The sequence below is a fragment of the Phyllobates terribilis genome, unplaced genomic scaffold (assembly GCF_046119375.1).
Source record: "Phyllobates terribilis strain yellow unplaced genomic scaffold, ASM4611937v1 Scaffold_4__5_contigs__length_816908805, whole genome shotgun sequence".
NCBI classification, from domain to species: Eukaryota; Metazoa; Chordata; class Amphibia; order Anura; family Dendrobatidae; genus Phyllobates; species Phyllobates terribilis.
Genome location: NW_027362764.1, coordinates 508,692,005 through 509,845,437, shown reverse-complemented (window position 1 = coordinate 509,845,437; position 1,153,433 = coordinate 508,692,005). Strand labels below are relative to the sequence as shown.

The 1,153,433-nt window shown below is 43.1% G+C and overlaps 2 protein-coding genes across 3 annotated transcripts; both read right to left on the bottom strand.

Annotated features, from left to right (window-relative positions):
- Positions 1-218,078: 218,078 nt before the first annotated feature.
- Positions 218,079-1,089,816, bottom strand: CDKAL1 (CDKAL1 threonylcarbamoyladenosine tRNA methylthiotransferase). Of its 2 annotated transcripts, none has more exons than XM_073678844.1 (16): positions 1,089,667-1,089,816; positions 1,087,437-1,087,464; positions 1,087,181-1,087,341; positions 1,081,181-1,081,293; positions 981,297-981,381; positions 865,410-865,506; positions 839,316-839,364; positions 816,237-816,357; positions 731,358-731,461; positions 577,011-577,177; positions 542,530-542,675; positions 472,331-472,511; positions 432,409-432,471; positions 282,412-282,495; positions 278,286-278,450; positions 218,079-219,730 (listed from the first exon to the last, which is right to left on the bottom strand). In XM_073678844.1, the coding sequence occupies exons 3-16, from the start codon at positions 1,087,336-1,087,338 to the stop codon at positions 219,536-219,538; spliced, it is 1,728 nt and encodes a 575-aa protein (XP_073534945.1). In that variant the 5' UTR covers positions 1,087,339-1,087,341; positions 1,087,437-1,087,464; positions 1,089,667-1,089,816; the 3' UTR covers positions 218,079-219,535. The 2 variants fall into 2 exon arrangements, with proteins under 2 accessions (XP_073534945.1, XP_073534943.1); XM_073678842.1 differs by having other exon boundaries at positions 218,080-219,730; positions 1,087,437-1,087,469.
- A 39,079-nt stretch (positions 1,089,817-1,128,895) lies between these two features.
- Positions 1,128,896-1,153,024, bottom strand: E2F3 (E2F transcription factor 3). The gene is made up of 7 exons (XM_073678841.1): positions 1,152,427-1,153,024; positions 1,139,850-1,139,961; positions 1,137,431-1,137,650; positions 1,135,082-1,135,240; positions 1,133,935-1,134,049; positions 1,129,681-1,129,816; positions 1,128,896-1,129,220 (listed from the first exon to the last, which is right to left on the bottom strand). The coding sequence occupies exons 1-7, from the start codon at positions 1,152,697-1,152,699 to the stop codon at positions 1,128,964-1,128,966; spliced, it is 1,272 nt and encodes a 423-aa protein (XP_073534942.1). The 5' UTR covers positions 1,152,700-1,153,024; the 3' UTR covers positions 1,128,896-1,128,963.
- Between the last annotated feature and the right edge of the window lie 409 nt (positions 1,153,025-1,153,433).

Sequence of the window (1,153,433 nt, the reverse complement as noted above, 5' to 3'; positions counted from 1 at the left end):
GATGACCTCATTGATTGCATTATAACCCAGGATAGGATACTCTGCCATGTTCTGATCACTGGTCACGAGAAAAGGTACCAAAAGCTCAATGGTGTTGCTGTTCTTCGTGGCCCTCAGTTGGAAAGTCACTTCCACCCAGTATATGAAAGGGATTTCGGTCTGGTTTACAGCTGTGCCGTGGAGTTCCACTGGTCCTAAAAGTTCTTTTAGCGACCGAAGGCAGATATGTGGCAGATAGCGCCTTCATTTAAAAGGCTCGCTTGGGCTCCTGTGTCCCACAGTGCTTTTACCAGGAGTCCATCTAGCTGGCACTGTACCTTTCACCGATTAGGCTGATGAGGCTATCTTTACTGACCGAGAAATCCTCCTCCCAGGAGTACATTGTTTAACCTCCGCACTGGGCATTAAGTAACTGATGCCCCTGTCTCTCTTGCAGCTGTTGTAGATGGGAACCCACTTGGGGATAGTACTGATGCAGCCGTTTTACCTCATGCGCCGTTCTGGGGTTTGGTGAGATTTGGATTTGTTTCTGGGGCCTCCTCCATGTCGCGGTTACCAGTCGCCCCACACTGAAAACCTTCTGTCTTTTCTTCCTCACCACATCTTAGACAGTGGACACATACCGTACTCTGATTTGATGAGCGGCACGCTTCACAAGCCGGGTATCTTCTGTTTTGGAACCCACTCCTGGGTCTGAGGGCTACCGGTTCTGGCCTGGAACGAATCAACTTTTTCACCTCAATCAACTCGGCTCGCAGTTCTCCTATTACTTCCTCTCAGTCAGCGCTGGCGATTCTCTCTTTTGTTGGTGATTTAAGGTTCCCTCTCGGAGGTGGCACTGGAGGGTCTCCATGATGATCTTCGAACTGGCAACCAGGGGTCTCCAACTTCAGCTGACTCATTTTGCTGATTTTAGGAGCAGTGCCTTTCTTTAACTTCTGTTCGCTCTCTGACTCCAAACTAGCGGCCTCATTCATTTTTTTCAATTAGGACTTCTTCCAAAATGCCAGGATCTTGTAGGTATTGTTTCATCTGCAACTTGATGTCTTTGCTGATTAACCCCGTTCCCAATGATCTCAAGAACTTCTTCTGGACTAGTCCAGCATCAAATTTCTCTTCCGCTTCTACATCTCTGGATGCAAACAACAGTCTATCCTTCAGTTCAATTGCTCTGAACAAGAAACTTTGGGGTGATTCATTATTTTTCTGTGTGAGGTTAATGAGTTTGTGAAACAATTCTGAAGTACTCTCTTCTTTATAGTGCCCTTTTAAAATCATCTTCAGCTGTTGCAAGGTCAATTAACTTTTCATTTCTAGCATACTACGGAGGTTCAGTCCTGGGCTGATCGCTTTCACTACCCCCTCAACGATCTCATCTGGCTGGTAGCCTTTCTGTAAGCCAGCATCAATCAGGTGCAACAAGTTCCTATAAGACAGTCTCTCTTTCTGTTCACACGCTCCAATCTGTCCCAGGATCTTGAATTCTTTCCTTATGGTGATTTGTGGTGTTAGAGAGGACTGTCACCCTGATTTATCTAACCCGAGCAGGTAAAAAGCAAGGGTGAAATTTGTCATGTCCGCATCCAAGACACCCGACCGGTGATTCTACAGCCTAGTTCAGAAACAATGGTATCATGCCGTGCCCGACCAGGTTTTGAAAATCAAGATTATCAGGATCTCCTCTAACCAAACCAATCCTAACCAATCCTGCTAGAATGACAACCATTACTGAATTCTGCTCGCATCATTGTAACTGTCTCCAACGGAACAGTGCCAGTTTGATTGATTAATTTAAATGACACACCTGCTAACCTTCATAAATTTTATCCAGTCGTGCAGTTGTCTCAACTCTCCCCAGAAGACATCATCTCAAGTGAAGTAACCGCTAATCAACATTCGATCGAAGCTACCCAAGACAGTAAGAAGGTTACTTCAGACCCCTAGTGGACTGAGCTGAATGTGGGAGATGCAACTACTCCAGTAGAAACAATCAATGGAGTTCTGAACATTGCCAAATGTTATCATCAAGCATTCAGTAAGCACCCATTGGATTTCGGTAAGACTACTCTAATTCTGCATCGTATCCGCACAGGTAATCATCCTCCCACCAAGGAGCGACATTGTCCCATACCACCTGCGAAGTGCCAGCCTGTCAAGAAAATGCTTCAAGACATGAAAGAGGCTGATGTCATACGTGAAAGTCAAAGCACTTGGGCCACACCGCTGGTCCTTGTAAAAAAAAAAGATGGCTCCATCCGTTTCTGCGTGGATTACCGCAAATTAAACAACATCACACAAAAGGATGCCTATCCTTTGCCACGATTTGAGGAGTCCCTGACTGCTCTCGGATCTGCCTCCTACTTCTCTACTCTTCACTTAACCTGCGGATACTGACAAGTTCCCATGGCACCAGAAGACAGAGGGAAGACTGCCTTTACCACATCAATGGAGCTTTTTTAATTTAACTTTATGCCTTTCGGGCTTTGCTATGCCCCTGCTACGTTCCAACGGCTAATGGAGAGATGTCTTGGCCACAAAAATTTTCAGAGTGTCCTTCTTTACCTTGATAATGTCATTGTCTATTCCAGGACATATGAAGACCACATTCATCATCTGTCTGAAGTCTTCAAGGTACTAAGCTAACATGGCCTCAAAATCAAGCCCTCCAAATACCACTTGCTAAAACCACGTGTCAACTACTTTGGACATGTGGTAAGCACGGAAGGGGTACAACCTGACCCCGACAAAATTGCTGCAGTTCAAAACTGGAGAGCGTCCACTACCGTCAAAGTAGTCCGAAGCTTTTTGGGATTTGCAGGCTACTATCGCCGCTTTATTCCTCACTTTGCTCAAGTGTCTGAACCACTTACTGAGTTGCTATGGGGATGTCCCAAGGAAAACTACAACCGAAGGCTTCCAGTAGACTGGAAAAATCGTCAAGAACAAGCATTCCAAACACTGAAAGACTTTCTTACCCAGCCACCTTTCCTGGCCTATCCTGATTACACTCAGCCATTCCTTTTGTATACAGATGCTAGCCTCCAAGGGCTAAGGTGCTGTTTCGTCCCAGGGCCAGAGCAATAAAGAGCATATGATTGCGTACGCCAGCCGCAGCCTCAGAGGAACTGAGAAGAATGACAGCAACTACAGTTCGTTCAAGCTTGAACTGCTTGCACTTGTCTGGGCTGTTACTGAAAAATGTAAGGATTACCTGGCTATCACACCCTTTACTGTCTACACAGACAATAATCTGCTAGCACACCTGGATACCGCCTGGTTAGAAGCAATGGAACAACGATGGGCTTCTTGCCTAGCGAACTACAAATTCACAGTCAAATACCGCAGATGCAAACCAAATGTCCATGCCGATGCGTTGTCCCGGCTGCCTGTTGGAGAAGAACCACCCCGAGATTACATCTGGGAAGAGGTAGAAATGCCTCCTTTCTACTCAAGGTTTGCCCAACAGAGTGCCATCACTGCCTTTGCTGAAAAGGGAGAATCTCATTCCAAGCCACCTGTGAACCTCTTCAAGAAGAGAGCAGAGTCCTGGGAGAACTCCATGACTTCCTTACTACTGGAAGAGTTCCAACCCGGCTACGACAAGCTCATCCTGATGTGGAACTTACCCACCTCTGGAGACAGAGAAAACGCCTATTTGTCTAGAAAGGGCTCATAATGAGAAACACTTTGGACCCTGTCTCAGGCAACAGATTTCACCAAATACTCATTTCCCAGAGAGATGCACGGGTCATCCTTGAAGTCTATCATGATCACTCTGGCCATTTCGGTGTCCAGAAAACTGAAGCTACTATCCGCCAAAGGTTCTACTGGGTCGGTATGAGAGGAGACATCAAAAGTTGGTGCAGAAAATGCCCCGCATGTAACATCACAAAAGATGGATGCAGAGATCAAAAAGCGCCCCTACACCCTATCAAGTCACAAAAAACAGGAGAAATTGTTGCTCTTGATCATGTGAAATTGAGTCCAACTCGCTCTGGCTATATATATCCCCTCACAATGGTGGACCATTACACAAAGCTTGCCGCTATTGCTCCTGTCAAAGATCTTACAGCCAAAACTGCAGCTGAAGTCTTCTATACCGAGTTCATCTAACACTATGGATGTCCAGACCACATCCTCACTGATCACGGACCTGCCTTTGAATCTCAACTTTTCCACGGGCTGAGCAAGTACAGAGATTGCAAGAAACTGCGCAACACTGCTTACCATCCACAAGGTAATGGACTATGTGAAAGAGTGAACCAAGTCATCATCGGTATGCTGCCCACTGCTTCTGCCACCAAGGGAACTGAGTGGCCTGAGATTCTGAAAGATCTTGTCCACATCTACAATAACACCACCCATTGCTCAACTGGTCATACTCCATTTCCATTTTATCTGATGTTCTGCCGACAAGGCCAGTTGCCTTCAGACTTTGCTCTAGGTGTACAAGTACCTGACACTATTAATCCTTTTCCACAAACGGACTAAGTGATTGAACACCGCAGACGTTTGGCGGAAGCCAAGGAAATTGCTGATTCTCACATGGAAGAAGCACGAAGAAGACAACAAGAAGTCTATAATGAACGTTCCCATGCCAAGCCCCTACAAATTGGTGACCGAGTCTGGCTTCGAAACAACCATCGGACTGTAAAATTGGATCCACTTTGGGAAGTTGAACCATACACAATAACTGTTATACCCTTTACATCTTCTGAAGTGTATGAGTTATCCAAAATTGGTTGTAAACCCCAGACGGTACACAGAAACCGCCTAAAACTGTGTCTCAAGGAAGAACTCCTGAGAGATTCACTACTACCCAAGTCAACTTTGATTGAACATAGAATCCTCCAGATTCATCAGAAAGACTGCCGAGCCTCGCTGAACTTATCTTTGCTCCACAATTTGCATTTCCTGGCTATCGTCAGTTCATTCCTACCTCAACAGAAAATACTTTTCGTCCATCTGAAGAAACCACAGAACCTGAACTGATCTCCAGCCAATGGACAGCACCTTTGAGGCGCTCTGAGCGGAGTACCAAATGTATCCTACCTGCTCGGTACAGGGACTAGTTACTTCACCATATATCCTTCTTGAATGATATGCCCTCTTGGCATTTACATACTCAGATTTACTAGATTAATATGTGTTCTTTTTCTAGTAAATATAACAGGTCAAGGACTGTGCCTGGCTCACAAAGCTAAGAAATCTTAAACTTCATTAACCCCATTTACATGTAACAGTATTATAGATATTACTAAAAATGTTGTTTATGCTCATGTTTATCTACTATTGCTTTTTCCTAGGTATGAACATTTACATCAAATGCCTAGAGACTATTTCCAACAATGTTTCTGAATGCTTCTCATGTTCACATCATACGGTTTGGTTTTTGGTTTTACTAGTAATTTTTGGTTTTACTAGTAATTATTCCATTTTGCCATGCACTTGTGTATAGCACTTTTTCCTCTGTATCCCTAACTTTCACATTTGTACAAGGCTTCACCCTCCAACTGTTCGCTGAGGACGGATTTTCTTAAGAGGGGGAGTTTGTGGCATCCCGGTACCCGTTCTACTGCTTCTAAATGAGACAGTTGCCGTGTGGTAGTAGATTTGTTCCATTGTGGGTACTGAGTTAAGGGATATAATACATTGCATTGTAAATTGTACTTTCCTGCCATCTACTGGCCATTTTGTGTATATGAAAGCTAAGTGATTATTCTCCTCAGAACAAGCTGCCATAAAAACGTCTGGGAGGAGCTCCCAGCTCAGGGCACACACTGACTGAACACTGGTACAAATCAGTTGGGGGCGGTTTAAGCTGCATAAGAAAGATATAAGAGAGACACTATTCTCTGAGAGAAGAGTTTTCAATGCCAGTTCACGCTGGGGGGACATTTTTCCTCACATAATCTCCTTCACAAAAGAGTGAAGCGTCTTCCAGTTAGGAGAGATAACGCTGCACATGGGCTCTCCTGCTCTCTGGTTATCCTGATCACTTCTAGCCAGGACCAGATCCACGTGGCTGCCACGCCACCGACTTTGCTTAAACCTACCCCCTGCGAAAGGGAACGGTGGGCTAAAAAATGTGAGTACATCCACACTTTAGTGTGTTTCCACAGAGAGCCAATCTGTGAAGGTCCCTCCATCAGTGTAATATTTCTTGGACTGTGCATAGCATTTCCTCTACTAGCAAGTGAAGAGAATTCTGCTTCAGCTGCCCTGAGAGGCCATAACAATGCTTGTCTCATGAGGAGAGAACCATTACTTTCATATGCACAATATACTGTGAACTTTGCCTTTAAGAGAGACTGTACCCCGTTACCTTCTTCAGTAAAATTGTTATGTTTAAAAGTTCACCTGCGTGTCTGCCTGCTTGAGATTGCACAAACATCACGGGCACTCCAAAACCTGCACCCAGACACCACCGCTACAGGAGTGCCCCTGGGGGGGTCTTATACCATCCACAAGTACCACCTCCCGCTTTTGAAATTGTTGTGGACACGAAGGAAGTGTTGAGGGGTCCAGCGACCCACTTCAGCCACTGTGACATCATTATCTGCTGCCAGTGAGACTACATACCATCAGCTGGCCCTTCAGCAACACCTGGCGCCTCCCCAGTGGCCCACCACACACCTTCTCCCTCTAAGGACTCATTCAGATGTCTTTTTCATGTACTCATTCTATCTTTGATTTTCACAGATAGAATATGTAACCCATTATAATCTATGGAGCTGTTCACTTGACAGTGTTTTTTAGCATGGGTCTGCCAATAAATCAAGGAGACATGTCTGTTTTGATCCGCGTCACAGATCATAATTACCAATATAAGTCTCTGGGTCCCTTTAAATCTCGGACAGCACATGGATGACATCAGTGTGCAGTTTGTTTGCTGTCTGTCATTAACATTGCAATAGATAGTAGAAGCTTTGCAATTTTTTTTTTTATATATAGGTGAAAATCACTGATGAAACACTGATGGTAAAAACTGACACAGTGACCAAACACTGATGAAAATCAAAGAAAAAAACACTGATGACCATTTTTTGAATAGGTGAAAAATCACTGACGTCTGGATGAAGCCTTAAATAAACAAAATATTGAGCATTATTATGCTTATCCCATTTTAGTAAAACAGTGTTACTTTTCTTTTTATTACTATTTTTACTTTATCTGTCATTTCTAAGAGAAGAGCTAACACTAAAAGTCTGACAAAATTACCAACAAGACGACAAGAATATTGAAAGCCATTAGGAGTTTGGAAGGTGCTATTATGCCGCACTTGTGAGGCCTTTGTATTTGACATCTGTTACATTTACTATGACTGTACCGTCACTGACATTCATGGAAGTCAGACACAGGGTAAAATAACAGTAGGACCTTAGCTTTAACTGCCATATAATAATAGCCCTTTAGTTATAATGGCAGCCGCTAACCACCTCACTTGTAATTACCCTGGTCTGAGTGACCACTGCACTGCAATAATACAAGCGCTCTAATTTTCATAAACATTTGTGTCCCATTGAAATGAAAGCATTAGACTTACAAATGGTCGTTGGAAATAAAGGCAATAATTTGTATCCAGCTGGTGCAATTGTTTAATAAAATGCCTGCTGTGTTTCCAGAAATAATATCCTTTATCTTTGACAGCAACTGTAATTAAGCTGTCTTTGGACCACCAGGATTAGACATCCAAAACATTCTGAACTAGTTTGTAGTTTGGGGCATTCGGAGTCAGCAGTGCTGATGAAAGCTGCTGAAGACCAAATAAGCATTGGGCATCTTGGCAGAGCTGTCCTGTAAAAAAACTTCCATATCATAGTGCCAAGGAAAACCAAGAAACTCTCTCTGAATAAAATCAAATGATAATGGCCAAGTATCCAATTAAGACAATTTTCTATTTCTTCCATCAAAGACATTATATGATGAAGAAGCTGCAACTTGGCAACTGAGAATTTCTTTACTCACTTACCATTACTCCAACTTTGCAATTTCATGATAGCCTAACTGTATAAACAACGTAATGCTCATCTTACAGACTATAGACGTTACAAGAAAATAAAAGATGCAAAAGTAATAAGTTGTTCAAGCTAAGCCTTCCTCTTCATCTGCTTACTATCGACCTGTTCTTGGACTCCATACATTAAGAGATCTTATAGCTTATAGGTCTTACTTATGGTGCATACGAAGTGAACACCATTACATTTACCACACAGAGATCTTTCAACAAGCATATCTCAGAAGATTTCTCTATTTTTCTTATATGTGACATCACTCACAGACTGTACACAGTATGGCTATATATGGATAAGATGCCTGAACCATGAGGATTTCCTGTAGTATCACCTTTAGATTATCAGTTCAATAAGCAGAAAAAAAGAAAGTTAGCATGGAACAAATTGTATTTTTTATTTCATTTTACTTTTAAAAAGATGTTCCCAGAATCCACACGCATCGCCTATCCACTGGTTAGGTTATAAATGTCAGATCTCTTGGGGACCTATTGTTGTGACACCCAACGATCATGAGAATCAAAGGTCACGCCCTAGCTTTTTGTAGCAGCTTTTGTTCAGCATTCGACATTTAATCCCCCAGGCTTTAAATAGAGCAGCCATGTCCATGATCAACCACTATTTTATTTAAATGGGGGAGATAGAAATCCTGTCCTCATGATCGTTGAATATCGCAGAAATTGGGCCCCAAGCGAACAAACATTGAAAACCTTTCCTATCTAACTTTTGTATGTTGTAAAAATAATTATATGTGTGAAAAGCTCTTAATAGTTGCAAATAGATTTTGTAAAACATTTCAGCACATTATGATAATCATTATTTTAGCTCAATGTGACATGTTGTAATAATAATAATAATCATTTTTATTTATATAGCGCCAACATATTCGGCAGCACTTTACAATTAAGCAGGGACATGTACAGACAATAAATTCAATACAATTTAAGACAGTTTAAACAGTTACATTAGGAGTGAGGTCCCTGCTCGCAAGCTTACATTCTACAAGGAAATGGGGGGACACAAAAAGTGAAAAGTGCTTGTTATTTCAGGTCTGGTAGTTATAATAAAAAGGGATTTTCAGATAAAGTTACATGATCTGGTCATCAGCCAGTATGTTTAAGTGCAATACTCAAGTATCGAGTGCAGTTATCGTGTACATGGAAGGTGTGGAGACAGATGACTAGAAGGGTGCAGATTCTGAATAATATTTAGAAGGAGGGGACAGGGGAAAGTTAGTTTACTGAGTAGTTGAGGTGGTAAGCTTGTTTAAAGAGATGGGTTTATAAAGTGCGCTTGAAGACATGGGGGCTAGGCATCAGTCGGATCATCTGGGGTAGTGCAATCCAGAGAACTGGCGCAGCACGAGAGAAGTCTTGGAGACAGAAGTGCGAGGTTCGGATTATGGGGGATGTTAGTCTTAGGTCATTTGTAGAACGGTGGGCATGTGTAGAGCGATAGACAGAGATGAGAGAGGAGATATAAGGCGGTGCAGAACTGTGGAGAGCTTTGTGGGTGAGAGCGATGAGTTCATATTGAACCCTGTAGCGAATGGGCAACCAGTGTAATGACTGGCACAAGGCAGAGGCATCGGTGAAGCGGCTGGACAGAAATACGACCCTGGCTGCCGCATTCAGGACGGATTGGAGAGAAGTAAGTTTGGTAAGAGGGAGACCAATCAGAAGAGAGTTGCAGTAGTCCAGACGAGAGTGAATAAGAGCGACAGTAAGAGTTTTAGTCGCTTCAAAGGTGAGAAAAGGTCGGATTCTGGAGATGTTTTTAAGATGCAGGTGACAAGAGCGAGTGAGTGATCGGATATAGGGAGTAAAGGAAAGGTTAGTGTCGAATATGACCCCAAGGCAGCGGGCGTGCTGCTTGGGAGTTATGGTTGAACCCTCCACGGTAATTTCGATGTTAGGTAGAGTTAGGTTAGTAGAGGGGAGAAACACAAGAAGTTCAGCTTGGAGAGATTCAGTTTAAGATAGAGGGAGGACATGATGTTAGAGACGTGGATTCAGGCACTGAGGGGATTGGGCTGAGATGTCCTGATGGATGTGGTTGATTTTTTCTAGGAAATAAGTGGCCAGATCCTCACCACTGAGGCTGGTGATGGGGGCCTGTACTTTAGGGCTCAGGAGGGAGTTTAAGGTTTCAAAAAGTCGTTTTGGATTGTTGAATAGTGAAGTGATGAGGGTGGTGAAGTAGGATTGTTTGGCCAGATGAAGGGCAGAGTTATAGGTTTTGAGCATGAATTTATAGTGGATGAAATCCTCTGCTAAAAGAGATTTTCTCCACTGATGCTCAGCACACCTTGAGCAACGCTGAAGAAAACGTGTTTGCATTGTGTGCCAGGGCTGCCGTTGTCTATGTCGGGTCTTTCTGCTTGTAGAAGGTGCTGCTTCATCTAGGGCACTTTTCAGTGTATTATTGTAGTGTGACAATGCTAAGTCTGGACAGGAGAGGGAGGAGATGGGTGGAGATTGTCCATAAGCTGCTGGGTATTAATGGTACGGGTATTCCTATAAGTGTGGTAAGTGGGGGTGTCCCGGGTGAGGAGACAGTTCTTGACAGAGAAGGAAAGAAGGTTGTGGTCCGAGAGCGGGAGAGGGGAGTTAGTAAAGTCATGCAGCGAGCAGAGACGGGAGAAAACCAGGTCCAGAGTATTCCCGTCTTCATGCGTAGGAGAATTAGTAAACTGTGAGAGGCCGAATGAGGAGGTTAGAGATAGTAGATGAGAGGCAGATTGGGAGAGGGGATCATTGATGGGTATGTTAAAGTCTCCCATGATGAGGATGGTGATGTCACAAGCTAGAAAATGAGGAAGCCAGGTGGCAAAGTGATCAAGGAACTGGCGGTAAGAGCCTAGGGGGGTGATACACAACCGTCACTCGCAGGGAGAAGGGTTTGAAGTGTCTAACAGTGTGGACTTCAAAGGAAGGAAACATAAGTGAGGGAACCGGGGAGATAACTTTTCTTTTCACATCGCCCTACGGATAGGGCATCAATGTTAAAGTAGTGGACAAATCCTTTAAGTTCTCTAGTTAAGCTGCATTCACGTGTTCATTGCTATGGAGTGGGAGAAGGGTGCATCCTCATAGACATACTGTTGAAACCAGAAGTTTACATACGCTATATAAAAAGACACATATGCATGTTTTTCTCAATATCTGACATGAAATCAGAATAAACCTTTCCCATTTTAGGTCAGTTAGGATTACCATAATTTTTAATGTTTGCTAAATGCCAGAATAATGAGAGAGAGAATGTTTTCAGGCATTTTTTATTACTTACTGCAAAGTCAAAAGTTTACATACATTTAATTAGTATTTGGTACCATTGCCCTTAAGCTTAATGACCTTGGTCAAACATTTGGGATATCCTTCTACAAGCTTCTCACAATAGTTGGTCGGAATTTGGGCCTATTCCTCCTGACAAAACTGATGTAACTGAACCAGGTTTGTAGGTCACCTTGCTCACACCTGCCTTTGCAGCTTTGCCCATATATTTTCAATAGGATTGAGATCAGGGCTTTGTGATGGCCACTCCAAAACATTGACTTTGTTATCCTTAAGCCACTTTGTTACCATTTTGGAAGTATGCTTCGGGTCATTGTCCATTTGGAAGACCCATTTCCGCCCAAGCTTTAACTTCCTCGCTGATGTCTTGAGATGTTGCTTCAGTATTGCCAAATAATCTTCTTTTCTCATCATGCCATTTTCAATAGGATTGAGATCAGGACTTTACTACTTTTGGAGTAATGGCTTCTTCCGGGCAGAGTGGCCTTTCAGTCCATGTTAATACAGTACTCGTTTCACTGTTGATATAGAGACAATCTTCCCAGCTTCCTCCATCATCTTCACAAGGTCTTTTGCTTTTGTCCTTGGATTGATATGCACATATCAGACCAAAGCACATTCATCTCTGGGACACAAAATCCATCTCCTTCCTGAGTGGTGTGATGGCTGGACATTCCAATCTTGTTTGTAGTTGCATATAATTGTTTGTACAGTGAACGAGGCACCTTCAGGTATATTGAAATTGTACCCAATGATGATCCAGACTTGTGCAAGTCCACAATTCTCTTCCTGATATCTTGGCTGATTTCTTTAGACTTTCCCATGATGCTACACAAAGATGCAGTGTGTTTCAGGTGTGCATTAAAATACATCCACAGGTGTGTCTCTAATTAACTCAGATGTTGCCAAAAAAACTATCAGAAACTTCCAAACACATGACATCATCACATGGGCAGTCCAGAATTGTTTAAAAGCACAGTAATCTTAGTGTATGTAAACTTTTGATTTTGCAGTAAGTAATAAAAATGCCTTAAAACATTCTCTCTCTCTCATTATTCTGGCATTTGGCAAATATTAAAAATTAAGGTAATCCTAATTCACCTAAAACAGGAAAGGTTTATTCTGATTTCATGTCAGATATTGATAAAAACATGCATATGTGTCTTTGTATATAGTGCATGTAAACTTTTGGTTTCAACTGTATATGAGGCTTGTAAGTTTGGGACAGTATATGGATAGTGATTTCCAAATTGGCTGAGCATCTCATGACCCAAACTCAACTGTATCTTAGAAATACAGTCATATGAAAAAGTTTGGGCACCCCTATTAATCTTAAGCTTAATGTTTTATAAAAATTGGTGTTTTTGCAACAGCTATTTCAGTTTGATATATGTAATAACTGTTGGACACAGTAATGTTTCTGCCTTGAAATGAGGTTTATTGTGCTAACAGAAAATGTGCAATCTGCATTCAAACAAAATTTGACCGGTGCATAAGTATGGGCACCCTTATCATTTTCTTGTTTTAAATACTCCTGCCTACTTTTTACTGACTTACTAAAGCACTTTTTTTGGTTTTGTAACCTCATTGAGCTTTGAACTTTATAGCCAGGTGTATGCAATCATGAGAAAAGCTGCTTAAAGTGGCCACTTGCAAGTTGTTCTCCTGTTTGAATCTCCTCTGAAGAGTGGCATCATGGGCTCCTCAAAACAACTGTCAAATGATCTGAAAACAAAGATTATTCAACATAGTTGTTCAGGGGAAGGATACAAAAAGCTGTCTCAGAGATTTAACCTGTCAGTTTCCACTGTGAGGAACATAGTAAGGAAATGGAAGAACATAGGGACAGTTCTTGTTAAGGCCAGAAGTGTCAGGACAAGAAAAACATCAGAAAGGCAGAGAAGAAGAATGGTGAGATCAGTCAAGGACAATCCTCAGACCACCTCCAGAGAGCTGCAGCATCAACTTGCTGCAGATGGTGTCACTGTGCATCGGTCAACTATACAACGCACTTTGCACAAGGAGAAGCTGTATGGGAGAGTGATGCGAAAGAAGCCGTTTCTGCAAGTACGTACAAACAGAGTCGGCTGAGGTATGCAAAAGCACATTTGAAGAAGCCTATTTCTTTTTGGAAGAAGGTCCTGTGGACTGATGAAACCAAGATTGAGTTGTTTGGTCATACAAAAAGGCGTTATGCATGGTGGCAAAAAAACACAGCATTCCAAGAAAAACACTTGCTACCAACAGTAAAATTTGGTGGAGGTTCCATCATGCTTTGGGGCTGTGTGGTCAATGCCGGCACTGGGAATCTTGTTAAAGTTGAGGGACGCATGGATTCCACTCAGTATCAGCAGATTCTTGGCAATAGTGTTCAAGAATCAGTGATAAAGTTGAAGTTACGCAGGGGATGGATCTTTCAGCAAGACAATGATCCAAAACACCGCTCCAAATCTACTCAGGCATTCATGCAGAGGAACAATTACAATGTTCTGGAATGGCCATCCCAGTCCCCAGACCTGAATATCATTGAACATCTGTGGGATCATTTGAAGAGGCTGTCCATGCTCGGCGACCATCAAACTTAACTGAACTGGAATTGTTTTGTAAAGAGGAATGGTCAAAAATACCTTCATCCAGGATCCAGGAACTCATTAAAAGCTACAGGAAGCGACTAGAGGCTGTTATTTTTGCAAAAGGAGGATCTACTAAATATTAATGTCACCTTTCTGGTGAGGTGCCCATACTTATGCACCTGTCAAATTTTGTTTGAATGCAGATTGCACATTTTCTGTTAGTACAATAAACCTCATTTCAAGGCAGAAACATTACTGTATCCAACAGTTATTACATATATCAAACTGAAATAGCTGTTGCAAAAACACCAATTTTTATAAAACATTAAGCTTAAGATTAATAGGGGTGCCCAAACTTTTTCATATGACTGTATATGTATGAGCTTGAGGTTGAGTGAGGCAGTTCACGACCAGTGTAGAAATGAAGGTCTGTACACGGAATGTAGGGTTACATAAAACATTTTCATGACTCATCCTTAGAATGACCATTTACATTTTATTAGTTAAATTATGTGTGATGGGTTTAGAGTTGCATCATGACTAAGGAGGCCTGAGTATGTTTGAAATGTGTTGATGTTTTGCCTCAATTTTCACTACCCTGTATTTTATCGATGAAAAATAAAATAGGAATATTTTATCACCCACTCCGAGGACTGGATCATTTACTTAATATTTTGAGCCATGAGCCATAAATAATAACTGGTTATAAAAAATTCATGGCTAAATCAGCTACAGATTCTTCAGACATAACCATGACTGGTTGCCCGAAGTCGCCTATTGGTGGAGACTAACCATCTGAGAGGTAGAAATGGCACAATTGGCTGAGCTGAATATACTTTCTTGATGCAACATAGAATTACATACAATGTATCATTGGTAGTGGCTTGAAGCTTAAAGGCCCATGCTCATAAGGCGCAAATATCAGCTGGCCAATCCTACTGAAATCTTCATGCAAGCATTTATACTTACTACAGTAGACATTCTAACACCATTCAATACAGCATTTATACACTGACCATAAGACAGGAAGCCCAATACAAGCACTGCTTCTATAGTAAATCAACTAACAAATTATTCTGAACTGTTGAGTCCATGGTTGTTGGCACAATTGTTACAGCTGCCAGCGTGGCAACGTGCTACAACACTAGTCACTGTCAATTTGCAGCTTAATCACTATCGTAACTTCTGTCTGCCTGTAAAAATCGAGGTTATAATTAGTGTATCCTGTCTGGATTATGCTTACAGCTATCAGCAATCACATTGTAAATGTGGCTAGTTCAGAATGATTCATTCATTATAACTAATGGAAGTAAGAATGCAGGTGCAATTAAACAGTGAACCCTTTTCAACTGACCTCTGACACAAAAAGTAACAATTTTATTCGAGAAGGTACAATTTACACATAACTATGGATGACTGAAGCTCAAAAAAATGGGTAAGCAGTGAGTTCTTATTGTTGAGGAGAAAGGTACAGAAATGGAGCAGTGACTTTTCTTACTTACAAAATTCCCAAATACAGTCAAAATATCCAATAGATTGAAAAATGTGACAGTGTCTGTGCCAAAAAAAATTGCATTTATTGACACCATGAACACATGATTGCTAGAGTCATGTGTAAAGTGACCGAGGCCGGTAGCCATGGACAAGCTGCTGCTTTATAAAGCCCTGGCACTTTACAGGAAAATTGTGTCCCAGTCCCAGTGTGCTGTCAGGTGTGGGGTGTATCACACTCACTTGTAGACCGCAGGCCTTCGCTGTCTCCAGGCCTAAATCTTCAGGAGCCACCACACGTAACTCAGAGGACACCAAGTTCGTTTTAACAAGCAAAAGTTTACTGGCCAGTTCAAGTTCATCAGATTGTGACATGCAGTATTGTGCACAAACTTCTTAGTCTTAGTTCACGTTTCCTTAATACAGTGCATTTTCAGCATTACTATCCGTTCCTCCTGGACTATTCCTATGTTTACTGTTTCTATCAGCCCCAGGGATTTCCCGTCCAGTTCCGCAGTGCACCCGGGATCCGTTACCTTCCCTACACATAGTTCCACGTTCATCATTCCCTGTATGCCATAGGATGAAGCACTCTTCGTAGTATCTGTATCGAGCTACAGACAATGTGGGAATGACCACAAGGGATTCCGGTAAGGCCTCCCACTGCCCGAACGATAGATTCTTGCTGGCACTAGCAGTCCACTGTACTTCAACGTTACCTTGGTTACTGTACTTCCCTATCTGAACATCTACAGTGCTGCTCACCATTATTGGCACCCCTTCATTTCAGAATCTTCAGAAATAAATGGAAATGTACCAAAGTTATATTCTCAGGATTTTTAATTAGTGGTCCAAAGTAATGCAACAATAAAATATTGTTTTTCAACTTCCATATTGTAATTTCAAAGGCACCCCTAATTAATACTTGGTTGCATACCTTTTGGCATTGATGACAGCCTCCAAACGTTTCTTGTAGCCATCTATAAGCATCTTGCACTTCTCAACTGTAATTTTCTCCCACTCTTCCTTTGCAGTTTGTTCAATCTCTTGAATGTTTGCAGGGTTCTTTTTCCCAATGGCAAATTTCAGCTCACCCCAAAGATTTTCAACGGGATTGAGGTCAGGACTCATTGCTGGCCATTTTAAAACAGTCCATTTTTTCTTTTTCAACCATTCCTGTGTACTTTTTGATGTGTGCTTTGGGCCATTGTCTTGCTGGAGAACCCATGATCTTTGACTCAAACCAAGTTTTCTTACATTGGGTAGGACATTTTGCTCTAATATCTCTTGATAATTCTCTGATTTCATGATTCCTGTGATACAGTCAAAGCCTCCAGTACCGGAAGCAGCAAAGCAACCCCGCAGCATTATGGATCCTCCACGATGCTTAACTGATGGTAAGGTGTTCTTTTCCTTCTAGGCTTCATTGCGCCACCTGTAAATAAATTGTTGCTTTGCGTTGCCTAAAAGCTCTATTTTTGTTTCATCTGTCCACAAAACATTTTCCCAAAAGGATTGTGGTTTGTCAAGGTACTCTTTGGCAAAGATCAGTCATTCCTTTTTATGTCTTTTCTTCAGCAATGGTTTCTTCCTTGGCCTTCGCTCATAAAGCTCTGCTTGGTTTAGTATGTAGCGTATGGTACTTGTTGAAACCATGACCCCAGACTGTTCCAGGTTGGCCTTCAAGTCTTTGGATTTTTGACGTGGTGTTTTTTCTGCCATTCACACCAAGCTTCAAAGACATCTCTTGTCAATTTTACTCTCTTCCCCCAAGTCCAGGGAGGTTCTTGACGGTTCCATGCTTGGCAAACTTCTTAATAACATTGCGCACTGTTGAAACTGGAATACCAAGGTCTTTGGAGATGGCCCTATGCCCTTTACAAGTCTTGTGCTTGCTAATAATAGCAGTTCTGATGTCCTCAGACAGCTCCTTTGTTTTAACCATGGTGAGAAAGGAACAGAGTCTACCATGTGGCTTTTTAAAACACTTTGGCTACTTCATGTCACATGGGCACCGACAATTAATCACAGGTGAATCTCTTTTGTGATTTACCACAGGCGAGTCAAAATGTGCTTCCATACTAAATTAATGTAAAGGGTGCTAATACCAGTGACACAGCAAGCTTTAAGTTTTTCTATTTTTACCTCCTATTGTTTTTTGTTTTAAATTATTGTTTAACATTTGCTCTTTTGTATTTAACATGCAAGCTCTATACAAAAACACTGTTTCAATTGATTCATTTTTCAGGAGATATTCCACATTATGTACTTAAACTTCATGGGTGCCAATAACGATCAGCAGGACTGTATCAGGAAGCAGTACCCTTTTACTAGGCCTTTCCCCTTCCACTATGGGCTAGTCCCAACTTTAACTATGTCTGTCCATACTATATGTAACTGGGCAGATAACCCTCTAAACATTATGTATTATATTACTTATCTTATACTTCACATTCCCTATATTCCTGCTACACACTATTATACTAACAATACTTGTCCCATACGTTACATTAACCAGATTACATCTAAAATGCCTACCAAAGTCTATCTTATCCTATAGTCACTACCTTATGTCCTAACCTATATCTTACTCTATACTTTACATTAAACATTACTTATGCATTACACATTACCATACCAATGTATATACCCAATACCGTAATACACAGATCACACTTCACATGACATAACATATGTATAAAACACATGAATAGCATGATAACACATTAATGCAGTCCCTCGTCTTGTGCACTTGGCTTCCTCAACATAAAGAGGTTTTGTAGCAACAGATTTGTGTTATAAGGAAAACGTTGCTGACTAATATAAACTATTCTGAATATTAGAACTTATCTTGAAATTAAACATTTTATATGACCTGGGAACTCGTCAGTGATTTCTGATATTCTTAAGATTCACAGTAATGCGGATACTTTATCCACACTTGTCTATAACCGGCAACGTTAGGCTCAAGATAAAATGAGTATGTAAAATGTTCTTGAATAGGATTTACTGACAGAATGTTCAAAAACTGCCTGCATGATTACTATTTTATCCATAATAACACAATTTCTGAAACTATAAATAAACATTTATATAGACACATGCAATTAGCTGCACTTTTATAAACTCTGTGTTTACAGCTTAAAGTGGATGTGTCATCAGCTTATGCTGACCTATGTAAGAACATTGTAGTATTGGGACACATCTACTCTGTAATTAGCCACACAGTTACAACTCCGGTGTATTCATGAGGGCAGCGCTCTACCGCCTGCACCTACTCTCCTCGCATTGATTGACACGTGTCTGCAAACACAGCAGGACCACTTAGTGTCATCTCAGGAATAACCTGTACTCATAAACTGTGCATAGGCTGTATTCTTTTGTGGCGCCCCTGAGGGTTCAGTCGCCACAGGGGTACTGCACCTCAGACCGAGGTGTGGTATCTCCTCTCCGAGGTAAGGGTGGAGCACCTCTCAGGACTCAGCCATTCATTCAACATTACACCACTCCTGTCCTGAGGGGGGCTTTAAGGCACCATAGTGCTGCCCCATCCGGGATAGAGGAGATGGAGGGAACCAAAAGATAGGGGGAACCATGTAGTGGGTGAGGGTGGAGGACGCACTTTAGGTTACACTCATTCAATCATATTTAATCAACGGCCATCTTAGGTTCAAGGTCCTTTGATTGTGGTCTTCATCACTGAACGTGGCTTTCCAGTGGAACCTGCAGCTGATTGGAGATACACGGTCCTCGTTCTCCGGCCTTGAGGCGAGGAGCGGGCTAGAGTTAACGGCTGTCTCTAACCGGTCAAGGTCCCTACCTAAGAAGGCCTGGAGGGGAGCAGAGGAGACAAGCTCCACAGGCAAAAGGATCCCAGGGGGATGCAGACGGAGCGTCATACGCCACCTGTCCTCACTATTCTGGCCTAGTCAGAGGGACTCCTGCTGGAAAAGGGGTACCGGACCCGATACCTGGCTTTGCTACTCTATGTCCTAGTCAGAAAAGCCTGGAGGCTTAGAGGATCCCACCGGGTAACGGACGGAGTGGAGTCGCCACCCGTACCCTTGTTCTGTGTATAGCCAGAGGGAGACCCAGCCTTGTAACACGCACCACATATGGACAGGAGAGGACCTAGTGGGAAAGTCTAGGAACACTCTGGTGCAGGGGGTCCTGATTGATGCACCCGAACTACCAGGAGTGTGCTGAACCCCTTCCTGGCGGCCGCAGCGCGCCGTGAGGAGCAAGGAGAAGCCTTGCAGCTGTCACCTAACAACGTGAGTAAAGCTTGGAAGACTGCATCCATTGCCTCCGGTCCCTTATTTCAGCGCGACACCACACCGCACCACCCACTACGATCCCCCTGATCCGTCTTCTCTGCCCTGAGGCCCTGCTCTGCCTGTGGGGAGTAGTACCATCTTCTGCTGCCACGACATCCCGCCTCAGAGGACTGCCGCATCGCTGGTGGAGGATCACCAGAACACCACAGGTGGCGTAGTCATTACATCCACTCGATTTTCACCGTCCCTCCTGGCCCTTATTTTTACTGTGACGACCCTGGGCATGGGCCGGGCAGGGCCTAGGCCACGACTGCATCCACTCTACACACGAGGCCCGGTTCCAAGTACCCCCATCTCTCAGGGTAGGGCCAGCGAGCGGGAGCGAGGCGTCACACTTTGACCTGTGCTGTTAGTCAAACAGAAATCATATTTATGCTGTTTTGGCTGAAAGGAGAGTTGACCTTTCTCCATGCTGTACTGCCCGTACATATGGCATTATAGTCTGCTGACCAAATGCTTTATTTGTCATTTAAAAGGGGTTGTCCAGTAGTGAACAACCCCTTATGAATGTCACAAAGGTGCTGCATAATTTTTTTTTAAAAGGCATCAACTGTGAAGAAATTGTGAGAGCTGCAGCCGATCAGCAGCTGCTTACTGATTAGCAGCAGCGGTCAAGTGATCACTAGGAGAAATAGGGGTCATAGCAAAGGACTTTGGGGACAGTACTGGACAGCCCCTATAATTCACGGCACCATTATACAGCTGTTTCTTTTTGTCATATTAGTATAAACAATTTGGTGCAATGTATAGTCAAGGTACTATATGCAATGGTTAACATTCTGCATTCTTCCATCTCAACCAAAATGAAAAATGAAAACATTTTCAGTGAGTTAGCCAACCATATTCTTATTTGCAGTGAGTTTCTACCCAGAAAGTCTCCACGGTGAAGTAAGGTAAGTCCTTATACACACACGTTTTTGTGCACAGTATGGTACAATACCAAATACAGTGTTGCATTGCAGTGAATCACAGTATCAAAATATTCAGTTCACTGTAGTATCGACTGAAATTCACATGTTGGTGTATGCACAATTTTACACGCATGCCGCCTAAGTTCAGATAGGGGTGAGACCGGTTACATGAATTCGTTGGAATCCTCCTTTTTGAATGTCGTCCTCGACATTCGTCTTAATTGGTCAATCTGACCAATTCTGAGACAGTGATGAAAGTTGGATAACTTTATATGCAAATTGGCATTGTGAAATTAGTATAACGTTCATAAACATTGATAACAACCTAATCTTACAACCTTTTTCTTGTAGGATGCCTGTAAGAAATAAACAATTAACACATTTAAAACGATCAGCATCTCTTCAGCTGGAGCTTTTCGTATGTCTTCAACCAGCTCCCTCTCTCACTAGGCCTTAACAGTTCTTTGTTTCTACAAAGTCTTTTAATGAAAATCAAAGCATGAAAACAAGTCTTTCCAGTAGGCAACATCTTACATAATGCCTCTCGGTGGTGCATACCACTCTAGTGGGCTTACCTGGTCCGCAGGCAGAGATACCTGTTTCCAGTCGACAGTCCTTGGCACTTGACTCGGTTCACCAAGTGTCTCATATGTCAGCATCACGGGCCTCCTCATTTCTCGAGTCAACATCCTCCTGGCGGGTTGTTCCTCAGAGACCACGGGTTCTTCGGTCACAGAAGTTTATTCCGCTGCACTCATTTCCCGTGCTTCCTCAGATGCTCTTGGAGCTACCTCTGTAAGTTCCTGTACTTCTCCTGAGTCACTTGTTTCCACACGGTCTGGTAATGAGTGTCGATCGGTCTCTTCAGGGGCTGGTGTTCGGTCATCAGATTTGAATTGGACTTCATCTGTACTTCTTGGTATGAATTCTGGAGCCTCAAGACTTAGTTCACTATCCTGAGGATAGTACATCCCTCTCCTTTCCAGTCCGAGAAATACAACGGTGTGTTCTTCTCCATCAGAACTTTCAAGGTCAATATCCACCTCCGGAGCTTCAGGCTGTGGTGGTCCCTTAGTCGATCTCGGATGATTTCGGTCTACTTCTGGGAAGTCTTGTTGTGGTGGGAGATAATCACAGGGTAGCAGTAAATTCCGATGGACTACTCTGGTTTTCTTGTCTCCCGTTTCCAATTGTATTTCATACACTGGGCTTTCATCAGCTTTTCTCCTTACAACCACATACACCTTGTCTTCCCAGTACGAACAAAGTTTTCCTGGACCGCCTTTCTCACGTACGTTCTTGACTAGCACACGGCTTCCCGATGCCAATTCTGCTCCATAACATTTTCGATCATAGTACTCCTTACTCTTGCTCTGTCCTTGTGTAACCACTTTGGACGCTATGTTGTATGCCTCTGCCATCCATTCCTTCCATTTCCGAACATACTCCGGATACGTTCTATAAGTCTCTGACACCGGAGTTTCGAACATGATGTTGATTGGCAGTCTTGGCGATCATCCATACAATAGAAAAAAGGGTGAGAAACCCGTTGCATAGCTCTTTGTACAGATATAGGCATGTACCACTTTTGACAGAGAACTCTTCCAGTCTTTCTTCTCATCAGCTGTTAAAGTGCGCAACATCGACAATAATGTTCGGTTAAAACGTTCCACTTGTCCATTACCCTCTGGGTGATAGGGCGTTGTGTGGGATCTTTGAATTCTAAAGTACTTTCCTTGCTTAGCAAAGAGCTGGTTCTAAAATTCTCTTCCTTGGTCATGGTGTAACCTCATAGGGAACCCAAACCTGAAAGCAAAATCATTGAAGATCTTCTCTGCCATTGTTCAACCCGATTTATTGGTGGTAGCATATGCTTGAGCAAATCGAGTGAAATGGTCCATCACCACCAAGATGTATTCGTAACCACCCTTGCACGTCTCGAGATGTAGAAAGTCTATTGAGACCATCTCAAACGGATATGTAGTTTGGATGTTGTCCATAGGTGCCCGGGTTGATGTGTTGGGACGTTTATCTTCCAGACACCCAAACTCCCTGGTCACATACCTCTCAATATCTCTCTGCATGTACGGCCAGAAGAAATGTTCACGGATCAAGTTTGCTGTCCTTTCCACTCCCAGGTGTCCCATGTTTTCATGGAGTTCTTTGAAGACCAACCTACGGAATACTCTGGGTAGTACCAACTGCCGGTTTTGTCCTCCTTTACCATACAGGATACCATCTTCACTGAGGTAGAGCTTCGTCCATTCTTTAATTAAAACAGATACTGCTGGTGACTCATTGTCTCTCTCCCGTTTACTTGGAAACTGATTTTGGTCCACATAAAGTAGTATTCTACTAATTATCTGATCTTCCCATTGTGCTCTATGGATTTTCCCTTTTGGTAGTTGTTGAATAGACCGGGGGTGATCTTGTTCTCTTGTTTTTATGGTGGTTTCCACCGTCAATGGACACCACAATGGTGTGTCTTCCTCCTGATAAGCTTGTACTGCTTGGGAAGTGCTCTCAATTGCTTCCAGACTGACTTCCTCCGAGTATTCTTGCATGAACTACTCAGTCTACAGTGGCATTCTTGACAATCCGTCAGCATCCACATTGCATTTTCCTTGCCTGTACTTGATTCTGAAATTGAAGTCAACTAGTTCAGTGACCCATCTCTGACCCGTTGCATTCAGTTTGGCTGTAGAAAGGACATAGGTCAAAGGGTTGTTGTCAGTGTGTACCTAAAACTCTTTGTTGTAGTAGAGATAATCTCTAAATCGATCACAGATAGCCCATTTCAATGCTAGGAACTCGACGTCTGTCAACGTTCTAGAACCGTAACCGATGACTCAGCTTCCAGTCCAACTTGAGAAGCATCACAATGAAGAATATATGGTAAATTGAAATCAGGATATCCCAAGATGGGTGGTTTTATCAGGTAGTCTACTAGTTCTTCCAATACCTCCTGGTGGTCTGCTGTCCAGAGAATGGGCTGTTGCGACAAAACGGCGTTGTTTCTTTTAAGCCCGGTCCTCCCCGCGTTCTTCTTTTTCTCCGTGGGTGTTGTAGACTCTGTCGTCCACCCCAAGAGGAAGGTATAGTGGGGCGGCAATGCTGGAGAACTTCCGAATGTAAGTACGATAGTAGGAGAGGAATCCTAATATCTGCCTCAACTCCCCGACGAGAGAGGGCCGCTTGTCTTTTAAGGCCAGTACGGGAGCAATTTCTGCTGGGTCCATGGTATATCCTTCTCAGGACACAATTTTCCCTAGAAATCGGAATTGCCTTTTGAACAGTTCACACTTCTTTCAAATTAACTCCGTGTTGTTGATACCGTTGTAACACGGTCCGCACGTGTTCAACATGCTCCCGGAAGGTTTTGCTGTGTACCACATTGTCATCCAAGTACGGCTGGCAGATATTGTCCCTCAATCCTTCTAAACATGTCTCCATGCTCCTCTGGAATTCTGCTGGAGCTGAACTGAGCCTAAACGGTATGCGGATCCACTGATATAATCCCCACGTTGTGATGAATGCTGTCAAGGGTCTACTGGACTCTTCGACAGAGCCTTGGTGGTATGCCTTACCCTGATTAAGGACAGAGAACCAGATGCTTCCTCATAGGCTATCCAGCATATCTTGGATCTTTGGTATGGGGTGTCGATCAGGTACTGACTTTTGATTTAGTTCCCGGTAATCACAACAGAGTCTCAAAGTACCGTTCTTCTTCCCAACACAGACAATAGGAGAGGAAAAAGATGACTTCGACTTTTGGACCCAACCTCTGTTGATGAGATCTTTTAAATATTCTTTCTCTTCACGATGTAATGGTTTTGGCACAGACATGCAACTTCTCGTTACTGGGGTCATGTCTTTCAAATTGATTTTCAAATGCAACAATGGGATACAGCCTATATCAGAGTCATCTTTGGAGAACGCATGACACTCTTCTCTCGGCATCTGTTTTGCTACCGCTAGATCTTAAACACACTAGTGTTCCAAGAGTACTGGGGGATCCCAGGACCCCGAGGTGGGTTGCACAATTTCCTCCCCTGGGCAACTCCTGTTTCTTGATGGGGAGACTGAATTCACTGTAGACCCCTGTGCTGGTTTCACACTGGCTGGATATACTGTTTTAACGGTTTCGATGTGACCAAACACAGTCTTTGGATAAAGTCTAATTTAGTGTTTCGTAGTATTCATCACTGGTACTGTCACTCGAGCAAACCCACCAGTAGGAATCGTAAGCACAGTCTCACCTTGAACTAGGCCTTCTGGAAGTTCTGAGGAGTCTTTTGGCACGAACAGTCTTTTCTGGACTTTCCTTCCCGGTTCTACCCGGATTTCACACCTCACCCCCACCATTTGCTTTGCAGGGATGATAGTTGGGCGTAAGTCTACCTTGACTTATTTTAGGTCCAATGTATTCTGTGCTTTCTTTACTCTATGAATCACATTTTCCGCCATGGCGTTGGGTGTGGTGAGTGATGTGGCGATTGGATCCGCCACCAGCGCCCCTGCCTTGTGTTTTGTGATGACCTCACTGATTACATTATAATCCAGGATAGGATACTCTGCCACATTCTGATCACTGGTCACAAGAAAAGGTACCAAAAACTCAATGGTGTTGCTGTTCTTCGTGGCCCTGAGTTGGAAAGTCACTTCCACCCAGCCTATGAAAGAGATTTCGGGCCTGGTTGACAGCTGTGCCGTTGAGTTCCACTGGTCCTAAGAGTTCTTTTAGTGACCGAAGGCAAGTGTGTGGCAGGTAGCGCCTTCTCCATTCTTCATTTAAAAGGCTCGCTTGGGCTCCTGTGTCTCACAGTGCTTTTACTAGGAGTCCATCTAGCTGGCACTGTATAAAGCACCTTTCACCGATTAGGCTCATGAGGCTATCTTTACTGACCAAGGAATCCTCCTCCCAGGAGTACATAGTTTGACCTCCGCACTGGGCATTAAGTAACTGATGCCCCTGTCTCCCTTGCAGCTGTTGTAGACGGGAACACACTTGGGGATAATACTAATGCAGCCGTTTTACCTCATGCGCCGTTCTGGGGTTTGGGGAGATTTGGATTTGCTTCTGGGGCCTCCTCCATGTCGCAGTTGCCAGTCGCCCCGCACTGATAACCTTCTGTCTTTTAACCCAAACGACCGTGACCAATGGCATTCCCTGGCATAATGTCCTTCCTCACCACATCTTAGACAGTGGACACATACCGTTCTCTAATTTGATGAACGGCACGCTTCACAAGCTGGGTATCTTCAGTTTTGGAACCCACTCCTGGGTCTGAGGGCTACCGGTTCTGGCCTGGAACGAATCAACTTTTGCTACTCAATCAACTTGGCTTGCGGTTCTCCTATTACTTCCTCCCAGTCAGCGCTGGTGGTCCTCTCTTTTGTTGGTGATTTAAGGTTCCTTCTCGGAGGTGACACTGGAGGGTCTCTAAGATGATCTTCGGACTGGCCACCGGGGTCTCCAGCTTCAGCTGACTCATTTTGCTGATTTTAGGAGCAGAGCCTTTCTTTAACTTCTGTTCGCTCTCTGACTCCAAACTAGTGGTCTCATTCAAATTTTCAATTAGGACTTCTTCCAAAATGCCAGGATCTTCTAGGTACTGTTTCAGCTGCAACTTGTTATCTTTGCTGATTAATCCTGTTCCCAATGATCTCAAGAACTTCTTCTGGACTAGTCCAGCATCAAATTTCTCTTCCGCTTCTACATCTCTGGATGCAAACAACAGTCTATCCTTCAGTTCAATTGCTCTGAACAAGAAACTTTGGGGTGATTCATTATTTTTCTGTGAGAAGTTAATGAGTCAGTGAAACAATTCTGAAGTACTCTCTTCTTTATAGTGCCCTTTTAAAATCATATTCAGCTGTTGCAAGATCAATTAACTTTTCATTTCTAGCATACTACGGAGGTTCAGTCCTGGGCTGATCGCTTTCACTACCCCCTCAAAGATCTCATCTGGCTGGTAGCCTTTCTGTAAGCCTGCATCGATCTGGTGCAACAAGTTCCTACAAGACAGTCTTTTTCTTTTCATACTCTCCAATCTGTCCCAGAATCTTGAATTCTTTCCTTATGGTGATTTGTGGTGTTAGAGAGGACTGTCTCCCTGATTTATATAACCCGAGCAGGTTAAAGGTCCTCTCTGAGTCTATCACCCATTCAGAGGTTTTGTTCGATTCCTTCAGGGCTGTTGTGAGGGCTTTGAATTGTTCTTGTAATTGTTCTTGTCAATTCCTGTAGTACAGTCTGTGGACTGAGATTCCCGCTTTTGGTAATTGGTGCCCCCCCTCCATCCTCCTACTTCAACATGGTTAGAAACTGTTAGTTCCTGGAGGAATGTCTCCATGACGTCTTCAGCTTCTTTCTACCCCAGCTCATCCATTTTTGCATTAATGGCAGCTAACAGTTGCCTGCATTTGTGTGCTTTGGAATTCTGTTCTACTGACATCTTTATAAGTTCTGCTACTGTTCTCAATTCTTAACAAAAGATTAACAAAAGAAGCAGCCCACTAATTCTGTCCATTTGTATTTCCATATTCATTGCTGCTAGTGAGATTTTCTTTAGGGCTGGTCCCCTTTAACTGGTGTAGCAGAGTTGAGTTGAGATGATGTGCTGCTGTGTTTTTCCAAACACTTTTCTCCCTCTACACGCTAATTCCCACTCATGATTCCCCTTACGGGCCACCAATGTTACACGCACGCCGCCTAAGTTCAGATAGGGGCAAGACTGGTTACATGAATTCGTTGGAATCCTGGGGGAACCGTTACTTAGTGCAACCATAGGCTGCTGCTTCTCTCAGGCACACGATAGATTCAGTTGCTGACCAGACACATCTGACAAGAGTCTTCATAAACGGTAGAACAGTAACATTTAATGAGGCATGGCCAGTGCAATGTAAATGTCTCTTTGAGCAACAGGCTCCAGTAATAACAGTACAGTCTCCTTTGCAGCACAGCAGTACACAGTCTATTATCCGGTAGCACAGTACAGCACAGTTTTAATGCATACACAACCACAGGCTTTTCCTTTACAATGACTTAATAGTACACAGCATTCTTTATCCTGCATGGAGATGGGGGGGGTGTGATGAGGGAGATGATCTCTATGACAGGCTTCCTTCCAATCCTTATCTTCCTGACCAATAATACTCCACACTGTTAGCTCAGGGAGTCTAAGTGACCTTTGTTTAGCTTCCCTCCTGACCTGAATTCTGTTCCCTTGACTTCTGTGGGATACAGATCATAAGCCACCTTTCTCTTCGGCTTCGGCCAGACAGTAAACAACTTCCCCACAATCCCCCTGGGGCTCTGCTAAAAAAACTCTCCTTCTCCTGTGACTGTGTTAACCCCTCTAGTTGCTGGATGCTTCTGGAGCACAACACTTCCTGTCTCCTGTGCTTGTGTTACTTCTAGTGATGAGCAAGCATGCTCGCTACTGCTCGGTGCTTGCCCGAGCATCTCACTGCTCGAGATGCTCGGCGCTCGCTGAGTATTTCCAGGATTGCTCGGAGGGAGCACAGGTCCCCTCCCTGCATGTTTGGCGCTCTTTAGAGCACCAATGAACATGCAGGGATTGTCTGCCACACACTGTAATCCCACAGGCATGTTGGTTGCGGCATTACAGTGATTGGCTGGCCACACAGCGTCATCGGGTCTATATCAGACCTGGCGCCCCCATACTCGTCACAGTCTACTCCGGAAACAGGCAGTGTAGGGAGAGGTGCTGCTGAGCTAGGGAGAGATTTGCTTGTTTATTAGTTAGTGTAGGTATACCACCATATATTATTCACATATCCGTCTCAACTAACAGTGCTTCTGAGGACTAATCCAGCTGCATAGATATCAGTGCTAGGCAGGCACGCAGTGTATGTGGCAGACTGCAGTGCATAAAGCAAGAGGGTCCATTCCAGCTGTGTCTGCTGGTGCTTTTACAGATATTTCTAGAAATACCCCCATGTATCAAGGGCCAGGAATATTTTTTGGGGATCTTAATCCTGATTATTTGCTTAACCCCTTTACCCCAGAGTGTGGTTTGCACGTTAATGACCGGGCCAATTTTTACAATTCTGACCACTGTCATTTTATGAGGTAATTACTCTAGAAAGTTTCAATGGATCCCCCTGATTCTGAGAATGTTTTTTCGTGACATATTGTACTTCATGATTGTGGTAAAATTTGTTTGATATCACTTGCGTTATTTGTGAAAAAAAACAGAAATCTGGCAAAAATTTGGAAAATTTGGCAATTTTCAAAATTTGAAGTTTTATGCCCTTAAATCAGAGAGATATGTCACACAAAATAATTAATAAATAACATTTCACACATGTCTACTTTAAATCAGCACAATTTTGGAACCAAATTTTTTCTTATTAGGGAGCTATAAGGGTTAAAAGTTGATCAGCGATTTCTCGTTTTTCCAACAAAATTTACAAAACCATTTTTCTAGGGACCACTAGAGATGAGCGTTGTTCTACTCGAACTGTTCGCCAATCTCAAATTCGAGCTGTTTTGGGCGGTGTTCGAGCCGTTCGGCGAACACGAACAATTTGAGAAAAATTCGGCTGTTCGAGGTTATGTTCGATAACTGTTCGTGCACCAAAATCATAACTGGATTTTTTCTCAGTAATGATGAAAATTAATGTTAATACGCAGTTTGAGTGTACAGCGGGGTGGGGGGAGGGGCAGGGGATGGATCTCTGCAGGAACAATGAAGATCTCCATTTTTTTTTCTCTTTCCCGCATTTACAGTGGGGAGGTGCAATCTGTCAGCCTATCAGCAGCGCACACACGGAGCGAAGTGCTTTTTTTCACACAAGCAAGGGCATGTGTCATTGGCAGTGTATGTCACATGTCCTTGCCCTATAAGACCAAGCCATTTTCCCCGTCGCCACCATTTTCTCACTGCTGCAGCTGCATGTTAGACGGCACCGCTGTTGCTGTGTGCGCTATACCTTGTTAATTTCAAGCCAATTTTCGCACAAATATACAGATAGCTTGGGAGTAGGGAATAGTTGTGATTGCAGTCCTTTTAAGGACTAGGTTACAGCATTTCCTACGACTTTTATCAGGCAGGTCTGTGCTCTTAAATAGATAGGTTGTGGGAGTAAAGACTAATTGTAATTGGAGTCCTTTTCAGGACTAGGTTACATCAGTTCCTATCAGTTTTTGCCAGGCAGGTCTGTGCCAGTGCTGTGCAAGTTTTTTTCACAGCATTTGGCTGAATCTAGCAAAGCTAATCCTTTTTGGCCTATTGCAGAGTATGTTAGTCAGTGGAGTAGCCTATCTGTGTTGCAAGATATACCACCTGTGTATAGAATACCAATTTTTTTACTGCACCTAGTGAAGTAAAATCTTTTGGGCATAGCATCATTCAATTAGTCCATCTATACTGACCTCCATCAGGTTGCAAACTGAATATAATTTTTTTCTGCATCTAGCTCTGAAAAAATATTGGGCTTCTAGCTGTGTGTGGGTCTTGTTCTATTAATCCATCTATACTGACCTCCATCAGGTTGCAAACTGAATATAATTTTTTTCTGCATCTAGCTCTGAAAAAATATTGGGCTTCTAGCTGTGTGTGGGTCTTGTTCTATTAATCCATCTATACTGATCTCCATCAGGTTGCAAACTGAATATAATTTTTTCTGCATCTACCTCTGAAAAAATATTGGGCTTCTAGCTGTGTGTGGGTCTTGTTCTATTAATCCATCTATACTGACCTCCATCAGGTTGCAAACTGAATATAATTTTTTTCTGCATCTAGCTCTGAAAAAATATTTGGCCTTCTAGCAGTGTGTGGGACTTGTTCTATTAGTTCACCTATACTGACCTCCATCAGGTTGCAAACTGAATATATTTTTTTCTGCATCTACCTCTGAAAAAATATTGGGCTTCTAGCTGTGTGTGGGACTTGTTGTATTAGTCCATCTATACTGACCTCCATCAGGTTGCAAACTGAATATATTTTTTTCTGCATCTACCTCTGAAAAACTATTGGGCATCTAGCTGTGTGTGGGACTTGTTGTATTAGTCCATCTATACTGACCTCCATCAGGTTGCAAACTGAATATATTTTTTTCTGTATCTACCTCTGAAAAAATATTGGGCTTCTAGCTGTGTGTGGGTCTTGTTCTATTAATCCATCTATACTGACCTCCATCAGGTTGCAAACTGAATCTAATTTTTTTCTGCATCTAGCTATGAAAAAATATTTGGCCTTCTAGTAGTGTGTCGGACTTTCTCTATTAGTCCATCTATACTGACCTCCATCAGGTTGCAAATTAAAAATAATTTTTATCTGCATCTACAGTACCTCTGAAAAAATATTTGGGCTTCTAGCTGTGTGTGGGACTTGTTGTATTAGTCCATCTATACTGACCTCCATCAGGTTGCAAACTGAATATATTTTTTTCTGCATCTACCTCTGAAAAAATATTGGGCTTCTAGCTGTGTGTGGGACTTGTTGTATTAGTCCATCTATACTGACCTCCATCAGGGTGCAAACTGAATATATTTTTTTCTGCATCTACCTCTGAAAAAATATTGGGCTTCTAGCTGTGTGTGGGTCTTGTTCTATTAATCCATCTATACTGACCACCATCAGGTTGCAAACTGAATATAATTTTTTTCTGCATCTAGCTCTGAAAAAATATTGGGCTTCTAGCTGTGTGTGGGTCTTGTTCTATTAATCCATCTATACTGACCTCCATCAGGTTGCAAACTGAATATAATTTTTTTCTGCATCTAGCTCTGAAAAAATATTTGGCCTTCTAGCAGTGTGTGGGACTTGTTCTATTAGTCCACCTATACTGACCTCCATCAGGTTGCAAACTGAATATATTTTTTTCTGCATCTACCTCTGAAAAAATATAGGGCTTCTAGCTGTGTGTGGGTCTTGTTCTATTAATCCATCTATACTGACCTCCATCAGGTTGCAAACTGAATATAATTTTTTTCTGCATCTAGCTCTGAAAAAATATTGGGCTTCTAGCTGTGTGTGGGTCTTGTTCTATTAATCCATCTATACTGACCTCCATCAGGTTGCAAACTGAATATAATTTTTTTCTGCATCTAGCTCTGAAAAAATATTTGGCCTTCTAGCAGTGTGTGGGACTTGTTCTATTAGTCCACCTATACTGACCTCCATCAGGTTGCAAACTGAATATATTTTTTTCTGCATCTACCTCTGAAAAAATATTGGGCTTCTAGCTGTGTGTGGGTCTTGTTCTATTAATCCATCTATACAGACCTCCATCAGGTTGCAAACTGAATATAATTTTTTTCTGCATCTAGCTCTGAAAAAATATTTGGCCTTCTAGTAGTGTGTCGGACTTTCTCTATTAGTCCATCTATACTGACCTCCATCAGGTTGCAAATTAAAAATAATTTTTATCTGCATCTACAGTACCTCTGAAAAAATATTTGGGCTTCTAGCTGTGTGTGGGACTTGTTGTATCAGTCCATCTATACTGACCTCCATCAGGTTGCAAACTGAATATATTTTTTTCTGCATCTACCTCTGAAAAAACATTGGGCTTCTAGCTGTGTGTGGGACTTGTTGTATTAGTCCATCTATACTGACCTCCATCAGGTTGCAAATTGAATATAATTTTTTTCTGCATCTAACCCAGCCAATAGTTTTGGCCTAATACCACAGTTTGGCCACTCAGCTCTGCTCGGTTACCATCCATTGTTTTTTTGTGCAAACAACTCCAGAGTTGTGAATTAGTTAACCACCAAAATGAGTGGAAAAAGGCCTGCTGCTGGTGGAAAGGGGAATAGGCGTGTTGGGAAGGGGAAAAAAGGTTGTGTCCGTGGGGTAGGTGCAGAAGAAAGACCATCTTCCAGCCAAACTAAAATGTCTACTTCTTTTAGCGGACAATGTGATAAGATCCCTTTCTTACGGCCACGCCAATCGCTACAAATTCCAGATGAGGCACAAAAACAGCAGGTGCTTCAACGGATATCAAGTGCTCCTTTAAGTGGGCTCTCCTCCACATCAACTTCAACATCACAAATACTCCAGTCCTCAAAGGTGTCACCCAAATCGCACTTGCTTCCTCACAGCTCCCAAATCTCCAGCTGCCCGTCTGAGTATGAGGTAGAACAGATGGTTGAGTCTGCAGAGCTGTTTACTCATACTATAGCCTGGGAATCAGAGGTCGACTCCAGCGCTTCTGTGAATCCAGACGAGGAAATGATCTGCACTGATGCCCAGAATCTTTATGAGTCGGATCCAGGACCAGACGCAGAAGGTTCTGACCATAATGTAGACACTCATTCCCAAACTGTAACTCCTGTTGGTGGAGACAATGAGGAAGACGATGATAAGACTCAAATACCTGATTGGAGCGACAACTTTAGTTTTTTGTCAGGGCAGGAACAGGTTGGCTCTGAGGACGACGGGTGTGATAACACACAGGGTGATGATGATGAGGTTGGAGATCCCACTTACTGTCAACCCACAGTCAGCCAAGAGATGAGGTCAGCAGAGGAGGTGGAGGAAGATGCTAGTGACGACGAGGTCAGGTTGCGCCTTCCTGGACAGAGACGTAGTACTGGAAGCACGTCAACAACTGCATCCTCAAACACAACTGTGCCTCTCACCACAAGTCGTGGTGGCTCTTCAGGTCGCATGGGTGCTAAGCCTTGCATAGCCTGGGCATTTTTTCAGATCGATAAAGATGACCCAACTCGTGTTATCTGTAACATTTGTCAGCAAAAGCTAAGTAGAGGCCAAAAAATACATAGTTTGAGTACTTCATGCATGAACCGGCACATGGACATGAAGCATAAGTTGCAGTGGGAAGCTCAGTGTGCTACAATGCGGCCTAGCCGGCCGGGCCAACCACCGTCTGCCATATCTTGTGCATCCGCGGCCTCTTCATCCTCTGTGACTGGGGGGACAGCAGTCACACCTGTTTTGGGGCGCAGACCTGCCACCTCTTTACCCGCAACAGCCAGCGTGATTGGCAGGTCATCATTTTCTTTGGAGGTGGGAACACCAGCTGGTGTTGAGCGCTGTCCGACATCGATAGCACCACCTTTGGATCAAGGCAACCTAACATGTCCGCCTGCATCTTCCTCACAGACCGGCAGTTTGCCGGGGACACCCTTATCAACCCCGTCTAAGCACAATAGCCAGCCCTCGGTCCCTCAGATGTGGACAAGTAAAAGACCATTTCCTCCTAGCCATGAGAAAGCTAAGAGGTTGAATTTCACCATCTGCAAGCTCTTGGCTACAGAAATGCTGCCTTTCCGCCTGGTGGACACAGAGGATTTTCGAGACCTTATGTCCGTCGCAGTGCCCCAGTACCAGATGCCCAGTCGGCACTACTTCTCAAAGAAAGGTGTGCCTGCGCTCCACCAGCATGTCGCACACAACATCACCGCTTCTTTGAGAAACTCTGTGTGTGACAGGGTGCATTTCACCACAGACACTTGGACGAGTAGGCATGGACAGGGGCGTTACATGTCGCTGACTGGGCACTGGGTAACTATGGTGACAGCAGGACAAGGGGCTGCTGTCCAAGTCTTGCCGTCCCCACGAGTTGTGCGTCAATCCTCTTTATGTCAAAGTTCCTCCACTGCTTCTGCCTCCTCAACCTCCTCTCGGTCTTCCACCTGCACCCAAAGCCTGTCTGGTCATGCCACAAGCTTTCTAACTGCGCAGAAGGGATCCTGCACACCTCCTTACTATGCTGGCAGTAGGGCTCAACGTCATCAGGCGGTTTTTACATTGAAATGTCTGGGAAATGTGAGTCACACAGCTGAGGAGTTGTGGTCAGCTCTGGAGAACCAATTTCATGAATGGTTGTCTCCACTGGACCTGAAACCAGGGAAGGCCGTGTGCGACAATGCTGCAAACCTGGGTGCGGCCCTTCGCCGGGGCAATGTCACACACGTGCCTTGTATGGCTCACGTGTTGAACCTGGTTGTCCAGCAATTTTTAGCCCACTATCCCAGACTAGATGGCCTTCTGCAGAGGGCACGGTCGCTGTGTGCTCACTTCCGCCGTTCGCATCCCGCAGCTCAGCGACTTACATCTCTACAGAAGTCGTTGGGCCTGCCACTTCACCGGCTAAAATGCGATGTGCCTACCCGGTGGAATTCAACTCTGCACATGTTGCAGCGACTGTGGCAGCACCGACAAGCCCTGGTGCAATACGTTCTGACGTATAGCCTGGGCCAACGAGATTCAGAGGTGGGGCAAATCACGCTGGAGGAGTGGTCTCAGATCAGGGACCTATGCACCCTTCTGCACAGTTTTGAAATGGCGACGAAGATGTTTAGTGCTGACGATGCCATTATCAGCATGACTATTCCGGTGATTTACATGCTGGAGCACATGTTAAACAGAATTCGGAGTCAGGTGGTGGCACAAGAGGAGGTGGAGGAAGTAGAGGAGGAGGAGTTGTATGCGGAAGGGCTAACATCTGCAAGGTCCAGACGGTCGGCAGCACCAAGGCGGCAGGCATGTGAGGGTGGGGGAGATGGTTTTACCAGGGCGCATGGTAGCAGCCAAACTAGTGAGGAAGGTGCAGGAGCCCAGGAAGGAGTGGAGGACGAACTGATGGAAGACTCATCAGATGAGGGAGACCTTGATCACATTTCTGTTGTGCGAGGTTGGGGGGAGAGGACAGAGGAAGGAAGCATGATTGTTACCTCGCCACCAACACAACAGGGACTTGGTGCTCCTGGATGCGCAACACACATGAGTGCCTTCTTGCTGCACTACCTGCAACATGACCCTCGAATTGTGAGAATTAGAAATAATCCTGACTACTGGGTTGCCACACTGTTAGATCCCCGGTACAAAAGTAAATTTGCAGAAATTATTCCTGCCATAGAAAGGGATGCACGCATGCAGGAGTATCAGCAGAGACTGTTGCAGAATCTTACATGTGCTTTTCCACAAAATACCAGTGGTGCACGTAGTGAATCTCACAGTTCCAACTTGCCAACCGTGGGACCGTCAAGTGTTCAGCACTCAAACCGTAACAGAACCACAGTATCTGCTGGTAACATCAATTTTGCGGAATCATTTCACCACTTTTTTAGCCCATCCTTTGCAAGGCCACAGGAGACAAGAAGTCTGACACATAGTCAACGCCTAGAGACGATGGTACAGGAGTATCTCCAAGTAAACATTGAAGCCACGACTGTGTCACTGGACCCTTGCTCTTTTTGGGCTTCCAATCTGGATAAATGGCCGGAGCTAGCCACTTACGCCTTGGAGATCTTGTCATGCCCCGCAGCCAGCGTTCTGTCTGAACGTGTGTTCAGCGCTGCTGGTGGTGTGCTGACAGATAAGCGCACGCGGCTCTCCACTGATAATGTAGACAGACTCACGTTCATAAAGATGAACAAATCATGGATCCGAAACGACTTTTCTACCCCTGTGTCATCCTGGGGAGAGTAAAAGCTTGATGATTGGTTAAAATCACCCTACCAACCGTTTTAAGCTTTCAAATTACTAATCATGTTTATCTGTATCTTGACTGGAAAATAATTTGGGCTTTGTAGCAGTGTGCAGCACTGATCCTATTAGGCCATCTATACTAAAGCTTCACCAGATTTAAAATTAAAAATAATTTTTAGCTGCATCTAGCCCGGAAAATAATTTTGGGGCTCCGAGATGCGCAAGACACATAAGTGCCTTCTTGCTGCACTACCTGCAGCATGACCCTCATATTGTCAGAATTCGAAGTAATCATGACTACTGGGTTGCCACACTCTTAGATCCCCCAAACTTTTCGATCAACCTTTTCATTTTAATAAAGACCAAAAAAATGGTCATTTTTGAAATTATAAGCATTAGCAGGTTGTTAGAAACTGAAATCAAACAGTTTTCAACTCAAAACTTTATTCTAGGTGATGTTACATTTTCACATAGGACCCCTTGTTCGAAAGGAGCTTCTGAACTCTCTCGTCCATTGAATTTGTCAGGTTTTGGATGGTTTCTGCTTCAATTGTTTTGCATGAGGACAGAATACCCTCCCAGAGCTGTTGCTTAGATGTGAACTGCCTCCCGCCATCATAGACACTCCTTTTAATGATGCTCCAAAGGTTCTGAATGGGGTACAGGTCAGGGGAGCATGGGGGTCACACCATAAGTTTGTCCCCTTTTATGCCCATATCAGCCAGAGATGCAGATGTTTTATGTGCAGCATGAGATGGTGCATTATCATGCAGAAAAATGATCTTGCTGTGAAATACACGGTTCTTCTTCTTGAACCATGGCAGGAAGTGCTGTTTGAGAAAATCCACATACATTATGGAGTTCATCTTTAGCGCCTTCAGGGATCCTAAAGGGGCCGACAATCTCTCTCCCCATGATTCCAGCCCAAAACATTACTCCACCTCCTCCTTGTTGGCGCTGTAGCCATGTTTGCGTGGGGTGTCCATCAACCAGCCATCCTCCACTCCATCCATCTGGACCATCGAGCGCTGCACGGCACTCATCCGTGAACAAAACTGTTTTGAAATCAGTTTTCATGTAATGTTTGGCCCACTGGAGCCGTTTCTGCTTGTGTGAAGTGGATAGAGGAGGTCGACAGGATGGCGTATGCACAGCTGCAAACCTCTGAAGGACCCTGCATCTTGTTGTTCGGGGGACGTTGGAGGCACAAGCAGCTTCAAAAACTTGTCTGCTGCTATGACAAGGCTTTTTTGCCGCTGCTCTTTCAACCTGACGTAATTGCCTGTAGGAAAGAGTCCTCAATTTGCCCTTATCAGCACGCACACGTGTGTACTGTGAATCAGCTACATACTTCTTGATTGCCAAGACACTTCATCCTGATCATCGCACAATGTTGATTGTAGTCATGCCTTGACCTAAACACTCCACAATTTGTTGCTTCTCAGCAGCCGACACATCCTTTTTCTTTCCCATTTTGGCATAAAATGTAGGCTGCTTAATAATGTGAGAGAGCCTTCTTAAGTAGTCTTGCCTTTCATTGGACACACCTGCCAAACTAATTAGCACAGGTGTCTGCAATTGCTTACAGTGATATAAAGAGCCCTGACACACATCACCATCAATGAGTTTAACTGACAAACAAACAAATTCTTCCCTTATCACTCCTAAACACTTTTTGCATAATAATTTGGAACGCAGTGTACATGTGCTTTTCCACAAAACACCAGCGGTTCACGTAGTGAATCTTACAGTTCTAACTTGCCAACCGTGGTCTGTATGGAGTTGTTCAATAAAGGGCCCAAAATTAAGATAACATAGATGGGAGAGGTCTCTATGAATAGGAATTCCTAAGTATTTGATACCCTTTGAGGGACAGGCAAAGGGAAAGTTGGACTGGATGGAATCCTATATGGATTTGGGGAGGGAGACATCGAGGGCCTCAGACTTCGCTGCATTGATTTTAAAATTTGACCATGTAACAAAGTGATCTATTTCAGCCATAACAGCAGGGATGGATATATGTGATTGAGTGATATATACTAGGACATCATCAGCAAATAGAGAGCACTTGTACTCGGTGCCTCCCACCTCAATCCACCTAATATTGGGTTTATGGCGAATTGATGAGAGCAGGTGCTCCGTCACTAGGATGTATAAGAGAGGGGACAGAGGACATCCCTGCCTTGTCCCATTGGTGATTGTCAAAGGTGATGAAAATGTTCTGACGCACCCCCTGGGCCTTGGGACACCCGGAGCCGGACCCTTTTTGGTGGATGCTGGTGGTTGTAGTCTTCGTGGCGGCGACCCGGTTCCGTGGCTCAGGGCGGTCAAACCAGTGGCGGAACTATTTATGTGGTTTTGATGTTTAAATGTCCGACTACGCCACCCGTGGATTGCGGTCAGAGTGAACCGCTGCTACAGGGCAGACCGCTGAGGCTGGTGTTGTGGGTGCAGCAGAGCGTAGCATAACTCCCCACGGGAGGAGTATAGCCTCAGGGCAGTGTATGCGGAGGATGGGGGTGATGGTGCAGGGCAGCAGCAGTAACGACACGGAGTCAGTGATGCAGTCCAGGGCCTTTACTCACAGTTCTTATTATCCAGACCACGTCTGCAGGTAACGGCTGCCCACGTCGTACTGTGCTCACCAGGTGAGGGGCTCAGACAACTCCCAGATAACTTTGGAGCACTTCACAGGACCCCCTTTGTGTGTCCTTTGTCTGGCCTTTCTTACCAACACTTCTGTCCGGCTGCCTCGGGCCTCCTCTTGGTAAACTTGGCGCCAGTTTCCCTGACCCTATGTGGTGCCTTCCTAGCGGGTGTAGCGAGGGGCTGCGCCACATAAAATGTCAGAGCCTCCGGTTTCTAGCTGAGGGTCGTTTCCTGCCTCCACTAGTTCGGGGACCGGTCTCCCCCTTTGGCCTGACCCCTCCACGCAGGTGGATTCGGGCGTGCGGTGGCGACTCGCCCGTCCGCACCCCTGGGATCCCTTCATTCCTCGTTCCTGGAGCCTTCTCCGCTCCTCTTCCTTCCTTCTCCCTCTTCCAGGCCTGGGCCTCTGTTACTAGGCCCGCCTCCGGAGCAGAGCTCATGCAGAGCCCCTGCTCCCTGCCACTTCTGCTCAGACTTCTCTGCACTGAACTAAGATGGTGCCCACCTTTTATACTCCCTTCTCAATGCACCCAGGAACTGCTTCCTCCCTGCTCCTGCACTACAGGGTTCCCCTTCCTCAGTGTTCCCTCCCCCCACTCCAGCCAGGGACAGGGACTGTCGTGCCCATCTCAGGGGCATATTGGTCGCCCTGCCCCACGGCAATGTGGTGTAATGCATGCAGGTGTCGGGTCCTGATCCACACTCCATCCTTACCTGAGAGTGAGATATCACACCTCTGGGTGAGGTGCAATACGTCTGTAGCAACCGAGCCCTCAGGGTGCTACAGTTCCATTTATCTTCAGCTTAGGTGACGTATTGCGATACAGGGCCATGATTTTGGCTATAAAAGGGTCCCCTAGACCCCTACCCCAAGCTTTTTAAGAGAATCATATATGGCGTGCCAGGAGACTCTATGGAATGCTTTCTCAGCATCCAACGAGAGTATCTAATTACAAATTTTTAACTGCATCTAGCCCAGGAAATACTTTGTGCCTAGTAGCAGTGTCTGCTAGTCAGCGGATTATCCCGGCTGTTAAGCAAGCTACACCACCTGTAGTTTAGACACTTAATTTTTTCAAAGGAAATGATTCGGGACCATGGGATACTTAGTGAAGAGCATCAGGAGGCACCCCAAGGCATAGGGGCTGGGACTGGCAGTAGGATGCCTTGCGGTGGACAGCCGAGCTCGATCCTTATAAAAGCTTTTTAACTGCAGCAGCTTTAGTGGACGCTACTGGAGCTGGAATTACGCGGCTGCTGGCATGAGACTTGCCCTCCAATAGATCCTTGTAAATGGATTTAAAGTGTATTCATTCAAATTAGAGAGACAATTTAAATTAAAAAGCTTAGAGCTGCCTCCACCACAGGGGGGCTCGCTCGACCCACCAGCGGACAGGCACCAGTATTGGGAGAGGGGGGGCTGGCCGTCAGGGTTCACCGCGGCTCTGGCACAAACCCGGCGACACGGAGGTGGCACGGGCAGGAGCGGACTGGCCGTGTCGGCTTCTCACTTTTTGGATTTTAGAAGGGCATGACATGCCTATATCTGTGTCTCCCCCTCCTTTTACTCCTCCACCTCTTTTATTTTCGCATGACTATATGTACTTGTCACTTTTCCATGTGTTAGTTATGTCTTCTGAGCAGTTTGTCAGCTTTTGGACACCTTTGAAGGTGTTTTCTATGTGTTTCTATGTGTTTTTGTTTGCCTGCCATTGGTTTTAACGGTGTTCGAAGGTGTTCGACGAACAGTTCGACGAACAGTTCGGCGAACACACGGGTGTTCGACGAACCGAACCGAACTCGAACACTACGGGGGTGGCTCAACACTAGGGACCACATCATATTTGAAGTCGCTTTGAGGGGCCTTTATGACAGAAAATACCCAAATTGACACCATTCTAAAAACTGAACCCCTCAAGGTGCTCAAAACCACATTCAAGAACTTTATTAACCCTTCATGTGCTTCACAGGAATTTATGGAATGTGGAAGAAAAAAATTAACATTTAACTTTTTTTTACAAAAATGTTACTTTAGACCCAATTTTTTTTTTTTTTTTCGCAGGAGTAACAGGAAAAAATGGACCCCAAAATTTGTTGTGCAATTTCCCCTGAGCACGCAGATACCCCATACATGGGGAAAAACCAATGTTTGGGCACACGGCAGGGTTCGGAAGGGAAGGAGTGCCATTTGACTTTTTGATTGTAAAATTTGCTAGAATAATTAGCGGACGCCATGTTGCTTTTGGAGAGCCCCTGATGTGCCTAAACAGGGGAAACCCCACACAAGTGACACCATTTTGGAAACTAGACCCCTCAGGGAACTTATCTAGATGTGTGGTGAGCACCTTGAACCCCCAGGTGCTTCACAGAAGTTTAGAACATTGAGCCGTAAAAATAAAATTTCCACATTTTTCCCACAAAAATGTTTTTCAGCCCCCCATTTTGCATTTTCATAAGGGTAGCAGGAGAAATTGCACCATGCAGTTTATTGTGCAATTTCTCCTAATTAAGCAGTTAACCCATGTGTGGGGAAAAAACACTGTTTGGGCGCATGGCAGGGTTCGGAAGGGAAGGAGTGCCATTTGACTTTTTGAATGTAAAATTTGCTTGAATAACTAGCAGATGTGCTCCTGATGTGCCTAAACAGTGGAAAAATCCCACAAGTGACACCATTTTGGAAACTAAACCCCTCAGTGAACATATCTAGATGTGTGGTGAGCACGCTGAAGCCCCAAGTGCTTTACAGAAGTTTATAACATGGAGCCATGAAAATAAAAAAATCAAACTTTTTCCTCAAAAATGATGTTTTAGCCCCATTTTTTTTATTTTCACAAGGGTAAGAGGAGAAAATGGACCCCAAAAACTGTTGTGCAATTTCTCCTGAGTATGCCAATACCCCATATGTGGGGAAAATACAGTATTTGGGCGCACGGCAGAGTTCAGAAGGGAAGGAGCACTGTGCGACTTTTTGAACGCAAAATTGGCTGGAATTGAGAGCGGACGCCATGCCGCATTTGGAGAGCCCCAGATGTGCCTAAATAGTGGAAACCCCCCACAAGTGACCCCATTTTGGAAACTACACCCCTCAAGGATTTTATCAAGGGGAATAGTGAACATTTTGAACCCAGAGGTACGACACAGAATTTGATAACATTAGGTCATCATATTGAATAAGTTGTCATTAGTCTTGAGCGCAAGTGTTCGCTACTTGAGTTTGCATCGGGTACTCGGGTAAGCACCATGTATCTCACGAAGCATATGGGGCGGAGACTCAGGCATGTCACTCGAGCACCCGCGATACTCAGTGCATACCCGAGCACCCGATGCAAACTCAAGTAGCGAGCACCTGCGCTCAACACTAGTCGCCATATCGTCATCTTTTTTTTTTTACTTTTTAAAAAAATCCCAACCCTAACCCCAACCCTAATACAACCCCAATTCTAACCCTAGCCCAACCTTAACCCTAGCCCATCCCTAACCCCAACCCTAGCCCAACCCTAACCCCAACCCCAACCCTAACCCTAGCACAACCCTAACCCATGCCCAACCACAACCCCAACCCTAACCCTAGCCCAACCCTAACCCTAGCCAAACCCTAAACCCAACCCCAACCCTAACCCTAGCCCAACCGTAACCTTAGCCCCCAACCCTAACCCTAACACAACCCTAACCCTAGAGTTTATTTTTCACGCCGTTCCTCATGCGGTAAAGTAATTAGACGACTTTATTCTTTGGGTCCGTGTGATTACAACGATACCAGAATCATATCGGGTTTTTATGACTGACAGCTGTCACACACTAAAGGACGCATTTTTTTGTAAAATCTAGTTTTTGAATCGCCATATTTAGAGAGCTATAATTTTTCCATATTTTGGCCAACAGAGTCATGTGATGGCTTGTTTTTTGCAGGATGAGTTGATGTTTTTATTGGTACCATTTTCAGGCACGTGACAATTTTTGATCGCTTTCTATTCTGATTTTTGTGAGGCAGAATAAACAAAAAACAGCAATTCCGGAATTGTTTTTATGTTTTTTTTTTATGCTGTTCCACGTGTGGTAAAATTGATAAGGTAACTTTATTTTTTGGGTCAGTATGTTTACAGCGGTACCACATTTATATAGTTTTTCTATGTTTTCGCGCTTTTACACAATGAAAGCTATTTTAAAAAAATATATATTTTTTTGCATCGCTTTATTCTGAGAGCTATAACTTTTTTATTTTTCAGCTGATGGAGCTGTATGGTGGCTTGTTTTTTGCGAGACAAGATGACGTTTTCAGCGGTATCATTTTTATTTAGATTTGTCTTTTTGATCGCGTGTTATTCCATTTTTTCTTTGGCGGTATGATGATATAGCATTGTTTTTGCTTCGTTTTTTATTTATGTTTTTTACCGTGTTCACTGAAGGGGTTAACTAGTGGCACAATTTTATAGGTCAGGTCGTTCCGGACGTGGCGATACCAAATATGAGTACTTTTATTGTTTTGTTGGTTTTTTTTTTCATAATAATATTTATTAATGGGTACATTATATTTTTATTTTTGGTGGATTATTTTTTTATTTTATTTTTAATATTTTTTTTTTTTTTAAATATTCATTTTTTAACACTTTTTGGACTTTTATACTTTGTCCCACTATGGGACTTTCACTTTTTACATTCTGATCGCCTATATAGCATAGGGATGGAGCACCATCCCTGTGCTATTCAGGCTGTCAGCGCTGCAGATGCATAAGATACTTTGGTCATGCACTGCGCATGACAAAAGTATCTTCCTGCTGTCTGGTGACCCGGATGTTGTCATGACGACATCGAGTCGTCATGGCAACATCCGGGAAGCCGCAGCAGACAGCGCTGGAGGCCATGAAAGGAGGTGAGTATTGCGATCACCTCCCCTTGCCCCCGCAATGCTGCGATCGACTTCGATCGCAGCATTGAGGAGGTTAATGTGAAGGGACCAGTGTGGGACCGCTCCCTGCACATAGTACCGGGTGTCAGCTGTGACTATCAGCTGACACCCGGCGGCAATCGCCCCGCATCGCTTGTGTGCGGGCGCGATCACTATATGACCTAATAGTACGTTATTGGTCCAATCGGCCCAGGTCACCATGATGTACTATTAGGTCACATGTCAGAAAGGGGTTTAAAAGCAATACAGAGAACACAGTTTTTCTGCTCCATTTGCTTGTTGGCACTGCAGAATACAGCCAGATCCTTTCCATATTACAGCGCTAAAAAAAAACCATCTATTTAAAACTGTGGTTTGTCCGTCACACTGATCACATACTGTATAAGTGCGCTGAAAACTCTGCCATTTCTGGCCTCCATTGAAATTTTGTTGCAGTGTGTCAGCAAAGTTATTGACATGAGGTCGCTGTTAAAAATAGTTACCTACAGGCCAGCTATTTAAAACTGTGGTTTGTCCGTTACACGGATCACATATAAGTGCTCTGAAAATTCTGTCAATTCTGGCCTCCATTGAAATTTTGTTGCAGTGTGTCAGTGAAGTTATTGACACAAGGTCGCTGTTAAAAATAGTTAACTACAGGCCAGCTATTTAAAACTGTGGTTTTCCGTCACACATATCACATAACTCTGCGGTTCAAATATAGTCATTTGTAGTGAACGTGGAAAATATTGTCCTCCATTTAAAATGGGCAAGGTGCGCGGCAAGGGAAGGGAAAGTGGACGTGATGGTGATGATGGTGCATGCAGAGGACGAGGCCGAGGCCGTCGGCTAGCTGAAATTGTGCCACAACAAACACCCACATCTTCTTGCTCGACCTTCCTGTCCCAATTAATAGGGGACCGCAGAACACCACTATTGAACACAGAGCAGTGTGAAAAGGTTATTGGTTGGATAGCAGATAACGCTTCCAGGCACTTAGCCACCACCACCACCATGTCTTCCACACGGTCAAGTCTCAGTAGCCGTGAGTCTGGGCCGTATAGTCCTCCCCCTATGTTCCTCCTTCCTCCCACCATGCCGAGTGCCCAGAGATAACTGATCCCACACTTGGACACTCAGAAGAGCTGTTCACTTTTTCATTTATAGATTCGGGCCTCTCGCCCGGTCCACTTGAAGCGGGGCTAGAGGAGATTGCATGTAGCAAAGCCCAAATATTTGAGCAGCCACGGTCACACAAAGGCGACGGTGGGAAACTGTCACAAGAGGTGGACGATGATGAGACACAATTGTCAGAAAGACAGGAGGAGGACCAGGGTGCGGAAGTGGAAGATGAGGTGGTGGATGATATAGTAACTGACCCAACCTGGCAGGGGACATACAGAGTGAGGACAGCAGTACACAGAGGGAGGGAGGCGTAGCACCACAACAGGCAGGAAGAATCAGTGTGGTGGCCGCAGACAGAAGGCGGGCAACCGTTCCCCGTAACATCAACACGACGGAAGTTGCCAGTACAAGTGTTAGGTCTTCCCGAGTCTGGTTGTTTTTTAAAGACTCTGCCAACAACCCCAAAAAGGCCATTTGCACCACCTGCAAGGCCAGCATCAGCAGGGGTAGCAAAACTACCAGCCTGACCACCACCAGCATGATCCGGCAAATGGTAGCAAAGCAACCAACTAAGTGGGCTGAATCCCAGGGTCCAGGAACAGTGTCTGTGGGTGGCACCAGTGCTTCTTCCGCTGTTGTGCGTGCAAGCCAATCCTCTGTCCATGGCGCATGCGAAGATGCCTTCTGCTCTGCACCTGTCATTGCACACTCTCAAGTAGCACCACCAGCAAGCACGTCCACGTCCTTGTCCCAGCTCAGCGTTCAGTTGTCCATACCCCAGTCCTTGGAACACAAGCGCAAATATACAGCCAACGCCCCAGAGGCCACACTACTAAATTCACACATTTTGTGACTGCTTGCACTCTAAATGTTGCCTTTTAGGCTCGTGGAGACAGAAGCATTTCGCAACCTGATGGAGGCGGCCGTCCGTCGGTACTCAGTCCCCAGCTGCCAATATTTCTCCCAGTGTGCCGTCCCCGCATTACACGAGCACATGTCCCACAACATCAGCCGTGCCCTCAACAACGCAGTTACTGGGAAAGTCCACCTAACCACGGACATGTGGACAAGTGCTTGTGGGCAGGGATGGTACATTTGGCTGACAGCACATTAGGTTAACATAGTGGAAGCCGGGAACCAGTCAGACCTTGGGACGGAACATGTCATGCAGACGCCGAGGATTGCGGGCCCTGGGTCAATCAGGGTTGCCCCCACATTCTACAGCTACTGCACCTCCTCCTCCTCCTCTTCAGCATTCATCTACGAAAGAAGCACTGCAGCACTGCCTCGGCCAAGCGGCAACAGGCTGTGCTGAAGCTAATATGCTTAGGTGACAAATCACACAACGCTGAAGAGTTGTGGACAGCTCTGAAAGAGCAGGCAGATCTGTGGCTGACACTGTTGGATCTACAGCCAGGCATGGTCGTGTGTGACAATGATAGGTGGTGGTTCTGAGGCGAGGCAAGCTCACACACGTACCATGTCTGGCCCTTGTGCTTAACCTCGTGGTTCTTTGGTTTCTCAAAATCTACCCGGAGTTCCCCGATCTGCTTGTCATAGTACGCCGCCTGTGCGCCCATTTTAGAAAGTCACCTACAGCTTCCGCCACCCTTGCCGTGTTTCAGCATCGTTTGCAGCTTCTGGCTCACCGACTGGTGTGTGATGTTCCCACGCGTTGGAACTCTACATTGCAGATGTTGGGAAGGATTTGTGAGCAGAAGAGGACAGTTGTTGACTATCAGCATCAACAAGGCCGTCGGTATTCAGTTCAGACTCCACACATAAGACCTCAGGAGTAGACATGGATGTCAGACATATGTACCATCCTCCAAAACTTTGAGGACTCCACCAAGATGGTGAGCGGCGATGAAGCCATAATTAGCGTCACCATCCTGCTTCATTGTCTTCTGAAACACTCTCTGCTCACAATTAAAGAGGATACATTGCAGGCGGAGCAGAATGAGATGGAGCAAGGAACCATACAGGGTGATTACACACAGCCCAGCCTCATCTCATCTCAATGTGGACTGGGTAACAATGAGGAAGAGGAGCTAGTTTCAGTCACTATAGACGGTACTATCTGCACAACTGTCATACCATCTGTTCAGTGTGGATGGCCTGAGGACAGGGAGGAGGAGGAGGAGAGCATGGTCAGTCATCCTCTTGGTGAGGACACGGAAATCTTGCCTGTTAGAAGTCTGGCACACATGGCTGAGCTTATGTTACACTGCATTTCCCGTGACCCTCGCATTCTCCAAATTTTGGGTGACAGTCATTACTGGTTGTTGACAGTTCTAGACCCACGCTCCAAGGGGAACTTTATATCTCTTATTCCCAAGGCGGACAGGTCTACTAAAATGGGGCAGTACCAGAAGGCCCTTCTTTCAGAATTATTAAAATATTCCCATCTGAAAACGCTGCCGACAGAGGTCACAGTTTGTTGGACAACCAAGAAGTACAGGCGAGAGAGACATAACTCCAATCCAGCAGAGGCAGGGGAACACTGTCAAAGTTCTGTGACAGTTTTCTCAGACACTCCCATCTTACAGGCCCTGAGACGTGGGGTACTCTCACAAGGAGTGCAAAGTTTGGGAAGATGATGAGGGAGTATCTTGCCGACCATACCAATGTCCTCCGTGGTTCCTCTGTGCCTTATAATTACTGGGTATCCAAGCTGGACACGTGGAATGAATTGGCTCTCCACGCCTTGGAGGTCCTGGCCTGCCCTGCTGCTAGCTTTTTATCAGAGCGGGTTTTTAGTGCCGCCGGTGGAATTATAACTGATAGGCGCATCCGTCTGTCAACTGAAAATGCTGACAGGCTGACTCTTATAAAAATGAACAAGGGCTGGATTGGGCCAGACTTCTCAACACCACCGAATGATAGCAGCGTAACCTAATCTCAAAAACAGTATCTTTTTTGGGAGGTCTAATTCTATTCCCATGCACCTCTGTCTTCACATCCAGACATGGGTATAGGCTTCCTGATTTGGTCTATTTGCTCTTGTCCTCCTCCTTCTCCTCATCCTCCATCACCATATCTACCATATCACCTCCTCTATGTGTCTTGCAAGGGGCATTGGACTTCCTCCAAATTTTTGGCAGCTTTTGCATTCACTGCATAGGCAAACACTATGGGAGACCCACTTCCTAATAATGGGAACATTGTTTTTAGGAGGCTCTCCAAAGTCTATGTCTCTTCCAAGGGGCATTGGAATTCCTCCAAATTTTTGGCAGCTTTTGCATTCTCTGCATAGGCAAACACTATGGGAGACCCACTTCCTAATAATGGGAACATTGTTTTTAGGAGGCTCTCCAATGTCTATGTCTCTTCCAATGGTCATTGGAGTGCCTCCAAATTTTTGGCAGCTTTTGCATTCACTGCATAGGCAAACACTATGGGAGACCCACTTCCTAATAATGGGAACATTGTTTTTAGGAGGCTCTACGACCTCTGCATCGAGCATCCGAGCATTTTAGTGCCCGCCCATCATTAGTTACTTCTAATAGTTGCTGAATGCTTTTAAAGCAACTGCACTACTTCTGCATGTCACAACGAGGTCTAAGCCCATTGAAAATAGGATATATAAAAAGAGATTTCTATACCAGCACATGTGACTCTTCAAGAGTTTCCAGCTGCCAGTAAACATGAGATGTTATATGATCCTGACCAAGAAGCAGTAGTCATGATATAACAGACTCTACCAACCCCTTGGCTTCAATTAACTTTGTAAAAGTTGTCTTTGCATTACCACAATATTCTTACTATTTTGTGTTTGCTTCACATTGTGTTCTTCCCACAGCTGCCTCCACAACAAACAATTCTTTTTAGCAGGCAACACCATGTTCCAACTTACCATTAATTGTCAAATGTCTACTAAAACATGATGGTTTAGAAAAATTCCTATTGCAGTGAGTACAGATGTGGCATGGCACGCTCTAAATTATTTCACAAGTTTTAGGGTATGTGCACACGGTCAGGAGCCGCTGCGGGTTTGATGCTGCGTGTTATGCAGCGTCAAACCCGCAGCCTCCAGATGTTACTGCATAGTGGATGGGATTTGTATAAATCCTATGTCCACTATACGTCTCCGTGCACCTGCAGATCACCCGCAGAAACTGACATGCGGGGCGTCTTTCAGACCAGCAGCATGTCAATTTCTTTTACGGGTCAGCATGTGGACTTTCCCCATAGACTATGATGTGGACTTTCCCCATGTCTATGAGGAAAGTCTGTATTGTCCGCAAATTATTGTGGAATTGCACTTATATTTGCAATTTCAACGCACTTGGATTTTTTTCCCATTTTCTATCACAATATGTAGTAGAATGAATGGTGTCATTCAAAAGTACAACTCATCCTGCAGAATACAAGCCCTTACACGGCTATATTGAGGAAAATATAAAATCATTATGGCTCTTGGAAGAAGGGGAGGAAAAATGAAAGCTATAAAACCGAAAATTGCGATGTCATGAAGGAGTTAAAGAAATCTTGAAATATTAACATTTAAACTCTGGCCACTGAGCCTCATGATTGGCTACTGCTTCCTGTTGTGTAGAGATCACTTTTCCGCAGTCAACCCATTTTCATCACAGCAGGATTACAATGGCAGGAAATACCTATTTACTGTATGAATAACACTGAATCCACAATATACAAAAGATGAAACAGCTCAATTCTTCCTATTCTCTGCATAATGACCTCTGCACAGGCCAGAGAGCATGTGTACATGCTTTTTCCAAATAAGCCAATGTGTCATCTCCCGACTACAGGTACCTATGGTCCATGGCACACCCAGGAGATGCACGTAAAAATGTAGAGTAAAAAAACAACCAGCTTCACATGTACAGGTATATACAGTGAAGGAAATAATTATTTGACCCCTTGCTGTTTTGTAAATTTGCCCACTGACAAAGACATGAACAGTCTATAATTTTAAGGGTAGGTTAACTTTAATATTGAGAGATAGAATATCCAAAAAAAGTCAAGAAAATCACATTGTATAAATTAGATAAATTTTTTTGCATTTTGCAGTGAGAAATAAGTATTTGATTCCTCTGGCAAACAACACTTAATACTTGGTGGCAAAACCCTTGTTGGCAAGCACAGCAGTCAGACGTTTTTTGTAGTTGATGATGAGGGTTGCGCACATGTCAGGAGGAATTTTGGTCCACTCCTCTTTGCAGATCATCTCTAAATCATTCAGATTTTGAGGCTGTCACTTGGCAACTCGGAGCTTCTATTCCCTCCATAAGTTTTCTATGGGATTAAGGTTTGGAGACTGGCTAGGCAACTCCATGACCGTAATGTGCCTCCTTTTGAGCCACTCCTTTGTTGCCTTGGCTGTATGTTTTGGGTCACTGTCTTGCTGGAAGACCCAGCCACGACCCATTTTTAATGTCCTGGTGGATGGAAGGAGGTTGTCACTCAGGATTTTACAATACATGGCTCCACACATTCTCCCATTGATGCGGTGAAGTAGTCCTGTGCCCTTAGCAGAGAAACACCCCCAAAACATAATGTTTCAACCTCCATGCGTGACAGTGGGGCTGGTGTTCTTAGGGTCATAGGCATTTCTCTTCCTCCAAACACGGCGAGTTGAGTTAATGCCAAAAAGCTAAATTTTTGTTTCATCTGACCACAGCACCTTCTCCCAATAACTGACAGAATCATCCAGGTGTTCATTGGCAAACTTCAAACAGGCCCGCACATGTGCCTTCTTGAGAAGGGGGACCTTGCGGGCACTACAGGATTTTAAACCTTAAGGCGTAATGTGTTACCAATGGTTTTCTTGGTGACTGTGGTCCCAGCTGCCTGGAGATCAAGTTCCCCCCATGTAGTTTTAGGCTGATCTCTCACCTTCCTCATGCTCAAGGATCATGAGGTGAGATTTTGCTTGGTGCCCCAGATCAATGTCAATTGACAGTCATTTTGTATTTCATCCATTTTCTTACTATTGCACCAACAGTTGTTTCCTTCTCACCCAGCGTCTTACTTATGGTTTTGTAGCCCATTCCAGCTTTGTGCAGGTCTATGATCTTGTCCCTGACATCCTCAGAAAGCTCTTTGGTCTTGCCCATGTTGTAGAGGTTAGAGTCTGACTGATTAATTGAGTCTGTGGACAGGAGTCTTTTATACAGATGACTATGTAAGACAGCTGTCTTTAATGCAGGTAACGATTTGATTAGGAGCGTCTAACTGATCTGTAGGAGCCAGAACTCGTAATGGTTTGTAGGGGATCAAATACTTACTTCTCACTGCAAAATGCAAATAAATTTATCTAATTTATACCATGTGATTTTCTTGATTTTTTTGGATGTTCTATCTCTCAATGTTAAAATTAACCTACCCTTAAAATTATAGACTGTTCGTGTCTTTGTCAGTGGGCAAACTTACAAAAACAGCAAGGGATCAAATAATTATTTCCTTCACTGTAGGAGTTTTATTATGCCAATATTTGAAAGTACTATGAAAATGCACTGTTCAGGTACAAAAGTCTAATGTAAATGTGTATGTGTGTGTTATTTTAATAAAGATATAGGGCCCAATTCAATAAGATTGGCATTGTACATGCCAGTCTTAATAAAGGGTTGTTGGAAAGTATGATGCTCCTAATTTATTAAAAGGCACTTAATGAAATAGGTGAATCTTACAAGTGTATTTTTGGAAAAATTAAAGTTACTAAAGTGTCGTAAATTTTCATTAATTAAGCAAGTAGGTTTAGCCTTGCCAAGTCTCCCTCAACTCCGCACATTTTGGCAAAGGTGGCCAGGATTGGTGTGAACATGCCAAATGTCACAGTATTTTTTGGTCACCCATAACAGCACCTGAGAGAGAGAGGGACCCGAGTTATCACTGGACAGGAAGCCAAAAGCAAAAATTAAAAAGGCAACTCCCACTTCCTTCTTCAATTTGATTTCCTGTCCTTTGGACAGAGGAGCCTTTGGCATACAGCTGGAGCAGCTGTGAATCATGGAGTGTCCCCATGGTGTTCTATAGCAACCTCTAGTAAAATCACACTGAGTAAAATGGCCCAGTTGGGCACTAGAATGTTAACATTAGCTTGGGGAAATCTAGATTTCATGCCCCAGTACCTACTGCCTCATGTTTGATGTTTGATAGTCAGTTCTAGTCTTAATAAAATGCAGTCCTGCAGGCAGCTGGTAAGTCCTCCAGTTTCATAGTGTGACGCTGAGTCACTTCTCATGGACAAGCTGTGAGTCGGGATAGTCAAGGAGTCTAAGGTCAAAAAGCCAGGAGGGTACATAATAAACATAGGGAAGAGACAAAAGTGTAGTCAGCTAATGGCCCAAGGTCAAAATACCAGGAGGATAGCAGATCAGAACAAAGGGGTTAAATAGAGGAGGGTCAGAACAAGGTCCAAGGTTAGGCAATGAAAGATCATCAAGGAGAAACACTAGACACAGTGAAAACCAAACACATTTAGCTGAAGCTACGTCTGGCAGAGGTCTGAGACTAACAGCCCAGCTAAGTATTAGGGCAATCATCTGGGACAATGAACACCTGGAGACAGCCCAGCACCTCCCAGTCTCAGATTGGACAGCTGAGCTGTCAGTCAAAACACCCACAGCTCAGCACGCCCCTGAAACAGACTGGACAGTGAGCTGTCAATCAAAGTACTGACAGCTTCAGTGCGCCCCAGTATCAGATTGGACAGCTGAGCCATCAGTAACTGCATCCAGGACACACTGAGGGGTGGAATCGTGACACATATTCTATCCTTCCTACCTTGAATGTGCATATCGCACTAAATCAAATGTAACCATTGTAAGCCCAGTCATCACTCCTAAGTCTGGAGTCATAAAATGATTCAGTCAGCATTTAATTTGGTAAACCATCTATGTCCTAATTTCTCCTTCTCGTTACAGTTGGAAGATGTACATAACTGCGCTAAAAAACCTGAAAGTATTGTAAGTCCAGTTGATCTTCCTAGTTTAGTCATAACTTTAGACTAGTCAGCATTTAATTTGGTAAACATCTATGTCCCAGCTTATCCTCCTAGTTGGAGTTGTAAGATGGACATGATTGCACTAAGTCCAATGAAACCATTGTAAGTCCAGTTACTCTTCCTAGTCTGGAGTCATAAAATGGATTGGTCAACATTTAAATTTATAAACATAGGAGTATCACGCCAGTGCAGGGAGATGCCCGGTGTGTGACGCAAAAGGAGGGTTGAGGGACCTGGTAAAGGAAATTCCTGGCGATAGGGAGAGGGGGAAGATGGTGACCCCTCAACACTCACTTTATGCTGAAACCTGCGCTCCCTTTCACTCTAGACGGGGCCTTCCCCCCATGCGCCGTCACATGCCTAAGACCTGACTGACCCTGCACCTTGCCCTGGCTAGTGTGCAGGCCAGCAAGACACTAGTAAAGACAACACAAGGAATGAGACAGACAGGGGAAAACACACAAACAAATGGAAATCCACAAGCTTCAAAGAAGCACAATGGTTTCTCCAAGAACACCTTCTGCAGAGTAGTCAGGCACAGGATAGTAATTCTATAGCTGGCATGAGAAAAATCCAGGAGCAGGTTTAAATAATGAAAGGGGCGTAGTTCTAATAAGCAGCAGCTGACACAAGAGCCAATAGAAAAATTTAGCAGAGTTACAATGAGGAACTCTTAACCGCGTCCATAGTACACGAAAAAATAAACCTGTTTGACTCATGTATGGCCATGTAGATTTCAAAGAGGACCTGTGCTCGGCTAATCGCTGAGATCTTCTCATCCCAGATGCGCTACAGGTCCCAGCAGAGTGCTGTATGTTCATGACAAGGAGTTGATAAAAATAGTTGGAGTTGTAGGATAGACATGGTTGCGCTAAGCTGAATAAAACCGTAGTAGTTCCAGTTGATCCTCCTAGTCTGGAGTCATAAGACGGTCTTGTAGACATGGGGTTGTTAAACCTTCAATGTCCTAATAAATCCTACTAGCTTTGAGTGGACAGATGGACATGATTGCGCTAAGTCTGATGGCACTATTCTAAATACTAATCTGCCCTGCTAGTCTGGATTCGCAAGTTAGACTTGTTGGTATTAGGTAAGTAAACAATCAATATCCAAGTCTATCCTCCTAGTCGGAGTTATATGAGAAACATGGTTATACTAGAGTTGCAAAAATATTCCAAGACAAGTGAATCCTCCTAGCTGAAGTTGAAAGATGGGCACATTGGAATTAAGTCTGTGAATCCATTATAACCTGTCCCTATTCCCAGTTTGAAGTAAAAACTGGTAAATTGAATTAAGTCTGGTGAGACCATTAAAGGTCCAGTCAATGCCATTTTGGAATCATAAGAATGGCAAGACTGCAATAAACCTTTAAGGAGAAAAGTCAATGGATGGATCTCCTTAGCTGTCAGACTCTTTTCGTGAAGGATAACATCTTCACTAGTCAAGATGAAGACCTTGGGATTAAGGTGAAACTGTTCTGATTATTACTCAAGAATAGGATGAAACATCCATAAGGTACATTGTTGAGGATGTAGGGTTCTAATACCATTGGATTAAGACCATCTGAGCCAATGCCATATGAGGTCTCTATCACTCTCTACCCGAGTCACGACTTTATGTAAAAGAATAGACTTAAGGATTATGTTGTTAAAAAAAAAGAGAGATTAGATCTCCTGCATTGGTGCTGGCAGTGCCTGACATTTATTGCTTAACACAGAGACCATAGGACAAAGACCCGGAACGGGTCGAAATATCCTTATTTGGTCAGATGCTTTATGTTCTGAAATTTTACACTTGACTACGCTCTACTGTATTTGCTTCAAAATAAAAATTTGCAATTAGAAAGAAACCTTGAGAGTGCAGTGAATACTTCCTTTATGATATTTTGGGATAATACCCCACTTTATTAGCACCTCTTATCATATCTGAGTGCAAACCAATTAGTGGAGAGGGAGTGGGGGGATGGCGAGGTGAGCAGTTAACTGTCGTATATAAATAAACAGGTTGGAGAGAGCTGTCTGGGATGTTAAGAGTTAACCCCTCTCCAGAAATGTAACTACTACACACTCTTGGTCAGGCAATCAAGGCCTCCATGGAAACAAACTGTACACTATAAAAGATAAAATCTCTCATTGCAGGAGAATGACAGCAGCTAGAAAAAGCAAGTCAATTACAAACTTGCTTATTTTCATGCTAACTAATTAAAGCAATTTAAGACATTAAGAACACCCATTTAATGAATCAAGCCCATAGACATCTAATTATCAGCAGTAGGAAGCCTTTATTTTACTATTGCTCAGGGCCCCATTTTTTTATAAGCCTAGTCTTGCTATAAAATTGGCTATTTTTGATCCATACTTGGTGTCTATTTACTTGAACTGTATTATTGTTGTAATTTTAATGTGTAGGTCAGTTTTTATATTGTGAGGTTCCAGGTGTAGAGTTTCCCAGGCTGACTCCCAAGTGGCTCATGACAGCACTACTCCATTGTCATGGTCATCTCATACTTCAGCAGCAGCTTAGAAGAGGACTGTAGGAGAATGAGCTTATCAAAGCAAATCAAATTTTGTCACCACATTCTATCAGTAAGAAAGTGACAGTTTTCTGAGAAGCTGCTTTTAAGGTCATAACCAATATGGCTATATTTTATGTTGCAACTGTTATAGAAATGGCTGTCATAACAAAACAGAAGACTTCTGATATCTGGAAGTAAAAAGTAATTATCAAACCTAGTTAATTAAAAATCATTTAATAATGAAAAAAAGTTAGCATAATACACAACAATTTGTATTCATCAGGTGGAAATCTATTTAAAGTAGGAGGTGGTATGGAGAAAAACTGGGAATAATAATCAGCGTGGCATTTCTAAAACATCAGGACTAGTGTTGAGCGAGCACTAAAATGCTCGGGTGCTCGAAGCTCGGGCCGAGCTCGCCGTGATACTCGGGTGCTCGACCCGAGCAACGAGCCCAATGTTAGTCTATGGGAGACTCGAGCATTTTTGCGGTGGCACCCCCGGCAGTCTTTTAAAAGCCTAACAAGTGCCCAAAACGATACTGACAGTGCTCAAATGACATGGGGACAGCATGGGGATCGCCCCAGGAAGCATTTATGACCCCCAGGTCACTGCTGTCAACAACGTGGTCAGAGGTATTAAGCCACTTTTACAGGCTCACAATAAAACGAAAGTGAAACTTTTTTCCTGTGAAATATGTTAAGGAACATCTTTTCCAGGGAAAAGACTTGTGTATAAGTTAAAATAAATGACCAAAAACAAAAATACTCCTCCACACCTTCGGCTATGTTCACAAGTAGCATTTTTTATGCGTTTTTGCACTTTTGTATTGCTTTCAACTATGACAAATGCATTCACCGGGAAATGTAATTTTAACATTTTACAACCTTATCTGGCCATGTGCTGTGTGACACATGCATAAAGTGCTGAAAAGACATGGGAACAGCATGGGGAAGACCCCTGGAAGCATCTCTGACTCCCAGGTCACTGTCTAAAAGTGTGCCCATCATAAGTGATCCTTGCCGCATCAGAAGATGCAGACTTGCAACTATCCCCATGCAAGTTCTAGTCCCAGGGCAGTGTTCAATTGTACCTCCCCCATTCCTTGCAATACAAGCGCAAGTATGCAGCCTGCCACCCACCCACCCACCCCCAGGCTGCAATACCATACTGCTTGCTTGCTTGAACTTGAAATTGGGCCTTTTAGGCATGTGGAGGCGGAATCTGGCCACCACGTCATGGCTGTGTTGGCGGCCTGGAATCCATACTCAGTCCCCAGCCGCCCGGCGGCCGGGTGTCCATACTCAGTCCCCAGCCGCCCCGCGGCCGAGTGTCCACACGGTCCCCAGCCGCCTGGGGGCAGTCGGGTGTCCATAAACGGTCCCCAGCCGCCCCCATTTCTCCTTGGAACATCCCCCCACGCACTTTTCTTAGCCCGGCCTGCTTTAAGCAGCATTGGACGAGCCCACCAGAGAACCAGACTCCTCCGGTGGGCCCTGACTTCTCCATCGGTGGAGTTGAGAGTGCCAAGGTGAGGAGCATGATGATGATGACAGAAGTTAGCATCTGCTATGTTTTCTTTTAATGCTAGTGTAAGTGTGCAGCCTGCCACCCACTCACCCCCAGACTGCAATTCATACTGCTAGCTTGCACTTGAAATGGGGCCTTTTAGTTTAGAGGAGGCCGAAGCTGGCCACTACCTCATGGCTGCTTCGGCAGCGAGGTATCCATACTCAGTCCCCAGCCGCCCCTATTTGTCCTGGTGTGCCTTATACATAAGATTAAGCGCGTATACCAAAACATTACCTGTGCCCTCCCCAGTGCATTTAGTGGGAAGGAGAGCCTATTCCGCTGTAGTGTGTGCATGCCAAACCCCTGTTCATGGTACATGCGAAGATGCCTCCCACCTTGCACCTGTCGTTGCAGACTTGCAACTATCCCCATTCAAGTCCTTGTCCCAGGGCAGTGTTCAATTGTACCTCTCCCATTCCTTGCAATGCAAGCGCAAGTATGCAGCCTGCCACCCACCCACGACCAGGCTGCAATACTATACTGCTTGCTTGCTTGCACTTTAAATTGGGCCTTTTAGGCATGTGGAGGCGGAATCTGGCCACCACGCCATAGCTGTGTCGGCGGCCTGGTATCCATACTCAGTCCCCAGCCGCCTGGTGGCCGGGTGTCCCCGCTTGCTCCCCAGCCTCCAGGGGGTGGCCGGGTGTCCATACTCGGTCCCCAGCCACCCCTATTTGTACCGGTAACCTTTCCCACACTTTTCTTAGCCTGGCCTGCTTTAGGGCAGCATTGGCCGAGCCCACCGGACTATCAGACTCCACCGGTGGGCCCTGGCTTCTCCATCAGGGGAGTTGAGAGTGCCAAGGTGAGGAGCATGATGAGGATGATAGAAGTTAGCATCTGCTTTGTTTTGTTGTAATGCAAGCGCATGTATGTAGTAGCGGCTAGGCCTGAGGAGGTCAGTGTTTTGGCGCATATCCTGCCTCCTCCGAGGATTGCTGGATGTTTTCCTGCTACTATCCAAGTTCTATGACTCCCGTTAAAACAAAGCTTCAGGTGATAAATGATGGATGAGGTAGTGGCAAAGGAAAAAGAGCAGGAGGAACAGGGACCATTCACATCAATATCAGGCCAGTCAACCAGATGTGTCTTGTAGGATATGTTTCTGTAACAAAAGGAGCGGTTCGGCTACACAGTTATAGGGCATACAGTGAGTGCAATGCCTACCAAAAATTTCGAGGCACTCCAATGCCCCTTGGAAATGACATGGAGGTCAGAGGGCATTAACTAAACCTTTTTTTCCATTTATAGCAACTGGGTCTCCTGTGCACTGTTGGCCTAAGCAGTGAATGGAATGCTTTCCAAAAATTATGAGGTACTGCAATGCCCCTTACTAGAGCCATGTGTGGCACCCCAGGGGTCTGGTCACCACAGCAATAGAGATTACGTCGGAGAGCAAGTGGGAGGTTTCCTGGTCAGGATCCCTTAAACATGCAACATCCTCCTGCCCCAGTCCTGGGAGGGGAGAATTCTGCCCTTATAAACTGGATCTGGGGTGGGGTTGAGTGAGTCAGAGAACAGAGAACAGTCAGAGTCAGAGTGAGAGCAAGGGAAAGTAACAGCAAGGAGCTCTGTAGGAGCTAGGAGCTAAAGACGAGGGGCTGGAAGCTGAGCAGAGCTCGCCCTGGCAGAAGAGAATAGGAACCGGACACAGGAGTCCGAAGCTGTGAGGACTTATATATCCAGCAGCAGAAACCAGCCGGCAGGGGATTTCAGGTCCTCTGGCCATAGAAGCCCGGAGGCTCAGTCACAAGCAAGGGACCAGCACCGCCGTCGTGGAGCGGAGGCTAACAGAAGGCCCCAAGTCACCAGCCATACGGGTGAGCACTACACGGTACACTCAGGGACGTGGGCTACTTCTACCCGCTTACAGCAAGGTAGCCAGGAAGAGTGCAGACAGACGGGGAGGCCTACAACTCCACCTGGCCAGGGGAACTCCTGCTTGCTCACAGACTGACCAGGTCTCTTATGCTAGCCAGTACTCCCGGGAGGGTCTACCTTATAATCATCAGTAAAGACCCTGAACTGCACTGCAAAGACTCTGAGTCATTCCTGCTGCGCTCGTGCACCATCACCCCCATCATCCACACTCACTGCCCTGAGGCTATACTCCTCCCGAGGGGAGTTATCCCATTTTATGCTGCGCACACAACACCAGCCTCAGCGGTCTGCCTCGCAGCGGTGGTACTCCCTGACCGCAATCCACGGGTGGCGCAGTCGGACAATTAACCTCAAAACCTAAGAAAGATTGCCACTGGTTTGACCAGCCTGAGCCACGGGACCGGGTCACCGCCACGGAGACTACAGACCCCAGAGACCCGGCACCGGGTATCCCACACACGTGTACACACGGCTCCGGGGGCGTGTCACATGCAGTACAGCATATTACAAACATAAGTCCCATTATTGGGGAGTGGGTGTCCCATAGTATTTGCTTATGCCTTGCAAGCAAAAGCTGCCAAAAATTAGGATGGAGCAACTTGCAATGCCCCTTACAAGAGCCATGCAGTACAGCATATTACAAACATAAGTCCCATTATTGGGGACTGGGTCTCCCATAGTATTTGCTTATGCTTTCCCAGCAAAAGCTGCCAAAAATTAGGACGGAGCAACTTGCAATGCCCCTTACAAGAGCCATGCAGTACAGCATATTACAAACATAAGTCCCATTATTGGGGAGTGGGTCTCCCATAGTATTTGCTTATGCTTTCCCAGCAAAAGCTGCCAAAAATTAGGACGGAGCAACTTGCAATGCCCCTTACACGAGCCATGCAGTACAGCATATTACAAACATAAGTCCCATTATTGGGGAGTGGGTGTCCCATGGTATTTGCTTATGCTTTCCCAGCAAAAGCTGCCAAAAATTAGGACGGAGGAACTTGCAATGCTGGCACCCTGGTGGTATAGTGGTGGTGGAGGCTGAGGATAAGGAGAAGAAGATTAAACAGCCGAAATGAGGAAGCGTATACCCATGTGTGGGTGTGAAGCGGTGCATGTGAATACACCTCCCGAAATAACACAGTGGATTTGACTTTATGTTACTCTGCTGTCATTTGGTGGTGATGAGAAGTCTGGCCCAATCCAGCCCTTGTTCATTTTGATAAGGGTCAGCTTGTCAGCATTGTCAGTTGACAGGCGAGTGCGCTTATCAGTTATAATTCCCCCAGCGGCACTAAAAACACGCTCCGATAACACGCTAGCGGCAGGGCAGGCCAGGACCTCCAAGGCGTACAGAGCGAGTTCATTCCAAGTGTCCAGCTTGGATACCCAATAATTAAAAGGCACAGAGGAATCACGGAGGACGCTGGTACGATCGGCAAGGTACTCCCTCACCATCTTTTGAAACTTTCCACTCCTTGTGAGAGTACCCCGCGCCTCAGGGCCTGTAAGCTGGGCGGTTGTCAGAAAACTGTCCCAGAACGTTGACAGTGTTCCCCTGCCTCTGCTGGATTGGAGTTGCATCTCTCTCGCCTGTACGCCTTGGTAGGGCAACGAACTGTGACCTCTGCCGCTAGCATATTCAGATGGGAATTTTTTTAAGAGTTCTGCAGCAAGGGCCTTCTGGTATTGCCCCATTTTTGTAGACCTCTCCACCTCAGGAATAAGAGAGTGAAAGTTCTCCTTGTAGCGGGGGCCTACAAGTGTCACCAACCAGTAATGACTGTCACCCAACATTTTGACAACGCGAGGGTCACGGTTAAGGCAGCGTAACATAAAGTCAGCCATGCGTGCCAGACTGGTAACGGGCAAGATTTCCGTGTCCTCACCAAGATGACGACTGACCATGCTCTCCTCCTCCTCCTCTTCCTCCTCCCCCCTGTCCTCAGGCCACCCACGCTGAACCGACGGTATGACACTTGTACAGGTACTACCGTCTACAACGCATGATAGCAGCTCCTGTTCTTCCTTCTCCTCTTCCTCCTCCTCCTCTCCCGCATTGTCCCCCAATGCACGTTGGGATGAGATGAGGCTGGGCTGTGTGTAATCGCCCGCTACGGCTTCTTGATCCATCTCATTATACTCTGGCTGCAATGCCTCCTCTTTAATTCTCTGCAGAGAGCGTTGCAAAAGACAGACAAGTGGGATGCTGACACTAATGATGGCGTCATCGCCACTCACCATCTTGGTGGCCTCCTCAAAGTTTGTCAGGATGGTACATATGTCAGACATCCAGGTCCACTCCTGAGGTCTTATGTGTGGAGTCTGACCTGAATATCGATGGCCTTGTTGCAGCTGGTACTCCACAACTGCTCTCTTCTGCTCACAAATCCTTTGCAACATGTGGAGGGTAGAGTTCCAACGTGTGGGGACATCAGACACCAGTCGGTGTGCCGGAAGCTGCAAACGCTGCTGCAACACAGCAAGGGCGGCGAAAGCTGTAGACGACTTGCGAAAATGAACTGACAGGCGGCGTACTTTCACGAGCAGATCTGGCAACTCGGGGTACGATTTAAGAAACCGCTGAACCACGAGGTTAAGCACATGAGCCAGGCATGGTACGTGTGTGATCTCACCTCGCCTCAGAGCCGCCACCAGGTTACGGCCATTGTCACACACGACCATGCCGGGATGTAGGTTCAGCGGTCTCAGCCACAGATCTGCCTGCTCTTTCACAGCTGTCCACAACTCACAAGCAGTGTGAGGTTTATCACCTAAGCTTATGAGTTTCAGCACAGCCTGTTGCCGCTTGGCGGAGGCAGTACTGCAATGCTTCCAGCTTGTAACTGATGTGGTGATATCTGAGATGGAGGCTGAACATGAGGAGGAGGAGGAGGATGCGCAGGAGCTGTACACTGTGGGGGCAACTCTGACTGACATAGGGCCCGCAATCCTCGGTGTGGGGAGGATGTGTTCCGTCCCAAGGTCCGACTGGGTCCCGGCTTCCACTATGTTTACCCAGTGTGCCGTCAGAGAGATGTACCGTCCCTGGCCACAAGCGCTTGTCCACATGTCCGCTGTCAGGTGGACTCTCCCAGTAACTGCGTTGTTGAGGGCACGGCAGATGCTTTGGGACACATGCTTGTGTAGTGCGGGGATGGCACACCGGGCAAAATAGTGTCGGCTGGGGACCGAGTACCGAGGCACGGCCACCGCCATAAGATTGCGGAAGGATTCCGTCTCCACCAGCCTAAAAGGCAGCATTTCCAATGCAAGCAGTCGTGAAATGTGCGAATTTAGGACTGTGGCCTGTGGGGCGTTAGCTGCGAATTTCCGCTTTCATTCAAAGGTCTGGGATATGGACAATTGAACGCTGCGGTGGGACGTGGACGTGGACGTTGATGCTGTTTCTTGAGAAACTGCCATAACAAGTGAAGACTGAGAGGAGGGGGCATCTTTACATGCAGTATGGACAGGGGATTGCCTTGCACACACAACAGGGGGTTCTATTGCACGCACAACAGTGGAGGAAGCAGTGGTGACACCCGCTGACACTGGTCGTGGACCCTGGGTTTCGCCCCACAAAGTCGGGTGCTTTGCAGCCATGTGCCTGATCATGCTGGTGGTGGCCTTTTTGGGGTTATCAGCAGAGTCTTTAAAAAAATTCCAGACTCTGGAAGACCTACCGCTTGTACTGGCAACGTCCCTCGTGTTGGTGTTACGGGGAACGGTTGCCTGCCTTCTGTCTGCGGCCACCACACTGCTTCTTCCTGCCTGTTGGGGTACTCTGCCTCCCTCCCCCTGTGTGCTGCTGGCCTCACTCTGCATGTCCTCCTTCCACGTTGAGTCAGTTACTAGATCATCCACCACCTCCTCCTCTTCCACTTGCGCACCACGATCCTCCTCCTCACTTCCTGGCAATTGTGTCTCGTCATCGTCCACCTCTTGTGACAGATTGCCAACGTCGACTTCCTGTGGCCGTGGCTGTTCAAATATTTGGGCATCGCAACATGGGATCTCCTCTTCCACCATTTCAAGCGTATCAGGCGAGGGGCCCAAATATGGAAATGGACCAGTGAACAGCTCTTCAGAGTGTCCAAGTGTGGGATCACTTGCTGTCTGATGACACTCGGCATGGTGGGAGGAAGGAGCATCAGGGTGAGGAGGAGTATGCGGTCGAGACTCACGGCTACTAAGAGTTGACCGTGTGGAAGACAGACCGGAGGTGGTGGTGCCCAGGTAACTGGAAGTATTGTCTGCTATCCAATTAATATGAAAAAATAACCTCGGCACTCAGGATAATCTAATGAAAGTGAAAATTTATTAAAGTCCATTCGTTTACAAATCAAAACGTTTCGGTCAAAGTGACCTTCGTCAGTAAACTGCAGAACATAAACAAAACATAATAATGTGAGTTTCATAATGAACACAAAATGACAGAACAACCATCTCATAAATATGATAATCAAAACATAATTCACATGGTGGGTAGGGAGGAAGGAAAATGGGAGAGGGAAAGGAATATAGAGGGTACGGTCCCCCATAATCAGGAGGATGAAACGACATCAAGCACTAATGGATAATAAATAGAGTACATACCAGAAAACCTGGTCCATGTGTAAGTAAATTAGTGTTGGGACTGCTTGGGCTTGTGCTATGAATAGGCCCAGTGGAAGTCTCCTAAGAAAATGGAACAATAAGGCTAAGTGTTGGAGGATCTACTAGGTTTGAATGCCTAGATTAGAAGGATACCAGAGTCCTAGGATGTAGATGAGAAGTTACATTACCTCTGGCGTGTAGTCAGGATGGCGAGCGCTTGCACGCGGTATCCACCGCTGGTGACTGCTGCCATGGTGTGTGGGAGTGTTCCTATAAGTATAGGAGTGACTGGTGGATCAGCCATCATTATAAAACCAGCTGACAAGGGCGGTGCCATTGTGATCATGGACAGGAGTCAATATGTCAGAGAAATAGATCGTCAACTAAGCGATACGGTCACGTATCGCCAATTGCCACATGACCCTACCTCTCAGATTGGTACCCTCATTAGAACCACCATTAATCGCTTCGTGACAGCAGGCATCATTGACATAAAAACGAGCGAATTTTTGAACAAAACCCATCCGATCACTCCCGTCTTTTATGTATTACCTAAGATACATAAAAGCTTGATTGAACCGCACGGGCGACCTATAGTAGCCTCCACCGATTCAATCTTGTCCCCTCTTTCCATCTTCCTTGAGAAGATTCTGACACCCCTAATACAGAAGAGTCCATCTTTTCTCCTGGACACAGGCTCCTTCCTCAGTACACTGTCTGTTTTGAAACAAGTCCCACCTACGGCCATTTTAGTCTCATTTGATGTTAAAAACCTCTATACGTCCATACCACATGAACACGGCATTCAGACAGTACGATCTCTGTTAACTGATTCCCGAACTGACCCACGAGTAGTAGAACTTTCAATTGAACTACTGACCCTGGTTCTCACAAACAACTACTTTCTGTTCCAGGATAGGTACTACCTACAGACCAAGGGCACCGCGATGGGCTCGAATGTAGCTCCACCCTATGCAAACTGTTATATGTCCGCATTCGAGAACCAAGTGGTATATACCAATTCTCTTTATCAAACACATTCCCTACTATGGAAAAGATTCATTGATGACATCTTCTGTATCTGGGGGGGCCCCTTGGACACTTTGGAAACCTTCTTTACTGATTTGAATTCCGCCTGGCCCGACCTTAGTTTCACCATGACCCATGACAACCACAGGGTTAGCTTTCTGGACACACTAGTGATTAAGGATCCAGACGGGAGTCTCACAACAGACCTGTACTGTAAACCCACTGATCGGAATGGACTCCTACACTTCTCTAGCAATCATCCTGCACATATGAAGAAGTCCATACCGAAGGCTCAATTTAAAAGGGTTGAACGGATAGTCTCCAATTCCGCTACACGAGAACTGAGACTACAAGAGATGCGGTCCAAATTTATCGAACGTGGGTACCCCACATCCATCCTGGAAACCCAACCAGCGGACACTAGCAGGGCGCGTCACACCAACTCCGACCGTATACCATTCATCCACACCTATCACCCATATGCCTATATCCTGCATAAAGCTATTCGCAGACATTGGAACATATTACAGACGGGTTATCCAACCATAAGCAGTTTCCAACAACCATTTATGCCATGCTTTAAAAGAGCCCCACAATCTCAGGGATACACTGATCCGTGCAGATCTTGGGAGTAACAAGTTGGGTCCACAACAACGGTTCCTCCGGAACCCCAAAACGGGGACATTCCCTTGTCTCCACTGCAGACAGTGTAACAACATCCTCAAAGGCAATATCATCTACCACCCACATACGGGCAAGAAGTACCATATCAAAGGCTACCACACCTGTGACAGCTCGTTCGTTGTCTATCTTATAAAATGCCCCTGCGGACTAATATACATTGGTGAAACCACACAGGCCATCAAAGAAAGAATCTCTAAACACAAATCCACTATACGTTGTAAGGACCTACTTTTACCCATCCCCTACCACTTTATCTCCAGTGGCCACAACATTTCACAACTTAAATTTCAAGTCTTGGAGCAAATACCACCACCCCGCCGGGGAGGGGATCGGGTCCGTCTCCTTAAACAAAGAGAAGCCTACTGGATCCACGAGCTGGATTCACTTTCTCCCAAAGGGTTAAATAGGGATTATGATTCGGCAGCATTTCTATAAATCCCACAGTTTAACATGCATAGGTCCATGGATCACCTATTTAACCACCTCACCCTATTCACTGCATACACAAGGATTCTAGTTAGTGGGTTTTGCTAATAGACCTGTAGACACCTGGATTCCTAGATAGTGAATTAGCTGCAGATATTGCCAGGTAACTAATGCAACTATCCCCAGCGGATATAAAGTGTTTCACTCCAGTTCTATCACTCATATGCTTTTCAGTCTAACAGAAACTGTTACGTGTACCTTTTGCCAGTGTAGATTTGTCTCTTCACAGTTATTGTATTTATTTATTTACTGCCTTTTATGCCTTTTGTAACATGGTACAATTTCATTCATTGTCATTCATACTTGTCCTCTTGTTTTGCAGATCCTCCTCTCCGAATTCCTCTCTCCTCAACCATACCCATCCTGCACCCCTCCTATGCAGTCTCTCCTTGGATTCAGCACGTCTCACGTAGCTCCGCCCATCCAACACGCCCACTGATAACATAGTGGAACTCGGAACGCAGCCAGTGGAACGCATACATCACTTCCGGTGACGTCACTTCCGGTGACGTCACTTCCGCCCGGTGCGGTCACATGAGCCACCGCCCCCTTACCATTGGCTGATCCACCAGTCACTCCTATACTTATAGGAACACTCCCACACACCATGGCAGCAGTCACCAGCGGTGGATACCGCGTGCAAGCGCTCGCCATCCTGACTACACGCCAGAGGTAATGTAACTTCTCATCTACATCCTAGGACTCTGGTATCCTTCTAATCTAGGCATTCAAACCTAGTAGATCCTCCAACACTTAGCCTTATTGTTCCATTTTCTTAGGAGACTTCCACTGGGCCTATTCATAGCACAAGCCCAAGCAGTCCCAACACTAATTTACTTACACATGGACCAGGTTTTCTGGTATGTACTCTATTTATTATCCATTAGTGCTTGATGTCGTTTCATCCTCCTGATTATGGGGGACCGTACCCTCTATATTCCTTTCCCTCTCCCATTTTCCTTCCTCCCTACCCACCATGTGAATTATGTTTTGATTATCATATTTATGAGATGGTTGTTCTGTCATTTTGTGTTCATTATGAAACTCACATTATTATGTTTTGTTTATGTTCTGCAGTTTACTGACGAAGGTCACTTTGACCGAAACGTTTTGATTTGTAAACGAATGGACTTTAATAAATTTTCACTTTCATTAGATTATCCTGAGTGCCGAGGTTATTTTTATATGTATATGGGTTCGGACCCTACTCTGGCACCTCTATCCAGCAGTGCAGCGATTTTTGTTCATTGTTATCCAATTAATAACCTGTTCACACTGATCAGTTCTCAATACTGGTGTTGTTCTGTGCTTCCCTAGTAATTCGGTCAAGAAGTGGGAGCGAGAAGATGTGGCTGTTGGTTGTGGCACATTTTCACCTTGGCCACGGCCCCGTCCTCTGCACGAACCATCACCAGAACGTCCACTTCCACGTCCCTTGCCACGCGCCTTGCCCATTGTAAATTAAGTAAAATAGCATACACTTGCACTATCAATGGAAAATGGGTAATAAAGACTAGATTAGAACCGTGGAAGAGGAAAACCACAGTTATTGTTTACTGGGGTATACCACACTTTTTTAAATAGAGATATTTGCGGCTGAACAGTGAGCGACACACTCAAACTGCTTTTTTTTTAGATACCAAAGGCCCAAAACTGGATAGTACAGCGATTTGACCCGTGGAACTGCGAAACCACACTGGGATGTCGGGCCTACACAAGACTATTTTCAACAGATATATTTTTGTGTCACAACAGTCAGGAGACACTACTGTTTTTCTTTACGGAAAAAACTACCAAAACCTGAATAATAGAGATTTTTTACCGTGGAACAGCAAAACCACAGTTATAATTTACTGGTGTATACCAGGCTTTTTAAAATATATATATATTTGCGGCTGAACAGTGAGCAACACACTCAAACTGTTTTTTTTAGATACAAATGGCCCAAAAGTGGATAATACAGAGGTTTGTACCGTGGAACTGCAAAACCACACTTGTATTTCTCGGGCCTACACCAGACTATTTTCAACAGATATATTTGTGCCTGAAAAATCAGGGAGACACTATTTTTTTTTTTTTTACAGCAAAAAATGCAAAAAGCAGGATAATAGAGATTTTTTACCGTGGAACAGCAAAAGCACACTTCTGTCTCTCTGGCCTACACCAGACTATTTTCAACAGATATATTTGTGTCTGAAAAATCAGGGAGACACTATTATTATTTTTATACAGCAAAAAATGCCAAAAACAGGATAATAGAGATGTTTTACCGTGGAACATCAAAACCACAGTAATAATTTACTGGTGTATACCAGGTTTTTTAAAATATATATATATTTGCGGCTGAACAGTGAGCGACACACTCAAACTGTTTTTTTAGATACAAATGGCCCAAAAGTGGATAATACAGAGGTTTGTACCGTGGAACTGCAAAACCACACTTGTATTTCTCGGGCCTACACCAGACTATTTTCAACAGATATATTTGTGCCTGAAAAATCAGGGAGACACTATTTTTTTTTTTTTACAGCAAAAAATGCAAAAAGCAGGATAATAGAGATTTTTTACCGTGGAACAGCAAAAGCACACTTCTGTATCTCTGGCCTTCACCAGACTATTTTCAACAGATATATTTGTGTCTGAAAAATCAGGGAGACACTATTATTATTTTTATACAGCAAAAAATGCCAAAAACAGGATAATAGAGATTTTTACCGTGGAACATCAAAACCACAGTAATAATTTACTGGTGTATACCAGGCTTTTTAAAATATATATATATTTGCGGCTGAACAGTGAGCGACACACTCAAACTGTTTTTTTTAGATACAAATGGCCCATAGAACTGCAAAACCACACTTGTATTTCTCGGGCCTACACCAGACTATTTTCAACAGATATATTTGTGCCTGAAAAATCAGAGGCACACTTTTTTTTTTTTTTTGGGGGGGGGGGGGGGGGCACCAAAAGGTTAATAAGATGGGTATTTGTACATTGTGAAGGAGGAAAAAAAAAAAAGGGTTTAGATTAAAAAAAAGGATTTTTCCTGGCCCCCGGGACCTGGAGCTAAGTCCAGCAATTTCAGCAACAGGAGCAGCACACAGGACTGTAATGCAGCGTTTGCTGGTATAACCACTGCGTCTCCTATACAGCCTGCCTGCCTGCCTGCCTGATATACCTGGGATGGATATTAGTCCTGAGAAGGACTGTTTGTTTGATCTGGCAGCCTTTACAGACCCTACACTAACTATTTTGCAGGATATATCTCTCCCTAAATCAGCAGCGCTGTCCCTACACTGTCTGATCCGGAGCGACTGTGTCCAAGATGGCAGCGCCCGGTTTTAAATACTCGAGGTGACGCTGTGCGGCCAGCCAATCACTGTAATGCCCACAAACAACATGGCTGCGGCATTACAGTGACTGGCTGGCAATCCCTGCATGTTTATTGGCTCTGTAAAGAGCGCCAAACATGCAGGGCGGAGACCCGAGCTCCCGCCCGAGTAACCCGGAAATGCTCGGTGCTCGCCGAACATCCCGAGTAGCGTGATGCTCGGGCGAGTACTGAGCAGTGTTGAGCATGTTCGCTCAACACTAATCAGGACCATGTCCATTCAATAAAATGGATTTTAATACTATTAACGGTGTGGAGTCACCTATGCATTACGGGGCTGGAACAGTTCTTTCCTTAGGATAAAAATAACACCAGTATATCCTTAATATAAATGAACTCCATTTTATGGAATTAATGTGGTCCCAATGTTTTGGAACTGGTAAATATCCCCAGTTCTTCTCCATATTTCCCCATAACAGCATAACGGTACATCTGGTCATTGGTGGGAAAAACAACAGCAGCAAAACCTTGATGAACACTGCCGTCATCACTTGAGAAAATAGCCACATGTTACAGTAGCAACCAAAAGTTTTGCATTTTTTTTTAAAAGTGTGATTACTTCTGTCTGGTTGTTGTGATGCCATTTTCCTGGTGATTTTAGTAACCGGAAGCAAATGGTTGTCAGCTATAAGGAAGAAAATTGTGTTTGACATTGTTTATCCCTTTATGTGTTAGTTTTCAACATTTGCTGGGCCAAATGTTTTGCATAATTTGTCATGGGTAGTCGAATTTTGCCTATTTTTTTATGTGTGTTTTTAGGTTAAAACATGGCAAAGACAAAGCCAAATTTATCACCAGATGTCAGGAAGCATATTATTCTGAGAGTGAAGTCAGGCAAAAGCCAAAAAGAGGTAGCTATGGAATTCAACTGTTCTCAGAATCAAGTGTCACGTATATTAAAGAAAGAAAAAGAAGGCTCTGGAACAGCTGACAAACCTAGAAGTGGACGACCACGGAAAACTTCCTCCAGAGTTGATCACATTATTTAGAAAAAGTCAGTATCTGATGCCCATAAAAGTGCTGTGCAGATTTTGCATGAAATGAACAAAGAATATGGGGTCAAAGTGAGTCGCCAAACTGTGGTGCGACAGCTAAGAGCAGTAGGGTTGAATGCACGAGTTCAAGTCAAGAAGCCTTTCATCTCTGCAAAGCACCGGAAGGTCCGACTTAAGTTTGCCAAAGAACAGAGCCAATGGAAAGAGACAGATTGGTCTAAGCTGTTGTGGTCAGATGAATCCAAGTTCAATCTGTTTGGTAGTGATGGCAAGCACTATATATACCACCAAACTTGAAAATGTAATGATGTAAGGTACCAAACACCTAAAGTGAAACATGGTGGAGGCAATGTCATGGTTTGAGGCTGCTTTTCTGCATCTGCCATTGTCCATGTGCATAGAATTGATGGAAATATGAATACTACCATGTACAAGGATATACCGGCGAATACAATGCCACCACATAGTAAAACCAAAGTAGGCAGGGGATGGAAATTCCAGCCAAACAATGACGCTAAGCACACATCCAATTTAGTCACAAATTGGTTAGCAAAGAAAAATGTCCGCTTGTTGCAATGGCACCTGATTTAAACCCTATAGAGCACCTTTGGGATGAGTTAGGGTAATGAGTTGGGGCCTGTACACATAGCAATAAAGATGAATTGTTTGCAGATTTGCAAATGAAATGGAGCAAGATTCCTCAAGATGTCTTGAATACCCTAGTGGCTTCAATTCCCGCGTCAGTGTAGTGCAGTAATTAAAGCAAGAGGTTATCCTACAAAATACTAAGTTATGTCATTGTAAACAATGAGTTACTCTCTATGTTGTGATCAATAAATAGTATATGCAAAACTTTTGGCAGTCAGTGTTCTTTAATTAAATGACCATACCTATATTCAAAAGCATTTTGGTTAAAATTAAGGTCTTGCATGATGATAACTTCATGCACTTTCAATTCATCACCAGGGAAATGTCATCACAACAACCAGACAGAAGTAATCACACTTTTAAAAAAATGCTAAACTTTTGGTTGCCACTGTATGTTCTGAGCATAACCAAATCAGGTGAGCATTGAACCGTATATGGGGGTGATCACACACAGTAATTTCTCTATTACTCCCGAGGGAGTCCTTTTTCTCTGTCATTATACAGTTACACTAAGAAGCGCTCATTCTTTTTTAATTTTTTTTATTATGCAAGAAATCTAGTTAAAGTCCATTTATACTTACACATTGGAGTATTTTAGACCTACTCCACAATGGTATAAAAAACACATTGACCATTTTTGCTTTGAAAATGGAATGTCCACATGGATTCCTGCACTGGGGTTATAACAACATGACAGATAGTATCAGATGAAGGTGTCAGATAATATAAATACCTTCATCCAGAATAGAGGACAAGTAAACAATGACAGTGTTTAAAAAGGGAGATGGTGAGAGATAAAATAGCAATCACTGGATGGATTTAATGAAGTTCTTATGAATTTTGCTTGTTCTTAGCAGCTGCTGGCTTGAATGTCAGCTAATGTTGATTATGGGCTGATATGATTAGCTGAGTTAAAAAAATTAGGCTTCTCAGATTCCCGATGATGCAGCAAAAATTTTCCCATGTAAAACAGTTACCAAAAGATTTCTATTGCTTTTGACGTTTGGATGTTTGTTAAATCATTTATAATATCTGATATATACGGAACAACTCTAACATGTTAAAGGCGCGTTATTTAGCCAACATGTTATAAGAATTAAAGCAAAACTAGGAAACAGATCAAAATAGTAACATATGGTTACAATGGAAACATAAAGACATCATACAAATTGACAACAGACATCAGTCACATGCATAACGTCGGGCTGGTTAGAATTCAAGATGAAAAGTAGAAAGCTCAATCTTTATGTTCTTCTGTTCTTCTGCAGTTTACTTTGTATTAAAATTGTGCATCATTCTCCAGATAATTACAATTTTGTCATTATTTACTGCTCATTGTCTAGGAGACAGGCCGCTGCTGCAGTTTTGCAGTGGTGGCCGAACATGCACAGTGCTTTCAAGCTCTTTTCTATTGAGCTAGGATTGGTGGTACGCAATTATAGCTTATGATGCCAGCCAACTTCAGTGCTACTGTACCTCATCGATGTAGCATGGGATAGCACACAATTTGGGCCAGCGGTACAACAAGGCCAGTTGTCTGAAATATGGATTAAGCAAGAGAGCTCACACCCCAGAAAGAAGGAAGTCAGAAAGCAGTGAGCTCCTGCCACAGACGATGGGACGATGACTTTCAGAATTGAATCAGTTCAGAATCAGGCTTCATAAATATAGGGTTATAAACTGTCAGTAAACAATGAACACATACAGATTTACTTGGTGATCAGACGCAGCGAAAATACGCTGCGTCCAAAGCGCTGCGATAGCCTGATCATGGGCACATAGCCTTAACAGGTGTCATTTTTTCCATTTCTACTTTCAAAATATCTAGTATGTCTTTATTTATTAGGCTGGCTTATAATATACAGGACAATAAGGTATGTGCACAGTAAGGTGCTCATATGTGAAAAAAGTTAAGCTCCTACCAGTTCTCCAAGGGTGCATTGTTTGTTTCTGTTGGATCTACAGAACTGGGACTACTACTTATACTAGTGAACTGCATCACTTAACATATTGTAACACTCTGTCTTAATGCTGCATTCTTAATTCTGTAAGATATCCCTTATCGATAATATAGGGGATAACTTCCCAATCGCTGGGGGTCCGACCACTGGGACCCACGCTGATACTGGGAACTGTGAATGGAACAGAAAACATTCCAGCTCACTGCTGCTCCATTCATTCTTAATGGGACCATCGGAGATAGTCGAGCGCTGTGCTCACTTGTCTTCAGTACCCCTATAATAACGAATGAAGCAGACATACATATGATCATCCACCACTCCATTCACCCAGTGCTTTTCAGAGTGCCAGTTCTCATGATTGGTGGGAATCCCAGCTGCTGAACCCCCAATGATTAGTAATAAGAAATAGATAGAGAATAACTTTCAAACTTGAGAATATCTCTTTAAATAAAGCAGCGAACAGGTAAAAGAAGTAGCTTCGAAGTAGTCAATCAAACTTTGTGCCACCTTCCTGAAGGTGACATCAGCAAAATTCAGGACCGGTTTACAACAATCTATTCTATGACGCAGTCTTCTCAGCATCAAGAAAATATAGGAAAGTACATTATAATGGACAAATTGTTAACAATCGTTACCATGGACCTTTTCCCCTAATATGGAGCTATTGGCACCTGCATCATGGGGTTTTTGTCTTCCTCTAGATCATCATGTTAGGTTATAGTTTGACCTCAATGGACTTGTGACTTCTTTCAACCTTAAAATTATGAAACATCGACTTTGTTTCCTTGAAAGTAAAAATTATATTTGTTCCATATCTTTGTGCAATTGTCAAATCCAGTATTGGTGACAATAGCGTCCGCCGGTCACACTCACTGGTAGTGAGATGTATTTTTGTAGCCAACAGCCCTAACTGATTTTTTGTTAATTTTAATTAGCTAATTTAGGGTTTGCTATATAAAACCAAGTCATACAAGAAGGTTGTAATGATCCAATAGAAAAGAAAAATTCTTACTTTGTCTTAATAAATAATAATCATCCCCCTATAGAAGACGGCTTGAAGATGAATGTCAACTTTTTTCCAACAAATCACCTGATATCTAGTTTGAATTATATTTTAGCAAAGCCATAATAATCCGGATTCACTAATATGTAGTTACTAACCATTTTATTATCTTGGTAAAGTATATAAACCAGGGTGGAAGCATGTTAAATATAGAATTAATGAAGAAGAGGTTTTCTCCTTTATCAGCTCAGCATGTAAAGCAAGACAATTCAGCTTGTCGGCAGCGAGCTCTGCATGCAGAACAGATGCAGCGTAGAACGATTCTGGATTGATCATAATTTGATAGTTATAGAATACCCTAATAAAAAAAATATGTAAAACTCCTAAGCTGCATTTATCCTGCAGCTCTGACATACATCTCTGATTATAAATGTGGCCATCTCTTTAAAAGTGACATTTATAGCCTACAGGTACAGAGACTCGATTAATCAAAGTCGAATTTGTGGAACTTGCAGAATTCAATCCGTGGCTTGCATGCAAATTTTCTGCGTGATTCATTAAATCCTTATACAGGTGAAAATTATTTGCTTTCCATCATGCACACTGGAATCACTGAATGGCAGAGACCATGCTGGCTGATACAACATGGATTAATAAGACTAAAATGCGCATAATTATAAGCATTACCATGCAAATTTTTTCATCTAATTGTGTCTGGAGTGATGACAAGGGGCTCCTAGAGAATGCCACAAATGAGCCAGTTTTGATAGGCGGTATAGAAGATGACAGCGGGATCAAGCGTTACACCTGTACGTTTATTAATTACCACAAGTCAAGGTCAGAAATACCAAGTCATATCATCAGTCTACAGTGATTCAGTGTCAGGATGACATACTGGAGATCCAACATCCCAGTACATGTGTACTTACTTTTCATCCGTAAGGCTGCTGTATACAGAGGGAAGCAGCCTAGGGGTCTAGTGCAAGAAAAACATCTAGATCCCCTGGTATATAAATGTATGTTCAAATACTGACTTTTTATGTTTATTTTTTGATGTAAAGCTTGTTAAGTAGATTTGTTTCAGGCTGAAAAATTTGCTGAAAAAAACTACTTTTCTCGGCACGTTTTCAGTTGTGTTTTTTTTTTTATTATTTTGCATATGGGGCAATTCAATTGATTCCAAAGTCTAATTTGGAGCATTTTTTGAATGCCTCAAGATCTGACACGCTGGACAAAAACACCATGTGAACTATAGACATTTTTTTTTCTGTTGAAATGAATAGGAAACAGTTTTTTTTACATGGATTTAGGATTTTTACATGGATTTTGAAGCAGAATTTGTTCCAAAATTCACATTTAAAAACTCAGTAGGACCATACCCTTAGTCCTCTTATTTAAGTCAAAAACATGCATTGTGGTCTTATATTGAACCCCAAAAGTGGATGGCACAGTAACTCAAGCAGACTCAGTCCTAATGGGGCAACACAGGGGCCCTGGGTTCAAATCCCACCAAGGACAACATCTGCAAGGAGTTTGTATGTTCTTCCCGTGTAAGCTTGGGTTTCCTCCGGGTTCTCTGGTTTCTTCCCACACTCCAAAGACATACTGATAGGGAATGTAGATTGTGAGCCCCAATGGGGACAGTGCCAATAATGGCACTATATAAGTGAGTAAAATAAATAAACAGATCAAACTTATGATAAAATGCATTTTTTTAAATTTGTGTGCCACTAACTTTAATTGTAAAAAAAATGATTATGACAGATCCTCTAAAATTGGTGAAGTTTGGCAATTGAATGAAAATTTAAAGAAACCATCTTTTTCAACAAAAAAACTTAATAGAAAAGTGAGGAAATGCTGAATGACAAAAGCATATGCCACTCACGTTTTCAGAAGCATTTTGTGCCTGCAGTGCTCTATATGAATCGCCAATATATTACATATAACAGGCAATCGTGAAGGTGATGCATCTGAAAAGTAGCATTATATCTAATACACACTTTAAGTTGTGGATTTATTGCTCATGTCCAGATCTTTGTGTGTGAAGATATGTGGTATGCTTTAACTTTGTAGTATGCTAACATAGAGCAAGAGGTCAATCCTAGAGGCCTGGTGATCACCAAAAGGTACATCAGTCTACCAAGTGACAGAGGTTCTGAAGGTCAGGACAGCTTACAGGGCATGATATTCCATAGGGAAACACAAGGAATTGAAAATGACAACAGAAGAATCTGATGAATGGTAAAGCTGCGCAGGGATTTGAGATACTCTCCTAAATCACAAGTTTACAATTCTCTTCTAAAATGAGCAATTGGAAGTACAACAGTCCCATAATCTCCAGTCTATACTGTATGACTTTATATTATATTCTTAGACTTTTATCACGTCTCAATATATGAAGATGCCACAATTACCTTTTAGTAGTTTATATATTTTTTCCTTGTTTATAATGCTATCTACAACCTCATGGGGAACTATATGGAGAATATTCCTTCAATTAAAATATGATTATCCCACTTTTTTTTTTTTACTAAAATGACATCTTTTAGCAAGGTGGTATCATTCATAATATATTTTTACTGGTTAGAGCTCTGTTGTTTTGACGCTGAACTCGAAACCTCCTGCATAGATTTCTTCTAACTGACTGCAGAATATTATATTGGATGCTAAATCCACATTTTTGCAGGAGATTAGAAGCCTTGTATTAATTTTTTTTTACCATTTTAAAAATAGAAATGAATCAGCAGAGAATGCTGGACCTGACAACACATTGGTAGCCAATTCCTTTAAAGCTAAATTACACCTATTTATAAAATTTCAATGTAAGTGAAAAGTTGTGTAATTTAGCTTTTTTTTCTTTCTATATCAATTTCAGGGCATTTGATATTGATCTTTATTAGGAAAAAAAATTATTATATTACCTAAACTATAATTACATAACATTTTTTTAATAGTTTTTGCTTTTGAAAGTTATAACATTGCAGTAACATTACAACAAGACACTATGGCCCTGATTCATCATTGCCTTTGCTCCTGTTTTTTGTCTAATTTTGTGTGTTTTGTGCCTTTTCTTTGCACCCAATTCATTAGCCTATTTGTGCCTTTTTTTGAAGTCTATTTTAAATGTGCTCGCCTATTTTTCTTTTTTTTTTCCACATTGTGGGTGGAGTTTAGCGATTCAAGACGTTTTTTGCCTTTTGTGAATTTTTAAAAAGTTTAGCAGAACTCCACTCTAGTCCCCCCAGGTGTATTTTTTGAGTAAGTCAGTATTTTAGTGCAATGTGCAATTTTTGAAGCCAAACAGTCATAAAACATTTCTAGACAGAATAAAAAAACTTTTTTGACTTTGCGCCAAATTCATGAACCATGTGCTCCATTTTGAAGAAGTTGGTGCCAAAACCAGCAACTAATACCACAAGACAAAAAAAGTGACTTAAAAAAACGCATATGATGAATCGGAGACTATGTGAAAAAGTAACATTCAGCTCCTCCAATAGTACATAAATGCCACAAGGACAGCGGGCCATTCCACGTTGAAAGCAATGGAAGAAGTGTAGTCCAACGGATTTAATAACTGCTAAGGCGTTATCCATAAAATATTAAATACAAACAGACAAAAGAACGCATGGATGCATCTCACTAAATTAGAATATCATCAAAAAGTTAATTTATTTCAGTTCTTCAATACAAAAAGTGGAACTCCTATATTATATAGAGTCAGTACAAACAGAGTGATCTATTTCAAGTGTTTATTTCTATTAATGTTGATGATTATGGCTTACAGCCAATGAAAACACAAAAGTCATTATCTCAGTAAATTAGAATACTTTATAACAACAGCTTGAAAAATGTTTTTAAAATCCAAAATATTGGCCTACTGAAATGTATTCCTAGAAACCCAGTTTTGTTTTAATAATAAATAATAATAGTTTTTATAAAGCACCAACATATTCCACAGCACTTTACAATTCAGACGGGATAGATACAGACACAATATAAGACATTACTGAAGAACACGTAATTTATCAATTAAGCAGAGGAAGCTTTCACTCTATCAGGAAGTAGGTGTGACACAAAAGGTAAACACTGCTAGTTGAGTATGGGACAGTCATCAATATAATAAATTGGAGTATCCCAATAAAGATGCATGAAACTGAACCTCAGCAAGTATGTGAATATCTCTAGATGGTTCTATTGAATGCATGGAAGGTATGGAAACAGGTGATATAAAGGACCCGTTTTCTGAAGAAAATTTAGGAAGGAAGAACAGGGAGCAACTATATTAGTGAGGTGAGGTGATAGGCCAATCTACAAAAATGTGTTTTCAGAACATGCATGAAAATGTGGAGACTAGAAATCAATAAAATTGTCTAGGGTAGCGCATTCCAGAGCACTGACATGGCTTGAGTGACGTCTTGGAAACAGGAGTGTGAGGCTCTGATTATAGAGGATGTTAGTCTTAGATCATTTGCAGAACGGAGAGCATGGGTAGAGTGGTAGACAGAGTTGAGAAAGGATATGTAGGAAGGTGCAGAACTGTGGGGAGTTTTGTGGATGAGAGTGATAAGTTTATATTGGACTCTAGCATATGGGCAACCACTGCAATGACTGGCAAAGGTGGAGGCATCGGTGTAGTAGCTGGTCAAAAATATGACCCTGGCTGCTGCATACAGAATAGACTGCAGAGGTGAGAATTTACTAGGAGGGAGACCAATTAGTAGAGGGTTACAGTAGTCCAGCTGAGAATTAATCAAAGAAACAGTAAGAGTTTTTGTAATTTCAAAGGTAAGTAAGGGTTATATTCTGGAGATGTTTTTGAGGAGAAAGTGACATGAACGAGAGAGTGATTGCATATAGGGAGTGAAGATAAGATCTGTGTCAAGTATAACCTGATGACAGCAAGATTAGATTTAGCTGTTAGTAAATCGTTAGAGAATTGTCATGGCTTGGTTTGTAGTAGGTCTTCCCTTACCCATGAGTGAGTGTGTGTTATGTTCATAACATTATAAGCAGCCCTTAGTATGTTCTGGGCATCAGCATGGATCCATTGAACACCTTGGCCACACAATTACAAACTTTATCCTTGGAAGTTGTAGATATCAAGCATAAACAACAGCTCGCATGTTCAGCTGTTCCAAATGACACAGGCCAACAGAGCATCGCGGTTGAACCCAAAGTAAAGTCGCCGGAGTGCTTTGAAGGGGACAGAAGTAATTTCTCAATCTTTTTTGCCTCGTGTAAACTATATTTTCACCTACGTCCTGTCTCCTCTGGGTCGGAGAGTCAACCAGTGGGCATTGTTTTGTCTTTGCTCCGTGGAGAGCGCGGGCATTTTCTTTGCCTGAGGATTACCCAGTGTTGTCCTTTGTTGAGGCATTTTTTCTCAGCTTTTGGTCTCATTTATGACAACCCTGACAAAGTTGTTGTGGCTGAAGATCCATAAGTTGGTTCATGGAGACCGTAGAGCTAAGAACTACTGTTCAAAGTTTAGACGCAGGGCAGTAGAGACCTCCTGGAATGCCCCTGCTCTACAGAGTCTGTTCTGCCTAGGACTTTAGAATCAGATTAAGGATATTCTGGTCTACAGTCCTTGTCTGCAGTCTCTGGAGTAAGCTATGACACTTGTTCGTTTAGATAGACGCCTGAGAGATAGAGAAACATGTAAAGGCGTTTTAGTGGCATCTTCCTCACTATTAGTTGAAACTTGTGAAGCTATGCAAATTGGTGCTTGCAGAGATCTCAGAGGGGGTACAGAACTTGGAGCATCAGCTTGTTTTTGTTTATACTGAGGTTGTTCTGGTCATGTCGTGGTTCAATGTTTCAAATATAATAATGAAGTTCAAAAAAAAAAAAGGCGGAGACTCTAAAATGAAAATTATGCAGATTCCAAGAGTTTGAGATGGTCTCTCGTCTTTTTCTTACAGGTATCCCTAGAGACTAAGTCTGGTTTTATTTTTACGCCTTCATTTGTGGATTCAATTTCTGCCTTGAATCTAATTGATCATGATTTCGCTGTAGACTGTGTTTATTATTTCTCTTACCTCCATCCAGCAATTGATAATTCTCATCATTCACAAAGTCACATTACTATGAAGGACGAGAATGCATGTATGAAGGTAAAAGTGTTACATACTGAATCCAGATCATTCATGGTTTTTCCTTCTCTACCTGACAAGTCAGTGTTAAGGCCCCGTCACACTTAATGACGCTACAGCGATCCCGACAATGATACGACCTGTCAGGGATCGTTGCTGCGTCGCTATGTGATCGCTGGTGAGCTGTCAAACAGGCAGGCTCACCAGTGATCAGGGGAGCAGCGACATCGTGGAAAGAATCTTTCCACAATGTCCTGCTCCTGGTTACCAGCCTGCTGAAGCAGGAGCAGGCTGGTAACCATGATAAACAGTGGGTTACTAGGGGCACACGCGCGCCTAGTAACCCGCTGTTTATCATGGTTACCACTCTGCTATGGTGAGCGGGAGGTTACCGCTCACCGTAGCAGAGTGGTAACCATGATAAACAGCGGGTTACTAAGTGCGTGTGCGCCCCTAGTAACCCGCTGTTTATCATGGTTACCAGCCTGATCGCTGGTCCCACTGGTCACACACAGCGATGTGACCAGCGGGAGGGCAAAGACCAAAAAAAGGTCCAGGATATTCTGCAGCAATCACCGACCTCACAGCAGGGGCCTGATCGCTGCAAAGTGTCACACATAGCGACATCGCTGGTGAGGTCGCTGTTGCGTCACCAAAACCGTGACTCAGCAGCGATCTCGCTAGCGATCTCGCTATGTGAGACGGGGACTTTAGGCATGTCATAGTTAATTAGGCACAATTCGGTAATCAATTGAGTGAGAGACTCAAGAGATTACGTCATGGGGTGACTCTTGCTTTTCCAGATGCCTGTCGAGATCTTTGGCTTCCATGAGGACTCACGTTCCAGAATTCATTCAAGACTACTGTGATGTTTTAAAGAGACTGTTCTTCCGCTGCATAGGTCTTATAATTGTGCTATCAACTTCATACCAGGAGCTAAAATGCCTAAAACTCATTTGTTTAACCTTTCTCTTCCAGAGAGGGAAGCCTTGAAAGAATATATTCAAAATAGTCTGGCTATGGGTCATATATGGCCATCCACCTCTCTAGTAATCGTGGGGTTTTTTTGTTGTAAAAAAAAAGATGGAGAGTTGCATCCGTGCCTGAATTTTAGAGAGATTAGTAAAATCACGGTTTGCAAGACTTACTCTTTTCTCCTTATACCTAACCTTTTTAAACAATTATCTGGAGCTAAATGGTTTTCCAAACTTCCAAAAATATATTAAACATTTTATTATATACACATAGGTCTACAAAGGAGGAAGTAAGAGGGAGAGCTTCAAGAGTCCAAATTATGAAATGCAACATTCAGCAGAAAAACACCTCTTGAAACAATATATATGCAGAAAACATTCCATTATAAGAGCCAAGTGCATTCTTGATGCTCTCCCTCTTACTTCTTCCTTTGGAGACTTATGTCTATATAATGGTAATAATCTTTTAATATATTTTTTCAATAAACTATTTTTTAACTTTACTGGTGGTTCATGGTTACTCCATTGGTTCTCTTTTGTGGTTATGTTTGGAGTACTCCGTCTACTGACTATATTTAGTCCTTGAGATTAATTTAGCGGGGATTTTGTACTCTTGTCCCTAACCCAGATATAGATTATGTGATCTATGAACGTCAAAATATTAATAAATATAGACAATTGTACAAGATAAGTAATGCAAGCGATTTACATTTATTTAGCTTTAAACCATGGAATATTGAAGAGTTTCATTAAAGAGCCCATTTTGTGTCTCGCTGTAGATATAGTTTTCATTGTCAATGTCTATATGTGTCTTGTCATCATTGTTGGTTTTACAGTACATTAAAAGTGGGATACTGAATATTTGACGCTGCGTGTTAAGTCACCTGTTCTGTAGTCTGTATCCATATCTATACTGACACCCTACTGGTAGGAATTTATATTGTATATGAATAAACTTCTTTTACACCAGTCCATTATACTAGCATATGCCATGCATATTATGGTAAATGCTTATCTCAGTGCACACCAGTGACACCAGGAATGTCACACATATTGACAGGCATTGTAGGAGAGCGTCAATGGAAAGAACATAAACTACAGACAAACCAAAAGGTCATTTGTACATAGCGGGCAAAAGATTCCTGTTTAAAGCATATAGAGGCCATTCTCTACAGGTCTTGTGCAGCCACATACTGACAAAAAGAACCAGTATATTTTATGTAACGCTGGATTTACCTGGATAGCATTACATAATATTAATAGCAATTAAACTTAAGGTGCCCGTAGCTACACATTAATGCAAAGTCAGTGGATCCTGCCAATTTTGACATTATTGTCTATCTTATTTGTATTGGAGCCTAACGACTCTCCCTGATAGATGATGTTGGGAATAAAAAGAATCAGGTATGTTCAACTTCAACTCCCGATTAATTTGTAACCACTTAGAAATATATATATTAGAATAAAGTGAAGATAAATTTCTTTCAATTTAACATTTAAATTCTCCTTAAAATAGCTAAGGTGAAACGTGCGTTGGAGTCATAGGGGGCCCTTGGTCAGTCTAAATTATCAGATGGTATGTTTACATTGATAGCACTGTTTTGACTCTGGTAACCTACCAATATGAGTTCTTATCCAGTATGAGATCTTGTAAATGTATCATCACTTTATTCTTTGTGGGTCACTATATGCTTTGCTATATACAATGTTAAATTATAAATTATAATCCTGATCCATTTGTGCAAAGAGCAGATAAGCCGCCACACAAAGTACTTTGCAGGTTTTACCCCTCCCCCAAATAAATGCAAAATTTGGCCAAGGTAAGCATACAAGTGTATGGGGGACACAGGAGAGGTAGCTTTCTGACTAACATGTGTTACACTGACAGCTGTTGAAGGTGTATAGTCTCCTTTAATTGTGATATTTCTAAATACTCATTCAAGTCAAAATATATATATAAAAAATGTACATTCCCTTTTTTAATCTCTAGAGACTCATATCTTGTATTTCAAAATCAGTAATAGTAAAAAAGGCTTTCCAGTTAAAAAAGATCCAGCTTGTGCAGACAGCAGGAATATATTTCTATGTACGTGACCTTTCCATTGTGATGAGTGAAAAATGAATGTTTAGGACGTCATACAATATGACATGTATCCTTCTGTCCTATCACTCTCATGTCCCTTTTACTGAACAACCCTGATTATTGTAGCCCACAGGGAGAAAATGAATTTTAAAAATTGCTTGTTCTTGTCACAGTAAATCTTTAATGCATTTAATGAAAGTTCCCGTTCTCGTGAAGTTATTTCCATATATATAAAAAAAAGAGAGCGAGAAGACAGCAAATTAGCAAAGCGATTCAAATATCCTTAAAGTCAGATTTAATTGGGGCAAATCCCTCCAGTGAAAGAAAAGATGACATCTGTCTTCATTGCCCGGGCAGAACGTTAGACTCCAGACAGGGCTGAAATGTCAATGTAAAATAATGCTAATAATTATTCTGAATGTTACAGTCTCCTTGACCTTGGAATTTAAAAGGCCAAGATTAAGGCTTTTTGTCAGAAGTTAAGAAGTCATCTATGACACTGCTGACATTTATGATTAATGTAATCTGGTAACATTAAGGAAGCAATACAGGATACCATTACATTACAATGGTCACTTAATTATTTTCTTCTAAACTCCGTGAAACTCGTTATAAATCAAATGGAGTCATTTCATATCTTTTGTAGTTGTGCTGATACAATGCATTGTAATGTAATATATCTAAAGTCATTAAGTGCTCAGCAGATTCTGCCAAGAAAAAGGTTAAGCTTGTCTGGATACTGTGATCTGATGTAAATATGGTAAAATAGTGCTATATGTTTAAGAGAAATTGCCCTCATCACCATATTATTAAAGTAACTTAATAACCCTACAGGTGAATGGTAACTGATCTGAAATCTTGCCTTACCATGGACAGAATATAAAAGCTTAGAGTCTCATTAACTGAAATCTCTACCACCCACAAAGATTACCATTGTAAATGAGGACTGAGGCATTAATTGGCCACAGACGTGAAGAATCCTCACACTCAAGATTACACAGGAGCTCTGTTATCATGGATTATTGTGGCACTTATCAGGCACAGGCAGAGCAGTGTGTGAATCAATATGCTGGGGAGTGACTACAGCCGTGCTCTCAGTATAGTGAGAAGTGACTGTAGCAGCTTCTTGCACCGCCCCGATGACTGGAAGAGAGCGGCTGCAGGGAGAATAAAACTTTATTTTCTTTCTGTTGCTGCTGCTCCAGTAAGGCATGGTTTAAGGGCAATTTACCTGCAGATTACCACTATATTTGCAGGTATACAAGCATTTACAGAGATGACAGAATCCTCTTACATCAAGCCAAAGGCGATGCCTAAACTTCTCATCTTAATGCATTTAGTAGTTTGAAAAGCTTCAAAATCACCCCAAGCAAGTGACTTGCTAGTAGTTTTTTTTTAATTACTAAAATGAGAAAAAAAGGTTTGTGTAGTCTTAGCCTGTGGGTTTGAAAAATGTCCCTGATTGTAGCCAACCACCATAAAAACATCCACACATAAATTGCCAAGTTGATGTAAAGTTTAACCTATGTAATCGTCTATATGACTATTCATATGCACTATTCATGTTTACTTATTCACCATTGCTACATAATTACTTTGCTAAAATGTGTTTGCATTGATCAGGCTCTGTTCACACTACATTTTTACACTACTTAGAAAGTTGTACAGGAGACCTAGCCCATATAAAATTCTCACCTGCTGTGTAGAGATCACTTCTTTAGTTACACAGAGAAAAAAATGTTTTATTTCATACACAAATGAGGACTCCTTGGTACACCCTAGGCATGGCTAACATCTCAATGCACCATTTTGCCCCCTCAATCAGCATACTACTTACTGCCCCTTAGTTTGATTGCTGGCACTCACTTACCCCAAATGAGTGTTGTGTGAACTGAATCCCTGGCCCTACATATCCACACTGACACTACAGAGGTCAAATGAGCAGCAAACACAGTGTCAGTGTAGGTTCGCTCTCATCCCACTACACTTCTTTGTGTAATTTAACCCCTTACTGCAAATAGGCATAACTGTGTGTTCGAAAGAGAGGAGAGGACCCAATTACTTAGCTCTTTCTACACCCTATCGATGCCAGCTATCTTACATAACTGATATTTGTCACCATTAGCAGCACCGGAGATTAACTTTGATTGCTGCTTGTTAAGGATGACACCGGAGAGACCACGCAAATCCCACTGCTGCCACCAATTGTCAAAGATGACATCAGAGAGACCACACAGATCCTACTTCTGCCATCAAAGATCACAGTCTGGGAGGCAATGCAGATCCACCCTCTGTTATCTGTTTGTCACAAACAGCTCTCTGCTGCCCTCTATTGTCTGGACAATTACGTAATTGACAGACAATTAACTGAGGGGGCCGCAGGCTGTTTCCACTAACAGGACGGTTATTGGGAAACTAACAGTGAGAGTATAGTATATATCCTCCGAATCCAAAGCATGGGATATATATACAGTACAGACCAAAAGTTTGGACACACCTTCTCATTTAAAGATTTTTCGGTATTTTCATGACTATGAAAATTGTTCATTCACACTGAAGGCATCAAAACTATGAATTAACATATGTGGAATTATATACTTAACAAAAAAGTGTGAAACAACTGAAAATATGTCTTATATTCTAGGTTCTTCAAAGTAGCCACCTTTTGCTTTGATGACTGCTTTGCACACTCTTGGCATTTTCTTGATGAGCTTCAAGAGGTAGTCACCGGAAATGGTCTTTCAACAATCTTGAAGGAGTTCCCAGAGATGCTTAGCACTTGTTGGCCCTTTTGCCTTCACTCTGCGGTCCCGCTCACCCCAAACCATCTCGATTGGGTTCAGGTCTGGTGACTGTGGAGGCCAGGTCATCTGGGGTAGCACCCCATCACTCTCCTTCTTGGTCAAATAGCCCTTACACAGCCTGGAGGAGTGTTTGAGGTCATTGTCCTGTTGAAAAATAAATGATGGTACAACTAAACGCAAACCGGATGAAATAGCATGCCGCTGCAAGATGCTGTGGTAGCCATGCTGGTTCAGTATGCCTTCAATTTTGAATAAATCCCCAACAGTGTCACCAGCAAAGCACCCCCACACCATCACACCTCCTTCTCCATGCTTCACGGTGGGAACCAGGCATGTAGAGTCCATCCGTTCACCTTTTCTGCGTCGCACAAAGACACGGTGGTTGGAACCAAAGATCTCAAATTTGGACTCATCAGACCAAAGCACAGATTTCCACTGGTCTAATGTCCATTCCTTGTGTTCTTTAGCCCAAACAAGTCCCTTCTGCTTGTTGCCTGTCCTTAGCAGTGGTTTCCTAGCAGCTATTTTACCATGAAGGCCTGCTGCACAAAGTCTCCTCTTAACAGTTGTTGAAGAGATGTGTCTGATGCTAGAACTCTGTGTGGCATTGACCTGGTCTCTAATCTGAGCTGCTGTTAACCTGCGATTTCTGAGGCTGGTGACTTGGATAAACTTATTCTCAGAAGCAGAGGTGACTCTTGGTCTTCCTTTCCTGGGGCGGTACTCATGTGAGACCGTTTCTTTGTAGCGCTTGATGGTTTTTGCAACTGCACTTGGGGAGACTTTCAAAGTTTTCTAAATTTTTCGGACTGACTGACCTTCATTTCTTAAAGTAATGATGGCCACTCGTTTTTCTTTACTTAGCTGCTTTTTTCTTGCCATAATACAAATTCTAACAGTCTATTCAGTAGGACTATCAGCTGTGTATCCACCTGACTTCTGCACAACACAACTGATGGTCCCAACCCCATTTATAAGGCAAGAAATCCTACTTATTAAACCTGACAGGGCACACCTGTGAAGTGAAAACCATTTCCGGTGACTACCTCTTGAAGCTCATCAAGAGCTTGCCAAGAGTGTGCAAAGCAGTCATCAAAGCAAAAGGTGGCTACTTTGAAGAACCTAGAATATAAGACATATTTTCAGTTGTTTCACACTTTTTTGTTAAGTATATGATTCCACATGTGTTAATTCATAGTTTTGATGCCTTCAGTGTGAATGTACAATTTTCATAGTCATGAAAATACAGAAAAATCTTTAAATGAGAAGGTGTGTCCAAACTTTTGGTCTGTACTGTATACCCCGGTACGGTCACTGCTAACTCCATAATAACCCAAGAACTACTCGCTGCCACTACCAATTGTTTATACAGGCCGATTGGATGCCTGGGTTCTGGTAGAGTATGTCTTTGGGGTTCACTTTACACAACAAAAGGAACAGAAGTATTAAATTTTATATTTAATCCAGAACAATAGGCAGTGTTTATAAAAAATATACAAAACATTTTACAAAGGGGACAAAATAATACAGCATTATACAATTACATAAAATAAAAGGAAAACAAAAGAAATTTGCTACGCTGGTCACAGATTTGGCTCAGCTAGCGAACGAGAGCACTTTGATTGGAAACTTCCAGTGGATGGTAATCATGCATACACTGATATGTATCTTTCTGCAGGAACAAAAATCATATCACGCCTTGACCTTTCATCAGCACCTTAATTACACTCACACATTCCCCCTTGATGACCTCACGTGGGCTAGGTTGTAGGATGTTCTCAGCCCTTCAGGATTTTATGAAATTCCCAATTTATGAGATATCTTTTCCTCTAAAGATTACAGACATATCTACATTCATATTTTTTTAGCAGGATTTTACCTTTCCATAGACAGGAAGCATGACATGGCTGGTGTCAGCGACCTGATTACTATTAAGTTGGGGCTTATAGGCAGGTGTCACAGTTATGAGAAAATATGCATGTTCTTCACCGATTAGTCCTGAAGTTCAAAATCTATGTCCCATCCATATTGGATCTATACAAACCCCAATATTCATAACTTCCCATCAGCACCAAATCCACTGGCTGCAGATGTAAGGTTTCCTCTGAGGTAACAATAGTTATCTCTAAATGTGTTAGATATTTGCTTTCCTGACTTACAAATCTTAGACTCTATGGCTGCTTTTCCACAATAGATATCTTCTTTTGGTCACCTGGGCACTGTGGGGGGTCTGGGCTTCAAAGGTAATTTTAATTAGCTTTGTCACTTCTTAGCTATACATAATTTCCTCACTCCCCATATGTCAACTGTGCATTTATATTTCAAAGAGTGTAATCTCTTGTCCCTCTAGAGAGAGATTCTGTGTGAGAGAGGAGGGGGGGGTGAATGCCCCCTTACTGGAGTGTGTTATGGATCTCAATGTTTTCTATGACACTGCTGTTAACCATTAGGATGCTGCTATCAATCTCTGACAGCAGTATTTACGTGCATCATTCACAAATGTGGGGTAGATACAGGTTATCATTGCAAGTGGGAGCTTACTGAAGGCCACCACGGCTGCCATCTTGGCACTTTTGTGAAAAACATTGCTAATGCTATATACTGCAATAGAAATACAATCAGAAGATCACATGCTCAAGTCCCCTAAGGGAACTATGAAATAAAGAAAAAAAACATGTTTTTAAAAACTTCCCACCGAGTGACTCTGGACATCTTCCTGACGAGGCCAATTTTTTCAATTCTGACTAGTGTCACTTTATGTGGTAATACTGTATGTAGTAAATTTTGGTCGATATTTTATTCATTTATTTATGAAAATATCAGAAATTTTACAAAAAAAAATGTAAAAAATTAGAACAACAATTCACAATATTCAAACTTTGATTTTTTTAATGCCCTTAAACCAGGTAGTCATACCATAATAATTGTTAATAAATTACATTTAGCACATGTCTACTTCATTTTTGAACAACTTTTGTTTTTTTTAGAATGTTAGAAGGGTTAAGTTTAGGTGCATTATTCCAATTAAATTTACAAAACCTATATTTTTAGGGACCACTTCACATTTTAAGTAATTTTCAGGGGCCTACATGTTAGAAAACTTGCAAATAAGACCTTATCTTAAAATCTACATACGAATAATCGTATTCAAAACCGCAAAATTTGTTAACAAACTTTTTAACTAAATTTTCACAAGGTTAACAGGATAAAATGCATCCCACAATTTGTTGAGCAATTTCTCCTAAGTACGACGATACAGTACCCTTTATGCGGTCGGAATCTACTGTTTAGGCACACGGCAGGGCTCAGAAAGTAAGGTGCACTATTTGATTTTTGGAGCATACATTTGGCTTGAAGAAATTGAAGACGCTATGTTGGATTTGCAGAGGCACTGAGGGGCCAAAGCAGCAGAAACGCCACAAGTGACCCCATTTTGGAAACTACACCCCAAAAGGATTCATCTAGGGGTGTAATGAGCATCTTGAACCCACAGGTGCTGCACAGAATTTCATAGTATTGGACCGTGAATTTAAAAAATTAAATTTTTTCTATAAAAATGTTGCTTTAATCCCAAATTTTTCACTTTCACAAAAGTAACAGGAGAAAATTGACCAAACAATTTGTTGTACAATTTTCCCTTTGTACAGTGATACCCCATATGTGGTCAGAAACTACTGTCTGAACAGGGCTTGGAAGGGTTGGAGCACCATTTTTATTTTGGTAGGCAATATTCTAAAATAGATTATCAATGCAATGTCACATTGAAATAGCCTCTAAGAATCCAAAACAGCATTAACACCCTTATACACACACATGTGAACCCATTCTGGAAACTAAACCTATTGAGGAATTCATCTAGAATAAATAAATTATATTTTTACCAATAAAATGTTTTAGCCCCAGATTTTAAATTTTCACAAAGGAAAATAGGTAAAACTGGACCCATAATTTGTCACACAATTTCTGCTGAGTGTAGAAATACCCCATATGTGGCTGTACAGTACTGTTTGGCTACACAGTGCCCATATGTGGCTGTACAGTAGTGTTTGGCCACACGGTGAGACTCGGGAGGGACAAAGCGCTATTTAACTTTTGCTGTGCAGATTTTCCTAGAATAATTTGCAGACTCCATTTGAAGAGACCTATGTGCAAGATCAGCAGAAGCCTAGATCAAGTGACTTCATTTTAGAAATGACACCTCTCTAGGAATTTATCTACAGGTGTAGTGATGATTTTGACTCCATGGGTGTTTTCCAGAAACAAACACGCAGTGCAAGTTGCAGAGTTAAAATGCAAATATGCCATTGTAGTACCTAATACATTGACCCAGCTTGGACTTTGGAATTTGGGAGTACAGATTTCGCTGGATTTCTTTTAGAGGGTTAGCCGTTTCTCTTTTCCAGAAGCTTTATACTACTAGTAACATTGAAACCCCCTATTTTTCTGTTAACAAATTATGGACTTAAGTAGAGACTTGTGTTTTGTGGGTTAAGTTGAAGCTTTATTGGTTGCATTTTGCAGCACATAACATTTTGGATGACTTTTAAGGCTCGGTTCACACTTATCTGGTGCTCTACGCTGAGCACTTACAACAGGTTTTCCATCTAAAACTCAAAAATGTATAATTCAGATGAAACCCTCAATGATCTCTGCACTATAATGAGGCAGCAAAGTTGCTCTGGACTCCTCTGCTCATTGGTATCCATCTTTTCAATGGTGCACAAAACTGTTCAACTGCGCTTTTGTGCACGCCTAAAAAGTGGGACACCACCGGATCACAGGCCAGACGGCATCCACAGTGTTTCCATCTGACTCATTATAGTGAATCTTCCATCAGAGGTTGTTTTCTGAATCACATTTTTCAGAAATTTAGATGGAAACTGCGAATTAAGTGCTCAGCATAGAGTGCAGGATAAATGTAAACTGTAACATACCTGGCGGCGTCCTTGCATGGTGGTCCATCTCCCACTGTGCAAGAGGGCGCACTTGATCTCCTGTCCAGAATGTCTCTCTGGCTTCCCTCCATGCTGTCTGTTTGTGTCTGTTTCTGCTGCTTAAGGGCGGCGCCCGATCACTTCCTGCCTTTTGTACCTGCTGTGGGTCACACCCCTTGTGCGTCCTCAGCCTATTGCTGTCTGTCACTTGGTATATAGCTCAGCAGCTCCCTTCTATCCCGGCCTGAGCATAGTGTTTCCTTCAGTGTGTGCTTGCACTCTGAAGGTGCCAGGTCCCGTTCTTTGTTCTCTTGTCTGTCCTGTCTGAACACGCTCCTAGCCTGTTCCTCCTGCCTTCTAGGGGCCGATTACCTAGACCCGTTCCTGTATCTTGTCTGACCTGTCTGAACACGCTCCTAGCCTGTTCCTCTCGCCTTCTAGTGGCCGATTTCCTAGACCCGCTCCTGTGTCTGGTCTGTCCTGTCTGAACACGCTCCTTGCCTGTTCGCTCCGCCTTCTAGTGGCCGATTTCCTAGACCCGCTCCTGTGTCTGGTCTGTCCTGTCTGAACACGCTCCTTGCCTGTTCGTTCCGCCTCTCTGGGGGCCGTATTCCCAGACCCGCTCCTGTATCCCTCTGCAGTGTCGGTCTCCTCCGTACACTCAGTTCCAGTCTGAACTCTCTCCTGTCCTTTACCTGTTTTGCCTCTATGTCCGTTCCCTTCCTTTTTCTGCAGAGTCTGAACTCGTACCTAACTCCTGCTTGTTGTCTCTGCAAGTACTGTGTGAGTATCTGGCTCTGTCTTTCCCTTCCTGTCTGTTCCGTGTGAACAGAGCCCTGTCCTCCCTGCTCAGCCTTGTCTGCACTCTAGCTGTGCTTGCCTGTAACCCTCTGCCTGTATTGTTCCTTAGTCCCGGTGTGTACTGGGTCCTATCCTGCCTATGTTCCTACCTGCTAGTGCCTCCCTGTCTGCACTCTAGCTGTGCTTGCCTTTACCCCCCTGCCTGCATACCCGCCTGCCTGCATACCAGTCGTGCCTGCCTATACCCACCAGTCTGTGTGCCAGCCTACCAGCCTGTTCCTGTATTCCCCTGTGTGGGTCAACAGCCGTGTCCGGGGTCTGTCCTGGAGTAGCACCTGGTCCCTCTGCTCGGTTCCTCCTTGGTGCACTGGCGTCGTATGCCGTCGTGCGACCCTGGTCGGATCGGGTGAATACCTAGTCACGCCCCTCCAGGCATTCACTCTCCGGCACGGTCCAGTGGAATCACTACCAATCACACGCACACGCCGCTTAGCCCGGGCGTGTGCATAACATAAACCAACATGTATTGAAATCTTTGGGACTCTGAATGAACATATCAAATGCAGTTTATCAAGAATTGATTTCTTTTTTATATTTTATGCTATTTATCATGCGGAATAGGTGATAAGGTAGCTTTATTATTCAGGTCATTATGATTACAGCAATGCCAGATTTATATAGATTTTTAGGTTTAGCTACTTTTACATAATAACAATTTTACATTTTTTTCTAAAAAAAATGTTTTGCATCACCATATTTTGAGAGTTAGAATTTTTCATTTCTTCTGCTGACAGTCATGCGAGGGCTTCTTTTTAGCAGGATAAGTGGAAGTTCTCATTGGTACCATTTTGGGACATCAGCCCTAGCTGTTATAGTAGTAGCTCAGCTATTGGTTAAGTTGAGCTCCTGGCCATGATTGTGCAGGTACAGTTCCTGTGCCTGCTTAATCACTAAGATGTATAAGTATGTCCATTTGTGGGAACACACTGCAAAACAGTACATACTGATAATGTCAGAAAGAGGTTAAAAATACTTACATATATACTTACATATATGTATATGTGTATATATATATATATATATATATATATATATATATATATATACAGTACAGACCAAAAGTTTGGACACACCTCATTTAAAGATTTTTCTGTATTTTCAGGACTATGAAAATTGTACATTCACACTGAAGGCATCAAAACTATCAATTAACACATGTGGAATTATATACTTAACAAAAAAGTGTGAAACAACTGAAAATATGTCTTATATTCTAGGTTCTTCAAAGTAGCCACCTTTTGCTTTGATGACTGCTTTGCACACTCTTGGCATTCTCTTGATGAGTTTCAAGAGGTAGTCACTGGAAATGGTCTTCCAACAATCTTGAAGGAGTTCCCACAGATGCTTAGCACTTGTTGGCCCTTTTGCCTTCACTCTGCGGTCCAGCTCACCCCAAACCATCTCGATTGGGTTCAGGTCTGGTGACTGTGGAGGCCAGGTCATCTGGCGTAGCACCCCATCAATCTCCATCTTGGTCAAATAGCCCTTACACAGCCTGGAGGTGTGTTTGGGGTCATTGTCCTGTTGAAAAATAAATGATGGTCCAACGAAATGCAAACCGGATGGAATAGCATGCCGCTGCAAGATGCTGTGGTAGCCATGCTGGTTCAGTATGCCTTCAATTTTGAATAAGTCCCCAACAGTGTCACCAGCAAAGCACCCCCACACCATCACACCTCCTCCTCCATGCTTCACGGTGGGAACCAGGCATGTAGAGTCCATCCGTTCACCTTTTCTGCGTCGCACAAAGGCACGGTGGTTGGAGCCAAAGATCTCAAATTTGGACTCATCAGACTAAAGCACAGATTTCCACTGGTCTAATGTCCATTCCTTGTGTTCTTTAGCCCAAACAAGTCTCTTCTGCTTGTTGCCTGTCCTTAGCAGTGATTTCCTAGCAGCTATTTTACCACAAAGGCCAGCTGCACAAAGTCTCCTCTTAACTGTTGTTGAAGAGATGTGTCTGCTGCTAGAACTCTGTGTGGCATTGATCTGGTCTCTAATCTGAGCTGCTGTTAACCTGCGATTTATGAGGCTGGTGACTCGGATAAACTTATCCTCAGAAGCAGAGGTGACTCTTGGTCTTCCTTTCCTGGGGCGGTCCTCATGTGAGCCAGTTTCTTTGTAGCGCTTGATGGTTTTTGTAACTGCACTTGGGGACACTTTCAAAGTTTTCCCAATTTTTCGGACTGACTGACCTTCATTTCTTAAATAATGATGGCCACTCGTTTTTCTTTACTTAGCTGTTTTTTTCTTGCCATAATACAAATTCTAACAGTCTATTCAGTAGGACTATCAGCTGTGTATCCACCAGACTTCTGCACAACACAACTGATGGTCCCAAGCCCATTTATTAGGCAAGAAATCCCACTTATTAAACCTGACAGGGCACACCTGTGAAGTGAAAACCATTTCCGGTGACTACCTCTTGAAGCTCATAAAGAGAATGGCAAGAGTGTGCAAAGCAGTCATCAAAGCAAAAGGTGGCTACTTTGAAGAACCTAGAATATAAGACATATTTTCAGTTGTTTCACACTTTTTTGTTTAGTATATAATTCCACATGTGTTAATTCATAGTTTTGATGCCTTCAGTGTGAATGTACAATTTTCATAGTCCTGAAAATACAGAAAATCTTTAAATAAGAAGGTGTGTCCAACTCTTGGTCTGTACTGTATATGTACACAATTTTGAATCACTCCTCTTTTCCCAGGATAATAACAAAGAAAGTGAAAAAATATATATATTAAGGATCACCATGTCCGGAAAAGTCCAGTCTATCAAAATATAAAGAGGAAAAAGTATCAAAACACAAAAAAATGCAATAAAAAGTAATCAAAATGTCGCTTTTAGCGAAAAATTATATAAATCAAAATGACATATCCAACATCTTCCAAACACTGTCCTCAATCGTGCTCCTGCGCGAGTACACTTCTATCTACCCTGATAAGGTTAAGGCACAGTACTGTGATGCACATGCGCCGAGAAAGGCAAAGAGCACCAGTGATCCAGAAGTAAAGCCAGCGCATGCGAATTACCGTACTTTGCTCTGCCCTCAGCCGGGTAGAGAGAAGTACGATTGTGCAGGAGCATGATTGGGGCACTGTGTGGATGACACACCCTACGTGTGAAGCAGGGAAGGAGGACAGCAATTATGGGAAGAGAGGAGGTGCCAGATTAAGACCAGAGACGCCCATTGGACAGGACCACGCCGTCTATGAGTAAAATAAAAGGTCTTTTTGGGATCTGCAGAAAGAATTGGGGACTTTTTAACAGAGATTCCAGTGTGCTGTAAAAGAGGCTTTAAAGGGGTATTCTCATCTCAAAGATCCTATCCCAATATATAGTAGGTGTAATAATAGTAATATTAGCAAATATCTCCAATTAGAAATGTAGTATAGTTTTTCTGATTTGCTATGTCTCTTTCCTCATGTGCAGGCATCGCAGGACCTTGGATATCCATGGTTACGTCCACGGATGAAGTAACAGTTAGTTAGCCAGTTGCTAGTGGTCGTAACCATGGATACCTAAGGTCCTGTGATGCCTGCACATGAGGAAAGAGAGATAGCGAATTAAAAATACTATACTACATTTCTAATTGGAGATATTTGCTAATATTATTATTATTACACCTACCACATATTGGGATAGGATCTTGGAGATGGGAATACCCCTTTAATGGTGCTGGCCGTACTTTATATGGGGAAAACCTGGTGACAGGTTCCCTTTAAATCAGTAAGCCAGATTTAAAGGGCTTTTTGGACTAACATATTGATAATCTGTTGGATAGGCCACCAATATGAGATCGGTGGGAGTCTCACACACATCGATCAGCTTATATCTGCTGTGGCAGCAGGCGGATGTAAGTAATGTACTGGGCAGAACATCGCAGTTCTTTATTTAGTGGCCGCTGCTGAGTACTAAAGTTTCTTCCATTGAAGAGAACACTTTTTGGCAAAATCAACTGCAGGTTGTTATCCAATTGCAACAATATTAAATAGGCTAAAGCTATGTAACATATAAATGGAACTGAAGACTTTTTACTGAGGGAAATATACAGGCAGACAAACGCTACTATATAGCTTTAAATAGGAAGGGAAGAGTGGCTTTCTGCAGTCACTCCTTAGGTATAAAGACAATTTAACATAGAAATATATTATTCCCAAAAGGGCAATATTATCTTGGACAACCGTACTCCTTAAATATGTATGTGACTGTTATTTATATTGTTCTCTCTTGACCCAATAAGCTTCTCTTTGAGGATTAGTTCTATTTTAAGTTTTATGATCCCATCTTGCTTTCTCCGAAACAGATCAGAAACCTCATCCGCAGTGAAAAGAGTCCAGAGCTCTTAGATTCCTAATCCTTTCCACTGGTCACCTGAGACCAAAGTGATTTACAGTTGGCTCATGGGTGAGAAGTCACGGTATGAAAGTATTCATTACATGTGCTTTTGTGGTCATATAGTAGATCATAAAACTCAAAATAGGTGGAAAGAGGAAATTTGGGATATCGTGATATAATACTTTTTACCATATAAATGAAGTATATTGGAGCTAAAGAGTGTAGATGTAGTTCTGCTTAATGTCAACTGGTACATGATATTATATTTATATTCTCCGAAGAACGTAATTTAGAAGCGATAGGACATTAGGGAGAGGGGGATAAGACCCTGCCAGAAACATCTCGTATTGCTTATTTTCTGTGGGTAAATCTAACATAGTGTACCTGTATTCTTGTCCCCAACAGTATGACGGTCCATAGACATTACATTTACATGTGCAATGACTTGTGCAATCTTTTTTCACCCATATACAGTTTTTTCCCATATACTGTACATTATTTCGCCATATAAATGTTAAACAGTAGTAACATGGTAACATGGACCAGCTTTGATATTGGTCAAATTTATAGAGTCGGGAGAGTTGCTCCCCCCCCCCCCAAAAAAAAAAGACAAAGCGAACAAAACACTTTTTCAAGTTATGAAAAAGGTGTGCATAAATTACATGGAAAATTTCTATGAACTGTGATTGTTACTGTGTTGACCCACCTTCATGGAAGAGTGGTTTTAGATGTACCAAGCCAACTTGTCACTATAAAGATGCCCATACACCTTCAATAGATGTTGGCTGAACACGTTCCACCAATAGCTGTGACTATTTCTCATATGAGTGTACTTGGTTTGACCGAGCGGGCTTGTGTTTTGGATAGTGAGAGGGGAGTAAGCCACTGCTAGATGCTTTTGGTAGTAGATTACCTCCCCAAAGACAAAATAATTAGGCATACAAATTCAATATGCTTCTTTTCTTAACATCACTTCCACGACTCCTTGTTTTTCCTTACATTGAATATAGTTTTTAATGGCATTGGCTGTATGTTTGGGTTCATTATCCTGCTGCAAAATACATTTGGAGGCATTCAGATGCCTCCTTGATGGTATTGCAATGATGGATAAGCTTCTTCCTGTATTTCTTAGCAATGAGGACACTATTAATCCTGACCAAATCCCCAACGCCACTCGCTGAATTACAGCTCTAAACTTGGAAGGAACCATGCTTCCCTGTTGCTTGTAGATTCTGATTAAGGAACCACTTTCTAGCTCTTTAAGATACTGCATTCTATTACAGCCAGATATTTCACATTTTGAGTCATCAGTCCAGAGCACTTGCTACCATTATTTTGCACCCCAGTTCCTTTATTTTCATGCATAGTTGAGTCACTTGGCCTTGATTTCATGTCAAAGGTATCGTTTTTTGGGGTGTAATTCTACCATGAAGACCACTTTTGGGCAGACATATGTGAACTGTAGATGGGTTCCATTGGTTGCTACCAGTTCTGAGTTGATCGTACGGTTGGACATCTTCTGATTTAGAAGGTAAGTAAACATGATGATCTTTCATATGCTGCAAGTTTACTAGGCCAACTACTGCATCGACGGTCCTCAACATGTCAAAAGAGCTTGAACAGCACATAGTGAAACCCCAGTCTGCTTTGAAATCTATTGAGATCTTGATGATGCATTATAACTACCCAATGTCTTATTGCCTTACTCGGTCTTCCTATATAATTAGCAATTGTCTAAATGCTTGGTATAAAAAATGGTGCAAAAAAGGATAAAACATTTAATGACGCACTAGTCTTTTCCCTCCCATAAAAATAGTAATCTACCAGGATTTAAGAGTCAAACTGTGTGAACTGTTAGTTCCTATAAAATTCTATTCACAATGCTCTGTGCTGTTTCACAACCGATAACTAAAGTATTGCAGTTCCTTTTCCAAGTAATCATTTCTCTGTGATAAATGAAGCTTTAATTGAAAAGGTTGTGATGTTTATTGATTCATTGCTTGTTTCTTAAGGGGTTTAAGAAAGTATATAGCATGGCCTAAGATTATTATAGCACTTCATCAATCACGATACCCATGCACTAATTACAATTCACAAAACTATGCTAGTTTGCTGGATCTTCTTGGATGTGTAGTAATCTACTTTCTTGCTTTACACCACTGGAGAAAAGGAATAGTATAACAAGTGGTTTTAGCTCCATTATTTGACCACAACATTTCCAATTGATATTGACAGAGAGATCGCATTCGCTACGTGTAAGTGAATGGATATCCTAATCGTTGATGTATACTTGTGTGAGCGTACTCCCGAGCCTGGATGTCTGGATAACAGGATGAGCAAGTGCACATTTTACCTTATTTGTCTGGATAATAGAAGATACTTTTTAAACAAGAAAGTTTTTTTTCTGCTTTTGTTAAACATATCATGCAAACCTATGGAAATATAAGTCCTGATCTGTCTACTGTTTACTTTCTTTAGCTAAAAAATAACATTTTATTGCATACATTTTATGGCCTTGCTTTAGAATCCTAATGATTCAATGGTGTAGCATGAGGAAGGCACTGGGGCACGGCCTTGCTCAAGTATGTATAACTCATACATACCCTCCGGTCCTGGCTCAGAGATCGGCGAATCCCCGCAGCGTACAGTGCATGCTCTGGGGGGATTCATAAGTCTGCAGTCACGCAGAGTGACTGCAGACTTATCGATTTGGACCAGTCAACCCCTTTAATGGGGCATCAAGGGTCGTTATTATTTTAAGAGGGAACTGAGGAAGCATTATCTGAAAGGTGCACTTGGGGGCATTATTATTTGGATTGATAATAAGGGGGTGAAAGGAGAATTATTTCTATTCTATTATTTCTTTTCAGGCATAAAAGAACACTATTACTTTCTAAGAACCACAGTGATGACATTTTTAATTTCTATGGAGACATGGGGACACAAAGGAGGAGTAACTATTATTGTCTAGTGACCACATGGAGTCACCATTACTGTGTGTGAGCAAAATGGGACATTATTAATGTTTGGGGTGCAAAACATGACACTCTTACTGTTTAGGATACAAAAGGTGCATTATTACCATCTGCTTTGCACTACTGTATCTATCTTGCACAATTGTTTTCAGGGGCACTGTCTGCATTTTGGCGGGGGGATTTTAATGACAATTTTTGAATTATTTAGATCACTATACTACACAGCAAGCGTAGTGACAGGGCAAGTGAGGCAATAACAACCACTGTATGTGTGCTACAAAATCTTGTAGACAAAAATAATCAAGAGGTCATCATGGAGGTATAGGCAAGATGGAAACGGTTGAATGATCATAGACCAATAAAGTTGGTCACTGAGCATTTAGGCCTTTAAATGTCTGAGTCTATAGTGACTGTGTCAAGGTGAATGTGAGAAAATGCAGTACTCGCCAGGGGTCACTAAATAATATAAACAATGTATGGAACTATAGTGTTCTGATTTGTACATAGCTTACATCCGCCTCTTGCCCAAGCAAATATTAACTGATTGTGGGGAGTTCAGGTGTCGGACTTCCATTGGTCTCATGTTGATGACCTATCCCACATATAGGTTATCAATTATTTAGTCCCAGACAATCCATTTAACCTTAATAGGCCTTTTTGGCATCTGTTTTTAATGGAACCGTTGCAAAGATTACATGAGAAATGATTAAACCTTTTCTCATTTTTTTTAATTGTGAATGTAAAAATGTCATATGGATCTCAAAAATGGACATACGGGTGACATACGAATGTGAAAAGGAGACATACAGAGCACCATGCAGATGGAAAATGTTCCAATTTTTTTTTCGGATGAGAAACAGATGATTTTTCATATGCTCATCTTAACCTGACCTTTGATGTATAAAACACAATCTTAAGTAAATCTCCCTCCATGTCTGCACAGGGAATTAGGAACTCTCTATGTGAAAAACAGAGCTATAATTGGTATGAAAGTCGATATCTTTGTACATTGCACAACATTTGGGACCTATTTAGACTAAAAAACAAACTGTCGGTGGACATTCACTTTAGGTTATCTTGTATATCTAGGGATTTTATAGTTGGACTTGGTTTGGATGGAGAACCAGATCACCCATGAGAGTTCATGGGGCTGCTACACATGTATTCGGTTTCAAATGCATAAAGCAATAAACTAGTTTTTAGAGGTCACTGGAGAATTTCACTTTCTGTTGAGTGTAAGCATGCAAATATACAAGACGGCTGCTGTTTCACTTGAATCTATTGATGCCATACAGAAAAAAAATTTACCAGCTCGAATTTTGCAAGTGCAATACATTTTGTTTTGTCTGCCTAAATCCATTTATCTTAAAATGACAAAAAAAAGTATAATTTGTCCTTTCAAGGTGTCAGAAGTTTGCCGCATATTGCCTAGAAATTTATTCTAGATACTCATCTTCAAGTAGTAGTATTAACACATTCATCTGAAGCTCACAGTCAACAGAACTTGAAGGTAGTCACGACATATGCACACCGACGAGGAAATGAAATAAGCCCATTTACAAAACATTTCCTCTTGCTTTGTTAGAAATGATGGTTTCATCCGACAAGAACGCTCAAGCAACATTTAAACAGTAGTCCTTTCAATAAAGTGACAGCTTTTAAGGTACATATAGAGTATACCAGCACAAAAATGCAATTGCTTCTCCTACATAAATTGAACAATATAACTAAAGGTCTATTCAAGCTTGGCAGCTGATGGCTTCTAGTGGCCTCAGGTGACGATGATATGGCAGATTAGAAACAACCATTCTGCTACAGAGCAATCAATAGCACCTCGAAATTGCTTATTCAGTACTTGATAGCACCCTTTTCAAATGCAAAGCAAAAATGCATTAGCACACAGATAACATCTTATTTTTTTAAGATATATTGAGCGTTTCTTTGACTTCTGCTATAAATTTGTGGTGGGTTCTTTTCAAGCCTGACAAGTTAGAAATAGGAAATAATAGACTCAGAAGGTCTTTTAGGCAACAGTGGAAAAGTCAGGTTTTTTTGTGTCAATAGAGCTCAGTGAAGCCGCTGAACTTTGTATCTGCGTGTTCACACTAAACAGAATGTGGAAATCTCCAATGCCTTGTGTGAAAGGCTAGTCCATGGTTCTCTGCACTGACTATTTGTAACTGACTTCCTTTATCTTACACTTTCATTGATGATAAAGTTGTCCATTGAAATAAAAATATACTGCTGAGTCCCCTTTACTGTAGGTGGAGGCGGATAGTGAATATGTAAAATTATAGAATCCCGAAAGCTATGAAAAAAAATTCCAGAAAACCATAACCAAGCTAGACTTTTTTAAAGGGAAGGTATTGCAACGCTATTGCATAGACTTTAGATATTTTATGGAGATATGTCTATAAATGTCATCCACTTGCATTTGCTACTGGGCACATTTATTGGGCTTACTTATATAGTTCCAGTATATTAGGCTATGTGCACACGATGCAGATTTGGTGCGTTTTTGTGCGCTTTTTTCCATGCAGAAATGCAGCAGAAACACATTGCACATCTTATCCCATGACTTCCTATGACATTTTGCAAGTTCTGTGCACATGGTCAGGATTTTTTCTGTGCGGATTTTAGGTGAGGAAAAAAACACAGCAAGGCCATTCTTTGTGCGTTTCCGCATGCGGATTTGCCTATACATTGCGCTTGAAAAACGCATGGCAAATCCGCAAGTAAAAACGCTTCAAAAGCGCTTAAAAAACTCGTGTAAAATCCGCATGCGTTTTTTCTGCCAAGGACATGCAGAAATGCTCCGAAAAATTTCTTCTTAATTTCTGCATTGTGGGCACATAGCCTTACACAGTGCTTTATCACTGTCCCATTGGGTTTCACAATCTAAATTCCCTATCAAGTATGTATTTAAATACATATTTTTCATCTTAAAACAGTTACTTGGACATACATGATACTTATTTGCTTAAAGGGAACCTGTATTGTAAAAAACACTATTAACCTGCAGATATGGGGTTAATTGCGTTCTGAAGCTGCCCACGAAAGCTTAAAGTGAATCTATTACTGCATTTGGCCGGTGTAAACTTTTAATATGGGAATACAGGTTATAGACTGCTGAGGAGAGTGATCCCTGTATGCCTCATATCAGGTGTCTTGTGGATAAATCATCTTTTATCACTTTATATAAATGACCGCTTTCAGGCTCTCGGGAGGACGCTGCCTGGAAGATAACTTGGCCTCCAGAGATTATTGTACATGAAGGGGAGTTACCAGTGTGATGTGTAATGGCCGCTCTTTGCTCTCTGATCTCACTGCAGAGCTGTGTGTGATTATACCTGACACATCTGCAGGTTCCTCTCAGCTTCCAGCTCACAGGCAGACAGGATTACAATATTGTTACAATACAGTAAAGCTCAGAGAGAAGCAAAAAATGTGTTTGCAAGAAGACAAATTTCAATTCTCCTGCTCTGTGTTAGTTACTTGTCTCACACGGGTAACTCCCCCTTCATGTAAAATAAGCTCTGGAGACCGTTATCTTCCGGGCAGCATCCTCCCCATAGCCTGGAAGAGGTCATTTATATAAAGTGATAAACGATGAATTATCTACAACAACACATCTGATATGAGGCATACAGGTAGGAATTTTTCAGCAGTTTATAACCTGTATAACCATATTATTAGTTTAGATAGGTCAAATGTGGTGATAGATTACCTTTAAGCGTGATCATCGTACTGTGAAGTGATTTGTGGCTGATACAGACCACAGACAGGTTCATGCAGATAAAGGCATAATGAGGAAGATTCTTGCCTGAAAAATTCATTGGATTAAGAGACCAGCTGCTAAAATACCATTACAAAGCAGCAAACAGGTATTTGGAGCTGCTGGTACGTCTGGAGTCCTACGAACCTCAAGGTGTAGGATCCATAGGGCCACCCCTAAACACAAGCAAAAATGGTTGCAGGCAGCACAGTGTCATGGGTGTGTCAGAAATGACAGACAGTTGCCCTGCCGTTGGTTGCAGGAGATCTCTTTGCTTGGCATTTCAGACACCTTCTTAGAAGCTGTCTCTCTAGGACCCATCGGCTACCTTCCTCTTGCTAATTAACACCCTGGCCTGGGTGTATAAATACCTGCTGTTTGCTAGAGGAAGTTGCCAGTGATATTCACATGACCCCTTGTTAAGGCTTGAGCAAGAGCAGTATTTCTTCCTTTCTGGGGCTAAGAGGACATGTGTTCATCTCTCTGAAGTCGACTAAAGCTAAGCTATCTTCCCTTGTTTGTTCCCCCATGTTGTCTTTAGTTGTCAGTGGGGATCGACTTGTGCTCATCCCCTCCCTTCCCTAGCCAGGGCCAAACGCCAGGGAAAGACAGGGTGAGGTTCCTGTGCTGCGACTGATGCTGAACCAATATAGGGACGTTAGGGGAGACAGGGTAATATAAGGTCAGCCTAGTAGGTCTCCACTTCCCCCTTTCCCTAGAGTCTGGGCCCCCTTTTCCTCCTTCCCTTCATATTACACTTAGTCTTTCCTACACCTTGCGTGACACACAGACATACATGAAGGTTAATTTTAAAACAGTCTTCTTTACTGATTAGTGCAGTACAAACCTGGATGGTCTAGATGAATCGAGTAGTGGATGGTTGGTGGATGGCCACCATGTCCCAACAAGGCTGCGACATCAGCAAGGAGGTGGCGGAGTCATCTTTTGGGCCAGAATCATGGGGAGAGAGCTGGTAGGCCCCTTTAGGGTCCCTGAAGGTGTAAAAATGACCTTGGCAAAGTATATATAGTTTCTGACAGGCCACTTTATTCCATAGTACAAAAAGAAGAACCGTGCCATTTGTAGCAAAATCATCTTCATGCATGACAATGCACCATCTCCTGCTGCAACGAAAACCTCTGAGTCATTGGCTGCTATAGGCATAAAAGTAGAGAAACCCATGGTGTGACCACCATCCTCCCCTTACTTCAACCCTACTGAGAACCTTTGGAGTATCCTCAAGCAAAAGATCTACGAGGGTGGAAGGCTGCTCACATCAAAACAACAGCTCTGGAAGGCTATTCTGACATCATGCAAAGAAATTCAAGTAGAAACTATCCTAAAACTCAAGTTCAGTAGATGCAAGAATTGTGAAAGTGATATCATAGAAGGGGTCCTATGTTAACATGCAGAGTCGGCGTCAGCACCCTTTGCACCCGGGCAAATGCCAGGGCCCTGAGCAGGCGGGGGGCCCACTCGCGGTTGGGCACCCCGCCGGGCTATGGGCGGAGGAGAGCGCTGTCCCTTCTCCCACGCTTGCTCAGGGCCCCGGCAGACGGACACTTACCTCTCCCCGTGCCTCCGCAGATCCGTGTCTTCCTGCTGTGCGCTCTCTGTGACGTCTCAGGTCAGAGGGTGCAGTGACATCTTTCCACCGCGCCCTCCCCTGAGCCGTCACAGGCAGCGCAGAGCGGGAAGACGCTGGTGACGCTGGAGTCCAGAGCAGCGGCAGCAGGTGAGGAAGAGTGAGGTGAGTATTTGATTTTTTTTTCTTTTTAATGTGGAGGCATGGGGCATAATATGGGGGGGTGACATCCTGCATGGGGCATTATAAAGGGGGTGACATCCTGCATGGGGCATTATAAAGGGGGGGTGACATCCTGCATGGGCCTTATAAACGGGGGGTGACATCCTGCATGGGGCATTATAAAGAGGGGGTGTGACATCCTGCATGGGGCCTTATAAAGAGGGGGGGTGACATCCTGCATGGGGCATTATAAAGAGGGGGGGTGACATCCTGCATGGGGCCTTATAAAGAGGGGGGGTGAAATCCTGGATGGGGCCTTATAAAGAGAGGGGGTGACATCCTGCATGGGGCATTATAAAGTGAGGGGGGTAACATCCTGCATGGGGCATTATAAAGAGAGGGGGGTGACATCCTGCATGGGGCATTATAAAGAAGGGGGGTGACATCCTGCATGGGCCATTATAAAGAGAGGGGGGTGACATCCTGCATGGGGCATTATAAAGAGGGGGGTGACATCCTGCATGGGGCATTATAAAGAGGGGGGGTGACATTCTGCATGGTGCCTTATAAAGAGGGGGGTACATCCTGCATACGGCATTATAAAGAGGGGGGGTGACATCCTGCATGGGACATTATAAAGAGAGGGGGGTGATATCCTGCATGGGGCATTATAAAGAGGGGGGGTGACATCCTGCATGGGGCATTATAAAGAGGGGGGTGACATCCTGCATGGGGCATTATAAGGGGGGGAACAGCTTGCATGGGGCATTATAAGGGGGGGAACAGCCTGCATAGGGCATTATTTGGGGGGAACAGCCTGCATGAAGCATTATAAGGGGGGGAACAGCCTGTATGGGGCATTATGTGGGGGGAACAGCCTGCATGGAGCATTATATGGGGACCAGTATCCTGTATGGAGCGTTATAAGGGGACCAGTATCCTGGATGGAGCGTTATATGGGGGCCAGTATTCTGTATGGAGTGTTATATGGGGTCAGTATTCCATATAGAGCGTTATATGGGGGCCAGTATTCCGTATGGAGCGTTATATGGGGGCCAGTATTCCATATGGAGCGTTATATGGGGGCCAGTATTCCGTATGGAGCGTTATATGGGGGCCAGTATTCCGTGTGGAGCGTTATATGGGGGCCAGTATTCCATATGGAGCGTTATATGGGGGCCAGTATTCCATATGGAGCGTTATATGAGGGGCCAGTATACTGTGTGGAGCGATTCGCCGGTTTCTGAGCTATTGTAGAATTTACAATAGATATCACTCATGTAATGTAAGAAGTGAAATCTTTCCCATTGTACTATATATATATTTCTCTGCAGTATCTGTGCATCATGAATCCTGGTATGTATTAAAGGGGCCACTGAGACTCTTTTGCCCGGGGCCCAGAAAAACCTGGAGCCGGCCCTGTTAACATGTAACATGTAAGATGTTTTAGATTTAAAAAGCTTTTGACCTCTCAGTGCGGAAAATTTAACAAATGACAATTTTCAGTAGTTTACAGCCTATAAAATGTTTGAAAACTTTCTTGTGCATAATAATTTGGAACAGTGGATTTTGAGTTGTTTTGATTTATACTCTAATTGTTGATAATTTGAGCATTATACTGACTTATTTGCGTCAACCATTTAGGAAAACCAGGGAAAAATAGCATTTGAATAATAATTTGGAACGTGGTATAGTTACACATTTCTGAATACCGCATTTTGCGGAATTTACGACACATCGGTTTATAAGATGCACCCCAAATTTTGGAGAGGAAAATAGGAAAAAAATGTTTTTCAATAAACCGGTGCATATTATAATCAGCTTACCTGGGTGGCGGCGTTGGTAGACTGGGGTCCCAGGGTTGCCACTGGCTGAGGCAGAAGATGCTGGCTGAGGCAAGAGATGCTGCGGAGTCAGGGCAGGAGTCGGGAGTCGGGAGTTGGCTGCGGGCCCCATGCTGTCTGCCAAGTTCTGCTGGAGGTGTTCGGTGGTGCGGGGGGCTCCGGCGACATTTTGTGGAAGTTGGAGTCCCCCACCTTCCATACTGTCCTATGAGGTGGACTCCGCTAAAATGGCCCTGGAAGATGGCGCATGCTCAGATTGAGATCTCGTCTCCTGAGATCTCGGTGCCGAAATCTCAACCTGAGTATGTGCTGCCTCCAGCAGCCATTTTCCCGGAGTCCACTGCATAGGACAGTATGGAAGGTGCGGAGCTCTAGCTTCCACAAAATATCGGCGGAGCCCCTGCACCACCGAACACCTGAAGCAGAACGTGGCAGACAGCATGGGGCCCGCAGCCGACTCCCGACTCCCGACTCCTGCCTCCGAACACCCCATCCTGCTTCCGCAGCATCTCTTGCCTCCGCATCTCCTGCCTCACCAGCAGCAACCCTGGGACCCTGCTCCACCGCAGCCGGTAAGGTGATTTCGCTTTGTAAGATGCACCCCTATTTTCCCCCCAAATCTGCGGGGAAAAAAGCGCGTCTTATAAAGCGAAAAATACAGTACTCTAATTTTCTAAATATCTGTTTAAATGAGTTGGATGAAGAAAACTAAACTATCCAAGAAGGAACTGGGTGACAAATATAAACTGTCTTAGTCATAAATATTATGTTATTGTCAAATGTCTTCCAGGCTGTTCTTGAGTGATATGACAAAATGTTATTCTCGATAAATAATCAGTAGATTTTCTTCAGTAGACTAACAGACTGGAGTTTGCAGACTGCTTGTGACATGTATTCTGCTGCACTCATCACACTTTATAGCCTCTTCTGTGACTTTTGCTGAGCTTAAATTTAAAGAGCACCGTTATAAAGAGGACTGTAGGGGGGTATATGTGTTTTCTGGGTTTTGAATTTAAAGGGGTTTTTCAGGCTTGGGATATTGATAGCCTATCATCATTAATATCAGAATGGCGGGGGTCCGACACCAGGTATCCCCACGATCAACAGTTTTCAGTTCTGGTCAGAGGTCTAGCTAGGTGTTCAGCTCAGGGGAAATGAAACACCTGATTGGGCCCCTAAACAGGTAACCTTGATTACAACTATGGTGGCGTAGCCTAATTGTGGCCTCAGGGCAATCTCAGCCGATGACCATGGTATTACTGGAAATAAATCCCTATACAAAGACCAACATTGATATTACTGCAATGTGGTGATCATATAGTGGTAGATACCAGTCCTGCAGAACATATAAGAGATTACAGTACAGTTGCAGATAGTGACTTACAGATGACGTTCTTTCTGATGGCGTCATTCACTTTTCCCATCTTTTCCATCTGCCTAAGACTAACATAACTTCTCCAGCAACGACTCGTCTACAGATATTACAACAAAGACACATCTGACTTCTCACATTTCCAGCACCTTCCTCATCTTTTACCAGCCTGCACAATCTTTTCATCCTGCTGTCACCCCAATGCTGATCCAATGTTGCCGTATGTGTCACTTCATACTAGAAAATATTAATGCCTTGTGCAAGTGTCCTAGAAATCAGTGTCCAATTTTGACCCATCATAATAGTATGATAGACTCACAGCTCCTCTATACACAGTATGATGTCTTCATTGCTCCCCCCAAACACAGTATAATGAGCCCCACAGTAGTCCCCATACTGTATAATGGCCCCTACAGTAGGATCCACACTGTATGATGGAACCCTCTTTAATTAATACACTTTATGAGGGTCCCCACACTGTAAGAATGCCTCCACAGTAGCCCCCAAACTGTATTATAGCCCTCACATTAACTCCCATACTGTGTAATGGCCCTCACACTGTATAATGGACCCCCCAATATTCCCCACACTGTATAATGGCCCCCACATTAGCTCCCACATTAGATAATGGCCCCCAAACTGTATGATGGCACCTACATTTGCACAAACACTGAATAATAGCCCCCATATCTGCACCCATGTTGTATAATGGCCCCACATTTACACCCACTCTGTATAATGGCCCCCACATTTGCATTCATGCTGTATAATGGCCCCCATATTTACATCCATGCTATATAATGACCCACACATTTGCACCCACGCTGTATAATGGCCTCCCATGCGGTGTAATGGCCCCCACATTTGCACCCATGCTGTATAATGACCTTCACTTTAACACTTATGCTGTATAATGGCCCCCCGACTTACACTCATGCTGTATAATGGCAGCCACATTTGTACCCACGCTGTATAATGGCACCCACATTTGTACCCACGCTGTATAATGGCACCCACATTTGCACCGACGTGCATAATGCCCACACACTGAATAATGTCCCCCACACTTTGAGAGCCCCCCCTACAGTAGTTCCAACTCTGTATGAGGGCCCCTCACACTAGCCCTTACAAAGTGTAGGTGTCTCCCATACTATACGATGCCCCCACAATCACACCACACATTTTAATTAAAATAAAAAAACACCATATACTCATCTAATCCAGGATACTGGTGAGTCCTCCTGCAGAGTGTCAGTGCATGCACTGGACATCAGAGTCCCGACACGGTGCGATGACGCTTCTGATACTGCATCCCCGTGTTCTGTAGGCTGCAGGCATAAAGCAAAGCGCGGTCTACAGAACGGGGAGGGTTGTGCAGGGAGATTATGTCTACCTGCTCTACAGCATAGCTCAACTATATCGGCGTGCATAGCACAACAATATAGTTAAGAGTAGCGGCAGCTCCGAGAGGGCCCCACTGAGCATGGGGCCCAGGGCAACCACAGCCTCTGCCCCCCTACTAGTTCTGGTGGAGACCAGATACAAGCAGTGAGAGGAGCCAGAACAACATAGCCCCATTCAATGTGTAGTGGGAGCTCTTGGGTAAAGCATCTCTGCTCCCATTCACTTCAAAAGGAATTAAGCTGCAGCACCTGAGAATGACCACTACATAACACATCACATACCATATATCACATCTATAGGAAATCCTTGTAAACTATACTGGTTTATTCATTGATAAACTAAGATAACTTAACTTTTTACAACAAAAGCTTCCTGATAAATTGCGTGTCTACTGTACAATGAGTTCTGAAATGTTCTCCAAGTAGAATGTTCTTCATTATGTCTGAATAGAAGATTCCATTTCCAAGTCAAACCAAGCTATAAAGTAAAAAAGCAAATCTTTTACAAGCAGTATTTAAAAATGCAAAGACCGTTGTGACGTTAGAAATGATTGCCTTGTAATTGCAAAACAATGCTCCATGATGAGGATGGTTATTTGTCACCAGCTAGGAAAAAGTGGATGAAAGCCCAAAGGCAGAGATAACGATGCAGGGTATGCGATTTAGCCATTATGTCCGGTTCTAAAGATAATGGCCACGTGGGATTCTACTAGAACAAAGAATACAAAGAGCAAAAAGTGTTCAGCTTGAAACTAATGAAGCTCTCTATCTTTGGTAATGCAAAGTCTTACAAAATAAAACGGCCATATATCTTTCCAGTGCGCATCTTCTTGCCAGAGCCAACTTCATTGTTATTTAGCCCCTCATCAATTATGGTGAAATTACATCAGCAAAAAGACTACAAAGAACAACAGAGCTTCACAAAATGTAGTGGTGGAACTTAAATGAGCCACATTCAAACATTTAGAGCTCGTTACATATTGAAGAAAAAGAACTGTACAAAACATTTACAGAATGCTACTTGTATAAATTGCCTGTGTACAGTCCCACCAAATTCAATGAAAACTTTCAATACATCTGCTCTAAAAACCATATACCATGTAAGTTGCTTACAATCTAATTATCAAACCCATTTTTGACATTTTGTTACTGTACCTTTACAATGCCAGCAAAGATCCCAATGTGAATTTCCTCTATCAGGGCAAATTAGTGAGTGTTGGGTAAAGGTTAGTCATTGTATATTTTAGTTGTGAGTACTAACAAAACTCCTTTGCAAGCAAAGAGGCATTAGAGTTTCTGTACAAACTTATTCATTCTAGGCAATGATGGACAAGTCTGGGTTAGGTGAATGCCTGGAGAACACTACCTGCCTGACTGCATTGTGCCATCTGTAAAGATTGGTAGAGGAGGGATTCTTTTTCAGAGGTTGGGTTAGACCCTTCGTTCAAATGAAGATAAATCTAGATGCTTCAGCATATCAAGATATTTTGGTCAATTTTAAGCTTTCAACTTTGTGGAAACAGTTTGAGAAAGGCCCTTTTCTGATACTAAGTGTGGCGCCCCTGTGGGTTCAGTCGCCACAGAGGTACTGCACCTCACCCAGAGGTGTGGTGTCTCCCTTTTCTCAGGTAAGGAGGGAGTACTGCATGGAACCCCAAACACCTGCATCCAACACTACACTGCTCCAGGCTGGCTGGAGGGGCAAGACGCAATGTATGTTTCTGCTGAGCCCTGACCCTGGCAGGAGTGGGGGGAACCCAAAGGTAGGGGGAACCAGTAGTGGGTGTGGGTGGAGGAAGTAGTTAGAGGGAGCACTTTAGTAGGAGTATAAATAGGGAAGCCATCTTAGGGTGGCAGTTCAGTTCTGAGTAATGGGTCAGTTCTAGGGAGCTGTTCAGGAGAACAGCTCGGGACTGTTCAGAAGAACAGTCCGGGAGCCGAGTCTCATTAGGAGAACTGCTCCACGGTTAGGGCCAGGTCAGAAGGCCCCGGAGGGGAGCAGGGAGTAGGCTCCGTTCTACACAAAGGATCCCAGAGGGTACGGCGCGTGCAGGACGGCACCCGTACGCCCCGCATCTGTCAGAAGACAGAGGGATCGCTGTGGCATTCTAATCCCCAGGAGGGTCAAGTAGGTCCCGGATCCGACATACAGGAAGGACTTCAGAGCACCCGAGTGGGATTGAGAGTGGGCAGCACAGAGCAGGAGGGGGAAGGACCAGAGTAAAGACGGTCAAAGTAGGAACACGAGAAAGTGGGGTTCTGCCAGGTATTCCCAAATTGCCTGAAGTAGGATTGAACCTCCGCCCGGTGAACGCAGCGTGACGCGGGAGGCCTTTACCTGTAAAGTACACCTGTGAAGTGTCTAAAGAACTGTGAGTAAAATCTTGGATGACTGCACTGCACTGCCTCTGTCCATTCTTCATCGGCACTATCGTTCCCCCTGCACTACAACGCCCAGTGCGACCCACTCTCTTCAACTACACTGCCCTGAGGCCTGCTCCACCTGTGGGGAGCCGTCCCATCTTGAGCTGCCCTAACATCAGCCTCAGAGGACTGTTGCAGCGCTGGTCATCCTCACCAGACACCACAGGTGGCGTCACAAACTTTCCCAAATCCCCCTAAATATACATATCCCCCCTTTTGAGTGACCGCCCTGGGCCACGGACCGGGCCAGCCACCGTGATATCCCCCTGGCAACCGGAGGCCCGGCTGCCGAGTACCCCACGGCCCTGGGGGCGCGTCATAAGCATCACAGCTCCGTTCACTGTGTAGTGGCAGTTTCTGGGTACTGCATTTACAAGGTAAGCTTCAGCACTTGACTGTGCCCCAGTGCACAAATCAAGGTCCACATACATTATTGTTGACTTTCATACTTACTAATCTAAGCTGACAGCTGTAATGGAGCCGTATTTAAACACTCTGGCTCTGATTTATTAAGTGACAGGGGATGCAAGAATAAGATGCATCAAATTCATTTAGATGCACTTGCTACTTTGTTAATTCGGCACCTCTTACTCCACTCCAACTGCAGTAATGTTTCTGACTGTAATGTACGCTGCCACTTTTGATGAATTTGTAGGACAGGTGTTGCCACGCCTCAGATCCTCAGCAGCTCCGTGCACTTTGGTGAAATTGGGCAAAAATGACATGAAACTGCCAAAAAGACTACATTTCTCTAAATGCTTTACGTCATAATTCTTACTGAGACATGTTGATGACTCGAGGCCTCCATGTCTACACTGTGGCATAGATTTGTTCACTTGACCAATAGTAATCTACCCCATAATTGTCATATTGAGATAGCTCTTACGGACCTGAAAATTAAAACTGTCTTAGGTTATGTTCCCACAATGACTTTTTGGTGAGTTTTTGATGCTGTATATTTTCAAAAAAATGCACGTAACCTATTTTACTTTATGGGTGCAGAAAATCTGCAACATCAAAAACTCATCAAAAGCTCATTCTGGGAACGTAGCCTTATAGAAAAAAGATCACAATGATAATAATGATGCTGATATTGCTAGCCATATACAGTAACATACCGGTTATCATTTTGTCACTTATAGATTTCTAATTTTAGTCAGGAAATTAAAGCTTATTGGTACGTGTTTGACACTGATTTAGGTAAGCCTTCTTCTAGATAGGAGAGCATAAAGTTTGCACCAAACAGATATGGAGCACAAACATTATTAATGTCAGCAACTTAAAGGGAATCTGTCAGCAGGTTTTTGCTACCTCATCTGAAAGCAGCATGATGTAGGGAAAGAGAAGCTGAATCTAATGATGTATCACTTAGTTTACTGGGTGCAACTATTCTGACACAATCTGAGCTTTTAGATTTAAAATGAAGCAGAGCTGAGAAAGCTAACTCCTCCCACACCAGGCTCTCAGTGTACATATTCTATAGACAGTGAGCTGCTTATCACAGGAGGGGCGGGGTTGGACTAGCATGCAGGCGCTGCTATAGGTGATGTATTCCAGACAATGATAATCAAAAAGTGATAAAACCGTCAGAATAAGTAAACAATAGCACACAGCCAGACATGTGATACATCATCGAAATCTGTGTTTTAATTCCTACCTCATGCTGCTGTCCTCAGATTACAAAGCAAAAACCTGCTGACAGATTCCCTTTAAGATGCAATCATTATGTGTAATTAATTGGTAATACAATCACCAGATATTGATGACCCTGAGCTTTCCTGCAGAACTTGACAGTGGCTACTATATAGGGAATGGAGCTGTGCAGTTCAGTTTCAGTCTAAGTGTTTCATCTGGTTGCCACCAAACTTAATAAAAGCTGGTTTATGGGGGGGGATGGAATCCTATCAATCTTCTATCTAGATATAATAGGTCATCAATATGGGGAGACCTGATAGCCCCTATAAATGTGATTCCATTTGTGCCGCTTTTGCCCTCTCATCAATGTATTCTACAACACAATTGATGAATCTTCCCTATTCTCTAAATGAGCCTTATTGATAGCAAGAAACAAATGACAAACCTAATGCTGGATATTTTGAGAAAAACAGTTCAGATTCGGAGTCAGAATTGTTTTGAGGACCACATACCATGTATAGGCTTCACAATTTCTGCTACAATAATACTACTGTTGTAAATCTGTAATAAATACACAAGATACAAACATTAAACTACCTGGCCTCAAGCCAAAATACATGTATCCAAAGTACAAAAAATGCCGCAGAAATTCATCTTCCCCTGAAACGTGATTTATATGACAGGACATAACTTGGAGTTAGATTGTTCCTCGGCAGTGAGAGAATTCTGGATTCATGCACAGCTTTTCATTAATGCATTCCTCCTGAAGATAACATTGCTTATATTGATGCTCCAAAGGGTGACAAAAGAGGGCATTGTGAAGTGATTTTTCTTTTACTTGCTTTACTTTTAAAATGAGAAGTTGGAACAATTCTCCTTGGATTCACATGGATAAAACATAAAGCTAGCAGTGTGATTGTCAATGATGAATGTTGGATAAAAGACATAAAGAAGGCTCTGTGCTCAGACACCCTATCAGCCCAGAGAAAAAACTTGATCATTATTCCAGACATGTTTTTTTTAAATAATATTTTAAAACAGTGAGCATGTCAAGACGCTGCTGTCATTCACTTTCTTGCATACATATGATGCATTAGTAGCTAGAGGAAAATGAAGAAACCATGGGTGGTAATTTAGTGCATCCCCGAACCCTTGTATTAGAGACACGTTAAAGTACTAAACATTAATCTTTGCCTGACTTGTAAAACGTTGATAGATAATTGTTGGCAGCAGTCCAACCAAACGTTACCATCTGCACCTTCAAGCAAAAGAATCTAGGAAAAGTATACGTACAGTGCGATTCAGCATTAAAGGCATACAATCGTCTAAAGGACAGATGTGTGCTATGTACCCTCTAATATCCAGACCAAAATGAGACTGATCTGGATTCTATACATATTCTGCATGTAACAAAAATTAGTATTTGCATCCCCTCAAATTGTCTCCAGGAGCGTTATGATGGTGGTTGCAGAGATTGCAATCAAGAGAGCCCATGGAAAAAGTGGGAAGCATATTGAGGAGCAGAGAGTCATAGGCTCTCTGCACCACAATACCTATACATGCCACAGGTTTATCAGCGGCATACCCGTTGCAGGAGGTGCGTGACGTCACTGCAATGTGCAGCTCCAATAACCTGCGCGTTGTATCGAGTACAAAGAGGACACTGTTTATCAAGGGAGCGGAGACAGGTGAGAATAATTTTTTTTCTTTAAAGTGTTTGTGAAGGGCGCCAAGACGGCTGATATTATTACAGAATAAATGACATTAAAGTAAAGTACATTATTACAGGATGAGGGCATTATTACAGGCTAGAGGACATTATTACAGGATGGGGGCCAGGATGGAGGACATTATTACAGGGTGGGAGTCAGGACAGGGAACATTATTACAGGATGGGAGCCATGATGGAGCTACATTATAACAGGATGGCGGTCAGGAAAGGGGTAAGGACAGAAGACATTATTACATGATTGGGGCCAGCACAGAGGACATTATTATAGAATGGGGGCCAGGATAGAGAACAAGCTATGACTTGCAGTCTCCGGACTTGTCCGACATTGAGTACATCCGGGACATCATTAGTCTGCAATAGCAAAGGTAGCTGCCAGCAGTAGATCTTGATTATTTGCATGCTCATGTACATTCATCTTGGCAGAATATTCCTGAAACAACCATTATTAACCTCATTGATAGCATGGCAAGGATTGTAAGTGCATGTATTTCTGTGCGTGGAGCTTATGCTTCAGACTAAATCGAGATGTTTTGAAAATTTTGCTTCCATTTTTTCATCATTTCCATATCAGTAACATATCTATCCATCCTGTGATTTCCAGAACTCCATGACTTTTACTTCTTGGTGTTGCAATTTTAATGTTGAGGTGTGTATGTCTCTACAGCAGGAGAACATTTGTCCAGATGGTTAACATTTCCAATGGAAGAGGACACAAACTCATAATATATACTGGACAACAGAGAAAGTTATCTCGGTGTGATTATTTTTGCATTTCTAGTTGGAAATTAATTGCTGCATGTCACTGACCCATCACTAGATAAATGCCCTCATAGACACATATGCTGACGTCATTCTAATGGATCTTTATTGCAGATGGATGGGGGGACAGCAGATGCACCTGCTAGCTAATCAGGAGTCTCAGCAGGATAACAACAATGTATGGCGTCAAGTGCTTTTCTACATAGAGATTAATTAAGGAGCTTTATGCTAGCATTTGTTTTATCATGTGCCAGAGCTTCTCCTAACATTATACCATTTCTTCCAAGAGTTCAAGCTGAAATTGGGTAACATTATGTATAAATTAACTATGGACAGACAGATGTTACGAACATATACTTAAAATGAACATTGTAAAGTATTTTTGCCCTAGAAGTTATTTCACTTCTGACAGTCCATTCCTTTTTATCAATGCAATTTTGTGGCCTCTGATATGATGCCAAGGCCTGAATTCAGGAGATAAATCTTATTATTTTGCTTAAAGTTTTTGCTTGAAGTTCTCCATTTATTGAATATCTTTATGGAACACAATGGAATACAATTTAGGCCTAAATGTTCCCAGTGATGAATGGACCTAAGAAGTTCCAACACTACTTCATGTCTCCAAATCCAATTATATTAGCTATCACCAAACAATTTTACATTTATGAATCATTAATATATATATACATATAGCACATATTCAAACCAAAGGATTGAGGAGAAAAAAAAAGGCAAAACTACAATGGATTGGAAGCTAGATTGCTCCATCACTGTGATGACCTATGTCATTGCATATATTTCATATATTTCACAAATTAAAATTTCTCCTATTTTCCAATATTTTGAAGGATTAGAAAAGCATGGCTCCTTTTTTACTAAATAGCTTCACATCTGTCCATGGATCGCACTTGGTGTTGCAGTTCATCAAAATTAAAGTGAATGAGGTCAAGCTATATGATCATACACAACCTGTGGACTAGTGTGGCATGGAAAAAAGCAGCCATGTTTTTCTAATTATGGACAAACCTAGTATCAAAATGTGATATAAGAGAAAGTGAAGCTGACTAAACATACGGCATTTCTTGAATTATTACTGTCACAACGTCATCTATCACTCATATTGCATAATTACTTTTATTGCCATATGGAGAACTGAACTAAGGAACTTTACAGAATTCCTATAAGAACTCTACATCCCACAAAAAAGCAAGAATAGAAGAGATATACAACTTGTGCACTTTCTGGAAAGGCTCATATATTATTTCTAAGGGCTCTGGGTCCACAAAAAAAATCACAATTACCCCAAGAGTGATGCAACTACTCATTCAGGAAAACTTTGCAGAAAACATCTAAAAATCTACAGGCTTCCTTTTTAAACTAATAGCTTTCATGAATCCATACAAGACCAGTGTAAACTAAAACAGTCCTGTAAAGAAATGGGCAGGGCTGGGCGTAGCTTTTCACACAGCAAGAACAGACTTGACTGCAAGCAGCTGCACATAATGACTCAACGTTTCACCTCATATCCCTTGTGGAAGGGGCAACAATTGTAAAAGTGACCCTGAAACAAAGTCCTCTATCCTGAACATCTATTTGTCTGGATGTTTTCTTGGAGCAGTATATGGACCACAAGTGGGCCGCCACAAAAGATCAGGCCTACCCATCATGCCTCCTCTCCTTACAATCATCAGTGGAAACTGTATTTGAGCAAGTCAGCTCCTTCTTCCCTGCAACACTACCACCCTTATGTATCACTGGAGACAGCTGCACCTCAGGGAATATTGTAGATGGTCATGCTCACCTCATAGTAGCTCCGATGCCAAGTTCTTTCAATATGTCCTCGCAATGTCCAACCCCCATCCCTCAAAAGTGTTGGTTGGCTGGCTCCTCTGCATTGACAAAAGCTTCCAACTCTCTCTCACAATCTGCAGAATTTGGAAGTAAGGACAATTTACATTTATTGCTTCTCCTAATCTGGCTCAATCTTAGCTGAACACAATATCCAAAAAATTCACCATACATTTGTAAGAGTGATGGACTATACTATTATATTCCTACCCCTGAAGACACCAATCTCGTCATGTATATAATGTAATGCATTTTATACATATAATGTGTTATTTGAAATGTGAACTAGGTACTGCGGTTTTAGTGAATATTGACTGTGATATGGTAGTGTACAGCATACAGACATAGATTAGGATCTAGGACATAAGATAAGGGCAAAAGGCTTAGTACATGCATATATAAGAGAGTAACTGTAGTTAGCTAAGACATAGGATAAGAAATAATTAAAGTTTGGGACTAGCCCATTTTGGGAGGGAAAGCCATAGTAAAGGAGGAACACTTCCTCATGGTTAGTCAGATAAGGAAGTACAGTAACCAAGGTCAAGTTCAAGTGCAGTGGACTGCTAGTGTCAGCAAGTATCTATCGTTCATGACAGTGGAAGCCCTTACTAGAATTCCTTGTGGACATTCCTGCAACATCTGGAGCTCAAGTTTCGGTATGGGTACCATGGAGAGTGCCTTATCCTCTGGTGTACAGGTGATGATGGACGTGGAACTGCCAGAAGGAAAGGTAAAGGATCCCGGGTGGACTGTGGGACTGGAAGGAGAAATCCCAGGGGCTGAGAGAGCCAGTGACGTGGGGTTGGACCAGGAGGAACGGATAGCGATGAGAGGGTGTGCTGTGTTAAGGAAACAAGGAACGGGAAGTGTAGTGCCCAATACTGCATGCTGAAATCTGATGAACTTTAACTGTCCAGTAACCGTTTGGTTGTTGAAACAAACCGGGTGTCCCTTGATCTATATGCGGTGGCTTCTGAAGATGGAGGCATAGAGGCAGCGAAAGTTTGCAGCCTGCAAGTGAGTATGATGCTAGGGTGTTATGGAGCTGCCGCTCGGCCATGTCTGCCACTCGAGGTCACTTTACACCTACATTTACACACTCACTTGAAGAAACAGAAATTATTTTTCCAATCAATGACATAGTGGCAACCCTGCTGAAGACCCAGACTGGTCAACCAACTGGAGTCCTCATGGCGTTCGGAAATTACTACCCTTCATACTGAAGTGTCAGCTCTTAACACCAGACTTTCATTCCAAAGCCTGCAAACACTGTTCTTTTTGGTGGAAAATTTAGAATATCAACTTAGGAGGAAAAACATCAAAGTGAAAGAACTTTCAGAATCAGAAGATACTCTCTCCGAGGTCTTACAAGAGTTGTATGACTAAACCATCAAAGGGTCTGTGACCACTCCTATTCTAATTAAAGTTATTTTCTGCATACTGTAATCGGGTTGCTGACAGACCTTGTGACATAATTTGTAGGCTGTAAAGCAAGAAGGTCATAGACTAACTGCTCACCGCTGCCAAAGTAGATGGAGCAGTGATGTTTTAGGAGATACTTGTCTCTGTTTTCAGATTTGCAATAGAAGGATGTGACAACTTATTGGTGGGTTCTCTCTTCTCACTTTTCTGTAACATCTTAGAACCAACCTATTGATCTAAGGAAATCCTGCTGAGAATTCACTTTACTGTTTTGCTCTGAACATTACTTCAAAATTACCAGACAAGGAGATGACCTGGCACCTACTGGTCAGGCCTCTTCACCAAAAAGACAACCAAAGCTAAACCTCACCTCTGCTAACTTAGGTCCTGGCTCCAACTTGGTGTAGACTTTATAGTCATACATTTATAGTCATGACAATTGTGGACCTCTGAAATTAATTATCATATTTTGTCATTTTTCTTCTATACCCCCCAGGCATTAGATGAAGATATTAAAATTTAGCCTTTCAGCCTGTTCAAGCTTTCACTGCTTACTAATCTCTGCAGCCACCTTCCAATATCTCGCTAGGATATGAGCTGTTCAAATGTACCCTGGAGAAACCACTAAACAGTGTACAGAACTGTGCTGTCACCTCCGTATATTATTCACATTCAGGCACAGATAACAGGTGATCGGTGGGGGTGCCGAGTGTCTGATATTTATGACCAATCCTAAGGATAGGTCATCAGTTTGTTAATAAAACAAATTCTTTAATGGAAATCAAAATAGTTGTTAAAGTTTCGTTCCTAACATTGGACCGTCATCAGAACTAAAACGGAGTTTCAAAGTCTGTTACAAGGATTCCACCTTGGGACAGACTTTGGAACTCCATTTTAGTTCTGATGAAGGCCCAATGTTAGGACGGAAATGATAACAACTATTTGGATTGCTATTAAAGAATTTGTTTCTTTACTGCAATTTGAGTGCCAAGTCTCTTACCTGCTTGTTCACGGATTGGAACCCTACTTGAGCACCTCATCTCCAAACCAGGGAGTGGCATATACTTCTACAGTTCATCAGTATGTTAGTCCTAGACACTGGATTTAAGATCGTGTTCATATCATACGATCAGATATTGTTTACTACACTTATTGAGATGAAGCAATTTTGTTCCTAAGATAGATTGTTTTATACATAGTGGCTGTTTGACAGCTACCTTTTTTTCTATTACAAGGCACAATTCTTTTGTCATTTTTAAAAACTTAATGAAAAGAGAATTTTTAAAAATATGGCCTAAAATTCCTAAACTATTCTGCAAAAGAGTTAAATTAAATTATTTACAGGTGCATCTCAATAAATTAGAATATCGTCAAAAAATTAATTTATTTCAGTTCTTCAATACATAAAGTGAAACTCATATTATATAGAGTTATTACAAACAGAGTGATCTATTTCAAGTGTTTATTTCTGTTAATGTTGATGATTATGGGTTACAGCCAATTAAAGCACAAAAGTCATTATCTCTGTAAATTAAAACACATTTTAACAACAGCTTGAAAACTGTTTTTAAAATTCGAAATGTTGGCCTACTGAAATGTATATTCAGTAAATGCACTCAATAATTCATCGGGGCTCCTTTTGCATCAATTATTGCATCAATGCAGCGTGACATGTTATGGAAGCCCAGGTTGCTTTGATAGCAGCCTTCAGCTCGTCTGCATTGTTGGGTCTGGTGTCTCTCATCTTCGTCTTGATAATACCCCATAGATTCTCTATGGCGTTAAGGTCAGGCGAGTTTGCTGGCCAATCAAGCACAGTGATACTGTTGTTTTTAAACCAGGTATTGGTACTTTTGGCAGTGTGGACAGGTGCCAAGTCCTGCTGGAGAATGAAATTTCCATCTCCAAAAAGCTTGTTGGCAGAGGGAAGCATGAAGTGCTCTGAAATTTTCTGGGAGACGGCAGCGCTGACTTTGGTCTTGATAAAACACAGTGGTCCTACACCAGCAGATGACATGGCTCCCCAAACCATCACTGATTGTGGAAACTTCACACTAGTCCTCAAGCAGCTTGGATTGTGTGCCTCTCCACTCTTCCTCCAGACTCTGGGACCTTGACTTTCAAATGAAAATTGGAACTCTGGGACCTTGTGGAGTGTGTCCATGACTGCCTTCTGAACATCTGTCAAGTCAGTAGTCTTCACCATGATTGTGGCGCCTACTGAAACAGACTAAGGGACCTCTTTAAATGCTTAGTAAACCTTTGCAGGTGTTTTTTGTTAATTATTTTAATTTACTGAGATAATGACTTTTGTGTTTTTATTGGCTGTAAGCCATAATCATCAACACTAACAGAAATAAACACTTGAAATAGATCACTCTGTTTGTAATGACTCTATATAATATATGGGTTTCACTTTTTGTATTGAAGAACTGAAATAAATTAACTTTTTGATGATATTGTAATTTAATGAGATGCACCTGTATCTTTGTGAGTCAGAGGACAGGAGCAGTAGCATAAGTAGTAATTCTATAAGTTCTACTACTTCTCAGACTTTTCTCCAATTAACATAAAGCAAGAATATTACTGGACTGAGTGGACAGGTGAGAATTACAGTACATTTTGTACTTACTGTACTCTACAGTTCCAAGTAGGCTGGCATGTGTTATTTTCCTGTTTTTCCAAAGCCAAAGTTCAGCTTCTGTTCTGATACGCATGCAGCTCCTTTCTCTTCTTGTGGGCACCAAGTGCAGAGATAAGGTGTTGCAGCTGAAAATTCATCTCTGCAGAGTGGTTGATCCCAACATAGGGATTAAAAAAGTTCCAGAAAAAAAATTAGCCAGGGTGTCTGGTTTCTGAGACTGTTTATTATTTATTTATTATGCTTGCATATATATCGCCAACATATTCTACAGCACTTTACCTACAGTCATGGCTGAAAGTGTTAGCACTCTTGAAATTGTTCCAGAAAATTATTGCAATTACACATGTTTTGTTCTACACATGTTTATTTTCATTGTGTGCACTGCAGCAACACACAAAAAGAGAGGGGAAAAAAAGGCAAATTGGACATAATTTCCCATTAAACCTCAAAAATGGGCCTGACAAAATTGTTGGCACCTTTCCAAAAGTGTGGGTAAAACAACTTTGTTTCAAGCACGTGATGCTTGTTCAAACTCACCTGTGGCAAGTAACAGGTGTGGGCAATATGAAAATCACACCTGAAAGCAGATAAAAAGGGGAGAAGTTGACTCGGTCTTTGCATCTTGTGTCTGTCTGTGCCACACTAAGACTGAGAACAGAAAGAGGAGAAGAGAACTGTCTGAGGACTTGAGAACCAAAATTGTTGAAAAATATCAACAATCTCAAGGTTAAAATCCATCTTCAGAGATTTTAATGTTCCTTTGTCTACGATGCACAACTGTCACGGGTGTGTCAGAGGTGACAGACAGTCGCCCTGCAATGGTTTGCAGGAGATCTCTGTTGCACAGCTTCTGGATACCCATAGTTGCGGTAGAAACTTCACAGAGCAGATTACATGGAATAACAAGCTTTTACTTCTCAGAACATGAGGTAAAGGAAAAAACGCACAGTCACACAGTACTGCACCAGGAAGTAAGAACAAAACAGAAAAAAACAAGAGAGACTTTTTTCTTTTACAATACAGTAAACAAGGAAACTTTACACAACATCGCCATCTACTGTCAGATCAGCATAAAGTCCTCCTTCACACAAACAAAGAAGTCCACAACTGTTGCATATACCAACACCCTTTCTCAACAGTAAGGACTTAATCAGTCAAACCCAACTTCTTCATTAGTCTCTGATGTTTTTCAGCATTCAATGCCTTTGTGAAAATGTCTGCTGTCATATCTTCAGTTGGACAATATTCTAATTTCAGGATTCCTTGTTCCTGATGGTCCCTCGGGAAATGATACTTCACATCAATGTGCTTGGTTCTTGGGTTAACAAGGAAAAAGAAAAAAAGGCGGTTTGCAAGGAGCGCCAAATAGCTAGGATGAGGCAAATAAGTGGGATTAAAAAAAATTATTTATTAATCACAACGCGTTTCGGCTGAAACTCTTTCCATCTGAGGAAGAACAAGACATTCCTGATTGTCTTCACTTATTTTTGTTGGTTCCAACTGTGCTTGTCCTAGGTCTGTTAGCAATTGTCTTAACCATAGAACTTCTTGACTCGCATGTGCTGCTGCAACATATTCTGCTTCTGTTGACAACAGCGTTACTATTGATTGTTTTTTTACTAGTCCAACTAATTGGTCCACCTGAGAGAAAGAAAAGATAGCCACTGGTAGATTTTCTGTCAGTTGGCTCTCCAGCCCAATCTGCATCAACATATCCAGTTAAAATGCATTTATCACTTGTAGGCATTTTCAGTTTAACATTGCTGGTTCTTTTCAAATAATGTATTACTCTCTTCACAGCATTCCAATCCACTTTATTTGGCTTGGACACTTTTCTACTCAGAATTCCTACTGCTGCTGCAATGTCTGGCCTTGTAACAGTCGCTAGATACAGTAATTTTCCTATCGCCATTCTGTACTCTTCATTATTTGGTAACACATTTTTCTCACTACTCATCTCTTTAAGATAATTAGTTTCCATTGGAGACTTCGCTGGTTTTGCATCTTTCAATTCAAATGTTTCGGTTATCTCTTGAATCATGTGATTTTGATTAAGTAGGAAACTTCCATCTTCTTCTCTTTCTATCTGTATTCCTAAGTACTGCTTCACATTTCCAAGCCTTTGATCTCGAAGTGTTGATTCAGGATTTTTAGTATGTCCTCTTTATCCCTTTCTTTTTCAAAACAAACTAAAATGTCATCAACTTATATGAGTACATAGATCCATCTGTCCATTAGTCTTTTTGTGTACAGGCAAGGATCAGCTTTGCTTCTTTTAAATTTTTCATTTGTGAGCACCTCCATGATTTTATCATTACACGCTTTAGCAGCTTGTTTTAAACTGTATATACTTTTCTGTAATCTGCAAATCATGTTTGGGTTACTTTCATCTTTGAATCCTGGAGGTTGTTCCATGTAAATATCTTCTGTTAAACTTCCATTCATAAATGCTGTCTTTACATTCAGATGTTTCAGTTCCATTTGTTTCATTGCTGCAACTGCAAACAAAGTTCTTATTGTAGTATGTTTGACAACTGGAACAAATGTTTCATCATAGTCTGCAAAAACTTTACAACAAAAATCTCTTAAATGATTTACACTTGGTTTCATACCTTGCCACGGTTCATATGTTTTTTTTTTCAGTTTTCTAGAAAAAAAGTCGGTTCTGTAGATATGTAGCTGTCATTGCTGCTTCACCCCAATATTTCTCTGATAGTTTGGAATCTGTCAGCATGCACCTTATCATTTCAGTCAGAGTTCTGTTTTTCCTTTCTGCCACTCCATTTTGTTCAGGTGTGTAAGGATCAGTCTTTTGATGCTCTATACCATTCTTTCTTAAGTAGTTTTCTATTTGATGTCCTGTGAATTCACCTCCATTATCACTTCTAATGACAATGGGCTTCCTCTGAAACTTGTTATTCGACTTTGTCAAGTAGTCTACTAGTTTTTTTAAAACTTTGCTTTTGTTCTTGATCAAGTATGTGACTGTGTATCTTGAGTAGTCATCTATAAAAGTCACCATATATCTATTTCCTCCTGATGTAGTCACTTTCATGGGTCCACATACGTCAGTATGCACCAAATCAAGTGGTCTTGTGCTTTTCGTTTCACTTTCTTTAGGAATAGATATCCTTGTGGCTTTTGATTTTATACAACATTGACATCTTACGGTAATTGAGCAATCAGATATCAATAGATCCTTTATGAATTCTTCCCTTTGTAGCTCCATTATACTTTCAGGATGTCTGTGTCCTAGACGTCTATGCCACATGTGAATACAATTCTTGGGATTATGTGTACACAACTTCATCTGTTCCTTTAATGTGTCTAGATGATATAATTGTTCATCTGCCTTGACATTGGTTATTACCTTGTTATCTGCTAGGATTGTACACTCATCATTTTTTAATTTTACAGTAAGTCCTTTAGCTGTTAGACATTTTACAGATAACAATCCTCCTTCTAATCCCGGAACATATAGCACATCCTGTACAAGTATTTTTGAATCATGCCCAAACTTGTTAGAACAGTTTAGCATTCCTTGTCCAACACCTTCTGCAGTTATTTTGCTTCCATCTGCAAGACAAATGGCTTCCTTCTTATTTAAATTAAGTTCAGTAAATACATTTTTATTACTTGTCATGTGACTTGTTGCTCAAGAGTCAATAAACCAACCCAATGATAATTTCTTATCAATCACTTTAAATGTGCCATTCCAATTATTTTCACATGAATCAGAAATTGTGCTTTTCACCTTCTGTGTATTCTCTTTATGATGTAATTTCTGTTGCTCTGCTTTCCATATAGTACAGTTTTTCTTTAAGGCTATGTGTCCATGATGCAGAAATGCTCAGGATTTTTTCCTGAGCGTTTCTGCATCTCCCTGGCAGAAAAAACGCATGCAGATTGTACATGCATTTTTCCTGCCAGGGACATGCGGATGTGAAGCGTTCTTCACATGCATTTCCGCATGCGGGTTGACAAGCTCTTTCCAAGCGATTTTAGCATCACTTGGAAAGTGCTTGTCAACTTGGTCACACTATATAAATCCATGCAAACGACATGGATTTATATACTGTGACCTTAAAGAATGGTAAAAAATAAAAAAATAAATCTATACTTACCTTCCGATGGCCCCCGGAGTCTTGCTTTGCTCCGTCCTGGCTTACCGGCAGATCGCGGTACACTACACTGAAGGACCTGCCGTCACATGACTATGACGTCAGTGCAGGTCCTTCAGTCCACCGCGAGCAGCCGGCAAGTGAAGACGAGCACACCGCGGGCCATCAGAAGGTAAATATATTATATTTATTTTTTATTTTATTCTTTTTTTTACAGGTTCTATGGTACCCGGGTCCGGAGGAGAGTCTCCTCTCTTCCACACCCGGGTACCATCCGCACATTGAAACGCTTGGATTCCGCATGTACAGATGCAGTGATGCGGAATCCAAGCGTTCCAATGAAAGTCAATGGCGGCAAAAACGCAGCGCTTCTGCAAAATAATTGGTAGTGCTGCGTTTTTTTCTGCAATGATAACCCGCAACGGAAATTTCCGCAGCATGTGCACAGCACATATGGATTATCATTGGGGAACATGGCTGACCTTCTACCATGCGTTTTTTAAGCGTTTCTGAAGCGTTTTTTTCCGCTGCGGAAATGCTTAAAAAACGCATCGTGGGCACACAGCCTAAATGTCCTTTTTTCTTACATCTGAAACATTCTTTTGTCTCTTTATTATAGGGTCTTTTTGATTCTGTAGCTTTAAGAGCATTTCCATTATCTTTTTCAGTAGAAGAATCATTTGTTTGTTCTTTCCTTCTTTGATATTCATCTATCAGTCTGGTCTTCATAAACTCTAATGTAATGTCTGTTTCAGGTCTTGTCTCTAGTGCATTTATCAAAGCAGTATATGAATCCGGTAAACTGCACAATAATATTGCTGCTACATGGCTTTCCTTAATATCTTCACCAATTGATCTCAGCTGTGATATCACTTCCATAATAGAGAATATATGCTTCTGCATGTCATTGTCTCATACTGTAAAGCTTTCTTAGCAGAAATAACTTGTGATTTAAGCAGGGTCTTTCATGTAGCTTTCTTAGTGCTTCCCACATTCCCTTTGCTGTATCCTCATTCCTTATGTGGATTAATTGAGCATCATCCACTAATAGGCTGATGGTAGCTCTTGCTTGTCTATTTTTCTTATCCCATGTCTGATTATCCTCATCAGGTCTGTCTGTAGTAATTACTTCCCATAAATCATCTTTAGACAATAACATTTCTACTTTGAACTTCCATAACTGATAATTCTCATTATTCAGCTTAGCTACTGTGAGTTTTAGCTCTATGCTACTTGTCATCTTTAACTTGTCTTACTTGTTTGGAGAGAATTGTACTGAAGAATTCTTCTGCACTCATCAGGGTCTTGCTGAGAGTTACGGTATCCTGGGTGTCTGGGGTCCTCGGTGCCTGGGCCCATTACCTGTTGCACAGCTTCTGGATACCCATAGTTGTGGTAGAAACTTCACAGAGCAGATTACATGGGATAACAAGCTTTTACTTCTCAGAACATGAGGTAATGGAAAAAATGCACAGTCACACAGTACTGCACCAGGAAGTAAGAGCAAAACAGAAAAAAAACAAGAGATATTTTTTTTCTTTTACAATACAATAAACAAGGAAACTTTACACAACATCACCATCTACTGTCAGATCAGCATAAAGTCCTCCTTCACACAAATAAAGAAGTCCACAACTGTTGCATATATGAACAATCTCCACGTTTGGCAATTCAGACAGCTTCCTAGATAGGAGGCTGTGTTTATGACCCAGCGACTACTTCCTTTTAGTCTGGGTGCATATATGCCTGGTGTGTCTAGGTGGGCGTCGCCGGTTATATTCATTTCTACTTGGAACTTGGCTGAAGCAGCATCACGTCCTCTCTGGAGTCTTCAGGCCGTGTGCCCTGTTGGAGTTCTTCTAAAGCTGAGTTGTTAATCCCCTGTGTTGTCTTCCCCTTTTCCTCTGCCTTCCACCCTCAGTCGAATGGTCAGACCGAGCGGGTCAATCAGAACTTGGAGACATACCTCATGTGTTTCGTCTCCAAAAATCAGGAGGATTGGGCATCCTACTTACCGCTGGCAGAATTTGCCATCAATAATCATCATCAAGAATCCACTGGCAGGTCACCGTTTTTCAATGCATATGGTTATCAACCACAGTTTGGTACTTTCAGTGGGGGAGGAGCTTTAGGAGTTCCTGAAGAGGAACGGTTTGCTTTGTCGCTCTCCTCAGTGTGGCAGGGGGTTCTGTGTAATTTGAAGACCATGGTGACAGGTATAAACGTATGGCTGACAGAAAACGCTTGCCAGGTCTGGACCTGAATGTGAATGACTTTGTGTGGTTGTCTACCAAGAATATAAGATTGAAAGTTCCTTCTTGGAAGCTGGGACCTAGGTTTATTGGTCCCTACAAAATTACAGCCATCATTAACCCAGCAGCGTTTTGTCTTGAACTTACTGGGGCCCTTAAGGTTCACAATGTGTTTCACAGGTCCTTACTCAAAGGGTACGTAGAACCTCTTGAGTCCTCACCTCTACCCCCTCCAGGCACTCTCCGGTTCATGGCACAGTGGAACCACTAAACACGCACACGCCAGTCAGTCCGGGCGTGTGCATTACAGCATGCTCAGGCCCCTAGAAGGCGGAACAAAAAGGCTAGGAGCGTGTTCAGACAGGAACAGGCAAGATACAGGAATGGGTCACCCCCTATGGGAAGCATGGGATCCTGTCGTCCTTGACCTGCAGGCCTTCCTGGTGGCCTTTCGTATGGTCTTTAAGGACCCTAACCCTGAAGCCCCTGCTGAAGCTTCACTTCCCAATATCCCGGAGCAGCCCCGACGGGTAATGTGTGTGGGTAGCGCACTAGTCCTCCTGCCCGAAGAGACTACTGCCTACCCAGAATCCACACAGGAGGACTTCCTGCACCCGGTATCTGATGCTTCTCCCACTTTACCCGGTGAGCCTGTCCAAGGGTACTCTGAAGCAGTGATTACCTCCGAGTCTGTGCATCTCTGCTACCTGGCGGAGGACCCCCTGTTGCCTCCTGAATCCTCCAGGATACCACCTGATGACAAATGGAGAGAGACTTCCCTACACCCGGTACCCGATACTTTGTCCGCTCCGTCCTGTGAGCCTGACAATGGGTACCTCAAAGCGGTGGTTAACCCCGAGTCTCTACACCCCTCCAACCAGGCGGAGGACCTCCTGTTGTCTCCAGAACCCTTCGGGGTGCTACCTGGTAGCGAATGGACAGAGCCTTCCCTATACTCTGTACCTGATACCTCGCCCGCTTCGTCCAGTGAGTCTGACCTAGTGTACTCCGAAGCAGAGGTTATGCCCGAGTCTCTACACCCCTCCGACCAGGCGGAGGACCTCCAGTTGTCTCCTGAACCCTTTGGGGTGCTACCTGATAATGAATGGACAGGTACTCTCCTATACTCGGTACCTGATACCTCGCCCGCTTCATCCAGTGAGTCTGACCTAGTGTACTCCGAAGCAGAGGTTACCCCCGAGTCTCTGCACTATTCTGACCCGGCGGAGGACCCCCAGTTGTTTCCTGAATCCTCCGGGGTACCATCAGATAACAAAGTAACAGGGACTTTTCTACACCTTGTACCTGATACCTCGCCCATTTCATCCTGTGAGCTTGACAAGATGTACCCCGAAGCAGAGGTTACCCCCGAGTCTCTGCACCCCTCCAACCCGGTGGAGGACTTCCAGTTGTCTCCTGAACCCTCTGGGGTGCTACCTGATAATAAGTGGAGAGAGACTTCCTTGTGTGCTGTTCCTGGTACTCCACCCGTTTCATCTGTTACTGAGGATGGCTGGTTAGGAGGTAGCATCCTAGCTACCCAGATGAGACCAGTTTTTCCTGTGGACAGTGGAAGTGATCTCCTTGAAGTGAAGGATTGGCCCTCGAATTCCCTGCGGAACATTCTGGCAGGCCTGAAGAAGAGGGGGCGTAAGGGGGCGGGTACTGTAACATACCTGGCGGTGTCCTTGCATAGTGGTCCATCTCCCACTGTGCAAGAGCGCGCACTTGATCTCCAGTCCAGTCTGCTAGCCTGGCTTCCCTCCATGCTGTCTGCTTGCCTCTGTTTCTGCTGCTTAAGGGCGGCGCCCGATCACTTCCTGTTTCTTGTACCTGCTGCAGGCTCACCCCTGATGCGTCCTCAGCCTATTGCTGTCTGTCACCTGGTATTTAACCCAGCTCCTCCCAAGAAACCCTGCCTGAGCATTGTGTTCTGTCAGTTGGCTTCGGTCACTGATGTGCCAGGTCCTGTCTATGTTTCCTGCCTTGCGGTATCAGTTCCCGTGTCTGAACTGTGTCCTGTCTGAACTATCTTCTAGCCTGTTGTCTTCTGCCTATCCTGGAGGCTGTATTTCCAGGCCAGTCTAAACACGCTCCTAGCCTTTTCGTTCCGCCTTCTAGGGGCCGCATACCTAGACTCGCTCCTGTATCTTGCTGCTGTGTCTGTTCTTGTCTGTATACTCTCCTAGCCTGTTACCTGCTTTTCTCTATGTCTGTCCCTTCCCTTTTCCTGCAGAATCTGATCCCGTACCTATCTCCTACTCGTTGTCTCTGTACTCCCGTTTGTGAGTTTAGAGTCCACTCGCTACTTCATTGCAAGTATCCTGTGTGTACCAGGTTCTGCCTTTCCCTTCCAGTCTGTTCCGTGTGAACAGAGCCCTGTCCCCTCTGCTCTGCCTTGCTTACCGCTCCGGCGGTTCTTGCCCGCTCTGCCCTGTCCACCGCGTCTGCGGTTTCGCTTTGCTCAGTCCTGTCCACCGCGTCTGCGGTTTCGCTTTGCTCAGCCCTGTCCACCGCGTCTGCGGTTTCGCTTTGCTCAGCCCTGTCCACCGCGTCTGCGGTTTCGCTTTGCTCAGCCCTGTCCACCGCGTCTGCGGTTTCGCTTTGCTCAGCCCTGTCCACCGCGTCTGCGGTTTCGCTTTGCTCAGCCCTGTCCACCGCGTCTGAGGTTTCACTTTGCTCAGCCCTGTTCACCGCGTCTGTGGTTTCGCTTTGCTCAGCCCTGTTCAAAGCGTCTGCGGTTTCGCTTTGCTCAGCCCTGTCCACCGCGTCTGCGGTTTCGCTTTGCTCAGCCCTGTCCACCGCATCTGCGGTTTCGCTTTGCTCAGCCCTGTCCACCGCGTCTGTGGTTTCGCTTTGCTCAGCCCTGTCCACCGCGTCTGCGGTTTCGCTTTGCTCAGCTTTGTCTACCGCATCTGCGGTTTCGCTCTGCTCAGCCTTGTCTACCGCGTCTGCGGTTTCGCTCTGCTCAGCCTTGTCTACCGCATCTGCGGTTTCGCTCTGCTCAGCCTTGTCTACCGCGTCTGCGGTTCTGCTCTGCTCAGCCTTGTCTACCGCATCTGCGGATCTGCTCTGCTCAGCCTTGCCTACCGCACCTGCGGTTTCGCTTTACTCTGTACGTTTACCGCATCTGCGGCTCTGAATTTGTCTTCCAGTCTGTACTGGACCCTACACAGCCTGCGCTCTAGTCTGCCTGTTCCTGTATTCCCCGGTGTGGGTCAACAGCCGTGTCCGGAGTCTGACCTGGGGTAGACCCTGGTCCCTCTGCTCGGTTCCTCCCTGGTGCACTGGCGTCATATGCCGTTGTGTGACCTTGGTCGGATCGGGCAGATACTTAGTTACGCCCCTCCAGGCACTCTCCGGTTCATGGCACAGTGGAGCCACTAAACACGCACACGCCAGTCAGTCCGGGCGTGTGCATTACAAGCAGCATCACGTCCTCTCTGAAGTCTTCAGGCTGTGTGCCCTGTTGGAGTTCTTCTAAAGCCGAGTTGTTGTTCGCCTGTGTTGTCTTCCCCTTTTGTCTGTAGAATGCTAGCGGAGGTTGACTAGTGCTCATCTCCTTCCACCCCCAGCTATAGCCTTTCACCAGGGATAGTAGGGCGAGGCATGTGATCGGTGATAGCTGCGGAGGCTGTATAGGGATGTTAGGGGGAGACAGGGTGACGCTAGTCCAGATTAGGAGGTCACCTCTTCCCCCTTTCCCTAGTGTCTGGGCTCCCTTTCCCCTCTGTGTTGCACTCACATCTGGCGTGACAGCAACATAATCAAGAAGCTTACAACCCATGGCACTGTAGCAAATCTCCCTGGATGTGGACTGCAGAGAAAAATTGATAAAAGGTTGCAACGCACGATAGTCTGGATGGTGGATAAGCAGCCCCAGTCAAGCTCCAAAGAAATTCAAGCTGTCCTGCAGGCTCATGGTGCATCAGTGTCAGCACGAATTATCCATCAACATTTGAATGAAATGAAACGCTATGGCAGAAGTTCCAGTAGGGTCTCTGCTGACACAGAGACATAAAAAAGCTGGACTGCAGTTTGCCAAAATGTATGTGAGTAAGCCAAAATCCTTCTGGAAAAGCATCTTGTAGACAGATGAGGCCAAGATAGAGCTTTTTGGTAAAGCATATAATTCTACTGTTTATTGAAATTAGAATGAGGCCTACAAAGAAAAGAACACAGCACCTACAGTGAAATATGGTGGAGTTTCAAAGATGTTTTGGGGTTGCCTCGCTGGGTACATTGACTGTGTGCATCATGAAATATGAAGATTACCAAGGGATTTTATGTCGCAATGTAGCGACCAGTGTCAGAAAGCTGAGTTTGCGTCCTAGGTCATGGATCTCCCAACAGGACAATGACCCCAAACATACTTCAAGAAGCACCCACAAATGGATGGAAACAAAGCACTGGAGAGTTCTGAAGTAGCCAGCAATGAGTCTGGATCTAAATCCCATTGAACACCTGTGGAGAGATCTTAAAATTGCTGTTGGGAGAAGGCCAAAATTCCAGTTGAGAGGTGTAAGAAGAGGAAGCGATTGGAGTTATTTATTCCAAAGGGTGTGCCACCAAATATTAAGTTGAGGATGCCAACAATTTTGTCAGGCCCATTTTTGTTTTTTTTGCGTTTTTTTGTTAAATTATGTCAATTTGCCTTTTTTTCTGTTTTTTTTGTGTTGTTCCAATACACACAAAGGAAATAAACATGCGTATAACATGTGTAACTGCAATAATTTTCTGGAAGAAATACTTTATTTTCAAGGGTCCCGACACTCTCGGCCATGATTGTATATATTCATCACTTTACTTCTAAAGGTCACAAAGACTGAGATGTTCATTGTAACCCTAGACCCCAGTGAAAAGGGTTCCTCAGGGTGTGTGCTGTTTTCCTCTGCAAATATCTCCCTCTATGGCCGTATGCATCTAAATGGCACAGAAACCAAACCCAGAATTCTCAGTAAATTTTAGAAAAGGAAGGCGTCAGGCTACTTTACAAAAATATAGTTGATTTTACTATGGAACACATGTAGAGATGGTAGCAGGTAGAAAGCTTAATTATTACATCTTCTGTTTGGAATGGAGGCACATTTCAAAATTAATGTGGTGGCACACTTCTTATATTAAACTTTTCAATTGCATGACCTATCTGGCCACCCCCAGTGCAGTACCTGTGCCCAGACCAGGCAAGCCCAGTATTCTTTCACCAGATCTGGCTTACATGTTGGCTCTGTTAATATTGACTGCAGCTTCAGGTTCCCCACTAACGCTTGGTTACCTTCTAGACCTCATAATCTATACCAATGAAGTTGTTTCCCTTCTCTCATCTCTAGTCTCAGTGTTCAGGACCTCAGGACTTGCCAGCCAGCTCCATAGCCATTTATCAGTTTCTGTTATAGGCTTGCTACCTTCCTCCTTCCTTCAATTCTCCTCCTATGGCACAGTGCCAACAAACTGCAACTTACTAGCAAACTCCTCCCAGAAACAGGGCCCTTGTTAATGATAACCTCTTCTTACCTTGTGCCTGTCATGTTACTTTCTCCCAGTGCCATCAATGTCTAAGGACTTTCACAAGCTAGACCAATTGTAATAATCTTATCATCATAATAACTGCATTAGAGTCTTGTAGTAAACATTGTCTCAAGAAGCAACACCTAGAGCTTGCATTAAATCAACACAGCACAGTAGAAACTTAAAGGGGTTGTCCAGACTTTCTGTATAATTTGTGTGTGCCTGCAGAATGATGACAGTTGTAATATATTCCCTGTCAGCATTCCGCATGGTGTCCTAGATAGCATACCTAGTGATGTGAGCAGCTGTCTCCTGATTCTGGAGGAGCTGCTCACTCACTGACTAGAGTTTTCCTGTCTGGGAGAGACTAGTCGGTGATGTCACAACAGACACCACCCCCAGTCTCTGCCAGACCCTCCCACTACCTCCTGCTCCAGCCTGTGCAGCACACAGTACAAGGCAGCAACTGATTGGACGAACCAGGAAGGAAAAGGCTTAGCCTACTACATAGGTGAGAATATAGTGTTGTATGCATCCCTCCCTCATCCATCCCTACCTCCATCCATTCCTCTCATCCATCCCTCCCTCATCCCTCCATCCACCCCTCCCTCCCTCATCCATCCTTCCCTCCCTCATCCATCCATCTCTTTCATCCATCCATCCCTCCCTCATTCATCCATCCATACGTACATCACTATAGACTGAGGTTATGCAGCAGCTGAAGTGTATTATGTGGTATATATGCCTATACTTCACCATAGACTGAGGTTCTGTAGCAGCTGAGGTGTATTATGTGGTATATACTGTGTGTATACACATCACTATAGACTGAGGTACTGCAGCAGATGAGGTGTATTATGTGGTATATATGTATACACATCACTATAGACTGAGGTTCTACAGCAGCTGAGGTATATTATGTGGTATATTTGTATATACATCACCATAGACTGAGGTTCTGCAGCAGCTAAGGTGTATTATGTGGTGTATATGTATATATATATGGAGTGCAGTGATTGTGTTGCTTTTCACAGATGAGTACATTGCTATGCTATTATTAATACTGGAGTGAGTGTGCAGTGGGTGTGCAGAGGGCATAGCTGGACACTGGAGGTCAGTCAGTGTCAGCTCTGGCTTTGAGGTTAGATAATACTGCACAGGGAGCCGCAGGTAAACAAAATGGGTGCAGGGAATGAAGTGAAATTCAGGAGGAACGAAAGGCAGAAACAAAAAAAAAATTATAGGGATGGTGTTGTATATTAAAATACAACAGCACAGATTAGCTTAAAAAATTAGAATTTTGTAGTCAGACAACTTCTTTAATATAGCACAGTATTGAGTTTCTGGACTAGTAGAATACAATGTGCATTCTATAATCAGTACTAGATTTACAAAACAGGAACCTGTAAACATCAAATTTTATCTAGTAAAACAGCCATTCCTTTATGGATGCCTGAACTAATATAAGAGATGAACAAGTGAAATATAACTAAATATTTTTCTGTTTAATTGCTTTTAGTTTAGAGTTATAGTACATATATATGTATATAAATGAATGGAAACCGCTGTACCAACACTAGGTATAAATTAAAATCCAGGCAAAGCTTGAGGATCAGTCACCATTTCTTGCAGGACCACCCATAGAATTCTAGTGCCTAATGGTAAAACCAGTGCTGTATATGATATAGGAGTGAACAATGCATATTTAGTGAAAACTATGAATTGAGGATTATGTCCTTATAGCACGTCAATGCGCTGTGGATAGTTAATATAGTACATAACATAGTATACTGTTTAACCACAAGGTGCAATAAAATAAAACATCTGGATGAAGCTTTTCAAGAAATATAATCCAAGTCAGCAAATACTGCGCTACTTAGTTTTGTTAAACTTCTCCCTGCTCACTCTTTCCATTTTACTGAATGTTATATAATGCCTGGAGCAGCAGTTCTGTGAGAGCAGGATTTTGGCCATTGGCCATTCCTATCGCTGCCCATTAGCATGGGACCTGTACAGCTTCTACCTTACAAGTTCTAAAAGTACAGAACACAAAATCCAACACATGATTTTACTTATAAGGCAGATTACTTTCTTAGTGCACATTCTAAGACCTGAGGCAGGAATAGAAAAGCACCAAACCCATATTTATACATGTTTTTTTATGTAACAGAAATGTGAAATTACCGTTCAGCAACTACCACTCGGGGCGTAACTAGAAAAAGTCGGGTCCCTCAGCAAACTTTTGAAAGCCTTCAACCCCCGAACATGAACATTTACCAGCTCCATGACAAACTGAGGCAAGGGCACACTTTCCAAAAAACAGTTAAGAGATTTTGTTACTATTATTTATTGCTACATCTGATCCAGACAGCCAAGATGAAGTCAACATTTACCAGCTCCCTCCTAACAAAAGCCAGTCCTGCTGCCTCTTTTAACAATGTCCAACTACTGAAAAAATAGTAGTATACATATAGTACCCCTGAAAAAAATTTGGGCAAACATAGTGCCTCCCTCCCTTGGGGCCCACACAGTATTAGTGCAACTTTGTATGTGAAAGACATTCAAAGTGCCCTTTTTTGTGGCAAACAGTAAATTTCCCACCACAGTGATGTTGACCCCCTATTGCGCCCTTCACAATAATAATGTATCCTTAGTAGTGTTGAGCGATACCTTCCGATATCAGGAAATATCGGATTGGATCGGACCGATACCCAAAAAGTATCGGATATCGCCGATTCCGATACCGGAAACCAATGCAAGTCAATGGGACACAAATATCGGAATGAAAATAAACCCTTTCTTTCCTTGTAGGTTAATTCTACATGAAGTAAAACAACTAAGAATAATGTAGAATGTATTACACGAAAAGCCGGCAATTCATAAGCGGCATACACCGGTACCCGACAATTTAGAACAGAAAGAATAGAGCTTCACACATAGATTAGATAGATAGAAACATGTCAGTCACATATATATGAATTACAGTGACAGTGTTGCTTACTGTACTTGTCATTTAGTGTAAAGGATTTATTAAAAAAAATAATAGTGTTTTCATGCACCGTTTCTTTAAAAAAGCCGGCCGGCAATTCAGCAGCGGTACTCGACAATTTACAACAGAAAGAATAGAGTATCACACATAGATTAGATAGATAGAAACATGTCAGTCACATATATATGAAGTACAGTGACAGTGTTGATTACTGTACTTGTCATTTAGTGTAAAGGATTTCTAAAAAAAAAATATTAGTGTTTTCATGCACAGTCTCTTTAAAAAAGCCGGCCGGCAATTCAGCATCTGTACCCGACAATTTAGAATAGAAGGAATAGAGAATCACACATAGATTAGATAGATAGAAACATGTCAGTCACATATATATGAAGTACAGTGACAGTGTTGATTACTGTACTTGTCATTTAGTGTTAAAATAAAGGATTATTTTAAAAAAAATTGGCGTGGGGTTCCCCGTAATTTTAGTCTCTAGCGGAGGTTAAGCAGACAGCTGGGGCTGATGTTTGAAGCCTGGGAAGGGGGTAATACCCACGGAGCTTCCCAGGCTACTAATATCAGCCCCAGCTGAATACCTAGCCTTTACTAGCTATTAAAATGGGGGACCCCCCCAAAAAATGACGTGGAGTCCCCCCTAATTTAATAGCTAGCAAAGGCTAGGCAGACAGCTGGGGGCTGACATTAATAGCCCAGGAAGGGTGCCATGAATATTGGCCCCCTCCCAGGCTAGAAACACCAGCCGTCAGCCGCCCCAGAAATGGCGCATTCATAGCATGCGCCAATTCTGGCACTTAGCCTCGCTCTTCCCACTGCCCTGTAGCGGTGGCAGTGGGGTAATAGGGCTGGGGTTGATGTCAGCTTATAATGCCAGCTGACATCAAGCCCAGGTTAGTAATGGAGAGGTGTCTATAAGACACCCCTATTACTAACCCCATAGTCAAAGTTAAAAAAAACACAAACACCCAGAATAAAGTCCTTTAATTGAAATAAACACACAATTCTTTATTGTTCTAAATTAAACCATACTTACGGTCACGCCCATTCCAGCTGAAGCCAACGATCTCCTGCAATAAAAGAAAAATAATAAAGCAACATCATCCTTACCTTTCCATGGTTCCCACGACAGCTTCAGCTCTGCTACATCGAGATGACATCCATCCAGCCTGTCATCCCGCAGACACTGAGAAGCGCAGGCATGCTTGCGCTCCTCAGTGTCTCTCTGTGACGGCATCCAGATGAGCCGACAATGAACTCGGCTCACCTCATGCACGTCACTGACAGCGTGGGAGAATTCTCACGCTGAAGCGCTGAGTGCAGGAGAATTTTCCCACGCTGTCAGTGACGTGCATGAGGTGAGCTGAGTTCATTGGACATGACCTCACCTCATGCACGTCACTGACAGCGTGGGAAAATTCTCCTGCACTCAGCGCTTCAGCGTGAGAATTTTCCCACGCTGTCAGCGACGTGCATGAGGTAAGTTCATGTCCAATGAACTCAGCTCACCTCATGCACGTCACTGACAGCGTGGGAGAATTCTCACGCTGAAGCGCTGAGTGCAGGAGAATTTTCCCACTCTGTCAGTGACGTGCATGAGGTGAGCCGAGTTCATTGGACATGACCTCGGCTCATCTTTATGCCGTCACAGCCAGACACTGAGGAGCGCAAGCATGCCTGCGCTTCTCAGTGTCTGCGGGATGACAGGCTGGATGGCAGCGTTCTGCTGCGGTCCAGCCTGTCATCTCGATGTAGCAAAGCTGAAGCTGTCGTGGGAACCATGGAAAGGTAAGGATGATGTTGCTTTATTATTTTCTTTTATTGCAGATCGTTGGCTTCAGCTGGAATGGGCGTGATGGTAAGTATGGTTTAATTTAGAACAATAAAGAATTGTGTGTTTATTTCAATTAAAGGACTTTATTCTGGGTGTTTGTGTTTTTTTTAAATTCTTTACTAGAAATTCATGGTGGTCATGTCTAATATTGGCGTGACCCCATGAATTTCGGGCTTAGGGCCAGCTGATAATGCCAAGCTGGCCCTAACCCCTTTATTACACAGTGAGCCACCGCACCAGGGCCCTGGATGAGTTGGGTACAGCGCCAGAAGATGGCGCTTCTATGAACGCGCCATTTTCCGGGGTGGCTGCGGACTGCAATTTGCAGCGGGCATGGCCCAGAAAGCTTGGGACTCCCAGCGCTGCGGATTCCAGCCCCCAGCTGCCTAGTTGTACCTGGCTGGACACAAAAATAGGGCGAAGCCCCACTTCAATTTTTTTTTAATTATTTCATGAAATAATTTAAAAAAAAAGGGCTTCCCTATATTGTTGTGTCCGGCCAGGTACAATTAGGCAGCTGGGAGTTGGGGGCAGCCCGTTCCTGGATGCTGTACCTGGCTGGCATACAAAAATATGGCAAAGCCCACGTCAAAATTTTTGGGAAAAATTAATTAAAAAATAAATAATAATTTAGGGACTACATCTTTATTAACTCAAGTGTCATTTAGTGTTAAAATAAAGGATTTATTAAAAATAAAATTGGCGTGGGATCCCCCTTAATTTTAGTCTCTAGAGGAGGTTAAGCAGACGGCTGGGGCAGATGATTGAAGCCTGGGAAGGGGGTAATACCCACGGAGCTTCCCAGGCTACTAATATCAGCCCCCAGCTGAATACCTAGCCTTTACTAGCAATTAAAATGGGAGACCCCCCCAAAAAATGACGTGGGGTCCCCCCTATTTTAATAGCTAGCAAAGGCTAGGCAGACAGCTGGGGGCTGATATTAATAGCCCAGGAAGGGTGACATGAATATTGGCCCCCTCCCAGGCTAGAAAAACCAGCCCTCAGCCACCCTAGAAATGGCGCATCCATAGGATGCGCCAATTCTGGCACTTAGCCTCGCTCTTCCACGCTGTCCTGGTGCGGTGGCAGGGGGTAATAGTGGTAGGGTTCATGTCAGCGCCAGCTGCCATAAAGCCCAGGTTAGTAATGATGGGCGTCTATAAGACACCCCCATTACTAACCTACAAAGTGTTAAAAATAAAAAACACACACTACACCCAGAAAAAAATAATTTATTTGAAATAAAACACACCATTTTATTTAATTCTTAGTTTACTAGAAAAAAAATAGTTACCTGTCCACGTTCCTGTGCTGATCTCCCATGCACAGCTGTCACATCTGGAGATGTGACAGCTGTCATTGCTGCTGTAAGCTCACGCTGCCGGGAACACGTCCGCTTCCGGCAGCGGGAGCCCCTGACCGAGGTCACCGGAGTGCATTCAGTAAGCGCAGCTCCGGAGACCTCCTTTACGGCACTGCTGTATCGTGGGAATTTCTCACGGTACAGCGGGGCCGTAAAGCAGCTAACCGGAGCAGCGCTGCCTGAACTCCGGCGAACCCGCTTATGCAATGACGGGGCTGCTTTACGGCCCCATCATTCTAGCGGCGGCAGCAGTTCAGAGCGGTCACATTCTATGTGGCTGCTCTAAACTGGAGATCTTCGTGGGACACTCGTGGACTACTACGGAGGGGTAAGGATAAGGTTGTGGTTTATTATTTTATATTTTATTACAGGAGATCGATAGCTTCGGGGAATTAGGTGTCTAGGTGAGTATAGGTGTAGTTTTTTATTTTTTACTTTATTTTAGGTGGCGATCGGCGGGGACAGGTAATGTGCAAACTAATTTATTGTAAGTAACCACTGGCCACCAATGACATGTATTTAAAATTTATTGGGGACCATGGGACAGTTTAAATAGCAGGATCAGACTGATGGGAACTACTGCTCCCATCGAGCTGATCCTGCTGGCACGAGTGGACGAGGGACAGACATAGGCCGATGGGAGTAGTAGTGTCACATCGGCCTATGTTTGCCTGCACACACACACCCGCAGACATCGCACAGACACCGCGCACACACCCGCAGTCATCGCACAGACACCGCGCACACCCGCACAGTCACCGCACACACCCGCAGACATCGCACAGACGCCGCGCACACCCGCACACATCGCACAGACACCCACACACACCAATCATGATGGGCTGATGGTCTGGGAGGTGTGGCTGACCTGTGCGGCCGTGGGAAAGTTCATGTGAGTTCATGCAGTCAAGCATGAACTCACATGATCCCTCCGAGGGCACCGCGGCTACTTCAAATGAACAGCTGATCAGCATCACCTGATACCTCAGCTGTTCATTTGAAATAACCGGCGGGAAAGCACAGCACAGGACGGGAAAGCCGGCGGTGAAGTCTTTTCACTGCTGGCTTCCCCGCCCGGGTCCTTCGCAACCCGCTCCTTGGTGCTGCGCTCCCCGCCCGGTCCTAACTTATGATCGGGATGGGAGGTGGCAAGGGGAGCGGAGGATCGGGGTGGGAGGCTGCGGGGAAGCAGTATGGGGCTGTGTGATTGTTTAAAAGCCGGCGGCTTTTTACCGCCCGCCGGCTTTTAAACAATCAGGAGAATTCTCTCACGCTGGGATGGCATTCTGATGACAGACTGGATCGCAGCTGAGCACTGCCATCCAGCTTGTCATCCTTCAGAGACACTGCAGAGCGCAGGCATTATGGGAACTTCCGATTCCGGTATTCGATATTGTAAAAGTATCGGAATTAAGTATCGGAATTCCGATACCGCGAATATCGGCCGATACCCGATATTTCAGTATCGGAATGCTCAACACTAATCCTTAGTGTTCTCACACAGTAATGATGCCCTTTTATTCACGACAAACAGAAGTGAGCCCCCATTAATTCACCCTCCATAGTATTATGTGATCTTTAGTGACTCTCCACAGAGAAATAGAGCCCCTTAAACTACCATAATTAATAGTAAATTAGCCCCTTTTCCTATGGTGATCAGAGCAGATAATTTACCAGACCTCTTCTGGCTTCTGCAGTCAAAGGCATGGCACATGCAGGTGCAATGATGTCACCTTGGCTGACAAACCTTTCATGGCAGGGAATGAAAAATGACTATTGGAGCAGGGACAGAACACACTCTGCTCCACTGTTAAACAATGGCTTGTGAAAGTATTCACTCCCTTGGCATTTTTTTGTGTTTTGCTGCCTCACAACCTGGAATTTCACAGTTTTTTAGGGTTTCAGTTTATGTAAAGAACATGCCTACAGCTGAACATTTGGTTTTCTTTTTATTGTGAAGTAAACAAAAAATAGGACAAAATAATTGAAAACCTCAGTGTGCATAACTATTCACCCCCCTAAAGCCAGTATTTAACAGAGCCTCCTTTTGCGGCAATTACAGATGCAAGTCGCTTTGGATAAGTCTTTGAGCTTTCCACATCTTGTCACTGGGACCTGCCACCTCCTTCAAGTTAGATAGTTTCCTCTGGTGAACAGCAATCTTCAAGTCTAACAACAGATTCTCAATTGGATTAAGGTCTGGGCTTTGACTAGGCCACTCCAAAACACTTACCCCTTAAACTACTCTAGTGTTCTTTTTGCAATATGCTTTGGGTCATTGTCTTGTTGGAAGGTGAAGTTCCGTCCCAGTCTCAAATCTGACAGACTGAAACAGGTTTTGCTCAACAATATCCCTGTATTTCGCACCATCTTCTCCTTGACTTGGACCATTTTCCCTGTCCCTGCTGCCGAAAAACAACCCCACAGCATGATTTTGCCACCACGATGTTTCACTGTGGGGATGGTGTTCTTGGGGTGATGAGCTGTGTTGGTTTGGCGCCATATATAGCGTTTACCTTGATGGCCAAAAACTTCAATTTTGGACTCATGTCACCACAGCACCTTCCTCCATACATTTGAGGAGTCTCCCACATGTCTTTTGGCAAACTCAAAACGAGCCTTACAATTTTTGTATGTAAATAAAGTTTTTTTTCTGCCCACCCTTCCATAAAGGCCATCTCTATGGAGTGTATGGCTTATTATGGTGGTATGGACAGATACTACAATCTCTGCTTGGGAATTCCAGCTCCTTCAGGGTTACTTTGGTCTCTGTGCTCCCTCTCTAATTAATGTCCTCCTTGCCCGGGCTGAGAGTTTTGGTGGGCGGCCCTCTCTTGGCAGGTTTGTTGTGGTACCATGTTTTTTCCATTTGATGATAATGGATTTGATGGTGCTCCGGGGGATCATCAGAGATTGAGATATTTTATTTTTTTTAACCCAACCCTGACTTGTACTTCTCAACATCTTTGTCCCTGACTTGTTTGGAGATCTACTTGGTCTTCATGGTGTTGTTTGGTTAGTGGTGCTTCTTCCTTAATGGTGTTGCAGCCTCTGTGGCCTTTCAGAAAAGGTGTGTATATATATTTATTAAGCATGTGACTTATGAAGCTAATTGCTTGCACCAGATTTTTTTAGGGGATTCCTAGCAAAAGGGGTGAACACATATGCACACGTAAATTTTTAGTAATTTGATTCTATAAATTTAATTTATACCTATATTTTTCTCACTTCACTTCATCAACTTAGACTATTTAGTGCTGATGCATCACAAACAAATTGGATTACAGAAATATTTAAACCCAGGTTGTAATGTAACAAAATAGGTAAAAAGACAAGGGGGGAATACTTTCACAAGCCACTTTATTTAATTGTATTTGTGTTTAGATGATACAGTTGAAATTGGTACCAATGGGCTCAGGTCCCCTTAAATTGAATTCACACATGTGTATCATACAATGACCAGTCAACCGCAGGTCTACTTATCTGAAATAACAGCTTTGTAGTTAAATATGTAAATATGGCTATTAGTTTGGATCAGAAGTCCCACGTTCATTCCGGGCTTTGCAATCTGGACACAAACCATAATATACAAATGCATGAATTCAGCTTTAGGCTAAGTTAAGAAAAAAAATTGTGCATTTTTCATCCATAAAAAATGGACATTTTACAATCCATATTGTCATCTGTATGTCCATTTTTTACATCTGTATGACATGCATATGCCATCTGTTTTTATCATGAACAATTTACAATTTAATAGGCCAAATACAGTTTTCTATGTTAATAATTGCAATCAATCTGTAAAACAATGGAAGCCATGTGGACAGGCTTCGTATGACTTCCATTTTAACTCAGCTATCGAAAAATGGATCAGACTACTGCAGGCTATGACTGACCTTTTTACATGCTGATCAATAGTCAACCCCAATTACAAAAAATTTTTGGGACTCCGTGTAAAATTTATAGAAAACAAGAATGGAATTATTTGGAAATATTTTGTAGCCATGTTTTATTTACAATAGAAGATAGAGCACTTATCAGAAGCTGATTGTCAGACACTTTTCCATTTCATTTGAATAAATTAACTCCTTTAGAAATTGATGGCAGCAACACATCTAAAAAACAGGTGAGACAGGGCCATGTCTACCATTGTGTAGCATCCCCTCCACTTTTTACAACAGTGTGTAAGGCTATGTGGCCACGATCAGGAAGAGAAGCGCTTTGTACGCAGGGTATTTTTGCTGCATCCAAAATGCTGCGTTGTAATCACGCAGTTAAATCTGCATGTGTTCAGTGAACTGTGCGGATTTACCGCATCCATTGTGGAAATTTCTGTAGCTGCTACAGAAATTGGCATGCTGCAGGTCGTAAAGCTGCGCCGCCTGTGATTTTACACAGCGTTAAATAGAAGCTCAGTGGGCATGGGATTTCTATAATTCACCCACTGTGTTTCTAATGTAGAGCGCAGCATTTTGGATGCAGCACAGGTGAGCTGCATCCAAAACGCTGCTCTTCCTGATCATTTGCGCACAGCCTAAATGTCTGGAAACTGAGGAGACCAATTGTTGAGGTTTGGGGAGAGGAATCTTTTCCCATTCTTGTCTGATGTAGGATTCTGGATGTTCAACAGTCCTGAATCGATTTTTTTCCGTTCTATAAAGTTCCAAATATTTTCTCTTAGTGAAAGGTCTGGACTGCAGGCGGTCAGTTCATCAGCAAAACTCTTCTTCTGTGAAGTCATTCTGTTATGTATGGATGTAGTATGTGGTTTACCATTGTCTTGCTGAAATATGCAAGGCCTTCCCTGATATATAGACATTCTCTGGATGGGAGGATATGTTGTTGTAAAACCTCTATATAATCCTCAGCAATGATAATGCCTTTCTAGATGTGCAAGCTGCCCATGCCATATGGAGTAGTACAATCCAGTACCATTAGAGATGCAGGATTTTGAACTATGTGCTGATAACAAGTTGGATGGTCCCTCGCCTCCTGAGTCCACAGGACACAACATCTGTGCTTTCCCTAAAGACTTTCAAATTTTGATTTGTCTAACCACAGAATAGTTTTTCATTTTGCCTCAGTCCATATTAAAGCACCACTCCAGCGTTTGTTTGTTTTTAATTGCAGCACTGGAGTGATGCTACTAACATAAGGCACATAGTATTATACTCATCAATCACCATCTTCATCTCTTCCCGACGCCACTGCAGTGCCACGCCGCCATCTTGTGACGGCAACTTCTGAATAACCGGAAGTTGCTGAGAGGTAACGGTCACAAGCTCTCAGTGTAAGTCAATGAGAGCCTCGTTCTGGCCTTGTTCTGGCTCTCATAGACTTACATTGAGTTGTGAATTCTGGATTGCTTGATCCAATACTGGATCGATCCGGCAGGTCACAAACTGCTGGAGGCCGACGGGAACGGTGCAAATAGAAGATGAAGACGACGGCTGGTAAGTAAAAGACTAAGTGTAGGGACCTGACATTAGCAGCACCACTCCAGATCTGCAATGAAAAAAAAAAACGCTGGAGTGGTGCTTTAAAGAGCTTTAGCCCATTGAAGTTGGCAGCATTTCTGGATTGTGTTTATATGTGGCTTCTTCTTGTATTATAGGAGTTTAACTTGCATTTGTGGATTGCACTGTGAACTGTGTTCACAGACAATGATTTCTGGAGGTATTCCTGAGCCCATGCAGTGATTTGCACTACTGCATCATGCCTGTTTTTAATGCAGTGCCGCCTGAAGGACCGTAGATCATGAGCATCTAATATTGACTGCCAGCCTTGTCCATTGTCCACATAGATTTATTCATGTTCTGTGAATCTTTTTATGACATTATCTACTGGATATGGAGGGAGTCTTTGCAAATTCAACATTGAGAAACATTTTTTTTAAATAGTTTGACAATTTTCACATGCAGTTAATCACAGATTGGTGAACTTCTGACCATCTTTGCTTCACAGAGACTCTACCTTTCTAACTTGCTCTTTTTATACACAGTCATGTGAGTTAGGTGAAAAGTAATATAAATTAATTCACTTACTTTTATAGCCTTTTTTAAACCCTGTTTCAAGTACTTTGAGATGTGTTGCTGTGAATTTCTAAATGAGTTAATTTTTTCAAGTGAAATGGAAAAATGTCTAACTTTCAACTTCTGATATGAGCTCTATGTTATGTTGTGATTAAAATATAGCTATAGGAGATTCCCAAATCATTGCATTCTTATTTTCTTTACATTTTACAGTGTCCCAACATTTTTGGAATTTCGGTTTTACAATATTGACTTGCTTCTGTCTGTATGCTGACAGTATCCAATCCGTTTAGAATACAGACATCACACATACACACATACATATATGACACTCATCTAAATGAGCCCTTAACCTCAGGGTCACATAGGAGCCAATATGATTGCTATTGCAGTAGTTCTGCCCCTGTTGTCACTACTATATCAGGTATGATTTCATGTTCAGCAAATGTTGGTATCTACCCCTTGTCTGTTTAGGATATCCCACAGGAAAACACAACTTTTATCCAAAAGAGACCAAATGTAAATGCACAACAGTATATCTACAGATATATGCTTATAAAAACAATTAACACAGGTAAAATATATATATTATAGAAAATCAATTAGTTTCTTTTAATAGATTACCTAATCAGTGTGAATCAATATAGAGATGATGGAATAATCTATGTGTATGTATGTATGCAAATGTGTATATGCACATGGATTATGTTAATAGTTAATAAATATATAACTAACAGCTTCTATTCTTATTGTAGACACAAGCAACGAAATGATTTCCTGGGAATGATATATGCATATACATGGCTGATAACAGAGAGATTCATGTCGAGTTGGCAAAGATGGCGCTGAGAGACGAACTCACCCCCTCCCATCGGAATTCCTAAGGCGTTACTCAGACCAAGAGATACATAGATGTGCCGAGTTATCAGAAAAGAGCAATAAATTTGACTAATCCCACCTAGAAGGAGAATACTATTTAACCCCATGTCTACGTAATAAAGTATGCCATTTGCATGGTTCAGTCTCTGAGTGAAGTTTTTCAACCAGATTAGCAGATTTGGTTAATTAGCTTCTCTGCATGCAATTGGATATCTTTAATTTGGAGGAGAGCAGTTACCTAGTGTATATTAAATTGGTGAAACCTCCACAAATGGTACCGTGACTCGGATTACACTCTAGGGCAACTCTAGGTCTCGGGGTGCCCATCACCGGACTACCTACGGACGAGCTGGGACTGCTCAAAGCGAGAGCCTGATCAACTCTCATCACTGAATACGGTAAGTCTGCAGATTTAATGAATCCGTAGTGCTTACTCGTATTTTCAGCAGTCTCTGGTGAGTTTGTGGTGTCTAGATTGGCCCTTAGTGACAGCTCCGTGCGACTGGGCGGGTCCCCACTGTATGATTCCAAGAACTCTGGTGTGTAGTCGCTCCTGGCTATCTGCTGCTCTGTGGTATCTTAGGTGTCCCGTCCCATTAGAACGATCTTTGTACGCAGGGGCGTACACGTATACACTTGAGAATTTAGGAAAATTTCTTTGTTTAGGATGCAGGTACGTGGGGCCAACCAATCCTCTATTAACCACTTCGCGCCAGAGCCTGTTTTTGCCTTCGTGACCAGGCCAATTTTTTCAATTCTGACCACTGTCAGTTTATGAAGTAATTACTCTGGAACGCTTCAACGTATTCCCCTGATTCTGAGACTGTTTTTTCATGACATATTGTACTTCATGATAGTGGTAAAATTTCTTCGATATAACTTGCGTTTATTTGTGAAAAAATCGGAAATTTGGCGAAAATTTAGAAAATTTTGCAATTTTTAAACTTTGAATTTTCATGCCCTTAAATCAGAGACATATGTCACACAAAATAGTTAATAAATAACATTTCCCACATGTCTACTTTACATCAGCACAATTTTGGAACCAAAATTTATTTTTGTTAGGGAGCTATAAGGGTTAAAAGTTGACCAGCGATTTCTCATTTTTACAACAAAATTTGCAAAAACATTTTTTTAGGGACCACATCATATTTGAAGTCACTTTGAGGGGTCTTTATGACAGAAAATACCCCAAAGTGACACCATTCTAAAAACTGCACCCCTCAAGGTGCTCAAAACCACATTCAAGAACTTTATTAACCCTTCAGATGCTTCACAGGAATTTTTGGAATGTGGAAGAAAAAAATTAACATTTAACTTTTTTCACAAAAATGTTACTTTAGACCCAATTTTTTTTATTTTCACAGGGGTAACAGGAAAAAATCGACCCCAAATTTTTTTGTGCAATTTCTCTTGAGCGTGCTGATACCCCATATGTGAGGGAAAACCACTGTTTGGGCGCACTGCAGGGTTCGGAAGGGAAGGAGCGCCATTAGACTTTTTGAATGTAAAATTTGTCTGAATAATTAGCAGACGCCATGTTGCGTTTAGAGAGCTCCTGATGTGCCTAAACAGTGGAAACCCCCCACAAGTGACCCCATTTTGGAAACTAGACCCCTTAGGGAACTTATCTAGATGTGTGGTGAACACCTTGAACCCCAAGGTGCTTCACAGAAGTTTATAATATTGAGCTGTAAAAATAAAATTTTCACATTTTTCCCACAAAACCGTATTTCATCCCTTAATTTTGCATTATCATAAGGGTAATAGGATAAATTGCACCATGAAGTTTGTTGTGTAATTTCTCCTGAACATGCCGATACCCCATATGTGGAGGCAAATTACTGTTTGGGCACATGGCAGGGTTTGAAAGGGAAGGAGCGCCATTTGACTTTGAATGTAAAATTTGTTTGAATAATTAGCGGACGCCATGTCACATTTGGGGAGCCCCTAATGTGCCTAAACAGTGGAAACCCCCCACAAGTGCCACCATTTTGGAAACTAGACCCCTTAGGGAACTTATCTAGATGTGTGGTGAGCACCTTGCACCCCCAGCTGCTTCACAGAAGTTTATAATATTGAGCTGTAAAAATAAAATTTTCACATTTTTCCCACAAAAAATGTTTTTCATTCCCTAATTTTGTATTATCATAAGGGTAACAGGATAAATTGCACCATGAAATTTGTTGTACAATTTCTCCTGAGTACGCCGATACCCCATATGTGGGGGAAAACCACTGCTTTGGTGTACGGCAGGGTTCGGAAGAGAAAGGAGCGCTATGTTGGCTGGGATAGGCAGCAGACACCATGTCACATTTGAAGAGTTCGCTGACATGCCAAAACAGCAGAAACCCCCACAAGTGACCCCATTTTGTAAACTACACCTCTCAAGGAATTCATCTAGGGAAGTAGTGAGTATTTTTTAATTTTTAAATTTATACCATTGGGCAGTGAAAAAAGCATAATTATATTTTTACCACAAAAAAATGTTTTACCCTCAGGTTTTACCTTTTCACACAGGGCAATGGGTAAAAATGGTGCCGAAATGTGTCACACAATTTCTTCTAAAAGTGGCAATACCCCATATGTGGCTGTATCGTACCGCTCAGCCATACGGCGAGATCTGGGGGGGACGGAGTGCTATTTGACAATTGGAGAACAAATTATTGTAGAATAGGCATTTGGATTTGGGAGCACAAAATTTTCTGAATTTCTTTTGGGGGGCAAGGGTCATTTTGCTTTTCCAGAGCCTTTCTGCTACCAGTAACTTGGAAGTCCCTTATATTTTTAGCAGATGACGGACCTGAGTGGGGACTAGCTTTTTTTGAGGACTAAGTTGAAGCTTTTATTGGGAACATTTTACGTAACATTTATCCGGCGCTCGAGGCTGAGCACTTACATCGGGGTTTCCATCTAAATTTCCAAGTGATGTAATTCAGATGAAACCCCTGTGGGGTCCATTCACTGTAATGAGGCAGCAGAGTTACTCTGGACTCCGTCTGGCCTCTGTTTAGCGGTGTCCTTTTTTTCAGAAGTGCACAAAACTGTGGCCAACCGCACTTTTATGCACGCCTAAAACAAATGACACCGTGGGATCCCAGGCTAGACGGCGTCCACAGTGGCCTATATCTGCCTCATTACAGGGAATCTTCCGTCATGGGTTCCGGCTGAATCACGTATTTCAGAGATTTACACGGAAACTCTGGTGTAAGTGCTCAGCGCAGAGCGCAGGATAAATGTGAGCAGAGCCTTACTGGGATCTTTGGGAGACATAATAAACAAATCAGTAGCAGGTGAAGAATTGGTTTTATTTATTTTTTACGCCGTTCCTAGTGTGATATAACTGATTAGATTACTTTATTCTTCGGGTCGGTGCGATTACAGAGATACCAGATTTATATCGGGTTTTTATGATTGACAGCTGTCACACACTAAAATACGCTTTTTTTGCAAAATCTAGTTTTTGCATCACCATATTTTGAGAGCTATAATTTTTCCATATTTCGGCCGACAGAGTCATGTGACGGCTTGTTTTTTGCGGGACGAGTTGACATTTTTATTGGTACCATTTTTGGGTACGTGACTTTTTTGATCACTTTCTATTCCGTTTTTTGGGAGGTAAAATTAACAAAAACAAACAATTCAGGAATTGTTTTTTGAGGGTTTTTTTTATGCCGTTCTGCGTGTGGTAAAAGTGATCAGGCAGCGTTATTCTTGGGGTCAGTACGTTTACAGCGATACTACACTTACTGTATTTTTTTTTATGTTTTGGCGCTTTTACACAATAAAACAATTTTATAGAAAAAAATATTTTTTTGCATTGCTTTATTCTGAGCGCTATAATTTTTTTATTTTTTGGCTGATGGAGCTGTATGGCAGCTTTTTTTTTGCGGAACAAGATGACGTTTTCAGTGGTACCATTTTTATTTCTATTTTGCTTTTTGATCGCATTTTTTTCCACTTTTTGTTTGGCGATATGGTGAAAAAGCATATTTTTTTGCTCCGTTTTTTATTTATTTTTATTACGGTGTGCACAGAAGGAGTTAATTAGTGTGACAGTTTTATAGCTCGGGTTGTTTCGGACGCGGCGATACCAAATATGTGTACTTTTTTTGGTTTTGTAAAAATATACGGATTTATTGGTTTCATATTTTATTTATTTATTTTTATTTATTTTGTGATTTTTTTTTTAATAGTTTAAAAACTTTTTTTTTACTTTTTTTTACATTTTTACTTAGTCCTTGTATGGGACATTAATTTTTATTTTTCTGATCCCTGATCTCATGTACAGTTATATGAAAAAGTTTGGGCACCCCTATTAATCTTAAGCTTAATGTTTTCTTAAAATTGGTGTTTTTGCAACAGCTATTTCAGTTTGATATATGTAATACATGTTGGACACAGTAATATTTCTGCCTTGAAATGAGGTTTATTGTACTAACAGAAAATGTGCAATCTGCATTCAAACAAAATTTGACAGGTGCATAAGTATGGGCACCCTTATCATTTTCTTGTTTTAAATACTCCTACCTACTTTTTACTGACTTACTAAAGCACTTTTTTGGTTTTGTAACCTCATTGAGCTTTGAACTTCATAGCCAGGTGTGTGCAATCATGAGAAAAGCTACTTAAAGTGGCCACTTGCAAGTTGTTCTCCTGTTTGAATCTCCTCTGAAGAGTGGCATCATGGGCTCCTCAAAACAACTGTCAAATGATCTGAAAACAAAGATTATTCAACATAGTTGTTCAGGGGAAGGATACAAAAAGCTGTCTCAGAGATTTAACCTGTCAGTTTCCACTGTAAGGAACATAGTAAGGAAATGGAAGAACATAGGGACACTTCTTGTTAAGGCCAGAAGTGGCAGGCCAAGAAAAACATCACAAAGGCAGAGAAGAAGAATGGTGAGATCAGTCAAGGACAATCCTCAGACCACCTCCAGAGAGCTGCAGCATCAACTTGCTGCAGATGGTGTCACTGTGCATCGGTCAACTATACAACGCACTTTGCACAAGGAGAAGCTGTATGGGAGAGTGATGCGAAAGAAGCCATTTCTGCAAGCATGCAACAAACAGAGTCGGCTGAGGTATGCAAAAGCAAATTTGGAGAAGCCAATTTCTTTTTGGAAGAAGGTCCTGTGGACTGATGAAACCAAGATTGAGTTGTTTGGTCATACAAAAAGGCGTTATGCATGGCATCAAAAAAACACAGCATTCCAAGAAAAACACTTGCTACCCACAATAAAATTTGGTGGAGGTTCCATCATGCTTTGGGGCTGTGTGGCCAATGCCGGCACCGGGAATCTTGTTACAGTTGAGGGACGCATGGATTCCACTCAGTATCAGCAGATTCTTGACAATAATGTTCAAGAATCAGTGATAAAGTTGAAGTTACGCAGGGGATGGATCTTTCAGCAAGACAATGATCCAAAACACCGCTCCAAATCTAGTCAGGCATTCATGCAGAGGAACAATTACAATGTTCTGGAATGGCCATCCCAGTCCCCAGACCTGAATATCATTGAACATCTGTGGGATCATTTGAAGAGGGCTGTCCATGCTCGGCGACCATGAAACTTAACTGAACTGGAATTGTTTTGTAAAGAGGAATGGTCAAAAATACCTTCATCCAGGATCCAGGAACTCATTAAAAGCTACAGGAAGCGACTAGAGGCTGTTATTTTTGCAAAAGGAGGATCTACTAAATATTAATGTCACTTTTCTGGTGAGGTGCCCATACTTATGCACCTGTCAAATTTTGTTTGAATGCAGATTGCACATTTTCTGTTAGTACAATAAACCTCATTTCAAGGCAGAAACATTACTGTGTCCAACAGTTATTACATATATCAAACTGAAATAGCTGTTGCAAAAACACCAATTTTTATAAAACATTAAGCTTAAGATTAATAGGGGTGCCCAAACTTTTTCATATAACTGTAATGTAATAGACATGTATTACATTATATGAGATCTTCACTGACTGTTTCACAGTCTCCTGTCTGGCATCAGCTACAGGCTGAAGCCAGACAGGAAGGACACCATATATGGCAGAGCTGGAGGCAGTCATGTGACCTCCAGCTGCCATAGCAACCTAAGGTCCTGAAAGCAATCAAGGGGTCGTCGGAGAGGTAAGTGGACGACCCCCTCTCCTCCTGCTGTCTCCTATATGCCGCGATCACTATAGATCGCAGCATATAGAAGACAGCAAAGGGTTAACATCACTGGGACCTGATCTAATCAGGTCCCGATGATGTTCCCTGTCAGAGCTAACGCTCTGCACCTCTCTCACAGCGCTTGCAGGACCCAGGGGGTCCTGAGCACTGCGAGACTACCCACCGTTTTTAAACGTCCGCGCTGCACAGAGCCCAGGCAGCGCGGACGTTTATCTACAGTGGGCAGTCGGGAAGCGGTTAAGTCGTGGGACATGCGGGGAGTGAAGTTACTGATAAGTCGTGTATTAACACATCATTAGGACGCGGGCACGCGGGGTTAACCAATCCTCTACTAAGATGTGGAATACGCAGGGAGCCAACTGCATCGTTAAGTCGTATATTAAGACGTCACCAATTCAGTGCTTGGTAGGGAGTGTAGGGACTTGTTACAATTCTACTTGTGTATCAGCTGCTTGGTCTGATCATAAGTCCAAGGAGACGGGACGCCTGGAGCCAAAATCATGAAAAAACGAAAGACATTGTTTGTGTCGCAGGGGTCGCTCGATCAGGAGTGACAGGACCCAAAAGATATGGTTGCTAGAAGAGAAGGAAGGCAGAACGTAGAGAAAACCAAAAGAGTAACGTCATTGTGTGGGTTGTACCAGGGGAGGGGTTAGATTACAATACGAGATGTTGAATGCAGCAATTTGTGAAAACGGGAAAAATGTAAGATAATGCGTTGTTGCAAAGTGCATACATGTGGAAAAAGGCTGCGCTGAGTTTATCAAAAGAAGGGAAAAAGTATGTGCAGAAACTTAAACAGTTAACTAAAATATGCGAGCTAGCAGATAAGGGTCGGTTACAGTCGCTAGAATGGCAACAAATTATGAAGAAGAAAAAGAGCAAGCTAGAAGATGAAGGATTGTTACAAACAGCTTTGGCTTGGTATAGAACAGCATAGAATTTGTCAAAAGAAGGGTGGGTGGAGGAAGAAAATACAGACAATAAGGGAAATACACCATGTTATGTGTATTACAAAGATACTGCTCCGCAGCCACCGCTCGATAATTGCGGAGGGGGGGGTGGACCTGTACAAATTGCAGTCAGCATAATCCTGATAATAGAGATACTTGTCTTGCATGCGGGGCACCACATCCCAGACCTCACACTGTTCCTCCCCTCCCCACCATGCCTCCACCACCGCCCTATAATGGCGGTGCAATGAATTGCTGTTGAGTGTGTTCTAATTGTGGCCAGCAGAATCCATTGTCAGCAGATTATTGTGTTGCATGTCACGCGCCCCGTCCAAGAGGCCCACCCCTCGCTAATACCCAAGCCACTCCTAGTGCCCCATCCTCATCCTGCAGCGGCCATGTTACTACACCCATTGCATCACCTCCAGCCTCTGACCAGATGTCAGTGGGTGTGCTCCTTCCCAGTGGAACGCACCCCTCCTGTAGTGTGCTTCCTTCCGGTGGTGGCCATCTTGGCACACCAGGAATACAGGCCACAATACACACTACACCCGGAATGTGTATGATGAAGATCATCATGATCAGTGTGTGACACAAATTAGAGCTACAATCAACAATATTCTGAACTATGTTGGACAAATGAACCTTACTTCTATTGCTCTTCCTGCTATAAGTTCTGGAATGTATGGATTTCCTATGCAAACCTGTGCCCAAGCGATAGTCCAAGCTATACGGGAGTATAGAAGATTAACTATGTTGGAGGAGATAAGACTAATCAGCAATGACTATCATAAATCTCAAATTCTCACCCGAGCTGTGGAAAGTGCCACAGCTAGATCGACTCACTCAGCCGCCAGATGACCTCAGAAGATAACCCGAATGAACTATTTCCTGGACAAACAAGCCCACCTCCTGTTGCTATGTTTCCAGTATCTCCTTCAACATCTTCTCAGTCAGAATCTCTAGTGCCAGATTACCATAATAGATATGTGGCATTCACACCTTCGCAAGTTTATCGAGTGATTAGACAACTACCTGACCCAGACAGATACGCTATGGCGTTCTACAGAAGAATCAGACAAATTCAACAATCTTATTCAGCCACTTGGAAAGATCTTCATGAAATCACTAGCATGAAAGTGGGAGATGCCTCTGGCCAATAATTCAAGTAGCTCTGAATGACAGCCACGTGACAGACAAGGAGACTTACCAACCAGGAGGAGCTTTTTGTCAACAACTGCAGCAATGGGCCAAGGAGCGGCTCACAGACTCATCTACCAGTGTATTGGACTGTACTCAAGAATCAGGGGAGAATGTCGAAAAATTTTACACCAGAATCCATACTCTGTTCAAGGATCAAGGGTTTGATGAAGGTCATAGGATCCAACAGAATCTGCTAGTCACTTCATTTGTTAGGGGACTCACAGAGGAAATCTCAGCAAAGCTTACAGACTCCAGACCAGAATATGTAGACATGTCCCCGTGAAAGGCACTCCTCATTGCTAAAGCTATAGAGAAACAATTGAATGCTGTACCAAGGCCTGCTCCCAGGCCTACTCCAGAGCCTACTCCAGGACCGACACTGACTCCTGTTCCTGCTCCTGCTCCAGATGGTCTAGCAGCCTATCAACCAGCAGATAATCAACAAGAACAGTTGCCATATCCCCCAGGATACCCACAACAACTATACCGCTCAACCCCACAATAGATGGGTCCTCCACAAATGTACAGAGGACTGAGTTTAAGACTAAGGGAACCAATCTGTTACTGTTGTAACAAACCAGGTCATTTCAGAAAAGGATGACCAGAGAAAAGAGGGAATGCTTTCTATGGCTCGATGCCACTCTCCTACAACCTGCAATTTGAAAGAAGAGATTCTTCATGCTACCAAGGGAATCCACGGTACTCCCGCCAAGAGTATAGACAGCCATCACGGCAGCCACTGCCTGAAGCGGATCTGATACTGTATACTGATGGGTCAAGATACAAAGATGAATATGGAATGTACCATACCGGATATGCGGTGGTGTCCCCACCAACGGTTGTTTCTGCTGGACCACTGCCATCTTATATGTCAGCTCAAGAGGCTGAACTGTATGCTCTGACCGAAGCCTGCAAGTGCGCAGAGAGTCGAGTGGCCAATATCTACATGGACTTGAGGTACGGATTCGGGATTTCCCACGACTTTGGCCTGATATGGGCCCTGAGGGGCTACAAGACAGCCAGTGGAGCTCCAATCCAGAATGCAGCGGCAGTGAGAAGTCTGCTAGAAGCTCTGAAGTTACCTAGACAAGTGGCTGTGATCAAAATTAAGGCTCATGGGAAACTGAATTCGGAGGAAGCCAAGGGGAATCATGTGGCTGACATTACAGCAAAAGCAGCGGCTATGGAACCAATATTTCCAGAGGAAGCAGAGGTCAGGGGGTACGGATGTGTTTGTGCTCACCAGAAGTCAGAGACAACGAGGGGATGAGGAAGAAACGGGAATGAGAAATTTGGGGTTGGAAGAAGAAGAGGAGGAAGATGAAGAGGAGCAAAGACTGGAAGAGAATCCGGCACACAGGACTTTAGTGAACCGGCAGAATGCGGTAACAGAAGAAGAAAAACAAGGATGGATTGGACGGGGAGGAACGTTATGTAAGGACGGAATCTGGAGAGTGGGAAGAAGAATATGTCTGCCAAGAGCACTGTATCCTGCAGTGGTTCAGTGGGCTCATGGAAAGGTACATAGAGGGAAGAATCAGATGATTTCAGCTATCAATAAACTCTATATTGCAACCGAGATCTCAGTTGTTGCTACAAACTATACTAGGAGCTGTGAGATTTGTAACACTTGTAATCCCGGAAGAACAGAACATGTGCCAAAGAAGAAACTGGCAAAGTCACAGTATCCTTTCCAGAGAATCCAAATTGATCATATCAATTACCCAAGGGTGGAAGATATGAATATGTTCTGGTGGTGGTGGATATGTTTTCCGGCTGGACAGAAGCATACCCAGTAGCCAACATGACTGCTAGAACTACAGTGAAAAGGCTTCTGGCAGAACTTATCTGCAGATTTGGGATTCCAGAAGTGATTGAAAGTGATCAAGGACCCGCCTTCACTGCAGAAGTTACCAAATCAATCTGGGAGATGATTGGGGCGGATTTGGGCCTGCATACTCCTTATCACCTTCAAAGTAGCGGCAAAGTTGAAAGGATGAATGCCACATTGAAAAACAAAATTCTTAAAGCCAGTAAAGAATTGTCACTTCCCTGGCCGGAGGTGCTGCCTATTGCCCTATACTCAGTCCGAAATACCCCAAGACAACCCACAGGGCTCACACCATATGAGATCTTGCTTGGGGGGCCACCTAGAATGGGTCGATATTACCCACAGCAGCTTAGTTCAGGGAATGAGAAGCTTGTGAATTTTGTTGTCGGACTTGCTAAAGAGTGTACTCTGCTATTCCAGACTCAGATCTTGAACCAGGTACTCACAGCATCCAGCCTGGAGATTTTGTCTGGATAAAGAATCACGTGTGAGGCACACTGGATGCCAGATTTGAAGGGCCCTACCAAGTGTTGCTTACATCACCTACGGCTGTGAAGGTCAAAGGTTGAACATCATGGGTCCACGCATCCCATTGCAAGAAGGCGATCTCAGACCCACAACCCTGATGTTCCTTTTTCTGATGACAGCCTTTGTTACGGTAACACATGCATTCCAAGCAATTATTACTAAAGAGAATGATATTCCATATTCTGGTACAACACTTCCTTGAAAGTGGTGACATGAAGATTAGGATTAGACTGGAGGGCAAATGGACTGGGGATTGTGCTTTAACTAAAGCAATTATGTCTGTTTACCTTACATCTGAGTCCCAGGAATCCAAAGAGGAAATAAAGGCTGCATTTGCAGGTACATACAGGGCCAAGAGAGAAGTTAACCCCAAACGCAGTTTTGACCCATATATTGATGTTCTCGGAGTGCTTAGGGGGGTGCCAGACGAATTCAAGGCCTGAGACCAAGTGAAGGCGGGATTTGAGTCCATAATACCCATAATAACCATCAACAAGAACATAGATTGGATAAATTACATATATTATAACCAACAAAGATTTGTCAATTACACCAAAGATGCCTTACAAGGGATAGCTGACCAACTAGCACCCACATCTACCGTGGCCTTCCAAAACAGAATAGCTCTGGATATGTTACTCGCAGAAAAAGGAGGGGTATGCAAAATGATAGCTGAACATTGTTTTACTTATATCCCAGACAATACCGGCCCCACAGGGAAAGTTACTAAGGCTCTCAAAATCTATGAACAAGCAGTTCCCCTTAGAACAAAAGTGTTGTATCAGAGATTGCCGGAAGTAAATGAGTTTGTAAAGTTAATATCCAAATTTCTGTGTTAGGGGTGGCCCTCGATTACCCAGTCACTAGATCTTTTAGGGTCTCCATCCCTTTACTGTAGGTCTTCGTATGAGTTAGATTTAGGAACGTCGGTGGGTCCGTCTTAAAGTGACGGGGCGCCTGTCACATCGTAGGGTTCCAGAATAGCCTTAACATAGGGTCAATTCTTCTCCCCCTCTGATTTTTAGCATATGGATATTAAAAGCAAATAATTGATTTTAGGGGGGTCTGTCAAGGTAAAATATATATATTATAGAAAATCAATTAGTTTCTTTTAATAGATTACCTAATCAGTGTGAATCAATATAGAGATGATGGAATAATGTATGTGTATGTATGTATGCAAATGTGTATATGCACATGGATTATGTTAATAGTTAATAAATATATAACTAAGAGCTTTTATTCTTATTGTAGACACGAGCAACTAAATGATTTCCTGGGAATGATATATGCATATACATGGCTGATAACAGAGAGATTCATGTCGAGTTGGCAAAGATGGCGCTGAGAGACGAACTCACCCCCTTCCATCGGAATTCCTAAGGCGTTACTCAGACCAAGAGATACATAGATACATAGATGAACAAATTACAGTGTGCCGATTTATCAGAAAAGAGCAATACATTTTACTAATCCCACCTAGAAGGAGAATACTATTTAACCCCATGTCCACGTAATAAAGTATGCCATTTGCATGGTTCAGTCTCTGAGTGAAGTTTTTCAACCAGATTAGCAGATTTGGTTAATTAGCTTCTCTGCATGCACTCGGACATCTTTAATTTGGAGGAGAGCAGTTACCTAGTGTATCTTAAATTGGTGAAACCTCCACACATATACACTGTTAATTCTGAAATAGAGAAAATTCTCCTAATTTAATACAATGAGCAGAATGCAGAAGACCAGATATTCAGAATGCAAAACAATTTGAGAGTGGTATATTATGGTTCCAGCGTCGGACTGGGGTGTCTGGGGCCTACAGGGACTCACTTCACTGTCCTCCTCTGACTGAACTGAACTACACTGGACTGAACTCCCAAGATGGCTTCCCTTTTTCTATCCTCCTTCTCAAGAGCTCCCCTGATCTTCTTCCTCCACCCATACCCACTACATGGTTCCCCCTCACTTGGTTCTCCCCACTCCAGCCAGGGTCAGGGCTCAGCAGCGCAGCAGTGCATCTTGCCCCTCCTGCTGGTCTGGAGAAGTGTAGTGTTGGATGCAGGTGCTTGGGTCCCGGGCAGTACTCCATCCTTACCTGAGAGTGAGATACCACACATCTGGGTGAGATGCAGTACCTCTGTGGTGACTGAACCTGCAGGGGCACCACACATACTACCGCCACATCGTGACCAGACCACATATTAGCACCACATAGTGACAGAATAATACCACATACTGTACAAGGGAGAAATACCACCACACCATGACCACAACACATTTCCAGCATATAGCGACCAAATAATTCCACATACAAGGGAGAAATACAGCCACACCATGACCAGAAAATATATTACCAGCATACAGCAACCAAATAATACCACCTACAAGGGAGAAATACCGCCACACCGTGACCAGGACACATATAACCAGCATATAGTGACCAAAATATTCCACATACAAGGGTGAAATACAGCCATATTGTGACCAGAACAGATATTACCAGCATATAGCGACCAAAAAATTCCACATACAAGGGAGAAATACAGCCACACCATGACCAGACCACATATTACCAACAAATAGTGACTGAAAAATATCACATACTGTACAAGGGAGAAATACCACCACACCATGACCAGACCACATATGACCAGCATATAGCGACCAAATAATTCCACATACAAGGGAGAAATACAGCCACACTGTGACCAGACCACATAGTGACCGAATAATACCACATACAGGGATAAATACCGCACACCATAACCGCAAGAGGCCCTCACACATTCACACACCTCCACCCTACCACCTCAGACCAGCAGAGGGATCCCGTTAGGGATATATATAGGGAGGGTGGAGCCAGGCTGCTGAGTTTAGTCTGTGAGTGAGAGTTTGGAGTCAGACAGAGAGAGTCTGAGAGCGTGCTGATGCTCAGAGAGCAGCGAAGAGGCAGCACGCTGGCTGCTGTGCTTAGGCGAGCCAAGGCCTACAGCACGTGTGAGGGCCCTGAGTGTGGCCGAAGGTGAGAGGAGAAGGAAAAAGTGGCGAGGGGGCAGAGGAGCATACCAGGCTCACCCCGAGATATATACCGGACACCGGGTCCGCGCCTACGGGGACCCTTTATACCCAGTAGGGACCACCGGAACCCCTGGAGGACTACAGGTCCCAGGTCTACCAAACGCTGACTACAGTACCAGGGCTAGGAGTCACGGAGGCCCCAGCGTCCAGGGAGAATGATCTCCAAGAGAAGGCCCTATCACCAGGTCAGCAGGTGCAAGGGAGAGAGACAGTAACCAAGCTAGTGAGTAAAGCAATGGATCAGGAGGCCCTATACCCGCTCACTGGGGAGAGTCCAAAAGTGCGCCCTTCGTCCGGAGTACCCTGGACCGTGCCTGCATCATCACCAGTAAAGGTACTGAAGCTTACCCCCGTGTGAGTGTCCGTCTTTCCTCCGGGACCATCCTGCCGTCTCTCCTCAGCATCCACCATCTACCCTTATACTGCCCTGGAGCCAGCTCTACCTGTGGAGAGCCACACCATCCCTGCTGCCGTAACACCAACTCCAGAGGACTGCTCCACAGCGGCGGCTCCCTTTAGCCCCATTCCACAGGTGGCGTCATGAACTTTCCAAGTCCCCTATAAAATATCCCCCTTTTCACTGACCGCCCTGGGTCACGGACCGGGCCAGCCACCGTGATATTCCCCATACCGGCATCCGTAAGAGGCCCGGCTGCCGAGTACCCCACGGCCCGGGGGGCGCGTCACTACAAGCTTGAGAAAAAACAGACGCAAATGCAAAAATAAAACAGGCCGAAATGTTTGATATTCAATTCAACTAACCTGCAATAACCTCTAATAGCAGAAAGTAATACTTTTCGTCTTTACCCATGTTTTCTTGATTAGATTAGTGCATTCAAAGCTTTTTGCTATGATTGCAAGATGTAAAATAGTTTCACAATGAAACATAATAGAAAGGATTAATAAGACTTGCTTCCTGTTTCCTTCCATGGTCCGGCTTTAAGGTGGTATGACGTTCTTGGGTGGGATCCGATTAATTGCTGAGTCTTGTGTTATTTCAGTATCCTTTGTTATTATTTTTACTGTTCATCCACAAATACTCTGTTTCAGAACATAATACGACGAGCATATGTTATGTATTTATGGAATAAAGACTGACTCACACTTGTGATTTGTGGAACGAATGCTACCAATTGAGAGAAAATTCAGCAGGGAATAATTCTGGAAAGAATCTTCTGCAGCCAAATGGATATTTCTAGTCCAGGATCACGGAATCCAGCATAACATATCGGAGTCTATGCTCATTTTCGGCTTATTTTCTCTGCTAACATGCAAGCGCTCCACATGTCCAATTATTCAGGGTTATATGAGGAATTAAATGTAACTGACTTGTATACTGCAAAAGTCCATGTGGAAGAAATTCAGCCAGAAAATCTATACACGTGTAATGTATGTGTTTAACATTGTAGCATGGAGTTATTTAGTTATAATCAGTATTTTTTCCAAAAGTGACCATTAAATATAAGATATTTACCGCTCTACACAGACACATTTTCTTCATTATAAAATCACAGGCTCACATTTAGTGAGGTTGTTGATCCTGGATTTGCACATATAGGGGCCAATACATCAAATATTTTATTTTATTTTACAAAAGTGGCTTAAAAGCTTTGAAAAATCGCAAATTTTTTGCACGACGTGGAATTGCGCAATAAAACCGCAACTTTTGGCATTTTCACACTACTTTAGATCAGTTCTGCCAAACTAGCCAAAGTGTGGTAACGCCCACCCATATGATTCATGAAAAGTAGCGGGAATCGACAATTTTTAAGTCAGAAATGCTATGCCAGTCCGTGACTGGAGTAGCAATGTGCCCGCACATTTCTGGCATATTTCCCAATCAAAAGAGGCGCTGGATTCATTAAGTGGAGTGCACCTCTTAATGAGTTCGTCACCTCTTCTACTCCATCAAAATTGGTGTTGCGTAAGCACACGCTACACCAGTCTTGATGAATTGGCGACAAAGTTTTGGGGTTTTTTACAAAGTTTTTTGTGCTCTGCGCCAAAAAGTATTACACAGCAAAAAAAATTCTGGATGGAAGTGGGAAATTTAAAGTGAAGTAATAATTTCCATCAAATTTATTATTGCCATGTGTCAGTTTCTTTGGTAAACTGACACATGGCAAATAAATTATTATAAATATATAAATTATTATATAATAAATTATATATAATTATATAATAAATTATTATAAATATAATAATTATTGTAAATAAATTATCTAAAATAAGCCAAAAAAGATTTGCAATAAGGAAGAGAAATGAGTCTTAGGCCTTGTTCAGGTGCACATTTTTCATGTACTTGTGCAACTTGTGTTTTCTACTAATATAATATGTACCCATTATAGTTTATAGCAGTAATGGACACAGGCAGAAGAGGGCCCTGTGCAAGAACAATGTATGGGCCCTTTGCAGTCCAATAGCTCATAATAATGCACAATTCCACCTGCTTTGGATGTGGAAGTGGCCCCCTTCCCTCTTGGGCTCCTGTGTGACAGCATTGGTTGCACTAATGATGTCTGCCCCCGGTTTAAAGTTCCTTTCACGTATCCTATTTATTTGCGGAAATACTGACCAAATACTAATGATGAATTCAAATATTGATGAAAATCTGACCTTTTTTTACACGCAAGAAAAATCACTGATGTCTGAATGAGGCCTAACTTATAACGCAATGTGCCAAATCTATCACAAAGCATGGGTCATTGTGATACATTTAGCACAACAACACAGGGGCGGAACTACCGCCCGTGCAGCCGGTTCATTGAACGGGGGCCCCGAGGGAGAGGGGGCCCCTCCAGTATGGGGCCCGGCCGGTAGGGGCCCCCTCGGAGCCCCGTTGGGGGCCCCCCTCTTGTGCGTCTCTCTCCTCATGGGGCCCCCGGTCCCATGCTAAGCGCCGAGTCCGGAACATCTCAGCACTGCGCTCCTGCGGCAGTGCCTTCATGATTCCCCTGACTTCCGGTCATGTGACGGCGCCGTCACATGGCCGGAAGTCAGGAGAACCTGGTGTCAGCGATTTGGACGAGCGCCAGGATTCTGCAGGGATCGCATGGGGGTAAGTATAACAAGTTTTATTTTTTTTAAATACAATTAATTAACTAGGAGTGGGGGGAATCAGAGATGCACAGGGGGGAATCAGAGATGCACAGGGGGATGAGGGATGCACATGGGGGGGTGAGGGATGCACATGGGGGGATGAGAGATGCACATGGGGGGATGAGAGATGCATATGGGGGGGATGAGAGATGCACATGGGGGGGATGAGAGATGCACATGGGGGGGATGAGAGATGCACATGGGGGGGATGAGAGATGCACGGGGGAGGGTGAGAGATCCACGGGGAGATGAGAGATGCACGGGGGGGATGAGATGCACGGGGGGGATGAGAGATGCATGGGGGGGATGAGAGATGCACATGGGGGGGTTATGTTTATGTAGCACCCTGAGGACTCGGCTGCTACAGGGGTATTGCACCTCACTCCAGAGGTGTGGTATTCCACTCCCGGGTAAGGATGGAGTGTGGGACTGAGCTCAGTAGGCTGCATGCACTACATACATCCCATTTCCGGGGGACAGAACTACGGTACTCCCACCAAGTATATGTGCAGGTACGACAGCGTCTGTCCCTGGCTGGAGTGGGAGGGGGGTGGAACATCCCAGTAGTGTAGGGGCAGATAGGGGGAGTACTCTGGGTAAAGCTAGGAGCTCATTGGGTGCTAGTCACCTGGGCTCACACATAGAGGGAGTATATAAGGTGGGCACCATCTTAGGACAGGGTCAGTCAGTCAGTCTGAGGAGGAGCAGAGCAGAGGAGCTCAGCCAGGAGGGCTGACAGGGAGCTGTGGCTCCGGCTGGGCCCAGCTCCAGAGCCAAGCCTGCAGAGGAGAGAGGAGAAAGAAAGGCCCAGAGTGGAAGACCAGAGGGAACCCTAAGAACCCAGAATCAGACCAAAAAGGGTGAAGGGTTGGCGGACACGGGTACCGGAACCCGAACTGGTGGAGGCCACTTATCCTCAGCCAGGAACCGGAGGTCGTGGTCAAGATTTGCCACGACCCTCACCAAATCCACCAGAAAGGCACACCAAGTATAGGGTCAGGGAACCCAGAGGAGGTTTGACCACCAAGAGACCCGAGGGAGCCGGCCAAAGGTGGATCCCTGGTGGGAACGGCCAGAGACAGAGAGAGAGAAGGGAGCTCAGGACCACGCTCCAGAACTGCCTGGGGGTTAGCCGAGTCCAGGACCTGGTGGACGCAGCACGGCTCGGGTGGTCACTCAAGGCCAGAGTGACTGAGAGAACACCCGTGAGTAAAAACCCTGAAACTGCATCTCCTGACTCTGACTCTTCTTACTGCACCGTCACAACCCCCATCATCTTCACCTGCTGCCCTGAGGCCATACCCCTCCCGTTGGGGGTTATACCATCATCGCTGCACCCATACCACCGGCCTCAGCGGACTGTTCTGCAGCGGCGGCTGCAAAGCCGCACTCAACGGGTGGCGTAGTCGACATCCAAGTTAACATCTACTGCCATAGACTGCCACTTAGTTTGACACCCTGGGCACGGACCGGGTCACCGCCACAAGGACTACTACCCCTATCCAGATCCGGCTCCGGGTATCCCCTGAACATGGCCCAGGGGGTGCGTCAACTTTGGCGTAGTCGGCAGGATAACGTGCCCGCAACCACCGGATACTGCGTGCCTGAAGAAAAGTTCATATTTACCGTAAAAAGAAGTCTCCCGCCAATTCCGGAGGGTCCCCGCCATCGGACGCCATCTCGGATCGTTTCCCGCCGTTTGCCCGCCATCTGCAGTCTTTTCCCGCCATCCACAGAGTTTCCCGCCATTGGGAAGCGGTTCCCGCCATCTGAGAAGATTTCCCGCCCTGGCAGAGCGGCCGCCATTATGGGCGTGCCAGAGGGTGGCAAGAGGCCACCTCCCATCGTGGGCCAGGACCAAGAATGGCGCCAAAAACGAAGACCGCCCCCACCAGCAGAGACTGCAATGATTGAGATGTCCATCAGCGTGGGGGGTCTGCCCCTGGAACTGACAATCACCAAGTTGCCCCAGGACCGCCCTCAATGGGGGCGGATACAGAACAAAACAGAGAAGATGGATGCAGCCTGGAGGAGTCTGGAGAAGCCGTACCCGGAGATGGAGGGAGAGGCAGGCAGCACCGACCCTGTGGTCAGGAGCCTGATGCAAGCCACCACCCCACAAGACCTGGTGGAGATCCTGGCACAGCTCCCCCGAGACCGGGAGCGTGCACAGACCGCGCTGGAGGGCCTCGCACGGAGGATGGCCCAGGTGCAGCGAGAAACGCTGACGGAATGGAGCAGGGAGATGGCCCAGCAGGCTGGAACCCGCCAGCGGAGCACACCACCCGCAACGAGGAGCACGCCTGCCCCTGAAGAGGATGCAGAAGGGACGGAGGCCGGAGACGATGCCGCAGAGGGAGCTGAAGAGACGGAGGCAAGTAAAGGGGACGTCACTACCCCAAGCCCAGCCACCGTAAGCCTACCCCCGCTCCCCGTCGCAGAGCCCGAAATCCCACCGATCGTGCCCGTTGCCGCACCGCTACCGCTCCAGACTAGGCCCCAAGCAGGAGCCGCGACCACGCCCCTTGTGACGTCACGCGCCTCAACCCTGAGCGCGGCCAAGCAGGAGACGCCACCGGCCTGGTCGCAGGGCCGAGTGCCCCCGGGCGCCGCAGTACCAACAGCGCCCTCTACTGAGCCACCGGCCTGGTCGCAAAGTCAAGTACCCCAGGGCGCCGCCGTCTTCACGGTGCCCTTTACCTTCAGGGTACCCCAAGCCTGGTCGCAAGTCCTAGTGATCCCGGGTGCCGCTGCCACCACCGCGCCCTCAACCTCCACAGTGCCGCACCTGGGTGAAGACTTGGTAACCCAGCATATTTGCCCGGATGGGCAGCCTTTTGAGTGGCCACCGGAGTACTACCATCCCCGACTCCGGAAGGAAAGGCCCCTGGATGAGCCCCTGATCCCGGCTCCGGCGCCCGCCAAGATCACCCCACTCTCGCTGGAGGAAGCGCAGTTTGCGTGGGACCCCACTGGAGGAGACCTCATCGGGTTCACTCAAGAGACCCGAGCGGCTGCAGCGGAGCGTGCAGAGTGCTGCCGGCAGCAGTTAGAGGTTTTCGACCGGGAACGGCGAGAGAGGCGGGTCCGCGAGGAGCGGCTGCAAGTGAAGAGTGCAGAGCAGAAGAGCCGGACCCGACGGAACCCCCGTGCAGCTCACGGTCCCCGTGCCACCGGGACTGTAATCAAATTCCAACTGCAGCACGGGTGGGGCTTCATCCGGGATCACCACACGCCAGGCGACGTCTTCGTGACCCGCAGAGATATCGAGTCCCACCTGCCGAAGGGACACAGAGGTCGTGACCTATACCTGGGTGATGAGGTCACCTTTACCCGGCACCAATGTGCCAAAGGACCCTATGCCCTTCATGTACACCGGTTGACGGAGGAAGAGCTGAGGTGTCAGGAGGAGCAAGAGGACCCGGACGGGTCTGAAGAATACAGGGAGGAAGCATCAGGAGGACGCCGTTATTAGAGTACGGTAAAAAAGAACTGTACATAGTTATCCGTAAGGGTATAAGAACTGCTGCTAATTTAAATATGTTCCCCGTTGGGACAAGTGTGAACTTAAACCCGTGAGTCCCCTATCCCTTAACAGGCTGAGGACTGTGAACAGCCATTCCTTTTCCCCACTGGCCGAGGACTGAGAGCGGCCACCTCCCCTTGTATATAGTTGCGCTTTCTAAGGCGCCCCCTACTGGTTTTATAGGAAACTGTTGTTCTTGAACTGACTGTTGCACTTCTACCTGGTCACAAGCGCACAGTGGCCAGTAACTCAAAGAACATTATTATGAAAGAGTTTTATATGAAAGAAAAAGTTTATCTTGTTTAAATCTGATAATGTTTAATGTTTGATATGTTCTTGTATGTTTTGAAAAAAAAAAAAATTGTATGTTTTTGGATATTTTATTCTTTTACAGCCCGAGGACGTGCTGTGATTTACCAGGGGGGAATGTAGCACCCTGAGGACTCGGCTGCTACAGGGGTATTGCACCTCACTCCAGAGGTGTGGTATTCCACTCCCGGGTAAGGATGGAGTGTGGGACTGAGCTCAGTAGGCTGCATGCACTACATACATCCCATTTCCGGGGGACAGAACTACGGTACTCCCACCAAGTATATGTGCAGGTACGACAGCGTCTGTCCCTGGCTGGAGTGGGAGGGGGGTGGAACATCCCAGTAGTGTAGGGGCAGATAGGGGGAGTACTCTGGGTAAAGCTAGGAGCTCATTGGGTGCTAGTCACCTGGGCTCACACATAGAGGGAGTATATAAGGTGGGCACCATCTTAGGACAGGGTCAGTCAGTCAGTCTGAGGAGGAGCAGAGCAGAGGAGCTCAGCCAGGAGGGCTGACAGGGAGCTGTGGCTCCGGCTGGGCCCAGCTCCAGAGCCAAGCCTGCAGAGGAGAGAGGAGAAAAAAAGGCCCAGAGTGGAAGACCAGAGGGAACCCTAAGAACCCAGAATCAGACCAAAAAGTGTGAAGGGTTGGCGGACACGGGTACCGGAACCCGAACTGGTGGAGGCCACTTATCCTCAGCCAGGAACCGGAGGTCGTGGTCAAGATTTGCCACGACCCTCACCAAATCCACCAGAAAGGCACACCAAGTATAGGGTCAGGGAACCCAGAGGAGGTTTGACCACCAAGAGACCCGAGGGAGCCGGCCAAAGGTGGATCCCTGGTGGGAACGGCCAGAGACAGAGAGAGAGAAGGGAGCTCAGGACCACGCTCCAGAACTGCCTGGGGGTTAGCCGAGTCCAGGACCTGGTGGACGCAGCACGGCTCGGGTGGTCACTCAAGGCCAGAGTGACTGAGAGAACACCCGTGAGTAAAAACCCTGAAACTGCATCTCCTGACTCTGACTCTTCTTACTGCACCGTCACAACCCCCATCATCTTCACCTGCTGCCCTGAGGCCATACCCCTCCCGTTGGGGGTTATACCATCATCGCTGCACCCATACCACCGGCCTCAGCGGACTGTTCTGCAGCGGCGGCTGCAAAGCCACACTCAACGGGTGGCGTAGTCGACATCCAAGTTAACATCTACTGCCATAGACTGCCACTTAGTTTGACACCCTGGGCACGGACCGGGTCACCGCCACAAGGACTACTACCCCTATCCAGATCCGGCTCCGGGTATCCCCTGAACATGGCCCAGGGGGTGCGTCATTTACATAACTTTGTTGCCTTATGAAGGGCAGGGGGGGGCCCCAAAAAATTTCTTGCACAGAGGCCCACTACAGTCTGTGTCCGCCCCTGCATCAACAGACTGCCTGAACTACATTTACATTGTCTAGCACTATTAGTACATGAGCCACAGCTCTTTTTTTATTTTTTTGTAGCAAAGAGTCATGTACACCTCCACAACCAAACTTAAATGTACAGGTGGAAAAATAGTATGACTGTAGGACCAGACTACATAGGATTCATCTGTAGTCTGTCACCATGGAGACATGTGTTCACATAGGAGCTGCACATACAAAATGGCAAAACATTATTTTAAGAAGATTCATTTCTTAGTATTTTATTTTAGGCACATACTTACAAAAAATGGAAGAATATATCTGCCGATTTTTACATTTTCTCCACTTTTCAAAACATGTCCACAGAAGTCATCGTTGCAAATCTTCCCCATCTTCCCCAATGGTCATTTAGATTAATCAAGTTTGCTTAGAAAACTTTTACCATATTTCTGTTATGCTATGCTAAAAAGTTCCATAGGCTGCCACAGTCCCTTCATTTTGGATATACAGTCATGGCTGAAAGTGTTGGCACCTTTGAAATTTCTACAGAAAAGGAAGTATTTCTCCCAGAAAATTATTGCAATTATACATGTTGTTTTATAGATATGCTTATTTCCTTTGTGTGTATTGGAACATCACGAAAAAAATGAGAAATAAAGGCAAATTGGATATAATTTCATAAAAAAAGCTACAAAGGGCTGGAAAACATTGTTTGCACCATCAACTTATATTTGGTTGCATACCCTTTGGAATAAATAACTGCAATCAATTGCTTCCTATAACCATCAACAAGCTTCTTATACCTCTCAACTGGAATTTTGGATCACTCTTCTTTTGAAAACTGCTTCAGGGCTTTCATATGTGAAGGGTGCCTTCTCGAAACAGAAATTTTAAGATCTCTCCACATGTGTTCAATGTGATTTAAATCCGGGTTCATTGCTGACCACTTCAGAACTCTCCAGTGCTTTGTTTCCACTCATTTCTGGGTACTTCTTGAAATATGTTTGGGGTCATTGTCCTGCTGGAAGACCCATGACCTAGTACGTAAACCCAGCTTTCTGACACTGGGCACTACACTGAGACCCAAAATCCTTTGGTGATCTTCAGATTTCATGATGCCTTGCACACAGCCAAGGCACCCAGTGTCAGAGGCAGCAAAACACCCCCAAAACATCTTTGAACCTCCACCATATTTCACTGTAGATACTGTGTTCTTTTCTTTGTAGGCCTCATTCTGTTTTCGGTAAACAGTAAAATTATGTGCTTTACCAAAGAGCTCTGTAGCATCGGCGTCTCTGCCTCCTGCCGGGCAGAGACGCCGTTCCCCTCACCGCCGCGGTCTTGGTCCGGCGTCTTCCTGCTCTCCTGGCGGTGCCTGTGCAAGGTTGTTGTTCCCGTGTGCTAACACTTGCTTCAGCCTTCAGGTCCCGCTGCCTGTCTGCCTGCCAGTCTGCCAGTTACCTGCCGTGCCCGCCAGCCTGTCTACCTGGAGCACCTGCCAGTCACCTGCCGTGCCCGCCAGCCAGCCTACCCGGAGCACTTGCCAGTTATCTGTCGTGCCTGCCAGCCTGCCAACCCGGAGCACCTGCCAAGTAACCTGTCGTGCCCGCCAGCTTGCCTTCCCGGAGCACCTGCCAAGTAACCTGTCGTGCCCGCCTGCTTGCCTACCCAGAGCGCCTGTCTGGCTATCAGCCGTACCTGCCTGCTTATCTACCTGGACCATCCGCCAGCCAGCCAGCCGTACTCATCCGCTGTACCGGTCAGCTCCTGTCATCTGACCCGTGGGAGTCCCCTGCTCTCACACAAGGTCGGTCCCAGAGTGGAACCTGGTTCACATGTCCGGTCCCTCCCTGGTTCACGGAGTCGACTAAGCCGCCGTGTGACCTGCTTCAGGCCGAGTAGGCACGTAGTCACGCCCCTCTGGTCCCTCCTTGCACCGAAGCACAGAGGTTCCACAACCCGGACCCGTAACAAGCTCTATCTCGGTTTCATCTGTCCACAAGGTGCTTTTCCAGAAAGATTTTGGCTTACTCATGTACATTTTGGCAAAGTGCAGTCTAGCTTTTTTATGGCTCTGTGTCAGCAGTGGGGTCCTCCTGGGTCTACTGCTATTATGTTTTATTTCATTCAAATGTCAACGAATAGTTCGCGCTGACACTGATGCACTCTGAGTCTGCAGGACAGCTTGAATTTCTTTGGAACTTGATTGGGGCTGCTTATCCACCATCTGAACAATCCTGCGTCGCAACCTTTCAGCAATTTTTCTTTGCCGTCTACGTCCAGAGAGATTAGCTACAGTGGCATGGGTTGTAAACTTCTTGGTTATGTTGTGCACTGTGGACAAAGGAATATCAAGATCTCTTGAGATGAACTTGAAACCTTGAGATTGTTACTATTTTCAACAATTTTGGATCTCGAGTCCTCAGACAGTTCTCTTTTCTTTTTGTTATCCATGTTTAGTGTAGCACAAACAATGTAAAGATTGAGTCTACTTCTCCCCTTTTTATCTGGTTTAAGGTGTAATTTTCCTATTGCCCACACCTGTTATTTGCCACAGGTGAGTTTGAACGAGCATCACATGCTTGAAACAAAGATGTTTACCCATATTTTTGGAAAGGTGCCAACAATTTTGTCTGGCCCATTTTTGGGGTTTAGTGTGAAATTATATCCAATTTGCCTTTCTTTTCTGTTTTTTTTTTGTGATGTTCCAATACACACAAAGAAAATAAACGTGTATAACAAAACGTGTAATTGCAATAATTTTCTGGGAGAAACACTTCATTTTCTGGAGCAATTTCAAGGATGCCAACACTTTCGCCATGACTGTAGGTAGTGGTCTTAACTCATGTGCTCCTCTATTATCTTTTGAATTTCTCTGACATGTCACTTGATCATTTTAGCTAGCTTCTTGCATATGCTTATTGCAATTTATACAATAGTGAAATATTAGAACATCTCACTTCTAAATCTGACCTGATTTGCTGTTTATATACTATGGCTATCATAACTACTATGCCCCCTTGAACATGTGCCATCAATATGATAGATTGTTTCATTCAGATAGAGTAAGGTTATGAAAATGTTTGTAGAAATAATGAAGGCAGAGGATACATGCTTGACTTAGTTCAATTTCCCAACAATACGGTTCACCCAGTGCACAGTTGCCTCTAGTCTAGTCGTAGTAGCCACGTGAGAAGAGTTTAGAAGTGCTGGCTATAATATACCTAGAAAACACTAATAGCTTATTGTCTGTGTAGCAGTGGGTCAGGAGTTTTACGCCTAGGTCTTCCTATAAAAGGCAATGATTAAATCCAAAGATCGGTTTAGGTATTTAGTAATTACTGATGGTGAAACTCATTTCCTCCAGTGGGCAAATAAATAACTTTGATGACCTGAAAAATTCTGCCTGAAATACGGGCACTCACTTTATCAACACACACCTATGGCAAGAAGTACAGTTTTTTTACGTTTGGTCTACTAACGCCTCCTGAGACTCCCCTGCCAATTGAGTTCGAAAAATAGAAGTATGAACACAATGGGACAGATTTACTTTCCTGTGTAATAGTTAGACAGCGCAAACTAAGACTAGACAATTTTAAAATGCACCAAATTTAGCAAAGTGACTTGAGTGGGATGATTAATTTAGTGTATTTTAGAATCTCTGCACTAACATTATACCAATTATTGGTTAGATTACTATTAGACCACTTTTAAGCCAAAAAAGCTGAAGTACAGTGGGAACGGAAAGTATTCAGACCCCTATAAATTTTTCACTTTTTGTTTCATTGCACCCCATCTTGACTGAAAAAAAAACAGAAATGTAGACATTTTTGCAAATTTATTAAAAAAGAAAAACTGAAACATCACATGGTCATAAATATTCAGACCCTTCTCCCAGACACTCATATTTAAGTCACATTCTGTCCATTTGCTTGTGATCCTCCTTGAGATGGTACTACTCCTTCATTGGAGTCCAGCTGTGTTTAATTAAACTGATAGGACTTGATTTGGAAAGGCACACATCTGTCTATATAAGACCTCACAGCTCACAGTGCATGTCAGACCAAATGAGAATCATGAGCTCAAAGGAGCTGCCCACGGAGCTCAGAGACAGAATTGTGGCAAGTCGCAGATCTGGCCAAGGTTACAAAAGAATTTCTGCATTACTCAAGGTTCCTAAGAGCATAGTGGCCTCCTTAATCCTTAAATGGTAGAAGTTTTGGACCACCAGACGTCTTCCTAGACCTGGACGTCAAGCCAAACTGAGCAATCATGGGCGAAGAGCGTTGGTGAGAGAGGTAAATAAGAACCCCAAGATCACTGTGGCTGAGCTCCAGAGATGCAGTAGGGAGATGGGAGAAAGTTCCTCAAAGTCAACTATCACTGCAGTCCTCCACCAGTCGGGCCTTTATGGCAAACTGGCACGACGGAAGGCTCCCCTCAGTGTAAGACATATGAAAGCCTGCATAGAGTTTGCTCAAAAACACATGAATGACTCCCAGACTATGAGAAATAAGATTCTCTGGTCTGATGAGACGAAGATAGAACTTTTTGGTGATAATTCTAAGAGGTATGTGTGGAGAAAACCAGGCACTGCTCATCACCTGCCCAATACAATCTCAACAGTGAAACATGGTGGTGGCAGCATCATGCTATGGGGGTGTTTTTCAGATGCAGGGACAAGACGACTGGTTGCAATTGAAGGAAACATGAATGCGGCCAAGTACAGAGATATCCTGGATGAAAACCTCTTCCAGAGTGCTCTGGACCTCAGACTTGGCCAAAGGGTTCACATTCCAACAAGACACTGACCCTAAGCACACAGCTAAAATAACAAAGGAGTGGCTTCAGAACAACTCTGTGACCATTCTTGACTGGCCCAGCCAGAGCCCTGACCTAGACCCAATTGAGCATCTCTGGAGAGACCTGAAAATGGCTGTCCACCAACGTTCACCATCCAACCTGACGGAACTGGAGAGGATCTGCAAGTAAGAATGGCAGAGGATCCAGGTGTGAAAAACTTGTTGCATCATTCCCAAGAAGACTCATGGCTGTACTAGCTCAAAATGGTGCTTCTACTCAATACTGAGCAAAGGGTCTGAATACTTATGACCATGTGATATTTCAGTTTTTCTTTTTTAATAAATTTGCAAAAATTTCTACATTTCTGTTTTTTTCAGTCAAGATGGGGTGCAGAGTGTACTTTAATGAGAAAAAATGAACTTTTTAGAACTTACGAAATGGCTGCAATGAAACAAAGAGTGAAAACTTAAAGGGGTCTGAATTAGTGATGAGCGAGCACTAAAATGCTTGGGTACTCGTTGCTCGGGTCAAGCACATTGGAATACTCTGGTGCTCGACCCGAGCAACGAGCCCAATGTAAGTCTATGGGAAACTCGAGCATTTTTCAGGCGGCTCCCCCCGGCGGTCTGCAGAGGACCTAAAAATTGCCAAAATCAATGGGAACAGTGCTCAAATGACATGGGAACAGCATGGGGAAGACCCCTGGAAGCATCTCTAACTCTCAGATCACTGCTGTCAACAACGTTGTCAGAGTATTACGCCACTTTTACGGACTCACAATAAAACATACAAAAACTAAACCAAAATGTATTTTCCTGGGAAATATTTTAAGGAACATCCTTTCCAGGGTAATGACTTGTATATAAGGCAAAATAAATAACCAAGAACAAAAATACTCTTCCACACCTTCGGCTATGTTCACACGTAGCGTTTTTGATGCATTTTTGCACTTTTGCATTGCTTTCAACCAAGACAAATGCATTCACCAGGAAATGTCATTTTAACATTTTACAACCTTATCTGGCCATGTGATGTGTGACACATCATCATACACATACAGTACAGACCAAAAGTTTGGACGCACCTTCTCATTTAAAGATTTTTTTGAATTTTCATAACTATGAAAATTGTGCATTCACATTGAAGGCATCAAAACTATGAATTAACACATGTGGAATTATATACTTAACAAAAAAGTGTGAAACAACTGAAAATATGTCTTATATTCTAGGTTCTTCAAAGTAGCCACCTTTTGCTTTGATGACTGCTTTGCACAATCTTGGCATTCTCTTGATGAGCTTCAAGAGGTAGTCACCGGAAATGGTCTTCCAACAATCTTGAAGGAGTTCCCAGAGATGCTTAGCACTTGTTGGCCCCTTTGCCTTCACTCTGCGGTCCAGCTCACTCCAAACCATCTCGATTGGGTTCAGATCTGGTGACTGTGGAGGCCAGGTCATCTGGCGTAGCACCCCATCACTCTCCTTCTTGGTCAAATAGCCAAATAGCCCTTACACAGCCTGGAGGTGTGTTTGGGGTCATTGTCCTGTTGAAAAATAAATGATGGTCCAATTAAACACAAACCGGATGGAATAGCATGCCGCTGCAAGATGCTGTGGTAGCCATGCTGGTTCAGTATGCCTTCAATTTTTAATAAATCCCCAACAGTGTCACCAGCAAAGCACCCCCACACCATCACACCTCCTCCTCCATGCTTCACGGTGGGAACCAGGCATGTAGAGTCCATCCGTTCACCTTTTCTGCGTCGCACAAAGACACGGTGGTTGGAACCAAAGATCTCAAATTTGGACTCATCAGACTAAAGCACAGATTTCCACTGGTCTAATGTTCATTCCTTGTGTTCTTTAGCCCAAACTTGTCTCTTCTGTTTGTTGCCCGTCCTTAGCAGTGGTTTCCTAGCGGCTATTTTACCATGAAGGCCTGCTGCACAAAATCTCCTCTTAACAGTTGTGTCTGCTGCTAGAACTCTGTGTGGAATTGACCTGGTCTCTAATCTGAGCTGCTGTTAACCTGCGATTTCTGAGGCTGGTGACTCGGATAAACTTATTCTCAGAAGCAGACGTGACTCTTAGTCTTCCTTTCCGGGGGCGGTCCTTATGTGTGCCAGTTTCTTTGCAGCACTTGATGGTTTTTGCAACTGCACTTGGGGACACATTCAAAGTTTACCCAATTTTTCAGACTGACTGACCTTCATTTCTTAAAGTAATGATGGCCACTCGTTTTTCTTTACTTAGCTGCTTTTTTCTTGTCATAATACAAATTCTAACAGTCTATTCAGTAGGACTATCAGCTGTGTATCCACCTGACTTCTGCACAACACAACTGATGGGCCCAACCCCATTTATAAGGCAAGAAATCCCACTTACTAAACCTGACAGGGCACACCTGTGAAGTGAAAACCATTTCCGGCGACTACCTCTTGAAGCTCATCAAGAGAATGCCAAGAGTGTGCAAAGCAGTCATCTAAGCAAAAGGTGGCTACTTTGAAGAACCTTGAATATAAGTCATATTTTCAATTGTTTCACACTTTTTTGTTAAGTATATAATTCCACATGTGTTAATTCATAGTTTTGATGCCTTCAGTGTGAATGTACAATTTTCATAGTTATGAAAATACAGAAAAATCTTTAAATGAGAAGGTGTGTCCAAACTTTTGGTCTGTACTGTACATACAGTGCTGAAAAGACATGGGAACAGCATCGGGAAGACCTCTAGAAGCATCTCTGACTCCCAGGTCACTGCCTAAAAGTGTGCCCATCATAAGTGATCCTTGGCGCATTCGAAGATGCCTCCCGCCATGCACCTGTCGTTGCAGACTTGCAACAATCACCGTCCACGTCCGTGTCCTAGTGCAGTGTTCAGTTGTCCCTACCCCATTACTTGGAATGCAAGCGCAAGTATGCAGCCAGCCACCCACCAACCCACAGGCTGCAATACTATACTGCCAAATTTTTGACAGCTGCTTGCACTTGAAATGTGGCCTTTTAGGCTCGTGGAGGCGGTAGCTTTTCATAAACTCATGCCGGCGGCGGCCGGGTGTCCATACTCGGTCCCCAGCCGCCACTGTTTCTCCCGGTGTCGTCTCCGCCTTCCACAAGCACGGGTCTCACAACATTACCCATGCCCTCCCCAGTGCACTTATTGGGAAGGACCGCCTAACCACAAACACGTGGACAAGTGAATGTGGCCAGGGATGCTACGGAGCCAGTCCACAGCTTTTTTTGCTGAGTTGTATTTCACCACAGCTATATTCTTTAGCTTGGTGAAAGGACTTGGGAAACCATATCTACCCAGCTCTCATTTCTCCCAGGAAGTCCTCTAAAGCTGCTTTCACTTGAAATGTGGCCTTTGAGGCTCGTGGAGGTGGAAGCTTTTCATAACCTCATGCCGGGGGCGGGCAGGTGTCCATACTCAGTCCCCAGCCGCCACTGTTTCTCCCGATGTCGTCTCCGCCTTCCACAAGCACGGGTCCCACAACATTACCCTTGCCCTCCCCATTGCACTTACTGGGAAGGACCGCCTAACCACAAACACGTGGACAGGTGAATGTGGCCAGGGATGGTACGGAGCCAGTCCACAGTTTTTTTTGCTGAGTTGTATTTCACCATAGCCATATTCTTTAGCTCGGTGAAAGGACTGACATAGAGGGAAACTGTATCTTCTCTGGGTGTCATTTCTCCCAGGAAGTCCTCTAAAGCAGCTTTTGCAGAAGCAATGGCAGCCCGTCCAACATCAACTCGCACTTCTTGGTGGTGCTTTGACACACAAACATCTTTCTTTGCGCATTTAATTTCATGACTACAGAGTTGGGCAATGGCCTGATCTGCAATCCGGTTTGAGAAATCACATGCATAAGCACATCCGATCCACATTAAAAAAGCAGCCATAGAGGGTCCGGGAGCCTTCCCCCGACACTTTTCTTAGCCAGAGCTGCTTCTCGGCAAGGTTGGACGGACCCACCAGAAAACTGGAGACTCCTCTGGTGGGCCCTGGCTTCTCCTTCAGGAGAGTTCATAGTGCCGAGGTGAGGCCTTGATGATGATAGAGGCCACCATCTGCTTAGTTTTCTGTTACTTGGAATGCAAGCGCAAGTATGCAGCCAGCCACCCACGCACAGGCTGCAAAACTAAACTGCCAGATTTCTGGGCAGCTGCTTGCACTTGAAATGTGGCCTTTTAGGCTCATGGAGGTGGAAGCTTTTCACAACCTCATGCCTCGTGTCCATACTTGGTCCCAAGCAGTCACTATTTCTCCCGGTGTTGTCTCCGCCTTCTACAAGCGCGGGTCCCTGAACATTACTGCTGGTACTTTTCTGTGAGAATTTGCTTGCCTCCTACCAGCCTGGAATATTTCCAGTAAACTATGGTACGACGCCATGGTATTAGCACTGCCCCCCGTACCAGTAGCGAAGCCATCCCCAATTTCCTTCTCAGGAATTGTATTTGGTAGACTGAGTGGCTGCCCAAATACATTAGTTTCTCACAAAGAAGCTGAAGATAGAGTGGCAGTAGGTGCAAGTTTCTCCAGCCTGTTAGATATTAGAGGGTGAACTGCAGCACATTGGATCAGTGGTTAGCACTGAAGCCTTGCAGCGCTGGGATCCTGGGTTCAAATCCCAGCAAGGACAACATCTGCAAGGACTTTGTATGTTCTCCCCATGTTTACGTGGGTTTCCACCTCAGTAAAAAAGCAGCCATAGAGTGTCTGGGAACCTTCCCACACAATTTTCTTAGCCAGGACTGCTTCTCGGCAGGGTTGGACGGTCCCACCAGAGAGTCCTCTGGTGTGCCCTGGCTTCTACATTAGGAGAGTTCATGATAGCGCTAACTTTGCAGCTGCTATGGGGCTCTTGAGCGGGAGAGAAAGGTGAGCCCTCAGAATCAAATCCTCTAGTGGGCACAATGTTTTTCAATCTGAAACGGCTTCTCAGTGGGAGTTGTATTTCACCACAGCCATATTCTTTAGCTCGGTGAAAGGACTGGCATAGAGGGAAACCGTATCTACTCCGGCTGTCATTTCTCAGTCACCAGGTTCCGCCCATTGTCACACACGACCATGCCTGGCTGTATGTTCAGCGGTGAGAGCCACAGATCACGTTGCTGTGTTACAGCTTTCAACAACTCTGAAGCGCTGGGCGGTTTGTCACCTAAGCATTAAGCATGTTATCTTCAGCACAGCCTGTTGCCGCTTGGCCAAGGCAGTGCTGCAGTGCTTTCAGCTTGTCACTGATGTGGTCATTTCGGAGATGGAGGAGGAGGTGCAGGAGCTGAACAATGTGATTACATTGAGGTTACATTGGCGACTCTGTTTTTATACTAAAAAAAGATCCTACAGTTTTGGGGTTTTTTTACGTTATTTTTTAAGGCAAATGCATTCACCGGAAAATGTAATTTTAACATTTTACAACCTTATCTGGCAATGCGGTGTGTGACACATCATCAGACACATCCTGTTTCATTGATGATGGAGGGACTCTGAAAGACACATAGAGCAGGGCCACAGTAAAGAGTGCGACATGTTCCCTTTAGAAAGAAGAGCGTCTGCTATACAGTTATGGGGTGTGCTGTGAGTCCAACGGCTGACCAAATTTAGGAAAAAACCCACTAAGAAATTAAAGACACATAGAGCAGGACCACAGTAATGACAAATTCCCATTAGAAAGGAGAGAGTCTCCCATAGTGTTGGCCTATGCAGTGAATGCAAGAGCTGCCAAAAATTTGGAGGCACTTCAATGCCCCTTGGAAGAGACATGGAGGAGGGCCTCATAAAAAATGTTCCCAATAGAAAGGACCGGGCCTCCAATACGGATGCGCTTATCAGCTATAATTCCACTAGCGGCACTAAAAACCCGCTCTGATAAAACGCTAGCGGCAGGGCAGGCCAGGACCTCCAAGGCATAGAGAGCTAGTTCATTTCACGTATCCAGCTTGGATACCCAATAATTATAAGGCACTAAGGAATCAAGGGGGATGTTGGCACGGTCGGCAAGGTACTCCCTCAGCATCTTCCCAAAATTTGCACTCCTTGTGAGAGTACCCCGCGCCTCAGGGCCTGTCCGATGGGAGGGGCTGAGAAAACTCTCCCAGAACTTTGAAAGTGTTCCCCTGCCTCTGCTGGATTGAAGTTGTGTCTTTCTCTCCTGTACTCCTTGGTTGTCCAACGAATTGTGCCCTCTGCCGCCAGCGTTTTCAGATGGGAATTTTTTAATAGTTCCGCAACAAGGACCTTTTGGTACAGCCCCATTTTTGTAGATACTGCCTGCCTGATATCTCTGCAGATGGATTAGTGAGTCCTCAAAAGGACTGTTTGTTAAGATGGATATTTGTAATGTACGGTTTTTCTCCCTACACTACTTAATACACAAGCAAATCTCTCCCTGACACAGCAGCAGCTCTCCCTACACTGTCTGATCCGGAGTGACTGTGACGAGCATGGCGGCGCAAGATCTGATATAGACCTGATGACGCTGTGCGGCCAGCCAATCACTGTAATGCCCACAACCAACATGGCTGCGTCATTTCAGTGCATGGCAGGCAATCCCTGCATGTTCATTGGCTCTCTAAAGAGCGCCAAACATGCAGGGAGGGGACCCGAGCTCCCATCGAGAAACCCCGGAAATACTCGGCGAGCGCCGAGTATCTCGAGCAGTGAGATGCTTGGGTGAGCACCGAGCAGAAGCAAGCATGCTCGCTCATCACTAGTCTGAATACTTTCTGTACCCACTGTATACCTTTAAAGGGATTGTCCCATGAATAAGGTACATTTCATTCAATAGAATATGGAATAAAAAATATTCCACAATTGGATGCGTTAAAAAAATGTTCCTGTGCTGAGATAATCTTATAAATATATCCCTGGTATGTTTTGTGTAATGTCTGACCATGCAGGAACATGGTCTGCACACACCACATCTTTTGGGCAGGGGAGGAAGCAAAAGACAATATACAGACAGGACAGAATGGGACTGCAGCTGATTTTTTCTGTCAGGTGAAGCATTTGTTGCTTGTTTTTAAACTTGTTTTACCTCACAGAAAGAATAAGCTGTACTGTCTAAATACGTTCTTTTCTTCCTCCCCTACCCAGGATATGTGGTTTATCCAGACCATGTTCCTGCATGGTCAGACCCACCAATTCATAGGGACACATTTAGAAGATTATCTCAGCACATGAACATTTTTTTAACACATCTGTCAAAGATCACAGCCAGGGAGGTTGCACAGATCCCACCCCTGTTACCTTTTTGTCAGGAACAGTTCTCTTCTTCCCTCTATTGTCAGGACAATTATGCATTTGACCAATTATTAACGGAGGAGGCCGGGGTTGCTTGCACTACTAGGCCGATTATTGGAGAACTTACAGTGAGCGTATGGCATATACACCTCCGATTCCAATCCAAGGAATCTGTATACACCTCGGTATAGTCACTGTCAACTCCACAATAACCGAAGAGAGATTATTAGCTGCCACCACCAATCGTTTTACAGACCGATTGGACACCCGTTACAAGTAGTGTATAGCGTGTGTGGTTTACAGAACAAGAGGAACAGAACTATTAAATTACATATTTAATCCAGAACGATAGTCAGTGTTTTTACAAATTATACAAAAGATTTTACAAAGGTGATAAAATAATATAGCATATACAATTACATAAAATAAAAAAGATTAACAAAAGAAACTTACTAAACAATGGTCACAGAAATGGCTCAGAGCTTAGCGGAGGGAGGTGCTCCTTAGGAAAACGGACAGAACCACAGCAAGCTATACCTTCCTGAACTGACTATTGATCCAGACCCAGTTTCTGCTTTTTATTAGCTCCTAAATTACACACAACTCCCCTTGATGACCTCATGTGGGTCGGATTGTAGGATGTCCTAGTTTTGTTAGAATTTTATGAAATCCCCAACTTATGAGATATCTTTGCATTGCAAGGTTCCAGGAGTCAGATATTGATGTCATATCTTTTATCATGATTTTACTGTTACATAGATATTAAATATGACAGGTGTAGCATCTTCTATCAGGCCGTTATTCAATTGGAGGGATTCTAGTGGCCCCACTGCAATGTGAGTGAATATGGTACATCCATCCTTTCACTACGATGCTGAAAATCTATATCTCATAAATATCGGTTGGACACAAATCCCAATATTCATATCTGACCATCGGAGATGCCGTGTCTTCAATTTATCCTTGGGAAAGCATAGTTCTCCTCCCATCCAATGTAAACACATTTTAGCCTGGTTGTCATTTTCGCAGAACAGATATCCTGTTCCCCACAATAGATATCCTGTTTTAATCACTTGGGCACTGCAAGGGGCCACTGCTTCAAAGGGGATTTTAATTTGTTTTTCTCACTTTTAGCTATACTTAATTTACTCTCTTCCCACATGTTAAAAACGTGGTCCTACTTCCAAAAGGGATTTAGATTGTCAACTCTTTCTCCTGGAGATTTTATGGCAACATCCAATTATGGAACTCATTTTTATTATAAGATCTGTTGATTAATATGTACTTTATTCGTGGGAAAACACATTAATAAATTTGTTGTGTTTTATAAATGAACAGCCACAGGTTTTTGTTTTTACAGATGAAAAAAGAGCCTGAAACCCTTTACATTTACTGTATGGCACGTGCATCAGAATTCTGACACATTTTAGTTAGTAAATCTCTGCCTGTAAGGGAAGTTATAACATCAGTAAAATAACATTAGATTAAGTCACATTATGGACACTACAAAAAGGGTCATAACATCCATGTACTCCTATTACAGGATCTCAGAAACAAGGGAGTTTCACTGGGATTGCAGAGAGTGTCATTCCTGACAATCCTGGTGAGCCTGAGCTTCAAAGCTTGGGCAGATGATCCAAAGTGGTCAGAGTGGACATCACTTATTTACTATGAGGGGATGGGGGATTAAAAACAAGGTATTTAATATACTATGTGCTTTTCTCCTTAGGTATTCCATAAACCCTTTCTCCTACCCTCAAGGAAACAGAACAACTTTAGGAGTTTAGGAATTTCTGTTATTAACCTTTTTTTATTATAGAACTGTCTTGCTTATTTGTGTGTCACCTTACTTTTCTTTTGTTATACCTTTCTTGTAAGCACTGTATTTTTTATATTAAAGCTTAAAACTTTAATAAGTTTGGTTCTTTGTATTCTCTAAATAATCCAGAACCTTTCAGCCTTTTGACTGTCAGACATTAGTATACATATTTCGGGACTCATCACCCTATGTCTTTGATGAGTGGTGGCAGCGTGTTGTGTAGCTGGGGTGTATGGACTGTGTCTAGGTGTGATTTATGCTCACTTTGCAGCCTATAACAGAGGTGGAGTGCAAGACTGAGTGAGAGGAGATAAACTAACCATTGCAGTCGCAACTACGTCGCGTGCTGAGAACTGTGTATGACGCGCCCCCTGGGCCAGTGTTGTTGGGGATACCCGGAGCCGGATCAGATGGGGGTTGTAGTCTCCGAGTGGCTGTGACCCGGTCCGTGCCCAGGGTGTCAAGCTCAGTGTGTGGCAGTCCTTATGATGTTACTAGATGTTCTTTTGTGTCGACTACGCCACCCGTTGAATTGCGGTCAATACGGCCGCCGCTGCAGCAGGGTCCGCTGAGGTTGGTGATGTATGTGCAGCTCAGGTAGTATAACCCCCAACGGGAGGGGTATAGCCTCAGGGGGTCAGGTGCAGAGGATGGTGGTTGTGGAAGTGCAGGGAAGATGGTAATGAGAGTCAGAGTCGGGTTGTGCAGTTCAGGGTTCTTTACTTACTGCTGTTCTTGTACCGGTCACTCCGGCCTTGAGTGACCACCCGAGCCGCGCTGCGTCCACCAGGTCCTGGACTCGGCCAACCCCCAAGTAGTTCTGGAGCGTGGTTCTGAGCTCCCTTTCTGTCCTGTCCTCGTCTCTGGCCTTCCCCACCAGGGATCCACCTATGTCCGGCTCCCTCGGGCCTCTTGGTGGTAAACCCTTGTTTCTGGGTTCCCTGACCCTATGCGTGGTCTGCCTTCCGGGTGGATATAGTGGGTGGCCGTGGCAGATTCTGCCCACGGCCTCCGGTTCCTGGCTAAGGTGTGCTGTAGCCTCTGCCAGCTTGGGATCCGGTACCCTGTTGCCAACTCTTCACCCTTTGATTTAATTTGGGCTCTCAGAGTTCCTTCTTTCTCCCCCTCTGGGTCTTTCAAACTCCTCTCTCACTCTTGGCTCTGGGGCTGCTCTGCTCCTCTGCTCTCTTCCACTCCTCTGCAAAGACTTACTGACTGACTGACTTCTCACAGACTGACCCTGATCTTAGATGGTGCCCACCTTAAATACTCCCTCTATGTGTGAGCTCAGGTGACCAGCACCCAATGAGCTCCTAACTTTACCCAGGCTGCTCCCCCTATCTGCCCCTACACTACTGGGATGTTCCACCCCCCTCCCACTCCAGCCAAGGACAGACTCGGTCGTACCTGCACATTATTAAGTGGGAGTACCATTGGTCTGTCCTCCGGAAATGGGATGTGTGTAGTGCATGCAGCCTACTGAGCTCAGTTCCACACTCCATCCTTACCCGGGAGTGGAATATCACACCTCTGGGTTGAGGTGCAATACCCCTGTAGCAGCCGAATCCTCAGGGTGCTACATGTACATGACACTGCCAATGAATGAAAATCTGTACTGAATTCTGTGAGCTACTCTACTCACAATAGAAGTTACAGACTAAAAGTGCATTTACACTAGCAGATATCTGCACAATGAGCAGCAATCGATATCTGTTTTCACAAACAGTATGGGCAGCGTTTGTACTGCTGACAAAGATGATTTATAGGCCATATAAACAATCCAAGCTGGCAAAGAACAAGCACTTCATTCCATCACTGATTGGTGGCAAATTTACAAGGACCTATGATCAGGATCGATAGTCCTATGAAGGTTGGTTCACCTGATTGTCAATCGGTGTGAAAGGCCCCTAAAGAAGTTTTCTTCTGTGTGGGCTCAGAATCAGGAATTTAAAAAAACACCCTGTACTCATCTCCTGGACTGACGCTCCTTCCACTCCTCTGCAAAAGTTTCTGTATCCTCGGCCTCCCAGCATAAACAAAGTCACATGACGGCTGCAGCCAATCAATCAGGCACAGCCTTCACATTCTGTTTGAACAGGACTTTTCTAGATGGAATGTGAAGGCTGCAGCCAATCAGTAGCTGCTTATCAGGCACAGCCTTACATTCTGTCTGGACAGGACTTTCCTAGATGGAATATGAAAGCTGCAGCCAATCAGTAGCTGCTGATCAGGCACAGCCTTCACATTCTGTCCGGACAGGACTTTCCTAGATGGAATGTGAAGGCTGCAGCCAATCAGTAACTGCTGATCAGGCACAGCCTTGCATTCTGTCCAGACAGGACTTTCCTAGATGGAATATGAAAGCTGCAGCCAATCAGTAGCTGCTGATCAGGCACAGCATTCACATTCTGTCCGGACAGGACTTTCCTAGATGGAATGTGAAGGCTGCAGCCAATCAGTAGCTGCTGATCAGGCACAGCCTTACATTCAGTCCAGACAGGACTTTCCTAGATGGAATGTGAAGGCTGCAGGCAATCAGCAGACACTGATTGGCTGAAGTCATCAGTGACGTTTATGCAACAGACCAGCAGGGATACAGCAGCCAGTGTGGAGGAGTGCAACTGGTCCAGGAGGGGAGCACAGTTTTTTTTTAATCAGTTAAATGACAATTTCTATTCTGCTGTATCTGTACTTCTAAATGTCTCTGTTTTAGTTGTTTTCTATATGACATAATGTGCAGTGACTTAGGCTGTGTGCCCACGTAGCATTTTTCAAGCGTATATGCTGCGGAATTTCCGCAGCGCAAACGCTTGAAAAACGCATGTATATCCGCACCCCATGGTCCCCAATGGGATTCCGCAAGTTCTATGCACATGCTGCGGATTTTTCCGCAGCGTTTATGCCGCGTTCAAAAATCCGCAGCATGTCATTTAATTTTGCGTTTCCGCAAGCGGAATTGCCTTTGTCCAATGCATAAAAAATGCAAGGCAATTCCGCATGTGGAAAACGCGTGATAAACGCGTGAAAAATGCGCGATAAACGCGTGCGGAATTCCGCATGCGTTTTTCCGGGAGAGGACTTGCATTTATGCAGCAGAAATTTTCTGCTTCATAAATGCAACGTGGGCACATAGCCTTAGGCTATGTGCCCACGTTGCATAAATGAAGCAGAAAATTTCTGCTTCATTTCTGCAAGTCCTCTCCCGGAAAAACGCATGCGGAATTGCCTTGCGTTTTTTATGCATTGGACAAAGGCAATTCTGCTTGCGGAAAAGCAAAATTAATTGACATGCTGCGGATTTTTGAACGCAGCATAAACGCTGTGGAAAAATCCGCAGCATGTGCATAGAACTTGCGGAATCCCATTGGGGACCATGGGGTGCGGGTTACCAAGCGTTTTACAAGCGTTTCCGCTGCGGAAAATCCGCATCAAAAACGCTTGAAAAACGCTACGTGGGCACACAGCCTTACAAAGTAATAGTCACTAGGGCCTTACAGCCATTCTCTTTAGCTCTGAAACTCACCAGTTTAGGTCCAGTGCTCAAAAGGGCGACTTGCAGTGACAATAGGTGCCATTGGATGATTTTTTTATTTATTTTTTCTTGGGCAGGAGATAAACGTAATGCTGCTAAATGTAACCTCTGAATATGGTTTACATAATAATGTCATGAAGTTAGTTGTGCCTAAAGAGTAACCTTTTTGTCTAAAAATCTTCTCCTGTTGCTTAACAATACTTTTCTTCAGTAACAAGCTAAGGAAACCTTTCTTTACTATTTCACTCTTCCAAGACGACCCAAATCCTCAGCTCTCCTGTGGGAGCGATTACCCATCTGGATCGCTTCTTGTTGCCAAAAGTCAGGTGAGAATAATCAGCTTAGGCTAAAAGCCAGACAACCAGCACTAGATCAGATTATCTGCGGCTCCCCTATGCTTCAAGCTTTATCTCAAGGACACCGGGCAGTTTTATATAAACACATGTGAAGATAAGTACAGATGAGCAAAATGCTTTGCTTGACTCACCTGTCCATAGAACATAATGGCAGAATGGATTTTCTTTATTAATTCTGATACTGGCTTTATATGACATGATCCATGCCATTAAATGAACGTCGATCAGCTATTTACAGGTCAAAGATCGTTCTACGCACACAGAATGGTCATTGATACAATTATTTTGTGTCTGTAGAATATCACGTTGCTAGTAACACATCACCTGTTTACATGGGGCAATGTGCAGATGATTACAATTATTATTAAAAGTAAACTGTCATGTCCTCAAACACTAGTAACCTGCAGATATGGGGTCAATCTGTAGATTAATAGCGTTCCAAAGCTGTCGGGTCGCCGCACTGAAAGCACGGCTACAGGGAGGAAATGAGCTTTATTCCTCCCAGCAGCTTCCAGCTTTCAGTTATAGAGTACACAGTTAGCGGCGGCTGTCAGCACTCCCTGGCACATTGACTGACAGCAGTCCGTGCAGGGTATTAATGCAGAGACAGCTGTCAGTCAAAATTGCCGGGGCGTGTTGACAGCTACTGAACACTGTGTGCTGGACAGTCACTGAAGTCACTCCGGCACACATAAAGCCGGCGGCTCCTGGGAGGAATAAAGCTCATTTCCTCCCGGCAGCTGAGCTTTCAATATGGCGGCCGAACAGCTTTAGAATGCTATTAACCTACAGATTAACTCCATATCTGCAGGTTAATAGTGTTTGGGGACATGACAGATTACCTTAAAGCCTATTTTTGGTTACAAACTGAATATATTTTTTATTTTATATGATTTGCCCTATTTCCTAATGTGTGACAATAATTCTTATCAATACGTGGCCAATTGACTATTTATATATACAATTCACATTATTACATTTCATGCTGTTTGTTAACAATGGCATAAAACCTCATTTATGGCTTCTATTCAATGGCCATATTTGGTCGTTAAAAAGTAAAACTAATAAGAAACTGGGATTACAACTTTTTTGCATATGTAAATCTATTCATAACTTAATTGTCTCATATAAACTGGTGAAATGCAAGATGTGTTTCCAAATGCTGTGAAATGATAATGTGAAATTGTACTGGGTCAAAAAGAAAGTTATTTTGTTGGTTTGCAAATATAATTTTAAAAGTCTTATTAATGTCATGCAATTGTAAAAGCTGAACCTCACTCAAAATATTAATGCTGATCTCAGGCTCCAGATCCTGACCAGTGACGTGATGAAGGATCTGGCAGTCTGGCTCATGTCAACAGCTAAACCAGTCACCGGTCTCTGTTTCAGCTGAATCTTAGATCAGCCAGGTGTAGTATGCCCAGTTTCTTCAAGGTGAACCTTGTTGCTCTGCAAATGCCTTGGAAGACAATGGCACATTTCCGATATTTGTAGAGACCGAGACCTATATAACTTATGGTATCTGCAGAGAATCACAGGCCTGTAGCATACAGTGTGTAGTGTTTGAAAAATTGATCTTATGACTTGGCAGCGTCTCAAAACGCAGTCAGGCATATTTACAAAGATTATGAAGCCATTTTACAGCTTGGTGTCTGTTTTGAAGTTGGAAAAAAAGACCTGATGGGTTCCCATTAAGGCAGGGGTGTGGAAGCTATTTTTCTGCTAAGGGCTATTTGGATATATATACTATCCGTCGGGGGTCGTATAAAATTATCACCTTGAAAATTACCCTGCTACATTTGTTCAAACATTTAATTAACTCGACCCTAATGTGAAGGTTGAAACTGCTGCTGTTGTTGGTGCTGCTGTGATGTTAGGTGGTACGGGTGACGTTGCTGCTCGTAACTGCTTTTCCAGGTTTGTGTCAGTATGGAGCGCAGACAACTCTTTGTGATGATAAGTTTTGTAAAGGACTCACAGCAGTAAGTCGTACCGAACATAGATGTATATTACACTGCAGGTCTCCTCACAGTGGGAAATTCATCACTGCTCACGTTACGTTTATAGACCTCAAGCAATGGGAGATCTGCAGTATACATAACATGGGAGACACTGAGACTGCTGTTTATGCAACACATAGGAGACACCAAGACTGGTGCATACAACCCACAGGGGACAACGAGGCTGTTGAATATACATCACAAAGGAGACACTGGGGCTGTTGTATATGCCATCACATAGGAGACATGGGGGATGCAGTACACACGTGGTCAAAATTGTTGGTACCCCTCGTTTAATGAAAGAAAAACCCACAATGGTCACAGAAACAACTTGAATCTGACAAAAGTAATAATACATTAAAAAATCTATGAAAATAAACAAGGTCATGGGTCTTGCAACAGGATAATGACCCAAAACACACAGCTAAAAACACCCAAGAATGGCAAAGAAGAAAATATTGGACTATTCTGAAGTGGCCTTCTATGAGCCCTGACCTGAATCCTATTGAGCATTTTTGGAAAGAGCTGAAACATGCCATCTGGAAAATGCAACCTTCAAACACAAGACAACTGGAGCAGTTTGCTCATGAGCACAGGCTTATTATAATGAGGACGATCTATGCTACCGCCCTGGGCCCCGAACCTCCAGGGGGCCCGGGCTCCGGGGTGTCTATGGCCAGATTGTCCTCATTATATGTGCGGCGCAGCGGCACATACCGGCCCCCGGACCGCTCCCCCAGCAGCGGCGCACAGACGCTGCTTCTTCTTCGGCTGGGCCAGCACTGCAGCAGTTAACTTCCCTGTGCTGGCCCGGCCGTGTCACTGCTAGGAGACACGGCCCTGTGCGCGGCCGTGTCTCCTAGCTGTGACGTCACGCAGTGCGCACCCGGCCTGCAGTGCTGCACCGGAAAAGAGCAGGACTGGAGCCAAGCCAGGGGATGGTGAGTGTGTGTGTCTGTGTGTATGTGTGTGTGTCTGTGTGTGTGTGTGTGTATGTATGTATGTATGTATGTGTGTGTGTGTGTGTGTGCAGGCAGATATCATTGTGTGATGTCTGTTTATATGTATTTTTGTGTTTCAAATGTGTTTATGCGTGTATGTATATGTCTGTATATGTTTGTGTGTGTGCGTGACTGCGTGCAGCCTCCTTCTGAGTATAGATGGCGCAATGCGGCCTTCTGCTGTCTCTGGGGGGGGGCGCCGTGTGACCTCCCGCTGTGTATAGATGGCGCAGTGCGGCCTCCCGCTGTGTATAGATGGCATCGTGAGGCCCCCTGCTGTGAATAGATGACATTGTGCGGCCTCCCGCTGTGTATAGATGGCACCGTGCGGCCCCCTGCTGTGTATAGATGGCGCCGTGCGGCCTCCTGCTGTCTCTGGGGGGGTGCCATGCGGCCTCCCACTGTGTATAGATGGCGCCGTGCAGCCTCCCGCTGTGTATAGATGGCGCCGTGCGGCCTCCCGCTGTGTCTAGATGGCACCGTGCGGCCTCCCGCTGTGTATAGATGGTGCCGTGCGGCCTCCCGCTGTGTATAGATGGCGCCGTGCGGCCTCCCGCTGTGTATAGGTGGCGCCGTGCAGACTCCCGCTGTGTATAGGTGGCGCCGTGCGGCCTCCCGCTGTGTATAGGTGGCGCCGTGCGGCCTCCTGCTGTGTATAGATGGCCCCATGCGGCCTCCCGCTGTGTATAGATGGCTACGTGCGGCATCCCGCTGTGTATAGATGGCTACGTGCGGCATCCCGCCGTGTATAGATGGCTACGTGCGGCCTCCTGCTGTGTATAGATGGCTACGTGCGGCCTACTGCTGTGTATAGATGGCTACGTGCGGCCTCCTGCTGTGTATAGATGGCTATGTGCGGTCTCCTGCTGTGTATAGATGGCTACGTGTGCTCAATATTGAGTCATAGAATTAATGTAAGGCTATGTGCTCATGATGCAGAAATGCTCCGGATTTTTTTTGAGCGTTTCTGCATCTCCCTGGCAGAAAAAACGCATGTGGATTGTACATGCGTTTTTCCTGCCAGGGACATGCGGATGTGAAGCGTTCTTCACTTGCAATTCCACATGCGGGTTGACAAGCGCTTTCCAATCGATTTTAGCATCACTTGGAAAGTGCTTGACAACTTGGTCACACTATATAAATCCATGTAACCGGCATGGATTTATATAGTGTGACCATAAAAGAATGGTAAAAAATAAATATGTAATTACCTTCTGATGGCCTGCCGACGTCAGCGGTCACGTGACCCGTCACATGACTAAATGACGTCATGGCAGGTCCTTTTCAGACCATCGTGAGCTGCCGGCAAGCCAGGACGCATCGGATAAAGACACCGGGGGCCATCAGAAGGTAAGTATAATATTTATTTTTTATTTTATTCTTTTTTTACAGGTTCTATGGTACCCGGGTCCGGAGGAGAGTCTCCTGTCCTCCACACCCGGGTACCATCCGCACATTGAAATGCATGGATTCTGCATGTACAGATGCAGTGATGTGGATTCCATGTGTTCCAATGCAAGTCAATGGCGGCGAAAGCGCCGCGCTTCCGCAAAATAATTGGTAGTGCTGCGGATTTTTCCGCAATGATAATCCGCAGCAGAAATTTCCGCAGCATGTGCACAGCACATGCGGATTATCATTGGGGAACATGGCAGACCTTCTACCAAGCGTTTTTAAGCGTCTCTGCAGCGGAATTGCTGCTGCGGAAACGCTTAAAAAACGCATAGTGGGCACACATTTCACGTGAACTATCACATGATCTATCACAGGGGATCATGTGACATGTCATGTGATACATCAGGTGTGTGTGTGTGTGTGTGTGGTGGGGGGGGCCCGCGCCTTCTAAACTGCCCAGGGTCCTTGCTACTCTTAATCCACCCCTGCTCATGAGGAGTGGGCCAAAATACCTGTCGAGAGGTGCAGAAGTCTCATTGACAGTTACAGGAAGTGTTTGTGTAGCACCCCGAGGGCTCGGCTGCTACACAGGGGTATTGCACCTCGAACCAGAGGTGTGGTATTCCACTCCCGGGTAAGGATGGAGTGTGGACTGGAACTCTGTTAGCTGCATGCACCACATACATCCCATTTCCGGGGGACAGATCAACGGTACTCCCACCAGATAGATGTGCAGGTACGACAGCGTCTGTCCCTGGCTGGAGTGGGAGGGGGGGAGGAATATCCCAGTGGTGCAGGAGCAGAGAGGGGAGGGACTCTGGGCATAGGAAGGAGCACATTGGTGGCTAGTCACCTGGGCTTGGGTGTCAGAGGGAGTATAAAAGGTGGGCACCATCTTAGGAGTGAGGGAGTTCAGTTCAGTCAGACAGAAGAAGAGGAGAAGGGTAGTGACAGGGAGCAGCAGCCCTGTCTGGGTGCTGCTCCTGAAGGGAGCAAGAGAGAGAAAGACAAGAGGAAAGGAACAAGGAACAAGGAAGGAATGGAACCCGGAGAAAGGCCCAGAGACATGAAGGAAGAGGGAACCCTGAGATCCCACGAGTGAGCTAAAACGGGTGAAGGGTTGGCAGATCAGGGTACCGGATCCCGAACTGGTGGAGGCCACTTATCCTCAGCCAGGAACCGGAGGTCGTGGCCACGTCTTGGCGCGACTACTCACTACACTCACCACGAAGGCACGCCACATAGGGTCAGGGAAACCGGAGATAGGTTTCGCCACCAGAAGGCCCGAGGAAGCTGGACATGGGTGGGTCCCTAGTGGGGACGGCCAGAGAAAGGAACGGAGAAAGGAGTTCAAGGTCACACTCTGGAACTGCCTGGGGGTTGGTCGAGCCCCGTACCTGGTGGACGCAGCACGGCTCGGGTCGTCATCACCTGCAGGACTGACACTGATAACATCTGTGAGTAAAGCATTGAAAACTGCCATCAGTCTCTGTGTTCCATCGTACTACCAGCACTAAAGGTACCGGGACGCCCTTTCTATCACTCCCTTCACCCGCACCAGCTGCCCTGAGGCCATACCTCTCCCGTTGGGGGTTATACCACCATTGCTGCACACATACCACCGGCCTCAGCGGACTGTTCTGCAGCGGCGGCCTTGCGGCCGCAAATCAACGGGTGGCGTAGTCGACACTTAAACAACATCTACTGCCATAGACTGCCATTTAGTTTGACACCCTGGGCACGGACCGGGTCCCCGCCACTCGGAGACTACTACCCCCATCGGATCCGGCTCCGGGTATTTCCCCGCGCACACGTGCGCCGCACTACAGCACTGGCCCAGGGGGCGCGTCATTTGATTGCAGTGATTGCCTCAAAAGGTTGTTCAACAAAATATTAAGTTAAGAAGAGTACCATCATTTCTATCCAGGCCTATTTCATGAGTTTAATTTTTTTTTAAATTCTGTGGAAGCAGGATTGAAAAGCAATGTCTGACTTTCTTTTGTTCATTTTCATAGATTTTTAATTTATTATTACTTTTGTCAGATTCAAGTTATTTCTGTGACCATTGTGAGTTTTTCTTTCATTAAACGAGGGGTACCAACAATTTTGACCACGTGTGTATATACATCACAGAAGACATGGGGGATGCAGTATATACATTACAGGAAACATGGGGCATGCAGTATATACATTGCATTACAGGAGACATGGGGCTGCGGCATATACAGCTCAGAAGAGATGGGGCTGCGGTATATACATCATAGGAGAAATGGGGCTGCAGTATATTCATCACAGGAGAAATGGGGCTGCAGTATATACATTAAAGGAGGCATGGGGCTGCAGTATAATCATCACAGGAGACATGGGGCTGCAGTATAGTCATCACAGGAGACATGAGCTTGTGGTAGCCATCACAGGAGACATGGAGCTGCAGTATGTACATCACAGGAGTCATGGGGCTGCAGCATTTACATTAAAGGAGGAAATTAATTAATCGCACACTCTGGTGATGTGAATGCTAAGTTAATTTATTACAGGCAAAGTAGAAAATCAAACCAAATTTCAAGGTGACAGTAGTAGACGTTTCGGCCACTTATCCTTTTGTCCAACGCCTAACTGGGACTCGTTCCAGTTAGAGAAGGACTTCCAGCGGTTCTATCGGACGATCCGCTTAAAGACTCACTTTGGACTATCTAACGATACCTCCGTGAACAGAGTGCCTCCACCTGGGGGCGTCTCTGTCCTGGAGATGTCCATCACCACCCTGGGTTTACCTAACACTAGTTCTTTTAGTCCCGCACATACTTACCATGCAGCCTACAATCATATGCTACCCATCGCCAGCAGTATCTGCAGTGTAATGCCTGCGGAACGTCACTTCCGGCGACACCCCCCCCCCCCGCCGGTGACGTCCTTCCGTTCCGGTGATACCCACAGCCCCTGCTCACTGCCACCACTGATGGTCTCAGCAAGGTGCGGGTGCGCCGCTCTTCCCCTCCACACCACCACTGTCTGGCCCTACATATATGGGAACGCCACTTATAGAACGTACTGGACGCAGGAGCATCACATGCACTCTCTATAAGGTATGGACATGACTACACAGTCTCCTTCCTTTAACCCCATGACTGAGGACTTAATCATAACCATTTAAACTGTGTCTTGTAGATACCTGTGGCCCCATATCCTCTTGGGACTTACCTGAGCCCTCTACCTTGAACTCCATTACCTTTATTTTTGATCCATGTACTAAGCACTATCATAATACTGGAATACTGGAATACTGTGTACAGTTTTGGGCACCACATTTTAAAAAAGACATAGACAAACTGGAGCAAGTTCAGAGAAGAGCGACCAGAATGGTGACTGGTCTGCAGACCATGTCCTATGAGGAACGGTTGCAGGATTTGGGAATGTTTAGCTTGCAAAAAAGAAGACTGAGAGGAGACTTAATAGCTGTCTACAAATATGTCAAGGGCTGTCACATTGTAGAAGGATCATCTTTATTCTCATTTGCACAAGGAAAGACTAGAAGCAATGGGATGAAACTAAATGGGAGGAGACACAGATTAGATATTAGAAAAAACTTTTTGACAGTTAGGGTGATTAATGAGTGGAACAGGCTGCCACGAGAGGTGGTGAGTTCCCCTTCAATGGACGTCTTCAAACAGAGGCTGGACAGACATCTGTCTGAGATGATCTAGTGAATCCTGCTTTGAGCAGGGGGTCGGACCAGATGACCCAGGAGGTCCCTTCCAACTCTACCATTCTATGATTCTATGATTACCACATAACAAGTAAGGAAACTCCATGTATCCCATTGTTTATGGTATTTATGTAAATATTTTTACATGACCTGTGTATAACTTCCTGTGACTCTCTCCCTTTCTCCATCCTCCCCCCTCCATTGTTACCCTGACCCACCGCCCCTCCCTTCTCTACGTCATGCCTCCCTATTCAATTTGCTCCCTTGGAAATATTATTATGTTTTTACACTGTGTGGATATAATCTTTTATTCCACACGCCGCAGCATTCAGTAATGAACACTGCATGCGTGTGCTCTCAGAGCAAGAAGAAATTAAAGGGCCGGCAACCGTCAAAACACAGCTGCTAGCCCAAGCACTGTGGTCCTTGAGAATCTGCTCGGTGGGCAGAGGAAAGATCTTTGCGGCCTGAGGTTCCCCACCCCTGCTGTAAGGTAATTTTGGATGTTAAGACTAGAGAAAAACTTGCCCTGGACATTTATTTTCAGTCATGCACCACATTGTAGATTCAGTGAAAAAAATGATTTCATTCCAACAAAAAGTAAGTTAAGACATTATGCTTAGAACCCACACGCCTAGAGTATGCAGTATAGAATTATGTACATAGTATCATGGTCAGTACACAAAGGGTAAACATATTAAATTGTTTAAAGAGTTATTGCTATCTTGTAAGCTGAAGGCATATTACGATAATTGCCATCACTTTAAGTTCATAGGGGACAGAGCTTTGAGACCCCACTAATCTTGATGCCAGAGTGCTAATTTAGCGCTCCGTCTCTGTCTATGTTTTTCCTATACAGTGGTGCTACCACTTGTGTAGCACGTTCATTCTCAAGCTCATTTGGGTCCATGATGTTAGACCGCCACTAGTCATAAAGTGATGTTCTAGCAATGGGTTGGGGAAGATGGGAATATTGCCTTGATCTATGTATGGCAGAAGTGCGCAAGTATCGCATTAGCAACATTTAAAAGATCACTTACCTGGCAGCTATCCCTCTGGAGTCCATCGCCCCCCTGAGTGAGATATGATCACACGGAGGTGATGGGTTTCCATGGCAGTCGGGGGCCTTTTGTAGCCCTTCGTGTCTGCTATGGTATTACTCTTATGAAGCCTGTGCCTGGCTTTCATAGGAAACCAGTAATTAAACATTGGAATGAATTGTATGGGAGATCAAGAGATCGCAGGCTCTAGTCTCCTAAGAATACTAATAAAAACAGAAAATAAAAATAAAAAATATATCTATAAGTTTAAATCACTCTGTTTATTCCCAAATATAAATAGCTAAATCTAAAAAGTGTAACATATTTTGCATCACTTTGTGATGCATAAATGCCCAAACTAATAAAATATTAAAATACTTATACAGTGAATACCAAAATGGAAAAAGAAATTGAAATGGCAATGTTATTGTTTTTTTGTAAGCTTCACATTCCCCAAAATAATGGAATAAATAGAGATCAGATAGGATTCCAAAATGGTACTACTGAAAAACTACAGCACATCCCACAAAAAAGCCCTCATGCAATGCCATCAACTAAAAAATAAAAGTAAAACAGCTGAACAAAAAATGAACTACCATATATAAACTTTATGTCGCCATAACTATACTGACCTACAGAACAAAGATAACCGGTAACTTTTATAGTAAGTTAAAGGGAACCTGTCAGGAGATGCATGCTGCCCAAACTATGGGCAACATGTATTAGCCACTAGCTGTACGATCAGAGCCATGAATGTTAGTCTCAGAAATGTTATGTACGCACATAGACAAAGGCATGCCAGTCAGTGGGCGGGAGAAGCCTCCAGAGAACCACCTATACGACTAGTCACTTGCGAACCCCGGCCCCTGGCAACTATTAAACTATTATTTTTCTGCTCTGCGGAGTTCCAGAGTCAAACACACCTCGCTGTGATCGTGTAGCCAGTGGTTGATACATGCTGCCCACGGTTTGAGCTGCTTTATCACTTGACAGGTTCCCTTTAAACGTTATAAATAAAAAAAATCAATTACATGACTTCAGTTTATCTTAAATTTTACCCTACTTGGAATTTTTTTTCCTTGCTTTTCAAAGCATTATATACAGTCATGGCCAAAAGTGTTGGCACCCTTTAAATTGTTCCAGAAAATGAATTATTTCTTCCAGAAAATCATTGCAATTGCACATGTTTTGTTATACATGTTTATTTCCTTTGTGTGTATTCAAACAACACAACACAAAAAAAAAATGGTACATACAAAATTATTGCCACCTTTCCAAAATTGTGGGTAGACAACTTTGTTTCAAGCATGTGATGCTCATTCAAGCTCACCTGTAGCAAGTAACAGGTGTGGTAATATGAAAACCACATCTGAGACCAGATAAAAAGGGGGAAAGTTGACTCAATCTTAGCATTGTGTGTGCCACACTAATCATGGAGAACAGAAAGGTTGCAATGCAGGATAGTCCGGAAGGTGGATAAGCAGCTACAAAGAAAAGAGCACAATACCTACAGTCAAATATGGTAGAGGTTCAAAGATGTTTTGGGTTTGTTTTTCTGCCTCTAGCACTGGATGCCTTGCTTGTGTGCAAGGCATCATGAAATCTGAAGATTATCAAAGGATTTTGGGTCGCAAAGTAATGCCCAGTTTCAGAAAGCTGAATTTGCGTCCTAGGTCATGTGTCTTCCAGCAGGACAATAACTCCAAACACACTTCAAGAAGCACCCAGAAATGGATAGAAATTGATGGTTACAGGAAGCAATTAATTGCAGTAATTTAATCCAAAGGGTGTGCAACCAAATGTAAAGTTGAGTGTGCCAACAATTTTGCCCTGCCCATTTTGGGGGTTTTGTGTGAAATTATTTCCAATTTCCTTTTTTTCTCAGTTTTTTTGTGCCGTTCCAATACATGCAAAGGAAATGAACATGTGTATAACAAAACATGTGTAATTGCAATAATTTTCTGGGAGAAATACTTCATTTTCTGGAACAATTTCAAGGGTGCCAACACTTTTGGCCATGACTGTATTAAAATTAATGATTTTATTCAAAACAGAAACATGTCCCACAAAAAAAGAGGCCCTCATGGCTATGTTGATGGAGAAATAAAAGTTATGGAAAATTATGGAAAATATTAAAGCACAGAATTTAAAAATGACCTTGTCTTTAAGGAGTTAATGCAAATTTACCATATAGAAAGGATAAAATAAAATGATGCTCTTGGTTTCTTGAAATTTCACACGACCCTTATCAGCTGTACAATCAAAATAAACAGAGATGGATTTGATTCTCAGATGGCAGTCTCATGACTTACTTAACCAGCTCCGCTCCTCAGTACTCTGCACTTTCACATGACCATTACAGCCAATCAGAGCCCCTGATTAGCTGCAGTCTTCACAATTGCTCCAAGCCAGGGGTGCACATCATTTTTTTGGACCAAGGGCCACATTGTCATACTGAACCAATCCGAAGGGCAGCAAAACATGAAAGGGGTATTTACATGAATACATAAGCAGAACCAAGTTTTGAGTAATTGAGAAGGATTTAGAGAGTTTCTGTTCCAAAAAAATCAATGTCAACACACCCAAACTTAAACTGAGGTTTTGGAGCACAAAATCAGTTAAATCCTAATAATCTCAAAACTAAATTTTGGGGATTTTTCAGTTTTAATATGAAGCACATTATGTATTGCTACATGATCAAGTACAACCGTCAGTACATGAAAGCATCGCCAGAACCACCATTAGTACAGGAATACATCATGAAGCTCAGAGATGAAAGAAGGATCACAAATAAACATTTACATCCAGGTACCTTATATGTGACATCTTCTCTTACCGTTCCCATCACTTTTGTCTCCATGTAGTACAGACTCCATGATGAGATTTCATGCCTAGAGCTAGTCTCTGCAGATTTCTCTTCCATCAAAAGTATCGTTATACTGCCCCATAAATAAATTTATCTCACATGCTGCGCTCTTGAATAAATTCCCCTCACTGTGCTTCTTGCACAAAATAACCTTCCCACAATGCCCCTCTCCATAATATTCCCCCACACTGCCCCTCTCTCCATAATGTCCTTTCTACACAGCTCCTCTCTGTAATGTCTTTAACACTCTGCCCCTCTCCATAATATTCCCTCACACTGCCCCTGTCCATAATGTACCTCCTACACTGCCCATCTCTGTAATGTCCCTCCCACACTGCCTCTCTCCATATGTTCCCCACACAACTCCTCTCCGTAATATCCCCCCCTACACAGCTTCTCTCTGTAATATTCCCCTCTCTCAGCTTCTCTTCATACTATTCCTCTCTAAACAACTCCTCTCCTTAATATTCCCCCACACAACCTGCCCCTCTGCATACTGTGCCTATTTCACAATCCTCCCACCCCCATTGTCCCATAATGTGCCCTTATAGTAACACCAACCCCTCTCCTCCTACAATAGGATGTTTAATCTTCGGTGACAGCAGCTATGTGATAAGGTCACAGAAGGGCCGGGTATGAGGAGCTCTGCTCTTCCCTAGTCCCGGTGCCAAAGTGTTTGAAAGACCAAAATACAGTTGAATATAGTGGGATGAGAACCCAAGTCTCCGGGTTCTCCGCCTGTTCCAAGTCAATAGTAACAATTTCTCCACCAGCAGTAGGGCCCAACTAATTAGACAGGTGCTCTTATTTATTTTGCCCATCACTCACCCTAGGCTTATTCAGAATTTGTTTTAGATAACCCCTTTAATCTGGTAGTTCCATTATATTGATATTTATTTCAAATAGAAAAGCAAGACAATTGTAAAATGATTTGATTGGAGTCTAAGCAGAGATTAGCGATTAGAAGTCTCTTTGAAATAATGCTAATAAAAAATATTTTATAGTAGTTTATTATGTAAGAGCATTCCATTTTGGTCTGTCTTTCTTGAAGCTTTTACACCTTTAGAAGTAAAATTTAAATACTTCATAGAAATTATTTTTTATAACGACATCCATAAGTTTGGATAATTCAGTGTATTTATTGGATAAATCAGGCACTGCTAATGCCAGACTCCAGGAATTTTGGTCCATCAGCTCTGCACACAACATATTGAGCAATGTGTATATTAGGATCTTCTATGGATATTAACTTCACACAAACAAATAATTGAAAACAAAATAAGAGATTTATTTTTAACTTTTAGGACTTCATGGCTCAGCAGAATGTGTGTTGTAAAGAGAGTGCTGGGACTTTCCCATATAAGGAATTTCAGCGTAGTTTACAGAAATTAAAATATTCATAAAGTAATTTCTTGGCTACTATCCGGATCCTGTTGTGTCTATTTCAAGCAGATTTGTGGTTTCTTTGAATTTTACATTGAATTTATTTATTATTCAAAGAATTATTATTTATTGTAAGTTGATGCATTCAAAATATTCTTTCCAAAATGCTGTATCCCAAATCCCATCACGTGATAGTTTGCTGGAAAATCATTCCCAAAACAGACTCCTAAGCTCCTGATGTCCCAAACATCATAAAAGTCACCTATTCTCTTGCCTATAGCTTTATTTCCACAATTACAGATTAGATGTAAGGGTTTTTCTCTTTTTTGTTAAACTTCCTGCAAGTATTGGGTAATACAAAGTGGGAACTATCCACACTGACCAGCAAAAGAGTAACAATGTTTTGAACTTTTCACTTTCAGGCTCCATATCTCACCATCCACTAGAGCTTCTATAAAATGATGATAATCTCACGTTCGAATCAGTACTGGATGGTGAGATATGGCGCCTGAAATTCAACAGTTCAAAACATTGCTACCTTTTTGCTCCTCAGTGTAGGTCTTAAGAAAGCAATAAAGTTCCCAAAGCAGCGGCTGCTTAACCCCTTCACGACGGGGCCAATTGCAGTTTTTGCATTTTTGTTTTTTCATCCCTTTCTTCTTAGAGCCAGAACTTTTATTTTTCTGTCCATATAGACATATGAGGGCTTGTTTTTTGTGGGACGAGTTGTACTTATGAATGACACCATTAATTTTACCATAGTCTACTGGAAAATGTGAAAAAAAATTATTAAAGTGGGGAGAAATTGTGAAAAAAATGCAATTCTGACATTATTTGCAGATACAGTAGTCCTTTAACCCCTTAGTGACAAACCAGTTTTAACCTTAATGACCTTAATTTTTTAAATCTGACCAGTGTCACATGTGGTAATAACTCTGGAACGCTTCAACGTATCCCAGTGATTCTGAGACTCTTTTTTCATGTCAAATTGCAATTTAAGTTAGTGGTAAATTTAAATCGATATGTCTTGCGTTTATTTGTGAAAACATTGGAATTTTGGTGAAAATTTGGAAAAATTCGCAATTTTCAAACTTTCAATGTTTATATCTTTAAACCAGTCAAGCTGTACAAAAAAAAATAATAAATAACATTTCCCGTTTGTCTACTTTACATCTACATCATTTTTCAAAAGTAATTTTATTTTAGGATGTTAGGGTTAAAAGTTTAGTAGCAATTTCTCATTTTTTTAAGACATTTAAAAAACCTGTTTCTTTAGGGAGCTATTCAGATGAGGGCCTATATATTGATAATAGGAGAAATATAACACCATAATTTGTTGTGCAATTTTTACTGAACGTGGCATTTCCCCCGATGTGGTTGTACACTACTGTTTGAGCACACGGCAGGAATCGGATGGGAAAGAGCGCTAGTTAACTTTTAGAACGCAGATTCCGTTTGAATAGATTGTGGGCACCATTAGCTGAGCCTCTGTGGTTCAGAAACCTCAGAACCCCCCTTCAGGTGACCCCACATTGGAAACTTCACTGCTTAAGGATTTCAACTACGTGTATTTTGAATGCACAGGTGCCTCATAGAATGTTATGACATTGAGATGTGGAAATATAACATTTTAGTGGTAAAAATGTAATTTTTAATTTGTTGCAAATTTGTCACTTACACAAGGGTTAATAGGTGAAACTGGACCGGACAATTTATTGCGCAATCTCTCCTGAATGCAGCGATGTCCCATATGTCATCAGAAACTACTGTTTGGCCATACATCAGGGCTGAGAAGGCAGGAGCGCCATTTGGCTTTTAGAGCCCTAGAATTGTTTGTGGACAATGTTTGCAGTGCCCCTAAAGTGCAAGAACAGCAGAAAAACCCCAACAGTGACCCAATTGTAGAAATTAATTAATCTACAACTGTAGTGACTATTTTGTAACATTCACGCCAAGCTTTTTTTCTGGGGAATTGCAAATATGTCAGTTTAACGCCCATATATTGTGCCCCCATATAGTGTAGAGTTCCCATATATTGTAGCGCCCTCAAACACTGTGCCTAGCTTGTGCTTCTGGAGACATGCACCCCATAAATTGGCACTATTGTAGTGGGGAGAGCTCAATTAACAAACATGTGCACGCTTAAGGCACAGTGTGGCTCAGAAGGAGGGGTGTTTGGATTGGGAGCGCAGATCTCACTGGATTTTACTTGAGGGGACGGGAGCCATGTCACTTTTTCAGAGTCTTTGTTCTACTAGTAACATGGGAACCCCCTGTATTTCTAGTGACCGATGACGGACCTGAGTGGGGGCAGGTTTTGTGTGGAATAAGTTAGAGTTTTTATTGGTAACATTTTAGGGCACATTTTTGATCGCTTTCAGTATAAGGGTGGGATCACATTCTTGTGTTCTACTATGAGCACTTTTAAGTCCGGTTTTCCGTGTAAATCCCACTAAAATGCGATTCAGACAAAACTCCTGATGTAACCACTCACTATACTGAGGCAGATGGAGACACTTTGGATTCCGTTTGACGTCTGTTCCGGTGGTATCCATCTTTTTAGGCATGCACTAAACTGTGATCGACTACATTTGTGCTGAAAAGACACCTAAAATGATGGGACACCGCCGGAACGGAGACCAGACAGAATCCAAAGTGACTCCGTTTTTTGCGTGACGAGTTGGAGAGTTTTCGACTACCATTTTGGGGCACATAACGTTTTTTAATCGCTTTTTATTCAGATTTTTTAGATGCAAAATGTACAAAAAGCAGCAATTTAATTATTGTTTTTTTGCATGGCTAAAAGTGATGAAATCGATTTATTCTTTGGAACAATCTGATTACAGCGATACCAGATTTATAGCTTTTTATGCTTTGCTACTTTTACACCCTAAAAACAATATTTTCCAAAAATTTATGTTTTGACATTGCCATATTCTGAGAGCTGTAACTTTTTTATTTTTTTCCTTGAATGAGTCATGTTAAGGCTTGTTTTTTGCAGGACGGTTTGGCGTTTTCATTTACACTTCCAGCGATCAGGAATATGGCCCCTTAACGACCACAGTTTTAATGCATTTTGGTGGTCGTTAAGGGGTTAAGGACCATGTCACTTTATTTTTCTCTTTTGACATAGCTGTATGAGGGGTGGAGTTTTGTGAGACAAGTGGTTTGTTTTTTATATTGGTACCATTCAATTTACCAAATAAAACGTTTTGAAAAACAGAAAAAAGATGAGTGAAAAAAAAATTGAGCCAACAAAACCTCTGATTTTGTTTTTAAAGTATTCACTGTGTGGTAAAAATGAAATCCTTACTTTCTACTGGTCAGTATGGTTATGGCACAACCACATTTATATTGTTTTTAAAATAAAAAAACTTGGTTTATGTTGCCATATTCTGAGACTCATAACTTTTTTTAATTTTTTGACTGATAGAGCTAGAGCTGTGTGAGGCTTTTGTATTTTTTATTTTCAGGGTAATTTGTAGTTTTTAATGGTACCATTCTACATTACCTATGACTATTTGATTGAAAGTATGAAGCGATTTGAACTGCTATTTTTCTTAATATTTAAACTTTTGGTTTAACCTTTTGTAATCCCCATAGGGGACATGAATCCCCCATCACATACAGTACACTGCAATACTTCTGTATTGTGTTCTACTGTGATTTTAAAAATCTTCTATTAAGACCAGACAACCCATCAGCATTGGGCTTTGCAAGTATGTTATGTCTATTAGCAACAACGGCTTAAGGAGACCTTTCTACATGCTTATGGTTTGCTATGGCTTTTTTTTTATTGTAGAGGTGCACACATAAGTAGCAAGTGTTCCCTAGCTACTCTTGCTATCTGTGACTGCAGCCATTGTATATAGAAAAGGCCTCCAGTCCTGAGCAAGCTCCATAAACTGCACCTACAAAAAGGATGTTTTTTTTCACATCCATTTGTGGGAAAGGAGCTAAAGAAAGCTGGAAACCAGATCTCACCAGCTATTACACCTATTCGCGGATGCATTGTCTGGACTGTAAGTAACCATACAGTCTAGTATTACAAAACGAGGATATGACAAAAATGACCTACATCTTTCATAGAATCATAGAATGTTAGAATTGGACGGGACCTCCAGGGTCATCGTGTCCAACCCCCTGCTCAATGCAGGATTCACTAAACCATCTCAGACAGATGTCTGTCCAGCCACTGTTTGAAGATATCCATTGAGGGAGAACTCACCACCTCTCGTGGCAGCCTGTTCCTCTCATTGATCACCCTCACTGTCAAAAAGTTTTTTCTAATCTCGGATCTGTATCTTCTCCCTTTCAGTTTCATTCCATTGCTTTGCGTGTTTCTATGTGAAAATGAGAATAAAGATGATCCCTCTACATTGTAACATCCCTTCAGATATTTGTAGACAGCTCTTAAGTCTCCTCTTAGCCTTCTTTTTTGCAAACTTAACATTCCCATATCCTTCCACCGCTCCTCATAGGCCATAGTTTGCAGTCCGCTCACCATCCTGGAAGATCTTCTCTGAACTTGCTCCAGTGGAAGAACTGGACACAGTATTCCAGATGAGGTCTGACCAAGGTGGAGTAGAGTGGGATAATAATTTCACATGATCTAGACTCTATGCTTCTCTTAATACATCCTAGAACTGTGTTTTACTGCTGCATCACCCTGTTGACTCATGTGCAGTTTGTGATCTATTAGTATACCCAAGTCTTTTATCACTCATCTTTTTAGTTGTTTAGTTATAAACTTACAATGACTAAATAACTAAATAGAATTTCATTAATGTCACTAATGCCTTAAATAATGCAATTTCAATCACTTGGCACCAATATGTATATTGATTTAAGTTTACTATGTCGCATTTTACACATCTGTCCATTGTATGTCCAAGAAGCATGTCATTGAGCAGAAGGCGTTGAGTAAATTAATATATATATTCTTGCTGGAAAAGGTTGTCTGATATTTCATTCATTTAAATCTTTGAACTTTCTATGCTTAGGAGTCCAGTGGGCGGTCTTATCAATAACTGACCGCTCTCTCTGACTATGCATACAGATATAGCTATCAATAACTAGGTGGCACAGGTTCCCTTTAACAATGTTATCAATTGACTAAATGGTATGTTTAATTAATAGTTGAATGAACCTTTCCTCTTGTATTACAATCACCATGTGGCAGAGCTTTCTGGCTTTATAACCATTAACTTGGAACATTAGGATGAATCCATTTGTAACTCCTTAGTAAACTCCATATACCTTTTTATTGACCTGCAAATTAAGTGAATAGCATACCCCGACAGTGAAAATAGAGTGTGGGGGCTCCCTCTTTAACCCTATCGGTACCCTGAGATCAAGATTGTGTGGTCCTGATGGTTGCCATGGCAATTCATGGCCAAATATTGGCCATACAGTCTGTGGTTACAGTGGCGTATTCATAAGTTAGCAACATTTAGGCGATAAAAATAACATTTTTAATTTCTTTGCATTAATTCATGAAAAGCACTTAAATGGTTAATAAACTACCTGACAGCAATTTTGAATATGTAGAGGGGTGCGGTTTTTATAATGGTATCACTTTTGGGGATTTTCCAATATATAGGTCCCCAAAAGTCACTTACAAACTGAACAGGTCCCTAAAGTAATAAGTTTTGTACATTTCCTTGAAAAATTCAAACATTTCTGCTACATGTTTAAACCTTCTAACCTCCTAACAAAATAAAAGAACATTTCACAAATGGTGCTGATGTAAAACAGACATGAGGAAAAGGTTATTTCTTAACTGTTTTGTGTGGTATGACAATCTGGATTAACCCCTTTATGATACATGTGACCTATATTTATGTCATTCTGTAGTATGAAAAAGTGTTTGTCCCCTTCCTGATTTCTTATTCTTTTGCATGTTTGTCACATTTAAATGTTTCAGATCACAAAACAAATTTAAATATAAGACAAAGATAACACAAGTAAACACAAAATGCAGTTTTTAAATGAAGGTCTTTATTATTAAGGGAAAAAGAAATCCCAACCTACAGGGCCCTGTGTGAAAAAATAATTGCCCATAAACCTAAAAACTGGTTGGCCCACCCTTAGTAGCAACATCTGCAATCCAGTGTTTGCGATAACTGGCATTGAGTCTTTTACAAAGCTCTGGAGGAATTCAGGCCCATTCATCTTTGCAAAATTGTTATAATTCAGCCACATTGGAGGGTTTCCGAGCATGAACAGCCTTTTAAGGTCATGCCACAGCATCTAAATTGGATTAAGGTCAGGACTTTGACTAAGCCACTCCAAAGACTTAACTTTGTTTTTCTTAAGCCATTAAGAGATGGACTTGCTGGTGTGTTTTGCATCATTATGCTGCTGCATAACCCAAGTGCTCCTCAGCTTGAGGTCATGAACAGATGGCCGGACATTCTCCTTCAGGATTTTTTAGTAGACCGCAAAATTAATGGTTCTATTTACCACAGAATGTCTTCCAGGTCCTGAAGCAGCAAAACAGCCCCAGACCATCACACTACCACTACCATATTTTACTGTTGGTATGATGTTCCTTTTCTGAAATGCTGTGTTACTTTTACGCCAGATGTAATGGGACAAACACCTTCCAAAAAGTTAACCTTTTGTCTATTCAGTCTCATCAGTCTCATCAAGATGTTTTCTGGCAAAACTGAGATGAGCCATTATGTTCTTTTTGCTCAGCAGTGGGTTTTAGTCCTGTAACTTAAGTCTCTTTCTTTTGGTGGAATCATGAATAGAGATGAGCGGTGTTCGACTAGAACTGTTCGCCAATCTCAAATTCGAGCTGTTTTGGGCGGTGTTCGAGTCGTTCGACGAACGCGAACGATTTGCAAAAAATTCGGCTGTTCGAGGTTATGTTCGATAACAGTTCATGCACCAATGGATCCTATGGATGCGCCATTTCTGGGGCGGCTGACGGCTGGTGTTTCTAGCCTGGGAGGGGGCCAATATTCATGGCACCCTTCCTGGGCTATTAATATCAGCCCCCAGCTGTCTGCCTAGCTTTTGCTAGCTATTAAAATAGGGGGGACCCCACGTCATTTTTTTGGGGGTCCCCCATTTTAATAGCTAGTAAAGGCTAGGTATTCAGCTGGGGGCTGATATTAGTAGCCTGGGAAGCTCCGTGGGTATTACCCCCTTCCCAGGCTTCAAACATCTGCCCCAGCCGTCTGCTTAACCTCCGCTAGAGACTAAAATTACGGGGAACCCCACGCCAATTTTTTTTTAATAAATCCTTTATTTTAACACTAAATGACAAGTACAGTAATCAACACTATCACTGTACTTCTTATATATGTGGCTGACATGTTTCTATCTATCTAATCTATGTGTGATGCTCTATTCCTTCTTGTCTAAATTGTCGGGTACCGGTGTATGCCGCTGCTGAATTGCCGGCCGGCTTTTTTAAAGAGAGTGTCTTCTGATCAGTTTGTCAGCTTTTGGACACCTTTGAAGGTGTTTTCTATGTGTTTCCATGTGTTTTTGTTTGCCTGCCATTGGTTTTAACGGTGTTCAACGGTGTTCTAAGGTGTTCGACGAACAGTTCCACGAACATCCCGGTGTTCGACGAACCGAACCCAAACACTATGGGGGTGGCTCAACACTAGTCATGAACACTGACCTTAACTGAGGCAAGTGAGGACTGCAGTTTTTTGCATGTTGTTGTGGTGTCTTTTGTGACCTTTTGGATGAGTCATCGCTGTGCTCTTGGGTTAATTTTGGTCGGCAGACCACTCCTGGGAAGGTTCACCACTGTTCCATGTTTTCATCCATTTGTGAATAATGGCTCTCACTGTGGTTTGCTGGAGTCCCAAAGCTTTAGAAATGGCTTTATAACCTTTTCCAGACTGCTAGATCTCAATTACTTTGTTTCTCAATTTTTTTTGGATCGCAGCATGTTGTCTAGCTTTTGAGGTTCTTTTGGTCTACTTCACTTTGTCAGGCATGTCCTATTTAAGTGATTTCTTGATTGAGAACAGTTGTGGCAGTAATCAGGCCTGTGTGTGGCTAGGGAAATTGAACTCCGCTTCCTAAAGATGTGATAAACTACAGTTAATTTATGTTTTAAGGTGGGGGCAATCACTTTTTCATACAGGGCCAAGTAGGTTTGGATTTATTTTTCCCTTAATAATAAAGACCTTCATTGAAAAAACTGCATTTTAATATTTATTTGTGTTATCTTTGTCTAATATTTAAATTTGCTTTATGATCTGAAACATTTAAATGTGACAAACATGCAAGAGAATAACAAATCAGGAAGGGGCAAACACTTTCACACCACTGTATGTTGTGGCCCTGCTGAGCCCACATCTTTCCCTGGACATGATGACTGAATTAATCAGTCATCATGTGCCTTTAACAGCCGTGGGTGGAGCTGTGCTCCACCTGTGGCTGTTAACTTGTTAAATCTCGCTGTCAGTCACTGACAGCGGGATTTAACACTCAATGGCCATCATTCATCCCACCCATCGGCGCCGCTGTCATGTGATCACGGGGCGCCGATGGGTTATCATGACAGCCGAGGGTCTGCTGATGACCCTCCTGCCTGTCATTACAATACTCCTGTGAATGCCGGCTTGTGGCATGCGTTCATAAGAGATCATGATTTCTGCTATGCATATAGCACAGGCGATCGGACAATCGCAGCCTCAAGTCTCCTAAGGGTACTAATAAAGTTTACATTTAAAAAAAAATATATGAAAAAATTTAAAGAAAAAAAGTTTGTGTTTTTGTTCAATTGAAAATAAAATATTTAAAAATAAATAAATAAATATACATATTTGGTATCGCTGCATTCAGAAATGTCGGATCAAAATGTAAAACAAATGAATCCGATCGGTAAACAACGTAACAAAAAAAAATCGAAATGCCAGAATTATGTTTTTTTGGCCTCTGCAACATTGCAATAAAATACGATGTTTTGATCGCCTCATATTGTATCTACCCCAAAATGGTATCAAGTAAAAATGTCAGCTCAGGGCACAATAAATAAACCCTCACCCAGCCTCATATCTCAAAAAATAAAAATGTTACTGGTCTCAGAAAAAAGCAACAAAAGCTTAAAAAAGTTTTTATGCAAATTTCCGATTTTTTTTTCACCACTTGATTGAAAAGAAAATCTAGATGTAATGTTTGGTACCTGCATACTCATGCTGACCTAGAGAATCATATTGCCAGGTCAGTTTTACCATATAGTGAACATGATAAATTAAAAACCCAAAATACTATTGTGGAATTGCACTTTTTTTCCACAGCAGTTGGATTTATTTTTTTTCCCGTTTTCCAGTACACTATATGGTAAAATCAATGGTGTCATTCAAAAGTACAACTTGTCCTTCAAAGGACAAGCCCAAATATGGCTATATTGATGGAAAAAAATAAAAAAGTTATAGCTCTTGGAAGAAGGGGAGGCAAAAACGAAAAATAGCCCAGGGGTTACAGGGATAATCATTAAAAGTTTGAAAAATGCTAGTTTTTTTTAATTTTTGTAAAATTTCAGATTTGTTGTTTAAAAATACGTACAAAACATATCATCCTAAATTTACCATTAACAAAGTTTAATGCGTAACGAAAAAACAATCTCAGAACCACTGGGATATGTTGAAACATTCCAGAGTTATTGCCATATAAAGTGACACTGGTCAAATTTGAAAAATTTGGCTTGGTCACTAAGGGGTTAAATCTCACTTTCTTGTGGGAGGTCAGCATTGCATTGTTTTGTGGAGAAACAGAGAACATAAGTTTATCTAATAGAACATTCATTATCTCAAGCAAATGAAAATACCTTTGCAACTGCAAGTGAGGGCTGCCCCTAAATGACATCTTCAGTTCTGCCTCTAAGGCTGGCCATGAGCATTAGTTGTATATTGGCCGAAGCAGCCAATTTTGAAGGGATCAGCTGACATTCAGATGTGTCTGGGCCTTCCCAATAATCCCATAGTGGCAGATTTTCGAGCTTGGGGTGTGATGAGGATTGAGGGCCCTCCCAATTCTCCAGCAGTGGCAGTTTTTCGAACTTGGGGCGTGATAAGGATTGAATGTCTGGATTTCATTGGTCCAATCATTTTGTTCTTGCAGAGTCTAGTAGCAGCTCACAACCTTCTCTCTCAAATACTAAACACACATGCACACTTGGCTGAGCGTGCATGTGTATGGGTGGTTTGCATGGATTAGTCTTTTTCGGCCAACAACTATCTAAGCCTTACAGTGACTTCATCTTCTTGCCTGATGTTTCAAGACTAAATGTAAGACTGAGCACATTAATACAAGAAAAGATCTCCGAGAACAAGCAAGCTTTGGGATTTAGGGAGAGCTGATTTACACAATTAGTCCTAGCACTTAGGAAACATCTCGAATAAACATTTGATAGGTTTTACTGCAGACGAGGGCTACATCCCAGTGCATTACGGAATGGTGCTATACTTCTCAAACTATTTTGAGCATCTACAGTAAAACATGAACGTAGGTGACGCTAGCTTAAATTGCCATGTATTAAATCATTTAGCTGATCTGGAGTTTTTAGGTTGTCAGACCTCTGTATCCGTAAGAGGAACTCTATTTTCACTCCTACAACAGTGAGAGATTAGCAGCTTGAAATCACTTTGACAGTCTCTGTTACTCTATTGCATACCACAGGGAATTTTAATTCCAACCTGTGAAATTGTAATTGCTTCTCAAGAAACACAGATGGATTATGGGTAATGGCTACAGCCAAGCTCAATGTCAGAGTTGCCAGTTGCTGCCACATCACATATTACTTGCTGTTATTCAAAAAATCACTCTCGCTTTCTTCACGTGGAACTGAACTGAGGAGTAAAACTAAATTAACGTAGGCTGTCAAATGTTCAGAGATATGAAGACAGGGATGTGACAAAGGTGCGGCTTTTTAAAAGGTACACCCCCCTCCTCTTTACTGTTAATCTCAAGCATCACCACATTTTCCTTTTAATTTTCCTGAACAACTGTCATTTGTGAAGAGCTGTTTACAAAGAACAATGAGATGAAATAAATGAGCACTTTGTGTTTAACTCCACATGCATATTGTAGAGTAACTAGCATACAGGGAGATCAGCATAAGGAGCATGTAAAATGGGTCCAAAACCCAGTGGTTTCTAACACATACCAAAATATTTGCCTATTGCTACTAGGACTTAAAAAGATTCAACACAAATTCCAGTCTTCAACCAGTCACACCAACATCTACAATCTCACTCCTTTCAATGTTAAATACTTTGAAGGCTCCAAATGGCTCCAAGATCTGATTGTTTTACTCCTCAAATTCATGGAACTGGGACCAGTTAAAGAAATTGGAATACCCAATAATCTTTTGGAAAAAACTTTCAGAGGATTCTTTGGCTTTTTATCTTCACTCTTCGGTCCATTTCATTCCTGATTGACTCGAATTGGTTTAGGTCATTTGACTGTGGAGGCTAGACCATCTGCTGGAACGCGCTACTAGAACTACATGTACATATCAATAGTTTGGGGACTGAAATCCTGCTGACAGATTCCCCTTAACCCCTTTACAACCCATGACGTCTTAGTACGCACATTTGCGTACCCCCCGTTCAGTGAGGGCTGCTGCGCTGAGCCCTCACTGAACCGAGCACATGTCAGCTGATTCTTACAGCTGACATGTGCCCGCAACAGCCCCGGGTGGAATCGCGATCCACCCGCTGCTGTTAACATGTTAAATGCCGCTGTTAATCTCCGACAGTGGCATTTAACGCGCGCTTCTGGGTAGCGCGTCATAAGCCCCGCCCATCGGCGACCCCGTCACGTGATCGCGGGTCACCGATGGGTGGGCATGACAACCCAAGGTCTGCAGCAGACGCCTGTGGTTGTCATGATCTGGTCGCTATGAGCGCCACCTAGTGGTCGGCGCTCATAGCACAGGACCATTTCTGCTGCATGCAGGGGATCTGCTCGTCCCCTGTATGTAGCAGAGCCGATCAGACAACTGCTGCTTCTAGTCTCCTATGGAGACTATTGAAGCATGCAAAAAGTGAAAAAAAAAGTTTTTAAAAATATAAAAAAAATTAAAAAAATATAAAAGTTTAAATCACCCCCCTTTCGCCCCATTCAAAATAAAATATATTACAAAAAAAAACCTACATAGACATATTTGGTAGCGCCGCGTTCAGAATCGCCCGATCTATCAATATAAAAAAAAGAATTAATCCGATCGGTAAACAGCGTAACGAGAAAAAAATTCTAAACGCCAGAATTACATTTTTTGGTCGCCGCAAAATTGCAATAAAATGCAATAACGGGCGATCAAAACATCGGATCTACCCCAAAATGTTATCAATAAAAATGTCAGCCCGGCGCACAAAAAATAAGCCCTCACCCAGCCCCAGATCACGAAAAATGGAGATGCTACAGGTCTCGGAAAATGGCGTTTTTTTTTTTTTTTTTTTACCAAAATTTGGATTTTTTTTTCACCACTTAAATATAAAATAACCTATATATGTTTGGTGTCTATGAACTCGTAATGACCTGTAGAATAAGAATGGCAGGTCAGTTTTAGCATTCAGTGAACGTGGTAAAAAAATAAACTAAAAAACAACTGTGGTATTGCACTTTTTTTGCAATTTTACCTCACTTGGAATTTTTTTCCCGTTTTCCCGTACATGATATGGTAAAACTAGTAATGGCGTTGAAAAGTACAACTCGTCCCGCAAAAAATAAGCCCTCACATGGCCATATTGACCAAAAAATAAAAACGCTATGGCTCTGGGAACAAGGGGAGCCTACACTAAGCAATATATAGTTTCTGAAGAAGTTTTCACCATTCTTGCAATGATTTATCTTTCTTTCTTAACACAATGATGATGGAGTGTAGTTATTTCAGTTTTGTGTCTAAAGCCTTGACATCTCCAGGACAGACTCCACCTTGTAGTCTGATTTTCATCCTTCCCTCCATATATTCTTTACTTTTTGTGAACTTATATTCAGTAAGTTAGAATAGTGTAGGTTGACCAATGGATGCTTATAATGTTGCTTCATTTTTATGAATTTAAGTCGTACATATATTGTACATTGACTTTCAGCATACAACTCTAGTTTGAATATGTAGGATCCAGAGAAACCTACTTTTATACCATATTTCTTCACCCATCAGTCTTTGCAGATCACAGCATTGTTTCCACACTGTGATGCTGTGTTGTTCAAATTTTAGGTTTCACACAAGGTCTTTGGTTTAGTAATGGTTGCTTTTCTTTCCTGGGATCGCATCGGAACTTCATTTTGACATAGGATATTCACCATCCATGTATTATGATATATTCAGACTAATGTCCATTAATAGTGAAGGTCTAATATTCTCATTTCTGTGTAAAACCATCTTGGTATTAAACGTGAGTAATGAGTCAACACCTTGAAAAAAAACCCTTGATGTACCGTATATTCCGGCGTATAAGACGACTTTTGAAGACTGAAAAATCTTCTGTCTAGTCTGGGGTCGTCTTATACGCCGGTAATGCTTTTAAACTTTCAGAAATTGACATGCGGGGATACTCTGGGGGTGTTAATAAGCTGCCGTGGCCGTATCCCTGCCATGTCGGAGTTAATATAAGGTGGAGGGAGTTAAAATACGGCGGCGGTAGGTCCAGACAGTCAGCGCTTCTGTGCTGAAACTGACACATCGCTGCGTATTCCCAGCTCCGGACACAGCGCAGGGCTTCTGTGCCGACAGCTTTCACTTGTCACAGAAGCGCTGCGCTGTGTCCGGAGCAGGGAAGTTCGCAACGCTTCTGTGACAATATATGAAAAGCCGGCAATTCAGCAGCGGCATAAGCCGGCACCCGACAATTTAGAATAGAAAGAATAGAGCTTCACACATAGATTAGATAGATAGAAACATGTCAGTCACATATATATGAAGTACAGTGACAGTATTGCTTACTGTACTTGTCATTTAGTGTAAAGGATTTATTAAAACAAATATTAGTGTTTTCATGCACCGTCTCTTTAAAAAAGCCGGCCGGCAATTCAGCAGCGGTACCCGACAATTTATAACAGACAGAATAGAGCTTCACACATAGATTAGATAGATAGAAACATGTCAGTCACATATATATGAAGTACAGTGACAGTGTTGCTTACTGTACTTGTCATTTAGTATTAAAATAAAGGATTTATTATTAAAAAAATTGGCGTGGGGTTCCCCTTAATTTTAGGCTCTAGCGGAGGTTAAGCAGACGGCTGGGGCAGATGTTTGAAGCCTGGGAAGGGGGTAATACCCACGGAGCTTCCCAGGCTACTAATATCAGCCCCCAGCTGAATACCTAGTCTTTACTAGCTATTAAAATGGGGGACCCCCCAAAAAAAATGACGTGGGGTCCCCCCTAATTTAATAGCTAGCAAAGGCTAGGCAGACAGCTGGGGGCTGATATTAATAGCCCAGGAAGGGAGCCATGAATATTGGCCCCCTCCCAGGCTAGAAACACCAGCCGTCAGCCGCCCCAGAAATGGCGCATCCATAGGATGCGCCAATTCTGGCACTTAGCCTCGCTCTTCCACGCTGCCCTGGTGCGGTGGCAGGGGGTAATAGGGTTGGGGTTGATGTCAGCTTATAATGCCAGCTGACATCAAGCCCAGGTTAGTAATGGAGAGGCGTCTATAAGACACCCCCATTACTAACCCCATAGTCAAAGTTAAAAAAAACACAAATACCCAGAATAAAGTCCTTTAATTGAAATAAAGACACAATTCTTTATTGTTCTAAATTAAACCATACTTACCGTCACGCCCATTCCAGCTGAAGCCAACGATCTCCTGCAATAAAAGAAAAATAATAAACCAACCTCATCCTTACCTTTCCATGGTTCCCAGGACAGCTTCAGCTCTGCTACATCAAGATGACAGGCTGGACCGCAGCAGAACGCTGCCATCCAGCCTGTCATCCCGCAGACACTGAGAAGCGCAGGCATGCTTGCGCTCCTCAGTGTCTCGCTGTGACGGCATCCAGATGAGCCGACAATGAACTCAGCTCACCTCCTGGACGTCCGTCACTGACAGCGTGGGAAACTTCTACTGCGCATGCGGGGAGCAGGAGAATTTTCCCACGCTGTCAGTGACGTGCATGAGGTGAGCCGAGTTCATTGGATATGATCTCGGCTCATCTGGATGCCGTCACAGTCAGACACTGAGGAGCACAAGCATGCCTGCGCTTCTCAGTGTCTGCCGCATGGCAAGCTGAACGGCAGCGTTCTGCTGCGGTGCAGCCTGTCATGTGAATGTAGCAGAGCTGGACCGGTCCTGGGAACCATGGAGATGTAAGGATGAGGTTGCTTTATTATTTTACTTTTATTGCAGGAGATCGTTGGCTTCAGCTGGAATGGGCGTGATGGTAAGTATGGTTTAATTTAGAACATTAAAAAATTGTGTCTTTATTTCAATTAAAGGACTTTATTCTGGGTGTTGTGTTTTTTTTAATTACTTTACTAGAAATTCATGGTGGTCATGTCTAATATTGGCGTGACCCCATGAATTTCGGGCTTAGGGCCAGCTGATAATGCCAAGCTGGCCCTAACCCCTTTATTACCCAGTGAGCCACCGCACCAGGGCCCTGGATGAGTTGGGTACAGCGCCAGAAGATGGCGCTTCTATGAACGCGCCATTTTCCGGGGTGGCTGCGGACTGCAATTTGCAGCGGGGGGGGCCCAGAAAGCTTGGGTCTCCCTGCGCTGCAGATTCCAGCCCCCAGCTGCCTAGTTGTACCTGGCTGGACACAAAAATAGGGCGAAGCCCCACGTCTTTTTTTTTTCATTATTTCATGAAATAATTAAAAAAAAAAGGGCTTCCCTATATTGTTGTGTCCGGCCAGGTACAAATAGGCAGCTGGTGGTTGGGGGCAGCCCGTTCCTGCCTGCTGTACCTGGCTGGACACAAAAATATGGCGAAGCCCACGTCAACATTTTTGGGAAAAATTAATTACAAAATTAATAATAATTTAGGGACTGCATCTTTATTAACCCCTCAATTGTCATTTAGTGTTAAAATAAAGGATTTTTTAAAAAGAAAATTGGCGTGGGATCCACCATCATTATAGTCTCTAGCGGAGGTTAAGCAGACGGCTGGGGCAGATGTTTGAAGTCTGGGAAGGGGGTAATACCCACGGAGCTTCCCAGGCTACTAATATCAGCCCCCAGCTGAATACCTAGCCTTTACTAGCTATTAGAATGGGGGACCCCCCCAAAAAATGACGTGGGGTCCCCCCTATTTTAATATGTTTATGAGTGAGTTTTCCTGCTATATACCTGCATGTCATAAGAATTTAAATTAAAAAAGGACCATGTTAAATTCAAATCTGTTTTTTTTAAATTTTTACCGGTGTTTGGTATGCGTTGGAAAAGGGGTAGTCTTATACGGTGAATATATCCTAAACTCTATATTTTAACAGGAAAGTAGGGGGGTCGTCTTATACACCAGGTCGTCTTATACGCCGGAATATACGGTATATTAAAAACACCAACACCATAATAGTGGTTGCGGTCCACAGACTTTAATTATCTGGAGGAATTACGGGTGTGCATCACTGCTATCTGTCTAGCATGAAATGGTGCACAATTATCCAATCACATTGCCTTATATATGAAGCAGTTAGACAAAGTGAAGGGTAATTCATGCACAGCCCAGACATGCCACGTCTAAATGAGGAGAAATTAATCAGCATTTGTCTTTTCTGGTTTATGTGGTGTAAGATGGAGCACTTTCCTTCACCCTGCCCTTAGCACAAGATGCTTGAGAACACAGCTTTCCATGCAATATTGTAAGTGAAAACAAAACCACAAAATTAATAGTTTAAAGATTTTTATTTGTGTGCAGTAATGTTCAAGTCCAAAGAGAAATACAGCTGTATGACAATAGGGCATGATTTAAGGAACACTCCAGCCAACACTTATTAACAGGCAACCTAGTGCATGGCTTAAGAGGACAATGGGACACAGGGATTCAACGATCACCAAAGAATGTCTATATGTAAGGCCCTAAATCCTCAGGCCTTACAATAGTTGAAACTCATCTTTCATTTTTTCCAGAGTGTAACCTTAATAAATCAATTAAAACAAAACAACTAGAACGCAATTGAAACTGTACACTCTCTTCATAGTATGTCTTGGCAAAAAAACACATTTACCTCTGCTCCACCTGAATCAGCAGGGTTTGGATGCTACATTTCTTGAACCTATTTATAGTAAGAGGAGGAACGACTTCTTTTACATGACCTACCTCTTAAATGGGGTATGTCACCAAGTATTTGCTACCACATCTGAGAGCAGCATGATGTAGCGGCAGAGCTCTTGATTCCAGCAATGTATCACTCTGCACGATCTCTCAATGCTGACCTCTGTAGAACCCTACCCCCACCACTGATTGGCAGTTTTCTGTGTACACTGTGCATAGGCAGAAAGCTGCCAATCAATGGTAGGGTTATACAGAGCTCATCAACATGGACGACTACGTGACAGCAGGTTTACTAGTCATTTAGTGATAATCTCTTGCTAAAAAAAATCCTGTGATTTTATCTGAACTACAGCAAGCAGCCCAGTAAGTGACATATCGCTGGAATCAGGGTCTCTGTCTCTAAATCTCTATCTTTCACATTAGGAAGCAAAAACTTGGAGACAGATTTCTTTTAACACCCTAAAGATATCCATTATATATTCTCTAAGAATCTATACATGCAAGGGCTAAGATAATCAACATGATTGAAAAACACTTGAAGAAACAACTGTTCCAGCAACCATTTGTCTTTGCACTATAATTTAAATAAATCTGTCAAAGACTAGAAATTTGCATAAACTGAAAAGGTAGCTTTAAAAAGAAAGAAGAAAAAGCAGAAAAAAACTGAATAAAAAGGTAAAGTCAGGAGAATATACATGCTGGCACGATTGTTGTAAAAACTATATAATAACTACTAAATAGTAATACAAATATTTTATAAAATCATCCATCCTTAGATTTTCATTAAGACTATGGAAAATGGTGGTATGTAACCCTAGTGGAACTCCAGAAATGCCGTGGTCTTAGGCACTAGAGGTAATGCACTTCTAAACTGACCTTTGCAGAAAGGGATACTAGTGAGAAATATATCTTATGTCAATATTGGTGAAGGGGAGGTTCAAGTATCCACAAATCTGTACGAAAAATCCACTGCAAATTACAAACAGGAAAGTGGAATAGATTTTAACAAATTTCATCCACTAGTTGCAGAAATCTGTAGCAATTGTTATCTGTGGACTTCATCCTTTGCACTGCATTGGAAGAATGCAATCCAAAACATGGGGATTTTGCAGCAGACGTGCCACGGAAAAATCCACAATATATATATATATATAGTTAGACTGCGGTAAGTGTCATTATATGGGTAGACATTTTGTCTCCCACAGTGGGGCCAGAGGCAGTCTTAGAAGAATATTTTATGTACTGTACAGTTCACATCTATTGGGACTAGAGATCTGAAAGACAAAAGAAATCCAACTAAGCTAACCAGTCAGTAAAAGGTGACGCTGGTTGGATGGACAACCAAAGTAACAGATTTACATAACATGTCACTAACAATAAAAGCAGGTTGTACGTATGAGTAGTGCTGAGCGTATTTGTTCAGCATTTCAAATTCGGGTTTGTTTTCGGGGTTTCGGCTTGTTTGCGCCAAAAAATTGGCTCTGCACATGAACATCCCTGATTTATCACGCTGTCACGCAGATGTTATCTGCGTGACAAATCAGGGATGTTCATGGGCGGAGCCGATTTTTTGGCGCAAACAAGCCGAAACCCCGAAAACAAACCCGAATTTGAAATGCCGAACAAATTCGCTCAACACTACTTATGAGCCATAGCATAGGGGAATATTAAGTCAGTGGGAAGACTTAGATTACCTTAGAAAAGGGAAAAATGCAATAACCAGCGTTCTGAGGCTCAAGTCTTGTAGGGCTGTCCTGCTTGGCTACCAACGGTTCATACATGACTAAGCACAGTACACAGCCTCAGCAGGGTTGCAGTGAATGTTGTTTAATGGCAGGTTTTAACCTTAGTCGGGTTGGAGATTTAATCAGAATCGATATGAACGGTGTTCTTAATCAGCTACAGAGGTAAGGACCTAATGAGATTTAAAGGCCACCATACACATTACATGCCTGTTGGCGGAATGATGCTTTGGCTGGTCATTCCACTGACAGCTATCTCGGATGGTTCTCCCATACCCAGGAGCACTTGTACGGCCAAGAAGGCTCCATACACATGGGAAACCTGTTTTATGGCCTGAGCAAAGGCATATAGGGTCCCTATAGCTAACACACTGCGCTTTGATAATCAAGATAAGCGTTGTCCGCACTGGTCTTGATGAGGAAATGGGCTGGACTCAGATGCTCCTGATTCATGAAGAATCATACGCCTCTTCATGAATCGGGAGCATCGAATGAGTGGCGTACAACTCTGTATGCGCCTCGTCACAAATCTTACTGCAGTCCCTGCTGGAGTAAGATTTGTGGCAGACGAGCAGCGGTTGCCATGCCCCCATTCTGCCCCAGCTCCATCTACTTTATCAGAGCTGGGCAAAAATGGCTTAACACCACCAAAAGTCATATAATTTTAGCACAGCCTCCCATTGTGCTAAAATTATGCAACTTTTCAAAGCAATTTATGCCTTAATACTGGCATTAAAATTTGATGAATCGGGCACAATATGTTTCAGTAAGGCACCGTATTAAGAAGACAATCTGCTATAAAATATGTAACTCTGATAGAGCATCCTAACTATGTGTGCCTCTCTATAAATGTAGAGGCATAAGGAACCCCATCCAGACTGCCAAGTGCCATCTTACTGCTCTTTGCAACACTTCCCTTTGGCCTTGTATATTGCACTGAGGGCTTTCCTCCAAGGGGCAGATGGTCATACTGGAGGCTGAAACACTACCAAGTATTTACTATGATGCATTTCTTGCAGTGCATTATAGAAGCCATTATGGCTAAATATTGTGTGCTGCACACTCTGGATGACTTTCCAGCCAGTCTTCATTTAATGTATACAATGTGCTATTTTTGTTAGATGTAACTACTGTATATTAACAACTTATCAATATAATAACATAAGAACTTTGCAAAAACTTAAATATATGGTGAATGACTTATCGAATCAATCTCTCCAATAACTATCAAAAAAATTAATTTCCTAAAGTTTCACTTTGACACATCTTTGCCCCTAGAAAAGCAAGTATGACAGCAAAGAGGGCAACAATAAAGTAAACAGTCTTCATCCGTTCTTTCTCTCCCCTTGACGTTTGCGGGAAGGCCTCGCCACGCTCATCAGGGGGCTTTACTCTTGAACTGGATCCATTGTTCAGCAATGACTTGCACTCCTGCAGAGAAAGTGATCAGCATGTTATATGCTTGTAAATGGACACATTGTAAAAAACCGAGCATTGATCTGCTGCCTATTCAAAACCCACATGTCAAAAAGGAGGCTGTGAATTTCTAATTACACAACAGGTACTAAAGCGCCATTATGGATAAGTCAGCCAGAATTTGAGAAATGGTTGTTCAACATATTACATATGTTTATAGAATGAACTTAGTATTGACATTTTGGGGGAAGGGTCATTGACTTAATTCAGGCAGCTACGAGAATATAAACCATAGGAAACAGGAAAGATCTGAACTTAAAAAATAAATGGTAATAGCGCAAACAATAAAATGCTGACATTGTAATAGTATAAAACATATTAGATAAATGAGCTGACTAATGCATGTAAAGAGTAGGTAGCTCCTGCACCCATCTGCAATCTGGATGAGAACACCAAGCAATTTGCGGATGTGTCGGTCTGCAAAGTTTACTGTTCATCTGAACTTAGCATTAGTTGACTTATAAAATTTGAAAGACCATCTTTTATTAAGATGAGGTGTATGCAATGCCAAGTTAACGTTTTATGAATCTTGTTAAAATGTACATTTTTATGCTGTTAAGAAGAGAACACATGTAAAACATGCAGATTTTGCTGTGCTTTTTACTGAAAATTCATTCTAATTTCTGTCCAATTCACGTCATGGGTAGACCTAACTTTAGAGCCCATTGGTGCCAGACCTCTATCTCCGTGATGTTTTGGCCTGCAAGGTGGCTGCTGCACACATAGTGGATGGGAGATATGTATCACAGAGGTGGATGTCCTCTGGAATGTAAACCTGGAGTAATGCTTTAGTACAGGGTTCCCCAACTCCAGTCCTCAAGGCCCACCAACAGGTCATGTTTTCAGGATTTCCTTAGTATTGCACAGGTGATAATTCCATCATCAGCACAGGCAATAGTTACATCACCTGTGCAATACTAAGGAAATCCTGAAAACATGACCTGTTGGTGGGCCTTGAGGACTGGAGTTGGGGAACCCTGCTTTAGTACACAAAAGGGATTAATCGGCAATGACAGGGCCGGGTTTAATGTGAGCAGCTGAAGAGTTGGGCGAGACAGCTGCTCACCATATCTCCACCCCTGGGTGTGGTTCACATTGCAAAATGAGGCCAGTTTCTCTCACACATGGTCTGTGTGTGGAGGCGCGCAGACCTCCTAGATTGTGTGCCTTTGATAAAGGACTAAGAAGCTGGTCTTTAACCAAAGTGGGCGAAGCCGCACTATTGTATGGACTTTTTACTTTGTGCCGGACAAAGGCTGTATTTAAGTTTTCTGTGATGTGGTTTATAAGGACTGAAATAAACCAGCTGGACTTCTAAATAGAAACGATTCCTGTGATACCTCAGATTGCTCCCGAGTGAGTAGCATTGTTACAGGGCTTACAAAATATCAATGAGGGTAAAACTATGCAATAGAAAACACGAGCTTGTAATATATATTGTTTCTAGAATCCAGAGCTAATTTTTATTTTTTTTTTTTACATGTTCCTTTTCCTATTTGTTGTTATATTAAGAATTCTGTCAACCTTCACAATCTTGTAGGATTTACCACCAAGTAACTAACTCAAGAGCCCAGAGGACACACATGGCTTTTGAATTAACATTTACATGGTTAATGGAGTAGTCTCATCCATGCTAAGTCCCATAATCCTCCACCTGTATGACATTGACTCTAAATCACACTGTGCATTTCTTAGCAGCAATTAGCTCTGTCTGTTCATTTCTTGCCTTTGATATTCTTTCCTTCAACATGCTAATAACTGTTTACCTCCTAGAAATGCTGCATCTGTGTGGGGTGATGGAGACAGACAGCGCAGAGTGTTTTTGTCTGTGGATTTGGATGTAGTGTCTGTGTCGTGCTGTTCCGAGGAGAAACTCACAGCTTTGCCTTAGCGTTGTGCTACAAATTAATTTTCCTTCAGATTTCATTCAATCAGGACCCAATGTTCATTATGTTTGGAGAGGGGAAGAGTGAAATTACACTTAAATGCTATTCAGCTGCCTCCAGAAAGGCTATTATGTGAGAATTCCAAGATTAGTAGGAACATCAAGTATGTTATTTTTCTCTGTGACTTACACTGTTGATTTGCTTTAGCTTCTGCATGAGAATTATGACTGTAACTGAGTAGTATGTGGACTTATACATGTATTACTATATTTTCGCCACGCTAGCGCTGATTTATTAGCTCATTTTATTAGACACTGTTGAAATTTATACGTTTCAGTCTTGAATAACGTTCCGCAGACTAAAAGCCGGTTATAATAATGTATTATGATGCCAATTGAAGCAAATACTATAGAAAGAGCTCATAGTAGTACCAACATTGCTTGTTTCCCTTAATAATTACCGCTTCAGGATGCCATCTTTCAGTGAATAATGAAGAAAAGGAACTGCACCCCAAAAGGCATGTGGAGATGCTTAATTAGGATTTATTTAGAATATCTCATATCTAGAGATTAAACCGCCATTAGTACCGAAAAAAACATACTATATCGGGTAAATGCCCTTCATCAGATGTGTCTGTTGTGATAAATGCTCTCAATACTTGGTCCTGGTTTTCCTTTTTTTTTTGGGGGAACCCCATCCATATCTTGGACCTCTCTAATTTTCAGATCATTTACCACAAGAAACACGTCTGATGAAGGGTACTTACCCGAAAAGTTAAATTTTTGCTATACTGAGGGTGGTGTAATCTACAGATATGAGATATTTTGAATAAATCCAAGCTAAGCATCTTCACGTGCGTTTTGGTGTGTAGTTCCTTCCTTTCATTCACCATTCACTACAGATCTACAGGAGCTCAGTGGTTGGCTCCAAAAGAATTAACACCCTATACAAATTCATACTGCCCATTAAGGGTTTGCCACCTACCTTATTGATTATTCAAAGTTCTGACAGAATATTGATGAACAGCAGCCGATCAGTGATCGACCCCATTGGGATCACTGGAATGGCGCAGGGGATGACTATAATATACTTTTCTTATTTGACTCGGGCAGTTAAGAAAGTGTTGTCCAAGTAGTGGACAACCCCTATATTCTTGCAGGGAAACACCTGTTTCATCTACAAGACCACAAGGCCGATGGTTTTGCAGGTGAGACAGCTGTGTCCTTGTAAGATAAAAATGATTGTGCAGGGAAAAAGTGGAAAAACTGTGGCAGCACAGGGCTGTTGTAATTTCATTCACAGCATGACCAACCTTAGTCTTTACACCCTGAACCATTCTGATGGCTCGGAGGGTCCAAATATCCATATCTACAATACTTAGAGAGCCTGAGAATATTAGCAAGCTTCTAACATGCCTCATTAATCAACCTATTCAGCTTTTACATTACTAAGATGATTCAGCTGTAAGCTAACATACCACTGAACAGCGCAACGTTCTTACCTTAGATGACCTTACTTTATGATTCATTTCAGATTCCCCATTTGTCCAGCACTGTCTCCTCTTAGTAACTGTTCTGTGTTACTGTATTGTGGAGTATATAACAACTGGTGCTGTCCCTTTACTTAAAGCGAAAGCCATATATATATATATACATAAAATGCACCAGAACACAGTATTTCTTATCTCATCACATGACAGTATATGCAAGTTGAGTCAGCGCTAGACAGACTTCAAAGCACATTACAGGCTCTTTTTCCCATAACATGGTTGTCTGAGGGATATTAATATGAGGAAAAATACATCTGATCAGAGTTTTGGATGATCTGGTTTTGAAGTGATTTCAAAGAAGCTCTCAGCTGGAACCAAAGTCATCCGGCACTAGAAACCTGTCATGTGTCTGCTCGAAAATTATTTAACTTTTCCTGTCCTCACAAGCGGTAATGGCGTGCTTTCTGTTCAAAATGCATGTCTTATTAGTTGCCAGCACAAATGCCAGCTGAGAGATTTCATGATGGGGAGAGCGGTGTGTGACACTACAAAAGAGCCATAAAACTAAATCTGTGATACAAAATTTCTATCGATCTATAACAGAAAAAGAAAAAAAATTATTATATTACACGCTTTGGTAAAACCGCAGGCAAACTTAGTGATCCAACAAATGCCAGTAAGAAATCTGATACTTTTGAAATTAAAAAAATTACAAAATCCAAATGCAATGTCCCATTTTGTTAAAGTATGTGGACACTTTTGAAACCATATATGGTATTCCCTCCACAGCCAATTTTTGTTTTTTTATGATTTCATTTTTTCCTCTCCTCTTTCAAATATCCATAACTTTGTTTTTATTATTATTATTTTAGTATTTAGTTTTAAAAATATACAGTAAAGACAGAGCTCTTCAAGGAGATTCCAAAAATACAAAAGGTTTTTTATTGCTACATAGAAGTAATCAATAGCGATGTTCCAACCTAAAAATTCTTTATCTACTCATAAAAGAGTTGAAGTTTTGAATGACACCATTAATTTTACCATACAGAAAAAGGAAAAAAATTCCAAGTGCGGTGAAATAGTGAAAAAGCGCAATTCCGCCACTGTTTTTTGGGTGTTATTTTTAAGGAATTAATTGTGCAATAAAAATGACGTGGAAACATGATTCTCCAGATAGGTATGATTCCAGAGAAACCAAACATTTATAATTTTTTTTTTACTATTTTATTGGCTTCAACAAATTCTGAATTTTTTAATATTGTGAAAAGAAATTTCTCAAGACCTGTAACTTTTTTAAATTACTATCTGGGGCCTTGATTTTTGCCCGAGAAGCTGCTGTACAAACTATGTTTTGATTTCTTCTTATTGTACCTTTTTGAGATATTGTGAAGACTTAAAAACAAAAATTGTGATGTTTTCATTTTTTTCCTCTTTAAAGTGTTTACAGATTGGATTAATTTTATATTTTGGCTTATTTGTTTGATTGTCTGTGTTATATACAGCAATACCGCAGTATTGCTGTATAAAGTAAAAATGACAGTCTCCTACGATGCCCAGCCACAAGCAAGACGCCACAGAAGAGATCACGACAGGCACGGAGGCATTCACCTGGCCCCCGGTTGTCATGGGGGAGATGTTGGGCATCCAACCTAACATACGAGCCAGATCACGGCACTTAAATGCTATCAGTAATTGAGAGAGCCAATTAAGAGCTTAACAGCAGCGATCTGAGGGCACACTGATCACTGCCATTAGAGGCAGATGCCAACTTTGAATTATAGCTGGCATCTTCCCTTTGGGGAGTGGGAGATGCGCTCCATGATGTAATAGTAAATCATAGAGCATGAAGGGGTTAGCTGTCCAGTATCTAAAGTAAAAAGAATACAACTTTGAAAAAGTCAGGATAAAAAAAAACTACTGTTTTCTGTATACAGCTCCTATGAAGACCCATGTGTCTCTTAGGTTACACAGAATAATTACTTTTGTATTACCCCACTCCCTCTGCCCCCTCTTACACTAGTAAGAGGAAGATGCAGATGGAAGAGAGTCCTATGACTTTTGGATCAGCCTTTACCCTGGGCATGTTTGTAGTGTGTAATCGTGAAGACACATTGGTCTACATAGGAGCAGTAAACAAAAACTGGTAGTATTGTTTTAACATTTAAAGCGATCCACCAACATAGGATTGAAAAGTGAATACATATTTCCCTGTCTTTCTCCTGCTGTGGAGTGGAAAGAAGGGAAGGTTTGGTTTAGACTTTCCACTGCACTCCCCATGCCACTGCAGCAGTCATGTTGGAAGCAGAGGGAAAGGAAGGCCAATCTGAGCAGGAGTCATTGGGTGGAGTATCAAGTAGGGTGACAATATATGATTAATGTTTCATCAACAACATAAGAAGGAAAAGGTGGCACTCACCGTCCCTTAAAAACTCCTTTATTGCAAAAAAAAAAATTAAAACATGGTGGTAGGAGAAATGGAACAAATAATGGACGACGGCCATTTCCAGCCTCTCTGCGCTTCAATGGGTCTTTGAAATGGCCGTCGTCCATTACGTTTTCCATTTCTCCTGCCACCATGGTTTAATTTTTCATACAATAAAGGGGTTTTTAAGGGAAAGCGAGTGCCACCTTTTCCTTCTTACATTGATGTTGATATATTTGGCCGATACACTGGTACAGCACCCAGGATCCCTGTTGATTGTTTTTTTTTCGGTGTTTTGGATTAACGGGATACTAAGGCGGATATATGGTGCCGGACTTCCTCACCTAGCTACTTGCATGAGAAATGTATAGTCACTTTTTAATCCTAGTGTGGAGGGTTCACTTTAATCTAATTTTGCAAAGTATTTTTTTTTTTATTATCTAAAGATCAATCAGGACAATTACAAAATTGGTAGCAAAAGTGGGCATATATTTTAAAGTGAGAAACAGGTTGAAAACTAATATACACACTATTTTAATAATATGTTGTATGTATCTTACTATGACATATGGGAAAGGCTTAATTACTAATCTTTACATTAGAAATATTTCAGGTATTTTGATTTATATAACAAGTTAGCAGTTATTTCTTTTAAGCATGTACCTCTAGATCTAAGGGCACGAGGCTCAGGGAAAAAAAAAGTCTATATAACAGTACTAACATCATACAGAAGCAATAGAAAATAAGCAAAAACTATACCACAAAAAACACACTGTAAACACTAAATGCTAGACTTGTGAACTGACAAGCTAGATCCCATCTCCAGTCACACTGCAGGTACTGTGTGACGACGCACGTGGTGAGAGCTAATGGCAAGGGATTGGCGGTAATTACCCTGAATAACAAACCAGCGGTAATTTTGGATTTCAAATTAGAATAGTGGGCACACATGAAAGGCTTAGATGTCTTTATGTGCCTTCTGTGTAAGATAAAATAAACCTGAGATATTAAATGAATTAAATTGCTGAAAATAAGGAAACATAAATCAAACGCAATCATGGAACAAACTGGAAGATAAGCAGGAAAGAAATCCCATATTAATCTGCTAAATAAAAGAGAGAACACCACATTTTCTGCCTCTGTGAGAAGGGAGACGGCTCCTTTCATCTTGTTTTGGCAGCAGCAAAATAAACACCAGGCTTTGCTAATAAGGTATATTATAAATTATTAAACCGTTCCCTCTATGATCAAATGCATTTCAGATTATTTTTCTGAATAATTCTCTCCTCCTGACTGCCAGAAGAGATACATTTGGTGGGCTCTTATATAGCTATTCATTGATCACCCATCTTTGTGAGACTCTTGTCTCACACTTTAACGGCAGAGCATGAAAGAAAACACATTCACATCAAAACCTCAGCTCTGGCATCTGCTGATCACAGACGAGTTCTCTCCTTCCTAAGACTATGCTCCATGTTAGTCAACAAAGTCCCGATAATGCTCCCGTGGTGAACTAGATTTTATGATAATATTTTAAGCAGACTGAAATATTCAGCATTTTTTAAAGTTTGTTTTATTGACTTAATAGTCTACTTAAAGTTAGAAAGTTCTATAGGACATGAGATTTAATTATGTTTTTTTCGATCAACAGAATAATGACTAGTAATTTACATTTATACACAATGCTTAACGAGGTTGTTCAGTACATCAAAAAATATTTGTTACAGGGCTCAGACTGGTATAAAAAAAGATGTGATACTTGCACTCACCAATCCCAGTGGTTACTTCCTGCAGTCAGCGATTGGCTGAGCTGGCAATTCCTGCCATTTCTGGTGCGTCAAAATGGTACCAGGAAGTAGGGAGCCGCCGGGAAGAGTAAGAACGGTTAATGATTCGTTTATTTATGTTTCTTTAAAAACATTCTAAGCCCTTTAAAAAAAAAAAAGATCCACTCTACAACCCATTAAATATTCTCATGGTGTGTTTGTAAATATCTGTATGTATATGTACATATATATATATATATATATATATATATATATATATATATATATATATATATATATATATATATATATATATATATATATATATATATATATATATCACATACATACATACATATATATATACACATACATACATACATATATATATACACATACATACATACATATATATATACACATACATACATACATACATATACATATATATATATATATATATATATATATATAGTGCTCAGCAGTACACCACTTTGAAAAGTAACATTTGAATGAATATCATGGGCAGCATGGTGGCTCAGTGGTTAGCACTGCAGCCTTGCAGCACTGGGGTCCTGGGTTCAAATCCCACCAAGGACAACATCTGCAAGGAGTTTGTATGTTCTCCCCGTGTTTTCGTAGGTTTCCCCCGGGTTCTCCGGTTTCCTCCTACACTCCAAAGACATACTGATAGGGCTCACAATCTAAATCCCCTATGGGGACAGTGCCCATAATGTCTGTAAAGCGCTGTGGAATTAATGGCGCTATATAAGTGAGTAAAATAAATAAAAAATAAATAAATATCTGACTGAACACAAGCAATTTCCAAAATTTTGACAATACAGTTTTATAGAACATTTTTTTACCCAAAGTAAGGTTAACATTATAACTTTCATTACAAAATCTTTAGTTTTTTTTTTAATCTAATTAGGTGATGCAAAAATGAATACACCCTACAACAAAAACTTACTACATCTAGTATATTGTATGACTGACCTCCATGATTTGTAAGGACAGCACCAAGTCTTGTTGGCACGGAATGAACAAGTTGGCGACAAATTCCTAAATCTACCCTTTTCCATTCTTCAAGAACGACCTCTTATAGAACCTGGATGCTGGTTGCAGAATAATGCTCAACTTTTTACAAATTGTCAGATCGAACATTATGGAAGGTAGCTTACTTCCATCCTCCAGTATAACATTTAACTTTCATTATTTAATGACTAAAGTAACATGAGCTCACTTTACTAATTAAAACAATCAGTCAAATTATATATATATTAATACCACAATAGGGAACTCCAGAACATATTGCATGTATAGTCACTGAGTCAGAGTAGTGGATAAGCAGGAGCAGTAGTCAGGCTGGAAGCCAATGACTGCAATACCAGTAAAATAAGTTCTTAATAGTGACACCATTGTCCAGTGTGTGACATAAACAGACATGCAAGTTATGTCCTGCCTTTATCAGGGCTTAATAAGGAAGCGATCTTTAAGCCACCTTCTGCCATGGCAACAACTTAAACCCCCACGTGTGAGGGTGGTAATAGACTCACAGATGGAGCCCTTATATAAAACAGTTTAGGTGTGAGTATTGACTGCAGCATCTGAGGCGTTAAATGGCCAGTATCGGAGTTAGTCGATCCTGGCTGTTGCAGTAGTGTGTCAGCTGTATGGTATCGTCCAGTGATGGTGAACCTTTGCGAGACTAAGAGTCCAAACAGCAACCCAAAAAACACTTATTTATTGCAAAGTGCCAATATGGGAAATTAACCTGAAAACTGAGGTTTTAGTCTCCATTCTGGTATGTCCCCCATTTTGGTAAAATGGCCCCCATTCTGGTGTGAAGTCCCTCATTCTGGTGTAACGTCTCCCCATCCTGGTATAATATCCACATTGTGGTATAATGCTCCCTCCATTCTAGTATTATGTCCCCCATCCTGGTCCCCTTCTGGTCTTCTCCAGCACATTTTAAAAAGAAACAAACAATTCTACTCGCATTCCTCAGCTTCCATGCCACCCAGCGTCCTCTTCTGTAGCTGACACAGGAGCAGTCAGCTGACTTTAGTGTGCTTATACGGGCAGCGCATGACATCACTGCAATGCGCAGCACGTCACTGGCAAGACAATGTCTGCTGCCAGACTCTGATTGGCTGGCGGTGTGTATTGCAATACATTTCACCTGAATGTGTGTCCGAGGATGCACATCCAGGTGAAATTTGCGTCGGCAGTCCCCCCTCCCACGCAGGCTTGATCATACACTCTGCAGCAGTGATAGTTATGCCAATGGGTGCAGGAGTGATGGCGAGCGTGCCCACAGAGAGGGCTCTTGAGTTCTCCCTCTGGCACATGAGCCATAGGTTTGCCACCACTGGTCTAGCCTATCCCCAGGAGTAGCGTGAGCATCCCCGGTGGATAGTGTGGGCACAACTCGGTTGGCATTACAGTGCAGCATGTTGTACTACCTGCTCCCCTACAAAGTACTATTACAGCACAAAATGGGTTAAATCCTAGGATTCCAGATTAAAAGAAGCCTCTCCTGAAGCCTATCCAATAATTTTATTCTTTAGGTCATTGTCACAGTTTGCAAGAAAGGGTCAAAACTACACTGAAGGCAAAAAGTATTTTTCCCCTTTCCAAAAATTGTAATATTTTAGCTTAAAGATAAGAAAGAAGATTGATGACAGTAAAATGTGGTGAAATGGTTTGGACTGAAATCTGACATAAGAACAACCTCCACCCAACAAAAATCCATAACATACTCATGACTCAGGATATACTTTGCAAATCAATCATGGCCATCTACACAAGCCAATTATCCAGATCAGCTATTTGAGCGCATTTTCAAGATATTTGTTTGCGGTCAGTGATTGAGAACACTGGCAGCAAACTGGTAAATAACTGGTTCTGCTCTCAGCTAAAATGTGAATGCAAAGGAGTCCGGTGTAGATGATGATAAATATTTGGACACCTTTCATAAAATTCATACTTGGAATTGGGGAACACAATGTGAATGTGGCAGACGCAGAGCTACAATGTAACAAGGCAGATAGCTGTGGTCCTATTTCATTAACGCTTTCTAGTACTTGCATGCATCTGGGCATCAGAAATGATGATGAGGGTGTAAAAACATTAGCACTAATGACAGGGAAGATTTGCTTTCTTTCACTGTTATTGATAAGCGATAAGGGTAGAATTATGGGAGCGTGACAGTTTTATGAGGTCATCTCGCAGAATATGTGTAAAAGGAAAAAAATCTATAAAACCACACACACTTTGCTCACCATTTATTTAATTTATAATTACCGGGACACGCGGTGATTGGTGTTGTTTGCCAGGACCCCAAAAACTGTGAAGTGGAACTAATTAGAAGCTAGTGGTGGCAATTCGGCCAGTGACAAGCTCAAAAAGGTTCCAACTAAGTGACTGATCATTTTGTAACCTTAAGACGACATCAGTTGTGGACAAATCGCGGACATGATAGTGCTTTACTTTTATTCATTATGCTTACTTATACGGCGCCATTAATTCCACAGCGCTTTACAGATATATGGTCATCACTGTGCCCATCAGGGCTTACAATCTAAATTCCCTATCAGTATGTCTTTGGAGTGTGGGAGGAAACTGGAGAAACCGGAGGAAACCCACACAAACATGGGGAGAACATACAAACTCCTCGCAGATGTTGTCCTGGGTGGAATTTTACCCCAGAACACAAGTGCTGCAAAGCAACAGTGCTAACCACTGAGCCACAAGATCAGTGTTGTAAAAGAAGCATCCAATATCCTAATGCTAGGTACATTTGGCCATATTGGAAAACGGGCAGGTCATGTCTGCATTGTGGATGGGTGTCAAAGTAGCCTTTCCATGTATTATTCTGGTGCAAAAAAAGGACCAGAATAGTGAATGCTGTGATTTTTTTTCCATGCAGACCATCGGTCCACAGGGAAAATCGGCCATATGCACTGGCTATATTGGGTCTGTGGTCAACACGTACAGCACACAAAACTGATTATATACAAAATTTTCAGTGTGTAAACTTGACCTGAACTGCTGATTTTAAAATCCGCAGCATGTCAATTTCTCTAAAATGATAAATCGGCAGCAAAATCCATGTTACATGTGTAGTGCTACCCTAAGTTAGTGAACCTTTACCTGAGAAAACGGCATTATATATATAAGCAGTAGTTCTTTCTCTGACAACCATAACTATAACAGTAATTTATAGTAAGAAGATCCTGTGGCACAAAACAACTTAACAAGTTGCAACATTGCGACCTTTGGCGCTTTCACACCAGTCCCGGGCAGCAATGGCAATATGGGCCGAGCATGGATAGGACGAGGCATGGTTGCATCTGCCCGTTAAAGTCATGAATTCACTTCAGTAGCGTAAAATGTACTCTACTCTCTGACTACCGTACATTCCTTCTGAGGGCGTACGGCACTTGTAAGGTGCACCTAATTCATCAAGTGAAGTGTGCCTGTTAATGAATTAGGCGCATGTTACTCCAGTGGCCCCATGAATTGAACCTGTTGTGTTTTACTAATATGTCCATTCCCAGTGCAGCTCTAATAGACGTATTACCTTTAAAGGGAGCTTGACAGCTGATACATGCTGTCCAGTCTACGGGCAGCATGTATCAGACACTGGCTGTATGATTTCTGACAAATATGTTAAACTCTGAAACGGTACAGTTTTTCAGAGAGAGACACAGTTGAACAGCCGCACGGGAGACCAGTCAGGTTGCTCCCCATTGGCTTCTCATACACACACGCAGGGAGTGGGTGCGGAGAAGCCAGTCTTACTGCATGCATCTTAGTCAGGACTCAGATGTGATTATTCTGTTTCTTTTCCTCTGACACTCTGGAGGGGTGTAACTAAGCAGCTACCTTGGCGTTCACTGGAGCCTCTAGTGGTGAGGTCAGACTTTTGCAGCTGGTAGCTGGGGGCATTTACCATATGCGTGCACTGCCCGTTTAAGAGCAGGGGAGCGCGTGCACTAGGCGCGCCAGAGGGAGACAGTACAGCGTGCACTGAGGAAGGAGGATCATGAGGACACTGCTGCTGGCCACAGACTTTACACTATGTATATGCATGTGTAATGTACAAAAGTGTATAATGTATTAGTATGTGCATATTTTATATATGTGACTGTGATGCAGCGCCCGAGACTGAATAGGTAGAAAAAATACATGGGGGTAACAGTAAAAAAGTTGTTGGGTGCTGCTGCCAGTGTGTGTGTGGCACAGTGACAGATAGCAGCACTCTGGACCTTGGGTTGTGGGAGAGGGTAGTGATTCCTGTGAATGTAGAGTAATGTACATCTATGTGACAGGGGTGTGTGATTAATTGTAATTATTAATTTATTAAACTATTAATTATTGTATTGATTTATTATAATTATTTGTTACACAATAGGGGGTATGTAATTGTAAACAGGGGGGAGGGGTGGAGGTGGGAAGTGATTCATTATTATACTAAGGTGGGTGGATGACGGATGATTGCTGCAATGCCTTACATTCACCAGGCTTCTGGATGGCTGACAAGATTCGGCAATAATCTTAGGGTAGATGGTCATATTCAAGTATTTGTCCTGGGAACTATTGTAAAGTATAAAGAAACTAATATTGAACATAAGGAAACATTCAGCAGATTTATAAGCCCTCTAGAGAATTGATACAAATATGGAACATAGCTGTATTGCTTGGAACGTCGAGCGTTCACGCTTACGCCTTCTAATTCTATGCTTTGTATTTACAGGCAGAGCATTGTAAGCATCAAGCAGCTTCTTCAAAAGAAAAGATGACACAGGCTATTTCCTCTGGACTCATCACTGTGACTTTCTGTCCAGAAAGTAAGAGTTCATGGGAACATTCATGCATAGCTAGTTCTAATGAGTATCCATTCCAGGAGAGGCCGAGACCGAGACGTTAATAAGCCTGGGCTGCTTTTATACAGTATGGGGCAACTAAAGAGGTTATCTTTTCTCATTGTCACGGCTCCTTCTTTTAACTTGCCTGAAGACATTTTGGGAAGTTTCTTGCAGCGACATTCTCCAGACTTCTGAGTGTTTGAGTGGGTGTCTTGAAACCCAATTCTCCTCTTTCATTTCACAGTCAGCCAGGTTTAACGGTAGCTAATAAGAGGGTGAAATCCAGCGAGACATTAAATGCCAGAGAGGTCACATTCTACAGTACAACAGAGTCGCTGGGCCCCAGATAATCTCTCTGGATTTAATGTACTTGTTACGGATTTTGTACTTTTTCCCATGATATCTGTTCCCCAACAGCCCTTTTCTGTGTAAGAGTTACATTAACTTGGGCAATAGCTTACCTTCATAACTCTCTGCTTCCAGCTTGCTCATATGCTGTGACCTTGAGTTTCTGATACAAAACTCCAATTATTTATACTCTTTTTTTTGTTTTAATTCCTCACTCGTATATATTAAACACATATTTTATCTACTACCATGTAAGTTATGTTTATTGTTTGATGGCTGATTGTTAACTGGGTGTGAACTCAAAGTATCATTACAAACTTACAAAGGTTTTATAGGTGGCGCTTGAGTTCTAGTCCTCTTCCTCTCTAAAGAGACAATTTGCATATTTAATTATCCAGAGGAGCATGCATGGCTTATAAGTCTCCTCACTCTGACATGCCAGGCCTGGCTTGTCACTCGCCACAAGAAGAAAAGTTTTTAGAAAAATTCTCATTCTGCCCTGTTCACGCTTGTGTTTCATTCATTCTCATTCTGCAAGGTATTCTAACATAAATGACTGTATAGCTTATGGATTGTCTATTACTAAAACTGCACCAGGAAAACATAACCAATTACATTTTCCGCATTTTTATAATAATGGAATTTATAAAAGTAAAATCTAAACATTAAAAGGGGTCTCAATTTGCTTTTCCATTATAAAATAAATGATGATCCACAATATATGCAAGTTCTCTAAGGCCTTGATTCATCAAGACTAGAATGGACAACATCAGTCTTGAAGAGGGAGTGTGTCTGAGTCAGATGCTCCTGATTCATTACCAGGCACATTACCGAAGCGTTTGTAAAGTGGTGTGTGCCAGACTGGAGTAAGATTTCCAGAATCAGGTATGCGGCAGCTTATCATGAATTAGATGAGCTGGGTCGTCACATCTCCATTCAGCCCCAGCTCCACCCATTTTGGTGGAGTTGAGCGAAAGAGTGAAACAGGCGTGAAAACACAAAAAGTTTAATTTTTTTGCGCAAACTTTAATTGCACAAAAAAATTGTGACTTATCAAAGTGTTTTACACCAGAAATCTGGCACTTTTGATGAATCATGGTCTAAATCAAAGAACACATATTACAAATATGTCCTCATTCAATTGCAGTTTAATTCTTGTACGCAGTTGTTTCTATAGGGGCTTCTTCAGATAGCAGTGATTTTTTGTAACCAAAAAACTGACCAATTTTCATGAGTGTTTAGGATCAGATTGGTCACTGTGGCAGTTTTTACCACGAGTCTTTCATCGGTTTTTCTGGTATGCAAAAATAAACTGATGGAGGTTTCTCAAGCTACTCCTTTCAAACAGTCAGTGAAAAACGGACAGCACACAGATGGCATGTGTCCGATTTTTTTTCACTGACCCATTGCATTGGCGAGTTTGATCAAAACTGGAAATGCCTCCATGATTTGATGTGGACCACTCGGTCTGCAAAAATACACGGCCATGTGAACAGCCCCACAGACTATATAAGATACACATTCTAGCCATGAAAAACCAGGATAGAACTTATACATAAAATGCTGATGTCTGAATGAGCCGTAATATGAAGTGAGCCACACTCATGCTTGGCCACCACTACATATAGCTGGTAGTCGCCTCTGCGCTGTGACATAATTCTGTGAATTATCACTTTTGTTATCGCTGTTCTGTGACATGATTGTGTGCATTATGGAAGGACAACATTATCCCTTTTGATCACTTCAGTGTTTATTAGTCACGTTTGTGGCATCAATTGTGTTTGTTATCCCTGTTTGTGACACTATTTTGTGCATGACCCGTGTATACATACATACATGCATACATTGTCGCCATGAGTGTGTGCATCACTTCTGCACTAAAGTAGGAAAAAAGATCCAGCATGCTGTGACAATGGACCACATGGTCAGACGCCTATGCAAGTTACAAATGGATGTCTTTTCTCCTGGAATAAAGGTTAAGTGGTTGTCTGGGCATATGATATTGAAAACCTATTCTTTTGATAGGTCATCAATATCAAATCTATGGGGGTCCAACACCCTGCACCCACACCAATCAGCTGTTTTCAGCTCTGGCGATGGATGTAAAGGAGTTTAACAGCACAACGTTGAACAATGTGTAGTAACCGCTACCAAGAACTACAGATCAGCTCCTATTCCTCTCTTGAACAGTTTTCAGCAACTAAAAAAACTCATGCTGTGACATCACTGTGTGCATTTTAAAGCATAGGTATATTAGGATATAATAATGGATAATTATCTACAACGGCAAAGAAAAGTGTACAAAAGATAAAAAAAATTCAAAGTACAAGCTTTAAGTCCGGGAAACTTGTAAGAAATATTACGGATGGGCAACCTAATACAATGAGCCAACATAATCCAATGAGATGCCCGACCACATAAGAGAAAATGTGTACTTCATAATTTCCAGAAAAGAAATATGAAGGTCAAGAGGTCAACTTTTCTGTGCACAAAAATATACTGTATGAAGAATAATTAAAAAAAATATTTAATTAAGAAGCAGATTCTTAAAAAAATGATCTTTGTTTAAGATACTGCCTTACTAGAACAAAAACAATGATAATTAAAAAATATTACTATTACATAGTTCCTACAGTGGTGTGAAAAAGTGTTTGCGCCCTTCCCGATTTCTTATTCTTTTGCATGTTTGTCTCACTTAAATGTTTCAGATCACAAAACAAATTTAAATGCAAGACAAAGATAACATAAGTAAACAAAATGCAGTTTTTAAATGAAGGTCTTTATTATTAAGGGAAAAATAAATCCAAACCTACAGGGCCCTATGTGAAAATGTGATCCCGCTACCCCCATTTAAAACATAAATTAACTTTGGTTTGACACATCTCTGGGAAGCTGAGTTCAATTTCCCCAGCCATACACAGGTCTGATTACTGCCACACCTGTTGTCAATCAAGAAATCACTTAAATAGGACCTGCCTGACAAAGTGAAGTAGACCAAAAGATCCACAAAGGCTATACATCATGCTGCGATCCAAAGAAATTCAGGAACAAATGAGAAACAAAGTAATTGAGACCTATCAGTCTGGAAAAGGTTATAAAATCATTTCTTTGGGACTCCAGCGAACCACAGTAAGAGCCATTATCCACAAATGGCAAAAACATAGAACAGTGCTGAATCTTCCCAGGAGTGGCCGGCCGACCAAAATTACCCCAAGAGCACAGCGACGACTCATCCAAGAAGTCACAAAAGACCCCACAACAACATCCAAACAACTGCAGGACTCACTTGCTGCAGTTAAGGTCAGTGTTCATGACTCCACCACAAGAAAGAGACTGGGCAAATAAGGCATGCATGGTAGAAATCAAAGACTCAAAACCACTGCTGAGCAAAAAAACTATAAAGGCTCGTCTCAGTTTTGCCAGAAAACATCTTGATGTTCGCCAAGACTTTTGGGAGAATACTCTGTGGACTGACGAGACAAAAGTTGAACTTTTTGGGAGGTGTATGTCTCATCTAGCGTAGAAGTAACACAGCATTTCAGGAAAGGAACATCATACCAACATTAAATATGGTGGAGGTAGTGTGATGGTCTGGGGCTGTTTTGCTGCTTCAGGACCTGGAAGACTTTTTGTGGTAAATGGAACTATGAATTTTGCGGTCTACAAAGAAATTCTGAAGGAGAATGTCCGCCCATCTTTTCGTGACCTCAAGCTGAAGTGCACTTGGGTTATGCAGCAGGACAATCATCTAAAACACACCAGCAAGTCCACCTCTGAATGGCTTAAGAAAAAAAAAATTAAGACTTTGGAGTGGCCTAATCAAAGTCCTGACCTTAATCTGATTGAGATGCTGTGGCATGACCTTAAAAAGGCGATTCATGCTCCGAAACCCTCAATTTTGCAAAGATGAGTGGGCCAAAATTCCTCCAGAGCTTTGTAAAAGACTCATTGCCAGTTATCACAAATGCTCGATTGCAGTTGTTGCTGCTAAGGGTGACCAAACCAGTTATTAGCTTTAGGGGGCAATCACTTTTTCACACAGGGCTCTGTAGGTTTGGACTTCTTTTTCCCTTAATAATTAAGACCTTCATTTAAAAACTGCATTTTGTGGTTGCATTTGTTATGTTTGTCTAATATTTAAATTTGTTTTGTGATCTGAAACATTTAGGTGTGACAAACATGCAAAAGAATTAAGAAATCAGGGAGGGGGAAAACACTTTTTCTCATCACTGTACTTCGCATAAGTCTCTCCATATGCATCTTACCTCTACATCAGTCTCGTAGACAGTGAGTAGAGCAGTGGTCAAACATGAGCACTACCGCTCCCACTCACACAGGGAACTCTGGGATCCCTGTTCTCCTCAGACCTCATTCAGACATCAGTGATTTATCAAGTATGCCAAAAAAGGTATGAGTGTCATCAGTGTTTTAGATCCCAGTTTCATCAATGTTTGGTCGTTTTCCATCGGTGTTTAATCAGTAATTTTCACTTATGGAAAAATGATGTGCAAACCTTCTCTTATACATTACAATGTTAAGCACCAACAGCACATGACCTACACAATGATGCCATCCGTGTGCGGTCTGTGATTTTCATGGACCCATAGACTTGTATGGTAAATTTTCATCCGTGATGTGGATAAAGAGAAATAAAAATAGCGCCATAGACTATAATGGTTACGTGTTCTAACTATGAAAACCACAAATAGAGTATGTGAAAAGCGGAGGTCTGAATGAGGACTTATCTATGGAAGAGTCGGGAGGTCCCTATATAAAATTAGATTAAGATTGGCTAGACAAGACTTCAAATAAAATTGGTAGTTTCAGTTGACTTTAAAGTGCTTTGGGACGTGCTTTAGAGAAGTCTGATAACAGCAGATCATTATTCTTGTTTAGATTATTTTTTTTCTTAAATTAGTAGTACAATTGAAAGTTAGAAACATTATAATTAGAGATGAATAAATCAATTAGATGCTAATCGAATGTGTTCAATTTTTGAAAACTTGCGGAACTCATCAAGTTCAAACAATCTGCAATTCCTTTTGCAAAATTGCCCAAAACGGCATTTTATACAATGCAGAACACTGCATAATCCACAGAAGGCTCACATGACGTCGGGGGCAGCTGGGTGGTCTTCATCATAATGCCTTGCAGCTATCACATTACATGTATAAAATATCCAATGAGGAGAGACTATCATGGCCTGTACAAAGCAGATACAAGAAATGTAGCAGTTATGTTACGGTAAATCTGGATAGTTGGAGGGCTATAAAGAACACTGAAGACTGCAAAAACTGTGAGATTGGGTTTACATGTTGCGACCACATTGTTGTTTTTTTCCCCCAACAATCTTACCAAAAATGCAATGTTTTCCTATAATTTTCCAAAATTTCATCAAAAAAGTAATGCGGCCGCAGCGTGTGAACTCAGCCTAACGATTGTGTGTGTGTCAGCACAGCAGTGAAGATATACATACACGGTGCGTCCGCACACTGATTAATGAATACATAAACTCCAATATTGCTGAAAATGTTAAAAATGTAAGGTACTCCCATTCACATGAGGCCTGGTTTGGCACAAGGGGATTAGTGATAGGGATCATTCATATTTAGGTACACATTGATGTAGTTGGATGGCTTTTGCACTCTTTGATCAAAAAACGCTAAGTACCTTTAATTTTTAATGTTTGGATCAATTGTGGAATTCATGTATTTATTAATCGCAGTGTGCTGACGCATCGCGTATGTATATTTTTGTATATTGGCCATATAGTGTATTTGGGTACCAGTACATTAATTTAATACTAAAGGTGTGTGGGCCTTATTTTTTTTAGCAGTAAAGAAGATTATTATGCAAGGAAAAGAGAATATTGCTAAAATATTTTTCAGGGCAACTGAAGGCATTGGAACAGTTTTGATTTGAGACTAGAATCAAATTTCCTGGGAACATTCCGCAAATCTGGCGAAGTCAAATTTTTAAAGATTTGCTGACTAAAATACACTGCTCAAAAAAATAAAGGGAACACTTAAACAACAGAATATAACTCCAAGTAAATCAAACTTCTGTGAAATCAAACTGTCCACTTAGGAAGCAACACTGATTGACAATCAATTTCACATGCTGTTGTGCAAATGGAATAGACAATAGATGGAAATTATTGCCAATTATCAAGACACACTCAATAAAGGAGTGATTCTGCAGCTGGGGACCACAGACCAAATGTCAGTACCAATGCTTTCTGGCTGATGTTTTGGTCACTTTTGAATGTTGGTTGTGCTTTCACACTCGTGGTAGCATGAGACGGACTCTACAACCCACAGAAGTTGCTCAGGTAGTGCAGCTCATCCAGGATGGCACATCAATGCTAACTGTGGCAAGAAGGTTTGCTGTGTTTGTCAGCGTAGTGTCCAGAGGCTGGAGGCGCTACCAGGAGACAGGCCAGTACACCAGGAGACATGGAGGGGGCTGTAAGAGGACAACAACCCAGCAGCAGGACCGCTACCTCCGCCTTTGTGCAAGGAGGAACAGGAGGAGCACTGCCAGAGCCCTGCAAAATGACCTCCAGCAGGCCACAAATGTGCATGTGTCTGCACAAACGGTTAGAAACCGACTTCATGAGGGTGGTATGAGGACCCGACGTCCATAGATGGGGGTTGTGCTCACAGCCCAACACCTTGCAGGATGATTGGCATTTGCCACAGAACACCAGGATTGGCAAAGTCGCCACTGGCGCCCTGTGCTCTTCACAGAAGAAAGCAGGTTCACACTGAGCACATGTGACAGACGTGACAGAGTCTGGAGATGCCATGGAGAGCGATCTGCTGCCTGCAACATCCTTCAGCATGACCGGTTTGGCAGTGGGTCAGTAATGGTGTGGGGTGGCATTTCTTTGGAGGGCCACACAGCCCTCCATGTGCTCGCCAGAGGTAGTCTGATTGCCATTAGGTACCGAGATGAGATCCTCAGACTCCTTGTGAGACCATATGCTGGTGCAGTTGGCCCTGGGTTCCTTCTAATGCAGGCCAATGCCAGACCTCATGTGGCTGGAGTGTGTCAGCAGTTCCTACAAGATGAAGGCATTGAAGCTATGGACTGGCCCACCCGTTCCCCAGACCTGAATCCGATTGAGCACATCTGGGACAGCATGTCTCGCTCCATCCACCAACGTTGAACCACAGACTGTCCAGGAGTTGGCGGATGCTTTAGTCCAGGTCTGGGAGGAGATCCCACAGGAGAGCATCCGCAACCTCATCAGGAGGATGCCCAGGCGTTGTAGGGAGGTCATACAGGCACGTGGAGGCCACACAATACTAAGCCTGATTTTGACTTGTTTTAAGGATATTACATCAAAGTTGAATCAGCCTGTAGTGTGTTTTTCCACTTTAATTTTGGGGGTGACTCCAAATCCAGGCCTCCATTGGTTAATAAATTTGATTTCCATTGATGATTTTTATGTGATTTTGTTGTCAGCACATTCAACTTTGTACAGAACAAAGTATTCAATGAGAATATTTCATTCATTCAGATCTATCATGTGTTATTTGAGTGTTCCCTTTATTTTTTTGAGCAGTGTATATAAATATATATATACATACATACATATACATATTATATATATATATATATATATACACACACACACACACACACATACATATACATATATATATATATATATATATATATACACACACACACACACACACACACACACACACACACACACACACACACACACACATATATATATATATATATATACACAGGTAATCAGAGAAATCTCCAATATCATTGATTGATCTTTCACTCTCGATTCACTGATAAAATCTGTCTTCATCTTTTCACATTACATTTTTAACGCAGTGGCATCAAGATTTTCTTCAATACCTAGAGGTTTACTATCTAAATGCACAACAATTAGAATTATTACGGTAGATGTAAATTGATAAAATCCTGTAAGACGCAGACAGATGGGCTTATTTCTCATGCGAGGATCGCATCGCATCGCAGTGCCACCTCTACTGACCTGATCGTGACAGTGTGATGTATTTCTATGCAGCTGTCACGCTCAGGTTAGGAGAGCAGATGGTCAGTCCGAGGATTGCAATGCGATCCTCACACAAGAAATACAGCCCCCTAAACCTAAATTTCTATGGCAAGAAATATTTAGGGTGGAAAATCTGCAGAGTACTACAGTAGCACCAAAATGGATGAAATCTCATCTACACGCTGTGGAAAAATATCTACATGTAAATTGACGTGGTTGTGATTTTAAATCGCAGCATGTTAATTTATGTCATGGATTGGTTGCGAGTTTGTTGTAGATTTTGTGCAGTGATTTCACTTGAGAAGTCAAACCCCTCAACAAACCCTTGTGGATTGTGTGCAGATTACTGGCAGAAGAGCAGCAACATTTGAAAGTCCAGAAAAATAAAACAGTTTCCAAAGTGTAAAATTAAAAAAAAAAAAACAAAAAAAAACCTTCCTCGGTATTTTCATGGCTCTTGTGCCTCACAGGTTGCTAGTAGTGTTGGATGGGTGGTCATAGTGGATATGATTGTGTGCTGTGCTTAATCAGATATATTTCTAAGTGTGTCGGTAGACATGGTGTTGCTTATTTGCCTATTTTAACTACATTTTTACTAGCACAGTAATCATGTGTGACTGTGTTTGTATGTAGTATTCTGTATCCTACATACATGGTGCACTATAGAGCCGAAATTCGCTAACACCAGCGATTTTCTCACGTGGTAGAGTCAGATGCTCCTGATTCATGAAGGTAGCTCCAGAAATCTTACATCAGTCCTTGACTGGAGTAAAATTTCTGGCATGAGGAAAACCACAGCTCGTCATGAATTAGATGAGCTATGGCATCACGCTCCCACCGTGCCCTACATCACGCCCAAACTTCGCCCATTTTGGTGTAGTTGGGAAAAACTGGTGGGAAAATCTTTTTGCACAACCACCACTTGCACCAACATTTGCGACACTTCAAAGAATTCTGGCAAAATTGCTTTGATGAATCAAGGCCTAGACTTGCATGACTGTTTATTAGAGAACTGCTGTATATCCACGGCCTTTATATTCTAGTATAGTAGCACCAGGAATCTACACTAAGTGACAAAGTAAACTCCAAATAATAGATTTCTATAACAAAATAGTATGCAATATGAACTATTCAACTTATTATTTCAAATGCATTGATAGTAAGATTGTTTTTAAGCATAGACTTGCATTTATAGAAAGAAACTCCACCCTAGTAAAATACAATAACCTAAAACGCCAAGGTACTGGAGCTAACATTACTCCTTGTATACTCTATAACATGCACTCACTTGGTAATGTACACCCAGCTAATACAGCTAATGGATCTCATTTACTAGCTCATTCTTATATTGATGTGACTGATGGTTGCATTGATTGACTCTCCAAGTCTGGGAGTTCTCATGACAGAAGACCAACAAACAATGTTTGATAAAACCCGCATGAGCAGTTGTTCTAAGGTAAAATGCAGCTAACCGTTCCCATCTGTCTGTTGGTAGCTGGAAGGCAGGATTTTTGTGTGGAGAAGAAATGCAGGGGATTAGCAGTCGGAGGGCTTGCTTGGGTGCACACGCTGTTTAGACAGCCACTATTTTAGAACAGCCACTAATTAATTCAAGCAGACCATATCCTCTCCCTCTTTATCTTTACTCTGACATCTGGGCCAGCAGTTTCAACTTACTTATTATGACTACAAATACTTTCTTATTCTACACTAGATCCCCGTTTTCTAATAAACACTGAAATGTTATGTAGATAGACTATCTTAAGCTGTAAAAAAAAAGTACATAACATATGGCTGCATTCGGAAAAGAACACTCATCACAATGTGTCAAGTTACAAAAGTCTGAACTCTGTTAGTGTAAAAAAGCGCAATGAAAATAAAAAGACATAAAACTCCAAAGTGACAGCTAACCATATGACGGGGTATTGGAAAGAATAGGCAAGCTCAGCAAAATACAAATACATATCATGCTGGGCAAAAAAGGGAATACGGGAGGAAGTAGACTGTCTCTCTGATGCCCCCAAAGGGGCTGCTCTGTAAGTCAAATGGACAACCCTATAGAACTCTGATACAAGACTTGTCAGACAAAACAGCGATACCCATCTGCTGACAGTGGTGTCATGGAGCACTGCTGATCAGTACAAAGCAAGGCTCTGACCAGACACGCGAGATGACAGATGGCCTTTAACATATATAATCTAAGACATCTTTCGCAGAACTATATTATGCACAAATTCCCAAATAGGTCATATGCAAGGGCGGCACATACAAAAGGACCCCATGTGCAAAAACACTATATGGGCCCTTTACAGTCCAATAGCTATTCATAATTCGCCCCTTTACGTGTCTATGGACAGAATGTGCTTGATGTTTTGGAAACGGAAACGGGCCTCTTTACCTCTAAGGTCCCTGTGCAGGTGCAGAAGTTGAACCAAAGGAGTGTCCGACCTTGGTCATATAAATAAGGGTTTTCCTGTTGAGACAACCTCTTCAAAGAGTGTTTACAAGAATACTAAATTACAGGGGGCTATGTGAGTATTTGCTATATACAAGATGTAGCATTTATTAAACGAAACACACTAACAATACCATGTCACAGAACATTACCGTGATGTACAGACTGGACAATTAACACATTTTATAATAACCTTTAATTGGAATTACTCCCTTTCCTTTAAAGGCCTCCATACATGCAGGGTAATTCAAAAAGGATGGTGCAAAAGTAAAGGCCTGGAGTTAAAGGAACATCAGTGGTAAGTTGCCAGTGACTGAAAATCAAAGCAACCAATCACAGCACAGCTTTTATTTCCCCCTTAGTGACCACCAATAAGTCATTTTACTGACCTGAGATATAAGATCATAGCATCTCTTGACACTAGCTGACAACCTGATGCATCAGCCACGATTGGAGCGGTCACCGGCCATGGTCGTTTAATCCCTTACATGATGCTGTTAATATACACAACAGCATCTAATTGGTTAGCAGAGCATGGGGGCTCTCTCTTTAATTCCATTTAACTCCATTGGCATCCTGTGATTGTAATTGTGTGCTCCTGATGATTGCCATGGAAATCCAAGACCAAGTAATGGCCTTATTGTCTGCCAGCTATAGCGGCCTGCTGAGAAGTTATAACAACTTTAGTGGTAAAAATATACATTTTCATTCCTGTCATTCCACTTTGCGTTAATAAAATAATAAAAAATAAAATATAAATAATAAAAAACATGACAGCAGTTTTGAATATGTTGAGGGGTGCGGTTTTTAGACTAGTATCACTTTTGAGGGTTTTACAATATATTTGACCCCAAAAGTCACTTAAAAACTGAATAGATACCTAAAAAAATAAATTCTGTAAACTTCCTTGAAAAAATGAAAAATTGCTGCTAAAATTTTCAACCTTCTGACATTTTAACCAAATTAAAGGACATTTTACAAATGGTACTGGTGCAAGGCACAAATAAGGTAAATGACTATTTGGATTAAAGGTATAAACATTCAAAGTTTGAAAATTGCTATTTTTTTTTTTACATTTGTCAAAAGTCTGATATTTTTAGAAAGAAAAAAAAAGCAAAACATATTGATCTAAAATTACAACTAAAAGTATAATGTGTCACAAAAAAACAATCTCGAAATCACTGAGATATATTGAAACATTCCAGTTATTGTCATATAAAGTGACACGTTTCATTTGAAAAATTTGGCTTGGTCACTAAGGGGTTAAAATGTGCTTACATAATGTAACATAAGATGGCGACATCGAAGCAAGAGAAAGCTTTTTGCGTGTTAGCATTTGTAAGAATGGGGTTTGTTTGTTATCGAAACTTCCAGAATAAATTTGGTAAATGTGCTCTGCATAGAAACTGCATTTTGCATTGCTTTAAGCAATTTGAAACTACAGGGTGTTTATGCCACAGGAAAAGTCCGGGCTGTCCAAAGACTTTGTAAGAAAAAGTGAACAGAATTGTACGAGCATAGTCCTAGAAAGTCGGCCAGGCAGACAAGTATGGAATTAAAGGTAGTATGGCATAAGCTAAATACTCGTATATTACATATTCTTTAGGAGCTGAAGTAAGACAACAAACCGAAACGCTGTAACTTTTGCACTGACTGGCAGAGCCGATTGAAAGAGGATGAATTTGCTGACAGACTGGTGTTCAGTGATAAAGCTACCTCTCACCTCAGTGGGAAGGTCAATCACCCCTACATTAGAAATTGGATAGCTGAGAAACCATGTATCCTTATCAAGCCCATGAGAAACTTGCCCAAACTAACAGTGTTCTATGCAATGAGCAGACGCAAAATCTAAGGTACCTTCCTTTTTGCCGGGGATACTGCCTTGTTCACTCCTACCTAGAATGGATTATGCCACAGAAAGAGGAAGATCTGCCAAACAGTCTTTCAGCTGGATGGTGCCCCTCCAGATTTCTATTTGGATGGCAGATAATTGAAAAACTCTACTGGAATGTTGGATTGGCCGTGCCCGAAATGTTTCACCAATGTTGCACTGGCTTTTACAAATCGGCAGATCTATCACCCTGTGACTTCTTTCTGTGGGGTCACATCAAAAACAGTGCATCTGCCAGTGGAGTTCAATTCCAAGGACATTTGTATTATGTTCTCTCGGTTAAGAATACCAATGGTATAATTTTTCCACATCCTTTTTTGAATCACCCTGTATTAGATTAAAGTTGTCTTAACCCACAGATTTAGGTGGGATTAGACAACCATCCAATGTGTATGTGGGCTTCTCAACTATTCCCTGACAGATGAAGTTAGGGAACATAATGATTGGGTGGCTGGAATCCAACTGTTTGATTCTTTGTTCCGTGGGAAAAAAGCTGTTCACAGATGATTCTAGCAGAAGCTTTCCCATAGGAAACACAAGCTTGGATGAGAGATCCTGTGTATTCAGGAGTGGGGAAACTAGTCTGATAATTAGGCAAAATTCCCCTGGCTTTAAAGTCAGCCCATGATCGCACACAAAAATTTTCAAAAGAACACAATACAGACTGTTGTAAAGTGAAGCCTGTATACTGCTGATGGATTCCAGGGTTGATGCCAAGAGATCTGGCTACTCCACAGTCCTCCAAGGTTACAATCAACACCTTGCAAATTGTAAAAAGGCCATTTGAATACATGTTACATGTCAGTGACCTGAATTGGTAAGATATTGTACAAACAAATCCCACATACTTAGGCCATCAGATAATAGTTCTAGGTAAAGGTACGAAAATGAAAATAAAATACAGAGATTTTTGTGAAGATTATTTTTTTTAAAGATAATTTTTAACTCAATACCCAAGCCTATGAGAAATATAGTATGTTTCACAACCTGACTTCATATTACAGGACTCTTAAGTGAGAGCACATATCTTGGCAGTAAGCCATTAACTCCAATCTGTCTAACCAGTGATGTGATAAGGAACTTGTAATATAGTGACTAGAAATAATAAAAATGAGCAATGATCAGTGCTGAAGAGGATGAAAAGGCAAATACAATATAAATTCTCTTCAGAAAATGTCACTGACACTGTTAAAAGCCCTTTGGGCTCTGGAGATTAAGACTGTATATGAAATAATTAGTATATGCAAGTCATGGGGAAATTAGCAATGTAGTTAAAACAAAACTAATTATCCAACAATCAGATCGGACTAATCCCGTTTTATTATGTACTTCTGTTAGTTACCATCAAAGGGCTTGTAAAAAAAAAAACACATCCCAAGCGCATTACATTGGTGCTGATTAAGTGCTCGGCAGCTTCAGGGTCTGATCCTGGCTTTGTGGTACCAAATTATGGCACTCTAGTGTGTGTCGAAATTGAGCATTCCCATAAAATATGTCCATCGGAAACAGACAGATTCAGTGACCCTACAAATATAAGGTGATGATATCTGTTAAAAGGAATCTGTCAGTAGGATCAGCCCTCTTAAGACGTCTACACGTGCAATGCATGTCTTGAAAGTTGAATAAACCAATCCATTAATATTTGTTCAGGACTATGGGTCGAACACTGATCTGCATGAAAATTTGCCTCCAGAGCTTATTTTAAATGAAAGGGGGCATTACCACCAGTGTGAGACAAGTAATAACTGACAGTCTGTTCTCATAATCACATACAGCTCTGCAGTGAGATCAGAACTAACACACTACAGCAGATGTGTACTTTGTCTCATTACAAACATTTGCAACAGCATTTGTCCTCTCATAGTGCTGAGCTCTGCTGCAGAGCTGTGCCTGATTATAACTAACACAGTACAGCAGAATTGAACCTTACAAACACAACAAGCACATTTGCAGTTGTCTGCTCACAAAGCTGTCAGAGCTGCTGTTCTGCCCTTCTCCACATTGGCTGCTTGTGAAATGGAAGCTGAAGCACTCTGAGAGGACTGCAACTACAAATGTTTTTGTAATGAGACAGAGTTGACTTCGGCTGTACTGTGTTAGCTCTGCTGTATGGTGTTAGCTCTGATCTCACTGAAGAGCTGTGTGTGATTATTAGAGCAACGTGTCAGTCAATACTTGGTTCGCACTAGCAACACCCCCTTTCATGCAAAATAAGCTCTGGAATAAGATTCTTATGCAGATCAGTGTTCGGCCCATAGATCTTAAGAGCTCATTTACATATTAAAAAAATGTGGATTACTCTGGAATAAGGCATCGAATCACAAATATCAAGGTATCGTTTTATTCTTATTTTATTCTCTCTCTCCTCATCCCCTTACTATCGGGGTCTTGCAGGGCTCAGTCCTAGGCTCCCTCCTCTACGCTCTATACACTGCCCCTATTGGACAAATAATCAGCAGTTTTGGGTTCCAGTATCATCTCTATGCTGACGACACCCAATTATACACTTCTTCTCCTGACATAACCCCTACCCTAATACAAAATACCATGGATTGTCTGTCTGCTGTTTATAACATCATGTCCGCTCTCTATCTTAAACTGAATCTCTCCAAAACTGAACTTCTTGTGTTTCTCCCCTCTTCTAACCTAATTCTACCCAACATTGAAATTACCTTGGAGGCTACATAACTCTCAAGCAGCACGCCCACTGCCTTGGGGTCATATTCAACACTAAACTTTCCTTTACTCCCTATATCTGATCACTGACCCACTCTGGTCACCTGCATCTTAAAAACTTTTCCAGAATCCAATCTTTTCTCACCTTTGAAACTGCTAAAACTCTTACTGTCACTCTTATTCACTCTCGTCTGGACTACTGCAACTCTGTTCTGATTGGACTCCCTCTTACCAAACTTTCTCCTCTCCAATCCGTCCTGAAAGCGGCAGCCAGGGTCGTATTTCTGTCCAGCCGCTTCACCGATGCCTCCATCTTGTGCCAGTCATTACACTGGTTGCCCATTCACTATAGAGTCCAATATAAACTCATTGCTCTCACCCACAAGGCTCTCCACAGTTCTGCACCACCTTATATCTCCTTCCTCATCTCTGTCTATCGCCCTACAAGTGTCCTTTGTTCTACAAATGACCTAAAACTAACATCCCCTATAATCCGAACCTCACACCTCCGTCTCCAAGACTTCTCTCATATTGCGCCAGTTCTCTGGAATGCACTACCCCCAGACGATCCGACTGATACCTAGCCCCCACGTCTTCAAGAGCGCTTTAAAAACCTCTCTCTTTAAACAAGCCTACCACTTCAACTCCGTAAACTAACTTTCCCCTGTTCCCTCCTTCTAAATATTATTCAGAACCTGCTCCCTACTAGTCATCTGTCTCCACACCCTCCATGCCCACGATAACTGCACTCGATACTTGATTATTGCACTTATACATACTGGCTGATGACTGGATCATGCAACCTTATATGAAAATCCCTATTTATTATAATTGCTAGACCTGAAATAACAAGCACTTTTCACGTATTGTCCCTCCCCATTTCCTTGTAGAATGTAAGCTTGCGAGCAGGGACCTCACTCCTAATGTAACTGTTTAAACTGTCTTACCTTGTATTGAATTTATTGTTTGTACATGTCCCCGCTTAATTGTAAAGTGCTGCAGAATATGTTGGCGCAATTAAATGGAATGTTCAAAGAATACTGTGTGTTTGGAGGTCAGTATGATTGTAAAAATTGCAAAGTTATATTTATGGCATCTATACAAGTGTAGGGGTCTATACCACTATTTGTCTACAAATTCATATAGAGGATTTTCAATGGTATTCTCACCATTTTGTGTTCCCCACACTACGGAGGTAAAGATCCATCTACACAACCCCTAAAAGTGAGTGGCACTACACAATTTGGATGGCTACCAACACTCAGGAAAAAATTGTTTAACTCATCCTTATACAGCCAACAGTTCTTCAAGCACCAGTCATGCAGAGGGCAAGCAGGTAAGAAACTGTACCCCAAACTTAAAATCAATTAGCAGCTTCTTAATGTCCATCAGATATAATGTAAAAGGACTGAGCTAACAAATTTCATAGCTCATAACTACTAGTGTGATTAAAGAGAAACAAGGGGTGTTTATGGGTGTTTTCTGATGATGAGAGCGCAAGGAGCCCCCCATAGTGTTTCTCCAGTGCCAGCAGCAAGACTGGGCAGTCATGTGACCACAAGTATGTGATATGTATACTCCCAGTCACATACTGACTAGTCGTGTATGGCCTTGCACAATTCACTATCATTGAGAGAGGTCTTACATGTCTTATTGGAATATGGCTGGAAGTATGAATATACTTACAGTCACATGGCCCCCCGTCACATGGCTCACGCTGTGAGGATTCACAAGTCTGCAGTCACAGAGTGACTGCAGACTTTCGTGACAAACCTAGACAACCCCTTTAAATTATATGGTCTAGCATAACATAGTCTGACAAACTAATCTATATATTCAACCCCAGACTCTGAGCGGGAATTGTAGCCATGAAGTGATGATGATACCACAAGACATAATGGTGATATCAGATCCTTTGTGTTCTAAAACCTCATCTATAATCATGTGTGGATGTTCCTTCGAGAATTTAAAATCCATCGCACATGATTGTAAATTAGTAAAATGCAGAAGTGACCAGAACGTAAGCAATGAAGAGTAAAAATATTGAAGTATAGTGTGCAAGGGTCTGAAGCTTAATTCCATAGGGGCACTGCCCAAGGTAAATGTATATTCTAGTTTTGAAAATTCTCCACATTGATGTTAAAACACACTCAGAGTATATTGTACACAGCAGACAACTACTGATGGTCTTAAAGACCAAGATCGACCCCACCAGATTTTGTAAAAACAGATTACATTCAAAACAATGTAATAGATATTTTTAATTTAAAAAAAAAAGACTCATCAATTACTCGAAAAAACGAGGCACTATGCCGCTCCATTGCAGAGGTATTCACATTTATTGCTTATGGAACACAGTATGTAAAATTTATGCTTGTATTTCAACTGTGCGTTTCTTCAGAGTTTTCATTGGGGCATGAGCTTTCATCTTTCCCTCCCAGACACTGCCAATCACAACTTATGAGTGAAAGTGCACGTCCCCAGAGAAGACTCTGAATAAACGCCCAGTTAAAGTGCAAACAGAGATTTCACATATTGCGCTCCAAAAGCAACATATGTGAATATCTCTACAATGGAGTGACACATCGCAAAAGGAAAAAGAACGGTAGAATAAGGATAGCTCAGAGATTTTTACAAGGTATTTAAATTACATTTTTTGCGCAAGTGACAGGTTCTCTTACAAGTATAAAAATAATTCAAAAGTATGTAATGATAGTTACATCTAAAATGCAAAGCATAATAAGTAGAGGTGGTGAGGAATCATTCGCAGGACCAAGTCCAGTGGCCACGTCAGTGGTCAATAGAAAAGAGCCCTGAAAACCACCTTTTATCTTCCAGCATCTGGAGCTCTTCTTCTGAGTAATCGTCCCGGCACAATGTCAAATGTGTATTATGCTGAAACAATGACATCGCGCCAGGCCAGTTGATCAAAAGAAGAGCCACGGATGCCAACAGGTAGGAAGCAGTTGTCAGAGCTCTCATCCGACAGCTAAAGATTATTGACCTGACCGCTGGACTGGGTCCTGCAAATTGATTTGCACCACTTCTAATAAAAAGGCACAAGTGCAAGTTATGTACATGTAAAATATTTTGAGGGGGTTGCCAGACAATGATCTATTGTAACACTCTAGAAGAATTTGAGCACAAATATTAATCTGACCTTTCCACCAAGACAATATTACACATTGTAAATCATGTTAGTGCAGGCACATATTTTATTGGTTTTCCCTTGACAGTAGGACTTGCCTAAGGCTCATGGGTCATGTGTTCACGAACAAAAGTCTAAACTATGTGGAATAAATTGAAAAAAAAAAAATAAGAAAGCTGATTAATACTGTTCAGTACAATTATAGTATATCACATGTATACATTTTATCTTACCATGCATCGTCCCTTATAGTAATAAAGTATCCAGATTGCAGCCTGTGATGATGGTTTCTTTATCACATAGGCATGGAGCACATTTCTAAGTAGTGGTCAGATGTTTAGGAGCCTCATTACACTATGATAATTACAGCTAACGCTCCACGCTTTGTTATAATAGCATTGTCTCTACCAAGGTGTAATCCATACAATCATAGAAATGAGGCAAAAATGCTGAAAATGGCACAGATTATATTAAAAACAATTCATCTTCAGAACATTTATATTACACTCCCTCAAGATTTCAAATGTTTCATTAACAGGAAGATGAAAGCAGCAGAAATCTGGCTTTCTAATGCGTGTACACCCAGGTTAATGTAGCCTCTCACTTCAATAGTTCTGGAAATGAAGTCGCCATGCAGAGGAAAACATCTCTGCCTTGGCTATTTTAAGGGTCAGAGCTTTCGAGATGACTTCATACGGCACATAAAACAGAATTTTCTGCTGACCTCTTTTGTCTTGGAGAGGGGAGCACTTTAGCCCACTTGAAAAGGTCTCTTATTAAACAAGCGATCAATCTTTTTTTTTTTTCATGGTTATGCAGTCTATTGCAAGCAGTACAGATGGATCAAAGCATAGTGTGAATGAAAACCAAGTGGACAGAATTAAAATATGGTTCACTCAAATGCACTAAGGAAAAGATAACCAAGGCAGACAAGAACGATACCAGGCATGAAAGGGAGCAGACAGCCGCAATAACAAGTCAAGGAATAAAGGGATTTCAAGTATTTCATTTACCCTGGAATACACAACTATTTACATGGCTACTAGGGTGAAAGGTAGATATGATATTCCTGCCATTGTAATGGACTATATCCACTGTGGACGTGAATCCTTACTGATGCACAAACCATCAGAACTATAATACACCCCTTTCCATCGCTGACTTGTGTAGGAAGAATGGGCTGTGTAATGCAGTCTATTGCTTGTGGATAAGAGATAAAGGCTACTATTTAATAATCATGAGCTAAATAGAAGAACTGAGGCATGAGGGTATGCTGCCCATTTCTGCAATGTATTCTGACTCCTATCCTAACTAACTATACTGTGATTGCTGTCTTTTACACAATGCTGGACAAGATTGGGTTCATGGCAGAAACAGATTAGATGAGCCCAAGCAAACTGTTGTGCCAATGCATCCGCCGCACTCAACAGTGTAGCCTTCCTTTTCTAGCGATGTATGACATGAGCATGATCTGCTGCATCTTTTCTGGACTCTTGTGCAGGAAAAATACATTTTCTTATGAGTAGCTCCTTGAGCTTTATACTGATCCAGACCATACCGCAGAAGCAAACAAGCTCGATGTTTATAGGCTGTGTTCACATGGCACATTTTCAGGCTGTGTCGGATAAATCAATTTGTTTCCCTTATTTATCAGAGAGTCATATGTGAGAAACAAGAAAAACTTATTCTTTGGGCCACATAGTACAAATAAGCCAATGACACTACCAAATCAGGAGCCAGAGCGTTAATAAATATTTGCCAAGAGGGAATGCTCTAAATGTTACAGCTTTGCCTGAATTAGCATTTTATTAACAATATTAGGCTGCTTGTGAATTTAGTTTTATAGTATTTTACATAAAGAATGTCTAATCTAGAGGAAACCTTTGCCAGCGTTGCATCACCAATCTCCAGTCGTTGGGCAAAACAAAACTCCATATTTGTACATTACTGAATTTTCAACATGTTCATTTAAAGGGAATCTGTCACCAGCAAAAACGCTATTACCTGCAGATATGGCCTTAATCTGCAGGTTAATAGCGTTACTAACCTGCCAGGCGCCAGCACTTACCCGAACGAGGAGTTGAGAAAATGAATTTTATTCTTCCTGGCAGCATTCGGGTTCAGTCACGGGGCCAGGGCGGGTTCAGTACTGCAGAGCCAGTGTCAATCAGGGCCGGGGGCGAAGTTACAGCCACAGTGACTGAACCTGCGCCACCCCCGTGACTGAAACCGGTATGCTGCCGGGGAGAATAAAGTTAATTTTCCTCTCGCAGCGTTCCGCTAAGTGCAGGCCCCGGGCAGATTAATAATGTTATTAACCTGCAGATTCAGCTCATATCTACAGCATTTTTGCTGGTGACTGGTTCACTTTAAATCTATTAATGAGGCATATTCACATAGTAATATTGGAATAATGAGTCCAGAAATTATGAATATAAGAGATGAATGTGTCATTAAGTTGACATCTGCGATAATTCTGACCAAACCCATAGCTATTGTCAGAGCTGCCACTAGGCATTTTGGGGTCCCATACTGGTAACATTTTGGGGCCCCCTTGAGACTCCGCCCAGGCTCCACCCCAACTCCGCAGCCAGATATAGCCCCCTCACAGGGCCAGATATAGCCTCCTCACAGGGCCAGAAACCCTCACAGCAGCCTCCCCCAGTCCTCATACACTGCCCACTGCTGCTGCCATGGCCTCCTCACTGACACACACACAAACACTGACACACACAGTCTGCCTACCTGCCGCCGAAGTCTACCTGCCTGTCCCGGGTACATGTGGCACGCTGCTGCTCTGCTCCAAAATTAAAGTGAGCGTGCAGCGTGTCAAATGACCGGCATCAGGACCATGATGCACCTGGCGGCGGTTTAAAGGTATAGTGCTCATTTCTGGCTGCTGGGTACATTAAGGTCTCAACTGTTGCCCCTGACTCCCTGAGGCCCAGTGAGTAGAGGCAAAGAGGGGGAGGGGATGGGGGGGGCAGGCTGGGTGGGGGCACGGGCCCCGTGCCCCGACTTTTTACTTCTGTTCACCGGGCCCCATACAGTAGTAAGGGCAGTAATGACCTGATGGTGGCCCTGGCTATCGAGTCATTGCAGTGTGTCAAAACATTAACTACCTTATTTCCCAATTGAGCAGTTCTATTGCACTCTTTATATGATCATTGCATAGCGTTGGGTATAGATACCAAGCAGTATATGCATTATTCAGGCCTTGGGAAATAGTAGTAGTATGCCATTCTGTAACTATGAAGGAAACTTTACTGTATTATAGGAAACCCGCAAAGTCAGCCTCATCTATGCAGGCATGTAAAGGATATTTTATGGATGCGTCCTGGAATAGAATATATTTACAAGCTTTGTCACTGGTCACAAGAATCGTGACCTCTTGGTTATAACTGTCCATTCACACAGAAGTAAAAATCAAAAACCAGTAAAATGTCCACGTATAGGAAGGATGAAAGCAGACCAGGAGATTGCCTGCAGACTCTTAGTCATGGCAGCACAAAGCAGTGCATTTACTGAGCCGGATCATCTTGCATCATTTTCCTGGTAACGGCTTTACTTGCATGACAGTGTACCAGTAAATATCATCATATAGCTGAACGCATAGCAGCAGTTTACAAGCCTGGAGACACCACAAAGCTATCTGAGACTAGGTTATATGGGAAATAATAAAAAACAAGTTCTTAGCCTTGTATCAATGCTGATTAAAGCGGGTCTGGTAAATCTCATGCCTTACCTGTTATTAGTAATTATTTACATTTCCTTTAAAACAATATTTCTGGCGCATATTTCTGGCATGTCCTCGAAATTTAGGAATAAACTGACAACATGGTGTTACCATTCTCCTTATTAAAGAGTAGTGTTGAGCCACCCCCCGTAGTGTTCGGGTTCGGTTCGTCGAACACCGGGATGTTCGAGGAACTGTTCGTCGAACTGTTCGTCGAACACCTTAGAACAGAGGTCCCCAACCGCCGGTCCGCGGACCAGGACCGGGCCGTTGGGGTTTTTCAGCCGGTCTGCGGCGCCGCTGACCGCTAGCTCCGCGGCCCTGCGCCTGGTCAGAGCTCGCTCTGTGTGGATTTATAATGTTTTCTGCCATAGCCGTGACAGCTCGCAGCTCCCGGCAGAGAACATTATGCAGGACGGGGTGGGGCGTCGGGCGGGTCAGCAGACTGGCTTCAGTGACGCGGCTCCCGGTACCGGTGTTCAGTGTGTAGCGCTGCTAAGCAGCAGCGCTGTATACACTGACGCTCAATGTACAATGCTGCTACTTAGCAGCGCTGTACACCGAGGTCCCGCCAGCATCCTCCCCATACAGCTCCACCCCTCCATAACCCCACCCCCATATGACCAAAGCCCCGCCCCCACCCCCACCGGGCCATGGAAAACTGGTCTTGCTTAAAGCCAGTCCCTGGTGCAAAAAAGGTTGGGGACCTCTGCCTTAGAACACCGTCGAACACCGTTAAAACCAATGGCAGGCAAACAAAAACACATAGAAACACATAGAAAACACCTTCAAAGGTGTCCAAAAGCTGACAAACTGCTCAGAAGACACTCTCTTTAAAAAAGCCGGCCGGCAAATTCAGCAGCGGCATACACTGGTACCCGACAATTTAGACAAGAAGGAATAGAGCATCACACATAGATTAGATAGATAGAAACATGTCAGTCACATATATATGAAGTACAGTGACAGTGTTGGTTACTGCACTTGTCATTTAGTGTAAAGGGTTTATTAAAAAAAATATTAGTGTTTTCATGCACCGTCTCTTTAAAAAAGCCGGCCGGCAATTCAGCAGCGGTACCCGACAATTTAGAACAGAAAGATAGAGCATCACACATAGATTAGATAGATAGAAACATGTCAGTCACATTTATAATAAGTACAGTGACAGTGTTGGTTACTGTACTTGTCATTTAGTGTTAAAATAAAGGATTTATTAAAAAAAAAATTAGCGTGGGGTTCCCCGTAATTTTAGTCTCTAGCGGAGGTTAAGCAGATGGCTGGGGCAGATGTTTGAAGCCTGGGAAGGGGGTAATACCCATGGAGCTTCCCAGGCTACTAATATCAGCCCCCAGCTGAATACCTAGCCTTTACTAGCTATTAAAATGGGGGACCCCCCAAAAAAAGACGTGGGGTACCCCCTATTTAATAGCTAGCAAAGGCTAGGCAGACAGCTGGGGGCTGATATTAATAGCCCAGGAAGGGTGCCATGAATATTGGCCCCCTCCCAGGCTAGAAACACCAGCCGTCAGCCGCCCCAGAAATGGCGCATCCATAGGATGCGCCAATTCTGGCACTTAGCCTCGCTCTTCCCACTGCCCTGTAGCGGTGGCAGTGGGGTAATAGGGCTGGGGTTGATGTCAGCTTATAATGCCAGCTGACATCAAGCCCAGGTTAGTAATGGAGAGGCGTCTATAAGACACCCCCATTACTAACCCCATAGTGAAAGTTAAAAAAAACACAAACACCCAGAATAAAGTCCTTTAATTGAAATAAACACACAATTCTTTATTGTTCTAAATTAAACCATACTTACCATCACGCCCATTCCAGCTGAAGCCAACGATCTCCTGCAATAAAAGAAAAATAATAAAGCAACATCATCCTTACCTTTCCATGGTTCCCAGGACAGCTTCAGCTCTGCTACATCGAGATGACAGGCTGGACCGCAGCAGAACGCTGCCATCCAGCCTGTCATCCCGCAGACACTGAGAAGCGCAGGCATGCTTGCGCTCCTCAGTGTCTGGCTGTGACGGCATCCAGATGAGCCGAGGTCATGTCCAATGAACTCGGCGCACCTCATGCACGTCACTGACAGCGTGGGAAAATTCTCCTGCACTCAGCGCTTCAGCGCGGGAGAATTCTCACGCTGAAGCGCTGAGTGCAGGAGAATTTTCCCACGCTGTCAGTGACGTGCATGAGGTGAGCTGAGATCATTGGACATGAACTCACCTCATGCACGTCACTGACAGCGTGGGAAAATTCTCACGCTGAAGCGCTGAGTGCAGGAGAATTCTCCCACGCTGTCAGTGACGTGCATGAGGTGAGCTCATGTCCAATGAACTCAGCTCACCTCATGCACGTCACTGACAGCGTGGGAAAAAAATCCTGCACTCAGCGCTTCAGCGTGAGAATTTTCCCACGCTGTCAGTGACGTGCATGAGGTGAGCCGAGTTCATTGGACATGACCTCGGCTCATCTGGATGCCGTCACAGCGAGACACTGAGGAGCGCAAGCATGCCTGCTCTTCTCAGTGTCTGCGGGATGACAGGCTGGATGGCAGCGTTCTGCAGGTCCAGCCAGTCATCTCGATGTAGCAGAGCTGAAGCTGTCATGGGAACCATGGAAAGGTAAGGATGATGTTGGTTTATTATTTTTCTTTTATTGCAGGAGATCGTTGGCTTCAGCTGGAATGGGCGTGATGGTAAGTATGGTTTAATTTAGAACAATAAAGAATTGTGTGTTTATTTCAATTAAAGGACTTTATTCTGGGTGTTGTGTTTTTTTTAAATACTTTACTAGAAATTCATGGCGGTCATGTCTAATACTGGCGTGACCCCATGAATTTTGGGCTTAGGGCCAGCTGATAATACCAAGCTGGCCCTAACCCCTTTATTACCCAGTGAGCCACCGCACCAGGGCCCTGGATGAGTTGGGTACAGCGCCAGAAGATGGCGCTTCTATGAACGCGCCATTTTCCGGGGTGGCTGCGGACTGCAATTTGCAGCAGGGGGGGGGGGGGGGGGCAGAAAGCTTGGGCCTCCCTGCGCTGCAGATTCCAGCCCCCAGCTGCCTAGTTGTACCTGGCTGGACACAAAAATAGGGCGAAGCCCCACGTTTTTTTTTTTTTTATTATTTCATGAAATTCATGAAATAATTAAGAAAAAAAGGCCTTCCCTATATTGTTGTGTCCGGCCAGGTACAAATAGGCAGCTGGTGGTTGGGGGCAGCCCGTTCCTGCCTGCTGTACCTGGCTGGACACAAATATAGTGCGAAGCCCCACTTCAATTTTTTTTAATTATTTCATAAAATTCATGAAATAATTAAGAAAAAAAGGACTTCCCTATATTGTTGTGTCCGGCCAGGTACAAATAGGCAGCTGGTGGTTGGGGGCAGCCCGTTCCTGCCTGCTGTACCTGGCCGGACACAAATATAGTGCGAAGCCCCACGTCAATTTTTTTAAATTATTTCAGGAAATTCATGAAATAATTAAAAAAAAATTGACGTGGGGCTTCGCACTATATTTGTGTCCAGTCAGGTGCAGCAGGCAGGAACGGGCTGCCCCCAACCACCAGCTGCCTATTTGTACCTGGCCGGACACAACAATATAGGGAAGCCCTTTTTTTCTTAATTATTTCATGAAATAATTTAAAGAAAATTGACGTGGGGCTTCGCCCTGTTTTTGTGTCCAGCCAGGTACAACTAGGCAGCTGGGGGCTGGAATCCGCAGCGCAGGGAGGCCCAAGCTTTCTGGGCCACCCCCGCTGCAAATTGCAGTCCGCAGCCACCCCGGAAAATGGCGCGTTCATAGAAGCGCCATCTTCTGGCGCTGTACCCAACTCATCCAGGGCCCTGATGCGGTGGCTCACTGGGTAATAAAGGGGTTAGGGCCAGCTTGGCATTATCAGCTGGCCCTAAGCCCGAAATTCATGGGGTCACGCCAATATTAGACATGACTGCCATGAATTTCTAGTAAAGTATTTAAAAAAAACACAACACCCAGAAAAAGTCCTTTAATTGAAATAAACACACAATTCTTTATTGTTCTAAATTAAACCATACTTACCGTCACGCCCATTCCAGCTGAAGCCAACGATCTCCTGAAATAAAAGAAAAATAATAAAGCAACATCATCCTTACCTTTCCATGGTTCCCATGACAGCTTCAGCTCTGCTACATCGAGATGACAGGCTGGACCGCAGCAGAACGCTGCCATCCAGCCTGTCATCCCGCAGACACTGAGAAGCGCAGGCTTGCTTGCGCTCCACAGTGTCTCTCTGTGACGGCATAAAGATGAGCCGAGTTAATGTCCAATGAACTCGGCTCACCTCATGCACGTCACTGACAGCGTGGGAAAATTCTCCTGCACTCAGCGCTTCAGCGTGAGAATTTTCCCACGCTGTCAGTGACGTGCATGAGGTGAGCCGAGTTCATTGGACATGAACTCGGCTCATCTGGATGACGTCACAGAGAGACGCTGAGGAGCGCAAGCAAGCCTGCGCTTCTCAGTGTCTGCGGGATGACAGGCTGGATGGCAGCTTTCTGCTGCGGTCCAGCCTGTCATCTCGATGTAGCAGAGCTGAAGCTGTCGTGGGAACCATGGAAAGGTAAGGATTATGTTGCTTTATTATTTTTCTTTTACTGCAGGGGATCGTTGGCTTCAGCTGGAATGGGCGTGATGGTAAGTATGGTTTAATTTAGAACAATAAAGAATTGTGTCTTTATTTCAATTAAAGGACTTTATTCTGGATGTTTGTGTTTTTTTTTTAACTTTGACTATGGGGTTAGTAATGGGGGTGTCTTATAGACGCCTCTCCATTACTAACCTGGGCTTGCTGTCAGCTGGCATTATAAGCTGACATCAACCCCAACCCTATTACCCCCTGCCACCGCACCAGGGCAGCGTGGAAGAGCGAGGCTAAGTGCCAGAATTGGCGCATCCTACGCATGTGCCATTTCTGGGTCGGCTGACGGCTGGTGTTTCTAGCCTGGGAGGGGGCCAATATTCATGGCACCCTTCCTGGGCTATTAATATCAGCCCCCAGCTGTCTGCCTAGCCTTTGCTAGCTATTAAAATAGGGGGGACCCCACGTCAATTTTTTGGGGGGTCCCCCATTTTAATAGCTAGTAAAGGCTAGGCATTCAGCTGGGGGCTGATATTAGTAGCCTGGGAAGCTCCGTGGGTATTACCCCTTCCCAGGCTTCAAACATCTGCCCCAGCTGTCTGCTTAACCTCCGCTAGAGCCTAAAATTATGGGGAACCCCACGCCAATTTTTTTTTTAATAAATCCTTTATTTTAACACTAAATGACAAGTACAGTAATCAACACTGTCACTGTACTTCATATATATGTGACTGACATGTTTCTATCTATCTAATCTGTGTGTGATGCTCTATTCCTTCCATTCTAAATTGTCGGGTACCGCTGCTGAATTGCCGGCCGGCTTTTTTAAAGAGACGGTGCATGAAAACACTATTATTTTTTTTAATAAATCCTTTACACTAAATGGCAAGTACAGTAATCAACACTGTCACTGTACTTCTTATATATGTGACTGACATGTTTCTATCTATCTAATCTATGTGTGATTCTCTATTCCTTCTATTCTAAATTGTCGGGTACCGCTGCTGAATTGCCGGCCGGCTTTTTTAAAGAGACGGTGCATGAAAACACTAATATTTTTTTAAATAAATCCTTTACACTAAATGACAAGTACAGTAATCAACACTGTCACTGTACTTCATATATATGTGACTCACATGTTTCTATCTATCTAATCTATGTGTGAAGCTCTATTCTTTCGGTTCTAAATTGTCGGGTACCGGTGTATGCCGCTGATGAATTGCCGGCTTTTCATGTTTCACTGTGAGCACTGTTCCCATCGATTTGGGCAATCACTCTAATGCCACAACCACCATGGCTGTGGCATTACAGTGAGTGGCAGACAATCCCTGCATGATTGGTGCTCTAAATAGCGCCAGACATGCAGGACACGCTTTTGGTGCACGAACAGTTATCGAACATAACCTCGAACAGCCGAATTTTTTGCAAATCGTTCGGGTTCGTTGAACAACTCGAACACCGCCCAAAACAGCTCGAATTTGAGATTGGCGAACAGTTCTAGTCGAACACCGCTCATCTCTATTAAAGAGGTGTGTCCCTACAAACTGTCCAATCAGTGCTGACTGTATCACTCCCTACTGACAAGATAAATGGTGACAACTGATTGCCAATTTATTTAAACATTTACAGGAGGAATTAAAAAGACACCCAGGGATCTAAGATAAGAAGCTTCAAAACTGTTTTCCATGGAGAATACAAGTGTTTACCAAAAGAGACACTTCAAGCAAGTGCACAGATTGTGTTTAATACAGGTCCAGAGTTTGTAGAAAGAGAAAGTAAAAAATAAATGCAGAGAACATGAACGCTACATTTGAAACATACCGTACTTTATGTTATAAATTAAACAGTCCTTATCTTAGATCTTATGGCATTCACTTGCAGATGGAAGCTTTACATATGTAGTTAACTGACACCTCGCCCCGGCAATAAAAGAAGTGACTTACATGACTGACCACACTATAAGGCTATATGCACATGGTGTGTTTTTGTGACGCGCCCCCTGGGCCATATTCTTTAGGGGAATACCCGGAGCCGGATCAGATGGGGGTTGTAGTCTCCGAGTGGCTGTGACCCGGTCCGTGCCCAGGGTGTCAAACTCAGTTGTATGTGGCAGTCCTTACTGATGTTACTAAGTTCTTTTTGTCGACTACGCCACCCGTTGTATTGCGGTCACTATGGCCGCCGCTGCAGCAGGGTCCGCTGAGGCTGATGGTGTAGGTGCAGCTTTTGATGGTATAACCCCCAACGGGTGGGGTATAGCCTCAGGGGGATCAGGTGCAGAGGATGGGGGTTGTGGTGGTGCAGCATAGGTGTTAAATGAAGACAGAGTCGGGTTATGCAGTTTAGGGTATTTACTCACTGCTGATGTTCCGGTCACTCCAGCTCCAAGTGACCTCCCGAGCCGTGCTGCATCCACCAGGTCCTGGATCCAGCCAACCCCCAAGCAAGTCCGGAGCGTGACCCTGAGCTCTCCTTCTGTCCTTTCTCTGGCCGTCCCCACTATTGATCCACCCAGGTCCAGCTCCCTCGGGCCTTCTGTTGGGAGACCCTTGGCCTCGGGTTCCCTGACCCTCCACGTGGTATGCCTTCGTGGTGGATGTGGTGGGTGACCGTGGCAAACGCTGCCCACGGTCTCCGGTCTCTGGCTGGGGTGTGTTTTTGCCCCCACCAGCTTGGGTTCCGGTACCCTGATGCCGACTCTTCACCCGGGGATTGGATTTGGGGTCTCAGAGTCCTCTCTTCTGTTTCCCCCTCTGGGTCTCTCTTGCTTTCTCCTCTCTCTCTCTCTCTGGGGCTGCTCTGCTCCTCTGCTTCTTACTCTGACAGACTGACCCTGTTCTTTGTTGGTGCCCACCTTTTATACACCCTCTATGTGTGAGCTCAGGTGGCCAGCACCCAATGAGCTCCTATCTTTACCCAGGCTGCTCCCCCTATCTGCCCCTACACTACTTGGGATGTACCACCCCCCTCCCACTCCAGCCAGGAACAGACTCGGTCGTACCTGCACATTTCTAAGTGGGAGTACCGTCGGCCTGTTCCTCGGAAATGGGATGTATGTAGTGCATGCAGCCTACCGAGCTCAGTCCCACACTCCATCCTTACCCGGGAGTGGAATATCACACCTCTGGGTTGAGGTGCAATACCCCTGTAGCAGCCGAATCCTCAGGGTGCTACATTTGCGGCGTGGAAATGGGCCAAAAACGCTAGGAATCCTTGTGCCAGCTAATGCAATGACAATCCTGAAGTGCTGTGCACATGATCAGGAATTTTCCTGTCAGGATTGTCATTGCATTTAAACCTGCAGTATGTCAATTCTTTGTGATTTTTTGCAGCGTTTTTCACCTATTGAATTTAATTGAGTCAGTCAAATCCTCAGCAAAAACGCAGGTATAAAAATATTTGCCGATTTTTGCTGTGTATTTGACTGACTCTATTCAAGTCAATAAGTCAAAAATGCGGCAAAAACGCACAAAGAATTGCCCGTGGGCGACTAGTTCTCCCATCATCCTACGGCCACACCCGCTGACAATAGCGAGAGCAGATGCGGCTGAGGGGAGAAGTAGTTTCCTCAGCCAAAGTCTGTGTGCTGTGTAGAAAAAAAAAAAGTTAAAATGTATAGATATTAAAATAAAAAACACCTTATACTCATCTACTGCCGTCATTACAAGAGTCCCACGGCGATCCGATCACCCGGCAGCCCTCTATACAGTGACAGGGGTGCAATTGCTCCCGTCAGTGTATAGCGCTGAAAAGCCAGGATGGAGGTCACTGGAGATCATCAGCCGAAGATCAGCTGAGAGCTCAGGTGACCTCACTTATGGCACCAGTGCTGTGTGAGAATTTTCTCACGCAACACTGATGCAGTAAGTGAGGTCACCGGAGCTTATCAGCTGATCTTCAACTGATGAACTCAAGTGACCTCAGTCCCAGCAGCTCGGCGCTATACACTGACAGGAGTTATTATACTCCAGTCTGTGTATACAGTGCTGTCCTCTACAACAGTCACACCAGTGATTGCTGGTGTGACTGCTGTAGAAGTGACCCAGATCTTTGTGGGACACTGTGGATTATGTCATCACGGGGAACAGGTGAGGGATATGTTTTTTTTATTTTTGGTTTCTTACAGGACACGAGGGCATCGGGCATTAGGTAACTATACAGTGTTTTTTATTTTTAAATAAATGAACCGTGTCGAATTTTATTTAAAAGAATTTATTCTGGCTGTGTCTTTATTTAAAAAGAGTTACTACAGGGTTAGCAATGAGGGAGGCATTATAGACACCCTTCATTACTAACCTGGGCTTCATGTCAGCTGCTAATATAAGACTGACATGAACCCCAACCCTATTACCCCACTTGCCACAGCACCAGGGCAACTGGGAAGAGCGGAGGCTAAGTGCCAGATTTGGTGCATCTTAAGGATGCACAATTTCTGGGGCTGCTAAGAGCTGATATTATTAGGCTTGGAGAGGGCCAGGATCCATGGCCCACGATTCGGACGTAGCAGCGCTGCGTCCAAAAAGCTGCGTTCTATTGAATGCAGGTAAATCCGCATGTGTTCACTGAACCATGCGGATTTACCGCATTCTATACATTCTAGTGGTCAAATTGTTGTTGCGAAGACTAGCGACTCCGCAAGAGAAACGGACATGCAGCGGTCCTGAAAGACGAGCCGCATGTCGGTGTACACGGGTGATCCGCAGCCTCAGATGCATGCATAGTGGACATGGAATTTCTAGAAATCCCATCCACTATGCTGTAACATCTGGCCGCTGTGGGTTTGATGCTGCATAAACACGCAGCATTAAACCTGCAGCATTTCCTGATCATGGGCATGTACCCAAACATGTGGTAGATCAGCATGTACTGACAACACAAGTGCGGAATTAGAACACAGAATTTTGGACGCAGCAAAAATACGCAGAGTCCAAAGCGCTGCTAGTTGCTGATCATGGGGAAGTAGCGGCTAACCAAACATCTGTGAGCTGTTATTAATAGTCAAGGAACATGTTGGCCTAATGGCCCCTTCCTAGTCTAAAAATAGCAGCTCTCAACTGCCCCAGAAATGATATGAATTAAGGCTAATGGAATTAGGTGTCTCTGACACCAAGCCCTTTGTTTAGTGATGAAGAGGTGTCAACCAGACACACTCCTTATTAAACAAACCTGAGAGTTAAATAAACACACACACACAGAGTAAAACACTTTATTTGAAATACAACAGACACATTCTTTAATGACATAAATTATCCAATATACTCACCCCAGGACCGACAGTAATTCCAGGGTTAAAGCTATGTTCCAAGTCTCTTTTTCAAATATCTTTATTTAGGTCCAAAAAGCATTCATTGCTGTACAAAAAGGTATCAAAAACGCCTCAAAATCGCGTTGTTGACAAAGCCTTTTTGCTGCCAAGATATGCAGAAACCTTGCAGAAATTTCTGCAATCAAATCCTGAACGTGCGCAAATACCCTTAGGCCACTTTCACATGTTCAGTATTTGGTATGTATTTGTAAGCCAAAATCAGGAGTGGGTGTGGGTGAAAAATGCAGAAGTGGTTCTCATGTTTCTATTATACTTTTCTTCTGATTGTTCCACTCCTGATTTTGGCTTACAAATTCGGAGGTAAAATACTGACCAAATACTGAACGTGTGAACATGGCCTTACTCTGTAAAAGGTTAGCAGCATAGGTTGTATATGGGGAATCCTGACTGAGTACATGATTTCTGCTATTGTGGGATAAGGGGGGTGGTGGCGCCTGAATTTCTTATATACACTCCTCAACATTAAAATTACAACACGTAAAAGGAAAAGTCGTGGAATTATGGAAGTCACAGAATTTCTAGACATGTTAATAATATGCAAAAAAACACAAGTCAGCGCCACCTCTGCAAGTAACACTAGTCTCTGCTTTTCTTGCACGCTGGGTAATCTTCTTACAGTGCGCTCTCTTGATGGCTTGTCACTTCTCATAAGAGGTAGAGAATGAGTGAACCTGTCACTGTCCATACGTTGGAATTGACAATCAGCGTCTGGAGTCCAGATTTTATAGGTGTTGTGTCCCACATAACCCTACTAGGTGAGCAGTTTTTAATACTTCTATAACAATTATTAATTGGATAAGACCCTATTGCGCTCTTGCATATTTTCATAGCTCTCGATTGCTTGTCACTGCTCATAAGAGGTAGCAAGCGAGTGCACTGTCACTGTGCATATGTTGGAATTGACAATCGACGCATGCTCAGTACAGCAGGTACTAGCCCAGTCTCTGAAATGGAGGTCACTGATGATGTTTTGTTTCAAGGAGGGGGCATGGGCTATTGCAGTGACTGCAGCCCTGCCTCTGAAGACTACTCTGAGTGAAAAAGAAACTCCAAATGAATGTGGCGCTAGTCACCTTAGGATTTCTTAAATACATCCAATTTCAGTGAAAAATCTGTTCCAAAAAATAAATTTAATTTCTCAAAGAAAAAATGTTAAAATACAGTACAACGCTTTTCGGCTGCTATTTTTACAGTGCAGCCTTCATCAGGTAACAAAAAACAAACAACATACAAAAAGCACTATAAAGTGGTATATCACTTTTTGTTACCTGATGAAGGCTGCACTGTAAAAATAGCAGCCGAAACACGTTGTACTGTATTTTAACATTTTTTCTTTGAGAAATTAAATTTATTTTTTGGAACAGATTTTTCACTGAAATTGGATGTATTTAAGAAAGGTGACTAGCGACACATTCGTTTGGAGTTTCCTTTTCACTCAGAATTTTCTACCTATGTAGATCCTAATCAGGATCAGCACATAGTTTTCCAAAGTGAACTGCACCCTCATTGGACTATACAAGACATGGAGGAGAGGTGCTCAAAGAAATGATTCCTTGAGAATCTCAACGTGTATTTCTTACTGATTAAAGGTGAGCATAACCACAACGAAAATAATTTTTTACTGCTGATAAAAACGTATTACACTCAGAGGAAGCGCTGCACTTGTCCTTCTTCCCTCTCTCCCTATTAGGGTTCTTGTAAAGTCTGAAGACTACTCGTTTGACTATCCCAGCATGCACGGTGTAATGCAGCAGCTTGCTAGCATTACTGTAAATGGTCCAGGATGTGTTTTACCTGACCATGTACCTTCCCCTTTAACTGACCGGTCACATGACTGTGACATCACACAGGTCCTGTATGCACAGTAAAGGTCTGTACACATGACTGGGACAGCACACAGGACCTATACACACAGCTGACTGATCACATGACTGTGACATCAGCAAGGTCCTGTCAGTTTGTGTGTGTGTGCACAGGATATATAAACCCTGGTAATTTGAGACAGGTGTGTTCTGTGAGAGAGACGTGAGGCCTGTTCCCGTGTGTGTGGGACACCGACTGTGTGAGGCCTAGAGAGGCCGAGTGGAGCCTGGCAGCCTGAAAGGTCGAGGCTGGATCTTGTGTGGATGTCAGTGGCCTTTGAGGGAGAGCCGGCTTGGTGAGGAGTCCTGAAAGGCAAAGCCTGGATCCTGTGTGGATGTCAGTGGCCTTTGAGGGAACGACGGCTGGAGACCCCTACCTGGGAAGCCACAAAGCCACAGTGGTGGCAGATTAAATGGACTGCAGCAACTAAACCCGGCAAAGGTAATACACTTTGTTACATGGACTGTGTTATGGACATTGATAATTTATTACCTTGCCGTAGGCTGTAACCTGGAGCAAGTGGGCCTGTGTGCCACTTGGCTCGTGAATATTATAGATATGTGTGTCGGCGTGCCACTGAGTTGGACCCGGTGAACTGTGGCTTATGAAGTAATAAACTGCAGCATTGTGAGAAAAATGTAAAGACATTGCACGTGTGCAAGTATCCCCCATTATGATGACTAGTGCTGCCTTACAACGGGGATTCTCAAATGAAGTGTTATCAAAGAGGAAATAGTAAAAATAAATAAAGCAGCTAGTGTAGTGAGGGAACAGTAGAGACTTTTAAATTAAAGTATATTAGAAAAGAGATTAGATTATGACATTAAATAGATAGGCATTTAGGATTAAAATAAATTTTTGCTTCGAACCATTCCATTAAATGTTACACTTTCCAGATCTAATAGTGTATCATGTATGTTCAAATTTGACAACAATGAAATATAAAACACGTGGATACAAAGTAACCAGAAAACAGAACGTATCAGACAGTAACATGGGTCCAGGAACATCATACAAACATGGTCAGTCATTGCAATGGGAATATTTCCAAACAGTGCTCACCTACTTGACATAAAACGACCAGACATCAAAGAGTCAAACACTCAATGGGTTAAGTTGCTTGTAAGTGTAAAGACCTTGCTGAGTGTTTTATTTCTTCCTCGGTGAAGCACTACAGAAGACGGTGCCAAGACACCTCGGAGTATATGACTCTAGCTTTCCTCTTAACATTTTGTCTCAAAATTACCCAAGCCATTGAATGTATTTAATAGCGGCTGGGGAATTTCTGGCCTAGCAGCAGAAAACATTGGAAAACCATTAGGTTGTCTCTGCTCCCTGTCTAACGCTTGAGCACTTCTTACAAATCTATTTACTGATAACTAACTACTTTGCTCTCCTGCGTGAATATGTACATAAACTTATTTCCTGAAAAGTACACCTGTCTGCTTAAAGAGGTTTCCCATTTTTAACAAATTATTATTGAAATGCCTTGCCTTCCCTCAATTTATGAGTGCAGTCGGGGTCCCTCACCTGAGACCTGTACCATATGTTTTATTTAGCAAGAATCTGGCATCAACTTATAGCTAAGTGTCCTGCTGCTCACCATTTAAAACTGGCACAGAAATAGAGGCAGAGAGCTAAATTCCGAGGAGAGGGTCCCTCATTAATATATTATACTGGAAAGTTTAAAGGGTTGTCCAGGATAAGAAAAAAGGGTCTGCTTAATTTCCAGAACTCGTGCCGGTGCTCAGTGGGGATAAGCTCCAATACCAGACATAGCTCATGAAGAAGAGTGACGCTATTTTGGGAAGGAAAAATGATTCACATTAGAAAACGCCTTTAAGGGATGTTTACAGAAGGGTGGGAAAGTTCTAATAAAAAGATTAGGTGTGAACAATAGGAAGTGGCGGTGCTAGCAGTAAGCTATGCTGCTAAATGGTCATTAATAACATTGAACAGCTTGGAAGATTAAATAAAGTTAATGAGAATCTGTCACCAGGATTTTGCTAACGTGAGAACAGCATGATACGGGGGCAGAGACTCTGATTCCAGAGATGTATCACTTACTGGGCTGCTTGCTCCAGTTGTGATAAAATCACTGATTCTCTGCTGTAGATCTTCCAGTTCTCTGAATGCTGATCTCTGTATAACCCCATCCACACCACTGATGGGCAAATTTCTGTGTACACTGTGCATAGGCAGAAAGCTGCCAATCAGTAGCTGTGTTTCATCAGTGTTTGGTCAGTGTGTCAGTTTTTACCATCAGTGTTTTGTTAGTGATTTACTCGTATGAATAAATAAAATGCAAAGCTTCTCTTACCCATTACAGTGCTAAAGCGGGCAGCACACTGACTCAACACAGATGACAATGTGTGACACAACTGATTATTAAAGGACCCACAGACTTGTATGGGTAATTTTGATCTATGGCTCTTATAAAAAAATAAACATGTCTCTGTTTTTTTGGGAGCGATCATTTGATCTGCCAAAAAACACAAACATGTCAACAGCAACAGACTATAATGGGTATGTGTTATAACTGTGAAAAACACTGATAAAACATATACAGTACAGACCAAAAGTTTGGACACACCTTTTCATTTAAAGATTTTTCTGTATTTTCAGGACTATGAAAATTCTACATTCACACTGAAGGCATCAAAACTATGAATTAACACATGTGGAATTATATACTTAACAAAAAAGTGTGAAACAACTGAAAATATGTCTTATATTCTAGGTTCTTCAAAGTAGCCACCTTTTGCTTTGATGACTTCTTTGCACACTCTTGGCATTCTCTTGATGAGCTTCAAGAGGTAGTAACCTGAAATGGTCTTCCAACAATCTTGAAGGAGTTCCCAGAGATGCTTAGCACTTGTTGGCCCTTTTGCCTTCACTCTGCGGTCCAGCTCACCCCAAACCATCTCGATTGGGTTCAGGTCTGGTGACTGTGGAGGCCAGGTCATCTGGCGTAGCACCCCATCACTCTCCTTCTTGGTCAAATAGCCCTTACACAGCCTGGAGGTGTGTTTGGGGTCATTGTCCTGTTGAAAAATAAATGATGGTCCAACTAAACGCAAACCAGATGGAATAGCATGCCGCTGCAAAATGCTGTGGTAGCCATGCTGGTTCAGTATGCCTTCAATTTTGAATAAATCCCCAACAGTGTCACCAGCAAAGCACCCCCACACCATCACACCTCCTCCTCCATGCTTCACGGTGGGAACCAGGAATGTAGAGTCCATCCGTTCACCTTTTCTGCGTCGCACAAAGACACGATGGTTGGAACCAAAGATCTCAAATTTGGACTCATCAGACCAAAGCACAGATTTCCACTGGTCTAATGTCCATTCCTTGTGTTCTTTAGCCCAAACAAGTCTCTTCTGCTTGTTGCCTGTCCTTAGCAGTGGTTTCCTAGCAGCTATTTTACCATGAAGGACTGCTGCACAAAGTCTCCTCTTAACAGTTGTTGAAGAGATGTGTCTGCTGCTAGAACTCTATGTGGCATTGACCTGGTCTCTAATCTGAGCTGCTGTTAACCAGCGATTTCAGAGGCTGGTGACTCGGATAAACTTATCCTTAGAAGAAAAGGTGACTCTTGGTCTTCCTTTCCTGGGGCAGTCCTCATGTGAGCCAGTTTCTTTGTAGCGCTTGATGGTTTTTGCAACTGTACTTGGGGACACTTTCAAAGTTTGCCCAATTTTTCACACTGACTCACCTTCATTTCTTATAATGATGGCCACTCATTTTTCTTTTCTTAGAATTTGTATTATGGCAAGAAAAAAGCAGCTAACAGTCTATTCAGTAGGACTATCAGCTGTGTATCCACCAGACTTCTGCACAACACAACTGATGGTCCCAACCCCATTTATAAGGCAAGAAATCCCACTTATTAAACCTGACAGGGCACACCTGTGAAGTGAAAACCATTTCCGGTGACTACCTCTTGAAGCTCATCAAGAGAATGCCAAGAGTGTGCAAAGCAGTCATGAAAGCAAAAGGTGGCTACTTTGAAGAACCTAGAATATAAGACATATTTTCAGTTGTTTCACACTTTTTTGTTAAATATATAATTCCACATGTGTTAATTCATAGTTTTGATGCCTTCAGTGTAAATGTACAATTTTCAAAGTCATGAAAATACAGAAAAATCTTTAAATGAGGTGTGTCCAAACTTTTGGTCTGTACTGTACATGATTCACAGAAGTCTAAATAAGGCTTAATATGTATTTCCACCTTAATACTCAAGTAAATCTGCTCTATCCATACTAAAGCTATGTTCACATGCAATGTTTTGACACCTTTTTTCTGAAGCCAAAACCTGCTCTTTTGGCACTAAAAACGCTGGGTTCAAAAGGTCAATTTTTTAGTGGTTTTGTAGCTTTTTTTTGCAATGCTTTTCGTATGCAGACTACATGTACAGTTTGTCTACAGTATATGTTTAATAAAGTTAGTTTTATTCACACAAAAAAAAAACACTTTAAAAATACAGCGGTTTTTTTTTTAGTTTTTTTTTCAAATTTCTCATTGTTTTCTATGGGTGCAAAAACGTTGCCAAAAGTCTTAAATAATTGACATGCTACAAATGTAAAAAACCCTATGGTTTTCCAATTCAAATCAGAAAAAAAAGAAACAAGCGTACATGAGATTTTTGAAAACTTATAGCTTTTCCTGGTACCGTAAAAAGCAACTTTTAATTTGCAAAAAAAACAGCTGAAAACATACGTGTGAATGTAGCCTAACACACCAGTTTGGTCACTGTCACATATTTTTCTACATTTGAATGTAAAACATAACACCACTGCCAAAGCAAGAAAGGGAATTTAAAAAATTCCACAATAATTCAATTAGAAACATAGCAAAAAGGCAATTGTATTTACCAGCCAAGGTCTCAAGGAAAATGCACAAACAGGATGCAAAAGACCCCCTTAGAAGGAGGTAACACAGGCACAGAGTGCTGCTGAACAACCACTCTCAACCTCTCAATCTATGGAGGGGGTGATTGCCTAGCATTAGAACTGCACACAGATGAAGCTTGCAATAGGGCACAAGTCACACACATGTAGCACCGTGTCTAGCCAGCAACCTATTACACGCCCCTACTATTCGATTAGGCGGGTTGCCTGGCACCCCATCAGTGCATCACAGAGGTGATAAGGGGGTCTGCTGCAGCCTGTTGTGCATTTTCCTTGAGATCTTGCTTGGTAAATACCATTGCCTTTTTGCTATGTTTCTATATTTGAATGTAATTGTGCAGACTCCTACCTATCTTCCTTGTAGATTGTTACAACATAAAAGCAGGGCCCTGTTCATAAGTGTAGGGCACATGCACAAGGTAGAGCCCGGTGCACAGGCACACGGCAGAGCCCGGTGCACAGGCACACGGCAGAGCCCGATGCACAGGCACATGGTAGAGCCTGGTGCACAGGCACATGGTAGAGCCGTTGCACAGGCACATGGTAGAGCCCGGTGCACATGGTAGAGCCGGTGCACAGGCACATGGTAGAGCCCGGTGCACAGGCACATGGTAGAGCCCGGTGCACATGGTAGAGCCTGGTGCACAGGCACACGGCAGAGCCCGGTGCACAGGCACACGGTAGAGCCCGGTGCACATGGTAGAGCCTGGTGCACAAGCACATGGTAGAACCGGTGCACAGGCACATGGTAGAGCCCGGTGCACATGGTAGAGCCGGTGCACAGGCACATGGTAGAGCCCGGTGCACATGATAGAGCCCCGTGTTATACAGTCAAGGAAGCACTTCATGAGCTCTCCCATAGAAAACATCCGCACATATGGTATCTGATGGGGTGTGCTTGCATGATTTGAATGGAATCCAACAGGGATATCCTCTATGTGCCGCCATATGAAATCAGAGGATAGAATAGAGTTATCATGAAACTACAGATACCCTGTATACTGTATACAAAACAGAGCCGTTGTATAGCCACGCGCATGAAAACGTATATTGTACAGCACTGTTATTGTACACGTATATATATGTATACGTGTTATTGTACACATACTGTATATATATGTAAACATATATTGTACAGCACTGTCATAGTATCGTGTAACTTATTGTACAGTGCTGAGAAAAAAAGGATCATTTTTAAAAAAAATTGCCAAAATATTCTACGGAGGAGAGTTATAACGTTGTTGAAAGTGAAGTAATTGTGAGCAGCAAGAAAGAAGAGACGCACTGTCCCCTGAGTGACCTCAATGTGCAGCATATTCCTCCCGTAAAGATGCAGCCTATGTATTCAGCAGGCATATTGCTCATTTCATCTCAGGTCTTCCCTTTTACTGTCTGCCAAAGCCTATAAAAGTAGAGCAGCCGTGACATTTACAGCGATAAATGTAATGTTATCTGTAACTTCCCTCCCGTCATTGTTAACATTTGTTTACCATGTATTGTAAAATAAGGGGAAAAATTCTCCAAGAAACAATCAGGAAATTACATGGCTGAGCAAACAGTCTTTCTTCCATATGTCAAAGCCAGGGCTTCATTTTTTGTAGCCCCAAACATTTCAGTACAGCAAGAGCATAAAATGATGCTTAGAAATGTGATACACATTTTCATTTCACACTTCATCAGCTTTTACAGCCGGGCCTCAGTGAAATGTAAGACAGGCCCTGGAAGCTCGCCACATCTACCAAGGTAAAAGCTGACGATCACATCTTTGCTATGTATTTTAATTAATTATTGGACTAAGAACATTACATTTAACTGCAGTTAAAAGGGGTGTGGAGGGCACGATTCGTCCGTATGAGATAATGCCTGCCCTCATCCTCGCTCACTGTGGAGTCAGCCAATACAAAAGCTTATGAAATATGCTTTCCAAAAGTATCGTAGAGACAAACAAAATATTGCTTCACTGAGACCCAGAAATAAATCACCCACAGACAACACAATCCAAAATCTTAGTTTCTGTAAAAAGGAGCATTTTCCACCCTGCTGCCACTGAGAATGATCACTCAGACTCTGAAATGGCAACCCCACCTAGTTATTCAGTGTTATACATCAAACTGCATAACCAAACTATGTACAACTTCTAAAAAGGTCTTTCCTTGCACCTCACTGCACTGAAAGCTGTGGTCTTGATTCTTGAAGAATACCCTACCATTCTGTGCCTACATGGTAACAGATGGCAAACCAACGCAGTGTACCTTAATCTTATAGTCATCCTGCCTTTTATCTGCCTCTTCTTCTTGCCAACCTACAGAAGGTGTTAGGAATACACATTTATAGCGATATGACCACAGGATCAGACTACAAAATGTTTGTTTGTAGTCTGTTACCATGGAGACACACTGAGGAGAACATACAAAAAAGTAGTAAATATGTAATCAAAACTATTTGCAATATTAATTCAATTTAACATTTTAGGTGTCTTGGAACAATAAAAGATATATGAATATTGGTTGGGTAGGTTCATAGCCTTTCAGTTCAAAACTGAAGGAAAATGCTCGATCGGCATTGTGGAGCATTGCAATGCAATGGCTGTCAGAATTTCTAGAAAATGATAATAAATATTAGAGTTCAGCAAAAAGATTCGCAAGACCCTTGTTCAGTGGCTGCATGATGCAAAACGCCTACTATCTGTAGCCTGCCCCTCTTCTGATTAGTACGCCCAGCACGACATCATGCATCAGTGTAATGACATTGTGAGACCTACTAATCAGAAGAGGCGCTGGGGATTCCAGCAGGTAGTAGGAGGTTCAAGGGGCTCTGGTCTGGCAGCTATGGACCGACATAGCCACCTGACCAGGGTCCTGCGAATCTATTCGTCCAACTGTAATATACTTGCTGTATATATGTAGACTTAATTTTGACACAGACTTGCACTTGAGCTGAAACGTTGCCACTTGTTCACATAGGCCAATAAATACACCAATTTTTTTCAATGGAATTTTCTATTGAGTGCTTTTTTATATACCATAGGTTTAAGAGTCACAACCTGTGAGCTGGCATATATACCTGCGCTTTTGCTGTTCCATTTGTCGTTTTGTTCTTATATTTATTTTTACACATATTTTTCAATATCTTTATTTTCAAAAAGTTTTTCCGCCTCTTTACGTTTCGCCTCCTGAACAGTTTTAATCAATTGTCAAGGTACAACTTTACCCAAAATGCTTTGCATCTTGCTCTATGAATTATAAATTGCTATTTTTTTTCCTGTGCATTCTCTAGTTTCATTTATCCTACAGCAATCCAGAAAATAGCAAAAAGTAAATATTGCAAAAGCACATTGCTAGGCTTTAGACGCCAGTACTGAGTAGAGCGGCTTCAGGATGGGCACAAACTCATTTACACATTTATAGACATGGCAGCAAACATCTGAAGCATAACCCTTTCTGCTCACCTTTGGAAATTTTAAATAAAAAGGAAATCTCAATGCTATTCACACTCTCTGTATAAAAAGTAAACCAGTATTCATAGTGTCTCCTCCAGGGAAAACATCAACATTGTTAAAAGAAGAAAGTGCTTACAGTATATGTATATGTCACTAGAAAGAAGCTGCTGTCTAGACTGTATATTGCCAAGAGTTTTATAAGCACCCTTCAAGAGATGCAAATTTAGGATGAAGCTCTGAATGTAAGCAGCCAGACACTCCAACTGTTAGTGCTTTCCCGGTAGTACTGACGTTTAAATTGCAATAGGAACCTGAGGCTGCAGATTACATGTTGTATCCATAGGGAATGTAGGTACTGGAGCACATACACCAGTGAGTGCATAGAAGGTTCCTGTAAAATCTTGGCAAAATTGGTTATATTTGCGAAGTTCAAAATTATATAAATAATAACAATAGATCTTACTAGTATAATACTAATATCCAGCATTTTTTTTTAATTATTTTACCCTTTGCATATCCAGTTGGTTGTCCATTCTGGAGAATCCTGAGACTAGCTTCTAATCTCCCATAGACACAAGAAAGAAAAAAACAAAATCTCAGGAGATTCTGCTCTCCTATCTATCATATACACCCTGAGGCCACATTCACACGTTCAATATGTGGTCAGTATTTATTTTCCGTCAGTATTAATAAGCCAAAATCAGGAGTGGAATAATCAGAGGGAAGGTATAATAGAAACATAGAAACACGTCACCACTTCTGCATTTATCACCAACTCCTGGTTTTGGCTTACACATACTGAACGTATGAATGCGGCCTTACAAGCAGCAGCAGTACTCAGTAGTATAGCTGTGAATCCAGCACTTGGCTTAGATATAAAACGTACTAAAAGCATCATCATCTGTGTGTGTCTATCTGCCCCTGCTCTTTCCATAGACGTCTGGGCAGGAATTATAACATCAATTCTAAAAGACCTACTAGCTCCTCTGTACTGAAGATGGATTTTAGCACCAAATTGAAAATAAGTGCTCAGAGCAGGACATTAGAAAGTTTCTTATCCTGGACAATCCATAAAAATACATAACTATTTTTTTTCATAACTTAACATAACAGAATTTTTCATAACTTAACATAACAGAATCTTTTAATTAAAATCAACACCACTTTACAGCTGTAAGTTCTTTTACTATTCCAAACTAAAAAATTAAAGGGGTGTTCTAAATTTGCTTTAATTAGTTAAACACCATGAAAACAAGCAACTTTGCAATTGACTTGCTTCTTTCTATCTGCTGCTATTTTCCTGCAATGAGAGCTTTTCTTTTATAGTATACAGCTTGTTTTCATGGAGTATGCCTGGCCAAGAATGTGCAGTAGTTACATTCAAGGAAAGGGGTTAACTCTTAACATCCCAGTCAGCTATCTCTAAGACCATTGCTTTCTATACAGCAGTTAGCTGCTTACTTCCCTCTCTTTCCCCTCTTCTGAAGAGATGCAGTTATAAATCACCAGCCCTGCAGATTTCACAGTGGCTCTTCTAATCACTCTCTGCTCTCACTATCTGGAGCTGTGTGTGGTTTAAATGCCTTGTTATCTCTATGTCTAAATACAGTGCAGACTCAGAACAAACCACGGATAGCTGAATATGTTATAGCAGAACTTGTACTGGGCTTTATAGTTCTACTAATATTACAGTTCTATTCACCACAACTATCACTCAAGGAGGAGAGCCCACTCTGCTAGAAAACAGGAAATAAGAAAAGTAAGGAGATTACATTGCTCTGAACTGCTCAAAAGACGTGTGAATACATATTAAAGGGAACCTGTCACCAGAAAAAAACACTATTAGTCTGCAGATTTGGGATTAATCTGCAGGTTAATAGCATTATTAAACTGCCCGGCATCTGCAATTAGCCAAACCCTGTGGGGAGAAAATTAACTTTATTACCCCTGGCAGCGTTGTGAGTTCAGTTACTGCTCTGAGTATACAGAGCCTCCGTAACTGTGCCCCCGACCCTGGCTGACACTGACTTTGCATTAGGGCCAGCTGTCAGTCAGGGCCGAGGGCGCAGTTATAGCCACCTCTCAGAGCGGCGACTGAAACCAGAACACTGCCAGGGGGAAATAAAGTTAATTTTCTCCCCACAGGGTTCGGGTAAGTGCGGGCGCCAGGCAGGTTAATAATGCTATTAATCTGAAAATGAACCCCATATCTGCAGGTTAATAGCGTTTTTTTCTCATTACAGGTTACCTTTAAATCACTTATGCTCTATATCGGTCATTGGTTTTCCAAACTATTCATATAAAATATGTCGGCTGTTGGTGTTTTTTTGAGAAGCAAACATGAGACAAGATGGTAAAGTGATGATTGGGAAGGTCTCTAGAGCGTATAATCATATATCATACCAGCCCTGAGATAGGCTCCAATCAGTGCCATAAATACTAATGTGGCAAAAACATTCTGCTTCTTCAGTATTAAAGTCAAACTGTATTGTGTACTGTACTAGGACTATGTGAATCAAATTAATTGTGGCTTCATTTCCTTATCATCTACACTGATATAATCACATTTTAAGTCAGTAAATAACAGTATCTGATAAGCACACTCACCTCAGACAGACCAGAAACTTTTCCTTTCTCTAATGGCTTTGTGATGGATGGAGTGTAAACCTTGGACTCAGAAAATGGATTTCCTTTCATGTAATGCTTTCCTGCTTCAAAAATTTCGACTTCAACCATTTTCCCTATGAATGCTTGTTCTTTTGGGACAAGGACCTTGAGAAGATAAATATTACATATAAGAAAAATGTAACCAGCACGATTAATTTCAGATTGTGTAGGTTTTAATGTTAACTATTTTAGATGGGTTGGCTACCTTTAAGACAATTCATTTTTGTAAACTTAAATGCATCTACTTTGGGCTACAGATCATTTTTTTCCAACTGGGTTTCATTATAAAAATTAGGTTTCATTATACATTTTGCACTGTCTTTCTTTCACAGGCTTTTTGTTTCTCTACATATTCAACTTTAATGAGGCCTGCGGCCATAAATCACCTGTGAGGAGACAGATAAAAGTTACAAACATTCCCATAAGTCTATCAGAACGAGCTCACTGATGGATTCTGAGGTAAAGGGGTCGGCCATTTTCTCTCCTTAGTGCAGCTTTCCACACACTGACCAGCACTTCTGTCCATAAAATGGTTGCTTGTGGAGAAGCATATGACCAGACCAGTCCGTCAGCCTCATCCAAATGTAAAATACCTCACGTGGGAAACCTGCCTTTATATTGGAGGAGGCTGATAGAAAATTAAAGAGAAAATGGCCGACATCTTTACCTCAGAATCCATCAGTTGTAAAAGCAAAACAGTTAAAGCAAAAAAGTCAGCTCAAAAAACTGACGGCCATCCCCTTTAATATGTCAATTAAATTAAAATGTCATTTATAATAATGGCATCTTATGAGGGGCTACTCAAGCACCAAGTCTTGGGTGCAACTGCTAACTCAGCACCCCTCACAGCCAAGCCCCTGTTTAGATGCTTTTTTTTTAACTGTCCTTTTAAATCAATTTGCCTATACTTTTTTTTTTTTGGCAATCAGATATGTGTTTGTAGCGTGCACATTAAAATACTTACTAGTTGCTGTCTTCTGCCGTTCCCAGCTCTGCTCCAGCCCTCTTCTGCATCATGTGCCCATAATTATGGGTTTTTGGCTCCATTAGAAAGCCTAGTTCTGAGTCTCATACGCTTACATTAAAAAAAGTGACCTCCAGTCCACCCAGGAGACGCTGTTTCAGCCGGCCGGTCCCCGTTGTGATCATGTGATGCCAGGAGAGGACTGGAGTAGCGCTGCAAACTACAGGAGACAGCGACCCGCTAACTATTTTAATGCAGACAGTACACACATTACTGATTGGTAACAGAGGGGACCATAAAAAGAGATGGACTGCTCCTTTAAATATTATTCCATACAGCAGCTTTCAGAGGCAGTATTGCCTTTCTTAAATATATAGTCGTATCAGTAAACACTGCAAGATTTCCAGGATTGTAATGTAATATAGCTTTTAATAGATGTAATTAAAACTGTATTTCAAATTACTATTGTCTTATGAAAAGCAGACGGTAAAAATTAGTGTAATTAGGGTTTCATTTAAAACTCCTTCTGCATCCGCATGGTACAAATATACAAACACATAAAGCGTTGTTAACAAGGCTGCAACAAGAAGCAAAACGTCTAATAAACAATAATAAAGGAAACAGAACCTTCCAGCACCGCATACATTATATTTTACAGGAATAGCCAAGAGAGACATATACAAGTGTGGGGCGTACAGTTACATATATTAGATGAGTAGGGTGCACAGGTACCCTAAAAACAGTGAACAAAGCAGGAAGAAGAATTGATTAAATACAATATAAAACAACTCACATATAAAATAGGTAGCAATATTAACCTCATCTTCAAATATATATATATACACGTTTCCAAATGCAAAACTGTATTAAATCTATTTTTTTTTGAGGCAATTCAAGAACTTTGTAGTCATAAAAACAAAAGGAGACATCATAATCTGCAGCCATTCACAGAGGCTGGCAGTAACGGATATAAAAATTATTTGCAGTTAGCATGAAAACCTAATTTAGATCGCACTTTTTGAATCTTTAGTTGGGTCACACTGCTGTGCCCTTTAAGTGCGGTGATGTTTTATGCTGGTTTGCTCTTCACTGCAATTTAACATTATACGCTATAGAGGCAAGTCCAGTGATACTACAGGTGCATCTCACAAATTTAGAATATCATCAAAAAGTTAATTTATTTCAGTTCTTCAATCCAAAAAGTGAAACTCATATATTATATAGAGTCAATACAAACAGAGTGATCTATTTCAAGTGTTTATTTCTGTTAATGTTGATGATTATGGCTTACATCCAATTAAAACACAAATGTCATCATCTCAGTAAATTAAAATAATTAACAAAAAACACCTGCAAAGGCTTCCTAAGCTTTTAAAAAGGTCCTTTAGTCTGTTTCAGTAGGCTCCACAGCCATGGGGAAGACTGCTGACTTGACAGATGTCCAGAAGGCAGTCATTAACACACTACACATGATCACAGAGTTCCAATTTTCATTTGAAAATCAAGGTCCTAGAGTCTGGAGGAAGAGTGGAGAGGCCACAATCCAAGCTGCTTGAGGTCTAGTATGAAGTTTCCACGATCAGTGATGGTTTGGGGAGCCATGTCATGTGCTGGTGTAGGTCCACTGTGTTTTATCAAGACCAAAGTCAGCGCAGCCATCTACCAGGAAATTTTAGAGCACTTCATGCTTCCCTCTGCTGACAAGCTTTTTGGAGATGGAAATTTCATTTTCCAGCAGGATTTGGCACCTGTCCACACTGCCAAAAGTACCAATACCTGGTTTAAAAACAACAAACTCACTGTACTTGATTGGCCAGCAAACTCGTCTGACCTTAACCCCATAGAGAATCTATGGGGTATTGTCAAGAGGAAGATGAGAGACACCAGACCCAATAATGCAGACGAGCTGAAGGCTCCTATCAAAGCAACCTGGGCTTCCATAACACCTCAGCAGTGCCACAGGCTGATCACCTCCATGCCACGCCACATTGATGCAGTAATTGATGCAAAAGGAGCCCTGACCAAGTATTGAGTGCATTTACTGAACATACATTTCAGTAGGCCAACATTTCAGATTATTCAAGCTGTTGTTATAAAGTATTCTAATTTACTGAGATAATGACTTTTGTGTTTTCATTGACTGTAAGCCATAATCATCAACATTAACAGAAATAAACACTTGAAATAGATCACTCTGTAATGACTCTATATAATATAGGAGTTTCACTTTTTGTATTGAAGAACTGAAATAAATTAACTTTTTGATGATATTCTAATTTAGTAAGATGCACCTGTATGAGTGTCCACCAACATGGCTTGTATGTCAATTTATATTAGGATTCCTGTAAAAACACCACAAGATCACAAAATATACAGTAGGAAGAGTTTAAACTGGGACACCAAAAGCTGAATAACTCAAGAGAAAAAGGGTAAAAAGTTTGTCAAACATCCTAAATATAAACTTGAGATTCATGGGTAATTGCTGGATCTAACAAACCTCAAAGTCTTTTGACCTTCTTTCTCTGATTCACTTTAAAGAAGCATTCCCAGAAAATCTTTTATCCTCTTAACATATTGCAGTCATCATATTATATATCACGGTGTAGTTACAATTGCTCATTTTGCCCTTCCACCCAGCTAATACTTCTGTTTTCCATTAGGTCTATGATATCACCTGATTATAAAGAGACTAGCTGAATCCTCCTAAGCTGTATGTAGAAACAGGAGGTCTATTTCCCTGCAAGACTCATCACTGCAAAAGTCTCTGATAGGGGAGAGAAGGAGCAGCTTGGTCAGGCTTTAAAAAGGGGAATAATAAATGCAGGGACAAGAGACTTCCTGTTTCTACATAGAGCAGAGAAAACAGAAGAATTAGCTGGGTAGAAAGGCAAAATGAGCAATTGTAAGTACACAGTGCCATATAATATGATGATTGCAATATATTAAGAGGATAAAACTTTGATGGAAGTGCTTCCTTAATGTCAGGGGTAAGCGATTGTGGTTTGGATGAAGATAAAACTACAATTCTTGATGTGTCAGTACGTTAGATGGATGGGTTGTGATGACAGTACACGTCTATCCTATCTATATTTCATCACTTACCTGTTCATAATAACGATTATGAGCAACATAGTATTGAAGGTCAAATGATTCCTCTGTTACTAAGACTTGTTGTCTTTGACCAATCTGTAAATCAAAAACAAAAAGAAAGTATATCGTTCATTGAAGTGTTTTATAGTTCATTAAAGTATTTTTTTTTTATAATAATCTGCATATGTGTACAATGTCTGGCAATTATTTGCCATGTACATTGCCTTGTTTTTTTAAGTTTTCCCCTCTGCAGGCCCAATCTCTAATTCTCAGTTGTCGCCAAGCTCAGCTCCATATTGGGTGAACATCTGCTAATATGATGTTTTGTACACAGCATAGAGGAGAAGAGATCCCGCTCCCCTTAAAATCAAAGGTGCAGTTTATGCATGAGACCAATTTTTTTTTTTTTTTTTTTGGGGGGGGGGGGGGGGGGTGCAAATGTTGTTTTATTCAAAAGCAGCATCAGCATGATGAACATTATACAGGTGTAATAAGCAGTGTAGATGTGAAGCCAGCAGTAGTGCGATACAGAACAAGTATTGGAAGCTTCATCCTCCCATGGCTCCATAGATTTCTATGAGCAGCACCCGTAACCAGATCATTCATGGAGGGCATAATCCGTCTTCATTGAAGTCAGATTTTAGTAGTGATTCCAGAATAAATGACCAGTGCAGGAGGCAGCGGGAAGGAGAACAGTTGCCTGGAAAGTGAATAAAGAGGCATGCTTTTCTAAAAATATATTACAAAACATATCCTTTCATGCGAACAGAGTAATTGTTAAAGGGAACTTTTCTCATCGGACACCGCTATTAGCCTGCAGATAGATATAGGGTTAATCTGTAGTCTAATAATGGTAGAAAGGTGCTCAGTCCTCATTATAAGAGGGTAGTACATTTCCACTAAACTTTTGCCTGCTTACAATGACAAACATAAAAAAAAAAAAAGAAAATAGATGAATACATAAAATAGACTTTAAAAAAGAGGCGGAAATGAAAAGAATAAGGCACAAATTAAAAACTGGTGAAACACTAGAAAAAGAAAAGAAGCAAATGAAGAATGAATCGGGCCCAATGTGTTCTGCTAACTGCTTAATAATCATGGGATAAGAGGCTACCTCCCTGAGCATTTGTCACCCTGACAGTGGATGACGTGTGAGGCAAGTTGTGGCCCGTTAGGTGGCGGACTCAGGTACTGCTCCGAGGCTCCAGTGCTTTCGGCTACGCCTCTGGCTTGCTTTACTGCCAATTAGGTTCTGACCTGCTGGCCATATATTTCATGCCTGTGTTCCAGCAATGACCACCACAATGCATTCTTCACACAGCGATTTATGGCCATGCCTATAGAACACGATACAGTTACAAAGTACTGCACCATTTTTTAGCAGTCTGAATGAAAATCCATCAAGTATAATGATAGCTGAGCAATTATTTGTTAAAATGGACGTGGAGGTGGAAGTAACCCAATCATCCGTTGTGACCAGTATATATAGAGGTTAAAAAGCTCATCCTTTATTACTGAAGTGGAGGCAAAAGGACAGGATGCAAATATTCACACTAGTGTGTGACTGATTATATATAAAGTGTCAGAAATGTCTCACTGTGGACAGCACATGTGCACATTCTGTACTATATGGAGGGTTAATACTGCGCGGAAGGGCTTAACAGTGCCCGCCACGGCCAGGAATAACACCAATATTAAAATGTTTGGAAATAGCTTGACAAAATGTATTTCCTCTTGTGAAATGTACACCAACTATTGCAGTTCAAACAGCTCGGGATTACTGGCAGCTAGTCCTAGCCGAGATCAGACCATTGGAGATTAACTTTCTAGTTTTGCCCTCTGCCTGAGATCAAAAGCATTACAAATTGCATATATTATCCGAGCACGTACGAATGTATTCAATTAACGCATGCAATACCTTTTACAATGGTTGGAGGCTATAAAGTTTCATATGTAGGATTATCACACAGAGCGCGGGCCTTGACCTCAGAAATCATAGAGAAGGAAATATTTTTATATACTGCCGAGGCTCTATACATTGCTGCCATCTATAGCTTTTATATGGATAGCTGCACATCAAATCCAGCCACAAAGAAACAAAGCAAATGTTTTGTACCATGCAGTAATTGCATATAAAGCAGAAACAGTGTTTGGTGATTCCTAAACAATGTTCCATTTATAAAGTGATGGCATATATTGCTGGAATAAGCAATCCATGATCAATTGTAAAGAGCCGTGTGCATGCATGGCCTCTTCTTCTTTAGGGCCTAGTCACACAGATTTTTATGAGGATTAAGGAGCAGATTTTACTGCAAGTCCACATTAAACATGCTGCAAATACTCACTGAATAAACTTACTATTAGTTTTACTACAAAATGTTCAACATAATGTGAAAAAACAGCAGTGTGTGCAGTATAGGAGTTTTCCCATTAATCAGTCGTAAACTTATTCAGAGAGTATTTGACGCGTTTTTTATGTGGATTCAGGAACACAATCTGCTTCTAAATCCTCTAAAAAAAACCCTCAGTGCGAACAAACCATTAGACTAGCGCTGATTTTTGCAGTTAAATGTCCCGTAAGTAGAATTTACACCTATCAGACATTTATGGACTATACAATATATATGCCATAAATGTCAACTCCTGACCCAGCTGTTCTGCCCCCTTCCATCTGCCAGGGACTTTTGCAGTGACTGATGACTCATACAGGAAAAATTGATTTCATGTTTGTACATAGAGCTTAGAAGGATTCAGATAGTCCGTTTCTAATCACCTGATGCCATAGGCCTGATGGAAAAGAGAAGAATTAGCTGGGTGGAAGTGCAACATGAGCAATTGTAAGTGCACAGTGCCATATAATATGAGGATTGCAATATATTAAGAGGATAAAAAAAAAATTAAGTATGAGATATCAGATACCAAGAATGTAAATGACTCCTAGTCACAGCAGTATTAGGCCTCATTCAGACATCCATTTTTTTCTTGTATGTAAGAAAAAAAAAAAGGAATGATTTTTATCAGTGTTGGGTCAGTGTGTCTGTTCTTACCATTTTTCCTCTATGCCCAAAAATCCCACAAAGCTTATACAACCCACATATATCTTCCCATTTTCTGTGTGTCCATGTTCAGGGCCCGGCTCTGCTTGGCTCTTCACACTGAAGTCACTATGACACATGGTAAGGTTTTAATACTAGAGGTTAGGACCATCCCGATTTGGGTAGACCTTGACACTGGTGGGATGGCTTTTACGCTTTTTTTTTTATATAAAAAACAGTGTTTACTAAGTACTCTATGTTATTTAAAGGCACTTTTGCTTTTACTAGGGCAGCATGGTGGCTCAGTGGTTAGCACTGCAGCGATGGGGTCCTGGGTTCAAATCCCACCAAGGACAACATCTGCAAGGAGTTTGTATGTTCTCCCCGTGTTTGCGTGGGTTTCCTCTGGGTTCTCCGATTTCCTCCCACACTCCAAATACATACTGATAGGGAATCTAGATTGTGAGCCCCAATGGGGATAGCCATGATAAAGTATGTAAAGTGCTGCGGAATATGTTGGCGCTATATAAAAATAAAGATTATTATTATTAAATTTACTTACAGCAGGGCATATGTTTATTTGGTCTCTGTCTTAGGTGTTAACCCACTGCCATGTCAAAAAAACGCACAGCACACGGATTGATTTTAAGGGATCCATAGATTTGTATGGATGATTTTGAGCTCTGACTTGCATCAAAATCGTACATGTCTCTTTTGAACTCTCTTAAACCTGCATCTGCTATGAGGTCTGTATATGCCAGATTGCCCCTGTGAATAGTGCCAGAGGACCTTCATTAATAATGCTAGTACTATGCATGCCTCTTGCCAGCCCCCTCACACTGCACTACAGGTACTACATGCACTCATCTACACCCAGTGCTGTACGCACACAGCAGGCATCTTTACCTGTCACATTGTGATAAAAGCCTAAGATTTTTTTAAACATCAAGCATTTTTGTCACAAAGATTAATTTCTATCACTGAAACTTATACTATCTATCGCTATCATCTACTGATTATTGCAACTCTTGCCAGCCACCTGTTATTGGACAATCAATGGATTATCAAGGTGAAAGTGTACTTTTTAATAATGGCAACTCACAAGTCAGAGCACCCACTTTATGCAGAAAAAAACAACTGGCTATTCCTGTTGCAGCCGCGGAAATTTCCTCATCTGCTGATAGACCTCCTTTTGAGGACACACAATTTGGGAGTACAACAGCCTTTGGCCAAGTCCCCACTATCAGTATTTGGTCAGTAATCGGTCAGTATTTTTTCTCAGGAGTGGGAGCCAAAACCAGGAGAGGAACAATCAGAGAAAAGGTATAATAGAAACAAGTCACCAATTCTGCATTTATCACCCACTCCTGGTTTTGTCTTCCACTCCTGAGAAAAAATACTGACCGGATACTGACCAAATCTCTGACTATGTATTTGCTACTCGATTTAAGAGCAGCATAATGTAGGGGAATACACCATGAACCCAAAAATGTGTCACTTATTATGCTGCTTGCTGCATTTTAGATAAAATCACTGTTTTATCCGATGCAGATCTACCAGTTCTCGAAATATAACTCTGCCTACATCCCTGATTGGCTGCTTTCTGTGTACACTGTGCATAAGCAGAAAGCTGCTAATCAATGGTGGAGGCAGAGTTATATAAAGCTCATGGGTATAGGAGACTACATTGCTGCAGATTTACTAGTCCTCAAGTGATAATCTCCTGATGAGGAAACAGTAATTTTATAAAATCTACTGCAAGTAGCCCAGGAAGTGACACATCGCTGGATTCATGGTCTCCGTCTCTTCAATATGCTGCGCTCAGATTATGAGGCAAAAATGTGATGACAGATTTCCTTTAAGGCTCCATTTTAATACTAATCCAACAGTAGAAACACACATATAGCCGCAATCCAAAAGTCACCCTGACAAATGTCTTCTTACTATCGATGAACAGTGCCAGAAATGGGCCAGTGTTAGACATGACTTCTTAACAAGTCCTTCATTAATTCCACATGCAACATGCAAAAGGAATAAAGCCCCAGACTATGTGCATGCTAAGGTCACCATCTCAAGATGACAGCCCAGCATAATACAACATATTTCTATTGTATGTTACATAGGACTGTAATATCTATTCCTAGGCACATTCAGCACTTTCTGCTTGGCGGTGTTCCCAGAAATCAGACACCAAAACTACATTAGCACAAGATCTGAAATGTGACAATGTCAAGATGATCCAGAAATAGGTGTGATAAGACAGATTTATCGTATGTTAAATTGTTATTCTACATCATACAAAGCAATGACATTATACGATAAGACGTAGAAAGATGTCACCAGAGGCAGCTCCGTTGCAACCACTGGCGTCTCCTTCAAGACATGCTCTCTGCCTTTATGATACATGGAGATGACATCTAGACAATGAATGACGCTTATCCAACAAGAGCTTACACTACAATCCTATTTTTCAGTATACTTTGTGTATCTATTCTTCACAGCTTTTAAGATCTCACCTTATTTAGTAGGTACTGGTTCATTGCTTATTGCAAGTGGTCTCCTGACCCAAATTTGTGCAAATTGAAGTGGTCAGTGGTCATCTGATGAAGGCAGCAGACCGCTGCAGAAACGCATTGTGGGCATTAGAACTTCAATAAAGAGGTTTGTTTTATCCTTTTCCAGCGCCCCACTGACCACTTCAATTTGCACACTGTTCACTTTTCCCTTGGGAGTTGTGGCTGGAGGCTGCAGAGAACTGGATACAATTTCAGCTGTAGGACCTGCGATGATGTCATCACCCATGTGACCCCACCCGGAATCACATGATTGGAAGCTCCATCTGCTAATCCAGAGGAGACACTGAAGGCATCGTGGCAGAGCTATCAGCGCCAGTAGCTGTTTAACCTGGGTTGTGCGGTCTGCACAACCCACTCAGGTGAGCAGACCACTGTATCTGCACGTATATTCCACTTCCATACAGGTTCACACAAGCACTGCGCTTTTCCACCCCACCCCCTGTTTTGTCTTTCCTGACCCAAATTTGACAGCCTCAGAGGCAAATATGAGGGTGAGAAGTTCAGGTTAGAAGACCTGCGGACAGTAGGTGCATCACAGTCCATACTCAGACCGCAATACAGGACATCTGAATTTGGCCTTAAAGGCCATCTCCAAGATCCTATCCCAAAATGTAGTAGGTGTAATAATAATAATATTAGCAAATACCTACAATTAAAAATGTAATATAGTATTTTTAATTCGCTATGTCTCTTTCCTCATATGCAGGCTTTGCAGGACCTTGGGTATCTATGGTTACGTCCACTGATATAGTGACAGTTAGCTAGTTGCTAGTGGTCGTAACCGTGGATACCTAAGGTCCTGTGATGCCTGCACAGGTAAGTGGCATAGCGAATCAAAAATACTATACTACATTTCTAATTGGAGGTATTTGCTAATATTATTAATATTACACCTACTACATATTGGGATAGGATCTTGGAGATGGGAGTACCGCCTTTAAACAAAAAATAAGAATTTTTCCCTAAACTGGAATACCCCTGTAAGTGCTCTAAGAGTAACTAAGCTTTCATTTTTTTTTAACCATTTGTCCAGCATGGAAACGTCCTTCTCCATTCTGTCAGGCCATGAAAACTGGACCACACTTGGATGTCATCTGGGAGTGGTCCGATTTTTTTTTTTTACAGACCCATAGACTTGCATTGCCGATTTTGATCCGACACTCGGATCAAAATCAGATGGGTCTCCGATTTTTTTCGGCAGACCGCATGGTTCGAGGAAAAAGATCAAACATGTGCACAGCCCCGTAGAATATCATAATTACTACTGCTATATGTGAAAACCACAAGTGGCGCTCGTACAAGAAAATTGGTGGTGTGCACGAGCCCTAAGGCTGTGAGCCCATGATGAGTTTTTGACTGTGTATTTTTTCTGAGTCAAAAACGCAACGTCTTACAGTTCCTGCAAAGTGGATGGGATTTATAGGAATCTGCTGCCCACTGAGCTTCTTTTCTACTTAGCCTAAACTAAACTGCATGTTTCAATACTGCAACATGTCAATTTCTCTTGCGGGTATGCTGAGTTTTATATGCAGATTTTTCCGATAGAATTGCAATAGATGTGGAAAATCAGCAGGTAAAAAAACGCATGTGTGTTTTAGTGCGTTTCTGGGGCGGAAAAGCATCAAAAACACATGCAATCCACAAATGACTATCAATAAAGTTTTGTCAAAACCAAATACCAGGAAGTCTCAAAACCAAAGCAACTTTATTTATAATATGACACACCGAGAGACAAAAAAACACGATAAAAACGCATGAAAAAAGCGCACTCAAAAACGTAATGAAAAATGTCACAAGTAAACTAATATATTTGATAGGTGCAGAAAATCTGCAACATCAAAACCTCAGCTTTTGGAGGGAACATAGCCTTACACCAGAAACCATAACCCAATTGATGAACCACCAGAAATGATTTCTGGAGGTTCATCGATGGTTGTGATTTCTGGTGGATTATGGCAATAAATGTATTGATGAACATCAGGTCCTGGAACCATGAATAATATCACTTCTAGCGGGAACTAAATGTAATACTAATAGTGGTATAGATATGAGAGACACATCAATATGAGAGATAATACAAACAAGAAACTAAACACACGCCACTAACATATATAACATATACATATGGACCCAGGACCCTGGAGACTGGCAGCAGACGCTGGTGAGAAGTTGGCTGGCTGTAATAATAGATTCAGTATGGGGGAAATAAATTCTGTTTTAGAGCTTAATAAATAACCCGCTTAAGACAAGTTTTGCCGCCATCAGCGGAATAGGTGAAAATGAATTGCTTTCCGCGATTCACTTTACACATAAATAAGACATTCGCGGGCTGTTTAGGGGAAATGAAGAAAGACACTAAGCAACAGCCTCATATCTCTGCCGCAAGATGGTCTTTCCAAACTCATTGAAATGAAATCTTCATTCTCCCTAAGCCTCAGTACACATGCATGATGCAGGAATTAATGTTCGCTCTACGCAACAGATGTAGCCCATGCAGGCAGGCGCCCTTTTGCCATTTGCTGCTCTGGTTTTTGGGCTGAGTGAGCAGGACGGATTAAGTACAGTACTATAAAAGTTACAGACGGGCAGGCTCTAATGGTGCCAAATTAGCATAAGAAAAGAAAGCGCCTCAGTCTTTGAGCAGTGGGCAATGCATCTCATTAAAGGCAACTGAATAACCATTATTTGGTCCCCTTCTGAATACTTCTGGCACATATACAAGAGAGTGTGTGTGTGCGTTTGCTTTCTTGGCCCAGGCTTTCCAGCTTCAGGGTAAATAGCTCTCTTCTATGGCTGTGCACCTGCAACTCGCTGCTTCATTCTGATTCGGTCTCCTGCTGTGAAAATGTAGCTTCTTCAAGCATACACAAGCCTCGCCATGCAGCTCATAAGTAAATTATATTCAAGGATGGCAGTTGTGACCTAAAAATGACAAGTGCTCCTCAAACTATGTGCTTGCTGTTAACGAATCGTACCACTCATCGGTGTCTTGGATTCATTATTACACATTAAGATAAATTAGCTACATGGGCGAATGAAGCAAAGCCCTAATCAGATGACATATAAGTATAATACTAGTACCAAGGAAACAGGATCGGCACTATCCATAAGCAGTAATCACATCAGGGAAACACATCACTAAAGGGACAGGTAGGGATCCTTACGTGTGGATGGCTTAGGAACTCCTGGTGGTGCTCAGTAATACAAATCCATAGAATAAGCCAATTTCAGAGAATATATTCCACACCACTCACTAAATGCCCATTCAGTTTCCTTTATTCATGGATAACAGGTGCATTGGAAGTATATTCTCTTAAAGCAAGGCCTTGATGAAGCAAATTCACAGGCGAAACGGCCATAGGTCACGTTGGGATACTATACTTCCATGTACCTGCAATCCATAAATGAAAGAAACTGAATACACATTTGATGAGGGCCGTGGATTATGTTCTCTGTAATTCAATTATATAAGTATAAATGACGATAAAACTAGCTAAAATGATTTGTGTGGTCAAAAGTGCGATGACGCTTCTTGGTCCATTTAGTAAAGCACAATGGAAGGTGGAACCCGATAGTTGGTTGTTAAATCACAGACTGAAAATCACACATGAAATGGTCCTGTACTGCCTACTAAGCAATGTGGGTATCACACACATATATCTAAAAAGAAATAACAGCATGATACTGTATTTTCAGTTATTGACAATTACTGTAAATTTCTGAACACATAGAAGTCTTTTACCATTTGTAACACAATGGCCACCAATTCATCAAGACTGATGATTTTCATGCTGGTCTTGACGAGGGGACATCGTGGAGTTTGACGCTCCTGATTCATTAAGAGGCACTTGTTCTTAGTGAAACCGGAGCATCTGACAAGTAGCGTGTGCCATGCTAGAAATCCTACTCCAGTCCATGCCTGGAGTGAATTTCTGGTGTAAACAAAGACACAGCTTGTCATGAATTAGATGAGCTGTGGCATCACAGCCCCACTGCGCCCCCATCCTGCATATTTTGGCAGAGCTGGGAGAACGGGCAAGAAAATGCCAGAAGTTGCTACATTTTTGCACCACCATGAGCTGTGCAAAAATTTTGCAATTTTTCAACGCAATTTACATCAGAATTCTGGTGAAATTGCTTTGATGAATCTGGCAAATAATATAATATTTACAGGTTGTAATCTCACTATACGATCTAAAGGAAATCATATTAGAGGTCCCCCCAACTACTATGTGCAATTTATAAAACTGACATCAACAGACACCAGAGCGTGGATGTGAACGCTATTTTTACACCACCTATAGCTATCCCGCTTATATTATACAACCTTTCTGCAAACTGCCTATAGAAATCCTCACAGGAAATACAATATAATTTAGACATGAAATACAGGATTGATAGAACATTTTTTTAGTGGTTAGTTATTTTTTTACATGGAGATCCAGATTGTACGGTAATATACCAGGTGAATTTCTGTTGTACAATACTAATACAAAAATCACACTCTAGGGATCTAGCTGTTTACCTGGCACCTGCTGATAGGTAGAAGGTTCTTACTGTGGTGCCAAGTTCTGTTATGACATCCCTAGTGTCGTTGGCGCACACCACCATTTGAAGCTGCCAACAGCTGTGGAGTCATATGCCAAAGGCCTAGATTATGATAGATTATAACCACTAGTAGAACTACACATTTTCATCAAAGAATAATGTCTGACGGGTTAACACATTTGCCTTTCAGTTTTTGGTTTCTGCATGGAGTCTCCATGTTCTTCTACTTGCATGGGTTTCCTTTATGTGTAAAATGCTGTGAAGATGGGTATAACATATTCTACTCCTAAAATATTATTTTTAATTTTATTTTTGGGGATCACCAAGCAATTATCATCATGCCAACGTACTCAATACTAACCTTGCTAGAAGCCAACAGAAACGGGATTCTTTCTTGTAGCCTTTACTCTGTGAACCCGGATGATTTATGGAACTTTTCTATACATTATGGGACACACTGGCAAACCACCATTTAATTAACAACAAAGCAAAATTATACAGTACTTAGAAAAAAGTGGCTTCAGTCCCAGAGGAGACAATGTTACTGTATTGTCCAAGACATTAGCATCTCGGGACAATAATTTACCCTTTCAGCAAGCACAATGTTGAACTAGGCGATGTAGGTAGGGACGGGCATTCTGCTGCTAAGCACACAGAAAATAAAAGCTGAAAAAGAATATATACAGCAGCGAGTGGTTGCTGGACAGAATACAAAAAGCCTCTTTTTCTTCTTGGTGAAAAGGCTGATCACCACGGACAGCAGATGGAGTTTACGTGACTCAGTAATGCATTAGCTGCCACTCGTTCATCTGCATGTCCCTGAGCAACACATACAAAATGGTTGCACAAATGAGATCTGCCACATCACTCAAAGACAGCAAATGAAGATCCTGGAAGTCTCTCCACAACGCTCACTGCCTGCGCTCCCCAATTTGTCGCCCCTCTTTTAAGCTACTATTGTTTGCACTGAAAGATCGGCAGATGGGAAGCTGATGGAAATGGTCAAAAAGCAGAAAATATGGAAAAGAGGACAAAAAATGATAAAACAGACTATAAAGAAAAATATACATATACTGCATGTGAGGGCCCGAAATAAAAAAAGGTCTCTGACCATATTTTGCAATATGTACTGAAAAAGAATGTAGAACTCTGATTGACTTCTAAGGCCATTTTTTTCTCTAAAAAATGGCAATGGCAACCATGTGCGTTCTCTATAGTGGCTGTTCAGGATCCAAAAAAAACCCATTACTCCCCAGCTGAAAGCACTACTGCACCATGGGTACTTGCCTTTTCTGTTCACTTCCCTACATTACATGTAGTCTACCCATGTGACCGCTGCAGCCAGTTATTGGCCTCTGTGGGTAGGTATCACAGCTGAGGCCAGTAATTGGCTACAGTGGTCACATGGATAGATGGTGGGTATAAGTAAACAGAGAAGAGTACATATGGGTAGGTGATATACGTTTAAACTCATTTATTTATTTTTTAAAGCCATCCTAACTGTTTTTTCATTTCTCATATCAAAAATCAATGGCGCATATCAAAATAAACAGTTTTGAAATACAGTATAACTTATCAAAGCAGTCTGCCGCTTTCTCCTCCAGGACTGATCTTTCACTCTCATTTCATAAGAAAAATCTGTACTCAGGGAATACAGACTTTCCCATTACTGAGATAGGAGATGGCAGTTGGTGCTTATAACATTCTATAGAGAGAACGAGGGAGGAGCTAGAAGCAGACACAGACATTCTGCTGCAAGTTCTCCTAAAGCGGCAGTTACAGTTTTCCATAGAACTTTATGAGCACCAACTGTCACCTCCTATTTTAGAAATCGAAAAGACGGATTTTACTTGTGGATTGAAATTAAGATATATTAAAAAGTTTTTATTTTTTACTATTGATTTATGAAAACTTAAACTAAAACAGCAGCTACTCTTAAAGAAAATGTATTATAGCAACCTCTCTAAGGCCTGGTTCACACAACATGTTTATAGTACTTTAAATGTTTATTTCGAAAAAGACAAAGACGTTGTAAAAAAATACATAAATGCAGCACCAATGCACCCAGGTCTTCACAACGGTAGATTACAGTCTGACAACTTGACACACTAACAGTCATTTTAAATAGATTTGTTACAGATTTTTTTCTGACTGTCCCGTCCACCTTTCTTATGATACCTGAAATAAGTGGCCTACAGATACAAGTTATATACAGAAATACATTTTTAGAAGAGTTTAATTTAAAACTTCTTTCCCCCTTTATTCTTCAGTACCAGAGACTGATAAGTACCAATTAATATGTGGGCACTGCCTGGCATAAAGCATCTGATTTATCTAACAGGTATGTGTCACTTGTATTTTCAACACACAAAATCGAGAGTAATAGATACTGCAAAATCCGGGCGCTTTCTCTATACATATTATTCTATGTGACCCCTTCCAATTTCTTGCAGAGAAGCAGTGAAAAATATCTGATGTATTCCCAATCTTTTCCGCTTGTGGCACGATTGGTAAAACCTCACCAGTCTGTTCTATGGTAACGGAACATGAATTAAAAGAAGAGTAAATAAAAGAGCTGAAATCTCGCCATGCTCCATAAATTGATGTTATCAGGCTGAACAGACACCAATTTACATAAGTAGTGAACGAGTTCCACATGATTTGCATTAAAACAGATTTCGGTTGCTCAGATAACAGGACGCGACATGCAAATCTTTCAGTTGTGATTGGAGGGTCGTACCCACTTGCTATATAATCTGACGTTCCTCGGTGGGTATCACTAACCCAAGCCGCGCATTTGTTTCGGAGGTAACGACTTACATTGTTAAAATGTTATTTAATTCCACCACCCTGTGCCGAAAGAAAGCCCGCTGACCTGAATGCAAACTGGAGTTAAGCTTCTGTGTTTAACTGCTTGAATCCTATCTAGTGCAGATAAAGCCAAGTCTGAATCACTGCTGACACCTCCATGGAATCCCATCAAGACCCGTACACTGCCAGGCAGTGTGATTTACAGGACAGCATCGTATAGCCCAAATAATGGACCCCATGCCAAAACATTAATAATACATCAAACAAATGATAACACATACTAATAACAGTCAGCACAAGTTACCAGTTATTCACCATGTTATCCTTATGCTACTTACAGACTGAGTATTTATAGATTGGCTTTATTGAAATAATGTCCAAAACGTGTTCATAGCTGCATAACATACAAGTTAGAGGCTTCATGACTGTAAGAGATGCCTATAGACATGCACATCCCAATCCTTCCTCCTAGCTCAACATATTCAGATATGTCCTGCGTTTAAAAAAAATAGTATGTGTGTATATATATATATATATATATATATATATATATATATATATATATAAAAATTGTGATATTCTGATGAGAGATGTGTATGCTGTGTGTGCCTGGCTATATGTGTGGCCATCTAGTGGCGGTGATGTGCATTGCAGATTTTTTTTTAGGAGTTTTCTAGCATATGGGGATAAAGTATTGAATTTTTATTGTTAGAAATTACAGTCCTTAAAGAGTAATTTTTATTTCACAAATCAATAGTACACATGAAAATAAGTAATTTTGTAATATATCTTATCAAAGAAATCTGCTTCTATCTCCGCCGTAACAGATAATTCATTCTCAAAATTCTCAAGTTACAGGTAAAATCTGTATTCAGTGAAGGCAGACTTTCCCATTACTGAGATAGGAGATGGCAGCTGCTACTGATAAGATTATATGTAAGGGGAAGAGGAGGGAGAAGCTCTGCCTCTAGTTTTTCTTCCTCCTTCATAGAATCTACAGTTACTTTTTAACTACTTCCGGACACTCCATAGACGGTTAACATATAGGCGGTCCGTATTGTACTCTGCAGTGATGTTCTAAAATGTCAAGGCATAGTATAGCAGCAGTATGAGATCGTGCAGCTGCAGGAGTGGGGAGTTGGCTGTCAGACACACCATAGGGCAGGCAGAGAGGGTTTATTACAAGCTCTGCCCTTTCAATTTGCTGTATACATAGCACTGAACAAGTACTGTGTGTATAGTCTAGGAAAAACTGACAGTGTCTTCTCCTTAGGACCAAGTGTCATGTGGTGATGTCTGTAGAGCGTTGCAGAATTAATGGCACTATATAAACTAGTAAAATAAATAAGTGTGATTGATGGGTGTAGAGACGGTCAAAATGTGTGGGGTCCTACGAGACCCAGTTAGCTTTACCATCCAGCCAAGAGGCTAAATTTCCACTGTAACCAAGTCTAATATACCAGACACAGTTACAGGGAAAATCAGATTACTAAAAAAATATTTAAATGTTGAAATGCCCCCCAATGGTCTTTTATCACCTTATTAAAGTAAAGGAGGGGCATAATGTGTGAAATCAATAAATTAATAAAAAGAAAAATAAATAAAAAATCTGCTGTCAATCCAAAGAGCTGTTACCATCCCGCTCAATAGTAAAAAACAAAAATAACATGTGTCTGTTATATAAAAATAATTGTTACAGAAAGGGGAATACATTTTAAAATGGTTTTTTTTTTATGTCAGCTAAAAGCAGCTCAGAAAAAGACAGATAAGAGTTACAAATGCTCTTCTCAGCCATCAGAACAAGCTCACAGATGGATTCCCAGTTAACTCGTTCTGCAGTCAGCGATAGACAGTACACCACAGAGGCTAAACAAGGCAAACTCTGAAAATTTTTTGATGTAATTGCAAAAATAATTTTTAAGCCCTAAAAACATGCATTTAGATAAAAGAAGAAAAAGGTAAAGGTGGTCACATCTGCATGGAGTGTTCTTTATCCACATGTCCATAGACGCATAATATATATACAGGTGCTTCTCACAAAATTAGAATATCATCAAAAAGTTAATTTATTTCAGTTCTTCACAAAAAGTGAAACTTATATAGAGTCATTACAAACAGAGTGATCTATTTCAAGTGTTTATTTCTGTTAATGTTGATGATTATGGCTTACAGTCAATGAAAACACAAAAGTCATTATCTCAGTAAATTAGAATACTTTATAACAACAGCTTGAAAAATGTTCTTAAAATCAAAAATGTTGTCCTACTGAAATGTATGTTCAGTAAATGCACTCAATACTTGGTCAGGGCTCCTTTTGCATCAATGCGGCGTGGCATGGAGGCGATCAGCCTGTGGCACTGCTGAGGTGTTATGGAAGCCCAGGTTGCTTTGATAGCAGCCTTCAGCTTGTCTGCATTGTTGGGTCTGGTGTCTCATCTTCCTCTTGACAATACCCCATAGATTCTCTATGGGGTTAAGGTCAGGCGAGTTTGCTGGCCAATCAAGCACAGTGATACTGTTCTTTTTAAACCAGGTACTGGTACTTTTGGCAGTGTGGACAGGTGCCAAGTCCTGCTGGAGAATTAAAGGGAACCTGTCACGTCGTAGCTACTATCTACACTGCCCCCATAGTGTTATTAGTGATGCAATGTGCATCACTAACATGCTTTTTTCATTAAAATTGTTGGTAGTATAAGGATTTTATAATCTTTGACATACTTTATCCTAACTACTCGTTTTCAGGTTGCTGGTCCCGCGTCTGCGAAGTGAGGCAGTGTGGTTACCAGCTTCACTGCACATGCGCTATGTTCCCTGCGCGTGCGCAGTGAGGCTGTGTAGTTCGCATCTTTACTGCGCACGCACGGGGAACATAGCGCATGCGCAGTGAAGCTAGTAATCACACAGCCTCACTGTACACGCTTGGGGAATAGAGCTTCATAGCGCATGCGCAGTGAAGCTGCAAACTACACAGCTTCACTGAGCACACGCGGGGAACATAGCGCATGTGCAGTGAAGCTCGAATCACACAACCTCACTGTTAAGGCGGCGGCTGGACATGTATAAATGCGCTTGCGCCCCACAATACTAGCGCTTACCGGGAGCAATATTCAAATACATGGGCGGCACCAGCAGTGACTGAATGCTGCGCCTGCCCATGACTGAATGTGAGTATCACACCCCTATGACTGAAAACGAGCAGGTAGTACAAAGTATATCAAAGGTTATGAAATCATTTTCTACCACTAATTTTAATGAAAAAAGGTTGTTAGAGATGCACATTGCATCACTAACAACGCTATGGGGGCAGTGTAGATAGCAGCTAGGATGTGACAGGTTTCTTTTAACTTTCCATCTCCAAAAAACTTGTCGGCAGAGGGAAGCATGAAGTAACATAGTAACATAGTTTTTAAGGTTGAAGGAAGGCTAAGTCCATCTAGTTCAACCCATAGCCTAACATGTCCTAACATGTTGATCCAGAGGAAGGCACAAAACCCCATGTGGCAAACACTAAGCTCCACATTGGGGAAAAAAATTCCTTCCTGACTCCATACGACAATCAGACTAGTTCCCTGGATCAACGCCCTATCGAGGAATCTAGTATATATAACCTGTAATATTATACTTTTCAAGAAAGGCATCCATGCCCTTCTTAAATTTTAGTTGTGAATCACTCATTACAACATTATGCGGCAGAGAGTTCCATAGTCTCACTGCTCTTACAGTAAAGAATCCGCGTCTGTGATTATGATTAAACCTTCTTTCCTCCAGACGTAGAAGATGCCCCCTTGTCCTCGTCTCAGGCCTCAGAGTAAAAAGATCAGTAGAAAGGTCTTTGTACTGTCCCCTCATATACTTGTACATAGTAATAAGATCACCCCTAAGCCTTCGTTTTTCCACAGTAAATAACCCCAAATGTAATAACCTGTCTTGGTATTGCAGACCCCCCAGTCCTCTAATAACCTTGGTCGCTCTTCTCTGCACCCGCTCTAGTTCAGCTATGTCTTTCTTATACACCGGAGACCAGAACTGTACACAGTATTCTAAGTGTGGTCGCACTAGTGACTTGTATAGAGGTAAAATTATGTTCTCCTCATGAGCATCTATGCCTCTTTTAATGCATCCCATTATTTTATTTGCCTTTGCAGCAGTTGCCTGACACTGGCCACCAAACGTGAGCTTGTCGTCCACCAATACACCCAGGTCTTTTTCAGTTACAGTTTTGCCCAGTGTTTTACAATTAAGCATATAATTATACATTTTATTTCCTCTGCCCAAGTGCATTACCTTACATTTATCCCCATTAAAGCTCATTTGCCATTTATCAGCCCAAGCTTCTAGTTTACATAGATCCTCCTGTAATATAAAATTGTCCTCCTCTGTATTGATTACCCTGCAGAGTTTAGTGTCATCTGCAAATATTGAAATATTACTCTGTATGCCCCCTACAAGGTCACTAATAAATATGTTAAAAAGAAGGGGGCCCAATACTGACCCCTGTGGTACCCCACTGTTAACTGAGACCCAGTCTGAGTGTGTTCCATTAATGACCACCCTTTGTTTCCTATCACTTAGCCAATTCTTAACCCACATACATATATTTTCCCCTATCCCCATTGTTCTCATTTTATGTATCAACCTTTTGTGTGGAACCGTATCAAAAGCTTTTGAAAAGTCCATATACACAACATCCACTGCATTTCCTTGGTCCAGTCCAGAACTTGCCTCCTCATAAAAGCTGATCAGATTAGTCTGACAGGAACGGTCCCTCGTAGACCCATGTTGATATTGGGTCATGAGGTTATTCTTCTTCAGATACTTTAGTATAGCATCTCTTAGAAAACCCTCCAGGATTTTACCCATAGTAGAGGTTAAGCTTACCGGCCTATAATTTCCAAGTTCGGTTTTTGTCCCCTTTTTGAATATTGGCACTCATTTGCTATACGCCAGTCCTGTGGTACAGACCCTGTTATTATGGAATCTTTAAAGATTAAAGATAATGGTTAGTGTTGAGCATTCCGATACTGAAATATCGGGTATCGGCCGATATTCACTGTATCGGAATTCCGATACTTAATTCCGATACTTTTATAATATCGAATACCGGAATCGGAAGTTCCCATAATGCCTGCGCTCTGCAGTGTCTCTGAAGGATGACAAGCTGGATGGCAGCGCTCAGCTGCGATCCAGCTTGTCATCAGAATGCCATCCCAGCGTGGGAGAATTCTCCTGATTGTTTAAAAGCCGGCGCGCGGTAAAAAGCCGCCGGCTTTTAAACAATCACGCAGCCCCATACTGCTTCCCCGCAGCCTCCCACCCCGATCCTCCGCTCCCCTCGCCACCTCCCATCCCGATCGTAAATTAGGACCGGGCGGGGAGCGCAGCACCAAGGAGCGAAGGACCCGGGCGGGGAAGCCGGCAGTGAAAAGACTTCACCGCCGGCTTTCCCGTTCTGTGCTGCGCTTTCCCGCCGGTTATTTCAAATGAACAGCTGAGGTATCAGGTGATGCCGATCAGCTGTTCATTTGAAGTAGCCGCGGTGCCCTCAGAGGGTTCATGTGAGTTCATGCTTGACTGCATGAACTCACATGAACTTTCCCACGGCCGCACAGGTCAGCCTCACCTCCCAGACCCGTCATGATTAGTGTGTGCGGGGTGTGTGTGTGTGCGGGGTGTGTGTGCGGGTGTGTGTGCGGGGTGTGTGTGTGCGGGTGTGTGTGTGCGGGTGTGTGTGTGCGGGTGTGTGTGCGGGTGTGTGTGCGGGCAGACATAGGCCGATGTGACACTACTACTCCCATCGGCCTATGTCTGTCCCCCGTCCACTCCTGCCAGCAGGATCAGCTCGATGGGAGCAGTAGTTCCCATCAGCCTGATCCTGCTATTTAAATTGCCCTACTGTGTCCCCAATAAATGTTAAATACATGTCATTGGTGGCCAGTGGTTACCTAAAAGAAATTAGTTCATACATTACCTGTCCCCGCCGATCGCCACCTAAAATAAAGTAAAAAATAAAAAACTACACCTATACTCACCAAGACACCTAATTCCCCGAAGCCATCGATCTCCTGTAATAAAATATAAAATAATAAACCACAACCTTATCCTTACCCCTCCGTAGTAGTCCACGAGTGTCCCACGAAGATCTCCAGTTCAGAGCAGCCACATAGAATGTGACCGCTCTGAACCGCTGCCGCCGCTAGAATGACGGGGCCGTAAGGGTTCACCGGAGTTCAGGCAGCGCTGCTCCGGTTAGCTCCTTTACGGCACTGCTGTATCGTGAGAAATTCCCACGGTACAGCACTGCCGTAAAGGAGGTCTCCGGAGCTGCGCTGCCTGAATGCACTCCGGTGACCTCAGTCAGTGGCTCCCGCTGCCGGGAGCGGACGTGTTCCCGGCAGCGTGAGCTTACAGCAGCCATGCACAGCTGTCACCATCTCCAGATGTGACAGCTGTGCATGGGAGATCAGCGCAGGAACGTGGACAGGTAACTATTTTTTTTTTAGTAAACTAAGAATTAAATAAAATGGTGTTTTATTTCAAATAAATTATTTTTTTCTGGGTGTAGTGTGTTTTTTCTTTTTAACACTTTGTAGGTTAGTAATGGGGGTGTCATATAGACGGCCATCATTACTAACCTGGGCTTCATGGCAGCTGGCGCTGACATGAACCCCACCACTATTACCCCCTGCCACCGCACCAGGGCAGCGTGGAAGAGCGAGGCTAAGTGCCAGAATTGGCGCATCCTATGGATGCGCCATTTCTGGGGCGGCTGACGGCTGGTGTTTCTAGCCTGGGAGGGGGCCAATATTCATGGCACCCTTCCTGAGCTATTAATATCAGCCCCCAGCTGTCTGCCTAGCCTTTGCTAGCTATTAAAATAGAGGGGACCCCACGTCATTTTTTTTTGGGGGGTCCCCCATTTTAATAGCTAGTAAAGGCTAGGTATTCAGCTGGGGGCTGATATTAGTAGCCTGGGAAGCTCCGTGGGTTTTACCCCCTTCCCAGGCTTCAAACATCTGCCCCAGCCGTCTGCTTAACCTCCGCTAGAGACTAAAATTATGGGGGATCCCACGCCATTTTTTTTTTAAATAAATCCTTTATTTTAACACTAAATGACATTTGAGGACTTAATAAAGATGCAGTCCCTAAATTATTATTTATTTTTTAATAAATTTTTCCCAAAACTTTTGACGTGGGCTTCGCCATATTTTTGTATGCCAGCCAGGTACAGCATCCAGCTTCTATGAACGCGCCATTTTCCGGGGCGGCCGCGGACTGCAATTTTCAGCGGGGGGGGGGAGGGCAAAAAGCTTGGGCCTCCCTGCGCTGCAGATTCCATCCCCCAGCTGCCTAGTTGTACCTGGCTGGACACAAAAATAGGGAGAAGCTCCACGTTTTTTTTTTTTTAATTATTTCATGAAATTCATGGAATAATTAAGAAAAAAAGGGCTTCCCTATATTGTTGTGTCCGGCTAGGTACAAATAGGCAGCTGGTGGTTGGGGGCAGCCCGTTCCTGCCTGCTGTACCTGGCTGGACACAAATATAGTGTGAAGCCCCACGTCAATTTTTTCTTAATTATTCCATGAATTTCATGAAATAATTAAAAAAAAAAATGTGTGGCGCTTCGCCCTATTTTTGTGTCCAGCCAGGTACAACTAGGCAGCTGGGGGCTGGAATCTGCAGCGCAGGGAGACCCAAGCTTTCTGGGTCCCACCCGCTGCAAATTGCAGTCCGCAGCCGCCCCGGAAAATGGCGCGTTCATAGAAGCGCCATCTTCTGGCGCTGTACCCAACTCATCCAGGGCCCTGGTGCGGTGGCTCACTGGGTAATAAAGGGGTTAAGGCCAGCTTGGCATTATCCGCTGGCCCTAAGCCCGAAATTCATGGGGTCACACCAATATTAGACATGACCGCCATGAATTTCTAGTAAAGTATTTAAAAAAAACACAAACACCCAGAAAAAAGTCCTTTAATTGAAATAAAGACACAATTCTTTATTGTTCTAAATTAAACCATACTTACCGCCACACCCATTCCAGCTGAAGCCAACGATCTCCTGCAATAAAAGTAAAATAATAAAGCAACCTCATCCTTACCTTTCCATGGTTCCCAGGACAGCTTCAGCTCTGCTACATCGAGATGACAGGCTGGACCGCAGCAGAACGCTGCCATCCAGCCTGTCATCCCGCGGACACTGAGAAGCGCAGGCATGCTTGCGCTCCTCAGTGTCTTTCTGTGACGTCATCCAGATGAGCCGAGGTCATGTCCAATGAACTCAGCTCACCTCATGCACGTCACTGACAGCGTGGGAAAATTCTCCTGCACTCAGCGCTTCAGCGTGAGAATTCTCCCACGCTGTCAGTGACGTGCATGAGGTGCGCCGAGTTCATGGGACATGACCTCACCTCATGCACGTCACTGACAGCGTGGGAAAATTCACACGCTGAAGCGCTGAGTGCAGGAGAATTCTCCCACGCTGTCAGTGACGTACATGAGGTGAGCCGAGTTCATTGTCGGCTCATCTGGATGCCGTCACAGCCAGACACTGAGGAGTGGAAGTATGCCTGCGCTTCTCAGTGTCTGCGGGATGACAGGCTGGATGGCAGCGTTCTGCTGCGGTCCAGCCTGTCATCTCGATGTAGCAGAGCTGGAGCCGTCGTGGGAGCCATGGAAAGGTAAGGATGAGGTTGCTTTATTATTTTTCTTTTATTGCAGGAGATCGTTGGCTTCAGCTGGAATGGGCGTGATGGTAAGTATGGTTTAATTTAGAACAATAAAGAATTGTGTGTTTATTTCAATTAAAGGACTTTTTTCTGGGTGTTTGTGTTTTTTTTAAATACTTTACTAGAAATTCATGGTGGTCATGTCTAATATTGGCGTGACCCCATGAATTTCGGGCTTAGGGCCAGCTGATAATGCCAAGCTGGCCTTAACCCCTTTATTACCCAGTGAGCCACCGCATCAGGGCCCTGGATGAGTTGGGTACAGCGCCAGAAGATGGCGCTTCTATGAACGCGCCATTTTCCGGGGCGGCTGCGGACTGCAATTTGCAGCGGGTGGGGCCCAGAAAGCTTGGGCCTCCCTGCGCTGCAGATTCCAGCCCCCAGCTGCCTAGTTGTACCTGGCTGGACACAAAAATAGGGCGAAGCTCCACGTTTTTTTTTTTTTAAATTCATGAAATTCATGGAATAATTCAGAAAAAAAGGGCTTCCCTATATTGTTGTGTCCGGCTAGGTACAAATAGGCTGCTGGTGGTTGGGGGCAGCCCGTTCCTGCCTGCTGTACCTGACTGGACACAAATATAGGGCGAAGCCCCACATCAATTTTTTTAAATTATTTCATGAATTTCCTGAAATGATTTAAAAAAAATTGACGTGGGGCTTCGCACTATATTTGTGTCCAGCCAGGTACAGCAGGCAGGAACGGGCTGCCCCCAACCACCAGCTGCCTATTTGTACCTGGTTGGACACAACAATATAGGGAAGCCCTTTTTTTCTTAATTATTTCATGAATTTCATGAAATAATTAAAAAAAAAAAATACGTGAAGCTTCTCCCTATTTTTGTGTCCAGCCAGGTACAACTAGGCAGCTGGGGGATGGAATCTGCAGCGCAGGGAGGCCCAAGCTTTCTGCCCCCCCCCCTCCCCCCGCTGAAAATTGCAGTGCGCAGCCACCCCGGAAAATGGCGCGTTCATAGAAGCTGGATGCTGTACCTGGCTGGCATACAAAAATATGGCGAAGCCCACGTCAAAAGTTTTGGGAAAAATTAATTAAAAAATAAATAATAATTTAGGGACTGCATCTTTATTAACTCCTCAAATGTCATTTAGTGTTAAAATAAAGGACTTATTTTAAAAAAAATTGACGTGGGGCTTCGCCCTATATTTGTGTCCAGCCAGGTACAGCAGGCAGGAACAGGCTGCCCCCAACCACCAGCTGCCTATTTGTACCTGGCCGGACACAACAATATAGGGAAGCCCTTTTTTAAAAAAATTATTTCATGAAATAATTAAAAAAAAATTGACGTGGGGCTTCGCACTATATTTGTGTCCAGCCAGGTACAGCAGGCAGGAATGGGCTGCCCCCAACCACCAGCTGCCTATTTGTACCTGGTTGGACACAACAATATAGGGAAGCCCTTTTTTTCTTAATTATTCCATGAATTTCATGAAATAATTTTAAAAAAAAATGCGTGGGGCTTCGCCCTATTTTTGTGCCCAGCCAGATACAACTAGGCAGCTGGGGGCTGGAATCCGCAGCGCAGGGAGACCCAAGCTTTCTGGGCCACCCCCGCTGCAAATTGCAGTCCGCAGCCGCCCCAGAAAATGGCGCGTTCATAGAAGCGCCATCTTCTGGCGCTGTACCCAACTCATCCAGGGCCCTGGTGCGGTGGCTCACTGGGTAATAAAGGGGTTAAGGCCAGCTTGGCATTATCAGCTGGCCCTAAGCCCAAAATTCATGGGGTCACGCCAATATTAGACATGACCACCATGAATTTCTAGTAAAGTATTTAAAAAAACACAACACCCAGAAAAAAGTCCTTTAATTGAAATAAACACACAATTCTTTATTGTTCTAAATTAAACCATACTTACCACCACGCCCATTCCAGCTGAAGCCAACGATCTCCTGCAATAAAAGTAAAATAATAAAGCAACCTCATCCTTACCTTTCCATGGCTCCCACGACAGCTTCAGCTCTGCTACATCGAGATGACAGGCTGGACCGCAGCAGAACGCTGCCATCCATCCTGTCATCCCGCAGACACTGAGAAGCGCAGGCATACTTCCACTCCTCAGTGTCTGGCTGTGACGGCATCCAGATGAGCCGAGGTCATGTCCAATGAACTCCGCTCACTTCATGTACGTCACTGACAGCGTGGGAAAATTCTCCTGCACTCAGCACTTCAGCGTGAGAATTTTCCCACGCTGTCAGTGACGTGCATGAGGTGAGCTGAGTTCATTGGACATGACCTCACCTCATGTATGTCACTGACAGCGTGGGAGAATTCTCACGCTGAAGCGCTGAGTGCAGGAGAATTTTCCCACGCTGTCAGTGACGTGCATGAGGTGAGCTGAGTTCATTGGACATGAACTCGGCTCATCTGGATGACGTCACAGAGAGACACTGAGGAGCGCAAGCATGCCTGCGCTTCTCAGTGTCTGCGGGATGACAGGCTGGATGGCAGCTTTCTGCTGCGGTCCAGCCTGTCATCTCGATGTAGCAGAGCTGGAGCTGTCCTGGGAACCATCGAAAGGTAAGGATGAGGTTGCTTTATTATTTTTCTTTTATTGCAGGAGATCGTTGGCTTCAGCTGGAATGGGCGTGATGGTAAGTATGGTTTAATTTAGAACAATAAAGAATTGTGTCTTTATTTCAATTAAAGGACTTTACTCTGGGTGTTTGTGTTTTCTTTTAACTTTGACTATGGGGTTAGTAATGGGGGTGTCTTATAGACGCCTCTCCATTACTAACCTGGGCTTGATGTCAGCTGGCATTATAAGCTGACATCAACCCCAACCCTATTACCCCCTGCCACCGCACCAGGGCAGCGTGGAAGAGCGAGGCTAAGTGCCAGAATTGGCGCATCCTATGGATGCGCCATTTCTGGGGCGGCTGACGGCTGGTGTTTCTAGCCTGGGAGGGGGCCAATATTCATGGCACCCTTCCTGGGCTATTAATATCAGCCCCCAGCTGTCTGCCTAGCCTGTGCTAGCTATTAAATTAGGGGGGACCCCACGTCATTTTTTTGGGGGGGTCCCCCATTTTAATAGCTAGTAAAGGCTAGGTATTCAGCTGGGGGCTGATATTAGTAGCCTGGGAAGCTCCGTGGGTATTACCCCCTTCCCAGGCTTCAAACATTTGCCCCAGCTGTCTGCTTAACCTCCGCTAGAGCCTAAAATTAAGGGGAACCCCACGCCAATTTTTTTTTAAATAAATCCTTTATTTTAACACTAAATGACAAGTACAGTAATCAACACTGTCACTGTACTTCATATATATGTGACTGACATGTTTCTATCTATCTAATCTATGTGTGATTCTCTATTCCTTCTATTCTAAATTGTCGGGTACAGATGCTGAATTGCCGGCCGGCTTTCTTAAAGAGACGGTGCATGAAAACACTATTATTTTTTTAAATAAATCCTTTACACTAAATGACAAGTTCTGTAAGCAACACTGTCACTGTACTTCTTATATATGTGACTGACATGTTTCTATCTATCTAATCTATGTGTGAAGCTCTATTCTGTCTGTTATAAATTGTCGGGTACAGATGCTGAATTGCCGGCCGGCTTTTTTAAAGAGACGGTGCACGAAAACACTAATATTTTTTTTAATAAATCCTTTACACTAAATGACAAGTACAGTAAGCAACACTGTCACTGTACTTCATATATATGTGACTGACATGTTTCTATCTATCTAATCTATGTGTGAAGCTCTATTCTTTCTGTTGTAAATTGTCGGGTACCGGTGAATGCCGCTGATGAATTGCCGGCTTTTCATGTCATTCTACATTATTCTTAGTTGTTTTACTTCATGTAGAATTAACCTACAAGGAAAGAAAGGGTTTATTTTCATTCCGATATTTGTGTCCCATTGACTTGCATTGGTTTCCGGTATCGGAATCGGCGATATCCGATACTTTTTGGGTATCGGCCCGATCCAATCCGATACGATATTTCCTGATATCGGAAGGTATCGCTCAACACTAATAATGGTCTATGACGTTACTTAATTCCTGCAGTACTCGCAGGTGTATCCCATCCGAGCCCGGGGATTTGCTGGGTTAAGCAAGTGACATTTAATGGAGAATTTTTGTCATCACTAATCATGTTTTCTGTCATGCGATTTTCTTGTGTAAATACTGTTGAAAAAAAATCATTTAGCGTATTGGCTTTTTCCTCATCCCCATCCATTTCACCCAGACTATTTTTAAGGGGGCCAACAATATCATTTTTTAGTTTTTTACTATTTATCTAGTTAAAGAATATTTTGGGATTATTTGTACTTTCTCTGGCAATGAGTCTCTCTGTCTCAATCTTTACTGCGTTGATTTGGTCTTTACAGAATTTATTTAATTTTTTGTATTTATTTGATGCCTCATCACTACCTACTTGCTTAAGTTCTCTAAATGCTTTCTTTTTGTCACTTATTGCGCCCTTTACAGCTCTATTTAGCCATAGTGGTTTCCTCCTATTTCTAGCATGTTTATTCCCATAGGTTATATATTGTGCACAGGTCCTATTCAGGATGCTAATAAATGTCCCCCATTTGCTTTGTGTAGCTTTATGTCTCAGGATATCGTCCCAGTTTATTGCACTAAGATCATCTCTCAACCGTTGGAAATTTGCCTTCCTGAAGTTTAGTGTCCTTGTAACCCCTCTACTACACATCTTATTAAAAGATAGATGAAAACGTATTATTTTGTGATCACTATTACCCAAGTGACCCCCCAACTCGTATACTTGATATGCGGTCTGGCCTGTTGGTTAATATTAGGTCTAGCAGTGCCTCCCTTCTTGTTGGGTCCTGAACCAGTTGTGAAAGATAATTGTCTCTCATAGTTGTCAAAAACCTATCACCTTTGCTTGAGCTACAGGTTTCTGTTATCCAATGTATTTCAAGGTAATTAAAGTCCCCCATAATAATGACTTGTCCTTGAGTCGCTGCTTCATCTATTCGCTTTATGAGGATATTCTCCGCGGCTTCCATTATTTTGGAAACTTATAAACAAAAAACCCTATCAGTAATTTATTATTTTTTCCCCCTACCCTTATCTCCACCCACAGGGACTCTACATTTTCATTAGATTAATATATATTCTCACACAAGATGCGTTTTAAGGATGATTTTACATATAAACACACAACCCCCCCTCGCTTGTTTGTACAGTCACACACTTACTTCCGTTTGCACTTATGCTCCGGTCACACCTCAGCTCGTTCACACTCGCTAAGGAAGAAGATTTAAAGATTGCCCCCCCCCCCCTTTAGCAGCAATCCAACCTACAGCTCAATGCACTTCCAAAAAGCAAAGTGCTCTCAAATTTTCTGGTAGACGGCTGTGCTGCCTTTGGTCTTGATAAACCACAGTGGACCTACACCAGCAGATGATATGGCTCCCCAAACCATCACTGATTGTGGAAACTTCACACTAGACCTCAAGCAACTTGGATTGTGTGACTCTCCACTCTTCCTCCAGACTCTGGGACCTTGATTTCCAAATGAAATGCAAAATTTACTTTCATCTGAAAACACCTTGGACCACTGAGCAACAGTCCAGGTCTTTTTCTCCTTGGCCCAGGTAAGACGCTTCTGGCGTTGTCTATTGGTCATGAGTGGCTTGACAAAAGGAATGCGACACTTGTAGCCCATGTCCTGGATACGTCTGTGTGTGGTGGCTCTTGAAGCAATGACTCCAGCAGCAGTACACTCGTTGTGAATCTCCCCCAAATTTTTGAATGGCCTTTTCTTAACAATCCTTTCAAGGCTACGGTTATCCCAGTTGCTTGTGCATCGTTTTCTACAACACTTTTTCCTTCCACTCAACCTTCCATTAATATGCTTGGATACAGCACTCTGTGAACAGCCAGCTTCTTTAGCAATGACCTTTTGTGGCTTACCCTCCTTGCGGACTGAGTCAATGACAGCTTTCTGGACATCTGTCAAGTCAGCAGTCTTCCCCATGATTGGGGAGCCTACTGAAACAGACTAAGGGACCTTTTTAAACGCTTAGGAAGCCTTTTACAGGTGTTTTTTTGTTAATTATTCTAATTTACTGAGATAATGCCTTTTGTGTTTTCATTGGCTGTAAGCCATAATCATCAACATTAACAGAAATGAACACTTGAAATAGATCACTTTGTTTGTAATGACTCTATATAATATAGGAGTTTCACTTTTTGTATTGAAGAACTGACATAAATTAACTTTTTGATGATATTGTAATTTTGTGAGAAGCAGCTGTATATAAACTACCAGTCTTATATCCAGAGTCCCAGTTAGGGCAGGATCTACATACCACACATACTTTCTGTAATAAACTTTACTTTTAAAAACGTGAAGATTTCCTTTGTTGCACTTTTACAAGTACAGTGCTCAGTACTAGAGGACATAAGCTGGAAATATTGTCCTTGTAAGTTTAAGTAGCATGAATGTATCTATGAAAAGAGAACATGTAGTTATTTGTCAGTGGAGGATAAACTACTGTCGCAATGTTGAGCAACCTATATATAGCAGATAAATAGACACGGGGCACGGGGAGCAGAGCAGAAAATGTCGGCCCCATGCTGCACAGCACATCAATACTTCAGGGCCAGTAGGGAAATTTAGCATTTGTGCCAATCAAATCTGTAACCTCTGTGAAGCCACCAACCACTGGGCTGACAATTGTGATGTTTCTTTTTTTTTAATGATGAGGACACCTGTCTTACTGGGACCAGCAAATCATTTCTGAAGTCAACAATGAATTGCTGTGGCTGTAAACATCATAAAGGATTGATGGAATCCAATTCTATAGTTTTCTCCATCACCTCTATTATTCTTGTTAGTACAGGGCTGATGGTCCCCCACCGGTATACGCTATATAGAGCAGAACTGCTATACTACCGTTAGCTTTATGAAAAAAAACAACACACTTTCTTTAAAATATTCCTTCTCATTCAACAGTTACTGCCGTCTACAGGTAAGGTTCTCGCTACTCCAACTTTTAGATGTTATACTAGCAATGCAAGTAAATTCCTTAAAAGAAGGATCATCACCTGATCAAAGTTGGGGAAATACACTATAGAGATACAGTAACTGTTTAGCATTATAAAATTGGTGTTCAAGAGGCCCATTCATCAGATTGGGCATGTTAAACTGGCCATATGATAGAATAGCGGCTGCAGCGCTAAATAGAATGTAGTTTTTATATTTTTAATTTCTTATCTCCGCTGCAGAGATATTAGCTTGGATTAGATTAGTATCTGGGGGCATGTCCAGAGCAGTGTGTCATTATAAACAAGTCTTGCAGCTTTCCTCTAAAAGCACTGCCTGTTCTACTCTACTCTGACAGTGCTGTGAGAGAAGAGCTGCAAGAGGTGTTTGTAATAACACACAGCTGTGCTGTACACCTCTCCCTCACTTGTAATCACAGTATGTGCGGGTAGTGAGATCAGTGAAGGGAACAGAGCTGGTATGTCATTAAATGTCTCATACAGAAAAAGCTGACTTTCTCTGGTGGGGTTGTGTTTTTTCCCCCTTCATGCTTATGATTGGTCAATTTTATACAGGGGAAATAGTAACTGCCCCTTGAGCCTAATTTCTGATAATACCGTCTTGGTCTTAGTGGAAATTAGAATGTAAAATTTACAAGCTAATATCTCTGCAACAGAGATGGGAAATGAAAAAATAAAAACAATGTTTTACTCAGCTTTGCAGCTACTAATGCATGATGTGGCGAGTTTAAAGGGAACCTGTCAGCATCAGAATGCAGTCCAATCTGCTGGTATCATGTTAGAGAGCAGGGGGAGCGGAGTTGATTGATTTATAGTTTTGAATGAAAAGATTCAATATAACCTGTGTTTTGTGTATATAATTGACGCGCCCCCTGGGCCAGTGCTGTTTGGGGATTACCCGGAGCCGGATCTGATGGGGGTTGTAGTCTCCGAGTGGCGGCGACCCGGTCCGTGCCCAGGGTGTCAAACTCAGTGTGTGGCAGTCTTTACAGATGTTATTAGTTGTTCTTAGTGTCGACTACGCCACCCGTTGATTTGCGGTCAAAAGGCCGCCGCTGCAGCAGGGTCCGCTGAGGCTGGTGGTATATGTGCAGCTGTGGTAGTATAACCCCCAACGGGAGGGGTATAGCCTCAGGGGGTCAGGTGTAGAGGATGGTGGTAGTGGTGGTACAGTGTGGATGGTAAGAAGACTCAGAGTCGGGCTGTGCAGTTCAGGGTTTTTACTTACTGCTGTTCTGTTGGTCACTCTGGCCTTGAGTGACCGCCCGAGCCGTGCTGCGTCCACCAGGTCCTGGACTCGGCCAACCCCCAAGCAATTCTGGAGCGTGGTCCTGAGCTCCCTTTCTGACTGTCCTCTCTACTGGCCGTTCCCACCAGGGGTCCACTTATGTCCGGCTCCCTCGGGTCTCCTGTTGGGTGAACCTTCTTTGGCTTCCCTGACCCTATGCTCGGTGTGCCTTCTTAGTGGACTTGGTGAGGGGCTGCTCCACATGTAATGTCGCAGCCTCCGGTTCTTAGTTGAGGGTAGTTTCTCTCCTCCACTAATTTGGGATCCGGTTCCCTTGCGTGCCAACCCTTCACCCTTCTGGTTGTATACTGGGTTCTTGGGGTTCCTTCTTCTCCCCCTCTGGGTCCTTCTCTTCTCCTCTCTCTCTTCTCTCTGCAGGCGCTCCTGGACCTCTCTCAGGACTGACTGACCCTCTACAGAAGACTGACCCTGATCTAAGATGGTGCCCACCTTATATACTCCCTCTATGTGTGAGCTCAGGTGACCAGCACCCAATGAGCTCCTAGCCTTACCCAGACTGCTCCCCCTATCTGCCCATACACTACTGGGATGTTCCACCCCCCTCCCACTCCAGCCAGGGACAGACACTGTCGTACCTGCACATATACTGGTGGGAGTACCGTCGGTCTGTCCCCCGGAAATGGGATGTATGTAGTGTATGCAGCTATCTGAGCTCAGTCCCACACTCCATCCTTACCCGGGAGTGGAATACCACACCTCTGGCTTGAGGTGTAATACCCCTGTAGCAGCCGAGTCCTCAGGGTGCTACATAATCCTCTGCTCTATCTGGGATTTTTGGTCCAGTGGGCGGTCCTATCAATGACTGACAGCTGCCTTTGTGTAGGTGAGCATAGAGAGCGCGCTGTCAATCACAGATAGGACCGCCCACTGCACTGAAATTCCCAGAAAGAATAGAGATATAAATGTTAAAAACACAGGTTGTACTGAATCTTTTCTCACAAAACCATATCTCAATCTGCTCTATCCTCTTTATAAAATGATGTCTGCCTTTTCATGGTGGCAAATTAACTTTAAAATGCTCCAACTGGTGAAAGGTCCTCTTTAATGGCTATGTATTGCTTTACAGGAATTTTTATTGTACAAATCAAAAAAAAAGCCCTATTTCGTCATGTTAACAGACTACAAACAAACCTACTTTGTAGTCTCATCTGCAGCCAGAGTAGGGAAGATTACATTTTAATATGCCCAATCCCTTGTTCTGCCAGGAGATCTGTCGCAGCTTGCATTCGTCTCTTTTGCTGAATAAACCCAAACATTCAGCCAGCATCTATGGCTATGGCTACCCCCTATCTGTCCCACTACTGTATATATGATCGTAAGAAACCAGAGCAGATTAAAATGAGCAATCTATGACTGCACGACCAGACTACAACATAGCTTCTTTGAAGTCTGTAACCATAAAGACACATACAGTGGGTTTACCTATGAGCTGTATATATATATATTTATGATTGTAGATGATTTTGGAACAGTTGTAAAAATTCTCTAGTCGTACAGGCGGAATTAGATCATGTTCCACCAGCAATACTTTATATACATAACTGCTCCTTCTAAAGCCCCGCTGCTTACTCATAGTCTTATCATCTCCCAGAATTCACAATCACATCCTCCTTATGATTAAGTCTACATCTATGACCTGAACGATAACATGGTGCCTGTAGCTTTTCAGCAGCCATGTGAACCTCTGCTTCTCACAAGTCCTCTGAACTTGTTAAGGTGTGTTAATATTTAATCAGTCAAAAATCAAAAGAAACTTCACTTTGCATGAGTAATTTTCAGTTTGCCAACACAAATATGTGGGCGAGATCTGGGTACGCTGTTGTGAGAAAGTTACAATGTGATGTTATCATTTCAAACACTGAAAGGCCAGATCAGAAACCAAAGCAAGATCATGGCTTCCAGTAAAGCCTGCGAAAAAACGAGAGCACTCATTCACAGCACTGAGAGCTTGGCTGTATGTCCCAAATATCCAATGCCCAGTCTTGGAAATTTTAAACAAACATCTTCAAATTCGTCTTAAAAGAGTTGTCCACTACTAGGACAACGCCTTCTCAATCCGTATGTCCCCCCCACTCCAGTAATATAATAACAATTCTATTGAGTATTTTAGGGTTTTCTGTGCAGAAATTGGCTTTTGTGGCATTTTTTTTAATCCATAGAATGTTGATTTCCGTTAGGGAAACGCACTTTTTTGGTGCAGATTTTACCCATTAATTTTAATCCGCATGTTAAACCACTGCTCTGACATTGTTTTGTTGCATTTATTTGTGCGTTCTGCAACAAAGGCGGAATATAAAAAGTAGGAATAATTGCCTGAAATGAATGAATTTTAGATGCAAGAAATTCTGTGAATATTTGCATCAAATATGCCAAGTATGACCCCAGCCCAAGGCCCAGGGCTCCTGAGCTGCTACAGTCTTCTAAGTGATGTAAAATCGCTTCATTTTGCAGGTACACAGTTGTTTTACACACAAACTGTGCGCCAATCCTAACAATTGCATGATTTTGAGGTGAAACAGCTACAGAACTAAGAGATTCTTGAAGAAGCAGTTCAAGAACCGCAGCAGCTCAGGCACAAAACAGTTTTTCATTAGCGAGCTTGGTCAATGCTTTTTTTTCTTAGTTTTTCTTAAGGTTATTTTATCTTGGGGTATGTTCACATGGCAGAATTTTCTCCGTGGTAAAATCTGAGATATTTGCAGTGTAATTTATGACAGAAATCCCAAATTTGACCTTTGGATTTATGCCACGGATTTGCAGTTTGGACTGCCATAGTTCCATAGCCACATTCAATGGGGTTAATCCTCTTGTAAGTTACCAGGAAAATCGCTCCAATAAGAGACGTGTCACCTATTAAAGTGCTTTTCAAATAATCTGTGGCCATATGAGCCACGATGCGGACTTTCCACTGAAAACAAGGGGAGGCAGTTTTTCTAGATTTCAGACAGAACATGCCCCCAAATCTGTAAGAAAAATCTCTGGGTAAACAGAAAACTGAGCACAAACTGCAAATTACTATATAAGTGACAGCCGAGGCCCCAACAGACAGAACCACTGGAGTTTATTCCCACTCATATTCATTGAAGCAAATAACCCGGGGATATTTACAGCTATTATCATCTCCCATACACAGTCCTCCTCTCTCCAGCATGTGGAAGCAGCAGGAGCGCCACGTTTGCTTTCCGCTGTCACACGAGCGCTGGATTTCTCGCATGACGCAAACACGGGAAGACAAGGAGAGTGTTGTGAAGTTACAAATAACAGAATATCACTTGTGCCCAGAAAGGTTTGTTATGTGCTTGTATCGGGAATGTCCTTCATGACATGAATCTGCCTGCAGGACATTTGCGCTCATCACACATCAAGCCTCTCTGGGCTCCATCTCACAGGCAATAAGGAGTGACTGCTAAGGAAGATCAGCTAGGAAAGGCACGATATCTGCACTGACATTTTGTGTTTCATCAAGGTGTTATTTCATGTGATTGCAGATCCTTAGGAGAAGAAAGTGCAGCTGCAAGGTCTCTGATGCTAAAGAAGCACTCCCACCAAACTTCGTGCTGCCTAAACCGGGGTAAATGTCTATGTAGGGTAAGTGCATTAATATACATACTGATGACTGCCTCCCTTGGTTTCCAGAGTCCGATCCTGTTCTCAATCATTCTGACTTGCCGGGTCACACTGGGGTCTACTTGTGAGCCAGAAGTCGCTGGTACAATGTAAGTCTAAGGAGCGTGAAAATGAGGCTCTATAGGATTACACTGTAACAGCAACTCCCGTCTCACAAGTAGACCCCAATGTGATCTGGCAAGACTCATCCTGAAACCCAGAAGAGGACCAGAGCAGCTCTGGAAACCTAGGAAGATGGCGATCGTTGAGTATATTAACACAATACTCTAGAGTAAATATTTATTTACACAGGTTTATGCATAATAATCTTCTTTAATAACATTGTAAGGCCTCACTCCAACATCCATGATTCACTAACATGTTCTATCCATGTTTTCCACGGATAGAACATGTACCCACTACAGTCTGTAAGGCTGTTCATGCCTGTCTTTTGCCGACCAAGGGTTTTCCACTCCCACCAACTCTCTGAAGGGAAAAAAAAACATTGGAAGGATAGGTGTCAGATTTTGATCTGACTCACAAATCAAAATCACACATTCAAGTAAATATAAAGAACGGACAGCACATATGGTATGTGTATAATGTTGGCTGTGTTTTAGAAAAAAATGTTTAGCAATGGTCAATTTATACCGTTCCCATATAACATTACAAGTTAGTTGCTCAACATTTATTCTTAATTGTAAAGTGCTGTGGAATTTGTTGTCGCTATATAAATAAATTATTATTCTGTATTTGTATTATTCCTTTGAGTGTGCTGAATTATCCTTAATTTGACTAAAAATGACGTAGTCTTACCAATGAAAAGTCACTACAAAGTGCGGGCCACTGGGTAACTCCCTACTACATAACCTGCTGTCCAAGGCCTATTGTCAAGTGTAATCTGCCTCCAGAAGCAGAGATGTCGAGACAGATTATAGAAAGAGGGGAAGGTTTTTGTATCTCTACTCCTGCCCAGATCTGTATACTACAGCCATATCAAAGATGAGAGCTTTTAGTTCAGGGCTGGCAAGCCATTGGACAGTGGCAGATACAATGCAAGCTGGGAAGTGAGGGAATGAGAGTTCCAGCACCTAAAGTACTGGTAAAATGCCCACTGAAAGTGTTGTAAAGTGGCTAATGGTCGCATAGTCGATGGGAGGTATGTATCACAGAGATGACTGGTCTCTGTGATGTAACCCGGAGTATTTTCTCTAGTGCACGCACGCACTAAGAGGACTAATTGGTGCACCTGGGACCAGGTTACGGGTTGCTAGGAGAGAATGGACTGGTCCAGCAACTGACATACCTCACCTCTGGGTGTGGTTAACAGCCTATAAAATGGAGGCTGTTGATTGGCTCATGGTCTGTGTGTCTGGAGGGAGAAGGCCTCCCATGTGTGTTTTGTCTCCAGACCAAGCCAGGACACTGGACGCTACACCAGCCTGTGTGATCATCGCGTTGGCAATCCAGAGAATCTGGATAAAAGGACTGTTATCTTTGTTTTTGCCTGCACTAAAGGCTGTTTTGTTTGCATTTTCCCTTTGAACGGTTTATGAATCTAATAAACCGTTACAGACATTTAAAGGAACATGCCTACTGTTTGCCTCAAACCACCATCAATACCATCCCTACAGTGTGTACGGCAGCTACAGAACATGAAAATTGGGACAGTTCCTGGACATCTCAGCCAAGTATATGCACCAAAATGATTTTAACTTTTTTTTTTTGTTACATCAGAAAAACCATGCTTTTATACAAATTATGAGTGAAATGACAGCTACACTTTAATATACTAATCCATGTGGAAAAATAGTTGACGGGGACTTTCTATTTAGCATGCAATTATGTGTTTAGTGACAGACGTAGAAAACATGTATCTGTATCTACTGTATAAACGTCCCATGCAATACCATGCTGTGAGATGGCAATTCTCCATATAAAGTGCCCTTATGCGAGATCCTGATTGTCCCTTAATGTATAATCTTAACCACTAAGGCAAAGTGTATAATGTACCGAGAGCTAAACTAGCAGCCAGCTAGGAATGAATAGTCTGCTGGGTGGCGATCCTCATCTGTATGCCACCATCCTCATTTGACATCAGACTCTGACATTAGACCTTCTGCAGCCGTCTATTCTCTCCCCGTACACTTGAGTGTGCATATTGTTAAGCAGCAAACAAGAGCGCTGAGGAAGGACGCAGAAGGAAACGCTCCACATAAAGGAAAGGAGTCAACTGATTCATGGCTCCTCGTCCCCTGCTCTGTCACCTACAGTACATGCACCGAATTATAATCACCCCTTTTATTGTACTCGCCCAGGCTCCAGGGGTAGACATTGTAATATCAGCACAAATCTGTCTTTCTAAAGGCAGCCCAAGCTTTCGAGATAAATTCCCTTTCTATAAAAAGAAAATGCATCTGGCGGGCGAGGCGCACCTTAGTTTTTATTATTTTAGAATAGTCCCCCCCCGCCCCCGTTCCCCAATCTATAAGGAGCTCCCACCAGATGTGTTGATAGAACGCCACAGTATAAATCAAGCATACAATAAAGCGGTCTCCCCCTGCAGGACAGTAAGAAAACACTCCTGATGGTTTTCACTCACGCCTTGAAAAACCTGCACGCTGCCAATAAAATAAAGTGCTATAGCAGAACGGGCGAACAAAGCTAAAGGGGCTCATTATAGCGCAGAACAACACGGTCTCATGGGCAATGGGGAATGATTAAGCATCCACTGAAGAATTACAGAAGCGGCATCTCCAGAGATCAGTTAGAAAAGCTTACTGGGTTCAATGAATGCAGAAGTAACAAAAGTCTAAGATTTTACACACAAGCGTCACTGTTTTTTGGGTTCTCCACTTCATTTGTTAGCTAGCCCTGTAATTCATTAAACTGTATGTGACTTCAGGCCTTTCTGGCAGAGAAGTTGCGGCTTTCCCACCGAGAATTCTCTTCTCAATGACATTTTAATATGCCTCGCATGCTCCTTCTGTTACCTGCAGAAGTTACTAAATTCATCCAGTTGCTAAAAAGAAGGGAAGAGAGCTGGCGTACCGTTCATCATGGAAACGAGAGGTAAAGAGTCTACAGGAAAGCGCAAGGGGCTTGTAAGGGGGTCCTCGGGGAAGTGCATTACAAACGATTTCACACTGGAAAATGAGAAAACATTTTAAGAAAATAAACTCCAGAATTTCATACGGATCGGGTACCCAACGCAGACTGGATTAACGCTCCGGGCTTTGGAATTGTAACTTGTCAAAGGAGTTTAAAAGAAAAGCTCATTCTCATTTTATGTAGGAGTCTATTAGTATGGGGCAGGCGGGTAAAGCAAGTGCGCAACGTGTAAAGGTTATGTACAGACACAAATAGAATGCAAATCTAATACACAAGCGGCAGTGCAACTCCTAAGGCACAAAGTCAGCACAAAGAAACTTTATAGTAGTACCTATCAAAAAGGAATAGTAAAGATAAATCTGATACATAGTGCTATTCCTTGTGCATTACATGAGAGGGAGATGTAGGACTCCGAAATTCAAAGAGAGTCCCTGTGTCCTGCCCCACCCGCCAGGCCTTTCACTGGGTATAGCGCAGTATCACTACTTACCTACACAGTTCCTTTAACTCCGTAAACCTAACACAAGAGCCCACAGGGCTTCCTCCGCTCTGCACCAGAATACAGCTTTAGTATTTGGATTTTTCTTTGTTCTTTACAAATCATTTTAGAAATACATACCAACTCCCAACATTATGTGGGGGTTATCTGGTTGATAAAACTTACACTAAATTTCATTAGGATATTTATTAAAGGTTCTGATATAAAATACATAATTTAGCATCTTTCAGATGCAAATACAGATGAACATTGTGTCGCCAGGACTGGGGCAGGGAAGAGTGCTGCACCCCCGCCCCCCCCCCCGACGTGCAGCGGCGAGATGAGGTCAACTGGAGATTAAATGTCAAGTTATTTTAGATGAGGGGGTTGGAGGAGGGAAGGCTTGCGTTACTACGTGGGCACATAATGTGGCTATTTGGGACATTACGGGGCAATTCGGGACATTGTGAGGGACATTACGGGGCAATTATGGGGGGATTGTGAAAGAGGGCATAGTATAGCAAGGGGCAGTGGGGTGGGGACTTGGAAAGGAGCAGTTTAGGGGAGGTATGAAAATGGGCAGTATGTGGGGGACATTATGGAGAGGGGCTTTGTGGGGGGTATAATGTGTGCACATATTTTGGAGAAGGGAAGTGTGGGGATGTATTTTGGAGAGGTGCAGTGTGGGGGATATTGTACAGAGGGGCAATGTGGTGGGATATTTGAGAAAAGGGCAGTGTGGGGGGATATTTTGTAGAGGAATTTTGGAGAGGGGCAGTGTGGGGGTGAATTATAGAGAGGGGCAGTGTGGGGGGAATATTTTGGAAAAGTGTCGTGTGGGTGGATATTTTGGAGAAGGGCAATGGGGGGATATTTGTGTAGGAAGCACAATGAGGGTAAATTATTTTTCAGGGGCAGAACATAGGAGATATTTTTATTTTTGGGGCAGTATAATGATGTTATTATTTCTAAGGGTACCGTTTCAGGAAGTGCTGCTGAAGACAGAGAAGAGGGAAGTCTGGAGAAATTAGCTCTGGGCATGAAATCTCATCAAGGCGGCTGTGCTACACGGAGACAAAAGGGATGGGAACAACTCCAATAAGAGAAGATGTCACCTATAAGGTACCTGGATGCAAATATTTGTGATCCTGCCTACGTCTCATCAGTGCTGTAGATCCTATCTAGTCTGCAGTCTGATGATGGCTGGTAACAACAACTCCCAAATTCTCCTTACTATTTTTAAGGACATACTGGGAATTGTAGGTTCATGCAATGCAAATGTATATTGGGCTGACCGGACATTACAATTGATTGCTGTACTAAGATTGGTAATGTATACATGTACTGATGGTGTTTCTGGCACGGAATTCATGTACTGGCAGTATTTCTGGTGCTGCATTCACGTACTGATTTTGGTTGTGGCGCTGCATTCATGTACTGACTATTTTTCTGGCGCTACATTCATGTACTGATGGCGTTTCTGGAGCTGCAATCATGTACTAACAGTGTTTCTGGTACTGCACTCATGCACGGACGGTGGTTTTAGAGATGCAATCCTGTATGGACCGTGGTTATAGCGCTGTATTCATGTACAAAGGGTGGTTCTGGTGCTAAATTCATGTACTGATGGAGTTTTGTGGCAGCAATCATTTACTGATGGTGTTTTTAGCATTGCATTCATGTACTGATGTTGTTTCTTGTGCTGCATTCATGTACTAAAGATGTTTCAGGTGTTGCATTGATGTACTGACAGTGTTGCCTTGTTCTGCATTCATGAACTGACGGTGGTTCTGGTGCTGCATTCATGTACTGAAGGTGGATCTGATGCTGCATTCATGTACCAATGTCAGTTCTGGTGCTGCACTCATGCTGACAGTGGTTCTGATCTTGAACACATTTAGCAATCTATAACGTGTTTCATGACTATGTTGTCAAAACTTAGAGATTTCAGATAAGAAGGAGTTTCTGCTCAAAAAAACTCAGTTTAAGTTAGAGTATGTTCTCAGTGATTTTTTTGAGCAGAAACTCACCAAATACTTCTCAAATACCTAAAATTTGGTTCCAGTGATGTATTAATGTACTGATAGTGATTCTGGTGATGTATTCATGCAACTACCCATTTAAATAACATTTGTGGCCCTTGGGATTAGTTTAGTATGGCAATGTGGCCCTTGGACCAAAAATGTTGTGTACCCCTGTCTTACATCCTTAATAAGTAAAACTCCCTACCAAACCACCTCATCCCCATACTAGATTGCTGTCAGCTAATCATTTGGCTGGCAGCTATCTCTGTTCTGACTCTTCCATTCACAGTAGTGATCAACTGGCCAAGCGCTCCTGAATTCTCGATGGAACAGCCAGTGCCATACATCTTTAATGGTGGCTTTTCTCTCTTAGAGAACAAAGCCATCAGCACTCCAAAATCGGATAAGCTGGATCCTTCTGTCCCCCGACTTCACCTATCAAGGGAAAGTCATGAGGTTTCCTGACACACAGACATTGTCAGGTTCGGCCAACGCAAGTCTAATGTATATGGGTGCCTAAAACAGGTGTTCCAAAACCAATATTGATTTTCATACCAAATATATATTTATTGTGATAAATTATATTAGAAAATAGATTAGATTAATTAAAACATCACTACTGTTCCCTCTAAGATCTAACTGCTTTATTTATTTATTTTTTTTTTATGTAATTCCGTTTTGATCTTTACTTGAGCATTCCCAGGGCATGCTGGGATACTCAAACAAGACGTCATCAGGGGACAACGGCTGCAGTCACTGCCTCAGTCTCTGTATCCACCCTGAAACGAAGAGTCATTAGTGACGTCCATTTCAGGGGCTTGGCTAGTCTACTCTACTGAGCATGTGTGACACCCCAGGGGTCTGGTTGCCACAGTAATAGAGATATTACGTCTGAGAGCAGGTGGGAGGTCTCTTGGTCAGGAATCTTATGCATGCCACACCTCCTGCCCAGTCCTGGGAGGGGAAGAACTTCCCCTATATAAAGCTGGGGCTGAGGCAGGGTTAGAGAGAAGAGTAGAGAGAAGAAGAGGAGCAGCATAGGAAAGAAAGATCAGGAGCTCTGTGGGAGCAGTGCTAAAAGGAATCAGGGGCTGGCAGCTGAAGAGCTCGCCCTGATTGAAGAGTTACCACCGGACCCGGAGTCCGAGGCTGTGGGGATTAACCCAGACCCAGCAGCAGAAACCGCCCGGCAGGGGATTTCAGGTCCTCTGGCCAAGAAACCCGAAGGCACGGTCACACGCGTGGGACCAGCACCGCCGTCGTGGAGCGGAAGCCACTAGAAGGCCCCGAGTCACCGGCCATACGGGTGAGCACCACACGGTACACTCAGGGACGTGGGCTACTTTTACCCGCCTCTAGCAAGGCAGCCAGAAGAGTACAATTAGTTGGGGAGGCCTACAACTCGGCCTGGCCAGGGGAGATCCCATCTGCTCAAAGACTGACCAGGCCCCGATCGCTAGCCAGTACTCCGGGAGGGTCTATCTTTATCACCAGTAAAGACCCTGAACTACACCGCATCGTCTCTGAGTGGTTCCTGCTACCCCCATCATCCACGTCGGCTGCCCTGAGGCCATACCCCTCCCGTTGGGGGTTATACCATCTACGCTGCACTATCCTACCACCGGCCTCAGCGGTCTGCCCTGCAGCGGCAGCTCCATAGCTGCATTCAACGGGTGGCGTAGTCGTCCTACATCTACTGCTAATATACTCAGCCACATAGTTTGACTCCCTGGGCACGGACCGGGTCACCGCCACGAAACTACTACCCCCAACAGGCCCGGCTCCGGGTAGTCCCCGCGTGCGCAACGCTACTCAGCACAGGCCCAGGGGCGCGTCAGCTTTTGGCGTAGTCGGCAGGATTTCGTGCCCGCAACCACCGGGTACTGCGTGCCTGAAAAAGACTGTTCAAACTTACCAGTGGTGAAGATTCCCGCCATCCGGCGCCATCTTCAGCCTTCTTCCCGCCTTCCGTGGAGTTTTCCCGCCGTTGGACGCCATCTTGAAGACGCCGCGCGGGAAGAAGAGGGGCGTGGACTCCGAAAGCGCGCGAGAACTGAAGCCCCGCCTCACGTCCAGACGTCGCGTAAGGTCCTGGAAGGAGCCCAGCAGATGCTGACGTCACAGGAGCGCGACGGAAGGTCCTCAACCCTGACGATCCACTGCGGAGCCGCGGCCTACGGAAGAGGATCATCGCAAGGTAGGCCACGGTCCACTAGGGGGGAGGAAGATGTCGGATACGGAGGAGAGCTTCACTGCCTCAACCCCCGCCAGCGCCACCGCTGCTGCAGTCATGCCTTTCACCATGCCCTATATCCCGGGAGCAGCCTGGCTACCCCAGTACTCAGGGGAGTCACATACCCTGAATGACTTTAAAGAAAAGCTGGATAGCCTCTTCCAGGTGTACCCCCTCACAGAGGAGCAAAAAGTGAGCATCCTGGTGGCCCAACTAACCGGGGCAGCCCAAAGGGAGGTAAAGTCCTGGCCACCTGGGAGGAGGACTGTCGCAGGGATACTAACCCGGCTGAGGGACACCTTTGATACCCGCACCTCAGCCGAGATTAAGCTTAGATTCTATGGGTGCAAGCAGCGAGCACATGAGAGTATAAGGGACTATGCACTAAACCTACAAGAGGCCCTGAGAGCCATTAAGCAGACCGATCCTGACGGCGTGGGAAACGAGGACAGGCTGTTCACCGAACAATTTATAGAGGGACTATATTGCAATGCCCACCGAACCCAGTTGCGGGCAATGGCCTTACAGGATCCTCATCTGGACTTTGCACAGTTCAAGGACAGAGCCATCCGGGTGCTCCGAGAACCGGCACCGGGTGGCGTTGTGACCCACAGGCGCCCTACTACCGCTTACCACCAGGAGGCGGCGCCCTTGTCGGCAGGGCCTGTGGGGGCTGATGCGCAGGCTTTGAACAATGACCCGGCTCCAGACCTGCACCATCAGGTCCAAGAGCTAGCTAAAAGCGTTGCTGCGCTAACCCGAACTGTGCAGTTTTTACAGGTTTCCACTCCAGGGAAGATCCAGCTGGCATCCGGACCGGAGGACATCCCATGGCGTCGACCAAGGAGGACCCCACCGGCCAGAGGAAGACCCAGCGACCGGTACAACGAGGACGGACAACCCATCTGCCGCCGCTGCAATCAACCCGGACATATGGCAAGGTACTGTCCTTTAAACTGGCACAACCTGGGGTAGAGGGCCAACCCCCAGGAAAAAGATCACCAGGCCCATCGAACTGGCGCGACAAATATGTGGGAGGACGTCCAGTCTTGCCTGTGGTACTGGATGGCATCCCTATGAGTGCCCTACTGGACACCGGGTCACAGGTCACCACCATCCCGTACGTGCTCTTCAAGCAGTACTGGAATGACTCGGATATAACCCGCTACCCTGACGACGACTTGAGTATCATCGCCAGCAATGGTCAACCCGTGCCACAGATCGGATTCAAAGAGGTGACCATTAAAATCGGTAGAGTCGAACTGGCAGCACAGGGACTGATCATTGTGGACATTGACAAGCGTGAGAGTCACCCAAAGATAACTCTAGGAACTAATGTGATTGAAAATTGTCTTGCAGAGGTGATTTTCATTTTACAGCAGGTTGCCAAGAACGCCAGCTCCGGTCAGCAGCGAGTGCTCCAGAAAGAGATCCGGGCACTGATGCGACGGCAACAAGTGGAACTCTCCGGCGGTGAGATTGGTAGCGTAAGAATGTGTGACCCTTTCCCTATTGCCATACCCCCGAAAAGTGAAATGATGATTTGGTGCCGGGCAGCTATTGGTCTGAGAGGTAGGGATTACCAGGCCATGGTAGAGCCAGTCTACTCAGACAGTATGCCCACCATTTTGACAGCCCGGGGGGTAGTTGATGTACGCCATGGGAGGGTGCCCGTTCGTATAATAAATATCGGGAAAAGGGAAGTATACCTGCCCCGGTATGCTACGCTAGCCAAATTATATACTATCAACCAAAATTCTATACAGTCTGTGGAACCCTTGCCTCCATCTCACCCGGAGGAAGGTAACGGCTCTACGAAAATAATGGAGGATTGGTGTCAGCAACTACATTTGGGTACTGACTCCACTCCCTCCCACCAGAAACAGGGAGTCTACCGGGTGGTTCAAGAGTACGAGAGAGTGTTTAGTAAACACCCGTTAGACTTCGGGCGAGTCAAGGGGGTAGAACACCACATCCCCACGGGAGACCATCCTCCCATAAAAGAGAGGTATCGACCCGTACCCCCTGCACACTACCAACACGCCAAGGGGATGCTTAGAGACATGAAGGAGGCTGGGGTAATCAGGGATAGCTGTAGCCCCTGGGCAGCTCCACTAGTCTTGGTCAAAAAGAAAGACAACACCATGAGAATGTGTGTAGATTACCGGAAAATTAACCGTATCACACACAAAGATGCGTACCCCTTACCAAGAATAGAGAAGTCTTTGGCTGCTTTAAAATCTGCTAACTTCTTCTCCACCTTGGATCTCACTAGCGGGTACTGGCAGGTTCCTGTAGCAGAGGCGGATCGGGAGAAGACCGCATTCACCACCCCGATGGGACTTAGCGAGTTTACCTGCATGCCGTTTGGACTCTGCAACGCACCAGGAACCTTCCAGCGACTGATGGAGTGCTGTCTGGGACACCGGAACTTTGAGACGGTCCTGTTATACCCGGACGATGTCATCGTCTACTCCAAGACCTACGAGGACCACCTGAAACACCTGGCGGAAGTGTTCGAAGCTCTGGCAAGTTACGGCCTAAAGGTGAAACCCTCCAAGTGTCACCTCCTGAAGCCAAAGGTGCAGTACCTGGGACACGTGGTGAGTGCTGACGGAGTGGCTCCCGACCCTGATAAGATCACCGCAATTAAGGAATGGCCAAGCCCCTCCAGCGTAAAGGAAGTGAGGCAGTTCCTTGGGTTGGTAGGCTACTACCGAAGGTTCATACCCGGTTTCACCAAAAAGGCAGCTCCTATGCAGGACCTCCTGATAGGCCAGTCCAGGAAGGCCAAGAACCAGAAGCCACCCTTCAGATGGGAGAAGCTGGAAGAAGAGTCCTTCCGCCAGCTGAAGATGGCCCTCACGGGGGATGAAATCCTGGCGTACCCGGATTACAGCCAGCCCTTTATCCTCTACACCGACGCCAGTAACATCGGGCTAGGAGCCGTACTGTCCCAGATCCAGCAGGGGAAAGAACGGGTAATTGCTTACGCCAGCCGAAAACTGCGACCCACCGAAAGAAACCCTGAGAATTACAGCTCATTTAAGCTAGAGTTCTTGGCAGTGGTGTGGGCAGTCACCGAACGCTTTAAGCACTACCTCGCTTCTTCCCGGTTCACCGTGTACACGGATAACAACCCGTTGACACACCTGGACACTGCAAGACTCGGTGCCCTAGAGCAGAGATGGATGGCCCGCTTGTCCAACTATGAGTTTACAATCAAATACCGGGCAGGACGCTCCAATACCAACGCGGACGCCCTGTCCAGGATGCCGAACCTACCGGACGTAGGGGAAGATTCAGAGGAACTGGAAGAAGTTGAACTCCCCGCGTTCCACCGTCATGGGACTATCCAGTATTCCCACCGTGTAAGGAGTAAGCAATCCGCTACGTTCAACCCGTTACCTCATTACAACTGGGCGGAGACGCAAGACAGTGACCCTGCCGTCCGACTGGTAAAGGAGATGCTGACTCGGCCAGATGCACGCCTTGACCCAGACGCTCCGGAGGAAGCCAAGCAACTGTGGGCTGAGAAGAGTCGACTGTTCCTTTACAAGGGGAAGTTGTGCCGCAGAATGGTTAACTCCCGGACGCATGAACTAATCTGGCAAGTAGTGGTGCCCAGAAGAGACGCAGCTATGGTGATGGAGGCATACCACGACGGAGCTGGGTACTTCGGATGGAAGAAGCTGGAGTTCCTGCTGCGCGGGCGGTTCCATTGGGTAGGCATGAGAGGAACCATCGAGAGGTGGTGCAGAGACTGTGGCCCATGCAACTTAAGAAGGAGGGACCGTGCCAGCCAGAAGACTCCCCTGCGGTCCATCATCACCAGACAGCCGTTGGAACTGGTAGCCTTGGATCATGTAAAACTGACCCCAAGCAGAAGTGGCTACGTCTACGCGTTAACCATCGTGGATCACTACTCCCGGTTCTTGGTTGTCGTCCCCGTCAAGGACTTAACGGCTCACACAGCAGCTAGAGCCTTCCAGCAGCACTTCTGCCGTCCGCATGGATACCCGGAGCAGGTGCTGACGGACCAGGGGCCTGCCTTTGAAGCGGAAGTCTTCCAGGAGTTCTGCACCCTGTATGGATGCCGGAAGATAAGAACAACACCCTATCACCCGCAAACTAATGGACTTTGTGAGAAAATGAACCAGGTGGTGATAGATCTCCTGAAAACTTTGCCCCTGGAAGAACGTAGTCTGTGGCCTGAAAAGCTGCCCGACCTGGTGGACCTATACAACCACATCCCTGTAGGTTCCACCAACTGTACCCCGGCTTACCTAATGAGGGCAAGACCTGGTAAGCTTCCTGTTGATCTGGAGATGGGAGTCCTGACACCCGAGGACACTTCACCAGAAGCAGACTGGGACACAGAGAGGCAGCAGCAGTACCGGAAAGTACAGGAGAGCGTGGAGCGTAGTCTCTGTCAAGCTAGGGAAAGACAAGAGAAAACTTACAACCAGTATGCTCCCGCTGTTCCCCTGGTGCCCGGAGAGCAGGTCTTGAAGAGGAAAAGACGGCTCCACAAGTTGGACGACCAATGGGAGAAGGACCCGTACACCGTACTGCCCTCAAGCCACGACAACCCGAAGATCTGTACAATCAGTAAAGACGGAGGGGAAACCACAGCCATTGTATCCCGGGATCACCTGAAGAAGTGTCCTGAACAGCTACGGAACCCTGAAGAGGAACAAGAGGACTCTCGACCCGTAGAGGAAAGGGAAGATATGGTTAGTACTGTGCTCGGAGACTTCCCTCGGTCTTGGACTCAAGTCAATGGTGCTGTTGTGGTACCCGTCCTCACGTTCCTCCAACCAGCATCCCAAGTGCCTACGGAGACGCAGGTAGAACTGGAAGAACAGCCGGTCCAGGAGGCAGAAGGCCCCACACAAGCAGACCAGGAAAATCAACCCTCTGCTTATAGTGAGCCTGCCATACCCCTAGTGAGCCAAAGAGTCCGTAGACGGCTGCCCAGTTTACCCTTGACAGCCCCTATACCCTGTAGCTCAGGACCAGTCAGCCAGCTCCGTAGGTCCACTAGGGTCACTAGAGGCCAGTTGCCCATACGGTGGAGGATCTAAAATGTTCAAGCTATTTTATTAATGTTTACCTGTCTATTGTTGCTTGTGTATAATTTTGTGTTTCTAGTTATTTATAGGAGTCTTTGGTGGATTTACCGGGAATCCTTTGTGTATATAGTTGGAGCGTAACCCAGGACGGACTGAAAGACTGTTAAGGACTCGGGGCAGGACAGACCCCTACCTGGTTACGTCTCCCTGTTTTTGGTGAAATGGACACCCTTGTTTTCTTGAAAAACTGCACCCGGTTGCGGACACGCCGTGACCATCCTAATGTTTTTCTTTATTGCGTTGTTTCTGTTTGTAATTTGTTATGTTAAAAAAATATGTTTAGTCCCGGAGTACTAAATTTTACTAGGGGGGAATGTGACACCCCAGGGGTCTGGTTGCCACAGTAATAGAGATATTACGTCTGAGAGCAGGTGGGAGGTCTCTTGGTCAGGAATCTTATGCATGCCACACCTCCTGCCCAGTCCTGGGAGGGGAAGAACTTCCCCTATATAAAGCTGGGGCTGAGGCAGGGTTAGAGAGAAGAGTAGAGAGAAGAAGAGGAGCAGCATAGGAAAGAAAGATCAGGAGCTCTGTGGGAGCAGTGCTAAAAGGAATCAGGGGCTGGCAGCTGAAGAGCTCGCCCTGATTGAAGAGTTACCACCGGACCCGGAGTCCGAGGCTGTGGGGATTAACCCAGACCCAGCAGCAGAAACCGCCCGGCAGGGGATTTCAGGTCCTCTGGCCAAGAAACCCGAAGGCACGGTCACACGCGTGGGACCAGCACCGCCGTCGTGGAGCGGAAGCCACTAGAAGGCCCCGAGTCACCGGCCATACGGGTGAGCACCACACGGTACACTCAGGGACGTGGGCTACTTTTACCCGCCTCTAGCAAGGCAGCCAGAAGAGTACAATTAGTTGGGGAGGCCTACAACTCGGCCTGGCCAGGGGAGATCCCATCTGCTCAAAGACTGACCAGGCCCCGATCGCTAGCCAGTACTCCGGGAGGGTCTATCTTTATCACCAGTAAAGACCCTGAACTACACCGCATCGTCTCTGAGTGGTTCCTGCTACCCCCATCATCCACGTCGGCTGCCCTGAGGCCATACCCCTCCCGTTGGGGGTTATACCATCTACGCTGCACTATCCTACCACCGGCCTCAGCGGTCTGCCCTGCAGCGGCAGCTCCATAGCTGCATTCAACGGGTGGCGTAGTCGTCCTACATCTACTGCTAATATACTCAGCCACACAGTTTGACTCCCTGGGCACGGACCGGGTCACCGCCACGAAACTACTACCCCCAACAGGCCCGGCTCCGGGTAGTCCCCGCGTGCGCAACGCTACTCAGCACAGGCCCAGGGGCGCGTCACATGCATCGGTTATCAATTCCGACATATGAGTAGTACAAGCTCCCTTGTCACTGTGCAATATTCCTTTCAATGCACAGTGACAGTGTGCTCCCTCACCGGCTCTAATGAGAAGTGATGAGCCGGCAACAGAGCGCATAGTCAATGCGTATTGTAAGGAGAGAATGCGGCAGGCAAGGAGAGTAGAAACCAGCCCCACCCCCAAAACAGATGTCATTTTAGGGGGCAGGGCTTATCCCTGCTCACCGTATTCTTTCCTTACAAATCGCGCTGGTTATGTACCTTTCCCGGGTATCCTGTGCTCTGCTGCCCATTGTACATTGTGCTCCACGTCAGGTTTTGCAAGTTGCCCAGTGTGGCTCTATGACAATCTGTCTAGGCCTGTTTAAGGCTCATGGACACACTTGTGTTTCAAGATTAATACTTTGTTTTCAGTTTGTTTTGTGTGCTCGCTCCACCTTCAGCTTCATTGCATTCACCTTGCTAGACCTTTGTGACCCTGCATCACCTCTGCCAACCACCTGCTAGATTGATTCCTCGGTTGCAGTGGACTACTGTGCTGTTGTTGGACTCTCTTTGTATTGATCCTTCATTCCAGCGCTGCATCTGTGATTGCTCTTATTGCTCTGCCTCCTTTGATTGCTGCTTTGGACTTTTCTGTGGCTTCCTTGTACCTGTCCTCCTGTGGTCCCAGCAGGCTAAGTCCTCATTCCACATGTGCCTTCCTGCCTGCTGCCCAGACTCCCATGTTCCATGTGCCCAGCCAAACCTAAGGCCTAGCGGATCCACCTCACAAGGTAAGCCTAACAGCACTATCTTCAGGCAGATTCGTGGCACCGTGATGGGCACGGGGTTTTGCCAATCTATATAAAAGCGGTTTTGAGGATGACCCAGATGCTGCCTACAGGGCACGTTTTTTGTGTTCTTATGCATTTTTAACATATTTAAAACTACCTGTCTGTACATATTATTCATTGAAGTCTCATACTTGATAAAGGGGCCTGAGAGCCCAGAAACGTGTTGCAATGCGAAATTCACAATAAACATTTATCTCTCTCTATTTGATGGAAGTGCCATCATTATCCGTTCCACTGACATAGGTTATATTCACCCCTGTCATATCATCTTATACATGGCTGTATGTAATTCTATATTTCTTATGTAGCTATCTAGCACTTCAGAAAAATAAGCTATTGCCTTTGGCTAACTCCCACAAAGTTTCAGCTTGCCGAACCTACAAAGTTAAGCTTATCACTTTAGAAAACAGGTGATAAAACCTTAATAATCACAGAAAATAGAGGATTGAGGGGGATAGTTCATGGGTGGAGAATATAGACTTGTAATTTTAGGTCATCCCGCAGGTTCTCTAACACGTGTGGTCTGTCAGGACACAATTATTTATATTCAATAGTGCAGATATATGATAGTGTCTCCTACACTGGGGTAGAGATTGGCACACCACTCAGAAGGAGTATTAATAATCTTTATTTCTATATAGCGCCAACATATTGCGCAGCGCTTTACATACATTATCCTGGCTGTCTTTGGGGCTCACAATCTAGATTCCCTATAAGTATGTCTTTGGAGTATGGGAGGAAACCGGAGAACCTGGAGGAAACCCACGCAAACACGGGGAGAACATACAAATTCCTTGCAGATGTTGTCCTTGGTGGGATTTGAACCCAGGGCTGCAAGGCTGCAGTGCTAACCACTGAGCCACCGTGCTGCCCGTATTAATAAATCTTCCCCATTGTGTCACAGCATATTTAACGGATTGTCACTTTTGTACTTTAAATGACAAGAGATTTCCTAGACCATACAAATCCTAATAGGCAACAGAGAAAGATTTCTCTAAATGCAAACTATTATCAGAGAGATTTCTGTACAGCCAGGTAAAAAAGCACCAAAAAACATTGCAGTGGATCAAGCTTACAATGTATTTACAGTGTATTTAAAGGAGCCTGTATATATGCTGGAACTGCTTTAACTTTTACGTCGTGCAGCAGTCTTAAGGTGACCTCACAGCCAGTTCTTGTCACACTCGTTTACTGGTAGCAAGCATGCTAGAAGGTATATAAGCCAAAACCTATTTCTCCGGCGTTGTCACAGTGGCTTGGGGAGCCATTAGACGATGGAACATTTGAAGAGTCAGAGCTTTATCCCCTGGATGAACACATATCCAGAGACATGGAAAAATAAAGGCAAAAAAAAGCTTAAATTGTTATGGCCCCCCCAGTGAGAAGCCAGCTCTTATCTGTAAAGTCAATTTAAGGGATTGTGACAGCTCTGTCCCAGATATTAGCTGACCCAATCATATTAAATCTCCTGCTTCAGTGCTCATCCAACTTCATGTTAAACAAGCCACAAACAAGCAGATAAAAGAGATGAAAGAACATGCAGCACCAAAAGGGATAGAAGAAGACAAGACTCTAAAATATATGCTTTGCAAGCGCATTTCTTGCCTCAAACAAGTGCCAAAGACTTGGCTGGATTCAGTAAGCTGGCTACAATACTTGCAGCAATGCCACGCACTTGTGTCTTTCAGCAAATACTTCCAGAGAGAATCCTCATCTTAAGAGCAGGGTGGCAAAACGTCAAGAGAAGAAACAACAGTACCTCTCCAAGCACAACACAATAATCATTCTCCGTCTAATGCCTAAGTCAGATGCTGAGTCCTGGGTAAGAAGATTACATTGGCAATGGCAAGACAAGCATCTAAACTCATTAAATTAATCTTACAATCCTCGCATAATTGGAGGAGCTAGGGGTAGAAATTCTGCCTGCGAAAAGTATTAAAAAAACACAACAGGACTAAAATCTGCCCATAAGATGCCTGGAACAGTATTAATTCCAAGAAGTTGGAAGCTGGGTATGTGGCACCCTGCTACACACAGGTACCACAGGACCCAAAAGGGTGCATGGACGGACTTCTTCACAAGAGGCCCTCATTACATAACAGACACCTCCACCCTTCCACCTCATACCACCAGAGGGAGCCCTGTTAGGGATATATATACTGGAGGGTGGAGTTAGGTAGGCAGAGTGTGCTGGCACTAGAGATCAGTGAAGAAGCAGCACCTGCTGAGCTGCTGTGCTGAGGGAAAGCCAGGGCCCAAAGCACGTGCTAAAGCCTGAGGGCCTCGAGTGTGGCCCGGAGGCAAGGAGGGAAGAGAGGAGTTAAGGGGGCAGAGGAGCATCTTAAGCTCACCCCAGAACACAAGCCGGACACCGGGTCCGCGCCTACAGGGTCCTCTACACCCAGTAGGGATAACCGGCATACCAGGAGGATTACAGACCCCTGGTCAACCTGAGGCTATAATCATTTACAGAACTAGGAACCATGAAGGCCCCAGCGTCCAGGGTTAGTGGTTGCCAGAGAAAAGTTCTACTACCAAGCCGACAGGTGAGAGAGTGAAACAGTACAGAAGCGTAGGCCTAGTTCCAGGCTGGCCAGGAGCTTTAGAGAGAGGAAGAAACGGACCAGGAGGCCTACTACCCGCTCACTGGGGAGAGTCCAGAAGTGCACCCTTCCTATTAAGTACCCTGGACCATACCTGCCGTTTACACCAGTAAAGGTACTGAAGCGAATCCCCTGTGTGCGTGTCCGTCATTCCCCCTGACCCGACCGGGCCACCTCTCACCTGCACCCCTTCCATCAACCCTGCCCCGGGGGCCCGCTCCGCCTGTGGGGAGCAGAAGCATCCCAGCTGCCATCCCATCACCCCCGGAGGTCTGCAGCAGCGCTGGTACCCATTACCAGGAGCCAAAGGTGGCGTCACGAGACAAAACTGTTACTCATCCCTCCAAGTAACAAACCCCTTTTAAAGAGTGACCCCAGGGTACGGGCCCGGGAGCCGACCGCCGTGACATCCCTAGAAGGTAAAGACCCAGGTACCGAGTCCCTCATATCCCCTGGGCGAGTCAGGTACAAGAACGTAAAATGGTTGGGGCAGTTCAGTCAAAAACTCAGCACTTAGTTATATGTCTAATACAACAGTGGAACCTGCCACAAAGGTACACAGCTTTGCTGGTAAATATTGGATCGGAATAAAGATATAGGCCCCGATTCATAAAAGTTCTCATACCAGAATTGTTAAGTAAAAAGCTTTAAAAAGTCAAAGCACTTGTGGAGCAATGCAAGGTTGTGCTAAAATTTCAGAAGCGCTGGATTCAATGAATCCAGAGCATCGCATTTCAACGCGCCCCCTCATCAAGACCGGCAAGAAAATTGCCAGTCTTGAGTAATCGGGGCTGTAGTTGTAATTGAAAGGAAACAAATTTCTGGCTCAACGCGAGGCTGTGCTCAAATTCCGTGACTTTTAGTGCTTTCACAACATGCTGGCCCAGCTCTGACCAAGTGGGTGGGATGGGGTTGCAATCCCTAGTCATCAAAATTTATGACAAGCCGCGGTGTTCCTTATGCCACAAATCTTACTCCAGTAGAGGACTAGAGTAAGATTTTTAGTGAGGAGCATACCACTTTTCAGATGTACCAGATTCATTAAGAGCCTAAATCCAGCACGCCCGCTCATCAAGACCGGAGAGGAAACCACCAGTCTTAGTGGATTGGGGCCTTAGTCTGAAAAACAAACTCCACTGCATTCTTGTAATTTCCTGAAAGAACTCCTTGCCGCAAGCAATACAAATGAACTCTTTATTTCTAGGTAACAATGGAATTTAACAGGTAAAACTGCTAAGGCTATAAAGGCGCCAGTATGGATAAAGCTTCCATTATACAACCTCCCTGAACCTTCTCTGGCCAGGAGATACACATGAGTTAACAGAGGGATGGAAATCCTTGTTTTAATTAATGCAATTAATTGTAGTGGAAGCGCTGTCAGCTCTTGTCACTACATCGGCCAAGTAAATTCTAAATGAAAGAATGAGGATTTTGATCATTGTTTTACCGAGGAAGGCAATGTAATTAGAATGCCTGTTGTAACTAGGATCTATAATGGACAAGCAGGAAATGAAGTCACATTACTTATTTATAAAGAGCAAAGCTTCCAGGTAGTCTGAACACATTACTAAAAACGATGGCATTTACCATGAGAGAAAAAGAATAAGACGGACTTTTAGCCAAATGTGCACCTACTTTATTAAACTTTCTTACAATTCTCTCAATATTGTCACACACCATCATTTTGTGCCACCACAAAATCCACATGTAAGGGAATGTGTGAATGGAGTATTTGACATGAATTTTACAAACCAGAATAGTAAAAGGATGATAGGCAGCTCTTGTGCAAGCAGGTCGAGCATAAGGAGCCAATCACATTTGCAATTTGCGAATCTGACTCGCCCGATTTCTACAACGGCCGTCTGAACTCCGCCTTAAACTTTTAAAAGAGTTCTTTCATTATGACAATCCCTTCGAGAAATGAAGAAGGCCCAGAACTCACTGGAAAATCAGCTACAATCTTTACACTGCTGCTGTCAGGCTCAGCGAGCACAGCAGTTGGTCATTTTTTTTGCTGTGTCTATTTTTCATGTTTGTAGCCACAACACTCTACAAACCAAGTACTTTTTTTTGGAGGGGAGCCAATCTTAGACATGTGAAGTCTGGAGGACATTTGGGCAGCCAGTTAGGCTGCCTTTAAAGATCAGACAAATCACACTCAGGATTTAGAAAATAGAGCAGAGGCTCCCTTAGGGGAGGGCTTACAATAAACTGCAGCCTTGCACACTTTTGGCCCCGATTCATCATTGCTGTTGCTCCAGTTTTCTGGAATAATTTGGCCAAGATTCATCATTGCTGTTGCTCCAGTTTTCTGGAATAATTTGTCCTTTTTAGTAGCTTTAGTATTTGTGCCTTATATGTTTTGCACCACTTTTTACGTTGTTTTTCTATTTCATTTTTGCTCATTGAGATGTGTTAGACAGATTCATTGTAGCATCGGCGTCTCTGCCTCCTGCCGGGCAGAGACACCGCTCCTCTCACCACCGCGGTCCCAGTTCAGCATCTTCCTGCTCCCCTGCTGCTGCCGTGCAGCTTCCCGGGCACTGTGCTTAGGGTGCAAGCGCTCCCTCCCTCTTAAAGAGGCCGCGCACGCCGTCCTAAAGAGTCCTCGGCCAATGGCCGGAGGTCTTCTCCTATATAAGGCACCTCCTCCAAAATGGAGGTGCCTGTGCAAGGGTGTTGTTTTGTGTGCTAACACTTTCCTCAGCCCTCAGGTCCCGCTGTCTGTCAGTCCCGCCCGTCTTTCTAACAGTCCTGCCTACCAGTAACCTGCCAGTTACCTGCCGTGCCCACCAGCCTGTCTACCTGGAGCACCTGCCAGTAACCGGCCGTGCCCGCCAGCCTGCCTACCTGGAGCACCTGTCTGGCTGTCCGCCGTATCCGCCTGCTTGCCTACCCGGAGCACCTATCTGGCTATCTGCCGTACCAACCTGCTTATCCACCCGGACCACCTGTCTGCCCTCCTGCCGTGCTCATCCGCTGTACCGGTCAGCTCCTGTCACCTGACCCGTGGCAGTCACCTGCTCTCACACAAGGTCGGTCCCAGAGTGGCACCGGGTTCACCAGCCCGGTCCCTCCCTGGTTCACGGAGTCGACTAAGACGCTGTGTGACCTGGGTTGGTCCGAGTAGGCACTTAGTCACGCCCCTCTGGTCCCTCCTTGCACTGAAGCACAGAGGTTCCACCACCTGGACCCGTAACATTCATGAAATGCGACTTTTACCAAATGTCTATTTTTTCGACACATCTCGCACCAGTTCCTACCTGGAGCAAGGTTTCAGGTGGAGTTTTCAATTTGGGGCATTTTTTTTAACAGATAAAGTTCATTGAGAAATGAGAGAATGAAGTATATATCACAGCACATGAAGGAGAGAATCCTATAAAGTATATTACTAGAAAAGATCGGTTTACAAAGAAGACACTAAAAATGTATACATCTATCAAATGCAGTGTACAGACATTTTGTATGAGAAGATATATTAAGCAAATCTGAATACAAACAAATCCAACACAAGAGGAAAAAATCAACTATGTATCTGATTGCACCAAGGGCCTGGGGACCCCAAGAAATGGTCTTGAGGTGGCAGAGACAATCCAAATGAAAGGCAGACTAGGCTGTCAGTGGGATCCATCAACTTCAGATTTTAGTATCCTTAGCATTACAGTCCTGGCGTATATAAACATTATTTTTAAAAGAAAAATTCACTGTCTATTTCCATTCAGAATTGGTGGGTGTTCTATGAGACTAATGACTAGCAACACACTCCTGAGCAATAAACAAGGACTCAATTATTAACAGCCTGTCTGATGTTCTCGAGTACTGTTACGCATCAAGAACCAATGGTACCAAGGTCCAATTTGGCAAAAAAAAAAGTTAGAGACAAAACTATAGCGCACTCTTGACTACGACAAATTTATGAACTGCATGCGCCAGTTTGAAGAATTTGGTACAAAAACATCAGTGAATACAACACTGAAAAAAAAGGTAAAGTGACTTCAAGAAATCACAAATGATGAATCGGGCTCTTTGCCTGCAACTGAATTAAGCATCTTCATCCTAAAAATGTACAAAAATTACTAAACTGATTTTATTTTTGAGAACAGCAAGTGAAAACCACTTTGGTTGTCAATTTAGAACTTTGGAAGAGTTGCCAAAAAACACTGATAAACTATTTACTATTACATTAGATTTATAAAAACTGTCAGGCAAAGGCCTTTTTAGAACAGATTTTCGAGCCGCATGGAGGAGTAGATTCAAAAGGAATGGAAAATATAGAGGGACTACTTCTTCATGCTGCATCTCTTTTGGCTTTGGCTCAAAACACATATAAAATTCTCCACCCTATTATATCATTAGAATGTGTCCTGGCAGGCAGCTGTCCATGCAACATTATCAGTGCTACTCACCTCCTGATGTGGAAATGAGGTGCACCTAAAACATTCTTTAAAATGTTTTCCAGCTCTAAGATTTGGACTAAGACGCATAGTGCATAATTGCAGCATGGAAGCATGTTTCCGGCCAGACTTGTTGGAGATGTAAGGCTAATAGCATCACAGTGGAATATATTTACTGTACTGGCTATACCCTGCAATCCGATCATTATGGAAGCACGTCACTAATCTGTTCAATGCTTTGTATGAAAGATTTACTCGAATAACAATCGGGATAGGATTGCTTTCCATTACCCAAATTAAAATGTTTTTAGGTACTTTTTGGCAACCACAAAAATTTGTCCACTTTAGTCACAATATACACAATAACTACATATTTTATTCGTTTTTTTCCTTCAACCGATGAAACGTTAAACCATAGAACACTAAATAAAGTAAAAAAAATATATCTATTGCGACCAAATATTCATGTTAACTATTTCTTTAAACACTTCTAATCTGAAATGGCTTAGAGGGTTCTAAAATGACTTGATCATCACACAGCCAGACTGCGTCACTAGACCCGAAGCCACAAGAAGGATTTACAGTGGAAAGTAGGGCAACGTTTAATTAAAAGTAAATGTTGTGAAGACGCAATTTCCCAGTTGTGATCATTTCCTCTAACCAACACAAACAGCATTCCACATGAAGAGAAATCTAAAAGTATCCAGAAGATAGTCTGGGAAATGCTCCCAAGCACAGACTGGAGGTTACCATTACATACAATTACACACAAGGATCTTGTAAATATACTCAACACTGGTATAAAGGGAATGGTTTCATTGTGATATACAAAAACATTGGCAAAAATAGAAAAAAAAATCTGGAACAAAATTTGAAATCTGGGTATATTTCATAATAGGTAAAAGTGAGCTCCTAGGGTCCAGTAACATACAGTAACATAGGGTCCGTCTCTCTAATCCTTCAAGACAAGTTATCAAGGTGCGCTGTACCCTAACCCCAAAATACAACAAAATAACTATGTTACTGGGCTATAAAGAAGAAGTTTCTAAATCCATGCCTCCTTCTGTGACATGACTTTCTTGTTGAAGCTTTACTATACTCATATACATATACGTACTCTGTCCACATCCTGCATACCATTTTGCACATAATACTGATCTCAGTATGATGTGCAGAATGAATACATGCAGCTGGCAGAGCAAGAAGTCAGTGAGGTACAGCTGCAGCCAATCGCTGCAGAGCACTCAGTGATCTCTGAGAAGTAGGCATCATTTAGGTAACTAGTAACAGACAGATACTTCCTGTGGCATTTAGTGTTGAGCGAGCACTAAAATGCTCGGGTGCTCGAAGCTCGGGCCGAGCTCACCGTGTTACGAGCCCAATGTTAGTCTATGGGAGACTCGAGCATTTTTGCGGCGGCACCCCTGGCAGTCTTTTAAAAGCCTAACAAGTGCCCAAAACGATAGTGACAGTGCTCAAATGACATGGGGACAGCATGGGGATCGCCCCAGGAAGCATTTCTGACCCCCAGGTCACTGCTGTCAACAACGTGGTCAGAGGTATTAAGCCACTTTTACAGGCTCATAATAAAACGTTCAAAAACAAAACTGAAACTGCTTTCCTGTGAAATATGTTAAGGAAGTTCCTTTCCAGGGTAAAGACTTCTGTATAACGTAAAATAAATAACCCCCCAAAAAAATACTCCTCCACACCTTGGGCTATGTTCACAAGTAGCATTTTTTATGCGTTTTTTCACTTTTGTATTGCTTTCAACCGTGACAAATGCATTCACCAGGAAATGTCATTTTAACATTTTACAACCTTATCTGGCCATGTGCTGTGTGACACATGCATACAGTGCTGAAAAGACATGGGAACAGCCCCCTGGAAGCATCTCTGACACCCAGGTCACTGCCTAAAAGTGTGCCCATCAGAAGTCATCCTTGCTGCATCAGAAGATGCAGACTTGCAACTATCCCCGTGCAAGTTCTTGTCCCAGGGCAGTGTTCAATTGTACCTCCCCCAAGCGCAAATATGAAGCCAACCACCCACCAACCCCCTGGCTGCAATACCATACTGCTTGCTTGCACTTGAAATTGGGCCTTTTAGGCATGTGGAGGCGGAATCTGGCCACCACGTCATGGCTGCGTTGGTGGCCTGGTATCCATACTCAGTCCCCAGCTGCCAGGGGGCGGCCGGGTGTCCATACTCGGTCCCCAGCCACCAGGGGGCGGCCGGGTGTCCATACTCGGTCCCCAGCCGCCCGCGACCGGGTGTCCACACACGGTCCCCAGCCGCCTGGGGGCAGCGGGGTGTCCACAAACGGTCCCCAGCCGCCCTTATTTCTCCTGTCAACTTCCCCCCATACACTTTTCTTAGCCCGGCCTGCTTTAGGGCAGCATTGGACGAGCCCACCAGAGAACCAGACTCCTCCGGTGGGCCCTGGCTTCTCCATCAGGGGAGTTGAGAGTGCCAAGGTGAGGAGCATGATGATGATGATAGAAGTTAGCATCTGCTTTATTTTCTTGGAATGCAAGCGCATGTATGTAGTAGCGGCTAGGCCTGAGGTGGTCAGCGTTTTGGCGCATATCCTACCTCCTCCGAGGATTGCTGGATGTTTTCCTGCTACTGTCCCAGTTCTATGACTCCCGTTAAAACAAAGCTTCAGGTGATAAATGATGGATGAGGTAGTGGCAAAGGAGAAAGAACAGGGACCATTCACATCAATATCAGACCAGTCAACCACATATGTCTTGTAGGAAATGTTTCTGTAACAAGAGGAGCGGTTCGGCTACACAGTTATAGGGCATACAGTGAGTGCAATGCCTACCAAAAATTTTGAGGCACTTCAATGCCCCTTGAAACAGACGTGGATTACAGCGTACTAAAAACCTTCTACCCATTATTGGGGAGTGGGTCTCCCTTAGTTTTCGCCTTTGCATTGAAAAGCAAAAGCTGACTAAAATTAGGAGGAAATGCAATGCCCGTTGCAAGAGTCGTGGAGGTTAGAGGTAATTAAAAACAACATTTCAATGCCCCTTGGAAGAGCTGTGGAGTTCAGAGTGGTTTAACAAGACGCTTTTAATGCCCCTCGGAAAAGTGGTGGAGGTCACAGTAGCTTAACAAGACGCTTTTAATGCCCCTCAGAAGAGATGTGGAGGCCCCAGTAGCTTAACAAGACGGTTTGAATGCCCCTTGGAAAAGTGGTGGAGGGTCCCAGTAGCTTAACAAGACGGTTTGAATGCCCCTTGGAAGAGACGTGGAAGTCACAGTAGCTTAACAAGACGGTTTTAATGCCCCTCAGAAAAGTGGTGGAGGTCGCAGTAGCTTAACAAGACGGTTTTAACGCCCCTCAGAAGAGACGTGGAGATCCCAGTAGCTTAACAAGACGGTTTTAATGCCCCTTGGAAAAGTGGTGGAAGTCACAGTAGCTTAACAAGACGGTTTTAATGCCCCTTGGAAAAGTGGTGGAGGTCGCAGTAGCTTAACAAGATGGTTTTAATGACCCTTACAAGAACCATACAGTACAGCATCTTAAAAACATTATTGCCATTATTGGGGAGTGTGTCTCCCATAATCTTTGCTTATGCCTTCCAAGCAAGAGCTGCCAAAAATTAGGACGGAGGAACTTGCAATGCCCCTTAGAAGAGCCATGCAGTACAGCATATTACAAACATTATTCCCATTATTGGGGACTGGGTCTCCCATAGTACTGCCCCATTTTTGTAGACCTCTCCACCTCAGAAATAAGAGAGTGAAAGTTCTCCTTGTAGCGGGGGTCTACAAGTGTCACCAACCAGTAATGACTGTCACCCAAAATTTTGACAACGCGAGGGTCACGATTAAGGCAGCGTGACATAAAGTCAGCCATGCGTGCCAGACTGGTAAAGGGCAAGACTTCCGTGTCCTCACCAAGATGACGACTGACCATGCTCTCCTCCTCCTCCCCCCTGTCCTCAGGCCACCCACGCTGAACAGACGGTATGACAGTTGTACAGGTACTACCGTCTACAGCGCATGATACAAGCTCCTGTTCTTCCTCGTCCTCCTCTCCCTCATTGTCTCCCAATGCACGTTGGGATGAGATGAGGCTGGGCTGTGTGTAATCGACCGCTACGGCTTCTTGATCCATCTCATCATACTCTGGCTGCAATGCCTCCTCTTTAATTCTCTGCAGAGAGCGTTGCAAAAGACATACAAGTGGGATACTGACGCTAATGATGGCGTCATCGCCACTCACCATCTTGGTGGACTCCTCAAAGTTTGTCAAGATGGTACATATGTCAGACATCCAGGTCCACTCCTGAGGTCTTATGTGTGGAGTCTGACCTGAATATCGACGGCCTTGTTGCAGCTGGTACTCCACAACTGCTCTCTTCTGCTCACAAATCCTTTGCAACATGTGGAGGGTAGAGTTCCAACGTGTGGGGACATCACACACCAGTCGGTGTGACGGAAGCTGCAAACGCTGCTGCAACACAGCAAGGGCGGCGGAAGCTGTAGCCGACTTACGAAAATGAGCTGACAGGCGGCGCACTTTGACAAGCTGATCTGGCAACTCGGGGTAAGATTTAAGAAACCGCTGAACCACGAGGATAAGCACATGAGCCAGGCATGGTACGTGTGTGATCTCGCCTCGCCTCAGAGCCGCCACCAGGTTACAGCCATTGTCACACACGACCATGCCTGGATGTAGGTTCAGCAGTCTCAGCCACAGATCTGCCTGCTCTTCCACAGCTGTCCACAACTCACAAGCAGTGTGAGGTTTCTCACCTAAGCTTATGAGTTTCAGCACAGCCTGTTGCCGCTTGGCGGAGGCAGTACTGCAGTGCTTCCAGCTTGTAACTGATGTGGTGATATCTGAGATGGAGGCTGAACATGAGGATGATGCGCAGGAGCTGTACACTGTGGGGGCAACTCTGACTGACATAGGGCCCGCAATCCTCGGTGTGGGGAGGATGTGTTCCGTCCCAAGATCCGACTGGGTCCCGGCTTCCACTATGTTTACCCAGTGTGCCGTCAGGGAGATGTACCGTCCCTGGCCACAAGCACTTGTCCACGTGTCCGTTGTCAGGTGGACTCTCCCAGTAACTGCATTGTTGAGGGCACAGCAGATGTTTTGGGACACGTGCTTGTGTAGTGCGGGGATGGCACACCGGGCAAAATAGTGTCGGTTGGGGACCGAGTACCAAGGGACGGCCACCGCCATAAGGTTGCGGAAGGATTCCATCTCCACCAGCCTAAAAGGCAGCATTTCCAACGCAAGCAGTCGTAAAATGTGCGAATTTAGGACTGTGGCCTGTGGGGCGTTAGCTGCGAATTTCCGCTTTCGTTCAAAGGTCTGGGATATGGACAATTGAACGCTGCGGTGGGACGTGGACGTGGACGTGGACGTTGATGCTGTTTCTTGAGAAACTGCCATAACAAGTGAAGACTGAGAGGAGGGGGCATCTTTGCATGCAGTTTGGACAGGGGATAGCCTTGCACGCACAACAGCGGAAGAAGCAATGGTGACACCCGCTGACACTGGTCGTGGACCCTGGGGTTCGCCCCACAAAGTTGGGTGCTTTGCTGCCATGTGCCTGATCATGCTGGTGGTGGTCAGGCTGGTAGTTTTGTCACCCCTGCTGATGCTGGCATGGCAGGTGGAACATATGGCCTTTTTGGGGTTATCAGCAGAGTCTTTAAAAAAATTCCAGACTCTGGAAGACCTACAGGTTGTACTGGCAACGTCCCTCGTGTTGGTGTTACGGGGAACTGTTGCCCGCCTTCTGTGTACGGCCACCACACTGCTTCTTCCTGCCTGTTGGGGTACTCTGCCTCCCTCACCCTGTGTGCTGCTGGCCTCGCTCTGCATGTCCTCCTGCCACGTTGGGTCAGTTACTAGATCATCCACCACCTCCTCCTCTTCCACTTGCGCACCACGATCCTCCTCCTCACTTCCTGGCAATCGTGTCTCGTCATCGTCCACCTCTTGTGACAAATTGCCAGCGTCGACTTCCTGTGGCCGTGGCTGTTCAAATATTTGGGCATCGCTACATGGGATCTCCTCTTCCACCACTTCAAGCGGAGCAGGCGAGGGGCACAAATCTGGAAATGGACCAGTGAACAGCTCTTCAGAGTGTCCAAGTGTGGGATCACTTGCTGTCTGACGACACTCGGCATGGTGGGAGGAAGAGCATCAGGGTGAGGAGGAGTATGCGGTCGAGACTCACGGCTACTAAGAGTTGACCGGGTGGAAGACAGACCGGAGGTGTTGGTGCCCAGGTAACTGGAAGTATTATCTGCTATCCAATTAATAACCTGTTCACACTGATCAGTTCGCAATACTGGTATTGTTCTGTGCTTCCCTAGTAATTCGGTCAAGAAGTGGGAGCGAGAAGATGCGGCTGTTGGTTGTGGCACATCTGAACAATCAGGGAGAAACAATTACTGTTTTTCTTTACGGAAAAAATAACAAAAGCTGGATAATAGAGATTTTTTACCGTGGAACGGCAAAACCACAGTTATAATTTACTGGTGTGTATACCAGACTTTTTTAAATATATATATTTGCGGCTGAACAGTGAGCGACACACTCAAACTGTTTTTTTTTTTTAGATACAAACGGCCCAAAAGTGGATAATACAGAGGTTATATTATTTGCATAATAATTTGGAACACAGTGTATTTTCAACAGATATATTTGTGTCTGAAAAATCAGGGAGACACTTTTATTTATTTTTTTTTTTGGGGGGGAGGGGGAACACACCAAAAGGTTAATAAGACGGATATTTGTACAGTGTGAAGGAGGAAAAAAAAAAAAAGAGGATTTAGATGACAAAAAAAAAAAGGATTTTTCCTGGCCCCCGAGACCTGGAGCCAAGTCCAGCAATTTCAGCAACAGGAGCACACAGTACTGTAATGCAGCGATTGCTGGTATAACCACTGCGTCTCCTATACAGCCTGCCTGCCTGCCTGATATCTGGGATGGATATTAGTCCTGAGAAGGACTGTTTGTTTGATCCGGCAGCCTTTACAGACCCTACACTAACTATTTTGCAGGATATATCTCTCCCTAAATCAGCAGCGCTGTCCCTACACTGTCTGATCCGGAGCGACTGTGTCCAAGATGGCGGCGCCCGGTTTTAAATACTCGAGGTGACGCTGTGCGGCCAGCCAATCATGGTAATGCCCACAAACAACATGGCTGCGGCATTACAGTGACTGGCTGGCAATTCCTGCATGTTCATTGGCTCTGTAAAGAGCGCCAAACATGCAGGGCGGAGACCCGAGCTCCCGCCCGAGTAACCCGGAAATGCTCGGTGCTCGCTGAACATCCCGAGTAGCGGGATGCTCGGGCGAGTACCGAGCAGTGTCGATCGAGCATGTTCGCTCAACACTAGTGGCATTAAAAGAATTTTTTCACTACATTGATACTGTAAGGAGGTTGTAGGACACCTAGTGGATGGGAGATAAACCTGGAGTAATGCTTTAGTACATATAGGACTAGAAGGGGTAAATTGGCTATGACATGTTGATTATGGGCAGCTAAACGGTTGTTCACCATATCTCCACCCCTGGGTGTGGTTCGCTTTGTAAAATGAGAGCTGTTTGTCTCACACATGGCTGTGTGTATGGAGGTGTGCAGATCTCTTGGATTGAGTGCCTTTACCAAAGGACTAAGAAGTTGAACTCTAAGCCAGACGGGCTAACCAGTACTATTGTATGGACTTGTTAGTTTATGTTTCACGTTGTGCCGGGCAAAGGCTGTATTTAAGTTTTCCCTGTGATGTGGATTATAAGGACTGAAATAAACCAGCCGGACTTTAAATAGAAACGGTTTCCGTGATACCTCACTTCGCTCCCAAGTGAGTAGCATTGTTACAATACTCATTACCCATCCTTTGTTCCGACTCTTGGCAACCTCATTAATCAGCAGTTTCCAGCTCTGGCAGCGGCCAGATGTAAACAGTATACAGGGTGGAGCATCACCACTCCATCACGCTGCTTAGCGGCCACTCTCAGGTACTACAGAACAGCTCTCTATTCTAATGAAGCCATCAATCAGGTAAGGGGCCTGATACCAAAATTATAGCACATCGTTCTTATAAATACTACAAGAAATCTGTACAGTATATATGGTATTAAAATATGTAGAACTCATAATAAATACAGAAAATGGCTATAAACAAGGCATCATGACATTAAACAACCTGATTCCGCTATGTACTTTAACCATCCAGCCACAAGTGACTATCCCAATAAGTTTGACATATGAATAAGAATATTGTGATATGAAATATTTTACAATACGCACAAAAGTTCATTGCATTCATGTAGTGTAGACTTGTCCTGATTAATTCACTTTTACTATGCATATAAATTCAATTTACAACATTTTGGAACATTAGAGAGAGGAGATTCGGATTGGTTAAATGTAATAAATCAACCTATGTAGAACCAATCTTTTTTTTTCCTTCTCCGAACAGCCATTCATGAGGAACAGAACACACATATATCCACAAGTTAACGTGACAATATTCATGACTGTAATCTAAATTTAGCTCTCTATAAAGTCTTGCAATTGTAGAACAAAAATTAATCAGGATCCTATTCAGCTTCTGAAGAGCACTCGTAAAAGTCTGTGATTTGAAATTAATTTATGCAAAGAGAAAGTCTCTTGTATTATAGAAGTATACTTGTGAGACATAAATCTAGACGAAAGCTATAAACCACTAATGACCGCCTCCACATAGAGTCTTAAAGGATATAATTGGAAGAGGAATCCTCAATTTCATCTAAACGCACACGACAAAAGGCCCCATATACCAGGCACAAAAACACAGATGCCCCAAGTTAACTGCCACAGAATCTTCAATGTGTCGGCTATGAATATGAATGGATGGTATTCCTTAAATATTTATGCCTTCAGCACCCAAGCTGTGCACTTTACATTGTTCATCACATAGTGCACTGCTCATGGTGGGCGTTACACCGCAGCGTCAAAAACAAAAATCTCAGCGCCAAGGGGGAATCTCAAATTCCAAAAATAAAATCAAAGGTCAAACATCCCAAAGGTACAAATATTTACCAAAAGCAACAAGACCAACAAAGGTATTCAACTGTAATATGAACAATGTATCAAGCAATCATTACAATCTGTAATAATATCTTAACATATTAGGGCCTTATTCAGATGTCCGCGATTTTCAAGGCAAAAAATGGTACGAGTGTCCTTAGTGTGTGGTGTGTTATTAGTATGTCGGCAGTGTTTGGTCAGAGTGTGTCATCAGTGTTTGGTGAGTGTGCCATCAGTGTTTGGTGAGTGTGCCATCAGTGTTTGGTGAGTGTGCCATCAGTGTTTGGTGAGTGTGTCATCAGAGTTTGGTGAGCGTGCCATCAGAGTTTGGTGAGCGTGCCATCAGTGTTTGGTGAGCGTCTCATCAGTGTTTGGTGAGCGTCTCATCAGTGTTTGGTGAGCGTGCCATCAGTGTTTGGTGAGCGTGCCATCAGTGTTTGGTGAGCGTGCCATCAGTGTTTGGTGAGCGTGCCATCGGTGTTTGGTGAGCGTGCCATCGGTGTTTGGTGAGCGTGCCATCAGTGTTTGGTGAGCGTGCCATCAGTGTTTGGTGAGCGTGCCATCAGTGTTTGGTGAGCGTGCCATCAGTGTTTGGTGAGCGTGCCATCAGTGTTTGGTGAGCGTGCCATCAGTGTTTGGTGAGCGTGCCATCAGTGTTTGGTGAGCGTGTCATCAGTGTTTGGTGAGCGTGTCATCAGTGTTTGGTGAGCGTGTCATCAGTGTTTGGTGAGCGTGTCATCAGTGTTTGGTGAGCGTGTCATCAGTGTTTGGTGAGCGTGTCATCAGTGTTTGGTGAGTGTGTCATCAGAGTTTGGTGAGTGTGTCATCAGAGTTTGGTGAGCGTGCCATCAGTGTTTGGTGAGCGTCTCATCAGTGTTTGGTGAGCGTGTCATCAGTGTTTGGTGAGCGTGTCATCAGTGTTTGGTGAGTGTGTCATCAGTGTTTGGTGAGTGTGTCATCAGTGTTTCATTGGTGCTTTTCATGTATAGATAAACAAATTACAAAGCGTCCCCTATCCTTTGCAATGTTAATCACAGACAGCACACGGATGACGTCTGTTTGCTGTCCGTGATTTTCATGGACCCACAGGCTAGTATTGGCACTTATCACTATGTATTAGCACTTCTCACCATGGTAAAAAAAATGGACATGTCTCTGTAATTTTTGCGTGGACATTCATTCAGCGAATAAACATGGATAATTGATCAGTCCCATAGACTATAATGGGTATGTGTTCTATTTGTGAAAAACGTGGATAGAACACATATGTGCCACACATATGTCTGAATGAGGCCTAAAAAGTAATCTCACTACTAAAAACAAAATGGTCTTTGGTATTTTAGGTTGGATTGAAACAAATTATACATCTTCAAAAAAAACATTTTTTTAGGTGAGTTTTAAAGGTGTTCAACTAATTCCATGTTTTTCATTAATCTTTCAGACTGAACAAGTGTCCACTATTGAGCTGTTCACATGTGAGATTTTTTTTTGTGACCCAAAAAATCCCAAAACCGACACATGCTAATTTTTATCTGAATCAGGGCTCAAACTCAACCCATACAAATCAGTGGATTCATGAAGAAAAAACAAAACAAAAACAGACAGCAAACAGACACCATCCATTTGTCATCCAAGTGCTGTAAGTATTTTACAATTTAATGGAAACCATACCAGTGATGAGAACAGTCCCTGCTGATAGTCGCTCATTCAAACATATTGGCAGAAAGAAATCACTAAAGAGACTGATCATTCTCGCCCAACTGGGAAACACTTGATAAGAGCATCATGTCTGGTCAGTCTCATACCATACAGAAATCAGGAGTGTGTCCAAGTAGTAGAAGTATTTTACTTAGTAGCCATGGCAAGCAATAGTCAGTCATGTGCATTACAATGGATGCAGGTAAAGCAGCTTTAGTTTTATCTGACACATGAGACATTAAATACAGCAGAGACTCATCCAGTAGCAACAGAATGGATCTCGGAGATATAATAGACCCCCTCACAGCCAGCAGTGTCTGCATTCATAGAAGAGTCAGGATGAATGATCTGGCAACATGTGGGATGCCGGCTATAGTTTGCATACACTCCTGTGTCTCCATGTGGCTCAATAGCTTCTTCTGTGGATAGAGAATGGATTTTTACATTACTAAACATGATTCCAAGGTTTAAGGCAAATTGCGCCTCGGCAGCATGCTGAGGAAAGTGGTTACACAGATGGATGGGACTACTTGTGGGATGAGACTACGCAGGGTTTATTTGTAGTCTGTCGTAATAGAGACAGATCTGAAAAGGCGCACAGTAAATTGTGAATGCGCACAACTGCTATTTTATTTTTATTTTTTCTAGATAATTTGCAAAGTTGTTTTTTTTTCATACTGTAGATACACTGGGGCATTTTAAAAAAAGTTTGCTTGCACTAATGCTTTAAGATGGCACGCCACTAAAACTGTCAAGGGCTGACACAGCCACGCATCTACAGTAAGTTCCATGCTTTTCAGAAATCCTGCCACCTACCATCTACTTTATTTTAACATTTAATTATGATATATAGAAGTCATTTGTTCTCATTTTTTTATCCACATGAAGATTTCACTTGTGATAAATGAACGTTTAATAAGTATTTAGTCCAGTGCACTGTGAGAATATACAGTGTGACATTTGCATTAATTGGTTCTGTTGCGGGGGGATTGTTAACTTTCAGTATTTTGGAAAGAAAGAATAGCATCATTTTCCCCACTATCCTTACTATGAAGAACTCCAAAGGACTTGTAAGTCTTTACTGATATTTGTATGAAATTGGGCTTTCCATAGTAATGATGGCTTCATTGCAAATGGCTTCAACAGAGTATAACCTGCAAAAGCTCTTTCAGGTTCCAAGAAAACCTAGAATGCAATGCACATGCTTCACATACTCACAGCTTTTTTTGTGTGAAGGATTAAGGCAATGGCATCAACTCTTCTGAAAGACACATATCCTCATTCTGAGCTTAGTATCTGCCAAGTGAGTATTAAAACCACTTCTAACCCAGATCTCCTATGCGCCAAACAACTAAAGCTCACACAAGTGCCAGACTTTTTATATCATGTCTGCAAAAAGAACATGAATGGGGCTGCACTGCAATACCAGTCGCAGCTGGACAAGAGCGTCACTCTTTATGGGAGGGAATAAAAACATATTCGAAAACCCCTTTAAAAAGGATCTTTCACGTTGAACTGGACACACGATATAAGGCTGGTTTCACACGTCTGGATATTTCCGGTACCGGAAAAACCCGTACCAGATATAGCAGTGTCTGTGTGCAACTGTGTGGCACAAGTGTTCCGCATCAGGAGCACATGTACCGGCGTTTGGGAATCAGTAAACAGGTATCGCTGTTCCCAAGCGCTGAACGCTGCCCTCATCATAGTCCTCTGCCGGCGCTGTGATAAGCACCAGCAGGGACAATGATGAGGGTAGTAGTGTCTGCTCCCTCAGTGTCCACCTGTAAAAATAAGAATAAAATAAAAAAATCCATAAACTCACCTGTTCTAAGCATCCCCCACTGTAATCCACCTGACTGCTCAGCAGAGGAGCCGGGGAGAATGACTCCTGCCCCAGAGCTGCGTTCAGACAGTGACAGGACACGGCTCGCTGAGAGCAGCTCTGGGGCCGCTCGCTGCAGGAGTCATTCTCCCCTTCTCCTCTGCTGAGCTGTCACATGGATGGGTCCGTGTGATCCATGCTGCCAGCCAAAAATGGACATGTTTACGTGTGGATCACAGGGACACACGGTCTGTGGAAAAACACTGACATGTGCGCAGACTCATTCATTTGAATGGGTCTAAGTGTGTCAGTATCTCCGGTACATGTGGAAACTGTCACCACACGTACCGAAAATACTGATGTGTGAAAAAGACCTGAGTGGTGGCAGAGCTGAATAAATTATTATTTTTTCTAATTTCACCTCTCCATTGCAGAAATATTGACAATCAAAGTATATGGCACCTAATGAGTTAACTTTTGTGAAGTCCAAGTGGATGTTATCAGAGCGCTTTCACTGGGGGCGTGTACTCGTTCCTCTTGTATGATGTTGTCCAATCACTGCTAGTTTGGAGATGTGTCCGTATTCACACTTAAGACTATTGTGTTGAGCTTGTACTCACTCTGCACTGCGAGCAGAGCAGAGTCTCATTACATGTTCTATAGGAGTAGCCCAGAACAGACTGCTCCTGTATGAGATGTAATGACAGCCCTGATCTTACTGCACAGCGAGTACAAGTGGCACATACCGAGAAACCTGCTCTAAGCTATGGTGGGGTGTGTTCTTTAATCTGAGTGTCGCTGCCTGCTTGTGATTGGGCAGCACCAGAAAGGAGGAAGCAGTACACGCCCCCAGTGAAATCTATCTGTAACACCCACATGGACTTAATAAAAGTTAACTCATTATGTGCCAAATACTTTAAGTGCTAAAAAAACAACAACAGAGAGGCGAAATTTTAAAAAAAGTATTCTGCTCTGCAGCCACTATATATTTGTCCACTTCGACATGAAAAATTGGGTGAAAAGTCCTCTGAGTTTGCCTGGTACATTAGATACGTTAGCAGTCATAAATTATAGTAATAGGAGGAGCTGGAGAGATTGTTCTGCTATGTTATTGAACTTTCTGTAAGTATGGTACCAAGCATTTTCTTCCCTTCTAGGCTAGTCCTTATATTTTTTGGTATAGTGCTACCGAAGAAAGATCAAAAGGATCCAGCAGGCTTAGTTATATAAGGAACATGATTTTAATTGATGACTAACCTCAGTTGACTTTTGTTCCTTTACTTCTTCCCCACCTTTTTCCTATAAAACCCACATTAGCAGGCATATACCTTATGTACTGCACGCAGAGTACATGCTATCTGGTATGATGTCAGAAGCAAGGAGAACACACTGTTGTCCATGTGCACTACACAAAGACATAATTCACCCAGCAGAAGTACAAGATAAGAGGAGACACAAATCAGGGCTTCACTTACTGGACTGATATTTTACCTGTGACCTTGGTGAAGTCATTATCTACTTTGGTGTCACATTAATGAATTCTACTTTCCTTTCCCTTAACCTGCTGCAGACTGCCCTGTAGATGAGACTGTCACATATCACAGGAAAGCGGTGACATCTAGGCAGGCAAGCTGTGTGGGGTGGATAAGGGCTGTTAAGAGCTCATTGAAAGGGATAGATGGCAGCACATTTACACATCGCAGTGTGGCGGCCATGACGGCGTAAAGCAACCGCACCATTTGTATTGCACAAGTAATAAAGAACACATGGATACATGTAACAATGAGGTGTATATATAGTGCGTGGTTTTACTGCTCATCTCCTTTGTCACAAATGCTTTTGCCTAGATCTTAAATCACTCAGTGTAATTGTTCTGAATTTACTACTTGAAAAAGAACAGCTAGTAAAAGGGACCTGATTATTTATTGCTACAGGGAAGATTAGTGAGGAGAAGTGTGAAGACACATGTACTCCAGGGAAAATTAAACTACATGTATCCCTCCAATATCAATTATACGAGTGGTGTGTGAACAGACGTGTTATTGAATATGGGAACATACCCAGCCAATAACTGACATATTGTACAGATTTGATTACTATATATATATATATATATATATATATATATATATATATATATATATATATATATATATATATATATATATATATATATATATATATATATATATATATATATATAAAATCTTTTTTGGTTAACAAAGCTAGGTATAGATGCAAAATAAGAAGGTACACTGAACTGCTTGGACACACCATGGGTGGACCGAGATCCTGTGCAAACTCCCTTTAAAATAATTGGGTAAGGGATCCCGGCGTATGCTAGTCAAAACGTATACCAAAAGAAATCCTGTGTATTGAGCACTACTAGCATGCCTGTGTACACATTGTGATGGCAAGATGACTGGGTGACAACAGTTCTAAAAAAAAAGCAGGTCTTGTTGGATGTTCTTGCTATGCATTGGATAGGGTCTGGCAAGTGTGGTCAAAGGAAGTACAACTGATGAACTGGCTATTGGCTCATCGATGTCTGTGAGGAGTCCAGACTAGCAAGCGTGGTGTGATCCCACATAAAAGCTATTGTGGCAGAAGACTAATCGCTGTGAAAACCAGGTGCTAGAACACAGTGCGTTACAGCATGGGGCATAGTGGATGGCACAGCAGCAGAAAGTATCAGAGCTCATACTGACCCCTATCCACTTTTAACTGGGCCTACAAACAGCATGTGACCATTAAAAGTAGTCCAAATGGAGCAATGTTATGATGGAAAATCTTGGGTCCTAACATTTATATAAATGTTACTATCATACATTCCACTTATCTAAACATTGTGGCAAATTAAGTGCATTAGGGCCATACTACTACTTAATGGCATGTATTACTCTGCAAACATTGTTCAAGAATGGTTGGAAAAAAACACAAAAGGTAGGACCAGAGTGTGCGGCTGGCCACCTGCAGCCAAAACTCTGCCCACTGCGATGGCCCATCGCCACACAATTTTGTTTCACAATTATGAAGCCACTGGCTGTGTCGGGTGGACAGATCTTCAGCCGCTGCACGACCTGACCTTACCAAAAAACTTTACATTTTTGATTTTGCTTCTAAATTCCCCAGATCTCACTCAATAATAGCTGTGGAATGTGTTGGTATACAAGTCCAATCACACTCCATCTTACAGGACTTAAGTAAACTGCTGCTAAATTACTGGTGCCAGATACCACAGAACATCTTCAGAGATCTTCTGGAGTACATCTTAAAGTCCTCATACATTACATGCTTACATTAGACTGTAGTCAGCCGATCTCGCTGATATACCAGCAGTTTCAGGTGTATAGGTGCGTCCCATCTCTCCCTGACATCTGGAGAAGGATCCGGTCTGTTGGATTTCCCATGGCTGAATCTTTGCTCTACCCTATCTTCCCCCTTGAGATAATCCTCTTGCAGCAGCTCTCACGAAGAACAAGCTATCGGGACAGACATCTAATGTGTATGAGGGGCTTAAGTTTCAGATTCCAAAATGTATGTCTTCATCCAGACAATATGCAGTTTGCAATCTCCTCCTTGTTCCAGACTTTAAGTGCATTTGAACCCATATGACAGATGTACGTTTTGTGAATCTAGAAAGTGTTTTAACACTTACCGAATGGTAAAATATATATATTTTTTTGTTAATGGCTAACCTCCATTGTGAAGAATATTCAAGATAATCCCATGTCAATCATTGTGCCCTATTTAAATGGGGATTATAGAGGTGTTCAATGTACAGTGTAATTCAACACTCCTGCAAGGGAGGGAGCCGAGAGGTCCACCCTGTGGACACCAAGCCATATGGTCCTTTGTGTCAGATATTATAATTCAACACCGAGTTATGGGAATACGATACATCCCAGTTATACACCAAATAGATTTTTGGAAACCCAAGAGAATTGGGAATGTCACCCTGGCTTTCAGCATAGTCCAGCGTGTAGGGAAAGGGAGATACATGGCACAGCCTTGCGGGGGCCCCTATTGTATTGTCTAGTGTGCCCCTAAGGCGATTAAATATATAATTTAACCTTGGGCTGCTTTTATCTCGATCCACGAACTCTCACATCCGTTGCACCGTCCAACAAACATGCTACCGGGCTGTTTTCTAGCCCGATATAAGTCCCGTTATATCTAATAGAAACTGGTGGCAGCTCTCCCAGGCCGAGCAGGTTCTGCTTCACTGGAGCTAGTGAAGGAGCCTCTTAGCCTGTCTAGGGTGTGAGCGAGTGTGGTGCCACGTCAATGACTGAGTTGGCCACCTCTTCTCACTCCTTGGTGCCTTCCTGCACCCGTGTGGACAGGGGGTGTCTGTGTAGAACGGTACCAGTCTGATCTTATGTGTCCTCGAGGGGGTGCGGAATGTCACATTCGTGCAAAGGGCAGATCCGTATCACGTGAACCGTCTGACGTGATAGTGACGTCAGGCAGGTGGTGTGGGGTGGATTCATCACAAGTGGTGGCAGCGGTGGGATTCTGAGGGGTCTCTCTGCTGCCATTTCTTCACATCCATGTTTTACCCTAAATTGCTGCAGCTTTGGTATGTGTTTAGCTGCAAGACTTCTACAGACGAAAGAATGTGCCATAGAGTCTGGGTGAACACACCTTCACTGGCTATTACAGATAAGCACAGCTTCTTTCCTGTACTCATTTTCCTTTCTACTGCCCATGTGGAATCTTCTCATATTTGTTCTGAAAACCACTGAAGCTGAACAGTTCATGATTCCCCTCTCCACCATGGAAGCGTTTGTCCTGGGTGCTCTTCTTTTGCTTTCTTTCACATATACAGCATTTTTCAGCTTGTAAGCTGTCTTGTACATGCTCTTTCTAATATACAGCCTCTGTTATCTGCTGTCTCTGAAAATGAGGGTGCTTTCCCATCTTTCCGCACTCTCATCAGCTGTGTCTACCCTCCTCAGATTTCAGGGGTCAAATGCGCTGTTTCTTTAAATGGAGATCACAAAAAGTTAAGGAATGCATATATAGCTTCATACGCAGACGAAGAAATGTCCTCTGGTGAACTTACACTATAATCTTCCTATGCATCTATACAAACACATATTTACTGCATGGTAGCTGGTGGTAAAGCAATATACATTTTATGCTATAACAAAAGCAACCAAGCAAGAAGTATCTGAAAGGAGGAAGCATATCAATTACTAGACCTGCGGATGTCGTCTAATTATGTCATTAAAATGCTGCCTGAATTGCAATCACTTGATGGCTGTACCACGTGTATTTCTCTGTTGGTGTATCTTACTGGAAGCTGAAGTCAGCTGGAAAACAGGCTCAGTTTCCCATCTACAAAAGCGGATGACAGAACAACATGCCCTGCGAAAGTAAAAGCGGGAAGAAGAAAAAAACTTTCACAAGGGTAATTTGATGCACTGAGGTTTCTAAACTTTCCCAGATGTTGGAGAGCGCTTGACATTCAGGATTAGCATGAACAGAGGTTATTTTCCTCTCTGAATATAGCAAGATCACTCCAGTCCAAGGCCTAAAAAAATTCCACATGCAAATATCACAAATAATTTCCTGGCTTGCTTTGTACTTGTACATTAGTGACCACCTGCAACAAGACACTTACACTTTCCTGGAGTTTAAATAAGGATACGGACACCTAATCCAATGCAAGCAATGTAAAGAACACCGCTACAGGGTGCATAAATATTCACACATAGCAAAAGCCATTAGCTGAATTGCTGGGGAAATGGATTTATGCATCTGGGACAATATGGATTAGTTCAGTATGGAGAACATTGGCATGAAAATAGTAGCCTTAGAGACAACCCCCTTCATATAACACCCATATACCCCCTGCAGCAGCATCAGGGAAATGTAGCATTGTCATGTGATTGGCTGTAAGTGCATGAACTTCTCAGGTCCATAACAGAGACCTCTTTTACAAAGTGACATAGAAGGTGGGCCGGGGGGGATGGGGCACCCCTCGATTACATCCATATGCCCTAACAGGGTGTAGGGACATGTAGTGCCTTCATGAGAGAACCCCTTCGGGAGGAAAATCCCTAATATTTATTATTCTTAAAGTAGCTTTCCAGTGTTAAAAAAGTGGACCCCAAATGTTGTCCATCATGTAAAATGTCAAAATCGTATAATACCCATGCTCCCCATGTCACTTTACCGCTGCAACTAGTCACTAAACTTAATGACTAGGCCGAGATAGACGGCATGAGCCAATGAGCTCAGTGATTGGCTGCAGCAGTGATGTGAGCGGTTGACTTGATGTCACCGCTGCATCCAAAACACTGAGACCAGAGCAGAGGGAAGAGCCAGTGCTGAAATCGGTGGAGGGAGAGCACCATCTGATTTTGGCAATGTTTGGGGTCCTCTATAAAAGGAAAACCCCTTTGACATTTTCTAAACAGTATTTACAGCAGTCCTTAACAAAATGTGTGGAAAAGTAAGGTTGCACACATGTAGATATGTCATAATGCACACACATGCTGGTGACATGCTAATGGCTTAGTGTTTGGCAGTGCTGATATCAGGTTTGGGCAGGCCTATAGTCACCTCCAGCTGCAGTCCACTCCAATGAATGGCTGGTCAAATAACAGATGGTTGACCAGTTATCCACATTAGCATCTCTCCCCTCTGCCTTATAAAAGAGAGTTGCAAGCACAGGACCCTACTCAATGCCCATATGCACTAATAAAGCAAATATACAACAGGGTTGTCAGATGCGTGCAGTTTAGCAGTAAGGTCATGTACAATACTTCCCTGCAGCTTTTAGAAACAAGAATCCCGAGTCCTATGGATCCTTGGACCTTTCTGGCTTTTTCCCTCCTCATTATGTACTTTTGAGAGCAATTAAATGGGTCTGACTAGCTCAGTTTGTGTGGGACGTTACAAAAAAAGATCTTTGATAAACTTTCAGTTTACAAAACATACTGTATATATTTCTTTCTGTCACATGTTTTAATGGGCAGCAAACCAATTTTTTATTAGTTGCAGTAAATAGATGCACATAATGATTTAGTTTCTAGGGAAGCCATGAGAAAACTTCTATTTTTCTTCTATACAGCCACAGATTCTCCATGTAAGTTTTTCTTTAAGTTATGAACGGTCTTGCTGGAAAATACCGTATATCACCTTCTTTCAAGTTCTCTTTGAGTGTAGGATCACACACACAGACTTTACCATGAATATTTCTGCAGCAAACTCAAAGGAAGATGCTGCAATATCGGTAGCTGCAAATCCACACCAAAGAGTGCAGATGTAGGAGCAGGTTTGTTTGTGAATATGTCACTGAGACTCACTTAAAGGGACGCACTCAGCAGTTTTTTCTATGTAATCTGAAGACAGCATGGGTTAAAACACAGATTTCAGCCATGCCTGTCTTATGAAGATCCTTCTGTTGATACCTTGCAATGACTGTTTTAGCACCAGAAGCTTATCATTGTTGGGACACAGAAGCCTGCATGCTAGTCCAACATGCCCCCTCTTGTGATAAGCAGCTCACCGTCTATGGACATTATATATACAAAGCCTGATGTGGGCGGGGTTAGCTTCCTCAGCTCTGCTGTATTGCTAAATCTAAAAACTCTGTGTCAGAACCGCTGCACCCAGTAAACTAGTTGATACATTGTTGGATTCAACTTCTCTTTGCCTACAACAGGCTGCTCTCAGATGAGGTAGCAAAAACCAGCTGACAGGTTCCAATTAAATCTACTTCTCCCCCCACTATACTCACTTCCGTGACAACACTACCCTAAACCACTGCTGGTCTCTGTACACCAGGTCTCTAGCAAATCTTACTTCAACAGGGACTGGAGTAGGCTTTGTGGCAAGGCAAGAATCAGGAGTACCGCCACTCGTCTGACACTCCTGATTCTTGAAGAACCGTATGCCTCTTCATGGATAAGGAGCGACTGACTCCAGCCCATTTCCTCATCTCTATAAACATTTTCACCATTTTTTTCTTTAATGTTGCCTGCTTCTACAAGTTTGTCTGAGTTTTTTGCATTCTTGGTGAAAAAGTAGTAGTTAGCACAAAATTTAGACTGCACAGTGAGGAGACACAAAATGAAGGGAAGTTCTCATTCAATTATTGGACCAATTGTTAAACAAAACTAGAGGTTTCGGTGACATCTTCGCCTGTCATGAAGCAAACTTAGCATGAGAGCTGCTGAATGCCAGCTCCCACTGCGGCTCTATATAAAATGACACTAATTAGGCAGCACGGCATCAGACGCTACTATGTAACTTAATTACAAGGCTCTTCAAAGTTTCCTACGCTTCTCCTTGGCTCTCCGCGGCATTACAATGGGTGCCTGCTGCAGCCTCTATACGCTGCCAAATCATAAACAAAACATCTATTAGCGCTTTGTATCAATACCCTATTCCCCTCGTAGCAGTAATTACTGCCGTGTTCTAGTAGAGACGAGTCACTTTAAGGCCTTAACGCTGACAAGCTGTTCTGTTCCAATCCTCCTCCTGCTCAGATGTCAAGCCCCCTTGATTTTCATTTTTCCTTTTATTTCCCTCATTCTAATATGCAGAAATCAATGTATAAATCTAAGTAATGAAAACAGTCAGACCTCTTGGAAAATGTCATATTCCTCCTAGAGAGCGGTGTGCATATCATTTCGACTCCAGCCGCTCTGTCAATCAGCGGTTCACTGCTCTGGTGACACATGAAAATAGCGGACATGATTAAGCCTCTTACTCTTAGCAGGGATGGGAGTGCAATACATTATGTAGCGCTTTTCATTTTATCACTGTGGCAATGAATAGGTTAAAGGTAGAGGGGTAAGAGGGGGGAAAAAAAGGCCAACGGTCATATATGAAGCGACTGCTCCCGCATTACAATTTCCTGATTTGTCCCTTTAATCTCGTTCTGCAGAATGACACCACATGGTGCTATATGATAAATAATTCATGAGCAGGTGAAATAAAGGGGAGAAGGGTACAGAATGAAGAGAGGGGCCTGCTCTGGATATACCAGTTATGCACAGAAGTAATTAACTAAATCTCGCAGATATCATTAATGTACCCTGTACACAATTAGATTTTTGTTAGATGATTGGATGGTTTGACGGAGGAAAATAACAATCTTAAAATAAACATATACAAAGAGCAAAAGATGTGACATTTAGAGGGAAATGTCACTGCATATCTTCAGATATGAATGCAAGCTGTCAAGTGTTTGGCTCCAGACGATGTCAAGAAGACTTTGATGGATAAAAGGAGGGGGAGCATACGACAGGCCAAGGTTTCCAGCAGCTTATGCTCACCTGTTTATACATGTTCTCATTTGCGGGCCAAGATAGGTGCCATTTTAATAGTGCTGGAAACTTTGGTTCTCAAGTTAAACTGCTGAGCCATCTGGGTGATTTCTTAGCCTTTCATGGACATCTTGTAGAAGTCACTGTTAAAAATGAGTGGTAGCCTAGAACACCAGTGCTTTTCAGAGAAAACAGTGTGATAAAGAGTCCGGCATCCGAGAAGCATCTACTGCCCAGCTCGGCCTGATTGACAGGTCTTACACTCATTGACAGGTCTTACACTCATTCTTTGCATATAAGCGGAAAGAAGCAAGAGCGGGGACACTTGGCCGACAAGTCTTCATGAGCCCAGCTCCTTTACAAACAGTGTAAAATAGCCAGCGTAATGGGGGAGCCTTTCAGTATTCGATGCGATCACTAAATTTACAACATACTGCAATACAGGTAGGTTGAAGAGTTTTTCACTTTTTGGCCTCTCATGACCAGACTGATTTAAATAAAGAAAATCAGATGATACTCACCCTTCCCAAAACCAGCATTGGCCCTTTGTCACTGCTCCAGTTTCTGTTTACTGGCTGAAGTGGTGAAGTCACGACTACAGTGCTAATCACCACTGCAGCCAATCACTGAGTTCAGCGGCTCGTGCTGTGTTCATTGTCAAAACAGTGTATTATACCAGTAATTATCAGTCTGGCATTAAGGCGGAGTTCACACGTTGTGGGTATATTGTCAATCCAGGGCATTTTTTGCCAAAGTTTTCCAGGATCTTAGCAAAAACATTGAGGCAAAATTATCAATATGGTGCAAACAGACTAGGTAGTCTCAGAATGCGCCATATTACTCACAATGACTTATGCAGCCTGATAGGTTTACCTACACTACCTGTTAGTTGGCTTACTTTGTGCCAGAAATCTGTACCAAAATTTTGGGTCATATGTTCGGCAATGTCCCCTTTCTAATAAACCATGCGGCCTTCTGAAAAGTCACTTTCCTTTGTAAGACTAGGCTCAAGAAGTGAAAGGGGTATTCCTGGGTTTTTGGGGGCGGAGGAAGAAATATATAAGGAAAATGTTTTGAATAAATACCTTCAATTAGCAAATCACATTTGTTTTGTACAGGAGCCTGTGAGCATGTGCAGTAGGAAGCTCCACTGCATATGCAGATAGCTTGACAGTAAGTGGTATGGTCACAGCAGCGGGGCTTCCTACTGGACATGCTCACAGGACAGGTTTCAGTCTGTGTGAATAGGTTGCAACCATTTAAATGTTCTATAATAACTACCTCCCAAGACAAAATAACTATGATTTGATAAGGGGTTGTCTGGTCTAAAATGAAAAGTCTGCAGTCACTCTGTATGATTGCAGACTTATGAATCCCCCCAGCGTACGCACTGTGCACTGTGAGGAATCACCGGTTTCTGAGTCGGGAACAGCGGTGATATATGCAATATGCATACTCCCGAGCAGAAGCCATCTAGTGGGCGCCCAGTCAAGTGTATGCAGGCAGGGGGCGGCTGTCTAGTGGGTGCTGACTCGATCTATACATTTGTATGGAGCGAGGCAGTGCCCACTAGACGGTGTCTGCCTGGGAATATGCATAACACATACATCACCGCCATTCCCGGCTCAGAAACCGGCGAATCCTCGCAGTGCACAGTGCTTGTACTGGGGAGATTCATAAGTCTGCAGTCACACAGAGTGACTGCAGACTTATCATTTTAGACCGGACAACCCCTTTAATGAATTTATTCACACCGAAATTTCCGATCTGTATTTTATTTTTTTTATTCCTGGAGAACAGCTTTAACATGGATTTCTACAGATGATTGCTGTCCTCTGGATGGCATACGTCAAACATGTATTTTTATTTTCCCACAGAAGCATGTCAATGACTGATGCCCAACAAATGGCATCCTTTGGAGTCTTTTTTTTTTTTTTTACGTTTTATGAGAACATAAATGACACACATTTCAGATTTCGAGAAAAGTTAAGGAAGAAACATCTATACATTAAGTTTCTTGTTGGTAACAGATTCAGGGGGTTCAAATATGGGAGCGCTTCTGCCATCCACTAACTTCAATGGTACCTGCAAGTAGAGATGGACCTGTCCAAACTTGCCCACCCTTACAACTATTTTGTATTCCTTTTCTTGTCTGACCATGCTCTCTGAATAATGGTACAGTACAGACAGTTTGCTCAGATTTCTAATACACGTGTTACATGTACTATGGCTGTTAGAAATCATCTAATTTTTCTGTAATGTACTATGATGCATTTTTTTTTTTTAAATATGAGGCTTAAATTTGCATTCTCCATCTGTACTCCCTGTGACTTCTCCGGCTTACCTACCTGATTATCTCCTAATTTCCTCAGCCTGGAGAATGACTCTGGTAAATGAAACTTGCGGTCTGCGTTGCTGGCCCCAGAGTTGTTAGCTTGTCTAAAGTAATTCACTTGGACAATATACTTTTTTTTTCTTTATTTTCTCTTGTCTCTTGTTTCTCTTGTGTTCATTACCAGACCTAGGAAACTTTCTTTAAGGTCTAATGAGAGTAGCGAACACAATGACTTTAGAGAATTGTAATTGTCAGTTCCTTACATCTTTCAAACTATCTCCTGAATTCTCACAATGTGATATCTTTCCATTATTTCATAATTCTTAAAGGGAATCTGTCAGCAGGTTTTTGATATCTTATCTGAGAGCAGAATGATGTAGGAGCAGAGACACCAATTCCAGCGATGTGTCACTTACTGGGCTGTTTGCTGTAGTTTTGATACAATCACTGTTTTATCATCAGGAGATGATCACTAGAGGACTAGTAAACCTGCAGCCATGCAGTCCTCCATATTTATGAGTTCTGTATTACCCCGTCCCCAACACTGATTGGCAGTTTTCGGCCTATGCAGTGTACACCAAAAGCTGCCAATCAGTGGTGTTGGCCGGGTTATGGAGAGCTCAGCATTCAGAGAACAGGTTAATCTGCAGCAGAAAATGCAATGATTTTATCAAATTTATTTACAGCAAGCAGCCAAGTAAGTGGTCCAGAATTGGACTCAATGTTCCTATCCCTGCTCTGAGATTACGCAGCAAAAGCGTGGTAACAGATTTGACTTAAAGGGGTATTGCGGTCTACATAAATTGTCACCTATCCGCATTTACTAGCAAGACTGCAACCAGGAAGAGATATATGGAGCATCTAGTCAATCATGCACCCAGCAGTTGGCTATCTTCGTATCATCAGTGAATTGAAGGGTTTGTCCGAGACTTTTACACTGATGGCCTATTCTTAGAATAGGTAATCAACATCTGTTCAGCGGAAGAGCAAGACCCGGCACCGGCACCAATCAGCAGCTCCTGGTGCCGGCCAGGTGTAATCAGTTGCAGAGCTGTACAGCACAGCGCCATCAACTGTATAGTGGCCAGTCTGGTACTGCACATTTGCCCCCTATTAATATATGAAGCACATGTGCAGTATCCGGAGCTGTGTAGTTCTACTCCGCAACTGAACACATCCAGCTTATGCCAGAACAGGGAACGCCGGAGGGGGCTGGGTGTCACACCACCCCCAGTCAGATATTGATAACCTATCTGAGGATAGGTCATTGATATACAACCCTTGTAAGAAACAGGGTGCTCATACAGTTATGTTGCAAAGGGAGATAGCAATATACCTTTCCTGTATGTGTTAGGAAAGCTCCTACTGAACAAGTTAAAAAGATCCACAGAACCTCCCATAGACCAATCAGAGGCCAAAATATGGTCATTTTTGTCTATGTCTGTGTGGTATATGTTAGCACTTTGCTCAAGTATATAAAAGACATAGAAAAAAACAAAAATATACTCCATTTGGTCAATTTTTTTTAAACAATGAAGTGCAATTTGGCTTACAAAGTTTGGGACCAAACTTCAGTTTTGAGAACTATATAAGCTGTTCATTAGCACCGAAGGTTAATTATTTGGTTCTATTATATTGGCAGTAATGTTTTACCCCTGATATTACTTTATCAAAGACATGTAGGTTTTTTATGGTCACTGATGACACTGCAGAAACTACATAAAGAACATTATGTGTTACAAGCATTGTGGGGCCTATATATTCAGACCGCAGGTAATAAAGACCATAGATTATTGACCAGCCAAACAAAGAAATGTCATTTACAGATGGGAGAAGAAACAAACTATTAATCTTAACCTCTGTTGATTGCAGATATTAGACCATTGAAAACAGACACGTGTTTAAAGGGGTTGTCCGGGCCAAACTGATAAGTCTGCAGTCGCTCTGTATGACTGCAGACTTATGAATCCCCCCAGGGCACGCACTGTATGCTGTGGGGATTCACCAGTTTCTGACCTGGAACCGGAGGGTTATACAGACTTCCGGCCAGAGCCTATCCAGTGGGCGTGTCCTCGCCCCATACACTTGCATAAAGTGAGGCGGCGCCTTGTCTAGTGACGCGGCCAGTGGGCACGGCCTCGCACCATACAAGTGTATAGAAGCGATGCCGCGTCCACTGACCGGGAGTATGCATAACTCATACACACCCTCCGGGCCCTGCTCAAAAACCGGCGAATCCCCGCAGCGTACAGTGCGTGCTCTGGGGGGATTCATAAGTCTGCAGTCACACAGGGTGACGGCAGACTTATCGATTTGGACCAGACAACTTCTTTAATGGTGTTTTCAACTTTAAGGAAAGTGGACCTCCAAACATTCATGTACACCTAAAACAACAAACTGAGCAATACTCAAGTGCCATGGGTCCTGAGCTGGCTCTTCATTGCCACTGTGGGTGTCTGTGTTTTGTCTGCATTGGTGATGTCACCGCTGCAGCCAATGACTGAGCTCCGCTGCTCCCCAAGGTAGCTCAGTGATTGACAATGCGCAGGGGCATTGGCCACAGGGAAGGCAAGTACCATCTCTGTTTGTTATTTTAGGTACTTAAGAGCATATAAGGACTACTAAAAATACAAATACTAGTAATTTAATGGTCAGAAAGTGTTTTTCCATATGTACACATACATGAGTTTATTCAGAAAAGTCACCTGAAAGTGCAGTTACGCTTACAACAAGCAAGATGCCTTAAACATTCCCCATAGACCTCAATGCTCGTTAGCGACAATAATGTAAATTTGATTGCAATGTCTCACACATTTGTAGAATATGCAATTACTTACAGAAAGACTATTTTCCTTGTTTTTTGTGTACAGGGAAAAAAAATTAACCGAAGCTTCCAACTGTGACAGAAATTACAGTTATCTTAGAGGTACAGATGGTGTAGAAAAAAACCAAACCTCAATCTAAGAAAACGTGATTAACCAGACTGAAAACAAGGTGGCCGTACTCGCCTTTAATGTAGCCGTACAGGGGCATCGCTCTAAACTATTTACCACGGATCTTCATTGAACGCTACTTTAAAGCTAAGCTGCTCGTAAAAATAAAGTAATTGCACTCGCTATACCTTTCCGCTAAATGAAAGCTATATGTGATCACTTTCACACTTCTTTCCAGCTCTATTAAAACTATAGAATTGTAAGGGAATTACTCAGGCTATAATCTCCTACATTATATAATTGATGTTTGGCTGAAAGTGACATTTTATCTCATTCTGAGGCCAAACCATTACAGCTCGCGCTTCCTCCGAGGTCACGGATCTCATCTGGGATTGTGATATCTTTCTGGTTATGGCAGATATATATAACTACTATTATCGCCAATGTTCTTCTTTGTGGATTGGATAATGTTCTGATGATTCTGTGGTTTCTGAACAAATGTTTCTATTAACAGATATCAGATGTCACATATAGAAATATAAATCTAGTGAATACTTCTGTACTATGTCAGTTTGATGGCAATGGCTAATATTAAATACACGAAAGAGACTGGGCATCCAAAGATCTTAAGAGGAAAAATAGAAACGTTGGCAGCACACAACAAAAATGTAATCATGGAAAAATGGCTCGCAAATAAATTTGTTGAATAAAACCTTTCAGTGTCAGAGGTCACATCTATCCGCACGTGCTTTTCATAAAATGGCCTAAGCTAAATAAGCTAATTTTAGTAGCACTTTCCTAAACCTTTAAGAAAATGCTCCATGCATGATTGCCCAATTGTATCCTCGATGTATCAAAATACACGTCCTGAACTGAAACACAATTGAGGCTTAGATTGTATGCAATGGAAGTAAATTGGCAAATTGAGTAAGGCTATGTGCCCATGATGCAGAAAATTTCTGCAGCATTTCTGCATCTCCCTGGCAGAAAAAACGCATGCAGATTGTGCATGCGTTTTTCCTGCAGAATACATGCGGATCCACATGCGGGTTCACATGTGTTTCCGCATGCGGACTGACAAGCACTTTCCAGGCGATAGCATCACTTGGAAAGTGCTTGACAACTAGGTCACACTGTATAAATCCATGCAACTGGCATGGACTTATATAGTGTGACTGTAAAAATAAAAAAATAAAGCTATACTTACCCCGGATGCCCCGCCGTGTGTGCTGTCGTGCTCGTGTTGCCGGCACATCGCGAGACAGCCTGCGGTCACATGACCGCGACGTCATCTCAGGTCCTGGAAGGAGAAGCGCTGCTGGGGCCGCCGGACAGGTGAATATAAACTTTTTTATTATTTTATTCTTTTTTTTACAGGTACAATGGTACCCAGGTCTGGACGAGAGTCTTCTCTCCTCCAGAACTGGGTACCATCCGCACATTGAACCGCATATAATCCGCGTGTACAAATGTACAGACACGGATTATATGCGTCTCAATGCAAGTCAATGGGGGCCATTCCGCTGCGCTTCCGCAAAATTAATGAACATGCTGCGGATTTATGAGCGCTGCAGAAACGCTGCGGAAAAATCTGCAGCATGTGCATTGACATTGCGGAATGCCATTGGGGACCATGGGGTGCGGATTACCAAGCGTTTTTGATGCGTTTCCGCTGCGGAAATTCCGCAGCGGAAAAGCATGAAAAACGCATCGTGGGCACCCAGCCTTATACTCTTAAGCAAGGTTCGCGTGTTGCCAAATTTTACAAATTGTGCCAGAAACCATAACACAGCTTGCCTTAATTTGGGTTGTCCAATTTCAAACACCAACGGTACATCTACACTTCATGTCTGATATGCAGGTCCTACCACACGTTGCAGGGTGTGATTGACAGCCTGCAAAAAAAATCCTACCATAATAAGTAGTGTGTGTAAACTGTCAAACGACCAGGGAGGCGTGATTACAAAATCCAAGGGAGGACTAGCTTATGGGGTGAGATGCTCTGCTGGACTAGTCCTGCCTCATTAGCATATAGGATACCGTGGAATGAAACAGTATTTTTAAAAGCCTTCAACCTAAGTAAACACATAGAGCAAGTTATTAGAATAAAAGAATAGGCATGCTATAGCAGTTGTTTGGAATGGTCATAGTTGGGGGACCTGAAAGGCTTCCTTTAAAGCACCACTCCAGCAGTTTTTTTATTTTTTTTATTTCAACGCTGGAGTGGTGTCACTAGTTAAGTTCCCGACCCTACCATTATACTCACCAGCCTCCGTCTTCAGCTCTTCCCAGCGTTGCTCTGGTCCCGATCCACTATCTTGTGACCACAACTTTTAACTAACTGGAAGTCAGAGGTAATGGTCAGAAGCTCTCAATGGAAGCCTATGACGGCCTCCTTCTGGCTCTCATAGACTTGCACTGAGAAGTGACTTCCAGCTTGCCCAGAAAACACTGCAGTGATCGGGCAGGTCACAACCTGCAGAAAACAGACTGGAGTGGCGCCAATAACAGAAGGACTGGCAAGTATGATACTAGGTGTAAGGAACTTAGAATAAAGGCAACACTCCAGCGGTAAAATAAGAAAAAAAAACACTGGAGTGTTACTTTAAACTGTGAGCCCTATTGGACACACAGACTGCTGAAAATAGTGAAAATCTATATCATGCATTGAGAAATGTTGATGTTATATAAGTAATAAAAAATCAATTAAACACATTTAACAAATGAGCATTTTTCTTACACTACTAGAAATATATTCCTATTAGTGTATCTAACCTCATAGCTCCATGAAGCACAAACGTGACCTCCTAGTACATCATAAAGCACCCACCTGGCACCAAGGAGATCTAACGCTAAGAGTTCTCTGAGGTCCTACAAGCGACGAGAACTCAGGGAAGGCCAATTTTCTCAATTATCGCTATAATTATTCCTCCAAGATGAGCCAGACCATCTTATGAATGAGAAGAAAATACAAGCACAAATTAATGGGAAATTTAAACAGCTTGAGAAATAAGAAGGGATTAAAAGCAAAAGCAGAGAAACCTGACCTTGAACTACTAAGGTGATAGGACTGAAGAGTGAGTGAAGATTGTGGACGGGTCCCTGACCCTTGGGTTAATTGGGAATTCCAAACCAGAAGAGGATCTCACACAAGTGTGCAACACCTGTGTGCATATGATCCGACGAATGGTGGGGTCTGTAATTGGAAAATTATTTCTTCTGTGGTATTTCTTAACAACATTAATTAAAAAAGGACATAAATTACTTTTCCATTAAATTAGCTCTTGTTTTAAGTTATTTCTTTATTCTTAGTGTGTAATTTTATTTAAGATACTAGTAATTACATTGGTTGAACCCTTCATGAAAAACAGGTCATGCAAAAAAAAAGTTGTGTCTTATTGTTAGTCATATACAATGCAAATGTCTTGTCCAGATCTGGAAGGGCACAGCAATGCTTAACCCTGCAGATGCTAAAACCGAAACACATACAATTATGTTGGGTATACGCTTTTATATATTTAGACATATTTATTTCCTTTTCTTATTTATTTTGCTTGTTTATACAGTGCCAACATATTCCGCAGCACTTTACAGGAATTGATATTACATGCTGATCCCATTGGGGCTCATAATCTATATTCCTTATTAGAATGTGGAAAGAGACTGGAGACCCCACGCCAACTTGAGAGAAGACGTTGAAACTCAATACAGATGTAGTCCTGATTCGAACCCAGGTCAACCATGCTAACCACTGAGCCACCCTATTAGCCATACATAACCAAATCATATGCTGTAGCACTGTACACAGATTGTAGTCGCCAACATAATCAGAACACATATTTCTATCTTTTTTAGTTTAATGTGTAACAAAAGAGAAAACACGAGATCCTGTAAGCAAAAAACACAACATCGTTTTCTATCAAAGTAGTTTTTGAAACATTACCAACACTTAAAGAAAAAAAAGGGCCCCCAAAGTAAATCAAAAGAGGAGAGCATTCTGGTGTACCAGTAAAAGTGTAGTAAATGAACAGTCCATTAAAGACTAAAAATGTGTCAGCGCACCATTTGTATTCTAAGTGCACGGAACTCCGTTCTGATCCAACGTCTGCATATGTTTGAAAAAGTAAATTCAGTTCCGGCTCCCGATTTACAAAATTGTAAATTTTTATTTAAACAAGCTAAAATAGCATGGTACTAAAGCTGGTAATGATGGTGACAGGATAAGAGACGGCGACGCGTTTTGACCGCAATCGTGATATACAGTACATCTGAGCTAATTATTTTTAAATCAGGAGCTGGAACTGAATTTACTTTTTCATACAAAAGTGGAGTAAACCCAGTGGAAGATATATTTATCAGGAATGTTATCCCTGTTTGGCTGGATATAATTAGTTGCTATAGTCTATTTTATGACCGGAACATCTGAAAACACCATAGCATGACCATGAAGTCACATTACTCGGTTCAGTAAGTCTGCAGGTAGTCCCCTACACAGCTGGGCGACAGGTCACCAAGCAGAATTCATGCTACCACCAACGGAAGTCTACATCCTGCTGAACGGCAATCAGAACAGCCCAAAACTTTACTTTCCATCGAAGTAGTGATTTTGATAACTCCTGTATGTACTGCGAAACTGCTGTTTATGCAATTTCTAAATATATAAATGAAGGTTCACAAAAGGTGAACTAGCTCTGAAAGCAGCTAAATCAATGTTATTGGCAGGGAGTGTTACAGTAATTTCTATGTCACCCAGGTTCAAGCTGTTGGACTGGAATCAGACTCCAAGCTTCTCTTAAGATGAGAACAAATGCAATTAGAGGTTCTGATGGATCCTATAAATAACCAGATAATCTGGGCTGCTCTTTTCCAGACGGTAAAGCATGTTGTTCTCAGACATCAACACCAACTATAATGCAGAAAGGGAATAGAGAAAATCAGCGGCTGATGACTAAAGATTTTATTCATGTTCAGAAAACATTCTTGTCCTTGTTTGATCTTTGTGTTATGGAACAAACAATGTCTGCACTGAGAAGGAAATCTGCACACTTACGACTGAGCTGAACTTTGTGTATTCATTACAGAGCGGCCATGTGACTGCAGGGAAAGCACTGAGTCACTGCGCGGCTTAAGAATCAAGCAGCACAATGTCAACTATTAAAGCCCCACTCAGAACAACCAGCAACATTTTCTACATGAGAATGTTTTGTGAAAATACAAAGTGATTCATGATGTGTCATGTGGCTGAGTGTGCAGTGTCAGTGTGCCATCTCCTACCAGCACAATGCACAGACCTCAAGTTGTGACCAACTTATATAGCTTTTATTGAAATCACAGGCCGAAAAAGAAATATGAACCAATGAGATGCATTGGTTCCAGCCATCACATAGTGGAGGATCTTCTCTACTTATAGGCATTATATAGTAATAGGGTGAGGTTTTTTCAAGTGTTTTTTTTATTATTATTGATTGGGGTTGAGTGGGAATATCAGACACAATCTGTGGACAGCAAACGCATTTTTATAGAGGTTTTCCTAATTTAATAGTTAAATTGTCGAAAGGGTTGAGATTCTTAAAACTACAAGATCAGCCTTGCTTTGAGTCCAGTGCCGCTCCCCTGTGCATCGCCAATTTTTGCTAACAGGACTACAGCAGTGATGTCACGTCTACAGCATGTTACTGCTGCAGCCAGTCACCGGCTCAGAGGTCCAGCCAAATGAACAAGTAAATGGAGCAAGGAAATATGATTCAAAGCTTATCATTAGAATGGACCATTAATGCATAGCTCCCAACCGTCCCATATTCTGCGGGACTGTCCCGATTTCACGGATCAGCTGTTCTTCCGGCTTCTATTTATACTCACCTCTCCAATGTCGGGGTGTAGCTCACTGGTCAGTGAATAAATGAAATTATATTACTCCCCTCTTCTCTCTCCTGTGACTGTACCTGCCCGGTACTCAAACTGGGAACTCAGTATCCAGAGGCTGAAGCTCTAAACATTGAGCTACAGCTCCTAATAGTGAACATAGGAGGATTTAGTGAACTTGACTCTGCAATGCAGTCAATGCATTCAGAAGCAGCTCATACAAGTCCATAGAAATACATTTTATGGTGCCTGTATAATCAGCTGAAGAAAATTTTTTGATCCTATAAATAAAAGTAGTGAATTTATGAGCAATTACATTTTTTTTTTTCTGTGAGTCTTGAACCCACAACCTGAAAACATTACTGACACAGATACTTCACCTGCTGAGCCACCAGCTCTTTTGAGATCTGTCTACTTCATCTGTACTGCAGGCTCTGCCTAGGCTAGAAATACACTGCTGTTAACAATGAATGTATTTTTATACATACATTGTACACAGCAGAATAAGAGATTTTTTTCATCCTAGAAAATTGCTAAAAAATAATAAAAACAAACTCTTGATAATGAAATAAATATAGTCATTTTTAATCAGTTTTGTAAAAAATAATCAACATCACAAATCAGCAAATAACATAGACATATTTGGTGTCCCTGCAATCGTAATGACCTGCAGAACACAGCGATCAGATTGTTTATGGGGATCTGTAAATGGCGTAAAAAAAATGGCGTAATTTATATTTTTTCTATATTGAACCCATAAAAATGTTATAAAACTAATGCTGAGGCCGTGTTCACAGGTAGCGTTAATGCCACGTTCTTTTTTATGCTTTTTTTATTGTGTGTTTGCTGCGTTTCTTTTATGCATTTTCCCGCTTATTTGATGCAATTTTAGGGAAGATGTGAAGCAGAGTTTTTAACGCTTTTTAATAGTACAGAAAAGCTTTGATTCTGCACTTCAAAATTAAGCTGCGCTTTTTTTCTTCATTCGTTTTTTTCAGAAGAAGCTGAGGATAAAATGCTCCAAAACCGCAGAGTAGTGATGAGTGAGCATGTATTGTTAACCCTTTCGGCGAGCACGCTCGGGTGTTAGCCGAGTATTTTCAGCGTGTTTGGCATCTACGTTTGGCCACAGCGGCTGCATGTGTGTGGCGGCACTAACATAAATGGCGAGCGTGCTTGCCTGCGAAGGAAAAAGATAATGGTAAATGGGCGTGGATTGGGGATTGGCCAGGGGCGTGGCCAAAATTTCACTTTAATAAGAAATGTTGTGGTTTCTTTCCTGCTTTGCCCGACACAGCTATACAACTGTAGGTGTACCTGGTACCACAGCTTGACCAAGCTGACCCCCATTTACTAGAATGGGCTGAGTTGCCGTTATGCTGATTAGTTGGTTGGGATCCTAAAGTGGGTCCCCAGAGATCATATAGTGCTAAGAAAAGCCAACAATGTTATCTTGGAAAACCCATTTAAAGGGACTCTGTAAGCACAGAATGACTGTTCAAACCAAGTACAGGCACTCGGTGCTCAATAGCAGGGCCAGTCATTTAAATGCACCTCCCTACCTGCTTGTTTTCCATCTATCTCCGCCATTCTCTGGTCTATGAAGCAAGAGCTGTCAATCAAAGAAAAGGTGGGGAAGGGAGATTAAGGGAAAACAAGCAAGAAGTAAGGTGCACTTAAATGATTATACTATATAAATATAATATTATATTAAATATAATATTAAATAAAGGGAACACTTAAACAAGAGAATGTAACTCCAAGTCAATCACACTTCTGTGAAATCAAACTGTCCAGTTATGAAGCAACACTGAATGTGAATCAATTTCTCCTGCTGTTGTGCAAATGGAACAGACAACTGGTAGAAATGATAGACAATTAGCAAGATAACCCCTATAAAGGAGTTGTTCTGCAGGTGGTGACCACAGACCATTTCTCTGTTCTCATCCTTTTTGGCTGTTGTTTTGGTCACTTTTGCATTTTGTCATTGCTCTCACCCCTAGAGGTACAGTAGCATGAGGCGGTGTCTACAGTACAACCCACAGAAGCTGCTCAGGTAGTGCAGCTCATCCAGGATGGCACATCAATGAGAGCTGTGGCAAGAAGGGTATCTGTGTCTGTCAGCACAGTGTCCATAGCATGGAGCAGATACCAGGAGACAGGCCAGTACACCCGGAGACGTGGAGGGGGGCATAGGAGAGCAACAACCCAGCAGCAGGACCACTACCTTCTCCTTTGTGCAAGGAGGAAAAGGAGGAGCAGGGCCAGAGCCCTGCAAAGTTACCTCCTGTAGGCCACTAACATCCATGTGTCTGCTCAAGCTGTCAGAAACAGAATCCATGAGGGTGGTATGAGAGCCTAACATCCACCATGCAGGGTGATTGGCATTTGCCAGAGAACACCAAGATTGGCAGATTCGACATTGGCGCCCTGTGCTCTTCACAGATAAGAGCAGGCTCACACAGAGCACATGTGACAGAGTCTGGAGACGCCGTGGAGAACGTTCTGCTGCCTGCAATATCCTCCAGCATAACCGGTTTGCAGTGGGTCAGTAATGGTGTGGGGAGGCATTTCTTTGGAGGTCCGCAAAGCCCTCCATATGCTAGCCAGAGGTACCATGACTGACATCCTCAGACCCATTGGGAGACCATATGCAGGTGCAGTGGGCCCTGGGTTCTTTCTGATGCATGACAATGCTAGGCCTCATGTGTTTGAAGTGTGTCAGCAGTTCCTGTATGATGAAGGTATTGATGCTATGGACGGGCCCGCCCGTTCCCCAGACCTGAATCCAATCGAGAACATCTGGAACATCATGTCTCGTTCCATCCATCAATGCCACGTTGCACCACAGACTGTCCAGGCTTTGATTTTTGCTTTAATCCAGATCTGGAAAAAGATCTCTCAGGAGAACATCCTCCGCCTCCTCAGGAGCATGCCCAGGCATTGTAGGGAGGTCATACAGGCACGTGGAGGCCACACACACACTATTGAGCATCATTTCCTTGTCTTGATGTGTTTCCACTAAAGTTGGATCAGCCTGTAATTTGATTTTCCACTTTGATTTTGAGTATCATTCCGAATCCAGACCTCCACGGGATATTAATTTCGATTTACATTGATCATTTTTATGTGTTGCTGTTCTCAACACATTCTACTATGTAATGAATAAAGATTTGCAACTGGAATATTTAATTCAGTGATATCTAGGATGTGGTATTTTAGTGTTCCCTTTTTTATTTTTGAGCAGTCTGTGGTTTTGTGCCATAAGGCTAAGAACAGAGGTAAAACCACATGCAGTTTACAATGAAATACTGAGGTTCAGTATAAAGTACAAGTAAAGTACACAGATACCATGTGCATTACCTGTACTGCCACAGAACCAAGGCAATTTACAGTAATTCACATGTGGTTTTGCTGCTTGGTTCCAGGCCATGTGGCACACTATCAGCTGAAATGTGTGATCTAAACCTCAGAAACTTTTCTTCCTTCTCTAGCACCAAACAGAAGATTTGTATATTACAAAGTTGATCTATTTGACCATCAAGATTACAGACATGATCAATAGAGCGCCATCGAGTCTAAAGCGATCCTGCATCGATTTTCAAGGGTTACTGGATAACGATATCATTCAGGAAAGCTGGCATTACAGAACAGCACGGCCACTTCTGTCAGGACACCAGGAAATGTAATCTGATTGCTTTCTCCATTTGTATGGTGTAACATTGGTGTTAACCAGGCAAGTGTTTATGCCCTTACAGACACCTTGTTAAAACTTGCAGGCACTGGACCCAGTATCAGTAGATCTGGTAGATGCACATGAAAACACTCATTACATTCTAATATCTTAGTTATACAGAGATGACAGATACACATTTTACTCTCATAGACAGCCTTTATTAATGATTGTGTGTGACAAGCACATTCATCATGTACCTCTTTTATTATTCAAAATCTTGCTTCTGCAGGCCTATCACGCACATGTATGATTAAAATGCACCTCCCTATTAAAACGGGGGGAAATAATAAGAAAGCTTTGGCTCCGCAGTAAACAAAGCATACATCATGTTTGTAATTGCAGGTTAACCAACATATCCCTTTTAATATATGAGCGACATGGTTACTTTTAACTCCCCTGCTGTTTCATCTGGCCATAATTAGTACGGTTTTATTAGGTTAGAGAGAACATGAAGGTGGCTAACTTAATACTATCTGTTTAGTGCAAACCACTTCATCACAGACGGACATCCAAAAACTAAATTGAACACTAACATGTGGCATAAAACTCCACAAGGTGGGGAAAAAAAAGATTGCTTACATAGGCAATAAAATACTCTACGAGAGGAGGGATCTCTCTAGACCATATGCCAAATTACCATTTTTGTTGTGCTTTTTCTCGCTGGAGAACAATACTTTGAATTTTGATTTTTTTTTTACTGTTTTCTCTTTAGAGGCAAAATCTACTTTTTTCAGTAGGCAGAGAAGATTAAGGAAAAGAAAAACAAATGAGGGTCCACAGCAAATCCCATGCCTGTCTACAGATAATTCTGCCTGAGGCATGAAGTCAATGGAACAGACTGCTCTCTACAGAAATAACTCACAAGCGCCGTAATACACTGGTGTGTCAACTGCTATTAAAGACAAATGGCTCTCACCGCAATAACAATATCCTGCTTTCAGAATTGAATAATTACATTGCTCCAACTATGAAGTGAGGAATAATTATGAGCAGCCAGTAATGAAGTTTTCCTCCCATTATGTATTTCCATGCATTTGCTTTACAACAGCACAAAATGCTGCACAGAGGGGAAGTGCCCAGAGCTGAATCCAAAATGCATCTTCTTTTCTATATATCCGTTATAGCATGAGAGAGGCTTTTATATATTTCTTCTGCCACACAATGAAGCAAGCGTGCTGCAAATTGCATTGTCAATTAGGTGATTATTGAAGGACGCTGTATGACATGTCCGGTGATTTGCAAACACAATACAATATTTTCAACTCTAAGAATCCCTTATTTGTGCGCAGAATTTGTATCTATCAGGCATGTATAAGTGGCTGAACAGAACGAACACACAATGGGAGGCAGTCATTTCTCCAAATGGACAAATATTCATAGAGGAACTCTAGCTGTAATTAAAGTCCTCTGCTAAATACTCCCAAGCCTAGACAAAAATTACATTTAGTAACTAAACCCCATTTTTCAATTCTGACCAGAGTCACTTTATGTAGTAATAACTCTGGAATGCTTCCACATATCCCAGTGATTAAGATAATCCTTTTTCGTGACATATTGTTCTTTATGTTAGTGGTAAATGTAGGTCGATATGTTTCAAGGTTTTTTTTCTGAAAATATCTGAATTTTGACAAATTTTTTTAAAAATTAGTCATTTTCCACCTTTGAATTTTTAGATTGTTAAACCTCATAGTTGTCCCACACAACAAAAGTGAATACACTTTAACCAGATGTCTACTTTACATCAGCATCACTTTTCAAATGTTCTATTTTGTTAGGATGTTAAAATGGATCAAAGTTTAGCAGCAATTTTTGAATGAACCCATTCAGTTTTAAAGTGCCTCTGGGGGCTTATGTGTTGGAAATCTCCCAAATGTGATACCATTTTAAATACTGCATTCTTCAACACTGCTATTGGAAGTTTGCTAACCCTTCAGGTGCTTCACAAGAATACATTTTTCCACTAAAATATTGCTTTTCTTGGCCACAGGTTGCCATGTCAACTATCAGTACTCCATCACCAGTCGGCAGTTACAGATGGAGTTAAAAAGGGAGCCCTCTCCCTCCATTAACCAACTAGATGTCACTGTCACTATTGACAGTGGATTTTAGGGGGTTAAACGGCCACGATTGAAGCCAACACTGATGCATATGGTCTTCGATAACATCTATCACAGCTTACTTTGGAATTGTATATGCAGGTCATTTTCTATATGTATACTGATGAGCAAAAGGATAACAATGTTTTGAACGTTTGATTTTCAGGCTCCATATCTCACCATCCACTAGAGCTTCAAAAGTGAGATTATCATCATTTTGTAGACAATCATCTTGACAATCTCATACATAAATTTGACTTGCAACTATTTAACATATGGTTAGTTATGCAGATTCTTGTTATGTCACTGAATTATTACTGTTTTGCTCCTGGTGATGGACAAATTTTTTTTTCTCCTGTATACTACAAATTACAACCTGTTCTCACATTCCCTAATAGCTCAGTGTTATTAGGTTGACTCCCAAGCAAAAGGTCACAGGTTCAAATAGAGGAGCAGTCATAAAGAAGATTTCCCAAGAAAAGAGAAACAGCTTCATCCAGCTCATCGATAGCGGTCTCTTGGTCAAGAAAATTGCCAAACTGCATCATGTGAGTGCCATGACAGATGGAAAAATACTAAATGAAGTCTGTCCTTCCATTCAAAATCCAAGAGGTGGATGTCCAGGCAAAATATCAGAGTCAACAAATCGGCTCATCACAAGGTCTATCAGTTCTGGCGTGACCAACACGGCAGTGGAGATGACTCATATGCTTCGTAATAATGAGATCACAGATGTCCATGCAAGCACCGTGCAACACACGTTACACAAGTCTGGAATGGTGGCTCGAAAAAAGGTAAAGAAGCCTTGACTTCAATATCGTCATAAGAAGCATCGATTTGGGTTTGTAAAAAAAGTCCGGAAAGTGGTCAGTAGAATATTGGAAATGGGTAATTTGGAGCGATGAGATTAAAGTGAATAGACTAGGCTCTGATGTGTGCAAATGGGTCTAGCAAAAACGAGGGAAAAAGGGGCTAACGGATCGAGAAATTGAAAAAACTGTCAAGTTCGCTGGAGGAAGTCTGATGATATGGGGTTATTTCACAGCCAGAGGCATTGGATCCTTGACCTGGAATGATGGTGGTCTAGATGCTGAGCTATATGGGAGTATCCTACAAGATGAGTTACTTCGTACACTCGAGTACTAGGAGTATGAAAAAGACGACACACTGTTCCAACAGGAAAACGACCTGAAGCACACCTCGAGATCGGCAAAGAAATGGTTCAGTGATAATGAAGTAGAGGTGCTGAATTTGCCCCCATAGTCCCCAGACCTCAACCCAATCAAACACTTGTGGGTAGTGTTTAAGAAAAAGCTGTTTATATACTCAAGTGAGTCAACCAGTATGCACCAACTTTGGGAACATGTAGAAGAGACCTGTGATCAGATTTCGGTTGAGACATGTTTGAATCTGATCATGAGCATGTCCAGAAGGATTCAGGCAGTGTTAAAAGTCAAAGGTGAATTTACAAAATAATAAAAAATGTAATTTAGATTTTTACGAGCAAAACAGTAACAATGCAGTGACATGACAAGAATCTGCATAACTAATCATATGCTAAATAGTTACAAGTCAAATGGTAGTCTCACGTTCGAAGCAGTAATGGATGGTGAGATATAGAGCCTGAAAGTCAAAAGCTCAAATCATTGTTACCCTTTTTCTCGTCAGTGTAACTTGCCAACGGTATGACCAATCAAATGAGTAAACAGTGTTAGGATCTTGTTCCCTTTCACTCAGGCCTGGACCATTCAGTGTCCAGGGGAATTAAAGGCTTCCATCAATCCCTATCAATTTTCCATCCCACTCCATGCCTTTTATGAGATGGCACCCTATGAGGCTTAACTTGTGTCTAGGGCTAGTAATACACAAATGTGTGAATGATTCCATAATTAATAATTTTCATAAAATTGGTTTAGTTACATTTCTATATATTTTATGCATTAGTGATGAGACTTCACTAAATAACATTTCTAGACAATTTATGAATAATTTATGTTACTAACATAATATCATTAAAAACAGCTTTAATTATACTTGACAAACTAAGAGCCTAAAATAGAGAAGAACCTTCCCTTCCATAAACTTTTTATGACACTCATATCTTAAAATTACCACACGTCAACTTATGTAAAGTTTGGTCAGAGCTCGAATCCTGAGAGCTCGGCTAGACGTTTTTTACTGTGGTTAAGAGGAGAAAAAGGTGTAGCATTTCTATCCAATTTCACATGCTCAAATGTGTGATTCTCTTCTGAAACAATTAACAATCTGAACTTCACAAACCAACTGCAATGTACATGATTTATCTGCATATATAGCAAACACTGAAACAACTCCATGTAAAGGATTCATAAAACATACATACCTGGTGACAAAGGCAAATACAGGACTGGCAATCAGACAAATACAAAATATACATAATGAAAAGATTACGGGAATGGGTGAACTGCAGTAGTAAGACAAGTTATCAAACTAGGGGTTATACAGTTTGGAAAACAAAGGTTTAAGGACGATGTTATTACAATGTAAGGGTATGTGCACACGATGCAGAAATGAAGCAGAAAATTTCTGCATCATTTCTGCATCTCCCTGGCAGAAAAAACGCATGCAGATTGTGCATGCGTTTTTCCTGCAGAATACATGCGGATCCACATGCAGATTCACATGCGTTTCCGCATGCAGATTGACAAGCGCTTTCCAGGCGATTTTAGCATCACCTGGAAAGTGCTTGACAACTAGGTCACACTATATAAATCCATGCAAACAGCATGGATTTATATAGTGTGACCCGAGAGAGTGTATATACTTACCTCCGATGGCCCGCGCTGTCCTGCTCACTCCGTTGTCCCTCGCCGGCAACTTTGAATTGAAAGACCTGCCGACGTCAGCGTCACGTGACCCATCACATGACTCTGACGTCACCGCAGGTCCTACAACTCACTGCAAGTGCCGGGAACCAAGCGGGAGCGCTGCGCGGGCCGACAGATGGTAAGAATACATTTATTTTTTATTTTCTTCTTTTTTTTACAGCTTTTTTAATGGTACCTGGGTGTGGATGAGAGTCTCCTCTCCTCCACACCCGGGTACCATCCGCACATTAGAACGCGCCAATAACGCAAGTACAAATGCTGTCTTGAGGAATTGGCGCGTTCTAATGCAAGTCAATGGCGGCGAAATCGCCGCGTTTCCGCAAAATTAATTGACATGCTGCGGATTTTTGACCGCAGCGTTAACGCTGCGGAAAAATCCGCATCATGGGCACAGCACATGCGGATTTCCATTGGGGAACATGGCTTCCCTTCTACCATGCGTTTTTCATGCGTTTCCGCGGCGTTTATGCAACTGCAAAAACGCAGCGGAAACGCATGAAATACGCATCGTGTGAACTCAGCCTAAATATATGAATGGACAGTAGAGATATTTCTTATCTAATCCTGCATCGGTGACAAGGGGGAATCCTCTATGTCTAGAGGAGGTTTAATCATCATAACAGATGGGGATTCTTTACAGTAACAGCAGTGAGACTTTGGAATTTCCCTATCCTGGTAAGCATTTCCCACTCATCCTCAATCCTGCTATGCATTGCCCCCTCATCCCCAATCCTGGTATGCCTGGCCCCCTCATCCCAAATCCTGGTATGCATGGCACCCCTCATCCTCAATCCAGGTATGCATGGCACCCCTCATTCCAAATCTGGTATGCATGGTACCCCTCATCCCAATCCTGGTATGCATGGCACCCCTCATCCCAATCCTGGTATGCATGGCACCCCTCATCCCAATCCTGGTATGCATGGCACCACTATCCTTGTATTCATGGTCCCCCATCACTGCACACATGAAAAAAAAAATAAACACCCCTACTCATCTTCCTCCCCTCTGCTCCAGCGCTGCGTCCTGCTCTGCTGCCAGCATCTCATCTCAGCATCTGAGCAGCGCATGACGTCACTGCCATGCGCCCTCAGACGCCGAGGTGAGCTGCGGGGATATTCATTCCTCTCCACGCTGGGACTATGTGCGTGGAGAGGAGAGAATAGTCAGTCATTCTCCTTAATAGCGCAGTGTGAGTCTCAGCTGCCGCTTCCTGCTGCAGCTCTGCGATCACATGTGCCCGCAATAAAGAGAATGAATATTCACCCCTCTCCACGCCCAAGAGAGAGGAGAAGAATGAATATTCATTCTCTCTAATAGCGGGCCCAGAGGATCTCTGAGCCGTGCAGGAAGCAGCAGCTGCGACTCACACTGCGCTATTAAGGAGAATGAATATTCACCTCTTTCCACTCCCATGGCCGTGGAGTGGGGTGGATATTAATTTTATTTAGCAGCGGACACACGTGGTAGCTGAAGCAGCGGCTAGTGCCTGTGCCCACTTCTCTACGCCGCCGCAACCCCCCCACCACACCAGTATATACTATGTATAGAAGTATATACCTGAGTATAAGGCAAGGGGGGCTTCTTCAGCATAAAAAATCTGCTGAAAAAGTTGGCTTATACTAGAGTATATACAGTATATAGCGCTAACATATTCTGCAACACTTTATGATTAAGCGGGGACATGTACAGACAATAAAAACAATACAATGTAACACATTTCAACAGTTACAGGAGGAGTGAGGGTCCTGTTTGCAAGCTTACAATCTATAAGGAAATAGGGGGACACAATAGGTAGAACGTGCTTGTTATGTATGGTCCAGCCAACATTATTATAATAAGGATTATAATATCGGATCGTTTGGGGTAGTGCATTACAGAAAACTGGCGTGGCACGAAAGATGTCTTGGAGACAGAGGTGCAAGGTTCGGATTATGGAGGATGTTAGTCTTAGATCAGTTGCACAACGGAGAGCACGTGTAGGGCAATAGACAGAAATAAGGCAGGAGATATAAGGTGGTGAAAATGTTGAGAGCTTTGTGGTTGAGAGAGCTTTGTGGGTGAGAGAGATGAGTTTATTTTGGACTCTGTAGAGAATGGGTAACCAGTGCAGTGACTGGCACAGGGTAGAGGCATCAGTGAAGCAGCTGGACAAAAATATGACTTTGGCTGCCGCATTCAGGATGGATTGTAGAGGAGAAAGTTTAGTAAGAGGGAGACCAATCAGAAGAGAGTTGCAGTAGTCCAACACAAACTGAAGAAATTCAACACATACTGAAGAAAATGATCAAGACATGCAAAATCTAGATGGATCTTTGCCTTTTATCTTCCTTATGAAAGATGTTCACCGGATATTATTTATTGCAGTACTTTCATTTATGTAACCAGGCAAAGTTTTACGTATAGTCTAAATGCATGTCCTCTATACTGTGCTACTAACTGTCTATGACTATGGGTATGATAAATCAAGCTCATTTTCTTTATTGGTTGTTACTATACTTTCCAACTGAAAGAACAAATATGGCGACATGATCTGTAGAATCCAAAAGCCTACATTACTGCTTCTGCATTATCCGCAGCCGTCATTTGTCAGTGGTAATAATGCATGCAGATTACATTCAGACACATACAGAATGGGACATTGAACATGAAACGGTGCGCACATTAAGTCTGATAAAACTCATTTCTGAGTTTTCTTTAATCATAATTTTCATTCATTAGGTTAAATGAATATATGGTGGTTCACAAGCAAACAATGGGGAAGATTTACTATACCAGTCTAATTTTTAGAATGCGCTCACATGCAGCAAGTGAGCTCATGGAGAAAAAACAAAGTAGACCTGACCTCTGCGGTCTTTCAGCTACTTGATGTAGAAACACTATTTTTTTGCAAATCACATAGCCGATTCCCAACAAAATAAAGTGATTCTTGGACGAGAAGTTCAAGGATTGTAGCAGCTTATTCCCACTGCACTTTTTGGCTACAAATGTGTCCACTGCATGTGAATGCAGCCTTAAACAGTACATGCATAGAACACTGACAATGCACTACATTAATCATAGACAGTGGATTATATTGGTTGACAAATTTGGTGCAGTCATAGACACACTTGCCCACCTTTACATCATCTATCAGTTGGCTTACTTTCTGCCAGAAATTTGAACCAAAATTTGGTGCAATGTCGCATTATAAACATATGCCCCTTTTATGTGAAGCAACAACCTTTCCAACTAAGTTATAATCCTTATCAAATAAATACCTAGAACACATAATAAAAATGATATAATTAATGTAAGCAAGTTTTTGGCACATGCTGCACTACATTTTTTGGCATTTGGCTTAGTAAATCTCTGTCAAAAGCACATTAACCCGAGCCACCAAGGATAATTACTATGTAATAAGGATCTAAAGGGAACCTGTTATATTCAAAATGATATCTGACTTGCAGGTGGTATGTTATAGAACAGGAAGAGCTGATCAGATTCCATTTTCAGAAAGACGTGCATTTTATTTATTGACATTACTGGTTTCTGAATGCATACGAGTCCAGTGGGTGGTTCTATTCAGTGACTGACAGGGCTTGCCGGTATTACTGTGCATGCTGAGATATCTGTCGATCAGAGCAGGACTGCCCACTGGACACAAACGCATACAAACATCAAGGATTTCAATAACTAAAATACAAGTTATACTAATTCTTTTCCAACAAACTTATATATCATTCTAATTATCTTCTTCTCTTTGCCAGAGATCAAACTGCATGTGCAACGTGACCGGCTCCCTTTAAAGAAAATGTTATTATAGAGGTGGTGAGTTCTCCTTCAATGGAAGACTTCAAACAGAGGCTGGACAGACATCTGTCAGATGGTTTAGTGAATCCTGCATTGAGCAAGGGGGTTGAACCAGATGACCCTGGAGGTCCCTTCCAACTCTAACAGTCTATGATTCTAACATTCTATAAAGATAAACTATTACAATCCTATTCAGAGCAATGGCCTGAATCCTGCAACATTAAGACTGAGAGGAAAAGTAGACAAAAAAAAAAGTAACCCCTCCCCCCCCCCTAAAACTACAAGCTATCCAATAATTCGAACACTGATACGAAATCTTGGGAAAAAAAAAATCAGCTTTTGGTATCTTGGTAATGAAGAGTTGGGAGATGAATGGAATCTAGTGTGATTCACAGGCTGAGAACGCTCTGCTGATGTAAGCATGATGTACTAGACTACAGCCTAGGTGATCGTGGTTTTAGCCTTGAGCATGAATCAATACAGCTGATCTTGACCAACCATGTTCATTAGCCTGTGTGTCACGCACTGTTAAAGAATGAGATATACAAAATCCTACTTGTCAAAAGACCACACATTTTTTACTGGTAACGTCATCTTTAAGGAATATCAGTGTCTGGACTGAAGATCCCTCATACATGGTAAAATCAAAGCTGGGGCTGACTAATGGTGTCAAGTCAATAGTTGAGTCTGACAGCAGTTAAAGCTATGGTACAAGAAAGGAGAATGTGCCAGCACCCTTCAGACTACTTGTTTCAACATTTTCACAGCTGTAACACTTCAAGAACATTTGTTTTTCATCTCTTGAGCCCGCGTCGCGGCTTACGAGGTGCACATCAGGGGAGAAGGTTTAAACAGTATAAATATTTAAATCTAAGAGGAGGTACATTGAAACGCATCTCGGAAACTCACCATGTAAGCACATTTCCTACTAATTCAGGACAAGGCTTTCTATTTATTTGCTCAGCAACAAGAAAGAAGATTATGAAAGAAGATTTTGGCAAGAGTGTACATTCTTCACTCTGGTAGAGCGCAGTGTGGAGCAGATGGCTTTTTATTCTCTGCCAGGGTACCATTATACATATCGTACAAGCAGATGAAATAGGGGGACAAAATCAGAAAACCATACACATGATTAACAGCAAAAACATCTGCACTCAGTGTATTTTACAGGATCATGTTTCATAATGGGTGAACCTGCCCAAGGTGAATCTCAGGAAGTGACACCGACAGTGGCAAGGGTTTATGTCACTGCTGTCAAACCATCTCAAGAGTATTGCTCATGCTGCATTCCAGATGTACTATTCCTCTTACAAAACAGCCCTGATCGACATTTTACTCATAACTAGTCTGCATTACTGCAATAGCTTTAGTCAACAGCCTAATAAACTCAATTGTTTCCAACAAATGAAATGGAAAATTACCTTTTCAACTGGCAAAAAACCCTTGGATACAAATTCTACAATATGTCTTGTGATAGAGAAATGGAAAAATCTGCTTAGCTAAATAACTCCTGTGAAAGCATGATAAACAGTGACTTGCGAAAGTATTCACTACCTTGGCGTTTTTGGTGTCTTGCTACCTCACAACCTAGAATTTCACAGTTTTTTTAAGGGTTTGCATCAGTTCATGTAAAGAACATGCCTATAACTGTGAACATTTGCTTTTATTTTTATTGTGAAGCAAACAACAAATAGGACAAAATAACTGAAAACTTTAGTGTGCATAACTATTCACCCCCCTCCCCACTCCCCTAAAGTCAGTATTTTGTAGAGCCACCTTTTGCGGCAATTACAGCTGCAATTCGCTTTGGATAAATCTCTATGAGCTTTCCACTGGGATTTTTGCCCATTCCTCAAGGCAAAACTGCTCCACCTCCTTCAAGTTAGATGGTTTCCTCTGGTGAACAGCAATCTTCAAGTCTGACCACAGATTCTCAATTGGATTAAGGTCTGGGCTTTGACTAGGCCACTCCAATACATTTACATGTTTCTAATTAAACCACTCGAGTGTTGCTTTAGCAGTATACTTTGGGTCATAGTCTTGTTGGAAGGTGAACCTCTGTTCCAGTCTCAAAATTACTGACAGACTGAAACAGGTTTTGCTAAATAATATCCCTGTATTTTGCACCATCCATTTCCCCCTAGACTCGGACCATTTTCCCTGTCCCTGCTGCCAAAAAACATCCCCACAGCATGATGTGGCCACCAACAAGTTTCACTGTGGGAATGGTGTTCTTGGAATGGTGAGCTATATTTGTTAGGCACCGGACATAGCGTTTACCTTAGTGGCCAAAAAGTTACATTTTGGTCTTAACTGACCACAGCACCTTCCTCTATACATTTGGGGAGTCTCCCACATATCTTTTGGCAAACTCAAAAAGAGCTTTACAATTTTAGTGTGTAAGGTAAAGGCTTTTTTCTGCCCGCTCTTCCATAAAGGCCACCTCTATTAAGTGTACGTCTTATTGTGGTTGTATGGACATATACTTCAGGGTTACGTATGGTCTCTGTGCTGCCTCCCTGATTAATGCCCTCCTTGACCAGGCTGAGAGCTTTGGTGGTCAGCCATCTCTTGGCAGGTTTGTTGTGGTACCATGTTCTTTTCATTTGATGATAATGGATTTAATGGTGCTCCGGGGGATCATCAGAGAGTGGGATTTTTTTTATATTCCAACCCTGACTTGTACGTCTCAACAACTATGTCCCTGACTTGTTTGGAGATCTCCTTGGGCTTCATGGTGTTGTTTGGTTAGTAGTGCCTCCTGCGTTATGGTGTTGCAGCCTCTGTGGCCTTTCAGAAAAAATGTGTATATACTGACAGACCATGTGACACTTAGATTGCACACAGGTGGACTTCCTTTCAGTAAGTATTTGACTTATGAAGGTAATTGCTTGCACCAGAATTTTTTAGGGGCTTCATAACCAAAGGGGGCGAATACATATGCACATGACAATTTTTAGTTATTTGTGCCCATAAATTTAATTTATTCCTATATTTTTCTCACTTCACGAACTTAGACTATTTATTGCTGATCACACACAAATCGGATTACACAAATATTTAAACACAGGTTGTAATGTAACAAAATAAATAAAAAGTCAAGGGGGTGAATACATACACAAGCCACTGTACATGCACTGGCTGGGATGAGTGATCTTGTCTTTCCATTTACATCCCCTATCATTAGGGGATGATGACATTTGGGGCAACCAGATAAACAAATATGGAAACCAAAATATCCATTATGGGCTTTCACTAGCCTATAAAGAGAATGAGGGACATATAAGAGTAACAGACTCCTAGTCAGTCTAGTCTAGTCTGAATGATTACCTACAGCAAAAAGTACCAATAGTACTAGCGGCCTGTGTGCACGTCCGGGGAGGAGCAGGCTACCATATCAGGAACATGAATATATGTGTAAAAATGTCAATATGTAAATATATATATCTTCAGTATAGGCTATCTTTTACTACTTTCTAGACTGTTCTTTTTCAAGAGGAGTAGCAACATTCAGGCCCCGGTTCATCAAACAGCTTTCTCCAAAATTCTGGAGTTGAAATGTTTGCCCAAATTGTAGTTGCACAACAATTTAGTAGTGACTTTTGACAATGTTATACCTGCTCTGGTTAGTTCTGACAACTTTTTAAAAACTAGGTGACGCTTAGCCATGAGAAGGCTAAGTGCAGCCAATAAATTCATCATAATTTACACCACAAAAGGGGTGTAAATTACTGTTATGTTCCACAACTTAGAACTAAGGAATAGGTGGGAAAAGCTGTCCTTGCACTGAGACTCAGCTTAACCCTACGCTGGGGTGGGTGCCCTATTCCTTGTGAATAGCCCCACCGAAACTCCTGCACTGAACTCAAACGAAGACCTGAAGGAAGGGGAAAGGGAGTCCCTAAAAGATCTAAGGACTGGGAGCAAAAACAGGAGACCTCCTAAAAGAAAAGTAAGTTGCAGAAACGAAGATAAAAGGAAACAAAACTGGTGGAACAAGAAGTCCCAGGATATCAATTGTCCTAAGCACAAAGAATTAACAAGGCAACTTAGCCAGAGCACAAACGAAAACACTGATGTCCAGCGGGGAATGGGAGACAGGTGCTGAGTAATAAAGAGTGAAGAGATCACGTGACCAAGACACCCAGCACCAGAGGAAAAGACTAGAAGCCAGCAAACCACAACAAGATGGCCGATAGTAAACCAACATAGATTCTAACAATTACAACAGAAATGTACTCCAGTCCTTGTAGTGGCATGCAGCAACTGAAAGATGTGCCACATTCAATAACGGGCATATGCCTCTTAATGAATTTGACTCATTTTGCTCTAAAGCCCAAATCTCAAGAGACAATTATCAGTAACTTTTAACGACATCATGGTAACGGTGCAAAGAATGTAAAATATTTCAAAATAATGTGTAAGCAGCATGATGAATTTAATGAAAATTACTAAGTATATTAGACATTAGTCTTTATGATATCTAAATGGTAGATGTGCTTTAACAGCAATATTATCATCTTTAATAAATTTGGCACTTTTTATGCTCTAAATTAAGTATCCCTCGGGTAGGCAGTGTGGTAAAGTAGCACATTACAATCAAAACATACGGTAATTGCAGTCCACATTGCTTAGTAAATCTCCTTTACTTTTTTTCTGCAGTTTTAATGAATGACCTTCTAGATGTTGGCATGAATCTTTGTAATGAAGGGTGGAGACATTGGGCGTCGGTGAAAGAAAATAGTGGTGCAGATGATTTAATGCAGGACACAAAATCTACAATCTGTCCAAGGGCTCGTTCACATGACCGTATTTTGGGTCCAAGTGTTGTTAAAAAAAACCCAGATTAAACAATGTTATTCAATGGGGCAGTGCAGATGAGCGATTTTCTTCACTAACTCAATCTAGATGTGAAAAACATTGCAGCATAGTTTCTTCCGTAAATTGTATGCGACTCGTCCATTCAAGTCTATGGGTGCGCCCCAAAAATCGGATGCCCTACAAATCTACACTGTAGCATCTGTTTTTTACAGATACATTGCAATTCTTTAAGATAGTAAACTGTAAATAGACTTGTAAATTATTAGCTGCTGTAAAAAACAGATTGCATAAGGATGACAAGTGAGAAAAAAATAAATTTCTGGATGAAACTCAGATTTTCTTTTATACGCTTGTGTGAACCTACCGTAAAAGTAACAAAAACAAAACAATTTATATTTATTATTGTTGAATAGTATTTTTTCATCATGCATGCATGCATATGTATATATATATAGAACATAAATGAGAGGGTCAAAAAATGTACAAACAAAAATAAAGTAGAAACAAAAAAACCCACCAAAAATATAAACATAACACTAAAAACCAGACAGAAAATGTAACAAATTTTATGCACTCACAAAACAGCATTAAAAAAACCTAGTTATCTGGCAGTGGGGTATGAACATCGAGAGGTGGGCATTTTATAGGTAAAGGAAAAAAAAACTCCCAGTTAAAGGTCCAATTATCAAGGATAACTATTTGCTTAGAAGAAATATGCACCAAATCCCAGTCTAGCTGGCTTCATGACTAAGCTCTGTTGTGACACTAAATAAGAATACATATTAAACAGTCATGCCTAGATTTTCCTAGTCCAAGATATGATTAATGCAGCCTATCAGGAGCCAGATGGTGCAGAACCAGCAGCATCAATCAAAATGAAAAGACCACTCAGTGCTATCTATAATGATGTGCTCACAGATGGAAATTTGGTTCATACAGCCTAGCCTATAATGCGGAGACACAGGCACGCAAACATAGCTGCCACATCCCAGAGGACCTAGATCCAGTGCTCAGCACTCGCTTTGTTAAGCACAAAAACTGCAGACTTTTTTAATTTAGGGAAAAAAATACAAAGTCTACATGAGATTAACATGAAACACTGAAAGAAAAGTTACAAAGGACAAAATGCTTATATGCAAATTGATCCCAGCATTTGTCACAAGCTCCATGAAGCAGTTTACATGTAACAGGGAGCAAGCACATCTAGTAGACAGAGTAGTCATGAACTCGCTTGCAGCAGCGTTTTACAACTGCACTAATTAATTGTAATCATAGAACCTTGCCTTCAGTACACTGACCGATATGCTCTCATATTACACGTATTAAATGGACTGTACAGCTTTGCGAGTCACTTACAAAATCCTAAAGATGTATATTCACAGGTATGACCGGCCTTACCTATGTGCCACCTGTGCAGCTACAGAGGGCACCAGCCAGAAACAGTGGCCTGAAACTGGGACTAATGTCCTGCTCCTCCAATCAGCATAAGTTCATTATTGAAAAAGAGGATGGCGATAGTGAAATTGTTCTCGTCACTCAGGAGTGGACGTACCGCCTACACATCCGGTTCAGTTGTACAGGAGACCAGTCAGGCAGCGGTGTTTGGGAGCACAGCTGTTCTTTGCTCCGGTCCGGGTCATGAGTAGTTTCTTACAATAGGATTGACCGTGTTCATCTACTCTTCCAGGGGAGGTCTTTGGGTGGAGGGTTTCTGGCATATGACTGATCTTTGTGGATGTCTCTCTAGATATAAATAATTCTTATCTTCTTCTTGTAAGATGCAACTGCTGGGATCCAAACTCAGGACCTGTGATATGTTAGGCAGAAACTATATAGCCACAGGCTGTGATCAATGGCATCTTGCCTCAAACAGGGCTGTGGAGTAGGAGTCGTGGAGTCGGTGTCCATTTTGTTGGAGTCGGAGTTGGTATAAAAGGACCAACTCCAACAATATATAATAAATTGGGTACAGTAGTTCAATGCAGTTTGTGGGGAATATTTTTTCATAAGAATTTGGGAAAGTTCTGAAATGTCCTATAAATGTCTGTCCTATTCCTGATCTAAGGGTCTAGACTTTTAGCTGAGATTAATCTGTGCTTCAGTAAATTTATCACTTAAACATGAGCCATGTATGAGGGGGTCGGAGTCGAAGTTGGAGTCGGTGTCATGGAAATTGAGGAGTCAGAGGTTTGGCCTACCGACTCCACAGCCATGGCCTCAACGACTTTTTTATTTTTCACTACCACAAAAAAAAGAGTCTGGTAAAAAGTGCATGAATTTCATGATGTTTTTAACAAGCCCCCAAAAATGTGGGGAAGGAAACATGTTTTTCTAGAATGTAAAAGATACCTTTTTGTCACACGTGTCCTGTAGAAAGCGGAGTTAAGCCCCCTTTATATGTCCATGTTTGCAGTACGTGCGGTATCAGTTTTTTTGGTGATGACACGCGTACCAATTAGAACCTGTGGTGATCTTCACATGTCCATGCGAACCACACGGAGACATGTCTGTTTTTTTTCTGCAGCACAGATGACAAAGAATAATACAAGCCTATGGGTTTGTGAAAAACACTTACGTGTTTAACATTGCAAAGTATCGGAAAAGCTTTGTAATTTCATTCTTTCTTTATCCTTGTCAGAAGAACAAGGATGGCACACTGGTCCAAAACACTGATGACACCGGTGCCGGTTTTTATACGAACGTGTGAAGGGGACCTAAAATGAATGCAGTGGGAGCACCAAAAGGCAATTTTGCACAAGGAACCATTCCACCTAAGGTCAGCCCTGTTCGCAGGTTTAGGATATTAGGATGACCCTTTTATTTTTGCCGTAGATGTCCAGCAGATATGACAGTGAATCAAAGTACCAAACTGGATACTATTGGCAAGTAAAATATCCATTGAGGTTTTAGGACATAAAATCTTAAGATCTGGCATGTGATACACCTACTTGTGAGCTCTCCCTGAACGTAGAAAGGGGGAACCTCCTGGACTCAATTAAAAGTTGTCATTTTTCCCCTGGTGCCGGAATAGGAGAGTAGCTATGGTGAAAATTGTCGGTGAGCTAAGCCTCCTGGTAGGGTCTATCAGAAGTATGCAAGTAGTATAAAAACTTTTAGTTTGTGTGTGTATTTAGCTCACAAAAAACTGTATATACAGTGGCATGTAAAAGATTGGGCACCCCTGGTCAAAATTACTGTTACTGTGAACAGTTAAACAAGTTCAAGATGAAATGATCTCTAAAAGGCCTAAAGTTAAAAAGATGAAACATTTCTTAATAGTTTATGCAAAAAAAAAATATATTGTCATCACAAAAAGGAAAATGGACCGATGCAAAAGTTTGAGCACCCTTGGAGACTTGTGTGCTCAGATAACGTTGACCAAGGTTTCAGACCTTAATTAGCCTGTTGTGGTTATGGCTTGATCACTATCAAGTTAGGAAAGGCCAGGTGATGCAAATTTCCCAGCTTTATAAAAACCCAGCCTCCTCTAACCTTGTGCCAAAAAAAACAGCAACCAGGGGTTCTTCTAAGCAGCTGCCTAGCTCTCTGAAAATAAAAATGGTGGAGGCCCACAAAGCAAAATAGGGCTATAAGAAGATAGCAAAGCCTTTTCAAGTTGCCCTTTCCTCAGTTCCAAGTGTAATTAAGAAATGGCAGTTAACAGGAACAGTGGTGGTCAAGATAAGGTCTGGAAGACCAAGCAAAATTTTAGTGAGAGCTGCTCGTAGGATTGCTAAAGAGGCAGTTGTGGTACATTGTTCTACTGTTCAGAGACACCTACACAAATATAGCCTTCATGGAAGAGTCGTCAGAAGATCACCTCTCCTGTGTCCTCACCATAAAATTCAGTGTCAGAAGTATGCAAAAGAACATATAAACAAGCCTGATGCATTTTGAAAACAAGTCCTGTGGACCGATGAGGTTAAAATAGAACTCTTTGGCCACAATAATCAAAGTTAGGTGTGGAGAAAAAAGGGCACAGAATTTCAGGAAAATAACAACTGGACTACCATTAAGCATGAGGGTGGATCAATCATGCTTTGGGGTTGCGTTGCAGCCAATGGCACAGGGAAAATTTCACGGGTAGAGGGAAGAATGGATTCAATGAAATTTCAACGAATTCTTGATGAAAACATACCACCATTTGTAAAAAAGCTGAAGTTGAAAAGAGAATGGCTTCTACAAATGCATAATGATCTTAAACACATGTCAAAAGCCACAATAGACTAACTCAAAAGGCGCAAGCTGAAGGTTTTACAATGGGCCTCACAGTCCCCTGATCTGAACATCATTGAAAATCTGTGGATTGACCTCAAAATAGCAGTTCATGCAAGATGACCCAGGAATCTCACAGAACTGGAAGAATTTTCCAAGGAACAATGGATGAAAATCCCTCAAACAAGAATTGAAAGACTCTTGGCTAGCTATAAAAAGCGTTTACAAGCTGTGATACTTTCAAAAGGGGGTGCTACTAGGTACTAACCATAGCTAAAACAATTCATAGAACACGATAGTGTATATGCCCCAAATGGGGTCTATCATAATCAATATTAATCAATGATATAGATATCCAAAAGCACTATCATAAAAGGACTAATTGAATCCCATCGTTTATTTTAAATAAGAAAACAAAAGCATACAACGAAAGAGGGACTACCAAAGGTTTTCTTTAGAAATTCATATAAAGTTTATTATTAAAAGGAATAGAAGGCACAAAATAGGGGAAAAGTGAACCCGAGAACAGAGGTAGCATTAAAAAGCCTCTCACAAAGCACGGTCACTGCCCCAACGGACCCCACATATTCTAATTTGTACAATCATATTACTCAGGCTTAGAGAACACCAAACTGTTGTTGTCATAGCAACAGTGGTTAACAATCAGAATCAATAAATATATATATATATATATGGCAATCTAGTAAATCACCTCTATAGTACATAAAGAGTAGACAGGAGGAAATTGCTCATCAGCTCCCTTCAATGTACAATCCCTATATTGAATAGTGGTTGGCAAAGCATACCAGGGATTGAACCAAATCACAGAGTTCTATCCAGGAGGCCTGAGACCGAGGGACCCGTCGGGAGAGCGCACACGTGAACTTACCGCTCCACTTATTTTCATGCCCTCTGAAGAAGGGAGTTCGAAACGCGCGTCGGGGCACTTCACTTCACGTGTGCGCTCTCCCGACGGGTCCCTCGGTCTCAGGCCTCCTGGATAGAACTCCGTGATTTGGTTCAATCCCTGGTATGTATTGGCAACCACTATTCAATATAGGGATTGTACATTGAAGGGAGCTGATGAGCAATTTCCTCCTGTCTACTCTTTATGTACTATAGAGGTGATTTATGCCATATATATATATATATATATATATTTATTGATTCTGATTCTTAACCACTGTTGCTATGACAACAACAGTTTGGTGTTCTCTAAGCCTGAGTAATATGATTGTACAAATTAGAATATGTGGGGTCCGTTGGGGCAGTGACCATACTTTGTGAGAGGCTTTTTAATGCTACCACTGTTCTCGGGTTCACTTTTCCCCTATTTTGTGCCTTCTATTCCTTTTAATAATAAACTTTATATGAATTTCTAAAGAAAACCTTTGGTAGTCCCTCTTTCGTTGTATGCTTTTGTTTTCTTATTTAAAATAAACGATGGGATTCAATTAGTCCTTTTATGATAGTGCTTTTGGATATCTATATCATTGATTAATATTGATTATGATAGACCCCATTTGGGGCATATACACTATCGTGTTCGATGAATTGGTATAGCTATAGTATTTATACTGTGTTTTGCACAGTTTTGTATTCTTAGGCATCATGGACTATAAAGCCAGGGAAAAATCCTGGCTGTCACAGATCGATCAGGCATTTGGGGGCAATGTGACGGATGTCTCTGCAGTGGCGGATCGGGGCTGGGAGGAGAAAGCAACAATAATTCAAAAATTACTGGTGAAACGAACTAAGTTATGGTGGAATAGAGCCTTTTTGGGAAAATATATGTCCCGCCAAATGATACCACGAGGATTACGTGTACGGGTCACACCCACATTTCTGGTAGAGGATGAGGCATTCATCAATAAGTGGGAGGAGACATGTACCGGTTGCTCGTTAGCACTAATGCAACTCCTGGTGGACCTCAATTGCCATACTATTCAGGAACTAGATGTTCAAATTGATATGGCGCAAGTGGACTTTAAAGCGAAGTGTCCATCTGATAAACTTCTTAATTTGGAATCACAAATTGATAAGGTATTGGACTCCACGGTTAAGAGAATTCAGGATACACAACTATCTAAATTTAATCGTGATATGAAGGACTACCATCTGAAAAGGGTCTATTTTGGCGCAAACCAGCTACGGTAGCCCTTGATTCTACACGTAAGCTATCTAATACCTCAGCTACATCATTAAGCGACTATTCGGAAGCCTCTACTTCATCAATGGTGACAAGGTCAGGTGCATCTAATAAAAGGACACGTGAGGTTAACTTTCATCCATATAAAAGACAAGACTATCACCGGATCGCAAAAAGAACGATTATAAGGTAATCAACCTGAGTGATTATAGTCTGACAGAATCTGATATGTCCCTTCTTAGTAAGGGACTATCATTTGCGCCAGTGGCCCAATTTGATGCCTTTACGGCGATTAAAGACTTACATATCTTTGCGAGGGCCCTAATATTTAAGAGGCACTTTTTTGATGGTTGTCTTCATTCTTTATTTCCCACAGAGGAGGAACAGACTGCGGTGAGAGCATTAGAGGAGTTGTCTATTGAACACAACACTCCAGCTGGAGGTAAGATCCCAGATTCTATACGTCCACGTTCAAGGAAGTTTCCCCGTCTGACATCATCCGCTAATGTGGATTTTTTTGTTAAAATTGTCGAGGATGAGTTGTTGAAGGTTCCCCGTTATGTCTCGTGTGACAATTTGTCAAGGGAGGAACGAGATAGGCTGATAGGATTACAGGGACTACCAGACATTGAAATAAAACCTGCAGAAAAAGGGGGGGATGTGGTTATTTGGCCCAGGTCTATTTATGAAAAAGAGGTCTTTCGGCAATTGAATAACAAGACTTGTTATAAGAAGCTAACCTACAACCCTCTTAGCTCTTTTTTGGCTGAATTTAAAACCATCATAAATGGGGCAGTAGCCAACCATACGATTACTCAGGAATTGGCCTCCGCACTTCTGGTAGTTGAACCAACCATCCCGACATTTTACATTTTACCTAAGATCCACAAAGACGTTGGGAATCCCCCGGGACGTCCCATTGTTTCGGGGGTGGGAAACTTCCTTGAACATGTTAACAAGTGGATTGACTCACATCTGCAGCCTTTGGTTGAATGTTTGCCCTCCTTCCTCAAGGATACTGGGGAACTTTTGAGGAAGGTAGATGGTCTTTATGTTGAGGAGGATGCCATTCTGGTGACTGCAGATGTTGAGTCACTATATACAAATATAAGGCACTCTGATGGTCTCTCTGCAGTCAAATTCTTTCTTGACACTTCATCATTACCTATACCCTTGAGGGGCCTGATTCTTGAACTGTTGGAGTTCACCTTGAGTCATAATTTTTTCACATTTAAGGGGTCCTTTTTTCTGCAGCTCCAAGGGACAGCCATGGGCGCGGCCTTTGCGCCCGCTTATGCTAATCTGTTCCTGGGGCTGTGGGAAAGGGACCTCTGCCTGTCTGATCATGGGGACGGGATGTGCCATGTCCTTTTATGGACACGCTACATCGATGACGTCCTGATGATCTGGCAGGGTTCACCTGCATCTCTTCAAAATTTTGTGAATGAATTAAATTCTAATAATTATAATATCCACCTTACATATCAATTTGACTCACATCAAGTGGAATTTTTAGATGTCTCCTTGAGGAGGGATACATCGAATTGTCTACAAACCTCTGTGTTCCGTAAGCCAACGTCAACAAACATGCTTTTGCATGCTAAATCTTCTCATCCCCGGCATATGATTCAGGCAGTGCCTGTGGGGCAGTTTCTCCGAATTCGGAGGATCTGCTCCACATACACAGAATTTGAGAGGCAGGCTGCGGAACTAAAGGAAAGATTTTATGCTAGAGGGTATAGCCGGCGAATGATCAAGCGGGCATACAGAAGGGCAAAGTTCTCCTCAAGACACGATTTAGTCTATGGGAGCCAAATTAATAGAAACAATAAGGAACAAGTACGCTTTGTCACCAACTTTAACTGTCAATTTCCTCGTTTGAGGAATATTTTGGCCCGCTCCTGGCATATCCTCAAAGCTGATTCAATAATATCACGTTTTATTCCGGATAGACCGTCTATTTCTATTAGACGGTCTAGGAATCTTCGGGATTATTTGGTACACTCACATTATGAGAATGCGGCAGGTACTACTTTTCTGGATGGACAACCTAGGAGTAGTGGATGTGTGCCGTGTGGTCGATGTGTGGCATGCCCTAACGTGGAACGGAGTGATACGTTCTTTAAAGCAGATGGATCCAAGGTATATAGGATCAATAAATCAATCACTTGTACTACCAAATATGTGATCTATTTTGCGACATGCCCATGTGGTTTAATCTATGTGGGCATGACTACCCGTCAACTTAAGGTACGGGTCCGGGAACACGTGTTGGGCATACAGGCCGCAGTCGACCACATGGACACATCCACTTTGAAGACAATCCCACGCCACTTTAAGACCTACCACAAATGTGATACCTCTCTGTTTAAGGTAAGGGGTATTGACTGTATTATACCAGGTATACGGGGCGGTAGACTGGGTCTTAGATTGGCCCAGATGGAGTCCAGATGGATCTGGACTCTGAACACCTTATATCCAAACGGGCTCAATGAAAGCATCAGTTATTCCTCCTTTCTCTGACTGGCCATCAGATGGTTTCATATCTGTGCGTGAATGTGCTCACCACACATGCACTCATAGATGCCCAGGTCCATATCTATGGGATTCAGTGGATTTACATCTGGTTTTAAATATATTTTTTTGTGTATGTTTTTATCATGTTATTTACTTGGGTGGTTTTATTTATTTTCATAGATCCTTGTTTTGCTTTTGGGGTTTTTTCTTCCTCCTCGCTACTGTGGACACTCTTTTATGGATATGTGAGGATTTCTTCTAGGATGATCAAAGACCCTTTATCATTGTGAATTTTGAAGAAGAAGAACTGGATATGGACATCCGTGTTATTTACTTTTATACCCGTGTATATGGGTGACTGTTTTTATGATATGTTATGCTGGGGGAATTATGATATGGGATCCAAAATGGGTATGAGTCAAATATGTTGTGTAGTAATTAATTAATAATCTAGTGACGTCCCTTTGGATGGTTTTCTCTCCCCTTCCTTGGATTATTTTTGGAACATGATCATGTGTTCTATGCCAGGATCCCTGAGACATCGTTTCCCTTATTAACATAGTTCTTGATGTCCGCCTCGCATTTTCCTTTTTCTTCTCTTTTCCTTCTCTTCCCCCCTCCCCCCCCCTTTCCCCCTCCCCTTCCCCCTCCTCTTTTATTCTCTGTTCTTGCTTTCACTATGGGTGTTTCACGCTTACCTCTTACATTCGTTCTTGAAGTTTATATGCATAGCATACAAGGGAATACCGTAGCCAGGAACGCATGCGCATCGCGGTGCCCGGGATGCCCGCCAGCTCTCTGTATCTTTAATGATGTTCGGCAATGCGCTGCTTGCCGGAGGTCATGTGACGCGGAGGCTGGCCGGCGTCTTGGTCTCCGTGGCGACGCATGCGTCACATCCGGCCCTGCAGGAATGCCGAGTGGCGTTGCCTGGTCTCCATGGCGATGGCAACGCTACTTCCGGTATAGAGCGCCAGCTGGCGCCTATATAAACTTACCGTTCCACTTATTTTCATGCCCCCTGAAGAAGGGAGTTCGAAACGCGCGTTGGGGCACTTCACTTCACGTGTGCGCTCTCCCGACGGGTCCCTCGGTCTCAGGCCTCCTGGATAGAACTCCGTGATTTGGTTCAATCCCTGGTATGCATTGGCAACCACTATTCAATATAGGGATTGTACATTGAAGGGAGCTGATGAGCAATTTCCTCCTGTCTACTCTTTATGTACTATAGAGGTGATTTACTAGATTGCCATATATATATATATATTTATTGATTCTGATTGTTAACCACTGTTGCTATGACAACAACAGTTTGGTGTTCTCTAAGCCTGAGTAATATGATTGTACAAATTAGAATATGTGGGGTCTGTTGGGGCAGTGACCGTGCTTTGTGAGAGGCTTTTTAATGCTACCACTGTTCTCGGGTTCACTTTTCCCCTATTTTGTGCCTTCTATTCCTTTTAATAATAAACTTTATATGAATTTCTAAAGAAAACCTTTGGTAGTCCCTCTTTCGTTGTATGCTTTTGTTTTCCTAGGTACTAACCATGCAGGGTGCCCAAACTTTTGCATGGGCTCATTTTCCTTTCCTCTTTTTAATTTTTAAAATGTAAAAGATGAAAATATATTTTTTTATTTGGTCTAAAATACAAAGGAAATGTGTCATCTTTAATTTAGGCCTTTTAGAGATCATTTCATCTTCAGCATTGCTTAACTGTTCACAATAACAGTAATTTTGACCAGGGGTGCCCAAACTTTTACATGCCACTGTAGATCCTTACTTTCTCATCAGTGTTACTAGCATCATTAGGCAATGATAAAATTACACTCTCCTTTTTAGCTTCTATTTCTAAATATTAACTTTCATAACTTTGGCCAAATATAGAGCATTCAAGGAACTACAAGTCTAGCGTAGTCATCATACCCACCCATCATGCATAAGAGTGCAGGCTAGCTGGAGAGACATATTGTTTCAAAGTGATTCTGTGACATGAAATTTATGACTGCTCTTTTTTGAGTTAGAACTGAACCCGCAGCCGGTCCGGAAATTTTAGTCCATGAAAATAGGACGTGTGAAGCTGGTTTAAGGCTCACAATGCAAACAATTGTAATTGCAAAAACTAGACCTGAGCCCTGCAGAAACACTAAGTAATAGAAAAGGAACTTCATCCCAATAGAGGTCTCCAAGAAAGGAAAAAAAAACATGGAACAGTGAGAAAAAGGAAGAGAGGACAAGTACATCTCATATGTGAACAGGGAGGCAGCTAATCAGAAGCAGCTTGTGTGCTTGACTTGACATTTCAGGAAAAGCCATGGAAGACATTAGTCTGGGAAGGCTCCTTAGGATGTGGTCTGCTCTATTTAGGATCAATACGGGAAACGTGAAGTGAAATTATTGCCATGATTTTATTGCTTTATTGGCAGTCGCTCCAGCAGGAGAAGTATATATGAGAGATCAAAGCACTTACATGCCATAAAGAGCATGGCCACTGCGGGTGTAAAACTTAGTAACAATTTATGTGTCAACGCTTGAAGAGGAAATAAAGTGGCGTTTAAGTGACTCACTTAGGATCATTAAGCCCTCTTGCTAAGCAATGCACTGCAGGATATACCACCACCAGGTGAAACTTAGTTTTCCTTTTGAATTGCCCAAAATGTAAATTACTTGTCATGATAAGTAAAGCTAAAATGTATGACCCACCTGAAAAGACTATAATGCATACTATCTAGCGATATGTATATATACAGTAAATATATATATATACACATATATATATATATATATACACACACACACACACATATATATATATATATATATATAGTGTATAAATAGATATACCGTGCCTACAAGTAGTATTCAACCCCCTGCAGATTTAGCTGGTTGACACATGCGGAATTAACTTGGCATTGTGACATTTGTACTGTAGATCAGCCTGGAAGTGGGAAATGCACTGCAGCAAATTTTGTTTTTGTTTTTTTTTTGTTTTGTTTTTTTAAAACGTTAAAAGTTAATTCAGAGTGTCATTTATTATTCAACCCCTCAAACCACAAGAATTCTGTTTGGTCCCCCTAAAGTATTAAGAAGTAGTTCAGGCACCAAGAATAATGAGCTTCACATGTGTGGATTAAAGATCTCTTTTGCCAGCCTTTTCTGACTATTTAAGACCCTCCCCAAACTTGTGAACAGCACTCAGACATGGTCAACATGGGAAAGACAAAGGAGCATTCCAAGGCCATCAGAGACAAGATCGTGGAGGGTCACAAGGCTGGCAAGGGGTACAAAACCCTTTCCAAGAAGTTGGGCCTACCTGTCTCCACTGTTGGGAGCATCATCCGTAAGTGGAAGGCTTATGGAACTACTGTTAGCCTTCCACGGCCAGGACAGCCTTTGAAAGTGTCCTTCCGTGCCGAGGCCAGGCTTGTCCGAAGAGTCAAGGCTAACCCAAGGACAACAAGGAAGGAGCTCCGGGAAGATCTCATGGCAGTGGGGACATTGGTTTAAGTCAATACCATAAGTAACGTACCCCACCGCAATGGTCTCCGTTCCAGACGAGCCCGTAAGGTACCTTTACTTTCAAAGCGTCATGTCGAGGCTCGTCTACAGTTTGCTCATGATCACTTGGAGGACTCAGACAGACTGGTTCAAGGTTCTATGGTCTGATGAGACCAAGATCGAGATCTTTGGTGCCAACCACACACGTGACGTTTGGAGACTGGATGGCACTGCATACGACCCCAAGAATACCATCCCTACAGTCAAGCATGGTGGTGGCAGCATCATGCTGTGGGGCTGTTTCTCAGCCAAGGGGCCTGGCCATCTGGTCCGCATCCATGGGAAGATGGATAGCACGGCCTACCTGGAGATTTTGGCCAAGAACCTCCGCTCCTCCATCAAGGATCTTAAGATGGGTCGTAATTTCATCTTCCAACAAGACAACGACCCAAAGCACACAGCCAAGAAAACCAAGGCCTGGTTCAATAGGGAAAAAGTCAAGGTGTTGGAGTGGCCTAGTCAGTCTCCTGACCTTAACCCAATTGAAAACTTGTGGAAGGAGCTCAAGAATAAAGTCCACATGAGACACCCAAAGAACCTAGATAACTTGGAGAAGATCTGCATGGAGGAGTGGGCCAAGATAACTCCACAGACCTGTGCCGGCCTGATCAGGTCTTATAAAAGACGATTATTAGCTGTAATTGCAAACAAGGGTTATTCCACAAAATATTAAACATAGGGGTTGTATAATAATTGACCCACACTTTTATGTTTAAAATTTAATAAAATTCAACTGAGCAACATAACTTTTTGGTTTGTAAGATTTATGCTTCTGTTCATAAAACCTACTCTCGTTTGCAGTTTGAAGGCTCTAACTTATTTGCATCGTATCAAACCAGCTAAATCTGCAGGGGGTTGAATACTACTTGTAGGCACTGTATATACACATGTACACAATATATATTTACACACATATATCTATATATGTATACACACACATATATGTATATTTTTGCACATATATAAAGTTCCAGAAGTAAAATATATGTGTGTGAACATATATGTATGAGCATATACACTGTGTTCCAAATTATTATGCAAATAATATTTTCTCAGATTTTCCCAAATTACCTATATGAATTGCAGTCATTGTAATTTTCCAGTCAAATAACTATTAGAGTACAATTGAAAGGTTTTTGTACAAACTGCCTATGATAACAGGATATTTTAAAAAAAAATAAAAAACTCAAACTGCACTCAAAATGCATGGTCCAAATTATTATGCACAGCAGAGTTTTCAACCTTTTCATTTTAATAAAGAACAAAAAAATGGTCATTTTTGAAATTATAAGCATTAGCAGGTTATTTCAAACTGAAATCAAACAGTTTTCAACTCAAAACTTTATTCTAGGTGATGTTACATTTGCACATAGGACCCCATGTTCGAAAGGAGCTTCGAGAACTCTCTCGTCCATTGAATTTATCAGGTTTTGGATGGTTTCTGCTTCAATTGTTTTGCATGAGGACAGAATACCCTCCCAGAGCTGTTGCTTAGATGTGAGCTGCCTCCCGCCATCATAGACACTCCTTTTGATGATGCTCCAGAGGTTCTCAATGGGGTTGAGGTCAGGGGAGCATGGGTGCCACACCATAAGTTTGTCCCCTTTTATGCCCATAGCAGCCAGAGATGCAGATGTGTTATGTGCAGCATGAGGCGGGGCATGAAGGGTCGAAACGTCTAAAGTCTATGTCGCTCACCTCGCAGCACAGTTCATGTTATATGCATGACTGCTTTGCACTTGAAACAATAAAATAACCTACATCTTTTGGAAAAGAGTGTGCGGTGAATTTACTTTATAATGTATCCTGCTAGAGGCTCCGCCATGGAAGCGGTGGGAAGATTAAGCCTACTCCTGAACTCCATACATTCAAGAATGTAGGTAGGGAATTGTTCCCTAACTTCCTGAAAACAACAAAATGACATTAAATTTCTACTGGCATCTCTTAGACTCCTCCACAATAATTTTCAACGGTGTTTCTTTGCATATCACCTCGGCAGCTAAAGATAAACTTATACTTTATGCAGGACAGCAGTTATATAGCAGTTCAGAAAATGATTAGCTGCAAAAATATAAATCTTCCTTGACTCACGCTGTCTATATTATCTGAGTGCAGTGAGAAGAATATCCAGCGTGTTCCTATAAAATTCAACTTTAGCCTGTCTCTCCTGCCTCCTGCTTGTAAGAAAGCAGGGAAAAAAACTATCACAAGGAGGAGTCAAGAGTAGAGCGGATAAAGCTGCTTCAAACAGAAAGCGCTGAAACTTTGAACTTGGGGTACAGCAGTTTTATGTCACTGAACCATCACTGCGGTCCTTAGATAGAACAAAGAGATGAGAGAAATGTGATAAGACTCTGTCCCCTTTGCAAAGCCAGAGGTATAATGTGAATGTGCGTTAGAGGAAATATATCAGAGGTTGGTGTGGAATCAATATAGCGGACAAGCCAAAAATAGCACATGAACTAAATCGGTATATAAAAAGGCATGCCCAAGAACCTTTCAATTATTTTTTTTATAATAGTCTATGGTGCACTATGTAGGCAAATAAGTGCTGGAGTGCAGATTCAAGGTTTTCCAATATTCTAACTGGCAAGAGATGTAACATTTTTAGAGGGCACTAAGACACTAAATTCATAAGTTTTCCCCAAACAGTTTTGCCTGCTAAATGCATACAAACACGAGTCTCATTAAGGCTCAGTCCACCAACTTCACAGTCTAAAATCTAAAACATGAAGTTTGCTCTGTTTTCTTGGGATCTTTGTGCAAGAAAATGCAATTGTAGCAAGGGAAACTTTTGATATTCACTTGCATTTCAAAGAAAGGTGATGAAACAGATCACTTAAAATTATACTAAGTTCTAAAAAAAAAAAACAACTATTAAGCAAACTTAAAAAAACAAAAAAAAAATAACTTGTATAATATAGTTATTACAGGAGCCAAAGTAAATTTTGTCAATTATGACATCCATCATGGAAACACCAACTTTTCCAGAAAATCATTATAATTACGTTAGTTTCTTTTCACTCTTGCACTAATTTCCTTTTCCTCTATTCTTCCAGAGCAGCTGGGGACAGGAGTGGACACGCTGCTATTTGTCAATTATCAGCCACACATAAATTCTGGACAATACAGCTGACATCTTTAACAACCGAAGGGTCTGACAATAGTGACAGAATGAACACACCGTCCAACAGAATAAAGAAAAGGTTACAACCTATGTAAATGAAGGTCTCCCCAACAGCCCGTGAAAGAGAGCCCCAGTTGTATGTCAAGACAGCTGTTCTGCAGAACATACGGGTCTCTAGATGCCGTTTGCGGTCTACGCTACCCTCTAACATCATTATAACCTTTCTATTAGAACAGAAAGACCCTGCTTGTTGCCAGCACCTCATTCAATCTTCAGTCCATAAATGATAAGGCCACAAGAGATATCATTAAGTAATCTAATCTATAGGGGGCAAGACGTTCAAGAAGTCTTGCTACAATAACATGCTACAGCTGAAGCAGCTCGCAGGAAATGATTATATGCATATTATCTGTAACTTTAATTTCAGACTTTTGACACCACATTAAGATTAATGGGTTTTCAAACAAACCGCTGTCGGCGCCACTGAAATGTAGCATTCAATAGTCAGGCATGACGGAGCAAAGGTAATTTAAATTGAAAACGAATGAGCACAAAAAGCTTATGCGAGGAAGGCAGTACGTATGAGCTTTAACAAGGTGTCAGTGTTAGGAGAAGGATTTTAGCAATGTCCCTCCTTAAGCCATATGGAACGGAAACATTCTGCTGAGGAAAAAGAAGGACTGGAAACATATTTGTGTGTGTGTAGATATATATACATATATATATGTATATATATAAAATATAATCATACGATATTCGCGCTGGGCTAATGGGCTCAAATAAATCCCTGATGAAGGAAACCGATTGCTTTCCGAAACGCATTAATTTTTGGTTCTCTGTGATACCCGTACGGACATTCACCACGTGACATCACATGCTTTGACGTCACGCAGGTCCTGCCTGCATCCCCACAAGCGCCAACGTTTGGCAGTGCTTCCAGATTTGGAGTCTCCGGCCAGGACTACGCACCTCCTTCTCTTCCCAGCAGGTAAACACCCACAGCCTTCAGCCTTTTACCAGCTACCAGCAAGCTACTGCTCTGAAGAGCAGGTCTGAGAGTGATGGAAGCAAGGTAAAGGACACCACTTCACTCTGTCAGGTACAGACCCACACTGGATCACTGGGTTACAGCACTCTACCGCAACCTTTACCTGTAGTGCAGTATTGGGGGGACACATGCTTCTATACTATTCCGTCGGCACACCACCACTCCTTACAACGGAGAGACTCAGGTATCTTTACACCTGCATATGTGCAAGTGCTGCTACATCCCATACCCGTATACCGATATATTCCTATTTATCTACAGGGGATGATCTACCACGGGATATAGTATACTAACCATTTATGAAGCACTATCCACCAACGGATTATCCTGAGGGTCAACCACTTCAGTTCACCAAGTTGAACATTTTATGAATCGTACCATTCTTTACACAAATTAAATACTAATAAATTTACCTTTCATTCTCCTGGTTTTATTTGAGCCCATTAACCCAGCGCGAATATGTTATGATTATATTTTAGCAATAATTATTGACAACTTGTGGTTGTTTTATTCGCTGCAGGTCTAATTAGGTATACGTACAAGCGCCCCTATTCTGCAGGGTTATGATATAAAGATATAGATGCACAGTCATAAGAAAATCTAAGTACACCCTCTTTGAATTCTGTAGTTTTGTGTATCAAGACATAAAAAGAGTCTTCTTCTTAATACATCTTAAAAATAGGTAAATAAAACCTCAGATGAACGTCACCACCACATAACTATTTACACAGTGTCGTTATTTTTTAACAAAAACTAAGCCAAAATGCAGAAGTATGTGAAAATGTAAATGAATCAATTCTGTATGACTTTCTCAGTCACTTTCATCATCCTGGAGTAATTTTGTCCCAAATTGCTTAAGTTCATTGAGGTTTGTGGGCATTTGTATATGCACAAGTCTCTTGAGGTCCCACCAAATACAGTAATTTTCTTTATTTGGGTTGAGGCCTGGACTTTCAATGAACCATTGCAACATCTTGATTCCCATCTCTTTCAGCCACTCTCATGTACATTTTCTGCTATACTTGAAATCACTGTCCTGTTTATTGAGCCAGTTTCAGCCAAGCTTTAACTTTGGGATAGATGGAGTTCATGGCTGACTCAATCATTACAAGGTGCCCAGGTACTGCAGCTGTAAAACAAGTACAAACCATCACCCCTTCACCTCTGAGCTTGACAGTTGGCATGAGGTGTTTGTATTAACCCCTTCACAACATTTGACGCAAGTTTACATCACGGTTGGGAAGGTGTTCCCGCAAAATGACAAATTTCAGTCATGAGGATCATGCAGGCACAGGAGCTGTGCCCGCACAATCGCCGCTGAGAGCTTGGCTTAAAGTTACAGCCGGGCCCTGTCTGTCACTGCTAGGAGCAATGTCCACATCACCCAGGGCCACTTACCCCCCAAATGCTGCAGTCAGCATGGTCTGTTAGACCATGCTGACAGGTACAATGCATTGCAGGGGTGGTGTATTGCAACGTATTATACCAGCGATCAAAGTGATAAAAGTTAAAGTCCCTTAGATGTACTGTAACCGATAGGCCATTGGTAAAAAATGGAAAACTACTATTTAGGGGCATTGCAGGGCTCGGAAAGCAAAAAGCCCTGCCGTGACCCTAAATAGTGACCCCATTTTGAAAACTACACCCCACAAGGAACTTCTCTAAAGGTGTGGTGAGCACCTTGAACCCACAGGTGCTTCACAGAATTTTATAACGTTTAGCCATGAAAATGAAAAACTAAATTTTTCCTGCAAAGATGCTGTTTTTGCGCCAAATGTTTCATTTTCACAAAGGTAACTGGAGAAAATGGACCATATAATTTGTTATGCTATTTTTCTAGTTACCCTTGTGCAAATGGAAAATTTGGGGCTAAATCAACATTTTTGTGGGAAAAAGTAGATTTGCATTATTTCCTTCCACATTGCTTTAATTCCTGTGAAGCATCTGAAGGGTTAATCAAGTTACTAAATGTGTTTTTGAGGACTTTGAGGGGTGCAGTTTTTAAAATGGTGTTCCTTTTGGGTATTTTCTGTCATATACGCTCCTCAAAGGCACTTCAAGGGATGTGGTCCCTAAAAAAATTGGAGAATTGATGATTGAAGATTGAAGTGCTGATCAACTTTAAACCCTTCTAAATTCCTTAGGAAAAAAATGTCTAAAAAATGATGATGATGTAAAGTAGACATGTGGGAAATGTAATTTATTAATTATGTTGTGATATAACTATCTGGTTTTAAGGCATAAAAATGAAAAGTTTGAAAGTTTCAAAATTTTCACCAAAATGCCAATATTTTCACAAATAAGCGCAAACAATATTGGCCTAAATTTACTACTAACATGAAGTACAATGTGTAAACAATGGTATAGCGGTCTCAGGGAGCGTCAAAGGAATACTAGAAAAGTAAATGGATAATAACCGACCTTTATTCTTCCTCCAATGGCACTGCCACAACGCGTTTCGACGGTCTAAGCCATCCTCATCACATGAAGACGGCTTAGACCGTCGAAACGCGTTGTGGCAGTGGCATTGGAGGAAGAATAAAGGTCGGCTATTATCCATTTACTTGTCCAGTATTCCTTTGGCGCTCCCTGAGACCGCTGTACCATTGTTTACATGTGAGATATCTCCACACGGAGCCTAAGCGACAGGAGCAGCCTGGCATATTTGGAGGTTTGAAGACCTGTGGTTACCCAGCCATCGGGAAAAACGACTGAGGACCTGCGGTGACGTGGTATCCGGTCCGGCAGGATCGTGTGACCATCCGAGGAGCACGGAGTTGCGACACAAACACCGACAGGACGGCATTACAAACAGTGAGAGGCGACCCGGAGCCCTTCTAACTACACGCTTAATCTTGGTTGTGTAGACGTACACAACCATTATAGGTGAGTGCACTGGCACTTTTAATTTATACAAACAGCCCTGTGTGTCTACACATGCGCCCTTTCCCTTTTTCTTTTTACATGAAGTACAATGTGTCACATTCAATCTCAGAATCACTGGGACATATTGAAGCGTTCCAGAGTTATTTCCAGAAAGTAACACTGGTCAGAATTTTAAATTTGGCCCGGTCAGGAAGGTGAAAACAGGCTCGGGGTGAAGAGGTTAATATACTATGATGTAGGCAAACATCTCCACGCTTGTTCCGTCTGTTCTTGGGATGACGTTGCTGGGACTTTTACTCCTGGGAAGAACTGCCTTTAATGTTTTCTACTAGTGAATAATCACTCTCACTGAAGAATGATGGACTCCACAAATTGTTTGGACTTGGCCTTACAACCATTTCCTTATTGTTGGGCAGGAACAGTTCCTTCTCTAAGATCATTACTGATGTCTTCTTTCCTTGGCGTTGTATTATCACATACTTGAATGCTCCAGAGCAAAACACTGCCAAAACTTCTGTTTTTATAGAGGTGGTCAGTGTGGATGACAAACAATTAATCAAGATCATCTTATCAGCAGTACTTGGCTGTCCCTTGCCCTCTTAATTCCTACTGAAGACGTGAGGGTTACCTAATTTTTTACGCATTGTTTCTGCATTTTGGCCAAGTTTTTGTTTAAAAAATGACATGGTGTACTATGTCATGAGTTGTTGTTCATCTAAGGTTACATTTACCTTCTAAGGACCAGATGTTTTTTTCATTATGTCGTGATATGTAAAAATCATAAAATTCAGAGGGTGCACTTAGTTTTTTCTCATGACTGTACAATATGAACTTATCGCTCTCACCTACAAAACTCTCCACAGTTCTACACCACCATACATCTCCTCCCTTATCTCTGTATATCGCCCTACCCGTGCTATCCATTCTGCAACTGATCTATGACCAATATCCACCATAATCTGAACCTCCCACTTCAGTCTCCAAGACTTCTCTTGTGCTGCGCCAGTCTTCTGAAATGCACTACCGCGGACAATCCGATTATCGTAATACCTAGCCTCCACATTTTTAACCATGTTTTAAAAACACATCCCTTTAGACAGGATGATCACCTTACTTCACTAATCTGGCTCTTCGCTTTTCCCTCTTTCACCAGAATCTGGTCTCCCTTATTGATCTGACTCCACATCCTTCATGCACCCAATAGCCCTTGGCAACTGTACTTAGACAGATACTGGCTGATGAATGGCTCATTGAATTTTATATATTAGACAAAGATAACACAAGTAAACAAAAAATGCATTTTTTTAATGAAGGTTTTTATTATTCAGGTTCAACTAACAAAGTAAATTTAGCAGCCTCACCAATCCCGGCATTCCAGGCAGAATTAACCCAAGTAGTATTAAACGCATTCACCAGACAAACACATCTGTTCAGTTCCAGCACAACTCCACACGGCTAAGCTAACCCAGCTGCCTGTTATTAGGTCTGTAAACCCTGGGCTTGATTATAGGAACAACCTTTCTCATCCAGACTCTTTTGGTTGCTCCTAAGTAGCGAACCCAAAATCCAGTTAGATTAAAACTCTCTCAGTAAACTAGTGTTACTGGTACCGACGTTACATTACCGAGGCCAACCAACTCAGTAACACATATCTGCCAATCAGAACCTTACCTACTGCTTTCTTACAACACAACCACACTTACTCTATATCTATTTGTCTCATGGACACTTATGTTCACAAGGAGAAAAAGAGACCATTGTACACTGAGTAACAATAATATTTCAAAATTGTGTGAATTTTCTTTTGGTATAAATAAATAATTTTAACTTTTAACTGCAAATTTGAAAATCAACATTTTATGTAAAATATTGGCAAAAATTAGCTGGCAGTATTCACATGGAAGCATTACCAGCTGCCAGTTTTCCCATAAAGGGGCATTTTGCGGAGATCTATGGATCTTAAAATTAACTGTCTCACAATGTCTAGAAGTTTTACTGTGAAGGATGTTGTACAGGGACTGTTCTCTATGAGGGCTCAGGAACAATGTCATTGTATAGATTTTTCTGTAGGGAACGTTAAAAGTCATAGTTTAGAGGACCTTTCTGTACCTCTAATATATAGCAAGATATCTTTTCAGATAATACTGCAAGGTTATACTTAAAATAAGGTGAGATATTATCAACAATTCAACAGGATATCATAATTGGATATTGTTTAGCTGAGGTCTGGTAAAACTTTTTAAGGTGGTAAAATCAGTTCCCACTGCCTTTATGAACAGCCAGGTCAAATAGCAGTAACTGATCCAGATTGTTCCCACAGGCACAACATTGAAAACAATAGGCACAGCACCCTTGCCAGATCCACAGCATCTGTTCTAGTCATAAACTATACAAATGGGTCACTGTATTTAAGGAAACACTTTTCAGAATATTTCTTGTATGGGCCAATTATATATTTCCAGCAGCTAAACATGCTCCTGTACACATTTCTTGAGATTTAACAATTCAGTTCTGTAAATCTTTCAGTTTTCCTTATCAATTTTTATGTTGTGATTCATTACATTTTTAGCTCCAATGTACCATTTTTGTGAAATGGTGCCCAGAAATGTACTGCATATATGAGATGATTGAGGTCTCGTGTATAAAATGACTGCCTCTAAGATTGGCCATACACATTGAAAATAAAAGTTGGCCAAATGCTTGTTTCTTTAATAGCTACGCTCGTATCTCTCCCGACTCAAGTAGCCATATACACGCATGCTCCACTTGGACAAGTGTTCATGTGTAAGTGGGAAGAGAAAAGTAAGCCAATGACAGACTCCTCTGGCAGTGCCTCATCTCCCTGAGTACAGCCCAGATTTTGATCAACACGTGCCATTGGGGGTGAGTAGTGTTGAGCATTCCGATACTGAAATATCGGGTATCGGCCGATATTCGCGGTATCGGAATTCCGATACTTAATTCCGATACTTTTACAATATCGAATACCGGAATCGGAAGTTCCCATAATGCCTGCGCTCTGCAGTGTCTCTGAAGGATGACAAGCTGGGTGGCAGCGCTCAGCTGAGATCCAGCCTGTCATCAGAATGCCATCCCAGCGGGGGAGAATTCTCCTGATTGTTTAAAAGCCGGCGCGCGGTAAAAAGCCGCCGGCTTTTAAACAATCACACAGCCCCATACTGCTTCCCCGCAGCCTCCCACCCCGATCCTCCGCTCCCCTCGCCACCTCCCATCCCGATCGTAAGTTAGGACCGGGCGGGGAGCACAGCACCAAGGAGCGGGGAGCGAAGGACCCGGGCGGGGAAGCCGGCAGTGAAAAGACTTCACCGCCGGATTTCCCGTTCTGTGCTGCGCTTTCCCGCCGGTTATTTCAAATGAACAGCTGAGGTATCAGGTGATGCCGATCAGCTGTTCATTTGAAGTAGCCGCGGTGCCCTCAAAGGGTTCATGTGAGTTCATGCCTGACTGCATGAACTCACATGAACTTTCCCACGGCCGCACAGGTCAGCCTCACCTCCCAGACCATCAGCCCGTCATGATTAGTGTGTGTGCGGGTGTCTGTGCGGGGGGTGTGTGCGATGTCTGCGTGTGTGTGCGGGGTGTCTGTGCGATGTTTGTGGGTGTGTGCGATGTCTGCGAGTGTGTGCGGGTGTGCGCGGTGTCTGCGATGTGTGTGGGTGTGTGCGTGCAGGCAGACATAGGCCGATGTGACACTACTACTCCCATCGGCCTATGTCTGTCCCCCGTCCACTCGTGCCAGCAGGATCAGCTCAATGGGAGCAGTAGTACCCATCAGTCTGATCCTGCTATATAAATTGCCCTACTGTGTCCCCAATAAATGTTAAATACATGTCATTGGTGGCCAGTGGTTACCTACAATAAATTAGCTCATACATTACCTGTCCCCGCCGATCGCCACCTAAAATAAAGTAAAAAATAAAAAACTACACCTATACTCACCTAGACACCTAATTCCCCGAAGCCATCGATCTCCTGTAATAAAATATAAAATAATAAACCACAACCTTATCCTTACCCCTCCGTAGTAGTCCACGAGTGTCCCACGATGATCTCCAGTTTAGAGCAGCCACATAGAATGTGACCGCTCTGAACCACTGCCGCCGCTAGAATGCCGGGGCCGTAAAGCAGCCCCGTCATTGCATAAGCGGGTTCGCCGGAGTTCAGGCAGCGCTGCTCCGGTTAGCTGCTTTACGGCCCTGCTGTATCGTGAGAAATTCCCACGGTACAGCACTGCCATAAAGGAGGTCTCCGGAGCAGCGCTGACTGAATGCACTCCGGTGACCTCAGTCAGTGGCTCCCGCTGCCGGGAGCGGACGTGTTCCCGGCAGCGTGAGCTTACAGCAGCCATGCACAGCTGTCACCATCTCCAGATGTGACAGCTGTGCATGGGAGATCAGCGCAGGAACGTGGACAGGTAACTATTATTTTTAGTAAACTAAGAATTAAATAAAATGGTGTGGTTTATTTCAAATAAATTATTTTTTTCTGGGTGTAGTGTGTTTTTTCTTTTTAACACTTTGTAGGTTAGTAATGGGGGTCTCTTATAGACGCCCATCATTACTAACCAGGACTTCATGGCAGCTGGCGCTGACATGAACCCCACCACTATTACCCCCTGCCACCGCACCAGGGCAGCGTGGAAGAGCGAGGCTAAGTGCCAGAATTGGCGCATCATATGGATGCGCCATTTCTGGGGCGGCTGATGGCTGGTGTTTCTAGCCTTGGAGGGGGCCAATATTCATGGCACCCTTCCTGGGCTATTAATATCAGCCCCCAGCTGTCTGCCTAGCCTTTGCTAGCTATTAAAATAGGGGGGACCCCACGTCATTTTTTTTGGGGGGTCCCCCATTTTAATAGCTATTAAAGGCTAGGTATTCAGCTGGGGGCTGATATTAGTAGCCTGGGAAGCTCCATGGGTTTTACCCCCTTCCCAGGCTTCAAACATCTGCCCCAGCCGTCTGCTTAACCTCTGCTAGAGACTAAAATTATGGGGGATCCCACGCCATTTTTTTTTTTAAATAAATCCTTTATTTTAACACTAAATGACATTTGAGGAGTTAATAAAGATGCAGTCCCTAAATTATTATTTATTTTTTAATTAATTTTTCCCAAAACTTTTGACGTGGGCTTCGCCATATTTTTGTATGCCAGCCAGGTACAGCATCCAGCTTCTATGAACGCGCCATTTTCCGGGGCGGCTGCGGACTGCAATTTTCAGCGGGGGGGGGGCAGAAAGCTTGGGCCTCCCTGCGCTGCAGATTCCATCCCCCAGCTGCCTAGTTGTACCTGGCTGGACACAAAAATAGGGAGAAGCTCCACGTTTTTTTTTTTTTTTTAATTATTTCATGAAATTCATGAAATAATTAAGAAAAAAAGGGCTTCCCTATATTGTTGTGTCCAACCAGGTACAAATAGGCAGCTGGTGGTTGGGGGCAGCCCGTTCCTGCCTGCTGTACCTGGCTGGACACAAATATAGTGCGAAGCCCCACATCAATTTTTTTTAATTATTTCATGAATTTCCTGAAATAATTAAAAAAAAATTGACGTGGGGCTTCGCACTATATTTGTGTCCAGCCAGGTACAGCAGGCAGGAACGGGCTGCCCCCAACCACCAGCTGCCTATTTGTACCTGGTTGGACACAACAATATAGGGAAGCCCTTTTTTTCTTAATTATTTCATGAATTTCATGAAATAATTTTAAAAAAAAAATATGTGAAGCTTCTCCCTATTTTTGTGTCCAGCCAGGTATAACTAGGCAGCTGGGGGCTGGAATCTGCAGCGCAGGGAGGCCCAAGCTTTCTGCCCCCCCCCCGCTGAAAATTGCAGTCCGCAGCCACCCCGGAAAATGACGGGTTCATAGAAGCTGGATGCTGTACCTGGCTGGCATACAAAAATATGGCGAAGCCCACGTCAAAAGTTTTGGGAAAAATTAATTAAAAAATAAATAATAATTTAGGGACTGCATCTTTATTAACTCCTCAAATGTCATTTAGTGTTAAAATAAAGGATTTATTTAAAAAAAAATTGATGTGGGGCTTCGCCCTATATTTGTGTCCAGCCAGGTACAGCAGGCAGGAACAGGCTGCCCCCAACCACCAGCTGCCTATTTGTACCTGGTTGGACACAACAATATAGGGAAGCCCTTTTTTTCTTAATTATTCCATGAATTTCATAAAATAATTTAAAAAAAAATGCGTGGGGCTTCGCCCTATTTTTGTGTCCAGCCAGGTACAACTAGGCAGCTGGGAGCTGGAATCCGCAGCCCTGGGAGGCCCAAGCTTTCTGGGCCCCACCCGCTGCAAATTGCAGTCCGCAGCCGCCCCAGAAAATGGCGCGTTCATAGAAGCGCCATCTTCTGGCGCTGTACCCAACTCATCCAGGGCCCTGGTGCGGTGGCTCACTGGGTAATAAAGGGGTTAAGGCCAGCTTGGCATTATCAGCTGGCCCTAAGCCCGAAATTCATGGGGTCACGCCAATATTAGACATGACCACCATGAATTTCTAGTAAAGTATTTAAAAAAACACAACACCCAGAAAAAAGTCCTTTAATTGAAATAAACACACAATTCTTTATTGTTCTAAATTAAACCATACTTACCATCACGCCCATTCCAGCTGAAGCCAACGATCTCCTGCAATAAAAGTAAAATAATAAAGCAACCTCATCCTTACCTTTCCATGGTTCCCAGGACAGCTCCAGCTCTGCTACATCGAGATGACAGGCTGGACCGCAGCAGAAAGCTGCCATTCAGCCTGTCATCCCGCAGACACTGAGAAGCGCAGGCATACTTGCACTCCTCAGTGTCTGGCTGTGACGGCATAAAGATGAGCCGAGGTCATGTCCAATGAACTCAGCTCACCTTATGCACGTCACTGACAGCGTGGGAAAATTCTCCTGCACTCAGCGCTTCAGCGTGAGAATTTTCCCACGCTGTCAGTGACATACATGAGGTGAGGTCATGTCCAATGAACTCAGCTCACCTCATGCACGTCACTGACAGCGTGGGAAAATTCTCACGCTGAAGCGCTGAGTGCAGGAGAATTTTCCCACGCTGTCAGTGACGTGCATGAGGTGAGCCGAGTTCATTGGACATGACCTCGGCTCATCTTTATGCCGTCACAGCCTGACACTGAGGAGCGCAAGCATGCCTGCGCTTCTCAGTGTCTGCGGGATGACAGGCTGGATGGCAGCTTTCTGCTGCGGTCCAGCCTGTCATCTCGATGTAGCAGAGCTGAAGCTGTCGTGGGAACCATGGAAAGGTAAGGATGAGGTTGCTTTATTATTTTACTTTTATTGCAGGAGATCGTTGGCTTCAGCTGGAATGGGCGTGATGGTAAGTATGGTTTAATTTAGAACAATAAAGAATTGTGTGTTTATTTCAATTAAAGGACTTTATTCTGGGTGTTTTTCTTTAACTTTGACTATGGGGTTAGTAATGGGGGTGTCTTATAGACGCCTCTCCATTACTAACCTGGGCTTGATGTCAGCTGGCATTATAAGCTGACATCAACCCCAGCCCTATTACCCCACTGCCACCGCTACAGGGCAGTGGGAAGAGCGAGGCTAAGTGCCAGAATTGGCGCATCCTATGGATGCGCCATTTCTGGGGCGGCTGACGGCTGGTGTTTCTGGCCTGGGAGGGGGACAATATTCATGGCACCCTTCCTGGGCTATTAAAATCAGCCCCCAGCTGTCTGCCTAGCCTTTGCTAGCTATTAAATTAGGGGGGACCCCACGTTATTTTTTTTGGGGGGTTCCCCCATTTTAATAGCTAGTAAAGGCTAGGTATTCAGCTGGGGGCTGATATTAGTAGCCTGGGAAGCTCCGTGGGTATTACCCCCTTCCCAGGCTTCAAACATTTGCCCCAGCTGTCTGCTTAACCTCCGCTAGAGACTAAAATTAAGGGGAACCCCACGCCAATTTTTTTTTAAATAAATCCTTTATTTTAACACTAAATGACAAGTACAGTAATCAACACTGTCACTGTACTTCATATATATGTGACTGACATGTTTCTATCTATCTAATCTATGTGTGATTCTCTATTCCTTCTATTCTAAATTGTCGGGTACAGATGCTGAATTGCCGGCCGGCTTTTTTAAAGAGACGGTGCATGAAAACACTATTATTTTTTTAAATAAATACTTTACACTAAATGACAAGTTCTGTAAGCAACACTGTCACTGTACTTCTTATATATGTGACTGACATGTTTCTATCTATCTAATCTATGTGTGAAGCTCTATTCTTTCTGTTGTAAATTGTCGGGTACCGGTGAATGCCGCTGATGAATTGCCGGCTTTTCATGTCATTCTACATTATTCTTAGTTGTTTTACTTCATGTAGAATTAACCTACAAGGAAAGAAAGGGTTTATTTTCATTCCGATATTTGTGTCCCATTGACTTGCATTGGTTTCCGGTATCGGAATCGGCGATATCCGATACTTTTTGGGTATCGGCCCGATCCAATCCGATACGATATTTCCTGATATCGGAAGGTATCGCTCAACACTAGGGGTGAGTCGAGAGGCCCTATACATTTTATAAAACGCAACACACTACCACTAGGGAGAATTTCCAATGACGAATGAACGTTTTTGCATTTTATGCTTATATGGACTGTGAATGATGATGAGATGCTTCTCTGGTGGTAATGTTCACACAGCCCCATTGAGTATAAGGGGTGTTACATCACTGTTTATTCCCTAATACACATTAACTGCTTGGCCGGTGCCACCAGAATCAACACAGCAGGTATCCAGTACATCATCTAAGCCGCATGGGCAATTCAAGACAGGCACAATAAATGCAAAATGGCAATTTTGTAAGATTAGAATTTGTCAAACTTAATGTACAATTAAACGAGCTGTCTAGTACATTTTTATATATATATTACAAAGAGGTCCATAGGAAAGTTAAAAATTAAATAAAAAAACAAAATACTACTCTACTGAACTGGTGCCATTCTGTTGCACCAATTGCATGTGTCCCTCAGTGGTCTTCTGGCTTCTTCTTCCGACAGAACTTCACCAGCAGCCAGTGGTCAGCTGAGGTCTTCTCCTGTTCGGACAGAATGTAGAGGTTGTTCAGCCAGTTCAGACTGTAAATGAAGGCTGCAGCCAAATCAGAGCTGCTGATTGGCGGCAATGGTCACATGATTACTCTTTGTCAGAAGCAGCAGAAGAAAACAATGGTGGACAAAGTAAATGGTCCAGCGGAACAACTCTGGTCTGGTAAGTGAATACATGTCTTGTGCATTATTCCTTAGTACTTTCTTTTACTTATATATTTTTTTTATTTTGACACATTGGATAACCCACTATAATATGTATTTTCTTTTTATAATACATTCATATTTTCAGGATCTATGGAGATATATACATTTTTTTTCCTAACAAAAAACAGAATTGTACGCTAACACGAAAACATTGGCAATACAATAAAGTAGTAGCTAAAGTAAAGTGCCTTTATGTAACCAGTTTATCTTATCTAAAAATATATCTAAAATCCCTGCGCAGCAATGGTGCAGTAAAGAACCTTGCCTGAAGATATCGGTAGCTCTACTACTCTAGATCAAAACCTCAGCAGAGTTATAGCACACACTGGCACAGGGTTCAGAGGAAGAAAAGAAGGTAAAGATCGTTCCCCAGAACAAAATACACCTTGGGCTCATTGCCGACAGAAAATAATTTTTGTACAAAGCACGAGGGGTCTAAAGATGGTAAATGTTGACTTATGAAAATCCATTTCAGATCCAAGCAAGGTTCTTCTGAAGTAAATGTCCTTCACAGCTGATGATATGGTTTGTTCTGTGTTGTCCATATGTTTCCATTTAAATTTCTAATGTGCATCATTGAAATTGCTTAGGGAATGACATGCTAAGGATCAGCAGAAGAGTACATGTCGAGAGACATGATAAGCATGGTCCAAGAACACGTCTGCTAATGGGTTAATAATGGAGAGCAACAGGAGCCTCAAGTTACACCTTTTCACTGTGTTTGCTGCCAATTAAAACTTGAAGCATGGACAATTAATAGGATCCAAAAACAAATTTCTTCGCTTAGTCTTGAGAAGCATTTACATGCCTATTTCAGGCAATAGAATAATCACACTCAGTTGTGATAATTGAACATTTTTATTTCCATTATTTGCTTCAAAAATGAGTCTGGAAAAGGCATTTTCAAATCTTTGGCAAATCCAGTCAGCTGCAAGTTAAGAATTACAGAAAAAGGAAGTCCAGCATTTGGCCGAGATCAGAATATCAAATACCTCAATATAAATGGTCCTTCTCTACCAAAAATGAAACACTATACAAAATGTGTTCATAGCAAAGTTTTCAGTGTGCAAAACTAGTGGAATTTATGTAACTTATCTACTGCACTCAAGAAAGACGCAGTGGTCTACAATTTACCATGACATTAACGAATTTCCATGAATTACCGGGAACCAGTCACCAGGTTTTCCCAAGATAATCTACGGCCACCATGTTTTCCTCCTCCTTTACAGTAATCTAGCAACCTGCATATAAGCCCCCCAAACACCTCTGCATAGCCCAAAAAATACCTTTTATAATCCCCTAATATGGCGTGGTCAGCTCCAATTGGCGTCACTGGTCTTGCTCGGCGCCTCCTTTCTCCATACAATCGCCAACCTCCTGCCCTGCTTCATGTGGCTGACACATCATGCTTCATGTGGGGCAGGGTAGGAAGATGGAGATTGCATGGAGAGAGGAGGTGCTGAGCAAGACCAGTGATGCCCATCGCAACGGACCACGCCATATTACGGGATTATAAACGGTATTTCTTGGGCTATGCAGAGGGTGTCGGGGGCCTATTTGCAGGTTTCTAGACTGCTGTAAAAGAGGTGGTAAACATAGTGGGCTTACAGTAACCCTTTAAAACAAGACACTTTAAGGAAGTAAGAGACCATTTTTTTAAACTTATCGAGTGAGGTTTGCAAAAATAATACAGCCACTGTACCATGTGAGAGACCTGCTGATAAGTGTCTCCTCAGAAAGTGTCATGAAGCCCACAAGTTTGTTAGGACAGCTACTGAGCTGTACAGTTTAACACATTTTTAGTAGAAATGATACAACTAATAGCCTCATTCGCTGCTTGGTTATTGGGTGTTTTCGGGACTTCGATATTGATGGCATTTCCTTAAGATAAGCTATACATATCAAATTTTCTAGTCCTCCCACTGGACACCTAACTTAAAGGGGTTGTGTCTTTTCATTTTTTTTTTGGCCAAGGGGGGGCACAAGTGTAAAATTGCAGTGATGTACTCACCTCCACGGGTCCAACGCTACCTTTCTGTTGCTGATCCAGACTTTGCTGATCAACAACAGCGGTGACATCAGGTCAACAGAGAACATCACTGATGTTGCCAATTACTGAGCTTGGTGGCTTGTGCCATCTACACTGCTCAAAAAAATAAAGGGAACACTTAAACAACAGAATATAACTCCAAGTAAATCAAACTTCTGTGAAATCAAACTGTCCACTTAGGAAGCAACACTGATTGACAATCAATTTAACATGCTGTTGTGCAAACGGAATAGACAATAGATGGAAACTATTGGCAATTATCAAGACACACTCAATAAAGGAGTGGTTCTGCAGGTGAGGACCACAGACCACATCTCAGTACCAATGCTTTATGCCTGATGTTCTGGTCACTTTTGAATGTTGGTTGTGCTTTCACACTCGAGATGGGCTCTACAACCCACAGAAGTTGCTCAGGTAGTGCAGCTAATCCAGGATGGCACATCAATGCGAGCTGTGGCAAGAAGGTTTACCGTGTATGTTAGAGTTAAGATCAGAGGCTGGAGGTGCTACCAGGAGACAGACCAGTACACCAGGAGACGTGGAGGGGGAAGTACGAGGGCAACAACCCAGCAGCAGGACCAATACCTCCGCATTTGTGCAAGGAGGAACAGGAGGAGCACTGCCAGAGCCCTGCAAAATGACCTCCAGCAGGCCACAAATGTGCATGTGTCTACACAAACGGTTAGAAGCCGACTCCAGGAGGGTGGTATGAGGGCCCGACGTCCACAGATGTGGGTTGTGCTCACAGCCCAACACCGTGCAGGATGCATGGCATTTGCCACAGAACACCAGGATTGGCAAAGTTGCCACTGGCGCCCTGTGCTCTTCATAGATGAAAGCAGGTTCACACTGAGCACATGTGACAGTCTGGACACACCGTGGAGAGTGATCTGCTGCCTGCAACATCCTTCAGCATGACCGGTTTAGCAGTGGGTCAGTAATGGTGTGGGATGGCATTTCTTTGGAGGGCCGCATTGAAGCTATGGACTGGAATGCCCGTTCCCCAGACCTGAATCTGATTGAGCACATCTGGGACATCATGTCTCGCTCCATCCACCAACGTCAAGTTGCACCACAGACTGTCCAGGAGTTGGCGGATGCTTTAGTCCAGGTCTGGGAGGAGATCCCACAGGAGACCATCCGCAACCTCATCAGGAGCATGCCCAGGCATTGTAGGGAGGTCATACAGGCACGTGGAGGCCACACACAATACTAAGCCTCATTTTGACTTGTTTTAAGGACATTACATCAAAGTTGGATCAGCCTGTAGTGTGTTTTTCCACTTTAATTTTGGGGGTGACTTCAAACCCAGGCCTCCATTGGTTAATAAATTTGATTTCCATTGATGATTTTTGTGTGATTTTGTTGTCAGCACATTCAACTTTGTACAGAACAAAGTATTCAATGAGAATATTTTATTCATTCAGATCTATGATGTGTTATTTGAGTGTTCCCTTTATTTTTTTGAGCAGTGTATATCCGCAGAGCTGCTGAGTTCACTGATTGGCAGCAGCTGTGATGTGATGTCACCGATCAACAAACTGGAGAGGCAGTATTGGTCCCGGGGAGAGTCCTGTGCATACGTATGGGCAAAAAAATATTAAATAGGTACAACTCTTTTAAGAGCCGGTGGCACTCTAGTGAGCTCTTTATTTCCGTCATTGTTTTTAGGCACAGAGACGTACATTTTGCAGTGGTTACACTTTAGCTCAGTCCTATGCACGTTCCGTAAATCAGTCTGATCTGCAATACCAGGCACAACCACAATTAAATGTGAAGAGCTGTGCCTTGCAGGCAATAAAGGGGAAGCAGCAGTAGCCAGACCTTGGCAGTCCTTTGGACCCACTGCACAATGGGTTTTTTTGGAGGCTGGCTCATACAGATTTTAAATTGATGGCCCATCTTTAGGATAGGCTACCTAAAAATCTAAGTCCTAAATATCCATTTTGCCCTGGTCAGATTTGTAATCCTTCAAGTGAGATAAAGCTTTTATCAGTAGTTTTTTTATTACTACAACATTAATGTTCATGAAGCAACTTCAGGTTTCAAAACCACATATTTAAAGCAGGGCTTAAACCAGACAGTTATTTATTATATATGTATGTGCACTGCTTCATGTATGTCTGACAGCGAGTTGAACAAACCAGTGGTGCTGTGTAGGGGGTGAAGGTTGCGACCAGACATGCTACGGTTACAAAAATCTCGCCATGTCAGGTTTCTTGTCACTATTGCTTGGTTCCTTGTGCATTTTTTCCTTTGGGGAATGTATGTATCATGGTAATCCCATGATTTTACTGCTACTCGAGAAATGATGTATAGCCCTAGCCTTAACAGCCCAAAAAATGTACAAGGCTTAAATCCATCACCAGTGGTTTTAATCCCTCTACATTAGGCCCACAGTGCCGATTTGTTTGGTCCCCAAGTTACTCATCACAGAAATGAATATACAACCCTTGGCAAAAATTACGGAATCACAGGGCTCGGAGGATGTTCATTCAGTTGTATAATGTTGTTTAAAAAAAGCAGATCACAGGCATAGCACAAAACTAAAGTCATTTCAAATGGCAACTTTAGGGCTTTAAGAAACACTAAAAGAAATCAAGATAAAAAATGTGGTACTCAGTAAGGGTAATTTTTTCAGACCAAGCAGAGGGAAAAAATTATGGAATCACTCAATTCTGGGGAAAAAAATATGGAATCATGAAAAACAAACACACAAAAGAACACTCCAATACATCACTAGTATTTTGTTGCACCATCTCTGGCTTTAATAACAGCTTGCAGTCTCTGAGGCATGGACTTAATGAGTGACAAACAGTACTCTTCATCAATCTGGCTCTAACTTTCTCTGATTGCTGTTGCCAGATCAGCTTTGCAGGTTGGAGCCTTGTCATGGACCATTTTCTTCAACTTCCACCAAAGATTTTCAATTGGATTGAGATCCGGACTATTTGCAGGCCATGACATTGACCTTATGTGTCTTCTTTCAAGGAATGTTTTCACAGTTTTTGCTCTATGGCAGGATGCATTATCATCTTGAAAAATGATGTCATCATCCCCAAACATCCTTTCTATTGATGGGACAAGAAAACTGTCCAAAATATCAATGTAAACTTGGGCATTTATTGAAGATGTAATGACAGCCATCTCCCCGGTGCCTTTACCTGACATGCAGCCCCATATCATCAATAACTGTGGAAATGTGCATGTTCTCTTCATGCAGTCTTTATAAATCTCATTTGAACGGCACCAAACAAAAGTTCCAGCATCATCACCTTGCCCAATGCAGATTCGTGATTCATCACTGAATATGACTTTCATCCAGTCATCCACAGTCCACGATTGCTTTTCCTTAGCCCATTGTAACCTTGTTTTTTTCTGTTTAGGTGTTAATGATGGCTTTTGTTTAGCTTTTCTGTATGTATATCCCATTTCCTTTACGCGGTTTCTTACAGTTCGGTTACACACATTGACTCCAGTTTCCTCCCATTATTCCTCATTTGTTTTGTTGTGAATTTCCTGTTTTGGAGACATATTGCTTTAAGTTTCCAGTCTTGATGCTTTGATGTCTTCCTTGGTCTACCAGTATGTTTGCCTTTAACAACCTTCCCATGTTGTTTGTATTTGGTCCAGATTATAGACACAACTGACTGTGAACAACCAACATCTTTTGCAACATTGCGTGATGATTTACCTTCTTTTAAGAGTTTGATAATCCTCTCTTTTGTTTCAATTGACATATCTCGTGTTGGAGCCATGATTCATGTCAGTCCACTTGGTGCAACAGCTCTCCAAGGTGTGATCACTCCTTTTAGATGCAGACTAACAAGCAGATCTAATTTGATGCAGGTGTTCGTTTTGGAAATTAAAACTTACAGGGTGATTCCATAATTTTTTCCTCTGCTTGGACTGAAAAAAATTAGCCTTACTGAGTACCACATTTTTTAACTTAATTTCTTTTAGTGTTTCTTAAAGCCCTAAAGTTGCCATTTGAAATGACTTTAGTTTTGTGCCATGTCTGTGATCTGCTTTTTTTCAACAACATTAAACAACTGAATGAACATCCTCCGAGCTCAGTGATTGCATAAATTTTGCCAGGGGTTGTATATCCAGTGGTCCCACATGTATTTTACATTTCAGGGAGTAAAGATGTGGTGCGTAGGTGGGAACACATTGTGTGACCATTTCTAGGATCCCCAAATGTGGACAGAAAGGGGGTCTTTTGTGCCAGTATAGGATGGAATAACTGAAGTGAATAGGTGGCCATGCATATGAGCTGTGATTTTCACTCACATTTTATGGGAATGTTAAAAAAAAAAAATAGGGACAGTCACAGGCATGTTCATGCTTTCTGCGTTGTGAATGGGGGAGAGAAGGACCTCCATTGCTGTGATAAACTGAAGTCCAGAAAGTACAATCATACATTTCTGGTATATACTTTGTATATGCCATAAATGGCTCAGATGGTAGTAGCCCTTTAGGTTTTATTGTGGCCCTCAGGAGTGGTTCAGTATGGCCCTCCCATCAAAATGCTTTGTATTCTAGCCTTTCTGCGAAGTTGGAGAGTGGAATGGCATCTCTCTGCCCAACTAACACATGGGATGGAGGACAGGCCAACCAGTGTACCAGACTGACTTTGGAGTTACTCGGGCTCCACTACGATGTATTTCTCATGCAATGATTCATCAATAACCTATTAGACATTCTTGATTATATATCCTGTGTGTAAGGAGCTAGACTCCGCTTATTCCAATTTGTAATGTCTTACTCCGTAGACAAGAATAAGGTTTACAGCACCTACACTCTACATTCAAATTCCCTATTAGCTCGTAACAATGTAGCAGCATCTTTTCCCCATGCGTCTACCCATCCCGCATGTAATTATATTTCCAAGTAATTAAAACAAATTACTCATTTTTGTTTCCTAATCTAATAAGCATATGCTTATATTGTTATTTTCAATAGCTCTGTAGACAACATGCATACATCAATACTGTTATTACCATAACACAATTATTATTGATATCCATTTTATCCAAGGAAGATGAAATGTTAGATTGACAAAGCTGTGATGAATAAAGAACTATGTGCAGAAGAATCCCGGGCTTTATTCTGAGCAGATGCAGCGAGAACACTGCCTGACATGATGACATTTTCCACTAAATAAATACATAGCAGAAATATAGAGATCAATTTCCATGTATTCCAAAAGTACAAAGAGGCCAGTTACAAGCCCGATGTAATATAGCTTTATATCCTCCATCACTGAACCGGCTCATCATCCTTTCAAATTGTTAATATTAAACTTTGAAGACTTCATTATTAAATTATAAAAAAAAAATGCAGCAGTGCATCTATGCCAGTGATTTTGGCCTTGATGGGGCGCAAGCATGCCCCCCATCATACTGCATATGACAGCACAATCCCGCTACCCCAGGAAAACAAGCTTCTTTCCCAGCAGCAAGGATCATAGATCACTTTAAGTGGGAGAGACATTTTCTTGTGCAGATCCGCATCTACCTACTCCATTCACACCACATCTAAATGTCTTGTGTCCAATCCAATAATAGGCCAATATAATAGTGCAGAAAGTCACTGTGATAGCTCATGTAGATACCATTTAACACCCACAAGAAGAAGCTCAATACTGTATCTCGATAAAAAAAACTATGAAAATTAAATCAATAAAAAATAAAACACATGCATAAATTCCACAATGATCGAGCACATTGGCCAAAAGCACAAAGGGAGGTTGTGTAGGGTGGTTATGGGGGGCATCATACTGTGTAATTGGATTTGTGGGGGGCTTTGGGTGCCAACATTCTGTAAGCAGGATGTATTGTGAGGGTATCATACTGTGAGGACGGGATGTACTGTGGGAACATCATACTGTGGGGTGGGTCACTGTGCTGGTATTATACTTTGGGGGCTCAGTGTGGAGGCATCATTGTGTTTGGGGGGTTACTGTGGGGGCATGGTACTGTGGGTGCTTGCGGGGGGGGTTGTCATGCTGTGCGCTTGAGGGGTACTGTACGGGCATTCACTGCAGTGTAGCATACTGTGTGGGTGGTATTTTGAGGGACATCATACTGTACGGGGTTAAAAAATGGATATTGTAGAGGGTGACAACACTACATGCTACAACACATGTCCATCTCTCTGTGTTTAAAAGTTGGGAGTTATGCTTTTCTGTGATTACACCTATGTGACAGGATCATTCCCACTCTATACTATACTATATACACTGCTCAAAAAAATAAAGGGAACACAAACAACAGAATATAACTCCAAGTAAATCAAACTTCTGTGAAATCAAACTGTCCACTTAGGAAGCAACACTGATTGACAATCAATTTCACATGCTGTTGTGCAAATGGAATAGACAATAGATGGAAATTATTGCAATTATCAAGACACCCTCAATAAAGGAGTGGTTTTGCAGGTGGGGACCACAGACCACATCTCAGTACCAATGCTTTCTGGCTGATGTTTTGGTCACTTTTGAATGTTAGTTGTGCTTTCACACTCGTGGTAGCATGAAACGGACTCTACAACCCACAGAAGTTGATCAGGTAGTGCAGCTCATCCAGGATGGCACATCAATGCGAGCTGTGGCAAGAAGGTTTGCTGTGTCTGTCAGCGTAGTGTCCAGAGGCAGGAGACGCTACCAGGAGACAGACCAGTACACCAGGAGACGTGGAGGGGGCCGTAGGAGGGCAACAACCCAGCAGCAGGACCGCTACCTCTGCCTTTGTGCAAGGAGGAACAGGAGGAGCACTGCCAGAGCCCTGCAAAATGACCTCCTGCACAAACGTTTAGAAACCGACTCCATGAGGGTGGTATGAGGGCCCGACGTCCACAGATGTGGATTGTGCTCACAGCCCAACACCGTGCAGGACGCTTGGCATTTGCCACAGAACACCAGGATTGGCAAAGTCGCCACTGGTGCCCTGTGCTCTTCACAGATGAAAGCAGGGTCACACTGAGCACAGGTGACAGACGTGTCAGAGTCTGGAGATGCCGTGGAGAGCGATCTGCTGCCTGCAACATCCTTCAGCATGACTGGTTTTGGCAGTGGGTCAGTAATGGTGTGGGATGGCATTTCTTTGGAGGGCCGCACAGCCCTCCATGTGCTCGCCAGAGGTAGCCTGACTGCCATTAGGTACCAAGATGAGATCCTCAGAATCCTTGTGAGACCATATGCTGGTGCGGTTGGCCCTGGGTTCCTCCTAATGCAGGACAATGCCAGACCTCATGTGGCAGGAGTGTGTCAGTTCCAGACCTGAATCAGATTGAGCACATCTGGGACATCATGTCTCGCTCCATCCCCCAACGTCACGTTGCACCCCAGACTGTCCAGGAGTTGGCGGATGCTTTAGTCCAGGTCTGGGAGGAGATCCCACAGGAGACCATCCGCAACCTCATCAGGAGCATGCCCAGGCGTTGTAGGGAGGTTATACAGGCACGTGGAGGCCACACACAATACTGAGCATCATTTTGACTTGTTTTAAGGACATTACATCAAAATTGGATCAGCCTGTAGTGTGCTTTTCCACTTTAGTTTTGGGGGTGACTCCAAATCCAGGCCTCCGTTGGTTAATAAATGTGATTTCCATTGATGATTTTTGTGTGATTTTGCTGTCGGCACATTCAACTTTGTACAGAACAAAGTGTTCAATGAGAATATTTCATTCATTCAGATCTAGGATGTGTTATTTGAGTGTTCCCTTTATTTTTTTGAGCAGTGTATATAGTTGATTTTTTTCTGCAGAGTAGGGTTGATATATTTATTTATATATATATATACAGTACAGACCAAAAGTTTGGACACACCTTCTCATTTAAAGATTTTTCTGTATTTACATAACTATGAAAATTGTACATTCACACTGAAGGCATCAAAACTATGAATTAACACACGTGGAATTATATACTTAACAAAAAAGTGTGAAACAACTGAAAATATGTCTTATATTCTAGGTTCTTCAAAGTAGCCACCTTTTGCTTTGATGACTGCTTTGCACACTCTTGGCATTCTCTTGATGAGCTTCAAGAGGTAGTCACCGGAAATGGTCTTCCAACAATCTTGAAGGAGTTCCCAGAGATGCTTAGCACTTGTTGGCCCTTTTGCCTTCACTCTGCGGTCCAGCTCACCCCAAACCATCTCGATTGGGTTCAGGTCTGGTGACTGTAGAGGCCAGGTCATCTGGCGTAGCACCCCATCACTCTTCCTCTTGGTCAAATAGCCCTTACACAGCCTGGAGGTGTGTTTGGGGTCATTGTCCTGTTGAAAAATAAATGATGGTCCAACTAAACGCAAACCGGATGGAATAGTATGCTGCTGCAAGATGCTGTGATAGCCATGCTGTTTCAGTATGCCTTCAATTTTGAATAAATCCCCAACAGTGTCACCAGCAAAGCACCCCCACACCATCACACCTCCTCCATGCTTCACGGTGGGAACCAGGCATGTAGAGTCCATTCGTTCACCTTTTCTGCATCGCACAAAGACACGCTGGTTGGAACCAAAGATCTCAAATTTGGACTCATCAAACCAAAGCACATATTTCCACTGGTCTAATGTCCATTCATTGTGTTCTTTAGCCCAAACAAGTCTCTTCTGCTTGCTGCCTGTCCTTAGCAGTGGTTTCCTAGCAGCTATTTTACCATGAAGGCCTGCTTCACAAAGTCTCCTCTTAACAGTTGATGTAGAGATGTGTCTGCTGCTAGAACTCTGTGTGGCATTGACCTGGTCTCTAATCTGAGCTGCTGTTAACCTGCGATTTCGGACGCTGGTGACTCGGATAAAGTTATCCTCAGAAGCAGAGGTGACTCTTGGTCTTCCTTTCCTGGGGCGGTCCTCAAGTGAGCCAGTTTCTTTGTAGCGCTTGATGGTTTTTGCAACTGCACTTGGGGACATATTCAAAGTTTTCCCAATTTTTCGGACTGATTGACCTTCATTTCTTAAAGTAATGATGGCCACTCGTTTTTCTTTACTTAGCTGCTTTTTTCTTGCCATAATACAAATTCTAACAGTCTATTCAGTAGGACTATCAGCTGTGTATCTACCAGACTTCTGCACAACACAACTGATGATCCCAACCCCATTTATAAGGCAAGAAATCCCACTTATTAAACCTGACAGGGCACACTTGTGAAGTGAAAACCATTTCCGGCGACTACCTCTTGAAGCTCATCAAGAGAATGCCAAGAGTGTGCAAAGCAGTCATTAAAGCAAAAGGTGGCTTCTTTGAAGAACCTAGAATATCAGACATAATTTCAGTTGTTTCACACTTTTTTGTTAAGTATATAATTCCACATGTGTTAATTCATAGTTTTGATGTCTTCAGTGTGAATGTACAATTTTCATAGTCATAAAAATACAGAAAAATCTTTAAATGAGAAGGTGTGTCCAAACTTTTGGTCTGTACTGTATATATATATATATATATATATATATATATATATATATATATATATATATATATACACATATATATGTATATTTTATTTTAATTATTATTATTTTTACTTATTTTTTTAAGTTGGGGGGGGGGGGGTATTTGTGCTCCTGGCACACAAAATAAAAATATGCTCACCTGAATAAAAACTTAAGCAACCAAGCAAAGTAAGGGATATAAATGCGAGTTATTCACCCGTTGCATTGGTATTATATATAAAGTAAGGGATATACAGTAAAAATCACACAAGTAAAACCTCAAAACATAACAACTATTAACTTAATAGCTTTTTCTTATTACTTGTTGTGGCAACTTATTGTCAGCTTGAATACAACATATTACAAGTCTGTACATTATCTGAGCTTTTCATCTGAAGGCAGTCTAAAAAATGGACTGAGGTGAAAATTGTGATTAGTTGATTTGTATATCGCCTCTTCTATCTTCCTTATTTGCTTGCACAGCTACAAGTTCAGAGCTCTGAACATAGCATTATAGAGCCAAAATATTACTTCAAGTTGAAAATGCCCTAATCCTAATGGAAACCTTTTTTTCTATACATTTGAAATCTGATAAAGGTTTTTCATTTCGTGGTGCGCCTAGGATAATAGGTGGACTGGAGATCCCAGGCTTCTAGAGTAAGAAAAACATCTGTGAAAGTAGCTTAATCTAATTTCTGAATTTAATGCCCCCAAAAACACTATAACCTGTTGGCAGCTGTAAACTGCTCTTGTTTAATAATTAGAGGCTATTAATACCATACTTTTCAACTTAAGAGAATATCAAAGATGACAAAGGAAAATAAGATTAACCTTTCAGATAGACTTCGCAGGTCACCTGCAAGCTTTCAGAGGCTAGCACCATATGCACGTTACAACAGGCCAGGAGAATACTTCTTGGCAGCTGGAAAAGTCGCTCGCTAGCCAGACAACTTATAATAATTTATTAAAAGGCTCTAAAACAAACATCAAAAGGGATATATCTGCAGTCACATTCTATTCCACAATGCCTAATAACTAATTTGTAAAGGAGTGTGTAAGTCTTCACAAGTAAAGCCAAAATCATTTGAGGACACTTTGATATAATGCCACAAAGGATATGAACAGAGGAGGCAGCGGGAGAAGAGAATGGCCACGTGCCATTAAAAGTGCTAATAAAAGAATAATGGAATTTCCTTGTGCTATGAATAAAGACGATACGCTGCATAAGAGAAAAAAGGAAAGACAAGTATCAAACCCTGCGCCACTTTTCGCCTTTACGCTGATTGATCTGTTCCTGCTTTTCTTGAACTTGGGTATTACCTTACAGGAAAACATTAAAGGGCACCTGTCACCTCCATAAACATTAGCCTGCCATTTTGTGTATCTAACGTGCTCTCACGAGAATACAGTGTATTGATTCATCACTGAGAAATCAATTCACAGTGAGAAACTCTGCTTGGCCTTTACGAATATTAATTTGTCCACCAAAAGCGTTTCGCCACTATGTACCCAACCAGAGCTCATAAATGAATATCAGGATGATGTAGTGCTATGATGCACAAGTCAAGCATCAACAGTATCATCTAGTGACACCTTCAGAATTAGACATGAGATAAATAACAGCCAACACTGTCAATTTCAACCACGTTTTTCCCTCCTTTCAATGCTTCATCTGGCAATATTTGGGAAAAAAAAGTTCTATCATCAGCACAGGTTCCCTGGTCATGTTCTCTTGGTGAATTTCAAAGATGCTGTGGCTATGACACACATTCATTTTCATCTAGTACACACCTGTCATGGGGTTACCGCGACAGGTTAGAGCCAGGAGACCTCAGCGCCGGAGGGCTCCTCCTCCAACTCTGAGAAGAAGCATTTCTCCATCATTTTAAATGTATTTATATGTTCCAGCAGAACAGGGGTTAAGGGGCCATGTTGAATTTCCCTGTGCTCACAGCTGAGCTCAGTAAGCCACCCCTGTTCCCTTTATAACCTGGGCTCTGATACTAAGTCCTTGTCAGAGCTAGCATTTGCTGCATGGCTCAGGAGAGTCAGGAGTTCTATGAGAAGGAGTTTGGGAGGAATAACTTGTGACTGTTGCCTGGTTTGTATGCGTAGTTATTCCTTATCCTTCTCCATTTTGGTTTATTCCCCCTATCTACACACCCCGGTGCTTCCCTCTGTTATATGTGGGAGAATATTTTGTGTGCCTGGAGTTTTCTGTTTATCCCTGTCCGTGTTGCCTTGTTTGTCGGGTGGGTGTACTTTCATTGCACAGTAGCGCCTCTCTTCCTCGAGTGAGGGAGGAGAACAAGTGGAGGGCTAACTCAGGAGTTAGAGCGAGGGAGGAGGCCTCATCATCCTCACCTTCAGAGGTATCCTGGGGAATAGGCCGAAATAGGGTGCCCCCTAGTGTTAGGGTCAGGGTAGGAGCCCCTGATCCCTGGTCACCCGACAGCTGTGTCATAACAACACCTAAATAGGTGCAAGGATTCATTTAGCCATTGCAAGCATCAAACAAAATCAATTTGTCACTGTACAACTATATAGCGGCATACAAGCATGAAACAAGCCTAAAACGTCATTCAAACTTCATATTTTTTTGCACATGGAACACTGAACTTAAGTATTTTATTAAAAAGTAACTAATACGTGAACAGAATTTATTGACGTTAGAATATCCAGTTTGGTGATTGTATAAAGAAAAAAGTACCAAGTAGTCACACAAAACAAAACTATTAAACGGCATCTGTTAGTAGTATCAATCCTCCTAAGCCATCTATATGGGCATGCAGGTCATAGGAAGTTGAAAAAAAAATACCTTGATATCTGCAATCCGATGTCTTATTCCAAAGAAATCCAATTTTTTTTAAAATATGCAAATGAGCTGTTAAAATCTCTGGGCCAAATACAGATCTCATTGAGAATCTGCTTCTAGGGCTTATATTAAATTAAAGAAGGTGTTACCATGTTAGACAGGTAATGACTGACAGTCTGCTCTCCTGATCTATATGTCTCACACTGGTAATGTGTAACAGCTCATTTGTATATTGAGAAAAATGTGGATTTCTCTGGAATAAAACAACGGATCGCAGATACCAAGGTATCATTTTATTCAGTTTCCTATGACCTGCATGCACATACAGACAGCTTAGGAGGGGTGATCCTACTGACAGATTCACTTTAAATATGAACAAGGTTTATAATGTTGTTGAATTCTGAAAGGCCGCTCTTTAAAGAATAGATATTGACTTTAAGCTTTGCTGCCTCTTATAGGTGGCACTAGAGACCATTTTCCTCTATTTGCATATATTATTTCCCAAGAAGCATTGCCTGGCCTACAAGTCTACCTATGCAGTTTTGGTGCTTTCTTTAATGAGAAAGTCTACCCTTTAGAAACCCTGGTTGAAAGACAAAGCATACATTATAAAAACAATATGTAATACTGATATGGCCATGATAAAAGCAAACAGAAATGAAACATTGCAATATTACATTATTGACAAAAGGGAATTTACCATAATGCAGGGAAACATTGTCTTCAATACCTGAAGGTTTTTCTAACTACAAGAAAATATTTGCCTTACAAATACCCCTCCCAAGCAATGTACTGACCACATACAATACCGTGATGAGGTTTGCTTCTAATGGACGTTAAACCTTACCTTGTGGTCGTACGGATTGTACGAATGAAACAGTTGGGACAGTTCTTTTGTTCGCTGCTTCTTCTGCAAAAAAAAAAACCCACATATTAGACACCTGAGGCATCTGGTCGCACCTGACAAGAACAGTGTGCTTTCACTAGAATTTTTTGCTCTGTAGGAGTGAAATTGCTTTCCACAGAAATGGACAGGGGTGGTAATGAATTACAGCAGTTTGTGTAATACAAGTGCGGGATTAATAATTAAGTCTGTTTTGTAAATAGAATTGCTCGTTAAGGGATCTATTCAGACAAACAGTTTCCATCACATTCCCTTTGAAGCTGTGTTTACCTAAACATGGTGGAATAATCTGCTGGTAAACACTTCCACATCTGACAACCTCTACATGGGAAGCATTACCGTACTCTGATGATAGAGGATGGGGAGCGCACGCCGACAGTCAAGAGTGCAGGGCTACGTGCGCCACACTCTTCATACTCATATCATAATAGGAATTCCAATGGAGATGGGACGTTCCAGCTGTGTTACTAGTGTAGAATGATCCAAGGGACAAAGGTCTACTGTATGTAAAAAAAACCTTTAGGCTGTGTCCACGATGAGCTTTTGGTGAGATTTTAAAGTAAAGTATTTTCGATGCGTCAAAAATTAAGTCTTAGGCTATGTTCACACGTTGCGTTTTTGCATGCAAATTAAAAACTGCATTTTAGAGTACCAGCAAAAGCTGTGAGATTTCAGAAATCTCATGCACACACATTGCTTTTTTTCCCTGATTGATTAGGAAAACTGCTGCGTTTTTGAAAACTGTAACAGGTCAAAACTTTCAGATTTTTGCAGCGTTTTTGAACTCATAGAAAGCAATGAGTAAGGGTATAAACACAGAATCAGGTTTTGCTGCGGTTTTGGTGCAGAAAACTCAAGAACAACAGGTACTAAATTGCATGCACAAGAGAGGAATGTACCTGAAAAATGCACCAAAAACCGAGGCAAACACATACCAAAACTTTTTTAAGCAGCTTCTTTACTGCCAAGAGAGCAGGTTTTGCATGCAGAAAAAACGCAGCAAAAACACAACCTGTGAACACAGTCTTACAGTTACAGCAAAGTGGATTGCATTTTTAGAAATCTTCTGCCCACTGTGTTTCTTTTTTACTCAGCGTAAACTGACCTGCGGTGCGTGTTTCAAATCCTCAACATATCAATTTCTCTTGCCGGTACGTTGAGTTTTCTGTGCAGATTTTTCCCATAGACTGGCATTAGAACCCAAATCCACAAGTAAAAAATGAAGCTGCGTTTTTAGCAGGGCTGTGGAGTCGGACTCTGTGTCCATTTTGGTGGAGTCAGAGTCAGAATTTGAGTCGGTATAAAATGGACCGACTCAAACTCCTAAAATATATAATAAATTGGGTACAGTAGTTCAATGCAGTTTGTGGGGAATATTTTTTCATAAGAATTTGGGAAAGTTATGAAATGTCCTATAAATGTCTGTCCTATTCCTGATCTAAGGGTCTAGACTTTTAGCGGAGATGAATCTGTGCTACAGTAAATTTATCACTAAAACATGAGCCATGTATGTGGGAATCGGAGTCGTGGAATCGGTGTCATGGAAATTGAGGAGTCGGAGGTTTGGCTTACCGACTCCACAGCCCTGCATAAAACAACATTGTTTCAGCACTGAACCAGTGCCTCTTCAGGCATATTCATTTTGTAGCTCTTCTAGGATAAAATATTACTGCACCAATTGTGATGGTCATCAGAATTAATAGGTTAGTCTGTTCTGTATCAACGGTTTGGAATAAAAGTGGGATGTATACTGAATTTAACTCATTTCATTCTTCCTCCCTAAACAAATGATAGACAAAAACCCTTGAGCCAATGCAACAGTGAATGGATACGGCCACATTTTTATTCCTCCAATGCATTTATTAAAAGTGAGAAACAAGCCTGAATATATATCCAAGGCAAGTAGCTTAAAGCAGATTTGTCACTAGACTTCACAAAACAAATTGCATACATTATAAAATTCAACTCTTAGACTTGATGAAGCTGGTATACTTTGGTTAAAAATACTTGTCAGAATGGTTCTATAATAATGATATTAATGAGGATTTTATGAGTCCAGCTATAAAGTGAGAAAGCTTGTGAGGCCAAGTTTATTCAATCACCGCCTGTCAGACAGCTGCAGCTTGTACAGAGCAGCAGGGAGGAGGGACACTGAGGAGCTACGGAGGCTAGGTGGGCGGAGAAGCTGTTAATCTTTCATAAAGGATAATGCAGCGACTTTGTAATTTATTGTGAACGTAAGTACAACATACTCATCAGGTCTATTTAATAATGCACTTAGTTTGAGTTATAAAATCTGGTGGTGACAGATCCAATGTAAGACTTGTTGTTTTGTGTACACAGCTCCTTGCAGACATTTGCATTTCCGAAGCTGCAGATTACAAAAATACCTATGCAATATGCTCTTACAGTCATGTGTTACTCCCCTCTAATTTTGGCCTGTTTTTGCAAATTTACAGACAGTAGGAGGAACGTAGGTAATGGTGTAACATGGCTGTATCTGGCTACACAGGTGATTACTTCTGTCGCATATACAAATTTAGCCCTTTGCAATAATTTTTGGAAATCTGGAATGTAATAATACTCTCATAAAAAAGAGGTTGACTCATCAGAGACTGCTCCTTTCAAAATGTGTCTGTCAGGACAATCAGTTGATCACACCAGGCTTTACCCTTAGGACCACCAGTAAACAGCTGATCTTCAAGCAATTTTCGATATCTGAAGCCCAGATTTATCAGATATTAAATGAATGACAATTTTTATCTGAGTAGATTTTCTCATTTTACACTCCTTTAGAGTACTGACTGACAATTTAAAACACTGAAACAGTTAAAAGTAGTGTACAGTTATTAAGTAGTTCATGCAAAGAGTGAGATAGCACATACAGTGTGGAAATTTACGGCAAGCCCTACTTCCGGTCGAATCCTGACAGTGTGTAAAGTACACACATCACTAGGATTCGGCTCCATCTTGCTGGTTGCAGTGGTTGTCACAAGTACACAAGCTTGCAATTTGCATTTGCTTTCATGCTCCAACTAATTTTATCATCTTCCCAACAGAATCAATTAAGCGAAGAGGCTAAGACTAGTCGGCATGTGACCACAAATTACAAACTTGCAGTCATGTGACGACCACTTGAACCAGTAAGCGGAGTTGAATCCTTGCAGTGTCTACACACCATTAAGATTCAGTAAACAGCAGGGCTTGCCAAAAATTTCCTGAGGGGTGGACAACCCCTTTAATGGATAAATATATAGTGGGCCCTTTTGTATATACTGTAATGGATATACATATGTAGGTTTTATACTCCTGTGAAAGGCATAAACATAACACAATCCTGTGGATTAAAAAGCAGCTCCTTCCTGATATACAATCTCGAGCACATTCCGCTACATATTGTATCATCCTTCATGACATGAACCTTATAATCATTAATCAAAACATTCAAGTATCTCTTAATATTTCAATTTCCTCATACACAATAAAGCTTTAATTAAGTTTTCCTATTTTTAATTAAAATCCCACATATGCTATTCCCTTGGAAGGTAAGAACTACTGAAGAAATAACTTGATCTGCTGTCACATTTAGGTCCCTAGAAAAACACTTCAGATAAATGATGTGGCAAAGACCATTAGCATTCACAATTTACCAATGGTATGATTTTAGCAGCTTTCCTTGGGGTTAAACCTGAAAAGAGTTGAATTTCGGATTTCACACTACTACTAATAGTATTAGGAAAAAAGATTTTCTCAGCTGATCCCGCTCATTATTAAAGGATGAAAAACTCACATCCATGACTGACATCCTGCTCAATAAACACTATAATATATTATGTCAGTCAAGGAGCAGGGGGAGTGATTACAGCGCGCTCACGGCTACAGCTCCCTGCACCGCCCCGATGACCAGAAGCAAGCGGCTGCAGGGAGAATCTAACTTCACTTCTTCTTGTTGCCACACTTCCAGTAAGCCTGCCAAACATGTTTAAAGACTGGAATTGGAGAGAAAAAGGCGGATATCGTACGGCCACTGCGAGAGAGGACACCAACCAGACCAGATGAAGAGGATTATGTAATTACACTAGGTGTTTCAGGGACAGTCCGTTCCCTTCATCAGGTGAGAACAAAACAAGGCGTCACTCATTGCCTTTATACAGGTTAGCAGTGACGTTCAAATTACAAGATATCAAATACATTTCATATAAAACCAGAGTAAATCTGACATAAATACAGGATGAGGTATATTACAATTCATAGTAATCACACCACCTAGAATTCCTTTGGAGACTAAGATTATAGAAAGACATTATATACATGTATAGTAGTAACTTAAAAACCATCAGTGTATATTATCACACTGAGTACATCGGCAGACATACTAAATGCATACACTCCACAACAGAAAAAATAACTGATATTAATAATAATAAAATAACATGGATTACATAAAATGCTAAAACATTATGTATATTGAGAATATCTGCCATAAATAGTAGTGGGCTGATGGAGAATGAGGTATTATAAAGAATCATTTAACGTGTGTACTCAATACTAACATTTAGTCCTAGATTGCAGGGCCGTGGAGTCGGTAAGCCAAACCTCCGACTCCAACGCCGACTCTCACTCCACAGCTCCGACTCCCTCATACATGGCTCATGTTTAAGTGATAAATTTACTGTAGCACAGATTCATCTCAGCTAAAAGTCTAGACCCTTAGATCAGGAATAGGACAGACAATTATAGGACATTTCGTAACTTTCCCAAATTCTTATGAAAAAAATATTCCCCACAAACTGCATTGAACTACTGTACCCAATTTATTATATATTTTAGGAGTTGGAGTCGGTCCATTTTATACCGACTACGATTCCGACTCCACAGCACTGCTAGTTTGAGGGTCCAGAAGGATTCCCTATTGTTTAATCTCTGAAGTCGGTCAGAGGTTGTATCCGGAATTTGCTCCAAAATGGTAAGGCGCAAGAATTCAGGATGTTTTAGATGGTCAGTTAAAAAGTGTCTCAACAGGCTATGGTCTAGTGTCACATTTTTTATATTGTGTCTATGTATATTCATTCTGCTATGGACAGGTTGGATATTATATCCAACATACTGATAGGTATGCTAATGTATATTAGTATAAGGTGACAGAAGTCTTCTCGGCACCCCATCATCCGTCACTAGTTGCAACCACTAGTATTGGACTCCATCTATATGCTCAAAAAATCCAAATGGTGGTGCAAAAAAGCCCTATACACCAGCATATCTAGCTTACACAACGGCTTCCCCAATGCCATATTTACCATGACTGTCTTTACTGTAGTGATTTTTTAAGTACCTTGGTGAGTGCGCCATACAGAGACATGCCATGTGGGATGGAGTTACTTGATAGTGACATGTTAGGGGTTATTTTATTAGGCTAAGGTCTGAATTAGCGGGGTCTCCTCTCACAAGGCGCTGGTAATTGAAGTTAGGACTGAAGGGACTTGGGCTGCTCTAGTGTTAGAACATGACAGAGAAGAGGAGCCATTCCCTACACCTGGACCACCTCGCATCACTAGACCCCCTCTTAGTGATGTAATGACAGGAGCAGCAAGACTGGTCCAGTTGATTTTTATATGACTTTGCTGTGGTTTTGTTTTCTTACTGTTACTTTTATTCTTATCATTGCATGTATACAAGGCTAACACACAATCTGGATGTGCAAGTCATTTAGTGTTTATGGTTTTTGCACTGAGGAGTTGCGTGCATCCACCAGTATAGTAGGTAAAAGTATATAAACCCACCACATTTAGCGGTTATTGATATGCAATTGTCTGTTTACTGGTTGGCTTTTTATGTGTTTTCATGCATATCTGAGTAACGGTTAAAGGGGTTGTAAGTGACTGTTACATTGGTGGCCCATCCTTAGGATAAGTCATCAATAACTGAACGGTGGGGATGAGACATTCAGCACCCCCACTCATCAGCTGTACCTGGTGCCAGCGGCAGCTGAATATCCTGAGCTGCACGCTGTACAGCACAGCTCCGTCAACTGCAGAGTGGCCATGGACAGGTACTGCACATCTGCCCCCTACTCAAATCAATAAAGTGTGGATATGCAATACCCAGCAGGGGTCACTATGCAGCTGATGAAGATGTGCTGTGCAGCTCTGCAACTGATCACTTCCAGACACCACTGGCACCAGGTACTGCTGATCAGCAGGGGTGCTGGGTGCCACAATCCCACCGATCAGATATTGGTGATCTATCCTAAGGGCAGGTGCAGAAAACTGTATTTTCGGTCCGAGTGTAATCAGACAAAACATCGGATCGCACTCGGACCAATGTTATTCAATGGAGCCGCACACGTCAAATTTTTTTTTCACACTGGTCCAAAAACAAAAAATTGTTGCATGCCTGAGTTTGACACGATATTAGGATTGCACTCGGCCATGTAAGTCAATAAGTCTGTAGAAACCATCGGACTGCACGTGGATGACATCTGAGTGAAGTCTGATTTTCATGAACTAAAAGAATGGAGAAGATGGAGCCATTTTTTTCTCCTCATCCGAGAGTCACACACTGCTGACACTCTGATCATGATTTGGATAACTGACCTGATTCTCTTGGATGAGAGAATACATGGTCATCAGCAGCTAGCCTTAGAATAGGCAATCAAAATAATAGTCCAGGACAACCCCTCTAGGTTTTATATTGACCAGCCAATCACTCTGATCCATTGGGTACAAAAAAATACACATTTAAGTTTAATATAACTAAAAGATCCCGCAGTTTATTGTTCTCATGAGTTAAAAATGGATTGGTGTAAAAAGACATTACCCATCTAATAAAGCTGCGGAATGGTAAAGTGCGGTCTGACACCAATGTAGTACAGAATCTCCTCCTGGACGTATAACTTGCATACATTATATCTGTTCTTGTTCTCAGACCGCAGATGTAAACACATCTACATACTATTGGAAGAATGAAGTGACCTTGAGCGGCTGACAAGACACAATGCAATGCTTCACACTTCAACCATGAATAGAGGAGAGAGAATATTCTTTTTAATTTGTATTTTGTGTACGATGCTCAGGCTGAGAGGTGAAAATCTCAGCAGACGCTCCTAATTTGCAGGCAAAGCATTGTCAAGTTTTGGATAAATTCTTCCTTTATTAAATATGAAACTTACAGTACACAAGAGAAGAAAAACAAGAACACAACACTTTGTCTGACGCTATTCAACCGTAGACATTAACAAATCTCCAGTCAAATTAATCAGCCATTCACCTTCGCTTGACTTTGGAAAAAATGCACATACTGTGGCATTCTGGCAATCAACAGAAAACAAGGATAGCCCTTATCATAATGCAAAATGTCACCGAGATTGGAATCAAATGATGCTCAGGTGGCAGCAAAAAGTCTTTGAGGAATCGTTCACATCCAGTGTTAAAATGGAGCACTACAATAAAACAATGAGCGAGATTTAGAAGACATTTCATTCACAGCTTAAGGATTAACTGGTGCATTACAGAAAGGAAGGCCAGTATGTCTACCCCACATAACCAGCACACTAGAAGACTAGTCTGTGTCACGGGGAGGACAATTCTGCCAGTTTAAGATTTCGATGAAGACAAGCCATAAACTAAAGTGGATTTAAAAACTAGCAATAAGTTTTCTTGACTTTTATAATTGATGATGGTATAATTCCATAGCAACCTTGTGCAATCCAGTAAAAACTATAATTCTATAGCAGTCTCACGCAATCCAGGAAAAAACTATAATTCCATAGCAGCCTCACGCAATCCAGTAAAAACTATAATTCCACAGCAGCCTCACGCAATCCAGGAAAAACTATAATTCCACAGCAGCCTCACGCAATCCAGTAAAAACTATAATTCCACAGCAGCCTCACGCAATCCAGTAAAAACTATAATTCCACAGCAGCCTCACACAATCCAGGAAAAAAACTATAATTCCACAGCAGCCTCACACAATCCAGGAAAAAACTATAATTCCACAGCAGCCTCACACAATCCAGGAAAAAACTATAATTCCATAGCAGCCTCACACAATCCAGGAAAAAACTATAATTGCATAATAGCCTCACGCAATAGAGGAAAAAACTATAATTCCATAACAGCCTCAAGCAATCCAGGAAAAACTATAATTCCACAGCAGCCTCACGCAATCCAGGAAAAAAACTATAATTCTATAGCAGTCTCACGCAATCCAGGAAAAAACTATAATTCCACAGCAGCCTCACGCAATCCAGGAAAAAACTATAATTCCATAGCAGCCTCACGCAATCCAGGAAAAAACTATAATTCCATAGCAGCCTCACGCAATCCAGGAAAAAACTATAATTCCATAGCAGCCTCACGCAATCGAGGAAAAAACTATAATTCCACAGCAGCCTCACACAATCCAGGAAAAAACTATAATTCCATAGCAGCCTCACGCAATCCAGGAAAAAACTATAATTCCATAGCAGCCTCACGCAATCGAGGAAAAAACTATAATTCCATAGCAGCCTCACGCAATCCAGGAAAAAACTATAATTGCATAATAGCCTCACGCAATAGAGGAAAAAACTATAATTCCATAACAGCCTCAAGCAATCCAGGAAAAACTATAATTCCACAGCAGCCTCACGCAATCGAGGAAAAAACTATAATTCCATAGCAGCCTCACGCAATCGAGGAAAAAACTATAATTCCACAGCAGCCTCACGCAATCGAAGATAAAACTATAATTCCATAGCAGCCTCACGCAATCCAGGAAAAAACTATAATTCCACAGCAGCCTCACGCAATCCAGGAAAAAACTATAATTCCATAGCAGCCTCACGCAATCGAGGAAAAAACTATAATTCCACAGCAGCCTCACGCAATCCAGGAAAAAACTATAATTCCATAGCAGCCTCACGCAATCGAGGATAAAACTATAATTCGATAGCAGCCTCATGCAATCCAGGAAAAAACTATAATTCCACAGCAGCCTCACGCAATCCAGGAAAAAACTATAATTCCATAGCAGCCTCACGCAATCCAGAAAAAACTATAATTCCACAGCAGCCTCACGCAATCCAGGAAAAAACTATAATTCCACAGCAGCCTCACACAATCCAGGAAAAAACTATAATTCCATAGCAGCCTCACGCAATCGAGGAAAAAACTATAATTCCATAGCAGCCTCACGCAATCCAGGAAAAAACTATAATTCCATAGCAGCCTCACGCAATCGAGGAAAAAACTATAATTCCACAGCAGCCTCACGCAATCGAGGAAAAAACTATAATTCCATAGCAGCCTCACGCAATCGAGGATAAAACTATAATTCGATAGCAGCCTCACGCAATCCAGGAAAAAACTATAATTCCACAGCAGCCTCACGCAATCCAGGAAAAAAATATAATTCCATAGCAGCCTCACGTAATCCAGAAAAAAAATATAATTCCACAGCAGCCTCACGCAATCCAGGAAAAAACTATAATTCCATAGCAGCCTCACGCAATCGAGGAAAAAACTATAATTCCACAGCAGCCTCACGCAATCCAGAAAAAAAATATAATTCCACAGCAGCCTCACGCAATCCAGGAAAAACTATAATTCCTTAGCAGCCTCACTCCATAGCAGCCTCACGCAATCCAAGAAAAACTATAATTCCATAGCAGCCTCACGCAATCCAGAAAAAAACTATTGCTTAGGCCCCATTCAGACCTCAATTTTTCAAGTATGAGTGATCTGTTTTTTCACGGCTAGCACTCGTACCTATGACATTCTATGGGGATGATCACATATCTGTGAACAATCGCAGGTTTTCGAAGGACTGTTGAACGAGCATTTTCTTCATTCATGGGGGGATCGGCACTCTGTTAATATTGCAAGATTATTGTGAAACGAGCATTTCTAAGAACTATCAGCCAAGAATACATAGAGAAAGATTGATTGCTCAAAAAATGACTTCCAGCATGCCAGTGGTTTGGTCTCACCATAAAATGTGAGTGCACAGACTTGTGCTATCCATTCATTTAACAGGATAACCGGCATGCTTGACTGATTGCAGATCTCCAGTCACCAATGAAGCAGTCTTATACAAATATTCCATGGCCCAGTGCAAACCAAAAACTAATTATTCTGAAGAGGATGGACAAACACAAACGGCTGAGGTATTCACCTTAATATGTTGCTGTTTTTTCCTGAAAGTGCCACACATCGAACATAACAGATATTACACAGGAGAACACCCAAAACAACTGCTGTGGATAAATAGAAATCCTGTAGAAAGCCTACCTAGAGGAGTGAAAGCTGTTATAGTTGTAAAGGGATGAGCGACCCCATAATAATGCCTACAAATTTACAATGGAATGTCACAAAAGCTCTTGCACATGTAATGTGTAAGTATCCAAATACTTTTGCCTACATGGTGTATATGCTCATCTTTTATTATTAAAAACTAAAGTTTTTATAACCAAGTGCCCACAATTTGCTTAAGGCTAGGTTCACACATCTGTGTGTTGCCATCCAAGAAAAACAGAACGATTTGTCTCAGGTGGCATCCTAGCTGAATCCTAGTCGTGTCCATTTTTTTCACTAAAGAGGTGTGCTTGTTTACAAGGCAACGTAAAACCCTTGGAAGGTCACGTTTTTTTTTTTTTTTTTTAATCAAATTAATCCTTAAGCATCAGATCAGCGAGACACGGAAGAAAATCAGAAGTGCCAAAAATAAATAAGTAAATTGTAAGTTAGCTAGAAGAGTGTGTAGCATCGGCGTCTCTGCCTCCTGCCGGGCAGAGACGTTGTTCCCCTCACCGCCGTGGTCCTGGTCAGGCGTCTTCCTGCTCCCGTGCTGCTGTGGCGCGCACTGCGCACAGCCTCCCGGGCACTGTGCTTAGGGCGCGTGCGCGCCCACTCCCTCCCTCTTAAAGGGGTCGTGCACGTCGTCCTATAGAGTCCCCGGCCAATGGAAGGAGGATTTCTATATAAGGCACCTCCTCCAAAATGGAGGTGCCTGTGCAAGGTTGTTGTTCCGTGTGCTAACACTTGCTCCAGCCCCCAGGTCCCGCTGCCTGTCAGTCTGTCTGTCCAGCCCGCCAGCCTGTCTAAAAGTTCTGTCCTCCAGTCTGTCTACAGTCGTGCCCGCCAGCCTGCTTACCTGGAGCATCTGCCAGTTACCTGCCGTGCTCGCCAGTCTGCCTACCTGGAGCACCTGCTGTAACCTGTCATGCTCACCAGCCTGTCTACCCGGAGCACCTGTCTCTACCAGTTACCTGCCGTGCCTGCCTGCTTGCCTACCTGGAGCATCTGTCTGGCTATCTGCCGTACCAGCCTGCTTATCTACCCGGACCACCCATCAGCCTTCCTGCCGTGCTCATCCGCTGTACCGGTCAGCTCCTGTCATCTGACCCGTGGGAGTCACCTGCTCTCACACAAGGTCAGTCCCAGAGTGGCACCTGGTCCACCTGCCCGGTCCCTCCCTGGATCACGGAGTCGACTGAGCCGCCGTGTGACCTGGGTCGGTCCGAGTAGGCACTTAGCTACGCCCCTCTGGTCCCTCCTTGCACGGCAGCACAGAGGTTCCACCACCCAGACCCGTAACAGAGTGGTGACACCTATGACATATGTTGGAGAATACTCACAAAGTTTATTGGTAAGTCTAGCACAGCCAAGATACACTTATGTAGAAACCAGGGCTGTGGAGTCAGTGTCCATTTTTGTGGAGTCGGAGTCGGTATAAAACGGACCAACTCCGACTCCTAAAATATATCATAAATTGGGTTCATTATTAGTACAATGCAGGATGTGCTGTAAATGTTTTCATAAGAATTTGGGAAAGTTAAAGGGGTTGTTCGGTCAAAAGTGATAAGTCTGCAGTCACTCTGTGTGACTGCAGACTTATAAATCTCCCCAGCGCAGGCACTGTGCACTGCGGGGATTCACCAGTTTTAGACCCGGTAATGGAGGGTAAGTTATACATACCCCCGCCAATCGGCGCCGCCTTGCTCCATACACTTGTATAGAGCGAGGCCACGTCTAGCGATGCAGACGACCAGTGGGCGTGTCCGACTACAAGGCGTGTTCTTGCTCAATACAAGTGTATGGAGAGAGAGGCTACACCCACTGGCCGGGGGTATGTATAACTTATACATACCCTCCGGTCTCGGGTCTAAAATGGGCGAATCCCCACTGAGCACAGTGCCTGAGCTGGGGGATTCATAAGTCTGTAGTCACACAGAGTGACTGCAGACATATCACTTTTGACCGAACAACCCCTTTAAGAAATATCCTATAAATGTCTGTCCTATTCCAGATCTAAGGATCTCAGCTTTTAGTTGAGATGTACTGTATCTGTGCTGCACTGTATGTACATGCTCAGAAGTGAGGCAGTGCTGTAGAGTCGGAGTCATGGAAATTCAGGAGTCAGAGGTTTGGCTTACCGACTCCACAGCCCTGGTAGAAACTGCACACACAAAACTGTAGGGTATTTGGGCACTAAGAGATCACAACCAGTTGCGGTCATCTTTTCTTCTGTACAGCCTCAAGTGAGCCAAGGTGGGTGGGATGGGGATACAAAAACTTTTCTTCCTATTATCAGTCCCTCTACTAATCCATGGATTAGGCTTGTTTTTTTCCAGCAAATCCAGAGCATATGCAACCAGATTGAGATCTAGGGTACTTGGTCAACACCTTGAACTTTTCTTTTCATGTTCTTCAATCCATTCCTGAGCAATTTTTGCAGTGTGGCACAGCAATAAGCTACTGTAATAAGGAAATTTCCTTGCTATGAAGTAGGAGGAACATGGCAAAATAACATCAACATGAATACTGGAACGCAAGATTTTCCACTGGAACGTTATCTAAAGCATTCGACTCCCTTTTTCTGATTGAGTTTGATGGAGCCTAGATAAGTGATACCCAAACACCAGGCGATACACAACATCAAATAAAAAGTTATTAGCCAAGGACATCATATTTTACTGCTGCATGGTCCACTTATGATGCTCACATGCTGATTGTAGGGGCACGGGTCAGAACAGGGCCCTCTACTAATCAGCCAGTGAGTTGCAAAGCACTCATGTGTTCTGATGCAATTCTATCATGACCAAGATTAATTTATTCCGTAGGATTGGAGCAGAAAATTTACCCTGTGCACCCCACACCAATCAATGAGAATTCCTTTTCACTAGTTTACTGGTTGTCCTTCCTTAACCAACTTCTTGAAGGTATTCACCATTGCCTACAAGAAACATCCCCCAAGAGTTGCCATTTTAAGATGCTCTGCCCCAATTATTTAATCATTACAATTTGTCATATTCGCTCAGAATACCCACTTTTCCCCTCTTCTGACATTTCAACAACTTCAACAACAGACTGTTCCCTTGCTGCCTAATATATCCCACCCCTTGATAGTTGCCAGTATGAAAAGTCACTCGACAATATTAACTTGATCAGTCAGTGATTTTAATGTCATGGCTGAAAATTGTTCTCTGATTTGTGGAGGAGAATTGGATTTCTTTTACTTCTACTACAGAAGTGAGAAGATGAGCAGTTATGCATTAAATCCTCCTGCACCTAATCTGCATATGTAGATTGTGTGATGATATATGCATGAAGGCGTAGACATAAGTGATATCTCGTGGGAGGTTTTGTGCACCAATGGCTCTGCTGGGGACAGACCTTAGGACATAAACAGGTTAATGCATTTTACAAAACACTATGCACGGAATATTGCATACAAACGCCCATGATTGTAAAGTGCTGGGTGGAATTTTAACAATGTGCCAAATGTTTAGCTTCAGACAATATGAGGGTAGAAAAGTATTATATTTGTATTTCATAATTCAGGGTTTTTTATACATTTGTGTCAAAAGTGTGACGATTCCGGCAGAAGTAATGCAAGTCAATAGCTGGATAAACTACCATAAAATAAATGAGGTCAGGTAAGCTCAGCTTTCAAAAACGGAATCGCATTACAGATGTAATTCACAATGAAAACACATGGGGATTTTAACATGAGTTTTCCATATACTGTACACAAAAAAAAGTTAAAATTGCTCTGTAAAAACACAGCCTGAAGGAGCTTAAAAAATGAAGGAAAAAAACAACAAGACACACATGTACGGTAATTTATTGAGCCCAATACAGAAGTATATCCAAGTAAGAAGGTAGAGTCAGACTAAGGCCTCATTCAGACGTCAGTTTTTTTCACGTACGAGAATAACGGACAGTTTCATTAGTGATTTTTATCAGTTTCATCAATTTTTTTCAAAGATGACAGAAAAAAAAAAGTTTCTCCACCTTCTCCTATCTGTCAGTGAAAAATGGAGAGCGTTCAGATGGTATCCGAGTGCGGTACAATTTTTTTCACAGATCCATAGACTTTTTGACACTGGGATCAATACTGTATGTCTTCGTGATATTGCAAGGACCACTAAGTCCAAGAAAAATATTGGACATGTGAACAGTCCCATAGACCATCATAGGTATGAGTACTGTCAGTGAAAAAGACGGATAGCACTTGTACGAGAACAGCTAACATCTGAACGAGTCCTTACCTTTAGGCCTCATTCAGATGTTGAAGGTCTCCTGACCTGAATTTGACAGTCTCATATATGATGCGCCAGTCCGCACATCGCAGTCCATACACCATGTTTCACGAGTGCTTGAATGTGGCCTTATGCTATTCTTTACTTTTGGACCCACTTCAGTCTTCGGCAAATAAAAAAAAAAACTGCACAGAGAAGCAGCCCAATGTTTTTTTTTTTTCCACGTGGTGTATTTGGCATTTGCTGCAATTAAGAAATTGAGGCAAAATCTCTGCCATAACAAAACCCAATAGACAGAACGAGACTCTTGGCTTCATTCTAGTAAACCAGACATGAAGCTACACATCAACTTTCGTTAAAACTTCACAGAGATCTACGTCCACCACAGTACATTATAGTCATTAAAATTTCATGTGTTTTTACCATAAGGCATAGATAGTCCTCAGTTTTTTTCCTGTACAGGGGAATTTTAACTTCTCTGACGAAAGTGTTAACATACCCCATGAAAGTGCCTACAGGGAGGCTTGTATGTCACGTTCTTAATATGTTCCTCCTCTCAAAATGAAATAAATAAAATCAAGGCAAACATCTCCAGCCTGGGTGTCATTATGAAGCAATATGCATTCATTTGTCAGCAATTTCGGTAATGACTGACAGGTGCACATGATAAAGGCGGCAGCAGCCTCCAGATCTCCAGTGTAGGAAGAGGCCAAGACAAGCTGATGCCACAGGCTAACCAGCGCAATCTGCAAAATTGAGAAAATGACACTGTGGCTTTTTAAAATCATCCCTGACAATTGGCATTCTCTTCAGACATTAAATGCTACCTTTCAAGACACATGTCAGGATGTGATGGGCAAAAAAACACATTTCTTCAGACTTTTGTATCTCACTTGTCCTAACAACAGCAAGTCCAATTACCAAGGTAGAAATGTACCCGGCTTAAGAGGAGGCAATTGGGGAGACCGCGCTGACGCCAGAAGTAGTCCATCACCCTTCACACCTGGTCATTCTGGAGAGAGATTCTCTACAAATTCATGACTCTCATGTAATACGGATGTAATGACTTACAATGTGCAGGTCAAAATCGAAAAGAAGCAATAAACGTTATTTGAGAGAAATTCTGCTAACAGGATCGATAAAGTAGAGGAAGCCACTGAAGCTAATCAGGAGCAAAAAGTTGAAAAAGGGGTGTCAATATAAAAAAAAAAATCACAGCATACACTAATCTCTTTCATATTTCGGATGAGACTTGCCTATTCAAGTCTATGGATGAGCAACAGAAACAAGAAATCGGATCCCATACAGAACATCCATATTGTGTTACGAGTACGGATGGTGGAACCTCTGTGCTGCAGTGCAAGGAGGGACCAGAAGCGCATAACTAAGTGCCTACTCGGCCCGACCAAGGTCACACGGCGGCTCAGTCGACTCCGTGAACCAGGGAGGGACCGGGCAGGTGGACCAGGTGCCACTATGGGACTGACCTTGTGTGAGAGCAGGGGACTCCCACGGGTCAGATGACAGGAGCTGACCGGTACAGCAGATGAGCACGGCAGGAAGGCTGACGGGTGGTCCGGGTAGATAAGCAGGCTGGTTCGGCAGATAGCCAGACGAGTGCTCCGGGTAGGCAAGCAGGCGGGCATGGCAGGTAACTTTCAGAGGGAAAGGAGCGCGCCTTTTCCTAAGCACAGTGCCCGGGAAGCTGCGCGCGGTGCGCGCCACAGAGGCAGGAGAGCGGGAGGACGCCGGACCTGGACCGCGGCGGTGAGGGGAACGGCGTCTCTGCCAAGCAGGAGGCAGAGACGCCGATGCTACATATTGCATCCGACTTTATGGATACATTACAACTATTAATATAGAAAATTATATTTGTGTCACTAATGTGCCGCATCCTGTTGAGACCTTTGGGGTATCTGGCATCAGGAGGTTGCAGCGATTGGCACATTGCAGGTCCGCTTTGGATTTATTTTCCCTTGGTGTGGAAGGGGATAAGAGTTCCTTTTTGATCCTGCTGGGATTCCATATGGCTCTATTCTGAGCTGCTGCATCTTGCTGCCACTCACTTCCATTATTTAAACTCACTCCTAGCTCGCTCCGGTTATAGGTTTTCTATGCTGATCTCCCTGGAGAAATTGTTCCAGTTTAAGCTGTGGAGTTCCAGTTGTTGTTTGATTTCTCATGGTTCGTCTCCCTCCATGTGTTTCCTTACTTTAGTAGAGAGACTAGGGTCTTGCAGCCCTACTCACTAATTAGGGCCAGCCACGGCTTAGGCATGTGATCGCGCACGAGGTGAAAAAGGACCTGTCTAAAGACAATAGGGAGCGCAGGGTGCAGTCTCAGTTGAGTGTTTAGGGGTCTTGCCTCTCCCCTTTCCCTATCGTCAGAGCATCCTTTTCCTTATTTTGCACAGCACGCCTGGCATTTCCTTGCTCTGGCGTGACAATTTGGTCTTGTAAAATGTTTTAAATGCTGATGTACAGTACAGACCAAAAGTTTGGACATACCTTCTCATTTAAAAAATCGTCTAACTTACATCCTTGTTATCATCCGTATTCCATCCTCACATCCATCTTTTTACATCTTACATCCTTATGGCATCTGTTTTTATACAGTACAGACGAAAAGTTCGGACACACCTTCTTATTTAAAGATTTTTCTGTATTTTCATGACTATGAAAATTGTACATTCACACTGAAGGCATCAAAACTATGAATTAACACAGTCATGAAAATACAGAAAAATCTTTAAATGAGAAGGTGTGTCCGAACTTTTGGTCTGTACTGTATAAAAACAGATGCCATATGGATGTAAGATGTAAAAAGATGGATGTGAGGATGGAATACGGATGATAACAAGGATGTAAGTTAGACGATTTTTTTAAACATTTGTCTGAATGCGGTCTAAATCTGTCTGTTAATGGAGCACACATAACTATGATCCCAATCTCTATTATGTCACCAATAGCAGAAGTATAGAATGATAAAAATAGAAAGAGAAAATCCAACCACATTAGAAACAGAAATACAAGGAGGCATGGTAAAATCATATAAAATCAATCTACAATACAAAGTCTGATATAATTATGTTAGTCCTACAATTGTCTCAGCTTTAATTCCCGTAGCAATTGACTCAGGAAATACTACTGTGTTATTCGCCATAGGAGCCTTGAATTATGGTCAAATACACTTGCTATTATATGACTTTCATATTACAAACATTCTATACTAGAGACAGACATACAAATCATGGAGCCCCATAGCAAAATTACTATTCGGAAATAAAAAATATTTGGTGGAATAGGCAGGGTCATGGCGCATAGGCACTGTCACATAAGGGCAAACTCATTAGGATACTCCTTCAATAGCTCCCCATAGTATAATGTCCCCACAGATCCACTACACATATTATTAGGCCCCCACAGTGACCCCAACACATAATGACCCCCAAATCACCCTCAACAGTATGACTCCCCACAGCATGATGCCACTAGTGCCCCCCACACAGTATAATGCTCCAACTGTGACCCCTTCAACAGTACTATATCCTCAGTATAATGCCCCACCAGTCAACATAATATGATGGCCCCACAGCCCCCCACACAGTATGAAACCGCCAAATACAGTATAATTGCCCCACACACAGTATGATGGCACCCTCAACCCCTATAGAGTATGATGGCCTACACGTGGTATAATGGCCCATACACAGTATAATAGCCCTCACACATTATGTTGGCTCTGACAGCATGATGGTCCACACAGTCTCCACAAACTGTATGATCGCCCTCCACACACAGTATAATGGACCTCATAGAACCCCGCACAATAAGATGCCCTCACAGCCTCCCAGATACAGTATAATGCCCTTATAAAACCATACTGTATGATGGCCCCCACAATCCCCCTACACAATATGATGGCTTCACAGGCCCCCAAACATTTTAATGCTGCCCCCAAACTCCCCACCACACAGTATGATGGCCCTCACACAGTATGGTGCCCCCACAGTCCCCAAGTATTTATTAATAAAAAAATAAATAAAATCTACTTGCCTACCTAGTGTGTTCCCCCCGATGTGCTGCTCTGGTTTGTGCAGCACACGAAATATAGTAATATAATCGTGCCTGCTGTGCTGAGACTTTGATTTACAGTCTGAAAGGTGGAACAGGAAGTCAATGTAGTTACACCATGGTATTCAACTGTATCTGCATGCCGTGGATGCACAGACTATTAAGATTGAGACAGGGGGCTGCCATTAGTCCCTCGGCCCTCCCCCTGACTTATGGGCCCATATTGGCTGCATGGTCTGACATCATTAGTGGTACGCCATTGTTCTATTCCCAGAACAATGTAAATCAGCATGGTGGCTCAGTGGTTAGCACTGCAGCTTTGCAGCTCTGGGGTCCTGAATTCATATCCCACCAAGGACAACATCTGCAAGAAGTTTGTATGTTCTCCCCGTGTTTGCGTGGGCTTCCAGCAGGTTCTCCGGTTTCCTCACACACTCCAAAGACATACTGATAGGGAATGTAGATTGTGAGCCCCAGTGGGGAAAGTGCACATAATGTCTGTAATGCACTGTGGAATTAATGGCGCTATATAAGTGAGTAGAATAAGTAAAATAAATCTAGTGGTAAAATACTTGTGTGGCAAATTTCAAACTGTAATATCAGTCTACAAATTGTGATTTTGTGTTTATCCCTATTTAATATGGTTACATTTGTTTACTTGAAAATGGCTCCTAAAAACTATGTGAAGTCTCATTTATAATTGGCGATAATTACTGCTTGCTTCTCATACTTCTAACATCTATTCTACAGATGACAAATACTTAGTGCAAAGGACTTTTCATGGTAACTGCCTGCTCTTCCTAGGAGTGCAATAAAATATAGACTTTGGATAACATAAGACACCCTGCAATAGATTTTCACAGTTATGCTACACATCTCGATATGACGGGTGCACAATTACTTTGACCTAGACCCAGGAAAGCAGAAAAAAACCCTAAAAATGTAATCATAACCAATGAAATGACCTTGAGATATTTTCCATCCCTGAAATATGGGATTTAAGATTGTTTTCTGTCACAGTGCAGAAGGCCTTGATAAACTACAGTTCTCTAGCCAATGATCAAAAATAACAGTAGGTCCGGCAGTCTCAGCACGATATGAAATTCAAATATTGTGGCAGTGTCGTGTCAAACACCCATGTCAACTAAAAAAATACAAAAAGAAAAATAACAATTTAGCTTCAAAGGTGTTTTTCACTCTGGCTGCAGAGCAGAATAAAACATAGTTTTTATTTTTTAATTTCTCATCTCCGTTGTGGAGATATTCGCTTGTAAAGTTCATGTGATTATTTCCCCTGCCATCTAAGGGACAATAGTAAAAATTCCTGTCAGGGGGACAAAAAGAACACAATCCCAGAGAATGACAGACCCCGATTTCTCTGTGTGAGACATGCAAAGACAAACAGCCCTGCTCTCCTCACTGATTTACCTACTGTGATTACAAGTAGGGGAGGAAAGTAGACAAGAGCTGTCTCATTACAAACACCTCTGCAGCTCTCCTCTCACAGCACTGTCAGTTTGTAGGGAGGGGTAGAGTAGAGCAGAACTGTGTGTCATTACAAACACCTCTGCAGCTCTCCTCTCATAGTGCTGTCAGTTTGTAGGGAGGGGTAGAGTAGAGCAGAACTGTGTGTCATTACAAACACCTCTGCAGCTCTCCTCTCACAGCGCTGTCAGTGTATAGAGAGGGGTAGAGTAGAGCTGTGTGTCATTACAAACACCTCTGCACCTGAAAAGGTGATAGGACCTACACACAGCTCTGCTTTACTGCCCTTCCCCCCCTGCTTCTAGATGCCAGCAGTCAGCTCAGTGAGGAGAGTGGCGTTTTGTGTAACTACATGTCTCACACAGAGAAAGCCAATTTTTACTTACCATCTCTGGGGGCTTGTTCTTTTTTTCCACTGCATGATGTCTCCTGCTTAGGTCAGTGCAACATTTTGTTGGGAAAATTGTAAATGCCTCCAGAGATAAAATCTTTGCTAACATCTCCTTGATCTTAGCGAAAATTAGAATTTAAACTTTACCAACTAATATCTCCACAACGTAGATAGGAAATGAAAAAATGGAAATTATGTTTTACTCAGCTCTACAACCACTATTCTATGATGTGACGAGTTTACCATGCTCAAACCATAAAACAGTATAATTGAACAAAAAAAAATTCAAAGTTTATCATATTAGAGAAAAAAAATATTTTTCCCCTATTTTTGTCTAGCACTGATCATTCACTGTAAAATAAATGCTCAAATCAGTCTACAAATCTGTCTTCAGTGAGAGATAAAATTACATTGGTTATAAAAACTCTACACACACTTGTTAAAATGCCAGTTTTTTGTCATTTAAAAAACAATCATACTAATAAGAGTTATGTTATAACTTTTTCCACCTTTATTGTCAATCATAATCTGTACAATTCAATTGAAAAATAAACGAAAATCTTTTTGGGTGGAAAAAGAAAAATTAAGAACTAAAATAATGTAGTTTTATAAATATGAACATCCTTAAAATAATAGTTTGTTGAAGTACCTTTGAATTATGACAGCATTCAGCGTTTTTGGGAAGTAGTCAATTAGTATGGCACATCTAGATTTGGCAATCTCTGCCCACTCTTCATTGCAGTAGTAGTCCAAATCTGTCAGATTGCGTGGGCATCTCTTGTGTACAGCCACTTCAAGTCAACCCACAAATTTTCAATTGGATTCTTGTCTGAGCTCTGGGCAGGCCTTTCCAAAACTTGTTGTTTTTCTAGTGCTGCTTTTCTTTTGTTGATTTAGTGGTGTCCTGCTAAAAGGTGAAACTCCTCTTAATTTTCAGCCTTTTAGCAGAGGCCTGCAGGTTTTGTTGCAAAATGGACTAAGGTCTGGAACTGCTCATAACACCTTCCACGGTGAGAAAAGCCTCAGTTCCAGCTGCCAAAAAACATGCCCAAAGAATAATGCAGCCTCCACCACGTGTCAATGTGGATATGGTGTTTCTTTGATGGCGCTCAGTGGTAGCTTTGTGCCAAATATGTCTTTTGGAATTATGGCTGAAAAGTTCAACCTTGGTGTCATTAGACCATTTTTCTTATTGTTTTTCGTACACTTGATGTAGGTTTTAATAAAAAATAGACAGTCTTGGATGCTTTTCTTTGCAAGAAAAAGCTTCAGACTTGCCACACTACCCCACAGGCCAGACATGAAAAATATGATATTGTTGTCACATGTAGTACACAATGAATACTTGCCAGAAATCCCTGCAGCTCCTTTAATGTTGCTGTAAGCCTCTTGGCAGTCTCCAAATCCAATTGACTTTTTGTCTTTTCATCAATTTTTGAGGGAGTTCCAGTTCTAGGTAATGTCACTGTTGTACTAAATTGAAGCCACTTCTTGATGGCCATCTACACAGTGTTTCATGGTATAGCCAGTGCCTTAGAATGTTTTTTGTGCCCCTCCCTTGACTGGTAACTTTGAACAGTGAGATGTGTTGTAAGCTATTTACGATGGCTTTTGCTGTAACATGCAACTAAGAAAATGTCAGGGAAATCCTACTGGAACAGATAAACTATATATGGGGTTAATCAGAAACACTTGAAATGATACGGACTACTATTTTACATGAGTTTAAATATGATTGGTTAATCCTGAATACAACCACACCCTTAAATATAAGAGGGTGTTCACACTTATGTAACACATTATTATTTTAGTTTTATTATTTTTATTTTCCCTCAAAATGATTTCAGTTTGTTTCTCAATAGATTTGTATGCACAGATTATAGATGGCATTAAGGCTGCGTTCACACATTGCGTATTTTCGCGCGTTTTTTTCCGCGCGCTTTTTCAAAATACGCAATGTGCCTTGTGTCTGCCAGCAAAGTGAATGGGAAATTCACTTTGCCGTTCAGACACAGTCTAATATTACGCAGCGTGAAAGAGCAGCTGCGTAAAGAATTGACATGTCAATTCTTTACGCAGCTGCTCCTGCGCTTTCTCCTATTGTGCCCATTATAAGCGATGGAATTACGCAGCGGTGTTCACACACTGCGTAATTCCAGCGCTTTTTTATGGAGGCGCAGGAGAAACTATGGATACTCACCTATCCGATGGATGGGAGAGCCATCCGGTCCCGCCGCTTCCAGCATCTGCCGGTGAAGCGATCAGCTGACGGTCACGTGACAGTCAGCTGATCGCTTCACCGGCAGATGCTGGAAGCCGCGGACGCCGAACCGGACCGGACGCCTCTCCCATCCATCGGATAGTTTTTTTCTTTTTAAAAGCAGTGTATGTACTGCTGCCAGAAGCTGTCTGTACATACACTGCTAGGGGGACACTCACACACACGACACATAGACACAGACAGTACACACAGACACATACATTACATTACATACAGACACATACATTACATTAAATACATACACATACATTACATTACATACAGACACATACATTACATTACATACAGACACATACATTACATTACATTACATACAGACACATACATTACATTACATACAGACACATACATTACATTACATTACATACAGACACATACATTACATTACATACAGACACATACATTACATTACATTAAATACATACACATACATTACATTACATACAGACACATACATTACATTACATTAGATACAGACACATACATTACATTACATACAGACACATACATTACATTACATACAGACACATACATTACATTAAATACATACACATACATTACATTACATACAGGTGTCCATGCTCCTCACACTTCATTTCTCCTGCACCTCCGTAAAAAAATGCAGGAAAAAACGCAGTGTGTGAATGGAGGTGCTTATTTTACCTGCGTAAAAAAACGCAGGTAAAAAAAGCAGGAAATACACGCGCGTAAAAAAACACAGGGAAATACGCAATGTGTGAACGCAGCCTTAAGGTGGAAAAAGTTCCGAAATGATTCTTCTTGGTATGATTTTATTACATGACAAAAACCTGGCATTTTAACAGGGGTGTATAAACTTTTCATACCCACTGTACATCTACTGCTATTAAGCTTTATAGAGAGGGAAAAGGGTGACGCTTCGGAGAAACAAAAGCAGAAAGATGTACAAGGACCTGTGGAGTGCAGAGGGAAAAACTGCTAAAAATGCAGGATACAAGTCAAATAAGGGTCACAAATGTTATTCTTCATGGACACACATGACAGTTGATTCTGATATTTTATTAAAAAGGGCAGTTACACTATAAAGGGGTTGTCCTCTATTCATCGGTCCAGGGAGACGAAAAAATAAACAAAAAAAATTGAAACTCACCTTCTGGACAAGCGCCTCTATTCCATAGACAGCACTGTGTCTCCTGATGGTCTCTGGGATAGACATCCCACATGGGCGTCACATGAGAGCTGCAGGCTCATGAAGGGCGTCACACGAGATGCTGATCAGCTGCACCGTCACATTTTGTCCAAGTGGAATGGACAGTGCTGATGCTGGCAAATTCGCAGGTGATGCAGCAAAGACTAACTGTGGCGCCAGTCCAGAAGGTAATGTGTATATATATATATGGTCCGGGTAATGGGCCATCATGGACCTCTAACATTTGATTGTATAAAACTAGCCTAAAGTTTACAATAAACTGTGCTAAATACATGTTCTTCATATAATATTCAGTTTATGTATCTTCAGATTTTATACAAATAGAAATGAAACGGTTGGAAAGAAAATCATTGTCATTATTAGGCTACGTTCACACAATGCATATTTTTGCGCGCTTTTTCAAAATACGCAATGTGCCTTGTGTCTGCCGGCAAAGTGAATGGGAAATTCACTTTGCCGTTCAGACACTGTGTAATTTTACGCAGCGCGAAAGTGCAGCTGCGTAAAGAATTGACATGTCAAATCTTTACGCACCGCGGCCTGCGCTTTCTCCCATATTGTGCCCATTATAAGCGCTGGAATTACGCAGCGGTGTTCGCACACTGCGTAATTCCAGCGCTTTTTTACGGAGGTGCAGGAGAAATGAAGGATGTGACGTCACACGGGGGCAGCCCTAGGGAAAACTGGAACCAGAAATCCCACTATTTTGGGATTCTTTGTTCCTGGTTCCCCGCCGCTGATGTTTCCCTTTACAGAACCATTGGTAATGTACGGCCACTCCCAACGATGCCATGCTCTTCCTCTCCTGCTGCAGTGACTGCAACACCAACCGTGCCTGCGGCTATCCCCAGTGCTGTGCTGAGCACTACGCCCCCAATGCCAGAATGCAACTCAACCTCGGTGACAATGACAACAGAGTGTCAATCACCGACTAGTGACAGCACCCTCTCAAGTCCGGCCCCCGAAAACCTGCCTGAAACTCTGAGTAAAAAAACGCAGCAAAAAACGCAGTGTGTGAATGGAGGTGTTTTTTTTACCTGCGTAAAAAAACGCAGGTAAAAACTGCAGGAAAATACCCGCGTGTAAAAAAAAGCAGCAAATATGCAGTGTGTGAATGTAGCCTAAAAATAGTTCCAATCTTCTAGACACATCTGGCAAAAAAAAGAGAAAAAACACGTGAAAATATGTTGAAAGAAGCAAGAGCGTCATTATTTCTTCTAAAGCTGTGAGAAGACACAGACTGAAGGTTCCTAACACTGTGCTACCCAAAAGGTGAGAAATCTGTCTCCTGTCCATCCAATAACCATAATTAGAGCTAAGTGTACTCTATCTAACGTACCAAGAGCAGAAACAATCACTAGTATACAGTCTAGAGAGTTATATAATGGAGACACAACAGTCGGGAAAGACATAAAACATTAATGTGGCTGTTTCTGGTAGTTGTCGTGCTCTATATTCTCTGTGAAGTTATATGTAGCACAAAACCAAATATTAAAGTGTGAAGAAGCGTCTGGAAAGCCACATGGAACGGTGCTCTCGCTGTGAACTCTGACTTGTTATTAGAACCCAGACCCTGTGGAAGTAGAGAAAAACTATTGCTTTGTCCACTGCTCTGATCATCACCGAGGCAGGAGAAGTCTACACGTTGAAAAGACACCGCTCCGAGTCAGAGCCAATATCAATAGTTGCTCCTCCTCATGGGCCTGACTCCGTGAAGCCCCGCTGTGAATGTTGAATTTCGCTGCTTGCACAAAGTCAGCCCTGAGCAAGGCCATCACTGAGACCATTGTGCTGCGGCACACAAGACTGACAGCAGCTACACTGTACATCCACAGCAGATGGGATTAAAGCAAGCTTAGGGCATATCCTAATAAATCATCCCTGCAACAAGAAAACAAAGTCTTCCCTTTTCAACATCTGGTTAGCTTGGCCAAAGGAAAATGTTTCAGATGACAGACTCGGGAAAGAAATCAGGAACGAAGCTCTTAGGGACCCTCTTTTTAGCTATCGTGCAACTCGCCAATAACAAGTTTGGAATTTATACTGAGCGTTTCCACTGAAATAAAATATATCACCAGGAAATCTAATTCCTTCCTCTGTTAAGTCGTTCATATTTTATTCAGCGGTTTCTTAGAAAGTTTTTGGAAAAAGTTGACCAGCTTTCCAGTTTCCACAGCGGGAAGAAACCAGTTCTGAAAGGAGAATTGTGTAGGGTCGTATCATAGATCTTATAGATTTGTTATAGGTTGTGTTATAGATTTACCATTTAGCAGACGGACACATTTGAAGAAAAGCTACCTGCAGCCATTCTACCTTCCCACAAGTAAAAATGTTGGTATGGACCCAATAATTCATCAGATAATACACAGAAATCACACAATATATCAGGGCTGGTTGTGAAATGAGCTGCAGACATCTTGTACAAAACAACTGTGTATTATCACTTGTGTCCTCATTACCCTACAAGAAACGGCCCCCACGGAGTTAGATTCTTCTACACGATAAAAGATGATCTTCAATTTGACTGACACTGAAAGAGATTAGTCACCTGGTTTTTGCTACCCATATGAGAGCAGTATGATGTAGGGGCAGAGATCCTGATTCCTGCGACATATCACTAACAGAGCTGCTTGCTGTACTTTTGATAAAATCACTGTTTTATCTGCTACAGGTCTACCAGTTCTCTGAATGATGAGCTCTGTATAACCCCACCCACACCACTGATTGCCAACTCTCTGTATACACTGTGCATAGGCAGAAAGCGGATAATCAATGTTGAGGATGTGATGGGACTACCTGGCAGCAGGTTTAGTAGTCCTCTAAAGAGAATCTCCTCCTAATAAAATATATATATTTTTTATAAAAACCAGACTAAGCAGCCCGGTAAGTAAAACATCACTGGAACCAGGGTCTCTGTCTTATATTACGCTGTTCTCAGATTAGGTAGCAAAAACCTGGTGACAGATTCCCTTTTGGAAAGCACCAGTATCTAACCATTCAATTGAATAGGTGTTGAGGCTGGGATGAGCTGCAGAGCCAGAAACAAATGCATTCCCTAACTCAAAGATCATGGAAACCTATTTAAAAATGTGAATTAAACTGAAAATGGATAAATACATAATATATTAAAGGGGTTGTCCGGCCTTGGGCTACAAGTCTGCAGTCATGCAGACTTGGAAATCCTTACATTGTGTGCACTGCGCACTGTGAGGATTCTCCTGTACCGATGCTGGGAATAGTGGGCGAGTGGCATCAAGTTTACATTTTACATACATGTGGTAACAGGTCCACTAAATGGGTGTGGCCTCGCTCAATGCAAGTGAGGCCGGAAACAGTCTAGTTGGAATGTAGCCAGAAGTATGCAAATCGGACACTTGCAGTCATGGCCGCCGCTCCTGGCACCGGCACCAGAGAATCCTAACAGTGTGCATGATGTGAGGATTCACAAGTCTGCAGTCACATAGAATGACTGCAGACAGTAACCTAAGGCCAGACAACTAATGTAAAGGTGAACACACAACATGTATGTGCACCACAATATTTGCTTTTTCACTATAGTACTGAATATTAGAGACTTTTAAACGACTGATAAAGGCTTATTACTTACAAGTTTTCTACACTTCTACTTTGACATCTTTCTGTTTCTAACCTCCGTCATCCATTGCACTGACACCAGCTACCTACAGGTTGTACTCAGAAACAACATAGGAGCAGAACAGGTAGGAGAACGCAGAGGGACCATGGAGGGGGTGTGGGTAGATAATCTGCTGCCTCCTGTTGTCTCCTTCACTTTTGCATTCCTCGCACGTTTGCTCAAAGCATTCAAGGTTAAAGAGATTTTATTTAAGCAAATTTGATCTGATTTTGCCTTCCAATATGATTCATTAGATCCTTGTCAAGTTGGGAAGAAAAAAATGATGAAAAGCAATAGTTTAATAATGTGTGTGCAGTTTCATTATCTCTCCACATTACAACAACATCATCTTTGTCTGCGCTGGGAAAAAGCCTAATTGGACATTACCATCTTTTCTGTAACATTCATTATTTCTGGAACACACAGGACTGTATCGCTTCTTCAGTTATCAAATAAGAGGAAAAAAAGACCTCTCCAATTAAAAAGGAGAAATACAACAATGTAGGTATGCATTTAAAGGGGGTGTCCGCAGGTTTCACACATTTATCAGTGGGAAGCTGCTCAGCTGAAAGAAAATGAGAAGGCATATTCTCCATCATTAATCCCCCAGACCACAACCCAACGCGGTCAGTGTCAGACTGAAAGCGATCAAGTCCCAACCAGCAGTCATCTGACAGTCATGGCAGCACTAGTTCACTGATGGTTGTGGCAGCAATGATGTTACTGGTGTTAAATTTACAGTGGGTACGGAAAGTATTCAGACCCCTTTAAATTTTTCACTCTTTGTTTCATTGCAGCCATTTGGTAAATTCTAAAAAGTTCTTTTTTTTCTCATTAAAGTACACTCTGCACCCCATCTTGACTGAAAAAAAACAGAAATGTAGAAATTTTTGCAAATTTATTAAAGAAAAACTGAAATATCACATGGTCATAAGTATTCAGACCCTTTGCTCAGTATGGAGTAGAAGCACCCTTTTGAGCTAGTACAGCCATGAGTCTTCTTGGGAATGATTCAACAAGTTTTTCACACCTGGATTTGGGGATCCTCTGGCATTCTTCCTTGCAGATCCTCTCCAGTTCCGTCAGGTTGGATGGTGAACCTTGGTGGACAGCCATTTTCAGGTCTCTCCAGAGATGCTTAATTGGGTTTAGGTCAGGGCTCTGGCTGGGCCAGTCAAGAATGGTCACAGAGTTGTTCTGAAGCCACTCCTTTGTTATTTTAGCTGTGTGCTTAGGGTCATTGTCTTGTTGGAAGGTGAACCTTCGGCCAAGTCTGAGGTCCAGAGCACTCTGGAAGAGGTTTTCATCCAGGATATCTCTGTACTTGGCCACATTCATGTTTCAAATACAACAAATCATCCTGTCCCTGCAGCTGAAAAACACCCCCATAACATGATGCTGCCACCACCATGTTTCACTGTTGGGATTGTGTTGGGCAGTTGATGAGCAGTGGCTGGTTTTCTCCACACATACTGCTTAGAATTATCACCAAAAAGTTCTATCTTCGTCTCATCAGACCAGATAATCTTCTTTCTCATAGTCTGTGAGTCCTTCATGTGTTTTTGAGCAAACTCTATGCGGGCTTTCATATGTCTTGCACTGAGGAGAGGCTTCCGTCGGGCCTTTCTGCCATAAAGGCCCGACTGGTGGATGGCTGCAGTGATAGTTGACTCTGTGGAATTTTCTCCCATCTCCCTACTGCATCTCTGGAGCTCAGCCACAGTGATCTTGGGGTTCTTCTTTACCTCTCTCACCAAGGCTCTTCTCCCACGATTGCTCCGATTGGCTGGATGGCCAGGTCTAGGAAGACTTCTGGTGGTCCCAAACTTCTTACATTTAAGGATTATGGAGGCCACTGTCCTCTTAGGAACCTTGAGTAATGCAGAAATTCTTTTGTAACCTTGGCCAGTTCTGTCTCTGAGTTCCTTGGGCAGTTCCTTTGAGCTCATGATTCTCATTTGGTCTGACATGCACTATGAGCTGTGAGGTCTTACATAGACAGGTGTGTGCCTTTCCAAATCAAGTCCTATCAGTTTAATTAAACACAGCTAGAATCCAATGAAGGAGTAGAACCATCTCAAGGAGGATCACAAGGAAATGGACAGCATGTGACTTAAATATGAGTGTCTGAGCAAAGGGTCTGAATACTTATGACCATGTGATAATTCAGTTTTTCTTTTTTAATAAATTAGCAAAAATTTCTACATTTCATTTTTTTTTTCAGTCAAGATGGGGTGCAGAGTGTACTTTAATGAGAAAAAAAATGAACTTTTTAGAATTTACCAAATGGCTGCAATGAAACAAAGAGTGAAAAATTTAAAGGGGTCTGAATACTTTCCATACCCACTGTACCTTCTATTATCTTTCAACAGGGTAGCTACCCAATGATTAATGCAAAATACAGCTGAAAACCCCTTTGCATCCCACCTAAACAGAGACTAGAATGCTCTAAAACTGCGGCTAGGCAAAATGTATAAGACTGCTATCTAAAGTGTACTGTAACATGTGCAAGAACTGTCATGATCCTCATGCTCTGCAACTCTTTTTAAGTTATTGAATCCTCTTCAGTATTCTACCAGCACTATAGGAGCTGGGACTTCCTTTACATCACTTCTCAGCATGCATGGCTCCTGCCCTTGTTTATTGGCCTGAGTACATTGACTTGAAAGTCCGTCTCTATTATGCCTGTATTCACTTGACTCTCAGTTCCTGCTCCCCCTGTCGGTAAAAGACTTGGTTCCGCTAACTGTAATCTGTCTCAGTGTCTCTGCGGCTATTGATGAATTACACTTGACAACAGTGGACAGCAGGTTATATGGAATGCAGACATTAAGGGCCAGCATTTTGGAATGATTTTTCAGGGGTACGACAGCATAAGGTTTAATTGAACCGATTTGCAGATTAATATTTATCAAATTTATCATCAAATGATATCAAGTTGTCTGAACATACAGTTGCCATGTAACCGACTGCATATTGATGTTAAGTAAATACTATTAAAACCCTGTGTTTATTGATTCCTCTCAATGCTTTCCATGGTCACCTCCATCTACCACCACATTCAAGGCACCAGATTGGTCATGCCACAAATTTGAAAAAAGTTCTATCATCACCACGAAAAATTGCCTGTCTTGTACTAGTGGCCGCCATACAAACTCACTGTACTATTAGAATGAAAGGGATTTTCACACAAACAAATTTTAATCAACAAATCTTGGAATAATAATAACTTTCACAATTGGATGGGTTAAAAATAAAATGTTCCTATGCTAAGATAACATCATTGTGCCCCTGCTGTGTACTGGGTAATATAATGCAAATGTTCTTTGGTAGTGGGAAAACCTCTTTAAGGGCTGGTTTTCACATATCTAGACATTTGTATTTTTTCCCTACTCATGATGAAATGCTAGAAGGATACTAATGCCAGAACTGGTCCCAATGTTTTTATGGGATTGTTTTTGGTATCGAGTGCAGTTGCTGCGCCCAGCCGGTCCTGGAACAAAAAATATTTCATGCAGCATTTTTCGATCTTAATATGGACGATAGACCATGGCACAAAGTGGACAACTATGTCATCAGTTGAGTCTGTCTCAGGCGTAAAACAACTAGACTGATGTAACTTACGAATGGGAACCCTGTCCTACTAGACACATTATCAATGACAGCCAATTATATAGACATCTCATCATTTATTACATTCTCATAACCACTTTGTGACAGCAGCTGAAGGCGTAGGATAACCTAGGATCCTCATCTTTTTTACAACTTCATGTTTTCACATAGTAAGTTATGTAAGAACAACAATATTAGAAACCTATCATTTTGTTATAAGAGTCTTAGATCAGTGATTTAATCCCTGCAATAACACCTGAAACAATTAGTGGGGTGGTTCTGGTACAAGAATCACCTTTATCTATGCTTTGTACAATCTGAGTACCATATAGAAAAAAGCAGAAGAAATAATAATAGAAATAAGCAATGATCCATGAGCAGAAAATGTGTCCTTCATTTAGAGCCTTGGTTTATTGTAAATTTTCAGAAAGATGTTAAAACCGAAGGTACAGTACCTAGGGCACGTGGTGAGTGCTGAGGGAGTAGCCCTCGACCCCGACAAGGTTACAGCCATCAAGAGCTGGCCAAGCCCCTCTAACATCAAAGAAGTGAGACAATTCCTCGGGTTGGTAGGCTACTACCGAAGGTTCATCCCCGGGTTCACTAAGATGGCAGCTCCCATGCAGGACCTCCTGATAGGTCAGTCTAAATCCAGAAGTCACAAGCCACCCTTCAAGTGGGACAAGCCGGAAGAGGAGTCCTTCCGCCAGTTGAAGATGGCCCTCACGGGGGATGAGATCCAGGCCTACCCCGATTATGGCCAGCCTTTTATCCTCCACACAGACACCAGTAATGTGGGGCTAGGAGACATACTGTCACAAAACCAACAGGGCAGAGAAAGGGTGATCGCGTACGCCAGCCAGAAGCTGAGGCCCACTGAAAGGAACCCGGAGAATTACAGCTCCTTCAAGCTAGAATTCTTGGCAGTGGTGTGGGCCGTCACAGAATGGTTTAAACATTACCTGGCCTCCGCAAAGTTCACCGTGTACACGGACAACAACCCGTTGACACACCTGGACAATGCAAGACTTGGTGCCCTAGAACAGCGGTGGATGGCCCGGCTATCAAATTATGACTTCACAATCAAATACCGGGCAGGCAGAACCAAAGCCAATGCAGACGCTCTATCAAGAATGCCCCACCTACCCGAAGGAGAAGAAGACTCGGAAGAGCTGGAGGAAGCAGAGCTCCCTGCGTTCCACCGGTATGGGGCCACTCAGTATTCTCACCGGGTAAGAGACAAAGACCTAACCACCGTCATGTTCAACCCCTTACCCCACCACGGCTGGGCTGAAAGGCAAGATAGTGACCCTGCAGTTCGCCTGGTGAAAGACCTGTTAACCCAGGCAGACGTTAGCCCTGGCCCGGACGCTCCAGAGGAAGCCAAGCAGTTATGGAAGGAGAAAAGCAGGCTATTCCTCTACGAAGGGAAGCTGTGCAGAAGGCTTGTCAACCACCAGACGCACGAGCTGACCTGGCAGGTAGTGGTCCAGAAACGGGATGCAGCAATGGTCCTGGAGGCCTACCATGACAAAGCGGGACACTTCGGGTGGAAGAAACTGGAGTTCCTACTGAGAGAGCGGTTCTACTGGATCGGTATGAGAGGGGCCACAGAGAAGTGGAGCAGGGACTGCGGCCCATGTCACCTCAGAAGAAAGGACCGTACCAGCCAGAAGACACCCTTGAGGCCCATCGTCACCAGGCAGCCTCTTGAGCTGGTAGCTCTGGACCACGTGAAACTGGCTCCAAGCCGGTCGGGCTACGTCTATGCCCTAACAATAGTAGACCACTATTCCTGGTGGTGGTTCCTGCTAAAGACTTGACAGCCCAAACTGCGGCCAGAGCCTTCCAACAACACTTCTGCCGTCCACACGGGTATCCGGAACAGGTCTTGACAGATCAAGGTAGAGCGTTTGAGGCGGAAGTCTTCCAGGAGTTCTGCAACCTCTACAGCTGTAGGAAGATTCGGACAACGCCTTACCACCCGCAAACCAACGGGCTGTGTGAGAAAATGAACAATATCGTCATTAATCTCCTCAAGACGTTGCCCCTGGAAGAACACAGCCTGTGGCCGGAGAAGCTGCCAGACCTAATAGACTTGTACAACCATATCCCGGTGAATGCTACAAATTGCACCCCGGCTTACCTGATGCGAGCAAGACCAGGTAAGCTGCCTATGGACCTGGAGATGGGAGTTCATACACCCGAGGACACCTCTCCAGATGCGGACTGGGATACGGAATGGCGGCTACAGTACAAGAAGGTACAGGAGAGTGTGGAGAGGAGTCTGGCTCAAGCGAGAGAAAAGCAAGAGAGGCTCTTCAACCAACACGCCCCTGCTGGTCCCCTAGAACCTGGTGAGCAGGTCCTGAAGCGGAAGAGAAGGCTTCACAAGCAAGATGACCAGTGGAAGAGCGACTCGTACACAGTACTGCCGTCCAAACACGACAACCCGAAGGTATGTGTAATTACCAAGGATGGAGGAGAAACCACTAGCACTGTCTCCAGAGACCACCTAAAACGGTGCCCCGAGCGACTGCAGAGTCCAAGTGAAGATCAAGATGACCTTGAACCTGCAGTGGACAAGGAAGAAATGGTCAACAACGTTCTCGGAGAGTTCCCCCGGTCCTGGACTTGGATAAACGATGCCATAGTGGTACCCGTCCTACACTTCCTTCAACCTACCCAGCAGGAGCCTACAGGAGAGCAGGAAGAACAAGAGGAACAAGCAGCCCCGGAGGCAGAAGCACCCATGCCAGCAGCCCAGGAGAGTCAACCCTCTGCTGACAGTGAGCCTGCCATGCCTGCGGTAAGCCAAAGGACCCGCAGACAGCTGCTTGCCCTGCCTGTAAACCCAGCTAGTAGCTGTACCCTAAATGATAGTGGGGAAAGCCAGGTTAGACCACCACCAGACAGTGGGTTACGCAGGTCAACCCGGAGCACTAGGGGTCAAATACCAGCTCGCTGGAGGATCTAAATGCAAAGTACCTGTAAATATTTAATGTTTTATGGTTGTTACCTGGTTACGAATAATGTTTTTCCAGTTTTTCCTAGTACAATGTACTAACAGGTTATGAACTTTGAGTAACCGGGACTTCTTTGTAAAATATGTTCGGAGCCTAACCAAAGGAATGAATAAAGACTGTCAAGGACTCGGGGTAAGGACAGACCCCCACCTGGTTAAGGCTCCCGTTGTGTTGGTGAAATGGACACCCGGTCACGGATCGTACTGTGACCCTCTCCTTGTGTGGGTGATATGGACACCCGGTCACAGACCACACTGTGACCTAAAGAACTCAATTGTGTTTTGTTTGTTGCCATGTATTAATGTTGTCCTTTATACCCTGTTTGTTTTTGGTCAAAAAGGCTTAGTCCCGGAGTACTAAACTTTACTAGGGGGGAATGTGACACCCCAGGCCTGGATGCCACAAATATTAAAGGCTGTGTCTGAGAGCAGGAGGGAGGTTCCCTGGTCAGGGACCATTAGCATGCAGCACCTCCTGTCCCAGGCCAGTAGGGGGAGCAGGCTGCCCCTATAAAAGCTGGAACTGGGGCAGGGTTAGAGAGACCAGAACCCACTTCTGAAGTGACCAGAAGGGTTCCTTAGAGGAAGGGACAGGTCAGCAGCAGCTGAGGAGTCCGAGAGGCAGAGGAGAGACTGCAAGCCAGGGACAGAGGCGACGAGAGCCGGTCCTGGCTGAGAGAAGCACACAACCGGACATTGGGGTCCGAGGCTGTCAGGGTTGCAAGCCCAGCAGCAGAGAACCAACCCGCGAGGGATTTCAGGTCCCTTGGCCTAAGAAGCCTGGAGGCTCCGCCACATAGAGGGACCAGTACAGCAAGGAGAAGCAAAGGTACCCAAGGCCAGAGTCGCAAGTCATACAGGCCAAGTACACGGCCAGCTCAGGGACGTGGGCTATTACACCACGAAAAGGGGGATAGTCAGCAAGAGCATAGAGAGAGGACGGTAGGCCTACACACTCACACTGACCAGTGGAGCTCGCCCGAATGCTCTCAGATACGCAGGTCCACTCCTAACCGGTACTCCTGTTGGGTCAGTAATAACATCTGCAATAAAGACCCTGGAATGTTTGAAGCGGACTCTGAACTCTTACTATTGCGGCCTGCACTATCACCCCCAGCATTCACCTACACTGCCCTGAGGCTACACTCTTCCTTCCTGTGAGGAGTTATCCTATCCCTGTGCTGCACACCAACACCAGCCTCAGCGGTCAGCCTAGCAGCGGCGGTTATCCCTGACCGCAATCCACGGGTGGCGTAGTTGGACATTCCCAAATCTATAAATAGACTGCCACAGCATTCGGTCTGACCACCCTGAGCCACGGGATCGGGTTGCCACTACTACCCCCAGCATCGCACAGAAGCCCGGTTCCGGGTGCCCCACGGCCCAGGGGGCGAGTCACATGCATGGAGGACTATGTGGGGCCCATTATTCTGCATGCATGGAGGACTACGTGAGGTCCATTAGTCTGTATGGAGGACTATGTGGAGCTCATTATTCTGTATGGAGGACTATGTGGGGCTCATTATTCTGCATGGAGGACTATGTGGGGCCCATTATTCTGTATGGAGGACTATGTGGGGCCCATTATTCTGTATGGAGGACTATGTGGGGCCCATTATTCTGTATGGAGGACTATGTGGGGCCCATTATTCTGTATGGAGGACTATGTGGAACCCATTACACTATATACTGTTTGGCCTGTGACTGTGTCCAAGTTTTTGATTTTGGCCTGCTATGTATTTGAGTTTGACATCCTTGCTCTAGGCACCTGATGTCGAGTGCCTAGGGTGGGCAGCTACCAGAAATTTTTCTTTGTAATTTCCATGTTATTCTTTTTTACCTCCTCCTGTCTGGGCCAGCCTCTCCTTGTGGTAGTGGGATTGATCAGGGCTCAATGCAGATCTGACTGGTGGGAAAAACGAGGGGAAAGAAAAAACAAACCTCCTGCAGCCTGCATGTATGATACAGCGCTGCTCTAATTGGTGAAACAGCAGAACATTGACATCTGATAATCAGAGCTCAGTCCGCTGGCATTGCTGAGGAAGCATGAAGATGTGCCTGTCCACTTGCAGCATCAACTGCTGTATTCTACACTTTATGTACTGAATGCGTGCACTTGGTGAGTGTATATTGTATATACATGATGCATGTACAGTAAACACTCACTAAATATATGCATTCCCATAGTGCCTGCTTGGCAGTCTACAAAGGGAGAGGATAGAGGTAAGCACAAAGCTGGTTGGCGCCTTAGATTGGCAGCAAGAAGGAACTGTCTGCTCTTCCACCCATCGCTGCATAATGACTGTAGAGGACCTGCATCACTGAGAGGAAGGCTGCACCACTGAGGAAGGATGTCTGCCACTGATCTACACTGTAAGTAGTCACCCCATGTGTCTTGTGGAATATAGTGAAGCTAACTCCCTAAAAGAGCAGAAATAGTAGGCATGGATCCTAGTGAACACGATTCTGTCTTCAGTTAATTCTTCTGTTGATCAACTCCCTGCATCTTCTTCCATCACTCAACCCAGTTGCCTATCGGTTATTAGCACCATTAACCCTTTGCACAAGAGCTATAGAGTATTTAAAAGATTAAATAATAGCCTACAGTAGGACTACTACTCTCTGGGTGACTTTCAGTATGAGCTGAAGCACAGGCAGAAAGATCACACTAAGAGTTGCAATTCTGAAATGGCTTTTTACACTCTGAAACATAACGTTAACTCTCGGCTCTGCAAGTTCCTGTGGCAATAAAGTGCTCAGCATTACCCATCTGGGTGGGAGAAATTGTTCTATAGGAGCGGGTGGTCACAGAGTTGGGCTAGCTTCACATGTCCACAATTCAAGGCCTGAGTATGGACCGTGATGTTCAGACTGGCTGTGGGTCTCCTGAAAATAACTCGCCAGCCGATGACGTGGATGTGTTCAGGTCCGGGCATGATGGTCCACACATAGTCCGTGAACTGTGGACGCAGATTGTGAGATATAAGCTAATTTTCATGGCGTATTATGGTGCAGAGGTGCAGTTACTGTGTCACAACATGGACAATGTCACTTCACTTTCACTCAGGCTCCTCAGGTGGACTCTTCTTGATACAGCTCAGGAAGTCTGTGGTTGTGGGACGTATCGTGATATTCAGCTTCTGTGGTGAGCTATTCTTCTACACATAAACATCGATAATGCTCCCCGAGTCATTACCATTTATAAAGCTGGCCCACATGGCCTCAATTACAGCTGCTATAGGTGTTTATCCGAGTAATCTTACAATTCTGAACTGCAAATCTGCCAAGTCTCACGGACATAAGTAACACGCCGTTTAACATGGCACGTTTGCAATTCAGGTGACTGGTTAAGATTGATGATAAACCTTGTGGCATCACTCATGGTGGGCACATTTGTTTTCATCCAGCTTTACAACAAACACTTGAAAAAAGTAATGGATGAATTATCATCAATCTGCCGTGAGGATAAATCAAGGCTGAAGGTTTTGGTTATATCTGCAAAGATTTGGTAAAAAGACAAGAGAAAATTGCGCTGCATGCACACTATTTTTCCCATCAAAATTATGGAATCTGTCAAACCCCCCATTATAAGCCAAAAGAGTCGATTGGGTGCCAGTGGTGTTTGTACAGCTGTTCCAGGAATGCTTTCTGGGAAGCAGGGCTGTGGAGCCGGAGTCGGTATAAAATGGACCGACGCAACTCCTAAAATATATAATAAATTGGGTACAGTAGTTCAATGCCGTTTGTGGGGAATATTTTTCCACAAAAATTTGGGAAAGTTATGAAATGTCCTATAAATGTCTGTCCTATTCCTGATCTAAGGATGTAGGCTTTTAGTTGACATGAATCTGTGCTGCTCTTTATGTACACGCTCAGTAGTGAGGCAGTGAGATGAATCTGTGCAGCACTTTATGTACATGCTCAGTAGTGAGGCAGTGAGATGAATCTGTGCGGCACTTTATGTACATACTCAGTAGTGAGGCAGTGAGATGAATCTGTGCGGCACTTTATGTACATGCTCAGTACTGAGGCAGTGAGATGAATCTGTGCTGCACTTTATGTACACGCTCAGTAGTGAGGCAGTGAGATGAATCTGTGCGGCACTTTATGTACATGCTCAGTACTGAGGCAGTGAGATGAATCTGTGCGGCACTTTATGTACATGCTCAGTAGTGAGGCAGTGAGATGAATCTGTGCTGCACTTTATGTACATGCTCTGTAGTGAGGCAGTGAGATGAATCTGTGCTGCACTTTATGTACATGCTCAGTAGTGAGGCAGTGAGAGGAATCTGTGCGGCACTTTATGTACACGCTCAGTAGTGAGATGAATCTGTGCTGCACTTTATGTACATGCTCAGTAGTGAGATGAATCTGTGCTGCACTTTATGTACAAGCTCAGTAGTGAGGCAGTGAGATGAATCTGTGCTGCACTTTATGTACATGCTCAGTAGTGAGATAACTCTGTGCTGCTCTTAATGCACATGCTCAGTAGTGAGGCAGTGAGATGAATCTGTGCTGCACTTTATGTACATGCTCAGTAATGAGGCAGTGAGATGAATCTGTGCTGCACTTTATGTACATGCTCAGTAGTGAGGCAGTGCTGTGGAGTTGGGGTCAGGGAAATTGAGGACTCGAAGGTTTGGCTTACCAACTCCACAACCCTGCTGGGAACGGATGCTACATTGCATGTGTGAATATAACCTTATGTTTAGTGCGGTTTAGTTTCTGTGAACAAATCGTTCAGAAAAGGAAGATGTCCTCATAGTGGTCTGGCCAGATAGAGAGAACAAGCAACTACAGTCAGACAAGATGTCACCTGCCAGATGTTTATTCTGCCTCCATCTATGTCTGGCAAGTATTTTATTACTTTGTCTAGTCTGCAGTCTGGTGATACCACACAGACATTCTGCAGTGCGCCTGACCATTATACGATCAATCCCTGCATGGTGGTAACATGCAGAAACATTATTATACTATTCAGTCCCTGTATGGGGGTGGCATCTATGGTTGGGTATATTCACACCCACCAAGGCGCGGATATCAAGTCTCTGGCAGAGAACACCTGAGCAGCTCTCAGGAGATTGAATACGTGAGAATTATATTTGCTATCAATATTTTATACCATTTTCTACAATTAGCCCTAGTTTGCAAAATCCTAGACAACACCTTAAAGCCTGTGAAGGCCAACCCAATCAAACCATTAATGTCCTGTACCACATGGAGGTAGTACCAGGTGGTGCAATGTCAGCTGTGGTCCAGAGTTGCATATTTAGGTGGTGGATTGGGAGATGTCATGAGTGAGCACAATAACTGGGGTCAAAAATCACAATTTAATTTTCTGCACTAAAAACTTTAACAATTGAAATGCCTTTAATAATGTCACATAGACAAGACCACTGCAAATATTAAAAAAGGATAATCATGGACATGAAAACTTACCGGTAAAAAAAAAATAATTACTGGCTTTAACTGCACAACAATAATTAAATGTTAAAAAATGAGAAGCGGGAGCTTGTGCCATCCAGGTAACATAATATGGGTATGTACCTTGTGATTTTCTCCCTGCCAACCGAAAAGCCATTCCCTGTGCAAACACCGGGCAGGAAATTCCTTCGAAGCTACACACCTTCACTTGGAACAGAATAGCTTACCACATGAGCTGGAACCTGCACCATTTTAGCAGCTGGGGTCCCCGGGCGCGGGTAAAACTGATTAATGAAGAGACTGGGGAATTTGTACTCCTCAACTAGTTTTAACGTCTCCTTGAAATCTTCATCCGTCTCTCCAGGAAATCCACAGATGATGTCTGTAGCAATTGTGATTCCAGGCACTCTACAAGACAGATGGAAAAAACATGTTAAACTGTAGCCTAGGGAGCTCGCATTCTACCAAGGCTTCCACAACAAATTTCCCAGAGGTGCCCAAATATCATTATATTAACCAATTCCCCGCCAGTGAAAGCAACACATAAAGCAACCCCAGGGTGACCAGAATAATAGAGTAAATAGAACATATCAATCACTGCATAACTGCTTTAGAGAAGGGTCAATTAAGGAACTGGTCATTCAAACCTATGGACTAAAAACAATGGTACAATCGATATGCATCTAAATCGTAAAAGTTCTTTGCCGTCAGGTGAATGGAATTAAGGGGAATTGGTCTCCAGGTTTTGGCCACAGGATCTGAGAGCAGCACAATGTAAGAGCAGAGACCCTGATTCCAGTGAAGTGTCACTTACTGAGCTGCTTAATATGGTTTTATCAGCAGGAGATCTTCACTAGTGAACTAGTAAACCTACTGCAATGTTGTATCCCATATTCAATAGCTTTTATATATACAGGGGCAGACAGATCATTGGTGCAACCTATGCGGCCACACAGGCGCCCAAGAGGTAAGGGGGCCCATTCCATGTTTTTTTTTTACATATTGTAAGGACAATTCCTGGATAAAAATTTACAGGTAATTATATTTTTATTTCAGGAAACTAATAAGTATATAAAGCATCCTACAGGCAGCACCACAGCAGCAATGTGAACTGGAGATGGAGGTAAAGTCTGGAGCCAATAATTATTTGATCAGAGGACGAATTCACTCGACTCACACAGTAATTAGCAGTACTGTCATATCTCACGTTTAATGGCGCCAAATGATGAATAGCTTCATTCATTTATTTCCTGACATGCAATGGTTTATGGTAAAAGGATCTTATTACATATTCTTTCAATGCTGTTTAACTTATAATGGTTTTATACTATAAAAAAGAAAAAAGATTTGAAGTGCAAAGGGGTCCTCCTTGGAATGCATTAGGTGGATCAGGCACAATCCTCTCAATAACATGATGCACAAATACCAAAGAGGAATTTGAGAATAAAATGCAATAAGGTATAAGCCAATTGGTGCACTGGATGTAGAAAAAAATATATATAATTAAAGGGAACCTGAAAAAAAAAGAAGAAAGGTTTTTACCTGCAGCCATAGCAGTAATCTGCAGGCAAATACCATTTTAAACATATACGGCAGTCTCACTGGAAGTACGGCTGCAGAGAGAAGATGACATTATATTCTTCATGCAGCCTCTTGCTTCCAGTTATTGTGGCGGTGACAGAGCTGTGTACAGTCAGCTCTCAGGACATAGGGAGATTATTCATTTTCTCACTGCAGCTGCACTTCCAATTAGGCTGCTGCAAATTGTAGAAGGGGTTATATTAAACTACAGGTATGGACATAAAGGTGCTCTCATACTGACTTATTAAGCACCTTCAGTGTAGAAATCCGCAGCCTGGTTGTTTTTTAATGATCATTAGAAGTTTGGGTGCAATGAGCTGCTCATGCATCAGTGTGGGCCTGTGGGTAGGGTCTTTGTCTCTGCCAAGGCCCCTCAGCTGCCTTTGGTGTTCGTATCTTAATACTGTTTAAAATTTTCTGCCAGCACCAACCTAACCGCGGGCGGCGCTTGCGCACATTCATCTTGCGGTGGAAAGCAGCAAAATTGTGCCGGTGTTGGCGCATGCGCAAATTAGGATCTCTGCTCAATGAAAAGCAGAGATCTCAATCTGTGAATGCGCTGATGCCATTTTACTGAAGACCGTCATGGGGTTAAAAACTGACAGGCAGGAAGTTGCTAACAGCACTGGCTCAGGACAGTCAGGGACCGCTCCTCCATTCAGGCGCCTCCATAGCTTCGCCCATTTTGGCAGAGTTGTCTGAAACTGGCGTAAATGCCAAAAGTTGCTAATTTTTTGCACAACTCAGTGTTGCCTTTGGCTGCAGTTTAATACAATTTTATTTTTGGCTTTTCAAAGTAAACGGAAAGGAGAGAAGTTGTCTGCTCCAAGAGTTTCTTATATTGTGGACTGCTGGTCTTCACCTGGTGCTACTTGTATAAGGTAACTTTTTTATTTCTTTTTCAGATGGTTAGTAATAGGTCACCTGTATAGCCAGGGAAGATGATTTCTAGTTCGTGCTCAGCTGAGTAGAGGTTACTTTGTGTTTTGTGCCTAGATGTAAAGGCTTTGCATTTATTTTGTACACCAGTAATAAAGAACAGAAAAAAGCCCTGTTTGTACCGAACGTCTGTGTCACAGTCACTGACTACATTGACCTTATTTTGCCTACCACTACATAACTATTCTCCCACTATGTACAGTATATTACAAAGTCTCACTTGTATTCTTGATTTATATAAAGTTTATTCGACAATCGTCGGTTAAATCTTTTTATTTCTTGCATTAAAGTCAAGTATTTTACAATGCATGTGAATGGTGGTTAAAACATACGCCTGGATTTAAAAGGAATCTTTAACCAGGTTTTTTCTTCCCCTTTCTGAGAGCAGAATGATGTAGGGGTAGAGACCCTGATTCCAGTTATGTATCACTTACTGAGCTGCTTGCTGGAGTTTTGATTAAATCACTGTTTTTATCTGGTGCAGATCTATTAATTCTCAGAATTCTGAGCTTTCTATAACTCCGCCCACAGCACTGATTGGCTGCTGCCAATCATTGGTGGAGGAAGGATAATACAGAGCTCATGAATATGGAGGATTACATACAGTGGGGAAAAAAAGTATTTTGTCAGCCACTAATTGTGCAAGTTCTCCCACTTAAAAAGAATAGAGAGGCCTGTAATTGACATCATAGGTAGACCTCAACTATGAGAGACAAAATGAGAAAACAAATCCTGAAAATCACATTGTCTGATTTGGAAAGAAATGTTTTTCAAATTTTGGTGGAAAATAAGTATTTGGTCAATTACAAAAGTTCATCTCAATACTTTGTTATATATCCTTTGTTGGCAATGACAGAGGACAAACGTTTTCTGTAAGTCTTCACAAGGTTGGCACACACTGTTGCTGGTATGTTGGCCCATTCCTCCATGCAGATCTCCTCTAGAGCAGTGATGTTTTGGGGCTGACGCTGGGAACACGGACTTTCAACTCCCTCTAAAGCTTTTCTATAGGGTTTAGATCTGGAGACTGGCTAGGCCACTCCAGGACCTTGAAATGCTTCTTACGAAGCCACTCCTTCGTTGCCCTGGCGGTGTGCTTGGGATCATTGTCATGCTGAAAGACCCAGACACGTTTCATTTTCAATGCCCTTGCTGATGGAAGGAGGTTTGCACTCAAAATCTCATGATACATGGCCCCATTCATTCTTTCATGCACACGGATCAGTCGCCCTGGTCCCTTGGCAGAGAAACACCCCAAAGCATGATGTTGCCACCCCCATGCTTCACAGTAGGTATGGTGTTCTTTGGATGCAACTCCGCATTCTTTCTCCTCCAAACACACCGAGTTGTGTTTCTACCAAACAGTTCTACTTTGGTTTCATCTGACCATATGACATTCTCCCAATACTCTTCTGGATCATCCAAATGCTCTCTAGGAAACTTCAGATGGGCCCGGACATGTAATGGCTTAAGCAGGGGGACAAGTCTGACATTGCAGGATCTGAGTCCCTAGCGGTGTAGTGTGTTACTGATGGTAGCCTGTGTACCGTTGGTCCCAGCTCTCTGCAGGTCATTCACTAGGTCCCCCAGTGTGGTTCTGGGATTTCTGCTCACCGTTCTTGAGATTATTTTGATCCCACGGGATGAGATCTTGTGTGGAGCCCCAGATCGAGGGAGATTATCAGTGGTCTTGCATGTCTTCCATTTTCTAATTATTGCTCCCACAGTTGATTTCTTCACACCAAGCTGCTTGCCTATTGCAGATTCAGTTTTCCCAGCCTGGTGCAGGGCTACAATTTTGTTTCTGGTGTCCTTCGACAGCTCTTTGGTCTTCACCATAGTGGAGTTTGTAGTGTAACTGTTTGAGGTTGTGGGCAGGTGTCTTTTATACTAATAACAAGTTGAAACAGGTGCCAGTACTACAGGTAATGAGTGGAGGACTGAGGAGCCTTTTAAAGAAGAAGTTACAGGTCTGTGACAGCCAGAAATCTTGCTTGTTTGTAATTGACCAAATACTTATTTTCCACCAAAATTTGAAAAAAAATTCTTTCCAAATCAGACAATGTGATTTTCAGGATTTGTTTTCTCATTTTGTCTCTCATAGTTGAGGTCTACCTATGATGTCAATTACAGGCCTCTCTCATCTTTTTAAGTGGGAGAACTTGCACAATTGGTGGCTGACTAAATACTTTTTTCCCCACTGTACATGACAGCAGGTTTATTAGCTCTCTAGTGATAATCTCCTGCTGCTAAAACTGTAATTTTATAAAAACTACAGCCAACAGCCCAGTAAGTGACCTCAATGGAATAAGGTTATCTGCCCCTACATTATATTGCTCTCAGATTAGGTGGCAAATGCCTAATGATAGATTATTTTAAAGAGTATCCACATGCACTCATAGATATCTAAATTTAAATCCTTGCCTAAGTCATCAACATGTAACAAACAGCAGGTGAAATAAGTATTGAACACCTCACCAATTTTCTAAGTAAATATATTTTTAAAGGTGCTATTGATGTGAAATTCTCACCAGATGTCAGTAACAACCCATCCAATTCACACAGGCAAAGAAATCAAACCATAAAAGTCCATAAATTAAGTTTTGTGTAATAATGAGAAATGACACAAGAAAAAAGTATTGAACATATGAAGAAAGAGGTGCAAAAAGCCATGAAAAAAACATGTTGTAGTTGTTGTTATTGTTACCAGTTACTGATTCTTCTGTTTTAGGATCAACTTAAGACTCCTTACTTATCCAAATTCATATTTGCTAAATATTATTGATGTATACTTTTATATTTGCAAGGCCTTAGACTCTGCTCTCATACTACTAGATATTAGAAAAGTAATGATATTTGAACAAATAATCCAACACAAGACTTATTTAATTTCATTGAAACTTTATTGAAAGGCAAGCTGAACAACAAAGACTGTTGAAATAGCAAACTATACTATGTTTACACTTAGGTAACAATATGTATCTAACTTGTATTATTGTTAATAAAAACAAATTAAAAAAAAAGCCATGGAAAGTCATGACACCATCTGAAATGTATCTGTAATCAGAAAACAATCCTGCCACTTAGTGAAAAATAATATCAGCTGGTTTAACTGATGGCCTATAAAAAGGTGTCACACAAGACAAATCTCATTATGGGTAAAAAAAATTGAGCTATCTCGAGACCTTCACAACCTTATTGTTGCAAAATATACTGACTGCATTGGTTACAGAAGAATTTCTAAACCTCTGAAAGTTCCAGTGAGCACTGTTGGGGCCATAATCCGGTAGTGGAAAGAACATCATTTCACCATAAAAGGGCCACAACCAGGTTCTCCCCGCAAGATTTCAAACAGAAGAATGAAAAGAATTATCAGGAGAGTTATCCAAGAGCCAAGGACCACCTGTAGAGAGCTATAGAAATATCAGGAATTGGAATCAGCAGGTAAGATTGTTTCAAAGAAAACTATAAGTAATGCACTCATCCACCATGGCCTGTATGCACTCACCACGCAAGACTCCATTGTTGAACAAAAAGCATGTTCAAGCGCATTTAAAGTTTGCTCAAAAACATTTAGACAAGCCTGTGAAATACTGGGAGAATGTACTCTGGTCAGAAGAAACTAAAATTGAACTCTTGGATGCCATAATACACATCATGTTTGGAGGCCAAAGGGCACTGCACATCATCCAAAAAACACCATGGCAACAGTGAATTTTAGAGATGGGAACATCATGGTGTGGGGCTGTTTTTCGGCATACGGAACTGGCAAACTTCATATAATTGAAGGAAGGATGAATGGACAAATGTACTAAGACATTCTTGAAAGAAATCTGCTGAAATTTACCAGGATGATGAAGATGAAATGACAGAGGACATTTCAGTAAGACATTGATCCCAAACACACAGCCAAGGAATCTCTCAACTGATTTCAGAGAAAGAAAATAAAGCTGCTAGAATGGCCCAGCCAATCACCTGACCTGAATCCAATAGAAAATTTATGGAAGGAACTAAACCTCAGAGTACATAGAAGGAGCCCACGAAATATTCAGGATTTGAAGAGTGTTTGTGTGGAAGAATGGGCCAAAATCACACCTAAACAATGCATGTAGCTAGTTTTTTCCATACAGGAGGTGTCTTGAATCTGTCATCACCAACAAAGAAAAGCTTTAGTACAAAGTATTAAATACATTTCAGTAAGCGTGTTCAATACCTTTTCCCTGTCTCATATGTCATTATTACAGATAAATTAAGTTATGAACATCTATGGTTTGATTTATTTGCCTGAATGAATTGGATGGGTTGTTTCACGTCAATAGCAACTTTAGGAATAAACCGTATTTACTTAGAAAATTGGTGACGTGTTCAATACTTATTTCACCCGCTGTTTGCAGATTTTGCCAGAGATTTTAGGTCACTCTATAAAGGATAAAAGGTAAGGCTCTGATAACTGTGCAGGGCCTCCAAATTGTATTCTATATTGGTGGAGTGCCTGTTTCTTATACTACATCTTAATACCATAGCAGTACATGTTTGGGAGGTGTATGTTATATGTAAAACAATACAAAATAGAACACTGTATCCTACATCGCTGGGGCAGCACATGCAATATATTGTATTTCTCTACATAGCGCAGTATATATGAAGCAGACAACTATCTCGGTCATATATGCTGGTATTAAGAAAAACACAAAGGCACCTGATAATCGAATGATGGACAATGTATTATACAATGCGCAGATTGCAATAACTTCTACTTTATATACCCTGGGAACATTTGTGAAACTTCAGCATTAGAATCTATATTCAGATGGCTGATGAGAGCAGTAGATGAGAGGAGTCAGTGGAGCTAGGCAAGGATTTATTAGTCTGGTCTCCAAATGTATTCAGGTCCTATTGTAGTGCTAAGAAATAAATTCAAGGCAACCAGGATATGAGCAGAAAATAGCAGTGGACGGCGTGACATCTCCTGCATCATCGCAGACATTCCTCAAACACAGAAGCACGAGGTGGTGAAACATGGCATGATCAGCGCCACAGAAAGTAACAATGCAGAGAATGTAAAAAGAGGGAAAAATAATTAAGTGCAACAAAATTGTTATTCTCTAGTTCTCTAAACTACTTCTACAATACGACTGGCAGCAGTGAAAGCCCTCAATACTAACTGTGCGGGCAGCGCCGGCTTCTGTTAAGTGTCTGTTCCCATGGAAACTATTTATGGGAGCAAACCGATTCAATGAAATGTGTATCTGTTGCACTTAATCTTGGGTAAGAAAAACATATTTTAGAATCAGAAAAATGTATTCGTTCTGTTCGGTGACAAGGTTATGTTTATAACAGTAATTAGATTTGCCCAGGATTGATTATGCGCTGCAATTCTGGAATTAACTGGCTGTGCCGCAGCAAGAACATTAAATAAAGGCAGGCCATTAAAGAGACTTGTAACATTTGTTAACCCGCAGTTAGAGGGAGAAATGCACACAAAGAAATATCCTTATCAACTTTCTACTGTTTTCCCGCAGACTTTGCCATCAACAATGTCACCGATGAGTGCACAGATTATATTATGAGATGTAGAAATTGATTTATTCAATCTTCGGCCCAAAAAGTGAGCTATGTTAAGAAACTGTACTTTTATCAGGACAAGGAAGCTCGGTCAGTTATTGTGGTAGTTAGTGCTGTAGCTCCGCAGTTAAAGAAAATGCCTCAGCCATACAATCACATTAGAAGACACTAAATATGAAGAACACAACACCTGGCCATATCTTTATCATGCCATTCAGCCTCCTAACACAACTTAAGTCCCATTTTAGATTATACTAGGGAGAACATGTGGCCAGATTGTATAGGAGAATTCTGAACGTTCAAAGTAAAGAGCAAAAATACTAATACCGCACAATAAACTAAACAGATCTGTGGTAGGCATGGACACACAATGTTCTTAGCTCCACACTTAATATAGTTCTAACAAATTAAAGTGGTTATCCAAGAATGTAATAAAATAGCCCCCATTATGTCATTCAAACAGTAACCCGTCCTAGTCACATGTCAGGACAGGCCGATGTCTGAAAAAATACATCAACAGTGTCTCTACTGACAGAGGAGTTGTATTGTAAGCACACAAACCAGAGCTGTCAGAGAAGGGCTGTGACAGGAGAAGAAATAAATCTTCTCCTTGGCTGACTGAGCACAGGGGACTGAGACTGAAGAAAAAATTTTTGTGTGGTCAGTCAGTTGAAGAGAAGATTTATTTCTTCTCCTATCACACACTTCTCCACTAAGTGTACTTACGATACTGCTTCTCTGTCAGTGAGACACAGGACTGCAGTCTGTGACACATGAAAAGGACGGGCTACCATATGAATTAAGTAATGGGGGCTATTTTTTTGTTTATTCTTGGAGAATCCCTTTGTGATGCATGTAGCTGGCAGACGTGGTTCGTGGACCCACTGTGCCATGGGGCTGGGCTTACCTAGGAGGGGCACAGCTAAGGGACTACCTGGTGTTCACTGGAGCTCCTGATGGTGGAGTCAGGCTTGAGCTGCAGGTAGCTGCCAGGTAACACTCCTAGGCAGTCCACGGTACTGCAGCTGCTGACCCCAAAGGTCACACACGCACACACGACTTGGGCTCCATTCAGACTACTCCACAGGCAGGACGGATACTGACACGGAGTCACAGACAAGACTGGATTCGGAGACTGGTTTTAGCAGTCCGGATATAAGGAGTATACGGTTCAGACACTGGCTACACAAGAACCAGGGGACGAGGTTCAGGCACTGGCCACGCATGGACAAGGGGACGAGGTTCAGGCACTGGCCATACACAGACCAGGGGACAAGTTCAGGCACTGGCCACACACGGACCAGGCACACAAGGAACAGGGGACCTAACAACTCACTAATGATTCAATGTTGCTTCGGCACCTCCCTATTGGGGAGGGTGCCTTTTATACAAGATGCCTCCTAGCTATTGGCTGGGGGCAACTTAGCAGGTGTGCACGCTGCCCCTTAAGAACAGGGGAGCGCGTTCGCAATAGGAGAGCCGCTGGTACACAGACACAGGATGCAGGGAGCATGCCACGCGACCGGGGCAATGAGTATGTCGGCCTCCCTGCATGGAGGGGCAAGGGGAACCATGCAGGTACACCGGCATTAGCGATACAGTATCCCATCCTTATGTCCCCTCCTTTTCAAGCCCGCGAGAACTCTCTGCAGAGAAATTTGAACCTGACTCATGTTCACTCGCTCCCACAGCATCTCTTCAGGACCATGTTCACTTCAATCCACTAGAAGAAAAGTGACATCTCTCACCATCTCAGGACTAGGATGCTTCTCTCCATCAAGCCATCCGCAGAGTGGAATGAATCAGACGTAGCACCAGGAATATTGCATTGCAAAGTCTCTCTCTCTCCGGTGAGATTAGCTACCACCCTGGAGGATTCAAGGACCAACTGAATTCCTCCGCCTGGTTGGTGGATCGCAGAGACTTGGAAGATGCCACCGCCTTAACGTTCTCTTCAACCGACCACCTAGAAAGTGAAGATACCTCCTCTGGGTCCATCTTCAGCCGGGCCTTCAAGACAACACGTCCTCGAGGCAGGGAGGTTCCTGGGAGCAGATCATTATAACAATTGTGGGAACATCCCCTCCTCTTCCCGTCCTTCGGAGACGCCAGGACACAGCGATTTGGCAACTAGCAGACCTGGCAGAGAAGATGGCGACAAAGATGACTGAACTGGAAGTTTAGGGACCAAACACTTCTTGTGACTCTACTGTCCCCAACAAAGCACTTCTCAGGGTCTCCAGAGTAGAATGGACACTTGAGTTCTCAGCTCTGGACGACCTAAGGAAAGTGGATGGAATAAACCAGACAGCACATGGAAGGCAATCTTCTCCATATGCAATGCTCCTATCTGGAGCTTCAGTTGTTCAGAAATTACTTGACTGCTTTTGGGTAGGGCTTGTCCTTCACCCGACAACACCCCAAAAGGATTCTGAAGCCCTCAGACAGAAATCTGACACCGATTCTCCACGGCACACAGCAAAAAGTTTCCAGCCGAACCAAAGCTTCCACTTGTCATGGATACAGTCACAGTCAAACGTAGAGAGGGAATACCCTCGCCAAGGGTCTCCTACTGACCCAAGGCTTTGGAGTTTTTCAGATTTCACAGGACAAAGACAGCTGAGATAATCCACACAACTACAGCAATACCGCAATCCTCAAATCAGTAGTAGCACACTTCACTCACTAATGACTCAATGTTGCTTAGGCACTTCCCTATTGGGGAGGGTGCCTTTTAAACAAGATGCCTTCCAGCTATTGGCTGGAAGCAAATTAGCAGAACAGGGCAGCGCGCGAACTAGGCGCGCCAACGAGACACCGACACAGGAAGCACGCTGCCAGGCCGGGGCAGTGAGTATGTCAGCGTCCATGCATGGAGGGGGAAGGGGAACCATGCAAGTGTTACACTCTTTAAAGAAGCTTCACCAAAGAATACAATTTATACTGTTGTGTCAGCCAGTATCCATATAGTGAAGATAAGGCAATAAGGATAGGGTAGTCATGTTACCCAAGACATTTTATTACACATTGCTATTTGGACATTAAGAGAGGCAGACTGTCATAGATTAATAATTCAAGTTGTAATAATTCACATTAAAAGGTAATAATTATAGTGGTAGGATGAACTTGAATAACATCTCTCCATCATTATGGCTATCAATATACTTTTATAATAGCATATTAGCTCTATTTTAGAAATGAGCAAAGATTTGTAGGACCTTGGGCCAGCAGCTATGTGAGTAGTCCTCGACCTCAAGACTAGAACCCTGCGAACCTCTCCTTACAATTTGACATCACATTGGTCCTACTAATCAAAAGCGATAACAGGTATTCCAGCAGGTATTTGGAGGTCCCCGGGGATCTGGTCCAGTGACAACATTATTTTGCTCATATCTATAATATATAACATTTAAAGCTGTTTTCAGACAAGCCTTTTAAGGATACTAAATGCTGTAAAGACAGAGACAGACATTAACTTCAGCACTGCAGTATTTGGTGTAGATGATTGATTCTATTGCAATAAATGGCATTTCTCAGCTTATAGGGAGCCTATGAGCTATGACTACAGGAGCAGGATATTAATGGTAAGTCAGGGGTGGACAAAGACAACTGACTGGCCTTTGCAAAAGCAGGGCTTGAGATCACTATCAGCAGAATACCGGAAACTTACGACTTCTCAAATTCAAAAAGTATGATTAAAAAGAATGATGTTGTCTGGAAAACATCCAGTTAGGCTATGTGCCCACGATGCAGAAATGAAGCAGAAAATTTCTGCAGCATTTCTGCATCTCCCTGGCAGAAAAAACGCATGCAGATTGTGCATGCGTTTTTCCTGCAGAATACATGCGGATCCACATGCGGATTCACATGCGTTTCCACATGCAGATTGACAAGCACTTTCCAAGCATCACTTGGAAAGTGCTTGACAACTAGGTCACACTGTATAAATCCATGCAAACAGCATGGATTTATACAGTGTGAACCGTAAAAATAAAATAAAATAAAGCTATACTCACCCCTGATGCCCCGGCATCTGCGGCAGCGCTCCTTCCTGTCTGGTTCCCGGCTGCCGGCATATCGCGAGACAGAGCGGTGAAGGGCCTGCGGTCACATGACTGTGACGTCACCGAAGGTCCTTCAGCGATGCCGGCATGCAGAGAAACCTTCGGAAAGGTGAGTATAAGCTTTATTTATTATTTTATTCTTTTTTTTACAGGTACAATGGTACCCAGGTCTGGATGAGAGTCTCCTCGCCTCCAGAACTGGGTACCACCCGCACATAGAGACGCATAGAATTCGCTTGTAGAAATGTACAGACGCGCATTCTATGCGTCTCAATGCAAGTCAATGGTGGGGCTTCCGCAAAATTAAATGACATGCTGCGGATTTTTGTACGCAGCATAAACGCTGCGGAAAAATCTGCAGCATGTGCATAGAACATGCGGACTCCCCTTGGGGACCATGAGGTGTGGATTACCTAGCGTTTAACAAGCGCTTACGCTGCGGAAATTCTGCAGCATAAACGCTTGAAAAACGCTACGTGGGCACCCAGCCTTAGTCTTATTTTCCCCAGCCGTGATGGGAAACATCCCAGTAGTTTAGAATATTTAAAAAAGGTTTTTAGTCACACTCCTGGGAGCCTGGTGCAGGGAGTGGGTTAATAGAGTGGGCAATTTATATTTTATGGTTAAATGGAGTGGCGTAGGACAATTAAAAGGTTACTGAACATTCCTAGTGGGTTAGTGTGATGAAATAGTTAATGTCTCTTGTGATCTAGAGTAGTGAATGGGTTCATAATAACAGTTCATGTGGCTAAGGTATTCATGGTACACGCCCTGTGAAGAGGTAACATCCTGTACTGTACCCTACCATTGCCAGAGATTGCTCAGGCCTGGTTCACACCTTTGCACTGCTGAACACTGCTATGGGAATTTGGTCAGAAGCCCTGGAAAGAAAAAGGATCTCGAGAGAAACCCCATTCAATGAGGCTAACCAGTTAATTTGGACCCCAATTGGCCTCCATTCCAGCAATGTTCTTTTTCAGACGTGCACAAAAGCCTACCATGCTTTTATGCACTGCTAAAAAGGACTTTGTCAAAGTTTAAATCCATACCAACTTTTATATTTATGCCCAGATTCATTAAGACCGGTGTTCACGTCAGTCCTGATGAGGGGGTGTGCTGGAATCAGAAGCTTCTGATTCATGAAGAAGCGTATTACTGTTTATGAATTAGGACCACCGGAATAGTGGTGTACACCTCCATGTGCACCTAGCCACATATCCTACTCCAAAACATCACTGCTCGTCATAAATTTGACGAACGGAGGACGCCATGCCACAGCTCCGCCCATTTCGGCGGAGGTGGGAGAAACTAGTGTAAAGATGCCAATAGTTGCAAACTCTGGCGCCTAAATTTTGTGCATTTTCAAGGCTTTTACGCTAGAATTCTAGCATGAAATCTTTGATGTATCGGGTCATAAGTCATTCAGAAAAGTCTATGCCACTTAATCAATATGGCAAAGATGCCCCAAGGACTGGACTCACACATCTGTCCAGTGTATCATGGTCCAATTATGGAGAGAGATGGTTGGAAATGCCACAGGTCCTCAAAGTCAACCTTAAGACTATGTTCACACTAGGCGTTTTTTCATGCAAATTTTCTGCTGCATTTTACAGTACCAGCAAAGTCTATGAGATTCTAGAAATCTCACGCACACACCTTGGTTTTTGATTGATCAGTATTTTGTGCTTTGCATGTTTTTTTTTTGCAGAATAGAGCATGTCACTTCTTTCAACGTTTTTCACCAATTGGAAGTAATGGGTGGTGAAAAGACGCTGAAAACACGCAGGTATCAGTTTTTTCAACGTTTTTTGTGCCAAAAGCTGATGAAATAGAAAGATTTTTTTTCACCGAACTTTATGTACATGGATAAAGAGACAAAAGGACAGGGAAAAATTGAAGCAAAACCACAACAAAAAAAGCAAAATCCTGAACAAACCTTCCTGGCAAGAGATCAGGTTTTGCTGCAGGAAAAAAAAACACTGAAAAAACGCCTAGTGGGAACATACCCTAACAGCCTCATTAATGCCTATAAGGCTGCAGCGTTCGGGTGGAGAGACCTGCGGCCAGACCGCAAATCGTGGACCATGATACACAGATGTGTGAATGCACCCTAAGTACAAGACTGACCTAAAAATACAACCACTGAAATAATACTGAGGATGATTAAGAATGGTCTGAATTAGTGCCTAAAAACCCCTACAAAACAACAAAAGCTGTTAGGATGTCTTTGTGCGGTGTGAAATCTGGCACAATTTAACTTATTCCATGGAGCTGTAATTACAGCACACATTTCCTTCGGTAAACAGTTTTAACAAAATCCACATCCAATGAAGCAGCTAAATGAAGAGGCACTAGGAGGTAAAATGGAATTCATTAACACCTTCCCCGACTCTCGCAGTCCCCTGGTATTACTTTGTAAAATGACAATATATTCTGCTCTCACAAGGGCACACTTAACATTTCTTATGGCTTCCTCGCCACTAATAAATATATACTTGTAGCTTGTGAAAGAAGCATTGCATTAGCACAACCTGTGAGGAGAACAATAGAAACACCACCTGCTTTTTGGTTTCTTTTTACTCCATGTAAAAAAAAAGCTTTCGTTGGCAAACCAAGTAGCAAGATTAAAAAAAATCAATCTGGCATAATATAAAATCATGTACAATAATTAGAAAAGTTATTACTGTACTTTTATCTATGTAATTACTTTAGGTGGATACACACCCTCCAAGAAATGCAGTTATTGGACACAGTGTAAGTGCATGTGCACACGCTGAGTAACTGCAGCACATACTTTTGTAGCAAAACCCAGAGCCTTGGTAGAAAAAAGCTGCACACTTTTGATGCGTTTTGCCATTTATTTGAAGGAAAAATTAAACTCCATGTGCACAACATTTCAGAAATCTCATTTACTTTGTTGGTACTGTAAAACACTGCGTTGATCCACGTTAAAAACACCCCATATGAACAAGCACTAAGGGCATGTAAATACAACACCTTGTAGATGCCAGAACACCTGTTTTCAAGCAGAAAATGCTTTACGAAAATGTTTTACAAAAATGCTTAAAGCCTGTCTTGAGGCGCCTATTTTTGAGTGTTTTCTGTTACTTCTTGCGGCGATTTTGCAGCTGGCCTTTTTATTCTTCTTTATTTACTTCTATCTATAACATAGTGAGTGCTTGGAAGACACCATAAAAATGGTCAGATCACTTCTTTAACCACTTTGCTGCTTAAGAAGATTATTTATAAGGGGTGAAAGAGCCTTCATGTCTACCTGAGCAGTGTTGCCTTTCCAAGATTTCCTCTGAACCAGTGTTTCCCAAACTTCAGTCCTCATGGCCCCCAAAGGTCACGTTTTCAGGATTTCCTTAGTGTTACACAGGTGATGGAAGTATCATCAAGGCATCAGGAATTCTCTCATCTGTGCAACACTATGGAAATCCTGAAAGCGCGACCTGTGGGGCCATGAGGACTGGAGTTTGGAAAACACTGCTCTAAATGCTTCAAGATGTACTGTGCCCCATTTAAAAGAGGCAAAATACTAGTGGATGAAGAGCGCAAAAGCAGCCAATGTTAAATGAGAAAAGGCACTGTTAGAAGGTGCCGGCAGAAGAGGGAGGAAGAGGATGGACCACTGATACTGGGCAAGCAAATCAGAATAAAGGGGAGGCGAATGGACTTCTGGCTATAGATAGGAAGGAGGACAATGAGTTCAAGATGAAACATCAGCTGTTACAGGTACCTTTGTAGAGGTTGAATTGTCTATACTGTGGGGAACTAAACTCCTGATGATTACCATTTGGAGACACAACATTCAAGTAGAGTCCCCTTATACTAAGAGAATGGAACCAGAAAGTTAGCATGCCAATATTTTTGTCTCATTAACCATGTGCCTGAAGTAGTAGCGTAGCTACCAGGGGAAAGAACCGCTCAGAGGGGTCCACCTGGAGAGACGCTATTCTTAACGGATTGCTGTTCCAGGTGATACGTGTATATAACATGCGCTGCTGATGAAATTCCAGTAAACTATGTAATGATTCAGGTTTATTAAAATGGTTACAAGTCAACGCGTTTCGAAGTTATTTCCAACTTCTTCCTCAGGACATTAATTATCAATGGATCAATGGACCAGTGTCCTGCAGCAGCTGATCCATGCTATTGAATGGTTGCAAATGCGCAATCATATCAGGTGAGCGTATACATTTTCTCATCCACCCTTTGTGTTTATCAGTTAAGACCCTATATGCACTTTTTATTTTCCGTACACCCTTAACTGATTAGCGTGCATAGTGAGCCGATACAGTTAAGCCTTGTGGTAGAGCAGGGAACTCAGTGTGAATAAAAGGAGATTGTGCAGTTCAATTTAAATAGGTTAAAATCAGTTTCAAAGATTTAAAATCCATAGAAGAGTGGCGAGTGGATACTGGTATTTCATCATGATTGACAGTGCAAACTCTGATCATCTAAAACACGTTGATGATCAATATCCATCCACCACTCTTCTATGGATTTTAAAGGGACCATACCAGAAAAAAAGCGATTAATAGGCAGATATGAGGGCTTTAGCCGAACGATGCGGAGAGAAAATGGACTTTTATTCTCCCCGGGAGCATTCGGTTTCAGCCACAGGGGCGGCGCTGGTTCAGTCACCGGCTGTAACTATGCCACCGGCCTTGACTGACAGTCGGCCCCAATGCTGAGCCAGTGTCAGTCTGTGGGCAGGGCCGCTCTGTATTATCAGAGCCTTGACTGAACCAGTGCCACTCCCGTGTCTGAAACCTTATGCTTCCGGGGGGAATAAAGTTCATTTTCTCCCCACAACGTTCGGCTATGTGCAGGCACTGGGCAGGTTAGTAACGCTATTAACCTGCAGATTAACCCCATATCTGCAGGTTAATAGGGTTTTTTCTGGTTAAAGGCTCCCTAGTGTAGAGTGTAAATTTTAACCTATTTGGATCGAGCTTAACAAACCCACCTCCTTTTATCAATTGATCACCACCTTGTGGCAGCTTCTGCTCCAGGCTCTCCAAATTCTAAAGTTGGAAACATAGGTGAGCTGGTGATTTCCTTTTTCACCTTTATAGTGCCTGTCCGCATAGTGACCAGGTGAACGTGATCCCTGCCATATACAAGCTTTGATCTATTTAAAGCCAAGTACACACTCGCATATACAAACTCATCAGATTTTCATCCAGAAAAAAAACCCTGAAGATTTTCATCTTAACTGTCATGCGCATGTAATCTGTTTTTATATATAAGTTATTAAAATTTACAAAACCAAATACAATTTCATATGTTAAAGAATTGTAATGTATTCATGAAAATCAGATGCTATATGGTTGACTCCTCCATTCCATTATTTTTTCCCACCCATAGACTTGAATATGTGAGTATTAGACATAAGGCAGAAACTAGTGCATGCTGCAAGTTTTTTCACATGTAGATTTGGTCTGTGAAAAAAAAAAGAAAATCTGAACAGTCTAATTAAATGACATTGGTCCTAGCACTGTCCTTGTGATGTCAGTATTTTCAGGGACTAGGACTGAAAATACAGTTTTGTGAATTTGGCCTAACATGGACCAGAGGTCGGTGTGAAAAATAGCCTATGTAAATGAGCTCATAGACTAACATAGGATTCCTTGTTCGTGATCCACATGGATAAAAATAAATACGATTGAATGCATCGGAGAAGCAGTCTTCTAGAGCTTGGGAAGGCTTTTGCTGTAGGGTGTGGTGGATGAACATTTTTCAAGCCTTGAGTATGAATTAGCCTAAATTTTTAAGTTTGCTGGCAGCATGAATATTTTCAATAAATACTCCGGCGTAAGAATCCACACAGGAAAGGATGTCTGCCAGTATCTTATTCAGGTATGTCTTCCCGCAGAACAGCAATTATGTCGTTTGAAATAAATTAAAGAACATCTCACTTGCTGTCTTGTACATTATACTTCCAGCTTTGTAAAATGTGCACAACTTAGCAGAATACCCAAGAGCTCAACTTTTCAAAAACACAGTTAAAACAGTAATACATAACTGAATTTTCCTATAGAAGTGATATAAATGCTCCTAATGTAAAAGAGCCACGCAGTTGATCAATTCTGTTTCCTGGCACTGGACTGGCTACATGTAAAACCTGACATATTTAAAAATCCTGCATTTGTATCTTAGAAGTATCTAAAGCTACAGACTTGTATCGAACTGACGCAAGCCTCCACTTGTCATAGATTTTGGCTATGTGCGCACGTTCAGGAAAATTTCTGCAGCGTTTCTGCACCTCTTGGCAGTAAAAAATCTGCGGAAAATCTGCAGCGTTTTTGATGCATTTTCATGCGTTTTTTTATGCATTTTTTCCAATGCATTGCATAGGAAAAACCCAGGCAAAAACGCACAAAGAATGGACATGCTGCTTCTTTTTCTGCACATGAAATTCAGCCAGGAAAAATCCTGATCATGTGCACAGAACTTGCAAAATGTCATAGGAAACCATGGCATAAGATTTGCAATGCGTTTTTGGCCCATTTCTGCACATCTACTTCTGCAAAGATTTGGCTAGATTTATCACTATGTTACAAATTATGAAGTAGGGGAAGTGCTGCTCCTAACCTGTTTCAAATACATACGCTTTGTTATCCCGAATGAATGTCATACATAAAACAAGATACCAACAGAATAAAGTAAAAACGAAAATGTTTGATTGACTCACATCTAGCCGATAAAGTAAGAATGCAAGAAAAGATGAGAATGATTTGACTTGATTCAAGACTTTACAATTTGCCAGCCTTAAGGATGAGGATACTATGATGCTCACCTTTGCTGAATGTAAGAGCATAACAGTCTAACAGGCCATACAAAAATATTCTAAGGGCCAGAGAATCGGCAAATCAAGTTATTCATCTCTACACTCAATGAAGCACACACAAAAATCTTACATCTGAATCCAGACTCAAGTACCACAGCAATGAAAGATGATGGAGCCAAAAAAGCCATGAGAGCACATACATGAAACACAAATGTTCTCCATGATATCTTTAGTACGTTTTTACATTTTTAACATATGCTTTGCTCGTCAACTTCTTGAATATTAAACAGTTCCTTTCCTCATAATTCCAGAGAATCCTTCACTGGTGACTTCAATAATAGGCATGTTCCTATAAAGTGCCAATGCCCCTTTATCCACAGTCTTTATAAAAATCGCCATATTTGGTTTATAGACTTTAGTTTTTGGCTTGCATTTCCACAATAGAAAAAATACAAGTGTACCCCACAACAAATTGGTTCTGATCATATAGATCTGGAGTAAAACAAAGAAAAAACATTGTGACTTTATGTGTATATCATGTTTTGTTCTTACCATATTATCCAAAATGGTAGGAAGCAAGAGATGATTTCAGTAAAATTAAAAAAGCAAAAAAATAAATAAAAATAAAGAGTTTTATATGATAATAAAGACGACTCAGAAGTCTATCTGGCTAGCTATACGTAACACTAGTGTTGAATCAACTTTTGTGTTAGTTCACTTTATTTCTGCTTCTGTTGTCGGGACATGCCTTTATTAAGGTGTTGCTGAGTGACCGTGCAGCAGTTTGGGCTGTTGTTTTGGGATAAGTCCTGCCATCAAGACAGGGCGTTTGGGGGCTAACTCGTAATTGTGTTATCTAATTAACTTCCCTTCTATGAGCCGTGGGTAAGGCTGACACTATTTAATCCTCTGACTTTCTACCACTAGTTGCCAGTTATATGTTCAGCTTGATCTGGTCCACACCCTTGATCTAAGCTCCTGTTTAGCTAGTGCTTTTTTTAGTTACAGACCTTGGCTCATGTTCCTACTTCCTTCCTGCCACAGTTAGAGCCATGATTTCAGCCCCCACTAGTGTGCACCAAACAATTTAACTCAAAGCCAGTTGGTTGTATTAAAGTGTTATGTTCAGTTATGAGTTTAAGATAATATACTGGGCCTTTTCTAATTCAACCACATATCTTTGAGCAATACTTGCTGTTGTAGTAGCTCTTAAAGAAAAGTGCATAATTAAAAAAGTGAATAGGTTCTGCATATGCACATTAGCCATCAGTTCTCAATGTGGCCATATAACTTATATAAAATAACTAATTTGACCAACACTTATTCCGCTTCATAGACGTACACAAATGGGTTGGCTGAGTGATTTGTCTTCACAGCAGGGAGAGTGGCGAAAGTCGCTATCAGGCATTTCTTGTAGGTTCTCCCTCAAGAACAAAGGATCAAATAATTAAACATTTTGGATCCCCCCCCCATCAAACCTACTAAGTGAAAGTCAAACACCTAGCACATATCAGATGGGCATCCTATCCAGGTCAAAAGTGTATGGCCACCTTTAAATTCTGATTTTTAAAGTAGCTGATTAGCTATCCTGTGATAGGGACATCTTAATCAATGAGAGAATCAAACAAGTAGAAGGTATTATATGTCACACAGATTCTCATTCACCAGAAGTCTACCACAGGCTTTAATTAAGCATTTACATATCCCCATCATTGTTTCATTCCTAAAAGAAGAGTGACTTAAGACAAAATGTTCAGCATCCTTAACAGCATTTCTATTCACCCTCTAATAAATGCCATCTGGTGTGTACTTTAGGGATATAATACCCGTCAAAAACCCCGCTGTATTATTAGAACCAGCACCAACTTGATCTGAAATGCATATTTGAACAGATGTGTCTAAATTACATCTTCGACAACCCACATGAATAAATTCAGAGCAGGCGTGCACCGATTTAAAATTTACAGGGAGACTTGGAAATGCATTAGAAGTGAAAATCATTGCAGGGAATTAGGACAATTTACAAAAGGTCATTACTTGCATAAAAAAAAAAGAAAAAGCCACTTGTGCACTGCTCTACCATATGTGTTTAGTAATCACATCTATATTAAAACACAAACACGACTTCTGTCTGCGTAAGTCTTCATTCACATGGAAGTACAAGTAGGTTTGGTGCTTTGGCTAGAAATAAATCAGATCCTAAAAGAGGAATGAAAGAAATTTTTTTTCAAAATAAAGGTTTCTATGCTCTTTTATTGGATCAAGTCTTATTTTTGCCACAACACATACTACTATTTGTAAGAAGCCTTCATTTCCTTATGATCATTACTCATTAAAGTTGTAAGGATTCATAAGACCATGCCCACATACTGCTAAATGCTTCATGTGTCTCTTACCTTCTCAACAACTGTCTTGTTGCTTTCTGGCTAATCATGCAGTCAGTACATACCAAAAGTTTGGACACACCTTCTCATTTAAAGATTTTTCTGTATTTTCATGACTTTGAAAATTGTACATTCACACTGAAGGCATCAAAACTATGAATTAACACATGTGGAATTATATAGTTAACAAAAAATGTGAAACAACTGAAAATATGTCTTATATTCTAGGTTCTTCAAAGTAGCCACCTTTTGCTTTGATGACTGCTTTGCACACTCTTGGCATTCTCTTGATGAGCTTCAAGAGGTAGTCAACGGAAATGGTCTTCACTTCACAGGTGTGCCCTGTCAGGTTTAATAAGTGGGATTTCTTGCCTTATAAATGGGGTTGGGACCATCAGTTGTGTTGTGCAGAAGTCTGGTGGATACACAGCTGATAGTCCTACTGAATAGACTGTTAGAATTTGTATTATGGCAAGAAAAAAGCAGCTAAGTAAAGAAAAACGTGTGGCCATCATAACTTTAAGAAATTAAGGTCAGTCAGTCCGAAAAATTGGGCAATTTTGAATGTGTACCCAAGTGCAGTTGCAAAAACCATCAAGCGCTACAAAGAAACTGGCTCACATGAGGATCGCCCCAGGAAAGGAAGACCAAGAGTCACCTCTGCTTCTGAGGATAAGTTTATCTGAGTCACCAGCCTCAGAAATCACAGAATAACAGCAGCTCAGATTAGAGACAGAGAGTTCTAGCAGCAGACACATCTCTACAACAACTGTTAATAGGAGACTTTGTGCAGCAGGCCTTCATAGTAAAATAGCTGCTAGGAAACCACTGCTAAGGACAGGTAACAAGCAGAAGAGACAAGTTTGGGCTAAAGAACACAAGGAATGGACATTAGACCAGTGGAAATCTGTGCTTTGGTCTGATGAGTCCAAATTTGAGATCTTTGGTTCCAACCACCGTGTCTTTGTGCGACGCAGAAAAGGTGAAAGGATGGACTCTACATGCCTGGTTCCCACCGTGAAGCATGGAGGAGGAGGTGTGATGGTGTGGGGGTGCTTTGCTGGTGACACTGTTGGGGATTTATTCAAAATTGAAGGCATACTGAACCAGCATGGCTACCCCAGCATCTTGCAACGGCATGCTATTCCATCCGGTTTGCGTTTAGTTGGACCATCATTTATTTTTCAACAGGACAATGACCCCAAACACACCTCCAGGCTGTGTAAGGGCTATTTGACCAAGAAGGAGAGTGATGGGGTGCTACGCCAGATGACCTAGCCTCCACAGTCACCAGACCTGAACCCAATCGAGATGGTTTGGGGTGAGCTGGACCGCAGAGTGAAGGCAAAAGGGCCAACAAGTGCTAAGCATCTCTGGGAACTCCTTCAAGATTGTTGGAAGACCATTTCCGGTGACTACCTCTTGAAGCTCATCAAGAGAATGCCAAGAGTGTGCAAAGCAGTCATCAAAGCAAAAGGTGGCTACTTTGAAGAACCTAGAATATAAGACATGTTTTCAGTTGTTTCACACATTTTTGTTAAGTATATAATTCCACATGTGTTAATTCATAGTTTTGATGCCTTCAGTGTGAATGTACAATTTTCATAGTCAAGAAAATACAGAAAAATCTTTAAATGAGAAGGTGTGTCCAAACTTTTGGTCTGTACTGTATAATGTTACACGTTCAAAAATGTATAAAAATGTATAACATTGTATGGCATAGATAGCATTTCAGGGATTTGTATCAGTGGCAAAGACAACATGTAATGTATCACATTCATTGCACATGACTCTGCTAGCAGATGATCATATAGAAGTTGCTTGTAAAACGACTTAAATGCATATTTGAATGGATAGCTGTGAGATCAGCACGTCATCTTCACTCCTATGAGCCTGCTAGAAACTAAACGCTGTTGGCATTTCTGACAATTGAAAACATGGAACAAGCAAGTGAAAGTGACAAAACAAGGGAATATGTAATGAGACTGCAAAGTCATGAGACGTCATGGTCAAGTCAGCAACGTTTTAACTGGAAACTAACTTAGCAGATGGGACAGAAGACAGATAGCAGTCGGATAATTACAAGCTGTTGGCAGCCTATTCTTTCATACCTGCTTCCTCGTGTCAATAGACATATGTTAGCAAACGCTGTACCATAGGTGCAATCTATGAAAGTGATATTTTTGGCAAATAAATTAGCTGCACGGTCTTGAAAACAAATGTGATACGTCAAACACATAATGAATAATTAGTTTGAGCTCTTGCACTACCAAGCAGTAAATGAAACGTTGCAAAATCCAACATGGTGAAAACCCAGGTAAAAACTATGCATGGAATGTAAGAATTCTCATGCTTATGTCACATAGATCTAATTTTTTATGGAGGGTAATGATACAAAAGTACTTCTGCATAGTGGATTTTAGGACTCAGATCACTTAAATAGTAATTAAATCATTTGCTAAAAGAATACTTGGCAGACAGCAGGAGAACTCAATGGTTGGTCAAGTGTCTGCCCAATCTAGTCAATTGATTGTGACTACTGGATTCTGGCCAATATTTCTTCATTCTGTGGTTCTCATTTTTTTCTTTACTTGCTCCACTTCTATATGGACAAATCTCGCAATTCTTGTACATAAGTGTCAGTCATTAAATATTGGCTTAAAGGGATTCTCCGGGGATAGAAAAACTTAATAAATAACAAAATGGTCATTACACATAAATTCTTGAAAAAAGAATGTTAGTAGGACAGGTGCCTCGGCGCATGTGCAGAAAGAAGCTATGCCCCCCTGCCGATCGAATACTGGAGATAGCAGGGGTGCTGAGGTAAGAAGAGGCTGCTCACACTGCGGTCCACCCTGCTTATCTGATCTAACACTGGAGATATCAGGGGTGCTGAGGTAAAAAGAGGCTGTTCACACTGCTATCCTCCCTGTTTATCTGATGTAATAATGGAGATACCAGGGGTGCGGAGGTAAAAAGAACCTGCTAACACTGCTGTCCACCCTGCTTATCTGATCTAATACTGGAGATACTAGGGGTGCTGAGGTAAGAAGAGGCTGCTCACACTGCTATCCACACTGACTTTCTAATCTAATACTGGAGATAATGTATTTGCTGAAGTAAGAGGCGGCTACTCACACTGCTGTCCATCCTGACTTTTTGATATAATACTGGAGATACCAGGGGTGCTGGGGTAAGAAGAGGCTGTTAGTGTTAAGTAGTGGATGGGTGGCATTTGTCAGTTGCATCCATCAGTTATCCAGTAAAAACATATATTAAGTGTGTACTTTTTTAACATTAGACGCTTTGAGTGACTAATAACTGATGTATATGACGCGCCCCCTGGGCCGTGGGGTACTCGGTAGCCGGGCCGGTCGTTGCTAGGGGAGATGTCACAGTGGCGGTGACCCGGTCTGTGACCCAGGGCGGTCAATAAAAGGGGCTATTTACAGGGGATTTATAGTTTTTATATAAAGTATGTGGCAAAAGGGAGCGGGCGCTGCGGAGCAGGTCCTCTGGAGCTGATGTTAGTGCAGCAGAGTTGGTTTAGCTCTCCACCGGTAGAGCTTAGCTCCAGGGCGTTGCAGGAATGCTATAGATGAAGTAGGTGTGTAGAGGGGTGCAGGGGATGATGGCGCAGTAATAATTCGCAGAGACAGTGGGATGCAGTCTTCAGGGTTTTACTCACGATTTTTAGACTCCAAGTTACCAGGGGCAGGGTAACTTCCCACGTCGTCCTGTGCTTACTCAGGGAGGGGTTCAGCCAACCCTCAGGCAATTCCAGAGTACTTAGAAGGACACCGTTCTGTGTGTTCCTTTTGGCCGTCTCCCTGCACCTCACACCCAGTGTCCCAAGCCAGTGACCGCGGACCTTGTCGGGCGACGTCTTCTCTGTCCCCTGGGTCCTCTATGGTCACCTTTTTGGAGAATTGGATGTGGATTTTGGCTGCAGCACCTGAAATGCTGCACCCTCTGGTTATCTAGTTGAGACTTGAAGGACTCTGCTAGTTTAGGGGCCGGTCCCCTCTCTGCGACCTGATCCTTCCACTCCTGGTGGGATCGGGCACACGGGTGGCATCCGCACAGCCCGTTCCCCAGGGATCCTTTCTGTCTTACTGGAGCCTTTCTTCTCACTCCTCTCCTCTCTTCAATCTGTCCTGGGCCTCTCTCACTAGGCCCTCTTCCCTGAGCAGAGCTCCTGCTGAGCTCCTGCTCCACACACACTCCTCCTCTGACTGATCTGAACTCCCAAGATGGCTTCCCTTTTTATATCATCCTTCTCAAGTGCTCCCCTGATCTTCTTCCTCCACCCACACCCACTACATAGTTCCCCCTCTCTTGGTTCCCCCCACTCCAGCCAGGGACAAAGCTCAGCAGAGGAGCAGCGCGTCTTGCCCCTCCTGCTGGTCTGGAGTAGTGTAGTGTTGGATGCTGGTGTTTGGGTCCCGGGCAGTACTCCATCCTTACCTGAGAGTGGGATACCACACCTCTGGGTGAGATGCAGTACCTCTGTGGCGACTGAACCCGCAGGGGCGCCACATATACATCCGACGGATGGCATCTATTTACATGCGCATTAAACATCTTGAGTTATGATGGGTATAAATAAAGTTAAAGAAAGACACATCTGTAAATATCTTTAACATGTTACTAGTACTACCAACATAAAAGATTAGTATGAACAAGTACACAGTATGTTGTGTTAGTCTTTCTACAATTCTAGAGTAAAATTGACTTGATTTGGTAAACATTCAAAGGATTTATGTCATTTTGAAGATTCATTTAATCATTATAATCCTAGATGTTTTGCTATTTGTCCTGAAGTTGTCAACCAATATCCCACTAGCAAAGCAGTGGTAATCTAAGCTCAGAAAATGCTCTTGTTCCAGACAAATTTCAATTCATACAAGGTTTAAGCATCAGTAAAACAGAAACAATAGGTCCCAGAAGAGGATTTAGAAGCAGATTTACTCTCAATGCATAAAACATCTCTGAACCTACAGATAAGTACTTAGGATCAAGCACTACCTTTGAGTCCTATAAGGCTGAGTGCCCACGATGCGTTTTTCAAGTGTTTATGCTGCGGAATTTCCGCAGCATAAATGCTTTAAAAACGCATGGTAATCCGCCCCCCATGGTCCCCAATGACAAGCCGCACTGTCAATGCCCATGCTGCGGATTTTTCCACAGCGTTTATGCTGCGCTCAAAAATCCGCAGCATGTCCATTAATTTTGCGGACACGCAGCGTAATCGCCGCCATTGACTTGCATTGGACCGCGTGACATCCGCATCACTGCATTTGCACATGCGGATATCACACGGTTCAAAGTGCGGATGGTACCCAGGTCTGGAGGAGAGGAGACTCTCATCCAGACCTGGGTACCATAGAAAACTGTAAAAAAATAATTTAAAATAAAAAATAAAGTTTATACTCACCTTCCGATGTCCTCCCGGTGTTTTGTCTGCTCCGTCCGGTGTCTTGCAATGTTCGCGTTGATGTGAAGGACCTGCCATGACGTCACTGAGTCCTGCCATGACGTCACTGAGTCATGTGACCCATCACATGGGTCAATGACGTCACCGCAGGTCCTTCACACCCCCGCAAGAAGTGCAAGACACCGGACGGAGCAGACAAAACACCGGGAAGACATCGGAAGGTGAGTATAAACTTTATTTTTTTTTATTTTTCACCATTCTTATTCTTTTTTTTAACTAACTTGGTCACACTATAATAAAATCCATGCCGGTTGCATGGATTTATATAGTGTGAACAAGTTGTCAAGCACTTTTCCAAGTGATGCTAAAATCGCTTGGAAAAGCGCTTGATAACCCGCATGCAGAAATACATGCAAAGACGCTTCACAAACGCTTCTACCTGGCGGGAAAACCGAATTTAAAATCTGCATGCGTTTTTCCTGCCAGGGAAAAGCGTAAAAAATATGCAGCATTTCTGCATCGTGGGCACATAGCCTAACTGGTTGGTGGTAGAAGAGACCTACAAAAACATGGTGTTTAAAATCAGAAATGTTCAGTGCTGAAATGTCCTCTCCTTATGTTTGATCACAGGAAATTACATTATCTCCGAATATTTCTTTTTGTAACAATCAGTAAGACAAGGATTACATGGACCTGATTTTACAGCAATGAAACGCAAATAATTTATCAGTAGACATTTTTTAGCCATAATTAGGGTATGACGACTATAACTTTAGGGCACAGAGTAAGTATAATTGTTGATAAAAATTAATTGGTAACATTTTTGCAGGTGGTTATGGTTAATTTTAATTTGCTGAAAATTTTATATAAGGGCAAGTGATGCTCTCCTACTCTAGTAATTTCCCATTCAAAAGCATAAAAGTGTAATAAAGTTGTAATAAAAAAATAAATATTGGATGATTGGTTTAAAAAGAGATCTTGAGGTCATCTAAAGTTCTGTTTACATTGGCTGACTAGCAAAGCCTTTACCAACCAGCGGTTGTTTAATATCCTGTTTACACAGGTAGACCAAATTAGACAGTGCACACTGAGCGGTCTGTAATAGACAGATTAGTGCACATGGTTCTTGGCAGTGCGAGTCCTGATATCACAGGACGATGCACTGCTGAGGACGATGATCTTTTGTGCTGAACAAGTTATCATTTCACCCGATAAATGAGCATTTTGCTAACCCCTTCCTGCAAAAGGACGTTGTATTCACATCCAATGTATAGCAGCAATCTGCATACAAAGAAAAAAATCATTTTTAATTCTTTTTTTTTACACTTGGGAATTATTTTATAAACACCATTTTTTCAGTATTAAAAATTTATGAGAAAATAGCAAAAGGTTAAATCTTCTTCAACGTAATGACAAAGTGGAATTTTACAAGTTCCTGGTAGTTGTATGAAGGAAGATACAAATGGCTTGTTTGCTCACCTGCCTTTTATCATCTAAACTGGGTGTTTATTTATATATATATATGTATTAAGACATATACAGTACAGACCAAAAGTTTGGACACACCTTCTCATTTAAAGATTTTTCTGTATTTTCATGACTTTGAAAATTGTACATTCACACTGAAGGCATCACAACTATGAAGTAACACATGTGGAATTATATATTTAACAAAAAAGTGTGAAACAACTGAAAATATGTCTTATATTCTAGGTTCTTCAAAGTAGCCACCTTTTGCTATAATGACTGCTTTGCACACTCTTGGCATTCTCTTGATGCGCTTCAAGGGGTAGTCACCGGAAATGGTTTTCACTTCACAGGTGTGCCCTGTCAGGTTTAATAAGTGAGATTTCTTGCCTTATAAATGGGGTTGGGACCATCAGTTGTGTTGTGCAGAAGTCTGGTGGATACATAGCTGATAGTCCTACTGAATAGACTGTTAGAATTTGTATTATGGCAAGAAAAAAGCAGCTAAGTAAAGAAAAACGAGTGGCCATCATTACTTTAAGAAATGAAGGTCAGTCAGTGCAAAAAATTGTGCAAACTTTGAAAGTGTCCCCAAGTGCAGTTGCAAAAACCATCAAGCGCTACAAAGAAACTGGCTCACATGAGGACTGCCCCAGGAAAGGAAGACCAAGAGTCACCTCTGCTTCTGAGGATAAGTTTATCCGAGTCACCAGCCTCAGAAATCGCAGGTTAACAGCAGCTCAGATTAGAGACCAGGTCAATGCCACACAGAGTTCTAGCAGCAGACACATCACTTCAACAACTGTTAAGAGGAGACTTTGTGCAGCAGGCCTTCATGTTAAAATAGTTGCTAGGAAACCACTGATAAGGACAGGCAACAAGCAGAAGAGACTTGTTTGGGCTAAAGAACACAAGGAATGGACATTAGACCAGTGGAAATCTGTGCTTTGGTCTGATGAGTCCAAATTTGAGATCTTTGGTTCCAACCACCGTGTCTTTGTGCGACGCAGAAAAGGTGAACGGATGGACTCTACATGCCTGGTTCCCACCGTGAAGCATAGAGGATTTGGTGTGATGGTGTGGGGGTGCTTTGCTGGTGACACTGTTGGGGATTTATTCAAAATTGAAGGCATACTGAACCAGCATGGCTACCACAGCATCTTGCAGCGGCATGCTATTCCATCAGGTTTGCGTTTAGTTGGACCATCATTTATTTTGCAACAGGACAATGACAATAACACACCTCCAGGCTGTGTAAGGGCTATATGACCAAGAAGGAGAGTGATGGGGTGCTATGCCAGATGACCTGGCCTCCACAGTCACCAGACCTGAACCCAATCGAGATGGTTTGGGGTGAGCTGGACCGCAGAGTGAAGGCAAAAGGGCCAACAAGTGCTAAGCATCTCTGGGAACTCCTTCAAGATTGTTGGAAGACCATTTCCGGTGACTACCTCTGGAAGCTCATCAAGAGAATGCCAAGAGTGTGCAAAGCAGTCATCAAAGCAAAAGGTGGCTACTTTGAAGAACCTAGAATATAAGACATATTTTCAGTTGTTTCACACTTTTTTGTTAAGTATATAATTCCACATGTGTTAATTCATAGCTTTGATGCCTTCAGTGTGAATGTACAATTTTCATAGTCATGAAAATACAGAAAAATCTCTCTCTCTCTCTCTCTCTCTCTCTCTCTCTCTCTCTATATATATATACACACACACACACACACACACACACACACACCGCATCTCAAATTATTATGCAAATTTGGATTTAGGTGTCAGAGATTTAATTTTTTGTTTTTCAAATAAACTCAAACTCATTGATGGTATTGTGTCTCAGGGCTCTTTGGATCACTGAAATCAATCTCAAACACCTGTGATGATTAGTTTGCCAGATGAGCCCAATTAAAGGAAAACTATGTAAGAAGGACGTTCCACAGTATTAAGCAGGCCACAGGTTTCAAGCAATATGGAAAAGAAAAAGGATCTCTCTGCTGCCGAAAAATGTCAAATAGTGCCATGCCTTGGACAAGGTATGAAACACATTAGATATTACATGAAAACTTAAGCGTAATCATAGTACTTTGAAGAGATTAGTGGCGGATACAGAGCACAGACGGGTTCATGCAGATAAAGGCATAATGAGGAAGGTTTCTGCTTGACAAATCGGATTAAGAGAGCAGCTAATAAAATACCATTACAAAGTAGGAAACAGGTATTTGAAGCAGCTCGTGAGTCCGTAGAGTCCCACGAACCTCAAGGTGTAGGATCATTCATTCAGAGGCTTGCAGTTGTGCATAAACAGTGCGTACAAGCAATAACGGTAGCAGTGGGCCAAGATATACATGAATATTAATTTTAAGAGAGTCTTGTTTACTGATGAGTGCTGTGCAACTCTGAATGGTCCAGATAGATGAAGTAGTGAAAGGCCACCATGTCCCAACAAGGCTGCGATGTCAGCAAGGAGGTGGCGTAGTCATGTTTTGGGCCGGAATCATAGGGAGAGAGCTAGTATGCCCCATTAGGGTCCCTGAAGGTGTGAAAATGACCTCGGCAACATGTATAGAATTTCTGACTGACCACTTTATTCCATGGTACAAAAAAAAGAACTGTGCCATCTGTGGCAAATCATATTTATGCATGACAATGCACCTACTTCTCATGCTGCAAAGAAAACCTCTGAGTCATTGGCAGTAAAAAGACAGAAGCTCATGGCGTGTCCACCATTCCCCCCTGACCTCTACCCTATTGAGAACCTTTGGAGTATCCTCACGCAAAAGATATATGAGGGTGGGAGGCAGTTCACATGAAAACTGCAGCTCTGGAAGACTATTCTGACATGCTGTAAAGAAATTCAAGGAGAAACTATCCAAAAACTCAAGTTCAGTAGATGCAAGAATTGTGAAAGTGATATCATAGAAGGGGTCCTATGTTAACATGTAAATTGACCTGCTAAGATGTTTTTGATTGAAAAAGCTTTTGATTTCAGTAAATGGGACCTCTTAATGCTGCAAATTTAACAAATGACCATTTTTCGTTTTTACAAACTATAAAATGTTTGGAAACTCTGTTGTGAATAATAATTTGGAACACTGTATTTTGAGTTTTTTAGTTTTGAAAATACTGTTATCATTGGGAGGTTTGTCCAATAAATTTGATTTATGCTCTAACTGTTGATGATTTCAACATTATACTGACTCATTTGCAACGATCGATTCGGAAAATCAGAAAAAAATTTGCATTTGCATAATAATTTTGAACACGGTGTATATACACACACACATAAAATGATAGTGCATATTGGCATGATCTGCTTCCAAGTATTCCTGTAATGGGTTCTGGCTTATCAGAAAATTAGTCATCTATCTGTCTCTGAATGTAGAGGACAGAAAACGGCTGCATTATAATAATCCAGCTTTATTGTTGTTTTATTTCATTAAAAGGCTTCAATAGAATTCATTATGCAAATGTGTTGTACCAAGGAAGCGGTGTCAGCTTTTATCTCTTTTTCCCTGTTCTGAATCAAGCTTTGACCTCGGACCTTGCCTGCAATCCACCTGGCTTCTGAAGGCTTTGGCAATGCCCAAACTGATAATCGAGCAGGTGGCTTTTATGAAGCCACCTTTAATGATGCATTTGTCCAGAGTGTTTGCTGGCTGGATCTACTGTAGTTGCCTATGATATTACTATGCAAATGCATAGCATTTTCATGAAAGGCAGCATTCAGCTGTATTAAATTAAGTCATAATTTAATAGCAAGATACACATCAACCAACAGGATGATACCTGACAGCTCTTAAAGGTCATAAAGGTATAAAGATTAGCTGTCACCTTCAAGGTTTTAACAAATTCTACTTACATAATTCTAAATAGCAGTTCAACCCTAAAGAACAGATTCTCAATGTCAGTACTCTAAAAATAGTAGATGTAATTTACCTGACTTTTTTGTATGGTCATGTATACACACACAAGATCCTTAAAGGACAACCCCTTCTGAATCCCTGTGTTTCCCCCCCAGTAAAAATAATAACACTTATTAAGTCACACAATCCTTGCAGCCAATCAGCGCTAGCTTCACTTTTCCCTTCCTTCAGACAAATCAAGACATGCGGAAGAAGTGAGAGAGCGTCCATAGGAAAGGATAGTGAAGCCAGGGCTGATTGGCTGCAGGAATCGCGTGACATTGTCACGCGATCCCCAGGAGAGTCAGTGCCAACACTGCTGGAATGGTGCCGGCACCAGAGGTGAGGATAAGTGTGTTATCATTTTACTGGGGAGAAGCATAGTGATTCAGAAATGGTTGTCCAAGTAGTGGACAACTCCTTTAACTCTAACGCATTTCAAACCGCCCAGTTCTTCTTTTGAAACCATGAATAAGAACTGAACAGTTTGAAACAAGTTAGAATTCTTTATCTGCATGTCTGGTGTATATATGAGCATACAATGGGGGGTAGTGGGCAGTGTGTGTCACTTGGTCTTCCGGCAGTTACAAGTGGTGGGTAGCATACACAGCATCTCCTTTCTTTTAAAGTCTACACAGTGGCTTTACCAGAGACTAGTACAATTGGGTAACAGCAACCTAATTGTAGCGCCGGCGTCCCTGCCCTCTGCTAGGCAGGGACGCTGTTCCCCTCACCTCTCTGCTCCTAGCCCGGCATCCTCCTCCCGCTCTGCTGGCAGCGCGCGCTCCTTCCCGGCCACTGTGCTTAGAGCGCGCGCGCGCGCCGTCCTAAGGAGTCCCCGGCCAATGGCCGGAGGACTTCACCATATACAAGGCACCTCCTCCAAAATGGAGGTGCCCGAGCAATGTTGTTGCACTGTTCACTACTCTGCTTCAGCCCTCAGGTCCCGTTGCCAGTTACCTGCCAGATTCCTGCCAGTTTGCTGTCTTATTCCTGCCTGATATTCTGCTACCTGCCTGCTAGCCTGAGGTCCGACGGTCTGCCTTACAACTCCTGTCAGTCTGTCTAAGGACCAGCTTGCCCGCTCACCTGGGAGCGCACATCAGCTACCTGCCTGCTTGCCTGAGGTCCGACGGTCTGCCTTCCAACTTCTGTCAGTCTGTCTATGGACCAGCTTGCCCGCTCACCTGGGAGCGCACATCTGCTACCTGCCTGCTAGCCTACCTGGAGGCTCCGCCGTCACGTGCTGTGACCACCTGCCTGTCCAGTGACTTCTGCCCGCTCACCTGGGAGCGCTCATCTGCCGCCTGTCTGTTGGTCTTCCTGGAGGCTCCGCCGTCACATGCTGTGACCACCCGTTTATCCAGAGACTCTCGCCTGCTCACCTGGGAGCTCACGTCTACCATCAGCCGCCACAGGTCGTACCAACCCTTTACCCAGAGACTGCCCCAGTCACTTGCCGTGACCATCTGCCCGTTCATCCAGAGACTGCCCCGGTCACTTGCCGTGACCATCTGCCCGTTCATCCAGAGACTGCCCCGGTCACTTGCCGTGATCTCCTGCCCGTTCATCCAGAGACTGCCCCAGTCACTTGCCGTGACCTCCTGCCCGTTCATCCAGAGACTGCCCCGGTCACCTGCCTTGACCTCCAGCCCGTTCACTCAGAGACTGTCCCGGTCACCTGCTGTGACTGCCTGCCCGTCTTCCCTGGTCGCCACCCGCTCCCTTACAAGGACCGCCCCCTTGTATAGTAGCTCAGAGGTTCCGCCTCCCAGACCCGTTACAGTTTGCTCGGGCCATGGAACCCGGTGGCACCCAAGCTCCCTCACTCTCGGACCTGTGTCATGAACTGTCCCGTCAGAGGTCCCAACAGGAGTCTATCCTGGGTCACCTGCGGAATGTCAATACTCGCCTGGACACTCTGACTGCTCCACCAGCAACCACCGCCAGAGCCATGACTCGCCATCCGGCAGCTCCGCTGCCCACCAATACTATGGTATCCTACCCCGGATCCCGGCTTTCCGCACCTCCTCGCTTCGGAGGCGACTCCGCTCAGGCTCGGGGCTTTATAAATCAGTGCACCCTGCACTTTGAACTCCTGTCCCACCAGTTTAACTCTGACCGGGCCAAAATTGCCTTCATCATGTCCCATCTCACCGGGGAGGCCCTGGCCTGGCTAAATCCTCTATGGGAGAGAGGAGACCCCCTGGTGTCCGACTTGCCTGCCTTTCTCACGGCTTTCCGGAAAGTCTTCGACGAACCTGGACGGAAGACCTCATCCGCATCATCTCTGCTACGCCTCCGTCAGGGAAGTCTCACCGTGGGCCAATATGCCATACGGTTCCGTACCCTTGCCTCGGAGCTGGCCTGGGATAATGACGCTCTGGTATCTGTCATCTGGGAGGGTCTGTCCGGCCGTATTAAAGATGAACTTGCCGGTCGAGACATTCCTACCACTCTCGATGACCTAATAACTCTTGCCACCCGGATTGACCTACGGTTCCAGGAGCATGCCAAAGAAGTCACCCGTGAGAGGAGGTTTCCACGTCTAGCTCCTACTTTTCAGAAATCCGTCACTCCCTCCGTTTCTCCCCAGGTACACTCTCCTGAGCCTATGCAGGTCGACCAGACCAAGATGGTCAAAACCCGTCAGGACTTACGCCGTGCAGAGGGGAGCTGCTTCTACTGTGGCAGTAAGGAGCACCGGATCCGTACCTGCCCGGAGAGGTCGGGAAACGCCTGTGTCTAGGTTCGCTCAGAGAGGTCGACCTAGACAAGAATAAATCCTCTCCATCTCTGCTGCTGTCAGTCTCAATTATCTGCGGGGAGAATCGTTATTTCGAACTAGCCCAACTTGACTCTGGAGCGGCCGGGAATCTTATTTCACAGGCCCTGGTAGAAAAATACCGCATTCCCACCAAACCTCTGGCTATACCATTATCTGTCGCTGCTGTGGATGGGGGCCTCTTACCACGTCCCATCCAACTCATCACCGAATCCGTAACTCTGCAGGTGGGAATGCTGCATTCTGAGAGCATCTCTTTTCATGTTCTGCCTGGACTCTCTCACGCCCTCTTACTAGGTCTACCTTGGCTCCAGAAACATGCACCCGTGCTTGACTGGCAGACCGGAGAAGTACTTCGCTGGGGACAGGACTGCCATAAGACCTGTCTGGTTCCCGTCCATCCTTCTCCTACCCCAGCTAATCTACCTGGACTTCCGATTCCTTATTGGTCTTATGCTGATGTCTTTAATAAAAAGGAGGCAGAGACACTACCCCCTCATAGACCATACGACTGCCCTATCGACCTGTTACCTGGTACTACTCCTCCCCGTGGGCGTATTTATCCATTATCCGCTGCTGAGACCCGGTCGATGTCCGAATATATTGAGGAGAATCTGGCCAGGGGATTCATCCGGAAATCTACCTCCCCGGCGGGAGCAGGCTTCTTTTTCGTCAAAAAGAAGGACGGCTCTCTCCGTCCCTGTATAGACTATAGAGGCCTTAACCAGATCACGGTGAAGAATAAGTACCCCCTTCCGCTCATTCCGGAGTTATTTGATCGTCTGAGGGGGGCTAGAATCTTCACCAAACTGGACCTCCGTGGGGCGTACAACCTGGTTCGTATCCGTCAGGGGGATGAATGGAAGACGGCATTCAACACCCGGGACGGCCACTATGAATATCTGGTAATGCCCTTTGGTCTCTGTAACGCTCCTGCCGTCTTTCAAGAGTTGGTCAATGACATCTTCCGGGACCTTCTCTACTCCTACGTAGTGGTGTACCTGGACGACATCTTGGTCTTCTCTCCGGATCTCCAGACTCACCGGAGGGACGTTCGTCAGGTCCTGCTCAGGCTCAGGCAGAATCACCTCTTCGCTAAATACGAGAAGTGCCTCTTTGAGCAGACCTCGCTTCCGTTTTTGGGCTACATTATTTCTCAGACCGGCCTACGAATGGATCCAGAGAAACTGTCTGCCATCGAGAAATGGCCTCGACCGGAGGGGTTGAAGGCCATTCAGCGATTCCTGGGCTTTGCCAACTACTACCGCCTCTTCATACCACACTTCTCTTCCCGGACTGCCCCAATTTCCGCGCTCACCCGTAAGGGTACTAATCCCAAAGAATGGCCGCCCGAAGCAGAGGAGGCCTTTCTTTCCTTAAAACAGGCCTTCTCTTCCGCCCCGGTGCTGCATCGCCCGGACGGCAACAAGCAGTTCTTCCTGGAAGTTGACGCCTCCTCCTCTGGAGCCGGAGCGGTACTTACTGAAAAATCATCTTCCGGGAGGATGGTAACTTGCGGCTTCTTCTCTAAACTCTTCTCCTCCTCAGAGCGCAATTATTCCATAGGAGACCGAGAGTTATTGGCCATCAAACTGGCATTGGAGGAGTGGCGTTACCTGCTCGAGGGGGCTCTTCACCCAGTAATAATTTACACTGACCACAAGAACTTGGCTTATCTCCAGCATGCCCAGAGACTTAACCCGCGCCAAGCCCGGTGGTCCTTGTTTTTTGCTCGCTTTGATTTTGTTCTTCATTTTCGCCCGGCTGACAAAAACCTCAAGGCGGACGCCTTGTCTCTATCCTTTCTGGTGTCTGATCTCGAGGAAGATCCGAAACACTTCATCGATCCCGCCAGAGTAATGCAGGTGGCTCCCGTGAGTCTAAATCGTCTCCCTCCCGGAAAGACGTTCGTATCTGTACCTGATCGGGAGAAGATCCTTCACTGGGGTCACTCGTCTAAACTGGCTGGCCACGCCGGTCAGAAAAAGACCCTCCAGCTTATTACCCGGTACTACTGGTGGCCTACCCTGCACAAGGACGTAATAGACTTTGTTTCTGCCTGTGTGTCCTGCGCCCGCAACAAGGTTCCGAGACATCTGCCAGCCGGTCGCCTCCTTCCGCTTTCTGTACCTGCTGCCCCCTGGCAGCATATAGCAATGGATTTTATAACTGACCTCCCAGTCTCTGCCGGTTGTACGGTCATTTGGGTGGTCGCTGACCGCTTCTCCAAGATGGCTCATTTCGCTCCCCTGCCTGGCCTCCCGTCTGCACCCGAGCTAGCTAAAGACTTTATTCGTCACATCTTTCGTCTTCATGGCCTGCCCCTCCACATCGTGTCGGATCGTGGGGTACAGTTCACCTCACGCTTCTGGAGAGCCACTTGTAAACTGCTAGACGTCACCCTGGACTTCTCTTCCGCTTACCACCCACAGTCCAATGGTCAAGTGGAGCGGATCAATCAGAACCTGACCAGTTACCTCCGGCACTTCGTTAATGCCCATCATTCAGACTGGGTGGATCTCCTACCATGGGCCGAGTTCTCTTACAACAATCACGAGAGCGAATCCTCCTCCAAATCCCCGTTTTTTGTAGTCTTCGGTCAGCATCCTCGGATTCCTTTTCCTGTCTCCACCTCTGTGGACAACCCGGCTGCGGAATCTCTCGTTAGCAAATTTTCCTCCATTTGGGAGAGTACCCGATCCGCACTCCTTCAGTCGTCCGAACGGATGAAAAGACACGCTGACAAAAAACGCCTGGATCCTCCACAATTTCGTCCTGGAGATAAAGTCTGGCTCTCATCTAAATATGTCCGACTCAAGATACCTTCTTACAAGTTAGGGCCTCGGTTCATCGGTCCTCTGGAGGTCATCAGTCAGATCAACCCGGTGGCCTATAAATTGAAACTCCCGGCCAACTTACGGATCCCTAACTCCTTCCATGTATCTCTCCTCAAACCTGTGGTACTTAACCCTTTTTCCAAGTCTACAGGTACGCCTCCTGCTCCGGTTTCTGCTGAGGACGAGTTTGAGGTAGAGAACATTCTTGCCACCAAAAGGGTAAGAGGAAAGACCTTTTTTCTAGTAGATTGGAAGGGGTTTGGTCCTGAGGAGAGAACGTGGGAGCCCCGGGAGAACATCCATGCCCCTCTCATCCTAGCTAAATTTCTGTCTGGCCTAAAAAAAGGGGGGGGCTAAAGGGGGGGGTACTGTAGCGCCGGCGTCCCTGCCCTCTGCTAGGCAGGGACGCTGTTCCCCTCACCTCTCTGCTCCTAGCCCGGCGTCCTCCTCCCGCTCTGCTGGCAGCACGTGCTCCTTCCCGGCCACTGTGCTTAGGGCGCGCGCTCCCTCCCTCTTAAAAGGGGCCGCGCGCGCCGTCCTAAGGAGTCCCCGGCCAATGGCCGGAGGACTTCACCATATATAAGGCACCTCCTCCAAAATGGAGGTGCCCGAGCAATGTTGTTGCACTGTTCACTACTCTGCTTCAGCCCTCAGGTCCCGTTGCCAGTTACCTGCCAGATTCCTGCCAGTTTGCTGTCTTATTCCTGCCTGATATTCTGCTACCTGCCTGCTAGCCTGAGGTCCGACGGTCTGCCTTCCAACTCCTGTCAGTCTGTCTATGGACCAGCTTGCCCGCTCACCTGGGAGCGCACATCAGCTACCTGCCTGCTAGCCTACCTGGAGGCTCCGCCGTCACGTGCTGTGACCACCTGCCTGTCCAGTGACTTCTGCCCGCTCACCTGGGAGCGCTCATCTGCCGCCTGTCTGTTGGTCTTCCTGGAGGCTCCGCCGTCACATGCTGTGACCACCCGTTTATCCAGAGACTCTCGCCTGCTCACCTGGGAGCTCACGTCTACCATCAGCCGCCACAGGTCGTACCAACCCTTTACCCAGAGACTGCCCCGGTCACTTGCCGTGACCATCTGCCCGTTCATCCAGAGACTGCCCCGGTCACTTGCCGTGACCATCTGCCCGTTCATCCAGAGACTGCCCCGGTCACTTGCCGTGACCATCTGCCCGTTCATCCAGAGACTGCCCCAGTCACTTGCCGTGACCTCCTGCCCGTTCATCCAGAGACTGCCCCGGTCACCTGCCGTGACCTCCAGCCCGTTCACTCAGAGACTGTCCCGGTCACCTGCTGTGACTGCCTGCCCGTCTTCCCTGGTCGCCACCCGCTCCCTTACAAGGACCGCCCCCTTGTATAGTAGCTCAGAGGTTCCGCCTCCCAGACCCGTTACACTAATCATGTAGTCTTACTGGGAATACTGTATTTTGGCAAAATTTGTTTATGTTTTTTTTTGTATCTCCTGATTATGTACATTTCATTGGTATTCTATTCCATGATTTTACGGTTTGTGGTTCATATTTTGCTACAAAATCACGTATTTCTAGTTGTTAATATCATGACTGGTAATCTTTTTGTGTAGTCTCTAAGATTCTGGACTCTTTGCTATATGTATTTATTGTGTATAGTTATTATCATGCTTCGTTTTGACCCTTTACGTGGTGACACCGCCCCAAATGGGGTTTTAATGGGGTGTGTTTAATATTTTTTCTGTGGCAATTGTGTGGTATGGTCCGTGTAATTACATCATACAGAAATCTCTGCAAACTGAAATGATGACCCCCCCCCCCCCCTAAAGAGAACATAAAGTCATGTAATCCTCCTGGGTTCACAATGCGGACACATGACTTAAATGAGGGTAAAGTATGATGTAATTGCAGGGAATGGTTCACACATTTTCTCACTAGGGAGGGGGTGTCACAAATATAGCGTCACACAGTTATAATGTGAGAAGGCTATTAGTGTGACCACAGCAGGCAGAGATGGTACTGCTCATGTGAGGCTGTGCTGATGCTTCAGGAGTTAAAGAGGTTGTCCACTACTTTTTCATTCATGATCTATCTATCCTTAGGATCAGTCGGGGTCCGACACCCGGCAACCCCGCCGATCAGGTGTTTTCGGCAGTAGCCGCTGGCCTGAGCTGCTAGATCACAGAGTTGCTCTTCCTTCTGATAGTCGCTGCTGCAGGATACTACACATTCGCCTTCTATTGATTTGAATAGGAGACAGATGTGTAGTACCCTGCTGCGGGCACTATCAGAAGACGGAGCAGCTCTGCAATTGAGCAGTTCCGGCGATTGCCCAGTGGAATTAGGATCTTCTGCCAACACACTTCCCACCACCATGTCAAATGATCAGGAGAGAATCCATAAGCGATTTTCACAATGAAAAGTCCTTGTGACAACTACATACATGAAAAGGTTAAGGTTAAGACAACTCAAATAAATAGTGAAGGTTTTTCAGTGTATTGACCAGATGTTCTGCAAGAAAAAATGTAAAATTCCCCATTGTAGCCACAAGATCCGGAGTAAGTGTGGGTGCCTGAAAGTAAGGAAGTTTGAAGTGCTATAAAAATGAACCTAAAACTCAATTGCGCTCCCACATCCAGTAATTTAAGGGTCACTACTCTTTGGGCATTTCTGCACCCCAGGCTCTCAAAGTACTTGCACTCCGACATTGAATCTGAAGGACGGGCCATCTGACCAGATGACTATATAAGTCAACTGTCATACACTCCAAAGCTTCTGCCCATTGTGTATTAGTGTATCAATTCACATCAGTTGTCCTAGCCTAGCCATTGACTAGAAAGATAATGCACCTGATTTAGGCCAAGAGCCAAGAAGCAGTCTCCCAACCAGCAGAGTAAGACCAACAACTAAACAGGTAGCAGCCGTTCTGGGAGAATCATCTTGGAGATCATGGGAGCTCCCTCGCCAGGGAGGTAGGCTTACATGGAACTTGAATGCTGCAGGCAATCCACTTATGTGGCAGCTTCTGTTGGCAGAGAAACCAGGAGACACCAGAAACTGCCAGCATTATGGAGAAGCAGTGGGGTTCAATAGATGTTTTTCTTTGTTTTTTTAAGTTCTTGGCAGTCTTAAAACAAAGAAAGTCAACCAGACAGAAAACACCCTCCATTTAGTCTGCCTATTGCTAAGTTTGTCAAGCATAAGAAGAATTAAAGGGGTTATCCGGGACTTTGTTGTTTTTTTTCCTATTGGGTTCAGAACTTACTGGCAGGTAGTTGCCATCTACCGGTCTGTTCTGCCCTGTAACAAGCTGTTACAGCTCAGGTAATGATTTTTCTGCTTCTTTTCGTCTCACATTAAGACAGCAGCTCTTTCTCTTCCGTTCTGCTCTGTCAATAGGGAGTCACTGCCGACGTTATGGTGACTGACTGACAGCTTCCTACAGTTAGGCTATGTTCACACACGTTGTGTTTTGCTGTGCATTTTGCAGCAGATTTTTATGCAAATTTTCAGCTGCATCTAGCAGTACCAGCAAAGTGTATGAGAAACCAGAATTCTCTGTTCACACATGTGGCTTTTTGTTTGCTGCGTATTTTCTGCCTTGCTTGATTATTTGGAAAATAGAGTATGTCACTTCTTTCAGCGTTTTTGCAGCATATTTCCAGCGTTTTTTCACCCATATTAAGTAATGGGTGGTCAAAAAAACGCAGCAAAAAACGCACCAAAACCTGTGTTTTTAACGCAGCTGTTTTCTTGCCAGATAAAAGTTAGCAGCAGATTTGTAGCAGAAAAAAACACAACGTGTGTGAACATAGCCTTAGGCAACGGGGAGCTGGCTGTCAATCAGCATGACACTGACAGAAGAGAATGGAAGACAAGGAGCTGCTCTATCTATGTGACGTAACCGGAAGCAGTATAATTGCCTGCAGGAGCGGTCTTTAAAAGCTCTGAGCCGGAACAGAAGATCACAGGGCAGCAAAGACAGGTAGTTAGAAATTGCCCAAAAATAAGTTCTTTGCCTATAGCAAAAAAAAAAAAGTCCTGGACAACCCTTTTAAAGAATGGAGGAGAATATGGTATTCCACAGATACAGGTCCATCATCAATCATCAAGGGGCGAGGGAAACAAACAAAATGAGCTGTAGATTTATTATATCTGGTTAACTATGCAGCTAGATCAATCTGGTGACTGATGGGTTAAGGCTTAGGGCGAGTTCACTTTTCCTTACGATTTAAATCAACAGCGAGTGTCTAAGTCCCGCCATTGTGCCGTCTTCCCGCCACAGCCTATTGTTTGAAGTCATAATGAGCCAATATTACACAGCCTTGAATGTCAGCCAGACTGCAGAGACTAGAGCGCATTTACACTAATGCACAAACAGCAGTGTTGCGTAATAAGAAAAAGTAATGTAACCGAGATCTCTTCAACTGCAAATGTTCAGTTACTCCAACAGCTGACCTTCACGCGTCTAACATTCATACAGTCACTCAGAGTGCGTCCCTATAATTAAATGTGGAATAATATGATAGAGCTATTAACGAAACAACAGACAGGTTTTACAATGAAAGCATTACATTTCCAAATTGTTCACATAAAGTAGAAATGGTGCGTTTCATTAAAAGAGATGAACCTTTCATAGAAACTCCATCATGGATTAAAGGAACAACTTCTTTCCTACAATCGAATCTCTGAAATGTAAGAGTACAAGGACGAGCATTGTATGGTAGACCTGAAAGTAATTGATAAAGTAATGTCAATATCTACTAATAAAAAGATATGCTATGGATAACCCTTCATTTGCTGTATGCATCCATTTTCTAACAGGTACTAAGAGAAGGTGTAGACACAGAAAAGTTCCAAGAAAAAGTCTAAAATTCAAACACCCATTTTTCAGGCTGGGTCTCTATTGTGAGGACAAAACCAAGTTCCCCCGATGACCAAAGGCCACATGAATTTGTAGGTAAACCTGAGGTATTATCTTCAAAGTCATCTACTAATAATTAATATCATGTTGTGCTTCAATGACAAGTACGAATCTGTCACTTACATTTTACAGATCACTTTTTGATAATAACATTGAACATCATTGCAACCCTACTTGCCCCATCACAACAGATGATGTTTTTAATCCAGCAGATGTATAATACAAAAGATGGGTTAAATCAAAGAAACCAGCAACAACACAGGTAACTGATCCCTTTGTGGTCCACACCAATTTTTTTTTAGATTTTCAGAAGATATCAACCTTTGTGTCAAGGTGTTGATCGATGATGCCGCGGCTCATGCGCTATTTGTGTTGTGCAGCCACTCATTCAAAGTACCGTCTATAGGCAACTGCCTAATCAAATAGCATAGATGCACAACTATGTTGGTGTACTGCATCATGTTTGGTAGCTTTAGTTTTGCTACATCTGTACATAGTTGAATTTTCTCCCCAAACTTTCTCTGAAAGGTTTGGATACATTTTCGAAAAATCTTATCCACAATGCTGCATATCTTCCCACATCTGCACATATCCTTCAGGTTTCAGGACCTTACTATGTCCCTAGCTAGCTAAAGTTTAATATTGCAACACCCTGGGTAAGGAAAGAAAGAAATTGCTAAAAAAAAATACTTGCACATTGCCGTATAAACCCAAGTAAGTTAAACTTAAGGCATATAAACCAATCTAGTCAGGAAACAAACGATTGTGAACCAATGTGACCTGCCTTGGTGCAAATGAAAGTGATAACAGGTGGGCTGAAGAGGCAACTGCAAACAATCAACAAAGGGAATGATTTTTCAGGTGATGAGCTCTCCTTTTCTGTCCTGAATGATTCTTCCCTAGTTTTGCTGGTGTCCATGTCACTACTTGTAGCATGAGGTAGTAGCTGCAGATGACACATTCATATGTGCGGTTGGAAGAAGGTTGGCTGTATCTCTCAGCTCAGTCTCAAAAGCATGGATTAGTTAGTTACAAGAGGAGAGCAGGACAAGGTTGAAGAAGGGCATCAATCCAGCAGCAGGACAGGTATCTGCTCCTTTGCATGATGAGGAGCACTTCCAGAGCCCTACAAAATAATTTCCTGGGGGAAAATTGTTAAGAACTGACTCCAGATTCCTATGCCCACACCCCAGCACCGTGCAATTCGATTGACATTTGGCAGAGCACACCAGAATTGAAAGACCTGTCACTGGTGCCCCATTCACAATGAGCACAAGTGACAAACGTGACAAGAGTCTAGAGACACTTTAAAGACCTTTATGCTGCCAGCAACATCATCTAACATGACCAGTTTGGTGGTAGGTGAGGGATAGTCTGGAGAGGCATATCCAAATCAGCTTGGACAAACCATTCATGTGATACCTACATTGCTGTTAGGTACCAGTGTGAAATCCTCAGACCCATTGTCAGGCCTTCTGCTAGTGCAGTTGTCTCTTGGTTCTACCTGGTGCATGACAATGCCTGGCCTCATGTGGCCAGAATGTGTAGGCAACTCCTGAATGACGAAGGCACTGATGCCATTAACTGGCCTTCAGGTTCGAGAGAATCCAACTGAGAACCTCTGGTACATTATGTAGCAGTGCATCTGATGCTGCCAAGTAGCGCCACAGCCTGTGCAGGAGATCACTGATGCTCTAATCCTGGTCTGGATGGAGCTTCCTGAGGGCACCATCCGCCATCTCATCAGGAGCATGCACAGACATTTTTGGGTGTGTATTGAGGCAATTGTGTTGAAGCTATACACACTACTAGACTAATTCACACATATCGGATCTGCCTGTGATTACAATTTTTTACTTTGATTTGTAATTCAAACCTGGTTTTCAAATTTGGCTTCCATTGACACGTCATTTTGCTCTCTATGAATTACACAATTTTTTGGGATTCAAAGTGTGTTTTAAGTGTTCCCTTGATTGTTTTGAGAAGGGTATGTTGAATATTTCTTTTCAATAATCTTAAAATATAATGTAATTATTCGGTCACTTTATAAGGAGTGATTTGCCTAGAATGGTCATTATCATTACCTGAAAAAATCCTCAACATTTGTTAATGTGTGATTAAATATTTTTGGAGAAAGACAATTCTAGATGAGAAGTATAGCTGTGGATCATCTCAATGATAAAGGCCCACGACCATACACACATGACACGTAAGACACATTGATAAAACCAGCACCGACATTTAAATTCACATACTTTAACAAGACTTTATGCCCATGGTATCACAAGAAGGAAGGTGAGAAGAGCTGTTCTAGCTCTTAAGAACAAACAGCAAGTGAACAGATACAAACCAATTTTGTTCACAAGTCTGACAATGTGTTACATTTACACTTACTCTCACCCCTTACACCTCCTAATACCCAGCACATCTGCATTATAAAAATACACCTGTTCATCTGTGTTAACCCAATCACTGGTATTAGACTGCCATTCCTATGTAACACATAAATACGTCTATTCAGAGCACGGTTGACTAGACAGCATGCAAGTATGGAAAAAATACCATACAGCTACAACTATACAACATACATTAATTAGTATTCTTTTATTCTATGGAACCAACAATTGCAGTATGCCTTATAATGGGAAATTACTGTATCATGAGCATACAAGGTAGCAAAAATAATTTTTTACTTTTTGCCAAAATTTTCAACAACAATAGGATATCTAGAGAGACGTCTTAACTTGTAGGCCTTACTGTTCTATCTAGAAGCCTCAGATATCATACAGTTTTCTCTTCTGTCAAATTTGTGTAAAGAAAATGATGCCATGTTCCAATGGATGACTTGTAATGGAAGCATTTTGGTTACAAGTATTGCTTTTACGGGAAAATAAATTAATATTTTTGCACCTTATTATATACTTAACAAAAAAGTGTGACACAACTGAAAATATGTCTTATATTCTAGGTTCTTCAAAGTAGCCACCTTTTGCTTTGATGACTGCTTTGCACACTCTTGGCATTCTCTTGATGAGCTTCAAGAGGTAGTCACCGGAAATGGTTTTCACCTCACAGGTGTGCCCTATCAGGTTTAATAAGTGGGATTTCTTGCCTTATAAATGGGGTTGGGACCATCAGTTGTGTTGTGCAGAAATCTGGTGGATACACAGCTGATAGTCCTACTGAAAAGACTGTTATAATTTGTATTATGGCAAGAAAAAATCAGCTAAATAAAGAAAAATGAGTGGCCATCATTACTTTAAGAAATGAAGGTCAGTCAGTCCGAAAAATTGGGAAAACTTTGAAAGTGTCCCTAAGTGTAGTTGCAAAAACCATCAAGCGCTACAAAGAAAATGGCTCACATGAGGACCGCCCCAGGAAAGGAAGACCAAGAGTTACCTCTGCTTCTGAGGATAAGTTTATCCGAGTCACCAGCCTCAGAAATCGCAGGTTAACAGCAGCTCAGATTAGAGACCAGGTCAATGCCACACAGAGTTCTAGCAGCAGACACATCACTACAACAACTGTTAAGAGGAGACTTTGTGCAGCAGGCCTTCATGGTAAAATAGCTGCTAGGAAACCACTGCTAAGGACAGGCAACAAGCAGAAAAGACTTGTTTGGGCTAAAGAACACAAGGAATGGACATTAGACAAGTGGAAATCTGTGCTTTGGTCTGATGAGTCCAAATTTGAGTTCTTTGGTTCCAACCACCGTGTCTTTGTGCGACGCAGAAAAGGTGAATGGATGGACTCTACATGCCTGGTTCCCACCGTGAAGCATGGAGGAGGACGTGTGATGGTGTGGGGGTGCTTTGCTGGTGACACTGTTGGGGATTTATTCAAAATTGAAGGCATACTGAACCAGCATGGCTACCACAGCATCTTGCAGCGGCATGCTATTCCATCCGGTTTGCGTTTAGCTGGACCATCATTTATTTTTCAACAGGACAATGACCCCAAACACACCTCCAGGCTGTGTAAGGGCTACTTGACCAAGAAGGAGAGTGATGGGGTGCTACGCCAGATGACCTGGCCTCCACAGTCACCAGACCTGAACTCAAACAAGATGGTTTGGGGTGAGCTGGATCGCAGAGTGAAGGCAAAAGGGCCAACAAGTGCTAAGCATCTCTGGGAATTCCTTCAAGATTGTTGGAAGACCATTTCCGGTGACTACCTCTTGAAGCTCATCAAGAGAATGCCAAGAGTGTGCAAAGCAGTCATCAAAGCAAAAGGTGGCTACTTTGAAGAACCTAGAATATAAGACTTATTTTCAGTTGTTTCACACTTTCTTGTTAAGTATATAATTCCACATGTGTTAATTCATAGTATTGATGTCTTCAGTGTGAATGTACAATTTTCATAGTCATGAAAATACAGAAAAATCTTTAAATGAGAAGGTGTGTCCAAACTTTTGGTCTGTACTGTATATATACTCGGAGGTGGAGGTAGATACAGGACACTGTCTCTTTAAATGACTTAGTGGTTTATTGTAGGAAGCACCATGAACCATGGTCAAGTGCATAACATAAACTTAACTTTTCTGGCATAACAGGAAAGAGAAAAAAAAAGAAAAAAGGTACAGAACAGTCCTTACTTCGGTCACTCAGGGTTAGAAATAGCACATGGTCCAGTTTTAGCACAAACACAAGCTACTCTCTCTCAGGAGCTAGCTTCCACACACTGAACACCACCTGAGTGAAAAGGCTGGCTATTTAAAGCCCAGACGTGGAGATATGGTGGATGGCCTCCCACCCGCACTACAGCCATCCACCTATAATATATATATATGGTTGGAGATCACATAATCCTTTTACAGATGGAAAAAAGCTATTATTACTTCAAGACTGCTTGTGCTTTTGGCAACAGAAGCAGTTCAATTGTTCTACATCTGGATGAGGTTGGTCCTTCCTACTTGTATAAGGATTGGCCAAACTAAATATTCACTAATGTCAATTTTAAGGGTGAATACTTCTATATCTTTAAACAAACATTTTTTCAGAGGCATTCTTTAAAGAAACACTAAACCTAAGGATTAAACAAGAAATATAGTTGCCCTTACTGTATATTAATCAGCAACATTTTTTGCATGATTATGACATGATTCTGTAGAAATCCTAAAGTGAACAAACAGGTTAGGCTAAGTTCCCACGATGATCGCTTGATGTTACACATTTTTTGCACTATTTCGGTCCCCATTAAGTAAAATAAATTACTTGTAGTTTTTCGAAAATAGAGAATGTAAAAAAAAATCAACAAAAACTCGTTGTGGGAACATAGCCTTAATCTCCTGCTGATCAGTTCCATCTTCAACTGGTGGATGACCAAAGTCTGCCCCCCCAGATAAATGGCGGGACTGATCATTTGTCCTACTGCCGAAAAGGCACAGTGTGGAGGGCTTTTGCTGCAGCCAGCAGTCTTAAGGCCACGATACACATTAGACTAAACGATGGCCGAACTCGCCGATATCGATGGGCTCTGCCGATGATCTAATATGTATGGGCACGCCGGCCGACTGATGATCAGGAGACATGTCAATCACGCATGTTTGGTTTCGGAAGGCTGATCACATTGGTCTCCCGGAGATAAGTTACAGGCAGATGTATCAGTCTGGTGTTATGTGGACTGCCTCTGTTAGGACTGACCACTGTTAACCCGTGATTAATCTTTAGAGGTGTATTTGACTCCCTGATTTTTATATCATTGTGGTTGTGAATTACAAACAATTGTCTTGCACCTCTGTTACGACTGACAACGGTCAGTATAGGATTAACATCCACTTAGGTTTATTTATACTTATTGTTGTGTCTGCTACATTAATAATTGATAAAGGTAATTTTAGAAATACATAGAGATTTTTTGTGTACATATTTTATTACATTATCACTCAAAGTTAGGTTTTAAGAATACACACCTTTTTGCTATTATCTTTGTCCTGGGTGTGTACAGTTTATCCCCTAAAGGATACTGTTGGATGAGGAGATTGATTCCTATCTCCTCATCTCTTTTTCTGCTCCTTGTACATTCAAATGGGTCTTAGGGGCTTAGTGGACTATCCAGTGGTCAGACTTTCAGTCATTACACATTTATCACCTATCCCATGGAGTGGTGATAAAAGTTGTTTGTGACACAACCCCATTAAGTCCTCATTTGGGTTTTATGGCTGGATTTATCTGTTCTGAAAAATGTCTGTGGCTTTTATAGTTTAGTGAGAAATCGAAAAAAAATACTTCAAAAAGGGATGTAACTGTTTAGAAAATCCTGATCCCCGGGAGCAATTTGTTCTAAAAAAAAAAAAAAGCAAACCACATTTCATTCACTCACCAGGTCCTCTGCAGAGGCTCCGCTACTGCTCCCGGAGTCTGATATTGGATACTGCGCCGTCAACAGCACAGCAGCCACTCAGTAGCTCTTCCCCGTGATGACGGAACGCCCCGCTCAGGGCTGCAGGGATTTTTCTTTGTTTTTTGATTTTTTTTTTAACCAACTGCACCTGGGAACCGGGACTTTCTGAAAGGAGACAACCCCTTTAAGTTTATCAAAAAGTAACTGTATGTAACAAATTATGAAAATATCTAATACCATTTGACGTTTACAGTGGCCTTACTTCAACCTTCATTTTAGTGTCACGTAATTCCTGCCAAAAACACAACAATTTCTCTCTAGGGGGAAAGACATCTGTTTTTCTTCACTTGAGAAACAGGGAATTGGATGAGTCCGATGCACATAATGTATTCTCATTTTACAATCTCACAAAAGCATTAGTTGGACACCGCAGAAGGAATTAGCAGATAAGCCATTCTTGCAGGCGCTTAAACATGCTACTGTCAGAAACATGTTTCTAGAAAAGAAGTAGGTACTGCATCATACTAAAGCGAACGTATGAGTGGACAATGGGCTATTTGTAAAGAGGTTACACAGTATAAAACATCATCCTGAACTTCATTCCAGCTTCTTTAGACTATTTATAGATGATAAATGTGTAGCTCAATACAAAGGACCAGGAGTCGGCAATGTTGTTCTAAGGAGTTTTTCGAGGTTCCATCTGGCTGGAGCACAACCTGCTACTTTGGGCAATCAGAATTAACGCTGAAGGTTTTCACAAACCAAGTTTTACAGTTATGTGTAATATTTATTCTTTAATTAGCCAGAACTTTATATTTCTTGGTTTGAAGTGACAACTCACTGCTATGTCCAACTAAAATCTATGAGAAAAAGTTAAAAATGGCATGCTATGGTCAGCTGTAGTTATAGTAGCCAATTATGTCCTTAACAGGGAATATGTCTGCAGGATTTCATACTTCAAACTATATATAAATGTAGCTCTTCCAAAGCAAAGTCCAGCAATACTTTTAGGCTATGTTCACATGTTGCTGTTTTATCTGCAGACAAAACCTGATCTCTTGGCAGAACAAAAGCCACAGGTTTTGCTGAATTTTTGCATTTTGTTTTTCAGGATCTCAAAGTTCAGTGTTGCTTCCACCATGCAAGCATAAACAATACAAGATGTTTAGCCACCAATGCAAGATGTATAGGAGACCATAAAACATTTCCCTTAGACCCCAGTCCAGAGCCTCTCACCTAGACAAATCAGAGCTCATGTAACGGGTCCGGGAGGCGGACTGTAACGGGTCCGGGAGGCGGAACCTCTGAGCTACTATACAAGGGGGCGGCCCTTGTAAGGGAGCGGGTGGCAGTCTCTGGGTGAACGGACAGGGAGTTACGGCAAGTGATCAGGGCAGTCTCTGGGTAAGGGGTAGGTACGACCTGTGATGGCAGAGCCTCCGGGTAGGCTAGCAGGCAGATGGTAGATGTGTGCTCCCAGGTGAGCAAGCGAGAGTCTCTGGAATAGCAGGTGGTCACGGCACGTGACGGCGGAACCTCCGGGCTGGCAGGCAGGTAGGTAACGGAGAAGCGCTCCCAGGTGAGCGGGCAAGAGTCTCTGGAATAGCTGGTGGTCACCGCACGTGACAACGGGACCTCCGGGCTGGCAAGCAGGCAGGTAACGGAGATGCGCTCCCAGGTGAGCGGGCAAGAGTCTCTGAGATAGCTGGTGGTCACAGCACGTGACAACGGAGCCTCCGGGCTGGCAAGCAGGCAGATAACGGAGAAGCGCTCCCAGGTGAGCGGGCAAGCTGGTCCATAGACAGACTGACCGGAGTAGTAAGGCAGACCGTCGGACCTCAGGCAAGCAGGCAGGTAGCTGATATGCGCTCCCAGGTGAGCGGGCAGGCTGGTCCTTTAGACAGACTGACAGGAGTAGTAAGGCAGACCGTCGGACCTCAGACTGGCAGACAGGTAACAAGTATTCAGGCAGGAATCAGGCAGGTAACTGGCAGGTAACTAGCAGGAAACTGGCAGGTAACTGGCAACGGGACCTGAGGGCTGAAGCACAGGTGAGACACAGGTGCAAACAACATTGCTCGGGCACCTCCATTTTGGAGGAGGTGCCTTATATATGATGAAGTCCTCCGGCCATTGGCCGGGGACTCTTTAGGGCGGCGCGCGCGGCCCCTTTAAGAGGAGGGGAGCGCGCGCGCCCTAAGCACAGGGGCCGGGAAGGAGCGCGCGCTGAGAGCAGAGCAGGAGGAGGACGCCGGGACGGAGCGCGCGCTGACAGCAGAGCGGGGGGAAGATGCCGGGCACGGAGCAGAGCGGTGAGGGGAGCAGCGTCCCTGCCTAGCAGAGGGCAGGGACGCCGGCACTACAGCTCATACTTTCCACTGATGAGGGGCAACATCCCAAAACACTGCGTCTGTAAATTGAGATTCTAGTTTGGCTTTTCTCCTAAGTCACTGCAAGGCTCGTTAAAGAGTCGATATGGACTTTTAGGAATGCTGCTTCCAATAGGTGGCACTAGAGTTCTAGTCCTTTTCCTCTCTGAAGAGACAATTTGCATATTTAATTTCCCAGAGGAGCATGCATGGCTTATAAGTCTCCTTACTTTGACATGCCAGGCTTGGCTTCTCACTCTCTAAAAGAAGAAACTTTAACCCTTAGGCCCCAGTCAAGAGTCTCATCTAGCCAAATCAGATCTCATACTTTGTCACTGATGAGGTGCAACACCCCGAAACACCGTGTCTGCAAACTGAGATTGTGGTTTGTCTTTTATCCTAAATCATATTGCACGACTCAATAAAGAGTTGCCATTGACTTTTATGATTGTTGCTTCCAACATGTGGCAGTAGAGTTCTAGTCCTCTTCCTCTCTGAAAAGACAATTTGCACATTGCGATCAAATTATTTAGGGGAAAAAGTTTTTTTTTTATGTTTAGTAGGTAGAGCATTGTTTATTTCTAACAAATACCATTAATTTAACTACCACTAATTCAATTAAACTATGCTTGGAGTTGGGAGATAAAAAAATCTTGCTTTAAAAAAATTTAGTGCAAATTACATTACAATAAAAAAAATACATAACACATGGAACATCACCAATACTTTCTATGGGTGAAAAAAAACGCTGCAAAAATGCTGAAAAAATTGACATGCTGCAGATTTAAAAAACATCAGTTTTCCAATTCAGTCAGGAAAAAAAACAAGAACAAATGTGTGCATAAGATTTCTGAAATCTCATAGCTTTTGCTGGTATTGTAAAACACAGCTTTTAATTTGCATAAAAATGCAGCAAAAATGCAACGTGTGAACATAGTCTTACCTTACATGGCAAGTTCGTTCCTTCTTTACTGAAAAATCAGCATTTGAATTTATGTGCAATTGGTGCTGTAGATCTGAAGCCTCTGTCACTCCAGCTCTATACCCTGCCCAGTGCTGCATCATTCTGCTTGACTGACGGCTAGTTTGCCTGAAGTCACACAGCATAGAGGCTGTCAGTGAAACAGGAGGAAGCAACGCTGGACAGGGAATAGAGCTGGAGTGACAGAGGCTTCAGATGTATCAGAGCCATTTGCATATAGATTCAAATGCTGTTTTCTTAGAAATGGAGGAACGGACCGGCCATGTAACAGTATTTGCTGGACTTCTCTTTGAAAGAGCTACATGTAACTATAAATATAAATAGTTTTGGGAGTGAAACTCCTGCTGGCATATTACCTTTAAAGAGTAACCATCATTTCATTTTTATTTCATAAATCAACAGTACACATGAAAATAAGGAACATTTTAATAAATGTTAGCAGAGAAATCTTTTTTCTCCTCCAGGACTGATCTTTCATTTTCAAAATTCAATTCACAAGTAAAATTTGTATTCATTGAAGGCGTTTTGTTACATTACTGAGATAAGATATGGGGGTTGTTACTGACAAGATTAGAGGAAAGAGGAGAAGGGAGGAGTTAGAGGTGGAGATCGCCTTTGCTTCTCAATCCCCTCCCCCACCCGATGTACATAAAGTATTGATGGACTTTGAATGGACTTTGGATGTATTTGCAAGAGCTACCTGCAAAAATAAATAAGTGGGGGGCGGGTGGGATACTGACATTTCCCTTTAAGCTTATCCCAGAAAACTGGGTCTCCCTGCCACTTAGTGTACAGAGAGCTTCAACACAGTCACATTTTACTGAGTAATTTTTGAAGGAGATCCTTGAACAGCTGGTGGGCAAAAATAACACTGTGAAGAAAAAACTGAAGGAGTCTCAGTGTACTTAAAGACGCACTCTCATCAAAGTTTTTATCCTCTTAACATATTGCAATCATCATATTATACAGCACTGTGTAATGTAAAGCGGCAGTGTTCACACCGTGCAGTAACTGAGGCAGTCCAAGCAAGTCCAACATAAACAGCTTTATTCAGCAACTCACGGGTAACAGAAAAGTCCTCCGGTTCGCAGCCGGGTTAACATCAGTCCATAAATAACGGTTGCCGGGGGCAACAGCTGCGCCGGGCCGCTCAGTGCCTGACAGGTGCAGAGCCTTCCCAGGCGTGGGTTCAGCTATACACAGTCCTGCTGAGCTAACCTGCTGTGCTCTTAGCAGGTTCCAACATAGAACCACACTAATCCTTAGTGCAGGGTTTTTAAAGGACCTGTGGCAAGAGCCACTGGAAAACCAGGGTTGGAGGGAGGAGGCCGCCCCACTGCCTTCCTGTAACCTCCTCCAAGAAATGAAGGCCCTTTCGGGTTTTACTTAATCTGCCTTAGCCAGATAGCCTGACCAGGTCAATGCTCACCTTCATTCCTGCATTGCAGCCGCAGGTGAGTTTCTGACTGCAATGCACTCCAATGGATTTAATTGTACACATTCTGGGGGATATACACTGCTCAAAAAAATAAAGGGAACACTCAAATAACACATCCTAGATGTGAATGAATGAAATATTCTCATTGAATACTTTGTTCTGTACAAAGTTGAATGTGCTGACAACAAAATTACACAAAAATCATCAATGGAAATCAAATTTATTAACCAATGGAGGCCTGGATTTGGAGTCACCCCCAAAATTAAAGTGGAAAAACATACTACAGGCTGATCCAACTTTGATGTAATGTCCTTAAAACAAGTCAAAATGAGGCTCAGTATTGTGTGTGGCCTCCACGTGCCTGTATGACCTCCCTACAATGCCTGGGCATGCTCCTGATGAGGTTGCAAATGATCTCCTGTGGGATCTCCTCCCAGACCTGGACTAAAGCATCCACCAACTCCTTGACAGCCTTTGGTGCAACGTGATGTTGGTGGATGGAGCGAGACATGATGTCCCAAATGTGCTCAATCTGATTCAGGTCTGGAGAACGGGCGGGCCAGTCCATAGCTTCAATGCCTTCATCTTGCAGGAACTGCTGACACACTCCAGCCACATGAGGTCTGGCATTGTACTGCATTAGGAGGAACCCAGGGCCAACCGCACCAGCATATGGTCTCACAAGGGGTATGAGGATCTCACCTCGGTACCTAATGTCATTCAGGCTACCTCTGGTGAGCACATGGAGGGCTGTGCGGTCCTCCAAAGAAATGCCACCCCACACCATTAGTGACCCACAGCCAAGCCGATCATGTTGAAGGATGTTGCAGGCAGTTGCTCTCCACGGCGTCTCCAGACTCTGTCACGTCTGTCACATGTGCTCAGTGTGAACCTGCTTTCATCTGTGAAGAGCACAGGACGCCAGTGGCGACTTTGCCAATCCTGGTGTTCTGCAGCAAATGCAAAGCGCCTTGCACGGTGTTGGGCTGTGAGCACAACCCCCATCTGTGGACGTCGGGCCCTCATACCACCCTCATGGAGTCAGTTTCTAACCGTTTGTGCAGACACATGCACATTTGTGGCCTGCTGGAGGTCATTTTGCAGGGCTCTGGCAGTGCTCCTCCTGTTCCTCCTTGCACAAAGGAGGAGGTAGAGGTCCTGCTGCTGGGCTGTTGCCCTCCTACGGCCCCCTCCACGTCTCCTGGTGTACTGACCTGTCTCCTGGTAGAGCTTCCAGCCTCTGGACACTACCACTGACAGACACAGCAAACCTTCTTGCCTCAGCTCGCAATGATGTGCCATCCTGGATGAGCTGCACTACCTGACCAACTTCTGTGGGTTGTAGAGTCCGTCTCATGCTACCACGAGTGTGAAAGCACAACCAACATTCAAAAGTGACCAAAACATCAGCCAGAAAGCATTGGTACTGAGATGTGGTCTGTGGTCCCCACCTGCAGAACCACTCCTTTATTGAGGGTGTCTTGATAATTGCCAATAATTTCCTTCTATTGTCTATTCCGTTTGCACAACAGCATGTGAAATTGATTGTCAATCAGTGTTTCTTCCTAAGTGGACAGTTTGATTTCACAGAAGCTTGATGTACTTGGAGTTATATTCTGTTGTTTAAGTGTTCCCTTTATTTTTTTGAGCAGTGTATAACGTCCCTCATATACGATCCCGGTCACTGCCTCACAGTACTTACAATTGCAACAGTTGCCTTTCTACCCAACTAAATATTCTCTTTTCTCTGCCCTATGTAGAAACAGGAAGTCTCTTTTCCCTGCAGTTATCATTCTCCTCTTCAACTCCTGACCCATCTGTTCTGCCCCGCCCAGTAACTTTTGCAGCAACTCAGGTGTCATGCAGGGAAAATTGACCTCCTGTTTCTGCATAGAGCTTAGAAAGATTCAGCTAGTCAGTTTTTAATTACGTGATGTCATAGAACTAATGGAAAACAGAAGAATTAGATGTGTAGAAAGGCAAAATGAGCAGTTGTAAGTACACAGTGCTTTATAATATGAGGATTGGAATATATTAAGAGGACAAAAATTTTGATGGGAGTGCATCTTTAAGAGGGTAGACCACTTTATTTTGTTAATGTAGCTTTCCTCGTACACACTGACAAGCCCTTCTGTCCATACAACGGCTGCTGATGGAGGAACATGTGACCAGACCTGTCCGTCAGCCTCCTTAAAATGTAAAACACCTGTCATGGGAAACCGGTTTTTTAACCGAGGTGGCTGATGGACTCAATTGGTCACTTGACCCTCCACCATCAACCATTGCATAGACAGAAATACTGGTCAGTGTATGAAAAAATCTGCACTTAAGAGAGATAGTGACCAATCCATTTAGCTACCGCCATATAGCCCCTTCATTCTATGAATGAATGAGGCTTTTAACGGTCTGATTCCATCCGTCAGAATGTGATGGCAAATCTAAGGGATATGCCATTAGTTTCTATCCATCAATCCAAACCTATAGTTAAAGTATTGGACTAGTGGTGATTAAAGAATGGCAGGCAAGATGTTCAGAGACTCTAGATATGTACTAAATAAAGCAATTGATTCCTTACTGAGACCCCATAAGAGTCGCTAGGTCTTAATCTGTGGTCATGATTTACGTTCTGTTTCCTGTTGTGGGTCTTTATATATAGATTATTATAGATCATTAAATGTAAAGCTAAAATATTAGCTTTCGAAACTATATATATATATATATATATATATATATATATATATATATATATATATATATATATATATATATATATATATATATATATATAGGGAGAGTTATACGGGATTCTGGAATTTCACTATGTTCCTAAAATTTCATTCATGATTTCTGTTCCTCAATGGCTTCACTTCTACTCAAAAACCACAAAAATCTCATGTTTTATAAGGAACAGTTATATGGTCCATTTCACACAGAAGACCACTGTCTGCCAAATAACTGAACTAAAAATGGTACTCGGTAACCAATCAAACACAGGGAGAACATAAAAACTCCTTGCAGATGTTGCCCTTGATGGGATTTGTACTCAGGAAAGTCAACATTGTATGGAGCTTCTATGTTGGAACCAAGTTACTGCACTATAACAATTTCTGATCTATCACAAAGCCTTGAAAAAGTTTCCATACCCTGTGAATTTTTCCATGTTACAGCCACAAATTTTATTTGGATTTTATGTGATATACTAACACAAAGTAGCAAGTATTTGTGAGGTGTAAAGGAAATGATGCATGTTTTTTTAAATATTTTAAAAATATAAATCTGAAAACTGTGACGTGCATTTGTATTCAGCCCCCCCCCGAGACAATACTTTGTAGGACCACCTTTCACTATAATAACTGCTCCAAATCTTTTGATATATGTCTCTACCAGATTTGCACATTTAGAGACTGAGATGCGCCCATTCTTCTTTGCAAACTAGCTCTTGGAGATTGGATAGTGAGCGTCTGTGAACAGCAATTTTCAAGTCTTGCCAGAGATTCTCAATGGGATTTACGTCTGTACTGTGACTGGACCATTCACACACATAAATACGATTTGATTTAAACCATTCCACTGTAGCACTGGCAGTATGATTATGGGTCATTGTCCTGCTGAAAGGTGAACCTATCCCAGTCTCAAGTGTTTTGCAACCTTAGCTCCTTCTATGTTCCCATCAACTCTGACCAGCTTTCCTGTCCTTGCTGAAGAAAAGCATCCCCACAGTATGACGTTGACACCACCATGTTTGACGGTGGGGATGGTATTTTTAAGATGATGTGTAGTGTATTAGTTTTCTACCAGTGCTCCGTGAAAAAATGTGGGAAAGTTCACAGGGTATGGATACTATTTCAAGGCACCGTATATCCCAAATTACAGGACTTTGAGAAGTATTGACAATGATAAATGTAAACAACACTCTAGTTTTCTATAAATGAAACTCTACAGTTGTAGTCACTCTTGACACTGCATACAACAAATGACTGCATTACAAACACGACTAATATGCAAGGTGAAAATCTAGAGAACGCAATATAACAAAAACATCCTCCTACTAATGAGCCTTAACAAATACACATACATTATCAAGGCTAAGCAGTGTAGAAAATAATAACCCTTCCAGCAGTTTAAACCCAGGCATTAATTTCTCTGTCATATACAGTATTGTATTATCTCATTTAGCGTCTCGTAAAGCTTCTGCGTTCAAGGCAGGAATTATAAAAACAGGGAAGAAAAACTGTAAAAATTATGTCCTTGGCATAAGTTAAAGCCTTTCTGAATGGCAGACCACCATTTTATAGACCATAAGCCAGTACTGTATGAACTAGTGCTAAGTACTTTCAATAAATTCTTGCATTCACCTCTTGAAGTTTCATTTCAGCTCTCTGACACATTATTTCATACAGCTCTGTTATTCCCAATGCTTTTACTTTAAGCTAAAGGCAAAAAAGCAATAAAAAATGTTTTTTTAAAAAAGAAACTGTTCTATGATCCTTTCTCCTAGTATACAAATGTATACTGAGGATTAACAGACTAAAAGTACCACAAAACGGTTAAAAAGTGCATTTTACAGGCATATAGGACATTTGTGATTGTGTAAATTCTCATTTGACTAGATGTTAAAATAATTATATTGTTAATCAATATCTTAAAGGGAACCTGTCACGCTGTACATGTGATGTGTCTGATGTGTGAACAGCTTTGTATAGAGGAGAAGCTGAGCAGAAAGATATATAGGTTTGTTAGAAAAGATCTAACTGCTATTTAGTCAAGTGGGCGGTCCTACTAGTGACTGACAGCTATCTATGCATGCACAGTTATACAGGGAAGACTGTCAATCACTGAATAGGACCGCCCACTGGACTTCTATACATACAAACAACAGGGATTTCAATGAATAAAATACAAGGTTTACTGAAACTTTTCCCACAAAAATCTGATCAGCATCTCCTGCTCTATAATATCTTGCGGTGCAGATAAGATAGTATTTCCTTCACCAACTTGCGATTTTCCATTTTTGCGCTTTTATTTTTTGCTCCCCTTCTTCCCAGAGCCATAACTTTTTTATTTTTCCATCAATGTAGCCATATGACGACTTGTTTTTGCAGACTGAGTTGTACTTTTGAATGACAACATTGATTTAACCACATAGTGCACTGGAAAATAGGGAAAAAAATCAAAGTGCGGTGAAATCGCAAAAAAAAGTGAAATTCTACAACTGTTTTTGCCTTTGTTATTTTTACCATGTTCACTATTTGCTAAAACTGACCTGCCATTATGATTCTCCAAGTCAGTATGAGTACGTAGATACCAAACATGTATAGGTTCTTTTTCATTTAAGTGGTGAAAAAAAAATCCAAAATTTGAGACCGGTAGAGTCTACATTTTTTCGGGATCTGGGGCTGGGTGAGGGCTTATTTTTTGCACCCTGAGCTTAAAGTTTTTATTGATACCATTTTGGGATAGATACAATGTTTTGATCGCCTGCTATTGCAATGTTACGGTGGACAAAGAAACATAATTCTGGTGTTTCGATTTTTTTTCTCGTTACGCCATTTACCGATCTCATTCATTTACTTTATATTTTGACAGATCGGATATTTCTGAACGCAGCGATACCAAATATCTGTATTTTTTTTTCTACTTGTTTTATTCTGAATGGGGCAAAAGGGGGTGATCTGAACTAGTAATAAAAAAAAAAAAAAAAAATTAAACATTTTTTTTTTTACTGGCTTCAATAGTCCCCTTAGAAGACTTGAAGCTGCGATCATCCGATTGCCCGTGCTACACAACAGGGCTGCAGCCATGCTATGTGTAGCATGATCTCCTATGAACACAGGCGTATTCTACAGACCCCCGAATGCCATGACAACCTGTCGACGCCCTGCGTTCACATGACGGGCGCCAATGGGCGTGTCTTGTGACGCACTACCGTCTAGCGCGTGTTAAATGCCGCAGTCAGAGATTGATAGCTGCATTTAACTTGTTAACAGCCGCGGGTGGTTCTCGGATCCACCTGTGACTGTTAGAGGCACATGACTGATTAGGTCAGCTGTTATGTGCAGGGAAAGATCAGCGCCAGAGCCCGCATGAAATGCAGGAAGACCTCCTTGAATGTACCTATACGCCCAATGTCATTAAGGGGTTAAGTGCATTTCTAAACTTATGCTGTGTGTTTTATGCAAGATTGGCTTGAAAAAAAATCAGGAAAAAGGTACCATATATTGTAGGTCTTTTCAAACTAATTTTATTGGGATAGATAATGCAAACTATTTTTTTAAAGGTAGTTCTCTTCTCCTTCACAATAGAGGAAACCGTCACTAGGGAGCTATTGGCATACATACCAAGTGGAATTAGTAACCACAACCTGGGAGAAATGGGGTAGAAACCCTGGGATAGAAGAGATTCATGCAACAATAATTAAAAAAGTAACAATTTTATTAATAATGTGTGTATGTGTATATATATATATATATATATATATATATATATATATATATATATAAGGGGTTGGACAAAATAATGGAAACACCTTGAAACATCAACAAAAGTTTGTTTAATATGGTGCAGGTCCACCTTTTGCGGCGATTACAGCCTCAATTCTCCGAGGTATGGATTCATACAAGGTGTGAATTGTTTCCCAAGGAATTTTAGCCCATTCTTCAGTTAATACACCCTCCTTTGAGCAACGATGGCGGCGGAAAACGACGTCTAACTTGAATCTCTAAAATCGACCATAAATGCTCAATAATGTTGAGGTCTGGGGATTGTGGGGACCAGATGAGATGCTCAACTTCATTAGAATGTTCCTCGTGCCATGCTTTAACGATTCAAGCTGTATGAATTGGTGCATTATCATCCTGAAAGATGGCGTTCCCCTCCGGGAACAGTGCTTGAACCATAGGATGCACTTGGTCGGCCATAATGCCTAAATAATCTCGGCTGTTAATTCTTCCATGAAGGGATATCATTGGACCGGCGGATCTCCACGAAATAGCACCCCAGAACATCACAGAACCTCTGCCATGTTTTACGGTTGGGAGAAGGCAGTCTGGATGGAAGTTTTTTTTCGGCAGTCTCCAAAAGTACACTCGGCCGGAGGTCGGAAAAAGGGTAAACGATGATTCTTCAGAGAATATCACATGTTTCCACTGCTCAAGGGACCAATTCTGTAGGTTTCTACACCACTCTAAATGCTTGGAAACATTTGTCATTGAGAGCAGCGGTTTTCTAATTGCAGCTCTTCCGTGGAATCCAGATTTGTGCAGCTCCCGACGAACAGTTTTCGTGGAAACTGGGTTCTGTAGGTGTTCATTGAGCTCAGCAGTGATTTTCGGAGCCGTGGTCTTGCGATCCTCTCTCACAATTCGCTTTAGAGTTCGACGGTCTCGCTGAGTCAACTTCGACTTTCGGCCGGACCTGTGCTTTGCTGCGGACGTTTTTCCTTCTCTTTCAAACGCAGTCATTACTTTGGAGACAGTACCTCTTGACACGCCAAGCATTCGGGCACTTTCGGTTACACTAGCGCCTGCCATACGAGCACCAACAATTTGTCCTCTTTGAAAATCCGAGAGGTCTGCCATTGGTATCAGGTTCTCATCAATGTTCTTACAATTCTGCCAAACAAACAGTTAATTTACATACACATATCACATAACACAAATAATCAACTACAAAACATTACCATATGTCACGGTTTGCATGTTTATAACATGTTCGAAGATTATGATGCCAAAACGTTAGGTGTTTCCATTATTTTGTCCAACCCCTATATATATATATATATATATATATATATATATATATATATATATATATATATATATATATCTTGACAGGTAAAGCCACAAGAACAGGACACAGAAAATGCCTGGAGAGTCAACAATATCCTGAGAGGGTCCACAACATAAGGTAGCCTAGGGTATGAAGCTATAAAGTGCAAGTGCTTAGCAATAACACTGGTATACAGTGATTTTGGCACCAACGATGTCTGAATGGTTTTATATTAAGTTTATGGTGGGCATTAAGAATATGACTTTGCTTTTGCAAGATTGGCTCTAGTTTCTGAGATATTTAATAGCTAATTAATAAATTACAGTAGAATTCAGGCTTCAAAATTCACTTTTATAGCAAAATAAGCCTACAAACTGCAATAGAAAATAATTATATAGGATATTCCATTACCTTAGTCACTGTTAAAGAGTCAAAAGACAGACCAAAAGCTATTGCATTTGTTATCAAACATGTTACATTGGGGGAATGCATTATTTTCATGGATGAATTCTCTTAAAAACTAGAACCAATTTAGCAAAAGTAATAGGATTTTTGAATTCAGAACCCTCAAAATACCCTAAATCCATTCAAAAAACCTTGGCACCTGAAAATTTTTTTTTTTGCAGACTTGTGTAATCAAGGATATAGGTACCGCTGCACTTAGGACTAAGTGAGATCCCCCGGTTCTACAACACCTCACAGCAGCGTAGTCATGATTAAATTATGAATAGGCAATGTTACCTTTTGGAAAACAGATGCGCTGCCTATGAAGTGTCTTGCATTGCATGACAATTTTTGAGACTATTGTGATTCATACCAACAACAATGTCTAGAATTTTCCTATCCAACCCATTAGTGTAGAGGGAAGCTGCACTCCTCGTTCCTAACCAGGTTTCTCTATTTGTCTTTGAGACCCAAGATGCAGGAACAGATCTGTCTACAATTCAGTTTCTTCATTGCTCGTCTTTCTTTCCAATACTTTTTGATTATTGTTGTGGTGCTGCATTTCGTATTCTGTTTCTGGCCAGGTAATCAGACAATCTCGGCAGGAGATTCCTGAACAATGCAGAATAAATGCCAGGTTGTCTTAGTCCTGGAGTAGGCAGCAACACAGCAACAAAGTATCAATCTACCATGAAAATAATTGGTGATAAAAATGTTAACATACTGGAATATATAATATCCTTGATCCTGGAAAGTTACCCTAACAGCATTAGATAATACAGATGGTTTTATTTGTCAAATGTAAGGCAAGCAAAGATGGTGGTCTTATTTTGGTGGTCTAGCTTCTGCATTGCTGCTCTTTCAGTAAGCTCATAATTGATTGGTCTTATGGAGTGACTGAGTCACCTTAGGTGAAGTTAGAAAAAAATAAAGTTATTTCTGGAGGCTAATCTTTCTGAAGAAAAAATTAAAGGCACACTCCAGGCAAAATGATACGAATCATAGAATGTTAGTGTTGGAAGGGACCTCCAGGGTCATAATGTCCAACCCATGCTAAATGCAGGATTCACTAAACCATCTCAGACAGATACCTGACCAGCCTTTGTTTGAAGACTTCCATTGAAGGAGAACTCACCAGGTCTCGTGGCAGCCTGTTCCACTCATTGATCACTCTCACTGTCACTGTTTTTTTCTAATATCTAATCTGTATCTTCTCCTATTCAGTTTCATCCCATTGCGTCTTGTGTTTCCATTGGCAAATGAGAATAAAGCTGATCCCTCTACAGTGTGACAGCCCTTCAGATATTTGCAGACAGCTAGTAAGGCTCTTCTCAGTCTTCTTTTTTGCAAGCTAAACATTCCCAAATCCTCTAACCGTTTCTCATAGGACATCGTTTGCAGAGCGATGACCAGTTGTGTGATGCCTACTGCAAGGGCCTAAGGCGGATGAGCAAGACAAATGGAATAAAAAAAAGTCATGGAGAAACCCTGTGTCATGCAAGTGAATGAGGCCAAACTGCATTATCCAATACAGTCCTTGGACAATGTGGTGCAATTTTTCTGCAGACAGATCCTACGTTATATCTATTGCTGCAAATAACACTTAGAGAAGACCGGTCATCCAGTCAAAAGTGAACAGTTTTGCACTTAATTTATTCCTGCTTCCCCCACAACCATCCAGAGTAATTTTGTTCTTAAATCCATCATAAAGTTCTTCCAGATATATGGGCTATTTTTAGTGATAATATTCATGGTCTTTACCAAGAGGGCAGTTTGTCTTTAGGCGGCTCTGCATAATTACTCTGTGAGCCACACCGCTCTGGTAAAGAACGTAAAAAAACACTAAATATAAAGACCCATATGGAACCGTACGGAAAACTTAAAAAAAAAAAAACAGAACACTTATAGGTGCACAGGAATAAAATAGAAACAAAAACTGTCCACTTTTGACCTAGTGACAGGTCTTCTTTAAAAGGGATACGTCACTGTTATGTGCTCACGGTACTTGCTGTTACAAGATGGTTTCTATATTTTAGCAGCTTGTGGCACTTACTCTATAAGACATTTTTTGTCTGGATGTATGTTAATTATTCATCATATTTATCATTTTACATTATGATTTAAGCGTTCTTTATGTTCCTTTGGTTTACTAATTATGTGCATGTCTCAATTCCCATAGATAATATTAGCCAAATGTGTTCAGCTCAGAGGCTGCATAATTCATCAGTGTCCACAATCTTCTTACATCATAGGGTTTTTTGCAGATATTTACACATTGGATATCTTTATAAGGATTAGCTCACAGCCTGGCACCACTACATGTAAACACGTGGATAAGTAACCGACAGGCGGGAGATAAATGGGAAGCAGGTACATTGACAGATTATGTGCAGCAGGAAACACAGGGTATCATTTATATAATGGCTGATAAGTGAGGAGGAGCAGAACGATAATTCACCAGGGGTGAAGCCTCTAATAACTTAGAAGAACCCCACCCTATGCCTTTAAGTGATGAGGTGTCAGGTGAAATCTAATATTTGTGCTCTGCCATTATACATATGAGACAGACAATAAAGCATACCAGAATCTGTCACCATAACACAGCCGCAGTTTACTGCTAAATATTATGCCGTATTCAGTGTGCTAAATAAGCTCAGGTCTCATAATGGACGGCTACTTCCGACTGGGCGGGTATTAGGATGTCTATGTATATACAACAAATGATCCGTACACCCAGCCTACAACTAGCTAACCTTCAGAGCTTATTTTAGAAAACGTCATGGCTCTGGATTCTGGCTGCGACTTCTCGCAGTATCACATGCTAATCACAAACGTTAGGATCGTTTCATATGATGGTAATATAGCCACCTTTTAATCTCTATATTGCGACTGCAACATTTGGACTGCCCGCAATCCTACTAATCTATACTCCTACTAAAGAGGTTAATGGTAACTGCTCATGGCATCTTCTTCAGGTAGATTCTGCTTTGAATCCGCTTGAAAAAACACTAAAAAACAATCATGTGCACGGCAATGTTATAACGACTTGCTATTCATATGTTCAGTCTAACGGCTTCAGGCTTCGAAGGCTGTGAAGCGGCTAAAATAAGTGACCCAACCATTGTTCAGACGGCTTCTAATTTTTTTATGTTAAATTAAAAAATAAATAAAGATGTAGGCAGCAAAAATGACTTAAAAGTCAACAAAAAACACACTTCAGGAAAAACACCACCGGCATCTTCTGCTTCACAAACTATGCAGGTATGCCGGCATCTAAAAGACGCTGAGCGCACGTAACCTACAGGTGACTTCCGGATTTGAAAAAGTACATTTAATTCCATCTGGGACCAATATTCATGAAATTTACTAATATGGTGTGTGTCAGATGCACCATTCCTCAGATCTCTAAACCAGTCACAGGACGGCACCTAAGCAGTTTGCTCCAAGCAGAAGGGCAGTTGTATATTCTGATCTCCAGATTCCCCTATATACATGCTCACTAGGCTCAGTGGACTATGCATTTGTTCTTAGGAGCAAGGGAGTAAACCGCCAACACCTCTAGTGGTGGCTTACCTTCCTTAAGAAGATAAAAATTGGGCATGTTAATAAAAGCTACAATTTTTAAACCTTTTTCCTCGTCATCTGCCATTGAAAGGAGTCAGAACATCTCTTCGCACAATTGGAGAATTGTCCAGTCCCACCGGACACTTAACTAAAGTGTAAAGCCATCTTTACTCTGCTAATGTATCACAATACTAAAAGATTATTCTCTCCAAATAATGATCATTACACAAGGCAAAATAAAATTATCCAGGTTAATGTATAATGTAGAGATGTCTGTAGATTGCATATAATGTATCATCAGACTTTGTTTAAACAGATTAGAAAACCAGTATGCAATTTTACCTTGAAGGGGTATTCTCAAGTTGTGTCATGAGCAGCTCACAGTTCTGCAGTCTACTTACTCCTTGGTTGCTGTGGGGGCGAGTACTTCTCCTTGAGTGAAAGTTCTGGTCAGTTTCTTTATGCTACTATGATTGTTCTTGAGTGCACATTGTTATCACTATATTTGGGCATAGAGATAACAGGACATTTGAACAAGCACACTTAGAAAAGAGAGAGCCATGGTTAGGGGAACTGCTATGGAAACTGCCAATGCTGGGGGCTAGGCGATTGTGATTATACAGGACTGATGAAAGCACCTTGGTCAGGAACTGAGAGGGAAAGGGTGAGATGCGAACTGCTATATAGAAATCAGTGGTCTGGACAGAGCTGACTGGGATCTTAGGAGTTAACTCTTCTCCTGGAATGTAACTACAGCGCACAGTAGGCCAGGCTCTGGTGGTTGAGCTCCTTGAAAACAAGCACTATACTATGTAAGATAAGTAGGAGAATGACAGCAGATAGAAAAAGAGTCAACTATAACCTTGCTTATTGTCATGCTGTCTAAATATACCAACTTAATAATGTGAGAATACTCTATAAATGTAAAATAGAGGTTATAAACATTCAGTTTTAAGAGATCCCTCTGCTGGCACAGTGCGACTTCAATCTTCCATATTTCAAGTGAAAATGTTGAAAATCTACTTGTGATAATATTGACAGCAAATAATTGTTAGAAGAGGATAGCTTCTCATACAAGGTGTGATTCTCTTCTAATTAGTCAAAGGGTTCATTCTCCTTCAAGGATTTTTGAAATGGGGGCAGCGCGGTGGCTCAGTGGTTAGCACTGCAGCCTTGTAGCGCTGGGGTCCTGGGTTCAAATCCCACCAAGGACAACATCTACAAGGAGTTTGTATGTTCTCCTTGTGTTTGCGTGGGTTTCCTCCAATTTCTCCGGTTTCCTCCCACACTCCAAAGACATACTGATAGGGAATGTAGAGCCACAAATGGGGACAGTGCCGATAATGTCTGTAAATTGTCTGAATTGTAAAGCGCTGCGGAATATGTTGGCACTATATAAATAAGAAGATTATTTATTAGTAAATATGCACATTAAGGTCTTGGCTGAAAAATTCAGATTGAGGGACACATTTTTTATGATTTTAAAACCGATGTTGCCTATTTAACCCAAATCAATGTGTTCTTTAAGCATTTAAACAGAAGCCACAGCAAAACTCTTATCTATAGTGAGGTTGGGTGACACAAGGTGAGGTTTTAATAAAAAAGACAGGATAGGACAGCCCCGACTAGATACACCTTGTGGGATGGCTTTTACACTTTTTTGATCAAAATAGTGTTAACTAAGTACCCTATGTTATTTTGCATGTACTATTACTATTTACAGTGGCATGTAAAAGTTTGGACACCCATGGTCAAAATTACTGTTATTGTGAACAGTTAAGCAAGTTGAAGATGAAATGATATCTCAAAGGCCTAAAGTTAAATAGGACACATTTTCTTTGTATTTTAGGCAGAAAAAAAATTGACATTATTTACATTTAAAAAATTATGAAAATGAAAATGGGCCAATACAAAAGTTTGGGCACCCTGTATGGTTAGTACCTAGTAGCACCCCCTTTTGAAAGTATCACAGCTTGTAAACGCTTTTTGTAGCCAGACAAGAGTCTATCAACTCCTGTTTGAGGGATTTTCATCCATTCTTCCTTGGTAAATTCTTCCAGTTCTGTGAGATTCCTGGGTCGTCTTGCATGCACGGGTATTTTGAGGCCTAGCCACAGATTTTCAATAATATTCAGATCAGGGGGACTATGAGAGCCACTCTAAAACCTACAGCTTACGCCTTCTGAGGTAGTCTATTGTAGATTTTGAAGTGTGTTTAAGATCATTATCCATTTGTAGAAGCCATCCTCTTTTCAACTTCAGCTTTTTACAGATGGTGTTATGTTGGCATTGAGAATTTGTTGAAATTTCATTGAATCCACTCTTCCCTCTACCCGTGAAATGCTCCCCATGCCACTGACTGCAACACAACCCCAAAGCTTGATTGATCCACCCCCATGCTTAATGGTAGGCGGGATGTTATTTTCCTGAAATTCTGTGCCCTTTTTTCTCCACACATAACTTTGATCATTGTGGCCAAAGAGTTCTATTTTAACCACATGACTTGTTTCCAAAATGCATCAGGCTTGTTTAGATGTTCTTTTGCATACTTCTGAAGCTACATTTTATGGTGAGGATGCAGGAGAGGTTTTCTTCTAATGACTCTTCCAAGAAGGCCATATTTGTGTCTCTGAACAACAGAACAATGTACCAAAACTCCAGAGTCTGCTAAATCTTTATGAAGGTCTTTTACAGTTAAGCAGGGATTCTGATTTGCCTCACTAGCAATTCTACGAGCAGCTCTCACTGAAATTTTGCTTGGTCTTCCAGACCTTATCTTGAACCTCACTGTTCCTGTTAACTGCCATTTCTTAATTACATTTCAAACTGAGGAAAGGGCAACTTGAAAACGCTTTGCTATCTTCTTATAGCCTTCTGCTGCTTTGTGAACCTGATATGATGATAGTGAACAAGCCGTAACCATAACAGGCTAATTAAGGTCTGAAACCTTGGTCTAAGTTTTCTGAGCACACAAATCTCCAAAGGTGTCCAAACTTTTGCATTGGTCCATTTTCCTTTTTGTATTTTTTAAAATGAAAAAATAAATTACATTTTTTTTGCCTAAAATACAAAGGAAATGTGTCATCTTAACTTTAGCCCTTTTATAGATCATTTCATCTTCATCTTGCTTAACTGTTCACAATAACAGTAATTTTGCCCAGGGGTGCGCAAACATGTACATGCCACTGTACTTACTACAGAGATTATGCTCATTTTGTTTTTATCTTGGGTTTTGTCTGTGAAATGGTCACAGTGTGAACATGCTCAAACACATTGCACATATAATAACTTGAGCTCTGTCTCATTTCTTGCTTTTCCTGTAGTTTCTTGTACCTTGTACAATCAGGGGCATGGCCCCCCTTTTTGAGCTAGGCATTTCATCTATATAGCTTCCCATGGGCATGTGTCTGAACAGTCGGGCTCCTGTCCTGCTCAGCCCTTATCTATACTGAGGTCGGCTGACACAAGGTGAGATTTTAATACTGTAGACCAGATAGGACTGTCCCGATTGGGTACACCTTGTCACAGTGGCATGCCTTTTATGCTTTTTTTGATCAAAATAGTGTTAACTAAGTATGTATTATAAGTATTATATTAAGTATTATTTTTTCTTTAAATCAATGAAGTTCTTCTGATTATTATTCATTATTTGATTATTATTGCTTTTAACAATTGTATGTTTTTTAAGACATTAAGAATAACTAATGTATTAGGGAGATTATAATACTAATAGGTGAGGAGATGGGTGTGGGAGCTAAACAGTGGGATGTCATTTCCATTGATTGATTAGTTTAGAGAATTGGGAGGAGGTGTATAAGAAGGCAAGGAGGGATTATAGCAATCTATCCTGATGAAGGGGCAACCCAAAATGCGTGGATAGATGTTTTTACTTTTGTAATGGTTAAATAAATTTTTATCACTCACTGTGAGTCAGCTATGTCCCCTCAAGGAGTTAGTGCTGTATTGCTGTGGTTTGTATATCCACAGTCCATTCTTGCTTTGTCGGCTGGCGCTCCTGTTTTTTGTTACAGTTTGTGTTTGACCACACGGGGTTCAGAGCGAGGACAACCGGCTTATTGTAGCAGCAGGCTGACTAAAAAGTTCCTTTGGATTTATGTAAGGGGCAGGGTTGCCACTCACAGAGTGTAAGTTTTTTTCCTTTTTACTCACATCACTTTTTTTACGTGTGTGTCCAGAGTCCATTCGGAAGTGCTTCAATAAAGAACATTTTCTGTATTCTATCCCTTTTATTTACTTAATAACTTACTACAGGGGATATGTTCATTCTTTTTTTATTACATTTAAACTTAATACCTAAAATTAATACACAAGGATACATTCGGGTTCACTAAAAGCGGTGCATAATAGAGAAAATGGTTTCACTCCACTGCGTAACTGTGCAGAGACATGCTCAGCGGTGACATGCATGAACAAGTGCTGCGGATGTGATACCAGCTGATAGACTGCACGGAGACACGACACTGCATAAAGTGACGTGTCTCGTACATGACACTATCTGTACCTCTATAGTACTGAGAAGCGCTGTGCTTTGTGTCACCAGAGCCATAAGTAGGCTTTTTTTTTTTCTTTTTTTTTAACTCTTTCAATGCTGCCACTTTGGAGGATGAGCTCACAGCCTATACCTGTACCTGAGACATAATCTCCTGAGCAGTAAAATGTATATCTGCCAGGGATGAAAGTCGTTCAGTAGAATGTGAAAAGACGCATGAATGCTTTGTTCCAAGGAATTTAAGAACCTTGAAGATTCATTTCATTTTTTTTCTGCAGTGATAGGAATAAGTTACCCTTCAGATGTCGTGGAAGAAAGCGCTGCTAATCTCGCTCAGCACACGAGTAAACATACCTCGCTTTCAAGAAATCCACAACTCTTTTGAAGTCAGCTACGCAGTATTCTCTCTTCATGTCCATAAGCACACTGTCTGAGGCAGACTGCACTGGGATGTGAAGAAAAGCATACACCCGGGGATGGTTTAAGATTTTTGCCATTTCCTAAAACAAAGTGAAAAAATAAATGGTATTTGTTAGATGTCACACTTTACATTGTAATTGTACTGCATGTTGGTAAAAATCAGCTGTTCTCAACAGTTCTGGGAGCCCTCGACAGGAGCACCTACAGGAACTGGTAGAGTTCATTTAGGAAAACTGATATGAAGGAATGGCAGAACAGAATATTTAATAAAAGAATTTAAGTATTTTTATTTTTTTTTATTATTATTATTCCGCGTGAATATGATTTTGCATTAACACAAAAACCTGTGACCTTTACGAGACAACCCGTCAGCTCTCCAGATCTGTCTGCTGTGGTAAATACCTGTATTCTCCACAGAATAACTATTCTGAAGCAAATTTTCTTAGAACGCTCTGTTAGCGGCTCCTCAGTTATTCTTCCTGGAAAAGTACGAGAGTGTGTTTGGACATTACACTGACAGATGGGTGTCACAATTCTCTTTGTCAATTTATGTATATGGTTCCAGGAGTAATAACAGAGAAATGGCGCCATGCAGAAAAAAACACAACCCCTTGTTAGATGCTCAGTTAGGCTTTAGAAAGAGGTTACCCACTCAGGACTCTCCTCTTTGAGCCAGAAAAGAAAGGTAGAACTTGTATTACAAAGATAGCTATTCTCTACAATGGTTTCGGTGTAATACAGATACCTGTCTGGCAGTGGCTTCTCCCAGTAAAGTCATCTATTGGTCCAGAAACAAATAGATTGCAACAATATTATTGGAACCCTGTTTGCCTGTGAGGTGGAAGCTGAGAGGAACCTGCAGATGTGTCAGGTATAATCACACACAGCTCTGCAGTGAGAGCGGCCGTTACACATCACGCTGGTAACCGTTACACATCACGCTGGTAACCGTTACACATCACGCTGGTAACCGTTACACATCACACTGGTAACTCCCCCTTCATGTACAATAATCTCTGGAGGCAGAGTTATCTTCCAGACAGCATCCTCCTCAGAGCCTGGAAGAGGTCATTTATTTAAAAAGTGATAAAAGATGATTTATCCACAACAAGGCATCTGATATGAGGCATACAGGTAGGACTTTATTCAGCAGTCTATAACCTGGATGCTTATATTAATAGTTTAGATAGGTCAAATATGGTGACAGATTCCCTTTAAACTTTGTGAATGAAAAACATTATTATACATCATATGATGTATTTACAAATATTTCCAGGAGTTTTTTTGCCTGCTTCCCAATCCCTTTTCTCTATGTAAGCTGAGCTGGCCATATATATTAGATGTCTGTTGGCCGAATGATGTATTAGCCAATCAAGAAAAACGGCCGTCTCAGCTGACTCTCCCATATAGGAGCGCTCGTATGGCCTAGTGCTCCTGTGAGCTCTATGAGAAAGCAGCGGGCTGACACATCGGAAGGGTTATCTCTAAGGGTTATCACATGCACACGTTGAGTATTTCTTGAGTTTTTCACCTCAGTATTTTTAAGTCAAAACCAGGAGTGGTACAATCAGATTAAAAGTATAATAGAAACAGGTCACCACTTCCGTATTTATCACCCACTCCTGATTTTGGTGCAAAAATACTGTGGTAAAAAACTCACCAAATACTCGATGTATGCACGTGGCCTTAGAGAACAATGCAATTGGCAGATTCAAATCAGACATGCGTGATCGACATCTCCCCTGACCATCATTTGGCCGGCGCCCCCACACACATTAGACCATTGGCCGACCTCGCAGCTATCAATATTGTTAATTTAATATTAGTTTAAAGTGTCTCTGTATTCTATGTAGCCAATGTATGAATGACAGCCTCCCCAAAGAAGCAAACAAATCAAACTCTAGGGCCCTGATTCATCAAAGCTTTTACACCTTATAAGTGGTGACAGAGCCTTTAGAAGTCGCAATACTTCATCACAACTTGGAGTTGTGCCAACATTTTGCAACTTTTGGAGTCTTCAGAACAGTTTTTCCCAGCTGCGCCAGATGGAGAGTGGGACGTCACAGCTCATCTAATTTATCACAACCTATGGCGCTCCGTACGCCGGAAATCTCATTCTAGTTCCTGATGCTTGCCACTCGTCAGTAGCTCAAGATTCATGGCCTCCTCATCAAGACCAGTGTGAAAATCGCCGCTCTTGATGAATCAGGGCATGTGACTTTTTACAATGCCATATGCCTACAAGTATCTGTGGACTAGTAATCGCATAAATTTAAACAATTTATATAAATGACAACTTGTGGTAAATTGAGGACAAGCATTACACTGAACAAAAAAAAATATATAGCTATTTACACATATAAATACAATTATGATGGTGGACAGATTACTAATATCACCCAATCATCCAGAATGTAATACTGTTTGAGAATTAGTAAAAAGCTTTAGCCTCCTTCTCCACGGTGTCACCTTGACTAATCTTTTAGTGTCCCGAATATATCTGTAGCCTGGTGCCTCCTATCTAATGCACAGAACAAACAGTAAAGGTGGCATTACCATACTGAAAAATTGCTTAGAGAATTGATATGCAATATGCACATAGACGTGACCTAGTAAGATCAGGACACCATGGGCTCAATCTTCTGAAAGCCTGATTTATGGATATTCAAATAGGAAGTGGAAATGCTTTGTCTGTGGGTTGGTCCAGTTCTGGCTCATCATGGAATTTGCAGGATTACATCAATATGTGATAAGAGTAGTAACTACTTTTTAGTTTTCATCAGTGAATATTGCTGGGAAAGTCCCGGAATAATAAACTCCAATAAAGTTCAAGCACAGAGTTAGTGTGAGTGCAGTATTTCCTGAGGGCAGTGTGGACAGCTTCTAAATGAAAAGTCTCATGTTATAGGAAACGTGACAGTCAGACTGCAATGTGCCATCAGCCTGAACCTTCCTGTGTCCTCTGCTAACCTGCTTAACACATTACGTCCCTTTATCCAGGAGGAAAGTTAAGTGTCTAAACTGGAGAAAGACATTTTCTTAGGTGCACAGGAGTCAGCCATTGTGCAGTCTAAAATCCCAAAGTCAAAAAGTGAACAATCCTACCTAATGTAAAACTGGAATTATAACCAGGAGTAAGAATAAACTGACATCTGGGGCAGTCATATCAATGGTGCAGCCGCACTGGAGCCAAAAAGGTAAAGGGGTCCACTAACACCTCCAAAGCAGCAAGAAGCTTCAGTCATAGACACAACTAATGGACTGCAAAGGGCCAATATACTGTTCTTGAACAGTGACCCCTTTCTGCCTGCGTCCACCATTAACTGGCATGTATACACTCGAGCCAGGCAGAGGCAGCTCACCCATCACAGCCTTGTGACATGGGAACAGGGATGCTGGGAGCTCTGTGATGGGAAGAGATGCTAGAGGAAGCACGATCTGCAAGGACCATTAGTGGGGATCAAAAGATGGGCTGAGAAGACGCGACACTGCAGGGGCTGACTATCAAGCCCAAGGGGATCATGAGTGTCTCACCTGACTAATCAAGTTCCTTTACATATGCTGAGCAGCAGCATCTACGGTAAGTACATTTTACAAAAATATATGTATACTTGTATTAAAAAGAGGTCAACCACTTTCTCTGGTTATTGCTGTGTTCCTCACAAACTGACCAGCACTTCTGTGCATATATATATACAGTGCAGACCAAAAGTTTGGACACACCTTCTCATTTAAAGATTTTTCTGTATTTTCATGACTTTGAAAATTGTACATTCACACTGAAGGCATCAAAACTATGAATTAACACATGTGGAATTATATACTTAACAAAAAAGTGTGAAACAACTGAAAATATGTCTTATATTCTAGGTTCTTCATAGTAGCCACCTTTTGCTTTGATGACAGCTTTGGACACTCTTGGCATTCTCTTGATGAGCTTCAAGAGGTAGTCACCGGAAATGGCTGCTGTTAACCTGCGATTTCTGAGGCTGGTGACTCGGATAAACTTATCCTCAGAAGCAGAGGTGACTCTTGGTCTTCCTTTCCTGGGGCGGTCCTCATGTGAGCCAGTTTCTTTGGAGCGCTTGATGGTTTTTGCAACTGCACTTGGGGACACTTTCAAAGTTTGCCCAATTTTTCGGACTGACTGACTTTCATTTCTTAAAGTAATGATGGCCACTCGTTTTTCTTTACTTAGAATTGGTATTATGGCAAGAAAAAAAGCAGCTAACAGTCTATTCAGTAGGACTATCAGCTGTGTATCCACCTGACTTCTGCACAACACAACTGATGGTCCCAACCCCATTTATAAGGCAAGAAATCCCACTTATTAAACCTGACAGGGCACACCTGTGAAGTGAAAACCATTTCCATTGACTACCTCTTGAAGCTCATCAAGAGAATGCCAAGAGTGTGCAAAGCAATCATCAAAGCAAAAGATGGCTACTTTGAAGAACCTAGAATATAAGACATATTTTCAGTTGTTTCACACTTTTTTGTTAAGTATATAATTCCACATGTGCGAATTCATAGTTCTGATGCCTTCAGTGTGAATGTACAATTTTCATAATCATGAAAATACAGAAAAATCTTTAAATGAGGTATGTCCAAACTTTAGGTCTGTACTGTATATATATATATATATATATATATATATATATATATATATATATATATATATATATATATATATATATATATATATATATATATACACACATAGATAGATAGATGGGGTCCTCAAATTTTTTTAACAGGGGGCCAGTTCACTGTCCCTCAGACCATTTGAGGGCCGGAATATAATTAAAAAAAAAAAAACTATGAACAAATTCCTATGCACACTGCACATATCTTATTTTGAAGTAAAAAAACAATACAGGAACAAATACAATAATTAAAATGAAGAACAAGTAAAGTTAAATCAACCGGTATTTCAATAGGCAGCATAGGTCCCCAATAGGCAGGTGAATATCCCCAATAGGGAGGTAAATGTCCCCAATAGGCAGGTAAATGTCCCCAATAGGCAGCATATGTCCCCAATAGGTAGTTAAATGTCCCCAATAGGCAGCATAGGTCCTCAATAGGCAGGTAAATGTCCCCAATAGGCAGCATAGGTCCTCAATGGGCAGGTAAATGTCCCCAATAGGCAGGTAAATGTCCCCAATAGGCAGCATAGGTCCTCAATAGGCAGGCTGTTTCCCCCTTATAATGCCCTATGCAGGCTGTTCCCCCCTTATAATGCCCCATGTAGGCTGTTCCCCCCTTATAATGCTCCATGCAGGATGTTCCTTTCTCCCACCATATAATGCCCCATGCATAAAGTTTTGAGTTGAAAACTGTTTGATTTCAGTTTGTAATAACCTGCTAATGCTTATAATTTCTAAAATGACAATTTTGTTTGTTCTTTATTAAAATGAAAAGGTTGAAAACTCTGCTGTGCATAATAATTTGGAACATGCATTTTGAGTGCAGTTTGAGTTCTTTATTTTTTTAAAAATATACTGTTATCATAGGCAGTTTGTACAAAAACCTTTCAATTGTACTCTAATAGTTATTTGACTGGAAAATTACAATGACTGCAATTCATATAGGTAATTTGGGAAAATCTGAAAAATATTATTTGCATAATTTGGAACACAGTGTAATGCCCCATGCAGCATGTCACTCCCCCATATAATGCCCCATGCAGGATGTCAACCCCCCCCCCATATTATGTTCCATGCCTCCATACATTTAAAAAAAAATAAAAAAAATACTCACCTCACTTCTCACCTGCTGCCGCTGCTCGGGTCCGGACTCCAGCATCACCGGCGTCTTCCAGCTCTACGCTGCCTGTGACGGCTCAGGGGAGGGAGCGGTGGAAAGACGTCACCGCACCATCTGACCTGAGACGTCACAGGGAGCGCACAGCAGGAAGACAGCGGATCTGCGGAGGCACGGGGAGAGATAAGTATCCGGCTGCCGGGACCCTGAGCAAGCGGGAGGGAGCGGGCGCTGACACCGCTCTCCTCCGCCCACAGCCCGGTGGGCTGGATAAAAATCCTCGGCGGGCCGCATGTGGCCCGCGGGCCGTAGTTTGAGGACCCCTGATATAGATAGATATATACAGTTCTGCGCATCGTTATTGGCACCCATGAAGTTTAAGTACATAATGTGGAATATCTCCTCAAAAAAATGAATCAAGTTAAACAGTTTTTTTGTATAGAGCATGTGTGTTAAATACAAAAGAGCAAATGATAAACAATAATTTAAAACAAAAAACAAAGGGAGGGAAAAATAGAAAAACCTAAAGCATGCCGAGTCACTGGTATTGGCACCATTTACATTACCAGTAATTTAGTATGGAAACACAATTTAACTCGCATGTGGTAAATCACAAAAGAGATTCACTTGTGATTAATTGTTGGTGCCCATGTGACATGAATTAGCCAATGAATGATTACTTCGGTGTTTTAAAAAGCCACATGGGAGGTCCTGTTCCTTTGTCACAATGGTGAAGATAAAGGAGCTGTCTGAGGACATCAGAACTGCTATTATTAGCAAACAGAAGACTTCCAATGGGTATAAGGCCATCTCCAAAGACCTTGGTAGCCCAGTTTCAACAGTGCACAATGTTATTAATAAGTTTGCCAAGCATTGAACCGTCCAGAACCTCCTTGGACGTGGGGGAAAGAGGAAAATTGACAAAAGATGTCTTCGAAGGTTGGTGCGAATGGTGGAAAACACTACGTCAAACATCCAAAGACCTGAAGGCCAACCTGGAACAGTCTGAAGTTATGGTTTCAACAAGTACCATATGCTGCGCAGTAAACCAAGCAGAGCTTTAGGGGAAGGCCAAGGAAGAAATCATTGCTGAAGAAAAGACATAAAAAGGAACGACTGATTTTTACCAAAGAATACCTTAACAAACCACAATGCTTTTGGGAAAATGTCCTGTGGACAGATGATATAAAAATCTAGCTTTTTGGCAATGCGAAGCTTATAAGGAAAAGAAAACCTTACCAACAGTTAAGCATGGTGGAGGATCCATAATGTTGTGAGGTTGCTTTGCTGCGTCTGGTACTGGAGGCCATCACCGTATCACAGGAATCATGAAATCAGAGATTTATCAAGACATTTTAGAGCGAAATGTCCTACCCAGTTTATGAAAACTTGTTTTTAGTCGAAAATGATGGTTCTTCCAGCAAGACAACGACCCAAAGCACACATCCAAAAGTACACAGGAATGGTTGAAAAAAACATGGACTGTTTTAAAATGGCAAGCAATGAGTCCTGACCTCAATCCCATTGAAAATCTTTGGGGTGAGCTGAAAATTGCCATTGGGAAAAAGAACCCTGCAAACATTCAAGAGCTTGAACAAACTGCAAAGGAAGAATGGGAGAAAATTCAAGCTGAGAAGTGCAAGAAGCTCATAGATGGCTACAAGAAACGTTTGGAGGTTGTCATCAATGCCAAAGGGTGTGCGAGCAAGTATTAATTAGGGTTGCCTTTATTGCTGCACATGCTGTTTATTCTGTTTTTTCTTTGAAATTGCAATATGGAAGTTGAAAATCAATGTTTTATTTGTTAATAAAAAGCCTTTTCATCATCATCTCTGAAGAATTGATTTACTTCAGCAGTGCAGCCCACTTAAGTGTTTATCCAACTGGATCCAATGTTTTATTGTTGTATTACACTGGGCCACGGATTAAAAAAATCCTCAGAATATAACTTTTGTACATTTTCATTTATTTCTGAAGATATTGTACAGTCTATGAAAAAAATAAAGGGGAGCCAATAATGGTGAGCAGCACTGTATATACAGTACAGACCAAAAGTTTGGACACACCTTCTCATTTAAAGATTTTTCCGTATTTTCCTGACTATGAAAATTGTACATTCACACTGAAGGCATCAAAACTATGAATTAACACATGTGGAATTATATAGTTTACAAAAAAGTCAGGTCATCTGGCGTAGCACCCCATCACTCTCCTTCTTGGTCAAATAGCCCTTACACAGCCTGAAGGTGTGTTTGGGGTCATTGTCCCGTTGAAAAATAAATGATTAAATTAAACTCAAACCGGATGGAATAGCATGCCGCTGCAAGATGCTGTGGTAGCCATGCTGGTTCAGTATGCCTTCAGTTTTGAATAAATCCCCAACAGTGTCACCAGCAAAGCACCCCCACACCATCACGCCTCCTCCTCCATGCTTCACAGTGGGAACCAGGCATGTAGAGTCCATCCGTTCACCTTTTCTGCGTCGCACAAAGACACGGTGGTTGGACTCATCAGACCAAAGCACAGATTTCCACTGGTCTAATGTCCATTCCTTGTGTTCTTTAGCCCAAACAAGTCTCTTCTGCTTGTTGCCGGTCCTTAGCAGTGGTTTCCTAGCAGCTATTTTACCATGAAGGCCTGCTGCACAAAGTCTCCTCTTAACAGTTGTTGAAGAGATGTGTCTGCTGCTAGAACTCTGTGTGGCATTGACCTGGTCTCTAATCTGAGCTGCTGTTAACCTGCGATTTCTGAGGCTGGTGACTCGGATAAACTTATCCTCAGAAGCAGAGGTGACTATTGGTCTTCCTTTCCTGGGGCGGTCCTCTTTGAGCCAGTTTCTTTGTAGCGCTTGATGGTTTTTGCAACTGCAGTTGGGGACACTTTCAAAGTTTTCCCATTTTTTCGCACTGACTGACCTTCATTTCTTAGAGACCAGGTCAATGCCACACAGAGCTCTAGCAGCAGACACATCTCTACAACAACTGTTAAGAGGAGACTTTGTGCAGCAGGCCTTCATGGTAAAATAGATGCTAGGAAACCACTGCTAAGGACAGGCAACAAGCAGAAAAGACTTGTTTGGGCTAAAGAACACAACGAATGGACATTAGACCAGTGGAAATCTGTGCTTTGGTCTGATGAGTCCAAATTTGAGATCTTTTGTTCCAACCACCGTGTCTTTGTGCGACGCAGAAAAGGTGAACGGATGGACTCTACATGCCTGTTTCCCACCGTGAAGCATGGAGGAGGAGGTGTGATCATGTGAGGGTGCTTTGCTGGTGACACTGTTGGGGATTTATTCAAAATTGAAGGCATACTGAATCAGCATGGCTACCACAGCATCTTGCAGCGGCATGCTATTCCATCCGGTTTGCGTTTAGTTGGACCATCATTTATTTTTCATCAGGACAATGACCCCAAACACATCTCCAGGCTGTGTAAGGGCTATTTGACCAAGAACGAGAGTGATGGGGTGCTAAGCCAGACGACCTGGCCTCCACAGTCACCAGACCTGAACCCAATCGAGATGGTTTGGGGTGAGCTGGACCGCAGAGTGAAGGCAAAAGGGCCAACAAGTGCTAAGCATCTCTGGGAACTCCTTGAAGATTGTTGGAAGACCATTTCCGGTGACTACCTCTTGAAGATCATCAAGAGAATGCCAAGAGTGTGCAAAGCAGTCATCAAAGCAAAAGGTGGCTCCTTTGAAAAACCTAGAATATAAGACATATTTTCAGTTGATTCACACTTTTTTCTTAAGTATATAATTCCACATGTGTTAATTCATAGTTTTGATGCCTTCGGTGTGAATGTACAATTTTCATAGGCCTGAAAATACAGAAAAATATTTAAATGAGAAGGTGTGTCCAAACTTTTGGTCTGTACTGTATCTATACATACAGTCGTGCTCAAAAGTTTACATACCCCGGCAGAATTTTGGCTTTCTTGGCCTTGTTTCAGAGAATATAAATGATAAAAAAACTTTTTCTCCACTCATGGTTATTGGTTGGGTGAAGCCATTTATTGTCAAACTACTGTGTTTTCTCTTTTTAAAGCTTAATAACAACCAAAAACATCCAAATGACTCAGGTCTTTTGCAGACTCCAACAGGTTTTCTTCCAGAATGGTCCTGTATTTGGCTCCGTCCATCTTCCCATCAATTTTAACCATTTTCCCTGTCTCTGCTGAAGAAAAGCAGGCCCAAACCATGATGCTGCCACCACCATGTTTGACAGTGGGGATGGTGTTTTGAGATTGATGAGCTGTGTTGCTTTTACGCCAAACATATCGTTTTGCATTGTGGCCAAAAAGTTCGATTTTGGTTTCATCTGACCAGAGCACCTTATTCCACATGTTTGGTGTGTCTCCCAGGTGGCTTGTGGCAAACTTCAAACAAGACTTATGGATATCTTTGAGAAATGGCTTTCTTCTTGCCCCTCTTCCATAAAGGCCAGATTTGTGCAGTGTACGACTGATAGTTGTCCTATGGACAGACTCTCCCACCTCAGCTGTAGATCTCTGCAGTTCATCCAGAGTTTTCATGGGCCTTTTGGCTGCATCTCTGATCAGTCTTCTCATTGTTCGAGATTTAAGTTTAGAGGGACGGCCGGGTCTTGGTAGATTTGCAGTGGTCTGATACTCCTTACATTTCAATATGATCGCTTGCACAGTGCTCCTTGAGATGTTTAAAACTTGGGAAATCTTTTTGTATCCAAATCCGGCTTTAAACTTCGCCACAACAGTATCTCGGACCTGTCTGGTGTGTTCCTTGGTCTTCATGATGCTCTCTGCACTTGAAACAGAACCCTGAGACTATCACAGAGCAGGTGCATTTATACGGAGAGTTGATTACACACAGGTGGATTCTATTTATCATTATCAGTCATTTAGGACAACATTGGATCATTCAGAGATCCTCACTGAACTTCTGGAGTGAGTTTGCTGCAATGACAGTAAAGGGGCCAAATAATATTGCACGCCCCACTTTTCATTTTTTTTTTTTTTTTAAAGTTTAAAATATCCAATAAATTTCGTTCCACTTCACGATTATGTCCCACTTGCTGTTGATTTTTCCCCCAAAAATTAGAATTTTATATCTTTATGTTTGAAGCCAGAAATGTGGCAAAAGGTAGAAAAGTTCAAGGGGGGCAAATACTTTCACAATGCACTGTATATATACTATGTGGAGTGTGGGGGGAGTGGTAGCGGTGGAGGAGCGGGGCACAGTAGGCTGCAGCCGCCTGCTGCAGCCTACACTGTCCCCGCTGCTAAAGAAAATGAACATTCAGTGCTCCCCACGCCCATGGGGTGAATATTCATGCCCTTTAATAGCGGGCACACGCGATCGCCCGGCAGCAGCAGGAGCCGCGCTGCGGCTACGCTGTGTGCCGGCTATTAAGGAGCATGAAGTCACTGCTACACGCGCTCACAGTTCTGGCGTGAGGAGCTGTGACTTCCAGCAGCTGATCTCTCCTTGTGAGCCGCGCATAGCAGTGACGCCATGTGCGGCTCACATGGCTTGTTCAGTGTGGGCAGACAGGAAGCAGAGCTGGAGGAGAGACAAGAATGGTGAGAGTTTATTTTTTTTTTTATGTGCAGCGTGATGGGGATTAGTGGGACCATGCATACCTGGATAAGGATGAGGGGGCCATACATACCAGGATAAGGATGAGGGGGCCATGAGAGAGCCATACATACCAGTATACGGATGAGGGGGCCATGTATACCAGGATAAGGATGAGGGATGTCATGCATATCAGGATAGGGATGAGGGTTGCCATGCATACCAGGATAGGGATTAGGGGTACCATGCATACCAGGATAGGGATGAGGGGTGCCATGCATACCAGGATAGGGATGAGGGGTACCATGCATACCAGGATAGGGATGAGGGGTGCCATGCATATCAAGATGGAGGGGTACCATGCATATCAGGATGGAGGGGTGCCATGCATATTAGGATGGGGATGGGGGCCACGTATAATAGGAAGGAGGGGCATATATACCAGGATGGGGGATGTTATCAGAATTGGGGGACATTATCCCTATTCCATTGTCAGCAGCAGACCCCCCTCTCCATTATCAGTGCATTGTGACCACATTTTTTACTTAAATTTTTTTTCTATTTCCCCCCTCTAAAACCTTGGGTGCGTCTTATAGTCTGAAAACTACGGTAGATATATATATATATATATATATATATATATATATATATTTATATATACACACACACACAAACGTACGTATGTACGTACAGGCACACACACACTTTATATTCCAAAGTTAGTAAGTGCATCATGTAGGGTTTCAGAGTGTGGCATGGGTGGGCGTAAGCCTACTGGCCCCCACTTGTAACCCAAGTGTATAAGCAGCAAGCACATCATGGGACCTTCTGTTCAAGAACAGCTACAAAATGACTGCATGTGAAGCTAGCCATGCATGTAATTGGCTTGTTTACTGATTAGCATACCAACCATCAGTGTAGAAGCACCCTGTAAAAATTAATGATAACCTGATATGATCGAACAAAGCAGAGAAAAAAAATAATATAAATAATTTCTGAGGACAACACTAGGTGTGTTCATATGAGGACATTGTACACTATGGGAGATTTCAAGATTACTAGGCTATGTTCATATGCAGAATTTTTGCTGCGTTTTTTTTCAACATCCAAAACGTGCTCTTTTGACATTAAAACGCTGCATTCAAAATATCCATTTTTTAGTGTTTCTGCTGTGTTTATCATGGCGTTTTTGTTGCATTTTTTTTTGCACGCGAACTACATGTGTGCATTGTCTACAGTACGTGTTTAATAAAGTTAGTATTATGCACCAAAAACACTTCAAAAGCGCAGCAAAAACAGCGTCACGTTTTTCTGCAGCACTTTTTTTTCACTTTCTCATCGCTTTTTATAGGTGAAAGAATTGCCAAGCTGCAGATTTAAAGAAAATGCTTTCAGGCAGGAAGAAAACAGACAAGCGTGTGCATGAGATGTCTGACATCTCACAGCTTTTGCTGTAAAAAGCAGATTTTAATTAGCATAAAGAAGAAAAACACTGCAAAAACGCTGCATGTGAATAAAGCCTTACACTTCACTAAGAAAACCTGTCTAACTTGTTCGTAATAAACAGGCACATTATCTCATACAAAAAAATATTGTAAGTTGATGTGTTAAAATATAAAAAAAAAAAATCAGTATCCAGCTGTGCTTTGTATTAGAAGATTATGCAAAGTCAACCCTTAACCTACGAGACCGCTTGTATATGGGAAATGAAAATCAAATCAGGGATATTGCAGCAAAGCCTCCCAGGGAAAAGAATTGTCTTAATCTTTTAGGAGAAAATGGCATCTCTATTTTTAAATGCCTCAGAGCAAATACGGGTTAAAAGCATTTTATTCAAACACTGCTTCCCCTAAACCACTGCAGGCTGCTGAAAAATCAACAGAGCGCCAGCCAATATCGGGCCTCACCTCTTGGCCATAAACCACGTCTCCAGTTATGAACCTAGTCTCCAGTTGATAATCTTGGCTTTAGGCAATGCTATTGTATGCATCAATGCTCCTGTATCCTCTTCAGCTTTTAAAATTTAATGATGGTGTGTGCATTAGAAAATGTTGTTTGAAGCAAATGCAGACAGGCAGGTAACCAATATGGAAGACAACGGCTTTATTAAGCAGTCTAAAGCCAGCGAGGAGTACCAAAACTAGAAAATATCAGGAACAAGGGCAACAGACAGCACATACATCTATAAGGCAGCTCGGTGGCTCAGTGGTTAGCACTGCAGCCTTGCAGCACTGGGGTCCTGGGTTCAAATCCCACCAAGGACAACATCTGCAAGGAGTTTGTATGTTCTCCCCGTGTTTGCGTGGGTTTCCTCCAGGTTCTCCGGTTTCCTCCCACACTCCAAAGACATACTGATAGGGAATGTAGATTGTGAGCCCCAATGAGGACAGTGATGATAATGTATGTAAAGCGCTGCGGAATATGTTGGCGCTATATAAATAAAAAGATTATTACTATAAGAGCTTGTGGCATATCTCCCATAAATCGGAGAATCGGACCTACAACAACCGCGCGGCTTCTCGACAGAGCTACAGGCTTTAAATAGCTTAAAACAACAAATAACCTTTGCTTCCATAAGAAAACATCACTTCTGCACTAGATTACACACCAGAGAAGTGTTGGAATAGAAAACAGGTCTGCTTGGGAAGGAGTCAACTGGATTGTATATGAAGGGAATGTACAGGATAAGGAAGATATGGCTGCTTTCTTCCAAAAACTGTGGCACATTAGACCACTGGTTGGGGGCGATATTACAGTCCATCCCTTACAGCCCATCCCTATTTATTTCAATAGAGCTGAGCCGCAATACCAGACATAACCCAAAGACAGGGGCGGCGATATTTCTGGAAGAAAGCAGCCATGATTTAATAATCTTGTTCAACCCCTGTTAGATCATCTGTCATATATTTAATGATAAAAAATGTGCCTCGCTTCCATAGAAAAGCAAGTGAAGGGGTTATCCGGGAATTTAGTGCGGTATGAACAAGAGTGGTACTGTTGCTGAAATAAAGAGACTTTTCTCTAATGTTCGACAAACTGATTAATGAGGTATTCCACTTTTAAGGCTGCGTGTCCACTATTCCTTTTTTCAAGCGTTTTTGCCACGGAATTTCCGCAGCGAAAACGCTTAAAAAACACTTGGTAATACGTGCCCCATGGTCCCCAATGATAATCCGCATGTGCTGTGCACATGCTGCGGAAATTTCCGCTGCGGATTATCATTGCGGAACAATACACAGCATGTCCATTAATTTTGCGGACACGCAGCGTAATCGCCACCACTGACTTGCACTGGAACGCGTGACATCCGCATCACTGCATCTGCACAAGCGGATATCACACGGTTCAATGTGCGGATGGTACCCGGGTCTAGAGAAGAGGAGACTCTCATCCAGACCTGGGTACCATAGAAACTGTAAAAAAAAGAATTAAAAATAAAAAATAAAGATTATACTCACCTTCCGATGTCCTCCCGGTGTTTTCTCCCCTCCGTCTGGTCTGCTGTATGGGTCGCATTGTTGTGAAGGACCTGCCATGACGTCATTGAGTCATGTGACCTGTCACATGACTCAATGACGTCACCACAGGTCCTTCACACCACCGTGAGCAGCCCAAGACACTGGACGCAGCAGAGAAAACACCGGGAGGACATCGGAAGGTAAGTATAATATATTTTTTTTATTTTTTACCATTCTTATTCTTTTTTTTTTTTTTAACTAACTTGGTCACACTATATAAATACATGCCGGTTGCATGGATTTATATAGTGTGAACAAGTTGTCAAGCACTTTTCCAAGTGATGCTAAAATCGCTTGGAAAAGCGCTTGATAACCCGCATGCGGAAATGCATGCAAAGACGCTTGACAAACGCTTCTACCTGGCGGGAAAAATGCATGTAAAAACCGCATGCATTTTTCCTGCCAGGGAGAAGCAGAAAAAATATGCAGCATTTCTGCATCGTGGGCACATAGCCAAACTTCTTTAGAAAATGTACCTGAAAATAAACTGATCATAGGGTGTTAGACAGATAAGACCCCCCAGCGATCATCAGAAATCTGTGGAGGAACCTGGTAGCAAATCTTCAATTCTCCGGTAGTAACAACCTAGGAGAAAAAAGTAATCCGTAGCGGCTATTGAAATCAATGGGCTATCAGTGTAATGCATGGATGGGCAGGGTTCCCCAGAGAGACTCCATACATGCTCTCTGTACTGGTTCAATGAAGGAGGACCATTACCCCAGAATACTTTATTTGAAAATGTATTTGTTTTTTGTTTGTTTTTATTTTTTTATTATTATTATTATTATTATTATTATTATATTTTAACTACACAACCCTTTAGTTTCCTGTGTGTTAAGATGATGTTGCTAGTTTATGCTGCAGTGTCACAAAAAAGTTACCCAGCTACATAAGACACAATATATAAGAATACCCCTAACCCATGAGTAAGGCATGCAAACTGACCAGATTAAGAATAACAATCTTGATTGAAAAAAATAGATAGGAATAAAACAACACATAAAAAGAGATAAAAATTGAATCCACACAATGAAGAAAAAGAGGTGGAAAAACTTGAAACCCCATAAATATGCATGTAACTCTGAAGGCATAAAAAGGTTGTATCGCAAGAAGATACAATGCACAAATTGCACATAGTAAATATAATAATATAGTAATGAATTCTGAATTTTTGGAAAGAGTTAATTAATAGTAATTATCGTAATACTCAGTACCAGTAACAAAAACGATAACAAACCACTATACTAACAAATGAAAGCTGCACTCTGATATGCAAACATTGAATATATGAAATTGGAACTGCATTACTGCTGGAGAAAATAAGTTAAAAAATGAAGGTAATTAGCGCATAAATTGGCCAATTCATGTGTGCCCAATAGCCAGCGACAAGGCGTATCCCCGTTGTTGGGACCCTAACCTAACATGATACCACTCCTGGGCTAAAAGCCTACAATTATATGGGCAGGTAGAATCAAACTCTATTTAAAACCACCAGAGGATCATGGGTGGAGTGCTCAGTCACAATGTGTGTACTACAAATATCAAAAGACTGACTGTCACTTCCAAAAAGAAATACAGGGGTACGCCTTGTCGCTGGCTGTTGGGCACACGTGAATTGGCCAATTTATGTGCTAAGTATCTTAATTTTTTAACTTCTTTTCTCCAGAAGTAATGCAGTTCCAATTTCATATATTCAATGTTTACATATTATAGAATTTCAGAGTGCAGCTTTCATTTGTTAGTTACATATAGAGTGGCTCTCTTAGCTTGCACCTGATCACATTTGTCTTTCTGTTTGGAAGTGACGGTCAGTCTTTTGATATTTGTAGTACTCACATTGTGACAGAGCACTCCACCCGATTTTAAATAGAGGTAGATCCTACCTGCCCATATGATTGTAGGCTTTTAGCCAGGGAGAGGTATCATGTCAGGTCAGGGTCCCAACAATGAGGTACGCCTTATCATTGGCTATTGGGCAACTTTCTACAGCAGAATACACCGTAATACTTCATGTCCTGTCCTATTCGTTACCTGTGTCAGGACTGTCTGCTATTTTGGGTGCCAGGTAAGGATGACTGCATTATACTTTCATTATTTTTTTTTTTTATTAACTGTTATTTTGCAGCATTCATAAAAAAAAACAAAGTAAAATTAACAGCTTACAGCAATCATTTCTGACTTTTTTAAATTTTTTTTGGGCGTGGTGGGTTAATATAGGGTCTTGATAACAATCTTTCCATAATGCTATGGTTTAAAATTAAAAGATTACTTATTACTTATAATGGATGACTTTGAAAAAATGTAAAGTGTTATTACTATCTCAGGCAATCATCGCAGACAAGGCATATCCATCTCTATGCGGTCACTGCAAGGAAGATATGCATATTGTTATACATACATTATCAAATGGAATCTGTCATCAGGATTTTGCTATCCCATCTGAGAGCAGCATAATGTAGTGGCAGAGACCCGGATTCCAGCTATGCATCACTTACTGGGCTGCGTGTTTTATTTGATAAAATCACTGATTCTCTGCTGCAGATCTTCTAGTTCTCTGAATGCTGATCTCTGTATAACCCCACCCCACCACTGATTGGCAGACTTTTGGGTACAATGTGCAGAAGCAGAAAATTGCCATTCAGTGGTGGCAAATGCTGTGTTTAAAAGAAAAAAAAGTATGTAGAACAAAATAAAAAGGCTAGGTTAACACTACTCTTCCAGGGAGGCTCTGACACACGTCAAACTCTGGCCTCCCACCCAGCATCATACTTTCAATTGTATCGGCATCCTGGATGCTAATTCAGTTGAAAGCAATGCCTCGCCCATCATTCCTCTTCTGCGTCTGACGTCTCAGTGATGCGGACACGAGGACGTCATTACAATGCACCCGCTGTGCCGAGATATGCAGAGGATCAGAAGACACCATGAAGAGACCGGAGCAGAACAGGTGAGTATTTATTTTTATGTGGGGTCAGTAAGTATGAAGCACAATGTGGGGCCATTATACTGTATGGAAGGCAATGCAGGGCCCATTATACTGTATGTAGGACTATATGAAGCTATTATACTGTATGGAGGACTGTGTGGGGTCCATTATACGGTATGTAGGACTATGTAAGGACCCTTTATACTGTATGCAGGACTGTGTGGGACCCATTATACTGTATGGAGGACTTTTTGTGGCCATTATACGGTATGGAGGGCTGTGGGGAGAATCACAGTTGGGGCATCATATTGTGATGGGGTCACCATACTTTGCCAAGGGGATTGGGGGGGGGGGGACAGTAGGGTCATCATACCATGTGTGTGGAGAGTACTGTGGAGGAATTCACTGTGGGGGTATCTTACAGTGTTTGGGGGGCACTTTTGTTGGCAAAATACTTTGTTATCTATATTATTTAAGTGTTTTTTTATCTTTTGTTAATACACATTTAAATTAGGCTATTGGGCCATATGCTTTTTATTGCCCTTGCATAAGATATTATATTATTCCAATATTTTATTTTAAGATCTCTTAATTAAAATATACTTTGTTTGTGGTACAACCCCTTTAAGTTGGTTTCCATATGCAAAAGTTCATTGTTATAGTTGATAAGGAAAAACTTTTTTTTATAAATATCAAGGTTGGTCCGCGACTTTGTCCAAGCTTTTAATTTTGTCCCTCTGTATATTTGAGATTAACATCCCTGCCCTAACAGAAGCATGCACCTAACTTGTTTTCTGTGCTTGCAAATTAACATTGATAAAGAACACGTAACAGTAGAGCCAATCAATCAATACCAGCAACTGAGCTAAACAATGAACATTCATTTTCTCTACGATATTACTAGACGCAGTTTGTGCAGTGTTATGAATTTAATACAAGCAATATCCTTAGCGCACAAAAGAAAAAAAAATAGTGTGTGGGGACTACATTTTGTTAACAAATAATCCCCATTACCCTAAAATAAGAACATGCCATGCTGGCCTAAATGCAAATCTAGGAATAAAATGTATAATGCATTACACCTGGCTAAAAATCTGTAACGCTGCCAAGAGCAACAAGACATACACAATCAAACAATACATAAAAAGTAAAAATAATAATAATGTATACACAGAGATTACCATCAGATTGTATACACAGGCAGCTTTTGAGAGAAGCGGGGTTTGTTACAATGAAAGTTTTTTGTGGACATAAAAGATGAAGATAGGCTAAGAGTTGATAAAAGAACAAGGGATGTCTGCTTACTTTTATTAATGTATAAGAAGAATTGTGAGAGCTGCACATCGGCCACAATTTCATTGACCGTCCTATATTTACATGTAACCCTCCCTGTCAATAGAATGTAAAACACAGCCACATTGTTGTGTTCAATGCGCACACACTCGGGGTTACCCACTGGGCAGCTGGATGCTAAAAGCTTCAGTCTCCTGCTTAGTAACCACAAAGCAAACATAATAAGGGCTCTGCTACAAGGGGATAGTACTTGGCTGGCATGTTTTCCTAGCAGCAGGTCTCTTATGCGGAATCAAAACCTGCTAAAAGTATATTGCACGGCTGATTTTAGCACCATCATTACATCTTGACATTTCCCTGAAATGAAATAAATAAGTTGGGACCAAACAAAACTTGCATAACAGCTACCTTACAGTCCTGCTCCGTGGCTACCAGACTCGTGGCCCCTAAATACGTTTTCATCCCTCCTTGTCCACTGATGAGACTTGCTAGAATAACTTATTTAGTACCCTAATACTTTTGGTTTTTAATTACGAGGATTTACAAAATACATATACTAAGTCACAATTCAGATTAACCCCTTAAGGACCGGGCGATTTTCTGTTTTTTTCCTCCCCTTATTCCAAGAGCCATGACTTTTTTAGTTTTCCGTCGAGATAGCCGTGCGAGGGCTTGTTTGTTTGCAGGACGAGTTGTACTTTTGAATGACATCAAACTGGAAAGCGGAAAAAAAATTCCAAGTGTGGCAAAATAGGAAAAAAAAAGTGCAATTCTGTAATAATTTTATTTATTTTTGGATTTACAGCATTGATTTTTACAGTAAAACTGACAAGGCAATATGATTTTCCAGGTCGGTACAATTAAGCAGATTCCAAACATGTGCAGTTTTTGTTTTATTTAAGTAGTGTAAAACAAATTTTGCTTCCAAGAGCCATAACGTTTTCAATTTTTGGGATATGCAGCTGTGTAAGGGCTTGTTTTTTGGAAAAATTCTGGCGTTTTGATTATTTTTCTTGTTATGCCGTTTACTGATCTGATTTATATTTCGATAGATCGGAAAACGTGAACACTGCCCCACCTCTACGGGCGCACGGTTACGGTAATTCTTCAGCCATTATCTACCCAGAAAGATGTGGGTTCGCATGCAATGGCAAGGACACGGGCTTTTAGTTTTGGGGGTCACCAATTCCATATAACATTTTTTGCCACATGGATTTAAAGAGGACCTGTCACCAGGTTAGAAGTGTCCACTTGTTACCGGCCCTGCGATACAAACAACATTTTTTAGACCCATTGGGAAGTCATAATAAATCATATACATAAATCTGATATCATTAGCTGCTTTCACTGCAAACTACAAAATGATGATAATTATAGACAAAATAATCTGAACAAGTTTCTCCAGCTTCAAAAAAAACTACGGACGTGTCAATTTCATGAATGGGAAAAAAGTGCCCTCTTTTTAAGGATTGTTCAGGAATTTGTGGATTGTTGGCCACCCTTCTCACGACCCCCACTGTTCTGCTTGCAATTTAAAGGGCACATATATATAAAAAAACATCCCAAAGATTTAGTCACTCTTTAAAAAAAAGATAGGCTTCACTAAAATATTTAAAGACATAATACAATTTTAGAATGTATTGCAAACCCTCAGACTATACAGTAAAAGTCTAATAGATGCAGTGTGAGATGGCCCCTTTTCTCAAGATAGGGGTTGGTCACAGAGGTGGGAACAAAATCACAGATTATAATGGAAGTGTATAGTATTTAAACAATTTCACTGAAAAAATACACCTAAAATTTAGATGTATTTTTTCAGTGAAATTCACAAAGGTGGGACCTGCATCAATCAGACATTTATGGCAGATCCTGCTGATATGCAATGAATATCCGAGACGGGTATATATGGCCAATATTCCTCGACAGCCATCCAACATCTCTACCTGTAAATAGTACGTAGTCTAAATAGTGTGGTCCCTGCTGCCTTCATGGATTTAGAAGACACTGCCTTACAAAGACTGTTACATGCATGTTCTATTCCCATGTAAGGGCTTTGTGGTCAGCTAACTGTCTTTTTGCTACGGGAAATGACTGGGAGGGTGAAGAATTTACTCTACCCAAAGTGCATAGAATCTTATAAAATGCAGATCCCCATGAAGAACAATTGTGAAATGCAGAGTACAGTGAAGCCGATGTGTCTGTGTTTTCTCAGTGTGTGTCCTGCTGTGGGCTGCTGTGTCATTAGTGTCTGTCTGACTTCTGAATGGTACCCGGTACAAGGCTGAAGAGTCTGCGTGCTTTAACCCTCGCTTATGGTGCTCAACTCATGTTATGTGCCAAGACACGGAGATCGGGTATGAGGACACCTGGGTGAACAGCTGGAGAATTGCAGCACTACAGTGCACTGACCACTGATTTTAGAATCATATTAGTTCTGTTTATACTATATCACCTTGTAGGCATAAGGTTAGTTGAGATTTTATCTTTTTTATCATCTTTATGCCGCCTTTTATTGACTTTCATTTTAAATGGGGTGAATTTAAAGGGACGGCTGAATGAGTCTAAGGCTACATTTACACATTAGTGTGACACGTCTGTGCTCACTGTTTTTGTCTCAGAGAGTACACAAACTCAGATTTTAATACAAAAGCGCAAATTTGTGTGTGAAATCCCTGATCCGTGTGTGAGATTCATGTTTTCAGAGCAGAATCAGCCACTCTATGGGGATCTGTGATCAGGGGTGGATTAAGAGTAGCAAGGACCCCGGGCAGTTTAGAAGGTGCGGGCCCCCTCCCCACACCTGATTTATCACGTGACATGTCACATGATCCCCTGTGATAGATCATGTGATAGATCACGTGAAATTAATTTGGCACAATATTAATTATAATTTTTTTTTTTTTTGGGCTGTGTGCCCACTATGCGTTTTTTAAGCAATTCCGCAGCGGCAATTCCGCTGCAGAAACGCTTAAAAAACGCTTGGTAGAAGGTCTGCTGCCATGTTCCCCAATGATAATCCGCATGTGCTGTGTACATGCTGCAGAAATTTCCGCTGCGGAAAAATCAGCAGCATTACCAATTATTTTGCGGAAGCGCAGCGTTTTCGCCGCCATTGACTTGCATTAGAACGCATGGAATCCGCATCCCTGCATCTGTACATGCAGAATCCATGCGTTTCAATGTGCGGATGGTACCCAGGTCTAGAGGAGAGGAGACTCTTCTCCGGACCCGGGTACCATAGAACCTGTAAAAAAAGAATAAAATAAAAAATATACATTATACTTACCTTCTGATGGCCCCCGGTGTCTTTATCCGATGCGTCCTGGCTCCCCGGCAGCTCGCGATGGTCTGAAAAGGACCTGCCGTGACGTAATTTAGTCATGTGACGGGTCACGCGACCGCTGAAGTCGGCAGGCCATCAGAAGGTAAGTATATATTTTTTATTTTTTACCATTCTTTTACGGTCACACTATATAAATCCATGCCGGTTGCATGGATTTATATAGTGTAACCAAGTTGTGAAGCACTTTCCAAGTGATGCTAAAATCGCTTGGAAAGCGCTTGACAACCCGCATGTGGAAATGCAAGTGAAGAACGCTTCACATCCGCATGTCCCTGGCAGGAAAAACACATGTAAAATCCGCATGTACAATCCGCATGTACAATCCGCATGTACAATCCGCATGAGTTTTTTCTGCCAGGGAGATGCAGAAAAGCTCAAAAAAAATCCGGAACATTTCTGTATCGTGGGCACATAGCCTTACATTAATTGTATGATTCAATTAATTGTATTGTATTAATTGTATGACTCAATATTGAGCACACGTAGCCATCTATACACAGCGGGAGGCTGCACAGTGCCATCTATACACAGCAGGAGGCTGCACGGTGCCATCTATACACAGCGGGAGGCCGCACGTAGCCATCTATACACAACGGGAGGCCGCACGTAGCCATCTATACACAACGGGAGGCCGCACGGTGCCATCTATACACAGCGGGAGGCTGCACGGTGCCATCTATACACAGCGGGAGGTCGCACGTAGCCATCTATACACAACGGGAGGCCGCACGTAGCCATCTATACACAACGGGAGGCCGCACGTAGCCATCTATACACAGCGGGAGGCCGCACGGTGCCACCTATACACAGCGGGAGGCTGCACGTAGCCATCTATACACAGCGGGAGGCCGCACGTAGCCATCTATACACAGCGGGAGGCCGCACGTAGCCATCTATACACAGCGGGAGGCCGCACGGCGCCATCTATACACAGCAGGAGGCCGCACGGCGCCATCTATACACAGCGGGAGGCCGCACGGCGCCCCCCCCCCCAAGAGACAGCAGGAGGCCTCACGTAGCCATCTATACACAGCAGGAGGCCGCACGGCGCCATCTATACACAGCAGGAGGCCGCACGGCGCCATCTATACACAGCAGGAGGCCACACGGCGCCATCTATACACAGCAGGAGGCCGCACGGCGCCATCTATACACAGCAGGAGGCCGCACGGCGCCATCTATACACAGCAGAGGGCCGCACGGCGCCATCTATACACAGCAGGGGGCCGCACGGCGCCATCTATACATAGTGGGAGGCCGCATGGCGCCATCTATACATAGTGGGAGGCCGCACGGCGCCCCCCCCCAGAGACAGCAGGAGGCCGCACGGCGCCAACTATACTCAGCAGGAGGCCGCACGCAGTCACGCATGCAGTCACGCACACACACAAACATATACATACACGCATAAACACATTTGAAACACAAAAATACATATAAACAGACATCACACAATGATATCAGCCTGCACACACACACATACATACACACACATACATACACACACACACATATATATACACACATACACACACACACAGACTTACCACCCCCCGGCTCCATTCTTCCTGCCTGCTCTCTCCTCTCCGATGCAGCACTGCAGGCCGGGCGCGCACTGCGTGACGTCACAGCTAGGAGACACGGCCGCGCACAGGGCCGTGTCTCCTAGCAGTGACGCGCCAGGCCAGCACAGAGAAGTTAACTGCTGCAGTGCTGGCCCGGCCGATGAAGAAGTAGCGGCGGCCGCTGCTGGGGGAGCGGTCCGGGGCCCCCCCTCCCGCCACTTCTACCGGTATGTGCCGCGGCGGTCCGCACATATAATGAGGGCAATCCGGCATTAGACACCCCGCCCGGAGCCGCGGGCCCCCTGCAGGCTCGGGGCCCCGGGCGGTAGCCCGGATTGCCCTCATTATAATCCGCCTATGTCTGTGATACACAGATGCAAATCAGAAGATTTCTGATTAGCTTCCGCTTTGCATCCATGTGTTGCTTAATGATTAATTAAAAAAAAGAAAGTGACCTCCAAAGGGCCAATTTATTGGTTTAGGAAGAAAGGCTTTTCTTCCGTGAAAAAACACGGATGCCACATGGAGGCAATATGGATGAAACAGGATTTAAAAAAAAGAATGTTCCATTTCTCAAGGATTGTAAAATTTACATGGATGTGTGAATGTAACAATCTGTGTGTCGCGGTCCGAGTACAAAATGGCCGCGGGTCTTCTGACCCGAACTTGACAGCCTCCAATATGCTTATCAAGCTGTTGCACTTGGGTCAGGAAACCCACGGACAGCCTGTGAATCACAGTAAGTGCTCAAACGGCGACACACGGATGTGTGAATCTATAATAAGGCTGAATTTAGGTGGCCATGTTATGGATCATCTGTATCACATCAAGAGTTAGTGGACATGTCTGCACGGCTCCACGTGCCTGTCCACGGTGTATCAGCATGTGCCATTAAGCACATGTCAAGCCATCTGACTCTTGTCAGCAGAATGGAGTCTGTTGGTGTATTCTGTGATCATACATCATACATGTCAAACTTTGGCCCGTGGGCCAAATCTGGCCAGAAGGGTGGTTATATTTGGCCCGCGACAACAGAACCGACACCCCTATGTGGGGCCAATTATTCTGTATGGAGGACTATGTGAGGCCTATTATTTTGTATGGAGGACTATGTGAGGCCTATTATTCTGTATGGAGGACTATGTGAGGCCTATTATTTTGCATGGAGGACTATGTGGGCCCATTATTCTGTACGGAGGGCTATGTGGGGCCCATTATTCTGTATGGAGGGCTATGTGTGGCCTATTATTCTGTATAGAGGACTATGTGAGGCCTATTATTCTGTATGGAGGACTATGTGTGGCCCATTTTCCATTTTTCTGCATGGAGGGCTATGTGGGGCCCATTATTCTGCATGGAGGACTATGTGGGGACTATTATACGGTGGACTGGTTAGCCCGCGACTTTGCCCACATTTTTTTATTTTGGCCCTCTTTGTGCTTGAGTTTGACATCTCTAGTCTACATGAATTATGCCATTGACAACTGTGTGCTGTCTTTGTGCAGTGTGCTGTGGACTAGAACAGCACACAAACCAAAACTACAAACTTGAATTAAATAAAGCCTCTGCAATAGGCATTGTCTCATCATTTAAATTAGGATTTCTTTTCAAATGTTCTGAATGTTTCAAATGTTTTTGAAAAAGTGAAAAAACTTCAGATAAAATGAGCTGAAAAGGTTATCGTGAACTTATCCTAACTTATAAATGTGCAGGAAAATGTGCACAGCTGTATCTTTAAGGCTGGTCAGCTTGGAAACTAGTAGTGAGCAATGGGAGCGTTTCCTGGCAGGTGCGCACCCTTAAATGGCCTATCCACAGAGATACCACAGGCGTTACACTGCATGACACCGTCCACACAAACATGGAACAGATGTTTGGAAAGCATTTCTCCTTCAAAAACCAGACAGTAATCTGATAGGCTTGAAACTTTTGAGCCCACAGACACTGAAGTATTAATGGAAACTTTTACTTCAATGCTGAACAGTAAACAGGAATCCCCAGTGCAGCGGTCACATCAGGCCTCACCTTTCCTGAGACTAAAATGAGACTAATCAGCAGTACTCATTTAACTCACTTACATAAGCACATAGCCATGTTAATGCGTTCTACACGGCTTAACCATGTGCAGCATCCTGGAAGAATTGTCAAATCTGGATCCAAGCAGAAAAAACTGCAGACAACTGTACATGTCACTTTATATTGGATTAGAAAAGTAGCAGCCCTGTGAGACTGAAATACCGAAATATAAGGTCACATGTTGGACATAAACAGAAATTCTCATACCATCAATACTTAAGAAACAGACAGATAGCTAATACTTTTTAGCTTAAGCTTTACGCTCAGACTTTAGGGAAGATTAAGAGAGAGACGCATGGTCCCCGGTAGAGGTTCAAAGTAGCTCTACAGAGTAAAACATACAAGTGTTGACGTGCTACAAAATATATTGTCCGTTTACCATCTTGGCTCCTTTTCTTACCCCGATATGGTTCAATATAAAGTTCTGCACTGCACCTTACACTTGCCATTAAGCTTTTGTTCTTCAGAGACAGAGAAAGTGAAGTTGGATAACAGAGCACCTGCTCTGCTAAAAGTCTCAGATAAGGGAGCAGTGATCGTTTAGTGACACAGAGCTGATGTCCCCTAACTCACACTGCAGACGAGTGTTTTCTTGGTCATGTAGTTTAAGCCAGTCTCCCATCTCCTGCTTGTGACAGGCTTCTCCATGTCAGATTTTACAAGCAGAAGCACGGGAGAACAGTATGCTGATGTAGCTTATAGATGCAATAGATATTTTGCACACAGCACTCAAATACCAGAGATAGTAATGGCCCATTTAGACTAGTGAATAATATAATTGTTCACAGGAACGCTTATTTCTGACTACTAGCTCGTCTACATAGGCCTGCAAACACCCGATGGATGAACAAAATGCTCATTTGTGGAGTGCAATGATTTTTAAGCTGGCTTAACAATCATCATTCTCAGTAGCATGTTGTTCTGTGCAAATAGGTGATGAGCTGACGATAACATGATATTCTATACGCAGAGAACAACCATATTATTGATTGTAATGTGCATACAAAATGTTCAGCTTGTCTAAAAAGGCAAGTAAACCACCACTGGAAAGCTTGTGAATAGCTGTAATCACTCCCCGCCACTTTGATTGACAGCTCGCTCTGCAGCGTGTATATACAGAGCGAGCTGTCAAAGTGTCAGGGAATGTTTACAGCCGCCGCTCACAGCATAGTGATGACTGATTGCTCCGTGCACACCCCTGGATAAGCCCCTGAATGAACACTACCCATCCATGAAATCATAGGGCCATCATGAACCACAGAAGGTGTGTTATTAACAAAGCAGGTCAAAGACGGTAGTGGTTTAATACATCAGGGAGCAAGGTGGATTCTGACTACTACGCTCTCGCACTTGGATCCTGGAGGGAAATAAAGGTTATGGAAATAACTACAATTTATAAATTACTATCACAACCACGGGTTAGCAGAAAACATATGAAGTATGCTTATGTGTACAAGTCTCTATGAGCATTATATCATAGCCAGGGTTTCCTTCAATAATACACAATTACTGTGTATAGGAAAACACTGTTACACTTAATAATCCAGAAAATGTTATATAATATTTATTAATGCTGAACGAGACGATCTGGAGTAGACTGTCCACTCCAGCTGAAGACACTTCATAAATCTCACAAAATTACTGATGCGCAAAATTCAGTGGACTGGTGGAAAGATCTATTAATAGGGTGTTAGATATGAGAGCTTTCCAAATATCAGAGGAAGAAAGAGCCATGTCACTGTGTAATTGATGGAAAGCAGCCAAAGTGAGTCCCCGGGTGTGGTGTGAAATTATGAAGTCACCTTTCATTACGTTTTTAATGAAAATCTGAAGGATTTTTCCTCCAGGAATAATTCTCTCTGTAAATGTTAGGGAGATGAGATTTAGACAGGGCATCTTCTCCCATAGTCACAAAGCTCTGCTTATTGCTGGCCACCACCAAGTCGCTTCAGAAAAGAGGTGACTGGTGTAAAGGCAATTTTGACAGAATAAGGCTGTGTTCACATGCAGAGGATATACTCTACAGTATGGGGCTGCTGCAGTCTTATTCTGATCCCCTGCATAATCACTTAAATGGGTTGTCTAGCTCTGGGGTACCAGTCTGGATTTGTGAATCCTCACATCTCATGCACTGCGCGCTGTGAGGATTCTCCAGTATGTGACCGAAGTATGTGATTTGTATAGTTCCGGCCACATTCCAACTAGACGTGTCCAGCCTCCCTCAATTCACTTGTATCAAGGTCATGCACATCTAGTTGCCACATTCATGACCACATATATGCAAATTGAGTACTTGCGCCCTGGCGCTGGAAAATCTTCACTGTGCAGTGAGGATTCACAAGTCTGCAGTCACATAGAGTGACTGCAGACTTGTAGCCTATAGCTGTTTTCCTGCACAATTAAGTGATTGTGCAATGAGATAGTAAAAAGATTGCAGCGGCACAGGGCTGCCGCAGGTAAACGCTGCAGCATGATCACAGCGTGAGAACGAAACCCACAGTTTACTTCAGACATGTGCATAATCAGTCCATGTGCTGTCTGTAGGCTGTGTAATACAGACAGCACACTGACCAATGCAAGTCAATGAGGTATCTCACACAAATATTTTTTACTCACGGACTGATGGTTTTCGTGTAAAACAATTGCAGCAGGCACTACTTTGATCAGCATTTTGGCATCAGACGTAACTCAACCTTAGTGAGTGAAAAGTGAAAATGTGTATATTGGGAACTATTCTGTACGGTCGAATTTTCAAACGGGACAACAATCTAGGCCACCCCATGAGATGACACTATGCAAGCTAGATATAACCGTGGTGGAGAAAAGTTTTGTATAGTAATAAGCCTTACGCACATTTAGTTAGGTGCAAAGTGGTTTTTATCGGGATAATAATGGCCAGTGTGAACACACATTGACGGACTTAACAAGCAATGAACAGTGTTAATTGTTAACGGTGCCACAGAATAAACCAACAGGTACATAATCACAAAAGTACATTTACACGTTAGGTCTCTGCAACCTTGGGGGAGAGAAGCCCTAACAGTAGCTAAAAGGCACCTTATTATTTTCTAATAATATCCAGCCTGATAGAAATCTGCAACACCATCATCTATCCAATGAATGCGATACTATGACTAGAATCATCAAGCATTAAACAGAGGCTCCTATAGTACAGAGGTGAAGGCAGCTACGTGCTGCTATGTACATGAGGTCTTCAAAGCATCAGTATAACGGAGATGAAACATTACCATTTTTATTGCCTTACACAGGTTAGAAGATAAATGTTTGATCGCTGGGGGACAAACTGCTGAGATCCTGAGCGATCATGAGAAAGGGGTCACAAGTCTCCTGTTTGAATGGAGCATGTTTGACCCATACCAGTGTTGGAGTGATGGCCACACATGCTTACTACAAAGTATTTGCACAGGGGACTTTAAGACCCCTATTCTCGGGACAGGTGGCGTTTTCAGCAGCTGAATTCCTAGCAATCACACCTTTAATTTCAATGAAAAATAAAAAAATTAGAGGTACCCCAAAGGTGGACAACCCCTTCAATCATGCTGTAACAAATACAGTTTAATACACTACTAGAAACTGAGCTTGTAATTTCATGAAAGCATCTACAGAAATTAAATTGTAGTGCCTTAAGAACAAGTGAGAACTATTTCCACTGCAAGATCACTGTTCATGTACATTTCTAGGATCAGCTGTTTCACTATTACCATGAAATATAAACCGACTGCTGTTCACCCGATGAATGAGCAATACGCTCGTTCGTTGGGTGAAAGTGCTGCACAAAAGATCATCAATTTCAGCAGCGGATCAGCTTGTGTAAACAGGACTCACGCTGCCGAGAATAATGGCAGCCTATGCGTTCAACACTTCCAAAATTGAGTGCTGTAAAGCTTTTATAAAAATAAAAAATAAATAATAACATGATTTGACGATACTATGTCACAAGATGTCTCATGGTAGTTGTGTGACAGATACTCTGCCACGAGAAACCTCCTGGTTGTGATGTGAATTGCAGCTTTTCAAGGTTTTTGCTTGTATGTCACTATACTATAATCAACTTGTAGTGTGACAAATTGGGAGAACTAAACCAAAATCAAGTACAGGAGGAAGGAAACATTTGTACCGTGTCTTTATTGAACTCAATTAGATGATGGTGACATTGGCTGATTTGGGCAGTACCAGCCTGTAGATTTTCATCAGGATATGACTTAAACAAAAATGCCCAGGCACAGTCGCTGTGTTTTTGTGGAAACTATGTTATGTTCCAAGACAAATACAGGTTTAATACATTTAGGTGTTGCTTATTCACGTGACCGAATGAGTCATGTCACTACATTACATTTTCTCTCTCCATAGTGACCTTTCAGGATGGGATGTTTCTAAAGGGAAAACCTACCACTGAGCGCTACATTGGACAGGTTAACCCCAAGAAGGTCAAGCACAATTGTAGGAAAATAGTTTCCATAGACTTTCCAGTTGCTAGGTTAATTACCATGTGGCTCCATGTGACCTTTTCATTGCTAAACAATTGACATAATGTCAGTAATGTTAATAGCAGGGCGGTTTGGGGGAATTACCCAATTCCGAGAGTCCAATTAGTGCATTTATCTTTCACTAATTCTGGGGTTTTTAAGTGCTGTGAATTGTGAACTGAACAATACTGGCAGATTGATAGCGATAAAATAAAAAAGATGATGGGAATGAACAAGCACATTTCTTTGACATGAATTCGAGTCTGTACTGAGAAGACCACAAGAAGAAAAAGGTACACTCATACATAACGGGCTTGTAGCAAAAACGTATGCGACTGTCCCACTGCTCAGAATAGTGTTTGCAGAAATCCAGGTGCCTTCGGCAGTAACAAAATGGTATATCATTGATGAGCAGTCCAGAATTCAGTAAAACTTTACATTTTCTTTATTTTCTCCAATTGTAAGAGAAATACATTGCACATTTAAACACACGGATTATACTCCCAATCCCCCCTCATCCAACACGTTTCGAAAACTATGGGTTCTTAATCATGTCATGATGACGTTCTTTAATTGTGCAGTGTATTTCATTTGAAATTGGAAAACACAAAGAAGATTTTAACGTTTTTATGAACGCTGCACTGCGCAGGGATGATGTACTATTTTCTCTGATTACCTAGAAGGCCAATATGTCTTCTTTGCATTCAAGTGAACTGCGGGGAATTAAAGTGGTTTCATACTAGTCACAATGAGGCGAGCTGATCATACTTGCATTCTGATTTCGGCAGTAACAAACCCAATTCAGTACAAAAAGGATAAAGCAAATAGGTTGCTCTGCGCTGCCGCGAAAGAATGAAGAACGCCAAACCAAGTAGTTTTTTTGTCAGCATGTTTCAAAGTGTACAACTTCTTCATCAGGACAAACCTGATCGTGGTTGTCCTGATGAAGAAGTTGTGTACTTTGAAACGCGTTGCTTTATCCTTTTTATGCTTCCATCTCCTCGTGGGTCTGCAGCAGCCTTAAGCGCCATCAGTGGTTGTGTGCACAGAGCCCAACCAGGTGAGCACAATTTGTGCATTCCTTATAATATTGTTACCCAGATAAGACCCTATTTTGCGCTTTGTCTCCTTCCAGTTTCTCCTCTTCCAATCCCAATTCAGTGGAATTAAGCCATTTTTCAGTCGCATACTTATTTTGCACCAGAATCGTGTAAACAGCTCCTAACGCAAAAGATTGATGGCTACCATGCATTAAAAAGCAAGTTGTATATATTTCATTGACTTCCAATAATTCCACGAATTTCAGCACTTGGAATGATCAACTGCACTTGTTAACCGGGTTTGTTACTAAAGCCTGAATTGCAAAGCTATTAAAGGTATATACAAGCTGGAAAAGAGTGGAAGTAAGAACGATGTATCAGCATACAAATGTACGTTAAAAGCCATTAAGGTTCTAGTAAGCTTGTTGATAACCAATGATAGTAGCATAATAGTAACAGCCATTACTGGCAATTCCACGCATCCGGAGTGTAAACGTAACCATACACAGATTGCTACTTGGATGACTGCTATCACTCGGGCATACATGGCTGGCTCAGCACAACATTCATGTCTGTTCAAAGGGGAGTGTTGAGAAAGCCACGACCAGACAGCTCTGGTAGCAAGTTCCCTTCTGGAGAACAAAAGCGTTGGGTAATAAACTTGTAATTGCCCAACCTTTATCTCCTCTGACATCATCTGTTGGGGGACAGTCGGTTCAGCTGAGTGCTCTTGTGTTCTCTATCATGAAGCTGCTACCAGACTCCTGTGGTGGGTTATCTTCCAGAGAAAAAAAGGATTGCCCGTTGGAAATCCAACAAGTCAGATCCAACAAGTCTCTCCCCTGACATCATCTGTTGGGTGAAAGCTGAAAGGCCTCGATACACATTAGATGGTTAGCTGATCCCACTGATATCAGCGGATTAAGCCATCTTTAGCGAATGTGTAGGAGAGAGAGTTTTACGTGAACTTGACAGCTGAAATATATCTGATAGGATATGATTTATAAGGTATGATCTCAGCCAAGTATGTTTGACACTGAAACGCTGCCGCATTTTGGCTCAGTGGTTAGCACTGCAGCCTTGCAGCGCTGGGGTCCTGGGTTCAAATCCCACCAAGGACAACATCTGCAAGGAGTTTGTATGTCCTACCCCTGTTTGCGTGGGTTTCCTCCCACACTCCAAACACATATTAATAGGGAATTTAGATTGTGAGCCCCAATGGGGACACCGATGATAATGTATGTAAAGCGCTGTGGAATATGTTGGCGCTATATATAAAAGAAAAAGAATAATCTTTGAGAGAAAAACATACATAAACCTGCTGGAGAACGAGCAGCGCTGGAGACTATTTGGACAGGCGGATACCCGGCGGCTTCTCCCGGCCTGCTGCCCTGGATTGTCAGGTCTCTGCCTACATGTGGGAAAAGTGGCAAAGACCTGTCACTCCAGGGGGTGTGTGGGGAGAAGTCGCCAGGGGACCCGCCTGTCCAAATAGTCTCCAGTGCGGCTCGTTCCCCAGTGGCTTTTAAACATTTTTTGCTCTAAAATGCTGCAGCATTTCACTGTCGAACATACCTCGCTGAGATCATACATGTTGCCTGTAGATTGGTCAGCATGAACCAGCTTGTCAGGTTCCCTTTAAGGGCATTTAAAATTCATGCTTCTTATAAAAATAGTGTAGCTTACATACAACTCCATATTTTAGCCTCCAGGGCCTTAAATTGGGGAGAAAAAGATTTCAATAATAAAACATTCTTATAATTTTCTATGTAAGCCCATCTGTACTCACAATAGCACTTACTGGATAAGGGCTTCTTCCTGACCAGGCTCTCCTTTTAAAGTGTTACCCACACATTGTTTTTGCGGGTCAGAGCAATTTCCAGGACTGTCAACTTTATTTTTTATTTTTGTTGGACCGTTTCTGTAAAAATTACAGAGAGCTCTGAAGGCAGAGTCTCAGAAAGATCTCTGTCCGGCCCATAGATCTTAACAGCTCATTTGCATAATAATAAAAACACAGATTTCTCTGGAATAAGACATTGGATCGCAGCTATCAATTTATCATTTTATTCAAGTCTCCCTGATCTGCATGCCCATATAGACTGCTTAAGAAGGCGGACAATAGAGGTAGTACACAAGCAATATATCTTATTCTAGAACAATATCTGCATGTGCTTACCCATAGATCATTCTATAAAATACTTCAAACCCACAGACATTGTGATTATTGTACATCTTAGAGATGTTGTTTTCTTATATAATTCTGCTATTGACCGGCACCACTTCACTTTTCCATACTGCTGACATACATGTAGGGTAAACCCACGACGAGTGAGAAGAGTCTTTTAAACTGTCATTACATCAAACACTTACAGCTCGTTCTGGCATTCAATTAGCTGGCAAGGGCCACTAGATAGCAATACAATCTGTCAGATGTGTTATTATTGTAGGAGGTTTAAACTCATGAGAATCTATTGAAAGTACAACTTTTTATTCTAACAAAGGAAAATACTGTGAAAATCCATTAATTAGGCGCTATAGAATATGAATAGTTTGAGGGATGTGTTATTTAAAAGGTCTGTTTGCATGCAAATTGTTAATGGTTTCTTTATAGATCCTTGAAGTCATATAAAAAACAGATGTTGGCTGTAACCTCACTACTAAATGCTAAATGGGGTCTTTTATTATGAGGGGCTGTGCACACAGCTGTCAGGAACTGTCAGGGCAGGGCAATGCTGCTTCATTCTAACCATTAGTGGGGAAGACCCATCTCATCGATCAGACTTTTAACATTTTGGGCATCTTATTGACATCAGTTAACTGGCATATACTGACAATGGATCTTACCTCCAGATGCTCTAGAATATAAGGAGGGTTTGTCATGCCCAGTCTCAGCATTGCACCTTCAGGGATTTCTTCAACCAACTTCCAAAGAAGAGTAGGAAGATTTGTGCCAATGTCTCTGCCATAGGCTCCTGTGTCTTCACTGGTCAGCCAGATTTCACAGACACCCTCTGCAAAGAAGCAAATTGTATTTAGTTCATCATACAGCTGTTGCCTTTTAATTCCAGACTTCATGTGCATATTATGCAGCCATTCTGGACTGTCCTATATACTGAAAGGTACTAGATAGAAGCAAGTCCCATGGGAAGCACCAGATTATCAAGCTCATTCTATCCACCATCTGACTGTAACATAAATTATTACAGTGTTTCAAGTTGCGATTTACATCCATTGCTCATGGGCAGGACACAACAGTATGAAATTATTGCACGATTCACTGAAAGATAACAGTGCAGATTTATTAATAATGTCGAGGTGACAGAGTTTGGAGCTGTTTAAAAATTGTCTGAGACATTGCTCAAATTAATAACTGCTGCACACTATGTTAAGTATCCTTAGTAGCAATGTTGTTTGCATCTACTGGGGTCTCTAGCAATTTCAGACAGTAAAGCAAATGTCTGAAGAATGTGCCGCAGGGTTCAGATTTTTTACCGCCAAGGCCACGCCGCTCCTATGGGGCCCGTGAGTCGGGAAGGCCCACACCAGGACCTCCCTGCACCGGGCCCCGCCTCCGCCCATCAGAATCTGCACTGCCCGGCCGCCCACAATGATGGAAGGGAGCGCCTGCTGACACTCCCTCCTCCATCATCATTGCTCGCGCTGACAGCTGGAGGGGGGTCTCAGTGCGAGCAATGATGATGGAGGAGGGAGTGTCAGCAGACTCTTCCAACCCCATCATTCTTCATCGGCGTCTAACGTCTCAAAGCAGTGGGTGCGATGACGTCATTACGGGCGCCAGCTGCTCTGAGATGTCCGGCACTTCACATCACATGCTGAGGAGACTGAGCATCGGGTGGAACCAGGAGAGGTGAGTACTGTGTTTATTTGTTTAAAATCAGTTACCAGTGGCCATAATACAGTATGGGGGTGCATTATATTGTGTGGAGGACCATGGGGGGGTGCATTATACTGTATGGAGGACCATAGGGGTGCATTATACTGTATGGAGGACCATGGGGGGCGCATTATATTATATGCAGGACCATGGGGGTGCATTATATTGCATGGAGGACCATGGGGGTGCATTATATTGTGGAGGCCCATGGGGAGAGAATTTTATTATATGGAGGACCAGGTAGGGTACACTATATTTTATGGTGGCCCATGGGGAGTGCATTATATTCTATGGAGGACTATGGGAAGTGCATTATACTATATGGAGGATTATGAGGGACGCATTATACTGTATGGAAGGCTATGTGGGGCCATTATAATATGTGGGAGTCCATCATACTGTATGCAAACAATTATACAGTGTGAAGGTTTATAAGGGGGCCACAGAACCCCAGAATATGAAGCTGCTGATACACTACAACACAGAGCATAGGGTTTGGGTATACAATTCTGTTCACAACTTAATCATCTTTACTATCCTCTTTCTTTTTAAACAGTAGGTTTTCACCTCCTTAAAGGGAACCTATCAGTCAATTCATGCTGCCCAAACCACGTGAAGAATGAATCAGAGCCTCATTGCGTGACTGTAGACAGGTATGTTTTTACTCTGAATCGTTCCGGTGTTTCAGATAACAAATTGTTTGAAGATCTGGCCAGGGACTATAGAAGTAGACGAGACTAGTCCGGCACTGCTCCTGGCCGACTTCTGCTCACCCAGCTCCAGGTGATTGACACATCTCGGCCATGTGTGTATATCGTGAGATACCTGTTAATCAACAAGAGAAGTGGGAGGAGAAGCCAACCGGGGCAAGGCCAGACAAGCCTAATTTATTCCTATAGTCCCCGGTCGGGCCTCTAAACTATGTTTTCTCAGAAATGCTCCGACTTTTCAGAGAACAACAACCAGGTTACAATAGTGCAGCCAGGCTCTAATTAATGCTGCCTGTGATTTAGGCAGCACAAATCATCTGACAGATTCCATTTAATGTTCAAAATATGTTCGCGATTTGAGGAACAAGCTTATTTTAGCTTTTTTAGTAAAAAAAAAAAAAAAAACACCAATGATTTTGGGGTACTTTTTCTGTTTTTCTGTTGATGTGCTGTAAATCTTATATGTGTGTGTGTGTGACTAGTAAGTGTATGTGAATTGAGCTTGTCAAGGGTTTTGCAGTCATGTTGAGGTAAGAGAGGACACATCAATACCATAAGAGACTTGCCATTCCATAAATATGTCTGCTCCGGTCTAATCAGGTATCTTCATAATTTTCCCCTACCTACAAGTATAGGCATGTCTGCAGGGAAAATTGTATTTTCTACAGTGAAATATAGGCTGCATGTAATGGCATACTGTGTTCTGTGAGAGTATCTCTACTTTGAATGTCTCCGAAGTTTACATAGGTGGGGGTTCGTTAACTGGGTCACCCTGTTGATAGAACAAACGTGCCACCTTGTGCTCTTTGGAGTGTCATGACTTCTCAGCAGAGATGTCAGGATCTTCAAGCTAAAAGGCCTCCACAGTTGACTTGCTCATTACAGTCGAATTCAGGTCTATGGACAGCAGGTGAAATAGTCCTGTGGGAAATACAAATTAAAAGTCTCTTCTCAGCTTTAAAGCTTCTACTTGTAAAGAGATATTGGAGAATTGTCCTAATACACACCAGTAGGTTTACATGCACTACCACGTAAACTAAAAGCAATAATTGTCACTAAATAATACATACGATTCAATCAAGGAGAGGAATAAAAATGTGTTTACTCATAAAAGTTAAAGAATGACAAGCCTCATCATAAAATATGTTATAAAACAAAATGCCCACGGCCCCCATTATACAGCAAAAGTCAATTATTTTCCACCCATCTGTATTCTGCAATATTTTGTAGTCCGTTCCATTTCTTCTCCAGCTTTATGACATGAAATCGCACACTTAATTAACCAAGTTTTAATGACCTATTAATTTCTGTATAAAACCATTCCATGACTGTCAATGTGATATCACGGGCAATCACGGCAGGTATAATTCTGAGCATGTCATTGTTCTGTACCGATCTCTTACTGTCAAGGGTACAGGATTGAAGCAAAAGAAACACAAGAAAGAAGGTGCACTATTATTGTCTTCTATTATTTCTCCACAATAATTTCTGAATTCTATTTTAAAAAGTTTTACAGATCTGGTCTGAAGTGTGGAGGGGTGGCAAGCCTTGGCTGCAGGTTAGGATAACAGAAGACCTTTCATCATGCCTTATAATGCCAATAACATTCAGAAAATACCAATTTCGAAGCATCTTTCTTATGAATTCTGCATTGTGTTCCTCCTGGAAACATGAAAAGATTGCTTAGTGGGTGTGTGACACTATCATCTTTTAATGGACAGTGCCATAGTATGCAAGGTTCTTCTCTCTATGGCATAGCTATACAACCTTCTATCCATTTTCAGTAGGCAGAGTAGGAAGGAGAGATGTAAAGAGAACCACTGATGTCCAGCTTTCATTGGAGATCTTCAATAAGGCTACATAACAAAGACCGCCATCCACCCACTGTATGAAGTAACTGTGCAACTCGCATCCTCCAATGCATCAATATAGATCATATATTCCCCTAGATCACGATGACTATAAATCAACTGTTATTCATTGGATCTGAGGGTGGCTGTGTGCCCTGGTTCCTCCACCAAAAACAGTAAGAATGAAGGGGAGTCATCAATTCTATGTCCATCCCTACCATGTCCATCCAACAAAATAAGGCTATGTTCACACAGTGATGAAAATTTCAGATTTGAAATCCACACCATGCTTTCATTTTATTGCAGATTTTTTAATGCAACGTGCGATTGGGATTGAGCAGGGGGTCTGTATTGAGCAGGAGGTTGGACATGATGACCATGGAGGTCCCTTCCAATTCTAACATTCTATGATTTTGAAAAATCCATTTATTTGTATTGTACTGTAAATGGCTGTGAATCTGCGGTGCGGAATTCACTCTGCAAAGTCCATAAAATCCGCAAAGTGTGAACTTGGCCTAAGGAGCTCTGTGGGCTGAGATGATGCTTGGATCTATGCAGTGCCATAGCTGCAGAGGGCCATTAGGCAGGCCAAAATATTTGTGGCTGAAGTATGTTTCCTAACAGTTAACACTGCAGGGTTCTGACGTTATTCAGTCGCTCTGTTTGCATGGTGCCAGCATGGGCCTTCATAGATCACTAAAAGCTCTTACTACAGAGTATCTCCTGTGAGGCTTTGTTGGGCAATCTCTGTCTCTATATAAATGTGTGTGCCCTGATATAGAGTGGAGGGGCTAAAGAGCCCTGTATGCCACTGGTCTACCTATGCGGCCGTACCCCGGGATAATAAAACATGAATTAAAAAGAGGGAGGCTGTTATCTGTACTACCGAGAGCTGAAGGGAAAGTATGTGCCGAAATATAGGGGACCTCATTATGTGCCAGAACAAAGCGCTGCTGCAACTCCTCCTATGTATCACTTGGAGGAGCCATTGATTTTAGTGGGTGCTGGGTGCTTCACTCCCCTGCAGTGTAGAAGCGAGGAAGTCTCTAGGTGATAAGATCTTATCATGCGGGCCTACTGCCTAAAAGAACCATAACCTGGGCATGGATGGACAGCAGCTAAAAAAAAAAGTGCTGCTGCCTGATGTGCATCGTCAACCTTTGGGCTCCAGCCTTAATAGCTATTAAACTTTAGTGGCTTTTAAGATATTTTTTTTTTTAAGCAGATGGAATTATATCTTTTAGGCAGTTATCGCCTATCCATGGGATAGATGATAAATGTCTGATTACTGCACTCCTCAGACCCCCACTAATTAATAAAATTGCGATCCCAAGCTCCCCCAATCCCTCTTCACTGCACGACTAAACTGAAAGAGTTTGTACAACACAGAGATACTCTCCATTTGTACTGAATGCCATCAAGAAGACATTACATGGAAAACCTCCCAGCACAGCAGCATTCATTCTGTATTAGATGGGCGCTCTTGAAGAAATGCATGTGACAGCACCCCAATTTACCACTGCTTAAAAGTCAGAAACAAACCGTACTTTACATATTCTGAGTCACCTAAACAGACATTTAGTACAGATGTGCGAATCAACTCGCAGGACCCCGGTCCAGCATTTAAGTACAGAGTCTATAGCTGATGGATGGGAGCCTTGTGAACTGCCTCCAACCTGCAGAGGTCCTAGAACTTCTCATTTGTAGGCCCGATGTGATGTCATCGCTGTGACGTGACAAACACATGATGTCATGCCAGACCTACTAATCAGAGAAGGTGACAGGGATTACGGACGTAGCCGCTAGACCACGGTCCTTCGAATCGAATTGCTGAACTAGAGATAGCAAATAATTAATTGTGGCCTAAACATTAAAAAAACAAATGTTATTTCTCAGTGAAAGTCAGAAAAAGTAATTCACAAGAAGTTCCTGTTCTTAAACTATAAGAGAAAAAGAATTGGTCTTTTAAAACTTGCATAGAAAAGCCTAGTTGTGTGAGAATTGATGATGGCCTATAAAAGATTGATGAAATATCTATACCTGTCCAGCCTTGTATACAAACACAATGCCTTTACCAAATACAGCATACCTTTTGTTGTACTGAATGGCGGCTCTGAATGGGAATCCGCAGGATGACAAGCCGCTCTATTCTGGCAGCAGGCAACTCTGCTTGTCTGTGAAGCATTTTATCACATCTAGCAAGAGTTCTTGTGCAAAGAAATAGTCTTTTATTCAGTGCTCCTTATGATGGTGAATCTCTCTATCCATCACTTCTAGCACCCAATATATTAACTAGACCAGAAAAAAAGCCCACATTCTTTAAAACATCTTCCTCAAAGCATAAGATTAACACAAGAAAAAGTATGGTTTTCAAAAAAGAAAAAGAAGAGTTGCCAACCACGCATGTACACCACAGGACTATTTTGCTGTGCCAAAAGAGGGAGAGGTGTGCAGTGGCCCAAGTATGTAAAAGAGGTGTAGTAAGAGATCTAGCCAAGTGTTTAGCTTTCAGCCAACCAAATAAGTTATTTTACCAACCGCCATTTTCCATTGGATAACAGTTGGGGTGAAAGTTATATTTGTGAGTATCTCCTGGTCCGGAAAAAACAAAGTGGATACTGAGAGTGTCATCATACTCTAAGATTGGCGATTAACCTGTTGTTGGATCAAGGAAACACTAGTAGTCAAAGATAGACATGTAGGTATGTAGGGTGTATACAGAGAGCCCCTTTTATGCTAAATCATGACATACATTATGTAGAGCCAGCGTCTCTGCCTTCTGCCTCCCTCCCCTGGCAGAGATGCAGACTCCCTCACCGCCGTGGCCCCTGGCCGGAGTGGCCAGCTTCTCTTTCCTTCTCGCACGCTGATGCTGCCCGGGGTATGCGCACGGCGCGCAGATCCTCAGGCACTGAGCTTAGGGCACATGCGCTCCCCACTTCTTAAAGGGGCCACGCACCGTCCTAAAGTGTCTCCGGCCAATGGCTGGAGGACACTGACTGTTTAAGGCACCTCCTCCAACATGGAGGTGTCTGTGCAACGTTGTAAGTTTGTTTGTTAACACTGTAGTTAATTCTCAGGTCCCAGTGCACGTATTTCTATTTACTTGCCTGTGTACCAGCCATGCCCGCCTGCCTGTCCGTCAGCCGTGCCAGACTGCGCCTGCCTCCTGCCCCTTGGGGGTCAGCTGCCATACACCCAAGGTCAGTCCTAAAGTAGCACCTGGTCCACCTTCCTCATCCCTCCTCAGATCACGGAGTCGTCTAGCCACCGTACATCCGAGGCCAGATTTGGTGAGGTCCCTAGTTATGTCCCTCCGGGCTCTCCTCGCACCACGGCACAGTGGTCCCACAACCTGTCCTGTAACACATTATAATGAAGGAGTAGGGTAGTCATGTGCTCTGTATACACCATGATCGTCTGACAGACATCTCTCCTTACAATCCCATTAACAGGAAAGCTCAGCTTGGCCCAGCGTTCTTGTGTTGTTTAGAAGAGAGCTGCTTGTAGACTCCTGCAGCTCTAGGGAGAAGAAAAGATTGACCATTGAATATCAACAGAAAGAACCTTTTCTCCTCCATCATCGGTCAGGGAAGAGTCAGAAGACCCCCAAACAGATTATGGTACATTGTCCGCTGATATCACTAGGTTAGGCCAACTTGTGTGGTACAGGAGCCTAAAATTGCTAATCAAAGTGATTTAGGAAAGGATTAATGAGTGGGTTACTGCTCTATAATCATTGTCAGTATGACTGTAGGTACATTTTGAAGTCTACTGAAAATGAATTAGTACAATTCAAGATTTCACTTAAGTGAGAAAAAAAATGTTGCAACAATGCCAATGCATAAAAAAGAGGAACAAAAAAATGGAGAATCAATCCTTAGCATATACAGTGGGTACGGAAAGTATTCAGACCCCTTTACATTTTTCACTCTTTGTTTCATTGCAGCTATTTGGTAAATTCTAAAAAGTTCATTTTTTCTCATTAAAGTACACTCTGCACCCCATCTTGACGGAAAAAAAACAAATGTAGAAATTTTTGCAAATTTATTAAAAAAGAAAAACTGAAATATCACATGGTCATAAGTATTCAGACCCTTTGCTCAGTATTGAGTAGAAGCACCCTTTTGAGCTAGTATAGCCATAAGTCTTCTTGGGAATGATGCAACAAGTTTTTCACACCAGGATTTGGGGATCCTCTGGCATTCTTCCTTGCAGATCCTCTCCAGTTCCGTGAGGTTGGATGGTGAACATTGGTGGACAGCCATTTTCAGGTCTCTCCAGAGATGCTCAATTGGGTTTAGGTCAGGGCTCTGGCTGGGCCAGTCAAGAATGGTCACAGAGTTGTTCTGAAGCCACTCCTTTGTAATTTTAGCTGTGTGCTTAGGGTCATTGTCTTGTTGGAAAGTGAACCTTCGGCCAAGTCTGAGGTCCAGGGAACTCTGGAAGAGGTTTTCATCCGGGGTATCTCTGTACTTGCCCGCATTCATGTTTCTTTCAATTGCAACCAGTCGTCCTGTCCCTGCAGCTGAAAAACACCCCCATAGCATGATGCTGCCACCACGTTTCACTGTTGTGATTGTATTGGGCAGGTGATGAGCAGTGCCTGGTTTTCTCCACATGTTCATAGGGCAGTTCCATTGAGCTCATGAGTCTCATTTGGTCTGACATGCACTGTGAGCTCTTATATAAACAGGTGTGTGCCATTCCAAATCAAGCCCTATCAGTTTAATTAAACACAGTTGGACTCCAATGAAGGAGTAAAACCATCTCAAGGAGGATCACAAGGAAATGGACAGCATGTGACTTAAATATGAGTGTCTGAGAAAAGGGTCTGAATACTTATGACCAAGTGATATTTCAGTTTTTCTTTTTTAATAAATTTGCAAAACTTTCAACATTTCTGTTTTTTTCAGTCAAGATGAGGTGCAGAGTGTACTTTAATGAGAAAAAAAAATGAACTTTTTAGAATTTACCAAATGGCTGCAATGAAACAAAGAGTGTAAAATTTAAAGGGGTCTGAATACTTTCCATACCCACTGTATAGCCCTGCGTCTCCTCAGCATGGAACAGTGTAATCCAGGAGATCCTTACCTTACAAATATAGGAAGCACAATTGTGTAGCAGTTTAATATGGTACAAATCTAGCAAGCATATTGCAACAGGTTTTATAGAAGAAGAGAATAGTATGAAAAATGCATCTAATAAAAGATTAACTGCTTTACAGCTGGAATTGCAATACAATGTTAAATTTGTGCAACAATAAAAAAAAACAACAACACATCCTTTAGGCACAGCAACAATCGTGAAAAACATAAAACCTGCATGAGCAAATAAAAGAAATAAATGCCTTGATGGTTATTTGTAAACTTTAAGGGAAACGGCAAGCTGAATGCCATACTATCTTATGGGGAACGGTGGAGTCACACTTCAGTGAGAAAAGATTTGACCCAACTAGGGCGAGTGTCATCAAGGCCACAGAAATCTTTCATGGGCTCTATTAAATTCTAGGTTTGCAGTATCAAACAGCGTAAGATGGGCGAAGAATAAGTATACAACAAATCACTTTTGTCACAGTACATGAGAAGGTCATCAAGCCCCCGAACCGAAGCTACAACAGAGTCTTTTAAACCCTGACTTGATGAAACTATAAATATTACAGGGATAGAGGTTATACGGCAGATTTATTTATGGATGTAAAGGCTACACCGCTTTACACAACTTTCAAAAGACAACAAAAGTTATTTGGAAAAAATAAGCAGCAAAATATGTTGACTAGCAAAAATTAAAGAAAATAAAACAAAATATTTAAATACTATAGGCAAAAAAATTCCTAAACATTGTGGGCATTATGAACGCTTTCCAAGGAGAATTTGTCTAACCTCTCTGCTTTGGTCAAATGACTATGTAATGACAGAAAAGCATTGACAAGTAGTGATCACTAACTGAACAGTGGCATCAAGAAATTATCAAAAAAGCTGATGCAACCTTTGTGCATTATGCTGCCGTAAAACACCATCCTTTACCTTCTAGTCACAAAGCACACAGGTATGTTCTTACTTGGCATTGCAACTTAGGGATCAGTTTATGTTGCATATTACAATGCTCCATAAAATGCTAAATACACAATAGAGGTCTATACTTTCTAAGTAAGGGTGCTTTCACATTGTATTCTGAGTCCCCGTTGGGGCATACATCCGAATCCCCCGCAAAAGGGGGGCTGGACGCATGCGCCGACGGCCTATAGACTCTAATGGTGACGGCAGAGCAAACATGTGCTCTGATGTGCATAATTTCTGGGAGTGTATTCCTACAGGAGGCTGACACTCACACGTAGTAGAGTGCGTATGAGTGTCCGCCTCCTGTAGGCGAACACTCCCAAAAAAAGTGCAAGATAGAGTGAACATTCGCTTTGCCATCACCATTACAGCCTATGGCCCTTTGGCACATGCGTCCAGACCTCATTTTGTGGGGGATTACGGAAGTATGCCCTGACGGGGACACAGAATGCAATGTGAAAGCAAAGTCTGGCCATACACATTACATGGCTGTTGGTTGAATGATGCTTCAGATGATCGTTCGGCAGACAGAAATCTCAGCCGAATCTCCCATACACAGGAAAGCCACCGACTGACATATCGTTTGGTGGCTTATTTTAGGGAGAACAATGCAAAAGGCAGTCCGAAATCAGACATGCACGATCGACATCTCCCGACAATCAGTCAACAGGTGCCCCCAAACACACTGGCTAGATGGCAGAACCCATCGATATTAGTGGTTCAGCCAACATGAGTCTCGTGTTTATGGGGGTCTTAAGAGTAATGGCCCCCGTACACAGACTGAAGTCGATAGCAGTGAGATCAGCTGAAAGTCTAATGTGTATGTCCCTCCCAATTGATGATGTCGGGGGAGAAAAAGATCCTGCTTGTTGGTTTTCCAATGGCTGATCCATGTGTTCTGTGAGAGAAATGCTGCCACCAGATGAGATTAAAAGCAGGTCTCATAGGTAACACGACAGCGCTCATCTAAGTCTAGCACTACTGTGTATGAAGGAGTCTGGGGTGATAGCTGTCAGACAAATAATCGCATTTTCTCTATAAAGCGAGTGTGGTTGTAATGGACACATGCAAGGAAATAAATAAATGTACTGTATATTAAACATATGGACAAATGCATGGATAAGGAAGAATTAGCCAAAACAATGTAAATTAAAACAGTGGTCCTTATACATGTACATGGCTCATAACATGTATCTGATGGCTCTCTTATAGTCAGCCATTTACCGGTGCTAGACTGGCGTCAAGCACGTTTATCGGGCTAGTCATTCAAATTGCAGATGTGTCCTTGTGTAGCTCGATGTGCTCATGTACATAGGCTAGAATTGGTCAGTGTGCTGTCCATGAGCAGACCGCTGCATATACTGACAGAAAACACTCGTGTGCACACGACCTTACACCTTCGAAAGTTGTCAGACCAGTGCTCAATGGACCACCATCTATCTCCCCGGATTACCCCACACACATGCATGTTCAGTTTGACCAGGCATTCATATTTTAATGTTAAGAGAAGTGTAATCCAATGCCAGACACCTTCAACAGCAGCTTATCTTGCAACAGAAGAAAAAAATCCAAAGATAAAATGAAACCTCACCGAACTTTCTTGGACCCAAAATCATCTGCCAGGGGGAAATAGTAAGTTGCCATACAGATTAGATGCCCGCGCGCTCTGGCTGAAATGGACAGGTCAAGCTTTTAATTGAATGTATACAGCTCGTTCAAAAACAAGCCCAGCAATACCGTTACATGGCCAATCCATTCCTCCACTAATGAGAAATCATTAATTCAATTGATATGCAAATGAGTCTAAAGGACTATGGTAGATCTGAAGCCTCTGTCACTCCAGCTCTTTTCCCACCCAGTGCCACATCATCCTGCTTGACTGACAGTCTCTATGCTGTGTGACTTCAGGCAAAGGAGCTGTCAGTCAAGCAGGAGGAGGTGGCACAGGGAATAGAGCTGGAGTGACAGAGGCTTCCGATCTACCATATACATTTTCATATCAATTCTAACGCTGATTTCTCAGTAATGAAGGAATGGACCGACCATGTAACGGTATTGCTGGGCTCGTCTTTCAAAGATTTACATGAATATATAAATAGTTTGGAGGCTTGAAATCCTGCTGATTGATTACCTCTAAAAAAAAAAAAAAAAGTAGACAGACATAGTATGACCATGCTTTATATAATAAACAAACTCTTTCCGGAAAACAGCCATAACTTAGATTTCATTCTCAGCCTAGTAAAGCAGCTAAGCCTCCAAACCTCTGTATTACCAACACAAATGCATGCGTATTGTCAGAAGCTTATGATAGATTACAAAAGCAATCTCATAAGAAAAGGTTAGGAAGGAACAGTGACAGGCCTTTACATTTTATTGATTTCTTGGAACACATCATACTTTTTTTTTTTTTTTTAATATAAACATTTTGAAGTGCGTCTGTACGGACACTTGTTTATTTCAGGGCAGTGTGGATTTCTGCAGGTTGTCTGGGCTCCAGGCCCTTAGCTGTGACCTTCCTGCACTTATCAATAACTCTCTAACCTCTATCCTATTCCCTTTCCTACTGAGAATTCTTCTGGCAGCTTAAAGAACAGCCCAGACTGCTGAAATACATCTCCCTCTGAAACGCTAAAATCTCAAAGACCATCTGCCAAGAGGAGTCCTGACATAAATGTTTGTCAAAATTGCTTGCAGTCTCAGGGACAATCAATCCACGGCTGCCATGCGAGCTCCTCAGCTTGGCCTTTACAATTCATTGTGAGATGAACGCCAGGGCTTTCTACAGCTACGGAGATAGACAGGGGAGCTTTGTGACCTGAATTCAATTTCATTTGATCTTATTGTGCAGTCGAATGTCTCCCTCACCTGCACCCATTTTCTTCTTTAGTTTGACAGCACCGTTCGGTATGTCAGGGCATTTACTGAAATATCTGACCAATAAAAGTCTCTCCAATAAGAGTTACAACTGCTTCTATTCTGCATTTTGTAGATTCTCGATCAGTCGCCTCTAAAACATGTATATTTAGCACTCTTTTCCAAAACAAGTTTTTCCAACCCTTTCAAAAGTTTACCCGCGGTCAGTACGCATGCGCCACAAATCATGCTTCATCACCTAACATCTGTGGCGGTATTATATATAGGTAACCCTGACACACAAGATGTCACAGCCCCCTGAGAAAGCCCACACGAAACGCGCGTTGGGGCTGCGGTTTGGCATCACACAGAGGCATATTGTGGGTAAGAGTAAAAGCGTTCCATGTTATATACAGTTATATGAAAAAGTTTGGGCACCCCTATTAATCTTAAGCTTAATGTTTTGTAAAAATTGGTGTTTTTGCAACAGCTATTTCAGTTTGATATATGTAATAACTGTTGAACACAGTAATGTTTCTGCCTTGAAATGAGGTTTATTGTACTAACAGAAAATGTGCAATCTGCATTCAAACTAAATTTGACAGGTGCATAAGTATGGGCACCCTTATCATTTTCTTGTTGTAAATACTCCTACCTACTTTTTACTGACTTACTAAAGCACTTTTTTTGGTTTTGTAACCTCATTGAGCTTTGAACTTCATAGCCAGGTGTATGCAATCATGAGAAAAGCTACTTAAAGTGGCCACTTGCAAGTTGTTCTCCTGTTTGAATCTCCTCTGAAGAGTGGCATCATGGGCTCCTCAAAACAACTGTCAAATGATCTGAAAACAAAGATTATTCAACATAGTTGTTCAGGGGAAGGATACAAAAAGCTGTCTCTCAGATTTAACCAGTCAGTTTCCACTGTGAGGAACATAGTAATGAAATGGAAGAACACAGGGACAGTTCTTGTTAAGGCCAGAAGTGGCAGGCCAAGAAAAACATCAGAAAGGCAGAGAAGAAGAATGGTGAGATCAGTCAAGGACAATCCTCAGACCACCTCCAGAGAGCTGCAGCATCAACTTGCTGCAGATGGTGTCACTGTGCATCGGTCAACTATACAACGTACTTTGCACAAGGAGAAGCTGTATGGGAGAGTGATGCGAAAGAAGCCGTTTCTGCAAGCACGCCACAAACAGAGTCGGCTGAGGTATGAAAAAGCACATTTGAAGAAGCCAATTTCATTTTGGAAGAAGGTCCTGTGGACTGATGAAACCAAGATTGAGTTGTTTGGTCATACAAAAAGGCGATGTGCATGGCGGCAGAAAAACACAGCATTCCAAGAAAAACACTTGCTACTCACAGTAAAATTTGGTGTAGGTTCCATCATGCTTTGGGGCTGTGTGGCCAATGCCGGCACCGGGAATCTTGTTAAAGTTGAGGGACACATGGATTCCACTCATTATCAGCAGATTCTTGACAATAATGTTCAAGAATCAGTGACAAAGTTGAAGTTACGCAGGGGATGGATCTTTCATAAGACAATGATCCAAAACACAGCTCCAAATCTACTCAGGCATTCATGCAGAGGAACAATTACAATGTTCTGGAATGGCCATCCCAGTACCCAGACCTGAATATCGTTGAACATCTGTGGGATCATTTGAAGAGGGCTGTCCATGCTTGGCGACCATCAAACTTAACTGAACTGGAATTGTTTTGTAAAGAGGAATGGTCAAAAATACCTTCATCCAGGATCCAGGAACTCATTAAAAGCTACAGGAAGCGACTAGAGGCTGTTGTTTTTGCAAAAGGAGGATCTACTAAATATTAATGTCACTTTTCTGGTGAGGTGCCCATACTTATGCACCTGTCAAATTTTGTTTGAATGCAGATTGCACATTTTCTTTTAGTACAATAAACCTAATTTCAAGGCAGAAACATTACTGTGTCCAACAGTTATTACATATATCAAACTGAAATAGCTGTTGCAAAAACACCAATTTTTATAAAACATTAAGCTTAAGATTAATAGGGGTGCCCAAACTTTTTCATATAACTGTAAAACAGTGATTTTTTCAAAACTACACCAAGCAGCCCAAATAAGTGGCACATCAGTGGAATCAGGGTCTTTGTCTCTACATTTTGCTGTTCTCAGATTGGGTGGCAAAAACCTGCTCACAGATTCACTTTATACAATCTAGAATATTGGATTGTCATAGAAAGTATAGGACACGTACTCAAAAAAGAGAGTTTTTAGAAAAGCCCTGCCAAAATGGGGCTGAGGCCGCTCACGCATGTCAATGCTGCATTCAACCTGTATGGGACTTCCAAAAAATTGCATGTGTGACCAAGCACTTCATTCTCCTATGGATAGCTAATAAATGGTTATTCCCAATATTTAAAGTTAAGAGCTCAGTTTCTGCTGGTGGTGAGACTGTTGATTACTTTGTAGTTCAGAGGTAGAAATAAAGGCTTATATTGGAAGGAATAGATTTAAGAATAAAGACATTTTGCTAATACAACGATGTCTGATTGTATTTGACCATTACTACTAGGGTATGTTCGTACATAGGTTTGCTGTGGATTTTTCTGCAGTAAAACTTGCATACGTTTAATTTGTTGCAATGCAAAGGTTTAATCAGCTATTAATTAGGCTCAAAGAATTGATTTACTGTTTATTTTAACCTCTTAATGACCACTTTTTACTGACCTGCTTTGTTAAGAGAATAGCATCCCCTGACGGTTAAAAATGCAGCATCTGTTAGCTGTATATTATAGCGGACACCCTGCTGCATCAGCCACATCAGTATTAGCACCGGCCATGACAGTTTAACCATTTGGCTGCTGTCAAAAAGTCACTTCAAAACTGAATCTGTCACTAAAAAAATAAGTTTTGTAAATTTCCTTGAAAAAAAAATTGAAAAATTGCTGCTACATTTTTAAACCTTCTAACATCCTAAAAAAAAAAAAAAAACATGTTACAGATGGTGAAGTTGTAAAGCAGACACGAGGAATAGGTTATTTATTAACTTTTTTTCCTGTGGCATGACTATCTGGATTAAAGGTATACTGAAAGTTTGAACATTGCTATTTTTTAAAATTGTTGTCCAATTTATGATATTTTTACAAATAAATCCAAAACATATCAACCTAAATTTACCAATAACAAAGTACAATGTGTCACAAAAACAAAAATCATCTCAAAATCACTGGGATATATTGAAACATTTCAGAGTTATTGCAACATAAACTGACACAACAGATTTGAAAAAATTGGCCTGGTCACTAAGGGGTTAAAATCAATACTGCGTATAAATATACGCAGCAAATAAGCAACATGTAAACATACCCTTAGGTGCCTATACACCCTAGAGGTTAGCTGATAAGCAGCTATTCTTCAGCTTGGCTGACTACGCATAGGAATTCAATAGGGAAAGAAAAATAAGTGCTAGCTTATCTCCCCTTGAGAACAAATAATCGGACATGTTAAAATCCAACTTGAACAATCCTTTATTCACCAATATCAGTCATTGGAGGAACGTTTGATGACCTCCATACACATTAAATGGTCTGCAAAGGTTACCAAATTCAGCGCATGTAGTGGAAAGTGCGCTATAAAAGGGCTGCCTTAGTTGTAACAGCAGACAAACATTTTAAAGAGAACCTGTCTGCCATGCAAGGTGTAGGAAAGACTAAGTGCAACACAAAGGGAAAGGGGAAAAGGGGGCCCAGACTCTAGGGAAAGGAGGTAGTGGACACCTCCTAGGCTGACCTTATAACACCCAGTCTCCCCTAATGTCCCTATATTCGTTCCGCACCAATCGCCACACAGGAACCTCGCCCTGTCTTTCCCTGGCGTTTGGACCTGTCTATGGAGGGGATGAGCGCAAGTCGATCCCCACTGACAACTAAAGACAACAAGGGGGAACAAACAAGGGAAGATAACTTAGCTGTAGTCAACTTCAAAGAGATGATCACACGTCCTCTTAGCACCAGAGAGGAAGAAATAATGCACTTGCTCCAAAGCTTCACAAGGGGTCATGTGAGTTTCACCCGCACCTCCCTCTAGCAAACATCAGGTATTTATACACCCAAGCCAGGGTGTTAATTAGCAAGACGAAGGAAACCGCTGGGTCCTAGAGAGACAGCTTCTAAGAAGGTGTCTATAATGCCAAATGAAGAGATCTCCTGCAACCAACCGCAGGTCTGTCACTTCTGACACACACGTGACACTGTCAGAAGCTTGAGGGTATGATCACATGATGCTTTTTTTTTTTTACAGGCAGCTACCTTCCAGAAACCCATCTGAAAAAGCACCAACTAAAAGCGCAAACAAATTAACATAAGTATTTCTATGTTAACCCCTTTAACAACCCAAGGTGGTTTGCACGTTAATGACCAGGCCAATTTTTACAATTCTGACCAGTGTCACTTTATGAGGAAATTACTCTGGAACGCTTCAACGGATCCCCCTGATTCTGAGACTGTTTTTTCGTGACATATTGTACTTCATGATTGTGGTAAAATTTCTTCAATATCACTTGCGTTTATTTGTGAAAAAACGGAAATTTGCTAAAATTTAGAAAATTTAGCAATTTTCAAAATTTGAATTTTTATGCCCTTAAATCAGAGAGATACAGTACAGACCAAAAGTTTGGACACACCTTCTCATTTAAAAATTTTTCTGCATTTTCATAACTATGAAAATTGTACATTCACAATGAAGGCATCAAAACTCTGAATTAACACATGTGGAATTATATACTTAACAAAAAAGTGTGAAACAACTGAAAATAAGTCTTATATTCTAGGTTCTTCAAAGTAGCCACCTTTTGCTTTGATGACTGCTTTGCACACTCTTGGCATTCTCTTGATGAGCTTCAAGAGGTAGTCACCGGAAATGGTTTTCACTTCACAGGTGTGCCCTATCAGGTTTAATAAGTGGGATTTCTTGCCTTATAAATGGGGTTGGGACCATCAGTTGTGTTGTACAGAAGTCTGGTGGATACACAGCTGATAGTCCTACTTTACATCAGCACAATTTTGGAACCAAAATTTTTTTTTTATTAGGGAGCTATAAGGGTTTAAAAGTTGACCAGCGATTTCTCATTTTTCCAACAAAATTAACAAAACCATTTTTTTAGGGACCACATCACATTGAAAGTGACTTTGAAGGGCCTTTATGACAGAAAATACCCAAAAGTGACACCATTATAAAAACTGCACCCCTCAAGGTGCTCAAAACCACATTTAAGAACTTTATTAACCCTTCAGGTGCTTCACAGGAATTTTTGGAATGTGGAAGAAAAAAATTAACATTTAACTTTTTTCACAAAAATGTTACTTTAGACCCAATTTTTTTTCTTTTCGCAGGGGTAACAGGAAAAAATTTGTTGTGCACCATGCAGTTTGTTGTACAATTTCTCCTGAGTAAGCAGATACCCCATATGTGGGGGAAAACCACTGTTTGGGCGCACGGCAGGGTTCGGAAGGGAAGGAGCGCCATTTGACTTTTTGATTGTAAAATTTGCTTGAATAATTTAGCGGACACCATGTTGCGTTTGGAGAGCCCCTGATGTACCTAAACAGTGGAAACCACCCACATGTGACACCATTTTGGAAACTAGACCGCTCAGGGAACTTATCTAGATGTGTGGTGAGCACCTTGAACCCCCAGGTGCTTCACAGAAGTTTATAAAATTGAGCCGTAAAAATAAAATTTTCACATTTTTCCCACAAAAATGTTTTTCAGCCCCCACTTTTGCATTTTCATGAGGGTAACAGGACAATTTGCACCAGCAGCTTGTTGTGCAATCTCTCCTGAGTAAGCAGATACCCCGTATGTGGGGGAAAACCACTGTTTGGGCACACGGCAGGGTTCGGAAGGGAAGGAGCGCCATTTGACTTTTTGATTGTAATATTTGCTTGAATAATTAGCGGATGTGCCCCTGATGTACCTAAACAGTGGAAACCCCCCACAAGTGACACCATTTTGGAAACTAGACCCCTCAGGGAACTTATCTAGATGTGTGGTGAGCACCTTGAACCCCCAAGTCCTTTACAGAAGTTTATAACATGGAGCCGTGAAAATAAAAAAATCAAACTTTTTCCACAAAAATGATGTTTTAGCCCCAATTTTTTTATTTTCACAAGGGTAAGAGGAGAAAATGGACCCCAAAAACTTATGTGCAATTTCTTCTGAGTACGCCAATACACCATATGTGGGGAAAATACAGTGTTTGGGCGCACGGCAGAGTTCAGAAGGGAAGGAGCACTGTGTGACTTTTTGAACGCAAAATCGTCAGGAATTGAGAGCGGACGCCATGTCGCGTTTGGAGAGCCCCTGATGTGCCTAAATAGAGGAAAACCCCCACAAGTGACTCCATTTTGGAATCTACATCCCTCAAGGATTTTATCAAGGGATATAGTGAACATTTTGAACCCAGAGGTACGACACAGAGTTGGATAACATTAGGTCATCATATTGAATAGGTTCTCATTAGTCTTGAGCGCAAGTGCTCGCTATTTGAGTTTGCATCGGGTACTCAGGTATGCACCATGTATCGCGCGTGCTCAAGTGACATGTTCAAGTCCCCGCCCCGCATTTTTCACGGTTATTAGACACCCAAAAAAACCCATGCGGGGATCGCTCGTGCATGGCAGGCAATCCCCGCGAGTTTTTTTTGGCCGCAAGGCATATGGGGCGGAGACTCGAGCATGTCACTTGAGCACCCGCGATACTCAGTGCATACCCGAGCACCCGATGCAAACTCAAGTAGCGAGCACTTGCACTCAACACTAGTCGCCATATCGTCATCTTTTTTTTTTTACTTTTGAAAAAAAAAAAAACCCTAACCCTAGAGTTTATGTTTTACGCCGTTCCTCGTGCGGTATAAGTGATTAGCGACTTTATTCTTCGGGTCGGTGCGACTACAGAGATACCAGAATCATATCGGGTTTTTATGATTGACAGCTGTCACACACTAAAAGATGCATTTTTTCATAAAATCTAGTTTTTGCATCGCCATATTTTGAGAGCTATAATTTTTCCATATTTTGGCCGACAGAGTCATGTGATGGCTTGTTTTTTGCGGGATGAGTTGACGTTTTTATTGGTGCCATTTTCAGGCACGTGACATTTTTTGATCGCTTTCTATTACGATTTTTGGGAGGCAGAATAAACAAAAACCAACAATTCAGGAATTGTTTATTTTTTTTTTATTATTCTGCTCCGCGTGTGGTAAAATTGATAAGGTAGCTTTATTCTTCGGGTCAGTACGTTTACAGCGGTACCACATTTATATAGTTTTTCTATGTTTTGGCACTTTTACACAATAAAAGCTATTTTATAGAAAAAAATATTTTTTTGCATTGCTTTATTCTGAGAGCTATAACTTTTTTATTTTTCGGCTGATGGAGCTGTATGGCAGCTTGTTTTTTTGCGGGACGAGATGATGTTTTCAGCGGTACCATTTTTATTTACATCCGTCTTTTTGATCGCATGTTATTCCATTTTTTGTTTGGCAGTATGATGATAAAGCATTGTTTTTTGCTTGTTTTTTTTTTTTTTTTAACCGTGTTAACTGAAGGGGTTAACTAGTGGGACAATTTTATAGGTCAGGTCGTTACGGATGCGGCGATACCAAATATGTGTACTTTTACTGTTTGTTTTTTTTTTCATAATAATATTTATTGATTGGTACATTATATTTTTATTTTTGGTGGATTATTTATTTTTTTTTTATATATTTTTCCAATTTTTTTTTTTTTTCACTTTCTGACAGTTTTTTTATTTTTAAACTTTGTCCCATTATGGGACTTTCACTTTTTTATTCTGATCGCCTGCATGGCATAGGGATGGAGCACCATCCCTGTGCCATGCAGGCTGTCAGCGCTGCAACAGTGAGAAGATAGTTTGGTCATGTATTGCGCGTGACCCAAAAAATCTTCCTGCTGTCTGGTGACCCGGATGTTGTCATGACGACATCGGGTCGTCATGGCAACATCCGGGAAGCCGCGGCAGACAGCGCTGGAGGACGGAAGAGGAGGCGAGTATTGCGATAACCTCCCCTTAGCCATCGCAATGCTGTGATCGACTTCGATCGCAGCATTGCGGGGGTTAATGTGCCGGGAGCGGTGCGGGACTGCTCCCTGCACATAGTACTGGGTGTCAGCTGTGACAATCAGCTGACACCCGGCGGCTATCGCACCCGCACAGCCTGTGTGCGCGCGAGATCGCCATGACGTACTAATATAGGTCAGGCTCTTAAAGCCCAGGGCACAGACATGTATTTGTACGTCATGGGCTTTAAAGGGGTTAAAATGGCTTGTTGTTCATATGTTAAGTTTTTTGAGGGTCTCTTCAATGCTACAGGTTTCCAACGGTGCCAAGCAGTCCAAATAAGAGAGAAAACCATTTTCAGCCGTTTTCCTGCCTGAAAACTCTCTATACTTTACAATACAAGTCAATAGGAAGGCTCAAAAGATGCTTGGAAGACACTCGGCCTGTTTTTAAGTGTTTTGCCAGTATTTTTACATGAAAAACAGCTAGCAGTTTCTTCATTGTTGAATGGAGTTTAAAAACAAAAAGTCTGGAAAAAGCTAGTAAAAGAAGATACACATACCACATACATTACTTTGGTAGGTAAAGTAGTAAAAAACATGTTGAAACAAACCTTCCTGGCTACGAATGTATATTCCATCAGTGAGAAATCATACATTGATTCTTTATGTAAATAACGCTGCAAGTGCAACGAGGGTGGGTCGAGATCTTACATTATTCCTGACCGAGCATCACCTCCATGTGCTTGACTGATGCAGCAGTACTAAACAGAAGTCAATAAATCCCAAATTCAATGATGATTTTCTCAGCAATACAATAATCATTTGCTGCCAGGAAAGTATGTTTGAACAAGCCTTTTATTCCCCTCTCGAGCAATATAATTTATATGGTGATCCTTAACATCTTCATAACTTGTCTTTAAGGTTGTACATGGCTGCGATCTACTTCATAAATTGAGACAGTCTGTGTCTATATGTAAATCAGGTACCATGGGTAAACCAGGTGAATATCTTTAAAAAAAAAATTATATTAATTGATACAAATACAGATTAAAAAATATATATATTTTATGTTTCGAGCCTAGTTCAATAAGGTGTTGTGGATTAACATTTCGCTGTGCGATATATGAAGATGCTACTAATCTAGAATGCTGGCGGCTCTAGAAAGACTTGCAGTTCTTCCCAGTTTAATAAGATGTTGACATTTACTGATTCACTGCCCAATATGAAAGGGGCAGCAGATGTCTATTTAAAATAGAAATGTCCTGCCACTCTACCAAAGACAGAAAATGACTTCTAATATTAAATATATTAAAAAGGAAAAGTTTACGTAAAAGAAAAATGATAAAACGCTCAAACAATAGTTTGTCTAAAAGGTAAATTTTAAGAACGTGTTGCTTTTGTTCAGTTTTTACCTCTGGAGAACAGCTTCACTCCCTTCTTCCCAAATGTTCAATGCTGACCCCAGCAGAGAGCTGGCAGAAAGCGCAAGAGAATAACTCTCTTCTGCTTCTCTGCCACAACGAGGTCAAGGCCAGCCAAGAAATCTGCAAGTTTGCATTTAAGTGCACTATTACTATTATGCTTTGCTCATATAACGCCATCATATTCCTCAGCGCTTTACAGACATCATCATCACTATCCCCATTGGGGCTCACAATCTAGATTCCCTATCTGTATCTATTTGGCGTGCGGGAGGAAACCGGAGATCCTGGAGGAAACCCACGCAAACACGGGGAGAACATACAAACTCCTTGCAGATGTTGTCCTTGGAGGTTTATGAACCCCGGACTCCAGCGCTGCAAATCAACAGTGCTGGCCAAGTGCACGCTTAATCTTGATGCTAAAGCCAATTGGAAATTGTGTTAGGGAATATTTACACATGGTGAATTTGTTACCCAACAAATTTGGGGACTTCATATCCGTTCCACTCAACAGAACATGATTGTTTTTAATGTAGCAAGTTTCTGAATTTCAGCAATCTGCTTTAAAATGAATAGTACTGTCCAGAAACTAGTGAGACCAATCAACCACATGTAATTGGGGTATTAACGGAGTATTTAGCTAGGTAAAACGGTAATAATTGAGCACCAAACGACAGTATTTGAGTACCGAATAGCAAAATCAATTCCAAAAAAGGCCAAATTTGAGTACAATATTTTGTCAACTGAGCAGTACTACTTAAAATTTCCAATCATCATACCTGTACTCAAAACCACATCACCAAACACTGGCCTAGTCTAGACAGAGTAATGGACAAAGAAGTGATGAGATGTGAGCCCTGATTAAACTTACTGTAGTATAGCTATACTATTTAGAAATGGCTGTGGCGTCTCAGCATTATAGGCCTGGGGAGAGAGGAATCCGGATTTTTGGATTTCTATGTTTGGCTGCCTTACTGGAATGGCGGCTATATATATTATATTATCCCTGGCTCTCTTTCAGTCCATATCAATGTGCCAGGGAATGATTACAGATCACCCACTGTGTAGAGAGCGGTGACTGTAACAGCTCCCTGCACCAACCAAATGACTGGAAACAAGCGGCAGCAGGAAGAATCTAACTTCATTTTCTCCCTGTAGCTGCACTTCCACTAAGGCAGCCAAACATGATTTAAACACTATTTACCTAAAGATTACTGATATATCTGTACTGTAAGTAAATAGCGTTTTTTTGGAGGAGACAAGTTCCCTTTAACACTTTAGAAACAGTACATGCAAAGCCTCAATAAACAAAATGCTGGAATATTAGCTGTAAGAATAATACATGAAGTATAAAATGATTAATGGGATGATTCATAAAGTACCACATATATCTTTTCTAGTCATGAATCGACAAAATCTAATTAAGCTAATGACCCAAATCTCATTGTGTGTTTTACACTCAACCCTTTTCCCAGTGCCTGTCTACAGAAATTGTATTATTTATATATATAATTTTTTTTAAGGGAAAGAACCTTATATCACTCAAAGTGGTAACCAACAGAAAAAGATCACCCAATTCATCAATATGATAGATGATGTCATTAATCCTCAGTGAAAGCTTGATGCATTGGGCTTCCACCCTAACGTAATACAAGCATGTGCGAAACTGTCATCTGCCAGGACGCCTTCAGCCTCAGCTCATTTGGCTTCACTGTGAGAGAAGATCAGATCAGAAAAACTAAAATAAAAGTCAGACATGCTTCAAAACAGAAAGTTAATATGTTGCAATAGGTATATACCAGTGCAGAATCCTGAAAAGCCATAGTCAAACAGGATCTACTAAAGAGCAAGGAATCCTATTCATTCACTTCCACAGAAAAATACTATGAGTAAATTTTATCTGACGTGTTTTCTGCTCTAGGTATTTCATACAAGGTATTCACTCCAGAGAACAGATTGTAAGTGTACGAGAGGACATACAAGACAAAAGATATATACCATATGATATACTGTAGAAAAAGAAATCTATGGGCATAAAAATGCATGCGGTACACTAACCTTTGAATCTTTGTATGCATCTTTATTCAAAGAAGAAAGGGACCACTGAACTATGTACTTTGCACCTGTCTTATAGCTATGATATGCTATGTTTTTACCATCACTGCCAGGTTTATAATCGTTCATTAAATAAAGAAAAGTTTTTATTCCATGGAGCAGGGTCCTCTTCCTCTGATGCATATTTATGGCCTTTCTTCATGGTTACGTTTTTGTTTTAGGGGGCCTTTAGATATTTTATGCAAAAATAATACCGACACTACAAAATCTATAAAGAACATAAAATAAACATACATATATATATATATATATATATATATATATATATATATATATATATATATATATATATATATACACACACACACACATACATACGTATATGCACACACACAGAGATCACACGTGTATAAACACACATATATATATATATACATATATATATATATATATATATATATATATACACACATACTTACACACACACACACATATATACACAAACACATACATACATACATACATATACAGTGGAAGAAGTGTTTGCCCCCTCCCTGATTTCTTATTCTTTTGCATGTTTGTCACACTTACAGGTTTCAGATCACAAAACAAATGGAAATATTAAACAAAGATAACACAAGTAAACACAAAATGCAGTTTTTAAATGAAGGTCTTTATTATTAAGGCAAAAAAAATCCAAACCTACAGGGCCCTGTGTGAAAGAGTGATCCCCACCCCCTTAAAACACAAATTAACTGTGGTTTATAACAACTACGGGAAGCTGATCTCAATTTCCCCAGCCAGACACAGGCCTGATTACTGCCACACCTGTTCTCAATCAAGAAATCACGTAAATAGGACCTGCCTGACAAAGCGAAGTAGACCAAAAGATACTCAAAAGCTAGACATCATGCTGCGATTCAAATAAATTCAGGAACAAATGAGAAACAAAGTAATTGAGATCTATTAGTCTGGAAAAGGTTATAAAACCATTTCTAAAGCTTTGGGACTTCAGCGAGCAACAGTGAGAGCCATTATCCACAAATGGCAAAAACATGGAACAGTGGTGAACCTTCCCAAGGGTGGCCGGCTGACTAAAATTAACCCAAGAGCGTAGCGATGACTCATCCAAGAGGTCACAAAAGACCCCACAACAACATCCAAACAACTGCAGGCCTCACTTGTTTCACTTTAGGTCAGTGTTCATGACTCCACCTTAAAAAAGAGACTGGGCAAAAATGGCATTCATGGCAGAGTTCGAAGATGAAAACCACTGCAGAGCAAAAAGAACATAAAGGCTCGTCTCAGTTTTGCCAGAAAACATCTTCATGATCGCCAAGACTTTTGGGAGAATACTTTGTGGACTGACTAGACAAAAGTTGAACTTTTTGGAAGGTGTATGTCCCATTACATCTGGCATAGAAGTAACACATCATTTCAGAAAAGTAACATCATACCAACAATAAAATATGGTGGTGGCAGTGTGATGGTCTAGGGCTGTTTTACTGCTTCAGAACCTGGAAGACTTGCTGTGGTAAATGGAAAGATGAATTTGGCTGTCTACCAATAAATCTTGAAGGAGAATGTTCAGCCATCTGTTTGTGACCTCAAGCTGAAGTGCACTTGGATCATGCAGCAGAACAATGGTCCAAAACACACCAGCAAGTCCACCTCTAAAAGGCTTAAGAAAAACAAAATTAAGACTTTGGAGTGGCCTAGTCAAAGTCGTGACCTTAATCCGATTGAGATGCTGTGGCATGACCTTAAAAAGGCGGTTCATGCTCGAAAACCCTTCAACATTGCTGAATTACAACAATTTTTGCAAAGATGAGCGGGCCAAAATTCCTCTAGAGCATTGTAAAAGACTCATTGCCAGTTCTCTCAAACGCTTGATTGCAATTGATGCTGCTAAGGATGGCACAACCAGTTATTAGGTTTAGGGGGCAATTACTTTTTCACACAGGGCCCTGTAGGTTTGGATTTCTTTTTCCCTTAATAATAAATACCTTCATTTAAAAACTACATTTTGTGTTTACTTGTGTTATAATATATAAATATCTAATATATAACTTAGTTTTGTGATCTGAAACATTTAAGTGTGACAAACTTGCAAAAGAATAAGAAATCATGAAGGGGGCCAACACTTTTTCACACCACTGTATATATATATCATACACACACACACACACACACACACACACACACACACACACACACACCTGACTTTTTTTTCTTTCTCATGAAATTGTAGCACAATGTAACCAATGCTAGAAATGTCACCCTACTATATAGCTGGTTCTTCCATACTGAACTATAAACAAACATTCACATTTAAAAGTCAATTAGCAACCACGCTTTGTTTCGGATTCTTTATGAATACAGATGTAAAAGGCAGCATTTCAAAACTACAGCCATTTCACAAGCTGTGTCTTTTTAATATATTATAAACTCAGGTTTTAGGGGATGTTTAACAAGTGATAAGCAGGTACTGGCGGTCCACTAGAGAGAAAAAGTCATCTCAGTCACTAAAAGCATGAAATAAGAAATCTAACATTGCGCTGGGCTCATCTACACTTTTCAAAGCAAATCTAAGAAAAAAAAATTAAAACTACACTTCTTACAGTGCATATTTATACATTTACAACTGTTAAATCCCATGTTATTGCCCAAGTTTATTTACTGTTGGTTTACAGGATGAATTCTTCAAAGTCACGGAGCAGAAACCATTAAAGGTTTTGTTTTTCCACTGGCAAGAAGCATAGAAGTCTAATAGGCAAGTTAAGTGACTGCCTGTGGGCTGAGGATTGCACAACTGGGATTACAGTATGATCAAGAAAGCAAGAGGATACACAAAAAAAGCCCCTGAAACCCATGTCTTTTAGAACGCCGATAAGCAAGGAATCTATTTCAAGACCCTTTTATCACTTAGTATTTTCCCAAGATGTTAAACTATTTATCCCGTGAATGGATTCAGCCACTCTGCCTCATTGGTCTTTTCCCTACAAGTCTCCGGTGAGGACTTCCATCAAAGGCTACTTGTTCTAACACTGCACTAGATGGGAATTGTCCAGGCACATGGCCTGAGCCATTAAGACATCCGTGCTGCAGACTGGATGAACCGTTACAGAAATAACTCATGCTCCTAATCCTAGAAGGTTGTCCCTGTTTGGCTATGATGGGTGAGGATCAGTATCCACTTCTGACACCATCACTTAAGAGAACACTCAAGGCAATACAGACACACTAATACCTAGTATACAGCCTGCAGTGCATGACCTATAGATTAAAAAAATCCTTGAGCCATGTATCACCCTCTCAGTTTAGCCTGGACGCTCCTTTAATTAGTACACCTGTATGATCTGTCCGAAGGTAGATTAATGGTAACACAACAGGAAGTGCTTCCGGTCTAAAAAGCCTGGCACAAAACTGTTATTTTTAGTCACACTATTTTAACTTTTCATTCATTAGACTTAATCAATCCAAAAGAAATGTATAAAGTAGGCTTCACTTCTGTGAGTACCAAAAAAAAAAAAAAAAAAACTGCATCTCTAATCTAAGTTTGCGCCACCTTTTAGCTTACCTTGTACCAAAAATCTGAGACAAAATTTTGGTGCTTTTTGTGGTAAGAAAAGTCACAAATTAGGCCACACTCATTCCACAGTAAAGTATGCCTCAGAAATCGCAAAAAAGTTGTGTAACACACATAAATATGGTACAAGCCATTAAAGACAGTTTTTTTTACTCAAACTACACCATAATACTGGTGCTTTTAGCTTGATAAATAAGCCCCAATGTCTGCAAGTTTCACACCAAGAAATACTCAGGTTGAAGATATTTTAGCAACACAGCATTGTACTTACACAAGTGCTGCTTTTGCTACGGGAGCTCTGCCCTAGAAAGTAAATGGTACTGGGGTGCAGAAACTGACAGAGTCCAAGAATTAGGGTGGTGCATAGAGTAATCCACAAAAAGAGCTAGCTCTTCACCAGCTACAGTGCAACCAAGGAAGGCCAGGAGTATGAAAGCAATGTATTCCTGTGTGCTCCTAACAAGCTATTTATACTAAAAATACAATGGTGCAATATCTTTATACATGTAACAAAGTAAAAGAAACATTTAAATCTGCCTGGATGATTCTTAGTATAATACTGTGCGTTCCTAAAATATATAATCATGTAATATTTCCTAAGCAAAGAACAATGCAGAGCATCTTCAATAGAGCAACATCACCAATTCAATTTTATAGTCCAGATGTTGAAATGCAAGCAGTCATGCATGAACGAAAGTAAGGAAATGTGGACAAATACATTCTTTAGGACATGAAAAGGGGAAAAACAAGTCAACTGATTACAAAAAGCTCCATGTGGTTCAGCTTAACAGTCTGCTGAGAATGTCTGGATTCCCTAAAATCAGTGACTTGGTGCTTTGCACTGACTATTGTTCTACATATTTGCTAAGGTTATTAAGCCAACCTTGTAAACTATGTGTAACTTGGGAAAATGCCCTCAATACACCAGATCTTGACCTCTGCATCTCAAAATACAAAACAGACTATGTGCAGACTGATTTGGTTTCTTGTTCTTTTTTTTTTAACCTCATTTTTAGCTTTAGCATTTCAATACAATTAGTTCAGCACATTTACAAAATCCCCTAAACTGACATATATTACACTATGTAGAAATACAATATGTAATAGAAATAAGTGGGGACATCTGAGCAAGCTGCTCGATTCTAGCAAATACATGGGATTGGGAAATGTATTATTAAAACACAAGGGACATGAAGCAAAGTTATTATTGACCGTTGTAAGGCTTTATATGTGCTGGTATTGTCACAGATTTCGATGCTTTATAGTGTAAAATGTTGACACTTAGGGCACATACGCACGCTGGAAAAAATGCAGTGTGTTAATTGTTGTGGATTGTGTTGCACAGTTGTCAGAAACTTCATCCTGTGGATTGCATAGGGTAAAATCTGTGGTGAAAATCCGCAGAAGGAATTGATATTCTGTGGATTTATAAAGCACACAGCATGTCAATATTTTATTTTTCATGCAAGTAAATGAGATACTAAAAAAGTCTCCTGTTTGCAACTACTGTAAATGTTATGTTCTGCAACTTAGAACTAAGGAATAGGAGGGAAAAGCTGTCCCTGCACTGAGACTCAGCTTAACCCTACGCTGGGGTGGGTGCCCTATTCCTTATGAATAGCCCCACCGAAACTCCTGCACTGAACTCAAACGAAGACCCGTAGGATGGGGAAAGAGGTCCCTAAAAGATCTAAGGACTGGGAGCAAAAGCAGGAGACCTCCTAACAGAAAAGTTAGTTGCAGAAACGAAGATTAAAGGGAACAAAACTGGTGGAACAAGAAGTCCCAGGATAACAATTGTCCAAAGCAAAAATAACTAAACAAGGCTACTTAGCCAGAGAACAAGCGTAAAAACACTGATGTACAGCGGGGAATGGGAGCCAGGTGCTGAGTAATAAAGAGTGCAGGGATCACGTGACCAAGAAACCCAGCACCAGAGGAAAAGACTAGACGCCAGCAAACCACAACAAGATGGCTGATAGTAAACCAAAATAGATTCTAACAGTAAAATGCTATGGATTTTCGGTTTACACATCTGAGTTTTGAATGGAAAAGAGGCAGAGTGTTCGTTTGTCTAGAGCAGGGGTGCACAACCTGCATTGATGCCATCCTGTGCGTCCCTCACTAATATGGTCACAGACATGCCTGACAGTGTCTGGTGGCTACTCAGAAGTGTTTTCCACTTATATGATAGAGAGAAGAGGAGTGTCGAAAAGCACCACTGCAAGAATGGGGAGCAGGTAATTAGTAATGGAGAAATGTGTAGCCATTTCTGTGACCATGTATGTAGTAGTAAGTAAAGTAGACTATCCAGGTGAGCAGTAAAAAGTAAAGTGGACTATCCAGTTGAGTAGTAGAAAGTAAAGTAGACTATCCAGGTGAGTAGTAGAAAGTAAAGTGGACTATTCAGGTAAGTATTAAAAAGTAAATTAGCTGATTTTTTTGCACGAACAAGCCGGAACCCCGAACACGAACTTGAAATGCCGAATAAATTCGCTCAACATTAGTAGAAAGTAAAGAAGTGGCCATTCACAAGTGCTGATATATTCTTTATAGCTTATGGGAGAGGGGAAAGACTCAACTGTGTCCATGTCTCTGCAAACACTACAATGGAGAAAACTGAAGCCATGGAAAGAAGAGGACCACTTTCCTTCTGATCGGTGACAATTCTATTTTTAGGATTCCCACCTTTTAGCTATTTATGTTGTGATGTTTATAAATGTTTTATTTAAACCCTTGGGGTTGGTTCAATCTGACAGTGTGGCAATCAGACCAAAAAATAGTTGAGGACCCCTGTTCTAGAGGGAATGGGGTACCTTATTCTGGCAATCAGTGGGAGATCTAGAGGATGGACTCAAACCAAAATAATTGCTTCTGGCTGAAATACCCCTTCCCACCTCAGCCAGTTTCGTCTTGCTGATTAAGGCACATTTTTCAAATCTGACTTGTCTCTGTGTGTGATAATGACTTTGGAATCTGCTTTTGCATATCCCAGTGATTCTGATTTTTTTTTTGGTGATGCATTGCATTGTATGTTAGTGGTAACTTGAGGTCGATATGATTTGCGTTTATTTATGAAAATATACAACATTTTAAAAATGTGAAATTTTTAAAATTAGAATTTTTATGCCAATAAAACAGATAGTCAAACCACACAAAATAGTTAATAAATTACATTCACCAGATGTCTACTTTAACATCAGCATTATTTTTGAAACATCCTTTTATTTGGTTACGATATTAGAAGGATGAAAAGTATAGCAGCAATATTTCATTTACTTTTTTCCCCATGAAATTCACAAATCCTATTTTTTAGCGAGGATTTCACTTTTAGGCTGTGTGCCCACGATGCAGAAACGCTTAAAAACGCATGGTAGAAGGCCTGCCATGCCCCCAATGATAATCCGCATGTGCTGTGCACATGCTGCGGAAATTTCCGCTGCGGATTATCATTGCGGAAAAACGCAGCACTACCAATTATTTTGGGTTAGTGCTGCGTTTTCGCCGCCATTGACTTGCATTAGAACGCGCCAATTCCGCAAGACTGCATCTGTACTTGCATAATTGGAGCGTTCTAATGTGTGGATGGTACCTGGGTTTGGAGGACAGGAGACTCTCCTCTACACCCAGGTACCATTAAAAAAGCTGTAAAAAAAGAATAAAATAAAAAATAAATGTATACTTACCTTCTGGCGGCCCGCGCTGCGCTCCTCCTTGCTTCCCGGCACTTCGCGATGGAATGAAGGACCTGCGCTGATGTCAGAGTCATGTGACAGGTCACGCGACGCTGACGTCGGCAGGTTCTTCAGTGTACCGCTGCCAGGACGGTGAAGCAAGCCAGCGCGGGCCATCGGAGGGTAAGTATACATTTTTATTTTTTGACATTCTCTCGGTCACACTATATAAATCCATGCTGGTTGCATGGATTTGTGGCACCCCAGGGGTCTGGTTTCCACAGTAATGTAATGTTATGTCTGAGAGCAGGTGGGAGGTCCTTTGGTCAGGGATCCTGTGCATGCCACACCTCCTGCCCAGTCTTGGGAGGGGAAGAACTTCCCCTATATAAACCTGGGGCTGAGGCAGGGTTAGAGAGTTTCAGAGAGGAGAAGACAGGGAGCAGAGCTGCTCTATGGGCTCTGCTCCACAGGCAGGCCCTGTCCTGGGGCCTGAGCCTGGAGTAGAAGAAGAACAGAAGTAGAGACAGAGAAGCAGCATAGGAAGAAACAACAGGAGCTCTGTGGGAGCAGTGTTACAAAGAGTCAGGGGCTGGCAGCTGCAGAGCTCGCCCTGACTGAGAAGATTTCTTACCGGACCCGGAGTCCGAGGCTGTGGGGACTAACTCCTACCCAGCAGCAGAATCCGTCAGGCAGGGGATTTCAGGTCCTCTGGCCAAGAAGCCCGAAGGCACGGTCACACGCATGGGACCAGCACCGCCGTCGTGGAGCGGAAGCTATTAGAAGGCCCCGAGTCACCGGCCATACGGGTGAGCACCACACGGTACACTCAGGGACGTGGGCTACTTATACCCGCCTCAAGCAAGGTAGCCAGAAGAGTACAGATAGTTTGGGAGGCCTACAACTCCGCCTGGCCAGGGGAGATCCCATCTGCTCAAGGACTGACCAGGCCCCAATCACTAGTCAGTACTCCGGGAGGGTCTATCTTTATTACCAGTAAAGACCCTGAACTGCACGGTACCGTCTCCGAGTGGTTCCTGCTACCCCCATCATCCACGTCGGCTGCCCTGAGGCCATACCCCTCCCGTTGGGGGTTATACCACCACGCTGCACAATCTCACCACCGGCCTCAGCGGTCTGCCCTGCAGCGGCGGCTCCAAAGCTGCATTCAACGGGTGGCGTAGTCGTTCTAACATCTACTGCCATAGACTGCCACTGAGTTTGACACCCTGGGCACGGACCGGGTCACCGCCACAAGGACTACTACCCCTATCCGGATCCGGCTCCGGGTATCCCCTGAACACGGCCCAGGGGGCGCGTCAACTTTGGCGTAGTCGGCAGGATTTCGTGCCCGCAACCACCGGGTACTGCGTGCCTGAAAAAGACTGTTCAAACTTACAAGTGGTGAAGATTCCCGCCATCTGTGAAGATTCCCGCCATCCGTGGAGTTTTCCCGCCATCCGGCGCCATCTTCTGCCTTCTTCCCGCCATCCGAGGAGTTTTCCCGCCATCCGGCGCCATCTTCTGCCTTCTTCCCGCCATCCGAGGAGTTTTCCCGCCATCCGGCGCCATCTTGGAGACGCCGCGCGGGAAGAAGAGGGGCGTGGACTCCGAAAGCGCGCGAGAACTGAAGCCCCGCCTCACGTCCGGACGTTGCATAAGGTCCTGGAAGGAGCCCAGCAGACGCCGACGTCACAGGAGCGCGACGCCAGGTCCTCTACCCCGACGATTGACTGCGGAGCCGCGGCCTACGGAAGAGGATCTCCGGAAGGTAGGCCACGGTCCACTAGGGGGGAGGAGGACACCAGGAACGGACAGCAAGATGGCGGACCGGCAGCAGACTAAGCTGCCCAGCATCGGCAGTGCCCCAGTCGTCGCCGGCCCCGACCAGCGCCGGGAGAAGACGCGTGACGCAGGAGCGGTCGCGGGAGCAGGTAAGAGGAGTCTCCCTGTCCCGGACGCTGCCAGCGTCAGCCTGCTCCCGGGCACCCTGGTGGAGCCGCCGATTCCGGGCGCTGCAGACACCGACCTGCTCCAGCCCCCGCAACAAGCCCTGCGGCCAAGCCCTCCAGCCCTGGGCACTACCACCACCAGCCCGCGCCCAGGCCCAAAGTTGCACCCTCTGACCCCGGGCGTCATCAACGGCGACCCTCTCCACGCCTGGTCGCAAGGCCTGAACTCCCCAGGTGCAAAAGGACTGTACGCCCTCCACGTTCACCGGCTAACCAAGGAGGAGCTGCAGTACTACCAATACGAGCAAAGCCAAGAGGACCCGGACGGGTCTGAAGACTACCATCAGGAGGAGACAAAGAGAGGACACCGCTACTGAAGGGAAGTAGCATAAATAAAGAGCTGTACATAGTTACCCGTCAGGGTATGAGAACTTGCTGAAACTGTTAAATGATTGAAGTGTGGTCCCCGTTGGGACAAGTGTGAACTGTTATCCGTGTGTCCCTATCCCTTACCAGGCTGAGGACTGTGAGCAGCCATTCCCTATCCCTTACCAGGCTGAGGACTGTGAACAGCCGTCCCTTTTTCCCCACTGGCCGAGGACTGAGAGCGGCCACCCTGTACATAGTTGGAGCGTGACCCAGGATGGACTAAAGACTGTTAAGGACTCGGGGAAGGACAAACCCCTATCTGGTTACGTCTCCCTGTTTTGGTGAAATGGACACCGTCACCCTGTTTTGGTGAAATGGACACCGTCTCCCTGTTTTGGTGAAATGGACACCTTGCTTCCCTCAAAGACTGCACCCGGTTGCGGACACGCCGTGACCACCTTTATGTGTTTCTTTATTGTATTGTTATTGTTATATCTTGTTATGTTTTTCTAAAATATGTTTAGTCCCGGAGTACTAAATTTTACTAGGGGGGAATGTGGCACCCCAGGGGTCTGGTTTCCACAGTAATGTAATGTTATGTCTGAGAGCAGGTGGGAGGTCCTTTGGTCAGGGATCCTGTGCATGCCACACCTCCTGCCCAGTCTTGGGAGGGGAAGAACTTCCCCTATATAAACCTGGGGCTGAGGCAGGGTTAGAGAGTTTCAGAGAGGAGAAGACAGGGAGCAGAGCTGCTCTATGGGCTCTGCTCCACAGGCAGGCCCTGTCCTGGGGCCTGAGCCTGGAGTAGAAGAAGAACAGAAGTAGAGACAGAGAAGCAGCATAGGAAGAAACAACAGGAGCTCTGTGGGAGCAGTGTTACAAAGAGTCAGGGGCTGGCAGCTGCAGAGCTCGCCCTGACTGAGAAGATTTCTTACCGGACCCGGAGTCCGAGGCTGTGGGGACTAACTCCTACCCAGCAGCAGAATCCGTCAGGCAGGGGATTTCAGGTCCTCTGGCCAAGAAGCCCGAAGGCACGGTCACACGCATGGGACCAGCACCGCCGTCGTGGAGCGGAAGCTATTAGAAGGCCCCGAGTCACCGGCCATACGGGTGAGCACCACACGGTACACTCAGGGACGTGGGCTACTTATACCCGCCTCAAGCAAGGTAGCCAGAAGAGTACAGATAGTTTGGGAGGCCTACAACTCCGCCTGGCCAGGGGAGATCCCATCTGCTCAAGGACTGACCAGGCCCCAATCACTAGTCAGTACTCCGGGAGGGTCTATCTTTATTACCAGTAAAGACCCTGAACTGCACGGTACCGTCTCCGAGTGGTTCCTGCTACCCCCATCATCCACGTCGGCTGCCCTGAGGCCATACCCCTCCCGTTGGGGGTTATACCACCACGCTGCACAATCTCACCACCGGCCTCAGCGGTCTGCCCTGCAGCGGCGGCTCCAAAGCTGCATTCAACGGGTGGCGTAGTCGTTCTAACATCTACTGCCATAGACTGCCACTGAGTTTGACACCCTGGGCACGGACCGGGTCACCGCCACAAGGACTACTACCCCTATCCGGATCCGGCTCCGGGTATCCCCTGAACACGGCCCAGGGGGCGCGTCAGATTTATATAGTGTGACCAAGTTGACAAGCACTTTCCAAGTGATGCTAAAATCGGCTCTTACTGAAGGAGCTCAGCTGTCAGTTCCTGTGTCCGCACGATTACCTAAAAATACTGGTAAGTCCATTGTGGGAACACTTTCCTAAACAGAACGTAGCGGTATGTCATATTTCAGGAAGGTGTAAATAGCATGTGCATTATATTTCATCTCTCTAAAGTAACTAAACTAAAAAAAGTGGCAAAACTGAAAATGTTTTCTTGTATATACAGCACCTGAGCATAACTAAAATTCACTATGGTTGACAAATTATTCCATTGGGCATTCAGTTCTTATAGTCTATCTGTCTCACTTCAACTATCTACAGGTTAGCAAGAAGATGAAAAGGAGAAGACGGACCTCATACAATTAGGGCATCTATAAACTACTCCAATAATTCTAAGCAAGTGGATATTACTGTACAGGTAGTATACCATGGTCCAGGCTGTGTCATCCCTCCAGAGCAGTAAATCAGGAGAACATCCAAAGGTTAGAGTATAGTAAGCATTCTTATGGCCCCTGGAGTCTAAGTGTCTACTCAATGGATGAAGAACACCCTTTTATTAGAAGGACATCTGATATGTCTTCAAGACAGATCCACTTTGACACCCAACCAAAGAATTAGAAGAGGCAGACTCCAACTAGTGTCTGAAATAAATTGCACAATGGTCTATTTTTCTGTTTTTTTTTTCCTTCCAAATCCTCATCAAATAACATCAACTTTACATTTCATTACTTAAAGATTCCTGCTGTGTCACACAGCAGGGAGAAAAGGAGAGAAATGCAGTTCCAGTGCCTATCTATAAACTCAATGACCTCTCTCCATACCTCAATTGAAACACTCTGCCAGGCTTGGCTGATGACCACAAAAGCAACACCTGCCTAGGTCACTTATTTCAAAATGGCATCTCTAATAACACCTTTTAGATTTTTCTTCTGATATAGAAAAAGAAAAGTGGCAAGGTAAGAAAGAAAGAAGCTGAACAACAATGTGCCAAATAGCAGCCAGCTTGACGTATTCGCCTAAAATCAATGACAGAGATTGTGTACTACACATCAAAAGGAAAATATCCTAGTGCTGAATTATGAAGTAATGTGGACATCAAACACATAAGATTCTAAACTGCTCGAGGAATAGTGGAAGCACTAATGGATTTATAATAGCAACTAACAAGCAATCAAACAGAATTAGCAGCAAAAGCAACCAATATCATATTTTATGTTCAATTTTTACTTTGTCAATTGCCCGACTAAAACTAAAAGAGCAGGTATACTGACAACATTCAGGAGACATTATATCACAAAAGAAAAACAAGTCTTCGATACTTTCAATTAAAAAATATATATTAAAAGCTAAATAAAAATAAAACAGCTGTAGAAAGATGACAAAAGTAAAAAAAAAATACAATAAAATGTCACTATCTGCCCATTTGCAAATTAAATTACCTTATTTTTTCGACTATAAGACACGCTTTTTTCCTCCAAAATTTTGGAGGAAAGTGGGGGGTGCGTCTTATAGTCCGGATAATACATTCCAGCTGTGGATGGTGGTGGAGGTGGGGGGTTGTGGCAGTGGAGAAGCGGGGCACAGGCAGAAGCCGGCTACTGCAGATACGACGTGTGCCTGCTGCTAAAGACAATGAATATTCACTCCTCTCCACGCCCATGGGAGTGGAGAGGAGTAAATATTCTCTCTCCTTAATAGCGCACACTGTCAGTGACAGCTGCCGGCTTCCTGCAGCTGCTCGGTGATCCTGTGTGCCCGCTATTAGAGTATGAATATTCACTCCTCCCCACTCCCATGGGAGTGGAGAGGAGTGAATATTCATTCTTTTTAAAAGCGGGCACACGTGATAGCCGGCAGCTGCGATTGACATGGCGATAAGCGGGCTTTGCATACCAGGATTAGGATGGGGGCCATATATATATGGATATATATACGTCAGGATGGGGGGGTATATACCATGATGGGGACATATATATACCAGAATGGGGGATATTAGTATAGAGTTGGGGTCCATTACCCCTATAAGTGTCAGCAGCAGACCTCCCCCCATAACACTGCATCATGACCACATTTTGTGCTTAAATTTTTATTTTCCTCCACTAAAACCTAGATGCATCTTATAGTCCAGTGCGTCTTACAGTCTGAAAAATATGGTACTTCACTGAATTTAACTTTTACCCCACTGCGAGACCACAGTAGCTTTAATTAAATTCATTGTAACAACATTTTTCAGGGGGGCAACGTGGAAATAATACATTATACATACACACATATGTACACACATACGTAAAGCATATCAAAAAATAAGTACACCCCTCACATCTTTTTATTTTATTTTATCTTTTCATACGATAACACTGAAGATATGACAGTCTGATACAATGTAAAGTAGTCAGTGTACAGCTTGTATAACAGTGGAAATTTGGTGTATCCTCTAAATAACTCACACAACCATTAATGTCTAAACCACTGGCAACAAAAGTGAGTACACCCCTAGTACAAACAAGATGGGAACGTCCAGCTATCATACCGCTCAGGAAGGAGATGGGTTCTGTGTACTTGGGTATAATTGTTTGTACAGATGAATGAAGCACCTTCAAGTATCTTGAAATTGTACCCAAGGATGAGCCAGACTTGCGCATGTCCACAATTCTCTTCCTGATATCTTGGCTGATTTCTTTAGACTTTCCCATGATACTACACAAAGAAGCAGTATGTTTCAGGTGTGCATTAAAATATGGGCAGTCCAGAATTCTTTAAAGGCATAGTAATCTCAGTGTATGTAAACTTTTGACTTTGCAGTAAGTAATAAAAATGCCTTAAAACATTCTCTCTCTCATTGTTCTGGCATTTGGCAAATATAAAAAATTATGGTAACCCTAATTGACCTAAAACGGGAAAGGTTTATTCTGATTTCATGTCAGATATTGAGAAAAACATGCAGATGTGTCTTTTTATATAGTGTATGTAAACTTCTGGTTTCAATTGTATGTACACCATTGCTAACCCAAGTACACTTCAGATGACATGGGGTGCATCTTCAATGTCGACTTTAGTTGTTTGGGATAAAATTTGAGGAAATGTTAATCATCAGTGAAAATGAGCTCAACAGTTCCCAATCTTTAAATTATATTGTCATATTCTAATAAGCTACCCTCATGGCAAGTCTTCCTAATTAGCACCTTTGTAGGAGTCCAAGCTGCTAAAATTCATGGCGTTATACTTCAGCTTGACAGCTAGACAATATTTAATACAATTAATTTAGTTAGGTAGATATATATAAGATGTGCAAAAAAAACAATTATGTTCCAAGACAAAAATACTACACATAGGTGTTAATTATACATTTTTGAAATTTTGAATTAAAAAGAAGGGACAACTGACATCTGGTTGATTGAGGTTACACAACCCTCGATAACTTTTAATTTACATTTAAAAGATGCATACTATGTATTAACATGGCAAGAAATAAATAGCGGTTACGTTAGGAACAGGCCAGAACTTGAAGCCAAGCATAATCAATGGTGAAAAATCATTTTAGGCTCAACAGTTGAATTACAGGCCATAGAAAATCAGAATTTCACACTCCTAGGATGGATCACTCAAATGTGAAATCTTAAAAGAATGAATATTAAGGGATTGTCCACCACTGCATATACTGCTCCGGTTCAATGAACATATGACCAATGCAGTCAAGAGACCAGAGCAGATCAGTAGGTGAGTGGACATTATTACTTTTTTAAATAGGGGCGTACAACATCCTTAAGAAAACACAGTAGTTAAAAGGAATCTATCACCATATTTGACCTATCTAAACTAATACTATGGACATCCAGGTAATAGACTTCTGAGGAGAGTCCTACCTGTAGGCCTCATATCAGATGCCTGGTTGTGGATAAATCATCTTTTATCACTTTATATGAATGACCTCTTTCAGGCTCTCGGGAGGACGCTGCCTGGAAGATAACTCGGCCTCCAGAGATTATTGTACAGCGTGATGTGTAACGGTTACCAGCGTGATGTGTAATGGTTACCAGTGTGATGGCCCTCTCTGCTCTCCTGATCTCACTGCAGAGCTGTGTGTGATTATACCTGACACATCTGCAGGTTCCTCTCAGCTTCAGCTTCCAGCTCACAGGCAGACAGTGTTGTAGTAGTGTTGAAATACAGCAGAGCTCAGAGAGCTGCAAAAAATGTGTTTGCAAAAAGTCAAATTTAATTTCTCATGTTTTGTGTTAATTACTTCTCTCACACTGGTATCTATTATACATCACACTGGTAATTCCCCCTTCATGTAAAATAATCTCTGGAGGCAGGCAGTGTCCACCCCAGAGCCTGGAAGAGCTCATTTACATATAAGAGAAACATGGATTTCTCTGGAATAAGACATTGTATCGCAAATATCAAGGTATCATTTTATTCAGCTTTTTATGACCTGAATTCCCATATAGACGGCTCAGGTGGGTTGATCCTACTGACTTTTAAGGAGTTAGTAGCGGAGGTAGAATATAAAGTTGCTTGCTTTAGTTAGTGATTGTAATTACTCATCTCTGTAAAACTAAGGCCCCAAAAGACCCAAAGAATTGGTTAATTGCAAAACAAGGAAAGCTTACAAAAAGTAACCAACAAAAAAGAAAAAAAGTTATAGCTCTCAAATCTAAAAAAAATAAATAAATAAAAACAAACTTTAATATGTAAACGTAGAAAAACACAAATAACCTACATAAATCTGGCATTGCTGTAAGCACACTGACAGGAAGAATTAAGCTATTTTATCACTTAGACCGCATGGCTAAAGGGTATAAAAATATAGTTTTTTAAAGATTGCAAGCTTCGAGCAGGGACCTAACTCCTCCTATAACTCTTGCATCCTTTTTTTTCCAATGGTGCATTGGCAAACATATAGAGGCACACAAAGCACCAAAGGTTCCATAGAACAGAACTTAGTATGTTCATTTGTTGGACAGGTTCCATGTGCATGGTCTGAATGTACATGTTACAAAAATGCATTTTAACCATTTTATTTTGTCTACACATTTATCTAGCAAGCAGATTACTACACTGATAAAGTAGTTGCAATCTTTAAATCCGCCTGTAACTAGCACTCCAGCTCTGTGAACATGCTCGCTCCAATTAATAATGCATGAATTTTCAGCATCGCAATTGTTCACTTGAATGAAGTTTCAAAAGGAGCAGAAAAATATGAAGATGATATTGGTGGCACCCATCAAGACCAAATGGCTTGAGACACCATGGTAAGGAAAGTGGTCGTCCTGTAATTACGCACACTTACCTTGACAAATAGAAAACATTCTGTCATTAGAACACAGTAATTAGCTACAAAATGTTGCACATGAATTTAATTACCCATCAGTCTACGTGCTTCTTAATTACTTTTATCTCATTGCATCAGTAAAAATTTCCGCCTGAGGCAACTGCCAGTCATGTGTTTACAGGGATTTTAAGCTTTACAGTGAATACTTAGCAGCAAGGTAAATTATTTAACAGATGAATGGCTGCTTCTCTGGTATAAAAGGCACAAATTACCAGCAGTAAAAGAAATATAGATTCAGCACTTTGATAACTTATATGCAAGAAGGAAAATCCACATTATTCATATTTCTGTGTGTTTATTTCGCAAGATGTGAATCAGAAAGCATTTAAAGCAAGCAAGTAATCGTAGTTCTTCTACCCTCATATCTGGGAAGTAGACTACAAATAAAAACCGATGAGCAGACTGAATTAAGCCCAACTATATGGCAATCATTGTGTCCCTTCAATGTCTAGCTAAATACTAGTACTATAGTTTAGGTCCCTTCACTAAGATGCAAAAACGTGGAGCTCTATTTATCTCAGTGAATGTGACAGAGCTACTGAGCCAGGCACAATCATGCAAAATAAGAAAGAAAATGATATATACACAGTACAGACCAAAAGTTTGGACACACCTTCTCATGTAAAGATTTTTCTGTATTTTCATGACTTTGAAAATTGTACATTCACACTGAAAGCATCAAAACTATGAATTAACACATGTGGAATTATATACTTAACAAAAAAGTGTGAAACAACTGAAAATATGTCTTATATTCTAGGTTCTTCAAAGTAGCCACCTTTTGCTTTGATGACTGCTTTGCACACTCTTGGCATTCTCTTGATGAGCTTCAAGAGGTAGTCACCGGAAATGGTTTTCACTTCACAGGTGTGCCCTGTCAGGTTTAATAAGTGGCATTTCTTGGCTTATAAATGGGGTTGGGACCATCAGTTGTGTTGTGCAGAAGTCAGGTGGATACACAGGTGATAGTCCTACTGAATAGACTATTAGAATTTGTATTATGGCAAGAAAAAAGCAGCTAAGTAAAGAAAAACAAGTGGCCATCAATACTTTAAGAAATGAAGGTCAGTCAGGCCGAAAAATTGTGCAGACTTTGAAAGTGTCCCCAAGTGCAGTTGCAAAAACCATCAAGCGCAACAAAGAAACTGGCTCACATGAGGACCGCCCCAGGAAAGGAAGACCAAGAGTCACCTCTGCTTCTGAGGATAAGTTTATCCGAGTCACCAGCCTCAGAAATCGCAGGTTAACAGCAGCTCAGATTAGAGACTAGGTCAATGCCACACAGAGTTCTAGCAGCAGACACATCTCTACAACAACTGTTAAAAGGAGACTTTGTGCAGCAGGCCTTCATGGTAAAATAGCTGCTAGGAAACCACTGCTAAGGAAAGGCAACATGCAGAAGAGACTTGTTTGGGCTAAAGAACACAAGGAATGGACATTAGACCAGTGGAAATCTGTGCTTTGGCCTGATGAGTCCAAATTTGAGATCTTTGGTTCCAACCACCGTGTCTTTGTGCGACGCAGAAAAGGTGAACGGATGGACTCTACATGCCTGGTTCCCACCGTGAAGCATGGAGGAGGAGGTGTGATGGTGTGGGGGTGCTTTGCTGGTGACACTGTTGGGGATTTATTCAAAATTGAAGGCATACTGAACCAGCAAGGCTACCACAGCATCTTACAGCGGCATGCTATTCCATCCGGTTTGCGTTTAGTTGGACCATCATTTATTTTTAAACAGGACAATGACCCCAAACACACCTCCAGGCTGTGTAAGGGCTATTTGACCAAGAAGGAGAGTGATGGGGTGCTACGCCAGATGACCTGGCCTCCAGTCACCAGACCTGAACCCAATCGAGATGGTTTGGGGTGAGCTGGACCGCAGAGTGAAGGCAAAAGGGCCAACAAGTGCTAAGCATCTCTGGGAACTCCTTCAAGATTGTTGGAAGACCATTTCCGGTGACTATCTCTTGAAGCTCATCAAGAGAATGCCAAGAGTGTGCAAAGCAGTCATCAAAGCAAAAGGTGGCTACTTTGAGGAACCTAGAATATAAGACATATTTTCAGTTGTTTCACACTTTTTTGTTAAGTATATAATTCCACGTGTGTTAATTCATAGTTTTGATGCCTTCAGTGTGAATTTACAATTTTCATAGTCATGAAAATACAGAAAAATCTTTAAATGAGAAGGTACGTCCAAACTTTTGGTCTGTACTGTATGTAAATATAGGACAGAGTTAAAAATAGCACATTATGTTCACCTGGCTAGCTATGTCTAGAGGCAGGTCCTTTGTTCATTTTAGTCAGTCAGATGGGGGAAGCTAGAAAGTCTGTGTGTTGGAACTGATGAGTGACCAGCAAATATGAGCAGCCTGGGAGGTGAACACTTCTCTGTGGTAGTAGAGATGGAGAGAAGCCAGTGTTGATTTACAGCCTGTGCTGCGACAACTAATGCCCATGCTGTGGGGTGAGTAGAACAGTGTTAATGTACTGTGCCTGCCCTAACAATAGGACTGTTTTGGTTTATTAGATGTTTAGGACTGAAGAAAAGCTGTTATATTTTGATTTTCTTATGCTGGAGAAAGAATTTTCACTTGGAGTATGGAGAAACGTAATAAACCTTACCTTGTTTTGCACAAATACCTGTGCCTACTGCTGAGCGTGAAACCCTATAAAATTATACATATATATATACACACACACACACATATATACACGTACTTTTATCTACCAGGGACAAAATATTCAATGTACTGTACTACTCATCCTTTATCTAAGCACTATGGGCCAATATCCATGGTGTGGTGTGCTGTGTGTTGGACCCCCATCGGTCTCATAATAATGGACCATTAAAAAAAAAGGCCCATAAATAAACAATTCCCAGAAAATCCCTTTACTAGAGCTAATCTTCTACCCAGATTAAGCTGTGTTGGTGAAATACATTTGTACTTGCTTACTTCCTTCTAAGTGTTTCATGATAAAGCTTTATGCATAAGTTGCTGAAATGAATGAATAGAAAGCTAATCAGAGAAATTTGCTTAGGTAATTGGGACACCTGCAGACAATAAGTGGGTTGTCAGAGTGCCCGGAAAAAAAATGAAGTACTTACCACTTTACTTCCCCACCAATCCAGCTCAGAATCTCTAATACAGCTCTGACTGCCAACAATGACAGCTATCATCAATAACTAGTGTCAGCGGTCAGTTGCTATAATGACTGGCATCACTGTGCTGGATTAGAGGGTATTGAAATAGACAGAATTGTTGTTATTATTTTTGTACCAATGCTGTGGGCTTTTTTTTTTTTTACCCCTTTAACTACGTAACAACTTAGTATTCATGTTTGCTTACGTGTCACCAGTGATATAGCATGGCTGCAGATGGCAACTAAAATAGTGTCCAATTCAGCTAAAAATACAAATTGATAATAAATTTTAAGAAACATGAGCCTTTTTTCAGCCTAGAGCCCTTTACAGTGTCTCCATTAGTTATTTTCACTCGCTGTGTGTACATTTCAGCACATATTACTCAACCATATACAGCTGGTGAAATAAGTACTGAACAAGTCACTAGTTTTCTAAGTAAATATATTTCTAAACGTGCTATTGACATGAAAATCTCACCTGATGTCGGTAACAACCTATTTAATCCAGACAGGCAAAGAAATCAAAGCATAGATGTCCATAAATTAAGTTATGTGTAATAAATGGAAATGACACAGGGAAAAAAGTATTGAACATGCTTACTGAAATTTAATATATATTTCATGATAAAGCCTTTGTTGGTGATGACGCTTCCTGTATGGAGAAACTAGTCGCATGCATTGCTCAGGTGTGATTTTGGCCCATTCTTCCACACAAACACTCTTCAAATCATGAAGATTTTGTGGGCTCCTTCTATCAACTCTGAGCTTTAGTTCCTTACATAAATTTTATATTGGATTAAGGTCAGGTGATTGGCTGGGTCATTCAAGCAGCTTTATTTTCTTTCTCTGAAACCAATTGAGAGTTTCCTTGGCTGTGTGTTTGGGATCATTGTCTTGCTGAAATCTCCACCGTCATCATTCTGGTAGATGGCAAATTTTTATCAAGAACGTCTCAGTACATTTGTCCATTCACTCTTACTTCAATAATATGAAGTTTGCCAGTGCCGTATCCTGAAAAACAGCTCCACACTGTGATGTTCCCACCTCCAAACTTTATTGTCGATATGTTTTTTTGGGGGTAATATGCAGTGCCTTTTGGCCTTCAAACATGGTGCAATTGTACCTGCTGATTCCAGGTCTTTCTGTAGCTCTCCACAGATGGTAATTGGCTCCTGGACAACTCCAATGATAATTCTTTTCACTCTTTTGTCTCAAATCTTGCAGGGAGCACTTGGTCGTGGCTTTTTTTTATGGTAAAATGTTTTTTCCGCTTCCTGATTATGGCCCCAACAGTGCTCACTGGAACCTTCAGTAGTTTACAAATTCTTTAATAACCAATGTCATCACTATGTTTTGCAACAATAAGGTTGCGAAGGTCTTGAAATAGCTCAATGATTTTACCCATCATGAGATGTTTCTTGCGTGGCACCATGGTAATGAGACATCTTTTTATAGACCATCAGTTGAACCAGCTGATATTATTTTTCACTAAGTGGCAGGATTGCTTTCTAATTACTTATAGATTTCAGATGGTGTCATGACTTTCCATGGCTTTTTGCACCTCTGTTTCTTCATGTGTTCAATACTTTTTCCCTGTGTCATTTCTCATTATTACACATAACTTAATTTATGGACTGGATGGGCTGTTACTGACATCTGGTGAGAATTTCATGTCTTTAGAACCTTTAGAAATAAATTTACTTATATAAAGAGGTGACGTGTTCAATACTTATTTCCCCCACTGTAGGTTGCCAGTTGAAATCTCACTTTACACATTCTGTTTGCTTTTATTTCATAGTACAAAACTCTTCTCACATCAGATGCATTAGAAAGGTTACTGGAGTAGCAATCAGCTTCTACCGCACAGGCATTTAGGGTAGGGCACACTTCATAGATCAGGGATGTCAAACTTAAACACGCAAAGGGCCAAAATGAAAAACATGGACAAAGTCGCGGGCCAACCAGTATACAGTATAATAGGCCCACATAGTTCTCCATACAGAATAATGGGCCCTATATAGTCCGCCATACAGTATAATGGGACTCACATAATCCTCTATACAGAATAACAGGGTGGTGGTTCTGGTGTTGCGGGTCAAATATAACCACCCTGCAGGCCAGATTTGGCCCACGGGCCGGAGTTTGACATGTATGGCATAGATGCAAAGCGAGGAATGAATATGAAGTTTCAGAGAGTTGTATTTTGGTGAATATATTTATTGTACCTGGTTGTTGTCAATAGTGGAAAAGTGTAACTTACAACTAATCCCTTGCATTCACACATATAGACACTTAAAGGGGTTGTCCAGGCTTGGTTAAGTTAGGCTAGGTTCACACTAATATAGTGCGATCTGCAGAGGTCAGGGTTTGTGTCAGAATTCCCAACTGATCCATGACTGAGCCATTTACTTAAATAAAGCCTAAGGAGTCTCTGTGGACACTGTCTGGCCTCTTTTCTGGCAGAATTCGTCTGTTTCAGACATGCACAAAAATGTGGCAGACCATGTTTTTGTGCATGTTTGGAAAAAGATAAATACTGCCAGGACAGAGACCAGACGGTGTCCAGAGTGACTCAGTCGGCTTCAATGAAGTGAATGGCTCCAACAGGGCTCTGTCCGGGTTCCCGTCGGAATCTTGTTTTTCTGAGATTCTCACAGAAAACCCCAATGTAGTGCTCAGCGAAGAACAATGTTAGAGTGAACCCAGCCTAATTAAAGAGGTGGTCCACTCCATTGTATAATGCCCTCATCGATTTACACCTTTTAACTAAGTCTTTTTGTAACTACCTTCAGCTTCCATATGTGCCTGTGAGTGGCGCTATCGCTGACCGCTCAGTCTGCATCACGTGACCCCCGCTGTAGCCGACGCTGCGCTCACGTCAACTTCTGGATTTCCTGGATTCCCCCAGGCGTGACACGGTCGTACCCCCCCCCCCCATGATTGACTGGGCTGTGGGTGGTGATTCACTGCACGTCACAGCCCAGTATACAGCGTACACTTTCCCTCTCTCCTCTGCTTTCATTGGCAGTACACGCGCGCTGGATACCGGGCTGTGACGTTCGGTGAAACACCGCCCACAGCCCAGTCAATCGGGGGGAGGGGGAATGCGTGTGACTAGGTCATGCCTGGGGGAATCCAGGAGATCTGGAAGTTGACGTGACATCAGATGTCAGTGGTGGATGCAACCGGGGTCATGTGATACAGACTGAGCGGACAGCGATTGTGCCGCTCACAGGCACATATGGAAGCAGAAGGTATGTACAAAAATCAATGGGCGCATTATACAATCTAGTGGACAACCTCTAAGATTTTACAAAGATGTCTGACATTTAATAGGATTTAATGAGACCTAGATTACCCAAAGAATGGGTACAATCACGTGTAGATTTTCAATTGTGGTTTTCTTGTAGAATTTGATGCAGATTTGCAGCATCTTCCTTGTTAAGAATTGTAATGGGTAAAATATGCATTATAAGTTGACAAGCGCAAATTTAAAATTGGATTTTTCCTTCAGCATGTTGATAGGATTTGACCAAATCTTAAGACTATGCAGATACTGTAATAAGGTGCGGATTTTGCGCCCATAAATCTTAAGTGAAAATCTGGAATATATCCTCTATGTGTGAACATACTCAAAATCAGGGGAGGGGATCTTTTTTCCACCAAGGGTCAAATTGTGCGTTAACTCCGCTTACAAACTTCGGGGGCCGTACAAATTGTGCGTTAACTCCGCCTACAAAGTGTGTCCTGATGCTGGCCCTGGTATCAGGAAGTAATCTTTCATTGCACGCACCTCAGCATTCAGTAGTGAAAACTGCATGCGCGTGCTCACAAAGCAAGGAGAAATTAATTGGCCGGAGGCCAGCAAAATACAGCTGCTGGCCCAAGTACTGTGGTCCCCAGGAATCTGCCCAGGGGCCGGATAAAAGGTCATCGAGGGCCGTTCCACGGGTCTGATGTTCCCCACCCCTGCTCTAAAGCAAGACAGCCAATTACGGTACTTTCTGTTTATCCTGTAACCTCTATGTTTTGGTTCTTTTGATTGAGAACATAATCCTCAATAAAAGATCAAATTAGTTTTGCTCTTTACAGCTTTATTTAAAAGAAAAACAAAAAAACATATAAAGGTTAAAACTAAAAGACTTTGTCAATAACTGAAAAAAATAGTAAAAGGTTAAAACCCAGCAATTGTGTTAATAATTGAATTTTCGGGCATGATTTTTTAAAGCCTCAATCCATGATTAATGACACTGTCAATGAAAAGCAGTTCTTTCTCTCATCTAGTGTTTTAAGTAAAGACAAACACACTTTAAAGTCCTCAGGAACGCTGACATTAAAGAGCTGTGTCCACCAGGTGGTTCGGTGTTTCATGATATAAATGTATTTACCAGGTTTAAAGTACCCTAGCTGGTGGCTCTAGTCTAGATTATCTTGTATAACTAGCTAAAATATGAAGAACACAAAAAACAAACACACACAAACAGAATCTTTCGGAAAATAAGGAATAAGCCTAATTTACGATACCGACTTATACTATACGCTCCAATAAATGTCAATAGTTCTTTCCATTTATTATAACACGGATTTCCCAGAATTTGTTGTCACCACTTACATCAGTCCCTCACTCAATAATCAGGCCCACAATCTCATTTTGCTGTATCAGGCACATTTATATCTGCAAAGGAAGACATACAGTGTCCTTTTTTTTTTACTGGGTAAGGAAACAAAATTACCCCTGGAGGGAAACCTAAATGCAAATGGGAGAAACATTCTTACTGTACAGGGTCTTGCTGCCAGCCTCAACTAGGTGCCTACAACTGAAAATGATGTACGACAAATCACACTGTGACTCTGTCCGCATCCTTATAGTCAACGACCCCATCAGCGAAAACGCCCCAATCCAGTCTGGCGAGGGTTTCGATGTAAGCCCTGACAGAGTCATTAAATGTAGGCTAAAATGTGATGTGAACCCTGGTGCCGTTTAAAAAAACTTTGTGAGCTTTATTCACCGTCTCCAGTGCCCAGAATTGAGTCGCCACTGCTCATGAACATAGTTATTGCTCGCAACGCTGACATCACATCAACAGCACTGCCGACAGTAAATGAATTCAGTGGCTATGAGCGACTTGTGCGATCAACTTAGTTATAGTACCTGAGCTCATTTATTGGCGTGGTGTCGATAACTAGAGGGACGGTGAGCAAAGAACACTTTGTTTGTATTCTTAAACAAACTGCAGCCAAGGGACAAGCGTTTTCCAAAACCGAAAAACCCCTTTGAAGGTAAATCTGCAGGTTAATAGCTTTATTAACCTGCCCGGCGCCTGCACTTAGCCGAATACTGCTGGGAGAAAATAAACTTTATGGCTCCCGGCAGCATTCGATTTCAGTCACGGGCGCGGTGCCTGTGCGGGTTCAGTCACCGCTCTGGCAGCGGCCTTAAATGCACCCCCGGCACTGGCTGAGACCAAATGCTGGCAGGGAGAATAAAGTTAATTTTCTCCCCGCAGCGTTCGGCTAAGTGCAGGCGCCGAGCAGGTTAATAACACTATTAATCTGCAGATTAACCCCATATGTGCAGGTTAATAGTGTTTTTTTCTGGTGACAGGTTCCCTTTCAATCACGAATATTGACTTCACCCAATTTTTAATGTGACAAAATACATAAAACCAGACAAATTAGCAACTTTGTTTTCAGTAAATTCTCTTAACAGAAAGAAAACACTCATCTAGTTATTCATTTCTAGTATAGGTGTCATAACATTCCAGACAACATGCACTTGTCCTATTATAATGAATAAGATGAGCCTAAATACTTGCTGCTTGCGCGTACGAGCGGTCATTTTCACTCCCAATTAAGGAATGGAGCCAGATTACCCGTTTAAAGAGGACCTTTCACCAAATTTTTCATGTTGAACTGGACACATGATGTAATAGCGGCTGTAGAGGGGCAAAACTTTTTTTTTTTATTATTATTACTTTGCTTCTCTGTTGTGGAGATATGAGCAATCAAAGTATTTGGACCCTAATGCGTTAACACCCTCTTGGACTTAACAAAAGTTATCAGATAGTTTTCACTAGGAACGTGCACTTCTTTCCCCTGTATGATGCTGACCAATCATCAGGCAGCAACACTCAAGGGAAAGAAGAACACGCCCCCACCATAGCTTAGAGCAGGTTTCTCAGCATGGGATATTGTTTCCCCAGCTTGCTATTACATGGTGATCTGTTGTTTAGTCCAAAAAAATAATATTCACAATAATTCTGTCTTCTGACCTGTTATTATGGCACTCTTCAATTATATGCAAGTCTTTGGGAAGGCTGTAATGTGTGTTGAAAAAAAAAAAAAAAAAAAAGTGAATATGTCCGTTAACGCCATACAACAAAGTCCCAAGGGGAAACCATACTTTTAGCAATGGGGAGAGCATACAGTCAAATTTTTAGTGTTAAATAAAGCATTTACCAATGACAGGACATTGCTGTCACCTGCCATCCCTCAGAGAGAACGGTCTGATGCACATTGAATTGAGTTGCAAAATCATTAAATTAAACAGGACGATCTAACACAAGAGAAGGGAAAAAAAACCTTTACTTTGGCACAAAACCTTACAGTGCTTATGCTAACAGAGAAAATACTGGACTGGAAATTCTGTACAGAACCATATATCTGGGAGAATCAAAAAGGGCTTACCCATCGAATGTCTTGGACAAATAATAATAATAATAATCTACAATTCAGCAAATCACTTTTTGGAATAATACACAATCTTTATTGCAATCTTACATTTGCATTAGGAAAGACAACTGGAGATTACTAAAATTGTGTTCAGAGTGGGCAACACAAAATAATGAACTGCATGTTCCAAACAATCCTCCCCCCAAAAAATGGGAGCTACTTCATAAGGGTTGTTTAAATATGAGTCGCCTCTAACGTGAACCTGCTGGCACCTTTTCAGAAAATGTCCTTAATTGCAGCTGCAGGCTTTTTCTCCCTTCTTCGAGGTGCAGATGAAGCACCATCTTTTGTGCTGGGTCTTTTCAGAGCTGAATAGGCCTCCAATTGTTAGGCGAAGGCAGCTTGCAACATTTCAAAAAGGAGGGGTGTGGGGGGAGAACAAAAATAATAAGGGGTAGGAGAAAGCACCTAAGAAAGCTCAGATTTCCTAAAGGCACGCTGCAGTCTTTATGTCTTCCGTTTCTTTAGATCCTTGTCGCGCTATCCTAACTGATCCTCGCTGACCCTAGCGCTTGTCACCTTCTGCACCGCTGTCATGGTAACCCACGCATTTCAGAGGCACTCAATAGACTGGAGGTAGCCTGGCTTGGATTTGGACGCTCTAATTCTACTTGGGGGTCAACAATATCAGCTGAGTAGCAGAATAGGCAGAGCAGATGGCACAGCTTTGGCTCTATGTGAACAAATAGATAATTTAATCCCTTCAGTACCCATGGGGCCTACAACACAGTTCAGAGGAACACATACATGTAAGATGGAAGGAGAATTAAAGCGCTGTATTACCCACATATAAGCACCATGAAAAATTATTAATTGGTAAATATGAAATAAGCATATGAAGTCACTATCTGGGAAGAATAAAACAAGCAGCTATTTCCAGACAGTATTTTATCTAAACAACCCAATTATATATAACAAGTCAAATCTGAATGATTGCTGTGAATATTCTGCAGCACCACAATGGAAAACTCCAAATATTGATGGAAATTAGCTTGTGAACAACATTTTACAATATTCAATACTCAAAAAATCAGTCCACTAATATTAACGGGGTTGTTACCTTTCAACTAAATATCTCCCCCAGCTTCAGTTTGCTATAAAAGAAACAAATTGTGCTTTACTCACCTTCCCTGGTCCACCGGCGAAGCTCCGCTGCTGCTCCCAGTGTCTTCCATTGGCTACAGTTCTGACGTGACCTTGTCAGAGCAGCAGCCAATCAGTGAGCTTAGTGGCTCTAGTGGAGTGTAGATTGAGTGCCCAGCTCACTGACTGGCTGCTGTGCTGTCGATGTGATGTCCGGGTTGCACCTAATGCCAGTCATTGGAAGCAGTGACCGAGATTCGCTAGTGGACCAAATGATGGAGAGTATAGCCCAATTTGTTTGATTTTTTTTATAGCAAACTGCAGTCAGGGGAGAAATTTAATTAAAATTTAACAGACCATGAGCACGCATGCACGCACAGAACCGTCCTAGGCCTCATCAGAGTCAGAAGTCCTAACCTTGCATGAAGAGGCCTGCTTACAGTGGTGATAACATGGACGGGTTTTGGTGAGGAGAAGGGTGGCCGGAGATGTAAGCAGTTAAGTGTAAGAATTTGTTTTACTTTTTAACAGCATCTTTCCATGCACTTGACAGCTGATCTGTACAGCTGTCATGTGCCCCTAACAGCTGCGGGTGGAATCTCGAACCACCCGCGACTGTTAATTAATTAAATGCCGCTGTCAATCTCTGACAGCGGCATTTAAAGGGGTATTCCCATCTCTAAGATCCTATCCCAATATGTAGTAGGTGTAATAATATTAGCAAATACCTCCAATTAGAAATGTTTTATAGTTTTTCTGATTCGCTGTCTCTTTCCTCATGTGCAGGCATTGCAGGACCTTAGGTATCCATGGCTACGACCATTAGCAACTAGCTAACTAACTGTGACTTTATCCGTGGACGTAACCATGGATACCTAAGGTCCTGTAATGCCCTGCACATGAGGAAAGAAACATAGCGAATCAGAAAAACTATACTACATTTCTAATTAGAGGTATTTGCTAATATTATTATTACACCTACTACACATTGGGATATGATATTAGAGATGGGAATACCCCTTTAACGCGCACTTACCAGAAGCACGTCACTAACCCTGCCCCTTGTGTGACCCCGTCACATGATTGCGGGTCGCCGATGGGTTGGCATGACAACCCAGGGTCTGCAGGAGACCCCTGCGGTTGTTATTGCCAGACTGCTATGTGCGCCGCCCAGTGGTTAGCGCTCATAGAAAGTGAGCAATTCTGTATAGAAAAAAGGTTTTGCACTAGCGCTGTGTTTGTTAACTTCAAAGCTGCATACTCATGGGCACCTTTGCCTAAGTGTAGACTAGTGAAACCAGTGAAATCCAATGAAAAAAAGTTACAGATGCGCTAAGTAGTGAATCTAAAACAAAAATATAGAAATAATATCAGTATTTCATATGAATATAAACCAATTGGATATATAGGTAAAGGTTTCAAAAAACGATGTTTCCTACCTTTTGCTATGATGATCCCTTTGTTCGCTTCAAATGAACTGACCTGCAGAGCGTTGCATTATATCGGGGGGGGGGGGGGGACATCCTGCATGGGGCATTATGTGGGGGGGGGGGACACAGCCTGTGTGGGGCATTGTGTGTGTGGGGGGGGGGCAGCCTGCATGGGGCATTATGTGTGTGTGGGGGGGAAATAGCCTGAATGGGGCATTATGTGTGAGGGCAAATAGCCTGAATGGGGCATTATGTGTGAGGGCAAGCAGCCTCCATGGGGCATTATGTGGGGGGGCACAGCCTGCATGGGGCATTATAAGGGGGCCAGTGTCCTGTACGGAGCATTACAAGGGGGCCAGTATCCTGTATGGAGCGTTATAAGGGGGCCAGTATCCAGTATGGAGCATTATAAAGGGGCCAGTATCCTGTATGGAGCGATATATGGGGGCTAGTATTCTGTATGGAGCGTTATACAGTACAGACCAAAAGTTTGGACACACCTTCTCATTTAAAGATTTTTCTGTATTTTCATGACTATGAAAATTGTACATTCACACTGAAGGCATCAAAACTATGAATTAACACAAGTGGAATTATATACTTAACAAAAAAGTGTGAAACAACTGAAAATATGTCTTATATTCTAGGTTCTTCAAAGTAGCCACCTTTTGCTTTGATGACTGCTTTGCACACTCTTGGCATTCTCTTGATGAGCTTCAAGAGGTGTACACTGCTACTCTACTTCCGGGCGCTGCACACTGGTGCCGGAGTCTTCGGCCGGGACTCCGACATCCATCAGCCCCGACACCTACGAGCCCCGACTTCGCGCAGAAAGCCTTCCATCATCGGACGTCGACTAAGGTAAAGCCTCAACAGCGCGCAACTCCCTGGACTGTATGATTTGATATTATTTCTTTCTCCATCTCCTCAAAGAAGCTGAGTTCCCTATAGGAACAAATCACTATTAAAATTACCATCTAAAGGACCTACCACAGAGCACAAACAGGCTCTTGCACCTAAAACTCCTGCAGCAGATAAGGAAATTTGCAAAACAAATACTATCAGCCCCCTTCTCGGGCAGTATCTGATCCACCATACAGAGTCAGCAGTGGTAAGATCTCTTACCCTATTCCAGAACCGTGTAATTCCTAATATAATAGAAGGTTTACCCTCTTTTTATTAACCCTGTGTTCACTGACCTTTTGCACTAATTTTAATTGTTGACACCTAGCTTTCCTAGGTCTGAATAAATTACTCTGATGGCTAAAACTGTGACCACGAACCGGTAACATTGGATAACGAGAATCACCTAGAGTCCATACAACCACCTCCCTACGGGTAAGGTACTTAAAATTGTGAAATATTGTGTACTATAATCTATAATCGTTTTATTTTCTGAGTTCCTACTTAACACTACCATATAGTCCTCCAGGCATACCCAGGACAGTGACTCCCCAGAAACAAACAGGTTTTATTTCCAAATTCACATCTTCACTAAAACAGGTAACTATCCAAACTATTGTCAACACGTGGCAACAGTTCATCTCCTAATAATTGGCCCCTTCTTTACTCGCAGCTGACCGCTTCAGCAGGGTAGGCCAGAGACGCTCATACTCCTGTGAATAGTATTCTTCTACCACCTAACTGCGTTCCAGGTAACTAGGACCTCCACATATTAAAAACGTAATCGGTTAGTTGGTTTTTAGAGCTTATTATACCAATATATATACCTTTTACAGGTACTCACACGTCCTGGATTAATCAAGAATAGCTAATAAGGAGAACTTGGACTCCCGAGCACATTCCTCAACACTAAAGGAACCCCTCTACTATTTCTATGGATTTTAACCTTGCTTTTTAACAATATATTTTTAAAATCTTTTGAATAAATACAACCTCCTTTTTATCGCAAACCCTCACGTGTCATTTTAAATTCAGTATACCACTGCAGTAGACCCTCTTACAATTTGTTTTATTTTTATGTGGAATATGGTGCCCCTTACTACTTGCTGCAGGTAAATCTGACTGTACCCACCAGCGCCCCTAAACCCCCCTCCCTTTACCTATACATGTTTGGTGTATACGATCTTGTAAAGACCAGGAGAAACGTAACAGCACGTCAATTTTAGCATTTAGTGAACATGGTAAAAAATATAACCCAAAAAACAACTGTGGAATTGCACTTTTTTTCCAATTTTACAGCACTTGAATTTTTTTCCCCATTTTCCAGTACACGATATGGTACAACCAATGGCGTTGTTAAAAAGTACAACTCGTTCCGCAAAAAATAAGCCCTCACACGGCCATATTGACAGAAAAATAAAAAAGTTATGGTTCTGGGAAGAAGGGGAGCAAAAAAAGAAAAGCACAAAAACGAAAAATGGCCCAGTCATGAAGGGGTTAATAATACCCATTCCCAAGAATCCAATATTTTTTCCCCAGCGCCACTATTCGCCAAATTACATAAAATATTTTTGTGCTTTTTTGGCTACCAGGACTATGGACCTGTAGCTGTAATGTCCTGCCCTTTTGTGACATGCAGAAGTAGTGCTGTTGCTTTAAAAGCATCCAGCAACTATTAGAAGCAACACAAGCACAGGAGACAGGAAGTGTTGTGCTCCAGAAGCATCCAGCAACTAGAGGGGTTAACACAGTCACAGGAAAAGGGGAGTGTTTTAGCAGAGCCCCAGGGGGATTGTGGGGAAGTTGTTTACTGTTCTGGCTGGAACCATAGAGAAAGGTGGTGTGTGAGCTGTATCTCACAGAAGACAAGGGAACAGAATTCAGCTCAGGAGGGAAGCTAAACACAGGTCAGATAGACTCCCTGAGCTAACAGTGTGGAGTATTATCGGATTAGGAAGATAAGGCCTGGAAGGAATGTGTCATAGGGATCTTCTCCCTCATCAAACCGTCCCCCCCTCCATCTCCATGCAGGATAAAGAATGCTGTGTACTAGTGAGTCCTTGTGAAGGAAAAGGCCGTGGTTGTGTATGCATAGAAGTGTGCTGCTAAGAGATCTAATCTGTGCTGAATTATGCTATGAGACTGACGTTACTGTGCCTGCTTTATTAGACTGTACTATAATGAAGATTTTTGCTGTAATATCCCTGAATTGCACTGGCCGTGCTTCAGATTAAATTCCACTGTTAAAATGTTGCAAAAAACTCTTGTCAGGTGTGTCTGGTCAGTAACTGAATCTATCGTGTGCCTGAGAGAAGCTGCAGCCTATGGTCGCCCTGAGTAATGGTTCTCCCAGGATTCCAAAGAACTCATGAAACATGTCTCGCCCTATCTGAACCTAGCAGCATGCGTGTAACACTTATACTGGGCAGCATACTAAGCAGACAAGCACACTAAGCTCTGTCATTCTTAATTATGTCTGGATGTCCCTTTATAAAACTTTAAACAAAACAAAAAGAAAAAGTGAATGAAAAGGATGATTGTAGAAAAGTTAAATACATATTCTATTCTTCTCCGTGCCATCCTCCCAGGCTTGTCTCCTTTGAGAAGACAACATGCACAGACCTGACTGTAGATGAGCGAATGTCAGCCGGTCCTATCACAGACACAAACCAGTGTAAAACAAACATAAAAGTGTGCTCTGTTTGTACCTTAACAAAGGAAAACCAGGATCAACACCAGGTGCATCTGCAGAGGGAATGCTATAATGACATTATGGCATACTGTATCAATTTAGAGCAAAGAGCATGCACCTGGTGTACACAGATTGGAGACCTGTACGGATCATCTCACCCACCTAGTTGTCCACAGCAATAGGTAGCACATACCAGCACAACACAGAGGTTAGCGCACATCTTAGGTCATGGGACTATCAACTTTAACCCAGGCCATTCTCAAATCAGAAGATGAAGTGAGAATGTTCCTTTAAAGGACTTGTCACAATACTTGAAAAATCTGAATAATTTCTGCCTTCTTTTTCAGATAAATGTCTGGTCTTTCCTCCCTTTCTGAAGTACATTAAGTTGACTTGGAACATAACCAAAGCTTTTGACGTGACCCCATGGTGATGAAGCTTGTAATTTTGTTTACTCTGGGATGATCCGAGTATTGTTCTTTCCTCTCCCAACCCTAGCAGCTGGCAGATGAAATTAGAAGTGGGTCGTTGTACAGTATATTCCTCCAAATTCTTTCTATCAAGTATACATAAAGAAATTGTTTTGTGCAAAAAAAGCGAGCAAATTGCAACAACCTCAACAGCAAACTTCACCAGCCATCGTCTCATAACCATTGCTTTATACATTTAGGCCTGCAGCACAAGATGAAACTTCCACATTGCAAATAACAGAAGACAGACCTCAATTTCTCTAGTGAGTCAGTAGGTTTAAAACATGCCATAAATTAGGAAGAAATAGCAGTGCCATCAGCATGAAATATATCAGCAAAAATTCAATTTATGAAAGCGTTCAAAAGTGGTAAGGGTGAGTATATAATATATAATACTAATACATGAAGAGCTGTCTAAATACCACCTGAAAGTCATGCCTGTGTTAAAGAAGCATTCCTATCAGTTTTAATCCTCTTAATATATTGAAATAATCATATTATAGCACTGTGTACTTACAATTACTCATTCTGCCTTTCTACCCAGCTAATTCTTCTCTTATCTTATGTAGAAACAGGAAGTCTCATGTCCCTGCATTTATCCTCCCCTTCTTGATCTCCTGACCCAGCTGCTCCCTCCTCCCCCTGCCAGGGACTTTTGTAGTGATTCATGAGTCATACAGGGAAAATTAACCTCCAGTTTCTATATAGAGCGTAGAAGGATTCACGTGATGTCCTACATCTAATGGAAAAGAGAAGAATTAGCTGGGTAGAAACGCAAAATGAGCAATTGTAAGTGCACAGTGCCATATAATATGATGACTGCACATATTAAGAGGATAACCATTTTGATGGGAGGGCTTCTTTAAAGCCTAGTGTGGTTCTGCAATTTTAAGTCAAATCCTATAACAACATTAAATACCTTTTTGCTCACAGAAATGTACCAATCAATGGCCAGAATAACAGCATGACATTTAGACTACCAATTACATAAGAGCAAGCTGCATAAACCCTAGTCCAAAAATCAAAGTCAAGATTGATCATCTGCTGCATATGATTAAGATCCCCATGTGTCCAGGCTTCCCAGGACAGCCCCCTTATTACATCTGGAAATCTTTAATTAATAGTGTTTGGCTAACAATCGTCTTATCCACATGATTCACTGACGCGACAGACTCCTGCAGGCTCTATAAACTTTAAGACCTTGTTCAGATGAATTACACGTCCATGTGCATGACAGCTAGCATACAGACAGCACACAGACCAATGTTATTCTATGGGCAAGTTTTTTCACAAGAGCCGAGATCCCTGTGTCAGTGAAGATGCACTATTCTCTACTATTCATAGGATGAGACCGCCTATAGTACTCAGTGGTTGTCATACTGGCACCATCTGAATGGCATCCATTGTGAAGATTACATAACTACTATATTGGGCCTTTTATGGTTAATGAAAAAAATGAATGTTAAAAAGTGGTCATACAGATAATGTACGGACAAAATAGAACAGGCATATTAAACACCATAAGGATGAAAAAACACCCTTTTTCTGCAAGAAAAACAAACCATTTCGCTGAAATAAACATGGCCTTAGGCAGCGTTCACAGAAAGCAATTTTTGCTAACTTTTTATCTCTAGTGTATGTTAAAGGTAACCTGTCAGCAGGATTTACCACTATAAAGTAAAAGTATGGCCATAATGGTGCTATTACACTGATTAAATTGGTACATTTGTTGAAGACATCCAATCAGTGGTTCTTTTTTAATCATGGCTTTAAGTTTTCTTCTGATGACGTCTTCTTTGCATCGGGGCGGCCCTGGGGGGTTGGGTCTTCTTCTGCTCCGGCCCCTCAGCCTGCCTCCTGTGTTTCTGCAGGACACTGATTATTCAGTGAGCTGCCTCCATTTTTAAATTTTGCGCTGCTGTCATCATTGGGTGGATGGCGTGTGATAGATTCTCACATATCAATGTAATCAGTGTAATAGCGCCATTATAGCCATACCTTTACTTTACAGTTATAAATGCTGCTGACAGGTTTACCAGAAAAATAACGCTATTAACTTGCAGATATGGGGTTAATCTGCAGGTTAATGGTGTTATTAATCCGCCTGGTGCCCGCATTTACCCGAATGCCGCAGAGAGAAAATTAACCTTGTTTTCCCCGGCAGTGTTCCGGTTTCAGTCACCACTGAGTATACAGAGCGGCCGCTGTAACCGCACCCCAAGCACTGACTGGCAGCCGGCCCCAATGCAGAGCCAGTGTCAGTCAGAGCCGGGGGCGCGGTTACAGCCGCTGCACTGAACTTTATTCCCCCTAGCAGGGTTCTGGTTTCAGTCAAGGAGGCGGTGCGGGTTTAGTCACGACCCTGACTAACACTGGCTCTGCATTAGGGCCGGCTGTCAGTTAGGGCCAGGGGTGCAGTAACAGCAGGTGACTGAACCCGCATCGGTGCCGCCCCTGTGCCTGACACTGGAACGCTGCTGGGGAGAATAAAGTTAATTTTCTCCCCACAACGTTCGGCTAAGTGCAGTCACTGGGCAGGTTAATAATGCTATTAACCTGCAGCTTAACCCCATATCTGCAGGTTAATAGCATTTTTTTGGTGACAGGTGCCATTTAAAGCATAACCAAATGTTTACGCAAAGTAACTGAACAGGAATCATTTGTATTTACACATAGCAACAAGAGGGAGCTGGTGTTAGATCATTGTATTCTATAGTGCTGTAGTTACAACAAATAAAGACATTTACTGCTGTGTTCTTTAACCAGTCACCTCCAGAGACGCCATTTACCTGTAGATATTGTGGTAATCATCAGAGAAACAGCATTTACATCATATCTGGCTGCCTTAAAGGGAGCCATGCGGCATGTATCAGACTGGCTGTATGATCTCAGCCATGTATGTTTAACTGTGACATGCCGCGGCATACATAAAGGGGATATCCGGGACTTAAAAAAAAGGCATGTAGTTCCTAAGAGAGACAACTACCTGCCAGTTGTACTCTGCGCCAGTCATTGACCGCTCCTGCCAGAGATTCAGCTGCTCCCTGTCAGCAGAGCATCAGTTTGTCTCCCTGTCAACAGGGCTGGACTACTGGTATCATGCTGATTGACAGCAGGCTCTCTGCTGCCTAATTGGGGGAAGCCAGCTGTCAATCAACATGACACCAGTAGTCCCGCTCTGTTAACAGGAAGAGAAACTGCTGTTCTAAAGACAGGGAGCAGATAAATCTCTGGCAGGAGCGGTCAATGACCAGCGCCAAGTACAACAAGCAGGTAGTTGTCTCTCTTATCAAATACGTGCCTTTTTTTTTTTTAAGTCCCGGATATCCCCTTTAATAGCCAACCGGGGACGAAGCTGCATGGGAGACTAGTTAGGTGGGTCTCCAGCAAAGCACCATCACACCTCCTCCGCCATGCTTCACGGTGGGAACCAGGCATGTAGAGTCCATCCGTTCACCTTTTCTGCGTCGCACAAAGACACGGTGGTTGGAACCAAAGATCTCAAATTTGGACTCATCAGACCAAAGCACAGATTTCCACTGGTCTAATGTCCATTCCTTGTGTTCTTTAGCCCAAACAAGTCTCTTCTGCTTGTTGCCTGTCCTTAGCAGTGGTTTCCTAGCAGCTATTTTACCATGAAGGCCTGCTGCACAAAGTCTCCTCTTAACAGTTGTTGTAGAGATGTGTCTGCTGTTAGAACTGTGTGTGGCATTGACCTGGTCTCTAATCTGAGCTGCTGTTAACCTGCGATTTCTGAGGCTGGTGACCCAGATAAACTTATCCTCAGAAGCAGAGGTGACTCTTGGTCTTCCTTTCCTGGGGCGGTACTCATGTGAGCCAGTTTCTTTGTAGCGCTTGATGGTTTTTGCAACTGCACTTGGGGACACTTTCAAAGTTCGCTCAATTTTTCGGACTGACTGACCTTCGTTTCTTAAAGTAATGATGGCCACTCATTTTTCTTTACTTAGCTGCTTTTTTCTTGCCATAATACAAATTCTAACAGTCTATTCAGTAGGACTATCAGCTGTGTATCCACCTGACTTCTGCACAACACAACTGATGGTCCCAACCCCATTTATAAGGCAAGAAATCCCACTTATTAAACCTGACAGGGCACACCTGTGAAGTGAAAACCATTTCCGGTGACTACCTCTTGAAGCTCATCAAGAGAATGCCAAGAGTGTGCAAAGCAGTCATCAAAGCAAAAGGTGGCTACTTTGAAGAACCTAGAATATAAGACATATTTTCAGTTGTTTCACACTTTTTTTGTTAAGTATATAATTCCACATGTGTTAATTCATAGTTTTGATGCCTTCAGTGTGAATGTACAATTTTCATAATCATGAAAATACAGAAAAATCTTTAAATGAGGTGTGTCCAAACTTTTGGTCTGTACTGTATAATCAGTGCTTTGCGTGTGTAGCTTACTGTACATGTATTTAGCTAATAAATAAAAGAAAAAAATGGTGTGGGGTCTCTCTTATTTTTATTATCCAGCTGAGGGAAAGCAGATAGCTGAGAGCTGATCTCATAGGTGGCCATAAACATGGAGCTTCCCAGAGTATTAATATCAGCTCATGGCTCTCTACTTTTCCTTTACTGGTTATTATAAAGGGGGACCCCAAAAAAATGATGTGGGGTCCCCCCTATTTTTAATAACCAGTAAAGGCTAAGCAGACAGCTGCAGACTGATCTTAATAGGCTTGGAAGGGGCCATTGATCCCAGCACTGCAAAGCAACTGTGCTAACCACTGAGCCACCGTGCTGCCCATGTTATGTTATGAGACAAAGTTCAGTTCTACTGTCCTGGTAATGTCTCCTTTCATTTAAAATAATCTCTGAAGGCACATTCTCATGCAAATCAGTGCCCGGCCCAAGGTCTGGAACAGCTCATTTACATATAAGAAAAACATGGCTTTCTCTAGAATAAGACATTATAACGCAGATATCAAGGTATCATTTTATTCAGCTTCTTATAACCTACATGCTCATATAGACAGCTTAGGAGGGTTGATCCTACTGACAGATTCCCTTTAACCAGATAATGTTTGATGCATATTTTCCCCTGAAATATTCCACAGCCTATTTAAATAAATACAGTTTATTCGTTTTGGACAGCCTTATATTTAGTTCTCACACTTGGCTTATAAGCGGACTTCAATAGCTCTCATGTACTAGCATTCCTTTACTGCTCCTACTCTCTACAGTTATTAAAAATCCTTTGTTTTCAAGGAGGGATTTTTAAATCTATTACTGATCATTGCCTAGGTTAACGGCTACCACTGACGTAACCAGTGGCCAGTCTCCCAGGCAAGGAGTGAAGTGCTTACAAGCTCTTTACAGTAGAGCTTGTAAGCACTAATCTTAAGATGACCATATCTCTTGATCTGACCAGCTTCAGTGTTACTGTGCTCCTCCGATGTTGCAAAGGTAAAGCAGCCTCTGTATGCAGTACAGGAGTCCACACAGGTTGGGCCAGCAGCGCAAAAAGATGCCGCTCGTCATTAAGGTCAATAAAACGGAAATGCAGTGCTGTGCTCCTAAAGAAAAGATGAGAAAGCCCCATTTAAGATGGGGGATGCTACTAATTAAGACTATTTACAATATTACAATGAATTATCTTTAACATACCATAAATAAGCAACCTCGCAAAGCCTCTTTTTAACCAATATTATAAAAGCTCTATAAACTTCTAAGTAGAATTGATGCAGTAATTGCTGACAGTATAATAAAGGTCTGCTAAAGTGACATTTAAGAAGCTTGTGTGCCCTATTTCTGTCGCTCCTCATATAGTAGAAATATAGAATGCTCAAGGCTAACATCGTATACCAAAAGAAGGTCATCCCACTATGCTACTGAAAGCATTGGCTTAGTTTACTTGTGTTACCTGTATTCCCTTTTATTTCACAAATTAAAAGACTAGGTTGAGTAGCTTTACTGCAACCTCTGTATAATAGTGCAGTCACACGCTAAGGACCTATATCTACATTTGAAGTAAACACAGAAAGTTTTACTTAGACATACGATAAGCGGTGCATACATGCTAGGCCAAGCGAGAGTTAACTTCGACTCAATTCCTCTTTCAAAAATCAAATCTAGAAAAATTATCTTATCTATTTACTTTCAATATATCTTTCCTTTATGAAGTCATTTATATACCCCTGCTGAAGACAATCCAAGAGAACTTGCAGAAATGGGTCAGCCATCCCCCATCTCATAGTTGGGGATAATAATTTCCATTAAGATGAATGTGTTATCCTAATTCTACAAGTTTTTGCCTTTTTCTTTTAGATTCCTATAGCTACTCAAACAAATGTAAATAGCTTTTATGTTTTGCTTGGTGCTCTTAAAGGGGTAGGAGTCTCAAGTTCTTAAATTGCTTTAAATATTTAGACAGCATGAAAATAAGCAAGTTTGCAATTGACTTGCTTTTTCTATTTGCTGTCATTCTCCCGCATTGACAGCTTTTATCTTTTATAGTGTACAGCTCGTTTCCATGGAGTCCAGCCTCCGTACCCTGGCCAAGTAGTTACATTCATGGAGTTAGCACTTAACATCCCAAACAGCGCTCTACAGCACACTGATTTCTATACAGCAATTATCTGTTCACCTCCCATCCCCTCCCTCTCAGCTTCTGTAGAGGGATGCTACAATAAATTTTGCAAAATCAGCCAGCAGCTTTCAGAGCAGGACTCCTAATCACGGCTTTTAGCTCTCGCCTTCTGGACCTGTGTGCTTGTTCAAATACTCTTATCTCTATGTATAAATACAGTGACAGCAGTATACAGTCCAGAACAAACCACCGACAGCAGAATGAGTTACAGCAGAACTTGTTCTACTAATGCTACAGCTGTGCTATTCACCAAACCTGTCACTCAAGGAGATCTTGCCAGAAACCAGGAAGTAAGGAAACTAAGGAGAATGCATTACTCTGAGCTGCTCAAGAGACAACTTGAGAATACCCCTTTAAGAAAGGCCTATTGGTGCCACAAAATTCTATGCTCCCAACTGGACTTGGATATTGCATATATCACCAAATACTAATAAAGCAGGTGGGCTGTCACGGTTGTGCACGTCTCCTCAAGATCTGGAGTTTGCCACTTGTCCTATATTAAGTAACTACTTGTTGCAATTTTACTTGACACCCTCCTAAGAAAATACCACCCATCTAATGCACAGCTCTCTTTAAGGCTATGTGCCCACGATACAGAAATGCTCAGGATTTTTTCCTGAGTGTTTCTGCATCTCCCTGGCAGAAAAAAATGCATGCGGATTGTACATGCGGATTTTACAAGCGTTTTTCCTGCCAGGGACATGCGGATGTGAAGCGTTCTTCACATGCATTTCCGCATGCGGGTTGTCAAGCGCCTTCCAAGCGATTTTAGCATCACTTGGAAAGTGCTTGCCAACTTGGTCACACTATATAAATCCATGCAAACGGCATGGATTTATATACTGTGACCAAAAGAATGGTAAAAAATAAAAAAATAAATATATACTTACCCTCCGATGGCCCGCGCTGTCTTGATTCCCTCCGTTCTCCCTTGCCGGCAGCGGTACACTGAAGGACCTGCCGACGTCAGCGTCGCGTAACCAGTCACATGACTATGACGTCAGCGCAGGTCCTTCAGTCCATCGCGAACTGTCGGCATGCGAGGAGGAGCGCAGGGGAGGCCGCCAGAAGGTAAGTATACATTTATTTATTTATTTATTTTTTTTACAGTTTTTCTATGGTACCCGGGTCCGGAGGAGAGTCTCCTCTCCTCTAGACCCGGGTATCATCCGCACATTAGAACGCATGGAATGCGCATCTACATATACAGTGATGCGTAATCCATGCGATCTAATGCAAGTCAATGGCGGCGAAAACGCAGCGCTTCCGCAAAATAATTGGTAGTGCTGCGTTTTTTCCCGCAATGAAAATCTGCAGCGGAAATTTCCGCAGCATGTGCACATCACATGCGGATTATCATTGGGGAACATGGCAGACCTTCTACCAAGCGTTTTTTAAGCGTTTCTGCAGCGGAATTGCCGCTGCGGAAACGCTTAAAAAAACGCATCGTGGGCACACAGCCTTAAGGTCTTCTTTATAGGATGCCAAGAATCTGGCTATAAGCCAGCAGATCCAATATTCCAAATTCCTGACATTACTGTAGGTTTGTATCCCATCTGGTTCGATCAGTGGATAACAAAGGGTTTTGAATAGATGATTTTATTGACAGACTGGATTAAAAACGTTTATGTTTTTTTACAATATCTTCAATCTATCACAATCCTGACACTTTCGCTCTAAACAGATCACCCTTTTTATTAGAAGCTTCAAAACTGACAATATTATAATTGGTGGAGAAAGGTGGAACTTGATGGACTGGTTTCTTTTCTCAATGTCTATGCAGCTATGAATCACAACCAGAACTAGATCAAAATCCAGGTCTGTTTTGGGAACGAGGAAGAACAATATCTTATTTATATAATGATTTTTATCCTTCCCTGGCAAGTTGCTTTACATGACCAAAAGGGAGGAAGGCACTGGTACGTCTCTAGAAATTTTTGTTTGGGCGCAGAAAAGTGTTGCTAGTTGAGGCTGTTTGGAAAGCTTTACTCAGGCCGCTTTCATACATTTGTGTTTTGAGATGCACTGACAGCCGCATGGACTTGTAAGGGGGTAGGATCATACGAGCCTAGAAGAAATTATTTAGCGTTTCATCCAGAAAAGTGGGACGATTTACTTATCATCCGTGTTCAGTCCATATGAGATTCGTTTTTTACAGCAGCAGCTATTAATCATTTACAAGACCATTTACAGTTTGCTATGTTACAGAATTGTAATGTATCCGTAAAAATTGGATGCTGTACTGTGGCTTCGTATGGTATCCTATTTTTTACATGCACCAATAGACTTAAATGGGTGAGTCTCATACAATTTACAACAGAAACTAGTACATGCTGCAATTTTTCTCACACGCAGATTTGGTCAGTGAAAGAAATCGCTCATCTGCACTGCTCTATTGAATAGTATTGGTCCAAGGGCTGTCTATTTTGATCACGGACAGCACTCGGACCGAAAATACAGGTGTGTGAAAGTTCGGGTTTCAGTCATGGGGGGCCGGCACAAATTCAAGCAAACAGATGCACATCATCGATTACTCACAAACTAAGTTAAAAACGGTATGAAAAACTTGACTGTTTTAATTGGAGGGTCCGAAAGAATAATCCGCTGTGTAAATAAAGTGGAGCATGCATACACAAGTAACTCCCTTATTTTCTCTAGTCTGTCCTGTCACTCTTCCTTTTGTGTGTTTAAAGAGGACCTGTCACAAGGTCAAAAGTGGCCAGGTTTTGCTCTTATTTTGAACCTGCTTTCCCCCCCTGACAAGTCAGTCTTGATATTTTTTTTGTTTTTGAATCCGCTTTATGGCTCAAGAATAGAAATCTTTTTGCTTAGAGTGGCTGATATAGTAATTTTTATGGTCTTCATCCTATGGATTCTCTGGGTGCATGACTTTAGGCTACTCAGCATTAATACCTTGTGAGCAATATCTCCCCAGGGAAAATTAACATATTAAGTGGGCTAAGTAAAAATGTCCTTATCTCAAAGTATGGTGGATTTAAAAAAAAAAAAAAAGAAAACCAGGGAATACTTAGTTGAGTAGTGAGAATAAAATAAAAGCAGAAATTGGCCTTTTTTTGTCCTGTTGACAGGTCTTTATGTGCTCTCGAAGGAGTAAGACCTAGGAATAGTTTGGGCAATATTGTTTCCTTTATTGTACATTTTATACAAGTTTGCATTTAACTATTGTATGGCTTAAGTTTTATGCATTTTGCTTGTCTGAAGAGATGAAATTCCACTACCCACCGTACGTTAAGATGAAAATACTCAATCGTTACTGTATGTCAATCATTATTTTAGCTCTTTTCCATTGTGAAAACTGAAAACCCTTTAATAAAACCTTGTAAAAGCAAAGATAGGAACCTGCAACTATGTGCCTCCAGTGATGTAATTAGACAATTCCCACAGAAAACCAGCAGCAGTTACTTTTTCCCTAGTGCATTGGTTCTCCCAAATGTCCATGGCTTCAATAAAATATAACTTGATAGACAGTAAATATCTAACATCTTTAGTTCTGTCACACTCGCAAGAATTCTTATTGGTAACTTTTATTTAAGGTTTGGCACTCCTTTAAAATCAAGTAAATCTGTCAAGCCTCAGTTGTGTCTACTGCGTGACATGCTTGTATTGAAAACATTGCATACAGGCACCAACGCATAATGCAATCTGTCATGTCTTTAAACAGAAAGCATCTGCCACACGCCTTAGAAAAATAGCTCAGGGGTATCAGAATATAAAAAAAAAAACTAAAACAAAAGTAGAAAAAGAAATGTTTAATCTGCTCGTCTTATACAAGCACATAATATATGGGGACAGTTCTTTATTCTATTTTGCACAAAGAGCAGTGAGATCCGGCCTTGACGATGCCCGGTTTCAAGTTGCAATCTAGCGCAAAACTTGAAAGAAAGACTATTATCTTACCCCTTCTACTCAGAAGTCGGAGCAGCAGCTCTAATGCCTGCTTCCAATGGCGGTTAATGTGGATTATCTGTGTGAATCCTTAGTCATAATCGGCTATTGAAAGTTGACTTGCACAAAAGACCATGTACTTGGGAGCATGCCAGACTCAAAAACAAGACTTGGTAATGCTATTCTCCTAACAGCAGCTGTTTATACTTACCTGATGTGCGACAGGTGTCAGACAAAGGACTGGAATGGCCCTGCACCTGCTGCCAGCAAACCCTACACAGGTACACTCACAGAAGTGACCTTTGTTTGCCTGTCACCAGAGCAGATGTTCGATGGAGAGCAGAGCACAGACACGCCTATGCCATATTCTGCTTGGCGTTTGTGCCTCACTTAGGAGACATGATTAGACAGCAAACTGATCCGAGGAAGGCGAGCAGGGCACAGATACGCTGCCCGGTCAAGAAGCCCTGCATGTCTCCTTTCACATGTGTCAGCTCCTGGCTAGGTTGGAGCGCTGCTTGAGATGCTGAAGAATCTCTTAACGTCCACTTATACTGGAATAATGTAAGCGCTGAAGGCAGAAATCACGGAAATATTGTGCAAGTAATCGCAGTAACACGCACTCACACATTATGTGTCCTAGTGCTGTCCGTTTTTCTTTTCCTCGGACAGCAAACTGTTCTATACATACATCAGTTGTAGAAAAACGAGTTCATGTCTCTGGTCCACGAGACTTGTCGTATTCTCAACCATTCTGCCGATCAGACTCGGCCATTAAAGTCTAATAGGGTCTGTCTAAAACAGGTGAAACTAGGAAGACATACTGTGTACTTCAGAGTTCTGTCCTAGTTCCATCAGTTTGTAACTGATACATTGTTAAGAGACAACAGATAAAAAAAAAAAGTTCAACTTGCTTCAGTGAAAAAAATAGATGAGAAAAAAAGAAATGGATGCAACTAGGATGACACATGAGGAAGAAAAAAAATCAGATCATTTCTCTGTAAGATCACGTTCACACACTCAGTATTTGGTCAGTATTTTACCTCAGTATTTGTAAGCCAAAATCAGGAGTGGAGCAATCAGAGGAAAAGTATAATAGAAACACGTCACCACTTCTGTATTTATCACCCACTCCTGGCTTTGGCTTACAAATACTGATGCAAAATACTGACCAAATACTGAACGTGTCCTAATGGTAACACTCATACAGTCTAAAGACATGCTAAATTTATATAACAGCATGAGCCACAGTGATAAATTTGGCACATTTTAAAACTGTTTAATTTAAAGGGGTTGTCCGGCTTTGGGGTACAAGTCTGGATCCTCACAACTTGTGCACTGTGCGCTGCAAGGATTCTCCGGCGCCGCAAGCGTGTGGGCACGTGACCGCAAGTATGCGATTTGTGTACATGTGGGCACATGCCGACATGCCAAAACCTACAATGTCTGGTTAAGACCTGAAGAAAGATGTGGAGGAAGCAGGCACTAAAGTTTCAGTTAGCATAATAAGAGTTTCACCAGTGATTTTCATCAGTTTGCTCAGAGTTTTATCAGTTTTTTCCAATGAGGAGAAAAAAAGTTTCTCCACCTTCTATCAGTTATTGAAAAATGGACAGCATCTGGATGGTTTCCACTGTTCAATTTGATCATGGACCCATAGATTTGCATTGCCAATACTTGGATCAATATCGGACAAGTCTCTGTGATTTTGCATGGACCACTCGGACATGTGAACAGCCTCACAGACTGTCATAGGTAAGAGTGCTTTCCATGAAAAACAAGGATCACACACACGAGAAAAACTGACGTCCGATGAAGCCTAAGGTGCATACTAAACGCTGAAAGGTTTCACACTTGGACTCTAAGACATACACTTTTACTGCCCCAAAAGTTGCAATATGCTCAAAACCATATAAAAAAGCAATAGAAGTATTGGGATTCTGATTTCTGGAGCAATGAAACAAAACTGGAACTTTTAGGGCCAATGAATCAGTAGTATATCTGGAGGATGAAGAATGAAGCATAAGCTGAAAAAAACACCTTGCCTACAGTGTAGCCTGGCTCTACGGTGCTCTTGTGCTACTCCATCCTCTGACACTGGAAACTTGCACCATGTGGAGGACAAGATGGATTCAATGAAGTATCGGGAAATCAGAGGAGACAACGTCATGCCTTCTGTAAGGAAGCTGAAGTTAGGCATCATTGAGTCTCCCAACAGGACACTGATCCCAAGGATACATCAAAGACCACCAAGTCTATGGGTCCATTTACAAGGAACGACAGGGGTACTAACAGACGATCGGCAGTCGTTTATTAGACCACAGCAAAATATGAGCACTGAGCTCAGTTTGCATAGGCTGCCATTGTCTTACCAGTCAGTGCGAGTCCTGTTTACACACCGCTGAGAACTAAAATCTTTTTCACTTCACAAAAGATCATTTCACCCTATGAACAAGCGTTTTGCTCTTTCCTTGGGTGATCACTGGCTTGTTTACACTGAAAGATTTTCGCGAAACAAGCGTTCTTAAGAACACTCGTTTACTAATCGGAATCGTAGCCACAATCTCCTGACTAGAACCCCATGGAAAATCCATGATGGTATTTGAAGGAAGTGGTTGCAACTTGCAAACCCAAGATTATTAGTGAAGTGATTACTCATGATAAATGACCTAAGATTCCTCAGGAATGAAGCCAGAAGTTGTAGTCTGGCTATGCCTCAAGTTTGTATCAGGTCATAACAGCCAAAGGGTGCTTTACTAAGTACTAAACACGTTTGTCATTAAGGGGTTGAAAAAATGTTATTTTGTTTTGAATTTGAACAAACCACTTGTCCAATTCCCAAAAAGTTGAGACGCTGTGTAAAATGTAAAGAAAACAAGAGTTAAATGATTTGAAAATATGTTATCGCTGTATTTTATTAACAACAGAACACATATCAGAAGGTGAAAGTTAGACATTTTTATATTTCATTTTAAAGAATAAATCATTTAATAATTGATTAAAAAAATTGGTGGGGATGGTGACACAGAAATAGCTGGTAAGTCCAATGGTGCAAAGTATAGCACTTGGAGTAGAGGGGGTGATGCGCAGCACCAAACAATATCCGTGGTACAACAATAGAAAACATTAAAGGTTATGTTGGTGCGCTGCCAGTAAATTTAGTGAGGATGCGTTAATTAAAATTAAATACCTTTTATTTAGGGTACCAACATAATCGTTCATATTTTTATTTAAAATTGATGGCAGCAACACATCTCAAATAAGTTGGGACGGAGTTAACAAAAAAATTAACAAAGTTAGTGGTACAAACGAAAAACAGCTTGAGGTTCAATTTTTAACTAAGTCACATGACTGTGCATAAAAAAAGCATGTTAGAGGCAGAGTCTCTCTCAGAAGACAGTCAGAGGTTCACCAATCTGTGAATAACTATGACTAAAAACTGTGAAACAATTTCAGGTAAATTTTCCTCAATGTAAATTTGAAAAGATTTTAAATATCCACAGTACACAATATCATAAAAGATTCTGAAAATCTGTAGAACTCCATGTGCACAAGGCCAACGGTCTATATTGGATACTCGTAATCTATGGACCCTCAGGTGGCACTGCATTAAAAGCAGGCATGATTTGGTCGTGCAAATCACTATATGGGTCACGAATAGTTAGAGAAGTCAGAGTCTATGAACACAGTTCGCAGTACAATACTTGAAGCTCTATCATGCAACAAAGAAGTCATATATGAAGGGCTGTAACGATCACGGTCACAATCGGGCTCGTGCAGGTGAGGGGCCTGCAGACGTCTTACGCACATTCAACTGAAGTGTATTGCGGTGCAGAGACCCTCCTGGTCTGTACGCTGCAAAACACGCTGCCAGCCAATCAGAGGCCAGCCGCTGACGTCGGCAAGCACGTGACTGGGGGCAGAAAAGGACGGAGGAGGAGCAGAAGGAAGGTGAGTAAAATCATTTATTTTTTTCTATGCATTAAAGAACAGCGGCAGAATGGAGGGCATATACCAGGATGGGGATATATATACCAGGATGGGGGGATATATGTAACAGGATAAGGGACTTATATACCAGGATGGAGGACATATATATACACATACACACACACACACACACACACACACACACACACCATGATGAGGCCCAGGATAAGGGACATATATACCAGGACGGAGGACATATATATATATACACATATATACACACACACCCACACACACTATGATGAGGCCCAGGATTAGGGACATATATACCAGGATGGCATCCAGGATAAGGGACATTTATACCAGGATGGGTGATATAAGGGGAACAAATATACCAGGATGAAGACTCAAGAGGAGAGGGACCATCCAGCTTATTATCAGCACGTAGTTCAGAAGCCTGCATCTCTATTGGTATGGGGTTGAATTAGTGCCTATGACATGGGCAGCTTACACATCTTAAAAGGCAAATTATTGGTAAGCATTATATAGATGTTTTAGAATTACATTTGCCCCCACCAGATGTCTATTTCAGGGAAAGCCTTGCATATTTCAGCAAGACAATCACTGCATCTATGACAACAGCATGACTTTACAGAAGAGGAGTTTAGGTGATGAACTGGCCATCTGCAGTCCAGACCTTACACCAACGAAAAACATTTGGCGCATTAGGAAGCAAAATGACCCAGGACTGTTGAGCAGCTACAATCCTACATTTGACAAGAAGGGGACAACATTGCTCTCCCCAAACTCCAGCAATTGTCTCCGCACTTCCAGATGTTTATAGACTGTTTAACCCCTTCGCAACCAAGGGATTTTCCGTTTTTGCATTTTCGTTTTTTGCTCCCCTTGTTCCCAGAGCCATAGCGTTTTTATTTTTTGGTCAATATGGCCGTGTGAGGGCTTATTTTTTGCGGAACGAGTTGTACTTTTCAACGCCATTACCAGTTTTACCATATCATGTACGGGAAAACAGGAAAAAAATTCCAAGTGTGGTGAAATTGCAAAAAAAGTGCAATACCACAGATGTTTTATTTTTTTTACCACGTTCACTGAATGCTAAAACTGACCTGCCATTATTATTCTCCAGGTCATTACGAGTTCATAGACACCAAACATGTATAGGCTCTTTTTATTTAAGTGGTGAAAAAAAAATCCAAATTTTGGTAAAAAAAAAAAAAGAAAAATATCGCCATTTTCTAAGACCTGTAGCGTCTCCATTTTTTGGGATCTGGGGCCGGGTGAGGGCTTATTTTTTGCGCACTGAGCTGAAGTTTTTATTGATACCATTTTGGGGTAGATCCAATGTTTTAATCGCCCGTTAATTGCATTTTATTGCAATGTTGCGGCGACCAAAAAACGTAATTCTGGCGTTTAGAATTTTTTTCTCGTTACGCCATTTACTGATTGTATTAATTCTTTTTTTATATTGATAGATCGGGCGATTCGGAACGCGGCGATACCAAATATGTGTATGTAGGTTTTTTTTTATTATTTTATTTTGAATGGGCGAAAAGGGGGTGATTTAAACTTTTATATTTTTTTTTTTATATTTTTAAAAACTTTTTTTTTTCACTTTTTGCTTGCTTCTATAGTCTCCATAGGAGACTAGAAGCAGCAACTGTCAGATCGCCTCTGCTACATACAGATAATCAGCAGATCACCTGTATGTAGAAGAAATGGTCCTGTGCTATGAGCGCCAACCACTAGGTGGCGCTCATATGACCCGCTGATGATAACCACTGGAGTCTGCTGCAGAACCAGGGTTGTCATGACCACCCATCGGTGACCCGCGATCACGTGACAGGGTCACTGATGGGCGGGGTAAGTGATGCGCTTCCGGCGCGGCGCTGTTAAATGCCACTGTTAGAGATTCCGTTCGGCGGCGACCACCGCTGATACCAGCCAATCGGCGAGGGTGCCTTGTGTTGGACCCCGGCCGATCAGACATTGATAACCTATCCTAATCAAAAAGTAGTGGACAACCTCTTTAATTGCAGCACCACTATTAAAGATTTGCATTGTGAGACAGATTAATAACCGATGCACTCCAGATTCATAAATATGAAGTTGTCCTAAAACAGTATCATGTTGGCTTTGGCATTGTTTTAATACTTTTCTAGATTTTGCAACCCTGAGCTTTGTTCGCTTTTTCCAAGATTTCTAAATGTGGCAAAAATGCCACATAAACTAGAATATTGAAGCGGATTACAGCTGCAGTAAACCGTTATGGGGAATAGAGCAAATCAGTCAAATTGGTTTAAAGACTCCAAATTTAATGCCATATCTCTCACTCTGCAGAGATAAGGATTATACCTGCTGCATTTCAGCTGATGCACAGCATTACCACAGATCACAAGTTCTCAGTCTGATCAAAATACTGAGAAATAATAGTGCTGTCACCAATCTACTGCACACCAGCGATAAAACCCAGCCATCCCTCTAAGGATCAAGTCAAGTCATTCTAAAGCATCTTTCTCAATGAGACAGCATTATCTTGAGGCAAGTTCCTAAGCGGATATATATTAACTCCTTGGTCTGCCTACTGAGTGAGAGAATCAGATAATCATAAAATGATCAAAAATCTTATGAGAAGACGCAATAATATGTATCATTAGGAGCTAAATTATCCCCCTAATAATTAGCAGAAATGCGAACCTTTCCGTGCACACAGTTTGAAGAGCCCCGCAGCACAGGATGTGACATATATAAACTACATTTTTGAAAGGGTTGAAAATATCGGCGATTCTAAATAGAAAAAGTCAAAAACTGGAAAAAAAAAAGTTTTAATTAATCATAATATATAATGATGGTCTGATTATTTTCAGACATTTAGGGTTCAAATACAAGGCTGTAATACTGATATGTGCAAGATTCAAGTTGTAAGGGAATCCATTCAGGAGCCATATTTTAACTCCGAAATTGTAACGAATGGATACAAGTGGATTTTTTCTGTGAAGTTCACAATTACATAATATTTTCTGTGCAAAAAGATAATCCTTACAACAATAAATATGACCAGAATATGGCCAGCATGATGATAAATATGCTTTATCCTTGGATAAAATAGAGAAAAAGCTGATTATACTGATGTTATGTTCCCAATCTGAATTATCAGATTTTAGAAAAAAAGAGAAGTTTATCAAAATTGACTATTAATTAAGCTGAACTCCTGGGTGCACATAGATATTTTTAATTGTTCAGTTGTTCATAAAAATGTTCTCTCTGTACAGTACAAACTAATTCAACTAAACATGCAGATAGCTTTTCTCATGCTGCCATAGCAATGATTACTAATATATTACTAAGGAAAGTCCTACTGAATAACTGGTGTTTTTAGAGCATCCTTAGGGTCCAGACTGTCAGCCATAACTTGGTTTTTAACTCACAGCTGAATGGCACTATGCTGACAGAAGAAAAGGGGTGAAAAAGAAAGAGGCCTTCATCAACCCATTCTACGTCAGTTTGTGTTACCCATCACATTTTGTAACTGACTTTGGGTTTTCCACTTGCAGTAAGTTTGGGAACAAAGGTAGGAGCCACAGCCCAGCCGAGGTAAAACAGTAAGCAGCATGATCGTATGATTTTAGAGAGAATGGTATGGCTTTTGAATTGATCGTTAAGGGAATCTGTCAGTAGGTTTTGCTATGTAATCAGGGTGTAGCATGATATAGGGGTTGAGAGCCTGATTCCAGTCATGTGTCACTTACTAAGCTGTGTGTTGCTGTTTAAATAAAATAATTGTTTTATCCACAGGAGATTATCACTACAGGACTAGGAGTCTGGCGACTCCTAGCCAACTTCTTTATGTAACTTTGCCGCCGCCACCACTGATTAGCAGCTTTCTATCAATGCACAATGAAAGCTGCTAATCTGAGGTGTGTGTGGGGCTATAAATGGTTCTGCTTTCTCTGAAATGTTGCAGCGTTTCACAGTATAACATGACTGGCCACAATCATGCGGTCATGCTCTGTTTTATGCTGCCCATACTGCGGGTGGCATGAATCTAATGAAGGCTTCTCTTTAATTAAATCCATAGAGCATCTATGGGCATATGGTCATCAGGGTTGTCTTCATGAAGCAGAACTCTTAAAAATAAGCTTACAGTGCCAGCGTTAGAGTTTGCTCTATTCTTTTTTCTACTTGAAGCCTGAAGAGGTGCAAACCCCCAAGAGACTTGATCCATGAGTCTCTCATATGCAATACAATAAAGGAGAAAAAGGCAGCACGCTTGAAAGTGATTGCTGCCTCCTCCACCTTCATTAGTTTTAAATAGTTGTGTCCATAGAAGCAAAAATGAAACATTTCCCATACAGTTATCATGCGCTCATATCTGGCTTAGTTATACCAGTGAACAATATAACTGTATAAGACGGTGACAGATCCCCCCTTAGGTTTGGAAAACGGGGCATCCTAAATGGGTTGACCGATTATTGCGTAAGAGAAGAAAAATGCTACCAACACCACTCACCCTGTCACTACCCTGCCATCTCAGCCATCCTCCGCCAGCTTTAGTCTACAAGCTGCCAGTATCGTTCCACACTACTGCCATTACTGATAGGGGACTGCTGAAGGGTCTGCACTGGATCGGCAAAGAATTGAAGAGTAGAGTAGTGGATTTGTGCCGCCAAAAACCAAATGTCCCCTTTAACACGCAAACCTAAAATTATTAAGGAAAAAGGGCAAAGTGTGAAAAATTATTAAAAAGGTATAAGTAATAAACTTCCTTTTAAATGCATGCTTTATCAAGCTTTTCCCTTTTGCTGGTGCCCCAAGTGCCAAAGATATATTGCCAATTACTGTCATGTTAATCACAAACCAGTTCTGCAAGTTTCTCAACAAAGAGTCAGAGCAATTCTTCAGGAAAGGGGGGTTATAAGCTAAAGCAGCTGTTGAAAATGAACAGCTTATTCATTACTGGTTAGCAAACTTGTTAAAAATTAACCCTTTGACACCATCCGCACAAGAGTGTAGTTGTTATCAAGAAACAAGCTATTAGGTGACTGAAATTGTACAATACTACCTCTTAAATAAGGCTATGAACATAAATATATATTGATAAATCCACACCTGGCACAAATCCACTTCTTATAAGTGGATTTTGCCACAGATTTGCCGCTACACTCAAAATTATGACATCTATTAATAAAGTCCACAACACTGGTATAGACTAGAGATGAGCGTTGTTCTACTCGAACTGTTCACCAATCTCAAATTCGAGCTGTTTTGGGCGGTGTTCGAGCCGTTCGGCGAACACGAACAATTTGAGAAAAATTCGGCTGTTCGAGGTTATGTTCGATAACAGTTCGTGCACCAAAATCATAACTGGATTTTTTCTCAGTAATGATGAAAATTAATGTTAATATGCAGTTTGAGTGTACAGCGGGGTGGGGGGAGGGGCAGGGGATGGATCTCTGCAGGAACAATGAAGATCTCCATTTTTTTTTCTCTTTCCCGCATTTGCAGTGGGGAGGTGCAATCTGTCAGCCTATCAGCAGTGCACACACGGAGCGAAGTGCTTTTTTTCACACAAGCAAGGGCATGTGTGATTGGCAGTGTATGTCACATGTCCTTGCCCTATAAGACCAAGCCATTTTCCCCGTCGCCACCATTTTCTCACTGCTGCAGCTGCGTGTTAGACGGCACCGCTGTTGCTGTGTGCGCTATACCTTGTTCATTTCAAGCCAATTTTCGCACAAATATACAGATAGCTTGGGAGTAGGGAATAGTTGTGATTGCAGTCCTTTTAAGGACTAGGTTACAGCATTTCCTACGACTTTTATCAGGCAGGTCTGTGCTCTTAAATCGATAGGTTGTGGGAGTAAAGACTAATTGTAATTGGAGTCCTTTTCAGGACTAGGTTACATCAGTTCCTATCAGTTGTTGCCAGGCAGGTCTGTACCAGTGCTGTGCAAGTTTTTTTCACAGCATTTGGCTGAATCTAGCAAAGCTAATCCTTTTTGGCCTATTGCAGAGTGTGTTAGTCAGTGGAGTAGCCTATCTGTGTTGCAAGATATACCACCTGTGTATAGAATACCAATTTTTTTACTGCACCTAGTGAAGTAAAATCTTTTGGGCATAGCATCATTCTATTAGTCCATCTATACTGACCTCCATCAGGTTGCAAACTGAATCTAATTTTTTTCTGCATCTAGCTCTGAAAAAATATTTGGCTTCTAGCTGTGTGTGGGTCTTGTTCTATTAATCCATCTATACTGACCTCCATCAGGTTGCAAACTGAATCTAATTTTTTTCTGCATCTAGCTCTGAAAAAATATTTGGCTTCTAGCTGTGTGTGGGTCTTGTTCTATTAATCCATCTATACTGACCTCCATCAGGTTGCAAACTGAATATAATTTTTTTCTGCATCTAGCTCTGAAAAAATATTTGGCCTTCTAGTAGTGTGTCGGACTTTCTCTATTAGTCCATCTATACTGACCTCCATCAGGTTGCAAATTAAAAATAATTTTTATCTGCATCTACAGTACCTCTGAAAAAATATTTGGGCTTCTAGCTGTGTGTGGGACTTGTTGTATTAGTCCATCTATACTGACCTCCATCAGGTTGCAAACTGAATATATTTTTTTCTGCATCTACCTCTGAAAAAATATTGGGCTTCTAGCTGTGTGTGGGACTTGTTGTATTAGTCCATCTATACTGACCTCCATCAGGTTGCAAACTGAATATATTTTTTTCTGCATCTACCTCTGAAAAAATATTGGGCTTCTAGCTGTGTGTGGGTCTTGTTCTATTAATCCATCTATACAGACCTCCATCAGGTTGCAAACTGAATATAATTTTTTTCTGCATCTAGCTCTGAAAAAATATTTGGCCTTCTAGCAGTGTGTGGGACTTGTTCTATTAGTCCACCTATACTGACCTCCATCAGGTTGCAAATTCAAAATAATTTTTTGTATGCATCTAGCTCTGAAAAAATATTTGGCCTTCTAGTAGTGTGTCGGACTTTCTCTATTAGTCCATCTATACTGACCTCCATCAGGTTGCAAATTAAAAATAATTTTTATCTGCATCTACAGTACCTCTGAAAAAATATTTGGGCTTCTAGCTGTGTGTGGGACTTGTTGTATTAGTCCATCTATACTGACCTCCATCAGGTTGCAAACTGAATATATTTTTTTCTGCATCTACCTCTGAAAAAATATTGGGCTTCTAGCTGTGTGTGGGTCTTGTTCTATTAATCCATCTATACAGACCTCCATCAGGTTGCAAACTGAATCTAATTTTTTTCTGCATCTAGCTCTGAAAAAATATTTGGCCTTCTAGTAGTGTGTGGGACTTTCTCTGTTAGTCCATCTATACTGACCTCCATCAGGTTGCAAACTGAATATATTTTTTTCTGCATCTACCTCTGAAAAAATATTGGGCTTCTAGCTGTGTGTGGGTCTTGTTCTATTAATCCATCTATACTGACCTCCATCAGGTTGCAAACTGAATATAATTTTTTTCTGCATCTAGCTCTGAAAAAATATTTGGCCTTCTAGTAGTGTGTCGGACTTTCTCTATTAGTCCATCTATACTGACCTCCATCAGGTTGCAAATTAAAAATAATTTTTATCTGCATCTACAGTACCTCTGAAAAAATATTTGGGCTTCTAGCTGTGTGTGGGACTTGTTGTATTAGTCCATCTATACTGACCTCCATCAGGTTGCAAACTGAATATATTTTTTTCTGCATCTACCTCTGAAAAAATATTGGGCTTCTAGCTGTGTGTGGGACTTGTTGTATTAGTCCATCTATACTGACTGTAGCGCCGGCGTCCCTGCCCTCTGCTAGGCAGGGACGCTGTTCCCCTCACCTCTCTGCTCCGTGCCCGGCGTCGTCCTCCCGCTCTGCTGGCAGCGCGCGCTGCTTCCCGGCCACTGTGCTTAGGGAGCGCGCGCTCTCCCTCCCTCTTAAAGGGGCCGCGCGCGCCGTCCTAAGGAGTCCCCGGCCAATGGCCGGAGGACTTCACCATATATAAGGCACCTCCTCCAAAATGGAGGTGCCCGAGCAATGTTGTTGCACTGTTCACTACTCTGCTTCAGCCCTCAGGTCCCGTTGCCAGTTACCTGCCAGATACCTGCCAGATTCCTGCCAGCTTGCTGTCTTATTCCTGCCTAATATTCTGCTACCTGCCTGCTAGCCTGAGGTCCGACGGTCTGCCTTACTACTCCTGTCAGTCTGTCTAAGGACCAGCTTGCCCGCTCACCTGGGAGCGCACATCAACTACCTGCCTGCTTGCCTGAGGTCCGACGGTCTGCCTTCCAACTCTTGTCAGTCTGTCTATGGACCAGCTTGCCCGCTCACCTGGGAGCGCACATCTGCTACCTGCCTGCTAGCCTACCTGGAGGCTCTGCCGTCACGTGCTGTGACCACCTGCCTGTCCAGTGACTCCTGCCCGCTCACCTGGGAGCGCTGATCTGCTGCCTGTCTGCTACCCTACCTGGAGGCTCTGCCGTCACGTGCTGTGACCACCCGCCTGTCCAGAGACTTCTGCCCGCTCACCTGGGAGCGCTCATCTGCCGCCTGTCTGTTGGTCTTCCTGGAGGCTCCGCCGTCACATGCTGTGACCACCCGTTTATCCAGAGACTCTCGCCTGCTCACCTGGGAGCTCACGTCTACCATCAGCCGCCACAGGTCGTACCAACCCTTTACCCAGAGACTGCCCCGGTCACTTGCCGTGACCATCTGCCCGTTCACCCAGAGACTGCCCCGGTCACTTGCCGTGACCATCTGCCCGTTCACCCAGAGACTGCCCCGGTCACTTGCCGTGACCATCTGCCCGTTCACCCAGAGACTGCCCCGGTCACTTGCCGTGACCATCTGCCCGTTCATCCAGAGACTGCCCCGGTCACTTGCCGTGACCTCCTGCCCGTTCTTCTAGAGACTGTCCCGGTCACCTGCTGTGACTGCCTGCCTGGTCGCCACCCGCTCCCTTACAAGGACCGCCCCCTTGTATAGTAGCTCAGAGGTTCCGCCTCCCAGACCCGTTACAGTTTGCTCGGGCCATGGAACCCGGTGGCACCCAAGCTCCCTCGCTCTCTGACCTGTCTCATGAACTGTCCCGTCAGAGGTCCCAACAGGAGTCCATCCTGGGTCACCTGCGGAATGTCAATTCTCGCCTGGACACTCTGACTGCTCCGCCAGCAACCTCCGCCAGTGCCATGACTCGCAATCCGGCAGCTCCGCTGTCCACTAATACCATGGTATCCTACCCCGGACCCCGGCTTTCTGCACCTCCTCGCTTCGGAGGCGACTCCGCCCAGGCTCGGGGCTTCATAAATCAGTGCACCCTGCACTTTGAACTCCTGTCCCACCAGTTTAACTCCGACCGGGCCAAAATTGCCTTCATCATGTCCCATCTCACCGGGGAGGCCCTGGCCTGGCTAAATCCTCTATGGGAGAGAGGAGACCCCCTGGTGTCCGACTTGCCTGCCTTTCTCATGGCTTTCCGGAAAGTCTTCGACGAACCCGGACGGAAGACCTCATCCGCATCATCACTGCTACGCCTCCGTCAGGGAAGTCTCACCGTGGGCCAATATGCCATACGGTTCCTTACCCTTGCCTCGGAGCTGGCCTGGGATAACGACGCTCTGGTATCCGTCTTCTGGGAGGGTCTGTCCGGCCGTATTAAAGATGAACTTGCCGGTCGGGACATTCCTACCACTCTCGATGACCTAATAACTCTTGCCACCCGGATTGACCTACGGTTCCAGGAGCGTGCCAAAGAGGTCACCCGTGAGAGGAGGTTTCCACGTCTAGCTCCTACTTTTCAGAAATCCGTCTCTCCCCAGGTACACTCTCCTGAGCCTATGCAGGTCGACCAGACCAAGATGGTCAAAACCCGTCAGGACTTACGCCGTGCCGAGGGGAGCTGCTTCTACTGTGGCAGTAAGGAGCACCGGATCTGTGCCTGCCCGGAGAGGTCGGGAAACGCCTGTGTCTAGGTTCGCTCAGAGAGGTCGACCTAGACAAGAATAAATCCTCTCCATCTCTGCTGCTGTCAGTCTCAATTGTCTGCGGGGAGAACCGTTTTTTCGAACTAGCCCAACTTGACTCTGGAGCAGCCGGGAATCTTATTTCACAGTCCCTGGTAGAGAAATACCGCATCCCCACCAAACCTCTGGCTGTACCCTTGTCTGTTGCTGCCGTGGATGGGGGTCTCTTACCACGCCCCATCCAACTCATCACCGAATCCATTACTCTGCAGGTGGGAATGCTGCATTCTGAGAGTATCTCCTTTCATGTTCTGCCTGGACTCTCTCACGCCCTCTTGCTAGGTCTACCTTGGCTCCAGAGACATGCACCCGTGCTTGACTGGCAGACCGGAGAAGTCCTTCGCTGGGGACAGGACTGCCATAAGACCTGTCTGGTTCCCGTCCGTCCTTCTCCTACCCCAGCTAATCTACCTGGACTTCTGATTCCTTATTGGTCTTATGCTGATGTCTTTAATAAAAAGGAGGCAGAGACACTACCCCCTCATAGACCATATGACTGCCCTATCGACCTGTTACCTGGTACTACTCCTCCCCATGGGCGTATTTATCCATTATCCGCTGCTGAGACCCGGTCGATGTCCGAATATATTGAGGAGAATCTGGCCAGGGGATTCATCCGGAAATCTACCTCCCCGGCGGGAGCAGGCTTCTTTTTCGTCAAAAAGAAGGACGGCTCTCTCCGTCCCTGTATAGACTATAGAGGCCTTAACCAGATCACGGTGAAGAATAAGTACCCCCTTCCGCTCATTCCGGAGTTATTTGATCGTCTGAGGGGGGCTAGAATCTTCACCAAACTGGACCTCCGTGGGGCGTACAACCTGGTTCGTATCCGTCAGGGGGATGAATGGAAGACGGCATTCAACACCCGGGACGGCCACTATGAATATCTGGTAATGCCCTTTGGTCTCTGTAATGCTCCTGCCGTCTTTCAAGAGTTGGTCAATGACATCTTCCGGGACCTTCTCTACTCCTGCGTAGTGGTGTACCTGGACGACATCTTGGTCTTCTCTCCGGATCTCCAGACTCACCGGAGGGACGTTCGTCAGGTCCTGCTCAGGCTCAGGCAGAATCACCTCTTCGCTAAATACGAGAAGTGACTCTTTGAGCAGACCTCGCTTCAGTTTTTGGGCTACATTATTTCTCAGACCGGCCTACGAATGGATCCAGAGAAACTGTCTGCCATCGAGAAATGGCCTCGACCGGAGGGGTTGAAGGCCATTCAGCGGTTCCTGGGCTTCGCCAACTACTACCGCCTCTTCATACCGCACTTCTCTTCCCGGACTGCCCCAATTTCCGCGCTCACCCGTAAGGGTACTAATCCCAAAGAGTGGCCGCCCGAAGCAGAGGAGGCCTTTCTTTCCTTAAAACAGGCCTTCTCTTCCGCCCCGGTGTTGCATCGCCCGGACGGCAACAAGCAGTTCTTCCTGGAAGTTGACGCCTCCTCCTCTGGAGCCGGAGCGGTACTTACTCAAAAATCATCTTCCGGGAGGATGGTAACTTGCAGCTTCTTCTCTAAACTCTTCTCCTCCTCAGAGCGCAATTATTCCATAGGAGACCGAGAGTTATTGGCCATCAAACTGGCATTGGAGGAGTGGCGTTACCTGCTCGAGGGGGCTCTTCACCCGGTAATAATTTACACTGACCACAAGAACTTGGCTTACCTCCAGCATGCCCAGAGACTTAACCCGCGCCAAGCCCGGTGGTCCTTGTTATTTGCTCGCTTTGATTTTGTTCTTCATTTTCGCCCGGCTGACAAAAACGTCAAGGCAGACGCCTTGTCTCGATCCTTTCTGGTGTCTGATCTCGAGGAAGATCCGAAACACATCATCGATCCCGCCAGAGTAATGCAGGTGGCTCCCGTGAGTCTAAATCGTCTCCCTCCCGGAGAGACGTTCGTATCAGTACCTGATCGGGAGAAGATCCTTCACTGGGGTCACTCGTCTAAACTGGCTGGCCACGCCGGTCAGAAAAAGACCCTCCAGCTTATTACCCGGCACTACTGGTGGCCTACCCTGCACAAGGACGTAATAGACTTTGTTTCTGCCTGTGTGTCCTGCGCCCGCAACAAGGGTCCGAGACATCTGCCAGCCGGTCGCCTCCTTCCGCTTTCTGTACCTGCTGCCCCCTGGCAGCATATAGCAATGGACTTTATAACTGACCTCCCAGTCTCTGCCGGTTGTACGGTCATTTGGGTGGTCGCTGACCGCTTCTCCAAGATGGCTCATTTCGTTCCCCTGCCAGGCCTCCCGTCTGCACCCGAGCTAGCTAAAGACTTTATTCGTCACATCTTTCGTCTTCATGGCCTGCCCCTCCACATCGTGTCGGATCGTGGGGTACAGTTCACCTCACGCTTCTGGAGAGCCACTTGTAAACTGCTAGACGTCACCCTGGACTTCTCTTCCGCTTACCACCCACAGTCCAATGGTCAAGTGGAGCGGATCAATCAGAACCTGACCAGTTACCTCCGGCACTTCGTTAATGCCCATCATTCAGACTGGGTGGATCTCCTACCATGGGCCGAGTTCTCTTATAACAATCATGAGAGCGAATCCTCCTCCAAATCCCCGTTTTTCGTAGTCTTCGGTCAGCATCCTCGGATTCCTTTTCCTGTCTCCACCTCTGTGGACAACCCGGCTGCGGAATCTCTCGTTAGCAAATTTTCCTCCATTTGGGAGAGTACCCGATCCGCACTCCTTCAGTCGTCCGAACGGATGAAAAGACACGCTGACAAAAAACGCCTGGATCCTCCACAATTTCGTCCTGGAGATAAAGTCTGGCTCTCATCTAAATATGTCCGACTCAAGATACCTTCTTACAAGTTAGGGCCTCGGTTCATCGGTCCTCTGGAGGTCATCAGTCAGATCAACCCGGTGGCCTATAAATTGAAACTCCCGGCCAACTTACGGATCCCTAACTCCTTCCATGTATCTCTCCTCAAACCTGTGGTACTTAACCCTTTTTCCAAGTCTACAGGTACGCCTCCTGCTCCGGTTTCTGCTGAGGACGAGTTTGAGGTAGAGAACATTCTTGCCACCAAAAGGGTAAGAGGAAAGACCTTTTTTCTAGTAGATTGGAAGGGGTTTGGTCCTGAGGAGAGAACGTGGGAGCCCCGGGAGAACATCCATGCCCCGCTCATCCTTGCTAAATTTCTGTCTGGCCTAAAAAAGGGGGGGCCTAAAGGGGGGGGTACTGTAGCGTCGGCGTCCCTGCCCTCTGCTAGGCAGGGACGCTGTTCCCCTCACCTCTCTGCTCCGTGCCCGGCGTCCTCCTCCCGCTCTGCTGGCAGCGCGCGCTCCTTCCCGGCCACTGTGCTTAGGGCGCGCGCGCTCTCCCTCCCTCTTAAAGGGGCCGCGCGCGCCGTCCTAAGGAGTCCCCGGCCAATGGCCGGAGGACTTCACCATATATAAGGCACCTCCTCCAAAATGGAGGTGCCCGAGCAATGTTGTTGCACTGTTCACTACTCTGCTTCAGCCCTCAGGTCCCGTTGCCAGTTACCTGCCAGATACCTGCCAGATTCCTGCCAGCTTGCTGTCTTATTCCTGCCTAATATTCTGCTACCTGCCTGCTAGCCTGAGGTCCGACGGTCTGCCTTACTACTCCTGTCAGTCTGTCTAAGGACCAGCTTGCCCGCTCACCTGGGAGCGCACATCAACTACCTGCCTGCTTGCCTGTGGTCCGACGGTCTGCCTTCCAACTCTTGTCAGTCTGCCTATGGACCAGCTTGCCCGCTCACCTGGGAGCGCACATCTGCTACCTGCCTGCTAGCCTACCTGGAGGCTCTGCCGTCACGTGCTGTGACCACCTGCCTGTCCAGTGACTCCTGCCCGCTCACCTGGGAGCGCTCATCTGCTGCCTGTCTGCTAGCCTACCTGGAGGCTCTGCCGTCACGTGCTGTGACCACCCGCCTGTCCAGAGACTTCTGCCCGCTCACCTGGGAGCACTCATCTGCCGCCTGTCTGTTGGTCTTCCTGGAGGCTCCGCCGTCACATGCTGTGACCACCCGTTTATCCAGAGACTCTCGCCTGCTCACCTGGGAGCTCACGTCTACCATCAGCCGCCACAGGTCGTACCAACCCTTTACCCAGAGACTGCCCCGGTCACTTGCCGTGACCATCTGCCCGTTCACCCAGAGACTGCCCCGGTCACTTGCCGTGACCATCTGCCCGTTCACCCAGAGACTGCCCCGGTCACTTGCCGTGACCATCTGCCCGTTCACCCAGAGACAGCCTCGGTCACTTGCCGTGACCATCTGCCCGTTCATCCAGAGACTGCCCCGGTCACTTGCCGTGACCTCCTGCCCGTTCTTCTAGAGACTGTCCCGGTCACCTGCTGTGACTGCCTGCCTGGTCGCCACCCGCTCCCTTACAAGGACCGCCCCCCTGTATAGTAGCTCAGAGGTTCCGCCTCCCAGACCCGTTACACTGACCTCCATCAGGTTGCAAACTGAATATATTTTTTTCTGCATCTACCTCTGAAAAAATATTGGGCTTCTAGCTGTGTGTGGGTCTTGTTCTATTAATCCATCTATACAGACCTCCATCAGGTTGCAAACTGAATATAATTTTTTTTCTGCATCTATCTCTGAAAAAATATTTGGCCTTCTAGCAGTGTGTGGGACTTGTTCTATTAGTCCACCTATACCGACCTCCATCAGGTTGCAAATTCAAAATAATTTTTTGTATGCATCTAGCTCTGAAAAAATATTTGGCCTTCTAGCAGTGTGTGGGACTTTCTCTGTTAGTCCATCTATACTGACCTCCATCAGGTTGCAAACTGAATCTAATTTTTTTCTGCATCTAGCTCTGAAAAAATATTTGGCCTTCTAGCAGTGTGTCGGACTTTCTCTATTAGTCCATCTATACTGACCTCCATCAGGTTGCAAATTAAAAATAATTTTTATCTGCATCTACAGTACCTCTGATAAAATATTTGGGCTTCTAGCTGTGTGTGGGACTTGTTGTATTAGTCCATCTATACTGACCTCCATCAGGTTGCAAACTGAATACATTTTTTTCTGCATCTACCTCTGAAAAAATATTGGGCTTCTAGCTGTGTGTGGGACTTATTCTATTAATCCATCTATACAGACCTCCATCAGGTTGCAAATTGAATATAATTTTTTTCTGCATCTAACCCAGCCAATAGTTTTGGCCTAATACCACAGTTTGGCCACTCAGCTCTGCTCGGTTACCATCCATTGTTTTTTTGTGCAAACAACTCCAGAGTTGTGAATTAGTTAACCACCAAAATGAGTGGAAAAAGGCCTGCTGCTGGTGGAAAGGGGAATAGGCGTGTTGGGAAGGGGAAAAAAGGTTGTGTCCGTGGGGTAGGTGTTAAAGCAACAGTAACATCTGCAGAAGAAAGACCATCTTCCAGCCAAACTAAAATGTCTACTTCTTTTAGCGGACAATGTGACAAGATCCCTTTCTTACGGCCACGCCATTCGCTACAAATTCCAGATGAGGCACAAAAACAGCAGGTGCTTCAACGGATATCAAGTGCTCCTTTAAGTGGGCTCTCCTCCACATCAACTTCAACATCACAAATACTCCAGTCCTCAAAGGTGTCACCCAAATCGCACTTGCTTCGTCACAGCTCCCAAATCTCCAGCTGCCCGTCTGAGTATGAGGTAGAACAGATGGTTGAGTCTGCAGAGCTGTTTACTCATACTATAGCCTGGGAATCAGAGGTCGACTCCAGCGCTTCTGTGAATCCAGACGAGGAAATGATCTGCACTGATGCCCAGAATCTTTATGAGTCGGATCCAGGACCAGACGCATAAGGTTCTGACCATAATGTAGACCCTCATTCCCAAACTGTAACTCCTGTTGGTGGAGACAATGAGGAAGACGATGATAAGACTCAAATACCTGATTGGAGCGACAACTTTAGTTTTTTGTCAGGGCAGGAACAGGTTGGCTCTGAGGACGACGGGTGTGATAACACACAGGGTGATGATGATGAGGTTGGAGATCCCACTTACTGTCAACCCACAGTCAGCCAAGAGATGAGGTCAGCAGAGGAGGTGGAGGAAGATGCTAGTGACGACGAGGTCAGGTTGCGCCTTCCTGGACAGAGACGTAGTACTGGAAGCACGTCAACAACTGCATCCTCAAACACAACTCTGCCTCTCATCACAAGTCGTGGTGGCTCTTCAGGTCGCATGGGTGCTAAGCCTTGCATAGCCTGGGCATTTTTTCAGATCGATAAAGATGACCCAACTCGTGTTATCTGTAACATTTGTCAGCAAAAGCTAAGTAGAGGCCAAAAAATACATAGTTTGAGTACTTCATGCATGAACCGGCACATGGACATGAAGCATAAGTTGCAGTGGGAAGCTCAGTGTGCTACAATGCGGCCTAGCCGGCCGGGCCAACCACCGTCTGCCATATCTTGTGCATCCGCGGCCTCTTCATCCTCTGTGACTGGGGGGACAGCAGTCACACCTGTTTTGGGGCGCAGACCTGCCACCTCTTTACCCGCAACAGCCAGCGTGATTGGCAGGTCATCATTTTCTTTGGAGGTGGTAACACCAGCTGGTGTTGAGCGCTGTCCGACATCGATAGCACCACCTTTGGATCAAGGCAACCTAACATGTCCGCCTGCATCTTCCTCACAGACCGGCAGTTTGTCGGGGACACCCTTATCAACCCCATCTAAGCACAATAGCCAGCCCTCGGTCCCTCAGATGTGGACAAGTAAAAGACCATTTCCTCCTAGCCATGAGAAAGCTAAGAGGTTGAATTTCACCATCTGCAAGCTCTTGGCTACAGAAATGCTGCCTTTCCGCCTGGTGGACACAGAGGATTTTCGAGACCTTATGTCCGTCGCAGTGCCCCAGTACCAGATGCCCAGTCGGCACTACTTCTCAAAGAAAGGTGTGCCTGCGCTCCACCAGCATGTCGCACACAACATCACCGCTTCTTTGAGAAACTCTGTGTGTGACAGGGTGCATTTCACCACAGACACTTGGACGAGTAGGCATGGACAGGGGCGTTACATGTCGCTGACTGGGCACTGGGTAACTATGGTGACAGCAGGACAAGGGGCTGCTGTCCAAGTCTTGCCGTCCCCACGAGTTGTGCGTCAATCCTCTTTATGTCAAAGTTCCTCCACTGCTTCTGCCTCCTCAACCTCCTCTCGGTCTTCCACCTGCACCCAAAGCCTGTCTGGTCATGCCACAAGCTTTCTAACTGCGCAGAAGGGATCCTGCACACCTCCTTACTATGCTGGCAGTAGGGCTCAATGTCATCAGGCGGTTTTTACTTTGAAATGTCTGGGAAATGTGAGTCACACAGCTGAGGAGTTGTGGTCAGCTCTGGAGAACCAATTTCATGAATGGCTGTCTCCACTGGACCTGAAACCAGGGAAGGCCGTGTGCGACAATGCTGCAAACCTGGGTGCGGCCCTTCGCCGGGGCAATGTCACACACGTGCCTTGTATGGCTCACGTGTTGAACCTGGTTGTCCAGCAATTTTTAGCCCACTATCCCAGACTAGATGGCCTTCTGCAGAGGGCACGGTCGCTGTGTGCTCACTTCCGCCGTTCGCATCCCGCAGCTCAGCGACTTACATCTCTACAGAAGTCGTTGGGCCTGCCACTTCACCGGCTAAAATGCGATGTGCCTACCCGGTGGAATTCAACTCTGCACATGTGGCAGCGAATGTGGCAGCACCGACAAGCCCTGGTGCAATACGTTCTGACGTATAGCCTGGGCCAACGAGATCCAGAGGTGGGGCAAATCACGCTGGAGGAGTGGTCTCAGATCAGGGACCTATGCACCCTTCTGCACAGTTTTGAAATGGCGACGAAGATGTTTAGTGCTGACGATGCCATTATCAGCATGACTATTCCGGTGATTTACATGCTGGAGCACATGTTAAACAGAATTCGGAGTCAGGTGGTGGCACAAGAGGAGGTGGAGGAAGTAGAGGAGGAGGAGTTGTATGCGGAAGGGCTAACATCTGCAAGGTCCAGACGGTCGGCAGCACCAAGGCGGCAGGCATGTGAGGGTGGGGGAGATGGTTTTACCAGGGCGCATGGTAGCAGCCAAACTAGTGAGGAAGGTGCAGGAGCCCAGGAAGAAGTGGAGGACGAACTGATGGAAGACTCATCAGATGAGGGAGACCTTGATCACATTTCTGTTGTGCGAGGTTGGGGGGAGAGGACAGAGGAAGGAAGCATGATTGTTACCTCGCCACCAACACAACAGGGACTTGGTGCTCCTGGATGCGCAACACACATGAGTGCCTTCTTGCTGCACTACCTGCAACATGACCCTCGAATTGTGAGAATTAGAAATAATCCTGACTACTGGGTTGCCACACTGTTAGATCCCCGGTACAAAAGTAAATTTGCCGAAATTATTCCTGCCATAGAAAGGGATGCACGCATGCAGGAGTATCAGCAGAGACTGTTGCAGAATCTTACATGTGCTTTTCCACAAAACACCAGTGGTGCACGTAGTGAATCTCACAGTTCCAACTTGCCAACCGTGGGACCGTCAAGTGTTCAGCACTCAAACCGTAACAGAACCACAGTATCTGCTGGTAACATCAATTTTGCGGAATCATTTCACCACTTTTTTAGCCCATCCTTTGCAAGGCCACAGGAGACAAGAAGTCTGACACATAGTCAACGCCTAGAGACGATGGTACAGGAGTATCTCCAAGTAAACATTGAAGCCACGACTGTCACTGGACCCTTGCTCTTTTTGGGCTTCCAATCTGGATAAATGGCCGGAGCTAGCCACTTACGCCTTGGAGATCTTGTCATGCCCCGCAGCCAGCGTTCTGTCTGAACGTGTGTTCAGCGCTGCTGGTGGTGTGCTGACAGATAAGCGCACGCGGCTCTCCACTGATAATGTAGACAGACTCACGTTCATAAAGATGAACAAATCATGGATCCGAAACGACTTTTCTACCCCTGTGTCATCCTGGGGAGAGTAAAAGCTTGATGATTGGTTAAAATCACCCTACCAACCGTTTTAAGCTTTCAAATTACTAATCATGTTTATCTGTATCTTGACTGGAAAATAATTTGGGCTTTGTAGCAGTGTGCAGCACTGATCCTATTAGGCCATCTATAATAAGCTTCACCAGATTTAAAATTAAAAATAATTTTTAGCTGCATCTAGCCCGGAAAATAATTTTGGGGCTCCGAGATGCGCAAGACACATAAGTGCCTTCTTGCTGCACTACCTGCAGCATGACCCTCATATTGTCAGAATTCGAAGTAATCATGACTACTGGGTTGCCACACTCTTAGATCCCCCAAACTTTTCGATCAACCTTTTCATTTTAATAAAGACCAAAAAAATGGTCATTTTTGAAATTATAAGCATTAGCAGGTTGTTAGAAACTGAAATCAAACAGTTTTCAACTCAAAACTTTATTCTAGGTGATGTTACATTTTCACATAGGACCCCTTGTTCGAAAGGAGCTTCTGAACTCTCTCGTCCATTGAATTTGTCAGGTTTTGGATGGTTTCTGCTTCAATTGTTTTGCATGAGGACAGAATACCCTCCCAGAGCTGTTGCTTAGATGTGAACTGCCTCCCGCCATCATAGACACTCCTTTTGATGATGCTCCAGAGGTTCTGAATGGGGTAGAGGTCAGGGGAGCATGGGGGTCACACCATAAGTTTGTCCCCTTTTATGCCCATATCAGCCAGAGATGCAGATGTTTTATGTGCAGCATGAGATGGTGCATTATCATGCAAAAAAATGATCTTGCTGTGAAATACACGGTTCTTCTTCTTGAACCATGGCAGGAAGTGCTGTTTGAGAAAATCCACATACATTATGGAGTTCATCTTTAGCGCCTTCAGGGATCCTAAAGGGGCCGACAATCTCTCTCCCCATGATTCCAGCCCAAAACATTACTCCACCTCCTCCTTGTTGGCGCTGTAGCCGTGTTTGCGTGGGGTGTCCATCAACCAGCCATCCTCCACTCCATCCATCTGGACCATCGAGCGCTGCACGGCACTCATCCGTGAACAAAACAGTTTTGAAATCAGTCTTCATGCAATGTTTAGCCCACTGGAGCCGTTTCTGCTTGTGTGAAGTGGATAGAGGAGGTCGACAGGATGGCGTATGCACAGCTGCAAACCTCTGAAGGACCCTGCATCTTGTTGTTCGGGGGACGTTGGAGGCACCAGCAGCTTCAAAAACTTGTCTGCTGCTATGACAAGGCTTTTTTGCCGCTGCTCTTTTAACCTGACGTAATTGCCTGTAGGAAAGAGTCCTCAATTTGCCCTTATCAGCACGCACACGTGTGTACTGTGAATCAGCTACATACTTCTTGATTGCCAAGACACTTCATCCTGATCATCGCACAATGTTGATTGTAGTCATGCCTTGACCTAAACACTCCACAATTTGTTGCTTCTCAGCAGCCGACACATCCTTTTTCTTTCCCATTTTGGCAGAAAATGTAGGCTGCTTAATAATGTGAGAGAGCCTTCTTAAGTAGTCTTGCCTTTCATTGGACACACCTGCCAAACTAATTAGCACAGGTGTCTGCAATTGCTTACAGTGATATAAAGAGCCCTGACACACATCACCATCAATGAGTTTAACTGACAAACAAACAAATTCTTCCCTTATCACTCCTAAACACTTTTTGCATAATAATTTGGAACGCAGTGTACATGTGCTTTTCCACAAAACACCAGTGGTTCACGTAGTGAATCTTACAGTTCTAACTTGCCAACTGTGGTCTGTATGGAATTGTTCTATAAAGGGCCCAAAATTAAGATAACATAGATGGGAGAGGTCTCTATGAATAGGAATTCCTAAGTATTTGATACCCTGTGAGGGCCAGGCAAAGGGAAAGTTGGACTGGATGGAATCCTATATGGATTTGGGGAGGGAGACATCGAGGGCCTCAGACTTCGCTGCATTGATTTTAAAATTTTACCATGTAACAAAGTGATCTATTTCAGCCATAACAGCAGGGATGGATATATGTGATTGAGTGATATATACTAGGACATCATCAGCAAATAGAGAGCACTTGTACTCGGTGCCTCCCACCTCAATCCACCTAATATTGGGGTTATGGCGAATTGATGAGAGCAGGTGCTCCGTCACTAGGATGTATAAGAGAGGGGACAGAGGACATCCCTGCCTTGTCCCATTGGTGATTGTGAAAGGTGATGAAAATGTTCTGACGCACCCCCTGGGCCTTGGGACACCCGGAGCCGGACCCTTTTTGGTGGATGCTGGTGGTTGTAGTCTTCGTGGCGGCGACCCGGTTCCGTGGCTCAGGGCGGTCAAACCAGTGGCGGAACTATTTATGTGGTTTTGATGTTTAAATGTCAGACTACGCCACCCGTGGATTGCGGTCAGAGTGAACCGCCGCTACAGGGCAGACCGCTGAGGCTGGTGTTGTGGGTGCAGCAGAGCGTAGCATAACTCCCCACGGGAGGAGTATAGCCTCAGGGCAGTGTATGCGGAGGATGGGGGTGATGGTGCAGGGCAGCAGCAGTAACGACACGGAGTCAGTGATGCAGTCCAGGGCCTTTACTCACAGTTCTTATTATCCAGACCACGTCTGCAGGTAACGGCTGCCCACGTCGTACTGTGCTCACCAGGTGAGGGGCTCAGACAACTCCCAGATAACTTTGGAGCACTTCACAGGACCCCCTTTGTGTGTCCTTTGTCTGGCCTTTCTTACCAACACTTCTGTCCGGCTGCCTCGGGCCTCCTCTTGGTAAACTTGGCGCCAGTTTCCCTGACCCTATGTGGTGCCTTCCTAGCGGGTGTAGCGAGGGGCAGCGCCACATAAAATGTCAGAGTCTCCGGTTTCTAGCTGAGGGTCGTTTCCTGCCTCCACTAGTTCGGGGACCGGTCTCCCCCTTTGGCCTGACCCCTCCACGCAGGTGGATTCGGGCGTGCGGTGGCGACTCGCCCGTCCGCACCCCTGGGATCCCTTCATTCCTCGTTCCTGGAGCCTTCTCCGCTCCTCTTCCTTCCTTCTCCCTCTTCCAGGCCTGGGCCTCTGTTACTAGGCCCGCCTCCGGAGCAGAGCTCATGCAGAGCCCCTGCTCCCTGCCACTTCTGCTCAGACTTCTCTGCACTGAACTAAGATGGTGCCCACCTTTTATACTCCCTTCTCAATGCACCCAGGAACTGCTTCCTCCCTGCTCCTGCACTACAGGGTTCCCCTTCCTCAGTGTTCCCTCCCCCCACTCCAGCCAGGGACAGGGACTGTCGTGCCCATCTCAGGGGCATATTGGTCGCCCTGCCCCACGGCAATGTGGTGTAATGCATGCAGGTGTCGGGTCCTGATCCACACTCCATCCTTACCTGAGAGTGAGATATCACACCTCTGGGTGAGGTGCAATACCTCTGTAGCAACCGAGCCCTCAGGGTGCTACAGTTCCATTTATCTTCAGCCTAGGTGACGTATTGCGATACAGGGCCGTGATTTTGGCTATAAAAGGGTCCCCTAGACCCCTACCCCAAGCTTTTTAAGAGAATCATATATGGCGTGCCAGGAGACTCTATGGAATGCTTTCTCAGCATCCAACGAGAGTATCTAATTACAAATTTTTTAATTGCATCTAGCCCAGGAAATACTTTGTGCCTAGTAGCAGTGTCTGCTAGTCAGCGGATTATCCCGGCTGTTAAGCAAGCTACACCACCTGTAGTTTAGACACTTAATTTTTTCAAAGGAAATGCTTCGGGACCATGGGATACTTAGTGAAGAGCATCAGGAGGCACCCCAAGGCATAGGGGCTGGGACTGGCAGTAGGATGCCTTGCGGTGGACAGCCGAGCTCGATCCTTATAAAAGCTTTTTAACTGCAGCAGCTTTAGTGGACGCTACTGGAGCTGGAATTACCGCGGCTGCTGGCATGAGACTTGCCCTCCAATAGATCCTTGTAAATGGATTTAAAGTGTATTCATTCAAATTAGAGAGACAATTTAAATTAAAAAGCTTAGAGCTGCCTCCACCACAGGGGGGCTCGCTCGACCCACCAGCGGACAGGCACCAGTATTGGGAGAGGGGGGCTGGCCGTCAGGGTTCACCGCGGCTCTGGCACAAACCCGGCGACACGGAGGTGGCACGGGCAGGAGCGGACTGAACGTGTCGGCTTCTCACTTTTTGGATTTTAGAAGGGCATGACATGCCTATATTTGTGTCTCCCTCTCCTTTTACTCCTCCACCTCTTTTTTTTTCGCATGACTATATGTACTTGTCACTTTTCCATGTGTTAGTTGTGTCTTCTGAGCAGTTTGTCAGCTTTTGGACACCTTTGAAGGTGTTTTCTATGTGTTTCTATGTGTTTTTGTTTGCCTGCCATTGGTTTTAACGGTGTTCGAAGATGTTCGACGAACAGTTCGACCAACAGTTCGGCGAACACACGGGTGTTCGACGAACCGAACCGAACTCGAACACTACGGGGGTGGCTCAACACTAGTATAGACTACCCTCATGTCACGGAAAACATCTGTGACCCACTGAGCCATGGACTTTTGCAAGACCTCTGAGGGTGTCCTATCGTATTTGGCATCGAGGCTGTAGAAGCAAATCCTTTAAGTTCTGTTAAGCGCCCTATTTACAGACTAATGTCGGTGAAACCTGACGATATCAACGAGTTAGGGTTAGACATCAAATCTAAAGCGTATGAGAGCCTCGGACAAATTCATTGTCAGGGAAGATATCAACCTGGCATGTCCAATTTCAGACTGCCAATCTTTTTGTTCTCCTGGAGATGCTATCGTGCCAGACATCTCTGGAGGTCGCTCTCTTGTAGAGTACACAGGAGAGCGCAGCCCGATGGGCGATTTCACGTAAGGGAGAGTTGGCTGAGATGGCTGCCAACTCTCTAAAAGCCATTTGATGTGTTTTGTAGTGGGATTTCTTTTTCTAGCACAAACCACAGATGTTTTATTGGATTGAGATCTGGAAAAGGGGCAAAGTCAACACCATTCCAAAAATGTTTAGTAATTGTCTAAGGAAAATGACAATGAGGATGGTCCTTCCAAAAGAGGCCACTGCAATTAGGGAATACTGCTACCAAGAATGTGTATATAGGTGGTATATGTACATACATGACATTGAATGCCAAACCCCAAGGTTTCCCACAAGAAGATTGCACAATGTATAATACTTAAGTCACCAATCTGCCTACCTTCTGTAGTGTATGCCGATACCTATCTCTTTTGCAAGTTGTCTCTTCATGGTATAAAAAAAATAATTCATCACATTAGGGCACCTTCTTCCATAACCCAGTTCAGATGCTCACATGCAGATTGTAGTCGTTTTCAGTGGTGGACAGGAGCCAGCATGAGCCAGCTGAAATACAAAATGTGTTCTGGCATCTTTAGGTCACACTTCAGCTCCCACTGAAGTGAACAGGAGCTGAGCCACCGTACCGAGAATGACCACTACACAGTGTACGGAACTGTGGTATTCAGGCAAGGTACGGTATACACATCCGGTGGCCTGCAGGACCCGTGGACAGCTGATTGGTGGGAATGCCAGGTCCACACCGATCTGGTCTTCACGTCCTATTCCCAAAATAGGTTATCAATATCATAGTGCTGGAAAAACCCATTAAAGGGTCAGCAGAATCAACTCTCCTAAGCCGTCTACATGGGCATGCAGGTCATAGAAAGCTGAATAAAATGATAAATTGATATCTGCAATCAGATGTTTTATTTCAGAACAATCCACATTTCTCTTAATATGTAAATGAGCTGTTAAGATCTATGGGCCGGACACAGCTCTCCCTGAGTATCTGCCACCAGAGCTTGTATTAAATGAAAGGGGTTGTTACCAGTATGAGACATGTAATAACTGACAGTCTGCTCTCCTGATTTACATGTCTCACACTGGTTACACCCCCTTTCATTTAAAATAAGCTCCGGGGGGTAAATTCTTTGGGAGAACTATGTCTGGCCCAGAGATATTAAGAGCTCATTTACATATTAAGATTTCTTTGGAATAAGACATCAGATATCAAGGTATCATTTTTTTCAATGATCTATGACCTGCATGCCCATATAGACAGCTTAGGAGGGTTGATCCTATTGACAAATTCCCTTTAAGATATTATGACTTGGTGTGCTTTTATTAGTTTATAGTATTTGAAACCTTGCATATACATTGCACATGTGGTTTTTTGAGGCATAGCTCACATCTCACTTTGTTTGCTGCCATGTAACCCTTGTCTATGAGTTTGCACAGATTAACTTCCTATTAGGGAAAACTACTCCACTACCAGCACTGACTACGAGAAAGCAGAGAATGCTATACTTTAAGATGAAGAAAACTTTTTTTTTTTTTAAGGTAAGAGGAAAGAAAACTTTACAGAAATTATTTTCTGCTTATAAAGGTGTCACAAGACTATAAAACATCTGGACATTTTGCAGCGGCAAAGATTCTACGAACGACTGTTGGCGCGGAGATTCTACAGGGACATCAGATCCAGGGGGATTTTAAGTCACACAGCATCAAGAGGAAAGTCTAGACACAGGGAAGATTTCAGATCAATAATGTTTACAAGATGTGGCAAGCAGAGTAAGGTACGAAGAAAACAAGGATTGCCAAATGTGGCCTGCTGAATTTCAAGAAACTGATCTGCCTTCTGTTCAGTATCCGCAATGCACGTCTGTAAAACGCGAAATAATGCAGCACAAGGCTATCACAATCTTCTATTTTATGGAAACAATAAATATCTTTGGAAGAGAACTGTGAATTTCTCCCACATAAATGTTTACAACTTTTACACTAAAAACGCAGCACAGCCTCTGCACATGGCTACGAGAAAGACCATTTCTGATATTTCAAAATTGAAATAAACACATATAAACAAGTAAAAACCTTACAATAAAGTGAATCCGCCATCTTGATTTTGCCCCCAAACTATTTGTATAAGCATGTAGCTCTGGCAAAGACAAGTCCATTCTTAACTTTAGACAGCCAGTCCTATTGATTTTATGTAACTGTTTAAATCAATATGCAAATGAGGCTCAAGTGCTATGGGAGTGAGGGAGCACTTCCTATGCCTCTGTCTACCCAGCTCCAATCCCCTCCTAGCACTGTCTTCTCCTGATGTCTAACAGCTCCTTTGCTGTAGGACTTCAAGCAAGGAGTTGTAAGTCAAGCAGGAGAAAGTGGCATAGAGCTGGGGAGACAGAAACATGGAAAGTGCTTTGTCACTTCCATGGCATTTGAGCCTCATTTACAAATTGATTCAAAATGGCCGTTATTCTGTAATGGAGGAACTGACTGGCTAGCTAAAGACATCGATGGACTTATTTTTGCAAAAGCTACATGCACATATGAACAGTTTGGAAAGTGAACAGGTCACAGAACAGACATGGCAGTGCTGAAAGTTTTGTCATGGCATATAAGAGTTCAAAACTGGTAAACTTCAGGTCTATAGCAATCAGCATTGGTGTGGCAAATAGCTATTAAAATGGTTTTTACTTTTTCTTCATGCAAAGTAAACCTACGTTGGGTTCACATGATGAGGAAGCACCGTATCCTGCAAGGTACCAGTAACCATAAAAGTCACTACGAATCAGAAATCAGTATGTTACGGACAATCCCTTCAAGAACTGTACGAGGAGTTACAATATATGGAAAAGGAAATCTGTCAAAAGATACAGTCAATCAAAATATAGGGCACTAATAAAAGAAAATTCCAATTAATTACTATCTAACTTGGTGCGCAGTCAACACTTTTTTTGCCAAGAGCATTATTGAAGAGGTCCTGTCAGCAGGATATTCAACCCCTAACTAAAGATATGAGTGTAAAGCCCCTTTATTCTTTCTAGTAGAATTTCGTTGGGGCATTTTTGAGAATTCTATTTTTAAAGTTTTATTCTCAAGTGTGTTGGATGAGATGGTTTCGGGAGGGGGGGGGGGGGGGAGAGAGACTTCACTCACTAGCTCTGCTGTACTTCGCTGCCCACCGCCCCCCCCTTAGTGGCCCGTCTCTCCTGCCCATACGCTGTTGTTGCCTGGTGCTTTGTGCATTGAGCTCCTGTTGACGTCGTGAAATCAATGTACTGACTCCTGTAATGTCATCGGCAGTTCACTACGGGGTGCCATCATTGCCTGGATTCATTGCAATGAGGGCAATGCACTTGAGATTAAAACTTCAAAAATAAATTTCTCATAAATGCCCCAACAAAATTTTACTAGAAGGGTATGAATGTAATAAGCATTAAAGGGGCTTTATGCGTATACCTTTAGTTAGGGGTCGAATTACCTTCTGACAGGCCCTCTTTAAAAAATTGTTACATAAAAACAAAATAGTTGTATAAGGCTGTGTGCCCACGTAGTGTTTTACAAGCGTTTTCTTGGGAAACGCTTGGTAATCCGCCCCCCATGGTCCCCAATGACAAGCCGCACTTTCAATGCCCATGTTGCGGATTTTTCCGCAGCGTTTATGCTGCGCTCAAAAATCCGCAGCATGTCCATTAATTTTGCGGACACGCAGCGTAATCGCCGCCATTGACTTGCATTGAAACGCATAATATCCGTGTGTACAAATGTACACATGTATATTATGCGTTTCTATGTGCAGATGGTACCCAAGTCTGGAGGAGAGGAGACTCTCATCCAGACCTGGGTACCATAGAAACTGTAAAAAAATAGAATTAAAAAAAAAGAGGAAAAATTATACTCACCTTCCGATGTCTTCCCGATGTTTTGTCTGCTCCGTCCAGTGTCTTGCAATGTTCGCGATGATGTGAAGGACCTGCCATGACGTCACCGAGTCATGTGACCCATCACATGGCTCAATGACGTCACCGCAGGTCCTTCACACCACCGCAAGCAGTGCAAGACACCGGACGGAGCAGACAAAACACCGGGAAGACATCAGAAGGTGAGTATAAACTTTTTTATTTTTCACCATTCTTATTCTTTTTTTTAACTATTACTTGGTCACACTATATAAATCCATGCCGGTTGCATGGATTTATATAGTGTGAACAAGTTGTCAAGCACTTTTCCAAGTGATGCTAAAATCGCTTGGAAAAGCGCTTGTTAACCCGCATGCAGAAATACATGTGAAGAACGCTTCACAAACGCTTCTACCTGGCGGGAAAACCGCATGTAAAATCTGCATGTGTTTTTCCTGCCAAGGAGAAGCGTAAAAAATATGCTTCATTTCCGCAACGTGGGCACTTAGCCTTAAAACAGTAAAGACTGTTAAAGGGAACTTGTCACCTCCAGAAACGTTATTTATCTGCATAGGTAGTGGAAATCTGCAGGTAAATAGCATTAGATCATGTATGGCAGCCTTACTGAAGCAGCGACTATAAGGGAAAAAAAAGTTCTATTCTCCCTCCACACGCGCACTTCCAGTCATCAGGGCTGTGAACAGTCAGCGAGCACTGCACAGAGCACACGCTCACTCCCCTGCACATTGACAGACAGCTTACTCTGCACATCCATACCGCACACACACTGCAGAGCAATGATTATAGTGTGTTCAACGTATGTGAGAGTGGTAACTGTAACAGACTCATGCATTGGTTCAATGACTAGAAGCGAGTGGCTAGTGGCTGCAGGGAGAATGGAATTTCATTTTCCCCCTGCAGTGGCTCTTCCAATAAGACAGACTGATACAATGCAAACGCTATTTACCTACAGATTACCACTATATCTTCAGGTAAACACTGTTTTGGTGGTGGCCAGTTTCCTTTAAAATTGACACTGAAAAAAGACTTGGGGGGTCATAATGGACAGTAAACTTTAGCAGCCAGTGCCAAGCAGCTGCTGCCTGACAAATAAAATCATAGGATGCACCAAAAGATGCATAAATGCTCATGTGAAGAACATCCTAATCAGAGTACACATAGAATAATGGGCCTCATTTATCAAAATTGTCTAAAAGAAAGACCAGCTTTGTTCTCTTTAGCAATTAATCAGAGCTCGGCTTCCATTTTAGATGCACTGGTAATGGTGCCTATAGGCTAAAGTTTTTCTTTAGACTGCTCTGACAATTTTGGGCTGCAGATTATAGGATGAACATAGCTGAAAAAGAGCGGGTGTATGAGGGGGCCTCAGAGGTAATGGTATCAAACATATGCAGATATATAAATGCACAGGACAGAGATGTTTCTAATGTATGTTGTAAACCACACTGAAGCAGTAATAAGAGGGCATGTTCTAAAGGAAAAAGAAATTCACCGTTATGATAGACGGTGATTCTTTACTGTACAAGCAGTGACACTATGGAACTCTGCCACATTAATGGAGGATTCACTAATGTTCTAGATGCTTTTCTTGAAAAATATAATACTAAAGGTTATGGGGACTAGACTTTTGCAGCTGGGATGCTTATCCAGGAATTTATTGTGATTGCCATATAGTGAGTTGAGAAGGAATATTTTTCTGTAATATAGGGAAATTGGCATTGACTTTATTGGGGGATTGGCCTTTCTCTGGAACTATGCTTCAAAGCACCACTCCAGCTGGGTTTTTTATTGCACCAGTGGTGGAGTGGTGCTTTAAATGTAATTTCTCTGCCCCCTGCCTCATACTCACCAGCCGCCGCCTTCATCCTCTTCCAGCGTCGCTCCCCGGCGAAAAGTGACCTGCCAGCAGCTTCGGTGTTTCATGAAGCGTGCCGGAGGTCACTTTTCAAAACTTCTCTATGAGAGCCTCGTTCTGGCTCTAATATACTTGCATTGAGCTCTTGTGACGTAACTAATGACCAGTCAGAAGTTAAGGACACAAGATGGCACCGAAGGTCCGGAGGTGAGCCGCCGCAGAAAGTGACTACAAGAACAGTGGCAGGGGGTTTACATTTAAAACGCCACTCCAGCGCTGGAAAAAAAACACACTTGAGTGTTGCTTTAAGACTACACTCGGATTGGGCAGTACGGTGGCTCAGTGGTTAGCACTGCAGCCTTGCAGCGCTGGGGTCCTGGGTTCAAATCTCACCAAGGACATCGGCAAGGAGTTTGTATGTTCTCCCTGTGTTTGCGTGGGTTTCCTCCGGGTTCTCCGGTTTCCTCCCACACTCCAAAGACATACAGATAGGGAATCTAGATTGTGGGCCCCGAAAGGGACAGAGCGAATACTGTCTGTAAAGTGCTGTGTAATTAATGGCGCTATATAAGTGAGTAAAATAATAACTACTAATTACAACTTTATCAAACTATATGTAATCCTTGTTTAGGTTTGCACTTCTTGCTGACATTGAGAAAAGCATAGTCTGTCAGGGCTGTGGAATCAGTAGCCAAAATTAATTTTAGAGACTCTGACTCCTTCATAAATGAGCAATAATTCGTAATAACACATTTACTGTAGTAAAATGGTAACAGGCTATTTCTCACCATCACAACAACACAAAATGGGATAGAACAGTCAGTTATTACTCCTCCTCTGTTTTATGTCCTCTCACCACTGGAACAGCCTCGTTATCTTTTTTTATTTTGTTTGCTTTTAATAAATAGGGGCCTTAAAAAGAACATGAAATGTATTTACCAGTATGTTAACATTTTCAAACTTTTCTAAATTCCTATGAAGTTGAAGTTTTTTCTATCTACTGGCTAACACAGTACAAGAATATATATTTTCCCTATATGAAGTTGAATAAATTCTACAATAATTCTACAAGAAAATATATATATATTTTTTTAAAGAGTAGGAGTCAATACATTTTCACCGACTCCACCCAAAACGTGCTCAGACTCCGCAGCTCTTAAGGGTCCCCCGTTGAAGTAGGTTTTGTTTAACAAACATCGCAATAGATGCCAATCTAGACCACTGCAGGACTGGCATGGGGAAGTCCTCAAGCCTGTGTGGAGAAGACAATAGGGTAAATAGAGTAGAATTACCACGCTGCTGCCTAGCGGAAGGGGCACACTGTCATAAAGTGGCCATGCTAGGGGCCAAAAAAGTGAAACAATCAACATTTACTTTCAAAAACAGTAGAGCAGTTATTCCACAGCATGAGTAAGAAAACCAGCTAAAAGCCTTCCCGGCGGGTAAGGATGGAACACGCATAGCGCAGCTTAAGATGCTGTAAGGAGAAGTGAGGTTTTCGTCCTCATGTAATGGTATAAAAGCACAGTAATAGTATTTCAGGCAAGATGACATCATGCGGAGTGGGAGGGGGAAGAGCCACAAGCTGAATCAGGCAAGAAGAAGGAAAGCAGCACTGTCTAGAAACAGACACATCTTTCTTAACCCTTCATGTGCAAAATCTGGGTTCATAACTTGATATGCAGCTGCCGGCACTACCACCCTTCATTAGTGTGCCCATAGTTTTTCCTGGCATTGCTACTAGAAGAATGTTATGTTCTATATAGAAAGGACAGTCTGCAGCTGCTAAAAGGCTTTAAAATAATAAAATAAAAAAAATCACATTTTTCATTCTATCCAGGAAACTGCTGCACAGTAAGCTCACATGACTTATTGGCAGAGAAGAGAAGGAAAGTTATCTGTACAGCTCTGCTGCCCTCTAGTGGCTCTTTAACTTCCCCTCCCCCAGTCCTGCATTTTGTCTAATTTTTAGAGGCAAACAAGGAGTATTAACTCAGCATCTGACTACAATGTTACATATCTATATAGGATGTTAAATCTAAGTAGGAAATACAATTTAGAAATAAAAGGTTCAAAGAGCTAAAAAAATAAAAAAATGTAACACGGTGACTTTTTATTCTAAAATATAAATGGTCTCACTTTCCTATTGATCATGTGTGCTGGCCACAGAGCAGATAATTGTTAGCTGGATAATTATCATTCTTCACTAGTCTCCCATTTCTGGGTAAATAAAAGGACTGGAAAGGTAAAGGGATGGTCAAAAACTAAACTTGATTTTAAAGCTAAATGCCTATTTAATGTAATAATCTATTGTAAGATAATTTAATTAAAAAGTCCCTACCGTTCCCTCGCTACACGATCTAACTGCTTTATTTTATTTCCTTTACTACTTCCCCTTTAATGACTCTTCCTTTGAGAATCACAGTGCATGCTGGAATAGTCAAAAGAGTCATCATCAGGGGGCAGAGGCTGTGGTCACTGTCGCAGCCTCTGCCCCCTTCTTGGGATGAAGCGTCACCAGTGACGTCCGTTTCAGGGGCTGGGCTAGTCCCTACACCACTGAGCAGGCGTCATTTGTCCATTCCAACATATGGGCAGTCGGATCAGAATAGACAAAAGGTGGGGTGATCAACCTCCAATTTATGTTGCAAAGAGGAGATCAAGTGCTTATTCTAAAGGAGCAAACCATATCATGCCCTACTTCATCAGAAAATTAATGTTGTATAAAGGAACAGCACACCATAAATAGGCACAACAAGGAAGGTTTTTTTTGAATGCTTTTAATTTTCTACCCTCATATCCAAAAAAAAGTTATTACACTGCAGAGTGAAGTATAGCAATGTTTCGGGTAATGTACCCTTCGTCAGGCTAGGAGTGGGGTATGTGTGGAATGTCCTTCTTGGATAAAAAAAAGAAGCAAAAATCCACTTGTACCAGTATATGAAGGGATGGAATCACTGGGCTGTCTAGGGATCCAGAGACAGTGTGGAAATTACTATTCTCCATAGGAGAAGGTACCCAATAGTACAACAAGCAGTGGAAATAGTCACACCGCATTCCTATATGGAAACCTTCTATGCCCATGGAACACTCAAAGAGGTCTGCTTTGGACTACTCATTTGTAAGCTACATGGTTCCCCAAAAATGAGCTGATCGTGAGGATAGATAGGATATCCTGAACACTATAACCACGTCCTAGTTATGTAACAAATTATAAAAGATCTTAGAATTGAATATAAAACATGTGATGGTAAACCAGGATTGTCAAGGTCACTACAACTGAGTGGCCACAACATCTTCTCACAGACATAGAAAATGGATTATAATTCTCATTATTTGAAATAGTGGTGAAATGCAGGTGTGAACATTATACCCACATCCCAGGAACACTGGAAAGATTTGGCCTTTGCCATTTTGCTGCCACGTCACCAGTAGCAGGATTCTGCCCCTGTCGCAGGTGGGAGTGGAATCCCATTAACCACTAATCATCATAAACCACACTGCTGCTAGCCATAAAGTGCCACATGGCAACTCAGCAATGAAGGTGGCAAAGTAGTTACTGTACGTGTGTGTATACAAAGTGGGGTTGCAAATTAGCCTACTCCAATAACAAAGTGAACCTGTCTGCCAGAACATGCAATCATCCCTGCAGATGAACAGGATCTGAGCAGACAGATGTGTTTTATGTTACGCCTATAAAAGAGATACCACTACCAAGTAGTGAAAAGTACCCCTAAAACGAAAGTATAGCCCAAAAAGAGGGCGTCGCTATCAAGTTCCACCCAATCAAAATAGATAGCATAATACTAGTAAAATAGAATACATAATCAATCAGGCGGTGGTAGAGAGACCCAAAAACAAAAGGAACTTATTAAAAGTTTATTATACAAAAATCACAAAATTTACAAAGAAAATATACAATAGTACAGTGATATGGACTAATTCCCTAGATATGAAAAAGATAAGTCCTAATCAGGCGCTCCTGTGAGGTAATAGACTGTATTAAGTGCTGAGGATAATCCTCATAATGAGCTTATACAAACTCTATACCTGTTATATACAGAATAAGCAGGAAAGTATACTGTATACTGCACCTGATAAGTGCAAAGAGAGCTGTTGTAGAAGCCAATCAATATGTCACACTATAGTATATGGCTAACTGTTAGATGAAATGCACATGTGGGTTGGAAGACCCACTTAGCGTACTCAGTGTAGCCACAAACAGGAGATGGTTAAACAATCCTAAATTGTAGGTTAACACGAACCATCATGTGGTCACCCAGATCATATAAACATGCCAGCCAATTCCCATCAGAAAATATATAAAAAGCCCAATAGTGTCATGTCAAAAATGTGACATAATTACCTTGAGACATGGTATTCAAGCAGCTCAGGAGCACAGGCAAAAAGCCTTGACATGCGTTTCACCGGCTACAGCTTTGTCAGGAGGCGTGATGTGTCTTATGTGTCCAATGGGAGGCCCTACTCTTTGATTGACAGCTAGGGAGACCGTTCTCTTTCTTCTGTAGAATGGCATATTTGCATAGTATTTTTTCCAGGGAGCACGGCCTTGACTATAAAACAACTTAAAGGGAGCCTGACATGTAAAAAGAAAAAAAACACTATTAACCTGCAGGTTAATAGTGTCCTGAAGCTGCCTGGTGCCTGAAACGAGAGCCCCGCTGCTGTGAAAAATTAACTTTATTCCTCCTGGCAGCTTCGGGCTTTCAGTCATAGTTCTGGTCCGGCGATGCTTCAGTCACCGCTCAGTACATAGTGAGTAGTGGCTGTAACGGAGCCCCCGACACTGACTGACAGCCGACTCAGCAATGACTGATCAGTCCAGGAGGAGAAAGAAGCAGATTTCTCTGATTAGATATATCACAAAGTTTCTTATTTTTATGAGTACTATTAATTAATTAAATACAAATTAAAATGACGGTTACTCTATAAAACCCCTTCACGACCTTTGACATACAGGTACATCAAAGGTCATGTCTCTGCCTTTGATGCAGGCTCCGAAGCTGAGCAAGCATCTTTCCCAGCACATGAAAGCTGATCTTATCAACTATGTCCTCTACAGCCTTCCACTGGTTCTCCTATTGGACAGCCCTTCCCACTCCCTGCAGAAGCACTGCTATGTGTAACACAGGAGAACGGATGATCGCAGCTTCTAGTCTCCAAAGGGAACTATTGAAGCCAGTAAAAAAAAAAATAAGTTTTAGAAAATATTAAATTAATAATAAAAAAAGTTCCTTTTGCCCTATTGAAAAAAATAATAAATAAAAAAATACACATATTTGATATCAATGAGTTCAGAAATGTCCGATCTATCACAATATAAAGTAAATTAATCAGATTGGTAACGAGAAAAAAAATGTTAACACCAGAATTACGGTCTTTTGGCCGCTGCAACATTGCAATAAAATGCAATAACAGGCAATCAAAACATTGCATCTACCCCAAAATGGTATTAATAAAAACATCAGCTCAGGGCGCAAAGAATAAGCCATCACCCAGCCCAAGATCAGGAAAACTGGAGATGCTACAAGTCTTAGAAAATGGCGACAAACTATTTTTTTTTCCTTCCAAATGTTGGATTTTTTTTCAGTAATTAAATGCATAACCTGCCAAGTCAAGGAGGCTGGTTCATGAGCTCCTGTATTTTTTGATACCTTATTTCATCCACGATGGAATAAAAGTTAAATCTTATGGGATTATCTCTGTACTGCAGCTTGGTGATGAAAATTGGGAAAACACTAATGAAAACCTTTTCTTTTGCGCACATGAAAAAGCAGGAAACCATGTAACAGAGATGGCAGTTTTACTTCTGACTTGTTTCTATAAAGTTTTTCCAAGTGTCTTACAGTTCTTCAATAGAATCAGAGCTCCTCCTTGCTGAAAAGATTCATTTTTAATAATATGAGCTGCTCCATGGCCTGTAAATGAACCAGGACCTGAAAACACAACTTAAAAAAACACAGTATAATATAATGACAAAGGACAAAAGAGTTAATTCTTAGAGCAAATAAGGCAACTAATAATGAGAATATTGCTTAACGGGTTATTAATAGTTATGTAACAAAACGCAATTAAGCAGATTCTCCTTAGAGATGCCGCAGGCTGCACTATTGTAACACTACATTATTGTCTTACCATTTTTGTTGCCAATTTCTTCCAGGCTGTAACCGTCATTGAAATGAAGGTAAACCATGACATGTAGAGATTGCACTCCACAGTTGCCTTCAGCAGAAAATCTAGATTATACAGGATGCACAACGTCATGGATGGTGGAATCACTTAGGCTATGTTCACATGCAGAATTTTTTCAGCAAATTAAAAGCCGTTTTATTTCAGTACCAGCAAAAGCTACGCAATTTCAGAAATCTCTTGCCGAAGCATGTTTTTTCTAAATTGGATTTGAAAACTGCAGTGTTTTTTTAAATCTGCAAAATGGCAATTCTTTAAGTTTTGCTTACCCATAGAAAATAATGAGAAAGTAAAAAAACACTGCAAAAAAAATGTTTTTGCTGCATTTTTGGTAAATAAAACTTAAACTAACTTTATTAAACATATCCTGTAGATAAAGCACAAGTAATCCGCACCCAAAAAAATACTGCAAAAAGCGCAGCGAAAATGCTGCGAGTGAACATAGCCTTAGGTTAGTTTCATACTACATTTTTGGCCTATGCTGGCACTTAGTGTGTATTTACAAAGTTAAACCTGGTAACATTTTCTTTGCTGTATAGAATACATAAGCTGCTATGGTATGAAACACAACAGCCAACAGAAGAAAGATGCAGCTGTATGCCAAGTACTTGTATATGTTATTTTGTTAAACCAAAACTATCTCAGCTCTTGCTCATGTAAGATTAGGATCACACATTTGTTAATTCCCTGCTCTGTAGCATCACAGGAGCAGAACAATGATAAAACCAGCAGCGCTAAGACCATTCACATGACAAGATAGAGGTGGTTGGCAATGGACCACTCTGTTCACAATGCATAATTTCCAAAGTTTAAAAAATTCAGTTCTTCAAGCAGAAGACTCTTAGGGAAACTCTCTGTTTCACCGCAGTTTTCTAAACCTGTAGCATCTCTCTTATAGCATCTTTTAGCAATATCTTGAGAGTGTATTTTAGCATTTTTTGCTGCCAGTGGGTTTTTGTGCATTTCTTTCTGCTATTTTGTTTTCTGAAATTCATTAAGCAATGAAGAAAACTCTGGCATTTTTTTTGCAGCGGAAATGCTTAAAAAACCCTATAGAAATGCTTGGGTGTCTGCTGGGTGTCTTTATAACCTTTCCATCGACTTATATTCTAAGTACTGGGTGTTTTTCTAACAGAAAACACTTTTCTTTTTTTTTTTTTTTTTAAGGGAACCTGTCACCGATTCATGTTGCCTAAACTAGAAAGGCAGGCAGCATAAATCAGAGCCTGGCGGCACCATTGAACCCAGGTATATTTTCTCTGAAACACTTTGGCGTTTCAGAAAGTTTGTGCTTTGAAGGTCTGCTTGGGGACCATAGGATTAGACATGACTAAGTCCAATGCTGCTTTGCCAGGGACACTGCAGGTGTTTGAAAGGCACCTCGCTACGGAAGAGAGCAGTCAGTCACATATAGCAACACTGGGAGGAGTCGGCTGTGGATGGAGCCGGACTAGTCTGGTCTATTTCTATGGCCCCAGGAAAAGCAACTAAAAAAATATACCAAAATGTAAAATGACCTAATGTTCTAACCTTCTGTACACCAAACTTCTCTGAAGTAAACTTGTGATAAAAAGGCATCTAGGGTTCCGTCATATTTCGGTTGGCAAAAAGAAAATTAGAAAATCACATGTACTCTTTTGGTAGAGTATGAAGGTATTCATATTTGAAGTCAGAAGCTCTTGCCACTTGATCCACAGACAAAAGTACTTAGGCCTCATTTAGACTTCTGTGAATCGCACAAGTGGTCTATCTAATTTACAATCAGAACACATACCTACTAAAATCAATTGTGCTATTCACATGTGTGTTTTTTCCATGGATCATGTGTCTTCAAACTAAAAATGCAGATACACTTTTCTGTTTTTTCATCAGTCACTGATAAAAATTGCCAATATGAGTCCATGAAAATCACAGACAGCACACGGATACCATCCATGTGCAACGCATGTGCTGCCCGTGATTAACATTGTAGATGACTCTTTGCAATTACATTTTTTTCATCAGTAAAAATCACTGATGAAAAACTGACAACGGTTTGTGTTCTTACGTAGCAGAAAAATCCTGGACGTTTAAAAGAGGCAGAGTTCACATCACGTTCGACTCTGTTCAGTGGTTCCCTAAGGGCATACGTCCGAACCTGGAGTGTGCACTGACATGGCCACGGACTATAATGATACAGATGACGTCACAGTGTGCTCTGTCGTGCATCATATTCAGCCATACAGTGATCAAAATAATAGCAGTGTGTTCAAAAACATGAGTTAAGCGCAAAATCTTTATACTAGTTATTATTTCCATGCATTGGGAACATTACACACTGTTTTCGAATTCAAAACATGAAGAGAAATGTACAGTACAGACCAAAAGTTTGGACACACCTCATTTAAAGATTTTTCTGTATTTTCATGACTATGAAAATTGTACATTCACACTGAAGGCATCAAAACTATGAATTAACACATGTGGAATTATATACTTAACAAAAAAGTGTGAAACAACTGAAAATATGTTTTATATTCTTGGTTCTTCAAAGTAGCCACCTTTTGCTTTGATGACTGCTTTGCAGACTCTTGGCATTCTCTTGATGAGCTTCAAGAGGTAGTCACCAGAAATGGTTTTCACTTCACAGGTGTGCCCTGTCAGGTTTAATAAGTGTGATTTCTTGCCTTATAAATGAGGTTGAGACCATCAGTTGTGTTGTGCAGAAGTCAGGTGGATACACAGCTGATAGTCCTACTGAATAGACTGTTAGAATTTGTATTATGGCAAGAAAAAAGCAGCTAAGTAAAGAAAAACGAGTGGCCATCATTACTTTAAGAAATGAAGGTCAGTCAGTCCGAAAAATTGGGCAAACTTTGAAAGTGTCCCCAAGTGCAGTTGCAAAAACCATCAAGTGCTACAAAAAAACTGGCTTACATGAGGACCGCCCCAGGAAAGGAAGACCAAGAGTCACCTCAGCTTCTGAGGATAAGTTTATCCCAGTCACCCAGCAGCTCAGATTAGAGACCAGGTCAATGCCACACAGAGTTCTAGCAGCAGACACATCTCTACGACAACTGTTAAGAGGAGACTTTGTGCAGCAGGCCTTCATGGTAAAATAGCTGCTAGGAAACCACTGCTAAGGTCAGGCAACAAGCAGAAGAGACTTGTTTGGGCTAAAGAACACAAGGAATGGACATTAGACCAGTGGAAATCTGTGCTTTGGTCTGATGAGTCCAAATTTGAGATCTTTGGTTCCAATCACCGTGTCTTTGTGCGACGCAGAAAAGGTGAACGGATGGACTCTACATGCCTGGTTCCCATCGTGAAGCATGGAGGAGGAGGTGTGATGGTGTGGGGGTGCTTTGCTGGTGACACTGTTGGGGATTTATTCAAAATTGAAGGCATACTGAACCAGCATGGCTACCACAGCATCTTGCAGCGGCATGCTATTCCATCTTGTTTGCGTTTAGTTGGACCATCATTTACTTTTCAACAGGACAATGACCCCAAACACACCTCCAGGCTGTGTAAGGGCTTTTTGACCAAGAAGGAGAGTGATGGGGTGCTAAGCCAGATGACCTGGCCTCCACAGTCACCAGACCTGAACCCAATCGAGATGGTTTGGGGTGAGCTGGACCGCAGAGTGAAGGCAAAAGGGCCAACAAGTACTAAGCATCTCTGGGAACTCCTTCAAGATTGTTGGAAGACCATTTCCGGTGACTACCTCTTGAAGCTCATCAAGAGAATGCCAAGAGTGTGCAAAGCAGTCATCAAAGCAAAAGGTGGCTACTTTGAAGAACCTAGAATATAAGACATATTTTCAGTTGTTTCACACTTTTTTGTTAGGTATATAATTCCACATGTGTTAATTCATAGTTTTGATGCCTTCAGTGTGAATGTACAATTTTCACAGTTCTGAAAATACAGAAAAATCTTTAAATGAGAAGGTATGTCCAAACTTTTGGTCAGTACTGTATATACCTTTTAACTACTTTACAGAAAATAACAAAAAATGTACATTGGGCTGTTCTAAAAAATAGCAGTGTCTGCACTTATCTTTACAAACTCACAATATGTACTCTTTTTGAGGATTTAGCATTCCTGTGAATCACTAACCTAATATTTAGTTGCATACCCCCAGTTTTTTAGAACTGCTTCACATCTATGTTTCAGAGAGTCAACCAACTTCTGGAACCTGTCAACTGTTATTCCAGCCCAGGATGCTTTGACTACATCCCACAATTTTTTTGGCATTTGTTGGCTTTGCCTCAGAAACGGCATTTTTATGTCACCCCACAGGTGTTCTATCAGATTAAAGTCTGGGGATTGGACTGGCCACTCCATAACCTCAATTTTGTTGGACTGGAACCAAGATTTTGCTCATTTAGTGGTGTGTTTAGGGTTGTTGTCTTGTTGAAACACCCATTTCAGAACGACCCATATTTCTCAGGCTTTCAAGGAGAAATGCATGAAGAACACGTGCTGGCTTCACCCTTAAATAATGGCCACCTGATTCACACCTGTTTCTTCACAGAATGATTGACATCACTAATGGTTATGAACCACGAATAAGGCGCAGCCGAAACATGTTAGTTTGGGGCCACTGGAGAAACCGCATGTCTTTGATTTTAAGAGTATGAATAAATATTGACATTTTATACTTACCTACTTGGATCCTTTGCTGGAGATTTCTTTTTCTATTTTAAATTTATCTATCCTAAGCCATTGTAACTTTAAAGTGGTTGTCCAATGCTTCTCTGAGTAAAATAAAAGCTTATACTCTCCACCCGCATTAGCGCTGTTCCAGTAATGTCGGAGTCAGGTATCCAGGCACTCACATGATAATGTTATCTCAACGTGAGCACTGTAACCAATCAGCTGCCGCAGCCTTTATTGTTTTGTCAGAGTGGATGTCCAATATGATTGAATATTGATGAGCTACATCTGATCAGTGACCGTTGATTTTTGTGTTGCGTAATAATATGACATCACCCACAAAGAACAGCCGACGGAGTACTGAATTGAATAGGCTAGGGTTATCCAGTTATAGGCAACCCCTTAAAAACTCATTCAATAATATAATAATACCCCAGACAAACAGCTTGAAGATTGTACTTCGAAATTACCCGGGAATGGCCAAAGCCAACAGGAGCCACCGATTAGTTATCACTTTGTTTTTTTTCGATTTAAGAAACAATAAAAAAATACAATAAACAAAAAAGTTAGGCATCCAGAAGAAATTCTTGGCAGTGCTATATACATTTTTACAAGTGAATCACGTGTATTAAGGAGACCATTGTGACAGATCTGCTGGTGAAAGTAAAGAATGTTTGCTTTTTCTGTACATGCTACTAGTATCTGCAGTTCTCCTGAAAGTAGTGTGAAGGAAGCCCAATGGACTGAGGTTAAAACGCATTTTCTTATCGTAGTGGCAAAGCAGATCTCATTTATTATGCATCTCTATTGTGCATATACCCTGGGCATACATGAACACTATAGAACATGAAATTATTTATGTGTAATAAATTACATCATGTATGTGTTTGTCTTCGGGGCTGTTGCATGTTACCAAGTTTGTGTAGCACCCAAGCGGGATGGGCGATGGTGATGAGCAGATGAAATGCCTCTCAAAGTCGATGTGCTTGTTGGCTTTAGGGATAGAAGAATTAATGAGAAAATTAGGAAGCGGCAGATGGTGTGGCTGTACTCCTCAGTGCACACGTCCTCCTCTTGAAGCAGTTTCTAAACATGCAAAGCTCCAGGGCCCCACCTGGTAGCGGTATAATTACCCTAAATGTGCACTTATGTTTCATTACACCTTGGCTATTACTATGCGCACTGATTACAAGTATCAATCCTTTCATTTCCATTCACCTCTCTGCAGTCTTACAGCACACAGCTAAGAAAACCCTTCGCCTGTCTCCTTTAGAGCAAGGCTCCCGCTGAGAAAGCAGCAGCTAGGAAATTATTTGTCACTCGGTGGGAGTCCTATTGGGCCTGATAAGGATGACATCAGCCTTCTCTTACCAATAACAATGGTGCTAACAAGACAACACAATCAACAAACCTCCTTTAGCTCTTGGCTGAAGCTGTGGCAGGTGCGACGTCTAATGCTTAAAAATAAGTCCAGCATTAGCTTCCAGCTCAAAACTGCTCCTTTTTGATCGCAATGCAAAGCAGAAGTTGGCTCTTTCCATAAGGCTGTGCAGCTGCCGCTGCTTCCACTGCAGATGCTTTCATTAATTTTATCAAGGGCACGCTGAAATAAGTGCTTATTCAGCATGCTGGCTATTTGGTAGCAGCTGGAGGTATAAAACAAACTATCTGAACAAAACTGCACTAACTCATCATAGACATTAAAAAGCTTTACCGTCGCCTGTGCGAGTGGGCTGGGGGGCTTTGTTTTATTTTCAGAAAAATGCTGGGGTTTTTTGCAGCTTAATTGACCTTTTACAATGTTATAGTTACATCTAATTGGAGAACGCTGCATACTGTAAAAAAAGATTAGATGTTTAAAACTAAAAAATGTTTGGAGCTTGGGATAGCACAGCCAGCTAGAATACATTTCTCATTTCACTTTTGCCTTCCGTAAATCCTGGAAACAAACAAAAGCCATTTAATGCCCAGCCCCAGCCTAGATCCGAGAAAATGGAGACATATCAGCAAAAATAGAAGGATCCGTCCGGGTGATGGTCTAAAAAATGCACTTATAAAAACAAGCTTTCCTCCGGCTCTTCAAAATGTTAGATAGCTAAAAGTTATAGGGGTCTTCTCTGGTGTGAATTGCTTATTCAAGAGGGTCTTTCATCAAAAGGAAAAACTGCAATTTTATTATGTGTAACTTAAAGAGGACCTGTCATTGTATAAAGTGGCCAGGCTTTGCTCGTATATTATTCCCACTGCTTCCTTGAGTATTCCCTTTTTTTTGCTTTTAACCACTTCGCGCCAGAGCCTGTTTTTGCCTTCGTGACCGGGCCAATTTTTTCAATTCTGACCACTGTCACTTTATGAGGTAATTACTCTGGAACGCTTCAACGGATCCCCCTGATTCTGAGATTGTTTTTTTGTGACATATTGTACTCCATGATAGTGGTAAAATTTCTTCGATATCACTTGCGTTTATTTGTGAAAAAATCGGAAATTTGGCGAAAATTTTGAAAATTTTGCAATTTTCAAACTTTGAATTTTTATGCCCTTTAATCAGAGAGATATGTCACACAAAATAGTTAATAAATAACATTTCCCACATGTCTACTTCACATCAGCACAATTTTGGAACCAAAATTTTTTTCTGTTAGGAAGCTATAAGGGTTAAAAGTTGACCAGCGATTTCTCATTTTTACAACAAAATTTACAAAAACATTTTTTTAGGGACCACATCTTATTTGAAGTGACTTTGAGGAGCCTTTATGAAAGAAAATACCCAAAAGTGATACCATTCTAAAAACTGCACCCCTCAAGGTGCTCAAAACCACATTCAAGAAGTTTATTAACCCTTCAGGTGCTTCACAGGAATTTTTGGAATGTGGAAGAAAACAATGAACATTTAACTTTTTTTCACAAAACTGCTACTTTAGCCTCAAATTTTTAATTTTCACAAGGGCAGCCAGAAAAAATGGACCCCAAAATGTGTTGTGCAATTTCTCCTGAGCACGATGATACCCCATATGTGGTGCAAAGCCACTGTTTGGGCGCACGGCATGGCTCGGAAGGTAAGGAGCGCCATTTGACTTTTGGAATGGAAATTTGACTGGAATCGATAGCGGACGCCATGTTGCATTTGGAGAGCCCCTGAGGTGCCTAAACAGAGGAAACCCCCAACAAGTCACCCCATTTTGGAAACTAGACCCCTCAAGGAACTTATCTAGATGTGTGGTGAGCACCTTGAACCCCCAGGGGCTTCACACAATTTTATAATGTTGAAGGGTGAAAATAAAAAAACACATTTTTATCACAAAACTGCTACTTTAGCCTCAAATTTTTAATTTTCACAAGGGCAGCCAGAAAAAATGGACCCCAAAATGTGTTGTGCAATTTCTCCTGAGCACGCTGATACCCCATATGTGGTGCAAAGCCACTGTTTGGGCGCACGGCATGGCTCGGAAGGTAAGGAGCGCCATTTGACTTTTGGAATGGAAATTTGACTGGAATGGATAGCGGACGCCATGTTGCATTTGGAGAGCCCCTGAGGTGCCTAAACAGAGGAAACCCACAACAAGTGACCGAATTTTACAATCTACTCCTCTGTATAAATTAATCTAGTGGTGGGAAAATAAGTAGGTAAATGGTCACTAAACCCATAGATGAATTCCCACAGAGGTGTCATTTCCATAATGGGGTCACTTCAGGGGGGATTATGCTGTTCTGGCACTTTTCAGAGTACCAGAGCTAAAGAATCCCCCCTGAAGTGACCCCATTTTGGAAATGACACCCCTCTGGGAATTCATCTATGGGTTTAGTGACCATTTTAACTCGATGGATGATTTCCAGAAACAAGCACGCAATGGAAGGTTTAGATTCTGGAGAACCCCCCCTGGAAATTAAGTGAGCTCTACTCGAATATGTCATTCACTAAATGAACCAAATGTTTGAATGACAAATTGGGATACATTTTTACAGTTTAAAAACGTGGTTCTGTGTGGTAGATTTTAAAGCAGTCAGTGACGCATAAGGCTGGCAATGATGGGCATTGTGGGCAATAGTAGCGGGTATCACGCCTCATTCCTCTCTTAGTACATACACGACATCTTTTCTGGGGATTCCATCTTGTTTCCGTTCCTGGAATAAGTGCAATAAAATGTCGCTCAGTGAGTCTTTTCACATCCTCAGATTCTAATGGATGAGCGGGGCTAACACTTTGAAAGACAAGATTTTCAATTACCTTTTCTTGATAATCAAGAAAAGGATCTGAATTTCCTGCTTTTTTTGTACAACACAAAAGAATTGTATGTGGCCACCTGAAACAAATAGATAACCAACTTTTTATACCAGGTATAGGACTTTCTTGATACCTGGTATGGCTGTAGAACCTGGTCTGCAAGGTCCACACCCCCCATGTGTTTGTTGTAGTCAATGACTGACACAGGTTTTTGCTTCGGAGTGGTGGATCCTAGTTCTACAGTGGCCCTTGTGGCATCTGTGTGGATCGAGCTGAGGACAAAAATATCCCTCTTATCCCTATATTTCAGGGCAAGCAGCTCTCCGTTGCGTACAGCCCCTGACTGCCCCTTTTGGAACTTTTGGTTGACCAATGGTTGTGGAAACCCCTGACGGTTTTTACGGATGGTCCCACAAGCCCCGATGTTGTGTTCAACCAGACTTTTAAATAGGGGTATGCTGGTGTAATAATTGTCCACATATAGATTGTAGCCTTTTTGAAAAAATGGACTTATCAGCTCCCAAACAATTTTTGCTGATGTCCCCAGATAAGTAGGGCATCCTGGTGGGTTTAGTTGGCTATCTTTCCCCTCATATATGCGGAAAGCGGATGTGTATCCGGTTGAACTTTCGCACATTTTATAGATCTTTATTCCAAACCTTGCCCTTTTAGATGGGATAAATTGCTTGAGGTGCAGTCTTCCTTTGAATTTTACAAGGGACTCATCTATAGAAATATTTTGTGTTGGGGTGTAGAGGCTTAAGAATTTTTCTGACAAATTTTCAATGATGGGTCTAATTTTATATAACCTGTCATGTTCTGGGGCATTTCTGGGCAGGCATTGACTATTGTCGTTAAAATGCCAAAACCGCATGAGCATTTCATAACGGGTCCTAGGCAGAATGACTGAAAACATAGGGGTGGCTTGAACAGGGTGGTTGGACCAGTAGGATCGAATGCTCGGTTTTTTAACAAGCCCCATGGCAAATGTAAGTCCTAAAAAATTTTTTATTTCCGGGACATTAGTTGGTGTCCATAAATTTGCCCTAGCATAGTAAGATCGGGGATTCTGGCTTATGAATTGGGATGCATATAAATTTGTTTGCACGACAATATGCTCTAGCAAGCTGTCTGTAAAAAACAAATTAAAAAAATGAATTGGTCCAAAATGTTCCACCTCCACATTTATACCAGGAGTGGCGTTGAAATCAGGGCTGAATGGAGCAGCCGAATCCGAAGCCTCCCATCTGGGAAATGCTAGATCATGTGGCAAAGCCCCTTGTACACTGGCGTGCGCCAATTCACTAGTAGCAGGGACAGCGCTTGTACTGGGCAGTGTTCCCTGATTTGGAGACGTTTCTCCAGTAGCGCTATTTGCCCCTATTGTTGTACTGGTCCTTGGGCTTGAGGATGGAACAGACTCGCTGCTCATTTCTGAGCTCTCAGTGTCGCCGCTACTAAAGCCCTCAAAATCCACATCTCCATCTGAGATTGCGCTGTCATCAGTGTCAGAACACAGCAGGGCATACACCTCCTCTGCGGTATAAGTCTGACGGGCCATTTTATTTTTAGATTTTTTGACTGGACTGAACGGACCGGACTGAACGGACGGGACTGATCTGACAGGACTGACTGACTGATCTGACAGGACTGACTGACTGACTGATCTGACAGGACTGACTGACAGATCTGACAGGACTGACTGACTGGACTGATCTGACAGGACTGACTGACTGGACTGATCTGACAGGACTGACTGACTGGACTGATCTGACAGGACTGACTGACAGGACTGATCTGACAGGACTGATCTGACAGGACTGACTGATCTGACAGATCTGACAGGACTGACTGATCTGACAGGACTGACTGATCTGACAGGACTGACTGATCTGACAGGACTGACTGATCTGACAGGACTGACTGACTGATCTGACAGGACTGACTGACTGATCTGACAGGACTGACTGACTGATCTGACAGGACTGACTGACTGATCTGACAGGACTGACTGACCTATCTGACAGGACTGACTGACCTATCTGACAGGACTGACTGACTGATAGATCTGACAGGACTGACTGACTGATAGATCTGACAGGACTGACTGACTGATAGATCTGACAGGACTGACTGACTGATAGATCTGACAGGACTGACTGACTGATCTGACAGGACTGACTGACTGATAGATCTGACAGGACTGGCTGACTGATAGATCTGACAGGACTGACTAACTGATAGATCTGACAGGACTGACTAACTGACAGATCTGACAGGACTGACTGATCTGACAGACTCACTAACCCTAACTCTTACTTTCTTTTTTATTTTATTTTTTTTACTTTCACAGTGGCAAGGCTGACACAGCTCTTGTCACACTGTTTCTCCTCTGCTCTCTCACTGAGATCGGAGGAGAAACAGTGTATTTATCAGGCAGATCGCCCGGGAAAGTTTGTTGCTAAAACAAACTTCCCTGGTGATCTCTCTGATTGGCTGGTGTGACGCTGACATCATCGAGACCTGAGCCAATCAGGTCTCAATGATGTCAGAGGTCACAGCACCGGGATCCCCGCCGCTCCTGAGGTATGTGGGGGGTCCCGATCGCCGACCACCAGCTGTTACTATCTTTTAAATGCCGCGATCGCTATGGATCGCGGCATCTAGAAGATAGGAACAGGTTAACATCATGGGGACCTGATCCATTCAGGTCCCCATGATGCCACATGTCAGAGCTATCGCTCTGAACCGGTACCGCAGCGCTAGCAGGACCCTGGGGGTCCTGAGCGCTGCGGGACCACCCACCGTTTTTAAACGTCGGCGCTGCACAGAGCCCGGGCAGCGCCGACATTTATGTACAGTGGGCGGTCCTGAACCGGTTAAATCCACCATACAGTTCTTCCAGAGATATGCCTTTTATTTACTGATAATTGTTATGGCTTTTACTAGGGGGGGGGCTAGGCTCACAGGACTTCTCCCCACAGGGGCTAGGCTCACAGGACTCCTCCCCCCAGGGGCTAGGCTCACAGGACTCCTCCCCCCAGGGGCTAGGCTCACGGGACTCCCCCCCCCCCCCCCTTTGGGGCTAGGCTCACAGGGGACTCCCCATGGAAGCAGGTCTTGAAAACCTCACCATTTGCTCAGGAAAAAAAAATTAACAAAAAAACACCCAAAGCTTCTGCCTGAGAGCGCAGATCTAGCAAGGTACAGATTAAATAGAATAGGCTACAAAGTTGTGTGCACCTCTCAGGGGGACTTCTGATTGATTGTTGGGGAAGGTGGGGAGGGCGTCCCAGGAACCCAATCAATCTGCTTGCAATTAAAAGGACATTGAAATAAAATTATAAAGGCTTAGTTACTCTTTAAGGCTTGGTTCACATGATGCGACTGAGATGAGTCCAAAACCATACAGACATGCATATCATATTTATGCTGTTTAGAGTGCTTTTTTTTTTCATTTTATTAGTTTAAAAGAAAAATAAGTGACATCAGCAGCTGAGTGTTAAATGTGAGTTAACTGTTATTCCCATATCATCATCATCTTGTAGATAAAAAAAAAAACATTTAATGGAGCAGCATAGACAATAATAGTAGCAATTCACATCAGTGCAATGCAAATCCTGCTAGATGTAAATCTATAAGACAGTCCCACGTGAAAAAGGTGTCCTCCCCGAAACATCGCAATAGTCTACACACCAATTTCCTAGAGATGATTTGTCCATGAAGCTCTGTTTGTGCATCCAGCTTATGAGTGTTCTCTTGCGGGGATTTAGGATCGTTTCACACCAGATTACTTTGAAGAATCATTTGTGGGACTGCTTTTAAGATTTACCTCTAGAAAGTATTTGCATTGTACCGATGTGCATGAATTGCTAATGCTATAGTCTATGCTATTCCATGAAACGCTAAGTAAAAATAATGGCACTTTTTTGAAAATTACTCTATGGGTCTGTGAGCCTTTTTCATGTGTTTTTTGTATCTACAAAATGATTGCCATTTAATTAGTTAACAGGGGGTTGATCCTGCTGTAAGGTTCCCTTTAAGAAAGTTCTTGCTTCAGCATCCAATGAGCTTGGCTGCATTTTGTCCTTTTAACTGAGCTAAGTCCAAGTTTCTTGCAAGTAGAGTCTGGAATCTAGAGAAGCAGCCGTGATCGAAACAGCGAAACAGAAGTCATCTAGCAGAATATTTTGTGCACACAGTCTCCATGGTCTTGGAGGAGTGTCCAGGTAAGAACTAGTGAAAAGTTCAGTAAAAGTTAATTTCATATTTTGTTAGCTGACTTGCATTAACCATATGGAGAGAAAAAGTGGGGGGAGAGGAGTCAAGGTGACAGACGTGGACCCATAGTCAGGTTACTTTGATGAGCAATAAATCAATCCAAAATTATATCGGTTTGTCTCATATAATAGTTGTTTCCAAGTAAAATGCAGTTGCTTAAAAACAGTCACTGATTCGGTTTTCATTGTAGGTCAGTGAAGTTTTGGATAATCAGTTTCCAGGGGTCAAATAAGCATTGAATTCACAACTCTTTTTAAAGAGAGGCAATAATCCGAATTATTCTTAAGGGGTATTTGCATTTTATCAGTAAAAGCAGAATGCTGGGTGTTCAAGCCCCCTCCACATTTGTACTTTAGCTTTGTGTGTTGCCCCAGAGATGTTACTCTCCGGGGGTACAGAGCCTCAGCGGGCCCAGCCAGGGGTGAAGGTTGTTCTGTTAGACAAGTGCGTGTTTGCACTTATTGAATTATCAGGCTGGCCAAAAGCTAGTAGCATAAATCTGCAGTTTGCTCCCCATATCTGAAGATGCTGGACCTCGGATTTTGGTCCATTGAGGAAAATAAATAAAAAATATATCCTTAATGTTCTACATTCGAAAAAAAATGTCAATTAACAACTGAAGAGCACATTACAATCGGTATTTCAGGAAGATTGTTTATTTTTAAATGAGACTGAGCAACAATGAAATAATCCCCAACTCCACGTCTAGTGTCAAAGAAATGACACACGACACGCAGCAGTGAAAGGAAGTGGGCCTAGGCATCTGTCCGGCCCTACCGGGTGCCCATGGTGGCCCTGGTGAAGTATACTTGACGCGGTATTGAAGGTAACATAGAATCAATTTTAAAACACACACAGCCTCAGTTGTAATCTTGAGACTGTGGAAAGAATATGCACATTGGTGCTACACATATGGAGTTTTCTTGGCAGCTTAACCAAAAAATAATAAACACATAGTGTTCTTCTTTAAGACAAACATTAATCTGAATCAGAAGTGTCTGAAAGGAACCAGTAAAAATCATATACTGTGCACTATGCTAAGTAATTTGCTTTTCACATACAGGCCATCTTACGTTCCTGCCAAGATTATGTCATACTACCACTCTACAACTAAAATGTACAAGTCTGGACAAATGCACCAAGATTGTCAGCTCAAATACAATGGGGACTGTAATTCAACATCATCTGAAAAGACAGGAACATTAGCGATGATGAAAAGGTAATCTCTAATGCCAAAATGAGCATGAGCACACTCCAGGCTGGAAGACCACAATCCATCCAAAAGGACAATAACTTGTTCTGGAGTTTGTCATTAAACCCCCTGCCCAATCAATGTCATTATGTTTTTGTCACTGTAGTATACTATTATCTCACCGTTGCTATTGAAAGCACAGCATTTAAATGCTGCTTTTTGGTGCCCCTTGCTTAATTCTGTTATTTAGAGACACAACAGGCAGGACTCTGTGGCGCATTAATCATCCCTTACACAATTTCACCTATCATGATTAATAACAGGGGCTTCTCAGTACCTTTAGCTGACCGCGCAGTCTACATTTAGTCCCAAATTAACTGAACACTTAAACAGGAGTTCAACATTTATTTCAAAATATTACAGAATTCAAGTTGCAACTTAACTAAATTCCAGAATTTGCAATGAAAACCTGAATTCCGCACCTAAAAGTGAGAAAATGCCACTGACCCAATTATTTAAAAAGTTTTTATTCTATAATCACAATGCATCATTGAACAAATCATCTGATCCAAGTATTTTTATTACTTTAAAAAATAAAACTATTTCTGTCTAAATGTAGTCTAGGGTTCAATGTCTCTCCTTGTAGAGAGTGAAATGCCTGACATGCCAGTGTAAGGAGCCATGCAATGCTCCTCTGGGAAATTAAATATGCAAATTGTCTCTTCAGAGAGGAAGAGGACTTGAACTCTAGTGCCACCTATTGGAAGTAGCAATATTAAAAGTCAATATTGACCCTTTAACAAGACTTGCCACATGACAGATTTTGGCTTGGCTTTTTCCCTATTTGGAGACATGTGTTTCGGGGTGTTGCCCCTGCTCAGTGCAAATCAAGAGATCTTATTTGACTGTATGAGAGGCCTTTGACTTGAGTCTAAGGGGTAAAGTGTCTCCTTGTGAGGAGTATAACAATTCTTACCCTGTGCCCACAACCATGGCAAAAACTACTTTTTAAAAGGCATCTTCTGTCACATATCACCAGTATCATTAATGGTACATAATGTAGAGGTCTAGAATATTATATTGTAGTTACAGACTACTATGACAGACTCACATGTCTCAATCCAATAGAATAACTGGAAAAGAGATGTCCATCTAGTGACGGAAAACAAACTAGTAAGAGGCAGCCTGTGCCCCATCCAGAAGGAGACAACTCCTAAATACCAGAGTTCACATAAATGGGGGCCGCCAACCTGATATGTATGTCTGCATTGTTGTTGAATAATTAAGTTCCAATCTCGTGTCAGCTGCACAATCATACAGCTTTGCCTTGGGATTTCATTTGTTAAACTTTATTTCTTCCTTCGCTGCTGGCAAAAGTCTGCCTTTGGGTTTCAGTGTCAAAGTTCAGCTTAGGCTCCAGCTGAGAGCTAATCAGGGCATCTGACCTGGTCTGCCAATAAACTGAGAACAAAGGGGGGCTTATTTTTCTCTTCTGTCCTTTGGGGAACTAATTCTTTGAATGCAAAGCTGACATAGCCAAGGCTAGGTCAGAAATATAATTACCTTGAATTGAAAGCAGGCCCTGCCTGCAGTCCTAGATAAACTGGGCCTTGTTTTCTACAATTTGGAAGTGTCCTGGACTTTATAATCTATTTTAATCTGCTAGAGGCCTGGTTTATATAAGTGCATATACAATTAAAATTTACAGCTCACTTAATGCCATACTAGGGAATGAGGAAGCCTAATAAAGTTACGCAAGCTACCATTGGGGTTGATGGAGGGGGTTTAGAAATAACTAACTGCCTTGTGTCTCTTCTCATGCAGCTTGTTATAACAGCTTGATCCCTATTTAAGGATTATGTAGATATATTTCAGAATGTTAAAAAGATGTACAAACGTATTCAACTGCAGCATCGAACAATCCCAAGTCTTTTTTACCATGAGCAAGCTTCACCCTATCAAGGATTTGAGAAAGTGAAGTCATAAGAATACACTGCCCCGATACCTTTTCTAAGCTGATTCGGGATCCCAAGGCTGTCATAGGCATCACAGAGGCACCACACAACAGCAGCAATATATATAGTGTTATGAGCTTTAAAAGAAGCTCAAGATATTAAAGACATAAATTATGTTGTACATATAGGTTTAGAAGTATGTCGTCGGGAGTGCTGTACGAGTCCTGCACACGCTGTAACAGTGCATTACTCATATTTCCAACAACTGTAGAGCGGTGCTAGGTAAGCCATTGTGCTTGTCTGGTTTCTATTATTCTTTTTTTTCTTATTCCACACTTTGCCTACTGCCAAATCTGATTTTTAGTAAATCCAGGTTTCAGAAATAACACTGTATTTCAAGTAAACTTTGTGTACATAGATGTAAATTAAGGCTTTAGAAAAGGCAAATTACAAGTCAGCGTAATGTTAACCTGAATTTTTACTCATACATTTATAAACTTAGGAAAGGCTTGAATAAGAAATAAAACAATGCAGCTACGTAAAGTTTTAGGAACCATCCTGCAGGCACTGTGTCTGCGCACGCAGTACCAAAATGGATCGCACCAGACCCTTCCACCATTCTAGTAAAAAAAAAACAGAAAAAAAACAAAGCAATATCATGTCCTTCAGTCTCAGATAAAAATTGGAAATAACTGGATGAATTGTTACATGAGGTCAACAGAACATCATTCCCAACTGTAAGGGCAGCAAGGTGGCTCAGTGGTTAGCACTGCAGCACTGGGGTCCTGGGTTCAAATCCCACCAAGGACAACATCTGCAAGGAGTTTGTATGTTCTCCCCGTGTTTGCGTGGGTTTCCTCCAGGTTCTCCGGTTTTCTCCCACACTCCAAAGACATACAGATAGGGAATCTAGATTGTGAGCCCCAATGGGGACAGTGCACATAATGTTTATAAAGCGCTGTGGAATTAATGGCGCTATATAAGTGAGTAAAATAAATAAATAAGGGAATGCTAACAAAGAGTTCTGTCACTCTGAAGTACAATGTATGTCTTCCGGGAGAACAGGATATGCTTTGAGTCTCATGGCACCTGTGTTTAAAACGGATATGCGTTAAGATCAATGAATCTTTATGCTCCATGTGTTCACTGAGAAAAAAACAGACGTTTCACGGATGTGTGAAGACAGCCTAAAGTTGCATTCGCAATAGTCGATAATCGGGAGTAAGCCTTACTATAAATGCTTGTTTCAAGAATATTGCATTGTCTAAACAGGCGCCAATCACCAGATGAACAAGTAAAATGCTTGTTCCTTGGGTTTTATGATTTTTAAGCTTGCTTAAATGTCATTGATCTCGGAAGCACATCGTCCTGTGTGTATTAAGAATCATTTTGTGCGCATGAAAATTGGCTATTATACGGCCAATCGACCTACATGTAGCTAATCTATGGTTGTTTACGGCCAAGATCGCAAAGTACAAATGCACCCCTGGATGTACTTCTCAGTATGTATGAATATCCATCCTCTAAAAGGATCATTCTCCAGAAAACAATGCTCAAGGTAAAAAGAGGGCATTACAGAGACTGAGATAACAGACAGGTACTCAGACATAACTGGAATAACAAGGATTAAGCGCAAGTACATAAGAAGTGAAACATATAGCCTTAATGTACAGCAAGAGTGATGTGATGGTAAGTGAACAATTATTCTTTAATGCATGAAATATGACATTTTGAAAAATTTGATTTGGTTTCATAGAACAAGGGTTTGTTGAGATAGTCTGCTAGGCAAGATCAGCTCAGACGCACATTGATATAGTCTGATCTCAAATAAAAAAAGACAACATTCTTCGCAATGATTGTTACAATGCCAGAATTTCCTAATGCTTGTGTACCACACCATGCTAATAACAAGGATGTTGCAAAACATGTTGGGAGAGGAAGGGGTAGTGGTCTCTCCACTAATATCACAGCCAATATACATAAAATCACAAGTGGTGCAAAATCTTATCAAGCTATGTTGTTGGATATCATTACATTTCATTTATGACTCAGCCTACATATGGCTACTACCGGTTATAGATAGATACAACATAAAGCTATGACTATATGTCTTATGTCCCACGACTTGGGAATTATACAGTATTGTATTATGATTGTACAGGGTGGGCCCATTTATATGGATACACCTAAATTAAATGGGAATGGTTGGTGATATCAACTTCCTGTTCGTGGCACATTAGTATACGGGAGGGGGAAAACTTTTCCAGATGGGTGGTGACCATCGCGGCCATTTTGAAGTCGGACATTTTGGATCCAACTTTAGTTTTTTTCAATGGGAAGAGGGTCATGTGACACATCAAACTTATTGAGAATTTCATAAGAAAAACAATGCTGTGCTTGGTTTTAGTGTAACTTTATTCTTTCATGAGTTATTTACAAGTTTATGACCACTTATAAAATGTGTTCAAAGTGCTGCCCATTGTGTTGGATTGTCAATGCAGCCCTCTTCTCCCACCCTTGACACACTGATAGCAACGCTGCAGAAGAAATGCTAGCACAGGCTTAAATGACTGGTAATGATAAATAGAATCCACCTGTGTGTAATCAAGTCTCCATATAAATGCACCTGCTCTGTGATAGTCTCAGGGTTCTGTTTCAAGTGCAGAGAGCATCATGAAGACCAAGGAACACACCAGGCAGGTCCGAGATACTGTTGTGGCAAAGTTTGAAGCCGGATTTGGATACAAAAAGATTTAAGTTTTAAACATCTCAAGGAGCACTGTGCAAGCGATCATATTGAAATGGAAGGAGTATCAGACCACTGCAAATCTACCAAGACCCGGCCGTCCCTCTAAACTTTCATCTCGAACAAGGAAAAGACTGATCAGAATGCAGCCAAAAGGCCCAAGATCACTATGGATGAACTGCAGAGATCTACAGCTGAGGTGGGAGAGTCTGTACATAGGACAACAATCAGTCAAACACTGCACAAATCTGTCCTTTATGGAATAGTGGCAAGAAGAAAGCCATTACTCAAAGATATCCATAAAAAGTCTCGTTTGAAGTTTGCCACAAGCCACCTGGGAGACACACCAAAAACATGTGGAATAAGGTGCTCTGGTCAGATGAAACCAAAATCGAACTTTTTGGCCACAATGCAAAACGATATGTTTGGCGTAAAAGCAACACAGCTCATCAACCTCAAAACACCATCCCCACTGTCAAACATGGTGGTGGCAGCATTATGGTTTGGGCTTGCTTTTCTTCAGCAGGGACAGGGAAGATGGTTAAAATTGATGGGAAGATGGACAGAGCCAAATACAGGACCATTCTGGAAGAAAACAAGCTGGAGTCTGCAAAAGACCTGAGACTGGGATGGAGATTTAGCTTCCAACAAGACAATGATTCCAAACATAAAGCAAAATCTACAATGGAATGGTTCAAAAATAAACGTATCCAGGTGTTAGAATGGCCAAGTCAAAGTCCAGACCTGAATCCAATCGAGAATCTGTGGAAAGAACTGAAAACTGCTGTTCACAAACGCCCTCCATCCAACCTCAATGAGCTCGAGCTGTTTTGCAAGGAAGAATGGGCAAGAATTTCAGCCTCTCGATGTGCAAAACTGATAGAGACATACCCCAAGCGTGTACACATACACACACATATATATACAAATACAGTACAAACCAAAAGTTTGGACACACCTTTTCATTTAACGATTTTTCTGTATTTTCATGACTATGAAAATTGTACATTCACACTGAAGGCATCAAAACTATGAATTAACACATGTGGAATTATATACTTAACAAAAAAGTGTGAAACAACTGAAAATATGTCTTATATTCTAGGTTCTTCAAAGTAGCCACCTTTTGCTTTGATGACTGCTTTGCACACTCTTGGCATTCTCTTGATGAGCTTCAAGAGGTAGTCACCGGAAATTGTTTTCACTTCACAGGTGTGCCCTGTAAGGTTTAATAAGTGTGATTTCTTGCCTTATAAATGGGGTTGGGACCATCAGTTGTGTTGTGCAGAAGACTGGTGGATACACAGCTGATAGTCCTACTGAATAGACTGTTAGAATTTGTATTATGGCAAGAAAAAAACAGCTAAGTAAAGAAAAACGAGTGGCCATCATTACTTTAAGAAATGAAGGTTAGTCAGTGCGAAAAATTGGGCAAACTTTGAAAGTGTCCCCAAGTGCAGTTGCAAAAACCATCAAGTGCTACAAAGAAACTGGCTCACATGAGGACCGCCCCAGGAAAGGAAGACCAAGAGTCACCTCTGCTTCTGAGGATAAGTTTATCCGAGTCACCAGCCACAGAAATCGCAGGTTAACAGCTCAGATTAGAGACCAGGTCAATGCCACACAGATTTCTAGCAGCAGACACATCTCTTCAACAACTGTTAAGAGGAGACTTTGTGCAGCAGGCCTCCATGGTAAAATAGCTGCTAGGAAACCACTGCTAAGGACAGGCAACAAGCAGAAGAGACTTGTTTGGGCTAAAGAACACAAGGAATGGACATTAGACCAGTGGAAATCTGTGCTTTGGTCTGACGAGTCCAAATTTGAGATCTCTGGTTCCAACCACCGTGTCTTTGTGGACGCAGAAAAGGTGAACGGATGGACTCTACATGCCTGGTTCCCACTGTGAAGCATGGAGAAGGAGGTGTGATGATCTGGGGGTGCTTTGCTGGTGACACTGTTGGGAATTTATTCAAAATTGAAGGCATACTGAACCACCATGGCTACCACAGCATCTTGCAGCAGCATGCTATTCCATCCGGTTTGCGTTTAGTTGGACCATCATTTATTTTTCAACAGGACAATGACCCCAAACACACCTCCAGGCTGTGTAAGGGCTATTTGACCAAGAAGGAGATTGATGGGGTGCTAGCCAGATGTCCTGGCCTACACAGTCACCAGACCTGAACCCAATCTAGATGGTTTGGGGTGAGCTGGACCGCAGAGTGAAGGCAAAAGGGCCAACAAGTGCTAAGCATCTTTGGGAACTCCTTCAAGATTGTTGGAAAACCATTTCCGGTGACTACCTCTTGAAGCTCATCAAGAGAATGCCAAGAGTGTGCAAAGCAGTCATCAAAGCAAAAAGTGGCTACTTTGAAGAACCTAGAATATAAGACATATTTTCAGTTGTTTCACACTTTTTTGTTAAGTATATAATTCCACATGTGTTAATGCATAGTTTTGATGCCTTCAGTGTGAATGTACAATTTTCATAGTCAAGAAAATACAGAAAAATCTTTAAATGAGAAGTTGTGTCCAAACTTTTGGTCTGTACTGTATATATAGATATAGTGTAGGAAATTATGTAGGACTGGATTAAATCCTATCACTGTAGGCCTTGATTAGATGCACCTGACTAGCTTTGACTAAGAACCAGGGCATGTGTTCACTTGGGAGCTCTCAGTATGCTGGGGATGTTGAGCAGAGTGGAGTGTGCTGAAGCTGGTGAGTGACCAGCCAAAATGTGAGCTGTAACTGGGAGAGAAACAAGCCAGACTCTTTCTCGGAATAGAGACTGCACAGGTCAGCTGAGCAGTCAGTGTGTTGGAGCTGCAGCCTGTTCAGTGTGAGCTGTACATGGAGTTCAACATGGAGATGAACACTTATGTTTGATGCTGGAAACTGGTAGTACCGTAGTAATGTCAGAGGTGGAGCACTGTTCTGGGAGAGGACTGTAATCTGTTCGGTTGAGCCTGCTTTGACATATGTGCCTGCTGAATTAACAGTTTATTTGCTGCTATACCTTTGTGCCCAGATGAGGCCGTTTTGGTTTTCAATCCCTTGGAGTTTTATGAAAGCAATAAAATTACACTTTTGGACCAAACCTCATTGCCTGTGTTAACACTACCTAATGCCTACCTGAGAGCATGAATCCCTACAATATATATTTTAAATGCACCTCTTGGCATTGGATTTTACCCTTGCCTTATTTAAAAAATGATCTTACAATCATCACATATTAGCCAAAGCAAAGAGTGTCTAAAGTGAGTCAGAGTATAATCTGGTCTAGTATACAGCCAGTGTAAAGTAAAACTAGACTGATTTAAAATATATCTATGGTTTATGCTGGATGATAGCGCTGTCAAACTTCACACGTTACTGTTATGCCAATTTGAGCACAATTTTGGTGCACACTGGTGTACCTTAATCCAATCCCTTCTCAACTAAACCATTCCCCTCAACCTTCAACAATAACATGGAAACAGTGCTTTAAACATACAATAAAATATCTAAATCTTGATCTACATATCGGTGCAAACTGTCCCATTTGCAATTAAGACAAAGAACTAACATTAGGGGATTAGGCCCAGAGAATGTATGTTGTTCTGACAGGCTTGGCATACCTGTGCATTGAATATATTTTCATGTTGACTGTGTAATCCCGAATTCTCACTTGCTACAGAGGTATCCACACTCACTTTTCCTAGAATTAACAAGGACACCTCACTGATGACAATTTATTAAAGGAAATCTAGCACAATAAACCCCCCAAACTGGCTGTGCATTAAAGCCAGTGTGCGGTAAATTAACCAGAAGACCGTGTCGCAGGGCAGAGAATTGAGTCGGGGTGATAGAAGCTCAGGAAATGCTAAAATCGCATGTAGCGTACTTCAGCCTCATTAGAATATGGCTTAAAACATATATGTCAAACTCTGGTCTGTGGGTGAGGGTAAATATATTTGGTACGCAACATCAGGTGGGTCACCCGAGTATATTTGGCCCGCGACGAGGGGCAGGCCCCCCTGCATCACACTTTCATCTTGGATGCCTATACAGTTGCCTATACAGTCGAAAGCAATGATGGAGGAGAGAGCGTCAGCTGACACTCCCTCTCCCATCATTTCCACTCTGACGTCTCAGCGCAGCGGGAGTGATAACGTCATTACAATGCACCCGCTGTAACGGGATGTGCAGAAAACCTGAAGACACAATGAAGAGATCGGAGCAGTGGGGGAACTGTCAGAGGTGGAGCACTGTGTGGGGCCATTATACTGTATGGAGCACTATGTGGGGCCATTATACTGTATAGTTATCATACAGTGCGTGTGGAGGAATTCACTGTGGGGGTACCTTACTGTGTTTAGGTGCACTTTTGTTGACATCATAGTTTGTTTTATTCAAGGTTTTTTATCCTTTGTTAATACATATTTAAATCAGGCCATTGGGCCATATGCTTTTACTGCTCTTACATAACATACTAAATTATTACAATATTTTATTCTAAGATCTATTAATTAGAATGTATTTTGTTCGTGGGACAACCCCTTTAAGTTTGTTTCCATATGAAAAGGTTCATTGTTCTATTTGATAAGGAAAAACTTCCTCAATTGTAGTCTTTTTTTAATAAATATCAAAGTTTGCCCACGACTTTGTCCAAGCTTTTAATTTTGGCCCTCTGTGTATTTAAGTTTGACATCCCTGTTTAAAACGTGGGTTTTTCAGTTATGAGGAAGTGGATTTTATAAATTAAAGGCGTAGGTTGACATATCTTGCAAATAAACACATGACAATATAAACTTTTTGGAGGTTGGGGGTTTGGATGTCATGACATATTCTTTTTAAAAAGGACATGTCATCAAATCACAGTGGCCAGTTTTGGTATTTTTTATAGCCCCCCTTCTTTCGGTTACAGCTTGATGCCTATGGCCGTTACGGTCTAGCTACTGCACTGAAGCTGGCCGGGACTAAGAGCTAACCGTGAGTCCCGCTGTGTTAAAATCTCAAGAACGTAAAAAAAAAATTTAACAGTAAATCTCAAAAGTGCTTGGTTTTACAAGCAGTATCGGGAAAATACCCACCTATTAAGATCGGAGGAACCAATTAAAGCTCTTTAAGACTCTGTTTTTCAGCATTTTAATGTTTGTAATGAGTTTCCAGCTTTCTATTTCTTATCTATTTTACATGTACTATTAATGTAATTTTTTATTATGTTACCTGGAAAGTGTATTTATTTTTCATACAGTCCTCAGGAAAAGCTTATGCAAAAACTGTCAGAAAAAGATGCGCCACAGTATAAAAACAAGGATTTGACTGTTAAAAACTGTAAACACAACTGCAAATGGGAGTTGGTCACTTTTTGGCTGAAACTATAAAATGCCCTAAACTGTTCAGCAATGACCATGCTGTCTATAGCTATAAAGCTGGTGGCAGAGGCGAAGTCAATCACATTACTGCTTCCTTGTTTCCACATACGTCAACGCAAACATCGAAAGCAGTTAGCATGTGTACAGATGCTGCAGATTCTTCTGCCTGTATCTGTGCATGAGCCGATTATCCATGTCTTGTTGATGGCTATGGGCGCAGTCGTGCTGTTTCTCCAGTGTTTTCACCACTGATCTGTGGGCAACAGGGGGACTTAACTTGCAAAGTAATGGTAAGCAATAGGGATATTTTACTTCTAGAGATGAGATCTTTTCAAATTAGACTTCCCAGCGTTTTCCCCCAAAATGTGATTTGCGGTGAATAAATTTGCGCCAATCTCAATACTGGAAAGTGTGTAATTATTCGGAAAATTCAAGTCGGGGAGAGGAGAGAGAAAGGGGGAATCTCGCGGACCATAGTAACTTACACTTTACAGATGAGAGAAAGATGATCAACCAACTCATGACTAAAGAAGCAGGGCCTCAAACTTAGAAACCAACAGAAAACAGACCCCTAAAAAATAACTTTTATTAATATATTAAAAGCATGTAGGACTCACATATATTGAACATATAAAACACGAACTTATCGGGGTGTTGCAATATAGGATCAGGGTTAGTACGATGATACTAGGCAGGTATACAGACAGACCTATCATGTCCCTAATCATCCCTGTTGCTTGCCCTACCTGACAGCGGGGGTTGGCACCCTATTGTTTTGAGAAATGGCGCCCCCGCTCAACGAGAGAGAAAGAGGACCCTGCTGACTATAAGAGCTTTAACACTACAGGAGTCCGAAATTTCCACCCAGTGACTGGAGATGGAAAACGACTCTGCTTTCTTTACAAACTGTGCTCCACTGGCAACCAGTGATTTCAGATGGCCCAGGTAGAGGATCTCCACTTGTCAAGGAGGTACAGTATGATTACCCAAAAGATGTTATAGTTGCTAGGACATTATGGGGAAGCCTGCATGGCCATGAAAAAAAGACATTAGGCCGCACTCATACTTCAGCGCTCTGGGAAATGGCACTGGGCAATATTTTTTGTGAACCGCAAATTGAATCTCAAAATTATTATATTTGGGTGAAACTGAAAATTTTAGAAAATTCAACTCAAGCGAGATCCTCAGCAAATTGATCTGCTCATCTCTATATACTTTTTAACCCTTTTCTTTTGGGGTTTCATCCAATAAGTAAGATAGCGCCCTGGCTTCATCATTAGCAGTGCAAGGTTATGACATAATGAAAAATACTGCCTGATTATCTTTCTTTTAGTCCCTGAACTACGTATAACATTACAATAAGTACAAAATTAGACAAGTATGTTGCTAAATTAGAGATTTCTTCAGACATAAAAAGTACTGTGCAGAATATGATAAATTCTGTGAATACATATTCCACAGCTAAGCCTCAGCAGCAACTAGGGAGAACATCACAGTTCAAAAAGCACTGATTTAGGATATTTGTCCAAAAAGTGGCCAATCCATTTAAAAACTGTGTCTGTCATAAACATTTGTATATTGTTTCCACAGCCGAAATATTAGGATTAAAGTTTAGTCAATTCAAAAATGGGACCACTGAGTTATATGATTAAACAAATTTAAAGAAGCACTCCCATCAAAATTTTTATCCTCTTAATAAATTGCAATCATAATATTATATAGCACTGTGCACTTACAATTCCTTATTTCGCCTTTCTACCCAGTTAATTGTTCTCTTTTCTTTTCGGTGTATGACATCACATGATTAAAAACTGACTAGATGAATCCTTATAAGCTCTAGGTAGAAACAGGTGGTCAATTTTCCCTATATGAGTCATAAGTCACTGCAAAAGTCCCTGGCAGGGGCTAGCAGCGAAACAGTTGGGTCAGGAGTTGAAGAGGAGAATGATAAATGCAGGGACGAGAGACTTCCTGTTTCTTCGAGCAGAGAAAAAAGATCACTTAGCTGGGTAGAAAGGCAAAACTAACAATTGTAAGTACACAGTGCTATATAATATGATGATTGCAATATATTTAGAGGATAAAAATGTTGATGGGAGTGTTTCTTTAAATTGTTAAATTAATTACACACTGTAGGTTTATAGACTATCCAGTTTATTAGTTGGGAGAAAACAAAAACAAGCTCAAGCTCACAAGTGAATTTCAGTCGTGGATGGAATTGTTTTCATATTGGTTGATAAAACTTTTTTTCTTGCTGATTGACCTTGATCTTAAGCAAATAAACTAATTAGACGAGCCATTTGTAATAAGTCAACTGATGCTGAATTGTACATTCAAAATCTTCCTCGATTTGAAGGTTTTAAGAAAAGCTAGTAACGTCTGAATAGTCTAGACAATATGAACAGAATACAATGACAATACACAACATGTTTTCCACAGAAAAAACAACATTGAAACAAAAAAAACAGCATTCCACTCTATGAACAAATGTAACTGGGAATAACACAGCGTTTATTTTCATTAATCATAATTTATACCTGACCATGACAATTATACGTGAACTGAAGAAATGGCAGCTTTGTGCAGGAGCTGAATACACATTTACAACATTACACAACAGCTTAATATGAAACAGAAAGAATAGAAACCATATCTAGTGTACTTGCTCCAATTAGCAATTTTGCCACAGTACTTTTCGTCTCTTTGTGCCATTGTCTAACACGTGTCCCAATGCAGGCAGCACAATTGTGCCGTCGGGTGCAGACAGTCGCTTCTTCAAAATGTTCAAACTCCATTTCAGGAGTTCAAGGCCGGTAACGATGGCAACGCGTCTGTAAATTCTTGAGAGGGTAAGGCTTCTATTGAGAGACATCATTGACTAGTAATGGGAGCGGATTATTTAAAGGGATAAACATGGTTCACTGTATACTTCAGAAAATGCACAAATTCAATCTAATGGAACTAGATATGAAGCAAGTAGCCATATACATCACAATATATTATTACCTGCAGGGCTGGATTGTCAGCATTCCCCATACTAAAGCTCATAATAAAGTCAATGCTAGTCATTTTGCTTGTATAATAATAGTAATACATTTTACCATTTCTCATTCAAGTCTGCACAATGGCGGTAAGATTCCATTAAGTAAAAAATTGCAAATCTCAGACTTGTTCACGCAGCACATTTTCATGCAGTTTTTACATTATTATTTTGCTTTAAAACCAAAACCAAAGACAGACATAGGCCCCAGTCATATCTCTAGGTTCTGACAAAAGTCCAAACACTATTCAAAACTATCCATTGTAGATTCTGACAAAATCGATTGAAAAACATTCGCACGCTGCAAGTTTATGGCCAATAATGGACAAAATAACGCGGCACTATTATGGCCAATAATAATGGACCAGTCAATGAAGAATGTTGCACAATTATTCCTAATTACATAGTCGCATGTTGCACTATAAATGATAACAACGGACAAAACTACAAAGCATGATGCACTATTATGCTTAATAACAATGGACAAAACAATGCTGCACTATTCTGACCAATAACAATGGAAAAAACAATGCCACATGCTGCACTATTATGCCTGATAACAATGGACAAAACAATGCTGCACTTATTATGACCAATAACAATGGAAAAAACAAGGCCACATGCTGCATTATTATGCCCAATAACAATGGACAAAGCCAAAGCAATGCAGCATGATACACTATTATGCCTGATAACAATAAAACAAAACAATGTAGCTTGATGCAGTATTAAATCCAATAAAATGTGGGGCCACATTATTGCCTATGAAAGAGAAGAACAAAACAGGACATATCCTAACAGTGCCAAGTAACCGTTGTTTTAATTTTTATTTCACAAATCAACAGTACACATGAAAATAAGCAACATTGTAATATATCTTATCGGAGAAATCTGCTTCTTTCTGATCCTGAACTGATCATCAATTTCAAAGTCCTCCATCCTTGGGTAAAATCTGTCTTCAGGGAAGACAGATTTTTACAATATTGAAATAGGAGATGGCAGTTGCTACTGATGAGACTCTCTGGAGAGGATAGGGGGAGGAGCTAGAACCAGAGCTCCTCCCTGGTCCTCCCCCCAATAATATAGAATCCCATAAGTAGCAATTGCCATCTCCTATTTCAATAACGTAAAAATCTATCTTCACTGAAAACAAATTTTGCCCGTGAATTGAAAATAACGGTTACACTTTAACTGATTTATACAATTATTTGCCTAACCGAATAGTCAAGCATTTACCTATGCTTTGGCATCAACATGACCCTAAAGAAATTTTCTACGACTAAAAGAAAACTTTCTACAAGGCTTCAAAATATATCTCTCTTATAATGGAATGTCCAATTTTATTGTTGACCGTCTCAAAGACGTATTGCAGACACGGCGTAGGCCATTGCACCGCTTTGTCCTCCTGAGCAGAGACCGTAGACAGTAGTTTATAAATGTGTCCTTATGGGGACATGTTTCTAAAAACTATTCCAGAAATTTTATGAAACAGCTATGGAGAGAAAAATAACAAGCGCAAAAAAGTATACTGAGCCTGGCAGCCATTTTTTATTTTAATTCATCCAAATGTTTTTAAATAAGGGAATGCAGGCTAATATTTAGCGGCTATGCTGAAGGGTTAAAGAAATTCCTACATTTTCATAAGGGGGAGTCCATGGACCAAATTGAAGGGTTTGTACCAAGTTAATAATTTAGCTCTTAGCGATAGGATAGGGGACAACATATTGATCTCAGAAGGTCTGAACACGGCACTGAGCCATCTCTGGCAGTCCCATAGGTAATGAATGGAGCAGAGGTTTACAAGTTCGATCTCCTCTCAATTAATATAGGGTTGTTAAGATCCTAGTTCTCAAAACTCCTGGAGGTCCAGTGGTTGGAACCCCAGCGGTCAATATTGTACTCGCCTATCCTCTCAATACGGAAAAACATGTTGACTTGGCACAAACCCTTTAAGCTTGGCGTTCACAGCATCTTCAATCTACTCTTGGCAGTTTTCCAAATTATCATCAGTGTGCTGGGCATAAAGAACCTTTATTTTGTTAGCTGGGTAAAAAATTAGGAAAACAAAATACACTAGAAATGTCTTGCTTACACATTATGTGTGAGTGACAAGGGAAGCACATAAAATATCAGAGCACTTATTTCACACTTTACACTGCAGTTCAATAAAATGGACATATGCAATTCTCCAGATATGTCTGTGAATTGTCTCACCAATGATTTGTGACGTCCCTTTATTTCTATTCCTCCTTCAGCACAAAGTCCCATAGCGAAAATGTCTAACATTGAAATGGAATAAATTCCCAGGTACATTTCCAAAACTGTAATTTCTAAATATAAACACTCTCTGGAAAAACTTAAAGGTCATAGGGGAGAAAGGAAAGAAGGCTACGAAGAGACTTTGGGCTGATGTTTGCAGAGCTGTGTATTGAAATTGGACAGAAACCAATACTGTGGCTGATCCATGCATCATGCACTCAGCAATATTCAGATGTGTTTTTTATGCGAAGAGAAGTGAGGAATGTTATCGGGGATGATAATAAAATTATTTAGCATCGATCTGATGTTTAATGCCAAAATGTAAAGCACCAAAATTGACTTATTTCATTCCATTAGGTATCATGCCAAAAGGAACGGATTCCAAGTAGACGCATCTGTTTCACATGAGAAGCAAGCATTTTATGGTTTTGTTGTAGGAATGTGCAAGGGCATGATCTAGATAACAAATGCACATGGTCATTACACCTATTACTATTTAGCAGGTTTTTCTTCTTTTTCTCTTTGGCATTCTTGTACACTTTGAGCTTTATTGAGCCTAGATCACATAAGACATCCCCCGGAACAAACAGCGGGTTCAAGGACATCAAAGGAAGCAAACAATTGCCTTTCCTGACTTGGGCTCCTTCACATTGCGTGTACACTCATTTTGATATTTTTTCTTAAACCAATAGTACATGTACACAGAATAGGATTTTTTTTTCACATGTACTTTTTATTTTTTTTTTAGGGGATATTGAGAGGATCGTGCTGAATGAACAGCATATGGATGCTACCAGTGTTGTATATGTGTGCTGAAAGCTTCAAACACGGATGTGTGATTTAGGCCCACGTCCTTATGCACACTCGGCAAGGCCCCACATAGTCCTGCGATGACCGAGAATGACTATTAGTTCAGCAGAACGACGAATAAAAATCATTTGAAAAGTTAGGATAACACAGGAAAGACATAATACGCAAATGTAACTTGGAATTTACAGCCACTTCTTAAGTCTTCATGCCAAGAGTGAATCCCGCATAGTCCCTGCAATGTTCAAAATACCAGCAATAAAACCCAGTGTAAGCAGCAAAAGGCCAGAAAACCTGGACACCGCAATCCCTTTGCTGACAACTTCAGCTGAAAACAACTGGAATCAAAATGTATGTCAGATAAAAAAAAAAATGTTGGCAGATCACTGATGCAGGATGTTCAAGATGCCGATGAATATAGATAGTTTGAGCATTTGTTAGACTACTACAAGTCTACAATTATAAACTACTACAGATTTTCCTTTGAACGCTGATGACAATGTTTAGTATTTAGGTAATATATCTGAATTACATTTTATCGCAGTTAAAGAGAATCCGTCAGCAATATTTTGCTATGTAATCTGAAGACAGCATGCTGTAGAAAAACACAGATTTCAGTGATACATCTCTTATCAAGATGGGTGGTTTTGTTTGCTTTCTATGATTGTTTTAGCACCAGGAGCCAATCATTGCTCGGACACAGCAGTACGTGCCTCCTCGTCCAGCAACGCCCCCTCCTGTGATGAGCAGATCACAGTCTATGGACTTTGTACATGGAGAACCTGGTGTGGGCGGGATTAGCTTTCTCAGCTCTGCTTCATTCTAAATCTAAAAGCTCTGATTGTGTGAGAACGGCTGCACCCAGTAATCTAAGTGATATATCATTGGATTCAGCTTCTCTTTGCCTAAATCAGGCTGCTCACAGATGGGGTAGCAAAAACCTGCTGACAGTTTCCCTTTAAAGGTGTAATATCAAACGCAATATATATATCCAATCCATAGAATCGGTGGTAAGTATATGATCACTGGGGGGAGTCTGTCCACTGGACCTCTAATGTTTATGAGAAGTGGGATCCAAATGACCCCAGAGTGGTCCTAAGCATGTGTGACCACTGTTCTATTCACTGTCCACACATGCTCAAATACGCTTCATCTACACAAAAGGCTTTGGCCCGTAAATTCTTAATATTGGTGAGAGTCACAGCCTTTTAAGACATGACAAGTGTTGTTTGTGGGACAATGCCTTTAATTTTGATTCTGCAGTATAGAAAGAAAAATCTACTGTTAAACTGTAACTGCAAACTGTTAAATGCAGGGCCCCTCAGCAATTGTTTCCCCTACACATTACAGCTGTCATAACCAGCAATTGTAATCTGTGCAAAAGTCACTGTAGGTAGGGCGCTAGCCTGATGGTGTGCTGTAAATGGGGAAGTGGGTTTGATAAGCATGACTGTAGGATCTCTCAACATATAAAAACCCAATGCAATCATTAGGGTAAAAACTTACATAGCGCATTTGCGGTAGATTTTTTGCGCAGATTTGTATGCAGAAAGTCACAGCATAATACAGTACCAGCTAGGAAGATTAGATTTTAAAACATCTAATTTACCCCATGCAAACATTCTAAACACAAACTACCGGTGTGGATTTTGCAATCTGCAGCATGTCAATTCCTTCTGCAGATATTCATTACAGATTTCACCCCATGTAATGCATAGGATTAAATCCATTGCAAATCTGCATGATTAGTCTGCTAGTTGCCTGCCATTTCCAGATAGCAATAGTTCATTTCTTCCCAATTAAAGATACTTTCCAACCTAATCTGCTCTCTGGAGGACTCAACAAGATCTGTGTATCACAGCCCAATCAGCACCATGTAATGCTTCACATCCCCTGTGGTGGCGCTGCCAGGGAAGTAAACCTTTTTTTTTTCTTTCCTTTCTTTTTAAAGAATGATTCCCCTAAAGTTAACTGATTGCACAAAACAGACTACTCTACTTCTTAGAAAATATGTTTCTAAATATCAGTGCTGCACATATTTAACCAGACTTATATTTTACAGATAAGTGAATTGAAATTTTCTTTAAAACAAAAAAAATATGCAGCAATTTTTTAAAATACTATATAAAATAAGTCATCATATGCAGGTCATGTGGGTCAACAGGGAAACTTGCCCACTTTCTATTGCAAACTTGTGCATTTGGATCAAGAGTAAGAAACTATGCTTGCACATTAGATGATCTCAGCACTTGAAACATAGTCATCAAGGACCAACTCTATGTGGGCTACTGGGCGCTGCTATAATCTATTCCAGGAAGAAAAAAATTGCAGACATTGATGCTGCATTGTTCCCTTAAAGAGGTATTCTAGTCTAAGCAAGTTTACTGGATAGGTTATAACTTTTAGATCAGTATGATTCCCACTGCAGTAACCCTAGCAATTGCCAGAAAAGGGGACTTATGACATGTCCTCAACCGCTTCTTTCTTGGCTTTAAGATAGCAGCAGAAAAGATCTGAATATATAGGGTAAATGTGCTTTCAAGTAAATTTTCAGAATAAGCAGGCTTGTGTGTATAAGAGGAAGAACACAATTTCTGACCATTATGTTAGTTAAATTCTGCATTCTCCACAGTTTTCCCCTCTGCATGCTTGAACTGTAATTTGCAATCCACTGTTCGCTGGAGGAGACAAGCTGCAGTGATCACTCTTACAGACAGCACTGAACGGTGAATGCCTGCTCTTCATTCACTTTTTAGCTCAGAGACAGGCTGAAGCAATATGGAAAACCTTATACAGCAGAGCTCAGCTGTGTTGATCTGAATCAACCTCTGATATAAGGTCCATGTGTTATAGAGCGCTGCAGGATGTTTTGTGTTTCGTTTAGGATACTTTTTTTTATCTTCAATGCCTGAATGGAGCGGGAAAGGCAAATGTCCAGCCTGTAAGTTCATTCAGCTCCTCCTGAGTGAGGTCTATTGACAGAAGAGAACAAGGGAAGCAGTTCCAGAAGTCTTCATATTATCATATATGTAGAAGCATCCAATTTCTATTTTTTTGGCATGGTCATATATACTACTGCAGTTGAATCAATGAATGGGCTACACTACGAGAAATATGCATGTTTGGCTATATCCTCCATTGGTGGATTTCATTTGCCTATATGTTACAATGAAATTAATCCTGGTCTGTCTTATTATTCAAGTTCGAAATTTGTCTTATTTTTAAAAAGGTAGCAATGCTGATTTGACAAAACTGCTGGCGCTACACATTCAGATTTGTGCCAGGCTCACATCTTGCAGAAGGTCAGGACAGCAAATCACTAGGTAGCAATATCAGTTTCATATCTTTATGTGGCTATTAAAATTACATTAAACAAGATCTTCAAAAGCCAATTTAGCCCATGCAATTAAGCCAAAATGATCCCACAGAAACATTTGGATACAATACACTGCATAAAATACTGAAAAGGGAAAGCCTCAGTTGAACTTTTGTTTCTTTAAAAAAAGAACAAAAAAATCCTTGCAGCTTTCACCCCTAGCAGGATTGCCTGTTCTCCAGTGTGGTACATTAAAAGAAACATAAGCAGAACCATGTGGCAGGTGTGGAACGCTGCCCGTATCCCTAAAGTAGTATTGCCACATACCTGACCACATTAACATATCTACCAGTGTCATGTATACTCAGTAATATCGGGTTAGCTAGCAAGCTCCTACAGTCTGGCTAAAAACAAGAAAAAGAGGACAACTTCCTATCACGATTTAAAACAAATGCAACAAAACACTAAATATAATTACATTTCTTATAGAACAAATCATTTTTCAGTTTTAAATACAGTATTAAATTCAAAATAGATTTGTATTGATTTATTTGTAAAAGGGATTTAGTAAATGTTTGTATTCCCCATAAGATAACAATGCTGGAATTTTTTTTTCCTCTTGATAAATCTATGACTAAATTGACAATTATCCTTGTTAAGTGGGTGCATCTGACACTTTCTAATCAGTGCTGACAGCTTCAGACTATGCAGATACACATGGGAATGGAATTGCCCACTTGTCAATTTACTCATACATTTTCAGGAAGTATAAGGCTAAGTTCCCGCACAGCCATCAAAGTGTTAAATAAGTGCAGTCATAGTAATTGATTATGATCCACTAGGAGCACAATAAGTAACAATTTCCCCTTGGAACAATGTATATACGTAATTATTTGACTGCTAGAGCAGCGGGATATACATTTGATAGCTTCTCATAAATAGACAGGAGTCTGGTGGATGCTCGGTCAATTCTCTAACTGGTCCAAAAAAGTATAGCTGTGGGTTGAAATACACATTCATTTTATAGGGGTTTAGTGTTGAGTCTGGTTAAAGCAAATATACGTCAGTATATAAGTCTCCTGAAGAGTCGCTTGTAGTGTGGACAACGAAACGCGTAGAGACAAGGTACTTATGAAAGTGATGGTGCTTGTTGCACCTCACCCTTTATGTAGAGACGTAGGGTATATGTTTGCTTTTTAGTCACTCACTGACTACCCATCAGGGTGTGAAAAGTTAGTGCATTGTGGCAGCATGGTGGCTCAGTGGTTAGCACTGCAGCCTTGCAGTGCTGGGATCCTGGGTTCAAATCCCACCAAGGACAACATCTGCAAGGAGTTTGTATGTTCTCCCTGTATTTGCGTGGGTTTCCTCTGGGTTCCCTGGTTTCCTTCCACACTCCAAAGACATACTGATAGGGAATGTAGATTGTGAGCCCCAATGGGGACAGTGATGATAATGTCTGTAAATTGTCTGAATTGTAAAGCGCTGCGGAATATGTTGGCGTATATATATATATAAAGGGATAATTATTATTATTTTATTAACTGGTAGTGTTTTAATAAAGGTTAAGTTTTATCCGTTTGTTAGAGACTTTTCTAAGTTTTGGGGATAATTTAACTAGAACATTAGTGAACCAATTATTCAAAATATGACATACCAAAAAAAGACAAAAATGTGATAAAAACGCATGTAAAAAACACTCAAAAAGACAATGAAAAAAAATGAAAGTAGCCTGAAAATCAGCAACATCAAAAACTCACCAAATACTTATCATTGGAATGTAGCCTAACAGGATTGTCACAGTAGTAAATCTGCTCCAACATAGGTATCTTATTTTGTTAAGTACTATAGAAAGCTGGCAGATTGTATAATGAACCTACAATTGGTGATATGTGCAATGTCCATGTATATGTGATTCCCCAACTTGTAAGTAGGAGTTTAATATTGGAATCTTATCGGGGAAGTTGTGACCTGTATCATGTTGTTTTTTCCCAAGAGCTGACTGTGCCAAATGCGGTATGATTGTTGCACTTTTAGGGTGTATTCTTGTTTTCTAACATTTTATAGACTTACATAGAAGTTCAATATCAAAGTGTTGTATATTAAGGTCTGCAATATAACATTAAGCTGGATATACACGCAATGAAATTATTGTAGAATTACAATTTTCAAATTTTTAAAGACAAGCCATGAATTCTCACATTTTAAAGAAGTTTGGGCTGTGTCATAGGCAGTTCCCTGTGTTTTGTTGGATTGATTTCACTTTCCTAATGGTGGAAGAATAAGGGTTTGTGCACAGTTTTTTGGTTCATACAAAACATGGAAACTGCTTCAGGAAATTTCTTCTTTGGTAAGTTTTTTGACGCATTTCTTGTTTTATGAAGCGTTTACTAAACTCTTTTGTAGCATTCTTTGCAACCTTTTGATTGGACAGTGTTTAGCTTGGAGTGGATTCCATCAGTAGTCGCTTCAGAAAAGTGACATGCACTTTTTTCTCCATTAGGGGTTTTTTCAAAACCTTATGAGGAATAAAAACATTTTAAATCCTGAAAATATTAACAGTAAAGTAATTTTACAAAATAAATGAATTGGAAGAGTCTTTAAAGCGATTTTTCATGTATTGTTTTTTGAGTGGATTGGCTTAAAAAAAACTGTGTGTACATAGCCTTACTGCTAGATGTAATGGTGCTGATGGACACATTACTTGCACATGGTTGCTTTGGCTTCTTATAGTCTTTGATATTTGAGCATACATGAAATATTAGTGTCAGCTTGCAGTTCAGATGGACAGTATTTACTTAGTTATCCTTAGTTAAAGACCTAGGCCCTAATTCATCAAAATGTTTTCAGCAGAAATCTAACATAAAACACTGATAAATCACAAAGAAAACTTTAGGGACTTCCGGTACCTTTATGCTAGTTTCGCCCTGATCTGCCAAAATGGCCAGAAAAGCAGCCCCGATCAAGTTCCAAAGAAATTCAAGCTGTCCTGCAGGCGCAAGGTGCGTCAGTGTGAGTGCAAACTATCTGCCAACATTTGAATGAAAGGAAACAGTATGGCAGGAAACCCAGGAGGACCCCACTGCTGACCCAGAGACATAAAAAAGATAGACTGCAGTTTGCCAATATGTAAGCAAATAAGCCAAAATCCTTCTGAGAAAGCATCTTGTGGACAGATGTGATCAAGATAGAGCTTTTTGGTAAAGCATATCATTCTAGTGTTTACCAAAAACAGAATGAGACCTACAAAGAAAAGAACACAGTACCTACAGTCAAATATCGTAGAAGTTCAAAGATGTTATGGGGTTGTTCTGCTGCCTCTGGCACTGGGTGCCTTGACTGTGTGAAAGGCATCATGAAAACTGAAGATTACCAACGGATTTTGGGTCGCTATGTAGTGCCCATTGTCAGAAAGCTGGGTTTGCGTCCTATGTCATGGGTCTTCCAGCAGGACAATAACCCCAAACAAACTTCAAGAAGCACCAATAAATGGATAGAAACAAAGTGCTGGAGAGTGCTGAAGTGGCCAGAAATGAGACTAGATCTAAATCCTATTGAACACCTGTGGAGAGATCATAAAATTGCTGTTGGAAGAAGGCACCCTTCGAATATGAGAGACCTGGATCAGTTTGCAAATGAAGAGTGATCCAAAATTCTAGTTGAGAAGCTTGTTAATGATTATAGGAAGTGATTGATTGCAGTTATTTATTCAAAAGGTTGTGGAACCAAATATTAAGTTGACGGTGCCAACAATTTTGTCTGGCCCATTTTTGGGGTTGTGTGTGAAATTATGTCTAATCTGCCTTTTTTCCTCAATTTTTTTTGTGTTGTTCCAATACACATGAAAGAAATAAACCGTGTATAACAAAACATGTGTAACGGCAATAATTTTCTGGGAGAAATATTTCATTTTCTGGAAAAATTTCAAGAGTGCCAACACATTCGACCATGACCGTAGCTACAGGAATTTCTGGTTTAGCAACAAACTTTTTTTTTTTTTTTTACTTATTTTAAAGGGAACCTGTCATGTGAAAAAACACTATTAACCGGCAGATGTGGGGTTAATCTGCAGGTTAATAGCGCAGCACCAGCACTTTGAGACCTGCTGCCTGGAAGAAATGAAATTTATTCCTCACAGCAGTGTTCGGGTTTCTGTCACAGGGGTGGCGTCGGCGTGAGTTCGGTCACCGCTATATGTATAGGGATCAGCGGCTGTAACCGCGCCCCTGGCACTAACTGACAGGCTCAGCATTAGGGCTGTCTGTCAGTCAGTACTGGGGCCACGGTTACAACTGCCGCTCTTTATACACAAAGCTGTGACTGAACCCGCGCCAGCGCTGCCCCCATAACTAAAACCCTAATGCTGCCGGGAGGAATAAAGTTAATTTCCAGCGGGCCTCAAAGTGCGGGTGGCGGGCAAGTTCAGAATGCTATTAACCAGCGGATTAACCCCATATCTGAAGGTTTATAGAGTTTTTTCAAGCGACAGGTTCCTTAAAGCTGTTATAAGTTCACAAGATGAATGAAATGTAAATCAAGCAATCTTTTTTTTTAAATTTTGGCCTTTGGCCACAGATGGTGAGGAACCGTCTTAGTCTGTCTGGTAGGGCCCCAAAAGAGCGTTTGAGAAGCCCTCCTTAGAACAGCGGAGACTTTCTAACTACCATGAAATTATTTTGCCTAACCAAAGTGCATCCTATAGTCAGGCATTTCTTATATTCCGGTATATGAGACATGCATAGAGCCATAGTACATTTGTAGCAGTCAAGCGGAGTTACACTGGATTTATTCATTGTAACAACTATAATAATGGTGATGATAATGTATTGCAGATATTTGACAATGACTTTCTATTGAGGCCTAAATCCTCCACCATTCAAAGGTACTACACAATAGTCAGGGTATATACAGGACAGGATACTTTTCACAGGCACCAATTGTCTTAGCACAGAGCTTCATGTTCTTAAAGGACGCTGATCTGTCCAAGTAAAAATGTACTTTTAACATTTGATATATGTTAATTGAAGCTTTTTTTATGGGCTTGAGAAACACACACTTAGGCCCATGGTGGCTTGCATCATCTACTGAAAAACTATCCACCTCAGCATCTTTTTGCTGTACTCCCTCCACGAGATATTGCATGCTTTGCAGTACTTGAAAAGCCGTCTTGGGTTATAAACACAACGGCCAGCACTAATGTCCCCATTTGTCATACCAATTACAGAGCAGACCAATGCCATCACTAAATACTCACATGGCAAGCTCCAGAGCTCATTCAGCTCGTAAATTAAGTGTTTCTGTCCTTTTCATAAGGTTCACAGTGACTTAATTACTGAAGCTGAATGTTCCCCATGTAAAAGGTTTTATAAAATCTAAACTAGCTCCTTAACATGGCTCATTGCTCCAAGCTACAGTAAATGTTTGACATAATGAATTTATCTGAACATAGACAACAGAATCAGACGACTTTACATCATGCAAAGGGGTTTCTGGTTTAAAAAAAAAAAAAAAAGAACTTTGCTTTACTCGCCCTCCCCGGGTCCACCTCTGAGTCTCCGCCGCTGCTCCTGGTGACTGATATTGTCTGCAGTGCTGAGGTCACTTCAACAGTGTTGTAGCCAGTTACTGAGCTCAGTGATTTTGCTCAAGGTAAGGGCATGAGCCGCTGAGCTCACAGATTGGCTGCAGTTCAGTAGACAAGACATCATGGCTGCAGATAAAAAAAAAAAAAAAAAGACATTTGGGAGCAGTGGCGGAAATTCAGTATTGGAACCGGTGAGGGTAAGGTCTTTTGTAACAAACTGTGTTTAGGTGTTTTCTGAAATCGTGAAAACGTCTTGCATTCCTATTCTTTTCTCATCTGTGTCATTACGGTTCAGTGTTAGAGAGTAGAAAAGCTAAAATACTCCCCACTGATCTGATCTTTTATTTTAACAAAGTATCATAAGGCTTAGCTCACACAATGCCTTCTTTTGCGGCGTTTTTGCATAGTTTTGGCGCGGCTTTTTTCTTTTGCGCGGATTACATGTATGATTTGTCTACAGCACGTTTAATAAAGTTAGTTTTATTCACCAAAATGCAGCAAAAATGCAGGAAGAGTTGAACTGACTGCTGCAGATTTAAAAAAGTTGTCCAGTCCTTTATATTACCCCCCAATGTATCCCCCCAGGGCCCCTAAGGATTTTTGTAATTACCTTACGTTGCTGTTTCTGCCTGTGAGCGGCACTATCCTTGGCCGCTAACAGGCATCATGTGACCCCGCGCTGATGTCACGACAAGTGAGACATGGCTCAGCGCTGGGGACCCCGCGGTGGCTGCTGAGTTGTGGGCGTGGTTACCCCCCACGTCACACCCAGTATCCACCGCGCGCTTTCCCAATGAATGGGGAGAGGCAGAGCGTGCGGTGGATGCCGGGTGTGACGTGGGGGGTAACCCAGCCAACAGCCTGGCATCCACCGTGGAACGCAGAAGATTTAGACCCCCGGCTGCTGCCAGCACTTGTCGTGACGTCAGCGGATGTCAGAGCCGGCTGCAGCCGGGGGTTACGTGATGCCTGTGAGAGGCCAGTGATAGCGCCACTCACAGGCAGTATCTGCAACGTAAGGTAATTACAAAAATCCTTAGGGGCCCCGGGGGGATACATTGGGAGGGTAATATAAAGTACTGGACAACCCCTTTAAAAACCGCTGCAGTGCTCAAATTCAGTTCCGAACCAAAAAACACAAGCCTGTGCATGAGATTTCTGAAATCTCATAGCTTTTGCTGGCATTGTAAAATGCAGTTTCTTATTTGCTTAAAAATCACTGGAAAAAAAACACTACAAAAACACTGCATGGGAACATACGAGCTTAAAACATAGCTAAGTAGGCTTTTTGAAAACTGGGGGATGTTCAAGGCTTTGATTCCCAGAGTAAATGTGGTATTTATTTTTTAATGATTTTTTAATCCCTTAGTCTACTCATGCTTTTTTTTCTTTTGATTGTATAAGTTTTTATTTTGCAGATCTAATAAATAACATTAACCTGAAAATTGATTCTCCCATGCACTGCAAGCCTATAACCTATACATGTACACACTGTGTAACCTATGGCACTGTCGCTACAGCACAGCCATCAAGACCTTATTCTAGGAGATTTTAATGCCAAGGAACAGATTACTTTCAAAAGGTCCTTAGGATAGATCATCAATGTCTGATTGGTCAGGGTCCGACATCCGGAACTCCCGGCGATCAGCTGTTATTGGTGTCGGCGGTCGGAAATACGCACTTGGCAAGCTGGCCGTCTTCTGATAGTGGCAGCCAAAGGGTACTGCACACATCTGCCTCCGATTAAAAAACAGAGCAGCTCCGCAAGTGAGTATTTCCAGCTGGTGGCCACCGCCGATAACAGCTGATCGGCGGGGGTGCAGGGTGTCGGACCCCAACAGATCAGACATTGATGACCTGTCCTAAGGATAGTTCATCAGTGATAAAGTAGTGGACAACCTCTTTAAGTTGTCTATCACAAGACAGGACAAGAGTAACAGCGTGATGGAACGATTCTGCCAACAGCACTGTGGGAACTTCTCCACCATTAGCTCTAATTTTACACTACTATTGTAAATTTAATCAAAAAATTGTAAGTTATCCTCTAAACATGAGATAAGGTATAACTAACTGCTGTGGGTCCGAACAGCTGAGACCCAGTGGACCAAAGAACGGGGGGTCAGAACCAAAAGAACAGGTCTCTGCAGAGATCAGCCGTGAATGAAACGGACCTGCACATGCTCGACCTTCATAGTGAAAGGGAGTTCCAGAAGTATCCAAGTTCAGCTATTTCTGACAGTCCCATAGACAATGAATGCTCAATGTGTTCTCACAAACATTTCAGAGCCCCCTTCTCATAATTCGTGGGGTGCCAGTCATTGGCCAGACACCTGTGGATAGGGTAATATCTTTCCTAGATGGTACAGCGCCTTAAACGTGCCTTTTATTGGAAATAGCAAAACTGTAAATAAGCAAATTAAACGGCTTTAAATAAATGTATCTTATGTTAAACTTTTAGCAAAACATTGCACAAGAATATTAATCTCTCTGTGAGACACTCATTGCAATGCATTCATAAAATACGTGTTTTCATGTTGTGAAAATGGGTTTCAGACCGTTGCTGCCTTAGGCATGTCTTGTAAAAGAATAAACTGAACACAAGATCATTCTAATAAAACAAAAGCTTACAAGACCAATCAGTAAACTTCACAGCCATCCACAATATAGCACAATGAAAAGAAGACCAGCTTATCTGCTGCTAATAGAGGTGGAGATGCACGTGTTTGGCAAATTTTAAATAAAATACAGATTATTGAAGTAAATGTGCACAAAGGAATACCTAAGCCCTGATTGTAAATTCAGTCACATCTACGTGTCAAAGTTGTGCAAATCGACTTGACAGGGAAAGAAAAAAAAAGTGAGTTTTTGTGTATGGATAAGGAGGGGGGACTACACAGATGCAAGTTGGACATGCTAAGCAATTCATCATACTGCAAATGGATGAAGGGATACCAGCAAATCAAACCCAGAGTTCCATATGTTCCCATTACAGGGAAAATTTTATCTTGCATAAATTGATAAAAGCCATGCCAACTGACAGTTGTTCCTTCTGGTTTATCTACTACTTTTTTCTTTTTTAATTTACTAAGATTGCATTACATTATCTTAGATGACAATTTTTATGCTCTAGTGTAAGCGGAATCTTGCAACCTGCAAACAGAACAAGTCCTAGAGGATCTGGAACAAATGTTTGACTATTTACAAAGTGACATGTTAGAGGTGTAGCATCATAGAGACAAATAGCCTGGCTTATAGCAATCATCGAGGCAAGATAAGAGCAAAATATAATGAGGGCCAATGCTTTTTCCTAGAACATAGTAAGGTTATTACACTTTCAAAAAAAATGTTTACTGTGGAGAACCCTCTGGCAATTTTTGCAAATTCAGTAATTATTAAAATTGATATAGATCAGAAAGCAAAATACTGCAAAACAAATCATCGGCCTGTTACCTACATTAGTGTTCCAGAGTTAAAAAACTGAACATGGACAATACCTCTCCCAATACAAAGTTGCCTCCCTAAATGTTCTCAATTAGGCTAAGTGCACATGATGCAGAAATGCTGCATATTTTTTACGCTTCTCCCTGGCAGGAAAAACGCATGCAGATTTTACATACGTTTTTCCTGCCAGGTAGAAGTGTTTGTCAAGCGTTTTTGCATGCATTTCTGCATGCGGGTTATCAAGCGCTTTTCCAAGCGATTTTAGCATCACTTGGAAAAGTGCTTGACAACTTGGTCACACTATATAAATCCATGCAACAGGCATATATAGTGTGACCAAGTAAATAATTAAAAAATAGTAAAAAAAAAAAAAAAAGAATGAGAATGTCAAAAAATAAAAAATAAAGATTATACTTACCTTCTGATGGCCCCCGGTCTCTTGTACAGCCCGCGGTGGTGTGAAAGGACCTTTCATGACGTCATTTAGTCATGTGTCAGGTCACGCGATCGCTGATGTCAGCGGTCGCATGACCTGTCACATGATTCAATGAAGTCATGGAAGGTCCTTTTAGACCATGGCGAGCCGCCCAACACACCGGGCGCATCGCTGAAGAGACCAGGGGCCATTGGAAGGTAAGTATAATCTTTATTTTTTATTTTAAATTCTTTTTTTAACAGGTACCATGGTGCCTGGGTCTGGAGGAAAGTCTCCTTTTCTCCAGACCAGGGTACCATCTGCACATTGAATCGCTTAATATCTGCATGTGCAAATGTAGTCATGCGGATATTAAGAGATTAAATGCAAGTCAGTGGCGGCAATTACGCTGCGAGTCCGCAAATTTAATGGACATGTTGCGTATTTTTCCGCAATGATAATCCTCAGTGGAAATTTCCGCAGCATCTGCACAGCACATGCGGATTATCATTGGGGAGCATGCGGCACGTATTATCAAGAGTTTTTTTAAGCGTTTTCGCTGCGGGAATTCAGCAGCAAAAACACTTGAAAAACACATAGTGGGCACGCAGCCTTAAATTTGTCTAAAACTAGAATGACTACTCTAGTTTGTTATAAGGATACACAATAAAATTTCTTCTCTTCAAGCAGTATACCTTCAAATATATAAGAAATATGCTTCCTCTAGATGCACTTACAGTTAGGTGCAGAAATATTTGGACAATGACTGAATCTTCGTGATTTGGGCTCTGAATGACACTATTTTGGATTTAAAATGAAACAACTGAGATGCAATTGAAGTGAAGACTCTGAGGTTTAATTAAAGGGGTTGAACAAAAATATCCTGGGAAACATTTAGGAATTGTAGTCATTTTTCTACAAAGCCTCCTCATTTCTGTGGCTTAAAAGTAATTGGACATATTAGCTTTACCATAAATAAAATGTTCATTTTTAATACTTTGTAAAGAAACCTTTGCAGGCAATGAATGCCTGAAGTTTGGAAGCTATGGACGTCATCAAACGTTAGGTTTCCTCTGCCTTAAGTTTTATCTTAAGCATGTGAAATGCTGCGCGATGGGGTTGCAATCTGGTGATTGACTCAGCCATTGCACAATATTCCACTTCTTTGCCTTAAAAAAACTCCAGGGTTGCTTTTGAAGTATGTTTTGGGTCATTTTCCATCTGTACTGTGATGAACCATCCAATAAACCTTGCTGCATTTGGTTGAATCTGAGCAAACAGTAAAGCCCTGTACACTTCAGAATTCATCCGGCTGCTTATGTCTTCAGTCACATCATCAATAAACACTAGTGACCCAGAGCCACTGGAAGCCATACATGCCCATGTCATCATACTGCCTCCACCTTGTATTACAGAAGATGCGGTGTGCTTTGAATCATGAGCGGTTCCAAACCTTCTGCATACTTTCTTCTTCCCATCATTCTGTTACAGGTTGATCTTAGTTTCATCTGTCTAAAGAATGCTTTTCAAGAACTGGGCTGGCTTCGTTAGATGTTTTTGGCAAAGTCTAATCTTACTTTTCTATTTTTAAGGCTGATCAATGGTTTGCACATTGCGATGAACCCTCTGTATTTGCTCTCATGGAGTCTTGCCTTTATGGTAGACTTAGCTACTTAAATGTTTCTGGAGAGTGTTTTTCACTTGGGTGGATGTTGTGAAGGAGTTTTTCTTTACCATGGAAGGGGATTCTGCGATCATCCATCACTGTTGTCTTCTGTGGACATCCAGGCCTTTTTGAGTTCCCAAGTGTGCTCTTTTTTGGAAGAATGTAGCAAACTGTTAATTTGGCCATTCCTAACATTTCTGCAATCTCTCTGATGTATTTCTTTTTTTTTCAGCCAAATGATGGTCAGTTTCTCTTCCAATGAGAGCTACTTTGACAGCATGGTGTGGGTGTACAGCAACAGCTTCCAAATGCAAATGCCACACCTGGAATCAGCTCCAGACCTTTTACCTGCTTAATTGATGATGAATATAGCCCATGCGGCCCCTAAAAAAGAGCTTTTGAGATAATTGTCCAATTACTTTTGGTCCCTTGAAAAAGAGGCAGCTACATATTAAAGAGCTGTAATTCCTAAACCCTTATTCCAATTAAGATGAGAATATCCACAAACTAAAGCAGTGAGTCTACATTTTAATATCAAAAGACTGACCATCGCTTCAAAAACAGAAAAGAGGTGTGCTCAGGTGCTTACTAAGAGTAGCCATCTCCATATATAATGAACGAATAAAGTAGCACTCTATAGCGCTATAGTATGCAAACATGAATTATATGAAATTTAAATTATTGCTCTAGAAAATAGAAATAATTTGAGAATACTTATTTAACCTATTTAGTGTGAATCTTCTCTTAGACTGAAGCCTACGTGTATATGGGAAGGTATATAGCAGGATCCTACCTTCCCATATACATGTAGGCTTCAGTCTAAGAGGATTCAGACTAGATAGGTGCCCAGCAAAGAGAGTTTCCTTACTGTGGCTGCCGGGTACACATGAATTGGCCAATTAATGCGCTAAGTATTATCAAATTATTTCTATCTTCTAGATCAACCCTCCTAAGCTGACCACATGAGCATGTAGGTCATAGGAAGATGAAAAAATTGTACATCTTTATCTGTGATCTGATGTCTTATTCCCAAGAAGTCCACATTTTTCTTATTATGTAAATGAGCTGTTAAGATTAATGGCCAGGACACAGATCTTCCCGAGAATCTGCCTACATAGTTTTTTATAAATGAAAGGGGGGAATTATCAGTGTGAAACATGTCGATCTGGAAAGCAAACTGTCAGTTACTACATGTCTCATACTGGTAACACCCCCTTTCATTTAAAATGAGCATTGGAGGCAGATTCTCAAGTTGCCTCATGTCTGGCCAAGAGCTCTTAACAGCTCATTTAAATATTTAAAAAGAATGTGGATTGCTCTATAAAAACTTGGTTTGCAAATATCAAGGTATTATTTTATTCAGTTTTCCTATGACAAGCATACCCATATAGACGAATTGGGAGGATTGAATAAAAGAAAGAGACAGCGTCCTATTCAGATGAAAAAAAAACTTCAAGGTTCCATTTATCCTGCCATAGATGCGACGTTTCGACCAGCCATAGGTCTTTTCAAGCATACGTAAGCTTGAAAATACCTATGGCTGGTCTAAATGTGACATCTATGAGAGAATAAATGGAACCTTGAAGTTTTTTTCAACTGAATTGCAAGCCGTCTCTCTCTTTTATTGATTTTTTTCCAAGTGGGACATTGTGTGTCCTTTTTGTGCCTATGTGCCCTTTATAATTGTCCAATATTGGAGTGCTGTGAGACAACTTTATTTTTATGTTGGCTTAGTAGGATTAATCCTAATGACAGATTCCCTTTCAAAGAACCCTTGGAAAATACATCATGTAGCAAAAATGTAGCTTTTTACTTAATTCGCAAACAGAAATCCCAATATTTGATAACTAGTTTCCAAGAGTTGTCATCACTTAAAAAGTCGATATCACTGGGATGTGCAACATTGCTCTATTTCACTTTAATAATCGAAGTACAAATTTTATTTTTGCAATGAGTGGACTTTACTATACTTAACGGGTATGAAGTCATTTGGAAAAAGTTGTACAGCTTACTGTATCCAATATCACATTTCAGGCCATATTCTTTATGACATATTATAAGTAGTAGTTTTGACCTCTTACCTTGGAAAGACTGCTTTGCTCGATCAACCAACTCTTCTATCGAGTAACTGGCGAGTTCACCTCTTGCATGCTTAGTCTTGCAATACGTACATGCATTTAGGCAGCTGTAAACAATCAAAACATAAATTATAAGACACTATTACAATTTACAAATCCTTTGAAGAACATGTGCATAAAACTACTGTGCTATACCCTGTGTAATGTATATACACCCTGCTATATTCCCTGTGTATAATGAATACATTCATATCTCCCCCCCATCCATCAGTGAGGGGAAGTAGGGATACTCTCTATTGACACGTCTGGAGTTCTGGTGCGTTGTGCATTACTTCTATTCCCTGTAACAGTATCCAGTGCAGGAGATCATGCTGAAGATGTGTATGACACTTAGGAGGAGTGGGAGAGGTTTGGGCAGACTCACAAAGGGTGTTCTAATTCCTAGCTTGCATTCCATAACAAGGAATAATGGGAAATGTAGTTAGAAAGGGGCAGAGGATTCTGAAGAGGAAGTAATGGCTGTGACAGCAGAACTGGTGTTAGGGTGTAAAAAGTGAAGTACAAAGGCATAAAACATGAAGGTGGAAGAAAAAGTATTTGGGGATCTATAGAGAAATTATTCTTAAAGTGTAAACGCTGTTTTAATTTTTATTGTATAAACTCAATAGTATATGTGAAAATAAGAAACTTTGTAATATACCTTATCAGAGACATCGGCTTCATTCTATGCAAAGATTGATAATTAATTTCCAAAATTCTCAATTTACGGGTAAAATCTGTACACGGTGAAGAAAGATTGTTACATGACAGATAAGACGTAGCAGGTGCTGCTGCTAATATTCTATGTATAGGGGAGAGATGAGGAGGGAAGAGGCAGAGTTCCTCCCGTCTACATAGACTCTTATCAGTAACAATTGCCATCTATTACCACAGTAATGTAACAATCTGTGTTCACTGAATATCGATTTTACTCGTAAATTGAGAATTTTGAAAATCAAAAGATCAGTTTTGCAGGAGAAAGAAGCAGATTTCTCTAATTATTTTCAAGCGTACCATTGATTTATGAAGTATAGATATTAACACTAAGCATTCATGACAAAAAACAGTAACAGAGTAGTGGACAACCACTTTAAGAAAAAAAAAAATCACAAAGGGCCAATTGTTATTTCAGGTCAAGTTTTATTTGCTTATAATATATATATATACACATATATACACACACACACACACATATATATATGTACCGTATATACTTGTGTATAAACCAACTTTTTCAGCACATTTTTTATGCTGAAAAAGCTACCCTCAGCTTATACTCTTTAATAGCGCATTAGAGAGTATGAATATTCACTCCTCCCCACTCTTCTCTTTAGTAGCGGACACACAGGATCGCTGAGCAGCAGCAGGAGCCAGTGGCTGCGAATGACAGTGTGTGGTATTAAAGAAAATGAATATTCACTCCTCTCCTGCCCGTAGTCCCGGTGTGGAGAGGAGTGAATATCCCCGCAGCTCACCTCAGCGTCTTAGGGCGCATGGCAGTGACGTCATGCGCTGCTCAGATGCTGAGATCAGCTGCTGGCAGAACAGGACACAGTGCTGGAGCAGAGGAGGAAGGGGAGTTAAGGGTTTATTTTTTTCATGTGTGCAGTGATGAAGGGCCATGTATACCAGGATAGGGGGGCCATGCATATCAAGATTGGGGATGAGGGGGCCATGCATACCAGGATTGGTGATGAGTAGTGTTAAGCATTCCGATACTGTAATATCAGGTATCGGCCGATATTCGCGGTATCGGAGTTCCGATACTGAGTTCCGATATTTTTACAATATCGGATACCGGAATCGGAAGTTCCCATAATGCCTGCGCTCTGCAGTGTCTCTGAAGGATGACAAGCTGGATGGCAGCGCTCAGCTGCGATCCAGCCTGTCATCTCAATGTCATCCCAGCATGGGAGAATTCTCATGATTGTTTAAAAGCCGGCGGCTTTTTACCGCCCGCCGGCTTTTAAACAATCACTCAGCCCCATACTCGCTTCCCCGCAGCCTACCACCCCAATCCTCCGCTCCCCTCACCACCTCCCATCCCGATCGTAAGTTAGGACCGGGCGGGGAGCACAGCACCAAGGAGCGGGGAGCGAAGGACCCGGGCGGGGTAGCCGGCGATGAAAAGACTTCACCGCCGGCTTTCCCATTCTGTGCTGCGCTTTCCCATCGGTTATATCAAATGAACAGCTGAGGTACCAGGTTATGCTGATCAGCTGTTCATTTGAAGTCGCCGCGGTGCCCTCAGAGGGTTCATGTGAGTTCATGCTTGACTGCATTGCATGAACTCACATGAACTTTCCCACGGCAGCACAGGTCAGCCTCACCTCCCAGACCATCAGCCCGTCATGATTGGTGTGTGCGTGCAGGCAGACGTAGGCCGATGTGACACTACTACTCCCATCGGCCTATGTCTGTCCCCCGTCCACTCGTGCCAGCAGGATCAGCTCGATGGGAGCAGTAGTTCCCATCAGCCTGATCCTGCTATTTAAATTGCCCTACTGTGTCCCCAATAAATTTTAAATACATTTCATTGGTGGCCAGTGGTTACTTAAAATAAATTAGTTTATACATTACCTGTCCCCGCCGATCGCCACCTAAAATAAAGTAAAAAATTAAAAAATACACATACTCACCTAGACACCTAATTCCCCGAAGCCATCGATCTCCTGTAATAAAATATAAAATAATAAACCACAACCTTATCCTTACCCCTCCGTAGTAATCCACGAGTGTCCCACAATGATCTCCAGTTTAGAGCAGCCACATAGAATGTGAAAGCTCTGAACCGCTGCCGCCGCTAGAATGACGGGGCCGTAAAGCAGCCTCGTCATTGCATAAGCGGGTTCGCCGGAGTTCAGGCAGCGCTGCTCCGGTCAGCTCCTTTACGGCCCTGCTGTACCGTGAGAAATTCCCACAGTACAGCAGTGCCGTAAAGGAGGTCTCCGGAGCAGCGCTGCCTGAATGCACTCCGGTGACCTCAGTCAGTGGCTCCCGCTGCCGGGAGCGGACGTGTTCCCGGCAGCGTGAGCTTACAGCAGCCATGCACAGCTGTCACCATCTCCAGATGTGACAGCTGTGCATGGGAGATCAGCGCAGGAATGTGGACAGGTAACTATTTTTTTTTAGTAAACTAGGAATTAAATAAAATGGTGTGTTTTATTTCAAATTATTTTTTTCTGGGTGTAGTGTGTGTTTTTTCTTTTTAACACTTTGTAGGTTAGTAATGGGGGTGTCTTATAGACACCCATCATTACTAACCTGGGCTTCATGGCAGCTGGCGCTGACATGAACCCCAGCCCTATTACCCCCTGCCACCGCACCAGGACAGCGTGGAAGAGCGAGGCTAAGTGCCAGAATTGGCGCATCCTATGGATGCGCCATTTCTGGGGCGGCTGACGGCTGGTGTTTCTAGCATGGGAGGGGGCCAATATTCATGGCACCCTTCCTGGGCTATTAATATCAGCCCCCAGCTGTCTGCCTAGCCTTTGCTAGCTATTAAAATAGGGGGGACCCCACGTCATTTTTTTGGGGGGGTCTCCCATTTTAATAGCTAGTAAAGGCTAGGTATTCAGCTGGGGATTGATATTAGTAGCCTGGGAAGCTCCGTGGGTATTACCCCCTTCCCAGGCTTCAAATATCTGCCCCAGCTGTCTGCTTAACCTCCGCTAGAGACTAAAATTATGGGGGATCCCACGCCAATTGTTTTTTTAATAAATCCTTTATTTTAACACTAAATGACACTTGAGGGGTTAATAAAGATGCAGTCCCTAAATTATTATTTCTTTTTTAATTAATTTTTCCCAAAAATTTTGACGTGGGCTTTGCCATATTTTTGTATGCCAGCCAGGTACAGAATCCAGGAACGGGCTGCCCCCAACTCCCAGCTGCCTATTTGTACCTGGCCGGACACAACAATATAGGGAAGCCCTTTTTTTTTTATTATTTCATGAAATAATTTAAAAAAAAAAATACGTGGAGCTTCGCCCTACTTTTGTGTCCAGCCAGGTACAGCAGGCAGGAACGGGCTGCCCCCAACCACCAACTGCCTATTTGTACCTGGCCGCACACAACAATATAGGGAAGCCCTTTTTTTTTTTTAATTATTTCATGAAATAATTAAAAAAAAAAAAATACGTGGAGCTTCGCCCTATTTTTGTGTCCAGCCAGGTACATCTAGGCAGCTGGGGGTTGGAATCCGCAGCGCAGGGAGGCCCAAGCTTTCTGGGCCCCACCCGCTGCAAATTGCAGTCCGCAGCCACCCCGGAAAATGGCGCGTTCATAGAAGTGCCATCTTCTGGCGCCGTACCCAACTCATCCAGGGCCCTGGTGCGGTGGCTCACTGGGTAATAAAGGGGTTAGGGCCAGCTTGGCATTATCAGCTGGCCCTAAGCCCGAAATTCATGGGGTCACGCCAATATTAGACATGACCGCCATGAATTTTAAGTAAAGTATTTAAAAAAAAACACAAACACCCAGAATAAAGTCCTTTAATTGAAATAAACACACAATTCTTTATTGTTCTAAATTAAACCATACTTACCATCACGCCCATTCCAGCTGAAGCCAACGATCTCCTGCAATGAAAGAAAAATAATAAAGCAACATCATCCTTACCTTTCGATGGTTCCCAGGACAGATCCAGCTCTGCTACATCGAGATGACAGGCTGGACCGCAGCAGAAAGCTGCCATCCAGCCTGTCATACCGCAGACACTGAGAAGCGCAGGCATGCTTGCGCTCCTCAGTGTCAGGCTGTGACGGCATCCCGATGAGCCGAGTCTCTCATGCTCACCGCATGTGCAGGAGAATTCTCCCACGCTGTCAGTGACGTGCATGAGGTGAGCTGAGTTCATTGTCGGCTCATCTGGACATCTGTTGTGTTTTTTTTTAACTTTGACTATGGGGTTAGTAATGGGGGTGTCTTATAGACGCCTCTCCATTACTAACCTGGGCTTGATGTCAGCTGGCATTATAAGCTGACATCAACCCCAACCCTATTACCCCACTGCCACCGCTACAGGGCAGTGGGAAGAGCGAGGCTAAGTGCCAGAATTGGCGCATCCTATGGATGCGCCATTTCTGGGGTGGCTGACGGCTGGTGTTTCTAGCCTGGGAGGGGGCCAATATTCATGACACCCTTCCTGGGCTATTAATATCAGCCACCAGCTGTCTGCCTAGCCTTTGCTAGCTATTAAAATAGGGGGGACCCCACGTCATTTTTGGGGGGGGTCCCCCATTTTAATAGCTAGTAAAGGCTAGGTATTCAGCTGGGGGCTGATATTAGTAGCCTGGGAAGCTCCGTGGGTATTACCCCCTTCCCAGGCTTCAAACATCTGCCCCAGCCGTCTGCTTAACCTCCGCTAGAGACTAAAATTACGGGGAACCCCACGCCAATTTTTTTTTTTAATAAATCCTTTATTTTAACACTAAATGACAAGTACAGTAACCAACACTATCACTGTACTTATTATATATGTGACTGACATGTTTCTATCTAATCTATGTGTGATGCTCTATTCTTTCTGTTATAAATCGTCGGGTACCGCTGCTGAATTGCCGGCCGGCTTTTTTAAAGAGACGGTGCATGAAAACACTAATATTTTTTTAAATAAATCCTTTACACTAAATGACAAGTACAGTAAGCAACACTGTCACTGTACTTCTTATATATGTGACTGACATGTTTCTATGTATCTAATCTATGTGTGAAGCTCTATTCTTTCTGTTCTAAATTGTCGGGTACCGGTGTATGCCGCTGCTGAATTGCCGGCTTTTCATGTTTCACTGTGAGCACTGTTCCCATCGATTTGGGCAACCACCTCCCCCAATACATTCAACATTATTGTTAGTTGTTTTCCTTCATGTAGAATTAACCTACAAGGAAAGAAAGGGTTTATTTTCATTCCGATATTTGTGTCCCATTGACTTGCATTGGTTTCCGGTATCGGAATCGGCGATATCCGATACTTTTTGGGTATCGGCCCGATCCAATCCGATCCGATATTTCCTGATATCGGAAGATATCGCTCAACACTAGTGATGAGTGACGAATACTTACCAGGATGGGGAAATTTACCAGTAGCTGCTGCATTTCCCACCCGTGATTTATAATCGAGCCAATAAGTTTTCACAGTTTTTTGTGGTAAAATTAGGTGCCTTGGCTTATATTTGGGTCAGCTTATACTAGAGTATATACGATATATATATATATATATATATACATACACACACACACACACAGATACATACATATATACAGTACATATATATATATATATATATACCACACAAAAGGTTGGTATATAAAATGAGAATGCTTGGTCTGGGGGATAATGTGTGCAAGTGGGTAAATAGCTGGCTGAGTGAAAGAAAGCAGAGGGTGGTTATCAATGGAGTAAGCTCAGGGTGTGTCAGGGTTACTAGCGGGGTGCCTCAAGGGTCTGTCTTGGGCCCTATATTATTTAATATATTTATTAATGATCTAGTGGAAGGGTTGCATAGTAAAATAGCAATATTTGCAGATGATACTAAACTTTGTAAAGTAGTTAATACAGATGAGGATAGGGCACAGCTACAGGAGGATTTAGATAAATTGGGGAGTTGGGCCAAAAAATGGCAAATGGGGTTCAATGCCGATAAATGTAAGGTCATGCACATGGGAAAGAAAAACAGCAGTCACCCATACATATTAAATGGGAAACAGTTGGGGAATTCTGACATGGAGAAGGACCTGGGCGTCTTGGTTAATAGCAAATTAAATTGGAGTGCCCAGTGTCAGGCAGCAGCTGCGAAGGCAAACAGAGTCATGGCATGCATCAGAAGAGGAATAGGGGCATATGATGAGAACATTGTTCTTCCTCTGTATAAAGCGCTGGTAAGGCCGCACTTAGAATATTGTGCACAGTTCTGGGCTCCGGTGCTCAGGAAAGACATATTGGAGCTAGAGAGGGTACAAAGGAGGGCGACTAAGGTAATAAAGGGAATGGAGGGACTAGAATACCCAGAGAGGTTGTCAAAATTAGGCCTATTTAAGTTGGAAAAGAGAAGGCTTAGGGGAGACCTCATAAACATGTATAAATACATCAGGGGGCAGTACAGAGATCTCTCCCATGACCAGTTTATACCAAGGATGGTGACAAAGACGAGGGGGCACACTATGCGTCTGGAGGAAAGGAGGTTCCTGCACCAGCATAGAAGGGAATTCTTTACGGTCAGAGCCGTGAGACTCTGGAACTCTCTGGGAGAGGAAGTGGTGATGTCCAACTCACTTAATGAGTTCAACAGAGGCCTGGACGCCTTTGTTGAGAACAATAAAATTACATCTTATGCTTAGTGATAATTAATTAATCCAGGGATTTAACCTTACTGCCAGATTGGTGTCGGGAAGTGAATTTTTCCTCAATGATGTAAATTGGCCTATATGCATGGTTTTTTTTTTGCCTTCCCCTGGATCAACGCTGCGGAATAGCTGCAGTGCACAAGAAATAGGCTGAACTGGATGGACGCTTGACTTTTTTCGGCCTTATAAACTATGTAACTATGTAACAGACCAAAAGTTTGGACACACCTTCTCATTTCAAGATTTTTCTGTATTTTCATGACTATGAAAATTGTACATTCACACTGAAGGCATCAAAACTATGAATTAACACATGTGGAATTATATACTTAACAAAAAAGTGTGAAACAGCTGAAAATATGTCTTATATTCTAGGTTCTTTAAAGTAGCCACCTTTTGCTTTGATGACTGCTTTGCACACTCTTGGCATTCTCTTGATGAGCTTCAAGAGGTAGTCACCAGAAATAGTTTTCACTTCACAGGTGTGCCCTGTCAGGTTTAATAAGTGGGATTTCTTGCCTTATAAATGGGGTTGGGACCATCAGCTGTGTTGTGCAGAAGTCAAGTGGATACACAGCTGATAGTTCTACTGAATAGACTGTTAGAATTTGTATTATGGCAAGAAAAAAGCAGCTAAGTAAAGAAAAACGAATGGCCATCATTACTTTAAAGGGAAGGTGCCATCAATTTTTTTTTTCTTTTTCTTTTTGCGATAATATTAAATTAAGCTTTGTAATGCAGTGTTTGCACAGGTTGCAAACACTGCAAAATGCAAAATATCTACAAAAAAAAGAATACCTATACTTGCAGCTAGGGGGAGCATCTTCCTGTACAGACCTCAAGCAGCTACAGTAATGCTTACTTGCATTACGTTAGCTGCAAAATTTGGGCAGTGTCCTTGTGACATCAATGTTTCCCTCCCCTTTTAGGTGTTATACTACACCCAAAAGTGGGGGAGGCAGAATAAAGACTAGAGACAATGCACCGCCATTTTCTTGGTGACTGTACTGTGATCTAATCTCAACCAGCTGCTAAACAGGAAGTGGATCTCAGTATATTTACAGAAGAGCAAGCAGAAGGAAGACAACGGACTGTGGAGCAACGTGGACCTGAGGAGCAGAGCTGCACGTAGTGGAGAAGAGAGCATCTGCGAGGCCAGGACCGAGAAGACTAAGGCAATATGCCCACGATGCAGAAATGAAGCAGAAATTTTCCTGACCATTTCTGCATATCCTTGCCAGAAAAAAGCATGCGGATTCTATGCGCGGTTTTGGTACGTATTTTATGCATTTTTCATGCGTTTTGTAAGCTTTTTTAAAGTGTTTTTGAAGCCAAATAAAGTTAGTGAAAAAAAAAAAAGGGCCAATTTGATGTCATTTCTTAGTCAAACCCCTTTTCACCATTTTGGAAGTATTCTTCAGGATGCCACGTCTCTTCGCTTTTGCTTGTCCTTGTATACTTCACTTGCCCGGTCCCATATCTCTGGGTAGTTTTTCACCTACAATGTAAGGAAGGATAGATACACACACACACACACACACATTATTACATATACATACACACATACATACACATACACGCACATGGCCAACCCCTCCCCCCAATATCCAATTGAAACTCTTTCACACGTCAGAATCTCCAGTACAAGTGGTGATGACTTTTTCCACACATACCGGAGACACACACAGACCCATTTCAATGTATGCTTGGTCACGCATACGCTGTATAATAATCTTACATTTCAATGTATTTAAAAATAAAAAAAATTGGGTGGGCTCACGCGTATTTTTAATAACCAGCAGAGGGAAAGCAGACGGATGAGGGCTGATGTTATAGTCTGGGAAGTAGCCAAGGATCATGGCCCCTCTCTAGGCTATTAATATCAGGCCGCAGCAGTTAGCTTAGCCTTTACTGCCCATTCTACAGGGGGACCCCAAAAAAATATATATATAGGGTCCCCCTATAAATTGGTGCCAGCAAAGGCTAGGCGGACAGCTGCGACCTGATATTAATAGCCTAGAAAGGGGCCATGGTTATAGGCCCCCTCCCAGGCTATAATATCATCCCTCAGCCGCCTCAGATTTAGGGCATCATATTTGTGCGCCAAATCTGGCACTTAGCCTTGCTCTTCCACGCTGCCCTGGTGCGGTGGCAGGGGGTAATAGTGGTGGGGTTCATGTCAGCGCCAGCTGCCATGAAGCCCAGGTTAGTAATGAGGGGCGTCTATAAGACACCCCCATTACTAACCTACAAAGAGTTTAAAAAAAACACACTAGATCCAGAAAAAAAATTGTTTATTTGAAATAAACGACACAACTTTATTTAATTATTAATTTACTAAAAAAATAATAATTACCTGTCCACGTTCCTGCGCTGATCTCCCATGCACAGCTGTCACATCTGGAGATGTGACAGATGTCATGGCTGCTGTATGCTCACACTGCCAGGAACACGTCCGCTCCCGGCAGCGTGAGCCCCTGACTGAGGTCACCGGAGTGCATTCAGTCAGTGCAGCTATGGTGACCTCCTTTATGGCCCTGCTGTACCGTGGGAATTTCTCACGGTCAGCGGGGCCGTAAAAGAGCTCACCGGAGCAGCGCTAGCTGAACTCCGGTGAACTCGCTTATGCAATGACGGCGCTACTTTACGGCCCCGTCATTGTAGCATTGGCGGAGGTTTAGAGCGGTCACATTTTATGTGGCTGCTCTAAACTGGAGATCTTCGTGGGACACTCGTGGACTACTACGGAGGGGTAAGGATACACTTGTGGTTTATTATTTTATATTCTATTACAGGAGATCGATGGCTTCGGGGAATTAGGTGTCTAGGTGAGTATAGGTGTATTTTTTTAGTTTTTACTTTATTTTAGGTGGCGATCGGCGGGGACAGGTAATGTATAAACTAAATTTATTTTAGGCAACCACTGGCCACCAATGAAATGTATTTTTAAAATTTGTGAACCAAAAACAAAATAAAAAATGGGGACTGTAAATTAAAAAAAAAAAAATAAATAAATAAGTAAAATCAAAAAAATATGGAGGCATAAAAAAAAAAAAAAAAAAAAAAGATATAGGGGCAAAATATAAACCTATGGGGGCCAAAAACTAACATATGGGGGTAGTTTAGAGGACAGATAAGGGCAATTTTAACAGCAGGATCAGGCTGATGGGAACTACTGCTCCCATCGAGCTGATCCTGCTGGCACAAGTGGACGGGGGACAGACATAGGCCGATGGGAGTAGTAGTGTCACATCGGCCTATGTCTGCCTGCATGGAGACACCGCACAGAGCACCGGCAGACACATGCAGACAGGATGGGAGAATATGAGAGCAGAGCTGGGGGAGTTGTGTGTGTGTGTAAAAAGCTTCCAATTACATGTCCTCAGTGTGGAAGCTCTGGGCCACAATGAAATTGCACCTAGACACACCTACAGCTGTGAATTGAGTAGCCCACAGAGGCGTGCCCAGTTCACAGCTAATGTGGCTACAATGTCACAGATAGGGTCGGCATCCGACCGCTGAAGCCTATGTCCAGGGCTGCCGTATTTGAAGGAGTGTGAGTGTAGTGCAGTAACTCTTACACTCCTGAAAAGCAAGATGGCAGCCCCCAGTAGCAGCAAAACAAATTAATAAAAAATAAACTATAAATACTGGGCACTTGAAAATATGTTATAACATTAAGGAATTTAACATTTTAATTTATTTTACATAATGTAAAAATGCGGCACCTTCCCTTTAAGAAATGAAGGTCAGTCAGTCCGAAAAATTGGGCAAACTTTGAATGTGTCCCCAAGTGCAGTTGCAAAAACCATCAAGCGCTACAAAGAAACTGGCTCACATGAGGACCGCCCCAGGAAAGGAAGACCAAGAGTCACCTCTGCTTCTGAGGATAAGTTTATCCGAGTCACCAGCCTCAGAAATCGCAGGTTAACAGCAGTTCAGATTAGAGACCAGGTCAATGCCACACAGAGTTCTAGCAGCAGACACATCTCTACAACAACTGTTAAAAGGAGACTTTGTGCAGCAGGCCTTCATGGTAAAATAGCTGCTAGGAAACCACTGCTAAGGACAGGCAACAAGCAGAAGAGACTTGTTTTGGCTAAAGAACACAAGGAATGGACATTAGACCAGTGGAAATCTGTGCTTTGGTCTGATGAGTCCAAATTTGAGATCTTTGGTTCCAACCACCGTGTCTTTGTGCGATGCAGAAAAGGTGAACGGATGGACAATGACCCCAAATACACCTTCAGGCTGTGTAAGGGCTATTTGACCAAGAAGGAGAGTGATTGGGTGCTACGTCAGATGACCTGGCCTCCACAGTCACCAGACCTGAACCCAATCGAGATGGTTTGGGGTGAGCTGGACCGCAGAGTGAAGGCAAAAGGGCCAACAAGTGCTAAGCATCTCTGGGAACTCCTTCAAGATTGTTGGAAGACCATTTCCGGTGACTACCTCTTGAAGCTCATCAAGAGAATGCCAAGAGTGTGCAAAGCAGTCATCAAAGCAAAAGGTGGCTACTTTGAAGAACCTAGAATATAAGACATATTTTCAGTTGTTTCACACTTTTTTGTTAAGTATATAATTCCACATGTTCATAGTTTTGATGCCTTCAGTATGAATGTACAATTTTCATAGTCATGAAAATACATAAAAATCTTTAAATGAGAAGGTGTGTCCAAACTTTTGGTCAGTACTGTATATACACACACACATATATATATATATATATATATATATATATATATATATATATATACACACACATACATATACATATGATATGTAATAATAATAACGATAATATAATATAAAGGTTGCATATAAAAAAAAGTTCCTACAAATGTTCTGCCACCATATCACAATAGTACGTTCAAAAAAAAAAAAAAAAGAGACATTTATTAATAGTGTGGTATAGATTCATAAATTTGCATATTGGGTAAAATTGCACCAAATTAATATCCACAAAAGCATTTTTTCTGCTATATTGATGTTTGAGTGACAGTCTATTAAGTGACTAGATGCAGCAGTAAGGGCAAAGTGCCTCAGGCACAGGAGACATCGTGGCTTCAACAACCTAATACATAGGGATCTTATTGTTCCAGGAGACAAACAGGTTACTTGCTTAGACAAAATTCCCAGAACAATAGTGTGGGCAAATACTATTTTGTATCACTATTTGCCCATACTTTTGTCCTAAACATATTTTACACAAACAAAGCCCCCCTTCCTTGTGTCTAGTCAAACAAGTTAATTGAAATTATTCAGTTAATAATGGTACTGGCAAACAAAAGGCAAACAGTATGAAATAAAGTCAGTGATTCATAAGTGGGTGCTGCCAATGTTATGTGTGCTTGTGGTTTGACAATGACTGCTGTGAAATTCTACATAAAGCTAGTTGCAACATAAAATAGTATAAATATGTATATGCAAACAATAAAATTCCAGCAAGATGCAGGACTACTGAAGAACATGGAATATCTAATCCAGGCATCACCTCTAGCTTACTAAAGCTCATTTCTTACGGTGACCCAACACATTACATGACTGAGGCCACCACGCACTACTACTATGGATAATCTACATGTACGAAAAAACGTAAATGAAATCATCTAAACAAGCAGATGTACTTCTATAGCATATGTTAACATGGATTTCTTTCCACAGATTTTTGCTAACATTTTAATACAAATTTCTACCTCAAACAAAAGTTTTCTATTTGTTGTTGTGGATATTTTATGACAGTTCTAATGGTTATCAACAAACGATGACAAACTGATCAATAACAAAGTGACAAATTACTGATAATTTTGGTGACTAACAATAAGACTAAACGTCATGTTTTCACAGTATAGAGAGCAATGACAGTGGCCGCTTCACAGAGTTTGAGTAATTGTGATGTGCACAGAGCGGCTACAGTCCCCACTCACTATATTGTAAGTGGAGGCTATAATTACGTCCAGAACTTTGAATGACATCCGATTCTGCCATCAGTGCCACACAAACAACGTGCGCATGTGCTCTTCAGGTATTTGCAGCGTTTGTTAGGCTATGTGCCCACGATGCAGAAATGCTCAGGATTTTTTCCTGACCGTTTCTGCATCTCCCTGGCAGAAAAAAAACGCATGCGGATTGTACATGCGGATTGTACATGCGGATTGTACATGCGGATTGTACATGCCTTTTCCTGCCAGGGACATGCGGAAATGGAGCGGTTACCCACTGACATTTCCGCATGCGGATTGACAAGCGCTTTCCAAGCGATTAGCATTGCTTGGAAAGTGCTTGTGACAACTAGGTCACACTATATAAATCCATGCAAACAGCATGGATTTATATAGTGTGACCCGAGAGAGTGGTAAAAATAAAAAAATAAATATATACTTACCCTCCGATGGCCCGCGCTGTCTTGTTTCGCTCCGTCCCAGCTGCCGGCAGCAATGAATAGAAAGGCCTGCTGACGTCAGCGTCGCGTGACCCGTCACATGACTCTGACGTCAGCGCAGGTCCTTCAATTCACTGCAAAGTGCCGGGAAGCAAGTAGGAGCGGTGCGCGGGCCGACAGAAGGTAAGTATATATTTATTTTTTACTTTATTCTTTTTTTACAGATTTTTTAATGGTACCTGGGTGTGGAGGAGACTCTCCTCTCCTCTACACCCGGGTACCATCCGCACATTAGAACGCTTGGATTACACATCTACATATATAGTGATGCGTAATCCATGCGATCTAATGCAAGTCAATGGCGGCGAAGACGCAGCACTTCCGCAAAATAATTGGTAGTGCTGCGTTTTTTTCCGCAATGATAATCCGCAGCGGAAATTTCAGCAGCATGTGCATAGCACATGCGAATTATCATTGGGGAACATTGCTGCCCTTCTACCATGCGTTTTTAATGCGTTTCCGCAGCTGCAAAAAAGTTGCGGAAACGCATTAAAAACGCATCGTGGGCACACAGCCTTACACGTGGATTTTGTTGCAGCTTTTATTTAGAATTTCCCCTATGTAGTGCAATAGAAAATAATGCAGTGAATTCTGTACAGCGAATTGATTTTCAGATTCAAACGGCAGGTTGATTTATGTGCGTAAAATTTGTGCAGTGCACATGAGATTTTTTTTCAAATCTTATTAACTTTGCTGGTACTCTACAGGGTGTCCTTAACGTCTGGACACAGACAAACATACATATTTTCAAGAAATGAAATTTATTAACATGTTATTCAATTGGAATATTAAATAACTTCTTTAATATGATTTCCATCACTTGCCATGCAAAGGTTCATGCCCTTTGCAAAATTCTATTATAGTTAATTAAACTGATTAATATTATAGTTAATGTCACGGATAACAGTTGGAGGGTTGCACAGTTCCCACCACTGCCACCTGCTGTCAAGGATGACACCGGAGGGGTTTGCGGGAATCCCACCTCTGTCACCAGTTTGTCAGGTGCCGCAACTCTACTGCCTCCAATCATCAGGATAATTAAGCAATTGACTGACAAGGCAGCGGCTGATTCCACTACTAGGCCGGTTATTGGGGAACTCCCAGTGAGTGTATGGTATATACAATGCAGATTCCAACGTGCGGAATATATGTACAGTGGCTTGCTAAAGTATTCGCCCCCTAGGCTTAAATATTTTAGTAATCCAATTTGTGTAATGTATCAGCATTAAATAGTCTAAGTTAGTGAAGTGAGAAAAATATAGGCATAAATTAAATTTATGGGATTAAATAACTAAAAATTGGCATGTGCATAAGTATTCACCCCTTTTGCTATGAAGCTTCCAAAAATTTCTGGTGCAAATAATTACCTTCATAAGGCACATGCTTAGTGAAAGGAAGTCCACCTGTGTGCAATCTACATGTCACATGGTCTGTCAGTTGATACACACTAGTGTTGAGCGAGTATGTTCTATTAACCCTTTCGCAGAGTATACTCTGGCCGAGCTCCGAGTAGTTAAGGCTGCTCGGTGACATGGTTGAATCTCCCGTGTACATGATTTGCAACTGTTTGACAGTTTTATTACATGAGAGGAATGTCTATTTCTTACACATTCCTCACATGTAATAAAACTGTCAATCATGCACACGGGAGCGATTCAACCATATCACTGAGCAGCTGTAAATACTCGAAGCTCGCCCGAGCATACTCGGACAGAACATATTCGCTCAACTCTAATACACACCTTTTCTGAAAGGCCATAGAGGCTGCGACACCATTAAGCAAGAGGCACCACTAAAGAAACAACACCATGAAGACAAAGGAGATCAAACAGATCTCCAAACAAGTCAGGAACAAAGTTGTTAAGAAGTACAAGTCAAGGTTGGGTTATAAAAAAATATATACACTGCTCAAAAAAATAAAGGGAACACTCAAATAACACATCCTAGATCTGAATGAATGAAATATTCTCATTGAATACTTTGTTCTGTACAAAGTTGAATGTGCCGACAACAAAATCACACAAAAATCATCAATGGAAATCCAATTTATTAACCAATGGAGGCCTGGATTTGGAGTCACCCTCAAAATTAAAGTGGAAAAACACACTACAGGCTGATCCAACTTTGATGTAATGTCCTTAAAACAAGTCAAAATGAGGCTCAGTATTGTGTGTGGCCTCCACGTGCCTGTATGACCTCACTACAACGCCGGGGCATGCTCCTGATGAGGTTGCGGATAGTCTCCTGTGGGTTCTCCTCCCAGACCTGGACTAAAGCATTCGCCAACTCCTAGACAGTTTGTGGTGCAATGTGACGTTGGTGGATGGAGTGAGACATGATGTCCAAGAGATGCTCAATCGGATTCAGGTCTGGGGAACGGGCGGTCCAGTCCATAGCTTTAATGCCTTCATCTTGCAGGAACTGCTGACACACTCCAGCCACATGAGGTCTGGCATTGTCCTGCATTAGGAGGAACCCAGGGCCAACCGCACCAGCATATGGTCTCACAAGGGGTCTGAGGATCTCATCTCGGTACAGTCAGGCTATCTCTGGCGAGCACATGGAGGGCTGTGCGGCACTCCAAAGAAATGCCACCCCACACCATTACTGACCCACTGCCAAACCGGTCATGCTGAAGGATGCTGCAGGCAGCAGATTGCTCTCCACGGCGTCTCCAGACTGTCACGTCTGTCACATGTGCTCAGTGTGAACCTGCTTTCATCTGTGAAGAGCACAGGGCGCCAGTGGCGACTTTGCCAATTCTGGTGTTCTGTGGAATTTCTTTGGAGGGCCGCACAGCCCTCCATGTGCTCGCCAGAGGTAGCCTGACTGCCATTAGGTACCGAGATGAGATTCTCAGACCCATTGTGAGACCATATTGCTGGTGTGGTTGGCCCTGGGTTCCTCCTAATGCAGGACAATGCCAGACCTCATGTGGCTGGAGTGTGTCAGCAGTTCCTTCAAGATGAAGGCATTGAAGCTGTGGACTGGCCCGCCCGTTCCCCAGACCTAAATCTGATTGAGCACATCTGGGACATCATGTCTCGCTCCATCCACCAACGTCACGTTGCACCACAGACTGTCCAGGAGTTGGCGGATGCTTCAGTCCAGGTCTGGGAGGAGATCCTACAGGAGACCATTCGCAACCTCATCAGGAGCATGCCCAGGCTTTGTAGGGAGGTCATACAGGCACGTGGAGGCCACACACAATACTGAGCCTCATTTTGACTTGTTTTAAGGACATTACATCAAAGTTGGATCGGCCTGTAGTGTGTTTTTCCACTTTAATTTTGGGGGTGACTCCAAATCCAGGCCTCCATTGGTTAATAAATTGGATTTCCATTGATGATTTTTGTGTGATTTTATTGTCTGTTCTGTACAAAGTTCAATGTCTTAAGTATTCAATGAGAATATTTCATTCATTCAGATCTAGGATGTGTTATTTCATTGTTTCCTTTATTTTTTTGAGCACTGTATATATATATATATATCTCAATCTCTGATGATTCCCCGAAGCACCATCAAATCAATTATCATCAAATGGAAATTACATGGTACCACAACAATCCTGCCAAGAGAGGGCCGTTCGCCAAAATGCACAGTTAAGGCAAAGAGGGCATTAATCAGAGAGGAAGCACAGAGATCAAAGGTAATCCTGAAGGAGCTGCAGAGTTCCCAAGAAGAGAGTGGAGTATATGTCCATACGACCACAATAAGCTGCACACTTCATAGAGGTGGCCTTTTTATAAGCGTGGGCAGAAAAAAGCCTTGACTTACACACAAAAATTGTAAGGCTCGTTTTGAGTTTGCTAAAAGACATGTGGGAGACTCCCCAAATGTATGGAGGAAGGTGCTGTGATCAGAGGAGACCAAAATTGAACTTTTTGGATACAAGGTAAACACTATTTCTGGCGCCAAATCAACACAGCTCATCACCTTAAGAACACCATCCCCCAGTGAAATATGGTGGTGGAAGCATCATGCTGTGGGGATCTTTTTTGGCAGCAGGGACAGTAAAAATGTTCTAGGTCGAGGGAAAGATGGATAGTGTGAAATACAGGGATATTCTTGAGCAAAACCTGTTTCAGTCTGTCATCGATTTGAGACTGGGATGGAGGTTCACCTTTCAATAAGACAATGACCCAAAGCATACTGCTAAAGCAACACTCGAGTGATTTAAGGGGAAACGTGTCAATGTTTTGGAATGGCCTAGTCAAAGCCCAGACCTTAATCCAATTGAGAATCTGTGGTCAGACTTGATGATTGCTGTTCACCAGAGGAAACCATCTAACTTGAAGGAGTTGGATCAGTTTTGCCTTGAGGAATGGCCACAAATCCCAGAGGCAAGTTGTGGAAAGCTCATAGAGACTTATCCAAAGCGACTTGCAGCTGTACGTTCCGCAAAAAGGAGGCTTTACAAAGTACTGACTTTAGGGGGGTGAATAGTTATGCACACGGAAATTTTCAGTTATTTTGTCCTACTAGCTGCCACAACTAATCGTTTATACAGGCCGATTGGACACCCATTAAAGGTAGCCTATTGCTTCAGGGGTGCAGTTTACAGAGAAAGAGAAAAAGAGCTATTCAATTTTACATATTTAATCAGGAAAGATAGGCAGTGTTTACATAAAAAAAAATAAAATACAAAGATTATACAGACTGAGAACAAAACAATATGGTATATAAAATTACATAAAATAAAAAGGAACAACAAAAGTACTAAACCTGATGTCGCAGGAATGGTTCTTATCTTTATCTTTCTGATTAGGAAAATGGAACACTCTCACATCGAACTATGTCTTCCAGAATAACAGACACCCAAACACTCATTTCTATTAGATCAAGGTTACGCCCACCTACCTACCTTTGGTGAGCTCATATGGGGGCTGGTTTCGGGATGTGCTACGTCTTTTAGCAGATTATGAGACGGTTAACTTACAGGATATTTTCGCCCCTGGAGGCCCCTTGCGATAGATATTGAAATCATGTTTCCTATTGCTATTTTACCTTTCTATACAGATGAAACATGGCGTGGATAGCATCATCTATCAGATTGATATTAACTCGGAGGGGTTAGAATGGCCTTATGGTGATGTGAGTAAATGTGTTATGTTCGTCCCTTCGCTATGATGCCGAAAATATATCTCGTATAAATATTGGATCGATGCAAACCCTAATATTCATCACTGACCACTGGCTCCAAAAAGTCTGCGACCTGTGCTTTGATCAGAGAAAGCTCAAGACTTTGAAGTGTACTTCTTCGCCTCTGAATACACAAATCCCAAGCTTAGTGTCTGGCTCTCGGAGCAGATCGCCTGTTGTAATTGCATGGTCACTACAGGAGGTCCCTACTTCAATGGAGGTTGAAGTGTCAACGCTCCCTCTCACTTTCCCAGTCATAATTAGTTTTTCTCTTCCCCAGTTATAATTAATCCCATATGTTCAACGTGCAGTACTACTTCAATGGAGGTTAGAGTGTCAGTTCTTTCTCACTTGCCCAGTTATAATTAATCACATATGTTCAATGTGAGGGTGATATGTCCCCTCTACGGAGATGGCTTTAAGGATTTCAATTTTTCTCTATGACAGTTAATAGGATTCCTGTGCGTCCAGACTTTAGGGACATCCTGTATTAGAGTGGATTTTATGCATACAAATCTGCGCAGTAAATATGCACCGTATGCAGTTAGCTTAAGAAATATTAGTGCACATATCGCGGATTTGATGAGGATTATCCAGAGTGCATTTACACAGTATTTAAAAAAAATGGGGAATTTACTGTAGGTACTCGCAAGAAAATGAGGACCCTTGACGTGGGTTAAGCGCACGTGTATTTCGGCTAAAATATCGACCAATACCTCATTAATTATATACATCTTTTTTTACACATTTTTTATGCAGGGTGCAGGCCGGGTCCCTCCAGTGGTGGCTGGGTAATATGGGTTGTCTGGCCTGTGGGTGTACATATGGCATTGGCAGCCCGCCAGATGTAATAGGAGGGGTGTTGGTAATAGGCTGTTATACGGATGGAGATGCATCTCATGTAATGGTGTGAACGGCACCCTATGCAAGCCTGTGTGCATTCTGAATACTAGGCAGCCACCCCCGCGGATGTTTGGTGGGTTAGGACGTGGTTTTACCAGTGTTTTGCACCTGTACTGCCCCTACTTCTATCATGGGGGATCTGCTGCATTGTGTTTGTGCATTTGTGTCTGGACATGGTATTGAAAGTATGGCCGCTTTTTTTCTTCCAGTGATGTTTGTATTGATTTTTAGTCTTTTTTGTTCAGTGAATTGTTACACGGTATTTCAGATGTGTTTTCACGCTGCAGATTTTTAAATCCACACAGGTTATCAAACTAGGTGTGGAAAATTTAAGCTATGTGTAAATGAAATTTTTACCATCTCACTAACTTAGCTGGTACTGCATTACACTGTAAATACGGATCGTGGGCATTTACCATTAGGGTTTTTCTGCAAATGTAAAAAAAAGCACTTTCCAGAGCACATAATCTAGCACAGGCTTCAATAGCTGTGAGACAGAGCTTTATGACAACACTGAACAATTGATGCCTGTAAAATGCCTTTCTTGCTTTACCATGTGGCCGAATTTGCCTTAGGCCAAATTATTACCTTCAAAGGGATATTAAAAGACCTGTGCAGGAGATTTTGATGGTCTGAATCATATTCTTAGCAAACAAGTCTCCACATCTGAAAGAGATCCCAGTCGGAGTGCTATATTTTCTAAGACAAAGGTTAAACTGGTGCTGGAAGTCAACTGCTCACATCTCAGAGACTGTGTGTTTGACCAGACAGCACTAAGGCTACAATGACTACAGAAGACTGTCTTAATAGATCTCACGAGACAAGAAACAGGAGCTGTCATTGTCAGTGGTGTGTCAGAAGCAGAAAGGCCATCTCATTACTGATCGCATACACATAAAAAGCAACCTTATGTGTAGCTTTGCTGTCACAGTTTGTACACTAAAACCAATGACATCTGATGAAAATATGTCTTTTACAACAGCTGCCTTCATGCCAAAGGATCTGTCATAATTCTGCCAGTGAACCCTATTTGAGAGACCTGAAAAAAAAAAACTGTTGAAAGATTTATGAACTGAAACAGGATTAGTATGAGCTGGTAAAACACAGTCTTGACTGTAAAAGCATGAATTCACCACCGATAAAAATGCCTGGAGATTGGTTACTTAGATTAAGAGCAAGTAGAAACAGGATGCTAACAATCCTGGCTCTGAACAACGCAAAGAGGTAAAAAGAAGCAAAATGTAAAACGTAAACCTAGTAAACAAAAACTACAAAATTCTGGGCCTGCAGCTTGTGATGAGAATGATAAAATCTGCCTGCTAGCTTTGGTTCATGGTGTTATGAATCCTGTTTTTAATGGATTTATTAAGGATATAATGTGTGTACAAGGGCCAAAACCATATCAATTCTGGCCAACACTTTTTACATTTTGACCTCTCAATGGCTGGATGAAAGTTCGTTTTTGTTTAGTGGACAGAATAGCAGCAAACAACACTATTCTGGGTGCCAAAAAGCAACAGGAACCTGAGAGAAAACAACTAATATATATGTGTCAACTGAGCTTAAATTACTGGTATAGTCCTTGAAGTGCAGACAAATTAGCAACTCACTGAGGGTCCGCTTGCAGTTGTTGCTCATTAAAGTATATGGACAAATAGGTGGTCAGAGGGAGTTAATTGAGAAAAGAAGACATAAGCAGAAGACAGAAACAACATCTATCTGTACAGCAGTGATCAGAGCCAAGCTCCGATCGCTGCTGTTAACCCCTTAAATGCTGCTGTCAATCTCTGACAACAGCATTTAAGGTGTGAATTTGGGGGGATGTGCCGATCCGTGTCCCCATCGCTCCCTCGCAACTCAATTACAGGGTGAATATGGGTTGAAATAGCCTGCTAAAGGCCCCCATGCCAACCATGCTAGTTGTCATGCTAAGCCCAAACACAGGCTGGGCTTCATAGGAGACCGTGATTTTCCCTATATACTGCAGTACATAGACCAAGAGCTTAGATGGACACAAGTTCAAGTCAGCTAAAAAAAAATATATATATATATATATTTAAAAAAAAACAAAACAAACAAAAAGCAAACATTCGTTATTGCCTCAGCCATAATAGTTGGATTTATGAAAATTAGAGATGAGCGAACCCGAACTGTAAAATTCGGACAGCTAGTGTCCGATGCTGAACTCCGAAAATGGACTTCTCTTGGAAGTCCGTTTTACAGTTTGGCATAGAGGGAGAGAGATTCCAGCTCCAAAGTTTGGGTCACCATTTATTTCTAAGGGGGTTCAGGTTCAAGTTCGGGTACAGTTCTGGTACTCGAACCCTAACTTCCATGCGTCCGTTCATCCCTAATCAAAATATAAAATTACTTATCTTGTAAGGTAAATACCATAAAACAAAAAAATCAAAACCCCAGAATTGATATTTTGTTGCCTCGGCACCGCCTCAAAAAATGCATTATAAGTGATCAAAAGTTTTATGTATCCCAAAATGCTATTAATTCCAAAAAAGTCAGCTTACAGAAAACAAGCACTCAGCAAAGCTCAATTTAACAAAAAAATAAAGTTATGATTCTTAGAAAATAGCGACACAAACCATTTTTTGTACAAATTTCAGAATTGGTTACACCATGGATACGACCACTCATATAGTGACAGTAAGTTAGTTGTTTGTGGTCGTAACCATGGATACCTAAGCTGCTGCAATGCCCTGAACATAGGGTAAGCGACATAGCAAATCAGAAGAACAATACTAACAATTGGAGGTATTTGATATTATTATCATTATTATTATAACTACTACATATTGGTATAAGATTTTGGAGTGGGAATACCCCTTTAAATTATGAGCATTCATATCTATTAGGAACAAAACAAATTACTCCATATGATACTATGCCACTAATTTGAGCTAACATCATGAGGTGGATACTATAAGCTGTAAGAAAGAGTGAGCAGAATGGACAAGAGGTGATGATGTGGTGGAGAGCTGGACATGATGGACAGCACATGGATCGGTGAGGACCAGGACACCAGAGTATGCCTGATGGCAGATGGGCAAGCAAAGCTTCAAGCACTAGGTGCAGCTGGGGGTATGTATAAGTAATCTGGTATAAACAATCGATTTGTTTACAAACTGGAACAGCAGTGTAGTAGGTGAGAAAAGAACAAGTATTAGCAGAGATGAGTTCGTTATCAGGTGCCATGTTAAAGTAGAGTAGAAGGTGTGAGCGACACCAGCATTAGCAGGGAGGAGCACATAAAAAGGTACCTGTTGCAGCAGAGTTTTGAGTCAAGTGGAATTAAGTGGAATGAGCTTGGAAGTAGTTGGTTGCTGGATTGCAAACAAGAGTTGCAGGGAAGATAATTATCCACTTGACTGGAGCAGAGTCAAATGGAAGCAGAATGTAAACTCCTGGTAGAGTGCTAGGTAGCAAGGTGTGGTCAAAACAGATTGTAGAACTGGGTATCTTTCTTCTTTTTCACATTAAAACCAATATAAAAATAGTTTGTGTTGTCATATTTTAAGAGCAATAACTATTTTTTTTAGGATTTTAATGACAAATATGAATGAGGTCTTTTTTTATATTGTATTTAACTCACTTTGAGGCGAGATGACAAAAAATAAGAATTTTTTTTTTAATAATGCTTTTCATTGGACAAGTAAAGTGACATACTAGTTTTATAGTTCGGGTTATTATTTTTGCCAAATATATATTTGTTTTTATTTAGTCCCATTACAGGAATTTAATGAGTAACTGATCACTAGTATAACTGATAGTGTAACTGATCACTCGTGTCAGGTTTACACTGGCGCACAGTCTATTAGGCAAATTAGGCTTTCATAGCCTGCAGACCAAGAGACAATTGTTAGCACCTGGGCTGTCAATTGCATATAACTGCCCATGATGCGCAGTCGGCTCAAGAGCTTGCGCCATGCCAGTAGCATAATAGTTTGGAACTATAGCTATTATTTAAGTGTTTAACAAGCAATATTTTATTATCATCCAAAGGGCTCTCTGAGAAATATGAATTTTTTTTTTTAAGGGGGATGTCAATATTCAAAGTGTCAGCGCGTATTATGGTGGGCTGCGTGAAGAAAACCTATCAAGCTTGCAGAGCAGACCAGCCTTGCTCAGTCATCTCAGGATAGATCCCCCACCCTCCATCGGCCCTGCTCCATCATCCTGATCATTGATGCATAAGCCTGAGCTTTGCACAAGGTGAAGAGCAGCGTCCTGACCGTGCATACCTGATCTGTTCAGCATTCCAGCTTTTCTTCATGCAACTCATCCTAATGCATGCAGCCAAAATGGGTTGCTGCCTGAAAAAGTTGACGACAGCCATTTTGGGTATACGCAATTAACATTCCCTAACAAAGTTACTACGTTTTTTCTGAATAAATAAACAAACTTCAATTTTTAGTTTTAGGTACTATATTTAATTTATTTTCTTGGAGAACCCCTTTAAGGAGGCTCAGCTGCTCTATATTGTGGTGAAGATATTATACTAGTGCTACAGAGCAAGTTAATCCAAGAACAGATAATCATCACATAGAAAATACTGATAGCATAATCTTTTATTATACATACGCCATTTGTAGCAATGTCAAGGAAACATGGATCAAACAATGCAAATGTGTACAAAATGTGGGTGTAAGAACAAAACTTGGAAAATGAGAAAAACAGATCAAATACAAACTAAAATTACAAAGAGCTACAAAACAATGACATTTAATATAAATACAAAACATGCATTGCATTTTCAAAGCAACATTGTTTGCTTGGGTTACCAAAATGTCTTAAGATCTAGGAAACTAAAAGAAAACATTTGCGTAAATGCTATAATTGTCTACTTAAGAAAAACATATTGGTTGTTATAAATCTTGTAACATAACATCTTTCCTAAACAAACTGTAGCAAAACAGTAAAAACAACCACTACTATGGTGTTTTATTCATCAGATGAATGAATAAATGGCCCATAAATGAAACGTATAAATTAAAAGTGTTTAAAAAAAAAAAAAGTTGATTTCAGACTTTTTTTTTAGTTAGCCTATATGAAACAGCAACTTTAGGGTAAATTAACATGTTGCAGCAGTGGTAGGTTTTTGATCTGTTATTCCATAATCTCAGCAAAAATGTTACAGAAACATGTGGCAAAAAAGAACTTTATAAATTTGATTACAAAAATATATAAAGGCTGAGAAAAAAATCCATTCTAATCATTGCCTACAATAGTGGAACAAAAGAACAATGAGCTAGAGTGAAATTCACAATAACGGAGTGACTTTAAAGGGACTCTGTCAGCAAAGAATGATTGTTCAAGCCAAATACAGGCACTTGGTGCACCCGTGGCTTAGCCGAACAATTCGGTGCACCTTCCCACCTAATTATTTTCCCTTCTTCTCCACCTGCCCCTCTTCTTTGATTGACAGCTCTGAAAGGGAAAACAAGTAGGTGGGAAAGTGCACTTAACTGTTTGGCCACACCAAGGTTGCATTGAGTGCCTGCACTTGGTTTTAACAATCATTCTGTGCTGATAGACTCCATTTAAACATTCTAAATCTGCATTATTAGACGACATCTATTAAATACTCTGTATATTGACAAAAGTATTGGGACATCTACAGGAGCTTTTATAAAAACCCATTCTACAAAATTACGCAATTCCAAAAAAGTTTGGACACTATGTAAAAGATAAAGAAAATAGGATTGCAATGATTTGGAATCTCTAACAGTCATATTTTATTAACAAAAGAACATTGAACACAGGACAGAAGTTGGACGTTCGATATTTTTTAATTTCATTTGAAAATATGAACTTCTTTAAAAATTGATGGCAGCAACACTGCCAACAAAAAAGTTGGGACAGGGTTAACAAAAGTCTGGTAAAGTAAGTGGTACTCATGAAAATTAGCTGGAGAGCACATTTTCTATGTATACAAAGAGCATGTTAGAGAGGCAGAGTCTCTCAGAAGCAAAGATGGTCAGTGGTTTTGCAATCTCTGAACAACTGCATGTAAAAATTGGACAGTTTCAGAAAAATATTCTTCAATGTAAAAGTGCAAAGACTTTGAATATCCCAACATCTATACTACAACATAACAAAAGATTCAGATATTCTGGAGAAATCTGTGTGGACAAAGGACAAGAGTGACAATCAACAATGGATCCTCATGATCTAAGGAGCCCTCAGGTGACCTGCATTAAAAATAGGCATGATTAGGTTGTGCAAATCACTGCATGGGCTCAGGAATACTTCCAGAAATCATTGTCAGTGAACACAGTTTGCTGTGCAATCAACAAATGCAAGTGAAACCTCTGTCATGCAAAGAAGGAGCCAAGTATCAACAAAATTAAAATCCAATCATGCTTTTATGGACCTTGTTTTGTAAACTGTAGAATATTTATGCTGGAACAGAAAAGGGCCTTCTCCAAACTATTCCAATTAAGTTGGAAACATACAATTGTTAAAAACGTCTCGGTATGCTGGAGTATTAAGATTTTCCTTTATTGGAACCAAGGAGCAAAAGCCAATGTCCCTGAAAAACAACCCAAAGTATTATCCCTCCTCCACCAAAGTTGGCACAATACTGTCAGGGCAGTCATTTGTTAAACCCAGATTTATTAATAAGAATGCAACATAGAGAAGCGTGGTTCATCATTCCATAGCTCCAGCCAAGTCAATTAGCAGCGTCTTTTATAACACTCATTTTGCTTCATAATGTAAGGCTTCCATGCGGCTGCTTAGCCATGGAAACCTATGCCAACTCTCTAAATGTTGAGTCGGCAAGTGTTGGCCACTTTTAAGCATTATGATCCACAGCACTCACCAATCCAGCTCTGTAATTTTATGTGGTTTTACACTTGTGGCTGAGTTACTGTGGTTTCTAAACACTTCAACTATTTATTGAGGGAAGAAATTTCATTAACTGACTTGAGACAATGGTGGAATCCTATTGGCGCTTGTTTTTGCTGTGTCTCACTGCGAAAAAACAGTATCAACAAAGAGAATCAGCGCTTTTCTTGCCAACACTCTGACTTTTGCAGCCAAAAGATCTGCAGCAAATACTCAACGTGTGCACATAGCCTTACAATAGCATGTGTAGAACAAGCCACTCTTTCATAAATGTTTGTAAAGGCAGACAGCATGGCTAGGGGCTGAATTTTGTACACTTGTGATCATGGTACCAAATGGAAAACAAGAATTCAGTGATTAAGACGAGTCTCCCAATACTTTTCTCCATATAGTGTATATTGTTAAATACGCTAGGTTAAAAACAGGGGTAACTTTTGTTACATCCCGCAGTAGCTCATCCAGCAATGCCAGCAGAATGAAGGCAAAATGCAGAAAAATACTTGGAAAGCTTTCGTGAGAAAGAAATGCTGACAAGTAGTTGGTCAATGTCTGTTTTGCCAGATACATTGGAGATTTGGGATTAGAATGTTTTAGGCACCAATAACTAAAATAAACTCCCTACATCTGCAGGGAAAACAAATAACATGCACACCTTTGGCAAAGAAAAGACCTATTGTTCCTTAAAATGCTTCTGGAACAGAACATTTTGAGTGGTGGAATCTTACAGGAAATACTCGTCTGTGGTTAGTTCTCCATTTTATGACAGGTACCAGTGTCTGATTTTTTGGGGGGATAATAAGAGTATTGTTTCCGAGCTGTTGAAAACATCCTGTAATTTTGTGTAGCTGTCAGTCATGCCACAGTATTTAGATGTTGTAAGATAGCTATCAGTCTTATGTCAGTATAAGTAATTGCACCGCCTGTGAGAACAACACAGTCCTGAACTGTGTAGATTACATAATAGTTGGGGACAACATGTAATTGGTGTTGGATCAGTCAGCTGAAGTCGGCAGAAAAATCCTTTCTTAACATTGCTTTATACAAGTTTAAAATGTTAGTATTTAGAATCAATCTAGAACCAATGGAAACAATTAGAGTTTTAGGTCTTCCCAGCTAATTAAATAAACACACAGAATTAACTGTGGCTACAGACGTTAATTAGTTAATTATATACATATAGTGTATGAAATAGGACTTGATTAAACTGTATGACTTGATAAAAAGAATCTCTCCGGGCAAAAGGTTAAGGTACCGTCACACTGTACTTGATTAAACTGTATGACTTGATAAAAAGAATCTCTCCGGGCAAAAGGTTAAGGTACCGTCACACTTAGCGACGCTACAGCGATCCCGACAACGATACGACCTGTCAGGGATCGTTGCTGCGTCGCTATGTGGTCGCTGGTGAGATGTCAAACAGTCAGATCTTCCCAACGACGCAGCAACGATACAGCAACCCATAGCGACCTGTATAACGATGTCGGCGGTCGTAGGGACCCTGTCACATAGCAGCTACTCTCACGATTCAGACCTCGATGAGGGACGACTTCTCAGTTCTGAGTCGCTAACGAGGTCGTTGGTAAGGTGTCAAACACACCGATGCATGCTACCCAGTGGGACCTCAACGATCAAAAAATGGTCCAGGCCATTTCGACACGACCAGCGATATCACAGCAGGGGCCAGGTCGATGCTACGTGTCAAACGTAGCGAGATCACTGCTGAGGTCGCTGTTGCGTCACAAAACTTGTGACTCAGCAGCGATCTCGCTAGCTATCTCGCTTAGTATGACAAGGGATTTAGGGTAAAGATATAAAACTTGCAGTCAAAAATGCCATATCATAAAGCTTGACTAAAATAAATAAAAAATAGGTCTTTATAAAATAATATACAACTTTTATCATAATTAAAGGGACAGAGGATGTAATGACAATTCAGGTGAAAATAAAAACGAAGACAAGAAACTGACCAAAGCTGAATTTTTTTTTTTTGCCTCGGGTGACTTAAGTTTGTAATGATCTAGAACATTTGTAAAAGGTAACATGGTGACAGCATTTCCAATAATTTCGTTGCTTTGCTCAAGATTCCATACAGTACAGAAAAAAGTGCAAATGCAACTCACAAATTTCTAGCATACATAAAATTACCCCGGGGGGCGGGAGACTGGAGTACGTTCACATCAAATGTTGCGACTTCTTGAAAAGTTGCAAATGATGTATCAGGCGAAAACATCTAGAAATTAAAATTAAGCAACAATAGTGTAATACATTTAAAATAGACTTAAAAAGAGGTGCTCGTTGAAAGACGAATTTGGTGCAAAAAAAAAAAAAAGTCGCAAAACAGCAAAAAAAAACTGTTGCAAATGAAATAATGAATTGAATCCAAAATGTTTTAACACCACAAAAGATCAATGCTGACAAATGTAACACAAAGGAAAACTTAACTGGGATTCTGGGAAGCTTTAGAGCAGGCCTATTGTTAGAAATAAGATCACTAGCAATTTAGCAACTGAAAAAGATGTAAGGTGTATATGAAATATAGGCAAACAAACATCACATGTGCACCCTGTGCTTTTAATGGTTCATTTTTTATCCCACTGCATGGCTTTTGTTGAATGTGGCTCCCAACCATCACTAAGTCCATGTTCACACGTTCAGTATTTGGACAGCATTTTACCCCAGTATATGTAAGCCAAAACCATGAGTAGGTGAGAAATGGAGAAGTGGTCCACATGTTTCTATTACACTTTACATCTGATTGCTCCACTCCTGATTTTAACTTACAATACGGAGGTAAAATACTAACCAAATACTGAACGTGTGAACATGGTGCAAAAGTCAAAGGTGGCTTCTAAGATACAAAAGGTTGTGGCCTCTATATAAAAGAATGCTGAATTAATTCCCTCACAGGTCAAGTTTCCAAAATGGGGTCAAATATGTGGGGTTTCTGTGATTTTAGCACCTTAGGTGCTCTGCAAATGCGACATGGCATCTATTATCGGCTCAAATGAGATATGAGCTCCAAAAATCAAATGCCATTCTTTCCCTTCCAAGCCCAGCATTGTGCCCAAACATTGAAATCACATAAGGGGTATCACTGCCTTTGGGAAAAATTTAGCAATCTGAGGAGTCCATGTTCTTTGATTACTCTTTTTAAAAATGACAAATATGAGGCGAGAAAAACAAAACAAACCATTATACTGAAAAAACAAGGGGCGATTCATTAAGATTGGCATAGCACATGCTAGTCTTACTAAAGCGCTCGCTGAAGTACACTAAGCTGATTCATCAAGTGGTGTTCGCAACTTAATGAATCAGGCGCGTTTGGTACCCAGCGTGCGTCGTTATCAGAGATGTACAGCAGCCGGGAGCTGGAATCCATTTGTGGAGTAAGTTACTCCACTAAAGATTTCTGGTTGAAGCTTAATGAATCGCTTCCATAGTTTTTAATTTGCTCATTTTAGTTTTTCCCCAAATTAATATGAAGCACCTAAAGGGTTAAAAAAAAATTCCTGAAATCAGCTTGGAAAAATTTGAGGGGTGCAGTTTTAAAATATCAGTGATTAAGGATTATGTTGAAAGCAGAAATCTGCAACACATTATGGGCCTAGAGCCCAGACACAAAGCGAAAGAGCCCATCAACACAGCTTGTTAGACTGATTCAAGGAATCTGCCAAGGGTTCACATCTCCTGTATATAATAATATATATATACAGTACAGAACAAAAGTTTGGACACACCTTCTCATTTAAAGATTTTTCTGTATTTTCATGACTATGAAAATTGTACATTCACACTGAAGGCATCAAAACTATGAATTAACACATGTGGAATTATATACTTAACAAAAAAGTGTGAAACAACTGAAAATATGTCTTATATTGTAGGTTCTTCAAAGTAGCCACCTTTTGCTTTGATGACAGCTTTGCACACTCTTGGCATTCTCTTGATGAGCTTCAAGAGGTAGTCACCGGAAATGGTTTTCACTTCACAGGTGTGCCCTGTCAGGTTTAATAAGTGGGATTTTCTGCCTTATAAATGGGGTTGGGACCATCAGTTGTGTTGTGCAGAAGTTTGGTGGATACACAGCTGATAGTCCTACTGAATAGACTGTTAGAATTTGTATTATGGCAAGAAAAAAAGCAGCTAAGAAAAATGAGTGGCCATCATTACTTTAAGAAATGAAGGTTAGTCAGTCCAAAAAATTGGGAAAACTTTGAAACTGTCCCTAAGTGCAGTTGCAAAAACCATCAAGCGCTACAAAGAAACTGGCTCACATGAGGACCACCCAAGGAAAGGAAGACCAAGAGTCACCTCCGCTTCTGAGGATAAGTTTATCCGAGTCACCAGCCTCAGAAATCACAGGTTAACAGCAGCTCAGATTAGAGACCAGGTCAATGCCACACACAGTTCTAACAGCAGACACATCTCTACAACAACTGTTAAGAGGAGACTTTGTGCAGCAGGCCTTCATGGTAAAATAGCTGCTAGGAAACCACTGCTAAGGACAGGCAACAAGCAGAAGAGACTTGTTTGGGCTAAAGAACACAAGGAATGGTCATTAGACCAGTAGAAATCTGTGCTTTGGTCTGATGAGTCCAAATTTGAGATCTTTGGTTCCAACCACCGTGTCTTTGTGCGACGCAGAAAAGGTGAACGGATGGACTCTACATGCCTGGTTCCCACCGTGAAACATGGAGGAGGAGGAGGTGTGATGGTGTGGGGGTGCTTTGCTGGTGACACTGTTGGGGATTTATTCAAAATTGAAGGCATACTGAACCAGCATGGCTACCACAGCATCTTGCAGCGGCATGCTATTCCATCCGGTTTGCATTTAGTTGGACCATCATTTATTTTTCAACAGGACAATGACCCCAAACACACCTCCAGGCTGTGTAAGGGCTATTTGACCAAGAAGGAGAGTGATGGGGTGCTACGCCAGATGACCTGGCCTCCAGTCACCAGACCTGAACCCAATCGAGATGGTTTGGGGTGAGCTTGACCGCAGAGTGAAGGCAAAAGGGCCAACAAGTGCTAAGCATCTCTGGGAACTCCTTCAAGATTGTTGGAAGACCATTTCCGGTGACTACCTCTTGAAGCTCATCAAGAGAATGCCAAGAGTGTGCAAAGCAGTCATCAAAGCAAAAGGTGGCCACTTAGAAAAACCTAGAATATAAGACATATTTTCAGTTGTTTCACACTTTTTTTGTTAAGTATATAATTCCACATGTGTTAATCCATAGTTGTGATGCCTTCAGTGTGAATATACAATTTTCAGTCATGAAAATACAGAAAAATCTATAAATGAGAAGGTGTGTCCAAACTTTTGGTCTGTACTGTATATCATACTGGTCTATAACATCCTGCCTGCAGATCATATACCATTTTCAATATCACAGTTGTCTTTTAAAGTTACAGTGGGCAAACTAAATAATGACAATTACCAGCTATGGCAGTTTAAAGCGGAAATGTTACTGTCTAGAGATGACTTGTGGGAAACTATTACTATAGAAAACACAGATTAATATTCAGGACTAGGACACGGAAAGCAGACATGCAAGAGCCATTATTAGCTTATTACTGGAGGATGATCTACTGATCCAGAAAAAATATGACATGAGACCACTGCTGAAAGCATATTGTACGGCCTACAAAATCTGCATTAGAGAACCGGTTTAAACAGCAAGTTATTTCTTCAAAGAAAACTGCATAAAATGAGCGGAAAAAGGGATATACAAAATCACATAAATACAATACCTGAAGGGATTGTATAATTCCGATTAGTGGGTGAGGCTATAAAAGACAGTCATGTTGCAGCCATATTGATAAGCAGTTTACCTGACATATATAGTGCACTGATTAATGAAACTGAGACAAGGCCTAAGACAGACCAAGACGGATATTCACTTACCAGCCTTGTCTTAACAAATTTTAAAGAAGAAAGGAACTTGTGCAGGACTCCACAGAAGGTGACAGTGGAACCTCTATAAAAACTACGGATAAATGGTAACACAAAAAGGAAAAAAAAACATGTTTCAGATGGCAACTTCCAAAAGAGACCAAACAAAAAATCTAAAGCTACAATCTCCGATTCATGTGAAAACGGGAATAGTACTTTTAAAGTGACAAATAATCACACAATGCAAGATCGATACATTGACTGTGGAGCAACAAGTCACAGGAGAAGCTTTTTCATGCATCTTGACTTTTGCTGATGGAAGCAGAATAAATGTAGAAGGTAAGTCCATGTAAAAGTCCTCATGTAAAAATGAACAAAAGTCAGCCGTACTAGTAAAAGACGTGTTGTATGTTCCCAGTCTGGAAAGAGAATTGTGCAAACCTCGATAGTAAGTAACAGACAAATTCAATGAGCATTTATGTCTTTTCAACACACTGAAGGAACAGGCAAGGCTGTAAACATATGAAAACTAACTCAATCCATACATGACATAGATTTCTAGGTCACAGACAACAAGAAGCATTAAGGAACTATAAAAGTGTAACAGGAAAAAATATCTGAAAGATAATGTGATTACATAAATGGAAATAACAGAAGAGAAAACTACATTTTCAGACAACTTCTGAACAAATGGATAAACAAGGTGTTCAACACAAGAAAACTACAAGGGAAGCCAATCAATTGATAAGTGTTGCAGAGAAATAATGAAGTCCAAGAGCCAAGCATACTGCAGATGTTTTTTGCACACAATTGATTGCAAAGAAAAATGTTCTAAGCTGATTCTGAGCCTCGTGGACTAAGCCTTTGCTATTGAGAAGGGGTGTTAAACATCCAACAGCTACAATCTCATGTCAAAGGCATGGTCTTGAGTTGATGTAAACAGGAGGGTAGAGTAAGACAGAAGAGCTAGTGACAGAGCTCCTCCTTGTCCCTTACATCTACTATTATAGCACCATTAATTCCATGGTGCTTTACTTGTTTAAAAGGGGTATACATAGCAAACAACAAGTACAATAATTTGAACAAAAACGAGTCACCGACTGGTACAGGAGGAGAGAGGACCCTGCCCGCGAGGGCTCACAATCTACAAGGGATGGTTGAGGATACAGTAGGTGAGAGTAGAGCTGGTCGTGCAGCAGTATGGTGGAGTGAGGGGTTACTGCAGGTTGTAGGCTTGTTGGAAGAGGTAGGTCTTCAGGTTCCTTTTGAAGATTTCCACGGTATGCCAGAGTCTGATATGTTGGGCTAGAGCGTTCCAGAGTAGGGAGGATGCAAGGGAGAAGTCTTGTATGCGATTGTGGGAAGAGGATATAAGAGGTGAGTAGAGAAGGAGATCTTGTGAGAATCAGAGGTTGCGTGCAAGTAAGTACCGGGAGACTAGGTCACAGATGTATGGAGGAGACAGTTTGTGGATGGCTTTGTATGCCAAGGTTAGGCATAGAATATCATCAGCAACTGCCATATCTTAACTCAGTAATGCAACAATCTGTCTTCACTGAATAAACATTATACCTGTGAATTGAGAATTTGAAAGTGAATGATCAGTCTTGGTGGAGAAAGAAGCTATTAGAAAGTTGCTTATTTTTATTGCTATTGATTTATGGAAAAAAAATTAAAATGGCGGTTAAGAGTCCACTTTGCTGTTCTTCTCAGTGATTGACCATTATCTCTGTATGCACACTTATATAGGGAAGGCTGTCAATATTTGAGCGAGTTCTGTGTTCACAGTTCAGCATTAGGCAGCTCGATTGGTCCTCTTCACAGATGTGACAGATGTGGACGAGTCTGGAAATGCTGCAGTTAATGTTATGATGCCCGCAACACCATCCAGCATGAATGATTTGGCGATGGGTCAGAGATGGTCTGGAGAGATATTTCAATAGACCCAAACCTCGACGTGATAGCCAACTGTACCGGCCTGATGCCTTTATACCTTGTACTTATCTGCTGACTTACTTATAGCATATAGGGGCTATATGCTCCAATATTTGAACTTCGGTTTGTAAAATATTCTTGTGTTGTGCTGCTACTTTGATGCTAATCTTTCCACATACTTAAAACAACCCCCCCCTTTTTGCACTTGCACTTTACCTTGTTTCAGGGGAGTTCTATATGCATTTTTCATTCACGGATTAATTGGCAACAGCACTTTATAATAGGGTTAGTGCAATATTGGATCAATGAATCAAAATTGCCATGGATGGGCTAATTTTCATGTACTAATATAGCTATGTTGGAGGTTTGGTTGTTGTAATATTTGAAGGCACCTGTTTTTTTATATAAAAAAAATATATTTTAAAACTATTGAAATAAATTATATTGATTTTATATGTGTCTATTTATCTTCCTTTAAACTTAGCCTATACAGCTCGAGTTTTTTTTGTTTGTTTAAAATTACTCTGGGAGTGATAACCTTGACCTTGTTGAGCTATACTTACCATACACGTTAAATTATTTTATAATTTAAATAGGACTTTTGCGGATATTCTTATACATTTATTTTTTAATTCTTTATGTTGGAATGAAGAATAGGGGGTTGGGGTTTGATCATTTTATTTTTTTTAAATATTTTAAGAAACTTCTCCAACTTTATATTTTTTTTAAATCCTGCAATCATTTGATCACTTGTCCAAACAAGCAGAGGCAACCAATGCTATTTAAACGTAGCTGTCAGTGATTAACAGCGGCATCTAAATAGTTAAAAAGCAGCAGTCAGAACTAGCTCCAGTGGGTGGTTAAAGCAAGCAACTACTAGATATGCAACGGGTTCAGCGCCTGAGCCCACTTCTTATAGCTACGTTACTTGTACTCACAATGTCAGAAAGTGGTTAAAATGAGAGTGAAACATTTTTTTTTTTTTTTTTTTTTCAGACTGCAATTTTTTAATTGGTTATCTGTACATAGCCATAGGGACAGCCATCTTGCCTGAGCTTCTGAAAACATTTAGAAATATGCTTTACAGCAGCCACATGGCCACAAGAGACAATAGACTGGAGGTGCTCACTGACATCTATAGGTGCAGTTGCATGTACGCTCTGTGAGCTGTGCAGAGGTCACTGTAAAGAGTGGAAGATTAGATGGTCAGTGATTGTCACATATTGTCAATGGTGGATCCATTGTTATCTATACAGAGGTGTTATCTGTTATTGTAATCCTGCCTGTGATGAGTTGAGATTACTTCTGAAAAGTGATCTCTACTTAACAGAAAGAATCAGTCTAATATTAAGAATAGTGGCTGGAGTACAATACCCAGATTTAAAATCATGAAGACTTGAAAAAATAACAAAATTTCAAAGGCTATGTGTGCACGATCAGGATTTGAAGCAGAAATTTTCTGAGCATTCCTGCATCTCCTTGGCAGGAAAAACGCTGCGGGAATTATGCGCGGTTTTGATGCGTTTTTTAAGTGTTTTGTACATCGATGAATTATGGTGGGACATTAAGTTATTTGGTGGGACATTGCTTAAACCTTGGATTACCATCAGAACTGGGGTGAGTATATTGGTTAATTTAAATGATTAAAGAATGTGTCTGCTGTATTTCAAATAAAGTGTTTGCTATGTCTCTGTGTGTTTAACTCTTTACTTTACTTTAATTAGGTTTGGTCATGAAAAGGTCTGATTGACACCTTGTCATAACCAAACAAAAGAGCCAAGTGTCAGCTGATCCCATACATCCAATCGTCATTAGCATTTCTATTCATGTAATTTATGCAGCTGCAGTGAGCTGCTATTTTAAGCCTGGAAAGGTACTATTTGCAAACATGATCCCTGGCCATTATTAACAGCTCACAGCTGTTTCGTTAGCAGCTATGTCCCCCTGATTAGCACTCAGCAGCGCTTTGAACGCAGCATATTTTTGCTGCGTCCAAAACACTGTGTTCTAATGCCGCACTTTTGATGACTAGAGTGTCCACTACAGAAATTGACATGTTGCGGTTGAGTTTGGGTACGTGGCCATGGTCAGGAGCCGCTGCAGGTTTGATGCTGCGTGTTTATACAGCATCAAACCCACAGCGTCCAGATGTTACAGCATAGCAGATGGGATCTCTAGAAATCCCATGTCCACTATGCGTGCATCAGAGGCTGCGAATCACCCGTGGACACTGAAATGTCTTTCAGGACCGCAGCATGTCAAATTCTCTTGCGGAGTCGCTAGTCTCCGCAACAGAAATTTGACCACTAGAATGTATAGAATGCGGTAAATCCGTATGGTTCTGTGAACACTTGTGGATTTACCTGCGGTTAATAGATTGCAACTTTTTTCACGCAGCAAAAATATGCGTCCAAAGCGCTGCTATGCCCGAATCGTGGGCACAGAGCCTAAAATTTTAAAAAAAAAATGGTGTGGGCTCCCGCGTCATTTTTATAACCAGCAGAGGGAAAGCCGACTGCTGGGGGCTAATATTAGTAGCCGGGGAAGGGGCCATTAGCCAATAATGTTCCCTGGCTATTAATATCAGCCCACAGCTATTTGTTTAGCCTTCACTGACTAGATTACAGGGGGGCTCCAGAAAAAAATTGATGTGGGGTCCCCCTATAAAATCTAATCAGCAAAGGCTAAACAGACAGCAGCGGGCTGATATTAATAGCCAGGGAAGGGGCCATGAATAATAGCCCCCTCTGCGGCTATTAACATCACCCCTCAGCAGTCCCAGAAATGGCGCATCCATAAGATGCGCCAAATCTGGGGCTTAGCCTCCACTCTTCCCACTGCCCTGTAGCAGTGGCGAGTGGGGTAATGTTGTTGGGGGTTCACGTCAGCCTTGTATTGGCAGATGACATGAAGCCCAGGTTAGTAATGCAGGGCGTCTATGAGACGCCCCCATTACTAACCATGTAGTAAAATGGTCGCCGCTTTTTCAATGAAAGACACGGCCAGAATAAAGTATTTTTATGAAATAAAAAACACACGGTTCTATAATTTTTTTTTACTACCTTCTCAGTCCCCGAATCCCTTGATCTTCTGAAAAAAAAAACTAAAATAACAAACAACCATATCGCTCACCTGTCCGCCGTCAACGACGTAGTCCACGTACCGCCGATTGTCCCACGGCGATCTGGCTCACTTCTACAGCAGTGACATCAGCAATCACTGATGTCACTGCTGTAGGAGACAGCAGTGTATACTGACAGGGGTGTAAAATCACCCCTGTCAGTATACATGCTGCTGCAGGAGGTCACTGGGGTTCATCAGCTGAAGATCAGTTGATGAGCCCCGGTGAACTTACTACCATGGAAACGTTGTTCTGAATGTTCCCACGGTGAGGTCTCGTGAGCGATCAGCTGATCACTCACGTGACCGCAGGTCCTGTAAGCACAGTATACTGCAGGGAGCGAGCGCGCTCCCCGCAGTATACTGCCGGCAGCCGGGGAGACAACATCGCCGGGGACCAGGACGACACCAGGGGCCGCCGGACAGGTTAGTATGAAGTTTTTTGTTTTTTTTTACTTTTAATTCATTTCTTCACTGCGGGTAGTTCCCAGCTCTGCTGAGAACTACTGCTCCCCCCTTCAGCAGCGCCGCTCTCGCTGTTAACAGCGGGTGCGGCGGTCGGATGAGAGGAGTTGTAATCCTCCTCTCCCGACCAGAGTACCACCTGGACCACGTTTTCGGAGCGTTTCCAGCTCATTGGCTTTAATTGAAAATCAGCAAATCTGCATATAACTTAAGATTGGCTGTGTTTCAATTAAAGTCAATGGGCGGGATACACTCGGGAAACGCTTGGCATAATGGACATGCTGCGTTTTTTTCCGCAATGCTAATCCTGAGCGGAAGTTTCTGCATCATGTGCACAGCACATCAGGATTAGCATTGCTATAGCTGGCAGATCTATTAACAAACATTCTTGATGTGTTTCCGCATGGGAAAAGCCACTGCAAAAAGACCTCAAAAACGCTTTGTGTGCACATAGCCTAACATAAACTACTCTTTCGTGATTTTTTTAGGACATTATAACTCAAGGTTTACAGCTGTGACACACTGACAAATGTGATTTACAACCTATTACTGTCACGGGTTTACCACGACAGAAAGGAGCCAGAAGACCGCAGTGTCTGATTCCTCCCACTCCTGCTCTCATTAGAAGCCTTTAACCTTCATATTAAATGGTGCAAGTTTCTTTTAGCAGTGGAGGGGTTAATCTGCTGCTGAGAGCTTTTGGAACCTTTATTGCGGCATGGTTAGGAGTTTTTGTATTGTCGTTTGAGAAGGCGTTTGGTGGATTTAGCCAAGACTGTTGCGTGGTTGTGTGTTAATCCCCTGCTTCTCCTACTTTGGTTGTTCCCCATCCTCCATTCCCCGGTCTTAACCGGTGTTGTTTGTGTGCGTATATTTGTATGATTGGTATTTTTCTTTATCCCTGTTTGTATTACCTTGTCTGGTTTGTGTACTGCCATACAATAGTACTTCCCTCTTCCCTGGATTCAGTAGCTCAGACAAGGTACGTGGCCTTGGTCCCGGGATACCCAACAACAGAATCGTGACAATTACAATTCAGTTATTTAGAAACAACTTGCCATTATAAACTACTTGAAATAGCAAGCAAGGACATATGGATTTACAACTTTATGACACTTCTACAAATGACACAAATTATTATATGCATGAGAGCATAAAAATGCATCGAGGGAACACTCCAGGCAAAGTCAATAGACTGTTTTGCCTGGTGCATACAACGTCACTAAGTATAACAGATAGTATTAGGCTTGCCTAGAGTATAACCGTTTAAAAAAAAAAAAAACTGATTCAAGCAGTAAAACTACTATAAAACTAGTGGCCAGAATCTTGCAGAAACCTACTCCTGACATGTCTACGCTGTCATCGGACACAGCTGATGCAAATTAAGTATTCTTGGCTTCTTCCACTAATGCATCTATGCTATATTATGAAGCAGACTAAATCAGACCATTCTGTGACTTTGCTTATATTACATATGATGGGAGGGAAGATCTTACTCTAAACAGTCAAACGTTTAAAATTTCCTTATTTAACATGTTGATTATCTTTACAGTGACGGCAGAAAAAAGAAAAAGCAGCTGTCAGGAAGCAAAGTGTCCTCATATGCCCCTTAAGTTTTCTCTGCACAATGTTTTGCTGAATAGCCCTATTTAAAAAAAAAATTAAAAGCCTAGAAAAGCAATGACGGTATTGAAGGTGCATGGATTATTTAAAAAAATCTTTTAAGGCTACATACAACCTATAGAAATCATTTCACAGATTTATATGTAGATATGAGTCTCAATTGTGGGAACCACATCAATCAAATTGATGGCATATCCATAAATGTAGCAGATGGGACAATCCCTTTAAAATGGATCTGTCACATTGACTCTGTTTTCCTATATGCAGGCAAATGTTACTCTGAATCTCTTCCAAAAAAAACCTACCCAGCTACTAACATGCAGTTTGCAAAAAAGTCATCATATGCAATGTGACATTACATTGCAATGTGCATTAACATTGCCTTTGAAGTACGTAAATCAAGAATTAGAAATCCTTGTGATACATCTTTATTGATTTCCTAGCTATACTTTTCTCTACATATAGAATATAAAAGGCACAGAACAATCATAAGTAAAAGTAACTGTTGAGCTTTCAATTGTGTTTCTTTAACATTTACAGAAGAGTAAGAAAGTAGCAGAACATTTCTGCCAAGAAGACTAAGAGTTCACCCTACAAAAGCCAAAACACAACAGGAAGGGAATGAGAGGGAGATCAGTATGAGTAATGTAACCTTTCTGAAAATATGCTGAGCACGGCAAGATTGAAAGCTAATTCTAGCTCTTCCTTGATTAAAATAATTAAAGCTCAGTGAAAGAAAGGACAAAACTGAGCACACAAATGAGTCATGAACTTCTCACATCAAAACAAACTTGGTCAAAATCACTGACTTCAAAGAGAAGGGAAAAGAATATTAAGAAAAAACAGCTCTAAGATACAAAACATGACAGAATATGAAAAATTAAAAGATTCACATTCAAATTTTGTGAAGAAAAATGGCAAAACATTTCTTAAATAAAATGCCAGTGCGTCTTACAGTCCGCTTTTATGGTATCTTACTGGGTGAGCGGCAGCGGTGGAGCAGGGTCGCAGGAGGCAGGGTCGCTGCTGCAGGAAACTGGCGGCGACGGCATTTTCTGAAAGCCCGGAGCCCATCACAGCATCGCACAGCCGAACACCCCCTCCCCCCAGCCCGGACCCCGCAGCATTGCCCCACTCCTGCCACCACCTGCTTCCTTGCAGCAGTGACCCTGCCTCCCGGGACCCCGCTCTAACGCAGCCACCCACCCCACTCCCAGGTAACCTACATTTTTCGGATTCTCAGACACAAAAAAGTGGGGGTGTGTCTTATAATCGGAAAAATATGGTACTTCTTTCTCCTTCAGGACTAATCTTCCATTTTCTTTATCTGTATTCAGTGAAGACAGATTTTTACACTACTGAGATAGGAGATGACACTTGCTACTGATAAGACTGGAGGGGAGAGGAGTAGGGAGGAGTTAGAGATAGAGCTCCTTCCTCCTCCTCACCACCCCCATCTACATAGAACGTTAAGGCCCCGTCACACTAAGCGATGCAGCAGCGATCCCGACAACGATACGACCTGTCAGGGATCGTTGCTGCATCGCTAATACATCGCTGGTGAGCTGTCAAACAGGCAGGCTCACCAGCGATGAGGGGAGCAGCGATATCGTGGAAAGAATCGTTCCACGATGTCCTGCTCCCGTTACCAGCCTGCTGCTTAAGCAGGAGCAGGCTGGTAACTATGGTAAATATCGGGTTACTAAGTGCGCGTGTGCCCCTAGTAACCCGCTGTTTACCATGGATACCACTCTGCTACGGTGCGCTGGAGCCTCCGCTCACCGTAGCAGAGTGGTATCCATGGTAAACAGCAGGTTACTAAGTGCGCGCGTGCCCCTAGTAACCCGATATTTACCATGGTTACCAGCCAGATCGTTGGTCCCGCTGGTCACACACAGCGATGTGTGCTGGCCAGCGGGAGGCCAACGACCAAAAAATGGTCCAGGACACTTTGCAACGATCAGCGACCTCACAGCAGGGGCCTGATCGTTGCAAAGTGTCACACATAGCGACATCGCTGGTGAGGTCGCTGGTGAGTCACCAAAACCGTGACACAGCAGCGATCTCGCTAGCGATATCGCTTAGTGTGACGGGGCCTTTAGGGTATGTGCACACGTTAAGTATTTGGTGCAGAAATTTCTACACCATTTCTGCATCTCTTGGCAGAAAAAAAAAACCGCGTATAATACGTGCATTTTTTACATTCGTTTTTGGTGCAGATTTTTCCCCACTCATTAGTATGAGTGAAATCTGCAGCAAAGACACTGAAAGAATGGACATGCTGCAGATTTAAATCGGCACTAACTCTGCAAGTCAAAAGTAAGCAAAGTGTGCATGAGACTTCAGGATTCTCATACACTTTGCAGACCTCAGGACACCATTCAGGTTTTGTGACAAATCTGTGCAGAAAAAAAGCAACAAATCTGCAATGTGTGCAAGGGCTCTTATCAGTAGTAACTGTCATCTCTTATCTCAGGTAAAGTAACAACCTGTCTTTGCTGAATACAGATTTTACCCATGAGTTGAGATTTTTGAGAATGAAAGATCAGTCCTGGCAGAGAAAGAAGCAGATTTCGCTTATAAGATATATTACAAAGTTTCTTATTTTCATGTCTACTATTGATTTATGAAAAAATAAAAATAAAAATCAGAAAGTCTGTTAAGTCTAAGTCAAAATCTACAGAAAATTTACAAGAGACAGTTAAACATTGTAGTCACCAAATATAAGACAAAAAGAAACAGCCATTACTACATGCCGCTTTGAATTAGATGCCACGTGAAGATGACATAAATGGCCAGTGTGGCACGTGGTGGGCAGCACAGTAATGCATCATAGTATATGCTCATAATAGACGACTTGTGCTCATTCATGTCAGTGGGTTACTTGCTATAAAATCAAAGTTGTGAGCATCCTTAATGCACACTGCTGATGAATGATTTCCCCTATATTTTAATATAGTGAAGCATATAAAACTGCATATACAAGCGAAACACATAAGAAAAATCACAGATAAAATTAGCTTCTGAGCAGCTGATTTCATACTTTGAAGACTCAGTTTCAAGCAACAAAGAGGGTCTTATGCTTCCCAGATAAAAAGGTCAACAATGATGCCATTTTATACGTCAATGGGCAAATCTAATATTCAGCTCAATGAAGATCTTGAAATGCCTTGGCAAACTAACTCGTGCTCCTAAAAAGTCCCGTCATTATCCCAAGGTTCCAATGAGATCTGACACACTCTCTTGGATTTATTAACATTTCTTAAAAAATAATTTTACACTGTCCATAGCAGTTCTATTCACTTACAATCTTCATCAACACCCAGTTAAAACGTCATTCAATATTTCTCAGAATGACATTAACTCTTCTTGGTATAAATGCTGTAAATTGTCTCTTTACACACAACCTGATTACAGTAAAAAATAGATGTGGACTGATGTCAATACATAACTGAAACCCTAAGCACATCCTTTGAGCTCCTCCAAATCGATTTGTAATTTATTTTATTAAAAGAAAATACTTATGCAATTTATAATAATGTTTATTTTTTACCATTTTACAGTAATGAACTGTAAACTGCCATTTTAATCTATTTATTGGTCAAAAGGCAAATGAAGAACCATTTTTACAGGTTTCCTCTATTGGCGGAAATTAAAAATAGAGAAACATTTGTTTTGTCTTCTGCCCAATATGGTGACAGAGTCTTTCTGATTTTGAGGGTAAAAAAAAAAAAAATCACTGAAAAAAAAGGCAGCCATACTTACCAACACCAGGACAGAATATCAATGCAGTACAGTGTTCCCCAACTCCAGTCCTCAAGAACCACCAACAGATCAGGTTTCAGAATCTCACTACTATTGTGCAGGTGATGGAATTATCATGTGTGCACACTAAAGAAATCCTGAAAACATGACCGGATGGTGGCTCTTGAGGACTGAAGTTGTGGAACATTGCACTACAGGATGCAGCAGACCCCCATGATAAAGCAGAGGACAGTACTAACACAAAATGCTGATGAAGCAACCACTCACAAACCTTAAATATTTTTCATATTTTTATTGCATATTTTTCCATTTTAATGCAGGATGCAGCCAGGCCGTTAATGTTGGTTGGGTAAAATGAGGTGACTGTTCTCGTGGGGTGCACTTATATAGTGCTGGACAGCCCGCCTAAACTAATAGTATGGGCATCATTAATAGGCGGTAAATCAGAAACTGTGCGTCACACGTACCTGTGTGACTGGCGCCATATACAAGCCTTATCAGCGTGCATTTATAATACTCTATGAATGGTAGGCGTGTGAGTGGTTGCTTCATCAGTGCTGCCTCCACCTTTATCATGGGGGTCTATTGTCACCTGGCATTGGTAAGGCTGCTTTTTCTCTGTGATGTTTTTTGAATTGATGTCCTTTTTCAGTGAGTTGGTTTGGGGGGTAGTTTGCTGTAACAGAAAGATTCCTCACAATCATTTTAGCTGAAGATTCAGTTGTGCACATAACACCTTGTTTAGGTTGGTACGCTCCATAACAGAGAGGAATAAGTGATAAATAAATGCTAAAGAGAAAGAAAATATGCATTGCAATATCAAAATGGCTTGCTGTGGATATGTCCAGTCTTTTGAGCTTATTTTGAGCTTTAGATATATTTACATCATATGTCGTGTTCCTGACTTTGATGCAGGCTCCGACATCTTTCCCTGCACATGACAGTTGATTTACTAAGCTGTCATGTGCCTTTCACACCAGCCGTAGCTGCACACGCGGAGGTAAACCAGTTAAATCCCGCAGTCAATCTCTGACAGCGGAATTTAACGTGCCAGCCGGAAGCGCGTCACAATTCCTGCCCACCGATGCCCCTGTCAAGTGATCAAGGGGGAAGGCACCGATGGGTTGTCATGACAACCGGGGCTCTGCTGAAGACCCCCGTGCCTGTGATTATGATACTTCTGTGAATGCCGGCTCGTGGCTGGCGTTCATAGATAGTCATTTCTACCATTCAAAGTACTGCTGAAGCTATGCTATGTATAGCGCAGGCGATCAGATGACTGCAGCTTCAAGTTTCCTAAGAGGACTATTAAAGTAGAAAGTAAAAAAAAAAGTTTTTCAAAATATAAAAACATAAAAAAAAACCACAATAGTTCAAATCACCCACCCATTTATAATAAAACAATTTAAAAAAACACACATATTTGGATTCACTGTGTTCAGAAATGTGCGATCTAACAAAAAATAAAGTAAATTAATCAGATTGGTAAGCGGCTTACCAATTACTTTTTTTGGTGGCCACGACATTGCAAAAAAATGCAATAAGAGGAGATCAAAACATCGTATCTACCCCAAAATGATATCAATAAAAAATGTCAGCTCTGGATGCAAACAATAAGCCCTCACATAGCCCCAGATCCTGAAAAATGAAAACGCAACGGGTCTCGGAAAATCGCGATAAATACAAAAATTTTTTTTCATAAAAATTTCAGAATTTTTTTTCACCGCTTTAATAAAAAATAAACTATACATGTTTGGTATCAGCATACTTGTACTGACAGGGAGAATCATACTGACAGGTGAGTATATAGTGAACACGGTAAATAGAAAAAAAAATTGTGGAATTGCACCTTTTTTTGCAATTTCCCTGCATTTGGAATTTTTTTTCCCGGTATCCAGTAAAATCAACGGTGCCATTCAAAAGTACAACTCGTCTGGCAAAAAAAAAAGTTCAAAAATGGCCGTAGAGTGAACGAATTAAAGAGAAAGTGGTTAAAAGTAGTGATCACCTGACTTTTTTAGGCGACTTTCGCTTGGAAAACGCTCACTACTATTTTATTAATTAGAAATGTAAAAATAAAAGCCAGTGGCCAGAAGACTATGCAGAAAACAACAGAAGAGACACTTCAGGACAAACTAAGCCGGCGCATCCTTAAGTGTCTTCTTTCTGAAAAACTTTCCGGGTTGACATACCCTTATAGCCTGTCTTTTCAACATTGCAGCTAATAATAGAAGAGACCAAAAGAATAGGGCTGGATTTATGGGCACTTCTTCTCAGTTTGTGGAAGAACTGATTGGTGGAGTGACAGTTCCCTTTAGTTGGTGTGAGGGGGTTGTGGTATGTTTCCATAACACCTTTCTGGTGACTAAGCTTTTAATATGAGACCATGGTATATTATCATTGTTTATCATGTTATATGTTTGCCCTAATTATGATATGGTTTAGTTCATTTCATACATTTTTTTATTAATAATGTACAATGGAGATTGATTTACTGGATTAGTTTAATTTAATTTATGAATCTAGCTATATTTCTTGCTGCACTTGCACTTTATACAATACATTATTTATCCTTTGTACTGCACTTTTTTAAGTTTATTTATGAATTACATTTGGGTTTTTCCAGTGGTTGAACTAGTCCACATTGCATTATAATATTCTGGGCCATTTGATATTTTCCATCTACATGATTTCTATAGTACCAAACATGAGAAGGCTCTTACATTATTAAATATTACAAATTTATTATTATGGTGACATACCCTTCCCCCTCTTGAGCTGTTTTATATTTCTTTTTAATGCGTCTTTTTGTCTTGTGTTGTTTTAATGTTTAACTGAACTACAATAATATTATTTAATATATGGAATATTGTCTTTGCAGTTCCTATTTATACCTTCTATTGGATTTGGTTCTTGTTGATTAGGTATTTTGGGCTTACTATCATTCTATTTTTGGTATTTCCTTCTTTCTAAAGGATTTATTCACATACCCTTACAGCCTGCCTTTTCACCATTTCAGCTAATGATAAAAGAAATCAAAAGAATAGGGCTGGATTAATGGGCACTTCCTTTCAGTTTGTGGAAGAACTGACTGGTGGATCGACAGTTCCCTTTAGCTTAGAGCTAGTGGGGAGGAGATTTGGTTGGATTGCAGTGATTGACAGTTACACCAACAGCAGCAAACAGACTAAGCAATTCTTAGGACTAAAGGAAAAGGTCACAGCTACAGTTTTTCTTTTTTATGTATGTGAATGCATATGATTCTGTGTGTGTAAACTGTATCTGTAGCTACATACAGAAAAGCAAAATCACTGAACATTGTAAGGGCATGTGCACACAGTCCTTTTCAGGCAGGCAAAATCGCCAAGTTTTTCAAAAGCAAAATGCATCAAAAATAAGTGTCAGTGTTTCCTGAAGGACCTTTTACAGCGTTTTATCGCTGTTTCCTGAACGCTTTGGCTATGTGCCCACGATGCAGAAATGCTGCATATTTTTCCCATTTCTCTCTGGCAGGAAAAAAGCATCCGGTTTTTACATGCGTTTTTCCCGCCAGGTAGAAGCGTTTGTCAAGCGTTTTTGCATGCATTTCTGCATGCGGGTTATCAAGCGCTTTTCCAAGCGATTTTAGCATCACTTGGAAAAGTGCTTGACAACTTGGTCACACTATATAAATCCATGCAGCCGGCATGTATTTATATAGTGTGACCAACTCAGTTAAAAAAAAAAAAAAGAATAAGAATGGTAAAAATAAAAAAATAAAAAGATTATACTCACCTTCCGATGTCCTCCCGGTGTTTTCTCCGCTGCGTCCGGTGTCTTGGGCGGCTCGCGGTGGTGTGAAGGACATGCGGTGACGTCATTGAGTCAAGTGACAGGTCACATGACTCAATGACGTCATGGCAGGTCCTTCACAACACCGCGACCCATACAGCAGACCAGACAAAGGGGAGAAAACACCGGGAGGACATCGGAAGGTGAGTATAATCTTTATTTTTTATTTTAAATTCTTTTTTTTACAGGTTCTATGGTACCCAGGTCTGGAGGAGAGTACACACGGATATTATGCGTTTCTATGTGCAGATGGTACCCAAGTCTGGAGGAGAGGAGACTCTCATCCAGACCTGGGTACCATAGAAACTGTAAAAAATAGAATTAAAAAAAAAGAGGAAAAATTATTTGCATTGCCTGGTCAATGCAATAAAAAACGCAAGGCAATTCCGCATGTCCCAAACGCATCATAAACGCGCGAAAAACGCTTGCCAAATTCCACAAGCGTTTTTCCGGGAGAGGACATGCGGAAATGAAGCAGACATTTTCTGCTTCATTTCTGCAACGTGGGCACATACCCTAAGGTGGTTTTCGGAGTGCAATCTGCCTGAAAGAGACAGTGTTCGCACATACTTTAAACGACCCATTTTCTCTGCCACATTACTTTAAATTAAAAAAAAAACACCACATTTTAATTTTATGTACAGGTACATTTTTTTCTATGGCATTTTTTATTATTTATATCAACTTTTTATTATTCCAAGACATTTCATTAATTTTTTTTTTTTTTTTTATCTTACTTCAACCAATGTCCCTTCAATAAGGATGCTGAATATGATGCTCAAACACAACTAATAAGGCTTGGTTTTACACTAGCATAAGGGATTGTGTTTTCTGTAGAAAAATATTCTTCATGTAGGAATCCGATTTGTCACTGACCAATGTAGCACCAGACGAACACCACTGACAATGCGTTTCGCCGAGAATTTGCTAGTGTGTCACACGGTGCATGTTTCTTTTCATGAAGCTTCCAAATACAGCGGTGAGTGAAACCTCAAATAATGCAACTGTGGAAGAAAAGGTTTAGCAAACTGTCAGATGCATATGCAGTCCTGGTGTCATAGAGGTGATGGCATGGAGTTGATGCAAATCTGATATAATAAATAGTTACCATTAGTTATTTCTCGAGTCATGATTCACATTTTTTACCTCTATTCAGCAGAAAGTCAAAATCAGCAGAACTGACCATTTTCTTCCTATGCATGCTGAATAGCATCAATATACATTGCTCAAAAAAATAAAGGGAACACTTAAACAGAATATAACTCCAAGTAAATCAAACTTCTGTGAAATCAAACTGTCCACTTAGGAAGCAACACTGATTAACAATCAATTTCACATGCTGTTGTGCAAATAGAATAGACAATAGATGGAAATTATTGGCAATTATCAAGACATCCTCAATAAAGGAGTGGTTCTGCAGGTGGGGACCACAGACCACATCTCAGTACCAATGCTTTCTGCCTGATGTTTTGGTCACTTTTGAATGTTGGTTGTGCTTTCACACTCGTGGTAGCATGAGACGGACTCTACAAGCCACAGAAGTTGCTCAGATAGTGCAGTTCATCCAGGATGGCACATCAATGCGAGCTGTGGCAAGAAGGTTTGCTGTGTCTGTCAGCGTAGTGTCCAGAGGCGCTACCAGGAGACAGGCCAGTACACCAGGAGACGTGGAGGGGGCCGTAGGAGGGCAACAACCCAGCATCAGGACCGCTACCTCCGCCTTTGTGCAAGGAAGAACAGGAGGAGCACTGCTAGAGCCCTGCAAAATTACCTCCAGCAGGCCACAAATGTGCATGTGTCTGCACAAACGGTTAGAAACAGTCTCCATGAGGGCGGTATGAGGGTCCGGCGTCCACAGATGGGGGTTGTGCTCACAGCCCAACACCGTACAGGACGCTTGGCATTTGCCACAGAACATCAGGATTGGCAAAGTCGCCATTGGCGCCTTGTGCTCTTCACAGATGAAAGCAGGTTCACACTGAGCACATGTGACAGACGTGACAGAGTCTGGAGACGCCACGGAGAGCGATCTGCTGCCTGCAACATCCTTCAGCATGACCGGTTTGGCAGTGGGTCAGTAATGGTGTGGGGTGGCATTTTTTTGGAGGGCCGCACAGCCCTCCATGTGCTCACCAGAGGTAGCCTCCATTAGTTTATAAATTTGATTTCCATGATTTGATGATTTTTGTGTGATTTTGTTGTCAGCACATTCAACTTTGTACAGAACAAAGTATTCATTGAGAATATTTCATTCATTCAGATCTATGATGTGTTATTTGAGTGTTCCCTTTATTTTTTTGAGCAGTGTATATATGCAATGAGTTCTAATACTATACTGAAAGGCAAAGCTTATGCTTGCGGCTTGTTAGATCACACTTAACGTGTGTAATCACGAGATCCTGGGAAGCAGGATGAGTCTCTTCACAATGCTGTGAACAAGCAAGGCAAGAAAATTATTTCACCATGTCCCGAGGGAATCCAAATGGAGAAAACTCTGCCAAGCTCTGGATCACATGCATTTAAGCCAAATGTATTTTTAACAGCAAGATGTCCTTCCAAAACTAAACCGATTTGACTAAACCCATTGAATATCACCACAGGACATTAACAGTACTACAGGCTTAATACTGTGAGCTTTAAAAGATGATGGCATCAATGTCACATGGACTGCACCCCAACCAAGAGTTGATTAAACGGAGTATCACAGATGCTTATTTAGCATGCTAATCAAAACTAATATAATTATGCAGACATCACTGCATAAAAGGTGTTTTATTCCCTTCAGAATGTGGATTGCCAACAGAAGAGATTGAATAAAACATGTTTGCCACAAAAATGACATGTTGTTTGTAAGTCCAGGCTGTTCAGATAATAAACAGATGTTGTTCTATCAGCATAACTTATAATATCGGTATCCTATATCCTACGCTGTCAGCATCAGTAATAACAACAAGCCTTCATGCCATATAGCACCAAGCAAGTCTTATGAAGAACACTAACCTCTTTCAATACTTACACTGCTCTCCTCATCACTCAGGACCATCACCTCTCATCATCGTGATGTCCTGGTAAATTAGCTAATGGGTTTCCAGCTTTGCTGCTTCAATCTACAATATTTTGGAAGTTTTTTGTACCTGTCACATCAAGAAAAACACGGCAACACTACCAAAATGGCAAAGGTGGAAGGATTGTGATTACTCTAAAAATATACAGTGGCTTGTGAAACTAGTCATCCCAACCCCTGTGGCATTTTTCGTGTTTTGTTGTATCGCAACCTGGAATTTAACGCTTTTTGTTTTTTTTGAGGGTTTGCATCAGTTCATGTAAAAGAACATGCCTACAATGCTGAACATTTTTTTCTATTATTATTGTATAACAAACAACAAATCAGACAAAATAAATGAAAACTTCAGTGTGCATAACTATTAACTCCCTGAATTCAGTACTTTTGTAGAGCCTCCTTTTGCGGCAATTACAGGTGCAAGTAGCTTTGGATAAGTCTATGAGCTTTCCACATCTTGCCACTGGGATTTTTCCCCGCTCCTCAAGGATAAACTGCTCCAGCTCCTTCACGTTAGATGGTTTGCTCTGGTGAACAGCAATCTTCAAGTCTGACCACAGATTCTCAATAGGATTAACTAGGCCACTCCAAAACATTGACACGTTTCCCTTTAAACCACTCGAGTGTTGCTTTAGCAGAATGCTTTAGGTCATTGTCTTGTTGGAAGGTGAACCTCCTTCACAGTCTCAAATTACTGACAAACAGGTTTTGCACAAGAATATCCCTGTATTTCGCACCATCCATCTTGCCCTCGACCCGGATAATTTTCCGTCTCTACTGCCAAAAAACGGCGTGGTTCTTGGGGTAATGAGCTGTGTTGGTTTGTGGCCAGATATAGCGTTTACATTTGTGGCGAAAAAATGTAATTTTGGTCTAATCTGACCACAGCACCTTCCTCCACACATTTGGGGAGTCTCCCATGTCTTTTGGCAAACTCAAAAGGAGCCTTACAAGTTTTGTGTGTAAGTAAAGGCGTTTTTCTGCCCACTCTTCCATAAAGGCCACCTCTATGGAGTGTACGCCTTATTGTGGTCGTATGGAAAGATACTCCAGTCTCTGCTTGGGAACTCTGCAGCTCTTTCAGGGTTTCCTTTGGTCTCTGTGCAGCCTCTCTGATTAATGCCCTCCTTGTCCTGGCTCAGAGTTTTGGTGGAAGGCCCTCTCTTGGTTTGTTGTGGTACAGTGTTCTTCTTTCCATTTGATGATAGTTTATTTGATGGTGCTCTGGGGAATCAACAGAGATTGGGATCTTTTTTTTTAATTTTTTTTTTTTTATAACCAAACCCCAACTTGTACTTCTCAACAACTTTGTCCATGACTTGTTTGGAGATCTCCTTGGTCTTCATGGTGTTGTTTGGTTAGTGCTGCCTCTTGCTTAATGGTGTTGCAGCCTCTGTGGTCTTTCAGAAAAAGGTGTATATATACTGACAGACCATGTGACACTTCCTTTCACTAAGCATGGGACTTATGAAGGTAATTGCTTGCACCAAGACATTTTTAGGGGCTTCATCACAAAAGGGGTGAATACATATGAATATACTAATTTTTATTTATATAATCCCATAAATTTAAGCCTATATTTTTCCCACTTCACTTCACCAACTTAGACTATTCAGTGCTGATGCATCACACACAAATCGGATTACAAAAATATTTAATCACAGGTTGTAATGTAATAAAATAGGTAAAAAGCCAAGTAGGGTGAATATCTTTGCAAGCCATTGTATCTGATATAAGGAAAGCTCCTCCACTTTGGCCTTTATAACAGAAGCATTATGGTCTAAATCCCTAACCTGTGGCTCGCAAGCCCATGATGTCTGGCTCATGGCTGTCTGCCAGCTTGATTTATTTATTATGCTTATTTATACAGTGCCTTCATATTCCGCAGCGCTTTACAGACATAATCACTGTCCAATGGGGCTCACAATCTACATTCCCTATCAGTAGGTCTTTGGAGTGTGGGAGGAGACCAGAGAACCTGGAGGAAACCCACGCAAAAACGGCGAGAACATACAAACTCCGTGCAGATGTTGTCCTTGGTGGGTTTTCGAACCCAGGACCCAAGTGTGGCAAAGCAACAGTGCTAACTACTAAGCCATTGTGCTGTACTTGATGCATTAGCACAAGGTCTAGCAAACAGTTATGAACAGCAAGTCTCCAGATGGTGACTTTTGTGATTAGCCTACCACAGAAGAGCAGATCTGGATGCACATTTACTGGCCTTGAGGGTGGAGAAATAAATTAAATAGGCTGCAAGCTGGAGATAGGGTGATACTACCAGTCAGAAGAGGTGCCTGTAGCTGGCTGCAATACAGTGGTGGGAGAATGCTGAATGAAGGTAAAGTGAGAACCCCTGGATGAACGTATACTGACTAGATGTGATTTCTGTGAAGATACTTTACTGGTCATTATACTGATAATGGGTCTATAGGAGACATAAAACCTGTATAAGAATATCAGAGGCCAAAAAACATATAGAAAAAATGCTAATTTTATTAAAATCAACAGTCAAAATACAAAAAACATAATACGGTGGATGGAAAAAAGGAAGTCGTACCACTCCATAAAGCCGAAAAGTAGGAGCCAAAAAACAGAGGTGAATGTCCGTTTAAATATCCAAATAAGCACATGGAGTCATCATCAGCAGAAACAGAAAGGGAAATATTTTGTGAAAATGTCAGATCATATCACGATAATCCATGTATTGGAGCATAATGCTAGTATGTCTATGGGATAAATTCAAGTAGCCACAACTAGTCCTACTGACGAAGTTGCAAGAGCAACAAAATGCACATTTCAGTGGCCTGCAATACAAATGTCACGGGGTGAGTGCAATTACTTATGCTTCTAATACTTTGCATTTGGAGCCATTGAATCTCAGAGGTGCTGTGTAACAAGTGACTATCATGGGATTGTTGCAATATTTAATAAATGAGTACTCTGTGAGGCGCTGTTTGCACTGACTAATATTTATTTATTTTGAGATTAGTGCAATGATCCATGCATTGTCTCTCAGAGATGCGGTCTACCAAGTGATTGACTTATATATATATATAATCATTGCAAAAGACTTACACCTGCAAAGCGCTGTATGAACAGGCTGCTATTTATTTACCTTAGAATCAATGCAAAAAATCAATGCATTCACACAACCTATTTAGCACTTTATATTAATTGCTGGATGCTTGCATGGTTATAACTATTTGCATTTATTCCATAAAAGTACTAGGATAATACTCCAATACATGGACTATCCTGACACGATCTGACATTTTCACAAACATAGCCCTCTCTGTTGATGATGACTCCATGTGCTAATATGGATATTTAAAGAGATACTCACCGCTGTGTTTTTTGGCTCTTACTTTTCTGATTCCTGGAGTGGTAAGACATGCTTTTGTCCACCTCTGTTCACTGTATTATGTTTTCTGACTGTTGATGTTAATAAAATTTGCATTTTTCTCTATAGATTTTTTGCCCTCTGATATTCTTGTATAGGTTATAGGTGGAAGAAGCTTGTTGATGGTTATAGAAAGTGATTGATTGCAGTGATTTTTTGCAAAGGGTGTGCAAGCAAATATTAAGTTGAGGGTGCCAACTATTTTATCCGGGCCCATTTTTGGGATTTTGTGTGAAATTATATCCAATTTGCTTTTGTTTCCCTTGTGTGTTTTTTGTGTTGTTCCAATACATACAAAGGAAATAAACATGTGTATAATAAAACATGTGCAATTGCAATAATTTTCTGAGAGAAATACTTCATTTTCTGGAACAATTTCAAGGGTGCCAACACTTTTGGCCATGACTATATAGTAAATGCATAAAAATACTTACTGATCATCTTATGATGATCTTTTGTCATCTTATGAAGCATATGATCGCAGCTCTGACTGTTCCATTTCTCAGTGTAAACCTATCAGAGCCTCATCCTTAGTCCCGTAGACTCGAGAAAGTGACTGTGAACTGACTGTCAAATGTCAAAACTGAGAAATGCTGTGTGAACCGACTGTCACAACTGTAGTCAGGTGTTTCAGGAAATGACCTGAGCAGCACTGAATAAGTCAGAAGATACTGATTGGCAAAAATTTGAATGCATGCTCCATACACGTTACTGATCGTGAACGGAGGAGGCAATATTAAAAAACAAACAAACCAGGAGTGGTCCTTCAATTGAGAAGCAGCTTGAATAATACAAGCTTTCTAGACCTAACTAGATAATGGTTGAGCAGTAATATGCCATTAGGCAGCATAATCATGTGGCCATTAACAATGAAACTGCTTTTAGCTTCTGTCAATTCAAACTTAAGCCAATCTGCACCTCGGCGAGGTTTCGGAGGTGCAATGTGTGAACATAGCCTTTTCTATATTCACATGAGGCAGGACTAATGATATACGCTTGATGAAGATATACCACTCAAGATTCTCAGCCTATACTTACTTTGATCAGATCTATTTGACAATGAAAACATTAGTTTTGTGCCAACACATTGCCACAGTGCTTACTGTACCTGGTACTTCATCATGCTTTACGCATTGCAATTGACCAAACACAATTTTAACCAAATGCAAATGGTCAAAGAAAGTCAACATGTTATATATTTGGTGACACTATTGCTTGTAAATGGAAAAAGTTAATACTAAACTTTACCCAACAATCAGGTAGCAAACAAGCTCTTGATAATACAGATCTGAAAGAGTGTTCACATTTTCGCTAGTGTTCGATAAAAAAAGAAAAATGCAAAACTGTGGGCCATTTTCATCGGCTGCTTGGTCTTGCAAGTGAAACAGCTGTTTCTCTGCGAGATTAAGCAATTGTGCATGTAAACAGTGGAAAGATTGAAGCGGCACAGACTGCTGCGGTTTTCAGTCGCAGGGTGATCGCAGCCTAAATTATTTTCCGTTCTTGCTTACATGTTATGAAATGCATTTAGGGCAATAATATCAGATTTTTAGAGATAAATGAGCTCTCCAATTTAGATGTTGCAGTCATTATTTCTTTAACTTAGAGGGGCACTAACCCTTATTCCTTAGTATTTGAACTAAAGCTCCAAGAGAAATTGTGGTTTTCCACTCATTGGATGTCAGTAGTCTGTAGAAACAAGTGCAGATGAGACCCGTTCCTCATGCTAAACATGGCTTCTTCTTGACCTGCTACCAAAGATCCTCTGTGAATGAAATAATGTGTTGGCTTTCCTGCATTTTAAACCCTGGAGCACTCACTCATTTATTAGGCTGCTTGCTTGTAAAGCTTGAATTTCCCTTGCAAAAACGCAACATTGGAAATAATGCAATAGATTAATGAGAACATTGTGGAAAAAAAAGTAATCACTCCAACAGGACTGTAAACCTATATAATAAACCCAAACACATTTACTTAGTAAATCAGAGATTAAAGGGAATCTGTCAGGTCCTCAAACTCTATTATCATGCAGGTTAATAGCATTACAAAAAGGTCCATCCGCCTTACTGACCGTGCAGTTACTGGGAGAAAATGAACTTATTTCTCCAGGGAAATTTAGTCATAGAGGCGCGGCTACAGTGACCGGTCACACCACAGTGCGTGGCGGCTGTAAGCACACCCCAGCACTTTGACAGGTCGTCGGGGCCCATTTAAAAAGTCTGAATTTGTGCCGATTCGCTGCATTTAATCATAATGCAAACATTGAAATAGCAATGCAAAATTAAGATTTAATGCATGGAAATTTTGTCTGGGATTTTAGAATTATTCACAATATTTTAATGACAGCGTAATCAATCAAAAGTAACAAAAATATTCTCATTTATCTTCAATCTTTTCCTTCAAATCACTCTTGCCAAATTGCATGACCATACTAAAGCAATTATTAGCCAGTGTAAACTCCCTCGTCAGAGAGAACCTGCCATGTTCATATACTTAAAAACAGCAATTCATCCACATTTTGTCAACTGACCTTTCATTACAAAAGACGTTGACCCTAAAGACATAGGCTTTCGAGGGCTTAAAGAAAAACACTTTTTCTATTGACAAGTGATAAAATCTATTTCACAGAACAAGAGTTAAGTGAAAACAGCTGTATAAGTAGAGGGATGATGACAGAGATCAGCATTTTGCACATTACATGCAGATCTTTGTGCAGATGACAGGCAGCAATGTAAGTCGTGATCTTCAGAAGTTGTAACATATGCAATGTCTGGCATGGTACCATACTGAAGCATTCTTTGCAGATGGCATTTTAGTTTTAGTTTTTACAACAGCAAGCACAGATTAGCAGTTTACCTGCCGGAGGACTACTCTGCCTAATATTTTACATGCACTGCAATAAATCCCAATCTGTTAGGTCTATCTCACAAAAGCATGTTTTTATGAAGGTGATCAAGGTATTACCTAAGACATTGCCTAAGTACTTAAATGCCCTTTTAAATACACCAATACTGTTATTTATGACCGATCTGAAAACTGTCAAATCAATTCTCTTCATGTACACCAACCCCAATATTATCTCAAAATGTCTTCATAGTGCACATAAAAAGTGTGTTTTGTCATTCTAAAGAAAACCTCTTTACATATAAAGGAATTTTTCCATCTTACAAAGTCACAGATGGGGAACCTTCAGCCCAGGGGCCGTTTACGGCCTACAATATCATTTTCTCCAGCCACCCGGTAGATTCCTGGGGGCCACAGTGCTCAAATCAGCCTAAGGCTGTTTTTAACTAAAGGGGCTATCTGGTCTAAAATGAAAAGTCTGCGGTCACTCAGTGTGTGACTGCAGACCTGTGAATACTCCAAGGCAAACGCTGCAACTGTTCGCCGTTCTCTGCCCTGGGAACAGAGATCAGGTATACAATATGCATACTCCCAGGCAGAACCAGTCTAGTGGTCGTGGCCTGGCTCAATACACTTGCATTCGCAAGGCCACGCCCACAAGACGGCTGTATTAAGTAAACTTGTATTGAGAAAGGTCACGCCCGCTAGACAGGTTCTGCCCTGGAGTATGTCTATCACATGCCTGAACACCGCTCCCAAGGCAGAGAACGGCGCATCCTCGCAGCGCACAATGTGTGCGCTGGGAGGATTCACACGTCTACACTTTGACTGCAGACTTTTCATTTTAGACAGGACAATCCCTTTAATGTTGGATCTTACCTGCCCTTTAAGTTTGAAGGCTTTTACCCAAGAGAGGCATATTTAATAAATATTAGGTTTAGAGTCCCAGTAAAGAAAGGTCACCTTGTCATGGCTGGGGGAACTAATATGAATTGGCCAATTTTTAGCTAAATCACCTTTATTTTATTAGTATATTCTATATAGCAGTAAGTCATTCAAAATGTCATACAGTCAATGTTTGAATACATCTTAGCGCTTAAACAGTACTGTTGAATTACTTCGTATATCTTGCAGTCATAACAACATGAACCTGTTCAATCAGGGCTGGGAAGTCGGTAAGCCAAACCTCCGACTCCACGACTCCCTTATACATGGCTCATAATTAAGTGATAAATTTACTGTAGCACAGATTCATCTCGGCTAAAAGTCTAGACCCTTAGATCAGGAATAGGACAGACATTTATAGGACATTTCATAACTTTCCCAAATTCTTATGAAAAAATATTCCCCACAAACTGCATTGAACTACTGTACCCAATTTATTATTATTATATATTTTAGGAGTCGGAGTCGGTCCATTTTATACCGACTCCACCAAAATGGGCTCCGACTGACTCCACAGCCTTGTGTTCAATATTGCTTTACTCTGTTCAGAGGTGCTGGTCAGTTATTTTTTATAATAAGCAATAAAATGGAAGCAGAGCTAAACTGGGGCTGGATTCCTTTCATTCTCTGCATCAGTAGAATTCCCAGAGGTTGGACCACCACTGATCATAAAGCGATGGAATATCCTCACCCTATGCCATCACTTCATTAAATGTGAATACCCTGAATCTTTCTATGATGCTAATATCGTAGTAATACTAAAACCGGATAAGCATCCCAAAAAGATTGTGCATCATATAGACCCATATCATTACATTTACATTATAAAAGATTGACAAAAATCTAGCTAATAAACTAAATTAACCCCTTCCCGACCCGTGTCACACCGTTTGTGACATGGAAAACAGTTCGTTCCCGACCCATGTCACAGCGTCTGTGACATGGAGGGAAAGAGCCCCTGCAGCGCCTGCGAGCGGGGTCGCTCAGGTGTCACAATTGCTACTGCAACTGGACATCCTGAAGTCGACCCCCCGGGGGGTGGATTAACCCCCCCGTGCCTGGGACCCCTCCGATTGGCTGTTTCATTTTCACTTTTAGTGAAACTGCCAATCGGTATGAATTAAATATTTCACCAATGAAAATTGGAGTAATATTTAAATCTGGGCATTGCCTGATGCTTACAGCATCAGCCATTGGCTGGGGGGAGTGTCACATCTGTTCCCCCCCTCCCCCCAGATCTGATTGGGGGGCTAGCGTCACATGGATACTAGCCCCAATCAGATATGGAGGGATGGCTGAAACCTCCCAGCACCTTCCCAACCCTAGATCGTCTGCTGTGGACCCCCTGCTGTGGACCCCCTGCTGTGGACCCTGTGGATCGCGTCTGCCGCCGCCACCGCTGATCAGCGGTAAGTATTGCCGCCACTCCCCCCGACCCCCCCCTCCACCCCCCCTCCACTTTCATACCTGCACCCCGACCTCCGCTCCCTCTCCCACGTCTTCATCCACCGGCTGCTGCTCTCCTTCTGACAGCCGGTGGACTGTGATCACAGCAGCAGCAGGCTCAGTGTAAATGCCCTGCTCCTGTGATCAAACCCACCATCCCCCAGTCCCAGTGATATCACCCCCCACCTCCCAATAATCACCCCCTCCCCCAGTGTTCACCCCCCCTGTTCCCAGTGATCACCCCCCCCCCGAAAACCCAGTAATCAGCCCCCTGCTCCTGCCAGCTCCTGCTCCCCTTTCTGCCCCAGTAATCACCCCCCGATGCTGCCGGCTCCTGCCCCAGTGATCACCCCCCTTGCTGCTGCTTCTGGCTCCTCCATCTCCTCAGCCCCCTCCTACGTCTGACCGCCCCCTACGCCTGACCGCCCCCACACGTGACTGCAGAAGGTTACACCAAGCACACACACGTACACTCACACTATAATAAAGTTTTGATTTTTTTTTTTTTTTTTTTTTTTTTTTTTTTTACACACGCACAAAGCACACAAAATGTCCCGCCCGTCCCGCTCATCCCAGTCTAGGGCGTACTCAGCTGAGGAGGCTACGTCAGGTTGGTGTGTGTGTGTTGTAGTGTATGAGATTGTGTGTGTGTGTGTGGTGTATGCACTACAATATACCACACCGCACACCAACCTGACATGCACTACACAATGGTGTCCGCTAACAAATTGGAACCCTTTGCGTTTGGAGAGTCCCTGTGTGCCCAAACATTGGAGCTCACCAACAAGTGACCCCATTTTGGAAACTAGACCCCCCAAGGCACCTATATAGATGCATAGTGAGCACTTGGAACCCCCAGGTGCTTCACAAATTGATTGATAAAAATGAAAAAGTGAAAAAAAAACCACTTTTTTATTTTTACAGATTAATTTCCTAAGGACCTGGGGGTCCCAAGTGCTCACTATGCATCTAGATAGGTGCCTTGGGGGGTCTAGTTTCCAAAATGGGGTCACTTGTGGGGGAGCTCCAATGTTTGGGCACACAGCGGCTCTCCAAACGCAACATGGTGTCTTCTAACAATTTGAGCCGACAATTTGTTAGCGGACACCATGTTGCATTTGGAGAGCCGCTGTGTGCCCAAACATTGGAGCTCCCCCACAAGTGACCCCATTTTGGAAACTAGACCCCCCAAGGCACCTATCTAGATGCATAGTGAGCACTTGGAACCCCCAGGTGCTTCACAAATTGATTCATAAAAATGAAAAAGTGGAAAAAAAAACACTTTTATTTTTACGGATTAATTTGTGAAGGACCTGGGGGTTTCAAGTGCTCACTATGCATCTAGGTAAGTGCCTTGGGGGTCTAGTTTCCAAAATGGGGTCACTTGTAGGTGAGCTCCAATGTTTGGGCACACAGCGGCTCTCCAAACGGGACATGGTGTCCGCAAACAAATTGAATGGAAAATTGGCTCAAATTGTTAGCGGACACCATGTTGCGTTTGGAGAGCCCCTAATGTGCCTAAAAAGTGGAGCTCCCCCACAAGTGACCCCATTTTGGAAACTAGACCCCCCAAGGCACCTATCTAGATGCATAGTGAGCACTTGGAACCCCCAGGTGCTTCACAAAATGATCTGTGAAAACAAAAAAGTACTTTTTTTTTCACAAAAATTTTCTTTTAGCCTAAATTTTTTAATTTTCACATGGGTAACAGGATAAAATGCATCCAAAAATGTGTTGGTCAATTTCTCCTGAGTACACTGATACCTCATATGTGGTCATAAACCACTGTTTGGGCGCATGGCAGGGCTCAGAAGAGAAGGAGCGCAATTTGACTTTTGGAGCTAATTTTCCATTCAAAAAGTAAAATGGCGCTCCTTCCCTTCTGAGCCCTGCCGTGTGCCCAAACAGTGGTTTATGACCACATATGAGGTATCAGTGTACTCAGGAGAAATTGACCAACAAATTTTAGGATGCATTTTATCCTGTTACCCATGTGAAAATTAAAAAATTTAGGCTAAAAGAAAATTTTTGTTAGAAAAATAAAAATGTTCATTTTTTTCTTCCATGTGGCTTTAGTTCCTGTGATGCACCTGAAGGGTTAATAATCTTCTTGAATGTAGTTTTGGGTGTTTTCTGTCATGTACACCCCTCAAAGGGACTTCAAATGTGATGTGGTCACTAAAAAAAATGGCTTTGCAAATTTTGCTGGAAAAAAGAAAATTTGCTGATGAACTTTGAACCCTTCTAACTTCCTACCAAAAATTTTTTTTTTTTTCCAAAATTGTGCTGATGTAAAGTAGACATGTGGGAAATGTTATTTATTAACTATTTTGTGTCACATTACTCTCTAGTTTAGCAGAATAAAAATTAAAAATTTGAAAATTGCTAAATTTTCAAAATTTTTCCCATATTTTTGATTTTTTCACAAATAAACGCAAATATTATCGACCTAAATTTAATACTAACATGAAGCCCAATATGTCACGAAAAAACAATCTCAGAATCGCTAGGATCCGTTGAAGTGTTCCAGAGTTTTTACTTCGTAAAGGGACACTGGTCAGAATTGACAAAAATGCCAAGGTCTTTAGGGTCAAAATAGGCTGGGTCCTGAAGGGGTTAATTCAAAATATTATTCACCCAGACCCGTGTGAATTTATTACCGGTCAATCTACATCCAACAATATAATACATATGGGTACGTGGTGGCAAAAAAAAGAGCACACACACATACACTTTAAAAATAGCTAACACATTACCCAAAAGAAGGGTTTCAATAGAGTAAATACTGCTGCAGGACAGACACCAAAATCAAATATGAAAATTGTTGAAGTTGTTAGTGTGACCATTAATACAGGTATAGTCGTCAGCTGGGGGATAAGGTGCAAGGAGTGCCTGAAGAAGGCATGGTGAGCAGATTTAGGAAAAAGGGAGCATGCAATAATTAAATAAATAAGATGAATTATGATATGTACTGCCAATAATGTATGGGCCTGTAATATGATGTAAGTAATTGCACAAGCCCTTAGCCAGCTAGAAATCCTCAAAAAGTGTTTACAATATATTGCACATCCCTATTTAAAGTATTGCACAGTCCATCACCAGTATTGGTGTATAATATCTAACTATACCATGATCAATTGAATTAGTGTGATCATACCTGGATATAATGAGGTCCTGCAGAGAGTGTTGCGCTCACTCCGACGCGCGTTTCGGTGCGTACCTTTGTCAGGGATTATGTACCTGAGTCGGAAAATATCTCACTGTGAGAAAACTACTCCATCGTGGAGAAGGAATGTTTGGCCATCAAGTGGGTGTTGGACACTTTAAGATACCACCTATTAGGCAGGAAGTTCAGGTTAGTGTAAGACCATGCCCCGCTGAGATGGATGTGGAAAGAAGGGGAACAATGCACGAATGACCAGGTGATTCCTAGCACTTCAGGAATTTAGCTTCCATGTACTTAATAGGCCGGGTAAACTACATGGCAATGCTGACGCTCTGTCGAGGGTCCACTGTTTGATGGCAGAAGGTGCAAAGCCCTCCGGCTTTGGGCAAAGGACAGGGTATGTAAGATGGCCACCGAACAGGTCCTTGAGGGGAGATATGTATCATCAAGGTTGGTAGCCTCAGAGATGTAAACCTGGAAAAAACAGGCTCCAAAACATATAGTGCTGAGAGTTAATAGAGCGTGTCCAGGTTTACGAGCAGTCAAACAGATGGGTGGGATTGGCTGCTCACATATCCCTTTCCCGGGGCCTGATATTGCTGATGTAAAGAAGTCCAGCTGTGTCATTAGGGGTGGTGTGTGCAAGGTGAAAAGAACTCGCTTGTGTAGCTCTGACATTTAAAGGGGTGAGCCAGTGCAATATATGGACTGTTTATTTTCCATATTGGTGCAGTTATACCTTTTATACCCAGTAGAGGCTGTTTTTGTTTGTTAAGCTGGACGGTTTATGGAAATTTAATAAACCTCACGTTTGTTTTGAACTAACGAATTGGACCCCTGTATATGCACCAACGTTTACTTGAGATCTCTTACAGTGCTCAATATTTTTTCCCGGTGTCATTTCTTATTATTACACATAATTTATGGACATCTATGGTTTGATTTCTTTGCCTGTGTCGACTTGATAGGCTGTTACCAACATCTGGTGAGAATATTATGTCAATAGCACCTTTAGAAATACATTTACTTAGAAAATTGGGGACTGATTCAATACTTATTTCACCCGCGGTATATCCCCTCTTTTGTAGTACCCGAGGGAGAAAATTAGCATATGGGCAGCCTTCTCTGTCAGTTGCTGGAAGAATCAATGTCTTTAAAATGATAGTCCTCCCTAAAATACCTTTATGTTCTAGGTGTCCCTAAAATACCTATATGTTCTAGAATATTCAGCCTCCATAGTCCCATAAAGGGTCTTGATCGACACCTATTTAGCATCCTTCATATGGGGTTCAAACTGACACAAACTGAAACGGACCACTATTCAGAGGCCCAGGGATAAGGCAGGTGCAGCAGTCCCAGACTTCTTTTTATATTACTTAGCTGGCCAACTTCGCTTTCTACAATTCTGGATAGCAGATAATTTTCCTAATTCAGAACACCACCTTGCGCACTGTTTGAGTCTTTTAGAGTCTGTGGGGTCTTGGAGACACCTGAGCAATACTCGCACTCCTTCTTGTTCATGCACAGACTCGCGGTTCAAGTGTGGAGAGCCACCAAATACATCTTTCAATTCAGTGAGAGTGCATGAGTCCCCCTTATGGCATAACAAAGCTCTTCCCTAATTGCTACAGTGCTGAGATGCTCAGTTTTGGTCGAACTCAGGATCCAGACAATGACATAGGTATATAACCAGGGTGTTCTTGTTACCCACCCTATTAAAGGAGGATTGGAGTGAGGCCTTGACGTCCCCGCAATATGATTCACTGGAAATTAATAAGCTAATCCAAATGTAAATAGTCCATCAATGCTACATGACACCTAGCAGGTTACATAAAATGGGTAGCTCTACAACTGCAGATTGCCATAGATTAGCATAAGAGTACACTTAGGGATATCCACACCAAATAGGGAAATATCATAGAGACACATAGGTCAATATGAACAACCCAGCAGTCATTGATAGATTGTATATACTGTGTGGACCAATAGAATGGTAGACCATTCGGTTGAGAACGCAGGAGAAAGGAGAACCACCGAATGTCCAGTCCAAAATGCGAGAGACATAAACCAACATACATATATATATATATATATATATATATATATATATATATATATATATATATATATAAAAGACCTTTATTGGAAATTGGTCAAAGTGGTGCTACAAACACATGAGAACCCACCATATAATAAAAAGTGTAACTGCAACATAATAAAAGGAATAATACAATAGATTTAACAGTTGCAATAGACAAGGGGACGAAGGACGCTCCTGTCCGAAACGCGCGCCGGGGTTTTTCCACGATCCCTCCTCTGCATTCCCAATCAGGTATGTCAGCTCTATGGTTCTCTGCTCAGTACTGTGTGCATTAATTGTTGGCACCTGGTACCTATTCATTATTTTCAGCAACAATTACTTCACCCCTAATATAGTCCCATAGACTTTGTGCTGGAGTATATATATATATATTTGTTTTGGTTCTGACATACCTATTTATTCTATTTCCCTTTTTATGTATTTTTTTTTTTTTTGTGGGTCTGTAATATATCTTGTCTATTGCAACTGTTACATATATTGTATTATTACTTTTATTAAGTTGCAATTACACTTTTTATTATATGGTGGGTTCTCATGTGTTTGTAGCACCACTTTGCCAATTTCCAATAAAGGTCTTTTATATATATATATGTTGGTTTATGTCTCTCGCATTTTGGACTGGACATTCGGTGGTTCTCCTTTCTCCCAGATTGCCATAGATGTGGGGAAGTGTGGCAGGTTTTATACACCTGAGTGGTGTTTCCCTCCTATAGCAGACTTTTGGAAAGAGGTCATAGCTATCCTCCCCAAGATCATACAATCTCCTGTAACACTCTGCCCTAAAGTGTGCTTATTAGGAATCCTTGATAAGGAGACCTGGCCTCACTACTCTCACACTCTAATTAGGGAAACACGGTTTTTGGGTCATAAAGCCATGAGATGGATGTATAGAAGATCCCCGTGCATTTCCCACTAAGTCATCATGGCAAAAACTGCAGCTTTCTATGAGAAGGTTTTATATAAAATAGATATTGTCCTCAAAAATTTGATAAGGTATGGATGCCTTGGTTTGTTTCTTAGGCTGTGTTCACACATGTTGGGTTTTTCACTGCAGATTTCTATGCAAATTTTCAGCAGCATTTTGCAGTACCAGCAAAGTCTATGAGAAACTAGAAGTCTCTGTTCACACATCATGGTTTTTTTGTTGTTGCGTATTTTGTGCCTTGGTTGGGTTTTTGGAAAATAGAGCATGTCACTTCTTTCAGAGTTTTTCAGCGTTTTTTCACCTATAGCAGGGGTCTCAAACTCGGCTGGGTATGTGGGCCGCACATGGAAAAAATTTGAATTTGGGGGGCCGCATTCTTTGTTCAATGTGACAATTTTAGTGATACCATTTTTTTTGTATACACCTTTTGAACATTTTTTCCGTGTTTATTTTTTTATAGCTTGGGTCGTTATGGATGTGGCGATAATAAACGTGCACTTTTTTGTGTTTACTTTAGTTTACATATAAAACAGCATTTTTAGTGCCCAATATTTTTTCATGCTTTATTTTTATTTTTTTGATTTTTACAATTTTCTTTCCCCCAATTGGCCACATTCAGTAATATTGTCTTACAATTAGCATCATATACAGTTATATGAAAAAGTTTGGGCACCCCTATTAATCTTAAGCTTATTGTTTTATAAAAATTGGTGTTTTTGCAACAGCTATTTCAGTTTGATATATGTAATAACTGTTGGACACAGTAATGTTTCTGCTTTGAAATGAGGTTTACTGTACTAACAGAAAATGTGCAATCTGCATTCAAACAAAATTTGACAGGTGCATAAGTATGGGCACCCTTATCATTTTCTTGTTTTAAATACTCCTACCTACTTTTTACTGACTTACTAAAGCACTTTTTTTGGTTTTGTAACCTCATTGAGCTTTGAACTTCATAGCCAGGTGTATGCAATCATGAGAAAAGCTACTTAAAGTGGCCACTTGCAAGTTGTTCTCCTGTTTGAATCTCCTCTGAAGAGTGGCATCATGGGCTCCTCAAAACAACTGTCAAATGATCTGAAAACAAAGATTATTCAACATAGTTGTTCAGGGGAAGGATACAAAAATCTGTCTCAGAGATTTATCCTGTCAGTTTCCACTGTGAGGAACATAGTAAGGAAATGGAAGAACACAGGGACAGTTCTTGTTAAGGCCAGAAGTGGCAGGCCAAGAAAAACATCAGAAAGGCAGAGAAGAAGAATGGAGAGATCAGTCAAGGACAATCCTCAGACCACCTCCAGAGAGCTGAAGCATCAACTTGCTGCAGATGGTGTCACTGTGCATCGGTCAAATATACAACGCACTTTGCACAAGGAGAAGCTGTATGGGAGAGTGATGTGAAAGAAGCCGTTTCTGCAAGCACGCCACAAACAGAGTCGGCTGAGGTATGCAAAAGCACATTTGGAGAAGCCAATTTCTTTTTGGAAGAAGGTCCTGTGGACTGATGAAACCAAGATTTCATCAGTCCACAGGAAAAACACTTGCTACCCACAGTAAAATTTGGTGGAGGTTCCATCATGCTTTGGGGCTGTGTGGCCAATGCCGGCATCGGGAATCTTGTTAAAGTTGAGGGACGCATGGATTCCACTCAGTATCAGCAGATTCTTGACAATAATGTTGAAGAATCAGTGATAAAGTTGAAGTTACGCAGGGGATGGATCTTTCAGCAAGACAATGATCCAAAACACAGCTCTAAATCTACTCAGGCATTCATGCAGAGGAACAATTACAATGTTCTGGAATGGCCATCCCAGTCCCCAGACCTGAATATCATTGAACATCTGTGGGATCATTTGAAGAGGGCTGTCCATGCTCGGCGACCATCAAACTTAACTGAACTGGAATTGTTTTGTAAAGAGGAATGGTCAAAAATACCTTCATACAGGATCCAGGAACTCATTAAAAGCTACAGGAAGCGACTAGAGGCTGTTATTTTTGCAAAAGGAGGATCTACTAAATATTAATGTCACTTTTCTGGTGAGGTGCCCATACTTATGCACCTGTCAAATTTTGTTTGAATACAGATTGCACATTTTCTGTTAGTACAATAAACCTCATTTCAAGGCAGAAACATTACTGTGTCCAACAGTTATTACATATATCAAACTGAAATAGCTGTTGCAAAAACACCAATTTTTATAAAACAATAAGCTTAAGATTAATAGGGGTGCCCAAACTTTTTCATATAACTGTAGTAATAATGGCAAACATCTTGTAGTAATGTGCCCCATCCAGGTCCCCATCCCGTGGCTATGTGCCCCATCCAGGTTCCCATCCCGTGGCTATGTGCCCCATCCAGGTTCCCATCCCGTGGCTATGTGCCCCATCCAGGTTCCCATCCCGTGGCTATGTGCCCCATCCAGGTTCCCATCCCGTGGCTATGTGCCCCATCCAGGTCCCCATCCCGTGGCTATGTGCCCCATCCAGGTCCCCATCCCGTGGCTATGTGCCCCATCCAGGTCCCCATCCCGTGGCTATGTGCCCCATCCAGGTCCCCATCCCGTGGCTATGTGCCCCATCCAGGTCCCCATCCCGTGGCTATGTGCCCCATCCAGGTCCCCATCCCGTGGCTATGTGCCCCATCCAGGTCCCCATCCCGTGGCTATGTGCCCCATCCAGGTCCCCATCCTGTGGCTATGTGCCCCATCCAGGTCCCCATCCTGTGGCTATGTGCCCCATCCAGGTCCCCATCCTGTGGCTATGTGCCCCATCCAGGTCCCCATCCTGTGGCTATGTGCCCCATCCAGGTCTCCATCCTGTGGTTATGTGCCCCATGCAGGTCCCCATCCTGTGGTTATGTGCCCCATGCAGGTCCCCATCCTGTGGTTATGTGCCCCATGCAGGTCCCAATCCTGTGGCTATGTGCCCCATCCAGGTCCCCATCCTGTGGCTATGTGCCCCATCCAGGTCCCCATCTTGTGGCTATGTGCCCCATCCAGGTCCCCATCCTGTGGCTATGTGCCCCATCCAGGTCCCCATCTTGTGGCTATGTGCCCCATCCAGGTCCCCATCCTGTGGCTATGTGCCCCATCCAGGTCCCCATCCTGTGGCTATGTGCCCCATCCAGGTCCCCATCTTGTGGCTATGTGCCCCATCCAGGTCCCCATCTTGTGACTATGTGCCCCATTCAGGTCCCCTCTTGTGGCTATGTGTCCCATCCAGGTCCCCATCCTGTGGCTATGTGCCCCATCCAGGTCCCCATCTTGTGGCTATGTGCCCCATCCAGGTCCCCATCCTGTGGCTATGTGCCCCATCCAGGTCCCCATCCTGTGGCTATGTGCCCCATCCAGGTCCCCATCTTGTGGCTATGTGCCCCATTCAGGTCCCCTCTTGTGGCTATGTGCCCCATCCAGGTCCCCATCCTGTGGCTATGTGCCCCATCCAGGTCCCCATCTTGTGGCTGTGTGCCCCATGCAGGTCCCCATCCTGTGGCTATGTGCCCCATCCAGGTCCCCATCTTGTGGCTATGTGCCCCATCCAGGTCCCCATCTTGTGACTATGTGCCCCATTCAGGTCCCCTCTTGTGGCTATGTGTCCCATCCAGGTCCCCATCCTGTGGCTATGTGCCCCATCCAGGTCCCCATCTTGTGGCTATGTGCCCCATCCAGGTCCCCATCCTGTGGCTATGTGCCCCATCCAGGTCCCCATCCTGTGGCTATGTGCCCCATCCAGGTCCCCATCTTGTGGCTATGTGCCCCATTCAGGTCCCCTCTTGTGGCTATGTGCCCCATCCAGGTCCCCATCCTGCGGCTATGTGCCCCATCCAGGTCCCCATCTTGTGGCTGTGTGCCCCATGCAGGTCCCCATCCTGTGGCTATGTGTCCCATCCAGGTCCCCATCCTGTGGCTATGTGCCCCATCCAGGTCCCCATCCTGTGGCTATGTGCCCCATCCAGGTCCCCATCCTGTGGCTATGTGCCCCATCCAGGTCCCCATCCTGTGGCTATGTGCCCCATCCAGGTCCCCATCCTGTGGCTATGTGACCCATCCAGGTCCCCATCTTGTGGCTATGTGCCCCATTCAGGTCCCCTCTTGTGGCTATGTGCCCCCTGTTCTTCACACACATAAAATAGAAAAAAAAAAAAAGATGATTCTCACCTGTCCTCCGTTCCCTCGGCGGCCTTCCTGCAGATGTGGCCCGCAGGCACCACAGAGTCCGACCCCTTGACGATCCCGACCTGGTCCAGGAGGAGCCGCCGACAGCAGCGCTGAATTGCCGCACAGAGACTGTCTCCCAGCACTGCATTTCCAATGCCAGCCGCCGGCCAATCAGAGGCCAGCAGCTGATAGGCCTCCTCCTGGACCTGGTCGGGATCATCAAGGGGTCTGTGCCCGCGGGCCGCATAAAGCAGCCTCAGGGGCCGCATGCGGCCCGCGGGCCGCGTGCTTGAGACCCCTGACCTATAGGAAGTAATGGGTGGTGAAAAAAATACCGAAAAAACACATTAAAATTTGCATCAGCGTTTTTGATGGTAAAATAGAATGGAGTTCTTTTTTTTCACAGATCTTTATGTACATGCCTAAATAGAAAAAGAACAGTGAAAAAAAGCTGAAAAAACGCACGAAAAACACAGTAAAACTTGAGTTTTTGACGCAGCTGATTTCCTGCCAGAGTTCAGTTTTGCTGCAGATTTGTGAAGTAAAAAAACCCAACATGTGTGAACATAGCCTTAGACTCATATTCATCCCCAGGCAATGAGGAGCATTCTTTCATGATAAAATATGAGATATTTGGTTCCTAACATGGGTGTATTATAGTTTAGGCTAAGATATTAGACCAAGGGCAAGGTTAACTTTGCTAGACAGTATTGATGAGCAATGAGAAATGCTGTTTGTTCTTTCGTTCTATAATGTAACCTTGTCATGTTGTATAATCCTCAATAAAGCGAGTTAAAAACAATGTGAATACCCCTTCCGGTAGTTTTCAGGAGGATCACTATACAAAGGACAGCATCAATCCATAATAAGAAAACAAATCACAGAGGTGGGAAGTGTTGTCAGGAAGACATTGCATCGCATAGCAATACATCAGATGACTTCTGTAATTTTTTTAATCAGTTTTTAAAAACATTAAAGATTAATTTTCATTGGTTTCCACAAGTCTTTGAGACCTGACGATTATAGAGTACGGGGTCTGAACAGGGTCAGAACACTAGCTTAAATGAGTATTCCCTTGTTAGAAATTAGAGATTATGGAGAAAAGTCTAAGTCCCATACGTGAGACCTTTATCTATCAGACATCCATGACCGACGCATCTGGGGGTCATCACTAAGAATCTCCAGCATTTGGTTTTAGATGCATGCTTCAAAACCATGCTACAGACAATGGAGATACGGTCTACACACAAAACATGATATATAAAAATAATAATATAGGAGACTGTAACCTAATAAGCACAGCTTAGGAGAAGTCCTTGGTCAGACTGTCACGTGTAAGTCGTGACAAGTGAGACATGTCCGGGATAAAAGGCTTACATTCTGAGAAGCATGATATTGATGTTTACTTTTAATCTTGCAAGAACTCTTCTCCACTCTGTGCAAGCAGTGATGTGAGCACAAAGCTATGCAGACCATGAGTACAAAATGAGAATCTACCTATGTATAAAACAGGATAAATGGTGATGAGAAGAATTAGAAAAATCCATTACTTGAGCTCCTATTTATTGAAAGCACAAATTTAGCTTAGCTGGAAATCTACGAGGATAATGAAAGACATGCTTGCTCGTTAATATAATGAAAAAAAAAATCAAGTTCATAACCTTAAATTGATCCAATCTATGCATTTGTTTAGTAAAGACGTTAAAGCTCGGAGTACTTGGCTAATCTGGACAATCCCTTGGCAATTCATGTTATGTATACGATCCGGAATACTTAATCAGCAGGAATATTTAGACAATGTAAGAGATTTTATTTTTGTTGATCCAAAGCCATAACCATGACCTTATGCTACTTATTACAAAGAAGTAAAGGCAGATACTTTGTTACTTGGCTGCATTCATCAACATAGATCCCTAAAAATCAATGTTTTTAAATGTGAAACTGTACATTTGCTTTATGAAATCATTTTCCTGCCCCGATATCAGATTGCCTGCAATTGGAGTGAAACTGCTGTATTTATTTGTACTTTGCCGTCGCACGATGCAATGCGTTGGTTATAACCGTAGCATTTAGAACTCTTTTTATCTATAAGTTACACTATAAACATTTCATTTATAGGAAGGATCGATCTACAAATGAAGTACACTTGTTATACTGTTGGTGACGGCATGTCTTGGTGAAGAAGAACAATTATAAGATGGGGTATACAGGATAGAAAACACATGCACACAAATAAAATCAGTAGCCTAATGATGAAAAATACTAAAATCAATGATTAATGGTGGGCATTGGCGTTTGAAACATATTTTGCAAGTGACCTAGTTTAGAGCGTAAGTCAATGTGAATGATTACATCATGACAGTTACCGACAGACTGAAAGATGAGAGTCTAGCCACTCTCTTATAACCACAAATCACATTTGGGCTGTTAAAACAAAAATTAGGCAGGAAACCCTTTTTTTTTGCCATTTCCACTTTGCATTTCTTCAATTTTACTGTACAGTCAATAGAAACATTGTCTCTTGGTAGCTCTTGGTAGCATATGAGCAGATTTTTCGCACTAAACGATTTAGTACCCATCTACGAGACAGGTTTCACCACTTCAACTTTCACGGATTGCTTCAACTGGGGCCTGATTGAGGTGAGGAGTCGTCTAATTGGAGAGGTGATCTAGCACCAACCTATTCAAAGCTAATGAATCAAATCGAGACAAAAAAAAAAAAAAACAGCACTTCGTTGTTTCCACGGGTCTAAAAGCCTTTGTATTGTGAAACAGCAAGATACCCAGGTAGCGCCTCTTCTTAAAATCAGATACCCTACCTTGAGGTTGGCTTACTTGGAACCTAGTAAGACCAGTATCTCCTTGTTTATAACACTTTGCTGTGTTTAAGGCTTTATTTTAAATGTGAACTCGGACCTGGCCCCCGATGGACTCAATAGATGTCAAAACAGTGTGCTTTTTTATGCGATCAGCTTGTATACAATTTTTTTTTTAAACTCGTTTTATTGAAGATTATACAACATGATAAGGTTACATCATAGAAGAAAAGAACAAACAGCATTTCTCATTGCTCATTAATACTGTGTGCCAAACTTAAACTTGCCCTTATCATACCCGGGTCTAATCTCTTAACCAAAACCACAAAACCATAAGACACCCATGTCAGGCACCAAATATCACATTTTATCATGAGAGAATACTCCGCATCACCTGTGAGTCAAAGGGGAATCAAACCAAGGCTTCCATACCTTATCAAATTTATCAGGACAATGTGTATTTTTATATATCACCCTGTCACAGGAAGCTGCAGTATATATTGACCCACTGTGCCGTGACAATATTCCCATAGAGGAAATTTTTAGGACAATTAAACTCTTGACAAGTGTAGAGCATATACATACACATACATTGGGTACGGAAAGTATTCAGACCCCTTTACATTTTTCAATCTGTTTCATTGCATTTGGTAAATTCTAAAAAGTTCATTTTTTTTCTCATTAAAGTACACTCTGCATCCTATCTTGACTGGAAAAAACAGAAATGCAGAAATGTTTCCAAAAAAAAAAATAATAATCTGGACCTCCCACTCCCCTCTCCAAAACTTCTCACGTGCTGCACCAATTCTTTGGAATGCACTACCCAGGACTCTTCGGTTAATCCCCAATACCCACAGTTTTAAGCGTGCCATAAAAACGCATTTCTTTAGATTGGCCTACCACCTCATCTCACCTCATCTATCTAACTACCCCTTTTCCTCCCCATACAAAACTTCCATCCAAATCAGGTCCCTCGTATCTTCTGTTCACACACCCCATCACTTAGACTACTGTGTCTGTACTTGTTCAAATACTGGTTGGTGACTGGTTCATTTAGCACCATGTGATTACCCCTTTTTTTCTTTTTTTACAATGATGGCTGACCGTACAATACAAGCAATCGCTACCATCCACCTTTTGTATCTCCCCTATTCCTCATAGATTGTAAGCTTGCGAGCAGGGCCCTCTCTCCTCCTGGTATCTGTTGATTTATGTGACTATTGTTATTCTGTAATGTATTTTATTGCCTCTAAAAGTCCCCTCTAAAATGTTAAGTGCTGCAGAATATGTTGGCGCTATAGAAATAAAAATTATTATTATTGCCTCCATGCCACGCCGCATTGATACAGTAATTGATACAAAAGGAGCCCCGACCAAGTATTGAGTGCATTTACTGAACATACATTTCAGTAGGCCAACATTTCAGATTTTAAAAACATTTTTCACGCTGTTGTTATAAAGTATTCTAATTTACTGAGATAATGACTTTTGTGTTTTCATTGGCTGTAAGCCATAATCATCATCATTAACAGAAATAAACACTTGAAATAGATCACTCTGTTTGTAATGACTCTATATAATATAGAAGTTTCACTTTTTGTATTGAAGAACTGAAATAAATAAACTTTTTGATGATATTCTAATTTAGTGAGAAGCACCTGTATATACAAACACACACACACATACAGTTGAAACCAGAAGTTTACATACACTATATAAAAAGACACATCTGCATGTTTTTCTCACTATCTGACAAGAAATCAGAATAAACCTTTCCCATTTTAGGTCAATTAGGGTTAACATAATTTTTAATATTTGCCAAATGCCAGAATAATGAGAGAGAGAGAATGTTTTAAGGCATTTTTATCATTTAACATTGCCGTTAAACTGAATGACTTGGGTCAAACGTCTGGGATATCCTTCCACAAGCTTCTCACAATAGTTGGTCGGAATTTGGGCCCATTCCTCCTGACAAAACTGGTGGAACTGATCCAGGTTTGTAGGTCGCCTTGCTCGCACCTGCCTTTTCAGCTTTGCCCATACATTTTCAATAGGACTGAGATCAGGGCTTTGTGATGGCCACCCCAAAACATTGACTTTGTTATCCTTAAGCCATTTTGTTACCATTTTGGCAATATGCTTCAAGTCATCGTCCATTTGGAAGACCCATTTCCGCCCAAGCTTTAACTTCCTGGCTAATGTCCATCCTGCAGCAAAACAACCCCACAACATGTTGCTGCCACTCCCATGTTTCACAGTTGGGATGGTGTTCTTAGGCTTCCAAGCTTATCTCTTTTTCCTCCAAACGTAACGATGGTCATTATGCCTAAAAAGTTAAATTTTAGTTTCATCAGACCACAGGACATGTCTCCAAAAATTAAGGTATTTGTTGCTGTGTGCATTTGCAAACATTAAGCTAGCTTTTTCATGTTTCTTTTGGAGTAATGGCTTCTTCCTAGCAAAGTGGCCTTTCAGCCCATGTTGATACAGTACTCGATTCACTGTGGTTATTGACACAATCTTACCAGTTTCTGCCATCATCTTCACAAGGTCTTTTGCTTTTGTCCTTGAGTTGATATGCACATTTCGGACCAAAGCACGTTCATCTATGGGACACAGAACCCGTCTCCTTCCTGAATGGTATGATGGCTGGAATTTCCCATCTTGTTTGTACTTGCATATAATTGTTTGTACAGATGAACGAGGCACCTTCAGGTATCTTGAAATTGTACCCGAGGATGAGCCAGACTTGTGCAAGTCCACAATTCTCTTCCTGATATCTTGGCTGATTTCTTTAGACTTTCCCATTATGCTACACTAAGAAGCAGTGTGTTTCAGGTGTGCAGTAAAATACATCCACAGGTGTGTTTCTAATTAATTCATATGTAGCCAAAAAAAACGCTTCAAAAGACATGACATCATCATATGGGCAGTCCAGAATTGTTTAAAGGCATTGTAATCTTAGTGTATGTAAAATTTTGACTTTGCAGTAAGTAATAAAAATGCCTTAAAACATTCTCTCTCTCTCTCATTATTCAGCCATTTGACAAATGTTAAAAATTATGGCAATCCTAATTGACCTAAAATGGGAAAGGTTTATTCTCATTTCATGCCAGATATTGAGAAAACATGCATATGTGTTTTCTTATACAGTGTATGTAAACTTCTGGTTTCAACTGTGCATATATATATTCATATATATACACACACATACACACACATATATACACACTCCTAAAAATCCATTGTGTTTAAAAATCTGACAACTATCAGGTCTTGTTAATGACAGACTGAAGAATACCATTTATTCATTTCACGTTTATGTTGACATTGCATTATTGAAGAACAATGCAGCACAGCGATGGCAAACACACTTTTGAATCGTATTTGCCATTCATAAACTGCCTTTTCAAAAATATAGAAGATGCAAATAAACTTCTGATCGGTCACAGAAAAGACTATGCAATCAATGAAATATTTTATTTATTGTGGTTTGGAATACGAACCAAAGCACACTCTTATCACAAAGTAAAATGTATCAGATGGTGTAATTTGTCCGTGAAAGAGGAGGTCAAATAAGGTACTTCAGTCATCACAAAGCAGCAGTTAATGAAAAAACAGCAAATATATGAACCAAATATGCGTATTCATTGGACATGAGCAGCAAGGGAATCTCTGGTTTCAACCTAATGGATAAAACATCACACATGGCACATTTTGACTTCCACGCTTAGACATAAGGGAACAGAAGAGTGCTAGCACTTGATTGGAAGTTTTCTGTTTTAACATCATCACTCAATAGAAAAGTAGCAGCCGGGGCCTCTCTTTTCATATAAAAGCTTCTCAATATAATCAGTGGGTAAATGTAAACAAAATACTACATAAGAACTAATTGTATACATGTGATGGCACTAGAGATGAGTGACTAAATTCACAAAACACTGGTCCATCAACCAGGTCAGTTTTCCGCAGCCGCTAGACAGTAGCCCTGAGTAATGAGTAGCATCTCTTACCTGTCGGTATCAGTGGCTCTTCTTTTGATTAGCCATCCTGGAGCGACATTGTAATTGTCTCACGCTGCAACGATGCCGCATTAAACCAGCTAATCAACAGAGGAGCCGTGGATGTAGTCAGTTAGGAGATGGTTCGCAGAGATCCATCCAGAGGCCACAGCATACGGACACCCTGCAATTCAATTAGCTCATCTGTAGTTTGCATCCATCTGAACTTGGCTTTGTCTAACTTGTTTTTAAATGAATGCTAAACCTACAAAGAATGATAGATCAGTCAATCCTGGCACCCAATGTTAAGGATTTACTGCATGTTTAAGATCCATTCCATTTTTTAGGAAGAACTTACTGGTGGGGCAGAACAATCCTTTTGTCCTACTGCAGGAACAGCATAAGAGAGAAGCTCTTGCTACTTAAGCAGGAAGGGGATACGGCTCATCTCCTACACAGACGTTTTTTCTGAATATTTCTCAGTTTTAATAGTAATATAAGACATTGCAGTTTGAATCTTAGTTTATTTTAACCTTTTATTGAAACTGACAACTGGAAAGGTAATTATAGTTGGTAAACTAGTGAGAAGAATACCACCAGAAGCCCTCAGAAACTACCTGAGAGGAACAATTCTGCCTTAATGGAATACCCTTGGGTGCAGATGTTGAGTAAAGAAGAAAGAAATGTGTGACCTGCATAATGAACATATTCCAGAATAAGGAGAGAAAAAACGGAGAGCGACAAAGCACAAATAGGGTCTTATCTGGGTAACAATGTTATAAGAATTGCACAATTGTGCTCACCTGGTCAGGTCATGCTTAAAACTACTGCAGACCCACAAGGAGATGAATGCAAAAGTAGTGGAGATACAAATGGGTTAGTTCTGCGCTGCCGTAAAAGAAAGGATGCCAAACCAAGTACAAGTGGTTTGTCAATGCATTTTCAAGTATACAACTTCATCAGGACGACCAGCGCAGAATTAATCCATTTGTTTCTCCACTACTTTTACATTCATCTTCCTGAATAAAACACAAAAGCCTGTTCAAAATGCTCAAATTGATTTACCTACACAACTCAGCGGCAAACCTACCTCCAAATACAGCTCTCTCCCCGCCTGTCACATATCAAAGTGGACCTCATTAAGTTGCTCTCATCCTAATATAAGGTCATAAAAACAACAGTGTAATATGGTTTGACAGGAGGGGAGAGGGTTGTATATTTGGCTGCAACTCAGAATGTTTCCTCTATTACGGGCATCTGAATTTGGACTAATATTGTATTAAAATCCTTAGAGAACTGAATGACATTAATTTCTGTCCTTATTATATCTGCAGCGTTCTTAAAGGAAATCTGTCAGCAGGTGTAATCTGAAAGCTGGACTTCAGCGATGTATCACTTAATTGGATGTGTGTTGCTGTTAAAAAAAAATCTGAGTTTTATCAGCTGGAGATAATCACCACAGGACTAAAGCCCCCGTCTCACATAGCGAGATCGCTGCTGTGTCACGGTTTTGGTGACGCAACAGCGACCTCACCAGCGATGTCGCTATGTGTGACACTTTGCAGCGATCAGGCCCCTGCTGTGAGGTCGCTGATCGCTGCAGAATGTCCTGGACCTTTTTTTGGTCGTTGCCCTCCCGCTGGTCAGCACACATCACTGTGTGTGACCGGCGGGAGCAGCGATCAGGCTGGTAACCATGATAAACATCGGGTTACTAGGGGCACACGCGCACTTAGTAACCCGCTGTTTATCATGGTTACGAGCCTGCTAAAGTGAGCGGTAACCTACCGCTCACCGTAGCAGAGTGGTAACCATGATAAACAGTGGGTTACTAGGTGCGCGTGTGCCCCTAGTAACCCACTGTTTATCATGGTTACCAGCCTGCTCCTGCTTCAGGAGGCTGGTAACCAGGAGCAGGACACCAGGAGCAACACTGATAAGCAGCTTTCTGTCAATATACTAGTGTACACACAAAGCTGTCAATCAGTGGTGTTGGCAGGATAGTACAAGGCTCAGCATTCTGAGCACTCGCTCTTCAGCATAGAAAATATTGATTATATCAAAATGACAGAATGCCGACTAGCAAGTGACAAATCGCTGAAATCAGGGTCTCAGGCCCTAACATCATGCTGCTCTCAGCTTACATAGTAATAACATGGTAATTTCCCTTTAAGGAGATCTGTTATTAAGGACCTGGGAATTTGTCCTATGAACATGATAGTTACAGAACCCTACAGCAGGCTCACCGGCTGTCAGCAGCATTTATAATGATTAAACAGGCAGATGCTAGGTATGTAAACACAGCCAGCATCTGCCTGGTATGAGGCAGGCTCAAGTCTTGAGCTGGCTTCATACTTTGCTTAGCTACGTACAGTATGACAAAATGTATGTCAGTTGTTAAGGAGATAAACTAATAAACCAATATCCCCATCAAGTACACACCTAACTGCAATCATGGAAGGTGGGATGAATATAATACTGCAAATAGTCATTTTGATACCTGAAAATAATAAAAAGCAGGGATTTCACAGAGCAGAAAAAAATACTGTATATATATTTGAAGAAATATATATCACATTCAAATTTACAAACTTTCTACTGTTTGCAATAAACAGAAGAAGCAAAATTTTAAATAAGAAGTGGTTTCGCAAATGCAACACAAAATGCCATGTTTAATGACTACTGCAGACACAGAATTATTAAACTCCCTCATAACAATCATCTTTCTATTCAGTAGATCTTGGGCTGTTAAAACTCTATTGCAAATGTGATGAATAGCCAGACACCATTTCTGAGGAATCTCAGCCCCTTCCTAATGGGCAATGACCTCAGGTTCACTAGCACTGTTGAGTTCGCATGCTGCAACCACCTTCTTCAAATGTTATCAAAGATATTTAATGGAGTTCAAGTCAGGTGACTATGCTGACTACTTCAGAATCTTGCAGGATTTCTTCTGAAACCAAACCTTGGCGGACTTTAAGATATGCTTGGGACAATTGTGTTAATTGCAGATCCAATGACGTCCAAACTTCAGCATAGAAGGCCTTACGCTTTCTCATAGTATTTCCTGATACTTGACTGAAGCCATCTTGCCCTTCACGCACTCTAGGCTTTCAGTACCAAAAGAAGGCACAGAGCATCAACGAGCCACTGCCATGCTCCACTTTAGGCAGGGTGTTCTTTTTAGCATATGATACATTCTTCCTCCTTCAGACATACCACTAATTCATACTCCAAGAAAGATCCTGTTTTGCTTCGTCGCTCCACAGAAAAGAATCCCAAAACTGCTGCAGCTTATTTATAAGAATATGAGCACATTTCTTGTGTTTTTGTGTCAGTAAAGGTGTACATAATGCCGTTCAGGCATCCGAGGAGACCTTGAGGACTTTTTTCATTTTTACTGTGCAAAATGAAAACTCATTGCCTTATGCCACTAAATCTTACTTAAAGTCTTTTGCAGTCAGGCAAGGGTGTTTTTTTTTTTTTTTTTTTACCACCTGCCTCCTCAGGAAACTGGTGGCAGCAATTGATAGTTTCCGCTTTGTGCCACATCCAGGTAGTGTAGCCAGTGTTCTTTTAACTTTGAACATGTGAACTATGCTTCTAATTGTGGATATAGGAATATTAAAAGCCTTTGCTATCTTTTCATATCCCTTTCCTTGTTTGTACAAAGCAATAATTTCTTCTCTTAAAGGGAATCTGCCACCCCTTTGGAGTTATCAGACCTCTAATATGGGCATTATCAGATAGCAGGATGCCGGGAGGAAGTGGGGACCAAACCTCATCGTTGCGCACGCCGCAGGTTAAGGGAGCTGAAGTCACGGTGACTCAAGGCGCCTGCACACTGGAGCAGACAAGTAAAATAGCACAGGGAGAAAAAAAAGAGCCTTCAGCTATAGGTGCATTACGCATGCGCGGGATGTTCAGCTCTAGACTGCATTTCACAGGGCCCTGTCACGTGCAGGGGAGGGCAGAGGAATATTTAAATTAAGCATATAGGTGGATATTTCTTGACGTCCCCCGGACGCCAAGCATAGAAAAACAGATTGAAAAAAAAAAGATTTCTCTGCAATCAAACCTGTAATATGGGCCATACAGGCAAGTACAGATTTACATTTCTATAACCTGTATGCCCATATTGGAGGTCTGATAACTCCAAAGGGATGACAGATTCCCTTTAAAGGGTTATTCTCAAGCTGTAACACATTCAGTTATCAGTGGTTTGTTATGGAGTGTATACTGCCATTACTATATATACACATAAGAATAACAGGACATTTGAACAAGCACAAAACTCTAGACAGTGAAAGCTGTGATTAGGAGACCTGCTGTGGAAAATACCAATGCTGGGCCTGATGATCTTGCAAGATTTATAAGAACAACTTGTCAGAAGCTGAAATGGAGAGGGTGGTGGATGAGCAGCTAACTGCTGTATAGAAATCAGTGGGCTGGAGATTGCTGGTATGTTAGGAGTTTAAGCCTCTGCTGGAATGTAACTATTGGGCATCTCGGCCAGGGTCTGGGCAGGCATTGGTGGCCAGGCTCTATGGAAACCACTTTTACCGTATGAAAGACCAAAGCTCCAATTGCAGGAGAATGAGAGCAAATAAAAAAGCAAGTCAATTGCAAACTTGCTTATTTCCATGCAGTCTAAAGACTGTCTAAAGCAAGTTAATAACTTTAGAAGACCCCTTTAACTTTGTGGACCACTCTCATTAATTAGTCATATTTTTAACATCCAAATGTCACAGTCAACCTTCTAGCCAGACCAAGTATTTGAAGCATTTTTTATGCATTTTTTTGATGATTGGTCACAGTCTCTTGATTAGTGGCATCAGATGAGCTTCAGACAATATCCGATTTGCAAATGTGCTCACTTATTACGTATATGAAGTCATTTATCAGGTTACTGTTTGGTTTATTGTAAATAGCAGAACGTTTGTAAATTTGGCTAATGTGACCAATTTAGAATGGAGGTGGAATAATTTTAATTACAACTGTAAAAAAAAAATATAAATTTCCAAGGTAGCAAGCAAGTTCAATTTCAGTGACTTACCTGTAATATACATAATATATACATATACACACACACACATATACTGTATATAGCTAGCTCTGGCAAAAATTGAGACCATTGCAAAATTATCATTTTCTCTGATTTTTCTCTTTATAGGTATATTTTTGAGTAAAATGTACATTGTTGTTTTATTCTATAAACTACTGACAACTTGTCTCCGAAATTCAAAGCTAAAAATTTTGTATTTATTTGCAGCAAATGAGAAATAGTCAAAATAATAAAAAAGAAACAGTGCTTTCAGAGCTCAAATAATGCAAAGAAAACAAGTCCTTATTCATTTAGAAACAACAATACTCATGTTTTAACTCAGGAAGAGTTCAGAAAGAAATATTTGGTGGAATAACCATGATTTTTAATCACAGCTTTCGTGCGTCTTGGCATGCTTTCCACCAGTCTTTCACACTGCTTTTGGGCGACCTTATGCCACTCATGGCACAAAAATGTAAGCAGTTCTTCTTTGTTTGATGGCTTGTGACTATCCATCTTCCTCTTGATAACATTCCAGAGGTTTTCAATGGGGTTCAGGTCTGGAGATTGGGCTGGCCATGACCGGGTCTTGATGTGGTGCTCCTTCATCCACACATTTATTAACCTAGCTATGTGGCATGGGGCATTGTCCTGCTGGAAAAAACAGTCCTCAGAGTTGGGTAACATTGCCTGAGCAGAAGGAAGCAAGTGTTTTTCAAGGATAACCTTGTATGCGGCTTGATTCATACATCCTTCGCAAAGATTAACCTGCCCAATTCCAGCCTTGCTGAAGTATCCCCAGCTCATCACCGATCCTCCACAAAATTTCACAGTGGGTGCAAGACACTGTGGCTTGTATGCCTCTCCAGGTCTCCGTCTAACCATTAGACGACCAGGTGTTGGGCAACGCTGAAAATTAGACTCATCAAAGATTACCTTACTCCAGTCCTCTATAGTCAGATCCTTATGGTCTTTGGCAAAATTCAGCCTGACTCTCCTTTGCTTCTCATTGGTGAAAGCCTTTTTTCTAGCTTTACATGACTTGAGGCCTGCCTCTAGGAGCCTGTTACGAGCGGTTCTTGCCGTGAACTCCACCCCAGCTGCCATTTGCCATTCATTTTGTAGGTCACTTGATGTCATCCTGTAGTTGCTGAGTGACATTCGAATAAGATGACGGTCATCTCGGTCAGTGGAGAGTCGCTTTCGCCCTTTGCCGGTCTTTAGCTTTGTTGTCCCCAATGTCTGCTGCTTGACCTTGTTGTAATGGACTGCAGTCTTCGAAATTTTAAGGATGAAGGCAACATGACGCTCACTGTATCCCTGTGCTAGTAAAGCCAGAATTGAGCCCTTCTTTTCCTCACTCAAGACTTCTCTTTCCAACTCCTTTGGCATGGTTAAAAGTTATTTTTTCATTCAAATTACTTTTGGGCTATTCCTAGCACTTATTTTGCCATCCAGCTTGTCCTATTGCAAGAGGATTGTGAAGACCACAGCAGTGTTTTTTATACTTTCCCTCGTTACATAAGATTTGGTTCAGGTAATCACCTAATCAGAAGCACATTAAGTAGAATGAGATGTACTTTGGTTGGAATTAAACTGACACTGGAATGGAATGGCTGTCAGACATGTAGAGATGGTGATTTTTAGAAAACTGTGCAGTGGTCTCTTAATTTTGCCACAGGCTGATTGCCTCCATGCCACGCCTCATTGATGCTCGTAGGAGCTCAATTTTTGTCTCATCTGACCACAACACCTTCTCCCAATAACTCACAGAATCATCCGGGTGTTCAATGGCAAACTAAGGACGGGCCTTCACGTGACTTCTTGAGCAGTGAGACCTTGCGGTCACTACAGGATTTTAAATCTTTAAGGTGTAATGTGTTACCAATGGTTTTCTTGGTGACTGTGGTCCCAGCTGCCTTGAGATCATTAACAAGTCCCCCCCGTGTAGTTTTAGGCTGATCTCTCACCTTCATCATGATCAAGGATACCCCACGATGTGAGATTTTGAATGGTGCCCCAGATCAATGTTGAATGACAGCCATTTGGTATTTCTTCCATTTTCTTACTATTGCACCAACAGTTGTCTCCTTTTCACCCAGCGTCTTACTTATGGTTTTGTAGCCCATTCCAGCATTGTGCAGGTCTATGATCTTATCCCTGACAACCTTAGAAAGCTCTTTGATCTCGCCCATGTTGTAGAGGTTACAATCTGACTGATTAAATGAGTCTGTGGACAGGAGTCACTTATACAGGTGACTATGTAAGTGTTAGAACTCTCCTGTTAGTTTTTTTCTATTTTGGTCATGTGACCTGCTGCCTATTTATTCCAGCTCCACCCTTCTGGCTTGGCTGGACTTCAGTGTCATTTGATTATCTAGCCAGGTGTTTTTGTACCTATCTCTCTAGTTCGTTTGGTCCTTTGGACCTCTAAGTACTTTTTGTCTGTTTGTCTTTTTGCTCCGCTACAACATCTGATAGGAGGTGTCCAATTTTGTCCCAGTCCTTAGTTCTTTTAGGGACCCCTCCCTTTATTCTATAGGCCAGCGTTCAGACTAGCTGAGGACGAAGGCGGGTCTGTTCACAAGGAACAGGTCGCCCGCTGCAACGTAGGGAATCAGCTCAGTCTTATTGTAGGGACAGATTCCCTTTCTTTCCTTAGTTCTTGTAGCAGATCACAACAGTAAGACAGCTGTCTTTAATGCAGGTAACGAGTCGATTAGGAGCATCTAACTGGTCTGTAGGAGCCAGAACTCAATTGCTTGTAGGGGATCAAATACTTATTTCTCACAGCAAAGTGCAAATAAATTTATCTAATTCATACAATGTGATTTTCTTGATTTTTTGGGGATATTCTATCTCTCAATGTTAAAATTAACCTACCCTTAAAATCAGGGCTGTGGAGTTTAAGCCAAACCTCAGACTCCTCAATTTCCATGACACCGACTCCACAACTCCGACTCCCACATACATGGCTCATGTTTAAGTGATAAATTTACTGTAGCACAGATTCATCTCAGCTAAAAGTCTCGACCCTTAGATCAGGAATAGGACAGACATTTATAGGACATTTCAGAACTTTCCCAAATTCTTATGAAAAAATATTCCCCACAAACTGCATTGAACTACTGTACCCAATTTATTATATATTTTAGGAGTCGATCCATTTTATAAGGACTCCGACTCCACCAAAATGGGCTCCGACTCCACCAAAATGGGCTCCGACTCAAACTCCACAGCCCTGCTTAAAATTATAGACTGTTTATGTCTTTGTCAGTGGGCAAACTTACAAAAACAGCAAGGGATCAAATAATTATTTCCTTCACTGTATATATATACATATATACACACACACACACACACACACACACACACACATATATATATATGTATATATATGTAACATACACACACACACACATATACATATATACACAAGTACAATATATGCAGTTATAGAATATACTATTTAGAGTCTCACAGAGTCTCTGAAGTTTCTTGTTCCCATTTAATAAGTCGAGCTGCAAAAGAGCTCTTTTGCCTGGGAAAAATGAAATTGAATTCTTAGGCAGCACTGAATATTTTATGAGCAAATTTGAAAGAAGCTTACCCTGTATTGATGGAAATGATTTCTATCAGTGGGTTCTTCCTAATCTTTGGTAAATCCAATCGAGCTCCCCCCAACCGTTTTCCATTATCCTTTTTCTGACCCAGCAGTCGCACCGAGTGACCTTCAAATGAAGCACATAAATACACAAACACAAGTCACGCTACTTCAGGATAATTCATCTCTCTGCCAGATATATTAATGGCAGCATTTAAATATTTAAAACAGACATTAACGGTGAAGAAAATATATAAGGATGATCTACAATAATGGTAAAAAACCACAGGGAGAATTTATAACTCTGACACAGGTAATGAGGCTGGAAACAAGATATCACATATTTGCGCAGATAGTAAGAGTTTTGAGTGTCTCTACTGCAGACCTGAGATAAAAATGCTGAAACATTTTTTTTTTTTATTTAAAACTATCTCCTATGTTTTTGGAGACACAGATAGCAAGATGCATGCATTTTCAGTTTTTGATTTTTCTCAATTCATATAATTTATCCATAGTGTCATTGGGATCCCATTATATCTGTAATGTTTGCAATCTCTTTACAAGCAATTTGCAAGGATAAAGCTCCACCACTGATTAAACACTGGCTTTGCCTACAGTGCAGTGTTTCCCCAAAAATAAGACCTACCCAGAAAATAAGCCCTAGCATACTTTTACAGGATTTTTTGAGTATGCTTTAAATATTCCTTCCTTTAAATTAGCCCTAGTTACAGTCAGGACCAACTTTTTTTTTGTGGGGGAAAGGGTGAAGCGGGGGGCGACAACTGGTCAGTTGCCCAGGGCCACTACCATCTCTATTCCCAGGTTAGAACTGGTTAAGGACCTTTGGTGTCATCATGGTCATGTGACCATGTTGCTACCAAAAGTACTTTAACTGCAGAGCAACTAAAGAGGAGACAGGTTGGTATGTTGAACTGGAGTTAGGGGAAAGGGAGGCAAAATGGACAATTTCTCAGGGCCCCCCAGCGTTTCTATTCTGAGGTTAAGACTGCTAAAAGGAGCTCTGGTGATATCACGGTCATGTGACAATGTCACCAAACGTCCTTTAACAGCAGAAGTCTAGAAGAATTGAAGAGGAGACAGGCTGGTATGTATAGTATGATAAAGAGGTGCAAAGTCATATTGGTGTTAAAAGCCTACTAAGTTGCTTATGATGCTCTACTACATCTTAACCTCCTCTCTTAGCCCATGACAATCAAGTGCCTAGGATTCAGTAACAGTCCACTTCCAGTTGTTAAATCAGGGGTGTACATACAAATCTTGGTGCTCCATAGCATATTTTCTAATTGCCATTGGGCTACTCCACTCCCATCCCCTTAATACTCCACCAAAAAACAAAAAAGAATATTTCAGAAGGGTCACAGCAAGGCATATCTCAACTTTTCCGCACAAAAATACTCCTTTCATGACCTCCATAAAGTATGATGCCAACAAAAGTGCACCCCAAACACAATATGATACACTGAATTCTTATACAGTACCCTCCACACGCATAGTATGATAACCCTATAGTACTCACAGCCCCCCTGCAAAGTAGGATACCCAACAGAGACCCCAACATAGTATGATGCCCCAACAGTGACCCCAACACAGTAAGATAGCCTGGTAAAGTACTTTCACACTGTATGAGGCCCCCCAAACAATATGATGCCCTCCACACAGCCCTCTGCAGAGTATGATGGCCCCCACATTGCCCTTGAAACAGTATAATGGCCCAGACATAGCTCTCAAAATAGTATAGTTGCCCCAACAATGCCCTCAAAATAATATAATAGCCCCCACATAGCCATAAAAATAGAATAATGGCCCCCACATAGCTTTCTAAACAGTATAATGTCCCCCAACATAGCCCACCAAATAGTATAATGGCCCACAGATAGCCCTAAAAAACAGTACAATGGCCCCTACAATGTACTCACCCCCAAAATTAAAGTGGAAAAATACATTTCAGGCTGATCCAACTTTGATGTAATGTCCTTAAAACAAGTCAAAATCAGGCTCAGTATTGTGTGTGTGGCCTCCACGTGCCTGTATGACCTCCCTACAACGCCTGGGCATGCTCCTGATGAGGTTGCGGATGGTCTCCTGTGGGATCTCCTCCCAGACCTGGACTAAAGCATCCGCCAACTCCTGGACAGTCTGTGGATGGAGCAAGACATGATGTCCCAGATGTGCTCAATCGGATTCAGGTCTGGGGAACGGGCGGGCCAGTCCATAGCTTCAATGCCTTCATCTTGCAGGAACTGCTGACACACTCCAGCCACAAGAGGTCTGGCATTGACCTGCATTAGGAGGAACCCAGGGCCAACCGCACCAGTATATGGTCTCACAAGGGGTCTGAGGATCTCATCTCGGTACCTAATGGCAGTCAGGCTACCTCTGGCGAGCACATGGAGGGCTGTGCGGCCCACCAAAGAAATGCCACCGCACACCATTACTGACCCACTGCCAAACCGGTCATGCTGAAGGATGTTGCAGGCAGCAGATCGCTCTCCAAGGCGTCTCTAGACGCTGTCACGTCTGTCACATGTGCTCAGTGTGAGCCTGCTTTCATCTGTGATGAGCACAGGGCGCCAGTGGCGACTTTGCCAATCCTAGTGTTCTGTGGCAAATGCCAAGCGTCCTGCACGGTGTTGGGCTGTGAGCACAACCCCCATCTGTGGATGTCGGGCCCTCATACCACCCTCATGGAGTCGGTTTCTAACCATTTGTGCAGACACATGCACATTTGTGGCCTGCTGTAGGTCATTTTTCAGGGCTCTGGCAGTGCTCCTCCTGTTCCTCCTTGCACAAAGGCGGAGGTAGTGGTCCTGCTGCTGGGTTGTCGCCGTCCTACGGCCCCCTTCACGTCTCCTGGTGTACTGGCATGTCTCCTGGTAGCGCCTACAGCCTCTGGACACTACACAGACAGACACAGCAAACCTTCTTGCCACAGCTCGCATTGATGTGCCATCCTGGATGAACTGCAATATCTGAGCAACTTCTGTGGGTTGTAGAGTCCGTCTCATGCTACCATGAGTGTGAAAGCACAACCAACATTCAAAAGTGACCAAAACATCAGGCAGAAAGCATTGGTACTGAGATGTGGTCTTTTATTGAGGGTGTCTTGATAAATAACAATAATTTCCAGCCTCTGTTTGAAGACGTCCATTGAAGGGGAACTCACCACCTCTCATGGCAGCCTGTTCCACTCATTAATCACCCTAACTGTCAAAAAGTTTTTTCTAATAACTAATCTGTGTCTCCTCCCATTTAGTTTCATCCCATTGCTTCTAGTCTTTCCTTGTGCAAATGAGAATAAAGATGATCCTTCTACAATGTGACAGCCCTTGACATATTTGTAGACAGCTATTAAGTCTCCTCTCAGTCTTCTTTTTTGCAAGCTAAACATTCCCAAATCCTGCAACCGTTCCTCATAGGACATGGTTTGCAGACCAGTCACCATTCTGGTCGCTCTTCTCTGAACTTGCTCCAGTTTGTCGATGTCTTTTTTAAAATGTGGTGCCCAAAACTGTACACAGTATTCCAGATGAGGTCTGACCAAAGAGGAGTAAAGACCGATAATGACTTCACGTGATCTAGACTGTATGCTTCTGTTAATACATCCCAGAATTGTATTTGCCTTTTTTGCTGCTGCATCACACTGTTGACTCATGTTCAGTCTATGATCTATTAGTATACCTAAGTCTTTTTCACATGTACTGTTGCTTAGCTCTATTCCTCCCATTCTGTATATGCTTTTTTCATTTTTATTGCCCAGATGTAGTACTTTGCATTTTTCCCTGTTAAAAACCATTCTGTTGGTTGCTGCCCACTGCTCCAGTTTATTTAGGTCTTTTTGAATCCTCTCTCTCTCTTCTCTAGTATTAGCTATCCCTCCTAGCTTTGTGTCATCAGCAAATTTAATCAGTTTACCCTCAATTCCTTCATCTAAGTCATTGATAAAGATGTTGAACAATACAGGTCCCAGGACGGAGCCCTGTGGTACCCCACTTGAGACATTCATCCAGCTGGATGTGAAGCCATTTACAACCACCCTTTGAGTCCGATCACTAAGCCAGTTATGAATCCACCTAACAGTTGCCTGGTCCATTGCATACTTGGTCATTTTTTCAATAAGGATGATGTGAGATACTTTGTCAAATGCTTTGCTGTAGTCAAGATATACTATATCTACAGCATTTCCCTGATCCACCCAGTCAGTGATTCTGTCATAGAAGGAAATTAAGTTAGTCTGACATGACTTGTTAGTTACAAACCCATGCTGACTCTGGTTAATCACTTCATTCTTATCCATGTACTTACATACATGTTGTTTAATAATTTGTTCAAAGATCTTTCCTGGTATAGAAGTCAGACTCACCGGCCTATAGTTCCCTGGGTCCACCTTCTTCCCCTTTTTGAAGATAGGAACAACATTTGCTCTTCTCCAGTCTTCTGGGACTTCTCCTGTTCTCCAAGAATTTTCAAAGATTATGGAGAGTGGTTCTAAAATTTCTTCTACAATCTCCTTCAGTACTCTGGGGTGTAATTCATCTGGACCTGGAGACTTGAACTCATTTATGTTAGCTAAATATTCCCTCACAATCTTTCTGTTTACTGATAACTTGGATTCCTCTATTCCTTTAAAAGGACAGTGAAGATCAGTTGATGTTACATTTTCTTTCTGAGAGAAAACAGATGCAAAATAGGAATTAAAAAGTTCAGCCTTCTCAACATCCTCTCTTACCATTTCTCCATTTTCATCCTGTAAAAATCCTATAGCATCTTTGACTTTTCTTTTACTTTTGACATACCCCCAAAATCCTTTTTTATTGCTTTTGACATCTCTTGCAAGCCTTAATTCATTGTCAGCTTTAGCTAACCTGATACGTGCCCTGCAGGATCTGCAGACTGTATTATAATCTTCTTTAGATATGCCTCCCTCTTTCCATTTAATAAACATTTCTTTCTTTCTTTTTAGCATGTGTTTAAGTTCTGTGTTCATCCATCCTGGTTTCCTTAAATGCTTCCCATTCTTCCTACTTTTCGGGATTGTTAACGATTGTGCTTTGAGAATCTCATTTTTTAAAATTTCCCATCCTTCCTGGACATTTTTGTCCTTAAGGACATCCAGCCATTGGATCCCTCCTATTCTCTTTCTGAGTCTCTTAAAATCTGCCTTTCTAAAATCTAACCTTGAAGTTTGAGTCTTCACATGTCTTCCTCCTCTAGTTATCCAAAATTCTATAATAGCATGATCGCTGCCTCCTAGGGTCCCAGCCACCTTTACCTCCTCAACCATTTCCTCCCTGTTTATAAGGATTAGATCCAAAGTAGCAGATCCCCTTGTTTTCTCCCCTACCTTTTGGAAGATAAAGTTGTCAGCAAGAGAGGATAAGAATTTGCTTGACCTGTTAGTTTTACTTGAGAGAGATTCCCAACAAATGTCTGGATAGTTGAAATCTCCCATGACCACTACGTCATATTTTTTGGAGAACTTGGTCATTTGATACATAAAGAGCTCATCCATATCTTCAGCTTGCCCAGGTGGCCTGTAGTAAATGCCTACAATGGTGTCCTTTCCGTTGTTCTCTCCTTGTATTCTTACCCAAACAGTTTCCACAGAACTCCCAGTCTCTGAAGCTTCAATCTCTGTGCAGATATACGCTTTTCTAATATACAATGCAACACCTCCTCCTCGTTTATCAAGTCTGTTTCTTGCAAATAAGTTGTATCCTTTTAGCCTTTTATTCCAATCATGTGTATCGTCCCACCAAGTTTCAGTGATTCCAATGACATCATATTCCTTTTCCTGCATTAGTAGTTCCAATTCTCCTTGTTTGTTGCCCATGCTTTGTGCATTTGTATAAAAACATTTTAGTTTGTGATTGGTTTCTCTTCCTCCCATATTTTTATTATTTAGATTTTTTTGTCTTTGTTCTTCTTTTCCACTTCCAGTAGCAGAGATCTCAATAGTATTTGTCAGCTGTATGGCTTTTTCTGGCCTTTTGCTTCCCTTCCCACATTGTTATATATATATATATATATATATATATATACATACATACAGTACAGACCAAAAGTTTGGACACACCTTCTCATTTAAAGATTTTTCTGTATTTTCATGACTATGAAAATTGTACATTCACACTGAAGGCATCAAAACTGTGAATTAACACATGTGGAATTATATTCTTAACAAAAAAGTGTGAAACAACTGAAAATATGTCTTATATTCTAGGTTCTTCAAAGTAGCCACCTTTTGCTTTGATGACTGCTTTGCACACTCTTGGCATTCTCTTGATGAGCTTCAAGAGCTAGTCTCCGGAAATGGTTTTCACTTCACAGGTGTGCCCTGTCAGGTTTAATAATTGGGATTTCTTGCCTTATAAATGGGGTTGGGACAATCAGTTGTGTTGTGCAGAAGTCTGGTGGATACACAGCTGATAGTCCTACTGAATAGACTGTTAGAATTTGTATTATGGCAAGAAATAAGCAGCTAAGTAAAGAAAAACGAGTGGCCATCATTACTTTAAGAAATGAAGGTCAGTCAGTCCGAAAAATTGGGAAAACTTTGAAAGTGTCCCAAGTGCAGTTGCAAAAACCATCAAGCGCTACAAAGAAACTGGCTCACATGAGGACCGCCCCAGGAAAGGAAGACCAAGAGTCACCTCTGCTTCTGAGGATAAGTTTATCCGAGTCACCAGCCTCAGAAATCGCAGGTTAACAGCAGCTCAGATTAGAGACCAGGTCAATGCCATACAGAGATCTAGCAGCATACACATCTCTTCAACAACTGTTAAGAGGAGACTTTGTGCAGCAGACCTTCATGGTAAAATAGCTGCTAGAACCCACTGCTAAGGACAGACAACAAGCAGAAGAGACTTGTTTGGGCTAAAGAACACAAGGAATGGACATCAGACCAGTGGAAATCTGTGCTTTGGTCTGATGTGTCCAAATTTGAGATCTTTGGTTCCAACCACCATGCCTTTTTGCGACGCAGAAAAGGTGAACGGAAGGACTCTACATGCCTGGTTCCCACCGTGAAGCATGGAGGGGGAGGTGTGATGGTGTGGGGGTGCTTTTTTGGTGATACTGTTGGGGATTTATTCAAAATTGAAGGCATACTGAACCAGCATGGCTACCACAGCATCTTGCAGCGGCATGCTATTCCATCCGGTTTGCATTTAGTTGGACCATCATTTCTTTTTCAACAGGACAATGACCCCAAACACACCTCCAGGCTGTGTAAGGGCTATTTTACCAAGAAGTAGAGTGATGGGGTGATACGCCAGATCACCTGGCCTCCACAGTCACCAGACCTGAACCCAATCGAGATGGTTTGGGGTGAGTTGGACCGCAGAGTGAAGGCAAAAGGGCCAACAAGTGCTAAGCATCTCTGGGAACTCCTTCAAGATTGTTGGAAGACCATTTCCGGTGACTATCTCCTGAAGCTCAGCAAGAGAATGCCAAGAGTGTGCAAAGCAGTCATCAAAGGAAAAGGTGGCTACTTTGAAAAACCTAGAATATAAGACATATTTTCAGTTGTTTCACACTTTTTTGTTAAGTATATAATTCCACATGTGTTAATTCATAGTTTTGATGCCTTCAGCGTGAATGTACAATTTTCATAGTCATGAAAATACAGAAAAATCTTTAAATGAGAAGGTGTGTCCAAACTTTTGGTCTGTACTGTATGTATATATATATATATATATATATATATATATATTAGTCAAGGCCTGAAAGTGTTGGCACCCTTGAAGTTGAACCATAAAATGAAGTATTTCTCCCAGAAAATTATTAAAATTATACATGTTTTGTTATACACATTTATTTCCTATGTATTAGGACAACACAAGAAAAAAGGTGAGAAAAAACAAAACAACAAAAACATAATTTCACACAAAACCCCAAAAATGGGTCAGACAAAATTGTTGGCACCTCAACTAAATACCTTTGAGGGTGCCAATAATTTCAAAGGGTGTACCTCAATACATCCTTTGGAATAAATAACTGCAATCAATTGGTTTCTATAGCCATCAACAAGCTTCTTACACCTCTCAACTGGAATTTTTGACCACTCTTCTTCTGCAAACTGGTCAGGGTCTCTCATATTTGAAGGGTGCCTTCTCCCAACAGCAATTTTAAGATCTCCCCAAAGTTTTTCAATGGGATTTAAATCTGGACTCTTTGTTGGCCACTTCAGAACTCTCCAGCGTTTTGTTTTCATCCATTTCTCGATAATTCTTGAAGTATGTTTGGGGTCATTGTCCTGCTGGAAGACCCATGGCCTAGGACACAAATCCAGCTTTCTGACACTAGGCACTACATTGCAACCCAAAATCTGTGGTGATCTTCAGATTTCATGATAACTTGCACACAGTCAAGGCACCCAGTGCCAAAGGTAGCAAAACAACCCCAAAACATCTTTGAACCTCCACCATATGTGACTGTAGGTACTGTGTTCTTTTCTTTGAAGGCTTCATTCAGTTTTCGGTAAACAGTAGAATGATGTTCTTTATCAAAAAGCTCTATCTTGGTCTCATCTGTCCACAAGACGCTTTCCCAGAAGGCTTTTGGCTTACTCGCGTACATTGTGGCAAATTAAAGTCCACATTTTTTATGTCTGTGTCAGCAGTGTAGTCCTCTTCGGTCTCCTGTCATAGTGTTTCATTTCATTGAAATGTCTACTGATAGTTGGTGCTTACACTGATGCACCCAGAGCTTTCAGGAAAGCTAAAAATTCTTTGGAACTCGATTGGGGCGGTTTATCCACCATCCTGACTATTCTGCGTTGCAACCTTTCATCAAATTTTCTCTGCCATCCACTTCCAGGGAGATTAGCTACAGTGCCATGGGATGTAAACTTTTTGATTATGTTGTCCATTTTTGGTGTCTTATGTGAAATGATGTCCAATTTGCCTTTTTTCTCTCCATTTTTTTGCATTGTTCCAATACGCACAAAGGAAATAAACACACAGGGTGAGGGTAAAATAGCGTGGCAATACTTTATTGAACCACAAAGCGGACAATAAACACACAGAAAGTCCCAGCAAATACCCAAGATGGTACCACATTTCACAGTCTCAACCTTCCTTTTCTTCCCACCTGGGATAGAATAGCTACGACTTTGGAGACTTCCAAGGCCGACTACCTCAACCAGTGCCCCCCCGCTTCTGGCGGGCTCCCACAGAGAGAAGGTAGCAGCAAGCTTAGGAAGCTAGCAGTCCATCGAGGTACAAGGCCAGGAGACCTGAGGGTCCCAACCTGTCCTCTCCGAGAGTTTCCATGTGGCCAGGCAACCGGTGGGTCCCTCCTAGCAACTCCAAACAACATATCCATGGGGCCAGGGGACTACTTTGTCACAACCCTGGTCTCCCCAAAATGTATCCATGTCTCTCTGGTGGTCTATGGAGCAGATCCGAATCTTTCCAGTCAGGGCCGATACCCTTAGACTAGAAACATGTAGAATTCAAATCTGTGTCTCTTTGGGGAATGCCATGCAATCCATCTACTTTTCTGGAGGATGTCTCTCATTCTCCTTGTAAAGTTTTTCTGATTCTCTGTCCCAAATCTGGCTCCTATAAAAACACATGTCCCTTCTGCTTCTCTACTCAGCCCCCTGAATGGCAGAACTGCTCTCATCCTCCTCTCCCAAAAGCTAAGTGTGCATTAGTGGAGGTATCTTTCTCAGGTGGACCACATCACCTGGGTCTACATGTGAGACTCCCTGTGGTGAAGGCTCCGCCAGATCTTCTTTCAACACTTACACAATGGGCTTAAGCCCCCGTCTCACATAGCGATATCGCTAGCGATATCGCTGCTGAGTCACGGTTTTGGTGACTCACCAGCGACCTCACCAGCGATGTCGCTGTGTGTGACACTTTGCAGCGATCAGGCCCCTGCTGTGAGGTCGCTGATCGCTGCAAAGTGTCCTGGACCATTTTTTGGTCGTTGGCCTCCCGCTGGCCAGCACACATCGCTGTGTGTGACCAGCGGGACCAACGATCTGGCTGGTAACTATGGTAAACATCGGGTTACTAGGGGCACACGCGCACTTAGTAACCCACTGTTTACCATGGATACCACTCTGCTACGGTAAGCGGAGGCTCCCGCGCACCGTAGCAGAGTGGTATCCATGGTAAACAGCGGGTTACTAGGGGCACACGCGCACTTAGTAACGCGATGTTTACCATAGTTACCAGCCTGCTCCTGCTTGCAGCAGGCTGGTAACGGGAGCAGGACATTGTGGAACGATCCTTTCCACGATATCGCTGGTGAGCCTGCCTGTTTGACAGCTCACCAGCGATGTATTAGCGATGCAGCAACGATCCCTGACAGGTCGTATCGTTGTCGGGATCGCTGCTGCATCGCTTAGTGTGACGGGGCCCTTAGACAATTTTTGAACAATGGTTAGAAGCTCCTGAGATAGTAATGAGATTAGTGGAATACTGGACACTTTACAAGTTAAATTAGTGTACATAAACTTGACCAGCAAGCAGAACATTAATAAAACACAGCCAGCAATCTCTAATAAAACACAATAAGGTATTTCTCCTGGATTAACAAATCTAATCGTCTGGCTAATTAAGATTTTAGGCTGTAATTGCAATAATTTGGGAGAAATACTTCATTTTCTGGAAAAATTTCAAGGGTGTCAACACTTTCGGCCATGACTGTATATTATATACAGCATATGTGTGTGTGTATAATATATATATATATATATATATATATATATATATATATATATATATATATATATATATATATATATATATATATATATATATATATATATATACACACACACACACACACATACACAGTACAGACCAAAAGTTTGGACACACCTTCTCATTTAAAGATTTCTCTGTATTTTCATGACTATGAAAATAGTACATTCACACTGAAGGCATCAAAACTATGAATTAACACATGTGGAATTATATAGTTAACAAAAAGTGTGAAACAACTGAAAATATGTCTTATATTCTAGGTTCTTCAAAGTAGCCACCTTTTGCTTTGATGACTGCTTTGCACACTCTTGGCATTCTCTTGATGAGCTTCAAGAGCTAGTCTCCGGAAATGGCTTTCACTTCACAGGTGTGCCCTGTCAGGTTTAATAAGTGGGATTTCTTGCCTTATAAATGGGGTTGGGACCATCAGTTGTGTTGTGCAGAAGTCAGGTGGATACACAGCTGATAGTCCTACTGAATAGACTGTTAGAATTTGTATTATGGCAAGAAAAAAGCAGCTAAGTAAAGAAAAACGAGTGGCCATCATTACTTTAAGAAATGAAGGTCAGTCAGTCCGAAAAATTGGGCAAACTTTGAAAGTGTCCCCAAGTGCAGTTGCAAAAACCATTAAGCGCTACAAAGAAACTGGCTCACATGAGGACCGCCCCAGGGAAGTTAGACCAAGAGTCACCTCTGCTTCTGAGGATAAGTTTATCTGAGTCACCAGCCTCAGAAATCGCAGCCCCCTGAGGAAGCCACGCGACACGCGCGCTGGGGCTACAGCACGGCTACGTGGTTACCCCAGTCCCCATGGGTGAGTTCCCTATTTTGAACTGTTTCTCGACTCTGGCCATTTCCTCTCTTACTCTGAGCAGTGGCCATTCTTTTCTTCATCTTTAGATTCTGAGCTTGCAGAAATGCCTTATATTGGTATATACTGTGGATATATTATCCTAATTGCTCCATGATTTATGAATCCATTGATGGGATTTTTGTACCTTGTCCTCGGGGGACCCACATATTTATTGCCGCCATTGCTGTTCATGTATTTCCTACCCTGTATGACCTTGTCCACTATCTTTATATATATATATACATTTTTTAATGTTTCTACCTAATAAAAGTGACTTTTTTAAATCATACAACAATCTTGTTGTTTTTGATATGTTGGGTGTCCCACTCCAATTTTTCTATGTATGTGTATATGTGCCCAACTTTCTATTTAAAGGAATAATCCCAAAATTATAATGTGGTCTCAGTTTTCTGCACATTCAAATTGTAATCAGGTGTAACAATACAACCTATTTTTCTATTTGCATTGCTTTGCAGCTATCACTCCCTAATAATGACACCTTCCCCACACACAGGATTGCCATTAGATCCATCCTACAGTAGTTTTACTGCTTTCGGTAAATCATGCTCAGATCATCTCAAGACCCTGTGTAAGAAAACATCTGACATACAGGATAGAGCACGCTTCAACTAAGCTATGCCGAAGATCCCACTGATTCCAGCTGCATTTGCATTTAATTACACTCCAATTCATGAAAAATTTGCGCTTCCGATCCTGTCTAATAAAACATCCCCCAGACCATCTCACAGGATCCTCATTGCTCTGAGAGCTCTGTGATGTTCTGATATTCTATGCTCAGCTATGCATGCAGGCAGGGGAGAGCATGATCATGCTCTGAAGATCCTCATAAATCACCAAAGGAATATGGACTTTCTAAATTGTAATAAATATTGGTCAAAATGCAGTTCACAGTTATTGCATTCAAAACTTTCAATGGCCACCTCATCCAAAGAAAAGAATATTGCCCATATTGAGATCTCTATCAGGAAGCATACAAGAGAGAAGATAGAGGGGTCTGCAGCACTGTTGAGAAGCAGTGTGCTGCTGAGAAAGGCAGTATTAGTAGACAAGGCAAGGACAACCCTTTGAGCTTTGTGAAGCTAGATGCACAGAGGGGAAGAAGGATATGAAAGAAAGACACAAAAGGTACAAGAAAAATGTTACTTCTTTGTATTGTATATATTGTATTAATAATAGTCATGCAGATACTGTGCTTTGTAAAAAAAATATTGCCATTGTGACTTTTGAAAAATAATCATATCAGGCATTTTTAACACTTTGTAGAGCGCTGTAACCACAGTCCAAAACATTTACAATGGTGACATGCAGCCATCTATCATGACCTTACTTCACTAATTACCTTATTAAGTCATTAAGTGATTTAGAGAATAAACGAGCTATTCATTTTCTGATGTGACTTGCAAAACACAGAGTCAAACAGCAGTTGGCTCACAGATACACAGTGAAGTTAATGAAGAGGTGAGCAAGAATGGCTTGATAGCATAATAGGTAAACCCATTATATACATATGATGTCATATGCTTAATAATGGCTACAGAGAAGCAGAAAATTATGTGACCAGGAAAAACAATGATCCCATTATCTCCGCCATCCGTTTACTTCATCTGTGTCTTGCAGTGGCCATGCATGTAATGATCAATAGGCACTAATTACATAGGACATTAGCAGCCCAATAGAAATCATAAGCGCTATCATACAATTTATCATTGAATCCATATAATACATTTGAGGATAAGCACAATGGGATTGTATGTGTGTTTAATTTAATTACAGAGTGTGTTTAGGATGCAGACGGTGAAGGTTTTTGATAGCATTGGAAAAGGTACATCTGTAATCCACACACAACACATAAAATGAATGATTATGTGGGCGATCAGAAAACTGGCGTAAAATGCTTTGAAAAGGTGAATTTTTTTGCGACAATAGAAAAGCAACTAGGTTTTTTTGCATTAAACGTGCAATTTGTTTTGTGAAGTTTTTTTTTTTTTTTTTTTTTTTTAACAGGATAAGAAAATTCTTTACAATGTACATTTTTAAATGCCACTGTTTATAATAAAGTGAGTATGCTACAAGAATTTTTATTTTTGCAAACTTGTAAAATTTGACTAGTTACACATATGTACACGTCAGTAACCTTGACCTCTAGCAGGTGTGGCTTTTAGGACGTTTACCTACTTAGCATTTCTTGTTAACTGCTTTTTTTTGGGAAACAGGGATTTAATTTTGTTAGGCTGTGTGCCCACCATGCGTTTTTTAAGCGTTTTTGCAGCAGCAATTCCGCTGCAAAAACGCTTATAAAACACTTAGTAGAATGTCTGCCATGTTCCCCAATGATAATCCGCATGTGCTGTGCACATGCTGCGGAAATTTCCGCGGCGGATTATCACTGCGGAAAAAAACGCAGCACTACCAATTATTTTGCGGAAGCGCTGCGTTTTCGTCGCCATTGACTTGCATTGGAACGCATGGATTACGCATCACAGCATCAGTACATGCGAATTACATGCGTTTCAATGTGCGGATGGTACCCAAGTCTGGAGGACAGGAGACTCTCCTCCGGACCCAGGTACCATACAACCTGTAAAAAAAAGAATAAAATAAAAAATAAATATTATACTTACCTTCTGATGGCCCCCGTCTCCTTGTCTTCGCTTGACGGCAGATCGTGGTTGGCTCAAGGACATGCCATGACGTCATTTAGTCATGTGACGGGTCACGCGACGCTGACGTCGGCAGGTCCTTCAGTGTACCATGAGCTGCCGGCAAGCCGAGACGCATCAAATCAAGACTCCGGGGGCCATCAGAAGGTAAATATAGATTTATTTTTTTATTTTTTAACATTCTTTACAGTCACACTATATAAATCCATGCCGGTTGCATGACCAAGTTGACAAGCACTTTCCAAGTGATGCTAAAATCGATTGCAAAGCGCTTGACAACCCGCATGCGGAAATGCATGTGAAGAACGCTTCACTTCCACATGTCCCTGGCAGGAAAACGCATGTACAATCCGCATGTACAATCCGCATGTACAATCCGCATGCGTTTTTTCTGCCAGGAAGATGCAGAAACGCTCAGGAAAAAAAACGGAGCATTTCTGCATCGTGGGCACATAGTCTTAAAAGAAAAAAAAATACATATTTTACTTTATGCATACCTGTTTTACTAGTTATATTTGTCAACCGAACACACCACAATAATACTTTAGGCTGTTGTCGCATTATGCTTTTATGGGGGATTAAGAGTGTTAACAAATAAATAGAATTAAAAATAAAAAATCTATAGGTCCTAAGAGGGATAATTTTTGGACAGGTTTTATAAAAAATATTATATTATATATATATATATATATATATATATATATATATATATATACATACACACACACACACACACACACACACACCAAAGAGGAGGATGGCATTCAAGGAAAAATATGTGCAGGATATTATATTATTGATGCAGTTTCAGAATTATTCAATCACTTCAAGACAAGAGTCTTTAGTACTCCGTTCCCTTTGACTGTCATGACTTGCTGTAAATGTGAAACAAAACAGACACTAGCTACTAGTAGCGTTCCTGAGAAATCTAATATTCTAATATTATTGGTTGCTATAATTACCTGCTTCAAATTACACCAAAAATTTTGTGCGTTTCAATACAGGCGACTAAGAGGGCCACTTATATCCTCAGAAATCTGGTGGCAGCCGGTGACTGCTTCCTTTTTCTGTCATGTCCAGATAGTGTAGCCAGTGTTCCTCTAATTTTGAACTAGTAAACTACGTTTCCATCTGTATCTCTATGAATATTCAATATCTTTGTGATCTTTATTATCCTTTTGCTTGTTTCTGCATAGGCAATGTTCTCTTCTCTTAACTTTTTAGACATACCCAAGAATAGAATTGGACTGGGGGCTACTGGCCATTAGGAATGGGCTAAGATTCCTCAGGAACGCTGCCAGAAGCTGGTGTCTGGCTATTTACCATGTTTTAGCAGGTCATAACAGCCAAAGGGTGCTCTACAAAGTGTTAAAGACTATTGTCATGAATGAATAGAATAATTCTGAGGCTGTAGTCGTCATGAAAAGTGCCATTTTGTGCTGAATTTGGAGAAAACACTTGTTACATTAGTTGTGTTCAAGTATTTAAATTTTTCTTGTTTGGTTTATTGCAAATAGTAGAAAGTTATTAAATATTGCTAATAAACCTAATTTGCAATGGGGGTTGAATCATTTTGATTGCAACTGTAGTAGCTGAGTCCGGAGGAGTGGCACAGAAAAGGTAAATCCAAAAAAGTAATAACACTTCCAGGACTGCACATGCAAATTCAGAAAATACCAAGATGCAGTAACAGGTCATCTTGACAAGTGTGACGACAGCAGCAATAGGTCGATATATCATAAACTGCGCCTCCAGGATGCTTCTCAGTTGCAAGATAAGAGTTTAACAGTATTTGTGTCTCCCACTGCTAGTACTGCAGTCTTTCATGACAAATCTCTTTGCAGATGACTCTATATATGGCTCAGTGGACACACAAAGCTTTTATTGCATTTTTGATTCATAGATGACCGATTCCCTCCCTGATATCTCATCACATTATGGTCTCATAAAGAATCGTAAACCAGTGTCAAGAAAGGGAGACATAAAGAAATAGCCTGGCTTTGTACTCTTTTGGACACATCGTGAATTACAAATTTCGTAGGAGGATACTGAAGTTCACTGCAAGTTCAAGGAGGTTACTATTGTGTGTGTATCCAAGTAAACCAACTAAAATACATGCGTGGATTCTGTAAGACTTTTATACTTACACGTGTGTATGTACGGTATATAAAATGTGTGCACACTGCCAAGCTATTACTTTAAGGCTATGTGCCCACGATGCAGAAATGCTCCGGATTTTTTCCTGAGCGTTTCTGCATCTCCCTGGCAGAAAAAACGCATGCGGATTGTACATGCGGATTGTACATGCGTTTTCCTGCCAGGGACATGCGGATGTGAAGCGTTCTTCACATGCATTTCCGCATGCGGGTTGACAAGCGCTTTCCAAGCAATTTTAGCATCACTTGGAAAGTGCTTGACAACTTGGTCACACTATATAAATCCACACAAACGGCATGGATTTATATACTGTGACCCCAAAGAATGGCTAAAAATAAAAAAATAAATCTATACTTACCTTCCGATGGCCCCCACAGTCTTGCTTCGCTCCGTCCTGGCTTGCCGGCAGATCGCGGTACACTGAAGGACCTGCCGTCACATGACTATGACGTCAGCGCAGGTCCTTCAGTCCACCGCGATCTGCAGGCATGGGAGGACGAGCGCAGCGGGAGCCATCAGAAGGTAAATATAACGCTTATTTTTTATTTTATTCTTTTTTTTACAGGTTCTAGGGTACCCAGGTCCAGACGAGAGTCTCCTGTCCTCCACACCCGGGGACCATCCGCACATTAGAACACATGGATTGCGCATGTACATATACAGTGATGCGGAATGCATGCATTCCAATGCAAGTCAATGGCAGCGAAAACGCAGCACTTCTGCAAAATAATTGGTAGTGCTGCGTTTTTTTCCGCAATGATAATCCGCAGCGGAAATTTCCGCAGCATGTGCACAGCACATGTGGATTATCATTGGGGAACATGGCAGACCTTCTACCATGCGTTTAAGCGTTTCTGCAGCATTTTTGCCGTTGCGGAACCGCTTAAAAAACGCAACGTGGGCACACAGCCTTATTTCACTTAGCTCTCATCCTCTAGTTGTTCTTGAAAAAGACTGTTAGGCTGCGTGCCCACTATGCATTTTTCAAGCGTTAATGCCACGGAATTTCCGCAGCGAAAACGCTTAAAAAACGCTTGGTAATACGTGCCCCATGGTACCCAATTATCATTGCGGGACAATCCGCAGCATGTCCATTAATTTTGCGGACACGCAGCGTAATCACCTCCATTGACTTGCATTGGACCGCGTGACATCCGCATCACTGCATCTGCACAAGCGGATATCACACGGTTCAATGTGCGGATGGTACCCAGGTGTGGAGGAGAGGAGACTCTCATCCAGACCTGGGTACCATAGAAACTGTAAAAAAAAAAAAAAAAAGAATTTAAAATAAAAAATAAAGATTATACTTACCTTTCGATGGGCCCCGGCCTCCTCAGCGATGAATGCGATGTGTTGGGCAGCTCGCGGTGGTGTGAGGACCTGACATGACGTCACTGAGTCATGTGACAGGTCACGCAACCGCTGACGTTGGCGGTCGAGTGACCTGTCACATGACTCAATGACATCATCGCAGGTCCTTCACACCACCGCAAGACACAGGGGAGACCGAACGGAGCGGAGAAGGAGATCGGGGGCCATCGGAAGGTAAGTATATTCTTTATTTTTTACCATCCCAGTGGGGGTAGTAGCAGAACTAATATGACTGGTGGGCCCTTGTAATCGAGTCCGACATTGCATAGAGCAGGGTTCCCCAACTCCAGTCCTAAAGGCCCACCAACAGACCATGTTTTCAGGATTTCCTTACTATGGCACAGGTGATAATTGCATCACTTGCACAGGCAATAATTCCATCACCTGTGTAATACTAAGGAAATCCTGAAAACATGACCTGTTGGTGGGCCTTGAGGACAGGAGTTGGTGAACACTGGCATAGAGAAATGAAAGAATTAATGTAGAAAAATGTTCTGTACAGTATATGTAAATCGCTGTGATGTGTCAATATTCCTAGGCATTCTTTTAAGCAGGAACAGTATACTCAAGTACCAATGCTCATCTGACTTGAAGCCACATCAGAAGGCTGGAGAGGTTTTTTACTGGACTGTATAAATGTAGGTGATGCATTCGGTATACATTGTGCTGACTTTTATACAATAACATTGCTTTTTCACACTTTCCCGAACTTCACACCGATCTTATGCACTGATAAAAAGCCAAAACATGGCTGTCACTGACATCCTAAGCAGGGCCTGACTGTGATTAGAGAAATGCCCTGGCGCACACAGCCATCAGCACATATTGGACAGAAAAGAGAGACAAATTAAACTGCTGATTATATAAGATGTGTGCCTTGATCATTGTGCAGCATGGCCTTTTATGTTAAGGCCAAAATAAAAGTGCATAACTTGCACACTAAAACTTCTTAATGTATAAGAATGGGAAAAAGGAATGTTAGCCAAAAAAAGTTCACAAACACTTCGGCACATCAAGTATGCTTGGTCTAAGAAGAGAAAACTATTTAGTGTAATAAACTGTAATGGAAGGGCTTAAAGGTGCAATAAATCACTAGCACAATTTATGTATTGAAGATTAAAGGGATTGTCCAGTAAAAACAAATTATCACCTATGCTATGATTGGCAGAATAGGGAACTTTTATCCCCATTAGATTGGAGCAGCAGTACGCATGTGCAACCTGCACTCTATTAATTCTCTATGGGGCTGCCCAGCGCTGCACTTTCTCCAGCAGCTTCATAAAGAAAGTAAGGAGTGGAGGTCAGGCATTTTGTAATTGTCATTAAAGTTCCATGTCGGCTATAAAAATTCCCTGCTCTTCTGATCTGTAAGGGTCCCCACAGAAGGACACCCATAAATCATCAAGTTATCACCTATCCCAACAAGAATCAAAAATGTAACCCCAGCAGGTAGAATATGCAAACACAATGTATACTCTGCGTTTCCTCTTAGGATATGTTTACATCTGATTGATGGCTCTGTCATAGATTGTCAAATTTGATGGGAAGAAAAGAGCAGCAAGCTGCATTATACTTTTTAGCAAACCAGCAGACATAATAATCAATGGGGTCTATCGGACGTGGTTAGAGTCAAAACTGCATTATGGTTAAAATGTAAATTGCAACATAGATCCTTAGTGGCTTTATTGAAACAATGAGCTGTTTAGTTTTAGGAAATCAACTAAAAAAAACACAACAAGTAATATATTATTAACCCCTTAATGACCGCCGTAACGCACTTTCACGTGGGGTCATTAAGGGTACTTATTCTTCAGCGCCGTTAAAATGCGTCACTGTGGTATAAGTAAATAGCACCAGCGGCGATTCCTGCTGGTGTCAGATGTATGCGACAGCTGACACCCTGCAGTATCCGGCCGGTCTCAATGCCAATTGGGGCAGATTAACCCCTTAAATACCGCTGTCACAATTGAGTGCTTACTAGGGGGTCTTGTGACCCCCTTAGTAACCGTCGGACCCCCGCGATGAGGATCGCGGGTCCCGATTGTTACCATGGTTCCCTGAGATCATGTGATGATCCCAGGGTATGGTAGCCTGTGAGATCCAGCAATAAGCTGGGTCTCACAGGCAGAGTCAGTGAGTTCAGTGACTCATTGACAGGTCTCATGCACTGCAGTACAGAGGTACTGCAGTGTATGAGACCAGCAATCAAAGTGACAATCACACATGTCCCACAGTGGGACTTGGTGAAGAAGTAAAAAAAGTTAAATAAAATGTGTAAAAAAGTAGAAAAAACAACATACAAAAAGTGCACACAAATCACTAAAATAAGTTTCGCCGCTCAAAACGCAGCGTTTGTGATGAAACAAAAATAAACGAAAAAAACATGCACATAATTGGTATCGCCGCGTCATCGTACCGACCCGGCGGAAAAATTGGTCTCATCACTTTTACCGCACAGCGAACGGCGCAAAAAATAAAAACAATAACTGAATTGCTGTTTTTTGTTCGTTTTGTGTCTGAAAAATCAGAATAAAAAGCGATCAAAAATGACTATGTGCCCCAAAATGGTCTGAAAAAAATCTGCAACTGGTCCCGCAAAAAATAAGCCGTCATACAGGTCTGTTGATCAAAAAATAAAGTTATAGCTCTCAGAATATGGCGACAAAAATAACTACTTTATTAAAAAAAAGCATTTTTACTGTGATAGCAAAAAAACTAAAGACCCCCATATAAATCTGGTACTGCAGTAATCGCACCGACCCGAAGAATAGATCTGCCTCATCACTCATACCGCACGGTGAACCGCGAAAAAATAAAAATAAGAACTATTCTGGTACTGCTCTCTATTTCTTCATTCTGCCTCCAAAAAAAATTGGAATAAGGCTCGGCTCACGTTTATCCTGCGCTCTTCGCTGAGTGCTTATGTCGGAGTTTCCGTGTAAATTCACCAAAGCCGCAATTCAGACAAAAAACCCAGATGGAGCCACTCATTTATGAGGCTGATGGAGTCCGTTTGGACTGGTCTCTGTTACGGCGGAGTAACAACATTTTTGGCTTTTTTAGCGCACAAGTGTGGATGACCACAGATCTGTGTGTGCCTAAAAAGATGGAGACCACCGGAGCAGACGTCAAACGGACTCCAAAGTGTCTCCATCTGGCTCTTTGTGGTGGGTGGTTCCATTGGGGGTTTCGTCTGAATCGCATTTTTGTGGGATTTACACGGAAACCCCATCGTAAGTACTCAGTGTAGACTGGAGATCCACTTTTATTCTGGAAGCAATCAAAATGATATACCCCAAAATGTTGCCAATAAAACCCCTAATTTATCCCACACAAAAGCAGCCCCCTCTCAGGTCCGTCATCTGTCACTGGAACTATGGGGGTCCCAAGTGACTGGTAGAACAAAGACTCCGGAAAAAGGACATGGCTCCCGCCCCCTCAAATAAAATCCAGTGAATTCAACGCTCCCAAATCCAAATGCCCCCTCCTTCTGAGCCCCACTGTGCCTAAACCGAAGTAAGCGGCCACATGTTTGGCATTATTGTAGCAGGGAGAGCACTTAATTTACGGGGTGTGTGTCACCAGGAGAAACCACTAAACTGGCATGTTTCGAATTCTCCAGAATAAAGCCTGGTGTGAATGTTACATAATAGTCACTGCAGCAGTAGATTAATTTATTGAGATGTGTAATTTCTACCATCGGGTCACTTTTGGGGTTTTTCTGCTGTTCTGGCAACTTAGGGGTTCCGCAAATGTCGGCCACAAATTATTCTACCAAAATCTATGCTCCAAAAGCCAAATAGTGCTCCTTCCTTTCAGCCCTGACGTGTGGCTTAACAGTAACTTCTGATGACATATGGGGCATCATTGCGTTCAGGAGAAATGGCATAAAAAATGATGGGGTCCGTTTTCTTCTATTATCCATTGCAAAAATCATAAATTTGGGGCTAAAACTACATATTCGTGAAAAAAATGTAAATTTTCATTATGATGACCTAATGTTATCAAATTCTGTGTAGTACCTGTGAGTTCAAAATGCTCACTATACCCCTGGATAAAATACTTGAGGGGTGTGGTTTCTACTGTTTAGGCACATCAGGGGGCTCTCCAAAAGCCACATGACACCCGCAGACCATGCCATCAAAGTCTGCGTTCCAAAAGTCACTCCTTCCTTTCTAAGCCCTCTCGTGCGCCCAAACAATAGTTTTCCCCTACATATAGGGTATGTCCGTACTCAAGAGCAATTGCACAACAAATTTTGGGGTCCATTTTCTCCTGTTATCCTTGTGAAAATAAAAGTGGAGCTAAAAGTACATTTTTGTAGAAAAAAATGTGATTTCTTAATTTCACGGCTCTACGTTATAAACTTCTGTGAAGCACCTGGCGGTTCATGATGCTCACCACACATCTAGATAAGTTCCCTGAGGGGTCTAGTTTCCAAAATGATGTCACTTGTGGGGGTGTTTCCACTGTTTAGGCACATCAGGGGCTCTCCAAACGCAACATGGCATGCACTAATTATTCAAGCAAATTTTACATTCAAAAAGTCAAGTGGTGCTCCTTCCCTTTCGAAACCTGCCGTGTGCCCAAACAGTGCTTTTTCCCCACATATGGGGCATTGGCTTTCTCCCTTTAGAACAGGTAGAAACCATGCATAAAAATAAAATCTAGAATCCTGAATGACCTGATAACAATCTCCGCTCTCCTATCCTGACAAGATCCAGCTTGTACTAAGCAGTGGGAGGTTTCAGCAGCAGCAGAGGAACTGAAAAAGGCCCATTAGTCAGACTAAGTGGACGCAGACAAAGCTCTTGAATACACTTGGATCCACTCTGTTACTGGACTCATAAAGGGCTCATGTTAATATCTACCGGAAAAACTGTTGGAAAGCTACTCTGACAGATTTTCATGTCTCATCAAATCAAAGATCTATTTAATAAAGCATATAGTTTGCTCTTTCAGTAATGTAGAGAAATCTAGTAAAGAAAGTTTATGCAATCTTGCTATGGGGGCTATACATTACACAGCACATTAGACCCAATCCCATAGTAAGCCCACAACCTAAGATATTTGTGAACACTAAAGGGCAACTGAAGAGCCATGAGAAAACCAATGAAATATGCAGCGAATGTAAAATTCATGCAGACATTACCATTCTTGGCCTAAAGGGATCCATTGCTGTTATTACTACCAAACAGAAATTTTTCACTTTGTAATTATTCAGGATATTAATTTGTTTTAAGCTATTTTATAAAACGATCTCATCACAAAGCCTCACCTTTTATGGTTTCCTCTACTACTTCCACAACTCGATCAATCTGTTGAACCTAAATAGAAAAACAATAGAAAATATGTATGAAAATTCACAAGGAATTTGAAGTACCATTTTAAAACCAGCTACAGCCGAACTCCTAAAATGCTCATAGATGACTTGATCATACAGGCATTCTGACAAGAATTTTCAAAGTAAGCACACCAGCCTCATCAGGTCCAAGAGATTCATTTAATATTTATGCAGTTTCCATTATGAAATCTGGAGACATATAGGCTTTAAAATACAAATTTCATTTTATATAATTGAATGCCATAAAAAGACCTATTTATGTTAAAATGGAAACTCCATACTCAAAAGGAGTGGTCCGTCTGACGGACAGAAATGTTTTAAGTAAGCATCTCACACCCTATAAAATGTCCAGGAAAAATGCAGTCTTGGCAAATGACCCAACATATGCTTTACATTAAACTCTTCACATGTAAAATCTGATAACACTTTTTGCAAGGTAATAAAAGAAAAAAAATGTATGCAAGGCAAGGAGATAGAAAACTAATTATGAGTCTGATGTATGGAGTTGTTACTGAATTTTGATTCAGCAGGTTATTAATCAACAGGATTTGAGTTAAGCACACTCGGTCTGACTTCACATCTGCACTTCACTGTCCGTTTCCAAACCACGATTACGGGACCCTCACAGTTCTCCTGACTCAATATAGCCTTAGGAATTTGTTAATTCAGGAGATCCATGGCTAGCCTGGAATTTGTAGTCTGCACATTGACCATGACATTTTCGGATGGGTACAGATGTAGCTGTGATAGCACCAGGTGGCACAAAGCTGAAGGACGTTGGGTTCTCCATGACAGTCAGGTGGAGCTCCTTGTACACTTTTGAGTGGAGTAAGTTGTTCAGTTTCTATTTCCAAAAGTGACATCAGAAGATAAGGCTAAAGCGTTTGAGTCAAGGGGCTAGTAACTTAAAGGAAAGCAGTCATCAGATTCATGTTGCGTGAATTATGGGGAACATGAATCAGACACTGGCTTCGCAAATTTCAGCCAGGTATGTTTCATCAGGGTAAACATACTTTGAAAAGACGATCGGAGTCTATATCTCTGATGAGGTGTGTCCCTAGTGGTATTTCTCCCTGCCCAACTTCAGGTGACTGATAGGTCTCCTCCAACGTCTGTGCAGACAAAAGGAGAGGCCTGACACTGAACTGGAGAAACATTGGGAAAGACCCATCAGTCATCTGGAGCAGAGCAGGGAGAAATAAGCCTGGGAACTGGCTTCAGACTAGTCAGCTGAGACATATAGTCCCCGGCTGACCTATGTGCACACATAGGGAGAGACCTGTCAGTCAACTGGTGCGAGGCGAGGAGAATGCCAGTCGCTAGGTCTGTATTTAGGTATAGATCTGTCCGTCAACTGGAGAAGTCATTTCAGGAAGATTAGTTGGCGTCCATAAATTTGACCAAGCATAATAGGATTGTGGATTCTGACTGATGAATTGGGACGGGTATATATTTGTTTGGGGAACAATATACTCTAGCAACCTGTCATGAACGAAGTAAAAAAAATTAACTGGTCAAAAATCTTCTACCTCCACATTTATACCAGGAATGGCATTAAAATCAGGGATGAATGGAATAGCCGAATCCAAAGCCTCTTATCAGGGAAATGCTAGATCATCTGGCAAAGCCCCTTGTACACTGACATACGCCAATTCACTAGTACTAGGAACATTGCTTGTACTGGGCAGTGTTCCCTGATTTGAAGAGGTTTCTCCAGTAGCGCTATTTGCCTCCATTGTCGTTTTTGAGGATGGACCAGAATGAGTGATCATTTCTGAGCTATCACTGTTGCTGCAACTAAAACCCTTAAAATCCTCATCGCCATCTGACATTACACTTTCTTCACTTTCAGAAGGACATACACCTCCTCTGCAGAATAAAACTGATGTGCCATTATATTACTTTTTATATATAAATGTACACTCTACAGTAATAGTTATATTTTAGTAGAAAATACGTTCCTATCAAATTATGTATATAGTATTGTACACAGTATTTGTATGTGTATATTAGTACAAACATGATACATTGTCGCTTTAATTCTTTAGGACCCTTTGGGCAAAAGCTATGGTTTTGGATTAAACACACAAACGCCCATTTTCTCCTTTATTTCTATAGAGCAGGGATGCACAACTCCAAGGACCACCAGAAGTGCACGTTTTCAGGACTTCCTTAGCACTGCACAAGGTGCATCACCAGTGCAGGGAAATTATCACTGCAATACTAAGAAGATGCTGAAAATCTGCACTACTGGTGGCCCTTGGAGTTGTGCACACCGGCTATAAAGCCTAAATTCGGGGGGCCCAAATCTCATGAAGGTGGGGGGGGGGGGGGTTGAGTTTTAATGTTTGCAGCATTTTTAGTCTGGTGTTAAAGACGGGCCGTGCAAAATTCTACTCAAATCAGGTGGTTTTGTACTCAATGGCCTACCGATTGCTTCATATATATAGATTTATAATCTAATTTATCTAATCAAGTTATACTATATTAAACACCTACCCTATCTAACCCTATAGCCTAACTAATAAATTGATGGGATTAACTGGGAGAGGGGAGAATCTATTAATTAGTCAGTGTGTTTTTAGAGTATGACAAGATCACTCACTGACACAGCGCTCGCCTTCGCCTAAAGCACTTGTCACATTGTTTCTCCTCTGATCGCTCACTCACAGAAGATCAGAGGAGAAAATGTTTTATATGGAGGCAAGTCACCCAGGAAAGGCTGTTACTACAACAAATTTTCCCAGCGATTGCCGTTATTGGCTAGCATGACGGTGATTCAGGACCTAAACCAATCAGGACTCGATGAGGTCAGGGTTCACAACTAGCATTCTGCAACCAAATCCTGATGCTTGCAGGTATGTGGGGGTCCCGATATCAAGACTGTCGACAGTAGGCAAACATTGGCGCTGCACAAAGCCCAGCAAGCGCTGACATTTATTTACAGTCGTGAAGGGGATAATTGAAAAACTTGGTGCTTTAATAATATAAAAGGATGAACACTATTAGCATTAGAACTTGTAAGGGTCAACAGGGGAATGAAACAAGCATTTGATCACTAATAGTCAAACCTAAAGGTAGAGATGAACACCACCATGTCTGCAAATTGAGATTCTGATTTGGCTATTATCCTAAGTCATATTACATGACTCGTTAACCCCTTCATGACCGGAGCATTTTCCGTTTTTGTATTTTCGTTTTTTGCTCCCTTTCTTTCCAGAGCCAGAACTTTTTTTATTCTTTGTTCAATATGGCCACGTGAGGGCTTATTTTTTTGCGGGATGAGTTGTACTTTTAAACCCCATCATTGGTTTTATCATATCGTGTAATGGAAAACGGGAAAAAAAATCCAAGTGCGGTGAAATTGCAAAAAAATGCAATTCCACAGCTGTTTAACCACGTTCACTGAATCCTAAAACTGACCTGCCATTATTATTCTCCAGGTCATTACGAGTTCGTAGACACCAAACATATATAGGTTCTTTTTTATTTAAGTGGTGAAAAAAAATTCCAAAGTTTGCGAAAAAAAAAAAAGAGAAGAAAATGGCGCCATTTTCCGAGACCCATGGCGTCTCCATTTTTCGGGATCTCGGGCCGGGTGAGAACTTATTTTTTGTGTGCCGAACTGATGTTTTTTTTTATACCATTTTAGGGTAGATCCGATGTTTTGATCGCCCGTTATTGCATTTTATTGAAATGTTGTGGCGGTCAAAAAAACATAATTCTAGCGTTTGTATGTGGAGTTGATTTTTTACTGTTTTATTTTGAATGGGGCAAAAGGAGGGCGATTTAAACTTTTATACATATTTTTATTTTAAATATTTTTTTTTAAATTTTTTTTTACACTTTTTGCATACTTCTATAGTCTTCATAGGAGACTAGAAGCAGCAGCTGTCCGATCGCCTCTGCTACATAGAGGCGATCTGCTCATCGCTTCTATGTACTACAACCCCTGGCAAAAATTATGGAATCATCAGGCTCGGAGGATGTTCATTCAGTTGTTTAATGTTGTGGAAAAAAAGCAGATCACAGACATGGCACAAAACTAAAGTCATTTCAAATGGCAACTTTAGGGCTTTAAGAAACACTAAAAGAAATCAAGATAAAAAATGTGGTATTCAGTAAGGGTAATTATTTTCAGACAAAGCAGAGGGAAACAATTATGGAATCACTCAATTCTGAGGAAAAAATTATGGAATCATGAAAAACAAACACACAAAAGAACACTCCAATACATCTCTAGTATTTTGTTGCACCACCTCTGGCTTTAATAACAGCTTGCAGTCTCTGAGGCATGGACTTAATGAGTGACAAACAGTACTCATCAATTTGGCTCCAACTTTCTCTGATTGCTGTTGCCAGATCAGCTTTGCAGGTTGGAGCCTTGTCATGGCCCATTTTCTTTAACTTCCACCAAAGATTTTCAATTGGATTGAGATCCAGACTATTTGCAGGCCATGACATTGACCTTATGTGTCTTCTTTCAAGGAATGTTTTCACAGTTTTTGCTCTATGGCAGGATGCATTATCATCTTGAAAAATGATGTCATCATCCCCAAACATCCTTTCAATTGATGAGATAAGAAAACTGTCCAAAATATCAATGTTAACTTGGGCATTTATTGAAGATGTAATGACAGCCATCTCCCCAGTGCATTTACCTGACATGCAGCCCCATATCATCAATGACTGTGGAAATTTGCATGCTCTCTTCATGCAGTCATCTTCATAAATCCTCATTGGAAAGGCACCAAACAAAAGTTCCAGCATCATCACCTAGCCCAATGCAGATTCGCGATTCATCACTGAATATGACTTTCATCCAGTCATCCACAGCCCACGATTGCTTTCCCTTAGCCCATTGTAGCCTTGTTCTTTTCTGTTTAGGTTTTAATGATGGCTTATATTTAGCTTTTCTGTATGTAAATCCCATTTCCTTTAGGCGATTTCTTATAGTTCGGTCACAGACATTGATGTCTTCCTTGGTCTACCAATATGTTTGCCTTTAACAACCTTCCCATGTTGTTTGTATTTGGTCCACATTTTAGACACAGCTGACTGTGAACAACCAACATCTTTTGCGACATTGCGTGATGATTTACCTTCTTTTAAGAGTTTGATAATCCTCTCCTTTGTTTCAATTGACATCTCTAGTGTTGGAGCCATGATTCAAGTCAGTCCACTTGGTGCAACAGCTCTCCAAGGTGTGATCACTCTTTTTTAGATGCAGACTAACGAGCAGATCTAATTTGATGCAGGTGTTAGTTTTGGAAATTAAAATTTACAGGGTGATTCCATAATTTTTTCCTCAGAATTGGGCGATTCCATAATTTTTCCCAACTGCTGGGTCTGGAAAAAATTACCCTTACTGAGTACCATATTTTTAAACTTGATTTCTTCTAGTGTTTCTTAAAGCCCTAAAGTTGCCATTTGAAATGACTTTAGTTTTGTGCCATGTCTGTGATCTGCTTTTTTTCAACAACATTAAACAACTGAATGAACACCCTCCGAGCCCGGTGATTCCATAATTTTTGCCAGGGGTTGTAGAAATGTTCACTTGCTATGAGCGCCGACCACTGGGTGGCGCTCATAGCAATTGAGACATGACAACCACAGGGGTCTGTTGCAGACCCCGGGTTGTCATGCCAACCCATCGGTGACGCGTGATCACGTGACGGGGTCACCGATGGGCCGTCCTAGGACGCACTTCCTGGAAGCGAGAGTAAAATGACGCTGTCAGAGATTGACAACGGCATTTAACTGGTTAACAGCCGCGGGTGGATCGCGATTCCACCCGCGACTGTTGCGGGCACATGTCAGCTGTATACATCAGCTGACATGTGCCTAGTTCAGTGCAGGCTCAGCGCCGGAGCCCGTGCTGAACAGGGGGTGACGATGTGGTGCGCACTATTATGTACCACGTCGGAAAGGGGTTAAAGGGTTGCTTGTGACTTGTAGGATTGCTGCTTCCAATAGGTGTCGCTATAGAGTTCAAGTCCTCTTTCTCTCTGCAGAGGCAATTTGCATATCAATCTACTTTAGAAACTTTTATTGAATAGTTCTTCAACAAAGATCTTTATTCAAAATATTTGCTTGGTCCAATAAAGGTAACTTTACATTAATGTCATCCTGAATGGAAATCACTAACAAGACGCCATTTACACTTTGGGCTGTGACAGAATATACTAAAAAGCTCACAAGAAATTGCAGGTATTGCTTTAAGTAACAAAGTTACCATACGCAAAAGAAAAAAAGATGTAGTAACTGTAGGTTTCTTTGGTACTAGTTTCATCTCTTTTTTCTGAACAGCACGGAACAAATATGATTTCAAATGTTCACTTTCTGTGTAAAAATCTAATTTTCCATCGGAAAGCCTTAAGTATTTGAAGTGGAATCACCCCATGGCAAATGCTGCTGTATAGAGGACTGTCAGGCTTTTTAAGCCAGTAACAATTAATTCAGCTGCTCTCCTTGAGATAAGTGGATGCCCTGTGTGATCCCACTATTCCTCATAGCTTTAAAGCAAGACATGGCACCAGAAAGCCATACTCACAAATAGACGGCAAGTTGAAAGCTTTTCACCCTCATTCAAATAATCAGAACTACATTTTGTTCCATTTGGTTTGGAGGGCAGCTTCGGATGTTGAAAACCTCACTTGCATCAATTTTAATTAAATTGCTTACTTCTCCTGAAAGTGTGCGCTCGTCTATGTGTTCATTTTCACTTCTGTACTCTATAATTTTGAGGCTTAAGTCACCAGCAGAGAACAGAAATGTATTATTGCATATGAATGCCATGGAAACAGATGGCTTAAGAAAATGATTCACCGATGCATTAATGGAGAAAAAAGTCATTTTTTGAGTAATGGTAGTGGTTAAGAAAATGATATTTTTAAACCTTATCAGACCATTACATTTAACATTAAGTTGTAAAAGTTTGACAATATCTGTTATATATGTATGCAGTATATTCAAGACAAAATGAAGGAAATCTGCCACACAAAAAGCAATTTACCACTACTAAAATAATTACACTGAATGAACCGGAAAACATTTTTAAAATAAACAGTGAAAATGAAGAAAAGATTTTTATACGACATTGCAGAAGCCATGCAACACCGGTGGACAGCAAAAACGACCAATTACCGTTTCAGCCACAAAAATAAAATAGACAAAAAATAAAATAAAACCAAAGGAGCAATATGAATTGGATGAATTGGAGAATGGACTTTTACTGACACAAGAGCAAGACGTTTCTACCTTGGCTTGAGGTCTTCATCAGGCTCTCTAAAAACGTCCTTATCTTGGAGCAACTTCAGAGCTCTGTTACAGTTACTTTTACATACAGCAAGCTAGATCCATGAAAATAAGAATTCTTGGAAAACTCATTTGATAACATTTTCCCATTCTTCCAAGCAGTCACAATTTTAACAACGATTTGATGAAGAGCAACAGAAATACACAGTGACTGCTGTAAGGGTATATAAATGAACAAGAACATTTTATATATCCAGAATGAAAGGTACAGTAAAGCCTGTAGTGACTGAACACTACTCTATGCCTGACAACTCCTTTTCAATATCTTTATAGTGAAGGGCATCAATATCGGATATAATCTCTAACCTCATTTAGATTAGAATAATCAAATTTTTAATATTATTCAAGCCTGCTGAATGCAAATATAAATGTAATCAGCAAATGTAGAACGCTATAACGGAAGCTCGTCTTTCTCCAAATGCCTTTTTATCCAACTTAAAATAAGCACACAAGTCATTTCAACCTAAATAGAAGTCACCTGCGCTGGTCCTAGACAGGCGCTGATTAATTTTGTCTGCTATATTAGGTAAGCATACATTTATGCCTTGATCAAGACAAGATCATGCACAGGCGAGACTGTGTGAAAGATTAAAGTTTAAATATGTTTGCCAAACTTAATTCAGGTCATTACTTCTGATGCACACAACCACCGCTCAGAAATCCAATTTTGTTTCTTATCCTACCCATGTCAACTGCACTTCCCAAACTGACCTTGGCTACAGATTTACAATATAGCTTCTGAGACAAATTTCCCGGACAAAGCATTTAAAGTGAAAAATGTTCCCTAATACGCCGGTAATATACAGGCTGGCCAAAGGGGAATATCACTGCAAAACGAAAAACACATAACAAAAACTAAAGCCGATTCTAGAAGAGGCTAAATACACTTCCAAAAGAACAGTGAAACTTTCTATACTTTTTATTTCTTATAAATATGAGAATCATAAATTTATAGCTAGAGGAAGTTGTCAACCTTAGAAAACGGTTACATCCCACAAGAAGACTATGTCTTTATTGGCTTGGAATAATGAATGCTAATAGACAAAGCAGGCAAAAAATGTAGGAGGCTGCTGTACGTTGACTATCTGATTCCTGAAATTTTATTAGTCGTGACTAATTCCACCCAGAGTTAAAGCGGTTGGCCACTTTCTCTGCATGAGAATCTGCCTCCAGAGCTGGTTTTAAATAAAGTGTGGAGTTACCAGTGTGAGACATGTAACTAACACAGGAGAACTGAATGTTGTCTCATAACAAACACATTAGTAGCTGCAGCTCTCTCAGCTCTGTGGTACTGCAAGAATATTACAACCCTGTCTGCCTGTGAGATATAAGCTGAGAGGAACCTGCAGATGTGTCAGGTATAATCACACACAGCTCTGCAGTGAGATCAGGAGAGCAGAGAGCGGCCATTACACATCACACTGGGAACTCCCTTTTTTTATTTAAAACAATCTCTAGAGCAGATTCTCGTGCAGATCAGTGTTCATAGCCTGGAACAGCTCCTTTACATATAAGAAAAACATCGATTTCTCTGGATTAAGATATCAGATCGCAGACAGCAAGATACCATTTTATTCAGCTTCCTATGACCTGCATACACATACAGACGGCTTAGGAGGATTGATCCTACTGACAGATTCCCTGTAACTGCAGCAGAACCTGCCCGACTTGATTGCCTCTACTTGTTTACTAACTCTTCCCCTTCCTTCCCCAACCATAGACTATAATATACTGTTTAATCTGAGACCTCACTGTGATAGCAGTCCAGAAGAAGTAGCTCATAAGTGGAGAAAGAAGCAGAATTCTACGATAAGATATTTTACAGTTTTAGATTGATAATACTATTGATTTGTGCAAAATGTTTTGAAACAACTATGATCATTAAAATGCTTCTAGAAACACTATGCAACGGTACTCTGCAAACGCTGTGTACGATATGTACACGTAAAAATGTGAGATACTTTGCGCACATTTTGATCAAAATACGTTAGCCCATCTGGCAACAACAGCATAACATCTTTAAGACGGGTCCCTATTCTAGAGACACACCTCTCTCTGAGCCAAGACCTCAAATGAGCTATCTCCACTCAGACTTAAAGAAGCACTCCCACAATTTGTTTTATTCACTAACCCCTTCACTCAGCGGCCATTTTCCGTTTTTACGATTTCCTTTTTTTCACTCCTTCTTCCCAGAGCCATAGCTTTTTTATATTTCGGTCAATATGGCTGTGTGAGGGGTTCTTTTTTGCGGGACGAGTTGTACTTTTGAGTGACACCATTGGTTTTATCATATAGTGTACTGGAAAACGGGGAAAAAATTCAAAGCGTGGTGAAACTGCAAAAAAGTGCAATTCCACAATTGTTTGTCGTTTTTTTTTTATTTACAATGTTCACTAAATGCTAAATCTGACCTGCCATTATTATTCTCCATGTCATCACGAGTTCGTAGATACCAAACATGTATAGGTTCTTTTTTATTTAAGTGGTCAAAAAAAAATCCAACGTTTCTTAAAAAAAATAAATAGATAAATAAATGGTGCCATTTTCCAAAGTTTGTAAAAAAAAAAAAAAAAAAAAAAAAAAAAAAAAGCGCCGTTTTCCGAGACCTGTAGCATCTACATTTTTGGTGATCTGAAGCTGGTTGAGGACTTTTTTTTTGCGTGCCGAGCTGACGTTTTTATTGATACCATTTTGTGTTAGATTCAATGGTTTGATCGCCTGTTATTGCGGCGACCCAAAAAAAAAAACGTAATTCTGGCGTTTTGATTTTTTTCTCGTTACGCCGTTAACCAATTGGATTAATTCTTTTTTTATATTGATGTATCGGCGATTCTGAACGAGGCGATACCAAATGTGTATTGTTGATTTTTCTTTTTCTTGTTTTAATTCGAAAGGGGCGAAAGGCGGGTGATTTGAACTTTTATATATTTTTTTATATTTTTAAAAACTTTTTTTTCCCTACTTTTTACTTGCTTCAATAGTCTTCATGGGAGACTTTGTTACACATAGAAGGGCTTCAGCCCAGCTATGTGTAAAAAAAGTGCTCATCAGTTATGGATGCCGACCGCTGGGCGGCACTCATAGCAGATCGGCTATAACAACCACAGGGGTCTCCCGGAGACCCCGGGTTGTCATGCCAACCCATCGACGGCCCGTGATCATGTGACGGTCGCACCCAATGGGCGTTGTTTGTGACGCGATTCCGGCGCAGCCATATTAAATGCCGTGGTTGGAGTTTGACAGCAGCATTTACCATGTTAACAGCCGCAGGTGGATTGCGATTCCACCTGCGGCTGTTAGGGGCACATGACAGCTGATCAGATCAGCTCTCATGTGCCAGGAAAGATGCGGGCTCATCTCACCAGAGCTCGCATCAAAGGGGGAGACACGATATGCGCCCTACATATACGGCGCATGTCGTGAAGGAGTTAAACATGTGTACATGCATGCAATGTAGTGCCAGTGTATTAATATACTCATCTACCGCTGCTTTCTCCGGTGTCCAGTGCTGTTCTTCTCCTTTTCTGACTAATAAAGATGGAGGCAACAAAAGTGCAAAATACTGGTGAGACAACCACTCACAACCTCCCAATTCATGGAGGGGGTGGCTGTCTAATACTGGGCTACACACCTAACAGGGCTTCACATTATAAATATGCAAGTTTGTCTCCTATACTCCGCTATTTGATATATATGTTAACCCCAGCAATAGATGTGTGGGCATACTAATTATATACTGTTTATAGCCTTGAGAGGTTTGTTGTAAGCCCTACATTGAGCTACTCTGTTTTTTTAAACAAAATCTGTTATGATATTTTATATTTAATAAAGTTGATATATTTGTGAGATATTAGTTAGTCCTAATATTAGTACTGAAATAGCACACAAATAAGGCTTGTATAGGGCGCTGGTCACACACACATGTAGTGACGTCCCTACTATTAGATTAGGTGGGCTGCCCAGCACTATATCAGTGCACCCCACCAGGATAGACACCCTAGTTTACAAGGCCAACATAGAGAAACTTGGCTACACCCTGTCATACAAATAAATATAAGGTGCAGAAAAATATAAATATAAGGTATTGGTCGATATTTTGGCCAAAATATGCAAGCTCACAACCCACGTCATGGGTCCTCATTCTCTTGCAAGTCCCTGTGCTAAAACTAAAAGCAAAGACACAAGCAATTAAAATTGCCTCCAAAAAATAACAAAACAGAAAAGGCAACAGTATTTACCTGCCCAGATCTGGGCAAATACTAAAAATCTTAGTGGCAGCTGCTTCTTTATATAATACTTATCAATCTGGGGCTACCCTTCTTATGTAACACCTTTATAATAAATCCAAGCTCGCAGCACGCACGGCACATGCCTGCTAAATTAAATAACCAGCGTCTAAAAGCTGCGTCAATCTCTGAAAGCGGCATTTAAATGGAATGCATGCCAGAGTGCACACATACCGACTCATCAGCCCCTGGCGTCCAGTCACTGCCATCTTGGTCCTCCTCTGAAGCTCAGCTATATGCCAAGCTTCAAGGGAGACCAATATTTTCACTGTAGCATAATGCTCTGCTACTTTGTGGCTGAATTGTTGTGGTTCCTAAATGCTTCTAGTTTATATTAATACCACTCAGTTGATTGTAAGATATATAAGAGGGAAAAAAATTTCATGAACTGACTTCTTGCAATAGTGGCGTTTTATTACTGTACCATAATTGAATTCAACCAGCTCTTTAGAAAAACTCATTCTTTCACAAATGTTTATAAAGGCCGACTGCATGGCTAGCTGCTTCATTTTATGGATCTGTGGCAATGGGAAGGAAATAAAAATCTGAATTTAATAATTAAGAGATTAAGTATTGCAGTGGGCACTTTAATCTCCTGTGAAGATGGAAAACTTGGATCACAGCTGCTAAAAATAGGTGTCGGCGAAAAACACAGACGGCACCTGTTGTATATGAAGTGGGTTGAATCCGCTCTATTAACAGACACTCAATGTGACATGCCACATACTGTATTGTGAAGGAGTTAAAACCATAGTGAGGATGTGCAGATGGTTTTGCCATGATGTCTGGCCGAGTGTACTAGCTAAGTGCTACCACAGGATGCTGGCCTGATGCTATAGAGATATTGAAATAAGTTGCTGCATGCCGTACATGTCAAACTCGGCCCATGGGCCAAATCTGGTCCGCACGGTGGTTTTATTTGGCCCTCGACATCAGAACCACCACCCCTAGGTGGGGCCAATATATTGTCTATGTTGGACCCATTATTTTATATGGAGGACTATGTGGTACCCATAATACTGTATGGAGCACTATGTGGGGCCCATTATTCTGTATGGAGGACTATGTGGGGCCCATTATTCTGTATGGAGGACTATGTGGGGCCCATTATTCTGTATGGAGGACTATGTGGGGCCCATTATTCTGTATGGAGGACTATGTGGGGCCCATTATTCTGTATGGAGGACTATGTTGTGCCCATTATTCTGTATGGAGGACTATGTGGGGCCCATTATTCTGTATGGAGGACTATGTGGGCCCATTATTCTGTATGGAGGACTATGTGGGGCCCATTATTCTGTAGGGAGGACTATGTGGGGCCCATTATTCTGTATGGAGGATTATATGGGGCCCATTATTCTGTAGGGAGGGCTATGTGGGGCCATTATACTGTATGGAGGGCTATGTGGGGCCATTATACTGTATGGAGGGCTAAGTGGGGCCCATTATTCTGCATGGAGGACTATGTGGAGCCCATTATTCTGTATGGAGGACTATGTGGAGCCCATTATTCTGTATGGAGGGCTATGTGGAGCCCATTATTCTGTATGAAGGACTATGTGGGGCCCATTATTCTGTATGAAGGACTATGTGGAGCCCATTATTCTGTATGGAGGACTGTGTGGAGCCCATTATTCTATATGGAGGACTATGTGAGGCCCATTATTCTGTATGGAGGACTATGTGGGGCCTATTATTCTGTAGGGAGGACTATGTGGGGCCCATTATTCTGTATGGAGGACTATGTGGGGCCCATTATTCTGTATGGAGGACTATGTGGGGCCCATTATTCTGTATGGAGGACTATGCGGGGCCCATTATTCTGTATGGAGGACTATGCGGGGCCCATTATTCTGTATGGAGGACTATGTGGGGCCCATTATACGGTATGAAGGACTATGTGGGGCCTATTATTCTGTAGGGAGGATTATGTGGGGCCCATTATTCTGTATAGAGGACTATGTGGGGCCCATTATTCTGTATGGAGGACTATGTGGGGCCCATTATTCTGTATGGAGGACTATGTGGGGCCCATTATTCTGTATGGAGGACTATGTGGGGCCCATTATTCTGTATGAAGGACTATGTGGGCCCATTATTCTGTAGGGAGGACTATGGGGGGCCCATTATTCTGTATGGAGGACTATGTGGGCCCATTATTCTGTAGGGAGGACTATGGGGGGCCCATTATTCTGTAGGGAGGACTATGTGAGGCGCATTATTCTGTAGGGAGGACTATGTGGGGCCCATTATTCAGTATGGAGGACTTTGTGGGGCCCATTATTCTGTATGGAGGACTATATGGGGCCATTATACTGTATGGAGGACTATGTGGGGCCCATTATTCTGTATGGAGGACTATGTGGGGGCCCATTATTCTGTACGGAGGACTATGTGGGGCCCATTATTCTGTACGGAGGACTATGTGGGGTACATTATTCTGTACGGAGGACTATGTGGGGCCCATTATGGGGCCCATTATACTGTATTCTGGTTGGCCGACAACTTTGTCCAAGTTTTTCATTTTGGCCCTCTGTGTGTTTGAGTTTGACATCCCTGTTGTATGTGGAGGTGCTTCCTCTACATCACTATGCAACTCTTAACTAGTAACTAATGGAATGCTGATTGAATGCTGATTAAGTGCTCTGTATTCTGAAAACAAGCATAGATGATGTCATATGATAGAAGGCAGTGTTACTCCTCTCTATGATAAGTCATAATATATGCTTGTTTTGAGTATGAACAGCGAGGTATGAACACTTTCTTTAAACTAAGTAGTGTGCTAGAGTGATGTAGAGGAAGCAAGTCCCCAGCATCTCTGTCCACAGTAACTCCTTCCAACATCTTCACTGCTTCGGGCCACTATCCTGAAGTGGCACATAGCTTGCCCACATGTCATCAAACTTCCACACAAAAGTGTTTGCACATGCATTACAATTCAGCACTGGCTGGACGCCAAGATTGGCTTTACTCAGTCAGCCATTGTTTTAACACATAACCACACATATTCACAAGAACATTGTACCCCATAAACCAAGGGTCCCCAACCTTTCTTACCGCCAGCACCACATTCATTTCTGAGAGATTGCCAATAGCTGTATGCAAAGAAATCATAGTAGTCTCCTGTATACCAATTTGAAGGTTATAATTCTCTGTGTGCCTACTTGTACGCTGTGTGCACAAATTAGACCATTTGTAATTCTCATGATTAATTTTATTATTGAACAATTACAGTGCTGTGGGTCAATCCACAAGGCTAATAAACCTGAAACCTCAATACTTAAAAAAATAAAAGTGAGGTTTTGTTTTTCTTAGGAGGATATCTATGTGTTCAGAATAACTGGGCAATTATTAGTGTGCGGAATTAATATGTAGCTAAATGAAAAACAATGTTTTCCATCTAAATTGTTTGTTTTCATTTGTTAAAGATAATAACCAAACAACTCAAAATGTACAAAAACACATAAAAAAAATATTATTAACCAATACAGCCACCCTTCTTTTCAATAACGGTCATAAGTCTTCCATCCATGGAGCCCGTCAGTTTCTTAATGATCAACTTCGTAGCTATCATTAATCACAGCCTCCCAGACACTGTTCAGAGAGGTGGATTGTTTTCCTTCACAGTAAGGCCACGTTCACACGTTGCGTATCTGGTCAGTAATTTACATCAGTATTTGTAAGCCAAAGCCAGGAGTGGGTGATAAATACAGAAGTGGTGACGTGTTTCTATTATACTTTTCCTCTGATTGTTCCACTCTTGGTTTTAGCTGAAGTAAAAAAAAAACTCAGCAAATACTCAATGTGTGCACGTGGCCTAAATCTGCCATTTAAGAAAGGCCCACATGTTCTCAATAGGGTTTAAGGTCAGGTGTGAAGGGGCCATGTCATTATTCTTTCATCTTTAAGGCCTTTACTCATTAGCCAAGCAGTGGAGAACTATGATGCATGCGATGGAGCATAGTCCTGCATAAAAATCATTGTATTCTTGAAAGATGCAGACTTTTTCCTGTTCTATTGCTTGTCTTCTAAAAACTGGCAGTAGGTTTGGGAGTTTATTTTGAGTTCATCTTCAACCCAAAAAGGTCCAACTAACGTCCCTTTATTAATACCAGTCTATAGCAGTACCCCACATCCACCTTGCTGGCGTCTGAGTTGAAGTGGAGGTCTGTACCAGTAACTGATTCAGCACTGGGCCCATCCAACAAGACTATTAAAGTAGATATCCGGGACTTTGTTAAAAAAAAAAATAATAATGTACCTAAATCACTAACAGGCAGGGAGTTGCTTCCAACCAGCATGTTGTGCCCGGCGCCGTTCTTCCCCAGCACAGAGTGGTCACAGACCGCTCCTGAGGGGTGATTCAGCTGCCTCTGCTGATGTCACGTTGACAAAGCAGAGGCTTCTTTTCAGCCCTGCTCTGTTGATGGGGCAGGACATCTGATATAATTCTGATTGACAGTCGGCTGCCCCAGTTAGGCAGGGGGGGATCCAGCTGTCAAAAAGACCGACGTTGGAAGCACCGCACCGTCGAGAGTAGGGCGGAAAATAAGTCTCCGCTCTGTAGATGTGAAGTCCGCAGAGGCAGCTGACTCGCACCACAGGAGCGGTCTGTGACCACTCTGTGGTGGGGAAGAACGGCGTCAGGCACAACAGGCAGGTAGGTGTAAGTCCTTGCCTGTTAGTGCTTAGGTAAATGATATCCCCTTTCAAGTGTCACACATCTCATATGTCCATTAAACATTTGAAAACTCTGTCTTCAGATATTTCTTGGCCCAGTCTTGATGTTTCATCCTCTTTGTTTTGTTAAAGAGTGGTCGGGTTTCCGCCTTTCTTACCTCGTCTCCGATCACTGAACACATTGTACTTCTGGGTACTCCAGGGAGGTTGCAGTTCTGGAATATGACAGCACGGAAGGATAATGGGTCCCAGTCGCTTCATGATCTTTTCTTTTCAATTCTTTCTTCGACCATTAATGTGCATCTTTTCTTCTCAACACATTTTTTGTGTCCCTGTTGACTATTTGCAACAAAACTTTTGATGTTTCTGTTATCTTACCCCAATATGTTATCAATGTCCAGAGTCCTGCATCCCTCTGTAAGACTTTTCACAATTTCTGACTTTTAAGAGTCAGTTAAATCTCCTTTTTGAAATACTTTGCCTGAGGAAAACAAGCTGCCTAATAATATAGCACACCTTGATAAAGGGTGTTATATCCCTAAACCTCATCATCCCTCATTACACAAATAAACATCACCTGATCTGATTCATCCAATAGGCATTCAAATTTATACTGCGTGAAGTTGCACATATGCATAAAAATGGGAATATGGTCAAAATACTCACTTGATTGATAATTGTGCACACAGAACAGAGTAATAATGCCACAAGTGCCTCCTTAAAAAGTAATAATGTTGGAACAATGCTCCTTATCAAGTTATATTGTCCTGCACGCCCCTTTTAGGCCACAGCCCCACTATCAGTATTTGGTCAGTATTTTTTCTCAGGAGTGGGAGCCAAAACCATGAGTGGGTGATAAATGCAGAATTGGTGACTTGCTTCTATTATACCTTTTCTCTGATTGTTCCTCACCTGGTTTCAACTCCCACGCCTGAGAAACAATACTACCCGAATACTGACCAAATACTGATAATGGGGACGTGGCCTTAAAGGAATGTACTGATTGTCTGCTAACAAGTAATAATGCCCCTGTAGCACCCGCCTGAGCATACATCCGCGAGTCACACATCAGGATCCCACAAACGACACATGCTCACGAGCCACTGATTGGGCATCCTAGCCTTAGATTGTTGAATTATTAAGTGTTTCTATTATGTATTAGTGTACCTTAGAAGCTAGCTAACCTCATTTCAAGACTTGGAGCGCTGTGGTTCTCTCCATACATCTGACCAAGTCTACGATTACCTCTCCACACAATATTCACTTTTCACAAGACCTCCTTTGCGCTCTTATTGTCGGCTCCTCTCAAAATCCACTTCAAGATTTCTCCTGTGCATTCCTCAGACTCTAGAAATCGCTACCCTAACCGGTCACACACTGCCTCACCTCCTAGAGAAGTCTACAACCTACAATAACCATGTTGCCACTACATTGTCATATAAGCACTTTCTACCCTTCTCTTTAGCTCCTCCATTGTAGACTGCAAGCCCTCAGGGGCAGGGTCCTCTTCATCTCTGTATCAGGCGGTCACTCAGCCTTGCTTATTTTTTACTTATTTTGTACTTATGTTATATATTGTTAAATTAGCGTTATGTACTGTAAAGCTTGTTGCTGGATGTATAGTGCTCTGGAGTTAAAAACACTCCACAATAAATAATACTTTGTAGTGTAGAATCCACACCGCAAATCCTGAACATGTTTAAAGCCTTCCTATCCTCCCTTATACATAATTATTTACCATACTTGTGAATATAGCCTTATATTTTGTGCTTCATAATTTGAGGAAAAATAATGCATTGCCATATACCAAAGTATATTTAAGAAGCCATAGTAAATCTAAGTACCGAGCAGTCAAAACATAATGTAAAGACAAAAATGCAGAAAGAGAATACTAAATTTTTAAAAGGTTTATCTAGGCATAACATACTATGCTAATTATAACGTTTCTATAAATCATGAAAAATCTGCACAGACAGGCACGCCACATGAAAATGACACAGGTGTACAGAACATTAATGCCAAAAAGAGGCAATAATTTACACCAACTGACCGAACAGCATATGGTAAGCGTTTCAGGGGCTGGGACTCGAATTGGCACTTACTAAAATAAAATTTATTTAAGTTAATTTAAAAAATAAAAATTTCTTTACAGCCCAGGCTTATAAATAACACTGGCACTGTCAACAAATACTCCAGTTATTATTGAGTGGTAAAAACAACATGCAAGCATTTAGTGCCAGCATCGCAGAATGGGATTGTTTATCTGTAAGTGTTGGATGGAAGGAAAAGAGAAGTCCTAGATTAATCAGTTGTAAGAAATGCAGAGAAAGAATAGATATATCCTTCTTCGTTCAGATTGCAGAAATGTGTCAGTTCATGTGAACCCTTTAAAAAAAATCCTGTAATGTGTCACAAAAATTGAGTAAGTTAACCTGTCGGGTATTTTTTCTTATCACAAAAGATCTGAAATACTGTAATGATGTAAAAAGAAGGATAAAATTACACAGTGAGACCCTTCCGGGAGGCCACCGATTCTCAATTATCCACCTCTACTCCTCCTTGATCAGGCCTCATCTGGAATACTGTGTCCAGTTCTGGGCACCACATTTTTAAAAAGACAATGAAAAACTGGAGCAAGTTCAGAGAAGAGTTACAGGGAGGGTGAGTGGACTGCAAACTATGTCCTACGAGGAACGGTTAAAGGATGTGGGAATGTTTAGCTTGCAAAAAAGAAGGTTAAGAGGAGACTTAATAGCCGTTTATAAATATCTGAAGAAATGTCACAGTGTAGAGGGATCAGCTTTATTCTCATTTACACATGGAAACACGAGACAAAATGGAATGAAACTGAAAGGGAGAAGATACAGATTAGATATTAGAAAAAAACAGTGAGAGTGATCAATGAGTGCAACAGGCTGCCAGGAGAGGTGGCGAGTTCTCCTTCAATGGAAGTCTTCAAACAGAGGCTGGACAGACATCTGTCTGAGATGGTTAAGTGAATCCTGCATTTAGCATGGGTTGGACACGATGACCCTGGAGGTCCCTTCCAACTCTAACATTCTATGATCAAGAAAAGAGTATGCATTAACCAGTTCTACAACTCCCTAAAATCATGCCTACAAAATAGTGGCTACACAGAGGATTATGCGGTCACAGAGCATATAGCAGAATTTATCCATATAGTTTGCTTTTATTGGTCCTGAAAAACATGATCATTAGTGAAGAGCGAGCATGCTCGCTACTGCTCGATGCTCGCCTGAGCATCTCACTGGCTGCCACTCACTGTAATGCCGCAGCCATGGTGGTTGTGGCATTACAGTGATTGGCTGGCTGCACAGCATCATCAGGTCTATATCAGACCTGGCGCCGCCATGCTCATCACAGTCACTCTGGAATCAGACAGTGTAGGGAGAGTTGCTGCTGAGCTAGGGAGAGATTCGCCTGTTTATTAGGTAGTCTAGGTAGAACAGAAGTACTGTATATTACACATATGCATCTCAACAAACAGTCCTTATGAGGACGAATCCATCTGCAGAGATATTAGGCAGGCAGTGTATATAGCAGACTGCAGTGTATATAGCAGACTACAGTACATATAGCACACGAGGCTCCATTCCAGTTTTGTATGCTGCTGCAGTTAGATATTTCTAGCAATAGGCCCAGGTCTCAGGGGCCAGGAATAATTTTTTGTGGGATCTTAATCCACATTATTTGCTTAAAAAGCAATCCAGAGAACACAGTTTTTCTGCGCCATTAGCTTGTTGGCACTGCAGAATACAGCCAGGTCCTTTCCATATTACAGCACTAAAAATCCACCTATTTAAAACCGTGGTTTGTCCGTCACACGGATCACATATAATTGCGCTGAAAATATTGCCATTTCTGGCCTCCATTGAAATTTTGTTTCAGTGTGTCAGTGAAGCTATTGACACCAGTTTGCTGTTCAAAATAGTTACCTACAGGCCAGGTATTTCAAACTGTGTGTTTCTCCGTCACACGGATCACATATACGTTTTCAGAAAAATACTGCCATTTCTGGCCGGCATTAAAAATTTGTTTCAGTGTGTCAGTGAAGCTATTGACACCAGTTTGCAGTTCACACGGATCACATACAAGTTTGCTCCAAATTCAGCCATTTGCTGTGAGCGTGGAAGATGTTGTCCTCCATTTAAAATGGGCAAGGAACGTGGCAAGGGACAGGGAACTGGATGTGATGGTACATGCAAAGGCCTAGGCCGTGGGCAAGCTAAAATTGTGCCACAACAAACACCCACATCTTCTCACTCGACTTTCCTGTCCCAATTAATAGAGGACCGAAGAACACCATTATTGAACACAGAGCAGTGTGAAAAGGTTATTGGTTGGATAGCAGATAATGCTTCCAGTAACTTAGCCACCACCACCACCAACCTGTATTCCACACGGTCAAGTCTCAGTAGCCGTGAGTTTGGACCGCATATTCCTCACACCATGCCGAGTGCCCGGAGTCAAATGGTCCCACACTTGGACACTCCGAAGAGCTCTTCACTTTTCCATTTATAGATTCGGGCCTCTCGCCCGGTCCACTTGAAGCGGGGCAAGAGGAGATCGCGTGTAGCGATGTCCAAATATTTGAGCAGCCACAGTCACACGAAGGCGACGGTGGGAAAGTGTCACAACAGGTGGACGATGATGAGACAATTGCCAGAAAGTCAGGAAGAGGACCAGGGTGCGGAAGAGGAAGACGAGGTGGTGGATGATATAGCAACTGACCCAACCTGGCAGGAGGACATGCAGAGCAAGGACAGCAGCACACAGGGGGAAGGAGGCAGACCACCCCAACAGGCAGGAAAAAGCAGTGTGGTGGCCGCAGACAGAAGGCAAGCAACCGTTCCCCCGTAACACCAACACAAAGGAAGTTGCCAGTACAACTGTTCGGTCTTCCCGAGTCTGGGTGTTTTTTAAAGACTCTGCCAATAACCCCAAAAAGGCCATTTGCACCACCTGCCAGGCCAGCATCAGCAGGGGTAGCAAAACTACCAGCCTGACCACCACCAGCATGATCAGGCACATGGCAGCAAAGAACCCAACTTTGTGGGAAGAAACCCAGGGTCCAGGAACAGTGTCTGCGGGTGGCACCACTGCTTCTTCCACTGTTGTGCATGCAAGCCAATCCCCTGTCCATGGTGCATGTGAAGATGCCTCCTGCCCTGCACCTGTCATTGCACACTCTCAAATAGTAGCATGAGGATGCACATCCACGTCCTTGTCCCAGTGCAGCGTTCAGTTGTCCATACCCCAGTCCTTGGAACGCAAGCGCAAATACGCAGTCAACGCCCCACAGGCCACACTACTACATTCCCACATTTCGAGACTGCTTGCGCTTGAAAGGTTGCCTTTCAGGCTCGTAGAGACGGAAGCATTCCGCAACCTGATGGCGGTGGCCATCCGTCAGTACTCGGTCCTCAGCCGCTACTATTTCTCCAGGTGTGCAGTCCCCACATTACACAAGCACGTGCCCCAAAACATTAGCCGTGGCCTCAACAACGCAGTTACCGGGAAAGTCCACCTAACCATGGACTCGTGGACAAGTGCCTGTGGGCAGGGACGGTACATCTCGCTGACAGGACACTGGGTTAACATAGTGGAAGCCGAGACCCAGTCGAACCTTGGGACGGAACACGTCCACCCGACGCCAAAGATTGCGGGTGTTAGAACCCTCCTGTTTGTTTTTTCCATCTTGTGTTTTGCGGTCACGTGACCATCTGCCTTTATATTCCATCTCCGCCCTTGTGGCTGTGCTGGACTTCAGTGTTTGACTGTTTCTCTAGCCTGGTGCTTTGGTGCCTTTCTCTGTCAAGTTCGCTTGGTCCTCTGGGACCTATAGTACATTTTTGTCAGTTTGTCTTTTTGTGTTCTGCAACAACTTCTCAGTTTAGGAGGTGTCCCATTTTTGTCCCAGTCCTTAGTTCTTTTAGGGACCCCTCCCTTAATTCTATAGGTCTTTGTTCAGACTAGCCGAGGACTAAGGCGGGTCTGTTCACTAGGAACAGGCAGTCCGCTACATCGTAGGGATTCAGCTTAGTCTTACTGTAGGGACAGCTTTCCCCTATCTTTCCTTAGTACATGTTGCAGATCATAACAGCGGGCACTAGGTTAATCAGGGTTGCCCACACAGTCTACAGCTCCTGCACCTCATCATACTCTCCGAAATGACCACATCAGTCACAAGCTGGAAGCACTGCAGCACGGCCTCGGCCAAGCGGCAACAGGCTGTACTGAAGCTAATATGCTTAGGTGACAAACCACACAATGCTGAAGAGTTGTGGACAGCTCTGAAAGAGCAGGCAGATCTGTTGCTCACACCGCTGGACTTACAGACAGGCATGGTCGTGTGTGACAATGGCCGGAACCTGGTGGCGGCTCTGAGGTGAGGCGAGCTCACACACGTACCATGACTGGCCCATGTGCTTAAACTCGTGGTTCAGCGGTTTCTCAAATCCTACCCGGAGCTGCCGAATCTGCTTGTTAAAGTATACCGCCTGTGTGCCCATTTTAGAAAGTCACCTACAGCTTCCGCTGCTCTTGCCATGTTTCAGCAGCGTTTGCAGCTTCCGGCTCACAGACTGGTGTGATGTCCCCACGCGTTGGAACTCTACACTGCAGATGTTGGGAAGGATCTGTGAGCAGAAGAGGGCATGCATTGCAGGCGGAGCATGATGAGATGGAGCAAGGAACCATACAGGGTGATTACACACAGCCCAGCCTCATCTCATCCCAACATGGGTTGGGTGAGGAAGAGGAGGAAGAACAGGAGCTAGTTTCATGCGCTATAGACGGTACTACCTGCACAACTGTCATACAGTCTGTTCAGCGTGGATGGTCTGAGGACAGAAAGGAGGAGGAGGAGAGCATGGTCACTCGTCCTCTTGGTGAGGACACGGAAGTCTTGCCTGTTAGTAGTCTGGCACGCATGGCTGAGTTTATGTTACGCTGCCTTTCCCATGACCCTTGCGTTCTCAAAATTTTGGGTGACAGTCATTACTAGTTGGTGACACTTCTAGACCCACGCTACAAGGAGAATTTTATATCTCTGATTCCTGAGGCGGACAGGTCTACAAAAATGGGGCAGTACCAGAAGGCCCTTGTTGTGGAACGATTAAAAAAAATTCCCATCTGAAAACAGTGGAGGCAGAGGTCACAGTTCGTTGGACAACCAAGGACTACAGGCGAGAGAGAACAACTCCAATCCAGCAGAGGCAGGAGAACACTGTCAAAGTTCAGGGAGAATTTTCTTAGCCCCTCCCATCGCACAGGCCCTGAGGCATGGGGTACTCTCACAAGGAGTGCAAAGTTTGGGAAGATGCTGAGGGAGTACCTTGCCGACTGTACCAACGTCCTCCGTGATTCCTCTGTGCCTTATAATTATTGTGTATCCAAGCTGGATATGTAGAATGAACTGGCTTTTTACGCCTTGGAGGTCCTGGCCTCCCCTGCCGCTAGCGTTTTATCAGAGCGGCTTTTTAGTGCCGCTGGTGGAATTATAACTGATTAGTGCATTCGCCTGTCAACTGAAAATGCTTACAGGCTGACTCTTATAAAAATGAACAAGGGCTGGATTGGGCCAGACTTCTCAACACCACCGAATGATAGCAGCGTAACATAAACTCAAATCCAATGTCTTTTTTTGGAAGGTGTATTCCCATGCACCTCTTCACACCCACACATGGGCATATGCTTATCTATTTGCTCTTGTACTCCTCCTTATCCTCATCCTCCACCACTAGATCACCAGGGTGACCGTGGTCCGTGATGAAACATCCGCATAATTTTTTTAAAGGGTGTTCATGTAAAAAATTATGCAAAAAATTTTTTTATATAGTATGTTCATATATACCCCCCAGGGGTAAATGTTTCTCAGCCCATACACTTAGTGTATAGGAGACCCGATCCTTTCTAATGGGAACATTTTTTTATGAGGCCCTCATCCACGTTTCTTCCAAGGGGCATTACAGTGTCTCCCAATTTTTGGCAGCCCTTGCATTCACTGCATAGGCCAACAGTATGGAAGACCCACTTTCTAATAATGGGAACATTGTTATCAAGAGGCCCTCTGACCTCCACGTCTCTTCCAAGGGGCATTGGAGTGCCTCCAAATTTTTGGCAACCCTTGCATCCACTGCATAGGCAAACAGAATGGGAGACCCACTTCCTAATAATGCGAACATTTTTTTTCAGGAGGCCCTCCTCTACGTCTCTTCCAAGGGGCACTGGAGTAGGTGTAAATTTTTGGCAGCCCTTGCATTCTCTGAATAGGCAAACAGAATGGGAGACCCACTCGCTAATAATGGGAACATAGAGGAGGGGCTCCTGAAAACAAAGTCTCTTCAAAGTGGTATTGGGGTGCGTCCAAATTTTGGGCAGCCCTGCCACTCACTGCATACGCAATAACAGTATAGGAGACCGACTCTTTAGTAATGGGAACAACAAAGCATAGCCGGCTGATGGCTCTCTAAGAATAGTGAGGGCCAACTGCTGGCCCTTTAAGAATAGTAAAGGCTGCCTGATGGCCCTCTAAAAGTAGGCATTGTGACTTTCAGAGTCCTGCCTTCATAAATGAAACAGGATGTGTCTGATCATGTCTCACACACCACATTTCCAAATAAGGTTGTCAAGTGTTAAAATTACATTTCCAGGTGAATGCATTGGTCATGGTTGAAAGTAATGCAAAAGTGCAAAACACACATCAAAAACGCTACGTGTGAACATAGCCCAAGGTGTGGAGGAGTATTTTTGTTATTTATTTTGCCTTATATACAAGTCATCACCCTGGAAAGGATGTTCCTTAACATATTTCCCAGGAAAACCATTTTGGTTTCGTTGTTGTATGTTTTATTTTGAGTCCGCAAAATTGGCGTAATACCTCTGACAACATTGTTGACAGCAGTGACCTGGGAGTCAGAAATGCTTCCAGGGGTCTTCCCCATGCTGTTCCCATCGATTTGGGCAATTCTTAGGCCCTCTGCAGACCGCCGGGGGAGCCGCCTGAAAAATGCTCGAGTTTCCTATAGACTTACATTGGGCTCGTTGCTCGGGTCGAGCACCAGAGCATTCCAATTAGCTCGACCCAAACAACGAGCACCCGAGCATTCCAATTTGCTCGACCCGAACAACGAGCACCCAAGCATTTTAGTGCTTGCCCATCATGAATGATCATCAGATAAATTGTCAAGTGACAGAGCTGATGGGTCTTTCTAGACCCACAAGCTGTTTATCCCTGGAAGTTTTTAACCAGTGACATTCTAAACAATTATTTACAAAAAAAAAATTACAAATACTGTACTGTGCGTGAAAAAATGTTGGAAAAAAATACTCTTATGAAATGATACATCAAAATCTAATAATAAAGAAAAAAAAATGAATACCAGCTTAACAAGCAGGAGCAGAAGATGGCTACAAATGGCCTAGCCACTAAAGGCCAAAACACAGGAGGTCTTGTGGTATCAGAAGATGCTAAAACTGGCTTGTTTCTCAAAACTAGGGAGAAAGGCAGCATCATACAAGAGTCCTTTATGTTGCCTATTAAACTACCCGCTGACAAACGTAAAACTTTATCAATTGTTTCCACCCCTTGGGTAAAATACAATACATAGGATCATAATTTCCATTTTATTAAGTTGAAGTCTGCGCTATGAATCCATAAACCATTTAGTAAGTCAATTGTCAATGTCCTGGAGTGGCCCAGAGCATACTGTAGTCATCTTACCCCAATAATACTGAGGCCTTTTAAGTAGTCTTGTCTTGGTTGAGCTTGAGGTACACATCCAGCCAGGACAACTTTTTTATTCTCATCTTGGGCTTTTCTGTAACATAAAATTAATATAAAGCTTATAATTATAGAACGTAAAAGTCTAATTTCATCACAAATATACAACAATCTATGGGTAAAACCAAACGCTCATCAGAAATTTGACATTTTGTACATCACTAAAGAGTGACTATAGAGCAGATTTGCATGCTGACAATTTTCTGAATATTGCAATAGCAGTGCTGTGAATGAATGAGGAGTATCCGAAGAGTAAAGTGACCTCACTAGCATTCATTTGGGGTCAGCATTTTGTCCCTATGGAGTAAGTCCCCAAAACAGGATCAGTGCTAATCTACAGAACTATCTGTATATCTAGGCAGCTTGATTGGATACTGTATGATATTGTGAAAATATTTATGTCAAAAGATAAAAAGCATACATCACAATCAGCCTTAAAGCGCACCCGTCAGCAGGATTGTGCTCAGAAAACTATTAACACTGTCAGGTGGGCGACATGACACTGATTAATATGATACCTTGGTTGATGAAATCCATCCTGTGGTTCTTGTGTAATCTTTACTTTCAGTTTGGAGATATTGATATGCTCGTGCTCCAGGGCGGCCTGTGGGGGGCGCTCTATCTGGTGCTCTGCTTACATATTCATCTGTATGCTCTTATGACAGCTCACTGTGCCTTCACTGACCTGCCTCCAATGTTACCTATCACCGCACTATTAGATGCATTATGTAAAATAGGAGGCAGGTCATTGAACGATCAGTGAGCTGTCATAAGAGCATACAGATGAATATGTAAGCAGAGAACCAGATAGAGCGCCCCCCACAGGCCGTCCCAAAGCATGAGCGTACCATTATCTCCAAACTGAAAGTAAAGATTACACAAGAACCACAGGACCGATTTCATCAACCAAGGTATCATTTTAATCAGTGTAATGTCGCCCACCTGACAGTGCATGTAGTTTACTGAGCTCAATCCTGCTGATGGGTGTGCTTTTAAGAGAATCTATCACCTTCACACATACTATGGAATATTACAATGAGAAAGCAGTGCATATATATATAATGTATTTATAAACATAAATTAAACTACCTTTGGAATAATGAGAATAATTACAAGAATGTTATGAGAGAATCACAGGTTACGGGAGCCGCCATCTTGGGGTTGGCAGCTGATCCTACTGTGTTCTGATGAGACCCGCCCCAGATTGCAGGCTGGTTGTTAAGCAGAGTCTCTGATAGCAGCAGCAAAGAATCCCCAATCATAACTTATCAAATTTTACAGTTATAAAACACGGAAAGTGTATATAAAAGGGGCTGTCTATGTGGCGCCCCTGAGTGTTCAGTCGCCACAAGGGTACTGCACCTCAGACCGACGTGTGGTATCTCCTCTCCGAGGTAAGGGTGGAGCACCTCTCAGGACTCAGCCATCCATCCAACACTACACCTCTCCCACCTGAGGGGGGCTTATATGCCGGCATAAGAGGAGATGGGGGGGAACCAAAAGATAGGGGGAACTATGTAGTAGGTGAGGGTGGAGGACGCACTTTAGGTTACACCACAAAATTCATATTTAATAAACGGCCATCTTGGGCTTATGGTCTATGATTGTGATCATCATCACTGAACGTGGCTAGAGTTAACGGCTGTCTCTACCCGGTCAAGGTCCCTACCTAAGAAGGCCTGGAGGGGAGCAGAGGAGACAAGCTCCACAGGCAAAAGGATCCCAGGGGGATGCAGACGGAGCGTCATACGCCACCTGTCCTCACTATTCTGGCCTAGTCAGAGGGACTCCTGCTGCAAAAGGGGTACCGGCCCCCGATATCTGGCTTTGCTACTCCATGTCCTAGTCACAAAAGCCCGGAGGCTTAGAGGATCCCACAGGGTAAAGGACGGAGCGGAGTCGCCACCTGTACCCTTGTTCTGTGTATAGCCAGAGGGAGACCCAGCCTTGTAACACGCACCACATACGGACAGGAGAGGACCTAGTGGGAAAGTCTAGGAACACTCTGGCGCAGGGGGTCCTGATTGATGCACCCGAACTACCCGGAGTGTGCTGAACCCCTTCCTGGTTGCCGCAGCGCGCCGTGAGGAGCAAGGAGAAGCCTTGCAGCTGACACCTAACAATGTGAGTAAAGCTTGGAAGACTGCATCCATTGCCTCCGGTCCCTTATTTCAGCGCGACACCGCACCGCACCACCCACTACGACTCCCCTGGTCCGTCTTCTCTGCCCTGAGGCCCTGCTCCGCCTGTGGGGAGTAGTACCATCTTCTGCTGCCACTACATCCCGCCTCAGAGGACTGCCGCAGCGCTGGTGGCGAATCACCAGACTCCACAGGTGGCGTAGTCATTTAATCCACTCGATTACCACCGTCCCTCCTAGCCCTTATTTTTGATTGGGACAACCCTGGGCACGGGCCGGGCCTAGGCCACGACTGCATCCACCTTCCACCTGGAGGCCCGGTTCCGAGTACCTCCATCTCTCAGGGTGGGCTAGCGAGTAGCGAAGTAGGCGTCACATCTACATGTACTGTGTTTAGAGCCAGCGAAAAGAGATACAGAGTAACCACAGCATGTATTATCCATATCAGCTTATAAACATTGACATTTACGGTACATCCCCTGGCTAAAAACGGTCCAAGTGTGTCTACGTACATGACCAAACATATCTACACAATATGGCTGAGTATCTCTGCTTATATAATACATGTATATTTGTAGCACTCTAATTATATGCACAGTATTTTTTAGACTATAAGAAGCAGTTTTTTCATCATATTGTGAAGATGTTTGTGGCTGATACAGAGTTCAGATGGGTTCATGCAGGTGAAGGCACAATAAGTAAGAATTCTGCCAGACAAATTTATCGGATTACGAGAGCAGATGCTAAAACACCATTACAAAGCAGCAAACGGGTATTTTGAAGCTGCTGGTGCCTCTGGAGTCCCGCGAACCTAAAGGTGTAGAAATCTCCAGAGGCTTGTGTTTGTGCATAAACCCACTATTTGACAGTGCTCACAAGCAAAAATGGTTGCAGTGGGCTCAGACATACATGAAGACTAATTTTAAAACAGTCTTGTTTACTAATGAGTGTCGTGCAACCCTGGATGGTACAATACGAAACAGACAGAAGTGTACAGTTCACACCTACAGTGGGTACGGAAAGTATTCAGACCCCTTTAAATTTTTCACTCTTTGTTTCATTGCAGCCATTTGCTAAATTCTAAAAAGTTCATTTTTTCTCATTGAAGTACACTCTGCACCCCATCTTGACTGAAAAAAAACAGAAATGTAGAAATTTTTGTAAATTTATTAAAAAAGAAAAACTGAAATATCACGTGGTCATAAGTATTCAGACCCTTTGCTCAGTATTGAGTAGGAGCACCCTTTTGAGCTACTACATCCATGAGTCTTCTTGGGAATGATGCAACAAGTTTTTCACACCTTGATTTGGGGATCCTCTGCCATTCTTCCTTGCAGATCCTCTCCAGTTCCGTCAGGTTAGATGGTGAACGTTGGTGGACAGCCATTTTCAGGTCTCTCCAGAGATGCCCAATTGGGTTTAGGTCAAGGCTCTGGTTGGCCAGTCAAGAATGGTCACAGGGTTGTTCTGAAGCCACTCCATTGTTATTTTAGCTGTGTGCTTAGGGTCATTGTCTTGTTGGAAGCTGAACCTTCGTCCAAGTCTGAGGTCCAGAGCACTCTGGAAGAGGTTTTCATCCAGGATATCTCTGTACTTGGCCGCATTCATGTTTCCTTCAATTACAACCAGTCATCCTGTCCCTGCAGCTGAAAAAGACCCCCATAGCATGATGCTACCATCACCATGTTTCACTGTTGGGATTGTATTGGGCAGGTGATGAGCAGTGCCTGGTTTTCTCCACACATATCGCTTAGAATTATCACCAAAAAGTTCTATCTTCGTCTCATCAGACCAGAGAATCTTATTTCTTATAGTCTGGGAGTCCTTCACGTGTTTTTGAGCAAACTCTATGCGGGTTTTCATATGTCTTGCACTGAGGAGAGGCTTCCATCGGGCCACTCTGCATAAAGGCCCGACTGGTGGAGGGCTGCAGTGATAGTTGACTTTGTGAAACTTTCTCCCATCTCCCTACTGCATCTCTGGAGCTCAGCCACAGTGATCTTGGGGTTCTTCTTTACTTCTCTCACCAAGGCTCTTCTCCCACGATTGCTCAGTTTTGCTGGACGGCCAGGTCTAGGAAGACTTCTGGTGGTCCCAAACTTCTTCCATTTAAGGATTATGGAGGCCACTGTGCTCTTAGGAACCTTGAGTAATGCAGAAATTCTTTTGTAACCTTGGCCAGATCCGTGCCTTGCCACAATTCTGTCTCTGAGCTCCTTGGGCAGTTCCTTTGAGCTCATGATTCTCATTTGGTCTGACATGCTCTGTGAGCTGTGAGGTCTTATACAGACAGGTGTGTGCCTTTCCAAATCAAGTCCTATCAGTTTAATTAAACACAGCTGGACTCCAATGAAGGAGTAGAACCATCTCAAGGAGGATCACAAGGAAATGGACAGCATGTGACTTAAATATGGGTGTCTGGTCAAAGGGTCTGAATACTTATGACCATGTGATATTTCAGTTTTTCTTTTTTAATAAATTTGCAAAAATGTCTACATTTCTGTTTTTTTTCAGTCAAGATGGGGTGCAGAGTGTACTTTAATGAGAAAAAAAAGAACTTTTTAGAATTTACCAAAATGGCTGCTATGAAACAAAGAGTGAAAAATTTAAAGGGGTCTGAATACTTTCCATACCCACTGTATATATAAAACTAACTCTCCCAGTCCAGACCATCTATACTGTCCATGTGGATAAAATATAGCGCACAGCCATAAAATCTATATAGACAACAGTAAAACTGCGACAAACTTCTGTAAAACTGTTCATGGATGGCTTCAAGGATCTGATCTAGTGACGGCCAATGCCATCCCTGGGAGAATGGGATCCGTCGTGTGCTTTACACAGGTCTCGTCTGAGTCATTAAACCCAATTTATCATTTACCATTTGGCTGGGCAACTATGGGTTTGGTTCAGGACAATGTTTCCAACTGAAAAAATCTTATGATTGGGGTAAGAATTTTATGTTTATTACCAGTCTCCTTAGTTCAAGTTTTTATATGGGGCTCTTCACACTAACTATTTTTGTGGGCAGACCAATAATCCACATTAAAAAAAAAAAAAAGACAGAAATATGCCCTACGCAGGTAAAACCAGCCCTTTTAAGTTAGAGAGCTCATGAACTGCACAGGAACGATTGCTAGGACACACTTGGGTAAACCCCTCCAAAACCTCCTTTTTTATAGAAAACATAAAAAGTGGAGGAAACGAGAATGTTAAAAAAAATTAAAAAAAAACCACAGATGTATAACAGACTAAGTCACATGAATGACATAAACCCCATGTTTTTTTGTGGTTGCTAAACAGACACAAATGTATAATTCAGGCCGATGACAGATCTGTATAGACCCTTGACCTGGAACCTTATGAAAACCCTTTGGATGAATTGGAAAGTCAACTGCCCGATATTCAATCTTCTGTATTCTATAAACTTCTGATTTCGGATTGATGTTATATAAAGAACACTAGATGGTGGCCCGCTTATAATGCATCGGGTATTCTAGAATAGGTATGCGGCCGACCGGGCGCAAGAAGCAGAGCGGTGTTTACATTTGGCGCCAATAATGCTAATTGGTCGCAATCGCCGGCCGCGACCAATCAGCAGAGCGGTGTTTAAATTTGGCGCCAATCTCGCTGATTGGTCGCGGATGCTAGACGCGACCAATCAGCAGAGCGGTGTTTAACTTTAGCGCCAAGATCACTAACTGGTCGCGTGCGGAGAGCGGGACCAATCAGCGAATCGTATTGGTGAGGACCGGGGAGCGGAATCGTATTAGTGAGGACCGGGGGGAGCGCCGCTGCCTGTGCGGCTACTTACGCTGCGAGAAGCCGGGAGATGAGCGACTGCTCGCAGCAGAAGTATCCCGACCCGCAGGGCCGCTCCCCGGTCCTCCCTTCACACCCTAGCCGCTGATGTCCCCACAGTAGCCGCATTGTGTTACTAAGGTCCGGACATTTGTGTTAAAAATCGCTGATTGGTCGCGGGCGCTGCCCGCGACCAATCACCGATTTGGGCGCCAAATTTAAATATCGGCCGCGACCCATCACCGATTTTGGCGCCACATTTAAATAGCATCGGCGACCAATCAGCGATTTTTAACACAAATGTCCGGACCTTTGTAACACCATGCGGATACATGCGGGTCGGGATACTTCTGCTGCGAGCGCCCACTCATGTCCCGGCTTCTCGCAGCGGAAGTATCCGCACAGGCAGCGCCACTGACATCCATGCGGCTAGGGTGTGAAGGGAGGACCGGGGAGTGGCGCTGACATCCAATTAGTCGTGGCCGCTATTTAAATGTGCCGCACAAATCGGTGATTGGTCGCGGTCTTGGCCCGCGACCAATCAGTGATCTTGCCGCAAAAGTTAAACACTACTGTGCTGATTGGTCGCGGACGCTGCCCTCGACCAATCACCAATCTTGGCTCCACATTTAAACACCGCTGTGCTGATTGGTCGCGGCCGATATTTAAATTTGGCGCCCAAAACGGCGACCAATCAGCACAGTAGTGTTTAACTTTTGCGGCAAGATCAGTGATTGGTCGTGCTCTTCGGACCCGACCAATCATCGAATCATCTTGGTGAGGACCGGGGAGCGGCGCTGCCTGTGCGGGTACTTCCGCAGCGAGAACCCGGGACATGAGCGGGCGCTCGCAGTAGCAATATCCCGACCCGCAGTGCCGCTCCCCGGTCCTCCCTTCCGCATGGAGGTCAGAGACGCCGACGGTCCTTCCGCTGCTACCGGCCGGGAGATGAGCGCCTCGCGGCGCTCATCTCCTGGCTGCATCACCGCTGAGCTCCTTCCCGCAGATGAGCCGCTAACGGCCGCCATCTTTTTTCAGAAATCCCGCGGCGCTGATTGGCCGCTGCCGGACCAATGAGCGACGCGGGATTTCCTGGACGGACAGACAGTCAGTCAGTCAGTCAGACAGACAGACAGAAAGACAGACAGACAGACGGGATAAGACAATTATATATATAGATATGCAGGTGATGTTCCCATAACCACATGAACATTTAGAAGATAATTTATTTAATAGTTTTATCGTACATGCCATATATGTGCTAAAGTGGCATGAAGAGTAGGTAGCAGATGGGGAAGTTGTGCTCAACAACTTACTATGAGACCAACAGCTACATTTAAAGTTTCTTACATAACTCTGTGCAATACAGACATCCACCAGAAAACTAATGTAGCCAATTTAATAATAATTTGCTGTAAATAAAACTTCCATGTACCTGCACCTGTAAGTCTCACAACACATTGGAGCACAACATACGCTTGGAATTGTAAACCTTTAACGCCAATGTGATGGTGAGCCTGTTACAACATCGCCACCTAGTGGACACGCATGAGATGAAGCTGCTGTCTGCCAAAAAGGTTTCGTTCTCCACAATCATATCACTTGGGTTCAATTTAGGCCACTGTTAAAATTTATTATGCATTAAAATACAACACAAAATAAGCCATTATGTCCAGTTTTATTAAAGGAAACAAAACAAAAACATGGATTGTAGCCAGAACTAAGGGAACTTTAAGCACTACTCAGATTATTGCAGTTCATGTCTGGGGTTTGTTTCCAGAACTGATCAACACTATCATCATAAGAAAAAGCACAAGCTGTACAGGCCAAGAACCATTATATTCAGTTACGTTGTTCAGAAGATGTTCAATGTTGTCCTTACATCCTAATCATCATGTGTTGCATATTATGTGATGTTTATGTCATGAAAAAAATGGTTTATAAACCAAATCCTTATTAATGACCATACAGAAGTCTGGTATAGGACAAAAACACAGTGGGTGCCACCTGCTGGATGGAAATAAATTCAGAAAATATCAGGCTTTATTCACATATTCAGTATTTGGTCAGTATTTTCCATCAGTATTAGTAAGTCAAAATCAGTATTGGAACAATCAGCGGAAAAGTATATTAGAAACTCATCACCACTTCTGCATTTATCACCCACTACTGGTTTTGGCTTACAAATACTGATGTAAAATACTGACCAAATACTGAACGTGTGAATATGGCCTTGCAGTGAATATGTATGGTATGTCCTTAGAAATGTTACCAGCACATATGTTACAAGGGTCCATAGGGCCTCGGTGATCCACCACGTGCCTTAATGTGTGTCCTCTTGGCAAGGAGGGTTGCACGGAATCAGCACCTTTTGTTAATTTGTTAGCAAATTTAACTACACTTTCCATTCTTAAAGGCAACCAGCAGAGCTAATTGGTGAAGTATGCAATGTATGCTTATAGTGGCATACATGGGATGCATCTGAGATTTTACCACCATAAAAGTCACATGAATACGCTAAAAGCAGCAAGGATTACACAACTGTTAGGCTAGGTTCCCACAATGACTATTTGATATTGCAGATTTTCTGTAGCATTTTTGCATCTATTAGGTAAATTAGGTTAATTGCATTTTTTATTGCATTTTTGAGTGCGCTTTTATCTTGTTTGTGACACTGAAGTTTTTATCTCCTTTTGGTATGTCATATTTTACTATCATATGAAAAAATGCTATTAACCTCCAGGTAAAGGGTTAATCTGCAAGTTAATAGCATTCCCAAGCTGCCTGGCGCTGACAGCCCCACTGCCAGGAGGAAATTCACGTTATTTTTCCTAGCAGTCTCGGCTTTCAGTCATAGAGGTGAGGCCTCAAACATAATGCACAGTGAGCAGTAGCTGTAATAACATCATGGCACTGACTGACAGCTAGTTTAGCATTGACGCACTGTAAGCCCGCTGTCAGTCAATGGGGGTGTGTGGTCACATCCGCCGCTCACTATGTACTATGGCTGAAGCCGTGCCACTAAGACTGAAAGCTTGAGACTGTGTGCCCACTATGCGTTTAAGCATTAACACAGCAGCAACTCCGCTGCAGAAATTTTAAAAAAATGCTTGGTAGAATGTCTGCCATGTTCCCCAATGATAATCCACATGTGCTGTGCACATGCTGCGGAGATTTCCACTGCGGATTATCATTGCGGAAAAATCCACAGCACTACCAATTATTTTTGTGTAATCGCGGCGTTTTCGCCGCCATGGACTTGCATTGAATCGCATAATATCCGCATGACTACATGTGCACATGCGGATATTAAGCGATTCAATGTGCGGATGGTACCCGGGCCTGGAGAAGAGGAGACTCTCCTCCAGACCTGGTTACCATAGTACCTGTAAAAAAAAAAAAAAAAGAATTAAAATAAAATATATACATTATACCCACCTTCTGATAGCCCTCGGTCTCCTCAGCGATCCGTCCTGGCTTCCCGGCAGCTCGCGATGGTCTAAAAGGACCTTCCATGACGTCATTTAGTCATGTGATGGGTCACGCGACCGCTGGCGCCGGCGATCGCGTGACCCGTCGCATGACTAAATGATGTCATGGAAGGTCCTTTTACACAACAGCGAGACATCGGGGAGACCGGACGCATCGGATAAGGACACCAGGGGCCGTCAGAAGGTAAGTATATTTATTTTTTACCATTCTTTTACGGTCACACTATATAAATCCATGCAACCGGCATGGATTTATATAGTGTGACCAAGTTGTCAAGCACTTTCCAAGTGATGCTAAAATCACTAGGAAAGCGCTTGACAACCCGCATGCGAAATCACATGTGCAAAACGCTTCACATCCGCATGTCCCTGGCAGGAAAAACGTATGTAAAATCCGCATGAGTTTTTTCTGCCAGGGAGATGCAGAAACGCTCAGGAAAAATCCGGAGCATTTCAGCATCGTGGGCACATAGCATGAAGCGGCTAAGAGGAAAATAGATAATTTCCTTCTGGCAGAGGGGCTTTCAGTGCAGGTGTCGGACAGCTTCAGAATGCTATTAACCAGCAGATTAACCGTGTTTTTTTTACATATCTTCCCAATAGCTGTTTTGTTCTTGATGTTTCCTAGTATTTGGCTTGGACATAACTTTATTGATACAGTCAGGTGCAGATTACATGCGGTTTTTGTGAATTCCTGCAGTGCAAACAAACTAAAAAACCACATGCATTTTTTACTTGCGGATTTTCCACATCTAATACAATTCCATGGGGAAAATACACACAAAACTCAGCGTACCCACAAGAGAAATTGATGCATTGAGGATTTCAAAAATGCACTGCAGGACAGTTTAATTAGTGTAAAAAAAAAAGCATAGTGAGCATGAGATTTCTATAAACTTATTGAAACTGTAAGATGTTGTGTTTTGGGCGCAGCAAAAATACAAAGCATCAAAAACTCATCCCGGGAAGTTAACCTCAGGAATACTCAGCGGCCATTGCACAAATGGAGGTTTCCAATATAAATGTCAATAGGCGTTTTAGTTAACAATATGGAGCAGGAGGGCGCTTGTTTTATACCATAGTGCAAATCAGCAAAGAGATGATAAGCTGTAATTCTATGGATACAGATCAAATGAAGGCTGCAGACACATTGTCACTGTGATATAATACACACTGTACGCAAGTATAGGATGAAGAAAAGTACTTCAATTACTTGGTACATGCCTAAATGTCCAGGATCTAGCAGACTGTCCCCAAACAGTCCTATGAGCCAAGGAGCCATCAATAATTTTGCAGAACTGCAAACCATGCAAGGGGATGACCAGAAGGGTAAAATACAGCAGCAGCAGAGGAGGCTGCCTCTCCACTTCTCATACAGTAGACTGGGCACAGCCCATGACTCTGGAGAATGACAGGAGCAGTGTTTACTTTCTTATAAACCTGTTTCTTCTGCCTCAGTAGAAACATTGCAAAATAGAGGAAGTGCTGGGCTCACATGTTTCTACTACAAACACAACAATAGGAACCTGCAGGAATACTTCCATGCATCATCCCCCTGACACGTTTCTACACTAACTGGAGTTACAGATTAATCCTTTCTCATCAAGACACTTCTCCTTTTCAGTTTCGTGTAACCATACTTCCTACTTTAAAAGAAGAAAGACCCTTTTTCCAGGACAATGCTAGGACAAAGCATACAGGCAAAAGTGGCACAGAGGGTAAACGCTGAAGGGGTCACCTTGCACCATTGAGCAGTTATTTCCCTATTCTGACTGGTGGGGTCACAGCAGTAAAACCTGCACCATCACTGACTGATGACATGTCCTAGGTATATGCCCTCAAAAGAGGAGCCCTCTCTACCTGGAAACACAATGAAATTCTTCTGTGCAACCAATCTGATAAAAAGGGTATTCACTATGCAACATGTGTTATACAGTCAAGGCCAAAAGTGTTGGCACCCTTAAAATTATTCCAGAAAATGAAGTATTTCTCCCAGAAAATGATTGCAATTACACATGTTTTGTTATACACGTGTTAATTTCCTTTGTGTGGATTGGAACACAAAAAATGAGAAAGAGGCAAATTGGACAGAATTTCACACAAAGCCCCAAAAATAATCCAGACAAAATTGTTAGCACCCTCAACTTAATATTTGGTTGCACACCCTTGGAAATAAAAAAAAAACTGCAATCAATCGCTTCCTATAACCATCAACAAGCTTCTTATACCTCTCAACTGGAATTTTGGACCACTTTCTTTTGCAAACTGCTCCAGGTCTCTCATATTTGAAGGGTGCCTTCTCCCAACAGCAATATTAAGATCACTCTGGGAGCTTCTTGAAATATGTTTAGAGTCATTGTCCAGCTGGAAGACCCTTGACCTAGAATGCAAACCCAGCTTTCTGACACTGGGCACTACATTGGAATCCAAAATCCTTTGGCAGTCTTCAGATTTCATGATGCCTTACACATAGTCAAGACACCCAGTGCCAAAGGCAGCAAAACCACTCCAAAACATCTTTGAACCTCCATCATTTTAGACTGTAGGTACAGTGTTCTTTTCTTTGCAGGCCTTATTTCATTTTCAGTAAACAATAGAAAGTCATATTTTACCAAAACGCTTTATCTTGGTCTCATCTGTCCACAAGATGTTTTCCTAGAAGGATTTTGGCTTACTGACGTACATTTTGGCAAACTGAAGTCTAGTTTTATGTCTCTGTCAGCAGTTGGGTCCTCTTGGGTCTCTTGCCGCAGCGTTTCATTTTATTCAAATGTTGACAGTCTACATTAATGCATCCTGAGTAGTGTTGAGCGAGTATGTTCTATTAACCCTTTCGCCAAGTATGCTCGGGCCGAGCTCCGAGTATTTACAGCTGCTCGGTGATATGGTTGAATCGCTCCCGTGTGCATGATTTGCGACTGTTTGACAGTTTTATTACATGGGAGGAATGTCTATTTCTTACACATTCCTCACATGTAATAAAGCTGTCAAACAGTTGCAAATCATGCACACGGGAGCGATTCAACCATATCACCGAGCAGCTATAAATACTCGGAGCTCTGCCCGAGCATACTCGGACAGAACATACTCGCTCAACCCTAATCCTGAGCCTCCAGGGCAGCTTGAATTTCTTAGGAACTTGATTGGGGCTGCTTATCCATCATCCGGACTATCCTGCATCAATTTTCATCAATTTTTCTCTGCCGTCCACATCCAGAGAGATTAGCTACAGTGGCATGGGTTGTAAACTTCTTGCTAATAACATCAAGATCTCTGGCGATGGACTTGTAACCTTGAGATTGTTGATATAGTTCAACAATTTTGGCTCTCAAGTTCTCAGACGGTTCTCTCTCCTCCTTTCTGTTCTCCATGCTTAGTGTGGCACACACAGACACCAAAGATTGAGTCAACTTCTCCCCTTTTTATCTGGTTTCGGTTGTGATTTTCAAGTAGCCCACATTTGTAACTTGCCACAGGTGAGTTTGAACGAGCATCACATGCTTGGAACAAAGTTGGTTACTCACAATTTTGGAAAGGTGCCAACAATTTTGTCCAGACCATTTCTAGGGTTTTGTGTGAAATGATGCTCAGTTTGCCTTATTTTCTCTGTTATTTTTGTGTTGTTCCAATTCAAACAAAAAAGGAAATAAATATGTATATAACAAAACATAGGAGTACAATTGGGGAGAAAGGTTGAACTGGATGGACCTAGGTCTTTATTCAACCTACATTACTATGTTACTATGTAATTGCAATAATATTCTGGGAGAAATACTTAATTTTCTGGATCAATTTCAAAGGTGCCAACAATTTTGGCCATGACGGTATGTTCTCAACAATGTGCCAACCTTTGTGAGCGAAATTATAAAGCAGCCATATAAGTTGTCTCACAGAATGTGGTTTACATTTCTGTTAGGCATAAGGAAATGGTCGGCTTAACTCAAGGAGGAGGGCCTAGAATGGAGGACTATAGTGAAGCAATTTATTGGAATGGCCACCAAAATAAAACTACATTTTTCCAGCAATGTCTGCAGACTGAAGTATTATCGTACACCACTATCATGTATTTTCTGGGGACTCAGGAGTTGGCCATGGCAGCATTCTTAATAAATAAGACGTCTGTGATGAGAAAAAGGCGACAAGTCAGCAATGTGTGTTTATGGGCATTTTTTCTACCAATTTTAAAATATTTTAGCTACTATTATTCAATACGATCACCATATTTACCCTCCCCACTTCAATGGCTAGAAGGGACACTTACATGAACAGCCCAAAAAAATAATGGTGCTGTCTTAGAGAACTCTGATAGGACAGGTGCCGTCCTCTACGTGAACTTGCAGCGACCATGTTCCAAAGAAAAAGAGAGAGGACCAGAACTGTAATAAGCGGCACCTTCAGTTCTAACGCGGGCTTCAGATTCTTTAATCAGTTTAACCAGTTCAAGACTGGGATATTTTTCCTCCTTCACATTTTCATTTTTTTTTTTTTTTTTTTTTTTTACATACATGCAATTTTAAGACATTTAAAAAAAAAAATAATGTTTGCATATTGAAATAATTTTTGCCTTTTTTTGTGATAAGTGGAGCCCAATTTTTCTCTTTGTATTTTTACATGTTGCCTCCGTGGGCTGAGCATCACATGATCTGGTTGCCCGTCTGATTATTTTGCCCTGTGAAAAGTGAAAAAGCTTCTGGATTAAATGTTGCACAGGTGTGGTAGCAGTACCAGCATTTCTACCTGTATTTTTACTCATTTTTAAGCACTTTTGATATCTTTTTTTTGTCAACATTGGGGCAAAATATAAAGAAAAACAGGAAATGCAGATAAAACAAGTTTCTCTAAACGCTTTTTAGTGGGTTTTGTATGCAGTTTTGTGCAAATGGCAATTTTCTGCTTCTATAAAGTAAATATGGATTTTTTTTCTTAAAAGCAGAAACGCTTCAAGAATTGACGTGTTGCTTGAATATTTTTTTTCTTACGTAGCATCATGTGCACTTTAAGTATAATTCCTCACTGATTCCAATAGGATACTTTTCAAAGAATATTTGAAGTGATTTTGGGGGCAAATCCATTACAAAGTCCAAAGTAAACTCTGAACATACACCAAAGCTTAAATTTTAAAGAATGTCAAGAAAGACTAAAGCTGACCAAGCATATGCAATGGCTATCGTCCGACAGCAATCTCTCCTTGCTTCCCCAAAAGTTCAGCTCTATGGAGATTACAAATGTTGTAAATGGAGAATGAAGAGAAAGCCGGGGCCTTTCACGTGTGTGTGTGTGTGTGTGTGTGTGTGTGTGTGTGTGTGTGTGTGTGTGTGTGTGTGTGTGTGTGTGTGTGTGTATTATTATTATAGCGCCATTTATTCCATGGCGCTTTACATGTGAAAAAGGGGTATAATACAAGAACAATTACAATAATCTTGAACACAATGTGACAGCGACTGGTACAGGAGGAGCGAGGACCCTGCCCGCGAGGGCTCACAATCTACAAGGGATGGGTGAGGATACAGTAGGTGAGGGTACAGCTGGTCGTGCAGCGGTGGTTACTGCAGGTTGTAGGCTTGTCGGAAGAGGTGGGTCTTCAGGCTCCTTTTGAAGGTTTCCACGGTTGACGAGAGTCTGATACATTGGGGTAGAGAGTTCCAGAGTAGGGGGGAAGCACAGGAGAAATCTTGCATGCGATTGTGGGAGGAGGAGATAAGAGGGGAGTAGAGAAGGAGATCTTGTGAGGATCGGAGGTTGCGTGCGGGTATGTACCGGGAGACTAGGTCAGAGATATATGGAGGAGACAGGTTGTGAATGGATTTGTATGTCATGGTTAGGGTTTTGAACTGGAGTCTCTGAGCAATGGGGAGCCAGTGAAGAGATTGACAGAGAGGAGAGGCCAGGGAATAGCGGGGGGACAGGTTGATTAGTCGAGCAGCAGAGTTTAGGATGGATTGGAGGGGTGCGAGAGTGTTAGAGGGGAGGCCACAGAGCAGGAGGTTGCAGTAGTCAAGGCGGGAGATGATGAGGGCGTGCACTAGTGTTTTTGCAGATTCATGGTTGAGGAATGTGCGGATCCGGGAGATATTTTTGAGTTGGAGTCGGCAGGAAGTGGAAAGGGCTTGGATATGTGGTTTGAAGGAGAGTTCAGAGTCCAGGGTTACCCCAAGGCAGCGAGCTTGATGGACTGGGGAGAGTGGGCAGCCATTGACTATGATGGATAGGTCAGTTGGGGGGGGGGTGAATGAGATGGCGGAAAGATGATGAATTCTGTTTTGTCCATGTTAAGTTTTAGAAATCTGACAGGGAAGAAGGATGAAATAGCAGACAGACATTGTGGGATTTTGGTTAGTAAGGAGGTGATATCGGGTCCAGAAAGGTATATCTGTGTGTCATCAGCATAGAGGTGATAATGAAAGCCGTGAAACTCTATGTATGTATGTGTGTGTGTGTGTGTGTGTGTGTGTGTGTGTGTGTGTGTGTGTGTGTGTGTGTGTGTGTGTATGTATGTATTTATATATATATATATATATTACATACACACACAAGCACTACCGTTCAAAAGTTAGGGGTCATTTAGAAATTTCATTATTTTTGAAAGAAAAGCACATTTATTTTTAATGACGCTAACATTAAATGAATCAGAAATACACTCTATACATTGTTAATGTGGTAAATGACTATTCTAGCTGCAAACGTCTTGTTTTTATTGCAATATCAACATAGGTGTATAGAGGCCCATTTCCAACAACCACCACTCCAGTGTTGTAATGGTACATTGTGTTTGCTAACTGTGTAAGAAGGCTAATGGATGTTTAGAAAACCCTAGAAAACCCTTGCACAAGTATGTTAGCCCAGCTGAAAACGGTTTGGCTGATTTGAGAAGCTATAAAATTGACCTTCCTTTGAGCTAGTTGAGAATCTGGAGCATTACATTTGTTTGTTCTATGAAACTCTCAAAAAGGCCAGAAATAGAGAACTTTCACGTGAAACTCGACAGTCTATACTTGTTCTTAGAAATGAAGGCTATTCCATGCGAGAAGTTGCCAAGAAACTGAAGATTTCCTACAACGGTGTGTACTACTCCCTTCAGACGAGAACACAAACAGGCTCTAACCAGAGTAGAAAGAGAAGTGGGAGGCGCCGCTGCACAACTGAGCAACAAGACAAGTACATTAGAGTCTCTAGTTTGAGAAATTGACGCCTCACAGCTCCTCAACTGGCAGCTTCATTAAATAGTACATGCAAAATGCCAGTGTCAACGTCTACAGTGAAGAGGCGACTCCGGGATGCTGGCCTTCAGGGCAAAGTGGCAAAGAAAAAGCCATTGCTGAGATGGCTAGTAAAAGGAAAACATTAATATGGGCAAAAGAACACAGACATTGGACAGAGGAAGATTGGAAAAAAGTTTTATGGACAGACGAATCAAAGTTTGAGGTGTTTGGATCACACAGAAGAACATTTGTGAGACACCGAACAACTGAAAAGATGCTGGAAGAGTGCCTGACGCCACCTGTCAAGCATGGTGGAGGTAATGTGATGGTCTGGGGTTGCTTTGGTGCTGGTAAAGTGGGAGATTTGTACAAGGTAAATGGGATTTTGAATAAGGAAGGCTATCACTCTATTTTGCAACGCCATGCCATAAATTGTGTACAGCGTTTGATTGGAGCCAATTTCATCCTACAACAGGACAATGACCCAAAGCACACCTCCAAATTATGCATGAACTATTTAGGGAAGAAGCAGGCAGCTGGTATTCTATCAGTAATGGAGTGGCCAGCGCAGTCACCAGATCTCAACCCCATTGAGCTGTTGTGGGAGCAGCTTGACTGTATGGTGCGCAAAAAGTGCCCATCAAGCCAATCCAACTTGTGGGAGGGGTTTCAGGAGGCATGGGGTGAAATTTCTCAAGATTACCTCAGCAGATTAACATCCTGCGCCCCCATCCTGTCATGTGGGGCTCCCATCCTGTGCCCCCATCCTGTCATGTGGGGCTCCCATCCTGTGCCCCCATCCTGTCATGTGGTGCTCCCATCCTGCGCCCCCATCCTGTCATGTGTGCTCCATCCTGCGCTCCCATCCTGTCATGTGGTACTCCCATCCTGCGCCCCCATTGTGTCATGTGGTGCTCCCATCCTGCGCCCCCATCCTGTCATGTGGTGCTCCCATCTTGCGCCCCCATCCTGTCATGTGGTGCTCCCATCCTGTCATGTGGGGCTCCCATCCTGTGCCCCCATCCTGTCATGTGGTGCTCACATCCTGCGCCCCCATCCTGTCATGTGTGCTCCATCCTGCGCTCCCATCCTGTCATGTGGTACTCCCATCCTGCGCCTCCATTGTGTCATGTGGTGCTCCCATCCTGCGCCCCCATCCTGTCATGTGGTGCTCCCATCTTGCGCCCCCATCCTGTCATGTGGTGCTCCCATCCTGTCATGTGCTGCTGCCATCCAACGCCCACATTCTGTAATGTGCTGCTCCCATCCTGTCATGTGGTGCTCCCATCCTGCCCCCCATTCTGTCATGTGCTGCTCCCATCCTGTGCCCCCATTCTGTAATGTGCGGCTCCCATCCTGCCCCCCATCCTCTCATGTGGTGCTCCCATCCGGCGTCCCCATCATGTCATGTGGTGCTCCCATCCGGCGCCCCCATCCTGTCATGTGGTGCTCCCATCCTACGCCTCCATCCTGTCATGTAGTGCTCCCATCTGCACCCCCATCCGGTCAGGTGGTGCTCCCATCCTGCACCCCCATTCTGTAATGTGCTGCTCCCATCCAGCGCCCCCATCCTGTCATGTGCTGATGCCATCCTACGACCCCATTCTGTAATGTGCTGCTCCCATCCTGCGCCCCATTCTGTCAAGTGCTGCTTTGGGATTGTGACGCCGGAATCAGCGCCTGCGCAGTCCGCGCTTTCCGGCGCCATTTTGTTGAAGACACACTGCAAGTGTGTCCTCAATAAAACGGCACTTGAAGTGCGCTATGCGCATGCGCCGTTTCCGACGGCGGATTCATTTCCCGGCTTCCGGCCCCCAGCCCGAAGAGGCCCCGCAGTAATCCCTGATAGGCAAGTTGTTGTGCCGGAGATCGCGGTACGCGTTCAGTGCTTACAAATACCGCAATCTCCTGGGCCACAATCCTCATCCTCGGTTAAGATGTGGATGCGTTCCTCAGTGAGGTAGAGACCGCGCAGGTGCGTCTCGCTTGCGCAGTCTATAAAGGCTTTGGACAGAGGTATGCTCCCAGGATTATGTTATAGATATGTTATGTAAGAGCAGTAAAAAGCATATGGCCTAATGGCTTCATTTAAATAGGTAATAACAAAGGATAAAAATCCTTGACTAATACAAATAATAAAGTATGATGCAAACAAAACTGTCCCCAAACACAGTATGATACCCCCACAGTATGATGAGCTTACTGAACCCCTCTCCCTCAATCCCACAACAAACAATGGTGAGCCCATCACAGCATGATTCTCCCAACTGTAATCTCCAAACAGCCCTCTATACAGTGCAATGGGCCCCGCACAGCCCTCCATACAGTGTAATGGGCCCCGCACAGCCCTCCATACAGTGTAATGGGCCCCACATAGTGCTCCATACAGTGTAATGGGCTCCACATAGTGCTCCATACAGTGTAATGGGCCCCACATAGTGCTCCATACAGTGTAAAGGGCCCCACATAGTGCTCCATACAGTGTAATGGGCCCCACATAGTGTTCCATACAGTGTAATGGGCCCCATATAGTGCTCCATACTGTATAATGGCCCCACATAAAAAAATAAATAAATAAAAAATAACTACTCACCTCTATCTGTTCCAATGCTGATCTGGCCTCTTCATTTATCAGTCCTACCTGTGGGCACGCGCGCCATCTCCTCAGCACTTCCGCCGCCACTGTTCTCAGCCCACACGCTATCCCCCTCACCCTCCTCAGCACTCGCGCAGACTGATGGGAGGGAACACGTGCAGAGGAGAGTGGCCGCTGCGCTAATGATGAGGGGGGTGGCGTCGGCAGTGCTGAGGAGATGGCGCAGGTGCCCACCGGGAGTGCTGTGTGTGTCCCCTCCGTCACGTGATCCATAGGTTCGCCACCACTAGTGTAAACCATACTACAAAAAAAAGTAGGCATTAGAACTCTATATAATAAGCCTGTCTGCTTATGTTGCGTTTTTTTCAGTGCAGATTGGTCACAAAACCTGAAGAGTTTCCTGAGGTCTACAAAGTGAATGAGAATCCTGAAGTCCCATGCACACGTTGCTTATTTTTTTCCTTGCAGATTTATATCTGTAGAATGTGAATTCTTTCAGCGATTTTGCTGCAGATTTAACCAATACTAATGAGTGGGGAAAAATTCTGCACCAAAAACACAAGCAAAAAATGCAGCAAAAACGAGTTACGTTTTTTCCTGCCAAGAGATGCAGAAATGGTGTAGAAATGTTGGCACCAAATATTTAAAACATGTGCACATACCCTTAGTGTCCATTTAGGCTATGTGCCCACGTTGCATTTATGAAGCAGAAAATTTCTGCTGCATAAATGCAAGTCCTCTCCCGGAAAAACGCATGCGGAATTCCGCACGCGTTTATCGCGCATTTTTCGCGCGTTTATCACGCGTTTTCCACATGCGGAATTGCCTTGCGTTTTTTATGCATTGGACAAAGGCAATTCCGCTTGCGGAAACGCAAAATTAAATGACATGCTGCGGATTTTTGAACGCGGCATAAACGCTGCGGAAAAATCCGCAGCATGTGCATAGAACTTGCGGAATCCCATTGGGGACCATGGGGTGCGGATATACATGCGTTTTTCAAGTGTTTACGCTGCGGAAATTCCGCAGCATATACGCTTGAAAAATGCTACGTGGGCACACAGCCTTACACTACATTTTCATCAACGAACATTCTTAGGAAAGCTTGTTTCATGATAATCTTGAATCTAAACAGGCTGCCGATCACCAAATAAACAAGAAAAATGGTCTCTCGTAGGGTGAAAATATCTTTCTCAGCTTATCGTTCTCAGCAGCTCACTGTCCTGTATTAACAGGATTCATGCTAGTGAGAACAATAGCAGCATTTGCATACCAAGTGATCTATTAAAGGAATCTGTCACCAGTATTGATGAGCGAGCACTAAAATGCTCGGGTGCTCGTTGCTCGAGTTGAGCACATTGGAATACTCGGGTGCTCGACCTGAGCAACGAGCCCAATGTAAGTCTATGGGAAATTCGAGCATTTTTCCGGCGCATCATCCCCCCCCCGGCAGTCAGCAGAGGCACTGGAAATTGCAGAAATCGATGTCAACAGTGCTCAAATGACATGGGAACAACATGGGGAAGACCCCTAGAAGCATTTCTGACTCCCAGGTCACTGCTGTGGACAATGTTGTCAGAGGTATTACGCCACTTTTATGGACTCACAATAATACATACAAAAACGAAACCAAAATGTTTTTTTCTTGGGAAATATTTTAAGGAATATCCTTTCCAGGGTAATGACTTGTATATAAGGGAAAATAAATAACCAAAAACAAGAATACTCCTCCACACCTTGGGCTATTTTTACACGTAGTGTTTTTGATGCGTTTTTGCAGTTTTGCATTGCTTTCAACCGTGACAAATGCATTCACCGGGAAATGTTATTTTAACATTTTACTACCTTGTAAGACATGATCAGACATATCCTGTTTCATTTATGAAGGAGGGACTCTGAAAGTCACAAAGCCTATTTTTATAGGGCCATCAGGCGGCCTTTACTATTCTTAAAGGGCCAGCAGTCGGCCCTCACTATTCTTAAAGAGTCATCAGCTGGCTATGCTTTGTTGTTCCCATTACTAAAGAGTGGGTCTCCTATACTGTTATTGTGTATGCAGTGAGTGGCAAAGCTGCCCAAAATTTGGATGCACCCCAATACAACTTTGAAAATTTGGATGCACCCCAACCCCAATACCCCTTTGAAGAGACTTCGAGGAGGGCCTCCTGAAAACAATGTTCCTATTATTAGGAAGTGGGTCTCCCATATTGTTTGCCTATGCAGTGAATGCAAGGGCTGCCAAAAATTGGGAGGCACGCCAATGACCCTTGGAAAAGTAGTGGAGGAGGGCCTCATAAAAAAATGTTCCCATTAGAAAGGAGTGGGTCTCCTATACCTGTAAGGCCCATGCGCTAAGTGTATGGGCTGACAAACATTTACCCCTGGGGGGAATACATAAACATACTGTATAACAATTTTTTTTTTACGGGCATCATAAACACTACTTACTTTAAAAAAATTATGTGGGTGTTGGACCATGGACCACGGTCACCCTGGTGATATGGTGGTGGAGGATGAGGATGAGGAGAAGAAGGAGGACAAGAGCAAATAGACAAAATCAGAAAGCGTAAACCCATGTGTGGGTGTGAAGAGGTGCATGAGAATACACCTCCCAAAAAAAGACACTGGATTTGAGTTTATGTTTCGCTGCTTTTAATCGGTGGTGTTCAGAAGTCTGGCCCAATCCAGCCCTTGTTCATTTTTATAAGAGTTAGCCTTTTCAGTTGACAGGCAGATGCACTTATCAGTTATAATTCCACCAGTAGCACTAAAAACCCGCTCTGACAAAATGCTAGCAGCAGGGGAGGCCAGGACCTCCAAGGCGTAGAGAGCCAGTTCAGGCTACGTGACCAGCATGGATACCCAATAATTTTAAGTCACAGAGGAATCACGGAGGACGTTGATATGGTCGGCAAGGTACTCCCTCAGCAACTTCCCAAACTTTGCACTTCTTGTGAGAGTACCCCGAGCCTCAGGGCCTGTGCAATGGGCGGGGCTGAGACAACTCTCCCAGAACTTTGATAGTGTTCCCCTGCCTCTGCTGGATTGGAGTTGTCTCTCTCTCGCCTGTACTCCTTGGTTGTCCAACGAACTGTGATCTCTGCCGCCAGCGTTTTCAGATGGGAATTATTTTAATAGTTCCGCAACAAGGGCCTTCTGGTACTGCCCCATTTTTGTAGACCTGTCTGCCTCAGGAATCAGAGATATACAGTTCTCCTTGTAGCGTGGGTCTAGAAGTGTCACCAACTAGTAATGACTGTCACCCAAAATATTGAGAACGCGAGGGTCACGGGAAAGGCAGCATAACAAACTCAGCCATGCACGCCAGACTGCTAACAGGCAAGACTTCTGTGTACTCAGCAAGAGGACTACTGAGCATGCTCTCCTCCTCCTCCTCCCTGTCCTCAGACCATCCACGCTAAACAGACGGTATGACAGTTGTGCAGGTAGTACAGTCTATAGCGCATGAAATTAGCTCCTGTTCTTCCTCCTCCTTCTCTTCCTCACCCAATCCATGTTGGGATGAGATGAGGCTGGGCTGTGTGTAATCACCCTGTATGGTTCCTTGCTCCATCTCATCGTGCTCCGCCTGTAATGCCTCCTCTCTGATTGTAAGCAGAAAGCGTTTCAGAAGACAGAGAAGCAGAATGGTGATGCTGATTATGGCGTCATCACCGCTCATTATCTTGGTGGAGTCCTCAAAGTTTTGGAGGATGGTACATATGTCTGACATCCGTGTCCACTCCTGAGGTCTTATGTGTGGAGTCTGAACTGAATACCGACGGCCTTGTTGATGCTGGTAGTCAACAACTGCCCTGTTCTGCTCACAAATCCTTCCCAACATCAGCAGTGTAGAGTTCCAACACGTGGAGACATCACACACCAGTCAGTGAGCCGGAAGCTGCAAACACTGCTGAAGCACGGCAAGGGCGGCGGAAGCTGTAGCTGACTTTCTAAAATGGGCACACAGGCGGCGCACTTTTAACAAGCAGATCCGGCAGCTCTGGGTAGGTTTTGACAAAAAGCTGAACCACGAGGTTAAGCACATGAGCCAGGCATGGTACATGTGTGAGCTTGCCTCAGAGCCGCCACCAGGTTCCGGCCATTGTCACACACGACCATGCCTGGCAGTAGGTTCAACGGTGTCAGCCACAGATCTCCCTGCTCTTTCAGAGCTGTCTACAACTCTTCAGCATTGTGCGGTTTGTCACCTAAGCATATTAGCTTCAGCACAGCCTGTTGCCACTGGGCTGAGGCAGTGCTTCCAGCTTGTGACTGATGTGGTCATTTCAGAGATGGAGGCTGAAGAGGAGGAGGAGGCTGAAGAGGAGGAGGAGGCTGAATAGGAGGAGGAGGCTGAAGAGGAGGAGGAGGAGGCTGAAGAGGAGGAGGAGGAGGCTGAAGAGGAGGAGGAGGCTCAGGTGCAGGAGCTGTAGACTGTGGGGGCAACCCTGATTGCCTGATTGACCTAAGGCCCGCAATCCTCGGCATCGGGAGGATGTGTTCCGTCCCAAGGTCCGACTCGGTCCCGGCTTCCACTATGTTAGCCCAGTGTGCCGTCAGCGAGATGTACCGTCCCAGCCCACAAACACTTGCCACGTGTCCGTGGTTAAGTGGACTTTCTCAGTTACTGCATTTTTGAGGGCACGGCTAATGTGGGACACATGCTTGTGTAATGCTGGGGTGGCACACAGGGAGAAATAGTGGCAGCTGTGGACAGAGTACCAGGATACGGCTGCCACCATCAGGTTACGGAAAGCTTCCACCTCCACGAGCCTAAAAGGCAACATTTCGAGCGCAAGCAGTCGTGAACTGTGTGTATTTAGTAGTGTGGCCTGTGGGGCGTTGGCTGCGTATTTGCGCTTGCGTTCCAAGGACTGGGGTATGGAAAACTGAACGCTATGCTGGGACAAGGACATGCTTGCTGATGGTGCTAGTTGAGAGTGTGCAACGACAGGTGCAGGGCAGGAGGCATCTTCGCATGCACTACGGACAGGGGATTGGCTTGCACGCACAACAGCAGAAGAAGCAGTGGTGTCACCTGCAGACACTGTTCCTGGATCCTGGGGTTCGGCCCACAAAGTCGGGTGCTTTTCTGCCATATGCCTGATCATGCTGGTGGTGGTCAGGCTGGTAGTTTTGCTACCCCTGCTGATGCTGGCCTGGCAGGTTATCGGCAGAGTCTTTAAAAAAAAAAAGAGAGACTCGGGAAGAACTAACAGTTGAACTGGCAACTTCCGTTGTGTTGGTGTTATGAGGAACGGTTGCCTGTCTTCTGTCTGCGGCCACCACACAGCTTCTTCCTGCCTAAGTTGGGGTGCTTTGTCTCCCTCCCCCTGTGGGCTGCTGTCCTCGCTCTGCATGTCCTCCTGCCAGGTTGGGTCAGTTACTATATCATCTACCACCTCGTCTTCCACTTCCGCACCCTGGTCCTCCTCCTAACTTTCTGGCAATTGTGTCTCATCATCGTCCACCCCTTGTGACTCTTTCCCACCGTCGCCTTCATATGACCGTGGCTGCTCAAATATTTGGGCATCGCTACATGTGATCTCCTCTTGCCCCGCTTCAATTGGACCGGGCGAGAGGCCTGAATCTATAAATGGAAAAGTGAAGAGCTCTTCGGAGTGTCCAAGTGTGGGATCAGTTGTCTCCGGGCACTTGGCATGGTGGCAGGAAGGAGGATCAGGGTGAGGATTATGCGGTCCAGACTCACGGCTACTGAGACTTGACCATGTGGAAGATACCCTGTGTTTGCCACCATCACCAGGTGGTGGTGGCGGCAAAGTGACTGGAAGCATTATCCGCTATCCAACCAACAACTTTTTGACACTGCTCTGGGTTCAATAGTGGTATGTTGCGGTCCCCTAGTAATTGGGACAGGAAGGTCGGGCGAGAAGATGTGGGTGTTTGTTGTGGCACAATTTCAGCTTGCCCACGGCCTCGGCCTCAGCATGCACCATCACGTCCAGTTCCCCGTCTCTTGCCATGCGCTTTGCGTGCTAAAACACTGATTTTATCAAAACTGCAGGAAGCGGATCACTAAACGACATCACTGGAATCTTACATTATGCTGCTCTCAGATGGGGTAGCAAAAACCTAGTGACAGAATCCCTTTAAAGCCCACATGCAGGACTAATTAACAGTCATTGGAAACATTTAGATGCAGTTATTACTGCACAAGAGTGGTCACTCCAGATACTGAAGCAAAGGATCACATACTTTTGCCACTAACACACGATATTGAATTATTTTCAGTAATTAATATTTTTTAATTTATTTGATTTGGTTCTCTTTTATCTACTTTTTTGACGTGTGAAAATGTGATGTATTTTCAGGTAAAGAAATTTGCAGAATTATGGAGAACTCATCCACCCACTGCAATTGACCGCTGTCATACAGGTCATCTACTTGAAGACAGAACAGATCAGTGTTGAGCTATGGTCACACGGCTGTTTTCAGTCAAAGTGTTGTCCATGTTGAAAACCTGTCTGTTCTACCCAGCGTCAGCTCAGAATGGTCACCAACTGCACCTACCGGCATTTCAGCTGCTCCAGGACATAAGAGCAGCTCTTCTTCTGTACTGCCCTGTCGATAGGGCATGACTGCTAACGTCATGCTGATTGACAGCCGGCGCTGGGTATAACAGGCAGGTAATTAGGAACTTCCTACCTGTTAGTTTTTAGTTTTTTAAAAATGAAATAGTCCTATTAACCAACTTTAACAATTGGAGGGTTGGAGCCAATACACAGCTGTAGTACAGCTCTTAGTTAGGGACAGGTACGCTTCTACTAAGCCTAGGCAATATTACCTATCTATAATATAATCGGCCAAGCATCCCTCTGTCTGAAGCCTCTATAGACGGCGCATGCGCGACGCGCAGTCTGGCTCCACATAGAAGAACTCATGGAGCTGTTACAGGTAAGAGGAGTGTATGGCGCCGGAGATCGTGGTATGCGTAGACACTGAACGCATACCGTGATCTCCGGCGCCATACTTACATACTTACCTGACGGGGAGGAGCGTTGCCGCGGCGCCTCTCTTCTGGCTGGAGACCGGGGGCGGAGTGAAGGCGTCGGAATCGGCGCATGCGCATAGCGCTATCCGGCGCCATTTTACTGAAGACACATTTACAGTGTGTCTTCAGCAAAATGGCACCGGACAGCGCTGTGCTTTCCCCCCGGGCTCCAGCAGAACAGGACACAGCAGCGCTGGAGCACAGGGAAGAAAGGTGAGTATAAGTGTTTTTTGTTTTTTTTTTTATGTGTGCAGAGGAGTACCATGCATACCAGGATTAGGGGGATGAGGAGTACCATGCATACCAGGATTGGTGGGTGAGGGGACCATGCATACCAGGATTGGGGGATGACGGGTACCACGCATACCAGGGATGGGGGGATTGGGGGTAACACGCATACCAGGGATTGGGGGATGAGGGATACCATGCATACTAGGATTGGGGGATGAGGGGTACCACGCATATCAGGATTGGGGGATGAGGGGTACCACGCATATCAGGATTGGGGGATGAGGGGTACCACGCATGCCAGGATTGGGGGATGAGGGGTACCACGCATGCCAGGATTGGGGGATGAGGGGTACCACGCATACCAGGATTGGGGGATGAGGGGTACCACGCATACCAGGATTGGGGGATGAGGGGTACCACGCATACCAGGATTGGGGGATGAGGGGTACCACGCATACCAGGATTGGGGGATGAGGGGTACCACGCATACCAGGATTGGGGGATGAGGGGTACCACGCATACCAGGTTTGGGTGGTGATGGGTACCACGCATACCAGGTTTGGGGGTGATGGGGCCACGCATACCAGGATTGGGGGGTGAGGGGGCCACGCATACCAGGATTGGGGGGTGAGGGGGGCCACACATACCAGGATTGGGAGGTGAGGGGGGCCACACATACCAGGATTGGGAGGTGAGGGGGGCCACACATACCAGGATTGGGAGGTGAGGGGGGCCACACATACCAGGATTGGGAGGTGAGGGGGGCCACACATACCAGGATTGGGAGGTGAGGGGGGCCACACATACCAGGATTGGGGGGTGAGGGGGCCACACATACCAGAATTGGGGGGTGAGGGGGCCACACATACCAGGATTGGGGGGTGAGGGGGCCACACATACCAGGATTGGGGGGTGAGGGGGCCACACATACCAGGATTGGGGGGTGAGGAGTACCATGCATACGAGGATTGAGGGATGAGGGGGCCACAAATACCAGGATTGGGGGGATGAGGGGACCACGCATACCAGGATAGGGATCTGGGGGGGCCATGCATACCAGGATTCGGATGAGGGGCGATGAATACCAGGATAGGGATGAAGGGTACCATGTATACCAGGATAGGGATGAGGGGCGCCATGCATGCTAGGATTGGGGATGAGGGATGCCATGCATACCAGGATTGGAGATGAGGGGTACCATGCATACCAGGATTGGGGATGAGGTGTGCCATGCATACCAGGATTGGGGGTGAGGGGAGCCATGCATACCAGGATTGGAGGTAAGGGGTGTCATGCATACCAGGATTGGGGGTGAGGGGTGTCATGCATACCAGGATTGGAGGTGAGGGGTGCCATGCATATCAGGATAGGGATGAGGGGTGCCATGCATACCAGGATAGGGATGAGGCGTGCCATGCATACCAGGAAAAGGATGAGGGCAGCACATAAAAGGATGGGGGAACAGGATTGGGGAGCACAAATAGCAGGATGGGGGCAGCACAAATACCAGGATGGGAGACCATATACCAATAAAAATGCTCGCCACCCAGGCGTAGAATGGGCTCAATAGCTAGTGTTAATATATTAGAACAAGCCAAGATTTCTTTATGAGAGCGTTTTCTGCTGTAGCAGATGTGCCTTTCTCACATGTGATTGCCTTGTCTGGATACAACTGTAAAAAACTCAGCATTGGGCATGACTGTCTGTTCAAGGAATCAGCCTACGGATACAAACAAGACAATGTTTTCTTCCACTGACAGCAAACATATCTTGAAAATGTCAAAGAATTAAAACACAAAGTGAGAAACTTGCAGAACTTTCCTTTGTACAATGATTTACATAAAATAGTTTATAAAAGTTACTGATACAGACATCTACCTAGCAGTCAGACAAGATGATGCATGTCACAGTTTTTCTGTAAATACAATTGTTAATGGGACCCTCTCTCTAGATTCATGCTGTCTGAGCCAGGGGCAGCATCAATCTGTGCTTAGTAAAGCGATTGCAGACAAGTATGTTTTAGTCTGAAGGGAGACGTTCATGGCGGCCCCGGACGGCTTCTCCCCACCCCACTCTGGGTGATTGGAAAGTCTCTCCCATGCGTGTACATAGGGAAAGACCTGTCAATCACCAGCAGTGGGGTAATCCACAAGTCGCCTTTTCAAATGATGAAGTTTCTGAAGTGCCGTGGCATTTCAGGGTAAATTGTCTCTTCAGAGAGGAAGAGGACTAGAACTCTAGTGCCACCTACAGGAAGTAGCAATCCTAAAAGTCAATAGTGACCCTTTAACGAGCCTTATCACATGACTTAGGATATAAGCCAGAACCAGAAACTCAATTTGCAGACACTGTGTTTCAGGGTACTGCCCCTCGTCAGTGCAAAGTGTGAGTTCTGGTTTACACTTTGCACTGACGAGGGGCAGTACCCTGAAACACAGTGTCTGCATATTGAATTTCTGGTTCTGGCTTATATCCCAAGTCATGTGATAAGGCTCGTTAAAGGGTCACTATTGACTTTTAGGATGGCTACTTCCTGTAGGTGGCACTAGAGTCCTCTTTCTTTCTCAAGAGACAATTTGCATATTTCCCAGAGGAGCATTGCAGCTTTAAAAATCTCCTCACCTAGACATGCTTAACATGTCACTCTCCGCAAGGAGAAATGTTACCCCTTAGATATCGTTTCAGAGTAAGACATAATTCTTTAACCAGGCTCTGATTCATGCTGCCTGTGGCTTGGGCAGCATTAAAGAAGTTATCTACTACTTGGACAACCCATTCTCATACCCCACGCTTGGCCTGAATAAAATAAAAAAGTCTTATACTCCCCTCCCGTGCTGGTGCCGTTCCAGTGATGTTGTCACTCGCGTTCCCGATGCTCCCCTGCTGTTATGACACGTGAGCTTGGTGCCCAATCAGCGCTGATGTCACTTTCTCTGCCTTTGGACAAATCCAACATCAAGAGGAAAGGCTGTGGCTGCTCTCACTTCCTCTTGATGTTCGATTTGTCTGAAGGCGGAGACCGTGACGTCAGCACAGATTGGACACCAGGCTCACGTGTCATAACAGCCGCACGCGAGTGCTGTCACCGCTGGAACAGCACTGGTACAGGAGGGGAATATAAGCTTTTTTATTTTAATGGCACCAAACATTTAGATCAAGAAGGGGTTGTCCTAGTAATGAACCCCTTTAATCCAATTACAGGTTCCCTTTAAAAGCTTTTTGTTGGGGGTAGGGGGGAGTGAAGAAGGGGCGAGTTTACCAACATAAACAAGGCGATTCTGGCAAACTAATACAGATTTAGAATAAGAATATTAGCTACTAAAGGATTTTATCCATCTTTGACTGCAGCCATGCATAAAAAGCAATAGATTCTGAGCTTAGGCAGGAAAAAAAAATCTTATTAGTATTATTTAATGAGTATTCTTCAAAACAACAAAAGCCAGCAAAATAATTTGTTCTTTAAGAATTCAAGGTAGCTCAGGATGGGTATTAGAAAGGCTTTTATCCTTCAAAACATGAATGCTAATGAGAATACCTCATGGAATCTCAAACTGGAAAGAATAAATACATTTCCCTTACACATCCTTCATATTCTTCAATTAAATGAACTTTACCTTGAACTATCATTTTAATTGCATCAGGACAGAGTTTCTGGAAATGTACTGCCATCTAAAAATTCATTTATATGACATGCATCTGAATAGAAATGCAATTAGGCAGAATATTCTTTACCCCCTCCCCCAAAGTCCAACACTCAAACTTTAAAAACAAGCAACAGATCAAAGTCAGCAGGCGGTGGGGGATTCATTTTTGGAGAATTCGCAGCCACTGACGAGGGGAGTGGGAGATAAGCAGGACTCAGAAGTGGAAATGCTACGGAGTAGGGAGGAAAACAAAAATCTGAGATCAAAAATATTTTGTGATAAAAATAAATGAGAGCGTGATCAGACTGCATAATCAGTCATTTGAGACTATTCTACTTAGGCCGCCACGGCTCTCAGTAGGGTATTCCGGAGATATCACTTGGGCATGCCTTTAAGAATCATTCGGCTGAATAGTGGTGGGCGGCTTTACTGTATTCTAGGTGATATTTGGTATCTGAACCTGAGGGAGAGGGGAGAGAAATAGCATTTCAGCCGCTGGGTGAATTAATGTGCTGATTTAATTACAGGCTTATAGCATTAATAATCATTCCCGAATGGCAGGTAGATTCCACATATTAGGATTCTGACAGATACATGTCTTAGAACCTAATTCCCACCATTTACATCATTATTTTTGCTGTATTATTCTAGACTCCTGGCTTTGTGATAGAGGCAGCAGTTTGGAGTCTGCACAAATAAGGCAAGAATGAGAAGCTGATAGGTTCTATAGAAGTACCGGTATATGAGCTGCAGAGCGACATTAAAATTGCTGAATACCATTTGATATAAAAAAAAAATCACAAATATTATTTTCTATAGGGTTTACAATATTAATAACCAACATTGATTACACAGTTATACAACCAAGATGTAGGAAGCCTTCTAAAGTGTTCCCAGGACTTTCCTAGAAAGATTTTGTGTGTCTTCTGCCGTGTCATTGATCAAGCCTGACCAGTTTTTGAATGACTGTGAACGCCTCCAGCCACAAATTCTTCAGAACTAGTCATCTAATTTTTACGGGGGCCTCCGGGCCCTCTCCAATAGTTTGCTGGGATAAGTTTGAATTTGAAGCACCACTCCAGCGGTACTTTTTTCCAAAGCTGGAGTGGAGCTTAAAATCCAAGTCCCCTGCTCCGTCTGACATTCACCATCCGGTGTTTTTATCTGTTTTCGCCGTTGCTCCGGTCCGTCTCCTGCAGTTTGTGACTTGCCGGCTGCTCCAGTGTTTTATGGTGCAAGCTGGAGGTCAATAACCAATGTAAGCCAATGAGAGCCTCGTATTGAGAGCTTGTGACTTCCAGCCACTCGAAAGCTGCGCTCACAAGATGGCACCACGGGACCGGAGCAGCGCCGAAAAACGATGAAGAAACTGGAGGGTGACTATATGACCAGGGGCAGGGGACAAAAATATAAAGCACCACTCCAGCAGTGAAAAAAAAGTGTATTGAGGCTCTAAAAGGATCAGCTTTAAATGTCTGATCCTTTTAGAGCCTCAATACACATTAGACTAAAGTCAGCGGAACCTGCCAATATCGAGGTGTTTGGCCAATGGTCTAAAGTTTATGGGGGCGCCGGATGACTCATGGTCAGGAGAGATGTGGATCACGCATGTCCAACCTCGGACTGCCAATCACATTGTTCTCTCTGATAAATTGGCTTTTTCACTGAACACTTGGCTCAGAGAGCACTTCTGTGCATGGGAGTGTCAGTTCAGGTGGCTGTCGGCCGAACTTTTGTAGGTAGTCATGTATGTGTGTACACTAAAGCGTGCACCCGCACGCACTAAAGCGTGCACCCGCACGCACTAAAGCGTGCACCCGCACGCACTAAAGCGTGCACCCGCACGCACTAAAGCGTGCACCCGCACGCACTAAAGCGTGCACCCGCACGCACTAAAGCGTGCACCCGCACGCACTAAAGCGTGCACCCGCACACACTAAAGCGTGCACCCACACACACTAAAGCGTGCACCCACACACACTAAAGCGTGCACCCACACACACTAAAGCGTGCACCCACACACACTAAAGCGTGCACTCACACACACTAAAGCGTGCACTCACACACACTAAAGCGTGCACTCACACACACTAAAGTGTGCATGTGTTTGGGGAGCCAAAAGAGGTAGCTAACAGATGGATGCTAATTCTGTAAACATTTATCGGATGTGCATGGCCCCCTTAGTGGTCAACTTAGACTAAAGCTATAGGTCTGTGATGGTAGAACAATCATTTACCAGACAATCATTTAACTAATAACCTTCTTCTATTTGATGTGTATGGACACCTTAAATGGGATATCCACTACTTTGACACTCATACTTATCTACAGGATAAGTCATCAATATCAGATTGGTGGGCGGCTGCCTCCAACCACTGTTCCCAGACAGATGTAATAACCAGACCAAAACAGCTCAGCCCCACATACTATTTAGTGCCAGATGCTGAGTACAAACTGCACTTCAGCTCCTATTGAATTGAATGGGAGCTGAGGTCCAGTTCTCAGATATGTTATTAATATCAAAGTAGTGGACAATCCGTTAAGAGCTAATCCAGTAAAGAGACAAGTCTATAAGAACATGTTGGCTTGTAGAAGCTTCTAGTGTTTTTTCTGTGATTGTGTAATAGAGAACAATCTTCTGAGCATATTGGAAGAGGAGCCAGAAATGACTCAGCGGTGGTTTTGCAAACATAACTGGTTTTTAAATGGAGAAAAAAAACACCCCGAGGCCGACCTATGGTACAACACTGCTGCTTGAATAGTTCATTATTACAGAGGCTTTCTTTTCATTCTAATGTTATTAATGAAGAACAATTCCTCAAAGGCTAAGTTTCAGATGTCTTTAAAATTAATATATATTTAAAAAAAAAAATTCTGAAACATGATACATTGTAGCAAAGAGAAAAGTAGCACACATTGTAGCAAAGAGAAAAGTAGCACACAGAGAATTATTGGGCAAACAAGACTGCTTTTCTAAAACTTTGCTACCATCACTTTGTGCTTCGGGGGCAACACAACATGAACTTTCACAGTCATATCTGCTTGCCAGGATGAAACATGCAAGTTTCTTAAGCTGCATTCACACATCCGTGTTACGGACTGGTCGCAGGTCTATAGACACAATCTCCTCTTCACAGGGATATACGAGACTGAGGTCAGGAAACCAGCGGCCAGTCCATGCATCTCAGTAACATCCTGGCATGAGAGGATCGCAGCACAGCTGGGGAGGAGACTGAGAAATTCATTTCTCCACCTCCTCTGTTGCTGGAGTCGGCGGGAACCGCACTGCACTGCACTCAGGTGGTATCCGAGTGCAGTGCAATGATTCACACACACTCATTGACTTATACGGGTGCATGCAATTTGTATTGCCACATGAAATCGCAACAAGCTGCGTTTTTTTTTCATCCAATTGGAGCAGGAAGAAAAAACGCCTTTGAGATCACAAGCATAGGATTAAATTGGTACAAAAGCAATCTGATTCTTAATCAGATTGCATTTGTCCGATTTAATCATAAGTGGGAGCAAACTCCCAAAGTCACATGCTTAGTGAAAGGAAGTCCACCTGTGTGCAATCTACTTGTCACATGGTCTGTCAGTATATACACACCTTTTCTGAAAGGCCACAGAGGCTACAACACCCTTAAGCAAGAGGCACCACTAACCAAACAACACCATGAAGACTACGGAGATCTCCAAAAGGTCAAGGACAAAGTTATTGAGAAGTACAAGTCAGGGTAGGGCTATAAAAGAATATCCTAATCTCTGATGATCCGCCAGACCACCATCAAATCCATTATCATCAAATGGAAAGAACATGGTACAACAACAATCCTGCCACACAGAGTGATTGCAGACTTATCGTTTTGGACCGGACAACCCTTTAATAACACTTCCCATTGGATAAACTGTTGCTTTAATGACACAGCGAGGTCTCGCAGTCTGACAACAAATGCTGCCATGGATGGTTTTGGGAAGCTGGTCAGCATGCCTGGGTTCCCAAAACTTGTAAGTTTGGACCAGACTCCCGCTGGAGAGTCAGGTCTAATATGGGCTAGTAAATCACTAGTAGGTTGTTGTTTTTTATTTCAAATATACTTCTAAATATATTTATTTTAAGACTGTCTATTGTGTATTTAAATAAAACGGCATGATTATTAGTGACATATATGCTTTATGGTTCTGACAACCCATCAGACTAATATGATCAGCAATCAATTGATGTACAATGTGCTTGGTTGGTTGCCAGTTTTAACGAAATGTGTATGGTGACGAAGAGAACTGGGTTGTATGGATCGGATTGTCATCAGTCAGGACTAGTGTTGAGCATTCCGATACTGTAATATCGGGTATCGGCCGATATTCGCGGTATCGGAATTCCGATACTTTTACAATATCGGATACCGGAATCGGAAGTTCCCATAATGCCTGCGCTCTGCAGTGTCTGTGAAGGATGACAAGTTGGATGGCAGCGCGATCCAGCCTGTCATCAGAATGCCATCCCAGCGGGGGAGAATTCTCCTGATTGTTTAAAAGCCGGCGCGCGGTAAAAAGCCGCCGGCTTTTAAACAATCACACAGCCCCATACTGCTTCCCCGCAGCCTCCCACCCCGATCCTCCGCTCCCCTCGCCACCTCCCATCCCGATCGTAAGTTAGGACCGGGCGGGGAGCGCAGCTCCAAGGAGCGGGGAGTGAAGGACCCGGGCGGGGAAGCCGGCAGTGAAAAGACTTCACCGCCGGCTTTCCCGTTCTGTGCTGCGCTATCCCGCCGGTTATTTCAAATGAACAGCTGAGGTATCAGGTGATGCTGATCAGCTGTTCATTTGAAGTCGCCGCGTTGCCCTCAGAGGGTTCATGTGAGTTCATGCTTGACTGCATGAACTCACATGAACTTTCCCACGGCCGCACAGGTCAGCCTCACCTCCCAGACCCGTCATGATTAGTGTGTGTGCGGGGTGTGTGTGCGGGGTGTGTGCGCGATGTTTGTGCGGGTGTGCGCGGTGTCTGTGCGATGTGTGCGGTGTGTGTGCGTGCAGGCAGACATAGGCCGATGTGACACTACTACTCCCATCGGCCTATGTCTGTCCCCCGTCCACTCCTGCCAGCAGGATCAGCTCGATGGGAGCAGTAGTTCCCATCAGACTGATCCTGCTATTTAAATTGCCCTACTGTGTCCCCAATAAATGTTAAATACATGTCATTGGTGGCCAGTGGTTACCTAAAAGAAATTAGTTCATACATTACCTGTCCCCGCCGATCGCCACCTAAAATAAAGTAAAAAATAAAAAACTACACCTATACTCACCAAGACACCTAATTCCCCGAAGCCATCGATCTCCTGTAATAAAATATAAAATAATAAACCACAACCTTATCCTTACCCCTCCGTAGCAGTCCACGAGTGTCCCACGAAGATCTCCAGTTCAGAGCAGCCACATAGAATATGACCGCTCTGAACCGCTGCCGCCGCTAGAATGACGGGGCCGTAAGGGTTCACCGGAGTTCAGGCAGCGCTGCTCCGGTTAGCTCCTTTACGGCCCTGCTGTAACGTGAGAAATTCCCACGGTACAGCAATGCCGTAAAGGAGGTCTCCGGAGCTGCGCTGCCTGAATGCACTCCGGTGACCTCAGTCAGTGGCTCCCGCTGCCGGGAGCGGACGTGTTCCCGGCAGCGTGAGCTTACAGCAGCCATGCACAGCTGTCACCATCTCCAGATGTGACAGCTGTGCATGGGAGATCAGCGCAGGAACGTGGACAGGTAACTATTATTTTTAGTAAACTAAGAATTAAATAAAATTGTGTGTTTTATTTCAAATAAATTATTTTTTTCTGGGTGTAGTGTGTTTTTTCTTTTTAACACTTTGTAGGTTAGTAATGGGGGTGTCTTATAGACGCCCATCATTACTAACCTGGGCTTCATGGCAGCTGGCGCTGACATGAACCCCACCACTATTACCCCCTGCCACCGCACCAGGGCAGCGTGGAAGAGCGAGGCTAAGTGCCAGAGTTGGCGCATCCTATGGATGCGCCATTTCTGGGGCGGCTGACGACTGGTGTTTCTAGCCTGGGAGGGGGCCAATATTCATGGCACCATTCCTGGGCTATTAATATCAGCCCCCAGCTGTCTGCCTAGCCTTTGCTAGCTATTAAAATAGGGGGGACCCCACATCATTTTTTTTGGGGGGGTCCCCCATTTTAATAGCTAGTAAAGGCTAGGTATTCAGCTGGGGGCTGATATTAGTAGCCTGGGAAGCTCCGTGGGTTTTACCCCCTTCCCAGGCTTCAAACATCTGCCCCAGCTGTCTGCTTAACCTCCGCTAGAGACTAAAATTATAGGGGATCCCACGCCATTTTTTTTTTAAATAAATCCATTATTTTAACACTAAATGACATTTGAGGAGTTAATAAAGATGCAGTCCCTAAATTATTATTTATTTTTTAATTAATTTTTCCCAAAACTTTTGACGTGGGCTTCGCCATATTTTTGTATGCCAGCCAGGTACAGCATCCAGCTTCTATGAACGCGCCATTTTCCGGGGCGGCTGCGGACTGCAATTTTCAGCGGGGGGCAGAAAGCTTGGGCCTCCCTGCGCTGCAGATTCCAGCCCCCAGCTGCCTAGTTGTACCTGGCTGGACACAAAAATAGGGAGAAGCTCCACATTTTTTTTTTTTTTATTATTTCATGAAATTCATGGAATAATTAAGAAAAAAAGGGCTTCCCTATATTGTTGTGTCCAACCAGGTACAAATAGGCAGCTGGTGGTTGGGGGCAGCCCGTTCCTGCCTGCTGTACCTGGCTGGACCCAAATATAGTGCAAAGCCCCACGTCAATTTTTTTTTAATTATTTCAGGAAATTCATGAAATAATTAAAAAAAAATTATGTGGGGCTTCGCCCTATATTTGTGTCCAGTCAGGTACAGCAGGCAGGAACGGGCTGCCCCCAACCACCAGCTGCCTATTTGTACCTAGCCGGACACAACAATATAGGGAAGCCCTTTTTTTCTTAATTATTCCATGAATTTCATGAAATAATTAAAAAAAAAAAAATACGTGGGGCTTCGCCCTATTTTTGTGTCCAGCCAGGTACAACAAGGCAGCTGGGGGCTGGAATCCGCAGCGCAGGGAGGCCCAAGCTTTCTGGGCCCCACCCGCTGCAAATTGCAGTCCGCAGCCGCCCCGGAAAATGGCGCGTTCATAGAAGCGCCATCTTCTGGCGCTGTACCCAACTCATCCAGGGCCCTGGTGCGGTGGCTCACTGGGTAATAAAGGGGTTAAGGCCAGCTTGGCATTATCAGCTGGCCCTAAGCCCGAAATTCATGGGGTCACGCCAATATTAGACATGACCACCATGAATTTCTAGTAAAGTATTTAAAAAAAACACAAACACCCAGAAAAAAGTCCTTTAATTGAAATAAACACACAATTCTTTGGTTTAATTTAGAACAATATACTTACAGTCACGCCCATTCCAGCTGAAGCCAACGATCTCCTGCAATAAAAGTAAAATAATAAAGCAACCTCATCCTTACCTTTCCATGGTTCCCAGGACAGCTTCAGCTCTGCTACATCGAGATGACAGGCTGGACCGCAGCAGAACGCTGCCATCCAGCCTGTCATCCCGCAGACACTGAGAAGCGCAGGCATGCTTGCGCTCCTCAGTGTCTCGCTGTGACGGCATCCAGATGAGCGGAGGTCATGTCCAATGAACTCAGCTCACCTCATGCACGTCACTGACAGCGTGGGAAAATTCTCCTGCACTCAGCGCTTCAGCGTGAGAATTTTCCCACGCTGTCAGTGACGTGCATGAGGTGCGCCGAGTTCATTGGACATGACCTCACCTCATGCATGTCACTGACAGCGTGGGAAAATTCTCACGCTGAAGCGCTGAGTGCAGGAGAATTCTCCCACGCTGTCAGTGACGTACATGAGGTGAGCCGAGTTCATTGTCGGCTCATCTGGATGCCGTCACAGCCAGACACTGAGGAGTGGAAGTATGCCTGTGCTTCTCAGTGTCTGCGGGATGACAGGCTGGATGGCAGCGTTCTGCTGCGGTCCAGCCTGTCATCTCGATGTAGCAGAGCTGGAGCCGTCGTGGGAGCCATGGAAAGGTAAGGATGAGGTTGCTTTATTATTTTTCTTTTATTGCAGGAGATCGTTGGCTTCAGCTGGAATGGGCGTGATGGTAAGTATGGTTTAATTTAGAACAATAAAGAATTGTGTGTTTATTTCAATTAAAGGACTTTTTTCTGGGTGTTTGTGTTTTTTTTAAATACTTTACTAGAAATTCATGGTGGTCATGTCTAATATTGGCGTGACTCCATGAATTTCGGGCTTAGGGCCAGCTGATAATGCCAAGCTGGCCTTAACCCCTTTATTACCCAGTGAGCCACCGCACCAGGGCCCTGGATGAGTTGGGTACAGCGCCAGAAGATGGCGCTTCTATGAACGCGCCATTTTCCGGGGCGGCTGCGGACTGCAATTTGCAGCGGGTGGGGCCCAGAAAGCTTGGGCCTCCCTGCGCTGCAGATTCCAGCCCCCAGCTGCCTAGTTGTACCTGGCTGGACACAAAAATAGGGCGAAGCTCCACGTTTTTTTTTTTAAATTCATGAAATTCATGGAATAATTAAGAAAAAAAGGGCTTCCCTATATTGTTGTGTCCGGCTAGGTACAAATAGGCAGCTGGTGGTTGGGGGCAGCCCGTTCCTGCCTGCTGTACCTGGCTGGACACAAATATAGGGCGAAGCCCCACATCAATTTTTTTTAATTATTTCATGAATTTCCTGAAATGATTTAAAAAAAATTGACGTGGGGCTTCGCACTATATTTGTGTCCAGCCAGGTACAGCAGGCAGGAACGGGCTGCCCCCAACCACCAGCTGCCTATTTGTACCTGGTTGGACACAACAATATAGGGAAGCCCTTTTTTTCTTAATTATTTCATGAATTTCATGAAATAATTAAAAAAAAAAAAACGTGGAGCTTCTCCCTATTTTTGTGTCCAGCCAGGTACAACTAGGCAGCTGGGGGATGGAATCTGCAGCGCAGGGAGGCCCAAGCTTTCTGCCCCCCGCTGAAAATTGCAGTCCGCAGCCGCCCCGGAAAATGGCGCGTTCATAGAAGCTGGATGCTGTACCTGGCTGGCATACAAAAATATGGCGAAGCCCACGTCAAAAGTTTTGGGAAAAATTAATTAAAAAATAAATAATAATTTAGGGACTGCATCTTTATTAACTCCTCAAATGTCATTTAGTGTTAAAATAAAGGATTTATTTTAAAAAAAATTGACGTGGGGCTTCGCACTATATTTGTGTCCAGCCAGGTACAGCAGGCAGGAACAGGCTGCCCCCAACCACCAGCTGCCTATTTGTACCTGGTTGGACACAACAATATAGGGAAGCCCTTTTTTTCTTAATTATTCCATGAATTTCATGAAATAATTAAAAAAAAAAATGCGTGGGGCTTCGCCCTATTTTTGTGCCCAGCCAGATACAACTAGGCAGCTGGGGGCTGGAATCCGCAGCGCAGGGAGACCCAAGCTTTCTGGGCCCCACCCGCTGCAAATTGCAGTCCGCAGCCGCCCCAGAAAATGGCGCGTTCATAGAAGCGCCATCTTCTGGCGCTGTACCCAACTCATCCAGGGCCCTGGTGCGGTGGCTCACTGGGTAATAAAGGGGTTAAGGCCAGCTTGGCATTATCAGCTGGCCCTAAGCCCGAAATTCATGGGGTCACGCCAATATTAGACATGACCACCATGAATTTCTAGTAAAGTATTTAAAAAAACACAACACCCAGAAAAAAGTCCTTTAATTGAAATAAACACACAATTCTTTATTGTTCTAAATTAAACCATACTTACCATCACGCCCATTCCAGCTGAAGCCAACGATCTCCTGCAATAAAAGTAAAATAATAAAGCAACATCATCCTTACCTTTCCATCGCTCCCACGACAGCTTCAGCTCTGCTACATCGAGATGACAGGCTGGACCGCAGCAGAACGCTGCCATCCATCCTGTCATCCCGCAGACACTGAGAAGCGCAGGCATACTTCCACTCCTCAGTGTCTGGCTGTGACGGCATCCAGATGAGCCGAGGTCATGTCCAATGAACTCAGCTCACCTCATGTACGTCACTGACAGCGTGGGAAAATTCTCCTGCACTCAGCACTTCAGCGTGAGAATTTTCCCACGCTGTCAGTGACGTGCATGAGGTGAGCTGAGTTCATTGGACATGACCTCACCTCATGTATGTCACTGACAGCGTGGGAGAATTCTCACGCTGAAGCGCTGAGTGCAGGAGAATTTTCCCACGCTGTCAGTGACGTGCATGAGGTGAGCTGAGTTCATTGGACATGAACTCGGCTCATCTGGATGACGTCACAGAGAGACACTGAGGAGCGCAAGCATGCCTGCGCTTCTCAGTGTCTGCGGGATGACAGGCTGGATGGCAGCGTTCTGCTGCGGTCCAGCCTGTCATCTCGATGTAGCAGAGCTGAAGCTGTCGTGGGAACCATGGAAAGGTAAGGATGAGGTTGCTTTATTATTTTACTTTTATTGCAGGAGATCGTTGGCTTCAGCTGGAATGGGCGTGATGGTAAGTATGGTTTAATTTAGAACAATAAAGAATTGTGTCTTTATTTCAATTAAAGGACTTTATTCTGGGTGTTTGTGTTTTCTTTTAACTTTGACTATGGGGTTAGTAATGGGGGTGTCTTATAGACGCCTCTCCATTACTAACCTGGGCTTGATGTCAGCTGGCATTATAAGCTGACATCAACCCCAACCCTATTACCCCCTGCCACCGCACCAGGGCAGCGTGGAAGAGCGAGGCTAAGTGCCAGAATTGGCGCATCCTATGGATGCGCCATTTCTGGGGCGGCTGACAGCTGGTGTTTCTAGCCTGGGAGGGGGCCATTATTCATGGCACCCTTCCTGGGCTATTAATATCAGCCCCCAGCTGTCTGCCTAGCCTGTGCTAGCTATTAAATTAGGGGGGACCCCACGTTATTTTTTTGGGGGGGTTCCCCCATTTTAATAGCTAGTAAAGGCTAGGTATTCAGCTGGGGGCTGATATTAGTAGCCTGGGAAGCTCCGTGGGTATTACCCCCTTCCCAGGCTTCAAACATTTGCCCCAGCTGTCTGCTTAACCTCCGCTAGAGCCTAAAATTAAGGGGAACCCCACGCCAATTTTTTTTTAAATAAATCCTTTATTTTAACACTAAATGACAAGTACAGTAATCAACACTGTCACTGTACTTCATATATATGTGACTGACATGTTTCTATCTATCTAATCTATGTGTGAAGCTCTATTCTGTCTGTTATAAATTGTCGGGTACAGATGCTGAATTGCCGGCCGGCTTTTTTAAAGAGACGGTGCACGAAAACACTAATATTTTTTTTAATAAATCCTTTACACTAAATGACAAGTACAGTAAGCAACACTGTCACTGTACTTCATATATATGTGACTGACATGTTTCTATCTATCTAATCTATGTGTGAAGCTCTATTCTTTCTGTTGTAAATTGTCGGGTACCGGTGTATGCCGCTGCTGAATTGCCGGCTTTTCATGTCATTCTACATTATTCTTAGTTGTTTTACTTCATGTAGAATTAACCTACAAGGAAAGAAAGGGTTTATTTTCATTCCGATATTTGTGTCCCATTGACTTGCATTGGTTTCCGGTATCGGAATCGGCGATATCCGATACTTTTTGGGTATCGGCCCGATCCAATCCGATACGATATTTCCTGATATCGGAAGGTATCGCTCAACGCTAGTCAGGACATGGTCCCCATATAAGAATTGAAAGTCTGAAACAACCCATCAGCCAGTAATATCTAAATACTGCCTTGGAGCAGCTGGCCATAAAAATCAGTTCTTCCTATACATCTCCAACAATACAACTATGGAATCAATACCTCTTTCTCCGGAGTCTGAAAGCACACTGCTCTTCATTGACTGTCAGCTCCTGTGGGACTCGGATCCTTTTACTAAATCATGGACTTTCCACTTTCCACATATCTCATCCCATCATGTCACTGACCAGAAGACCACTCTCATCACCAGCAGGTGACTAGGTCCACTTTAGCCTTTTGTTTTATAAAATTCTCAAAAAAACACTGTTTGTGAATACGCCTAGCACATATAAATGTTTGGTAAGGGCACAATCTGAAATTGCTTTCAAAAGAACAAAACAGTTTTATAACCAAACATCAGTTTGTGGACAAAACAGATAAGGTTATAAAGGTACAATTAAGGGCAGAGTTACATTCGGAAATGTTTGGCAACAACTATTCTGAGAAGCATTTGTATACCAAATAAGAGGTGTTCAGAAACAATTTGTTTCTATTGTACACAGTAAAATTAAGTTCTTAAAACTGTGATGTGAGAAACAATCAACAATGAAAGGGAAAGGCATGCACCTGCTCCCTGCTTTCTGGTCAACACAAGCTTGCGGCAGCATAAGATTGAGAAGAGGACAAATAACAGAGGCTTTACCTCTGTGCAGCTACAAGTGAGGATACAATGTTCCACAGGTTAAAGGGAATCTGTCAGCAGGTTTTCTCCCCCTCTAACTATTTATACGTGCATGTAGCTCTTTCAAAGACAAGTCCAGCAATACCTTAACATAGTCAGGCTGTTGTCCCTCCATTACTGTGAAATCAGTGTTTGAATTGATATGCAAATGAGGCTGTAGATCTGAAGCCTCTGTCACTCCAGCTCTATTCCACTCCTGGTGTCGCCTCCTCCAGCTAGACTGACAGCTCCTTTGCCTGAAGTCACACAGCATAGAAGCTGTCAGTCAAGCAGGATGAGGCAAATAGAGCTGGAGTGACCGAGATCTACAGCCTTATTTGCATATCAATTTAAACGCTGATTTCTCAGTAATGGAGGAACGGACTGTCTAGGTAAAGGTATTGCTGGACTAATCTACAAAAGAGCTACATGTGCATATAACTACTTTCGGGTGTGAAATACTGTTGACAGATTCCCTTTAACAAGGTCATCCAAGAAGTTAGACATTTATTTCCATTTGTCATCATACATGAATGCAATTACTAATATTTCTTAAAATATGACAGCACTACAGTCACATGACACAGGAAGTATACTTTTTTTCTGTGGGGTGTCCACAAAACCCCAAAGGCATGTGATTTTGGGTCACATTATCGCAGGCGTACCAAGTCAAACATGGTATGGGCAAAGGGCTGTTTGCAATCACGTGTCTGTGAATGTCACGGGTGTATCAAGTGTGACAGAGTCGCTCTGGATCTGGCTGTAGAAGGTAACTGCACTTGGCATTGCAGACACCTTCTTGGTCCTCTCATCTCTGTAGTGTTGCGATATCTTTCTCCCTTTAGGACCCAGCAGCGAATTCTACCTTCTGTTGCTAATTGACACACCCTTGCTTCATAGTTAAAAACTCAGTGTCTCCAGAAAGGCGGCAGTGATAGTTCTATGTTCCTCTGTCCATGCCTGGAGTACTAGTAGTCGGCTAGTTTCTTCTTGGACTTCCCTTGGACAGTTGGAGTTAACTCTCTAGTGTCTTCTCAAGCTAAGTGTATCCCCTTTGTTTACCTTGTTGTCTTTAGTTACAGTAGGGCCTGACTAGTGTTCACCCTGTCCCCTCCCTCCCTAGGGCCTAGCTCTAGGGACATTCACGGATTAGGTTTCCTGCTCGGCGATAGAGGCGGAAAATATATAGGCACAATAGGGTAGTCAGCGTGATATTAGATCTGCCTAGGGGTCTCCACTTTCCTAGTTGTTGTACACTTGTCCTTCCCTCACCTTGCGTGACAGTGAAACAATTGAGAGGCGTATATGTGGGCAGAGACAGCAGTGGTGCAGGAGGATGCTGTGACATGTAGCCTTTCAGTGCAATCTGACATTTAATCCCGCCTCCATCACAGAAGTGCAATGGCGGCACAAGCGACAGACTGAGAAGCTGTAAGTAGTTAAAGTGAAACTATTTTTCTAATATTAGCTATGGATCATATTGAAAAGATATCAGAATGGACATTTTAAATGGATATTTAGATTTGTCTTAACTCATTGGATAACTCTAACACCTTAAAGTGGACTTTTCACAAATTTTGACTTTATAAACTGTACATTTCGGAACATAGTAGCAGAAATGTAGACATTTTTATCCTTTTTTCTCTCCAGTCTGCTGTGTTGAACAAGGCACTGAAAATGACTGGCGCCTAATGTGTTTTCTTTTTGTTTAAACAGGGTGTTTCATTCGTTCAACTTGCACACATGACCACGCAGATAACACCTCCCACCTGGAAATAAATTGTTAGTAAAGCGCCAGGACAGGAGGCAAAACCGCAGCATCAGTGTGTCCGAGCAGCAGGAAGAGTGCGAAGCGTCAAGGGAGGGAGCAGCTGAGGACAGAGGAGAAGTATCACGCTCGCACAGCTCTGACTGTCTCTCTGTGCATTTAATTTTGGTCATTACTATGGGTGTCTACTTTTTCCATCCCTATGACGCTGCCTTTTTATGATTGTACAGCGTCATAGTGGGTTGAAAATACACGGTCACACCACCGAACAAAATGAAATGTCTTGTTGAACGTTAAGAAAACGAACATTAAGCGACAATATTTTTAGTGCCCTGAATCTCCATAATGGAGTGGGGGGGGAACAAAAACTTTTTGACTACATTCCTGCTACTATGCGCATGTGGTGGTCTCTTGAGGAAGTCAATAGAGCAAAGTTTTCTAGTGGAAACTGTTTCAGGAAACTCTCCTTCTTTGGGAAGTTTTAAAAAGAGTTTTTAATTTCCTGAAATGGTTTTAAGAGTTTTGGGACCGTTTTTTCTGGAAGCATTTTTTTTCAGCCTTTTGATTGGACAGTTTAGAGCAGATTCCATCAGGAAAACACTGCAGAGGCAAGTACATTTTATTTCCCTTATTAGGAATTTTTCAAAAACCTGAAGCGAAAAAAAACACTATAAAAGACTGAACATATGAACAGCCAAGTTAGTTTTCTAATAGAAATAAATAGGACGATACCGTCAAGCATACCTGGAGCAATTTTTCTGGCTTTTTTTGAGTGTGGACCTGATCAAAACAAGTACTAAAAAAATAAAAACTGTATGAACAGCACAATAGTATACAAAACGCCAGTCTTAATGAATCGGGGCTACAATGTTTAAGTATTTTGAAGTCTTGATAGTTTACATCAGTTATGCTGATGGGGGTATGAACAAGAGTAGAGTGGGGCAGTCTCTTTGCCAGTCTGGATACATTTCTCTGAAGTTCATGTACGTATATTGTTGGCTTTTCACTTTTTTCAAATGACAAATTGAAAGAATTATTGGGGAATTTCTGGTGGATTGGAACTTCTTCTTTTGGATTGCATATGCTAAAAAACTTGGCAACAAATCTGCCACGTGTGAACATCCCCATACTCCAAAAAGAACTGCATACATACATTGTACCTCAGCCTGAATAGTCACCAACTAACCGCACATACAATTTGAATACATAATAGCAAATCCTGGAAGTCTGAAGCAATTTTCTTTTCATCCCAAATGTCAGATTAAATTATTTGGAGCACATTTATTTACTTTCCCAATGTAAATGATTAATCACAGTAATATACCTAATGAAAAAGCCTAACCTTCATTATGAAAAATTATCACTATATAGACAGCATGCCAAATAATCATGGCTCCAAGTCTGGAAATATAAAGATACTGACAAACTAGAAAGTGTTATGTATTTCAGCAAGAGAAGTAAAAGGAAGTGACAATTGTGTGATACACAGCTATATAACCATGCTAGGTAAGTGCCCTATTTAGAGCTTGTTCCAGTGATTTATCAAATGCTAAGAATATAATGATGGTTGTTACGCCCAAGAAAGAACTCCGGGGCCACAGCTTTGCTGTACAGAGCTGTTTTATCCCCCATGGTGTGTGTCTCTAAACATGCTTTGTGTACAGAGATCAATTCACTGCTATTACCAGGAGACTAGCTGATAGTAACAGCATGGAGCTGCACACTACTGTAATGTCACAGACAGAGGGGTCACAGTGAGGAGCAGCTCCTGTCACACCAGCCCCATGATAATGTCTACCTGTCTGCAGTCCGAAGTGAAGTGGAATGCTGGGATGTGGCCTGCTCCTGGCTTTTAATAGCAGCCAGCCCCCTGGATAATGTCTCTTTCACTGCAGGGCTACTAGCAGGGATCAGGCCCCGCCCCCCTCACCTCAAACTGCAGACAAGGAGACATTATCAGGGGGCTGGTGTGTGACAGGAGCAGCTCCTCATTGCTTACCCCTCTTTCTGGGACATTACATCAGTGTTCAGCTCCCTGCTGTTATCATCAGCCAGTCTCCTGGTAATAGCTGCTTCTCTGTAGAGAACAGAGGGTGTGGCCACACACCCTCATCCCAGGCTGGCTGTTACTCACAGCTGGGAGCTGAACACAGCTGTGTCAAGTAACATCCCAGACAGGAGGGGGGAACAGTGAGGAGCAGCTGCTGTCACATGGAATTACAAGTGTTATAAAGATAATAAAATTGCACTGGGCATCTCATCTTTATAGTTTATGAGGGCAGGGAGAGTACAATTTTTTCTCTCTCCCCGGAGTACCCCTTTAAATGTGCTAGAATATGATGTGAACATAATGTTAGGATATAGTTTAACTCCAGTTCCTTGGTTACAAAACTACAAATCCAAGCACATACTGACAGCTAACAGGTAGATGGGCCTTCTATGCGAAATTCACAACCTATAAAGAGGTAGAGAACAATGCATTTAAATGGGGTTTAAAACAAAACAAAAAAAAATGCAACTTACAGACCTTTCCCACAATGGAAAATGTCTGCTGTGTGTGAACATGTCCTTTTAAGAAGAACTGATTTACCTGAACAGGATAAAACAAACTTGAGACAGAGATTTGTAAATGTATGATCAGTCACAAATAATCCATATTCTGCGATTTAAACTTCATGACTTACCGTATATTCCGGCGTATAAGACGACTTTTGAAGACTGAAAAATCTTCTGTCTAGTCTGGGGTCGTCTTATACGCCGGTAATGCTTTTGAACTTTCAGAAATTGACATGCGGGGATACTCTGGGGGTGTTAATAAGCTGCCGTGGCCGTATCCCTGCCATGTCGGAGTTAATATAAGGTGGAGGGAGTTAAAATACGGCGGCGGTAGGTCCAGACAGTCAGCGCTTCTGTGCTGAAACTGACACATCGCTGCGTATTCCCAGCTCCGGACACAGCGCAGGGCTTCTGTGCCGACAGCTTTCACTTGTCACAGAAGCGCTGCGCTGTGTCCGGAGCTGGGAAGTTCGCATCGCTTCTGTGACAATATATGAAAAGCCGGCAATTCAGCAGCGGCATAAGCCAGCACCCGACAATTTAGAATAGAAAGAATAGAGCATCACACATAGATTAGATAGATAGAAACAGGTCAGTCACATATATATGAAGTACAGTGACAGTATTGCTTACTGTACTTGTCATTTAGTGTAAAGGATTTATTAAAACAAATATTAGTGTTTTCATGCACCGTCTCTTTAAAAAAGCCGGCCGGCAATTCAGCATCTGTACCCGACAATTTATAACAGAAAGATAGAGCATCACACATAGATAGATAGAAACATGTCAGTCACATATATATGAAGTACAGTGACAGTGCTGGTTACTGTACTTGTCATCTAGTGTTAAAATAACGGATTTATTTAAAAAAAAATTGGCGTGGGGTTCCCCGTAATTTTAGTCTCTAGCGGAGGTTAAGCAGACGGCTGGGGCAGATGTTTGAAGCCTGGGAAGGGGGTAATACCCACGGAGCTTCCCAGACTACTAATATCAGCCCCCAGCTGAATACCTAGCCTTTACTAGCTATTAAAATGGGGGATCCCAAAAAAATGACGTGGGGTCTCCCCTATTTTAATAGCTAGCAAAGGCTAGGCAGACAGCTGGAGGCTGATATTAATAGCCCAGGAAGGGTGCCATGAATATTGGCCCCCTCCCAGGCTAGAAACACCAGCCGTCAGCCGCCCCAGAAATGGCGCATCCATAGGATGCGCCAATTCTGGCACTTAGCCTCGCTCTTCCCACTGCCCTGTAGCAGTGGCAGTGGGGTAATAGGGTTGGGGTTGATGTCAGCTTATAATGCCAGCTGACATCAAGCCCAGGTTAGTAATGGAGAGGCGTCTATAAGACACCCCCATTACTAACCCCATAGTAAAAGTTAAAAAAAACACAAACACCCAGAATAAAGTCCTTTAATTGAAATAAACACACAATTCTTTATTGTTCTAAATTAAACCATACTTACCATCACGCCCATTCCAGCTGAAGCCAACGATCTCCTGCAATAAAAGTAAAATAATAAAGCAACCTCATCCTTACCTTTCCATGGTTCCCAGGACAGCTTCAGCTCTGCTACATCGAGATGACAGGCTGGACCGCAGCAGAACGCTGCCATCCAGCCTGTCATCCCGCAGACACTGAGAAGCGCAGGCATGCTTGCGCTCCTCAGTGTCTCGCTGTGACGGCATCCAGATGAGCCGACAATGAACTCAGCTCACCTCCTGGACGTCCGTCACTGACAGCGTGGGAAACTTCTACTGCGCATGCGGGGAGCAGGAGAATTTTCCCATGCTGTCAGTGACGTGCATGAGGTGAGCCGAGTTCATTGGACATGATCTCAGCTCATCTGGATGCCGTCACAGTCAGACACTGAGGAGCACACGCATGCCTGCGCTTCTCAGTGTCTGCCGCATGGCAAGCTGAACGGCAGCGTTCTGCTGCGGTGCAGCCTGTCATGTGAATGTAGCAGAGCTGGACCGGTCCTGGGAACCATGGAGAGGTAAGGATGAGGTTGCTTTATTATTTTACTTTTATTGCAGGAGATCGTTGGCTTCAGCTGGAATGGGCGTGATGGTAAGTATGGTTTAATTTAGAACATTAAAAAATTGTGTCTTTATTTCAATTAAAGGACTTTATTCTGGGTGTTGTGTTTTTTTTTAATTACTTTACTAGAAATTCATGGCGGTCATGTCTAATATTGGCGTGACCCCATGAATTTCGGGCTTAGGGCCAGCTGATAATGCCAAGCTGGCCCTAACCCCTTTATTACCCAGTGAGCCACCGCACCAGGGCCCTGGATGAGTTGGGTACAGCGCCAGAAGATGGCGCTTCTATGAACGCGCCATTTTCCGGGGTGGCTGCGGACTGCAATTTGCAGCGGGGGGGGGGCCAGAAAGCTTGGGCCTCCCTGCGCTGCAGATTCCAGCCCCCAGCTGCCTAGTTGTACCTGGCTGGACACAAAAATAGGGCGAAGCCCCACGTCTTTTTTTTTTTAATTATTTCATTAAATAATTTAAAAAAAAAGGGCTTCCCTATATTGTTGTGTCCGACCAGGTACAAATAGGCAGCTGGTGGTTGGAGGCAGCCCGTTCCTGCCTGCTGTACCTGGCTGGACACAAAAATATGGCGAAGCCCACGTCAACATTTTTGGGAAAAATTAATTACAAAATTAATAATAATTTAGGGACTGCATCTTTATTAACCCCTCAATTGTCATTTAGTGTTAAAATAAAGGATTTTTTAAAAAGAAAATTGGCGTGGGATCCACCATCATTATAGTCTCTAGCGGAGGTTAAGCAGACGGCTGGGGCAGATGTTTGAAGTCTGGGAAAGGGGTAATACCCACGGAGCTTCCCAGGCTACTAATACCAGCCCCCAGCTGAATACCTAGCCTTTACTAGCTATTAGAATGGGGGACCCCCCCAAAAAATGACGTGGGGTCCCCCCTATTTTAATATGTTTATGAGTGACAGTTTTCCTGCTATATACCTGCATGTCATAAGAATTTAAATTAAAAAAGGACCATGTTAAATTCAAATCTGTTTTTTTTTAATTTTTACCGGTGTTTGGTATGCGTTGGAAAAGGGGTAGTCTTATACGGTGAATATATCCTAAACTCTATATTTTAACAGGAAAGTAGGGGGGTCGTCTTATACACCAGGTCGTCTTATATGCCGGAATATACGGTACTTAAACCATATGCTGCTATTAAATATTGTTCTAAGGTCGTAACCTGCTATTGGGTGAAATATGGACATCACTAAATAAGAATTAATAACAAAAGCCAACTTTGTTTAAAGCTTTGGCACAATATGTATTGACAGAGTTAAGCCTGAAAATAACTGAATTCCCTAGAGGAAAACAGTTCATCCTTCCATAGATGGAATACACCCATCCTGGGGTGAATATAGCTTTGTCTAAACTCAACTGTGAGGCTTCCAAAGAAAAATAATCTCTCTAGCTTACAGCTATAAGTATCAGAGCAACTGCCATCCTCAATGCGCCAGGTTAGTAGAGAGAACATTTGCCATACTGTTTGACTCATTAATATTTGATCAAAAACTATCTGTTGCTCATAAGCGAAGGTTTGGAACAGTACTGGCAAGAACATGTAATGCACGCTTCCTGTTCTTGTACTATATACACAGGTTTCAAGGTGTTTTTTTTTCCCAAAAAGCATGAAAGTTTGTCCGGAAGTGAGCTTTAATTTCAGAAAGCTTATTTCCAAACTAGTACTTATATGGTCACTTTACCGTCGGACAACATGATCTCTTTAGATAGATATAATGTGATAGTCAATCATTTTGAAAGAATGTCTTAGCGTGCGCACCTATCCCCCACCCCCCATCTTGTACCCCCCTAGCTTATGCAGAGAGTGAGAGACAGAGGACCAAAATATGTTCTACCATTTTGAAAGGATGTCTTAGCGCACACACTCATCCCCTGCCCCCTGCCTTCTACCCCACCCCCCCCATCATTAGGTACCCCTTTTCTGTCTAACTTGCTACCACTGCCTTTCATCAAATGTGATCCATCTCTAGAAGCAAAGAATGCGAGACTGATTAAAGAGAGCAGGAGCTGATTTTAGTCACTCTTCTCTTCTGGCTTTGAAGCCGTAAGCAGACATAAGGCCTGAGCCTTAGACACATGCGTGGTTACTGATCTTTCTTAAGGTGCATTTACACTGTACGATTATATTGTTTCTAGGAGCACGCATTCAGGATAATCGTGCAGTGCAAACAGGCTGACGATCACCAGACATGTGAATAAAATATTTATTTATCCGGTGAAATTATATTTTGGTTTGCACCAATGATTATTGTTCTCGGCAGCGCATTGTCCTGTGTAAACAGGACCTGTTTTGCAGGAAAAAAGATCAGCCTATGTGCACTGAATGATCTATTACTGATCGTACTGGGCACACCCGAAGTGTGGTCTGCCTGTGTAAACAAGCCATCAAACATGCGGCTCAGTGGTTAGCACCTTTTCGTTGCAGCGCTGGGGTCCTGGGTAAATATCCCACCACGGGAAACATCTGCAAGGAGTTTGCATGGGTTTCCTTCCACACTCCAAAGGACTACTATTTTGAGCCCCAATAGGGACACTGATGACAATATTTGTAAAGCGCTGTGGAATATGGTGGCGCTATATACCATAAGTAAAGTAAGCATAATAAATAATTGCATTGCCCGGTATAAATTCTCCCTTAGATACATGCTATGTCAATGTGTAGCACTAAAGCCGCATGCACAATAGACGAACCTGCTGATGATGACAGGGTAGGCCGGCTGTCTAGTGTGTATTTGAGTACTGGACAATTTATTGTTGGAGGAAATGGAGATCCAGCTTGTCTGATTTTGGATCCTGGACATTAGCCACTGCCAGACGACTCCTCTCAGAGAATACAGGAGCGCTCGGCCAAATGAGCACTCCTGTGTATGGGAATGCTGGCTGATGCTGGCCGAGATGGCTGCTGGCCATCATTCAGCTGACAGCCATCCAGTGAGTATGGCGGGCCTTAGACACACTTTCTGAATTAACCTGTGCAACAATCTGCTGGTGTCTAATAGTTTGACTATAGCAGCTGCCAATGTTCTGCACAGAAGCAGCAGACTGGGCTGTGTGAGAGTCAAAGGGCCTGACAGTGCACTGTAATGGTAGCAGCATATACTGTTATCAGTGAACCCTGAACAGTCACATCTTGAAAAAGTCTTCTATAAAATCTGATTATGCTGTGAAGAAATAAGCAACAATATCACCAAAACAAAAAATAAATTTTTACTTGCAAAAACAAAGTCTTTGTAATACCAAATGCACACTAATAGATCTATCATCCGGAAGACCATGGAAAATTGCCTTCTGTGGACTAGTCAAATGACTCACGATGAAGAAACCAAAAACAAGCCACAAGCAATATTTCTTATGTAACACTATCTCTTTGTACTCACTTTATTATAATGTTGTGTGCATTCATAACTGAGATTTATTACAAACAGACACTATCAGGTTCCTGCAGACATAGTCAGCAAACATAAGAACACTGCCTGCAGAACACTGACTGCAGTACCGCTCCCAGGCAAGCACCCGATGAGTCAGAGCTCCACAATGGTCTGTACAGAGTGACAATCAAAATTACTAAGAAGTGGCCAGAGCAGCCCTAAGGATAAGTGGAACTTTAATTAGGACTTGATTCAGAAAAAGACTACAGTGTACAGCGATTTAAAAGAGCAGTAATGGACTGGAAACTTTCAACTCATGACTACCGTAATTATTGTGAGGAGCGGTGACAGAGGACAACGGCAGCAATTCCATGGCCATTAGTGCTAGCCAACTTGCATAATGCTATACCAGACCTAACCCCTAGCCATGAATATTGCTATACCAGACCCAGCCCCTAGCCATGAATAGCGCTATACCAGACCTAGCCCCTAGCCGTGAATAGTGCTATACCAAACCTAGCCCCTAGTCGTGAATATTGCTATACCAGACCCAGCCCCTAGCCATGAATAGTGCTATACCAGACCTAGCCCCTAGCGATGAATAGTGCTATACCAGACCTAGCCCCTAGCCGTGAATAGTGCTATACCAGGCCTAGCCCCTAGTCGTGAATAGTGCTATACCAGACCTAGACTGTCCATGAATAGTCCTATACCAGGCCTAGCTTGTCCATGAATAGTGCTATACCAGGCCTAGCCCATAGCCATAAATAGTGCTATACCAGGCCTAGCCCATAGCCATAAATAGTGCTATACCAGGCCTAGCCCCTAGCCATGAATAGTGCTATACCAGGCCTAGCCCATAGCCATAAATAGTGCTATACCAGACCTAACCCCTAGCCATGAATAGTGCTATACCAGGCCTAGCCCATAGCCATAAATAGTGCTATACCAGGCCTAGCCCATAGCCATAAATAGTGCTATACCAGGCCTAGCCCATAGCCATAAATAGTGCTATACCAGGCCTAGCCCATAGCCATAAATAGTGCTATACCAGACCCAGCCCCTAGACGTGAATAGTGCTATACCAGACCTAGCCCCTAGCGATGAATAGTGCTATACCAGACCTAGCCCCTAGCCGTGAATAGTGCTATACCAGGCCTAGCCCCTAGTCGTGAATAGTGCTATACCAGACCTAGACTGTCCATGAATAGTCCTATACCAGGCCTAGCTTGTCCATGAATAGTGCTATACCAGGCCTAGCCCATAGCCATAAATAGTGCTATACCAGGCCTAGCCCATAGCCATAAATAGTGCTATACCAGGCCTAGCCCATAGCCATAAATAGTGCTATACCAGGCCTAGCCCCTAGCCATGAAGAGAGCTATACCAGGCCTAGCCCCTAGCCATAAATAGTGCTATACCAGACCTAACCCCTAGCCATGAATAGTGCTATACCAGGCCTAGCCCATAGCCATAAATAGTGCTATACCAGGCCTAGCCCATAGCCATAAATAGTGCTATACCAGGCCTAGCCCATAGCCATAAATAGTGCTATACCAGGCCTAGCCTGACCATGAATAGTACTATACCAGGCCTAATCTGTCCATGAATAGTGCTATACCAAGCCTAGTCTGTCCATGAATAGTGCTATACAAAGCCTAGCCTGACCATGAATAGTACTATACCAGGCCTAGTCTGTCCATGAATAGTGCTATACCAAGCCTAGTCTGTCCATGAATAGTGCTATACCAGGCCTAGCCCCTGTCCATGAATAGTGCTATACCAGGCCTAGCCTGTCCATGAATAGTGCTATACCAGGCCTAGCCCCTGTCCATGAATAGTGCTATACCAGGCCTAGCCTGTCCATGAATAGTGCTATACCAGGCCTAGCCCCTGTCCATGAATAGTGCTATACCAGGCCTAGCCTGTCCATGAATAGTGCTATACCAGGCCTAACCCATAGCCATGAATAGTGCTATACCAGGCCTTGCCTGTACATGAGTAGTACTAGACCAGACCTACCCTGTCCATGAATAGTGCTAGACCATGCCTTATAATGCTTTTGGACGTGGTGGGAGGGCCCAGCCAAGTTCAGCACAAGTTTATCAATGGTGCATATGAATTTATCTTTGGACTGCTATACCAGGCCTAGCCTATTCATGAATACAACGCTACAATTCCCTTGTAGTTGATAAATCTATTATGGCTGCTCACAAGTTGGCAAATTTCCTACAATTATGACAATCTATAGTGTGGGAAAAGAAGGAACAACCTACAGCAGTCACAATGACCTTGTTTGAGACAAAGGAAAGTGAAATACAGGACACAAGAAGTCTTTCTATTCAGTACTATAACATCATGCACTGACCTATCTGACTTTAGTAAGACATACATAGCTGCCTAACTGAATGCAAGGGAGCATGGCAGCAGGATTCAGCTCAACTGGACACTGGTCTTGTAGCATCTGACAGTAAAGGTGGCTTTACATTACCCAATTTGGTAGCATTACCAATTGGCAGACATTTAGTGGCCTGCCTACAAAAGCAGACCACTCAATAATATTCAATGATCAATCTGTAATTAAACGCACAGTGCACATAGGCTGCCATTGTTCTCGGCAGTGCGAGTCTTATTTACGTAGGATGATACACTGCTGAGAATGAAGATATTTTGTGAAAACCATAAGATCATTTCACCCAATAAATTAGCATTTTGCTTGTTCATCGGGTGAGGATCAGCTTGTTTAGACTGCTAGACTAATACAAAACAAGCGTTACTAGGAAAGCTCGCATGATAATCTTGCAGGAGTTTAGGTGTACTTACACTGCAAGTTGTGAGGCAGGGCCTCCATTGATTGGGCATGATTTTCCAGCACATCCCTAATATGCTGGGTCAGATTGAGATCTGGGGTATTTGGAGGTCAAGTCTCCACATTGAACTCTGTCAGGTTCCTCATACCATTATTCAACAACTTTGACAGGGTGGCAGGGGGCATTATCCTGCTGAAAGAAACCACTGCCATTAGACAATATTGCTGCCGTGAAGGGGTGTTGGTCTCCAACAACGTAACTTTGCCATGTATCTAATACCTAAACATTGATAAATATTCTGGCAGAACACTGCCTAGAATATCACATTACCTCTAATAGTTTGTCTTCTTACATTGCCTTTCTTCTGCAAGTGATGAACATGCGGTTCCCATGACTTAAAAAAAGAATGATTAATCAGACCAGGACATCCTCTTCCATTCTCTCAGTTTTAAAGGTCCTCACATGTCCAATGCTAGTAGGCACTTTCTGCTATGGATAGGGGTCTGCAATGTACACGGACTACTCTCCGGCGACATCGCTTATAGGGAGCAACGAGTGATGTGCTGCGAGTTCCCACATCTTTCTATTATAGTAAGAATTTAACTCTTCAGCAATTTGTGCTACAGTAGTTCTGTAGGATTAGACCACATGGTCTTTCTTTCACACCCACCCTGTGCCCAATTGCATTCAGCGTGGCAGAACATTCCTCAGACAACAATTAAAGAGGTGTTTAAGTGCGTGTATTGCTCCACGTGGTGCTCATACTCAATAATAAAAAAATCGAGAACTTTTGAAACATTTGTTTCCATTATTTTTTCATCACTTGCATATCAGTAACATGTCTATCCATCCTGCGATTTCCAGAATTCCACAAGAATTTCCTTCTTGGTGTTGCAATATCACAAACAGAAAAATAAAAACAAAACAAATGTCTACATCAGCAGTGCTACATGAGGAAAGCAAAACGCTGAACACGGTCATTTACAAGCCCTAGGGTTGACACGAATGACAAGAGTTGCAGATCCGGTTGCAAAGACTATGGAAACTTTCAACAAAGCGTGTTTACAGAGTTTAGTATTCTAACATTACCATGTTTGAGGTATAAACAGAGCGTTTAAGCAGAACCTTCCTAACTAGAGAAAAATGTTCACCTGATCCACCCAACAGGTTTATTTTATCATTCCTCTGACAAAACAGCAACAACAATATAATTGATTGCTGTGCTGCAGAGAAGTCGCCCGCTATTACTCTGTATTGACACAACATACACTGCTGTAGCAATAAACAGCATATGACTTGGGTACGTTACATCCTTATACAACTGGTACAGGTGCACTTTTCTAAACCAAAATGAACTTGTATATCAGATTAGTAAAATCAGGTGGAGAAGACCCCCAAATCTTAATAGTGTCTGCAGGTCAAGTTAGCACTAGTTTTAACAACATTGTACAATAAGACTTGCTGGGTTTACATGGCTGTATTTTTAGATCCATGGCATAGTCTCAAAAACCAGACCCCTAATAGCTCTACTAAAACTATCCGTATTAAAAGCACCACTCCAGAGGTTTTAAATTTACTATACTGCTGGAGAGGTACCATTAATCTAAGTCATCTGCCCCTAGTCTCATACTTACCAGCTGCCGTCTTAATCTTTAAATCAGGACCGCTATGGTTGGTCTCCAGCAGTTTGTGAACGGTTTGCTGGGCGATGCAGAAGTCACTACTCAATGTAAGTCTATGAGAGGCAGAACGAGGTCGTCACAGACTTACATTAACAGCTTGTGGCCGTTACTTCTGATCAGTCAGAAGTTGAAATCATAAGATGGCAGCATGGCACCGGAGCGGTGCTGGGAAGAGCTGAAGACGGCGGCTGGTGAATATAATATCAGTGTCAAGGACCTTATGTTAGTGGTACTACTCCATCGATGAAATAAAACAAAATGCTGGAGTGGTGCTTTAAAGGGGTTATACAGTTGATCAGTGGAGGTCTGTGCATATAAAACGAGACCATTAAAAGGAATCCATCACCCCCAAAATGCATTTTAAATGGGCTATACAGCCCTTATAATAATTATACTAACACCAGACCTGTTAGATGCCGCAGATAACATTTGAAGAAGCATAAATGATATATATCACAAACAGCAGATGCCCCCATCGTGCTACTCCCCATCATCAATTTCCCACCATTCCAAAGTTTGGTTGCATTGAAGGAAAGTACTTGGCTAACATTCACAGTCGGACACAAAAATGCAGCATACAACGTTTTACGTCCAGATCACAAATAATGACATCAGACACAAAACTGTTGCCATGATAAACTATGGGATCAGTTATGCCATTTTGTATTATACCAGAGGAAAGTATAGGCCTCGAAGTTAAACAGAAACTTTCACCACCAAACAGCATCAATGTACTCAGATCCTCCGGCTCTGTAACAAGCTGCCCACAGATCATACAGGTTCCCTTTTGCTTACTACCGCTATCTGATGCTCCTTCCACAGGGGGGTTACGGGAGGCCACAAGGGAGCCCAGGCTCTGACAGTATGATCACTGCTGTGGTGACAATTCCCAGGAATCCCACTCTATTTTTCACTTGAAAGGTCAAAAGACCTGTATTAGGTAATCTAAAAATGCTATGCTGCAATCAACTCGAGTAAAACCAGCCATGTCGGTGCGGGATGTTAGTTACAATCGGTTGTATCCCTTGCAGTAAATTTGGATATATAGGGAAGGTGGAGGACGCACGGGCGTATCCTAGAGGGAATGACAAGTCTTGCATAGTAACAATGTTTGTTGTGAACGCTCCATAGAGCACGTGTTCACACTCCAGCACCGCACATCCGTGGCGTCTGCTACTCAGTCCGCAGGTACAGAGAGCACCTGGTGGACAGGAGGGATGTTGTACCTTCCTACAGAACAGATGGCTCTGGCATTTCTGACTATTATGACAGGTGCTGAAGCAGTTCAACAGAAAGCAAATAAAAGCTTGCAGGTATTTTTACGGTAATTGTTTCTAAAACAAAGTAGTTGTGGTCACACAGATCCAGCACTAACACAGGGGCTGAAAAAGCAAGCAGAGGGTGACAGCTGTGATACAGGGAGAAGAGGAGCAGCTGCTGACAGGAGCCAAACACTTCAGGCTGCTCGAGAGGACGGTGGTTAAGGAACAGGCCGAGACAAGTGCAGCAAAACCATCTCTGCTCTCAGTGTTCTTGCTCCAGACTGAGATGTCATTATTCTAATTTGTTGGATTGTAATAGGTTTTGGCAATAAAACTGCACAGAGAACTATGAAGAAACAAAAAAACAAATCACATGATATCAGATCACTAAAATAAAAAAAACATAAAACAACACATGATATTCAATGTGAGACTGTATGGTAACGCTTCAATGGCCAGAGGCCTGTATAGGGATTATACCCAAAACAAAATGTCACCGCCTGAATGCCCTTAGCCCCCTCTGAGCATCAGTGACATCACAGGCTCCCAAGCTTCTGCAGGATTATAGAAGCAGCGCTGTGCTCAGTATGTGCAGAGCACAGGACCGGCTGTGATGCCACATCAATATCAGGCTTTGTGGAGCGACTGCACCATCAGGCGGTTAGAGAGTTAACATTAACTTCATTCCAAAACTGAAGATACAGATGGTTGAGCTGCTAAAGGAGCTATACCAGAATTATTTTTATTTTTTATTTATTGTTTACACAAACTCCCTGAAGTCTAATGTCCTATCTGAAAGTGAACCAGTCATACCTCCAAAATTCAGGGATGTCAAACTCAAACACACAGTGGGCCAAAATGAAAAACTTGGACAAAGTCGTGGGCCAACCAGTATAGAGCATAATGGGCCCAACAAAGTCCTCCATGTAGAATAATGGGCCCCACATAGTCCTCCATGTAGAATAATGGGCCCCACATAGTCCTCCATGTAGAATAATGGGCCCCACATAGTCCTCCATGTAGAATAATGGGCCCCACATTAGTCCTCCATGTAGAATAATGGGCCCCACATTAGTCCTCCATGTAGAATAATGGGCCCCACATTAGTCCTCCATGTAGAATAATGGGCCCCACATTAGTCCTCCATGTAGAATAATGGGCCCCACATTAGTCCTCCATGTAGAATAATGGGCCCCACATTAGTCCTCCATGTAGAATAATGGGCCCCACATTAGTCCTCCATGTAGAATAATGGGCCCCACATTAGTCCTCCATGTAGAATAATGGGCCCCACATAGTCCTCCATAAGGAATAATGGGCCCCACATAGTCCTCCATAAGGAATAATGGGCCCCACATAGTCCTCTATAAGGAATAATGGGCCCCACATAGTCCTCCATAAGGAATAATGGGCCCCACATAGTCCTCCATACGGAATAATGGGCCCCACATAGTCCTCCATACGGAATAATGGGCCCCACATAGTCCTCCATACGGAATAATGGGCCCCACATAGTCCTCCATACGGAATAATGGGCCCCACATAGTCCTCCATACGGAATAATGGGCCCCACATAGTCCTCCATACGGAATAATGGGCCCCACATAGTCCTCCATACGGAATAATGGGCCCCACATAGTCCTCCATACGGAATAATGGGCCCCACATAGTCCTCCATACGGAATAATGGGCCCCACATAGTCCTCCATACGGAATAATGGGCCCCACATAGTCCTCCATACGGAATAATGGGCCCCACATAGTCCTCCATACGGAATAATGGGCCCCACATAGTCCTCCATACGGAATAATGGGCCCCACATAGTCCTCCATACGGAATAATGGGCCCCACATAGTCCTCCATACGGAATAATGGGCCCCACATAGTCCTCCATACGGAATAATGGGCCCCACATAGTCCTCCATAAGGAATAATGGGCCCCACATAGTCCTCCATAAGGAATAATGGGCCCCACATAGTCCTCCATAAGGAATAATGGGCCCCACATAGTCCTCCATAAGGAATAATGGGCCCCACATAGTCCTCCATAAGGAATAATGGGCCCCACATAGTCCTCCATGTAGAATAATGGGCCCCACATAGTCCTCCATAAGGAATAATGGGCCCCACATAGTCCTCCATGTAGAATAATGGGCCCCACATAGTCCTCCATGTAGAATAATGGGCCCCACATAGTCCTCCATGTAGAATAATGGGCCCCACATAGTCCTCCATGTAGAATAATGGGCCCCACATAGTCCTCCATACGGAATAATGGGCCCCACATAGTCCTCCATACGGAATAATGGGCCCCACATAGTCCTCCATACGGAATAATGGGCCCCACATAGTCCTCCATACGGAATAATGGGCCCCACATAGTCCTCCATACGGAATAATGGGCCCCACATAGTCCTCCATACGGAATAATGGGCCCCACATAGTCCTCCATACGGAATAATGGGCCCCACATAGTCCTCCATACGGAATAATGGGCCCCACATAGTCCTCCATACGGAATAATGGGCCCCACATAGTCCTCCATAAGGAATAATGGGCCCCACATAGTCCTCCATAAGGAATAATGGGCCCCACATAGTCCTCCATACGGAATAATGGGCCCCACATAGTCCTCCATACGGAATAATGGGCCCCACATAGTCCTCCATACGGAATAATGGGCCCCACATAGTCCTCCATACGGAATAATGGGCCCCACATAGTCCTCCATACGGAATAATGGGCCCCACATAGTCCTCCATACGGAATAATGGGCCCCACATAGTCCTCCATACGGAATAATGGGCCCCACATAGTCCTCCATACGGAATAATGGGCCCCACATAGTCCTCCATACGGAATAATGGGCCCCACATAGTCCTCCATACGGAATAATGGGCCCCACATAGTCCTCCATACGGAATAATGGGCCCCACATAGTCCTCCATACGGAATAATGGGCCCCACATAGTCCTCCATACGGAATAATGGGCCCCACATAGTCCTCCATACGGAATAATGGGCCCCACATAGTCCTCCATACGGAATAATGGGCCCCACATAGTCCTCCATACGGAATAATGGGCCCCACATAGTCCTCCATACGGAATAATGGGCCCCACATAGTCCTCCATACGGAATAATGGGCCCCACATAGTCCTCCATACGGAATAATGGGCCCCACATAGTCCTCCATACGGAATAATGGGCCCCACATAGTCCTCCATACGGAATAATGGGCCCCACATAGTCCTCCATACGGAATAATGGGCCCCACATAGTCCTCCATACAGAATAATGGGCCCAACATAGTCCTCCATACAGAATAATGGGCCCCACATAGTCCTCCATACAGAATAATGGGCCCCACATAGTCCTCCATACAGAATAATGGGCCCCACATAGTCCTCCATACAGAATAATGGGCCCCACATAGTCCTCCATGCAGAATAATGGGCCCCACATAGTCCTCCATACAGAATAATGGGCCCCACATAGTCCTCCATACAGAATAATGGGCCCCACATAGTCCTCCATACAAAACAATGGGCCCCACATAGTCCTCCATACAAAACAATGGGCCCCACATAGTCCTCCATACAGCATAATGGGCCCCACATAGTCCTCCATACAGCATAATGGGCCCCACATAATCCTCCATACAGAATAATGAGCCCCACATAATCCTCCATACAAAATAATGGGCCCCACAGTCCTCCATACAGAATAATTGGTGCCACATAGCCCTCCATACACAATAATGGCCCGACATAGAGGTGGTGGTTCTGGTGTCGGGGGCCAAATAAAACCACCCTGAGGGCCAGATTTGGCCCACGGGCCAGAGTTTGACATGTATGCTCCAGATACTCACTGGCTATTTCCTTACAACTTTTTCCTTGCTCCATCTCCTCCATAATAGTGTCCCTGTTCAGTATGAAGTGGGCGGTCCTTCAGTGCTGTTCATGTGACCAGTGAACTACATTTCCTACCATCCCCTGCTGCTTCATCAGGCTCCTCTTTCTGCCCCATGTACAGAGAACATTAGCCACTGCTTATCTGCTCTGTAATCTGCTAGCAGTCACAGGTGCAGAGCTGACAAGAGGTGACTTGGGGGCCCAATTCATCATTTTCGTTGTTTAGCTATGGTAGTCGCTGAAGTTTTCTATGCCAAATTCATCAAAATTGCGCGCACGGTTCATGAATTTTGTGGAGGGTAAAACAATGTATCTGGAGACCTGGAGCTTCTTCACTCCACAATCTGTAAGAGGAGTGGATCATTTGCCTAGCTAACCAATTTAGCCCTGTCCACCGTGCCATCCAATTTAGCCCTGTCCACCGTGCCATCCAATTTAGCCCTGTCCACCGTGCCATCCAATTTAGCCCTGTCCACCGTGCCATCCAATTCAGCCCTGTCCACCGTGCCATCCAATTCAGCCCTGTCCACCGTGCCATCCAATTCAGCCCTGTCCACCGTGCCATCCAATTCAGCCCTGTCCACCGTGCCATCCAATTTAGCCCTGTCCACCGTGTCATCCAATTTAGCCCTGTCCACCGTGCCATCCAATTTAGCCCTGTCCACCGTGCCATCCAATTCAGCCCTGTCCACCGTGCCATCCAATTCAGCCCTGTCCACCGTGCCATCCAATTCAGCCCTGTCCACCGTGCCATCCAATTCAGCCCTGTCCACCGTGCCATCCAATTCAGCCCTGTCCACCGTGCCATCCAATTCAGCCCTGTCCACCGTGCCATCCAATTCAGCCCTGTCCACCGTGCCATCCAATTTAGCCCTGTCCACCGTGCCATCCAATTTAGCCCTGTCCACCGTGCCATCCAATTTAGCCCTGTCCACCGTGCCATCCAATTTAGACCTGTCCACCGTGCCATCCAATTTAGCCCTGTCCACCGTGCCATCCAATTTAGCCCTGTCCACCGTGCCATCCAATTTAGCCCTGTCCACCGTGCCAACCAATTTAGCCCTGTCCACCGTGCCAACCAATTTAGCCCTGTCCACCGTGCCAACCAATTCAGCCCTGTCCACCGTGCCAACCAGATCAGCCCTATTGCCTACCCAACCAGATCAGCCCTATTGCCTACTCAACCAGATCAGCCCTATTGCCTACCCAACCAGATCAGCCCTATTGCCTACCCAACCAGATCAGCCCTATTGCCTACCCAACCAGATCAGCCCTATTGCCTACCCAACCAGATCAGCCCTATTGCCTACCCAACCAGATCAGCCCTATTGCCTACCCAACCAGATCAGCCCTATCGCCCACCCAACCAGATCAGCCCTATTGCCCACCCAACCAGATCAGCCCTATTGCCTACCCAACCAGATCAGCCCTATTGCCTACCCAACCAGATCAGCCCTATTGCCTACCTAACCAGATAGTCCGAAATAAAGCTAGTTATCAATGGGGTGACAGATGTTGCAGCCAGTTCTCCCTCACATCCGTGTTAGAAGCCATTTCCTGTAGGTGTAAGGCCTGGAGAGGTCATGTTGGGCTTCTCCATAGGACCTTCTCAGAGGGCACCTCATTAAACCTCCTTCTGTACCATTTGCTGAGGGATTCTTTTTTGTGAGTCAGAGTATCTTTTTATAGCAATTGGTCTGACTCTAAATTTTTGATACTGAATGAATTGATGGCAATGTGTTTTGAAATAAAATTTGGTCCATTTAACAGCAAAAAAAATTGTCTTTAGGTCTTTTTTGTGACTTTTAGAGCAACAAGTCAAGTGTTTTTCAAAATGTCACAAAAATAGGTAAAATATAATTTTTTTGGGTGTAAATAAAATCACTCCAGGGGTGAATGGAGTACACTTGTGACAAATTTTTGAACTTTTGGAAAAGCCCCAAATGATGTATCAGGCGAAAAAATGTGAAAACCCTAAACCACGCCAAATTGGTAACTAAAAATAAACAGGTCGACACACAAAAAAGAAAGACATAAAAAAAAAAAACATGGCACAAAATGAAAGATAAATTTGGTGTAAATAAATAAAAAGAAGCAAAACATAAAAAAACCTCAAAAGACAGACACAAATACAATAGTGAATCGCCATGGTGATTTTGGAGTTAATATTATTTAGGGCTAGTTAGTATGTTATATACATGCCGAAAGGGAGTCATTGACTATTACAACTCATCAACAAAAAAAAAAAAAAAAGTTCTTTTACAGCTATGTCGATGAAAAAAATAAAATATGTGGCTCATGGAATAATATTATGAAGAAAAAAATAAATTATGTTTGACCATTCAAAGAAATCAGTCACCAAATTTTTGCCACCTAATCAGAGCAATATTAAGTAGATACAGAGACCCAGATTCTAGTGATGTGTAATCTACTGGGCAGCTTGCTATAGTTTCCATAAAATCACTGTTTTATCAGCAGGAAATCATCACTAGAGGACCAGTAAACCTGCTGCTAGGTAGTCTTGAGCTCTGTATAACCTTGCCCCCACTGATTGGTAGCTTTCTGTGCGCACTGTATATGGGCAGAAAGCTGCCAATCAGTGATGTGGGTAGGGTTATGCAGAGCTCAACATTCAAAGAACAGGTAGATCTGCTGGAATCAGGGTCTATGCTTCTACATTATGCTCTTCTCAGATAGGACAGCAAAAATCTGATGACAGATTCCCTTTATGGCCAAATTAGGACTGGTCCTTAAAGGACATTTCACCAGTTTTAGCATGTTGCCACATCATGGAATAGTGTCGGCAGAGCAGAATTTTTTTTTTTAATTTCTCATCTCCTTTGTGGAGATATTAGCTTGTAAAGTTTAGATTCTATTTTATGCCAAGCCAAAGGGGACGTTGACATTGATTTGTCTTTGGGGGGCGAGTACATGCCCGTATGGAAGTTTGGAACAGGTTATTTCTGTGCAAGACATATAATGACACACAGCCCTGCTCTCCTCTGATCTCTACACCTCTAGCAGTTTTCATCTCACAGCACTGGAGTAGTGGGAGGGGGAAATACAGCAGGGATGATCCTGCCCTGAGATTAAAGTTGCAAAAGGTGTTTGTAATGACACATAACTCTTCTCAACTCCCCCCTCCACACAAATTGATTGCTGTGTCATGAAAGCTGCTGGATGTGCTTGTAAGAGAGTAGGGCCATGTTTCATTAAATATCTTACACAGGAAAAGCTTGTTCTAAGCTTTCCCGTGGGTGTTTTCTTTTTTCCTGCATGATACCTCCTGCTTATGATTGGTCAACCTCATGCACAGGAAAAAGTAGACGCCCCCATAGAAGAATCTCTTATTAATCAAACTTTACAAGTTAATATCTCCGCAACAAAGATGGTAAATTAAGAAATAAAAACTACGTTTTATTCAGCTCTGAAGCCACTATTCCATGATGCAGCCAGTTTAACAGGCTCAAACTGTTGAAAGGTCCTTTCTAAAGGGAATCTATGTAACCTGAGGACAGCATGAGGTAGGGGTTAAAACACTGAATTAAATGATGTCACATGTTTGACTGTTGTTCACTTAGACTGAAGGTTTAACCACCTGGTGATTAACATTGCTGTGACTAGCTGACAGTAGTCCGGACTCCGCCCCCTTCTGTGATAAGCGGCTCACAGTCTATAGCTATGTACACTGAGAGCCTGTGGGCGGAGTTAGCTTTCTCAGCAATGCTGCATTGCTAAATCGAAGAACTCTGATCGTGTCAGAAAGGCTTTACCCAGTAATCTAAGTGATACATCGTTGGATTCAGCTTCTCTTTGCCTACAACAGGCTGCTCTCAGATGAGGTAGCAAAAACCTGCTGACAGATTCCTTTTATGTGGTAAAGAAAAGCTCGGAGGCAAGAACTATTAGCATTTCGTCTATCCCCTTGTTGATCAAATAGCTGGGGAAGACACAGCCAGACATGCTTTTGCCTCACAGTATTTGCTGCAAAAGAAATGGACCGCTCTCCATATATAGCATTAACATGGCCGGTGTGCAGTGCAACTCCATTTTGATACCTTAACTGCTATTATATACATTTCTGTATTAGTGCAAATAGAAAGAATTTGTAGTGATGATACAACCCTTTTAAATTTAAGTTTCTTAAAATTAAGTTTCTTCTAAGAAAAACGCTGTAGGCAAAGCCACCGCAAGAAGACGTCACAGAAGATGTAAAAAAAGACTTCAGAAAAAAACACTGCGTCTTTTGAAGGAAAAACTCAGTATACCGGTGTCTAAAAGTCGTTGTTTGCACATACCCTTAAAGCGAACATGACACCTGATACATGCTGCCCAATCTGTGGGCAGGATGTATTATACCTGGCTGTGTTCATACAGCCAATGTCTGTATGCAAAGACCTAACACTCCAGGGCAGCGGGCATGGCTTTTAAATTATGTTTTTCTCCGAAATACCCCAGAGTTTCATAGTCAAACATACTGTATCTGGCTGTATTCATACAGCCACTGCCTGATACATGCTGTCCACGGATTGGGCACCATGTATCAGGTGCCAGGTTCTCTTTAAAAGAGTTTTGGAACAGTTCTCACTGAAGTTTTGGTTGGACAGTGCCAAGCTTGGAGTGGATTCCATCAGGTTCCGGTTAAAAGAAATTACATGCACTCCGCCCCCGCCACCCTCATCCCCCTTCATCAAGCAATTTTCACAATCTACCCAGGAGAAGAAAAAAAATGCTCATTAACAGAAAAGTGGATTTCACATAGCAGTGAGAAGGAAGAGGGTTTTTGAAGCGATATTGAGAAGGATTTTAGGGCGGAAAAAAAACAAAAACTGAACACTGATCGCCTGAAACTGATCGCCTGAAAGTCCAGGCATGGAAGTGGTCATAAAAAGGTTCCTGGGAACAAGTGTTTTACGCTGGCTAGCAACAGTTTGCATTTCTACACAATGGGTGTTACATGTCATATACTAATCTTGCTTAAACTTGACAATTTTATGGCAGCTTACGGTACTTTTATTAAATGTATGATTGGTTTTGAGCAAACAATGTAAAGCATTGTCCAGATCCTTGCAGCAGTTTGACAGAATTTAGGACAAAGGGGAAGGCATAGTAGGGAATTTCAAATATTGTGCCAGCTTGTGGGAACCCCGTTTATGGTTTTGCATTGCTGCACAAACCAGGATAATCCCTGTACTGGTTTACACTGGCATAGGTAGAAACTCGAAACTACAGCGTCTAATGGAAAACTCTGGTGCTCACAGGAAACCGTGTCCTATTTATTAACCCCTTCGCGACCTTGGGATTTTCCGTTTTTTGCATTTTCATTTTTTGCTCCCCTTGTTCCCAGAGCCATAGCGTTTTTATTTTTTGGTCAATACGGCGGTGTGAGGGCTTATTTTTTGTGGGACGAGTTGTACTTTTAAACGCCATTACTAGTTTTACCATATCATGTACTGGAAAACAGGAAAAAAATTCCAAGTGCAGTGAAATTGCAAAAAAAAGTGCAATACCACAGATGGTTTTTTAAATTTTTTTTTACCACGTTCACTAAATGCTAAAATTGACCTGACCATTATTATTCTCCAGGTCATTAAGAGTTCGTAGACACTAAACATGTATAGGTTCTTTTTTATTTAAGTGATGAAAAAAAATCCAAAGTTTGCAAAAAAAAAATAAATAAAAAAAAAATGGCGCCATTTTCCGAGACCCGTAGCATCTCCATTTTTCGGGATCTTGGGCCGGATGAGGGCTTGTTTTTTGCGCGCCGAGCTGACGTTTTTATTAATACCATTTTGGGGTAGATCCGATGTTTTGATCACCCGTTATTCCATTTTATTGCAATGTTGCAGCGACCAAAAAAACGTAATTCTGGCGTTTAGAATTTTTTTCTCATTACGCCGTTTACTGATTGGATTAATTCTTTTTTTATATTGATAGATCGGACGATTATGAACGCGGCGATACCAAATATGTGTATGTGGGGTTTATTTTTTATTATTTTATTTTGAATGGGGTAAAAGGGGGGTGATTTAAACGTTTATATTTTTTAATATTTTTAAAAAACATTTTTTTTTTTACTTTTTGCTTGCTTCTATAGTCTCCATAGGAGACTAGAAGCAGCACTTGTCTGATCGCCTCTGCTACATACAGATGATCAGCAGATCACCTATATGTAGCAGAAATGGTCCTGTGCTATGAGCGCCAACCACTAGGTGGCGCTCATAGTAATCTTTACATGACAACCACTGGTGTCTGCAGCAGACCCAGGGTTGTCATGACCACCCATCGGTGACCCGCGATCACGTGACGGGGTCACCGATGGGAGGGGCTAATGCCGCACTTCCGGCGCGGCGATGTTAAATGCCACTGTCAGAGATTAACAGCGGCATTTAACATGTTAACAGCCGCGGGTGGATCACATTTCCACCAGCGGCTGTTGCAGGCACATGTCAGCTGTAATAATCAGTTGACATGTGCCCGGTTCAGTGCGGGCTCAGCGCCGGAGCCCTCACTGAACCGGGGGTGCTGGCCTGGGGCGTACTAATACGCCCTGGGACAGTAAGGGGTTAAGGCGTCACTGTACACAGAGCATTAATGTCATGTTCTGATGATGAAACTGCAGTCAAGTAAATAACCAGTACTAAAATCAGATGTAGAATCTGGAAATCAGAGCTCCTAAATGAAACCTGCTGGAGGAGACACCTAACACATTCTCTAACAAGAAGTGTCCAAGGTACCGGAAGTATTCCTCAATGCACTTCTTTATCACTCAAGCGTGCGTGACAACTGCATAGAAGTACACTGGCTTGCAAAAATATTCAACCCCTTGGGTTTTTGTTTTTTTTACCTATTTTGTTACATTACAACCTGTGTTTAAATATTTTTGCAATCTGATTTGTGTGTGATGCATCAGAACTAAATAGTCTAAGTTGGTGAAGTGAGAAAATATAGGCATAAATTTAATTTATGCTATCAAATAACTAAAAATTGGCATGTGCATATGTATTCACCCCTTTGCAAGCAATTATCTTCAGAAGCTAAATGCTTAGTGAAAGGAAGTCCATCTGTGTGCAATCTAAGTGTCACATGGCCGGTCAGTTCATATACACCTTTTCTGAAAGGCCACTGAGACTACAACACCATTAAGCAAGAGGCACCACTAGCCAAACATCACCTTGAAGACCAAGGAGATCTCCAAAAAGTCAGGGACAAAGTTGTTGAAAAGTACAAGTCAGAGTTGGGTTATAAAAAATATCCCTATCTCTGTGGATCCCCCAGCGCACCATTAAATCCATTATCATTAAGTGGAAAGAACATGGTACCACAACAAACCTGCCAAGAGAGGGCCGCCCACCAAAACTCTCAGCCTGGGCAAGGAGGGCATTATTCGGAAAGGCAGCACAGAGACCAAAGGTAACCCTGAAGCCCTGAAGGAGCGGCAGAGTTTCCAAGCTGAGACTTGAGTATCTGTCCATACGACCACAATAAGACGTACACTCCATAGAGGTGACCTTTATGGAAGAATGGGCAGAAAAAAAGCCTTTATTTATACACAAAAAAATGTAAAGCTCATTTTCAGTTTGCCAAAAGACATGTGGGAGACTCCCTAAACATGTGTAGGAAGGTGCTGTGGCCAGATGAGACCAAAATTGAACTTCTTGGCCAGCAAGGTTAACGCTATGTATGACACCAAACCACCACAGCTCATCACCCGAAGAACACCATGCCCACAGTGAAACATGGTGGCAGCAGCATCATGCTGTGGGGATAGTTTTCGGTAGCAGGGACAGAGAAAAGGGGCCAAGTCGAGGGGAAGAGGGATGGTGCGAAATACAGGGATATTCTTGAGCAAAACCTGTTTCATTCTGTCAGTTATTTGAGACTGGGACGGAACTTCACATTCCAACAAGACAATGACCCAAAGCATATTGCTAAAGCAACACTGGAGTGGTTTAAGGGGAAACGTGGAAATATTTTGGAGTGGCCTAGTCAAAGCCCAGACCTTGATCCAATTGAGAATCTGTGGTCAGACTTGAAGATTGCTGTTCACCAGAGGAAATCATCTAACTTGAAGGAGCTGGAGCAGTTTTGCCTTGAGGAATGGGCAAAATCCCAGTGACAAAATGTGGAAAGCTCAGAGACTTGTCCAAAGCGACTTGCAGCTGTAATTGCCGCAAAAGGAGGCTCTACAAGTACTGACATTGGGGGTGTTAATAGTTATGCACACGGAAATTTTCAATTATTTTGTCCTATTTGTTGTTTGCTTCACAAAAAAAAGAAAACCAAATGTTCACAGATGTAGGCATAACTGATATGAACCCCAAATAAAATAAATAAATAAATAAAACAGTTAAATTCCAAGTTGTGAGGCAGCAAAACACCAAAAATGCCAAAAGGGAAGCAAGGGGTGGGTGGTGAATACTTTCGCAAGCCACTGCACCCTTTCTCTGACATCTGCAGTCAAGGGAGAATCTGGACATCCCATACACACACCCAATGTGTACAGGCAACCTTTACTGTACTTCAATCTATAACCACGAGAAGCTCTTACTAGAAAACACCTTTAGTAAATTAGTATATCCAATAGTAGCACTGTATTAGTGAATTGTTAATAAGGCCCATTTCGAGTGGATAATTTTCCATGACTCCGTTATTTTAATTTTGGTTTGCAAAAGGCATAGATTAAGTATTTATACGATCAGCAAATCTGTGTTGTGTTTTTTGGATGGGCCTAGTGCCAGGTTGAACCTCTACCTGATCCAGTCTGTTAGTCAGCATCGGTTCTGCCCTTTGTCAGGATCTGTAGTTTCTAACAATTCACTACAGATGTCAGACATATGCGAGAACTTATATTTTAGGACTTCAATATACTACAGAACATGTAATGTAGGGCCAAGGACGATGAAGAAACAACTATTATTTATTTGTCAAGGTAAAAAAAATTGGCTTAAAAAATGACAAAACATCCCTCAGACTGTTTAGATTAATGATTAAATTGTATACCCACTCCCTGAATGTCCTATGTAAACCAACCCACACTAATCTCCCTACAGATCATTTGTAGGCACTAGTCAGCAGGACAATTACTCCTTGTTGTGTAGATAGATGACAAATTGATAGAGCCATACAGTGAGCAGCCCTGCCACCACAGAATGATCAAAGATAGCCGAGGGCACAAGTCCTCTAGAATCCCGGTGACTCTTGGTAAACACAGTGCATCTGGTAAGCCTTCCTCCATCTGTAGGTGAACACAGGATCGCAGTGCTGTCCCCACCCAGCACCATCTGTCCTCACAGGTAGTTCCAAAGGCAGCTGAGACAAAGGGATGAAAGTAATGATGAAGGGGTGAGAAGACTACAGGCAGGACTTGAGGGAGTGTGCCAACTGGCACTACTTCTGAGACTCAACATACTCTTTTTTTTTATAACTAAGAGCCGGAATAACACTTTAAGACAGCATGGCTATCTACTAAAGCATTGCTTGAAAGTTATAAGGCTTAGCTCATTCAGTATATATTTTTAAGTAAAGTGTAATTAGAGGATGAACCATACTTAAAGAGGTTGCCCACTACTTTTACATTGATGGCCTATCCTTAGGTTAGGTCATCAATGTCTGGTCGGCTGGGGTCTGACACCCGGTACACCCGCCGATCAGCTGTTATCGGTGTTGGCGGTTGGAAGTAATCACATGCTGAGCTGCTCTATCTACTTGAAGTAACTGGGGGCTTGGTACCGCACATCCGACTCCTATTCAGATCAATAGGAGACAGATCTGCAGTGCCCCGCGGCAGCCACTACAAGTAGACGGTCAAGCTCGTCAAGTACTTCAGGCCAATGAACGCCGCTAACAGCTAATTGGCGGGGGTGCTGTGTGTCGTACACTGGTCGATCAGACATTGATGACCTAACCTAAGAATGGGCCATTAATGTAAAAGTAGTGGAAAACCTTTTATAAAAAAAAAAAAGTTTATTTTTCTCTGCAGCCACATAAAAAAATCATGTGCCTAGTTAAATATGAAAAAGTTGGTGACAGGGTCTCTTTAAAACAATTCATTTCAGAGGATACTGTCCTGCTGTTCAGATAAATACACCGAGCCAGACTCTTTCTCAGTCACAGTGTGCGAATCGTCAGAAAATAGGAAAATAGGACAGGCTTAGGTACTGAAATGAGCCACTCAGACAGCCAACTTCACACACAGCACTGTGTCCATATAAGAAACTCAGATTGGACTTGATACAGGACAGCAACTGGAGCTGATGGAACAGGTGTTTTTGCAAAGAAAAATAAATGATACATACCAACAAATACAAAATGGCCTTCAACCATCATATCCAGTAGCCATACACCACATGCTTGCTGTTCTATACACTGAGAGTAGGAATACTATTTTAGGCCTCATTTGCCTAGCTATATTATAGATAATTCAGAACATGTACAGCTGCTTCTCACAAAATTAGAATATCAAAAAGTTAATTTATTTCAGTTCTTCAATACAAAATGTGGAACTCATATTATATAGAGTCATTACAAACAGAGTGATCTATTTCAAGTGTTTATTTCTGTTAATGTTGATGATTATGGCTTATAGCCAATGAAAACACAAAAGTCATTATCTCAGTAAATTAGAATACTTTATAACAGCTTGAAAAATGTTTTTAAAATCTGAAATGTTGGCCTACTGAAATGTATGTTCAGTAAATGCACTCAATACTTCGTCGGGGCTCCTTTTGCATCACTGCGGCGTGGCATGGAGGTGATAAACCTGTGGCATTGCTGAGGTGTTATGGAAGCCCAGGTTGCTTTGATAGCAGCCTTCAGCTCATCTGCATTGTTGGGTCTAGTGTCTCTCATCTTCTTCTTGACAATACCCCATAGGGTAAGGTCAGGCGAGTTTGCAGGCCAATCAAGCACAGTGATACTGTTGTTTTTAAACCAGGTATTGGTACTTTTGACAGTGTGCAGGTGCCAAGTCCTGCTGGAGAATGAAATTTCCATCTCCAATAAGCTTGTTGGCAGAGGGAAGCATGAAGTGCTCTAAAATGTCCTGGTAGATGGCCGCGCTGACTTTGGTCTTGATAAACCACAGTGGACCTACACCAGCAGATGACATGGCTCCCCAAACCATCACTGATTGTGGAAACTTCACACTAGACCTCAAGCAGCTTGGATTGTGGCATTTCCACTCTTCCTCCAGACTCTGGGACCTTGATTTCTAAATGAAATGCAAAATTTACTTTCATCTGCAAACAACACCTTAGACACTGAGCATCAGTCCAGGTCCTTTTCTCCTTGGCCCAGGTAAGACGCTTCTGGCGTTGTCTATTGGGCATGAGTGGCTTGACACAAGGAATGCGACACTTGTAGCCCATGTCCTGGATACGTCTGTATGTGGTGGCTCTTGAAGCAATGACTCCAGCAGCAGTCCACTCTCTGTGAATCTCCCCCATTTTTGAATGGCCTTTTCTTAACAATCCTTTCAAGGCTGCGGTTATCTCAATTGCTTGAGCACCTTTTTCTACCACACTTTTTCCTTTAACTCAACTTTCCATTAATATCCTTGGATAAAGCACTCTGTGAACAGCCAACTTTTTTTTTAGCAATGACCTTTTGTGGCTTACTCTCCTTGCGGAGTGTGTCAATGACTGCCTTTTGGACATCTGTCAAATCAGCAGTCTTCCCCATGATTGTGGAGCCTACTGAAACAGACTAAGGGACCTTTTTAAACGTGTAGGAAGCCTTTGCAGGTGTTTTTTGTTAATTATTCTAATTTACTGAGATAATGACTTGGGTTTTCATTGGCTGTAAGCCATAATCATCAACATTAACAGAAATAAACACTTGAAATAAATCACTGTTTGTAATGACTCTATATAATATGAGTTTCACTTTTTGAATTGAAGAACTGAAATAAATTTACTTTGTGATGATATTCTAATTTTGTGAGAAGCACTTGTATATGGAGCCTCCCAAAGAAAAGACTATATATAGCTTCTCTGTATGTATTTATTGAATACAAGAGCCTTTGGTTATACAGTTGGTATGCTGCCCATTCAATGATAGCACCTGAAGGCCCTTTTAAGCCCTCTGACAAGTAACAAATTATGTAAATCTTGCCACAATAGTTGTTATATTACAATGGCCTTAAAATATGCTTTGTTCATATATAACACAGCGTATGAGCCAAATTTTCACTTACAAAATGTTATACAATATTTGCAGCATTTAATGTGCTTGATGCTGTGTGTGATCGTTTTAACAGTTGTGTCATCACAGAGTCTGAATGCATTCGCAATGTACTGCAGCTAATAATATACACTGTAGAGCAGGGCTAAAAGGTTAGCTTGCTTAGCTTACGCCAAGCTGCTAGAACCCATGTCAAACTCAGGCCAAATCTGGCCCTCAGCCTGAATAAATTTGGCCTGGGTTGATGCCGCCCCCCCTTACCTTCCTGGAGTCGCACTTTTAAGTGCATCGGCATCCTGCATGTCATATACAGTTGAAAGCAATGATGGGGGAGAGAATGGTCAGCTGACGCTCCCTCCACCAATATTCTCCCGCAGCGTCTGATGTCTAAGCACAGTGGGTGCAATGTCGTTATTACAGAGTACCCACTGTGCCGAGGGTCAAAGTGCTTGCTGCAGAGATCGCAGCAGCAGGGAAAAGGGGAGTATTTTTTTTTTTTAACGTGGGGCCTGTTATACTGTATGGAGGACTGTGTGGGGCCCATTATACTGTATGGAGGACTGTGTGGGGCCCATTATACTGTATGGAGGACTGTGTGGGGCCCATTATACTGTATGGAGGACTGTGTGGGGCCCATTATACTGTATGGAGGACTGTGTGGGGCCCATTATACTGTGTGGAGGACTGTGTGGGGCCCATTATACTGTATGGAGGACTATGCAGGGCCCATTATACTGTATGGAAGACTATGGGGCCCATTATACTGTATGGAGGACTATGTGGGGCCCATTATACTGTATGGAGGACTATGTGGGGCCCATTATACTGTATGGAGGACTATGTGGGCCCATTATACTGTATGGAGGACTATGTGGGGCCCATTATACTGTATGGAAGACTATGTGGGGCCCATTATACTGTATGGAAGACTATGTGGGGCCCATTATACTGTATGGAGGACTATGTGGGGCCATTATACTGTATGGAGGACTACAGTATGTGGGGCCGATTATACTGTATGGAGCACTATGAGGGGCCATTATACTGTATGGAGCACTATGTGGGGCCATTATACTGTATGGAGGACTACAGTATGTGGGGCCGATTATACTGTATGGAGGACTATGTGGGGCCATTATACTGTATGGAAGACTGTGTGGGGTCCATTATACTGTATGGAGTACTATGTGGGGCAGATTATGCTGTATGGAGTACTATGTGGGGCCCATTATACTGTATGGAGTACTATGTGGGGCCCAATATACTGTATGGAGTACTATGTGGGGCCCATTATACTGTATAGAGGACTATGTGGGGCCTATTATACTGTAAGGAGGACTATGTGGGGCCCATTATACTGTATGGAGGACTATGTGGGGCCATTATACTGTATGGAGCACTATGCGGGGCCCATTATACTGTATGGAGGACTATGCGGGGCCCATTATACTGTATGGAGGACTATGCGGGGCCCATTATACTGTATGGAGGACTATGAGGGGCCCATTATACTGTATGGAGGACTATGCGGGGCCCATTATACTGTATGGAGGACTATGCGGGGCCCATTATACTGTATGGAGGACTATGCGGGGCCCATTATACTGTATGGAGGACTATGCGGGGCCCATTATACTGTATGGAACACAATGTGGGGCCCATTATACTGTATGGAGGATCATGTTGGGCCCATTATACTATATGGAAGACCATGTTAGTCCTCCATACAGTATAATCGGCCCCACATAGTCCTCCATACAGTATAATGGCCCCACATAGTCCTCCATACAGTATAATGGCCCCACATAGTCCTCCACACAGTATAATGGGCCCCACATAGTCCTCCATACAGTTTAATTGGCCCCACATAGTCCTCCATACAGTTTAATGGGCCCACATAGTCCTCCATACAGTTTAATGGGCCCATGTGGGGCCAATTAAACTGTATGGAGGACTATAAGGGGCCGATTATACTGTATGGAGCACTATGTGGGGCCATTATACAGTATTGAAGACAATGGGGCACATTATACTGTATGGAGTACTATGTGGGGCCCATTATACTGCATAGAGGACTATGTGGGGCCCATTATACTGTATGGAGGACTATGTGGGGCCCAGCACCCTTACTGCTCAGGAACCAGTACCAGGCTCTCACGCAGGAGAACCATGAAGAAATACAGCAAAATAAGACTTTGCCAGCAATGAATAACCTTGTAAGCCCTCAGAATCCTCCTGGATGGAGAAAGAAGAATGTTGTGAAGAAAAAACGGAGAGTGGTGGTCATGGGGGATTCCCTGTTAAGAGGAACAGAGGCCGCTATCTGCAGACCAGACATAACCTCAAGAGAAATGTGCTGTCTTCCAGGAGCAAAAATTAAAGAGGTGTCTGACAGGATATCAAGACTCTTCAGACCTACAGATCACTACCCATTCCTGCTAATACATGTGGGGACAAATGACACCGCAAGAAAGGACCTGGAAACCATCAGCAGTGACTTTGAAGACTTAGGCAAGAAAGTGAAAGAATTGGGAGCGCAGGTGGTCTTCTCATCCATCCTCCCAGTGGATGGCCATGGAACAATGAGGTGGAATAAGATTCTACAGGTGAACAACTGGCTACGTCGATGGTGCCGTCAACAAGGATTTGGATTTCTGGATCACGGAATGAATTACCTATACGATGGACTACTTGCTAGAGATGGGGTGCACCTTACGAAGACTGGAAAACATGTATTTGGAAGTCGCCGTGCTACACTCATCAGGAGAACTTTAAACTAGAACAATGTGGGAAGGGAAGCAAAAGGCCAGAAAAAGCCATACAGCTGACAAATACTATTGAGATCTCTGCTACTGGAAGTGGAAAGGAAGAACAAAGACAAAAATTTAAATAATAAAAATATGGGAGGAAGAGAAACCAATCACAAACTAAAATGTTTTTATACAAATGCACAAAGCATGGGCAACAAACAAGGAGAATTGGAACTACTAATGCAGGAAAAGAAATATGATGTCATTGGAATCACTGAAACTTGGTGGGACGATACACATGATTGGAATAAAAGGCTAAAAGGATACAACTTATTTGCAAGAAACAGACTTGATAAACGAGGAGGAGGTGTCGCATTGTATGTTAGAAAAGCGTATATCTGCACAGAGATTGAAGCTTCAGAGACTGGGAGTTCTGTGGAAACTGTTTGGGTAAGAATACAAGGAGAGAACAACGGAAAGGACACCATTGTAGGCATTTACTACAGGCCACCTGGGCAAGCTGAAGATATGGATGAACTCTTTATGTATCAAATGACCAAGTTCTCCAAAAAATATGACGTAGTGGTCATGGGAGATTTCAACTATCCAGACATTTGTTGGGAATCTCTCTCAAGTAAAACTAACAGGTCAAGCAAATTCTTATCCTCTCTTGCTGACAACTTTATCTTCCAAAAGGTAGGGGAGAAAACAAGGGGATCTGCTACTTTGGATCTAATCCTTATGAACAGGGAGGAAATGGTTGAGGAGGTAAAGGTGGCTGGGACCCTAGGAGGCAGCGATCATGCTATTATAGAATTTTGGATAACTAGAGGAGGAAGACATGTGAAGACTCAAACTTCAAGGTTAGATTTTAGAAAGGCAGATTTTAAGAGACTCAGAAAGAGAATAGGAGGGATCCAATGGCTGGATGTCCTTAAGGACAAAAATGTCCAGGAAGGATGGGAAATTTTTAAAAATGAGATTCTCAAAGCACAATCGTTAACAATCCCGAAAAGTAGGAAGAATGGGAAGCATTTAAGGAAACCAGGATGGATGAACACAGAACTTAAACACATGCTAAAAAGAAAGAAAGAAATGTTTATTAAATGGAAAGAGGGAGGCATATCTAAAGAAGATTATAATGCAGTCTGCAGATCCTGCAGGGCACGTATCAGGTTAGCTAAAGCTGACAATGAATTAAGGTTTGCAAGAGATGTCAAAAGCAATAAAAAAGGATTTTGGGGGTATGTCAAAAGTAAAAGAAAAGTCAAAGATGCTATAGGATTTTTACAGGATGAAAATGGAGAAATGGTAAGAGAGGATGTTGAGAAGGCCGAACTTTTTAACTCCTATTTTGCATCTGTTTTCTCTCAGAAAGAAAATGTAACATCAACTGATCTTCACTGTCCTTTTAAAGGAATAGAGGAATCCAAGTTATCTGTAAACAGAAAGATTGTGAGGGAATATTTAGCTAACATAAATGAGTTCAAGTCTCCAGGTCCAGATGAATTACACCCCAGAGTACTGAAGGAGATCGTAGAAGAAATTTTAGAACCACTCTCCATAATCTTTGAAAATTCTTGGAGAACAGGAGAAGTCCCAGAAGACTGGAGAAGAGCAAATGTTGTTCCTATCTTCAAAAAGGGGAAGAAGGTGGACCCAGGGAACTATAGGCCGGTGAGTCTGACTTCTATACCAGGAAAGATCTTTGAACAAATTATTAAACAACATGTATGTAAGTACATGGATAAGAATGAAGTGATTAACCAGAGTCAGCATGGGTTTGTAACTAACAAGTCATGTCAGACTAACTTAATTTCCTTCTATGACAGAATCACTGACTGGGTGGATCAGGGAAATGCTGTAGATATAGTATATCTGGACTTCAGCAAAGCATTTGACAAAGTATCTCACACCATCCTTATTGAAAAAATGACCAAGTATGCAATGGACCAGGCAACTGTTAGGTGGATTCATAACTGGCTTAGTGATCGGACTCAAAGGGTGGTTGTAAATGGCTTCACATCCAGCTGGATGAATGTCTCAAGTGGGGTACCACAGGGCTCTGTCCTGGGACCTGTATTGTTCAACATCTTTATCAATGATTTAGATGAAGGAATTGAGGGTAAACAGATTAAATTTGCTGATGACACAAAGCTAGGAGGGATAGCTAATACTAGAGAAGAGAGAGAGAGGATTCAAAAAGACCTAAATAAACTGGAGCAGTGGGCAGCAAACAATAGAATGGTTTTTAACAGGGAAAATGCAAAGTACTACATCTGGGCAATAAAAATGAAAAAAGCATATACAGAATGGGAGGAATAGAGCTAAGCAACAGTACATGTGAAAAAGACTTAGGTATACTAATAGATCATAGACTGAACATGAGTCAACAGTGTGATGCAGCAGCAAAAAAGGCAAATACAATTCTGGGATGTATTAACAGAAGCATACAGTCTAGATCACGTGAAGTCATTATCGGTCTTTACTCCTCTTTGGTCAGACCTCATCTGGAATACTGTGTACAGTTTTGGGCACCACATTTTAACCCCTTCAGGACCCAGCCTATTTTGACCCTAAAGACCTTGGCATTTTTGTCAATTCTGACCAGTGTCCCTTTACGAAGTAAAAACTCTGGAACACTTCAACGGATCCTAGCGATTCTGAGATTGTTTTTTCGTGACATATTGGGCTTCATGTTAGTATTAAATTTAGGTCGATAATATTTGCGTTTATTTGTGAAAAAATCAAAAATATGGGAAAAATTTTGAAAATTTTGCAATTTTCAAATTTTGAATTTTTATTCTGCTAAACTAGAGAGTGATGTGACACAAAATAGTTAATAAATAACATTTCCCACATGTCTACTTTACATCAGCACAATTTTTGAAAAAAAAAAAATTTTTGGTAGGAAGTTAGAAGGGTTCAAAGTTCATCAGCAAATTTTCTTTTTTCCAGCAAAATTTGCAAAGCCATTTTTTTTAGTGACCACATCACATTTGAAGTCCCTTTGAGGGGTGTACATGACAGAAAACACCCAAAAGTGACACCATTCCAAAAACTGCACCCCTCAAGCTACTCAAAACTACATTCAAGAAGATTATTAACCCTTCAGGTGCATCACAGGAACTAAAGCCACATGGAAGAAAAAAATGAACATTTTTATTTTTCTAACAAAAATTTTCTTTTAGCCTAAATTTTTTAATTTTCACATGGGTAACAGGATAAAATGCATCCTAAAATTTGTTGGTCAATTTCTCCTTAGTACACTGATACCTCATATGTGGTCATAAACCACTGTTTGGGCACACGGCAGGGCTCAGAAGGGAAGGAGCGCCATTTTACTTTTTGAATGGAAAATTAGCTCCAAAAGTCAAATTGCGCTCCTTCTCTTCTGAGCCCTGTCATGTGCCCAAACAGTGGTTTACGACCACATATGAGGTATCAGTGTACTCAGGAGAAATTGACCAATACATTTTAGGATGCATTTTATCCTGTTACCCATGTGAAAATTAAAAAATTTAGGCTAAAAGAAAATTTTTGTGAAAAAAAAAGTACTTTTTTGTTTTCACAGATCATTTTGTGAAGCACCTGGGGGTTCCAAGTGCTCACTATGCATCTAGATAGGTGCCTTGGGGGGTCTAGTTTCCAAAGTGGGGTCACTTGTGGGGGAGCTCCACTGTTTAGGCACATTAGGGGCTCTCCAAACGCAACATGGTGTCCGCTAACAATTTGAGCCGATTTTCCATTCAATTTGTTAGCGGACACCATGTCGCGTTTGGAGAGCCGCTGTGTGGCCAAACATTGGAGCTCCCCCACAAGTGACCCCATTTTGGAAACTAGACCCCCCAAGGCACCTATCTAGATGCATAGTGAGCACTTGGAACCCCCAGGTCCTTCACAAATTAATCCGTAAAAATAAAAAAGTGTTTTTTTTTCCACTTTTTCATTTTTATGAATCAATTTGTGAAGCACCTGGGGGTTTCAAGTGCTCACTATGCATCTAGATAGGTGCCTTGGGGGGTCTAGTTTCCAAAATGGGGTCACTTGTTGGGGAGCTCCAATGTTTGGGCACACAGGGACTCTCCAAACGCAACATGGTTCCAATTTGTTAGTGGACACCATTGTGTAGTGTATGTCAGGTTGGTGTGCGGTGTGGTATATTGTAGTGTATACACCACACACACACACACACACTACAACACACACACCAACCTGACATAGCCTACTAAGCTGAGTACGCCCTAGACTGGGATGAGTGGGACGGGCGGGACATTTTGTGTGCTGTGTGCGTGTGTAAAAAAAAAAAAAAAAAAATCGAAACTTTATTATAGTGTGAGTGTACGTGTGTGTGTGTGTGTGCTTGGTGTAACCTTCTGCAGTCACGTGTGGGGGCTGTCAGGCGTAGGGGGGCTGTCAGGCGTAGGGGGGCTGTCAGGCGTAGGGGGGCTGTCAGGCGTAGGGGGGCTGTCAGGCGTAGGGGGGCTGTCAGGTGTACGGGGGGGGCTGAAGAGATGGAGGAGCCAGCAGCTGCAGCAAGGGGGGTGATCACTGGGGCAGGAGCCGGCAGTAGCAAGGGGGGTGATCACTGGGGCAGGAGCCGGCAGCAGCAAGGGGGGTGATCACTGGGGCAGGAGCCGGCAGCAGCAAGGGGGGTGATCACTGGGTTTGCGGGGGGGGGGGATGATCACTGGGATGGGGGGGTGCACACTGGGGATGGGGAGTGAACACTGGAGACAGGGGGGGTGAACACTGGGGACAGGGGGGGTGAACACTGGGGGGGTGAACACTGGGGTCAGGGGGGGTGAACACTGGGGACAGGGGGGTGAACACTGGGGACAGGGGGGGTGAACACTGGGGGAGGGGTGATTATTGGGAGGTGGGGGGTGATATCACTGGGACTGGGGGATGGTGGGTTTGATCACAGGAGCAGGGCATTTACACTGAGCCTGCTGCTGCTGTGATCACAGTCCACCGGCTGTCAGAAGGAGAGCAGCAGCCGGTGGATGAAGACGTGGGAGAGGGAGCAGAGGGAGCGGAGGTCGGGGTGCAGGTATGAAAGTGGAGGGGGGGTCGGGGGTGGAGGGGGGGGCAGGGTGGAGTGGAGGGGGGGTCGGGGGGGAGCGGGGGCAATACTACCTGATGCAGATCAGCGGCGGCAGCAGGCGATCAGCGGCGGCAGCAGGCGATCCACGGGGGGGCAGCTGCAGAGGGTCCACGGGGGGGCAGCAGCAGAGGGTCCACAGGAGGCAGCAGCAGAGGGTCCACAACGGCCGGCACCCGATCCATGGACGGGCAGTTGCGGCCATCATTAAAAACTCCCTCCACATCTGATTGGGGCTAGTATCCATGTGACGCTAGCCCCCCAATCAGATCTGGGGGGAGGGGGGGGACAGAGGTGACACTCCCCCCAGCCAATGGCTGATGCTGTAAGCATCAGGCCATGCCCAGATTTAAATATTACACCAATTTTCATTGGTGAAATATTTAATTCATACCGATTGGCAGTTTCATTAAAAGTGAAAATGAAACAGCCAATCGGAGGGGTCCCAGGCACGGGGGGGTTAATCCACCCCCCGGGGGGTCGACTTCAGGATGTCCAGTTGCAGTAGCAACTGTGACACCTGAGCGACCCCGCTCGCAGGCGCTGCAGGGGGTCTTTCCCTCCATGTCACAGACGCTGTGACATGGGTCGGGAACGAACTGTTTTCCATGTCACAAACGGTGTGACACGGGTCGGGAAGGGGTTAAAAAAGACATCAACAAACTGGAGCAAGTTCAGAGAAGAGCGACCAGAATGGTGACTGGTCTGCAAACCATGTCCTATGAGGAACGGTTGCAGGATTTGGGAATGTTTAGCTTGCAAAAAAAGAAGACTGAGAGGAGACTTAATAGCTGTCTACAAATATGTCAAGGGTTGTCACATTGTAGAAGGATCATCTTTATTCTCATTTGCACAAGGAAAGACTAGAAGCAATGGGATGAAACTAAATGGGAGGAGACACAGATTAGATATTAGAAAAAACTTTTTGACAGTTAGGGTGATTAATGAGTAGAACAGGCTGCCACGAGAGGTGGTGAGTTCCCCTTCAATGGACGTCTTCAAACAGAGGCTGGACAGACATCTGTCTGAGATGATTTAGTGAATCCTGCTTTGAGCAGGGGGTTGGACCAGATGACCCAGGAGGTCCCTTCCAACTCTACCATTCTATGATTCTATGATTATACTGTATGGAAGACTGTTTGGGGCCCATTATACTGTATGGAGGACTATGTGGGGCCCATTATACTGTATGGAGGACTATGTGGGGCCCATTATACTGTATGGAGCACTATGTGGGGTCCATTATACTGTATGGAAGACTGTGTGGGACCCATTATACTGCATGGAGGACTATGTGGGGTCCATTATACTGTATGGAATACTATGTGGGGCCATTATACTGTATTGAGGACCATGTTGGGCCCATTAAACTGTATGGAGGACTGTGGGGCCAATTAAACTGTATGGAGGACTATGTGGGGCCCATTATACTGTGTGGAGGACTATGTGGGGCCCATTATACTGTGTGGAGGACTATGTCGGGCCCATTATAAAGTGTGGGGATCACAGTTGGGGCATACAGCTTTGAGGTCACCATACTTTGCGGAGGAGGCGTTGAGGGAGAGGATATAGTAGGGTCAGCATACTATGCGTGTGGAGGGTACTGTGGAGGAATTCACTGTAGGGGTATCATACTGTGCTTGGGGGACAATTTTGTTGGCATCATACTTTATTATCTGTATTATTTATTAATTCAATGTTTTTTTAAATCTTTTGTTATTACATATTTAAATTAGGTCATTGGGCCATATGCTTTTTACTGCTCTTACAAAACATATTATATTATTCCAGTATGCCCCATTTGTGATGTGTTTATTTTATTCTAAGATCTATTAATTAAAATGTACTTTGTTTGTGGGACAACTCCTTTAAGTTTGTTTCCATATGAAAAGGTTCATAATTATATTCGATCATAAGAAAAAACTTTCTCAATTGTAGACATTTTTTTTAATAAATTTCAAGGTTTGCCCACGACTTAGTCTAAGTTTTTAATTTTGTTCCTCTGTGTATTTGAGTTTGACATCCCTGTGCTAGAACAATACATATCATATAACATTCATGCTGTGAAGAGGACAGGAAGTTCAGAGTGTAATAATTCATAGTGGAGAGGGTTAGCACTGCTACCAATGGCGGCAGGCCACGCGACTGCTATGGGGCCCGTGAGCCGTGGGGACCCCATAGCAGTCCAGTGGCGGACATACCGCTGCCGGTGCAGCTGCGCCGGGGGGCCCGCCAGTGCAGCTGCTCCCTGCCAGCGGCGGGCAGGGAGCGATCCCTGCAGCTCCGCTGCTGACAGGAGGAGAATGACAGCGGAGCTGAAGGGATTCCTCCTCTGCTTCCTCCATGACCCAGGCGCGCGCAGCTTGATGATGTCATCATGCTGCGTGCGCCTGTGTCAGGTAGGAAGCTGCCGGCAACCAGGAGAATGCTGCAGGGGAGCGAGCTGAGGTAAGTTGTTGTTTTTTGTTTTTTTTACCGCTGGGGAGGGGAGGTGGGGAGAGCAATGATGGGATGATGGGGCTGGAGAGAGCAGTGACACGGGGATGATGGGGCTGGAGAGAGCAGTGACACGGGGATACGGGGAGGGAGGGAGCAGTGACACGGGGATACGGGGAGGGAGGGAGCAGTGACACGGGGATACGGGGAGGGAGGGAGCAGTGACACGGGGATACGGGGAGGGAGGGAGCAGTGACACGGGGATACGGGGAGGGAGGGAGCAGTGACACGGGGATACGGGGAGGGAGGGAGCAGTGACACGGGGATACGGGGAGGGAGGGAGCAGTGACACGGGGATACGGGGAGGGAGGGAGCAGTGACACGGGGAGGGAGGGAGCAGTGACACGGGGATACGGGGAGGGAGGGAGCAGTGACACGGGGATACGGGGAGGGAGGGAGCAGTGACACGGGGATACGGGGAGGGAGGGAGCAGTGACACGGGGATACGGGGAGGGAGGGAGCAGTGACACGGGGATACGGGGAGGGACGGAGCAGTGACACGGGGATACGGGGAGGGACGGAGCAGTGACACGGGGATACGGGGAGGGACAGAGCAGTGACACGGGGATACGGGGAGGGACAGAGCAGTGACACGGGGATACGGGGAGGGACAGAGCAGTGACACGGGGATACGGGGAGGGACAGAGCAGTGACACGGGGATACGGGGAGGGACAGAGCAGTGACACGGGGATACGGGGAGGGACAGAGCAGTGACACGGGGATACGGGGAGGGACAGAGCAGTGACACGGGGATACGGGGAGGGACAGAGCAGTGACACGGGGATACGGGGAGGGACAGAGCAGTGACACGGGGATACGGGGAGGGACAGAGCAGTGACACGGGGATACGGGGAGGGACAGAGCAGTGACACGGGGATACGGGGAGGGACAGAGCAGTGACACGGGGATACGGGGAGGGACAGAGCAGTGACACGGGGATACGGGGGAGGGACAGAGCAGTGACACGGGGATACGGGGGGAGGGACAGAGCAGTGACACGGGGATACGGGGGGGAGGGACAGAGCAGTGACACGGGGATACGGGGGGAGGGACAGAGCAGTGACACGGGGATACGGGGGGGAGGGACAGAGCAGTGACACGGGGATACGGGGGGGAGGGACAGAGCAGTGACACGGGGATACGGGGGGAGGGACAGAGCAGTGACACGGGGATACGGGGGGGAGGGACAGAGCAGTGACACGGGGATACGGGGGGGAGGGACAGAGCAGTGACACGGGGATACGGGGGGGAGGGACAGAGCAGTGACACGGGGATACGGGGGGGAGGGACAGAGCAGTGACACGGGGATACGGGGGGAGGGACAGAGCAGTGACACGGGGATACGGGGGGGAGGGACAGAGCAGTGACACGGGGATACGGGGGGGAGGGACAGAGCAGTGACACGGGGATACGGGGGGGAGGGACAGAGCAGTGACACGGGGATACGGGGGGGAGGGACAGAGCAGTGACACGGGGATACGGGGGGGAGGGACAGAGCAGTGACACGGGGATACGGGGGGGAGGGACAGAGCAGTGACACGGGGATACGGGGGGGAGGGACAGAGCAGTGACACGGGGATACGGGGGGGAGGGACAGAGCAGTGACACGGGGATACGGGGTGCCGGGACAGAGCAGTGACACGGGGATACGGGGTGCCGGGACAGAGCAGTGACACGGGGATACGGGGTGCCGGGACAGAGCAGTGACACGGGGATACGGGGTGCCGGGACAGAGCAGTGACACGGGGATACGGGGTGCCGGGACAGAGCAGTGACACGGGGATACGGGGTGCCGGGACAGAGCAGTGACACGGGGATACGGGGTGCCGGGACAGAGCAGTGACACGGGGATATGGGGTGCCGGGACAGAGCAGTGACACGGGGATATGGGGTGCCGGGACAGAGCAGTGACACGGGGATATGGGGTGCCGGGACAGAGCAGTGACACGGGGATATGGGGTGCCGGGACAGAGCAGTGACACGGGGATATGGGGTGCCGGGACAGAGCAGTGACACGGGGATATGGGGTGCCGGGACAGAGCAGTGACACGGGGATATGGGGTGCCGGGACAGAGCAGTGACACGGGGATATGGGGTGCCGGGACAGAGCAGTGACACGGGGATATGGGGTGCCGGGACAGAGCAGTGACACGGGGATATGGGGTGCCGGGACAGAGCAGTGACACGGGGATATGGGGTGCCGGGACAGAGCAGTGACACGGGGATATGGGGTGCCGGGACAGAGCAGTGACACGGGGATATGGGGTGCCGGGACAGAGCAGTGACACGGGGATATGGGGTGCCGGGACAGAGCAGTGACACGGGGATATGGGGTGCCGGGACAGAGCAGTGACACGGGGATATGGGGTGCCGGGACAGAGCAGTGACACGGGGATATGGGGTGCCGGGACAGAGCAGTGACACGGGGATATGGGGTGCCGGGACAGAGCAGTGACACGGGGATATGGGGTGCCGGGACAGAGCAGTGACACGGGGATATGGGGTGCCGGGACAGAGCAGTGACACGGGGATATGGGGTGCCGGGACAGAGCAGTGACACGGGGATATGGGGTGCCGGGACAGAGCAGTGACACGGGGATATGGGGTGCCGGGACAGAGCAGTGACACGGGGATATGGGGTGCCGGGACAGAGCAGTGACACGGGGATATGGGGTGCCGGGACAGAGCAGTGACACGGGGATATGGGGTGCCGGGACAGAGCAGTGACACGGGGATATGGGGTGCCGGGACAGAGCAGTGACACGGGGATATGGGGTGCCGGGACAGAGCAGTGACACGGGGATATGGGGTGCCGGGACAGAGCAGTGACACGGGGATATGGGGTGCCGGGACAGAGCAGTGACACGGGGATATGGGGTGCCGGGACAGAGCAGTGACACGGGGATATGGGGTGCCGGGACAGAGCAGTGACACGGGGATATGGGGTGCCGGGACAGAGCAGTGACACGGGGATATGGGGTGCCGGGACAGAGCAGTGACACGGGGATATGGGGTGCCGGGACAGAGCAGTGACACGGGGATATGGGGTGCCGGGACAGAGCAGTGACACGGGGATATGGGGTGCCGGGACAGAGCAGTGACACGGGGATATGGGGTGCCGGGACAGAGCAGTGACACGGGGATATGGGGTGCCGGGACAGAGCAGTGACACGGGGATATGGGGTGCCGGGACAGAGCAGTGACACGGGGATATGGGGTGCCGGGACAGAGCAGTGACACGGGGATATGGGGTGCCGGGACAGAGCAGTGACACGGGGATATGGGGTGCCGGGACAGAGCAGTGACACGGGGATATGGGGTGCCGGGACAGAGCAGTGACACGGGGATATGGGGTGCCGGGACAGAGCAGTGACACGGGGATATGGGGTGCCGGGACAGAGCAGTGACACGGGGATATGGGGTGCCGGGACAGAGCAGTGACACGGGGATATGGGGTGCCGGGACAGAGCAGTGACACGGGGATATGGGGTGCCGGGACAGAGCAGTGACACGGGGATATGGGGTGCCGGGACAGAGCAGTGACACGGGGATATGGGGTGCCGGGACAGAGCAGTGACACGGGGATATGGGGTGCCGGGACAGAGCAGTGACACGGGGATATGGGGTGCCGGGACAGAGCAGTGACACGGGGATATGGGGTGCCGGGACAGAGCAGTGACACGGGGATATGGGGTGCCGGGACAGAGCAGTGACACGGGGATATGGGGTGCCGGGACAGAGCAGTGACACGGGGATATGGGGTGCCGGGACAGAGCAGTGACACGGGGATATGGGGTGCCGGGACAGAGCAGTGACACGGGGATATGGGGTGCCGGGACAGAGCAGTGACACGGGGATATGGGGTGCCGGGACAGAGCAGTGACACGGGGATATGGGGTGCCGGGACAGAGCAGTGACACGGGGATATGGGGTGCCGGGACAGAGCAGTGACACGGGGATATGGGGTGCCGGGACAGAGCAGTGACACGGGGATATGGGGTGCCGGGACAGAGCAGTGACACGGGGATATGGGGTGCCGGGACAGAGCAGTGACACGGGGATATGGGGTGCCGGGACAGAGCAGTGACACGGGGATATGGGGTGCCGGGACAGAGCAGTGACACGGGGATATGGGGTGCCGGGACAGAGCAGTGACACGGGGATATGGGGTGCCGGGACAGAGCAGTGACACGGGGATATGGGGTGCCGGGACAGAGCAGTGACACGGGGATATGGGGTGCCGGGACAGAGCAGTGACACGGGGATATGGGGTGCCGGGACAGAGCAGTGACACGGGGATATGGGGTGCCGGGACAGAGCAGTGACACGGGGATATGGGGTGCCGGGACAGAGCAGTGACACGGGGATATGGGGTGCCGGGACAGAGCAGTGACACGGGGATATGGGGTGCCGGGACAGAGCAGTGACACGGGGATATGGGGTGCCGGGACAGAGCAGTGACACGGGGATATGGGGTGCCGGGACAGAGCAGTGACACGGGGATATGGGGTGCCGGGACAGAGCAGTGACACGGGGATATGGGGTGCCGGGACAGAGCAGTGACACGGGGATATGGGGTGCCGGGACAGAGCAGTGACACGGGGATATGGGGTGCCGGGACAGAGCAGTGACACGGGGATATGGGGTGCCGGGACAGAGCAGTGACACGGGGATATGGGGTGCCGGGACAGAGCAGTGACACGGGGATATGGGGTGCCGGGACAGAGCAGTGACACGGGGATATGGGGTGCCGGGACAGAGCAGTGACACGGGGATATGGGGTGCCGGGACAGAGCAGTGACACGGGGATATGGGGTGCCGGGACAGAGCAGTGACACGGGGATATGGGGTGCCGGGACAGAGCAGTGACACGGGGATATGGGGTGCCGGGACAGAGCAGTGACACGGGGATATGGGGTGCCGGGACAGAGCAGTGACACGGGGATATGGGGTGCCGGGACAGAGCAGTGACACGGGGATATGGGGTGCCGGGACAGAGCAGTGACACGGGGATATGGGGTGCCGGGACAGAGCAGTGACACGGGGATATGGGGTGCCGGGACAGAGCAGTGACACGGGGATATGGGGTGCCGGGACAGAGCAGTGACACGGGGATATGGGGTGCCGGGACAGAGCAGTGACACGGGGATATGGGGTGCCGGGACAGAGCAGTGACACGGGGATATGGGGTGCCGGGACAGAGCAGTGACACGGGGATATGGGGTGCCGGGACAGAGCAGTGACACGGGGATATGGGGTGCCGGGACAGAGCAGTGACACGGGGATATGGGGTGCCGGGACAGAGCAGTGACACGGGGATATGGGGTGCCGGGACAGAGCAGTGACACGGGGATATGGGGTGCCGGGACAGAGCAGTGACACGGGGATATGGGGTGCCGGGACAGAGCAGTGACACGGGGATATGGGGTGCCGGGACAGAGCAGTGACACGGGGATATGGGGTGCCGGGACAGAGCAGTGACACGGGGATATGGGGTGCCGGGACAGAGCAGTGACACGGGGATATGGGGTGCCGGGACAGAGCAGTGACACGGGGATATGGGGTGCCGGGACAGAGCAGTGACACGGGGATATGGGGTGCCGGGACAGAGCAGTGACACGGGGATATGGGGTGCCGGGACAGAGCAGTGACACGGGGATATGGGGTGCCGGGACAGAGCAGTGACACGGGGATATGGGGTGCCGGGACAGAGCAGTGACACGGGGGTGCCGGGACAGAGCAGTGACGGGGAATTGGGGTGCCGGGACAGAGCAGTGACGGGGGTGCCGGGACAGAGCAGTGACGGGGGTGCCGGGACAGAGCAGTGACGGGGGTGCCGGGACAGAGCAGTGACGGGGGTGCCGGGACAGAGCAGTGACGGGGGTGCCGGGACAGAGCAGTGACGGGGGTGCCGGGACAGAGCAATGACGGGGGTGCCGGGACAGAGCAATGACGGGGGTGCCGGGACAGAGCAATGACGGGGGTGCCGGGACAGAGCAATGACGGGGGTGCCGGGACAGAGCAATGACGGGGGTGCCGGGACAGAGCAATGACGGGGGTGCCGGGACAGAGCAATGACGGGGGTGCCGGGACAGAGCAATGACGGGGGTGCCGGGACAGAGCAATGACGGGGGTGCCGGGACAGAGCAATGACGGGGGTGCCGGGACAGAGCAATGACGGGGGTGCCGGGACAGAGCAATGACGGGGGTGCCGGGACAGAGCAATGACGGGGGTGCCGGGACAGAGCAATGACGGGGGTGCCGGGACAGAGCAATGACGGGGGTGCCGGGACAGAGCAATGACGGGGGTGCCGGGACAGAGCAATGACGGGGGTGCCGGGACAGAGCAATGACGGGGGTGCCGGGACAGAGCAATGACGGGGGTGCCGGGACAGAGCAATGACGGGGGTGCCGGGACAGAGCAATGACGGGGGTGCCGGGACAGAGCAATGACGGGGGTGCCGGGACAGAGCAATGACGGGGGTGCCGGGACAGAGCAATGACGGGGGTGCCGGGACAGAGCAATGACGGGGGTGCCGGGACAGAGCAATGACGGGGGTGCCGGGACAGAGCAATGACGGGGGTGCCGGGACAGAGCAATGACGGGGGTGCCGGGACAGAGCAATGACGGGGGTGCCGGGACAGAGCAATGACGGGGGTGCCGGGACAGAGCAATGACGGGGGTGCCGGGACAGAGCAATGACGGGGGTGCCGGGACAGAGCAATGACGGGGGTGCCGGGACAGAGCAATGACGGGGGTGCCGGGACAGAGCAATGACGGGGGTGCCGGGACAGAGCAATGACGGGGGTGCCGGGACAGAGCAATGACGGGGGTGCCGGGACAGAGCAATGACGGGGGTGCCGGGACAGAGCAATGACGGGGGTGCCGGGACAGAGCAATGACGGGGGTGCCGGGACAGAGCAATGACGGGGGTGCCGGGACAGAGCAATGACGGGGGTGCCGGGACAGAGCAATGACGGGGGTGCCGGGACAGAGCAATGACGGGGGTGCCGGGACAGAGCAATGACGGAGGTGCCGGGACAGAGCAATGACGGGGGTGCCGGGACAGAGCAATGACGGGGGTGCCGGGACAGAGCAATGACGGGGGTGCCGGGACAGAGCAATGACGGGGGTGCTGGGACAGAGCAATGACGGGGGTGCTGGGACAGAGCAATGACGGGGGTGCTGGGACAGAGCAATGATGGGGGTGCTGGGACAGAGCAATGATGGAGGTGCTGGGACAGAGCAATGATGGAGGTGCTGGGAGACAGCAATGACGGGGGTGCTGGGACAGAGCAATGACGGGGGTGCTGGGACAGAGCAATGATGGGGGTGCTGGGACAGAGCAATGATGGGGGTGCTGGGAGAGAGCAATGACGGGAGTGCTGGGAGAGAGCAATGACGGAGGTTCTGGGAGAGAGCAATGATCATGGTGCTGTGAGAGCAATGATGAGGGTGCTGGGAGAGAGCAATGATGAGGGTGCTGGGAGAGAGCAATGACAGGGGGGCTGGGACAGACCAATGATGGAGGTGCTGGGACAGAGCAATGATGGGGGTTTCACTTTGCTTGTACTGTAAAGCCTTGTATGTTTTCCGTGTGCACATAGCCTTACAGTTAATTGGGGAGAGTCACAGAGACTGAATAATTTATATTATTGGCTGGTGTAGATTATAGTTAATGGGGGGCACAGTGCTGCTTATCACTTTATATTTTGATTACTAAGTGGCTAATAGTATATTAATGGGGGGGGTACATTTCTGTAGTCAGTAGCGCAGTGTGGGGGAGATGCACGTACAATATATGTGACCTTGTTATTTTCTAGGCTGGAGATCATCATGACAAGATGAATTGCGACTGGGAGATGTCGACATGAAGGTCTGACCAGATGGAGAAGAAGCAGCAGAAACCGACTCTGATCAGACGAGACGTCAGCGGTAAGTGCCTGGATGTAAATATTAATCTGTATCTGGACTGTGTGACTTGGAGTGATAATGTTGTCTACAAAATCTCTTAGGCCACATTCTCACATTTGTGTGAAATGTCCGTGTGCTGCCAGATTTTTTTTATCGGATGGTCCACGAACAGTCCTTTAGTATATAGTGTACTCACTTATTATGTATAGCATACTTCCTTAGTATATAGTGTACTCACTTATTATGTATCGTGCCATCCTTAGTTATATAGTTTCCTCTTTTATTATGTATAACACTCTCCCTTATTATGTACCATCCTCTCTAGCTCTAGGAGGTCACAGTTGGGGGATCATACTATGTTGGGGTCAGCATACTTTGCCCTGGGAGTTGAGGTGGGGTACAGTAGGGTCATTACACTGCGCATTTGGAGGAATTCACCATGGGGGTATCACACTGTGTTTGGGGGCACTTTTATTGGCATCACACTTTATGGGGCAATGAAAGAGATATCTAGGACTTCAGCAGGAGGAAAATTACTATGTAAAGGATGAAAAGTTGTGAGATCTGCTCTTCTGTGACCCCGACAATTATTTACCTTTTTTTGTGGGGGGAGGGGGCCCATTTAGAACTTCTGCTATGGGGCCCCATGATTCCTATGTACGCCCCTGACTGCTACCTATGCAAGGACTGTAGCCTGTGGCTTCCAGAGTCTTACATGTAATCTTAAAAAGCCTCAGCCACTCAGTAGTCAAAGCTAAAAAAATATATATATATGTCAATCGACAAGTAAGGAAATCAGGCAGCAAGGTAACAAACTAAAGAGGCTGTTGCTACCTGGGAAAACAACATTGGGAGGCAGAGGCTTGGGAAGTGCTTTGTCAAGCCCAAAGCACTAATCGCTTATTTTGCATATACATTTTAACACCGATTTCTCAGGGATGTATCAACAGATTGAAGATATAAAGGTGTCCATGGATTTAGCTTTCAAATACCTACATACCCATTTGAGTGGGAAGGTTAAAATAAAATAATAATTTTATTCTATTTATATAGCGCCATCATATTTCTCAGCACTTTACAATTATGCAGGAAAATGTACAAAAAAAATAAAGGCATCACAAAGTAACACATAGTTCAACGCTAAGTTCACACGATGCGTTTTTGATGCGTTTTCGTGGCGGTTTTCCCGCTGCAAAAACTCTTCTAATAGGTCTTCCAGGTACTGCAATGTGAATCCGGATGTGTTGTGCAAATTTCCACTCTGGATTCGCATTGCGGTAAAAACCGCAGCATGTCCATTGTTTGGGCATTTCCGCCACGAATTCGGGCCCATTGACTTGCATTGAACCACAGCAAACCAGCAGGTATAATATCTATACTTGCGGATATGCTGCGTTTCAATGAAAATCAGTCAATGTGTGCGAAATGGTTACGGAAACGCGCTGCGGGTGGTACCCTGGTCGGGAGAGGAGGACTAGATCTCCTCTCATCCGACCGCCGCTCTTGCTGATAACAGCGAGAGCAGCGTGGATGGGAGGAGCAGTAGTCCGCTCTGCCCAGCCCGCGGTCAAAAATAGAAAAAAAATAAATAAAAAAATAAAGCTTATACTCACCTGTCCGGTGATGCAGTCTCCCCTGTGGCCGGCGTTATACTGCGGGGAGTGGGCTCGCTGCCCACTGTCTACCGAGCTGCCAGGACCTGAGCTGACGTCACTGATAAGCTGATGCTCACCTGACCCTGGGACCCTGGGTATTAGTTGGATCATCTGGGGAATGTACATTCCAGAAAACTGGCACAGCATGAGTTAAGTCTTGGATACAGAATTGGGAGGTTCGGATTATGGAGGATGTTAGTCTTAGATCAGTTGGGGAGCGGAGAGCACAGGTAGGGTGATAGAGATGAGGGAAGAAATATGGGGTGGTGCAGAAATGTGGATGGAAAGCTTTGTGGGTGAGAGATAAGTTTGTATTGTATTCTGTACCGAATGAACAACCAGTGCAATGACTGGCACAAGGTGGAGAGAGCGGTGAAGAGGCTGGACAGAAATACTACGCTGGCTGCCGCATTCAGGACGGACTGGCGAGAAGCCAACACCAACAAAGTACCCCTATATATAGTATAAGCCCCCACATAGCCCCCTACGGTTTCAGCTCCCTATATACAGCATGAGCCCCCCATAGCCTCCTTATATAAAGTATGAGTCCTCATATAGCCCCCTATATACAGTGTGAGACCCCACATAGTCTCTATATACAATATAAGCCTTCACATAGCCTCCCTATCTACAGTATGAGCTTCCACATAGCCCCTATATAATGTGTGGGTGAGACAGATAAGTTTGTATTGTATTGTATTCTGTAGCAAATGGGCAACCAGTGCAATGACTGGCACAAGGTGGAGGCATCAGTGAAGAGGTTGGACAGGAATACGACCCTGGCTGCCGCATTCAGGACGGATTGGGGAGGAGAAAGTCTGGTTAGAGGGAGTCCAATCAGTAGAGAGTTGCAGTAGTCCAGACGAGAATGAATAAGAAAGATTAACAGATTCTCCTTAATAAAGTTATTGTCAAGCTTCATTTTCAATTACTAGCACCATTCTGATGAACAAAAGGCCCGATTCATCAAAGCTTTCACGACAGAATGCTGGCATAATAGTTTTGAAAAGTCGCAAATTTTCAAAAACTGCATGAATGGATCATGTCTGACATTGCACATCAGCCCTTTTCAAGGCCTTCTTATCTCCATGAACTCATTTAAAGTCTTAAACATTTTTTTTCCTGCTCTAATCTGTCACAAAGGTTTGTGTTTTTTTTAATTTACAAAAATAAAACATTTTGTCAATTGTAATCAATACAACTCAGGGATGTAACTTTATCGTGTCTGGTGTCTCAGTCGCAGACGATGATTGGTGGAAAAATTAGCTGGCAGCAACGTCCTCCACCGATATATTCACTGCTATCTGTATCCTGAGAATGCAGATAGTGGTGATATCAGGACAACGGAGGAGGAGAGCATGGTAAAGCTCATGGGTCACGGATTTCAGCCATCTCGGTAAGCAGGATGTGGGCCATACTTTGCCTGGTCTGATATAACATGTGGTTATAGGTGTAATAGATAACTAGTAATTACAGACAATACTGCTTTTTCTGGATGCATATAATCTAGGTTTGTAACATCACAAAAAATAATTTCGTAAGAGAACCGTGTGGACCTTTACCAAGATCCTATTTTTCACTGTCCATCAAAGTGAACAGAGGAAACACCGAATAATGTGCAGGGCGAAGGAGGAACCACCTGTTCCAACCTTGGCTCTCCATCTAACGTGTGGAAAAAATAATTGAAAAACAAGTGATAAAGGAGGAATTTGTTTTTGCAAAGAAACAACTAACTTGTTTTGAAGTATCTAAAGGAAGCTGATGAAAACAGAAAACCAGAAGCAAAAGGAACAGATTGTTCAGAGCAATCAGACAGACTTTTAAGGTAACAAAATCCATTTCATAGACACAGTTGTTGAATGAAGACAAAATTTTGATCTGGCTTTAAACAGTATTTATCACTAATCTTGGGCAACCCTTTTATATTAAATAACAGAGGGCAGCCCCAAACTGGTGATTTTTCTAATTATCATCTATTCATGAAAGCGACCAGAAGGTACCTCAATGCGCACCCAATTTTCAGTACTAGATAATAAGTAAAAAAAAAATAAAAAATCTCCTGTCTGGGGCTGGTGTTCCCCCTTTCGGGAGAAATTAGGGTTACTTCTGGCCACTTTATTAATTTGTGAGAATTAGAAAAGTAACCAATGTAATGTGGCCTACTCATTTACTAAAAATAAAGGGCAGCTTTAAATTGGTGATAAAGTATAAAATTTGTGTTTTTAAAGAGTACCTATGAAATATAATTATTGGATATTTCTAAATGTATTTTAATAATAATTTTATTTCTATAGCGCCAACATATTCCGCAGCACTTCACAATTCTGAGAAGACATGTACAGACAATATCAGACATCGATGAGGAAATAATCAATGAAATATAAAGCTAAAATTGAGCAAATTTTGCCAAATGAGTCAGTATGAGTTTTTGTCTGCACAGTTAACTAAATTTTAACACTTATGGGCCATGCAATGTTCCTTAGGAAATTGAATATGCAAATAATTTCTGTAACGAACCACCCAGCCTGACGTCACTATTGCGTCAGAGGGATCACGCGGTACGATCTCCGCACTTGCACCAACCGCACTTGTTCCGCACCCCCTGGGGACACGCAAGGTTAACTTGGCACAGTTTTACACAGACACCCGTTGCTCACACAGACCCAGGGAGGCACGGGGAGTGAGAGGATGTGGCACATGCAGTCGCTGACGTGGCACCACACTCGCTCACAACCCTGACAGGCTGAGAGGCCCCTTTCACTAGCACCACTGAAACAGTGCCTGGTCAGCCTGGTAGGACTGCCACCAGTTCCTCCTTACATATAAGCCCGGTCCGTTAATGGGATTATATCGGGCCAGAAACCAGCCCCGGTAGCATGGAATGTTAAGCCGAGAACACAGACGTGTAGATTTCTGAATCAAGTTAAAAGAGCAGCCCAAGGTTAAATTATATATTTAATCGCCTTAAGGGCACACTAGACAATACACTATATACACAATGGTTATACATATACAATGGTCAGATATGCAAATACAAATAGTGGTAGTACAAAGTATGTAGAAGATAAGAGTCAGTTACCAGCCAGATGAAAGGCCTGGCTTGTAGGGGAGGGGCTGTCACATGGGAGGCTTGTGGTCCCCTCTGTTCCTTGACTTCTCCCTACACGATATGTTGTTGTGACCTCCTCAGAAAAAAGCAATAGGCCATGCTTTACACAAGCATTTAACCACTTTGGGTCACTCCCCTCCTGCCCCCTGGGCTGGACCTAAATCCCCCCCCCTTGCATCTATTACCTAAAAACTCCAAAACCTAAGATGGGTCATAACTCCTTAATGGACGATCATAAAGAGGTGGTTTTGGCACCATGTGATCTGGTAGGGTCCCTGCTACACATTGAGACTAAATGTAGCTTTGTTACCTGGCTCCTACTAGCCATCCTGCGTATCTCCCCATCCTGGGGTGTAAGAACGGATCGAGGCCCTGGAAGGTTTTAGGCCCATTCCAGAGATCTCAAAAATGTAACAGTTTTGTGGCAAAGATATATGATATCTTCATATTCTCCTTAAATCTCTTTATTCCCATGTGGCTGAATGAAGCAGTACACAGGATGGCCTCCTGTTGATACTAGCTTAGCTGGTGTGTGTGCCCGAGCTTCTTCTTTGAAGCTGAAAAGGCTAGACCACCTGCTGAGCCAGGTGTCCTGTTACAGATGCACATTCTGAAGGGGGATTGTAAACTGCCATTAAATCCCCCATCCTTCACAGTCTATTCACAAGGTAAGACAGCAGAGTTTATAATGTCATCTATTGGAAGTAGTAATGCTAAGAATCAATATCACAATATTAATCAGCTTTAATCTCTTCCTGACATATGGCGCACTGGTACAAAAAAACGTTCAACTCATACTACAAAAATAGGCAGAAAATAATAAATAATAGCTCTAAAAATATGGTGAGGAAAACAAAATTATTTTGTGAAAAAGCGGCTTTTAGGCTATGTTCCCAAATGTGTTTTTTTGCAGTCAGAAATATGCAGCAAAACTGAAAACAGGAAATTAGCTGCGTCAAATCTGCAGGTTTTGCTGCGTTTTTTGATGTGGTTTTTTTTCAGCGTTTTTCAAAGTTTTTTTCACTGTCCTTCTGTCTCTATTTATGCATGTACATAAAGTTCTGTGAAAAAAGAACCCCCATTCTATTTTGCCATAAAAAATGCTGAAAAAAAATTTACCTGCGTTTTTTGGTGCGTTTTTTTCACCACCCATTACTTCCAATGGGTGAAAAAACGCTGAAAGAAGTGACAAGAACACAACCAAGGCACAAAATAAGCAGCAAAAAAAACAAGATGTGGGAACAGAGAATTCTGGTTTCTCATTAACTTTGCTGGTACTGCAAAACGCAGCTGAAAATTTGCATAAAAATCAGCAGCAAAATACGCTGAAAAACACAACCTGTGGGAACCTAGCCTAAGTGTCTACAGTAAAACCCAGGGCTGTGGAGTAGGAGTCGGAGTGGTGGAGATAATAAATTGGGTACAGCAGTTCAGTGCAGTTTGTGGGGAATATTTTTTCATAAGAATTTGGGAAAGTTCTGAAATGTCCTATAAATGTCTGTCCTATTCCTGATCTAAGGGTCTAGACTTTTAGCTGAGATGAATCTGTGCTACAGTAAATTTATCACTTAAACATGAGTCATGTATGAGGGAGTCGGAGTCGTGGAAATTGTGGAGTCGGAGCCGGAGGTTTGGCTTACCAACTGCACAGTCCTGGTAAAACCTAAAAAAAAAAAGAATAATAAAAGCAATTCTTGACCTGCTGGTGATTTGTTCATTCGGCCTCCCAAAGATCACAGTAAGGCTCAGCTCACATTTATCCTCTTCTCTTAACTGGCAACTTTCTCAGAGGTTTCCTACTAAATTTATGAAAAACTGAAAAACGTGATTCAGACAAAACCCCTGATGGAACATTCATTATGAGGAGTCACTTTGGACTCCATATGGCCTAAAATCCATCCATCTGTGTCCATTTTTTTAGGCATGCACAAAAGCACGGTCGACCACAGTTTTGTGCACCACTGAAAAGATGGACACCGCTGAACAGAGGCCAAACTGAGTCCAGAGCAATTCTGCCTACCTCATATAGTGAATGGATCAGTCGGGGGTTTTAGCAAAATCATATATTTCAGAACTATAGATTGCCATCAATAAAGTTTCAACTCAACCAACAAACACAAGTCCCCACTCAGGTACATCATACGTTAACAAAAATATAGGGGGTGTCCACATTACAGGTAGTACAAAGGCTCTGGAAAAGCTACATGGCTCACCTCGATAGACTGCGCATGTGTGACGCGCAGTCTGGCTCCAGAGAGAAGCACGCATCCAGCCGTTACAGGTAAGAGGAGTGTATGGTGCCGGAGATCGCGCGGTATGTGTTGACACTGAACGCATACTGCGATCTCCGGCGCCATACTTACCTGACCGTTGGCTCGGCGCCTCTCTTCGCTGGAGACCGGGGGCGGAGTGAAGGCGTCGGACCAGCGCGTGCACATTGAACTATCCCGCGCCATTTTACTGAAGACACATTTACAGTAACTCCTCCCCGGCCTCCGGCAGAACAGGACGCTGCAGCGCTGGAGCACAGAGAAGAAAGGGGAGTATAACTGTTTATTTTTTTCGTATGTGTGTACAGTGTGAAAGGGGTGAGGGGACCATGCATATATCAGGATTGGGGGGTGAGGGGTACCACACATACCAGGATTGGGGGGTGAGGGGTACCACACATACCAGGATTGGGGGGTGAGGGGTACCACACATACCAGGATTGGGGGGTGAGGGGTACCACACATACCAGGATTGGGGGGTGAGGGGTACCACGCATACCAGGATTGGGGGTGAGGGGTACCACGCATACCAGGATTGGGGGGTGAGGGGTGCCACGCATACCGAGATTGGGGGTGAGGGGTGCCAGGCATACTGGGATTGGGGATGAGGGGTGCCATGCATACCGGGATTGGGGATGAGGGGTGCCACGCATACCGGGATTGGGGATGAGGGATGGGGTGCCATGCATACCAGGATGAGGGATACCATACACACTAGGATAGGGATGGGGTACCATGCATACCAGGATGAGGGATACCATACACACCAGGATAAGGATGAGGGGTGCCACACATACCGGGATTGGGGGTGAGGGGAGCCACGCATACCGGGATGAGGGGTGCCACGCATACCGGGATTGGGAGTGAGGGATAGGGTGCCATGCATACCAGGATGAAGGATACCATACACACCAGGATTGGGGGGTGAGGGGTGCCACGCATACCAGGATTGGGGGGTGAGGGGTGCCACGCATACCAGGATTGGGGGGTGAGGGGTGCCACGCATACCAGGATTGGGGGGTGAGGGGTGCCACGCATACCAGGATTGGGGGGTGAGGGGTGCCACGCATACCAGGATTGGGGGGTGAGGGGTGCCACGCATACCAGGATTGGGAATGAGGGATGGGGTGCCATGCATACCAGGATAGGGATGGGGTACCATGCATACCAGGATAGGGATGGGGTACCATGCATACCAGGATAGGGATGGGGTACCATGCATACAAGGATGAGGGATACCATACACACCAGGATAAGGATGAGGGGTGCCAAGCATACCGGGATTGGGGGTGAGGGGTGCCACGCATACCGGGATTGGGGGTGAGGGGAGCCACGCATACCGGGATTGGGGGGTGAGGGGTGCCACGCATACCAGGATTGGGGGTGAGGGGTGCCACGCATACCAGGATTGGATGGTGGGGACAGGATGGGGGCAGCACAAATACAAGGAGGGGGGCAGCACATACCAGCAAGGGAGACCATATACCAATAAAAATGCTCGCCACCCGGGCGTAGAACGGGTTCAATAGCTAGTAAGGTAATATTTGCAAACATGTCTCATTAAAAATGCTGTTCTATGTGAAGCAACATGGTATAAAGCAGGCGAAGTTGCGTACACAGATGTACAGTCCTGTAAAAAAAATATATACATAATATTACCAATGTTTTATAAATTTAAACCTTTGATCACACTGTACTTTTCAGTCCAGTGGGTGGTCCTACTTAGTGACTGACAGCCATCTCTGCATGCATATCTATACAAGGAAGGCTGTCAATCACTGATTAGGACCACTTAACTGAAACGTTCAGAGTGATCAGAGGTTTAAATTAATAAAAACAGATGCTACAGAACTACTATGTTTCCCCGAAAATAAGACAGGGTCCTGTATTATTTTTTGCACCAAAAATGTGTTAGGGCTTATTTTCAGGGGATCTTATTTTTTCCCCATGAACAACAATCCACATTTATTCTTGAACAAACAAAAACAATATTTATTCAAATATAATCATGTCATCACATACACTTCACATACATTGTACAAACACACTGCACATGCACATATATACACACACATTGCACATACACATTTATACAAACAGCACATGCATACACATGTATATATAAACACACTGCACATACAGAACATACCAGCCTGCCCCCTCTTCAGTTTATCTAGACTCCTGCAGTTAAAAGACCTTTGGTGACATCATGATCACATTAACATGATGTCACCAAAGGTCATAAAGCAGTCTTACTTAACCTTGGAATAGAAACGCTGGAAGCCCCTAAGAGAATGGGGGCCCTGGGCAATTGCCCAGTTTTCACCCCCCCACCTTCCCGAACATCTGCCCTGACTGTAACTAGGGCTTATTTTTGGAGTAGGGCTTATATTTCCAGCATATTAAAAAAAATGCTGCACATTCTTGGTAGGACTTCTTTTCGGGAAAACGCGGTATCCATGAATTCACTTGCTATGTAACATGCTGACTGGATGGCATTTTCAATGCGACAGAGTCCCTTTAAAGTTTACAGGTTCCTTAACGACCGCTGTAATGCATTTTTATGGCGGTCATTAAGGGTACTTATTCCACAGCACCGTTAAAAAGCGGCGCTGCGGAACAAGTGAATAGCGCCGCCTGGCGGCAGCAATTCCTGCTAGTGTCAGCTGTGTGTGACAGCTGACACCCTGCCGTATCGGCCCCGGCCGGTCTCGATTCCGATCGGGGCCAATCAACCACTTAAATACCGCTGTCAATCGTGACCGCGGTATTTAAGTTGTTACAAGGGGGTCTTGCGACCCCCTTAGTAACCATTGGACCCCCGCGACGAGGATCATGGGTCCCGATGGTTTCCATGGTTCCCTGAGATCATGTGATGATCCCAGGGTACGGTGGCCTGTGAGATCCAGCAACAAGCTGGATCTCACAGGCAGAGTCAGTGAGTCAGACATGACTCACTGACAGGTCTCATACACTGCAGTACAGAGGTACTGCAGAGCATGAGACCAGCAATAAAAGTGAGAATCACACATGTCCCACAGTGGGACTTAGTCAAAAAGCAAAAAAAAAAAGTTAAATAAAATATGTAAAATAGTAAAAAAAAAAAAACACTAAAAAAGTGCACACAAAACACTAAAATCCGTTTCGCCGCTCAAAACTCAGCATTTGTGATAAAACAAAAATAAACGAAAAAACATGCACATAATTGGTATTGCCGAGTCCGGAACGACTGGCTCTATAAAACTGTCACTTTATTTAGTTCATTTGGCGAATGCCATAAAAAAATTAAAAAAAAAACACGCCGAAAATGAGGCTTTTTCATCATAAAAAGTGATCAAAAAGTCGTACGTAAAAAAAAATTATATAAATAAAAATGCCAAACCGTCCCACAAAAAACAAGCCATAACATGGCTCATTCGGCAAAAAAGTAAAGTTACAGCTCTCAGAATGTGACAATGCAAAAACCAAGTTCTTTTTTGTAAAATACTGTTTTTAGTCTGTAAAAATGGCAAAGCATAAAAAACATATATAAATCTGGTATCGCTGTAATTGTACCGACACGACAGACAAATCAGTCTTATCCCTTTTACCGCATGGCGAACGGCGAAAAAAATAAAAAATAACTGAATTGATTGTTTTCGTTCATGCTGTGCCTGAAAAATCTGAATAAAAAGCGATCAAAAATTACTATATGCCGCAAAATGGTACCAAAAAGATCTACAACTTGTTACGCAAAAAATAAGCCCTCATACAGCTCTGTTCACCAAATCATAAAAAAAAGTTACAGCTCTCAGAATATGGTGCCGAAAATAACTACTTTTTTTTATTTTTTTTTTTAAAAAAAGCATTTTTAATGTGTGATGGCAGCAAAACCTAAAGAAAAACCCATACAAATCTGGTACCGCTGTAATCGCAACGACCCAAAGAATAAATCCGCCTTATCACTTATACCGCACGCTGAACTGCGAAAAAATAAAAATAAGAACTATTCTGGTACTGCTGTCTATTTCTTCATTCTGCCTCCAAAAAAATCAGAATAAGGCTCGGCTCACGTTTATCCTGCGCTCTCTGCTGGTCGCTTATGTCGGGGTTTCCGTGTAAATTCACCAAAACCGCAATTCAGACAAAAAACCCAGATGGAGTCACTCACTTATGAGGCCGATGGAGTCCCTTTGGACTGGTCTCTGTTCCGGCGGCATACCATCATTTTAGGCTTTTTTTTAGCACACAAGTGTGGACGACCACAGATCTGTGCAGGCCTAAAAAGATGGAGACCACCGGAGCAGACATCAAACGGACTCCAAAGTGTCTCCATCTGCTTCTTTGTGGTGAGTGGTTCCGTTGGGGTTTCGTCTGAATCGCATTTTTGTGGGATTTACACGGAAACCCCGTTGTAAGTGCTCAGCGTAGACTCGCGATCCAGTTTTATTCTGGAAGCAATCAAAAATTATGTACTCCAAAATGTTACCAATAAACCCCCTAATTTATCCCACACAAAACCAGCCCCCTCTTGTTAGGGTGAACAGTTTGATATGTTCACTAGTTGCCTGCTCCTGGCCTAATGAATATGATCAAGTGCATGCAAGAAAGAATAACATCAGACACACAAAGTAGGATGTAAGCTCTCCTTGATCAGCTATGGCACAGCTCCAAGTGTCCTTTATTCAACTCGAACACAGACTCATATAAACTCTGTATATGGGCTCGCTTAGCCCCAGAATGGGAGTAACCAGAAGTATTGATTGATTAGTCCATGGGCAGATCCATGAGGTCATCAGGGTGGGTTGGTCCATGAGGTCATCAAAATGGGTGTCTCCAAGCGATGTGTCTCTCTGTGTGGTTAGTCGTTCTATAGAATTCAGCTTCCTCCCAGAACTTCCTTGTATGACAGGATGTAGTCATAAATAAAGTCTCCACCTTTGCCACATGTACAACAGGATGTAGTCATAGGTCCAGTTGCCATTTTGCATAACAGAGCATGGTGTGATGGAACAGGAAATACAGCCATCTTTTGATCTAAACAAGCTTATGTAAGGTGAAATAATACACTGTGTGGGTATTTTCTCTCAATCTCTTATGTCTTGAGGTTAATTAAGTATTTGATCCTATGCCTCTCCTCAACACTCTCAGATCCGTCATCTGTTCCTGGGACTTTGGGGAGTCCCACATTACTGGTAGAACAAAGACTCCAGAAAAGCGACATGGCTCCCGCCCCCTCAAATAAAATACAGTTAATTCTGCGCTCCCAAATCCAAATGCACCTCTCCTTCTGTGCCCCACTGTGCCTAAACCGCAGTAAGTGGCCACATGTTTGTCATTATTGCAGCGAGGAGAGCATTTAATTTACGGGGTGTGTGTCACCAGGAAATATGCATGGGGGAGCTACAATATATGGGGCACTACACTTTATGGGGGCACAATGTATGGGCACTAAACTGGCATATTTGGAATTCTCCAGAATAAAGCCTGGCGTGGATGTCACAATAGTCACTGCAGCAGTAGATTAATTCATTGAGATGTGTAATTTCCACAATGGGGTCACTTTTGGGGTTTTTCCTGCAGTTCTGGCACCTTAGGGGCTCCGAAAATGTCGCCCACAAACTATTCTACTAAAATCTATGCTCCAAAAGCCAAATAGTGCTCCTTCCTTCTCAGCCCTGACGTGTGGTCTAACAGTAATTTCTGACGACATACGGGGCATCAACGCGTTCGGGAGAAATAGCATAATAAATTATGGGGTCCATTTTCTTCTATTATCCACAGCAAAAATTACAAATTTGGGGCTAAAACTACATTTTCGTGAAAAAAAAATTAATTTTCAGTATGCCGACCTAATGTTATCAAATTCTGTGTAGTACCTGTGGGTTCAAAATGATCACTATACCCCTGGATAAAATCCTTGAGGGGTGTAGTTTCCAAAATGGGGTAACTTGTCGGGGTTTTCCACTGTTTAGGCACATAAGGGGCTCTCAAAATGCACCATAACACCCGCAGACCATTCCATCAAAGTCTTAGGAGCAATTGCACAACAAATTTTGGGGTCCATTTTCTCCTGTTACCCTTGTGAAAATAAAGAAATTGGGGCTAAAAGTACATTTTTGTGAAAAAAAAAAATTATTCCTTAATTTCACGGCTCTACTTTATAAACTTCTGTGAAGCACCTGGGGGTTCGAGGTATTCACCACACATCTAGATAAGTTCCCTGAGGGGTCTAGCTTCCAAAATTGTGTCACTTGTGGGGGGGTTTCCACTGTTTAGGCACATGAGGGGCTCCCCAAAAGCGACATGGTGTCCGCTATTTATTCAAGCAAATTTTACATTCAAAAAGTCAAATAGTGCTCCTTTCCTTCCGAACTCTGCCATGCGCCCAAACAGTGGTTTCCCCCCACATATGGGGTATCGGCGTGCTCAGAAGAAATTGCACAACAAATTTTGTGGTCCATTTTCTCTCGTTACCCTTGCGAAAATAAAAAAATTGGGTCTGAAGTAAACCTTTTGCAAAAAAAGTTAAATGTTAATTTTTTCCTTCCACGTTGCTTCAGTTCCTGTGAAGCAAGTGAAGGGTTAATAAACTTCTTGAATGTAGTTTTGAGCACCTTGAGGGGTGCAGATTTTAGAATGGTGTTACTTTTGGGTATTTTCTGTCATATAGATCCGTCAAAGTCACTTCAAATGTGATGTGGTCCCTAAAAAAATGGTTTTGTAAATTTTGTTGGAAAAATGAGAAATCGCTGGTCAACTTTTAACCCTTAGGCTGCGTGCCCGCGTTGCGGATTACAAGCGTTTTTGATGCGCATTTTCCGCAGCGGAAAAGCTTGTAAAACGCTTGTAAATCCGCAACCCATGGTTCCCAATGAGAATCCGCAAGTTCTATGCCCATGCTGCGTTCAAAAATCCGCAGCATGTTCATCAATTTTGCGTTTCCGCATGCGGAATTGCCTTATTCAATGCATGAAAAAACGCAAGGCAATTCCGCATGTCGAAAATGCATGAAAAACGCGCGATAAACGTGTGCGGAATTCCGCATGCGTTTTTTCCGGGAGAGGACATGCGGAAATGAAGCAGAAATTTTCTGCTTCATTTCCGCAAAGTGGGCACATAGCCTTATAAGTTCCAAACAAAAAAAAATTTTGGTTCCAAAATTGTGCTGATGTAAAGTAGACATGTGGGAAATGTTATTTATTAAGTATTTTGTGTGACATATCTCTCTGATTTAAGGGCATGATATTCAAAGTTTGAAAATTGCTAAATTTTCAAAATTTTGGTCAAATTTCCATTTTTTTTTACAAGTAAACGCAAGTCTTATAGAAGAAATGTTACCACTATTATGAAGTACAATATGTCACGAAAAAACAATCTTAGAATCCAATCTCAGAATCAGTGGGATCCGTTAAAGTGTTCCATAGTTATTACCTCATAAAGTGACACTTGTCAGAATTTGTAAAAATTGGCCTGGTCATTAACGTGCAAACAGCCTTCGGGGGTAAAGGGATTAAAGTTTCTTCTGCTCTCAGCTGTAACATGACTGCATTATATTTATATATCTAATACAGACCTGGGAAAAGTGCAGCTGTTACAGTACAGCCCACAGACCGAGAAAGCCAAAGGACTGAAATAGTGGACCACGGCCCGCACCATGCCCTCCCCCGCCCTGCTGTCCATCTGTCGCTCACTGTCACTGCTCTCCGTATCCTAGAGATGCAGACAGCGGTGAATACATTTGGGGAGGACAGGGTGCCGGCTTCATCTTCCACCAATTAGCATGCGAGACCACAGATGCGATGACGTCACTTCATCGTGCTGCTGCTAAGACAAGAACAGAGAAATGTGGGAACAGGAGCAAGTTGAGTATGTGTTGTTTTATTTTTCATGTGTATGGGATATTTGTATGTAAATAGGGGGGCTATGGGAGGCTATGTGGGGCACATGCTGCATATCGAGAGGCTATGTGGGGCACATGCTGCATATTGAGAGGCTATGTGGGGCACATGCAGTATACCAGAGGCTATGTGGGGCACATGCTGTATACAAGAGGCTATGTGGGGCACATGCTGTATACAAGAGGCTATGTGGGGCACATGCTGTATACAAGAGGCTATGTGGGGCACATGCTGTATACAAGAGGCTATGTGGGGCACATGCTGTATACAAGAGGCTATGTGGGGCACATGCTGTATACAAGAGGCTATGTGGGGCACATGCTGTATATAGGAGGCTATATGGTGGCTCATACTGTATATAGGAGGCTATGTGGGGGTTCTTAAGATATATAGGGAGCTATGTTGGATTCATACGGCATATAGGGGGACTGGGTGCAGGCTTATATGGTATAAAGGATTTCAACATAGTTAATTCTGCTGAATATTACGTGCCAAAATTAATATAAAATCATTATAATTAATATGCTAGTATTCATATTGAGTATAATTAATTTTAGCCTATTGGTTAGGCCCGCCACAACAGTCTCGGTCTCTCATGTGGCCCCTTGGGAAAATTAACTTCCCACCTCTGATCTAATATAATCTAATATGAATCACTTACTGGGATTGAGGATATTGGTGGAAATTCAAAATCAAACTGATCTAACATGTTACAGAAAAATCGAGACGCTTCATAAGTTCAGACCATTAACAAATTCCAGTAGATAGCGGCTGTGAACCTGAAAAGGCAGTTTTGGAAGCCAAACAATGGATACAACAAGCAAAGGGTCAATCCTCTGAGCAGCAACATTTTTGCTAGCAATGTCATTTCAGATCATTCACTAGCGAAAATATTGAGTGGTTGGACGATTCACCTATGGTTTAGGAAACCGTTTACAAACTCCATGCTGAGACTTAGTACCACATGTCCATAAAATGCAAAGCATCATGAACCTATAGAAGCAATAACAAACAAACAATGATTATAAAGGGATAAGAGGTAATCTTAACACAGCCAAATGTTAAGTTATGTGGCTATTGAGCGCTTCTGAAAAGTGGTTGACTAGTTTCTGTAGACAGAGTCAGCAAATGTCTAGGCATATAGGCTAGCCTTCTCCTTTCACTACACTACCTTCATGGAGAAATTGTCTTTACTATTCATAAACAGCCAATGCTATTCTATAGGAGACTCCGTGATGGAAAGTCAGAAAATAACTAGTTTGCAAAGTTTTTCAGCTTTTTAAAACCATCAAGTGCTTGAACAGAACAAATCCATTTAGACGGCTACCCACTAAATGACAAGAAAGATGTAAAAGGAACTGAACAAATGATGGCACAATGACAAAAAAAAAATCAACAACCTGTGGCTGCTCCCTGAAAATGCATTTTGGCAAAAGAGTCTGCTGTACGTTATTCAGGAGGTTCTTGTGGAAGTTCTTTCTATTGTGAGAGAGATAAAAGATGCAGCCTGGAACAGCGAGTTCTCGGCCATTATATCAATACTAATGTACACGGCACTATCTGCTCGCTCCCACTCTTTTAAAACCTCAACAGCTGGACACAATTTCCACAGTCAGCGAGTGCACAAGGCTGGCACTTCATGTAAGCACTTATACACAGCACAATAGCTCATATCTTAAGAGCTTTAATAACTTTCCATTTTCTAATATTCAAGCTGAAAGTTACTGGGGTTACTGGGATACAAAGTTATATCAATAAGAGACCTATTAAGGCTTGCTTTGGTAAAAATATCATATGCTGCAGTTCCACATGTGTGTTAATGGGTAAAGACTTCTTTCTTTCTTCATCAAGTGTAAACGTCATTGTTTTGAAGAACTGGGATCAGGTTCAAGGACATAGCGATAGCGACAATCTAAATTATTCCAACACAAAGAAGTGATTTTTTTAATAATGTGTTTCCAAAAGAGAAACTGGGATCCATACAGGAAAGTATTCAAATCTGAATAAGGCCCTATCAACACATTGGTGTGTCGTGTAAGTGTTCTGGGATTTTCACAGCTAGAACACGCAACCAATTGTAGTCGACAGGTATGTTCACAAGTTAGTTTTTTCTTTTGTGGACAAATTGTTTAAAAAAAAAAAAAATAGAGACGTCCATTTTTTTTTTTTTTAATCAAATTTGCAGTTCAGACTTGCCCATTCAAGTTAAGGGGAAAAAAAGACACAGATGGCACTAAGATGCCCCCTGAACTCCAAATAGGAGTAGCTGTAGTTTGAACTTTTTTCAGAACAGGAAAAAAAAATAAAAAAAGGATGCTACACGGCTGGCAAAACTGACACATGGTCCAAGAACAGATGAAAATTACATCCAGCACATTCTGTGTTCTCAAAATTAAATATTGGAGGTCTGAATGAGGCTTTAGTTTACTGTGTTATAAAATAGGCAATATGTCAGTATGGCTGCTTTGTTTTTCTATAACCCTTCACCACCGGGCGATTTTCGGTTTTTCCCTTCCCTTCTTCCAAGAGCCATAACTTTTTTTATTTTCCCATCAATATAGCGGTATGAGGGCTTATTTTTTGCAGGACAAGTTGTACTTTTGAATGACACCATTAATTTTACATTATCGCCTACTGTAAAACTGGGGGAAAAAGTGCAATTCCACAATTATTTTTTTTTTTTTTTTACCATATTCACCAACTGACCTGCCAATATGATTCTCCAGGTCATTACGAGTTCACAGATACCAAATATGTATGTATAGGTTCTTTTTTCTTTAAGTGGTGAAAAGAAGTGTGAAATTTGTAAGAAATAAAAATTAGCTTATGTCGCCATTTTCCACGACCCGTAGAGTCTCCACTTTTCAGGATTTGGGGCTGGGTGAGGGCTTATTTTTTGCACTCTGAGCTAATGTTTTTATTGATACCATTTTGGGGTAGATACGATGTTTTTATCACCAGTTATTGCAATGTTGCAGCGGCCAAAAAAAAAATAATTCTGGGGTTTCGATTTTTTTTCTCGTTACACCATTTACTGATCAGATTAATTTACTTTATATTTTGATAGATCGGAAATTTCTGAATGCAGCAATACCAAATAGGGATATTCACTTTTTTTAATTGTTAAATTTTGAATGGGGCAAAAGGGGGTGATTTGAGCTAGTTTCTTTTTATAATTTTTAAAAACTTTTTATTTTTTTTTTACTTGCTTTAATAGTCCCCTCAGGAGACTTGAAGCTTCGATCATCTGATCCGTCTGTGCTACACAAAGCAGTGCTTCAGCCCCGCTATATGTAGCAGAAATCATGATCTCCATGGGCCAGAGTTCATAGGAAGTTTACAATGACAGGCACGGGGGTCTTTTGCAGAACCCCAGTAGTCATGACAACCCATCGCTGCCCCGCAATCACGCAACATGGGTGTCCATGAGCGGGTCTTGTGACGCACTTCCAGCCAGCGCATGTTAAATGCCACTGTCAGAGACTGACAGCAGCATTTAACTGGTTAACAGCCACGGGTGGATCAGCGATCCACCAGCGGGTGTTAAAGGCACATGACAGCTAAGTAGGTCAGCTGTCATGTGCAGGGAAAGATGCAGCCTCAGCGCCAGAGCCTGCATCAAAGGCATCGGTCGTGAAGGGGTTCAGCTGATCATCATGTGATTAGCGATGTCACATGACACACTCTAGCAGGTCCTATAGGTGTGTTTGCCCTATATATATATGACCCTCTCTTCACTTGTGTTGTACATCCCTTGAGAAAGGCTTCGCCAAAACGTGCGTCGGGGTTGGAGCACTGGCGTCTATTTCTACACAGCGGTCCCTACATTATTCAGGTAATTTATCTATGCCTGGTATGGGTAGGCACTAGGATGCATATACATAGATTCTTAGTGACCGGAATTATATGAGGACCCTAGACAGGAACATGTCCCTATTATAATTATTACTTCATTTACTCTATATACCGTTGTACACAAGATTGTGTGGTGTACATAATGCTTTGGCCGTGTGCTCCAGGGATGTCCACTTGTGTATCCCCTTGTATGTTATTCATTCACCTTACTTGTATGTTTTTTAATAAAAAATAAATTTGTATATTCATAATCATATTGTCTTGGTTCATCTGTTCGGGGTTGTTTGCGTACCTCTCCACCTTTGTTACATGTTGCTAGAGTCTGAAAAGACCCTAGACAGAGCAACTGTCTTCAACTGTCTCCACAGAAGAAATGCTAGCACAGGCTTCCAGTATCCGTTGTTATAGATGCTGCACATCTCGTATCTTCACAGCATAGACAATTGCCTTCAGATGACCCCAAAGATAAAAGTCTAAGGGGGTCAGATCGGGAGACCTTGGTGGCCATTCAACCGGCCCACGACGACCAATCCACTTTCCAGGAAACTGTTCATGTAGGAATGCTCGGACCTGACACCCATAATGTGGTGGTGCACCATCTTGTTGGAAAAACTCAGGGAACATGCCATCTTCAGTGCATAAAGAGGGCAACACATCATCATGTAGCAATTTCAGTTATCCAGTGGCACTGAGGTTTCCATTGATGAAGAATGGCCCCACTATCTTTGTACCCCATATACCACCCCATACCATCAAGATACGAGATGTGCAGCATCTGAAACAACGGATACTGGAAGCCTGTGCTAGCATTTCTTCTGCGGTGTTGCTATCAGTGTGTCAAGAGTGGGAGAAGAGGGTTGCATTGACAATCCAACACAACGGGCAGCACTTTGAACACATTTTATAAGTGGTCATAAACTTGTAAAAACTCATGAAAGAATAAAGTTATGTTAAAACCAAGCACACCGTTGCTTTTCTTATGAAATTCTCAATAAGTGTGATGTGTCACATGACCCTCTTTCCATTGAAAAAAATAAAGTTGGAACCAAAATGGCCGACTTCAAAATGGCCGCCATGGTCACCACCCATGTGGAAAAGTTTTCCCTCTCCCATATACTAATGTGCCACAAACAGGAAGTTGATATCACCAACCATTCCCATTTAATTTAGGTGTATCCATATAAATAGCCCACCCGGTAATATCTCCACTATTAGATCAGAATATCCAATGGGAGCACATCTTCCTACACACGAGGGGGGGAGGGGAGGTTGAGATTCTACTGCACTTACTCACAGGCACTTGTTTTAACATTCTAGAACAGCTTTCTGTTAGTGTAACAAGACAGCACTCATTTTAATACTTTTGTGATTACTTCTCTAGACAAAACTATTGTGATTTGCAAATTAATAGTATTTGGGAATTTGCTTATGACATTTCCTTTTGTTATTTAATTTTTTTCGATTCCCAGAGAACCTCTTGCAACCATTTTGATTTTAGCATCATAGCATAATAAATGTTTTTCCAAGCAAGAAAACAAAATAGTGGAAATTATATGAACACTGGTTTCATGGTCTAAAAAAAAGCAACTTTTTAGAAAATATAATACTACACAGCAAATAAAATGTCATTTTGTTCAAATATATATTTTGTTCATAACAGTTCAATGACTTTCACAGATAAAAGACCAATGAAACACTGAATAACTAATCGGATTAATATGAGTATAGAACCAATGGATTAACCTCGCCATAATGCAGTCAGTAAGAAACAGCCAAGGGCTTGAGAAAGAACTACATTTTTGGCTCAATGATCTAATACATGAAGAGAAATCAAATCACAAATTCTTAACCAAACATTGCAGACAAACTTGATTTAAGAGCTGAATGATAATAGGAAGAATATAAATGTTCCATTGTGTTTAGTTTCTATAGCAATATTTATGCTTTGGATAAAATTAAACAAGAAAAAACAAACAAAAAAAAAAACAGAAACTTGGATCATTTATTGCCATAATCTGTTGTTTCCTGGCACAGCAGAATGCTAAATTCTCTCATTCCTCACTGCAGCAATTCAGTTGTACCCTGGCAGAATTGAGAAAGTTTAATGCAATTTTGTATTTTCACTTGAAAGTGAACAATTGCCAAAATTTTCTGAATACAAAAGAATGTTGAAAAGGAATCCATCAAAAGAAGAAAGTAAAACAAATAGTATTACCTGCAGTCATAGTGGTAATCTACCATTATAAATATGCTAAATGGAAATGTGACTGCAGGGAGAAAATTATGTTTTATTCTCCCTGCAACCGCTTGCTTCAATGCACTGGCCAATGCTGGGGTCCGTACAGTGAGCGCGCTGTAATTACACAAAATGCTTATTGACTGACAAACTAAGCTACAGCACATGAGCAAAGCAGGATGTCAATCAAGGAGTAAGTAGGGGGGGGGGGTGATTGATTACAGCGTGTACCGAGTGCTGACTGTTCGCTGCCCTGGCACTGACGTGACTGCTACTGAGCGGCTGCAGGGCTTCCCTTTCAATGCATTTGAAGCATAGGATACACACAAGGTGTTGTGCCCTGTACCAGTACGGTGCAGTAATGTGGAAAGCCACAAGCATTTTAATGTGATATTTCTGCATTTTCTTGATCCATTCTTCATTGCAGCTTTTAGTAGTGCAGTTTTTTACAAGTGTAAAAACTACAGAGTGGTGACGCCAGGTTCGTCAAGTAGCCCAGTGAACTCCTGTGACATCTTTACTCTTGGTCATTTAAAGGGGTTGTGCACTACTTTATATCCCCCCATGTATCCCCCGGGGCCCCTAAGACTTTTTGCAAATACCTTCTGTTGCAGATAATGCCTGTGAGTGGCGCTATCACTGGCCGCTCACAGGCATCACATGACCCCCGGCTGCAGCCGGCTCTGACATCCGCTGACGTCACGACAAGTGCTGGCAGCAGCCGGGGGTCTGCCTTCTGCCTTCCACGGTAGATGCCAGGCTGTGGGCGGGGTTACCCCCTGCGTCACACCCGGCATCCACCGCGCGCTCTACCTCTCCCCATTCATTTGGAAAGCGCGCGGTGGATGCTGGGTGTGAGCGGGGGGGGTAACCACGTCCACAACCCAGCAGCCACCGCGGGGACCTCAGCGCTGAGTCACGCCTCACTTGTCGTGACGTCAGCGGGGGGTCACGTGATGTCTGTGAGCGGCCAGCGATAGTTTGTCTATATGGCTACACTCCTACCTCAGTGTCTTCGGACACTTTATGCTCAGCTTGTCTGCCTGTTGTCCACCTCCTTGTTAATAAGAGTGCCATCCATCAAGTCCTGCCCAGTGGAATATCACCATTTGCCATCATCTATGGTCTGTTTGGCTGCGTGCCCACTATGCGTTTTTCAAGCGATTTTGCTGTGGAATTTCCGCCGCGAAAACGCTTAAAAAACACTTGGTAATACGTGCCCCATGGTCCCCAATGATAATCCGCATGTGCTGTGCACATGCTGCGGAAATTTCCGCTGCGGATTATCATTGCGGAAAAATCTGCAGCATGTCTATTATTTTTGCGGACACGAGGCCTAATTGCCGCCATTGACTTGCATTGAATAGCTAAATATCCGCATGACTACATGTGCACATGCGGATATTAAGCGATTCAATGTGCGGATGGTACCCGGGTCTGGAGAAGAGGAGACGCTCCTCCAGACCCGGGTACTAAAGTAACTGTTAAAAAAAGAATTTAAAATGAAAAATATACATTATACTCACCTTCTGATGGCCCGCGGTCTTCTCTCCTGTGCGTCCTGGCTCCCCGATGGCCGCGGTGGTGTAAAAAGACCTTCCATGACGTCATTTAGTCATGTGACAGGTCACGGGACCGCTGTCGGCGGTCGAGTGACCAGTCACATGACTAAATGACGTCATGGAAGGTCCTTTTACACCACCGCGAGCCATACAAGAGACCGGACGAGAAGACAGAGGCTATCAGAAGGGGAGTATAATGTTTTTTTACCATTTTTATTCTTTTTTTTAACTATTAACTTGGTCACACTATATAAATCCATGCCAGTTTCATGGATTTATATAGTGTGACCAAGCTGTCAAGCACTTTTCAAAGTGATGCTAAAATCGCTTGGAAAAGCGCTTGATAACCCGCATGCAGAAATGCATGTGAAGAACGCTTGACAAACGCTTCTACCTGGCAGGAAAAACGCATGTAAAATCCGCATGCGTTTTTCTTGCCAGGGAGAAGTGGAAAAAATCTGGAGCATTTCTGCATCCTGGGCACTTTTGCTGACCCTGACCTAAGCTTACAGAACCCACCTCAACAGGTGAGCCAATGACACTGGGTAAATGCGGTATAACATGGTGGCCATACAGAAGTAGTTTGAACTCACCAGAATGGGAACACCTTCTACTGACTCATAAAGGAACACCTTGAGAAAGGGATCACACTCAATTGCAAAAGTTTTATAGGAGACAGGGGGCATTCACATTCAGCTTGACAATCTCCACAGGTTACAACTATTTAAAGAAACACAATTACTTACTTAATGGAGTTTCTGAAGTGGTCTTCAGCTGGACTTTTCACAGTGCAACTATTCAGTAGCCACAAATCCGCTTGCTCGGCATGCTCTGCAAGAGGAAAACATTTTTTTTTATAAACTGCAAAAATGTTTTAATATTTCAGCAGGGACTAAACAGAGCAAGAAAAAGGACATTAATGACAAAATATATAACTTCCTTCCTATTACAGAAAGCGAACTCCTAAGTGTTGTAGATGTGCACCACAATAAGGACATAAACTTCACAAACACACTGATACACTAAGAGGTGCACAATGGCCTCTTATAGTTCTGAAGAGTGACCACATCCACGTCACAGAGAATGAACAGAACCCTGAAGTCACTGCGTCTTTTTTCAGTAGTATGTTTTTGTAGATATGTCTTTTAAACATTTCCTTGTTAAATACTTGCACTGTGGGTTAATTATTCATATTGAAAAAACAACATTTTACAGAAACCTTTCCTCCCCACATCTGTTTGCAAAAGACATGGCTCTGTAGAATTATGCCACTTTTCAGTTTACTGCCAATCAAACTAAGATTGTGAAAAGCCAGCATGCAAATATTATGCAAAGCAATAGTGATCAAAGATATAGTGATTTACAAATTCTGAAAGTAGAATGTTAAGTTTTTCCTGTCCTAACCTAAAGCTTTCGTGCAGACATTAGGGCAGCGAGTTCAACAATTTTGAAATCCTCCTCTGCAGGATGAAATAAATGATCGTTATCTAAATAATCTATATAAGCATTCTAAGTGCAGAACCAGCTGGACGCGGTCCAACACAGCAAAGCAGACGAGCGTGTTCTCCTGAAATAACCCATCCACCCTTCACACACAACCACGTCACTAAAATAGAAGAAAACTTCCAAAGTTTTGAAAAACCTTTAAATATATATATTGTAAGTATCAAAATCACATGTAGGCCTTAACCCCTTCCTGTGACTTCACTGCCTTTTCACGTCCTAGTAGAATGTGCCACTATCCATTAAGCCTCCTTCACACGTCAATGTCTCCAGTACGTGTGGTGGGATTTCACACGTAGACGCATTATAATCTATGGGGCTGCGCACATGTCCGTGTGCGCTCAGCGAGACCTGGCGATGATGAGCGTTGTCGTCACTACCCGGCGCCTGTGAATAGTGGTAACCTTACTGCTATTCGCAGACATCGCTGGATGCGAGGAACGTGGACTACATCAAAGCTCTCTTATGGAAATATGCCAGAACAAAAAGAAGTAGTACTGTCTGTACCAGTAAAATTAGACGCAGATTACATTATTTCTTGAAGGGTTTCTTTAAGGAAAACAAAAACAAGTAAAATAGCATCCAAACAGACATATAGGTTACAAGTACACAAAAGTCCACAGGCGGAATATGTATTGTAAGTGAAAGAGAGCTTAATTCTGAGTAACCTTATGAGTGCAGAAGGAAAAATATAAGGTTCTCCATGTTAAACCTTTTTATATGCAGAAATGCTGATATTCCCAATTTAAAAATGCAATGGTGTTTTACAAACACTTATTAAAGGGGTTGTCCCACAAGCAAAAGTCAGATTACACAATACACAACAGGAGCACATTTATAAGATTATCTCAGCACAGGAACATTTTATTTAAACACATCCAATTATGAAAATTATTATTTCAAGATTTAGTGATTAAAATTAACTTTTGTTCGTGGGAAAACCCCTTTAACCCCTTTCTGACATTTGTGGTAATAGTAAGTCCTTGTGTCCTGGACCGATTGGGCCAGGGACGTACTATTACGCAGAATGTGATCGCGCCCGCACACAAGCTGACACCCGGTGCTATATGCTAGCAGCGATCCAGCACCGCTCCCGATACATTAACCCCTGAAATACTGTGATCGAAGTCGATCACAGCATTCCAGGAGCAAGGGGAGGTAAGTGCCGTTACTTAACTACTCTCCGGCGTCCCGCGCTCTCTCAGCCGGGTCCCGGTGATTGTCATGATGACCCGATGTCGTCATGATGACATCCGGGTCACCAGACAGCAGGAAGTTAGGTAGATTGTGCTCAGTGCGTGGTCTACTTAATTTGTGTGTGCAGGGCTGCAGGCTGCATAGCATAGAGATGCTGCTGCAGCATTTCTATGCTATGCAAGCGATCTGGGTTAAAAAAAAATGAAAGTCCCATAGTGGGACAAAGTGTAAAAGTTAAAATAGTGTCAGAAAGTGAAAACAAAATTAAAAAAAATTGTAAAAATATTTAAGAAAAAAAAAATCAAAAAAATAATCCCAAAAAAAGAAAAATATATTGTACCCATAAATAAATATTATTCTGAAAAAAAAAAAAAAAAAATCAATATGAGTACACGTATTTGGTATCGCCGCATCCAGAACGACCTGACCTATAAAACTGTCCCACTAGTTAAACCCTTAAGTGAACACGGTAAAAAAATTAAATATAAAACGAAGCAAAAAACGATGCTTTATCATCATACCGCCAAACAAAAAATGGAATAAAACGCGATAAAAAAGACTGTAAATAAAAATGGTACCGCTGAAAACATCATCTTGTCCCGCAAAAAACAAGCTACCATAAAGCTTCATCAGCCGAAAAATATAAAAGTTATAGCTTTCAGAATAAAGCAATACCAAAAATTATTTTTTTTATAAAAATAGCTTTTATTGTGTAAAAGCGCCAAAATATAAAAAAATATATAAGTGTGATACTGCTGTAAACGTACTGAACCAAAGAATAAAGCTGTCTTATCAATCTTAACACACGCAGAATGGCATAAAAAAAAAAAAAAAAAAACAATTCCTGAATTGTTGGTTTTTGTTAATTCTGCCACCCAAAAATCGGAATAGAAAATAGATAAAAAAATGTCACGTGCCTGAATATGGCACCAATAAAAAAAGTCAACACGTCCCTCAAAAAACAAGCAGTCACATGACTCTGTCGGCCGAAATATGGAAAACTTATAGCTCTCAAAATATGGCGATGTAAAAACTAGTCTTTGCAAAAAAAAGCGTCTTTTAGTGTGTGACAGCTGTCAATCATAAAAATCCGATATGAATCTGGCATCGCTATAATCACACCGACCCAAAGAATAAAGTCGTCTAATCACTTATATCGCATGAGGAAAGGCGTAAAAAATAAACTTTAGGGTTAGGGTTGTGCTAGGGATAAGGTTGTGCTAGGGTTAGGGTTGTGCTAGGGTTGGGGATAGGGTTGTGCTAGGGTTGGGGATAGGGTTGTGCTAGGTTTGGGGATAGGGTTGTGCTAGGGTTAGGGATAGGGTTGTGCTAGGGTTAGGGATAGGGTTGTGCTAGGGTTAGGGATAGGGTTGTGCTAGGGTTAGGGATAGGGTTGTGCTAGGGTTAGGGATAGGGTTGTGCTAGGGTTAGGGATAGGGTTGTGCTAGGGTTAGGGTTGTGCTAGGGTTAGGGATAGGGCTGTGCTAGGGATAGGGTTGGGATTTTTTCAAAAGTAAAGGAAAAAAATGATGACGATATTGAGACTAGTGCTGAGCGCAAGTGCTCACTACTTGAGTTTGCATCGGGGCTCTGGTATACACAGAGTATCATGGGTGCTCGAGTCTCCGCCCATATGCTTTGCGGCCAAAAAAAACTCATGGGGATTGCCTGCCATGCACGAGTGATCCCCGCATGTTTTTTTTTGTGTGTCTAATAACAGTGAAACATGGGGGGCGGGGACTCGAGCATGTCACTCGAGCACTCACGATACATGGTGCATACCCGAGAACCCGATGCAAACTCAAGTAGCGAGCTCTTGCGCTCAAGACTAATGACAACTTATTCAATATGATGACCTAATGTTATCAAATTCTGGGTCGTACCTCTGGGTTCAAAATGTTCACAATACCCCTTTGATAAAATCCTTGAGGGGTCTAGTTTTCAAAATGGGGTCACTTGTGGGGGATTTCCACTATTTAGGCACATCAGGGGCTCTCCAAACGCGACATGGCGTCTGCTCTCAATTTCAGCCAATTTTGCGTTCAAAAAGTCACACAGTGCTCCTTCCCTTCTGAACTCGGCCGTGCACCCAAACACTGTATTTTCCCCACATATGGGGTATCAGCTTACTCAGGAGAAATTGCACAATAAATGGTATGGAGCAATTTCTCTTGTTACCCTTATGAAAATGCAAAATTGAGGGCTGAAAAACATTTTTGTGGGAAAAATGTGAAAATTTTTATCTTTACGCCTCAATGTTCTAAATTTCTGCGAAGCACCTGGGGGTTCAAGGTGCTCACCACACATCTAGATTAGTTCCCGGAGGGGTCTAGTTTCCAAAATTGTGTCACTTGTGGGGGGTTTCCATTGTTTAGGCACATCAGGGGCTCTCCAAATGCAACATGGCGTCCGCTAATTATTCAAGCTAATTTTCCCCACCATGTGAGGTATTGGCATGCTCAGTAGAAATTGCACAACAAATTTTGGGATCAATTTTTTCCGGGTACCCTTGCAAAAATAAAAAAATTGGAGTCTACAGTAACATTTTTGTGAAAAAACAGGTATGCAGGTATGAGGGAATGCAACCTGAAGTTGCACCTTGATCTCACTTGGTGGCAAAGACCGCACCATCACCTGGTTCTTCCTTTTGGCATCCTCGTTGTGGGATACTCCTGTCACAGGATTCAATCCCACCTCACCAGGTCGGCCGCAGTCTTTTGCAAATTCATCGATACTACAAGAGGGAGTTGTGCCTCGGCTTGCACAACCGCATCAGGTGAGCAATTTCCTATAGATAACCTTTTAATTGATCAAATCTTACTACGCTTAGATAGCGCCACGTTTTTTATTTTTTAGGAAATCTATTATCATTCTTATTTTTGTAAAAAAAGTTAAATGTTCATTTCTTTCTTCCACATTCCAAAAATTCCTGTGAAGCACGTGAAGGGTTAATAAACTTCTTGAATGTCGTTTTGAGCATCTTGAGGGGTGCAGATTTTAGAATGGTGTTACTTTTGGGTATTTTCTGTCATAAAGACCTCTCAAAGTCACTTCAAATGTGATGTGGTCCCTAAAAAAATGGTTTTGTAAATTTTGTTGGAAAAATGAGAAATCGCTGGTCAACTTTTAACCCGGATAGCTCCTTAACAAAAAAAAAATTTTGGTTAGAAAACTAAGCTGATGTAAAGTAGACATGTAAGAAATGTTATTTATTAAGTATTTTGTGTGACATATCTCTCTCATTTAAGGGCATGAAAGTTCAAAGTTTGAAAATTGCAAAATTTTCACCAAATTTCCGATTTTTTCACAAGTAAACGCAAGTGATATCGAAGAAATTTTACCACAATCATGAAGTACAATATGTCATGAAAAAACAAGCTCAGAATCAGGGGGATCCGTTGAAGCGTTCCAGAGTTATTACCTCATTACCTGACAGAATTGTAAAAATTGGCCTGGTCATTAACGTGCAAACCACCCTCGGGGGTAGAGGGGTTCAGGCTCCTCATAGAAACCAAACAAAACCGTTCCACTAAAGGTATAGTGGGCATTCGTTTTTAGGAAATCACTTCCACTTTTATCTGAACGAATAAATGCAGCATAATTATGCACAAAAAAGCAGCATTTACATTACATGGGAACATGACCTCACTTACCCCTCGCCCGCTCCAGAGCTGACACTTTTGACCCTGGACTCAGCAGTCTCGCGCTATTTACATTGCCATGACCGCTGAGGCAAGTGACTGGCTGCAGCAGTCATGCGATGTAGTAATCATGACATCATCAATGCAGCCATGTGACAATGAGCAGGGGCAGCAGAGGAGAAGCAGCGTGGAGCGGCATGGGGTAAGGCTAGGTGAACATTGAGTCTGTGCATTCAGCCTACAATATACATTGAGAGCTTTCCCCGACGTATACTGTAACATTGCCATAAGCCCTCATTCGTCAGATAGAGCTCAAAATCTGCGTTCTTTCACCCTCGGTCTGGGCGGTGTGCGCCTGCGTATGGTTTGCTTAATTGCACGGGAAAGCGCAGCAGACTGCACCTTCCCATACAGAGAGCTACTACAAAGAAAAATGCACCATGCTGTATATGTTTTTGCTAGAGTGGGTTATTATGTAGGACACATGTCTTGGCATCCATCCTGATTGTGGCAACAGCATACCCTCGTGAGCGCATGCCCCCCGACAATGACCACAAACATAGTGTGTACATAGCCTAAGAAAACCCCTGAAAGACACAAAGCATCATAATGCTAGAATCACACAAGCTAATTTTGCAGTTAAAAATGCATCTAATTAGGTTAAAAGGAGTCTGTCACCCAAAATGTAGTCTTAGGAGAAGGAAAAACAATAAAAATTGTTCTGTTCGTCTTTAAATCTGTTCATACATTGCCCCGAAATTAACTTTATAGTAAATAACAAATGAGGGTATACAATGCACTATTCCACGCACTTGTTTAGATTACGTCCAGTCCTTCTATGTTGATTGACAACGCTGGCTTTCCCAGGGGCAGCACTGTCCGAAGATAAACCTAAGGAGCAAGAACACACATCCCTCTCTCCTCGCTGTGGACATTGTTTAACTCCTCTACTATCACTTCAGTGCAGGAGCGAGCACACAAATCACTCTCTCCTCGCAGCAGTCAGATTTCTCTTCAGAAAAGGAGAGGATTCTCGGAAAATTGTAGGGTGAGGATCTGCAGCATAAATTTAATGATTGGAAATGTTGAATCCACAGTATTCGAGTGACATTTTGTAAAGTCTCATGCACAACATACGGAAAATGTATTGCTTATACAATCCATGTGCATATAACCTTATGTTCAAGAAGAAACCCATTTTTACGTCGGGAAAAATGAAAGTATAAATGCAGCACATAGATTGTAAACAGTCTGTTCTAGTTCAGAAAATTACAACAACATCTCAGGTCTCTTGGATATAAGTACAACTAATCCTTAATGCAGTTGTCTGAGAATACATATCCTTACTGTGAATCATCAATATCAGACCAATGGGGGTCCAAAAGCCAGCACCCCAATTAATTAGCTGTTACTACCCGCAGCAGCATCTGGATATAAGCATGGAGCTGAGCAGCAGAGCTCAGAACACTGCGTAGTAGCTGCTGCAGAATACTGCAGATCTTCTATCTAAAACAGAAGGTTATGTAATTTTTGGAAGCGGCTGCAACACAATGAATGGAGCAGTGCTGTTCAGAAGATAAGTCATCAGTAATAAATATGCCCAACCAAGTTACAGATAAACAGCCCTGTGACTTCTATGGAGCTCAACTGTACCGTGCCTTGCATCTATCTTGAAGAGGAGGAGGCTTTTTAGTTGGATTCCATATGACTAACAGAAAAAAAGTGCAAGGTTTCATCAACTTATTATTACAACCCTTTTCTCCCCTCAAAGGATTTCTTGCAGGAAATAAAATATCTGACAGATGACACGTCACAAAACTCCATATTGCAGCGTAGGGGAATCCATGTGCCACGGCACAGTATACAGCACACAGCTCTGCAGTGTGCATGAGGTCCAAGCCACATAACCTACTTAAAATATGAACAAATGAGTGAATTGAAAGTTTTCTATGCTACTAATGTATAACCAAGTAAAAATCCCATTATTTCAATATCCAACATTTGCCTTTATCTTGGAGTATTTATGTCGCTAATAATTGGTGAACTTTAATAATATTAAAAAAAAATTAAAAAAAATAAAAAGTTTGCCAAGTTACTGCAGCATGTTTGTTTTCAATCTCAACACTAAAACAGACGGAGGAGCTTTTATCATCTTGTGAAAAACAGAAGGTCGTGTTGACCTTGCTTACTCCAATAACAAAATTATCCAATCATTTTAACAAACTTTAAAATTATCTTATGTCCCTATAAAAAAAAAAAAAAAAAGACTTGTATGGCTTAAATTTTTGTTTTTATTGGCTCAGCAAGAAGCCATATGAATAATGACATAATGATCTAAACTTGAAACAATTAAAACATGAACGAAACGTTACAATTGGAAAAATTTTTCCAAACAAAATAGTTGTTTAAAAAAGAGGGACTTGCAAAAGAATTCACCCCCTTGCCTTTTTACCTATTTTGCTATATTACAACCTGTGTTTAAATATTTTTGTAATCCGATTTGTGTGTGATATATCAGCGCTAAATAGTCTAAATTGGTGAAGTGAGAAAAATATAGGCATAAACTAAATGTATGGGATCCAATAACTAAAAATTGGCATGTGCTAATGTATTCACCTCTTTTGCCTTGAAGCCCCTAAAAATTTGTGGTGCAAGCAATTACCTTCATAAGTCCCATGCTTAGTGAAAGGAAGTTCACCTGTGTGCAATCTAAGTGTCACAGGGTCTGTCAGTATATACAGACCTTTTCTGAAAGGCCACAGAGGCTGCAGCAACATTAAGCAAGAGGCACCACTAGCCAAACAACACCATGAAGACCACGGAGATCTCCAAAAAAGCCAGGTACAACGTTTTTGAGAAGTACAAATCAGGATTGAATTATAAAAAAAAATATCCCACTTTCTGATGATCCCCCGGAGCACCATCAAATCCATTATCATTAAATGGAAAGAACATGGAACTACCACAAACCTGCCAAGAGAGGGCCGCCCACCAAAACGGTCAGCCCAGGTATGGAGGGCATTAATCAGAGAGGCAGCACAGAGACCAAAGGTAACCCTGGAGGAGCTGCAGAGTTCCCAAGCAGAGACTGGAGTATCTTTCCATACCACCATAATAAGCTGTACACTCCATAGAGTGGCCTTTATGGAAGAATGGGCAGAAAAAAGCCTTCACTTACACACAAAAAATGTAACGCTCGTTTTGAGTTTGTAAAAAGACATGTGGGAGACTCCCCTAATGCATGGAGTAAGGAGCTGTGGTCAGATGAAACCAAAATTGAACTTTTTGGCCATTAAGATAAACACTATGTCTGGCACCAAACCAACACAGCTCATCACCCCAAGAACACCATCCCCACAGTGAAACATGGTGGTTGCAGCATCATGCTGTACGTTTTTTTTTTCGACAGCACGGACAGGGAAAATGGTCCGAAATACAGAGAAATTCTTAAGCAAAACCTGTTTCAGACTGTCAGTGATTTGAGACTGACGGAGGTTCACCCTCCAACAAGACAATGACCCAAAACAAACTGTTAAAGCAACACTTGAGTGGTTAAAGGGGAAACGTGTAAATGTTTTGGGGTGGCCTAGTCAAAGCCCAGACCTTAATCCAATTGAGAATCTGTGGTCAGACTTGAAGATTGCTGTTCACCAGAGAAAATCATCTAACTTGAAGGAGCTAGAGCAGTTTTGCCTTGAGGAATGGGCAAAATCAGAGTGACAAGATGTGAAAAGCTCATAGAGACTTATCCAAAGCAACTTGCAGCTGTAATTGCTGTAAAAAGAAGGCTCTGCAAAGTACTGGCTTTAGGGCATAAATAGTTCTGCACACTTAAGATTTCAGTTACTTTGTCGCATTAGTGGTTTGCTTCACAAAAAAAAAGAAAACCAAATTTTCACAGTTGTGAGCATGTTCTTTACATGAACTGATGCAAACCCTCAAAAAAAAAAAAAAAAACAAAAAAAAAAACAGTGAAATTCCAGGTGCTAAGGTAGCAAAACATGAAAAAATGCAAGGGGGGGGGTGAATACTTTTGCAAGCCACTGTATGTAAATGGGAATAACATTGAAATTTTAGGACAACTGGTAACAGCTAGCTGCATGAAAATAGAGTGCTGGAATATGGAAGATGACCCAATATTCTTAGCTGGGCTGATTAACAAAACATCTACTCTATTCATGGAAAACAGAATTCCTTACCACACTGATAAAGATTGAATACTGGCTGGCAGGAAAGTGTTATCAAGAAACTTCCATGGGCTAGTTATTCACCTGACATAAATACCATAAAATAAATATAGACCATGCTTGTTTGTGCAGTGACATTTACAAGAACGGGATAGCTTTTAGAATGTTTACATGCAGAGTGGGCAAACATTTCATAGGTCAAGATAAGCCAAATTCATTGACCCCCATGCCAGCTGGGATAGGGGTTGGAAGAAAGAAGTGGTGAGACAAGTAAGTTTTAATTTACAGTGGGTAAGGAAAGTATTCAGACCCCTTTAAATGTTTCACTCCTTGTTTCATTGTAGCCATTTGGTAAATTCTAAAAAGTTAATTTTTTTCTCATTGAAGTACAATCTGCACCCCATCTTGACTGAAAAAAACTGAAATGTAGAAATTTTTGCAAATTTATTAAAAAAGAAAAACTGAAATATCACATGGTCATAAGTATTCAGGCCCTTTGCTCAGACACTCATATTTAAGTCACATGCTGTCCATTTTCTTGTGATCCTCCTTGAGATTGTTCTACTCCTTCATTGGAGTCCAGCTGTGTTTAATTAAACTGATAGGACTTGGAAAGGCACACACCTGTCTATATAAGACCTCACAGCTCTCAGAGCATGTCAGACCAAATGAGAAACATGAGCTCAAAGGAACTGCCCAAGGAGCTCAGAGACAGAATTGTGGCAAGACACAGATCTGGCCAAGGTTACAAAAGAATTTCTGCATTACTCAAGGTTCCCAAGAGCATAGTGGCCTCCATAATATTTAAATGGAAAAGTTTGAGACCACCAGAAGTCTTCCTAGACCAGGCCGTCCAGCAAAACTGAGCAATCGTGGGAGAAGAGCCTTGGTGAGAGAGGTAAAGAAGAACCCCAAGATCACTGTGGCTGAGCTCCACAGATGCAGTAGGGAGATGGGAGAAAGTTCCACAAAGTCAACTATCACTGCAGCCCTCCACCAGTCGGGCCTTTATGGCAGAGTGGCCTGACGGAAGCCTCTCCTCAGTGCAAGACATATGAAAGTCCGCATAGAGTTTGCTCAAAAACACATGAAGGACTCCCAGACTATGAGAAAGAAGATTCTCTGGTCTAATGAGACAAAAATAGAACGTTTTGGTGATAATTCTAAGAGGTATGTGTGAAGAAAACCAGGCACTGCTCATCACCTGCCCAATACAATCCCAACAGTGAAACATGGTGGTGGCAGCATCATGCTATGGGGGTGTTTTTCAGCTGCAGGGACAGGACGACTGGTTGCAAATGAAGGAAACATGAATGCGGCCAAGTACAGAGATATCCTGGATGAAAGCCTCTTCCAGAGTGCCCTGGACCTCAGACTTGGCCGAAGGTTTACCTTCCAACAAGACAATGATCCTAAGCACACAGCTAACTGAGCATCTCTGGAGAGACCTGAAAATGGCGGCCCACCAACGTTCACCATCCAACCTGACCGAACTGGAGAGGATCTGCAAGGAAGAATGGCAGTGGATCCCCAAATCCAGGTGTGAAAAACTTGTTTAATCATTCCCTACTGTACTAGCTCAAAACGGTGCTTCTACTCAATACTGAACAAAGAGTCTGAATACTTATGACCATGTGATTTCAGTTTTTCTTTAATAAATTTGCAAAAATTTCTAAATTTGTTCTTTTTTTTCAGTCCAGAAGAGGTGCAGAGTGTACTTTAATGAGAAAAAAAATGAACTTTCTAGAATTTACCAAATGGCTGCAATGAAACAGTGAAAAATTGAAAGGGGTCTAAATACTTTCCGTACCCACTGTACATATTAGTTAATTGTATCCAAATATACTTCTCAACATTGAAATTGCAACACCAAGAAGGTCCAGCTGTAAGGCTATGCAAATCGAAGAAATATCATCTATTTCTAATATCTGCAAATGATCACATTTTCAAGCACCTTGCTCCATTCTGTTGCACGTGTGAGAAGCATAAAAGCCAAATTGAAAGCAATTTTTTCCAAAAGAAACCCCAAAGATCGGATCAAGTCTTGTGGGATGACTGCGCGATGTCTCCTGTTTGTCAGCATGCCACTTATTGCAATACTGAAAGGGCCTAGATGCTTCAACTGAGAAACCTTGGTTTATCAATATGGCTGATCATAAAAAGCATAGGCTGAGATGTCAGAACTTTTCTACATTGCATGTCCTAGTGGTTGAGAGGACAAACTGGAATAACGGCAAAAGGTGCACAGAGGCAAAGCATTGACAGATTGTCAAATTAGGAGAATGTCACATAGTGATCCATTCTGTACAAGTCAAATCAGACATCACATATCAAGCCTAAGGGTGCTTTCACATTGCGTTTAGGCCACTGTTCAGTGGCCCCATCGGGGGTTATGTCCGAACCGCCCACAAAACAGTATTCGGACGTATGTACCAACAGGGCCATAAACTGTAAAGGTGCCAACAGAGCAAACGTGCACTCTGCCGTGCATAATTTTTGGGCATGTTCGCCTACTGGAGGTGAACACCTATATGCAGTCTACTACATCTAGGTGTCCACCTCCAGTAGGCATATACGCCCCAAAAATGATGCATGGCAGAGTGCACCTTTGCTCTGTCGGCACCATTCTAGTCTATGGCCCGGTTGGTGCAAAGGTTCAAATTCTGTTTTTCCGGGGGTTTCGGATGTAAACCCCGACGGGGCAACTGAACGGTGGCCTAAACGCAATGTGATGTTAATACTTGATACTGGTTAAATGGTTTTGTTTTGAAACTTTTGTTTCTATTTTTTCATCTTTTGCATATCTATAACATGTCTATCCATTTTGTGATTTCCATAATTCAATGACTTTTTCTTCTTGCTGTAATTTTAATGTTAAGGAGTGTATTATACTTCACAATAAAATCAGTTTGTCTGTTTACTTAATTTCATATATTTTACTGACTTAGGCTGTGTGCCCACGATGCGTTTTTTAAGAGCTTCCGCAGCAGCAATTCTGCTGCAGAAACGCTTAAAAAATGCTTGGTAGAAGGCCTGCCATGTTCCCCAATAATAATCCACATGTGCTGTGCACATGCTGTGGAAATTTCCGCTGCAGATTATCATTGCGGAAAAATACGCAGCACTACCAATTATTTTGCGGAAGCGCTGTGTTTTCACGGCCATTGACTTGCATTGGAACGCATGGATTAAGCATCACTGCATCTGTAGATGCGCATTCCATGCGTTTCAATGTGCGGATGGTACCCGGGTCTGGAGAAGAGGAGACTCTCCTCCAGACCCGGGTACCATAGTACCTGTAAAAAAGAATAAAATAAAAAATATACATTATACTTACCTTCTGATGGCCCCCGGTGTCTTTATCCGATGCGTCCTGGCTTGCCGGTAGCTCGCGGTGGACTCAAGGACCTGCCATGACGTCATTTAGTCATGTGACTGGTCACGCGACCGCTGACGTCGGCAGGTCCTTTAGTCTACCGCAAGCTGCCGGCAAGCCGGGACGCATTGGATAAAGACATCGGGGGCAATCAGAAGGTAAGTATATATTTATTTTTTTATTTTTTAACATTCTTTCGGTCACACTATATAAATCCATGCCGGTTGCATGGATTTACATGGATTTATATAGTGTGACCAAGTTGTCAAGCACTTTCCAAGTGATGCTAAAATCGCTTGGAAGGCGCTTGACAACCCGCATGCAGAAATGCAAGTGAAGAACGCTTCACATCCGCATGTCCCTGGCAGGAAAAATGCATGTACAATCCGAATGTAAAATCCGCATGTACAATCCGCATGTACAATCCACATGCGTTTTTTCTGCCAGGGAGATGCAGAAAAGCTCAGGAAAAAATGAGGAGCATTTCTGCATCGTGGGCACATAGCCTTACCATATATAGCACCGTTACTTTTCACTGAGCTTTACAGACATCATCATCACTGTCCTAACTGGAGCTCACAATCTAGATTCCCTATCAGTAGGTCTTTGGAGTGTGGAAGGAAACTGGAGGAAACGCATGCAAACACGTGGAGAACATACAAACTCCTTGCAGATGTTGTACTTGGTGGGATTTGAACCCCGGACCCCAGATCTGAAAGGTAAGTACTGCCCATTTCAATCTGTAAGGAAAATGAGTGACATTCCAAACACATGCTATATGAAGCATGTCTATAGGAGTATATGACACTACATGATGGCAACATACAGTTGCACCTAAACCCATAAGAACCTTAGGAGCCACCATACAGGCTTCATCAGGTAAGTGCATAAGGAAAAAGATTACTTTCATATTAGCTTAGACTCTATGGATGATTTTGCAATAGTCATGAATAACAATCAATGATTTAAATATTGCCAGGTCTTCAGGAATCTCTAACATTGCAAATTTGGTTTTATAACCAATTTAATTACCTTGTGTATTACTTCCTGAGTATTTTTCCGCCACAATGAAAAATATTCTACAGTTCTGCTTCAACAAACCCTCAGCTGGATTAACGGTCAAAAATCACACCTGTTAGATCCACTTTAATGATTTCCTGGACCCATCAGCAAATTTCTCAAAACAAACTGAATACAGTATTACCCTACATTCACGCATCCGTGTGTCACGGTCTGTGGTTCATGGACTGGACGCAGGTCTCCCAACACCAACTCCACAGCCTCACAGGCATATAAGGTTATCAAGTTCGGGTCAGGGGGTCCGCGCCAATCCCTGTATCACGGCCTGTACTCGGACCAAGCCAGATGGATGTGCATTAAAGAGATTTAAGACTTGACAAGGCTGCTAATACTTATTTATGAGTGACTGTTATATAGCTGACCAGCAAGAATCCCCTTATTCAAGTTCGAGATTACAGACAAAAAATAAAAATATAGAAAACAACGTTTTTACTAATTCTTGCAAACAAAACATACACAATGCATGTCATGTACGCTTTCTTCCTCAAAAGATGTCAAATTCATGTTTATTCCAGAAATGAACAGTAATGGTGCACATGAGAAAACGCTTGCAAACATTTACACAAAAATGGGTCAGCTTCATCATTTGCGATTCTTTAAAAATCACTTTTTTTTTGTCTTGTGTTATTCTCCAACTTTTTTTCACAACCGAATTCATCAAAATAATGCATGCAGTTAATGGATTTTGTGCAAAGTAAAAAATGCACTTTATTTTTGTCTTTAACCTGTTTGGCGACTTTTAGCACTTTTTAGTCACATTCCACTAAAACGTTCCACAATTTGCGTCACAATATATGGCATAGATAAAACCACTTCAGCGGGGAAACGGGAGTTCATTTGAATGAAATTTTGCAACTTTTTAAAAATTGCAACGTTGCAAATGATGAATCGGGTGAAAACGTCTGGAAACCTTAAACTCACGGAAACAAAAAAAAAAAGACGAACACAAAAAAAAGGGACTATAAAAATGGGCAAATGGAAAAATGAAATAGGCGAAAAAAGAAGTAAAGATAAAACTCGACAAAAGAGTGGACGTGCAAAATGGATTGGATCTCCTTGAAGTGTTAATTACATCAACTTTTCTATATAAAGATAAGTGCAATGATGACCTTGAGCCTCTGCTTTCACCTTCCTGATTCCAATCAAGTTCCCAATTTAGCAAATTTGTGACTAAATCCTTCTAATTTACTCATGCCAAAGAAAAGAAACATAATCTCAAGAGTGCGACATGACTATCAGTAGGATGAGCACAAAATCCCCCTGTATAGCGCAGACGTAAACAAGTGCTTTATACTTCAGTGAAATCCTAACACTTTCAGATATTCAAAGGCCATACTGATGAAACAATAACTCAATGCATGCCTTGTATTCATTTTTACAGATGCAAGCAGAAATTGGCGAATGGTGCTTAAATGCTCATTTTCTCCATGTATATTACAGTTCTATTATGTAGTACCCAGAAGCAAGACATTGATTTGTGGGTCTAGATGCAGCCCATCACTTCAGGTGCTGATATCCCTTGAGACCGTGGATTTAAACTCTATCTTCCAGCTTTAAGATAGACAGAATCCACCTGAGCCAGATACGTCCAAACACTTATTAAATTGGACCTTCCAGCATTTTATTGACTTTTACAAGGTTGCCAGCATATTTCAGACCACTGCTTCCATCGCCTGTGGAAATCTAGGGAGTTTATAAAATATTTTGCGAGCTGATAAGAAACACAAAATAGTTTACAGACAAGAAAAGCATCCAAGATGTATTTATATTATTCAGCAAAGCAGAACACGGCAGAACTTTAACAACTGCCAGGGAAAACTTGTAATACCCACTTTATTGGTGCCTGCGCAAGAAAATGGTGTAACTGTTCAGTATAACATCTGACCCAGCTTTTATTGACATTTTCTTCCAGTAGACCGATCTTACCTCTTCTGTAGGTTGAGGCATCCACATTACTTGTTACATGCCTAAGGGCTGATATATAGAATGTTTTTTTCCTTACATGTAGCATACATGCTGGGACAGCTCCTGATGGGGGACAGTCGAATGCATTTTTGGCCTCCATCTGGTGGTATACATCAAGAGGAATGGAGTTGAATAGGTTTTTTTGTTTTGCTTTTTATTCCATTGAGGCTTCATTCAGATGTTTGTGTGTCACGCGCATGGTTTGGTTCTCTCAGCGTTTTTCATGGATAGAACATGTACCCTTTATAGTCTAGGAGGCTGTCCACGTCTGCAACGAATCCGGGGAATGACTGTGCCTGTGCAGTGAACTGTCCCTTCTGATTAACTGAACCCGGGCAATGGCCGTGCCTGCGCGGAGAGACAGCCACTGAGGGAAGAGTGACCTGTCAATTATCAACCTAAGGCCAGCGGTGGGCGGGTTTTAATACAGCAGAGCCGGTGAGTGAAGCCCGCCTCGATGTCCTTGAGAATAAAACTTCAAAAAAAGATTTCTCAAATATGCCCCAATAAGTTTCTACTAGAAAGGTATGAGTGTAAGAAGCATTGTAGTCCAGGACTGCTGTATTCCTCACAATGATAATCACCAGGTGATAAAACCTTCATTATGAGTAAACAGCACACAGTCTGACATGTGACACATAGTTGAAATCTGTTTTTAACCTCTATCTCATGCTGTCCTCAAATTACATAGCAAAACCCTGCTGATAGAAGCCCTTTAAAGTGGATATGTCAGTAGGATCTACCCTCCTAAGCAGTCTATATGGGTATGTAGGTCATAGAAAGTTCAATGAAATGATACATTGATATCTGCGATCCAATGCCTTATTCAACAAAAAGCCAAGTTTTTCTTAATATATAAATAAGCTGATGAGCTCTATGGACCAGACACAGATCTGCCTGAAAATCTGCCTGCAGGGCTTATTTTAAATTAAATGCGATATTACCAATGTGAGACATGTAGTGACTGACAGTCTGCTCTCCTGATACACTTGTCTCACACTGTTGACTCCCCTTTCACTTAAAATAAGCTCTGGAGGAAAATTCTCTGGGAGATCTATGTCCGGCCCCAAGATCTTAACAGTTCATTTACATATAAGAAAATGTGCATTTCACTGGATTAAGACATCAGATCGCAGATATTAAGGTATCATTTTATTCAGCTTTCTATGACCTGCACCAAGCCCATAGAGATGGCTTAGGAGGGTTGATCCTATTGACAGATTCCCTTTTGGGAAAAAAGGGGTTTTACACTCATACCTTTAGCTAGGGATCAAATAGCCTGCTGACAGGTCCTCTTTAAAGAAGCACTCCCATCAAAATTGTTATCCTCTTAAGATATTGCAATCATATTATATAGCACTGTGTACTTACAATCAGGGGTGTGGAGTCGGAGCCGGAGCCAATTTTGGTGATGTCGGTATAAAACAGACCAACTCCGACTCCTAAAATATGTAATAAATTGGGTACAGTAATTCAATGCAGTTTGTGGGGAATATTTTTTCATAAGAATTTGGGAAAGTTCTGAAATGTCCTATAAATGTCTGTCCTATTCCTGATCTAAGGGTCTAGACTTTTAGCTGAGCTGAATCTGTGCTACAGTAAATTTATCACTAAAACATGAGCCATGTATGAGGGAGTCGGAGTCGTGGAATCGGTGTCATGGAAATTGAGGAGTCGGAGGTTTGGCTTACCGACTCCACAGCCCTGCTTACAATTGCTCATTTTGCCTTTCTACCCAGTTAATTCTTCTGTTTTCCATTAGGTCTATGACATCACATGATTAAAAACGGACTAGCTGAATCCTCCTAAGCTCTATGTAGAAACAAGAAGTCTATTTTCCCTGTATGAGTCACCATTGCAAAAGTTGAAGAGGGGGATGATAAATGAAAGGGAAAGACTTCCTGTTCCCAAATAGAGCAGAGAAAAGAGAAGAATTAGCTGGGTAGAAAGGCAAAATTAGCAATTGTAAGTACACAGTGTTATACAGTATGATGGTTGCAATATATTAAGAGGAAAAAAACTGATGGGAGTGCTTCTTTAAGGGAATAAGGAAAGCAGGACATGTGATGCTCAGGCCAATACTTAGCTGGTAAACCTTTGGCCCTGGTATTCATGTTGCTCTTACTTTGGAATTTACCTCATGTTGCTCTTACTTTGGAATTTACCTCGTACCTAACATTGCTGCATACTAAGTACACCTCGCCTTCATAGTAGCACCAGTGCACTGTACAATATTCTCTCTACAAACACACACTTCTACTATATAATATAGCTTGCACAATGCAGCACTTTACAAGAACGTCGAACTGACAAGTACAGTGGTAATATCCATTTGTCAATTTTGCAATTCAGAAAACTTGTCTACAAAAAAATAAAAAATGAGCAGGCAAGAGATTTTTCTGCAGGAGAGAAAGGAAAAATGTTCCATCTACAGCAATCTCTAAGTGTATCAATATCAAAGGCGTTATATGAGGACACGATGCCTGCAACGTTTACAAAGTAGCACAGTCTGATGCTTACTAATTTGAGGACAGGTATGGGAAAAATGCAGCAGGTTAAACTCCACTCTGAAGCTATGTGCCCACGTTGCGGAAATGAAGCAGAAAATTTCTGCTTCATTTCCGCATGTCCTCTCCCGGAAAAAAGCATGCGGAATTCCGCACGCGTTTATCGCGCGCTTATCGCGTGTTTACCACATGCGGAATTGACTTGCGTTTTTAATGCATTGCACAAGGCAATTCCGCTTGCGGAAACGCAAAATTAATGAACATGCTGCGGATTTATAAACGCTGCGGAAAAATCCGCAGCGTGGGCATAGAACATGCGGAATCCCCTTGGGGACCATGGGGTGCGGATTAACTAGCGTTTAACAAGCGTTTACGCTGCGGAAATTCCGCAGCGTAAACGCTTGAAAAACGCTACGTGGGCACGCAGCCTTACACAGAGAGGAAACCGTTCACATTTGTTTCATACTTCCTGTAAATGTAAAATTAACATTTTTTTAACCTAATCACAATTCACTTGATTCTTTGTTGTTGCATTAGTGTAACGAACAGAGAAGTTCTGCGCTGCCAGTGACCTAAACACAGCTGCGCTGGGAATGACTACAGAGGATGTTTAGACTTCTAGAAATAGTCAACTTTCAGCCATGATATGAAATAATTCTTCACAATCTCTTTAATTCTTGTATACCAGTGGCAATACATTGCTTTATATACTTTAATTTGTGTCGGTGAATGATTGGAGATAGTTACACATATGCAGAATAAAAGTACTGACTTTTCCTCCAGTATTCGATGTATGGTTGTACCTTAAGGCCCCAATACACAGATTAAAGTTGGCCAAACCCACCAATATCAGCCAACAGTCTAATGTGCACGGAGCCTCCCAACTTTTAATCCACATATGATGCTAGAGGGAGAGAAAGATCCGACCCATTGAATTACCAACAATGGCTCCATTTGTTCTCCAAGAGAAAAACCGCAGCTAGAGAAGTTAGCAGCACAATCTTAGGGGTCTTTCAGACGTCCGTGTTTCTAGTACGGCCGGTGTCCGTTTCCACACACACTGGAGACACTGACACACGTAGACCCATTGAAATGAATGGGTCTGTGAACGTGTGTGTTTTCACGGACCGTGGGCAAAACATGCTGACATGTCCGTTTTTTCTTACAGCACGGGCCACAAAACGTCCCGCACACATGCACACAGATGACATCCGTGTCTCATCCGTGTGACACGTACTGGTGACTGGAAATCAGCGGTACAGTTAGCGCTGTTCCCAAGCGCCAGGTGCTGCAGGCATCTGTCATCACTGCCCCCCTGCCATCGCTAAGATCGGAGTGAGCAAGGGACAATGTTGACAGTTGTATTCTGGCGCCGCTGTGTCCAAAATCTGTAAAAGTAAGAATACAATTAAAAAAATCCTTATACTCCCCTATCCTAAGTGTCCGACGCTGTAATCCATCTGACTGCACACACTGAGGAACAGAGAAGAATGACTCGCTGCAGCGAGCGGGCCCCTGACCTGCGCTGAGCTGAGCTCACTGAGTGACTGGACACCACTCGGTGAGCTCAGCGCAGGTCAGGGGAGTCATTCTCCTCTGCTCCTCAGCGTGTGTGGTCAGATGGATTACAGCCTGGGACACTTACGACAGGTGAGTATAAGGATTTTTTTTTTATTTTATTCTTATTTTTACAGGTTTTGGACACAGCAGGAGCAGAATACTACTCCCAACATTGTCCCGTGCTGGCACTGATCGCAGCGCCGGCAGTGGACAATGACTAGGACAGCGTTCAGCACCAGGTGCTTGGGAACAGCGCTAGCTGTCCCGCTGATTCACATGCACCGGTACGTGTGATACTGATGCTGCACACTGTTGCCCCACGTATCATACACACGGACACGGATATCTCCGTTACTGTTTTTTCCAGTACCGGAAATAACCGGACGTGCGAAAGAGCACTTAGAGAACAGAGGCGCACATGCACAAAATTCCTGTGTATGGAGGACTAAAGGGAGAATTCTATCCAATGTGTATGGGGGCCTTTAATTGTTTTGCGTGTGGAAGGAATTTTTTTTTTTTTTTTAATATGACTATCAAATTTCAGGTAACAGCACAGAAGAGTCCATTCAAGGAGCATCAATTCATCACCATGCATTATTCTGACACTTTGGTTGCTTCAATAAAAGACATGACAACTTTTCAAAAGGAATACACCTGCTTCAACAGATCTAAGATTTATTTATTAATTTATGAAGTTTGTGTCTTGAAATCTGGTGATAGATGGTGAGTTTTAAAGCAAATCTATTAGTTGGCTAACTTTAAACATCACTTTCTATTAAATAACGAATCTTGTTGAACGAGGTGCAAAGTGTGTCCAAAATAAATGATAAATGCGCTGTAAAAATTCTGGTGCATTGAGCTTCATAAATCTCTCCCAAAAAGGGTACAAAAATGGCTATTCGGGAACTGGAGACATAAATGAAACACTGCTCAGACATACTCAAACTGCGCACTATAAGCCCAACCTTACAGAGAACAGGCACTGCGGCAGGGAAAAACACAGATCAGAAATAGATGAAATATGTCCATGTAATAGCCAACTGGTACAAAACACAAACCAAGACAACAGTGTCAGACGGAAGGCGTGAGGCTCATGGCTCCAATGTCTTCCTGTCTCTTACACGCCCCAGATTACCCTCTTTGGCAATCTTCACAGAAAATAAAATTATGATTAACATCTGTTTTATCCTGTTAGAAATGCTCATCACCAGTAAAAACATTGCATGGTTAAGTCTGCCAACGGCCCTGACCTTGACTCCATCAAACACCTTTAAGCCTCCTAAACATGGCAGAGCACATGGTTAACTTCCAGAGAAACAATTCGGATATGTTCATGTTATGCTTTTATTGCGTTTTTCTTATGTAAATTAAAAGCTGCCTTTTTACTGAACCAGAAAAACTGAGATTTCAGAACTGTCACGCACACAATTGTTTTTTTTCCTGCTTGAATTGGAAAACTGCAGCGTTTTTGAAAACTGCAGCATGTCAATTTTATCAGCATTTTTTCACCCGTAAAAAGGAATAACTAAATGCAAAAAAGCAGCAAAAATGCTGCTACCAGTTTTTTCAAAGTTTTTGGTGAAAAAAAAAATATGCAGGTACAGCAGGATGTGAAACCCATTTATTTTAGTGATTTTCCCAAGTTTTAATTTGACCATGTCTTGGTGTCCTCAGATAAGCATGGCTGTTGGTATTAGTACAGTTTAATTAAATTGGTGATATTGGTTAAAGTAAAAAATGCCTGACCAACACAATGCCTTAGCAACGTGTGAAAGTGAACAATGCCCTACTACTTTATGCCCTAAAAATGTGTAAAGTAAACAATGTACTACCAGCTCAATGCCCTACCAATATGTTGGGTAAACAATGCTGAACCAATTTAACTTTCCCCGCTGTTTTTACATTTGCAATTGTGTATTTTTATTGAACTCGTGTAACTTTAGTTCATAGCTGTACTTCATACATAAACTTTTCTCTGTCTGTTTTTAAACAATGTTTTACTTCAAAGAAAGAATCAGCTGTGATCTCCTGCTGTAATGTCTGTATACTCTTTTGCTTCCTCCCCTGCCCAGGAGATGGGGTATGATCAGACCATGTTCCTGTACGGTAAGACACAGCCATTACACAGTACACAGCAGGAGAACATTTATAAGATTATCTCAGCACAGGAATATTTTATTTAAATACATTCAATTGTGGAACTTATTATTATTCAAAGATCTATTGATTAAAATGAATTTTTGTTCGTGAGAAAACCTCTTTAACCCATTTACCCCAGAGTGTGGTTTGCACGTTAATGACCAGGCCAATTTTTACAATTCTGACCACTGTCACTTTATAAGGTAATTACTCTGGAATGCTTCAATGGATCCCGCTGATTCTGAGACTGTTTTTTTCGTGACATATTGTACTTCATGATAGTGGTAAAATTTCTTTGATATCGGAAATTTGGCGAAAATTTTGCAGTTTTCAAAATTTTAATTTTTATGCCCTTAAATTAGAAAGATATGTTACACAAAATAGTTCATAAATAACATTTCCCACATGTCTACTTTACATCAGCACAATTTTGAAACCAAATTTTTTTTTAGTAGGGAGCTATAAGGGTTAAACGTTGACCAGCGATTTCTCAATTTTACAACACAATTTACAAAACCATTTTTTTTAGAGACCACATCACATTTGACGTGACTTTGAGGGGCCTATATGACAGAAAATACCCAAAAGTGACACCATTCTAAAAACTGCACCCCTCAAGGTGCTCAAAACCACATTCAAGAAGTTTATTAACCCTTCAGGTGCTTCACATGAATTTTTGGAATTTGGAAGAAAAAAAATGAACATTTAACTTTTTTCACAAAAATGTTACTTTAGACCCAATTTTTTTTATTTTTGCAGGGCTAACAGGAAAAAATGAACCCCAAAATTTGTTGTGCAATTTCCCTTGAGCACGCACTGTTTGGGCGCACGGCAGGGCTCGGAAGGGAAGGAGCGCCATTTGACTTTTTGAATGTAAAATTTGCTTGAATAATTAGCGGAAACCATGTTGAGTTTGGGGAGCCTCTGATGTGCCTAAACAGTGGAAAGCCCCACAAGTGACCCCATTTTGGAAACTAGACCCCTTAGGGAACTTATCTAGATGTGTGGTGAGCACCCTGAACCCCCAGGTGCTTCACAGAAGTTTAGAAAACTGAGCAGTAAAAATAAAATTTTCACATTTTTTCAACAAAAATGTTTTTCAGTCCCCAATTTTGCATTTTCATAAGGGTAAAAGGAGAAATTGCACCAAGCAATTTGTTGTGCAATTTCTCCTGAGTAAGCACATACCCCATATATGGGGGAAAACCACTGTTTGGGGGCACGGCAGAGTTCGGCAGGGAAGGAGCGCCATTTGACTTTTTGAATGTAAAATTTGCTTTAATAATTAGCGGACGCCATGTTGTGTTTGGGGAGCCCCTGATGTGCCTTAACAGTGGAAACCCCCCACAAGTGATCCATTTTGGAAACTAGACCCCTTAGGGAACTTATCTAGATGTGTGGTGAGCACCCTGAACCCCCAGGTGCTTCACAGAAATTTATAACATTGAAACGTAAAAATAAAATTTTCACATTTTTTCAACAAAAATGTTTTTCAGTTCCCAATTTTGCATTTTCATAAGGGTAACAGGAGAAATTGCACCATGCAATTTCTCCTGAGTACGCAGATGCCCAATATGTGGGGAAAAAGCACTGTTTGGGCGCACGGCAGGGTTCAGAAGGGAAGGAGCCATTTGACTTTTTGAATGTAAAATTTGCTTGAATAATTAGCGGACGCCATGTTGCGTTTGGGGAGCCCCTGATGTGCCTAAATAGTGGAAACCCCCCACTCCCTCCCCCCAGTGACACCATTTTGGAAACTACAGCCCTCCAGGATTTTAACAAGGGGTATAGTGAACATTTTGAACCCAGAGGTACGACACAGAATTTGATAACATTAGGTCATCATATTGAATAAGTTGTCATTAGTCTTGAGTGCAAGTGCTCGCTATTTGAGTTTGCATCGGGTGCTCAGGTATGCACCAAGTATCGCGGGTGCTCAAGTGCCATGCTCGAGTCCCTGCCCCGCATGTTTCACGGTTATTAGACACCCAAAAAAAAACATGCGGGGATCGCTCGTGCATGGCAGGCAATCCCCGCAAGGTTTTTTTTGGCTGTATAACACCTGCAAAACATTTGGGGAGGAGACTCGAGCATGTCACTTGAGCACACGCTATACTCGGTGCATACCCGAGCACCTGATGCAAACTCAAGTAGCGAGGACTTGATCTCAACATTAGTCTCCATATCGTCATCATTTTTTTTCCTTACTTCTGAAAAAATCCCAACCCCTACCCTAACCTTGGCCCAACCCTAACCCTAGCCCAACCCTAGCCCTAGTAAAACCCTAGCCCAACCCTAGTACAACCCTAGCCCAACCCTAGCCCAACCCTAGTACAACCTTAGCCCAACCCTAGCCCTAGTACAACCCTAGCCCTAGTACAACCCTAGCCCTAGTACAACCCTAGCCCAACCCTAGCCCTAGTACAACCCTAGCCCTAGTACAACCCTAGCCCAACCCTAGCCCTAGTACAACCCTAGCCCAACCCTAGCCCTAGTACAACCCTAGCCCAACCCTAGCCCTAGTACAATCCTAGCCCAACCCTAGCCCTAGTACAACCCTAGCCCTAGTACAACCCTAGCCCAACCCTAGCCCTAGCCCAACCCTAGCCCTAGCACAACCCAACCCCTAGCACAACCCTACCTTTAGCACAACCCAACCCCTAGAACAACCCTAACCCGAGCACAACCCTAACCCGAGCACAACCCTAAAGTTTATTTTTTACACCGTTCCTCGTGCGGTATAAGTGATTAGACGTCTTTATTCTTTGGGTCAGTGCAATTACAGCGATGTCATATTCATATCAGGTTTTTATGATTGACAGCTGTCACACACTACACTGTGTGCAGAATTATTAGGTAAATGAGTATTTTGATCACATTATATTTTTTATACATGTTGTCCTACTCCAAGCTGCATAGGCTTGAGAGCCAACTCCCAATTAAGTAAATCTGGTGATGGGCATCTCTGTAATGAGGAGGGGTGTTGACTAATGACATCAACACCCTATATAAGGTGTGCTTAATTATTAGGCAACTTCCTTTCCTTTGGCAAAATGGGTCAGAAGAGAGATTTGACGGGCTCTGAAAAGTCCAAAATTGTGAGATGTCTTGCAGAGGGATGCAGCAATCTTGAAATTTCCAAACTTTTGAAGCGTGATCATCGAACAATCAAGCGTTTCATGGCAAATAGCCAACAGGGTCGCAAGACGCGTGTTGGCCAAAAAAGGCACAAAATAACTGCCCATGAATTGAGGAAAATCAAGCGTGAAGCTGCCAAGATGCCATTCGCCACCAGTTTTACCATATTTCAGAGCTCCAACATTACTGGAGTATAAAAATGCACAAGGTGTGCGATACTCAGGGACATGGCCAAGGTAAGAAAGTCTGAATAACGACCACATTTGAACAAGAAACATAAAATAAAACATCAAGAATGGGCCAAGAAATATTTTAAGACTGATTTTTCAAAGGTTTTATGGACTGATGAAATGAGAGTGACTCTTGATGGGTCAGATGGATGGGCCAGAGGCTGGATCAGTAAAGGGCAGAGAGCTCCACTCCGACTCAGTCGCCAGCAAGGTGGAGGTGGGGTACTGGTATGGGCTGGTAACATCAAAGATGAACTTGTGGGACCTTTTCGGGTTGAGGATGGAGTGAAGCTCAACTCCCAGACCTACAGCAAGTTTCTGTAAGACAACTTCTTCAAGCAGTGGTACAGGAAGAAGTCGGTATCGTTCAAGAAAAACATGGTTTTCATGCAGGACAATGCTCCATCATATGCATCCAACTACTCCACAGCGTGGCTGGCCAGTTAAGGTCTAAAAGAAGAAAAATAATGACATGGCCCCCTTGTTCACCTGATCTGAACCCCATAGAGAACCTGTGGTCCATCATAAAATGTGAGATCTACAGGGATGTAAAACAGTACACCTCTCGGAACAGTGTCTGGGAGGCTGTGGTAGCTGCTGCACACAATGTTGGTGGAAAACAGATCAAGCAACTGACAGAATCTATGGATGGAAGGCTGTTGAGTGTCATCATAAAGAAAGGTGGCTATATTGATCACAAATTTTTTTGGTTTTGGTTTTTGCATGTCAGAAATGTTTATTTCTAAATTTTGTGCACTGATATTGGTTTACCTGGAGAAAATAAACAAGTGAGTTGGGATTATATTTGGTTTTTATTAAGTTGCCTAATAATTCGGCACAGTAATAGTTACCTGCACAAACAGATATCCTCCTAAAATAGCCAAATCTAAAAAAAAAAAAAAAACACTCCAACTTCCAAAAATATTAAGCTTGGATATTTATGAGTCTTTTGGGTTGATTGAGAACATAGTTGTTCATCAATAATAAAAATAATCCTCTAAAATACAACTTGCCTAATAATTCTGCACACAGTGTAAAAGACACATTATTTTTGCAAAGACTAGCTTTTGCATTGTCATATTTTGAGAGCTATAATTTTTCCATATTTCGGCTGACAGTCATGTGACAGCTTGTTTTTTGCGGGACAAGTTGATGTTTTTATTGGTACCATTTTCGGGCACGTGACATTTTTTGATCGCTTTCTATTCTGATTTTTAGAAGGCAGAATAAATAAAAACCAACAATTCAGGAATTTTTTTTGTTTGTTTTTTTATGCCATTCTGCGTGTGGCAAAATTAATAAGGCAGCTTTATTCTTCAGGTCAGTATGTTGACAGTGGTACCGCATTTATATATTTTTTTTTTGTTTTGGCGCTTTTACACAAAAACTATTTTATAGAAAACAGAATTGTTTTTGCATCGCTTTATTCTGAGAGCTATAACTTTTTTAGTTTTCGTCCGTTGGAGTGGTATGGCATCTTTTTTTTTGCGGGACAAGATAACGTTTTTGGCGGTACCATTTTTATTTACATTAGTCTTTTTCATCGCGTTTTATTCCATTTTTTGTTTGGCGGTATGATAAAACATCGTTTTATGTTTCGTTTTTTATTTTTTTTTTTACCGTGTTCACTAAAGGGGTTAACTAGTGGGACAGTTTTATAGGTCAGGTCGTTCCGGATGCGGCAATACCAAATATGTGTACTTTTATTGTTTTATTTTTTTTTTTTTTTCATAAGATTATTTATTTATGGGTACAATATATTTTTATTTATTTATTTTTACACTTTTTTTTCACTTTCTAACATTTTTATTACTTTTACACTTTGTCCCACTATGGGACTTTCACTTTTTGCAGTCTGATCGGCTGTATAGCACAGGAATGCAGAACCATCCCTGTGGTATGCAGCCTGTCAGCGCTGAACAAGGAGAAGTTACTTTGGTCAAGCACTGCGCATGACCAAAGCAACTTCTTGCCACCTGGTGACCCGGATGTTGTCATGATGACATCGCGTCACCATGGCAACATCCGGGACCAGACTCAGACGCCGCGGGACGCTAGAAGAGAAGGTACCGTAATTTTCGGACTATAAGAAGCACCGGACCATAAGACGCACCTAGGTTTTAGAGGAGGAAAATAAAAAAATAAAAATGCAAGCAAAAAATGTGGTCATGATGCACTTTTAAGGGGGAGGGGGTCTTCTGCTGACACTGGTATAGGGGTAATGTCCCCCAATTCTGACAATATCCCCCATCCTGGTATATATGCCACCCCCCCCTTCCTTTTATACGTGGTCCCCATCCCCATCCTGGTATGCATGGCACCCCTCATCCTTATCCTGGTATGCATGGCACCCCGCATCCCTGTCCTGGCATGCATGGCACCCCGCATCCCTGTCCTGGCATGCATGGCACCCCGCATCCCTGTCCTGGCATGCATGGCACCCCGAATCCCTGTCCTGGCATGCATGGCACCCCGAATCCCTGTCCTGGCATGCATGGCACCCCTCATCCCTGTCCTGGCATGCATGGCACCCCTCATCCCTGTCCTGGCATTTCGGGGGTTAATGTGCCGGGAGAGGTGCGGGAAAGCTCCTGGCACATAGCTGACACCCGGCGGCAATCGCCAGGGCGTACTAATACGTATCAGACCCATAAGGCCCAGGGCCCAGATACGTATCAGTACACCTTGGGCCGGAAAAGGGTTAAGTATTCAACTGAATGGTTAAAAAAAGGCAGGAAAAACGCTGACAGCATTGACATGTTACTGTTAAACGCGAGGAAAACCTGCACTGTGTGAATGAGATTTTAGATATCTCATCTATTCTGCAACTACTGTAAAGCTCTATTTTTTTCTTAATGAAAAAAATCGCTGTGTATGCACAAGCCCTTATTGTTGTTCCAGGATCTATACATCCATACCACTAGTTTCATCAGTAAAATCGTCTTGACAGGTTCTCTTTAATGTCCAACATAATTAAAAGGTTATTCTCATCTTATGGCGTAGCTGCATTTATGGCATACCCACAATATATAATATTTATAAGCTTGTGTGACTGTAATTAAGCATGGAAACAAACGGTGTCTGTGTTACAGAACGTAATTACTACTTAGAATGGTCTTCCATAAGTCTATGGACCTCTCTAATTCCGTTTCTTATTTTTGTCTTGGCTACTGCCAAGAACTGTAGATCAGTTCCTATTCATTTGAATGGCAGCTGATCTGCAGTACCCTGTGGCAGCCACTACACATTCATTATTTACACTTCCTGCTGCTGATCAATGGGGGTGATGTGTGCCAGAACGACACCGATCTGATATAAATGGCCTACTCTTGATAGGTCATCAATATTATAAGCCCAGACAATGCCTTTACATCCTATTTGTTAAGAAACGGGCACACACGGAGATATCGTCTGAAAACTTCTTTTTTTTTCAACATGAAAAATAGTGTGGTCACTCTGTCACTGCAATATCTGTCAGGCTTCTGTGCATGCACGCATAGACATGAATATTTAAAGGGAATTTGTCAGTAGGATCAACCATCCTAAGCAGTCTATATGAACATGTAAGTCACAGGAAGATGAATAAAATGATACCTTGATATCTGAGATTTGATGTCTTATTACAGAGAAATCCATGTCTTTCTTATATGTAAATGAGCTGTTCAGGGATATGGGCTGGACACTAATCTGCATGAGAATCTCAGAGCTTATTATAAATAGAAGAAGGCGTTACCAGTGTGATGTGTAATGGCCGCTCTTTGCTCTCTGATCTCACTGCAGAGCTGTGTGTGATTATACCTGACACATCTGCAGGTTCCTCTCAGCTTCCAGCTCACAGGCAGCCAGTGTTGCAATGCAGCAGAGCTGTGAGCTGCAGTGTATGTGTTTGTAAGGAGACAAAGTTTAGTTCTCCTGCTCTGTGTTGGTTACATGTCTCACACTGGTAGCTCCCAGTTTTATTTAAAATAAGCTCTGGAGGCAGATTCTCATGCAGATCAGTGTCCAGCCCATAGCTCTTAACTGCTCATTTACATATTAGAAAACACGTGGATTCCTCTTAAATAAGACATCAGATCACAGATATCAAGGTATCATTCTATTCCCAAGACCTACATGCCCATATAGAGAGTATGATCAACCCTCTTAAGCCGACAGATTCCCATTAAAAGCTTGTTCACATGCGGCACTTTTGATGCACGTTTTTCAAATAAAAAACACCAAGGTTACTTACCGGTAGCCATTTTTTCCTGAACCCATGACAGCACACCTTGAGAGAGAGGGATCCACCCCACCAAGGAAACCATCTGAAATAAAAGGGTGGTACCTCTCCCTCGCTTCAGTTGGATTACAGAGCATTGAGAGGACCTCCAGAAATATATATATATATATATATATATATATATATATATATATATATATATATATATATATATATATATATATATATATATATAAAAATCACCCAAAAGGTAAAGTGCTCACCAGGGTGTGAGAAAGACGGGGGGGAAGACTACGGGTTACTAACGGTAAGTTAACTTGGTGTTTTCCCCTCACTCATGACAGCACACCTTGAGAGAATTTTGGAGAATATGAGCACCCTAGGGAGGGACCACCGCCTGAAGTGCCCTTCTCCCAAAGGTGAGGTCCAAGGAGGATAGATCCAACCTATAGTGCTTGTAGAAGGTGGATGGTGCAGACCAAGTAGCAGCTTTACATATCTGGTCAATTGAGACGTCTGCTCTCTCTGCCCAGGAGGTTGCGACAGCTCTGGTGGAATGAGCTTTAATACCGTCCGGTGCCGGAACACCTGTAGATATGCAAGCTAGACAAATGGCCTCCCTAAGCCACCTAGAAATAGTTCCCTTTGACACCCCGTGACCTTTCCTACTCCCCTGAAAATGCAAGAAACAAGGAGCGGTCCTTCTTCCACTGACTAGTCATGTCTATGTACTGTAGTAAAGCCCTTCTACCATCTAGATTGTGGAATCTAACCTCCCCGGGGTTTTTTGGGTTACTACAGAATGAGGGAAGCACAATCTCTTGATTACAGTGGAATCTGGAAACTACTTTCGGAAGGTATGCTGGATCTGTATGTAGGACGACCCGGTCATCATGAATTTGGGTGTATGGGGGATCAACAGAAAGGGCCTGCAGGTCACTCACCCTACGGGCCAATGTTAGGGCCGCCAGGAGAATGGTTTTGAGGGTGAGGAACTTTGGAGAGATAACCTGCAGGGGTTCAAATGGGTCACCAGAGAGTGCGTTTAAAACCAAATTCAGGTCCCAGGGAGGAACTCTGAGAGCCCGAACTGGCTTAGCTCTGGAACACGATTTAATGAATCTAGAGACCCACATGTTCCCCGCCAGATTGCAATTATAGAGCGCCCCTAGGGCGGACACCTGAACTTTAAGTGTTCCCGTAGCTAACCCCAAGTCACGTCCCTTCTGTAAAAACTCTAGGACATCTTTAATTGGAGGTTTATCCGAAAACGGGGAATCTATAAAATCCAGGAATTTTCCCCAGATTCTGCTATAAATCTTCGTTGTTATGGGCTTCCTACTACCCAATAGGGTGGAAACTAGGCCTGGTGAAAACCCCCTATTGTTCAGTAACAACCTCTCAAATTCCAAGCCACCAGGTGGAAACCTTTGGCTTGTGCATGGAACATCGGCCCCTGGATGAGATGGTCCAGCCTGTCCGGTAGAACCCAGGGATCCGAGACAGACATTAGGCGAAGCAGGGAGAACCAGGGTCTTTTTGGCCAAAAGGGGGCTATCAGAATTATCTTTGCCCCCTCCTCCCGAATTTTCCTCACAACTGCCGGGATCATTACTATCGGTGGAAAAGAGTAGGCCTTCCTGAACTTCCAGGGTATGTGGAGAGCGTCTACAGCATAGGGATTCTCTGTTGGATCTAGTGAAAAGAATCTCTCCACCTTACTGTTCGCCCTGGTGGCGAACAAATCTATGTTTGGTGACCCCCATAGCTGGATAATCTGTAGGAAGACTATCGGGTTTAGAGCCCACTCTCCCTGTCTTAAAGTGTGGTGACTGAGGAAATCTGCTTTTGAATTTTCTACCACCCGGATGTAAAGAGCACTGAGGGATGGGAGATGCTGTACTGCTAGTTGCAGGATTCTGTTTGCCACTACCATCAGGGAGCGTTATCTTGTTCCTCCCTGGTGATTTATATAAGCTACTGTCGTCCGATTGTCGGACCTGATCTGGACATGGCGACCCTGTATGTGGGGAAGGAAGCCTGTCAGGGATTTCTCCACTGCCAAAAGCTCTTTTAGGTTCGATGATGTCCCTATCTCATGACGTAGCCAGAGCCCCTGAACCGAGAGATCAGCAAGATGACCCCCCCAGACGGAGCCACTTGCATCTGTTGTAATTGTATGGTCGACTGGTCTGGACCACTGCAAGCCTGAGGTCAGATTCTCCCTGTTTGTCCACCATGAGAGGGAGTCTACCATCTCCAAGGAAAGAGATAGTCTTTTTTCTAAATGTCCGTTGAAGGATTTTTGCGCTGACAGGACCTCCCACTGAAGAAGCCTCATATGACCTTGGGCCCATTTGACTGCTGGGAGACAGGACGTCTAGGAGCCCAGTAGGGACATTGCTCCTCTCAGGGACATAACTGGAGACTTTATGGCCCTTGAGACCAGGCTGATTATTTTGCAAACCTTGTCTTCTTTTCAGACAGGTTCCCATCAAGGACAGGAAACCAAATGAAGCGAGGGAGAGGTACCGCCCTTTTATTTCAGATGGTTTCCAGTCCTTGGTAGGGCGAATCCCTCTCTCTCAAGGTGTGCTGTCATGGGTGAGGGGAAAAATGCAGCATTTTACAACAGCAAAATAAATGAGATTTCTAAAATCTCATTCACACCGTGCCTTTTTTACCTAGCATTTTTTTTACCTGTCCTGCATTCTTTTTTTTTTTTAACACGCAGAATATCAATTACTTTCATTGCAATCAAAATGGCTTTGCATAAAAAAAAGTCAATAAAAAAAAAAAAGAAAACAAAAAAGCTTTCAAAATGTCTGAAAACAGGCTTAAAATGCAAAAAACTAGCACTGTAGTTTTCTTTCTGTAGCCCGAGTTATCCCATTTGGCGATATTTACCACCAATTGTTTCTGGAATTGGACATTTTATAGATTTTTATTAGAAATATAAACACACCTCCAAACTAAACCACAAAATCAAGTGGTAACATGCAAAAACTGCAAGCCAAAAGTCTTAGAAATGAGGTACAAATGTTTCAGAATTTCCAATGCAAATTCTCATAAAAGCTATTAAAATGCGTACAAATTAGTGACAGGTTTCCTACATCAGTCCCAGCATAGAAATAAGGACAGAAAAGTTTAAGATTCAGTCCCATCACCTTTCTTTTTTGTATAGTAGGCATAGAACAAAACAGTACAGGGTTAAACCATGGCCCGAATGTCAGCATGCAAATACTATGCAAATAGCGAGACAAGAAATCCAACAATAGAACACAGAGACATTCAGCATTTCTTGCAGGCGCCTATGTTTTTCATTCTCCAGAAGAGAGTTTGTCACCTTATGACAATATTAAAGATTTATACAAATGTGAGCAACAAAGAAAAAAAAAAGAATATAGTACAGATGAAAGCCAAGTCCTAGTCAATAAAGGTCGGTTTTGCACAACGTTTATTGATTTGCATGCCTTCTACAGTTGGCAATGGGTGGGGTAATTAAAGCTAAAGTAACAGAGTATCATATGAATACATATATTTATAGGTTATGTTTACACTGGTTACAAAAGCAGCAAAGATATTCCACACAGAACATCAGCTCTGTATAAGTCTATGTGCCCACGATGCAGAAATGCTCAGGATTATTTCCTGAGTGTTTCTGCATCTCCCTGGCAGAAAAAACGCATGCGGATTGTACATGCGGATTTCCTGCCAGGGACAAGCAGATGTGAAGCGTTCTTCACATGCATTTCCGCATGCGGGTTGAGAAGCGCTTTCCAAGCGATTTTAACATCACTTGGAAAGCGCTTGACAACTTGGTCACACTATATAAATCCATGCAAACGGCATGGATTTATATAGTGTGACCGAAAGAATGGTAAAAAAATAAAAAAGTAAATATATACTTACCCTCCGATGGCCCCCGGTGTCTCGCTTCCCTCCGTCCTGGTTGCCGGCAGCGGTACACTGAAGGACCTGCCGATGCCAGCGTCGTGTGACCCGTCACATGACTAGGACGTCAGCTCAGGTCCTTCAGTCCATCGCGAACTGCCGGCATGAAAGGACGAGTGCAGAGGGGGCCGTCAGAAGGTAAATATAATCTTTATTTTTTATTTTATTCTTTTTTTCACTGTTTTTTATGGTACCCGGGTCCGGAGGAGAGTCTCCTCTTCTCTAGACCCGGGTACCATCCGCACATTGGAAAACATGGATTCCGCATCTACAGATGCAGTGATGCGTAATCCATGCGTTCTAATGCAAGTCAATGGCGGCGAAAACGCAGCGCTTCCCGCAAAATAATTGGTAGTGCTGCGTTTTTTTCCGCAATGATAATCCGCAGCGTAAATTTCCGCAGCATGTGCACAGCACATGCGGATTATCATTGGGGAACATGGCAGCCCTTCTACCATGCGTTTTTTAAGCGTTTCTGCAGCGTTTTTGCCGCTGCGAAAACGCTTAAACGCATCGTGAGCACACAGCCTTACAGTAAAATACAGATAAAAACTGAGAAAACAAGAAGCATAAATTGATGTAAGAAAAATGCAAGCAGTCAATTTATACTGCGGATCATCACTAATGATTTCACACTTTGCACTGTGAAGGATAAGTCTGCAGTATTACCACAGTATTTCTGAAGTAATATCTGCACAATTTAGCAGGGCTGTGGAGTCGGAGCCCATTTTGGTGGAGTCGGAGTCTGTATAAAATGGACCGACTCCTAAAATATATAATAAATTGGGTACAGTAATTCAATGCAGTTTGTAGGGAATATTTTTTCATAAGAATTTGGGAAAGTTATGAAATGTCCTATAAATGTCTGTCCTATTCTTGATCTAAGGGTCTAGACCAGGGGTCTCAAACTCGGCTGGGTATATGGGCCGCACATGGAAAAAATTTGAATTTGGGGGGCCGCATTCTTTGTTCAATGTGACATTTTTAGTGATACCATTTTTTTTGTATACACCTTTTGAACATTTTTGCCGTGTTTATTTTTTTATAGCTTGGGTCGTTATGGATGTGGCGATAATAAACGTGCACTTTTTTGTGTTTACTTTAGTTTACATATAAAACAGCATTTTTAGTGCCCAATATTTTTTCATGCTTTATTTTATTTTTTATTTTTTTTACAATTTTATTTCCCCCAATTGGCCACATACAGTAATATTGTCTTACAATTAGCATCATATAGTAATAATGGAAAACATCTTGTAGTAATGTTCCCCATCCAAGTCCCCATCCTGTGGCTATGTGCCCCATCCAGGTCCCCATCCTGTGGCTATGTGTCCCATCCAGGTCCCCATCTTGTGGCTATGTACCCCATCCAGGTCTCCATCTTGTGGCTATGTACCCCATCCAGGTCTCCATCTTGTGGCTATGTGCCCCATCCAGGTCCCCATCCTGTGGCTATGTGCCCCATCCAGGTCCCCATCCTGTGGCTATGTGCCCCATCCAGGTCCCCATCCTGTGGCTATGTGCCCCATCCAGGTCCCCATCTTGTGGCTATGTACCCCATCCAGGTCCCCATCTTGTGGCTATGTACCCCATCCAGGTCTCCATCTTGTGGCTATGTACCCCATCCAGGTCTCCATCTTGTGGCTATGTGCCCCATCCAGGTCCCCATCCTGTGGCTATGTGCCCCATCCAGGTCCCCTCTTGTGGCTATGTGCCTCATCCAGGTCCCCATCTTGTGGCTATGTGCCCCATCCAGGTCCCCTCTTGTGGCTATGTGCCCCATCCAGGTCCCTTCTTGTGGCTATGTGCCCCATCCAGGTCCCTTCTTGTGGCTATGTGCCCCATCCAGGTCCCCTCTTGTGGCTATGTGCCCCATCCAGGTCCCCTCTTGTGGCTATGTGCCCCATCCAGGTCCCCGTCCTGTGGCTATGTGCCCCATCCAGGTCCCCGTCCTGTGGCTATGTGCCCCATCCAGGTCCCCGTCCTGTGGCTATGTGCCCCATCCAGGTCCCCATCCTGTGGCTATGTGCCCCATCCAGGTCCCCATCCTGTGGCTATGTGCCCCATCCAGGTCTCCATCTTGTGGCTATGTGCCCCATCCAGGTCCCCATCCTGTGGCTATGTGCCCCATCCAGATCCCCATCCTGTGGCTATGTTTTCCCTGTGCTGTTCTTCACACACATAAAATAGAAAAAAAAGATGATTCTCACCTGTCCTCCGTTCCCTCGACGTCCTTCCTGCAGATGTGGCCCGCAGGCACCAAAGAGTGCGACCCCTTGACGATCCCGACCTGGTCCAGGAGGAGCCGCCGACAGCAGCGCTGCATTGCCGCACAGAGACTGTCTCCCAGCACAGCATTTCCAATGTCAGCCGCCGGCCAATCAGAGGCCAGCAGCTGACATCTGCATATGGCAATGACGTCATACTCGCTGCGCCGACACGCAGATATCAGCTGCTGGCCTCTGATTGTCCGGCGGCTGGCATTGGAAATGCAGTGCTGGGAAACAGTCTCTGTGCGGCAATGCAGCGCTGCTGTCGGCGGCTCCTCCTGGACAAGGTCGGGATCATCAAGGGGTCTGTGCCTGCGGGCCGCATAAAGCAGCCTCAGGGGCCGCATGCGGCCCGCGTGTTTGAGACCCCTGGTCTAGACTTTTAGCGGAGATGAATCTGTGCTACAGTAAATTTATAACTTAAACATGAGCCATGTATGTGGGAGTCTTAGTGAAAGTCGTGGAGTCGGAGTTGGTGTTATGGAAATTGAGGAGTCGGAGGTTTGGCTTACCGACTCCACAGCTCTGCAATTTAGTGTACTTATGGCCACAGTGAAAATTCAGCAGCACATCAATACTGTGTGACCAGACCATTAAAGGGGTTCTCTAGAAATATTGGTGGGGGAACGGACACCAATCACCTGTTAATAGCTCCAGCCAGATGTAAAGAATGAAATGCATAGCTCCAGCCAGGTGTAAAGAATTAAATGCATAGCTTCATTCCATGTGTAGTGGTTGCTGCTAGACTCCTGAAAAGTAGTTGATCAGCAGCGCATGGGAGCTGCTACTACACACTTAATGAAGGTAAGCAATGCCCTAGATTAAACAATTATGTATTACATAATTCCATATTCAGCTAACTCAGTGTAGGGATGTCTTCACATATTGGGCAAAAAATGCTTAGAGAGTGCGTCCAGATGTTTGCTGTAAGTGTGCAAGGAAATAAATGCTATGTGGTGTAAGAAACCATTAATATAATTTGATATATTTTTATGCTCAAAAATATATATACATACACGTGTGAGCTCCAGCTGCCGAAAAACAGAAACAAAATGTTGCCTCCACCATATTTCACTGTGGGTATGATGTTTTTTGGTGATGCACAGTATTGGCTTTGTGTCAAACATACCTTTTGGAATTATTGTAAAAAATATTCAACCTTGGTCTCATTAGACCAAAACACATTTTCCCACATGCTTTTGGCAGACTTGATGTAGATATTGGCAAAACATAACCAGGTTTGGATGCTTTTCCTTGTAAGAAAAGGCTTCATTTTTGGAATCCTACCCCACAGGCCAAACATATGAAGAATATGGGAGATTGTTGTCACATGCATTACACAACCAGTTCTTGCCAGAAATTCCTGCAGCTCTTTTAATGTTGCTATAGGCCTCTTGGCAGACTAATTTGGCTAATTTTCTTCGTCTTCTCATCAATTTTTTGAGAGAAGTTCATTTAATGTTATGTCACTATTGTGTCAAATTTAAGCCACTTCTTCACAGTGTTCTAAGGCAGTGGTCGGCAAACTTTTTTGCACCAGGGACCGGCTTTAAGCAAGACCAGTTTTCAATGGCCCGGTGGGGGCGGGGCTTTGGTCATATGTGGGTGGGGTTATGGAGGGGTGGAGCTTAGTGCATACTTATATAATTATGACATTTATAATGAGAATGTGATTCAACTTACCATAGGTTCAGAATGAGTGGGAGCACCAGGCTTGTTTCCCTGGATCAGTGGGAGCACTGGGCTTGTTTTCCTGCAACAAGACGGTCCCATCTAGGTCCCATCTGATGATGATGACCACTACTGCTGCTACTGGACACAGCCACTGCTGCTATGAATTTTCACTGTTATTTGCTTTTTTCACTTTAACCAGAAAATCTGCTGCTGGGCCGCACACCAGAACACAGCTACAGGAGTCATAAGGGTGGGACACCTGACGTCATATCTAGCTGCCCATTAGCATCCAGAGCCCCTCCCCCTCCAACTCCCAGCTAGCAGGAGGGGAAGGAGCGCTGGACACACATGACCTGCTTATCCCTGCTCCTGCCTGAGCACATTCTGCGAGTAGGGCCGCATGGCTAATTATCTATTCACTGCCAGTCCCTCCTCCTCTTTTCTTATAGGCTACTGATCACATGCTGGCTTTCTCCCTGCTGATCCTCTACAACTGTCAGCGGCGCCGCGGACCGGCTGAAAAACCCCAACGGCCCGGTCCTGGTCCGCGGACCGGCGGTTGGGGACCTCTGTTCTAAGGCATATCTAATGATTTAGAATTTTTTTTTTGTTCCTTTTTCCTGACTGATAACATTCAGCTAAGAGATCCTATTGCTGTTCACAGACCATGTTTTTTTTGTATTGACTACTATTTTACATGGGTTTAAATGTGATTGGTTAACACAACCACATTTCAATTATAAGAGGGCATTCACACTTATACAATCATATTACTTTAGTTTTGTTATTTTTAGTTCCCCCAACAAAATGATTTTAGCTGGTTTCTCAGTCGTTTTGTGCAGATTATAGGTGACATTAAAGGAGGAAAAAGTACTGAAATTATTCATCAGGTATGATTTTTTCCATAAAAAAAAAATCTGGCATTTTAACAGGGGTGTGTAGACTTTTTATATCCACTGTATACATGCATATACATACAGTATATACAAAGCAGACTATAAATGCAACAGTAACTGAGCCAATGAATGTCTCTTTAAAACAAAATAAAGAAAAAAATATCCTTGAGGTTTATAAAGTTAATCTGTAGCTGAAGGAAGCGGCATCAGTTAATCCTGCGCAGCAGATCAATGAGACTTCATCAATAATTAACAGTACACAGAAAGCCATACCAAGGAAAACAAGTAAAAACTGAACCCAAACTTTAAAAGGAAGTGAACTTCAGCTTAATAAATGCTGCCCCTCTTCATCTATGTCTCTCTATATGAAGATTACTCATTCGCATTGTTAATGGGCTAACGATTAACCCTTTAAGGACCACGCCTATTTAACCCTTTTAAACCAAACCCACCCCCCCCCATTATTTTCATCACATTCTGAGGGCAATAATTCATTTTTTTCTGCCAACATAGCATATTTTTTCATACTAAAACAGAAATTCTGCCACTGTTTTTTGTTAACTTCATTGTATGGGTCAGTACAATTATGGTTTTATCACATTTATATTATCTCTATGTATCAATAATAGGGATGAGCGGACTCGTGGAAGTTCGGGTTTTGGTACCCGAACATTACTCCAAAGTTCGGTTCCGGTACCAGAACTTTTCTTGAACTTCAACCAGAGCCCCATTGAAAACAATGAGATCCCGAACTTTTGAAAAGGGAAAATTAATCTCTCTCTCTCTGCAATGGACTTTCCCTGGAACTTTGAACATTGCAACAGACTTCTGGGAGAACTCAGTGTTCGGCGTTCAGCACCGGAACACTAACTGTCCAGTACGAACCCTGAACTTTTAAGTTCGGTTTTGCTCATCTGTAATCACTAATTTTGGACAGTGAAAACACAAACAATGCCTATTTCATATATACATATAACATAAATGTATTTTGAACAAACTATGTAACAACTTATTGGTTCCCTCTATGAGTGTCACATGGAAAGGGGGCGATGGTGACAAAACAGATGGCCACCATGTTGTAATCTTTTTAAACGCTTTTATGTTTGACACTGGCATTAAAGAGGTTAAAAGGCAGCAATTTGAGTTCTATCTGATCTTTCAGTTAGCACTGACTGCAGCAGTCACACTGGAGTGTCTCCTGTTTTACATGCTGTATGTATTGGGTTCTGTAAATGTATGGCGGATGCCGATAGAGGTGTGCCCCTATCGGTTACCTGCAGCGGTCATGTACTGTACACTCCCGATCTCCGTGATCTCGCGCTGCACATGCCAATCTCACCATTGCGGCCAGTAACAGGCGGTAGAGGCAGCACGTGCCCACTGCAGGGAGGCAACATGTGTGTGGGCATCTGAGCAGCGGCACTTACGCGACAGAACATTTATAAAGGTGAGTAACGATTTCTTTTGTTTTATGCCATTTAATCACTTTTCCGATTTGGAAAACCCTGTAATCATTGGGTAAGTGGAACACTGTTAACTACCAAATAATGATATAGTAATGTGTGAAGGATATGAGAGAGAGTGTATTGGCCAACATGCCTCCGCTCTTCGAACAGTGCTTGGGCGATGCTGATATTTACTGTACGTGTTAGAACCATAATCTGTCATTATCTGTCATTTCAGTTTTGTCAGCCACAAACAAAAACTGCATAGCAATAATTATAGATAATCGAGAGGATATTCATCCGAGGCCAAGTCTGCACAGCACAATTAGGCTGTGTTTTACATTAAAATTCTAGGAAAAAATAAAAGGCCATGACAAATATTTAAACCTGAACCTGATTTCTGCTGTGTGTGGGCCCCATACAGCACAACATGGCCTTATGCTTCAATTACAGATCCACCACCGATTAGCAATAGAAAAAAATTAATCTTTTTTCTTCAATGGCTCTCACTAGCTGCGTACTTAGCAAATCTCGTCTAGCAAAAACAAAATTTTCCCAGTGTAATCTTCATCCCCTTTACTTACTCATTCTGTAATTTTTGGTCTCGACACTTCATACGGGAAGGCAGCAATTTGTCCTTCGTGAAGGTACCATCTCACATAACAACGCACCAGCGATCCCGACAACGATGTGACCTGGCCGGTATCGCTGGTGCGTCGCTAAGTGATCGCTGGTGAGCTGTCAAACAGGCAGGCTCACCAGCGATCAGGGGAGCAGCGACATCGTGGAAAGAATCTTTCCACGATGTCCTGCTCCTGGCTGAAGCAGGAGCAGGCTGGTAACCATGATAAACAGCGGGTTACTAGGGGCACAGGCGCACTTAGTAACCCGTTGTTTATCATGGTTACCACTTTGCTACGGTGAGCGGGAGGTTACCGCTCACCGTAGTAGAGTGGTAACCATGATAAACAGTGGGTTACTAAGTGCGCCTGTGCCCCTAGTAACCCGCTGTTTATCATGGTTACCAGCCTGATCGTAGGTCCCGCTGGTCACACACCGCGATGTGTGCTGACCAGCAGGAGGGCAAAGACCAAAAAATGGTCCAGGACATTCTGCAGCAATCAGGGACCTCACAGCAGGGGCCTGATCGCTGCAAAGTGTCACACATAGCGACATCGCTGGTGAGGTCGCTGTTGCGTCACCAAAACCTTGACTCCGGAGCGATCTCGCTATATGAGACGGGGGCTTAACTAAAAAGTAATATCTCCCAGGACTGCATAAGGGTCATCTTCTGCATGCGTCCACCATATCCATCTCATATTTATCTACCTACCTATCCCATACTCTCATACGCGCCAGAGCATTAGTACGGGGAACAGGACGCGCCAGAGCACTAGTACGGGGAACAGGACGCGCCAGAGCACTAGTACGGGGAACAGGACGCGCCAGAGCACTAGTACGGGGAACAGGACGCGCCAGAGCACTAGTACGGGGAACAGGACGCGCCAGAGCACTAGTAGGGGAACAGGACGCGCCAGAGCATTAGTAAGGGGAACAGGACGCGCCAGAGCATTAGTAAGGGGAACAGGACGCGCCAGAGCATTAGTACGAGTAACAGGACGCACCAGAGCATTAGTAAGGGGAACAGGACGCGCCAGAGCATTAGTACGGGGAACAGGACGCGCCAGAGCACTAGTACGGGGAACAGGACGCGCCAGAGCACTAGTACGGGGAACAGGACGCGCCAGAGCACTAGTACGGGGAACAGGACGCGCCAGAGCACTAGTACGGGGAACAGGACGCGCCAGAGCACTAGTACGGGGAACAGGACGCGCCAGAGCATTAGTACGAGTAACAGGAAGCGCCAGAGCATTAGTAAAAGTAACAGGACGTGCCAGAGCATTAGTATGGGGAACAGGACGTGCCATGGCATGTGTGTCCACCACCACAATGTTGGCTAAAATTCCAGCCACAGCAGAATTAGCATCGGGCACCATTACAGATGAAAATGTAATGGATTTACAAAACTGCATATCAAGTTTAATGGATGTATAGTACAAATTTTCCATTTTGACACTACAGTGCTATTTCTGGAACAACCCTCTTTAAAGTCCCCATTATAACATAGGAGTGACCAGCTGACAAATCAGTAAACATTTGTTCATTAGGTGATGGCATCTTATACGGGGGCTTAAAAGTAAACTTTGTTGGCAGCACATCTCCAGGGATGTGCTGACGACAATACGGTCACAGTATGGGAACCAACCAATCATATTAACAATAGGTCATAGATGTACAGTTCACAAAAGTTCATCAGGTGAAATTATCAAACAGAGCTTGCACTTCCGACAACCTTAGCAATCTACACGCACTGATCTATTACAGATCATATCGCTTACTTTACTCTGCCTGCAAAATCACTAATTTAAACAACCGATCGGTGAAGGTTTCCAAATCAGCGGTTGTATCATGCCACCAGTCAGTCTGTGGAAATGCACCCTTAATTCAGCCATTATCATTTCCTTGCTCATCATAAAGAAATTGAAGTGTGTCTGTGAGCTTGGACCAATTTCTAAAAGGACTTGTGGGGCCTGAAAATCCTTAATGTTGTTCCTTCACTAGAAAACTTCAGCAATGTATCATTAACTTTAACACGGTGAAAGGGCACTGCAGCCCCTTCATATGGATATTCAGTCCAAGTCTATATGACAGGGAAGAAGTTAAAAACCGCCAGAGGCTGATGGGTGAAGTGCTCTTAGTATGCACCTGTACACACCTGTTTTCTGTTTGGAAGTGAAGGTCAGTCTTTTGTCAGTATTATGCAAAGGCTCTCCGACTGAGCTCTTCATCCATCAGCCTCTGGTGGTTTTAATCACAGCAGGATCCTACCTACTCATATAAATGTAGGCTTTCAGCCCAGGAGAGGAATCACATTAGGTTACGTCCCAGCAAAGAGAATCGCCTTATCGCGGCTGCTGGGTATACATGAATTGTTTAATTTATGCGCTAAGTATTCTAATTTTTTCCAATTTTCTAGAGCAGTAATGCAATTCAAATTTCATATTTTTTATGGCTGCATACTATAGCGCTACAGAGTGCAACTTTGTTAGCTATTCTTAGGATAGGTCATCAATATCAGATCAGAGTGGTGCAACACACGGTACCCGTCCAACCCTGCCGATTAGCTGTTCCAGCTGACAGCTGAATGTAATTATTTGCTGAGCTGCACAGCTCTGTCAACAGCACAATGGCTGTGTACTGTGTCAAAAACCTAGCCCTATCTTGGATCTCCTCATGCCTTTCTAACCGCACATTTAGCGTCTCCCACTCCCACATTACCTCCTCATCCCGCCCCCTCTCTGTTGGAGTCCCTCAAGGCTCTATCCTAGGACCCCTACTCTTCTCAATCTATACCCTTGGCCTGGGACAGCTCATAAAATCCCATGGCTTCCAGTACCATCTGTACGCTGAGGACACCCAGATCTACCTCTCTTGCCCAGATGTCACCTCTGCTGTCCAGAATCCCAACATGTCTAGCAGCCATATCCTCCTTCTCCTCCTGCTACCTCAAGCTCAATGTGGACAAAACTGAACTCATTATCTTTCCCCCATCTCGCATATCTTTCCCACCTGACCTTTCTATCACTATAAATGACATCACTCTTTCCGCTGTACCGACAATCCGCTGCCTCGGAGAAACCCTCGACTCTGCCCTGTCCTTCAAACCCCACATCCAAGCTCTCACCACCTCCTGTCGCCGCCAGCTCAAAAATATTTCCAGAATCCGTCCTTTCCTCAACCCTTAATCTACTAAACTGATCGTTGATCGCCCTCATCATCTCCCGCCTCAACTACTGCAACAGCCTCCTCTGTGGCCTACCTGCTAACACTTTCGCACCCTTCCAGTCCATCCTCAACTCTGCTGCACGACTAGTTCATCTCTCACCTCGCTACTCCTCTGCTACCTCCCTTTGCAAATCCCTTCACTGGCTCCCATTTCCTCAGCGTATCCAGTTCAAACTACTAACACAGACCTACAAAGCCATCCATAACCTCTCTCCTCCGTACATCTCTGAACTAATCTCCCGATATATTCCCTCACGTAACCTCCGGTCCTCCTAAGACCTCCTTCTCTCCTCCACACTTAATCTTTCCTCACGCAATCGCCTCCAAGATTTCTCCCGAATATCCCCTATCCTATGGAATTCTGTGCCTCAACACGTTCGATTATCCACCACACCTGGATCCTTCAGACGGAACATGAAAACCCATCTCTTCAAACAAGCTTACAGCCTGCCAACCTACTGTCTCCATCCCCATTCCTGTAGATTGTAAGCCCGCAAGGGCAGGGTCCTCTTCCCTCTGTACCGTTCTATCACTGTTAGTTTGTTTACTGTAAGCGATACCTGTATTTGGTATGTAACCCCTTCTTATGTACAGCGCCATGGAATCAATGGCGCTATATAAATTATTAATAATAATAATAATAATAATAATAATGGGCTGTTAGTGGAATGAATATTGGTGTATTTACATTACCCTGCTGTGGCCAACTATGCAGTTGATGGAGTAGTGCTGTTCCATTCCACAACTCAGCACGCATTGCCAGCACCAGGAACAAATGATTGGCGGGGGTGCCGAGTGTCGTACACCCACCCCCACATCAGTACTAAAATGCTGGAAAATCCTTTAAAGGTGAAAATTTTATAAAGATCTGCATTTTGACTGCAAGATAATGAACAAGCTTGAATTGAAAATCTGCAATACACTACCAGATAAGCAACATGTGAATGGTGTCTTGATACACCCATTTATTTGTATTGGACTGTATTTGACTATGAATTTGTTATGCAGATATACAACACAAATCTGTGACAAATATTCAGCTTGTGAATTTTGCCTAGCTTTCTTTATTTCTTGATAAATATGGTATACAAGTATATTGACAATTTGAAATAACTTCTATAACTAGTGCACGTGCCAGGCCTGGCTTGTCACTCTCCACAAAGAGAAACGTTACCCGTTAGACCCCTATAACTAGTGCACAGAACAGATAGGACGGAAAGTGTAAAGGCCCAAAGAAATAGTATGCCAGGCGATAACATGATTGATAGGACTAACAAAACAGCATCTGTTCTCTTTAAATACATGGGGACTCCTGTCCAGACAGCCAGTGACTCAGAAATAAGCTATCCCCTTATAAACAGGCCTGGTTTTATCTCCCTTCTAGTGGTTCCACTATTTGCCTAGCTTATTTCTTATCACAAAAACAGTGGGAAAAAGAGCAGATGGTCAACCCCAACTTCATTTTCAGTAAGATTCTTTCTTCTCGGTGTGCAAATAATAGATAAAGAAAGCTGGAGCATTGATTTACTGATGTTACAAAGTTTAAAATTCATAAAACGCATAGGAGGTGAAACAGTACTCAGGTTCCAGCTAACACAGATATGGAAGAGACACTACAAAGTCCACATTGGCAGAGCTAGAAAACATATTAGTCTTTAGACATCTGCTCATCACCAGAAAGAAATCCACAAAGCTGATTACAGCTTCTGATGGGCAGGATAAATACCGGGCATCTGCTAATAGTTGCCAGGGATCTTTTCAAACAAGAGACGCCTATGGCAACCATTGTGCCATCACGCTACAGCGAAAAAGCTTAGAAAATAGTGCTACCAGCAAAGGCACACTGTTATACTTTCAGTCCTATTATCTAACCCATAAGGTTAACACTGTAAAAAGAATAATAAACTTGTTGTATGTGAAGAAAAATTACCAAACCAAGTACGGAGCAATTAGGACCACAATATCACTATTTGTGCTCCTATTGTGGGCCTAATTGCGCTCCGTACTACTCCGCCACGTGACATCCATGTGACTGTGACTTCAACCCAGGTCCTGCCTGTTCTGCCTCTGCACGACCAGCGGGAGAACGAGTCACTGGCCAGGACTCTGCTCCACAATGCTCATCTACACTCCACAAGGTAAGACCTTCCACCGGGGACTCTGCTTTATATTTCTGCGGCACGCCGCCACCTCCCACCAGGAACTCCGCTCTGCTCCTCTGGAGCACGCCGCCACCATCAGTCCAGCTCATCGTCTTACTCACAGGACACCATCAGACGCCGGAACCGCCGCTCAAAGAGAAATAAGACCTTCCATCCAGGTCTCTGCACCCTCTTGGTGCGGCCACCGGTTTCAACCGCACCGCCGTAGACCCGCAACTCCAGACTCCGTAATCTCTCCACTCAGAGAGGGGAGAATTTTTACAGAGGAATTTTACATCCTTTACCAGCGGCTATTTATTCAGGAGCCATTCCTGCTAAAGTGCATCTGTCACTGAGAGGCCTAACCAACTCAAGACTGCACCGTTGCACAGAGGCCACTCTGTGCTTTGACCAACAACAGGTCCATCTCGGACATCTCCAGCGGGCACCACCCGTATATCCCCTTTGGAGTGTCTGGAAAACATGACGAAAAAAATCCTACATCAGCAGCACTAAAGCCACCTCCAACCACCTGGGTGCCACAAATAATCATTACTTGTGTCAGGTAACTATTGGCCACTTTAATCACCATACTGTGGTCCACATGGATCAGTACCTTTTATTAAAACTACTCTTCCCCCCTTCATGATTCCTCCTTAAAAAGGTGCCCATCTGACTGTAAAAGCCTCTTCGCGCACTCCCAGGAGGACACAGACCAACCACATCTACTATCTCAGGTAACTGTAGTACCTAGCAATATCACAGCTCTCTTTGCAATAAATAAAGATTTTGACTTCTCCCTTACAGCCAGCATGCTACTCAGCAATACAACCCAATACAAGCCTCTAGTTCTGGGAACATCTTCCCTCTGATCATACACAAGGTAATTTATCAACAGTCTCAGCAAGTAAACACCTTGTGACCTCCCTGGTTGGCCTTATCCACTAATATTTCTCTTTTCCTCCTTTAGGGTATGCTCAATGCCATAGCCTAACTTCCTAGCCACCTCACCTCGGAGATTTTACCTACCAACGGACCTTTATCATCCTATATGACGATCTGACGCTTTTTATAATATTTTAATATTTATTCCAAGTATTATATCTAATCAAACAAAACTGATTTCATCCCTCCCTCCCTCTCTTTCAAATTATTTACTCTTTTATCCAGTATCCAAGCGCGAATACCTTTTATATATTTATTTCTAGCATTTTTAGACAATTTGTGGTAATTGTTACTATTTGCAGCAGGTTTACTGGGTATATATTACCAGCGCAACTACCTTGCTCCTCTAAATTTAAAAAAAAAAAGTTGGCAAAGTGCAGATATTTTCATAAATTAAAAAAAAAATGTATCACCCAAAAATTTACCATTAACATAAATTACAATGTGTCACAAAAAAAAAAAAAAAGAAGAAGAGTCTCAGAATTACTTTCCAAACTTATAACCACAAGAAGGGACAAGTCTGATAAGTGGAATTGGGCTTTGACACAAACAAAAAAATGGCTGTGGTTGCAAGGGGTTAAAACTACATCAAAACCTGAATTTTAAAAATGTCTTTTGTTTGTGAAAGTGATACAGTTCTAAACTGCAACACTATAGTCCCAGCTCACCTATGCATGAATATTGCCTTACAAACCCAGCAGCTTATGCGCCATTTGACACTAGAGAAGAAGTCTCACCAAATATTTTCTGCTCCCTTTGGAGTCTTACATAAAGTCACGGGAAGAAAGGCAAACAAATCTTGAGAGAATTGACAGCACAAAAATACAGATAAGACAATTCAGAAATAGATTGGTGCCTAACAAGTTATGGAAAAAATAATGCAGTCGAGGCAATGCAGGAGTAAAGAAAAATGTGAATTTAGGTTTCCTCATGAAGGAACCGAACTGTACACAACATTCAGACTTAAAGTGTTTAGTTTGCAGACATTAATTTACTCTGACTACACAGACGTCAAAATGAAAGATTGCTGTCTGGGCCTAGACACGCAGCATTAATACTAAACAAGTGCATTCATTTCAGGTCAGCGGACACGCTGGCTCGTATTCTGCAGGTGGGAAAACAAGGTTTTACAATGTCCACAGGTTATTAACAAATACAATAAAGTAAATACAAATTACTTGTAAAAGTTTGTGGTAACTGCAGCCCATGTATGTAGTCACACATCATCATACCAGCCAAATTCAGCACACAACCTGGGGTCAATGAAAGCGTACCAAATGTAAATGCCGATAGAGGAGTAGGGTACAAAAAAAAAAAGAAGAAACCTGAAAAGAAGCAGAGTACATAGGCCCCAGCTCATCAAAGTGTTTATGCCAGAAAACTGGTGTAAAACATGGAGTTGCTCAAAAATGTTCCAACTTTTGGTGTATTCATGGCAGAAATGTTACTCCAGTTCCTGACTGGAGTAGCATTTCTGGTAAGACGCTCACCACCTGGAAGAAGCGTTTAACTAATTTAATGTCATGTACCTCCTAATAATTTTGATGTATCCTACTCAAAAACACCAATCCATTAGGACTAGCGTGTACAACACCGGTCTTGGTAAATCGGTCCCACAGTGTCTGTAATGATGGTGAAATATAGGCAAAAATTTAGTCATATACTGGTCACAACACACGAGTAGACACATATAAATCTGGTTTTGATCTGAAGAGGCAGTCAGGACATTGTATACCATGGCAGACTGCAGGAATGGCGCCAAATACAGTGTGTTGGAAAAGTATTTATACCCTGTGAACTTATCCACATTTTTTTCATGTTACACTAACAAACTTAAATTTATTTTATTTGGATTTTTTTTTATATACCAACACAAAGTAGCAAGTATTTGTAAAATGTTAAGAGAATGATACGCAGTTTTCTAAATATTTTAAAAATATAAATCTGAAAATTATGACATGCATTTGTATTCAGCCCCCCTGAGTCAATACTTTGTAGGACCACCTTTCACTGCGATTACTATTGCAAGTTTTTTGGGGTCTGTCTCCACCAGCTGAAATTTTTGTCCATTCTTTGCAAGCTAGCTCTAGCTCCGTGAGATTGGATGGAGAGCGTCTGAACAGCGATCTTCAAGTCTTCCTACATATTCCCAACGGGATCTACAGTGGGTACAGAAAGTATTCAGACCCCTTTAAATTTTTCATTCTTGGTTTCATTGCAGCCATTTGATAAATTCTAAAAAGTTCATTTTTTTTCCTCACTAAAGTACACTCTGCACCCCATCTTGACTGAAAAGAAACAGAAATGTAGACATTTTTGCAAAATTAATTAAAAAAGAAATGCTGAAATAACACATGGTCATAAGTATTCAGACCCTTTGCTCAGTATGGAGTAGAAGCACCCTTTTGAGCTAGTACAGCCATGAGTCTTCTTGGGAATGATTCAACAAGTTTTTCACACCTGGGTTTGGGGATCCTCTCCAGTTCCGTCAGGTTGGATGGTGAACGTTGGTGGACAGCCATTTTCGGGTCTTTCCAGAGATGCTCAATTGGGTTTAGGTCAGGGATCTGGCTGGGGCAGTCAAGAATGGTCACAGAGTTGTTCTGAAGCCACTCCTTTGTTATTTTAGCTGTGTGCTTAGGGTCATTGTCTTGTTGGAAGGTGAACCTTCGGCCAAGTCTGAGGTCCAGAGCACTCTGGAAGAGGTTTTCATCCAGGATCTCTCTGTACTTGGCAGCATTCATGTTTCCTTCAATTGCAACCAGTCGTCCTGTCCCTGCAGCTGAAAAACACCCCCATAGCATGATGCTGTCACCACCATGTTTCACTGTTGGGATTGTATTGGGCAGGTGATGAGCAGTGCCTGGTTTTCTCCACAAATACCGCTTAGAATGATCACCAAAAAGTTCTATCTTCATCTTATCAGACCAGAGAATCTTATTTCTCATAGTCTGGGAGTCCTTTGTTACGCTCACGCCCGGACTGACTGGCGTGAGCATGGTTAGTGGTCCCACTGGGCCACGAACCGAGGAGTGCCTGGAGGGGCGTGACTAGGGGCCTCGCCAGATCTGACCACGAACACACGACCGCTTAATGGACTCCGTGGTCTGAGGAGGGACGTGGGAGGTGGCCCAGGTGCTACTCCAGGTCAGACCCCGGTCACAGCTGTTGACACACTCCGGGGAATGCAGGAATGGCCAGGTTAGGCTGGTATGCAGACAGGTGGGTACTGGCAGGCACGGCTGGCATGCAGACAGGTGGGTACTGGCAGGCACGGCTGGCATGCAGACAGGGGGCACTGGCAGGCACGGCAGGTATGCAGACAGGCACGGCAGGTATGCAGACAGGCGGGTACTGGAAGGTAGGAATGCAGGCTGAATAGGGACCAGTACAGACTGGGACACAGGAACAGAGCCACAGGCGCGGCGGACAAGCAGAGCAGAGCCGCAGGCGCGGAGGACAAGCAGAGCAGAACCACAGGCGCGGAGGACAAGCAGAGCAGAACCACAGGCGCGGAGGACAAGCGGAGCAGATCAGAGCAGAACCTGGGGACGCATTAGGACTGCGCACACTGTAACTTTAAGAATCAGGAAGTAACAGGGCCGCCGCCCTAAGCAATCAGACAAGAGACACACACACAGCAAGTTATGGAGCAAAGTGTGCAGCCTGGACTGATAGGCAACTTGACGGTCTTTCATGGTGGGAGATGGTAAGCCATGCCAGCATGCCGCCAGGGATGTTAAATCCTTCATGTGTTTTTGAGCAAACTCTATGCGGGCTTTCATATGTCTTGCACTGAGGAGAGGCTTCTGTTAGGCCACTCTGCCATAAAGGCTCGACTGGTGGAGGGCTGCAGTGATAGTTGACTTTGTGGAACTTTCTCCCATCTCCCTACTGCATATGTGGAACTCAGCCACAGTAATCTTGGGGTTCTTCTTTACCTCTCTCACCAAGGCTCTTCTCCCATGATTGCTCAGTTTGGCTGGACGGCCAGGTCTAGGAAGACTTCTGGTGGTCCCAAACTTCTTCCATTTAAGGAATATCGAGGCCACTGTGCTCTTAGGAACCTTGAGTAATGCAGAAATTCTTTTAGAACCTTGGCCAGATCTGTGCCTTGCCACAATTCGGTCTCTGAGCTCCTTGGGCAGTTCCTTTGAGCTCATGATTCTCATTTGGTCTGACATGGACTGTGAGCTCTTATATAGACAGGTGTGTGCCTTTCCAAATCAAGTCCGATCAGATTAATTAAACACAGCTGGACTCCAATGACTGAGAAGAACCATCTCAAGGAGGATCACAAGGAAATGGACAGCATGTGACTTAAATGAGTGTCTGAGCAAAGGGGCTGAATACTTATGACCATGTGATATTTCAGTTTTTCTTTTTTAATATATTTGCAAAAATGTCTACATTTCTGGGTTTTTTTCAGTCAAGATGGGGTGCAGAGTGTACTTTAATGAGAAAAAAATGAACTTTTTAGAATTTGCCAAATGACTGCAATGAAACAAAGAGTGAAAAATTTAAAAGGTCTGAATACTTTCCGTACCCACTGAAGGTCTGGACTGTGACTGGGCCATTCAAATACATGACTATACTTTGCTCTAAACCATTCCATTATAGCTCTAGTAGTAATGTTTAGGGTTGTTGTCCTGCTGGAGGTGAATGCATCCCAGTCTCCAGTCTTTTGCAACATCTAACTGGTTTTCCTCCAGGATTGCTATGTATTTAGCTCCATCACATCTCCCCATCAACTCTGATCAACTTCTCTGTACCTCCTGAAGAAAAGCATCCCTACAGCATGATGCTGCCACTAACATGACTGACGGTGGGGTGGTGTTTGATGGGTGATATGCAATGTTAGTTTTCAGTCACACAGCTTTTTGCGCATTTAGCTTAAAATGTTCTACTTTGGTTTCATCTGACCATAGCACCTTCTTTCACATGCTAGCTGTGTCCCCTACATGACTTTTTGCTAACTGCAAATGGGACTTCTTATGGCTTTCTTTCAAAACTGTCTTTCTTCTTGTCATTCTTTTGTAAAGTCCAAAAATTTATGGCGTATACGACTAATAGTCGTCCCGCAGACAGATTCTCCCACCTGAGCTGTGGATCTCTGCAGCTCCTCCAGAGTGATCATGGGCCTCTTTGCTACTTCTCTAATTAGTGCTCTCCTTGCTTGGAATGTCAGTTTAGGTGGACGGCCATGTCTTAGTTGGTATGTACCTTACTCCTTCCATTTTTGGATAATGTATTGAATAGTGCTCTGTGAGCTGCTCGGAGCTTGGGCCAATTTTCTTTTTTTTATAACCTAATCCTGCTTTACACTTCTTCACAACTTTATCCCTGACCTGTCTGGTGTGTTCCTTAATTTTCATTGTGCTGTTTGATTCCTAATGTTTTCAATCAAACCTCTGAGGCCTTCACATAACAGCTGTTGTTATACTGAGAATACTGTGGTATAGAGACAAGCTCGGCTGTATGTGGAGGTAAAACACAGAATACTGTCTATTTAAATGTTCGAGTTAGTTTATTCAGCAGTCATAAACTACCCTCGAGTCCATAACGAAAACACAGCCCGTTCGGCTAAAGAGACAAAACAAAATACAAAACTCGCTGCACAGTCCGTATTTCGGCCAAGGTCTGGCCACTCTGAATTAGGCACACACATGTTCAGCAGAGCATGTGCTAGCTCCTTCCTGGAGCAAAGTTTCCCGGGGTACTGAACAACACCTGAGTGTCAGGGCTGGCTATTTAAAGCCCAGACACTCCCATGATTGGGAGGTAGGGTGGATAACGACCCACCCTGCACTTTCATTATCCACTAAAAACATTCTCTTGTAACTGTGGTTCTATTAACTCTCTCTGCACCAAGTGTGCAGGAGAACTCGCATGTTTTCACATCACTGAGCGACACATACTTCCCTTCTGACACACTACCAGTGACTTTGTCATAATACATTTCACACAGGTGGGCACAATTTACTAATTAAGTGACTTCTAGAGGCAATTGGTCACTTAGGATTTTATTTAGGGGCATCAGACAGACTACAGAGGGCTGAATACAAATGCACATCACAATTTTCACAAATACTTGCTACTTTTTGTTGGTATATCACAAAATCCCAATAAAATACATTTAAGTTTGAGGGTGTAAAGTGAAACAAAGTTCACAGGGTACGAATACATTTTCAAGGCACTGCACATCAGTAAGAACCAAGTAGTAAATTGGGAATAGATCTCACCTATACACAGGATAGATATTAAACTCTAGATCAGTGACCAGTGAAAGCTGAGCACTGGAGATCCCAGTTCTTAGGATTGGTGGGAGTCTCAGGAATCAGTTACTACAGGAATACTTCAGAAATGCAATTTTGATTGAAGCTTCTGACTGGCCAGAAGTCAGAAGCTACGTTACAAGTTCTCAATGCAAGTCTATGAGAACCAAAACCAGGCTCTCAGACTTTTGCTGAGTTGTGACCTCTGGCTCGCGCCAGCAAGTCAAGGCAGTAAAAGATGTTGGATACGGCGGCAGGTATATACAGTTATATGAAAAGGTTTGGGCACCCCTATTAATCTTAAGCTTAATGTTTTATAAAAATTGGTGTTTTTGCAACAGCTATTTCAGTTTGATATATGTAATAACTGTTGGACACAATAATGTTTCTGCCTTGAAATGAGGTTTATTGTACTAACAGAAAATGTGCAATCTGCATTCAAACAAAATTTGACAGGTGCATAAGTATGGGCACTTCACCAGAAAAGTGACATTAATATTTAGTAGATTCTCCTTTTGCAAAAATAACAGCCTCTAGTCGCTTCCTGTAGCTTTTAATGATTTCCTGGGTCCTGGATGAAGGTATTTTTGACCATTCCTCTTTACAAAACAATTCCAGTTCAGTTAAGTTTGATGGTCGCCGAGCATGGACAGCCCTCTTCAAATGATCCCACAGATGTTCAATGATATTCAGGTCTGGGGACTGGGATGGCCATTCCAGAACATTGTAATTGTTCCTCTGCATGAATGCCTGAGTAGATTTGGTGTTTTGGATCATTGTCTTGCTGAAAGATCCATCTCCTGCGTAACTTCAACTTTGTCACTGATTCTTGAACATTATTGTCAAGAATCTGCTGATACTGAATGGAATCCATGTGTCCCTCAACTTTAACAAGATTCCCGGTGCCGGCATTGGCCACACAGCCCCAAAGCATGATGGAACCTCCACCAAATTTTACTGTGGGTAGCAAGTGTTTTTCTTGGAATGCTGTGTTTTTTTGCCGCCATGCATAACGGCTTTTTGTATGACCAAACAACTCAATCATGGTTTCATCAGTCCACAGGACCTTCTTCCAAAAAGAAATTGGCTTCTCCAAATGTGCTTTTGCATACCTCAGCCAACTCTGTTTGTGGAGTGCTTGCAGAAACGGCTTCTTTCGCATCACTCTCCCATATAGCTTCTCCTTGTGCAAAGTGCGTTGTATAGTTGACCGATGCACAGTGACACCATCTGCAGCAAGTTGATGCTGCAGCTCTCTGGAGGTGGTCTGTGGATTGTCCTTGACTGATCTCACCATTCTTCTTCTCTGCCTTTCTGATGTTTTTCTTGGCCTGCCACTTCTGGCCTTAACAAGAACGGTCCCTGTGTTCTTCCATTTCCTTACTATGTTCCTCACAGTGGAAACTGACAGGTTAAATCTCTGAGACAGCTTTTTGTATCCTTCCCTTGAACAACTATGTTGAAGAATCTTTGTTTTCAGATCATTTGACAGTTGTTTTGAGGAGCCCATGATGCCACTCTTCAGAGGAGATTCAAACAGGAGAACAACTTGCAAGTGGCCACTTTAAGTAGATTTTCTCATGACTGCACACACCTGGCTATGAAGTTCAAAGCTCAATGAGGTTACAAAACCAAAAAAAGTGCTTTAGTAAGTCAGTAAAAAGTAGGTAGGAGTATTTAAAACAAGAAAATGATAAGGGTGCCCATACTTATGCACCTGTCTAATTTTGTTTGAATGCAGATTGCACATTTTCTGTTAGTACAATAAACCTCATTTCAAGGCAGAAACATTACTGTGTCCAACATTTATTACATATATCAAACTGAAATAGCTGTTGCAAAAACACCAATTTTTATATAACATTAAGCTTAAGATTAATAGGGGTGCCCAAACTTTTTCATATAACTATATCAGACTAGGTGCAGTAACCTTACATTGCAAGTACCACTTCAGCACTGCAATAAAAAAAAAACACACTGGAGTGGTGCTTTAAAGGGGTTGTCTGACAGTAAAGCATACATAAAACAGTGTCGAGCAAACCCTTTAATTGACAGATTGTGGGAAATTTCTTGATACTGGTGCAGTAGTTGGCAGATTCATCAACAGGAATATACTTTTTCAAGTGTAACCTTTTATGTATTTACACAAGAAAGCTTGTTTTTTTTCTAAAGAGGTTTTCTACAACAAACAACAAATGTCTGATCACTGCGCTGCGTGCCCCGCAAACACCGGAGAATGTGTAAAATTATTATATTTATATATAACATCTGTGGGGGGGGGGGGGGTTCACTTTTTTGGTTTGAATTAAAAATAATAATTGGAGTCATACTTACTTTCCAGCGCAGGCTGCCCCATTTGGAAGTCAGTGTCATTGCAGCCAATTACAGGTAACTAGAAGAGCTTATAATCAGATATAATAGGGGCCATTTTACACTCCTGTAATCGATTTTACAGAATGTTTTCCCCATGCAGTTAAAAGAGTTGTCTCATCTTCTTAAATGGGTAAAATATAAAGTGCTTGTAAAAACAAGCAACTCTGCAGTTTCTCTCTTGTTAGAAATGCTCTGCTCTAAAAGGGGTTTTTCCCATGAACCCAAGTTAATTTTATTCACTAGATCTTGGAATAAAAATAATTTCCACAAGTGGATGTGATTAAAACAAATGTTCCTGTGCTGAGATAATCTTATAAATGTGTCCCTGCTATGTACTGTGTAATGGCTGTGTCTGACCATGCTGGAACATGGTCTGATCATACCACATCTCCTGGGCAGGAAGGAAGCAAAAGAGTATACAGACATTACAGCACGGGATCCCCTGCTGTAATGTCTGTAGACTCTTTTTGCTTCCTCCCCTGCACAGGAGATGGGGTATGATCAGACCATGTTCCTGTACGGTCACACACAGCCATTACACAGTACATAGCAGGGACACATTTATAAGATTATCTTAGCACAGGGACATTTTTTTTTAAATACATTCAATTGTGGAACTTATTATTACTCAAAGATCTATTGATTAAAATGAATAATCACTTCCTATTGTGGACCTTATTTTCATTCCATGGTCTAGTGAATAAAATTAACTTTCGTTAGTGGGAAAACCCTTTTAAGGGCAGAGGGATACTAAATATTATTTATTGCTTGTTGCCTCTGCAGTTTTTGCTATAGAACCAGCAAGTGCTGCTCACAATGCCGCTGGTCTGAAAAGTCAATCACGAGGAGCTCCTCAATACAGTACATGGTAATAGCTATTTAAAGGACTTCATCGGTATTATAAACAATGGTCTGCTTCACAATCCACTCCAATCTTGACCATGGGTTGTGTCTTGTACTGCAGCACAGACCCACTTGCTTGAACGAGGCTTAGTAGCAATACCAACCACTGCCCATGGACAAGAGAAGACACTCTTTGTTTTAATCTTCAACAACCCCTTTAAAGGGAATCTGTCAGATTTTTACTAGGAAATCAGAAGCCAACATGAGGTAGCAGCTCATGCACAGATTTCAGGGATGAGTCACTTATTAGGCTGTGTGCTGTTTCCATACAATGAACGTTTTATCACCAGGAGATTATCATTACCTGGACTGATGCTGACATGAGCCCTAGTCTGACTCCACCCTTTCCTCTGATAAGCAGCTTAATGTCAATAGACAAAGTACATACAGAGTCTGGTGTGAGCGAGGTTAGCTTTCTCAGCTCTGCTTCATCCTGCATCTAAGAACTATGATTGTGTCACATCTTCTGCACCTAGTAAACCAAGTGATACATCCTTGGAATCAGGGTCTTTCTTCCTACATTATGCTGCTCTCAGATGAGGCAGCAAAAGCCTGGTAATAGATTCCATTTAATGGCCAAGTTTATATTGTGAGATAGTGTATTATGATCATAGGCGGATTATAATGAGGGCAATCTGGGCTAAAGCCCGGGGCCCAAGGCTACGGGGGGCCCATGAATTGCCCCCATTATAATTTGCAATCGCATGTTTGTTGTCACCGCCGCGGCCACATATGGTTTAATTAATACTGGGCCCGCCCTGCCACATGTTTCAATTGTCACCGCCGTGGCCACAGGTGCTTTGAATGTTGCTGGTCCCGCTCTGCTGCATGACGTCTGGCAGGACCCAGCATACACAGCGCGGGCGCGTCTGACAATAGCTGTAGTCACGCCTACCGTCACTCACGGTCTGCCTAAGAGGAGCTTCATGGCGGTGCTTGCAGGTTCCCACCTCGCACCGCATGCATGCACGCACACATGCCTGTGCTGAAAGAGTGAAGACTGAACAAGCCGGAATATTCCCCTGGCTCCCTCAGTTCTCCTCCTCTCCTCAACTGTCTCTGGAGTCTGGCTGCCACACTATAACCTAATTTCCTATAAAGTACAGGCAGTGGTTCTAGGCAGCTTAACTATTCTAATTTTTAAAATGTGTGTATGTTATGAGTATGGCAGTGGACTGAAACTACGTGAGACAAATGCCCCTGCACACTACGTTCCCCTCCACCTTGGAAATTTTGCCACATTTCTAAGATGGAGGGGCACAAAGTGTGAAGGGGCATTTGTCACATATACTTTTAGTCTACTCCCATCCCCCACATAAGCCATATTTTATGCACAAAAAGAAAAAGCCCCTTTCCCCTGGGCCTTTTTCACAAGTCCGGATATTTCCGGTACTGGAAAAAACAGTGCCGGTATCAGTGTCCGTGTGGCACCTGAGTGGTATATGTGTTACATCCGTGTGTCGTCAGTGTTACACGTACCAGCGCCTGGGAATCAGTGTACAGTTAGCACTGTTCCCAAGCGCCTGGTGTTGGAGGCAGCTCTCATCATTGTCCCCAGCTTGCGCTGCGATCAGCACTAGCATGGGACAATGTTGAGAGTAGTATTCTGCTCTTGCTGTCTCCAAAACCTGTAAAAATAAGAATAAAATTGAATGATTGCTGCAGTGAGCGGACCGCTGAGCTGTGCTGAGCTCACTGAGCGGTGTCCTGTTAGTAGGTGAGCTCAGTGAAGGGGCCCGCTCATTGCAGTGAGTCATTCTCCTCTGCTCCTCAGTGTGTTCGGTTGCCTCAAGCCAGGTGAGTATAATGATTTTTTTATTTTATTCTTATTTTTACAGGTTTTGGAGACATAGGGAGATGAATACTACTCTCAACATTGGCCCTTGCTGGCGCTGATTGCAACGCAGGCAGGGAACAATGATGAGGTCAGTGTTCAACACCCGGCGCTTGGAAACAGCGCTAAAAGGTACACCGATTCCCAGCCACTGTTACATGTCACAAGGATGACACACAGATGTTATCCGAGTGTCATCAGTGTGCACGTATGTGCGTCCCGTGCAGCGTGTAAAAAACCGGTCTGTGGAAACACACTGATATGTGCACAGACCCATTAATTTGAATGGGTCTACAATTGTGTTAGTGTCTACGGTACGTGTGGAAACTGTCACCACACGTTCTGGAGACACAGACAAGTGAAAGAGGACTAAGATACAGAGCACCGCTGCAAATTCTGCTTCTACGCATTTCTACTACTGTCACCATTTCACAGTCTGCAGTGCCGGGAAGTGTTTACAGCCAGAATATGTCTCTCGCAACCGTGGATGGAACTGAGTGCCAGCTGCTGTTAACTCCTTAAAGGGGTTTTCCACTACTCAGACAAACCCATCTTAATTTGTCTTTTAGTTTCCCCCTAGTAAAATACCATCACTTCTACTTACCGCCAGTGCTGTACCAACGGTGCCGCTATTATGGCAAAGTCAGGGAGTAAAAGTGTTATTTTACAAGGGGGAAACATGAATTGAGATGGAGTTGTCAGAGTACTAGACAACGGGAACCTGTCATGTCAAATAACGCTACTAATCTGCAGATGTAGGGATAATCAGCAGGTTAATAGTGTTAGATAGGTGCCTGATGGCTGTACTGAAAGTGCAGCTCATGGGAAAAAAATGGACTTTATTCATCACAGGAACCGCCGGCTTTCAGCCATACAGGTGTCTACAGTTGCCGTTCACAGTACTGTGAGTGGCTGCTGTAAGAACACACTGACACTTTGACAGCTGGCTCTTCAATGATGCACTGCACCGGGAGATGTCAGTCAAAGCGTGTGTTCTTACAGCAGCCACTCACAGTACTGTGAACGGCAACTGTAGACACCTGTAAGGCTGAAAGCCGGCGGTTCCTGTGATGAATAAAGTCCATTTTTTTTCCCCATGTAGATATAAAGAAATAGTCGGCACTCCGTAGTCCTTGTTAGTAATGGTGGTGCACGTTGAGAAATAGATTGCAAACAAAGTAGAAGGATCCCGGCACTCACGTGTATACGATCAATTCATTTTTTTTCCCATTAGCTGCACTTTCAGTACAGCCACCAGGCACCTATCTAACACTATTAACCTGCAGATTATTCCTACATCTGCAGGTTAATGGCGTTTGGGGACATGATAGGTTCTCTTTACATGCCACTGTCAATCTCTGTGGCTAGGCTTCACAGGCAATAGCGATTTTTCCTATATGCAGCAATGCAAAAATACCGCTGTATATAGTACAAGTGATCAAACGATCACCGGTTCAAGTCCACTAAGGCGACTAACAAAGTAAAAAAAAATTATATTAATATATATATATATATATATATATATATATATATATATATATATATATATATATATATATATATATATATATAGAATCAATTCACCACCCATTTTCTCCCATTAAATATAAAGATATTAAAGGTGTTGTCCAATCTTAAACTACAAGTCTGCAGTCACACTATGTGACTGCAGACTTGTGAATCCTCATGTGTGGGCTCATACTGTGTATAGGAGGCTATGTTTGGGCTTATACGTTATATAGAAGGCTATGTGTGGGCTCATACTGTATATAGGAGGCTATGTGTGGGCTCATACTGTATAATGGGGGCTGTGTAGGGGCTCAGACTGTATAGGAGGGTATGTGGGGGCTTATACTGTATGTAAGGTGCTGTGTGTGGACTCATCCTGTATGCAGGGTGCTGTGCGTGGGCTAACACTGTATGTAGGGGGGCTTGTGGGGGCTCATGCTGTATATAAGGGCTGATATTGTATGTGGGAGCATATTGCCTGGGCCTGTGAGCTGTTATCTTCATTGCAGTACGGCTTATGGTCTCCTTTTCTTGTCCTGATTGAAGGAATTCCCTGATGACCCCCTGAATGACCAAAAGACGAGGAAACACGTGGGAAGAAGATGTTATTAAGCAAAGTACATAACTGTTCAGGCCATAAAAGTCACTATTTATATATGCAGGATAGTCAATGTCCAAATAAACGTGACTGAGGTATATGGATGTTTTGTGGTTTAATTGCACAGCCATTTGACAGGCCATTTATGATATAAAGAGTTATTCTCTGTCTGACAAGGACATCATAAACGTTTCTTCTTAGACTTTGTTAGGGCTTTTTTCTGGTCAGACTGTTGAAAAATATTGATATATTTATTTATTTATATATCTATACACACACACACACACACACACACACACACACACACACACACACACACACACACACACACACACACACACACACACACCCCTCAGCCAAGTAACTGACCTGCGCCTGAGCACAAGATCCCTGCAGTACTATGGCTGCATAGTACAAGTGCGCCTTCTGTGAAAAGTGAAGTGTGCAGGCGTGGGATTTGACCGTCTGAACTGCACATCACAGGGCACTGTAATATGCAGGGGAAGGGGGAAATATAATTCACACGAGGCGGGAATTCCTTGCAGGCCCCGGGACAGGAACATATCAGAAACTTGTAGGAATAAAATGTCATTTCACACCAACAAGACCTCTACTATGGGCCATACAGGTAAGTATAGATTTACATTTCTATCACCTGTATGCCTCATATTAGAGGTCAGATAAGTGCCAGGATGTGACAGATTCCCTTTAATATTGAGCAGAATTAATTTCAGCCCCTTGGGAAAATTAATCTCCCACCCCTGCTCTGTTATGTTTAGTTCTGTTCATAAGGGAAAAATTTGTGTGGCGCGCGGTGGTCTCTCAGGCGTGGGGTGGGGGGCGGGGCCCACGCCTTATGAACTGCCCAGGGCCCTGGCTACTCTTAATCCACCCCTGACTATGATACAATAAAAAAAAAAAAAAAAAAACATTTTTATCGTTATACAGTATATTGAAACAAAAAGCAGAGCTGTCAGTCTATGCTGCGATATGTGAGGACACAGCAAAGAAGAGTAAACCTGTCCCCAGACTATTAGCCAGAACAGCACAAAAATACATAATATGCCTTTTGGTTAATAAACGCAATCAAAGACTACATTGGAAATGGTTTATGACTCCTGAGTATTCGGGAAGAGAGCACAGAGCACGCTCTCCACCTCTACATGGATAAAGTGTGCAGCTAATAGAAGAACACAAACACGAGGGCACAGAGCAAGGAATGGCGCAGGAGAGCAGCACAATTCATGCTCTGCTTATGGCTGGAGAGGGCGGTAAAATGAAGAGAGTGGGCTCCGATTGGACAGACGGCTTTGCGTAGATGATTACACCGCTCCAGTCTGCCGTGCGAAAATATCATCAGTCTTATGAATGAATGTTTGTAAAGGTTAAAAATGGAGTCGTATGAGCAAATGAGCAGATAAGTGCCTGAGAGTAGCCCACATATACATACAGAGGAGAACTGGAGGCACGTCTACACACAAATACACCCCTCCGGACAGGAGATCCAGCTGATTAATATATAATTGCAAGAACATCGGGAAATTTATTACAACACACATGCTTCAATTGGACAAAATGTACTAGTCTGTAAATAGAGTAAGCCAAATACCTCAGATATAAGGAACTAATGAAACATGATTACATTCTCCATCAGTCTGAAATGTAACAAAATCATTGCTCTGCAGCAATACAGGACAACATACATGGATCAACAGCCCCCCCTACTGTCCCCAATGCGGTATCTACCATACCAGGTACCCTGTGGGCAGCAGCACACAAGTCCCGACAGACAATACACGGTAGCCCTGCCATACTGCGTGTGTGGGCCATTGGCTCAACACGGATTCACAAGGAATCCCACAGCCAAAATCCTCCATATAAAACCTGGAAGCGCATGGGAAGTATAGCCTGGGCCACGTCTGTAAATGGCGGATTACGCAGATGTGTAGTGTGACCATAAGCAAGTAATTAAAAGAGACAGATTATATTCACAATAAGGAGAAGTTCACATGTGGCAGATTGGTTCCTGAAGGGTTATAAGTGTCATATAGAAGTCAGCAAAAAATTTTCACGAGAACTATAAATAGTTAAATGAGGATGTCAAATACTGAGGACAATTTATTTTATTTTCTCTTACTTAAATGCATGCATTTTTGGTCAAAAATTATTTTTTTAATTGGGTTTCATTAAAAATGTTGTAGTTTGCCTTCTATAGCCTCTGTCTTGTATGGCAGGCTGCAGAATGAGTACACTGATATCTGTCAGTGAGCTCATTCCAATGACCAATGGGAGAGTTTCCGACTCCATCTGTTTCTTTAAGCTCCTCTCACCTGATTTGTGACCATATCCAAGTGGAATAAACCGGGATTCAATGGGTCTGTAAAAGCCAAACCGCAAAATTTTCAATGAAAAGAAATAGCAAAAATGATTTTTATTCTAAATATATGCAATTAAGTAAAGAAAAAAAAAAGTCCCTAGAGTTGGAAATCCCATTTAATATAAAAATAAGCAAACTAGCAAAAGTAGTATGTAGAGATTGTATAAGCTACACAGATTGGCAATCTGCGTGCACGCTATGTGCAGGTGTTCGAGTATGTTCACATGTGGTTTTTGTAATGAATTTGGTACGCAGTGCTTTACAGTACTAACATAGTAAGATTTCAGAAATCTAATGCACAAGCAGAGAAAAACACTGCAAAGAAACCCACGTAAAAAAAAGCGTGTATTTTATACAAGGTGTGAACATACCCTAAGCATCATCATCAATGCACACAGAGCAACAATGTGTATGTAAAGAAGCACTGCCAGTTCCCAATATATGGGCTATTGATTTCCACACTGACATTGTAAAACACTCACAGCACTTTTAAAACCGTTATTATAGCAATATACAAAATCCTTTGAAACAAAAGATAAATATATATTTTTAATAATGCGTTGGAAAAACGTATAGCTGCAAATACAAAAAAATATATTATTATAATAGTAAATAATAATAATAATAATAATAATAATAATAATAATAAAAAGGTAGCAGAATAGTAGGGAAAATGAAAAAGCAATGCTCTCCCTGCTTTCAGGTCATACTTTTCCCTTTTCAGGATATGATCATGTTATCCTCTGCTGCCATCTCATGGTAATACCTGGTACTACACTTACAGTTCCCCTCTGCCCAAAAAGAACTTGAAATACTACTACATCGAACTGTATTAATAATAAATGCAAAGACGTTGTCTTGAGGCCCCTTCTTTTTGGTGAGCATATGGGATGTTTTATATGATTGACATCTGGGTGATATGGCTTATGTTTGAGCCTTGGTGGTACTTTAAGTTGAGATAATCAGCACTTCGCAGTATATAATGTAAGGTAACGCTAGTCATCATGCTGGGGGACACTCACTTCATCGGGTCAATTAAAGCACACCTGCAACGTTTTCCAGTAGCATGAAATCCAGCAGTTTATTACACTTCATAACTGCTTATAACATAGTCCATCTCAGTGGCTCACCAGCATGTTTACACACATAACATCCAAGAGCCTTTCAAGTGGCAGACAGGCCCACTTGGCTCCAGTTACAGCCTTCAGCAAAGTAACTATAGTGTTATATATCAATGTCCATATAACGCACCGCTTTTACCTTTTGCCGAGTCTAGCAGTTTCCATCAGATTTTTTCTGCCACAGCTGTACCTTCCAAGGCTACTGACAACTCTTACACACACAGGGATCCAGCCTCTGCCTTTCAGGCTTCACCAGGCTTCACCCTCTCACGGTGTCCCACACACAGGGAACAGGCCTCACACCTTTTTCACACTGTTTCAAAAGCACCAAGGTTTACAGTCATGGCCAAAAGTTTTAAGAATGACACCAAAATTATATTTTCACATGATCTGCTGGCCTCTGGTTTTTATTAGTGTTTGTCTGATGTTTATATCACATACAGAAATATAATTGCAATCATATTATGAGTACCAATAGGTTATATTGACAGTTAGAATGAGTTAATGCAGCAAGTCAATATTTGCAGTGTTACCCCTTCTTCTTCAAGACCTCTGTAATTCTCCCTGGCATGCTCTCAATCAACTTTTGGACCAAATCCTGACTGATAGCAGTCTATTCTTGCATAATCAATGCTTGCATTTTGCCAGAATTTGTTGGTTTTTGTTTGTCCACCCGTCTCTTGATGATTGACCACAAGTTCTCAATGGGATTAAGATCTGGGGAGTTTCCAGGCCATGGACCCAAAATCTCTATGTTTTGTTCCATTGGCCATTTAGTTATCACCTTTGCTTTATGGCAAGGTGCTCCATCTTGCTGGAAAAGGCATTGTTGGGCGCCAAACTGCTCTTGGACGGTTGGGAGAAGTTGCTCTTGGAGGACATTCTGGTACCATTCTTTATTCATGGCTGTGTTTTTAGGCAAGACTGTGAGTGAGCCGATTCCCTTGGCTGAGAAGCAACCCCACACATGAATGGTTTCAGGATGCTTTACAGTTGGCATGAGACAAGACTGGTGGTAGCGCTCACCTCTTCTTCTCCGAATAAGCTGTTTTCCAGATGTCCCAAACAATCGAAAAGGGGATTCATCAGAGAAAATGATTTTGCCCCAGTCCTCAGCAGTCCACTCCCTGTACCTTTTTCAGAATATCAGTCGGTCCCTGATGTTTTTTCTGGAGAGAAGTGGCTTCTTTGCTGCCCTCCTTGAAACCAGCCCTTGCTCAAAGAGTCTCCGCCTCACAGTGCGTGCAGAAGCACTCACACCAGCCTGCTGCCATTCCTGAGCAAGCTCGGCACTGCTGGTAGTCCGATCCCGCAGCTGAAACAGTTTTAAGATACGGTCCTGGCGCTTGCTGGTCTTTCTTGGGCGCCCTGGAGCCTTTTTGACAACAATGGAAGCGCTCTCCTTGATGATGCGATAGATTGTTGACTGAGGTGCAATCTTTGTAGCTGCGATACTCTTCCCTGTTAGGCCATTTTTGTGCAGTGCAATGATGGCTGCACGTGTTTCTTTAGAGATAACCATGGTTAACTGAAGAGAAACAATGATACCAAGAACCAGCCTCCTTTTAATGTGTCCAGTGATGTCATTCTTACTTAATCATGACTGATTGATCGCCAGCCCTGTCCTCATCAACACCCACACCTGTGTTAATGGATCAATCACTAAAAAGATGTTAGCTGCTCCTTTTAAGGCAGGATTGCAATGATGTTGAAATGTGTTTTGGGGGTTAAAGTTCATTTTCTGGGCAAATATTGACTTTGCAAGTACAGTAATTGCTGTTAAGCTGATCACTCTTTGACATTCAGGAGTATATGCAAATTGCCATTACAAAAAATGAAGCAGTAAACTTTAGAAAAATTACTATTTGTCTCATTCTCAATACTTATGGCCATGACGGTATATATCCTCCAGTGCACACAGGACCTGTGCTGATGTCACAGTCATGTGATCAGTCACCTAAGGGAGAGGTACATGGTCAGCCAGAACACACCCTGGACCATTACAGTAATGCCGCAAGTCGCTGCATTACAATATACTCTCTGCTCCTCACCACCCATGTGGGATATTTTTGGGTCCTTTCTTCACCGTGCGGAGTCACAGTGTCTTGTTCACTGCACCTTATGTCCTATTTACATGTTGTGATTTACTATTTAATGTACTTAAACATTATTATTTTTCTATCAAAGCTGTTTTTACGTCATGATACTCATGTTTCCTCCAGTTTTACATATTTTCTCGTGTAGGCATACTCTGGGTCTGGAATCTTTTTGATCCGTTTCCTAGCCAGAGTTTAATATGATGTGGGCCGCTGTTTGTTCAGGATTTTTAAGCCTCTAGTGCAACTCAATACCGGGGCAAGTCTTATTCACAATTGTAAAACAGTTAAAGTGCAATACTTCAGTACAACCCAATCAATAATTAAAATGATCCAAACTGGTTTTTAATCCCACCACTGCGCATACAGCATGAGTTTGTGTGCTTGGTGCAGTAAAACATAATGCAGATCAATAGATATTTTCTTTTGCCATGTCTGTAAATATCTCTATATGCAGCACATTGTGATGTCAGATTCCATATCCATTAAGATGACAGGTGCTACATACAGGTGCATCTCACTAAATTACAATATCAACAAAAAGTTAATTTATTTCAGTTCTTCAATACAAAAAGTGAAACTCATATATTATATAGAGTCATTACAAACAGAGTGATCTATGTAAAGTGTTTATTTCTGTTACTGTAGATGATTATGGCTCAAAGCCAATGAAAACACAAAAGTCATCATCTCAGTAAATTAGAATAATTAACAAAGAACACCTGCAAAGCGTTTAAAAAGGTCCCTTAGTCTGTTTCAGTAGGCTCCACAATCATGGAGAAGACTGCTGACTTGACAGATGTCCAGAAGGCAGTCATTGACACACTCCACAAGGAGGGTAAGCCACAAAAGGTCATTGCTAAAGAAGCTGGCTGTTCACAGAGTGCTGTATCCAAACATATTAATGGAAGGTTGAGTGGAAGGAAAAAGTGTGGTAGAAAAAGGTGCACAAGCAACCGGGATAACCGCAAACTTGAAAGGATTGTTAAGAAAAGGCCATTCATAAATGGGGGAGATTCACAAGGAGTGTACTGCTGCTGGAGTCATTGCTTCAAGAGCCACCACATACAGACGTATCCAGGACATGGGCTACAAGTGTTGCACTCCTTGTGTCAAGCCACTCATGCCCAATAGACAACGCCAGAAGCGTCTTACCTGGGCCAAGGAGAAAAGTTCCTGGACTGATGCTCAGTGGTCCAAGGTGTTGTTTTCAGATGAAAGTAAATTTTGCATTTCATTTGGAAATCAAGGTCCCAGAGTCTGGAGGAAGAGTGGAGAGGCCACAATCCAAGCTGCTTGAGGTCTAGTGTGAAGTTCCCACAATCAGTGATGGTTTGGGGAGCCATGTCATCTGCTGGTGTAGGTCCACTGTGCTTTATCAAGACCAAAGTCAGCGCAGCCGTCTACCAGGAAATTTTAGAGCACTTCATGCTTCCCTCTGCCGACAAGGTTTTTTGGAGATGGAAATTTCATTCTCCAGCAGGACTTGCCACCTGTCCACACTGCCAAAAGTACCAGTACCTTAGTGACCGGACCAATTTTTTGAAATCTGACCAGTGTCACTTTATGTAGTAATAACTCTGGAACGATTCAACAAATCCCACTGATTTTGAGACTGTTTATCTGTGACACAAGATACTTTATAATAATGGTAAATTTAGGTTGATATGTTGCGGTGGAATTTATAAAAATGTCACAAATTTGACAAAAATGTTTTTAAAATTGCAATTTTCAAACTTTGAATGACTATCCCTTTAATCCCAATAGTCATACCACACAAAAACATTAATAAATAACATTTCCCTCATGTCTGCTTTACATCATAACCATTTGTAAAATGTTGTTTTATTTTGTTAGCATTTTAGAAGGTTTAAAAATGTAGCAGTAAATTTTCATTTTTTCAAGGAAATTTACAAAAAAACTTATTTTTATAGGGACCTGTTTTGTTTTGAAGTGACTTTGGGGGTCCTATATATTGGAAACCACACAAAAGTGACACCATTTTAAAACCTAAACCCCTCAATGTATTTAAAATTGCTTTCAGGTAGTTCATTAACCCTTCTGGTTCTTTTCAGGAAGTAATGGAAAGTGGCATGACAAGAATGAAAAAGTTTATTTTTACCACCTAAATTTTGATAACTTCTGACCAGGCCGCTATAGCCGGCAGAGTCTAAGGGGGTTATTTAGCCATGAACCGCAAAGGCAAACATCAGGACCACACAATCAAGATCTCTGGGTGCCAGTGGGGTTAAAGAGGGAGCCCCCACACTCTCTAAACTATTTAGATGTTGTAGTCACTATTGACAGCAGACTCTAAGGGGTTAAAAGTCCATGGTCGGTGCCAACACTGATCGTGGCTGATGCAGCAAGTTGTCAGCTATAGTGTACAAATGACAGCTACAGGATAGTCACCTGTCGGGGAACACTGGTCTCTTATATTGCAGGTCAGTAAAAAGACGTCTATTGGTCACTAAGGGGTTAAAAACAACAGTATCACTGTGCTTGATTGGCCAGCAAACTTGCCTGACCTTAACCCCATAGAGAATCTATGGGGTATTGTCAAGAGGAAGATGAGACACCAGACCCAACAATGCAGACAAGCTGAAGGCTGCTATCAAAGTAACCTGGGCTTCCATAACACCTCAGCAGTGCCACAGGCTGATCACCTCCATGCCACGCCACATTGATGCAGTAATTGATGCAAAAGGAGCCCTGACCAAGTATTGAGTGCATTTACTGAACATACATTTCAGTAGGCCAACATTTCAGATTATTCAAGCTGTTGTTATAAAGTATTCTAATTTACTGAGATAATGACTTTTGTGTTTTCATTGGCTGTAAGCCATAATCATCAACATTAGCAGAAATAAACACTTGAAATAGATCACTCTGTAATGACTATATAATATAGGAGTTTCACTTTTTGTATTGAAGAACTGAAATAAATTAACTTTTTGTTGATATTGTAATTTAGTGAGAAGCACCTGTATATACTGCTCTTCTCCTGATGGTTCACAGATCACCTTTTCCTGTACCAACTCACTGACATTTAATGTGCCCTCGTTATGAAAGTAGGTTCTTCAGCAGCTGCAACATAAATTATACAGTTGTTTGAGTTGGTGTGAATCGATTCACAGGACCCGTTCCACTGGACAGGACAGCAATCCGAGACCACTGGACAGGAGCAATAAAAAATGACCCTTTCCTGACATAACTGTGGTTCTCCTCCTTTTGATCAGCTGGCCTGGCGCAAAATCACATGTGTCTCATGCCGCAATAATGACATTGTGCCAAGGTACCCAATCAAAAGAGGCGGCGCGGATACTGGGCATTATGAGGCAGCTCTCAAGGCTCCCGTCCAGGGGCCACAAATTACTAACGCGAGTATTGAATCGGGCCCTGCAAATCGATTGGAACCAACTCCTATCAGTATCTAGCTGCAGCAGAGCATAAACTCAGCCAAGTTGCTTCAAACCTTCTTTATATACAAATGCCCCAAACCATTTGCAGGGAACAAGCCACATTACAATGTTCAGTGATGATGAACCACAAACAATAATAAAAAATGGTGTGTTAAAGATGTGACTAAGTGATGTGTTTTACCCTCCTACCAAGTTCTAACAATTCTATCACATTCCTGGTGCCACTAACAAAACTACAGTGCATTGTGAAAGTATTTGGCCCCTTTGAACTTTTCTACCTTTTACCCCATTTCTGGCTTCAAACAAAGATATAAAATTCTAATTTTTTGGGGAAGAATCAACAAGTGGGACACAATCGTGAAGTGGAACGAAATTTATTGGATATTTTAAACTTTAACAAATTAAAAACTGAAAAGTGGGGCGTGCAATATTATTCGGCCCCTTTACTTTCAGTGCAGCAAACTCACTCCAGAAGTTCAGTGAGGATCTCTGAATGATCCAATGTTGTCCTAAATGACTGGTAATGATTAGTGTTGAGCGATACCTTCCGATATCAGGAAATATCGTATCGGATTGGATCGGGCCGATACCCAAAAAGTATCGGATATCGCCGATTCCGATACCGGAAACCAATGCAAGTCAATGGGACACAAATATCGGAATGAAAATAAACCCTTTCTTTCCTTGTAGGTTAATTCTACATGAAGTAAAACAACTAAGAATAATGTAGAATGACATGAAAAGCCGGCAATTCATCAGCGGCATACACCGGTACCCGACAATTTACAACAGAAAGAATAGAGCTTCACACATAGATTAGATAGATAGAAACATGTCAGTCACATATATATGAAGTACAGTGACAGTGTTGCTTACTGTACTTGTCATTTAGTGTAAAGGATTTATTAAAAAAAATATTAGTGTTTTCGTGCACCGTCTCTTTAAAAAAGCCGGCCGGCAATTCAGCATCTGTACCCGACAATTTATAACAGACAGAATAGAGCTTCACACATAGATTAGATAGATAGAAACATGTCAGTCACATATATATGAAGTACAGTGACAGTGTTGCTTACTGTACTTGTCATTTAGTGTTAAAATAAAGGATTTATTTAAAAAAAAATTGGCGTGGGGTTCCCCTTAATTTTAGGCTCTAGCGGAGGTTAAGCAGACAGCTGGGGCAAATGTTTGAAGCCTGGGAAGGGGGTAATACCCACGGAGCTTCCCAGGCTACTAATATCAGCCCCCAGCTGAATACCTAGCCTTTACTAGCTATTAAAATGGGGGACCCCCCCAAAAAAATGACGTGGGGTCCCCCCTAATTTAATAGCTAGCACAGGCTAGGCAGACAGCTGGGGGCTGATATTAATAGCCCAGGAAGGGTGCCATGAATATTGGCCCCCTCCCAGGCTAGAAACACCAGCCGTCAGCCGCCCCAGAAATGGCGCATCCATAGGATGCGCCAATTCTGGCACTTAGCCTCGCTCTTCCACGCTGCCCTGGTGCGGTGGCAGGGGGTAATAGGGTTGGGGTTGATGTCAGCTTATAATGCCAGCTGACATCAAGCCCAGGTTAGTAATGGAGAGGCGTCTATAAGACACCCCCATTACTAACCCCATAGTCAAAGTTAAAAGAAAACACAAACACCCAGAGTAAAGTCCTTTAATTGAAATAAAGACACAATTCTTTATTGTTCTAAATTAAACCATACTTACCATCACGCCCATTCCAGCTGAAGCCAACGATCTCCTGCAATAAAAGAAAAATAATAAAGCAACCTCATCCTTACCTTTCGATGGTTCCCAGGACAGCTCCAGCTCTGCTACATCGAGATGACAGGCTGGACCGCAGCAGAAAGCTGCCATCCAGCCTGTCATCCCGCAGACACTGAGAAGCGCAGGCATGCTTGCGCTCCTCAGTGTCTCTCTGTGACGTCATCCAGATGAGCCGAGTTCATGTCCAATGAACTCAGCTCACCTCATGCACGTCACTGACAGCGTGGGAAAATTCTCCTGCACTCAGCGCTTCAGCGTGAGAATTCTCCCACGCTGTCAGTGACATACATGAGGTGAGGTCATGTCCAATGAACTCAGCTCACCTCATGCACGTCACTGACAGCGTGGGAAAATTCTCACGCTGAAGTGCTGAGTGCAGGAGAATTTTCCCACGCTGTCAGTGACGTACATGAAGTGAGCGGAGTTCATTGGACATGACCTCGGCTCATCTGGATGCCGTCACAGCCAGACACTGAGGAGTGGAAGTATGCCTGCGCTTCTCAGTGTCTGCGGGATGACAGGATGGATGGCAGCGTTCTGCTGCGGTCCAGCCTGTCATCTCGATGTAGCAGAGCTGAAGCTGTCGTGGGAGCCATGGAAAGGTAAGGATGAGGTTGCTTTATTATTTTACTTTTATTGCAGGAGATCGTTGGCTTCAGCTGGAATGGGCGTGGTGGTAAGTATGGTTTAATTTAGAACAATAAAGAATTGTGTGTTTATTTCAATTAAAGGACTTTTTTCTGGGTGTTGTGTTTTTTTAAATACTTTACTAGAAATTCATGGTGGTCATGTCTAATATTGGCGTGACCCCATGAATTTTGGGCTTAGGGCCAGCTGATAATGCCAAGCTGGCCTTAACCCCTTTATTACCCAGTGAGCCACCGCACCAGGGCCCTGGATGAGTTGGGTACAGCGCCAGAAGATGGCGCTTCTATGAACGCGCCATTTTCTGGGGCGGCTGCGGACTGCAATTTGCAGCGGGGGTGGCCCAGAAAGCTTGGGTCTCCCTGCGCTGCGGATTCCAGCCCCCAGCTGCCTAGTTGTATCTGGCTGGGCACAAAAATAGGGCGAAGCCCCACGCATTTTTTTTTTAAATTATTTCATGAAATTCATGGAATAATTAAGAAAAAAAGGGCTTCCCTATATTGTTGTGTCCAACCAGGTACAAATAGGCAGCTGGTGGTTGGGGGCAGCCCATTCCTGCCTGCTGTACCTGGCTGGACACAAATATAGTGCGAAGCCCCACGTCAATTTTTTTTTAATTATTTCATGAAATAATTTTTTTAAAAAAGGGCTTCCCTATATTGTTGTGTCCGGCCAGGTACAAATAGGCAGCTGGTGGTTGGGGGCAGCCTGTTCCTGCCTGCTGTACCTGGCTGGACACAAATATAGGGCGAAGCCCCACGTCAATTTTTTTTTAAAATAAGTCCTTTATTTTAACACTAAATGACATTTGAGGAGTTAATAAAGATGCAGTCCCTAAATTATTATTTATTTTTTAATTAATTTTTCCCAAAACTTTTGACGTGGGCTTCGCCATATTTTTGTATGCCAGCCAGGTACAGCATCCAGCTTCTATGAACGCGCCATTTTCCGGGGTGGCTGCGCACTGCAATTTTCAGCGGGGGGAGGGGGGGGGGGCAGAAAGCTTGGGCCTCCCTGCGCTGCAGATTCCATCCCCCAGCTGCCTAGTTGTACCTGGCTGGACACAAAAATAGGGAGAAGCTTCACGTATTTTTTTTTTTTAATTATTTCATGAAATTCATGAAATAATTAAGAAAAAAAGGGCTTCCCTATATTGTTGTGTCCAACCAGGTACAAATAGGCAGCTGGTGGTTGGGGGCAGCCCGTTCCTGCCTGCTGTACCTGGCTGGACACAAATATAGTGCGAAGCCCCACGTCAATTTTTTTTAAATCATTTCAGGAAATTCATGAAATAATTTAAAAAAATTGATGTGGGGCTTCGCCCTATATTTGTGTCCAGTCAGGTACAGCAGGCAGGAACGGGCTGCCCCCAACCACCAGCAGCCTATTTGTACCTAGCCGGACACAACAATATAGGGAAGCCCTTTTTTTTCTGAATTATTCCATGAATTTCATGAATTTAAAAAAAAAAAAACGTGGAGCTTCGCCCTATTTTTGTGTCCAGCCAGGTACAACTAGGCAGCTGGGGGCTGGAATCTGCAGCGCAGGGAGGCCCAAGCTTTCTGGGCCCCACCCGCTGCAAATTGCAGTCCGCAGCCGCCCCGGAAAATGGCGCGTTCATAGAAGCGCCATCTTCTGGCGCTGTACCCAACTCATCCAGGGCCCTGATGCGGTGGCTCACTGGGTAATAAAGGGGTTAAGGCCAGCTTGGCATTATCAGCTGGCCCTAAGCCCGAAATTCATGGGGTCACGCCAATATTAGACATGACCACCATGAATTTCTAGTAAAGTATTTAAAAAAAACACAAACACCCAGAAAAAAGTCCTTTAATTGAAATAAACACACAATTCTTTATTGTTCTAAATTAAACCATACTTACCATCACGCCCATTCCAGCTGAAGCCAACGATCTCCTGCAATAAAAGAAAAATAATAAAGCAACCTCATCCTTACCTTTCCATGGCTCCCACGACGGCTCCAGCTCTGCTACATCGAGATGACAGGCTGGACCGCAGCAGAACGCTGCCATCCAGCCTGTCATCCCGCAGACACTGAGAAGCGCAGGCATACTTCCACTCCTCAGTGTCTGGCTGTGACGGCATCCAGATGAGCCGACAATGAACTCGGCTCACCTCATGTACGTCACTGACAGCGTGGGAGAATTCTCCTGCACTCAGCGCTTCAGCGTGAGAATTTTCCCACGCTGTCAGTGACGTGCATGAGGTGAGGTCATGTCCCATGAACTCGGCGCACCTCATGCACGTCACTGACAGCGTGGGAGAATTCTCACGCTGAAGCGCTGAGTGCAGGAGAATTTTCCCACGCTGTCAGTGACGTGCATGAGGTGAGCTGAGTTCATTGGACATGACCTCGGCTCATCTGGATGACGTCACAGAAAGACACTGAGGAGCGCAAGCATGCCTGCGCTTCTCAGTGTCCGCGGGATGACAGGCTGGATGGCAGCGTTCTGCTGCGGTCCAGCCTGTCATCTCGATGTAGCAGAGCTGAAGCTGTCCTGGGAACCATGGAAAGGTAAGGATGAGGTTGCTTTATTATTTTACTTTTATTGCAGGAGATCGTTGGCTTCAGCTGGAATGGGTGTGGCGGTAAGTATGGTTTAATTTAGAACAATAAAGAATTGTGTCTTTATTTCAATTAAAGGACTTTTTTCTGGGTGTTTGTGTTTTTTTTAAATACTTTACTAGAAATTCATGGCGGTGATGTCTAATATTGGCGTGACCCCATGAATTTCGGGCTTAGGGCCAGCTGATAATGCCAAGCTGGCCTTAACCCCTTTATTACCCAGTGAGCCACCGCACCAGGGCCCTGGATGAGTTGGGTACAGCGCCAGAAGATGGCGCTTCTATGAACGCGCCATTTTCCGGGGCGGCTGCGGACTGCAATTTGCAGCGGGTGGGACCCAGAAAGCTTGGGTCTCCCTGCGCTGCAGATTCCAGCCCCCAGCTGCCTAGTTGTACCTGGCTGGACACAAAAATAGGGCGAAGCGCCACACATTTTTTTTTTTAATTATTTCATGAAATTCATGGAATAATTAAGAAAAAAAGGGCTTCCCTATATTGTTGTGTCCGGCTAGGTACAAATAGGCAGCTGGTGGTTGGGGGCAGCCCGTTCCTGCCTGCTGTACCTGGCTGGACACAATTATAGGGCGAAGCCCCACATAATTTTTTTTTAATTATTTCATGAATTTCCTGAAATAATTAAAAAAAAATTGACGTGGGGCTTCACACTATATTTGTGTCCAGCCAGGTACAGCAGGCAGGAACGGGCTGCCCCCAACCACCAGCTGCCTATTTGTACCTAGCCGGACACAACAATATAGGGAAGCCCTTTTTTTCTTAATTATTCCATGAATTTCATGAAATAATTAAAAAAAAAAAAACGTGGAGCTTCTCCCTATTTTTGTGTCCAGCCAGGTACAACTAGGCAGCTGGGGGATGGAATCTGCAGCGCAGGGAGGCCCAAGCTTTTTGCCCTCCCCCCCCCCGCTGAAAATTGCAGTCCGCGGCCGCCCCGGAAAATGGCGCGTTCATAGAAGCTGGATGCTGTACCTGGCTGGCATACAAAAATATGGCGAAGCCCACGTCAAAAGTTTTGGGAAAAATTTATTAAAAAATAAATAATAATTTAGGGACTGCATCTTTATTAAGTCCTCAAATGTCATTTAGTGTTAAAATAAAGGATTTATTTAAAAAAAAAATGGCGTGGGATCCCCCATAATTTTAGTCTCTAGCGGAGGTTAAGCAGACGGCTGGGGCAGATGTTTGAAGCCTGGGAAGGGGGTAAAACCCACGGAGCTTCCCAGGCTACTAATATCAGCCCCCAGCTGAATACCTAGCCTTTACTAGCTATTAAAATGGGGGACCCCCCAAAAAAAAATGACGTGGGGTCCCCTCTATTTTAATAGCTAGCAAAGGCTAGGCAGACAGCTGGGGGCTGATATTAATAGCTCAGGAAGGGTGCCATGAATATTGGCCCCCTCCCAGGCTAGAAACACCAGCCGTCAGCCGCCCCAGAAATGGCGCATCCATAGGATGCGCCAATTCTGGCACTTAGCCTCGCTCTTCCACGCTGCCCTGGTGCGGTGGCAGGGGGTAATAGTGGTGGGGTTCATGTCAGCGCCAGCTGCCATGAAGCCCAGGTTAGTAATGATGGCCGTCTATATGACACCCCCATTACTAACCTACAAAGTGTTAAAAAGAAAAAACACACTACACCCAGAAAAAAATAATTTATTTGAAATAAAACACCATTTTATTTAATTCTTAGTTTACTAAAAAAAAAATAGTTACCTGTCCACGTTCCTGCGCTGATCTCCCATGCACAGCTGTCACATCTGGAGATGGTGACAGCTGTGCATGGCTGCTGTAAGCTCACGCTGCCGGGAACACGTCCGCTCCCGGCAGCGGAAGCCACTGACTGAGGTCACCGGAGTGCATTCAGGCAGCGCAGCTCCGGAGACCTCCTTTACGGCAGTGCTGTACCGTGGGAATTTCTCACGATACAGCAGTGCCGTAAAGGAGCTAACCGGAGCAGCGCTGCCTGAACTCCGGTGAACCCTTACGGCCCCGTCATTCTAGCGGCGGCAGCGGTTCAGAGCGGTCACATTCTATGTGGCTGCTCTGAACTGGAGATCTTCGTGGGACACTCGTGGACTACTACGGAGGGGTAAGGATAAGGTTGTGGTTTATTATTTTATATTTTATTACAGGAGATCGATGGCTTCGGGGAATTAGGTGTCTTGGTGAGTATAGGTGTAGTTTTTTATTTTTTACTTTATTTTAGGTGGCGATCGGCGGGGACAGGTAATGTATGAACTAATTTCTTTTAGGTAACCACTGGCCACCAATGACATGTATTTAACATTTATTGGGGACACAGTAGGGCAATTTAAATAGCAGGATCAGGCTGATGGGAACTACTGCTCCCATCGAGCTGATCCTGCTGGCAGGAGTGGACGGGGGACAGACATAGGCCGATGGGAGTAGTAGTGTCACATCGGCCTATGTCTGCCCGCACACACACCCGCACACACACACCCCGCACACACACACCCCGCACACACACCCGCACACACACCCCGCACACACACACACCCCGCACACACTAATCATGACGGGTCCGGGAGGTGAGGCTGACCTGTGCGGCCGTGGGAAAGTTGATGTGAGTTCATGCAGTCAAGCATGAACTCACATGAACCCTCTGAGGGCACCGCGGCTACTTCAAATGAACAGCTGATCGGCATCACCTGATACCTCAGCTGTTCATTTGAAATAACCGGCGGGAAAGCGCAGCACAGAACGGGAAAGCCGGCGGTGAAGTCTTTTCACTGCCGGCTTCCCCGCCCGGGTCCTTCGCTCCTTGGTGCTGCGCTCCCCGCCCGGTCCTAATTTACGATCGGGATGGGAGGTGGCGAGGGGAGCGGAGGATCGGGGTGGGAGGCTGCGGGGAAGCAGTATGGGGCTGCGTGATTGTTTAAAAGCCGGCGGCTTTTTACCGCGCGCCGGCTTTTAAACAATCAGGAGAATTCTCCCACGCTGGGATGGCATTCTGATGACAAGCTGGATCGCAGCTGAGCGCTGCCATCCAGCTTGTCATCCTTCAGAGACACTGCAGAGCGCAGGCATTATGGGAACTTCCGATTCCGGTATTCGATATTATAAAAGTATCGGAATTAAGTATCGGAATTCCGATACAGTGAATATCGGCCGATACCCGATATTTCAGTATCGGAATGCTCAACACTAGTAATGATATATAGAATCCACCTGTGTGTAATGAAGTCTCCGTATAAATGCACCTGCTCTGTGATAGTCTCAGGGTTCTGTTTCAAGTGCAGAGAGGATTATGAAGACCAAGGAACACACCAGACAGGTCCAAGATACTGTTGTGGTGAAGTTTAAAGCCGGATTTGGATACAAAAAGATTTCCCAAGTTTTAAACATCTCAAGGAGCACTGTGCAAGCAATCATATTGAAATGGAAGGAGTATCAGACCACTGCAAATCTACCAAGACCCGGCCGTCCCTCTAAACTTACATCTCGAACAAGGAGAAGACTGATCAGAATGCAGCCAAAAGGCCCATGATTACTCTGGATGATCTGCAGAGATCTACAGCTGAGGTGGGAGAGTCTGTCGATAGGACAACTATCAGTCGTACACTGCACAAATCTGGCCTTTATGGAAGAGTGGCAAGAAGAAAGCCATTTCTCAAAGATATCCATAAAAAGTCTCATTTGAAGTTTTCCACAAGCCACCTGAAGACACACCAAACATGTGGTATAAGGTGCTCTGGTCAGATGAAACCAAAATCAAACTTTTTGGCCACAATGCAAAACGATATGTTTGGCGTAAAAGCAACACAGCTCATCAATCTCAAAACACCATCCCCACTGTCAAACATGGTGGTGGCAGCATCATGGTTTGGGCCTGCTTTTCTTCAGCAGAGACAGGGAAGATGGTTAAAATTGATGGGAAGATGGACGGAGACAAATACAGGACCATTCTGGAAGAAAACCTGTTGGAGTCTGCAAAAGACCTGAGACTGGGACGGAGATTTGTCTTCCAACAAGACAATGATCCCAAACATACAGTTATATGAAAAAGTTTGGGCACCCCTATTAATCTTAAGCTTAATGTTTTATAAAAATTGGTGTTTTTGCAACAGATATTTCAGTTTGATATATGTAATAACTGTTGGACACAGTAATGTTTCTGCCTTGAAATGAGGTTTATTGTACTAACAGAAAATGTGCAATCTGCATTCAAACAAAATTTGACAGGTGCATAAGTATGGGCACCTCACCAGAAAAGTGACATTAATATTTAGTAGATCCTCCTTTTGCAAAAATAACAGCCTCTAGTCGCTTCCTGTAGCTTTTAATGATTTCCTGGATCCTGGATGAAGACATTTTTGACCATTCCTCTTTACAAAACAATTCCAGTTCAGTTACGTTTGATGGTCGCCGAGCATGGAGAGCCCTCTTCAAATGATCCCACAGATGTTCAATGATATTCAGGTCTGGGGACTGGTATGGCCATTTCAGAACATTGTAATTGTTCCTCTGCATGAATGCCTGAGTAGATTTGGAGCGGTGTTTTGGATCATTGTCTTGCTGAAAGATCCATCCCCTGCGTAACTTCAACTTTGTCACTGATTCTTGAACATTATTGTCAAGAATCTGCTGATACTGAGTGGAATCCATGCGTCCCTCAACTTTAACAAGATTCCCGGTGCCGGCATTGGCCACACAGCCCCAAAGCATGATGGAACCTCCACCAAATTTTACTGTGGATAGCAAGCGTTTTTCTTGGAATGCTGTGTTTTTTTGCCGCCATGCATAACGCCTTTTTGTATGACCAAACAACTCAATCTTGGTTTCATCAGTCCACAGGACCTTCTTCCAAAAAGAAATTGGCTTCTCCAAATGTGCTTTTGCATACCTCAGCCGACTCTGTTTGTGGCGTGCTTGCAGAAACGGCTTCTTTCGCATCACTCTCCCATTCAGCTTCTCCTTGTGCAAAGTGCGTTGTATAGTTGACCGATGCACAGTGACACCATCTGCAGCAAGTTGATGCTGCAGCTCTCTGGAGGTGGTCTGAGGATTGTCCTTGACAGATCTCACCATTCTTCTTCTCTGCCTTTCTGATGTTTTTCTTGGCCTGCCACTTCTGGCCTTAACAAGAACTGTCCCTGTGTTCTTCCATTTCATTACTATGTTCCTCACAGTGGAAACTGACAAGTTAAATCTCTGAGACAACTTTTTGTATCCTTCCCCTGAACAACTATGTTGAATAATCTTTGTTTTCAGATCATTTGACAGTTGTTTGGAGGAGCCCATGATGCCACTCTTCAGAGGAGATTCAAACAGGAGAACAACTTGCAAGTGGCCACTTTAAGTAGCTTTTCTCATGATTGCATACACCTGGCTATGAAATTCAAAGCTCAATGAGGTTACAAAACCAAAAAAAAGTGCTTTAGTAAGTCAGTAAGAAGTAGGTAGGAGTATTTAAAACAAGAAAATGATAAGGGTGCCCATACTTATGCACCTGTCAAATTTTGTTTGAATTCAGATTGCACATTTTCTGTTAGTACAATAAACCTCATTTCAAGGCAGAAACATTACTGTGTCCAACAGTTATTACATATATCAAACTGAAATAGCTGTTGCAAAACCACCAATTTTTATAAAACATTAAGCTTAAGATTAATAGGGGTGCCCAAACTTTTTCATATAACTGTAAAGCAAAATCTACAATAGAATGGTTAAAAAATAAACGTATCCACAAGTTAGAATGGCCAAGTCAAAGTCCAGACCTGAATCCAACCGAGAATCTGTGGAAAGAGCTGAAAACTGCTGTTCACAAACGCACTCCATCCAACCTCAATGAGCTCGAGCTGTTTTGCAAGGAAGAATGGGCAAGAATATCAGCCTCTCGATGTGCAAAACTGATAGAGACATACCCCAAGCGACTTGCAGCTGTAATCGCAGCAAAAGGTGGCGCTACAAAGTATTAACTCAAGGGGGCCGAATAATATTGCACGCCTCAATATTCAGTTTTTAATTTGTCAAAAAAGTTTAAAATATCCAATAAATTTCGTTCCACTTCACTATTGTGTCCCACTTGTTGTTGATTCTTCCCCAAAAAAATTAGAATTTTTTATCTTTATGTTTGAAGCCAGAAATGTGGCAAAAGGTAGAAAAGTTCAAGGGGGCCAAATACTTTCACAATGCTCTGTATATACAGCTGATGACAACTAGGGAGACACAAGCAGGGGGGTCAGGAGCCTCTGGAGGGTGACCACTTATACACAGTGGATCAGTAGTCAGGAGGCTTCCCCTGTGACACCAGGGCTATCACAGGAAGACTGCAGACCAGAAGCAGCAAAGTTTACACAAGATTAACGACTTAACCACTTCAGGACCAAGCACGGTTACAGTTTTTTCCCTTCATGCGGTTTAAGGCTATGTGCCCACGATGCAGAAATGAAGCAGAAAATTTCTGCATCTCCCTGGCAGAAAAAACGCATGCAGATTGTGCATGCGTTTTTCCTGCAGAATACATGCGGATCCACATGCGTTTCCGCATGCAGATTGACAAGCGCTTTCCAGGCGATAGCATCACTTGGAAAGTGCTTGACAACTAGGTCACACTGTATAAATCCATGCAAACAGCATGGATTTATACAGTGTGAACCGTAAAAATTAAAACAAATAAAGCTATACTCACCCCCGATGCCCGGCGTGGCTGCAGCGCTCGTTCCTGTCTGCTTCCTGGATGCCGGCATATCGCGAGACAGAGCGGTGAAGGGCCTGCGGTCACATGACTGTGACGTCACCACAGGTCCTCAAGCGATGCCGGCATTCAGAGAGAAGCCTTCGGAAAGGTGAGTATAAACTTTATTTGTTATTTTATTCTTTTTTTACAGGTACAATGGTACCCAGGTCTGGATGAGAGTCTCCTCTCCTCCAGAACTGGGTACCATCCGCACATAGAGACGCATAGAAGCCGCTTGTAGAAATGTACAGTCGCGGTTTCTATGCGTTTCAAAGCAAGTCAATGGTGGGGCTTCCGCAAAATTAAATGACATGCTGCGGATTTTTGTACGCAGCATAAACGCTGCGGAAAAATTCGCAGCATGTGCATAGAACATGCGGAATCCCCTTGGGGACCATGGGGTGCGGATTACCTAGCGTTTCACAAGCGTTTCCACTGCGGAAATTCCGCAGCATAAATGCTTGAAAAACGCTACGTGGGCACCCAGCCTAAAGAGCCGTAAAATGTTCTCGTTTGGATATTCAAATCATTTTTGCATCTTTTTTCAGTGATATATGGGACCTAATTTTCAAGTTCTTTTAATGCTCCATTTTTTATTATAATTAGACAATATTGGTGGGAAAATAAATGTTTTATATACCAGACACGGGGAAGGGGATGTTTGTAGCAACAGTTATTTGGATTGACAGTGCTTTCTTATTTTATTTTTTCCTGCTTTTTATGTACGGTATTTATTTCACATATTGTATATCTCAAAAAAGCTGCTGGTTTGGAGAGGAAAGCGCAGTTAGTGCTTCCTATAACCGTAAACACACCATTTATTCAGCGCTGTCTATACAGCGATCGGGTAGACAGAAAGGGTGTGTATACACAGAGATCGGGGAGACAGCGATCGGGGTAACAAACCGTCTCTGCTTTGTCTATTTGGAGTCCGGCTGTGTCTGACAGTCCGCTCCGTGCTCCTGCAGCTGCTCGATCTCATGCACCTGTTCTACTATGCAATGACATTTTAAAAAGTCACTGCGAAGTAGAATGTGACTATCAATAGTCACTACTACATGTAAGTACATAGTATACAACTGATCACTGAACACATTACCAAAGTTATAAAGCTCTATAGATCTGTGAACATGGCAGTTAATTAGCCTATCCTATACAGTTTGATACCAATCATGTGCCATATTTTCAGTACCACACTCCTCAGTACTCCTACGCGCGTTTCACGTGTTGCTTCATCAGGGGGTCAAACCCGTATCAGATTGCTATCAAACTGTATAGGATATGTGTAGCGTCGGCGTCCCTGCCCTCTGCTAGGCAGGGACGCTGTTCCCCTCACCTCTCTGCTCCGAGCCCGGCGTCCTCCTCCCGCTCTGCTGGCAGCGCGCGCTCCTTCCCGGTCACTGTGCTTAGGGCGCGCGCGCTCCCTCCCTCTTAAAGGGGCCGTGCGCGCCGTCCTAAGGAGTCCCCGGCCAATGGCCGGAGGACTTCACCATATATAAGGCACCTCCTCCAAAATGGAGGTGCCCGAGCAATGTTGTTGCACTGTTCACTACTCTGCTTCAGCCCTCAGGTCCCGTTGCCAGTTACCTGCCAGATTCCTGCCAGCTTGCTGTCGGTTTCCTGCCTGATATTCCTGCTACCTGCTTGCTAGCCTGAGGTCCGACGGTCTGCCTTACTACTCCTGTCAGTCTGTCTAAGGACCAGCTTGCCCGCTCACCTGGGAGCGCACCTCAACTACCTGCCTGATTGCCTGTGGTCCGACGGTCTGCCTTACTACTCCTGTCAGTCTGTCTATGGACCAGCTTGCCCGCTCACCTGGGAGCGCACATCTGCTACCTGCCTGCTAGCCTACCTGGAGGCTCTGCCATCACGTGCTGTGACCACCTGCCTGTCCAGTGACTCCTGCCCGCTCACCTGGGAGCGCTCATCTGCTGCCTGTCTGCTAGCCTACCTGGAGGCTCTGCCGTCACGTGCTGTGACCACCCGCCTGTCCAGAGACTTCTGCCCGCTCACCTGGGAGCGCTCATCTGCCGCCTGTCTGTTGGTCTTCCTGGAGGCTCCGCCGTCACATGCTGTGACCACCCGTTTATCCAGAGACTCACGCCTGCTCACCTGGGAGCTCACGTCTACCATCAGCCGCCACAGGTCGTACCAACCCTTTACCCAGAGACTGCCCCGGTCACTTGCCGTGACCATCTGCCCGTTCACCCAGAGACTGCCCCGGTCACTTGCCGTGACCATCTGCCCGTTCACCCAGAGACTACCCCGGCCACTTGCCGTGACCACCTGCCCGTTCACCCAGAGACTGCCCCGGTCACTTGCCGTGACCATCTGCCCGTTCATCCAGAGACTGCCCCGGTCACTTGCCGTGACCTCCTGCCCGTTCATCCAGAGACTGCCCCGGTCACTTGCCGTGACCTCCTGCCCGTTCACTCAGAGACTGTCCCGGTCACCTGCTGTGACTGCCTGCCTGGTCGCCACCAGCTCCCTTACAAGGACCGCCCCCTTGTATAGTAGCCCAGAGGTTCCGCCTCCCAGACCCGTTACAATATGCTAATTAACTGCCGTGGTCACAGATCTATAGAGCTTTATAACTTCGGAAATTTGTTCAGTGATAAGTTGTATACTATGTACTTACATGTAGTAATGACTATTGATAGTCCTATATAATTGCTTGTAATGTATTTTATCTTATACTTTATGAACTTGTGCTGCTATGCTATCATTAATGTACTGCACTTTAAGATTTTAAAAGGGATGTTTTAGGTGCATGATTTTTAAATGTGTTTGTTTGCTGTGATAAAGAATTCAACTTTTGTAACTGATCAATAATGTCAGGTGTATAATTTTATACTCAACTATGGGGGTGCATTAATGGTCTTAATTTAGTTTGGGGTACTCCTATTGAATTGTTAAATGGATCTGTATATCCAAAATGTGTTATTAACTTGAGAAGGAAAAGTAGTTTGGATTAGGGGAGTATAAAGATTTTTATTTTTTGGGTGCTGTTGACGGACCACCATACTATATGGGGGGCCGTTGGGGGACCATCACACTATATAAAGGCTGGTGGAGGAACTATCATGCTATATGGGGAACCATAACACTATATATGGGGCTTTGGGGGGGGGGGGGCAATCAGACTATATGGGTGGCTGTGGGGGATCATCATACTGTTTGGAGTGGTTGTGGTAGACATTATATGGTGTTGGTTGGCTGTGATGGACATTATATTGGGTGTGGTGACCACCAAACTGTGTACACTGTGGAGACCATCATAATATGTGGAGGTCTATGGGGGCCATTATACTATCTGGGGGATTGTGGTGACCTTCATACTCTATGTAGTGGTTATGGGGGAGATAATACTGTGTGAGGGCTATCATACTGTACAGGAGAGATTTGGTGGACATCACACTTCATATAGGGACCTGTGGTAGACATCCTACTGTGTGGGGATCAGTAGTGAACTTCATACTGGGGGTTATGGTGAATACAATACCGTATGGGGTGTTGTGGTGACCATCTCAGAGTGTGAGATGCTCTGGTGCATCATACTTTATCATACTTTGTGAGAGGTTTGATGGGCAATCATACTGTGTGGGGTCATCATTCCGTGTGAGGGCATAATACTCTACAGAAGGTCATGAAAGGGGTATCATAGTAAGTGAGACCACTAAGAGGCTTCAGTAGGGGAAGAGATGTGTAGGTGCTGCAATTTATATCCTTCTCCATTTCTTAAAACGCTAGGTCATATGCCCTTCTTTGACGGATGTGATAGGACTTTTGCTATGGGATCTGTTGTTTCTATGAATATCCCTGATCAGGAGCATTATTACAATAAAAAGGCACTGAGGGTCATTATTATAAGGATGCACAATGGGGGACCATTATCATCAAAGGAGAAGCAATGAGGCATTATTATTATTATACGAAAGCACAGTGGGTGTATTCTAAAGAGGACCAGTGTCATTATTATAAGGGGTCAAGGGGGATTATTATAAGAAGTGCAAGGGGACATTATTTCTGTATGGTGCTGTATAGCCGTAAGGAGGCACAGGGGAGCATTATTATTATTTTAAGGAGGTGCAGTGGGATATTATTTGTATAGAGTGCTGTATAGCTGTAAAAAGGCACAGGGGAGCATTATTATTATTTTAAGGAGACGCAGGGGAAAATAATTTGTATAGAGTGGTGTATAACGAAGGAGGCACAGTGGGAGAATTATTACTATGAAGGCGTACACAGGAAACTTAACTGTGTAGGGGCACTGCTGTGTGGAGCACAATAGGAGGGTAGTATTACTATATAGGGCAAAGAAGGAGCATTATTACTATCTGGAACACGTTTAATAGTACTATATGGTTTGTGTTAAAGTGGTAGAATGTGAGGAGGGTCCTGGAAAAGCAGTAAAGAGGTCAGTATGTCACATTTTACAAAGACGAATTATGGACGGAAGAAGAGGTCATGTCGGTCAGGGCCAAATGCAAAGGAAAAGGCAAAATTAATTACAACAATCAACGAGAATGTCACTGGTGAGAACCTGTACTGTACACACATTTATAGTCTGCAGGGCACTGGTGTATACCGATATTATGATTAAACGGTCACTATATGGTTGTAATATCAGTCATAGTACAGTGGTTTTGGTTAAAAGGGTTGTCAAGTTAAAGTCTGCAGTCACTATGTGACTGTAGACTCATGAATCCTCACAGTGAGTGCATTGCATACTGTGAGACTTCTCTATGCCAGGAGTGGGCAGTCATGTGAAGGCAAGTATGCAATTAGCTGACTAGACGTGCGCGGCCATGCTCAATACAAGTCAATTTAGCAAGGTCGAGTATGTTTACTCGGAATGTGGCCAGAGGTGTGTGGATAACGCATACATGCGTTCACATGACAGCTTGCCTCCAATGACAGCACTGGAGAATCCTGACAGTGCACGCTGTGAGGATTCAGAAGTCTGAAGTCAAATAGACTTTAACCTCAAGCATGGACAACCAAGAATCAGCTTGCTGTAATGTCTGTATACTCTTTGCTTCCTCCCCTGCCCAGGAGCTGTGGTATGATCAGACCATGTTCATATAGGGTCAGACACAGCCATTACACAGTACACAGCAGGGGCACATTTATAAGATTATCTCGGCACAGGTAAAAAAATGTAAACATCCAATTGTGGAAGTTATTATTCCAAGATCTATTGTTAAAAATGTTTATTAAAATTAACTTTGTTCGTGGGAAAACCCCTTCAAGATAATGCCAGGCATTACACTGTGCTCCAGTGAAAGCTTATCTTCCAATTTCTCTTTTGGAGGATTATCATTACTCTTGATTACCGCAGAGCCCAAAGCTATTTTACAACCCCTGGCAAAAATTATGAAATCACTGGGCTCGGAGGATGTTCATTCAGTTGTTTAATGTTGTTGAAAAAAAGCAGATCACAGACATGGCACAAAACTAAAGTCATTTCAAATGGCAACTTTATGGCTTTAAGAAACACTAAAAGAAATCAAGATAAAAAATGTGGTACTCAGTAAGGGTCATTTTTTTTCAGACCAAGCAGAGGGAAAAATTATGGAATCACGCAATTCGGAGGAAAAAATTATGGAATCATGAAAAACAAACACACAAAAGAACACTCCAATACATCACTAGTATTTTGTTGCACCACCTCTGGCTTTAATAACAGCTTGCAGTCTCTGAGGCATGGGCTTAATGAGTAAAAACAGTACTCATCAATGTGGCTCCAACTTTCTCTGATTGCTGTTGCCAGTTCAGCTTTGCAGGTTGGAGCCTTGTCATGGACCATTTTCTTCAACTTCCACCAAAGATTTTCAATTGGATTGAGATCTGGACTATTTGCAGGCCATGACATTGACCTTATGTGTCTTCTTTCAAGGAATGTTTTCACAGTTGTTGCTCTATGGCACGATGCATTATCTTGAAAAATGATGTCATCATCCCCAAACATCCTTTCAATTGATGGGATAAGAAAACTGTCCAAAATATCAACGTAAACTTGGGCATTTATTGAAGATGTAATGACAGCCATCTCCCCAGTGCCTTTACCTGACATGCAGCCCCATATCATCAATGACTGTGGAAATTTGCATGTTCTCTTCATGCAGTGATCTTCATAAATCTCATTGGAACAGCACCAAACAAAAGTTCCAGCATCATCACCTTGCCCAATGCAGATTCGCGATTCATCACTGAATATGACTTTCATCCAGTCATCCACAGCCCACGATTGCTTTCCCTTAGCCCATTGTAGCCTTGTTTTTTTCTGTTTACACTGTGTTCCAAATTATTATGCAAATATTTTCTCAGATTTTCCCAAATTACCTATATGAATTGCAGTCATTGTAATTTTCCAGTCAAATAACTATTAGAGTACAATTGAAAGGTTTTTGTACAAACTGCCTATGATAACAGTATATTTTTAAAAAAATAAAAAACTCAAACTGCACTCAAAATGCATGTTCCAAATTATTATGCACAGCAGAGTTTTCAACCTTTTCATTTTAATAAAGAACAAAAAAAATGGTCATTTTTGAAATTATAAGCATTAGCAGGTTATTACAAACTGAAATCAAACAGTTTTCAACTCAAAACTTTATTCTAAGTGATGTTACATTTGCACATAGGACCCCTTGTTCGAAAGGAGCTTCTGAACTCTCTCGTTCATTGAATTTGTCAGGTTTTGGATGGTTTCTGCTTCAATTGTTTTGCATGAGGACAGAATACCCTCCCAGAGCTGTTGCTTAGATGTGAACTGCCTCCCGCCATCATAGACACTCCTTTTGATGATGCTCCAGAGGTTCTCAATGGGGTTGAAGTCAGGGGAGCATGGGGGCCACACCATAAGTTTGTCCCCTTTTATGCCCATAGCAGCCAGAGATGCAGATGTGTTATGTGCAGCATGAGACGGGACATTATCATGCATGAAAATGATCTTGCTGCGGAATGCACAGTTCTTCTTCTTGAACCATGGAAGGAAGTGCTGTTTGAGAAACTCAGCATACATTATGGAGTTCATCTTTACCCCTTCAGGGATCCTAAAAGGGCCGACAATCTCTCTCCCCATGATTCCAGCCCAAAACATTACTCCACCTCCTCCTTGTTAGCGCCGTAGCCGTGTTTGCACGGGGTGTCCATCAACCAGCCATCCTCCACTCCATCCATCTGGACCATCGAGATCATTTCATGCATGATAATGCCCCGTCTCATGCTGCACATAACACATCTGCATCTCTGGCTGCTATGGGCATAAAAGGGGACAAACTTATGGTGTGGCACCCATGCTCCCCTGACCTCAACCCCATTGAGAACCTCTGGAGCATCATCAAAAGGAGTGTCTATGATGGCGGGAGGCAGTTCACATCTAAGCAACAGCTCTGGGAGGGTATTCTGTCCTCACGCAAAACAATTGAAGCAGAAACCATCCAAAACCTGACAAATTCAATGAACGAGAGAGTTCAGAAGCTCCTTTCGAACAAGGGGTCCTATGTGCAAATGTAACATCACCTAGAATAAAGTTTTGAGCTGAAAACTGTTTGATTTCAGTTTGTAATAACCTGCTAATGCTTATAATTTCAAAAAGGACCATTTTTTTTGTTCTTTATTAAAATGAAAAGGTTGAAAACTCTGCTGTGCATAATAATTTGGAACATGCATTTTGAGTGCAGTTTGAGTTTTTTATTTTTTTAAAAATATACTGTTATCATAGGCAGTTTGTACAAAAACCTTTCAATTGTACTCTAATAGTTATTTGACTGGAAAATTACAATGACTGCAATTCATATAGGTAATTTGAGAAAATCTGAGAAAATATTATTTGCATAATAATTTGGAACACAGTGTAGGTGTTAATGATGGCTTTTGTTTAGCTTTTCTGTATGTAAATCCCATTTCCTTAAGGCGATTTCTTACAGTTCGGTCACAGACATTTACCCCAGTTTCTTCCCATTCGTTTCTCATTTGTTTTGTTGTGCATTTCCCGTTTTGGAGACATATTGCTTTAAGTTTCCGGTCTTGACGCTTTGATGTCTTCCTTGGTCTACCAGTATATTTGCCTTTAACAACCTTCCCACGTTGTTTGTATTTGGTCCAGATTTTAGACACAGCTGACTGAACAACCAACATCTTTTGCAACATTGAGTGATGATTTACCTTCTTTTAAGAGCTTTATAATCCTCTCCTTTGTTTCAATTGACATCTCTAGTGTTGGAGCCATGATTCATGTCAGTCCACTTGGTGCAACAGCTCTGCAAGGTGTGATTATTGCGTTTTAGATGCAGACTAACGAGCAGATCTAATTTGATGCAGGTGTTAGTTTTGGAAATGAAAATTTACAGGGTGATTCCATAATTTTTTTCCCTCTGTTTGGTCTGAAAAAAAATCACCCTTACTGAGTACCACATTTTTAATCTTGATTTCTTTTAGTGTTTCTTAAAGCCCTAAAGTTGCCATTTGAAATGACTTTAGTTTTGTGCCATGTCTGTGATCTGCTTTTTTTCAACAATATTAAACAACTGAATGAACATCCTCCGAGCCCGGTGAATCCATAATTTTTGCCAGGGGTTGTATACATATATTTATATGTAAGTAGATGGATGAGGAAAGGTTTGAGCATGACATTTTATGGAGAGGTCTGTGTATTTGCTTTGCACTGCCTAGTGTTCCATTAATTGTTTTTAACATTGTCCTCTCATTACTTAAAAATGTATAATTTTTCCAACACAATTTACAAAACCATTTCTTTCTAGGGACCACATCCCGTTTGAAGTGACTGATGGGCCTATATTACAGAAAATACTCAAAAGTGACATCATATTATAAACTGCACCCCTCAAGGTGCTCAAAACCACATTCAAGTAGTTTATTAACCCTTCAGGTGCTTCACAAGAACTAAAGCAATGTGGAAGGAAAAAATGTAAATATTATATTTTCCCACAAAAATGTTGCTTTAGTCCCAAATTTTTAATTTTCACAACAGTAAACAGGAGAAAAGAGATGGTACAATTTGTTGCGCAATTTCTCCTGAATACACCAATACCTCCATATGTGGTCAAAAACTACCTCCGAATGCTGGCAGGGAAAATTAACTTAATTTATTTGATTTTCTCCCTGCTGCATTCGGCTGCGTGCAGGCGCCGGGCAGCATAAAAATGCAGTTAACCCTGCAGATTAACCACATATCTGCAGGTTAATAGAGTTATTTCTGGTGACAGTTTCCCTTTAAATATACAGTACAAACCAAAAGTTTGGACACACCTCATTTAAAGATTTTTCTGTATTTTCATGACTATGAAAATTGTACATTCACACTGAAGGCATCAAAACTATGAATTAACACATGTTGAATTATATACTTAACAAAAAAGTGTGAAACAACTGAAAATATGTCTTATATTCTAGGTTCTTCAGAGTAGCCACCTTTTGCGTTGATGACTGCTTTGCACACTCTTTGCATTCTCTTGATGAGCTTCAAGAGGTAGTCACCGGAAATGGTTTTCACTTCACAGGTGTGCCCTGTCAGGTTTAATAAGTGGGATTTCTTGCCTTATAAATGGGGTTGGGACCATCAGTTGTGTTGTGCAGAAGTCTGGTGGATACACAGCTAATAGTCCTACTGAATAGACTGTTAGAATTTGTATTATGGCAAGAAAAAAGCAGCTAAGCAAAGAAAAACGCGTGGCCATCATTACTTTAAGAAATGAAGGTCAGTCAGTCCAAAAAATTGTGCAAACTTTGAAAGTGTCCCCAAGTGCAGTTGCAAAAACCATCAAGCGCTACAAAGAAACTGGCTCACATGAGGACCGCCCCAGGAAAGGAAGACCAAGAATCACCTCTGCTTCTGAGGATAAGTTTATCCGAGTCACCAGCCTCAGAAATTGCAGGTTAACAGCAGCTCAGAGTAGAGAACAGGTCAATGCCACACAGAGTTCTAGCAGCAGACACATCTCTACAACAACTGTTAAGAGGAGACTTTGTGCAGCAGGCCTTCATGGTAAAATAGCTGCTAGGAAACCACTGCTAAGGACAGGCAACAAGCAGAAGAGACTTGTTTGGGCTAAAGAACACAAGAAATGGACATTAGACCAGTGGAAATCAGTGCTTTGGTCTGAAGAGTCCAAATTTGAGATCTTTGGTTCCAGCCACCGCGTTTTTGTGCGACGCAGAAAAGGTGAATGGATGGACTCTACATGCCTGGTTCCCACCGTGAAGCATGGAGGAGGAGGTGTGATGATGTGGGGGTGCTTTACTGGTGACACTGTTGGGGATTTATTCAAAATTGAAGGCATACTGAACCAGCATGGCTACCACAGCATCTTGCAGCGGCATGCTATTCCATCCGGTTTGCGTTTAGTTGGACCATCATTTATTTTTCAACAGGACAAATGACCCCAAAAACACCTCCAAGCTGTGTAAGGGCTATTTGACCAAGAACGAGAGTGATGGGGTGCTACGCCAGATGACCTGGCCTCCACAGTCACCAGACCTGAACCCAATCGAGATGGTTTGGGGTGAGCTGGACCGCAGAGTGAAGGCAACAAGTGCTAAGCATCTCTGGGAACTCCTTCAAAATTGTTGGAAGACCATTTCCGGTGACTACCTCTTGAAGCTCATCAAGAGAATGCCTAGAGTGTGCAAAGCAGTCATCAAAGCAAAAGGTGGCTACTTTGAAGAACCTAGAATATAAGACATATTTTCAGTAGTTTCACACTTTTTTGTTAAGTATATAATTCCACATGTGTTAATTCATAGTTTTGATGCCTTCAGTGTGAATGTACAATTTTCATAGTCATGAAAATACAGAAAAATCTTTAAATGAGGTGTGTCCAAACTTTAGGTCTGTACTGTATGTATTTATTGGTATAATATTTTTTTTATTTTTTTGTTATTTATTTTGTGATTTTTTTAAAAATATATTTTTGCAATTTTTAAAAACTTTAATTAATTCTTACTTTTTTACCTTGTCCCTCCATGGGACATCAACTTTCACTGCCCTGACTGCGCGTATTAAATCAGTGTCTAGTACACAGTAGAAGGCGTGTCATCTTCTGCTCTCAGCAGGAACTTACAAGCCACCGTACCTGGATGACCCCGAGGCCCGGGATTACCATGGAGACAATAGGCACAACTCGACACGTAGGGTTGATCGCAGCAGAGAGGGAGTTCCCTCGTTCTACTATGCCAATCGATGTCGCTGTCACTATTGATATCGGCATCAGAGGGGTTAAAACAACCGCGATCGGCGCTAGCACCGATTGTGGGAGTTTCTGCAGGGTGTCATCTATAGCGGAGAGTGAGCCAAACACGTAAGGAGGTTTGCAAGAAAGCACCACCAGCGGCGCCGTACTGCGAATGTCGTGAAGGGGTTTAATAAACATTGCACTTTTTCTGTCTGACAACAAAATCACACAAAAATCATCAATGGAAATCAAAATTTATTACCCAATGGAGGCCTGGATTTGGAGTCACCCTCAAAATTAAAGTGGAAAAACACACTACAGGCTGATCCAACTTTGATGTAATGTCCTTAAAACAAGTCAAAATGAGGCTCAGTATTGTGTGTGGCCTCCACGTGCCTGTTTGACCTCTCTACAACGCCTGGGCATGCTCCTGATGAGGTTGCGGATGGTCTCCTGTGGAATCTCCTCCCAGACCTGGACTAAAGCATCAGCCAACTCCTGGACAGTCTCTGGTGCAACATGACGTTGGTGGATGGAGCGAGACATGATGTCCCAGATGAGCTCAATAGAATTCAGGTCTGGGGAACGGGCGGACCAGTCCATAGCTTCAATGCTTTCATCTTGCAGGAACTGCTGACACTACAGACACATGAGGTCTGGCATTGTCCTGCATTAGGAGGAACCCAGGGCCAACCGCACCAGCATATGGTCTCACAAGAGGTCTGAGGATCTCATCTCGGTACCTAATTTCAGTCAGGCTACCTCTGGCGAGCACATGGAGGGCTGTGCGGCCCTCCAAAGAAATGCCACCCCACACCATTACTGACCCACTGCCAAACCGGTCATGCTGAAGGATGTTGCAGGCAGCGGATCGCTCTCCACAGCGTCTCCAGACTCTGTCACGTCTGTTGCATGTGTTCAGTGTGAACATGCTTTCATCTGTGAAGAGCACAGGGCGCCATTGGCGACTTTGTCAATCCTGGTGTTCTGTGGCAAATGCAAAGCGTCCTGCACGGTGTTGGGCTGTGAGCACAACCCCCATCCGTGGACGTCGGGCCCTCATACCACCCTCATGGAGTCGGTTTCTAACCATTTGTGCAGACACATGCACATTTGTGGCCTGCTGGAGGTCATTTTGCAGGGTCTGGCAGTGCTCCTCCTGTTCCTCCTTGCACAAAGGCAGAGATAGCGGTCCTGCTGCTGGGTTGTTGCCCTCCTATGGCCCACTCCACGTCTCCTGGCCTGAGTCCTGGTAGCGCCTCCAGCCTCTGGACACTACGCTGATCGACACAGCAAACCTTCTTGCCACAGCTCGCATTGATGTGCCATCCTGGATGAGATGCACTACCTGAGCAACTTCTGTGGGTTGTAGAGTCCGTCTCATGCTACCACGAGTGTGAAAGCACAACCAACATTCAAAAGTGACCAAAACATCAGCCAGAAAGCATTGGTACTGAGATGTGGTCTGTGGTCCCCACCTGCAGAACCACTCCTTTATTGAGTGTGTCTTGATAATTGCCAATAATTTCCATCTATTGTCTATTCCATTTGCACAACAGCATGTGAAATTGATTGTCAATCAGTGTTGCTTCCTAAGTGGACAGTTTGATTTCACAGAAGTTTGATTTACTTGGAGTTATATTCTGTTGTTTAAGTGTTCCCTTTATTTTTTTGAGCAGTGTATATAGTCCAATTAACTGTTTTTCCTACATAATGGCACCCCAGCCCCAGTGTGAGCAGGAAACTGTAGAGCAGACCCATTCAGGTGGACGAAGTCAGCTACAATACACAGAATGGGACACAGCGCTGCACTAGGCTTTTATTCACAGAACAGGTGGTGCCCCAGAGTCCAAACCCCAAAGGATCATAAAGTCAAGTAATATCCTAGAGGTATGCCCTAACTATCAAAAAGATTGGTGCTTTTTATCAAAAGAAACTCAAATATGTACTCTTTTTATAGATTTACTGGCTCTCTAGACCAGTGATTTTCAACCAGTGTTCCGCGGCACACTAGTGTGCCGCGACACATGGTCGGATGTGCCGCGGGGAAAGTTCCCCAAACTATGGTGCCCCCTGTGTTTTGTTTCCCGGCAATGCGCTCGATGCGCAGTCACGCCTTCTTACAATGTAGGAGACGTGTACAATAACACATGCGCAAGCTTTGAACCTTCCGCGACTTAATGACGTCACCGAGGCCGGCGCGTCATCCTGAGAGCGGAGAGACTCTCGCATTTGCCCGCCGCCAAGGTAATGCCCGCCAATAATGCTGACTATATGAGCTTTTGCCTGAGTAAATGAACTGTTGGCAGAATACTCAGCATATGAGCTGGTACTTTTAGTACTCCAGCAGTATACTGCATATAACAATGAGAAATGTAAAATGAGAAATACTATAGTCATGAGGCTGGAGTACTACAAGTACCAGCTCATATGCTGAGTATATGAGCTGGCACTTGTACTCTGGCCTCATGGCCATAGTACTTCTCATTGTACCCCTTTATATTGCAGTATATGAGCCACATAATAATCAGCACCATATACTGTGGCGCTGTACAGTGCACATCACCACAGTATATGATGCTGATAATCATGTGCTCATATACGTGGGACTGTATTTATGAGGTTACATGGGATTGAATATATGAGGGGGTTATCCTTTTTTATTTCACTTTTTTAAAATAAATAATTTATTGAAAGGACCTCTGCCAGGCATATTTCACTCTTGAGGGCTAAAAAAGTAGCTCTTGTGGTGGTAAGAAGCTGATTTAAAACCCCCAAGAGTGAACTCCGTGAGAGTTGTATGTATGGAATAATAAATGATATTAGTACCGTTCTTCAGCAGTCATGTCCTGCTTGAATTGACTCTAGTGGCGTAGCACTTGGCAGCCGGCTCTATTCTACTTATAGAGAAAGCTGAGTGCTACGTCACTAGTGTCAATTCAAGCAGGAAATGCAGACCGTAGTAATATAAGTTATTATCACACACATAGAGCTCTCGCGAAGTTCACTCTTGGGGGGTTTAAATCAGCTTCTTGTCACCACGAGAGCTGCTTTTTAAGCCCTCAGGAATGAAATATGCCTAGCAGAGGTCCTTTAAGTGTGGCAGATAATGTAATATTCTTCTATTTTAGTGTGTGGCTGCGCACACTATCTCAGCAGTGATGGAGAAGTATTTGAGAATGGAAAAGGCAAATGCCGAACAGGACCCTGGACACAATTCTAACCCAAATGAAGGCCCTAGTATGAGAGTTCGACAAAAGAAAAAAGACAAGACGGTGAGCTCAAGGCAATACAGTGAAAGCTATCTTTCATTTGGATTTACTTCCACTGGGGTTGCGACAGCACCAACACCACTGTGCTTGGTGTGTGGTGAGAAGCTTTCCAATAGCGCTATGGTGCCAAGCAAACTTAAACGCCATCTCCAAACGAAACACCCTTCCGTTCAAAATAAACCGATGGAGTATTTTGTACGCTTACGTACAAACAATGAGAAAGGGGCAACTTTTTTGAGAAAAAGCACAAAGGTAAATGAGAGAGCCCTCAAAGCTAGCTACCTTGTTGCTGAACTCATAGCTAAACCAAAAAAGTCCCACACTGTGGCAGAAACATTAATACTACCAGCTTGTAAAGCTATTGTAAATGAGATGCTTGGCCCTGAAGCAGCTAAAGAGATAGCTAAAGTGCCTCTCTCTGATAACACAATTGCCAGACGGATTGATGACTTGTCTGCGGACATTGAAACAGTTGTTTTGGAAAAGGTGCGCATCAGTAAGAAATTTGCCTTGCAACTTGATGAGTCGACGGATATCAGTGGACATTGTCAGTTGTTGGCCAATGTGCGTTTTGTGGATGGTGAAGCCATTAGAGAAAACTTCCTATTTTGCAAGGCACTGACAGAAAAATCAACAGGAGAGGCAATATTCCAAGTCACATCGGAATATCTTGATAAAAGTGGACTTGCATGGGAAAACTGCACAGGTGTCTGCACTGATGGAGCCGCAGCCATGGTCGGGCGCATCAAAGGCTTTGTAAGTAGGGTTAAAGAAAGAAACCCAGATGTTCTTGCTACCCACTGTTTCTTGCACCGTGAGGCCCTCGTTGCAAAGACCTTACCAGCAGATCTAGCTCCTGTGTTGGATGATGTTGTGCGCACAGTAAACTTTGTGAAGACGCGACCTTTGAGATGTCGCTTATTTGCGTCTTTGTGTACAGAAATGGGAGCGGAACATAAAATCTTATTGCTCCACACGGAGGTCAGGTGGCTGTCACGCGGCAAAGTGCTGGCCCGTGTGTATGAGTTGCGAGAGGAACTTAAAATATTTCTTACAAACGAGAGGTCCGATTATTCAAAGCTGCTTGCAAGTGATGAGTGGTGTGCAAAGCTGGCATACCTGGCTGATATATTTCAATATCTGAATGAATTAAACACACGGATGCAAGGTCGAAATGAAAACCTGCTTACAAGCACTAATAAAATGAACGGATTCCGTTTAAAGGTGCAGCTCTGGCAACAACATGTGCAGGGTGGCAACCTTCAGATGTTCCCACTCACCGAGAAACTGCATGATGACAATACTGCTGCAATGTGCGAAGCGATTGGCAGACATTTGAAAACTCCTGAGGAGAAGTTATCGTTCTATTTCTCTTCAGCCTTCACAAAATGCCTTGACTGGGTTAGGGACCCATACAGCTCATTATCCGTTGCTGGAAAGGACATGACTTTAAAGGAGCAAGAGGAACTCGTTGAACTGAAGCAAGATCGCGGTTTAAAGCTAGAGTTTGCTGATCTTCCTTTGGACAGTTTTTGGTTATCTGTTGCCAAGGAGTTCCCCATTCTAGCCAACAAAGCTGTTTTGACATTGCTCCCATTTTCAACCACATATCTATGTGAGCTGGGCTTCTCAAGCTTGACTGTGATAAAAACTAAAAACAGGGAGAAACTGAGAACTGTTGAGGAAGAGCTTCGTGTGTGTCTTTCCACCATTCCTGCCAGGATATCCCTTTTGTGTTTATCGAAACAGGCCCAGGTTTCACACTGAGTGAGTAAAATTAATTTAGAATCTATATTATTAACTATATGTATAATATGACTGTTTTAGTGTCATTTTGTGCTATTTTGGTTGGTGGTGTGCCCCAGGATTTTCTAAGTATAAAAAGTGTGCCGCGGCTCAAAAAAGGTTGAAAATCACTGCTCTAGACAACCTAAATATGGCTTTAATGACTGATATGTTGGATCCAATAATTATTCAAAACAATATTTATTTCAAGACTCAATAACACCACATCAAATCCTTGATACTATATAATACAGTCCCGCTTATCGTTATTGGCACCCATGAAGTTAAAGTACATAATGTGGAATATCTCCTGAAAAAAATGAATCAAGTGAAACAGTTTTTTTGTATAGAGCATGTGTGTTAAATACAAAAGAGCAAATGAAAAAACAATAATTTAAAACAAAAAACAAAGGGAGGGGAAAATAGAAAAACCTAAAGCATGCTGAGTCATTGGTATTGGCACCCTTTACATTTAGTATGGAAACACATTTTGACTTGCAAGTGGTAAAATCACAAAAGAGATTCACTTGTGATTAATTGTTGGTGTCCATTTGATATGATTTAGCCAACGAATGCTGACTTCAGTGTTTTAAAAAGCCACATGGTAGGCCCTGTTCCTTTGTAACAATGGTGAAGACAAGAGAGTAGTCTGAGGACATCAGAACTGCTATTATTAGCAAACAGAAGACTTCCAAAGAGTAAAAGGCCATCTCCAAAGACCTTGGTATCCCAGTTTCAACAGTGCGCAATTTTAAGAAGTTTGCCAAGCATGGAACCATAAAGAACCTCCCTAGATGTGGGGGAAAAGAGGAAAATTGACGAGATGTCTTCGAAGGTTGGTGCAAATGGTGGAAAAAACACCACGTCAAACATCCAAAGACCTGAATGCCAACCTAGAACAGTCTGGGGTCATGGTTTCAACAAGTACCATTCGCCACACACTAAACCAAGCAGAGCTTTATGGGCGAAGACTAGGGTTGAGCGAGTATGTTCTGTCCGAGTATGCTCGGGCCGAGCGCCGAGTATTTACAGCTGCTCGGTGATAAGGTTAAATCGCTCCCGTGTGCATGATTTGCAACTGTTTGACAGCTTTATTACATGTGAGGAATGTGTAAGAAATAGACATTCCTCACATGTAATAAAACTGTCAAACAGTCGCAAATCATGCACACGGGAGGGATTCAAGCATATCACTTAGCAGCTGTAAATACTCGGAGCTCGGCCCGAGCATACTCGGCGAAAGGGTTAATAGAACATACTCGCTCAACACTAGCGAAGACCAAGGAAGAAACCATTGCTGAAGAAAAGACATAAAATGGAACGACTGATCTTTGCCAAAGAGTACTTTGACAAACCACAATCCTTCTGGGAAAAAGTTCTAAGAAAGATGAAACAAAAATAGAGCTTTTTGGCAATGCAAAGCAACATTTTGTTTACAGATGGTGCAATGAAGCTTATAAGGAAAAGAACACCTTACCAACAGTTAAGCATGGTGAGGATCCATAATGTTGTGGGGTTGCTTTCATGCATCTGGTACCGGAGGCCTTGTCCATATCACACAAATCACGAAATCAGAGAATTATCAAGAGATTTTAGAGCGAAATGTCCTACCCAGTGTAAGAAAACTTGGTTTGAGTTGAAGATCATTGGTCCTCCAGCAAGACAGTGACCCAAAGGACACATCCAAAAGTACACAGGAAATGTTGGAAAAAGAAAAAATGGACTGTTTTAAAATGGCCAGCAATGAGCCCTGACCTCAATCCCATTGAAAATCTTTGGGGTGAGCTGAAATCTGCCATTGGGAAAAAGAACCCTGCATTCAACAGATTGAACAAACTGAAAAGGAAGAGTGGGAGAAAATTCCAGCTGAGAAGCGCAATAAGCTTCTAGATGGCTACAAGAAACGTCTGGAGGCTGTCAGCAATGCCACAGGGTGTGCAATAATGTATTAATTAGGGGTGCCTTTATTGTTTCACATGCTGTTTATTCTGTTTCTTCTTTGAAATTTTAACATGGAAGTTGAAAAACAATGTTTTATTATTGTATTACTTTGGACCACTAATTGAAAAATCCTGAGGATAACTTTGGCACATTTCCATTTATTTCTGAAGATATTGTACAGTCTTAGAAAAAAAATGAAGGGGTGCCAATAATGGGGAGCAGCACTGCAAATGAAACGCTAAATTATAAAAAAAAATTCAGAATTAATTAAATTTGTGTGATGCTCACTTCATACCTGTTATATTGTAGCCATAAGCAGCCAATTGTCCTGCCATGTATTCTCCATCAGAGTTGTTATGAGAACAACCCCATGTACGTATCCAGATCTTCTGAGTGCCTGGAATAGTGCTGAACGAAAAGGAGACAATTAATATAGAGAAAGCTGAATCCTATAACATGCATAATGCTATGAAATTAGACAAAAGACTAATGAGAATAGAATGGACATGCAGATTACAGCTGTAACAACTTAGTAAGTAGCATATGCGGCCATTCATTCGGCCACTGGGTTCTGTATACATCCAATTACATATGATGGCAGGAGAAGGTTTCTACTTATTTAAGTATTCATCTGACAGAGAAAACAAAGGTCGCAATTATTTTTATATAAAATTAAAAACACAGGGCAGTTTTCATGAATTTCAATACGAATGCAGCATCACAGTATTATGAGCCCTTAATACTTGTAGATTTGGATCTCCTTACATACAGGAGCAGTAGGACATGGAAACTCAATGATAATGTTCTGATGGTTCCATTATGTCCTACTATTGTCTTACTACACACTCTCTCCAATGGGAGAAGTAAAAATGTGTATTGAGACCCTAGACACTAAAGATCCATTGATCCCAGAAGTAAAGCGGAGTTATATAACACGATTGGTTCTCAGATACGTGGCAGTAGTATGACTGATGACAGCTACTTTACTATGAGAAACATGACAATAGTGGCAGGCACTTGTCACAAGCAGTAGGACACAGCTCAGCAACGATTTCTATTTTGTCAATAAGTTCACAATCCAAGGGTAAAATTCACAATGCTAAAGATTTTTTGCAGTGGTTCAATTCTTTTCTGAAAGCTTTGACTCTCTACATAAAAAAATACACTGCTCAAAAAAATAAAGGGAACACTTAAACAGGATATAACTCCAAATAAATCAAACTTCTGTGAAATCAAACTGTCCACTTAGGAAGCAACACTGACTATCAATTTCACATGCTGTTGAGCAAATGGAATAGACAATAGATGGAAATTATTGGCAATTATCAAGACACCCTCAATAAAGGAGTGGTTCTGCAGGTGGGGACCACAGACCACATCTCAGTACCAATGCTTTCTGGCTGATGTTTTGGTCACTTTTGAATGCTGGTTGTGCTTTCACACTCGTGGTAGCTTGAGACGGACTCTACAACCCACAGAAGTTGTTCAGGTAGTGCAGCTCATCCAGGATGGCACATCAATGCGAGCTGTGGCAAGAAGGTTTGCTGTGTCTGTCAGCGTAGTGTCCAGAGGCTGGAGGTGCTACCAGGAGACAGGCCAGTACACCAGGAGACGTGGAAGGGGCCGTAGGAGGGCAACAACCCAGCAGCAGGACCGCTACCTCCGCCTTTGTGCAAGGAGGAACAGGAGGAGAACTGCCAGAGCCCTGCAAAATGACCTCCAGCAGGCCACAAATGTGCATGTGTCTGCACAAACGGTTAGAAACCGACTCCATGAGGGTGGTATGAGGGCCCGGCGTCCACAGATGGGGGTTGAGCTCACAGTCCAACACCGTGCAGGACGCCTGGCATTTGCCACAGAACACCAGCATTGGCAAAGTCGCCACTGGCGCCCTGTGCTCTTCACAGATGAAAGCAGGTTCACACTGAGCACGTGACAGATGTGACAGAGTCTGAAGATGCCGTGGAGAGCGATCTGCTGCCTGCAACATCCTTCAGCATGATCGGTTTGGCAGTGGGTCAGTAATAGCGTGGGGTGGCATTTCTTTGGAGGGCCGCACAGCCCTCCATGTGCTCGCCAGAGGTAGCCTGACTGCCATTAAGTAGCGAGATGAGATCCTCAGACCCCTTGTGAGACCATATGCTGGTGCGGTTGGCCCTGGGTTCCTCCTAATGCAGGACAATGCCAGACCTCATGTGGCTGGAGTGTGTCAGCAGTTCCTGCAAGATGAAGACATTGAGGATATGGACTGGCCCGCCCATTCCCCAGACCTGAATCCTATTGAGCACATCTGGGACATCATATCTCGCTCCATCCACCAATGTCACGTTGCACCACAGACTGTCCAGGAGTTGGCGGATGCTTTAGTCCAGGTCTGGGAGGAGATCCCACAGGAGACCATCCGCAACCTCATCAGGAGCATGCCCAGGCATTGTAGGGAGGTCATACAGGCACGTGGAGGCCACACACAATACTAAGCCTCATTTTGACTTGTTTTAAGGACATTACATCAAAGTTGGATCAGCCTGTAGTGTGTTTTTCCACTTTAATTTTGGGGGTGACTCCAAATCCAGGCCTCCATAGGTTAATAAATTTGATTTCCATTGATGATTTTTGTGTGATTTTGTTGTCAGCACATTCAACTTCGTACAGAACAAAGTATTCAATGAGAATATTTCATTCATTCAGATCTAGGATGTGTTATTTGAGTGTTCCCTTTATTTTTTTGAGCAGTGTATATAATGCCTGTATATATCTTAACGAATATAATATGCTGCTGCACTCTATGGTCTGAATAATTCTTGTCCTAAAAGGGGTTTTCCAGTTAGAACAAGTTATCACCTGTAAACAGGATAGGCGATAACTTGTTGACCAGTGGGGGTATGACCACTGGGACAGGCACTGATCTGCAGAACAGGGCACTTTTAGCCTCATTAGAATGGAGCAGCAGTGCACATGCTCGAACACTGGTCCATTCATTCCAATGGGACTTGTGTGTGTTATGCTCAGCTTTTTCCGACAACCCCAAAGAGCAAAAGTGGAGAGGCAGTTGGGCTTCCAACCTGTTGCACCATATTGTAACAGGGGTTTCCCTGATCTTTCAAACTGTGCCGGTTCCAGTTTGACACCCACTGATCAGCAAGTTACTACCTCTTAAGAAGAAAGGTGATCACTTGTTTTAACCAGTGTTTTCATTACTGCAAATCAAAAATTTGTTTCCCTCTCTCTTACTTAACTTACGGGGAAAAAAGTGATTCCAGCTTCCATTGTCAGATACAAGTCCTAAACTTTATTTAAAACTCCATTAAAATCAATCATGATAAACAGCCACTACCTATACGCTTCAAGAACTGTAGTGCTGGTAAACATAGCACAGTAGTGCTACATGTCCATACATCCTGCATGAGGGTAAGCTGGTTACACTTTGGATATCCTCACTAAACTTTCCCTTCTGCAATCCATTCCTCATTTAGGAGCCCGTCCAATACTTCTGCCCAACCTCTGCACTGAATGTCCATTCTGTTTGGAATGAAACAAAGTTATCACACTCACCCAGAAAGCTCTTCTCCTCACTATAAATGTGCGCTCCATTCCTCTCACTTCTCATGTGCTGCACTAGTCCTCTGGAATTCAATAACCCAGGCACACAGATTCCATTTTTATTAAAAACACTTCTTGCCCACTCTACATTTGAATATGTTTAAGAACAGGAACCCTTCTTTGACTGTATATATCCCTTAACTCTTTGCATCTGAAAGGAGTTGTGCAGGCAAAACAATATGATCAGTTGTCAGTTTAAGATTGGTGGGGTCTCGACAACCAGCAGCCTCTCCAATTTTCTAAAAACCGCTCCATTGGCAACTGGATGTAAAAATATAATTGAACAGAGCTGCTCAGCACAGCTCCATTCAACGTGTAGCAACTGCTGCCAGGTACTCCAGCAGCGGTCCTGCTGTACCCGGCAGCTGAGCGGGCAGTTTCCATCCAGCTGCTGCCAGAGTTGTTCTCAGCCGATAGGTGGGGTGCGAGGTGTCGGACTGCCACCAATCTCATATTGCTGGAGGAACCCGAGGATAGGTCATCAATAATTTCGGCCCGGACCTCCCCTTTAATGCTATTAATATCTGTCTATACACAGATACTGGCTGGGTGACTAACTCATCCATCTTATGTACTTCCCGAAAAGCATTTTTACCTTATTTCTTCATATATTGTGAGCTCTAGTGAGCACTGGCCCCGTCTGAATTGTTTATTAGTTTGATACTCTAATGTCTGATATTGTTTAGATATGAACTCTGATTGGTTCAGGAATACATTGGCGCTATATAAAGATTATTATTACCATCTGCCAAAAAATAAACAGACCACTGAGGACGACTGCAGCAACGAGGGGTTAAAACAGGAAAGTAATGTCTTTTTTTTAGTGCACAGCATTCCCTGCCGTTACAAATAAAGATTATCTATTTCGTACCGCTGGACAAAACTTAAAAAGAGAAGCTTTAGTGACTTAACAGGGTCGTCCACTACTCTGAAAGCCCATTCCTATATCCCCCCCCTTATAAAATAAAAATACCTTACACTTACTTCTCGTAGCACTGCCGCTCCAGCGATATCAGCGCCGGGTCTCCCGAGGCTTGCATCACTTATGCCACGTGAGCCCCATAGCCAATCAGAAGCCACAGTTGGGCTGCCGTGCCCTCACCTCTTCAAACAAACCTTGGACGTCTGAAGGAAGGGAGTGCAGCAGCCCAAGGGAAGCTGAAAATTGGCCTTACTATAGCTTAGTTGACGGAAACTAATTTTTTTTTTTTTCTAACAGTGCCATTATTGTACAATCCATAAACCGTAATTAAAACGATATAAATGTGGTATTGCTGTGAAAGTGCTGACTCACAAAATAAAGTTTACACTTTATTTGTGCCGCATGGTAAGTAAAAACTAAAAAAAAAAAAAAAAAAAATGAATTGGTGCAATACAGAGTTAATAAAAGTTTAATACATTATATGTACTCCAAAATGATGCCACTGCAAATACATTCGATACAACAAAAAAACAGCCGCAATACAGGAATGTCAATGAAAATATAAAATCATTATCATATATCCTGGAATGTTAGACAGCCAATAAACATGCGGGGAATGCTTTAGCCAACATGGCACCCGTGATATTCGATGCGCACCCGAACACCAGGATGCACGATCGAGGGGCGAGTACACTCGCTCATCACTAGTGCTAACTTGCAATCTTGCTACCATCCCTTTAACCCCTTAACCCATTTAATTCCGTTTTTTACTCACCTTTCTTCCAAGAGCAATTACTTTTATTATTTTTCTTTCCACAAAGGGGTATGAGGTCTTCTGTTTTGCAGGACAAGTTGTACTTACGAATGACATTTACTTTATCATGTGATGCACTGAAAACCGTGAAAAAAATTTCAAATACGTTGAAATTGCAAAATAGGTTCAATTTCACAATTTTTGGAGGGGTTATTTACCACATTCACCATACGGTAAAACTGACCTGGCGATATGATTCTCCAGGTCAGTACGAGTATGCAGATACCAAACATGTATAGATTTTGTTTTTTCTATATGGTGAAAAAAATGTGGAAATATGTAAAAAAAAATAAATAAAAAAGCCTTTGCCCGTATCGTTATATTTTGAGACCCGTAATGCTTTCCATTTTCAGAATATAGTGCTGTGTGAGGGCTTATTTTTTGCGTCCTGAGCTGATGTTTTTACTGATACCATTTTGGGGTAGATATGATATTTAGATCGCCTCATTACAATGTTGAGGCGGTCAAAAGAAGTAATTCTGGGAGCTTTTATTTTTTTTCTCTTGCTACGTCATTTACCCATCCATTTAATTTACTTTATATTTTTATAGATTGCTATATATAGCGAAAATCACAGTCTCTTATAAATCCCAGCTACAGGCTGTATTTCACAGAAGAATCGTCATGACAAGCACAAAGGCAGCAGACCTGACAGCAGCATTTAACAGGTTAACAGCCGCAGGAGGAACTTAGTTCCACCCATGGCTGTTAAAGACACATGATGGAAGATTTAACCAACCACCATCTGCCGGGAAAGATGCGGGCCACCATCTGCCGGGAAAGATGCGGGCTCGGCATGAGAGCCCAAATTAAAGTCAAGGACATAATACATAATGTAAATGTACAGTACGTCATATGTAGTAGAGGGGTTTATCATGGCCATGAAATCCATTAATCACAAATACTCTTTACAAAGTCTTTGAAGAGATTTACCTCCACATAAAATAAATTGAACAAACCTGTCACTAGGAGGCTCTTCCAGGACGTTGCCTTTATTTCTTTTCCGCACCCTGGGAACAATGCTTTGTCTTGCTGATTGGCGATCATGGGGTTTTGGATCTGTGATTGACACAATGTCTTCAATATCATCCAACAACGATTCACAAGAAGCGGGCATGGTCTGAAAAAGACACCAACAGGCTACAGAAACTGGCTCAATGTACCATAGAAAGCGACTTTCTCTTGTGTTCCCACATTACAAGAGCAGACACTTACCTCAAGTTATGTAACTTTGTTACACTGTCTAACCTAACAAAAGAAAAAGAAAAATTAGAGAGACCCTGATTCCAGCGATTTATCACTTACTGGGCAGATTGCTGCAGTTATGATAAAATCAGTCCTTTATCTGCTGCAGATTTACCAGTTCTCTGAATGCTGATCTCTGTATAACCCCGCTCACACCACTGACTGACAACTTCCTGTGTACACTGTGCATAGGCAGAAAGCTGCCAATCAGTGGAGGGGGTGGGTAATACAGAGATCATGAATATGGAGGACTACATGGCAGCAGGTTTACTAGTCCCCTAGTGATCATCTACTTTAGAATAGTGTTAATAAATAACCCCCATTGTCATAGTTATCTTGAATTTCTCTCGAGTGATCTACCCATTGCTGTGAGTAACATTGCATATACGTTGGCCGATAATGAGGCAGCGTCTAACGTTAACGACTTATCATTCACAATATTTGTGTAATGTGAATCGGTTGAGTGTCTGAATGATGTGTCCAAAAATGCTTGGTAATCGTGTATGGAATCAATTGAGAACGAAAAAAAATTCTAGGTCAATTTTTGATAATTATGGTATGTAATGTAAATGGAGATCGTTCACTAGTTCTATGATTTTGACAGGCAAAAAGGAAAAGTGTAAATTGAATATATTAAAAATATTTTTGCTTTGCTGATTTGATTACATTTTCTTTGTATAATAGTTAATAAATTCACATATTCGTACTAAAAAGCATCACTAATGGGATTTGAACATTGAACACCTACGCTTCAGATTATCTGTCTGTGTTAGCACAGTGAACCATGTTCAAAGTTACGATGATCGCTATTAAAGCATTCATTCTCGATTTTCATCGTAAACACTCATCTGACATGCTTTGCTAGTTAGGAGTTACGATCGCATTGTTCATCATTGAATCAATTATCTACTCTTGTAAATTAACCTTTGCCAAGTTCTGTTTACACCAGCAAAACCATAACACTAAATGACTTCCGATCAGCTACTTATTTGCTTATCATCGGTCGTTTAATAATCTGTTTACCCCACAGACGGCTCTTCAGACCAGCACTGAACTATCTGTAATAGGTCATTCAGTGAGCAAAGACGGCCATTGTCCTTATGTGCTGCCGAAATTGATGATCTTTTGGTCAAACCAAAAGATTATTCCAAAAACGCTTTGCTCATTTGTTGGGTAGCCGGCAGCCTGTTTAGACTGCATTATCATGCCGTGTACAGTAGTCTGAAAAGCGTGAGCAGCCGGCATACCACACAAGTATGCTGTGCAGCACTTCACACTGCGGCACATCACTTATTGATAAACGCTGCATCACTTATCGGGCACAACTGTGTAGGACGTCACATATCGGGCACTGCGTAGCACGTCACATATCAATAACCGCTGCACGGCGCGTCACATCACATATTGGTTACTGCTGCGCGAAAGTCACATAGGGCAGCATAGCATGAATTGGACACTGCTGTGCGGCACGTAACATATAGGGCACCATAGTTCGTTACATATGTTTTTCTGCAGCGCGTCGGGCACACTGCGGCGCAGCGCGTCAGGCATCAGGCACACTGCGGCGCAGCGCGTCGGGCATCAGGCACACTGCGGCGCAGCGCGTCGGGCATCAGGCACACTGCGGCGCAGCGCGTCGGGCATCAGGCACACTGCGGCGCAGCGCGTCGGGCATCAGGCACACTGCGGCGCAGCGCGTCGGGCATCAGGCACACTGCGGCGCAGCGCGTCGGGCATCAGGCACACTGCGGCGCAGCGCGTCGGGCATCAGGCACACTGCGGCGCAGCGCGTCGGGCATCAGGCACACTGCGGCGCAGCGCGTCGGGCATCAGGCACACTGCGGCGCAGCGCGTCGGGCATCAGGCACACTGCGGCGCAGCGCGTCGGGCATCAGGCACACTGCGGCGCAGCGCGTCGGGCATCAGGCACACTGCGGCGCAGCGCGTCAGGCATCAGGCACACTGCGGCGCTGCGCGTCAGGCATCAGGCACACTGCGGCGCAGCGCGTCGGGCATCAGGTACACTGTAGAGCAGCACATCAGGCAATTGCCATCACTGTACTCATTACGTGACAGCGGGTCAGGGAGACAGGACTGCTCTTCTGCCTCCACACAAACGGCGGGAAGCACGGGCCGCACATGGCGAGATAGTGATCACTGGGGAAACGTCCGTGCCGCAGCCCCGCGAGGCATCACTCACCCGGGTCCACGCGGACTCTGCCCGAATGTAGCGATCACACGACAGCCCAGACACAGCTGCACTCACAAGAAACTTTCCTCCAGTTCCACCATGCAAGTTTACACACGTGACCACACCTCAAACACACGCTGTACGGAGAGCCGTTGTGGACAAACTGGAGCAAAAAGCGAATGTGATCGAATGTGAGGAGATTGCAAATGTGTGGATGTGTGAGAAATACGAGATTAACCTTGGGACGGAAGATAGAGCAGCTACTTCTCATAGAGAGCAACTGTATCTGCATGGCGGAGGCATAGAGAGGACCACATGGTAGTATCAGCACAGTAGTCACTGATACCTGCGCCTGCAAGTATTGTCATAGGAGAGAGCAATGATGAGGTGCAGAGGAGCAGGAGTAGTGATGAGGTGCAGAGGAGCAGGAGTAATGATGAGGTGCAGAGGAGCAGGAGTAATGATGAGGTGCAGAGGAGCAGGAGTAGTGATGAGGTGCAGAGGAGCAGGAGTAGTGATGAGGTGCAGAGGAGCAGGAGTAATGATGAGGTGCAGAGGAGCAGGAGTAGTGATGAGGTGCAGTAGTGCTGAGGAACGAAAGTAGTGATGAGGAGCAGAGGAGCACTAGTAGTGTTGAGGAGCTGGGGTAGTGCTGAGAAGCTAGAGTAATGATGAGGTGCAGAGGAGCAGGAGTAATGATGAGGTGCAGAGGAGCAGGAGTAATGATGAGGTGCAGTAGTGATGAGGTGCAAAAGTAGTGATGAGGAGCAGAAGTAGTGATGAGGAGCAGAAGTAGTGATGAGGTGCAGTAGAGCTGATGAGCAAAAGTAGTGATGAGGTGCAGAGGAGCAGGAGTAGTGATGAAGTGCAGAGGAGCACTAGTAGTGCTGAGGACCGTGGATAGTGCTGAGGTGCAGAGGAGCGGGAGTAGTGCTGAGGTGCAGAGGAGCAGGAGTAGTGCTGAGGTGTGGAGGAGCGGGAGTAGTGCTGAGGTGCAGAGGAGTGGGAGTAGTGATGAGGTGCAGAGGAGCGGGAGTAGTACTGAGGTGCAGAGAAGCTGGAGTAATGATGAGGTGCAGAGGAGCAGGGGTAGTGATGAGGTGGAGAGGAGCAGGAGTAGTGATGAGGTGCAGAGGAGCAGCAGTAGTGATGAGGGGCAGCAGTAGTGCTGAGTTGCAGAGGAGCGGGAGTAGTACTGAGGTGCAGAGAAGCTGGAGTAATGATGAGGTGCAGAGGAGCAGGAGTAGTGATGAGGTGGAGTGGAGCAGGAGTAGTGATGAGGTGGAGTGGAGCTGGAGTAGTGATGAGGTGCAGAAGAGCAAGAGTACTGATGAGGTGCAGAGGAGCGAGAGTAGTAATGGGGTGCAGAGGAGCAGGATTAGTGATGAGGTGCAGAGGAGCAGGATTAGTGATGAGGTGCAGAGGAACAGGAGTAGTGATGAGGTGCAGAGGAGCAGGAGTAGTCCTGAGGTGCAGAGGAGTGGGGGTAGTGATGAGGTGCAGAGGAGCAGGAGTGGTGCTGAGGTGCAGAGGACTGAGAGTAGTGATGAGGTGCAGAGGAGCGGGAGTAGTACTGAGGTGCAGAGAAGCTGGAGTAATGATGAGGTGCCGGGGTAGTAATGGGGTGCAGAGGAGCAGGAGTACTGATGAGGTGCAGAAGAGCGGGAGTAGTAATGGGGTGCAGAGGAGCAGGATTAGTGATGAGGTGCAGAGGAGCAGGATTAGTGATGAGGTGCAGAGGAGCAGGAGTAGTGATGAGGTGCAGAGGAGCAGGAGTAGTGATGAGGTGCAGAGGAGCAGCAGTAGTGCTGAGGTGCCGAGGAGCAGGAGTAGTGACCCCATCATGACTGGGCTTTTTACCATTTTTTGTTTTTGTGTTTTGCTCCTCTTCTTCCCAGAGCCATAACTTTTATATTTTTCCATTAATATGGTCATATGAGGGCTTGTTTTTTGCGGGACAAGTTGTGCTTTTGAAAGCTACAATTAATTTTACCATATATTGTACTTGAAAGCGGGAAAAGAACTCCAAGTGCTGTGAAATTGGAAAATTAAAGTGCAATTCAGCAATAGGTTTTTGGGTTTTTTACTTACCATGTTCACTCTATGGTAAATCTGACCTGGCAATGTGATTCTCCAAGTCAGCATGAGTATGCAGATACCAAACATGTACCGTATATATTTTTTATATGTAACTGGTGAAAAAAACATTCTAAAATTTGTAAAAAAAAAATTTGCATTTGTCTCCATTTTCCGAGACCAATAATCCTCTCAATTTTTAGGACCTGGGGCTTGGTGAGGACTTATCTTTTGCGCCCTGAGCTGACGTTTTTATTGATACCATTTTGGGGTCGATCCAATGTTTTGATCTCATGCATTTTATTGCAATTTTTCAGCGGCAAAAGACTGTAATTTATCAATAGTAGATGTTGCCTTGGGAACTGTCACCTATATTAACAGAAATTTGTTTTGGATTACTTATGCTACCATTTGTGATGGTGGGTGTTAATAATATTTTTTAGGTTATTAGCCTTATTAAAGACAAACTTGGGGTTGTTAGGAAGATGTTGCACAATAATTTTGTCTTCTTTTAAAACTGGCCAAAATCTGCGTACTGCTTTTCTGCAGGCACCCACTATATTGTTATATTGGGTAATAATATAGAGGATGGGGGGGCATGATAGTATTTGGCTTATATATTAAATGATCTCTAGGTTGGAGTTTTACTTTTTCCAATTCAGAATCCAAGCTCAAAGACTTATTATTAATCATTTTTCCTTAAGAAAATTTGCCTCTATGATATAGTCATGCACGTAAGTACAATTTCATCTGACTCTTGTGAACTGGCATCTAACGATGTTGGTTAGCCAAGTAAGAAGATGGCAGCTAGATGTATATGAACCTGTCAGACTCTCCCTCTTTCCATTAGCTTTTTGTTGCTGGTTGATTCTTGTCAGTGATGGCCAAAAAATTAATGCTAGCATAACTATACTCTGGAATGCATTGTAAAGAATATTTATTTAAATTAATATTTTGTAAAAACGTTGTAGTAAAGCGACTTGCTCGTCTCACCGGAGGCAGACACAGGACACACGGTTTGAGTAAACTTCTTGGGGGTTTATTGTGCGGCATAAACTCCAACAGCGTCCCATAAAAATAAACAGTCCCTTTTGGGGTTAATGGGGAAACAAAAGATGAAATATAACAGAGTCCTCCAGCCAGCAAGGTCGGCTGCAGATAGTCCTGTGAAGTTTCAGCAACACCAGTCCTCCAGTGTTGCTCTCTGGCATCAGCCACACACAGCCTGGAGACTTCAATCTCCAGGCCACACACTCTACACAGGAAAATAAACTGACTGAACATTTAAACCCTGTTCAGCCACACCCTGTGGGGGAGGTATGGGGAATGACTTCCCTCCAATCTCTATGTCATTCCCATAAAACCACACCCTTTAAAAAAAGGTAACGCCCAGCATATAACATGCTGGCAGAAATTCCGTAGGTCTTAGTTCACACAGGAGAGCATCCTGAGTGACACATACAGTACAGACCAAAAGTTTGGACACACCTTCTCATTTAAAGATTTTTCTGTATTTTCATGACTATGAAAATTGTACATTTACACTGAAGGCATCAAAACTATGAATTAACACATGTGGAATTATATACCTAACAAAAAAAGTGTGAAACAACTGAAAATATGTCTTATATTCTAGGTTCTTCAAAGTAGCCACCTTTTGCTTTGATGACTGCTTTGCACACTCTTGGCATTCTCTTGATGAGCTTCAAGAGGTAGTCCCTCTTAAAGGGACCGCGCGCGCCGTCCTAAGGAGTCCCCGGCCAATTGCCGGAGGACCTCCCATATTTAAGGCACCTCCTCCAAAATGGAGGTGCCCGAGCAAAGTTGTTGCAAAGCATACTCACCTCTGCTTCAGCCCTCAGGTCCCGTTGCCAGCCTGACTTCCAGTCCTGTCTGCCTGCTTGTCTTCCCTTCAGCCAGACAGTCTGTCTCCTGCATCCGCCAGTCTGTCTGTGGGCAAGTCCACCTGCGGAACAGGAAGCACCTGTCAGTTACTTGCCTGCTACCTGCCGTACCTCCTAGCCCGCTCACCTGGGAGCGCTCACCTGCTACCCGCCTGCTAGCCTACCTGGAGGCTCCGCCGTCACTTGCCGTGACCACCTGCCTGCCAGCCAAGAGACTCTTACCCGCTCACCTGGGAGCGCTCACCTGCTACCCGCCTGCTAGCCTACCTGGAGGCTCCGCTGTCACTTGCTGTGACCACCTGCTTGCCAGCCAAGAGACTCTTACCCGCTCACCTGGGAGCGCTCACCTGTTACCCGCCTGCTAGCCTACCTGGAGGCTCCGCCGTCACTTTCCGTGACCACCTGCCTGCCTGCCAAGAGACTCTTACCCGCTCAGCCGTCCCTTGCCTTGACCACCTACCTGCCAACCAAGAGACTCTTACCTGCTCTTCCGTCACTTCCCTTGACCACCCGCCTGCTCACCCAGAGACTGCTACCTATCTGTTGTGTCCACCCGCTACTCCGGTCAGTCCCAGCTATCTGACCCGTGGGAGCCACCTGCACTCTTCAAGGTCGTCCCCAGAGTAACTTCTGGGTCCCCCCTTGCACCGCGGCACAGAGGTTCCACCACCCGGACCCGTTACAGTTTGCTCGGGCCATGGAACCCGGTGGCACCCAAGCTCCCTCGCTCTCTGACTTATTCCATGAAGTCTCCCGTCAGAGATCCCAACAGGAATCCATCCTGAATCACCTGCGTAATGTCAACTCCCGCCTGGACACACTGACTGCTCCTTCGGGACCTGCCTCCAGTCGCACGACCCATGCCTCAGCAGCGCCGCTGCTCATCAATACCATGGTACCCGGCTCTGGTCCCCGGCTTTCTGCACCGCCCCGTTTTGGTGGAGATCCCGCCTTAGCTCGAGGCTTCATTAACCAGTGCATCCTGCATTTTGAACTCTTGGCACATCATTTTACCTCCGACCGGGCCAAAGTGACCTTCATCATGTCCCATCTCACTGGGGAAGCACTGGCCTGGCTAAATACCCTGTGGGAGAGAGGGGATCCCCTGGTATCCAACTTGCCGGCTTTCCTCACTGCTTTCCGGAAAGTCTTTGATGAACCGGGACGAAAGGCCTCATCAACCTCCTCTCTGCTACGTCTCCGCCAAGGGAGTCTCACCGTGGGCCAATATGCCATACGGTTCCGTACCCTCGCTTCTGAGCTTGCCTGGGATAACGAGGCCCTGGTGTCCATCTTCTGGGAGGGCCTTTCCGGTCGGATTAAAGACGAACTTGCCGGCCGGGACGTTCCTACCACCCTGGATGACTTGGTGACTCTAGCTACCCGGATTGATATCCGGTTCCAGCAACGTACGAAGGAGACCACCCGTGAGAGGAGGTTTCACCGCCTTGCTCCTAATTTCCAGAGACCTGTCTCCTCATCTGTTACTCCCCGGGTGCACTCACCCGAGCCCATGCAGATCGACCAGACCAAGATGGTCAAAACTCGCCAAGAGTCACGCCGAGCCGAGGGGAGCTGTTTCTACTGTGGCAGTAAGGAGCACCTGATCCGTTCCTGCCCGGAGAAGCCGGGAAACTCCAGTGTCTAGGACCGCTCGGGGAGGTCCTCTTAGACAAAAGTAAACCCTCTCCATCTCTAACCTTGTCTGTCTCTATCTCCTGGGGAGAGAATCGGCACTTTGAAATTGCCCACCTGGACTCTGGAGCTGCTGGAAACTCATCTCCCAGTCTCTGGTAGAGAAATACAGTATTCCCACCAAGCCCCTGGCTGAACCATTGTCTGTTGCCTCCGTGGATGGAAGACTCCTTCTGGTGATCATCCTGCTCGTCACTGAACCCTTAACCTTGCAGGTGGGAATGCTGCACTCTGAGAAAATCTCTTTCCATGTGCTGTCCGGACTCTCTCACTCCCTGTTGCTAGGTCTACCCTGGCTCCAGACACATGAACTTGTATTGAACTGGCGATCCGGTGAAGTACTCCGGTGGGGTCCAGACTGCCATAAGACCTGTCTGGTTCCGGTCCGCCCAGCTCGCCCTCCGCCTACTCCAGCTAATTTACCCGGTCTTCCGGCTCCTTACTGGCCCTACGCGGATGTCTTCGGTAAAAAGGAAGCAGACACGTTGCCACCCCATAGGCCATATGATTGCCAGATCGACCTGGTACCTGGCGCCACTCCACCCCGTGGGCGTATTTACCCGTTGTCAGCGGCCGAAACCCGGGCCATGTCTGAAAACATTGAAGAGAACCTGGCTAAGGGGTTTATCCAAAAATCTACCTCCCCAGCTGGGGCCGGATTCTTCTTTGTCAAAAAGAAAGATGGCTTGCTTCGTCCCTGTATTGATTATAGAGGACTTAATCAGATTACGGTAAAAAACAAATACCCCCTGCCGCTCATCTCTGAGTTGTTTGATCGCCTCAAAGGCGCCAGGATCTTCTCCAAACTAGATCTTCGTGGTGCATATAACCTGGTCCGTATCCGTCAAGGAGACGAGTGGAAGACAGCATTCAATACCCGGGACGGTCACTATGAGTACCGTGTGATGCCCTTCGGTCTCTGCAAAGCCCCCGTCGTCTTCCAAGAACTGGTCAATGACATCTTCCGTGACCTCCTTTACTCCTGCGTGGTGGTATACCTGGATGATATCTTGGTCTTCTCTCCTGATTTGCACACACACCGGAGGGATGTTCGTCAGGTCCTGCTTAGGCTCAGGCAGAACCACCTTTATGCCAAATACGAGAAGTGTCTCTTCAAACAGACCTCCCTTCCATTCTTGGGCTATGTTATCTCCCGGACAGGCCTGCGAATGGATCCCGAGAAGCTCTCTGCTGTCCTAAAGTGGCCCCGTCCAGAGGGGTTGAAGGCGATACAGAGATTTCTGGGCTTCGCCAATTACTATCGTCTCTTCATCCCACACTTCTCATCCCGGACTGTTTCCATATCTGCGCTCACCCGTAAGGGGGCAAATCGCAAGGTGTGGCCGCCCGAAGCCGAGGAAGCCTTTCTTTCCTTAAAGCAAGCCTTCGCCTCTGCCCCAGTCCTGCACTGTCCGGACTGCAATAAACAATTCTACCTGGAGGTTGATGCCTCCTCCTCCGGAGCCGGAGCGGTACTCACCCAAAAATCTTCTTCCGGGAGAATGGTAACCTGCGGCTTCTTCTCCAAAATCTTCTCCTCTTCTGAGCGCAACTACTCCATAGGAGACCGCGAATTGCTAGCCGTCAAATTGGCACTGGAGGAGTGGCGCTATCTGCTTGAAGGGGCTCTTTACCCGGTGATCATCTACACGGATCACAAAAATCTGGCATATCTCCAAAATGCCCAGAGACTTAATCCGCGTCAGGCCCGATGGTCCTTGTTTTTTGCCCGCTTCGACTTCATCCTACATTTCCGCCCGGCGGACAAGAATTTCAAAGCTGATGCCTTGTCCTGATCCTTCCTGTTCTCCGATCAAGAGGAGGAGCCTATGCACATCATCGACCCCTCCAAGGTGATGAATGTGGCTCCCTTGGATCTGACTCGTCTTCCACCCGGAAAAACGTTTGTAGCAGTTCCTGATCGTGAGAGGGTTCTTCACTGGGGTCATTCTTCTAAACTAGCTGGCCATGCTGGCCAAAAGAAGACCTTCCTGCTCATTACCCGGCATTACTGGTGGCCTACCCTGCGTAAGGATGTTGTAGACTTCGTCACGGCCTGTTCTTCTTGTGCCCGCAACAAAGTTCCCAGACATCTACCAGCCGGCCATCTCCTGCCCCTTCCCGTACCTGCTGCTCCATGGCAGCACATAGCAATGGACTTTATCACCGATCTTCCTGTTTCTGCCGGGTGTACGGTCATTTGGGTGGTCGCTGACTGCTTTTCTAAGATGGCCCACTTTATTCCCCTGCCTGGTCTCCCATCTGCACCCGAGCTGGCTAAAGACTTTATCCGTCACATCTTCCGTCTCCATGGCCTACCCCTCCACATCGTGTCGGATCGTGGGGTTCAGTTCACCTCTCGCTTCTGGAGAACCACATGTAAACTGCTAGATGTCACCCTAGATTTCTCCTCCGCTTACCACTCACAGTCCAATGGTCAAGTGGAGCGGATCAATCAGATTCTTACTAGCTACCTCCGGCACTTCGTTAATGCCCACCATTCTGATTGGGTGGATCTCCTACCATGGGCCGAGATCTTTTACAATAACCATGAGAGCGAATCCTCTTCCAAATCCCCGTTCTTTATAGTCTGTGGCCAACATCCCCGGATTCCGGTTCCCGTCTCCGCTTCTGTGGACAACCCTGCCGCGGAGTCTCTTGTCAGCGAATTTTCTACCATTTGGGAGAGTACTAGGTCCGCTCTTCTTCAGTCCTCCGAGCGGATGAAGAGATATGCTGATAAGAGATGTCTGGATCCGCCGCAATTCCGTCCAGGAGACAAGGTTTGGCTCTCCTCCAAACATGTGCGGCTCAAAGTACCCTCCTACAAGTTGGGCCCTCGATTCATCGGACCCTTCGAAGTCCTCAGGCAAATTAACCCTGTAGCCTACAAATTAAAACTCCCAGCCACCCTACGCATTCCCAACTCCTTCCACGTATCCCTCCTCAAACCCGTTGTCCTTAACATTTTTTCCAACAATCCAGGTACTCCTCCTGCTCCGGTTTCTGCTGAGGACGTCTTTGAGGTAGAGAGTATTCTGGCCACCAAGAGGGTAAGAGGGAGAACCTTTTTTCTGGTGGATTGGAAGGGGTTTGGTCCTGAGGAAAGAACTTGGGAACCCAGGGAGAACATCAACGCCCCACTTCTCCTTGAGAAATTTCTCTCTGGCCTGAAAAGGGGGGGGGGGTACTGTAGCATCCGCATCTCTGCCTCCTGCTAGGCAGAGACGCCGTCCCTCTCACCTTCCTGCTCCGGGCGCGGCGTCCTCCAGCGCTCCTTCCCTCGCTGCTGCCGGCGCGCGCTCCTTCCCGGGCACTGTGCTTAGGGCGCGCGCGCTCCCCCTCTCTTAAAGGGACCGCGCGCGCCGTCCTAAGGAGTCCCCGGCCAATTGCCGGAGGACCTCCCATATTTAAGGCACCTCCTCCAAAATGGAGGTGCCCGAGCAAAGTTGTTGCAAAGCATACTCACCTCTGCTTCAGCCCTCAGGTCCCGTTGCCAGCCTGACTTACAGTCCTGTCTGCCTGCTTGTCTTCCCTTCAGCCCGACAGTCTGTCTCCTGCCTCCGCCAGTCTGTCTATGGGCAAGTCCACCTGCGGAACAGGAAGCACCTGCCAGTTACCTGCCTGCTACCTGCCGTACCTGCTAGCCCGCTCACCTGGGAGCGCTCACCTGCTACCCGCCTGCTAGCCTACCTGGAGGCTCCGCCGTCACTTGCCGTGACCACCTGCCTGCCAGCCAAGAGACTCTTACCTGCTCACCTGGGAGCGCTCACCTGCTACCCGCCTGCTAGCCTACCTGGAGGCTCCGCCGTCACTTGCCATGACCACCTGCCTGCCAGCCAAGAGACTCTTACCCGCTCACCTGGGAGCGCTCACCTGCTACCCGCCTGCTAGCCTACCTGGAGGCTCCGCCGTCACTTTCCGTGACCACCTGCCTGCCTGCCAAGAGACTCTTACCCGCTCAGCCGTCCCTTGCCGTGACCACCTGCCTGCCAGCCAAGAGACTCTTACCTGCTCTTCCGTCACTTCCCGTGACCACCCGCCTGCTCACCCAGAGACTGCTACCTATGTGTTGTGTCCACCCGCTACTCCGGTCAGTCCCAGCTATCTGACCCGTGGGAGCCACCTGCACTCTTCAAGGTCGTCCCCAGAGTAACTTCTGGGTCCCCCCTTGCACCGCGGCACAGAGGTTCCACCACCCGGACCCGTTACAACACCCTGGCCAATAAAACCTTCTCAGTATCCTCTCCTGAGATTTCTAAACCCCTAGGCGTCCCCCCAGAACATGTGAATGGGCCATATCTAGTACCCTCCATCTGTATGGCCCCAGCACTAACAGCTGTTCCACTATCTCACCGCCCCTTAGTTTGGCCACCCGATATAGCAACTCCCCCTGCACTGCAAAGTGGGGGAACCTGGTGTCGGCCCCCGGCTCTTGGGCATCCCCATTACATACAGTAACCTGGTCAAATGCCCCCTTTAAGGTCAGGTCTCGAACTTGAGCAGTCCCAAAGTTTTCTCCGGACATATCTAACTCAGGGAGGTCGGCCTCCTCGGTCACCGTCTCACCCTTGTCGCCAGCAAGGACGCACAGTGGGGGCTCATCCACCTGAGACTTCATCGGGGGTTCTTCTCCCGGGACCTGGCTTTTGCCCATGCTACTTAGTCTGGTTCCCTTCGCCCACAAGTGCCATAATAGAGAAAAATCACGGCCCAGTATGACCGGATGTATCAGGTCCTTAACCTCCCCAACTTCATGGGACTGGGCACCACAGTCTGTTCCCACTGTCACTGTGGCCACAGGATAAGCCTAACGCCCACAGTTTTGGAAGGGATCAACTGGTGGGGAAGGGTAGTTTTGATTAAGGTCACCAGAGTCCAACAGTCCAAGCACCTTTACACCATTGACGGACAAGGCACACACTTGCGGCCCCTCACCGGCTCGACAGTCCACACTGCAGGCTGTATAAGCATAATAGGAGACCCGTCTCCCTAGGCTGCAGTCCATGGGCTCTGGGGAAATATGACACCTGGCGGCTATGTGTCCAGGGTTGTGACACCGCCAACAGACTAAATCTTTAGCAACAATCCTTGTGGCATCTTCATTGGGAGTGTGATGCCCCCCAGAGGTGGCTCTAGACCCCTTCCGCGGTGAATCCACCCCCTTTTGGGCATCCCAGTACGAAGAAGTTACTATATCCGGTTTCCCAAGGGATTTCTCAACCACCTGGTACCTCTCTACCAGCTCGATGAAGTCATCTGCGTTCTTGGGATCGCCCTGGGCAACCCAAGCCTGTACTGGTTTGGGAAGGGAGTGCACGTATCTATCAATCAACACCATCTGGGCTGGAGTGGAGGACTCTGGCTGCAACCACTTCTGAACGAGATAGGTTCAGAAGTCCCCCCATCTGCTAGCGAGGGGGCTTGTCGCTGGCATACGCCCAGTGGTGGACTCGTTGGGCTCTCACCAGCATATTTACTCCCAGGTGTGCTAAGACCTCTGTCTTTAGTTTGGAATCCTGCAGTGACAAGTCGTAAATGCCTTTTGGGGTTCCCCCGACAAATATGGTGCCAAAACCTCTGCCCACTGTTCTGGTGGAAGTCTCTCCCGATCAGCCAACCTCTCAAAGACTGTCAGAAATACTTCTACATCATCCCCGGGGGTCATCTTCTGCATGGCCCGCCTCACTGCTTTCCTGACATGGGAGTCATCAGACGGCCCTGGGGTTGGGGCGGTCGTTTTGCCCTGGATGGCGTCCGCCAGAAGCTGTATCTGATGTTGCTGCTCCTGCTGGTGCTCCTGCTGCGCCTTTTGCTGCAACTGGATCTGTTGTAGTAACAGTTTGGTTGTCTCCTGTTGAGATTGCTGCTGCTGCAGGATCTGCTGCTGCTGTAGCTCCCGGTGTTGCTGTAATTGTTGCAGGTGCTGCTGATGTTGCTGCTGCTGGCTCTGGACTAAATGCTTAATAAGCTCCTCCATGTTGCCGGACATCTCTGGCTGGCTGACCGCCTTTACCCAGGACATCCACCGTTCTCTGTGGCAGGCACACGTGTTCCTTGATCTTTGCCCGCATTCTCCACCAACTGTGGTAAAGCAACTTGCTAGGCTCTCTGGAGGCAGACACAGGACCCACGGTTTGGGTAAACTTCCTGGGGGTTTATTGTGCGGCATAAACTCCAGCAGCGTCCCTCTTGGGGTTAATGGGGAAACAAAAGATGAAATATAACAGAGTCCTCTAGCCAGCTAGGCCTTTGCCGGCTGCAGATAGTCCTGTGAAGTTTCAACAGCACCAGTCCTCCGGTGTTGCTCTCTGGCATCAGCCACACGCAGCCTGGAGACTTCAATCTCCAGGCCACACACTCTATACAGGAAAACAAACTGACTGGACATTTAAACCCTGTTCAGCCACACCCTGAGGGGGAGGTATGGGGAATGACTTCCCTCCCATCTCTACGTCATTCCCATAAAACCACACCCTTTAAAAAAAGGTAACCCCCAGCATATAACATGCTGGCAGAAATTCCGTAGGTCTTAGTTCACACAGGAGAGCATCCAAAGTGACACATACCTCCCTTCACATATAAAACCAGTGTCTCTGTCACAACATGTTTAACCCTTTCACCCCGAAGCCTGTTCTCACCTTCATGATGAGGTCAGTTTTTTTAATTCTGACCACAGTCAATATATGAGGTAATAATTCTGGAAAGTTTCAACGGATCCCGGTGATTCTTAGATTGTTTTTTCGCGACATATCGTACTTCATGATAGTGGTAAAATTTCTTTGATATGACTTACGTTTATTTGTGAAAAAAACGTAAATTTAGCAAAAATTCTGCAAACTTTGCAATTTTCAAAGTTTTAATTTTTATGTCACACACAATAGTTAATAAATAACTTTTCCCACATGTCTACTTTACATCAGCACAATTTTGGAAAAATATTTTTTTGTTAGGAAGTTATAAGGGTTAAAAGTTGACCAGCGATTTCTCATTTTCACAACAAAATTTACAAAACCATTTTTTTAGGGATCACATCACATTTGAAGTGACTTTGAGGGGCCTATATGACAGAAAATATGCAAAAGTGACACCATTCTAAAAACTGCACCCCTCAAGGTGCTCAAAACCACATTCAAGAAGTTTATTTACCCTTCAAGTGCTTCACCGGAATTAATGGAACGTGGAAGGAAAAAATAAACATTTAACTTTTTTCACAAAAAGTTTACTTTAGACCCAATTGTTTTTTACTTTCACAAGAGTAACATGCGAAAATGGACCGCAAACTTTGTTGTGCACTTTCTCCTGAGTACACTGATACCCCATATTTTGGGGAATACTACTGTTTGAGCGCACAGCAGGGCTCAGAAGGGAAGGAGCACCATTTGACTTTTTGAATGTAAAATTTGCTGGAATAATTAGAGGACGCCATGTCGCCTTTGGAGAGCATCTGATGTGCCTAAACAGTGAAAGCCCCCACAAGTAACACCATTTTGAAAACTAGACCCCTCAGGGATCTTATCTAGATGTGTAGTGAGCACCTTCAACCCCCAGGTGCTTTATAGAAGTTTATATCGTTGAGCAATGAAAATAAAAAAATTATATTTTTCCGCAAAAATGTTTTTTATCCCCAAATTTTGCGTTTTCATAAGGCTTACTAGAGAAACTGCACCATGCAATTTTTTGTGCAATTTCTACTGAGTATGCCGAGTATGTGGAGGAAAACTACTGTTTGGGCGCACGACAGAGCTTGGAAGGGAAGGAGCACCATTTGACTTTTGGAATGCAAAATTTGCTGGAATAATTAGTGAACTAGTCCCCTCAGGGAAGTTATCTAGATGTGTAGTGAGCACCTTGAACCCCCAGATGCTTCACAGAAGTTTATAACAATGAGCTGTGAAAATAAAAAAATCAAATTTTTCCCACTAAAATGTTTTTTATCCCAAAATTTTGCATTTTCACAAGTGTAACAGAAGAAATAGACCCTAAAATTTGTTGTGCAATTTCTCCTGAGTACGCAGATACCCCATATGTGGGTGAAAACTACTTTTGAGGCACAGTGCAAAGCACAGAAGAGAAGAAGCGCCATATTGGAGTTCAGATTTTGCTGGACTGGTTTGAGGGTGCCATGTCGCATTGGTAGAGCTCCTGAGGTGCCAGCCAACCCCCCCCATAAGTGACCCCATTTTACAAACTACATCTCTCAATGAATTCATCTAGGGGTGCAGTGATCATATTGACATCACAGGTGTTTCACATCATTTTATACCATTGGGCAGTGAAGAAAAAATAATTAAATTTTTACCACCAAAATTTTGTTTTAGCCCCAGATTTTACATTTCCACACTGGGAAATGGGTAAAAATGGCACCAAATTGTGTCCTATAATTTCTGTTAAATGTAGAAATACCCCATATGTGGCTGTGCTGTACTGCTTAGCCATACGGCGAGACTCGGGAGGGACAGAGCGCTTTTTGCCTTCTGGAGAGCAGATTTTCCTAGAATAGTTTGCGGACTCTATATACAGAGCCCCTAAGTGCTAGAAGAGCAAAATCCCCCCTCAAGTGACCCCATTTTGGAAATTATACCCCTTTGTGAATTTATCTACTGGTGTAGTGATGATTTTGACTCCATGGGTGTTTTCCAGAAACAAGCAGCAGTGGATGTTGCTGAGTGAAAATTGCAAACTGCCGTAGTAGTGACCAGTATGTTGTAGTGACCAGTATGTTGTGCCTAGCTCATGCTTCTGTAGACATGTATCTGTAAATTTGGCGGGCTATCATCGCTACAGAAATGCCAATCATGTGGACGCCAACTGCGGTTTAGGCGCACTGTGGGGCTCAGAAGGGAGGGGCGCATTTGGATTTGGGAGCACAGAATTTGCTGAATTTGTTTTGGAGGGTGAGGAATCATTTCACTTTTCCCTAGCCTTTTTACTACCTGTAACGTGGAAGCCCCTATATTTCCGTTAACAGATTACGGACCTGAGTGGGGACTTCCTTTTTTAGTGAATGGAATTGAAGCTTTTATTGGGAACATTTTACATAACATTTTGGATCACATTTATCCAGCTTTCTACGCTGAGCACTTATATTGAGATTTCCATCTAAATCTCCGAGTGACGTAATTCAGATGAAACCCTGAGTGATCCATTCACTATAATCAGGCAGCAGAGTTACTCTGGATTCCATCTAGCCTCTGTTCAGTGGTGTCCTTCTTTTTAAAACTGTGGCCGACGACGCTTTTGTGCATGCCTTAAAAGACGAACACTGCCGGATCACAGACGGCATCCACAGTGCCTCCATCTGCCTCATTATAGGGAATCTTCCGCAGGGGGTTCCATCTGAATCACGTATTTCAGAGATTTACATGGAAAATCCAGTGTAAGCGCTCAGCGTAGAGCGCAGAATAAATGTGAGCCGAGTCTTACTGCGATCTTTAGGAGGCAGAATGAACAAATCAACAGCAGGTGAAGAATTGGTTTTATTTATTTTTTACGCCGATCCTCATGCGGTATAAGTGTTTAGACGACTTTATTCTTCGGGTCGGTATAATTACAGCGATACCAGATTGATATCGGATTTTTATTTTTGGCAACTGTCACACACTAAAAGATGCTTTTTATTGCAAAAACAAGTTTTGCATCACCATATTTTGATAGCTATAATTTTTCCATATTTCTGCCGACAGAGTCATGTGAGGGCTTCTTTTTTGTGGGACGAGTTGACATTTTTATTGGTACCATTTTCGGGCAAATTACATCTTTTGATCGCTTTCCATTCCGATTTTTGCGAGGCAGAATGAACAAAAACCAGCAATTCACTAATTGCTTTTTGGGGATTTTTTTATGCCGTTCCGCATGTGGTAATATCAATAAGGCAGCTTTATTCTTCGGGTCATTACGATTACAGCGATACCACATTTATATTTTTATATGTTTTGGCGCTTTAACACAATAAAAACTATTTTCTAGAAAAAAATATTTTTGCATCGCTTTATTCTGAGAGCTGTAACTTTTTTATTTTTCAGCCGTTGGAGCTGTATGGTGGATTGTTTTTTTGAGGGACAAGATGACGTTTTCAGTGGTACCATTTTTATTTACATTCGTCTTTTTGATCACGCGTTGTTCCATTTTTTGTATGGTGGTATGATGATAAAGCATCGTTTTTTGCTTAGTTTTCTATTTTTTTTTTTTACCGTGTTCACTAAAGGGGTTAACTAGTGGGACAGTTACCAAATATGTGTACTTTTATTGTTTTTTGTTTTCATAATAAATAAATATGGGTTCAATATATTTTTATTTTTTGGGGATTATTTCTTTCATTTTTTTATATTTTTACAATTTTTTTTTATTTTTTTTTTCACTTTACTACACTTTTATACATTGTCCCACTATGGGACTTTCACTTTTTACAGCCTGATTGACTGTATTGCATAGAGAGCAGCAGTTCCCTTTGCCATGCAGCCTGTCAGTGCTGCACACAGGGGAGACATTACTTTGGTCATGCACTGTGCATGACCAAAGTAACGTCCTGCCTCAAGGTGACCCAGATGTTGTCATGACGATATCGGGTCATCATGACAATATCCGGAAGCCGCCGCAGACATCGCTGGACGCCGGCAGGAGAGGTGAGTATAACGATCAACTCCCCCCTTGACTTTGATCGCAGCATTGCGGGAGTTAATGTGCAGGGAGCGGTGCGGGACCGCTCTTGGCACATAGCAACGGGTGTCAGCTGTGACACAATCAGCTGACACCCACGCGGCGATCTCACCCGCACCGCTTGTGTGAGGGCGAAATCGCCAAGGTGTACTAATACCTATCAGGCCCATAAGGCCCAGGGCACAGATACGTATTAGTATGCCCTGGGCCAGAAAGGGGTTAAAAAGTTTGCTCAACATTTATACAAGCCTGTGAAATACTGGGAGAATATAGTCTGGTCAGATGAGACCAAAATTGAACTTTTTGAATGCCATAATAAACACCATGTTTAGAGGCCAAAAGGCACTGCACATCACCTCAAAAACACCATACCAACAGTGAAGTTTGGAGGTGGGAACATCCTGGTGCGGGACTGTTTTTCAGCATATGGCACTTGCAAACTTCATATAATTGATTGAAGGATGAATGAACAAATGTAGAGACATTCTTGAAAAAATCTGCTGCCATCTACCAGGATGAATAAGATGAAATTAGGGTGGACATTTCAGCAAGGCAATGATCACAAACAAATAGCCAAGGAATCTCTCAATTGGTTTCAGAGAAAGAAAATAAAACAGCTAGAATGACCCACCGATCACCTGACCTGAATCCAATAGAAAATTTATGGAAGGAACTAAAGCTCAGAGTTCATAAAAGGAGCCCACTGAATCTTCAGGATTTGAAAAGTGTTTTTTTTTTGTGTTCGAGTGGGCCAAAATCACACCTGAGCAATGCATGTGACTAGTTTCTCCATGCAGGAGGCGTCTTGAATCTGTCATCACCAACAAAAGCTTTTGAATAAGTATTAATTAAATTTCAGCAAGTGTGTTCAATACTTTTTCCCTGTGTCATTTCTCATTATTACTACTGATGATGGAGCACTAAAATGCTCGGGTACTTGTTGCTCGTGTCGAGAAAATTGAAATGCTCGGTTGCTCGATCTGAGCAACGAGCCCAATGTAAATCTATGGGAAACTCGAGCATTTTTCCAGTGCCCACCCCCCAAATCCCCCGGCGGTCTGCAGAGGGCCTAAAAATTGACAAAATCGATGGGAACAGTGCTCAAATGACATGGGAACAGCATGGGGAAGACACCTGGAAGCATCTCTGACTCCCAGGTCACTGCTGTCAACAATGTTGTCAGAGGTATTACGCCACTTTTACGGAATCACAATAAAACATACAAAAACGAAACCAAAATGGATTTTCCTGGGAAAAATGTTAAGAAACATCTTTTCCAGGGTAATGACTTGTATATAAAGCAAAATAAATATACAAAAAAAAAAAATGCTCCTCCACACCTTGGGCTATGTTTACATGTAGCGTTTTTGATGCATTTTTGCACTTTTGCACTGCTTTCAACGGTGAAAAATGCATTCACCGGGAAATGGCATTTTAACATTTTACTACCTTATCTGGCCATGTGGTGTATCAGACATGATTAGACACATTCATACAGTGCTGAAAAGACATGGGAATATCATGGGGAAGACCTCTGGAAGCATCTGACTCCCAGGGCACTGCCTAAAACTGTGGTCATCTCATCAGATGTGATCCTATATTACTGCGGTAATAATACAGACATTTTCGGCAACGTGACAAATCTTAAACTCCATTTAAAAAGGGCAAGGTGTGTGTCAAGGGACAGGGAAGTGGACGTTATGGTGATGGTGATAGTGCACGCAGAGGCCATGGGCAAGATTAAACTGTGCCTGCTGAGGGAGCACAACAAACATCCACGTCAGGTAGAACTACCTTCCTGTCCCAATTTATAGGGGGCCGCGGAACACCACTATTGAAGCCAGAGCAGTGTGAAAAGGTTGTTGGTTGGATAGCAGATAAAGCTTCCAGTCAGTTTGCCACCACCCTGAGATCCACATGGTCCAGTCTCAGAAGATGTGAGTCTGGACCACATTATTATTATTACTTTATCGACACTTATTCCATGGCGCTTTACATGTGAAAAAAGGGGCATACATCGCAAAAACAATTACAATAATCTTGAACAAAAATGTGACAGCGACTAGTACAGGAGAGGAGACAAGACGACCCTGCCTGCGAGGGCTCACAGTCTACATGGGATGGGTGATGATACAGTAGGTAAGGATAGAGCTGGTCGTGCAGTGGTATGGTGGAGCGAGGGTTACTTCAGGTTGTACGCATGTCGGAAGAGATGGGTCTTCATGTGCTTTTTGAAGGTTTCAACAGTAGGCAAGAGTCAGAAATGGTGGGATAGGGAGTTCCAGAGAAGCGGGGATGCACGGGAAATATCTTGTATGCAATTGTGGGAAGAGGAGATAAGAGGGGAGTAGAGAAGGAGATCTTGTGAGGATCGGCGTTTGCGTGCATGTAAGTACCGTGAGACTAGGTCACAGATGTATGGAGGAGATAGGTTGTGGATGGCTTTGCATGCCAAGGTTAGTGTTTTGAACTAGAGTCTCTGGGCAATGGTGAGCCAGTGAAGGGAATGACAAAGAGGAGAGGCCAGGGAATAGCAAGGGGCCAGGTGGATTAGTCGGGCAACAGAGTTTAGGATAGATTGGAGGAATGCGAGAGTGTTAGAACGGAGGCCACAGAGCAGGAGGTTGCAGTCGTCGAGAAGGGAGATGATGAGGGCATGCACTAGTGTTTTTGTAGATTCGTGGTTGAGCAATGTGCGGATCTGGGAAATTTTTTTTTTACTTGGAGTCGGCATCTTCCTGACCCTGATCCTCCTTCCTCCCACCATTCCAAGTGCCCTGAGACAACTGATCCCACGCTTGGACACTCCGAAGAGCTGTTTTGTTCATCTTTCCATTTATAGATTCTGGTCTCTCGCTCGGTCTGCTCGGAAGTGGAAAGAGCTTGGATATGTGGTTTGAAGGAGAGATTAGAGTCCAGGGTTACCCCAAGAGCTGTTCACTTTTCCATTGATAAATTCGGGCCTCTCGACCGGCCAGCTTCGAGCAGGGCAACAGAAGATCGCATGTAGTGATTTGAGCAGCCATGGTCACCCGAAGGTGACGGTGGGAAAGTGCAATTACTGTTGCAAGAGGTGGATAATGATGAGACACAATGGACAGAAAGTCAGGAGGAGGACCAGGGTGCGGAAGTGGAAGACGAAGAGGTGGATGATGAAGTCACTGGCCCAACCTGGCAAGGCAACATGTAGAACTAGGACATCAGCACACAGGGGGAGGGAGGTGTAGCCCCACAACAGGCAGGAACAAGCAGTGTGGTGGCCACAGACACAAGGCGGGCAACTGCTCCCCAGAACACCAACACGATGGAAGTTTCCAGTACAACTGTTAGGTCTTCGCGAGTCTGGTTCTTTTTTAAAGACTGTTCAGATAACCCCAAAATAGCCATTTGCAGCATCTGCCAGGCCATTGTCAGCAAGAGCACCAAAACTACAAGCCTAACCACCACCAGCATGCTCAGGCACATGATAATAAAGCACCAGACTAGCTGGGCCGAACACCAAGGTCCAAAAAACAGTGTCTACGGGTGACACCACTGCCTCTTCCGTCGTTGTGCGTGCACACCAATCCCCTGTCCATGGCGCATGCAAAGATGCCTCCCGTCCTGCACCTGTCATTGCAGACTTGCAACCATCACCGTCCATGTCCTTGTCCCTTCGCAGCGTTCAGTTGTCCCTACCACAGTCCTTGGAATGCAAGCGCAAGTATGCAACCAGCCACCAACCCACCCACAGGCCGCAATATTAAACCCCGCCCGCAACCCAGCATCCACTGCGGGGACCGCATCACTGATGTCACGCCTCACTTGACGTGACATCAGTGGCGGGTCACGTGATGTCTGTGAGCGGCCAGCGATAGCGCCGCTCACAGGCAGTAACTGCAACGCAAGGTAATTACAAAAACTCTTATGGGCCCCCGGGAAATACATTATGGGGATAATAAAAAGTAATGTACATCTTCTTTAAACTTCGTGTGTGCCAATAACAATAAGCAGGACTGTATGCTTTGGTGACAAATCGCACACCGTTGCAGAGTTGTTGAAAGCTGTATCAGAGAACCTGGTGGCGGCTGTACAGCTAGTCAAGCTTGAACATGTACCATGCCTGGCCCATGTGCTCAACTTAGTGGTTCTGCAGTTTCTGGAAATCTACACGGATCTGCCAGAGCGGCTTGTGAAAGTACGCCGCATGTGTGCCCATTTCAGAAAGTCAGCCCTGCCCTGCCGCCCTGGCAGGGCTTCAGCAGCGTTTGCAGCTTCCTTCTTACCAACTGGTGTTCGATGTGACTACGCGTTGGAAATCAACGTTGCAGATGTTTGGAATGATTTTGAGCAGCAGAGAGCAGTTGTTGAGTACCAGCTTCAACACGTCCGTCAGAATTCAGGTCAGCTTCCGCACATAAGAGCTGATGAGTGGGCATAGATGTCTGACATCTGTGCCGTCCTCCAAAACTTTGAGGACTCCACCAAGATGGTGAGCGGCGATGAAGCCATTATTAGCGTCACCATCCCGCTTCTCTGTCTACTGAAACGCCTGCTGCTCACAATTAAAGAGGAGGCACTTCATCTCAACGCGGATTGGATGATAATGAGGAGGCAGAGGAGGAAGAGAACATAGACAATCGTACTCTTGGTGAGAACAGGAAATTCTTGGCTGTTGGCAGTCTGGCCCACAAGGCCGACTTTTTGTTCCCCTGCCTTTACCATGACCATCGCGTTGTACACATTTTGGGCATTACAGAAAACTGGCACAGCACAAGAGAATTCTTGGAGACGGAGGTGTGAGGTTCTAATTAAGGAGGATGTCAGTCTTAAATCAGTTGCAGAACGGAGGGCACAGGAGGGGTGATACACAGAAATGAGGAAAGAGATATAGGTCAGTGCAGAACTGTGGAAAGCTTTGTGGGTAAGAGAGATGAGTTTGTATTGTATTCTGTAGTGATTGTTTAATTTAACCCGTGCAATGACTGGCACAGGGTAGAGGCGTCGGTGAAGCAGTTTGATAGAAATACGACCCTGGCTGCTGCATTCAGAAGGGATTGGAGAGGAGACAGTTTGTTTAGAGGGAGACCGATTAGAAGAGAGTTGCACTAGTGAATAAGAGCGACAGTAAGAGTGTTTGCAGTACCAAAAGTGAAAAAAGGTCGACTTCTGGAGAAGTTTTTAAGGTGCAGGTGACATGAGCGAGTGAGTGATTTTCCATGTTGAATAAAGGGAAGTTGTGTGTCAAATATGACTCCAAGATAGCAGGTGTGCCGAGAGGGAGTTATGGTGGCACCACCTAAAGGAAATTGCAAAGTCAGGTATAGGTAGGCTAATAGAAGGAGGAACCGAACGAGTTCATTTTTGGAGATATTAAGTTCAGGCTCTTGTTGAAGAGTTATAACAAAAAAAAAGTCCCATCTGACAACGCTGACGGTAGAGGTCACAGTCAGTTCATTTGACAACCAAGAATTACAAGCGAGGGAGACACAAACCAGATGTGGCAGAGGCAGGAGAACGCTGTCAAAGGTCTGGGACAGTTTTCTCAGACCCTCTCAGCGCCCATGACCTGATACACGGGGTACTCTGACAAGGAGGGAAAAGTTTTGGAAGATGCAAGCTGGACATGAGGCATGAACTGTCTTTCTACACCTTGGAGATCCTGGCGTTTTGTCAGAGATGGTTTTTAGTGCAGCCGGGGGCATTATAACTGATGAAACTGATAGGCACATCCGTCTGTCAACTCAAAATGCTGACAGGCTGACTCTTATAAAAATTAACAAGGGCTGGATTGCGTCAGACTTCTGTCAACACCACCAGGTGATAGCATCAAACATAAACTCAAATCCAGTGATTATTTTTTGGGGGGTCTATGCCCATGCACCCCTTCACACCCAGACATGGGTATACCCTTTAGGAATTGTTCTATTTTATGTCGCCCTCCTCCTTCTCCTCATTCTCCACCACCATATTACCAGGGAGACCGTGATGCAACACCCACATTTTTTAAGGGTGTTTCTGATTAGAGACGAGCGAATATTTCAATATTTGTTTCGGATTACAATCGCCGTTTTTGCAATATTCGGCAATGTAATTGTCGAATATTCACCGAAAATTGCCGAATGCCCTTGGATTCAATGGGTGCCAAAAACAAACCTATACACAACATCTTCAAACGGGACCAAAAGCTGCCAACACATCAATTTAGGGGCAGTCACCAGGAAAGTGCCATCAATTGACCCAGAGTACAAGTGGTATAATTATTATTTATTATTATTGCGCCATTTATTCCATTGCGCTTTACATGTGAAAAGAGGTCACTGACTGGTACAAGAGCAGAGAGGACCCTGCCCGTGAGGGCGCACAAACAGTCTATAAGGGATGGGTGGGGATACACTAGGTGAGGGTACAGCTGGTAGTGCAGCGGTATGGTGGAGCGAGGGTTACTGCAGGTTGTAGGTTTGTCGGAAGAGGTGGGTCTTCAGCTTCCTTTTAAAGGTTTCAACAGTAGGCGAGAGTCAGAAATGGTGGGGTAGAGAGTTCCACAGAAGGGGGGATGCACGGGAGAAATCTTGTATGTGATCATAACTTTATTTTTTTTTTATTTCTTTGGCCTTATATACAAGTCATTACCCTGGAAAGCATGTTTCTTAACATTTTTTCCATTTTAGCTTGTTTTTTGTATGTTTTTTTTTTTTGTCAGTCCGTAAAAGTGGTGTAATACTCTGACAACATTGTTCACAGGTATGCTATTTGAATAGGTTTGAACCCATAACTGCAATACTTTAAATGGAGTGTAATATTTGACACGCTCACAATAATTGCTGGATTATTAGGGCAGTCATATGGGATAACGTCTGATGGCCACGGTTTCAGGCAGTCGAATAATAGTATGGTATTTGTCACCGACCAAGTGTCAATTGGTTCAACAAAACACAGGTGGCTGACTTTAACTGGAGTGGAATATTTGGCACGCTCCACAAAATTTCTTTATTATTACGGCAGTCATATAGATCACGTGCGTCTGATCATTGAAAAAGGTTCTTCTGCTTCCACAATACAGTAATATGAGTAAAACTAAAAAAATCTGGCTGTATTCTGCGAACTAGGAAATGGATCTGTAAAATGGTGTACACTGACACCCTGCTACCATCTATAAATGGAGGACAATATTTTCCACGTTCACTACAAATGGCTGGATTTGAACCGCAGTTACAGTGGGTACGGAAAGTATTCAGAGCCCTTTAAATGTTTCATTGCAGCCATTTGGTAAATTCTAAAAAGTTCATTTTTTTTCTCATTAAAGTACAATCTGCACCCGATCTTGACTAAAAAAAACAGAAATGTAGAAATTTTTGCAAATTTATTAAAAAACAAAAACTGAAAAATCACATGGTCATAAGTATTCAGACCATTTGCTCGGTCACTCATATTTAAGTCACATGCTGTCCATTTCCTTGTGATCCTCATTGAGATGGTTCTACTCCTTCATTGAAGTCCAGCTGTGTTTAATTAAACTGATAGGACTTGATTTGGAAAGGCACACACCTGTCTATATAAGACCTCACAGCTCATAGTGCATGTCAGACCAAATGAGAATCATGAACTCAAAGGAACTGCCCAAGGAGCTCAGAGACAGAATTGTGGCAAGGCACAGATCTGGTCAAGGTTAAAAAAGAATTTCTGCATTACTCAAGGTTCCTAAGAGCACATTGGCCTCCATAATCCTTAAGTGGAAGAAGTTTGGGACCACCAGAAGTCTTCCTAGACCTGGCCGTCCAGCCAAACTGAGCAATCGTGGGAAAAGAGCCTTGGTGAGAGAGGTAAAGAACAACCCCAAGATCACTGTGGCTGAGTTCCAGATATGCAGTAGGGAGATAGGAGAAAGTTCCACAAAGTCAACTATCACTGCAGCCCTCCACCAGTTGGGCCCTTATGGCAGAGTGGCCCGACAGAAGCCTCTCCTCAGTGCAAGACATATGAAAGCCCACATAGAGATTGCTCAAAAACACATGAAGGACTCCCAGACTATGAGAAATAAGATTCTCTGGTCTGATGAGACAAAAATAGAACGTTTTGGTGATAATTCTAAGCGGTATGTGTGGAGAAAACCAGGCACTGCTCATCACCTGCCCAATACAATCCCAACAGTGAAACATGCTGGTGGCAGCATCATGCTATGGGGGTGTTTTTCAGCTGCAGGGACAGGACGACTGGTTGCAATTGAAGGAAACGTGAATGCGGCCAAGTACAGAGATATCCTGGATGAAAATCTCTTCCAGAGTGCTCTGGACCTCAGACTTGGCCAAAGGTTCACCTTCCAACAAGACAATGACCCAAAGCACACAGTTAAAATAACAAAGGAGTGGCTTCAGAACAACTCTGTGACCATTCTTGACTGATCCATCCAGAGCCCTGACCTAAACCCAATTGAGCATCCCTGGAGAGACTTGAAAATGGCTGTCCACCAACGTTCACCATCCAACCTGACGGAACTGGAGAGGATCTGTAAGGAAGAATGGCAGAGGATCCCCAAATCCAGGTGTGAAAAACTTGTTGCATCATTCCTAAGAAGACTCATGGCTGTACTAGCTCAAACAGGTGTTTCTACTCAATACTGAGCAAACGGTCTGAATACTTATGACAATGTGATATTTCAGTTTTTCTTTTTTAATAAATTTGCAAAAATGTCTACATTTCTGTTTTTTTTCAGTCAAGATGAGGTGCAGAGTGTACTTTAATGAGAAAAAAAATGAACTTTTTAGAATTTACCTAATGGCTGCAATGAAACAAGTAATGAAAAATTTAAAGGGGTCTGAATACTTTCCGTACCCACTATATATGTGATATGTCTGACAGAGAACCATGGTTTTAAATAGAGGGTCTGTAGTTTACTAATACTATTCTCCACAGAGACCTAGTGTGAATAGTTTGATCGACACAATGCAACAAAATGGAAATGAAAGCCAGAAATGGCTGATTTTGGAACGCTGTTATATGTGATATGTTTGACAAAGAACCACGGTTTTAAATAGCAGGCCTGTAGTTTACTAATACTATTCTTCACAGAGACCTAGTGTGAATAGCTTCACCGACACACTGCAACAAAATGGAAAAGGAGGCCAATATTTTCCACGTTCAGTTCAAATTTCTGGATTTTTATCGCTGTAATATGGAAAAGATCTGGCTGTATTCTGCAATACTAACAAGCAAATGGAGTAGAAAAATGGTGTACTCTGGACTGCTTTTTACACAAAAAAACAGGATTAAGATAAAAAAATGTTTTACCCTGGTCCCTGATTCCTTGGGCTATGTCTACAAATATTTGTCTCAGCAGGATCACTCAGAAGTTGAATATGCAATGGACCTTCTTGTGCTGTATCATACACTGCAGTCTATCACATAGCCTGCCAGTCTTGGTTATTGAGCAAATAACAAAGATTAAGATAAAAAAAAAAATTGCCCTGTCCCTTGATATATGGGGCTATGTCTAGAAATATATGTAAGAACAGCAGCAGCAGACAGAACATTCAATGGACCCTCTTGTGCTTTATCATGCACTGCAGTCTGCTACATACACTGCCTGCCTGCCTAACTCCTGCTATCACCAATGAATCTATGCAGCTGGATTAGTCCTCAGAAGGCAACAAATCATCATTTCACTTTTCGGGGGCATGGCAATAGGGAAAGGGTCACACATTCGCACGCTACCAATCTCACCACCGGAGAGTTCTAGCTGTTGCCGTCGCATCAGTGCCCGGATCTCTTTCTGGAGCACTCGCTGCTGGCCGGAGCTGGTGTTCTTGGCAACCTGCTGTAAAAGGAAAATCACCTCTGCAAGACAATTTTCAATTACATTAGTTCCTAGAGTTATCTTTGGGTGACTCTCGTGTTTGTCAATGTCTACAATGATCAGTCCCTGTGCTGCCAGTTCGACTCTACCAATTTTAATGGTCACCTCTTTAAATCCAATCTGTGGCAAGGGCTGACCATTGCTGGCGATGATACTCAAGTCGTCGTCAGGGTAGCGGGTGATATCCGAGTCATTCCAGTACTGCTTGAAGAGCACGTACGGGATGGTGGTGACCTGTGACCCGGTGTCCAGTAGGGCACTCATAGGAATGCCATCCAGTACCACGGGTAAGACTGGACGTCCTCCCACATATTTGTCGCGCCAGTTCGATGGGCCTGGTGATCTTTTTCCTGGGGGTTGGCCCTCTACCCCAGGTTGTGCCAGTTTAAAGGACAGTACCTTGCTATATGTCCGGGTTGATTGCAGCGGCGGCAGATGGGTCGTCCGTCCTCGTTGTATCGGTCGCTGGGTCTTCCTCTGGCCGGTGGGGTCCTCCTTGGTCGACGCCACGGGATGTCCTCCGGTCCGGATGCCAGCTGGATCTTCCCTGGAGTGGAAACCTGTAAAGACTGCACAGTTCGGGTTAGCTCAGCAACGCTTTTAGCTAGCTCTTGGACCTGATGGTGCAGGTCTGGAGCCGGGTCATTGTTCAAAGCCTGCGCATCAGCTCCCACAGGCCCTGCCGACAAGGGCGCCGCCTCCTGGTGGTAAGTGGTAGTGGGGCGTCTGTGGGTCACAACGCCACCTGGTGCCGGTTCTCGGAGCACCCGGATGGCTCTGTCCTTGAACTGTGCAAATCCCAGATGAGGGTCCTGTAAGGCCATTGCCCGCAACTGGGTTCGGTGGGCATTGCAATATAAACCCTCTATAAATTGTTCAGTCAACAGCCTGTCCTCGTCTCCCACGCCGTCAGGGTCGGTCTGCTTAATGGCTCTCAGGGCCTCTTGTAGGTTCAGGGCATAGTCCCTTATACTCTCATGTGCCCGCTGTTTGCACCCGTAGAATCTAAGCTTGATCTCGGCTGAGGTGCGGGTATCAAAGGTGTCCCTCAGCCGGGTTAGTATCCCTGCGACAGTCCTCCCCCCAGGTGGCCAGGACTTTACCTCCCTTTGGGCTGCCCCGGTTAATTGGGCCACCAGGATGCTCACTTTTTGCTCCTCTGTGAGGGGGTACACCTGGAAGAGGCTATCCAGCTTTTCTCTAAAGTCATGCAGGGTATGTGACTCCCCTGAGTACTGGGGTAGCCAGGCTGCCCCCGGGATATAGGGCATGGTGAAAGGCATGACCGCAACAGCGGTGGCGCTGGCGGGGGTTGAAGCGGTGAAGCTCTCCTCCGTATCCGACATCCTTCTCCCCCCTAGTGGACCGTGGCCTACCTTGCGATGATCCTCTTCCGTAGGCCGCGGCTCCGCAGTGGATCGTCAGGGTTGAGGACCTTCCGTCGCGCTCCTGTGACGTCGGCGTCTGCTGGGCTCCTTCCAGGACCTTACGCAACGTCCGGACGTGAGGCGGGGCTTCAGTTCTCGCGCGCTTTCGGAGTCCACGCCCCTCTTCTTCCCGCGCGGCGTCCTCAAGATGGCGTCCAATGGCGGGAAAACTCCACGTGTGGCGGGAAGAAGGCTGAAGATGGCGCCGGATGGCGGGAAAACTCCACCGATGGCGGGAAGGAAGCGGAAGATGGCGCCGGATGGCGGGAATCTTCACCACAGGTAAGTTTGAACAGTCTTTTTCAGGCACGCAGTACCCGGTGGTTGCGGGCACGAAATCCTGCCGACTACGCCAAAAGTTGACGCGCCCCTGGGCCTGTGTCGCGCAGCGTTGCGCACGCGGGAGCTTACCCGGAGCCGGATCTGTTGAGGGTTGTAGTCTCGTGGCGGTGATCCGGTCCGTGCCCAGGGAGTCAGACTAAGTGGCGCTGTATCAGCGGTAGATGTTTGACGACTACGCCACCCGTTGAGTACAGCTAAGGAGCTGCTGCTGCAGGGCAGACCGCTGAGGCCGGTGGTAGGATTGTGCAGCGTGATAGTATAACCCCCAACGGGAGGGGTATGGCCTCAGGGCAGCCGACGTGGATGATGGGGGTAGCAGGAACCACTCGGAGACGGTACGGTGTAGTTCAGGGTCTTTACTGGTGACAAAGATAGACCCTCCCGGAGTACTGGCTAGCGATTGGGGCCTGGTCATTCCTTGAGCAGATGGGATCTCCCCTGGCCAGGCGGAGTTGTAGGCCTCCCAAACTAACGATACTCTTCTGGCTACCTTGCTAGAGGCGGGTATAAGTAGCCCACGTCCCTGAGTGTACCGTGTGGTGCTCACCCGTATGGCCGGTGACTCGGGGCCTTCTAGCAGCCTCCACTCCACGACGGCGGCGCTGGTCCCACGCGTGTGACCGTGCCTTCGGGTTTCTGGGCCAGAGGACCTGCAATCCCCTGCCGGTCGGTTTCTGCTGCTGGACAGGAGTTAGTCCCCACAGCCTCGGACTCCGGTGATAACTTCTCAGTCAGGGCGAGCTCTGCAGCTGCCAGCCCCCGACTCCCTGTAGCACTGCTCCCACAGAGCTCCTGTTGTTTCTTCCTATGCTGCTTCTCTTCTCTACTTCTTCTCTACTCACTAACCCTGCCTCAGCCCTAGGTTTATATAGGGGAAGTTCTTCCCCTCCCAGGACTGGGCAGGAGGTGTGGCATGCACAGGATCCCTGACCAAGAGACCTCCCACCTGCTCTCAGACATAACATTGCTGTTACTGTGGAAACCAGACTCCTGGGGTGCCACATATACACTGCTCAAAAAAAATAAAGGGAACACTCAAATAACACATCCTAGATCTGAATGAATGAAATATTCTCATTGAATACTTTGTTCTGTACAAAGTTGAATGTGCTGACAACAAAATCACACAAAAATCATCAATGGAAATCAAATTTATTAACCAATGGAGGCCTGGATTTGGAGTCACCCTCAAAATTAAAGTGGAAAAACACACTACAGGCTGATCCAACTGTGATGTAATGTCCTTAAAACAAGTCAAAATGAGGCTCAGTATTGTGTGTGGCCTCCACGTGCCTGTATGACCTCCCTACAACGCCTGGGCATGCTCCTGATGAGGTTGCGGATGGTGTCCTGTGGGATCTCCTCCCAGACCTGGACTAAAGCATCCGCCAACTCCTTGACAGTCTGTGGTGCAACGTAACATTGGTGGATGGAGCGAGACATGATGTCCCAGATGTGCTCAATCGGATTCAGGTCTGGGGAACGGGCGGACCAGTCCATAGCTTCAATGTCTTCATCTTGCAGGAACTGCTGGCACACTCCAGCCACATGAGGTCTGGCATTGTCCTGCATTAGGAGGAACCCAGGGCCAGCCGCACCAGCATATGGTCTCACAAGGCGTCTGAGGATCTCATTTTGGTACCTAATGGCAGTCAGGCTACCTCTGGCGAGCACATGGAGGGCTGTGCGGCCCTCCAAAGAAATGCCACCCCATACCATTACTGACCCACTGCCAAACCGGTCATATGAAGGATGTTGCAGGCAGCAGATCGCTCTCCACAGCGTCTCCAGACTCTGTCATGTCTGTCACATGTGCTCAGTGTGAACCTGCCTTCATCTGTGAAGAGCATAGGGCGCCAGTGGCGACTTTGCCAATGCTGGTGTTCTGTGGCAAATGCCAAGCGTCCTGCACGGTGTTGGGCTGTGAGCACAACCCTCATCCGTGGACGTCGGGCCCTCATACCACCCTCATGGAGTCGGTTTATAACTGTTTGTGCAGACACATGCACATTTGTGGCCTGCTGGGGGTCATTTTGCAGGGCTCTGGCAGTGCTCCTCCTGTTCTTCCTTGAAAAAAGGCAGAGGTAGCGGCCCTGCTGCTGGGTTGTTGCCCTCCTACAGCCCCCTCCACGTCTCCTGGTGTACTGGCCTGTCTCCTGGTAGCGCCTCCAGCCTCTGGACACTACGCTGACATACACAGCAAACCTTCTTGCCACAGCTCGCATTGATGTGCCATTCTGGATGAGCTGCATTACCTGAGCAACTTCTGTGGGTTGTAGAGTCTGTCTCATGCTACCACGAGTGTGACAGCAGAACCAACATTCAAAAGTGACCAAAACATCAACCAGAAAGCACTGGTACTGAGATGTGGTCTGTGGTCCCCACCTGCAGAACCACTCCTTTATTGAGGGTGTCTTGAAAATTGCCAATAATTTCCATCTATTGTCTATTCCATTTGCACAACAGCATGTGAAATTGATTGTCAATCAGTGTTGCTTCCTAAGTGGACAGTTAGATTTCACAGAAGTTTGATTTACTTGGAGTTATATTCTGTTGTTTAAGTGTTCCCTTTATTTTTTTGAGCAGTGTATATGTTGTGGAATACCTATACTAACTATAAACAAGCAAATCTCTCCCTGACTCAGCAGCAGCTCTTTCTACTCTGCCTGGTTCCGGGGTAGACCCTGATACATGGGGCTATGTCTACAAATATATGTCCTCAGAAGGACTGTTAGTTCAGATGGATATATATATATATATATATATATGTGTTGTGTAATACCTATACTAACTATAAACAAGCAAATCTCTCCCTGACTCAGCAGCAGCTCTTCCTACTCTGCCTGATTCCGGTGTAGACGAGCATAGCAGCACCAAGTCTTATATAGACCTGATGACGCTGTTCGGCCAATCACTGTAATGCCCACAACCAACATGGCTACGGCATTACAGTGCATGGCAGGCAATCCCTGCATGTTCATTGGCTCTCTAAAGAGCGCCAAACATGCAGGTCGGAGACCCGAGCTCCTGCCCGAGCAACCCCAAAATACTCGCCGAGTTTGTCGAGCACCGTGATGCTCGGGCAAGTACCGAGCAGTGGCGAGCACGTTTGCTCATCACTAATTATTACACATAATTTATGGACATCTGTGGTTTAATTTCTTTGCCTGTGTGGATTGGATGGGTTGTTACCGACATCTGTTGAGATTTTCATGTCAATAGCACCTTTAGAAATATTTACAAAAAAAAATTTGTGACGTGTTCAACACTTATTTCACCCGCTTTATGTCCTCTTCTTTTAGATTTGGATGAGATGCATATTATGCAGGAACAAGAGTGATAAATAATATTCTACATGAAGTTCAGGTTCCTGACAGGTGGGGAGGTAAATTTTAATTTTCACTTTGCGCATTGTGAAACTGTATAGGTGAAATAAGTTGCCATGGTTGATATGTTCTTTTGGTGAATTTAAGAATAGACTAGTTAATTCACCCATAATAGTCTAAAGACCAACAAGTCTGCAAAATAGGCTAGATCCTGCCAGATCTGAGCAGAAGGCTAGATTTTGCTATTCAGATACTGTATAGAATAAGGTCACACCCACCCCTTTCAACATTTGTTATCTCCCAGAGAAAATAATCTCACTGGATTTTGCGCTCACTAAGTTGGAAACCATCTGATTTACTAATGCCATGTATTTGTGTAAAGTCTTTAAAGGGTTATTCCCACATTAGTAGGGCTCCCCCTGAAATTTCTAGGATAGGGGAGAACTTGCTGCTCACTGGGGTCTGACTGCTGGGACCTCCCTCAATCCTGGGAAATGGGCTGTTTCCCATCTTGAAAACAGCGCAGGTGCAAACATGCTCAGCCTCCATCTATCAGCCCTCTTAACTTTTCCCAAAATATGACATACCACTGACAAAAGCTCAGAAAATGAGCTGGTATCATTGCTGGCAAATATTTGCGGTGAAACACAGCTTTGTTTTTTTCAAGTGCTCTCTGACAATATCCATCTATGAAGATGGGAAAAACCTATTTTCAGAAAATTGTTTTCAGTATGTGGCTGCCTATTTTTAATTAAAGATAATTAAAGTAAAGCTCCCAAAAAGGATGCAACATTCAAGTAAGTCAGGTCCAAACTTCCCGGTTATGGAAACCCAACATGCTGAGCGTTTTTTTTAGAATCGGGGAGGGGTAAGGGAGTTCACGGCCTGCAGAACCTTTCCTTCTGTTCTAAAAATAAAGGGAAACCACAGACCCAATAAAAATTAATAGGGACCCTCTGCTTGAAACAGGACTGCACAGGATGCAAGTTCCGTTTATCTGTTTTATTTGTGTTCTAAGTAGAACAGACACATGGAAGCAATAAAAAGGACTTGTGAACATTGGTATGTGCAGGATCGGACTGGCCCATCGGAAAATCGGTAGATCCTCCCGTGGGCCCCTGACAGTCTCTTCTCCGCATACAGCTCATATATTGCATGCCTGACTTAAGCTCTGCACCTCCCTGTCCATCAGGAGAGGTTTTAAAAAAAAGGCTGAACATACACATCTTTCTCATGGAATGTCAGCTCCTGGCTTGCCTGTTACATAGTTAGCTTAGAGAGGGAAGGCATCAGAGGCTGAGCAGGCTCAGACTAATGTCAGAACTGTGCACCGGGTGGGTCTCTTCTCTTGCCTTCTCCGAGAAGCTCCGGGTAGGATGTGGAGGGGCTCAACACAGCCATCAATTGCCTTTTCCCAGAGCCTTCCAGCACTGGGCCCCACCCACCAGCTCAGATCAGATGGAAATGGTCAGGAGAGCAGTGTAATTACTGCTGCAGAACTAAGAAAGCTGAAGAGATTATGTCCCCCTGCACTGCTATGGCAGCCAACCTCTGTAGTCGGCACTAACAGATGGGGGAGGGGAGACTACAGAATCGGACAACACCACACCTTAAAGGGAACCTGTTAACCCTGTGATTTTTCGACCGCTAATACGGGCATACAAGTGATAGAATTGTGAATCTATACCTACCTGTATGGCCCATATTAGCGGTCTGGTTGCTGTGTAATAGCAGAAATAGTTTAATAAAAAAGCTAAGCTTTGCGTCTCCCGGACGCCAAGAAATGCCCGCCTTCTAGGCCTATTTCCATACTCACCCCACCTCCTCTGCACAGGGCCCTGAGACGTGCAGTTCCTGGCCGGATCCCGCGCCTGCGGTGTTTCCGCTGTACGGACGGCGCTCTTCCCCCTGCTGTCAGTGTAGTGTTGCGCACAAGTTCCCTGCTGCACAGGTGCCGACGAGTCACTCTTCCTTCCCAGTGCCTGCGCACAAGTTCCCTGCTGCATAACACTACACAGACGGCAGGAAGAAGAGCGCCGTCCGTACAGAGGAAACCGCGCAGGCACAGGATCCAGCCGGGAACTGCACATCACAGGGCGCTGTGAGGTGCAGGGGAGGTGGGGTGAGTATGGAAATAGGACTAGTAGGCAGGCATTTCTTGGCGTCCAGGGGACGCAAAGCTTAACTTTTATATTAAACTATTTATGCTATTACACAGCAACTAGACCACTAATATGGGCCATACAGGTAAGTATAGATTTACATTTCTATCACTTGTATGCCCATATTAGTGTAGCACCCTGAGGATTCGGCTGCTACAGGGGTATTGCACCTCAACCAGAGGTGTGATATTCCACTCCCAGGTAAGGATGGAGTGTGGACCTGAGCTCGGTAGGCTGCATGCACTACACACATCCCATTTCCGAGGAGCAGACCGACGGTACTCCCACTTAGAAATGTGCAGGTACGACCGAGTCTGTTCCTGGCTGGAGTGGGAGGGGGGTGGAACATCCCAAGTAGTGTAGGGGCAGATAGGGGGAGCAGCCTGGGTAAAGATAGGAGCTCATTGGGTGCTGGTCACCTGAGCTCACACATAGAGGGTGTATATAAGGTGGGCACCAACTAAGAACAGGGTCAGTTGCAGAGAGAAAGTCAGGAGCAGAGGAGAAGAGAGACCCAGAGTGAGAGAGGAGAGAGAGAGACCCAGAGGGGGAACCAGAAGAAAAGGACTCCAAGAACCCAACTTAAATCCCCGGGTGAAGAGTCGGCACAGGGTACCGGAACCCAAGCTGGTGGGGGTAAAAACACTCCCCAGCCAGAGACCGGAGACCGTGGGCAGCGTTTGCCACGGTCACCCACCACATCCACCACGAAGGCATACCACGAGGAGGGTCAGGGAACCCAAGGCCCAGGGTGTCCCAACAGAAGGCCCGAGGGAGCTGGACCTGGGTGGATCAATAGTGGGGACGGCCAGAGAAAGGACTGAAGGAGAGCTCAGGGTCACGCTCCGGACTTATTTGGGAGTTGGCTGGATCCAGAACCTGGTGGACGCAGCACGGCTCGGGAGGTCACTCGAAGCTGGAGTGACCAGAACATCAGCAGTGAGTAAAACATCCTAAACTGCATAACCCGACTCTGTCTCTGATTGCCGTCTACACTGCATCACCACAACTCCCATCCTCTGCACCTGATCCCCCTGAGGCTATACCCCACCCGTTGGGGGTTATATCACCAAAGCTGCACCTACACCACCAGCCTCAGCGGACCCTGCTGCAGCGGCGGCCACAGTGACCGCAACACAACGGGTGGCGTAGTCGACAATAAAGAACTTATAACATCTGTATGACTGCCACATACAACTGAGTTTGACACCCTGGGCACGGACCGGGTCACAGCCACTCGGAAGACTACAACCCCCATCTGATCCGGCTCCGGATATTCCCCCTAAAAGAATATGGCCCAGGGGGCGCGTCATTAGCGTTCTGAAAAGTCCCAGGGGGTGACAGATTCCCTTTAAGCAAGTACTGGAGCTTTCGTTATTAGGCCTCTAGCAACACAACCCTCTCCTACTCTCCACCCCACCAAAAGCAGCTTTTTCCTGTTTGCCCCACACTGCTTCTCTTTCCTGCCCCCCCTCTAGTGGATGTTCTCACAATGCCTTCCTCCTCAGCTGTCTTCTGTTGGAGACAGGATGTCCCCATCTTATTTATGTTGCTCGCTGTCAGAGATCAAGCCATTTATTTCTTTCAGGTGTGTATCAAGTGCAAAAATTGCAGCATGCATGATTTCTCTACAAGAATCGGGCTCATGAGAAAAAATAAATAGTACACTCAGCTGAGTGCGGTCCAATGCTTATTGATTGACACTCTAGAAAAAAAGATGTAGAATTTTTCTCTCTTCACCCACGAGAAAACTGCTATCTGCACCTGCCCTAGTAAATGCAACACAAGTGTGAACCTAGTCCGAGCACTTAAAGTCCGTTCTACTGGTGGTCCCCAGGCACCCCAGTCCAACACTGGATATGGATACTCTAAATGAAGCCTTCTATTGCTTTTCCACATGGTATTAAACAATTTTCTGCTGAAAACACTAAAGTGTGTTTTGCCTTAAAGTGAAGGTGGCAGCAAATTTTTTTTTTTTTCTCAGCACTTGAAAATAAGTATTGTAATGTTTTAATTTTTCAAAATTATTAGATTTTAATGAAGTTAAATATGAAATATTTAAAAAGGTTTAATATTTCCACTTTTAAACACATGGGGGAGCTGCTGCTAAAATTTGTCATGGAAAGCTAGTGTACAACTGGCTCACATTACGACTGCAGTAAATGTGGGTAGGGTCAGCTCACGTGTGTGATGTCACCCCTCTCCCTTCTGGGTGTTTGTAACAGGATAAGAAAGGATGAAGTTTAGGATCACAACGTGAAACCATTTTGTTGGTGACTGCCAGTGATACTTACAAGTAGAGTTACCAAGGATGGCCGGCAGTGCCGAGTCTGTTAGTTGGTGCTGCTCGCTGTATCATAAGCTAGGGGTAGATACATGGGAGTGTATCACGTGCTCCAATTAGATGAGCTTAGAGTAACACGCTGGGCTCACATACAGGGCTCTGTATAGTGTATCACACAGGATGGGATTAGATATGCAGTATGTAATGTGTGACTCCGCTCTGTCTACTGCTCCCATAGATGTAGTGTACTGTGTGACACGCCCGCTTCATCCACTACATTACTGCTCCCATAGAAGTGGACAGAGCAGGGGGTGGGGGTCACACATTACATACATTAGATGTAATGGCTGGCCGTCCATTAGCCGGGTCTCAGCCCTGCTTCATATTATGTCACTTGACACATGGTAAGGTTTTAACCCCTTCACGCCAGTTTTTTTTTTTTTTTTTTTGCATTTTGCTCTTCTTCCCAGAGCCATAACTTTTCCAGTCAATATGGCAGTGAGGGTTTTTATTTTATTTTGCAGGATGAGTTGTACTTTTGAACACCATTTGTTTTACCATATCGTGTACTGGGAAATAAATTCAATGTGTGGTGAATTTGCAAAAAAAAAAAAAAAGTGCAATTCCACAATTTTTTTTAAACCATGATCACTAAATGCTAAAACTGACCTGCCATTATGATTCTCCAGGTCAATACGAGTATGCAGATAAAGAACCTATTATACATGTTTGCTAAGTGGTGAAAACAAAACAAAAAAAATATTGGAGCCATTTCCCAAGACCCATAGCGTCTCCATTTTTCATTATCTAGGGCCGGGTGAGGTTTGTTTTTTTAATTTCATTTTGGGCTAGATGCGATGTTTTGATCACCCATTATTCCATTTTATTGCAATTTATTACATTTACCCAAAAAAAAAAAGTGTAATTCTGGCATTTTTTTTTTCCGTTATGCCATTTACCGATCAAATTAATTTTTATATCGTGATTGGCAGAGTGAACACTGATACCAAATATGTGATTTTTTTTGAATGGGGCAAAACAGGGTTTTTTGTTTTTTTTTTAATATTCAAAACTTTCACTTGGTTCAATATAGTCTCCATAGGAGACTAGAAGATGCGTTCGCCTGTTACACATAGCCCTGCTTGATGTGGTGGGATGGCTTTCATTTTTTCTTTTATCAAAATAAGTACAATATATTTTCATGCACTATTGATATTTACAGCAGGGTATTTGCTCATTTTGTTGTTATCTTAAGTGTTGTCTGTTTAGTGGCCAGTGTGAACATGCACCTACACGCTGAATGCACACCAATTTTTATTCCAGTTCATCTCTAGGTTTTTGATACTGAATATCTAATCCCATCCTGTGTGATACACTGAGCCCTGCATCTAATCCTATCGTGTGTTTCAGACATGTTCATTATACACAGCATACAAGTTAGAAGAAGAAAAAAAAAAAAAAAAAACATTTATTGGTAACTTTACAAAAGTGTATGTAAAAGGACATAATAGCTACATTACAGGACACCCTGTAAATCGTCTATTTACAAATAGCATTTATTTTACATTATGTTACAATTACGCTAAAACCACAAAGCTCAAGTTTCTCCAATAAAACATACTTAGTGAATTATTCCTCTCCATGCAGATAGGCCAAATTCAAAACACACAACACCCCACCCCCTAAAATAAAATAGTCATACAAAGAAAACACAAGCTCACATTTTCTGCTCCACAAATACCATAAAGGTTAAATAACATTAATCTTAATTTAAAACTGACCAAATAAAATACAAAAATATCTTACGCTCCACTAATTGCAATTTCTCAGGTCTCCAGTCTGTATAGACTTGTAATGTAGGATACATACACAAATGGGGTGGTAGACATACCACATGTGCGCAACACTGTTCACATTGTACTAGTTAATAAGTTCCCAATGGTTTAATTTAAGGACATTCATATATATATTCATATATATTCCACATTGGTGCATTCGCTCAGTACCACAGAAACAGTAAGATTTTCTAAAGCTTCAAATAGCAGGCAGAATGAAGACAGTCAATATAGAAATGCAAATCTAATGGTTCAGTGCATGGCAGACTTAGGGCTTGTCTTCTAAAGACACCTACATATGGCATCATGGAATATGGACATTTAGGGGAGTGACCAGCTTAGAACCACAAATCATGAATATGGAGGACTAAATAGCAGCAGGTTTACTAGTCCTCTAGGGAATCTGCTGCTGATAAAAATACAATTTAACTACAGCAAGAAGCCCAGTAAGTAACATCACTGGATTCAGGGTCTTTGCCTCTACATTATGCTGATCGCAGATTAGGTGGGAAAAACCTGGTGACAGATTCCCTTTATAGTAGAGATTAGCAGCACATCCGCACCACTAGAAAAGAAAAAAAGGAAGCCTTTGGCACATTTATCTCATTCACCGACTAGTAAGCAAGCAAAATGACTAGAAGAGTCAGGTACAAAACCCATGAGTGAATGTACCGTTAGCCTTGTAAGAGCTGCATATTTTAGATCCTATGATTAAAGCACTTAGTTAGCAAGACATAATATAGCAGTTCTGAAATAAGCGTGCTATACACAAAAAAAAAAAAAAAAAAAAACAACAAAAACCACCTAGGCCCACGACCCTAACTAGGCATGGATTCTTATGCAGAACCCCATTGTGTAAACTTCATTTCTCCAGAATTAAATATGAAGACCGGTCACAACATCGTACACAGAACACATCTTACTCATAGTAATGTACATCAGAACTTAACTAGTAACAAACATTCAAGCAGGGTGGTACAATGGATGTATTTGACAGTTTTCCCCATAGCACATGATGCATTCAAATAGGCACTTTAAGCCCTAGTTCACAGCAAGCACTATAGGATATTGTGAGCCAGGGCACCATGAAAGGATACGCCATGTACAAGGCGTCTGTCTACACATGAGGTTCTTTGAACTTCTTTGGGCTCTTGTACTTGATTGTGAGGTGGCCTAACTGTTAAAGAAACAAAAATGCACACAGCATATGCAAAACAGTTCATATTTATTGTGGACTTTCACCACATAGGCTGGGGAGAACGTAAAGTACAGGAAGGCACAGACTGACTTCACCAGACCAAGTATTGAGAAACTGAGGAAGCTAAATTGATTCAAGTTATTCATTTGTGCCTTCAGCGACCCTGGAGCATCATCCCAGTCTTACATATTTGCATAGCCTCAAGTATTATTCATATAATATCAGCGCTTTCTGCAGCCATTGCTGCACTGATTACATGCCTTTTTAAAGGGAGAGGCAAATAGTGTGTCAAGTAAGGGATGCCAACTCAGGTTCCAATCACATTCCGTATACACACATACATATACATATATATATATATATATATATATATATATATATATATATATATATATATATATATATATATATATATATATATATATATATATATATATATATATATATATATATATATATATATATATATATATATATATATATATATATATATATATATATATATATATATATATATATATATATATATAAAAAAAAATCCATTGTGGCAAGATTGTAAAAATGCATCAACTGCACATAAAGTCCTCCAGAGATGGCAATTTCTCTAATTCATAGGCATCAAAGAGATCGCTGATTCCCTCCTCTTCTCCAAGACTCAGCAAATAATCCTCATGAACGAGAGGCGGCAGCAAGTTCACAAAAGGACTGTCGAGATTCAAAGGTATTTGATCTTCTGTCTGCTGAAGTAGGTTGGTCGGAGAGGTCAAGGGAGAAATGGTTTCCACTTTACAGTTTACGTTTTCTATGTTAGGTGAGAGAAAGTCTGCAGAAGAGAATATATATAAGGGTTACAAACTTAGGGAATTTTCATATTGGAATATGCCATTTAGCTGCAGATAAGAGGTTAATCTGCATGTAAATAGTGTTACAATGCTGCCTTACTGAAAATGTGGCCATCGGGGGAAAAAAAATAAAAACACTTTCTCCAAGGAGCCATTTGTTTTCAGGCATAGGGGTGTGCACAGAGCAGCTCCAGGCGCTATACTATAAGTACGACCCAGCACATAGATAGCTGCGCTGCACAAAGTCCGAGGGTGTGCTTATGGCCGCCGCTCACAGTAGCGAGAGGTAATGCCATTTGCATGCAGGTAAGTAGCATTTAACAAGATAGAGGTTTCCTTTATCCTATGTATAAAGGAAACCTGTTAACTTTGAGACAATGCACTTTTCCTTCCTCAGTATATAAAGGGATTGCCAGCTTGGACTGTAATAATTTGAGTTACCTTTGGAATTTGGCTTCTGAAGATTCCCATTCTGATCAGGATTATTTTGTTTGACTGGACTACTGGATTCACTTTCTTCAGGGCATAAATAAACTTCTATGGCTCCTTGAGTGCTAGATAAGTGTATCTGTAAACTCTGCAAAACACCAAATCATTCATAAGTGAAGGATATCGTAGCTTCTGTTTTACCATGATCCATGCCATATCTGACTGTAGGAGAGGACTCATAATACAGAACATTTAGAGACTGAAAAACATGCATGGAATGGTCACAGTGCAAAGATCAATTCAGTAACAACCACTTCAGGATTGGGCAATTTTTAGCTTTTGCTCAGTACCCAGCCACATGAAGGCTCATTTTGCAGGACAAGTTGTAGTTTTGAATAAGACCATCTTCATTTATTACACTTACTATATCAAATACAATTAAGGCAAAGAAAAAAAAATGTTCATGTTATTTTAACAATTTATCAAAGTTATGAGTTTTTAACTTGGTCAACGGAGCTGTGAGGGCTTTTATTTCCGTTAAGAGCTGACATTTGTTGATACAACTTTTGATCACTAATTTGGAAAGAGGTGATGAAGAAAAATAAATAAAAAAAAATCCAGCAATTCTAGACTTGCAAATTCTTATTTATTCAGTTTACCACTTTGGTTAATTTCATATTTTCATACTACAGACTTTTACAAATGCTGCAATAATCTGTGGATCTATCACAAAAGCTGCCAGTGCAGATAATTGTGTAAAAATATGAATCTGTATAATCTCCTTGCCTTCTCTTCTGCTCAACTTTCCCTGGTTCCCTAGACAGCGTTTACTGGCCTCCAGTGATGACCACTTCAGAGACAGAAGGCAAGTTAGGACCCCAATTCATGAAGGTGTTCTCACCAGTTTTCTGGCATGAAACACCTTCACATATCACAATTTTTGCACAACTCGAAGCAAGTTAATTTTCATCCTAAATGACCATCTATTAAATGCCATAATTTAAAACTATCTTCTAATATACATAAAGAATTCCTCTACCATTCCCACACTACGCTGACTGCTTTTTTTTAAACCACCACTTCCTCTTATGACGCTTTATTTGAGAATCCCAGTACATGCTGGCATACGCCAACTAAGTACTAAGTATTATCAGGGGTCACTGCCCCAGCCTCTGCCTCCTCCCTGAAACGAAGAGTCAGGGGATGGGCTAGTCCCTGCTTTACGAGCATGTGTTGGCTGTCAATTCTGACAGATGCTCAGTAGATTCTTCTAACTGGGCAATATGCACAGTCTGCTGCCTTGCCGGCTCTGATCAGAAGTAACGAGCAGGCAGGAGAGCGCACTGTATAGTGCCAGGGCTGCCCCCACAAGTGACATCACAGGAGATTATAGCACGCAGCCCAATAAGTAATAAATCGCTGGAATCACTCTGCCCATCCTCTTTGTGGCTCTCAGATTAGCTAGCAAAAACACATGCGCTAAGGAATTAATGCACACATTATTCTCACCATTGTTGGCCGTTACAGTAAATACAAGCTTATTGAAGACATTGCCCAGTTTGTGTGCAGAACACAGTTACTCGACTGAAAGCAAGACAAATTTGCTGTAGAAAATTTCCACCACAAATCTAACCAAATCAGTGGTTTTCAATTGTAAAAAAAACAAACACAAAAAAACAAAACACACAGACAGGAGCGATGAGTGATGGCTAAGCTGGGAGAGATTGTCGCAGAGCAGCACAGCCAGGCATCTAGCTAGTGACTACCTGGCTATGAGTGTTTAGCTTTATAGGAGAACGTGTCCCAGATAACCCCTTTATTTTAATGTCAAAGGGGGGACGTTACCAGATTTGTACAATTTCTGAAATTGACAGGCTTCTGACCTAGATTTCAGCACAGCTATATCAGAAAAAGGAATACCAAGTTAATGAGAATGTAGATGTGAATGCCTCCCTCTTTAGTAAATATACCTTCATTTAAGGAGTGTAGCAGACCTTGCACTGCTGGTCCCATTAGAATCTAATGGTCCCTGCATTAGAATACGGGACTTGAACGGCACTATCTGGTTGTCTGTATATAGACACGCATCTCTAACTTTGCTGGCAATAGGTTTACTGAGGTGTAAGGGGCAGAAATGTTTTGCATTAGTTTGACATTGTATTACATACAGAAAGTGTACAACTTGTGGTTTTACAGTAAAAATCTACATATCATTTGTTAAAATCCGAGTCACTTACCTGCTACCGCTATCTTTAAGCAGGTCTGGGCAAAAAGAACTTTGGAGTTTAAAATAAGTTTGTACCGAATGAAAAGAGAACCTGTCAGGTTGAAAATGGTACCTGGTCTGCAGGCAGATGAGCTGATCAGATTGATGTATATTTGTGGGAAAAGCTCTAGTAGGAGTTGCATTTTTTAAATTGAAATCCCTGGTGTTTTTTTTTGCACGAGTCCAGTGGCACGATCCTATTCAGAAATACAGTTCTCTGTATAACTGCTTGCAGAGAAAGGTCAGTCACTGAGCAGGATCGCCCACTGGACTCTTAGGCATACACACCCCAGGGGCTTCAATGAATAAAATACAAGAACCTACAAGCCTATTTATCATTCTGCCAAGCTTCTCCTTCACCAATACCATACGGTCCCCAGATCGGACTGTGCAACAGGTTTCCTTTAAGGCAAAGTTCAAGAGCATATCAAAAATAATCTGTATTCCAGAAACCTGATGCTTCATTCGTTCTGTGATGCGGTTTCATCTGTTTTTTTTTGCACCCACTGAAATCTATGGGGGACTTATCTGTTAAAGATGAGATTAGTGCCTGCTCAGATTTTCCTCTCCCCTCCAAAGAATGCCGCCAATGTGGAATGGAAAAACCTTCATTGAAGTCACTGATTAATATTAGTTTATGTGCTACTTGTGTGAATTTCATGAAACATAGCAGCCTTCTTCTAAAACCACCACCACTTGTTCATTGCAGTTCTGCCCCAATTGAGAAAAAAAAAACAGGAGCTTATATGTACTGTATTTTTTGGACCATAAGACGCACTCCCCCCCCCCCCCCCCCCCAAAAAATTTGGTCCGAATGTAGTCCAAATATAGTTTTTATAGAGCTTACGGTGTGGGGTGGAGGCAGCAGCGGAGGCATGGTCGCACTGAAGGGAGCATGGTCGCATGGCAGGAAGATCGCAAGGGTCACAAGAAGGCTCACATAGCAAAATCAGCGGCGCCGCCATTAATTCACTATTGCCATGTTAGACTGGAGAAAGTGGGTGGTCCCGGGCCAGATCACATGCTGCAGGGATGTTACAAAAGAGGCAGGGCCGGAGCAACACACAACAGCACAGCGCGCAGTCCCCCCGGCCCTGCCTCTTTTATAACGTCACTGCAGCACGTGTTCTGGACCCGAGACCACCCACTTTCTCCAGTCCAACACAGCAATAGTAAATTTATAACAGTGACGTTGATCCCTGTTCATGCTGTGCAACCCCGCTACCTGCAGTGTGACCACGCTCCATTGGGCTAAGCAAGGAGCGCAGGCGCACTGCAGGGAGATGGATCACGCGACAGATCAATAGCGCTGTTATGAACTCACTATGGCCGTGTTAGACAGGAGAAAGTGGGCGGTCTCCAGAACACATGCTGCAGCACATGATCTGGACCGGGGACCGCCCACTAACTCCTGTCTAACACGGCCATAATGAATTCATAACAGCGCTGTTGATTCCTGTTCCGTGATCCATCTCCCTGCAGTGCGACCCCACCACTCCCTGTCTAGCGGGGTCCAGACAAGAAACAGTGAGGCAAGCATTATACTGTAGATTAAGTTTAAGCACACACAGCAAAACACTATGGCTGTGGTGAACTATAACTCCCAGCATGCCATAGGAGCTGAAGAACATGCCGGGAGTTACAGTTCTCATTTTTTGCTTCAAAAGTTTTTCCCCCCCGTTTTCCACCTCTAAAACCTGGGTGCGTCTTATAGTCTGAAAAATACGGTAATAGACAGTACACATGAAGAGTTATGCGGTTTCTGCAAGAAAGCAGTAATATTTGGGTAATCTCAATTGTGTTAATGACATTCAATGGTTTACACAAAGATAACATGTCTAGAGTGATTGATTTCCGCCACAAAACAGTGCCAAATTGTGCCCATTTTGAGCAGTCATTGACAAATATTCCAAGCCTTAAAGTATGTTACCCACTTTGAAGGTGTTTAGGGAGAAATGTACGTTGAAAGGAGAAAGAACTGGTAGTAGGCCATCACTTACCTCAACTGGGTCAGGCACTTCAAGTCTAGTCTCCGGAGGAGCTCTCACAACAATAACAGTTTGATCCTTAAGGCCACTAATTTTTCGTATATCCTGATAGGTTACATAAGCCAACGTAAATAAGGTTAAGGACAAAACATTAAATTCAGGCAATTGAGATGTTATGACCCAAATGCTGGCTCGTAATCATAATTTACCAATTGTGGTGATCATTATGAGTAACTAAGGCTTAGTTCCCACTATAAGTATTTGAAGAGTTTGTGATGTTGCAGATTTTCTGCACATATTAGCCAAATAACTTGCATTCTTATTGCATTTTTTGTCTTTTTGGTATGTCATGTTCTGAACTAAGAGGCTGTGTTTGATACTTCGTTATTTGATTTTATCAAAATTTTGATACAGTTGTGCGTGGATTACATGCGTTTAATGCATTGACAGTTTTTGTAACAATTTTTTTTTTTTACGCCCCACAGAGAATACAGCATCTTAATGTTAAAGCAAAGTGGATTTGAGATATATAGATACATATTCCACTTTTCCGGAACAGTAAGATGCTGCATTCTTTGTGGCAGGGCTGTGGAGTCTGTATAAAATGGACCGACTCCTAAAATATATAATAAATTGGGTACAGTAATTCAATGCAGTTTGTGAGGAATATTTTTTTCAGAAGAATTTGGGAAAGTTATGAAATGTCCTATAAATGTCTGTCCTATTCCTGATCTAAGGGTCTAGACTTTTAGCGGAGATGAATCTGTGCTACAGTAAATTTATCACTTAAACATGAGCCATGTATGAGGGAGTCAGTTAGTTTAATGGAAATTGAGGAGTCGGAGGTTTGGCTTACCGACTTCACAGCCCTGCTCTGTGGGGCGAAGATACGCAGTATCAAAAACTTGTGTGTCGTGGCACTCCATATTTTGAGCTGCTTGTCAAGCCTTCTATAAAACTAGAATGTGGATGGGTGATAGTCTTCACGTAAACGTGAAGACTATCTTCACAATAATACCATGGGTTTTAAGTCCAGCGTTTATGCACAAAAAAAATATGAACAAAAGAACCATATGAATTAAAGTTATTGTTCATTCACTCGAACTTACTGTTTTACTCATTAGCCATAAGGATAGGGATTGCATTATGTAAAGGATATCTTTGGTTCTCTGAGTCTTCAGTTAGAAGTTTCAGATCCAATGTACAAGTTTGTATCAAGTCATCTAGTTTCTTCTCTTCTTGACTGAGCTCTGAGAGCTCCTTGGACAAGCCTTGGCAGCGTGCCATATTACATCCATCATCAGGAAGTGTGCAGCCCCTAGTTGTTTTTAAACAAAGTATATTAAGAAATTACAGGCTGACGTACACATTTCAGTACATGAAGGAGATCATTCTATAAAACAATAGGATAAGTCTGTAAAGATACAAAGCATATCCACGTATCATAAGCAGTATTAGTACGAGTACCTACATTAATTGCTTCCAGTCTGCCCACAAACTTTAAAAGTACAGCCTGTCTCATTCCTACTCTGCACTGTCCATCTAAAATCACTACATAGTGGCACAGCACGTGATCGTGTAGCTGCGGAGATGGGGGATCTGGCTGGCAGGCAGCTGGAATCACCATATAGAAGGCTAACTATTACCATCTGTATCTTCATTGCTTCCTCCCCCATACACAGTGGTCATCTGATTATTGTGTATAGGGTATTCTACAGGACATTACAATTACAGAGATACCAAACATAAATAGTTTTTGTTTATTTTATTTAGGTGCTGAAAAAAAAAATTCTGAAATTTGTTTAAAAAAAAAAAAAAGTTTTCGCTTGTGTGGTCATTTTCTGAAAGCAGTTTTCAATTTTTGGGATATGGAGCTGTGAGAACTTCATTCTTTGCCCCCTGAACAAGTTTTTTATTGCTATAATTTGGGAGGTAGATACAATGTTTTGATCGCCTTTTATTACATTTTTTACAGCTGCATTTAACAGGTTAATTATAACAGCCATCATAGATGTGGGCTTGGCTTGTGAGCCCCCATGAAAATCAGGGAGCCGGCATGTCGGAAAGGGTTAAGGATTCGTCTGGTGACAAACCGGATGCCAACAGACTTGGTGGCCACACCAGCTTACATGTTCTAGCAATATTAAACAAGTTTTGGCCTCAGCCCTCAACCCCTGGTTTTCTGTATACAGCACAATTTTTGCTGGCGCTACCTATTAAATGGCACCCAAGTCACGTCCTCTTATAACTTCCTGCCACGCCTTGGCCAAGAGGGCTTTTGGAACATTTTAAAAGATATAAGAACATAGTCACTCTTGGCAAAAAAAAAAAACTTCATATGTGAGAACTGAGGTTGCTGACACAGAATCAGAACGGTGAATAAAAAAGGGACAGGTTACAAGCAGGTGATCTCAATGTAGAAAAGGATAAAAAAAAGAGTCAAAGGGTTATGCTCATTATAAATGGTCAAAACTGCAAAATGCTTGTAAAAAGAGTACGCAAATTAAGATTTATGTAATTTTATAGTGTACTGATTGTTGTCTAGGTTACCGACTACTGCTGCAGTTTATCATTGGCATCTGGTCTCCTAGGCAAGGAACACAGTGCTTACATGCTCTTTTCTGTAGAGCTTGTAAGAATGGCTCTGAAGCTGGCTGCTGGATCCTGCCAATTTCATTGCCAATGCGTTCATATAATGCTGCAGAGGCACAGCAGAGAATGAGCAGTTAGGGCCAACAATGCAAAGATGCCCATAGCAGGAAAAAAAAACAACCCTGTGAAGCAGGAACTAGGAGTAACCCTTTTAAAACTTGGCACAATTTAATTCCTCCTCTATCCAGAGCCCTGTGATTAAGGTTGAGAATGCGCACTTACATACCACTCATTCTGTATAGAACTGCTACAGTTAGTAATTTTAAAGGGAACCCACCAGGCGATTCATGCTGCCCAGAGCAAAAGTTACCATGAATCGTAGCCTGGCTGCACGACTCAAGACCAGTTTATTATAATCTGAAATGCTACAGCATTTCAGAAAAAAAATACACTTTAAAAAGGACTGAGTGTCAGCACAGAATTACTGATCAAACCATGGTGCGGTCAATCATTTAAATACACCTTCCTACCTGCTTGGTTTCCATCCATCTCTGACCTTCTCTGGCACTATGAAACCACAGCTGTAACAGAAGAGTGTGGGGATGAAGATCGAGAGACAACAAGCAAGTGTGAAGGTGTACTTAAATGTTTGGCCCTGCTGTGAAGCTCCAGGTGGTGGGACTTACTTTGAACAGTCATTCTGTGCTGAGTTCCTTTAAAAGAATCACACGCCAAGTGAGAGACCTGCCAATCACCTGTAGCAGTGCTGGGAAAAGCTTGCTGGGGAGGAGCTGGACTAGTATCACCAGCAATGGTCCCTGGTTGGATCTTCAAAGTATATTTTCTTTAAAAAGACAAACATCCTGCTGCAAGTTTACCTGAAATGACAGGTACACAGATATAGATCTATACTTACATCCACTGAATGTTGTTTTTAGATTTCTTTTTAATTAGATGAATGCCTTCCAATACATTAGTGATATCATAAATTCTTCTTTTTTGCACCTTGAGGACTTCAGCAGCTCTATTCAAGTCCACTACACCATCAGAGGATTGACTAAGCAGCTGAATAAACTTCTTAGTCAAAAGGCCAAGTGAGGTGTCATATCTTGTTTTCTCCAGAGGTGATTTTGGAGCTAAACCAGAAAAAAAAAAAAGTTACGCATCATTTTTGCCAGCCTAAATAAAATGACCAAGAAGTAGACCACGCTTCATAGACCAACACTTATGACTTGGATAGAAATCCAAGCAATCAACTCTTAAAAGAGAACCAGTCACATCAAGAATCAATTTACCTGCAGATATAGCCGTAATCTGCAGAAAAACCAAGCTAGTGTCAAGTTTGGCTGACTTAGGCCTTGTTCACACGAGCATATAACACAGCTGATCTTTTATCGGATAGCACTCAGCCCAATGTTATACTCTGTGGCATGCAGATCGGCAATTTACTCCTGCTGATTCAGCATAAGAAAACAATTGCAGAATTCTGCAATTGGCAGCAAGACTCAGCTCACTCACCCATACAAATCTATGGGCTTGTAAAACATTATACTGCACTTGGATGTCATCCCAGTGCAGTCCAATATATGCAGATACAGGAAATGGAGAAATTACTTTCTCAGTCTCCTCCGCACCTGTGATGTGATTCTTCAATGCGAGAGGATCAAAGCACAGACACTCCACTCACACTCGCAGCAGAGTTTGAGCTGAGTGTTATTAGCATATCACATCGGATGCTATATGCTAGTGATTCCAGCCTTACTGGAAGAGCGGCTATAAAAGAGAAAATTACATTCTATTCTCCCTACAACCATTCCCAGTCATCGGGGCAGTGCAAGCAGCTATGTCACAGCTCATCACTACACCGTGAGCGCACTGCATTACTCCCTTGCTCATTGGAGGTCTATAAACGTAACGTGAGCAGTGAAGAATTTCCCACTGTGAGGAGACCTGCAGTGTAATATACATCCATGTTCGGTACGACTTACTGCTGTGGGTCCTTTACAAAACTTATCAAAGAGTTGCCTGCGCTCCAAACTGACGCAAATCTGGAAAAGCAGTTACGAGCAGCAACGTCACCCATACCACCCAGGGCTGTGGAGTTGGTAAGCCAAACTCCTCAATTTCCCTGACCGTGAGTCCACAGCACTGCCTCACTACTGAGCATGTACATAAAGTGCAGAACAGATTCATCTCAACTAAAAGCTGAGACCCTTAGATCAGGCATAGGACATTTCATAACTTTCCCAAATTCTTATGAAAACATTGCAGCACATACTGCACTGAACTACTGTAGCAATTTTATATATATTTTAAGAGTCGGAGCCAGTCCATTTTATACCGACTCCACAACCCTGGTACCACCTAACATCACAAGAGCAACAAAGCAGCAGTTCCATCCATCACATTAGGGTTGAGTTAAACATTTGAACAAATGTAGAAGGGTAATTTTCAAGTTGATAATTTTGTATGGCCCCCGAAGGATGGTATGAATAACCAAATAGCCCTTGGCAGAAAACAGGCCAGAAGATTGCAGCGTCTGGTCACACGAACTCCTGCACTGATTAGAACAGCTTCATCATCCCATTAAACAGTGCAGTTTTTTTCCTTGCCATCATTACAAGGGTTAACCAGTTCAAATGATCTCCTAGAGTTGATTCTCCATCCTGAATTGTCTCAGCTGTTCTGTGTTGGCCACTCCCCTCTGGTACATATGCTTGCCACTGACACTTGGGAATTGCCAGTGATATTTCTACTTCCTGGTTAGGTATTGGAGGAAAAATTCAGTGTTTGGAGTAGGCGGTTGGAGAGTTGTTCAGGAGATTTCTGCTTTGTGTTGGTTTGCATTCTTATCCTCATCCTCTATTTGGTTTCTCCTATTCGTCCCTCCCCTGTGTTCCACTCAGTTTTGTGAGTATATTTGTAGTTTTCTTTCATTCCTGTCTCTGTCTTCCCTTGTCTGGTTAGTGTAACTCTATACACTTCAGCCTCACACCTCCCTGGGTGGGGGATGGAACAGATAAGGTTTAAGATAGGAGCATAGCAAGATGTGTGACCCCAGCCTCTCCACCTTTTGGGGTAATCCAGGGGACAGGGATAGACTAGGGTGCCCGCTGGTTCGAGGGATCAGGTAGGCGCCCACTGTCCCTACATGACAAAAGGTTCCCCACCCTTGCTCTATATCAACATGTAGTTTCTGGAGGTGACCGGTTTCCTTTCAACAGTGACAAAAACCAGTAAGTGTATGGAAACATTCTTGCCCAATTTGTGTTCATAGCCTAGTTTCCTCCCTACAGTTAACAGAACAGATGACAAGACCTTTAATTAAAACCTACTTTTTGGGCTGTCTGGACAAAATACAGTGGCTCTTCCTTTGCCTTTTGGAGTTTTCAAGCCTTCAGAGAGATACTGTTGACTTCCATCTCCAAGTTCTAATCGTCGCTTTGCCTAAAACACAATAACGTGGCTATTAAATATAAAGTGACAGAATATATCTACAAACCAGTTTCTTTATAGGGCAGGACATAATTACAGCTATACAACATGAGCAGTGGCAGCCACAGTGCAATCCACAACACATGGATGTATGAACTAGAAGACTGCATGCAGAGAGGCAATATAAATAGAGAAAGCAACTTGAGAAGGAAGCTAGGCAACACATAGCAGATTGCTAGATCCCAAGGACTAGATGTTCTGTTTTCCAGGGAACCCCTGTTCAGAAACACTAGCCTCTATCTTAGTGGAAGCCACCATCTACAGCATGAAGAACATGGATTTCATTTTCAGTCATTCAAGATAGTAGCATAACCTTTAGCATTGTGGGTAGGGATAGGAACTACATAAGTACAGATTGCAAGTGAGAAATTATTGATCAGGTTCTTGATGGGAGATCAGCCAGAGGCATCTAGCAGGGGGTTATCCCCTTCTCTACATTGAGATTGCAAATGCTTTGCCAAACCAACCATGCCAGCATATGGGTAGGTCAGGAGAAATAGCTATTCAGCCAACTACTGAAGGTGTTGGGGGGGTCCCCCCATGTCCTAAATGTCACATATTACGAATTCTGCTTTAGTATTGATTTAAATAGCAATTAACGAGGACCTAGTAATACTTTAAAAACTAAAGATTATGCTGTACACAATTAAACAAGGCTATGACCTACTTAATGCACATCTTTATCATGCACAGTGGACAATCTTTTTTACTGCAAGCTGTAGAACTCTGTTCATTTAGTAAATTGCTTCATTTTCATGCAGATTCCCAAAACTGTACATAAAGCTACAGCAGCGTTTTTTCACAGCCTAGATGCATGTTCCACACTCGTGTTATGACAAGTATGAACAGTTGGCTCGCAGAGAGTGGACGCAGCCCGTCTGCATTACACTTCACGATATGTATACTGGCTCACCGAAATATGCACAAACCTTAAAGGGTTTGTCCATGTCTAAATTTTCTCCTAGACGTTTCATTACTAGAAGGTGCATAACAAAAAGAAAAACCACACCAACAACATACAACAGAAACTGTGCTTTACGCATCCTGCCCGTGACCAGCCTCCCCACTGGTGCTCGTAGTGTCTTATCACAAGCACTGATGTCACTGTCAGCATCAGCCAATAACGGAGCTCGGCGACTGCCAGAGTTTATTGCATGAGCAGCTCAAAGTCACCAAGATAAATGATTGTGTGCAGACAGACACTGGGAGCAGCAGTGGAGACTCTGTTCTGGACCTGGGCAGGATAAGTAAAGCTCAGTTTTGTTTTTTCTCTTTAACTGCTGGAAGAAATTATAGAAAAAAAACCCTTTCCTGAAAAGGGGCCAACTCCTTTAAAAGTTATTTGTCCTCCATGCCCTCCAACCCAGCATTATTCACCTATGTATGATTAAACTCCCTGCCTAACCAGCCCTGTATAACATAATTCAATTAAATGAATGCTTTAAATAAGCATTTATAATAATCCCGTTTCCTAGTCGATGGGGCGTTAGTTCCCCAGACTAGTCAGCCCTCTTTCCATGTTATCATGACCCTGTGGGTGTGATAACAATTTACACAAGCCGGCCTCATCGCCAGCTCATGCAAATCAAGCGCATGTGCGCTGCTCATTTTGGCAGCATCAATGAGTCTCTGAAACCGGGTCTATGCTCCCCGACTTCAGAGACGCACTGCGCATGACCAGAAGCCAACTTCTAGTCATTCTCCTCTGAAGCCAGGAAGTGTACACCCAGCTCCAGAGACGCATTTGTGCTGCCAAAATGAGTGGCGCGCATGCGCTAGATTTGCATGAGCTGGCGATGAGGACACTTGCGCAAATCATGTTATTAAACCCATAGGGGCGTGACAGCATGGAACAAGGGCTGACTAGTTTGGAACAATCAACACCCCATCGACTAGTCAAAGCCCTGGTACATTGTTCTACTGTTCAGGCACCTGCACAATTATGGCCTTCATTGAAGAGTCATCAGAAGAAAACCTCTCCTGCGTCCTCCCCATAAAATTCTGCATCAGAAGTATGCAAAAGAACATCTAAAAAAGCCTGATGCATTTTGGAAGCAAGTTATGCAGACCAATGAGGTTAAACTAGACCTCTTTGGCCACAATGATCAAAAGCTATGTGTGGGAAAAGAAGGGCACAGAATTTCAGGAAAAGAACATCTCGCCAACCATTAAGCATGAGGGTGGATCAATCATGCTTTAGGGTTGTGTTGCAGTCAATGGCACGGGGAACATTTCACGGGTAGAGGGAAGAATGGATTCAATGAAATTTCAACAAATTCTTAAAGCAAACATACCACAGTCTGTAGAAAAAGCTGAAGTTGAAAAGAGGATGGCTTCTACAAATGGATAATGATCCTAAACACATCAAAATCCACTATAGACTACCTCAAAGGGCGCAAGCAGATGGTTTTACAATGGCTCTCAGTCCCCTGATCTGAACATCATTGAAAGTCAATGGCCTGACCTTAAAATAGCAGTGCATGCAAGATGCAGGAATCTCAGAACTGGAAGAATGGATGAAAATTCCTCAAACAAGAATTGAAAGACCCTTGGCTGGCTACAAAAAGCATTTACAAGCTGTGATACTAGGTACTAACCATGCATAGTGCCCAAACTTTTGAGTCGGCTCATTTTTTTTTTTTGGTTGCAATTTCTAAAGTGTAAAAGATGAAAATATATATTTTTTTGCCTAACACACATAGGAAATGTGTCAACTTTAAGCCCTTCAGGACCTTGAGATTTTTGTTTTTTTGTCCCCTTCTTCCCAGAGCCATAACTTTTTTTTATTTTTCCCTCATTATGGGAGTGAGGGCTTGGTTCTTGTGAGAAGAGTTGTACTTTTGAACAGCAACATTGATTTTACCACATCGTGTACTGGAAAATGGGAAAAAAATTCCAACTGCAGTGACATTGCTATTCCACATTTGTGTTTTTTTTTTTTTACCATGTTCACTAAATGCTAAAACTGACCTGCCATTATTATTCTCCAGGCCATTATGAGTTCGCAGATACCAAACATGTACAGGTTCTTTTTTATTTAAGTTGTGAAAAAAACAACTCCATTTTCCGAGACCCATAACGTTCTCATTTTTTCAGGATCTGGGTGAGGGATTATTTCTTGCACGCTGACCTGATGTTTTTATAGACGCAATGTTTTGATCACCTGTTATAGTAATGTTGCAGCAACCTAAAAAAATATGCAATTCTGGTGTTTTGATTTTTTCTCATTACGCCGTTTACTGATCGGATTCTTTATATTTTGATAGATCAGGCGTTTCTGAATGGGGCGAGACCAAATGTGTATTTTTTATTTTTATTTTGAATGGGGCAAAAGGTGGGTGATTTGAACTTATATTAGAAAAAAAATGTATTTGCTTCATTAGTCTCCTTACAAGACTTGAAGCTGCGATCTTCTGATCGCCTGTGCTATGTGTATGTGCTTCAGCCCTGCTATGTGTAGCAGAAATCATCATCTGCTATGAATGCCGGTCATGGGGCAGCGTTCATAGCAGATCTGCAAAGACAAGCACTGGGGTCTCCTGCGGATCCCTGGTTGTCGTGCCAACCCATCAGTGCCCCCATGATCATGTGGCAAACGCAGATGGGTGGGGTTTGTTACGCACTTCCAGCGCGCTCATGTTAAATGCAGCTGTCAGATTGACAGGAGGCAGAATGAGAGGGCAAATATATGAGGAGTCAGTGTGGTTAAAAGGGGGGGACGTGAGAGGAAACAATATGAGACTATTGAGTGGAGACAGTATGGGGGGAGAAGAGTGTGAGAAAAGAAGAGACTGAGTAGTATGGGGGTGGTGGTGGCATGGGGGGACAGTATAAGAGTACAGTATGCCAAGGAGGAGTGATGAGGGGGCACAATGTAGAGACTGAGCTCTCTACCCATAAACCCATGCCGGTTTTAATTACAGTAAGATCCTACCTACCCATATACAACTAGGCTTCAGCCTAGGAGAGGATTCACATTAGGACAGGGTCCCCAGCAACAGATCACCTTGTCGTTGGCTACTGGGCATGCATGAATCAGCCAAATTATGTGCCAAGTATCTCCATTTTTCCTCATCTAAAGCAGTAATGCAATTAAAATTTCATGTTTACATGCTATAGCGCTAAAGTGCAACCTACCTATGTATTGCTGCATAGTCACCATCGCAGGCTGACCTGTGGCTGCAAGCACCTGGGGATCCCTATACAAGACTAAATGGGGAGCAGCATTGCTTACAGGACTTCCCATAATGTCTTTTCTTAGAAAGGTAAGGGTTACAAATTAGTGGTCAATGGCAGAGATCAAGCAGACCAGGCACATTAGTGTGCAGCACCTAATCTGAGCAGGCTGAAGATATGCACCTAGTGCTCCTAAGAGCAAGTTAACACAAAAAAAAACCCCGATATTTAATCTAAATTGTCACCCACATGCAAAGATATAGATATATATATGCAAAAAGTTTACAAGACCAAATACAGTTTCCTATGTTAATAAACGCAAAGTATCAGTAAAAAAAATGATGCTATACGGATGATCTGAAGGGATCTGATATTTTGTGCACATATAGAAAAATATATGCAAGTCTCATCCAAAATACAGAAGAGAATAGAGCATACTGCGATTTTCATCACACAGACATTCAGGCTGTAAAGACGAAAAACACGTGAACAGACCCATAAATAACAATGGTCTGTGTGATGTTAGTTTCTTCCATAGACAGCAGTCAGACAAATACACTCATGTCATGTGAACAGTGCCAGAGTACAGCTGAACCATGCCAACTCTGCTCTATGAGTGTGGCACAGGTGGAGGTCCCAGCCTCGTTCCCCCTTCACATGGGGCCTCACGCCCCCCCCCCCCCCACACACACACACACACACGCAGCCTGGCCCAGGTAGAGGCCCAGCCTCGCTGCCCCCACCCCTCCACAGCCTGGCAGAGGCCCAGCCTCGCCCCCCCCCCTCCACAGCCTGGCAGAGGCCCAGCCTCGCTCTCCCCCCCCCCCCAGTCTGGCACAGGTAGAGGCCCAGCCTCACTGCCCCCACCCCTCCACAGCCTGGCCCAGGTAGAGGCCCAGCCTCTCTGCCCCCCCCCCTTCACAGCCTGGCCCAGGCAGAGGTCCAGCCTCGCTGCCCCCACCCCCCTTCACAACCTGGCACGGGTAGAGGCCCAGCCTCGCTGCCCCCACCCCTCCACAGCCTGGCCCATGAAGAGGCCCAGCCTCGCTACCCCCCTCCTCCACAGCCTGGCACAAGTAGAGGCCCAGCCTCGCTGCCCCCACCCCTCCACAGCCTGGCACAGGTAGAGGCCCAGCCTCGCCCCCCCCCCCCCTCCACAGCCTGGCAGAGAGCCCAGCCTCGCCCCCCCCCCCCTCCACAGCCTGGCAGAGGCCCAGCCTCGCCCCCTCCGGCACAGGTAGAGGCCCAGCCTCGCCCCCCCTCTAGTCTGGCACAGGTGGAGGCCCAGCCTTACCCCCCCCCTCCACAGTCTGCCACAGGTAGAGGCCCAGCCTCGCGCTCCACCCCCCCCCCTCCACAGCCTGGCAGAGGTCCAGCCTCACTCACCCCCCCCTCCTCCAATCTGGCACAGGTAGAGGTCCAGCCTCACTCACACCCCCCCCCCCTCCAATCTGGCACAGGTAGAGGTCCAGCCTCACTCACACCCCCCCCCCCTCCAATCTGGCACAGGTAGAGGTCCAGCCTCACTCACACCCCCCCCCCTCCAATCTGGCACAGGTAGAGGTCCAGCCTCACTCACACCCCCCCCCCTCCAATCTGGCACAGGTAGAGGTCCAGCCTCACTCACACCCCCCCCTCCTCCAATCTGGCACAGGTAGAGGTCCAGCCTCACTCACACCCCCCCCTCCTCCAATCTGGCACAGGTAGAGGTCCAGCCTCACTCACACCCCCCCCTCCTCCAATCTGGCACAGGTAGAGGTCCAGCCTCACTCACACCCCCCCTCCTCCAATCTGGCACAGGTAGAGGTCCAGCCTCACTCACACCCCCCCTCCTCCAATCTGGCACAGGTAGAGGTCCAGCCTCACTCACACCCCCCCTCCTCCAATCTGGCACAGGTAGAGGTCCAGCCTCACTCACACCGCCCCCCCCCCCTCCAGTCTGGCACAGGTAGAGGCCCAGCCTTACCCCCCCCTCCACAGTCTGCCACAGGTAGAGGCCCAGCCTCGCTCCCCCCCCTCCCCAGTCTGGCACAGGTAGAGGCCCAGCCTCGCTCCCCCCCCCCTCCCCAGTCTGGCACAGGTAGAGGCCCAGCTTCGCTCCCCCCCCCCCCCCCGGCACAGGTAGGGGCCCAGCATCGCGCTCTCCCCCCCTCCACAGCCTGGCAGAGGCCCAGCCTCGCTCCCCCCCCCACAGTCTGGCACAGGTAGAGGCCCAGCCTCGCCCCCCCCCCCGGTAGAAACCCAGCCTCGCCCCCCCCCTCCACAGCCTGGCAGAGGCCCAGCCTCGCTCTCCCCCTCACCCCCAGTCTGGCACAGGTAGAGGCCCAGCCTCGCCCCCCCCCTCCAGTCTGGCACAGGTAGAGGCCCAGCCTCGCGCTCCCCCCCCCCCTCCAGTCTGGCACAGGTAGAGGCCCAGCCTCGCGCTCCCCCCCCCCCCTCCACAGTCTGCCACAGGTAGAGGCCCAGCCTCGCGCCCCCCCCCCCTCCACAGTCTGCCACAGGTAGAGGCCCAGCCTCGCGCCCCCCCCCCTCCACAGCCTGGCAGAGGCCCAGCCTCACTCACCCCCCCCCCCCCTCCAATCTGGCACAGGTAGAGGTCCAGCCTCACTCACCCCCGCCCCTCCAATCTGGCACAGGTAGAGGTCCAGCCTCACTCACCCCCCCCCCCTCCAATCTGGCACAGGTAGAGGTCCAGCCTCACTCACCCCCCCCCCCTCCAATCTGGCACAGGTAGAGGTCCAGCCTCACTCACCCCCCCCCCCCTCCAATCTGGCACAGGTAGAGGTCCAGCCTCACTCACCCCCCCCCCCCTCCAATCTGGCACAGGTAGAGGTCCAGCCTCACTCACCCCCCCCCTCCAATCTGGCACAGGTAGAGGTCCAGCCTCACTCACCCCCCCCCCTCCAATCTGGCACAGGTAGAGGTCCAGCCTCACTCACCCCCCCCCTCCAATCTGGCACAGGTAGAGGTCCAGCCTCACTCACCCCCCCCCCTCCAATCTGGCACAGGTAGAGGTCCAGCCTCACTCACCCCCCCCCCTCCAATCTGGCACAGGTAGAGGTCCAGCCTCACTCACCCCCCCCCCCTCCAATCTGGCACAGGTAGAGGTCCAGCCTCACTCACCCCCCCCCCTCCAATCTGGCACAGGTAGAGGTCCAGCCTCACTCACCCCCCCCCCTCCAATCTGGCACAGGTAGAGGTCCAGCCTCACTCACCCCCCCCTCCAATCTGGCACAGGTAGAGGTCCAGCCTCACTCACCCCCCCCCTCCAATCTGGCACAGGTAGAGGTCCAGCCTCACTCACCCCCCCCCCCTCCAATCTGGCACAGGTAGAGGTCCAGCCTCACTCACCCCCCCTCCTCCAGTCTGCCACAGGTAGAGGCCCAGCCTCGCTCCCCCCCCTCCCCAGTCTGGCACAGGTAGAGGCCCAGCTTCGCTCCCCCCCCGGCACAGGTAGAGGCCCAGCATCGCGCTCTCCCCCCCTCCACAGCCTGGCAGAGGCCCAGCCTCGCCCCCCCCCACAGTCTGGCACAGGTAGATGCCCAGCCCCCCCCCCCCCCGGTAGAAACCCAGCCTCGCCCCCCCCCTCCACAGCCTGGCAGAGGCCCAGCCTCGCTCTCCCCCTCACCCCCAGTCTGGCACAGGTAGAGGTCCAGCCTCACTCACCACCCCCCCCCCCCCTCCAGTCTGGCACAGGTAGAGGTCCAGCCTCACTCACCACCCCCCCCCCCCTCCAGTCTGGCACAGGTAGAGGTCCAGCCTCACTCACCACCCCCCCCCCCCTCCAGTCTGGCACAGGTAGAGGTCCAGCCTCACTCACCCCCCCCCCCCCTCCAGTCTGGCACAGGTAGAGGTCCAGCCTCACTCACCCCCCCCCCCCCTCCAGTCTGGCACAGGTAGAGGTCCAGCCTCACTCACCCCCCCCCCCCCCCTCCAGTCTGGCACAGGTAGAGGTCCAGCCTCACTCACCCCCCCCCCCCCCTCCAGTCTGGCACAGGTAGAGGTCCAGCCTCACTCACCACCCCCCCCCCCCTCCAGTCTGGCACAGGTAGAGGTCCAGCCTCACTCACCACCCCCCCCCCCTCCAGTCTGGCACAGGTAGAGGTCCAGCCTCACTCACCCCCCCCCCCCTCCAGTCTGGCACAGGTAGAGGTCCAGCCTCACTCACCCCCCCCCCTCCAGTCTGGCACAGGTAGAGGTCCAGCCTCACTCACCCCCCCCCCCTCCAGTCTGGCACAGGTAGAGGTCCAGCCTCACTCACCCCCCCCCCCTCCAGTCTGGCACAGGTAGAGGTCCAGCCTCACTCACCCCCCCCCCCCCCTCCAGTCTGGCACAGGTAGAGGTCCAGCCTCACTCACCCCCCCCCCCCCTCCAGTCTGGCACAGGTAGAGGTCCAGTCTCACTCACCCCCCCCCCCCAGTCTGGCACAGGTAGAGGTCCAGCCTCACTCACCCCCCCCCCCTTCAGTCTGGCACAGGTAGAGGTCCAGCCTCACTCACCCCCCCCCCCCCCTTCAGTCTGGCACAGGTAGAGGTCCAGCCTCACTCCCCCCCCCCCTCCCCAGTCTGGCACAGGTAGAGGCCCAGCCTCGCTCCCCCCCCCAGTCTGGCACAGGTAGAGGCCCAGCCTCGCTACCCCCCCCCTCCACAGCCTGACAGAGGCCCAGCCTCGCTACCCCCCCCTCCACAGCCTGACAGAGGCCCAGCCTCGCCCCCCCCCCCCCTCCACAGCCTGGCAGAGGCCCAGCCTCGCTCTCCCCCCCCCCCCCCCCCCCAGTCTGGAACAGGTAGAGGCCCAGCCTCGCCCCCTCCGGCACAGGTAGAGGCCCAGCCTCGCCCCCCCCCCTCCAGTCTGGCACAGGTAGAGGCCCAGCCTTACCCCCCTCCACAGTCTGCCACAGGTAGAGGCCCAGCCTCGCGCTCCCCCCCCCCTCCACAGCCTGGCAGAGGTCCAGCCTCACTCACCCCCCCCCCTTCAGTCTGGCACAGGTAGAGGTCCAGCCTCACTCACCCCCCCCCCCCCCTTCAGTCTGGCACAGGTAGAGGTCCAGCCTCACTCCACCCCCCCCCTCCCCAGTCTGGCACAGGCAGAGGCCCAGCCTCGCTCCCCCCCCCTCCCCAGTCTGGCACAGGTAGAGGCCCAGCCTCGTCCCCCCCCCCCCTCCCCAGTCTGGCACAGGTAGAGGCCCAGCCTTACCCCCCTCCACAGTCTGCCACAGGTAGAGGCCCAGCCTCGCGCTCCCCCCCCCCTCCACAGCCTGGCAGAGGTCCAGCCTCACTCACCCCCCCCCCCTTCAGTCTGGCACAGGTAGAGGTCCAGCCTCACTCACCCCCCCCCCCCCTTCAGTCTGGCACAGGTAGAGGTCCAGCCTCACTCCACCCCCCCCCTCCCCAGTCTGGCACAGGCAGAGGCCCAGCCTCGCTCCCCCCCCCTCCCCAGTCTGGCACAGGTAGAGGCCCAGCTTCGCCCCCCCCCCTCCACAGCCTGACAGAGGTCCAGCCTCGCCCCCCCCCCCCTCCAGTCTGGCACAGGTAGAGGCCCAGCCTTACCCCCCTCCACAGTCTGCCACAGGTAGAGGCCCAGCCTCGCGCTCCCCCCCCTCCACAGCCTGGCAGAGGTCCAGCCTCACTCACCCCCCCCCCCTTCAGTCTGGCACAGGTAGAGGTCCAGCCTCACTCACCCCCCCCCCCTTCAGTCTGGCACAGGTAGAGGCCCAGCCTCACTCCAACCCCCCCTCCCCAGTCTGGCACAGGCAGAGGCCCAGCCTCGCTCCCCCCCCCTCCCCAGTCTGGCACAGGTAGAGGCCCAGCCTCGTTCCCCCCCCCTCCCCAGTCTGGCACAGGTAGAGGCCCAGCTTCGCCCCCTCCGGCACAGGTAGAGGCCCAGCCTTGCCCCCCCTCCTCCAGTCTGGCACAGGTAGAGGCCCAGCCTTACCCCCCCCCCTCCACAGTCTGCCACAGGTAGAGGCCCAGCCTCACGCTCCCCCCCCCCTCCACAGCCTGGCAGAGGTAGAGGTCCAGCCTCACTCACCCCCCCCCCCCCCCCTCCAATCTGGCACAGGTAGAGGTCCAGCCTCACTCACCCCCCCCCCTCCAATCTGGCACAGGTAGAGGTCCAGCCTCACTCACCCCCCCCCCCCCTCCTCCAATCTGGCACAGGTAGAGGTCCAGCCTCACTCACCCCCCCCCCCTCCTCCAATCTGGCACAGGTAGAGGTCCAGCCTCACTCACCCCCCCCCCCCCCCTCCAATCTGGCACAGGTAGAGGTCCAGCCTCACTCACCCCCCCCCCCCTCCTCCAATCTGGCACAGGTAGAGGTCCAGCCTCACTCACCCCCCCCCCCTCCTCCAATCTGGCACAGGTAGAGGTCCAGCCTCACTCACCCCCCCCCCCCCCTCCTCCAATCTGGCACAGGTAGAGGTCCAGCCTCACTCACCCCCCCCCCCTCCTCCAATCTGGCACAGGTAGAGGTCCAGCCTCACTCACCCCCCCCCCCTCCTCCAATCTGGCACAGGTAGAGGTCCAGCCTCACTCACCCCCCCCCCCTCCTCCAATCTGGCACAGGTAGAGGTCCAGCCTCACTCACCCCCCCCCCCTCCTCCAATCTGGCACAGGTAGAGGTCCAGCCTCACTCACCCCCCCCCCCTCCTCCAATCTGGCACAGGTAGAGGTCCAGCCTCACTCACCCCCCCCCCTCCTCCAATCTGGCACAGGTAGAGGTCCAGCCTCACTCACCCCCCCCCCCTCCAATCTGGCACAGGTAGAGGTCCAGCCTCACTCACCCCCCCCCCCCTCCAATCTGGCACAGGTAGAGGTCCAGCCTCACTCACCCCCCCCCCCCTCCAATCTGGCACAGGTAGAGGTCCAGCCTCACTCACCCCCCCCCCCTCCAATCTGGCACAGGTAGAGGTCCAGCCTCACTCACCCCCCCCCCCTCCAATCTGGCACAGGTAGAGGTCCAGCCTCACTCACCCCCCCCCCTCCAATCTGGCACAGGTAGAGGTCCAGCCTCACTCACCCCCCCCCCCTCCAATCTGGCACAGGTAGAGGTCCAGCCTCACTCACCCCCCCCCCCCTCCAATCTGGCACAGGTAGAGGTCCAGCCTCACTCACCCCCCCCCCCTCCTCCAATCTGGCACAGGTAGAGGTCCAGCCTCACTCACCCCCCCCCCCCCTCCAATCTGGCACAGGTAGAGGTCCAGCCTCACTCACCCCCCCCCTCCAATTTGGCACAGGTAGAGGTCCAGCCTCACTCACACCCCCCCCCCCTCCAGTCTGGCACAGGTAGAGGTCCAGCCTCACTCACACCCCCCCCCCTCCAGTCTGGCACAGGTAGAGGTCCAGCCTCACTCACCCCCCCCCCCCCCCTCCAGTCTGGCACAGGTAGAGGTCCAGCCTCACTCACCCCCCCCCCCCTCCACAGCCTGGCACAGGTAGAGGCCCAGCTTCGCTCCCCCCCCCTCCACAGCCTGGCACAGGTAGAGGCCCAGCTTCGCTCCCCCCCCCTCCACAGCCTGGCACAGGTAGAGGCCCAGCTTCGCTCCCCCCCCCCTCCACAGCCTGGCACAGGTAGAGGCCCAGCTTCGCTCCCCCCCCCCCTCCACAGCCTGGCACAGGTAGAGGCCCAGCTTCGCCCCCCCCCCCCTCCACAGCCTGGCACAGGTAGAGGCCCAGCTTCGCCCCCCCCCCTCCACAGCCTGGCACAGGTAGAGGCCCAGCTTTGCTCCCCCCCCCCTCCACAGCCTGGCACAGGTAGAGGCCCAGCTTCGCCCCCCCCCCTCCACAGCCTGGCACAGGTAGAGGCCCAGCTTCGCCCCCCCCTCCACAGCCTGGCACAGGTAGAGGCCCAGCTTCGCCCCCCCCTCCCCCCTCCACAGCCTGGCACAGGTAGAGGCCCAGCTTCGCTCCCCCCCCCCTCCACAGCCTGGCACAGGTAGAGGCCAAACCTCGCTCTCCCCTCCTCCCTGGCACAGGTAGAGGCCCAGCCTCGCTGCACCCCCCCTCCACAGCCTGGCACAGGTAGAGGCCCAGCCTCCTCACACTGCTGTACCCCCTCCTCCCGGTGACAGATACAAAATCCACTAATACACAGGTGACCTTTCCCCTGCCCCCTCCGTCCGGGGCGTGCCCCTGGCCTGCTGCAGGAGAGCCCCCCAGTGCATGGCGCCCCCTGTACCTGGCACTCATCACACAGCCGACACTACACACTCATGGAGACGGGTGGGGGATGGGGCACTATTACCGGAGGGCGCCCCAGTGCAGGCTGCAGTAGGCCGGTTCTGGCGGCGGGTCCATGCGGGGTGGAGTAGATGAAGCTGGCCGCTGCCTGCTGCTCCGGAGCGCACAGTCCGTGCGGGGGATGGTGCACCGGGCCGGGGGAGGAAAGGACTTGCAGGTATCCGCCGCCTCCTGCGCCAATCACAGCGCCGCCCCCGGCCACGAACCCCCCGGAGAAGCTGGAGCATTTGTCGGGGAGCAGCAGCTGGTCGTGCCCGGGGTGGCTGCCTTTTCTCATGGTACGGAGCCGCCGCCTCCTCCGCTCGCCTCCTTCTGACCCCAGTAATCCGCACGGCCCGGCCTGCACCCTGGAAATAGCCGGGGCTGTAGTTAGAGCAGGTCCCCTCGGTGCTTGCGGTGAGCTCGTCTGAAGGATATCGAGCACCAGGGGCGGCAGATGGAGGCGGATTGTACGGCTGTGTGTGCTAGGGCCCCGGCTCCGACCTCCCTGCCACCGCCGCGGCTGAAAAATGGCTCCAGGAAGCTGACAATGAATGAAGGGATGCGGTTTACGCGCGAAGGTCCTCCCGCGAAACTCAGATTTCCCGCCGTCTTTTTCAAATTGGATTTGCATGTCCCCGCCCTACGTAGTTTGCCACTCTGTGATTGGACGGGGACACGCTCACGTTCTGAACGCTGCATCGCCTCTGCTTCCCGCCTGTCATTGGCTGTCATTCTCCACTGCGCGTCATCGGTGCGTGAGGCTGTGCGCTGTCTGTACTGTATGTGGTGCTGTGTGAGGTGCTGTCTGTACTGTATGTGGTGCTGTGTGCTGTATGTGGTGCTGTGCGCTGTATGTGGTGTTGTGTGCTGTCTGTACTGTATGTGGTGCTGTCTGTACTGTATGTGGTGCTATGCTCTGTCTGTACTGTATGTGGTGCTGTGTGAGGTGCTATGCGCTGTCTATACTGTATGTGGTCCTGTGTGAGGTGCTGTCTGTACTGTATGTGGTGCTGTCTGTACTGTATGTGG

Excerpts from the sequence above, each read along its gene's own strand:
- E2F3 (XM_073678841.1), bottom strand. The coding sequence starts at position 1,152,699 with ATGAGAAAAGGCAGCCACCCCGGGCACGACCAGCTGCTGCTCCCCGAC. Across the intron at positions 1,134,050-1,135,081 it reads GAAGACTCAGAGAACCAAAG|GTTGGCTTATGTAACCTATC; the intron begins ATATCCTTTACA and ends AACCTTATTTAC. Across the intron at positions 1,129,817-1,133,934 it reads AAGTGCCTGACCCAGTTGAG|AGTTTACAGATACACTTATC; the intron begins GTAAGTGATGGC and ends GGTGTTTTGCAG.
- CDKAL1 (XM_073678844.1), bottom strand. The coding sequence starts at position 1,087,338 with ATGCCCGCTTCTTGTGAATCGTTGTTGGATGATATTGAAGACATTGTG. Across the intron at positions 731,462-816,236 it reads ATCATTTCCATCAATACAGG|CTGCCTAAATGCATGTACGT; the intron begins GTAAGCTTCTTT and ends GATTGTTTACAG. Across the intron at positions 219,731-278,285 it reads AAGTTTCTGGTCTGTCTGAG|GAGTGCAAGTCATTGCTGAA; the intron begins GTGAGTGTGCTT and ends CTTTCTCTGCAG.